The following is a 1,153,433-nucleotide window of genomic DNA, read 5'->3' as shown; positions in this document are numbered from 1 at the left end:
ATATATCTTTTTACTTTAACTTTTCTGTGATTTTCTGGAATATTTTGAGCATATTCAGCCTCATCCCCTGATGTTCATGACCCAGGCGCCTCACATAATATCACATTAATCCAATATAACATGACATGCTGATATTAAAAAAATAATAAAAAAAACGCAGTAGTGCGCACTTCCCAATCTGCAAAAGAAGGGGAAAGGAAAAGTGATAGACACACATTTTATTAACCACAAAACTTTAAAAAACATCAGTTAAAATAGCTACATTAGACACCAAACCACTAATCCTTTATTATCCTTAAGCAACTTACTTAAAGTGAATGATCATTTCCTTAATAGAATTTAGTACTGTGTTAAATTCATGTGTTATAGACGACTATATTAGTGACATGATCACAGCCCACGGGGGCTTTATTTAGCATTTACACAATGCTAGATATAATTGCTTTTAAAGACAGGTACAACTAAAGAAAATATAATTCTTAAATGATAATTATTTGGCTTAGAGGTTTTGTCCTAGGAGGTTATTGGGACTGATGTATTTTGATACACTTTCAAGAATATAAATATCTTCTTGGGTGAATGATCAATCACAATATGAACGTACGACCTTTAGATTGGTTAAAAACATGGTGGTATTGCATAGCACCACATGATCCCCAAGGATACCATCATACAGCGAACATATGGGTCAGTCCTGCTGAGCGACAGATTATTGCGAACACGAGGAAAAAGAGCAAGTATAGTATCATTTTGGAATGAGTATTTTGTAAACAGAAGTTGTTAGAAATTAGGTATTTGGTTGGCAGTCAGGTTACCCCCTGTCCAAGTAAGGACCCTCACTCTAGTCAGGGTAAAAGAGAATCACCCTCAGCTAACCCCTGCTTACCTCCTTGGTAGCTTGGCACAAGCAGTAGGCTTAACTTCAGAGTCCTAGGTGTAAAGTATTTGTACCAACACACACAGTAACTTAATGAAAACACTACAAAATGACACATCACAGGTTTAGAAAAATAGGAAATATTTATCCAAACAAAACAAGACCAAAACGACAAAAATCCACAATACACAAGTCAAGTTATCAATTAAAAAGCAAAAAGACTCTTCATGTAGTTTTAAACACACACTAACACTGTTAGCGTGAAAAATGTACCTTGGGTGCGTCAAAAATAGCCCTGCACGGGCGAGTGTGCGTCAAAAAGGGTGTGCAATGCGTAGATTTCACTCACAAGCGAGACCTTGCGTTGTTTCTCCTTTCGTCGGGTCGGGCGCGTAGTTTCTTCTCTCCGCAGGAGAGAGATGCGTTGATCCGGTCAGCACTCTTGGGTCCGGGCAGGCCTTGCGTTCTTTTTACACGCCCAGTGGTACTTGCATCAGAAATCCAGCCGCATGATGATCCGAAAACCACACAGCGCGGGTTGTGATCTCACCATCCTCCGTCAGCGATGTTGCTCATCGTTTCTCCAGCTCTGTGCGTCAATTCTTTGGTTGCATTACAGGCGAGCATCGATTTTCAACCACGAAGCCAGCGGCGCATCGTTTCTTCAGCCACAGATCTGAGTTGCATCGATCTTTTCCCTGCACGGCGTTCTGTGCGTGGATTTCTTCCTCTTAGGCTTCCAGCTTCTCCTTTCAGGGTCCCAGGAACTGGACGGGCACCACAGGGCAGAGTAGGAGTCTCCAGAGACTCCAGATGCTGGCAGAGAGAAGTCTTTGCTGTCCCTGAGACTTCAAACAATAGGAGTCAAGCTCTAAATCAAGCCCTTGGAGATCTTCACAAGATGGAAGGCAACACAAAGTCCCGTCCTTGTCCTCTTACTCTTGCAGAAGCAGCAACTGCAGGATAGCTCCACAAAGCACAGTCACAGACAGGGCAGCTCTTCTTCCTCAGCTCTTCAGCTCTTCTCCAGGCAGAGGTTCCTCTTGGTTTCCAGAAGTGTTTTAAATTCTGTGGTTTTGGGTGCCCTTCTTATACCCAATTTCTCCTTTGCTTTGAAGTAGGCCTACATCAAAGTCTTTCTTGAATATGAAATCCTGCCTTGCCCAGGCCAGGCCCCAGATACTCACCAGGGGGTTGGAGACTGCATTGTGTGAGGACAGGCACAGCTCTTTCAGGTGTAAGTGACCACTCCTCCCCTCCCTCCTAGCACAGATTGCTCATCAGGAAATGCAGACTACACCCCAGCTCCCTTTGTGTCACTGTCTAGTGTGAATTGCATCCAGCCCAACTGTCAAACTGACCCAGCCAGGGAATCCACAAACAGGCAGAGTCACAGAAATGGTATAGGCAAGAAAATGCTCACTTTCTAAAAGTGTCATTTTCAAACACACAATCTCAAAATCAACTTTACTAAAAGATGTATTTTTAAATTGTGAGCTCAAAGACCCCAAACTCCAAATGTCCATCCACTCCCAAAGGGAATCTACAATGTAATCATATTTAAAGGTAGCCCCCATGTTAACCTATGAGAGGGACAGGCCTTACAACAGTGAAAAACGAATTTAGCAATATTTCACTGTTAGGACATATAAAACACATTACTATATGTCCTACCTTAACCATACACTGCACCCTGCCCTTGGGGCTACCTTGGGGCCTACCTTAGGGGTGTCTTATATGTCAGAAAAGGGAAGGATTAGGCCTGCCAAGTGGGTACACTTGCCAAGTCGAATTTACAGTTAAAAACTGCACACAGACACTGCAGAGGCAGGTCTGAGACATAATTACAGAGCTACTTATGTGGGTGGCACAACCAGTGCTGCAGGCCCACTCGTATAATTTGATTTACAGGCCCTGGTCATCTCTAGTGCACTGTACTAGGGACTTACTAATAAATCAAATTTGCCAATCATGGATAAGCCAATTACACACACATTTTGTAAAGGAGCACTTGCACTTTTCACTGGTTAGCAATGGTAAAGTGCCCAGAGTAACAAAAACAGCAAAATCAGAGTCCAGCACACATCAACAACCTGGGAAACAGAAGCAAAAAGTTAAGGTAGACCACGCCAAGGATGAAAAGTCTAACAGAAGTGATGTGGGAAACAAATTACTTTCTGGCTTGTCACCAAAACGCTTTGTTAAAGCCCCAAATAAAAAGCCATTTAAATTTTCCCCTGAAAGGTGTGGCGACAATTTATTCATGGGGCTGGACAAGCAGCGTTTAGAAATAATTTGACGGTTGCTCATCGGTCAACGTGTATCTGATGCTGACGGTGCGAGTGACTGCATCACTGTGCTCATGAGCAAGATCAGTGAGACCCATAGATAGACCAGAGGCAGGGCTGAACTGGTCGGAGCAGGCATCAGGTGTTTCCTCTGGAGGTTGGATGGGTGTGGGCCTGTTTTGGTACAGGGGACTGGATTTGCAATGGTGCTGCAATATCGGCCCCTAGAAGCAAAATCAGCAATACAGGATATTCCACTCACTCTTGTTTACAGCCTTAGTGTGGGGGCTGGTGTGACAAAATTGCCAGGGCTGCTTTAGGTTCCCAGTCCGGCCCTGACCAGAGGTCTTCAAACTGTGGGGTGCGTCACCCTCGGGGTTTGTGGCAGCATTTCCAGGGGGGCACAGATGCCTCAGCAAAGAAGTGTAAATGAAGATCACCTTCTTTATTTGGTATATTTCCAGGCCGTCTTAATTTACAAACAGAATTGAAGTGCGTAAAAAGTATAGGAACCATGCTATGGGGGCTAGGGTCATTGCGATTGGTGGCAGGTGTAAAGGGTTGGCTAAAAAGAAGAAAATATTCTGTAATTTGTTGGTGTTTTTTTTGTTTTTTTTTACTTCACGTAACTGCATGGAAAATAACACATGCACAGTGAAATGAAAAATAAATATAAGTTAAACATCCTGTGATTCTGGGCAAATTACTTAATTCTCCAGTGCCTAAAAAATGAATGTGACCTTGTTTAGTTTAATTGGTGCTCATGTAAAGCTCTATGATACATCAAGTCAAGTTTGCGCTATATAAAACTACAAAAAAAAAATATAATCGGTGGCAAATGTGACACCTCACTTGGATAATGTGATCACTGCAAATGTCTGTGTTTGTTAGATCAGAAGGGCACAGAATTGAATCCTAGGTAGCGCAGTGTGGAATAATGATATATATTTATAGTGCTTTTCAGTTCCAGCCAATGACAAAAAGCACGTGTGTTAGAAATGGGGTTTTTGGTTGGCAGTCAGGTTGCCCTCTGTCCAAGCAAGAACCCTCACTCTAGTCAGGGTAAGTCACACAAAATCTAAAATCAGCCTGTGCCCACCCTTTGGTAGCTTGGCACGAGCAGTCAGGCTTAACTTAGAAGGCAATGTGTAAAGCATTTGTGCAATAAATCATACAATACCATAATATAACACCACAAAAATACACCACACAGTGTTTAGAAAAATATATAATATTTATCTGAGTATTTGCAGGTCAAAACAATCAAAGATGCAATATGAATTTGTAAAGATATCACTGAAAAGTGATATAAAGTGTCTTAAGTCTTTAAAAAAAAAACATAGTCTCTTTCAAGCACAAAGTACCTGGTTTCTGGTAGAAAATCTCCGCAAAGGGCCGCAGAAGAAGAGATACGTGGAAAAATGGTGTGTGCGTCGATTTCTCTCCAGCACACACGGACTTGCGTCGTTATTTTTCACGTGGGGAAGTCGTGCGTCGTTTTCCGGCGCACGGACAGACTTTTTCTATGGGTCGCGGTGATTACCAGATGTCCCGGGTCTGTGCGTGGATTCTCCTGCTTGTTTTCCGGCTGCCCGTCGTTCTGCGGGGCTGTGCGTCGAAGTTTTGATCTCACAGCAGGCGTCGCGTCGATTTCTCCTCTGAAAGTCGGGCGGCGTTGTCCTTGCGATGCCGTGCATCGAAGTTCCCGAAGGCGTCATGTCGATCAGCGTCGGTGTACGGTGTTTTTCTCGCCGCGGAACAAGCTGTGCGTTGAAAATTTCAGCGCACGAAGCATCCAAGTGAAAAAGAGAAGTCTTTTTGGTCCTGAGACTTTAGGGAACAGGAGGCAAGCTCTATCCAAGCCCTTGGAGAGCACTTTTACAGCCAGACAAGAGTTCAGCAAGGCAGCAGGCCAACAGCAAGGCAGCAGTCCTTTGTAGAAAAGCAGACAGGTGAGTCCTTTGAGCAGCCAGGCAGTTCTTCTTGGCAGGATGTAGTTTCTGGTTCAGGTTTCTTCTCCAGCAAGTGTGTGATTAGGTGGGGCAGAGGACCTGTTTTATACTAAGTTGTGCCTTTGAAGTGGGGGTGACTTCAAAGAGTGTCTAAGAAATGCACCAGGTTCCCTTTCAGTTCAATCCTGTCTGCCAGGGTCCCAGTAGGAGGTGTGGCAGTCCTTTGTGTGAGGGAAGGCCCTCCACCCTCCCAGCTCAGGAAGACCTATTCAAAATGCAGATGTATGCAAGTGAGGCTGAGTACCCTGTGTTTGAGGTGTGTCTGAGTGAATGCACAAGGAGCTGTCAACTAAACCTAGCCAGACGTGGATTGAAGGGCACAGACGATTTAAGTGCAAATGCAGGATTTTGTATTACCATTCTGGCCATTCTAAATATGACCTTCCTCCTCCTTTCAGATCAGCAGCTGCCACTTCAACAGTGTATGAGGGCAGCCCCAATGTTAGCCTATGAAGGGAGCAGGCCTCACAGTAGTGTAAAAACGAATTTAGGAGTTTTACACTACCAGGACATATAACTACACAGGTACATGTCCTGCCTTTTACCCACACAGCACCCTGCTCTAGGGGTTACCTAGGGCGCACATTAGGGGTGACTTATATGTAGAAAAAGGGGAGTTCTAAGCTTGGCAAGTACTTTTAAATGCCAAGTCGGAGTGGAAATGAAACTGCACACACAGGCCTTGTAATGGCAGGCCTGAGACAAGGTTAAGGGGCTACTGAAGTGGGTGGCACAACCAGTGCTGCAGGCCCACTAGTAGCATTTAATCTACAGGCCCTAGGCACATATAGTGCACTCTACTAAGGACTTATAAGTAAATTAAATAGCCAATCATGGATAAACCAATCAATAGTACAATTTACACAGAGAGCATATGCACTTTAGCACTGGTTAGCAGTGGTAAAGTGCCCAGAGGTCAAAAGCCAACAACAACAGGTCAGAAACAATAGGAGGAAGGAGGCAAAATGTTTGGGGATGACCCTGTCAAAAAGGCCAGGTCCAACAACGTGAATATGCAAGTCATTATTTTAAAATAGTATTGCACACATTATAAGGTAGGCTGCCACAAATCTTTGTTTTGCAGTTTCATATCAATCAGTCAGAGTTTGTAAAGCGCAACTACTCACCCGTAACTGTCTGAGGTGTTCCAGCTCTTTGCTGTGAGGAAGACAAAGGATTCCCATCAGCTGAGGTCTTCCATATGTGGGGTACCGTGGCTAGTGCTTGTTGAGCAGAGGGGTCTGGTGGGGGAGTAGAAGGTGATGCAGTGGTTGAGGTAGGGGGGTCCTAGGTCATGGAGGGCCTTGTAAGCGTGGATGAGGAGCTTGAAGTTAATTCTCTTCTCGATAGTGAGCCAGTGGAGGTCTCTTAAGTGATGGGAGATATGTTCATGGAGGGGAATGTCCAGGATGAGTCTGGCAGAGGCATTTTGGATGATCTGTAATTTCTTTAGGTTCTTCTGGGTGGTACCGGCGTAGAGGGTGTTTTCCATAGTCGAGTCCGCTGGTAACCATGGCATGGGTTATGGTTTTGAAGCAGTCCTTTGGGATCTATTTGTAGATCTTCCGGAGAAGTCAGAGTGTGTGAAAGCAGGAGGATGAGACTGAGATGACTTGGTGGGTCATGGTGAACGATGAGTCCAGGATGAGGCTGAGGTTGTGTGCATGGTTTGTTGGGGTGAGGGAGGGTGCCGAGGGCCCATGGCCACCAGGAGTTGTCCCAGGCTGATGTGGATGGTCCCAGGAAAAGGAATTCAGTCTTGTCTGAGTTGAGCTTAAGGCAGCTGTCCTTCATCAAGACGGCTTCCATCCCGTTGTGGAAATTCTTCTTGGCAGTAGTGGGATTTTCCGTCAGTGAGATGATTATAGTGCAGGCCCAGAGATTCTGGAGCTATTTACATGAGCACCAGTTTTATTACATAAGATCACAAAAATGTTTTTTAGGCACATCTAAGAGATTAAGGCCCTCATTTTAACATTGGTGGTAAATACCGCCTACCGCCGCAATGACGGCCGCCAACATACCTCCACTGCGGCTACAATCTGTCCGCCATATTATGAGGACTGCCTGACTTCCGCCAGAATCAGGGCAGAAATCCAGCAGTGTTCATTGTGGCGGAAGGTGGTAACCTAGTGCTGCCACGCCAGTTGAACTCCGACAGCCATATTTTGACCAGTAATATGGCCTGGCGGTATTCTGCTGGCCGTAGCAGCGCCCCTTCCCATTCCCTGCCGGACGACCTCCTTGCCGGACAAGGTAAGTCGGGAGTCTGACAGGGGAGGGGGGTGTTAGGATGGGGGCTATTTTGTGTGAGTCTGAGTGTGTGCATAAATGTCTGAGTGTGTGTGTGTATGCGTCTGGGAGTGTGGTGTTATCTGCGTGGTTATATGTGTGTTTATGAATGCGTGTATGCCAGTGTGTGTATGAATGCATGTATGCCAGTGTAAGTGAACGGTGTATGCATGGTGCGTGTGGGTGTCTGTGTGTGTGTATTTGGGAAGGGAGATGTGGGGTGAGGGGCGCTGTGACTGTAGTGGGAGTAGGGGGTGATGTGTGCGTGTGTGGCTGTGAGGGGTGGGGTCAGTTGTGTGGTGTGTACGCAACTTTGGGTGTGTGCATGTAGGAGGGTGGGGGGAGTGAGTGGATCAGTGGGGGAGTGAGTTTGGATGGAGGGGGCTGGAGGGCATCAGGTGAGTGCCGGTAGGGCTTACCGCCATGGTTTTCGTGGCCCTGCTAACGCCACAAAAACTATGGTGGTAGGCCGGCTCATAATGCCATGGGCGGTACTATGTCAGCCGCCGGGCTGGAGATAGGCATCTCCGGCCTGGTGTCTCATACCACCATGGTCGTATGAGTGGAGAAGTGGGCAATCTCATAATGTGGCAGTATGTACCGCCCGCCTGTTGGCAGTAATACCACCACATTACCCTGGCGGTCAGATGACCACCAGGGTTAAAATGAGGGCCAGAGTCAGCAGCTCTAGCCATAACACCACATCCTGAAGTAATGTTTGAGATAAAAAAAAAGTACTTTCGAAATGTATATTTCAGCAATAAGTAATCAGACTGTACCTAGTGGTAACATTTTAGTAAGTGTCTCAATTACTCCTGAACTCAGCTGTTAACCTTAAATTACTTCTTAAAAAGAGGACATTTATGTAACTATGAAGCGTTAATGGACTCCATCAATTAAAGGCTGGTGAGAAGGCCTTTCTGTCTTTTGCTCTTTGTTCCCGACCACACCGTTCCCTTTTAGGCAAATGCACCTCAAGGTCAGCATTAACTTTTCAATAAATGAGTGAATAGGGAGACAGGAAAGAGGCAAACAGGGTTGCATTCAGATGCAGAGCCCTAATCCTCTGGACCCTTCGAGCCTTAGAGTAATGGCAGAAGAGCAACACAAAAGGAGCAAGATCTGTAGACAGTGTCAAAGATATCGCCCAAAAGAGGGGGACACTGTGTGGGGGCTATTTTTTTCATTTCCAAATGAACAGAAAACATCCTCAGGGAGATGCCCCCTAGGAAAGGGGTGGTATATAACGGCTTTTTTTTAAAGGTCTAACAGTATCATAAGTGTTAAGTACTTAGGCAAGGATGTAAGTGGCTTTGTTTCTATGAAAAAGCAAAATGGTGGCCCATATCCTTACTAGCATTAGAGCCCGGGTTACCCTTGCTACTCCTTTTAACACTATGGGTCAGAAAGTGTCACTGGTGCTGCAGGCAGGGCCCCAAGGTGAGGAGCCAACCAAACCCCATCCATGGCGGTTTTACTATCCATCTTTGCTTGCATTTGGGCCCAGTGCACACTTGCTATGTCAGTGTTGCTTTCAGCTTTTGAGCAATGTAGGGGAAAATTAAAGCAGGGGAGACACTTTAGTTTAGCCTCAGAGGGATGACAGGGAAGGAGATGTGCTAAGATCGGAGTTCATGTTTTCAACAAATGGCAGAGGAGACAGCCTGCTTTGCAAAGCAGTAATTATCATTAGTGCAGTAGGTGCAGTGGCATGGGTTCAGGGGTTTGAGTGGGACACTGCATCACAACTGTGACAGAATCACTTCAGAAAGGGGGCATAGGGATTTATTTTCATATCTAGCATTGGGGTATCCCTGCTGAAAAAAGGGGGACAATGTGGTAGCTCCTTTTTTCTTAGAAGGTATAGATGACCTGTTGCAAGGTTGGTGTGATGGTCAGACAAGAGGTGAAAGAGGAAGAGGTTATAGTCTGCCATTCAGGGCCTCACTTAACATTATTGCAGTTGCATTGAGACCCAGGAGTGCGAGGGGCTCACAAACCCCCAATTATGGGGAGTAGAATGTTTGGGTCAGTAACGTTTTATGTATTTGCTGTTTTATAAGTCTCACATTTAGTGTGGGCTATGAGCTACAGGAAAAGTACTACTGACATGATTTTATAAGCCTCGCCCAGTGTGCTCAACCCTGTCTCTCCTACTCTCCCCATCCTTGTCATATAGTTTTGGAGGGGGGCCCGACTTCAAAGCATCTTGCTTAGGGGGACTCAAAGCAAAAAACATTGAAGATCTCTGAGATAGATAGATAGATAGATAGATAGATAGATAGATAGATAGATAGATAGATAGATAGATAGATAGTCTGTTGCGTCAGAATATCACCCTTCCTGGTTAAGGTTTGTCCTTGAGCTTTTCTCCCCCAATGCTGTTTCCTGGAAGGAGAAGTATGGGTGTTATCCATGCCTCTGTCAGGACAGAGCATTTGTCTGTTCTCTCTCACTATTCCCCATGTCTGATATCCCAAGTGCTCTGCACTTGCCTGGAAGGTGAAAGGATGGAATGTATCAGTGCCTCATTCATGATCCCAGCATCTCTGCCGGGATTCTGCCTAAAGCTGTTTATATATCGAGAAAGGAGTGACTAACTTCCCCTCATGGGTGTGTTCTATCATTTCATTAGTGGTGTGTTTATTTCTTCCTGCCCCATTCCCCTTACCTCTCCCTGGATAGGTCACTCTGTTTGTTAGTGTGACTCCTTTAAAAGCCCAATCCCACCATCCTCCTAATCAGCGTCCTACCATTGCTGCTGATGGTTTAGAATGGACTCCTGGAATGTGACCATGTGTTTGGCTAGGGTAATGCCGGTCCTATCTGGTGGCTTTGAAGGGCTGCAAATAAGTTGAGCTCTAAGTATGATACAAGAGTCAGTAGTGTCATTTTTATATCAGACCGCTGTATTACTAAAAAAGGAAGCAATCTCCTCCCTCACCATAAAGTGTCACCCCACCTTCCACAAAGGACTCATTAAAAGCCTGATATGACTTAGAGCACAGTGAACTGGTGACCCTGAGTGTACTTCAGTACAGCAACCCATAATTCATTGTTAAATTGTGTGCTTTTCACTGACATTGTTTTAATGATTCAATCAGGTAAATGATGTCACAACATGTATCAAAATCTAAGCCCCACTCATAAGATTAAGGAACATTCAAGAATACTTAAGTGGGTGATTGTCAGTGATGCAGGACAGATTAAAGAGAAGCAGCCATTCTTGTCACTAGATGACTCCTTTAAGAAATTCAGACAATTAAAAAAAATCACAAAATATGCCCTACGAGCAAATGTAACTGGGAACAGTAGCTTGCTTTTAAAACATTTTTTACAGGCGCTCACCAATAATATTGGTGCTCAACATCCTATTGTAAATGTTGAATTTACACGTCTGTGGTGTACATTATACCTCTGGATTGGCCACACACTGAGGGGAGATGACTGTTGAATACATCTTTGACATTGAAAGCTTAAATAAACATAAGAAGGAATTGAAAGAATACATATCCATTCCACAACAATGGCAGTTTTTCTACATTGGTATGAGGAAGTCATTAAGCATAAGCAAAAATATCCGATATGGTTATTGAAAGACACATGGAGAAACTGAGATACAAAATATAGACAGAGTTAGGGCTTGTGTCCCTAATGCACATCCTCCATATATGGTCCCCTAAATCACTAGTGAGAACTCTGGGACTGCAGAAGAAACGAAGCAAGGTATAGTAGATGTTTTGAGCTTTCTCAAACCAAAAGGTGATGGTGGGGTGCACCACAAACCATGTCAGGGACTCGGGTCGATCAGAGGGTCATAGGCAAAGGTGATGCAAACAAGAGCAGCAAACGACAGCGTGACATGAGAGAGGCTGACACAACAGTACCCTACTTGCCACACCCAATTCAATCTCACTGAGTCCCCCACCCTTCTGAATGGATGCATGGAAGTTGTCAGGCTTGTGGTCTGACTAGCATTTGCAAGAGGCGCAGGACAACTGCAGGATAAAGAGCAAGAGAACTAGAAAGAGCACACTAACACACTCTTCCTAAATAACATTTTGCATGAGAGAACCCAGGTCACCATTAAAGTACCTTGTTCCCCAACAATTCTCCAGTATATCTGGTAACCATAAACATTTCTGCAAAAGAATGCAAACTCCATTTGAATGTTACACTCGACTGTGCGGATGTCAAACAATAATTATGCAAGTAAAGTAAAAAAAACAATTGTTAGATAAGGTAAATTGGATGCAAAAAATACCAATTGATAAAGTTGTTCCTTTCACTGCTAGAGATGCACTGTTGATTCCCATTGTTGAAATATATGTCCTGTTAATACTAACTGAACCAAATGATTGCAAACAGAACATAGAGTAGACAAATGCAGATTACCTTGACTGTGGGAGAGCCGCCTACGGGTGACCTTGACTGTTGATCATTATTATGGTATTGTTAATTTATATGAAACTGCTCTGGACACTGTTGAGAAGCAGCCACGTAAGCGCTGTTGCCCAAGGTACAGGATCTGTCACACACAATATGCACTGGATAGGGAACTACACCTATTTTTGAACTGTAGTCTGATGTAAATCATTGTGTTGCTGTTCCAGAGAGAAAGATTCCACTGAATCTAAAATAATGTCTTTTAGTGTAATCTTTCCCACAAATAGTTATATAGAAAGGCTAGAGAGGAATGATCAATAGTGGCAGGCAGGACAGGGGTGTGGGCAGCCTGGAGAAAGGCAAGGATAGGGGAGTGGAGAGTCCACCCCATCTGGTGGTTCCTCATGATTCACTTGTGGTCAGTTAGGGCATTCTAAATTGGATTGTCCAAATGTTGTCCAGAATTTGCATGATCAACCCAAACATGATTCACCTCTGCAACACATATCCTGCTTTTTAGAACAACCCAAGGTTAGCCAACTGTTCCGCGAACACTTTAATTCCTGTAGATCAGGAAGTACTGTATGTTTCATATGTCTTTAACAGAAATCCCTTCTTACTGATAACCATGTTAGCTGATCCGTTGAGAAAACCTTTAAATTTCACTCACTACCTCTCTCAGACAAAACAATTGACATGTATTAAAAACGACAATTAATTATTCTTCACAACGTTGCTGAACGTTTGTCTATTTCTTCGGGTCCCACTACTGGCCAAAAGACTTTCCCTTAGAACCCTACCCCACCATTCTGTTGAGACTGCATTTTTATCTTTTATGTAAACTGAATTGTACTGTGTTTGTACTAGTTAGGGTGGTAATTTTAATGATTATGTACACAGAACAGTGCTTTCACTCTCAATGATTCCTGTAGAACTGACTATTGTGAAACCTCCAACTCAGTCCATGCCTGATGTTCTCAATCATGTGGTTTCCACTTTATGGTCCAAACGGGCTAATAATGTAGGCTGTGTTTTAAATGTAGGACCTGAAACAATCATGGTCAATCCTATGAAAAAGCATACCTGCACACCACAGTACTCATTACTTACTGAACTACATTGCTACTTTACTAAACCAAAATTACAGGACTGCATGAGCAAGCCTTAAATGAGACCGTTAAATGGGTATCATAAATATTGTGCAACAATTGTTCTAACAGGTATCATTCAAGCCAAACCATGAATATACAGGGAGTGCAGAATTATTAGGCAAGTTGTATTTTTGAGGATTCATTTTATTATTGAACAACAACCATGTTCTCAATGAACCCAAAAAACTCATTAATACCAAAGCTGAATATTTTTGGAAGTAGTTTTTAGTTTGTTATTAGTTTTAGCTTTGTTAGGGGGATATCTGTGTGTGCAGGTGACTATTACTGTGCATAATTATTAGGCAACTTAACAAAAAACAAATATATACCCATTTCAATTATTTATTATTACCAGTGAAACCAATATAACATCTCAACATTCACAAATATACATTTCTGACATTCAAAAACAAAACAAAAACAAATCAGTGACCAATATAGCCACCTTTCTTTGCAAGGACACTCAAAAGCCTGCCATCCATGGATTCTGTCAGTGTTTTGATCTGTTCACCATCAACATTGCGTGCAGCAGCAACCATAGCCTCCCAGACACTGTTCAGAGAGGTGTACTGTTTTCCCTCCTTGTAAATCTCACATTTGATGATGGACCACAGGTTCTCAATGGGGTTCAGATCAGGTGAACAAGGAGGCCATGTCATTAGATTTCCTTCTTTTATACCCTTTCTTGCCAGCCACGCTGTGGAGTACTTGGACGCGTGTGATGGAGCATTGTCCTGCATGAAAATCATGTTTTTCTTGAAGGATGCAGACTTCTTCCTATACCACTGCTTGAAGAAGGTGTCTTCCAGGAACTGGCAGTAGGACTGGGAGTTGAGCTTGACTCCATCCTCAACCCGAAAAGGCCCCACAAGCTCATCTTTGATGATACCAGCCCAAACCAGTACTCCACCTCCACCTTGCTGGCGTCTGAGTCGGACTGGAGCTCTCTGCCCTTTACCAATCCAGCCACGGGCCCATCCATCTGGCCCATCAAGACTCACTCTCATTTCATCAGTCCATAAAACCTTAGAAGAATCAGTCTTGAGATATTTCTTGGCCCAGTCTTGACGTTTCAGCTTGTGTGTCTTGTTCAGTGGTGGTCGTCTTTCAGCCTTTCTTACCTTGGCCATGTCTCTGAGTATTGCACACCTTGTGCTTTTGGGCACTCCAGTGATGTTGCAGCTCTGAAATATGGCCAAACTGGTGGCAAGTGGCATCGTGGCAGCTGCACGCTTGACTTTTCTCAGTTCATGGGCAGTTATTTTGCGCCTTGGTTTTTCCACACGCTTCTTGCGACCCTGTTGACTATTTTGAATGAAACGCTTGATTGTTCGATGATCACGCTTCAGAAGCTTTGCAATTTTAAGAGTGCTGCATCCCTCTGCAAGATATCTCACTATTTTTGACTTTTCTGAGCCTGTCAAGTCCTTCTTTTGACCCATTTTGCCAAAGGAAAGGAAGTTGCCTAATAATTATGCACACCTGATATAGGGTGTTGATGTCATTAGACCACACCCCTTCTCATTACAGAGATGCACATCACCTAATATGCTTAATTGGTAGTAGGCTTTCGAGCATATACAGCTTGGAGTAAGACAACATGCATAAAGAGGATGATGTGGTCAAAATACTCATTTGCCTAATAATTCTGCACTCCCTGTAGAGAATAATAGCATAATGTAATGAATGCTTACTAGGTAATGAGTAAACAGAAAACCACCATAGAATCAATTAACAAGTTCTTTTTTCAATCATCAATCAATCCAAGTGACAAACAAGAATCACAGACAAGTACAGGCATTGGTGCAGTGTGACCCCAGTGCAATGCCCATCACAGAATAAAATAATCAACAAGACTACAACCACAAATACGGGTGACTTGTTGCAAACAAACAATACCTAAAGATATTTTCTACCATAGTGAGTCCTTTGCTGGTTTGTATGTTTGTGTCGATGGTGAACCGACTCTTAGAGGGTTACAAGGGTCTCATCAGGACAGTTATAATGTGGGGACATCTGTAAAGATCAATAAAGAACAATTACAAAGGTAGTAATCCATGCTACACCAGAAACGTGGAAGGCAAATTACCAGAATTGTCCTATTGAATAGGGAAGTATATTTGTGGGAGAGACCAGAATCACCATAGTGGGCATGTGAAATATTACATTAAATTACTTACTTGGGGGGAGACCCCGTGTGGATAGAGGAACATAAAAACATTACAAAATACCACAATTATTGATTAATGTAGCTGATTCTGAAAGTTCTCATTCCTGCATAAAGTAAACAGTCACCTCACCCCTGAAAAGAAGTCAAATGGAGGATTGGTTTCATGGGGCCCCTGGGACTGTAAAATTACAAATGTGGTGGCTCGGAAAGAGACCAATTCAAGATTCCCAGAGTAAGTAGTCTGGGAAAGAACATGGTGAGAATAACAGGCCCACCAATGTAGCAAAGGAATGAGCAGATGCTCCTTGTCCATCCTTGTCAATGAAGAAGGAACCGGCGCACCCGAAGTAAGCAAATGAATAGTTTAACTCAAAAGCAAGGCTTGGTACGTAATGCTTTTCAAGCCCGGTGACAGTGTTGAAAACACTGGAGCCTATCTACATATTGGAAAGCAGAAAAGGAGAGGAGGATAGGAAGAAAAGGTGGAGAGCCTTATGAAAAAGACCACAGTCTCTGAAATCTGGATAGAATTGCAAAAAAGGGGATGTGAGAGGATAAAGAACAGGAGGAAAATTGAGAAGTAAGACTAATAATAAAGAATTTGCAAGTGTCCGCCAATAGTCACAACCAGAGAGTCAGGAAGACTGCAAAAGACAGACAAAGAGGGGAGTGACTCATGTACTTAATCAATGATAACTAGAATCATGTAGTTGATCAGTGATCTTAACATCTATAGGTACATCAAATATGGCACAAACAGTGCTGAGACAAATCAATAAAAGTCCCATCTCGTACATGAAGAGACAATGTTTTTATCAAGACATCAGGTAAAAAAGAGAGAAGGACACTCCAAGTAATACAAAGGTCAGCACAAAGTCACTACTATAGAGGTGGGTGAGCTCCACCATTCCTCAAGGGATCGAGTCACATGTAGCGATCCATTTACATTTCAGATCGAGTCACATGTAGCGATCCATTTACATTTCAGACTGCATAAAATTAGAGTAATATCTGAGAACATTGGCAGTATATTGCTTTTCCATGTAGTGTTTGACCAGTAGGGAATTGACAACGCCGCAGCGGATCCTGTTCCGATGCTGTCTGAACCTAACATGGTGAGTAATCTACCTAATGTAGCTCAATAGGCATGGACACCATACACAATAAGCAACATTTGTTGTATTACAGTTTGAAAAAAAACTTGAGTACCACACTAATAGCATAGTGTATGAATGATTTGATATTGGTTGTAAAATGGCAAACCACACATCACTCCCCATCTGTAAAGGTATTTCAGTGGTGGAACACCCCATACCTGATCAACAGTGTTGTTTCCTGGGACCATGGGGCCTGTGGAATGAACTAGGTGATCTCAAATGTTCTTGCCCTTTTTAAAAGAGAACAGTGTGGTAGCTCAAAGGAAGGACCTATTGACTATGATGTGGCAATTTTTTTCATAGATGATGCTATCTTATTGATGTGTGGGTTGAAGATGGTGATGCAAGATAAGCAGTCACACTCCTATATAGGTTTCGTAATGATCAGATCTTGCCTCTGGCTGTACCATGCCATTTCATTGCCAGTATCGCAATTTTTCTGTGATACTGTCTTTTTAATAGACTGCTTTTCGGAAAAGTAGCCTCCCCGAAGTAACATTTTTATTGGTGCGGTTACACCTGAGTCTCAGAAATTGGCCATAAAGACGGCCATCCTAAGGGATCTTATATGGGAGCTGTTGCAAGACACAAAAGTGTTCCTCTATGTGGGTGTTCTATATAAAGAGGTATAGAATATTCCTTCATCATTGTGAATCAAAAGATCTAAGAATGGAACTTTCACATTGTCACTATGAGAAGTGAACTGTAAATGTGGCTGTGTATGGTTGAGATGTGAGGCAAACTCCTCCAATGTCTTGGGTGAGTTTTCCCATATTACAAAGATATCTTCAATGTAACACTTCCAGCATTTGATAGAAGACTGATAAGGGTTGACATTGGCAAAAACAAAGCAATGCTCAAATGCATCAACAGAGATATTAGCCAGGTTTGGTGTGAAAACCACACCCACTAACGTTACACAACACAGTGGATAATAATGATTGTCATGTTTAAAATAATTGATTGTGAGGGCATTTTTTAAAAGATCAGTTGTGAACTGGTTGGTACTCTTTAGGGTCTTGGGCGGACATCCAGAGTCTGTTCAGTGATCAGGATACTCTCCTCTTGTGGTATGTCAATGTATAGGGAGGTGATGTCCAATGTAACCAACAGTTCTCGTCAGATTTAAAGGACAAATTTTCAATCAGAGTGACCATTTATGTGTTATCACACAAAACTCCAAAGATGGTACTATGTCTATGATGAAGACAATAATATATTCACCCTTGGCTCTAATACTGACCTGCAACCTGACAGAATAGGTCTTCTTGGTGGATTTTCCAGATTCTTATGTACCTTAGGGAGTGCATACAGTACAGGTAGCAACGGGGGCTTCTTGCTAACAAATTCAAATTCTTCAGTAGTGAGGAAACCGTCATCACTCGCTCTTGTGATGACTTCTATTATCTGCTTCTTTGTAGACTCATTGAGATAGTGAGTTAATGGGTGGCTGATTGTATGACTGCCTTAGAATTTCCGTGTCATATTACTCTGTGTTCTGTACCACTTGTCTGCCAGTTTTATTTCAATAGTAGTATCTTTTTTTGAAGATTTTGTAATGCATGTCTTACCATCAATGTTATGTTAAAAGGAATAAACACCTTTTCAGATTTCAATGGTGTCATGTCCTTCAGAACTAATTTCTCAAAAGTGATGGGTTCAGGGGGCATGCCCACCATGGCAAGTGGGGTTTGAATGTACAGGGAAGTCAGACTCCTCTGGCTGATTCTGTAGGGGTTGGTCTTGATTGGAAAATAAAATATTCAGATGAATTTTACAGAAGCCCTTATTGAGAAGCAAAATCTCTTCTGAAGAAAGAACATGGCTTGACAAGTTGAAAATGGGTATGGAATGGTCTTTTGATTAAGTTACCAACTCAACAGCTGCTCCTAGTCTCTCATTGTCAGTTATGGGCCTTCTGGTCCCCACCTCCTTGTCTGACAATCCCCTGGGGCCTGGCATTGTTTACCTTATCCATTTCTCCATCTCTGGCCCCTGACTAAACAAAATATGAGCCCCACTTTTACTTGGGCCCTTCTGAGATCAGAATCATCTGAGCATGCCAAAGAGTCTGGGAAGTTGACACTTTTATGATATTTAAATCTACCCTGTGCGTTTCCCTTAAAGGATACATTCTGAGAGTAGAAGTTGTCCTTAGGGTAGCAAGATAGGGATAAGCATTTTCTTTCAAAGGCCTTCTTTTTTATTTCTATGGAATAAAACGCAGCAATCACTTTGTTTAAATTGTCAAGGGCAGTTTTGGCTTCTGATAGGGCATCAGGACCCAAACGTTCCTTTTCAAAACTCTTTGATGATTTTTAGCTCCTCTTTTGCTTGTTCTAGTACTATTTCAGTGCCCAAGACCATCCAGTGATGGGACCAGGTAGCTGCAATATTACTGAATCTGCCTCTGAATTTTTTTATCTTATGTAAAGATGCCTGGTATGTTTCTAACCTGACGACCAGGAGGGATAATACCTGCTTTTAAATATTCAGTGAGCATATGTGCATGGAGTTCTGTACGGACGTGTTTCTTTTTGGCCTATTGTAACTTACCAAGGACAACTTGTTTAGGGTCAGTGGTTATTGGTGCTGTTGTGATAAACAAAGAGGGACCATGTATTCTTCTCTGTGTAGATAAGCCTCTTTCTCTGACATAGTGTAAAAAACAAAATGCAGCCCCTATTGAAGGGGTAAGAGCTCTACAGACAACTCTCACGGTGAGGCCACTGCACCAACTAGATTACAAAGCTAGAACCTGGGTATTATATTATTATCATGCAATAATGGGTCTGACAGGTATCATTCAAGTCAAAGTTTGAATGTAGAGGATAATAGCCTCACACAATCATTGCTTATTAGGTAATGAGTAAACAGAAAACCACCATAAAATCAATGAACAATTTAATTTTTCAATCATCAGTCATACCAAGTGACAAACAAGTACCACATAAATAAGTACAGGCATTGGTGCAATGTGACCCCAGTGCAATGCAAGTCATTGATTTTTGTCTCTTGGTTTGATTGATGGTTCAAAAATTAAATTGCTCCTTGATTGTATGGTGGTTTTCTGTTTACTCATTACCTTATAAGGGTTGATTGCATGACTGTTACGAGTGCCCAAAAGTTGGGAAAGTTACAAATTTAGCACCTCATTGACAAAACCAAAAACAAGCTTGTGAAATTAAAGCAATGTAGGAGCTTGATTGCTGTAGATAACATTAAGGTTTGTTTCTTTGTTCTTACATGCCACTAATTTATGCCATCAGGACATCAGAGCACTGTGAAGATAGGTGGGCAGGTGATAATCGAGTTTTACCCTGTTTCAAAATAACGTTAGCGATCGGTAGAGCATTGCTTCCAATGGCAGTCCATTCCATAATAAATTTGCTTTGATCTTTTAACAACTGGAACGGTTAGCAGACCTTTGGTGCTTGAACATTGCTGCATAATAGAATAGCAGATCTGAATTTGCGCTTTCAAATAATCAGGGGAATTAGCATATACCTTTTTGTGTGAGAGGTTAGTGACCTTAAACTTTAATTTGGCTTCCACAATTAGCGTTCATACAATTGCCAACATATGCTCTTTAAGGTGGAGGTTTATAAACAGTACATCAGTTGAGTTCTGAATGTGTTGACTTGTTTTAAAATTGTCTGTACTGACACCAATGACTTGCAATAATCCAGTTTTGATTCAATCACTACTTTGGCTATAGTCACTATGCCCTGAAGGCTTAACCAAGCATTGGCAAAGGCAATAGGTCTTGCCTCTACGAGATAAACTGCCTTTGTCAATATATTTTGACATTTTGTACAGCAGCACAGCTGCTGTGCAGAGTTATTTTAAAAAAGTGATATGACATGGTCAACGCTAGCCACGTCATAGCGCTTTCTATTTTTTTTATTTTTAACCATGCTGTACTGTAGCTGCGCTGTTGTAAAACATGTCTTAAAAAAAAATTTGCCAAATAATACAGTTACAGTACAACGTAACACGTAAGTGAGGCCTATTGGCTTTGGTGTTGCTTGTTTTAAAAGCAAAATAATACAGTTACAGTATAACGTAACACGTAAGTGAGGCCTATTGGCTTTGGTGTTGCTTGTTTTAAAAGCCTATCCCACTGGTTACCAATTCCATGCAATCTGTATTGACCTTTTACTTTTCAAATGAAAATTAAACATAAACGTAAAATGCCCTTGACTATCTGATTTGGAAAATTAGGTTTAACTTCTTATTGTGCTCAAAATTCGTCAGAATATCTCCACAGGTGCATGCAAATCAAAAACAGTATACCCTGTGTAAATATGATATTTAAATGTTAGGCTAGGTGTTTTGGGCTGTGAGGAACAAGTGTACAGGACACTAGTGGAGAAAATAGGCAATATTAAAACATTATCAAGGGCATTTGGTAATACTGCTACACTTACAAATCGAACGTCTGAAATACCCCTTTAGTATAGAAGGTAACAAAAGGTGAATTCCACTCTTACAGGGGGCAAGCATTGTGCAGTTCTAGTTACTACATGCTGCAGAAGAGTAACTGATAAAACCTCTACAAGAGCCATATTTCCCCAAAAATCCTGGGAGCGAGGTCAACAATTAAACAACCAATCTCGTTCTTGATGCCACAGTATTAACCACTCCTCATTGAGTATGCCATCTTCTTATACCAACAATGCATCTTGTTTTCTACACAGATAGATCCCGTTCCAATGTGCTGTCAATGTCTTATTTATTGTACTAGAATTAAAATCACGTGGCGTTTCATATCCCCGACGAGGGGCTAATGCACACCGTCATTTTAGTATGTTCTCCATCCTGAAGGACAGCATCAAACCTGGACTTTCAGGGTCAGGCTGTAAAAGTATGTAAGACACCGAGGGGTCAGATTTTTTGCAAAGATGCTGGTGCATTCAACAAACCAAAACACATTGTCCCAGACACACAACATCATGCATCCATTAAACACATTGGTCTGGAAATTAAGGAAGGTTGCGGTACCTAAGCTCTGTGGTTAGCAGTGATTAGTTAATTGCTAATAATGATTTAAGAAAACCTAGTCTGAAAACTGAAGAGCAATGTTTAACTGCTGTTATTAAGCATTCTAAACCATTTCCATTTGAACGTAAAGGCATGTCATTGCAAATTAATAAACAACTTGTTTGGGTTAAACAGTAGTATTTCACAAGAGGGCATCGTACTAAAATGTCCACTTAATTCAATTCACAAAACAGTATGATCGTTAATGGCACTAACACATGAGACTGGTTTCCAGGATGTTGTGGCATTCATAAACAGAGTGACCATTTGATATTGTTTGAAGCCAGAAAGCTGGACAGTAAAATGCCTTATTCAACAGTGAACACCAAGAATATATTTTATACTAATTACTGAAAACATTTATAAACAAAGAATGATTGGATATATTTTGAGAACCTACTGCTTAAAACTTAAGGGAGAGGCTTTAAGGCGGTACTCTTTGTATTCCAGTAAATGAAAATAAAGTACACATTTTAAGTGGTCCAAACTAGGTGGATTATGTATTGTATTTGTTTATCACAATTAGTTCACACAGTGACGAGGTCGGTGTCCCATATTTCAAAATCTGTGCAGCAGAACAGTGCTTGTGAGGAGTGAAGAAATGTGCATATAAAATAAAAACAGGAGGAGTGAAGTAATATGAATATAAAATAAATACAAAGCAGTAACCATAATGGCTAGCAAGTATAATTCATTTGTAGTGATTGCAACTTATATCATTTCAAGTGTTGTCAGGTCACAAAAATAACATCCATGCATAACTAACAATTACCATCTACGTTTTGACTTGTAATGATTTCATTCATAGTAAACCAGGTATTCATTAATAGATGGGGGTTACACCCTACAGGAGAACCAGAGGAGGCCAATCAGGCAAAGACAATCACCAAAGGATAGGCCAGAAGGCTGCCCAAAATTTGCAATATCCAGGTATACAACTCATGTGATTGCTTCTAATATAGATGGATCAAATTTTCAATATGGAAGGTGCTGCTTCATGAACATCCCGGATGTAAAGTTTTAGTGCCAACCAAAAATGTAATGAACAAATCAGGCAACAGCTGACTGAGAGCGTTGGGAATGTAGTTGTGAGGGTAGATCTGTAGATCTGATGGTGTGAAAGCTGAACTAATCAATAATGAATTTGCATTGATAAGTAATTAAGAATTCTACATGTTTTAGGTTAACGTAGAGAAAATGAGTGTTTATGGAAAATGTGCCCAAAAAAGTGGCCATCATTATGGGTGCAACATTAATAAAGTAATAGCATTAACTGTTGAAATAATGTGCATAAGTGAATAAAATTTATTAGTAGACCATATTGACGTATAATTGGTAGATATTTGTTTAAACATATTTTGCATAGACTAATTGAGAATTTTAGGCCTATTCGACTAAGACTCATGCTAAGTTTCATGGCATTAATAAATGTTCAAAATTGTTTTTCTGATGCATGGAGAAAAGTTAGTTATTCATTTGTCCTTTGTACACACAGTGTTGACCAAATAGTATGTAGTGCTGCAATATTTACCAGATGATGTCTTAACTTTCTCATGATTCTTGTCCGCATAGTCTAGTGTAACTTTTTATGTTACGTATATGGCATTGACGCATGAGAAGCGAATGTCATCAGGATCCAGCAAATGACTCACTGACAAAAGTGTAAATTGCAACTAAAAGGTTACCTAACGGAACTGGTGACATGAACAGGAGATGAGGAGCCAATCAACATCATGTGAAAGACTGTCTATATCACCGATTTTAGAATTCATAATTATTGGTTCAACTATGAACAGCCGATATTCTGACAAATGACAATGTGAGAAAATACTTTGTGCACTTCTAATATACCATGACTAGAGAGGCAAAGAGAGCAGTGCAGACTGGCCACAGACCAGACCTCAGAAGAATGCAGGAGAAAATCAGATGCTAATGTAGAGAGACCAGAACAGACTTAAATGCCCTTTCTAGAGACATTACTTGATACCCTTGGATTTGGTTTGGCTAGTTTAGAGCCCATTGTGGCCGAACTAATCCCCTTCACTTTGCCTTACTGTGAATGCTGACTAGACAGATGCCCAGCTGATGAAGAAGTCTGTGCTTGCTGACCCAATAAGGAGAGACATAATGAGATGTAATGCTATTTTCTGTCGCAGGTTTTCTCTTTCTTTTCTGGGGTACCAACCGCTATATTTTGCTAGAGCCATAGCTAGATTTTAACTTTTGTCTGACTTTTGCTTTTTTAATGAAGCTCAACATGTGCATCGGGTTAGGTAACTTGTTCATGTGCTTTATTCAAAATTAACCAAGGATTGATTTTGTTCAACTATCAATAACTAAATGAATGCTATATCTCTAGACCAGATATTGTTGGTAATAATTTGTGCAGTAGCCATTGAATGCCTGATGTTAAGTGTGTTAGTTGAAATTAAGGTTCTTTCACTGTTTTGGTCAACCTTTGTGTTCATGTATGTCTATCAGTTAATATTAAGATTGCTATACATGACTTTAGCTTTGTTAATATAGGAAAATACATTTTCTAGCATTACTAAAAGGTGTGGTTATTCATGACCACATAGGTCATGGTGTGTGAAGTTATTGACTCAAATCTTTTACTAAGTGTGATGACAATTTGGTAAATTTGTGATGCATAAGGTTTGTGACCATAGTAAATCACTCTTAACAGAGTCAAAAGGTCCATTGAACCTCTAACATGTCCGCTTATCAATTAAACTAATTTAAGGACCAAATTAGGCCAGACGCGCTCACAATTTTTAGTAGCAGTGTCGGATGGTTTGTCACTTTAAGAGATTACAATTGTTTCCAAATTGTAGTGATTTTAGTTTGACAAAAGGTTGTGGCCCCCTAAGAGCCTACCGTGACTTTCCCAAAACCTTTGGGGTTTGCCAATGCTTGTTTGAAGATGTTCTCAACGTTCTAGTGTTACTTGTGTAATAAACAGATTTTGCGCTTGCACTGCTTAAGCAAATCACAGGGGAATTCTGGTGTTTGAGATTTAATATGGAGTTTGCTTACTCCAAATTAAGTTGTTTAGGGAGTTTGCATACTCCAAAGTGTGAAAGTAGGGAAGTCGTCAAACTTCTCATGTGTGATGCTTTGTACTCAAAAATTGCCCATGTGGTTGTTGGTATACGGGACCCTTCATGGTCCAAGACTCCGGAGTACTAAGTATTATCGAAAAGTGTATGAGGCACTTGATTTATGTTGTAATGTTTCTGTTTAGTAGGTAAACTGAGCGTGGTTGACAAATTCATAGAGTGTGTGGTTAAAGTGAGCAAAAGTTTTCGACTGAGATTTGGTGATTCCTATGTGCACCAGGAGGATCCAATGATCAGTTGACAGTAAAATTTGCTGGTTGAATTTTGCTTGCGAGTCAGGGGAACGGAGATAGAAGGAGTATCTTTTAGAGCTAAATGCCGCAGTTGAAAATTCAGTAAGGTTTCCAAAGCAATTGTGTTACCTACCTGTAGGAATTGGACAAATTTGGTGTGTTGATTTTTTTATTAGTGCTTACAATATTTGTATTAGTTTTGCATGGATTTGAGTTGAGGAGACAACCCAAAGGGCTTTGTCAGCTGCTGTACGTATGAGTGTGACACCACTAGAGTTGCTCTGGGATAGGTTGGTTGGCGAGAAAAGCCTTCTACGGATTGGTGGACAACCATGAAGCGCTATTGGTTGAGAAAGGCAAACAAAAAGGATTTGGGATTGAAATTCACTTCCTGATTTGGTTAAAAGCGTAAAATTAAGTTTTTCAAAACATTGAAGAGTTCCCTAAGGGGAGATGCATTCATACCAGTCAGAGTAGGAGAAGTTACACTGCCAGAAGGTACACCCGGATAAATTGTGTTTGAGGAACAAGATGCTGTGCCATGCCTTTTGGTTAAAACAATGGTGCAAAATTATAGAGAAGGAAGGGAGCTCAGCGTTTCCTGCCCATGGAACTTTTAACTTGACAGTCTTAGAGAATTTGAGGAGAGTACTGTATGATTCAAAACCTCCTCTGAGTCCTGCCCAATTTGAAGCGTTAGCTATTTGAGAATTGGTGGCCAGACAGCAACAGCAACAGAAATTTGAGAGAAGAATGAGAAATCTGAGAAGAATTTGGCTGAGGTAAAATGGGATAGGGAGCAGAAGGTCTGGAGAATAGATACCTTAGAGGGAATCAAGATGTTTCCTGCAATTACACAAGAGGGCGAGCGCAGTGTTAAACAAATGGATAAAAGAAAAAAAACATGTCTTGAAGAGACAGAGCAGAAATTTATAGAGTCTAGAAAGTCTTTGACTTATGATGAAGACACAGATGATGACAAAATTATTTTTCAGTTACTGAAAAATCGTCTTCCACCACACGCAGCTCATGAGACAGGTCCAAGTACAAGTGCAGATCCTACAGCTCCAGTACCAATGGAAATTATACGGAGACAAGTAGAGGTTAGCCCTACTGTCCCGACCACATCCTCGTTTCAGCCACATTTCCCAGAATTTACCCAGATGTCCCTATTGTAAATAATACTCCAAATATCATTGTGCCGACGGGACAAGCCTCCAAGATAAGTCAGGTTTATCAAAAGCCAATGCTGATTCAAATAGAATCTACCCCAAGTTTGATGTCACAATGCAAATTCAGGTGATGCCAAGGTACAACCCCCTAGCAGTGTCCCATACAGAGACTTCTGTATCGACAAGTCAGAATACAGGAGCAATATTCACAAGAGATCACAACCCCCAACCGAGTCCAGATGCTGTGTCCGCACCTGTTTCTATTGGTCCTGTTATACCTTTGTTTGCTCAGAGAAATATTAAGAGCATAGAACAGAACATTTTGAACACAAATGTAGAAGTTCAGAGACTCCACATGAACACCGGAATCTTGACCCCAATGAAGCAGACGTCTGACATAACAGGTCCACTGATTACCTTGAGTTGTTCCAGAACTCCACCACATATTCAAAGGAGAACAGACTTAGGGGCAAATCAAAGTTTAATGACACCAGAGACTCCAGGTCTAATGGTACAAGGACTGCCCAATGTATGTAGTAATAGTAATAATATCTCATTACTAGTTTCAAATTGAGGGAATGCACTAAATTTGACAAGACTTAAATCAGAAATAGAAGAATTAATTGAGGGGACAATTATTTTAAACAGAATTGACTCATACAATGAAGATGAGTTGCGGTTCCTATGCAAAATAATCACTTTCAGAGCAGGAGTAGCACACCAGAGACTAGGAGACCTAGCAGCCAAATACCACATAGAGATAGAGAAAACAAAGCACCAGAAGAGGGATTACAGGTTAGAATTTGACTCAAAGGATTTTGAAAATATGAGAATACCAGGAATGAAAATACACATTAAGGAATTAATCCAAAACATTCAGACATGGGGAGCATTAGATAAATGGAAAGGCAGATGGGTAATGAAACGAGAAAAGAAGAAAAAGGAGTCTGAAAACTTAAGTACTAATGTACCGCAGACTGATATCCAGTAAAAATATTACTGATGAGAGAAATACCAGGATGGAATTTTGTGCATGTCCCTTGGAGCAGAAGTGACATTTTGTCATTTACAAATGACTACTCCAAATTGAGAGAGAAGCTAGTGGAATGGTATCAGCAAACAGATAGGTTTGTGAAACTTGCTAAATGTCTGTGGGAAGATTTAAATACATTGTTAGAAATAGTGGTTCTGGCAGATTTATGAGTTAAGTGCAAGACAAGTGTAGATTGGCCGACAAGCGAACCCCCACGAGATTTGTGTACTGGTGCACCATCCCCAGAGGTAATGAAGTATAATTACAAGGTAATTGATTTTTTTAAAACAAGATTTTCTCTCAAAAACATTGATTGGCAGAAAATAGACAGGACAGCTCAGGAGGGAAAATAGTCCATACATGCTTATTATGAGAGATTCTTACAAGCATTTAAACATTACAGTGGCACCAAAAGACACAATCCATTTTGTGTTCAGATTTGTTGAGGGACTGAGACCTGACGTTAGTCAGATGATAAAGAGTCATTTGATTTGTTGGCAAACAAAATCAATTAATGAAGTATTGCAATATGCTAAGTACTGTAGTGACGAGATTGAATTGAAGTAGAGGAAGTTGAAAGAGAAGGCAATGGTGATGCAGGTTAAAGTGGCACAAACAGGCATGCAGGGAATTGTTCTACAGCAGCAGCAGGGAAACATGTTGTTTCAGGCTAAAGGTGGAGGTCTTGGTGGAAATATGAATGTGAATCGCTGACCTGGTTTGAGTACTGTGGTTACACATGGAATGAAATGTTTGTTACCTTGGTGGCCTCAGGCATTGGAAACAGGAGTGCCCGATGTTAGGACAGGAAGGAGTTGTTACACAGGTGAATGAAACCAATCCTGTACCAAACATGAAAGGACCGAGAATTAAAGGTCAAAATTTTAATTTCCAAAATAATATGAATCAAATGTAAGGTCTTCAGACCATGCAGCAGATGCAAATGCCACATTTGCAAGTGCCACAGTCACAGTCACAGCAAATGCAACCCCAAATTCAAATGGTACCTAGACAGCAAATTCAAATACCTCAGGCTCCGATGGTTCAGTAAAAGATGATGCTAACTCAGCAGGGCACAGGTCAAAGGATTAACACCAGTAATAACACAATACACTAATACGCTTTACACAGTGAGGATGAATTGAATGATGAATGGCTAAGTGAGAGTTCAGATGAAGAAGATTGCATACTAGCAGCTTCTTTGGAAGTAGCCCAAAAATGTCCAAATGTGAAGAGAAAAGCGATGGGTCACAAAATCTCATTCCTAGTTGACACAGGAGCTACACGCTCTACTGTCAGATCTGCCGAAGTTCCTAACGTACCTCTTTCAGGGAAGACAGTACAGACTGTAGGAGTTGGAAACCAATATTTGACAAACCTGATTACAGAACCAGTTTCAGTTAAAATTGGAAATTTTAAAGGCCTGCATAAATTTGTGGTTTGTGATTCGATTCCAGTATCCATACTGGGAAGGGACTTGTTGTGCTAAACAAGATGTTCAATTACATGTTCAAATGATATTCGACTGATAGTAATCCAGTAAATGATGAATACCAACTGATCAGTTTCTTTACTGTTTTTATAATACAGTGCCTTCCTTCAGATTTACAGGGAACAGTTAAAATGAAGGTTTGGGACTTTTAAGGAAAAGGCATTGGTCTAATAAAAGGAGTTGAGCCAGTTAAAGTCAAGCCTAATGCAAAATTTTGCCAGATTCCCCAATACCACATGACCCAAGACACCATCAAAGGGATTGCATCTATAATTGCAGAATTTGTAAAAGAAGTACTAAGCAGCCCATGTAACTCACTGATAATGGGATTGAGGAAGCCCAGTGGGAAATTTCTAATTGTTCAGGATTTGAGGAAAATCAATGACATTGTGATCAAATGTTGTACAGGAATGCGAAACGCAGTAGCAATGTTATTTAAGATCCCATGTGATGCTGAATGGTTCACCGTGGTGGACCTATCACAAGCAATCTTTTCTGTGCCTCTTCATCAGGATAGCCAATTTCTCACAAATGCAAGATTGACCCGATGTGAAACTATGATTTTGGGTTCACCAAATGTTACTTTGAAAAGGTGGCCAGTGCTTAACCCAGCAACTTTGCTACCTAAAGAAAATGTTGAAATTGATAAACTGAAAGAAATTTAACATGACTGTCTGGAGGTGACTGAATTGTGCACAAAACCTAGACCTGATATTCTAGATACCTAATTGGAAGAAAATTACCAAATCATTTTTGTTGATAGTTCCTGTTTAAGAGAGAACACGGAAACATTAAGAGCAGGCTATGCATTATGCACAATCTCTGGAATTCTTGAAGCTTTCTGGCTTCGAGGAGTCTAATCTGCCCAAGTGGCTGAATTGTGTCTCTTACTAGAGCATGCCATGTTTCTGCACAGCTTAAAATTGCTGTCTATAACGACAGTCAGTATGGATTTGGAATAGTGCATGATTTTGGCCAGCTATGGTCACAGAGAAGTTTCATGACCTCTTCTGGCTCACCAGTGAGAAATGATGAGAGAATTCATGATTTGTTACAAGCTTTACAAATGCCAGAAAAGATTGCTGTGGTGAAATGCAGTGCACACCAGAAATCGCAAGATTTTGTGTCATTGGGAAACGGATATGTAGATAAAGTTGCATGGTTTTGTGCATTGAATTGTATATCCTTCAAAGAAAAATGGGAATTTTGTTTTTCTTTTTTTGTCCTCATACATCTCACCGGTAAGTCACACCTTATTTCCACCGGGTTCTCACTTGTATCCGAAACAAAAGTGGACATACCGTCCAAGGAGGACCCTGTGTCACCTGCTCAGCCTGCCTGGGGTCACCCTCAGTGGCTGGCACAGATGTAAGAAGGGGGGGGGGTTTGAATCATCGGACAATATGCCCCTAGGAAGGGGCCCATTTCAGGAGCAGAGCCCATAATTTCCTTTATTTCCTCCTCTGTTCAGGGCCACCCACCTTAAGATCTAATTTAGCTGTATTCACAAGCATGTCCAACCAGCTCCTATGCAATGGGGGGGGGCTGTCATCACCCACTTCAAACATATCTCCCTTCTGGCTAATAAAATAGCAAAAAACAACAAGTTCCTACTATTTCTTGACCACCCTACTGACTCGTCGGGTTTGCCAAAAATAATAAGAGGGAGATTTACATCAATTCCTTTCCTGTAACCTGTGATAATGTTCCCACCACCTCCAACCAAAAAGAGACAACTCCTAAGCACTCCATAAACATATGAACGTCTGCAGCGTTTGGAGCTCCACATTTAACGCACTTCACCACTTCCCCTTTCTTTATTTTCGTAAGTGGGGTGATATAAGCTCTATGTATCACATACAGGTGGTTCTTCCTCAGCGGGGCAGCCTTAACTACCTCAAAACACATTCTCATGGATTCTTGCCACCCCGACTGTGCTATTTCTTTCGTCATAGTGCCTTGCCACAACTGCTCCAGGAATTGTTACATGAAGAAGACATTTGTAGAAATTATGCTTTAACTATGATTGACACTTGGGAAGACTCTACAGGAAGCTGTTGACAGGGAAGAAAGGAAAACATGGGTTAAAATGAAATATGTTCAAAGGGAAGATGATGTTTGGGTGTCCGGGAAGGGAAAAATAGTTCTTCCAAATAGTTTGTTGACTCAAATGGCTAGATACTGTCATGGTCAAGCATATGTTCAGTGGAATGCCATGATTTGCACATTTAAACAGGTGTGGTTTATTCAAAAATTTAGACAGGTTGCCGAAGCAGTTTTCCGCCGTTGTATCATTTGCCCACTAATGAACGTGGGAAAAAGAACAGTTGTCAGCATGAGCCCTATTAGGAGAGGGGGAGGTCCATTTAGCAGGAGGATTGAGATATGTGCTGGTGAGGCTGCGGCGCTTCACTTGCTTGCTTTGCCCCCTGCCTTGTGGCTCTCGGTTTTCTTGGGCAACAGCACGGCCTGGGTGTTTGGCAGAACGCCTCCCTGGGTGATGGTAACTCTGCCCACCAGCTTGTTGAGTTCCTCGTCACTGTGGATGGCGAGCTGGAGGTGCCTGGGGATGATGCTGGTCTTCTTGTTGTCCCAGACCGCTTTGCCAGCCAGCTCAAGGATCTCAGCAGTCAAGTACTCCAGGACTGCAGCCAGATAGACTGGGTCACCGCCGCTAACCCGCTCCGCGTAGCTTCCCTTTCGGAGCAGCCTGTGCACTCGGCCCACAGGAAACTGCAGTCCAACTCGGGAAGAGTGTGTCTTGGCCTTAGCGCGGGCCTTGCCTCCTTGCTTTCCGAGTCCAGACATGGCGAGCAGCTGCTACAGGTTCTCACACTCGGATCATTTTCAAAGTCCTCGTCCACGCTCACAAAACCCTCCAGGACACTGGACCAGCCTACCTCAACAAACAAGTAAACTTCCACATACCAACTCGACAGCTCCGCCGCCCTCGCTACAGTCCCCCGCATCCAACGCACCACCTCCGGTGGCAGATCTTTCTCCCACCTCGCTGCCAAGACCTGGAACTCCCTCCACATAAACCTACGCAAGACCCAGGGCCTCCTAACCTTCAAAAAGCACCTTAAAACATGGCTTTTTGAGCAGTAACCGGCAACTCCCCCCCTCCCAGCACCTTGAGACCCTACCGGGTGAGTAGTGCGCTTAAGACATTATTTGATTGCTTGATTAATTGAGTGATTTTTTGCATTTTTAGTCATTGGATTGAAGCATACTCCACACGCAGAAATGAGTGCCTTACTGTAGCATTTTGCTTAGGGAATTATTTCCAAGATTTCTTTTTCCGGTCTCTCTGGAATCAGATAGAGGAGATCATTTCAACAATGAAGTAATTAAATGACTGTGTTCACCTTTAAACATTGAGCAGAAATTGTATTGTAGCTATCGCCCAGAAGCATCAGGAGTTGTAGAGCAAATGAATAGTACACTGAAGTCGCGACTTGCAAAGATGTGTGCATTCACAAATATGAAATGGTCAGATGCATTGCCTCAAGGTCTGATGAGCATGAGAAGCACACCAGAGAGGAAAACTGGACTGTCACCGCATGAAATCCTCATTGAGCGGTTCCTGCCAATGCTCTTGTGAACATAACAGATGATATGGTGTTGGACTACTGCAAGGGTCTAGCTGATGTGGTTTGCTCTTTCTCTCATCAGGTGGAAGCAACAACTGTACTGCCATCACCAGAACAAAGCCACAATCTGAGAGCTGCCGATTGGGTTGTAACCCGAAAGCACATGAGGAAAATGTGTTTAGAACCTCGCTGGCAGGGTCCCTACCAAGTACGATTGGTTACCACTACAGCTGTGAAGTGTGCAGGAGTCCCAAGCTGGGTGCATGCCAGTCACACCCAAAAGGTACCTTGTCCTCTGGATGACGAAGAAGAGTTGTTGAGAGTATCAACAACATCCAGACAAACTCCAGAAAAGGAGAGAGAAACTGGAGATTCAGAGATAGACTCTGAGCAGACAGAAGGAAATCCGGATATACCTGTAAGACACAAAACTGAAGGTGTTGCATTGGCTCTCATTATTCTAATGAGACTACTGGATTTCGAGTGGCAGAATCACCTGTGGTATGGGAGACTGAGTCTTAACCCACTCCAGGTGACACCTGTCACCCTCAATCTGGGTTTTGCTCTGGCTAACTAGCAGTGCCTCATCTCCACCAAGGGGCAGGGATGATTGGGCAGCCGAGCGCATTACATCATTGATTTCTCAGGGAAATTGTGGTGACTCAGGTCTCATCCGTTTCTCTCAATTACTTTAGTCTCACATACACAATGACAAACAGAAGCAGTATATGTTTCAGTAAGATTTTAATGAAGCGACTGCATCTTAGGTAATAAAGCGTGTACTGCAATAACCAGGACGATACGATATGACAGAATTGGAATTGTGAGAAGGAGAGGAAAGCATAGAAATAACGCTACCATATTGTCACTAAAGTCTATGGACTAATTCCTACTTAGGCTATGATAGAGCAGAGCATGTTAAGCTCTAATTCTGCCCTTCAGCAGGTTCCCCTGGGAAGACATCATCCCCATACCTGAGCAAAGGCCTGAAGTCTGCATAAGCAGCTGTAGCGAAGCAGCATACAGTTGTGGTCCTCTGGCTGGAATCTCCCTCTAACATGTAAGGGACAAGGACGTGTTTTTATAATAAAACAGCTGATGTTCTGGGAAAATGTCCCTACGTAAGGATGTGTGTTTTTCTATGAATACCAGAGGCAAAACTTTTACCACGTTCACCGGCAACCTTTTTTACTACAGCCTTGAACGAAGCACAAAGTGAGCAAGAATGTCTTGTTTGAGAACATAGTGCCAGCCTAAGCGAGAACACCTAGATAGGAAGAAATAAAACAAGACCGCAAAAGTGGCTTTTGTTAAAATAATAAATGAATCTGAATAAAATATATCTAGGTTAAAGTGCACAGCGGCAGGCGTAGTGTGCCAAAATAACGTGCATGGAGCTATAACTAAAATGGCTACACAACAAAGGCTTACAGGAAATTGACTTTGAACCAGTCTCAATTTTGAAAGCAGGAGAGTCTAGTCGTTGGAGGGCTCTCCCAGAAGCAGATGACTTGAGTGAGCAATCAGAGCATTTCTCTGACCCGGCAGAAGCGGTTGAAGCAAACCAGACTCAAACAGATCTGTCCCTTCAAGAACCAGTTGTAGGTACCTCAAGTCAAAATTCTGCAGCACAAGAAGAAACTACCAGTCTAATCCTAAAAAGAGAATTGCCAAAAGGCACATGAAAAGAAGATAAATGGCCAAAATCATCAGCTAAGAGAAAAGAGTCAAAGACCTTGTCAACGATCGAAGAAGAAATAGACACCACAAGAAAAGAAGATTTGAGAGATAGAGAACTGAGTGGAGATTGAAAACGAATTGCAAGTCGAAGGTCCTCTGGTCCTGGATGGGCATATGCAACAACTAGTGAATGGCAGAGTGAATTTCTGTCTTTTTGTTTTGATCGATAGGTCAATATTTTGGTACATGAAGTTGGCCTATGAACTGAATGTTGAGAACAGATAGACACATTAAAAGTTAACCTGAGGTGATATTACAGTAACCTGGGAAAAATAATTTGAAATGAACTGATTTTGACAAGCTGCTAAACCCATTTTGACAACAGTTTCTGATCCTTGACAAAAGTTCTGAAATCTAAACAATTGCAATGAAGATTTTTTTTTTTTTTGCTGCATAGTTGTATTTTTCTTTTTTTCCACTTTCTAATTCCTTACAGATCATGGATAACCATAGCAAAAAGTTTAGGTGTAGTAAATATTTAGGTATTGGATTAATAATTGTGTGTGTGATAACATGTTTGTTGTTGATAGTGGGTGTGAATTTGCATAGTAAGGTTGAAACCAATCATACTTCTTTTTTAAGAATTGCTACACCTACAGTATTGGTGAGATGAGAAACCTTTGCACCTATATAACTCACAAGGAGATCTTTCTTCCAAAGTTTTCTATTGCTTGCTGTATGAATAAGTTGAGACGATGAATGTGAGAGAGTGTTATGTTTGCAAGCAAGTTCCTTCATCGGTGGAGGAAGGCATAACATACTACAGCTTGCCACGAACGTATGGAATAAGTTTCAGTATTCTATTAACCGTTTCTATGACCAGGAATACATTCAGTATTTCTACTCTAACAATGACTTAGGCCCTCATTCCGAGCCTGGCGGGCGGCGGAGGCCGCCCGCCAGGCTTCCCCCCTCCGAAATACCGCTCCGCGGTCGTAAGACCGCGGAGGGTATTCCGAGTTTTCCCCTGGGCTGGCGGGCGGTCTTCACAAGACCGCCCGCCAGCCCAGGGGAAAACTCCCTTCCCACGATGACGCCGGCTCGTAATAGAGCCGGCGGAGTGGGAAGGTGCGACGGGTGCAGTTGCACCCGTCGCGTATTTCAGTGTCTGCTTTGCAGACACTGAAATACTTTTAGGGGCCCTCTTACGGGGGCCCCTGCCGTGCCCATGCCATAGGCATGGGCACGGCAGGGGCCCCCAGGGGCCCCGCGACTCCCCCTCCCGCCATCCGGTTCCCGGCGGGAGAACCGCCAGGAACTGGATGGCGGGAGGGGGAGTCGGAATCCCCATGCCGGCGCAGCATGCTGCGCCGGCTTGGAGGATTCCTTTGGGGCAGCGGGAAACCGGCGGGAGACCGCCGGTTTCCCTTCTCTGACCGCGGCTGAGCCGCCGCGGTCAGAATGCCCCGCGGGGCACCGCCAGCCTGTCGGCGGTGCCACCGCGTCCCACGGCCCTGCCGGACTTGTTCCGCCAGGGTCGTAATGACCCCCTTAGTGTTTTCTTTTATTCCTATTATTAAATTTCTGAGTAGAGCAGAGTAGAGCAGCTATAGAAGAACACATAGAATTAGTGAGAGGTTTCTTTGAACCGACAATGACATTTGGGGTGGCTTAAGCGCATCAAAATAATCTCACCTGCTTACTAACCCCAGTGGAGAAATCCTTTCTAGACCAGACTGTCGACAGGATAGGGGCATTGAAGGGCAAGATAGACAAAGAGTTAGTGAAAAGGATAGTTAAGAATGACCATGCTGTTAGTGTTACTAAAATACAAGGGAAGTTAGCTTTAGATGCACAACATGTAGGAAAGCTTTGTATATACAGACCGCAAACTAAGACTGAAAAAGAAACATGTCTGCATTCACTTGTTTCCACAAACAATGTGTCAGAGCAAATGGACTTTCATGTTAAATTAAATGGCCAAGACCCAGCGATCCCTGGGGTATATTATATTTGTGGACTAAATGCTTATTACTGTCTTCCTTGAGGATGGTATGGTACATGTTATTTGGGAATTGTATTTCCAAAAATCTATCAAGTGGATAAACTGAATGAGACACCTAAGGTGAATGAATTTCACCTTGTTCGAGCAAAGAGACAATCATACTCTAGCATAACTGGAGATATATTTAGAGCTATTATTCCTTAAATAGGAGTAATCCTAAATTCCTTGAAAATTCTAAAGTTTCTACTATTGTGGATAACATGCTGACACGTTTTTTCAGGAGCCATGGTCCTAATGGACACAGAAATGGCTGTGGTAAGATCTATGACTCTTCAGAACCGCCTTGCGTTAGACATCCTTTTAGCAAAGGAGGGCAGAGTCTGTAAAATGCTGAAATCACAACATTGTTGCACTTATATTCCTAACAATAGGAAACAGATTAGAAGCTTCATTAACAATCTCACTAACGTCAAACGCTGACTTAAAGGATTTGAAAGAACGTGGAGTTTGGGAGAATGTTGGCAAGGGTTTTGCTTCTGTGGGAAACTGGCTGGGCAACCTAGGGAAAGGGATATTGTAAAAATAATTCAGGCACTATTGATCATTATAATTTGAATTTTAGCATATGGGGAATTCATAAATTTTACAATTTAATTAAAAGGCACAAAATGAAAAATGATCAGAGGAGGGAAGAAATCGTACTAAGAACAATACGAAGTAGATATTTTTACAAGAGTTGGAGAAACAGGAGAAATGTCAAACATTATCAAGAAACAAAATTTTAGATTGACAAAAATTTGTGTTGTGGAAACGTAAGGTGTGATGACATTTAGTCATCAGTGGAGGGATTGTGAAAGCTGAACTAATCAATAATGAATTTGAATTGATAAGTAATTAAGAACTCTACATGTTTTAGGTTAACGTATAGAAAATTTGTGTTTATAGAAAATGTACCCACCAAAGTGGCTGCAATATTAATAAGAAAAAGAACATTAACTATTGAAATAATGTGCATAAGTGAATAAAATGTACTAGTAGACCATATTGACGTATAATTGGTAGATATTTGTTTAAACTTATTTTGCATAGATATTGAGAATTTTAGGTCTATTCGACTAAGACTCATGCTAAGTTTCATGGCGTTAATAAATGTTCAAAATTGTTTTTCTGATGCATGGAGAAAAGTTTGTTGTTCACTTGTCCTGTGCACACACAGGGGGTTATTCTAACTTTGGAGGAGTGTTAATCCGTCCCAAAAGTGACGGTAAAGTGACGGATATACCACTAGCCGTATTACGAGTTCCATAGGATATAATGGACTCGTAATACGGCTGGTGGTAAATCCGTCACTTTTCCGTCACTTTTGGGACGGATTAACACCTCCTCCAAAGTTAGAATAACCCCCACAGTGTTGACCAAATAGTTTGTAATGCTGCAACATTTACAAGATGATGTCTTAACTTTCTCATGAGGCTTGTTCGCATAGTCTAGTGTAACTTTTTATTTTATGGCATTGAGGCATGAGAAGAAAATGTTCTCAGGATCCAACAATAAACACACTGACAAAAGTGTAAATTGCAACTAAAAAGTTACCTAACGGATCTGGTGACAGAAACAGGAGATGAGGAGCCAATCAATGTCATGTGAAAGACTGTCTAACTATATCATCGATTTGTGATTTAATAATTACTGGTTCTACCATAAACTGCTGATATTCGAACTAATGACAACGTGAGAAAATACTTTGTGAACTTCGTATATACTCCGACTACCTTTGGCAAAGAGAGCAGTGCAGACTGACCACAGACCAGACCCCAGAAGAATTCAGCAGATACCAATGTAGAGAGAGCAGAACAGACTTAAATGCCCTTTTTAGAGACATTACTTGAAGCCCTTTTATTTGGTTTGGCTAGCTTAGAGCCCATTGTGGCTGAGCCAATCCCCTTCACTTTCCCTTACTGTGAATACTAATCAGACGGATGCTCAGCTGATGAAGTCTCTGCTTCCTGACCGATTAAGGAGAGGTATAATGAGATGTAATGCTATTTTCTGTTGCTGGTTTTGTCTTTTTCTTCTAGGTACCAACCGCTATATTTTGCTAGAGCTGTAGCTAGATGTTTTTTTTTCCAAATTAACTTTTGTCTGACTTCTGCTTTTTGCATGAAGCCCACCATGTGCATCACATTAGAGAGTTAAGTAGCATGTTCATGTCCTATATTTGAAATAACCAAGGATTGATTTTGTTCGACTGTCAATAACTAAATGTATGCTATATCGCTAGTCCAGATATTGTTGATAATAATCTCTGTAGTAGTTATTGAATGTCTGATGTTAAATGCGTTAGTAAAATTAAGGTTCTTTTGCCGTTTTGGTCAACCTGTGTTGTTCATGTATGTCTATCAGTTAATATTAAGATCGCTTACGTCACTTTAGCTTTGTTAATATACGGAAATAATTTTTCTAACTTTACTAAAAGGTGTGGTTATTCATGGCCACATAGGTCATGGTGTGTGACGTTATTGGCTCAAACCTTTTACTAAATGTGATGCCAATGTGATGTGTTATTTGGAAAATTTGTGATGAATAAGGTTTGTAACCTTAGTAAATCACTTTTAACAGAGTCAAAGGGTCCATCGAACCTCTAACGTGCTCACAATGGTTGCCATGGAAGAAGGCTGAGGGAGGACCTCAACAAAAAAGGCCCAGCCTGCACTGTGGAAATGACAGGACATTTCAACATTCATCTATAATGCGATGAGAGTTTACATTAGTGTAAGGTATAAGGACACACCCTCTAATCTGTTCCCTATAAATATGCTCTCCCCCTAAGATTTAGTACAAACTTTAAATACTGTTGTAAAAAGTGTACCTAAGAAAAAGAGTGGTCATAAAAAATAAACCATGAAAGTTGAAGATGGGACCACAAGACTAAATAAACAAATTGAAGGCTAAACAAAGAGACTGTGATCTAAGTTTTAAAAATCTTGATCCATGAGTTGGGTCTTGAAAAATGCTGTATCTATAAAAATCCCATTGCTTCCTGGAATCATGACTTGACAAGGATGTTTTTTTAGTGTGTATTCCATTCCCAAATCATTGGCGGCGATTCCCAAACTGCATTTTGTAGCATGGAAAGTAATACTACAGTGAGAAATATCTATCTATCTATCTATCTATCTATCTATCTATCCATCTATCTATCCATCTATCTATCCATCTATCTATCTATCTATCTATCTATCGTTAAAATGTTTTAAATTAATAATACTTACTTTAAAAATACAATCTCAAAAAATTATAAATATTTTTTAAAGATTAAAACGTTTGTAATTTAAACATTTTTAAAATAAATATATACCTTTTAACCAAGTTCACTAAATATTGTTCATTAAATAATTTAAAAATGTTAGTGAGGATGAGTTTAAAAAATAATTTTAAAATAATTATTATACATGTTATACGTATTAGTTTATTATATGAAACACATTCAATTTGCGGAGGGAGTGTGCTGTAAAAATATATTTCATGATTTCCAGGATAACGATAAATACTTGTAATTTATTTCCATGTATATTAAACAATTAAATATTTTTTTAATTTAAAACAATATTCAACTTAATTAAATATCCACATACATTCCTGCAGGGAGGTATCCATCTCTGTGGTGGAGGTTCCCTTCTGGGCAGCAAGCATGTCTAACAGTTAGGCAGAATGTAAAGTACAATTATAAACATATTTGTAGTAACTTTATGGTTGTAAATATAATCATAGGAAGGCTCTGCCCCCTGTTTGACACTTAGAAGTAGCTCTCCCCTCAGAAATGATGAATAGTAAAATCGTGGAAAATTACTTCTAGGTGTAGTAGCAAATACATACGAGTAAATATACGTACGTATATTTACCATTGTGAATCAGGCTCATTGTATTTCATTGAGTATCTACATAGTGACTACTTTGAAACAAGCACGGGTACTCCCTTTATTAAAATACTGTTTGCAATTTAAGGTGTTCCAATATACTCTCTAAGGTGAATACAGAATATGATTTTTTGTTTGCTCCTTTCATTCCAAAAAACATTAACAGCTTCTTTATCCAAGCTATGCATCTGACCGCTTTGAAACAGGCATGTGCATTAGTTTTATTAAATAAATGATCTGTGCTGGAAAACCAGTATTACCTGTGTTAAAAATAAAGCACAACAGTTGGGAAGTGTAATGAACAATACAAAGCACTATATCAAAAGATTACAAACAATTGTAATTTCAACTGACCAGTGCTATCACTAGAAAATGAACAGTTGGAGCTTAAAGATAAAAATACGGAAACTCCAAGCTACTCTATATAGTTTTCTATCAATACAAATAAATAGAGCTTACTCGTCTGACACAAAAAAATGTATCTAATAAGGAAATGTCAGAGTTCTTTCCTTGAGGGAGGGCTGAACTTCTTTGACTTTGACGAGTAGATTTAATTCATACATACAACTCTGGACTCATTATTTTCTTAAATCCCTCTTTCACTTTCTAGGTTTTACAGCAAGGTTGTGTCTTTAGGAAATTTCCATATGTACAACTCTGGCTTAAGGGCCTACCTGAGCCATGAAAAATAACAAACACATTCAGTGTCACAAGAAGCTTTAAATGTTATAACATAATATCCATATCTGATTATAACATATTAGCACATCCATGGTTATTTATCTGCTGAGTAACACTAGACAGGAGTATATGAACATGATACAGGCAAGAGTTCCATTTTCACAGCACCTTTTTTCCAGGAAGAAACCTTTCTGTTTATGAATGCAGATCAAAATTAAAGATTCATTCATTCTCACCATTTCTTCATTAATCTCATCATTAATGTTTTCCTCTTGAGAAGTAGCAAATGTAAAAGTATTGGAAGTGCCTTTATTTTCACAAGAGTGCTGGATGATGCACACTATTAGTCTAAAAGCAATATATATCACAACCACAACTAAAATTAAACCAATGATAGATTCCAATATCCTCAGCACCAAAGACTAAAAACATTCCCCAAACGCGACCAGATGCTGTTACTGCTAAGGTCGGGTCCACTTTGGATCTCATATAGTTTCTTTATATTCTCCTTTGTTATCTGTCCGCTCATGTATGCTAAGAGAAGTATTAGGGTTATAAGTGCAACATTCAGTTGCGACTATGGCATAGAGCATCCCACCTTGTGGGCCTCTAAAAAAAATGTAAATCCATTCTGTTTTGGATCAGCATGTTAGCATCGGAATCTAACTGATGTGTTAGTAATCCTAGAGCTATTGTGGTCAAAATAGTTATATCTTATAGAATGTATGTATTTTTTCTTATTTCGTCTAAAGCAACTGTCATTCCGTACATGTGAATTAGAGCAAAAAGGAATCTAGAAGTAGCTGAAACAGCAGCCCTTCTGCCCCTCTTTCATTCTACATGTTGATCATCAAAATGTCTTATAGTTGAAACAATGTACTCTGGATAACAAGTTCTTGTTAATTTTAACAGCAGCAAAGGGTAGGCTTCTGACCCAAAAATGAAAAATGCATACCCCTATGGTGGGTGGCATCTGAGATACAATAACCCATGTGGAACTTGATTCTAAAAAGCAGGTAACTCAAAGAGAATGTTCTCTAATGTTAAATCACATTTGTTGTGTCCAACAGAATCACTAGATGTATTTGCTCCTTGGTGCTCATAAATAAACTCTGGCTAAGTCATTGAAAATGAGTCATCTGGCATATTGTGGCTCAAAGGACTATTAAACTTTTCAAGGCTTGAAAAGAAAAAGAGGGAGATGCCAGAAAAGCAGTCTATTGCCAATGTGGAAAAGATGAAGGCAGGCGTCATTAAAACTGATGAACACTCCAATCAAAGAAATGTTATCCCCAACTTCAGCATATGCATGGAAGTCCAACAGGAGAAAGAGTCAATGGTGTGTCTGTAATTTTCCAGCAGCAACACATAGGAGTTACCCTTGTAAGCTGAATGTCGGCCCCATGCAAGGGAAAGTTCAGTACAGTACAGTCTTGGAATGATTTCCCATTCTGCAGCATGAATGTACACAACCACAAGCCAGATACTCACAGCATCAATGAAGATAACAGGTCCGACTCCAGAGGGAGGAGGCTGCTTACCTTAGACGGAAGTAGTAGCGATGAGAGGCTGTCCGGGCAGCATGACTCAGTGGTGGGGAACGAGGAAAGAAAGATGGACTTAGGGAACATGCCTGCTTGGGCAGCCACAGGAACAATTTTGGCAGATGGTCCATTGCCAGGCCCATGTCCTCAAGCAGAAGCAGGAGCACATTGATCTCTAGGAGGAGCACCTCAGTCAATCGCAGTGGGATGAATGGACCCAAGTTGCCCATCCATGACATTTGGCAGCTGTGTTTATGATTCGTAAAATCTTGCACCAGCAAGGTGATAGTACGGTCTTCATTTTGTAAATCTTAACATAGACCTACTCTCCATGCTGGAGGGAGTGGCAGACCTCCGTCAGACACTCAGGTAAGGCAGCTCATACCTGAGAACAGAACCTGTAAAGGCATGGTCTAAGCTTTCTTCAATTTTATAAGACAGTTTCATCATTTAACTGTATATCAAGCTTGTCCAAAGAGATAGGAGGATTTGAAGGGAACATCATGGGTCGACGTATGACTATGTCATATTGGTACAATTTTGTCTTCTAGGAAGAACTCACTCTTAAGGGCCATAATTGTCATGGCAGGGCATTTGGTCACTTTGACTTGGGTCTCAGTGACTGTTTTTAGTATTTGAAGGCTTGTTACCTCAGTTGAGAAATCATTTAACGTTGCTACAGGAAACAGAATATAATATGCATAGTCCCATCATCCATGTGAGACAATGTGGCATTCTTAGCAGCTAAATCATCTAGGGTATTTCCCTATGAAACATCATCATGAGACTGATGGTAAACACCACATTTAACCACTGCCACCTTTTCTGTCAGCTATAAGACATTTAAAAGGTTCAAAACATACTGCCTATTTTGGTAAGTGTATCTGGGGAGCTCAAGAAACCTCTTTGCATCCTGAGAAGCCCAAGGTTGTACATCACTCCAAATGCATAAATTGAGTAACAGTCTTTTCTTTGGCTAGGATACATGTTCGAGTGGGAGAGATGAGCTCTGCAACTTGAGTTGGTTCCACAGAGGGTAAATGGTGGGTTTCCACAATTTGGGATATAGTGCAAACAGCATAACCAGCGACTTGAATATATTCATTGTTGCTTAGACATGATCCATTCACAAAATATGTTAATTCACAATCATTGCAGGGCATGCCAGTCATATCAAATGGGGTGTAGTAACATGGGTAGTGGCTAGAACTCAGTCATGTGGATTTGTTCCTCATTACTAGGCATTAAAGAAGCCAAGCTTAAAGTGGGACAATGGATCAAAGTCATATAGAAGGCAGACAACATTTCACATCAGGACAAAGGCTCCATCGGTTGCCAGTCATGCAATGATATTTTAGAAAGCTGCATGGGTCCTATAAAACCAACAGCACTTTTGTCATCAACATAGCTAAAATTGTTTTTCACCCATTACATGCTAAAAAGACAGCTAAACCAAACTTTAAGACGCTGTTGGCAATCCCTAAGTTAATGAAACACCAGCAACAGAAAATCTTTCTTTTGACTGAATGTCTTTCTACATAGAGCAATAATGTTAATGCCCGTATTTATACTTTTTTTGCGCCGCATTTGCGTCGTTTTTTGATGCAAAAATGGCGCAAACTTGCAAAATACCATTGTATTTTGTAGGTTTGCGCCGTTTTACGTCAAAAAGCGGCGCAAATGCGGTGCTAAAAAAAGTATAAATACAGGCCTAAATGTCTTGGTGAAAACATCCCAGCAAGTATCTCAAGGTGACACAACTTTAAAATATGGCATTTCAGATGTGGCTACCATCAAAAGCATTCTATCTCTGGGACAAATCTTTCAATCCAAAGTCGGAAGCCAAGAAGCTGTATGAGGTCGAACTCTGGGACCTCTTTACTCATGTAGACTCCTTAGACATAGTGCAGTGCCTCGCCTGCGATCTAAGTAAGGGAAGTTACACTGATTTACACTCTAAAAATACATGGAGTGGACAATGTGGTTGGATAGGGCCATTCTGTAACAGGCATTGACAAAGCTTCAAGTGCTGGCATTTAACAATGAAAACCTTTGCTTGGATTAGCATGACGTTAGTTGTATATAATGCTTTGTAAGGTTGTGTTTTGGAAAGGATATTTTAATATGTTGGTACTCTAAATAATGAGGACAGGAATTAAAATAAGAATGGGTGTTGAAGTAAGCCTCAGCAAGGCCTACTAGTGCAAGGGGTTCACCTTTCTCTGCACAAAGTCCTCAGACCATGTAGGAAGAAGTTGGCACAGAAACTGGAATAAAAGACAAAAGTTTATTAACTTTATCAAAAGTATTTAACCTCATGAGGTGGTACTACAGTTCAAATAGCACCCTAGGGTAATGTCTGAAGTAGCACACTGAACTGAGAGAGCATGGTCCTTTTATACCCACACAGGGGCTAAAAGGAAATGGTACAATTATGGAAACAAGACTTGTATACATGTAAGGTCATGTGGAAAATGCACAGTCGACAGGTAGGAGGAGCTAACAGTTTCCAAGGACTAACAGCTGCAGACCTTACTGAGCATGTGCGAAAGTAAGAGATACTAAATATAACTTGTCACTAGGCAGATTTCAAGAGCAGTTAACAGAAAGGTAGGACAGAGCACATGGTGAGCACATGGCAGCATGTAGCAGAGAAAATGGCTGCCATGAATACAAAATGGATTCCGCAAAATGTTCACAATAGGTACTAAATACAAGATGTCTTCTGCTAATGCTTAATCTAATCACTGCTAAATTACAACAGACGACCCTTTCAGCATTAGCTGAAGACATTTGTCTTTCTGGGATAATCTAAATATTCATCCTGTATATTTATGCTCATCATTTCAGCTATTTCCTTATCTAACATATGTTGTGCCTTCATTTCTGTAATATTTCTTTGGTAGGCATACAAGCAGTAATACACATGGAGCAGAACATTGGACCACACTGAATACAGATACAGCATGTAAAAAATATTGCAATTATTACACACAGGATAGTCAGTAGTTTCCAGCCCCAGGCGGAAACAAGAGCCCAAAACCATCCAGAAAAAGTCCAAGTACCAGTCTCTGTATGGATTTCTGCAGCAATTTTATGCAATTTAGATATTGCATCATATACTGAAGGTGAGTGATCTGGGATAAAAACACAACAACTACTACCGATGATTCGACATGCACCACCTCGATCAGCTAATATCACATCTAGTACCATACGATTTTGGAGCGCTACAATCCTCGCAACTTGGAGCTCCTCAGTAATATTCCCAAGTGCCAGAGCTGCCTGATTGGTAACAGCTTCCACAACCCAAGTCAATTGTCTCACTTTCCTACTGTTTAACACAACACCTACAAAGGGGAACAGTCCTAAATTAAAATCAATATATTGTTGCAGGCTAGTATCCGTTTGGTCTACCTCATTTGTACTTATTTCCCTTTTATATCTATTGTTAATGATGTCATTGAACAGTTTTAAATCTCGGTGATATGATGCAGGAGCCAAAAACACAGGGGGTAATAGAAAAGATACATAACACACACCTGACCACCCAACAGGTAGTTGGTAATATCCATAGTTACCACAAACAAAATATGTATTATGTGAAGCTGTAAAACTACTATTATTTACACCCTCAATAGTTAAAATCAAGGTACAATCGCTTATCCCTACTGGAATTCATCCAATGCTTCGTATACATAAATCTGCTTTAGTTTTTGTAACAGAAATCACAAATTGTTCTTTCTTGTCAGAGTCTCGTATATTTGTGAAGACATATGGTATTGAAACATTGTCCGGTTGATACTCTTCCGATTCCCATTTAGTTCCTTTAGCTTGGGGATACCCATCTTTGTCTTGGTAGCACACTTTATTAAGGCGAAAAAGAAGTCCGCCCTCTGTACGTTTTCCAGATGCAAACAAAAGCATGTACCAAGCTTGACAAGAACCATTGTGTGAAAAAGGAAGAGGAATGAAAGGTGTTCCTCCTTTCTTTTGATGCGCAGGTATCATTCCACATACCCAACAGTTAGTAGTGTTTGTAGCATTATGAGTATGATGCAACATCTGAATGAAAGTATTATTGAAGTACGATTGACGGTGCTTCTGCTCCTGATAGGGAAGCGTAAAGTAATAGTGATCCTCTGGTACTGGAGTAGTGGCAACAAAAAACTCACGAGCAGGAGACTTCTTTTCAATAAACCAGGTGATTGTTGCTGTAACCACCAAAACAACAACAAACCCCATAATACTAATGATCAATTTGTTAATCATTTTAGCAACAGTGATAATCGACCCTTTCAGAAATGAATTAAAAACAATCGCTGGAGCTCTTATCCCTGGGCAGCCGCTGATTTCTTCACCACGGGCCAAGACGGGTGTCACTACTCTAATGCACGGCTGATCCACCCCCCTTGCCACATTGGCTCTCCGTTTCACTAACCCAGCGCGGTAGCTCAACCAGTCTTTTCAAAACAATTTTCAGATTCTTTCCTTGGTCTCAAATTATATTGCGACACTCCAGAAGTCTTATGGTCCAGGAAGACCTCTGCAGATTAGTCAGGTGATATAGCACGGCCTTTCTCTGTAGTCAAAATCTCTCGATGATCGGTCAGCACAGCAGGTTCCACCAAGGTAGGTAGCACTCTCTTGCAGTGAGTACTATGGACCCAATTCTTTCGGTTCGTCACTCGAACTGCTGTCCTTGTCGCAAGGAGCACCTGTTCTGGGCCTCGCCACCTTGGTTCCAAGCTGCTTGATCTTTCAAAAGACTTAATCATCACCTGGTCAGCAGGTCGGAGTTCATGGCCTTCACCTGTAGATCTGTCAGGAAGTGCTTCTCGAACCTGTTGATGAATAGAAACCAAATTGTCGGTTAACTGTGCCAAATAATCATTCATCAGGACACAAGGTACATCATATACAGATTTTGGTTTAGGAACTCCCCAAATATTCATTGGTCTCCCAAATACTACTTCATAGGGGCTAAGGCCAAGTCGGGAGTGTGGCACTGACCTAATAGACAATAATGCCAATGGTAATGCATCCGGCCAAGTTAAGGATGTGAAAGCCTGTATCTTCGCTAATTTCAGCTTCAATGTAGCATTATACCTTTCCACCAACCCTGCTGATTGTGGGTGGAAAACCGCATGGAACTTCTGTTTGATCCCTAATCCTTTCAGGACATACTTAATAACTTCCCCAACAAAATGAGGTCCGTTATCACTCCATAAAAGTCTGCAAACACCAAATCTAGGGAAAAATTCTTTCAAAAGCACCTTCGCTGTGGTAATGGCAGTATTATCCTTTGTGGGGTACGCCTCTATCCATTTACTGAAGGCACAAACCACCACCAAGACATACTTTAAATTGTTGCAGCGTTCAAGCTGAATATAATCCATTTGTAGAACTTCAAAAGGTGCAGTTGGTGTAGCAAACCCTCCTGCAGGAGTACGTGTCCCTTTTCCAGGATTGTATTGTAAGCAGATCAAACAAGACTGTACTACTCTCTTAGCTGTACTGGAAATTTCTGGACGCTCCCAAACTTGCGTAAGCAACTTCGTTATTGTTGAAGCTCCAACATGTGCCAGCCCATGTGCCATCTGAACCATAGGTTGTACAAAAACTATAGGCAATTTCCATTTATCCATCTGCTTATTCCGCCAACAGCCCTCATCATCCAATTCTCCATCTTTAGACCATTGCTCACGTTCTTTCACAGAAGCAGATTTCTGTATATTTAATACGTCTTGTCTAGCATTATGCCAACGTTCAGCTTGTGACTTCACTACATACATAGAAGTAGTACTTCGCTTCATCGCAGTCTCACGTGCTACACGGTCTGCAAGAGCATTACCTTGCCCTATCTTATCGGTCACTTTCTTATGTGCACTACATTTCACAATAGCTAGTTTATTTGGATATGTCAATGCAGTCAAGAGGTTATGCACTAATTCTCCGTGCATTATCTGCATCCCGTGGGATGTGAGAAAACCTCTCTCCTTCCAAAGCAAACCAAAATCATGAGCCACTCCAAAAGCATAGCGGCTGTCTGTGTAAATGTTCACACTTAAATCAGTACTAAGCTCACATGCTCGTGTCAAAGCTATTAGTTCAGCTGCTTGAGCTGACTTCTGTGGTATACGAGCTGTCTCCACTACTGTGTGTATTGTGGTGATTGCATATGCAGCTGAGGTCGTACCATCTGGCAACTTCAAACAAGACCCATCAACCCACAGTTCCCCGTCTACATCTAAAAGGGGCGTATCTTGTAAATCAACACAACCCTTTGTCTGTTCTTCGGTAAGGAATATACAATCATGTGTTTCTTGTGACTGAGGCTGAGTCACCGGATATGGCAACAAAGTAGCTGGATTTAGTGTCGCACATCTCTTCAGTGTAATGTGAGGAGCCAACAATGTCAACTCATAACCTGTCATACGGGCGCTAGTTAAATGTTGTGTCTTTGTTTTATTTAAAAGAGCATCAACCGCATGGGGTACTAGCACCAACAGCTTATGTGACAAAACTATCCCTTCACTCTGACGTATTGAGACAGCTGTTGCGGCAACTGAACGAAAACACCCGGGCAACGCTCGAGCGACAGGATCAAGTACTGCTGAAAAATATGCACAGGGACGCTGCTTATCGCCATGTGTCTGTACTAAAACTGACAATGCACATCCATGTTTCTCGTGTACGTAAAGTGCAAAAGGCTTCATGTAATCTGGAGTACCTAACACTGGTGCAGAACAAAGGGCTTGTCGCAGCTGCCGGAAAGCAGTCTCACATTCATCTGTCCATGGGAGGGGCATTGGAGTATTTTTAGTCAAAAGTGCTAGCAAAGGTTTGGCAATGTGTGAAAACCCTAATATCCATTGCCTACAAAAAGAAGTAAGACCAAGGAATGCACGAACATCTTTCTGAGTAGAGGGTACTGGTGTGTCTAAAATTGCTTGAAAACGATCTGATGTAAGTGGACGGCCCTCCTTAGACAAAAGGTGACCTAAATAGGTTACCTTTGGTCTACAATATTGCAATTTCTTTCGTGACACTTTATGATGGTGTGATGCAAGAAAAGAAAGTAAGGACAAAGTGCACTTTTCACATTGCTCCGGGGTATCAGCTGCCAACAAAATATCATCAACATATTGTATGAGAGCCACACCTTCAGGCAAAACAAAAGAATCAAGTTGTCGTTTTAACGCCTGACTATAAATACTTGGACTCTCCGTATAGCCTTGAGGAACTCTGCAAAATCTATATGATTGTTTATTCAAAGTAAAACCAAACAAATATCGGCTGTCAGGATGAATAGGGATCGAAAAGAAAGCATTCTTCAAGTCTATCACAGAGAACGTAGTTGCTGTCGGGGAACCAAAGTAAGGAGTGTCGTGATGTCAGATACCACAGGATATTGTGGTATCACAATCTTATTGACTTCTCGTAAATCAATAATGAATCGGTAAATCCTAGTATCAGTATCCTTTTTCAGAATAGGAAGAATCGGACTGTTACAAACATTATACAGAACTTCCTCGACAACTCTAACTGCAATAAGATCATGCACAATTCGTGTGAGTGCTTCTTCGCCCTCCTGTGAAATTTTGTATTGAGGCAAACGTGGCAATACAGCTCCCTCCTTGACACTAATATGTACCGGTGGAATAATCATTTGTCCCACATCAGTATCTGAAGTAGCCCACAAAGTACTAGGGAGTGAAGCTAATGCAACATCCTCTTTAACAAGACAAACTCTTTCCATCACAGGATGATTATCATTTAAAATAACACGCACCCCTTCAGGAGAGCATCGTATTGTAGCCCTGAAATACTTGAGCATATCAAGACCCACAATATTGTCTGGTGTATTTGGAGAAAGCAAAAATGGACATGGAGCAGTAAATTTATCAACATGGAATGCAAGTGGTTGTGACAATGGGCTAGGGGAAGGTGTTCCATCGAAACCTATCGATGTAATGGTTAAGCCAGACAGGGGAGCCCTTGGAATCAATTGTTTAGACAAGGCGCTACGAGTAGCTCCTGTATCAACCAGAAACTGATCAGTAAGACCCAAAACATGTGCTGTAACATAGGGACCCCTCTGATCTACTGGAACTTCAAATGATTCCTTACCCCATCCTAGGCAATCCTATGCATAAGCAGAATCTTGGAAATCAGGCTGCACATGATCAGACATCTGGTATTGGTTCCGTCTATCAAAAGTGTTAAACCCATCCTGCCCTCGTGTATTAGCATCAACCCTAGCATGATCATTTGTGCTTCTTCTAGGTCCTGAATATCCTGAGCGATTTCTCATTTGTCCCCGACCACGTGAACAATGCTGAACACGTAGTGCTGGACAATCGGCAGCCCAGTGCCCAAATTTCTTGCAATACGCACACTGATCATCAGACAAATTCGAACGAGTATAAGAAGAACCATAAGATCCACGTCCACCTCTATCACTACCTCTAAAAGGCGGACCATAAGCTTGAGCCAACATAACCTTCGTCTTTAATTCTTTAATCTTTTTCTCCTCGCTACCTTTTGCTTCTACTTCCTGTCGTTCATAATACTGAGCCATAGTCAAAAGAGAAACCGGAGTAGAGGTAGTCCATGAACTTTCACTAGCTTTTAGACGACTAGCTATTCCTGGTAACAGATTTGCAACATATTTATCGACGAACAAATGTCTGCCCGTATCATCTGACAATGACTGACCGCTAAAATCATGAAATGCTTCTTCAAAGCGTGTAAAGAAATCAGAGACCGATTCATCTGCCTTTTGTTTACAAGACGCTAAAACAGTCCAATCTATATTTTTAGGGGGAATAATCGTTTTCAACTTAACTAATATGGCTGCAGGAAGATCTAGAATCAACTGATATTCCTTTTTCGCAGGTTCCCTATCCCCGTCCATCTGTTCTATTTCTTTCCATGATGCCCCAAAAACTGTACGATCATCAATTTTACGAACAGTTCTCCACATATCTGGCGGTAATATCAATCTGAAAAATAAATCAATGTCAGCCAAAGTCATAGTACAAGAACTAATTGCTCCCTCAACTTCCTCATAAAAGGCGGCTGGATTTTTCCGCGGGTCAGGTAATGCTGTTTTCAGTGCCATTACATCTGCCCTATTCCAAGGAGTATACACCCAATTATAAATAAAATAACCCTTAGCATCAACAGAAGTTTTCTCATCATTTGTACCCAATCCTTTAGTAGGAACATACAAAGGTGCGGCCTCCCGCATTGGTTTTGCGTGAACTATCATAGTCTTATCTGTTTCAAGGATGGAAGCTTGCGCCCCTTCGGTCTGAGATGCTCGTGCAACTGCGTCCGCAGCCCTTTTCTCTTCTTGCAAACGGACTGCCACAATACGTAATTTCATTAAACGCCTGATTGCATCAGCCACCTGGGAGAAAACAAAAAGACAATCATGCATTTGCTTATGATCAGCTGCTACATCATCGGGCTCTAACTCATCAGAATATTTCCGATATAGTTCAATAACTTCTGAGCCAAATGCCTCAGTAAAATATAGCTGCTCCTTTTCCGTCCACCCTTTCATGTTGTCTAAAAGTTCAGAAGCAGAAACAACGCTACAAATTGTTTTACGAGCAATAGATCTAAGCTCAGACGCACGGTCAGCAGGCAGTATAGAGCGACTGTCCCGCATCGTCTGTTGCTCCGAACTGGAGACTTTAGGTAACTCATGAGGGGCAGAAGGGACGACATACGGAGGTGGAGGGCGATCTAGTAACAATAAATCATCATGTGGTTTACTAAGGATAGGGAGGTTGCCTAACAGTGTATTGGCCAGTTACCTGTAGCTTACGTTCTTTCTCTTCTAGCTCCTTTAAGTCATTTATTTCTTTCTTTCTCATTTCCAATGCTTTCACATATACATTCTTCCGCTGCTCTTTCTCAAGTAAGGCTTGCTCACGCTTCACTCGTCCACGCGCTTCTTTCTCCCACATTCGTACACAGTCAAACATATCTTGCCTAGACTTTCGCTTACACATACATTGTTCCACATACTCAATCTTTCGCAAATCAAATGACCCATGCATACGCCAACGTAACTCAGGATCCACGCGGGTGTATTTATTCCATAATGTGCTGTACATTATAGAAGAAAGACCATGTTTAACATACATATCTCTATTTGGCGTCCCCTCTGGGGGTGCCGGTTGCGATTCTTCCAATCTCAAATTGATACCATTACAAAAGCAACACATCCTACGAAGTGCGCTAAAAACAGGCATGCCAAAAATAGTGCAGAATATGCAATATTATAATCAAAGTAGCACTTAAGGTGCCGTTCAAATCAAAATAAAATTGGAGAAAATTCTCCTCATTACCTGCCTATATAAATTGCAATTTATATATCAAATCCAAAGAATACAAATTGACTAGTCACCCAAATCACGAAAGCCACAGTAAGTAGTGCTAAACTACATTACCAAACACAGGCATCAAAACCCACAGCAAGTGCCGTAAAACGGCTCTTACCAATCACAGGGTGTCCAGGTTCCAACTGCCAAGTTCTAAAATCAACCAAATGGTAACTGCATGACGAATGAACAAAAAGGATCTCAGTCGAGGACCGGCGCCACCTGGATGGTCAAATCAGAAAGAAGGGAAAAACGCTGTGGTTGCCAAGACTCGGGTCTCCTCAGGCATTGATCGTCCGCAGCGAGATTCCAATCCTTCGTCGCGACCAATCCGTTGGGCATCCGAGTCGCCGATGAGTCCCTATTCGGGCGCCAATTTGTTGAAGTAAGCCTCAGCAAGGCCTACTAGTGCAAGGGGTTCACCTTTCTCTGCACAAAGTCCTCAGACCATGTAGGAAGAAGTTGGCACAGAAACTGGAATAAAAGACAAAAGTTTATTAACCTCATGAGGTGGTACTACAGTCCAAACAGCACCCTAGGGTAATGTCTGAAGTAGCACACTGAACTGAGAGAGCATGGTCCTTTTATACCCACACAGGGGCTAAAAGGAGATGGTACAATTATGGAAACAAGACTTGTATACATGTAGGGTCATGTGGAAAATGCACAGTTGACAGGTAGGAGGAGCTAACAGTTTCCAAGGACTAACAGCTGCAGACCTTACTGAGCATGTGCGAAAGTAAGAGATACTAAATATAACTTGTCACTAGGCAGATTTCAAGAGCAGTTAACAGAAAGGTAGGACAGAGCACATGGTGAGCACATGGCAGCATGTAGCAGAGAAAATGGCTGCCATGAATACAAAATGGATTCCGCAAAATGTTCACAATAGTTACTAAATACAAGATGTCTTCTGCTAATGCTTAATCTAATCACTGCTAAATTACAACATGGGGACTGTACTCTGTTTTGTCCTCCTGACCATGGATAGTGGACACCAATAGGAAATGCTGTAAGAAGCTTTCTCGTCTTCTAGGGAGGTTGCTATACATTTAATGTCACATTTATCCCACCACTAGGAACGGCTACCATACTTTAAATCAGACAAAGCATTGACCTTTAAGTACTGTAGCCCACTTAAGAAATGATGGCAGGGTGCCAAATAAGGTGTGGCAGTAATGCTGATACCAGCCCTTTATGGGCACTTACCATACTTTACATCAGGCAGAACTGGCACTACTCTGCAAATCTTAAGAGGGCAGCAGTTGCACTTCCTAACAGGGCTGTTATATGTTGATTGGTAGAATGCAAGCACTTCATAGCAGGACCATTGTATTTTAGGTGGGACTGCTTTTGCATTTCATGCCAGAATTCAGTTCACTGAATGGATCTTTACCTGTTCTTCACAATAGCGCAACTGTACCTTTAATGGGACAGCTCCCACTCTTTACAACAGGAATCGAATGTTTTATATTGTCTAAGTAAGACTGCTATACCATTAGTACGGCATTACCTCCACCCCTCACCAATATTGCTTTCAATTCTGAATACTGAGCATTCCTTTTCTAAAGGGATACTACAAATATAATAGAAAGGTATTAGAGCTTTCCAGATGCTTAAACCTCCAGTATCAGAACATATCAACAGAACTGATATTTTCTTATTGAGCAGCACATAAACCTCGAAGCAGAACTGATATTCTTTTAATTTGGCATTGGCACGTCTCCTGGGCCCGATTCCTATTCTTGCAGTAATGAAAACTTAACTGTTTGCAGTGTCATCAAAGAGACCAATAATTAACTGACTACAGAAACACTGAGGTTTCTGTAACTTTTGATAGTGCAAAACAGTTATTTGTGGTGAAATAAGCAGCACTGTGATATGTACCCAGATAGTGTGTTGCACGATTTTAGAAGTGTCCGCTTCTTTGTGTGTGCTTTATTGGTTTGCATTATGGTTCTTGCTGTTGGATTTTAATTATTAAATATAGGAGAACTGTTATCAAAATACAAAGATAGATTATAAAACACAAAATCATTTTTGTTATGACGAAGCATTCGCATATTTCTAAAACTGGATTCTAGAAATAAAAAAACAGCATCTCTTGTGGATTCATTTATATTTTATTATCTCTTGGAACAGGTGCTAGCTGGCCTGCTGAGGAAAGCAGAGTGCAGGTCGTTGTTATTTAAATTGCTCACATCATAGTGCAAATTAAACATACATTATCATAAGTGTGTTTTAGTGCTGCAGCCCCAACTCTGCCAAACACGACTCACACATGCATTCAGCCCACACCTTTACAACATGTTGATGTACTGATCTGGTTGTGTGGAAATAAAGGATGCATGAGGAGAAAAGTGAAGGTCAATCACCTGCTTGTAAGTCAAACGGACACTTCTCTGGGGCTACTCTGACCTAGAGATGCTGTGGTTTCTATAGCTACATACGATGCCCCACTGTGCCTGGCTCCCTGAGTGGCTGCCCAGATCGCTGCTCCTAAGGCTGCTCTTATCCTGGTCACCAGAGCAGCCAGAGATAAAAGCCTCAAGTTGTGGGTCCTGTCAGAGGTGATATCAATCTACCGGGGTGCGCTGCAAACAAGCCTAAGTTCTAGTTCCTCCTGAAAAAGGCTTCCAGTGATCATGCAACCTCCATATTAAGGTCTAAACATGATGGGATGCCCTGGAAAGGCCTTTTCTCCGGAATAGGTGGACTGCAGTGGTATATGGGCAAAGTATCAAATTCAGAAGAACACAGATTGCTAAACTTATCTCAAATGAGCCAGTGTGACTTTTTTGCTAAGTGATATCCATTTGAAATCTGCCACTATGCTAGCCTAATCCTAGACGCCCTGGTACACAATGTATTGCAAAAGCTGGAAGAAATCAGAAACACATTAGTACAGAAACTCATGGATAATTGCAATGTCTACAAACATAAAGACATACATAAAGACATACAGACATTCATGGTAAGTGTCAACTTCCCACTAATCATAACAAACTAGCCGTTTAGTAAAGATAGCTGCAAAGATAAGCAATGACCAACACAGAACCCAGCCACTCCTGCAGTCCCCTGACGAGAAAGGTGCACCAAGACATCCTGGAAAATTCCAACCCTGAGGAAGAATCATACAACTCCTCTTCAGGCACATTGTCACATCTGGAAGCCTACAGATGAGCAGCCAGAAGAAGCTCATGGAGCTGCCAGAGAAAGAGCTATGCTCTTTAGAAGGGTCTGTTCACAAGGAAATGTCACACATCTAACCAATCTTTATTTTATTAATAAGTGTGAATGATATTATTGTTCAGAGCCAGGGGTGTTAGGCAGGCACCTGCATCCCATACAGGCAGGTCCCCAATCCTTCAAGGAGGGTCCCCATTTACCCAAGGCCAATGAATGCCTGTGAACTATGGGAGACTGGGTGGCCCTCATGACATTCTGCAAGGGAGTGCCACCATTTTGTGCTAAGCCACTGGTCAGAGCAATGCAAAGGAAGATGAGCAGAGGCCCGCTGAAGTGGAATCCCGTCAAGAACACCCCAGTCCTACAGGGGGAGATGAGGCGCTCCTCTTTCTCTCTCAAGCCGTATTTATTTTCTACTTTTTCGAATTTTAAATGAGTGCCTTTTGCGGAGGCTGTTATTGCCATTAAACCCTGTCTAGGGCACGTGCTATGCAACATGCAATAATGTGGTAGGATTCTTTCTCTGTTTTCCTCGTTGTAGCTATGTAGTAGTGGTTTGTTGACACGTCCGCGGCCAAATGGAATAGTATAAATAATACTGCAGATGCATTGGCCAAGGGGTATGAATCATAACGGATTCGAAATTCACTGTGCGTACTTGTGTGTGAAGGTTCACATTTGAAAAAAAAAAACACTCAAACTTTTTCATCTGAGAAAAACCTGCAATTGAAGTCGCAGTAGTGGGCCAGCCGCTGGAAGATATGTACCTCCTGCAGAATGATTTTTTCTAAGGCGCTCTAGCAGAAGGGCGCCAGAATAGCATTTGTATTCCATTTTCCAGTCTCGTGCTTAAAAATGACATCTATTGGCCAGACTCACGCCGAGCGCTAGGCGGTATTCCTTAAGTGTAGATGTGCAAGAAGCACGTAGGTAATGCGATATGGCACATCCTGGCTTCCAAATAAGTTGCTTCCCGAATTCACGTTCTTAAACCGAGCTTTTCAAAGAAATGCAATATTAATCGCGGATTATGGTATAAAGTATATATCCCTTTGGTTTTTTTCCTTTGTGTTCTTTATTTTTATTTATTTTCTACGATATTACAATGTTCCCACTTTTTCTCATGCATAAGTATCGAATCTACCAGCATTCTACAAGACGGTTTCACAATCAGCAATTACGACGCTCGACTGATTTTCCTTTGAATACTAATCAAGGCAGAGTTTGGGGGACCGGAGGGATCGGTGCATAATCAACAAGAGCCGAGAGACCCAGACAGAAGCTGGAAAATTGGAAACAGAAATAAGGTGAAGTATGGTCGAGCTGCCGTCTAGGAGTAGGGACTCGCTCCAGTCGCGTAATGAAACTTGAGGACCCCCCTGCAATGTACACGGAAGGCTCCCCCCTCCCCAACTCAGGAGCTCTCAGGCCAGAGTACTGTACTGAGGGGGGTCCCCTGGAGCCCTCCCACCCCAACCCTCGCGCACCGCGGGGGCCTTTGTTACGCCACTGAGTCGCGCTCCACCCTGTACCCCCTTTCAACAACGCGAAGCAAGCTTTGTGGCGAAGATTATCCCGAACCCCTTCAAATGGAGGAATTGAGATGCAAAGGCAGTGAGAAGCGGGAGACGGTAGAGTGCTTTTCGCTAGAGCATCGATTGCAAACTGTGTACGCAGAAAAACACGCTTTCCGGCCCCCTCCCTTCAACCGCATCACGCTTTCAATACAGCAATTGGACTGCAGCACCCCCCCTCCCCCCACCCCCCTTGAATAAAGAAGACGGTTTGTTATGTTGTTGTTCTTGTGTGCATTCTCTTGGGCTGCCAGTACGCAGTCCTTCTGAATTGATTAAATACAACTATTGTGATAATGTGGCAGGTATAGCTATGTTGCTGCCTCATTCAGAAGGCCCACATCTAAACGCACCCTTGTTCCTCGAAGACTTCTGGAAACCTTTGTGGCAAGATGTTACCTTACCTGCAAAGTGTCTGTTTCAGAACACCCCATGCTAGTATCAGTCATTTTCAGGGGTTGTCACCACATAATGAAACTCTCTTCCAGGGGACATGGCCCTAAACCCAAACGTGCTGTTTTTTCGTCTACAATTAAAGACTCACTTGTTAAGATTATGGCTGGCTGATATGTAGACCCATAACCATTGCACATCTTTGAGTGCATTGCTGTTTGTTTTCTCCATCAAATGCTGTTACTTTAAATTTATGTGCAACAGTTCGTTCAAATGTACAGCCATCACATGCTCCTGAGTAACAGTCATTTCAGAAAACTTTTAAAGGGAATAATAAATAAACCTGCCATTTCATTTGATTTAAGGCTTATTTTCATAAGCCCTTCTTTGGGCAGTTTACAAGAAAGTGGCGCATCAATCCCAGTGTGCCACTTTTCTTGCGTCCCCCTACCACCATTTAGTGACACTATGGTTGAGACGTATTTATAATACGGTGCTCCATGGCGGTCGTTAGCACAATAGCATCAAAACTTTTGTCGCTATTGTGGCACTTTGCTGCACTAGCATCAAAAATTTTGACGCTAATGCAGCAGAGCTCAGGGAGCCCCATAGGTTACTATGGGTGCGTCATTTTAACACCTGCTCTGAGCAGGTGTTAAAAATGATGCAAAAAATGGTGCAGTGAAATGTAGTAAATTTCACTGTGCAATTTTTTAGGGCCTCCCTGCGTTGTAACTTTCTTCACGAACTCATCTGGAAATTCTATGGCATATTCATAGTATTGTTTTAAAACATATCAGGCCCCTTATCAATGTAAAGCAAGTTATGACTTCCCTACATAAAACCAAGAGTCTGTCAGTTCCAGCACACTCAAATCCCCACCACTCTAACTAGGTTTTATCAGAAATAATTCTGGGAGGATTTTCCAGTCTTTCTCATATACAATATTAGTTCTGCCCCACTCACTTCAAACATGAGACTGTTCCAGACTGAATCCAGTCGCTTTTTGTAAACATTTGTTTACTTACATTTGTATGGGACAGACTGGTATGTCATAAGGCAATAGTTGAATACTCTACACGTTCTGCCATAAATGTTGGTGTTTGTTCAAAACTGACTACACATTTTGCTCTTGCTTTCCTGCTATCAACGATTACATCAAGAATGCATTTATTTCGATTGTAGCAGCTCCTGTGAAGGCCCTGCGTTATTTTATAGTCTTCCTTGCATTGTTTTCTCGTACCAGTGTCTCTGCTGAGGTACTCATTACAGTAACACACATGTTTATAGATGTGTCATTGCCTACGGGTTTTCTAATGGATTATTACTCATTTCTACTGTGCCAATACTTCTCTATATGCATGCCATCAGTCATCGTGTCAACTCCTAAGAAATAAACATAAATAAAATTAACATAACAGAATCAAGTTAGTCTCCAAGATGTCTCTCGAGTGTGGGGACAGCCTGTTGCTCTTCTTGTCTTGTGCTCTCTCCACCCTCAATGCAAGATTTCCATCTAATTTTATTCAAACATCTATGTCACAATCAAACTGTTTTAAAAAATTACTCTTTGATATATTCTTGTAGAGTTTTAAGTAACCACTGTTGACTCCCATGAGTCCTCGCATGTTTTATCTAAACTAACTTAATTCATTAATGCCCTTGATCGCTTGTCTGTTTCTTATCCATTTGATTGGCTATCATTCCATTTGCACTTTTTGTGGAAATATGCTAAAGGGTTACGTGACTAAGGGTGCCTGCAGCACCGATTGCTCAGGGAGGGCACCATTAGCCTCTAATCCCTGTATTTGTGATGTGAGGCTATGCCCCCTGGTGCCTCACCTCGTCTCTCCTTTTCCCCCTGTGAAAGTTATTAAAGGAGGTAAGAGAGAGCAAGCACAAGAGAAAGACAGTACACTCCAAGATAATGATTCCCATTAGGTCAAGAGAAATGGGCTGGTGCACCCTCGGGCTAGAATGAAGGAGGAGGTGACGGCCTGTATAGTGGTAACACATATTCTACCAAGATGCATGTGGATGCAGAGAGATTACTGAGTATCAGCTAGCCAAATCCTATTTCAGAGAGAGCATATTGCCAATAGGATGTACAATATGTGTGGAGTCGGTGAATCATAGATAGAAGTCAACATCAGGCGGACCTATAAGTGGTTGGGTAAAAATCAAAGCTTTAATTTCAAGTGTCCTATTTTCGATACTCCAGCTCAGCTGTATTAGTGTGTATTTCTTCAATTTGTGGACTTAGCAACAAAGAGTTATAGACTCTAAAAATGTGAAATTGGGATAGTCACTTAATTTGCAAGTGCCCTAGTTACCTTGAATGACAATATTGGGGACATTTAGAAAAGGGCTAAATACCAGCATCATGTGCTACACAAATAAACTAGACCAATCTGTTACCTTGTGGGTGCCTACGGAAGATACAGTTCGATTTGTTTTCTACATGTCTCATTTACTATGTAAGTGAAAACAACTCCACCTAATCAACAGAAATACAACATGTCTAAACAAATATCAAGCAGATGATCACTAAGGTTTCATTTAAAGTTTACACAACAGACATTGAGTCTGTCATTGTAGAGCAGGTTACAGTTAGGGAGATGTACAACATCTGCCACACTGGAAGGAAAAACTTCTTCTTTATTATAACATGGCCACCAAGGCTGTGGAGGTTTTTCCTATGAACAGGCTTCTGCCACCTTTGTTGGGCATTTTATGCTTAAGGCATCTTAACTCCACAAAAGGTATCAAGGCCACATACAAGTACTTTATTGCCGCAGATTGACCTGCAGAGAATCATGAAATTAGGCAACATTCAGCACAGTTTTTTTTTTGGGGGGGGAAAAATGGGAAAAAAGTGATGTGCAAGAAAACTTTTTTTTAATGGCGTTGGCGAAAGGTTTACTGAGCTATGATCCCTATCGTCTCACCTTACAGCACCACGACGTAAGAAAAAATGCAAAAACTGGTATTTATTTTACAAGTGGTAGTCCATTTTTTTTCTAATTCTTGTGGTTTCAGCCGTCTTGTAGTTAGTGGTCTAAAAACCAATGGTTTATCCAGGGCAGCTATAAATTTGTGACAACTAGACAAGATTCCAAATTCAGCAAGAGATCATAAGGGTAGACTGCTCATAGGTTTCTCAAAGAAACTAATAATTGGAATTATAAAATAATTAAGATTAGAAGCAAAAATGGCCATTGGTGATGACATTTTCATATGTAATCATTTGGTTTGATGGTCAATTACAAAAGTAAAATAAAACTACATCATAAGAAGCTTTTGGTCACAGGTATGTATAGTGTTTCTTGGTTGTCCAAAGAAGCAAAGTACTCTGAGCCAACAAATGAGCTGAAACATATGAGTTTTCACTTTGTACAGGCCATGTAGCATTTCAAATGGTAATAGCTCATGAATGAAAAATGGATATGAAGGAAACATGTCATTTTTAAATGTACATAATCCACTGAATTTAGGATCAGTGTTTATTTGTACACCTCTGAATTAAGAGTTACCAATAATATCATGTGATTCAGAGGGCATTTTGCCAAATGTGTTCTTTTGTTCTCATTAGCTTACATTTGGAAGCCAACAATGGAGTGACATCTAATTAGTAATAACAAATGTTCTACTAATTTGGAATCCCCCACCATCTCCTAATTAAAATGGTTTCCCACTTATGTGGCTGGGCCTAGTGCCCATGACATAAAAGGCCCCTAAGCACAACATGGAAACATTAACATTTCTAAGATAAAAATGACCTAGTTTGGCAATGAAGGTAGATGCAGAATTTGGACTCAGGCTTGGCCGCCACCAAAGGAAAACTGCTAAATCCAAACATTTCAGAAAACTAGATACCCAGTGAACTCCAGGATGGTTTGTCTTACATAGATCCCGCTTTCTTTTCTTTGCTATAAAGCCCTAGAAATCTGAACCTTTGGTCGAAAACATGCCTTTTCCTCATATTTCCATGAGAGAATGTTCCGGAAGTTGCACAGATACACAAAAGTCAATTTGCCCAGCATTCCCACACTTCCCTCTAAAGAAACGGTACCCTGTTTGTGTGGGCGGGCCTAACAACCACGAAGCGAAAGGCCTCAAAATGCAACATTGATACATCAACATTTCCAAGAGTAAATAGACCCAGTTTGACATTGTGGGTAAATGGAGAATTTGCTGCAGGATTTGGAACCTGACTCTGTCGCCACACAGGGAAACACAGAATTCCTGCATTTGGAGTCCTGGATATTATGACTTGTGTGGATCCCACTACCTTTCCTTGCCTATATTGCCCTGCAGGCCTCCAACTGTGGATGGATACATGCATGTATCTCACATTTTTGTGAGAGAATGTTCCATAAGCTGCTGGGATCCTGATGTCTAGTGGCCTTTCTGGACCCCCAGATGGCAGATTAGGGGTACGGCCCCAATTAAGCCCTAGTGGAGATAGAAAGATTGGCGCATTGTTTCTGGGGAGGCAATACTGCCCAAAGCATGTATTGGCTGGTGTTTTTTGAGAGGGTCTATTTTTCTAGTGAATTTTCAGCCGCCGGGGAAATAAACCCCCAAAATCAGCCCCTGGGAGGCAGAAATATTGTTGCACTGGGTTGGCCCTAATCCTCCTTTTTTCTTGGGCCAAATTTGTCCTTTGTGTATATTTGTATTTCTGCCATCTTGGAAGGAATATGGGAGGGGTAAAACTCCTCTAATCCACCCCCAGGAGGGCAGAACGTCTGTAGCGCATCTTCTGTGGTAGATGTACAGCACAATGCATGGGTGAGCTACCCCAACACCCTCTTTTTTTAGTCACGCCATCTTTTTTGATTGTGTCTTTTGGGCCTTCTGCCCCCCCCCACACCCCCAGGGCTGTTGGGGGTAAACCCAAGTCAGAAACATTTTACTCCACATTGTAGGGTGATGTGTCCACCTAATGTGTGTGGGCAGCCCAAACCCTTCTGTTTCCCACAAGGGTCCCTGGTGTTTACTGGTTTTCTGTTCACATCCCTCCAAGGGAGATTGGGAGGATAAGCACACTCTATCCACCCCTAACCTGCATTGGAGGCAGAAAGTCTGGGGCTGTTTCCCCAAAAAACAAATATTCCCTTGTATCTACAGGGCTTTTATTGGAGCTAAAGTTCCCAGTTTGCCCCCACGAGGCAAAAATATGGTTTGGCCTGTTTTGGGGTGGGGCCTTGGCCCAATGTCAGGGTCTGCCACCCTACCACTTTTTCATATGCCCTATAAAAATTCCATGGTATCTAGTGGGATTTGGGGTAAAGAACCTCTGTCTATTCCGTGGGGTGCCAAATCTCCCCTTTCCAATGATACCACCCCTATTGTAATCTGTGCTCAGGCTGGTTGAGAAATGCCCCCGAGCTCGGATTCATGTAAAAGCGAAATGAGCCAATGGTGGCATTTTACTTTCACAGTAATTACATCAGCACACCTGCTGATCATCATTGGAAAAAAGAATAGCAGCCCAATTTAAAAAAAGAATAAGGGAATGCCTCTGGTGCAAACACCAGAATGATTTCTAGCCTCCAGTGCCAGGATGTGCTGGACACATCTTATTCTTTAAGTGCACGGCTTAGGACATCTCCAGCATATCTTTAGCACTTATGAGGTTAAACACTTTAAAATAATACTTTTTAATTCTTATTTCATTGTTGTTACTAAGGGTATAAAGCCTTTAGCTTAAAATTGAAAACCATATCTTCAAGAAAGGTAATATCTGTAAAGCACAGCAGCAAACATCATAGTTTGTGATTATTTGTAAAAATCCCTCTGATTGAGCCAATTTGGGCCAAATTTATTTTTGGTACTGTTTTTCAAATGACCCACAATAGTGTTTAATTGGGCTGAACCAGACACTAGTGGTGTGTTGTGTACTTAATTACATGTTAGCCTCTAAGACTAGTAGATAAACTATTTTTCAGTTGTTAAACCATTCTATGAAAATCTTCTAAACCACAAAAATAATTGGCACAGAAAAAAGATAAAACATAGAAGATAATAAAAAACAAAGTTTTAAGCCCATAGGCCGGGTTCAAGCCTTCAAAATATTAAGATCAATGTTAAAGTCTATATAACTAGAAACAAATAAATATTGTTCAAGTATCATCTGAAATTGATTACCAAAGTAATCCACCTCTTTCTATTTTTAGGTACTTTCAGCAGATTACATATACTTGGAGTGGGATTTGGTTCATGCCAAGCCTTTGCTGAAGTGCCACTCAATCAAAAGCCAACCTCTGCCTTCCTGTAAACTCTAAGGCCTCATTGAAAGTCATTGTATTACACAGGATAATTCACTAGCCTCCTACAAATCTAATGCCCTGATTAGCCCAAAGATGACAGGAACAACCCTTTATATAGGACATTGAGGAGAGTCTTCAACAAAGCATAGAGCGGGTGGGAAAGAAACAAGCATGCAATGACAGAGTAGTCCGAAAGGGAACTGCAAAACTTAAAAACAACAACATGAGGGAAGCACAATGGAAAATAAAGCAATGTGTGACGTCAATGCAAACATGAGAAATTACTAAACACAGACTGATGGGAATTTCTCTCTCTTTCTGTCATTAGCCTTGATGACCTGGAAGTGATCTACTAAAGTGAAACTATAAATTTATATGATAGCATATATACGTGCCCTTAGTCAATGACCTCCCAAATGCCAAGTCCAAGTATGACACATTTACCATGAATCTTCTCCTATTTCTGCACAGCAGCAAGTGAATGATGTTAAAGATTTAAAGACGAACTGTGTTAGGCATTGTGTGTTATGAATAAAGCTTCCATTGTGTACCCAAAGTATCAAATTCAAGAACTTCTGCTGGAAGATCCATTAAAGGCGTGCTGATTCTATGAGTCACTGTTTAAGAAATGTTTCAGTTAGTGCTGATCATTCCCATATTACAGTTGCTGATAGAGTAAGTGGAAGATTTCTCTTACCTTACAAAATGGGTTAGTATTAAAGATTTAAAATACTATGGTGCTGTTTCTTCTTTGCCAATGCAACCCTCACCATGATCATACTATGCTGAATTTGCAGAATCTATTAATAGATTGTGAGATTTTTGTAAAAAAACATTTGACCTTTAGAATTGCAGGGGTAAGTTTTACAGTTCTCTTGGGCTGCTGCTGAGGAGCGTTTTCATTTTTATGTACATTTGACTTCGATTTTCCTATGTGGATGCTGACAGCACCGTTATGAGTTTGACTTGGGAGTTCGCCTAGACTTTTCTAAATGGGGCTAGGTTTTATGACTCTGTATCCTGTTTTTGTGCCTTCCTGGCAATTCATGCATTTTTCTCTGTACATTTATTAATAATTCTATAATACATCTATTGTTGCCTTAGTTTTTATCCAGAACTCAGTTATAAACCCTTACTCAAATATTTTAACAGAATAAAATTAAATCTTTTTTTTTTTAAAGAGTGTAGTCTCTAACTGCTAGACAAATTACGGTTTCTGGAGCCAAATTAATTGGATGAAAATCGTGGTGTTCAAAATATTGGCGTTCAGATTTTTATTGGAGTTTGGCTCCAACACAGGCATCACCAAATTGGTTTCTTATATTTGAATAAAGTCCATCCAGAGATGGTCACCTCTGATGCACGCACATCCACGGTGGCCATCTTTGAATGGGATTTGATACTTTGCTAGTGTGTGAAAATGAAAAATGTTTCTTTGTGACAAGTCACTAACCACACTTCTTTTGTTAACAGTCTGTGCTTGCTTACTAAACTGGTAATGTTTGTGGCATTTCATTGATGCTCCCTTTTACTAATTGTATGCCCTGCACACATTTTGTCACACTGTGCCGTTTTATTCAGGTAGTAAGGCCGTGGAGGCTACAGTGCATGGGGAAAAGAGGAAAGGCTAGGAGATCTGAAAGTGGGACCCGTAAAAAGTGCACCTGCTAGCAGTATCTCCCACCAAGGGCACCTGCCCACAGTGGACATTCTCAATGCTCTGGGATGAGACACCACCAGCATAGAGGAGGCAGGAACCTGCTCCAATTGGGTGTGGAAGGAAGCTGGCCTGGTGTGTGGTGGGTACCTAAGGTACTTACACCTTGAACCAGGTCCAGGTATCCCCTATTAGTGTAGTGTAGGCAGTGTCTAGAAGCCAGGCTCTCTAGAGGTAGCTGTGGGTGAGCAGCCAAGGCTTATCTAGGACACATGTAAAGCTCATGCAATACCACTGCACTTACACACATGAAAGAAAACGTTTTGTGTTACAAAAATAACGGTACTTTATTTTAGTGACACAATACTAAAAAAGTACTAGAGAGGCAACCCTACAATAGGAGGTAAGTAACACACTAAATGTATACACTAGTTACCAGAAATAGCCATAGATAGTGATAGAAAACAGCACAAATGCAGTTAGACATTAGTGGCCTAAAGGTGAGCCAAAACCATATATAATAAAAAAAGGAATGCAAACACAGCACCTCCACGTAGGTAAGTGGAACGTGTAGAGGGGAGCAGGGGGTACTAGAAAACCCCAAAGGTAAGTACCACAGTGCCCCCTAGTAACCAGGAGGAAAGGAGTAAATTACTAGAGTTTCCTGCAAACCACACAAACTCAAAGAAAGAAGAAAATGCAACACCCAGACAAGACTGCAAGAAACCAACGGTGGATTCCTGAAGAGGAAGACCTGTGGAAGAAGGGGACCAAGTCCAGAAATCACAGAAGAGTCCATGAGGAGTAGGAGCTACTACCCACCCAGCTGTGGATGCAGGAGTTGGTTGACGGTGATGTGAAGAAGGTCAGCACTACAGCCCTTGAGTCGGTGAAGAGTTCCTGAAGGAAGCAGATGATATCCCACGCTGGAAGAAGAATTGCAGTAGGGTTCTGGTGCAGGAATTCCACCAACAAGCTTTGGCAAAGGCAAATGTTGCAGTTCGCTGAAAATGGAGCTGCCGGGGACCAGCACGGCCCCGGAGGACTCAACCCAGGAGGGGAAGTCACAGGGGACCCTCAGTGACACAGAGAGCCCACAGGAGCAAAGGCTGCACCCACAGGAGTCCCACAGGATGGAGACACAGGAGGTCCAGAAGAGCCTATGAGGCAGTACTGGAGAAGGGTCCCACGCCGCAGGAGAAGCATGCAGAGGGCTGTGCGTTACAGGAAAGAGTGCTGGGGGCTGGGGCTACACCCAGTCTCAAGTTTCCTTGAAGGAGATGCAAACAAGCCTTGGCAGCTGCAAGAGACATGGTGCTCAGAACTACTGTCCTGCTTGGGAAGGCAAGGGCTTACCTCCACCGAAGTTGGACAGCTGGCAGAGAGGACCAAGGGGACTACTCTGGACCACCACCCAGGATGCAGGATCCACGCATCCCAGGATGAGAGGAGATCCACACAGCCAGTTGTTGTTGCAGTAGGTGCTTGCAGATGCAGTGGAGTGACTCCTTCACTTCAAGGGAGATTCCTTCTTCCTTTTCGTGCAGACTGAAGACTTGCCACCCTCAGAGGATGCACAGCCAGGGAAATGTTGCAGAAGCTGGAAGGAACCGTGGAAACAGTGTTGCAAAAGAGTCTTCTTTGTGGATGGAGATTGTTGGTTCCTGGAGGGTCCAGTCGCTGTTCCAGTGGCTAGAAGTCGAAGTAAGGTAGCAGAAGAGTCCTGGTGGAATCTTACAAGCCAAATCTGAGGACCCACCCAAGAGAGAGACCCTAAATAACCCTGAAAGGGGGATTGGTCACCTTGCCTGGAGTCAAGATGGCAGAACCCTGGGACCCTGTGGAAGAGCTCTAGGCACCACCCCTGGGGTGGAAATGTAGAGGGGAGTGGTCTCTCCCCTTTCCATTGTCCAGTTTCGTGCCATAGCAGGGACTCGAAGTCCCTGAACCAGTGTAGAATGGCTTATGCATGGAGGGCACCAAATGTGCCCTTCAAAGCATACCAATGGCTTTGGGAGGTTACCCCTCCCAAGCCGTGTAACACCTATTTCCAAAGGGAGAGGATGTTACCCCCCTCTCCCAAAGGAAATCCTTTGTTCTGCCTTCCTGAGCTTTATCAGATCAAGCAGCAGGAGGGCAGAAACCTGTCTGAGGGGTGGCAGCAGTTTGGGCTGCCTGGAAAACACTAGAAGGCTGATAGGACCAATGCTGGGGTTCCCCTAAGGAGCCCCCAGAGTGCGTGTAATCATACTTCCAATACTTGCAACAGTATTGGGGCATAATTCTGACACGTTCGATACCAAACATGCCTAGTTTTGGAGCTACCATTATGTAGCTGGACATAGCTAGTGACCTACATCCAAAACATGCGTAAAATGGCATACCTGTCCATGAAAATGGCACTGGAGTTCATGGGGCAGCTCTGCTGGTGCAGGGGTGCCCTCACACACAGGTACCTGCACTCTGCCCTCTGGGCTAGGAGGGCCTGCCATCTGGGTGACTTACAGTGACCTGGTGTAGTGACCTATGGTGAAAAAGGGTGCATGCACCCTTTCACGCAGGCTCAGTGGTAGGCCTGCAGAATGCTTTGCATGGGCTCCCCATGGGTCGCATAATACATGCTGCAGCCAATGGGGATCCCTTGGTACACCAATGCCCTAGGTACCTAGGTACCATATACTAGGGACTTACATGGGGGCACCAGTATGCCAAATGTGGGGGGAAGATGGTACAAATTAGAAGGGAGAGAGCATAATCACTGGGATCCTGGTTAGCAGGATCCCAGTGAACACAGTAAAACACACTGACAACAGGCAGAAAATGGGGGTAACCATGCCAAGAAAGAGGGTACTTTCCTACAGGTGTAAATTCTTAACATTGCATAATCAACCCAAAGACCTTGGCTTTGCATTTCTGTGTGGCTCCATTTGTCTTTCAATCAGTGGGCTAGTATTCTGCTTTATTGGTGTCCTTCTGTACCATTGTAATGCAGCTCATCCTTGCAAAATATTGGACGTGTGTCAAGGATCTCAAACTGCCAGCCTGGAACTTGAACCGTGTTATTAAAAAAAATACCAAAAGCAACAGCTTTTTTCCTGAGTACCCCTTGGCTGGAAAATTTATATTTACTATATCTTAACACATGTATAATGTGTTTTCCTATACTCTCCACTACATCTTATATGGTTAGAAGTTAAGTTTAATGAAGCGGCCAAGTTCTTCCATATTCTGTATGAGTATTGACTCTTTGGTTCACTTCAATTAAGCCTGTGACCTTAACATAGCAAGTTGATTCATTGACCTCTGTTGGTCACCAAAGAAGAAAGGTTAACAATCTATGATTGAATGGTGGAGGCTAAGTCGGTGGCTTTTATCAGAGGTACAGTTTCATTCTTGAACCCTCCATCCAACTTAAGCTCACTAATATCAATGTGATCTGCATTGTTAGACGCTTGTTTAGCTGACAATCAACTTTACGAATCCTTATAAATATATGCAGGCACAAGTATGACCAAAGGATGTGGCAGAGTTCATTAAAAATAATAATAATAAAATATATATATAACAAACAAATGGGTGAATACGCACACTCAGGACATCCAGAAAATAGAGTAAGGAAAGCGAGCTTTAATTCAAAACACAACGCGTTTCAGCTGTCCCTGCAGCCTTGATCACGTGCATTACACAGCCAATCAATGACATTTAAATAGGATTGTATTCAGTCTCATACAAACAGGACAACCGGAAAGAGGAAAAACGTCGTATTAGTCCCATCTACCATAATTACTAATATAAGTGTGGCTTATCGATAGAGTCGATAAATAGATATACTCTAATCGATTGCTATAGAATGATCATACATGAATCAAGGACAAAATATAACTTAATAAACACATGTAAACTATATATATAAAACCAGCATAAGGCTTGAATGCTAAAGTCCATTTATATTATAATAAGCCAATGCAAAGTTATACATTATAAATCCTATTATCTGACCAGCGCACACTTATTTTGAAAGTCATATTATTGGAAATCCCAAATATCTTTTAAAGTAAGTAAATGTCAATTATAAGTCTTCACCTGTTCACTATCAGAGATGTCATACTAGACTGTAGTATAATCAATACCTGAATAACCGTGCAAAAAAGAAAAAGAGAAAGGAAAAACAAAGAAATAAGTGCAAAAGATCCTTATCTGTATATCATTACACCCAGTGCAGACCGTATCATTAAATGTAAGGGGGAAAAAAAAGAGGTCAAGGACAATCCGAATATATATTTCCATCCCCGACCCCATTCTACCTGTAACAACACAAAAATTCAAAAGGGAGGTCAAAAACATGCATTTCCCATGGCAATTTCCATAGGCGTTTTGAACACTACTAAGGCCTGAACCGCTGGACGGAATTACTCCACATTTAGCAGAAAGCTAGCTTTCAGTACACAAATTGTGCTTTTGGTTATTTGATTTAATTCAGTTGAGTCGTTTTTGAGATATACAAATTCATTTTCCCTATATATCTGAGGTTGCGAACTCTTCGCACTTAATGATGAGCTCATGCAGGGAAATGCACTGCTCTGATTGGCTGTCAACACTTCTACCAGGAAGTGTTGGCAGCCATCTTGGGACTCGGTTTCAGTCGAGTCCTAGGACAGCAGAGAAAAAAAGAAAGAAAATGGGCCCGGGGAGGGTCACCCTGACCATTAGCTCTGATGCTGGGGTCCCAGAATTAACCCGCCAGAGGAAACAAACAATTAAAAAAAAAACGTTTTACCATGAATTAGTTGCATCGCCACAAATTCACGGGGCTTATTATTTGTAAAATGCGGGGGCGTGCAACCCTCCCCCGCAGGCCTCTGCCTTCCTGGGGAAAATGTAATATGGGGGGGGTCCATTGTGGGCCCCCTGCCCCGGGGACCACCACCTCCAGATGTGAAATTGAATGTTGCAGGGGTGCCGCACGGCCCCCCTCGTCAAGCCAATAATGGCCCTGGGGTCCACCACCCCCTAGGGCCAGCTCCTGCTATGTCCCGGGGTACCCACGCCTGGGACATAGCTGTTTGCTTTGACTTGCGAAATCAGAGCAAACACTCCGATCGCAGCAAAGTGACAGTTGTCAAGACGTGCAAGTTATTAATCAGTCAAGTTCTTGTAGAGCGTGACTAGTGACCCACGAGGGTCTCAAGGTGCTTAGGGGAGGGCAGTTGCAGTTCAGTCGAAGAGCCAGGTCTTGAGGTCCTTCTTGAATTGAGGCATTGAGGGTGATTGTCTGAGGTGTAGCGGAAGAGCATTCCAGGTCTGAGCAGTGAGGTAAGAGAAAGATTTTCTTCCAGCTGAGTTCTTGTGGATCCTTGGGGTTGTGGCGAGGGCCAGTTGGGTAGAGCACAGGTGTCTAGTGGGTGTGTAGGTCCTTCTACATGCGATGGTTGAGGTATGTGGGTTCAATGTTGTGAAGGGCCTTGTAGGCATGCATGAGGAGCTTAAAGGTGATTCCTTTGTTGATTGGGAGTCAGTGAAGGTCTATCAGGTGAGCGGTGATGTGGCTGCAGTGAGGGATGTCCAGGATGAGGCTGGCTGAAGCGTTCTGGTTTCTCTGCAGTTTCTTTTGGAGTTTTTGGGTGGTGCCAGCACAGAGTGTTTTGCGGTAGTCTAACTTGCTGCTGACAAGCACCTGGGTGACAGTTCTCCTGGACTCAGTGGGGATCCATTTGAAAATCTTGCAGAGCAGGTGGAGCGTGTGGAAACAGGAGGATGAGACAGCATTGATTTGGCGGTTCATTGAGAGCGAAGAGTCGAGAATGATGCTGAAGTTTCATGTGTGTTCGGTGAGTGTGGGGAGATTCAGAGCACTGAGGGCCACCAAGTGTTATCCCAGGTGGAGGGGTTGGAACCTAGGATAAGGACCTTGGTTTTGTCAGAGTTGGGTTTCAGGCAACTGTCCTTTTTCCAGGTAGTGACTGCCTTTATTCCGTTGTGGAAGTTGCTTTTGGCAGTTGTAGGCTCGTCGTTGAGGGAGAGAATCAGCTGGGTGTCATCGGTGTAGGAAATGATGTTGAGCCTGTGGATTCTAATGATGTTAGCAAGCGGGCCATGTAGATGTTGAAGAGGGTGGGGCTCAGAGAGGAGCCCTGAGGAACTCTGCAGCTGATCTTTGTCGGTTTTGAGGAGAACGGTGGGAGCCTGACTTTCTGCGTTTGGCCAGTGAGGAAGGAGCAGATCAACACTAAGGCTTTGTCGCGGATGCTGGCATCGTGGAGTTTAGTGCAGTGATTTTGCCTTGGTCGAAGAGAGTGCTGATGTCCTCCATTGCTGCCAGGGATGCGGTCTCAGTGCTGTGGTTGCTTCTGAAGCCTGATTGGGTGTGGTTGGTTTCGATGGAGTTGGTAAGTTGGGCATTGATGTCCTTCTCGATGACTTTGGCTGGGAACGGGAGCAGTGAGATGGGTCTATAGTTGTTGAGGTCTGTTGGGTAGGCAGAGGGTTTTTTCAGAAGTGGGTTGATTTCTGCGTGTTTCCAATCTTCCGGGAAAGTGGCAGACTCAATGGGGCATTTGATGGTGCTGCATATTTCGGGGGTGATGGTGGTGCTGGCTCAAAGCCAAGGGGGATCTAAAATTCTCCCTCCAGGATCCCTAGGGCCTCATTTTGGAAAATACCAGTGTTTCCTCTGTATGTGGCTCATTTTGTCTCTTCTTGGCATCCATGGTTTCTCTGGCAGAACCCAGGTTCGTGTGAGGCATCAACTCTTTTCTGCCCTGTAGATGAGTACACTAAGAAGCCTAAATATTATGTAGTATGCACATGCACATGGTTTATACATACCTACATTTGTGCTAAAAAGACCACAAGAGTCACACATACAAGCCCACTACTGAACCATTCCCAGCTGATGGCCACCTCGAATGTCTCTTATACTTCCTTTCCCCTGGTGTCTCTGCTAAGATGTTTTATTGTTAGAACATCTCCATAGAAACTGGGTGGGAGGATTTGGATTCTTGATGGATTCATGGCCTTCTTATGAGAAGCTTAACAGTTTGAAGGCAACTGCTTGTACATGGATACCACTGAGAATCCCTTGCAAACTATTGTGCAAGCTGTTGCTAAAATACAAGATAACCTTGATAAAGGCAGTCAGGAAAGGGCATGTGTATTCAAATATATAAATCAATTAATCCTGTCCATGGCAGCCAGTGTTGATACCTCTCCCTTTACTAGTATGGTTAAGCCCAAAATTAGCTCTTATGTTCCATCTTCTTCTCAATTGGCAGTCTGCCCGGATATCTCACACTTTAATAGCATCTTCAGAAAAATACTCAGGTGGTTCTTTAATGTTCCACCCATTCCAGGTAATTGCCAACTTTTTTTCCTTTTACAGCCTCTGCAGTTTTCTAAAGGCACACCGAAGATAGCTTTGGTGTTAACGTACTTAATAAAAAACAACTTGGGTAGTGTCATGGCGCTCATTACCAATCAAAGTCCCTGGTTATGAGATTACAATGAATTCCTGAAATAATTTAATGCATCATTTGTTCAAAGAAAACACAGCAGCTCGCCCAGTCAGGACTCCTTACCTTGTGACAGGGTCAAAGAGAGGTAATTCTTAATTGGATCCTTGGATTTTCCATACCTTTCCACTGCCGAAAATGCATCCCCGATGTCTTCCATGGGAATCGTGAATGCCTTGTCCTTCGTGTTGAAAGATGGATTAATTCATCAGTTAAAGTAAAGTATTTACTGTTATAGTCAACGATAAACTACAGCGAGCACCAGACTGCGTAAACTGCAGTGGTCGGGGCGAAAGGAGTGATGTGTAAATATGTGCTCTGACACTACCCATGGCGGCATGCAGAGCTGTAAAATAACAAAATAAATAAGCTAAATTGCCTGTGTGTGTATAGTTTTGCACTTGATTGCATATTGCTAGTGCTAAAGTGTCCCGAGAGAGTTTTTTTGCTCCTCCAAGAAAAATAAAGTGTTTTCAAATTAGGTCAATGCTTTGCGAAATTCGAGCAGTTCATTTCACAGAGCATTGCTTTAATTTTAAACACAGAACTTCATTCTACCGAGTGGATTATAGGATCTCTAACTTCAGTAGTTTTATTAAGCATAGAAGACTTGAAGTAAGGCCTAAATCGGATGATCTCCACATTCATTTTTGAGGGTCTTTGTCACAATTTGGAAGACAAATAACAGTTTTAAGCAATAAGGGAGGTATCTGTGGTTTTCTAATAAACTGGAAAATGAAGAGGCAGAGGAGTTTCCATGTTCCTCTAATAACTCATCTGGTCCAAGTTGTAGTATACGGTCTCTTCATAATAAAGGATTGAGTCGTAATAGTGGAAGAATAAAAACAATTTTAAATAAATAAACCACACTGAAAAGCAAACCCTGTGTAGACACAGCTGCATCCTCATAGAAAACATCACAGGATGGATAGATAGAAGGGGCAGCAAAGGGGAATGACATACTTGCCAGTATAGGAGATAATGTCCATTCTACTAGTAAATTAAGAGCCGACTTGGAATGCTGTTAGGCAGTGGCGGCTCCTCTGCTAGGGCTGAGGAGCGTCGCCCCCTCAACCCCCCGGCAGCAACAACCACTGAAAATCCTTTAACAACAAAAGGACAATACACTTATTTTATTATCCTTTCGTTGTTAGAGGGGCAGGGCATTGAGGGTGATGAGCAGTGAAGGGAGTGCCATCTTGTGAGAAGGTAGCCTCTTTTTAGCTTTGTTACCCTTAATTTTGGCCTGTTTGTGAGTATATGTCAGTATGTTTTTACTGTCTCACGGGGATCCTGTTAGCCAGGACCCCAGTGCTCATGGTGAAAACCATATTTGTGAGTGTGTTATGCCTGTCTCACTGGGATCCTGCTAGCCAGGAACCCAGTGCTCATAGTTTGTGGCCTGAATGTGTATACCTGTGTAGTGCCTAACTGTGTCACTGAGGCTCTGCTTATCAGAACCTCAGTGCTCATGCTCTCTCTGCCTTTAAATTTGTCACTATAGGGTAGTGACCACTTTTACCAATTTCAATTGGCACACTGGAACACCCTTATAATTCCCTAGTATATGGTACCTAGGTACCCAGGGTACTGGGGTTCCAGGAGATCCCTATGGGCTGCAGCATTTCTTTTGCCACCCATAGGGAGCTCAGACAGACCTTTATACAGGACTGCCACTGCAGCCTGAGTGAAATAACGCACACGTTATTTCACAGCCATTTTCACTGCACTTAAGTAACTTATAAGTCACCTATATGTCTAACCTTCACTTGCTGAAGGTTAGGTGCAAAGTTACTAAGTGTGAGGGCACCCTTGCACTAGCAAAGGTGCCCCCACATTGTTCAGTGCCATTTCCCCGAACTTTGTGAGTGCGGGGACACCATTACACGTGTGCATTACATATAGGTGAATACCTATATGTAGCTTCACAATGGTAACTCCGAATATGGCCAAGTAACATGTCTAAGATCATGGAATTGTCCCCCCATTCCAAATTTGGTATTGAGGAGCCAATTCCATGCACCTGCGGGGCTCCACAATGGACCCTGGGTACTGCCAAACCAGCTCTCTGGGGTTTTCTCTGCAGCTACCGCTGCTGCCACCCCACAGACGGGGTTCTGCCCTCCTGGGGTCTGGGCAGCTCAGTCCCAGGAAGGCAGAACAGAGAATTTCCTCTGAGAGATGGTGTTTCACCCTCTCCCTTTGGAAATAGGTGTTAAAGGCTGGGGAGGGGTAGCCTCCCCCAGCCTCTGGAAATGCTTTGAAGGGCAAATATGGTGCCCTCCTTGCATAAGCCAGTCTACACCGGTTTAGGGAACCCTCAGTCCCTGCTCTGGTGCGAAACTGGACAAAGGAAAGGGGAGTGACAACTCCCCTGTCCATCACCACCCCAGGGGTGGTGCCCAGAGCTCCTCCAGTGTGTCCCAAACCTCTGCCATCTTGTTTCCAGAGGTGTGAGGGCACTCTGGAGGCCTCAGAGTGGCCAGTGTCAGCAGGTGACGTAAGAGACCCCTTGTGATAGGTGCTTACCTGACTAGGTGGCCAATCCTCCTCTGAGGGCTATTTAGGGTCTCTCCAGTGGGCTTTTCCTCAGATAACGACTTGCAAGAATTCACCAGAGTTCCTCTGCACCTCTCTCTTTGACTTCTGCCAAGGATCGACCGCTGACTGTTCCAGGACGCCTGCAAAACTGCAACAAAGTAGCAAGAAGACTACCAGTGACATTGTAGCACCTAATCCTGACGGCTTTCTCGACTGTTTGCTGGTGGTGCATGCTTTGGGGGCTGCCTGCCTTCATCCTGCACTGGGGGCCACAAAGAAATCTCCTGTGGGTCGACGAAGACTTCCCCCTGCTTCAGCAGGTAGCAAACTTCAGCTTCACTGGTAATCTGGGACCCCTCTCATCTTGACGAGCGAGGCTCCTGGAACACAGGTGGTGGACCCAAGTGACCCAGTCTGTCCAGTGGTCCAATTGTCCAAATTTGGAGGCGGTAAGTCCTTGCCTCCCCTCTCCAGACAGTAATCCTGTGCACCACGTTAACTGCAGCTACAAGGGCTTCTGTGCACATTTCCACAAAATCCTGCATGCACAGCTGAGCCTGGGTCCCCGGCATTCTGTCCTGCGATGCTCAGCTCCTTAAATTGATCTCCGGTGTCGTGGGACCTCCTTCTGCAGTGTTGAGATGACCGCCGTGTACAGACTTCTTGAACCCTTGTTCAAGGACTTCTGCGGGTGCTTCCTGCTTGTGCATGGGCTCTCTACGTTGCTGAGGGCCCCCTCTGTCTCCTCACCCAAGTGGCAATACCTTGGTCCTTCCTGGGCCCGAGCAGCACCCTTTTTCTTTAATTGCGTCTCTTGCAGCTAGCAAGGCTTGTTTGTGGTATTTTGCCAAGGAAACAACTCTGCATCCTTAAGCACGCTGTGGGACATCTTCTGCACAAATGAGAAGTTCCTAGCACCTTTTGTTGTTGTAGAATCTTCAGCTTCTTCCATCCGGAGGCAGACATTTTGCACCTTCATCTGGGGTTTAGTGGACTCCTTCAATCCCCCCCCCCCCCGGACATTTTCTTGACTCTTGGACTTGGTCCCCTCCCTTTGCAGGTCCTCAGGTCCAGGAATCAGTCTTCAATGCTTTGCAGTCCTTTGTGGTCTTTGCAAAATCCCTTATCACGACTTTAGTGTGTTTCTGGGGAAATAGTAGTACTTTACTCCTACTTTCCAGGGTCTTGGGGTGGGGTATCTTGGACACCCTTAGTGTTTTCTTACACTCCCAGAGACCCTCTACACACTACACTAACCTAGGGGTCCATTCGTGGTTCGCATTCCACTTTCTTAGTATATGGTTTGTGTTGCCCCTAGGCATATTGTATCCTATTGTATTCTACGGTGTTTGCACTACTTTCTGGCTGTTTTACTTACCTAATTTTGGTTTGTGTGTATATTTTTTTGTATTTTACTTACCTCCTAAGGGAGTATATCCTCTGAGATATTTGTGGCACATTGTCACTAAATTAAAGTACCTTTATTTTTAGTAACCCTGAGTATTGTCTTTCTTATGATATAGTAGCTATATGATATAAGTGGTGTAGTAGGAGCTTTGCATGTCTCCTAGATCAGCCTTGGCTGCTCTGCTATAGCTACTTATATCAGCCTAAGCTGCTAGAACACTTCAAACCTACTAATAAGGGAAAACTGGACCTGGCACAAGGTGTAAGTACCACTGGTACCCACTATAAGCCAGGCCAGCCTTCTACACATCTGCACTACCCTCAGCATGCATGTTTGTTTATCCGGCCAGGCTGGAGAGAGCAGGCCTGGAGAGGGCACTACCAGCCAGTCCTAACACTGCTCTGAGTAGTGTCAGGATTGGCTGCAGGGCAGGCTGGGAGCCTGTGCCTGCCTGCAGTGGATGGAGACAGAGAATCGGCGGCACAGTGTGGTGCAGGTACGGTTTTAAAAAAAAAACTTTTTAAAAATATTATTATTATTCCCAAATTATCCCGCCCTCCCCTGCGTGCACCACCCCGCTTCAAGTAATCACCACGAGCCACGACTGCTGTTGGGTACAAAAAAAACACATTTAGAAGCAAAAATTATTTGTAGGTAGAGAAACATAGGTGCATTTCACCACTGATGCAAACTCATCAGGCATATGGTATCACATATAGGTGCAAATTCACTTAGAGAAAATGTGTTTATATGATACTGCATTAAGTGTGAAGGTTGTGCACCCATATAGCATCACAATAGGTGGGTAACGTTCTGAGGTGCAAATTTGCAAAATGTGTGATATTGATATGACTGGAAAATGTTGAGAAGCACAAATGATATATATCTACAAAATCACATTTAGAGGTATAGAATCACCATTAGTTCAAAATAAGCAGCCCTGTGGCATCACAATTTGATGTAAATGTACACATGTATGTTATTTAACATCTAAGTGCAGAATCAACCATGTTACATCATTAACAGGATCTGGAAACTCTTTTAGGTGCCCAATTCACATTTATAATGAAAACACATTTATGTGCAAAGTCACATTTAGGTGCAAAGCTATCACTGGTTCTTCATCCGCTTGTGTTGAAACACTTGTAGGCGCACAAAGGAAGGTAAGTTTCAGAAGAAGGATATTTGAGCTTCACCATCCATGAACTGCAATGGGGAGCACTCTTTGGGTACATAGTTCAACACAACTAATAGTCAGGGCTACTGAACTTATACATTTCGCCTTCATTTTCCTTGCCTCACGGTATGAAAGCTGTTTCATGGTTTGCATGTTTCAGAAAAAAAGTAGATTCTAGCTTAAACGGATCAAAAGTTACTAAACAAATGTGCCAGACATGGTTTGTGCAAGACAAATGAGAATACAATATAATACAAAATTCATGGTGATGTGCAGTGCACTTTTTAAATAAAGTGTACCAGGTCATCTTTCAGGTGCTGACGTCAGTATACAGGTACTGACTTAACGTGAACTGATGAGCTGCAGCCTCCATCCAGGCATAATTAGTATGTGTTAAAATGGCACCCTACCAATGGTGCGGTAGGATGTGTTACATTATGCTGCATAACTTAGTCAACAGTGCCACATAATTTGGTCCCCAATTGTCACCTAATTCTTATTAGATAATGCTAATTGTAAAACTGAATTCTCCTCTGGTCCGATCAAAAACATGAATGACCCTTTCTTCAAGCAATGGCAGCAAGGCCTGGCTCTAAGCGCTTTGCCTTGTTTGTTTTTGAAGTTGATCAGGTAAGCTCTTATAGGTCAAGAGCGGATGTCTAGAGCTAGATCTAGCCAGACCTAAAAAAGATCAACTTCTGGATGTAAATGTATTCTATTCATTCAATTCATATTATTCCAGGTGTTTGTAGTTGTTGGCAGTTGGGCAACATCTGCAAAATATACATTAATTGATCGTGCAGGCCAAGTAATTGAAACAGCAGATTCCGCATTATGTATCACTTAAAAATGAAACAAAGGCAAAAAAAAGCCAATCAGCTGTCAGATGTGTTGCAGAGGCCATTCAGAGAAGCTAATACGTTTGGGATTGGAGGTACAAACCACTCATTGACCCCTGAGGTCGATATTCATATCTTACATGGAAACCTTGCTCAGTGCGCCTCTCTCAGGTAATTGTCAGAAAATCAATATTCATCTAAAGGAACTGCCCAGCACGCAGCAAATAACTAAAGCTGTTCTATAAAGAAAGGTACCGGAGCCAACTATTTGCTATTACCCGGATCAGGTAACACAGACAATTTGATTTCCAGTGAAAAGGTTTGATTTTTCACTTTTTGCAGAAATTGAAACACAGCGGCTGGAAGCAGCAGCGTGTTACACGTAGTATTGTCGCATGAGTGATTCAAGATCGTGAAAAAAGCTGGAGGAAATCAGGGTGGAGCCCTTTACACTGGCTGGCCTAGTAAGTCAGAAGAAGGTTGTAAAGATTTGTCTTCCTTGACGCCACGAGTTTTCATTTCCTTTCTGAAGTGGAGGAAGAAGGTAATGACGTTGAGCTGTGATGAGGTGATGTAGTGGATCCTGGGTGCATCGGCTCAGAAATCTTTTTCTGTTGGCCATTTACTTTCTTCTGCCAGGTAGAGTACGGTGTTGGTTGTTATTGCCCTCTGGACCTGCAGGGTGCTGTGGATATGCATTGCCAGTCAATGATAACCTCTCATGATAGGAGCATTGTGGGTGGGTTTGTTTAGTCCTTCGACTAATCAAGCAGCCCACGAGTTTGGAACAGATTTCCCCTTTGGACTTTGCAAGGGGAGTTGGCAGCTTTAAGAGGATACAGAAGCATATGTTATGATACTCTTGACACCACAGGCAGCAGTACACTCTTGCTCTATCCATGCTTCCACAATACTATTCGTAACCTGTAGTTAACCAAGAAATTTCTACAATACATTCATAGTGTTTGTCTATAATTGATGAGCAATTATTGGACTCGTGTATGTTTGTAACATCAGATGAGTTGTGTATTATATTGCATTCTATTCTCATTTGTCATGCATAAACAAAGCTGCAGTGGTCCAGCTTCTAGTCGCAGCGGAGGATAAACAAGCATCGAAATAAAACAAACAGAAATGACCATAAGCAAACAGAAATGACCATAAGCAAACAAGCGTGTGAAGATTACAAAACAGCAAAGCATAGAAAATAAAGGAGAAAAGATAGACTTGACACCAGTAAATAAACATGGGGTGAAATGCAGGTATTAAATAGGATACATTAGTAGAAAGAAGGTGAGTGGTAGTTCATAGTGGAGTCTTAGGGGGTATTGCAACCTGGTTCATCAAGTCCCATGTTTGTATTTTCCAGCAATAAAGTTAATCTGTGTTCTTTGGGGTAGAACCCATAAAATCTGCATACCTAGCTCATTGGTAGGTGGATTGTGCAGCCTGGCGTGTCTGCTAGGTCTGCAGAAGCCTTCATTTGCCCTTCTAGCTGAGTACTGCAAACCCAAATGTAGACATCGTCATCTAGTGAGTGGGGCTCTTTTTTTGTCAGAAGTACTTCTGCTAATGCAGTAGAATTTAGTAAAAATTAAGTGCAACAGTGGCTGCAATGTCACGGTAGCTGTCTGATATACTTTGGTTATGTTGAAACAAACATCAAAAGTGGGGGGCTATTGCTGCAATAGAATAAATGAACTGCCCTGATGCAAAGGGAGTTTCTCATTGCAAGGGTGTGTGTGTTGTATTTTTTCCCTGTCTGCAGCTGCTGTGCCTGTCACAATGGTAGCAACCAGTAAAAAAAATAAAAAAAATAAACACAGAAATTTGGAAGTCCCGCTCTTAATAGGGCAGGTCTTTCAAATGTCTGAAGCCAGAGGCCCTGCAGGACTTTGGCAAAGGTGTTACCATACAAAGGGGGTCATTCTGACCCTGGCGGCCACCGACCACGGGAGCACTGCCAACAGGCTGGCGGTGCTCCCACGAGCATTCTGACCGCGGCGGTTCAGCCGCGGTCAGAAGCGGAAAGTCGGCGGTCTCCCGCCGACTTTCCGCTGCTCGGGGGAATCCTCCGCCGCCATGGGGATTCAGACACCCCCTTCCGCCATCCTGTTCATGGCGGGAAACCAGCCATGAACAGGATGGCGGTAGGGGGTGCCGCGGGGCCCCTGGGGGCCCCTGCAGTGCCCATGCCAATGGCATGGGCACTGCAGGGGCCCCCGTAAGAGGGCCCCGCAAAGTATTTCAGTGTCTGCCTTGCAGACACTGAAATACGCGACGGGTGCAACTGCACCCGTCGCACCCCTGCAATTACGCCGGCTCAATTCTGAGCCGGCGTCCTCGTTGCAGGGGCATTTCCTCTGGGCCGGCGGGCGCTCTTTTGGAGAGCGCCCGCCGGCCCAGAGGAAATGTCTGAATGGCCGCCGCGGTCTTCTGACCGCGGTGCGGTCATTTGGCGGCTCCCGCCGCCCGCCGGGCTCAGAATGAGCCCCATAGTCACTGGTACAACATTGTATGCCACCAGTGCAATATATATACAATTATGCCCCAGCTTGTACTAGGTGCACTATACCTCCATTTTATGACTGATACGTCAACATGATGTGTCACAATATGAATGATAAATCTGTCACCACACAAGCCTCATGAACAGCTTGGATTCTGTGCTCGCTGGCAAGTCATGATTCATCACAGGCTGATTAATCAGATATCCCTGATGTAGTCACTCCTGATATCCCTGCGCGCTGGCTGCCTCCGCAGCCTCTGTTCATATTATGAGTGCACATTCTCTGCTTAGGGGATTTTCGGTGGTACAAACGAGAAAATCTTTGCTTTAATACAGATTCCTGCTCACAGGACCTCTTTTCTGGAGATGTCCGAATGAGTTCTACTTTACGTGATAGGACAGCACCAGATCACATGTTAAGGGCAGTACTAATTGAGCTCATTCAGACACTGTGGAATCTCTGAGAGAGAGTAGCCTGAGCAGAGGAAACGTAAATGGGGATCTAACATGATAGTAGCCGTGACCTATGACATTTCTGCCACGTTAGGCTGCAACAGAACGTAATTCCACAGATCTAATGGAGTTTGGAGTTGTGTCGGATCTAATTTACCAAGCCTTGCTAAATATAAATGAGAGCCTGTCATTGGGAAGAGTCCTAGTAAAACAATGCTATATCACAGCAACTTTGCATTAGAGAAATGCCGAACAAATCCATTTTGCATGACTTTGATGTTTGTGGAATACAAAGGGGTGCCAACTAGCAATATGAGCAACAAATACTAATATGTGAACAGCCGTATAAAACTGGACCACACTGATTCTGACTCAAAGCTTAGTCACGTTAGTCTGTCTTTCGTGTTTGAAGAGTTGAGATCAATTTTTTTTTTCCGTTTCTTATTGAGTTGAAGCAGCACAAGACAGTGTCAAATCAATTTCCCCCATTGTTTTGAGAGATGATGCAAATGGGATTTGTTAAATTCCCTATTATACAAACAGCAAATTTATTTGGAATTGGGGCAAAATTGGCCTTAAATAACAGATTTTAGTAGTATGTAATGTTACTAGTTAAATCATTATTCTGGTAACAGATTGCACAGACATTGCACCGGTGCCCAACTAACACATTTCCACAATATCTCCTTTTCTAATGCAGAAGGGGGGAATGCACATATGCCCGATCTATCTATATTTCATTAGGATTTCTGAATCAGGACAAAAATTAAGGAAACACATTTTGAAACCAAATGTAAAATATAGTTGATAAATATATTTGTTTAAATCTAGTAGTAATATCCTTTTTTAAAGATAGACTACAGATTTGCACTGCTATTCTACTTATATAGTAAATAATGGAACTGGTTTTGTGTGAAAAATATTTAAACATTTCAACTTTGAAAGATGTTACATAAGCTGAAAAATGATGCACAATTATTTTGTCCTGTCGTTTTCACCAGTGCAAGTTTTTTGTAATACATCCCAGAAGTGAATGATAGAAACGTTGTGCTACTGTAAAAATACTGTCCAAATCCATTAGCACCATTTTGCATCTTCAATAGTACTGAGTGGTGCAATTAATTCAGTCACTATTTGCTCGAGAGGAGACACGGAGGAAAGGATTTTGAAAACAAAATATTTGTTATAGATCATTGTAGTTGATGGATAAACATTGACAAAAAAAGTAACATCAAATGAACAGTTCTTAAAAGGACCATTCATTGAAATGCATCAGGTTTCTCCTTTTACCCATCTTAGATTATCAGCAATCACCGCCAATAAGAGTTCCGGAATGCCCGATTGTTTGATGATGTTTGGCTGAGATGTTAACCTATTGTGACGTCACTCACTAGAGGACCCCTTTTGAAAAACTGAACAAACTGCTTTGCAGTGTTTATGCTTCTGACAAGGAACAGAAAGTCCTTTTAGTAACATAATCCAGTATGTCGCATTTGAAAGTGGAGCAAATAATGTACTTAACTTGTTACTATGCAAACAGCAACATGGACCCTCAGGTTTTGCCATGCTTGTCTTAATGCAAATACATTTCCCCCCTTCCCGATCAGACAGCAACAATGGTACAAACTGAACAGCTGTTTTCTTTTTTTCTGCAGGCGTTTGGTTTGCTCACGTTTGCATGGGGTGGTGTTTCAGTAATATATACTTATTCATCAATACGTCTGTTGCAGTCATCAGAAATGCATACAAGATTTCTCCATATGTTATTACGATTTTCGTAATTCTAGTACAAAAACCATGTGTTGCGCTCATTGCGCATGTTTTGCGTTCATGGAAACCTTTGCTCTTCAAATGAGTACAATTATGAATTGTCCCATTCAGGATGTTTTTATGTGTTAAGCACAAACGTGTTTTAAAAATTTTCCTAAGCACTACGTTGTTTATAAATTAAAATAATTGATTTGGAACACAGCTAAATAGTTTTCATGCATTTCTCATTTACGAGTTGCTTCATAAAATTTTCATTAAGCATTAAGCATACTTGCCAACAGACCCGATTCAGGCTTGACGGTGAGGCTCCCGATTTTTGAAGCCAGAAATGGCTTTATTTTAGCTGTCTCTCGTCTAAAATTGCCTCTGCAACAATATAAGTCAGTGGAGAAAAGACATTCTCCTAATTTTTATTTTAAAATCTCCCACTTGCCATTTGTAAAATGTTGTCATGTATGACTAAGTGATGAAAGTATAAAGCACACACCTCCACTAATCAGAACTAAGCGCATGTGTGCAAGCTACTAAATAGGTGTGTAAAATTACAGTAGCCTGGATACCTACACATGTTTAAATGGAGATGTGTACATATGGGCTCATGTTTGCGCAGGCGCACGTTCTTCTGTGACACTTGCCTTGTATAGGTCACAGTACTTGACTAGGCGCTTTCGATAAAACACCGAACGTTGCCATTATTTATTCATTCTTATGCGCATACTGAATTATAACTAATCTGTACACGAGAGTGGAATATTTAATGCATTTATTCTTTCGAAGGTGAATGTCTCCGAAAGGCGTTTGAAACGGAGCGCCTGCATGCGTTATTTTGGCATTTTACGTTTCATAGCGGTTGCTTTTTGAAAGAACAAAAACATTACTCACTCTCTGCAGTCTCCAAGTGTGAAATTACAACCAATATCGGCAAGATAAAATCTGCTTTGTATTCCCGAGGAATATACCATAAACCGTTAAGATGTTTGCCTCTGTACTTCTCAGTCAGTTTCGAAGGGAAAGCTAACGCTGTTGTGGTACCTAACTGTGACGCACTGCAGCCAAATGACCAACCATAAAGTAATGGACGTCATTAAGGGGTCGCAGCTGAAACCTCAAGCTTGACCCTTGCGATCCCTGGCGCTGCCTCTGCCACCCCTGGCCTCAGATGTAGCAAAATCAGTGCCAGTACCACAGGGGCAGATCCTCCTAATGGAGGTTGCCTAGGGGCTCCACCTCCTTGCTTTCAGTATGTTTTTATTACAGCAATTATTCACTATTAGTGTACTAGAAAGTGGAGTACAGTTAGCTGGAATATGACCCTCCTTGGTAGCTGAGGTAAGCAAAAACACTTTTAAAGGTATGTTGTGTGCAAGCTTGCAGCTCTGTGTGCTTATGCAAAAGAGACCCAGTGTTTGAGTGAATATGTGTTTGGGTAAGCCATGCGTTTGAGTGAAAGTAAAGATGAAATGGCACGTGATGTCACTTCAGCTGCCACGTCTATGCAAAAAGTGTTGTTTTCATAGAAATATGATGGATTTTTATTTGTGGATTAATGCAAAAGAAGCAAGTTTCCACTCACAAGTATAGCTAGGGCCAGCTTTTTTTCGTCTTATGAGATGTACTTTTTCCAACTATCTTTGTTTAAGTATGATTGCAACAGACCTGTTTAACCCCTATGCTAAACCTTTTTATTGGCTATTTGGGCTAGTTCCCGCTTAGGCCTCCATAACATTTTGACCACATAAGGTATCCACACCAAATTTGTGTATTTTCTCCCCAACATCATGAGGATTCTAACAGTGCCAAGGGTTTGTGGATTCTCCTGGAAGGGACAGAGAAATGAGTCAAAATACAGCCACATTTTGTTTTTTTTGGGACAAATGGGAAAAAGTGGTGCAGAAGAAAGAGTCTATTTTTTACCAGCAAATGGTATCAACTAAGGGTTTGTGGTGCTGAAAACACCATCTTCCCAGCTTTCAGGAAAAGGTAGACTTGAGTCACAAAACCAAACTGCTTGCGGAGAAATATAGGGCTTGTAGGTTCACCAAGAACCGGAGGTACCTAGAGCCAATAATTGAGCTGCAACTTGCAGTGGTTTTTCATTGTGTACCAAGTATACAGTGATTAATTTGGTAAAATATAAAGAGTGAAAAATAGGTATCAAGGGAACCTATGTATTTCCTAAATGGGCACAAAATAAGGAGTTTAGAAGCAGTGTTTATTTGAACATCTCAGAACTTGTGGGTACCCATGCTAGCATGTGAATTAGAGGACATTTCTCAAAATGACAAAATTACTTATTTTTTACACACAGTCTTACATTTGGAAGGCACTAAAGCAGAGAAAGGCAATTGGTAATAACACATGTTCTACTATTCTGTGTTCCTCTAAGTCTCCCAATAAAAATGGTACTTCACTTGTGTGGGTAGGCCTAGTGTCCGCAACAGGAAATGGCCCAAAATGCAATGTGGGCACATCACATTTTTCCACTGAAAACTGACCGTTTTTTTTGCAATGTGCCTAGGTGTGGATTTTGGACCCTAGCTCAGCCGGCACTTAGGCAAACCTAGCAAACCTGCACATGTTTGAAAAATAGACACCCAGTAGAATACAGGATGGGGTGACTCATGTGGCTTTTACCAGGTTCTTTTACCAAGAATCCCTTGCAAACCACAACATTTGTGTAAAACAACACAATATCCTCATATTTCTGCAGTGGGAAGTTCTGGGATCGTCAGGGAGACACAATCTTCCTCCCACCAAGCATTCCCCTAAATCTCCTGATAAAAATATACCTCACATGTCTGGTTAGGCCTAGTGTCTGTGACAGGAAACAGCCAAAAATGTATTGTGGAGACATTAAAATTATCTATCATAATACAACCTGATTTTGCAAGTGGGTAACCTGATTTTAGGTGGGATCACCACGCCCGCACAAATTTCCTACCACCCAGCGTTCCTCTTGGTCTCGCAATAAAAATGCTACCTCACTTGTGTGGGTGGGACAAGTGCCTGCGACAGAAGAGTGGAGCCGAAGATGAGGATTTCCATCTTGTCGGAATTGAGTTTGAGGCAGCTGCTCTTTATCCGTTTGTCAATAGCCTTCATTCCCTCGTGGAGGTTGGTCTTGGTGGAGTCCTAGGTGAGGGAGAGGATCAGCTGGGTGTCGTCAGCGTATGAGATGATGTTGAGTTTGTGGGATCAGGCGATGTTAGTGAGCGGGCCATGTAGACGTTGAAGAGGGTCGGGCTAAGGGACGAACCCTGGGGTACGCCGCAGATGATTTAGGTGGCCTCCGAGTGGAGTGGGGGAGGCAGACTCTCTGGGTTCTGCCGGTGAGATCGGAGGTGACCCAGTCCAAGGCTCTGTCATGGATTCCTGCATTGCTGAGGCGTGAGCGTAGGGTGTGGTGGCAGATGGGGCCGAGAGGTCTAGGAGGATGAGGGCCGCGGTTTCGCCGTTGTCCAGTATGGTTCTGATGTCGTCGGTGCCGGCGATGAGGGCAGTTTCGGTACTGTGGTTGCTGCGGAATCTGGATTGAGAAGGGTCCAGGGTGCAGTTCTCCTCGAGGAAACGGGTTAGTTGTCTGTTGACAGCCTTCTCGATGACTTTTGCCAGAAATGGGAGCAGGGAGATAGGCCGGAAGTTCTTAAGGTTCTTTGTGTCTGCCTTGGGTTTTTTGAGGAGAGCGTTGATCTCAGCGTGTTTCCAGCTCACCGGGAAGGTGGCGGACTCGAAGGAGCTGTTGATGATCTTCCGTAGTTGGGGTGCGATAACAGAGCCTGCTTTGTTGAGGACGTGGTGATGGCAGGGGTCCGATGGAGAGCCGGAGTGGATGGTTTTCATGATTTCGATGGTGTTGTTGTCGTTGACGTGGGTCCACGAGAGCAGGAGGTTGGTCGGAGGTGAATCTGTGGTGTTGGTAGTTGCTGGTGGGGGTCTGGGTGCTGAAGCTGTCATAGATGTCTGCAATATCGCAGTGGAAGTAGGAGGTTAGGGAGTCGCAGAGGTCTTGGGATGTGGGATGACGTTGGAGCTGGGGTTGGAGAGTTCCTTCATGACGTTGAAGAGCTCATTGTGGATGTGTGTGTTGTTAATTTGGTCTTTAAAGGTGATTCTCCTGGCGGCTCGGATGAGTTGGTGGTGTTTGCGGATGGCATTTTTGAACGCTGTGTGGTTATACAGAGTCTGATCTTGGCACCACTTTCTTTTGAGTCTTCTGCAGTTCTGCTTAGATTTGTGGAGGTCACGGTAAACCAGAAGGCCTTTCTGTTGGTGCGTCTGTTGGAGGGATTCTCGATTGGGGTGAGAATTGGCACAGGTGTCGACCCATTGCCTGAATTTGCGGGCAGCTGCATCAGTGTCGGTAGTGTAGATGGGTGGGTTCCGTGAGAGGGTCACGATAAGTTGGTCTACGGTGAACTTGTTCCAACTGCGGTGGGGGATCCGTTGTGGGCGGTGGTGTGTTGTGGGTTTCTTGATGGAGGAGTGGATGCAGCAGTGATCTGTCCAGTGGAATTCAGTGGTTTCGGTGTAGGAGATGTGATTACTGGCGGAGAAAATAGGGTCGAGTGTGTGTCCTGCGGAGTGGGTCGGTGTTGTTTCAAGCTGTTTGAGGCCGAGGTTGGAGAGGTTGTCGAGCAGGGTGGCGGTGTAGTTGTTATTGGTGTTCTCGAGGTGGAAGCTTGAGTCCCCGAGGAGTATGTAGTCAGTGGATGCGAGAGCGTGCGTGCTGATCACGTCGGTGATGGAGTCGCTGAACTGCTGTCGGGGGCCGAGGGACCTGTAGATGAGGGTCCCTCCGAGGGTGGTGTTTGGGTCAGTGTGGATCTGGAAGTGCAGGTGTTCGGCAGTGCTGAGGGTGTCTTGGGTGCTGGTCGTGATCCTGAGGGTCTTCTTGTGGATGATGGCGATGCCTCCTCCTGGTTTGTTGGAGCGGTCCCTGTGGGTGATCTTGTAGCCGTCCGGGATGGCTATGGCGATGTCAGGCCTTGAGGAGGGGTTCATCCAGGTCTCGGTCAGGAAGGCGACGTCTGGGGAGGCTCAGTCGAGTAGATTCCATAGCTCTATTGCATGCTTGTGGACGGAGCGAGTGTTGAGGAGGATACATCTGTGATGGTTGCGTCCTGCCTTGGTGGGTGGGTGGGTCGTTGGCATGGAGGCTGGTGAACATTTCCAGCAAGAGAAGGGTCCGCGGGTGGTCTGCGGGGACACTTGAAGGCAGGCAGGAGAGTGGCCAGTGTTGAGGGCACAGAGGGTGGCGGCGTCATAGTAAGGACGTGCGTGGTGGCGATGGAGGGGGGCAGGAGCCAGAGGTTCTGGTGCTGGGTGCAGTCCAGGCGCAGGCGGGTGCAGAAGAGCTTACCTTTGATGCTCCAGCAGCCACCATTAAGTAGGGAGGTGGGCGGGAGCAGAGGACAGCTGGGAGGCGGGAGCCGGGGCGAGAAACGGCATGTAAAAGGGGGCAGGCCACAAAAAGGGGGCGGGCTGCAGGGGCAGCAGTGGCATGGGAGAGCAAAAGAGAGAGAGAGAGTGCGCAGAATGAGAGAAAAACAAGGAAAAGAGTAGCACGAAGCAAAAGGAGCACAAAGTGACAGAAGTGAAGCAGAGCTGAGAGCAAAGCAGAGAAAGGAGGAGAAAAGGAGGAGAGAGGCAGAAGCTAGCCTAGTAGGAAAGCAGAGCTCTCCCACTAGACACCAGGGATTAGGAGCAGACAGAGCCTGCGGGTGGAGGAGGGCCTCCAGGAGTTCAGAGAAGCCAGGGAAAGGGCTCTACTTGCAAGGTGGAGCCACGGGAGGCAGAGCAGTACACTGACCAGGTCAGTGGTACTAATAACAATAATAATCATATTTTTAATAACAAATATGTTAGACCTGGCTTCCTTGGTGGGGTCTCCCCTGTCTTTTTTTGTCTCCGCTTCCCACGTTTTGACTGTGTGCTGGACTCTGTTTTGCTGTTTTTGGTACTCTGTGCACCTTACCATTGCTGACCAGTGCTAAAGTGCAAGTGCTTGCGGTGTAATTTGTGTGTAAATGGCTTTTCCATGATTGGCGCATTTGATTTACTAGTAAGTCCCTAGTAAAATGCACTAGAGGTGCCCAGAGTCTGTAAATCAAATGCTACTAGTGGGCCTGCAGCACTGATTGTGCCACCCACATAAGTAGTCCTGTAAACATGGCTCAGACCTGCCACTGCAGTGTCTGTGTGTGCAATTTTAAACTGCCAAATCAACCTGGCAAGTGAACCCACTTGCCAAGCCCAAACCTTCCCTTTTTGTACATGTATGGCACCCCTAAGGTAGGCCCTAGGAAGCCCCATGGGAAGGGTGCAGTGTATGTTAAAGATAGGACATGTACTGATGCGTTTTACATGTCCTAACACTGAAATAATGCACATTTGTTTTTCACTGTTGCAAGGCCTATCCCTCTCATAGGTTAACATGGGGGGTACCTTTAAATGTCTTTGAAGTGCAGTTTCCCTTTGAGAGCAGATGGAAATGTGGAGTTTGGTGTCTCTGAACTCACAATTTAAAAATACATATTTTGGTTAAGTTGTTTTTGAAATTGTCATTTGGAAAATGCAACTTTTAGAAAGTGGCCATTTTCTTCCTTAAACCATTCTGTGACTCTGATGCCTGCTTGTGTATTCCCTGCCTGAGTCAGACTGACAGTTGGGCTGTTTGTGAATCCCCTCTAGACAGTGACACAAAGGGAGCTGGGGTGAAGCCTGCATATCCTTAGGAGTGATATGAGCTAGAGTGGAGGGTGGAGTGGTCACGTACACCTTAATGGACTGTGCCTGCCTTCACACAATGCAGTCTATAACTCCCTAGTGTGTCTCCGGGGCCAGGCCTGGACAAGGCAGGATTTTGTGAACAACAGAGATTTTCCTTTGAAGTTTGCCTACTTCAAAGGCAGAAAGGGGTATAAATAGTGGACCCCAAAGCCCAGATTTTTAGATTACTTCTGGATTCAAGAGAAACCTCTGCCATGGAGAACAGCTGGAGGAGGAGTACTGCCCCTTTGCCTGTGACTGTGCTTTGCTTGGTTGGCTTGCAGTTGCTTTCTCTGCCTGAAAGAGGACAAAGACTGGTCTTTGTATTCCTGCTGGTAAGAATCTTCAAGGACTTGGATTGGCCATGCCTCCTGTTTTGAAGTCTCAGGGCCATCAAAGACTTCCTTTGTCAGCCCCTGGACTCTCTGCTGAGACTCCTGCCCTGCCAAGTGGTGAACTATCCAGTCCCTGGGCCCTTGAGAGGTGAAGCTGGCAGAACAAGGACTGAAATCCATGCACAGGAGACTGTGCAGGGAAAAACTTGATGCACCACCTGCAACATTGCTGAAAAAAGATGCAGCACCCGCTTTGTGGCTCAAATCAATGCTTCACCTGCATCATGGCTAGGAGATCGACGCATCCTGGCTGGAGAAAGGACACAACACCTGCTTTATGCTGCTGATAACGAAGCAAACCCCAGGCAGTAAGGTTTGCCAACAGCGTGCAGCGGGATTTCTCACGCATCGTCGCTGGATGTCAAAAATCAACGCAAGCTGGCACAGATCTGAGGTGCCCCATCTGGAAATCGACGCATCGCTTCTTGCGCGAAGAAAATGACGCATCGCCTAACTGACTGGAGAAGAAACGACACACAGCCTCACTTGTGAGTAAGGAATCAACGCATAGCTGGGTTTTCCGATGCACGCTCTCCTATGCAGCTTTTTTTGAATGCAAACTAGGTATTTTGTGTAACAACAAATTCTCCACTGTTTTCTATGGAGCCATACTCTTATTCTTTTGAAAATTCATGTCTTGACTTGTGTATGTTGGATTTTTGTCATTATGGTCTTGTTTGATTTAGATAAATATTACCTATTTTTCTAAACTGGTGTGGTGTCCATTTTGTAGTGTTTCACTGTATTACTGTGTGTGTTGGTACAAATACTTTACACATTGCCTTTGAGATAAGCCTGACTGCTTGTACCAAGCTACCAAGGGATGAGCAAGGGTTATCTAGGCGTGTATCTCAATTGCCCTATCTGGAGTTTGGGTCCCTGCTTGGACATAGCGCAGACTGACTGCCAACCAGAGACCCCATTTCTAACAGAATACTTTTGTAAATGTATGTTTACCCTTTATTTAGACAAAACACACCAAGTTAGATCCATTCACAAATGTACACAGCAGAAAATAAACCAGTTAATTGGATTACCAATATTTTTGAGTATGCACCTTTAATGTAGCTTGGCCCCAGATAAATATTATATTGTCCAGTACTACAAACGGATGAAGTGTTAATACAAGGAGTCATCGTGGTAAAACTGCACATATCTTCTCAATTCTGAGAGAAGTTTGGGAATTGATTTTGCTACTGGAAATTGCTGGTGCAGCTAAAGACACAAACAACATTTTGTGGCGCTCAGCCACAAATTACAGCCCAAGTTCTGAGCATGCCACTAAGAACTGGTAATAGCATACAAGGTAAGCATGTTTTACCATTTTCAACCATATTTACTGGCTAAAGTATAAGAGTGCAGGTATGTTTGACATTACTGGGAGTTAAAAAGGTAATTCCAAATGATGTAAATAACATTTTACCTATGACTAACTTGGGCAGCTGTGGCACATACTTGGTAATGATTGGTGGGGGGTGAACACCCAGCTCAAATAATAATCATAATCCTTGTCAGGGTGAACCAACAAAAGTCACTTAATCAGCCTGTGCCCAATCCCTTGTTAGCTTTGCACAAAGCAGTCAGGCTTCAATTGGAGGCAATGTGGAAAGTATTTATGGAATAATAAAACAGAAACAAAGTTGGAATGCAAAACAATTAAAAACTCTGATGAATTAGACATTTGAAAAATAGACTATAATATATAAAGAAAATCACACCAGAATGACGAAAATCCAAAAAGAGGAGCCAGAGTTATGCATCTTTAAAGTTTTAAATAAAAACCGCACCAAAAAGCACAGAGCACTAACCTTGGTCATCTGGTCACGGTAGGCCAGGACAAAGTCAAAATGTAAATCTGACCACAGTGGAGCTCAATTCAGACACAGGGGCCAAGTTTGTCCTGGAGCAAAGTTTACTTTCTCAGTTAGCAATTTGTTCTAGAGAGATAGTGATTGTCGATAAGTCAGCAGTGAGGCAAGCCGGATTAGAAGCAAGGCTTGATGACACCGGGTTGCTAAAGAGTGGGGTCCTGGCACGGTTGTTGACGAATGTGTGAAAGCCCAGAGCTGGCTAAATCCATGCATGAAGAGGCCTCACCAGGTTGCTGCTTCCCACTGGTCCCAATGAAGCCCTCTCCATTCAGACTTAGAAACTTTTCTGGAAGTCAGATCTCCTTCAGTAAGGAAAGCAGAAAGCTGAATCTGACCTGCAATTTGACATCAACAGCTTCAGCTCTAAGGCGGCCCTGGTCTCTCTCTGGAGGAAACGTTGGCAAATGATTGTCCTGGTTTTTGCAGTTTGTTCAAGATGGGTAGTACACAGTGGTGGCCAGTAATTGTAAGAGGGAGGGGGGCGGGCGGGAAGCACACCCACACTCATTCATTCACACATGCACGCACATCCATTCACAACATTCAAACATACACGCATGCACCAAACATTCATTTAAAAAAACACACACACACTTACCTTCAGCTTGGAGGTCCCAGGAGGGTTGGGACTGCTTCCTTCCCTGGCTGGCTGACCAGCTAAGATCAGCCAGCCAGGGAAGGCAGCAGTCCCAACTTCATCACAGAGTGGGGTGGGGTCAGTGAGAATTCTGACTCTATCCCACTCTGTGACAGGGTGTCACTGATTGACACTCGTCCTGAGCGCTTCAGGGCATAAACCTGAAGTGCCCAGGTCAGAGTCAATGGGTGACGCTTCCCCTCGTCACCAAGGGGGAGGGACTCGAGACACCTTTGCTGAGCCGAGGAGGTCACGCCCATAGGAGCTGTGACCTCTTCAGCCCAGCAAAGTTCAGCTCAGGAAGCCAGGAGTCTGCGCAAATCGCGCATGTCTTGCTCCTGGCTGCCTGAGCTGAACATGAAGAGTGTCTGTCAGGCTGACCTTTGCTCAGCCTGACAGCCTCTCTTCATGAGGGGCAAAAGGTGGGGGGGAGTGGCCACTCCGCCCTAAAGTACGGGCCACGGCTGGTAGTACATACCAGTTCTGGACCATTGGCTGGCATTAGGGAGGCACCACTTGGTGGTTATGACTCACTCCAACAGAGGCCAGCAACAGGGTCCAGGGCAGGTCCTGTTGGAACTGGTCAAATGGGCAATCACAGGGCTAGAGGCCCCTGGGAGCTTATTGTTTCTCCATAGCTCAGCCATGAGGCTCTTGCTGGGGTCCTGGGTTCAAGACAAGCAGGTCCAGTCTTCCTTCAGGTTTTTCAGACAGCAAGGTAGTACCTCTGATTCTTCACAGGTCCAGGAGAGTTCTGAGGAGGGTACTGTGGTTGCCACATTTATGCCCTGTCTCAGTCTGTAGATGAATTAAGCTCCTATCCACTCCCTAACCAACAGGGTTTAAAGTTTCCAAGCATGACCCTATCCACGTGCAGCATTTTCTGTGTATTTTGCTGTAAGCTATCTGACAAGTACCCCTCTTTCCCTAACACCAACATGACAGAAAGTTTCTTTCTCTGGTCAGAGCTCCATGTGCCCACCCAGATGAGTAGGTACTGAAATAGGTAAACCCTCCCTTTTAGTCATTCCAAACCAGTTCAGAAGCCTCTCCACCCTTCCACTGGGGTTGGATACAAGCCGACTAGTAAGACAAAGGTAGGCAGGCAGGCAGGCCTGGGTGTTAGATTCATCTGCCAGTGATAGGGAAGGCATTTCTTGAACATCAGAAAGGTGTTGGGCAAAGCCACCCATGCCATCTTGCTCAAGGAGAAAAAACAGCTCTCCACACCTAAGTCTCTTGTCTACTCTCCACATCTTTCCACAGGGGAGTCATTCAGTGGTCACATTGCACTGGGCATTGGCAGAAAGGCCCATTTGGCTTAGGCTGAGAAAGAATAACTTTCTAAAAGTGTATTTTCTAAAATAGTAATATAAAATCCTACTTGACCACTAAGGTGGAGTACTTGTATCATATTTCTAGCTGCTCCCAAACTAAAACAACTTTTAGTGCTTAATTTCAAAGTAAATCAGTGGTTTCCTATGGGAAAGGCAGCATTGCTACATTGAAAAATGACTTTGGGAGAGAGGGTTTCACTTCGGGACATGTAAAATATTAACTATACATGTACTACTTTTAAAATGTAGGCATTTGTGGCTTAACTTAGGGGCGACTGATATGTGTTAAATATTTAGGGCCATATTTATGAAATAGTGGCACAGTGCAGGGCAACAAGTCACCTTGCACTGCATCACTGGGAAAGGGCAGGAATGCAAGGTATTTAAGGGAAAACAGTGCAATCCTGTCCTTTCCTCTGCTGGTGCACAATGGGCTGCCTAGGGCCAACGCAGGCACCCTTTCACCTGGCGCAAGGGTGCCTGTGTTGCATGCAGGATTGTTTTTGTGAAGGAATGGACACCTTCCTGCACAAAAACAATCCTAAGAGGCCTTATCCTCTTTCTATGTGTGCTGCAAAATGCAACATACATAGAAAGATGAAAAAATGAGGAGAAATAAAGATATTTCTCCTTGTTACACCTCTCCTGTTGAGGCATACCTTTTAGGATCAATTCCAGGTTTACTTGCCCCTGTAAATCTGGGAATACATCAAAATCCATGGATGTTGCATTGGAACACCCACAGAACACCCATTGAAATGCCTCCCTGGTGCAGAGTAATGCAACACAGCAATAGGCGCTGAGCTACATTACTTGATATTTATGAAGCCACGCAAGGCAGCCTTGCATGGCTTCATAAATAAAAAAAATAATCTGTGTTGCTCTTGCGCTGTGTTGCATGGTGGAAGACCAATGGAAAAGGGGCTCATAAATATGTACTTAAGTTTCAGGCCTGCAGAAGGTTTTTTTTGCCAGGTAAAAACAGCAGGTTACAATTCCATAGCCAGACTTCAGGACCAGTCCGGGAGGCATGTTTTATAGTGATACTTTAGTGGTAGTCACAATGAGTGCTGCCGCCCAATAGTAGCATTTCATTTATAGGCCCTGCGTACATGTAGTACCATATACTCGGGACCCATATGTAAATGAAGTATGCCAATCGGTAATATACATTTTATTATACTTAAAGTTACAGCACAAGAACTTTGAATTTCCTTCTTATGTGAGCCCTTACAACAGATATTTGTCCTTCTTTTACTGATCCCATTTTGGTTGGACATAGGATTCGACCAGTGTTTAGCAGGAGTTAAGTGTATAAACACCATAATTAGCTGAACCACTTACATATAAAATTGTAGCAAATAGTTATTTTACATTCTGTAGTACTGATTTTGAAATCTGCATATTTAAACTCTGTTCATTCAGAAATAGTTTCAATTGAACAGTCTCCGAGCTGTACTCAATACATACTATGCAAAAAACAGTGAAACGATTTTGGCTATCCAGCCTTGTAAAAAACGTGCAGATTAAACATCACGAAGGACCACAAAGACCTCCTGTGCTCTAAACAAGGATCAGTTTAAAAAAACATTTATAATTGCAGGTTTAGTAGGTAGGTGTTGCAGGATGAAACGACCTTGAAAGTATGCTTTCACTCACAAATGCACTTGTTTGTGGATATTCAAAAATGTTTTCCATACTCATTTACACTATAGAAAAGGTTGTATATTTATTCAAGGGTAATGGTAACCCCCTTCCAGGATAGAGAGCCCATGCACCGATTATTTGATTGTAGGGAAAGCTGTTTCTGTCTAGCAGTGCTTAATTTGTAAATAAAAACGTGCCGGTGCCCAAAGTCCTCCTGCTAAACACGTGGCTGCTGCAATTAAAAGTCCTCCTGCTAAACACGTGGCTGCTGCAATTAAAAGTGCGAACACAGAATACTGAGGCAGCGTAATCCTGAAATCATGTTGGGCCTCTTCAATCTATTTACAGCCACTCCCTGCCCCTTCAGCTCACTCGTGCAGCTTTCTGCTTTCTACTTTCTACCTTTGTGACACTTTTTCGTGTTTCTCTACCTCCGTCTTTCCCAAATGTGTCTTTTGCTCACAGCAAATGCTTGAGGTAGAAGAATAACCCCCGGCCCTCAAAAATAAGTGCTGGTGCCTAAGCACCAGAAACAACAAGCACAAATTAAGCTCTGCTGGCTAGGAAAATAGGTTTTACCTGCGGAGGAAAAAAAATGCACTTTCCTTTCATTAGTGATTTTTGCAAGAACAAACTCATACATATTTTCTCCACATGTGAAACATGAGTAACTTTAGAAACCTGTGACTTTTGCTGGTTTTCAGAATTAATATTGCAAACCTTTGGACATTTCTACAAAATATAAATTTTATTCTGTGGCACATTTTAAACACAAGTGCGGATTTTCAGTTCTTTTCAAGACTCTGGCACTGTGAGTTTTAATCAATCCCCAGTTTCAAAGATAAAACCAATTTAATAGTTAAGGAAAATAATTTGACAACACTTTGCCATTTTCTGTCACAATTTCTTTATTTAGAAAGATGTCATTATTTGACTCTATGCATAGTCTTTTCCCACTCTGGGAGCGAAATGGTTCTTCTAATAATTCTCTTCTGTAAGTGAATATTAGACTGATCAGAGACAATGTAGCAAAATGGTGCACTTGCTGTTACCAGGTAACAATAAGAATTTTCTTCTTCCCTGATACTCAAGCATTTCGGGAAAATGTGCTGCTTGAATCAGCAAAATATTTAAAATTACATACAAGTATGTTTGATTTCAAATGTAAATGTGTACTTCTGTATGCATCTTGAACTATCAAATGTACATCGCTCCTAAGCCCCACCTTATTCAACACTTACATGACACGGCTGGCCACCTTCATCAGATTCCATAGATTGAACAGCTTCCGTTATGCCAACTACACAGCTCATCCTCTCTCTCACAGAAGACCCCACCAACAACTTCCACAAGTGCATGATTAGCATTGCCGACTGGATGAAGGAGAACTGGCTAATGCTCAACACTGACAAGAGAGAGGTGCTGATCTTCAGCAGCAATATCTCCCCAGCAACTCCTCCTGGTGGACTTCAGCACTCTGCCCAGCATCAACTCTGACTGTTGTACAAGATCAGTCAGTGGTTTCTGGCATGCTCACTCTTACTATTGCCTCCAGTGCCATCACATTCTCCTGCTTCTTCATCCTGTGCATACAACACAAGATCTTCAAAAGGCTCACCCAGGGCTCAAGCACACCATCACCCAGACCCTCATCACAAGCAGATTGGATTGCACTCTGTACAGATATACAGCTCACCTCATCCAGAGACTCCTGATCATCCAGAACTCCATCTCCAGGCTCATATTCGAACACCCTCAACACACCCAAATCACTTCTCAACTCAGACACCTGCACTGGCTCCCGGTCCAGAAACATTGCCAGTTCAAGCTCCTCACACATGCATTCAAGGCACTGCACAACATTACCATCCTACATCAACCACTTCCATCAAACCACCAGAAGCCTTCTCTCTGCTCCTTTCTATCACTCACCCATACACGTTGCATACACAGTAGCAGAGCCAGTGGATGATCCTTCTCCCACCTCACAGAAAAGTCCTGAAATGACCTCACTCTCCACATCAGGATCTACACGTCGCTGCCTGAATGCCAGACAAGGTTGAAGACCTGGCTCTTTGATTAGCACTCTAGTCCTTGCATTGACAGCAGCCAGACTCAGATATCACCTGCTCAGAGCCTGGATACCCTCCCAGGTGATATGCTAATAGATTTCTAGAGTGAAGCTTAACATTACATAGCAAACACATCAACTGCATGGAGAGAGAGAGAGCGAGACAAAGTAGACAAACTTTGCTGTTAAAAAAATATAAAACTGTTAATATCATACCAATCAATCCAGACGTCCTGCTCTCCCTCATTGGACGAGATGAAAAATCATTCCAGTAAACCTAAACTGTCCCCAGCATGTGAGGTCAAGATTCTGCCCTTTGATTGACCTTAGATTCAAATTTTTCCCTAAGCTACGAAGCCACTTTGGAAAAAACTGTTTCTCACAAAAAATCTCCTTCAGTATAAAAAGTACCAGTGGCATAAAACGCTGCTTAGTTTTATTCCAGAGAAATGTGAATATGCTCACTCATTCTACACTAACTAAGAAATAGAACAGCATACTTTCTTGGTGGAAAAGAAATAACTCTTCAGAAAGACTAAAGCCCCACCTGTACAGTTTAAACCTGTGCAGAAATATCCTAAATTTTATGGCAAGGCTAGAATTAAAACACTGACAAACCACATAAAGTAAATAATCCCCTATAAGCCCTCTGTACTTCATCTTCTCCCTCTTTTGTTTATATGCAATGCATTTAAATTATTTTGTGTCATACAGACACTTCAAGATTGACAGAATGCATCTATTCAGGGATTTATCACAGAAATGCGATTGGATGGTGAAACTAGACCTACAAGATTTGTAATGCACATCTCCTTTATCTTTGGAGAGTCAGGTTTATCTCCAATTCAGGTGGAAAGGAAAGTTATATTTATTCTAGTGACTATCATTTGACCTTTCTTCAGCTCATTGGTGCTATACAAAAATACTAAGACCAGTAGTAGGATACCTGAGATAACATGGATTAAAAATGATTATTGAGTTGAACAACTTTCTTGTAATGGATTAGGAAGTAAAATTGTTAAATGTCAGCTGCAATTGGTAAGGTACCTACTGGAGAGTTTAGGGGTCATTGTGGACCAGGAGAAACCTATTGTTATTCCCTCTCAGAGCTTCAAGTTCCTGAGTTTAAAAATAAACACAGTGAACTTTCAGCTCCAGCTACTGGGGTAAAAAAGGTAAAATTAATAAAGCAAAAGGTGAAACTGGGGATGAGCTTCTGGGAGCTAGTGCAAATGATTGGTCTGTTATCTTCCTCAATCAAAACCATGATTCTAGGACCAATACATTACAGGGCATTACAATTTTTGAAAGATTTATGTTTATCAAAGGGTCTTTTGTATGGAGTCAATATAGCTATATCAGAGGAAGTGAAAGATGAGCTAATCTAGTGGTTACAAAACTTAAAAGCATCTAATGATTGAAAATCTGGAGCTTTTCCAAAAATTGCACAGTTAGAATAATATGTAAGCAATGTAGGTTGTGGGGCAGTATTACTAGAGCAAGAGACAGGAGGGAAATGGAGAATAGAAGAAAGAAAGGAGTGTATCAACTTTTTCGGAGATGACGGCATGTTATTTTGCAGTATGCTATTTCAGAAAGAAGTTTCAAAGGTGTTCAGTGCTGTTGAATATGGACAGTATAATAACTCGGTTAGAAATTGGGTCTCTAATTTGCAGAGGTATGCACCCTGTCCAAGTAGAGATCACAATCCTAGTCAGGGTAAGTTAGATACATACCCTAAATTAACCTGTGCTCACTATCTGGTAGCTTGGCACAGAGCAATTAGGCTTAATTTAAGAGGCAATGTGTAAATTATTTGGGTAACACACACAGTAACACAATGAAAACACCACAAAAGACTCTACACAGGTTTAGAAGAATAGAAAATATGTATCTGTGTAAAACAAGATCAAAACAGCAAAACTCCAATCAGTAGAAGTCTGAGATATGATTTTTTAAAGATTAAGTGAAAAATAGTGCTTAGAAGTCACTAGTGGTCAAAAGGTTACTTGAGGTCGCAAGAGACCGATGCAAATCCAAAGATCAGGCCAACCACAACAGAGGGTAGGCCGGCTATGGGACCCTGACAGGTCCAGCAAACACAGTACCTTGGATGGAGCTTTGGTCGTAGTTGAGAATCCACTGTGTCGTCATCAAGCTCAGTTGAAGTAAATGCAGTGGGTCACCACCAAGTGTCGTTGTTGTCGAGCCACACAAACTGTGGACCCGACGTCGTCCAGCAGGCTCTGCGATGGCATTGAAGGATGATGTGGGGAAAAATTACATGCACTCAAGGCGATGCGTCATTTTTTGCAGGAATGAGCGTGAAGTGGGGGCGACTTCAAAGCGGCTCCTTGAAGTGCACAGGCCCCCTTTTCATCCCAGTCCTAGCACCAGACCAACCGATGGGGTAATCAGCCCTTTGTGTTGGGACAGTCCACTACTCTTTGAAGTGTAAGTGTGAACCCCTCCCATCCTTCCTTCCCAGGAAGACCCATCAGTATGCAGATGTAGGTGAGTGTCCCAGGGTGCGGCTGTCTGGAGAGAATGCACAAATGTAGCTGTCACCCTGCCCAGTCCAGAAATGTATTGGAGACAGGATGTCAGGCACACAGAGCAGTGAGAGCAGAGAAATGCCCACTTTCTAAAAGTGGCATTTCTAAAATAGTAATAATAAATCCAACTTCACCAGTAAAGAGGATTTATCATTAGCGTTCCAATTATATGAAACGTTATGTAGTTTCTATTTCTGACCAGGAATTACAGCGCAAAAGTATAGTAAGCAATTCACAATGGTGGCCTATGAGAGTAGTATGCCTCACAGTAATGAAAAATGCGTTTGGGAGTTTTTCATCACCAGGATGTATAAAACTTAAAAGTACATGTCCTGCCTCTTTTTTACTTAGCACACAGCCATATGGGGTGACATATATGTAATAAAAGAGGAGTTTATGCCATGGCAAGAGATTTTAAATGCTATGTTGAAGTGGCAATGAAACTGCACACACAGGCTCTGCAATGGCAGGTCTGATACATGTTTACAGGCAACTTGAGTGGGTGGCAGGCCCACTACTAGCATTTAATTTACAGGTCCTGGGTATATGGTATACCACTTTACAAGTGACTTACAAATAAATTAAACAGTCCAATTGTGAATACACCAACCTTACCATGTTTATGGGAGAAGCACATTCACTTTAGCACTGGATAGCAGTGGTAAAGTGCTCTGAGTCCTAAGTCCAACAAAAAGATACAGCAAAACCAGGAGGTGAATGTCTGGGGTAAGACAACCCTAGGATGCAAGGTCTAACAGCCTGTGAGATGTGTAATCAATCTAGGAGGGAGCAGGTCAAAGCGATTGTCAGAAATTGTGAAGGAAATGTGTATGTTTTGTCTAAAACACAACATACGTTTGAGAGTGCGGTACGTGTCAGGGAAGGAAAATATGGTGATGAATTAGAATTCTTGGTTTCTGTGACTCGAGATTGAAAAGTGAAGGGTTTCAGAGAATTATTGGGGACCTATGGAAGTTGATATATTTGCATCCATTTGACATTTCAGTTAGAGTAGTATATTAGTACTCGCTCGGACCCAGGAGCTTTGGCAATGGATGCATTTAGTCAAGAATGTAAAGGATTTAGTACCTATGCCTCCTCTCCTTTCACAATGATTTAGAAAGTTTTATTACATGTGAGAAAGCAGAATTGTCAGATACGTCTACTGACCACCTTTGGACAACCCAAGCATAGCTTTCCTTCAATTTTAGGAACCATTAGTGTAATTCCAATCCTTGTAGAGATTTGTTAGTAAGAACAGAAGGAGAAGAGCATCTGTTAATAGAGTCAGTAGTGAGCAGCCTTCTTGTCTGGAACATTTCAGGAATTCTGGAAAACTGCCTAACCCTCTGTTAATTTGGCACAGTGAAGTCAGGCATAACTTAAATGCAATGCATGAAGTTTTTATGGAGTACTCAGATAGTAATAAACGTGAAAATAAAACACAAGAAAATCGCAATTTAGAAAAATAAAAAATATTTTAATACAGCAAAGCAAGAAAAATCAAATCTTTAGGACATGAGATATTAATTTTCAAAATGTGAATTTAAAATATAGCACTAAAAGGAAAAAACTGACAACTACAATTATCTGGTTCCACTAAACCAGATCAAAGTCAAAAGTTAAGGCTGACCACAATGGAGTGAGGAGGGGACTAGGTTTAATCCAGTGGAAAGTTTAGCTTTTGAGCTAAAATGGGGGGAAATGCAGTCTTTGATGAGTCATTGTGGGGCAAGCTGCAAGCTGGACCCGAAGCAGGACTCGGCAACAGCAGGAGATTAAAAGTAGGGTCCTGGTGCAGACATCAATGAAGGAGGGCAACCTCTGAGTGGGCAAAGTCTGGAGTCTTTGCTCAGGAAAGCCTCTGCATCAATCTGATGCTGTTGGCGAATGTCCCAATGAAACTTTCAATGTTCAGTCTTAGAAACTTTTCTGAAAATCAGATAGCCTCAGCTTGCTGGTTTACCTCTCTGAAGGACGACTGGCGACTTAATGTTGACGCCTGTGAATTTGACAATTTACCTTGTCTCCAATTGTTCTTCAGTCAGAAAGTATGCAAACAGTTTCTTAGTCCCACTTCTTACAATTTGGGGTGAGAAGGAGTACACTCTAACACCAGCCACGGATTCAGGACTTGAGTGGGCACAATCTGGAGGTTAAGACTCATTTCAACTGACACCAGTAGAAGGACCAGCAGGAATTAGTCAGCAGGACAGTCGCAGGGAGAGAGGCCTCTCTAAGCTTGCTGTGTCCCTGTAGTTCAACAGGGGGTCAGCCATCTGTCCCTTGGAGTTACTTCTGGGGGCAAGGGTTCGAGGAAACCATATCCTGTCTTTTTTCAGGTTTCAGAAAGCAGGACAGTCCTTCCTCAGATGTCCACAGGTCCAGGAGTGTTCTGAGAAGAGATCTGTCAGGTCCACGTTCATGCCCATTGCCAGCATGAGTGTGAAGGGCAAGACTGTTTCCACCCCCTAAACCAGTTCAGGCCAATTCTGCATTCTGAGCTTGGTGCGAGCCTGACTAGAGAGACAAAGGAAAAGCAAGACTAGGTGTGAGCTTCATCTGCCACTGACAAGGTAAGTATCCTTTGAAGCTCAGCTCAGGACTGGTCAGGACTGGTGGCAGCTCTCCAGGACATCTTGTTAAGGGAGGAGTTCCCATCCTCACATCCAGAGCCCTTTTCACACTGGCTAGGAGGAATACACATTTGGATGAAAGCCAGACTTTATCCTGAAGGTGATAGTCTGGAATGTTCCTACGTTTCTTGTCTGCTATTTTCTTCATATATCTCTTGGTGTTCAACAAATTGGATCGAATTAGTCTATGTATTTGTAGAAGTCGTCTGGAAAGGGAAGTAACCGCAGGCAGAGGAGAGGTAGACTGAGGAGAAGTAGGAAAAGAAGTAGGATGATAGCCATAAGAACAGAAAAAAGGAGTGACCTTGGAGGCACTATGGACAGTATTATTGTAGGAGAATTCAGCAATAGGGAGGTAAGTGTTCCAGTTGCTCTGGGTAGAATTACAAAAACAGCAAAGGTATTGCTCTAATCCTTGGTTAAGACGCTCGGTCTGTCCATTGGTTTGAGGATGGAAACCCGATGATAGTGCTATATTGATATTTAGGGGGTCATTCCAAGCTTGGCGGGCGGCAGGAGCCGCCCACCAAGCGGGAACCGCCAGAAGACCGTACCGCGGTCAAAAGACCGCGGCGGTCATTCTGGGTTTCCCACTGGGCTGGCGGGCGACCGCCAAAAGGCCTCCCGCCAGCCCAGTGGAAAACGCCCTTCTACGAGGAAGCCGGCTCCGAATGGAGCCGACGGAGTGGAAGGTGTGCGACGGGTGCAGTAGCACCCGTCGCGAATTTCAGTGTCTGCTAAGCAAACACTGAAATTCAAAGTGGGGCCCTTTTACGGGGGCCCCTGCAGTGCCCATGCCATTGGCATGGGCACTGCAGGGGCCCCCAGGGGCCCCACGACACCCCTCACCGCCATCCTGTTCCTGGCGGTCCGAACCGCCAGGAACAGGATGGCGGTGAGGGGGTCGGAATCCCCCATGGCGGCGCAGGGCAGCGGAAAACCGGCGGGACACCGCCGGTTTTCCGTTTCTGACCGCGCCCATACCGCCGCGGTCAGAATGCCCTTAGGAGCACCGCCAGCCTGTTGGCGGTGCTCCCGCCGACCCCGGCCCTGGCGGTCAAGGACCGCCGGGGTCGGAATCACCCCCTTAGTGTCCTACAGAAATATTTCCAAAACCGGGAAATGTACTGAGGTCCTCTGTCGGATACAATGGTATGTGGAAGTCCATGGAGATGGAAAATATGGTAGATAAATATCTGGCTTAGTTCTTGGGACGTAGGTAACTTTTTCAGGGCAGTGAAGTGAGCCATCTTAGTAAAGGAATCAACAGTGACCATGATAACCCGGTTTCCTGCTGATGGAGGGAGCGAACACATGAAATCAGTAGAAATGGTGTGACAGGGAGCGGGTGGAACAGGCAATGGTTGTAATAATCCTGCAGTTCTGGTACGGGGAATCTTTACTTGAGCACAAATGGGACAAGCCTGAGCGTATCTTTCAACATCCGACTTCCAGGTAGGCCACCAGAAAGATCGCAAGAGAAGTTCTTGTGTGGCCTTGATGCCTCTATGACCAGCAACCGGCGAATCATGGCACATTTGTAATGCCTTTTCTCTAACTCTATTAGTAGGGAGGAACAACAGGTTCTGATAATAATAATATCCTTGCTTTTTACATATAAGGGGGTTTAATTTCTCTACTTCGTGGTCAGACAGGCTAGACTATTCCAGTTGTACCTCATCCAGGAAAGACTGAGCTACTCCGATGATCTTACTAGGCTCAAGTAGATACTGAGATGGGGTAGGAGTACAATCTGGATAACGGCGAGACAGAGCATCAGCCAGAATGGATGGTTTTTGGAACACGTCTTGAAATTCTAAATAGTGTTCAGGGACTCCTTGGACAGTATTGATGGAATATCCGGTAGTACTTTCAGTAGGTGTCAATCTTTTAGGTGACCAATATTTGTTGGAAGCAAAACAGTTCTCATGACAAAACTGTGAAGACAAGGAAATAGTCCGGGTTTTCCAATTCACGTACGGATTATGTCTTATGAACCACGGAATTCCTAGAATGATGGTATGGTTGGGGGATGATATGAGATCAAAGGAGATGTGTTCTTGATGGTTACCAAACTGTAAACTTAATGTCAGGGTAGTAGTATTGACTGGACCAGAGGATACTAAGGATCCATCCACTGTGTGCACTTGTTCTGGAAGTTCTTTGGGTTGTGTTGGAATTTGTTGAGTAGTGGCCCAAGTCTTATCCATGTAGATACCACTAGCACCACAATCTAGTAATGCCATAGTTCTTTCTTGACGGCCGTCAGGTAGCTGTAACATGGCAGGTAACATGAACAAGGACGTGGCATTGTCCTTAAATGAACTGATGGAAGGTATAGCTGATGATCCCGTCCCCTCCCTTCTTACAGAGGATGGGAAGTGGCGTTTCCCGGTGGCCTTTGAGGACGTACAGGGCAGGTACGAAGTATGTGGCCAGCAGCACCACAGTACAGGCACAATCCTTTCTTACGTCTGTCTTCCCGCTCGCTAACGGAAAGCGGGCCTTGAGTGGTATCCACTTGCATAGGTTCTCCCTCTATGTATCTAGCAGGAGGGCGAGATTCCTCACAACGATGCAGATAAACCCGTGAAGTGCTTGGCTGAGAAGATCCTCTACTCTTTCTCTTCTCCAATTGTCGTTCTTGGAGACGGTATTCGATGGAAAGTGCTTGATCCATCAGGCCACGAAGATCTTCAACTCTGGTGGAGTGTACTAACTCATCTTTTATTTCCTCTTTAAGTCCTCTGCGAAACAAAGTCACCAGAGTACATTCCACCCAGGTGGTCTCTGCCGCTAGCTGACGAAAGCGCGTAATATATTGAAGGACATCTTGTGAGCCTTGTTGGATGTTGCATAAGGCTTCTTCCACAGAGGCCTCCAATCCTGGACAACTAAACATTTGTTTGAATCGATTCACGAAGGAGGAATAGTCCGACAATACCGGGTCGTTGGATGATACCATTGGGGTTGCCCAGGCCAAGGCAGGACCGGATAACGCACTGATAAGATATCCCACCTTTGTCCTGTCATGGGAGAATTGGGTAGGTCGGAAGGCGAAATACACCGTTAATGCATCAAGGAATTCACGCAGTTTAGTTGGTTCACCGGAGAAACGAGGAATAGAGGTGGAGATAGTCGGAACATCGCCACTGCGGAAAGCCAAAGCCTGTCGTAACGCAGCATTCTCATTGCGTAGTTGTTGCAGTTCCTTAGCCTGTTGCTGAATAGTTGTCAGAAGAGATTGATCAGGATCTGCAGCAGCCGCCACTGTGTCATCCATGGTGTTAGAGGACGTCGGGAGAATTTGGCGCTGCAATCTGTCACGACTCATGTGCTGCTTACGCCTGGAATCCGCAGATCGAGTGGCGTGGGTCTTGAATGTTCGCTTTGGCCCAGAAAGGGGCGACTCCTTCTGGTAGCCACGGTGCTGTAGGCAATGGAAACGCCAAGAACAGACCGTGCCCTTCAGAAACAGCGCCAGAGGGAAAAAAAACCTGAAAAGGGGAAAAAACCTCCAAACAGATAGATTCCTGAAACAGGAACAAAAGAACAGGAATCAACAGAGGCAAAATATAGGTAATACACGGAATAGACAAGATCCAGCACAGAAAGGCTAAGAAACAGGAGCGAAGACACCATCTAAACAGAAAGTGTTGCAGCGCAAGGAAAGAAAGAAACACATCCCTTAAATACCACTAAACAGGAAACGACCAACAGGAAGTAAAAGGACACCATCTTAGATAGAGAAAAGTACATAGAACAGAATAGACTAGGAACCATAGAGAATAGGGAACAAGGAATGCTGGGAAGAAAAAGGTAACATGGGAAGGGGGAAAAAACATAAAGGAAGGTACAACCAGATGTCCCAGAAAAAGAAGAAAAGAACAGGCAAGAGGGCTCATGATGCCCGAAAAACGCGGTGCAACGAAACAGAGCGAGGCCCCATGCCTAATCTGGGGCCTCGCAAAGCACACAACAGACTGGGGGCGCGCCGCGTCCTGCAGACGCGTTGTGCGGCCTTAGCCGAATATTCGGCTCGCGCCGCAGCACGCGGCGCAACAGATTGGTCAACTGCTTTAGTTTTTAGGAAGTTCTATTTTAAGCCTGTGAAGCATGTATCAGGCTTTGCTTTGAAAGTCTTTTGAACATGTATAATGCTAGCCTCCTGACTTGCCATACTACGTCAATTCCCAGAGCTACAGTACACAGGGAAATTTCATTTTATTAAAGACTAGGAGGCTAGCATTATCCCTCCCACCCTCCCTAATAATTTGAATTGGAAGGTTGATTAGTTTAAAAAAATGCATTTTTGAATGAGAAGGAGGTAATTGAATTCATGTCTAGTAAGGGTTTATCTTAGGTTTAAAATTGAAAAAGAGTTTGATTTTATGTTATATATGTATTTGTAGAGACTCCATAAAGACTGGTTTGGATTATTGCACAAAAAGGATTATTTTATTTCCAAGTTGAGAGTAGCACCAAAAGGATAAGCTGATGGCATTCAGAGGGCTTATGAGAGAATTTGGAGTTCATTTTTTATGTGGTCATTCTATTGTTCTTTCAAATGAATAAAGGGAGTATACACAATGCTAGCCTCCTAGTTCTTAATACAATCACAGTTCGCCATGCACTCTAGCTCTCAGGATCAGTATGCTCCCATCCCTGAAACATAGGGTATCCACTCATAATCCTCATATTCTCCTTCCACAGATACTCAAAAGATGTGGCCCTAATGTAAACACTACCTCAAAACATTCATGAAGTCCTCTATCTCAGAAGCTACTGTCCTTGACCCACCAACAGTTCCTAGGTTCATCCCAGTACAATGCTCTTCTACATTCAGATTTCAAACTCCATTAAAATGTAACACAAAGGTAGAATGTATGTACATTCATCACACGATCTCCTTCTAGAATAGCTTAAATAACAGAATTAAAATTACATTACATATTAAAGATAGCATATTAATCTACGGAGCGGAATCCCTTAAGAGAAGCCAAGAGGATACTGATTTAACTGTTTGGTGGCAGAAAATATGATCTGTATAAGAAATAATGAAACTATGCTAGTATAAAGAGACCAAAGAGTAATGCCAGTGAAGCTTTATCCTTCCAATAAAATTAAGCCCAAGCTAGCTCCAGATAATACAACATCACATAATATAAAAGAAGCAAATGAGCTATTGTACAGGACCAAAAGTAATGATCCACATTTCTTCAAATTTTGTTTGTGTGAACCGATTTTATAAAAAGTATGGTGGTACTGCAAAAGCATACATCTGTAGGATATTGAGTTTTACAGTATGGGTCACCTGGATTTTCAGTAGAAGTCATGTGTTAGATCTTGTACAGGAAGCCACAGGTCAGAGAGATGCTACTAAGTCCCCAACCATGGTGGTTGTGGTTGTTTGTTACTAGTGTCCTTGGGTCCATCGTGCTGTAGCTCTGCACATTTGGCAAAAATGCAACTGATTCCACACTTGACTTTCAGAGCAGTGTGCTCAAGCAGTCAAAGACTTCTCAGGGAGGTAGTGTGGTGGGATACAAACTTAGAGCTCAATAGACAACCAACAGACACAATCATATCATCTTGCCCAGTATTCATGTTTTGATTAAAAAATAGTACTTTAATTGCAGATTAAAGCAAAATTCTGCACGCTTTAAAGACGGTTCAAGTACTAGTTATGTACTGCTGTGGCATATAATGGAATTTGGATATCTCCTATGCTGCCCAATTCCTTCTCCCTTATCTCTTTCACAAATCTAGCAAAGATATGGGTACAAGCACAGATTAGTCACAGGTGCAGATTACCAGCGATTACCATTAATATTGGCCTGTAAATCAGATCAATAACTTTTTGGCCGAACAAATTCATACTGGAATTGTTACTGTGTGTAGCACACCAGTTCCCCTCTACTCCAATTATGCACAGTCTTTCAGTTTCACACAATCCCACTACCAAGTTGCCTCGCATTTCCAGGGACAAACCTTGGTCTTCAAGCACATGTCAAATAGCGTGAGGCCAAAGTCAAAATATCAGTTAGGTTACCGGTTTCAGTAGTAGTCCGGCACTCATGATAGGGTTCATGTCTGTTTACCAGGCAAGGGGCATTCTTGTCCCAACATCATAAAAATGTTTTTTTTATTTGAGCTTGTAAATCTTGCAAATTACCAGAACAAGAATATGTGGAACACTAGTCACACCACTTTCAACATTAGTATTGATTCATGCTTAATACTGCATTAAAGAATGTAGAACTTCATTAGGAAGTGCTGATATCCCAAGCAATGTCATAAATGATATCAAGTGTGATGGGGAGCTGCCCGAGGTGAAGGATGGCGTTCTCCCTAGTCCAACCCCAGGGCTGAGTCAAGAGTACCCGGGGGGCACTAGGGAAGGAGGAAGGTCACCTGGAGGTTTGCCTCAGGGGCGGACGGCCCGAGAACAACAAAGGACGGGAGTCGGCGGAGTGAGAGTGCACGTGGAAAGGAAGGAGCTGAGCAGGGTGGAAATACAGAAGCTGAGAAGTGAAACGGGAGCCTCACGACGGCAATGGGAGGAGACGTGTGTATGGCTATGGACAAATCCAGCGATAGGAAAGGTCCGGTGGATCCTTCCGAGGCTTCAGATGACCTCTGGAGCAGCCCTGAAACCAAAGACTACTGCAAACCCTCCCGCTACGTCCCAGGAGGGGCGTGACTTTGTCAGGTACAGGCCTGGGGCTGGAAGTGGCTCCAAGGGGATCCGCGCAGAGGGAACACCCAGGGAGGGGTCAGTGAAGGGAAAGCAAGCACTAGGGGATATCATATCTTGGAGAAAAGGGTGCTTTGGATCTTATCTTTCTTCACTATCTCCCTTTCCCTAACATGCACTGGCCCTCTCTTGCCCCCCTCCTTTATCTATAATCACATAAAAAGAGAAATTCACTTACCCTGACCAAGACTCCTTTTGTTCTGTCCCAGGGAGTCACCGTCCACCACCGAGCTTCTGGGAACCTAAGGAAGAGAGGAAAAAAAAAAGTGGGAAAGGTTTGCCATATTGGAGCGCTATACATCATACCATTGTATCACCTCACATATAAGTTCAAAACAATAAAGAACAGTTGAATCCCCTATACTGAAGTCTGTAGTCCGTATCACCTTCAGAAGACTGATAACTCATCTATGTTTCCCCATGACATGAAGACACAAATATACCATATGTCACATAGGCACATCATTTCTACATGGAAAATGTATAAGACTTTAAGACATCTTTTTTCCCCAACTGCAATCCTCTGTGCTATTAACAGATATCTCTTTATGTGAAAATTGGAAGTTTTGCCTCAATTAAGACTAAACTTTTTTTCAAAAACGAAAGAAAACAAAATTTATTTTACCCATTCCCATCTTTTTCTCCCTGACCTTCAACCGTGTTTTTCTCCGCTCGCTCATATTTCTCTGTCCTCTAGAAATGTTGAGGTTATCTCTTCTTTATTCTTTTCCCAACACATTTCAGCTGTCTCTTGACCTTACTATTTCTAGTATTATGACACCCAGAAGACATTATGTAATTATACTTGTATTATATTGTCGTTCCATGAATCAAACTATTGAAAGATTAGCATGGCTGTTAATCATGATGGACATCTTGATAGATTTTCTACCATAGGGTACCAACGTGCGTCAAAGTTCAAGTGTTCCAGTTTGACATTCCTCATAAGAATCTTGCAAGGAATATGGGTTATTGGTTGAGCAGGGCGAAACCCTACTCGAGCAGCAACCAAATTTTTTGTCAGGGTGAAACACAAGCAATCCCCAAATTTACCTGTGCTTAAGCCTGTGATATCTTAGCACAAAAGCAATCAGGCTTAAATTTGAGGCAATGTGCAAAGTATTTATAAAGCACTTCAAACAATAATAAAGTGAAAACCCAACACAAGAAAATTCCCACACCAATTTAGACAAATAGAGTAAAATGTCATAAATTATTTGAGACCAAAAATACAGAAATTCAGTCAGTAGAACCGGAGACATGCAGGTTCAAAGTTTTAAGTAAAAGCAGGGCCTAGAAGCACAAAATGCCAAATGTAGTTATCTGGTCATGCCGGAGCTGGACAAAGTCACAAGTTCAGGCTGACTGTGATGGAGTTGGGGCCTGATACAGAGACCAAGTTAGGCCACTTGAACAAAGTACTTTAGATCCTGGTTTGCAGAGTGTTGTAAGATCCCATGTTGAGGATGAGTCTGTCATGCAGTGGTAGTTCTGAAGAAGCTGTGGGCTGCGTTGCAGAGTCCTGCGATATCGTCAAGAATGCATTGGACGAGGGGCTTGCAATGCAAAGTTCTGCATCAAGGATCTGTCTTGCAGCAATGGTTCAGAATAAGCTGCGTGGCTGCAATGCAAAGCCCTCTATCATGGAGGATACCATCGAAGAGGCGCTGGTGATGCAAAGGCCTGCATCAAAGATGCATCACACAGCAGCAGTTATGAAGAGACTGTGGGCTTCGATGCGGGCTCCAGCATCTGGGATGAGTCCTTCTGTAGTGGTTCCGATGTGGAGCTGTGAAAAGATGTATTATGCTGCGCCTGTTCCGACTAAAGGAGCACAGCTGGGCTGGAAGAGCCATGTCAGACCCACTACCAATAGTCCAGGAATGGGGTGCACCACTTGCAGAGCAAGACTCACAGCAGATTCTAGGTGCTGAATTCAAGGTGGTTAGGGCATTTTCTGACCCTGAGGCTGAAGTCAGAAAGCCATCCAACTAGCCGTTGGAGTCATTCTGGTGGTCCTGGGTTTAAGATGCAGTTCCAGGTCTTGTCACCCAAACAGCAGAAGAATAGAGTATTTATTTATACCTCATGCCCAAACCGAAGTAGGAGAAACATTTAGGGCCACATTTATGAACCCCTAGTACCACCAAAGCGTCACTTTACAAGGTGGCGCTAAGCAACCTCTTGTGACTTAATGCCGCCTCGGGAATTACGACCCCTTCACATGCATCCCTTTGCGTGGAAGGGGTGTGCAATGGGTGTTGCTGTGGGCGTGCCACAGCAACGCCCACTGCATTTTGACACTGCAGCACGCATAGAAACACTGCACTCTGCAGCACGCATAGAAAGAGCAAAATGCCAGACATGATTGTATATGTGCACATAAACAATCATTTGAAAATGACGCTTTGGCACTTCTGTGTGTGCTGCATTCTGCAGCACACACAGAAGTGCCAAATCGCCATTAGTGATTGATTTTGTGCAGGAAGGGACACCTTCCCGCACATAAACAATCACACCCCTAAACGCAGGCATCCTTGCACAATGGTGCAAGGATGCCTTTGTTGGCGCTGGCAGCTAAATTTAGCGCCAGCACATGAGACAACACAGAGGGGCACCTTATTCAATTAAATATGGTGCATCCCTGTGTTGTGAAAATGATAGAGCACTGCGCTGCCAATTTTGCCGCAGCATCGCACTCCATCATTTTCCCATAAAAATGGGCCTTAGAGTCCTCCCCCTGCAGAGGTGTCCAGAATTTCCTGTCTCCCTGACCTGGCCCCAGCTTATCTGGGGGCACGATAGACTAGTTCCAGACCATTTGTGAGTGCACTCAGGAAGAGACTTTGTGATGCACAAGTGTGGTAGGTGCCCCCTCCTCTCCCTCCTCAAGTCAGAGATGGCCCATCCTGCCTACACCTATTCCTCCTTTGTCTCATTATCTAGGAGCAATACACAAAAACCAACTGAAAGCTATGCTTCGTCATGTGACCCAGGACACAGAACCAAATTGTTAGGACAAGAAAATGCCAGCTTTCTAAAAGTGGCATTTTCAGAATGGTGACTTAACATTTACCTTCACCATTAAAGAGGGTTTTAAATACACTTATTTATACTCCAAACTCTACATTCCTCCCTGCTACCAACTAAAAGGTATCATTTATTGAATGTAATAAGTTAATCCAAATGTATGCTATGGATGAGGCAGGCCTTGCACTAGTGGAAAATGAATGTAAAAGACATGTAAAAGTTAAAAGAACATCAACTTTTTAATTGTACAGAACCCTGCCCTATCGGCTATTTAGAATATAACCTATAGGAATCTTATATGTATTATAAAGGAAGGTTTAGGCCTAGCAAAATGCTTATTTTGCCAAGTTGAAATGGCAGTTCAAAACTGCACACACAGGCTGCAATGGTAAGCATGAGACTTGCTTAAAAAGGCTACTTAAGTGGGTGGCACAATAAATCCTGCAGGCCCACAAGCTAGTATTTAATTTACAGGTTGTGGGTAAATGTAGTGCCACTCTACCAGGGACGTACAAGTAAATTATATGGGTCAATTGAGTGTAAGTCAATTTCATCATGTTTAAAGGAGAGAGGACAAGTATTCTATAACTGGTTAGCAGTGGTGAAGGTGCAGAGTCCTGAAGCCAACAAAAATGATATCAGCAAAACTGGAGGAGTAAAGCAAAACATTTGAAAGAAGACAACCCTAGGGCTGACAGGTTTAACACCCTCTCTGTGAAAAGCACAACTGGTGGCATTCATCTTCCAAACCCTGGTTGTGTTACCTACACCATATTCTAGGGACTTATTTGCACGTTGAATATTTTAGTCAAACGTTTGCCAATTTAGCCATGTTTAAAAGGGGAGCACGAGTTCTTTACTTCTGCCTAACAGTGGCAAAGTGCATAGAGATCAGAATCCAGTATAAATAGAGTCCAGAAAAAGGCAAAAAGTCTATGTTGCCCATGCAGAAATGGTAGATTTGCTACACATCCACATGTCCTAAGAAGTCATTAGTATTGGCTTAGTACATTGGTAGACATGTAATAGTCTAAACTATAGTACACGTGGTGTCTCACATCACCTAATATAGAGCTATGCTATGGAGTTATTCCATCATGGAGCAAGGTGCAGTAAGATATCGGTGACCACAGAAACACTTACTTACCTCTCTCCCCACTGGAAATATATCTGCCTCCAACTTCATATTTATCTGTCTTCTGATATGATATTGCTTAGCTATAATTTGGTTTGTTTTCATCATCAATTGAAAAATAATTAACATTTATTAAAAATGGGTTTCCTAACCTATCCCCACACCACATATGTAGATATGTGTCACTAACTAAATAATGTTTGCACCTGAAATACACAAGAGATATACATAACATAATTAATGATGTGCGATAGTAGAATTACTCTGTTGCTTCTAGGAAAGTGCGAAATGTGCATAATTTGCATGTTTATAATTACACCACATTTCAAGATGATATATTGCAAAATGCAAAACCGGAATTTTGTGCTATATTTTAGTGCAAAGTGTGTACCTTATGGATGTGAAGAGACACTTTACACTAAAAAATAATGCAAAAAACACAAGGGCCACAAACAACCGCCGCTTGCGTTCTGGCTGTTTACGTTGTTTCAGAGTAGTTGCAGTAACGTTTTGCAGTGAACAGTGCAGAGTTACACAAGCAACCAGCATTAAAGCTAAATTACCGAATTTACGCAAGATTTGCCAGGTCCTAGCTACTTCACAAAATGGTCAGTATTCAATGCGAATGCAAGTTACAAAGTTTTAGTACATACATTTGAGTTAAAAAACAGTTCAACGTTTGTAGTCCTCTAAACTTGATTTCTACAATACTTCTCTGAATCCAGAAGTCTTTAAAAAACCTCCAAGGAAAACGATTGTTCCTCTTACACAATCAAGGAAGCAAGTATCCTGGCTGCAGCAAAATAGTAGCTTGATTGCACTGAAGTGCAAGGCATGTTACACTCGGCTACCCAAGATGGCGATGGCTGCTGCCATCACTGATTCTTGTGAGAGTTCATGGGCCTCTGAAAAGGGCAGCGTGTTTTCTGCCGACACAGAATAGTGCGACCTGCATGAAAGCAAAGTTTTGAACTAGGCACCACTGACACTCGAGGCAAACCGCCAGCCCCTCCATCTGCAAAATGTATTCAGTGCGGGTGAGTTTGATGCATGATACCCCCACACTCGTTGTACAGCCAGTAGGAAGCCCTGCTTCGTGACTTTGAAGAATTCTTGCCCAAAGCCCACGCTCTCAATATACTTCTTTAAACAAATGAACGTAGAGCTGTCTGTATTGAAACCTGAAACGATACACTGTTTCCACTGCTCCCTTTTTACCATATTCTGTGGGAGATTTCTTGTCCCAAGTTCTGACTTCTGTAGTTAGAGGGTTTTGGTTTAAACCAAACGTTGCACATTGAAGGTTGTTTTATCACATGATGGCTGTGATCAAGCCACCAAGTTCTCGTCTATCCGTTTAAGCTAGAGCTTGCCTTCTCAATACCACCCCACTTCTAGCAGGGCCTCTTTCTGAGATACCTGGTGAAATAGCTTTTTAGACTTCAAGTCTCCTACTTGTACCAGCCGCAGGGTATCCCATAAGTGGTGCAGATTCAAGGAAATGGCTATGCTGGTGTAAATCAGTCTGAACATTTGTTGATAAACATTATCAAAGGGATATAGTGACAATTGCATGTAAAATAAGAGTGTGTTACCTGCTGCTGACTTCACAATCAGTCCCTGCTCCATACAGCATTCTTTCAGGATGGGTTAAAGACACTTACAGCAACTTCTGAAAAACATATTCCAGGCCATGCCATTCAGTTGACTATTTGCTAGGCCAATGGCTCAGTCCAGTGTAACGCAGCTGACGGGACTAGAGATTGGCCCTTTTCCACTGCTTTCTCAGCAGATCGCCCAATGTTCCTGCTGAAGCTAAGGACCCTATAGGATCTTATTTCACTTAAATTCTACTTTTTGAAAACATGTTGGACTTAGGAGTCCATTGCCAAGAACATTATACAAGGTACTTAAAAAGAGGATATATGCTATAGTTGCGTTTTCGATGTCATACTGAGGACGAGATGTATTTATTGTTTCATGCAATGCAGTGCAGCAAACCAGTTTGTTTTGCTGCATTGGATAATAGGGAAAACAGCTCAAGGTCGTATCTACTAAGATTGGCCTGCGGTGGTTCTCTAATAAGACTGGCTTCCTGACGCACAGCCTTGTACCATGGTGCACAGGTGAGTGTGCGCTCCAGTACACGATTTGTCCTGGAAGTATATCCTTCCAGTACAAAATCCCATAGTAGACAAACTCACAAGGATCCCAAGCATTGGGTGCATGGTGTGCACTTCAGTATGCATGCAATGTGGGAGTTGCTTTGAGAAATTAATGCATTTCCTCTTATATAGGCCTCCTTCAAGGAGGAAGTATTTTTTGACACAAAGTCTAGTGTAGTTATCTTAATAGACGAGGCTTTGCATCAAACTGTGGATGTTTGTGATGATTCACCCACGAAACACCCCAGAAACACCCCTTGATGCCAAGTTATTCAAAGGAGCGCCAAGTGATTTCAGCACTCAGAAAAGGGCATCCTTCGAGCACAACATAAGTAAACACCAAAGCGCCACATTGCGTCACTGTGCAGCAGCACAAAGTTTTAGTAAATCTGGGCCTGAGTGTCCTTCCTTCTCTCGCCCTTATTCTCATGTTTTTAGATACGCCGTTTTATGTACCAGTCATTGTACAAGTGGGCCCAAGAGCCTGCAGCAATTTCCTTCTACAGTTCGGAGATTCAGCTAAGAAACAATATCATATGTAAGGAGGAGCGCCGGCGTCTCCTCCAGCCCACATGTGAACCATCCAGCGCTTCTTTGGTGTCCAGCAGTTTGCATATGTATGAAAACCTCTGCATTTCAAGCATGCAGCTGAGCCAAAGAGCAGTGTGCGGAGTATAACCCGCCATAATATTCGGGATGTTGTACAGCCACCTAAGAGCTTATGTAACTTTCAGTTTACTTAATCAGAGCACTGGAAGAGAAACATTCCCTAGTTTTGTTATCATTACCAAGCGCATGCATTTCTTTCAGGCAGCTTTATTGTGTTTATTATTCGAAGAATGATGTAATGAAAACAACTTAAAACTTAGTTTTGAACATACAGGAAAGTAAAACTGCTTGTTTGAACATAAGAATACATTTAAACGACTTTTTAACATCACATATGAACTGCTTAGGCGTAGTTTCTCCGGCATACCAAAACCTCTGAAGTATACTGACTGTGTAAGATTTTTTCATCCATCTCATTGAATGTTGCTATGAACCAGCAAATGCCAACTCGGGTACAATTACGTTTGTGTTGGATGACTGTTATAAAGCGCTTGAAACCTGTAGGTGTTCATGGCGCTACGAAAGAGAACCAGAGAGACGTTACATTTGCCCAAGTAGTTGGCTCAGGTGCATTAGCAGTCATTTCGCTTACAATAAATAGTTTCCAGGCTACTTATACATGTCTTTAGTTGTGTTATTTGTTTGTAGTTTTGCCAGCTTTACTCAAGCCAGAGAGAGATAAAACATTGCTTAGCACGTGCATTAGTAGTTTTCCTGATATTTATTTGAACAGATTTATGTGGATGGTAATGTTGCTAGTGGTAATTGTATGAACGTTTTTAGAACTATTTATAATAATTCAGTGGAAGAACTCCCCCTTTTGACTGCATTATAAAATAGTTTTGTAAATGTTTCTGCCTATTCCCAGGCTGCATGTGTTAACGCTGATTTTAATAATGAATATTCATGTAATTTGAGTGTTGAATTCGCATAGACAATGTAATAACATTAAGAAAATTAATGCATGCATTTGAAGGTGTGGCCACCAGTGTTCAGGAAGTGTACTTATTAATGGCTTATTAATATGAAATGTTGAACTTATGTTTGATTAATGTAGTAATATGTTGTATTAAAGGTTATGCATTATGTATTAGCTTTATTAATTGTAGGCCTTGACTTACCATAGGTCTTGGCCTAATTGCACGGCCTCACGTCAAGCTGCATTTCTTAGGCGTTTTATGAAATGGAAGCTTAGAGAATTAATATGTGATTTTCCACTGTACTGTACGTGCTTGTAGCTATAAGTCGTTCTCATGAGAATCACTTGCTAGGAGATGATGTACTTGCTAATCCTACATTGTTTAATGTAATGTGTGTGAGACTAACTTTCCCAGGGGAAGACAAAGACCATACTGACTGGAGTATAAGATGCAGCAATATTGTTACCTGAAGAGCCGGATAATGAGAACAGTACGAAAGGAGCCAATCACAGACATGTGAACCATATATTAGTAGAAATGTAGACTTGAAGTTTTATTGGACAAAGTGTGAACATTTGATCCACTGACCAATTAGGATGTGGGAAGTAGTTTTAGGAAATCTAACTTAGCCAGACTGCACTGGGAAAAGCTATGCCATTCTCCCTATTCCTCATGTAAGTTAGCGCATTTGCCCATTTTCTGTGTTGCTGAAAGGCTATTATTTTCTTGACCGTCTTGAGAAGAGACATGCTTAATTCTACTACTTAAAGATACTTTGCCTTTTCTGAACTTTGATGCTGAATCTTGATGCAGTGCTGACCAGACTGATGTCCTGATCATGAATAATATCTTAGCTTGCTGATCCTTATGGGGAGAGGTATACTATCATTGATGTGGTTTACTATGTCTATTTGCTTTTGTTTCTAGGTACCAACTGCTACTTTTGATAGAGTCATAGTTAGATGTTTTCCAAATTAGTGTGACTAAATTGTTTTGCATGAAACCCAAACATGCTATTCTAATCTGGTGCTAGTTAGGGAGATCACTGATGAAGTTTGCTATATGAAATAACAGCGAATGCCTTTTCCTTGCTGAAACTCACTGTATGTAATATTGTTTGTGCAGTTATTCTTGCTATTAATTTGCACTGTAACGTTATAAAGTGTAGGAGCTCAAGCTTTGATTTGATTGCGATTCTTTCACCTCTTTGGGCAGCCAGTGTTGTTTCTGTATGTTTATCAATTGATTTTGAGATTGACTTACCTTACATTAGCATTGTTGATATAGTGAAATAAATATTCTAACTTTTACATAAAGGTGTGGTTATTCATGACTGCAAGGTCATGATGTGTGACCAATACTGACTCCTATTGAATACCAATGCTATTGATTGTTATTGACTATTGATCTGCATGTACGGGATATATGGTGGGAAAATCTTGAAGCAAGTCAAATGGTTCATCGACCTATTTGTGTCTACCATGTTAGTTTACTTATTAAGGTCTGACACGCTAACACATGGCAAGGGTGAGCACTGAAGAGTAGGTTTGCGCTGGCCAGTATATATTCTAATACTTAAAGGATGCAGGACATATTCCTAAGAGAAGACAGCCCACCTCTTTCTTTGCCGAGTACAATATTCTGGATTAATTCATAGCTGTGTACCCTACACCTTTGTGCAGCATCCATGCTAGTTAGCCATGTTAACATGTCTTATCAGTCACTGAAAGGGAAACAGCTTTGCTGTGGACATACATATGCAGTAGAAGCGTAAAAAGAGAGTTCACGGAGAGTTCAGTAGAGGACTTGTGCTCTGCAGAAGACACCAGCTGTGGCACTAATCCTTGTATTTAATGTAGAGGACCTCGGGCACCTCTACAGTAGTTTCTGCTGCTGTCTAAAATGACCCTAGCCGCTTTCTGACTCCATACAAGAATTGCTCTACAAGCTCCAGCTCATGGAAACAAATTACTACTTGTCCTGTTCTTCATTGACTTATATTTGGAATTTGGTAATTCTTCCTAAAAGGAATTCAGCTGTATGCTTGACAGTAGTTAAACAACAATGCTTCAATTACTTACCCGTAATTGCATTACTCTGAGTTCTCCTCTTGCTTGGATTCATGTATGAATCCTCCTGCGCCTCCATCAACACTCCCCCTATTCCAATAAAAAAAACCTTGTTACTGCCTGTATCATCACAAGCTCCACCCGAAAAAGCAGTTGGCAAGGACTGACAGGGCGGGATGTGGGGCGTAAGGAAGCCAAGCAAGAGGAGGACTCGGACTAATGCAATTATAAGTAAGTAATTGAAGCATTCTCTCCTCCTACACTACTGCAGGCACAACTTTCAAACTAAGCCCTGAGAGACCCCTTAATGCTTAATGAATGCAGAAGGAACTACCCAAGTGGCTGCCTTACAAATTTCACCCAGGGATGCCCCCTGACACTAGAGTAACTGCCAGTCCCAGAGTAGACCTGCCTTGAACCCCTAATGGAAATGCAACCCAAAACTGGTAATAGGCCAGGGAAATCCAAATACGTACACACCTGCTCAAAGTCTGCATAGTAGCTTTGTAACCCTTTGTGGCAGGCCCAAAATTCACAAACAAAGAGGAACCCTGCCTAAAGCTTTCCACCCTTTTAAGATAAATCAAGATGTCCCTTTGCACATCCACGGAATGAAGGCTAAGTTCCTCAGATGACAGGAGAGCAGGACAAAACGCCAGTAAAATAACCTCCTACAGAACATGAAAGCTAGATATGGACCATGGGAACAAATCTAGGTCCCTGTCTCCGCACCAGATGATCCTCAAAGTTCAGCAAAATTGGAGCTTTAGAGGAAAAAGAACCACGTTCACCCAGCCTCCTCCCTGGACTCATGGCCACAAGAAAAAACACTTTCAAAGTAAGGGGCCTGAGATCAATGGAAGAAAGAGACTCAAAAGGAGGATAACAAAAAGCCTGCAGGACCATTCGCAAATCCCAGGAACAACAAACAGGCGAACGTTTAGGGTATAAGATGGAAAACCCTTTGAACAACTTCTGTACCAGACCAAGAGAATCCATTTGAGTACTCCTGGGAACATAGAACGCCCTAATTGTGTCCCATTGCAGCTTCAGAGTGAAGAAAGACAGTCCCGATGAAACCTCACCTTGCAAAAATTGAAGGATCTGGGGAAAAGAGGCAGCCAGAGGGCTAAACAGCTGATTCCGACATCACTTCCCAAAAGAAATCCAGTGCCTAACATAGGAGACCCTAGTGGAAGGTCTCGTAGCAACCTGAATAGAAGACACTGAAACAGAACAACCCACAGTCATCAGTCCAGATTACTCAGTCTCGAAAGCGCCAAGTGCTCCTCCTGAAGGACCACAAAGCTCAGAGGGGACGGAGTAGTAGGAGGTAACCACTCACTACCTCTATTCATCCGCACCAGAAGAGGAAACCAAGAAGAGTGGCCTCACGCCAGAGCAACCAGAAATATTAGGGCTCCCTCTCTCCTCACCTTGACCAGAAACCTCTGGATCAAAGAGAAAGGAGGTAAAATAAACAGCACACCCTAGGGCCATGGGCAGGACAGGCATCTATTCCTAAGCCAACCGCTCCCTCATTGTGGAACAAAAGCAAGGAAGTAGAGTGTTGTAAGCATCCACAAACAGATTCACCACTTGGCATCCCATCTCAGTCCCAAGCTGTTCAGCTGATTTTTTATAGACAAAAACCATGAGAGGAGGGATTCACCCTCCTCAACACATCCGGCCAGGTATTCAGAAGATCATGAAAAAAAATTGCATTCAGAGACAGGCGACGATCCTGGCTCCAATAAAAAATTTCGCCCGAGATGAGAGACCAGGGCTGGTTCTTGACTCCCTCCTGCCTGTTAATGAAGGATTTTGCAGTAGTATTGTCTGTCCTGATTAGAACAGCTTTGTCCAGAATCCACGGAGAGAAGATCAGGAGGGTCAAACAAATTGCTTTGAGTTCCCTGCAATTCATTGACCTGGCACTCTGTAAAGATGTCCATAGATCTAGTCCCAGATGTGATATCATCCAGACGCTCCACCCCCTCATGCTGGCAGCCATGGTAAGAATCACTGGAGGGGGAGGAGATAAGCCTGTCATACACCTTGAGCCACCCGGAGAAGTAGAGACATATCCAGTGAGGTGGAAACCCAGGCCTGAAGCAAGAAGCGTACAAGTACAGTATGCTCAGATGAAACCAAGCCCAAGGCACCAAAAATACATTGGCTGCCAGATCCCCCTGGACTCTCAACCAATCTGCACCCCTTGGAGAAAGGGAGCACAGAAGGCTCATGATATGTGATTGAATCTTCTCAACCCTGTAGTCTGGAAGAGTAACTACTCCAAGGTCTGTGTGAAACTGGGCTCCAATGAAGACACAGTTCTGTGCCAAATCAGTGCAATTTCTGGGAGTTGAGCAGAAATCCATGAGAAATTAGCATCTTGATCACCTGGCAGACTTGATCTGCCACCTGAGTGGCTGAACCTACAGAAACTAAGCAATTGTCCAGATAGGGCTGGACACTAATCCCTTGGTGGTTAAGATGACCCATCAATGAAGCTAGAACTTTTGTGAACACCTGTGGGGCCGACTTCAACCCGAATGGGAGTACACAGAACTGAAAATGAGCTTCCCCCCACCTCAAAACAGAGATATTTTTGATTTGAGAGGTGAATACAAACATGCAAGTAAGCATCCTGAAAATCATTGGTAGCCAGAAATTCTTTTTCGGAAACCAGAGGAATGATGGTTTGTAAGGTTATAATCCGAAAGTGCACCATGTTTATCCAAAGGTTAAGTCTTTTGAAGTCAAGTACAGGACGAAGACCTCCTCAGACCGTCTGCACCAAAAAGAAAATGGAGTACACCCCCATCATTGTTCTTCCTCTAGAGCCTGAATGATGGCCTTCTTTTGCAATAATGCAAACATTTCATCCCACAAGGCCTGCCTCCGAAGATGGTGCACATCTGTATTACTGTCCCCAGAACACCAAGTGTTGAGGCGGAGAGCTGAACTTGATAAACTAACAGTTCTGAATGATGTTCCAAACCTACTCATCTGAAAGAGAAGCCTTTCATTGAGGAAATGAGGAAAAAAGTCTTTGAACCTTCCTCCAACAACCTCCAGTCCTGAAAGATTGGAATAGTCAGGACACATGAGAATGTCCTGCCTTGCTGGATCCATCCTGAGACTTCCCTCACTTGCAGGGCTGGAATGTACACTGTTTTGAGGATTAAGATTTAGAATTCCCTTTACAGAAATCCTTGGAATCCCTAGCCCAAGACTTAAAGGATCTGGCAGAAGAGGACTTATAAGACCAGGAATGTGTCTTGTCTGTGAATTGTTTCCTCATCATGTCATCCAGATGGTCGCCAAAGACCTTGTTACCCTCAAATGGAATCTTCATCATGGATGACTTCCCTGAAAAATCAGTCTTCCAATACCGGATTCAAACATGTTGGCAGGCCATCACCGTCTAGCTAGAAGCAACAGAGACCGCTTTGATGAGATTGGCTGAGATGTCTACCAAACATTTGGACTGCTGTTCCAAACAAACCAAGAGAGCCTAAACATCACACTTTCGTGCATCAGTTCAGCGATGCAATCAAAAGTCTTAACCAAGGACTGAGAGGTCAACACAGCATAGAAAGCAGCACGCAGAGTAAGGTTAGCAGCCCCAAAACACTGTTTCAGGCTTTATTCCACCTTTTTATCAGTAGAGTCTGAGGGTGAACAGTCATCAGGATTCAAAGAATACCTGTCAAGCAAAGGAGGCAAAATTGAGTCAACTTTAATACTGTGGGGCAACACAGATTCTGCCTCTTCCAATTGATAAGATGTTTGCAAAAATCGCAGAATCTTAAAATGATCCGTCTCCTTTCAGCCCCCAAATATTGTTTCCTTAATTTTGGGGTGAAATGGAAGAGTCACTAGAGCTACCTTGGCAAACTGAGAAAACAAACCATGCACATTTTCTTCCACAAGGGTAGGATCCATCCCCACATTATTCCTAATGTGCAAAAGGATGGAACCTTATTCTTCACTGGAAAGAAACTTCCCTCCAGAGGAACCAGGTTTCTTGGGCAAAGAATCACTGGATGAACAAGAGGAAATGTCCAAATATGACTACTTCGTATTGTGAGAAAACCTGACAGCCAGTGCCCTTGTCACTTCCTCATCAATTACTGTATTGCTTGCTCCTTTCTGGCTGTCAGTCTGTCCTCCGCATCAGGACAGAGACTGGAAAGCTGTTCAGAGACTCCCCCCTCCTCAGAGCACTTCCTCTTCTCACACCACTTTTCCTCCACAATTATACCAAGCAGAGGAGACAAAAAGAGGGTTTAAATACCAATTCACCTGTAAACCTGACCAATAGGGAAGAAACACACAGGTCCACTGAATAAGGTAACAGTAACAGAGAAACACAAGAAACCAGTCCCCAGGTGCCACTGCATAGCTGCAGTCCCAGAAGGGTTCTCCTCTTACCTGTCTCCCATGATTGACCTTAGGTGAGCACAGCAATCACCAGCTGCAGTCAAAGTGGCCCCAACCCACAGAAGAATACCACTCTCTAATAGGGACGGGTTCATCTGGCTGGCGCTGCCACAAGCAGGATTACTACAAACCCAGAAGTAATTTTTAGAATGGAGGCAGCACAGGAGAACACACAGGAAACCTGCCAGTAGCTCGCCTCCAGTCTCCCTGGGCCAGTCGGTCCGAGGAAAAATGCTGGCACGATGTAGGGAAGCTCATTTCCAGTCTCCCGGGGAAACAGGAAGACCGAATCTGAAATGCTTGCACGATTGGAGCGTAGCTCTCCTCCAGTGCCACAAACATCACATATAACATATGATAATCAATTCATCCTCAATAACCACACCAGTGTATTAAGAGGTTGATAATTTACTTCCCTATATTAATAATGCTAAGGTCATGAAAATAATTCTCAAACACAAATGATACATATAGAGAAACAACAAAGGCTGATTCGAATGCCAAATATATCTAAGTTTAATCAAAGGAAAAAAACAAATTATCTCAATGGCTATAACACAAAACCATAGCAATTGTAATCTGAGCAAGAGAAATTGAATACATCTGAATAATGATAAGACAAAAATCTCAAAGACAATCATGAGCATGTGAGTAACACCTCACTAACCACTAATTAGCATTAACATGTTGGGTTTCATGTAAAAGGTTTAGTAACACAAATTTAGAAAACATCTAGCTATGGCACTATCAAAATTAAGCAGCATTAAATAAACAATTGCAGCTGGTACCTGAAAAACAAAAAAGCAAATAACAATTCACAACTAATACATTACTGAATCACTACGGTAATCGGCAACAACGTCTTTTTCGTCAGTGGGACAGCAACATCAGGCACCAACATAAGGACAGGGACAGGAATAAGGTTAGGAGTAATGGTTTAGAATTTGGACTATAGGATACACTAAACCATTTAAGCATAGGTTCAGTATTGGACAGACATAAACTAATAAAGTACCAGAAATGTCAATAGACTATCTGGAAAACATGAAATGTCGAAGTGACAGATCATAAAGCAATAGAAATCTCTAGGACTCAGAATACACGAAAATCCCAAAGAAGAATGACCCACAAACAATGGTGAATGAACATTAAATTAAACTTGTTAAATGGAAATTATTGGTTAAGTATGAGGTGAGAAAGTTATGACCAATCAGAACTTTAACAGATATCAAAGTTATGCAATTAGTTTACTCCAAGCTCTTCTATTTGCTGTTATTCCATTCACGAAATCTAAATGAACTTCCTCTTCTTCAGCCTCATCTGTGGATCCTTTGTTTCCACTCCACTGAAATATGAAGTCACAGGAAGAACGATTACAAAATATCTTACCACACAATTTCTTTACCCTTGAGGAAAGACATACAAGTTAGAAACATATCTTCAAACAATCAAGTCAGTCTAAACTATGGAACACACTAGAAACATTTTATGCAGCTTGCATTGTATAATGGCCTTGTATCTGCTTCTACTTTAGTCGAGAAGAGGCCATTAAATACACATTTATTTCTACCATTTGTTTTGGTTAAGAAATACACCCTCTTGTAAAGACAGAATAATTTCATCAGCTTAAGTTAGCATTGGCAAAATATAGGCCTTACATAAGATGGTGGCCATTCAGTTAGTCACAATTGTTGTAAACATATTATTATCATTAAATGAATTCACACATTAATCTGTAAGCATAATTACGTAAAGACTCAACATTTTATCAAGAAAATCTCAGCTCTCTCAATACTGAAGAAACGCTGGAGCGAGTGTACCTCACCTGCCCATCGTTGGAGATGACAAAAAGAAACAGGTGGTAAGGAGGGGGATTTTCCTGGAATAGGGGGAGCGTCGATGGAGACGCAGGAGGTCTCATACTGTTGTAAATCCAAGCAAGATGTAGGAGGAGGTAATGGCATTGTCAGGCTTTATGTCTTCAAACAAAAAGCTCCATGAAACTTCGCACTGTCCTTGAACGTCATCCTAGAGCCCTCCTTTGGTTGAATCAATTCAAATGTTTGGGTCTTATTCGCCTGCCCAAAAGCCACAAATGTCTTGTGCCTCTGAAGAGGAATAGCCAAACTAACAGTAAAATGGATTAGGTATGCTGTCTGCTGCCCTTTCCTTAATTTGATATGTGAAATCCTGTAGAGACATGGAAAGACTGTTTTATTGTTTTTTCAGTCACCATAGACATAATTCTGACGGATGCATTTGCAACAGGTATCTCTGTGTAATTAACAGGAAGGGTTTGTGCCAATGATGCCCTGGTATGGGCCTGAATCATCCTTCCTATACAGACATTGCTCACCTCAAAGCCTCACTTGCCTGCTATGTTCTTGCGGAAACGTAGCATTTGTTTGTTAGTTATTGCGATTTGTTCTTTTTACTTAATGGTTCTTATGAATGTTTTCTTTGATTTAATTTGAGTTGGAATACTTGTAAGGTGGCACTGTGAATAATTTATTTTTAACTTTAGTGGTCCAGTGCGCTTCTGTTGTTTTATGGTACAATGATTTTTTATTAACAAGGACTTACTACTCACTAGCTTACTACCAATTGGAAAAAGCAACAGATGGTGCATAGTACACCTTCTGCACCACCTGTGCTTAAAGAAATTGTAACCTAGGCCACTAGTTCCTAAGCTCTGGTCCGGGGACCCGTGGGGGTCCACAAAGCCTACTCAGGGTGTCCGTGACTGCTTAGAAAATTAAATAATATTGAGAGATTTATAAAGTAAATAAGCAGAATTTAACATTCAAAATGTAAAGCTGTCTGTAAGTTTTTCAAATTCAAGGCTAAAATTGTCAGTATCCTTAGATTGAGTCATGGGAGCAGTGCTAGTGCATTAAACAGAATATAGCATGGACGATGAGAAGCCTATGTTGAATTTAGAAAAGCTTCAACTTTCCCAATACAATTACAATTTACATTTTTTTGTATGTGTTTGTGAATGAAATTAATTATGTCATCACTTTTGTATTTGTTTGATGAATAATTGTTTATATATTTTTGTGTATTGTTTTCAAATCATTAAGCAGGCTTAGGCTGGGATCCCTGCCTTTCAGTACTGACTTAGTTGGGGTCCCCGGGTTCCAGTAATGATTAAATAGGGGTCCACAGAAGTTAAAAGGTTAAGAAACCCTGACGCAGGTAATTACTCATAGCTCGTCTGCAATTGTTACAGATCTCTAGCACAATGGTCAAAGACGACATCTTCTTACTCATCCGAAGAACTATTAATGGCCACCATCTTATATGTGGCTACTGAAATCTGCAGGTCTTTGACTAGCTCCTCCACATAGCAGCACATACAGGAGCATAGAAGGCTAGCAAAGGGTGCACAATTTTATTGTGGCAAAATAAAAAAATACTTTCACAGGGTCGTATTAGCCATTCAGTCACTGTGGCATTTCCCTGGTAGGTTTAAAGGTACTTTCCGAGCAGAATGTCTGCCCAGCATGCCCCATTGACTTATTCTAATCACAGTCCCTTCCAGTGTGGGGCTGGTTTGGCATTGCTGATTTTGGTTTCCATTCATGCTGCCCTGCTATCAAATGTGTACCATCAACAGTATAACTGGCTAAATGAAAGACGTGGCCTCCACAATCTCACCTGCAGCAGCAAGGTTGTGAGAGTCAATCACAGACAACATGAATATGGTGACACCAAGGAATCATGCATAAAGCATAAAATCATGCAATCACTCAAAAAGACATGAAGGGAGCTAGCCACGGAGACCGGTCTGGCCCAAAGGGTGGCATTTCCTTGTTATTATGCTGCAGATAAAGGAGAAGTGAGTGCATTACATACAGGAATTAGTGGAGGCAGGTGTGGTGGCTCCAGTCACCACTGAGTGGAATAATCCTCTCTGGCCTGTGTACCGACCAGATGGGCACTATAGAAAGACTATTGATTACCACAAATTGAACAAATATATGCCCTCCTTGACAGCTGCAGTCCCGACACCATCACTTAGTATGCAACCATTGATATTGCCAATGCTTTCTTTTCTATACCATTGGCCCCTGGGAGTCAGGAGCAATTTTCTTCCTTGCGGAACGGTAGACAATTCCAAATGTTAAGACTCCCCCAAGGGTATGTACACAGCCCCGGCTTCTGTCACCGGCTGGTGGCAGAACACCTGGAAGAAGTATCTGTCAGTCCAGGGGTGTTGTCTCATTGTATTGATGATGTGATGATTCAGGGAGAAAAACAAGAATAGGTGCAGACTCAGTTGGACAGGGTTGTCGAACTCTTGCAGAGCAAAGGATGTATGATTAATCCAGATAAGACACAAGGACACTCTAAAAATTTGAAGTTTCTAGAAATTCATTGGAATCAGGGACATAGATAGGTGTTGCTGCAGGGAAAACAAAATATATTAGAATGTGCCACTCCCCGTACTAAGGAGGAGAATTGTTGATTCATTGGATTGCTTGGTATTTGGAAACAGCATACCTCACACTTTTTTTTTTTTTTAAATCTGTTTATTAGTTTTTTAACAACGCTTACATTTCGCTGAGTATATCTCCACATTATTGCGACAGTTTATCATTACATTTAGCGTATCATTGCGATTTACATATTGTGTCTGTAGATCGTTCAATGTGCAATCTGTTGACAAATAAAGCAGCGAAATTCACAAGAAAAAAAAGAAATGAAACAATCAAGAGAAAACCCACTGTAATACCTCGCACTTGAGTCAGATTTTGGCCCCTTTGTACAAAGTGACTCAAAAGAAACATGAGTTTGAATGGGGAGAGCAGCAGCAGTGTGTGTTTGACTTGGCAAAGGAGGCAATTCAACAGGCTTTAGACTTATGGCCAGTACAGGAAGGAGACATTGAGTTACATGTCACTGTTCAGGGGCAATATGCAAATTGGAGCATGTGGCAAAGACAGGGGAGAAAGAGGGTGACCCTGAGTTTCTGGACCAAAAAGCTACCTGATGCTGGAGAGCGATATACTCCCTTTGAGAAACAAGTACTTGCTTGTTACTCGGCTATAGTGGATACTGAGCAAATTACCCTAGGTCATAATATGATTCCGAGAACTGGGATTCCAATAATGCAGTGGGTGATGAGTTCACATAAAACTCACAGCATAGGACATGCACAAGAGGCCAGTATAATTTGGTGGAAGTGGTACATACAGGATAGGGCCCAGGTGGAACCAGCAGGTACAGCAGCCCTGCATGAACAGGTGGCACAAGCCCCTGTGCAGGAGGTACCAGAGATAAGAGTCACCAGTGAGGTGGGGTGAGCCATTTGAATCCTTGTCCCCTGAGGATAGGAAGCATGTACGATTTACCAATGGTTCAACCAAGTATGTGAGGGCCAAAAGATATTGGAAGGCAGTGTCATATAACCCAGTCACCAAGAAGTTGTTATCCACTACAGAAGAAGGTAAGTTTAGTCAATATGCAGAATTGTATCCTGTTTCTCAGGCACTGAAACAAGAATTGCTTGGGACCTGTTACATTTATGCTGATTCTTGATTTACCACCAATGGATGACCCACCTGGCTTCCCAAATGGCATGCACCTAACTGGAAAATACAGTCTAAGGAGGTGTGGGGCAAAGAGTTGTGGCAAGAAATTTGGGAAATGTTAGAGCAAAGTTCCATTACTGTGTATCTTGTAGATGCCCACTGTCCCACCAACTCACTAGAACGATGTGTTAATTCCCTTGCAGATGACAAAGCCAAAATCTCAGAGGCAGAAGTGGCAACACAAGAGTCTGACTTGGTGGGGATGGCTAAGTGGGTGCACCAAAAATGTGGACATCTGGGAGAAAAAGCCACTAACAGGTGGGCAGAGATAAGAGGGATGCACATTCCACTAGATTTGATAAAAACCATGATGATGCAGAGCCCTATTTGTCAACACACACAACAGAGATCTGTCCAGCAAACGGTCAAACATCAATTGGGGAGAAGGAAATTGCCGGGGCAGATATGGCAAATTGATTACATTGGTCCACTACCAGCTAGTCGCAGGTGTCAATACGCGTGCACAGGCGTGGACACTTATTCTGGTTACCTGATTTCCATCCCTTGCAAATGTGCCACTCCGTAATACAACATTAACAAGTCCAGAGTTTTAATGGTATTATACTGAGTCCCACTCCAAGTTGAGAATGATAACAGGTCACATTTGAAAGGAAAATTGGTGCACGATTATCGCTCACAACACAATATTGAGTGGATTTATCATATTCTACATTATCCACAAGCTGCAGGACTGTTTGAGAGAATGAACGGCTTGCTGAAAGCCCAATTATGAAAATTAACAGATGGAACTTTGAGACACTGGATCGAGCATTTAAATGAAGCCCTCCATATTTTGAATAACAGACCATTGACAAATGGAGAGACCACTTTAATGAGAATGTTGACCCCCCCCCCTGTTACAGAAACAACCCCATGTAGCGACCAACACCATCATGTATTTGGAAAAAAAACAGGAGCCTTAGCTCCTTGCCAAGCCTCACCAGAATCAGCAGGTCTTGATCTACATGGTTTCAAAACCCACCTGTTGAAACCAAGAGACATGGCACTTCTTGAAACAGGTGTTACAATACAAATTCCCCTGGAGCATTTCGGATTGATTGCTGCAAGATCTGGGTTGGCACTTAAAGGTGTTCAGGTTTTGGGGGGGGGAGTGATCGATGCAGACTACAAAGCAGAATTAAAAACTATTCTCCTGAATAGTGGAGACACTGACTTTATAATGCAACCTGGAGATATAATTGCTTACATTGTAATTATCAAAGTGTAAGGAGGAATAGTGAAAAAGTGGACTGCCCCAGCCCCTCTTACAGTATGTGAGGAAGGAGGTTTTGGCTCAACTGACAAAAACCCTGCTGCTAAGGTGTGGGTAGAATTCCCAGATCATCCTCCTGAACCAGCAGAAATCACAGGAAAGGGCAAAAACAATGTCCTGTTGGTGATGAAACCAGGACAAGAGAAATGGGAATATATTCCAACAGATAAATGTTATTTGCGAGAATTGTTGCTTTTAAATATCATGCTTCAAGGTGCCTTAGTGCTAGCTGTTCTACATGGTCTCTCTTCGGGCGTGTGTGTGGTTGGGAGGGGACTGAAAGTCCCCAGCTCCGAAATGATTGACTCACCACGCCTATCGAGACCTTTACTGCACTTGACCGAATATGCATGGACTCATCTGGCACGAATCGTGCTCAACAGATCAGATTTTTACGTGTCTAACATGCAAAATACTGTTGATGTCATCTCTACATGTTAGGTTGCCATACCAACTCCTGCCAGTGTTTTGCTGCACATCTTCAATGCCACAAACAAAGATGTAGCAGTTAAAAAATTTGATGTGTTGTCACACTTTCCTTTATATGACTACTGCAGGTTTTTCCAAGAGGTAACTGATAAGAAAGGGAATAACCTCCCTAACCCATGTGATTACTTACAATATTACTACTGGTGATATCTGCTACAACTTAACTTGCAATTCTCACAAAATTGGAAAATGTGCTTAAATGCACCTAGAAACAATGGGGTCTCCTCAAGAGATCCTGTGGGAACAACAAGTACTGTGTCAGCATAGAAACGATCAAACTGGTAAGAATATGGACAATAGCATGTTTTGCCAACTTACTGTGACTGCTGCTAGCCACATCAAGCATGTCAAACTACCAGTGGGGTGGTTGTCCTCTTGTGGAAATACCACTTATACATACATTCCCGCAAATATAACAGGTGGACTATGTACTTTTACGCGATTAGGACTCACAATGTTTCCATTTCACTCTATACATAATCGCTAGCCGAGGGAAACAGTTCAATTAAGCGAAGACTGCGACTCTCAAATTCAGTTATTATCTAAATCAAAATATGTGAGTTTGAGCATTTCTATTGTAGGAGTTCCAGGATTAGCTATTCATAATATTCGAGTTATTAACAAGTTAGCATGTTTGATGCTTAAGAACATCAATCACACATCCATCGCCTTGAGCAAACTTTTCCTGGATATACGAGGCACTAGATAAGCTGCATTGCAAAACAGGGCCGCCGTTGACTACTTGCTCTTGAAGCATGAGCATGGCTGCCCAGAGTATGAGGGAATGTGTTGTTTCAATCTATCAGACAACTCTAAATCTATCCAGTCTCATATTGACACTTTACATGAAGTTGTGAAAGGAGTAAGACAAGATGTTCACAAAGGATGTTGGGACTGGTTATTTAAAAGGTTACCCGATTAGGGGGAATTACACAATATTTTAGGCAGAATACTAGTAGTGTTTTGTATTATAATAATGCTATGTTGCTGTGTACAATACATACTTAATCTACTTACAATGTTTAAACCAAAAAGGGTTACTTTTAGACCAGTATGTTATAAGTCACTGGTCAAAAGGTAAAGTGTAATGCTATCTGTATTTAATCACCGATTCCATCTTGAACACTGACTCTATTTTGCGCTTAGATTAGCTTCAAATGGCGTCACGTCTGTGGCGCAGGTATTTTTCCACACACAGTTTGGTCTCTACATTAAACATGTTTTCACTTTTCTCACCAGGGAAGGGAACATAATATGGGGAATGCAACAATGATAAGAGTGTACAAGGATGAGAATGTTTATAGCAGAGAAGGGGGTACGGCTTTGTCTTGGGAACTGGGATCTGGCCAATCCTTTTGTGTGTTTTCAACACTGACCAAGTACAGCCAGTGCTTGAATTTCACAACTCACTCGAAGGGAGGTTACCAGAAGCTTCCTCTCAAGTTTGTTTAAGGTATATAAGAGGGGGAAACTTGGCGAGGAGGCAGAAGGAACTAATTTCTGAGGGTGGATGCATTGCTCAGAAAAATCAAAGTCCCATTGGGGAACATTTCTCCTGTCTCAGCTGCCCATGGATCAACAGCTTGACGTTGGCAAAGACAAGGACGATGTTGGATTCAATCCCCAGGGGATGCATATTATTTCTTTATTATCTAGCTTTACTGTGTGCATGCATAAATATATATTCACTGCATACATATTCATTGTTTATATATTGCATTTTTCTGATTATTATTATTCTACTGCTGTGATTATTTTAGTAGCTGCACATGTTTTGCTGCATTCAAGTGAAATGCTCATGTTGATATTTTTGTATACTTTTGTTTGAGCCCTGGGAAGTGCCATAGTAAATGCATTACTCAGACTAAGAGTGCTGCATTCTTTGCATTCTTTAGCCTCCTTCCCTCTTAGTTTGAAGATAAGCAGAAGATAAACATATTCCATTTACGGAATTTGATGAAGTACTAAAGAAAGTGGTAACAATGAACATAGATTAATTCAAATGTTAATATCACGTGTCTAAAAGAAGAAAAATCACAAATCCATAGCCATGTGCGGGTACATTTTGATAGATTGATTGACATCCTGCGGCCAGTGTGATGAAGATGTTGTCCATATGAGAGCAATATGCCAATAATGTCTAAAGGTCATTAATAATCCTTGGAAAGCTAGTAGCTCTACGGGTATTTTTCAGAATTCAAGGCTAGGATAATGCATATATGGTTGTCTGGGTGAAGATGTGTTCCCGAGTTCTCAAATACTGTCAGTTAAATTGCCACCTGCTTTAACAAGATGGTAAATTTGAAAACTAGTCTACCACTGTTTCAATTGTATTAGCTATTATAAATATCATTGTATTTCACTACACTAATTTTTTTTATTTCATGTTCATATTGAAACATGTATTATATTTAGCTAACATTCCCTCTTAAGGAAAAAATATTTTTGTTTGTTATGGAGAAAACTTTCTTTACTAATAAGTGTTATGGTTTTTTGGGGGTTGCATAACTAACATAGAATAAACCTTAAAGCAAAGGGAAGTAAAGAACGTTAGAGGTATCACTGCTACAGAAAGAGGCATGTAGGACATGAGGAACTGCACATAAAAAAATATCTGAGACTCCTGATTGAGAATAGATTACAGAAACAACTATATGGCAAGGGGGCTCGTCATTCAAACAGTGCTAGAAAGGCACTGTAAGTTGCTTTTACACGTGTTTACAACAAACGCATATTTACCAATTGGGGCATATGGACAAGAAGTGATGTGCTGACCCCCCCCCCCATGCCTCCCCTCCCCCCCCCACACACACACACAAGTTTTGTCAAGTGCCAAAGATATTGTTAGAACACAGTTTGTTAATACCAAGTTCAGAAGATTACTCACTAATTGATGTTCCCTTCCAATTGTGTTATACCTGGCGCATCTGTTTTTATCACGTTTCGGTTCACAGTTTCATTTTGTGTTGAAGGTTTCATTTTATTATCGTTAGAACTAGTAAATCACAACTGTTCTTTTTCCTGTAGGAATGAAACTCAATAAACAAGCTGCCAGGCCCTTTACTATTTTGTTTGTCAAAAGTGGTGTTGCAAGTGTTTGTTACTTGCAGGTTCTCAAAGGGAGTTAGACGGGGGCAAATCCTCCATTAGAAGGGAGTAGCATTGCCCCGCCAAATAAAATGTCCCCAGAGATGAAAAATAAAACGGTAATTAAAGTCATTTATTATCATTTTATTTTTCATCACTCTGTCCAGAACCAAGTGTCAGGACGGGGTGGGGCCTGGTGAGTGGCAGCAGCAGGGAAGAGTGGTGGGCTGCCTTTGCACTAGTTTGTAGTGCACATTTCTTTGGCCGACTGTCTTGTGATGGCCAGCCAGACATGCACTCTTTAAACCTCTCCTCCCAGCTGCCTTAGCACAGCTGGGGTGAGAGCAAGCACAGGCCTCCAGTGCCCTCGGGAGCCCTGAAAGAGGCTGCTGCCTCGAGGCCTTGCGCTCCTCTCATGCTGATTAACAGCATGAGTAGCGCTAGAATTAGTTAAGAGAGTTGGCTGGGGTCCATGCTGGAGTCTTGCAGAGAGAAGAGGACCCGAGCGAGGAGGACATGTCATCTGCTGCATCCAAGGTAAGTGTATTTTTATTTTATTATGTAGTGCATGTACCATTTGTCTGCCCCACCACTCTCAGAGTTGCTAGCCGCCACTGGGGTTAAAGGAGAGTCTGATTTTATCAGGAAGGGAAGTGAATATTATCCAATGTTTCCTTTTTAGTTTCTTAGTAACAATTAAATTGAAAGTAAAACTATGACACCTATTTATCCCACTGTCCATGGCAGAAACTATAAACACAAAGTAAAGGCTAACATAGTCCATTAATGGAGGATGTTTCAAATGATCTGTCCCTTTTCTTGATGCTCAAATCATAGTCTGTCCATAGCTTGAAAAAGTTAAAAAGCAATACAAAAGACAACAAAAATAGAAAACATTATTCTTCCTAAATTTTTCTTTGAGTACAAGGTTTTATTCTTGGCCAACAAGAAACACATCTTCCACGGATTTGTCTATAAAAGCCTTAGGATGCTACTGGAGTAGATGAGACTGGAACTAGCAAAAAAAACAATGTTCCCAATAAAGCAGAGGGAGAATATTGACTTCATTTATTTAGTGACATCAGGATGCTCCCTCTCTAATCAGCTAGTAGAATCTGCAATTTTATTCCAAGACAGTGGGCTCTATTATGCAAGTTGAAGCTTATCTATCACCAATAAGGTTGTGTGTTCTATGAGTTAGCAATCAGACATAGTAAACATCACAATTCTAGACCAATTAGAGGGTCTGAGAATGCCTTGCAACCTGGCACCAGCCCTCAAAGCTTTTGAGGCCATAGCAGCTCTGTGAGAATGGGCTCTAAATGAACTCGTATCTACACCAGCCAAGGACATAATCCATTTTATATAGCGAACAAGGGTATTGGATGAAAACGGAGCGTAAGACTTATGAAAAGAAGTTGACAATTACAAAGATGATGTTCTCATGTCCCTTGTGACATGAACATATATTTTTAATACAGTGCATCACATATAACCTAGACTGTAAAGAAAAGAAAAGGAAAGGTATTCCACAACAGTAGAAGCATTCTTAGTTTGCCTAGTTACAGTGAAATAAATGCCAGATAGTGTCCAATATATTGAAGTAACATCCAATGTTATAAAGTCAGACACTCTGCTCAAAGAAACCAAACACAGCTACATCAGCAGCTTGGCAGATAGGCTTTGTAATGAGAGAGCATCATTATCCCTCCATGAATTTAAAAACTGGAGCACTTAATGCACATCCTTCAAGGTGTAATGATGACATTTTGGGTGATTTGCATATGTAATCACTTTTAGCAACCTACAAACAATGGATTTTCCCCTACCAGCTTATTACTTAACTTTTAATGCCCTGCTGATATAGCTCACCTGTACCCTTTAATAGTACAATATGATTTATACAAAGCCGCCATGGAAGTTAGAAGAGTGAGAACCAAGGCGACATAATGAGATTGATATCCCTCTCTAGACACAAGCTGGACCAAATGTCCCATTCTAATTTGAAAGCTTTAGCTGTTCTTTGTGCCCAGAACAATCCAGTGAGTTCAGAAGCTGATTCCAAAAGACCTGGATGTCCCAGCATGCAGTGAAAGGGTGCAGGCCACTTGTACTAGATTGCCTTCCAGAAGTAGCTGTTGGAGCTGACCCCCTGGGGTTATGAGTAAACGTGGGAAGACTGGCAATAGAGTAGTGAGGTGTAGTGACAGAGGGGAACCAGTGTTGTGGTTTCCATAGAGGCAATATTAATACAACCCAGCAGCCTGTAGATCTGAGCAAGACATTTGGATATTATTGCAAAAGTAGGAAAAACACAGCAAACTGTGCATGCCCAGTCTTGCAGAAAAACAGTTGTAGCTAAAGTCCCTGATTCTGTCCTCCAACTGGAATATTGCCATAGATGAATTGTTAACAGGAGATCAAACAGATGTATCAAAAAGGGACCACAAAACCCTTTGGAGCTCCAAACAGCTCCAGATTCAGACACTAATTACTGTGGTTTGAACACATTCTCGAGTAGCCCGGGATACAAAATTGTATAGTCCCAGAAAGTACTCTGCCACAATGATATTCCCTGGCAATAATAGAACTCCTAAAGGGACATCACGAAAACTGCCAGGGGCTGCAACCTCATTCCTCCCAACCAATTCACATCATTAAATTGTCTATGTCCAGAATAATTGCCTTCTACAAAGCTCTGATTTGCAAATGGCCCTTCGAGAAGCTAAATTTGCATACATTGACATCTCTATATGACCATCTTCCTCCAGTTGGGAAATTGCCATATTGGACCCACACCCCCAGAGACTTGCACAAGATTCTAACTCTAGATCTGTGGATGTAGGGGAAAAAGCATGACCGTTCTAAGCAGCTACCTGATCCATCCACCAAATGATCACCTCTTTTGGGTTGATTCAAATAAGACAGACCTCTCAGACAATGTTTTTATTTTTATAAATTATGAACCTGATAATGGAGGGACTTTGGAAGACTGATGGCTTGGAAGAGGATAGGAGAACCACCACCCCCACTGAGTGCTACAGAAAGATGCCTCCTGAAGATTCAGGATTAACCTTAGTTTGTTCTTAATTACTTCTAACTTGTCTCCTGGATGTTTGAACAATTCCTTTGCCAAATCTACCACAAACCCCAGAAATTCCACCTGCTGGAAAATAATCAGGTGTCTCCTAATGTACAACAAATTGTAAGCTAAGGACTATGGCAAAATGAATCTGGTCTAACAATAATTCCCTCTGCTGTTCCACATAAGGACCTGTGCACTGAGAGATGCCTGCAGAGGTTTGAGTAGTTTGGTAAAACACCAAGGAGCAGAGGAGAGATTGAAGAGGAAGGAAGTGAAACTAAATGCTTGACCTTGCCAAATGATCTGAAGGAATTTTATGTGACGCTGAAGTACTGATACTTTTATATTTTATGTCCATGTGGACTATCCAGTCCTCAGAAAGATGAATGTCTCAGAGATTCATTCTTGACTCTATCTTGAAAAGGCCTATTTTACACAGATTAATGGAGCTCCCTTAAATTTATGGCAGGACAAAATGTTTTGTTTTTCTTCTTGATCAACATGATGTTGCTTTAGAACCCATTTTTCAAACAGACAGAGCTCTATTGCACCATTTAGAAGTAAACCCTAAACATTCCCTTCCCTTCTGGGAAAATTGTATTGAGTTAGGAAATCAAGTTTAAATTGAAGGGAATTAAAATTCCGTTTGAAATGTACGAGCTGTCTCCAAAAGCTATGAATTGTTTGAAATTCCCAACCAATTGTGAGCAAAGAGTACCCACCTGCCCCACCTATATTGGAGTACTCTAATTCCCACTTAGCTTGTATTCCACCTCTTCCTTGCTTGTCCTCTTATGGAGGGCATAAAATATCCTCTCTTCCTTTGAGGAAAGAACATTGGATGGATGATTTGATAGGGTTAACTATACAGGGGCCTGTGATATAACTCAAGCAGTCAGATAAACTAACCTGGTATCATCTGGACCTGGAAGAAACCCACATGCCAAAGACTCATACAAGGAAATAGTGCACTGTATATAAGGAGGAAAAGGCTTGCATGTTTTTGCCTAATTCTCTGAGAAAACAGTCCTCATACAAAAGCCCCTGTTTTTCCAACCCCACAATTAAGCCTCAGGGCAGGGTTTATAGTGATGCCGTGCTTTATTCCATGGACCTCCCAGTGCTTTGGTGGACTAGCGTCAACATTTTTGATGAAAATTCTGAATGCAGCTGTGCTAACAAGCGTCATAGTGTGCTTTATTATAAATACAGCGCTACCATGGTGTAGTTAAGGGGGTTCAGGGCCGCGCAAGCAAACTGGAACATCGTGAGAGATGTGCCACTTTGTAGTAAATGAGGCCCTAAGTATTCAGGCTTAAGTCGAGCCTAACACCAGTATAGAAATGTGGCATCTTTTCTAGCATAGTTACCCCCACTTTTTGACTGGTGTCAGTGTGTTTGGACTGTAGTACACTGGGATCCTGCTACTCAGGACCCCAGTGTCAGTGCTCTGTCCTCTAAATGTGATTATGGTAACTTTTACACCCCACAATCAGCATACTGGTGCACCCATGTAAGTCCCCAGTATATGGTAGTTGGGTACCCAGGGCATTGGTACACCAGGGGTCTCCCATGGGAGGCAGCACATACCATGCCATCTACGAATTATGCCACCTATGGAAGCCCATTCAAACTGTGTCTCCAGACCTGCCATTGCATCCTGCGTGAAATGGTGCATGCACCATTCCCTTTAGATATAAGGATTGCCTTATATCATGGTCACTGCACTTGGACACTGTAAGTCACCCCTATGGTAGGCCCTTCAGCCCAAGGGCAGCGTGCATGGTCCTTACTGTGCGGGCACCCCTGCATGAGCAGAGCTACCCCTACAAAACCCAGACTCCATTCCCTGGGCTCTGTAAGTGTGGGGAAGCCATTTTAAGGTATGTAGTGGACACTGGTCAACACGAGTAATCCAACTACATAATGGCTTCACCGAACCTAGGGTTGTTTGGTATCAAACATGTTGAAATTGTGCAACTACACCGATTCCAGTGTTAGTTGCATGATACCATGTACTCTGGGGATTCCTTAGAGGATCCCCCAGATCTCCCCATACAGCCTTGCAGGGTCTTCATATTAGCCCATGCTACTGCCGACCCTAGACACTGTTCTGCCCTCCTGCTGATGAGCCTAACTCAAGCAGGGGAAGGCAAAACAAAGGACCACCTCTCCTTTTGAACTCAGTGTCTCTGGGCTGGGGTGGGGTGGCCATCTTTGAAGGGCACATTTGGTGCCCTCCATGCATAAACTAGTTTGTATCAGTGCAGGAACCCCTGGTTCCTGCTCTCGCACGAAACCACACAAAGGACAGGGGAGTGACCACCCCCCTTTCTAGCTCCTCCCCTTGGGAGGTACACAGAGTTCTGCCAACTGTTTGATTCTGCTGTCTTGGAAATAAGATGTGCAGAGGACCCTAGGAGTCTTTGACTGGTTAAGCCAGGTGGGTGACATCCCTGACCCCCTCTGATAGGTGGGTCACTGCAGAAGGTGTCCAGTCCCTTTTATAGTTATTTAAGGGCTCTCTTGAGGGTGGATCCCTAGATTCGTCAAGCAAGACTCTACAAGGAACTCTTTGCAAGACTGTTTTGCAAACCTGGCCTCCAGAACCACTTCTGGTCTGCCTTAGCAACTGAAACAAGACTGTATCCAGTTGGGAGGGCATCCACTGCAACATTGTTTCCCCAGCTCCTGCAAGCATTCTGTAACATCCATGGCTGTTCATCCTCTAGAGTCACAAGGACTCTCTTTGAATCAGGAAGCATGTAGGAATCTCCCTTGGATTGAAGGATTCACTCACCTGCATCCACAGGCACCTCAACAACCATAACTGGCTGGTGGATCCTGCTGTCTCACGGACATCAAAAGGCTCTGCTACACATGTGGTGGTTCTGTGGCCCTCTCAAGGTTCAACCTTTTTCCTGTCCAACTTGGGAGACGGTGGATCCTTGCTATGGCCACTGGGATGGAGCCCCTGTGCAGCTGCATCTGTTACTGTTACTAAGGCTTGTTGACTCTTCCTGCAGAAGACCTTCAAGCTCCAAGAAGCCCCAGCCTCCAGCACTCTGCAACTCCAAGAACACCATCCACTCTGCAACTCCTGCGGTGTGGGACTCCTTCTGTCTTGTGCTGCTCAGGCATCCCTGCGACTCCCTGTGCCTGCTGACAGTGGGTCCTCATGGTGGCTCCAACAATTCCTTCTGGCTCTCCTGCCTGCTGAGAGCCAGATCTGACTCCAAGGGTCAAGTTGGTTGGACCTTTCTGGTCTCCAAAATCCTACAAATTACCCTTCCTCTTCCTGCTTTTGCCAGTGCTTGTTGGTGGTCCTGCTGACCACTGACCCCTCTGCAATCCGGCAACTGACATGGGACAGCTCGTGTGTGAATCCAAGGAACTTTCTGCATCACCTGGACTCCGCAGCTGTACTTCTTCCTTCACTGACTTGCAGGAACTTCTCCCCAAGAAGGGTGGGCATTGCCTACCTGAACCTCATGGACATCTCTGAGTGGTCTGTACACTGCTGCCTTCTTTTCCATGTTCTCCTTGTCAGGAATCCACTCTTGTGTTCCACCAACCTGGTCCATGGGTCGCGACAGCAACTGGACAAGCAAGGCTCCCATTGGCTCTAAAGAAAGTTTTTGTCATCACTTCACCCATGCACCCGGGCTCCCTGGTGTGGGTAGTCCACTTTCCTGGGTATCCATGGGTGGGGGCACTATCAAACATTCCTTGTGCCAACTGGTTTCCTCGGGAAGGATCCTGAATCCTGAAAATTCCAACTGCAACAGTCATGTGTTAGCCTATGTAACACCCGGCTAGATAATACCTCTGCGCACAAGCACCTGGGGGATTCTGTTACTTACCTTGGGTGATTTCATACACCTCCAGCCCCTGGGATCCTAACACACTTACCTTGGTTGGGCACCCCTTTCTTATACCACTTTTGTAGTATATGGTTTGGCCACCCCAAAGGGTCTGAGAGAGCGTAATTTTTATTACATATTATAGACGTGAAATGCTTATGATCAACAATGCTACATTAAATAAAATATTCATTGAAATACATACATTAACATAAATGATTTTATGTGTGTAAACTAATGTCAACTATAAGAGATAATCGTTCAAACTGTGCCTATTAAAACGTATAAAACTGCATTCATTAGAACTCGTATATCTTAAGTTAGCATGAGCCAAGCAAAGCTGTGTAGCTCTCATAATAAAAGCGTATTTTTCTGTCTCTTCAGTGTGCAGACTTGCAAACGACCATGACCCAGCTATTGTTCTTTCTGTATTTTGTTAGTAACATGAAGGAATTTTCTCATCCGCATGCTCGCATCTTTTATTATAAAATGATGTGCTTCGAAACATTAATGGACACTTCCAAGGACAATGAGACGAGGGAAAGAGAACTTTTAACCTGAGATGTGTGCCAAGATGGTGAAGTAACCCCGGATATGCCACCTACGAAATGTCGATTATGAAGACCAATCAAAAGACGAATTAATATCAAGAAATGACAAATGCATTACTTAATGTATAATTTGATAGGTTAACAATGGTGGGGTGTATTGACTGACCAATAGAAATTTGGGGAACGAATCACGAGAAAGGGATAAAAACCCATGACACAGGGAATAGACGGCTCATTAGGTAGGGAATGATATTGATTGCATCTCGAAACTCTGTCACTCTATTTGGTGACTTGAGACTTAGAGAAAACTATTTTGCCCATAGACTGCCCCTTACACTTTTCTCCGTAAGAGGAGAGTGTCTTTGCCTTTAACTTAGATAGACTATTGGCGATCTAACTGATGTCCTGAAGACGAAGACTGATCCTGAATGCTGACTTAATCAGAGGAGGGTAATTTTAAAATTGATAATGGAAATTCATTTATTTGCCTTTTCTTTCTAGGTACCAACTGCTGTATGATTTTTATTAGAGACCTTAGTTAGATGTTTTCCAAATTGGTGTTCAAATTGTTTTGCATGAAGCCCAACATGCTAATGCTAATTAGAGGTTAGACGAGGTATTCATTTTGACTGACAAACCAACGTGACTGACGTGATGTTTTGCTGAACTAGTATCTTAGAACATTCGATGTATTCGACGTATTACGATTCACTTATATCCATCTGATTATCTATGCAACTGATCTATGCATTATTGAAGGCTTATTATGATTATCATCTTGTGACTGTGCTTATATGTTTCCTGGCTTAGAGATTGATGCTTTTACTCTTAGATTGTAAACAATAGGGAATAAAATTCATAAAACTCCATTAAGGTGTGGTTATTCGTGACTGAAAGGTCATGATTGCGCCGAAGGTTTATTAATGACTAAAGTAAGATATATTCTGGTGTTAACTATTGACAATGTTATTGACGTATTGATTGATATTTTGATCAGTTATCTCGTCCTACGGTGTCTCACCACTGGGCCCAAAGATTCATCGTCCTAAAACGAGTCCTGATGTGTATCAATTGACATAGACGGACGCGTTAGCAGTTCTGGTAGCAGAGTACGGTTTGGCCCTTGGGGGCCCTAGGACGGAGTTTTCGTTGTTTAATTGTTTTCTTGTGATAATGCAATCTGGAAAGATGATTAGTTGCTAGATTTGCCATGGGCTTTCCCGGGATCTCGGAGCCTGCCTAAATGAGTTGGGAATGTTCTCGGCGCCATAGTATGTGTGGTTAGGGTCTCTTGCGCTTATTAAATCTTATGCACTTTGCAGGCGATTGTGAATATTTGAGTGCGATTAGGCCAAATTAAGTGTTGTTTAGAAGGAGTGGGCGTACTCCACAGCATGAGAGTAGGGAAGTCGGCGTACTTCATGTGAATGCAGCGCTTGTTGCTCAAAATTATCCATGTGGTTGGTTGTTGTATACGGGCCTATTGAGGTCTAAGACTCCGGAGTATGATGTTAAAATGGTTCATGTTGTAATCTGTGTGGTTTAGTAGGTCAATCGGGCGTGGTTGACAAGTCAAGTTTCGAGCTATGATGCATGTGTGAAACCTTCGATGGAGATTTGACAAGTTCTAAAGTGCACTAGAAGGAGTCATTGACAAGTCGAGAGTAGGATTTGCAGGTCGAATTCTGCTTGCGTATGAGGGAACTGAGAAGGAGAGAGTAGCGGCCGAGGCTTCAAGTGAAATCTCTGTAAAGTTCTGAAGCGAATGTGTTACCCTTCCTGTAGTAGACCAGCAGATTTGTGTTGTCATTGAAGTGCTAGCAATAATTCGCATTAGTTTGTATGAGTTGTGAGGAGTTAGCAAGGTGTGGACAAGCCGCAAGACTTTGTCAGCTGCAGTGTGTGTGAGTGTGACGTCAGTGGTGCCGCGCTGGGATAGGTCAGATGTCGAGAGGGGTCGCGCACGGATTGGTTACTGTCCGTGAGAGACAATAGGTTGAGCAAAGGGTAGGTGAAGAGTGTCCTGGGAACTAAGCCGTTTTCTGAGTAAATATAAAATAAAATGTATTTTGTTAAGGCATTCAAAAGCGCTTTGAAAGGAGATGTGTATATCGTTGCAACTGATGGGGAACCTACACCACCTGAAGGTACACCAGCTTACATGGTTATGGAGGAAAAGGATGTTGCACCATGTTTATGGATAAAACAATGGCGCAAACTAACAGAGAAAGAAGGGTGTCTAGCGTTTCCAGAACATGGAACATTTAATCAAAAGGTGTTAGAAAATTTGAGGTGGATGTTAAGTACGCAGAAACCACCTCCTCGACCGGCACAATATGAGGCTTTGGCAATTTGGGACCTGATGGCTCTTAAACATAGACAAGAAAGATTTCACAGAAGATTGACAAGGGCAGAAAAATCCTATGCAGAGGCTAGGTGGGATAATGAGAACAAAATGTGGAGACGAGGAATAGTGGATGGGTTAAAGCTGTTTCCGGCAATAACCCAGGGAGAGGAGACACAGGGAAAGAAAGCTTCTTGCAAAACTGACAAAGAACCAGGCAAACACAAAGAGAATAAAAGATCTTGGGAAGAAGAGGACGATTCAGATGATGAGGAGTTTATGGATAGATTGTTACATGATCGTCCGCCACCATATGCGGTGAACGAAAGTGCACCAAGTACTAGCTTGGATCCTGGGAACCAGACGAAGGAGAAGGGTGTTACTGATACAGTGCAGCCGAGCGATACAGCTTTGATACAGAGTGGTGTCAGTGTACCCACTGCACCAGACTCGCCGATACAGTTACAGCCTCCACCACAGATAAAAAGAATTTATCCCGATGTTCCAGTACTCGAGACTACTACGAACTTGGTGGTACAACCAGACCCGATATATACAAAGCCAAGGTTAATGCAGATTGAGTCAACTCCACAGTTAGTGTCACAACCGCCACAACTGATACCTGGGTATAACCCAGTAGCGGGTCCTTTGAAAGAACCTGCACCAGGATTATTAGAGCAGACTTATGGTGTTGAAGCTCCAAGAAGCTTGGGAGCAGGCCAGACACCTGCCGCTATATCACTACCCATTACAGTTGGTCCCCCGGTGCCGTTATATGCACAGGAGAAAACAAGGACGTGTGAACAGGGAGTCATAACTCATGAAACGATAAGAGGAGGGCCTATTATAACTCCACAAATAATGGCCCAGAGAGGACAGGTTTGTGAACAATCAAGACCCTTAATGGACCTTAGTCCAATAGGGGCACCTCTTGAGGCAATGCGACAAGCAGGATTGGGAGTCCTGACTCCCCAAACTATGAGTACAAATACCTCATACACTCCAATGATACATGCAGGGAACATTTCACTGCAGGGGTTTACAGTACAACAGTTAAATGAGTGGTTAGAGAAAACTTGCACATCACAAAAGACTACAGCGACTACAATCGAACCTGAGAAAGAAAAACACAATGAATACCTAAATATAGTACGACTAGGAGCAGAAGCTGCTGAATTGGTGGATGGAACAATGGGAGTAAATAGGTTAGAGTCTTACACTGAGGCAGAATTAAGGTACTTATGCCCTAAAATCACCAAAGAGGTAAGCAAAGTACACCAGAAATTAACAAATTTGGCAGACAAATACAATATCGACATTGGAAACACGAAACATTTGAAACGGAGTTACAGATTAGATTTTGACACAAAGGATTTTGAACACATGAGATCTGCAGGCATGAAGACACATTTGAAAGAGTTGCTGCAAAGCACACAAATTTGGGATGCACTAGAGAAATGGGAAGGCCGATGGGTAAAGAAAAGAGATAAGGGAAAAAGAGATAGTCCAGGATCAAATGAAACAACAGTCACACCAAATTTAGAGATGGTGAAAATCCTACCTATGAGAGAAACAGCTGGTGGTGTTTTGGTGCATGTGCCTTGGTCCAGGGGAGACATTTTGTCCTTTACGAATGATTATCCTAGGTTAAGAGAAAAACCGATTGAGTGGTATCAACAGACAGATAGATTCGTGAAGCTTGCGAAATGTCTCTGGGAAGACTTAAATACCTTGTTTGAGATTATTGTTCCGCCAGACTTGTGGCTCGAGTGTAAGAGAGGGGTAGATTGGCCCACAAAGGAACCAGCAAGGGATAAAGTGACTGGAGCACCTTCTGAAGAGGTGATGAAATATTATCATAAAGTAATTGAGTTTTTGAAACAAAAGATGTCGCCGAAGGTGACCGATTGGCAGAAAATCGACCGGACCTCTCAAGAGGTTAAAGAGTCAATACATGCATATTTTGAAAGGTTGTTAAAGGAATTCAAACATTACAGTGGTACTGAAACAATTGAGCCAAAGGACATGAATCATCTTGTGTTTAGATTCGTCGAAGGGCTGAGACCGGAGGTCAGCCAAATGATTAAAAATCATTTGATTTGTTGGCAAGCTAAACCGATTGATGAAGTATTACAGTACGCGAAATACTGTAGTGACGAAATTGAGTTAAAGCAGAAAAAGTTGAAGGAGAAGGTGATGGTGATGCAGATAAGGACTGCACAGGCTGGAATACAGGGAAATGGTGGTCAGCAAATGATACAGCAACAACCGCATTTGAATGGTGTGTTTCAGGCACAGCCGAGAGGTAGAGGTCGAGGGTTTGTGAACCATGGTTCGGACATGAATAATGTTGTTGTTCAAGGTGACGGTCAAGGAGTGAAAAATATGTCACCATGCCATGCGTGCGGGGGCGTGGGACATTGGAAACGGGATTGTCCAAATATAATGCAGGATGGTACAGTTCAGCAGAGTATTAATGCCGGTACACTGCAAAATTCATGAGGTCCAAGAATGAGACACCAGAATCAAAACTCTCAAAATAATTTGGTGCAAATGTCAGGGGTGCAACCTATGCAGCAAATGCAAATGCCGTGTTTCCAAACAGTGTCAGTACAACCAATACAACAGCAGATCCCTATGGTGCCTAGACAGCAAATGCAGTTACCCCTGGCTCCGATGGGACAGCAACAGGTGATGTTTCCTCAACAGGTCACAGGTCAGGTAACAAATCAAAACAACACTGTACAACAATTCCCATTACGAGGTGAAAATGAGATGAATGAGGATTGGTCAGATGATAGCTCAGACAGTGAAGAGTGCAGACTCGCCGCATCCTTAGAGGTAGACCAGAGAGGCCCATATGTGGAGGGAAAAGTAATGGGCTACAAAGTCTCATTTTTAGTCGATACAGGAGCTACACGCTCTACAGTTCGCAGTGCAGAGGTACCAAGATTACCTCTCTCAGGGCGCACCATACGAGTGGTTGGTGTGGCTAATCAGTACCTGACTAATCCAATCACTGACCCAGTGCAGGTTGAAATCGGAAATTTCCAGGGCCTGCATAGATTTGTTGTATGCGACTCAAGCCCAGTATCCTTATTAGGAAGAGACTTATTATGCAAAACCAAATGTTCGATTACCTGTTCCAATGGTGGAATAGAAGTACATACAAACAGTGATGATGAGGGAGATGAGGGTCAACTCATAGAAGAAGGAGGAGAGATGAATGAAGATTACCCTCTAATTACCCTTTTCCCAGTGTTTACCTTGATCGATCTACCTGCTGATCTGCAAGGATCGGTAACAGAGAAGGTGTGGGATTTGACTGGAAAGGAGGTTGGATTAATAAAGGGAGTAGGTCTAGTCAAGGTGCAGATAAAGCCGAATGCAGTGTTCCCACAAGTGTCACAATATCACATGACTCAGGATGTCCTTATTGAAGTGACACAGATAATTGCAGATTTTCTCAGACAGGGAGTTTTGAAAGAGGTCCTGAGCAGTCCGTATAACTCTCCAATTATGGGTTTGAGAAAGCCCTGTGGGAAAGTTCGAATTGTGCAGGATTTGAGAAAAATAAACGAAATTGTGATAAAATGCTGCCCTGTGGTTCCCAACCCAGCGGTAATAATGTACCAGGTTCCTTGTGATGCTGAATGGTTTACCGTAGTAGACCTATCACAAGCGTTTTTCTCGATACCACTTCACGAAGACAGCCAGTTTTTGTTCAGTTTCAAATTCCTGGATAAGGTGTACAGTTGGTGCAGAATTCCTCAGGGATTTTCTGAGTCACCATCCATCTTCAATCAGATATTGAAGAAGGATTTGGAACCTCTTGTGCTGCCTTACAATTCGACTCTTGTACAGTACATTGATGATTTGTTGATTGCGTCCAAAACCAAAGACAGCTGCAAATATGATACCATTGCCTTATTGAATCATTTAGGGAAAAACTGACATAAGGTGTCACCTAAAAAGCTGCAGTACTGTCAAAAAGAAGTGAAGTATTTGGGGCATCTGATTGAAAAAGGGTCCCGAAGAATATCAAAAGAGAGAATAACAGTTGTTTTACAAATTAATCCCCCAACAACAAAGAGAGATGTCAGGATGTTCTTGGGAATGGTGGGCTACTGTCGCCAGTGGATACCCAACTTCTCGATCATTTCAAAACCATTAACAAAACTGACAGGAAAGGAAGTTAAGGATGAACCATACACAATCACATTGACAAAAGAAGAGCTTGAGTCATTTCTAGAGCTGAAAGAATGCATGTGCAGGGCTCCAGCATTAGGAATGTCTGATTATGAGAAACCATTTTTGTTGTTCTGTCATGAACGTGATGCTTGTTCTTTGTCTGTTTTAACACAGGTCCATGGAGATGCAAATCGCCCTGTAGCATATTTTTCAGCTACTTTGGACCCTGTCGCAGCAGCCTTACCGGGTTGTTTGCGAGCAGTCGCAGCAGTTGGTCAAAGCCTTTCACAATGTGAGGGCATAGTCATGGGATACCCTTTGACAGTATTGGTTCCACATTCTGTTGAAATTCTGCTGACACGAACTAAGACACAACACATGACAAATGCACGACTTACCAAATATGAGACAATTATTCTGGGGTCACCCAATGTCACATTGAAAAGATGCACTGTGCTGAACCCGGCAACTCTACTTCCCATTGAGAATACAGAAATAAAGGATGGGGAAGAGTTTGAGCATGATTGTCTGGAGGTGACTGAGCTCAGTACCAAACCTCGCTCAGATATAAAAGATACCCAGTTAGAGGAAAACGATTACATTATGTTCGTTGATGGATGCTGTCTAAGAGATTCAACAGGAACTTTGAGAGCTGGTTATGCAGTATGTACCATATCTGGTATAGTCGAGGCCTCCTGGCTCGAGAAAGTGTTTTCTGAACAAGTGGCAGAATTGATAGCTCTCACAAAAGCCTGCCATGCTGCTGTAAATCTGAAAGTCACAATCTATACAGACAGCAGATACGGATTTGGAATTGTACATGATTTTGGTCAACTCTGGTCACAGAGAGGGTTCATGACATCCTCTGGTTCACCAGTGAAAAATGGAGAACAAATAAGAGATTTGTTACATGCGATTCAGTTGCCTCTCGAAATTGCCGTGGTGAAGTGCAGTGCTCACACCAGATCACAAGATTTTGTGTCAATGGGGAATGGTTATGCAGACCAAGTTGCCAGATTTTGTGCATTGAACTGTATATCTTTTAAAGAGCAGTGGGAACTGTTACCACAACCTGAGAATGACACAACCTTAAGTCTAGCATTACGAGTGGTTGATACTTTAGATGAATTAAATGCATTACAAAGCCACGTTGGTAGGGAAGAAAAACGTTCCTGGCAGAAAATGCAGTGTGTACAAAGAGCAGACGATATTGGGGGAAAACTGGTTTTGCCAAACAGTCTTCTGTCGCAATTTGCCCGATTGTATCATGGGCAGGCACATTTAGGAAGAGATGCCATGATCAGATCATTTAAGATTGATTGGTTCAATCCAAAATTCAGACATGCCGCAGAAATTATTGTCACAGGTGCGTCATTTGTCAACAGATGAACGCTGGAAAAGGAACTGTGGTAACTTTGAGCCACATTGGGAGAGCTGGTGGTCCATTTAATAAGATACAAATGGATTTCATTGAAATGCCTGTTTGCGGAGGTTTGAGGTACGTGTTGGTGATTGTGTGTGTTTTTAGCCATTGGATTGAGGCATATCCCACACGTAGGAATGACAGTCTTACAGTTGCAAAACTACTACTCAGAGAATTAATACCCAGGTTCGGGTTTCCGGTTTCTATAGAATCAGATAGGGGAAGACACTTCGACAATGAGGTGATTAAACTTCTGTGTGCCGCACTCAACATTGAACAAAAGCTGCATTGTAGCTATCGCCCTGAAGCCTCAGGACTAGTCGAGCAGATGAATGGTACTTTGAAATCAAGAATAGCAAAAATGTGTGCAGCAACAAACATGAAGTGGCCAGATGCATTACCTCTAGTGCTGATGTCTATGAGAAACACGCCAGATAAGAAAACGGGATTGTCCCCACATGAAATCCTCATGGGCAGAGCAATGAGGTTACCGGCGGTACCTGCAAATGCACTAGTGAATATTACAGATGATATGGTGTTGGATTACTGCAAAAGTTTGGCTGACGTGATTCGCTCTTTCTCTCACCAGGTGGAAGCTAACACGTTACCACCAATCGGCGAACCAGGACACTCTCCGCAAGCTGGAGATTGGGTGGTTGTCAAGAAGCACGTAAGAAAATCGTGTCTTGAGCCGCGTTGGAAAGGGCCATATCAAGTGATATTGACGACCACTACTGCTGTGAAGTGTGCCGGGGTTCCCAACTGGATACATGCCAGCCATACAAAAAGGGTAGCATGTCCTGTTGAAGAGGAACTTGAAAATTCCGGTACAGCAACTTCAAGAGGAGAAGCCTCAGAGTCAGAGATCAGTCAAGAAAGATCTGAGACTACAGGAGAGCCCGCTGAGAACAGCTGTGTCCCTCAAACTATCAGTGAGTTCGAGAGAGGTGACGAAGTGCCAATCTCAGTGGAGGCAGCAGGAGAACAAAGGCAAGGAGAGGTTCTCCCAGAAGCAGACAAATACTATTCAGAATCTGAATACAGTGTCGAACAAGGAGAGAGAGACGAAGAAGTAGCAAAATTAAATTAGAACGAATCAGAATCTCCTGAACAAGTTTTAAGCCTATCAGGAGAAAACACCATATTACAAGAGGAGGGTGCTGTCCAAGGTACTGAAGGGAAACGCCGAAGTAAGACGAACAGAGGTGACCATTGGCCAGACAAATCACACTTTAGAATAAGAGAAATAGCAAACGAAACAATAATAGAGGAAAGCGATACCTCACGAGCAGACGATCTGAGTGAAGGAGAACAGCAAGGAGAACGAAAATTAAAAAGAAAAAGTATAGCAAACAGAAGATATACCGGTCCTGAATGGGCATATGCTACAACCTTTGAATGGCAACAAGAATTCTTAGCATTCTGTTTTGATCGAGAAATACCAGGCCAGTACTACGGTACCTGAAGAATATACAACAAGAAAAACTGAAGATAAAAGATCGAAATTGTGAAAACTGAAAAATAATAATAAAGAGTCTTAAGAAAAAAAAAATACCGGAAAGTGACATTAAACCTGGATTTGACTTATAGAAACCTGATTACGACAAGCTGCTAACCTGAATTGACGAAAAGGGTCCTGGAGTGAGTGAAGACGCTGTAAATTACGCAGAAAGAGTTTGCTGCTCAGAGTTGATTGTTGGTTCTGCTATTCTGATTCTATACAAACATGGCTTATAGTAACAAAGGAAGTAAAGTGTGTGGCTGGTTAGGACTTATGATAGGTGTTGTATGCGCAATAATGATTGTGGGAGTGATTGTGGGAATGCCATGGAGAGAGAGTGAAACTATTAATGTAACTTCAAAACCTGAGACTACTACTACAACTAATAAACTATCACCATGGGAGAAATTTGAGCAAGACACAAGACATCTGCATGAGGGAACTAATGCAAAAGGGGAGCTTTCTACTAATGTTTTCTATCGCTTACTAAATGAGTATGTGGAAACTATGGATGCGAAAGACTGTTATGTATGCACTAAAATTCCTTCATCTGTGCAGGAGGGAGTTACTTATCATAGCCTCCCTCTTACGTATGGGATCAGCTGTAGCTTGCTACTAACAAGATTTTATGATCAAGAGCATGTGCAATATTTTTATTCAAATTTAGACGTTGTGTTTTCTTTTGTGCCTGTTATTGAATTCTTAAATAAGCTAGCTAAAGGGCATGATATAAAATTAGTTAGAGGATTCTTTGAGCCAACACTAACATTTGGAACTGCTTATGCACATCGCAATAACTTAACATGCTTACTGTCTCCTGTAGAGAAAAGCTTTTTAGATCATTCAGATGATAGACGCAAAGCATTAAAAGAAAAATTAGAAAAAGGTTTAGAAAAACGCACTTATGCAAATGATTATGCTTATACTGAAATTAAAACACAAGGCAAGTTAGCTATAGATGCATTACACATAGGTAGACTCTGCATATATAGACCAAAATCTGATCAAGATAATTTGTTTGTGGGAACGAGTGAATGTAGGCATGTGTTTTTGTTTCAGAGCAAATGGACCTTTATGTTAAATGGACAAGACCCAGCAATTCCCGGAATCTATTACATCTGTGGGTTAAATGCATATTACCGTCTCCCTAAGGGATGGTATGGGACATGTTATTTGGGAATAATATTCCCAAAGATTTACCAGATTGATGACTTAAAACAACTACCTAAAACGTCTGAATTACAACATGCCAGACAAAAACGAGAATCAGTGGCGGCTGTCATTGGTGACATATTTGGAGCTATAATCCCTTCAGTAGGGGTTATCCTAAATTCTATGAAAATTCAAAAGTTGTCTACTATTGTGGATAACATGCTGACAAACTTTACAGGAGCTATACTTCTGATGGATACTGAACTTGCTGCGGAAAGAGCTATGACTCTTCAAAACCGGCTTGCTTTAGACATTCTTTTAGCAAAGAGTGGAGGTGTGTGCAAAATGCTTAATGAACGTCATTGCTGCTCATATATACCTGATAACAGTAAGAAAATTAGAAGCATGCTTACTAACCTGACTAGAGATAGTACAGATTTAAAGGGTCTAAAAGAACTTGGAGTTTGGGAGAAATTTGGGAAAGGAATTGCCCGAGTGGGAAGCTGGTTTAGCAACATTTGGAATGGGGTACTTGCAAAAATTATGATGAGACTACTAATTGTTCTGATTTGTTTATTGGGATTTTGGGGAATATGCAAGATTAATGATAAAGTGAAAAGAAATTTGACTAAAAGAACCAAAAGAATCGAAGAAAGTGAAAGAGAGAAAATGTTCAATGAAATATGGGAAAGCTCACATAAAGGGCAGGATGTTGAAATGCGTATTATGCGCAAGGTGAAAAATTAAGACCAAAAGATTTGTGATGACGAGCGTCATCAGAGGAGGAACTGAGAGAGCGTAATTTTTATTACATATTATAGACGTGAAATGCTTATGATCAACAATGCTACATTAAATAAAATATTCATTGAAATATATACATTAACATAAATGATTTTATGTGTGTAAACTAATGTCAAGTATAAGAGATATTCGTTCAAACTGTGCCTATTAAAACGTATAAAACTGCATTCATTAGAACTCGTATATCTTAAGTTAGCATGAGCCAAGCAAAGCTGTGTAGCTCTCATATTAAAAGCGTATTTTTCTGTCTCTTCAGTGTGCGGACTTGCAAACGACCATGACCCAGCTATTGTTCTTTCTGTATTTTGTTAGTAACATGAAGGAATTTTCTCATCTGCATGCTCGCATCTTTTAGTATAAAATGATGTGCTTCGAAACATTAATGGACACTTCCAAGGACAATGAGACGAGGGAAAGAGAACTTTTAACCTGAGACGTGTGCCAAGATGGTGAAGTAACCCCGGATATGCCACCTACGAAATGTCGATTATGAAGACCAATCAAAAGATGAATTAATATCAAGAGATGACAAATGCATTACTTAATGTATAATTTGATAGGTTAACAATGGTGGGGTGTATTGACTGACCAATAGAATTTTGGGGAACGAATCACGAGAAAGGGATAAAAACCCATGACACAGGGAATAGACGGCTCATTAGGTAGGGAATGATATTGATTGCATCTCGAAACTCTGTCACTCTATTTGGTGACTTGAGACTTAGAGAAAACTATTTTGCCCATAGACTGCCCCTTACACTTTTCTCCGTAAGAGGAGAGTGTCTTTGCCTTTAACTTAGATAGACTATTGGCGATCTAACTGATGTCCTGAAGATGAAGACTGATCCTGAATGCTGACTTAATCAGAGGAGGGTAATTATAAAATTGATAATGAAAATTCATTTATTTGCCTTTTCTTTCTAGGTACCAATTGCTGTATGATTTTTATTAGAGACCTTAGTTAGATGTTTTCCAAATTGGTGTTCAAATTGTTTTGCATGAAGCCCAACATGCTAATGCTAATTAGAGGTTAGACGAGGTATTCATTTTGACTGACAAACCAACGTGACTGACGTGATGTTTTGCTGAACTAGTATCTTAGAACATTCGATGTATTCGACGTATTACGATTCACTTATATCCATCTGATTATCTATGCAACTGATCTATGCATTATTGAAGGCTTATTATGATTATCATCTTGTGACTGCGCTTATATGTTTCCTGGCTTTGAGATTGATGCTTTTACTCTTAGATTGTAAACAATAGGGAATAAAATTCATAAAACTCCATTAAGGTGTGGTTATTCGTGACTGAAAGGTCATGATTGCGCCGAAGGTTTATTAATGACTAAAGTAAGATATATTCTGGTGTTAACTATTGACAATGTTATTGACGGATTGATTGATATTTTGATCAGTTATCTCGTCCTACGGTGTCTCACCACTGGGCCCAAAGATTCATCGTCCTAAAACGAGTCCTGATGTGTATAAATTGACATAGACGGACGCGTTAACAGTTCCAATGTATTTCTAAGCTTTTCATGTTTGTTACTGTTAGAAATGGGGTTTTTGGTTGGCAGTTAGGTTGCCCTCTGTCCAAGCAAGAACCCTCACTCTAGTCAGGGTAAGTCACACACAATCCAAAATCAGCCTGTGCTCACCCTCCGGTAGCTTGGCACGAGCAGTCAGGCTTAACTTAGAAGGCAATGTGTAAAGCATTTGTGCAATAAATCATACAACACCATAGCATAAAACCACAAAAATACACCACACAGTATTTAGAAAAATATATAATATTTATCTGGGTATCTTCAGGTCAAAACGATCAAAGTTGCAATATGAATTTGTAAAGATATCACTGAAAAGTGATATAAAGTGTCTTAAGTCTTTAGAAAGTAAACAGAGTCTCTTTCAAACACAAAGTACCTGGTTTCTGGTGGAAAATCTCCTCAGAGGGCCACAAAGGAAGAGGTGCGTGGAAAAAGGGTGTGTGCGTCGATTTCTCCCCAGCACACACGGACTTGTGTCGTTATTTTCCACGCGGGGAAGTCGGGCGTCGTTTTCTGCCGCGCGGACAGTCTCTTTCTGTGGGTCGCGGGGATTACCAGATGTCCCGGGTCTGTGCGTGGATTTTCCTGCTTGTTTTCCGGCTGCGCGTCGTTCTGCGGGGCTGCGCGTCGAAGTTTCGATCTCACGGCAGGCGTCGCGTCGATTTCTCCTGCGGAGTCGGGCGGCGTTGTCCTTGCGAGGCCGTGCGTCAAAGTTTTGATCTCACAGCAGGCGTCGCGTCGATTTCTCCTGCGGAGTCGGGCGGTGTTGTCCTTGCGAGGCCGTGCGTCAAAGTTTTGATCTCACGGCAGGCGTCGCGTCGATTTCTCCTGCGGAGTCGGGAGGCGTTGTCCTTGCGAGGCCGTGCGTCAAAGTTTTGATCTCACGGCAGGCGTCGCGTCGATTTCTCCCAGGAAGTCGGCCGGCATTGTCCTTGCGAGGCCGTGCGTCAAAGTTTCGGTCATCCCGAAGGCGTCGCGTTGATCAGCGTCGGTGTGCGGCGTTTTTCTTGCTGCGGAACAAGCTGTGCGTCGAAAAGTTCGGCGCACGGAGCGTCCAAGAGGAAGAGTGAAGTCTTTTTGGTCCTGAGACTTCAGGGAACAGGAGGCAAGCTCTATCCAAGCCCTTGGAGAGCACTTTTACAGCCAGGCAAGAGTTCAGCAAGGCAGCAGGCCAACAGCAAGGCAGCAGTCCTTTGTAGAAAAGCAGACAGGTGAGTCCTTTGAGCAGCCAGGCAGTTCTTCTTGGCAGGATGTAGTTTCTGGTTCAGGTTTCTTCTCCAGCAAGTGTCTGATGAGGTAGGGCAGAGGCCCTGTTTTATACTAAGTTGTGCCTTTGAAGTGGGGGTGACTTCAAAGAGTCTCTAAGAAATGCACCAAGTTCCCTTTCAGCTCAATCCTGTCTGCCAGAGTCCCAGTAGGGGGTGTGGCAGTCCTTTGTGTGAGGGCAGGCCCTCCACCCTCCCAGCCCAGGAAGACCCATTCAAAATGCAGATGTATGCAAGTGAGGCTGAGTACCCTGTGTTTGGGGTGTGTCTGAGTGAATGCACAAGGAGCTGTCAACTAAACCTAGCCAGACGTGGATTGAAGGGCACAACAAGATTTTAGTGCAAAGAAATGCTCACTTTCTAAAAGTGGCATTTCTAGAATAGTAATATTAAATCCGACTTCACCAGTCAGCAGGATTTTGTATTACCATTCTTGCCATACTAAATATGACCTTCCTGCTCCTTTCAGATCAGCAGCTGCCACTTCAACAGTGTATGAGGGCAGCCCCAATGTTAGCCTATGAAAGGAGCAGGCCTCACAGTAGTGTAAAAACGAATTTAGGAGTTTTACACTACCAGGACATATAACTACACAGGTACATGTCCTGCCTTTTACCTACACCGCACCCTGCTCTAGGGGTTACCTAGGGCACACATTAGGGATGACTTATATGTAGTAAAAGGGGAGTTCTAGGCTTGGCAAGTACTTTTAAATGCCAAGTCGAAGTGGCAGTGAAACTGCACACACAGGCCTTGCAATGGCAGGCCTGAGACAGGGTTTAGGGGCTACTGAGGTGGGTGGCACAACCAGTGCTGCAGGCCCACTAGTAGCATTTAATCTACCTGCCCTAGGCACATGTAGTGCACTCTACCAGGGACTTACAAGTAAATTAAATAGTCAATCATGGATAAACCAATCAGTAGTACAATTTACCCAGAGAGCATATGCACTTTAGCACTGGTTAGCAGTGGTAAAGTGCCCAGAGGTCAAAAGCCAACAACAACAGGTCAGAAAAAATAGGAGGAAGGAGGCAAAAAGTTTGGGGATGTCCCTGTCAAAAAGCCAGGTCCAACATGACCCCCTACCAGCCTAAAGCCAGGGGAGAACAATCACTATCCTGATGTACTTCCCTGTTTGAGGCGACAGAACAAGGACCCAGGCCCACAACAGCAGGGGCATGCTCCAGTTCTTCGCCTTCCTGACTCCAATTGGATCACTCTGTCCATACTCTCAGGGCCCACTAAGCCAACCCATGGGGAACCTTTCTCCTTACCTGCGGATCCCATCTGTGCAGCACCTAACCTTACTTTGCTCACAGATGTATCCCAGGAGCAGGATAGTACCACCATGACCAACACAGTGGTGTTGCCCACTCTACCCCTGGGGTGTGACACTTGTCCCCTCCCCAGGGATAACTCTGTCCACCCGGACAGCAAGCCACAGTGATTACTGACAGCTGCCAGGGATGAGAGCCAGGCCCCAGGCATCTCAAAGCTCTCCAACCACTGTGGCTGTGGAGAGTGGGGGGCGGTAGCCCCAGGTGCTGGGCACCCTTAAACCACTCTCCCTTCCACCAGGTCAGGGATGACAGCCTGAACCTGGTCCTCCCCTCTGGGGCTTTGTACCCTCCCTCCTGGAGCGGTACCCCCAGAGTCCAACATGGTCAGGGTGCTTACAGAAGTCACCCTGTACCATTCCTCCACCAGTGCAGGGCTGTTAACCTGCAACTGGCCCTCCAACCTGGGGCCTGTACCTTCAGGTTGGACTAGGGCCCGGGGTGAGGCTTCCCTCCCCCTGCCCTCCCATCTGGGGTCCAGCACCCTCCAACTAGGAGTAGCCTCCTCAGAAGACAACATGGTAGGGGCACTGTTATCAGTAGCCCCTCCCTCCAGGTCCGGGGGGACACCCTGAACCGGGTCTTCCAGCCCAGGGTCTGTACCCTCAGACTGGATCACTGCCTGGCAAACCAGGACTTCCTGGGAGGCACACCTACCCCCCACCAGGTCAGAGTTTAACCTCTGCACCTGCCCATTCAACTCAGAGTCACCACCCTGAAGTTGAACCATTGCCTGGCACGCCAGGACTTCCTGGAGGGCACACTGACCCTCCACCAGGTCAGAGTTTAACCTCTGCACCTGACCATTCAACTCAGAGTCACCACCCTGAAGTTGAACAATTGCCTGGCACGCCAGGACTTCCTGGAGGGCACACTGACCCTCCACCAGGTCAGAGTTTAACCTCTGAACTGGGCCATTCAACTCAGAGTCACCACCCTGAAGTTGAACAATTGCCTGGCGCACCAGGACTTTCTGGGAGGCACACCTACCTCCCACCAGGTCAGAGTTTAACCTCTGAGCCTGGTTCCCCAACCCAGGGTCACCACCCTGAGGTTGGGCAATTGCCTGGCACGCCAGGACTTTCTGGGGGGCACACCTACCCCCCACCAGGTCAGAGTTTAACCTCTGAACCCGGTTATCCAACCCAGAGTCAGCACTCTGAGGTTGAACAATTGCCTGGCACGCCAGGACTTTCTGGTGGGCACACCTACCCCCCACCAGGTCAGAGTTTAACCTCTGAACCCGGTTATCCAACCCAGAGTCAGCACTCTGAGGTTGGACCACTGCCTGGTACACCAGGACTTTCTGGGGGGCATGCCTACCCCCCAACAGGTCAGAGCTTATCCCCTGAACCTGGTTAGCCAACCCAGAGTCACCACCCTGAGGTTGAACCATTGCCTGGCAGGCCAGGACTGCCAGGGAGGCACACCTACCTCCCACCAGGTCAGAGTTTAATCTCTGAGCCTGGGTCCCCAACCCAGGGTCACCACCCTGAGGTTGGGCAATTGCCTGGCACGCCAGGACTTTCTGGGGGGCACACCTACCCCCCACCAGGTCAGAGTTTAACCTCTGAACCTGGTCATCCAATCCAGAGTCAACACCCTGAGGTTGGACAATTGCCTGGCACAGCAGGACTTCTTGGGAGGCACATCTACCTCCCACCAGGTCAGAGTTTAACCTCTGAACCTGGGTATCCAACCCAGAGTCACCACCCTGAGGTTGAATCTTTGCCTGGCATGCCAGGACTTCCTGGGGGGCACTCTCACCCCCCACAAGGGACACACCGTCCCCAAGGGCCACACAAGAGTCTGGTTGGCGCAGGTCTCCCGACCTCTGCCCATCCGGCAGAGTCTGGGTTTCCCCCAAACCAGAAACGGTTTCACCTGGGTCATTCCTGGGGGGCTCTGCTCTCAGAGCTGTCCCCTGACTCTCAAGGTCCTCCACTGGGGTCTGCAACCCCCTCTCAACCCTATGTCTGGACTTCTGCACCCCCTCACTAGGAGGGGTACTGCCAGACACCAGAACTGTTGGGATGCTGGCTACAGTCACCCCCCCAAGTTCTTCTGACACTGCGGGGCTTCCCTCAAAAGGTGGCCCTACGGTACAGGCTAGGCTTCCCTCCTGGTGTTCCCTCATGGAACCCTCTAGGACCTGGGACATACCTGGGACACTACAATCCTCTCCCACCACACTCGGTTGGGAACCACCTAGACCACTCCCTTCAGGAGCACCCCCAAATGCCTCTTCAGACTCTCTGGTACTCACCCAGAAGTCTGCCTCCATTGTAAGTTCCCTGGGGTCAGAGAACTCACACCCCACCTGGTGTTGGCGTAGCTCTGGAAAATAAGGACCAGACATATGCTCTCCAGCAATTACATCACTCTGCCCTTCACATGTATTAACCACAGTACCCTTCACCCGACCACCCAGTAACTCAACCTTGGAAAAGCACTCTACTTCACCCTCCTGAGACTGGTGAGACAGTATCTGTCTGTCCCTGACACTCAACCCAAACTCTTCTGGGATGTCTCTACACTCTATATCCAGGACGTCCACCAGGGGGGAACCCTTTTCTCTGTCACTCTCTGCTAGAGTCAGTAAAGTGTCCCTCCCCCCAGTAGGAATATGACTCCCTGTGCCAGTTCCCCAATCCTTCTCAGGGACCCTGTGCATAACGGGAACTACCTCATACCCTTGAACTGCCTGGGGTGTGTCAACTCCCTTCTTCAAGTTGGGCACCACATCTCTGGGCTTGTGCCCTTCTTCAGCAGTACTAGATGCAAGATTTTTGCTGCCACCATCTGAACTGGACTCAGCCCTTCCGGCCTCCAGTTTCAGCTCTTTACAGCTCAGCTCTTGAGCTGCAATCTTTTCTTCTTCCAGGGCTAAGAGTCTTTTTGCCTCAACCTCTGCAAGATACTCCTCTAATTGTTGCTCCTGTCGCCTTTGACTTCGGAGCCATTCATCTATTTCTGGGTCACTGTCCAACTCTGAGTAGTCTTCCTCCTCATCTGAGTAGTCTTCCTCCTCATGTGCGTAGTCCTCCTCCTCATCTGAGGGGTACTTAGTCATTTGGTTTCTTGCTGCCTCTCTCTCTGCCCATCTTTCCTCCCCCCAGACTATGTAGTGATGGAGCATCTCCGCTTTAGTAGATCTCCTTGCTACAGAAAGGCCCCATTGTCTGCAAAGCTTCCTTAGGTCAGCCTTAGTGAGGTGGTCAGTACGAACAAAGAATGAGTAGGTACACAATCCCATTTTGATAAGATCTTATCAGCAAAAAACAAAATCCAAAGTCCAAAATATCAATAGTATATCCAGCAGGACATCAGAGAACCAAGAGCCAAAAAAGATGAAAAATCAAGTTGACCTTCAACTGTGGGTAGGTAGTGAAATACTTAGCTACTGTATGTCACTGCACAAACACAAGTCCTATCCTCACCGCTGATCACCAATGTTAGAAATGGGGTTTTTGGTTGGCAGTTAGGTTGCCCTCTGTCCAAGCAAGAACCCTCACTCTAGTCAGGGTAAGTCACACACAATCCAAAATCAGCCTGTGCTCACCCTCCGGTAGCTTGGCACGAGCAGTCAGGCTTAACTTAGAAGGCAATGTGTAAAGCATTTGTGCAATAAATCATACAACACCATAGCATAACACCACAAAAATACACCACACAGTATTTAGAAAAATATATAATATTTATCTGGGTATCTTCAGGTCAAAACGATCAAAGTTGCAATATGAATTTGTAAAGATATCACTGAAAAGTGATATAAAGTGTCTTAAGTCTTTAGAAAGTAAACAGAGTCTCTTTCAAACACAAAGTACCTGGTTTCTGGTGGAAAATCTCCTCAGAGGGCCACAAAGGAAGAGGTGCGTGGAAAAAGGGTGTGTGCGTTGATTTCTCCCCAGCACACACGGACTTGCGTCGTTATTTTCCACGCGGGGAAGTCGGGCGTTGTTTTCTGGCGCGCGGACAGTCTCTTTCTGTGGGTCGCGGGGATTACCAGATGTCCCGGGTCTGTGCGTGGATTTTCCTGCTTGTTTTCCGGCTGCGCGTCGTTCTGCGGGGCTGCGCGTCGAAGTTTCGATCTCACGGCAGGCGTCGCGTCGATTTCTCCTGCGGAGTCGGGCGGCGTTGTCCTTGCGAGGCCGTGCGTCAAAGTTTTGATCTCACGGCAGGCGTCGCGTCGATTTCTCCTGCGGAGTCGGGCGGCGTTGTCCTTGCGAGGCCGTGCGTCAAAGTTTTGATCTCACGGCAGGCGTCGCGTCGATTTCTCCTGCGGAGTCGGGCGGCGTTGTCCTTGCGAGGCCGTGCGTCAAAGTTTTGATCTCACGGCAGGCGTCGCGTCGATTTCTCCCGGGAAGTCGGCCGGCGTTGTCCTTGCGAGGCCATGCGTCAAAGTTTCGGTCGTCCCGAAGACGTCGCGTTGATCAGCGTCGGTGTGCGGCGTTTTTCTTGCCGCGGAACAAGCTGTGCGTCGAAAAAAGTTCGGCGCACGGAGCGTCCAAGAGGAAGAGTGAAGTCTTTTTGGTCCTGAGACTTCAGGGAACAGGAGGCAAGCTCTATCCAAGCCCTTGGAGAGCACTTTTACAGCCAGGCAAGAGTTCAGCAAGGCAGCAGGCCAACAGCAAGGCAGCAGTCCTTTGTAGAAAAGCAGACAGGTGAGTCCTTTGAGCAGCCAGGCAGTTCTTCTTGGCAGGATGTAGTTTCTGGTTCAGGTTTCTTCTCCAGCAAGTGTCTGATGAGGTAGGGCAGAGGCCCTGTTTTATACTAAGTTGTGCCTTTGAAGTGGGGGTGACTTCAAAGAGTCTCTAAGAAATGCACCAAGTTCCCTTTCAGCTCAATCCTGTCTGCCAGAGTCCCAGTAGGGGGTGTGGCAGTCCTTTGTGTGAGGGCAGGCCCTCCACCCTCCCAGCCCAGGAAGACCCATTCAAAATGCAGATGTATGCAAGTGAGGCTGAGTACCCTGTGTTTGGGGTGTGTCTGAGTGAATGCACAAGGAGCTGTCAACTAAACCTAGCCAGACGTGGATTGAAGGGCACAACAAGATTTTAGTGCAAAGAAATGCTCACTTTCTAAAAGTGGCATTTCTAGAATAGTAATATTAAATCCGACTTCACCAGTCAGCAGGATTTTGTATTATCATTCTGGCCATACTAAATATGACCTTCCTGCTCCTTTCAGATCAGCAGCTGCCACTTCAACAGTGTATGAGGGCAGCCCCAATGTTAGCCTATGAAAGGAGCAGGCCTCACAGTAGTGTAAAAACGAATTTAGGAGTTTCACACTACCAGGACATATAACTACACAGGTACATGTCCTGCCTTTTACCTACACCGCACCCTGCTCTAGGGGTTACCTAGGGCACACATTAGGGATGACTTATATGTAGTAAAAGGGGAGTTCTAGGCTTGGCAAGTACTTTTAAATGCCAAGTCGAAGTGGCAGTGAAACTGCACACACAGGCCTTGCAATGGCAGGCCTGAGACAGGGTTAAGGGGCTACTGAGGTGGGTGGCACAACCAGTGCTGCAGGCCCACTAGTAGCATTTAATCTACCTGCCCTAGGCACATGTAGTGCACTCTACCAGGGACTTACAAGTAAATTAAATAGTCAAACATGGATAAACCAATCAGTAGTACAATTTACCCAGAGAGCATATGCACTTTAGCACTGGTTAGCAGTGGTAAAGTGCCCAGAGGTCAAAAGCCAACAACAACAGGTCAGAAAAAATAGGAGGAAGGAGGCAAAAAGTTTGGGGATGTCCCTGTCAAAAAGCCAGGTCCAACAGTTACCAAGTAGATTTGTTGTGTGTAGATATCTCTGAGTGGAGATTTACCAAAGTTAGGATAGTTTGTGTTATAATAAAGAATACTTTATGTTTGTAAAAGTTGGTGTGGTTCTTTTTTGTGTGAACATCACTGACTGACTAGTGTGGTATTGTAAGTGTAGTACACTCCTCCTTGATAAGCCCGAGCTGCTCCCCAAAGGTACCCTGAGAGAGCCTTGGTTATCTAGGTACCAAAACACTATTGCTAAGGGTTGCCTGTACTCAGTATATGGTGCCACACCGTAGGTGTACATCATAAACTGAGCCAGCCTCCTACAACCAGCATTCCAATTGATGCACAGGCAAAAGCCAGCAGCACATTGACAATCAGGCAGTAAAGTAACAATGTATCAGGGCTCAAACCAAACCAAATACCAGCATTCGTGTTACAGTCCCAGGGTAAAATAGACAAAAGACGGGCCACAGGGGGAATCAAAGCCTGTACAACAGTATGCTCAAATGTAGTGTGCATGTGGGAAAAAATAATCAAATAAATGCAAGAGCCCTTTTTTTCATTTGATTGCAATAAAAGAGGCTTAGTGTTGCCTCTCGGTATGAACTATGTAAGCCTTCCATTTGTATTTTAGTTTCAGCTAGGGAGAGTAGGTGTTGTTGTAGTTTCACTTTCAGAGTATGTTCTACTAAAACATAAATAGGAAGAAAAGACTCAATAGTAGAGCCTCCATTCTTGAAATTAATGTGTGTGATAGAGATGGTGGCTCACTTGAACCCTCCAATCCTGTTTCAATATTTGGAGGGTATCCACAGCCATGAAAATGTCTTCAGTATCTGTTTGATGCAAAGACATTAGTATACCATTTTTTAGATTTTTTGTGGGGGTGAGATCTGGAGAACAATGATCTGATGTTCTTGCCAAGTTGTTAGGGCTACGTAGAGCTGTCAAACAAATATATTGCTTGCAAAGTACCTACAGTAGGCTAAGGGTCCACTTCAAGTGAATTTTTTGTGAGATTCCAAACAACATACAACCCTTTCCTTATGTTTTCCAAACTCTCTGGTGAAAGTATAGCCTCAAAGCCAATTTATCAACTAAAGCCAGGCAACCCAGTAGTCTGTAACCCGCAAACCATTTAAGCATTACATGAAGATGGTACATTCTGTGTAATGATTAGTCCTGTGGGTTGTCATAGGATTATTCATAGTTAGTAGTTTCTAAATCTATTTTGACCATGAATAGACACACTCAAGAATGCACAACTGAGAAATGTTTCATGATTTTATTAAAAATCAATGTCCTCTTCTAATGCATAAACTATGTATAGTTGTAACTATTCAAATGAAGAAAACAGTGGCACTGAAATTAAGAACATTGTATTATAAATAATTGCAACATTGTCTAGGTGGTTATTATTCAGAATCCTAAAGCATGAAAAGATGAAGTCTCTATCCTCCAACCCCTCCCCTCTTACTTCCAGGTAAGGTATCTTAGCACCAAAATGACCTGTGCGAGTTTCTAATGTGGAATGCACCCACATACCCTAGTAGAACAACAGAAGTGTTGTTCTGTGTGAAGAAGGTCATTGTCTATCTCTGCTTGTTAGCTAAGGTGTCCCAGCAAGCCGATAAGGCCAGTCTGGCTCTGAGATGGCAACCTGTAGCATTCACGCAGGCAGTTTACAGCTGCTTGCTCAATCTTGTCTCCTATGAAGTCAAAGATGTCCTCCCTGCCGTCTACTTCTCTTTATTCTGCTTAAAAACACTTTTCTCATTATTTTGAAATGTGTAGGCCTCATGTCAAATGATGTCAAATGCAAGAATGAACAAATTTGTCTTGTTACACCTTCACTTAAGTCTATAAACCTTTATACACATGTGACTACATACATGAATCATTATTGAAGCTTCAAACTATAAGCAAATATTATATGGAATACATGTGCAAACAATACTAAATACACAAATAATTTATCAATAATACATTTGCACTCATGTATATGAAATATAAGGAATGCAACAGGGGTACATAAGAAGAAAATGTGAAAATTACAACACAACTGCTTTTTATGCGCTCTTTTATTTTTTGGCTTGAGACTTCAATCACATTTGGGCTCAGTCCAGTGGATCTTCATCTCTCATCTAAAGTTATTGGCTGCATGGGTATATCCTTCCACCTCCAAGATGTTCTTGAATTGAACTGCATAAGTTTACTGCTCTGTAGTCCCTCATTATCTATGGGAATAGTCTGCTCCTCATTGTTGCTGCCTCCAGCCCTTCATCCTTTCTCTATATGCTACATCCTGGTTTCATGTGGCCACTTTTCTCTCTCCTTGCTCCCTCCGACCCTACCTGTCTCTATACGATGGCTCCTGATTCCTCAAGCCACCGTTCTCTCTCTTTGCTCACATCCACTACTTACTTACTACACCATTCCTGGTTACAGCCTAATAAATAAACTGTAACCTTGCTTCATAAAGACATATTTTACAATATGAACAATATATTCCTAAGAAACAAAGACACAGTAAGGGTGCAAAGACTAATCAATTATACCATGCCCAGTACTGCTGATAAAATCATTGGCTCAGACTTTTACCTGTTTGGATTGTTTTACATATGCCTGGGTCTGGTCTTCTGCAAAACCCTAGGGCTCCAATGAGCTTCTGACTTTTGTAACCGGACATGATGATACTGCTTATGTTTTATTGATTCATTTAATTCTGTTGAGCGCAGAGATGGGCTAAATAGATAGATAAACCAAGCATTGCAAAAGTAAATAGGGCTGCAGTTGGCTGCCAGCCTTTTGGCTTTTTCAGTGATTGCTTTGTCATGATTTTTGCAAAATGTTGCTGTTGGGAAAGCTGTAGAGCCCACATCAATCTAAAAAAACATTAGCTTGAAGCAAAAATATGTTTTGTTCTATAACAGAACCCATGCACACATTGCCATAGTAGTTATAACAATAAACAGATACTTTGCACGGAATTTCCCCTTCGTGAAAAGAATACTGTCACTGACAGTGAAGTTAGCTGATGGCTGCAGTGGACCCTCTTCTCCATGTGACATGCTGTAGTGGGAGGAACAACACATTAACAGGCCAATCAATGAAGAGGGCGGACTGAAGCCCTGATAATTTTAGCAAAATTAAAAGGTCTTGGCTGACACTGGATATGAAAACTACATCTCTTGTTGATGAGCAGTTATCTTAGAAGAGGAAATGAAAAGCTGAAGGAAACCCCAATACATGCCTAGTTGTATCAGGGCAGGAGGGACCTGTCATCATATGTGCATTTCTTTAATCTCAACACAGCATTAAACTCACACAAAGAATGTGAATGACATCTTGTAACTAACATGACAACTGTCCTTTGTAGGCAGCAGCCTCCCAATTTAATAAACATAAAGTGCATTTATTTTTATTTTTCTCCGCTTACAACTTCCTCCATACAAGCAAAAGGTAATAGGAAATTTAAATTTACATTATTTTTTTTGCCAATCCTCCACTTAGTTGTCCCTGAATGTTGGCATGCATATTTTAATGAATGCCAAACACATGAAACAGCATGTCTTTAAAAAGAGGGACTTACCTTTGGGCTGGGGAATATAATTCGCTCACTAGTGACATTTTTTCACTTTCTTTCATTTCGTCTTCTCTTTCTAATGAAGAAACTAATGTAGAACATTTTGAGCTGGAAGAGTTTTGTCTTAGATGATATCACTACTTTTGCTACAACTACTATGCTGCTACTTTGACAAATATTCTTACTACTACTACAACTACTATTGTTACTATTACTAGTGATTCTGCTACAGTTACTAAAAAAGCTGTTAGGAGTAGTAGTAGTGTACTACAACTAATTATATTATTGTAATTTCTATTTCAACTATTGCTACTACTGGCCACTAATACTTCTGTTACATTTACTACTAATACTTTTAGGATTAGTAGCAGTGCCACTACTGTTCTACTAATAGCATTTCAATTGCAACTATTATTACTAAAATGACTTTGCTGCTACTAATACAGGCTGTACTACTAATAATACTAAGGACTTCAAGATAATACTGCAGCTAAAGCCAAGGTTGGTAAGACTCACTAACAAAGAATATTTTTGTGTGGTCTGTCGTAGATTCAAACCTATAGGTTATAGGTTACAGGTTACACAGAGATGAGAGCAGCATGTAACTCACTGAGCCTGTCACCAAACCTGTTACCAGTTATTTCAAGAGCGTTGATCTGTGAAGAGCACACCATGAAAGTTAAAAAAAACTTCAAAGTGTCTCAACTGCTCACAATTCCCCTAGATTTTTGGTGTAATTGATCTGCTTATTCCTTTAAAGAAATCCAGAATCTGAGATGTAGCAGTGGAACATGTTTGAGGTGGGGCCAGGGTATGCACTTTGAAAAGGCAAGGTAAGGCGCCACGTAGTGGCAGCACTGAATTATTGCAAAAGGCTTGAAGAATTGACTTTTACAAGGGCAAGGGGAGCACTCCAGCATGCTTTTTTTCTAATTTACCCGAAGCACTGAAGAGCCAGGCACCTCTCCTGAGTGGAGATTGTTATGCATTGCCACTTACGAAGATGATTGTGGCCAACACAAAGGTTCAAACAGGCTTCCTAATAGAAATCTACATTAAAAGAGGTGGATACTAGATGCCTGTGGCGTATGGTCCCTGGACTCCATTATCTTGTAAGGAGCTGGTTCCTGTTCTGTCTGCAACTGTATGCTTTCAGACTGTACAGCTACACATTTATTTATATTTCTAATTACGTGTCTGCCCATTCCATTTGACCTTTTTGCACAGTAATACGTTTTTATATAATTATGCTTCTAATTATCATAAAAACTGGCAGGGCCAAAATTAATTGGAGAAATACTACAGAGATCAAGATGCAATCATTAGGTTAACTGCTGCTAACCTTTCACCAATTACATTGCTGGTTTGCTTACAGCAATCTTTTCACCAATCATACAGGCATGCTCTTGTATAAAGCATACCATTTATAGATAATGGGGAAAATAAGTGGATTTAACAACCACATAAAATTTAATTATAATTACCTACAGAACCATAGTTTCAACTATCTATTTACCTAAAAATAGTTTCCTTTCCTTTCCACTGACAGACATGTTCTACTTTTCACCAGAATCAGAAAGTGGTGGATTAAGGAATGCCGTTTTCCTTCCAAAAACATCGACAATCTTCATCAGTGCTAGCTACAAGGTGTGCTTATCAACTGCGCGAAGACCAGGGGCAGCTCCTTCGTAATAGTGGAGGAGCGCCACCCTGCTCAGAGTCAGGCAGTGACAAATAATTTTATTATCATTTTATTTGTCACTGTCTCTGTGACAGCCATGGGATCTAGGGTGGGGCCAGGCCATAGGGAGGAGGAGTGGTGGTCACTGTAAAGTGTGCACGTCAATTTGGCCAGCCGTCTTAAGATGGCTGAACCGACATGCGCACTTACATTTCTCCAACCAAGCTGTGTTGCACAGGCAGGTGGAGAAGTGGCAGAGGCTCCCTGTGCCTGAACGAGCATCAGACAGGCCCGATGAGGCCAATCCCAGCGCTGCTTTCATGTTGGTATTGCATGAGAGCAGCCTCTGGATTGGGAGCCTGTTCTTGGTGCCCCAGTGATGGCTGGGAGGTTGAGGAGCACCGAGGCAGCTGGGACCAGAGCAGCAGGTACGTTTTTTTGTTTTGTTTTCTTTCCTTTTTTTTATTTATTTAATTTTACCCCAAACACTTTTGATTGGTGGCAGTCACCACATGGTTTTGTGTTTGTAGGCAATGTGTTCCTGGCCACAAAACATAGAATATAGCTAACATGTTCACCCCACTATTTCCAGCTTTTTTTTTTATTAAACTTTTGGAGGAATCGGATGTGGGGAAAAATAACAGTCAGTCTAACAGAACAGAGGAAATAACCCAATATTGCAAATGAAAGCCCGGCAAAGTCTTATTTACATATAACTGAATACATATTAATTCCCTGTGTTCAATAGCTCAGACCACATATTAAATTCAAATAAGAGAATGGCCCAACAAACACTTAGCATCAGGTGAAAGGAACCCACATTTGATTAATGCATTTCAAACCCTTTTTGCCACCAAGATGGAGAATAGCAACCTCTGTCTCGCTGACCTGCTCCAGTAGTGCACACGATTGATTGACTGCGGGGGCTACAGCCACCTTTCACTCCCTGGCAATACATAGTGGGGCAATAAATACTGTCACAGAGATAGCCGCAGAAATATTTTGGGGGATATCATCTTTTCTGCCCAGCATAATATCTCTGATGGTTAGATGTCCATCAACCTGCAAACACTGAGATAAATACAATGCCACATCGTTCCAATATTGCTCTAAGAGCTAGCAGCTAGCAAACATGTGAACAATATATGTTTCATACTTTCTGAGAATTTGAAAAATCATGGTGCAATTTTTGGGATAAATTCCTAAGTTGTGCTACCAAAATATATATTTTTTTTAATATCGAACTGCACCTGAATCAACTCCACAATATTCATCTGTGCAATATTGTCAAGGTAAGTAGATGTGAAGGTACTGAAAATACTTCTATACTTCAGATGTTTAACTGGATTCCAAAATGGTAGTCGATAGACTGAAGTTAGTAAATCGATGTTTCAGTTCTAGATATTTTACCAAATATTTGTTTCCTGCTCTTGACCAAGCACAGGACTTGTTGGCTTGTCCCTGCAAATTAAAAGCTTGAATATCTATTACATAATATAGGTAATACAGGAGATATCCAATGTACCCCCCCTTATGTTTGTTTTTGCCATCTTGGGTGCTTGCCACACATGTGTCATGATACCAAACAGCAACTAGTTCTATGTAGACATAGACCCTTCTGGTAATGGTCAGAATCTGCACCTGAAAAAACACCTGGAGATTAATGCTAATTGTTATTCATGGGTGTTCCATATACCTAAACTGGCCCTTGCACTCCTCATATATGACCAGAGATTTCACGCCTGTCTGTTTTTTATGTAACATGTGCGGGACTGAAAAATAACTAAAGGACAGATGTACCTGCCTACAATTGTTTTTGATATTGCTATTCTCTGCGTAATAAATATTAATAGAAAATATGTTTGTTATGCTTGGTTAAGTAGTCTTTTAAGCTGAACATTCTCAATCATTACACTTTCTGAATACTTCCACAACTGTTCATTGATTCACAATTGAAAAGAAAATTTATGAAATTTTATTTTCGCTGATAGCCAATGCTTAGTTTGTAGAAGAGAGAGCTCTGGTACCCGAATCTCTGCTAAGAAGCCTGCGACCAGTGCAATTAAATGTTGGTATGCTGAATACCAAGGCCGGAAGTCTTAGATCCACCTCATGCACTTCTCTCACTCCTACACGTTCCTACTTTCTCAGTTTGTGATGGTTTTACTGCATTTCTCTTCCTCTGTCTTTCTGAACTGTATGTTTTTTTATCTTTTCACTTGCAAAATGTCTAATGCAGAAAAATAAGTGCCGTCCCCAAAAATGAGTGCCGTTGGCTCCCACTGGCAACCACTGGCTCAAATTAAGCACTGGAATCGCCAAAGTCCAATTCATAAATCATTCACAAAACTCCTGGGGATAATAGCTTTCGTATCTATCTTGTAAAGTGAACCAAAACAAGATAAACATGGCACAGATGTAGAAACAAGTCTCCAAACACCTGTCCGAAAAGCTGCTGTTGAGAAGCCTTGTCTGGATTCTTCCGGATCCTAATGTCACTACATGAAAACACTAGAGCAGCTCATAAAACATTTGCTCCACTTCCAACATGGCATTTGCTACGAGATGAAACCCCTTCTGTTTTGCCACTGGGTTACCACACCAATTTAGGGGGTCGGTAAAATTTCAATGTTCTGTGATCGGATTTTGATTGCAAAACGTATATAAATGTGATACCATTGTGGTGTTAGGAAGAAACACCTTCAACACGCCCCTTCCAGATACAAAATCAGAATCCATTAAGAATCCCGTTTTAGGAGTAGGAAAATAATTTCTGAGTACTGAAATGGGATTAGTATATAGAAAACTGAGATTATATATTTTTGGCTCAAATAGCTCATTATGAAGTACACACTGGTGACCTCAGTCTTGTGGGGACCTGCCTTATCCACTACCTGTGGCCAAACAATTGCAGATTTTATTTGACAGCTCCTTGTCTTTTGACTCACAGGTTAATCAAACCATCAAAAACTGTTTCTGGCTGATGAAAACCCTTCAGAAAATTCTACGCTTCCTCCCCAAAGATCTCAGGACTCCGGTGGCGCTGGCTATGGCTATTTCCAAACTTGATTACTGCAATGCCTTACTGTGGAATGTAAGTCAGGGCTCCCTTCATAAGCTGCAACTCATTCATAACACTGCAGCTCGCCTAGTGCTGGATCTCCCACAGATGGAATCTGCAAGTGAATGCCTCATGCAGCTGCATTGGCTGCCCAGAGGGATACGTATTTACTTTAAAGCTCTCTGTCTTACCTATAAGGCTTTACATTCCCAAGGCTCCAAATATCTTTGTTCCACCGTAAGGTAGTATACGCCTAACTGCTGCTTAAGATCAGCTGGCCTACACCTGGGGTCCCCGGCTGCAGGAAATCTAAATAGGACAACAAGGCTTTCTCAGTTGCGGCTGTCATGCTGAGGAATACTCTTCCACTTCATTTCAGGAAATTAAGGCCCATATTTATACTTTTTGACGCACAACTGCACCAACGCAGTTGTGCGTCAATATTTTTACCGCCGGCTAACGCCATTCCAAAGCGCCATGCGGGCACCTTATTTATTGAATGACGTTAGCCGGCGCTGCGGACTGGTGTGCGTCAAAAAAAATGACTCACACCAGGCAGCGCCGGCGTAGGGGAAAATGGAGGTTGGGTGTCAAAAAATGGGCAAGTCAGGTCTGAGGCAAAAATCAGGCCTCAACCCGATTTGCGCCATTTATTTTTACACCCAACCCCCATTGAAATGACTCCTGTCTTAGCAAAGACAGGAGTCATGCCCCCTTGCCCAATGGCCATGCCCAGGGGACTTATGTCCCCTGGGCATAGTCATTGGGCATAGTGGCATGTAGGGGGGCACAAATCAGGCCCCCCTATGCCACAAAGAAAATATGGAAAAAAACTTACCCCAACTTACCTCTACTTCCCTGGGATGGGTCCCTCCATCCTTGGGTGTCCTCCTGGGGTGGGCAAGGGTGGCAGGGGGTGTCCCTGGGGGCATGGGAGGGCACCTCTGGGCTCCTTCTGAGCCCACAGGTCCCTTAACGCCTGCCCTGACCCAGGCGTTAAAAAACGACGCCCATCAGGCTGGGCGCCGTTTTTAAAGGCCTGCCCCCTCCTCTGCGTCAAAATGATGTCACAGTATAAATATGGGGCACAGGCCTTAAAGTCATTTTTTGGAAGGGAACGCCAACCTTGCATATAATTAACGCAAGGCTGGCTCCCCCTTCCAAAAAATGACGCACATGGTGGAACTTTGACCCCCGCGGGGTCGGACGTCAAAGTATAAATATGGGGCAGGGTTTGCGCCGATTCTGCGTCAAAAGTTTTGACGCACATTCGGCGCAAACAGAGTATAAATATGCCCCTAAAAGTCTTCCTACATTTCCAGAAACAGCTCAAAACCTGGCTTTTTGCCCTATAATCTGCCCTATACTCTGGCTTTTCTGCACGCTATCGCTTTGTCTGCTCCTCCCTCTTTGGCAGCGTTTCCATGCTACGGCCGGAATGCGATTTATAAATAAATACAAATACAAATACAAATTAGTACGTAGTCAAAAGTATTTTAACAATCACCAACTTTGAAAAAGAGCATTTGCAGCCATTAAAGTGCTTAGTACATAGAGCCCTAAGGCCCTCATTCCGACCCCGGCGGTTTCCCGCCGGTTTTCCCCTGGCCCAGGGAATCCTCCATGGCGGCGCTGCTTGCAGCGCCGCCATGGGGATTCAGACCCCCTTCCCGCCAGCCTGTTCCTGGCGGTTTACACCGCCAGGAAGAGGCTGGTGGGAACAGGTGTCGTGGGGCCCCTGGGGGCCCCTGCACTGCCCATGCCACTGGCATGGGCCCTACAAAGATTTTCACTGTCTGCTTAGCAGACAGTGAAAATCGCGACGGGTGCCACTGCACCCGTTGCACCCTGCAAATCCGCCGGCTCCATTCGGAGCCGGCTTCCTCTTTGCAGGGGCTTTCCCGCTGGGCCGGCGGGCGATCTTTTGGAGATCGCCCGCCGGCCCAGCGGGAAAGTTGAAATGTCATTTGACCGCGGTGCGGTCTTTAGGCGGTTTCCGCCCATCGTGCGGCGCCCGCCGCCCGCCGGGGTCGGAATGACCCCCTAAGTCTTCCATTGCTTGTGACAATGGCCCAGTGGTACATTTGTAGACCAGTATTTCGGGTAAAAACGGTTGCTCTGAAGTAACTTATAGAGCATGCATTGGCAATGCCAAAAGCATTTTTTAGGACTGCTTGATAATAGTAGGGTGACATTCAGTGTTGTATCAGCTGCCCTAGAAAGAAAAGGCCATAATAAAAGAATATATTGGGCTACAATAACACGGAAGGAGAGATCAGGGTTCCTTTGCTGAACAAACTGCATTTTGAGAACTATTCTGCATGCTCAAAGGAAAGTGTTATGAAAAGCAATCAGAGATGAAGTTTGAAGTAAAAGGGGAGCGAAAGCCCTGCACAGCAACATATTGCATAGAAGATTTTGACAAAGGGACAGTGTTGGACCTAATCGTCTCTGCAGGGTCACCCCAAACCTTTTGCCTTCACCCTCCTGTTTTTTTAACCTATTTTGTTGGCTTTAATACTCTGTACAATTTATAGTAATAACCAGTGCTAAAGTGTTTGTACTATGCCATGCATGAGATTGGCATACACCCAATTGACACATTTATTTTACTTATACTGTTCCACTACTAGTGGGCCTGCAACATGTATTTTGTTTAAAAAGGCTACGTAAGCAGGTGGCACGTATCATGTCTGCCATTGCAACCTGTATGTGCAGTTTTAAGCTGCCATTTCAACCTGGCAAAGTAAACCTTTTACCAGGCACCTCCAGGGTAGGTCCTAAACAGCCCACAGGGTGGGGTGTGTTGCATTTAAAAAGTTGGACATGTGCTTTTAAGTTATATATCTCCCAAATTTGTTTTTCACTATTGCAAGGCCTGTCCGTCCAATAGGATAACATTGGGTTACCATATTACATTTAATAAGGGAAGCTTTTTGGCTCGAGGCAGGTAGGACTGTCAAGTTTGATGTCTAAGGAATTTTAATTTAAAATACACTTTAATGGTAAAGTCAGATTTTAAGCCACAATTCTGAAAATGCTGCTTTAAAAAGTTGTCATTTTCTTGCCATACCATTTGGTATCTGCAGCCTGTTCCTGGGTCACATGACCAGGTGTATTTGGCAATTGGTCCTTGTGTATTCCTCCCAGCAGCCACACAATAGAGGATCTAGATGTAGACAGGATGGGCATCCTAACTTGATAATGGGGGTAGAGCTGTCATCTGGCACACTTTCACTTCAGATACCCTGCGTCATTTTCCCACAAAGGACTTCACACTAGCCTCTTGTACCTTTCGACAAGCTAGGAGCTGGTAAGAGAGGCAGGAAATTCCATTCACCTCTGGTGGAGGAAAACTCCAGATGTGTCTTCCACTTCAAAGTGGGCCCCGGGCATGAAAGGTAGGCCTTACGAAACATTTTAATTCCACCAGTGGAATCTGAATAATTTTGGTAATTCTGTGTTACTCTTGTAAAGCAGAATTACTGATAAATTAAAATTCTCCCACTCCATCACTGAAATGAAAAAGTATTCAGTGGTTTCTAAAGTTTCGAAACCACTGCAGACCACTTGGCATCCTTGCATACTCTACAATGATTAAATGTTTTGTCCAGAGCAGATCTAGCCCACCACTTTTTATACAAGCAACCAGGATTTCAACATCTTCCTGACCACTGATTCAATTTTTATCTAAATATCTAAAAATCTGATATAAACATGCCAAATTAACCAGCCATGAAATGTGACAGCTATTCTATGCAATTAATGTCAAAACATGATGAACACTGCAAAGTCAGTGGTAAATAGAAATGGCCAAAAGCCCACTCTCTTGCTGTAATTCATATTGTACTTTTTGAAGAATTGATGACGAAATATAAATCTGTTTGTAGCAAGGCCTAAAGATGGACCAGATCATGAAAGTTCTAGTCACACTTGAAGTGGTTACATTTGCGGAGAGAGAAAATAAGTTATATTGCCCATTTTGTTTTAACCATGGGGGATAGGCAAGTGTGTAAATATATAGAAAGGAGTACCACCACTAGATTATGGATATTGCTTATGCAGACCTTATAACTGAAACGGTGCCAACATGTGTCACACAATTTCAGCTCCCTTCACACGATCACCTGGTAAGGAGCCGAAATAATACCATGCCAAGAAAGATGAGCTGGAAAGCACTGTATAAATTGACTTCCCAGCTTGTCTTTTCAGGCTGTGAGCAGCCAATGTCCCTTAAGAGGTGTGAAAACGCTCCAGGGCATCAGCCAAAGCATCAGAGACCCTTTGTGTTTTTTTGGGGGGAGGAAGAAGGGAGGGGCTTGGTGAGGAGTAGAGTGCCTGTTAGGTAGCTTTCTGCATAAGTCCCCGCTTCCACCAAGGACCCACCCCCTCTCACATGGTCAAATGTATCTGTATCTTGAAAGGCATGCTTAGGTCAAATGGAACTTTGATGTTTTCAAACTATTATTAACATGGTTTGAAGAATAGCCAAAGTAGGCTAGGGACTCAATCAGCAAGTCAGTTTCAACGATTTTCCTGAGAATAAACTATGGCCCATATTTATACTTTTTTAGCACCGCATGTGTGTCGTTTTTTTTTATGCAAAATCGGCGCAAACTAACAAAATACAATTGTATTTTGTAAGTTTGCGCCGCTTTTGCGTCAAAAAATGATGCAAATGCGGCGCTAGAAAAGTATAAATATGGGCCCAAATTTCCACTTTTCTACAATTAAAAACAGTATATATGTTACATTCAAATAGCGACATATTACAAAACAATATGCAATAATTCTAAAGACAGTGGCATCATTGTTTGAAATACAGAATAGTAAAGAATCAACCTATCACATAAGAAGCTAAATGACAAATCTTGAGAAGAGTAGTATTACAAAATTAGCTGAGATATAAAGCTGTCAAATTCAATATATTTTGAAGCATCGATGTAGTAATTTAATCTTTCTAGCTCTGTGCTTCTGCGCTTCCAGGGTCGTTTTTATGGGCGAGCGCAAAGCGCTCCGTCCATTCCGTAATCTATCTTTGGGCTTCAAACCACACTCATGTCACATCAGTCACTTACATAGGTTCGTGGGCTTGCCTTTTAAAATCCGCTTGCTTTCATTTGTGAAAGGCATGTATACGTCATGCCTTTTCTGGTGTTTAGCCCACCTACACAGCACCAGTAAACTACTAAAAACATACGAGGCTCGATGTTTTCAGTCTGGGGTCCGGACTACTTTATCTGTTTATTTTCCACGCAGCGCGATCGCGCTGCATTTTACATAGTGCGATCGCACTGCGTTTTTTCTGCAGTTTGGCCAGTACTTGTGCAGCCTGCTTCTGTCCCTTCCCTCCCTCCCGCTCTCTCACCCCCCTCAGAAGGATCTGTTTACACTGTCCATCATGGGTGCTTATTATCAGCAGCAGAAATTTGGTGCCTACATACACACGCCGCGCTGCCGTCATCCAGCTTACCCCCATCTGGAGCTCATGAACTGCACTCTCCTTGTTTCAGTTTTTGAGCACTTCGAGGCAACCTCTGGAACACTGCTTGTGGAATTGTGCAATGTTTGGGTGGATTATTCCCTTCCTGCAGCACAGTGTGAGGCTTTCTGCTACTCTCTGTAGCCTGGAGAGGGAGAGAAGTGGATTATGAGCGCCCTGCTACGGTAAAAGTAAACTGCATGACACAGGGAAAATGGGAACTAGCACAGTGGTGACAAGTCCAGCCTGAATTCACTGTATTTCATCCCAGTAGGCATTTGAATCTCATTGTCGTGCGTGTTAACTTTTCACAGGGATTTCAATTGCAGCGCACGCACTTCCAGGACTCGTGTGTAATTATTTTACTAAGGCATATACATGGAATTTTGATGTTCTGAGACGTTTGACGCTGCGGTGGTGTGTTTCAGCACTAGACATTTGTGTTGTAGTGTTCTGCTGGGGGTTGGTATTGTTTCAAGGTCTATCGGACAAAGCTGTCTTATTGTGCGCATTTAACAGTGCTCTAAATTCGAGGACTTGCCAGCCAGATCTGTGGTTACTTCGCCTACCCTACCTGAAATATTAACTCCACTTGGGAGGGATGTGTCCTGTTCGTAGTGCCCTGCGCAGCTTGCCACTGCCCTCTCCCCTATAGAGTTTCTCTTGCTTTGCCTCACCTCCATTTGCAAAAGAAAGCAGTGTTGCGCATGTATTGCGCTGAGTATTTCTTAAGTGTGAATATGTGTCATTTAACACATATAACAAAACATAAAAGTCACCAACATATGAATTTCCAGAGTTTAGTCTTTCGCAGGGTGACTTAGTTTTCAGATATCGCATGTCAGCAATGAGCAGCCTGCCCTGGTCTGATTTTACTTTTTGCATTCTGGTACTTGTAGTTTTGCATAACATTTTTACTTCATCAGTTGACGCTACAAGCCATGGAATGCAAAGAAAACAAGCATTTACAATGCATCGGGTCTCGCGTTTGCTCATGTTAGAGCTGATCGCGTTGTAAACTCCTAACCCGACTTTTCACCTACCGGGCAAAAGTGCATTTATGTACATAACCCGAAAAAGTGAAATCAAGTATGTAAAGCGCTCAACTTCTGCCAAGTGAGATCAGGCTCGTAAATTAGAGAAAAAAAAGTCCACAAGCCCGATGGAAAACAGCGAGCCTCACATGTTTTCTGTACTTGGTCACTGCGCTCGAGGAGGGCTAGCCACCGGAAAAGGCATGACATATGCGTGCCTTCGACTAATGAAAGCAAGCAGATTTTATTAGGGAAGCCCACCAACCAATAAAAAACACTGACGTGAAGTTGACAGGGCTCCGAGCCCTTTTCTAAAGACAAAAGAGTCTCGCTGCGAAACGCATGCGCGAGCGCATGCAGCGCAGGCTCGACCCTAAAAAGGGGCAGATCTTTGATGAGCTATTTGGTCATTTTTTTTGTTTGTTGATTTTACTGTGAAACACACTGAGATTGGAAGGCAGTCACATATTGTAAGGAAATGCCTTCTTGGCATGGTTACCCCCTGACTTTTTGCCTTTGCTGATGCTAAGTTTCGATTTGAAAGTGTGCTGAGGCCTGCTAACCAGGCCCCAGCGTTCTTTCCCTAACCTGTACATTTGTTGCCACAATTGGCACACCCCGGCATCCAGGTAAGTCCCTTGTAACTGGTACCCCTGGTACCAAGGGCCCTGATGCCAGGGAAGGTCTCTAAGGGCTGCAGCATATCTTATGCCACCCTGGGGACCCCTCACTCAGCACAGACACACTGCTTGCCAGCTTGTGTGTGCTGGTGAGGACAAAACAAGTAAGTCGATATGGCACTCCCCTCAGGGTGCCATGCCAACCTCACACTACCTATGCAGTATAGATAAGCCACCCCTCTAGCAGGCCTTACAGCCCTAAGGCAGGGTGCACTATACCATAGGTGAGGGCACCAGTGCATGAACACTGTGCCCCTACAGTGTCTAAACAGAACCTTTGACATTGTAAGTGCAGGGTAGCCATAAGAGTATATGGTCTGGGAGTCTGTCATACACGAACTCCACAGCACCATAATGGCTACACTGAAAACTGGGAAGTTTGGTATCAAACTTCACAGCACAATAAATGCACACTGATGCCAGTGTACATTTTATTGTAACATACACCCCAGGGGGCACCTTAAAGGTGCCCCCTGAAACCTTAACCAACTACCCGTGTAGGCTGACTGGTTTTAGCAGCCTGCCACACTCGAGACATGTTGCTGGCCACATGGGGAGAGTGCTTTTGTCACTCTGTGGCTAGTAACAAAGCCTGTACTGGGTGGAGATGCTTATCACCTCCCCCTTACAGGAACTGTAACATCTGGCGGTGAGCCTCAAAGGCTCACCCCCTTTGTTACAGCACCCCCGGGCATTCCAGCTAGTGGAGTTGCCCGCCCCCTCCGTCCACGGCCCCACTTTTGGCGGCAAGGCCGGAGGAGATAATGAGAAAAACAAGGAGGAGTCACTGGCCTGTCAGGACAGCCCCTAAGGCAACCTGAGCTGAGGTGACTCTGACTTTTAGAAATCCTCCATCTTGCAGATGGAGGATTCCCCCAATAGGGATAGGAATGTGACCCTCTCCCCTTGGGAGGAGGCACAAAGAGGGTGTAGCTACCCTCAGGGCTAGTAGCCATTGGCTACTGCCCTCCCAGACCTAAACACACCCCTAAATTCTGTATTTAGGGGCTCCCCAGAACCCAGGAACTCAGATGCCTGCACCTAAGAAGAAGAGGACTGCTAAGCTGAAAAACCCTGCAGAGAAGACGGCGACACCAACTGCTTTGGCCCTCAGCTCTACCGGCCTGTCTCCCCACTTCTAAAGACACTGCTCCAGCGACGCTTTCCACAGGGACCAGTGACCTCTGAATCCTCAGAGGACTGCCCTGCATCTAGAAGGACCAAGAACTCCCCAGGACAGCGGCTCTGTTCACCCAAGACTGCAACTTTGTAACAAAGGAGCAACTTTAAAACAACTTGCGTTTCCCGCCGGAAGCGTGAGACTTGCTACTCTGCATCCGACGCCCCCGGCTCGACTTGTGGAGAACAATCACTTCAGGGAGGACTCCCCGGCGACTGCGAGACCGTGAGTAGCCAGAGTTGCCCCCCCTGCCCCACAGCGACGCCTGCAGAGGGAATCCCAAGGCTCCCCCTGACCGCGACTGCCTGTTCCTCAGATCCCGACGCCTGGTAAAGACTCTGCACCCGCAGCCCCCAGGACCTGAAGGATCCGAACTCCAGTGCAGGAGTGACCCCCAGGAGGCCCTCTCCCTTGCCCAGGTTGTGGCTACCCCGAGGAGCCCCCCCCCTTGCCTGCCTGCATCGCTGAAGAGACCTCTTGGTCTCCCATTGCTTTCTATTGAAAACCCAACGCTTGTTTACACACTGCACCCGGCCGCCCCCGTGCCGCTGAAGGTGTACTTTCTGTGCTGACTTGTGTCCCCCCTGGTGCCCTACAAAACCCCCCTGGTCTGCCCTCCGAAGACGCGGGTACTTACCTGCTGGCAGACAGGAACCGGGGCACCCCCTTCTCCATTGAAGCCTGTGCGTTTTGGGCACCACTTTGACCTCTGCACCTGACCGGCCCTGAGCTGCTGGTGTGGTAACTTTGGGGTTGCTCTGAACCCCCAACGGTGGGCTACCTTGGACCCAAACTTTAACCCCATAGGTGGTTTACTTACCTGCAAAAACTAACTAACTCTTACTCCCCCAGGAACTGTTGAAAATTGCAGTGTCTAGTTTTAAAATAGCTATATGTGATTTAATTGAAAACTGTGTATGCTATTTTGATTATTCAAAGTTCCTAAAGTACCTACCTGCAATTCCTTTCATTTAAAGTATTACATGTAAATCTTGAACCTGTGGTTCTTAAAATAAACTAAGAAAGGATATTTTTCTATCCAAAAACCTATTGGCCTGGAATCGTCTTTGAGTGTGTGTTCCTCATTTATTGAATGTGTATGTACAACAAATGCTTAACACTACTCCTTTGATAAGCCTACTGCTCGACCACACTACCACAAAATAGAGCATTAGTATTATCTCTTTTTGCCACTATCGTACCTCTAAGGGGAACCCTTGGACTCTGTGCATACTATTCCTTCCTTCGAAATAGGGCATACAGAGCCAACTTCCTACATTGGTGGATCAGCGGTGGGGTACAAGACTTTGCATTTGCTGGACTACTCAGCCAATACCTGATCACACGACTAAATTCCAAAAATTGTCATTAGAAACTAATTTTTGCAATTTGAGCTATTTTTCTAAATTTTTAAAAGTCCTGCTAGGGCCTTGTGTTAGTCCCTGTTAGCATTTCTTTTAGAGTTTAAAAGTTTTGTGAAAGTTTGAATTAAGTTCTAGAAATAGTTTTAGATTCTTAAAAAGTATTCCAACTTTTAGAAACATAGGGGGTTATTCTAACTTTGGAGGAGGTGTTAATCCGTCCCAAAAGTGACGGAAAAGTGACGGATTTACCACCAGCCGTATTACGAGTCCATTATATCCTATGGAACTCGTAATACGGCTGGTGGTATATCCGTCACTTTACCGTCACTTTTGGGACGGATTAACACTCCTCCAAAGTTAGAATAACCCCCATAATGTCTAGTGCAGAAGAGAATGTGATGGAACTCGACCTCACACCTTACCTCCATCTTAAGATGAGGGAGCTAAGGTCTCTCTGCAAAATAAAGAAAATCACAGTTGGCTTAAGACCCTCCAAACAACAGCTCCAGGAGCTGCTGGCAGAGTTTGAAAAAGCCAACCCCTCTGAGGATGACCTCCCAGAGGATGAAGCTAGTGACTTGGAGGAGAATTCCCCCCCTCCAGTCCTGCTTAGGGAGAACAGGGCTCCTCAAGCCCTGTCTCCAAATATAATGGTCAGAGATGCTGCTTCCCTCACAGGAGGGTCCAGCACCTCTGTAATCACTGAGGAGAGCCTCAGTGAAGATGACCTCCTGTTAGCCAGGATGGCCAAAAGATTGGCTTTAGAGAGACAGCTCCTAGCCATAGAAAGGGAAAGACAAGAGATGGGTTTTGGTCCCATCCATGGTGGCAGCAACATAAATAGGGTCAGAGATTCTCCTGACATGTTGAAAATCCCTAAAGGGATTGTAACTAAATATGAAGATGGTGATGACATCACCAAATGGTTCACAGCTTTTGAGAGGGCTTGTGCAACCAGAAAAGTAAACATATCTCACTGGGGTGCTCTCCTTTGGGAAATGCTCACTGGAAAGTGTAGGGATAGACTCCTCACACTCTCTGGAAAAGATGCAGAATCTTATGACCTCATGAAGGGTACCCCGATTGAGGGCTTTGGATTCTCCACTGAGGAGTATAGAATTAGATTCAGGGGGGCTCAAAAAACCTTGAGCCAGACCTGGGTTGATTTTGTGGACTACTCAGTGAACACACTGGATGGTTGGATTCAAGGCAGTGGTGTAAATGATTATGATTGGCTGTACAATTTATTTGTGAAAGAACACCTATTAAGTAATTGTTCAAATGATAAACTGCATCAGCATCTGGTAGACCTAGGACCAATTTCTCCCCAAGAATTGGGAAAGAAGGCGGACCACTGGGTCAAGACTAGGGTGACCAAGACTTCCACAGGGGGTGACCAAAAGAAAGGGGTCACAAAGCCTCCCCAGGGGAAGAGTGTTGAGACATCCAATAACAAAAATAGTAAAGAGTCTTCTACAGGCCCCCAAAAACCTGCACAGGAGGGTGGGCCCAGAGCCTCTTCACAAAACAATTTTGGGTACAAGGGTAAAAACTTTGATCCTAAAAAGGCCTGGTGTCGTAGCTGTAATCAGCCTGGACACCAAACTGGAGACAAGGCCTGTCCCAAGAAAAGTACCACTTCTAACTCCACTCCAGCTAACACTGGAATGGCTAGTCTCCAAGTGGGATCAACAGTGTGCCCAGAGCAAATCTGGTGTCACACTGAAGCTACATTAGTCCCTGAGGGTGGGGTGGATTTAGCCACACTGGCTGCCTGGCCACCTAATATGCAAAAATACAGGCAGCAGCTCTTAATTAATGGGACAAGTGTAGAAGGCCTGAGGGATACAGGTGCCAGTGTCACTATGGTGACAAAGAAAACTGGTTTCCCCTGGTCAATACCTGGCTGGACAAACTTATCCAGTCACCAATGCTGACAATCAGACTAAAGTACATCCCATGGCTATGGTAACTTTAGAGTGGGGAGGGGTCAATGGCCTGAAACAGGTGGTGGTCTCCTCAAATATCCCAGTAGACTGTTTGTTTGGAAATGACCTGGAGTCCTCAGCATGGGCTGAGGTAGAATTGAAAACCCATGCAGCCATGCTGGGTATCCCTGAACTGGTGTGTGCCAAGACAAGGGCACAGTGCAAGTCTCAGGGTGAAAAAGTAGAGTTGGAGCCTGGAAAAAGGGCCCAGCCTACCAAGAGAAAAGGAAAGACAACTGGGAAACCAGCTGCAACACAACAACAAAAAGAGAACCTCTCTTCCCAGGAAGAAGTTCTGCCCTCTGAGGGAACTGAGCCTATGGAGTTAGAACCTTATCAGATTGAGCTCTTAGGCCCAGGGGGACCCTCAAGGGAGCAGTTGTGTAAGGGGTAAGAAACCTGTCCCTCTCTTGAAGGCCTTAGGCAGCAAGCTGCTGAAGAGTCCAATGGCAAGAAAACTGGAACACATAGGATCTATTGGGAAGATGGACTCCTTTACACTGAGGCGAGAGATCCCAAACCTGGTGCCACTAGGAGAGTGGTAGTGCCTCAGGAGTTTAGAGAGTTCATACTGACCTTAGCCCATGATATTCCTCTTGCTGGGCATTTGGGACAAACCAAGACGTGGGAGAGACTAGTCAACCACTTCTACTGGCCCAACATGTCCCAGAAAGTCAAGGAGTTTTGTGTCTCCTGTACCACCTGTCAAGCCAGTGGTAAGACAGGTGGACACCCAAAGGACACCCTCATTCCACTTCCAGTGGTGGGGGTCCCCTTTGAAAGAGTGGGTGTGGACATAGTGGGTCCACTTGAACCTCCCACAGCCTCAGGGAACATGTACATACTAGTAGTAATGGATCATGCTACTAGATACCCTGAAGCAATTCCCCTTAGGGCGACTACTGCCCCTGCAGTAGCCAAGGCCCTCATTGGTATTTTTACCAGAGTGGGTTTTCCTAAGGAGGTGGTGTCTGACAGAGGTACCAACTTCATGTCAGCATACCTGAAACACATGTGGAATGAGTGTGGAGTGACTTACAAATTCACCACACCATACCATCCACAAACTAATGGCCTTGTTGAGAGATTCAACAAGACATTAAAGGGCATGATCATGGGGCTCCCTGAAAAACTCAAAAGGAGATGGGATGTTCTCTTGCCATGTCTGCTTTTCGCTTACAGAGAGGTGCCTCAGAAGGGAGTAGGGTTCTCACCCTTTGAACTTCTGTTTGGCCACCCTGTAAGGGGACCACTAGCTCTTGTAAAAGAAGGCTGGGGGAGACCTCTTCATGAGCCTAAACAAGATATAGTGGACTATGTACTTGGCCTACGTTCAAGGATGGCAGAGTACATGGAAAAGGCAAGTAAAAACCTTGAGGCCAGCCAACAGCTCCAGAAGTTTTGGTATGACCAAAAGGCTGCAATGGTTGAGTTTCAACCAGGGCAGAAGGTCTGGGTTCTGGAGCCTGTGGCTCCCAGGGCACTTCAGGACAAATGGAATGGCCCTTACCCAGTGCTAGAAAAGAAGAGTCATGTCACCTACCTGGTGGACCTAGGCACTAGCAGGAGCCCCAAGAGGGTGATCCATGTGAACCGCCTTAAGCTCTTCCATGACAGGGCTGATGTGAATCTGTTGATGGTAACAGATGAGGACCAGGAAGCTGAGAGTGAACCTCTCCCTGATCTCCTCTCCACAAACCCCAAAGATGGCTCAGTTGATGGAGTGATCTACTCAGACACCCTCTCTTGCCATCAGCAATCTGTAGGAAGGTCCTGCAACAGTTTGCTGAGCTCTTTTCCCTAACCCCTGGTCAGACACACCTGTGTACCCATGATGTGGACACAGGAGACAGCATGCCTGTCAAAACCAAAATATTCAGACAGTCTGACCAAGTTAAGGAAAGCATCAAAGTGGGAGTCCACAAGATGCTGGAATTGGGAGTCATTGAGCACTCTGACAGCCCCTGGGCTAGCCCAGTGGTCTTAGGGGCATATTTATACTCTCTTTGCGCCGAATGTGCGTCAAAATATTTGACCCACAATCGGCGCAAACCCTGCCCCATATTTATACTTTGACGTCCGACCCCGCGGGCGTCAAAGTTCCACCATGTGCGTCATTTTTGGGAAGGGGGAACCAGCCTTGCGTTAATTATATGCAAGGTAGGCGTTCCCTTCCAAAAAATGACTTTAAGGCCTGTGCGCCTTATTTATACTGTGACGTCATTTTGACGCACAGGAGGGGGCAGGCCTTAAAAAACGGCGCCCAGCCTGATGGGCGCTGTTTTTTAACGCCTGGGTCAGAGCAGGCGTTAAGGGACCTGTGGGCTCAGAAGGAGCCCAGAGGTGCCCTCCCATGCCCACAGGGACACCCCCTGCCACCCTTGCCCACCCCAGGAGGACACCCAAGGATGGAGGGACCCATCCCAGGGAAGTTAAGGTAAGTTCAGGTAAGTTTTTTTTTTCTCGTTTTTTTTTTGTGGCATAGGGGGGCCTGATTTGTGCCCCCCTACATGCCACTATGCCCAATGACCATGCCCAGGGGACATAAGTCCCCTGGGCATGGCCATTGTGCAAGGGGGCATGACTCCTGTCTTTGCTAAGACAGGAGTCATTTCAATGGGGGTTGGGTGTCAAAAAAAATGGCTCAAATCGGGTTGAGGCCTGAATTTTGCCTCAGACATGACTTGCCCTATTTTTTGACGCCCAAGCTCCATTTTCCCCTATGCCGGCGCAGCCTGGTGTGAGTCATTTTTTTTTACCCACACCAGTCCGCAGCGCCGGCTAACGTCATTCAATAAATAAGGCGCCCGCATGGTGCTTTGGAATGGCGTTAGCCGGCGGTAAAGTTTTTGACGCACAACTGCGTTGGCGCAGTTGTGCGTCAAAAAGTATAAATATGGGCCTTAGTCCCCAAACCTCACACCAAAGATGGAAAGAGAGAGATGAGGTTTTGTGTGGACTACAGAGGACTTAATTCTGTCACCAAGACAGATGCCCACCCCATTCCAAGGGCTGATAAACTGATTGATAAATTAGGTGCTGCCAAATTCTTAAGTACCTTTGACTTAACAGCAGGGTACTGGCAAATCAAAATGGCACCAGGAGCAAAAGAAAAGACAGCATTCTCCACACCTGATGGGCATTATCAGTTTACTGTTATGCCCTTTGGTTTAAAGAATGCCCCTGCCGCCTTCCAAAGGTTGGTGAATCAAGTCCTTGCTGGCTTGGAGTCCTTTAGTGCAGCTTATCTTGACGATATTGCTGTCTTTAGCTCCAGCTGGCAGGATCACCTGGTCCACCTGAAGAAGGTTTTGAAGGCTCTGCAATCAGCAGGCCTCTCTCTCAAGGCATCCAAATGCCAGATAGGGCAGGGAACTGTGGTTTACTTGGGACACCTTGTAGGTGGAGGCCAAGTTCAGCCACTCCAGCCTAAGATCCAGACTATTCTGGACTGGGCAGCTCCAAAAACCCAGTCTCAAGTCAGGGCATTCCTTGGTTTGAATGGGTACTACAGGAGGTTTGTGAAGGGATATGGATCCATAGTGACAGCCCTCACAGAACTTACCTCCAAGAAAATGACCAAGAAGGTAAACTGGACTGTAGAATGCCAACAGGCCTTTGACACCCTGAAACAAGCAATATGCACAGCACCAGTTCTAAAATCTCCAGATTACTCCAAGCAGTTCATTGTACAGACAGATGCCTCTGAACATGGGATAGGGGCAGTTTTGTCCCAAACAAATGATGATGGCCTTGACCAGCCTGTTGCTTTCATTAGCAGGAGGTTACTCCCCAGGGAGCAGCGTTGGAGTGCCATTGAGAGGGAGGCCTTTGCTGTGGTTTGGTCCCTGAAGAAGCTGAGACCATACCTCTTTGGTACTCACTTTGTAGTTCAAACTGACCACAGACCTCTCAGATGGCTGATGCAAATGAAAGGGGAAAATCCAAAACTGTTGAGGTGGTCCATCTCCCTACAGGGAATGGACTTTATAGTGGAACACAGACCTGGGACTGCCCATGCCAATGCAGATGGCCTTTCCAGGTTCTTCCACTTAGAAAATGAAGACTCTCTTGGGAAAGGTTAGTCTCATCCTCTTTCGTTTGGGGGGGGGGGGGGTTGTGTAAGGAAATGCCTCCTTGGCATGGTTACCCCCTGACTTTTTGCCTTTGCTGATGCTAAGTTTTGATTTGAAAGTGTGCTGAGGCCTGCTAACCAGGCCCTAGCACCAGTGTTCTTTCCCTAATCTGTACTTTTGTTTCCACAATTGGCACACCCTGGCATCCAGGTAAGTCCCTTGTAACTGGTACCCCTGGTACCAAGGGCCCTGATGCCAGGGAAGGTCTCTAAGGGCTGCAGCATATCTTATGCCACCCTGGGGACCCCTCACTCAGCACAGACACACTGCTTGCAAGCTTGTGTGTGCTGGTGAGGACAAAACGAGTAAGTCGATATGGCACTCCCCTCAGGGTGCCATGCCAACCTCACACTGCCTATGCAGTATAGATAAGCCACCCCTCTAGAAGGCCTTACAGCCCTAAGGAAGGGTGCACTATACCATAGATGAGGGCACCAGTGCATGAGCACTGTGCCCCTACAGTGTCTGAACAAAACCTTAGACATTGTAAGTGCAGGGTAGCCATAAGAGTATATGGTCTGGGAGTCTGTCATACACGAACTCCACAGCACCATAATGGCTACACTGAAAACTGGGAAGTTTGGTATCAAACTTCTCAGCACAATAAATGCACATGGATGCCAGTGTACATTTTATTGTAACATACACCCCAGAGGGCACTTTAGAGCTGCCCCCTGAAACCTTAACCAACTACCCGTGTAGGCTGACTGGTTTTAGCAGCCTGCCACACTCGAGACATGTTGCTGGCCACATGGGGAGAGTACCTTTGTCACTCTGTGGCTAGTAACAAAGCCTGTACTGGGTGGAGATGCTTATCACCTCCCCCTTGCAGGAACTGTAACACCTGGCGGTGAGCCTCAAAGGCTCACCCCCTTTGTTACAGCACCCCCGGGCATTCCAGCTAGTGGAGTTGCCCGCCCCCTCCGGCCACGGCCCCACTTTTGGCGGCAAGGCCGGAGGAGATAATGAGAAAAACAAGGAAGAGTCACTGGCCAGTCAGGACAGCCCCTAAGGCAACCTGAGCTGAGGTGACTCTGACTTTTAGAAATCCTCCATCTTACAGATGGAGGATTCCCCCAATAGGGATAGGAATGTGACCCTCTCCCCTTGGGAGGAGGCACAAAGAGGGTGTAGTCACCCTCAGGGCTAGTAGCCATTGGCTACTGCCCTCCCAGACCTAAACACACCCCTAAATTCTGTATTTAGGGGCTCCCCAGAACCTAGGAACTCAGATTCCTGCAACCTAAGAAGAAGAGGACTGCTAAGCTGAAAAACCCTGCAGAGAAGACGGAGACACCAACTGCTTTGGCCTCAGCTCTACAGGCCTGTCTCCCCACTTCTAAAGACACTGCTCCAGCGACGCTTTCCACAGGGACCAGCGACCTCTGAATCCTAAGAGGACTGCCCTGCATCTAGAAGGACCAAGAACTCCCAAGGACAGCGGCTCTGTTCACCCAAGACTGCAACTTTGTAACAAAGGAGCAACTTTAAAACAACTTGCGTTTCCCGCCGGAAGCGTGAGACTTGCTACTCTGCACCCAACGCCCCCGGCTCGACTTGTGGAGAACAATCACTTCAGGGAGGACTCCCCGGCGACTGCGAGACCATGAGTAGCCAGAGTTGCCCCCCCTGAGCCCCCACAGCAACGCCTGCAGAGGGAATCCCGAGGCTCCCCCTGACCGCGACTGCCTGTTCCTCAGATCCCGACGTCTGGTAAAGACTCTGCACCCGCAGCCCCCAGGACCTGAAGGATCTGAACTCCAGTGCAGGAGTGACCCCCAGGAGGCCCTCTCCCTTGCCCAGGTGGTGGCTACCCAGAGGAGTCCCCCCCTTGCCTGCCTGCATCGCTGAAGAGACCTCTTGGTCTCCCATTGCTTTCTATTGAAAACCCGACGCTTGTTTACACACTGCACCCGGCCGCCCCCATGACGCTGAGGGTGTACTTTCTGTGCTGGCTTGTGTCCCCCCCGGTGCCCTACAAAACCCCCCTGGTCTGCCCTCTGAAGACGCGGGTACTTACCTGCTGGCAGACTGGAACCGGGGCACCCCCTTCTCCATTGAAGCCTGTGCGTTTTGGGCATCACTTTGACCTCTGCACCTGACCTACCCTGAGCTGCTGGTGTGGTAACTTTGGGGTTGCTCTGAACCCCCAACGGTGGGCTACCTTGGACCCAAACTTGAACCCCGTAGGTGGTTTACTTACTTGCAAAAACTAACTAACTCTTACTCCCCCCAGGAACTGTTGAAAATTGCACTGTCTAGTTTTAAAATAGCTATATGTGATTTACTTGAAAACTGTGTATGCTATTTTGATTATTCAAAGTTCCTAAAGTACCTACCTGCAATACCTTTCATTTAAAGTATTACATGTAAATCTTGAACCTGTGGTTCTTAAAATAAACTAAGAAAGGATATTTTTCTATACAAAAACCTATTGGCCTGGAATCGTCTTTGAGTGTGTGTTCCTCATTTATTGAATGTGTATGTACAACAAATGCTTAACACTACTCCTTTGATAAGCCTACTGCTCGACCACACTACCACAAAATAGAGCATTAGTATTATCTCTTTTTGCCACTATCTTACCTCTAAGGGGAACCCTTGGACTCTGTGCATACTATTCCTTACTTTGAAATATGGCATACAGAGCCAACTTCCTATACATATACTTGTTGTTTCATGTCACACAGAGTGAGTCTAAAAGGCCAGGATGTGTTGTGCTTTACGGTATGCCTGAAACACCCACTGCACTTCTGGATATATCAGTCCTTGTTACTTATCACGCGACCACCAGGTCTCTGGCATTTACGTGCATTAAAGCAAACTATTTTCCATGTTGCACATTTCTACAAATGTGGTAGAAATCGAAGTGAGTTTTGGATAATTCCACAAGTCTGTACTGGGAAGGGAAAGAAGCATGGCTGTCTCCATATAAACCTCAAAACAAGGCCCTCGTGTTTACTTTTAGATATTCCCAGTTGAACTTCTGATAGTTTTACAGTTAAAAATATATCAGGCAAGCCATCTGGTGAGAGCATACACCACGTAAAGAGTTTCCTGTCCCCAGTATGTTTTGCACGCCTAATTATTTTTATTCAGTAGGGTAGAGCCAGGCAGTAAATATACAGACGTCTTTCAAACACAGCACAGTTCCATGGGCTGGCGGTCGTCGTGCCCATCACACTACAGGAATATAATGCACAGTGACAAGCCTGTATGTCTGTCTCTCTGGCTACCTGGTTTGTATACTCACACATTAGTTGTTGCTTAATCTGTTTCTCACCCACTTTGTAAACAATTGTGTTCTCTTTTACAAACTTTTGGGGCACAGGAAGAGAGACTGGGCCACGGAGAGAGGTCACCATTTTGCCATGGGACCCCTCCCCCTTCATCTGTTCCTTCCATGTACAAACAACCGTTGTGGGAGATGTCTGGCACTGGTAAACTGGTGGAAGCAAAATAAAGTTAAGGGGGTGAGTGTGCTTTGGAATTAACCATTACACATATGGTATTGTCAGCAATTTAAAGGTGAAATAACATGATCTGTTCACATTCTTGCATGCTGGGACATGTAGGCCCTCACGTATGGAAACAAAATTACAGGTGCTGCATTAAAACTACTTCACTAAGGAGGCTGGTCTGTCTGAAGGCTAAATATGTATCCATGGGCCTCCTGGCAAGGCGATACATGGTTGCTGGTGTTTAGAACAGCTCTCAGACTTTTCACTTTTGCTGAGTCTGTCCCAGAACCCAAACAGCACAGCAAAGTTAATTAACTAAAGCAAAACACTGGCTGTGTGTGAATTTGTGTTCCTTCCATTATGGATGCCTGTGCTTTGCACTTTTATAGTGCTATAAAGACAACTGTGCTGACACGTTATGTCTTGTATACCGCTGCTAAACAGTTCTGTCTTTGGCACAAAACAATGAACATCCAGTGAAAAAGTACCACTACCTTCCTATTACAAGTCAGCCTCTTCGCACACCCTTTTTCATATTTCTACTCCTAGCCTTCCCCTAGCGTTTCTGTTAGTCAGTCAGCAACTCTGATAGTTGGGCGGTGAAAGTGGTAGATTTAATTTAGGATGCTAAATGGCAATATTTTATTTTTTTGCTGCAGATAGAGGAAGAAGGCAAAAGGAATTGTTTTAGTTATATGCAAGGCCATTGGAATTATGTTCAGGGAGGACCAAATTATGCGGCAGGGTTACCCAATTTATGTGGCAAGAAAAGTCCAGTTATGCATTTACAGCACCAAGAGCTCTAACTCAAGCAAATGCGAGACCTATTGCATTGCAAATGCTTGTTTTTCTTATTGTGTAGTCATAGAAAAAAACATAGAGAATATTGTTGTCCTGCTGACATATTCGTCTTAGAATCCCTCTACTGGCTGTTTTTGTCACTCCCTCTTCCTTGGCTGTCAGTGTGCCTTGAGTATCAAGTGCTGATATGGGTGGGATCTCGGTGGTTGAAAGTGACATTTTCTCTATTTGATTATCAGTGTAAAGGCTGTTTTTTCCTGTTTCTCCAAAACAAAGTTTAGGGTAGCAAGCAAAGTGTGCTCTTCAGTGTAGCTTCCTTGTTTGTCTCTTCTCCTTGAATCCTGCATTTCCTTACTTTTCTCGCAGCTTTTATGCCCTTCTAGAAGTAAGTCAGACAGGACACACCGGAATAGGGGAATATCTAGTAAATAATATGTTGTGTTCTTTATGGTTTGGCACGCGACGGGACGCCACCGTGTGCCGAACCATAAAGAACACAACAGACTATATAACAGAATATATCGATAACAACAAGTAGATTTCCTGCTAACAGCCATGAGATTCCCTAAGTTTGAGCAGCACCCGTTTCACTCGAACACATCTTCTAAGTGTTTGGGGCACCACCAACTTAGTGTTTAACGCCAACCGTTCCTGAACCATTCCCTCTGACACAGCTCTACTACACCTTTTCATTCCACAGTCACTGTCGTCAGTCACCTTCACAGCTTTACCCACATTCCACCATTGACCACCCTCAACCATGATGGCATTACCACACACTCTCCTCACTGTAACCGGACTCCCATAACAGGCTTCCCCTTTCCTCACGAAGGTCTGTAACTTGATGCGCACGACATCACCTGGTTGAAAAGAGCGTTCTTTTGTGGAATTTTTCTGGTCATACCTAGCTTTCACCTTGTCCTGATTTTTCTTTACTTCACCCCACCCTATCCTTGTCCACAGCATCACAAAATTTACCAGTCACGATCTTAGCTAACCAGGCCGGGAAAAGTCTTGACGTACTATGTCTACCTTTCAAAAGTTCAAATGGAGAGATTTTCGTCACTGAATGTGGTGTGGTATGATAAAACCACAACATCGAATTCACAGCTTATTCCACATCCAATCTACTCGCTTTAGCCCACTTTATGCATTCCACAACCACTCTGTTCATTCTCTCGACTAAACCATTTGTTTGAGGATGGTACAGAGAACTCTTCAAATGTTTCACACCAGACTCATCATCATCAAACAGACTTTATTCGGCTTTCAACAGGCCATAAAAGTAACGAGTAATAGTACATTGATAAATATGTATAAGAAAAATTATAAATAAATAGGGAAGATAATAAAACACATCATAATTCATTCAAGGACAGGTATATAAAACTTGATAAATTTACATCAGTGCAAAATCGAGTTCAATTACAGTATTTTCTGGAGAGTGAGGAGTTTACCGGAAATTCCAAATTTTTCAAATAAAATTAGTTCAGTACGCCCATAGACTTCCTTACAGAGAGTACTGTACATAAAAAGTTTGCTAAAATTCCACACATTTCAATAGAGGATAAAATCTTTAAGCTAAAATACGCATCGCGGCACTGACGCAAATTGGTCGATCTTAAAAAAGGCAATAAAATAAGTTTTCTTGGAATATCATAAGATTTACAAAAAAGGACCACATGCATTGTAGATTGGGGAGCTTTTGCATCACATGGACATACTCTTAAAACTGTACTCCAGTCGCACATAATCGGAAAGGTTACTAGCCGATGGAAGATATTTAAGCGGAATCTTGTAAGGACAAATCGATGTCGGGGATTTGCCACGCTTACTAAATAGGGCTGGACTGCATCCGTCGACAGAATTAGTTGGTTAGACATTACTGTAGATTTTTTTGATTCCGCTTCCCATCTCTGTTCATCCAGGTGCTTCAAAGTCAGAGCCCTCAAATCTCTCCTGGTTATTTTTTCCAGTGATTGTGGGTTTTGGTAATATGCTTCACAGCCCATATTTTTAAAAAAGGTCATAATATATCTTAGCCAGGGAACTCTAAGCGAGTATGTTAGATTCATGCAGTCGGATAGTATGGCCTGGTTTAATCCGGTATGCTCAGAGGTCCACACTTTATGCCATAATAATAGAGGCTGTATCTTAATTAGATCAGTTACAAAGTGGACCCCTAGTTCCGAATGGCTAATATATGATGACGTGCTATTTGGTGCCATTAGCAGGTATCTCAGGAAGTCATTTTCCACCAACTGAATCGCATGGCAGTTCGTATACCCCCAGATACATGCTCCATAAGTAGCCGGCGGGATACATTTGGCCTTGTAGATTTTTACCATGTTTGACGGGGAGATCCCCCCTAGTTTTTTGGAAAAAATCTTCAACGCCGCCGTTGTTTTAATAATCTGCTCTTTTTTTGTTTTCACGCAGTGTGCCCAGGTGGCCTGTTTGTCGAACATTATGCCCAACTATGAGAAGGTGGGAGCTATCTTCACCTTGTCCTCGTGAATGGTGATTTTATAGGACTTGCTCAGTTTCCTGCCACAGTTCATTATGAACGTTTTCGAACGGTTGACTGTGAGGCCCAGGGCTGTCATGTAATTTATACAAGTGGTTAGGAGTTTCTGGAGGGCTAGCGGTGTCCTGGCCATGAGTACTGCATTGTCTGCGTATAGGAGTGCAGGGACGGGGCCATTGCCTATTTGTGGAAGGTCTTTACAATTGCTTATCAATTCACTTTCTAGATTGTATATGTATAATGAAAATAGAAGTGGTGCGAGAACGCAGCCTTGACGCACCCCTCGGTATATGCCAAAAGACTTAGTGCATTCCCCTCTCATCCCGTACCTTACACTTGCTCTGCACCCAGTATACAGATCTCTTATGAAATGGACTATTGTTAGTTCGACCCCCATGCTTATTAGAATATCCCATAACTTTTCATGCAAAACACAGTCAAATGCTGAGGACAAATCTATAAAGGCCAGGTGCAAATTGCCCTCTCTGGTCTTCGTATACTTCCCCACTAGGATAGTTAAGTTCAGAGCCTGTTCCACTGTACCTAGTCCTGTGCGGAAGCCATACTGCACTGGGGATAGAATGTTATTTTCTTCCGACCATATTTGGAGTCTATTTAGGATTATTCTCCCCGCTAATTTGGCTGATGTATCGAGGAGAGAAATTGGCCTATAACAGGCTGGGTTAAGGCGATCCCCCTTTTTGTATATGGGTATGATGATAGAATGGCGCCATGTTGATGGTGGGCCTTGTGTGCAAGTGGCCCTCAGTACCTGCGTCAATAGAGGGCCCCATAAGTCGGTGTTGGTTTTATATAGGTCAATTGGAACACCATCGGGCCCTGGCGCTTTCCCAGCTTTGCTTGTGTTTATAGCTTCTACTACCTCCTCTAAGGTAAACTGGGGTAATACTGCTAAGTGTCGATCTTCCTCAGGGTCTGGGGCTTTTAGAAGGTCCAGAGGAACTCTGTCGTTGGGTTGACAGTATATCTTAGAAAAGTACGTGATCCAGTCCTCTTCCGAGATGGCAATTTCCATTCTAGGGGTATTATTGTCCCCTAGAACGGGAGTATTTATTATTTTCCAGAAGAGGGCATTGTCTTTCGTCAGACTAGCTCTGTGTAGATTGTCCCATAACTTCCCTCTCAAAGCGAGTTTCCTCTTTTTTGTGGCTGTCTTGTATGCCAATCTACAGGTACGTATTTCGGTCTGACATCTTATGGGGGCACTTAGGGCTTTTTTTAGTCTTGTGTGCGCTTTCGTACAATCGTGGTCAAACCAGCCGGTTTCTCTTTTCTTGCCCCCTGCCCCTCCTGTCCTAGACGTGAGGGCTTTTTTTACGGTGTAGGTTATCTGTTGGAAAGCACTTAGACATTGTCCTGGGGCCGTGTCATCACTAAGGCAATCGAGGAACACTTGGGTATGTTCATGTAATATATCTTTTAATAATGCCTGAGGGTCAGTCTGAGTCCATCTCAGTATATAACCATTACCCGGGGCTAGTGCAATATCATTTACCATCGTTGCCTCTCTGGCTTTGGCCTGTGTGGCAGGGATTAATGAGAGTTCCAGGCTTTGAGGGAAATGGTCGCTTATTGCGATGTCGTGGATTATGTAATTAGTAAAATAGTGAACAAAATGTGTTGACATTAAAATATAGTCAATAACTGTATTTGCGCCCCTTCCATTAAAAGTTGGTTTAAGCTGTAGTTCTTTGAGAAGTAATTCATTTACAAGAGACACCAGACTCTCTTAGAAAGGTTTCCATCTCATTGCTCACAAACTGTACACCATTATCTGAGATTAAGTACTCCGGAAAACCTTCCCTCCAAAAAATGTCTTTGAGGAACTGTATGGCAGAACTAGCCGTAGGCTTAGCGAAAAACCACACTTCTGGCCACTTACTGAAGTAATCCATCAGTACAAAGGCATAGTGCATGTGAATAGGGAGGAAATTGAAGGGCCCAACCATATCAACCCCCACTTTAACGCAAGCCTTATCTGGTAAAGGTATGGGTTGTAATGGTGGCTTCACAATCTTCAACCCTTTTTCGGCACCGTTACACACAACACATCCATAAACAGCCCTTTCCACATCTTTATCCATAGAAGGCCACCAATAGAGCGCCCTGATCCGTCTTTTTGTCATAGTGGCACCAAGGTGGCCATCATGCGTATGGTCCACCAATTTTGGTCTAATCTCGCACGGGGGGTACACACTTATCATTCCTCAACACAATGCCATCCTCAATAGATAACTCATCACCCACCTTGGCATACGGTTGGACCTCTGAATTCAAATTCCTTTCCTTAGGCCAGCCGTTGACTACATACTGCTTAACCATGGATAGCACCTCGTCATTGCTTTCAGACATCTTCCACACAGTTTCCGTGCACACCTTGGATTCATCAGCATCCACAGCCGCTATAAAACAATCCTCCACGTCATCCTTCACATCAACAGTACTTTCATCACCAATAGGTAAACGAGATAAAAGTCAGCTGTGAAATTATCTTTTCCTGGAATGTATCTGACATGAAAATCATACTGTAACAATTTCGTGGTGAGGCGTGCTATGCAGGGGGTTGTATAGTTAATCTTGTCTCCATTCAAAATTTACACCAATGGTTTATGATCAGTTTGAACAACATAGTTTCTCCCCCATATATAGCTTCTAAGTTTCTCACTAGCCCAATAGCATGCTAGCAGCTGTTTCTCAATCACTGAGTAATTGAGTTCTGACTCACGTAATACTATAGAGGCATAACTAATAACCTTCTCGTCCTTCCCCATACCCTGAGACAGCACTGCGCCCAACCCATACCTACTAGCATCAACAGTGATGGTGCACAATTGGCTGGGGTCATATGGACTCAATGGTCTAGCATCGACCAACTCCTGCTTGACCTTTTCAAATGTAGCTTGGCACTCACTGTCCCATGTGAACGGTACTTTGTTCTTGAGCAAGTTTTACAAAATGTTCATTTTGCTAGCATAGTTGGAAATGAACCTAGAATAATATTCACACATGCCTACAAATGATCGCAACTCGTCTTTGTCCTTGGGATTAGGCGATACCACGATCGCTTTTACCAAGCCGGGCCGTGGTGCAACACCATCCCCAGACACGCACTGACCCAAAAATTCTATCTTTTTCTTGTAAAACTCACATTTTTCTTTCTTTACACAGATGCCATAGGACTGAAAAAATTTATAGACAGATCTGATTTTCTCATGATGACCTTCCAAATCCCTAGTATGAATCAAGACATCATCTTGGAAAACCAGAATGCCCTGTACCCCCCCCAACATTTTGTGCATGATGCGTTGAAACACTGACGCAGCGGAGGCCAACCCAAATGGCATCCTGCAAAACTGGAAAGTGCCAAATGGGGAATTGAAGGCTGTGCAATGACGCAAATCCTCATCCAACACCACCTGGTGATATGCCGATGCAAGATCTATTTTGGAAAACCACACAGAGCCTCTGAGCTCATCGAGCAAGTCACTAATCTTAGGTAAAGGCTGTGAGTCTACCCATATCTCCTTATTGAGACTCCTCAGGTCCACACATAAACGTAGGTTCCAATCTCGTTTTCGGGCAACCACCAACGGAGAAAGCCACAAACTGGACTCAATAGGCTCAATTACACCATTATTTTGAAGTTTGTACAATTCAGCTTTAAGATCATCTCTTAGACTAAACGGCACCGACCTGACCTTATGTCTCACTCGGATGGCCCTATCCTTCACCTTAATTTTGTGCTTGAAACCAGCAATCTTTCCCAAACCCTGTGCAAAAGTGCTAGGAAACTCCTCTTCAAATGGTGCCTTTGACTCTGAGTTCCCTACAATAAGGACTTGTTCTTTAGCACCAGGTTTCAACACCATACCAAACAGCCCTTGGTGGTACCATCCTAAAATGTTCAAACCTTTATATGCCACATACATTTTACCGAAGATCTTTCGATCCTTGAACTCTAGACTATCTTCTATGCAGCCTTCCAAGTCAATTTTCCTGCCCTCATAAGATACAGGTGATCTGTCGGGAGGCAATAACTTCCTATCACCCCAAATGTTGTGGAAGAGATCCGATGTGATCATAGTAATACGTGCCCCAGAGTCCACTAATAACCCGAGCGACTTATCACCAACCCAAATATCTACAAGAGGATCTATGCACTGGTTTTGATCTTTGACCACACATACCTTTTCAGTGACCAGCACAATCATATCCTGATAGGCTTTAACTAAAGAATCCTCTTCATTCTCCCCTTCTTCCTCTACCACCGTAGACACCTTAGCTTGCTTATTTAACATGGATTGACAGACTTTAGCAAAGTGACCCACTTTACTACACTTCCTACATATAGCATTCTTCGCTGGACAACTTTTGCCATCCTTAAAGTGAGGCATGTTCCCACACCTAAAACATATGTTAGAAGACATAAAGAATGGATTGTCATGTTTCTTCAGGTCGCCTTCCTTTACCCCACCCATCTTAGTAATGACATTCACTTGCACTTGATCAGAGTCCTTCACCCCAGTACTAATTGAGAGTTCCTTTAGAGAGATCTGCGCCAGTTCAACGCTCTTGGTCGTTTTAATGACTTCTTCCAAGGTTGGATTGCCATGGTAAGTAGCTTCTGCTGAATATGCTTATTTGAGCAGTGACCGATAAACTGCTCCCTTATTAGCTGGTCTTGGAAATCTCTAAATTCACACTTCGAGGCCAATTGTCTCACTGCACTGACGTATGCGTCAACATCCTCACTTTGAGACTGCTGATGCTTGACGATTTTCTGCCGCAAAACCACCAGTCTCGGCAGCACATCAAACCTTGTGGAAAACTTCTTGGTGGTCATATTATATTCATCAAACTCTTCATCAGTTTGCGGCAGGTCCGGTAAGTGTTTGAAAATCTCTCTACCTTCGTATCCCAAAGAATGTAAAAGAAGACACTTCTTTCAGGGTGAAAACGAGAGGCTCCAATAGCTCCTAGGTACGTCTCAAAACCATCAAACCATTGTCTCCATGGGAGGGGCCCCTGGAGTTTCCAAAAAGGGTGGTGGAGGATTAACAAACTGCATAGCACAAACCAAGAGACAGCAAAGAAAAACAGAACTGTCCAGGACCTGTTCAGATGGTTATTGTTCCCATAAAAAGCTGTTAGTAGCACTTTTAATCAATGTAGCAGTATTTTTCCCAGTTGTCCCTGCTACTATGACACAGTGTAGCGTTGACGACAACTACATCCAAGATGGTGTTTAAAAAAAATGTCAACCACAACCAATGTAAACTTATTTTTCGCGGTTATCCTTGTTACTATGGCTCAGTGTAGTATTGACAGCAACTACATCCAAGATGGCGCTTAAAATTGCCAACCACAGCACCTGCAGAGTCCCATTCCAGTTGTCTGCTGCCACATCAGTCACTCGATCCTCCCCCAGCAGGGCTCCTAGTTACCTTAGGTTTCCTGCTGGCAGTAGACGAGGATCTCTCTTCACCACAATGCGTGGGTAATTAGCGGCAGTCAACTGGCTCCCTCGTCGCCAAATTTCAATGTTGTAAAGAAGGTAAGAGGTGTCTTGAAGGTTTTTATACGTTTATTTCATCACAAAGAAAAGACCGCCGCTGTCACGTCCTCCGGCACCTCCGCAGCCTCTCAACCGTTCTCTAGCGCTCAAGAGCACCGGAGAACCCGACAGCCGTCAGCACGCGAAATAGGTTCGGCACTCGGTGTCGTTCCGTTGCGTGCCAAACCATAAAGAACACAACACTGTCATCACTATTAGGAGGAATACATGCTATGAATCACTCCTGACTTGATCTTTAGTTTTTTCCCTCTGTATATATCGGACTCAACTAGCATCATTTCAGTGTAGTTTCCTTGTTTGTCTCTTCTCCTTGAATCCTGCATTTCCTTACTTTTCTCGCAGCTTTTATGCCCTTCTAGAAGTATTACATGCTGTGAATCACTCCTGACTTGTTCTTTAGTTTTTTTCCTTTGTATATATCGGACTCAACTAGCATCATTTTAGGTGTTCTCACAATTTCCTAAACAAATATTTATGCACTCTTATATGCAAATAATATTTTAAATTCCAGGAAATTCACTCATTTAAGGTGAATAGTTTTCACCATCCTGCAAACAATTATATACATTCCGTGTGGATGGTGCAGTACTCTGCTAACACCTAGAGGATGTTTATATCCGTACAAACTAGAAGCACATTTAGATCGTAAAACATGCATTCTATATGATCTGTTTTGCCTTTAATCAGACGTTCTTGAAATGCAGTCTATGTGGCCATGATTGTTAACATGCCATAAACATGCCAAGTCAGCCTCCAGTGTAGGAGTGAAATCAGCAAGTACACATCCGTACAGCAGCAATCCTTAGTTTATTATGTTCACAGGTATCCATATTTTAGTCTCACCCCTTACAACTTCCTCCAGTTCAAAGTAAGTTAAAGAAAAATAAAAGTTGCCCGATATTTGTCTCCGTATATCCTTTTTTTTAAATATTTGCTCACTAAAAATCATTTGTACCGCCACCATTCTGATTTTTAGTCCACTGTTGAGTGTATTGTACATTTTTTATCTGCTTTGTTTTATTTTATATAGTTCAAAACTGTATGTAGCAGAAACCAAGGATTTGCATGCCAGAACATTTTACAAAATGAAGTGAATCAAGTGTACACATTTGACTGCCCATTGATTTATATGTATACATCATATAAAGCAGTAATCCGTGCACACTTATTATTCATAGGGACGTCAGGGGCATAGAAGTTAAAAGAAAGTCCTCTGGCGAGTTTGCTCAAGCTCGGTGTAAACGTGTTATTATTGTGCACAGACACAGGAGAGCACACACACCCACAGCATTGATAGGAGTACGAAAAGGCATTCTGGTAATTCAAGAAAGCTGCTTTAAAAACAGCAACCTGGGTAAGTCTGAAACTCCAGCTTCATTTCTTCTACATTTGAGAACACAAAAAAGGTAAGTTTTTTTTATTGTTCTAAAAGTTGCAAATTTATGACCAACCCCCTTACAAACGTAACAACCTCAAAAACAGAACTGTGGCTTCAATTAAATACATGGCGGATAAAGTGAAATATCGGGGTAAAACTTATTTGAAACTGTCTATGTGTATGTGCAAATGAATTCTTCTCTATAATTTGCCATTCACACTGCTGAATCTGGCAGCTGACCTTATTCCATCACAATTCAACTGTAATAACTTACTAGAGTAGACTAGCTATGTCATTTTATTACTAAAAGCAACTTGGAATGTGGCAACTTGGCTGTAATAAAATTGGAGACAGTTTTTTATATAGGTATTGCATACTTCCATCGATTATTAAATTACTACTATTTAATGTGCTCATGGCCTACATACGTTGCAAATATTTAATAGCTTTCACCATGGTGGTGGATATCATATCAGTTCATATAACAGAGAGGAAGTTCTGACTATAAGGCCCTTAAAATTGACACTAGTAAAACATGGCATTCACATTTCTTAGGAAGATCCAAAGGTGCTAAGTAATGCGCAGTGGCAAAAAGCCTGTGAAGGAGAAGGCAATAAATAACTAGCTCTCAATACTGATTGATTTGGGACAGGTATGATCATAGAAGGTGCAAGACACTGCAAATAATATTTACATGCTGGTGATATTGAAAGAGAACTAAAGTGGAAAATGTTTTTGACTCCTTGAAGTGAGATTAGTGTGTGTAGGAGTGGGAAATACAACAAGAATTCATATCCTGCAACACAGTAAAAAAAATTTGGCAAAAGCTTTGCAGTGTTCATGAAATGTGCAAGAAGCTAAAATTCCTGGATAAAAATCAACATAACTGAGTATGATATCTAGATATTTAGACTGAACCAACAAGAAATAGCAAATTAACATTTTGTGTATTATTTTCTCAGCAAAATTCGGAGCTATCCCTTAGATGTTTTTCTACGTATTTTTAGGGAAAAGGTAGCCATTAACGTGGCATTACTTTTTTGCCCTCAAAGCCATGGCACACCCTCTGGAGTCTTTCAATAAATTACGTTCTGCAGGAATGTTTTTCATTAACAAAATGTTTTTGTTGCTAAATGTGGTTAATCGAATAAAGAAAATGCAAAATACATTTTGCAACTCCACTAGAGGAGCAAAATTATAAACTGGACCCAATTCAAAAGGAAACTTTTGGACATCAATGATTGTATGGACAAAATGACTATCTGAAAGCCTAAAGTTAAAGGTTTAGAGTGTTTTAGTCTAACCTCATGGAGATTTTAGATTTGTTATACTCATTCAATTAAAACTGCTTGCATTCAGTGCTACAGCACTCTCAGATCTCACTTCATTGTCACATTTTTCGTTCAAAAACGTAAACTTTATTACTTTTGGTTCTGTTCCTCTTATTCAGATTTCAGGATATATTCAACTCATTGTGAGGCACAATTACAAATAATGAACTACATCTTCACCCACATATTCTCATATTTTAACCTATTTTCTTTGGAATTCCACTTTGTCCTTTATTGTTATTCTCAGTAAATTACCACTAGGTAGCAGCTACAAACTAACACAAGGCAGATCCAATAGGACATTGACATACTTCCAATTATTTTTAGGAAAGCTGTGCCAGTAGTCAACTATGCTAGTAAGTTATTTATAAAAAGAGTAGAGTGAAAACTCAAGTGTTGCCAAAACCACGTTGAGTAGATTTACTAAAATAAAATTGTCCAAGACAGCTCTACATCCCAAGTTGCTATGATGCATTAGGGAAAGATACCGTAGCAGAGCAAGATCTATTAAAATAAGCCATTGACACACTCTTCCAAAGCGCTGATGCACAGACTGCCTAGTGCCATGCACACACACCTTTGCACCATAGTGTGTGTGTGATGCTCAACATAGGTTTGTACTGGTATTGTTCCAGTACAAAGTACTGTGTCTAGACAAACTTTTAAACTTTTCACACTTTGGATGAGTGCTGTACACTGCAGCACACATGCAACATGTGAAAGGCTAGGAGAAATTAAACGATTTCTCCTACTACGTGCCTGACTCAAGGAGGTGGAAAAGTTTTGCTGAGAAGGCATGCCATACTATTTTAGTTGACAGGACTTTGCATCCAAACCCATGGATGGTAGACAGTAAATATGTTATCAACACATTGTGTAGCTTTGCATGACTTTGTAGGGGTGAAAAATATTGATAAATTTGTGTTGAGTGTTCAGATTTTATTTTTGCTAGTAACATTATTTTCAGATCAAAACTTATGCAAAATTACTATAATTTAAACCAAAGATTTGCTAATTTGTTGCTGCAGTTTTACATTAGATGTCCACTATACCTATTCTATAAGTTGTTGGGGCTCAATTTCTCCAAAGTGTCTTCCAGTGGGAGCTCAATTTCCCCAAGGTGTCTTCCAGTTGGAGAGAGCACCAAGATTTACTTAACAGAATACTAAGAGTCAGCGTTTGTCTTCAATTGCATAAACTTATTTGCTGCAGCGCGTTACAAGCACAGGAGCACATGCGTCTCCTCATGCAATGCAGTAGCAACCCCCAACCCCTTTCCCTGGTCACATTTATACTGTAATTTCCACCTCCCTCCCACTGCGTGTGTGCTTAGTTATTTCCATATTTGTGCAGGACCCATCCCTGAACTGGTTTCAACAAGATTAACAGGATGCATATTGCATTTTAACAGAAACGGTTTCAACTGACAGGATACAGATAACGTCTTATCAGAAAACATTCACAAACTGACAGGATATGGGCAATATCTCCACTGAAGCGCCTTGAGCTAACAAGATACGATAACATCTTTAAGCTAAAATATCTCAGAATAGGGGAAGCAGCAGCATAAACCATCTGCTAAGCGTGAGCAAACAAATTCTGAGTAAAGCAGGTCCTAAGGTCAAACAGAGCAACTGCTGTTGCACGCAAGGTGCAGCTCTACATGAGTCCATACATAAAGAAATCAAATATTATACAAAATGGAGCCCTCATGTCAAGTTAAGAAACTTTCTGTTCCCACAAACTGCCCTATTTGCCATGAGGAGAAAAATTTTCATCTAACTTTTCTATGTTACACATTTCTTAAAACACTCCTTCGTGAGCCAGCAAAGCGCTCGTTGCACGTATATTAACTGGGGGTGGGCAACAAGCTCCCATACATGTGGTACAAATGACTGGCAGACAATTTCTACAAAGGCAACATCCTAGCACTACCCCAGCAATTATGTTTAGTCCTATGAACACTCTCCAGCCCCACGTAGTAAGAATTCCCCTGAACCATCTTGACACTGTCCATGTCCTGGTATCTTGGTGTATTTCTTCCACTATTTTATGTAATTTATTTATTGCCAAGTGGACAGAAGGAGCATTATACGGTATATATACGCAGCAAGAAGACCCAATTATGCAGCATACACCACCACGGTCAGCAAGTATTATGTCTAAGGTGACCTTGTGTTGAAGAGTCATCAATCTATTGGCTTGCATCTCAGCGGTTATGTTGGCTAATGCTCCTGCAGTCTTGTTTATGACAGCTTCAACCACGCGGGTGAGTCTCCTAATGTCTCTACTCGCAAGGCCTGCTCTAAGTGGATAGAACATGGCTAGGAAGAAATCCGTGCCTACCTCACCTGTAGTGTCTGATTGGTCAACTTCTCTCTTCTGCAGGTGATTGTTTTTGTGGTAGCTAGGAGGCGCAATATTAACAGGGGGTGTAAGAAAGGCTAAATAGCAAGCGCCAGACCATTCTGGTGGGAGGTGAATATAGGCGTTCTTCCCACAAACAAACGCTGTAGCTGGTGTTGCCGCAAATTCATGAGAGCCTGCCTCATTTAAATGTATTGATGTCCCACATTTACTTTGGCCAATCCACTTCTGTCCCTGGCGAGAGAATCAGAGGGGGGCCTTCACACTGGTCACTATTACTCCAATTCTTAGTCCCTTCTTTATGTGTCGTGTAGGAGCTGTTATAACTTTCATGTTCCTTTTCCTCCAGTTCGTTGAACTTCCTCCCACTGTCTATTCCACATGTATTATTTAGTTTTGACAGGAAATCAAGATACCCCAGTGTTTCCTTTGTTATGGACCTTTTCAGAAGGAGTGCTGTTACTGCCATGAACTGGCTTATCCTGCATGTACCATTAAATGAAAAGGGAAGAGTACCATAGGGCATACTGCTTTCAGTAGAATGGGGAGGGAACCACAAAAGTAGCAATCAGATTTATTAAAAAATTGCTGAACTGCCCCCATCATTTTAATGAAAGTGTTATTCATATAATCCGCCCTGTGGGCTTCCTTGTTGGGTGCTAATATAATAAAGTGATGTCCGGGAGCGGAAGCAGTTGTGGGTAGTATCTTATGCATAGGAACATGCCACTCAAGTGCAAAAAACACCACTAATGCAAGGGAGCATACGGAAAGTAATGTAGTAAATAATCCAATACCCTTTTTTCTCTTGTTCCCCCCTCTTTCCTCCTCTGTAACATTGCTATACCTATCTATTTCCCTATCTACTGTATCAGGCACTATTTACAATAATCCCCAGTGTCCTTTGTTTGAAAGCCTCACTGGTCAGCTTATGTACAGGTCCGATCGTTGGTGGTCTTCACCACCGGCAGAGGGTGCAGTCCATCTGTTAAGTCTCTTTATAATTCACACAAACTTTCCTTCTCAGACAGTATCTGGGTCCGATTAGTTCTTGTTCAAACAACTCAGGAGGAGAAGTGCTCTTATCTGAGTGTTCCTCATGAGTTCTTATGTTCCCGTTCAGAACCACTTCCCCGTCTCCAGAAGGTATCTGGTAGGGAATTGTGGTAGGCTGGTACGAGCGGATCAAGTAGAGTCAGAGAAGGGGTATCTGCGTTTTTATTTTTAAAGTTTTATTCTCTGTTTTATTCACAGGATATTTCTCTTATTCACTAATTTAAATTCTTGGTAAGCCTTGGGTCTTCTGCTCCTCTCAATTTCTCTCTTTCTTTCTTAGGTTTCCTCTCCCTCTGGTCTGTTCCGGTTGTGAAGGATGTGGGCGTCTCCCTCGAACTCCGGGCATGAAGGGAAAAGAAAGGAATAGGTAAGTCCTTTTGTAGGATTGGGTGGTTTATTGGGCTCGTGAGGGAAAAAGGCAGCAAGCAGGGTAAGTCCGTGAGGGGGTGGTCAGTGGTGGGGGTTTAGGGTTCCTGGTGTACACACAGTGCCTGGTTCCCTTCCTTCCCCTTTCCTTGTGTCTCACTCTCCCTCCCCGACCTTCCTCCTGCCTCCCTAGTGCCCTTCCCAGTGCCCGTGATTCCCCGTAATCCTCCTGTCCCCAGGAGGGATCGTACCTTGTTAAGCCACGACCCTCCGGGGTCGTGGCGGCATTCGCGTGTCTCCGGCGTCTCTCCTTTCGCCGTTTCGCGCGTTTCCGTACTCCTTCTGCGGTCAAACACCTGTTTCCTTGATGGGGTTGCCAGCAGCTCCGTCCGTCCTGTCGGCGTCCTCTCCTTCTCGTTCTGTTCTTCCGTCGCGTTCCTCCTCCTTCCTGGATCGTTGTCCTTTTTCTCTCTTGCCGCTGGAACCCGGAAGTCGTTGTAACTATTACAGCGTGGCGTCCCCGCGTTGCCAGGGGAACGCAACGTCGTCTCCGGGGAACCCGCCGAGCAATGGCGGATCCGTGGTAAGTAAGACGCGGTCTCCGAGATCCGTCTACAGGAATGTATTCCGTCTCAGAGTCCTGCACGTTGTTAAGCACCCATTGATCATAGGGCAAAGGGCACGTTTTCACATGTGAGGCGTGATTCCAGTTTTTTTTACCGTCACACTTCACAGCAGTTTGGGTCACTAGGAGGATCTGGAAAGGAACCTTCTACTTGGGCTCAAGGCTGGATTTTTTCTGGAAGTTTTTCACGAATATCCAGTCCCCTGGCCGCAAGGAATGGCCGACCCCCTCGAGCCTCCTGGGTAGTGTCTCCTTGACCTGTTTGTGAATAGCACACAATTGTTCAGTGAGTTGCACACAATAATCCATGAATAATGGATAATCAATGTCAGAGAACATCTTTTTCGTAGGCACCCCCCACAAATTGGTTGGTCGTCCCATTATCACTTCATAGGGTGACACCTTAGTTCTAGAGTGTGGCATATTTCGAATGGACAACAGTGCTATGGGGAGTGGGTCTGGCCACTTTAACTTTGTCTCAGCGCATATATTTGCCAATTTGCTCTTTAGGACACCACTGTAGCGACCCACTAGGTCTGCTGCTTGTGGATGACAGGTACAATGAAATTTCTGTTGTATTTGCAAACCCCTACCAACCAAATCCATCACTTGTCCGGTGAAATGGCTGCCATTGTCACTCCAAATTGTTCGAGGCAGGCCATACCTAGGAAAATACTCTTTATCCGTACCATGGCCTCACTGGCAGCGGAGCAATTAGACAGTGGATAGGCCTCCAACCATCTGCTGAAAGTGCACACCACTACCAGCATGTACATTTTCTTATTCACTCGTTCCATTTCCATGAAATCCATTTGTAGGACTTCAAATAGAAGGTCTGGGGGTGCAAAATTTCCCTTCGGGACAAGGGTGCCCTTTCCTATATTGTATGTCTGGCATATTATGCATCTTTGTACATGTGACTGTGCACATTTAGTAATATTCTTGTTACACCAGACCTGGTCTAGAGTGCCCACTATACCCTGTGCACTGATGTGAGCTGGTACATGAGCTGAAGCAGCAATAGCATTTACATAAGCGTCTGGTAACATCCACCTTTTCTTCCTTGTTTTATCCACCCAACATCCTTCTCTGTCCAAGGTGGCAGTACTATGTCACCACTCAAGTTCCTCCAGTGTGACTGCATCCTGGATATCTTTTACACTGTTTATTGTCTGATCCATCATGCCTACCTCTGGCATCCATCTAGCTGTCCTGGCCACATACATGGGTGTCTGTTCACTCTGAGCTGTCTCTTTCGCGATTTGATCAGCATAGGCATTGCCTCTTCCCACATCATTCTCTATTTCTTTGTGGGCTGAACATTTTATCATGGCAGTCTTACTGGGTAACATCAGGGCATTCAGTAATCGCACAATCAAATCCCCATGTTGTATCTTTGTCCCATGTGAAGTCATGAGCCCTTTTTCTTTCCACAATTTTCCAAAGGAGTGCACCACCCCGAAAGCATATTGGCTATCTGTGTAGACATTCACTCTTAACCCCTGGCTCAGTTCGCAGGCTCTTGTTAGAGCTATCAATTCTGCTGCTTGTGCAGAGTTTTGAGATATTTTGTTCATCTCTACTACGGTCTCGAATGTAGTGATGGTATATGCAGCAGTAACCATTCCACTGGGCAATTTGAAACAAGACCCATCCACAAACAGTTCCTCTCCCAATCTTACAGTGGTTGATCGGTAAGGTCAACTCTCTCTTTTGTCTCTTCCTCAGTGGTGATTATACAGTCATGAATGTGTTCGTCAGAGAGGTCTTTGTCTGGGAGGGGCAACAGAGTGGCTTGCAGTAGGAGAGAGCACCAAGATTACATCTTCTGATGGTGATATGGGGTGCAAATAGCACCAACTCATAACCAGTCAATCTAGCATTGGTCAGATGTTGAGTCTGTGTTTTGTTTAATAAAACATCTACTGCATGTGGTACCATGAATGTCAATCGTGGCCCAATACATACGCTTCACTCTGGTTGACAGCAGCCACAGCAGCTGCTTCAGCCCTTAAGCATCGAGGCAATGCTCGAGCCACCGGATCCAACATGGATGAGAAGTACGCACATGGTCTGTTCTTTTCTCCATGTAACTATGTTAGAAGGGCTAAATTGCATCCTTTATTTTCATGTACAAAAAGAATAAATTGTTTCTGATAGTCTGGGGTGGGCAATACTGGTGCATTGCATAAAGCCCTTTTCAATTGTTCAAAAGCCTGCTCGCATGCCTGCGTCCATTGTGAGGGTACATGTACATCCCTGAGGGTGAGAGTTACTAATGGTTTGGCTATCAATGAGAAATTTGGTATCCATTGTCTGCAATATGAGGTAATTCCTATAAAGGCTCCCACCTCTTTCTGTGAACGTTTACCCCCCTTCGACAGGAGGTGCCCTAAGTAGGAGACCTCCTGTTGACAGAATTGTAATTTGGTGAGGGATACTTTGTGACCCAATGTGGACAAGTGGGTCAAAACATGTAGTGTACAGTCTTTGCATTCGTCAAGAGTGTCACCTGCCACTAGTATATCATCAATATGCTGCAATAGCACTCTGTCCTCAGGGAGCTGAAGGGAATCTAACTGATTTTTCAAAATCTGTGAGAAAATGGATGGACTATCAGTATACCCTTGAGGAGCCCTGCAAAACTTGTAACATTTGTGTCTTAGGGTGAACGAGAACAAGTATTGGCTTTCATCATCAATAGGAATGCTGAAGAAGGCGTCCTTCAGATCGATGACTGAGAAGTATTTGGCTGTGGGCGGAATCATGTTGAATAATGTTGTGACATCAGGGACAACAGGGAACTGGGGTACTACAATTTTATTAATGGCACATAGATAAATAACTAATCTGTACTCAGATGGGCATCAGGTGCCGTCTTCTTCACCACGGGGAGTAGAGGACTATTGCAGGGGCTACCAAAACTTTCCTTCATTATTCCCTGGCGTAGCATGTGTTGAATGACTTGGAACAGCCTTTCTTCTACTTCTGGGGCTAGCTTATATTGGGGAATACGAGGTAGAGGAGCACCATCCCTTACCCGTAGTTTAATGGGGTCCACTTTTACAGTACCAACGTCATTTTTGTCCGTGGCCGATAGGGAAGCGTTTATGGTACGTAGCTGTGGATGTGCATCTAGGAGCGATTAGACTGAATAGTTGTGTGTTATTTTGGGATTGGCTATGGTAACATGTACACCATCTGGGGAACAATATATGTGGGCATGCAATTCTCTAAGGAGATTTAAACCCGGCAAATTCTCGTGGCACCCCTCAGTTAGAACTAAGGAGTGGGGGACAGAAAAAGGTCCTACAGTGATGTCAAGTGGCTTGGAGATGGGGCTGTGTACTGGTGTTCCTGCGAACCCACGCAAAATGTTTGTACAGCCAGAAAGGGGCGCCCCAGGGAGAGAGTTGCACATGGCTGAAGTACGTGTAGCACCAGTGTCTAACAGAAATGGATGATCTCTATTTTCTACATTCACAGGTACATAGAGTCCTCGCTGATCAACAGGTATGGCTACTCTCCCATTACCCTCACCTGTGCAACCCTATGAAATATTGTCAATATAATCATCCATGGTGTAGGAATTGTCAAAGTAGTTTGGGCGTGGCTGTTGGGATTCAGCGTGTGCTTTGAAATCATGTCTAGTAACTCCCCCCCTTAACTGTCTGGTATCCCCGTCCATTTCCTCTCTGACCTTGTTGTGTGGTGCCCTGTAAATCTGGACAAGTGTCTTTCCAATGTCCCTCCTTTCTACAATAGGTACAAGCATTTGGCCCAATTGGTCTCTGTCCCTGTTGCGCCCCGGCCACTCTTCCACATTCTCGTCCTCTTTGTTCCATGTTATCACCTTGATAATGCTGGGGAAATGCCTGCACCATAAGCGCCTCTGTTTTTAAGCCCTTCAATTTTTTATCTGTATGTTCTTTTCTAGCTTTAGACATATTTTCATAGTAGGTGGCATAACTAACAGTTCAGAGGGATTCTTTGTTGGCCACATACTCACACAGACATCCTTCTGTAAATTAGACATGAATTTATCAGCAAACATTTGTTGTCCTGTCTGTGTATTAAAGTCCTGCCTACTAAAGGAGTGGAATATTTCCTTAAATCTGGTGAAAAAATCTGACACTTCCTCATCTGCCTTTTGTTTGCAGGCGGACAATTTGTCCCAATCTACATGTGTGCGAGGCACTATAGTCTGAAGGTGTTTTATAATGAGCGCGGGTAGTGTGTGCAAACGTGCACTGGGGAGGGCACCTGGCTCTTGCATGGCATCATCCTCTTCTAAGTCTGCCCAAGTAGCCCCAAATATAGTAGCATCATTCACTTTCTTTATTTGCTGCCAAATAGTGAGCAGGAGTAATGTACCAAAGAACATCTGTACATCTTTATATGTCATAATGGCCATGCTGCTGGAGGCTTCTAATTCCTCATAAAACAAAGTAGGGTTTTTTCTATAGTCAGAAAGACTTTTACTAATACTGACGAGATCTGATCGTTGCCAGGGGGGATGTACATACTGACGAATGAAACCTCCTTCAGCTAAAGCATCAGCTCTAGGGTGAAGTTCGCGCATGGGGAGTTGGCGACTTAGGGCCTTTACAGCCTGAGCATGTGTGAGACATCGTCCCACGGCTTTACACCTATCTACTAATCCAATATGAGTCCCAAACAGACTGTATTCATCTTCCTATATGTCTGCAGGAAAGTCAGTCTTTGCCTCCTCACCTCTACCTTGCAGTATTTTATGCATATGTTGAAGTATAATACCCTGTTGGACATTATTGTAATCTTTGAACTGATGTAGTATTTTTACTACATGTGCCTTTTTATTCTCATCCATCCAGTCCTTTGCAACACTAGTGAGTTGCAATTTGTGTGTGATGGACCTAGAAGTCCTCCCTGTGTTCAAATTCTCTTTACTAAGTCTGAGCGCGAGAAACTCTATTTCGGAGTCATTTTCCTCATGACATAGAACTGAGCGCGAAGTACTCCCCCACGATGATGCTCGTCCCCTGGTCCCAGACGGGACACTATGGGTGGAACTGGTGGCAGTGGAGGAAGAGGGGGGTACTAGTGGTAGTGGTTGTGGAAGGGGCTGAAGTAACGCTATATGTTAGAGGTGGCTGGGAGGGAACCGTCATGGCCACATTTTGGCTGCCATGTTCCTCTTGTGCATTGGGAATTGTGTTTAGATTTGGGTTTGGGGTGGTGCCTGAATTATATTAGGAGCGTAAGGTGGAGGGGGGTTGTCAAGGAGATGTTGCAACAACGAGTCAGGGGGTGTTGAATGTTCTTCTTTTAACTTCTGGGGCACTGAAGGATACATCTTACTTGTTGTCATGCTGAACTCCGTATCCCCCTCCTCAATATTCTGTGGTCTCTGCTGATGAGCTTAGTCAGTTAGCTTTTGGCCTGGGGACTTGTTTTGCTCTCTTATTCGTTCTTTCATTTCTTTCATTCTAACCTTTCTTGCTTCTTTTTCCCAGGTACGATAACTATTCCACATAGCTCCCCGTACTTTCTGCTTATTCAACATTTGTTCAAGGTAATAACGTTTTTCATCATCCCAAGAGCCATTTAATGGCCATTGCCTTTCCCCTCCTTTCCTTGTGTATTTGTGCCATAATGGGCCCCAGAGGGTCGGGCCCGCACCATATTTCTTTAACACAAACCAAGCCGGGCTTCCCTCATCTGGCACAGGTATTGACTCATCCAGACTGAAGGTCCCGAAACAACAACAACACTTAGAAATGCATTTCTTGAGCTTACTCATCCTTATCCTAAAAGCGGATTATGGATGTGAGAAGGTCCTTTACCAAACCAAATGCCTAGGTCAACAATATCTCTGAGCTAAGTTTTCAAGAAGTCAAAACACCCCAAAAGGTACAAAGTGACATAGAACAGTCTCACCAATTAAATGCAGTCAAGTCAGGGGCCGGGTCTTCGTATTCTTGAGACGCAATTTCGTCTACCCTCCTACTGGTTCTCAGTGGAAGAAATTCTTTACTGATGGACGGATGTTGGGGACGTTGGATGGCAGCTGCAAGAAACTTGTCTTATGGCAGGGGCCCCCACGATCCGATGTCTCCGGTCTCCTTTGTCTGTCACAGGCTTTTAGTCTGTCGAATTTCTTGCCATGAGGATCTCAGCAGCAGTGCCTCCATTTTGTTGGGGCTACATTTCCCCAAGGTGTCTTCCAGTAGGAGAGAGCACCAAGATTTACTTAACAGAATACGAAGAGTCAGCGTTGGTCTTCAATTGCATCAATTTATTCGCTGCAGTGGGTTACAAGCACAGCAGCACATGTGTCTTCTCATGCAAAGCAGTAACATTCCCAACCCTTCTCCCTGGTCACCTTTATACCCTAATTTTCACCTCCCTCCCACTGCGTGTGTGCTTAGTTATTTCCATATATGGGCAGGACCCATCCTCAAACTGGTTTAAGCAAGATTAACAGGATGCAGATTGCTTCATAACAGAAATGGTTTCAACTTACAGGATACAGAGAAGGTCTTATCAGAAAACATTCGAAAACTGACAGGATATAGGCAATATCTCCACTGAAGCACTTTGAGCTAACAAGATACGGATAACATCTTTAAGTTAAAATATCTCAGAATAGGGGGAGCTGCAGCATAAACCATCTGCTAAGCATGAGCAAACAAATTCTGAGTAAAGTAGGTCCCAAGGTCAAACAGAGCAACTGCCGTTGCACGCAAGCTGCAGCTCTGCACGTAGTCCATACATAGAGAAATCAAATAGCATACAAAATGGAGTCCTCGTGTCAAGTTAAGAAACTTTCTGTTTCCACAAAATAGGTGATGACAAACATATTAAATATGTATACTTCTTTAACTGACCTGCCTACTTACACTTGTGAATAAACCTAACTGAAGAATATTCCTGTATGAGTCAATCATCTTTTTAGCAGGCAGACACATTTACAATCTCACACCTCACATTTTCCCTGCTTTACAAGATTTGGAAATTGAAGTGTGAATGCAGATTTATTAAAAAAAGATCAGCGTTACTGTTGATGTTCTTAAGTTAATGTAAGTGATCTAATAATCAATTTACTGAGCCCTGGCCTGGTTGCACTAGCAGTTTAAAGAAAAGTAGCTTTTAAAAGTTGCAACGCATGCATGTTTTCATTCATTCAGATTTTATCCTTCCTTCATGCAAAAGGCAAAATTGTGCTTTTTCTACAGTTTTGTTTGTTTTGTGCTGTAACAATTTACAGGCATCAGCAGAATTCTGCGTGCCTGCCAGAAGAGCTTACATAATTATTATATGCTCATGGTTGATGTTGCTTGCTAGTTGAACTATACTTCATTCATATTTTCAAGCACCTATTAATTAGTAATGAAATGTCACTTCACATGTATGTAAATCAAAAGTCCTACTTGACTTTTGATTTGGTGGCGGGGAGCTTCTAGAGTAAGCCTGTTTTATGTGAGGCAACTTCTAAAATGATGATTGGTTTTGTAAATGTATCTTTGTTATTGCAGCCCGTGGTGCCATTTCATACCATGCAAAGGGCATGATTTTTTTCTCTCTAAAACCTACATAATGTGCTGTTCTTGAAATGTAAGCAAGGGCTTTATATAAAGAGGCAGACTCCATGTCAGTCTTCTTATTGCCACACACTTACAGTATTTTGAGACTTTCTTTGCCTTTTAAAACTGAGCACACTCTGACAGTTTTCAATTTGACTTTGTAATTGAAATATTTTACCCTTGATTTATGATATTAATCCTGAATTGAATGACTAACTAATCTTTTTGGATTTTGTAATGATTCATAAAACTGTTCATAAAATGTAATGGTTTTCACTTTGAATCTTGTGTGGCTTTCCTTTATTGTTTTTCCTGTGTAAATTATGTGCCTAGGGCCCTCATCCCTTGGGGCTCATATGGCCATGAGCTGTACAATCAGCCCCTTCATTAGTAGAAAGCACGAACATCATCAAATCTGGGGCAATCGTATGCAACTACTACTGTTTGTTCTGTCAAGTAGCTACCTCCTTTTGTCTTAATGAAGCACCTACCCTGGACACTGCAGCAGTACGGGACACAATTGCTGCAATTTGCTAATAGAGAAGAGCTGTCTGGATCCTCCAACACCAGGGAGGTCTCTGTGGCCCATTCGTACAATGAATAGGGTTCAAGGGACAACCCAACACACAGGTGGGTCTTGTAAAGGTTGACTATTGACCCCCCACATACTTTACCCAGGATATGTTTAGCAAAAAGATATTTTGATCTTGAGAGGTGCATGCTCTATAACTGGAGGTTGCATAACTCATGAGGTTCCTGCATGTTTTCCTCCATGATAGGAAAGGCACTCGTTAGCGTAGAAATGCCATCATGTCAATGAGGATTGCCTCACCCATCAGACCAAGAAGATGGAATATGACTTCCAATGTTGAGATTTCCTGTCAAAATTCGTTTTTGCCAATGCTTCAATGGTCAGTGGCACATTCCCATCATGGAGCCCAATCTAATGCTAGGCAGGAGCTACCAGCCCTTAACTTAGTACAGTCATTCATGAATAATATGCGCAACGTCAGTCTTTCAAAGTGTATTCCAATATGCATTGTTTGCAGATCATCTGTCACAATAGAAGACGTGCATCTGTGAGAAGTCTTCTGGAATGGAGGTGTAGGTTTAGAAAGCTTTTTTTATGAACAGACGTCTGGGCTCTAATCTTCAATGGGGAGGATACATTAGATTCCTGGCATGGAAACGGTTATTTGGTCATTCAATACTACAAAATTAGCAGGGCCGCAACATCGGAACTGTGCTCAAACATACAAACTAAACCTTAGTGATAGCTGCATTTATATAAACCTTTTCTGCACAGACTTTCAGAAGGAGAATGAACTGCATGTGACTTTAAGACATCAGGCAGTAAAACATTGCTGGGGAGTTCTATGTCATCACAGACTGACTCTTTGTAGGGTACCAGAACCCAAAGTGAACTGATGAATGCAGGTAGATGAACTTATATGTATTTTTCCCTGTTGTATGGCAACTTTGAAAAAGCTTTTCTGAATGATTAATTCAAAACCGTATCCTCATAATTTTCAAGATCAAAAGCATTTACAGGTTTTTCAAAAACAATTCTGTCCAGTGCCATTCCAGGAGATATGCATCAACAACAGATTTTGTATGTGAATAACTTCCATTACGGTTTAAATTTATAGATGTGCTGAACATAGGTAAAATCGATCTTGAATCCAGATCCCTAGGTTTACTTTAAAATCTCAGGTTTAAATACTATGAATAGGAAACCTACTGCCAGACCCAAGATGTACAGAGTGATGGCTCAATAGCAATATTGAACACATGGGGTTATTAAAAGTTTTTAGTAAGCATCATAAACTCAACATCATGGGACCTGCAGAGTAACTTTAAGCAGACTTGTAATGCAATATGAGCTGAGCCTATCTCTCACTTATACATTCTCCATAACACTGCTGCACACTTTGATCCAAGACAAGATGGCGCATCTTCCTGAGAGGCTTGCGCCACTGTTGAACCATTTTTAGTAACTCAGCAGCAGCGCAAACCTGCGTTGCCTTACTGTGCACCAGGGAGGTGTAAAATGGGCATTGAGGTGTGTTTTCCCATACAGCACCCATGGATTTTGACACATCCCCTGACTTACAAGAGCCTGAAAACCTGGGGATGTGTTAAAACCTTACTCCTCCTCAGGGGAGGCACAACGAGGAGAAATATGTTCATTTCTCCTCATTTTTTCTCTCTGTGTGCTGCATTCTTGCAAGGGGGCCTGCGTTGCCGCTAGGCAGCTAAAAAGGAGCTAGTGCAGTCGTAAGTGACAGGAATGCACTGTATCGCTTAGATACGGTGCATTCCTGCCCTTTCCTTTTGACGCCGGGCAGCACAGAAAAATTACTTGCTGCTCTGCCCTGCGCCAAATTCTCCTAAATTTGACCCTATAAGACCGACTCTCAGGTGACTCACGCACTACACCAAATGCTCCCACATAGCAAGTACAACACTCCCCCAACCAGGCACTTGCCCACGGTGTTTCATGCTACAGGCCCGATAATGCATGCCAGTTCCTTGTAGTGAGGAAAAAACTACAGGACAAATTCAGTTACAGTAACCAAAGGAGCTTGGAGCAGTCGCATGGGCCTGCCCAGCGCATTTAATGGTTCATGTGTCAGAAAAAGCTAGCATGCATTCACATTAAATGTTTACTTAATTGCTGTAGCTGCAGTGAATGCTTCTCGCCTGTTTTCACTGAATTTCTGTGCCACCGGGCCAGCAGTGCCTCTGGTCCAGCGACTGCATTCCCTCAGCATTAGGCAGTGCACTGGCAGCCGAATCAGAGGCCTGACTCGATGCTCCAGCTGTCTCTGGGCTCCCTGTGATCTTTAGGTGAGCATTTTCAGGCATGTCTTTGAAATGACGGGCTATACACCCCTTCTTTGATGGCACCCAGGCACGATGCCAGTGCAACATGGAGACCGTGGAAGATCAACATTGTCACCAGGCCTGCACGCTCAGCGACACGTCTCCGAATAAAGAAAGCAGGTTACGAGCATGCTATCTTTAGTTTGGATGTTGCCAAGGCAAGAACGAGACACGTTTTTTGATATCTCTCTTACCCTTATATGTGACATGCCAAGGAGGTAATTAATTGCTTGATTTCTGAACTGGGTTTGTGAGCGTATTTTCCACTTGCTGTTGCTAGACAACTTTTTACTGCGCGGTGCCATGGTGGCGTTAAGTAGCACACTGTAAATTACGGTGTCTTTCTGTTCAATTTGAGCGAGACTCGCTGTATGCTTAGCCATGAAACATATTTTTAGCTGACATACAACCCTGGCGACCTGAGTCGGCACATCATTATGGCGAATACAGGTATCTTGCGCCAAGATCAACAGCGCTACCAGGGGCACCGGATTCTGCACTGTTTGCGAGCTTAATTTGAATAATAATAATAATCATCATGGGGTATTAATGGTCTATCTCAAGCCTTTCTTCCTCCAATTGCTCTTTGGCATCTCAACTTTGAAGGATAATTTTCTTCCTTGCTTTCTCCCTCTTTTCCTATCGTTCTCCTCCTACTTGTTTCTCTCGTTCCTGCCTTTCTCTGTCTTGCACTAGGTCCAAGCCTGATGTCGAAACACTGACCATGTCCCGTAAACATGAATGCGGGTGCCCACTACAGGTGTATCCAATGTGCCATGGGGTCCTAGAAGTTGAAGGGAGAAAATGCCTCCGTGGCTGTTGTTTAACCTGTGATATTCAGCAATAATGAGGGTTCTGTGGGCCCCTGGGCCACTGCACCTGCCGCAGCAACGGAAGCCGCGTCATTGGGGCCCGTCATCCTCAATCCCCGCCAAAAAAATAAGTACTGCTCACTGATGTCCTACTGGCCGTTTCCTTTCCCGGCTCTGGTTTCGCAGGCAGGACCTGGGAGAAGACGGGCAGCGCTACTTACTGCACAGACTGGACACGTGGACATAATCAATAGGAGGCGCTTCCCTGCTACTGTGGCGCGCGCTGGGCTCCAGGGAACCCCGCGGGAGACATGGCCTGCTCAGGCGAGCACCCTCGTGTTTCTTGGAGTCTAAACGCGAACTTCTGCAAGGAAATATCAGCAAAATCGTATGTAGCCCTAAATTCAGTGCCTAATTTGTGCTTGTTCTTTCCGGTGCGGAGCACGGGCACTTATTTTTGAGGCCAGTACTTATTTTTCTGTCTCAATCATTTACTGCGAGCAAAAGACACAAAAGCGCCACAGTGAGAGAAAGCAGAAAGCTGCAAAAGGGAGCTGAAGGGGCAGGAGTGGTTAGGCCCGAAATGGCTTCAGGATTACGGCTCCCTCAGTATTCAGTGTTCGCACATTTAATTGCAGCAGCCACACGTTTAAGAGGATGGCTTTGGGTGCTGGCACGTTTTTTATTTACAAATTAAGCAGTGCCTAGATAGCGTCTAGAAGCAAACAGATGTGCAACAGTGCACGGACCAATAATAGTGAATGGACTAACACAATTAAGGCAGGGGACATATTTCTGTAAATCTAGTGCAAGGCACCCACTAGCGAGCGGAGGGAAAGGGTGAGGGGCGACCACCGCTCAATTCTCTGTCAAAGGGTGATGTTTTTGGTTGGCCACTTTTACGCACACCCAGGTCTGCCCCATCTGTACATTTTCACACCCCAAGTGTACATTCTCTATACGGCCCCCCTGCCGTGGGCAATTCAGTTCGTTTTCACATTGCATTTTGCGCAGTCAGATTTTTTTGGTTATTGAGGTAGCGCCCAGACCGCGAAAAATTGAGGATTAGGCCCCTCTGTTTTCTTCGTTTTGAAGATGATTTGAAATGGAAGAGTGTGGGCAGCTTCAGTCAGCCACATCCCACATACTGCGCAGGGCCCTGCTGGTGGAGCCTCGCGGCCAGTTTCCTCTGTTTTTCATCGACTACTAGCTTTATGACTTCATTATTTTTCATCCAGGCTTTGATGGCACAAATTGAGCTCTTTCTCACAGTTCATTGCTCCAATTTCTATCAAATTATATTTCTATTTGTACGTCCTACTTTCATCATCAATTCTCGTCTGCCTTGCAGATACGAGATGTCGAAGTTTTAACTCTGAGTTATAGGTAAGATAGCAGTTAGTAAGAAATGGGTTCCCGCCGGAAGCAGAGTAAGTACAGTGCCTCCAGAAAGTGCTGTTGCTAGCAATTTAATGACTTTTTTCATTTTTATACTGGTAATCTATTTGTTAAAAGAATGAATTACAAAATTACACAGAGACTGAAACTGAATACCAACCAACTGTAAATCAGTGGGGTGTGTATGATAAATTTCATACTGGTGTCGAGAAATCGTCCAAGAGTGTCGGAAGGATACTAAAGAATACATCAAAATATAAACAGAAATGTAATGTATTACAGTTTGACATCAGACCTGCACTATAAATACTAAACGCCCACTTCTCAAATTAATTAAACACATAATACATTTAATATGAATAGTAAAAAATACGTTGGTGTTGAAGGCAAAAGTGCTTTGACCTATGAATTACACAATTGTTGCATTTTGTCTTTAATACAAATATTGTACATTAAAAAGATTTCTGAATGAGCTGATCCCATTCCCTAACCTGGCCGCAAACTACCTCTATGATATGCTTTGTTAGTGGGTGTTTTTACCGCACAGCATTTGACACTTAGGGCCTGATTTATACTTTTTTAGCGCCGTATTTGCGTCAATTATATTTTGTAAGTTTGCGCCACTTTTGCGTCACAAAATGACGGAAATGCCACACAAAAAAGCATATATATGGGCCCTAGTCCGCTTCTAGGTGCTGTGAGCATACATTGGCCTGCGGTTGTGATTCGGCCAGCATAGGTTACCCACTAGGGATTTCCATATCGACATAGAACATCCTTCTGCACAGTTCTGAGAGCCTGATGTATTTAATATGTTTATAGAGTGTTGCATGATGCAGATGTCACCATGCTGGATTTGTAAACTGGACACGGAGTAAGGGGGTCAGGATAGTTTTTTAATTTTAACCATCTTTACGTCAAAACAGCTAAACTTGCTGTAGCTATGCTTAGTATATGTTTGAAGCATCTGAGGATAACATCTCCTTCTGCTCATATTAAAAAACGAGAAAATCAAGTTTTAGAGACACATACATGTAAGGGTTACTTGCTTATCTTTTGTAAAGCTGGTAGAAATAACATGACTTTATTAAAATGATTAAAACTGTACTGTGAATATGACCTGAACACATTACATGTTAGCATTTTGATAAGTGAAAATGATTAATGGTAATGATTCTGAGGATACTTCTAGTCCAAGAACCTCCTTCTTCAGGGCAGGTTGACATTTCTTCCTCGGCGCCTTAGCTGAACAGAGCATTTTCCGAAACTATGGCGTAACCTTGAAAAGCCAAGCACATGTGCGACCTATTTAAAAATGACTTTTAGAGCCTGTAAACCAATACTTTGGTTTATGAGTAAAAGGTAAGGCACCGGATTTGAAAAGTCACTGCTTTTTGCTCCAGCTTCATGATCTTACATGACACCAGGAGGGATAAACTCCTGAAAGAAAAAGATGACAGGAAATGGCCCTATATACGGTACAACTGCACTGGAAGTCACTCTACCCTTCTTTAAGTGAATGCAGGCAACATACAATCTAAAGATTGGAGCGGTGTAGGTTGAATCTGAGAACCCTTTCTCAAAAAAGCTTTGATGGGATACTTTCAGGATCCAAAGAGACCTTTGAAAAGAATCTGGACAGAAGATTTCCTAATTTTGATGACAGTCTTATCAGACCTTCAAAAGAAACAAAGACCGAGCCGTGAGAACAATGTATTCCAAATAGAACAATCTGTAAGGATGTTGAGAGAATAGTTTGCATCTCAGTTTAAGTCAGGAGTAAAGTGTCTAATCTACCTCTAATGTGTCACCACGATGCCATTGTTCAAAGGACCTGTGAATTCATGCAAATGAAGTAACATTGTAATTCCAAAAAAGATTGCACATTCAAAGATGGGAAATATGATTGGTGGTGCAATTGAGATGTATTTTATTAACTGCATTTAGCATTTCTGCAGTTCCCAGTGGTGGGTTTTGCTACTAGGTATGACCTGTAAGATTCTATCTGAATATTAGACTGTAGGTGGCATTTTATATTTTATGGACTAAATACAGAAGTCTGCAGTAAACTCTGAGTTGTGTACTCCCACAGTGACATGTCTTGGAATAACATCAGACATCATTTCCATCTTTGCCTGTAGTCTAATATTAAAGATAATAGGTCAATGTCTCTGTTAAAACCAGCTGACATAAACCCATTGACGTCACTACTTCATTATGTTTGTGGAGAGCATATAAGAACCTGTTGCTCACCTGACATTCTGGACTCCATTAGTATTTACAATATTATACTGGAGAAATGATTGTTGAAATAAAACTATGGAGAGCAAAATCACTGTGCCCAAAGAACCTAAGGAAAGAAGAGTTTCCATACAAGTTAAATAGCATGCCATTCCCAAACACTGACTTTAGATCATTTGTATTAGGCAAACGTTCTGGACTTGGACTGAGTCCCATACCAAACCTACTTCAAGATGGGGGCATTGTATCATTTGGAATTATCTACCTGGCTGTAGTAAAGTCATGGTTGAGACTGGATCTGATACACCCTAAATCAAGCAAAAAGTGCAACCTGCAGCCAGGAATATTTTAGGCCCAAACAATCCATCTGAAACTACCAACCTGTGGAGATATAGGTACTCAAATAAATCTCACTTCCTGAAGGCATTCAAGACTGTCAGAAATGGTAGTATTCATCAATGCATCTATGACCAGCCTCTCCTTGTAGGGAACCAGGGATATTTATGTGAAATGTACATCATTCAGGACCAAGATGAAGAGACTATATGCTTGTGCCTGTAGAAATTTTGAAGATATTTGAGGCACATATTTTTACATCAGCTATTTGTATAAGTATAGGCTTATATGAATTGATTTTATTTTAAGTGACTTTTAAATGACCCACGCAGGACAGAGCACAGCCAAACAGTAGCAGCAAGCATTGATACGGGATACCATTTTGGTGTTCCAAAGGTCAAGACATCTGCACATAACCATATGGAAGAAGTCATCTAGTAAATTTGGTCTATTTATTGTGTTCCCCAATTCCTGTACATGGCAATTCAAATGGTGCACAAGATTAGTGACATGGAATTTAGAAGTCGAGGGTGTAGAGCCAGGTGAGAAGGTAATTTTAGTCCTGTGGATACCAAAAATAAGGAATTGCGACATAAAACAACATAGAGATTGGACCAACAAGAGTTAGGTGGAGAAATTATGAGAACGGGAGGGTACAACCAGCTGTACAGCAGACAAATAGCTTGGGATATATAGGTGGCACTCTGGGATGTGATTGGTGCAATATTTTAATCAAAGTTGTGCAGCAAAAAAATCAACAATGCATTTTAATCAAGGTCTTGGTCACATTTTCAATTCATCAAATATTGTTTTCATGCAGATGTTTGTTCCTTTCTATCTATACTAGCCATATGGGGAAACATAGTTCATTATACATATATGTATTTGTATACAGTTTTTCATTTCTTTCTACATACAAAATGGGAACTGTAGTTCATATTGACCAAATTGTCCAATCTAATGAGTAAGTTTACAACTCCATTCCCTCTTTTAAACAAAAAAATCAATAGATGGTCAAGATGCCAAATATATACAGAGCTAGTGGAGTAAGCTGTTGACTGAGCTATTCACTAATGACTAGGCCATTCGTAATGGGTATGACTTGAGTTTTCAACCCGGAATCAATCATGCCTCCAACATTTGTCACATTTGTGTCAAGTCTTCCATAGCTGATCTGATCAAAACAAACAATATAAACACTGTGTGAGTTACTTCATAAGCCACAGTTGCACTTTGGACTTGAATAGCCCTATCAACACATACCAACACATTTGTACTTTTTAATATAATAATTTGAAAATTGTGCAACAGAGGAGTGAGCAAGGTGAAATTAAATTTAAGCAGCTGTATAAATTCCAAAAACGGGTAGTGGCTGCAGGCTGCAACCGAATTGTTTAATGAGAAAAATATATAAAACAATGAAATGAGCAAGTGGGACTTACTTACAAAATCAAAAATGAAGAAGTGGCAACAAAAAGTCCAACATCTTGTAATATTAAAAATGAAGAAGAATAATAGGCGGTGGGAGATCACTTCATTGGGGAAATACCTTGGGGTGAATCGAATCCCAAGAAGGCTGAGAATCTTTTTTAAATGCCAAGTCCTCGTTACACAAGAGTTGAAATGCTTCAAGAAAGGGGAGGAGACTATTTCGCATGCTCTAAACAGAAAATTGTAAGATAAATAAAATATGACAAAATTGAACAGGGAGAACTGAAAAAGGAAATTGTGGAACTAGAAAAAGAAACAAAAGATTCGGACAAACAAGTTGATGTAAAGGAGATGTTGTTTAAAGTGGTAGAATGCTTGAAAAAAGCACGAAGAAACAGTTACATTGAGAAAACAAAGGAGATTTTTCTGTGACAAAAATGACTATTTAAATGGACAATTGTACACATTTGCTGAAAGATATGAGTCATAAGGAAAAGGGAGGTCCTAGATAGCATAGATGAAACTAGTGGAAGTACAGAATGCTCTGGACCTGCTTCGGATGAAGAGAGAACATCAATCGGAAAAGGTACAAAAGATTGTATATTGACTTTTTTTAGATGGAATCTGCCTCATACACATCACCCAGAAAGCAGTAGCAGCTCGCGAGCCGCGAAAGGGGCGGGGCGGGGAGGAGGCGCTCAGGGGGCACAGGGGAGCGGCAGAAAAATGTAATTACATTTAAACAAAAACCAAAAAACACTTACCTCTTCGGTGCAGTACCATGCCGCGCTCCTATGTCCCTCGTTGCTGCTGCAGGCACAGGCTTTCGAGCCTGCCTGGCGGCCAATCCTGGCACTGCCCAAAGCAGTGTCAGGATTGTCTAGGAGCGCCCAGGCTGACTGGGAGGCTGTGCAGGATCTCTCCAGCCTACAGCACATGCGCTCTGAGGGGGAGTGCTGAGCACTCACCGTCAGTGCACATCACCCTGTGGCCCGCCCCTTTTAAAGAAAACTATAATAAACATTGTTTATTATTGTTTCCTTTAAAAGGTTTTGCAGCTGCCGCTACTGGGGAAGGGAGGTGATGCTCCTCCGCCCATACGGAGGAGCCGTCACTGCCAGAAAGGAAGCAGGGCAAGGCCAAACAAAAATCCCATAAAGGAAAACAAGGTGAGGAAAACAAAAGCAGAGCGAAACGCACACATAAACATGATATGGAAAGCAAATAAACCAAAAGAAGAGACATTCAAAATGTCCATAATTAGCCTATCAGGAAGGAACTACCCTGAAAACGAGGAAAACATTGGGAAGAAAAGATTGAGGGGCATATTTATACTCCGTTTGCGCCGGAATTGCGTCGTTTTTTTTTACGCAATTCTGACCCAAAACTAACTCCATATTTATACTTTGGCGTTAGACGCGTCTAGCGCCAAAGTCCATGGAGTTTGCGTCATTTTTTTGCGTGGACACCTACTTTGCGTTAATGAGATGCAAGGTAGGCGTTCACGTCTGAAAAATTGACTCCGAGGCATGTGCGTCGTATTTATACTCCCGGGCAAAATTCACGCCCGGGAGTGGGCGGGTCAAAAAAAATGACGTCTACCCTCGTTAGCGTCATTTTTTAACGCCTGCTCAGGGCAGGCGTTAAGGGACCTGTGGGCTCGGAAGGAGCCCAGAGGTGCCCTCCCATGCCCCCAGGGACACCCCCTGCCACCCTTGCCCACCCCAGGAGAACACCCAAGGATGGAAGGACCCATCCCAGGAAATTAAGGTAAGTTCAGGTAGGTATTTTATTTTATTTTTTTGGGTGGCATAGGGGGGCCTGATTTGTGCCCCCCTACATGCCACTATGCCCAATGGCCATGCCCAGGGGACATAGTCCCCTGGGCATGGCCATTGGGCAAGGGGGCATGACTCCTGTCTTTGCTAAGACAGGAGTCATTTCAATGGGGGTTGGGAGTGAAAAAAAATGACGCAAATCGGGTTGAGGCGAAAAATTTGCCTCAGCCTGACTTACCCCATTTTTTGACGCCCAAACTCCATTTTCCCCTACGCCGGCGCTGCCTGGTGTACGTCGTTTTTTTCCACGCACACCAGGCAGCGCCGGCGGCTAACGCCGGCTAACGTCATTGATTAAATACGGCGCCCGCATGGTGCTTCAGAATGGCGTTAGCCGGCGCTAATTTTTTTGACGCAAAACTGCGTTAGCGCAGTTTTGCGTCAAAATGTATAAATATGGGCCTGAATTTCCACCAGGAGCTACATTTTAACGGTTGAAACCAAACATGATATTCACAAATTTATACACAAATTAAAGGTATGAACATTTTCTGAAGCAAAATATTGAATGCAAAGAATGTATATAGAATGTAAATCTAGATATATAATGTAAACTAACTATACAAGGTATGGAGTTACTAATTGCCCTGCTAAGGAGTTACACACTGGCCACAAGTCTGTCCCACTCCACAACCAGTGGATACTGGTAAATACAGTTCAAAGCAGTACATAACTTAGAATTTTTCTTGTGGTCCCTTGAGAGTTAAAGTGCAGACAGTGCTGTTACTCCTTGACACCAGCGTTTCTTTCTTGTGAACTTTTCAGAAGGGCAAATATTCCTTGTGGGAGAATATGACCTGCTACTGAGTGTCTGTGGGTGGGTGCCATACAGCTCACTCCAAAAACTAATCACCAGCTTCCCCAAGGGGATGGAGCTTGTATGTACTTTGCTAAGGGAGGAAGTCACATGCTGGTCCCACTCCTTCCCAGTACAACATGGTAATTGAAGTTCAGGCCAGTCCATATCTTTTTATTTTCTTGTTGTTACTTGAGTGTTAAAGTGCACCAAGTGTTGTTAGCCTTTGACACCTGTGTGTCTTTCTTCTAAACTGTTCAGAAGGGCAACGAGTCCTTTTGGAGGGAATATGAGCTACTGCTTAGTGTCTATGTGTATATGAATGAGTGTCTAACAGCTTTCAGGTGCAGACTCATGGCTCAAGACAGAAGTCACTATACCCCCAGGGTATATAGAGCTTGTATATACATTGATAAGGGATGGGGGTCACACACTGGTCACAGGTTCCAGGCTTCCTTGGTGCATCATGGTTACTGCAGTTCAAGGCAGTCCATAACTTACAATTGGTATTGTTTCATTCTAAATTACCCTGCCCGGTTTGAAAAATGACAAAGATGGAGAAGACATGGAAAGAAATGAATGGACATTACTTCAGAATTTAATATAGACCAGTCAAGAGCAGGACTAAGCAAACTGAGAGAACAATCAAAATATTGTCCTGTCTTTCCACCTGGGAACAAAGTGTATTTGTTTTCTAAATGTGTAATGAAAGATCTGGAGGAGAAGAAAAAAGTAAAAAATGAAAAACCAGAGAACCTCTGAGGCTGAAAGGAAGGGCATTGGACCAACTGAAAAGCAATGGCAGTTCAATTATAAAGGCATTGGATAAAGTTGGGAACATTGTTATCCTCTCTGAAGAACAATACATGGAGGAAGTATATAAAGTCCAATGGCACAGATAAGAGAGAACTATGAAGAAAAATGTATGAGCTGGAAAGAAAGAGGCATTCTTAGTGAAGATGAAGTCTGTTTTGTAATGCTGGGAAATCATGTGAAGCCTACTAAATACTGTTTGCCCAAAGTGCATAAAAATGCAAAGAATCCTCCTGGCAGACTGATAGTTTCCAGCATTGGGTAATTATTTGAAAGAACATCAACATTTATAGACATATCTCTGGCACAAAAAAATTAAACAATCGAACTATTATTTACCAGATACAATGAATTTATTTTCCATTTAGAAAATATTCAATGAAGTGAAAGCTTTCATATCATAACAAATGGATGTAACCTCTTTGTATTCATGCATAAACAATGAGTTGGGCCTATAAGCATGTTAGTTCTATAAATATATTCTGAAACAGAGAACATCAATAAATGGAAAATGTTGCTGGAAATTATTGAGATTACACTCAATAACAACAATTTCTTATTTGGCTATGACATTTTCCACCAAACCTACAGAATTACAACAGGCAAATTATTTGCCCAAGATATGCCACCCCAACTATGGGAAGGTGTAAAAAGTAATTTGCTTGTTCTAGTAAACATGAAAAATATTTGGAAAACTTTGTAATTTGTTTTTTTTCATTGACAATCTCTTTGTGATCTGGAATGGAATGAAAGAGAGCCTTGAGGAATACCTTTCCAGTTCAAATAACAATCCGCACAATATTCATCTTACACATTCAATCAGTTCAGAAAGTATTGATTTCCTCCATATGTGGGTCTATGGACAATTAGGAAAATGTGACAACTGTTCAAAGGAAAACCACAACAAGCAATCATTTATTGCAAGCTTCCAGCCATCATGACAGAAAGCTGAATGAGGGCATTCCATATGGAGGGATATTAAAAATAAAAAGAAATTGCTTCACCGACAAGGAAATATATAAACATCTGCTGAAGATAACAAAAATATTTCCATCATGAGGTTACCCTATGGTGGTTGTATACAAAACACATGTATGAATGCTCAGTGTAAAAGTAGAACTGTTGAAATACACGACAAAAAGAAAGCTGATAAAACTGAAATAAGATTCATAAATACTTAAAACAAGGAGATCAAATTAGAGGTATTCTTCAAAGACATTGGCATTTATTGAAAAATTACCTTGCTCTAACAGACACAATAGGTGATTCCCCTGATGATATTTGGAAAAGTACCTTAATAGCTATGATTCTTGATAAGAGGCACTTTCAAGTGACAAGTACACCAGTGTGGCTGGAGAAAAATAGGCTTCTGGAAACACAAGCACATTCCTTGTAAATAGGGCATGAAAACACTTCAATATGATGTTATTAGTATAAAATACACAATCAGAAAACACACCATATGCAAGAGCACATTTGTAGTGTAAGTACTGAAATGTCCATGCAATATGAATTATATAGAAAGCACAACATGCTAACTTCAGAATCGGATTCTTGAATACATACCGCCCAGAACCTGAAATAACACAGGCTATCCAATGTTGATACTTTATTAAGAAGAGCACTATAGTGACCCACACATCACTTATCTTCTGAGGTACTGATTTGGTAGAAAAAACAATTTGTGGAGGAGACAGGAAACAGTCATTAGACAGATAGAACCTAAACTAAAATCAAAAATCCCCCTCTGGTCATAATCAGGGTGATGAAGTTTTTGCACCCCAATGAATAAAGTATGACCCTACTTTTTTGTCTAAAAACCCTTTCTGTCTGTCATTCTATCTGGTACTGGTGCTGTATGCTAGTATCTTTGAATTTAATGAGTTACTTGTACAGCATGTATATTTTGTTTTTTTGTGAATGAAAGAATGAACAATTTTATTCAATCATTAAAATAATCATAAAAATGCACCTATATAAAAACATTATAACAAATATATATAGCAGTTCATTACACACAGTTAAACCCACCGCAATAATCTAAGATTCATTGGATTCCCAAAAGGCATTGAAGGTTCATCACCCAATACTTTTCTTGCGATCAGGTCATGACTGGACAACATCCACCTGTTTTTATGCTTTATTGCCCACCGGTCCCCCTCTGGGGGCTCTTCCACTTCCCAGGATAGCCAAATTCTTCAATTATAGGGACAGGGATGTGATCTTAAAAGGGGCAAGAGTGAAAAGACAGCTCCTGTTTCAGCCACTCTCTGATCTTTCTGGATTATACAAGGCACATCCAAACACAATGGAGATCATATGACCAGGTGAAACAGAGCTTCATACTTTTAATCTTCAATATGAGCTTCTTTGCTTCGCATGACTGCATGTGCTCTATGACTCTAAATCGTGCTTTTTCGGCATGCAAGAGGAAGCATGGACATGGCTCACGGCACAGCACTCACTAGAGCCACACCAGTCCCCAAACTGGCAAACAGTCAACTCCCAGCAAGGAGGAGTTGAAAAAACAGGAAGACAGCCGGGAAGAAGAAAGCAATCCAAAATCTGAAAACAGGGCCAAAGGCATCCACAAACTCAGGAAACACACTGGTGCCTCAGTCTCAAGAAACCATGGGCCTCTTCCTGTCCTGCACCAGGATTGTTCTCTGACCCCACTATGCATACATTCCCGGTAATGACATGTGATGTCAGTAGGCCCTTGAGCCACATTAAGAGAGGGACAGTGATGCGATTTATACATCAACACACCCCAGCAATCCTGATGCTACAGGAAACACACCTACAGGGTACTCACAGCCCATTTCTTGCCCAATGGGGTTATGACAGGGTGTTTCACGCTGGGTATTCCTGGGACTCAAGAGGGAGTAGCTATACTTCTCCACAAGAACCAGCCCTTGGTGGGGTCCAGAGCCTCTCATGATACGCAAGGGTGATATGTGATCCTGGCGGGATCCCTGGAAGGTGTATCCTGCAATGTTGTATGTGTCTCTCCAGCATTGGCCTGCTACCTGACAACTCTTGGGGAGCTTGCCCTAGTTCTGCCACAGAGGGTAGCAGTTGCTGGGTGTGACTTCAATGCTATCATGTCTGATGGAGACTTACAGAGACCTACCGGGTGCCACAGCAACGTTTGGAAAATTTGGAATTCTAATCATTAGGGCTACACACACGTCACAGCACACTGTTCATTGTCCTGCATCAATTATTTTCTACTCCCTGACCTGCTGCGCATCACTGCCTCTCCCATCCTCCTGTGTAGAATATCCCACCATGCACCGGTGACCATGTAATTTGGCACTTTCCTAAAGAGGGATAGACCCATGTGGCAGTTCAATGGCTAATTCCTGACGGGCGAACAACTTCCCCCTTATTTACTGATGGATTTTAAAGCCTTTCTTACTATAAACAAGGGCTCGTTGGGATCCCCTTGCATGCTCCATGGGTCCTGTAAGGCCACCATTGGCGCTATCACCTGCTCTTACATCAAGGGCAAAGACTGTGAAAAACTTGTGCAAATTGTGGAACTAGAGATGTCTATACTGTCCCAGGAGTGGAAAGACAAGGGCCACCAAACGGAATAGTTGCAGTGCCGCTTGTCCCTCATTAGGGCCCTCCTTACATCGGTTGTGCCTGGAGGAGGCTCATAGATGCTGGACAGCCTCCGCCAGATGCATTTAGGAATGGGGGGGTACAAATCTGGCAAATTACTCTGTTAGTTGGCCACTAGGGGCCTAGAATCCAAGGTGAAGCCCAAGTTGATAGATGGAATGAGGTTGATGGTGGAGACGCCCCCGGAGATTGCACGTGATTAGGCACAATATTAAGAGACCTTTTATGCTGAACAAACCCAACCAGCTTGGGAGACTGACTCTCTGCTCATAGCCGACATATCTCTGTCTCCACTAACTCAGGACAATCATTAGGAAGTGACTCAACCTATCACGTTGGAGGAGATGGTAGAGGCACTCTTAGATCTAAACCTGGGAAAGACCCCGGGGTCGGATGGATTTTTGGTGGAGCACTATGGCAGGCTGTGCTCAGAGGTCCCTCCCCCCTATCCTGTACCATTGTGCTGAGGCCGCTGCCAAGGGAAGATTCCCACAGGAGATAGACCTGGCAATAGTTAAGGTCAGGATGTCCCCAGAATCGATGTGTCTCTTACCACCCTATCTCCCTCACTAATGCTGAGGTCTGACTTTATGATAAGGTACTAGTCATTTGCCTTCTGAAAATTCTGACCTGCCTGGTCCATCCAGACCTTTACAGATTCAACCCAACTCTAAAAAGAGGACTTGGCTTGGCAATTTGGGCTGGACTGCTCCCATAGGGAGCAGGGTCAAGACTGATATGCATATGGCTAGGTCCAAACTGGGGTGATGTGGCAAGCAAAACGATTGATTAAACCCAGATCTGTGACTGGGGGTGAGTGTTTGAAAAGTTTCAAGACTCCATCCATCATTTTATTTTGTGATGTTGCCTTGTGCTCCCTAAGTGGCCAGGGTATGCCCAGACGTGGGTCTCTTGCTTGCTGCGCCACTGGATTCAAGCTAGCCTGGCTGATGAAGGGTGATACCCTGACACCGGTCCCAGGATGCTTGAATCCTGTCCAGGGATTACTTGGCTTGGCAGTTCGAGCTGGACGGGTCAAGACTATTTTGCATATGGCTAGGTCCGAACTGGGGTGACGTGGCAAGCAAAATAACGATGGATTAAACCCAGATTTGTGACTGGGGGTGAGTGTTTGAAAAGTTTCAGCACTCCGTTCATCATTTTATTTTGTGATGCTGCCTTGTGCACCCTAAGTGGCTAGGGTATGCCCAGACATGGGTCCTTTACTTGCTGTGCCACTGGATTCAAGCTAGCCTGGCTGATGAAGGGTGACACTCTGAAACCGGTCCCAGGATGCTAGAATCTTGCCCAGGGAGGACTTGGCTTGGCAGTTCGAGCTGGACTGCTCCCATAGGGAGCAAGGTCAAGACTGATTTGCATATGGCTGGGTCGGAACTGGGGTGACGTGGCAAGAAAAATAACAATGGGTTAAACCCAGATCTGTGACTGGGGGGTGAGTGTTTGAAAAGTTTCAACACTCCGTCCACCATTTTATTTTGTGATGTTATATTGGTTATACAACATAAATGACTGAAAGAAAAGACTTTGCATATTTTAAAAGGATGGAAGGGACGTTGTTCCTTGAGGTTCCCTCTAGTAAATAAAACATGATAATCTACGGGTAATGTACACCAAACGGAGGCAGTTGCACGATAACTTTGTAGCACAAGTCAGAATATTTAACGAATGAAGTGTTTAATGCAGTCCAAGCTACAAAGTAACAAGTTTGTTCAAAAAAGCTGTAATGAGTAAGCCTTTTGTACGGAAATTGTAGCAGAAGAGAGATATGCGCTAGGTGTAAGAATTTGTGTGCAGCTCTAAAGTAAAGTGTTAGAAATGGGGTCTTTGGTTGGCAGTCAGGTTACCCCCTGTCCAAGCAAGGACCCTCACTCTAGTCAGGGTAATAGAGACTCACCCTCAGCTAATCCCTGCTTACCCCCTTGGTAGCTTGGCACGAGCAGTAGGTTAACCTCAGAGTGCTAGGTGTAAAGTATTTGTACCAACACACACAGTAACTTAATGAAAACACTACAAAATGACACAACACAGGTTTAGAAAAATAGAGAATATTTATCTAAATAAAACAAGACCAAAACAACAAAAATCCACAATACACAAGTCAAGTTATCAATTAAAAAGTAAAAAGTGTCTTCATGTAGTTTTAAACACACACTAACACTATTAGCATGAAAATGTACCTTGGGTGCGTCCAAAATAACCCAGCACAGGTGAGTGTGCGTCAAAAAGGGCTTGCGATGCGTGGATTTCCCTCACGTGCGAGACCTTGCATCATTTCTCCTTTCGTCAGGTCGGGGTGCGTCGTTTCTTCTCTCCACAGGAGAGCGGTGCGTCAATCCGGTCAGCACACTTGGGTCCGGGCAGGCCTTGCATTGTTTTTCCACGCCCAGCGGTGTTTGCGTCAGAAATCCAGCCATAGGATGATCTGAAAACCAGCCAGCGTGGGTTGCGATCTCACCAGCTTCTGCCAGCGATGCTGCATGCCATTTCTCCAGCTCCGTACGTCGATTCTTCGGTCGTGTTGCAGGTGATCGTCTATTTTCAGCTGCGATGCCGGCGGCGCAACGATTTTTCAGCCGCAGATCAGAGTTCCGTTAATCTTTTCCCTGCATGGCATTCTGTGCGTGTGTCAACACCAGGGCAGTGCGCGCTCTATTGCCGACTATAATGCAAAAACCCAGCACTCTCAAAACAACATAATTTATGCATTGTGCTGATATATTGTTGTTTAACCTTTTGCATTGCAGAGTTTAATCCTGAAGACTTATTTTTAATGTGTTTACAAATACTGTTAATTTTCAATGTATTGCTGCAGGCTTTCTGAGTGTGTTAGGGTGTGGTCCCTTTCCAGGACCTTCCAGAGACTTTCCCTGCAGCATGCCTGGGTGTGGTTGTGGACTGGGTCAAGACTCTATAAAAGGGAGCCAGCCCAGCTCCAAGTGCTCACTATTCAGAGGTCCCGGTGCAGAGCAGCAGCTACTTCCTGAGCTCCTGTCCCGGTGGCCTATTTGATCTTCCAGGCCTCTGCCCTTCATTCTTCATTGGTGATCCTTGTTCTGGGTGGTAAGACGGTGGTTGGGCTGGCCTCCCGATGCCGTTATCGAAAACTTTCATTTTCTTGGCCTAATTCTTTATTGATTAACAGATTATTTTGCGCACTACCATTTCTTGACATTTAAATGGTGACTTACGAATCGGCAAGACGCACGATTCGTTTCATGATGATTTAACTGTGTTATTCATTGCGTGCTACCATTTCTTGACATTTACATGGTGGCTTACGAATCGGCAAGACGCGCGATTCATTTAATGGTGATTTAACCTTGATATTCATTGCGTGCTACCATTTCTTGACATTTTACATGGTGGTACTCGAATCGGCAGGACGCACGATTCTCTCCTCGAGCTTAATTCATGTTGTTCATTGTATGCCACTATTCTAAGACATTCATTAGGTAGTATTCGCGTTGACAAGTTGTGTGATTTGTTTCCTGAATCCATATTGTGTTATTCATGGTGCACAATCCTTTTATGGTGTTTACTATATATATGAAAATCTGCAATGTGCGCAATTCGTGTTGAAACATTTCAAGAGAACACAAAAGGCCAGAGTTTCTAGATGCAATTTTGCATGGTCCTAGTATGCATTCTCAAAAAAGGATTCATATGACTGGTTTAGAACTTACTCAGAATGTTTTCCTGATTCTCATGTAAAGGAAAGTACTTGAATTTGAAAGTTTAATTTAATCCATCATGATTCCCTTACAGGTATCCGGCCATCTTGAAACTTAGTCATTTTAAGCCTAATTCTTAGGTTGTTCATGTTTTCAGAATGACTAGGCTTAGAGTCATAGTCTAGTACTGATTTCTTGAGTTGTAATTTTCATATTGTGTGTTTTAACCTTTTTTTACTACAGGTCTTCTTCCCAGCTGTTCCATTCCTAATCCCCTCTTCCCCTCTTGAACTCTCTTTGCCTCTGTGATTTATCTATCAGAGTCTTAGAGCTGTTCAGTGGTGGACGTGTTGGGAACGTGCACAGACCCCGAGGATCTGGTGACTCTGACAGCGTGGATTTCTTCCTTTTAGGCTGCCAGCTTCTCCTTTCAGGGTCCCAGGAACTGGATAGGCACCACTTGGCAAAGTATGAGTCGCTCCAGAGACTCCCGGGGCTGGCAGAGAGAAGTCTTTGCTGTCCCTGAGACTTCAACTTCAAACAGCAGGGAGGCAAGCTCTAAATCAAGCCCTTGGAGATCTTCACCAGATGGAAGGCACACAAAGTCCAGTCTCTGCCCTCTTACTTTGGCAGAAGCAGCAACTGCAGGATAGCTCCACAAAGCACAGTCATAGGCAGGGCAGCTCTTCTTCCTCAGCTCTTCAGATCTTCTCCAGCAAGAGGTTCCTCTTGGTTTCCAGAAGTGTTCTACAGTCTGTGGTTTTGGGTGCCCTTCTTGTACCCAATTTCTCCGTTGAAGTATGCCTACTTCAAAGCAAAGTCTCTTTGTGTGTTAAATCTTAAAAATAAAATCATATTTAAATGAGTGGTAAATAAATACCTAATTCCTGAAATTCAGTTTTCTGGATCATAAATAATAAGTGACTCATGTTAATTAGCAGCTAGGGCAACATTCTAAAAGTTGCATTTTCAGAACTGTAATTTAAAATCTGACTTCACCATAATTTAGGTTTTTAAATTGCGATCTCAGAGACACCAAACATGAACTAGTTATCCCTTCCCATTTGGAAGTTACACTCACAAGATGTAATAAGGCAAGTCCAATGTTAACTTATGAGAGGGATAGGCCTTGAAGCAATGAAAAACGAATGTAAGAGCTTTTCACTACCAAGGCATGTAAAACTAAAACAGTACATGTCCTACTCTTTGAATATATTGCACCCTGCCCTCTGTGCAGCTCAGGGCACCCCCTAGAAGTCACCTACATGAATTAAAGATGAAGGTTTTGGCCTGGGAAATTATTTATTTTGTCAGGTCGACATGGCAGTATAAACTGCACCCACAGGCTCTGCAGTGGCAGGCCTGAGCCATGTCCAAAAGGGCTAATTATGTGGGTGGCACAATCAGTGCTACAGGCCCACTAGTAGCATTTACTTTACAGGCCTTTAGTAGGGACCTATACGTAAATTAATATGTCAGTTGGGGGAATACGCCAATATTACCATGTTTTAAGGAGTGAGCACATGCAAATTAGCACTGATTAGCAGAAGTAAAGTGTGCAGAGTCCTAGGGCCAACAAAGGTAGGTCTAGCAAAAATGGAGGAGGCAAGGCAAAAAGTCTGAGGAAGACCACACTAAGGCTGACAGGTCTAACACTGTGAAACATCTTTTTCTCATGAGTCCACGTACCCTGAAAGTCAAAGATGAATAAAAGATATGGGTACTCATCGGTTCAGCCAATGTGTTTACCCTGGAGGCTCAAGCATCAAGATTTTAAGTTCTGGGACTTTAGGCCATGATGTAAGTTTCATTTAAGTTGGTATTACAAAATACAGTTTCTCATAAAATCACTGAAGGTATCCAACAGGATTTGAAAGCCGTTGGGCGTTCTGGACAATAGAGCGGCATTGTCTGTGTGAAATAGCATGGTAAAAGGCCTGCTCTTGAGAAGAGGCATGTCACCACCTTTGGAGAATAAAGCAGCATCAAGCCCATTAATGTATAACAAAAAGAGAATTGAGGCATCCGTGCTGAACTCCCAGGCCAAATGGCTCAATGCATTCTTGATTAGAACCATATCTGACTAACGCAGCAAGATTGTGATGAACGGCCCACAGAAAATCTTCAAGGCCCTTCTCAACACCCTTGGTTTCTAGTAAGATCAAATGCTTTGACTTAATGACACTATCAAAAACATATGACAGGTCCATAAAGGCTAGGTAGATGGAGCTCTCTTTGGCAACAATATACTTGTCTACCAGAAGATAGAGAGTAACCATTGTTCCATTGTCCCTAGCCCTAAACTCGTACTGAACTCATGAGAAAATATAAGTTTCCATGACGCAGCTAGTTAGACGCTCTTAAATAAACCTGCCTATCATCTTCAAAGTACTATCCAGTTCACAGATTGGCACTAGCACCCCTTATCATGGTGACTCCCTTTTATTAACACAACAATCTTTCCAGTCCTCCAAGACATGGGAAAGCCTGATCTACAAGCATGATTGATACAGTTTGTGAATAGTGGGGCCCACAGTACCTGGTTCTGTTTATATAGGTCCTTTGGGACCGCTAGAGGTCCTATTGCCTAACCCGATGGCCTGTATTGAATAGCCTCAGTCACTTCCACCAGGGAAAACTCAATGTTAAATGGGAAACGTGACAGGGTCAAGTATTGTGTTTCCTGCGTAATTTCCATAGGAGAATATATTTTCCAGAAGTTGGTCATCCAGAGCTCAGGTGCTATAATCTTGACTTACCTGCTGGAAGGGCAGTTGGTGAGCTTGTTATTAACAATGTTCCACAACAACCTGGTATTGTAAGCCTTACAGTAGCTGACCAACTTAACATACTGTCACACTGCAGGCTCAATATCCTCTTCCATTGGGCAAGTCTGTAGTCTCTTCTGTATTTGACAATAATGATGATGCAGTATACACAGCGAAAGAGGCAGGATACTAACACAACATGATAGGGTAAAGGAATTACATTTTGCAAGAACAGTAAGAAATACTCATGAAGTCAAAAGCAGCAGAGAGGTTAAAGTAAATCACAATAAGAGACTGTATAGCATGACAAAAGTAATATTGTTGGCCGAAATATTTAGAAGCATAGGTAGGTCTCAGTCTAAGAGGAATGTTTCATGCAGAGGAGAGAAAAAGTTAGTGATACTATACAAAGGAAAGTGCACAGCCAGTTAGTCCATCCCTCCTATTCCTACTTTTGAATGAAGATCCTTTGGCTCTGCAACTAAACCTGCTATGTATTTATTTTCAATGGCCACCACCAATGTACACAAACTTAAACTCAGATGTTCAGTCACATTTGTAACTTTTTTTATGGTTATGCGTGTGGACACTGTACATCGTCAGTAAACAAAAAACAAACAAACACATCTTCTCCATATGTTCTGGGTTTGGCTTTACATACCCCCAGTGTGGGATAAGCTACAAAAGCTCACCAAACATTAAGTAGGTTACATATTTGCTCACCAATGGATCAGCATATTTAACTACATCAGTATCTGCAGGGTAGTGCTAACATTGCTTGCCCCATACCTATTCCTTCTAGGTCATCATTGTGGATGGCCTGCAGCTTGGCTGCAGTTACCTGAGAGGGTGAACTTCCCCACCATCTGTAATTATTCCATTGTGTGTTTTGCCAATTGTTTATGTCAAACACTGTGTGGGCTGTAAACATCTGGTGCACGGCAGGTCTAACTGGCACCCCACAAAATAGGCAGAATACAATATCACAACTTTCCTAAAAATGATTACAGGGTAGAATTTGTTTTAAGATTACTTATGACATACCACTTTTATAGATTATCATGATATCTGATCCATACTAAAAATAAAATTCTAAGCCTCAATTGAGTAAGACAGAGTCCAACCCCCATTCCACCTGTCTGTTTTGCAATTGGTACATACAAAATACAATGATGCAAACTAAGATAAAATAAATATACTGTTGTCTCATTATGGCAGCTGAAATATAGTTAATCCTCATAAATAAATACATTTTAAAGGAACACCATATGTTGTAGACTCATGTCAAACCACCCTCTGCAGAAATAGATACTTAACCCTTCTTAGAGAGAGAAAGAAGTACCAAGTCATATGTGTTAATGGCTAGAGCAGCAGCCAATGTTCATTTATTACACCCTATTTCCTGATTCTCAATGAAATCTAAGGTGCAGAATTTCTACCCCCGAAGCCGTCTTGTTTCATCTCTGAGAAATTTTAGGGTTCAAGACTAATATATGTGGATACCAACAAAGGGCCAACTTTGGTTTCCCTTGCCAATAGATACTTGGACAAAAGGCTTTTCTCTCTGATTAAAGCATAAATTAGAATTTTACATTTAGATCGTCCCCAATGTCATATAATTGCTAATAGTTTCAAAGGATGAGTAGTGTATTTCACTCACTCACGATTATGATTATTCACTATTCTGTATTAAGGTTGCAAGGGGGGGGGTTAAAATAATGAAATTCATGAAATTAACATGTGGAAATAATGTGTAAGCCTCAGACAGAAAGCTCGACTTTAAAAGCAAGTGAGAGCACTAGGCTTTCACATTTACCAGTGTTAAGTTTGAAAGGCTGCAGAATGCATTTTCTCTTGTTTTGTTTTTTTACGAATCTAGACGTAGGTCAGAAAATTGAGATGTTAATCTTAAAATGACAAAAATGTACTGAGAAATGCATAACTTAATAGAACATGTTATGTTTCACATTAACAGTAAGGTTTGTTAATTTAGATGGATGGGAACCATATTAGATCATAGTGTAATGCAGAGGTCTAAGCATGAACTTTAGTTGTCTTATAGTAGGTGAACACTGGTAATCTTTCTCTGACTTATCAAATGTTTGGCATAATGTTTTATTCTAATTTTTAATATCTGTGAGCCATTCTTGGCTGCTTCAATGACGGATGTTTTCCTGTACCTATGATGACACTGTGCACTGATTGGACAAGAGGACTGAAGATGCTTATGAACCTGATGTGCAAACATGACATTGCAATGATTTAGGTGATTTTCCACTGGTCGAGATTTCATTGGTGTCTGTCAAACTCTTTTTGATTGAGAAATGTTGAAGGGTGTAAAAACCTGAATATTCCAGTTGTTGAATTGTTTTGTTTTCTTTAGAAGGGGCAGATTGATATCCTATGTTGCTTAGAGTAGTAGAATTGTAGCTTGTGTGAATACAAAATAAATTGTAAAGGAGGGTGAGCTACACTACAAGGAGCAGGTTCTTGCATCATATTGTGGCTCAATGGTATTGGTCAGTTAATATAAAACACTGCTCTGAGATTGGTTGAGATGTGCAAAAAGCCACGCAGTGGATGGTTTGTTTACAGAGCTGCACCGAGATTGGGAGATGAGCTAACTGAAAATTGACATATACAAAACAGAATCAAAACATTGAAGATTTATATTTCTTTGTTTGCCATGTGTTGATTTAAATTTTAAATCATGAACTTTTACGAGGCTATTACAAGTTTAATGAGAGGTGATGTGACTATTGCTGTACAGAAGTTCGAAACGGTGCCTCCTGAGGGTATGCCTGCTTACCATATGATGTTTGAGGAAGGGTTACAGACATGCATATGGCTTTGCCAGTGGTGCAAGATCACTGAGAAAGAGATCCCACAGAGCTTTCCTAAATGTGATACATTTAATTAGAGAATTATAGACAGATAACAAGATACACTTTGTGACATGAAGTGTTTAGGAAAAGATGGCTCATACTATAGCTAGAGAGAAATACCAAAGATGAACAAAGAAAGCTATGAGAAATTACACAGACACATTGTAGGCTGAGCAACAACAGAGGTGGAGAAAGAAAGTAGTGGAGAGAGCTAGATTATACCCTGCAATTACATATGAGAAAAAATAGCAATCTGAAAACCACCAGAAACCTAAAGAAAAAGATTAAAGGGGAGAAAAGACAAATGATTAAACAAAATCAAACACTAACACTACTTCAGGAGATTGTATTTTGGATGAGTTATTGGCTGCACGTCCGCCACCTTACATGGATTCTCTGACAAATACTGATGGAACGAAAACTAATAATGTGACAGTGACTACAGTCTCTGTTGATCCAAATGTGTTTCAAATTGAAAGACCATTACCAATGACCCAGCCCGTTGTAGATCAATCTGTTGTAGCACAACTTATTGTAACACAGCCTATTGTACATCAAGATGTCTAATAATGTACCTACCCAAGTTGAGAGCATACAAGCAGTGAATCCTACAGTTGTTGCTATTTCCATTTTAACTGTACCAGCACCTGTTAGGGTTATCACAGCACAGCCCGTGGAAGTGTGCACCCCAAATGCTCAGATTAATAGTGTCCCAGATGCAGTTGGTCAGGGAGCTGTTGAAGGAGCGTCAGTGACAGGGTTTATCCCAACAGTCATAGATTGTTGTTTGGACACCACCACAAAGTGTTCATTCATTGAGGGTAGGGAGAAGATTTGTCTTTACAAAAGACATCACAGGATGAAACCAATTTATTTGAAAATGGGATTTTTCACCCATGGTTTGAGGTTGCTGTTAGTTAAAATCCAAAGACAGTGAATTCAGAAAGCCTAGGTACTATTTAGAGTTCAGAAAGAGAGGGACCATTAAATGTCAGAGATTGAAAACAGGATTGGACGAATTAATTAGAGGGTGTTTTGACCTTGAACATGTGAACCAATACCAAGAAAAGGAGCTGATTTATCTGTGCAAAGAAATTACTAGTTGAGCTGCAAATGTAAATGACAAATTTACTGAATTAGCTAAAAATATTAATCCAATCTGTCAGAGCATTCCATTGCAGAAATGTTTCAGGGTACATTTCGATGATAAATCAATTGAGACAATGCATTCTTCAGGAATGTGATTGCTCATTTTTGCATTATTGAAAAAAATCCGCAGATGGAGTGAGTTTGAGAAATTAGACGGCAGTGGACAAAGAAGCATGAGAAACATGAAAATAAAAAGAAGCCAACATGGGTGGAAGGAGTAAAGGGAAAGCTATCTCCAGGTCTCCCAGATGATGGAGAAGCTTTGGCATATCCATTAAAAGAAATACCAGGTGGAGGGTATGTTCATGTGTCTGCGAGTAGGGGAAACTTTGCATCATTTACAAATGATTTGCCCAAGGTGAGAGAAAACCGTACACAGTGGTACACACAGGTTGAAAGGTTTATGAAGATTTCAAAATTGTTGTGGACTGATATAAATACATTCTTTGATATTGTTCTGAATGATTTATGGTTTGAATGTAAAATTGCTGTACATTGGCCAAATGTAGATCTACTGAGAGATTCCTGTGCTAATGCACCATCACCTGCTGTGATGGATAAATATAGTGAGGTGATTACTTTCCTGAAAGGCAGAGTTCCTCCAAACGATTTGGATTATGTGAGGTTGAACAGAAGTCAACAGGAAGTGAAAGAGTCTCTGCATAAGTATTATGAGAACTTGTTGAAAGTGTTTCAGCAGTACATAGGTCAAAGACATCTTGAGCCGAACGATATGGGATTTTTTACTTCACAGTTTTTCTCTGTTTGAGACCTGAGATTAGTCTGCATATAGAGCAGAATGTGATTTTTTGGCAGACAAAGTTGTTGGATGAGATTCCAAAATATGCCAAGTAACTGTAGTGACAAACAGGAGTTGAAGCAGAGAAAGCTTAAGGAAAAGCGTATGGTGTCGCAGACGAAGATGGCACAGAAAGGTTTTCAGAATCCATTGTTTCCATAGAACGTTGGTGCAGTGCAAGGTTGCGGTTTTCAGAATGGCATGCAAGGAGTTGGGTTTCAAGCTGGGTCACAAGTTGTTCCAAGACATATGTTGCGTCACAGGGTAGAGGTCGAGGTGTTTTCTGATTGACCTGAATTCAAGTGTAGATGTTGCAACACTGAAGAAAATGATACCTTGTCACTTCTGTAATAAGACTGGGCTTTGGAAGAGGGAGTGTAGGCATAACCCAGATAGAATGAATGCTAATAATCAAATGCACAAGCAAAATGTACTTGTGCAGCAAATACAAGTGCCAATGTAAACTCAAGTTCCAATGTTGCAGGCCCCACAAGCCCCTAAGGTTCAACAGAATGTGGCAAATCCTAAAAGTGAAATGAATCAGATGCCCCGAGTAAATGAAAATTAACTTTTGGCACCGAACCAGAAGAAGTTTCAGCAATTTCCTATGATTGAAAATGAGAGGTTTGACTCTTATGCCTCACAATGATGGTGCCTGAGAGGGGGAGGTAGATTGCATGCTTAGAGGTAGACCAGGGCAGACCACTTCTAAAAGGTGAGGTGAATGGCCACCAAGAGGAGCTACCTCTTCCACTGTTAAAACAGTGAAAGTCCCAGACCTATCCCTCTCAAGAAAGAAGATCCAAGTTGTAGGAGTTACAAATAAACAGATTACAAACCCAGTTTCAATAGAAGTTCCTGTAAAAATAGGTTTAGTTGAAGAAAATTACCAGTTTGTTATGTGTGACTCAAGTCCTGTTAATCTGCTGGGAAGGGATTTATTGTGCAAATTAAATTGCACAGTCTTTTGCACCACTAACAGAGTGGAGTTTCAAACTCATGATGAGGATATTTAGCTCAAGCTAACACAACAAGATGCTGTAGGGCTTTATCCAGTGAGAGCTGTGGAGGAATTCCCCCATGGTTTGAAAGGAACTGTGAATCCAGAAGTGTGGGATTTCACAGGGAAGGACATCAGTCTAATTAAAGGTGTGGAACTAGTTGGAATTACAGTGAAGCCAAATGCAATTTTTCCCAGAACACCACCCTATCATTTGACCCCAGAAATAGTGGCAGGAATAACACCAATAATTGAGGACATTTTGAAGAAAGGGATCTTGAGGGAAATAGTCTTGAGTCCTTGCAACTCACCAATTATAGGCTTTTAGACGCCTAATGGAAAGTTTAGAATAGTTCAGGATTTGAGAAACAGTAATGAAACTGTAATCCCATGAGAACCCATGACGCAGCATACTTTATCAAATTTCATGCACAGCAGAATGGTTTACTGTTGTGGACCTTTGCCAGGCTTTTTTTTCAATTCCACTGCATGAAGATAGCATATTCCTATTCTCATTTGTGTTTCAACAGAGAGTTATGGCATGGTGCTGAGTCCCACCGACAATGGTATACTGAGAGTCCTTCAATCTTTAATCAGATTCTGAAGAAAAATCCAGAAACGTTGCGAATGCCTTGTAATCCAGTCCTTGTGCAAAACATTGATGATTTGCTTGTGGCATTGAGCAAAAGAGAAGCTTGTAAACCATTGCTCTCCTAAATTACCTAACTGAGAATGGACATAAAGTGTTTCTGAGTAAATTGCAATACTGTCAAAAAGAAGTGTAATATTTGGGGCATATAATTGAAAAAGGAACAAGAAAGGTGTCACCTGAGAGAGTGGAGGCTATTCCATGGATGGGTCCTCGTAAAATGTAAAGAAAAGTCAGAATGTTTCTGGGAATGGTTGGCTTCTGTAGATAGTGGATACTTAACATTTCTCCAGTGGCTAATCCTTTATTGAGGGTGACACACATGACAGAGATGTGCCTGATCCACTTCCATGGGACACCAAATGCATGAAAGCTTTTGTAGAGCTGAGAGAAAGTCTCTGGCATGCTCCGGCACTAGAATTGCCAGATTATACCAAAATGTTTAGCTTATTTTGCAGTGAGAGGGATGTGGTCTCTCAGTGCTTACCCAATTACACAGTGAGGCAAAAAGGCCAGCGGCCTACTTTTCTATTACTCTTGACCCTGTTGCCACAGGGCTGCCTGGTTGTCTGAAATCAGTAGCAGCAGTGAATCTCAGTATCGAGAGGTGTGAAAATATAGCAATGAGACATCTATTAACTGTTATGGTCCCACACTCTCTTGAGGTTTTGCTTACCAGAACCAAAACCCAATACATGACAAATTCCTGTCTTACCAAATGTGAGCAGCAAAGCCTTGCTTCTGATAATGTAATTTTGAAGCTCTGCCACGTTTTGAGTCCCAGTACTCTGCTTCCCCTGCCTGAAAATAGTGTATCCGATAATTTTGAACATGACTTAATGTTACAGATTTATGCACCAAGCCAAGACCTAACATACAAGATGAGAACTGATTATGGGCTTTTTATTGATGGCTCATGTTTGAGAATGAATGATGGTTTCCTGAGAGCAGCTTAAGATGTCTGCGCAATGCAAGACATTGTGTAGGCCTCCTAGCTTAAAGGTATTACCACAAGTTGCAGAATTAATTGCCCTTACCAGAGCCTTCAGCTTGACAGCTCAAATGTGTGATTATATTTTCAAATAGTATGACTTTGGTTTGGTCTGTGACTTTGGTCAGTTATGGTCACAAAACTATGTAATGACATCATCTGGTTTACCAATACGAAATGGTAAGCATGCGAGAAGACTACTGGAAGCTTTACAACTCCCAACTGAAATTGCTGTTGTTAAATGTGTAGTTCACAGAAGTGACAATGGTTGTGTCACAGTAGGAAATAGATACACAGACAAAATAGCATCCTACTTAATGGAACATTCACAGATGAATTTCAAGAGGACTCTGTTCTTTCAATGTTGATGTCTAGAGCTTACACCTGAGAAGAACACAAATGTTTTCAAGATAATGTTTCAGAAGCAGAACAGCAGGGTTGGATTGGAGCAGGATGTGGAAAGAATGCAAAGTACATTTTGATTTCAGCAGATGGGAGACCAGTGTTGTCAGAAATGTTATCTTCCATGACACAACATTTAGGTAGGGATGCAATGGGCAGGTCCTTTAGACAGAAATGGTTTAACCCCAGATTTAGGATGCTTGCAGTTGATTTGTGTCACCATTGTATAAAATGCCAATATATGAATGTAGGGAAACCAACACCAGCACACTGAGTCACGTAGGGTGATCAGGTGGTTCCTCAACCGGGTGTAGATTTACTTTATTGAAATGCCTCTTTATAATGGGCTAAAATATGTCCTGGTTATAGTGTGATTTTTCTCTCAATGGGTGGAAGCCTACCCAACAAGGAAAAATGACAGTCTCACTGAAACTAAATTGCTTTCAAGATTGCTGGTACGAGGGTATGGAATGCAGATTTCTCAGGGGTCAGATCGAGGGATTCACTTTAATAGTTAAATCCTTAAAATGATCTATGCAGCATTACATGTAGTGCAGAAGTTGCATCGTAGCTGTCAACCAGAGGCTTCTGGTAAAGTCAAGCAACTTAATGGAACAATCAAGATCTGACTGGCAAAAGTTTGTGCATCCATTGCACTGAAATGGCCTAATGTTTTATCTTTGGTTTTGATGATCCTTCGCAGTACACCTGACAGGAAGACAGGTTTATCTCCCAATGAGATTCTGAAGGGAAGAGCTGTGAGACTGCCTGCTGTACCTGTAAATGCACTTGTGAACATAACAGATGCCAAGGTACTTGATTACTGCATACAATTTACGCCCAGGGGACTAGGTACTCATTAAGAAGCATATGAGAAAGTCTTGTCTGGAGCCAAGGAGGAAGGGCCCCTACGATGTGATTTTAATCAAGAATACCACTGTTAAATGTGCTGGAGAGCCAAGCAGGGTGCATGCCTCGCATACCCAGAGAACAAGAAATAGTGTAATAGTGTTCTATGAGCCAGAACCGGGGACACTGGTGACTGTACCACCTCAAACTGTATTAGTTGCACACATACAAGGAGCAAATCTGCAAATGACACAACAGCAAGAAGAAAGGGGGTGAAGAACTGTAGACAGGTGAAGAAATCCTATTCTCGGATATCTCAAAGAGTGGCATTGGAGCTCTTGATATAGAAGGTGGAGGAGCAAGAACTCAGAATAAAGTGACATTTGAGACACTTTCAAAGCAACAAGAAGATCCAGGAGAAGGAACAAATGCTGAATCGAGACCAAGAAGAGATGCCAACAGTGCTAAATGGACAAGAACCTGCAGTTGAATGAAATTGAAATCAGATGTGTCAGTTGGATCCATCGTGCCAAAAATTGCTGAGGAGACCAGCTGTATTAGTGACACAGAGGGAGATCAAAAACACTCAGAAGATCCGAAAGAGCAAGAGTACCTTGTCGATATACAACTCTTGAATGGACTTACTACATGAGTCAAACACTAAATATCCCAAATCAGATTTGCTTGACTGGAGCAAATAATTACCTGAGCCACCTTGAAGATGTTTTGAATTTAGTTCAGGAAAATTTGTTGAAAACTCACTGAATAAACTGTGTTAATAGACTGAAACAAATAATGATAAGTTGCTGAGTAAAAAGAATTAAGAAGATTTACCTAGGGTCAAGGCTGTAGTAGAAGAGTAGGAATAACAATTTAGAAGAACACAAGTAGGGTTAAGGAAGACTATACAAAGATTGCTGTAAATAAAGCTGCAAGAAACTAACTCAATTACAAAGAAAAGAAGACAAATACAGTTTTTTTTTATACAATTAAGTAACCAAAATTAAAGGATTAACACTTGCTGCTACACTTCTTGCTTTAAAAATATATGACTATAGACAAATATGTGTGGTCTAACCAGAGATAGATGCAAGATTGTTATGGGTGTTATATTTTCATTAGTAGTTTTATTAGTCCTAGCATTATTTTTAGTGATACACTTTACACCAGAGAAAGCAAAATCTGTATTTTCATGTACTAACACAACAGCTATACCTGACGTAGATGAGGATGAGATGAAAGCCTCATTTGTAAATTACATGAAAGAAGATTATTCAACAAATATTTATTCTAGATCACTTCAAGAGTATACACAAGCTTTAGACTCAAAGGATTGTTATGTGTGTGTGTTATTACACAAGAGAAATGAGACATAAGGGGAAAATATGTGTTTTCAGAAGAAGAATTCAAAATAGAATGAAACCTGTAGGGAATAGTAATTATTAGCACACGTTTGAGTTATCAGGAGGCTTGTGGCAAATTTTACAGGTAGATAATCCAACTATACCTGGAGTATATTTTATTTGTGGAGAGAATGCATATTTCAGATTACCTGCTGATTGGAAGGGTATTTGTTTTTTAAGAAAATGTTAATATTTGTTGTTTCTTTCCTGACTTCATTAGGAGTGTACAAAGCTATCAAAATTATATTGCAAAAAAGAACAGAGAAAGAGATAAACAGATAAAGAAAGATTTAGAATCAAGTGATCATATTAACAAAGAATACAATAGACTAAAATGAAGAGAAAATGTAAAAAGAAAAAGAGTTGACAAAACTGAAGACAGGGGTGAACTTTGAATTTACTCCGTGAATGAGTTTATGGTGGTTAGAAACAATCAGAGGGGTGTTTTGGAAGTAATGACATTGATGCAATTAACATGTAGAAATAATGGGTAGGCTTCAACTGAAAAGCTTTATTTTAAAAGCAAGTGAGAGAACTAGACTTTCACATTTACCAGTGTTAAGTTTGAAATTCTGCAGAATGCAATTTTTCTTGTTTTATATACAAACTCTGACCTAGGTTAGAAACGTGAGGTACTAAACTTACAATGACACAAATGTACTGAGAAATGCAAGACTTCATTGAAAATGTTAGAGTTCGACCTTCCCTCAGGCATAGTTTTCAATGAATATATTAATGTATTAAAATGTTTAGTTTAATTTCCGTGGATTGTTTCACATGAAGAACGAGGTTTGTTAATTTGGGTGGATGGGAACCATATTAGATCATAGTGTAATGCAGAGGCCTAACCATGAACTGTAGTTGTCGTTTATAGTAAGTGAATGCTGGGAATCTTTCTCTGAATAAATGTTTCACATAATGCTTCATTATAAAGTTTAATATCTGTCACTATGTCTTGACTCCTTAGGCAACAGTTTTCCTGTTTCCATGATCACACTGTGCACTGATTGGACGAGGCAACTGAAGACTGCAACAACTTGTTTCAACTATTGATATGAAAATGTTAAAAAAATTAGTGTTCCTAGATTTCAGTTCAGACCTAGACATAGATCCGGTTTAGACCTATTCCAGACTCTCTGCAGAGCCCTTTGTAGATGCTTCTCAGATTTATTCTGAGAGACCCGTTAATTTTCCCTGACTGAATCTTTGCTGCATGGAGACTCTACTGAGGTTCTTGAACCTCTCTTTATACGATGTTCTCCATTGTTTAATATTTGGATTTAATGCTAAAAGCTTCATGGTTTCACCTCTCAAATTTAGAGCTCTTTATGTGTTCTAACTGATGGTTTTCTCTCATTCTCCATAGGTTACAATAGGTTCCTTTCTTTTATTGGGCACGCTTTATCCATTTGATATTATATTATTGAACTGTATTGATTATATACTAATGAATTACTTTGATGGTTATTAATAAATATTTACTTACTGAAAGATTTTAAATAATGATGAGAGTTGGTGTGAGTCTCAGAGCTTTGACTCCCAAAGAATGAAATTGAAAACTGTGATGAAAAAATTGAATTTGATTTGCAGCTCCTTATTAAGTCTTACTTATAGAAAAGGTCTGTTGACCTGGGCCCAGAAACAGCGGCGACTCCTGATCTCCTGAGTTTGTAAGATTACGCCATAAACCAAATATTTATTTAACATCCCTGCTCCACCAAAGTGATAAGCAGATATGCCAGTTGCATCAAAGTGAGCTTGATGCAGATCAAATAAATTATACAAGGTTGCTTCATCAGCTTTCACCCCTGTAGCTATCCTTCTGAGTTCAAGTCTCATACTACCTTATGGCGTGCAATATCTAACTTTGAATAACTTGTGCAAGTCATTAATGTCAATCAAATATAAGGAAAAGTTGCACTTCCTGCTGTTCACCACAGTGGTATCCAGAGATAGAATTAATTTTACTAGAAAAGACTTTCAGAAGAGGAGTGCAATAATCAGCACCTTAAATAGCTAAAAACCATTAGACACCATATACACTCTAAGTACATTTCATTGCTGAAGCCCCCATCTGGACCAGCCAGGATGGATTAGATTTGGTGTGAGTGCCCAAACATATATGACTCTTACACCATGAATGTTTATATCTGTTTCTTCTGACTGCCATAATTTTAGTTTCCAACATGTTTATGATCAAATAATTTTGGTAGTAATAATTTGAGACATCCTTTTACAATCTTTGGGACCTGTTTGGAGCACTATCCAACAAGTCAAGGTGATCAATATACATCAAAACAAAGATCTGTCAATCTCTGTCTTTGGAAGAAAAGTTTTCCAAATTATAGGCAATCACAGAGATCCACTATATGTAAGGCTAATAAATATGGTGAGAATATAGAACATTGCTTGAGGCCATTATGGGTGAGTTCCTCTTGGACTCCTATTTAAATATACTACTTCAGAGTTATTAACAGCTAGAGAAAATTCAGATCCATATCCATTACTGACATTTTTTCCATAGACACTGTTGATCTGCTTGTTTATCGTGGTGCTTTTCTCCAAATTGAATAGAATGGTTTGTTTTCTTTATCTGCTAGGAACAGGTGATGAAGCATACTGTTTTCACAAGTCCCTATACTAGACGTAAAGCCATTTTGCTCCCAAGGTAGTAATAAATGTTGTTCCACCCAATCCTTAGGATGTAGTAAGTCCCAAGTGGCAATCTTCCTCTTCATGTCTGGCAAGGCTAACAGGTGGCAATGTCTAACTTCTTTTCCCGTGAAACAGTATAAAAGTACAACCCATGAATCTGAGAAAATACATTGCTTTAGTAGATGACTAAATACCAAGTGGAGAAGATCTTCTAAAAGGAGTGTTATATTTTAGCACACTGCCAGAATTGGGCCAGGGCCCAAAGTCCTGGAAGTCTTTAAGGCACAATGCCACTCCTTATTATATTCTGTATAAATACTTAACAACTCTGGTTTCCATTCATTTGCAAAAGGATCTACGCTCAAGTAATATTAACCATATAACTCAAGAATCTAACTTTATAATTTCACTCTGGAATGACCATGTCAACCCCAATTTGTTCCTAATGATGACGTTGACCACTGATTTCCAGAAAAGGCGATCATGTTATTCTGTGTCTCATCCATTATGACACACCACAATGAAAGTCATGTAATACCTGTGGCATTTACCTAATGTAAGCTGTTAAGCGATATTATACAACAATTCACTGCAACATCTGATATAGTCTAACAAGTTAGCCTTGATCTTTTAGGCGGGGGGATCAAAAATGGTTGACATTATTTAAAATCCATCTGGCTATTAACGGTATGGGATCTCATTATGCAACCAGTATTTGAAGTTTGAGAAGCCAATTTCTGTCATGGGCTGGTCTTCTGGACAATGTTTAGATCAGCTTCTCATTCCAGAGATGTGGTCTCTTATTTTCAGAGGCAGTGCCAAATGGCAAAATTGAAACAAGCTGCCCAGCAATGCTCCTGAAAAATAACACAGTGAAAAGGGGAAAAATGGATATCAGAAAAAACCTTCAAACTAAGCAGGCAGAAACTGTAGGAAGAACTGAAACTGGACAATGGAAGGGAATCCACGAAGACCAGTGAGTGGGCAAGAATATGAAATGATTGCTATACAGCTAGACTTTACAATGGAGTCCGATTATACAGTGTGGAACAGGATATGAGCTCATAGAAAAAATTATAGCATTGTGTCTGTTTAATAAAATATGGCTCAATATAAGTACCATTTTCTTAACAATAAAGGTCCTGCATACAGCATATATCATCATATATCAGGAGCCTGTATGTGGAAATCACTGTTCAAAGATGTCGCCCACTGAGGTCGCCAATGTGTACAGCTAAGAGCCCACATGAAGATGCATCGTGCCGCCACAGTTGAAACCACGGTGACATGAAGAATTAATGCTGTTGCAGCATGATGGCAGAATGTCAGGATGCTGCCAAAGCAGGTCCCACACTGGAAGAATTGTGAATGCTGGTGTGGTAGAGACCACAGCAGTAAATGGTAAGGAAGTTTCTTTACAATTTCAGAGACACCGTTTTGCATAGTAACTGCCAATGCCAAGCAGGACAGGTATCTGAGTCACAATCCTCAATTTATTTTTAATGATTATACCATACATTCAATGCTTCCAGGTAAGAGACAGACCACATTTAAGGTGATTTCCACTTTCAGCCTAAATTGTGTAGAATTTACTTATTTTGCACAAACTATTCATGGAAGGTGGCCACTAAGAATACTATACAATAGAAAAGCAATTTACCATATGTAACTGAACTCCATCAATAAATGTGTAGAACAAAACAGCATGTCTACCAGTGAGAACCAAGAATGGAATGTGAGTGGGCAGGTCATCTGGAAAAATTGCAGATTAAGCATTGAAATTGTGAGGTCAGTAATTCAATGTTAGCTGATATGTAATTAACAGTGATGTAATATATACAAGCGGGGGTTGTGTAAGAAGCTGAGAAAGTTTAAATAAATTAAAGAGAGGGTGAGGTAAACATTTATTTTCAAACTTTTCAGTTTAGCTAAAACAGTTTCTCCTTTATTGAGTTATTCATTCTGTCTGTGCCATTGCCTTTGAGTTAGTCATCAATTTCCTCAATCCCTTATATTGTTGAATTGCATCTGGTGATGTAATTAGCCCAAATAGAAACTATTTCTTGGAGCGTGCATACCACTAGCTCAAGCTCTTGTTGTGCACCCTTGTAGCTCAATGTCCTGAACACTGAACATGTGAAATATTACACACCTTTGTGCTACTGCTGATGCTTCGGCTCCAGTCAAGGGTCAGCATCTTTATTTCATAGTTGGAGAAAGCAAATAAAAGGTCAGTGAGTAGCCTTAAACCACAGGCACAGGGCACATGCATCAGGCACTCCAGTGTTTGGCACAATTTCCATGGATAAAGTTTTGGTGCTCGTGCTAAATTAAAACAAAAATTACAGAATAAACAATACATTAATAATAATTTAAAGGTATTAAAAAAAAAGTCCAGTTTCAATAATTCATATCTTTAAAACAGATATAAGGTCACACTGGTGATAGCCAATCTCTCCCCAATAGCAATAACCAGCCAATACTTTCTCAAAGGGCAAATCAAACAAATTAAACTATACAAATCGTGTCTTAACCCAAGATCTCAAACTATTTAAAAACGTATTGTCTTCCCTTTGTTTTTAACTTATGAGTATGTTTAAATTACCAGTTCCTAATAACCTATATAGTACATTTAACTTTGAAAATATCTTGAAGACATGCAAAGTCTTGCAGTACATTATATGTTAATTGCAACCACATGCATAGTTAACATTGTCACAATTCCTGTTCAACAGACAGTAGTTCAGTTAGAATACTCACATTTAAAACAAATGCATTTCAAAACAATAGTACAGCTTGCACATGCATGTTGTATGTAAATAATATTTATATATAATGACCTAGACATAAGTCAGCCAAGTGGTGTACACGGTCAAAGACAAGTATAAAGTCAATGAGTAAAAGAGGAGACACCTGGGTGGCGGATGGTTAATACACTGTTAATAAAACAACATGCTGAGCATATTTAACTTCTACATTTATCCTTTAGGCAGTTTAGGTAACACATTTTTGAAACAGCAGATTACTAGCTATTTAATAGCTGGCAGAGTGTACTGTGTCCACCAGATTCCCATCGACAAGGAAAACATATTGGCATAAAGCCTCTAAGGCCTTACTCAATATTGAGAAGACCATTATTCAATTTTCTCTACTTTTGCTCCATCATTGACATGTCTGCCTTTGTTGCAGATACCGTCTGTCCTTACCTTTCCAAGAAACTGTGAAAGTGGTAAGCCATTCAGACAATGAAATGGATAAGACACCTGATGTACAGATGATGCAGCTGATAAGGCAACTGATGCAACATCTTTTTGGGACAAGTGCCTTGATATCTGTATCTCAGGGTCACATAATAACAATAACATAGACAAGATAGTAGGAATTGGATGAAATTTCCTTGTTTGTGAGAATGCATTTAAGACTAGCATATTGATGCGCACAGGTTCTCAGAAACTCACATCTCAGATAAGAGATAGTATAATAGGCCCGCCAATCGACCTCTGGCCAGACAAAATACTGCTAGAACATCTTGACAGAGCCTGCCAGAATGCTGTAATGGCACAGTATCCCATTCTGCGCTGAAAGCCAATGCAAAGCCAAGTTTGGGAGGAGATGAGCTGAGGCGGATTTGTGTTTTCCTTTTGAGGGAACACTCTCTTCCAGCTACTGATAACTACAGTTCCTAGCTGTAAACAGGTATGCAGTGCATTAAGTCTCCCTGAGAAACTATAGATGCAATATAAGCTACTCCATGCTCTCACAGTATAGCGCACAGACGTAGGTTTAATTTGTTTAGATATTTTTATTGTCATTTTCAATAGATAAAACAATTTGTTGAGAATATCACAATACTGTAGTCGCTTAGTAGAAGGCATTGTCACCAATGTGTACATTTGCAGTTATTAGTTACTTCGCCTCAATCCAAACCACACTTACAGTACTGGGTAGGGCACAGGATTTGGGACTGCAACATGCACGGAGCCATCTGTGATCACTGTTGTTGGCATGGGGTGTTTGATTATTCAGAATACATTAATGCTATATCATAGTATACAACAAAACATTATCTATAAGTATAAACTACAAAATCTATGTTACTGTGTCCCAGCAACATGAAATCCCTGAGATCAATAGGCTATGTCAGCAACAGTGCTGTGTATTATGACAGTGCTTGTTTAGCTAGTGTGGATGAGTGTAGGAAGAATGGAACCGTGCATAGACTTGGGGTAAGATGTTTTCCATTGCAGATACGTGTTACACACGCATACATTGCATGACTTTTGCTTGTTGTGTCACCCCTGTGTGTGTTTTGCTGTGCAGTGCTGTGTCACAAAACGTTAATATTGTTTCTGTTTCCCTTAGGCCTATGCTAGGTAGTTCCTCGCTTCAGGTAGGCCGCATCAATTCTCACAATATTTTATCCACACTCATACTGAGTGGAGGACGTTTTTCTTTGTAATGCATGACTTTAAGGGATCCTAGGCCCTGACGAATGCCCCTAGACCTTCCTTGGCTCATTGTAGAGGGCAGAAACATGTTGACCATTTTTTTTTAGATAAGTGAACCAGTGAGTCCTTACTCTCACAGAGGTGTCCCATCCCAGTTTTCAAACACACCAGCAGACACCATTATTAAAAGTGTAGTTTTCACACAGGTAACTGCCTAGGTGTTTTTATATTTTCCCTAGTTCAGCTGGATCCCATAATTTCCAGAAAGTAAAACATTTATGCACTCCCTCCCGTTCTTTTAACTGTGAGGTTGAGCCCGCCCAGGTGGCATTGTCCTACCTGGGTGAGGCTAGGTGGTCAAATGATGAAGCATGACATTATATAGTGTGTGAGACCACCTAATCTGTACAGGAAACACCGCCCATCATCACTTCACGACCCTTCACAACACCCATACACCATCCACTCACCTAGTGAGGTTAAGGAGCACCAGGAAATTTCCCCTGGGTGCAGCTCCTCATTATAAGTGAACCCCATACTTTTTTGTGTTATTTGTGTATACCAAAGAGCCATCTGGCATCTTGATCCAGGTAATAGGTGTTCCCCTGGAGTATGGACAAACCAGCCATGTCAGCAGTCTTCCTGCCCTGCCCTCTTCCTCATGCACCCTGTTCATGTATATTATGTAATTGTGGCACCAATGCTGTTCAAGAACCATACTATATTGTTCACGGGTCTCCAACAACCGTAGTAGAGCTGTGGGATCTTTCCCATGTGCATTATCGAGGTCATGTAGCACAACTTCAAGGTGAGAGAGATCTTGCTCCAGGTCTGTCTTGATTTCCATTGCTTGACCCATACATTGTCCCCGCACCACTACTTTGAGGGCATCCCATTCCACTCTCCTCTGAGTAGTCATCCTTAGTTAAGGGAACAGTATTCCGTCTTTGTCGAGGTCAACCCATCTCTAAAAGCTGCACCTTCTAGGGCTGTGGGTTGCAGGCGTCAAGTCGGTATGGGGGGGATTGGTTCAGCGGTTTCAAATTGGATCAAGAGCGGGCTGTGATCCGAGAATGTGTGGCCCAGATACTCAGAGTGCGTACCTGCCCTTTGAGTGACCCAGTGCAAACAAATCTATCTATCCTAGTATGGACGTGATAAAGGAGTGAGTTATACGAGTAGTCACAAACCAATGGGTGGTGAGTGCACCACACATCATCCATGGCCCAATTGGACAGCCATGCTGATAACCCTATGGCCACTCTGTAAGTGAGAGCCCCTCATAAAAGTTGGGAGGGAATGGTTTAGGTCTGGGTCAAGGACACTGTTAAAGTCTCCTCCTATGAGGAACGATGCCCCAGGGAAGGTAGCCATGCATGCAGTCAGGGTATGTAGGAAGGAGGTCTGATCTTGATTGGGTGTATATATTGTTTCCAGCCCAATGGGCTTGTTATGCTAGCGGCTTTCCACAAAAACTTACCGACCATCATCATCCACAACAACCATTGCTACATTCAGGGGGACCCCAGCCCGCACCCAGATCTGCACACCACAGGCAAACGCAAAATACTCAGTCACAAATAGCTGCCTCCTCCTCTCGGCTACAGAGACGGTCCTCCTCTATCTGGGTGAGGTGTGTCTCCTGCAACATCGCTATATGCACCCAATGCCTCTTTAAATAGGACAATAATTGTGTATCTTTTAGCTAAGGATCCCAGTCCCCACACATTCCAAGACATCAGTGTAAGTGCAGACAACTTCTCAGGCATGTGTAAATACCACTGGCATTCTGCTGGCTACCAGGCCTTCCGCCCTCCCTGAGAATTACCCCCCCAGGTAACACTAGACAATCAGAACCTTTCCACCAGGGACTGCATAGAACTAAGAAAACAAACATAACCCCAACTCCCCACCCAAGGAGAGTCCCGCAACGCCCAGCCACCCAAACTGTTCATAATAGCCATTATGTTCTGCAGATCCAAACCGCCTCCTCTGAGTTGAAGAGGCAGGAAAGGGGGTGGTTCAGTATGGAATCTGTGGTGTTGCTCCACTAACTATTCTTTGGCCCCATCAGGATATGTTCCTTTATGTGCAAGCTACTGCAAAGCCCAGTGGGTCAAACGGGGTCTGCCTAAATGATATTGTCAGAGGAATGGGGCATCACGTATGGGCAATCCTCTGGAATGCCAACCAGTGAGTCGGAGTCGGACAGTTGAGCACCTGTGCGCTGGTCAGGGTCATTCCCCTCCTCCCCATCTGACATTTTGGTTTCAGTTAGTAAGGCCACTGCAAGAAGCGCTGACAGTTTCCCTTCCTCTGACTGGGACGGTGTGGGTTTGGTGAATGAGCTTTTTGAGCACGGCTCCTGGAGCATTGTTGTTTCCTGCGACGTTGGGTTTTCGCAGCCGACACCACTCTCTGTCTGTCTGTGGCAGTTTTGTATTTTTCCAACCAGGCCCAGGCTTCCACGGGGTTCTGACAGACATGTGTTCTCCCGTACAACATCAACTTCAGTCTGGAGGGAAAGATCAGAGTGTAGGATATCCCCTCACCCCAGAGCACCATTTTTACCACTAGGAAGGAGGTACGTTTGCCCTGCACTAACACTGTACAGTCCGGATACAGAGTGGCCCATCCCCCTTCTATGGCGAAGGGGCCAGCCTCACATGTCCTCCGAAGCAACAGGTCCCGGCCATGGTAGTGAAGGAGTTTAGCCACAATCAGCCTAGGTGGCATACAAGGCGGCGGACGCGCCAGGACCAGGTGTGCTCACTCAAGGGCAAAAAAGGGGTTGAGGCTGCATCTATGAGTGCACAGCCAGGGCTCCAGGAATACCAACATATTTGTTCCTTCCATGCCCTCTGGCAGGCCAACTATGCAGAGACTGTTACATCGGCTGCGTCCCTCAGTGTCTTTGGCCCGGTGTTCCAACCTATTTACTTTGTCCACAAGCTGCAACACCTGGAGCTTAGGTGCTTGATTGGATGGTTGCAGGTCAGCCACGACCTTCACCTTGTCCGCAAGCTTCTGGTGATCAGCACGTAGAAATCCCAGCTCAGGAGAGACCTTGTCTATGTCTCACTGTAGTGTGAGCTTGGAATCCTCAATGGCCCCCAGTATTTTGTTGAGGGTTTCGTGCCTTCCCACAGACGCTGGATCCTCATTCATCCCACAGGCCATTGTGTTTTTGGTTGCAGTTTCCCCATGGCTTTTGCTGTTCAGGGTCGCAGCACCTCGCCAAGCTCTCTCCCCCCACACACAGCAGCCCAGACACACAGTATCCACAGCGTAGAGCCCCAGACAGGTCAGGCCCCTACCCAGAGGTGCTGTGGACTAGCAGCTTCTCTGCAAAGCACAACAGACACAGTTCAACGGTGGACCCGTGTGCATCCATGTGTCCACTGGTCATGAGTTCGCCAGGCGTCCCGGTGCCTCGCCCCTTGGTGGTTGTCCTGGAACACAGCGCAGACTCCCCCAGGTTCTCTGCCCTCCCAGAGTCCCAGGCATTCAGCGATAGGCAGTATTCAGCACCAAGTGTGAGAATTCTGCTGCACAATTAACACCTCTGATTGTTCGGCACCCAGTGAGGGAACCGTGGTCTGTGGCCTCCCGTTGCAGTCAGTCCCCCTGTGTAGCCATCCACAGTAATATAGAAGCAAGAGGGCAGGGACCCCATGGAGCAGCGTACAGTGCTCTCTGGGTAGGGGGGTGTCCACTCATCCCCTTTGCCTCCTACCTCTTCAAAGGGGCAGTGGGGCATGATCTCTGCTCCCACGACCGCTCTGCTAGGTTTTGAGGCAGTTACCTGCTCAGTCTGCCCCACGCACATTGAGGCCTCTCCATGTTCAGTCCCGTTCTCACCACCGCCTGCCAGGTCCTTCACATAGGGCTCCGATGGGCAGACAGTGTCTGTTTTTAAAACCCAGATAATTGCAAAAGCCAGTGAAACCTAACCACCATTCCTTAGCCTATTTATATGGCCCAGTCAAAAGGAGATGGTATCATTTGATCTTCCTGTCAAATGTGGCCGTGAACCACTAGTATATAGGGCTCTGATGGGCTTAGGTCTCACCTCTGGCCCTGAGGGTGGGCAGCAATGTGCAGTGTTCCACCCCAGGTGCCCCACCGGGCCTCCGCTGTCCCTCGTCAGGTGCCGCCTCGCTCCAGCAGCGTGCCGCGGACCGCTGCATTGATCCCAGTGCCCCACTCTCTGGGCACAAGGAACCTCCAATGCCCTTCTGGGCCCTCTGCTCCTCATCGGCTCGGCCAGGGCAGCAAACAAAACAGATCAACGGCATCCCTTCAGTCTGTGCCCGTCCCCCTGTGCCCTCACCTGGTCACAGTGTTTTCAGGCCGCGCAGGTCCCAGCCCACACTGTGGCTCCACTCCACCGTCACGCCTCCTCCAGCGGCACAAAATGGCTCCAAACAGTCCTTTGGCGCCCGGGCAGCAGCCATGCATTAGCATTGTCGGTCTACTGCTGCAGCCACCGCGATTAATTAGGATACTGTGGGCCCATGCAGAGCACCGAATTATGCTTTCGCCATGTTGGCTCTCTTGGACGTGTCCCCCACAGAAGTTGGTTTTAGGTTGCTAGGTTGGAGATGATATTTCCACTGTGGTAGAAATGTTCATATTGTTTTTGTTGTTCGTGATAAGCATTATTGGTGTTTTAATAATATGCTATGTGGTTATTTTATATGTGCTCAGCAACAGGATGAGACTGTTGAAATAAACACTTATGTATAAAGGGGCTCATTCGCAAGAGTCCTGTGCTGCCAGAACATCAGTTCTTTGAGACGCTCCAGTGACACTGGCCTCAGTGATATGGAGTAAGGCAAGAAAGCGCAAAGGGCTGTGTTGCCTTACTCTGCGTCAAGGAGGCGTTCCATAGGCATTGCAGTGGGTGTTCCCATGCAACACCCATGGATTTCGACGCTGCTCCAGATTTACAAAATCACGTAAACCTGGGGCAGCGCCAAAACCTTATTCCTCTCCATGAGTGTTGTAACAAGGAGAAATGTTTTCATTTCTCCTCCTTTTTTCAATGTGTGCTGCATTCTGAAGCACACGTAGAACGTGGAAAACGCCTCCGTTGATTGTTTTTGTGCAGGAACATGCCCCTTCCTGCACAAAAACAATCCTGCCAACATCGCAGACACCCTTGCACCATGATGCAAGGGTGCCTGCAATGGCACGCAGCAGCAATTTCTGTGCCGGCGCTGGCTGAAAGGACAAGAATGCACCATATCTCATAAATACTGTGCACTCCTGTCCTTTTGATTTGGCATAGGGCAGTGCAGCAAAAAGGCTTGCACGCTTCCATGTGCCAAATCTTTGTAAATGAGGCCCAAAGTGTATTATTCTTAGAACAGTTCTTATGTATGATATTGGAAACAATTAAACTGGGTTTCCAAATTACCATTGCATTCCTGGATTCGTAACTAGGGACCTAGGAAGCACAAACACCACATCAACTTTGTATTGAGCTGGTTTGTTTGTGGCTACAACTACGTGCTTTTTCACATTCAATTGCTGGTGAACTGAACTAAGTTCAATTGTGACACCTGTGGGTGTGAAAACAGACCTTGTAGAGCTAAACCAGAGCCTTAGTTTATGCAAAAATATTCATCATAACATGCATCATACAATATTTGGAGGACAGCACATCACTGACTTAGTATTTTTACCATTTACCTCTCTTTACCATTCTGAATGTTCCCCTAGAGTAGACCTTTTAATCTCTCATACTTTCTTGCACACCCAAAGTGATCGAGCAAAGCCTTAAGTATAGCTTCCGAAAATATAGTACTCATTACTTTATTTATATAAATTAATCCTGCTGTTCTCATTCACCAGTCACAAGTATTTCTTACGCTATTGGAAATAATTGTACTCCAATTTCTAAATTACTTTTGTAAATTGTATTTGTTGGAGAACCACAAACAGAGCATCTGCAAGGACTTAATATATCTGTTTGCATTCCTTACACAACTAATACATGAGAAGAATATAATACTCATCTCTATGATATTTTAGACATTTCTGTCCCTATTCAGTCACCTTTTTCTTAGGTCGTTTGTTAATCTTGATTTTAGTCTCTTAATTGAGTAAAAACAGTTTCTTTTTTTTTAACTCAGATAATTGCAAAAGCCAGATAAACCTAACCACCGACTTATATGCTATTTATATGGCCCAGTTAAAAGGAGATGGGGTAATTTGATCTTCCTGTCAAATGTGGGCATGAGCCACTAGTATAGCGTACTAGAATGTGCCTTCTTTGTATTTGGAACGCCTGGTTATGATGAATAAAATTATAGACAAATGAGAGTCGGTAATGTGTCGGTATTGTGGCTCCTCAGTTTTTAGTATTGAAATCACATTTCCGTAGAAGATGTTTACAACATTCTCCAGGATTGTCATAAATATATTATGCACTTTCATTGAGCGGCTGACATAAAAATATTAAAAAATAATGTGCTAGTAGCTTGGGTCTCTAGTGGAAGCTGCAGCGCTGCAGATAAAGGGATCATGCTTGTGCTTATGTAAAAGGAATACACACTGGGCCTCCTCAGCCATTAACTTTTCTCAGTTCTTCTGCTCCCATCGATGTATAGCAGTGTGTGACATTCTGAATGGCATCCTAAGGCCAATACTACCTATTGAGCTCAGAGTTTCCTTTCGCTGAGATCAACGTTCACCTTCCCAGTTCTCACTACAACCCAGTGGCAGCCCGTCCTTTAGGGCAGAGGGGCCACATACCCCCACATTTTGCCCCTCATGAAGAGTGTCTGTCAGGCTGAACAAAGGTCAGCCTGACAGACACTCTCCATGTTAAGCTCAGGCAGCCAGGAGCAGATATGCGCCATCTGCGCACACTACTGGCTGCCTAAGCTGAACTTTGCTGGGCTGAGGAAGTCACAGCTCCTATGGGTGTGACCTCCTCGGCTCAGCACAGGTGCCTCGAAGCCCTCCCCTGGGTGACGAAGAAAGCGTCACCAATTGACACTCTCACTGGACGCTTCAGGTTTAAGCCCTGAAGTGCCCAGGGTGAGTGTCAATCAGTGACACTTCGTCTCAGAGTGGGGTGTGGTCAGCAGTCTCACTGACACCATCCCACTCTGTGACGAGGCTGGGATTGCTGCCTTCCCTCATTGGCTGACCTAAGGCCAGCCAATGAGGGAAGCCTGCAGTCCCAACCCTCCTAGGACCTGGAGGCTGAAGGTAAGTGTGTGTGTGTGTATGTGTGTGATGTTTTAAATCGAAGGTTTGGTGCGCGCGTGCATATTTGAGTGTTGTTAATGGATGTGCGTGCGTGCGTGTGTGTGTGTGTGTGAAAGAATGAATGTGTGCGATCTTTTAAAATTAATGTTTGGTGCGTGCATGCATGTTTGAATGGTATGAGTGTTGTTAATGGATGTGCGTGCGTGTCTGTGTGTGAAAGAATGTGTGTGTGTGTCGCCCACCCCCCCCTCCTACAGCTGCCGGCCGCCACTGCTACCACCACTGCTTTCAAGCATGTAGCTGCCTACAGTGGCTCATCACACACTGTTTGGGCTATGCACATCACCCAGTCTGTAGTCGGCCACTAGGGTTTACCACAGATAATGATCCAGTTAGAAATGCTGATTAATGTACTGCGCACTAGATTGGCTCTAGATGGGGTGAAGCCAGCAAATTAATATGACTGCTGAGCAGGGGGCCTGGCTTGGATCTCAAATTGAGTGACATTTATTAAACGTGAGAGTTCTAAACATGAATTAAAAAACATTCATGACCACCCTGCTCGCCAAAATGATTAAGCCATGAATGGACAAAGACATCAAACCACTTTTCAGATAATACTTTTATAAGGGCAATATTGCTATTGCGAATGGAGCAACATTTTGGTATATGTATCTTTAGAGTGATTTTTGTATAGGACATACCCTTAAATTAATTACTTCAAGGTGCTCACAAATGTGACAGTTAAGGAAAAAAAATGTATATAGAATCTGCATACTTTTTTGCAGTTTCTGTAAACAAAAAGGGGGCTTTCAGCACTCTTTCCTGTCTATTCTATACTCAAACAATATGTATATGTTGAAATGACCATCTTTCGCCTGGTATTCCCCACAGATTTTTTACCTTCTTTTTTTGAGTCTGCTTTTGCTGGCCATAGGACTCAACACTTTAGTCCTGCTAACCAGTGGTAAAGTTTGTGTGCTGTTCTCGCTAAATATGTTAGAATTGGCATACCCTTAACTAGCACATTTAATTTAACTTATAAGTCCTTGCAAATGGTCAATGTGTAACCAGTGCATGTAAATTAAATGCTACTAGTGGGCTACATCACTTATTGTGCCACCCACTAAAGTAGCACTGTAAAACATGTCTCCAAGCCTGCCTCTGCAGCCTGGGTGTACAGTTTTAAACTGCCTTTTGGCCTGGCAAAACAAACCGAATGCCAGGCTTAAACTCTCCTTTTTAATGCTCACAAGTAATCCCTAAAGTAGGCTCTACATGGCTAGAGAGTGGCATTATATTTAATGTTTTACATATTGTGTCAGCAAAATCCTCCAACACAATGTTTCACTGTGGTAAGGATGGCTCTCTCTCACATAGAAAACCACTGGGTCACACTATAACAACTTATTGCATAATTTTAGTTTGGGAGCAACTAGAAAAATGATTCAAGGACTTATGTTAATAGTAATTTAAAATCCAACTTAATGGTCAAGCTGTATTTGAAATGACTATTTTGGAAATACCACATTTAGGAAGTTGTAAATTTCACACTCAGAGCTAAAAGGGCCTTCTTCCAGTGTCACATGAATGCTGATGGCTTCTCTGTGGGGAAATGTGAACAGTTCCCAAACAGAGGGCAAAGGGCTTGGATGTGGGGAGGAGTTTTTCTTCCTTGAGTAGTGCCCAGCCCCATCCTGAGCTTCAAAGAATTCCTACCCTGTTAAAAGCATATGTAGCTCACATCTAGCCTCCCTTCCTGTTGTCTTCCTAGACAACTTGTCCTCCATGCAGTGAAAGACAGAGCTCACCCAGTACTGCTTTGGAATGACCACAAGGGATGATTGCCAAGTATCATAAGCACACCCCTGGATGAGCACAAGGAGCTCTGATCAGGGGAAAGATGGGTAGTGTGGGATAGCTTACAGTAAGACACACAGGGAGTGCTGTAAAAGTGGGTAGGGTCAATTCAATTCCGCTTTATTTCAGTAAAAACATACCATAAAAGCACATATACAAAAACAATTAAAACAAAGGAAATATAAAATATAAGGACAGGTCAAAATCCTTTGTTTAAGATAATAAAATACAATATAATTTAAAAGACTCAAGTATATTCAGTGAGTACTAAAACGGCAGTGCTACGCCTTTGGTGCAAATTTTCATAGGACATGCATAAATATATAAATTATCAGAATACAGAACCCCTTGCAAATAATATGCTATGTTATAAATGGCATTTTAAAACTTTAAGTCTAAGATACCAGATAGCTTCCAGACATTTTGCCATGGAACATGCCACAATCACATTAGGGCCTGATTTACAGATCCTGAGAGCTGTTGGCCTATTCCTAAAACCCATAGATTTACAAAATGGTACAATCCAGCGAGCCCTCTGCTTGGAGTACGCTGGACAATGAAAAAGAACATGAGCGGGACATTCAGCAATCCCACAGCCCATTGGGCATAAATTGGAATGGCTATCAGACTTCAGCCATCTGTAAGTTAAAGTGCGTAGAGGGAGTGACCCTATTCTGAATCTAATGTAAAGTGCTTGTGCAAATGGAGATAAGATTGTATCCATGTAATGTTCAAACTCATAGTGTCATTTGAGCAGTAAGAAATTATTTGTCATACCAGACGTGGGCACTTCTGATAATTTATCTGCTTGTACATTTAGCCAATACACGTCCTTCACAACCTGGGCAGCGTTTTTGGGGAGGGGAGAGGGGTCTGTCCAGTAATTTCTCAGCCCAAGTTTGGTAAGAGTTTTCTCAACATACTTACACCACCTAACTTTTTTAATAGTGTGGGTGGTTATCAGATCGCTCAACCAGGCTCGTTACGGACTATAAGTATCCGCTGACCAGATCTGAATCCAATATAATAATGGCCTTAGCGCAGCAATATGCGCAATGGAGTAAAGATTTAGATCCATCCGGATCGGCAAGGTAGGGGAACTAGTAGGTACTTTTAATAGCATTTTTATAAAATAATTTTCCGTTCTTTCCAGATCCTCCAAATTGCAATGACCCCGTAGCTCTGCACCATATAGCGCTCCCCCTCTTGCTTGGGCTTTATATATTTCTATGGCGGGAGTAATAGCAAATCTGGAGGACATGGACGCATATCTCAAAATGCCCCCGACTTCTGTTTTAGGCTCATAAGCAACTTTGTTAGATGGGGCTGCCATTTATGTGAATCCTCCAACTTAATTCCCAGATAATCTAAATCATTGACTCTTTCTAGTGCCTCGCCTTCCAGGTGTATGCGTTTCTTCATTTTATGTTTTGTGGCCCCAAATACCATATACTTGTTTTTTTGCTGTATTAATGTCCAAGCCATAGTCTTTGCAGAAACCCATAATCTTCTCAAGCAAACTAGACAGCCCAAGAGCAGTTTGCGATAATAACAAAGGCCCATATTTATACTTTCTTTAGCGCCGCATTTGCGTCGTTTTTTTACGCAAAAACGGCGCAAACTTACAAAATACAATTGTATTTTGTACATTTGCGCCGATTTTGCGTCAAAAAGCGACGCAAATGCGGCGCTAAAGAAGTATAAATATGGGCCAAAGTGTCATCTGCAAATAAAAGACATGGGGTCTTGGCCCCGCCTGATCTGGGGGCATCATTAACACCGTCCAGAAGATAGGGAATGCACGCGTTAATAAATAGGAGGAAGAGAGTAGGGGCCTGCACCCACCCCTGTCTGCCCCCTCAACATAAAGGGATCTCAGCTGTCAGCTTCCCTTTTGTCCCCCATCGAATTCTGACATAATTCTCTGAATACAAATCTTTGATTAGGTTTAAAATAGGGCCCGGTACTCCCACCCTACTAATAACCTCCCACAACTTACAACGTGGAACGAGATCAAAGGTGGACTTAAGATCTACGAACGCCACAAAGAGCTTCCCTGCGTCCACATCCACCAGCTTCCATTTGATAGTGAGGAAGCGAAAAACCTGATCAACTGTACTTACTTTTTGCCTAAAACCCACCTGTAAATGACTGAGAACTTGGTTTCCTTCAATCCACTCTTTAAGCCTGCCTAATACCTGGTAGCAAAAGATATTTTGTAAGTTGTCCAGGAGGCTAATTGGTCTGTAATTTCCAGGAATGCCCCTCTCCCCTTTTTTATATATGGGAACAATAATTGCTCCCCTCCAGGACCGAGGATAGATTCCACTTGCCAAGACGGCATTCGATATCCGATTGACATATGGACCCCAGTGGTTCGAGTCCGATTTAAACATGTCTTTCCTAATATTTGGGCCTTGAGAGCAGTCTTGGTTTCCTTCAAAGTAAAGGGAATCAGACTGACTGTCAAGGAGGAGTCATATATAGATTAAACATCTTTTACAATATTGCAATCAGCCTTATCACTATACAACTCGAAGAAATAACTAGACCAGATTTCCGGGGAGATATGACAATCACGTTTGAAGTTCTCATTACGTCCATTTCTGGCCACCAAGGACCAGAAACGTTTCGAGTTTGTGTCCCTAGCAGCCAAAACTAATTCTTGCCATGACGACTCTTCCCAGCGATTTTTGCTGGACTTAAGTGTGGACGTATTATCGTGCCTTGCATGTGTTATCTTGCATCTGTCTTTTGATCTTATTGCTTTGATGAGAGTATTCGTGGCCTCTCTACATGCCTTATTGAACCACCTATGGCGAGAGTGAACTTCTAAGTGAGTATTCTTCCGGTGAGTTTTGAGAAATAGGTCTTTGAGGACCGAGAAAAGATGTAAATGCAAGGTCATAACCTCGCTCGGGGTATGTGAGGAGGAACCGTCAAATAACAAGTGAGTCGATACTAAGGCACACAGTTTCCCCCATAATTTATGAGAGTTTCTGAAGGACTCCCATTTCACAGCACGCTTATTAGAGGACACCTCCAAAACAACAGGAGCTTTATAATTCAATTGCACATCTGTCCTTGTAAAAAGGTGCCTGTCATATGTTACCAGGAGGGGGGCATGGTCGCTATTATATTAATTTCCCACCCTTATATCTCTAATGGAGTGCCAAATCCTCATATCAATAAGTGCAAGATCTAAAATACTGCTATATAGCCCTCTAAAAAATGTAGGCTTCGCAGGAGTATCTGAAGAAAAACGCCCATTTCCTGGGCGGAGGCCATAGGTTAACATGAGATCCATGATCTGGAGAGCCCTGTTGCTAGATTTCAGATGTTTCATCTGGGTCGAGTAGGAGGGGATATTCCATATTGATTCTTCTAACTACGTAATCTCAGAGAACACTAAATTAGGCTCAAGCGATACATTAAAATCACCCGCTATAATAATATAGTGCGATGGATGAAAGTCTAAAATTAGAGAGTTCAACTTCTGAATAGTACTAGACATTCGACTGGGGTGATCCGGTCTGTTGTAGATGGTAATACACAGCACTGGTAAGCCATGATTACATTGTATCGATATCGCCAAAATATCAGGTGAATCCACATAAATTTCCTTAGCACTGCCCACCTCAGAGATTCTTATCCAAGTGATAAGACCGCCCGCTGCTCTACCAGCAGGTGATGATTTAGCCTCTTTGCAAAATTAACAGAACCCCTGTCTGTACACGTTTGTGGTGGCCCAGGTTTCCTGAAACAAACAGAATTTAAATTTGTCTATATACTCCCCCCAGTCATCATCATCAAGTTTATTGCGGATTCCAGCTACATTCCATGACAGTAACTCCATCGATAAAGATTCAGGGTAGCGGAGTCCCTCCTGGGAATCGGCAAGAATGCATAACTTTGGCGGGCTTTCAACAAGATTCGGGGTTGCAATAATATTCCCTGAAGCAGGAGGTTCCATATCAAAAATGTAAGAAAAGTGAAGTGTGGCATCAGGAGAGGGTATTTTTGCACCCTGGTGCATTTGAGGCGAATACAGTCAATCAATGTCCGATGTGGCAGCCAGATGTACCAGCTCACGTAAGTTAGACCTCCTAAATGGAGGATCATGGTCCTTTGCTAGGGGCACACGGGACGTTTCTTCACCGGGAGCTAAAAGCCCAGATCCCTCATTAGATGGCCTGCAGTTCGAAATAGATGGTAATTTCTTCACCATAGGGCTGTTTGCATGCCGGCTGCTGCTAAGGTATATGTTCGATCCATTCCATATGGTGTTCCGAGATTCCATAGATAGCAGGCCTTTTACCAAGTGTGGGCTAGCTAACGTTAACTTTATAAAATCCCAGTGGCCTGGCTTACCACTAAATCAGTCGGCTGATAATATGTCAGAATGGATGATAGAGCTACATTGCCTGGTATGACGTAGCCAGTAGGAGGCTTTATTTATTAATGAGGATTTGTCTTCCCCTATATTGGGGGGTAGTGGGGGTACCTTGCACATATAAATAGGATGACCTTTGCTAATACGACTGGGATGGTTATAAACAATGGTTGAATCCCATTCCAATTTCGCTCGTGATTGGTACCCCAAGGATGCTTCAAAAGGACCCCTAGAACATGGTGCATTGGCAGGCTTAACTAAGGGAGCTCCCGGTACGTGGACATATCTTTTGGAAGGGCAGAAACCACTTGAGTTTGTCACGTTTCCTTGTGGTAAAGAAACCCTGTTGTTCGAAGGAGCCATCTCATCCTCATGTATACGGGGAAAAGTCCCTCCTCAGGCTGATAGATCTAAAGGTGTGTAACACTTCTGCTATTAATAACTTCAACTCTCTCACTTCGTCTTTTAGGTCAATAACAAGGGAAGCCAGATCCTCCTGGGACAAGAGTTTAGGGGCTGTAGAAGAATGTTTTGTAGCGAGTCGCGAAGGATTACCTTGATCAAGTATATGGGCCTGGGGTTCCAGTGGTAAAAAGCGATTGGTGCAGGGAATGTCATAACCAATTGTGCTATCTAGCCTATGGTCTTCAATGTTGTGGTGAGGTAAGGTGAGTGCTGAAAGATTTGTGTTCGTACTGCCAGCCTGAGACGCCAGAGCGTACAGGGAGTCTCCTTTGACTTGAATACTGCTTTTACTGGGAAGTCTGGAGGAGAGGAGGGGGGTAAGTGTACCATTTCCTGAGCCTTTTCTCGAATTTTTCTCCTTTCTATTTAAAATAGATTTGACCTCTTCAATCAGAGTGTCTATTTCATTATCTACACGGTTGGAGAGGGTTTGTGAAGTTTGAAGGAGCTTCGGTATTTTAGTTTGTACAAGGCCTGATGCAGGACTTCCTTTGGCCTTACGCTTCCCCATTCCGTATGCTGTAAGTCTGTCGCACAGATTAAATAGTACTCAACAACAATAAAGTCTTTAACAATCTTACCTCAAAACTGAGAGAGCAGGCCCAGCCCAGCCTCAAACGGTCTTGGATGGGTGCAGATGGGCCCGCCCTTGGCCCTGGCTTTGCCCGAGTGTGGCCCGCGCGCGTCTGCGCCGCGGGGCTACGCGGCACACTTTGAAGCGCCCGCGGCTCAAGTCTCCCCCCCCCCCGGTCAGTGACAAGGGCTCCTGGGACTTGGAGTCCCACCAGGAGCAGCAGCAAGGAGATGGCGGGGGCTACCAAGTCCGGCCCCCCCTGTCGGTGACAAGGGCTCCTGGGACTTGGAGTCCCACCAGGAGCAGCAGCAGCAGCAAGGAGGGTCACATCTGGGAACTTTCACTCCATTGATTAGGGAGTAGCTTACAGTTTTCTCCACCCAAAGGCTGGGACTGGGCATAAATGTGGTATCCCAGTACCTTACAGAAAACCCTTCTTGACCTGTGAAGATCAGACAAAGGACTGCCCTGCAGTCTAAAATCTGAAGGAATACTGGACATGCTTGCCTTGAACCCATGACCACAGAGTGACGCCAAGGGTCATTTGGCTGAGCTACAGGGACACAAAAAAGCTTCAAGAGACCCTTCACCTGCAACTGCCCAGCTGGCCATAACCAACTGAACCTGCCCTTGAATCAACTGCTGACCTCTGCTGGAGTGATTCATAATGCCCAAGTGGTACCCCCAGGTCCTGGACCCTTGGCTGCTGTTAGACTGTAAACCTCCTGCCCCAAAACTGCAACAAGTGGACCTTAGAAACGTTTTGCCAACTTTCTGCCTGGACAACTAATGGAGACCGACATCATCATTAACCCCGCAACATTCAACATCGAATTGCTGGTCAGCCTCAGGTTGATGGATTGCCCCACTGAAGGGCATTTGACTTCCAGAAATGTTTTTAAGTTCTAATGTAGAGGGCTTCATCTGGAACAATGCTTAGCAGCTTTTGATCAACATTGAGACCTTCTCAGGCACAGACGTCAGACTTCGCTTGCTCAGTCCTTTCCACTCTTCATTGATGACTGAACCAGGACGTCTTCAGAAGTCTGCCATTGTGAAGCCTTGCTTCATTCTGATCCAGCTTGCAGCTTGCCCCACCGACTCGTCGACTACCACTTTTCGTCCATAAATGTTTCTAAGTCAGAAGGTAAAATTTCCACCTGCATCCTCGCTCCGCCTTAACTTTTGGCTTTGACTTGGTTTAGTGTGACTAGATAAACACATTTGGCGCTTTTTGCTTTCTGGTGTTATTTTTAATTGAAATTTTTTAAAATTCATATCTCTGGTTGCACTTATTGGATTTTTTGTCATTTTGGTGACATTTTATTTAATAAATTATTCTCTATTTTTTACATCAGTTTTGAATTTTTCTTATAATAGGTTTTCACTTTATTACTGTTTGAGGTAATGTGTAAAACATTTATTCAGCACTCAAAGTTAAGTCTGACTGCTTTGTGACAAGCTACCAGAGGCTAAATCATGGTTTAATTTATGGGCTCTTGTGGTTCACCCTGACCCTCCAATTACTTTGAGTATCCAGGCATTTTCTCTTGGTGGAGATGTACATTTTTCAAAAATAGAAATCTATATTTTATTTACTGTATTCTCAATATTTATTTCTTAAATAAACTTTTCATCATTTATTCATATTTTTCAATTGTTTGCATCCCCGTTATGACTCCCAAAGCCATTGGGGAAGAATCCTCCCTGCTTCAGGGAAAAGTAAATTTATATTGTCCTTTCCGGAAGAAGAAATGTTTTGAATAGCGTGGGGAAATAATTCTGCATACAAACATGAATTCAATTGATTTGTAAATAATGTCATAGTAACATGGTAACTATCAATTTTATCAATCATTTTCTGACGCACAAACGCTGTATATTATAAAACCAATAGTTCATTTTATCGTATTTCTCTAATGTCTCTTTAAAGTTCATTTACGAAACAGTCCCATTGTCTTTTGCTAAACCAATCGATCGTATGAATATTTTCTAACCATCCATTGTAATTCCAATCTGTATAATCTATAGCTCTACTTCCTGTATCTGCACATATTAATTTGCATGCTCCGTGATTGGTTCCTCGTGGTTTTCAGTCCTCCCATTACATCAGGTCCGTTTTTGCAGGATTTGGCGCCTGAAGCAAATGTTCACTATTTGTAGAAAGAAACAGGATGCTCTGGTGTTTGTTTTAACTCGTAATTGCGCTATGGATACAGGATATTAGTATGCTGTTGGCCTTCCATTTTTCGAAGTAATTTCTCCTTCCTCTATTTTGCCCAGATATCAATACCATTTGCAAAGTAACTTGTGCATTGTGTTTCTGAACACTGCATGTGTGTTTTCTTGCGATTTGCTCACAAAAGGTAACTGAAATCTCTTATCCCACTAAATTCACTTGTTTTGATTTCATACACGTTATTTTTTAGGACGTTAGATTACCATATCACGGAGTGACTATATTAAAAGTGAAAATTCTAAACAGAAATTTTGAAACCTTAACTCACCTTGAAACCACCAGTTTCTATATTGTAATATTGTATTGTATTGCAATAGTATTTATATAGTGCTTACTATCCCTGACGAGGCGTCAAAGCACTTTTCGGCGAGTAGGAATTAGTGGTGGATTAGTATAGGTAAATATGAATACAGTTTTAGTATTATTATAAGTTAATTTGAGCAAAGAATATGTGAGTTTGATAGTTGGATTGACTAGAATAACGGAGGGATAGAGGAGGAAAGGATCCAGAAGTGTTATTTGGGAGTTTATTGTAATAGGATGAGGCTTGGGATGACTAAAGGAGAGATGGAGGAGGAAACAGTCTGTGGAGAAGATTAGGAATATCATAGTAGCAGGAGTGGTTTTGGATGAGTCAAAGGTGAGATAAATGAGGGAGAATTTAGTAGGGTTGTTTGGGAGATCATGGTAGTAAAGTGAGGTTTGGGTGAGCTAGATGTGGAAGAGGAGCGAAGAGCTTAGGTAGGGTTATTTTGGAGATGAAAGTAGTAGAATGGGTTTGGGATGAGTCAGAGTGGGGATGGAGGATAGATTGATAGAGACATGACATATGGTGATGGGTAGACAAAGTAAAGCTTACAAGAGAGTAAATTTATATTATAAATTATTTATAATTTTATTAATTTATGTATTATATATATATACACGCACATTTTTCTAATCATTATTTTAATTTAATTTATTTATTCATTATTGTTTTACTTTAATTACTTATTTATAATTTGAATTTTATTTATAGATTTAATTTTATTTATATTTAATTTTCTCTAGTACAGTAGGACTAGAGTAATAAACAAATAGATATGTTAATATATTATAAGGGAATATATGTTCAAGGAACATAATAATGGGTATAATAATATGAGAAGAAAAGCAGCATTGTACAAACACAGACTCCCAAGATTTGCAATATTTGAAGTTAATTAGTAAGTGCACTTTTCTAACATTTATTTATTTATCTTTCCTCAATTTTTGAATAGTGAAACGCTTATGATAATAAAACATTTGATCAGTGTGATATAAAAACGAGAGCAGGGATTCATAAGTATCCAATATAACAACCCACCCTTATATATACATACCCAACTGTGAGTAACTATACATCTGTTAAACAGGTTTAAAGAGTATGTGTTTAATGTATTGTTATGACATAGAAGTGATACATATTTCCTAAATAATTATAATTATCTACAATATACACATAATCAGATTAAAAATATTTATCAACACAGGCATATGCAGTCCTTTGCTGTTTGATTATGGTGGTTATGAAGGAAAGAGCCAACTCTTGAGTAGTCTTCTGAAGACAAGATAGTTATCCGTGGATCGTATATTTGGGGGTAATGAATTCCATAGTTTGGCTGCTTGAACGGAGAAGGATGTACCGCCTATTGTCTTTTTCTTGTATGGTGGTGTTCTAAGGAGGGGTGCCAATTTTGAGCGGAGGTTTCTTTGTTGAATGTATTTGGTTATTTTCTTTCTGATAAAAAGCGATCCTGTTCCATGTATAGCTTTGTGGGTGATACAAAGCAGCTTGAAGGTGGATCTTCTGGCAGCGGGTAACTAGTGTAGTGCTCTCACGGCAGGGGAGATGTGGGCTAGTGGCTTTACATCTAATAGTAGCCTGGAAACGGAGTTCTGAATACGTTGTAGTTTTCTCATAATAGATAGAGGTGATCTATGGTAGAGGCCATTGGCATAATCCAGTTTGGATAGTACAAGAGAGATAGTAGCCTGCATCTTGTGTGGAAATCCGAGGTGGGGGAAGATGCATCGCAGAGTCTTCAAGGCGATGATGCTAGTTCGTGCTAATTTGTCCACTTGGGCATTCATTGTTAACTTGGTGTCCATGGTAATTCCAAAGTTTTTAACTTCCTCAGATAATTTAGGAGGTGGTCTGAGATCGTCAGGCCAGGCGCACAGTAGGTCATAATTTTTCCAGTCACCACATGTGAGTATTTCCGTTTTGGAAGATTTTAGTTTGAGATGACTCCAAGTCATCCTCTGATCAATGGCTCTGAGGCAAATGAAGATTTGTGAGTTTTCAATGTCTTTGAGGCATTCCAATTTAAGTAATATTTGTGTGTCATCTGCATAGTTGTATCATGTGAGTTGAAAATCATTGATCAGTTCTGGTAATGATATCATGTAGATGATGAAAAGCAAAGGTGAGAAGATTGATCTTTGGGGGACCCCTGCTTTTGTGAGGTACGGTTTGGACAAGAAGGGGCGGAGAATTGATAATATTAGTTTTGTTTTGAAGGGAGGATGTACTCCAGTCGAGAGCAGTCCCTTTTATGCCAGCTTCGTGGAGTCTTTGAATGAGGGTGCCATGGTCAACCGTATCAAAGGCAGCCGAGTGGTCCAAGAGAAGTAGTGCAGCAACTCCATTGCAGTCAACTGTGTTTTTAAGATCATCTCAGATTGCTATGAGTGTTGATTCAGTGCCTCTTTCTGGGTGGAATCCAGTTTGGTAGTCTGAAAGTATGGAATTGTCTTCAATAAATTGTGACATCTGGGCGAATGCTGCTCTTTCTATCAGTTGGCCCAGGAAAGGTCCATTTGTGATTGGTCTGTAGTTGTTAGGGTCCTGTGGGTCTGGGCTTGTTTTCTGTAATAACGGGCGTATGTATGCCTTTTTCAGGTCTTCAGGAAAGGTTCCTGTAGTTAAAGAGTTGTTGATGATTCTTCTTACAATTGTGGCAGCAGAAGTAGATAAAATAATGTTCTTGAAGATGTGTGGTGGACAAGGGTCAGAAGGGCAACCAGAAGGCCTGCTAGCTTTGACCAAATCCATAGTCACCTTGTGATATTTGTTTGAAAGACTGTAGAGGCTGGGTTGGTCTATTCTTAGAATGGATTTTAGGAAAGGGGTTGCTGCTGATGGTTTTCTTCTGTTTTAAATAGGAGTCTAATGTGGCTGCCTTGGTTGTGTAATGAGTTGCCAGTTTGTTTGTGACATCTTGAGTAGTGGGATAACTTCCTTCCATGCATTTAGGTTTTCTAAATTCATTGAAAATTTTATAAAATTCTTTGGTTGCAGATTTAGGATTTTGATTCTGTCTTAGTACCTTTTTTTTAGCTTTTTTGATTGATGATTTGTATTTTCTGTTAAGTTTGTGTAGCTGCGTTTTGTCTTGAATGTTGTTTGTTTTGAGCCAGGTCCACTGCAACCTTCTGATTTGTTGCTTTATCTTTTTAAGTTATGTGCTTCTCCAAGGTGTTGGTTTTCTGTTGTCCTGTTTAGTTTTTCTGAGTGGTATTAGGATATCAAAAGCTTCCTCTAGCCATTCATAAACTTTTGGAACAGAATTAATTGTATCTAGATCTGTGTTGGCTGTTAGTTGTCTTTCTAAGTCTTCAAAATTGACTTTGCTCCATGGTCGATAGGTGCATGTCTGTAAGTAATTGTGGGGTGTGTTGATTTGTAGTGTTTTACGTCAGAAAGTTATCAAATAGTGGTCTGACCATGTGATTGGCGTGATGCTATGAACGGTAACTAGTTCAGGCTGAACAAAAATGACATCTAGGATGTGCTTAGCTATGTGTGTGGGATTGTGTACAATGCAATGTAGGTTCAATGCGACTAGGCCAGTGGAGATAGCTTTTGGATGGGGCATATTGGGTTTGTCAAACCAAATCTTTAGGTCCCCAGGAATGCATAGATTTGAGTATAATGTAATAAGGTTTGAGACGGTATCTAGAAAGGCGTCTGGGAATGTTATGTTGTTAGGTAGAGGTCTGTAAAGGAAGAGAAAGTTACAGGAGGAAGTTGGAGTAGGGTGGCCTCTGGTGAGGAGGGCTTCACAACCTTGTCTGGAAATGTTGTCTGTTTTACTGATATGTATTGCTTGTTTGAGTGTAATAGCTAGTCCACCTTCTCTCTTGTCTATACGGTTTTGTGCAATGGTTTGATAGCCTGGAGAAATGGCTTCATGCAACATTGGGGCCATGTCATCAAATCGCCTCCTATTGGTATCTGACCCCGTTGAGAATGCAGCAATGGAAGATGGGGAGATCTAAGGAGTGTTGGTGGGGTTGTGGCAACACGGGGGCCCTGCTACACCATTTATGGCACTGCCCGAAGCTCACCCAACACTGGGAACAAGTCCTGCATGACACTGACTCTGTCTTTAACACATCCATCACGAGATTTCCAGCCTACACCATTCTGTGACTTCTGAATCCCCTGACTTACCCGCTGCGCTCTAATAGGGGTAGGCAAATGGCTCCCCCCCTGGGGATAGCACATCAGGGTATACTCTCACTCACACCATACCTCCTCCTGGTTGCATAAATTGTGGTCCATCTTAGGGATGGATAAGTTGTCCCTCACGGCAGAACCTGTCCACAGTCTGTACCAGGATTTGTGGGCACATTGTTTTTGCCTTCTATCATCTGAGTTCCGAGAATTGACATGCCCAGCCTATTTGCGACTACTCCGCTTTATCCCAGATACATCCTCAGGGAAGACTTTGAGTGCCTCCAAGTCCTCTACATCCACAACCTGACTTATTATTGTGCCAAAGTCATTGACCACTCAGCTACTATATGAAAGGAGAATTGGGGAGTTTCTGATTTGTTTGCTGTGTTTCCATTTAATTGCCTAAGTTATGCTGCCAGCCCCAGGGTTGTAGGTGGGAGCTGTGTACATGATTGTATCAGTTTTTCCTTTCTTGAACGCACCTTGCCCGTGAGGTTGTATGCAACATGCTGTGTATTTACTAGTGGCGGCAGTAATCATAAACATAATTGTTCCATAAAGTATCTACTTATCTATAGGACAGGTTGCTTTATAAATCAACTTGTCCTGTAATGAAATCCACTTGTCCCTTTGGTGCCATATAGTGTGGCGATAAATTATGGCACACTCTAATTAGTGCTCTGATAATAGCCTCTCTGATTATGTAGGGTTCATATACTACCAATTCCCTTATTTTGCCACCTTTCAGAAGATCTACATGCAGGGGCTAGAGATAGGAGTAAGCAATAGTTCCAGGGTTGGAATACCCTTTTGTGTCTGTGCAAATTACTAACTTGCATGTTTTCAGGGTTTTTATCAGCTCTTCTCTAATCTTTTTTCCAGTGAAAGGTTGGCAAAATACTCCTGACAAGGGCAGAAGTAAAATTTCTTCAAGAGTTGGGAAAAGTGCTTGGAAGGAAAGTGAACTTGTAAACACTCAACAGATTTTAGCATGAGCAAATCTACACATGCATATTTAATTGTGCTAAAATACAGTTCACAAATATTTTCTATGAGTATGATTTCCTGGCCTACTAATGTAAATTCTTGTGAATTAATGAAAGCTGTAAATCTGCACTAATACAAGGATTTACACCATGGGTGCACTTTTGTGATTTTCTTTAAGAATGGGGACCTTTTGTTTTTATTTCAATTCTATCTCTCTAGTTATCTGCTGGCTTCACACTGATTGACGGTACTCTGCTCTTTCACAAGGAGCATATTAAGACATAAGGTAAATACGTTCAATGCCCTGAATTACTGTGGCAAGGTGTACTTTTTGAGACCAAAACAATTTTGCTTTTTGCCAATGTCTGTTGTGATTGTGAGGACCCGGCAACTCCAACAACAATAAAGTTTTACAAAAACCATATCAAAAGAAGACACGCATTGACAAAACCAAAAGGCTGACCAACAATGTCAGACCTATTGGTTTTGCCAATGCTTGTTTATTTTCTTGTTTCCCCATAATCTTGTTGGAACCGGTTACATTGATTTTTCCATTATCAATATTTTTGGGGAAATACTAGCATTCATCGCCACATTTTACTGAATGATGCGCCAAAGAAAAGGTACATAAATTTTACAGTAATTCATCAAAACGTTTTTTTCCTAGTTACATTTTTTGTGAACATTCTATTTTGAAACCAAAGTCTCCAACTCTACTTTCAAGCATATGCAAATACTTGAATTAAACCAGAGAGCATGCTGGGACCATTATACGTAGCCTCATATTGTTAAATTTTGCAAATATGTGTAGACATTTTTATACTGGAACCACTGTCAGTAGTGCAGTCAGAACTTACAACATTTTCTTAGAGTGCTCACCTTAACAATAAAGAACCATAAATACAAGTTCGAACAGCATTAACATATGGGCACATATATTACCTTAACTACAAACAATGCCTTTCCCTAATCCATTATGTGACAGCCAATGGGTTTGTGCTGTTGGAATTTCGGCCTTCTTATCTCAAGGACAAAATAAACATGAAAACTTGTTGCCTTTGACACCAAACAATAGGACCTGGGCATTGAGCTGTAGGAATTCCACACCCCTGTGACACTCATACAATGTAACTGTGAGCTTGTGTTCATCTCCTAAACCAAGCAGTACTTGAAGAACTTTATCTATTGAGGCTCGCATATGTCAATTTCCTGTGTGTGCCCTGGTTTGAGATTAATCTTCTATCTCATCTACACATTGTAACTAACCTTCACTATGATAAAGAAACAAGAGGTCTCTATAATTGGCCCATAATTACTGCATTAATACCTAATTTTGAAGAATACTGCAGAGCCACAAAGTATAATTCATGGCCTGTGTGTTTCGCCCTACACTTGTTGGATAGTACCGATTGATATCTATCACACTTGCATTCTTTTATTGCCCCACAATAACTGGCATTATAACTGATCTACCATCTTAAAGAAAGATGTTTTAGTCACGTGCAAGATTTTAGATAAGCATACTATCCTGAAAAGAATTAACATGTTGTTTGCTACCAATATATTGTCAAGGTAAATAGATCCGGAGTAAAGAAGCATAAAGCTATACTTCCTTACAAATGCTTCGCTTGGCAATTTGTTCGTAGTTGATACTATGGAGTTGATATATGTGTAGGTTGATCGTTTTTGAGAGGCTGTACTTCCACTACCATGTTTAGTTCTTAAATGTGCTTAAGTGCTTATATGCTTAAAAACCAAAAGAGGTGAAGTGCCCAAAGAGGGTGAGTGCATTTGCCGAGATGGCTTGTTGACATTTTAATTGTATATTCATAGCTTTGGGGTCACCTGCTGTTTAAGTAAAATGGGGTCTGGCCGCTGCTCAAGTCTGCAGAGCTCTGTTGGATTATACCACGGAATGTGGTAGGATGAAAGCTGCAATGGTAGAGTCCTGCAGAAATCCAGACGAGAAACAGAGAAGAGGCAGTAGGCCAGCTGGAAGCAAATCAGTTGGAGGTACAATCTCCTAACTCTTTGTGCAGGTACCCGTAATTAAAGGGATGTTGTAAATGACACCCAGTGGAGAGAAACAAAAAGAGAAAAAGCCTTTTGGCACACCAGCAAACATACATAAAAAAATCACTAAGATATTCAAAGACTGAACTCACTTTACTTTCACACGAACGCACACAACCCATTTCAAAACTTAATGCTGAAAAAGCCCTCTACTAAACAGTACAGCAAAACACCCACAAACACTGTAACCCATCCTGTGGTTCGGGGATCCCTGTGGGTCCGTGAAGTCTCCTCAGGGAGAACATTTTATAATATTAACAGATCAAAAAATTGTATATAAATCAAGAGGCTAAAAGTACAATTGCACATTTTAAAACATACAGTAAATATCAAGTAATTTGAAACTGGAGGATACAAATTAAATTAGTATCCTCAGATTTATTTGTGGGAGCGGGGTGGGTGCATCAAACCAAATTTAGTATGGATGATATATTGCTTCAACTGAATTTAGAAACGCTTTAACCTTACTATTAAATTTAAAAATAGTCACTTTTCAGTTATAAAAGTATATAACGTTAACTCTGATATCCCAAAATGAGACCCAGTTCTGCCGGATCAACAAACTCTAGCCTGAAGCAAAAGCTATGCAAGATATTTCTATAGACCCATCACACACATACACATGCACACACACATATGCACAGGCGCACACACACACCTCTGCCCTAACTTGAGATTCGGAGACTACCCACAAACAAGGCCCTGGTGACAAACTTTCATGAATTATATCATCATTACACAAAGTTTCACATCAATAATGACCATGACAAGTAATTGTTAAGATCATAAGAGTAGCATTTGAACACTCAATTAAACAAATTGAAATAAGTTTGAATAGTCTATTTTGAGATGCAAAGTATCCAACTTTATCATAATTTCATACTGATTGTTATTCTGTATTCAGTTTATTCACTAAAGCTTCAAATCAATTACATTATTTCAAACTAATGACACATTGCTTCTGTCTGAAACAAATCTGGTTACTGGCAATGAGGCAATCAGGGCCACCAACATAATATAAATAAATGCCTTTTTAATTAGTAAACTAAAATATATGGTCCAGAAACTACCATTGTGACAGAACTCTGTAGGTACAATAGTAATCAGACTCCACTGAGATCACATACAAACACAATTTTGTAGCCACCCTACTGGCTACTAGATACGAGCAGGAATGCCTTAAGTCTGACCCAGAATGGGGCATGTAGACACAATCTTGAGCACCAAGCAAAACAGGCTTGGTTTATATAGTGCATTCCGGTAACCACAATACATGTACTATTCAGCTGCATTGTGCTTCTTTTTTCAAAGGACAACAGGATGCTAATTTTCTTTCCATAATCTCATTTTTTTAAAGAAGGTTCAATAAAACATAGGTAAATTAAAGAATAACCTTGCCTCTAAAATTCTATATAAATGTTTCATTTTAAACATGCACTTTTCTCCCAAACTCTTATTTTTTAAAGAACACTTTGTATTAACTGGATTACTACATGGGGTAGAAACAGGTGAATTTGGCCATCAGCAAATTCCACAAAATCACAAATAAAAACCTCAGGTCTAAACTGGGAAATGATTAACATCTACGACTGGGCTAAGAAAATGCTCCCTAAACACAAAACATTGACAATCTTAACTAAATTAAAATGATTTCCATTTTCCATCTTGGCATACTATTAGGTTTCTTGGAAATTCCGAAGTAGAGGCTCAGTTAAAAAAAAAAACCTCAACATTATCCAAGGATTCCTATCAGGTTTTTTTTAAAAAAGCCATTAAATGATAAACCAGTGCTTTATCTAGCACACCTGTTGTTGAAATATGTTGTCAATTCAAAAGGTCATATTCATGAATGTGTTGCAAATCTCAGTGAGTCTTTCAACACTATGGGGCGATGGCTATCAGGCAAATTTTCCTTTCTAAGTCTGGACAAGATATTCAGGTGACTGGCTGTTGCACTTCATGCAAACAGCTGACCCAAGATCAACTTCTGCCCCCAAGATGCCACTCCAAGATCCTTGAGATACACAAAGGTTTTATGCATTACTGCTTAGTGTTACAGACTGTGCAAATTATTGATAAAGTACATTTGAACTTAGTTATTCTGCCAATAGTCATAAAAATATTCGGAAATAGGCTTGCATCCCCCCTGCTCTATTTTACACACCTGGATCAATCAGGATTTAGCCCTAATACACAGGCTGCTGAGAACATCCAGAGGGTTTTGCAACTTATAGGAAAGGCCAACTACAGGAAAACACCACTGGCTCTGGTCTCACTAGTTGCAGAGAAAACATTCGACAGGGAGGACTGGCAATTTCTAAGATGGGTGCTTGTGGCCATGGACCTCGGACCAGACAAGAAAATGTCTAGGAGCAAATTACAATCAACCAGAGGATTGGATACTGATAAATGTGATAAGGACGGAAGCAACTGGTTTGCGCACAGACAGGAGGCAAGGGTACCCTCTTCCCCATCCAGCCATCGAACCCCTTAGCCGTGAGTATCTGACAAAATCCACATATTAAGGAAATGCCCTTCAGTGATGATTAGCACAGTATCCACTTATCTGCTGATGATATTCTCCTAAAGAGTGCTGGATCCAGAGACCGCCATCCTACGAGCTTTGAATTTTATGGAACGATATGGTAGATGTTCTGAGTTTAAAGTTAATCTAAGCAAATTTGAATTATTGAGTGTGGGGCTCCTTTGGGGAACGAAAGATTGCATATTGGCAGCAATGCCCTTTCATTGGGCCAAAGACAAGATCAAATATCTCGGCGTATAGATCACACCTAAAATCATGACATTATACCAAGCAAACTATCCCTAATTGCACAACATCCTCATACAAGAATTTCATAGGTGAAAGGGACATATTTCGTAACCGGAAATGGAAGCGACAGCTAAATGTTTTACCCAGACTGCTCTACATCTTTGAGGCCCTCTCGATTAAAACCCCACATAGGGACATGAACGCACTTCTAACGGCCATCAACACCTTTACATGGGTGCAGCGATAATAGGACAGGTACCATGGGCCAGTCCTTGGTTTACTAAAATAACTACCAGTCTGCTATGAGTCTGAAATATTGGGACTCAGAATGGAGATTTGGGATTTTATCACAATGTGACAACAACTGGCGCCTTCCCCCTTCATGCCCTTCTTCCATAATTCAGACTTCACTCTGGGTCTAAATAGGCAGGATTTTAAGTAATGGTCAGAGGGAGGATGTTGAATGCTTAGAGATTTGGTGAAGAGAAAGGAAGTGTCCAGTGTAAAAAGGATTGCCACCAACAAGAAACAGACCGCATGCACTACATCCTGGTGGGTCATGTAGCGAGGAAACAGGAATGCAACTTGTAGGCCCCTCATCCAGTGGGAGAAACGTTTTGCCACCTATGCCACACCAAGGAGACTCATTTATAACATATACGCTGCCCCCATTAATGAGAACCCCACTACACAATGGCCTACATGAAAGACTGCCAGCTAGTATTAAACACTATTATCACTGAACACCAGTGGTAAAAATTGTGGTCAGATATACCATTCCTATGCAGAAGTGTGCAGAATAGAGAAACCATGTGTAACAACATGATGCTTTGATATGTTACTTTAATGAAATAAAAATGTATGTAAGATAATGCCTCTGCTGGAGAAACCTGGTATGGTAGAGGATGACTTGTCCAATAATGCTGTTCCAGATGGAGCAACATTTTAATGTATTAAACCATATTTGACAAAGGTTCTTGTAGAGGGCACATCTGGACCTCAATTACTTAAAGGTGCACTCAAATGTGACAATCAAGGACAATATAACATTCGTATAAGAAAACAGTATTTGGTCAAGATTGGAAGCTGAGATTTAGTCCCAGGTTTCTTTGTAAGTCATTGTTCCATTTAGCCAGTTAATTGGTATGTTTCTTTCTATCCCATTTAACACCAAAAGGCAGTGCTTTTTGTTTAATTTTGTTAGGAGCTAAATAGTACACAGTGTTAAAATTAACATCCAAATAGGTTTATTTAAGTAAATCTGACACAAATCATCTTTCTGTAAAAAGTACAAAGTAAAGGTAAGCAAGACATTATTTATATGGGATAAACTACCCCCCTATACAGTATAAGAAAACTGGAAATCACTGAAGAGTTCTGTGATGGCCAAATTCCTGTATCAGATTGTGGGACACCGAGGTAACCTGCAAAGTCCTTAAATGTATGGCATGGGCAGTGCTTAATTTGTAAATACAAAGGTACCAGTGCTCAAAGCTCTCCTCTTAAACATGCGGCTGCTGCAATTAAAAGTGTGAGCACATAATACTGAGGCAGAGTACTCCTGAAGCCACCTCGGGCCTCTTCAATCCACTTACAGCCACCCCGTGCCCCCTCAGCTCACTCTTGCAGCTTCCCACTTTTCCCCTTTCTGACGCTTTTTCATTTTTCTCCTCCTCCGTCTTTCCCACATGTCTTTTGCTAGCAGTAAATGCTTGAGTCAGAAAACTAAGCACTGGCCCTCAGAAATAGGTGCCGGTGCTCCACACTGGAAACAAGAAGCACAAATTAAGCAATGGGCACCGGGTATTTTAATCCTGGTAATACATAGTCAAACCGTCACCCATTTCACAACATGCTTTTATCCTTGGTGTAGTGCTATAAAATGGCAAACGAGATTCACTGTTTGTAAACATGAAGAGAACGATTACAGTGTAGTGCAAATTAAACACACCAAAGAGCGGTTACATATTGGTACAAAAAGATATTGGAATCAGTTTAATACAAGCCATGTGTTCAAAAACACTGTAGCTCAGAATATGTAGAAACATGCAGAAAGATTCTATCTTTCCTATAATTACCTAAAGCTGGAAATATAAATATGTTGCAATAAATATCTCCCTTCTGCTTATCACTGTCCATCTAGAAACACAAAACAGAAGAAAGAAAATGCATGTTTTGATTTCGTTTTTGAAACTGCAACATTAATTATGCTCCGTGACCTGCCTTTACCATGTCCTGCTTGCAGCAGGTATTGTGATGTAATAATCTATTACAGTTGAGTGGTCACATCATTTCTTTATCGGAGGTGACTGAGTGCATCACAAGTTGCCAGTAATAAGGAAATTTGAATCAGGATCTAATACACGGTTTGCAGGATCCCATGTGTTACTTGTTAATATCACTGGCTTCCTCTGACTTAACAAAAAGAATGATTACAGGAGCATCTCAATGCCTCAGTGAAGGCAATTACACCTGTTAGCAAGAAAAAGACGTGTCACTAGTCCCGAGTAATCTGTCCAGTTACTGAAAGTTTTGAGTGAGACACACAGAAGTACAGAGCTAGTTGAAGACATGCATGCACTTGAACCACAAAAGCAAGTTCAAGCTGAAATGTACCCTTTTGAATTTTGTTTCGCCACACCTACCCAAAGGTTAGTATTTTTCATATTAAAAACTACATTAGGAAGGGAAAAAGAGCTGTGCCTTGGATGTCAAAATGGCTTGTTTTTGATGAACCAGTATCCATGGTCAAGGTTCATGCCACATGCCATGTGTAAACATATGTCCAGTAAACCAAGATGTAGGACTGCTGCCATTTTCCACCTGCTCTGGGTGTAAAATGTCAGAAGAGTGATCCCCAGAATCGGGACATGTATGAAGACAAAAGCCAAGTTGTTCCAGGTCTCACATGTATCAGGATTGCCAATCAGCATGCTGAGGGCCATGGGGAATGTTATCCCCAGATATCCAAGATGGTAATCGTCTCTCCAACCAATGTGACAATTCGTGTCATGCTAAAAAGTATAGTTCCTTGTCGTAAACATGTAGGGACCTCTGCACATATGAACCTTCAGTCCAGGCATTATTATGTAATACAATGTATTATGATGTAGTGTTATTTAAAGGGTGTGAGCCTTTAAGTCTGTCCTAAACTGGAGCAGAATTGGGGGCGGTCCTGATGGATACAGGGATGTTGTTCCAGATCCTGGGTTTAGAGATGGAAAAGGACTCCTGTCTTGTGTTTTCTTTTACACAACTCTTAGTCTGCAGTCTGATGGTGTGTTCACTGCGGATGTGCCAAGAACCACCGGGGATGGTGAGCCTGTCTGCAAGATAAGCAGGGGTAGTGGTCATGATAGCTTTGTAAATTATGCAGCTGGCTTTGATGATGGTGCCGGCTGTCAGTGGCGGGCAATGGTTGAGAGAGAGAGAGAGAAAAAAAACGTGTGTGTGTGTGTGCTTGCATGTATTGGTCCTTGAGACTCAGATGGAAATAAATAGAGACAATCTCCATCTTTTGGGAGCTGATTGAACTGTCTGGATCCAAGTATTGAATTCACAGTAGATAACTGTTGAGGAGTTCACAGCATTTGAATAGCAAGTTCACTTTCAGATATTTTTAAGCCTTATCCACAAGGGATTGCCTTTATTGTCTTTCACCTACAATTACGGTGTGTTGCAACCATAAATGCTAAATTTAAGATGCATCAGTTGAAAGCCCTGGCTGACTTCATAACATGCCGTATTCGATTTATTTTTAACATTTTAACATGTTTTTCTCTTTTATAAAAGGCTAAGCCCCTCCGTGACAGGGTGATGATTTTAGTTCCTTATGTAAGTCTGTGATGAAGGGGATGATACACAGAGGCAAAAGTTCTGCTCAGATACACGAGAAGGCAACAGTAGCTGACAATGGACTACTTGTAAAACATGTTTTTCGATGGAGCCTCTACTGATGTTTCAGTCCAGCAACATATGAAGAACTAACTATGATCTATGATTTACTAGGAAGGGATGCAGATCAAGATGGAGCTACCTGAGATTTCTTGAGATGAAGGATGAGGCTGGCTCTTTAGAAATCATTGTTGGACATGTTCATTTACTGTGACAGTTGGTTTTATTCACCCCAAAGGGAGAGAATTTCTGTGGGTGAACAGTAAAATTGCTGGTACCGTTCGTTAAACAATGTGTGATTACAAGGGGTCAGCATGTTTGGGGGCCAACCAAGAGTAGCCATTACCTGGAACTTTACCAACATATTTACTTTCTTATGAAGAACGCAGCAATAAAGTTACAAGATGCATTTTATGAAAACATTTGGTCTGGAGGATGGCGAGTGCTCAGAAAGAAGTTTACCAATCTGAAGCATGCCTTGGCACTTTATGTTGCTATCTCAGTTTATTAGCAATGACTTCCATTTTGCTATTGTATTTATCTTCACTTTGCCTGACATTCTCCTTTAACATTTTCAGCTCACTGGTGAACCAAACGCTTTGGAGGGGCTGGACCTTAAATGCTAAACACCGGCAGCTGTTTTCGTTGTGTCTTCAGTCTTTGCCTTGAAGATGTTTCATGTGTCTTCCCAACGCTGCAAGATATTTGTGAGAGGGGCTTTTCAGTGATGTTTCGGCTCAACAGGATTTGTTTATGTGATATGTCTCTTTGTTTCTTTGTTTGTAGTCTGTGAGACAGACTTGATCCATGGTGCGTCCTAAGTGGCGGATCCGTTGGGAGCTCTCAAATATTAGAGCTAGAAATTGTATAGGAGCAAGAGTCTTTGGCAGTCGTCAAATGTTTCGAACGAAAGTAGATGTTAATATGAAGATTCTAATGGTACAGTATCTGAAGGAAGTCTTGGTGGATGGTAGCTGAGGTTTACTGGAACTCATTCTTTGTTAGAGTGGAGCATCTTCGAAAAAACATGCCTACACATTGTGAAGCATATTTCTGGAAAAGAAGACCATTTAAAAGTCTTTTAAAAAAAATGATGGCCACCACACCATCTCTTCTTAGTTTACTATATTGGTGAGCTCGGGGTTGCACAAGCACCCAAATCTTCTTTCGGGTACAGCCAAGCATTCTACTCATGTAGCTGAAATCTATGGAGAAAAGCTTAAGAGAAAGAGAAAAACAAGCCACAAATGTGTCACTGTGGTGTGTTCAGGAGCAATTCGCTATATGGACTGTATCTTTTAGCACCTATGTGGAAGTTTCAGGGTCATGCGTTCTATTGTGTCTTACATGCTGGTTTATCCTGGCATAGACGTTCATGCTGAGGACAGATATTGCATGCACAATTCTTTCTTGATGCGTCTCTTTAATAAAGAGGAGAGCATTTAGTGAGATGTAGTATTAGAGGTAAATGTCTGAGTTTATGTGTTTTTATAACGTTTGGATATTTTAACGATAAAATGTGTACGACCTGCAATATTACACTATGGCACTCATTTCTCTACATAGTGCTGAAAAAGAATTAAGTGCCTCAGGAGTATTGACCACAGAAAATAAGGATTCCCATAGTTTGCACTTATAGTCATCTGCATGCGCATTAAAGGCTTTCGCAATACCGACTGTCTGCTTTGACAATGTGTGCTAAAAGGAGAAGGACGCACAAAATACCAGCAGCCATGGCTGGACTCGGAATCCAAAGCACTCCTGGCAAATGTTGTCAAATCAGTCCCCTTATGGGTGCATAGCAAGTGAGAATGACCACTACAATGGGGCTTGGGGAGGTTCTCCATGCCAAGAAAATTTGGGAAAACATGGCAAAAAATGCATTCTGCAGCACATTTTTCATTATATATTCAATTGTATTGGTTTTTAATGCATAGTAAATGATTACCTTACAGTGCACCAAGGTGCAGCAATTTGTAGTGGGGTCCTTCAATGATTCCTTCACCATCACTCTCTAACCGAGACTGTCATCTCTCTATAGCCCTCTCTAACATGTATTTTATTGAAAATGTTGACAAAGGAGACTACGAGGTGTTATATTCTCATGTCATCCATACTGGTAGGCATTTTTCTAAAGTGCTTGGTCTGGGAAAGCATAAACTCGGGGTTCAGGACATAACAGTGTTTAGGGTTGACTTTCCTAAAAACAATTTATTTCTACTCCAACAAACCCTTTTTAACAAAATTAGGATAATCAAAGACTGGGAAAAAAATAGCATTCTAACCTGTGTCATGAAGTTTGCAAGTGGCTCTTTGATGGAAGTTCATAGCTCACTCTTCTAGATTATGATTGTAACTTGTGAACTGCACAGTAACAAAAGTATATGGGTGACAAAACCAGTATCCCACTGAGCTATGCATATCAAAGTACTGTTCTGTGATTGCATAGTACAAGTTCTTTGCAGCAGGCATATTAACCCTGTGCACTACTTTAGATGAGTCAAAACTGCCACTAGACAAAACTCTCTCCAGCAGGTACATTCATCACCACAGTTATCTTGGCACTTTTATTGTTGCCTGACAAGTGTAGGATATACAAGGAAATCTGCAGCCAGGGCTAGCACTAGGCATTGGGAGTGTGGGCAGCTTCCCGGAGCCCTGTGCCTGCTAACAACCAAGAGGCCTTGCACCGCAGTTTGAAAAATGCCTTACGAGGCCCAGGAAGCAGCAGTGGAGCCATGCTGCATGGCCCACGGGAGAGGCCACCTCCTCTGAGCCTCGCAGCCATAGGCTGAATGGGCGTCAAAAATGTAATTGCTGCATGGCATGATAACAGCAATTAGATGGGTATGTGAAGTGCCCTTAGGTGTGCCCCTGCGTGAAAGAAACGTATGGTGTCCTGCAGGGCTCACAACAAAAGAAACAATCCTGCCCCATCACCTGGGAGGGAGGAAAGGGAGTCAGGCATTATCACAATTAAAAAATGCACATTTCCTTAACACACAGAAGGGTTTTATCCCGGTAAATGGGATTATATCATTGCATCGAGATGTATTTAGTAAAAGTGAAGTTTTTCAGCATGAACCCAGAAACACTGCTGCCCGTGCCTTGATGATAACGGTATTAGTGAACTAGGGGCCAGATGTATCAAGGTTTTTTGCATTCCTAAACGGTGCGAATGCCCATTTGCGAATGCTAAAAGCCAGTTCAGAATGTATGAAAGACATTCTGAACGCAATTTTAAGGAATCACTAAAATAGCGATTCCTTAATATTGTGATCCTGTTTAGAGAGTCGCAAATTGCGACTCTCTAAATAGAAATCACAAAGAAGGATTCCTTATTTGCGATTTCTTAGCACATGTATGAAGCAATTCCTTAATGCAATTTGGGCATTTAGAAATCGCTGTTTACCACCAGGTTGAACCTGGTGGTAACCATGTGCAGAATTTAAAAATGCATTTTAAATGCATTTTTAAAATGTACATGTAAAGCACACATGCCCTTTTGGCATGTGTGCACCTTACATGTCCCCAAAAATAATTTTGGGGTGCAGCAGAGGGGGCCTTAGGCCCCCAGCACCCTGGGGTTTTGTATTTCCAAAATTGTGATTTCTGGTTAAGAAATCTCAATTTTGGAAATGCAAAAAATTCACAGATATGGGCCAACAGGCCCATAGGTGCGAATGGGGCCGGTATCTCAATTTGCGATTCGGTAATAGCATTTGCGATTTTTAAGAAATCGCTATTACCGATTCGCAAATGTGATACATGGCATTTTGCGATTCAAAAATAGCGATTTTTAAAAAATCGCTATTTCCGAATCGCAAATGCCTTTTTTGTTACATCTGGCCCAAGGAGAAGAGCCACTGGAATTATGTGTAAGAAAGGACCACATGAGGTGGCTGGGGTTACTCATTTATCCGGAAAGGAAAGGCAAATTTTGTGACACAATACAGCACATTTTGTGACAGTATTTGTGTGGAGATATGCTATTAGGGAGGAATAGAATGCCATTCAGGATGATGTAATTTGGAAGGTTGAGGGATGGAATGTAGAGAGAGAGAGTCAGTGAGGGAGCTGGAAGCTGGGAGTTATTGCTGCTCTACTGGAAGTTATTTCTGGAATAAAGACTCTTCATCTTTCATCATTTTTGCTTAATTATTACGATTACCTCATTATTTTGTCAGTCACCCAAATACAGCAATAAGCAATATAAAGGTGGCCAGTTAACCTTTGCAAAGGGCAAGTGTTGCAGTGTTTTTAGTAACGTTTGACCTGTTTGAGCTAGACAAGAAAGTATTTTTTGGTTAAAAGCTGCGGATTATGGAGCAAATGGCTTATGCGACAAATCCATTACTATACAGAAAATGCAGGAACCGTAAAATCAAATAGTCCCTTTGGCCCTGATTAAGAGGGATGTCAGGGTTCATGTGTACCCTGCATGTGAGCTATATTCTTATTAATTAAGCAGCAATATTACAGTCTATTACATCAAACACAAGAAACGTTGTAAGGGGTACACACCCTCACTGCAAATATTTGAATGTTTTCTGATGGATGATTGCAGGAAAGTGCACTGTTGGCATGGTTACACCCCCCCCCCCATTTTGCAGACGCTGATGACAACTTTGATTGAAAGTGTGCTGGGATCCTGCTCTCCAGGCCTAGCACCAGTGTTCTTTCCCAAAATCTGAACTTTTATTCCACAATTGGCACACACTTAATTCCTTTATAAAAGGTACCAACGGTACCAAGGCCCATGTGGCCAGGGAAGGTCCCCCAAGGGCTGCAGCATGTATTATGCCACCCTGGGGAACCCCTCACCAACCACATGCACACTGCTGTTGCAGCTTGTGTGCGCTGGTGGGGAGAAAAAGGCAAAGTGGACATGGCACGCCCCTCAGGGCCTACGAACCAAAACATAGATAATTTACCCCTCTAGCAAGCCATACAGCCTTAAGGCAGAGTGCACTATACCACAGGTGAGGGCATAGCTGCATGATCAAAGTGCCCCTACAGTGTCTAAGTCCATTCTTAGACATTGTAAGTGCAGTGTAGCCATACTGAGTATATGGTCTGGGAGTTTGGCATTACGAACTCCCAAGCTACATAATGGCTTCACAGAAAACTGGGAAGTTTGGTATCAAACTCCTCAGCACAATAAACCCACACTGATGCCAGTGTGGGATTTATCGAAAAATGCACCCAGAGGGCCCCTGTATGTTAGCCAAACTGCTAGTGTAGGTTTGAGCAGTCTGTGCCAGCCTGACACTTTAAGACAAGTTTCTGACCACATGGGTTGAGAGCCTTTGTGCTCTCTGTGGCTAGATACAAAGCCTGTCCTGGGTGGAGGTGTTTCACACCTCCCCCCTGCAGGAACTTTAACACCTGGTGGTGAGCCTCAAAGGCTCACACCTCAGGTTACAGTGCCCTAGGACATCCCAGCTAGTGGAGTTGCCTGCCCCCCTGGATAAAGCCCCAGTTTTGGCAGCAAGTCTGGCAGGAAAACTAGGGAAAACAGGGAGGAGTGACCACCCCAGCTGGGACCATCCCTAAAGTGTCCAGAGCAGAGGTGACCCTCCTCCCGGCAGAATCCTCCATCTTGGTTTGGAGGACAGGGACCATTAGGGGTAGGTTTGTGATCCACCCCCCCAAAGTGAGTGGACACAAGAAGGATGTAGCCTCCCTCAGGGACAGTAGCCATTGGCTACAGTCCTCTGATCCCTGTAACGCCCCTAAATACAGGATTTAAGGGCCTCCCTGAACCCAGCTCACCAGATTCCTGGCAATCTAACAAGAAAGAAGAAGGACTGCTAAGCTGAACCCCAGCATAGAATAAGGAAGACCCAAACTGCCTTGGCCCCAGCCCTACTGGCCTGTCTCTTGCTTCAAAGAGCCTGCAACCCGAAAGCGATGCATTCAGCGGGACCAGCGACCCCTGCCAAGCTCCAGAGGACTGCTCTGCATCACAATGGACCAGGGGCTCCAGAGGACAGCGGCCCTGTCCACAAAGAAACTAACCAAGGGACTCTAGAGCCTCCCCGGTTCCGTGGGTCCTGACCACCCTGCACCCGAAGCCTTTGGCCCAACCAGCTAAGGAGAGAGTCCCCAAGCGATTGTGAGCAAGTGCCCACCCTCCACGACAATGCCTGCAGAGGGAATCCCAAGGACCCCCCTGGCCTTGGAGAACCCAACCTCCAGTGCAGCTACATTCAACAGGCAGCCCTCCTCCCTGGCCAGCCTGTGGTTTGTCCAAGCCGACCCCCTGGACCCAGCCTGCAGCATCTGAGTGACCCCGGGGTCACCTTATAGACTAGCATTGGAAACCTGACGCCTTGTTTGCACCCTGCACCCAGCCGCCCCAGTGCCGCTGAGGGTGTGTGTTTAGTGCCTACTTGTGGCCCCTTCAGTGCTCCTCTAAATCCCCAGGTCTGACCTCTGAATTTGCCAGTACTTACCTGCAGGCAGGCCTGACTCTGAGTGCCCCCAGTCTCCGTGGGAGACTGCCTCAACTTTCACCTCTGCACCCGGCCAGCCCTGTGTTGCTGGTGGTGGGTGTTTGGGGTTAGCTTGAACCCCAACCTGTGGCCTTCCTAACCCCCGGAGACTGGAACTGTAAGTCAAGTACTTACCTGTAAATCGTACTAACTTTTTTCCCTCCCAGGACCTGTTTGTGAAAATTGCAGTGTCACCTTTTAAAATAGATAATTGCCAATATTTCAAAAACTGTATAACTTGTTGATTTCAAACAAAGTATTGTTGATGTGTGTGTGAAATACAAATCTATTGAAGTACTTACCTGCAACTTGAATCTTGTGGTTCTACAAATAAATTTAGAAAATATATTTTTGATATATAAAAACCATTGGGCTGGAGTTAAGTCATTGAGTGTGTGCTTCTTTTATTGCTTGTGTGTGTACAACAAATGCATTGCACTACCCTCTGATAAGCCTAACTGTTCGACTTCACTACCACAAAAGAGAGCATTAGTATTATCTACTTTAGCCAAACCCCTGGACCATGTGCACAATATATCTCATTTTGATATAGTATATACAGAGCCAGCATCCTACAGTGATAATGAACAAACTGGAGGTTGGTGAAATAAAGCATTTTCCTAGGATCATGCAGTGTGGTCAAGCAGGGAAGCCGGGATTGCTTCCTAGTTTTTCCAGTTTCTCACTGTGCAATTTATTCACTACATGGGTGTCTCTTTATGGCGTTAAAACTTGATGTTTCTCTTTAATTCTTAATTCTTGGAGGATGTGACTAGAGTCTGGGTGACAGACAGGGTCCACATTGTACTTTTGGCAGTTTTACATAACAGGAATGTTCGCCATGGACATAAGAGCGCTTCACAACAGACAGAGACTACAGAATATTTTGTTCAGCACAGAGATTTGCCTTAATTCACAGGATGCTGAGTCAGGGCAGGGACTGCAGCTTGGCTCCCCTTGATGCTAGGGGGCAGCTGTAGACACAAAGCCACATCACCTCTTGTGAAAGCTTGGCTCATCTCAGGCTCGGGTTACAAGAGCACCTTGAGTTGAGCAGAACCAGGTTTGTGGCTACAGTTTTCAGTCGCTTGCCCATTTACAAACGCATGCAAAAGAGAGTAATGGTCGGAGGGGCAGAATCCATGCAAAATTTGGAGAGTGGAAGGGAAAAGATTAATGCAAAAGGAAGAGAACAGGTGAAATAAGGTAAGAGGCTGGGGAGAAGAGTGGTAGAGAGCAGCAAATGGAGAGAAGATGTGGATATAAGAGGGGCAGAACTAGAAATAAGAGGTTGGGTAAAAGGGAGCGATTGAAGTAAAGGAGGCAGACCCAACAAAAAAAGTTGAGGCAATAGAAGGTAAGAGGTTGGGTGAAAAGATGAGAGGGAATTAGTAGAGCATTGAGGGGAAAGACAGATGCAAGAGTGGCAGAAGCAAAGAGAGAAGGCAAGATGCTTTTGGAGAGATAATGTAGGAGTGATGTGTATATAATAGGCGAATGAAGCAGCAAGAGTAGGTAATAGGCTGGACAAGAGATGAGGTGAAAAGAAGAGCATGGAGGGGTGAGGTGGATGTAAGTGGGCAGAATCAGTAAATGTAAGAGGCTGGAGAAGAGGTAAAAAAAACCTCAATTTTCCTGTAAAAAATGTTTTAAACATCTTAGGTTTGAGATGCATGTGTTATCTTTCACAAAGGGTTGTAATCTTGAACCGTCCTCAGTGTGTCTGTGAAACCTCTGTCTTCTCTCTGCCTACTCTAATACTTCTCTCAACCTTTCAATTAAACCTCACTCCCAGTGTTACCCTTTCCTGCACATGTCCTGACTAGAGATCTAGAGCTCATAGCTCCTGCCCTGAACTCCCTTTACAATATGTAGGTGGCCTTGTCATACTTTCCCATCAATGTAAAAACTAAAAAGAAACTGTGGTTGTTTCTCTGCTCAGAAAGCTTTCAGCAGGCTTAAAACCTCTCTGTATCATCTGACATCTCTTTGCAACCTTTTTCTCAAATGCCTCACAATATGTTTCTGTAAAACGAAAAAAAACTGAAGTATACTGTGAGACCTTTTCCTTAGGTCAGGGGCAATAGGTGATTAATTAGCAGCATATGTGGTGGATACTGTTTTTACGATTGCTGTTTCAGAACTTAAGACTATTTCATTTCATATGTTTAAGAGTTATTTTTTTGGGAAACTTGTCTCACCAACAGTGGCAATAGTGAGCAGTTAAAGCTTACTCAAGGAGGTGATAAAGGTATTGGAACTCAAATAGGTATGTCATATTGATCATATTAAATTATCACTTTATTCCACCAGCCTAGCTATGGCTTTTAAAAGGGACTGATGCAGGTGGTAGTGGAATGAAACAAAAAAAGCTGTGTGCTGCGACTAATAGTACCACTATATCCAAGAAATATATTACAATATCTCTGTGTGTGCAAAGTGACCTGCAAAGTGACGACAGACAGAAGTTACCCAGTGAGACTTAAGTGCAGCTAGACCCAAAGAAAGGGCTAGATTCAAATACAAAACAGAAGGAGTCCACAGTTGACTGTAGGGCATATGACCAGCCACTTGATGAGATGATGTTTCATTACTGTGGATAAACTCCGTGTTTGGGCAGTCTTAGTCGCTGGTGCACAACTCAAAAGGATGCTTCAGCCTTAAGGGTGGTTTGCAAAAAGTAAGTTATGATTGTCCTCGCAAAGACACCTGTCAATGGGCCCGCCTTGGCAAGCACAGTATGATGTGTGCCTCTTCCCACAACAAATAATCCCAAACCTCAGGGAGTGTCAGTGAGACCTGGGGAAATGATTGCTTTTCAGGAACACAGTTAGAGTTTGCCTTCCTGTGGAAGGTGAAGGGAAGAAGAAGCAGTGTACCGGAGATGGGGGCTGCAGGGGAGGAGAGCAGCTGAGAAGTTGGGTGGCATTCCATAGAGCACCATTGCACACTGAGGCCCTCATTCTGACCTTGGCGGGCGGCGGAGGCCGCCCGCCAAAGTCCCGCCGTCAGGTTACCGTTCCGCGGTCAAAAGACCGCGGCGGTAATTCTGACTTTCCCGCTGGGCTGGCGGGCGGTCGCCTTCAGACCGCCAGCCAGCCCAGCGGGAAAGAGGCTTCCACGATGAAGCCGGCTCGGAATCGAGCCGGCGGAGTGGAAGCTGTGCGACGGGTGCAGTTGCACCCGTCGCGTATTTCACTGTCTGCGCAGCAGACAGTGAAATACATGTAGGGGCCCTCTTACGGGGGCCCCTGCAATGCCCATGCCAGTGGCATGGGCACTGCAGGGGCCCCCAGGGGCCCCGCGACCCCCCCTACCGCCATCCGGATCCCGGCGGTCCGACCGCCGGGATCTGGATGGCGGTAGGGGGGGTCGGAATCCCCGCGGCGGTGCAGCAAGCTGCGCCGCCGCGGAGGATTCAATGGGGCGGCGGTACACTGGCGGGACCCCGCCAGTGGTGCCGGTCCGACCGCGGCTTTACCGCCGCGGTCGGAATCCCCATTGGAGCACCGCCGGCCTGTCGGCGGTGCTCCCGCGGTCCTCCGCCCTGGCGGTCAAAGACCGCCAGGGTCAGAATGACCACCTGAGTGATTTGACAAACACTGAGCCTATGGACATAGGTAGTCAGTAGGTTCAGGAAGAGACATCTTGCATTGGAGGCTGAAAGACTGAAAGTGTTTGGTTGGGTACCTGGGGAGTGACGGAATTGACTTGGGGACAATGGAAATGGTTTTGCATTCAATTCTCTCTTTAACCAAGATCCCATGGCTTTGCCTGAGGGCAGGCACCATTTGGTTATTACTTTCAAGGCTAAATAGGAGTTGGGCTGCATGATTCTGTCCTTTTGGATTTGGCAAATGTCTTCTCATCTATTAAGGACTTGCCACTTAATTCTTTTTAAATTGTTAGTCTCATGCATTACTTTAGTGTTAGTCTACACTTCACACACCCCTCCCCTAACCTACCTATTCCACATTGCTACATTTCCTTTCCATTTAGCTGTAAACTATATAAAGTCTGCTTTAGTAGGCCCTTTGTTTTGTTGCTTCAATGTATCCCTTTAGTGACTTTCTCCCACTACAGCTTTGGCTGTGTTTTCCCTGGCCACAAAATGTTTTCCGTTTAAATCATTTATTAAAATACAGTTTGAAAGTAATTGCTACGTTTAGGTGCTCTGTGAGCAGGTGTGGGCCAGCCTTTGCTGCTCTTGCCTGTCAATATATTGGCCACTCAACCTATGTAGGACATTTGTGCCATTTCCTCTTCTTATATTTTGGAATCTGTGCTCTGTTTTTTCGATGCAGTTCTTGCAGGTCACTTATCCCATGATCCTCCATGCCTGCTGTATATAAAATGTCTCGAAACTTCACGAGCCTAAAAGGGTGGTAGGGGAGTCACTGGAAGTCCCACTTTATTGTTCTGGGACACCCTGACTAGGAATTGTTATCATGGCCTAATCTGGAAACAATTAGTGATTGGATTATTTTTATATATTTTAACCATTTTAGTGATATCCACACTAGGTACGTAGTTTCTTGCAAAGCTGCTTCAACAATTCTAGAACAATGTTCAATTGGTGCACCTTCTTATGATGTCACATCTTACAAGGACCTTGCTTGTTCCTATTATGCCCACAGTCCCACAAACCATTGGACCGGTCCTGTCAGCAGTGCTTTTAAAATGGTCTCACTGCTACAAAACCGGCCCATCAGTAACTAAAGCATCCCCCATCGTTCCAGCCTCCCGGGGGAACGCCCGATGCCGGGTACTGCCAGTTTGACATTGCCAGCAGCTATGATGCTTGTTCTCTTTGCAGATGGAGGCAATGTTGTTATTTTGCTGCCAGTCCAAATGCTCTCTGCATTTGCAACACTGCAGTGAATTTTAGGGAGTCCTTTGGCAGCAATAATTCTGTCTAGGGTGGTTTTGTAAACTAAAGGAGAGTGAACAAAGGTCACTAGGTCTCTGAACATATTGTCTATGAGGCCTTTGAATGTGGACACTGGGTGCTACTTCCTGCAATGAAGGGAGGGAGCAAGAGGAGAAGGGGTAGATGAAGAGCATTCTAGCACAGGACAGTTTGGGATCAGGATGGTGGAAGACAAACTCCCCTAGAAGGTGAAAATATTTATACCAGAGAAGGCTACTAAATAAAGAGTGATTATCATTCCTGTGTGATGTGTTCTTTTTAACACGCAGTGAATACTCTATAAAAAACTGTTAGACCTGGCATCCTTGGCATAGTCTCCCCTGTCTTTTTACCTCTGCTTCCTATGTTGTGACTGTGTGCTGGACTTTGTTTTTGCTGGTTTTTGCTACCAGGGGGTACTTTACCACTGCTGACCAGTGATAAAGTGCAAGTGCTCTCTGTGTAAACTGTATGTGTAATTGACTTTTACATGATTGGTATATTTTATGTACTAGTAAGTCCTAGTAAAGTGCATTAGAGGTGTCCGGGCCTCTAAATCAAATGCTACTAGTGGGCCTGCAGCACTGATTGTGCCACCTGCATGAGTATCCCTGTAAACATGACTCAGACCTGCCACTGCAATGTGTGCAGGTTTGAACTGCCTATTCGACCTGGCAAGTGTACCCACTTGCTATGCCAAAACCTTCCCTTTTTGTACATATCCCCTTAAGGTAGGCCCAAGGTAGCCCCATGGACAGGGTGCAGTGTATGTTAAATATGGGACATATACCGATGTGTTTTACATGTCCTGACAGTGAAACACTTCCAGAGTCAGTTTTGACTGTTGCAAGGCCTATCTCTCTCATAGGTTAACATGGGGACCACCTTTAAATATCTTTTAAGTGCACTTTCCCATTTGGGAGCACATAGAGATTTGGAGTTTGGGGTCTCTGAGCTCACAATTTAAAAATATAACTTTTGGTAAAGTTGGTTTTTAGATTGTCAGGTTGAAAATGCCACTTTTAGAAAGGGTTCATTTTCTTTCTTAACCAGTCTGTGCTCTGTCTGCTTGTGTATTCGACGTCTGGGTCAGACTGATAGTTGGGCTGTTTGTGAATTCCCTCTAGAAAGTGGCACAAAGGGAGCTGGGGTGTAGCCTGCATGTCCCGATGAGTCTCCTGGGCTAAAGTGGGGAGGGAGGAGCTGACACTTGCACCTGAAAGGGCTGTGCCTGTCCTCACACATTGCAGTCTCCAGCACCATGGTGTGTGTCTGGTGCAAGGCCTGGGCAAGGCAGGATCTTGTTAACAACAGAGGCTGTCCTTGGAAGTTTGCTTACTTCAAATGCAGAACTGGGTATAAGTAGTGGACCCAAAACTCTAGACTTCTAGATTACTTCTGGATCAAGAGGACCTCTGCCAAGGAGAAGAGCTAAAGAGCTGGAGGAGGAGTACTGCCCCTTTGCCTGTGAGTGTGATTTGCTGGGTTGACCTGCAGTCGCTGCTTCTGCCTTTGAGAGGATAAACACTGGACTTTGCTGTGTTTTCCTGCTTGTGAAGTGCCTCCAATGGCTTGGACTGAGCTTGCCCCCTGTTCTGAAGTCCCAGGGCCATCAGAGACTTCCTCTGCCAGCACCTGAAGTCTCTTGCTGAGACCCCCATCCTGCCAAGTGATGCCTAATCCTGTCCCTGGGCCCTTGAAAGGAAAAGCTGGTGGAACCAAGGCTGGAATCCACTCACAGGAGCCATGTGGGAGAAAAATTGACGCAGCACCTGCTTCTCAGCTGAAACATGTACACACCCCGTGAATCGCGGCTTGGAAATCGATGCACCACCCGCTTGTGGCAGCCTAAATTGATGCATCACCCATGCAGTACGACTCTTCACCATTGTGCGCCAGAATTCCACTTGCGTCATCACTGGGTGTCAAAATCATTGTGAACACACGCGGACCTGAGGTTGCCCGACCGGAAATCAAACTCTCTTTTGTGCGGGATAGAAAAGCGACACATCGCCTGCCTGATTGGAGAAAAAACTGCACACAGCCTCTCCTACGAGTAGGGAATAAATGCATCGCTGAATTTTCCTATGCATGCTCACCTGTGCAGCTTTATTTTAGACGCAAACCAGGTCCTTTGTGTAAAAACAACGCATCAATTAATTTCTATAGACTAAGACTCGTTTTACTTGAAAAAATTCATAACTTTGCTTGTATATGTTGTTTTTTTGTCGTTTTGGTCTTGTTTAATTTAGATAAATATTGGCTGTTTATAACTGGTGTTGCATCACTTTTGTAGTGTTTTCACTGTATTACTATGTGTGTGTCAGTACACATGCTTTACACGTTGCCGCTGAGAAAAGCCTTACTGCTTGTGCCAAGCTATCAAGGGGGTGAGCAGGGGTTATCCTAGGCGTGTATCTCCATTACCCTGACTATGGTGAGGGTCCTTGCTTGGACGGGGAGCAAACTGACTGCCAACCACAGTCCCCATTTCTAACAGAAACCTTTCTTTTGTGAACTCATTAGGTGCTTTCTTCTAAGACTGCTGCCTCTGCCATGAAAACTAGCACTGATTTTAGTCCATCAAATACCAGGAAAATGACATACTAGGCAAGCTGAACTCAGAGACCCGTTGCTTCTAATCCAGGGCCCAGATTTACGTCATGCAATGCAGGAAGACAGCTTGCTCCATTGTGTGACAGGGAGGGAGCAGGAATGTACCATATCTACTAATAGATATGGTACATATCTATTAGTATGTACCATATCTATTCCCTGCACTTTCCCTGCAGTATGTGCAGCATAGCACCAATGCAGGCACCCTTGTGCCATGATGCAAGGGTGTCTTTGTTACAGAAAGGGTTGTTTTGAGCAGGAAGATGCACAAAACAATTTTCTGAGTGATTTTCTTCTTTCTTTTTGTGCTGCAGGATGCAGTACACAAAGAAAGAGAAAATGACGAGGGGAAAATAACATATTTCTACTTGTTACACCTCTATTAGGAAAGTGTAGCATTTTGACACATTCTCAGGTTTACTAGTCTTAGTAAATGTGGGAATGTGCCATACACCATTGATGGATGTGTGGGAACACCCACTATCCATGGAATGCCTCCCGAACGCAGAGCAACGCAAAGTAGTGTCTTGTGCTGCTTTAGGTTACTCTAGGTTTAGTAAGCCATGCAGAGCCTGGCAAGGTCACCCTCTGTGGCTTAGTATGTCTGATTCAAGGGCTTGTGTTGCCTCGCGTCATCTTACGTGACACAAGGGTAACGCAAACCCTTGATAAATCTGGGCTTAAGTCTGCAAATTCTACTCAGCGGGCTCCGTCATTAAATGCAAGTAAAAAATCTTTATTGTACAAAATGAATATTTTTACTGACTACAGCAAATATATATTTTCTCATTTCCATTAGTTCATTTCTATGAATTCAGATCCAGCCCCTTCAACATAGTGATTATTTTATTAGAACAACTCCACTCTATCAACAGGACCCATAAACCTGGATTTTATTGTATCTGATTTAACCAGAGGAGCTAATATTGGAGGCAGAGGGGTCACGGTTATTCAGACAATTTCTTATATTTAATGAATAACATATTCACTACTGAACGATATTCAATAAAAATATATATACTTACACCTTAGTCCTAATCTCAACTATTAGCTGTTAAAACCTGGGGAATAATGTAATACATTTTAAATTCAAAACGTAATTGAATGCTTAAAGGGAAGTCTTGTTCTTGGCAAGTACTCAAGAAAGAAGAGTTTAAAGGGTTGAAATAATCTCTCTCCCTCTTGTCCCAGTGGTTGTTTTCTGCGGCCGAACAGCTAATTGTTCTCTTCTGTTGCTGACGTTTTTTGTTAACTAATGTATGTGTGTTGTATGCATGAGCTGACAGACCAAGAATGCACTTTATTTTACTTGCTCTCATTTGTAAACTTGTTTTGACCTAGAAGAGATGGTAGCATATAGATCCCTGAAAAGCAATGATAACGTTACAGGATCCATAAATGCAATTTCACTGTGGGGGGCACTACTGGAAGAATCACCACTGAACTGATTTAGTATTGCGTGATCTGTATCCCATTTAAGCCACACAAACATTAATGGAAAATGACACTGATGGATGGAAAAACATGCATTTGCTTCTTCAAGTACATATTCATTTTGCTTTTCTGAGATGCCCAAAGTGTTGCTCTCTCTGTGAACACGTGTAGAAGACCCAGACTGCCCATTCTGAAACTTTGGGGCAAGTGACCGAGCTGGGTGAGTTACTGTAACCTAATCATTAGAGTTGTCAAGGCCATTTGTGCCAGGCCTGGATTTGGTTTCCAATATGTTTCTGGTATGCAGGTATATTCTGGGGTTTTGCAGTATAATTGTAAATGGGACAGAGCAAAGATTAGTAGTAGATAGAATTAGTTTGGGACTGACTCTCTGTGATATACAGTTGGGTGTGAGGGAGGTGGACTATTACTTCACTGTTGGGTCCGGGGACAAGAGGAGCTGGGCTCTTCCTCGCTGAGAGTGCAGGAAGCACACCTTGGCACAGGAGTAAATTGAACTGCTGTTTCAATTGGAAATCATCCTGCTCCAAACACATAAAGTAGGCTCAGCAGTTCATATAGCGCAGGCACTGTGCCCCAACTTTTAAGGGAGCTCCGTCTCTTCTAAGACCTTTGGGCACCTCTGAGATGCAAGAATCTCAGGGGAACAGCTCTGCTGTTATCTTTGCCCGATTTTTTCAGTCTTCTGTATTTTAGTTTTTGCTGCAAATGGCATGCATTTCCTTTTCATCCCCTTGCTCCTAGTAGGCGTGTACCCTCCAGTTATCGTGCTCCCTCATCATTGCTGCCTTCTGTTAAATGCTATAACGGATTTTGGATTTAATGAAAACATAGCTATAAACTTGGCTTCTTCCTTGATTACTTTAGAACTATCTTTAGAAGTCGATTACAATTTTAACCAGAAATTAATATATACAGTTTTACTTCACCACCTCCCATACCGTCACTTTTTGCCTGGTTGTTCGTGGCATTTGGAGAACATGGGTCACCCCATCATGCATTTCAACAATCTATTTTACTTTCAGCTGTTCTTAACCTTTTGGCTGCTTTGGACCCCCCAATGAATCACTTCTAGAAGCTGGGAACCCCCAAATAAGCAATTTCTACTATTTGAACTTCAAAACACGTTACAAAACACAGGCATCAAACAGATACGCAAATTATTTAATAAACAAACAAAAAAGTGAAAATCGAAATTTTAATTTTACTGGGAAAGTTCGAGTTTTTGTAAATCTACTGTTACGTGTTAAATACCAGAGATATGGAAGACTCTAGCATATGGTTGCTTTTTTGTCACTAGGTCATTCTATCTTTTTGTTAACACATCCAATTGCTGCTTTAATTGAGGCTTCCAATAGTCTGTACTAGATTCCATCTGCAGTACTTGCACTGCTCCCACAAATCACTATAATGACACCAACTGAATTTCTAGCTTTAAATTATTCCACCTATGCAGAACGTTTTAAAACTTTCTATATGTACTTTAATCATCAGCTAATATTATTTAATTTTAGTGGCAGCCGTGGACCCTTTGAATAGGTGTCGCCAACCTCCAGGGGTTCTCGGACAAGAATTAATTACCCGGAACCCTGGCATAGAAGGTTAATTACCCAGAACACTCAGGGCCTGATTCTAACTTTGGAGGACGGTGTTAAACCGTCCCAAAAGTGGCGGATATACCACCTACCGTATTACGAGTCCATTATATCCTATGGAACTCGTAATACGGTAGGTGGTATATCCGCCACTTTTGGGACGGTTTAACACCGTCCTCCAAAGTTAGAATCAGGCCCTCAGTGTTCTAGGTATTAACTTTCGGTATACCACAGCCTGGGATCCATTTTTAATACAGGGTTGACAGAGACAGCAGGTATGTAAATAGGTTTCATTATTTATCTCCAAGCACACTGATTATCTCATTATTTTTGGTGACCAATACTCCCCCTCCCTCTCCTCCTGGTAGGTTCAAAGTGAAAAAATCACAACACAGGTACTCTTCAGCAATTTCCTAAAAGTGTGCTTACCTTATTTCAAACTTTGTTCTTTAAAAGACAGTTTAATAATTTCTGGTAAAGTTATCACTGTGTTCAAATTAATATCAAAGTGAAAATACAGGTGACATGTAGGAACACATGAGGGTTCGGAGCTAGCCTGCCGGCAAGATGGCCATCACTTTGTGAGGCTCTGACGGATTTAGGGCTTTAAACGTAAATTTATCCTGACGTGGCGATGTTGGGGGGGCCCCCTGTACCAGGAGCCCTCCAGATTGCTGAGGTGTCTCCGACTGCTGCCGGATTTCGGTTGCTGGTGCGCCCGCAGTTGGACGGTGCGGAGCGGGCTGGGCCGGGGCGGACCTGCTGTGGAGGCCTGTCTGGCCGCGAGGGCTGCCGCGTGCTCACGCGGGCGGCTGAAGGAGGCCTTGGTGCCCCGCTCGAGCGGGGCGCGTGGTGGGCGCTTCCAGGGGGGGACCTTCGGTGGTCGCTTCGGGCCGCTGGCCCCCCGAGAGAGATTTGACCGGCCCTGGGCTCAGGATACACGGCCTGGTGGTGGCGGCTGCGTGGCCTGGACGGGTGAGCCTGGCCCGCGTCGGAGAGGCACGGGTGGCTGCCGCGCTCTGCTGCTTTCGTGGTGGCTGGCGGGAGGCCTAGGCGCCCCGCGCGAGCGGACGTGTGGTGAGTGTTGCCTGGGGGGGACCTTCGGCGGTCGTTTCGGGCCGCGGCCCCCCACCCGAGTGAGTGACTTGGCCGACCCCAGGTTTGGGATGCGCGGCCTAGTGGTGGCGGCCGCACGGCCTGGGCGGCTGAGTCTGCCTTTCTTTGGAGAGCCGCGGAGGGCTGCCGCGCTGTGGTGGCATGGTGGCGGCTGGAGGGGCCCCTTTGATCAGCGCACGGGGTGCGGGCCCCCTGTCATTCCATACTGTGGTGCTGCTCGGTTGGGCCGGAGGCTGGCGCCCTGAGCATTGGTTGCCCCGTTTTGGACTGCTTGGCGCTGGGCTTTGCTGGTGGGCCCTGGGCCTTGATCGCCGGCTGATTTCGGCCAGGGGCAGCGGCCTGTGACATCTGGTGCCGCATTGGCCTTATTGAGGTTTTTTTAGGCCTTCTGTCACTGGACTGAAGTGTGACCTTTGCTGGCTGCACTGACAGAGATAGTTGAAGATCTGCTGGTAGAGATGGTGGTGTGATGGAGCTTCTGGCCGACCCTTGACGCCTTTGCGGAGCTTATTGAGTGCATTGAGGACTTCTGGTACTCACCTGGCTTTGACTGGGCGCTGCCTGGTCGGAGGTGGCTGAGGGTTTTGCTGGGGTCCCTGGCGGTGTCCTGAGCTCTTTACTTGAATTGTCAGGGCCCTGAAGCTTGAAGGTTTGCTGGTGACTAGCTCCCTGGTGCAGTATGTTATGGGTAAGGCAGAGCAGCGACAGGCAAAGCTCTCTTTCGTGGTGGCTGGCTGGCTGGCGGGAGGCCTAGGCGCCCCGCGCGAGCGGACGTGTGGTGAGTGTTGCCTGGGGGGGACCTTCGGCGGTCGTTTCGGGCCGCGGCCCCCCACCCGAGTGAGTGACTTGGCCGGCCCCGGGTTTGGGATGCACGGCCTAGTGGTGGCGGCCGCACGGCCCGGGCGGCTGAGTCTGCCTTTCTTTGGAGAGCCGCGGAGGGCTGCCGCGCTGTGGTGGCATGGTGGCGGCTGGAGGGGCCCCTTTGATCAGCGCTCGGGGTGCGGGCCCCCTGTCATTCCATACTGTGGTGCTGCTCGGTTGGGCCGGAGGCTGGGTCCCTGAGCATTGGTTGCCCTGTTTTGGACTGCTTGGCGCTGGGCTTTGCTGGTGGGCCCTGGGCCTTGATCGCCGGCTGATTTGGGCCAGGGGCAGCGGCCTGTGACATCTGGTGCCGCATTGGCCTTATTGAGGTTTTTTTAGGCCTTCTGTCACTGGACTGAAGTGTGACCTTTGCTGGCTGCACTGACAGAGATAGTTGAAGATCTGCTGGTAGAGATGGTGGTGTGATGGAGCTTCTGGCCGACCCTTGACGCCTTTGCGGAGCTTATTGAGTGCATTGAGGACTTCTGGTACTCACCTGGCTTTGACTGGGCGCTGCCTGGTCGGAGGTGGCTGAGGGTTTTGCTGGGGTCCCTGGCGGTGTCCTGAGCTCTTTACTTGAATTGTCAGGGCCCTGAAGCTTGAAGGTTTGCTGGTGACTGGCTCCCTGGTGCAGTATGTTATGGGTAAGGCAGAGCAGCGACAGGCAAAGCTCTCTTTTGATGGTGGTAGGTGAAAGGGGGGCACCCCGGGGCCATCAACTGGAGAGGTACAGATGGAGGAAGGGTCCTCGGATGCTTCGGTTTGGTCCATGTTTTTGGATTTCAAGAGTAGTTTGATGGGCATTGACGCCAAGCTGGATCATTTGACAGAGCAGATGGATCGCATCCGTGCCCGGGTGGATGAGCATGATCCCCGTTTTGAGCAGCTTGAGTCGCGCACCTCAGAGTTGTAAGACCAGGGACATGGTGAGAGAGAACGTTTGCTACAGATGGAGCGGGTACTGGAGGTTATCAGGAATAAGAATGAGGATTTGGAGGCGGTTCCAGGCGCAATAATGTCAGGATGCTTGGTCTTCCTGAGTCTACGGACATGGGTATAATGGAGGACTTCATGGAGAAGCTGCTTGCTGACTTGTTCCCGGGCGAGCTCTCTCGCATGCTGGTGGTGAAAAGGGCTCATCGATAGCTGGGTCCTCGGCCTCCCCCTGGGACCCTGCCGCGTCCTGTTATTTTCCGCCTGTTAAACTATCGTGACCGTGATAATGTGCTGCGACTGGCCCGGGAGCGCCGCCCAGTGCTATACGGTAACACGGAGTTATCTTTTTTCGCTGATTATACTCCGACTGTGCAGGCGGCACGCAAGGCCTTTTTGCTGGTTAAGCGCTCATTAAGCTTGACAGCGGCTCGTTTTTCCCTTATATACCCGACGAAACTAAGGATTCAGCATGGTGGCACTCTGCATTTCTTTACGGACCTGAAGCTGGCGGGCAAGTTTGTTAAAACGCTACCGTGGCGCGCCGTGACTGAGGGGGTTGGTGATGCTGGCCCGGAGTGGGCGAATCTCAGTGACACTGATTGACTGCCTCCGCGCTGTGGCGCTGCTGGAACCTGGATCCTGCTTGGAGCACTTGGTGTACTGGTCTTCTTTTCCTTTTTTGAAGTTGCTATGTCTGCATCTTTGTTTTTCTTTTATGCCCTTCGTCCTCTCCGGCCTGTCTGCTTGCGGATGGTCTGGATGGCTAGCTCACGACCCTTGGATGAGTCCCTTATCTATGTTGTGGACCCCTGTATGTTCTTTTTGGGGGTTGGGTGGGGGTGTCTCTGCTTACACCCGGTTGGGGGGTCGGCGTGGGTGGGGGGTGGTGAGTTCTTTGGTTGGGTGTTTCAGTGTTGAGTGGAGATATTGTTCTTGTCTCCTTGGAGTGAGTAGGTTTGGCAGGCGGCGACGAGTGGCACGCAGGTGGGGCATAGGGATAGGTTGCTGGTGCATGGCAGGGGCTGATGGTGACAGTTAATTGTCTTACATGGAATGTGCGTGGCTTGAATGATCAGCATAAAGTGTGGCTCATGTCTGCTTACCTTCAGCGTCACCATATCGATATATGTATGCTCCAGGAGACGCATTTGGATCGCTCCATGATGCATTGGTTGCGGGCTGGGTGGATTGGTGAATGCCATGGTACGGGGTTTTCGCGCTACGCTAGAGGAGTGGCGATTCTGATACGTAAGGGGCTGCAGTGGCGTACTCATCGTTGATCCAGAAGGGCGTTATGTGTTGTTGAATGGCACCTTGTTGGATCGGCCTTGTCGGCTGGTGTCAGTGTATGGCCCGAATGTTGATGACCCTGGGTTTTTCTGCGAGGTGTGGCGTCTGATTGATTCACTGGGAAGTGGGACTGTGATTTGGGGAGGCGACTTCAATGTTGTTTTGGATCCTGAGCGTGATCGGAAGAGTGCGACTAGGCCTTGACATTCCGCTGCTGCTGCGTTAAAGGCTGTCATGTGTGATGGTGCCCTGGTTGATTTATGGAGGGTGAAGCATGGGGATCAGAGAGAGGGCACGTGCACTAACTATGTGCATAATAGCTGGTCTCGCTTAGATCGATGGCTGGGCACTCGGGATGTGGAGATGTGGACGTAGTCGGTGGATCATTTGGCTCAGACCCTCTCGGATCACTCTCCGGTCAAGCTGCGGCTTTCCATAGCTGGAGCCCCGACTGCTGCGTTTGCCTGGCATCTGCTGCGGGGGGCAATTCGTGACGAGGTGTTTCGAGAAGAGATTCGTGAGGCCATTGTGAATTTCTTTGCTGAGAATTGCGGGTCGGTGGATTCGGCAGGAACGCTTTGGGAGGTCTTTAAAGTGGTCATTCAGGGAGAGTGTCTTGCCAAGCAGCATGGGGTGCTACGTGCGCTGTGGCGGGAGCTGGCCGAGCTGGAGGTGCGGATATCGGAGCTGGAGATGAAATTGGTGGCAGATTGGGCGAGCGAGACGGTGGCAGCTCTGCGTGAGGCGATCTCTAGATATGAGGAAGCCGCTCACTGAGAAGTTTGTTTTTTGGGTAAAAATGGGGACAGGGCGGGTCGGACACTGGCGAATATGGTGCACAAGCCTTGGGCGAGTGGGTACGTGACCGGAATTGATGGGCAGGGGGGTGAGCGGGTACTGGGTACGGAAGGTGTAATGCAGGTTTTTTCGCAATATTTTGCGGATCTATACTCTGCTTCCTCTGAGCACAACCTTGATGCTGCGCAGGCTTACTTCTCAGAGATTAGTTTGCTTTGGTTTGAGGAAGCTCATAGGGCTTATTTTGATGAGCCTTTTTCAGTGGAGGAGGTCAAGGCAGTTATCAGTGGGCTGCCTGGTGAGAAGGCCCTGGGTTTGGATGGATTAACACCTGCCTTTTATAAGGAGTATGCTGATATTCTGGCTCCTTATCTGTTGGAGGTCTATGCTGAGGCTTTGGAGGCGGGATCTCTTCATGCATCCTTGAGAGAGGAGCTGATTGTTATGATTCTTAAACCGGGTAAGGTCCCGTACAGTTGTGATTCGTACCGTCCACTGTCCATGATCAACGTGGACATTAAAATTCTCGCCAACCTGTTGCCGTTGCGTTTGCAGCCCCTGATGTCGCGCTTAGTGCTTCCGGACCAATCTGGCTTCGTACCGGAGCAGTTGATGATGCATAATCTGCGTACCTTTTTCGCGGTGTTGCGTGGCCTTTCGGCAGACGATGAGGCTGCTGCTGTGTTTTTGGACGCGACCAAGGCATTTGATTCTTTGGCCTGGCCATATTTGTTCGAGCTCTTGGGCAGGGTGGGCATGAGTGCACGATTTATTGAATTGATTTGCTTGCTGTATTCGGATCCGGTTGCACGGTTGAGGCTGAATGGTTGTATTTCGGAGCCCTTCCCTCTGGCCGGGGGGACTCATCAGGGATGCCCTTTATCCCTGCTCCTATTTGCTATTGCCATGGAACCGCAGGAGGCTTATCTGCTGCAGCATCATAATCATAGGAGTCTACAGTTTCGGCAGCGACCGATTTTAATCTTGCTGTATGCGGATGATATCGCGCTGTACGTGCGTGAGCCGGGTGTGAATATGGATGTCCTGCTGACTGAGGTCATTCGATTTGGCGGCTTCTCGGGCATCACGATGAATTGGTCTAAGTCGGTGGTGCTTCCCCTTACTAGTGGTACTGCACACTGCTCGTCGCGGTATCCAGTTGAATGGGCAGAGGGCCCGGTCCGTTATTTGGGAGTGTGGCTAAGCTGCGATGTAGAGTCGTTCTGGCTTGCCAATTACGGTAGGCTGATGGCCTGGCTGGAAGATAGACTGGAGGTGTGGCGCACACTGCTGCTTTCACTCAGTGGGCGCATTGGCATTGCTAAAATGGTTGTTTTGCCAAAGTTTCTGTATCTCTTTGTTAACCTGCCGCTGGTGCTCACTGTGAATTTCGTTAGGCGGCTTAGATCTGCTTTGGTGCGACTGGTGTGGGCGTGTGCGCAGCCTAGGATTTCCTGGGAGAAGCTGACGCTGCCGTTCGAAATGGGGGGCCTTGCTGCCCTGGATCTGGAGCTTTATTATTATTGCGCACAGGCCCACTTCGCGTATTTTTGGATTCATCCTATAAGATATCTGCCTCACATTGCGCCTGAGAGTGATTTGGTCTGGCCGGATCACCTGCCGAGAGTCCTCGGATGGATTCCATGGTGTGTACTTCCAGGTGTAGTGTGGTTAGTTTTACGTATTCATTGCGCTTTCGCTTCAGGCTTTAGGCCTTTGTGCACTTTGCCCTGAATATATTTTATTCATTTGCTGACAGCTTAGAGCCTCTGTGCACTTTGCTCTACATGCTTTTTATTAGGCTTCGTACTGTTATTTTTCAAATAGCCAGTTCTACGGTGTTGTTTTTTTATTCATATCACACTGTTTTGCCTACTTCAGCACTGGAGTTCTCCATAACATATTTACTCTGTGCTTCAGTCAAGGATACAGTCTGGTACATTGCCGATAGACGTGGTAAGAGTTTAGACTTGGCATTCCTGCGTAGGGACATTTTGTGATCACGATGACATGTTAGTTATAAAATCACTTCCTTGTCCCAATACACGCAAGAGGGAGATTCCGACCAGGGAACCACAACTAGATGCTGACTGCCTCGTTGCAGATGCTGAACCAAGATCACAGGTCTTTACTCAGGTATGAGGGCTGATGTCTCCACAGTGATTCTAATAGGCAAGCTAGAAGCTTAACATGCTGTGCTCTAGATAAAACACGCAGAGGGAGAGTAGAAACTGTTTGACAATATGATAGCTTTGTTCTTATGTTTTACTCTCCTAGTAACTATTTCAATCCTACTGTGTTGTATCGTTCTGGTTATTGCGGCTCACGCCTTAATATCTAAAATACAGTCGTTTTATTAAAACATTATATAAAACTTATACTGTCTTTGTCATTTGTATATGAGATCATATTGGAAATAAGAGAGTTGGTTTGGATCTGAGTAACCACGACTTCCCTGAGAAGTTCCAAAGATGTCATGCGCTCGGCTGCCAAATCATTCCTTCCACATGGGAGAAATGAGGCACTGCTAGTTAGCCGGAGCAAAAACTGGATTTAGGGTGACAGAGTTCTTTACACGTGGGTCAGACTCAGTCCCCCACAACGTTGTAGATCCTGCTACCTAGAAATCCAGTAGTCTCATTTAGAATAATGAGAGCCCACGCGACACAGGGCCTGGGCTGCTTTGGTGCGTAGATCTGGGACAGGTTTGCCTTTTGCCCCTGCAATGCCGGTGTTGGACATGGCGGACGAGCGGATGTCTTGCGACGTTCGCCTGCGAGAGTTTCTTGAGGCATCTGAGCTGTCATTACTGGGGGACTGGTTTGTGAATGAGTGCTTGCTCTCGCCGGAGGAGGCGCTGCGGGCTGGTGTTGACAATCCGCTGCACAGGTTATATTTATTGCGGGTTTACGCAATGCTTCGTGCGCGGTATCCTGGTCTCCCGGCTGAGCCTGAGACTTGTTTAGCACTCAAATTGATGTGGCGGGCGCAGTCTCCTCGAAGGGTTATTACTCGATTGTATGGGTGCATGCAGGAGCAGCGGAAGGCAGTGGTTGTGGCTGCTAAGACTAAATGGGAGCTGGGTGTGGGGCAGGGGCTTACCGAGGAAATGTGGAGGAGCTGTTGTGCGCATATGCAAATGCTGTCGCCCAATTACAGGTTGCGGCTCATCCACTTTAAATTCCTCACCGGTTATATTACACTCCTCGTAGCTTATGTGCTATGGGTCTGCGGGCTGATGCACGCTGTGAACGCTGTCATGCTCCGGATGCTGATTTTCTGCATCTAGCGTGGAACTGTGCTGAGGTGCGTGCCTTCTGGGAAGATGTGATGCATGCAATTGCCGGAATGATGGGCTTGGTTCTGCCTTTCTCTCCTGTGCTGCGTCTGGTGGGCATGCTGCTTCTACTGGCAAAGAGAAGGGTGGCGATGTGTTAGGGGTGAGGCAGGGCACCACATAGAGTTGACTGGCTGCGTGATGCTGCGTTCTGTCAGGAACAGTTGTCAATCTTTTGGGAGCTGGCCCCGCGAATTCTTGTCCTAGATATATTTGGGCACCTTTCTGCGCTTTTTTGGACTATCATGATTGAATGGTGAGGGCTGCTGCTTTCTATGTCATGTCACATTCTGACATTGCTTGGATTGGTTGGGATATCCTGTGCGTAATGTATGAACCGCCTGATGGTGGACCCTGCTGTTTGTGCTTGCTCTGCCGCCTCTACTTTGTTGGTTGATTTGTGTTGGTTGTGTTTGTGCCCTAGTGAATGCTTGCGTGGCTCATCCTAGCGGTGTGCTCCCTGCGGCTGCGTTTCTGGATGGCTGGGAGACTGCTGGTCTTTGTTGAGCTAGATTTGCTGAGATTCTTGATCATTGTAATTTGCCTCTTGCGGTTCCTTACGATATTATGGTACACTACTGTATTTTCTTTGTTTGCTGTACAGCTCACAGGGCGATTACTGGTGTTGTATTGTAAATTTTGCATAAATAAATAAATAAATAAATTTTAAAAAATGAAGAAAAAAAAACATGTAGGAACACATAAATAAATAAACATTACATATAAAGACTTGCATCCCTTCTATGCCCATGCAATGCTGGCACACAGAACCGAAGTGCATTCTGCAAGAAAGGCCAACTGCATGAACGGGCGGCATGATGCCCCATCATTTCCAATTGTGTTGCCCAGTAAGAGATTCAAAATAAGAGAATCACAGTTAAACCAGCACAGCGGAGTCAAGTTGATATTTCTCTTTCAGATACAATCATACTGGCAAACTCACAAGCAGCATAAAATATAGCTCTTGCTTCCTAGTAACAAGAGGTAAATAGGGCTTAAGGAGCCTGTTGTCACTTATTGTACTTCCCACTCCTTACTCTTCTTTTAGCCACTGAATGGCAAATTGGAGGTCGTTGAGGCACTTAGACCAGGATAGTGGTTTAAACCTGCTGGATCCGTTTTATCCAGTAGGTGTTTTATCTAAGAATTCCCTCTTGCTCTCAATTTACCTGGAGGTTGAGTCCACCCTGGTGGCATTGCCCTACCATGGTGGGGAGAGGAAGCTGATGAAGAAGCATGACACTAATAGGTGTGTGAGGTTTCCTTTTCCATAAAGGGATGACCCCCTAGGAAGGAGGAAAGTAATCCATTGCAACGTACCATAATGTAGGTAACACCAGTATACAGATAAATGGGAGAATCAGAATAGATTCTCTCCAACTCTTACAGTCACACTCAGTTGTGTTTTTTATCAAACCTGCTTTGCCATCTGAAAGGATGTGCAATATTTATTTTGCTACCCCTGACGTGTAGTGAACAAAGCCCATGGGTGGTGCCCCGAATATACTGATAGCTCAATTGCTCTGCTGCGTGAAACAGGACTATTAGGCAACAGATCTCAGCCACAGCATCCTCAAGCCTCGGGTCATTATAAGCTCTGTAGTGGGTTTGGTGTTAGCCATCTGTAGCTCAACAAAACTTGTTTGCCATATGTACCTGAAAACAAACTCCTGACCTTTACTCTTTTAGATGCAATAGGCCCAGCTAGTAATGAAGTGTCTGTGCATGCTTAAAGCTGCCATCTCGCTCCTCTTCTTGTGTCCTTGTGTCCCAGTATTGACTGGGACACCAGCACAGGCTCAGCAGCAATCCTGGCACTGTTTTCATGCTAAACCTAGTATGAAAGCAGCATCAGGATTGGTCTGAGCAGCTTGGACTGCCACTTAGACACTTGCATGTGGTCTGTGCAGTTTCTCCAGCCTGGCTGTTCAACACAGCCGGGTTAGACAAACCTAAGTGCGCATGTGTGTTTGGCCAGCCTAAGACGGCCAGCCAAACACACATGCACACTTAGGTGCACTCTCTACTCCTCCCTTCTCCCACCTCCCATGGCACAACCCACCCCTCCCTTCACATGCTCCTGGCTGAGCCAGCAGCTGAAAGATAAAATGATAAAGAAATATTGTTTTATCTTTCAGCTTCTGGCTATGCCATGGGGCCGAAGGAGCCGCCCCTGCAGCAAGGCCTTGGGCAAGATTAGTAATTTCAGGTTGTGCTACAGTAAGAGTGTTTCGGAGGTCCCAATACGCCTCTTGGTCCATGGGATGGCCAGCGTGCATTTAAATATCTGATAAGGTGTGGAAGCTCTGTGTGTTGATGTGTTTCCTAAATTAATGACAACATCCCATTCTCTGGGGTATTTGCATGGGCACTGACAGGATAAATACCCATGTTCATAGAAATAGGACAGCAGACGCAGCAGGAATGGATCTTTTAACCATATGACTCAGTATCGCATAGTAGTTCTTTTTTTCGTTTGGCACCCTTTAGTCTCCCCACCTTTCGTCTTCACTGCGTTTTTGAATCATTTCATCTTAAATTCTTTAGCTCACGACTACCGACATTGAACATTTTTTGACTCGTGTATATATATATATATATATATATAAGCACAATCGAATCACCTTTTTATTTTCTACCCGCCTTTATACATGTATTTTTTGCTAAACTGAGTGATTTGCTCTCACTTTTTCCAATTTATAGCCCAGATTTGCCATTGACAAGTGTTGTAAGTTTTTTGTACTTTTCTTTTCTTGCAATAAAAATGGTCAATCTAGATAGAGTCTGTTGTTGCTAGTCCGGGGTCCTGGAATTGATGGGACGGTCCCGTATTTCGCCATGTGTCTCAGCTCGTCCCGCCTTTCAGAGAGGCTGCAATGAAACAGAGGGAGGAAACTTTTCATGTAATCCAATGAAGGGTTAGTAGGCAGCTCCAAATGGAAAGCTGCTCAAGTAACACAGATGAGGCTGAGTGTAAAGGTTGCTATATACCCACCCCACCCCCGTTCATCATTGTGTTTTCTCTGCCATTCATGACATTCTGTACCAATTAGCTCACGCACATTTTGCTAGGGAAGGGCAATGTCTGTTCACACGGTGTGATGTGCAGAATTCTTCCGGAGTGCTTTGTCACTTTTAGAGCAAATTTGAGGCACTTTTAAAACCTGGATGATTAGCTCAGTAATTGGAAGAGTAACAGCGTGGACTTTGTGAATAAATATTTATATTTTGATACTTCTATGACAAAGGCTCAGTAAAAGAGTAATTCCTGTTGTGCTAGGAAAGAGGAGGCATCTCTATTACAACATGCTACCGATGAAAGATAAGTTTAAGTTCATCCAGTACCAGTTTCATAAGTCACACACTAAGGTAAACGATTACCAGCATCCCTGGTCTTGTCACCAGAGCTCTACTGTCCTCGAAACTGCTCCACAAAATGCATTTGGAATTTGATCAATACATGAACAGAGAATTATAAGCCACAGTCTGATCTCTTTCCTTATTCTAATAATATTATACCTGATTTGTGTTAATTTGATTACTTTAAGTGCAAATGAGAGTTACTTGATCTAAGGTGCCTTTTAAATAAATACATAAATAAATTGTGCAACACCATGAAAGGGGCATTGCAGAATCCTTGGCATATGCTGTAAGGCTTTATTCATTTCCGGCTTTAACTACAAGTTTCAACATGTATACCTCGAAAGAAAGGCAGAATGTTTTCTTCTTTCCCATGAAAATGATAAATATTACTCTTTTTCATTTCCGAATGACTTTAAGCATTTCTAGTGTTGCACACGCCTTGCCATTAATGGCTAACTGAAAAACAATATGATAGGCAACATTGTGGCGGGAATAACAAAAACAAATACATAAACAACACTAAATACAATGAAAATTAATTGCACATATAAAGCAGGCGTACAAACTATTATTAGGCTACTAGGGAGCACAGAGCACTGCAATGTATTCAAGCAACCAGAAGGCTACTTATTCAAAATGCGTAGAAACCAGGAGAGGTTTTAAGTTTCTCTCAAGGAGAAGGTTCTGAGGGCAGCTGCTGAAACACTTTTTTAGCTCGCGGAATGCCCAAAAGGACCAGGTCTTCCTGCGAGTTTGGAGGGGACCACCAGAGAAAATTTAGCGACTATATCTGAGGACTTACAGAAAATATGGCTGTGTCGTTTACTCGTCCAATTTTAAATTTAATATACTCTTTCATAAAAATTAAATATACAGTCTGAGAACAAGTGATGCGTGCATACTTTAGACTTCCACTATAATACGAGCTGCAGAATTGATCCTTGATTTTAAAGCCAGACAAGCCTATCAGCAGAGCATTACCCATCAATGTATAATAAGACCAATGGCTGGACAGCTGCATGAAAAGAGAAGGTTGTCTCTTTGACAGGAAATGCTCGTTTTGCATTGTTCACAGTGAGATATTTGTGTTATTTCATGCCGTATATGTGAAGAGACATCTTGGAGTTCAGGTAAATGCTAAGCAACTGAACAAACCAACCCAATCTATTATGGGATAATAAACTGCAAGAAAGGGACTGTCATGCACACTCCATTACTGTCAGCTGTGGTCTTCAGGTCATCCCAGGTGGAGATCAGGGCAAATTTGATTCACCTGTCAGTTATTATACAGTTTGCAGACCAGAGAATAGGTAATTTTAACAACATAGCTTTATTCTTCTTTCTTTTTCCTCTCGCAAGGTCTTTCAAGAATGTAGTATCAGAAGGGAATCAAGTTAATAGAAGTGTCCTCCACATCATGTTAATTATGAAGTACATTTTCTATTCAAGGCATCGCTGTGAAAATGTATGGCACCCATCCTCTGATATTGTTGCATCTCAGCTATGAAAACATACTTTACATGTGTACCACAGTATAATTCTTAAGACAACAGCAGAGAATTCAGAATTTGGGAGCACAAGTGGTGTTGGGTGCTTGTGGGGCCTGCGGCCAACCCCCGCCACACATAGCCTTTGGCTGTATGAGACGGTGGTTGCTTTAATATTTATATATATATATATATATATATATATATATATATTCGGTATTTATATACAAAAATATATATAAAAAAGCAAAGAAATTCACTGAAAGCATCAAAGGTTACAGGGACGTTATAGTTAGGTTTGCATTTTACCCACACAAAACCATAGAAATTCTGCAGTTTTAGTTATGCTTGTAGTTATACGTATCTGAAGAAAATATAACTTGTTCCATTAAATAACTTAAGGTCACGAGTTACAGTTTCTTAATATAAGTATAACTATAAGTATGACTATAAGTGTAACTATGAATGCTTCTATGGTTTTCTAAGACCTGGAACTCCCTCCCCGTCCACCTACGACAGACCCAGGACCTCCTGACCTTCAGGAAACGCCTCAAGACCTGTCTGTTCAAGCAGTAGCAATTACCCCCCCCACCCCTCCCCCATCAGCGCCTTGAGACCCTAGCGCATGAGTAGTTCGCTTAACAAATGATTGATTGATTGTCAAACGTGAACCTAACTATAATGTTCCTGTAACCTTTGTTTTTTTCAGTGAATATGTATATATATATATATATATATATATATATATATATATATATACACACAACCATATATTCATACATATACATAGGAACAAGTTCAGAATATGAAGAAGACAAAGTTGTAGTGCTGACCATAGTTTTCATGGAGCAAGACAAGGGGCATTGTTCAAGGGCTCTTTGCTTCTCAAATTAATGTATCTATTGTTTATCGTTGGTATTGGGTTAAGATATTGTTTTACACAACAGGTATGTCCGCTTGAGGTAGTGCTACAAACACTGCCAAGATGTTTGCTAGGAATCAACAGCTGAGCTCTGTAGAATATTTGCATTTCTGCTAATGTACACAAGAAGGGACTGGGTTCCATGTGTGTTTAACACTATTTGTTCCCGGCTTCATTTTCTTTGTTTGAGCAAGGGTTCCCCCATGAACCTCCAAACCATGTGGCTCATTTTCCTTCTCTCTAACTACCTTACCCTACTTTTCCTTGTGGTTTTCACTTGTGTATTCCTCTTCCACTTTTCCTTTCGATTTGCTTAGCTTGTTGACTGCAAAGCAAACTCTGTTTTCTTTTTCCGGGTCGTGGACCAACTCATTGTTGGACTTCCGAGCTCCAGTCCACTTTCTTCATCCCTGGCTGTACCTAACCTCCTCAATTCACAGTGTTAGCTTAACTGCTATGAAGTGTAGGGAGCCACAAGAATGAGACGCTAAGCATGGCTGATGCAGGATTCATCCAAGCTGAGTGTGAGCGATAAAATGACCGCCTATGAGTAAAGGTGAACACCTTTACATATACATGAACAGGGTCCCTGGCAATGATGCATCACCAGCTAGTAAAGTGGGATAACTATCTTTTCTGTGAACACAGCATGTGAAGCACTGCTTACTTCATTAAGCACTGAGCACTTTTGATAAATGATACTGCATGTGTGCTTCTGCATTAGCCCTCTGATCCTAAATCGTCTCTATTACCTTCTCCAATCAATCTCCACACAACAGAAAGAGACTGTAAATGTGTGCTTGAGTTAAGATGTGTTCTATGGAAGAGAAAGGTATCCTTGCACTTTCTAAGGCGGTTCTACTGTTGTCTCATTTATGCGGGCCTGGCACATCCATTATACTGTCAGCCTAATGGCGCTAACAAAAACTGAGTGATCTAGAAAGAAAGCCATTAAGTGGGCAAACTCCATCTGTAGAACAGATAATTGTCAGTGCACAGCCAACAACGAGAACAAGAATAAAGAAATATAGCAAAATCTCAAGAAAGAGCTGTGTTATACTATTCTGAAAACAATTGTTGAGGATGGGACAACTGCCCCAGGGTCAGACCAGGACAGAAGATAGGCCCATGGCACCAAAATAAAAGTGTCCCCCATTAGTGCATGGCCTGGATTTGAGCATCCAGCAGGAAATGTTTATTTTAATATCAGAGAAATCAGCAATTGAAACTGGCTCAGTAGAACATAAAACAATCTCATAAACAGCAACAAAAACTGCCCAACACACTGACTTGCCAAGATAATTTTAAATCAGATATCGGGTGCATTGTACATATTGTGCGTGGTATTCTAAAAATAAAATTGTCTTTCGACCCTTATGGCCAAGCGCTAAAACTGGATAAAATTCGGGCATCGAGGCCCTAAAGTAATTTATTTATGAGACTACTTCTGATAAAGTAATCTCAAAGTTAAAGTAAAATGCCATTATCTTAACGTGATGATCCTCCATCATGGGTAAATTGGCACAACCGGAAGTGAAAAGGGAAAATCCTGCACGGTAGGACAGAGGGAGGTCCCTCAAGCATTATTCCAAAGGCATAAACTGAGCAGACATTTTACATGTTTAGTCTGTGGCAAACGTTTTATTGTGGAGAGGCAACAGATCGGCAGTGGCATACAGATAAGGTCTTGAGTCTTTCCATCTTTTAGCCCTTTGTCCCCCTTCTGGTTCGTTTCCACTGATAGAGTAATGGTTTTTCCACAGCAAGGTATTTAAGCTGTCTACTCTAGTCTTACCAAGCATGTCAGCATCACCGCTGGTGGGGAATGAGCCAACTGGAAGGCAGCTACTAGTCCATTGTGAATTTCCAATAGTAGTATTTGGACAATGTTGCATTAGTTTTTTAAAGTTATTTTTTTAACAAGCTAATTAATCGGCGAAAGAGCGGTTGAAGTCCCCACTTGTGCTGGACCTTTGCCAACAGCCCTGATAATTATCATCTCCAGTTTCCTTAATTCTTTTCAACCGTTTCCTCCTTGACACCATCAATCATTCCCTTTGCACCGTTTATACTCCTGATCTGCATGCCTGTGATTTCGCAGCAGTAGAACTAGTGAAAAGGCTACGGTTGTGGTGCTAGAAAGAACACTTTGATGTCCATAGGTGATTTACGTTTTAAGTTATTGGTGGAAGCTCTTCTGATTTTACCTCTTTTAGTAATATAATGAAGTTGTATTTGACTTAATTTTTAAAACTTTGTGGGGAATTTAATCACATATTTCTGTACCATGATACTTGTTTGATTGTTTCGTCGAGGTTTAACTAAGTGGATCATTTTTCATCAACTTGGCTCTTTCAGCTTAAATTTCATTGGGTTGTCTTTTTATACCTAATTAGTATAATGCCTTTTTAAGCAGGGGTTTGGAGAAAGATGCCAGAAAGGTACTGCACAGGGTGCAAAGGAAGGTGCCAGAGAGGTACTGCCCACTACAACAATATTGTTGCAGTGGTAAAAACCAAGGAGATGTTGCTATGGACACAGGGATCTCTATCGATGGATGAGAGATGTGAAGCAGCTGTGTGAGACTTTGCCCTCTTTGCAGGGTCAGCCCCAAACCCTTTTGCCTTCACCCTTCCTGTTTTCTGAATTCGTTTCTGTTGGCATTAGGACTCCTTGCTCTTTACCATAGATAACCAGTGCTAAAGTGCTTGTGGTCCAAAACATGGCAAAATTGACCTACACCTGATTGACACATTTTATTTATTTATAAGCCTCTAGTAAAGTGGTACTGCATGTACCAGGGCCGAAAATTAAATGCTACTAGTGAACCTGCACTACTGCAGTATTCATTATGCCTTCCACTAAAGTAGCAGTTTAAAACATGTCTCAGGCCTGCTATTGCGATTCAGTGCAGATTTAAACTGACAATTCGACCAGGTAAAATACACTTTTTGCCTTCTTTTTTATTACATATGTCACCCCTAAAGTGGACCATAAAAAACCAATATGGTAGGGTGCATTGTATTTAAAAAGTGGGACATATATTTTTAGGTTTTACATGCTCTGGTAGACTCCTAAAGCCTACCTCTCCCAAAGGACAACATTGTGTTACCTTATTACATTAACTAAGTGCTAGGCTTTGATTGGGAGTAGGTATAAATGACATGTTTAGACTTAAATTAATTGTAATTTAAAATCTTCTTTAATGGTAAACTCGGATTTTAAGTCACAATTCTGAAAATGCCACCTTTAGAAAGATGTAATTTTCCTGCCCAGCCATTTGGTGCCTGCTGACAGTGTCCTTTGTCAAATGACTGTGAATAGCTTAGCTGCTGGGCTTTGTGTATTCATCTCAGACAGTGGGACTATTGTGTTGGCAGGAGCCCTTCTGGCCTCTGCTTAAGTGAGTCCCTGATCCTCAAGAGGTGCCTCCTCAGGTCCTAGACCCTTGGCTGGCATCAGAGAGAACTCCACATTGCCTAACTGAAGGTGCCATAAAAACAGGTATGATGCCCTCAAAGCCTTGCCGCACAGCTGGAGGCTTCATCGGAACTGATGCTGAGCAATATACAGCCCTGCAAAGTCTTGCTGCACAGCTGTAAGGCTAATCAGACCCGATGCGAGAGACGCAACACTACGAAGCCTCTCAAAGCAATACCGTGGACATAAGGTACAACTCCCAGTGGGAAACACTTCCTATACCTGCACTCCATCACGGTCAGCCAGTCAGCCTGAACTTCCTACTTTGTCCCAGTGCAGCGCAACCAGATACCCCTCGTTGGTGTTTTTTGCTTTTAGGCACCATATCTACTTAAACATTTTAAATTGCATATCTCTGGTTCTACAGATTGGATTTGCGTTATTCTGGTATCATTTTATTCATTAAACGTTTATCAATAATTGATTTTTCTTGTGTTGTATATTTCACTTTATTACTGTTGGAGGCAAAGCAAAGCCTCACTGCTTTTGTGTCAAGCTACCATGGCATTGAGCACAGGTTAATTTATTGACCTTTGTAGTTCACCGTGACAAGGACTGTGGTTGTTGCTTAAGTAGGGTTTACACCCCCCAACCAACAGCCCAATTTCTTACAAGATGGAGGACATGGTTGAAGAGCTACATATAAAAAAGGCCATGTGTGGTCAAATGACTCACACAATTTCTGAGATCACAAAAAGGGATTCTGACTATCAAATGTCAGAGACAGTAGGAAATATTCTTTTGGAGGATCTCTTGCTCTGGAGGTTCCACAGAATGACAGTTGTTGGCTGTATGCAGTTATTTGCGTCTACACCACTTGCACTTTAGACCTTACATCCTTCACATCATGCACCATGCTCCTCCTTACCTCTACCTTGACTTTTGTGGGGTGCTTGGACCGTGGGCTTTCAGAAACATTCACAAATATCCAATTAGGAATAATTTTCTTCTTAAAAGGGTTAAACATTATGGTGACCTGAGTATATTTCATCTAATAATAACTATTTTTGCTCCTTGCATTTTTTATACATTTTGACCACTTATGAACTACTGTTTTGGACAGTCCGTCATTGGCTTTGGAGTAACATTTGGGCTAATTTCCCCATGTGCCTTCTTGATAAGCAGGTTTTCCTAGAGGTATTTTAAAGGCGGTCTGAGTATCTGTGCCTATTTAGACTAAATGTGATGTTGTCTCAATTTCTATTTTTAAATCATAAAGGTTCCTGGCACTACCACAACTTTAGAACAGCTGAAAATCATGAGTTCCTGACTGGATAACTGTGGTATCACTGTCACTGGTGCCTCACAGAAAATCAGAGGCCAATTATTAAGAATCCAGAGTTATTTCCCAGGCTACTAGGAGGTATCATTTTTGGTCACTAAATTAGCCCGACTTTGCATAGATTGCAATTACTACCAATAACAAAGCATTACAATTTGAAACCCTAAGAATAATTTTCAAGCTTGTGCACCATGACAGTACTGTACATTGATGAGCTACACTTTGACCCTATATACCTAATAGAAATTTGAGGTAGTGAACACCTACTTGGTTGAAGGTTCCCAAAAAAAAAACATTTTTTGCTGGAAGATCCATTTCTCCAAATCGCATGGGCCAAATCACTGAAAGGCGTGTGAAATACAATCCATTTGTTCCAGTTCAACAGTAGGCTGAAATTTGCTAAGGCTCTTATGGCTCCCACATCCCATGTATGGCTCCCACTTGTGCCTCCTGCCAGAGAACTTGTGAATTTTCCCACTCTAAAACATGATTCCATGAATTAATTCAGAGTGAAGGTAATTAAGTTACAATGGGTTTGAGAACAACAAGCATTTAACACAAAATATAAAAGGTCGAAATGGAGGTGAGAAGCAGTTGTAGTGTGTTCCATGTTTGGAGCCTGCAGCCCAGCCTCTGCCAGTGTAAGTGTAGAACAGATATGAGACCCAAAGAGTTAGACCAAAGATTTCTAAAATCGAACTAATTCTTAGGTTTTTCCTTCAAAGATAATAGACTGACACCATAGATAGTCTGTGTGCCATTGACCCAAAATATAGGCAACTGACAGAAGGAAATCAATCGAATGCTCAACATCACGACATTTTCCCAGAATAAATCCAAGTAAACCCAGGAGACCCACAAATGTAAGTAAACCTAGGAGAACCACATAACTGTAATCAAGTTGTACCTGAGTATGGCAGTATCAGCTGTCTTCGGAGATCTCATGGTGAGGTATTGCAGAATCTGATGAAGAACTCTCAGATGATAAACACAAGCGGTGTTAACAGTTTTAGAGAGAGGTGCAAGAAATAATAGGTTATCAAAGCTGGGAGGTTTTTTGCATTTGTAACTAGAATCAGGCAGTCTGTTTGGTGGTTTGCTTAAAGACTTCACTCCAGTAGTTCAATTGCATTAACCAACAAGATATTTTTCTTTATGCTGAGATTTAGCCAGTTCTTCCCATCCCATGCATCCTATGCTGCTGAGTTAGATTTGTAATATTTATCTACCCAAGAGAAAGTAATATGCCCCTTCCCAGGAATGGTGCTTAGCCAGCAACGATGATGGCTAGAGTTCGAGGGATGGAATGGCCATCATCACTGTATTAGGGGGATGCTTCTGACCTCCATATACATGGATCACGGTGTGCGAAAACCTTGAGACCAGATTTCTGCCAGTGGATCGTGGCGACCTGAGGTGAAGCTGGGTGGTGCTCCCAGGTGAAGACACAAAATGGCTGTCACTGTGTGCCTTGGACTGCAATGAGTAATCTGTGGCTGATGGTTAAGGGGAGCTGACTTGGACCGCGCATGGGACTGTGGCCAAAGCTGGCTAGAAGTGGTTGTCCACCAATAGTTGGATAACACTGTGAGCAGTAGGACCAGCATTTACTAGAGAGTGGAACAGCACTCATTGTGAGAGTAGAGGCTGCTCAGAAATTGCCGTTACAACTGCAGAACCTTCCACTTCTGTAATTACAATGGTGGGAAAATCAGCTGACTGCAAGCTTCGCAGCACTGACATAAGTTCTTACCCTTAGAAACAGATGAATACATCTGCCTTGTGACCTGATGCCACCCAGGCACTCAATTTGTGTAGTCTGAAACTTTATCTGGCTGCCCTGGAAGACCACCAACCTGCTAGAAATACAAAGGGTTAACACTCTCTTCTCTCTACATATTGGACCAGAACATTACTCCTGGCAACAGTGAGCCCCTTCATTCGCTGGGCAGTTCCCATTACAGTAAAAGTGACTTAGGTGCCACAGCACTCTGCATCCCAACAGTGTTCAACATACACAGAATAAATGGCCAGTTGTGCGATGTCTGGGGTGCCTCCTGGGGGAGAAGACAAGGTCTACTGTCAGAGCATGGGTGGTACACGATCTAGGGCCCGCCCCAACCAAGTTATCTGCATTGTCAGAATTAACACTGTGCTCCAAAACATTATGTGGAAAAGCTCATGAGGCAGCATGTACTGCTAACTGGTGGTCTCGTTCATTCTTGGGTTAATAGGCTGAATTGTTGTCTAATTTATACTTGGAGAATGTTAGATTGCAGGTTACCCTACCTCATGACCAAGAATTATGCAGCAATTGCTTTGTTTACACAGTATTTCTTATTGTAGTATTGCGTTGTTTAATCAGAAACTACATTTCCCAGCACCCCTGCACAGCCACTATCTTGGGTATGGCACCAGTATAAAACCAGCCACACCCTTCAACCAGTGCTCACTATTCTTTCCGGCTTCCTCCTATTGAAGGTGAGCTGGCTTCCGGTCTTCACGAGTGCTTCCCAGCGAGGCTCCAGTTCCCACAGTACTTCTTCTCCTCGCCTCAGCTTTACCGTGGCTGCGGTAGACAAGCCACGATTTCCTGGGCCTTTTTGCTTTTGCTTCATTTTGGAGCGCTTTTTCTCAAAGGAAACCTCTACGGTCACGCATTAGAAAACAGAACAGGCCGTGTTCTGTATGGTAAGGTCAAAGTGCCTGTTTCTTTACCAGATTCGCTATCACTTTTAATTGCGAGCAGGATCTTTAGCTAATTTCACATTCTTGCTTTAACCAAAAACTAGAGGGAGAGTATCTACAGAAAAAAACTTATATGACTCCTATAGTTGCTTGGCATTTTTGTTTCTTTAAAAAAAAGTTTGAGAGTTGATTCGAGGATGTTTTGTTATGGATGACACACTACGACTACGACATTCCAATTTTTATGGCAAAAGATCTACATGTATTCATATATCTATGTGAGTGTTGATGCTCCCCAAACTAATGCTACAATACTGATTACTGAGTTAAAAGCCTGCCACATGTGGTGATAAGATCATCTTGTTGTACTATAACATATCAATAATCCTAGGAGTTCTTCCTGGAGTGCTATGAAACAATAGCCTCGCATATTTTACTTTGTCTAACCTTATTTCCTTGCAGGTCCCCTTCCCCGCTGATCCCTTCCCTCGCCAGGCCACTCCAAGAATCTGCGCTATTATAGCATACAGATGTGGAGGTGCCTGGAGGTGGGCCTTGTTTGAGCTTCATATAGATCCTGAGTAGGTGGCGCGCAGTCTGACATCTACAATAAACTCCAAACAGCCCAATCCTACATTTGAGTCCAGACTCACGGCAGGCAACCAGAGCCCACACCTACACAAGGGAACTCAGTACAAGGGACACAGAACAATGCTGGTGAGATAACTGACATGAAAATGCTGCTCAAAATAATGAAAAAGGTCCGAAATTGAGAAGTAGATTGATGCGATCAGTACCCACATAAGCTCTATGACATTGAGCATAGACAAACACAAACAACAGTTAAATGAAGTGAAGCAAAGTATCACCAAGGCAGAGAATACCCTGTGCAGCAACAGGTAAAAGATACTACAAATAGTTAAATTGTGCATGTTCCTAAAATCACAAAACAATGACCTTGAGGCCAGATCAAGGCAAAATAATATTCACATCATGGAAGTTGCAGAACTGACAAAGTTGGAAATACCCTCTGAAATGTTATACCAGCCAGACCATGCATCACTCTTAAAGGGAAACAGCACATTTTCCAAAACCTGCAGCAGGCTATGGCATTTATTTAACGCTGCAAAGAAACACATAAACAGTCTCAACCCACAAATGAAGGCAACTAGCAACTGCTATCTGACGAGGAGTGACCAAATATGACTGTGGTAACCTGGCTGCACATACCATTATTTGCTGATAAATGCCACATAACTATACAGCAACCCACATTATATGACCTAGATACAACATGTATTACCACCCCTGAGTCACATGATATAACTTTTGTCCCTCTGCTGGTTTTAGCATGGCCAAATATTATGAAGCCCTGCCCCCACCCCACCAATGGTACACTCCTGTGAGCTCATGATTTATTTCAGTGTTTTGTTGTGTAAATTGTTGCTGCTCACAGGGACCCAAATGGGAACTGGGGTGGGGATACTCTCACCAGTAAAGTTTGGAGTCGATGGGGGAGGGAGAAAAGAACGGAACAGTTTGATTTTTATGGTACATAACTACTCAGGCAGCCTTCTGTGGCTGGGGCTGCACTTTTGACAGTCCAGATGGCTGTTTGCTGCTGAGGCTGCACTGGAAAGCCCCTGTGGCCATCTTGGAGGCAAAATTATTTAAACCCTGCCCAGGAAAGCGCTCAGTGCTTTGCACTGAGCTTCCTGATGCTGGAGCTAATGACAGGATACTCCCTTTCTGGTGGGTGTTTCTCTTGGTGGCCTGAAGCCGAGGTACAGCGCACTCTTGCCACTAGCTGGTGAAGCCACCCTCTACTTGGCGGTGCCATGAGTACAGCCCTTGAGCAATCCAGACGCTTTAATTCTTATGGTCGGAAGGGCCGAAAGGTGCAAAATGCCTTGAGAGTCCTCTCTTATCATTTAGAAGACATATCTCTTGGGTCCTATTTGTGTGATACTTTGCATAGGTGTCGCTTTCGTCACTTGGGGCATAGAACTAAAAGGCTATATTCAACAACTTTTGCTTTGAAAGTACTCATTTTCACTTAATAATCTTAACTCTTATTTGTGAGATACTGTGAATAAGGGTTGCCTTATCGTTAGGAGCACAGTACTAAAAGGCAATTCCAGAGAACCCTACGATGATTCGTTTTGGCTGCAGAACAGTGCCGCCTAGCATGGGCTCTAGGAACTGGTGGTGTCATGCCGGGAGTGTGTTGAAATACAGCGTGTTCGAGTGTGTACTTTGTCTAGGTCATTGATGCTACATGTTTCTTGTGGTGACTACAGCAGCTGTTGCTTAATCCTATGTGACTCTCTGTCTGTCTGTGACTCTTTAACAGGGAGCCTCTCCATTTATAGGCTGGGCCATATTTGGGCGAGGAATCCGCAATGTAGGTTGCCAGATCCAAATAGCATCACCAGGGTGTAGAGCAGACACGAACAGTGAGTCATCCTTGGCTCTAGTGTAAGGTCAGGTAACTGTGCTGTGTATTATTGCACCTGTGCTATTGTGTGCATCATCTACACCACTGTATACCTCATCAGAGACTCTGTATACCTCATCAGAGACTCTGAGAACTGCACTTGTGTTACTGCTGAACTATTGCACGCCCATTCATCAAGTTTGTTATTTTGGTTTGTTTTGTTAGTTTATTGTTTGTTCCCAAACCCCTTTACCTCAGGAGTATCAGTCAGCACCGGTTTGACTCTATCCACTGGCCATCGGATGCTTTTGGGGGATTGCGGGACCATGCTGCCTCCGCAAATGAATGCAGGAAAAAGAACATGTTCTTTCTAGAGTGATTCTGACACTGGACTGCACAGAATTGGCAATACACTGTCATAACATGGAATATTCATAGACTTAATAACCTCAGAAAAGCTAGACAGGTCCTCGCCTACCAGAGGCGTAGGCAATAGATGTAGCACTACTCTGAGAAACTCACCTCAATCACCATAATGATCAGAAAATATTTAGTAAATAGGTGGGATTCAGTGCAACAGCATCGTACTCAACATATGCTTGAGGGGTGGCCATACTCCTAACCCAGTCCACACTGGAACAGACATGATGGCTAGATATGTAATAGTACAAGGCACCTTAAATGGACACTATACAACACTTATCAACACAAATGGACCCAATACATGTGACTCTGACTTCTTCCTCACACTATGGAATCCAATTCAGGGGTTGAAATCTAGCACTATAGTTTGTGGGGGGAGAATGGAATACAACCCTTGAGCCAGACCTAGACTGATAAAGTGCTCCAGCTACAAATGCTGCAGCTGGAATTGGACCAGGGATTATACAGGAGGTTACTTCATTGTTATTTGGAGACCCCAAAATGCCAGTCAAAGGTAGGGTACATATTACTCAGCCTCTCTTCTTGAATTTCAAAAGGAGCTGAAGACCTGGCTCTTCAAAAAAGCCCTCCCCCACTCCTGCGCTAGCCTAACACACCTGCACATTGGTAGGATACCTTCATGGGTGATAGCGCCCTCTACAAATTAACATAACGAGAGAAGCAAACACATGAGTAAAGAATGTGGAACATTCAGCCCGCATCCTGTTGGACCATGCTTCAGAGATATTCACAGTACAAATACTCAAAACACATACACAGGAGACAATATATAGTGGTTGTCCCCATGACACTCTTATACAGCCTATTCAAAGAGAAGATAAGATGAGAAATTGGTAACTATTTTGAACACAATGGGGGATCAGTAACTAAGATAGCCACTGTTTGGGAGCCCTTTAAATTGGTAATTAGAAGGCAATGTATAGCGAAGCAACACGGTGTCTTAAAGTCCCTTCAACGCCACGTGGAAATTCAAAATAGTGAAATTAAACAGAATGATGCCCAGCTGACGTTGGAAGTTTCTTCTCGCACCAGGGAAAACATTCAAAGAAAAATAACAGAATATAACGAGGTGAAAGAAGCCGACGATCTAATGTCATGCCCGCAGAGTTTTGCATGTCCTGCTGTGATCTATTGGCCCGGAGACTACTAGAAATGTACTTAGAGGTATTGTTAAATGGCTTCCCACCTCCCATGCTGCATGAGGGATTGTCCTGCTGAAACCTGCCAAAGAAGCCAGTGACTGCGAGCTCTACATGCCCCATCACTAGATAAAAGCTAACAGGTTCCTCCCTATCCTGCCAAATGATACTGCCAGACCAAGGGGGAGTTATTCCGGGAAGGTCAACCACACATAACCTATGAACATTCTTTGCAGTACTCCACCAGATCACATGAGACTAAACCCACTGCTGTTTTATTGGATGCTACTAAAAAGTGCAGCTCACTAGAATGGCCCTACCTCATGGTGGTACAGGACCTGATAGGTATGCCTAATCATTCCTCAATAAATCTTCTCCATTTTTCCCCAATAGCCAAACCTTATTTAAGCAGCTTTATCTCTTCTCCAATCATAATAGAACGCAGAACCAGGCAGGGGTGCCCCCTATCACCAATCTTATTTAATCTGGCCCTATAGCCCCTTGCGGCAAATTAAGGCAACATCATGTGCAAAGGTTTATGGGCAGAGTGATTTTATTCTTGCTTATATCTCGGAGATCCACAAAGAGGTTTAAACCTCATACTAACAGAGTTCATTAGGTTTAGAGGGCTCTCTGGCCTCAGTATAAATGGTAGAAAGTCATCAATTTACAACCTTACCAAAAACATGGACAAGGTCAACTTAAAATTCCCGCTGGAATAATGACCTGGGTCTATTAAGTACTTTGGCATATGGATATAAAGGAGATACTTAGATTAAACTATGGCCAGACGATAAGTAATCTTCAGGATACTCCCAAATTCCTTTATTACTTTATTAACACAGTCATCCCGCTAAGCAAGTTGCTTTTCTATACACTTATTGCTTTGCTTACCTAACTAGCATGGGTCAATAAGAGGCCCAAGATAGCATGGGATATGTCTCACACTCACATTATTCCAACCACAAAGACAACACTGGAGTCGATGCTGGACCTCCACTCCCTCTCAGGAAGACGTAGGACCCATGAAGTGTACACCTAGATCCGTCGTCTTCCAGACAGGTAAGGGTCAAAATAAGAAAAAAAGCTCAGTTACAGGACTACTCTTCTTAACAGTATGCATCACTCCGGGGACCTTCTGGGTATGAGAAAGTGGACAGTTACGAGACCAGCAACTCTGTTCTTGTGAAGACTCAGTACACTGGGGACAACAAGAAGAGGCAATTAACATCAATACACTATCAAGCCTCTACATAATTTACAACACACTGCATCAATAACAACACTTACAGTTTTATTTTCAAAATCACGGCATAAGAGCAGAATAACTAGATTCTTGGATGAGTTTCCTCTTAGACTCTCGAGGAAGAACTTGAAGTACTGATTGGAGCCTATGACACTCCCAGGATAACTAAGAACACATAATGAAGTTACTGGCGCTTTCAAAATAACACTCAGAACATAGGTTGGGGTTGCTGACACTCCCAAGGTATGCTAGAAACTGTAGTGCACCCGGTAAATGGATTTGGAGTTACTGATACTCCCAAGGTATGCTTGAAACAAAGATACACTCAGTACACAAGTTTCGAGTTATGGACACTCCCAATGTATGCTAGAAAATAAGGTTACACTTAGTACATAGGTTCAGAGTTACTGTCACTCCCAAGGTTATACTGGCTATATAGGTCAGAGTCAGGGACATCCCAACATATACTAGAAAGAAGGTTATACTCAGTACATAGGCTGAAGTTGGGGACACTCCCAAGATATACTAGAAACATTGTTACACTCTGTAGATAGGTTTGGAGTTACTGAAACTCCCACGGTTATACTCGGTACATAGGTTGGAGTCAGGTACATCCCAAGATATACTAGAAAGAAGGTTATACTCGGTACATAGTTTGGAGTCGGGGACACTCTCAAGAGATACTTGAATCATGGGCAGTGAAATGCTCGACGGGTGCTGCTGCACCGCCACATTGCAGCAGGCTCCACTGGGAGCCGGCCGCATTGTTAAGGCCCTCTTCCTGCTAGGCCGGCAGACGGAAACACTGTTTCCACTCAGTAGGGAACCATAATAGGGCTGGCGAAGTTCAGGCCTCACAGGTGGCCTGATGGCAGTATGGCATTGGCGGGCAGCCTCTGCCTCCTGCCAATGTCATAATGAGGCCCTAAGTCTCTAGTCCGTGAGCCAAACAGTTCAAGTGCCAAGGTAGTACAGACAGTAGACAAACAAGGAGCACTGGAGAAAGTCTCACAGAAGGGGAATAGGAGACAAGTCTATAATCTTTGGAATTGTTGAAACTACTTTAAAGCCGGAGCGGCTGGCGGTGACTTCTCCGGGCTGGCAGCAGGCCTCAGACCACAAGCCATATTAGGAGGCAGCATGCCACCAGGATTTTCATGGCGGTCGTCCCTCCATGACAAGCCTGACAGTAATCCCCATTCCTGTTGCTGGCACACGCACCCCCACACATCCACACACATGCAGACATCTCCCCCACCCGTCCACACACATGCAAACACCCCCCCACCCAACCGCACATATCCATACAAACACCCCCACCCGCTCTCACACTGACATACACACACACCTACTCACACTCTCACAAATGCACCCCCTCCGCAGTCATTCACACACCCACTGCATTCAAGCACACCCCTGCCCCCATGCATGCATGCATTCACCCACTCCCCCCTCCACCTACACATACATGCACAAATCCCCCTCATCCGCACACTTGTACACCGCCGCACCTGTACACTTGGGCGGAGAAGGTGGCGGATGCCAGAGAGTGCGTGCACATCTGCAAAGCGTATGTCAATAGTGAAAACCGAGCAAAGTCATAAAATTTAAACAATATGGTGTTGGGTGCCAGGCTAGCCCTAACACCTGCCACACACTGAAGAGTGGGTGGTTGCCTAAATATTGAAAGAAGAGTGGCCAGGGCACACCAATAGCATGAATCCTGATCCTGATAATGTTCAAGAATAAATAGAAAGTTTGTTCTTGGAAGATGATGTGTAGATATTTATTATAAGTGCAGGTAGAAAGTAGAAATCTCAATCAAAAGACTGCGTTGTACAAAATGACCATGTGTCCAGAGCAGCCAGATGGTGATAAATGGTCAAAGTTACAATAGGATGTTCGAATGTAACAATAAGTCCATACAACAAAACAGCCAACACATGTTTCGTCTTCAAGACTTTGTCAAGGCTTCAGATGTATATAAAACATTATATGTAAACACAAAAGGTACATAGATCAAGCTGTTGGTAGTCATGAGTCCTTGGGAGAAATCAAATAGTATAGGCAAATGATGGCCATGATAAGCCTCAAGTATTTGTGGAGCGAATAAACCTGTGCCGTGAGCGTCGGGGTTTTTGCAGAGTGTTTACACTTGCACACCCCATCCGCATACTTGCCAGACATCCCCCCCTCTTCCGCACACTTGCTCACAGACACCCCCTCTCAGTCACAGACTTGCACACGTGAACCCCCACTCGCATGCATCCCAGTACACACACCTACTCATTCGCACCACAACACACCCCCTCCCCTCCACATACATACAGAAACAGCCGCCCAACCGCATGCATACATACAGACACCCCCACTTGCTCGCTCACAAACACGCCCTCAGACACCCCCATTTGCACACATACACGCACTCAGCCACCCCCATTCCGCTACACATACACGCACACACCACACACCTACACCCAACACCGCCCCCCTTTTGGACAGTCCACTTACCTGTTTCAGCGAGGTGGTCGTCCGGGAGGGGATGGGTCTAGGCATCTGCCACCACCAGCACCGCACCACCATACAGTACACCGCCGCACCGCATTACACATTATGTATTAAGGCAGACAGAGTCCTGTTGGCATGGCAGTGCTGGCAGTGGAACCTCCTCTCTTCCTCCGTTGGCCAGGCCGACGGGGTCAGATTTCTGCCCATAAACGGGTGGAATTTCAAAGCAACAACAAATATGGAGGTCTTCGGACCACCAACGCTGGCAGTCTGTTGGCAGCATCGGCTTTGGCGATCTTGCAAAAAGACCGCCAAAGTCGTAATGAGGGCCCTAGTGTGTATCGCGGGCTCAAAGTTGTTGGTTAGTGAAGCTCTTTTAGTAAGGGATCTAAAGTTAAAAATGCCTGCAGGTTTTCCTAACAAATTTGGTAATTTACTTTATTCAGGATACCTTTGGCAAGGATAAAAACACAAAAAGATATTCTCAGGTATATCCATTGCTGCAAGAGGAGTTGGATTAATTAATTACTGTGGCTCAGGTAAAGAAAAAAGAACACTACATGACCTAGCACGCAGTAAGACCCCAAGGTTAGATGGGTTTCCAACACAATAATATGATCGGTCCTCGGCCAGCCTGGCTCCACATTTGGTAGAGGTGTACAATGAATACCTTACCTGTTGCGTACTCCCAGCTTCCCTCCAGGAGTCTCTTCTAGTATCCCTACTGAAGCCTGACAGGGAGACCACTTGCCTCTCCTCCTAACGTCTGGTGGCCATATTGGGTGCTGACTATAAAATTCTCTGCAAAGTCCTAGCGAATCTTTACTTGCGTGTGCTTCCTATCCTCATTCACCCAGCCCAAAATGGATTTGTACCAGGATGCAACACATCCAGGGCCAGATGTATGAACAAACCCATTTGCGAATCGCAAATAACGATTTTTAAGAAATCGCTATTTCTGAGTCGCAATATGCAATGTAACAAAATTGCGATTCGGAATTAGCGATTTCTTAAAATTTGCTAATGCAATTTGCGAGGCCCAAATACAGAATCGCTAAATTTGAAAATCGCAAATTGCGAGAACGCACACCTGGCAGAGCCTGATGACATCACAAGCAGGAAGTGAGTCATCCCAGGCAGTTTGAGGCGCCACACCCAAAGGAGCAGTGAGAGAGACACAGCCCAGCCACAGGGAGCAAGTCTGTGAACAAGGCAGGACTTCACATCAGCATGGACAACTCTGCAAATGGAAAGGAGAAGGGAGAGAGGAAGAGAAAATTGAAGTTCAGTGAGCAGGAACTGGAGGTGCTCACTGAGGAGGTGGTGAGGAGCCATGACCGGCTGTTCGGGAAGAGCTCACTCCAGGTCCGTCAGAGTGAGAAGCGCAAACTTTGGGCGGGCATACAAACCAAAATCTGCACTGTGGTAGTTGTGCATCGCTCAGTGGAGGAGATTAGAAAGAGGTGGTATGACCTGCGTTCCCGTGCCAAAGAGAGGGTGGAGGCAAGAAGCACAGGAGGCGGACCATCCACCCAGACACCCTCCACCCCCATGGAAGACCTGGTGGAGTCAACACTCCTCCCAGAAGCTGTCAGTGGGGTCACTGACATAGACACATCCAGCACACCAAGCACCAGTAAAGATAAGTGCAATATTGAAATGTAACCCCATATGTGTATGTACAAATTCCCCGTAGGAATTAGCAATTAGTGCAAAGCATTGTGATAAGTAGTCCATTCCACATCTTAGAAGCGGCACAACAATGCCTCATGGGAGTGGTAGTCCACAGCCCAGAGCTGAAAGTAGCACATAGAATGTAATTAAGTAGAGCGACACCCAGAAGAGCACAACACCCACTACATAGTGATATGATGTAACTGTACATTTATTACCATTGTGTAACCTTTGGTGATACATACATAAATGACATGCTGCACATTGTTGTTGCAGATGGCCCAGCAGCATCAACATGTGCCGTTGTGGGGGATGCTGAAACCCAGCCTCCATCAGACTCCATCACCAGTGAGTCAGTGAATATTGCACTAATCAGACGCAGGGCAAGGGCTGTACCTCTCCCCGAATTGAGCCAGGACTCAGATGACATGCGGGATGACGGCCGCACTCCTTCCCCAGACGGCAGATCCACCGTAATGCAGGAGTCCCAGTGTCACTCAACACCCCGCAGGAGGCCTCAGTATGCAGGCACACAGCACGTGGAAGCAGGAGTGGGACCATCAGTCTTCGGTGGCCTGGAATCCTCTATGCTGAAACTGCAGCGCCTGCAAAATAAGAAGATTACGGCAATGCATAGGCAGCTGCAGGCACACAATGCCAACATGGGGGGGCTGCATCGGCAGTTGGAGTGCCCTAATTCGAACATTTCCAAGCTGCATGAGGGACAGATCACAGCTGCCGAGAACACCAGGGAGCTGATCAATGCAGTGAAGGAACTCTGCACAGAGATAAGGCATGACAGAGTCAGCCACCACAGGCATGAGAGGCAATTCATGGGAATGTTCAGTGGATTCTGTAGATCGGTCAATCGCCTTGCAACATCTATGCCCCTCATATTGCGGCGTGCTGTGGCCGCACAGGTGGAGGCAGCGCAAAGCAGTAGGGTTGTAGCCGAGGGACTGGTCCAGATAACAAATGTTCTGGATACTATGCTGGGTAACCGCTCTGCTACACACAGGGAACTTGGACTAGGGGAGACTGAGGACTCATCTAGCTTCAGCAGCGTTGCAGTGCCCACGACAGATCCTAGGTGTCGCAGTGCCAGGCACAGCACTGCCACTGAGGCAGATACCAGAGTGCTGGTGAGGCCACTGCGCACTCGAGTGGCTTGCGTGGCCGTAAAAAGTGACTTTAATGGCCACAGGGGACTGTCTGCTTTTTTTGTTTTGCAGCGAACTATGAATAAATAGTGAGACACTGTTAATGCCTATTTTATGACACATGTGTACATTGTTTTTGCTAGTGACACTTATGTTACCTGACGTTAAGGTTATAAAGGTACTAACTACCAGAACACATGTCAGTGAAGTTGTGTTGTTATTACTTACATCTGAAATGGTTGTGCGTGATGTGTGCACGCCTTTGCCTGCCCTCTGCTTCACTGGTCCTGTCTGCTGGGTGTAGGGGGGTATGGGATCATCATCCTCATCTGAGTCCGGATCAGATATTTCCACAGGTATGCCCCTGGAGGTAGCTATATTGTGCAGGATCGCACATGTGGCCACTATTCTACAGGTCGTGTCCGGGCTGTACTGTAGTGCCCCTCCACTTTTGTGGATGCACCGGAAGCAACTCTTCAGCAGGCCAAAGGTGCGCTCAACCACATTGCGGGTTGCCCTGTGTGCTGAATTGTGTCTCCGTCTGCTGGTGTTTTAGAATCTAGGTAGGGCATCATCATGTAGGTGCGCACTGCGTAGGTACTATCTCCTGGAAGGAACAGAGGGTATAATGAGTAGGTGAGCCATCTGACGTCACAATGCCATCAATGCACCAGTGTACAGAGGGACAATACCTATTAGATATCCTTCACCAAACTCCCCAGCTAGCAGTTTTGTGTGAATCCCGCTGTGGCGAAAGATGTACGAATCATGTGTGCTCCCTGGGTACCTGGCCACGAGATCAGTTATGATGTAGGAGGCATTGCATATCCCCTGTGTATTCATTGAATGTTGGTATTTACGGTTGCGGTACACATACTCTGTGGCCAATAGTGGACAGATTGCAACATGTGTCCCATCTATGGCACCTAAGACGTGGGGGAACTGTGCTATCTGGTAGAAATCTATTTTAGTCTGCTGTATTTCCTGCGGGGTGTGGGGGAATCTGATGTACTGGTGTATCCTACTTAGCATGGCGTTGAGAAATGCATTGAAAAATCTAGAGAGGGCACTCTGTGATACTCCTCCAGCTGCTCCTATGACCCCTTGATAGCTCCCTGAGGCAAGTAGGTGCAGGGAGCATAATACCTGCACATGGGTGGGTATGCTATTTTTCCTATGTGTTGTGCCCTGCAGTATGGGTTGTAGCTCAGCTATCAGGTCAGGTATCATGGTTGAGTTCAACCTGTACTTATCACATATCTCGTCCTCAGTCTGGTCAAAAAGGGTAATGCGCACTCTGAAAATGCGCTCCTGTCACCTCCTCCCTCTCCTCAAACCTGCCAAGATCCTTATTCTCCTCGCCATGACATAGAGTGGAGTCATTGTGGAAAAGAGTCTGAGGCATTCTGGGCCTCTTTATATAGGTTGCACCTGGTTACCACCTGGTTTCACTCCCTGGTAATTTGCATGTGCAAAAGGGCATTCTGCGAAAATTCGCAATTTGCGAATTTTTGATGCATCGAATTGCGACATGGTTTCGCGAGTCACATTTTGCATCTCGCAATTTCCAATGTGAAATACTGAATCAATTTCACTATTCCGACTCGCAATTTGCGAAATGCTCATAGCGATTCGGTATTTCAAGGCGCAAATTGCGAGACGCAAAATGCAACACGCAAAACCATGTAGCTTCGCAAAAAATCGCGAATTTTGCAATTCCTTATTTTTGGCCTGCAAATGCCTTTCATGCATCGCAGACCATGTTTTTGCATTCGTAAACAGCCAAATTCTGTGATTCGCACCGTTTGCGAATGCAAAATGGTTTGATACATCTGGCCCCTAATAACTAAAATATTAGACAACTCTTCCATGTTATGTATCAGGCTTCTCTGCAATACCTGCAAGACTATTTTAAGGAATGCTTGTTTTAAAAGCATCTAATATACAATCCTTCACAGGGCTTATCTTACACCCTCTTGACTAAATTGTATGTTCCTTGCAGACAACTTCACTTGTCCTAGATGTCTCACCCTGATTGTCGAGCTTTGGCACAGGCTCTGCTTCTGGCCCCGCATAGCAAGTTTTTGGCAGGCAGTGCATACTTCATTGACCATGATCACCACGTTAAATTCATGGGAGGCTGCTGCCTTAATTATTTACCACAGACAAAAAAAACACAGGTATGGGTGCACTTCAAGAACCTCACCCTCCTGTTGTCCAAGCATCTACTAACCATGCACTGGAGAGCCCAACACCCCTGTCTTTCTCCCAGTGGCACAAGGCAATACTTAGATGGGGAGAGGCAGAAAGTACTGTACTGCACTGCTCTGGGTGGAGGCCTGTTGAATATGCTTGCGCCCTATAGTTGCTTCCTGCAACACTATGCTCATACAATACAAAGAACAGGCTGAAGAGAACCTCACACCCTCACCGTGTCAAATTTAAAAGCCTCAGGTCCCTCTCTCTCCTCACACTCCATCACAGTACACCAGAGATCACACCCTTTCCACGGCCCCCCAAATTCTGTTTCACAGCTTTACACCATTACAGCTCATGCTCCCCCAGGTTTCTTTTTCCAAGTTCTACAATCCATCCCCATTATTCATTGTGTCCACCTCATCCTTTTAGGAAAATAATTTACACAGTGGCACATAGGTGAAGGATCCAGACACTTTACATCATTATGAGCCAGTGCAATTAACTCCTAGTCTATTTGTATAAAGACTGAACCTTGGTTCATTTCATGTACTGAAACTGAAAAGTATTTGAAGATTGCTACATATTTTTGTTTTATCTTGCTACTATTGCTAATGTCTGAATGCGAATGCCACCCATTTTTTTCTCATCCTGCTACAACTGCCAATAAACTGTTTAATCTCAGGGTATATAATGTACCTCAATATCTAAGCCCAGCTAACCAACACCCAAACCCCAAAGGTGTTTGGGATTTCCTTCCTCCGTGTTCTAGTCTCAGCTTATCTAGGGGAATGAAAGACTATACTGTGAAACCCTTTGTTGGTGTGCTGAGGGTCAGCCTTTGTGGTGTGCAAATGTGGTAGGTGATAGCTCCTCCCCACTATCAAATCAGAGATGGTCCATCCTGCCAACACCTATTCCCCCTTTGTCTCTCTGTCTGCGAGCAACTCACAAAGACCAACTGCCAGCTACACCTGGTCATGTGACCCAGGATACAAGCTGCAGGTACCAAATGGCTGGACAAGAAAATGCAAACTTTCTAAGTGTCATTTTCAGAGTTGTGACTTAAAATCCAACTATACCATTAAAGAGTGGTTTAAATTACAATTCTTAAGACACCTAACTCAAAATGCCTACTTTCTCCAAATTGAAAGTTATCACTCATTAACATAATAATTCTGCTTTTTCATGCCCTCTTTGCCCAGGTCACTGACAGTGTGCAGGTACACTGGTCTAAATTCTTAATCTGTTTTCATCTAATAGTCAGAGATAGTGACTCATGTTTTCAATATTGTAATACAGCAGCAATTCACTAATATTATTGCAACTTATCTTTGTGACCACCTCCCATTCCTCATCTGGGAGGTCATGTTTTGATCTAAAATATTTTTTTATGGATGTTGCATGGTGTTGAACAATACCAACACATTTATTTGCAGATTGTGTGTGATGGACCCCACACTTCACCAATGTCAAAAATAAACTAAAGGAAACCGGTATGTAAACAATCTGTTTAAGAATTGTGCGAGGTCATCAGGGCAATACTCTCTGCTGTCTCAGTCAGGGGGCCCCCTGAAAGGCTGAAGCCCTGGGCTAGTGCCCACTTTGCCCATGCCTTAAAAGTTCTCTCCCTCTGGGTACCTTAGATGAGTCAAAACTGTCACTAGACAAAACTCTGATGCCTCTCCAAAATTATCTTGCCACGTTTATTGTTGCCTGAAAACTGTTGGATATATAAGGAACTCTGCAGTGCTTTTAAAAGTGCTGCACTGCTACAAAACCGGTCCCTTAGTAACAAAAGCGGCCCCTACCATTTCAGAATCCCCAGGAAATGCTGATGCCCGGTACGGTCAGTCTGGCCTTGCTTTCCATCACGGTAGGCCTTCTTGGGCCCAAATAGCAATCAGTAAAGTGTTATGCCTACCAGTTTGGTGCTAGAAGACACTGTCAATATTCAAGGTGCCCAAATTCCAGGGGGAATGAGGCCTCAATCTGACATGCCTTTAATACATCATACCAAAGTTGAGGATATGTCAGAGGCACCTGCATTAATTCATGACCAGGCTGTGCTGAGCTTATTGTTATTTGCTGTATTTGTAACTGAAATAAGGTCAAGATCATGACTTCATCAGTTTGTGGAGCCTGAGGTGCTGTCAAGTGAGCTGCGGAAGAGTTGATGCCAGCAACACCCGTAGTCACAGTAATGGTGACGTCATGAGGCATCTCAGAGAATCACTGGTGGTGATAATGATGTTTCCGGACCAGTCATCATACCTCTGCAGCAAACAGGAGTTAAAATTGAAAGATTCCAGATGCAAACGATGCAGGTGAGCAATGGCTAGAAAGTCTAGTACTTTGGGAGTTCAGAGGAGAAAAAATCATTGGTTATCGGATCATGGAAACCTAGGAATTTTTAAAACTGTCTATGCCCAAACAGTGTTAGTCATAGGATATTTATAAGTACACTACACATGTGGATATGGCTGGCAAATATGTGCAGCAGCATTGAAACCTCAGAGGCACATCTAACACAAGAGAGAGAAATTTAAGTGTGTAAGGTCATAAATTAATGCTAGTAGCACTGTGTAGCTGCACATACCAGCTACCACTCAAATCACTAGTTGACTTTATGCTTTTCTTTGACCCTGTAGAGCGCTCCACTCCCTTTAGGGAAGGTTTGTGCTCTACAAGGCTCCAGTGCTTGCTTTAACTGCAGCCCCCAGGTGGGCCAGGTCCCAGGGACATTCACATTTTGAAGCCCTGGAGACCGCCGCCTCCCCAGGGCTTCAACTAAAAGTAATGCGGGGGCCCTCTGGCTCCTCCTGCAGCCCCAGGGTCCGCCACCTCCCAGGGTCTAATGACAAAGTAAATGCAGGGGGCCCTTCTTCCCCCTGCAGCCCTGGGTAAAGCAGGGGCCCCTCCTGCAGCCCCGGGACCCACCACCTCCCCGGGGCTAATGACAAAATAATTGTGGGGGTCCAACTGCCACCCCAGCCGCCTTGCTGTCCGCCTCCTTCCTGGGGCAGAAATAAAACTTTTATGATGTGGTGGGGGCGCGTGGCCCACCCAGCAGTCTCCCCGGGGCTATTGATGTTGGAGGGAGGCCGCACGGGCCCCCTCGATGAGCCACTGATGGTCCTGGGGAAGACCATCCCCCAAGGCCAGCTCCTGCTATGTCCCGGGGTACCCACCCCAGGGATATAGCTGTTTGCAGTGACTTGGTGGGAGCTGACAGCTCCCACCAAGCTATAGCAAACACTCCGCTCACAGTGAGGGAGAGCTGTCAAACAGCTCTTCCTCACTGTGAGCGGAGTGTTTGCTATAGCTTGGTGGGAGCTGTCGACCATCACCCAAGGCCAGCTCCTGCTATGTCCTGGGGTACCCACCACAGGGATATAGCTGTTTGCAGTGACTTGGTGGGAGCTGAGAGCTCCCACCAAGCTATAGCAAACACTCTGCTCGCAGTGAGGGAGAGCTGTCAAACAGCTCTTCCTAACTGTGAGCGGCGGTTTCCTCTGTTTCTCTGCTCAAAGATGCCATACAAGATCTCATCAGTGACATCATATGTGGAGTAATTAGCTGTGCACGGCGAAGGCACAAGTTATAGTTACCTTAGGGTGCGAGTTACTTGAAAGAACTCTAACTATAACTACTGAATTTCTATGGTTTTGTATGAGTAAATTCAGAACCTAACTATAACGTCCCTGTAACCTTTGGTTTTTCAGTGAATTTCTATGTTTTTTTAACGTAAAGTAATTTTATTTACTATATGTTATTCCAATCTCGCTGCCAGGCCATGCAGCCAAACCTTTATTGCCATCCAACCCTGCGCCACGCTTGGCCTATGGCCGTGCGCAGCGCATGTTGCCCACAGGGCCTGTCTCTGTCAGTGGATGTATGAGTGGGTGCGTGAGTGCCTGAGTGGATCTGAAAATGGGTGTGTGAATCTATGAGTGGGTCTGAGTTGGTGCACGAGTGTCTGAGTGCATCTATGAGTGAATGAATTAGTGTATGAATAAGGCTGTGGTTTTTCTTTCAAATTTTTCCATAATCACAAATATTTTGCAAATAAATCACAGAATTTCACACATTTTCGCAAATATCACACTCCGTGATGCAAAATTATAATAAACCTAGAATTTGGCCCTAAAACACACCTATATCACACCCCTGGGGTCAGGGTACCTTCACCTTGACCCCTTATGTCACTTTCAATTTCAATTTATACCCCCAAGGACCGTGTCCCATGAAATAAAATGGCGGCTGCAACTTTCTAGTAAGGTTGCTGTCATCCAATTGCAATGTTTCTTTTTGCGAATTTTGCGATTAGTCGCAGACAGAGATATGCAAACTTTTCTGCCCTTAAATATCTCCTAAACGACTCAACGGATTGACACCAAATAACAAAAAGCACAATCTGCTTACCAGCAGCTAACTTTCTGCCAAATTTTGTGTAATTCCGTCCAGTGGTTCGGCCTGTGTTTACAGGCCCTATGGCAACTAACATGGGAAATGCAATGTTTTTTAGCCCCCTTTTTCTCAGACCCCACTTGACGGATCACCCCGAAACTTCCTGTGCCCAACAAAAATCACCAAACGTTTCATGAAGATTTGTTAATCAGTGCCAAAGATATGGGCAAGTCAAAAATGCTTTTTCTAAATAAACATGGTGCTAACTAGAACTACCTACTGGCAACTGCCAGTAGGTAATTAATATATATATATATATATATATATATATATATATATATATATATATATATATACATAGCTCGCTTTGGGAAGGCTTCTTATGTGTAACAGTTAGGGAACTACTTTTTTCTTTTTAATTAAGCACTCCTTGAGAGTGAGTGTATGGTCTTTGTGCTCTCTCGTACTGCTTACGTCACAATGTTTTCCCTTCACCTATCTCTAGCTGCTCCTCCCTTGCCCTCCTACTACTCGTGTTCATTTAAATAATATTTTACTTTTACGTTTTTTGGAGGACCCGGCATTTTCCACTTGCTGCAGGGCGGCTCTGCATTCGAGAAAGCGCTTTCACACTCCTCCAATGCTTCCTTGCTAGCGGATATAATGATGCCCCCAAAAGCAAGTTCTCAGTTTCAGCTCTAATGTTTTATGGGTAGAAGTCAGAGACAGACGTTGTGTTGCTGTTATGTAACATTACATAGTGATGATATGAATATGGGTCTTATAGGCAACATTGTTTTATATTTCGAAGTGCACAGTTTATGGGATGTCACTTTTTTATGTGTATGGTGTTCTACGTTCAGAAGCTATTGGGGTGCTCTTTTTTTAGCTGCCTTAAAATTGGTTTTATTTGCACTTCTATTGTACTGTTAGCAGAAGTCCCAGAGACATGTATCACATTGTTCTAATAGTCAAATTACTTGTTTTGCTCCTGGTCAATCAAATCAGAAGTCATTGCTTTGCACATGCTTGGTAACCGATGCACTTTAAAGGAGATGACTTTTTACGTCACGTAATGGTATGACATAGCATCTGACGGTCTATGCATCTCCGACCAAGGAAACTGCTCCCTTCCCATAACCTTTCATTCTTTTGAAGATGTCATAATTGTTATTTTTAATTTTGTTCGGGGCGTCAACTAAAACTGACAGGTGCAGAGACAAATGTTTTCACAAAGCTTGCCTTTGCTCTGTTGAGAGTCACACTGTGACCAGATTTCATTCAGGAGTCCCTCATTTAACATTCTGGCAAGCGAAGTTACACAGGTGACATTTTCAGTCACAGGCCCATAATTCTCTTCGCCACACTCCCCATCTTCTTGTAATCGATGTAAAACACATTATCAGAAAAGTTCAGTTAGGAATTTACAACACTAATAGCTCTAACTCGAGCAAACGCGAGACCCATTGCATTGCAAATGCTTGTTTTTCTATTGTGCCCTGCCTTGGCCATCTCTTTCCGCATGCAGTAAATATGTGAATATATTATGTCTTAGGTGAGCCGTGCCTGTGGGGAAACCATGTGTTATCTGTGATGTCCACTTCTCACATCACAATTCTACATTTTGACATTGTCCTGAGCCATCAAAGCAGTATAAATCAATATGAACCCGTTCAAACTGAATGAGCAAATTTATTGGGCTCAGTCATTCTATTACAAAGAACCGTCATACCATTGCCGTCTACAGAGCCTTCACTGGGAACTACTGTGTATTCCTCTAATAAATTTACTGGTGATCACAAGATGTTTTCATCCTTTTTAGTTAAACTCCAGTTGCATTTTGCAGCTCGTCCTCATCAATTTGTTTCAGGTTCATCTAAATTGTCATTTCTGCTGTCCTTTTTGAGTACGGAAGCACTAGTTGGTACTATTTTGCTAGGTAAGATACAGTATTAAAAAACTATTAGTTATTCCTAATTCAAGGTGATATTTGATCAATTACATATTAGTCAAGGGATGCACAAGGGATTACTTACTTTCTGAGACAGTTCCCACGATGTGATTAAATATATCACTAAATTTCAAAGACTGTGTTCAGTTGCTTCCTAGATGAAGCAGCAGGTGCATTTTCAGGGTCCATGGGAGACTTTTAGGGATGCAGTGCCATTGTTTTTTAAATGACCTACTTCAGCGGCTCTTAATGATCTAGTGTTACATATCGCTCTAATGATCTACTGTTACATATCAATCATCAGCATGAGAAGACAGTTGATATGAAGTTTGTCTTACAGAGTATCCTCCTAAACCCATTGTCACCCCTACTTTCACATCAGCCTATAGTTATGAACCCATGCAAATTGGAAGTCTGAAAGAGTTTTTATCGAAGGTAGTAACAGACTGACCCAGTACAGAGAATTCACGCACGTGCTGCAGGACAGTTTGGACTTTACGTGCACCCCGACCAATTGCTATTAAACATCTTGGCTCAGCCCTGAACAGTAATGCCCATATTTACAGGCAGCCTGCGCCACTGGTGTGTCACTTTTTGTGCAGCACCGGCGGAGCAGGCTGCACACCCATATCTACAAGGACATGCAAAGCCACTTTGCGTGGTTTTACATGGCCTTATACATATTGAGTGCGAACCCATATCTGCATTCACACTCCATATCTAGCTGCTGTCCCTTACTTTGTGTCAGGGAAGCTTATCCATGGGTGTTGCAGGAGTGTTTCCATGCAGCATCCATGGATTTTGGCACCTTCCCAGAGTTACAAGGTTTTGAAACCTGGGAATTCGTCAAAAGCCTATGCCGCCCAGGGGTGGCTTGAGAGTGACGCAACGGAGAGAAATATCTGCAGCACACATAGAAGTAGGAAATCACCTTCACTGTTTGTTTTTGTGCAGGACAATGTCCCTTCCTGCACAAACACAATCACCCTCACAACGCAGGCACCCTTGCAAAGGTTCCTGCATAGGTGCATGGCAGCAATTTTCGCACCAGCGCAGGGTGAGAGGAGAGAAATGCGCCATATCTTGCAGACATGGTACATTTCTGCCCTCTCCTGATGGCGAGCAAGGCACTTGATGCACAGCCCTGTGTCATGGATCTTGTAAATAATGCACTAAGTATAAACCAAACCCCATATTTACATGTGGCCTGCGTTGCTGATGGGTCACTTTTTGTGATGCACCAGCAGCGCAGCTGCTGACTCATAGCTACAAGGCCACGGAATGCCACTTTGTGTGACTTTTCATGCCCTTGCAGATATGGAGTAAGGCAACACTGCACAAGTCGCTGTGTTGCCTTACTTTGTGTCAGGGAGGCATTTCCATGGATGTTGCACGGGTGTTCCCACGCAACATTCAACGATTTTGACGCATTCCCAGATTTACAAGGTTTTGTAAACCTGGAAATGTGCCAAAAGCCTATGCTACCTTCCTGCACAAAAACAATCATCCCCATAATACAGGCATCCTTGCACCATGATGCAAGACTGCCTGTGTTGGCGCATGGCATAAATTTGTGCTTCTGCGCAGGGGGAGAGGACAGATATATGTATGTGGTTTGGGGGGGTGTGCTGCCCCTTTCTCCCCCAAAAAATATCTAAAATGCTGGGCCTCAGGGGATGGGGTCCCCGGGGCCAAGATCGGTCCGGAGAGCCACTCTCCCTAAAACAAATACATATAGTAACACCGGGTCCAGGGGGATGGGGTCCCCGGGCTGAAATCGACCAGGGAGGGGGGGCTTGTATGGCCTATCTCTCCCCTCCAAAAAAACTTTTATAAGACCGGGCCATGAGGGTTGGAATTCCCAGGGCCGAAATCGGCTGGGGGAGCAGGGCCATGTGGACTGGCGGCCAACTCCTGCTGCACATGGCTAAAGGCCATGCGCAGGCTGGGATTGGGTGAAGGGGGGTTGGCTGCAGGGACTGGCTGCAGGTAGAAGGCTGTGCGTGGTTGTATTAATGTATAGCAATGAAAATTACTTTACGTTAAAAAAAACATAGACATTCATTTAAAAAAAACAAAGGTTACAGGGATGTTATAGTTAGGCTCACATTTTAAATGTACAAAACCATAGAAATTCACCTGTTATAGGTAGAGTTATCTTAAGTAACTATAACTTGTGCCCTATTGTAACTATAACTTGTGTCCTTGCCATGCAATGCTAATTACCCTACAAATTACGGCGCTCATGACGTCTTTGATAACATCATTGATAATATTAATGTGATATTTACAGTAAAATATTTGACACAGAAAACTGGGCATGGTGGGGGTGCGAGTTATAGTTACTTTAGGGCACAAGTTATAGTTACTTGAGATAAATATAACTATAAAAGCTGAATTTCTATGGTTTTGTATGCTTAAAATGTGGGCCTAAGTAGAACGTCCCTGTAACCTTTGGTTTTATTGCTTGATTGATAGATAGATAGATAGATAGATAGATAGATAGATAGATAGATAGATAGATAGATAGATAGACACACACACACATCTCGTAGTAGATGTTCTCACAGTTGATTCGGATGTTATGGGCACCCTTAACTGAGACTTGCACCCCTGCCTCAAGGAGGGGGAGGTATATTTATATATTTGTAACACATAATTTTATACATTGTAAGTTTATTTTATCATATTTAAAAAGAAAAAATACGGTTTGCTTTAATTTAGTAACATATATATATATATATAAATATATATATATATATATATATATATAGTAATATTACGTTAAATTAAAGCAAACTGTATAGTGATATATATATATATAGTGATATTAATTTAAAATAAAGCAAACTGTATTTATATTTTTAAATATGATAAAATAAAGTTAAAATGTATAACCTTATTTTTTATAAAAATCAATCATATGAATACATTTCTAATGTTTGATAACTATAATTATCACAAGCTTCATTATATGTTATAGATTTGGTTACATTTCAGAACAACTATCATTGTATCATAAAAATAAGACACAGAACAAAAACGCAAACAACGTTTTGAATGTTCAAGTCATATATGTTAATTTACATTTTTTCAAATAAACAATTATCAAAATATACTTTGAAGTGGTAGATGAAAGGTAAACACATTAACAAAAGTTAAATGCCTTGATAATGAGTTTAAAGCAACTACCTAAAACATTGTAAACATGTTTTTAATAATAGTATCATTTGTTTCTTCTCAGACTCAAACATTTTTCTCCGGTAGTTCCCATCACGATACTCCAGTATGACTTCATGCATGCTGCTCAAGTTTTACCTCACCTACAAAACTACTGTTTAGCTTGTAGCCTCTTCACTGGATGTACCAGTAAGTGAGGCCCTTAAGGCTGCATTTGAAGTTTGAAGTTCTTCTAGAGTAGAGGTGCCTTGAAGTAGCCCTTTGGAGATGTCAGCAGAATCTTTGACTATTTCTGAATGAATATTAACAGTGCATCTACCAAGGATAGCTGTAGCACCAGCAAGTCGATCAACAGATATCCCAAAACTGTGTAGACTGCCGTCAATAAGTCGCTGATATATTCTTTGATAAATGTTGCTTTTATATTTTGCTGTACAAAGGATACTAACTCTGTTTGACATTTCACTAACTATACGTGTGAGTCAAACACCCGACTAATGACATTTCTTACGCTAGAAAGTACGTCATTGTTTTCGTCGTAACATTTTTTATTAAGTTATCAAACACGAGAACACAATAACGAATTGCAATGTGGGTTTCAAAGTAAATGAAACAACTGCGACATGTCACTAAATATATGTAATTAAGGGTACATTGAACGGTAATTATTAATCAAACTTAATATACATTTAAAACTTCTACCTGACACAGGGGGCTCGGACTGTGCCTGAATGTGGATTTAATTCGTTTTTGTATTGTTTTGGTAGAGGTTCTGTGCTCCTTCCTTTAGTTGCTGAAGCTTGACGATTTCTTAAAGCGAATCTTTCTTTGGGACCATACCACACATGGTGCCATTTTCCTATATCCTTGGTACTTCTGGTAGCAACACCAATTGCGTTAAATCTGTCCTGGATTTGTGTCCAAACTTTCTTCTTTATTGGAGAGACGAAAGGAGTATGTGAATTTTCGATTTCTGAATAATTGCTTATGACCCTGTACACAGTCCTGAACCACTATATTTCATCTTCCCTGTCACTGAACATTCCTTTTCCTTCCTGCTGCGGTCTTGTCTCCCGTTGGAGTCTGACTTGCCTTGTTTTCATAGAAAGACCCAGGGCTTCTTTGCAGCTCTCCTTTGCTGGACAGGAAAAGTAAAAGCTAAAGTAACAGAACTTCGAGGGAGTACTGATGTCATCAGTAGCAACCGATTCAACAGTCGCAATTTGCTCAAATTGAGATTCAGGGCCATATGTACGTTTTGCAACTCGCAAATCGGTCACAGAGCTATTTGTGACTGTGCAAAACGCGAAATGGTATGTACAAATTCCATTTCGGAGTCCCAAATAGCAATGCAACCAATTACTAAATCACAAACATTTGCGACTAGATTGTGCGACTCGCAAATAAGAAATCACAATTTGCAACTCGCAAACCAAATGTACAATGCAGTCACAAATTCCAATTAGTCGCAAATAGGCCATTTTGCACACCCAGATTAGCACTGATTCCAAACAGGTGGTAATCAGAACCAAAGTATAAAAGCAGACCCAGAAGGCATCTGTTTTTTTCAAAATGGCTGCACTCTACTTATTTGCATGGAGGAGATGAGTCCAGGCTGTCCAGCAGAGGAGGAGGAGGCGGAGACAGGAGAGGATATACAGAACCAGGCAGACCATATTTCAACAGACTGAGGAGAAAATATATGAGAAATATAAACTGAGCAGCACAGTCATCTTAGAGATCATTGAAATGTTGAAACCTCAGCTAGAAAGCCCAACCCTGCGCAGCTGTTCCATCCCCAGATGTGCAAGTGCTGTGCTCACTGCACCTCTTGGCCTCGGGTAGCTATCAGGGGGTGATTGCTGTTGCTGGTAGGGTGTCCCAAAGTGCCCTGTCACGATTCTTTAGACGGTTCTTAGATGCCATACACGCACACATGTCCAGATACATTTACCTTCCCAGGAATGCAGAGGAAATACACAACACCAAATTGGACTTCTACAGAGTTGCAAACTTTCCCCATATAATAGGGTGTATGGACGAGACACATTTACCCCTATCTCCTCCTGCAAATCTGGAATATGTGTTCCACAATAGGAAATGTACTCACTCACTCAACATCCAGGTGGTGTGTGATGCCCATAATGTCATAACTGATATAGTGGCAAAATTTCCAGGGAGCACACATTATGCGTACATATTGAGGCACAGTGGGATACACCAAATGTCTAGAACATGGGGAGTTTGATGACGGATATTTATTAGGTACTACGTAGTACACATCAATGTCAGAAATACATGTCAATGCATAACCACGTTAAGCCATGCTCATATCTGCTGTTTTGTTACACAGTTGACAGTGCATATGCTCTGAGGCCATGGATACTCACCCCATACCTAACACCTGCCAATCAGAATGAGAGGTGCTACAACATTGGACATCGGCGCACCAGACCAAAGGTCATTGAGAGGACCTTTGGCATGTTGAAGTCACATTTTAGATGCCTGCACAAAAGTGGAGGTGCACTCCAGTATGCCCCAGAGACTGCATGCAAGATTGTGGAGACATGTGCCATCCTACACAACATAGCAACCAGACATGGGCCACATATCACCCTAGATGATACAGATTCGGAGGATAAGTGGCAGGAGCCACCACAACAACAGCCTGGGGATGGTAGCATCACAATGGAGGGCAGACGGAGACGGGATCACATAGAGGGTCATTCTGACCCTGGCGGCCGGTGGCCGCCAGGGCCACCGACCACGGGAGCACCGCCAACAGGCTGGCGGTGCTCCAATGAGCATTCTGACCGCGGCGGTTCAGCCGCGGTCAGAAGCGGAAAGTCAGCGGTCTCCCGCTGACTTTCCGCTGCTCTTTGGAATCCTCCATGGCTGCGGAGCGCGCTCCGCAGCCATGAGGATTCTGACCCCCCCTACCGCCATCCAGTTCATGGCGGGAAAGCCGCCATGAACAGGATGGCGGTAGGGGGGGTCGCGGGGCCCCTGGGGGCCCCTGCCGTGCCCATGCCAATGGCATGGGCACGGCAGGGGCCCCCGTAAGAGGGCCCCGAAAAGTATTTCAGTGTCTGCCTTGCAGACACTGAAATACGCGACGGGTGCCACTGCACCCGTCGCACCTTCCCACTCCGCCGGCTCGATTACGAGCCGGCATCCTCGTGGGAAGGTCGTTTTCCCCTGGGCTGGCGGGCGGTTTTACTGGAACCGCCCGCCAGCCCAGGGGAAAACTCGTAATACCCGCCGCGGTCTTTTGACCGCGGCGCGGTAATTTGGAGGGCGGGATCCTGGCGGGCGGCCTCCGCCGCCCGCCAGGGTCATAATGAGGCCCATAGTGTTGTAATTACTTGACCTATGGGTCCAACCATTGTGTATACTGTATTATCTTACTACTTTCCCTCATTCATTTTCCTTTCCCCCACCCCTTCCCATTCTAGTGGAATGTTCCTGTCTGTTTAACACTCATAGTGATTCGGTTTAGATTTAGATGTGAGAGAGGTTCTTTGAGTGTTTAAATGACAGGAAAAATCCATTCCTTGCAATGGCAGGCCTGGGACAAGGTAAAGGGGCTACTTGAGTGGGTGGCACAACCAGTGCTGCAGGCCCACTAGTAGCATTTATTCTACAGGCCCTAGGCACATACAGTGCACATTACTAGGGACTTATAAGTAGATTAAATAGTCCAATTGGGTATGATCCAAGGTTACCATGTTTAAAGGGAGAGAGCATATGCACTTTAGCACTGGTTAGCAGTGGTAAAGTGCGCAGAATCTAAGAGCCAGCAAAAACAGAGTCCAAAAAGTGGAGGGAGGCAGGCAAAAAGTTAGGGGTGACCATCCTAAAGCATGTCAGGTCTAACAGGAGGTATGAATGAGGTCAACAGCAGCAGTAATGCACCCTAGTCCCCTTGCCACATCTCCAGGAAAATGCCCTAGTTCAACCTGGAGCGTGACAGTGGGTCTTGACAGGCAGGTAGTTGTGTTGGCTAGGAGGCCAGTGGACTGACTTAGCCGGTCCAAACGTGCAGCTGTGTTGCGCTCTTTGCGCCTTGCATGGGCCCTAACCGCCACCATTTCCCTACATAGGTCATTGATGAGGTTGACCATGTTGGTGTTCATGGTGGATAATTGATTTTCAACATTTCCTAATCCCTATGTGAGGGTCTGTTGCATTTGGTGCAGGTTCCAGTTCATCATCCGCATGTGTTTGGTTTGCAGGCGGTGACTGCTGAGTAGGGATGCCATGAGCCCAAGGAATTGTTGTGTAGTGACATACTCCTCACCTGCATAATGTGTCAGAGGACACCTTCTGCACCCAGACCCTGCTCTTCGCAGTGGCCAACTCACACCCAACTGTGGCCCGGGTGTCAGGTTTACTGTCTCATTGTCAACATCTGTCTCCTCTGTTGTCTCATGCGCATGGGGAACAATTGGTGTGGTGCTGCACTCCCCTGCGGAAATGCTGACTGCCTCGTCTGCTGTCATGGTGGCATCGTCATCTCCCTCCACACTAGGGTCACCAGTGGATACCTGAGGAGACCTGTGGGACACAGGGGATACACTGTCAGTGCCTCTCAGGTGTGTGGCTTATCAAAATAAATATTCATCAAAACTTGGACTACTGTACTACATTACCCATAATGCACTGAACTTGAGGTGGGCATATAGGCATGGAACACTATGGATGATGCATGCTTTTGTGAACTGTGGTTGTGTGCATGGTGCCTTGAATAGTGTAAATAAGTGAGATTTGCTACTTACTTTTGGAGGTTCCAGGTGCTGAACTGTCCAGGTCCCCAGTTCCAGCAACAGCATCTGGCTCCAGTGTGGTCTCCAGCATGCTCTCTATTGCTGTGGGTGGTGGTACTCTGGATGGTCCCCCACCTGTTCCATGCGCCTCCTTCAACCACTCTGCAACCCTTTCCTTGGTTCTTGACCTGAGGTCATACCATCTTTTGTGCACCTCCTCGATGGAGCGATGACTGACTCTAATGGCATTTATCTTGCTTTGTATGTCCAGCCATATCTTCTTTTTTGTGAGTGAGGCCCTCAGGTGTAGGCAGCACTCCTCAGTGAGGACCTCCAACTCTTTGTCAGAGAATTTCAGCTTTCTCTTCCTCCCTGCAGTGTTTGCCTCCTTAGTTTGGCTTGCCATTGCTGCAGTTGCTCCTCTCAGCTTGGTGTGCCTCTGCTGTCTGTCCTAGCTAGACCCCTCCCACTTCCATGGGAGGTACTTCCTGGTTCTGAGGTCATCATCCAACACCAGGAAGTGTAATTTCTCTTTTCTTTTGAACCCGTTCGCTAATTGTGACTCATTCACAATTTGCAATTCCGGGTCACAAATTCCTATTCGGTTAAAACCCCATGTGCAATTTAGGAAATCGCAAATTGTGATTTTGCAAATTCCGATGCGACTCGGCACCGAATGGCAAAATTGATTTGCAATTTTTTCTTACATTCTGTTTTGCGAGTCGGAAATTGCAATTCGCATGGAGTCGCTATTTCCGACTCGCAATTTTTTTGCTTCGTACATGTGGCCCTCAGTATTTAGAAATACAGACGATTAAGAAATAACTAAATTAAAGAACTCCTCATTGATACATAGCATTTAACGACTACTCAATTGTGATTCTTTAACATTTGCTATTAAGGAATCGTTAAATGATATTTTCATGGGAAACAGCCATGACAAGGTGACCATGACCACGCGTTACCATTACAACGCGGCCGGTACAACGCAGGTGCAGTTGCCATGCACAACCTTGACCACAAAGGATAGTACAACAAATATACCTTTACCACGCATGCCTTAACAATGAATTTCACGGTAAAGGCATATGCTTGGTAAAGGTCCTGCTAGTAAAGCTAAGTATTTTGCATATAAGTATTAAGGCCCTCATTACGAGTTTGGCGGTCGGCATCCCCCATCTGACTGCCAGTGCGGCCAGAAAACCGCCAGCCCTATTACAAGTTTTCAGCTGGGCCGGCGGGCAGAAACAGCTTTTCCACCCAGCAGGAAACAGGGCCTTAACATTGCCGCCTGCTAGTAATCGAGCCGGCGGCAATGTGGCGGCTGCTGCGGGTGCAGCAGCACCCGCCGTGCTTTCCACTGCCCGTAATTCAGATGGTGGAAAGCACGACGTGGCTGCTTATGGGGGTCCCCGACACCCCCATTCCGCCAGCCTTTCCATGGTGGTCCAACCACGATCAAAAGGTTGGCGGATTGGGGAGTCGTAATCCCCAGGGCCACCCTGGTGGATTGCAACTGCCGAGACCACCAGCCTGTTGACTGGTGGCAACCTGGCGATGTCGGCGGTAGGACTGTAGCGGCTCCATCATGGTCGTGATGTGGTGGTCGGACCGCCAGACACGTAATAAGGGCCCAAGTGCATGTGTATAGATAGCTAGATAGACAGATAGATGAAAACATTTTGGGTTTTTGGGTGGCAGAGGTTTTTTGGGGGTTTAGCCTAGGTATGGGTTTTTGGGTGCCAACTGTACTTTTAGGGTGGCTGTGGGGTTTTTGGGCGGCAAGACATTTTTTAATGCAATGGTTTATGGTGGATATGGATTTTTGGGTGGCAAGGGAGTTTTTAGGGTTTAATGTGGGTTTGGGTTTTTGGGTGGCAAGGGATGTTTTAGGGTTTAGGGTGGGTATGGGTTTTTGGGTGGCAAGGGTAACTTTAGGGTTTAGGGTGGGTATGGGTTTTCGGGTGGTAAGAGTAATTTTAGGGTTTAGGGTGTGTATGGGTTTTTAGGTGGGAAGGTTATTTTTAGGGTTTAAGGTGGGTGTGGATTGTTTGGTTAGCAAGGCATTTTCAGGGTTTATGGTGGATATGGATTTTTGGGTGGCAAGGGATTTTTTTATGGTTTAGGGTGGTATGGGTTTTTGGTTGGCAAGGGATCTTTAGGGTGGGCATGTGTTTTTGGGTGGGAAAGGTAAGTTTAGGATTTAGGGTGGGTATGGGTTTTTAGGTGGCAAGGGATTTTTAGGGTTTCAGTTGGTATGGGTTTTTGGGTGGCAAGGGCTTTTTTAGGGTTTTGGGTGGGTATTGGTTTTTGGGTGGCAAGGTATTTTTAGGGCTTAGGGTGGATTTTGGGTAACAAGGATAATTTTAGGGTTTAGGTTTTTAGGTGGCAATGGTAATTTTAGGGTTTAGGTTGGGTATGGGTTTTTGGGTGGCAAGGGTAATTTTAGGGTTTAGGGTGGGTATGTGTTTTTGGGTGGCAAGGGTAATTTTAGTGTTTAGGGTGGGTTTGGATTGTAGGTTTATAAGGATACAGATATACATATGTGTACTATATATATTTTATGTATGAATATATATATATATATATATATATATATATATATATATATATATATACATATATATATATATATATATATATTACATGCATTTATTTATCCATATATATATATATATATATATGGAAAATATTTATATACATATATGTAAACTCTTTGTACCTATATACCATATGTATAAAAAAGGTTTATACCTACCTATAAAATACTTACATTTACTTGCAACCCCTTTACCAAGCATATGCGTGATAAAGGCTTAATTGTTGTAAATGTTATTCGTGGTAACGGTACGTGTGTTGTACTGGCTGAGTTGTACAAACATGCATTGTAATGGCATGCATGGTTCTGACATATAACCTATTTTCGTACATCTATCCCCAGGTTATTACATACAACAATAAAGGAATGCATAAAGAAGATTCAAAACAGGTTGATTAAAGTTTTGAAGGTCAGCATCCATGCAAGCAAAATCCATTCCATTTGTATTATTTAAGGGTCTTGTTGTAATGTAGAATAAAATACAGTTCCACCACAGAATACTGATATTTTGGTTGTGGTTAATGTATTTATTCCTTTCATTGTAGCACCTAGGATATTCCTATCTTTGTAAGTGACTCACATATGAAAGAGAGCATGTAATTACATATTATTTCATGTATGTTGGTGAGTGCCCAAGGCTCAAAACCCTTGTGAATGTTATGAAAACCTTCAGTATGTTACTAAAGATGGATTTTTGTATTTATTTTGTGTTTCATTCACAACTCAATAGGCAGATGGAAAGAACAAACAAGACTCTTGAACAGTATTTAAATAGACATCCGGATCCTGTAGAGTTTGCCTTTAATACTGCAACACGGTCTGCTCTATCAACCTTTCCTATTACATTTGATTTGAAGGACACTATCTGCATTGCTATCATCATACATGTTGTCCCAGGGTGGAGTTCTTATGATGGGATTATGAGAGATTTGTTATGATGTCGAGGTACTTCTTGGTAAAACAAAAGGAATGCATATGATTTCTGTAAATACCAAGAAGAAGCACACTGCATGATATTATGCTGAGGTTACTACCAAAATTAAACTTGGTGCAGCATTGTTACTTCAGTTTTCTTTATTATAAAGTAACAAACTCTAGGGCAATGTGGTTTACTCTCCCATTTGAATGTGAAACTGTCCTTGTGGGTCATGTGCCCTTGTTGGAACATGACAAGCATGTTTTGAAGGAACTCTGCTGCAGTGTGTCACTTCTTGTCCTACTGCTGTTCAAAAGTACTCTCTACTGTTGAAGAGTATGTTTAGATCTACAGAGGAACCCATTCTGTCTACAGATGTTGCAACCGGTTCCAGAGAGGCAGTAGAGGAGTAAATGATTGAAACGGTTAGAGTCTTTAGAGAGGAGATGCGTTTTTAGATGTTTTCTGAAACAGACCAGGGTGAGAAGTACACTAGATGGCAAGGCTGTTGCAAAGATGGAGGGGTCTAACTGAAAAGCATTGTTTTTTGTCGTTGATGCACTTGAAGTATGGACTTTAGAAGATGACGCACTGCCAGAATAGGATGAGACGTTTAGGGCTTATGGTGACATTTTGTTAGAAAAACAGTTATGTTTTCCAAGTGGCAGGCAGAACGTGAAGCAATGACAGGAGACAACATTTTTAGAATTCCTTCCCTTAGAAGCCTGATACAAAACCCTTTCAGATCTAATCCTTCCACACCCTCTGGGACATTTAGGATTCTCAGATTGTTCATCCAGAAAGGAATTTCTGCCCTCTGAATATCTTCCGTCAACTGTTGGTTTTCTTGTCTCAAATCTGCTATCTCTTGTGAATTTTATGTTAGCCTATTAATTGTTTGTTGCATTTGCTCTTCTTGGGATTTTGTGTGTGTAGCTAAGTCACCAAGTTTGCCAAAGTCTGGCATGCCCCTGAATCTTCTTCTGATTCTGTTCAGATACCTCAAATTTCTGCATGATCTCTTGCTTTAACCCCACAAACACATTCACAGAGACCCAATTAAGCAAAACCCCAACTTTAAGGCACACAGGAAGATTCTGGTCTACTTTCAGTCCTATGCTGTCAAGGAGAAAATCCTTTTGACCGCATGGAAAGCAGGATCTCTGTCGCATGAATCTTTTTCCTATCAGATCAGGTCCGATACAGGTAGAATCACTGTGCAGCAGCAGCAGGAATTTGGGGAGAAGATGGGAGTACTTAGAGGTCTGGGGGCGTTGGTACGGTTCAAATTTCTGGCCATCCTGAAAGTAACATGGATAAACGAGATGTACAATCTTAGGATGAAAGAAGAAGATTTAGTCCACAAGATAGTCAGTTTCTAGTGGCTTTAAGGATGTCCAAACCAGTGCAGGGATGGTGGCTCTCTAGAATCTTAAAATCATATTGATTTCTGTCTCAAACGTTCATTGTACTTGGCTAGTCTACTCTGCTCTCCCCATCCATTTCTTTTCTTTTTAGTCTTCTTGCTTCTTGTTTTCTCTTTTGTTGTAGGGTTTAGTTATGTCATTGAGGGGTTATGAGAAAGGCCAGCTTACTTTAGATGGGGTCAGAAGTCTTTCTGAGGGAATGCCTGAAGGCCAGACGATAGTGCAATATCATTTTGGGAGTGTTCCTCAGGGTGCTGCACAGAGGTTGGGAGAAGTTGGGGAAAAAATCAAAAACATTATCCGCGTATCATACCTCAGTTTTGGCTCTGGTTGGGGTACTGAATGAAAGAGAATGTGTGAGGGAGTTTGGGTCATTACAAATCGAAGATGGCTTCCACAGTTAAAGTAATTCAGTTGAATGTGAATGGACTTAGAGGGGGACAAAGCTTAGGTTGGTGCTAGAATTTTTTTAAGTTAAAGAGGCTCGGATTATCATCCAGCAGGAGACAAACATAGCAGAACAGGATTGTAAAACTGTCTTAAAGAGTTGCTCTTGGGTTCAAGAGGTAATTTGTTTGGAACAATTGCAAAGCACAAGGGGAGCAGCCATACTCATAAAAACATACACTGGGATAAGGGTGGTAAGGCGATAATGGATCATTCAGGGAGATTGCTAATTGCTGTTTTGCATATTGGATCATTCAAATTCACCTGAGCATGGTACCATGGTCCAAATTGTGACAACCCACCTTTGTTGGGGCATTTGCAGATACATTTGATGTAGTGTACTTCACCCTGTCTGGTTGTGAGGAGGGATTTCAAAATTACTTTGTATAAATACTGTGATAGGACCTACAGGTGTCCTCATCAGGGTATGAGCAAGGTCAGGATAAGGCTAAAGGATAAAATGTTGGATCTAGGCTTAATAGTTATTCGGTGGAAGAGATGAAGAAATCTGAGAGCTATACTTTCTATAGCAAAAAATATAGGCAGTATTCATGTATTATTTTCTCCTAGACCACACATTAATCCATTCTGTTCAGTCAATAATGGATGTCCTCGCAGAGGTATCCAAATCACTCAGAAGTACAGATGGCCTTGAATTTACCTTTTGTAAAAGTTCCCCAAAGATGGACCCTGTCGGATGAGGGAGTCATTAAGAGACCAAACCTAATTATTATTATTTTTTCATAATATGGGTTTGAAACGCTGCTATGGTGTGGGATGCATCTAAGGCCTATGCCAAAGGTTGCATTTTGAAAATGTTGCATGCTCAGAATTGCAAGAGCTCAGGGTTTCAGAGGGATTTAATGGCAAAAACTGCCCAGAAGGAGGCTGAATTGCATGTTGAGGCAAGGCAGAGTCCTAACCCCAATTCCTCTTTTAGGAGTGAATTTGACCCGCTGCAGAGGGAGATTAAAATATATCTGGAAAATTGGCTACAAGCCAGGTGGGAGGCTTAAAAGCTTGAGCACTTTGAGTACAGGGGGAATAGTGTTGCATTTTTAGTCTGGAAGGTGCAATCGGATCTTGGCAGGAATACTATAGAGGCCCTTTTCAAGCCAGGAACACGTAGAGCGCTGAGCTCAGTGGAGGAGATCAAAGAAGAGATGTTGCACAATCTTAGTGAAATATATAGGGAAGGCTTGGACACAGACCCCCTAGCAATCAAAGACTGGCCACATGAAAAACATTGTCCACGCTTTACAGAAGAGAAGATTGTTGACCAACGGGAGGAAATCACTGAAGGAGAGATCAGAGATCAAGTCAGGAAATTAGCCAACAGGAAAGCAGCAGGCCGAGACAGGATCCCATCTGGATTTTACAAGTAATCTATTTTTAAGGAGATGTACCTAGAGGGATATGCAATTCTGCCCTCATGATATGATATGTTGGTGGTCATGATTCTTAAGCCAGGCAAAGATGCCGGCTCAGCAGACTTCTATAGGCCTATATCTCTGCTGAATTGTGAGCATAGTATCTTTGCAGGAATCCTGGCAAAAAGGTTTTCTGTTGCCATTCAAGCCTTAATTCACCTCGATCAAAAGGGGGTTGTCCCTGGCAGACAACTGCATGAACTAACACATCGTCTGACGCGATCAACATGGCTGAAGGTTTTAACCTCCCTTTGACAATCACAACGATCGATGCTGCCAAAACATTTGACAGGGTTAATTGAGTTTACCTCTGGGAGGTGCTATGGCACTATGGTTTTAGCAGTAATGTGATTAGAATCATAAGCACCTTTTCTAAGGTGCTGGTAGTCCAGATCTTGGTGAATGGGGAACTCACAGCCAAGTTGATTTGTCAGGATACAACCATGACCCCCTTTGAAGCTGCGTGCAGAGTTATCAACTAAAATAGCATTGTATGTTGATAACATAGGGGGTCATTCTGACCCTGGCGGTCGGTGATAAAGCGGCGGCCAATCTGCCAACAGGCTGGCGGTCCGAAAAATGGGATTCTGACCCTGGCGGGAACCGCCAACACAGCCCGCCACTTTAACACTCCGACCGCCACGGCGGGACAGACAAACAGCGCAGCGGTCACCGCCAACAGGCAGGCTGCAGACAATGTACCGCCCACCCAATCACAACTCACCAACCCGCCACCTTTTCCGGGGCGGGAGCCCCGCCGATAAAAACACGGCGGAAACAGACTACGAACGGGAAAACGCTCACCTCTATACACTCCACGAGGACGGAGGACAGCATGGAGCCCGAATTGAACATCCTACCTGCTCTCGTCTACCTGCTCATCTACCACGAGTACGAACTCCGGCGCAGACGACAACGGTGAGTACCGCACCTACGACACAGGGGAGGGGGAGGAGGAAGGGTTACGGGCACACACATACGCATTACACCCACCCCCCAACTATCTACACACCAATGCAGAGCACCAAGTCAAAGTGACCCCACCCAAACCCCCCGGAATAATGAAAAGATAAGATTAAAGTGAGAAACAACATTTATGTAAAAAATAGGTTCATTGAAGTCATGGTAAAATAGGAAAATGAAATTAAAAAATCCAAGTGTAAACATTGCGTAACCGATAAATAGAGGCAAAAAGTCCCGCACAGTCACTGAAATAGCAAATGTCCGTGGGCCAAAGTGTATCATCACATGGGCAAAGCCCACACAGGAGACCTGAGTCCGTTGGAGAGAACACTGCAGGGGCATCAGATGATAAAACTACAGGCACCTCAGGGGGAAGGGAAGGGGGGGCACCACAGCCACATGAGTCCACGACGCCAGATCCAAGAAGGGGCCACCATGCCCACTGTTCAATCCTGGGGAGTGCAAAGCCACAGTCTCTCAAGTCTCTACAGTGGGTGGCTTGCCCACTGTCATATCCTGGGGAGTGCAAAGCCACAGTCTCTCAAGTCTCACAAGTGGGTGGTTGCCCACTGTCACATCCTGGGGAGTGCAAAGCCACAGTCCATCAAGTGGATAACAGTCTCCACAGGCAATGGAGGAGGCAGGGTGGCCCGAGTGCAGCGTGAACATCAGCACGACACAGAACCGGCACTGTCAATGGGCCAGCGGTGCTTGAGACGGCGGGGCCCAGCGGAGCGGTGCTTGACAGGAAGGGCCCAGCGGAGCGGTGCTTGAGACGAAGGGCCCAGCGGAGCGGTGCTTGAGACGAAGGGCCCAGCGGAGCGGTGCTTGAGACGGCGGGGCCCAGCGGAGCGGTGCTTGAGACGGCAGGGCCCAGCGGAGCGGAGCGGTGCTTGACAGGAAGGGCCCAGCGGAGCGGTGCTTGAGATGAAGGGCCCAGCGGAGCGGTGCTTGAGATGAAGGGCCCAGCGGAGCGGTGCTTGAGACGAAGGGCCCAGCAGAGCGGTGCTTGAGACGAAGGGCCCAGCGGAGCGGTGCTGGAGACGGCGGGGCCCAGCGGAGCGGTGCTTGAGACGGCGGGGCCCAGCGGAGCGGTGCTTGAGACGGCGGGGCCCAGCGGAGCGGTGCTTGACAGGAAGGGCCCAGCGGAGCGGTGCTTGACAGGAAGGGCCCAGCGGAGCGGTGCTTAAGATGAAGGGCCCAGCGGAGCGGTGCTTGAGATGAAGGGCCCCTGTTCAGCGGTGCTCCTCCCGGCGGGGCCCTGTTCAGCAGTGCCTTTCTGCACGGCGGGGCCCTGTTCAGCGGTGCCTTTCTGCACGGCGGGGCCCTGTTCAGCGGTGCCTTTCTGGACGGCGGGGCCCTGTTCAGCGGTGCCTTTCTGGACGGCGGGGCCCTGTTCAGCGGTGCCTTTCTGGACGGCGGGGCCCTGTTCAACGGTGCCTTTCTGGACGGCGGGGCCCTGTTCAGCGGTGCCTTTCTGCACGGCGGGCCCTGTTCAGCGGTGCCTTTCTGGACGGCGGGGCCCTGTTCAGCGGTGCCTTTCTGGACGGCGGGGCCCTGTTCAGCGGTGCCTTTCTGGACTGCGGGGCCCTGTTCAGCGGTGCCTTTCTGGATGGCGGGCCCTGTTCAGCGGTGCTTGTTCTGTAAGTCAAGGGAGTCAGACCTGGCCACGACTCCCTGCTCAGTCGCCCTCCGACCGTGCATTTGCTGGACCCTTCGGTGACGGTGTGCTGGGCCCTTGGGTGTCCTCCCTCACACCCGGGATGGGGCTTGTGGGGCCCTCCTGGTCCGCGCTCCTGCTGGCTGACTTCTCCGCACTGCTGCCCTTGCCCTCCTTCGATCTGGCTCTCGGGCCCTTGCCTCCCCTGGATGTTGTGGCAGGTGAAGTGGCAGAACTTTGGTCCTTGGGAGCAGCCGTGTCAGTCGTCCCGCGGCGGCCCCTTACTTTACGGGTCCTCTTTCCGGGGGGGGGGCTGGCTGTCCCCTTGCTGCTGACCGATGTATCACTGCTGGCAAAGGGGGGACTCCAAAAGCCATGCACTACGGTGACCCTTGAAGCCGGGCTGGTGGTGGCTGAGGCACTCCTGGGACTCTTAGCAGATGGAGGGGGGGGGTCAGGGGAGGGAAAGAGGTCAAGAGTGGAGAGGTAAAGTTTTTTAGGACCAGGGTAAAGGGTAGGTGTAGTGGTTATGGGAGTGGAGGAAGAGGAGGTGGTTGTAGGAGAGTCAGGTGTGCTGTCCTTGGGTGAAGGTGCATGGGCTGGAGGCTGTCGTGAGGTGCTTGGCTGTTGGGTGGGTGGCTGCCTGCGTTTGTGTGTCTTGGAAGGGGGGGTGACAGACACAGTGGGAGAGGACACAGGGGACGTGTAAATGGCAGTGGGGGTGGTGACTGCACGTGTGCGGACTGGACTGGAGGGTGTGCTGGTGATGGAAGTACTGGCTGTTGGTGGTGTGCATGCAGGTGTGAGTAGAGACGTCACAGGGAGGGAGGAGGGAGACGAGGAGGTGGGGGACACAGAGGTGGTAGTGGCTGTTGGCATGTCTGCATCTGGGTGTTGCTTGGGTGAATGTTTGTGTGATCTGTGGTGCTTATGTCTGGATGAGCTGCCCTTGGGTGTTGAGGTGTGTGCAGGCTGGTCTGATGGTGTGGATGGGATAGGCAGAGGAACAGGAGACAGAGACAGGCTGGAGGCAGTTAGAAGCGGGAGGCTGGAAACAGGGACAATGGCTGCCGTCAGTGCTGAGGCCAGAGCATTGAACGATCGTTGATGGGCAGCCTGACCCGAATGAATGCCCTCCAGGTATGCATTGCTACGATGCACCTCCCTCTCTACCCCCTGGATGGCATTCAAAAGGGTAGACTGCCCAACAATGATGGTCTGTAGGAGGTCAATGACCTCCTCACTGAGGGCAGCAGGGATAACAGGGGCAGGGCCTGAGGTGCCTGGGGCGAAGGAGACGTCTGCCTTCTTGGGCGAGCGGGCACGGAGCGAAGGCTGAGGGGCTGCTGGGAGGGCGGAGCTGGTGCGCGGGGTGGCGGCTGTACCTGTAGAGGCGGGGGCACGGATGTTGCCGCCACCGCTAGGGAGCTCCCATCCGAGGACGTGTCGGTGTCGCTGGTGTCACCACGGCTCCCCGTTGTGAAGCTCCCCTCGCCCTCCGTATCACTGGTGGCCTTGGTATCTGTGCCATGGCCCACCGGGGCCTGGTGAGTTGCAGCTCCCTCCTGCTCCGGTGCCAATTCTCCTCCGCCTGATGATGCTAATGCACACATGCACAAGAAGATAAAGAAAAAGGGTGGGGGGAGAAATAAAAACAGGTTGAGTGCATGCATTGTCAACACCGTTGGCAGAGAGGACAGACACAAGAGCCTCATGCACTAAGCCGTGCAATCGGGGTACACTACTCCGTACTTGTGACTAGGCCAACAGGTCTAGGGACAACAAACGCGCACATGGGTGATGCAGGTCCATGGATAGCTGTACTTGTCACCCTACAGAGGTGGGGGGCGGGGGCACAGGGACATGGCTAAAGCAGAGGACTACACTACAGAAAGCGCCCTGGCCTAATGTCACCCACAGCCCTCTTCCCCCACCCAGGCACCTCCACTGCGCGTAAAGATAGCTGAATGTGCTGGTACTCACCCCCTTGTGTCTGCTGTGATGTCCTCACGCGCCCATCCAAATCGGGGTAGGCCACCGCCAGGATCCGGGACATCAGGGGGGTCAGGGTACGACTGGCACCCCTCCTAGGTTGGGAGGCCATGCCCAGCAGTGACTCGGCGGTCTTCCTGGTCCCGCGGCGGATGTCCTCCCACCTCTTGCGGCAGTGGGTGCCCCGTCTGTTGTGGACCCCCAGGGCCCGGACTTCCTTGGCGATGGCACGCCAAATGTCGACTTTCTGATGGGCGCTGACCTATTTGACATGTACAGGGTGGGAATTGAAATATCATCAATTTTCCGCATGATAGATGCGATTGGCCCCCCCTCCCCAACCTTGCCATGTGGCACATGCTCTCATCTGTCGTGCCTTGCACTCGTCATTGTCTCCCCACCCCACCATCTCACATCCACCATACACAACCCAGGCATAGCCCATTCAACGTGCACCCAGTGTACTTACCTGTTGGTCTGGAGGACCGTAGAGTCGCGCATACATGGGCAGGACCTCATCCACAAGTTTCTCCAACTTTCTGTAGTGAAGGCAGGGCCCCTTTCCCCAGTCGCAGCAGCCATTGTATCTCCCAGACCGAGGTCACAGCAGCACTTGCAGTATAGGTCCTCTCCTGTGGATGATCAGGTCTCGAGTGATTAACCAGATAGAAAATGGCGGTCACGGCCACGGCGGCGCGTACCGCCGTGGTGCGTTCCGCGACCGCCGGCGCAGCTAGTCATTGGCTCGTTAAACCCATAGGGTTCGATGTTAACCAATGCGGCTTTGCGCCGCGGTCTTCGACCGCCTACCGCCACGGTGTCTCACGCCAGCGCATTGACCTCACATCCCACTGTCACACTTCTCAGGTCAGGCAGCCTCCATTACAAGGGCCCACAGGGCCTAATTACTACTGCGTCACACAGGCCTAGGCCTTGCATTGCCACTCATACAAGCCATTCAATGCATTGAGAATCGTGTACTGTGCAAGCTGTAGTTACGTACCTGTGGGTTGCTTGACTCTGTGCTCCATGTTGTCCTTCCTAGGCACCGTCCGCTGGGACTTGCGAGGAGAAGGATGAATCCTCCCGTGTACCGACCGCTGGTGGACCTGTCGACAATGGAGGAACGTCATATAATACTTCGCTACCGACTTGACCGAGCCACGATACATGAACTATGTGCCCAGCTGGAGCCAGCACTGATGTCCCCCATCCGCCAACCCACAGGAATTCCCCCTCTGGTGCAGGTTCTGTCAGTCCTCCATTTTTTGGCAAGTGGGTCTTTTCAGACAACAGTGGCCATGTCATCAGGGATGTCTCAGCCTATGTTTTCTAAGATTTTGTCCAGAGTGTTGTCTGCCCTGACGAAATACATGCGGAGCTACATTATTTTCCCAGAGGAGGGTGATTTGGCCACTGTGAAGGCTGACTTCTATGCCCTTGGACATATCCCCAACATCACTGGTGCCATTGATGGGACCCATGTGGCCTTAGTACCCCCAAAAGACGACGAGCAGGTGTACAGAAACAGGAAAAGTTACCATTCGATGAATGTCCAGGTGGTCTGTTTGGCTGACCAGTACATCTCCCATGTAAATGCCAAGTTCCCTGGGTCAGTGCATGACGCGTATGTTATGCGAAATAGCAGCATCCCCTATGTGATGGAACAGCTACAGAGACACCGTGTGTGGGTAATAGGTGACTCTGGTTACCCCAACCTGCCTTGGCTACTGACCCCAGTGAGGAATCCCCGGACCAGGGCAGAGGAACGGTACAATGAGGCCCATGGGCGATCTAGGAGGATCATAGAAAGGACCTTCGGCCTCCTGAAGGCCAGGTTTAGGTGCCTGCATATGACAGGGGGATCCCTAATGTACTCACCCAAGAAGGTGTACCAGATCATCGTAGCCTGCTGTATGCTTCACAATCTTGCATTGCGACGCCAGGTGCCTTTTCTGCAGGAGGATGGTCCAGATGGTGGTGTTGTGGCAGCTGTGGAGCCTGTGGAGAGTGAAGAGGAGGAAGACGACGGGGACGACACGGACAACAGGGACACAGTCATTCAACAGTATTTTCAGTAGCACCCAGGTAAGAATCCCCCACGCCATTTTACATTTACTTCTGGCCTCCTGCATCTCTACTTTCTGTGTTTCCCCCCCAGTTCCTTTCAACTGAATTGTGACTTTCCCTTGGCTTTTCAGAGCTGTATGACCCACTGCGTGACTTCTGGTTTGTTCGGCCATGGAGTAAAGCACATTGACATTGGTATGTTGTCATCACAATGTAACTGAACAATTTTGAACCGTTATGTGTAATACATTTGTTAAGAATACAAGCAGACTCCTGTTTTTTTAAGTGCAATTAGTGATTTATTTAAAGTGCTACATATAGGGCCATGATAGTAAAACGGTGATGGGTGGGGGTGGAGTGATGTCCATGGCAGAGTCCAGTTCTCGGTCGCACAGGTGCATTGTCCATATGCCTGTGGAAGGATGGAGCAGGGGCAGTTCAAGGTTGGACAGGGTGACGATGTGGGACAGTGGAATGACATCCGGGGGGATCTTAGGCTGGCGGGGGTCTTGGCATCCTACTCTGTCTTCCTTTGTGATCTCAGGCTCCTCTTGCGGGGTGGTTGATCTTCAGCAGGAGGTGGGGTTCTGGTGGCCCGTCGTTGTGTGGGGGCCTCCTGTCCACTAGCGCCGGCGGAGGTGGTAGGCTGTTCCTGGTCCGGGCTGGTGACAGGGGCCCTTTGGGGTGCCACATGGTCCCGCAATGTGGTGACTATTAGGTTCAGGGCCTGGACGATGTTCCTGAGCTCCTCTCTGTACCCCATGTACCGTTCCTCCTGCTGTGCCTGGATCTCCTGGAGCCTGGCCAGTACCGTCGCCATTGTCTCCTGGGAGCGGTGGTATGCTCCCATGATGGTGGTGAGGGCCTCTTGGAGAGTCGGTTCCCTGGGCCTGTCCTCCCCCCCCTGTCGCACTGCAGCCCTCCCAGTTGCCCTGTTTCCCCGGGCCTCTGTCCCCTGGACGGTGTGCCCACTACCACTGCCCCCAGGTCCCTGTTGTTGTTGGGGTGTTGGGTCAGCCTGGGTGCCCTGTAGTGGCGGACACACCGCTGATTGACCTGTCCTGGAGACAGAGGCATGGGCCCGCTGGGTGGGAGCTGTGCTGATATTCCCAGAGGGGGTTAGGTCTGCTGTGGCCTGTGTCTGTGTGTGGGAAACGGACTGTCCAGAGGTCCCCGATGGTCCGGGCTGGTCGTCAGGTTCCAGGTCGACAGAGCTGCTGTCCTCACTGCGGGCCTGTTCTGGGGGTGGGATGGACATATCTGGACCCTCCTGGCCGGTGTGTTGGTGTTCGGGCCCTGCAGGGGTGAAAGAGTATGGTTATTGCTTCTGTGTGTTCCATGGCATGCGATTTGTGGGTGCCCTTGTCCCCCAGTGCTGGCATTCCCTTGTGGCAGGAGTTGTGAGGGTGGTTTGTGGGGGGTATGGGTATGTGCAGTGGTCATGCATAGGTGTGGTTGTCCATGGTTTGTGTTGGCATTCAGGGTTTGGTTTTGGGTTGGGTGGGTTGTGCTGGTGAGACATTGGCAGGGAGGATGTGTGCTGGGGGGTTGGGGGTGAGGGTGGGGGTGTGGGTTGGCATGCTGGTGGTTGGGGGGGGGGGGGGGAATAGTAGATGAGACTAGACTTACCAGAGTCCATTCCTCCGCCTACTCCAGCGAGGCCCGCAGGATGCAGGATGTTAAGGACCTCTTGCTCCCATGCTGTGAATTCGGGAGGGGTGGGTGGTGGTCCGCCGCCAGTCCTCTGCACAGCGATGTTGTGTCTGGAGACCATCGACCGTACCTTCCCCCGTAGGTCATTCCAGCGCTTTCTGATGTCTTCCCGGTTTCTGGGATGCTGTCCCACAGCGTTGACCCTGTCGACGATCCTCTGCCATAGCTCCGCCTTCCTGGCTATTGTGGTGTGTTGCACCTGTGTGCCGAAGAGCTGGGGCTCTACCCTTATGATTTCCTCCACCATGACCCGGAGTTCTTGGTCCGAAAACCTTGGGTGTCTTTGGGGTGCCATGGGGTGGTGTGGATGAGGTGTGGGGTGGTGTTTGTGGTGATGTGAGTGGTGGTGTGTGGTGATGTGTGCGTAGATGTGGTGTGGTTGATGATGTTGGGTTCCTGTGTGTGTTGGGGTTTTCGGTTGCTGTTCTCTCTCTCTCTCTCTCTCTCTCTCTCTCTCTCTCTCTCTCTCCTTCTCTCCGATTTCCAACTAGTGGGGGTTTGTGGGTGATGTGGGTGTGTGTTTTATAGTTGCTTGGATGTGTGGGGGTGGTGTATGTATGTGTATCAGGTGTGTGTATTTCAAATTGTCCAATGTGGCTGTGTTTTGGAGCTGGGTGTGTATTTTGACCGCGGCGGTGTGTACCGCCAATGGAATACCGCGGTTGAATGACCACCGCGTGGATTCGTGGGTCGTAATGGCATGGGCGTGTTTGTGTTGGCGTGGCGGTTTGGTCATCTCCAGTTTATCGCTGCCCGCTGATGAGGCGGCCTTCCGTGGATGTCGGGTTTTTGTCGGCTTGGCAGTTGTGGGTCAGAATGACCGTGGCGAGTTACCGCGGCCGCGGCGGTAGAATGGCGGTCTTCTGACCGGCGGTAAGTGCCTTTTACCGCCGAGGTCAGAATGACCCCCATAGAATTATATACTTGGAATCCAGAGCTTGCTGTCCCTAGTCTTAAGATGCATGTCCAAAACTATGGGACTTTGTCTGGCTATCTGATTAATAAGAGGAAGACAGAGGTCATGTCATGGGCCAAGGGGATGGTGGGGCTTGAGGTCAAAAGCCAAATAATATTTTAGGAGTCACAGTAGGAAAGAGTTTGGAGGAAATATCAGAAGTGAATCTATCTAGGGTATGGCCCAGATTCTGAAATGTGCAGCTCAGCGCAGTGCAGCATCCAAAAAAGCTGTGCTGCTTGACAAGGAGAGAGCAGGGAGTGCTATATTCACGGAGATAAGGCTCTCTCCTTCCTTCTCTCTAGTGCCTGGGCTGTTTTCAGCTGCTGTGCGCCACACACACACACACCTTAGCCCCATAGTGCTAGGTTGTCCGTGAGTCTATCATAGGTTTTGTACAGGAAGGATGTTCTTCCTGTACAAAATACTATGCCTAGACAAGTGGAAATGCTTTTCCTACTTTGCATGTACAGTGCATTGTACAATACACATACAAAGTCTGAAAAGCATGGAGAAATAAAAACATTTCTCCGTCTGGCTTCTCAAAGGCGTTAATTGTCGTCACTTTAGCGTAAAAAAGCATGGGACCCCCCCCCATGTACCACCCATGTAATGCCCCCTTGATGCAAATTAATTAATGCAAAGCAGCTTTCCACTCTGCTTTGCATTACGTTGCTACACAAACCAATGCAAATACCTATTTGTGTTGGTTTGTGAATGCCAAAAAACGTTTAGCATTGATTTAGCGTTACAAAAGCACATTAAACCAAAGCAAAACCTTTGAGAATCTGACTCTATGTCCGGAGATAGATGCTCTCCATAGAAAGTGGGGTAACATGCCTCTTGGTATATACGGAAGGGTACATTTCATCGAGAGGCTGGTTCTCACTAAGCTAACCTTCTTGTTTAACACTGTACCAATATCATTTCCAAATAGGCTCCTTCAGAAACTGTAAGAGAGTGTCAGTAGTTTTATATGGGCCTCCATGGGAGCTAGAATTTCCTGGAAAAGCATAAGGAGGGAGGAGAAGCATGGGGTGACTGGCCCTTCCAAGTCTATTGCCACGCTTTTCATTTCAAGAACTTCAGTGTCCTGGCAGGAGAGCTGAATAACTACTATATGGCTCAATTGTTTAGAGCTATATTGCAGAACATAGGGTTGGCTAAGTTCCTATTTAAATTTGGGGACCCAAATTACTTTAAGCAGGTGAGGCTGAAGGTACTCTTTGCTGCTCTGAGTGTGTGAGTTTATATCAGTTAAGCCCTCAGCATACTCTATTACGCAGGCCCGGCACCAATTTGGGTCTCTCCAGTAACTCCTGAATGGCTCAAGGACAAACTCAGCTATCCCCTTTGGCATGGCAACTGTTCTACTTGGGAAGACTTCAAGAAAGGTGATGATCTTGTTATATGGCAAGAGTTCTCCAATCTTTTGAAGGGGAGAGTCTCAAAATTTCATTATATCTACAGTTAGGTTCTTGGTGGTCATCCCAAAATAATCTCTCTGGGTGAGCTGTTCAGCACAGGAGGTATTTTTTTAATGGATGGGTGACAGGGACCAACTCAAGAAAGAGGTCTCCCAGTGGATTTGGATAATCATCTCTGCTCTAGAGGAGAAAATTGGGCCTCTGTATCAGAACTGGGGAAAAGGATCTACAGGAGCCGTGAATTAACAGCTACAGAAAGTATCCTTAATGTTACTTGATTGAACTGTTAAAGCTGCACCACTTAAAAAGGATCATTTGTTTACCTTCCTCAGGGCCTATTAATCTCCGGCAAGCCTTGCTAAGTTCACATCAGAGCTGCTGGAATGTAAGAAGTGCGGGGAAGACTCTTGGAGAAACCATAGGCCGGGAGATTACGGTAAACCACTGCCTCATTTTATTTGGATTGGATTTAAGACTCTATCACCAGCTAAACCAGGAGCAAGCGTCAATGATTTTGTTCTTGATCTTACTTGCAGGGAGGACATTTTGCATGAAATGGGTTACCCGAATCCTCCAATTGCATCAGACTGGCTCAGATGTGTTAGCTACATCAGCAGATTGGGTTTGGGCTGGAAGCTGGTTTTAGTTGAGAAAAGGTGGAGCCCTTTTTTGGCCTGGCAGCCTAAATCATAACTGTCCTCTGCTGAAAAGAGGGCTGTTTTCCTCCCTATGGAATTGTGAAACAGTGAGACATGTCCAGGAAAACATATGCCAGTCATGCTGGGTGGAGGTGCCTTGGCTCCAGTTTATTCAGCTGGGTGGTGATATGAGGACACAAAAATGACAGGAGATAAGGTCAATTGCTAACACTTTATTCCATTGATCTGCTTAAACAGTGCCCACTACAGGTAAGAGATTGACCCTAGCATTATCATTTAGCCCTATTTATTGGATAAGTGCCCTTCTCTTCTGATTCTCCAACCCTTCTTCTGTGTCCTCATGCTCCACAAAGTGCTGCCCATTATCTACAAAAGCTTGGGATTGACTGCAATTCAGAGCACTATATAAATATCAACATGGACAAGCACACTTGCAACAAGGGCTTAAACTATTTCCATGTTCTGAACCCACTTGGTACGCTTTTGATGTGTATGACTATGATGTCATCAATGATGTAATTTGACATGTGAGTGAACATTTGAGGTCGTAACCTGTGCATAATGGACAAGTGTACAAGTACAAGTCATAGTTAACTCAGTAAACCATAACTAGAGCATTATAGTGGTTTTTCATTTTTTAAATGTTAGTTTTAACACATTTCAACACCTAACTATAACATCACTTTAATCTTTCCATGTTTTTTGTGGATTTTTTTATAACATAAGCTAAGATCTTATTACCCAAAACCTACCTATGACATAACTTTAACCATTTTTCCCAGTGGATTCTCCCTCTCACCATTAATATTCATCCTGGCAGTGGAGCCCCTGGTTTGGATGATACGAGGGACACATAGCCACAGAGGTATTCAGTTTGCTGCGCCGCGGCTACTGGTCTGCTCTATGTCGATGATATCCTGTTAATAGTGAAAAACCTGATGTTAACCTCTAACTAATAACATTGGCTATAATAAAGTTTGGAGAATGGTCAGGAATTACTATTAACTGGTCGAAATCGATTATGATGCCACGTATGCCAGGCACCATGACACCTACCAATTGTAAGCACTGATGACAACACCCAGATAAAATGTAGAAGGCAAAATCCATGCCAGATTATCAGGATAAGCACTGACCATGAACATGAGTTTCACTTAGATCAATGGTATGCCTGTATGTCTTATGTGAGTAGCATAACATTCTCTCGTGGATCTAGCTCTATGTAGCCTACCATGGAGATTGCAACACTGTAGGATGTTCACATACCTAGGGAGACATCAGCAGAAATCAAACCAAGAAGTAGAAACTTACTACAATTGCCAATTGAGCTCAAGAAAAATAAATCATCATATATTCTTTGTCTTGATTTTTGTCAAACGCATGATTTTGTGTCATGTGTTTACATTCCCATACTCAACTACAGTTGCTATCAATTAGCTTTTTGAAGCTATCATGAACTGCCAAGTGGCTCCATGTCAAGTATAACACATTCAGTCAGTCATGGTCTTATAGCCAACAGCACCAAACGGCATGTTGCAATCTGGGATTTATAGCTTATTTTTCACATTTTTCTGTGTGTTCGGAAATTCCCCAACATACAAATGATGTGTGTTTAAATATTTGCATGAATCTAGCTACAGATTAACATAGTGCTTAACAAGGGTAGAACCCTAGCTGAGCAAAGGTGGGAGCCATGAGTTGTGATTCAGGGTCATTTACAATGAACTGGATGTTCATGGGTGGTGAATCCTATTATGTGGGGTTGGAGTGTTCTCTAAAGCAGTGGGTAATCACATCTTTTCTAAATTGGAGAACAGTTGTGCAGTTTTGATGTTGCGAGGGATCTTCTAAAGACAAGGAGCATAATTAAAGATGGTGTATCTACTACCATTCTCATTTTTTGTACTCTTTGGTTCTAGTGTCGTGATAGCTTAGTTTCTGACAGGACACTGTCCACACAAAGTAGTATATATTTTTTCCAAATGAGAAGTCCCATTCCTTGTCGCCTTGTATGTGATGCAACGTTTCTTGAAGATGGTGCAGGCTCGCATGGGGAGTCTGTGTTCTGTAAAGCATGAAGTGATATACTCAAATTGTAAACTGTAGAGAAATAAGTTGGCTTGGACTGTTGTTTACAGGAGATAGGCAAACACTTCTTTCAGGTGAGAGAGTAGGTACCATGCTGTCTTCAATTTCTTGGTAATGGGTTCTTTGAAGGTGAAACTACTGTCAAAGATAAAGCCAAGGGATTAACATTCAGTGTCAGGTGGAGGATGAACCTGTTCAAGTTCATTCTGGTGACCCAGGATTCAGTTTGGGATAGTTTGTTACTATTAGCTAACAGAAGAAATTCCCTCATGGCTGTGTTGTGATCTCTACAGGTGCTGCAGATCCTATTCTGAATAAGAATAAGTCACATCTGGAGTCAATGGATTTCTTGAGTGGTGAAGATTTTCAGGTAGACTTGTGTGCATGCCAATTCATTGATCTTATTTGTGTCTGTAAGTAGGGTTTTAACAGGTTCAATATACAGAATGAAAATGTGGAGGGCAGGTTAGATCCCTGGGGCACTCTGTAGGAATGCTGGGTGCACTGCTTCCTCACCAAATACACCATCACAGTTGATTAATTAGTGATACTTCTTCCCTGGTACCACTTATGTTTTGGCTGGACCCTCAGTAGAATCTTTATCTGAGAGTGGCTGTAAGAAATTTAATAAGCTGCAAACAATACATTTCAAAATATATACTTATTTTATAAATCAGTCTTCTAGGGTCAATAAAGAGAGATTTAGTAGTCTTGAAGTATTTATTTTAAATGAATCGGTTATCTATCCTGGGGTCTTGGACTACTTCTTAGTCTGATAACCTCTTATTCGTAAAGTTGGAAAGAAAAAAAATCTAATAATTTCCATACAAGACCACACAACAGCCCTATTAATACTCACATCTGTTGAAAGACTTCTTCAGTTCAGTAGCTGCCACTTGTGACCACCTCATTGACCAAACTTCATTCACTCACCTCAGTCAAGCTTTGAGCATTATATAATTTTATTCTATCTTTCTTCTAGCTGAAGGAGACTGGCTCTCTATGTAGTGTGCAAAGCTAGGCACACTGTGCATAGTCCATGCAACCACACGTTGGTTTACAGGGGTAAAAACTGACCACCTAAAGCTCTAATTTTTATGGTAGCTTGGTCGAGAAGTTAGGCCAATCCTTGGGAAGTGCAAAGCATTTATTGTACTCACAGTATCAATCTTGCAACTCACACACTCAAAGGAATAATGCAAGACCAATTTATAAATATACTTCAGATTTTCATATACATTTTAAGACCAAGATCATTGGAATTGGGTAAGTACTTTTAAAGATATGAAGTTTTGAAGTTTAATAAAAACAGTCTTTTTGTGCGTAATTACACACCATATGAATCAATGGATGATCACCTTCAAAAATACATATGAAGTAATACATTTGGTTTACCAAGTTCTTCTTTTGCAGGTTAGTCGAGATCATCAGTGGGCACACTGTGCCAGCTGGAGAAGTTCAGGTGGCTCCTGGTTCCAGCAGGAGTTGCGGGAGAAGATCTCAGGAACTGTTGAAGGGCCACTGTGAGAGACCACTTGGAAAAGCACTGCACAGGTAAGTTTAAAGATGGTTCCTTGGGGGTCCTCTTTGAGCCTTAAGGTTGCAAGGTACCCTTAGGGCCCACAGGTTCTCCGAGACAGGGCAGTCGGGTGCAGAGTGAATTGGTGAGCCAGGAGCTGTGCGCAAAGATGCCTTCAGGAGAGCAGGTTAGTTGATTCCAAGGTCGTTTACAGGACAACAGGGGCACTCTGATGGAAGGTCCAGGTTGCTTCTGGAGTCCTGGGACCAGGGCTTCCTCCTGGTCCTTTTTCAGCCCTAGACGGACTGTTTTTCTTGATGTCCAATGTGGACTGAACAATACCACTGGTATTGGCATGGTCTGGCTGCTGGAGGTTGCAGTGCCACCAATCTTGGCACACTGGCAGGGTTTGTCCTCCCTGTCATCGGGCTGCAGTTTGGTCCAGCTGTGTTGTCTGGTTTAAGAGTTAGTGGCTGGTCAGTGAAGTGACCCTCACTGTCTTGCTGGTTCATAGAAGTTTTAGAGTGGTACCTCCACTCTGGAGGGAGTTATGTGGTGATTTGTAAATCCTGGAGGCCCTTTAGGGTTTTTGTCCAGCTGTCCAGCAGCTCTTCATCGGCGATTGTCAGGTCCTGGGTGCAGAAGGCAGGGTTTGGCACCTTTTCTTTGATGCAGCGGGTCCAGAGTTCTTGTGCTTCAGATCGTCTTCTTGCTGGTCTTCTTTTGTCTGTCAAATATGCCTTCTTGGTCTAGGGATGCCCACTAAATACTGTATTTAGTGGGTGGTTTAGGGGGAACCTGGTAGTGACCAAAAGGTCATCTACTTTAGAGTGGCTACACCCACTAAGTGACCACTTCCAGTGGGCAGAGGTCAATTCCCTACACCTGATTGGCTATTTTTCTTCCACCTAAGATGCAGGAAAATAAAATGGAGTGTCCGCCTCACAGGCATCACCTTGGGGTGGTGCATGATAGGCAAGGCCACACCCCTGTCCTAAGTTTGAATTTCCAGCAGTTGCTCCTACCAAAAGTGTGGGTTTGCAACGAGGCAGCCCTCTGTTGCCAACAGCAGGCCTGGAGGTCGAGTTTTAAAGGAGGTAGGCCCTTTGAAGCTCACCGCCAGGACAGTGCACATTCCTGAGGGAGGGGTGTTAGCACCTCCACCCAGGAAGGGCTTTGTCTGCAACCCAGAGAGAAGAATCTCTCACCCTAAGTTTGTAAACTGACTGTCTGGAAGTGGCAGGTTGGTTAGAACCAGTCAGCAACAATGCCAGGGTAGTTAGCTTTTGTAGGGGGCACCTCTAAGGTGACCCCTGGGTACATTCAGTAATAAATCTAATACTTGTAGCAGTTATTCTGAGTTGTTTGATATCAAACAACCCAGGGTTCAGAGTTGCCATCATGTAGCTATGAAACTCTTGTTGACTGCTGACCAGCACATGTATTAAAGTGGCTACTCTGTCCACTCACTATGCCCCAGGTTGGTAAGGACATAGTGGGGGCACATTGCTCATGCAGCTATCCCCTCACATACAATATGTGCACCCTGCCTTACGGCTTGTAGGCCTGCCAGAGAGGTGACTTAACCACAATGTATGCAGTGTGTAGTTGGCAGGACACACAGGCAGTGGGCCATGTTGAGTTAACTTTTTAGATTTGCATCAGGGCACTCAGCCTGCAATGGAAGTGATGGGTGTACCTGGATGCAGGGCCCTAGAGGGTGTCACTATTAGTTCTGCTCCCCTCAGAGACCTACTCTTAGTACCTCCTGCCCTGGGCACCTAAGTACCATTTGCTAGGGGTTTATGGGGACAGCAAAAGGTGTCTCCAATTGTGCCAAGGGCATCATAACAGTTTTAGGGAAGGAGCTCTGGCCAAGGGAACCTGATTAGCAGGGGCCCTGTGCACTACAATTTCTAGGCTGCATCAAGCAAAAAATGGGGGCTAATGATGTCAAAAAGAGGCCTCTCCTCACACTACCTTCTAACTTATTTTTAAACTTTTGCAGTTTAATTTCTCGCAGCACTCAACCATTCCCTCTGCTACAAGGTTAACTGCTGGGTACATCGCTCCCTCACCAAATACACCAACACAGTTGATTAATTAGTGATACTTTTTCCCTGCTACCACTTACTCATCGTCTTGACCCTAAATATGGATCTTTATCTGAGAGTGGCTGTAAGAAATTTCGTAAGCTGCAAACAATAAATTTCAAAGTATGTACTTATTTACTAAATCAGACAATTAGTAGTTTCGAAAAATTTATTTTGAATGAATTAAATAATTTTATTAATTAAGCATAAGGTTACAGAAAGACATGTGAAGGGTGTCCTGAATCTCTCCCTGCTCTGTTTGTCTCTGCCTTACAAAATGTGTTAAATTGCGAACATTCAGTCTGTTACATCAACTAAGATTCTCATAGTTATCTATCTTATGTACTTACGGCTAGCACACTGTTCTGAAACAACTTATCAACTCTCTCTAAGGCACAATACAATCTCTGCAGCAGACTGAATAACTCTGCTGTATCTAATAATTTTGTACCTGGGCAGTTCTCACAAAGTTCTCTACACTCAAACCTACACCCTCTAGCTAATGCAACTAATTCAACTCAGTACGGTCACTCTAGAACACTGTCTCAATCTCTCTATAACTCAGTTAAGATCTAATGCTCTCTGAGCACCTGTGGCTCTCAGCTCCAACAGCAGCAGCGCCAAAGAAGCAGAGGCCCAAAGCATGGGACACTGTGGTCTTCTCTCACTCTCTATCTTCTCGCACTCTCCACTCCCTACTCTCTGCTCTTTCCCTAGAACATTTTTGGTAGTTACTTTAAGCAATACATTTATTAACAAAGTTATACATTTCCCACACAGGCCCTCCCCCTGCTGTTCAGGTAAGTTTGTCTTTGGTTGATCCATTTCTTCACATCTCCCTTCCCTTGCTTATTTCCTTGAAAGAAGCATTTATTGGGGGTATCAAGGGAAAAATCTATACTTGTTTGATCTTTTCCTTGCAGATATGTGTTGAAACCGAAAGGTTGTAAAGATAAAAAACACAGTAGCATCCTTGCATTATTGCCCTTTATTCCAGGGGTGCCTGATTTGTGTACAGAACAAACTCCCTCCATCCTAAGTAATATCAGACTTTAAATTGTCTACTCAACGGCCAAGCATTTGTTTCTACTATGGTGTAGTTACGCTCTCAAGTAAAACCTTTCTGGAGTATATATAGCACAGGTTTCTCTATTCCTTCTAGATCTACCTGAAATAAAACAGCCCAAAGACATCTGTTTGGAGGATGAATTTTCTTTTGAAATCTTGGAATTGGAGTACAGGGTTAGAAGCCAACAAAGTCTTTAGTTTGTTGAACGCCATAATAACTAGGAAGGATTTTTTATTTGTTTTTCTGTCTTTTTAGTTTTTTTTTAGTTTTTTTATAAATTGTTTTATTTAACATTTGCTCAGAGAACATAAATGACATAATCTTTGGACAAATAGATTTAAACATCATAGAGCGAGGGCACGCCATCCCCACCCGCATGATTATTGTTGAAGGAACTATATAAATTATAAGCATGCATACTCAATCCACAGCAGATACATCCTTCCTTAGACATACTCTTAGTCCACACACTCCCTCCCATTGATTACTCATGTGCCCCTGTAAGTGGTCCATGGATTCCAGACTTTTTCATATTTTTTGGGACATTCCTGACTTTTATAAATCACCTGCTCCGCCCATTGGCACCAATCTAGGTCACTCTCCCATTCTTGGAGACTCTGTGATCCAGTCACCCTCTATGTCTTTGCAATGTTCCTTTTAGCCACTACAGCTGTCAACATCAACCAGGTCCTCTGACATGTGGACCACACCTCTTCCCCCGTGATATGTAATATATGCCATCTGGTCTCTAGTGGCACTTGAGACCGTGACCCAGCACATGATTTGCGTCACCCCTTTTCAGTATGGCTGTAGTGTGGGGCAATCCCATAGGATGTGGAAAAAGGACCCCACCATGCCACATCCTGTGTTGCACAGATCAGAGTCACAATGTGTAGAAGTGACCTGAAGTAGCATGATCAGAGTAGTATTCGGGGCTGTACTAAGCCGAAGCAAGGTCTTATTGCTACCTCTTGAGGACTCTGAAGTGCCTCTACCCAGTCATCATCTTCAATGAGTCCTATGTCTCCCTCCCAGGATGACTGCAGTGGATTGGGAAAATTGTTCATCAATGTACTGTATGTCAGGGAAATGGCTTTCAGTCAGGGGATCTAAAAGTAGCCAATCTTCCAAAGGGGTCGACTCCGGCAGTTATCCTTCCTTCATCATATGTCATTGCAGTATGTGTCTGATCTGTAAACGCCTAAACTTTTCAGATTTTCCCATCTCATACTCTCCCATCAGATCCTCAAAGATCATTAATGTCCCTCCTCTCCAAATATCGCGAAGACATTTAATTCCTATCAACTCCCATTTGTAAAAACCCTTCAGATTTCTGACTTCTCTCAGCAAATCGCTATCCCAGAGTGGGGTCATGGCTGTGAGCGTGTTCTCCCATCCCAGGAATTAAGTGGCCTCTCGCCATGCTTTCACTACTGATTGAGGGTGTATCAGTTTACGACCCTTCCGTTTTCTGATGTATAATATTGATGGATAGCCCTGGTCACACATAGCCTATCTGTCGACTCGATAAGCCAGGTCCTCCCTTTCTGTGAACACCCAGTGTTGACTGTAATCAGCTGTGCTGTCCAATAGTAGGTGCATACGTCTGGGACTGACAACCAACCCTCAAACACCACTTGCTGGAGCTTAAGAAGGGAGATATGCAAGCTACCCCTGTCCCATAGGAGCCCACAGAGCAAATTGTTGATCAAGCTGAAGAAGTCAGGCAGCACCCTATGGGGTGTTTTGAAGAACATACAATATGTGGGGAAGGACCTTCATCTTAAAGAGCACGTGTCTTCCCATCAAGGACACCAGGAGTGCCTCCCAATGAGCAACATCACTGCAGAGGCACTCCAATTGAGAAATCAAGATTCTCCCCAGGAACTGCTCGACATTTCCAGTCTCATAACTGCCCAGATATTGGAAACCGTCAGTCACAACTGGGGCCACACATCTTGGTGAAAGTGTTGTCCTACTCCCGCAAGAGGGAAGATAAGGGATGTATTCCAGTTAATCTGGTATACAGAGTAACTTCCAAAGAGTCAAAAAATGTGAAGTATTCTGTCCTCCATCAGCAGAGCCTCGTAGCGTATAACAGGATGTCGTAATGTGTACAGGGAGATTCTCGCCTCCCAGTTCCCTCTGCCATTGAAACCCCATATGAATGGGTCCCCCCAAATCCAGGCAGCCAGTGGTTCCAATGGCAAAGGGCAGCCCTGCCTCGTGCCCTTATGGAGAGGGAGAGCACTCTGTTTACCCACACCCTCACCAAGGGGTCTTGATACAAAAATGTAACCCAGTTACAAAACTGGGGGCCAAATCCCAGTCTGGCAAGGGCTGCATAAAGGCTTGGCCATTCAATACTATTAAATGCCATCCTTGCATTTAAGGAGAGTAGAACAGCGCCTTTGTGACTGGGTGTCCCGTTCATGTGCAGGACTCCATAAAGACATCTCAAATTCAATCTAGTACCTCTGTTCAGCATAAACATGGAGTGGTCTGGGTGGACTACCATTGTTATTACTGACTTTAACCTGTTAGCCAGGGCTTTTGCCAAGACAGTGGCCTCCAAATTTACGAGTGATATAGGCCACTATCAGCTGCACGCCGTTGGGGGATTACCCTTTTTGGGGATAACAGCAATGGTGGCCAATCTCTGGTCCACAGGACTCCTTCCTTTCTAGCCGTCTTAAACATGGCCAGCATGTGTTTCGCAGTTTTAGCCACCACACATTTATACAATACTACAGAAAGGCCATTAAGTCCAAGGAAGCATTAACCAAGGAGCTCCTGGCAACAGCACTGCACAGGCCAAGGGAACGCCAATCAAACTGCCCCAGGTCAAACACCCTCCTGCAGTCGGTGCCCTCCGGCTCTTCCCTTCAGATCTCATTTTTCGAGCCCTGGGTTGAGTCAGAGGGGAACCCGGGCCCCACCACTTCCCAAGGGGCTCACATGAACCACACCCAATCCGATAAATATGCAATTTCCACCCAGACCACCCGCCCGGGTACAGTCTGTGAGAAGACAAGGGATCAACTGAGCATTCCTTCCGCAACGGTTGTTTCATCCTGGATACTGAGACCCTCGGGCCCATCACAAAGACCATAGTCCACTCTCTTAACTCAAACTGCATAGAGCAAGAATCCACCGATGTGGTGCAAATGATAATCTTCGATGTTGAAATTACATCAGCGCAGCACACAACTGCGCCCAATCCTCTGCAGAACTCAAACGATAAGGGGACCCTAATCTTTCATCCCACATACAAATCTCAGGGCCCTTGCGACATCTTAAATAGAGGCAACCTCTTGAGAATCTGCAATGCCATTCCAGAACTGGAACACCTAAACAGCAAAGATCTTGAGTACATAGCCTTTCTAGCACCAAGGAAGAGCGGCACAAATGAGTGCACGGAAATCTGCCTTAGCAGCACAGAAAAAGTGCAGCTAATACTATCAAAATGTGAGGCATTTGAACTTTGGGGCATAGAACTTAAAGAAGTAAACAAGGCAAAGTATCCAAGTTTCCTCATCCCTCATGGTACCAGGGGAAATGTAATGGAACACAGACAGCAAACCACAGGGCCCACACTCAGAGATCAATCCTACAACATTCCAAGGGAGTTTCTTGCCTCTGAGACCCAGAGAATTCATCATCTCCATCACACAGGAACACCAAGTAAAAAGACAAGACCAGGTAATGGGCCTGCAAAAAGAGGAAACTAGTTAGAACAAATTATTCTCTCGACCCTGACACACCCCTGTTCCCCAAGACAGGTGTGGGGACCTAGGAATACTAAAAATATCTCAAACACTGGATCACTGCCCAAACCTCCCCTGGCAACACAAAAATAATATCCTGGAACATAGCAGGGTCAACCAAATCACTCATGACCCAAACCTGGATTCCTTTTTGAGAAACTTTGATATCATCTGCCTACAAGAAACTTGGCACGTGGAGGAAAATCCATTAGCAGGATTTCAAGAATTCTTTAGCCCAGCAATAAAAGCAAAAAGCAAGGAACACCCCAAGGGAGGCCTTTCCACCTATGTAACCACAAGTAAATCATTAAAGATGAGGAAAATCGACCAGCTTCCTGCCCACATGTTAGCCGTCTTCATTGAAAACTGACTTTTAGACCAGGAATTAACCTCGGTCATAATATTAAACATCTATATCAACCCACAAACTGCAGTTATTAGACTCTATGGAAAATGAACTGCAATCTCTAAATGCCTCTTACTGGAGTGCATCCTGGCTAATCACAGGCGATTTCAACCTAAATATGGCCAACCATAAGTACAGGAGTACCAGGAAGGAGCCTTAGATCAACGCCTGGGCATTCCACAGCAAGTATCATGCTACAGCAACGTGGACAAATGTGATCACCCACTGGTAAGGATTGAGGGTCTTGAACAGTAGTTTCCTCACAGACAGCCCAATGAATACAACGCACATATCAAAGAAATCAGCTAACACCTTGGAGTACACATTTACGTCCATCACATTCTTCAAATACATTCAAGTTTTTAGTATAGAAGTAAGATGCGAAAGTGATCATCACTCACAAGTCATGGAAATCACAAACAACAATCATTACATGGCACAAACGCACAACATAGGGGCACAGGATCCAGGTAGCCATCTTCACTGAATAAGATGGTCAAACTTGTGCATGAGTAAATATGAGGCTTGGAAAACGAGTTTATCATCCAACCCAGGGACCCAGCTGGACATAATCATTAGATGGAAGCAATGCTAACCTCACTAAGGGACCGGCTAGCTCCCTTACAATTGTACAGGCTCGGACCCACACAGAACACAAACCAATGGTTCACACAATCTCTAAAGCAACAAAGGTAACAGTTTAACAAGACTGCCAGAGCTCTAAAGAAACAACACATGGACACCAGACAACACAGTTCCTTCCAAGCATTAAGAAAGAAATACTAGAAGGCAGTCTGGGAAGCAAAGCAGGCACACAAGACCAAGAATGGATCAAAGTTGTGGAGTCCATTGTCAACCAACTGGAATGTGGGGCTGTAGGGACCTTAAGCAACACCGTGACTGGAGCAAAGTGGATCGAGTACATCTCCGAACTACTGTATATGATTGTCAGGAAGCGGGGGAATGCAACAAGTGCTTAAACCACAACCCAAATCACTTAACCTTCAAAGCACAACAGATCGAAGGACACCTTAGGCACTGCAGAACCAATGGGGCCCCAGGCCCAAATGGCCTCCCGACTGGGCTCTTAAAACACGATCTGGAATTTTGGTCCAACAATTTAGTAATCTGTTCACCTCTTGCGTCACAGAAGATAAAATCCCTGACTCCTGGACAGGGGCAATTCTTCATCCAATTTACAAGAATTTACAAGAAAGCACTGTATGGGAACCCCAACAGCTATCGCTCCTCGCCACTGATGAAAAAATATTCGCAGAGTGCCCACTGGTTGAGATAAAAGATTGGTTCAGTGGGATTAGGTTCTGTTTGGTAGCCCAAACAGTTTTCTGTCCCTCATCATGTACCACTGACAACCTGGTAGCACTAGCATTGCTGGCGAAAAAAATATACAAAAAAGAAAATGGCCTTGTACACCTGCTTTGTAGACCTTTCTAAAGCCTTTCAGTCTGTGGAAAGAATTAGTATCACTCAATATTCCACCAAACTTGCTAAAAGGAATTCAGCTCTTATAGTCTGACAACTGGTCCTGGGTAAAAATTGGCTGCACTGGAAGAATCTCTACAAAAATTCCAATAGGAAGAGGAGTAAAGCAAGGCAGCGTCCTAGCTCCAATGTTATTCATTCTATATCTTGGAGACTTGTGTGCACAGCTGAACTCTGCCAGTTCCCATCTCCCCAAATTAGGCTACCAACTTCTAACCGCACTTCTTTAATGAGATGACATTGTCCTCCTGAACCTATCAGGCACAGGGCTGCAAAAACTGCTAAACACAATGGATCAGTATTACAAATCCAACATGTTGCTGTTGAACTTGGAGAAAACCAAGGTAGTTATCTTCAGCAAGTGCATAATAAATAAAAAGCTCTGTGGAAACAAGCTTGTGGGCAGAAGCAATAGCTACAAATATTTGGGAGCCTGGTTGCAGGAAAGGTGGTCTCACCGCCTGCATTTAAACACCCTGAAAGCCAGAGTGGCATCACAACTATTGACAAAGTTGCAAAGTCCAACCTGGAGGCCGCTCCTCATGGTGATCAGAGCAAAGTTCCTGCCCTCCCTGACATACGGCTTAGAAAGTTGCAGGTTTAATGATTTCTTGAACATCGCTCAGAGTAAAGTTTTCTGACTTCTCTTCAGCCTATCATATAGCTCCTCACACGCACAAATCAGACTGGAATTCGGGCTACAAACCAAGACCTGGTACAGAACGGAGCTATCCTAAAAAATGCCCCCAAATACCCTAAAAGCACCTTTTCTGGGAGGAATCAGGCCTGAACTTGCATGGGGACTCAAATTCACTGTCTGACAAAATTGCCTTAGCAATCAAGCAACTTCAGGCAGACGAGCTGTGGCAAAAGTCCTTACCACATAAAACATTTAAGAAGCTAATAAATAAGCAAATCAAACAGCTATAATGGCGCAAGGACAAAGACAAGTTCAGTTCACGGTCCCACTCATGGATTACTATAAACATGTACAAGACACTGACAGCATAGACTTACCTGTGAGAAACTCTAAACAAATTCCTAAAAATAAAAGTGCTGCACTCCAGGTTGGGTCTGCTCCCCTCACTGGACATGGTCCCAAAATGACGCAATCCCTCACAAAATGGGAAGTGCAGGCTATCTGCATATCATCAGGAAGACTTTCTACACCTTCTATGGATATGCCCTGCACTGTCACCCTGGCGCAAAATGTTTCTCAAAAACATGTTCAGTGCAAATATAATTTGATCATGCAGACAAGCCATCTTATTTTGTCTCAAAGGATTGACATCTCAGAACATGTCATGTGTGGCAAAATTTATAATAAAAGCAGAACTCCTTTTAAAACATGCGCTAACAAACTCAGGAAACTGAGGGAGATATTCAGCTCAAGACTAAACAACCTCCTTCGCTGTACTCTCTTGCTCAGCCCAGATGCAGAACATTAATGACAGCTCAGAATGCGAGAGGCAGTTTTTAAGTAATCATCACCCCTAATGAAACAGCCATCCTTTTAAGTGGACTTCCTACACCTTGGCTAGGGTCGGTTGTTTTTATTCTGCATGAGCTTGAAATACCGTTGATTGTTTCCGGCCTACCAATTTTACCATTTATGTAAATTGCTGATTGCAACGATTTTTATTAATTATGCAATAAAGGTATATCATATCATACTACACTCTTGTGATAGTTGTAAAAATGAATTTTGAAATATTAAGAAGGCATTGTGTGATTCCCCTTGGTTGAAAAGTTTTGATAGTAAGAAGTTATCTATCATGGTCACTGACACAAGTAACAAAGGTCTGGGGGCAGTGTTGAAACAAGTGAAAGATGGACTGGAGAAAACAATCATGTTCATGTCCAGGGCTCTAGTAAGACCTGAGAATCACTACTCAGTTATCTAAAGGAAATGTCTATGTATTTACTGGGCAGTAAAAAACATAAGCAGTTTCTGTGGGGTGATTCTTTTGTGGTCAGGTCTGGTCACAAGCCATTAAAAGATGTGTTTATAAAGAAAGGTTTAGATGCTATTTCTTTGCACATTAGTAAGTGGATAAAAGCCTTGCAAGATTATGATTTCAAAGTTGAGTACATTCCTGATAGTGAATAGAAGGTCCCAGACTGCTTGCCATGTCTAGTCCCAGATGAGTCAGCCCAGCCAAGTGAAGAAAGCAACAAATTTGATGATGTATATGACTTGGAAGACTTTAGGGTGTGAGAATTCACAGAGCGATCAGTGATAATGATTAGAAAGTTTTGTTATCATAAGATCCAAAAGATATGGTCCTACAAGAGGTTGTCAATAGAGTCTAAGATGAGTGGTCTCACAGGAAAGATGAAGCTGAAGAAGTCCAAACGTTTTCCACTGTACAAGATGAATTTTCATTCAGAGATGATTTGGTTTGGAGGGCACTAAGCTAGTGCCACATGAAAGCTTATGGGGAAAGATCATAAATCTCAGTCACCAAGGACATCAAGGTATCTCCGAAATCAAGGAATGTATTAGGTTACATTTTTGGTGGCCTGGCATGTATGTTCAACTAGAGAGGGCAGTAAGGGATTGCCTTGAGTGTATGAGTGATATGGTATGTAAGACACGAGTCCAGCCCATGGTGTTGAGGGAGTTTCTGACAAGGGCTTGGCAAGAAGTAGCACTAGATATCTTAGGTCCTGTAACCTGCAGGGCTGGGCAGTTTTACGTTCTGATCTTAGCTGGCCTTTATTCTAGAAGGCCGGAGATTTGCATTATGCCAAACATTGAGACAAGAAAAGTTTATTGAGTTTCTTAGGGCCAGATGTAGCAAAGGGTTTTACCCATTCTGTGTCTATGGGAAAATGTGTTTGTACATATGGCCCTTAATGATGTATTTTGTAGAGAAGGTCTGTCAGAAAGTTTGTTGACTGACAATAGAATACAGTTAGGCTCCCAAAAAATGGAGGCAATTTTGAATTACAGGGGGATCAAACATAAAAAGTGTTCAACAGAGTGTTGAAAGAGTCCATTCAAATAGCGAAAGCACAGAATAGAGACTGGAGATCGGAAGTTGTGGAAAGAGTAAACCTGTATAGATTGACTCCTCATTCCATCACAGGTAAAATACCCTTTGACTTATTCAGGGGTCGTAGACCTGTAACTTTGTTATATCCAGGATGGATCAGAAACACAAATGTTGGGGATACTCCAGTATCAGACGAGTGATGGTTGTCACAGAAAGAAAAATGAAGAAAAGAAAACTTAATTATGACTTAAGACATGCAACCTCTACAACCATAGTTAAAGTCGGGGATATGGTGGGAGTAAAACAACCCCATGGAATGGGTTCCTGTAGGTTCTCCGCACCTCTTCAAGTAAACAAATTGTTTCGGAATGCATTTAACTTGAGCGACAGTCGCATTTGGAACTTGAGCAGAGTAAAGGCAATCCATGTGCTGAGGATTTGCAAACCACAGGGGACACAAAGCTCAGAATTTCTCATCCAAGGAGTAGTGGTCGGGTAATAACTAGACCAAAACAGTGAATTTGTTTGAACTTCATGTATGCTACCACAAATATTTACCACAAATGTCTTTGTTGCTCAAAAAGCGATTTTGCTCGAGCTTGCCTGTACTGTTTGTACATGGACACCTAACTTTGTGTAGTTGCTTGATGAATGATAGTTATAACTTTTACAATTCTCTTCACTTTTATTTGTTGTAGTCAAACACTCTTTGTTATTGTTGTTATAGACATATTGCGTTAACTTTCGGTTAGTATCTTTTTGTTTACTGGGGGAACGTTGTGTAGTATCTGTCATCTTACCAAGATAACATCGTAGGCAGAATGTTGTGATAAGGTCCCAGTGTTAGAACACTCATGGTGCCTGAAGGTAAACTGGAGAGTTACCTGGAGCGTCAGAGTGGATGGGACGTTTCTCTTCATGACAACTTAAATTAAATATTTGTCAAGCTTACTATGCATGAGAAATCATCTTTCACGCCTACCCTTGAAAATATCGCTACCATAGCAACCGTATTCTGTGTAGTATTTGGTGGTGTAGGGGAACTGCTCTGGGATACCATGTGGGGTTATCTATCATAACTAACAAAAAACGACAACATATTCGGGAAGGCAATAAGGATCAATTATGTCCATTTCAACCCTTGAAAAGGGTTAATCTATAATGAGTAAAGGACATGATGGTGCTTTCGGGGATTGATAAGCGGCTATGTTTCAGGCATATTTCACATTCTTGACAATACTTCATTATGTGGCTATAAATACTGGGCCAATAAAAGTGTTCTAGTATGGTTTTTTTAGTCTCTCTACCAAAAAGTCCTCCAAAGAAGTAACTATGGGCTAAATATATAGCTTTTTCTCTAAAAGGTTCTGGAAGTAGAAGCTTTACTGGTTGGGATTTCCTTCCCTTCACGTTCGAAAAATTGAGGATCTACCTCGTCTGCATCTTCTCCCTTGAATGTCCTGGACAAACCTTTCTGCAGAAGGACGCCCTCTCTCTGGGCTGCCCAGAAGTCTCTATCTGACTCCCATAGGTTTCCTTATTCAGCTTTAGAAAGACTGACATGCTTTTGTTTTTTGTTTTTTTTTCGCATCTTCTCTGACTCGTGCTCTTCTTTATTTTTGGAATCAACCACTCCTCATTATTAGTATCTGCGAAGGGCCCCCTGCCCACCACAAATCCCCTTTTTCCCATATCTCCTGAAACAATGATTCTAACTTTCGGATAATCAGTTCCTACAATGAGGGGTTCTGGTAACTTTGTGATTAAGCCAACTTTCACCTGTATAGACGTCTCTTTATTGTTTTGTATTTTCACCTGAATCACAGGATATACTTTCAGGTCCCCATATAAAAACGAACAGTGACAATTCCCTCCTTTTTTGGGGTCTTCTCTCTAACACTGTGGGGTTGCATCATAGTTTGTCAATATTCAGTGTCCAAGAGAACCTGTACTGGACTACCATTGACTGTAAGGGAACAATTATAAGAGTCTCCCTTTCCTGACCCCCATATAACACTGGCTTAGTTAAATCAATATCCATTGGTTCGGTTTCTGAGAGCAAAATCTAGCAATGTGGCCTAGACCTCCACAGTTATAACACTGAGGTCCTGAAGACACCAGTATGCTCCCCCTACTACTCAGTTGCAGTCCTTCCAGCTTCTTTGGTACCATGGGTTTTAACACTTGCTTATTAAGTAATCGAGTTCTCTTGATTCCCCCTTCCTCTCTACTTCCTCTAAACTCTTCAGCACAATTGTAAGCCACAGTTACCTCAGTAATAGCATCTACAGTTGTAATTGTATACCACTTACTGCCCCCTGAGGAGGCAGTGAATCGCTTTATGGCAAGTAACACTCTGCTCCAGAACTCAAAATGATTAGTGGGGGAATAGTATAGGGAAATATGTGTTAATTTGAGTGATGGACATGTGAGTTAATTTGCTATGTTGTTTCACCCATTTTACAAGGGGTGTGGAGGCAATTAAAAAAAAAATCCAAATTTATATTTAGCAACATTTCCTCTTTGGCCACTGTTTCTGGCTTCAACCGTTTATTGGTCAAGTCTTTAACTTTATCAATCATGGCTTGGGAGTTTTCACTCTGTTCCTCTTTCACTCTGCGCAATCATATCCAATACATTTCCTCATCCACTCCTAGCTTTCTAAAGTGCTCTTTTTAAGGTCAGAATTAGGGGTTGTACTTTGTGGATTTGCTGCATGATAAGCCGTTTGTAGTTCCACTGTTAACAAGGGTCCCAAATATTGTCTCCATTTGTCCGCTGGACATGCTTCCACTTGGGCAGTCCTTTCAAAATAATTAAAGAAAAAGTCTGGGTCTTTACCACCCATACATTTCACTGTTAGCCTATTGCATCAGCCAATTTTCTGATATCTTGGTTATGAACTACTTTATCTATTTGCTCACTTGAATTTGCAAGGCTTTTTGAAATTATTCACTGCCTTCCTGTTAGACAATCAAACATTTTTCTAAGGCATTTTATAGTCATTGTTTTGGCCATCAACAAGTTTGGTGACAAAAGCCTTCATTTCCTCTCATCCCATTTCTGGCAATACTTGTGGAGGGATGAATGGTAATAAGGTTTAGGAGGTTTGACTGGTGCTGCATATGATGCTTTATTGGAGAAAAAAAAATTATGTGAAAAGTAAATTCTATAACAAGGAAAAAAAAGTCTCTGGTTAGTCTCTTGTCAAGATACATTATGGTACAGTGAAAACTGGGGTTCTCCCTTAGGGTCTTCTTTCTTTTCTTCTTTAACAGATTCTCCGAGATGGTGCCACCAATGCTCCTTGGAAAAGAAGAATGCACAGATAACTTGATAAAGACTTTTTCGGTTTTCAAACTCCCCTCTTCTCCTTAGTGTCTCTTCCCCTCTTCTTAGGATTTTATTTTACTCTGAGCGATTTTATTTTTTTCTAAATCGTAAATAGCCACGTTGTTTCTCCATCAATGTTCACCAGGGTTGAACAGAAATGAACTCCCAATACTGGTCAACTTATTTCTAATAGACCCCTATTGTTCTCTTTTCTATTTAGTTATATGGTATCCTTATTCACGTCTTACCCCTTTTTATAACATTCTTAAGCAAACAACCTTTCCTCTCCATCACCCATGTGTGTTAACCTAGTGAACAGCACCTGCACTGTTATCCTACTAGGAAGTGAACAATTAAATGCAAAGAAAACACAACAAGGTTTTGTACCACACAGTTTCAGAAGGATTCACTTACGTAGCCACAGCCCTCCTGGATTGTGGTAGGCTGTTCAGCGGTCATTGGTAACATCTACTATTCCTCTGTCCAGACATCCTCTTCAGTTTCCTTGTGCTCTATACCCCGTTTTGTGGCTCCCTCCTGTCTCCTCATGGCCACTGGATCACCTGTTTCTGTTCTCTGGCTACTTCCGTTGCTCTTTCTTCATCTTCTGTCCTCGACCTCTTTGTTCCTCTGACTCCATCTACCCATCCTCCTGACGCTCTCTCTGTCTCCTTTGCCTCCTCACCGGCTTTTCTGTGTTTTGCGCCACCCTGTCATGATGTCTGTCTTTAATGTCTGTGTTTTCTCCTCTCACCTCCTGCCTGACACCCTGAGATATTTGCCCTTTCTTCCTTTCTGGGCTTTCTTCTCGTTCCAGCTGTGTCATAGCAGGAACTATCCTCTCCTCTTCAGATACATTTGATCTGTTTCATCATAGTGCTGTATAAAAAACTTATGAAATTGGGTTATTGGTTGAGGGGGATGCAACCCCAACTGTGGCAACAACCACAATCCTTATGAGGGTGAGTCACTAAAGACACTAAATTAACCTGTGCTTAACCTTCTGGCAGGTAAGCAGAAAAGCAATCTTGCTCAACTTAAGGGCAATGGGTAAAGTGTTTATGCAGCACACAAACAGTAATAACATGAAAATAGAACACAAGAAAAATCCCAAACCAATTTAAAAACAGAGTAAGACTTAATAAATAAAATGATACCAGATTGGTAAAATTCAATCAGTAAAATTGGAGATATTCAGTTTTAAAGGTTTAAGTAAAAACAGCCCTTAAAAGCACAAACTGCCGCTCAGGGTCATCTAGTCAAACTAGACCAGCAGAAAGTCACAAGCTCAAGCTGACTGCATGGAGCTCGGGTCGGATACAAGAGACCAGGTTAGTCCTGCTGAGAAGTCACCTTCTAAGTATGGTGCAAAGAGTTTTCTTTGTGGTGGAGGTCGTCGCGAGGAGGGGGCTGAGTGCCGGATATGGTCGCTGCTGTAGCGCAGATGAAGTCAGGCATTGCAGACAGCCATTGCTGTAGTGTCATGTTGGTGGTCAGTGCAGACTTTTGATGCTGTAACGCGAACTGCAGGTCTTGTGTTGCCTCAGGCAGTTGGTGTCAATGTGAAGAGTAAGGGGGTCATTATGACCCCGGTGGTGAGTGTTAATGTGGCTGTAGTACTGCCCACAGGCTGGAGGTACATACCGTCACATTATGAGAATGGCGGGTTGGCTGCAGCCAACCCCCCACTTCTCCACTCATACCACCATGCAGGTATCAGCCGCCGGGCCGGAGATGTCAATCTCCAGCCGGCAGCCGTGCACAGTACCGCTGGCGGCATTATGAGCCTGCCTACCACCATGGTTTTCGTGGTGTTAGCAACGCCACGAAAACCATGGCAGTAGGCCCTACCGGTGACAGGGAATCAATTCCCTGTCACCGGTAGGTGGCTCCCCCACAACACAAACTCCCCCTCACCCCCTCCGATCCTCCCACCCGCTCTGAACCTCACCCCCACACACACCCACACACCCTCCATCCAAACCCCCGCCCAGCCCTCCCCATACACACTAACCCCCCACCCCCTTTGATCATCACACACACACCCGCACCACGCATACACCCAATCACTCACACTGGCATACGCGCAATCATACAAGCATACTTCCAGACATGGTCGCACACATTCTTACACACAATCCCACTGACATGCAGACAGGCACTCACTTCACCATTCTTACACACATTCACTCACACGCATACAACCACGCAAACAAGACAACACACAGACGCATTCACACACTCACTCACACATTCATGTACACACTCAGACACACACACAACATCCCTACTCTCCTATCCCCCTCCCCTGTTGGAAGCCAGACTTACCATGGTTGAGGAGGTCTTCCAGCAGGGAACGGGTGCTGCTACAGCCAGCAGCGCCCGCCAGCAGAACACCGCCAAATTGTCATAATACAGCTGGCAGCGTTCAACTGGTGTGGCGGTGCTGGTGGCAGCAGTGCCAGCTTGCCACCGTCCGCCAGCATGATCACTGCCGGATTTCCAACCTTCTTGTGGAGGAAGTCTGGCAGTGATCATATTATGGCGGACTGATGGTGGCCGCAGTGACGGTATTTTGGCGGCCGTCACCACAGCCGTAGGTGATTTTTACCACCAATGTCAAAATGACCACCAAAGTGCCACAGGAGCTTTGCATTAGTGGTTGTCACAGACAGCAGAGTCTTGGTGCAAGTGGGCACATTCGCGAGGAGCCCAAATTTCAGGATTTTCAACTTGACTTCAGGTGCAGTACACTCTAAAGATAGACAAGGGTCAAGGACCAGAGGCACCTCTTGGGGATCAGGATTCACTCCAACAAGGCTCAGGCAAGTCTAGTTGCTGCAGGTTAGCTGGGCATTTACAGGATGGCCTCTAAAGCATGTTGTGTCCCAGTAGCAAACACAGAAGGTCAGTCAGCTGGCAGTTGGAGTCACTCTGGGTAGTTTTGGATAACAGAAGCAGGTCTAATCTCCTTTCTCAGACAGCAAGACAGTCCTTCAAGAAGCAGGGCAGTCCTTCTTCTGTAACTTCCACAGATCCAGGAGTGTTCTGATGGTCCAGTATGTATACCTGGTGCCAGATTTTGTGAGAGGGATTCCCAGACCTACCTCCAACATTGGTTCTGGAAAGTTTTTCCCCTTTGCCTACAACATCCACAAAGAAACCTGACACCAGGCTTGCCCCGCCTTTTGTCATTTCAAACAGGTAAAGCCCTCTGAAGTGAGGCTGGGGACAGCTCCTCCCCCAGCCTTCCTGCCAGGGTGGATCATCCTGTCCTCACCTAAGCCCTTTTTGTCTCACTGTCTAGAAGCCATAAACAAACACCAACAGCACGGCCATTCACAGTCATTTGATCCAGGACACCAGCAGAAAGGCACAGTTGGTTGGGACAAGAAAATACCAAGGCCCATATTTATACATTTTTTGCACCGCATTTGCGACGCTTTTGCATCAAAAAATGACGCAAATGCGGCACTAAAAAGTATAAATATGGGCCCAACTTTCTAAAAGTGGCATTTTGATAATTGTGACTTAAAATCTGACTTTATCATTAAAGAGGATTTTTTATTATTTTTGCGTGTAAACAGCATATCTCTATCTGCTCCCAAACTAACATTAGCACTTATTAAAAGAAATAAGATAACACAGTGCTAGTCAATTGGAGAGATAGGCTTTTCAGCAGCGAGAAACAACTTTAACAGTTTTTTACTGCTAGGACATGCAAAACTTAACCACACATCGTACTTTTTAAATACTATTCATTCTGCCTTATGAGGCTTTGAGTCTACATTTAGGGTGACTTATAAGTATTAAAAAGGAAGTTTAAGGCCTGGCCTGCAGTGGCAGGCGTGAGACATGTTTTACAAGACTACTTTAGCGGGTAGCACAATGAGTGCTGCTGCCCACTAGTAGCATTTAATTTATAGGCCCTGGGTACATGTAGTACCATATACTAGGGACCTATAAGTTAATTAAATGTAGATCCCATTTGTACCATATTTTAGGGACACAGCGCACACACATTTACAGTGTTTAGCAGGGAAAAGAGTCCTAATGCCAGCAAATAGGGATTTGCAACTGAAGGCAAAAAGTTGGGGGTGACCCTGCAAGAATAGGTCAGGTCCAACATTAACCAACTATTGTCACAAGCAAGCATGTACTGCATGAAGAACTGTCCTTTCAGTTTACAGTAAGGGAGCAAGACCACCTGCTTCACAGTGTAAATGTGTGCGGTCCGAAGAAATGAGTATTGTCTCTGCACATGCATATGTCACATGAATAGGCACTAGGCATAATTTCTGATGCGTATGACCTACTGCGAACAGTGGAATTCTTGGTTTGCGTAAGGAAGGGGACACGTTTTCTATAGAATGAGCATAGACTACATGTGTGTCTGTGTTATTGCATTAGGTCCGACCCTTGATCACTCCAAGTGCGTGTCTTTTTTTTGCATTGGGTCCAGCACTTGAGCACCAGCCTCATATTACGTGGCTGTTTGTGTGCTCTGATGTGATGTGATGTGATGTGATGAGAGCTAGATTTGATAGTCAACAGGTTAGGCAAGCTTATGCTAAATTTGATTGTCATCTTGCAGGTTCCCTGATCAGAGGAAATTAGGTCATATTTGACCAGGATGTGGTACAGAACTGGAAGTGAAGACTAAGAGGATATAGGAAGGAGTGCAATGACTTCTGAAATTTCACAGAAATGTTCATAATAGCATGTAACTTCACAATTATATGCAAGATAGAATTGTTATTTTTGTGTGAGTTAAGCATTAACATATTTTAGGAAGGGCTAAATACTATGAGAAATTAATAGTATGTGTTCCACAAGTACATAAAGGGGTCAGACCAACTATTGGTTCATATGCACGTAATCATTGTTAGTTATTCCTATTGGCATTTGTGTTTTTGGAACCTAGTAGTATTATCATTTCTCTAATATCGCAATGCAGAATGTAACACCTACTCAATGTTTTTTTCATCACCATGAGAGTCCGGTGTGTGGTACCAACCTGAGTGTGGAAAACAGATATATTTCACGTATGCACTGTTAAGGTGCAGAAGATAAAGAAGGTTATGAAAACTTTCCAGAGTTATTGGCTTGGGAAACAAGGGTGTTAAATGAGAATGAGAATTTGATCTGTAAACTAAAATTAGATATGCAGTAGCTACTAAAAGTTAGTCTAATTTTTGAAAGACATCATTTTGGCATGCTGATAAGGTGTTACTGATCTATGCAAGTAGATGTCTCTTTTACGTTTGCAAGTCAAATTGAAGAATGCATATGAGATTAATTTATGCTTCAGCTTCACTGAAAGGATAGCAAAATGAGGCTCAATTGTGATCCGCCCCTGACAGAGGTTAGTACGACACATGAGAGAATTGACCACACATTAATACCCGTGAAGGAGATAAAAAATAACAATGATAAAACAGGTGGTGTACCACTTGTAAATAATGCAAAGATATGGAACACCGAACAAAAGGAAGATACAGACAGAGCTATGAATGGTTTGTGTTAGAGATTACATCAGAAAGGGCACAGGACTAACAGCAAGGAGTGTCCAGTGTTGAAATAAACATGTAGTATTTGTAAAAGTAAAATGTTGGGTATCAATTTGCAAAATACTCCAAGAACAACAAATTGAATAAAGCATAAAGGAGATTCCTGACAAGCGTGAGGAACTAGTGTTATAAGTAGGCAGTGTCATTTTTTGTAGTTGTAAAGTGCCTCAAGGGGTAGTTAAAGAAGATGAGTGGTGTGATAAAGTTGTTAATAATTAAACATTGTTAAAGGGTATGGAAGTATTGAGTGGAAAATATAATATAAATAAATACCGTGTTAGACAACAATGTAAACCTTTTTGGGAGATAGTAACGGCATTGTCTAAAGTTGGCAGTTGAACTTTAGAGGTTCCAGGATAATTCTGCTGGGAAAGGTTTAAAAAAGCAATTGTTGAATTTCACTCACTAAGGACCTTTGTGAATGAAAAATGATGTTTGTGAATGAATTATTTGAGAATCTATTTTTGGTGGTTAGGGATAGATCAGGAGATAGAAAGACCTGTGACAGAGCAATGAATGTTGTAAAAGAGACAGATTAACAAAGTGTGAATGCTTCATGTGATTTGTAGAGATTTACCATCTAAATTTTGGAAGGAAATAGCAATTCATATATTAAGATACTTACTGGGAGACAATGTATATTCTGGTGTTGATTGTTTTATTTTCTTGAGGGTCAGAAATTAAGAGTGTGTCTGACAGAACCACCAGCTACGTCAAGGAGTGTGTTCCCATCTGATCTATGACAAAGGAGTGGGACAGCCTGATTAGTGCTTCTTGGAGACACTCCATAAGGAAGTGACTGAAGGAGAAGTATGCTTGTTTTTACCTTTCATATGATCTTAATACATTGTTGCGGCATGATAAATGGAGAAAAGGTTAAAAACTGTGCTTTTCATAATTTAATGTTTGGTACATCACAGAAGTAAAAGACTTGGTAGTGTGCTCCCTTCTTGTGGCTGTTGATAGTAATTTGGGAAGGTGAGTGACCTCTCTCTTCTCACTCTTGTTCTCAATACACATGCATACTGGTTAGATTTGGCACAAGGGTGAATGATAGTTCAATATATAAAATGTTATTAACAAGAGATTTCACAAAAATGAAATGCACTGTTAATAATTGATAGGTCAAAACACAGAACCAATGACTCACAGCTCATGAACTGTAAAGCTGTGACAAGTCACCAACCGCTTTACAGGACATTCACACTCTTTTCATACGTGACACACTCAAGACCATTCATACCGCCAGCTACAGGCCCAGCACTTTACAACAATCACAACAAGAGACAATGCATAGACAATGTACACCTTGGCAGAAAAATACAGAAAAGACAATTATTACTGGACAACCATCTGTTCATCAGGTACGCGCACATACTGGTTGGATTTGGCACGAGGGTGAGTGATGGTTAAATATATTAAACTGTATTAACAAGCGATTTCACAAATGAAATGTACTGTTAATAATCCAAAGATCAAAAAACTGAACCAATGACTCACAGCTTGTGAGCCTTAAAGCTGTGTCAAGGCATCAATCACTTTACAATCCATTCACACACCTTTCATACGTGACACACACAAAACCATTCACACCGCCAGCTGCGAGCCCAGCACATTACAACACTCTCATCAACAAACAGTGCCATTCAAGGACCCATCACTTTCATAGGCCCACATGCCTGACAAAGTGTGTGGACTGACATTTTGCTAGCAGCATGTGTAGTGACCAGCAGCAAGTCACTACTCACACACTGCCAGCCAAGCACCAGCTCACCCATACCGCCAGCCAAGCACCAGCTCACACACACACCAGCAGCCAAGCACCAATCCATGCACACTGCCAGCCAAGCACCAGTCCATGCACACCACCATCAAAGTGCCAGTCCACGAACACTGCCATCACAATTTTCTAACTAAATACATCACACCAATGCCAACTATGAAACTGAACAAAAAAATAGAAAATTATACAGACCAAGCAGTTCACTTTTATGCCCACCTTGCTCCCAAAAAATATTTTCCATGTGTTACTGTCTAAAACATGCAGGCGTACACAGCCCAGGTTTAGAAGAACAGTCAGGGCAGTACATATGAGTCTCCTTCTGCATACATCTTTTCATACAGACTCTACATCTCCTAATAGGAGCATGGGAGGAATATGATGAGCAAAGTTGTGATCCTTCAATCTAGCCACATTCTCCACCACTCCAACTCTAGGAACACTTGCCTGTTCCACTACAACAAGGCTGCCTGTCACAGACTCCTGAAACTGAACAAATGCCATCTTCGAATCTGGAGAACAATCCTTGAACACTATAAAAGCATTAAAGGTTACCAAGTGGAAAAGATGGCTAGCCAACTTCTTATACCACATGTAAGCCTTATGAAAAGCACTGTAAGGTTCTAACCTCTGATCTACTCTATCAACACCATCTATGCACTTATCAAAGTCTAAAATACACACAGCAGGCAGGCCCCAAACAGTTACAGGAGAAGTACTTTCATCATGGATGGTAGTCAGCATGTAGACATCTATCCTGTCTGCAAAGTTCAGAGCTAGACGTTCATCACTACGAAAGGCACTGCACTGTCCCCTCTCAATTTTTTACAAACAAGCTCTTTTAGGTAATCTTTACGGTAAGAGCAGATTGTGCCACAAGCAACAGTGTCCACTTTGACTGATTCCCTAAACAGTTGTACACATTGTAGAAGTTATCTACATACAAATGGTGACCTTTGTTAAAAAGTCATCTACCAAGTCTCCACACAATTTTCTCACTAACTCTGAAAGCGGACAGATAGCCACTGGTTGTCAACATTGGAATCCCTACCAGTGTACCCTAAAACTCTAGACATGTCCAGTCCTACTCCAAGACAGCATATACATCTTAATTTCTTACCATGCCCTCTTGCTAGGAATGTACTTCCTAAAAACTAAACGGCCCTTGAACAGGATCAAAGACTCATCCACAGCTATTTCTTTCCCTGGAATATAGATCTCTAAAATCCGATCTACTAAGTGATCAAGGACAGGCCAAATGTTAAAAAGACAGTCACAATCAGGGTGATCTTGTGGCAACGCTAAAGCATTATCAACAAAATGCAGCATCCGAAGCAGAAGCAAATACTGATCACAACTCATGGTTGCAGGAAATGTAGGCGTTGCCATCAAGGGACAAGTAGACCAATATGAAGACAGAGATGGCTCCCTTATCAAGCCCATCAAAAACATTAAACCCAAGAACTTCTTCAACTCATCCAGACTGGTGGGAGTCCACTGGCTAGCTCTAGAGTGGGGCTTAAGTCTGGTACTGTTGTTCCTTAAAATACTTTTCAGCATATTAATTAGTCTGCTCAACACTCTCATCCAAAAATACATTGTCTCATAAACAACTAAACTAAATTTATAGGCAAAACGTTTTCAGTATTCACCCTACACCCTTTGATACCAGTAAAGGCAGGCAACGCTGGCTGCACCACGTTTGAGGCACCCCAGACTTCAGCTCTTCTAATGGGAAGCCTTGCAGTCCCCAGGCTAAAATCCAGAGGCCGCTTGCTGCACTATTGGGACATCTGTGTCCTCCTCTAAAAGAGGCACTTCCTCTGCACTGAGAGTGGCTTCATCATGAGATTATGCCTCTCAGAAAGAAAACTCACTGCCAGAATCTTTTACTTCCTTCTCTGCCTCAGATGCAGAGTCAGTCTCATAATCATGGTCAGAGGAAGATTCGAAAAGGATACTAACAACCTGCTAACTTGACAAATAAGTCAACAATAACCAATGCAGTGTAAAATAAGTAATAAACAAAGTGAGACTTTATCACAAAGACCTAATTACTCAAAACAATACCACTGACTTACCACAGACAGTTAGACTCACCAACACTTACTCTGCATAGACACAGCACGCACCAACTACATCCCACTAGAAAGGAAAAACAAAAAATATTACTCACAAGATAACACAATGCACATTGTGCACAAATGGAAGGAGTATTTCACACACAAAAAACAGAAGCTAAACAGGCTGCTATTTTTACACCATTTACAAAAAACACATCCATGCAGGGAAATGATACTTATTTAGAGTAAATAGTAGAAAAAAAGGAGGAATAAAACATTACAGTCACAAGTGCAAATGATGACAAGAAACAAAACATTTGTCATAAAACTCCACCCATCACCATCCAAATGCCATTCACACACATCGCTAGCAATAAGCAAGTCCCATGAGTTACTACCCTACCAACAAATAAAACCCTGGTATTTCAGTGGGCTTCCATTCACACCCCACCCCTCCCCCCAGAGGGCAAGTTGGCCTAAGAATGGCCGATATGCCCTCTGGAAGGGTGTAATTACTACATAAATTCTCCCCCTAGGACAGTGACCCTCGCCCAAGGAGTCGCTACCCTAAAAACAAAGAAATTCCTTGTGGTTTAGTGGGCTTCCACCCACCCCCCCCCCCCCCCCCCCCAGAAGGCAAATGGGCCTTAAAACAGCTGATCTGCCTTCTGGGGGGTGAAATAACTAAATAAATTCTCCCCCCCCAGAGAGTGACCCTTGCCTCAGAGGTCACTAACCCAAAAACACAGATATCCCTGGTAGTTTAGTGGGCTTCCACCCTTTAAGGGGCAGATCGGCCTAAACATGCCCAATCTGCCCTGTGGTGGGTCGGTGGAATAACTAAATAAATTCTCCCCCAAGTGATCAACACTTGCCCAAGGGATCACTCCCTGTAAATTATGGCAGCAAAAAAATATCCCTGGCGTTCAAGTGAGTTTTGGCCCCCCAGGGGTGGGGGGTGCAGATCAGCCAAAAAACATGGACAATCTTCCACTCAGTGGGGGCCAAAACAAGAATAAGTACATTGCCGACTTGGTGAGTGACCCTTGTCAAAGGGCTCACCCCCTTCCACACAAGAAAATCCTCTGGTGGCCCAGTGGGTGGATTCCTGCTCCACGATTGTAGCCCAGGAATCAACTCCACACAGGGGGAAAGTAAAACACCTTTTCTTTCCCCCTGTCTGTTTCCCCCCCACACCAAACCCCCCCTCCTCACCCAAAGAACTTACCCGAAGTACTTCCTCTCCCGAAGACACGCTGGAAGCTTTGACTTACACTGCATTGAGGCTGCATTTGATGATGCTGGTGTGCTGTGTGCGTGCCAACATCATCAGATTGCCAACAGGAGCTGGAGATGGCAGTGGAAGTGCTTCCGCTGCCATCCCCTGTAAGGGTGTTGTAATGGGCAGCCCACTGGGGGTATGCCAGTGCTTCCCCCATGGGTGTGAGGACAGAATGGTTCTGTCTTCAGCACAGAATGGTTCTGTCCTCAGTACCACCCACCGTGGCTGAGGATGGAACCATTCCGTCCTGAGAATGCAAGGAGTTAAACCTCAATACATGCTCTTTGTAAATAGTGAAAATATGTTCAGGCCAGGAAACAATATGCTTTATACATCAGACAATGTCACAATCACTCATAAAAAGGCAAAGCAAAACCAGGCCTTATCTTTTTTGGGAACTAGCCCCTTGTCTTTAGACTTCTGTTCAACCAGTCCTGCCTTTCTCTATCATGCAGCACTAAGCATGCTAAGATTTGTAAGACAATAATTATAATTGCACCAATTAAAACTACAAATCCTTGTCTGGTATTTATTCTGAGCTAAAAAAAAAAATACAGGCTGGGAGTCAGGTACATTTCAAAGCACCAAATTTGAAATACAGAATATACATTCTACATGAATGTCTTACTGTAAAGTACAGAAAATACAAATGATTGAAAAGTAATCAGTGTTAGTGTTTATGTCTAGATGTGGGGATCAGAATAAAGTATGTGTTTACAGTTCTGGTTAGATTTAGGGCTAGGTTGTTGGAATGGGTTTGGTGTGCATGGTTTAGGTATAGGTTGTAAATGTAGGATCTATATTAGAGGTTGAAGATTGATTTAGTATTTTGATTGTGTAGGAAGCTGCATCTCTATATTTTCAGTTTCAAAGATCTACAGAACAATTTCAGAGTTCTTCAAAGTTAACCTATCGAGGAAAACAATGTTCAGCAAACACACAATTAACAACAACTTACGAGGCCAATCTTAGAGAGTTAAGGTAAGTACTGAGCACTGATCAGAACCACACCAGCAGGTCATTCCGGACTGCACTGGTGTGGCCGGGTGCAGAGACGTAGTTAGGCGTCGGGTGCCCGAGCCTTTCAATGGGAACTCGTCATCATGAAAACAAGCTGCAGACTCTGGCTAGGAAGCCAGTTGGGGACAACAAAAAGGTAGGTTGTAGACATGGGGTGCTCAGAGACGTAGGTGCATCTTTGGTCCTTTTCTCCAGGGCCCAAGGGTGATGGATGCTGGGATGTCCTTAGGCATCGGGTTTCTCCATCCAGGAGCATTCATGGTCAGGGGGTCCTTTGTGTTGAGGCTGCTGGTGCCATTGGGGAGTCCAGCAGGGGTGAAACCAGGGTGGACTCAAGCTCAAGAATGCCAGGGAACATTGTTGGCACCATTGACTCACCTCAGATTGAGTTGTGGGTGATGGGTGCAGTGGCTTCTGGAGGTGTCAGGTTTTCTCTCACCACGAGGCTGTGGGATAAAGGGCCTGCGTGCAAAGACTGCAGGCAACTCGGGAGAGTACAAGAGGGGTGAAACTAGGGTGGACTCAAACTCTAGACAGGTGGGGATCTTTGCTGGCACCGTTGATTTGCTTCGTGGGCATCAGGTGCAGTGGTCACTTCAGGTGTCAGGTCTTTGCTGTTCCAGAGGCTGCAGAGTCCGTTCTTGAGACTTTGTTGCAGAGCAGATCTGCTTCTCATGGGCGTCTTGAGACTTTGTGGAAAGCAGGCAGTCCTCCTGGGTTTCTGGAGACTCAGCTGCAGGACTAGTTGTCTTTTTGGGCAGAGTCTATCAAGGTCAGTAGGCAGGCCGGTGGGGCTGGTACCAGGTAAGCTCCCAAGAGAGTCTTCATCTTCTAAGTGGAAGAACCTGGGAAGGCCATCTGCATTGGCGTGGTCAGTCCTAGGTTTATGGTCCACCGTAAAGTCCATTCCCTGTAGAGATACAGACCACCTTAATAGTTTGATGTTTTCACCTGCATAAGCCATCTGACGTGCCAGTGGCCAGTTTGAACCAGGAAGTGAGAGCCAAACAAGTATGGTCTCAACTTGTTCAAGACCAAACCACAGTTCAGTGAGGGTGTCTGAAAGGACCACTCCTTCCAGTGAACCATTGTTTGGGTTGCTGGAGAGGAAATCAAGGAGAGGTTCACTCTCAGCTTCCTGTCCCTCTTCAGTGATGATGAACATGGTCATCTCAGCTCTGTCATGACAGGGTTTAAGGTGATTTACATGGATAACCCTTTAGGTGTTTCTGCAAGAGCCAAAGTCCACCAAGTAGGTGACTTTCCCCTTTCTCCCTAGTATAGGGTAGGGCCCACACCACTTGTCTTGGGGGGCCCCAGGAGCCACAGGCTCCAAAACCCATACCTTCTGCCCCAGGTTGGAATGCCACCAGTGCACACTTTTGGTCATACCAGAGCTTCGGGAGCTCCTTTGCTGGCCTCAAGGTTGATGGAAGCGTTTTCCATGTGCTCAGCCATCCTGAAATGAAGGCCAAGCACATGGTCCACAATATCCTGCTTGGGTTCTCTGATAGGTCTCTCCCACCCCTCCTTCACAAGACAATTGTCCCCCTACAGGATGGCCAAACAGAAGTTCAAAGGGGGAAAGCCCTACTCCCTTCTGTGGCACTTCTCTGTAAGTACAAAGCAGGCATGGCAATAAGACATCCTATCGCCTTCTGAGTTTTTCAGGGAGTCCACCAATCATACCTTCCAATGTCTTCTTGAATCTCTCAACAAGGCCATTGGTTTGTGGATGATATGGGATAGTGAACTTATAGGTTACACCAAATTCAGCCCACGTGTGTTTCAGGTAGCCAGACATGACGTTTGCACCTCTGTCTGAAACCACCTCCTTTGGAAATCACACTCTGGTAAATATACCAATGAAGGCCTAGCTTCTGCAGTAGTAGTCTTCTGGGGAATTGCTTCAGGGTACCTTTTTGCATGATCCACCTCAACCAGTAAAAATCTGTTCCCTGATGCTGTTAGAGGGTCAAGGGGACCGACTATGTAAATCCCTCCCCTTTCAAAAGGAAACCCAACCAATGGAAGTCGAATTAAGGGTACCTTTGGGTGGCCACATGTTTTGCCACTGGCTTGACTAGTGGCACAGGAGTTGCAAAATTCCTTCACCTTTTGGGACATACCTGGCCAGTAGAAGTGACTGACCAACCTATTCCATGTTTTAGTGTGGCCAAGATGCCCAGCTAGAGAAATATCACGGGCCAAATTGAGGAGAAACTATCTAAACTCCTGAGGCACTAACACTCTCCTAGTGGCACCAGGTTTAGAGTCTCTGGCCTCAGAGTAAAGGAGTCCCTCCCCCCAATAGGTCACGTGGGAGCCACTGATATCCCCCTTTTCCTAATCAGCAACTTGCTATCTCAGGCATTCAAGAGTGAGACAGGTCCTCTGTCCCTGGTACAAATTCTCCCTAAGGGGTCCCCCTGCTCCTAAGAGCTCTGCCGTGTAAGGCCCAAGCTCCTGAGGCTCAGTTTCCTCTGGGACTGACAGGTCTTCTCTCTGAGGAGAGGGAACCTGGTCTGGTGTCTGATAGAAAGCTGTGTTCCCAGACATTTTACCTTTTCTCTTGGGGTCTGGAATAATGGCCCAACCTACCAACTCTACTTTTTCACCCTGGGCCTTGCTCTGTGCTCTTGGTTTTACTCAAACCCATGAGGGATACCCAGTATGGATGCATGGGTTTTTCCTTCGTCCTTAGCCCATGCTGAGGACTCCAACAACCTCACCAACTGGATCTCCGACTGCGCCAACCTCCTGGCCCCTCTAAAGACCCAAACCAACACCAACAACCACAAGAAAAACTCCTGGTTCACCACCGAACTCAAAAACTCCAAGAAAGAATGCCGCCTCCGCGAGAAGACATGGCGCCTCAACCCGACAGAGGAAAACCTAACAGCTCTCAAGGACACCACCCGCCAACACCACCAACGCCTCCGCACCGCACGAAAAACAGCCTACCAGAACAGACTTGACAACAACACCCACAACAGCAAGGAACTATTTGGCATCGTCAAAGAGCTCTCCAACCCGGACGCAGAAACCAACCCCATCCCTCCCTCACAGGACCTCTGCGACTCCCTCGCGACCTTCTTCCACCGTAAGATCGCCGACATCTACAACAGCTTCACGACCACCAACATGAACCCGCCCCCGGAAGCCGCAAACGACATCTCCACCATCCTCGCCTGGAACCCTACCACCACCGAGGAAACCACCCGCGTCATGAACTCGATCCACTCGGGATCACCCTCCGACCCCTGTCCTCACCACATTTACAACAAGGCCGACAACATCATCGCACCCCACCTCCGAGACGTCATCAACGCCTCCCTCACCACCGCTACCTTCCCTGAAAGCTGGAAACACGCAGAACTCAACGCCCTCTTAAAGAAACCTACAGCAGACCCCACCAAACTCAAAAACTTCCGGCCTATCTCCCTCCTACCGTTCCCCGCCAAAGTGATTGAGAAAATCGTCAACGCTCAACTCACCGCCGCCCTGGAAACCTCCGACTCCCTCGACTCCACTCAGTTCGGATTCAGGGCCAACCACAGCACCGAAACCGCCCTCATCGCAGCCACGGACGACATCCGAGCCCTGACCGACAAGGGTGAAACCGTGGCCCTCATTCTCCTGGATCTCTCTGCAGCCTTCGACACGGTCTGCCACCGCACCCTGATAGACCGCCTCTGCAGCGCCAGCATCAGAGGCAAGGCCCTGGAATGGGTCATCTCCTTCCTCTCCGGAAGGACCCAGAGAGTCGGCCTCCCCCCCTTCAGATCCGCAGCCACGGAGATCATCTGCGGCGTACCCCAAGGATCCTCCCTCAGCCCCACCCTATTCAACGTCTACATGACCCCCCTGGCAAACATCGCACGCAAACACGGACTCGACATCATATCCTACGCCGACGACACCCAGCTCATCTTATCCCTCACCAACAACCCCACATCAGCAAGGACCAGACTGCACGACGGCATGAAGGAAGTAGCGACCTGGATGACAGACAGCCGACTGAAACTGAACACAGATAAAACGGAGGTCCTCATCCTCGGCCCTACCCCCTCCGCATGGGACGACTCCTGGTGGCCCCCCGCCCTAGGCAGCACTCCCCAACCGACCAACCACGCACGCAACCTCGGCTTCATCCTGGACTCCTCCCTCTCGATGACCAGACAGGTCAACTCGGTGACCTCAGCGTGCTTCAACACCCTCCGCATGCTCCGCAAGATCTTCCGCTGGATCCCCATCGACACCAGGAAGACCGTCACCCACGCCCTCGTCACCAGCCGCCTGGACTACGGGAACACTCTGTACGCCGGCATCACCACCAAGCTGCAGAGGAAACTTCAACGGATCCAGAACGCCGCAGCACGACTCATCCTGGACATACCTCGCCACCACCACATCTCCGGACACCTGAGAAAACTCCATTGGCTCCCGGTCAACAAGAGGATCACCTTCAGACTCCTCACCCACGCACACAAAGCCCTCTACAACCTCGGACCCAAACTCATCAACTCCCGCGTCTCCTTCTACACTCCTCCGCGCACTCTGCGCTCCACCGGTCAGGCCTTGGCAGCCGTTCCCCGCATCCGCAAAACCACCGCCAGAGGAAAATCCTTCTCTTTTCTGGCAGCGAAGACCTGGAACTCCCTGCCCAGTCACCTTCGCGCCATACCCGAACACCTCCCCTTCAGAAGGCAGCTCAAGACCTGGCTCTTCGAGCACTGACCCCCTCCCCCCCAGCACCTTGAGACCCTTATGGGTGAGTAGCGCGCTTTATAAATGTGATTGATTGAAATCATTGCCTAGCAGTCATTATACTGGTGTGGCAGGAGATACCACCACCTTCTTCTCGCCAGTAACCCCTCCTCATTCTAAGGATACCATTGCCATGGGATGTACCTTAGCCTGATTATCAGCGTTGAGGACTGTATATGTCTCACAAGTCAAATGCTGTTCTGAGGACACCAATTCAGTCACCATGTTGACACTAGCACGAGTGTCTCTTAGTGCTTCAACCCTAGTCCTGTTGATATGTGGCTGTTGTCTGTATCTTTTCAGGTTACTGGGCCAGATAGCCAGAGCAGCTACATCTACTCCACCCTCTGAGACTAAAGTTGACTCAGTAGGCTCCTTGACATGGTCAGGGCCTACATGGAACCCCATCTGGAGACTAGTGCACCTGTGGTAAGTGCAGTGGTAAAGGGCATTCTTTTTGTTGGAACAGGTAAGATCTCCAGTTCGGTGTCCATTGGCTTTACAGTCATGACAAGCTTTTCTGGGATCTCAATTGTTTACCTTTGTACCACCCTTGGATTGTGAAGAGTCTCGGGCCTACCCTCCTGTGCAGGTTTTTGGTGGCCTTTAAAAGACTCTCTGTTTGTATCCTTATTCTGGTCACACTCTGTCCCTTTGGGGGGTTGGGGGCTTTTTGGCCTCATTTTAGTGGTCTCCCCCACCAGTAGAAGTTTTGGTTACCCATATCTTGACTCAGTGGGCTGCCTTCTTCCCCAACTCTTGAGGAGAATGTGGACCTAGGTCTACCAGGTACTGCACATTCAGTGTCAGGAGTCTATACCTGCACTTTCCTGAGAACAGTTCCCAAAGGAGAGAGCCCCAATTCTTTGTGCTAGCATCTCTGGACACACACACCCTCTCAAAGGCTGTGAACCACTTGGCGACATCATTACCATCCTCATATTTGGGGACACTCCCTTTGGGGATTTTAGAGTCAGAGATCCCTACTCTGTCCCTAGGTATTAAATTGATGCCACCATTCATGGATGTCAAACCCATTTCTGCTATTTGTCTTTCTAAAGCCAGTATCCTATCCTCCAGGACAATTCTTCTAGACAATCTCTTTAAAAGAATCTCTTTCTCAGAGAATTCTTCACGGGACCTTGAGGAACCTGAGCCATCCCCCCATAGACGGGGGTTCTCAGGTTCCACTCTTTCAAGTGGTGGAGGGTCCAGATCCTCCTCTTCACTTGAGCTGCCCTGAACTACAGGGCCAGTGGCTCCATCAGTAGGATGGACCTGCTCGTACTCTGCCAAAAGCACCTGGAGATCTAGAGAGGTAGGGTTTGAGCCTGTTTTAATGTTGTACCCTTTAGAGAGGGATCTTAACTGCTTGTGAGAAAGCTGAAGGGGTAAGCACAAGCTTTTTATCCACACCCTCTGTGGTACTCATTTGTATTCTAAAGTTGGGACCTTTTTGGGCAAGAGAAAAAAATCCTAACATGGTTTTTAAAGTCCTAACTAAATTAAGTGTTTAAGATGTTTAAACTGTTAAGCTACAGAGACCAAACCAGGGCCCTAACAGTTACCTTTAAGAATTTGGAAGAAATATCTAATTCAAAAATACAATTTAACTAAAGGAATTTTGGGATTTACTCATGTAGTCACTTATTGACCAAGTGGTACCAGCAGATCCCACCGCTATTCCACCAATGTAGGAAGCTGGCTTTCTATATGGTGCACTGAAAAAAATACACCATGCAGAGAGTCCAGTGGATCCCCAGTTGGTTTGTAAAGGCAAAAGTAGAGAGGACAAATGCTCTATTCTGTGGTGGTATGGGCAAACAGTTAGGCTAATCAGGTATTGCTAAGCATTTGTTGTACTCACAGAGGCAATAAATGAGACACACACACAAAGAATAAATCTGAGTCCAATTTAGAAAAATAACACTTTTGTTTATATATACTTTAAACCCAAGAACTTTGTCATAAGGTAAGTATTTTTTCAAGCATAAGTACTTTTAGCTTTAAAAAATCAACACACTGCAGTTACAGAGTTCACCAACGTTAAGCTATGGAGGAAAACAATGTATTCCAAACACACAGTTTAAGATTTATGAAGCCAGTCTCAGTGAGTAAGGTAAGAACTGGGCACTGATCAGAACCACACCAGCAGGTCACTCCGGGCAGCACTGGTGCGCCCAGGTGCAGGGATGTAGTGAGGTGTTGAGTGCTCAATGGTTTTCAATGGGAATAGGTCCTCGTGAAAACAGGCTGCAGGCTCTGGCTAGGAAGCCAGTTGGGGACAACAAACAGGTAGGTTGTAGACATGGGGTGCTGGGACGTAGGTGCCCCTTTGGTCCTTTTCTCAGGGGTCCAGGGGAGATCAATGCAGGGGTGTCCTGAGGTGTTGGGTTTCTCTATCCAGGGAAACTTGCAGTGTGTTGAGGCTGCAGGCATCATCTGGAAGTCCAGCAGGGGTAAAACCAGAGTGGACTCGAGTTCAGGGGAACCAGGGGGCACCACTGACCCACCTCAGATTGGGTCGTAGGCACCGGGTGCAGTGGTTGCTGGAGGTGTCGGGTTTTCTCTGACCACAAGGCTGCGAGAGAGGGGGCCTGTATGCAGAGGCTGCAGGCAACTTGGGGAAGTCCAAACGGGTGAAACCAGGGTGGACTCGGACTCTGAACAGCTGGGGAACCTTGCTGGCACCATTGATTTGCTTCAACTCGGGTCGTGGACGTCAGGTGCTGTAGTCACTTCGGGTGCTGAGTCTTTGCTGTTCCAGAGGCTGCATAGTCCTTTCTTGAGACTTTGTTGCAGAGCAGATCTGCTGCTCACTGGAGTCTTGAGTCTTTGTGGAAGGCAGGCAGCCCTCCTGGGTTTCTGGAGGCTCAGGTGCAGGAGGAGTCATCTTTTTTTGGAAGAGGCTGGTACCTAATCAGCTGCTTCTTCTTTTCCTGTTTTGCAGGTGCGTATCCTCTGTGTACTTTTCTTCGGAGGTCTTCAGGATGTGACTTCTATGGTTCAGGGGTGCCACTTAAATTCTCACTTTAGGGGTGTTACAGGGAGTACCAGGTGGTAGCCAATGGGCTGACCACCTTTAGGGTGGCTACACCCTTTTTATGAACACTTCTGCTGGGATATGTCTATATCCCTAACCCTATTGGCCTACTTCCTTCAAAACAAACATGAAGGAATTCAAAAGGCGGTGTCCACTTCAGCTCGTCCATCTTAGGGGTGGGACTGGCATGAAGTGGGCACACCTCCTAATCTGTTTAATTTTCCTGCCTGTTCTGCCACCAAAAGTGGGGTCAGGATAGTGGGGTTAGACAGACGGGCTAGACAGACGGGAGTCACTCATCTCCGCCATCTGGAGAGACCTGAGTCGCATTACAGAGGCGGCTAGGTCTTTGAAGCTCCCTGTCCTGGAATGGCCATCCTATCTGGTTGCTGTGCTAACACCCACGCCCAGTGCAGGCTTTTGTCTCTGGCCCTCAAGAGCGCTGGCTCTCAAATTGGGAGGCCAGAAACGTGTCTAAGTAGCTGGACTGGTCAGGACCAGTCAGTCAACACACTAGTAGCTGGTAGGTTTTCAGGGGGTACCTCTAAGGTGTCCTCTGGGTGCAGTTATTAATAAATAGCTCAGTGGAATCAGTGAGGGTTTATCAATCTAAGATGTTTGATACCAAACACCCCTATATTCAGAGAAGCTATCATGTAGCTGGGAAACTGGTAGTGATCAGTGTTAAGCACATGCACTTAAAATGTCGTCCCTGTTCACTTACTATGTCTAAGATATGACAGAGACATAGCTGGGGCATTTGTACTCATGCATGTATGCCCTCAAATGTGTCAGGATGCACCCTGCCTTAGGGGTGACTTACACCTGGCATATGCAGTGGTAGGGGACCTGGCATACAGGGGTGTGTGACAGATCATGGTTTCACTGTGTGGGTTTGTTGAGGGGTTCCTGCGGATGGCACAACTAGAGCTGCAGCCCTCAGGGACCTTCCTTAGCACTCTAGGTACCAGGAATACCATTTATTAGGGACTTAGAGTGGGTGCTAAAGGGTGTGCAAATTGTGCAAATCAACTGTGCAGTTTTGGGGAAGAGCTCTGGCATTCGGAAGCTGGTGAGCAGGGACCCAGTGCACTAACAGTTGAAATTACCTCAAGTACCAGGTAAAAGGGTGCTTTCCTACAGGTTAGAATAACTGTGGCAAGAAACCTCTTGATAGTTATGTTTTCTTAATACTTAAAAAGAAAATTGTTAAAGTCTGGTAGTTTGAAAAAATGCAGCTCATGTCTAATAAGCAAATCTCTTTTTTAGCGCACACTAGAGATTTTGATACTTTGGACTTACCCTCATTAATCTTTTGTAGCTCCTGAGAGCTCATCGAATCTGTTCTGGTGAAGTGTGTGACGATTTGAATATTTAAAATGAGAGCAGCTAAAAGGTATGGCAATATCATTTTATTTTATTTTTAATGTGCTATTGCTAATGCCTGTGCCTTAAATGTTTTTTTCTTAGCGTTACTGGCGACAACACGGACTCCTACGTCTTATTCTGCCCCCGTCAGAACACAAGAATAGACCACACGAAAAACAGTGGCTGTCGCTGACAAAAAAGAAAAGTTATTGGCCCTTTTGCCCTGTCAGAGGGATGGTTCTCTGTGAGGAGGGGCAGGGATGCTGCATGCGTGAAATGAAAGGGTTGCAGCAGACGCTGCCGACTCCCCGAGGAGGCTGCAGCAGGCGGCGTGTGCAGACATTTCCTGGAGTTCCTGGTGCTGTGCTCCCTGACCCCAGTGGCAGTCCCCTCGCACTGCACCTCTCTCTCTTTCTCTCCACAGCTGCTGATGCCAGCGCCAGAGCGAGGCTGCTCCATTCTCTCTCTCTCATTCCACTCCGACCAGCCGGGGGACCTTCAGGGTCGAAGGTTTCGCCCTCCCTGCACCTCTAGCCGACCCCGGGGCACAACCTCCCATGGAGGAGCTTCTCTAGCGGAACACAGGACATCCCCGGGACACTGGGTAAGAGGTAACCAGAGAGAAGGGGGAATAAATCACAAGAGGGGAGGGGGGAATACAAGCAGAACACAAAGACTTGGGTTAAGAGGTGGCTGCTTGTCAGAGAGGGCGCAGGCAGGGGCCGTCCCTGCTACTGCAGAAACAACAAAAGCACGGCTAGGGCATGGAGGGAGTGCTTCTGAAAATGATATTTCGCATTCTATTTTTCATTTGGAAAGCAGTTATTAAAAGCTTGGTCGTCCCCACGCACTCTCCCGCCTCGTTTGTTGTTTTTTGCTTCTGCGTTTTTGCCGGAGGGATGCTTTTTTCTGCTGTTTACAGAGGCGCAGTCGGCAGTGGTGGTTGATGTCTGGCGAGGCGAAGGCCAGAGACCCGGAGGAATGAGCGGGGTCACGTTGAGGGGTGCTCAGGGCTGGGATCCGGGGCTCGTAGCCCGTTTGTTCCAGCAGCTTTCCCCAGCTCAGCGTGCACTGGTTGGCGGGGGAGGGTGCAAGCATCTCAGCCCGCCTCTGCTGTACAACCGGGTCCCTCCTCTGCACCCCGTGTAGATGAGATCCAGAGGCCGGGGGACCACGATCTTCGAGGCCCAAGCCTTCCGAGGGGCGGCTCAGGGGTCACGGGATGCGCCTTGGCGGTGAAGCGTGGGGTGCGGGGCCAAGGGCAGCTCTCTGCAAGGGCTGCCTCTGTGAGGATGAGGGAGGAGAATAGATGCACTGCGAGCCGTTCAGAAAGTGAAACTAAAAGGGTCAGAGAGGGAATCCGGGGCAGCGACGAGAGCAGGTCGCGGGCAGCTCCTGCTGCCGCCGCCTCATTGTGCCGGGCGCCTTAGGAGCTTCCGGTAGGCGCACAGTGTGAGGGGTGCTACCGCCTCACACGGCAGTGCACCAGGGTGAAGCAGTAAGGAATAGGCACCCCTGTTTCCTCTCCGTGCAGAGCACTCGAGGTGGAGCAGGGGATTGGCAGAGTGATCCCTGGTCGTCACCTTGTAGTGCACCCGGGGTGAGGCGGGGATGTGCACCGCAGCCTCCTCGTCGTGCAGTGCACCCGGGGAGATGCAGGGGATAAGGAGAGTTTCTGCTCGCCTCTTCACGGTGCACGGGGGTGAATCAGGGCTTCAGCTGGGAACTGAAGCTTCCTCATTGTGCAGTGCATTCTGGGCGTAGCAGGGGATCAGGTGGAGTGCGTATAGTAACTCGGTGCACCCCAGGAGATGCAGGGGTGTTATGTGCTCACTGTGTAGTGCATTCGTGCTGAAGCAGAGGGTAAGCACAGAACCGTGCAGTGCACTGAAGTGAAGCAGGGGACAGTCTGATGGGGTGTTCGCTCTAAATTATGAAGTTCTCTCTCAGGTGATACAGGGAGCTTTATCTGCTGCCTCGGAGTGCAAGGGGCTTGGTTTGGGGCACCGTGCTTCTTTCTTCCTGCTCGTTGAGTACGCAGGGGTGAGTTTCAAGTGTTGGCGTCTTCCCGCGGAGCTGTGCAGAGCTGCCCGTAGAGCACAGTGCGGGTCAGGGACATGCAGTGAGTCCCGCTGCCTCTACGAAGGCTTCCCTCATTGTGAAGTGCACCGTGAGCGGCCCAGAGGCGCGAGACAAGGATGAGAAGGAAGCGCACAGTGCCGCCTTCTATGCAGCGTGCAATGCACGAGCACTTACTGGGCCACACGAGGACTTGCTGGGCCACCGGGTAATACATGGGGAAAAAGGGCCCTGCACTGAGTGCTACGCCTGCACCGCGCCCAGTGCCCCGTCGGCGCTGTACTCGTTCTTTGGGCCGCTAGAAATGCTGGAGTCAAAGCTTACATGACTGGCGTGGTACCCTGCTCGTGCTCTTACGCACCCTACTGCTTGTTGGACTTCACGTGGACGGAGTGACATCTTGCTGCCCCCCTCACTTTGGTTGTGAAGCGGTGCTGCAAAGACTGCCTCAGGTGGGCCAGGGTAGATGTCGTCTGACTGCCCTTGTGTGTCGGGCTACCCGGAGTGTTGTTTTTACCAGGGGATTAAGTGGGCAGTACTCCTCCTTGTATTTTGTGACAGCCTAGCATGGAGTGCTGCGGGTTTTTCCACTGTACGTCGTGGGTGAAAGTCCTGTTTGTATGGCGTACCAGAGTTGCCTAGACTGTATTGAGGTACGGAGTAAGTGATGCTCATTGAGTTGTTTGATGCCCTAGAGGCAGTCAGTGTCGGAGTGTATACTGGCTAATACCAGGAGCGTAGACGGCATGTCATGGGCCCCAGTGCAAGGACGATAATGGACCCACTGGTAGCTGATTGAATTAGAAAATATAGCATTCATTGGGTGCCTCGAAATCTCGGTGCCCCTGCTGCACCCGTGGAAGCTACGCCCCCGGGTGACAGGCTTCACTGCGCTGTGTGTCGTAGCTCCCTGTGGTGTGCCAGAGTAGAACCATAGTCGGTGACACTCGTCATTGTACTGTTAAGGCTACTCGGAATGCCTTAGGCTGTGCAAGCGTGAAGGGAGGGCGGTTGATAACCCTCATGGGGTTGTGTCCGCGGCTAAGGCTATAGCAGGTTGTGTTACAGTATATAATGGGCGAGGGCCTTCATTTGTGTTAGGTGGCAGAATATAAGTACACTCCACATCCCCCCTGATCGTGAGGGGCCTGGTTAGTATGGCTGGCTGCCCAGTGGCAAGCAGCCGTGGATACTTCTCACTGTACGCTGCACTAGGGCTACCCAGAACGTGTGAGGCGGAACGGGATGGCATTCCTCACTGAAGTGTGTCTTTACTGTCTGGAGGGTTTAGTACTGTGCTTCATCTTTAGTGGTTGATACTTCTTAGGGATGCGTGCGTTAGGGCAGCCTTGAATACATCACACTGTGTCAGGGGATTGTGTTGGTGAAATTCCTCCTTTGCACCTTAATTTGGTGTTCCATATGACACACTTTGTTGTGATCCATGGAATGGCGCAGGTGATACTCCTCACTGTGTTATCGACCTGAATATAGAATGGTTCACACCCCTAATTGTGTTGCGTAGCAGGGTATGAAGTACGGGAAAGCCCTCACTATAGTGTATGCCTGGGTGTAGAATGGGTCATACCCCTCATTGTGTTGTGTAACAAGGAATGGAGTGGTACCTGGTTGGATGATGTGTGTGTGCGCCTGCCTCCGGTACCTCGGGTTGTGTCGGAGGGTAGAGTGATGACGTTCCTCGTTTGCGTTGTGTGCCTCCCTGAACACAGTGTGCGTTTTGTGTGGCGGAGCCGCATAGAGGGGACGGGGTGTGCCGCAGCATACTGTGTTAGATACACCATATTATCGAGTCTAGCATGGCTGGTCCTGAGTGAGTTTAAGGTTTGCCCGGGTTTAAGACGCCTCTCCCTCAAATGTGTTGTTCTCTGTGAGTGCACACATGCCAAGGCCGTGCCATAGGTTAAGGTGGTTGGTACGCCTCGTTGTGCTGTGCTTTAGGGCTCCTTGGAGGGCACATGCACATCAGACTGCTTCCTCTCCTGTGTACTGCGCATAATTCGTTGCACCAGACACCGAATACACCGGGAACGCATTTACACCTTCCTTGTGCAAGGCACCATGGTTACCTGGAGGGCACCGCATGGGCATGGATGAATCTTTTTGCGGCAGTGTCATTGTGCTGCACGGCAGGGTTAGAGGCCGCAGTAAGGGGCATGGAGTGGATGCTGCTCCCGCCCTGGTGTGAAGTGTGCCGTCAGCACGGGGCAGGGGATGAGTGTGTGTAGAGTGATAGGCCGTGAGCGGGGTGTGTGTGATGCACGCGTCGAGCCCGCGGGAAGCACGGCCTGTGACGTGCGCGGGAGCTGTCAGTCAGCCCCGGAGACCATAATATAGACAGGTGGCGGGCAGCCCCGAGCCGCGGGCAGCAGGGTACCTTGGCCGGAGGAGCTGGCAAGGAGCTCCGCCTCCTGGACAGATCAGGCACCAGGGAGTGAGGAGCCACTGGGCAGGCATTGGAGATGGAGCGGGAGCAGGCACGTGTCTGTCACGAGAGAGGTCAGGATGGCTGCTAGAAGACGGGCACGTGAGGCAGCGGTGTATCGGTCGGGGACAAGAGCGGAAATTCAGGGTTCCGGAGCCGGGCGACGGGACGGAATAGAGACAGCAGGCAGCTATTTCATTTGGGATGGAGGCGACAGGTGTTTATTAGGGCGTGGGTGGAGCAGGCAGCTGTGCATTAGGAGAGTTGGCAGAGCAGGCAGCTGTGGCTTCAAAGAGTTGTTGGAGCAGGCAGCTGTGCATTAGGATACTCACAGTGCTTGAAATGGAAAAAATAGAAGTGCAGGTACTCTATCCGGGTACCTTCTTGTTTCTGAGATGTGCCGGTACTTTCCAAATAAAAGTATTCCGTTTTTCTTGAGAAGTGCAGGTACTGTCCTTCTCAAAATATATATAAAAAAAATGCCGGTACTCCGCGCCGGACAGTACCGACCCATTTAAAGCACTGGACACAAAGAACGAAAGCGGTCAGCTGTCTATTGAGAGACTGGGAGCAGGCAGCTGTAAATTAAGAGATTCGTCGGAACAAGCAGTTGTGCAATAGGAGACTAAGGATAGGGGAGCAGTCAACTGTCTATCACGGCATTGGGAGCAGGCAGCTGTGCATCAGGAGTCTGTGTGGAGTAGGCATGTATGTATCAGGAAACGAGTGGAGCATGCAGGTGTGTAGTAAGAGGTAGAGGCAGGGGAATAAGGAACTGTGTATTATGAGTTTAGTGGAGCAGGCAGCTCTGCACTACCCCATGGAGCAGGCAGGTGTGCATTAGGAAAGTGGGCACAGCTGGCAGCTGTGTTTTAAGAGATTGGTCAAAGAAAGCAGTTGTGTAATAGGAGACAAGGGCCGGGGGGGGCAATTAATTGTCTATTAAGAGACTGGATAGCAGGCAGCTGTACCCTAGGAGAACGGGCAGAGCAGGCAGTCGTATAATGTATTAGGAGCTGTAGCTGGAGGTGTGTTAGGAGATTAGTAGAGCAGGCAAGTCAGCACTAGGAAATGGTTGAGCAGGCGGGTGTGTATTTGAGGGTAGGGTGCAGACAGCTGTGCACTAACACGTAGGTGGAACAGGCAGCTGCGTAGTAGAAGGCAGGGGAGCAGTTATCACGGTATTAAGGCACTATGGAACGAGCAGCTGTCTTGGGATACAGTGAGCTTTGGGAGGAGGTGGCATCATTCTGCTGGAGTTTTGCACTGGGGCACCTGGGACAGTGTCTAGGGTGGGCGTTAAGAGGTGCACTAGGGTTAGTCTTCTGTCTTAATCTTTGTACTTTTGTTATGTCGGAATCACTTTAGTTGTTCTTGCAGCGCAAAGAAACCGGAGGGTAAACATTGTAAGAACGAATCCAGTCTTATCAAGTTATACTGGGTTCGATCAGCTCTGGTTTAGTGAAAAAGGGAGCAGGGTGTTGTGTGATAAGAGGTTGGGGAGCAGCAGCCGTGTATTAGGAGACGAGGAAGTAGTCAGGTGTGTATGAAGAGATGGGGAGCAGGCATCCGTTTATGAAGAGACGAGAGAGCAGGCAGCGGTATTTTTGGGAGACGAGGGAGCAGGCCGCTGCATTTTAGGAGACGAGGGAGCAGGCCTCTGCATTTTAGGAGACGAGGGAGCAGGCCGCTGCATTTTAGGAGACGAGGGAGCAGGCCGCTGCATTTTAGGAGACGAGGGAGCAGGCCGCTGCATTTTAGGAGACGAGGGAGCAGGCCGCTGCATTTTAGGAGACGAGGGAGCAGGCCGCTGCATTTTAGGAGACGAGGGAGCAGGCAGCTGTATATTAGCAGATGGGGTGCAGGCAGCTGTATATTAGCAGATGGGGTGCAGGCAGCTGTGTATTAAGAGATGAGGGAACAGGCAGCTGTGTATTAAGAGATGAGGGAACAGGCAGCTGTGTATTAGCAGATGGGGAGCAGTCAGACGTGTATGAAGAGATAAGGGTGCAGGCAGCTGTGTATTAGCAGATGGGGAGGGAGCAGGCAGCCGTGTATTAGCAGATGGGGAGGGAGCAGGCAGCCGTGTATTAAGAGATGATGGAGCAGGCAGCTGTGTATTAGCAGATGGGGAGCAGGCAACTGTGTATTAGCAGATGGGGAGCAGGCAGCTGTCTGAGCAGGTGGTGAGCAGGCAGCTATATATCAGATGGGGAGCAGGCAGCTGTATATCAGATGGGGAACAGGCAGCTGTGTATTAGCAGATGGGGAGCAGGCAACTGTGTATTAGCAGATGGGGAGCAGGCAGCTGTCTGAGCAGGTGGTGAGCAGGCAGCTATATATCAGATGGGGAGCAGGCAGCTGTATATCAGATGGGGAACAGGCAGCTGTGTATTAGCAGATGGGGAGCAGGCAGTGGTATTAGCAGATTGGGAGCAGGCAGCTGTGTATTAGCAGATGGGGAGCAGGCAGCCGTATATTGGCACCTGGGGAGCAGGTAGCTGTGTATTAGGAGATGATGGAGCAGGCAGCTGTGTATTAGCAGATGGGGAGCAGGCAGCTGAGTATGAAGAAATGAGGGACCGGGCAGCTGCATTTTAGGAGACGAGGGACCAGGCAGCTGTGTCTTGCCAGATGGGGAGCAGGTAGCCGTATATTAAGAGATGAGGGAGCAGGCAGCTGTGTATTAGCAGATGGGGAGCACGCTACTGAGTATTAAGAGATGAGGGAGCAGGCAATTGTGCATTAGCAGATGGGGAGCAGGCAGCCGTGTATTAGGAGATGGGAAGCATGCAGCTGTGTATTAGGAGACAAGGGAGTAGTTGGCTGTGTATAAGGAGATGAGGGAGCAGGCAGGTGAATTTTACCAAATGGGGAGCAGGTAGTTGTGTATTAGCAGATGATGGAGCAGGCAGCTGTGTATTAGGAGACGAGGAGCAGGCAGCTGTGTATTAGGAGATGAGGGAGCAGACTGCTGTGTATTAGCAGATGAAGGAGCAGGCAGCTGTGTATTAGGAGACGAGGAGCAGGCAGTCGTGTATTAGGAGATGAGGGAGCAGACTGCTGTGTATTAGGAGATGAGGGAGCAGGCAGCTGTGTATTAGCAGACGCGGAGCAGGCAGCCGTATATTAGCTCATGGGGAGCAGGCAGCTGTGTATTAGGAGATGAGGGAGCAGGCAGCTGTGTATTAGCAGATGGGGAGCAGGCAGCTGTGTATGAAGAGATGAGAGAGCAGGCAGCTGTGTTTTAAGCGATGAGGAAGCAGGCAGCTGTGTATGAAGAAATGAGAGAGCAAGCAGCAGCATTTTAGGAGACGAGGGACCAGGCAGCTGTGTCTTACCAGATGGGGAGCAGGTAGCCTTATATTAAGAGATGAGGGAGCAGGCAGCTGTATATTAAGAGATGAGGGAGCAGGCAGCTGTGTATTAGCAGATGAAGGAGCAGGCAGCTGTGTATTAGGAGACGAGGGAGCAGGCAGCTGTGTATTAGGAGACGAGGGAGCAGGCAACTGTGTATTAGGAGGCGAGGGAGCAGACTGATGTGTATTAGCAGATGGGGAGCAGGCAGCTGTGTATTAGCAGATGGGGAGGAAGCAGGCAGCTGGATTTTAGGAGACAAGGGAGCAGGCAGCTGTGTCTTACCAGATGGGAAGCAGGTAGTCGTATATTAGCAGATGGGGAGCAGGCAGCTGTGTATTACGAGATGGGGGAGCAGGCAACAGTGTATGAAGAAATGAGAGAGCAGACCGCTGTATTTTAGCAGATGGGGAGCAGGGGGCCGTGTATTAGGAGACAAGGGAGTAGTCGGCTGTGTATGAAGAGATGAGGGAGAAGGCAACTGTATTTGTCCAGGTTGGGAGCAGGCAGCTTTATGTTAGCGGATGGGGAGCAGGCAGTTGTGTATTAGGAGATGAGGGAGCAGGCAGCTGTGTATTAGGAAATGAGGGAGCAGGCAGCTGTGTATTAGCAGATGGGGAGCAGGCAGCTGTGTATTAGGAGACGAGGTAGCAGGCAGCTGTGTATTAGCAGATGGGGAGGGAACAGGTAGCCTTTTATTAAGAGACGAGAGGGCAGTCAGCGGTCTATTAGTTAGGGTAGCCGGCAGCTGTGCTTTACGGGTTTGGTGGAGTAGACAGTTGTGCATTATGATGAGACGGACAGCCAGCTGGGTATTTGGAAATTTGGAGGGGGGGAGGGGGGGGGTTTAAGCTGTGTACTTGAATTTTTGGTGAGCTGGAAACCGCCAGTTAGATTTGGGGAGCTATCAGCTGTGTATCAAATTTGGGGAGCTGTCACCTGTGTCTCAGATTAGGGGAGGCGTGGCTGTATATCATATTTGGGAAGCTGTCACTTGTGTCTTAGATTTGGGAGGTGGCATGTGTGTATCAGATTTGGGGAGCTGTCACTTGTGTCTTAGATTTGGGAGGTGGCATGTGTGTATCAGATTTGGGGAGCTGTCACTTGTGTCTTAGATTTGGGGAGGTGGCAGGTGTGTATCAGATTTGGGGAACTGTATATCAGATTTCGGGAGCTGGCAGCCGTGTCTCAGATTTGGGAAGGTGGTAGAGGTGTATCAGATTTAGGAAGATGTGTATCAGATTTGGGGACCGGTCAGCTATGTATCAGATTTAGGGAGCTGGCTGTCGTGTCTCAGATTTGGGGAGGTGGCAGGTGTGTTTTAGATTTGGGGCGCTGGCAGCTTTGTGTCGGATTTGGGGAGCTAGCAGCTGTGTCTCATATTTGAGGGGGTGGTGGCACGTGTGTGTCGGATTTGGGTAGCTGTCAGCTGTATATCAGATTTGGGGAGCTGTCAACTGTGTCTCAGAATTGGGGAGGTGGCAGCTGTGACTCAGATTTAGGGAGCTGTCCGCTGTGTTTCAGATTTGGGGAGCTGTGTTTCCGATTTGGGAGTCTGACACCTTTGTATTTGGTTTGGGGAGCTGTCCCGGGGTATCAGATTTAGGGAGCTGGCACCCGTGTACATGGAGGCAGGGGGTCGCGCAGCCGGCTGCCAGGAGACAAGGGAAGCAAGCAGAGATGATTCAGGATAAGGCGATAGCAGGCGGCGAAGAGTCTAGAGGAGCGGTGGGGGCAGGGGCAGGGCCAGAGACAAGAGTAGGGGGTCTGGAGTCAGAGGTAGAAAGCAGTGGGGTTAGAGGAAGAGAGTACGGTGCCTGGAGCTGGAAGGTGAGCCTTGGGAAGGGGACGAGAGCTTGAGATTATGGGGTCTGGAGTCAGCAGAAAGGGGGGTAGAGTAGTATGGTCACGGAGTAGAGCCAGACGAGGAGGCAGCAGAATGGGAGCCGAAGAGGTAAGGTCACGGGGTACATAAAGGGTCAGAATGAGGCAGCAGCATGGGAGTGGGGTCACGGAGTAGATGTCCTGAAGTCAGAGGGGGGGACAGCAGAATGGGAATCGAAGGTGTAGGATCACGGAGTTAGGACGCAGCCGAGTCTCCCGTGTACATAAGGGTAGGAGAGTTGTCCAATCAGCTCAGCCCTTGGTGACTCCGTTCTGGGATCCCAAGGGGCGCCCCGAGGGTGCCTCCACTGCTAATGGGACACAGGCAATATACGTAACATCACTGCAGACCGTGCTCTCCCGGCTCACCCACAGCACCCTCGGCCCGCAGCGCCTTTTGGTTCTTCGCTGTACCTGACCCCATGCGGGTCTCCTTGTTACCTGCTCGTCCACGCCGCCTTGTCTCTATGGCAAGTACTGTAGGCACTGCTTACTCACTGCTGTATGTTTCTGGTTCTACAAATCACCCTGTAGTACACAGTAGTGCTCACTGTTCACTGTACCGCACTTCCGGGAGTGTCTCTCACTGGCATCTAACGTCTGCCTAGTTGTCAGCATCGATCCCTGCAGACTTTAGTCACTCCTCTTCAGTGGTAACCCTCGCCCCTCTCTGTATGTAGTGCTGGTTACTGACTCCCATACCAGGAAGCGCTGTCCCGCGTCAGTCCGTAGTGGTGAGCAGTTTTCTGCTGTTGGCTTTCCGTAGTGGCTCTGACTGGTACCCTACATCGCCTTGAATGTAGTGGTTGCCACTGACCCCTATAATACCCAAGTGGTAGTCGGTCTCCGTAGTAGCCCACATCAACCTGTCCGAAGTGATGATCGCTGGCCCTACGTCACTTAGTGGTTCATACCCCGCACATGACCTTAAGGGAGCGGTACCCCATTTATGGTGGTAATGTTTTTGCACACACATGTAGTAAGCAGTGATGGTCCCCGCCCCCATATCACACTGTATAGAGGGGTGTGCATTACTCTTAATGCAGCGGATGTCAGTATTCCCTACAGTTCTACGTAAGCAGTACCCTCCTGCGGTGCTATTAGACACATGCCCAAGTACTGATTACCACTGGCCCGAAATCAAATATACCTCCCAGTGGTATCCCACACATAGGAATTATGCTTTTGTAATACCCTGTAAGCAATCAGGGGCACTGCTCCCTCCGCAGCCCTTCAGGCTTTGGCAGGCGCTGCCTGCTTCTGGTACATCGGACTTTTCTGATGCTAATACTTGCAAGGGCTGTGGGAAACACTTTCAGTTTAAATATTCGTTTTTTTAGTCATTTTTTTGAAGTAGGCATGCCAGGTATAATCCCCAACTTCTCCATACATTTTTTCCAGGAAATGTGTTAGTAAGTTAAATTGCTAGAAATGCATTTGCTAGCTCTAAGTCAGTATGGAGACTTTCTGCAAATTGTTAAATAGGATCATTTCGTTCACCCCTGAGATCCTGCGATCACTGTGGACTTCCAAGGCCATGGAAAACTGTTATAGGTAGGGTCACCCACGGAATTCGGCTGCAAGCCCCTTGCAGCACGCGTCTGCAAGGACAGCTCACATTCCACGCTCAAGCCTGACGACTGCCTCACGCGACTGTCAAGGGGGCTTCAAGGCGCAGGGCCCGAGCCGCTGGCTGGTGATCGGACAGGCACGGACAATGCTTTTTCTCCAGTTTTGTAGACTAGATGGCGAAAGGACCTAGCAAGTAAACAAAACGGCCCGTCATGCCTTCCTCGGGCCGTCGTGGGCTTGAGGACATGGCCGACTGACACGGGGACAATCCTGGAGGAGGTGTGTCCTCAGTGCTTAATTTGTGCTTGTTGTTTCCGGTGCTGAGCACCGGCACTTTTTTTTTAGGGCCTGGGCTTATTCTTCGGCCTCAAGCATTTGTTGCGAGCAAAACACACATGGGAAAGAAGGATGAAGGGGAAAACAAAAAAAGTGTCACAAAACGGAGGGAGTAGAAAGCTGCAAGAGTGACCTGAAGGGGCAGGGAGTGGCTTTATATGGATTAAAAAGGCCCAAGATGGCTCCAGGACTACGCCTCCTCAGTATTCCATGTTCACATATTTAATTGCAGCAGCCGCGTCTTTAAGAGGAGGGCTTTGAGCACCGGCACCTTTTATTTACAAATTAAGCTCCGTGTGTCCTTCTGGGTACCATTCATTCATAAGCCACGTTTCCTCACCTTTTTTCATCGTTGGTTCTAGCTCCGTCGTGACGTTGCAGCGCAGTCTGTGTTATTGTGAGTTACTTGGGGTTCTTGGGGTTCTTGGGAGCATCCGCACAAAGGTGAGGCGCTGCCGGCATTTCTTGGAGTGAATTGGAATTAATTTACAGGGAGCCAGTTCTTAATTGGTGTTTCAGGGAGAATTTCCCTTCAGTCCCGGGGATGGTGACCATCAAGGCTGTCTACTCCAGGTCTCCCCCCACCTCTTTCTTTCACCATCTACACACGTTCCTTCTCTTTATATCGATCTTGCAGGCTCATATACATACCCGCTTTTCTCATTATCACTATTCCCTTTCTGTTTTCTCGTCCTTTGTCCGCATTCCGATTTCTTCCTCTGAGACAGAGTCTGATGGAGAACTGAAGCCCAGTCCCCTAAAAGCTGTGCTCGCCACCTGCACAAGCTAGGCACCGAAGAGAAGACTGCGGGGACCCCCCCCCCCCCGACATGGTGATGTGGGAGCGGGAGGCGAGGGCATGGAACAAACTCAGCTACACCGTTTGCTAACAAGAAGCTCCACGGCCCAGCAGCATACTTTTGGAAATATTTATTACCCGCGCACTGCGCCATTTCCAGTCAGTTTTCAAGATTGTTTTGTTTGGGGTAGCGGGCAGGATGCCGGGGTTACTTGATCTGAGGGGCGGTACTCGCCACGTCATAGGTATCGTTCTGAGATCTTCCTTGTACAAGGCGTGTAAGAGTTGCTTTGGAATTTGGAAGGATCGCTTCTGTGACCTTGTCCGTGATAAATAGCCATTGTATTAAGGCTCGGGCCATGTGTGAGAAGATATGAACCGACCGACAGACAGATATACGCACCATCAACCGCATCTGTCTCCTCACAGCCTCACCCGCGTTTCATCACTTCGTCGCTAATATTAGGAACGCGCGGGCTCTTTACATAAGTCACCTTAACTGTGAGCATTTCAAAGCGCAGGGGTCCAGTCTTCCATTAATGAGCTGAACTCGAAGCGCTTGCTTCGAGTTTCGTTAAGGTAGGCGCGCTGTCGCAGCAGGTGCACGGACCCTCCGAGGTGCACGATCTCCGTTTGTTCTGAAGTCGTTGCTGTTGTTGTGAGATTCTTGTTCTCGGTTTGCCCGTATCGTTTCTACGCGGAGCTGAGCCTCCGAGCGGTGCCTGGCGCTGCCCTGGAGTCACTAGCACGGACTGGGGTGCTTGGGCTTCTAGAGAGCGCCGGCCTCCAGGCGCTGTCCTGCTGCACTATCGGTGCAGCTCTGGGTTAGGCTGTTGGGCCACAGGGGCCAAGGCCCCTTCCCAGGGCCCCTTTCATCTCAGGCCAGACTTGACGGTTTTATAGTTACTGCTTCAGTGCGCTGACGCGGAAGGTGTCTGCCTGCCAACGAGCTTGTAACTTTCTCGTAAGAAGCGAACGCGCGAAAGATGCAATGTTTTATGACACTTGCGACGCAGTCTCAAATGCAGTTTTCTAAACTGACCTTTCTGAGTTCCCAGTGCATTTAATCCCCAACCGGACGAGGATAGCAGCATCCGTGTGTGCAACTTCAGAAGTGCCATGTATCTCGGTGTTTCAAATAAAAAGGGCAAATCTTTTAAATGTGTTTGTCAAGGAAGGACAGAGCTTTGTGCACGATAATAATGCGGTACCTTGGTGGGATGGTGACGTACATTAGTCGTGGAGGTGATTGATGGACGAGACACTACAGTAATCCTGCAAGTATGTCACGTACATACAGGGCCACTATAATTATGCGGCAGGGAATTACTACATTTAATTGCAGGGCTGACTAATTTATGTGGTAAGAAAAGGCAAACTATACTAAATAATGCAGCACTTTTTGTGACTGTAACTAGTTTGGTATTTACCAAATCAAAACACTCAATGGGCAAAGGTTTACCTCTTTAGTATTCGTTCAACACTTTAAATACAGCAACAGAACAATTACCTGATAATCTTTACAAAGGGTCTGTCTCTAGGAGAGAGACATCTGGCAGCGTTTTAGTAACTTTTGATCTGTTAGAGAAACTCTTTTTTTAAGTTAAAATCTCCAAATTATGCCTTAGGTAATAGTTTATGTAGCAAGCTCAGAAAATTCATGATTCTGTGGGAAACTCGGTGGCCACCTACTAACTCACAATTCCCGTTGCCATTCATATAGTGTACATTGCACCCATTAGTTTTACATGACACATATTTACTATTTCACACAGGGAATGTGATTGGAATCACAGTGTTCGATCAAATGCCAATACAGGGTTTAAGTGCTCTTTAGGTTCCAAGACGTTCAACTTAGCCACCACGCCACACTTCCTCCTAATGGCCCTGTGCCTAAAATATAATGGGAAGTCGAAGAGGTTACTCTTCTGAAGTCGTAGCTGAATTTGTGTATTTCCTGTTCTCGTTTGAGCATTGGAAGATAGAGTCACCACTCTGGCTGCCTGCACTGTTGATAAAAAAAAGAATGTAGATCATAAACGCAAAAAGAAGCCGTACCCTTATTTTTACCCATTCCATTCTGCTGCTAAAATTGTGAGGCTTGGAAAGGTGCACAACTTACTGACCGTTATATTACAAGTGCCACAGTGAAGGGATGCGATAGTTATCACACTTGTTAAAATCAGATACAGAAACTATCACAAGATATCTCCATCCCAGTGAGCGATAACGTGCAGATTTTGGTGCTTTCTGCCCCTAAACTCTGTCTCTTTATTACATTCTGGCACGTTTGACATGTTGAAATTTATTCCGGGAGAGGGGTTCAGGGAAGAACTTCATCCCACCTGGTAATTACAAGGGGCATAAGTTTTGGTCTCCTTGGGGCCCTCAGTTACTGAGACAAGTGTAATTGGAACACAAGACCTGTGCACCCTAGGCCTCCATTACAAATTTCCCTATGGTGACCACTTCACTCCTGGTAATTTGTTCGATACAAGCAAACCGACACTATAATACTCCAAATATATTAGGTAATCACACAATGATCCAGGAATGGAAGCAGTTTTGGTAATAACCAAGAGGTAGGTGGTCTGCTTAGTTTTCATTTGTATGACCCTTGGCAAATTATTTAATCATTCTTTGCCTCAGTTCCTTTAAGTAACAAAACCTCAGAACATAACTATTATGCACTATTAAAGAACCCACAGCCGGACTGGGCATCAGGCGTTTCTCCGAAGCTGGAAGGGTGGGGTGCTTTTGTTACTGGGGGGCTGGTTTTGTAGCATTGCATCAATTTTAAAAGCACTGCAGAGTTCCTTGTATATTCAGCAGTTTTCAGGCAACAATAAAACTGCCAAGGTAACTGTGGTGATTAATGTAGCTGCTAGGAAGAGATCTGAGTTTTGTCTAGTGGCAGTTTTGACTCATCTAAGGTTGCGCAGAAGGTGACTATATGCCCGCTGCAAAGAACACGTTCTATGCAGCTCACAGACCAGTATTGTATGTGCATAGCTCAGTGAGTTACCGCTTTTGTCTCAGAGATCCTTTTGTTACTGTGCAGTTCATAATTTACAGTCATAATCTAGCGCAGTGAGCTATGAGCTTCCTACAAAGAGCTGCATGGTACAGGTTAAGAAGTTAGGATTTCCCAATCATTCATTAGCACAATGTTGCTAAAAAGTTTGTTTGGATAGAGAGAAATAAATTCTTATTAGCAAAGTCAACCCTGACCACTGTGTTGCGTTCTGAATCCTAAGTTTATGCTTCCACATGCCAAGCACTCTTAACAAATGCCTACTAGTAAGGATGACATGTGAATCCTACACCTTGTAGTCCCTTTTGCCTTATATAAAGTTTTCTATACACTGATTTACACACATGATTCATTGCCTCTGTGTGTGTGATGTAAAGTGCTCCAAAACCTTACACTGGCAAGAAAGGTGCTATAAAACAAATGAAATACATGTGAGAGAGGCGCTATGGAGAGATGAGAGGCAATGTTAGAGGGTGATGGTGATGGAGTCATTGAAGACCCCAATAAAGATTGCAGTATCATGGTTCAATGTACGGTCATCATTTACTGAGCTTTAAAAACAAATACGGTTTAATATATACTGAAAAATATGTTGTAGAATGCATCATATTTGCCATTCAATCCCAACTTTTCCTGGGAGAGGTGGGCAGAACCTTCCCAAACCCCTTTGTAGTAGTCAGGCTCGCCTGCAGCGCTCCCTTGCTATGCACCCTATGGGGACTGATCTGGCAAAATTTGCCAGGGCTGCATTGGGTTCCAGTCCAGCCCTAAAAGAACCTAACACAGGATTATGTAACATTTGAAGTGAAATGTGCATTTGAATGCTTACACAGTACCCACGCTTGTACATCACATAATTGTTTTTTTTACTCATGTCATGTCTAGTCTCCATCACTAGCTCTAGCCACCCACTTGGTTGATGTCCTTGTGCACCAGACATATTTATGTTGCTCCGTCCAGCAACCTTATTGGAAAGAGTGATGCTCTTTAAAAAGGACTCACAATTCTCAAATATAATTCCCATCTGCTGATTCCAGTCTAGAGGTCTTTTAATACTGATTGTACCCAGTTGTAATCTATTTACTCTAGTCATGATTTGTGACTTGGCGTTAGATTTTATTGCTGATTTGTAGAAAATTGAATTAACTGTCGCTGCACCTGTTCTTGCTGTCCTGGGTTATAATATATACTCAGCTCATGCTGCCACATGATTCCCTGTCTGGTCATAGTTTGCATGTCCCTGCAAGTGCCACGAAGCACATTTTTGTGAGGTACCCAACTGCATAAAGGACACCCTAAGTGGCTATATAACATTTATTAAACACAGAGATTCATTTTTACGGGCCAAATTGTGTAACTGGCACTAACGTCAGGCAGTTTTGCACCAACATGCGTACTGATTAATCAGCAAATTCTTGTTCGTTCATTGGTCAATTGGTGCAAATGTTGCAAAATTGGCTGGCACGCCTGATATTGATTTAAGTCACACAAATCACTCCGAACCGCATCATTCTGCTCTTTGAATGTATAGTTTGGCAGTACACGGAGATAATGTGCCTTTCTGTGCACTCGTCATATCGACTCTTAGCTACGCACTGTACCACTTCCATGCTGCTTTTTATTTTATTTTTAGGTGCTCGTGAGACCTGGTATTTCTGTTCTTTTAGGGTGGCGCCTGCGAGAGCATGTGCCAGCTCATGCACTTCCGTGCTTAGACACTATTGTATACAAAAGTGGATTGGAGCCTGTTCATTGCTTTACCATTTGTTGGCTGCATGCCACTCTTCTTTGCAGCCTAATTAATTGGCCAGTACAGCCACAGCGTCATTTCTGATCACTTCTTTGGCGCAGGGATCAAGCACAGACTGATCCAAGTTGATCCCTGTCCGTCCACTGCTCCAGTGGCGTAGCGTGGGTTGTCAGCACCCGGGGCAAGGCAAGTAATTTGCACCCCCTAACCCGTGGATTTTAGCACTCGCGAGTGCGAGCGCGCCCCCCCCCACCCAGATGTTGCGCCCGGTGCGGCCGGCCCCCCCTGCACCCACCACGCTACGCCACTGCACTGCTCCCTACGTGACTGAGGTACTATTTCTCCTCTCTCACTCCTCTGCCTGCTGCTCCCTCCATAGTGCATGCGCCTTTTTTCTTGCTTTACTTAATTTATCCCTACCCCCTCCCAGTTTCTTCTCATCTAGTCCCTCTTTCTTCTCCCACTTCTACCCACCCTGTCTCTTCAGTTTTAACCTAAAAAGTGCTATGAAGTAGCCAGCACTGGCTGCTTTATAGTGCTTTTTTAAATCAAATTGTGATCCTCCACCATTATTTCGCCAGTTAGGCACCCCTGCCAAGTGTGTCTCCCTCGTATACCTCTTCCCCCTCTGTCGCTCCCTCCCTCATTGTGCTGTTGCTTGTCTCACCCAGTGTACTGCCATCCACTGTTGTTGCCTGCCTACCCCCCTCCTGCCCTCTGTTGTCAGTGTGGACCCCCTGACTCACCCTTCCTTCCGCATGTGCCTCCCACTCCACAATGACCTATGCAAGATCTATTGGCTTTGTCAATGTTAGATTAGACTTGCTGCACAATTTGTGTGTTGTGCAACATGACTGAAAGTAAATAAACAAGCATTTGCAATGCACTAGGGTCTCGCATTTGTCCGAGTTACAGCTATTACCAGTTGTAAACTCCAAACCGGATTTTTCTTGCCACATTGAAAGAAAAAAACAGCACGATCGCGCTGCTACAGTTCACTCGTAATGAAACCTATTGGCAAAAGTGCAATTATGTACGTAACCAGCAAAAGTGCAATTAACTATGTAACAGGGTCGATATTATGGAAAGCACTCGACTTCTGCCGAGCGAGAACGTGCTGCGAAAATAGAGAAAAAGTAGTCCACAAACCTGATGGGAAACAACGAGCCTTGCATGATTTCAGTACTCGGTCGCTGCGCTCGCGAGGGCTAACCTCCGGAAAAGGCATCACCTATGCGTGCCTTCCACTAATGAAAGCAAGCAGATTTTAACAGGCAAGCCCACGAACCAATGAAAGACACTGATGTGACGTGGACGGGTGTCCGAGCCCTTTTCTAACTCCTAAAGCGTCTCGCAAGCGATACGCATGTACAAGCACATGCGACGCAGGCTCGACCCTAAAAATAGCCACATGATACAGCCACGTCATAGCACTTTTATTTTCTACTTTCAGCCATGCTGCACAGCAGCCACCCTCCTGTTCAAAATGGCTAGAAAATGTAATTGACAAAGCCACTAGAGCTCGCATAGGTGAGACCTGTTGTGTTTGCAATGCCTCTTGTTAATAGCAATCTTCGTATGTAATTTGTTCTTTCTTAATATTTTCTGTTTAATTAACAACTTGTGTGCATTGGCATACTGCAGGCCTTTGTGTGGTTTATGGTGGGCCACCAGATTTACCATATTAAAAAAAATATATATATATTCGATTGAAAGGCCCTGCATTCCTTCTTATTAAAAGCTCACATTGCCTTGTCCAACACATCTATCTAATCCTCTTGTCTCTGCAACATTTTGCTCTCTGATTTACTTGCTACAGGTGTTCAGTGGCAGGGACATCTTAAGAATTATGGGGGTTCTGAGCCAAATGTACTTTGAAAGCCCCTGATTGAAACCGGTTTGAATTTATGATCCAGTTTCAGCTCCTTCATTCCCTCTTTGGCCAGCTCACTGACAGTGCACAGACACACGCGTCCAAATTCTAAGGGCCTGATTCACAAGGGTAAACTTACACTTGTAAGTTTACATTTTTTTTCAATTCACAAAGATCTTTAAGACTGTGGAGTATCCACACTTGTCGCTGAGACTCTGCACATAAAAAGATAAGCAGTTGTAAAGATACCACTCATAAAATTCCTTTGTGAATTGCAAAAAATCATAAGCGTAGACAAAAGCATGTTTACCTTTGTGAATCGGGCCCTAAACGTCTTTACAGCTAGTGACCTCTTTTTCAATATTGTAACACAGCAGCAGCTCACTAATATTACTGCAAGTAATCTGTGAACCCCCGCCCCATTTCTCAGGAGGTGCTTTTTTGATCTAAAAGAACTTATTTATGGATGTTGTATGAAACATAAGTACATTTCTCTGCAAAATGTCTGTAATACACTCTCCCACACCACCCACATTAAAAATATATTAAAAGAAAACTGCATTTACAAAAATATGTTTAAGAACTATTCACGGCCATCAGGGCCAGACTGTGTGTAGAAAAGAGCTGGATGTGTCAGGGGGCCCAATGAAAGGCTGGGGCCTTGGGCCAGAGCCCAGTTTGCCCATGCCTTCAACCGTCTCTTTGGCAGTTGTTATTCATCGGAGCCTGGTTTTCACAGCCCATATTTTGCAGAACTAATATGTAATTTACATGAACTACCGGGATTTATTCCTAAGTGTGCCTGCTGATTTAATTCAACTAGAAACCAAGTGAAATGCTTTTTCACACCTAAACACAATATTTACTTATTGGCCGTTGATGCCTTTTAAAATACTCCTGGGCTTTGGCTCTGGACTTTGATTGCCTTTCAAGAATGTAATAGGCAAATACCTGCAATAATTGTCTAAAAACCGGCTTCCAATGTTCTGATCGCAGTTAGGCTATCAACTTCACTACTCACAGGCAAATGTTAACACCCCTCTACTGCAATTATTTGTTGTACTTGAGTTGTGACGTCAGAATGCCTCTGCCTGCTGCCAGACCAAACTGACTAGAGTTACAGCCACTGGTTGAAAGATGTATGGCACTTTTTTATACTTCTGAGCTATTGTTTCTCTGAAAGTCAGTCGTCGCAAAAGTCCAAGCAATAAATAAAGATGTGTTTAAATTCTATATTTCTCTTGCCAAATTTGCTGGGCTTCAAAGACAGAGGTAAAATATCAGGCCAAGTCTTCTGACAAATTGATGCTTAATTTTTTAACATATGGATTGGTGTTTACAAACACCCCTCACTTTGTGGTCAGAGGAAGAACAGTAAATTTAATTGTGTAACAATCTTGCTGGGGTACAGGAAGTGTGAAAAGAAAAGCTCTAAAATGTTAGTTATCGTAGCACTCAACAAAATGTAAATACCATTAAATGAACTTCACACATTCATCAGTTAAGCAAAAATAAAATTCTGGAGCGTGATGGAAATAAAGATTTTTATATGATCAAATCAAGATACTTTACTTGATGGTGCACACATGATAAATATTCACTGAAACCCGATTTCCATGGATTATTTATTGTTTGTGTGCAGTACAGTCTTCATCAGTAAAACTGTATGTCAGTGCAAATTTAGTGCCCATTTCAGTGGAAAATGTGCTGTCTGTAAATGACAGTGCGCTCCCACACAATGCTGTAGTTACATTAAAAAAAAATCCCACCTTCATGTCCATTAAAGCTAGATGGATTGCAAAAGTTTGTTGCTCTGAAAATTGGATTGTGATTCTAAACATTTTGGAAAGCACTACTTTAGGTGTTATGGTGACGTGTATGGTACTATGGTTACGTGTTGAGCTGCTGTAGTGCACTATGTAAAATCTGGTATCTATCTGCATGGTGCCTTGAAGTCTGAACTGCAGCCACTATTGAAAGTGTCTTCCTATGTTTTTTCAACAGACTAGAAGCTGCAATTTTTCATGGTCATTTCACAGTACAGATTCCACATTTATGCTGCATATTTGTGCACAAGTTATTTATTTCATTAATGTGAAAGAGCAAAAGAACAAGGATTTAAAAAAACTGAGGAAGTGTGATCCTGTGACCATGTATTCTAAGGATGTGACTTTAAGAAGGAACATATCCTTAAACGTTATTCCTTCCATATTATTAGTTGGCAAGTCTTTATTTTTCTCAGTATATTTAAACACACTTTTTAAAATTACGGTGATTAGATGACCTCTGTAATTCGCGGGTCTTACTTTATAGCTTTGAATCACAGGAAATAATTCTGCACTGTGGAAAAATTCATGCATAGTGCTATTATTTAAGCAACGTAGCCAACGTGTTATGAACATTGTAAAATGCTTTGTAATGCCAATTGTAGATGTCGATGATGTTTCCAAACCCCTCAGCTTTCTGGGCCAGTATATATTTTGCCTGACTTCCTCGACAGCACTTTAGATAGGAATTAGTAGGTGCATTTCCATATATTGTATTGTAAAATGTACTGAGGAGGCCAAGTCTTGTGCCTTGTCTTGGGGGACTGAGATACCTTTATATTCTGACAGTTGTGGAGCCTGCCTATATCGCCTACAATGAAAGAAATACACGGGTTTTCAATGTGAGGTGTTCAGGGCAGCCATGTATGTGAATCTACTTTGCTTTCCTTCCCTGAACAGTAGGGCAGTGGGGTAGGTTTCGCCAGCCATTTTGTAATGAAGGTAAAGACAATTGGTGTAAGCCAGTCACATTTACACGCAAAGGAGACCCTTGTCATAGCATCAGTCATGCAAGTCCTGACACCAAGTTTTCCGACCAGCAGTGCTGAGGGGGCACGGTGATAGATAGGAGTGAACAGGCCTCTCTGTCCGGTGCCATCAAGCTTGTGTGGCAGGACCGGGATGGACAGTGTCAGTTTAGTTTACATGGCAGCATTAGTTGAGAGGTTAAAGCGGTCGATAGTACATCTAGGGTATTTGAAAGAAAAGATTTTCCCATGTAGTTCGGTAGAAAATATCTACTCACCAAGATCACAGAGGTAGTGGAGCGAGGAGATATGTCTATAGGTTGACAAATGTCTGTTGAAACGTCACGTGAGCAAGGGCAAAACGCATTCCATGTAGAACAGCTTACTGTTTTACAATGCCTAGATTTCCAAAAACAAAACTTGAGCAAAGCTTTTATTCGTTTATTTCTCTCGTTCACAAAATGTAAACTTGTGCCGTGCTGGATGCAGTTATGCTGTAGAGCGACGAGAAGTGGGCAGGAATGTGCAGTGGGGATGTCAGAATAACAATGTTATTGATTATATGACTGCTCTGACGTCAAAAGTGTGATAACTTAGACTTGACAGCATAGGCTACTAAAACATACACATTTCATAAACATTTTCTTAAGAAATATTGACCCTCTACTCTTACCGTCCAACACAATGGACCCCTGATAGTTATGTCTGTAGGTAGATTGTTTTTAAATGTGCCCTGTCGTAAAATTAGTCGGTCATCTCTTTTTGTAGGATTTAAACATTTAATACAGGTCGACACTTTGGAAGGAGATATTTATATAAAGTCGACTTATCGGAAGCGACTGTTTTTGCAAACTATATTGTGCAGACTTTTTAATGCTACCCAGAATTGTATTTCTTATTTACATTCTGCATATAAACCTGGTGTTTAAGTCCCTGCTCCTTACATCATTTTGCAGCGATTTATAAATCATCTCGTTTTCGGCATTTCATTTTGCTACCTATTTGTGTACTGCTTATTTATTTAATTACCATGTTTACTCGTCTCTGTATTTTGTTGAAATGTGGCCTTTAAACACGGGTGCTGTGTATTGTGAAAACATGCATATCGGAGCACCGTGCTCCATATTTTAAAGGGTGTGCTTAAACCCATCAGGTTGTTGGAAATTTGGTTTTCCAGCGGAGGACGCCCGGTACCATGTCTCTGTACCATCTAGCAGAGCGCCTGGTCTGAAGACGTATTTTAATGGAAGCTTCTGATAATTCAAATTTGCATTCCACTTTAGGAACACGTCTCGGAAAATTAGAGATTCTTCTCCGCGGGTACAATTTTGTCAAGTCCTAGTCTTCCTCAAAACGTTATTTCCACTTTTTTTTTCAAGCGAGCTGTTACGTTTTTACGATGTTTTTATCTGCTCGTGCTCTTTGAGAGGCACCAATTCGTCTCCCGGTCGATGTTTTTATTCCTGCGCACTCGCCGCGCGCGGGCCGTTAAGTGCCCTCGGAATCCTGGGAAGAGCCGAAGCCTGGGCGGGACTGGCGTCCTCTGAGCAGGTGCTCGCGCTCTGCAACCGAAGCTTAACATGTAGCTGCGGGGGGAGATATAGCTTCAGAAGTACAGGAAAATCCAAAATAAACGTGCCTGTGTGAAACTGTCGAAACCCTGATCTTTACAGTGTATTATCTAAACGTTTTCCCTTGCAAAAACTAGAAAACGCTCGCAGTCGCTGTTTTCGCTGTGTATGTAATAGAGAGGGCTGCAATCTTAAACTTTTTTTCTGAGCAAGAATATTACAAATTGTAAAACAGTTGCTACATTGTACATCATTCATTGTTTGTTATGAATATAGATTTTAGCACAAACCTCCGATCTGTTAAAGGCCAAAAAATAATAAGTGACGCAACCGTTACCTTGCTCCATTTCTCAGTACAAAATGATTAGTAACGCGCTCGGTTTTAACTTTTACATTTTAGAAGGGATTTAAACTACGTGTATTTTCTGTATCAAATAAGAGCACTGAAAAATGAACCCTTGTGGTTTGGTGCATTTTCTGCCTATGCTTCAAAAATCTTCCTATGTTGTTACCGGCACAATCTGTTTTGCGCTATTCCCATTTCATGTAGGCAGGGGAATTGTGCTAAAGACAATTTTATGTAGTTTTGCATCACGAAACGTACCTGTAATCAGCACACGGTGTGTTTGTGTTCAGGCTGCAGTTGTGTGTGTGTTCGCCTACAGGGAAATTTGGGTCCGTCTGGAAGTTGCCCATTTGGCTCTTTCACGGCACATTTGTTTGTGTACGTTCCCCAAATCCCCATGTTTTTAACCTGCACCGTCAGGAACAACTCCAACACGTCATTGTTGAAATTCCAGCATTTTCTCTCCTTTGGCAGAACACTTCTGGCACTGACTGCCAAAATGAATGCCAGTGGAAGAAAATAATGGCGCAGGCCCTGTAAAATTGAACATCCCTTCGCATAGTTGTGAAAAAGCACAGCAACCGTTGTCTCGATGTTGCTCCTTGTACAGCCTGTGAACTACTGATGTTTCAAAAATGCCCAAATATGCCTTTATCTTGAATTCAAATTCTGTTTGCTTGTCTCTGTATTTGTCCACTGCATTGTTTAATAAGCTCCTGCTGCCTCGATTTTTCATGGAACCTGGTTTAAAAAAAAGTACACTGCCTGTATCAAAGAAAAATATCACGTGAGCTGACTTTCTGTGACTACATTGGCTGCCAGTTCATCAGGGCGTTAAATGTTCTGTGATGTCACTTCCCTATTCTCTTGAATTTCGGGGAAACTGTTATACTGCTGCAAGGGTGGGTGGGGAGGGAGGGGTGTAAGGTACCCAATTCTGTGCCTGGCCAATGGCAAAGCTACCCAGGCTTTTACATGTATTGTGCTTGTCATACACTTAAGTTGCAGATGCAGAACATCACGTGTTTCCAGGCTCCATGTTTATATCTCCATAGTTAAGTGACATAGCACCTCTTTGATTCAAGAGCAAATGCATTATGAGCACACATCAGATGCTTAGCTATATCTCCCCAAGTATCCTATGACCGGAATTAGAATAATAAATTATCCTGTCTTGGGATAGTTGAAGAAAAGTGCACAACAATCAGAAAAGTATTGCATTTCTAGTCCTTTCTTTATTGATTTGCAACTATTGGAAGCGTTCAGGTTGACGTAGGAAAACTAACCCATCACCTTTTCTTCTATAACTGTCCTGGACACATCACGGACTAGACTTTCCTCCTCAACATTTCAGCGGTGGCATACCTTGAGCGCAACCAATGTATTAAACCTTCATTCCCACACTGCTCCGATTGGTTCCTATTGGCCAGTTTATTTTATAAGTCCCTCAAACATTTTCACTTGCATGCCCTCATCATGTGCCTTAAGGCTGTATTAGTTTCTTTAAATTATTCACGAGGAAGTAAACCATTGCAGTGAGTATAATTCATTGTACTAAGGTCGTCTACAAACCTGACATCAGGCACTTTGAGAGTTTTAGATTCAAGTCATATCCTCCCCTTCCATCTAAAGTGGTCGGAGGGCAGATGAAATCCAAGTTGTGTCACAGTGGGCCTGCTAGACTTTACAGCGGTCTTATACTAGCAACACAAGTATTTAGGCTTTTACCACTCTGGTGGCTGAGAACGAAAGGGGATGCGCAGAATTGTGTCAATGGCCGCACAAAAGTCCTATGGGTTGTATAATTATAAGTGGTAACACCTCAGCATGTAGCAGCATTTATCCTTCTAATCATAGTTATCGTCAACATAAGCCTAAGGCATCAACCATCTGGATGAGCCTCATGCATGCCCTTTGTTTGGTCACACAAACTCTTACTTGATGTAGCAGGGAATATGATCCCTGAGGGTCATCACAATGATTCAGGAGAATGGATTCCTCCCATGACAAAGCACATGTACCACACGCAGTCTTTCATAAGGTAGTCTTGAAAAACAAAAAATGTTATTTTACTCTAGTATGTATTCCAGTAAGTGGTTGTATTCCTGCATCTTTGATAAGAAAAGATCAGAAAACGTCTCTGATACAGGATGGACTACGAGGCATATACAGATGTTTGTTGTCAATACAAAGCAAGAAAGTATTGCTTAAATGCTTCCACTGCCTCACACAAGCATGTTCCTCCTGCTTCAGTAAGGAGTAATTTTCCTCTGCACTTCCCAGAGACAAATATACAAAGGCCGTGTTTTTAGTAAGAGCTCCAGGATACAAGAATGGTGGCATCCCAATATCGTTGTTGTATTCTTCCAAAAGTTGGCATTTGTTCATGGCCCTGCATGGATTTTGTGTCTTTTTAGATCAAAACTCGTAGCTGATTTATGAGTTCAAAAGAACTTGCAACAGATCAAATAATACTTACAGGTGTCACAAAGATTCAGTAACAGTTGTTTTATATGGTTGTTTTAGACCTGCTTCAAGGTCAAACATGTTTTTAGATCTCAATGGCTGTAGTCTGACATAGCTGGTTTACTTGGGATTGATATAGGCTCACTTTTTAGTGTTTATTTCTTTAACTTACGGGGACACATTAGCCCCTCTTAAGAACTACTGTGCATTAATTTGCCAGACTTGAAAAATATAACATTGAACATATCCATACACAGATAATGCATGTATGTTGATTCAGGGACATGCAGCTTACTTGGCATATTTTGGTATGACCTGCTCAGTTGTGTGTCTCACATATGGATACAATTTCACCTGACCAAAGAGAAATTTGTCACTTACTACACAGTTTCCTTGTACTGAGCTTAACAGGCATATGACGTTCCAATATGTTAGGTAAGGGATGACCATCTACCACAAATTAGCCATTCATTCCTATAAGGTCTGCATACATTGAAATCTCGCCTTGTGCATCCCTGGTCAAAACTAGGGGAGATTGCCACTGTAGTGATGCTGTCTTCTAGATGACATGTCAATCACAGTTTCTCCCATAAACTCCTTACTGTTTCCTTATAGATTATGGAAACGTTTTATTTAATAGGACTGACTGAAATTTCAATTTAAGTATGTGTGAAAAATACATCAACTTTCCTAGCACCTGACTGAAAAAAACAATGGCAAGCTCATTATCCACGTCTTCCAAAACACTTCTTTACACTTGTAAAACCTTCTCCTGCAAACACAGTGTAAAACACCTTTTTAAATCTCCCTGATATTTCTACATTATATAGTTGCATGCAACACAGTGAACAGTGCTGTGTGCGCTTCTTTCAATGCACTTTCTCTTGGCAATAACATACCATATCACGTCTGTGGGTTCAGCTTGGAACTAACAAGGTAAACATCTGGTTGGAGTAGATCACTTAATCTTTCCCCTAATTAAGCAGTATTATTCAAGTTGGTCCCTCCCCTTCGATTGTTGTAAATGAGGGAGGGTGGGGGGAGAAGTCCCTCCCCTTTGATCATTAACCAGAATGGAGCCATATGGCCGGAGATAAAGAAGAGGGCCCTACTCGACCCCAGTAAATAACTAATCTGGAGTGACCTCACGCTTGGATAATATTGCTATTTGTAAATCAGTCTCTTAACATATGGGGTGAAAGTTACAAAATTGTTTCTTAGGTGGTGTGTTTTTCATGGGACTATTCAGGAGAAAGGATACAGGAAGATTACTTGTTGGATGTGTTTTTTTGGTGAGAAGGCTCTACCATTTTTTCCCATCGATGTACACTGTAGTGAATGCCTAGTTTGGAGGGTCACAGAAAACTACATAGAAAAAGGTGGTAACAAATTTCATTATCAATGTAAATCATTTCTTGGTGGTGCCATACTCAGTTTAGGAATAGTGGAGAGTTCTAAGATAAAGCATGCTGATCCTCTGCTGAGATTTGATGAAAACAGTTTTCTCACATGAATTTCTTCTGGCATCATGGTAAATGCTCCAGAAGCTAAAAGAAGGCCACTGTTTCAATGAATTCACAAGTATCTTCCTCAGCCGTTGAAGAAAAAAGCACTGACATGCTGAGTAATACATGTACTTCCAGTAGCAGCACCAGTCTACTAGTTGATTTCCCAGTGTTCCATTGTAGCCTGAGTTCAGAGTTCTAATGAACGATTAAAGTGCTAACATTGTGTATTCTTGACAAAAGTGAGGGACTCCGGAACACTACTGTAATGAATTGGAGCTGTTGGAAGCCCTTCCTATGGAGTAGGCTCAACTAAAGAAGCATTGATGTGACAAAGCAGATATGAAATCAGCTTGTTAGAAATGTAAGAGGAAGTATGTATTTTGTTTTAGACATTAAGCACAAAATGTAGTTTAAAGGGCTACGGAATAGTTAATAAGATACATTCTTACCTAAATCCACATGGATTTCCTCAGACTATCTATCCTCTCTGTCATGTAACAGTTTTTTCTTTTTCATATAAATGAAGGACAGTAGATTGCTAAAGAGCTGCAGGAAGCTATTTGCAGACTGATCGCATATTTTAAATGAATACATTTGGCTCCTTTTGGTAGTGAGATCCTTGAATTGACTGGGTCTTTAATTTGTCTTTTTAGTTTTCCCCCCCTTCCTTATGGCAGTAGCTTAGCCTCCTTGCATGACTTGCCCACTGGCTTAAAACAAATCATTTTATAGTGACTTAATTATAAGGAAATTATAAAACACGTTTAAAAATATATATTTATCTTCCATGAAAAATGTTGCTCAGGAAAGCGGTTGCATTCAACAGTATTTAATGAAAACATATTTTAAAATAGGCGATATTGTAAATTAGACTGAATGATGAGGCTACTGTTTTAAACAGTCAGATCTGCCATGAACTACACGATTTTCACGGATTTCAGCATATACTACAAACAAATGGGAAAAAATTGTTTCAAGGGCTCATTTGTCTTCTGTAGATTTAAGCTTCCAAGTGTCTGCTGATTCTGTGAGTCAGAATCGTAGTTCTTTATTAGAACTCCGTGGTCTTCAGAGGGAGCTGTTGTGGTAAGAGTGTGTAGTAAGTAATCTGTGGGTTGATGCAGTCATGAGGCTTGTCTTGCGTACTAGCAGTGAATCTCCTGGGTTGATATCAACTGGCTAGGAGGTGATCCAAGTGCAGCATTTTAGCAGTGTTTGGCTTTCTGATTTACAATTTCTGGTAAAACTTTGATAACATTACTATGTGGTGAGCCTGTATTTGCTAATGTTTGAATTTGAACATGATGTATGCTTACAAAACATAACATAACAGTGGACCCCTTTTGGGTGGATCTACAATTTCCCACTTTTACCACCAGAACCGGCATGTTCAGAGTTGATAAACTCTTTCTAGTTATTTCATATACTCTGATAGCCTCAACTTTCCACATTGGAGCCCAAACGTACCAATATTTGACTGAATGCAGTACACCAACCAAAAAGCTTCTGCGCTGCCTTCCTTTCAAGGGAAAGAGAAAAGATTCATTATTTCTGTTAGGTATGGCACATTTGTCTCTCCCCAGGGCTGGCACACTTTTGGCTGCCATCCACCAGTGCACATACCCTTGCACAATAGTGCAAGGCTGTCTGCATTGTCTAAAGCGTTGATTTTGTACCAGTACAAAACCTATCCTTTAAGACATTTGCCACTCTCTGTGTGTGTTGTACGATGTTGCACACATGCATAGTCGGAAAAATATGGAGAAATTAAAACATTTCGCCTCATTATGCCTGCCTACCTCAGTGAGGCGTAAGGTTTAGGCTCAAATCCTTGTCTTATGTTGTTAGATAGAGATTTGCACCAAAATCCATGGAAACGTCCATGTACCACCCATGCTCCACCCCTTGACACAAAGTAGTGCATAGCAAGACATTGCATTACTTTTGGGAACTTTCCTGCGCAAATCCTGGTTTGCGTTCCGTACTAAATCACACCTCAATTCTTTGTACTGGGTTTGTAATCTAATCCTGATGCAAAGCGTTTGTAGATCTGGGCCCGAAATCTTTTTCTAATTTCACTCTAAATATCACTTTGGTAAATTAACCACTAGGAGAACCTTTCCTAGATGTTTTGTCACTAGCTGAACACAGCTTATGTCAAGTGAATGACACTATCACATTTTGCTTTATTCTCTCGGGGTGGGGAGGGGGGGGGTCTGCAATTGCCCTTTGATGTTACAAACAACTTAAACATCTAAGACAGAGTTGTCTTGTTAATTTCTTAGACAATTTCACAGTCTCTTCTGTATCCTTCAGTGCCATAGAGGCTACCTGAAAGATCTATTTTATAAATCTCCTGATATTTTAACAACTAATGTCCATAATCAGTTGATCTCACATAACTTCATCTCTGGAATGCTCCAACCTGACAACAGATAGCTGCTTGTTTGATGGCAGCAACACACTCATCAATTTTCCTCTTGTATCCCTTCCTATGCCTCAGCTAGCCTCAGCTGCCTGCACAGACCTGCAGTGCACACACGGAAGGAGAAGGTATGGGTGAGCCAGACTTCAGATAAAGCGCACCCATTTTCTCCTGATAACTTCATCCCCATCCCACTCCTTCTGACCTTTAAAGTATGTGATCGATGACTGTTGTTCTATAACCTGTGGAGTCAACCCCATCTTTCCTGTATTTAAGATATCCTTACCGCCCACACCCAACAGCTTTCTAAGGTTGCCAATCCATGTCTGCCCTTTAATTATGTAAAGATGCATTGTGTGTAAACACTAGGCCTCCCGTCCTGAGGAAGGCTCTCAGAGCATGCTACTGCATGCAATCCCGGTAGCAACCACTGCAGGTCGCAGCATGAAGGAGCTGCTGCTGCTGAGCAGGGTCTCTCCTGCTCTGATCTGTGGAAACCTAGGTGGGCTCTCATTTCAGGCTATTATTGAGCCACTGCTTGACAGTGAAGAAAAGGGAGGGACGTCTACACTTGCAACGTTGTCAGGAAAGCTTGGCCCAGAAAATACTCATTGCTTCAGAAGATGATCAACCACCACGCATATTTCAAAATCAAGTGAAACCTGACAAATGTTCACATATTCTTGTTAAACACACTGTTTTATGTGCAGGCTACTTCTCTACTTTACAAATGAGATCAATAATTCTTAATGATAGCATTAGCATTGTGGAACAATGCTTTCGGGGATGAGTTGTTAAGCAAAGTACCCTAAATAAAATTAGAAAGTTGCCCATGGATAATAAACCTGTGCTTTTGATACCATGAATGACTAGAGCTCGGTTAACCTTCTGGCGGACTGTGATGCCAGTGTTATTAATAGCTTCTCCCCGCTCACTGCACTATTTGTAACTTTCCTCTATCCTTTTCTCCAGCCTGTAGAGCTGATGACTTGACTGCTGGTCTTCAACGTCAGCTGAAGCATGATGCGCACTTCGCTTCTTCGATCTGGAGATTTGTAGATCGCTCATGTCTATAAGGCGGAAGCATGGCTCATGGAATTCCCTCACAAGGCAAAGTTACCATTTCAGTGGATGAATACAGCTCCAACCCGACACAAGCTTTCACCCACTACAACATTAACCAGAGCCGGTTCCAGCCTCCGCATGTGCACATGTAAGTATTGTCTTGTCATGGCAATATTTTAAAGACTTATATCTAAGTGTAGCCAATATCGTATGTATTTGTAAAATGTGGTAAATTGTTGAAAAGTATTTAAAGAATGTGATGGGCACAGTTTATGATGACGTCACACTGACTCCTTGATTACAAAGAAGCCAACCACAGATTAACTAGACTTTCATTTGGATTTGCATGTAATAGTGTGAAATTTGTTGTTTTAGAGTTTTTGTAAGACTTCATTCTTCTCCAAAAATTGGGACAATAAAGTTCTTCCTTCGGCACAATCCGTTACAAAAAGCTGAACTCTCATTCCATAGAGGTTTGTGAATGCAGCAGTGGTTAGTCGGTCAGTAACAAAGATTGTTTTTTTTTTTTTGTGGAACATACTGTCCCTTCAGGAGCAACGTTTTGTACTGCAGAGCCTTTAGAGCGGATTTTGTCTTTTAGGGTTTACTACGGTGCCTGCTGTCACTATATGTTTTCGACCACGATATGACAGTTATGTCCCTGGCTGATAAATATTATTATGGGAGATGCAGGGCTGTGGATTCAATTGTAAAGGGAATGAGGAGAAAACTATAATTTAATCAATTTTTTTTTTTTTTTAACACAAGACAAGGTATACATTTGGATAGAATACTGTCTTTTAGTATTATTCCTCAAAGAGTTTTTATGGCAGGTAGACTGGTCGGATCATGTGGGATTATATACTGAATGACAGACGCGGTGTTTAATAGTCAAGCAAGTCTCCTTTGACAAGAAATCAAGGATTTCTAAGGTACTGACCAAGATAAATCTCAAACTGTGTATTGTACAAAAGCTAAGTGCTGAACAAATTCCTTATAGAGGGACAGCGATTGTAGAGGTCGAACTGGTTACACTGATTTAGTAATTTTCCTCACAAAACCTGTCCACAAAACTTGTCTGGTAAATGAGAAGAGAATAGAGAATTTGCGATACCCATCAAAATAAAAGCAAATTAAAAATCAAAATGCACCACCATCTGAGTCGAAGAGAATGCTCAAGATCATGTAAGGCATATTATTCCGTCACTGCATTTAACAAAGGGGTTTCCACCCATATTTCTACTGCCCATGACCGGACTGAGGAAGTACCCCCTTTTATAAAGGAGTTTTTCAACCGTTCCGAAAAATGCCATTTATTACCAGTGTTTTAAAGCAGGCCTATGTGACATAAAATGTCTATTGACCAGAAACCATGTAAATGCTAGTGGAGAATATTCTCCACTATTGGAAATCATGCAGAATGTTACCACCATGCACCTTCAGATGCGCCTTGATGGGTGAAAACTCTCCAAAAAAATGCCAGACTTGGACGTCTAATTTACAACAGAAAAATTACAGTACATTTTTAAATGTAAGCAAAAGTGTCTGGTGTGTCTTTTTTCTACATGTGTGAACGCTTAACTCAACCAGCTGAAGCAAACGTCTTGCACTGAATAATGTCCTCGATGTTTGTGTTGAGCAACTAAAGAAGTGCCAAGACCTCTAGTGTTTTGGAACCATAACGTGTACAGTTCACAGAACTGTATGTGAGATTTTTTTCTGGAATTTGTATGCACATTTCCTGTTTCCTGTGTATTTTTATTATTTTGATCTGACTCTGAGGAGCAATTTGCCATTAATTCTGGGTTTTCTTTTGGTGTTTCCCTGATCAGCTGGCCGGTAGTTTTGGGTCTGTACACTGGCAAAAGTGACCCTGGAAAAAGCATGCATTAATTTTCATGTGTTGCCAAAGCCCCGACCACCAATGACTCAGTAATTACAGATGTCAAAATGGAGACACAACATAGAGATACAATGGTGATGCCTGTACAGCAGTGGAGAGCCCTGAGGGAATGCACTGAATACCCAGCGAAATGGGCGCACTCTGCAGTGACTGCTCCTAGATGCTGATTGTTTGCTTCTGCAGCTTCCTCAGTTCACAGGCGTCTATAAGTCAGCATGCAGTGAGGGGGGAAGAGAGAGCTAGGTAATGGTGTGAGCGTGAAGGCCATAATGGCGCTGGCAGCATGTAGAGGACAGTAACCCAGCATGGCCAGCAACCATGATAGCTCTGATCTGGAGTGGGCAGGGCCAACATTTACCCTCAGAATCCTTCATGAGGTTCCCTCTGAATGACCCAACAGTTTTGCATGGCCAGAGTGTTTGCCTGGTGCTGAAAGTAATCATAGGAGATTGGGGTTTGAAGACAAATAGACCGTTGCAAAGGGGAGTGGGTGAGAATCATTAAAAAAAAAAAAAAAAAAAAAAAATATATATATATATATATATATATATATATATATATATATATATATATATATATATATATATATATATATATATATATATATATATATATATATATATATATATATATATTTTTTTTGCTCCTGCCCAGTCAGGGAAACAAATGTCTGCTCCCGCCCGGCAGAACAGGTAAGTTTTCCCTGTGCACGCAGTGAAACAATGTTCTGGGAGATAGGGTAATCGGGGCCTTTGTGGCTGTGGAAGGGGGGTTAGCACTCCCCTTCCCCCCCCTTTTTTAATATTGGCTCTGGATTTGGGGTGTCCTGGGTCCCGTAAAGAGTCAGGGAGTGGGCCCTTCCCTTTAAAATCAATACAGCCCTGGTGGGGTGAGGTCACTGGGGCCTGCAAATGCTATGGTGGGGTGGGTCTGCACACCCTCTCCATTTAAAAAATAATACATCCCAAACAGCCCAACCCCTAGGGCCTGTAAGGCTCAGAGTGGGGAGCGGAGGGGGCACGTGCCCCCCTCCTCTATTATTATATTTCTATCCCGGAGGAATGGCATCTCTCAATCACCCTGAAACATTCCAGAAAGCAGCTGAAATGCGTGACATTTTATTTTGGAAAATCTCAAGAAGATTCACTGAAGAACGCCAAAGTTATTGTCAAAAGAAAATGCTCTTCCTGTGGAAATGGAGACCTAACTATAACTACCCAGTAGCAGCTGCTACTAAGATAAATATATATCAAAACAAAACCCTTTCACGGTTAGAGTGGCACATACATTATGCAAAAAAGAAGAGAACTCTGGGTAGTTCTTAAATTTAGGTGGAGATTAGTTCCAGTAAGGAGTACCTTGCAACACTAGCGACATTCTAAATTTGCTCACCTCAAATGTCCTGTTGTAAGGAAGTGTTGGCAGCCATCTTAGGACTCCGCTTCAGTGGAGTCCCAGAAAAAAAGTGAAAAGGAAAGGGGCCAGGGTAGGGTCCCCCTGAGCCGTTAGCCTTGGTTTAGAGGTCCCTTATGGACCCCACCAGGTCTAAAAAAGCATTACTTATGTTGGGAAAATCAGGCGATCCACGGATTTTCCTGACTTAAAAAAAAAATATGTCAATCTCCGTTCCTTTTATTTGTCCCTGGGTGGACCACGTCCCGGGGCCACTTGGGCCCTTAAAAAGGAGGGGAGCGCATGGAGACCCTTCCTGTGCAGCCTCCTGCACCCCAGGGACTGCCAACTCCCCAGGGCAAAACAATTATTTAATTTAGGGGAGGCTCTATGCCCCCCCCAGCAGCCCCCAGGGGCCACCCCTCCAATGGACAATAACTGAACTCTATGCAGGGAAGGCTGTGCACCCCCTTCCACAGCCCTGGGGACTGCCACCTCCCAGGAGCAAAGATTCATTTGCATGCGGGGGTCTGCGCAGCCCCTCTGCATCCGTGAGGACCGCCACCTCCACTAGGGCAAAGATTCAATTGCATGCGGGGGCACGCGGCCCCACTGCAGCCCAGGGACCACCACCTCTCTGGAGCAAATGCAACATTGAGGGGGGGGGGCTGCGTGCCCCCCCTTGTGAAGCCATACATGGCCTTGGGGACTGCCACCCCCCAGAGCCAGCTTCTGCTATGTCCCCGGGATATAGCTGTTTGCTTTTGCTTGGTGGAAGCTTTAACAGCTCTCACCAAGCAAAAGCAAACTTAACTCCGCTTTTGGCAAGCTGGAGCTGTCAAACAGCTCTCACTTGTAGAAAGTGGAGTTTTCATATGTGCATGCAGGGAGAGAGATGAAAACATTGCTCCCGCAAGCAGAGAGCTGCTCCCTGCTTGCGGGAGCAATGTCGGCTCCTGCAGGATGTGGGGAGTTGGCTAGGGCCGCAGGTGCCTTCAGGCTCCCCCGCAGTCCTGTCACACACTCTCTTTCCATCCCATAAAGGGATGGAAGAGAGAGAGATTGGTACTGCACTCGTCTCTCCACACAAGGACTTCAAAGGGTCAGACTAGCAAGATGTTTGGTGCAAGTGTTATAGTTACATCTGGATACAGAATAGATCAGAGTCACTTCTGCCCTAATGGTCAAGGACACTCAGTAGGCTGAAGGTTCAAATCCTGGTATTGCTTAGCGGTTTGTTCGTTTATTTACTAGTGTTTTGACTGTTTAAACCTTCCTAGTGATGAAAGATTCATATTTCTTTCCAATCACATGTGTGGGTTGACTGTCAGCTATGTCTGGAAGCATCACAGTAAGGAGTCACCTATAGCCTAAAGGTTAAGTTCACAGACCCTCACACTGAAAGTTGAGGATTCTACTCCACATGTGTCTGTGGTCATTTTCCTCCTTTAATTTCTTTTAAACTTCAAAAGTTTAAGTTTCATACTGAAAGGTGGTCTCACTCGTTTTAAATGACAAATACACTTTTCTTTTTAATTTCTCTTAAAATATCCCCTTCTACATATATCATTCATCAAAGCCTAAACACTCTCTCAAGTTCTCTCTGTCAATATTTCTCATGATTTCTTTCCCTCTCTCTCAACCTCAATCTCTCACTTTCTGTGTTTTTCTCTCTCTCTGGGATTAAAGAGAGGGAGAGATTGTTAATGCAGTGTGTTCTTCATACAAATACTTCAAAGTGATACACCTGGAAGCTGTTTGGTCCGAATTTTATAGTTATGTTTTAATACACAGCACAACAGAGTCACTTCTGGCTTACTGATAAATCTCTTGGACTGTCACTCAGTAGGTTGAAGGTTCAAATCCTGGTATCTCGTGGTAGCGTGTCTGTTTATTTAGTAGTTTTTTTAAATATTAAGCATTCCCAGTGATGGAACATTTACATCTTTTTCCAATAAGCAACCTTGGTTTGAATGCCATAGTTATCTCACAACACTGCATGGTAGGGTGTCAACTGTGGCCTAGTGGTTTAGGTGTCGGACATTCACACTGAAGATTCCAGATTAAGGTCTAGGTGTGTCACTTATCATTTCCCTGTTTTAGTTTCTTTTCAACTTAAAATATTTAAGGTACATACCGAAAAGTGATCTCACTTTTTTTACCTGACAATTACATTTTTCCTTTCAATTTGTCCTAAAATTATATCATTGTAACTGTATAATTTAATAAAGTTTCGAAAAACTCTCTGGGAGGTTACAGGGAGTTGGCCGCAAGGCCTGGCCATGCGTCCTAAGGTAGCTATAACTTGCATCCTTGCCATGCACTGCTAATTACCCTACAAATTAGAGCACTCATGACATCTTGGATAACATAATTGATAATGCCACTGTAACATCTGCTGTAAAATTATTGATCAGATGACTTTGCATGGGGGGCGCGAGTTATAGTTACCTTTGGGTGCAAGTTATAGTTACATGAAATAACTCTAACTAAAACTGCTGAATTTCTCTGGTTTTGTGCGAGTAAATTCAGAACATAACTATAACGTTCCTTTAATCTTTTTTTTAAGTGAATTTCTAAGGTTTTTTAAATTCTTTTTCCTAACTATAACGCCTCTGTAACATTTTGTTTTTTTTCAGTGAATATATATATATATATCAAAGGTTACAGTCACGTTATAGTTAGGTTTGCGTTTTACCCACACAAAACCATAGCTATTCAGCAGTAATAGTTTTAATTACAGTTATACTTATGTTAAGAAACTGCAATTTGTGGCCTAAAGTTAGTCAACAGCAGTTATAGTTTCTTCAGATAAGTATAACTATAACTGCTAAATTTCTATGGTTTTGTGTGGGTAAAACGTGAACCTAACTATAACATCCCCTTAACCTTTGTCTTTTTTCAGTGAATTTCTATAGTTTTTTTATGCAAAGTAATATATAGTAACCACACGTTAATACAACCGCTGCCATGCACGGCCTTCAGCTGTGCTTGGTGGGGGTTTGCGATGTAAATGGGTGCATGTTTTTTTTTTTCCATTGGCCTACATATCTGCGGATCCTTCACGATTTTATACTGGGGGGTCGGACTGAGCACCGCAATAGATCTGCGAACCTTTGGAGAGGTACAAAAAATTATTATTGCATATATTTGCCCATAAGGGGTCCCTCACAGAGCCCCCCCCCCATGTTTCCTTTGGGATCAGGATACCTCTATCCTGACCCCTTATGTAATTTTTCATTTATAATTTCTCCCCGGGGTCCAGCCGAGAAACAATATGGCAGCTGCAGCTTTCCTCTCCAGTTACTGCCAGCCAACTCAGGACCTTGCTTTTGTGTTCAGATCAGTGGCTACCCTTAGATATCTATATTTTTTCCTTTAATAACTCAAACTACTGAACAGATTTACACCAGATTACAAAAAGGACTCTTTCTGGAACTAGATCTAGGTTTCCACCTAAATTTAGTGTAATTCCGATCAGTGTTTCGGGCTGCAGCCGTGTCCTAAAACTGCAACGTCCCCATGAACATTGCATGGGGAAAACATGTTTTGGGAGCCCCTCCCCCTTTTCTCTCTGCTCCTGCTTCACAAGTCACCCTGACTTTTTCCACACATCACCTAAAGTGAGTGGCAAACTAGTTTTGAAAATTTTGTGAAGATTCGTCAAACGGCGCCAAAGTTATTAGCAAAACAAAAAAAAGCTTCATCTGTGGGAAATGATGGTCCTAGCTATAACTACCTACTAGACATCACCAGTAGGATGTATATATTGAGCCGAAAATACCAATGCATGCCCTCAGCCAGCAACGTGGCAGGTCATGACGGGATAGCGACTCCCCATACATCCATCAATCTCACTTCCCTTCAGCGTTCACCAATATCGCTGTGGTCCCAAAAAGAAAACAGTTGTGACCACTTCTCCTCTAATGCAACTGGTATTTATTTTAGTCTTAATGGTACAGCAACAACCCAACACGTTTCAGAGAACTCGCCTCCTTGATCACGGATAAACTTTTACTAATTAGCATTGTCTGTTATTATGACAGTCACCCCAAATGTACTTACAGTTCATCATCCTAATTCAACCCAATAGGGTACAATGTGTTGTAACCAATAATTATCTTAGACTCCTATTTTCGCAATTCAAAAGTCCTGCTGCCACCCCTTTAATTCTGTGGAATCCTATCAAGCACCACGAACAGTAGCTTTCCCACCTTTTTGCCACAAAACTGTTTAAAATGCCATGCTACATGGTACAGTCAGTCCTCATGGAGTATAGCCCTCATGTGTTCAAATATCAATTTGTTTGCCACATGTATAGTGTACTATACATAATATTTATTACAAGGGCATTTTAGGCCATAAACAGTGTAATCAGACATGCACGTCAGGTGCTTCGTGATGTGGAAAGCTTTTGTACCATTGAAAATTCCACCCTACACATATTCTTACAGGCTGTACATTTCCCACACACATAGAATCCCTGGATGGTTGTTTTCTTACTTGGTTGCAGGACTAGACTCCGGCTCAATGAGTCCTTTAAGGAAGGACTCTTTCTACAGGTAATCATAGGGTGGTCTGTAAGAGTTTGGGAAAATGGATCATCAGTTTTAAGTACTGGCCAATACTTCTGCAAGATCTTTCTGACTTCCCCTGCCTGACAGTTGAATGTTGTGACAAATCTTAGAGAATTACTATGCTCATGTTATCTTTTCTTGGGTACTAATAAATCATCTCTTCTTATCAGTTTAACCCTTTCCAGTGTTTTCTCTGTGTCAGTTTTTAAATATCCCCTTTCCACAAATCTTTGAGTCATAATTTCTACCTCTGATTCAAAAGCCATATCAAAGCTACAATTTTGTCTTGCCCTTATCAGTTCTCCATAAGGGATACTGCTGATTAAACTTTTTTGATGACAACTACTTGCATGAAGCAGACTGTTACCTGCTGTTTCCTTTCTATACAGCCTACCTTCCAATCTACCATTTTTAACCAGGATTTGTACATCCAAAATCCAATGACTTGGGCATCCAAACGACAGGAAAATTTCAGATTTAAATCATTTTCATTAAGAATCTTGGGCTGACTTACTATCCCCCTTCCAAATGTAGAATGCATCATCAATATAGTGTACCCAGAGGACTGCGTGCTCCCCCATGAGACCAATGTTTCCGACAACTTGCTACTTCCACCAGCCGAGTCATATCCCTGCATAACTGGGGGCAAAGCAAGTCCCATCACAGTCCCCTAGGTTTGATGAAAGATCTTCTTATTAAAAATTAAACAAATTGTTGGACAAACCTATACTAATCATGTCTAAAAGCATTCCTGTATGCAACAAATAGCACAAAGATCACCACTTTTATACCCCAATCGTGTGGTATACTTGTATACAGATTGTTCAGATCAAGACAAATAAATAAGTAATTCTCCTCCCATGATATATAATTATTATGCCTCACAAAATCACCAGTATCACAAATGTAAAATGGTAAGGCCTCAACAAAAGGGTGTATAAAGAAGTCAGCATACTTGCATCTCCCTGTTAGATTTCTCATAGTTCTTACAATCGTACAATTGTCTGTATCCTTCTTGTAGGTACAGATCTCATGGCCAAATGACCACCTTACCTCCTTTATTAGATTTTTTTAATTACTATCTCCCTATTTTCTTTCAGGGAAACAATGGCCTCTCTATGTCTTATTTTCAAATTGTCCCATCTAGCCTTTCCAGTATACCTCAATTTTTTCAGATCCTTTTTCAAATCCATTGATCGCATCATTTGCTGCTGGTGGCAAGAAAACAGATTTTGGTTTACAATTATTGGGACACCTTAAATCAATTTCAATATTCAGATCCATTACATTTAAATTAACTCACATAAAGTATGGAGTACATCAATATCACTGATAGTCAATACTGAAGGCTGGCTTACATCTTTAACTGCCTGACTACCTGAATTAGTCACATACCATTTTTTCAATTTTAGTTTTCTTACAAAATGGTATAAATCAGTCCTACTTTGTATAATAAAATTTAGCCATAGGGCAAAATGACAGTCCTAAAGAGAGAACTTCCATTTCAGAGTCAGTCAAAGGAAGGTTAGAAAGATGGACTACTGTCTTTTTTTATCCATCATTTCAATCCACTTTAATATGTAGATTACACGGGTAAAGGTTTACTCGTGATAAGGGAGACAAGTCCTGGGCGTTGGGTTGTTGCTGTACCATTAAGAGAAAATAAATACAAGTTGCATCAGAGGATAAGTGGTCACAACTGTTTTCCTTTTGGAAACACCGCGATATTGGTGAATACTGAAAGGAAGCGAGATTGATATATATATATATATATATATATATATATATATATATATATATAAATACATTTCCTACTGGGAGTCACCAGTAGGTAGTTATAGCTTCCTTAGGGAAAGCATGATTTTTTGTTTTGCTAATAACTTTGGTATTGTTTGATGAATATTTCCAAACTGGTTTGCCACTCACTTAAGCTGCTTTTTGGAAAGTTTCAGAGTGATTCATCAAACGGGGGCCTAGAAAAAAAGGAGGGGTTCCCAAAACGCGTTTTCTAATTGCAATTTCCTATAGCGATTTTAGACATAGCTACAGCCCGAACCACGGGACAAAATCACACCTAATTTGGCAGAAAGCTAGATCTTGGTCCAGAAAGATCTCTTTTTGTAATTTGGTGTAAATGTGGTCTAAATCCGGTTAATAGTTTTGGGGTTATTAAAGAGAAATGATGTATGTATATCTAGAGGTGCAGATCCACCGTGGTTTTTTCGCGGATCCACGAGCCAAGAACAATGCCTTGATTGGCTGGCCGCAATCTGAGAGAAAAGTTGGGGCTGCCATTTTGTGTATCGGTCCATGGGGTTGATGGAAATAAAAGTAAAAAGTGATACAGTGGATCAGAGTAGAGGGACCCCATGCCCCAAGTGACTACTGGAAGGGTCTGTGAGGAGCGCACTCACGCACCCACTCACACACTCCTTCCACACACTCACACACCTTCTCGCAGACCCACAAAAAAACTACCACACCCAGTCACAGACCCACACAGCCACTCACACAATCACACACCCACTTACACATCCACTCATACACCCACTGACACACCCATTCACAGACCCACAAAAATACTATCTCACCCACACAGCCACTCACATACCCATTCACAGACCCACAAAACCACTACCACACCCAGTCACAGACCCCCACATAACCATTCACACACCCACACAACCACTCACACACCCACTCACCCATATAGCCTCTCACACACCCACTCACACACCGCCACCCACACAGCCACTCACACACCCACAGACCCACAAAACCACTCACACTCATACACATACACACACACACACACACACACGCATACATCCACACACACACTTATTCACAGACCCACAGCATGGGGTTGGCCACAGGGCCTGGCAGCACAAGGCTGAGTAAGCCCCACGCAGACCCAACTGTCCAGATATACAACTTTTAGTTTTCAAAAACTAATGAATGGAGTCACACCAAATTACAAAAAACAGAATCTGTGCACCAAGATCTACGTTGCTGCCGAATTTGGTTTAGTTCAGTCGAGCAGTTTTTGCTGTAGCCCTGCCTACCGAAATCTATGGAAAATGCATGGGAAAATTAGCTTTTTTTGACCCCCCCTTTTTTCTCAGCCCCAGCTTGACGGATCACCCTAAAATTTTCCGAGAAGGAGCTAAAGTGAATTAGATTTTATTTTTATTTGTATAAATGTCGTGAAAATTCATCAAATGGCGCTAAAGTTATTAGTAAATAAAAATAAAAAGCTTTGTATAAAGTAAAGCAATCCAAACTATAACTACCCAATGGCACCTGCCATCTATATGTGTGTTACCTACTACCGATAGCCAGTAGGTAGTTGAGGTTAAGACCATTTTTTTAGAGATAGAGCGCTTTTTGTTTTGCTAATGACTATGATGAATCTTCATAAAAGTTTCAAAACTAATGCGGCACTCACTTTGGCTGGTGTCTTTAAACACGGGGGCCGAGAAAAGGGGGTTTCCCAAAACACTTTCCCCATTCTCTGTCTATGTGGATTTTGCATTCTTTACACACTACTACAGCCCTAACCGCTCAATGGAGCTGCACTAAATGTGGCAGGAAGCTAGATCTTTGTCTGCAGATTGTGCTTTTTGTGATTTTGTGTAAATCTGTTCAGTAGATTAGGAGTTATTTAAAGTTACAAAATATTGATATATAAGGATGCGGATCCAAGGGGGGGTGGGGAAAAAAGCAGCGCAGAAACACATAAGGGGTCAGCATACAGGTATACTTACCCCATAGGATACATAGAATGGTCCCCTAGGAACCCCTCATGAGCACAAAAATTGCCCTTTTTAAAAAACAAAATTTTTATGTGGTCCAACCTCAGAATCCTCCACGGAGTTCAGCACGGCCCCCTGTGTAAATCTGCAGTGGATCTGCCGATCCAAAGAAAAATTGGAAAACAAAAACACCCACTCCATCTAGCTCCATGCTGCACACAGCTGAAGACCTTGCTCAGCTTTGGTTTGTGTGCATGCGGGAAGATTGGCCAGAGGGCCTGGCCCTAGGCTAAGCCCAGCAGCCAACCTCCAGCTGTGCACGATGCTGTTCGTTTTTTTCAGTGAATTTCTATGTTTTTTTTAGTATGTACATAAATATAAAGGTTACAGTGATGTTATGGCTAAGTTGCTGTTTTACCCATACAAAACTATAGAAATTCAGCAGTTATAATTATAGTTATACTTCTCTAAAGAAACTATAACTTGTGCCTTAAAGTAACTTTAGGCAACGAGTCTTTACATAAGTATAACTATAAGTATAACTAAAATTGCCCAATTTGTATAGTTTTGAACAGGTAAAACGTCAACTATAACGTCCCTGTAACCTTAGTTTTTTTTTTGTTTGATGAATCTTCACAAAACGTTCCAAGAAAATACAATGCTCACTTCAGCTGCTGTCTGGAAAGTTTTGGGGTGATTCATCAATCGGGGCTGAGAAAAAGGAGAAGGGGCTCTAAAACGTATTTTCTCCATTCATTTTTCCATAGGGATTTTGAACAATGATAGCGCCAAAACTACTAGACGGAATTACACCAAATTTGGCGGAACGGTAGCTCTTGTTCCAGAAAGAGCCCTTTTTGGTATTTGGTATAACTCCGTTTCTGATAAATTTAAGGAAATCTCAATGTGTATATAAAGGGGGTGCTAAGGATTTGCGAACCTCTCCTGATATCCTGCTGAGATCTGATTGGCTGCCAACACTTCAACAAGGAAGTGTTAGCAGCCATGCTGGAATGAGTCCCAGAGAAAAAGAATAAAAAATACAAAGAGGCCAGGGAATGAACACCCTGACCCCTAAGCTCTGATTTTGGGGTCCCAAAGCCCCCAGGGGCTAAAATGAAATTTTTTTTTTTGCATTTTCGCAAAATTCGATATGGGTCCGGTGACAACATTAAAAAAAAAATGAAGTGTGGACTTCCGTGCTTTATCTTTTTCAAGCCTCCGAGTCGGCCAAGTCCCAGGGGCAATGTTTATTTGTAATGGGGGTGCCATAGCCCCAGGGACTGCCACCTCCCCAGGGCCATGCAAGAAATGTTGTGTACGGGGGGGCGCACTGTGCAGACCACCTACCTGGGGTTATATTTAAATTGTGTAGTGGGGGCCTGTCGGCCTCACGCACAGCCCAGGGAAGCACTATCTCCCCGGCTGGGGCTTTAAGCAATATTGATGTGGGGGGCCATGTACCCCCCCCCCAGTCCTAGGGACCCACCACCTCCCCTGGGCTGTATTTAAATAGCACGTGGAGGGGGCCGCACTGCCCCCTTGCACCTCCGGGTCCATTACCTCTCCTAGGCTTTAAACAGTTAAACTGCGGGGGCACCTGTCCCCCTTCCACTGCAGCCCCAGGGAACACCACCTCCCCGGGCCTATATTAAAATAATTATAGGAGGTCCTTTTCGGACTCCCTAACCCCTTGGACCACCACCTCCCTGGGGCTTCTTTCACATTGGAGGGGGCCACATGACCCTCCCCCCCCACCTCCAAGAAGCTACTGATGCCCATGGGGACTGCCACCCCCCAGGGCCAGCTCCTGCTAAGTCCAGGGGTGCCCAACCCTGGGACATAGCTCTTTGCGGTGGCTTGTCTGCAGCTCTGACAGCTGCAGACAAGTCACAGCAAAGACTCTGCTTTCTGACAGCAGGACCTTTCAAACAGGTCCCGCAGTCAGTATGCAGAGTTTTCATCGGTCTTCGCTGCACGCAAATATGCATGCATGGAAGACAGATGAAAACATTGCTCCAGCAAGCAGGGCTGCTATTAAAAGCAGGAGCAATGGGACTGCCGGGGAGGCCTAAAGGCTCCCCTATGTTCCCAGGTACGCCGTAAAGGGCAAACAATAAAAACAAAAGATGCGTGGGACCGTGGGGGAGGCCTTGAGGGTCTCCCACCTCCCCCACCCTCGGTTCCAGATAGCTCATTAAAAGCAGTAAAAAAAAAAAGATAAAAAAAAATTAGGTAGCATAACGATGAAGGTCACAGACCTTCACACTGAGAGTCCAGGGTTCGACTCCAGGTGTATCCGTAGTCATTTCCCTCTTTTATTTATTTTTTCCAACTGCAAAAGTTTAAGGCTCATACTGAAAGGTGATCTTACTCTTTTTAATTGACAAATACATTTTCTTTTCAATTTGTGCAGAAATATCTCATTCTAAGTATATCATCCATCAAAGCCTAAAAAAATTCTTTCTCTCTCACTCTCTTCCTCTTTCTCTCTTTCAGTGTTTGTCCCACTCACACATGCCCTCAGACCCTTATGCACCCACTCACAGACCCACTCAGACCCTCACGCATGTACTTGTAGCCCCAGTCACTCTCACACACCCACTCACAGGCCCACTGACACACTCATGCACCCACTCGCTGTGGCCAACTGCCGCCATACGCGGCTATGGTTGGATTAATGTATAGTAAAGAAAATTACTATATGTTAAAAAAAACATAGAAATTCACTGAAAAAAACAAAGATTACAGGGATCTTATAGTTAGGAAATAGAATTTAAAAATCCCATAGAAATTCACTTAAAAAAACAAAGGTTACAGAGACGTTATAGTTATGCTCACATTTCAAACTTACCAAACCATAGAAATTCACCAGTTATAGTTAGTTATCTCAAGTAACTATAACTAATGCCCTCGCCATGCACAGTTTTTTTGTGAAAAATGTTACTGCAAATATTACAGTGATATTATCAATAATATTATGAAAGATGTCATGAGTGCCGTAATTTGTGAAGTAATTAGCAGTGCTATTTGTGAGATGTTAGGAAACTTTTCGCTTCTCATTCATCTTATGTCTGAGTTTTTTTTCTCTGCTCATTGTGGTTTTGTTGAACGCCCTACAACAAACACAATGATGAGAAATTGCAGATTTGAAATTTCTGACTCTTTCTGCTGTATTCCATGCTTCATGTAACTGACCTCTGGGCAGTTTTGGCATTTGGTACACAGTTTAAGATTAAGGGCCTGATTGAGATCTTTGCGGATGAAGTACTCTATCATAACGGTGACGTATATCAATCCGCCAAAATATAAATCCTATAGGATATAAAGAGATTTATATTTCGGGCAGACGGAATATCCGTCACCGTTTTGACGGAGTAACTCTTCTGCCAAGATGTCAATCAGGCCCTAAGTCCTTATTCTGTTTTCAGCTTCTGACTAAAGTGATAGGAGCACTTAATTTGTGTATTTCTAAAGTTTTGGCTCTAGACGTGATATGCAGTGCTGCATAGGCTGAAATTGCAGAAAGGTATTTTATTAGGTAAAGAGAGCATCTTTTTGCCCAAGTTTAGTTTCTAAAATCTCTGGAGGCTACAATTCCACACATTTTGCCACAGTAATTGTCTTAAAATCACATCACGTTTCCTTGGATGCATCGATTTAGGGTTAGGTGATTGTCTCCTGATAGGGTCCTGAATCTGGCCTTTTAAGCGTAACTAAGCAGTTTGATTGCCTGACCGGGCAGACGTTTTTCAATCTGACAGCTTACTTCTGCTCAGACTGTTCATTACTCTGGTCCCTAACCCGTGACATGAAATTTGAGAACTATTCAACAGATATGCCTGTTCTGGGAAACTGAAGGTTGTGTCTGCCGTTTAAGTCAATTGTGCTGGACATGGGCGAGAGTCAATTGAGAATGTATGTGTTACACAGTCACAATAACCCACTAAAATGTACATCTGTAGTATTTACTCCCACTTTGGGAATCTCAAATGGAACATTTAACTGAGGATGCGCAGTTTCATTTCGAGACCTTCGCCACAAAACGGATGACATTTCAATCGTGTCAGATGTGTGTTTTTTTAAAGAACCGGAGTCCACAGAAGCTGCGCCTGCATACTGATCTAAGGGCCAGATGTAGCAAAACGCCAATTTGCGAGGTGCAAAGTGCGAGTCCATGCGACTCGCAATTTGCACCTCGCAAGTTGGTATGCAGTACGGTGTCTCAGACACCGACTGCAACTCGCTATGGGGTCGCAATGACCCACCTCATGAATAATCATGAGGTGGGTCGCAAATTGCGGCCCCATAGCGAGTATAGGCACTCGCTAACATGAAGGCCTGCTGTAGTCAGCAGACCTCCATGTTCTTGACTGCTTTCAATAAAGCAGTTTTTTTTTTTTTTTAGTGTAGCCCGTTTTCCTTAAAGGAAAACGAGCTGCACTTAAAAAAAAAAACGAAACCTTTAGTTTCGGTTTTTTTTCAGGGCAGGCAGTGGTCCCTTGGACCACTACCTGCCCTGAAAAAAATGTTTTGGGTCCATTCACAAACTGGAAGGGGTCCCATGGGGACCCCTTCCAATTTGCGAGTGGGTTACCGTCCACTTGAAGTGGATGGTAACTGCGATACCCTTTGCGACCGCATATGCGGTCGCAAATGGTATTGCATTCCATTCCGAATCGCAAATAGGAAGGGAACACCCCTTCCTATTTGCGATTCTGAAATGCATATTGCGAGTCGGTACCGACTCGCAATATGCATTTCTGCATAGCAAAGAGGCATTTGCACCTCGCAAACGGCGATTTTCGGTTGTTTCTATGTTTGTTCTTGGCTACAGTCAACAACCACACTGAAAGAATAAATAGATGAGTACATCCATAACGTGTGCATCTGACCTGACTGTTAGGAGCCTATTAAAGTCACTCTGGGGGGCGCTGCAGGGACCAGATTGCACTAGCCTAAAGTTTCTTTTACATGGAATGAATGCATGAATTAACTAATGATTAAATGGCTCATGTGAGCCTGACGGGTCAATTACAAAGGATACCTAGGTCACCCGCCAAGTGATGACAACACCAGGACCACAGGGAATCACAAATAGGATTTATAAAAACTAGTAACATAGTTCTATTTAGGAAAAAAGGTTCGGGAAAACAGTAAATTGAAAGGTACACAAACAATGTATAAAATGGAAATGTAAAGAAACTATAAAATGCAAAACACTGCCCAGTGACACCTGTACAGGGACATCCAGAAGTAGACTGAAGAAAGTCAAAATAGCCAGTATATGATGTACAAGTGTACAATATGGAATTTAATAGAAAGAGGGCGAATGTGTGCTAGAGACACTGTGCAGCTCCTTCTCCCAAAAACATTTTTGACAAAGTGAAGAGTGGGTGGAGGGTCAGAACTTATGAACTAAAACAGAGTTTCTGTGAAAACAGATGAGAAGCAAAACATGGCAAAAAACATCATAACAGCTGATTTAGGGTCACTGAAAGTATGTTTGAAACAATACCAGTCGTAAACTGGTATCCTTTCAAACTTAATTCCAGATTTGAGTTCTGTCAATTATTTTTCTGTTATGATTTTTGTTAGAATATTTCAAGTTTTTTTGATTGAGTTCCAAATTACAGTATGTTGTAAAATGGAATGAATACTTAAATGGGTGGTACAGAATAGCAACAAGGCAGTGATTCTTTAGATATGTAAGCAGTTTTGTTAATAACTGAGCAACTGACCAGTAGGTTTCATGCAGTCCGTTTCATGCAGTTTGAGTACATTTTTCAGGGTCTCCTAGTTTGTATATTTACGAGTAGGCACGCAAAGTGCACATTCTCTATGTAGATATTGATGGTTGAGAAGGTTTGCAGTTTTTTTCTGTGCTCCATTGTGTAATCTTTTCCATTAGAGTGAGTAGCCATCCATGGACACACAACACCAGGTGGTTGATTATTGTTTTTGTGAAGGTGTGTAGCGCTTGCTGTTTTCTGTGCTCCATTTTGTTTGTGTCCTTATGTGGGATTGTCATCCATGTGAACTTGTGTGGATATTGCCTGATTATAGTATTTAGTATTTTTTTGTGTGTTCTGTGCGGGGCTGGACTGGGAACCAAAACTATTTGATCTTTGCACCTAAACAAAAGAAACAGGGGTGGGAGGACCTGGATACTGATAAGGGGGCTTGCGATGGGCCATGTGGCATTCTCTGCAAATCTGAGCTCCTGCATTCCTAAAGCTGAGCAAGAAGATAAGAGAAGGAGTGAAGGAGGCTGCACAAGTACTGTGATGGCAGGCCGCAATGGAGAATGAATCGGCAGGGGGAGGGTTAAAAACAACTGAATAGTGGGAGGAGGGCAGGGATGAAGAAAACAGCCTGAAAATGAGGATTTTATAATAACAGAGATGGGGCGGGTGGGTTTAGAAACAACTGAGAGTGGAAGGAGGGAGAGGATGAAGAAAACAGGCCAAAAACTAAAACTAGTAAATTATTGGCAGCTGAGGTGCCCTCTGTAGCCAATGATCTTGCTATGACACAAGAAAAACAAGCGGAAAAGAAAGTGAATTAGCTGCTGCACCATACTGCTGCCTCTCTCCTCCTTAAACTTAGCAGGTGCTCTAGCCCCCAGCCCCAAATCATCTGCCCAAAGCAGGCATCAGTCATGGATGAGGGTGTGTGCGCCGAGAGCCACCGGAACGGAAGGGTGGAGGGGTGACAATGCAGCGTGATCTCTCTGTATTTGCTCGCATCTCAGCCCACTGCCTGCCAAGCTCGCAGCTTTGAGGTGTCAACTTTGAGAGTGGAGCAACAGCACACACGCGGAGTGCTCACCGCAAACTGTTCAAGTGAAACAGGGGGAAAGTGAATAAAGCTGTGTAAAGAAACTTGGAACACGAATTCTGAGGAATTCTGAGTAACGTTATGCGAGGAGAGAGCAGGAAGAAAAAAGTAGTGCACCAAAGCTAAAACATATGGCCGATAGCAAAGGATCCATGTAGCAGGGGCAGTCTCCAAGGTGGAACAGAACAGTCAAAAGGCAGAACACATGTAAGCTAATCACCAAAGAAACAACAGGAATTTTGAAAGGCAAACGCTTGAACCAAAGATAAGTGATGAGCGTGGTCAAAGCCCACAGAGAGATTACAGCATGTCAAGAGACAGCACATGCGCGCTGCTTTGGCTTGACCTAGTGGCCAGTGCGGCCCTAGTTCTGTTGTGTGTCCAATTCATTATAATGTGTTGTCATTAATGCACTCATTACCTGGACTTTGAGGTGTTTTGTGCGTTTTTTAGTAGGGAATCTAGCTAGGGGGAACAGCGCATAATCCTGATCCCAGCCTAGACCCATGGCCAGTTTTCTTTTCATGTACTTTTACTGAAGTTTCGGAGTGAGACTTGCAGCATCGTCGTCCTATTGAATATGTGGTTTTATGATGGTTTAAAATCAGCAACACCTTGGAAAACATATCCTAATATGTTTATAGGGCTTGTTTTAAAATGTAATCATTGATTTTCCTTCAAAGATTCTGTCGCAATTGAAACCAGGTTTCGCTCTGACACTGTAACATATATGTGCTACTTTCATGTTTCAGTTTATTTGATTAATGTAGATATGCAGGTTTTTGTTAATAGTAAAAATGTTTCTGGTCATGTTAAGAGGAACCCCAAGCGCATGTATTTGAGCAGTTCTAGATACTACTGTATGCTTTGATCACACGATTCCTGTTCAGTTTTTTTTCCCTCCATGTACTTATATAGTAGTAAAGCACAACTACTTTATCCAAGCATAACAAACAGCCACATGTCAAGTGGGGATATGAACAAAAGAGTATTACTAGCTCGACGAAAAATCAGTAGGCAGTCAAGTTGAAGAAGTTGTCTAACAATTCGTTCAATACTTTCCCATGTTCGAGTTTGCACTGAATGTTTGAACATATGGGTGTTGTCTAATCTGTACCCCAGAAGTGGCTGCACCAAGAAATGTGCTTGGATAGCATATTTGTACATTGGAAACACTGCTTCTTTCACTTTTAAAGGGAGAAGTACTCAGTTCTGCTTTTTGTCGATTTCCTGAGTGAGCAAAGTATCAAGGAAAAAATAAAGGTGTTGACCGTTTTTCTGTAATAGAAATATTGTGAATTCTGAGGCAGCACTGACCTGTTTTACTCAATGATAGACTCGGTTTAGCTCACTAGAAAGTGTCAGGATGTGAAGGCATGTGCATCTTTGTGAGGCGGCCTTGTACTTATATCCATTCATTTGCAGCGGCGCTTTAGTGTGTGCATTGTATTTTTGTTCCTATTTCAGTTATGATTATCTTTCAGGAGTGTTTCATTTTATCCTAACAGAATATAGTGCTAGGTCTTAACTGTGTTGCAGAAGAGAAGGCTGTGCAGTCAGTGTGGCAGAAAGCCTACTATAGACCCTCTGTGTTTCTGTCAGCCCACTTTAAATCTATCTGTCTAGCAGTCTGTCTGTCTCTCTGTCTGTCAAGATGCACAGTGTGTAATTTGCTTTTCACTACATTTATTGAGTGCTGGGTGGGCCCACGACTGTCTAGAGGTGAAGACTCCAGTGGGTCACAACTCCCTCTTATTCCATCATCGGTGGTAATGAATATTATATAATCTGCCCATTAGTAAATACGGTATGTGTAGTGTGGATTTCTTTTAAAGAAAGGCATTTAACCAAAAGCATGACTGAAGGGGAGATGTAAGTGCAAAAAAGGGGTCTTGTGAGCATTATTAGCAGAGTTTTTTGCCTATATGAAGCCACTGTAGCGTGCAGTCAGTGGGACAGGAAACCATGTTGTCTCCATGCTAGTTTTGCTGTACTGTGGGATCACCCTGGTAACGAGAGTGAATCCTTTGCATTGTAGTAATATATATTTGAATGCTCCTTTATTAGTACAGTTGCATTACATACCACGTGGCACTCATTGGTCCACGTTTATTTTCACTGACACAGCATTATTGTATATTTTGTATGACACATTTAGGGTGCATTCAGAATGCCAAGCTGTGCACTGAGACATCGCTAGTAAAGTCTGACTTTACTGGTAATGGTCCATAGATATTACAGCTTCTACGTGACTGAGGCCAAATGTAGCCCACATTTCCCCAGTACAAATACTGTATCGTGCGTTGTAGGAAAAATCTCCGGATACAAAAAAGCCCGCAAAATGTTGCCTTTTCCTCCCACCACTCACTCTTCCTCAGTGGCGGCCGGTAATTTTAGGAGGGAGGGGGCCTGGTGGGAAGCACACTCATTTATTCACATAGGCACGCACATCCATTCACAACACTCATCAACATTCAAACATACACGCACGCACCAAACATTCATTTAACCCCTTTTTTGGCTATTTGGGGCAGTTCGCACTTAGGCCCTCATAACTTTTTGTCCACATAAGCTACCCACGCCAAATTGGCTTTTTTTTTTTTTCCAACATCATAGGGATTCTAGAGGTACCCTAAGTTTGTGGGTTCCTCTGAAGGAGACCAAGACATTAGCAAAAATACAGCAAAAATGTCCTTTTTTTTTCTTCAAGAAAATGGGAAAAAAGGGCTGCAGAAGAAGGCTTGTGTTTTTTTCCCCTGAAAATAGCATCAACAAAGGGTTTGCAGTGCTAAAATGACCATCTTCCAAGCTTTCAGGAACAGGCAAACTTGAATCAGAAAACCCAATTTTTCAACACAATTTAGGCATTTTGCTGGGACATACCCCATTTTTACTATTTTTTGTTCTTTCAGCCTCCTTCCAATTAGTGACAGAGATGGGTGTGAAACCAATGCTGGATCCCAGAAAGCTAAACATTTCTGAAAAGTAGACAGACTTCTGAATTCTTCAAGGGGTAATTAGTGTAGATTCTACAAGGTTTTCCTACAGAAAATAACAGCTGAAATAAAACAAAATTGAAATTGAGGTGAAAAAAACAGCCATTTATCTCCACGTTTTACTCTGTAACTTATTCCTGCAATGTCAGATCTTTGAAAGCAATATACCTTTACGTCTGCTGGACTCTTCTGGTTGTGGGGATATATAGGGCTTGTAGGTTCATCAAGAACCCTAGGTACCCAGAGCCAATAAATCAGCTGCACCTTGCAATGGGTTTTTATTCTATACCGGGTATACAGCAATTTATTTGCTGAAATATAAAGAAGGAAAAGTAGGTATCAAGAAAACCTTTGTATTTCCAAAATGGGCATAAGATAAGGTGTTGAGAAGAAGTGGTTATTTGCACATCTCTGAATTCAGGGGTGCCCATACTACCATGTGAATTACAGGGCATTTCTCAAATAGCCGTCTTTTTTACACATTGTCTTACATTTGGAAGTTAAAAATGTAGAAAAGACAAGGGGCAATAACACTTGTTTTACTATTCTGTGTTTTCCCAAGTCTCCCGATAAAAATGGTACCTCACTTGCGTGGATAGGCCTAATGCTCGCGACAGGAAACGCAACATGGTCACATCACATTTTTGCATTGAAGTGGCATTATGCAATCTGAAAATAACATAAATGTAACCTCCTACTACAAACACCAATTCTTAAATTTGAAGAGTCCTCTCTCAACGAAGTTGAGGGACATACCCCTCCCTTCCTTCATCTGTAGAATTTCTCTTTAAAACGTGACAACGTTAAATTTCATGGGGAATCGAGGGGTCCCACCTCCCTCAGAGCCCATAATTTTATTTATTTTTAACTGTAGGAAGACCCCTACAGTCCCTGCAATATTTAATTTAATTTAATTTCCATGCCAGGGGCCGAGAGGCGATCTGATCACAGAAGATCAATATAACTGCAAGAAGGTTTGAAAAAAAATAAAAATCCTATAACGAGATCTTTCATCAGGAGGGTTATAACATACATCTAGGGCCTCTCTTTAAGATCTAATATTTAACTGCAAGTAGAGGGGTTTTAACCATAATTTCCTCTGAGCGGCTAAACTGGACAGACAAATAAAATGTGTTTGATATTCTGTACCCCACCTTGACACAAGTCACAGGAATTAGTAGCGCCATCTCATTTATCAATAAAAATCCCTGAGAGGTATTCTATCAAGTCTAGTCAGTATAACAAATCACCTCACACCGTGTGGAAGATTCCAAGTCAGGTAAGGTTGCACCACTTTCAGAGACACAGACTTGATTAGCTTCTCAAGATCTCTTTTAGGGCGGCACGAATCAAGATCCATTGAAAAGCCTTTGGACCGTGTCACTTCCTTTAAGATTTCTTTTTAGGATTATGAAGGTTATTGAAGGAATGAGACCCAGGGGTCCAGCCCTAAGAGGTGAGTAGCATAGGTGTAATTTCTAAAAACCTGGATTTTTCCCTCAAATTATTAAAAATGCCATTAAAAGCCAGGTTTCTCAGTGTAATTTCCTCACTGTGGATAAGGCAATGTGCCCTTCTAATCACGGCTGCAAGGCCCTACACAAAGATATTCTTGATGCCAAATTCAAGCCTTAGAGCTGCCCCTAAAGCTGAGTTATTAAAGGAAGCCAGGCGTCTTAGGATCTGGCCTTCTGTCTTGTCAAGGAAGTTCCATTTATTTATGTCTATGCAGTCTATCGAGTAGAAAAGAGTAGCTGGTACCTTAACCTGATAGGCAGACAATAGATGCGAAAAATGGCATTTACCATTTGCATTGAAGAAAGCCACCAAACCTTGAGCATGTGAGATAGCCTTACTAATATTATTACAAATATGATCTTGATCATTTATTGTGACGGAAAAGATTTTACCCAGAAACCGATATGTATCTATCAGTTCCAACTTATGTTGACCCCGAACCCAGGAGGAACATGTTTTCCTTCTGTTTTGTTTCCCAGTGAAGCATATAACCTGAGACTTAGATGTATTCATTCTCAAGTAATGCTTCACTGAATAAAGTTTTAGAGTGGCCAGACGTTGATTTAAGCCCTTTGGGGTAAGATCGAATACAACTATGTCATCCGCGTATAGTAGGCAGGCGATTGGTTGGCAACCCACCACGTGGGCATAGCAATTTGTACTCCTATGGATTTTGGGTAGGTCATAGATGTATAGTGGAAATAGCAGTGGGGCCAATAAACAGCCCTGTTTCAGGCCATTTTTGGTTAAAAGTTTTGAGGGCAATCCCTGCTCTCTACCAATGAGGATGTTACACCAAGTCGAAGAGTGAAGGGCAATCACCAATTGCAGCAGGCAAGGCGGAACACCTATTTCCTTAACTTTCTTCCACAGGAGTTTCCTGTCCACCCTATCAAATGCTATGGAGTAATCAATAAATGCAACATAAACTATTCCCCACTAGTCTGGACATATTTGCTAATTATTGTTTGCATTATTGGAATATTATCTAAGGTGTTGTGGGCCTTTCTAAAGCCTACCTGTTCCACCGGAAGAATACAATTTTCCTCGACCCATTCAGTTAATTGCGTTAAGATGCTTTTAACAAAAAATCTTTCCCGGTGCATCTAATAAGGCAATTTGTTGATAATTTAACGGTGCTGTTCTATCTCACTTTTTATATAAGGGGAGTATTATACTACCTGTCCAGGATTCCGGGATATTGCCTTGAGAATAGCAGGCGCAAAATACTGGGTGAAGAAATCTTGCCCAAAGCGAAGGCTCCCTTTTAATTAGAGTCATGTCACCCGATGAGTGCATTGAATTTATAATCCCCTCTAACTCAGCCACGGTGGGTGCTCCCGTATTATCCATTTCTCCCCCTCCATTTATTACTGTTGCCTCTCTCCCAGGGTCCTCAACCGGGTTTCATAATAAAGGACCGGATATACAGCCTCCAGTCTTCCTCTGCTATCGGGGGGGGACAAAAAGGGTTTTACGGTTTCCCCACCCCTCAGAGATAATAGCCCAAAATTTACTAGGGTTTCTTTTTGCAGCTGGTTCCCTCAGTGTGATCCACCTGTGATCCGCTTCTTTCCTTCGGATGGCCAGTTTCACCTGCGATCTTCTTCTTTTGAGTAGTCATACTTTCCTACTCCTTTCCAAAGTCTTACACTCCAACTGTTGCCTTACTAGCTTGTTAATTTCTCTATTCAGATTCACAATGGGCAGCTGAGCTTTTTTAATTCCAGTTATACTACGCTCAGGCTGATTACTCATAATAATGTGTCTCACTAATTTGGGAAAGTATATTAAGGCATCCTTCCCCCAAACCTCCATGTTTCCCACAATATTTTCCAACAATGGCTTCATCAATGTTATTTTAGCTGTCGACCAAAACATTTTCCTATTTGTCTCAATAATTCTAAGGTTTACGCCTTTTATAGACCAGGGATCTACTGCCCCTAGCTGGATTTTCAAGGTAAGTTTTAGAATCATATGGTCACTAGACGAGGTATCTATTATTTCCATATCCTCAACTCTTTGAGCGATACTGTTTGAGGTGCAAATATAGTCTATAATTGAATTACTCATAGGGGACTTATGAGTGTAGGCTGCGGGCGAGTCCAAACAAACACCCATTCAGTATAATACCGCTACAGGGCCTCAGACCTATCAATAAGATTGTCTGTCCTAATTCTGGGAGGAAATCGGATAGGTGGGATGTTCAGTGCTTTGGCCCTTTCTGGGTCACAATAGATGTGGAGCGTAGAATTTGAAATTTTGCAATTTAAATCCCCCATTATAATTAAACCAACAGAATTTCCTAAGGCAAAGACCTGGTTAAGCATCTGTTGAAGAATAGTGTTGAATTCCTTTTCAGGGGGGATATATGCATTTACAATAATCAAGGGGAATTTCCCACCCTTCTACCTACTAACATGTACTCGTACTATTTGGAAAACAATTATAGTCACAGGTAGGCTATCAGATTCCTAGTTATATCTATCAATTAAAAGCATAGCTATACCCCCTTAAGCGTGTCCTTTTTTTTAAGGGAGTGCTTTTTTACTCAAAACCGGGGCATGAGAAGTCATTCAAACACCAGGTCTCGTGAATGCATACCAGATCTATCTTCAATGAACAAATTACATTTAATTTTCCTAGATGTTTTCCTAATCCTGCAGCATTCCAAGAGACCAATGAGAGGTCAGTGTTAGTAACTTGACTGTATCAGTTTGCCCTTTGACTGAGACTTGTTCAGGGCCCCCGCTAACCAATTCCAATTTTCATGTTTAGGACTGGTGCCCTGATGTATGGGACCTTCCAGAACCTTCACTGCCCTTGCACCCTTGAATAAAGAAACTTGCACAATTTCGCCAGGGGATGAAGAACATTTCCCCCCCGGATACACGTTACTATTTGTGGAGTCTAGACCATGAATAGAATACTGCCCGCCAAGGTACGTTAACTTATCCCAGACTGGGATAACATCTATACCTCTGCGTCGAAGATGAGAACAATTGACCAAAATTAATTTCAAAACGGTGTTAGAGGTAAACCATACCTTTACCTTACACCCCCCCATACTGTGGCCAAGAAAGACCCTCACAATATCACTACTCTCAATTAATTTGAGTTCCTCTATTTCCAAAAAACGCGACAGTAGAAAGGAATGATTTAAACTTATATTAGAATCAAATATAGTCAGAAACTCCAGGCTATCCGGTAACTCCATATGTCTAATAAGGTCATTATCCCTTTTGGATTTTTCTCCCACATTCTGAGTGTCTAGTCTAGAGCAGGTGTCCAAAGCTCTTAATGGGGCGGTGCCAGACGAGATTACATAGATTGAACTAAATGTGGCACAACGCATCACCGGATAGTCTGTCTGTCGGTGATCTCGCGAGGAACCTATATCTGGCACTTGCTGTAAAACAGGAAACGCCTCCTCAGTCCCGTTCCGGAAGTTCTCCATTAAGGGGACCTCTTCCTGCACATCCAAAAATTCCATGTGCTCCCTTTCCTCAAACTTAACCTTCCTTGCCTTCTTTTTAGAGATTTGCCGGTTCCTTTTTCCCCCCGCCTTTTTCCCTCTTATTTTAGTTGATGTACTGGCCTTTTCCATCTCGATTTCATTCCGTTCCATCGACTTTAAGGAGAAGTGATCTTTAGGAAGAAACATTGGGTATGGAGCCCCCGAGCGGGTTCCTTTTTCTGAACATCCTGGTCCAATGGTGCAGTATTACACGCTGAACTCATGCTCGGGAAGAGGTTGTCCAGAGAATATAACACACTCTCTTGGGAAGCCTAATAAAACATGTATATGTATGTACACATGTATGTGTGTGTGTGTGTGTGTGTGTGTGTGTGTGTGTACATCCAAATACAGGTTAACCCTCCTCACCCATTGGTCTATTCAAGCATCATTTACATTTTTTCCCCATCGACCACAGCTTGGAGCCTACCTGTCAGCCCACTTCAGCAATTGGGTCTCTTCGGTCGAGTGAATGCATTCTGGAGGTGCAAAGCTGCCTCAAAATGGCTTAATTGCAGTGTCGGGGTTAGCAATTAACTTTCTGCTTTTATTTCAGCATTCATATTATGTTTTTATTTTTTTTGTACTGGGACATTTTTTTTTAGTTGTTTGCTAGCGTATGCACACAACCATCGCACACCAGCGTTTTTGATGTTTATTACTTTTTAACTTCTAATGTTTATTGCATATATCTGCAAAATTTAAACAATTCACAGGTTTATCACGGCTAGACCTATTGCCTTTGACAATGCTTGTTTGCATTTCGTTAGACGTTTACAAGATTAGAAGCTTATTAAGAGGTATTTATTTGTTTTTGAATGTCACTGATCACTGTGTAACCTGTCGACCTATAAGCACAAGCCTGTTGTCTGTGCAGCATCATATCCTGGCACTTGCTCTGTGTTTTAGATGTGTTTTGAAACCCCGTTAGGAAAACAGGAAGAACAAGAACGTTTCTTTGCTTATAATTGGAAATTGGAAAGTTTCCAAAGCAGATGACTACTACATGATGATTAAACGATGAGGAATTCTCTGTAAGCTTGTTTTATTTTCATACACTTATGATGTTGTTTTAAGAACTTTTTAACGTGAACCTGTAAATCCTTTAAGAGATTTTCCAAATTGTTGCACTACCAGTATCCGCAGTTAGGTACATCCTACTGTCATTTAATGTACGTGCAATAAAACGTATATTGCACCACAAATTGGAAGTAATGAAAGAAATAGAAATTCTATTTGCCCCTTCCCTATAGGGTTATGTTAGGTCCTCAAGTGTACTGAAGGTATAATGGCTCAGTGGGTAATGCTCCTGTTGATATTTTGCATAACCTTAAGGCCACGCTTTAGATTCTGGTTGACTGAGGCTTTCATCCTCATTGTCACCCTTTCATTCTGTTAAAGCTGAAAAACACTTTTTGGTGTTTTAGGCAATACTATACATTATTACAGAGTTGCAGTTCATTTTCTTGAGTAAGCTTTATAAAAGCTTCTATTATACATGAAGACGTGCCACATATTGGGATCTCAAAGATTCCTCCCCTGTTGCTTCGCCCTTTTAAACAATGTGACCAGATAACAGTTTGTGACCCTTGGTGCACATAGGATTTCACTGACCCCCTCTCATCTGTGAATGATACTCGTCTTTCCTCCAAATCTTTTAGTCACCTACACAACCTAGCAGTACCAGAGGTAATAACACGTATGTTCCTCCACTTCAGTTTCAATTTGCAAACCTTTTTTCGATTTTAAGAAAAATGATAGAAATGCGTTTACAAACTACACCATGCATAAAACAATAAAGTAACCTTCCAGGGAGCATGATCCAATGCATACACAATGTGCAGTTTTAAAGTGAAGACTACATTTAATAGATAAGAGCTCCACAATAGACAACAGAACGCACCAGCAATTCTAATGTGAGAAGCCTCTAAGAGTCTGACTAAACTGACATGAATGGCTTTGTGTTTTGTGTTTTAATGTTCTATCTTTCCATAGATGTAAGTGCTCTAACTGCTGCTTTAAAAAAAGGCACTAACTCCAAAGCACACCTCGGCGTTATCTAGAAGTTTCGAATAAAGCAACAATATTCTACACTGCCTGAACACTAAATGCATTTAAAAAGGTATTAAAATAAATCAAAGTACATCCTGAAACATATAAAAAACATCAAATGTAATAAGGACTGGAGAGACACAATATCGCACGGGCAAACATGCGGGATGCTACTAAATATTTCAGGCCCAAGCGGAAAGCTTAGTGATCACCAAACAGCCCCAGCCCTAACACGAGCTAAAAGGGACCTTTCTCTCCACAATAAAGGGAGATCAAAATACAAAATAGAAGTGCTCACTCCCTTAAGTTGGATCTAATCTTTAACAGAGGGTTTCTCTAATTCATCCCTTAACTTTTCTGTCCAAATAACAGTGGCGGCCGGCAGTTTTAGGAGGGAGGGGGGGTCAGGCAGCACACGTGCACTCATTATGTCACACACACACACACACACCGCGCACACACACACTGCACACACACACACCGCACACACCGCACATCCATTAACACTCATCAACATTCAAACATGCAGGCACACACCAAACATTCATTTAAGAAGATCTCACACCCACACCCACACATTTACCTTCAGCCTCGGTCCCAGGAGGGTTGGGACTGCTGCCTTCCCTCGCTGGCTGACCTTAGGTCAACCAATGAGGGAAGGCAGCATTCCCAACTTCATCACAGAGTGGGATGGGGTCAGTGAGAGTTCTAACCCCACCCCACTCTGTGACGAGGTGTCACTGATTGACACTCGCCCTGTACGCTTCAGGGCTTAAACCTGAAGCGCCCAGGTCGAAGTCAATTGGTGACGCTTCCCTCGTCACCCAGGGAGAGCCTCGAGGCACCTTTGCTAAGCCGAGGAGGTCACACCCACAGGAGCTGTGACCTCTTCAGCCCAGCAAAGTTCAGCTCAAGCAGCCAGGAGTCTGCGCAAATCGCGCATGTCTGCTCCTGGCTGCCTGAACATGAAGAGTGTCTGTCAGGCTGACCTTTGTTCAGCCTGACAGACACTCTTCATGAGGGGCAAAAGGTGGGGGGCGTGGCCCCTCCACCCTAAAGGACGGGCCGCGCCTGCCAAGTAAACTCCAAAAATGTAAGCTCTGCAATGATTATTGCTCTTAGAACGGGACGCTGGCATATAAAAAAATGCAAAATGACGATCTTACATAAGAAATCCTTCAGATAAGCAAGCCACTGCAGCCTAAGCCCGTTCTTACAAGCTAGACAGTCCTCAATAATCTCCTTGCTCAGGCCATCCTCCTGTGGGGACCAGATAGACACCCAGAGCATCAAAGGTACTAGACACTATGGGGGTGATTCTGACCGCGGCGGACGGCGGTCGCCGTCCGCCAAGCGGTTCCCGCCGAAAGACCGCGGCGGTCATTCAGGCTTTCCCACTGGGCTGGCAGGCGACCGCCGAAAGTCCGCCCGCCAGCCCAGCGGGAAACACCCTTCCCACGAGGACGCCGGCTCAGAATGGAGCCGGCGGAGTGGGAAGGTGCGACGGGTGCAGTTGCACCCGTCGCGAATTTCAGTGTCTACAAAGCAGACACTGAAATTCTTCGTGGGGCCCTCTTATGGGGGCCCCTGCAGTGCCCATGCCATTGGCATGGGCACTGCAGGGGCCCCCAGGGGCCCCGCGGCACCCCCTACCGCCATCCTGTTCCTGGCGGGAGACCCGCCAGGAACCGGATGGCGGTAGGGGGTGTCAGAATCCCCATGGCGGCGGAGCGCGCTCCGCCGCCATGGAGGATTCTCAAGGGCAGCGGGAAGTCGGCGGTACACCGCCGACTTTCCGTTTCTGGCCGCGGCTGAACCGCCGCGGTCAGAATGCCCAGCGGTGCACCGCCAGCCTGTTGGCGGTGCTACCGCCGACCTCCGCCATGGCGGTAATTACCGCCAGGGTCAGAATGACCCCCTATATGCAAAACATACTGCAGTGATAACTCTGTATGCATGATATAATGTGAGCTGGCTTGGGGGAGTGGAGCAATGATGGATTAGAGAAGTCCCACTCTCCAGCCTCATATGAAGCAGCTGGAACACAGGTTTATAAATAGAGAATAAAGGCAGCATAGTAGGGTGGCCTTGGGACTGCTGAAGGTTAAGTATTGCTCCTGCAGATTTAGACCTTTTTAGGGTCGAGCACGCAAGCGCTATAGCCTGCTGTAATCTCTCTGTGGGCTTTTAACCACGCCCATCAGTTTTGTTGGTTTGTGGGCTTGCCTTCTCAAATTCACTTGATTTCATTAGTGAAAGGCATGCATACGTTATGCCTTTTCCAGTGTTTAACCCTCCTCACCGTGCACCGACCAACTACTGAAAACATACGAGGCTCCATGTTTTCGGCATGACTTCGGATTCCTTTTCTTTTCATTTCCTGTGCAGTGCAATCACGCTGGGTTGTAGATGAGCTCTTTGCATGACATCAACCCTGTTACATGAGTAATTGCATAACTGCTGATAGGTTTGATGAGCAAGCATCTGATTCCTTTTCTATGTCTCATTTGCGCTTCACACTCATACCGCGCACTTTAAATCTCCTTGCTTATGTGAAACTGTTTTACTTTTTTTGTTTTTTATTTATGTGGCAAGAAAAGTCCAGTTAGGACTTTACAATTCTAATAGCTCTAAGTCGAGCAAATGTGAGACCTACTGCATTGCAAATGCTTGTTTAGATAAGCATTCCATACTTGAATGCAGCAAGTTCCTGGAGAGTTGAAATATATTCCTAGGTAAGGGAAACTATCAGGGGTGTGGCATTTAATAAAAACTATCTACTTGTCCATCTGACAAGTTGCTTTATAAATCTTCTTGTCCTGTAAAATAAAATCTCCTTGTCAATATGGTGCCATGTAGTGCGGCGACAAATTATGGCAGCAATCGCATTATATTGGAGCTCTAATAATAGCTTCTTTGAATATGCCATGTTTAATACTAAAGTAGGGTTTGAATACTAGCAACTTCCTTATTTTGCTGCCCTTTCGCATATTTACATACTGGGGCAGGAGGTAGCTGTAAGCAATAGTTCTAGGGTTGGAATGCCCTTATGAGTATGTTTGAAGCTATTAATGTGCATGTTTTAAGGATTTTCACCAGCTTTTCGCTAATCTTTCCCTTACTGAGAAAGGTTGAAAATTTACTCCTGACAAGGGGAGAAGCAAAACTTCTTCCAGGCTTAGGAAAAATGTGGTTGAAGGGAAAGCGAACTTATAGCTCAATAGAGTTTCACACGAGCAAATTTGCTTGTGCTAAAATACAGTTCACCAATATTTTTGAGGATTACAATTTTGTGGTCTATTTGTGTAAATTCTTGTGAATTCATGAAATATGTAAATCTGCACTAATGCAAAGACATCTACCCTGGGTGCACCTTTGGGACTTTCGTTAAGAAGTTAACCTCCAATTAGGTCTGATGTTAACCAAGACCTTTTTTTTTTTTTAATTAAAATTCCATGTCTCCCCATCAGTCTGTTGGCTGACTTCACTGTGAGTGATAGCAATTCTGCTCTTTCACATGGAGCATATTTGCACACAAAGTAGTTTTGTTCAGTGCCAGGAACTACTGTGGCAATATGTGCTTTTTGAGACCAAAAAATATTTTTGCTTTTGCCAATGTTTGTTGCAATTGTGAGGGCCCGGCAGCTCCCACAACAACAAAGTTTTACAAAAGCCATATTAAAACAAGACACACAGTCAAAAAACCAAAAGACTGACCACTTTGCCAATGTTATTTTTCTTATGTTTCCCATAATCTTGTTGAAACTGGTTATGCTGATTCTCCATTTTGAATATATTTTTGGAAATACTAGCATGCATCAACATTTTACTTAATGATACTTCAAAGAAATGATACCTAAAATGTCATAGTAATTTAACAAAACATTTTTTTCTAGTTGCATTTTTTGTGTACATTTTATTTTGAAAGCAAATAATCATCAATCTTGCTTTCAAACATATGCAAATATTTGCATCCAATCAGAAAGCATTGTTGGACCTTGCAAATGTGTGTACAAGTTTTTTACTGGAACCAATATTAGTAGTGCAGTCCGATCTTAAATTTATTTTGAGAGCTCCCCCTGATAATAACAGCTTTGCAGTAATGAACCATGAATATAAGTTCGAACAGCATTATCAAATGGACAAAATTATTACCTCAACTGTAAACAATCCCCTTTCTTGCTTCATAAAGTGGTACTATAAACTGGCAGCTAACGGGTTTATGCTGCAGGGGGTTGGACCTACTTGTCCCAAGAATAAAATAAACTTGAAACTTGTTTTCCTTGACCCCAAACAAAAAGTCCTGGGTGTCAAGCTACAGGAATTCCACACCCCTGAAACTATAAACCCCTGTCAAGATGTTACCACCAATGGGCAAATCCAAAATGTTAATTTCACCTGGGCAGCAAGCCATAAATTGAGACTTGCTGAAGTTTGTGACTAGCTCCAGCTCCCCCATAAAAGTTGCAGAAGACCTTACAAGTTTGCGAAGAGCATTCGGTGTACAGGCCATAAGAACTGCAGCATCTGCATATAATAAAGTTGGAATGCAGGCCATCCCCATCACTGGAACATGAACGGACACAATGGATAGACAGGGGACAAGATTATTGCTAGTAAGAGTAAATAATAATGAGGCCAAGATGCAAACCTGGTGGCTCCCCCTCGAGATAAATAGAACGTGTCAGTTAGGTCACCCATAATGCCATAACGAACTCTAGTTGACAAGTTAAAATGAAGACAATGCAATAAAAACGTACCAAAGAGACTTCAATCCCCATATCCAACAAACTTGGATATGGGGGTTGTAGTCACATTTGAATGCAGTTGACAAGTCAATAAAGAGGAGGTACAGTGGGCAGCGCCTAGCAGTGTTATTGTCGCACAAAATAAGATGCAATTTCACAGACTGTTCCAAAGTACCCAGCCGTGACCTGAACCCATACTGACAGGGGCTAATGATTTTATTTTCGTTAGACCACAATTTAACTAGAAAAAACACAACCATGACTAGAATATTCACAGTGCTGTCAATCAGTGGAATGCATCTGTAACACCTAGGGATGTTTAGGTCATCCTTAAAAATCGGAACGATCACTGAGCGATACTATGAGCTTGGTAACCTGTTGCTCAAAGAGATGTTAAACACGTTGGTAAGTGGAAGGCCTCAGTCCTCAGGTTTACACTTAATCATATCAATGGGTTTACCATCAGGCCAAGGGACCTTGTCCCTGGACTTAGCTCAATAGCCAAGATGACTTTGGCTAAAGTAAATGACAGATAAGAAGCTCCCTCCAACCTACTCAGTAGCAACTGGGTGTTCCTTCACTTACTGGATACCACTTCCATGATGGAAACTTGTCCTTCCAAAACCCCTCGACTCTTGGTCAACTAAGCTAACAGTCAGGGTTTAGCTCAGAAGGTTACATTAAGGTTGAGACTAAGTACACTACAAAATAAGTACTACAGTTGTAATGAAGACAAAATGTGCAGCTAGGGATCTCATTTTGTATTGAAAGAGCAACAAGCTAATAATACCTCTATGGATCTTTGTCTCATTGAACATATACAGTCCGTGCACACTAACATATTTCGAACACTGTGCTGTTTGTAGTGTAATTGAGAATTCTGAGAATATGGATAATGCAGCCAAAATGGTTACTCTTAAAACATTGCAAACTATCAGAGTCTGTTTGTGAGAATCTCAGTGGCATCAGCTCAATGGCCTCATGTCCCTTTTGGGGAGGCCAATATCTGTATTTACAGGGAGGGGGAGAAAAAGGGGGCTGGGAGTAGACGGCAAACTAACTCTTAGTGGAAGTTGTGGTATGAGTCCCAAGCACAAGGTCACACACTAGGACCATGAGGGGTCCTCTTTTAGTGTCCTGGATCAGATTATCAAGTAAATCATCAAGGAGCTGGAGCTCTACTCAACAGTGCATTTCCAAGGACCCCTGTTGTGTCTGGCACTGAGACTAACGATGGGCCCAGATATTGGCAAATGGTCCTTGAGACGTGTGAAAAAGTCACCAAATGAACAATGGTAAAGGCAGTAAATGTACTCTCCAGTGAGCACCCCACTCTGTTCACCTGTGCTTTCTAACGGATGATTTTGGCCTTTCCTCCTTCGGTGTCCTGTGAGGAGTCGACAGACCTTCTGGGTGCTCTGTGTCTCTTTACTCCTTTTCCTCACGGAAGACTTCCACATTGTAATGAAAACGTGGAGGCTTTGGCTGCTCCTGTGGTTTTCATTTGGGCACAGAGCATCCTAGCCACACTCTTGCACTCCTCGTTGATACTGCAAAGTGTTTGCGATTGTCTAAAGGCATTCTTTACAGTAGGTGCCCCAAAGATCAACAAAATCAGTCTTTCGTGCAGGCTTGCACTGATGCTCATGATCAGTTTTGCCAAGGCAATCCATATGAACGGTTATAATCATAAAAGGTAAACATAAGGGGGTTCATTTTACTCAAGGTCACTGGATGCAATATACAGGTCAGTAGACATCTCCCCTGAGCACAGCTACTGAAACTCAAAAACTAATCAGTGCTGCCACCAGTCATGACCTGAGCTGAGAAGTCGAGGCCTGGGTGTCTTTGTAAGAACAGGATTGGGAAATGAACTGGGAGGATCCCCACACTTAGGGTGCACAAAGCTGTCCATTGGGAGCCCTAAATTTGCAGTTTGGTAAGTTCCATGAAATTAGGGGCTGCTGCAATTCAGCCAAAATAGAAAAAATGCCCATGTTCGCTCTTAAATAACATTTAAAAATTGCCGTAATGTTACTGCTGTAGTCAGTCTTGGCTTTCACGTTTAAAATACTGGTCGCCATTTTTCCAGACCTTTATTCTGGTATCACGGATGGCATGTTTGTATCACAAATAGTATGTTTGTATCATGTTTAAGGCCGTGTTTGCTTTCAGTCGTGGGAGCACGCTGTTACTTCAGACTGAATTTAAGGAGGCAGGGTTTGCTGAAATCAAACAGAAGAACAAAGTAATCTCCACTGTTAGTTTTTATTTCTAAAAACACAATAATTTAGGTCATTGACCTAATACAGTTAGTCGAATATCATGAACGAAATGTTACGTAATAAAAATGACAATAATCTAAACCATACTATGAATTTCAAAAGATGTAGAACTCGTTAGTTATTGCATATAACCTCTTTCTCACTACTGCAGCCTTTTAATGCGGTATTATTAGAAGCTTTTCTGTGCAAACTTTAAACGAGAACGTGGCCCACAGACCACGATGGTGAAGATTCACACGTACAGAGCAATTTAGACCCTAGAGCAGAGGTCTCCAAACTATTTAATGCCGCGCCCCCCGTTGAAAAATATTACCTTTTTAAAACTGCAATAACATCCTCCTGCTTAAAATAAAGGCCTGTTATCTGTATAATATTAATTTTGGCCAGAATCTGGGGCCCCCCCTGCGATCGCGCGCCCCCCAGTTTGAAGACCTCTGCCCTAGAGGTTAGAGTAAGGAGCCAAATGGGATTTCTCCCTTTTTGTATCAGCGCTGATTTGCAGCAGAGTGTAAATTGCTCTTGCGCGGAGATTGCGCTCGCACTTTCCACCAACTCTTGGGTAATGCTAAACGCAAGTGCAAAATTGTAAACAAATGCAAATAACGTACACAGTCGGGATAAACATGATTTATGCCCGGCATTTCGCCTTTTCTTTGATGCAATAACTTCATGCATCAGTGAGAAAACATCTAGTGAATCTAGGGATTATTTGCCCGGTTTCTGCATCATATGTTAAATGACGCCATAAGCATCTCGAAGGTGAGTCCTTTCATATTGTGAGATAAAGCGATCAATCAGCGGTGGGCTAATGGTGGCTAAAGCAGCTGAAGCAGTGGGCAGGGTAGGTGGCACGTCTAGCAGGGCGCACTCTATGGCTCCACGTATCTATGCGTGAAGGATAGAAATGCTGGTGTGAATCCACCTCAGAATCCACGACGAGGCATCCACTATATCGCTTCACCTGAGGGCGCTGGTTACAGAAGCGGGATCCTGCTAGTGTGGCGCCGGAGGTGGACATTTCCACGCATAGGGTTGGATCCCACTTGTTTTCAGTGATGGAAAAGTTGTATTTTGGGAAATTGATTTAAAATATCACTCTACCACTGAAATGATGAAAGTTGTTGATCCTGTAGATGAGGTATAGCTCCCCTACATTTTTTTATCAGATCTCCTTCTGCTTTATGTTCTTCCTTTTCTGTTGATCCCCCTATTTACCATGTTTGCAGTTTTTTAGCCTTCTTCCTGCCACGTTCGGCACCAGATTCAGAAGCCGAAGAGTGTTTTTTTTTTTTTAACACCAAAAGACTCAATCCCCAAACCAGCCGACAATGTAACCTGGTCCGTGTTTTTAATCTCAATGTTTTTATCACCAGTGATCTCTCTCGATAGTAAGGAGTTTGTCCCCTGCGGTCACACATCTCCACTTTGTGAAAGTTCCGTTTACTCCACACCTCCTTCTGCGGGTACCATCCGGAAGAGCAGGCTCAGCATCGCAGCCCCTTCAGGAACTAACAGCAGTGTTTGGAAGAACGTGCACCTTGCATCTGTCACAGGGAGGACATTAATGGCCGCCGGAGCTTGTGCTGCTCTCAGCCAGTCACTTCAAGTATTCATCTAAATGAATTAAGAGCAGTCTTAGGACCGTTTATTACTTCTGACGCCCCTAAGTAATGTAGTGTCCTGTAAATCTGCCTTTATTGGTGTTCCTAAAAGTGATTATGCACCTGTGCCTGCCGTGTAGATATAAAATGCGTGTGTCGAAGTTGTGAGTGTGCGAGGCGATGCTTCAGTAGCAGGATTTTACCCTTGTCAGGTATGTTCCCTATTCTGTTGAGGGTGCCTTGAGATCGAGGGTGCTATTGGCCCTCCTCCATTAAAAAACAGGCTGCACCTCCTCTGCTGCGGTCCTGACACTGGTGTGGCGCATACCTCGGTGGGGGTTATCTAATAAAGTTGGCTTTTTAGTTTCTTAAAAATGCTCTGTTACCAGTTATGCTTTCTGAACTGTTCCCCCCGCACCCCCCCTCCCCTCCCCCCCTGAGAATTCATTGAATGTCCCCACTGGAAGGAGAAGGTGTTTTGCTTCTGGAAAAAGATGCGCTGATTTTACAACTTGACACCAGGAAAAAAAAAAAAAAAAACGTGGCAAAGCCAAAAGGTCTGGCATTGGCAAGCTGGCACGAGGGTTATTTATTGGCTCTAAAAAATAAGAAAACTATAATGCCCTTGTTTGAACGTGACGGCCATAAGCTTCCAATAAAAAAGTGAAATAAGAAAAAATAAATAAAAAACACAGAGCCAATGACCAAAATAAGCTGACTCATTTCCGTATATTGTAGCTATGGTGGGCAAAAGCAAATTGAGCGGTACATTTTAACAGATCAATGGGTGAAGTGTGGTGACCCAATCCACTCTATGTATATATTTTTTATTTATTATTTTTCTTTAACTGCATGTGACTTACGAGACAGCTAAATCAGTCTCTAGGTCATATAAAAAATAACTAACATGCATTTGATATCTGGCCTTTGTTCTACCGATTGCCCCAAAGGGTTTATGGAGCTCTTGCAGTACCAGCCAGTTGTCACATGAAATTTAAAGGAAGCATTTGCAAAGCCAGTAGGTCTTGCATTGACTACCAGCCTCTTTGCTTGGGCAATGCTTTTTTTCTTATGACATGGTTTTTGCAAACCTGTATTGTTGCAAGAGGTGTCGGGCTCTTTCTAGAATAACAAAGAAATTCTAGAAGCAAAATATTATGTTTGGTCTCACGCAGCACACATTGTCAATGTAGTCCCCGGCACTGGAGGCTTTACTTTGTGGACGGATGTGCTGCTTGTGAAAGAGCAAAATGCTATCACTCACAGTCCTGTACTGTGTGCTGAAAGAAAAATGCGAATTACAAAACAGCAGTGCAGTGGGTAAAGAGATCTTCCTGACAACCCCTGCATATTAAATATAGAATTTTAGTGAAATCTGAAGGTCCTCGATAATTCTAGAATTAAAGAGTGGGTCAGAGAAGTGAAGGTCTGGAGTAAATTTAGAGCAAGACTGAAGAGTAGTTCACTATAAGAAGTTCCGATCTTTCTACACTTGGTTGCTTTGGGTCTTGTTGTGGTGACATGTCATTGGGTCTAAAGCATTGATTCCCAACCTTTTGACTTCGGTGGACCCCTACTTTATCATTACTGGAAACCAGGGACCCCCTACTGAATCATTATTGGAATCCGGACATCCCACTACGTCATTACTGAAAGCCTAATATGTTAAAATTATTTAATTTTTTAAGCAGTCGCGGACCCCCTGAGGAGGCTTCGCTGACCCCCAGGGGTCCCTGGACCACAGGTTGGGAACCACTGGTCTAAAGGACTGTGTGGATGTTATGCTGCCTTTCAGTTTATTTGGCACAAGTATTAATACAGAAGGAAGAGCAAATGAATTAATCACAGTATCTTTGTTGGGGGAGGTGCTCAGCAACTGCTTAAGAGGGCAATCAGCCCTTAGAGAGTGCCTTGACAGGGATCAGGGCACAAGGTGATCTGAGATCAGCCTGTCATACAAAGATAATTTGAGGGAAAGGGATTGGTCATAAGGGCCATAGAGGAGATTGATCAGGCACGGGAAAATATGTGAATGGAGTAGTGGAAACAACCACTCCTTAGAGAATGAAAAATAAAATAGGTCATACCAGAGTTTGTGGGACTGTGTTAGCCACATATTTGTTTGAAGGGAGTAGACCAACAGCATATCAGTTTGTGATACAGTCTCAGCAACACAAAGGGATGCTTGTGGGATGGATCAACCCCACATTAGGTGTGGGCTTCTGATGCCTTTTTTCTTCCAGGCAAATTAGTTTGATATCTTAAAACATTATAAAAAAATAATTATCTGTTAAACATTGGCAGCATAATGGATATAGACCCAACACTCTTGATTAGCTTTATGATGACTTTGCAGGTTTTTCCGTGGGACTCTGCAGTGAAGTTCTCACACCCACTAATGTTTACCTAGTTTCTATGTCCCAGTTCATCCATTACAGGTTCCTGCCTGAAGGGAAGGAGAATAGGGTGAACATGTTGTGAATTATTTCTGCCATAGTTTATTGGTTAAAAAAAAACCCACAAAAACAATTGTTGAGGATGGGTCGGCGTAACAAGCCCATTTTTTTATATATCAAACAAGAAAATGGCTGAGGTTTAAGCACTACGATGACTCTACTAATTTGGTGGCAGTTAATTAAAATAGTGAGGGGTTCATGATATATGCACCAATATTCTAGTAGAGAGGCTGTCTACTGGCTGTTTTATGATAGATCAGTATAAAAAGTTATGACCATACCAGCTGGCTTCCCCAGTTGTACATAGTGTAGAAGATTACATGCTCACACAAGAGTAAGGTACCTGTGAATTCTCCATCGAGTTTAGTGTCAGCCAGTACCGCTGCCTTATTTTCTCAATGCTTCACATCCTTCCCAAAATACCTAGTACTACTCTTCGAATTTCTCAATTACTTTTGGATTAAGTGTTATGTCAAGTGCCAATGTCTGGTTTTGAATTCTCATCCAGTACATAAACGCTGGAAGGGCATTTTGTGTTCACTGGACTTAGATCAAACTAGTTTCATCAGGTCAGCCTGTGGCCTGACATGGGCAACACCTAAACAATGAATGTAGACAAAATATTGCACAGCTTGATATAAAGAGAATGGAATACCTGCCCAACTCAACATAGTACATTCTGTCCTGCTGAAGGAAGAAGACCAAACAACAGTACTTGATTGGAAAGAAGGTTGTCTGGATGTCAATACTCATACGCCAGTGTCAGCTCACTTGTGGCAAATTTTCATGGAGCTGCAGCACACCTGAAAGGAAAATGAACGTTGTCAAGATTGGGTGTCCCTAGAGGTTTGGTATTACTGTGAATACCAATGGTCAAATACACATGTACTGAATAAAGCAGGCCCTTTAGGTTTGTCACTGTTAACCCATTACTTTAAAACTAACCTGCGTAGAGGAAGGGTGGAAACAGAGGCAGAATATTTGGTTGCACTCCTTTGAGGGGTGACTTGAGGAGTAAGGACTGTACTCTCAGGACTTTACTTCTGCTATGCCTGACAAAAGATAGCTTAATTGCCCTGCAAGAACCTGCCTTATTCAATCTGAGTGTTACTTTGCTGAGGTCTGAGTCTACATATATTTAGAGTCTGTACGCTCTGCTTAGCACAACCCGAGATTAATCATTGTGAGAAGTCCAATGTCATTGGGAAAACCTGTGTGCTTTAGCTCTGTTTCTGCCCCTGCATAATCTTTACCCTTGATCTCCTGCACACCTGCACTCCGCACACCTTTTGTGCAGCCCGTATCTTCAAGTAACTATCTACTGTTACAGTGGTCACCTTGTGAGGACTGCGGCCCCTGCACCATGTGTGCTTTTATGCCATTGTCCATATGACACCCCTTTTCTACTCCCCCCCGAAATTGTAAATTCACCTTCTTCCACATGTGACCTTGATGCCCAAGAGAGACCTTAGTGCTGCACCACCAGACCTTGTGAGAGGCCCCGTGTACCTTTCCTTTCACCTTCCTGATTTCTGAACTCTGACTGCCATGTTTCAGAGACCGTTCCTCATCTGCCACCACTAGGCAGTGCTGTGCAGCCATGTCACGGTACATAGCCTGAAGAGAAACTATGCCAGAAAACTGGGCAGAACTATGAATATTAGGAACACACAGATTGCCTTACTGCATTTAAGTAAAGTAGGCTGTGGAGGTGTGGCCTAACAATGGGCTGTGCAAATAGTGAGTACCGTTGTGTAAGTATTGTCCTATAATGAACCCATATGCAAAAGCTATTTTGCCTGTAGTTTGTTGCCCTACAAAAGTGTATACTTTAAGTAATTTGCACCATTTCTTATGTTTGCTCCCCATAAATTAGAATTAGGCTGGTGAAACATAACTACTGTTGCCATGCTATCTCAGAGATAAATGTGCATATTCATCTCCCACCTAGAAATGTCTCATGCTTATAATTCTCAACCCTAGCTATTGTACTGCGTTTAGAATTGCCTACACACAGCACATTATCAGTAATTGGCTCCACCGTCCTGCTACCAAGATCAATGGCTGTCACGCAGACCGAGGAAGGACATCTCAACTAGTGGAAATCTGGTCCTGGGTTGCTTGTGTTCCGGTTCAGGGAGAGCCTGGCCTGGAAGTTGGGGCTTTTTTGTTCCCATTGGCGCAGGTTCGAGGCTGGATTGCATATGGCTATGTCCAAGCTGAAACGGCATGGTGTGCAAATTAATTTTGGAATGTGAGACGGCCTTAGTAATTACCAGTGGCTGAGATTAATTCAAGCATTCCATCCATCACATTTCTGTATAGTCTGCTGCTTCATCATGCAGGGATTTCCGTGTCACTGCTAACTTATCACTAAGACTTTACCTGCAGGTTGTGTGACATAATATCGAGAACAAAAATATCACAAAACATAATTATCTAAAAAAATATCAAGTAGCACAATTATTGTGTCTACATCCTTTGAATGTAAAGTTTGTATGTAAATTAAAAAAAATATCATGGACTAGGACATCATCAAAAACAGTTATCTTGATTTTACTATATATAGTGTTGCATTAATGTAATTTTGTATATTAAACTTAAAAAAAAGTAATTAAAGATAATTAAATGTAATAATTTTAAAAGGATATAAGTGAAACAAAAACACAGCAAATTAGAGCATAAACAAAATAAAATAAAACATTACAAAATAAAAACCATTAAAATATTACAAAAAATAAAATCAGTATTATAATTTCTAACTAAGCAATAGTAGGAAAAGTGTTGGACATTTCATGGATCAGATTTTCTAATCCCAATTCAAGTTTATCAATAGTAGGTAAATTGCTGGACTTTGGAAGGGTAAGATTTAGTATTCCCACTCAAAGCTTAACAACAGTAGGGAAAGTGTTGGATTTTGGAGGGGTTAAGTTAACTATTTCCACTGCAACATAAGCAAAAGTATGGAAAATATTGGACTTCGGAGGGATTAGATTTAATATTCCTACATCAGAACAACACTTAGTAAATCTGGGCACTCAAAAATGTTTCCATTTCCACTCTTGAGTTTTACCGAAACAAATATAACATAAATAGGCAAAAAAATAAACATGTAAAATATCCAACAATTACCATTTGTAAAAAGAATATAATAAATGGTACATATTTGTTATATTAAACACTAAATAAACAATTAAAATGAATGCAATTAATGAATCTAAAATGAAGTAACACTATTAGAAAAATAAATTGATCAATCAAATAACACAAAAAAATAAATAATACATTTTGTTTTTCATAATTATCAATTAAAATAATTAAATACAAATAATTATACATTAATAAAAATAATCTACATATTAAAACACTGACCAGCTAAGCCCCCTAAAAACTCAACAACCCGCTGCTATTAACAATTTCTAATTAGCCCCTCTCTGTGTAAGGGAAAGCAGCCCTTTTCAAAATGATGGCCTTATCACGATTCCTATATGCACTTCAAAACGCCACCTACCAAATATAGCAATCCTGTTTCCGTGCCATTGATAATGAGGCCTGCATACTTCTTTGGACTGGTGGTTCATCCCCCATAGCGCTTCAAAAACTGATGAGGGGTTGGTACTATGGGGGAATAGCTTTCCCTGATATAAGGAAATACCACTGGGCATCCCAGTTGGTGGTAAGCAATCACTGGATGCACCTACCCGGGACAAGCTGGCCTATTGAATGGACAGGAGAAACCTGCAGCCGGGGGCGTGGGTTTGGAAGTTCTTGGTGGCCATCTATGGAGTGCTGAAACATGTGCCACTCTTTGTCCCCACTACCGTCACTGTTCCCTTGTGGCACGCAGCGCTAGCAGCACTGGGTGGGCGGGGATTACTCAGGCGACACCCCTGTGTGATACAGCATGTCTAGGAATCCTAGCTCTCCAGGAAGGGTTCGATAATTGGAATCGTACTGGCATGTCCCAAGTGGGTGATTTGTGGAAAAATGGCAAGGTAATACCCTTCTCAGCATTGCAAAATGATTATCAAATGGCGCCCACCGAGACCTATAGGTACTTGCACTTATACAAAGTGATTCTTAAAGGGACAGATCTCTCAGAGTCCTCTCCATTAGGGGATAGACTACTTCACGAACATGTGCCCAGAAGGGCGATCTCCCACACATAAAAAATTGTTAAACAATTCCCTGGACATCCTAGTTCGACTAAGGGAGATTTGGGAAAGTGATCTGGGTGAAATAGAGAAGGACGAGTGGCCAAAAGCCTTGGCCTCTCTGTGAGAGGTAGCCTTACGTGCACAATTCTGACTTATACAGCTTAAAAACCTCCATAGGAGTTACTACACAATGCTGCTGAAAATGGGTAAAGTGGACACATCGCTCTGTCCCAAGAAATCTGGCCAACTGGGCATGTTTTACCACATGATATGGGAAAGTTCTATGCTTCAGGGTTATTGGGCAGCATTGGTGACCTGTGTGGGGCATGTGTGTGTCGTTGAACTGGAGTTAGAAGTGAAATGGTGCCTCCTGAACATTTGGAGGATAGAGATCTCACTCAAATGGGTCCGCATTTAGGCAACTCTGGGCTTAATAGTCGCCAAACAAAACATACCCAAATTTGGGGACCCAATACTACTCCGCAGTTGGGGAATCGAAAGAAGGAAATTGACTGGTGCATGCAGGCTGAATAGGTACTTATGAAAGTAGATGGTGTCCACACAAATGGACTACGGTGTGGGGGAAATGGAACAAATATCTGGGACAACCCTGTACTCCTGCATTGGGTAACACTGGGGACGGGGAAGGCTGAATGTGAACGCAAATGTGAGAGATACAGGAGGTGGGGTGGGGAGGGAGATGAATGTCAATTAACTATGTACTACGAACTGTTATCATGGTGCTTAACAACATGGCTTGTATCGATTGTCACTGGTTTTTGCTTTATTTGACATATGTTAATAATAAGATTTGTTTTAAACTCCACTCCACTCCACACCACATGACTTTACACTACTCTGCACCATTGCACTCCGCCCTGCTCCACTCTGCCACTGCACTCGATACCACTTCATGGTATACCTCTCTAATCTACCCTGTACCACTTTACTCTATGCCAGTGCACTCTTCGCCACTCTACCCTACACCACTGCACTCTTTGCCATGTATTCTACACCTTTCCGGTCTAGGCCACACTAATCTACTCTACACAACTTCACCCTATGCCTCTGTACGCCAGTCTGCAACACTGCACCTTAAGCCACTGCACTCTATGCCACTGCACTCTATGCCAATGCACTTTACTCTGTAACACTCAATTATATGTCTCTGCCCTCTATGCCAGGCCACTGTACGCAACTGCACTCTACCCTACACCACTCCATTCTACGCCACTTCACTCTTCTCTGAAACAGTCTACTCTATGCCTTTGGGCCCTGTGCCACTCTACTCTTAACCACTGCACTGTGCGCAGTGCCGCTACACAACTACACTTGACGTAGGACTCTCATCATGAGGACAAGACTGCTGGTTTTGGGCAGCAGCACCACCGTGTGTAGGGGACTGAGCCATTTCTACACCACACCTTCTGGTAGCCATTGACCTAACCCTTTAGGCTAGCTAGCAGCACCTCACCAAAACCTAGAAGAAAAGGTGATTTGTGGCAGCCTGACGTATGACACTCTGTGACTCCTCAGGGAAGTTGTGGTTGGATCCAGCCCTTTTCTCTCATTAGCATAGGTCTCACACACACATCGGCAGAGAAAGAGATGCAGGACAGTTTTCAGTACATTTATTGAAGAGACTGCTATCTATGATAAAATGCATGAGCTGCAATTTATTAAGAAGATGAAACAGTACAATTAGGAGTGTTACCAGAAGTGAAAAACAATTAAACAACCCCAGCATATTGGCGTAAACATGTGCCTAAGAATTCCTACTCACTCTTTCTAACTTCTATGCAAAAGCATGGCAGTGTAAGCCCTTCTCTCTGCCCATACTTAGTCCATGGAAGGAACGCCCGCACACATACCTTTAAAGCAGGGATTTGCCCACCATATCTTTGGCTGGTTGCAGAGACAGGGCTGAGATTAGCAACATGGCAATGAAATGGCATACAGCATAAGCAGGATCTCCTGGCTGGAATTACCTCTCTACCCTTCTTTGGCCTGTGTGATGTTTTATAATACAACGTATAATGTTGTAAGAAACAGGCCTGATGTGATCAAGTGTCTAAGTGTCAAGGCTGGCTACTCATTCTTGTGGCGGTTACCTTGGATAGAGTATCATGTACAGTCCCTCGCGCAGCCTTAGGCAAAGGTACACAGTGAACTGTTGTGCAAGGAAAGCAGTAACAACACATTTGTAGCTGATTAGAAAAATAAAACATTCCTGCTAAAAGCCAGTTATGATAAAATGAATTAAAATGAATAAATGAAATGAAGCATGTAACAAGGTAAAACGGCAGGCCTCTGGCCTAAGCTAAAATATGAGTGCCTAAGCAAGGCTGTAAAATGAACCCACAACACACTCTGTCACTGCACTCTACTCTCTATGCCACTGTACTCTATACTCTTCAACACTCTATGCCAATGCACTCTACACCAGTCAACTCTACTCTTCCACTCCAGTGTATGCCACTCTATGTGAGTCCACACTATGCCACTTCAATATATGACACTCTCTGCCATTCCATTCTACAACACTTCAATCTTTGCCATTCCACCCTGACACTCCACCACACTCTTTTCTATGACACTACAACTTTTAGTCATGGTGAACATCAGGCATGCTGGTGAACCACATGGCCAAAACACATTGGCAAAGCCAATACCTCTTGCATAGGCGAGACCTATTGGCTTTCCATTGTTTGTTTAGGTTTGTAATTACTTTCCTTGCTACAAGACAGTTCTAAAATGTAGGCTTGGAGTTTTTTTCTTATTTTACGTTTATTTTTATACTATATCCGACCTGTTACTTTAGATGGAATATGCTCCTGAAATTGTGCTGTCTTGAAAATATTACACTTCTGCAATTTTTGTTTTTTTTAGATCTTGAAGCTCCTGTTTTGCATCTAGCATTACGCTCAGCATTTAGCAGCAGATACTAAAAGAAAGTGAGAATAATACAGACCTACTATAGAGCGTATTTCAAGTATTAGTTTTAAAATCAAGTAATTAAGGCACTTGGCTCTATTTGTGGTGGCATTGTTGAGACAGACTAACCAATATGTCGTACACAGTTGTGAAAACTATTACATATGCTTTTGTAGTGTGATAGGTCGCATATTGTGTCTCTTATCAGTCAGAGGACAAGCAGAATAAGGCGATAGTCTTCATTCACAGAAAAACATTCTAGTTCTTTCTTTGATGGCTTGAAACAGAAAGTAAGAGTTATTTACCTCAAAGGAAAAGTAGCTCTGCAGCTAACTCCACGAGAAGTTTATGTTGACATACTGTTGCAAGTACCTGTCCATTACCACATTACTCGAGGTGTAAGTTCAAAACATATTTAATTCTTCAAAGAGGCATAGCAGTCATTCTTTGTAAGATGGTAGGAGCCTTCTAGTAGTTTTTGTCCGCTGACATTTTGTCCCTTTGGGGATCCCATAATCTACTCTCACTCCCAGTAGACCTCGAGGCAGTCTGCATCTCTAGGCTTCTGTGATGTGAGGCAGCCCATGGACTGAGTCATCAGCGGAACAAAATGGCTGCGGGCAAAAAGCACATGCACGTTACCCATTGACTCAAGATACAAAATGACTGCAGGCAAAACCATATATAACTCTGGCACCAGAGGCTCTTAGTGTGTACATGCAAAAGCTCATGTTAGACAAGTACATACTGCATAACAATTGTAATGTCAGGTTTTAACATTGTAGATGTAAACTCGAAAGGAAGTACAGTAATTTTTCCGAAACTGTGTTAATGAAGGGGACGGGGAGGCTACATTGTTTTTATTCGCTGATAATACTTGTTGAAGGATTACAGTCGTCAAAAGCATTAGTAGGTACAACATCACTTTGCAGTAATTTTATTTTTGACATTTTATAATTTTAAACAAAAACATTTATCATTGAGGTTATACGTAACGGAACATGTTGAGAATGAGGAAAGGAGGCAATGTCAACAGCTACAAAATATGAGTTGAGTAGTATCACTTATAATATGGTTAGGTGTAGTTTACGAGCCCTTTAAAAGTTACATTATCCAAAAAACAAGCAGGACCACTAGAATTATGCGATTGTGTGACCACAGTGATTTTCGCATCATTATAGATGTGCTGCATTTGCCATATAGTTCAGTCCTCTGTCAATACTATGTTTGTAATAAAAGCTTTGTCTGTACTCTGTGTCATGGGAATTCCTTTAATGTGCAAAATGTGAGGCATAAATGACAAAATTAATCATAAAACGTGCTAATACCTTCAAGTATGTTCAATTTGAGTTTTTTTTGTTTTTTTGTTAGCGTGTTGTTATACGCAGCGCTTGACTATATGCAATGCTATATTAGCCCCACCTCCGAGGGACAATCCAACCCAAACTTCCGGGCCATGACTCCTCTGAACACAGCCACCCATTTTCAGCAGAATACCCACTATAAAGGATCAATTTGGTCTTACAAAGGATTTCGGCTCTTCTCTGTGTCCCACCAATTCTCCTTGCAATGATGTATTTATATACTCAAACGGATGTGAATGTTCTTTTGGCCATTTTGGGAAAATCCTTTAAACTAATGGCTTCATAACAAATCAACATATTGCTTAGGAAGGTGATGCTGCTAGAGCCATCAAATCTCTTCAAAATTCTGTTTCCTTCAGAACTGTACCATAAGATATGAAGGTGCTCCATTCGCCACAACCTTTCCTGGATTATCATTTCGGATTCAATGTCAACCAGAGTTCTCTGCTCAGTTATATGTTTCAGTTGGCTTCCTTCTCTGAAATGGAGGACAAATTGCGGTATCTGAATATGAAGTTTCATGGAGGATTTCCATTGATTGTACCAAAAAGCTCAGATACACTTAATGTCACTGTGTCATATCATAAAAATGCACTCAGCAGAAAAGCAATCAAGAACTACTCATCATTGGTTTATTGCCCCCCTGCATCCCTCCCTGCAGATGTATCTGCTTACTACCCCATAGTAGGGTATCCACAAATGTCCCCATTCGTGAACGATTTAAAAAAGAAATCAGACTCAGGTGTATAGATATGATGAGTCCTGTTGATTTCCTGTTTTTCACCAGGTACATTATCTACACCATTTGGAATAGCACAATATGGATTTATACTTAACGGATTGCTTACTTCTGAAGTTTAGATCCATAAATGTAATTGCTTATGACGATGTTTCTCAGGAATAATTGACTGTTTGCTCCTGGCTGTAGAGATTTTCCAAGACAAAGGATTACAATACCACCCGTCACACACCACTGCTTGTGGATTTTCGGGGACACTCAAGCTCTTGGTTGGTTGATAAATGGCATGCCTATCCCTCCTTCCACAGTAAGATTTTAGTGTGTTTAAAACTTTTTTTTCTGTTGGAAACGCCTTTGTTTTCATGTTTGGAAGCAAGGCACCTTTAATGAGTTTTGATTTCAAAATTTCAGCTTTAGTACATGTCCTAAAGAATTATTTGCTGGTAATTACTTTTCATTTCATTTTGGTCCTTTCTGCCCCAGTGGTTTTTAACAAGGTACCAATCAATTTTTGACTTTTTTTCCCGAAACAGGGTACTTGGGCCAAAGTATTTATTTGACAAGTGAGAGACTGTCAGAAAAACATGATGATCACTTCTTTCTAGTACTTGTGTTTGTTTGAGCCACACTGAGACGCACCCAGTTACTGAAGTGCTGAGCCAGAAGGTTTTCAAAGCTACTGTGTGTTTTTCAAACAGCCTTTGACTCCCTCTCTTAGGCAGGTTCTTTCGTGGTTATCGATGTCACTGTTTGTTGTAGCGGCATATTTAGAAAAAGTCACGGCACTTGTCCTTCCCTTTTACACCTTTCATCTTATCATGTGCACAGTTTTCGCTTCAAACACTGTCTTGTCTGCCCACAGGTTCCTCCTCTTTCCCTGCCTCTTCCAGAGGACTTGATAAAATGTGATTTGGTCAGAAACCTATAACCCCTCACCCTAGAGCTTTGATAGGATCACTTGTGTGTCTGCTTATGTCAATTAACACATACTCACCAGAATTTTAGACTTCCCCGAATTGGAATGCAAATTGTGATTCCTTTGTTCCTGTATTGAATTTTTTTTTGTCTACTAAAACTCTGGTTATCACTCCAGTACCTTACGGCTGAAGGCTTTGGGCCCTCAATGCCATATTTGGGAAGAGATTGCACGAAACAACATCTTTGCCAAAAGGAGACTGAGAGACAAGTAGTAAGATGAAACCAGCAAGGTGGGCCTCGTTTATGAATTGGTGAACCCTGAAAGAAGCAGAAACACTAGTGAGAAAAAGCAGCCATGCCCGAGGAATTAAAATAGAGTAAAACACTGAGCAATGAACAAGAATCACCTGTCACATAAAGGTGATGTGTTAAAACCTACCTCACTTAACATATACTCTATTCCTATCATTCATTCAACATATAGAGTGTATGTAGAGGGATCCAGCAGGAGACATTAACCAATTAAACTATTAATTCTTGATGCGAGACAGCACATTCAAGATTGTCGTAGTATGCACTTCTTGGAAAATCATTTATATTCACGTGGTCCACAATTTTTACTCATAAGGGTGGTACACTTTTTACTGTTCATTCCTATATTTTTATGCTGATGTTTTCAGCTACATGGCATCATTTCAGTCCTAAATAATTATGCATTGAGACATACAGCTGGCTCAAGACTAAGGGTGTCATTGACCACCAGGGCTGTAATGACGGAAGCACCGCCAACAGGCTGGCGGTGCTTCCCAGGTTGGTCGCACCGCCGGGGCCGGCGGTTTCCCGCCACAATGGCCCCGGCGGTAGTAATCCGCCAGGGAAGCGCTGCTAGCTAGCTGCTAGCGCGCTGCGGTTTGAACCGCCAGGAAAAGGCTGATGGTACGGGGAGTCGCGGGGCCACTGGGGGCCCCTGCACTGCCCATGCCAGCAGTGCAGGGGCCCCCTGACAGGGCCCCGTGCAGCTTTTCACTGTCTGCACAGCAGACAGTGAAAAGCGAGACGGGTGCAACTGCACCCGTCGCACGGCCGCAACACCGCCAGCTCCATTTGGAGCCGGCTCCTGTGTTGCGGCCGAGATCCCCGCTGGCCCAGCGGGGATCTCCAAATGGCTGCGGCTGCATTGGCGGCCGCCCGGCGGTCTGATCTTGGCGGGCGGCTTCAGCCACCCGCCAAGGTCATAATGAGGGCCTAAGTGTCTTCTCAGATATATTCACTCGGTGCATATTCTTTGTACAACAAACTGCAGGTGTGAGAAATATCGTAGTTTACTGGTACAGATGGCTTGCTCCATTTTGAAGGGCATTTCTTTGAAAGAGGATTGTGTTTAAGATTAATTTGAGTATACCTTGTGATGAATTCGTGGCTTATTGCTGTGGTGCCAGCATTATTTCCAGTTAGCTTTCTCTGGTGACCCAATTATGAGAGACTTCAGTACCCTGTACTAGTTTTAAGAGCTCAAAACATTTCTTATAACAACCTTTGTACTTCTGAAGCTGCATAAGTGTGCTTCTTGTCTTTTAACATTCTCGATGTATAATGTACGTATTCAAAAGACAGATTTGTTTTGACCAGCCTGTACAAGCAATGGGATTGCCACTGGATAAATCCCACCTTGGTGCATCCAAAAGGAGCTCTTTCATCTGATGTTATTGTCTCTTAAGGTGTACCTATCTACCTTGTCAGGAGTGTTTTCATTGAAATGTGTAAGACTATTTTACAACTGCACCCCTTTCTGTTCTCATCTCTTCCACTTTTGCCTCTTTTGTACGCATGTGATTGCTTCCTCACTCCACTCCCTATTTCCTATGAGAGTCACTCTTCCAAATCATGTCAAAACCACCCACCTTTCTTACTTGCCCTCTTTAGGGTGAACCCTACCAGACAGCAGTGCTGTCTGGTTTTTGCTAAATACATACTGGGGACTTTCATAAAGTTTCCCTGGGAATGCATTCCACCTATTGCTTACCAATGGATTTTTGGTTTCTAGCTCACATTTTATGGCTTTCTATGTACTGGCTGTATTTGTTTTAGGCTTTCTAGGTTCAGTTAGCCCCTCCCAAGGAGCAACGCCTTTTCCCACTACTTCTCCCACTACTTCTTCTTGTATTTCTCCCCAAGTGCATGTAAATCTTGTTCTTATTTTGTCACATTTGCTGTGCATTCAAAGGCAGAGGTCAGATGTCAGACTCTGCCTCCTAGGGAGCTTGGTGTTTACTTTTCTTTCTCTGACTTCAAAGTAAGAGGATTTATGTGACAATCTTACTGGGTACTTGGGGTAGAGGAAAGGGTTGTTTTCTAGCACAGAACATTTAAATGAACAGTACAAGTGTTTCTGAATATATCAGAATTAGCAAAGCACAAATGAAGAACATTTATGTTAATTCTGAAGTGTGTTGGAAGCAAATACTTTAATATGATCAAAACAAATCAATACACCAGGTGATGCCATTGCCACACATTGTTTTCACGCTGTAAAGATTTATTAGTAAAACTGTATCTCTGTGCAAATGTAATTGCAATTTCAATTGGAAATCTGTTCTCTGTAGTAGCAGTGTGATACCACACTATGCATACTCCACTGTACTCTGCACCACTCCATTCCACTGCAATGTACTCTTGTTAGAGTTGGCATCCTTGGTGTGGTCTCCCTTAACTTTTTGCCTCAGCTTTCTAGGTTGTTGATGTGTGCTGGACTCTGTTTTTGCTGTTTTTGATACTCTGGGCACTTTACCACTGCTGACCAGTGCTAAACTGCAAGCGCTCCTGTGTAAAATGTATGTGTAATTGTCTTTTCCATGATTGGCATATTTGATTTACTAGTAAGTCCCTAGTAAAGTGTACTAGAGGTGCCCAGGGCCTATAGATCAAATAAATCAAATGCTACTAGCTGCCACCCACATTAGTAGTCCTGTAAACATGGCTCAGACCTGCCACTGCAGTGTGTGTGTGTGTGTGTGTGTGCAATTTTAAACTGCCAATTCCACTTGGCAAGTGTACCCACTTGCCAGGCCTAAACCTTTCCTTTTTTACATGTAAGGCACCCCTAAGGTAGGCCCTGGGTAGCCCCATGTGCCGGGTGCAGTGTATGTTAAAGGTGGGGAAAGAACTGATGTGTTTTACATGTCCTAACAGTGAAATACTGCTAAATTCGGCTTTCACTGTTGCAATGCCTCCCTCTCTCATAGGGTAGCAGGGGGGCTGCCTTTAAATATTATTAAAGTTGAGATTAGTTTTGAGAGCAGATAGAAATATGGAGTTTGGAGTCTCTGAACTCACAATTTCAAAATACATCTTTTAGTGAAGTTGGTTTTTAGATTGTTCGTTTAAAAATGCCACTTTTAGAAAGTAGGCATTTTCTTGCTTAAACCATTCGTGACTCTGCCTGTGTGTGGATTCCCTGTCTGGGTCAGTTTGACAGTTGGGCTGTTTGTGCATCCCCTCTAGACAGTGAGACAAAGGGATCTAGGGTGTAGCCTGCATATCCTGATGGGCCATCTGGGCTAGAGTGAAGGGAAGAGTGGTCACTTACACCTGAATGGGCTGTGTCTGCTCTCTCACAATGCAGTCTCCAGCCCCCTGGTGTGTGTCTGGGGCCTGGCCTGGGCAAGGCAGGATGTTGCAAACAAAGAGACTCCCCTTTGAAGTTTTCCAACTTCAAAGGCAGAAAGGGGTGTATGTACTAGGCCCAAAACCTCTGAAAATGAGATCACTTCTGGATTCAAGAGGAACCTCTGCCAAGGAGAAGAGCTGAGAAGTGCTGCCCCTGCCTGTAACTGCTTTGTTGAGGTATCCTGCAGTTGATGCTTCTGCCTGTGAAATGGGACAAAGACTGGACTTTGTGGTATATTCCCCCTTGAGAAGAATTTCCAAGGGCTTGAACTGAGCTTGCCACCTGTTCTGTCTCCGGGCCATCTAAGACCTCTTCTGCCAGCACCTGGAGTCTCTGCTGAGACTCCTGCCCTGCCAAGTGGTGCCCGATCCAGTCCCTGGGCACTTGAAAGGTGAAGTTGGCAGAAAAAGAGCCAAAAATCCCCGCACAGAACGCTGTGTGGGGAAATTTTCCACACCCCATCCTGCAACGTGGCTCATAAACGATGGGCCGCCGGCTTTGCAGGGGAAATCGATGCTCCACCTCCATTACGGCTGGGAGATCGATGCATTGCAGCTGGAGAAATGACGCAAAACACCAACTTGCGGCTGCTGAGAACAACGCAAACCCCACCCAGTGCGGTTTTCTAACACCGTGTGACTGGATTTTCCATGCCTCGACCCTGGGCGTCAAAGTCATCCGGACGCGGATCCGAGGTGCCCCGTCCAGAAATCGATGCATTGCTCTCTTGTGAGGTAGAAAAACACAGCACCTCCGACTCAACGGGAGAAGAAACGACGTGCGGCCTCCCTTGCGAGGAAGGTATCGACACATCGCTAACTTTTTCGACGCCCGCTCGCAAGTGCAGCTCTATTTTTGACGCAAACAGGCACTTTGTGCAAAATCATCATTTCTATTGTTTTCTATGGAGTAAGACTCCTTTTCTTTTGAAAGCTCATATTTTAACTTGTCTATGTTGGATTTTTGTCATTTTGGTCTTTTTTGATTTAGATAAATATTACCTATTTTTCTAAACTGGTGTGATGTCCATTTTGTTGTGTTTTCATTGTAGTACTGTGTGTGTTGGTACAAATACTTTACACATTGCTTCTGAGTTAAACCTGACTGCTCGTGCCTAGCTACCAAGGGGGTGAGTAGGGGTTAACCAGGTGTGTTTCTCCTTTGCCCTGACTAGAGTGAGGGTCCTTGCTTGGACAGGGGGTAACCTGACTGCCAAACAACTCTGCACCACTCCACTTTACACTGTTTCACTGCACTCTGCACCACTGCACTCTACATCACTGCACTCTTCTTGTCTCTGCTCTGCCCTATTCTGCACCACTCTACTCAATGTCAATCCACTATATGGCACTCTACTCCACTGTATTTTTCGCCCCTGCACTCTGCTCTGCACAACTCCACTGCATGTCACTCCCCTCTACGTCACTGCACTCCATGCCAATACAGTGTACTCTAAATACCCCACTCTACACTCCTACACTCTATGCCAATACACTCTATGCCACTTTATGCCATTACTCTTCCCTGTACCACTCCATTTCACTCTACTGTGAAACAATCTCACCTATGCCACTGCACTCTACTCCACTCTACTCTGCACCTCTGTAGTTTATGCCATTGCTCTTTATGCCACTCTACGCCACTGCAGTCTATGCCACTCTACACCCCAGCACTCTGACACTATACTCTGCAGCACTGCGCTCTATGCCACTGAACTCTATGCCCCTCTACTCTGCACTGCTGCACTCTGCAGCACTCCACTGTATGCCTCTACTCTACAGCATTACACCACTGCACTGTATGCCACTCTGCTCTACACCATTGCATTCTGCCACTGTATTCTACACCACTGCCATCTATGCAACTCTACTCTGGACCACTCCACTCTGCAGCACTGCACTTTACTATGCACCACTCTAATCTACATCACTACATTCTATGATGCTGCATTGTATGCTGCGGAATTCTATGCCTCTGCACTCTACATCGCTATACTATGCAACACTACACATCAATGCACTCTATACCATTCCACTGTAGTGTATGCCACGCCACTCCACTCTACGCCACTGCACTCTACACCACTGCACTCTGCAACACTCTACTCTGCAACCATGCACTATACACCACTGCACTCTCTGCCACTCCACTCTATATCATTCCAAACAATGCCACTACACTCTATTCCACTGCACTCTGTGGCACTATACTCTACTCTGCACCACTCTATGCTACTCTAAATGGCATTCAATGCCATTGTACTCTACACCACTCTACTCTGTACCGCTCCTATGCGCCACTTCACCCTGGGCCACTGCATTCTACTGTACAACACTCTACTACAGTCTGAGTGTTCCTGATGGAAGAGAGTCAATTCTTACATGTGTCCAACAGTTATTCTGCCCTTCCATTCACCCCCCTATTCACCTCCCACCTTCCCCCTATTCTTTCAAATTTATTCCTACACCCTGCCCTTTATACAGGGAGTGCAGAATTATTAGGCAAGTTGTACTTTTGAGGATTAATTTTATTATTGAACAACAACCATGTTCTCAATGAACCCAAAAAACTCATCAATATCAAAGCTGAATATTTTTGGAAGTAGTTTTTAGTTTGTTTTTAGTTTTAGCTATGTTAGGGGGATATCTGTGTGTGCAGGTGACTATTACTGTGCATAATTATTAGGCAACTTAACAAAAAAAAAATATATACCCATTTCAATTATTTATTATTACCAGTGAAACCAATATAACATCTCAACATTCACAAATATACATTTCTGACATTCAAAAACAAAACAAAAACAAATCAGTGACCAATATAGCCACCTTTCTTTGCAAGGACACTCAAAAGCCTGCCATCCATGGATTCTGTCAGTGTTTTGATCTGTTCACCATCAACATTGCGTGCAGCAGCAACCACAGCCTCCCAGACACTGTTCAGAGAGGTGTACTGTTTTCCCTCCTTGTAAATCTCACATTTGATGATGGACCACAGGTTCTCAATGGGGTTCAGATCAGGTGAACAAGGAGGCCATGTCATTAGATTTCCTTCTTTTATACCCTTTCTTGCCAGCCACGCTGTGGAGTACTTGGACGCGTGTGATGGAGCATTGTCCTGCATGAAAATCATGTTTTTCTTGAAGGATGCAGACTTCTTCCTGTACCACTGCTTGAAGAAGGTGTCTTCCAGGAACTGGCAGTAGGACTGGGAGTTGAGCTTGACTCCATCCTCAACCCGAAAAGGCCCCACAAGCTCATCTTTGATGATACCAGCCCAAACCAGTACTCCACCTCCACCTTGCTGGCGTCTGAGTCGGACTGGAGCTCTCTGCCCTTTACCAATCCAGCCACGGGCCCATCCATCTGGCCCATCAAGACTCACTCTCATTTCATCAGTCCATAAAACCTTAGAAAAATCAGTCTTGAGATATTTCTTGGCCCAGTCTTGACGTTTCAGCTTGTGTGTCTTGTTCAGTGGTGGTCGTCTTTCAGCCTTTCTTACCTTGGCCATGTCTCTGAGTATTGCACACCTTGTGCTTTTGGGCACTCCAGTGATGTTGCAGCTCTGAAATATGGCCAAACTGGTGGCAAGTGGCATCGTGGCAGCTGCACGCTTGACTTTTCTCAGTTCATGGGCAGTTATTTTGCGCCTTGGTTTTTCCACACGCGTCTTGCGACCCTGTTGACTATTTTGAATGAAACGCTTGATTGTTCGATGATCACGCTTCAGAAGCTTTGCAATTTTAAGAGTGCTGCATCCCTCTGCAAGATATCTCACTATTTTTGACTTTTCTGAGCCTGTCAAGTCCTTCTTTTGACCCATTTTGCCAAAGGAAAGGAAGTTGCCTAATAATTATGCACACCTGATATAGGGTGTTGATGTCATTAGACCACACCCCTTCTCATTACAGAGATGCACATCACCTAATATGCTTAATTGGTAGTAGGCTTTCGAGCCTATACAGCTTGGAGTAAGACAACATGCATAAAGAGGATGATGTGGTCAAAATACTCATTTGCCTAATAATTCTGCACTCCCTGTATATTTCTCTTTCCAGCACTTTACAGAATTCCATTCCTGTTTCCCAGTTTCTGTGGGTGGGGGGAATCCTGAAGCCCATCTCTGTGCAACATCTCATTTCGCAACAATACAGCCCAGATTAATCAAATGTTTGTGGTAGCGTGTATGGTTTGTGGTCTCCCATACGCCAAGTATTGCCAGTTTTGGCGTCAGTTCCAATGTAAGTTCTGTGGCTTCTTCTAGGGATTCCTCCACTTCCTCCCAGAAAGTGCAGATACATGATTAACCCCATAGAGTGTGTAGAAAAGTTCCTTTCATGGCGCAACCTCTGAGACATTGTGTTTTGGCCGCTTTGCCTATCTTGTAGAGTAAGGTGTGGGTATAGAATACTCTATGCAGAATCTTGAGTTAATCAGTCTAAAGCTTGTCCTAATAGCCACCCCTGCAGGAGATGCCAGTGCCTCCTGCCAGTCCTCCTCATCTAGGTCCCCCAGATCATCTTCTCAGATGGCCTTTAGGGGCAGAAGAGAAGTTTGTGTGTTCCTTATAATGGTACCATTTGTCAAGGAGATGAGATTCTTGTACACTTTCCCATCTAGGAGTCTAATCTCTAGTGGAGATTCTTCCTGTGTTTCAGTGTCTGATGGTATACATGCCCTAAGCGCATGACGCAGCCTGGCGTTTTGTAGCCACTGTGTAACTGGCATCTGATATTCATGACATAGGTAGGAGAAAGGTACTACCACATTTGCATCCCACACGTCCGCTAGACTGGACAGCCCAATGGCATTCCAAACCGAGAATCCCTGGAATGTCTTGATTGGCTTAAGCTTTGGAGCCCTCCCAAAGTGGTGTTTTATGGGTCAGTCTATGTTTCCAGACCATTTCCATTGTTAATTTCCTCCATTCCGCTACCACTGTTCTTGCCTCCGGAAGTAAGGCTGGTGGTAGTTTGCCCCCACATAGTGCATGTAGGGAACTATGTCCCCGTAGTGTCATTCTTTCTTGCTTGAATGCCTGGTCATCCCACTCCGCGTAAGCCCAGTCGTTCACTATGCTGACGTGTGCAGCTTCAGTACTTCTGAACATTGGGCAGGGCTATGCCACCTTCATAGTTTGATCTTTGCAGTACTCCGTGAAGAAGTGAGTCTTCCCTTCATATTCTATTCTTAGTTTTGCTGGGAAGAGCAAGGAGTATTTAAGGCTTATTTATCTTAATATTTTCTTTACTGGCATGAATGTTCCGTGTTGACTCTGCACCAGATTTGTATAGTCTGGGTGTACCTGCACATCCTGCCTACCTATGAACCATGAGCCATATTTTCTAGCCACTTCAAGAATTACATATCTGTCCCTGAAGTTCATAAGTCTCACTATTATAGGGTGCGGATTTGTACCTGGTCTTGACAGGTATGATGGGACGCTGTTTGCGTGCCTTACAGAGAAAAAGCGGGATGGGTTACCCTGTAAGACCTTCTTGTCCAGCCAGTCTTCCACAAAAAGTTCAATGATCGGCCCTTCCACCTTCTCCGGTACTCCAACCAGTCTTTGTTCTGACAAGATCAGCCTTCTGCATCCTCCAGTCTATTCGCCAGTCATTTCAGTTCTTTGTCCATAACTTCTATTTTCTTAGTAAGGTCTTTCATTTGTGGCATGGCATTTTGATTTGGTCCTCGATTCTCTCACTCAGTCCGAATGGTATTCCTGTGGATATCCCTGAGTAATCCCACCTCGCTCACCACTGCGGCTATTTGTTTTTCCAAGGACAATTTAGTGTCTTTAATTGCCTGTAAAATAGTTGCTGTGTGGGCTGCCAGAGTTGTACTATCTTCCGTCCTTCCTGGCTCTTCTGTTTTTGGACTTCCAGTCCCTTCACCCGGGAGGGTCTATTTCTGGCCCCATTGATGAACCATGGCATAGGCCGGCCCACTCCTGCATGTGTCTTTTTTAAATTTTTTATTATAAAATGTATGGTGACGGCCTCTAGCAGGTAATCAGGCAGTACTTTTGGGGGAGGGATCAGGAGGGCGGGTCTCTAAGTCCATTTCAAATTGAATTTATCTTCAGGTACTTCCCATGTTCTACGGTCTTAAGTTGCTGGTGGCAGGAGGGAAAGTGCCAACGCTCCAAAGGTGCAGTCTCACCCTGCAGGATCTCCCCTTATCTCATTCTTCATGCACTGGAGCTGGTAGTGTTTTGCAGGTGGTTGAAATCTTTTCACCTGGCGGATCTCATGTGGCCGTTATCTGTCCCCAGATCTGTCTCTCAGCCAGAGTCTAATGTCCCCTGCTGTAGTGCAGCCTGTCCCCTATCACTTCTACGTTTGTCTGTGTGGCATCTTTGTGGTCTTACAGCTCTCTTCCTGTTGTATTTTCCCAGCCTCCTGATATTCCAGGGAAAAGTGTTTATTTCTGTTCTTCGTGAGGGTTCCTTAGGCCAACGTCCACAGCGTGGCTCCAGTCGTGCCTCAGAGATGGTTGAAGCAGTCTGGGGCTACCAGGAGTTGGCAGCCCATATCAGGTTCCCCCCCTTAGAGCTGGAGGTCTCCAACTTTCTTCCCTGGTCATCTCAGGCCTCCCCTTACTCGGTCTTCAGCGCACTGGTCTCAGCAGGCGCCTTCTTGGGCTCCATGAGGACTGCTTATATCTCCAGCGTGGCTCAAACCATGCTTCAGTGAGGTCCCAAAGGGGTCCGCCGTCACCGGGAGATGACAGCCGGCCTCTGGCTCCCCTCACAGGGCTGGTGGTTGCCGTCCCCTTGAAGGTCACCAACATTTCTCCCCCATGCCTTCACATGGCCTTCGGAGCATCGCTCTCAGCAGTCCCCGTCTTGGCCTCGGTGAGGACGGATGATATTTACGGCATAGCTACAATCACGCCTCAGGGATGGTTTTGGAGGGGTCTGTGGCTACCGGGAGGCAGCAGCCATAACCAGGCTACCCTCGTTGGGGCTGGAGGATGCCAACCCGCCTCCCCAATGTCTTTCAAGCCTCCCTTCACTCGGTCTTCGGAACGTTACTCTCAGCAGGTGCCTTCTTGGCCTGAGCGGTGACGGCACTCCATATTGCTTTCCATTTCCACTCTGTCTGAGATCACTCACTGACATTGCGAGCGATCCCTGTGTTCTGTTGTCAGTTGCTGCGTATTTGTCAGGGTCTGCAGACAGATTTGATTAGCATTCTGGGCTACCGGTTAATCCAGTTCAGGAGCTTTAAAAGGTATGTCCTAGTTCATGGACATTCAGACCCCTGTATATCACTCTTAGTTCCATCATCCATTCCTTTGTCCTCTCTTTCCCTCAACCTTTTTCTCTTTGCCGTTCCTTGTTCCTTGCAGCTATCTCGGCCTGCTGCTTCAGTGCATCAGAAAACAAAAGTCAATTTATAATGAGAGCTTCTTTGCCTTCATTACATTAATGTTTTATTCTGTGTGAAATCAACATTGGGTGGCAAAAGAAGCTGCATTATAGCGCCTCTGGTATTACAAAGATATAGAAAAAACAAAGGAGTTTTCTGAAGGCTCTATCACTGTTTCACTTTCATTTTAGATAGAAACAAAACCAAGGCTGTAATAAATGCAAGCTTTGGTGTACTAACACTGTGTTTCCAAGCTTTATCACATTAACTCAGTGCTACTGGCTTTAGCAATATTTATTTAATAAATTATCACCATGTTTGTTTTTATTAATTGCCACTTTATGCATTAGTCATAAATTGTTCACAATCTGATGTTGCGTAACCTGAGTCTCTGGCTCAGCTTTACAAGGTTTGATTTCCCACCCATGAGTGACATAAATGAACTTAGTTCATTACACCAGTGCTTGAATGTGAAAGGTAGGTTTTTGTAGCCCCACAGAACTTAACCCTATACATAGTTGAAGTGGTGTCAATTGTTATGGGTTACTAACAGTCCCTAAACAAGGGACACCGTGGTGATCAGAAACAGATCTTTTTTGTTCTCTTCAAACACACACAAGATGTGCAGGGATGTGGAATTTATTAAAATATCTACTTGTCCATAGGACGTGTTTCTTCATAAACCTACTTGTCCTATTAAAAAATCTGCTTGTCCCTTTGGTGCCATGTAGAGTGTCAACAAATTTTGGCAACAATCTCATTATTTAAGAGCTCTGATAATATTTTCTCTGATTATGCCAGGGCTAATACTATAGTAGGGCTTGAATACTAGCAGTTCCCTTATTTTGCCACTTTTCCGCAGAGCTACATTCTGGAGCTGAAGGCAGCGGTAAGCAAAGGTTCCAGGGTTGGAATGCCCTTTTTAGTCTGTGCAAACCTACTAACCTACATGTTTTATGGGTTTTCACCAACTGTTCTATAATCTTTTCCCATGCTGGAAAAGGTTGGAAATATACTCCTGACAAGGGCAGAAGTAAAACGTTTTCCAGGTTTGGGGAAAAAAGTGGTTGGAGGGAAAGTGAACTTCTAAATACTCAACATATTTTCACATCAGCAAATCTACACATCATATTGCTCATGCTAAAATACAGTTCACAAATGTTTTCTAGGCGTATGGGTTCCTCATCTACTTCGGTAAATTCTTGTGAGTTCCTGAAATAAGTAAATGTGCACTAATAAAGGAAACACATATACCAAGGATGCACTTTTGTTACTTTCTTTAACAACCTGGCCCCTAATTGGGTCTGGCGTTAACCAAGCTATTTTGTTTTTATTGAAATTCTCTGTCTCTCTTTCTTCCCCTCCCCATCTACGGCTGTCTTTACTGCGAGTGATAGCAATGTGCTCTCTCACAAGAAGCATATCAGCATACAAAGTAGTTTTGTTCAGTGCCAGAAACTACTGAGGCAATGTGTGCTTTTTGAGACCAAAAAATATTTTAGCTTTTTGCCAATGTTTGTTACTATGGTGAAGGCCCTGCAGGTCCCACAACACTAACGTTTTACAAAAGACATGTCAAAGTAAGGCACATATTGACAAAACCAAAAGACTGACCACCAGTGTCAGACCTATTGGCTTTTGCCAATGCTTGATTATTTTCATGTTTCCCATAATCATGTTGAAACGTGTGTCACTGATCTTACCGTTATAAATATATTTTAGAAGTAACTGCATGCTTCAAAACTTTTTACTCAATGAGGCTTAGAAGAAATGGTAGCTAAAATTTCACAGTAATCCCTAGCTTAACATGTTTTTCCTAGTTGCATCATTTTAGTTTGAAAGCAAAGAATCATCAATCTTGCTGTCAAGCTTCTGCAAATATTTGCATCTAATCAGATAGCATTCTGGGAGCATTACATGTATCCTCATATTGTAAACTTTACAAACGTATGCACATTTTTTTTTTTTTTCTGGAACCACTGTCAGTGCAGCAGTCTAAGCTTACAACATGTTTGAGTGCTCACTCCAATATTAAAGGCTTTGCATTAATGAACCATAAATACAAGCTTGATCACTATTAGCATATGGACACACATATTACATCAACTGCAGACAGTTCCCTGTCCTGTCCATTTTGTGATATTGTAAACTGGCAGCCAGAGGGTTTGTGCTGCAGGGGGTTGGGCCTGCTTGTCCCAAGGACAAAATAAACATGAAAACTTGTAGACTCTGCTCTCAAACAATATGTCCTGGGTGTCGGGAATGCCACACTCCTGATGTGGGAAGGAAAAGACACTTTATAAAAAACAAAAAACGTTTATTTCAACATGTGCACTCTGTTACTCAAATCATCTACAATAGCCACACAGAATGCGAGTAAAACAGCAGAAATGTATGTTGCGAAAAACGAAAATAAAATGAAAATTTCGAACATAGCTAAAATTTCATAACACCCTAAAACCTACCTCTATGACCTCCGCTAGTAGAGCAGGAAGATTAGAATAACTTGCATCTAGATTTTCCAAGGGAGGATGAGCACACTGCATACTGTATTTACAGCTAAACACTGTAATTATCTGGAGTCAAGGAGGCTGTGTTCCCTGCAAAATGCAAATACGTATTCAGCATCGGCATTAGCTTCTCCCGGGCTCAGACTCAATATCAGCTTTCAGTAGAAAGCGTGATACAGCAGCAGCATCTCTGGCAGGCAGGATCGTCTTATGGTCTGCTAGTATAATACTCATGATAATCTGAGGCAAAGAACCTCTCCTCACAGGTGGTCAAATGACAATCCTTTTTTATTGTATCTTACCTGAGATGGAATTTGCAACTTATCTTTAGACTTTTTGATATAATCAATGAACCTCAAGATGCTCATCTAAGACCTATTCCTTTAAACATATTTGGTAAAAGTATGACAATTCAGACTATAGACCGTTTTGGCTATTGTTCTTATTCAAAATTGAGATAAGAAGGCACGTGTCAGGCAAACACGTTGATGATTCTGCAAAAATACAGAACATGGAGTTATGGCCTACTTAAAATGGAGTTGGGGCCTATGTCTTTATGTCACTGAGTTGATATTTTGCAGTTCTACATATTGTATTTGATTTTCCTTGTTCTGCATCACTCTGCAGAACACTCCATCTAGCTAGCACTTTTCACAACAGTACTTACTAAGTAAAATACTAAACACATTTTAGTGAAGTTAACAAAAGTAGATCAGAAATGTGTAACAAATAATTAACAATCCAATACTGGAAACCTCACGAAAAAATCACAAAAAATATAATCCTGATTTAAATAAACATGTTAATACTTAGAAGCAAAGTATACAGCATTTACATGTGTAGGATAAAAGGATTTTAAGCTAACAAAAGGTTTGCACAGGAAAACGATGCAATCTAGGGTTCTAGGTTGCTTTGATCTTTGACTAACGAGGCACAAAATAACATTACCTTATCTCTACACAAAATAAAAGAAAGGTAAATGTTTCTCCAGTTTAGGTCTGACATGAACAGCAATGTTTATTCAGCATATTTTGACCAAAAAATCTTAATAGATAATATATTATGCTAAGAGTCTTTTATAAAATGGCATTATTAACTTTGAGGTATCAGCAAATCGTTGTAAATCTATCGTGCTATATTAAAAAACATTGGAGAGAAAATAGTGCGGCTGCAAACATTTATTTATTAGAAGCTTTTAGCAATAAAAAAATATCCTATATTTCAAGTAAAGTTTCTTAATGTAAGTTATGGAAACCTATTAAGGAGTAGGCCACTTCGTCTTGAATTCAAGTACAGCAGTGCTGTGCTCTTTGTGATTTCGGAAATACTTCTTCAAATGAGATTCTTTAGGATTGTCCATGCATAAAGTAGTAATTTGAAGTCCAACAAGGTCCCAATAGTGTCTGATGTTCCTAAGTCCACTTAGTGGGTGATTGGTCTACACCCATAATATGATAGTGCTTTGATGCCTGGTGGACACACAGCTGTGATATTTGAGTGCATGGTTAGTTACAAATAGAGCTATTTTAATGATACAATCCAAGTAAAGTACTTTGAATAAATGGGCTTTTTTTTGTAACTGCTCATGTCTAATGCTAGGACTGGTTTCTATTTATGTGAGTAACATGAGCCAGTCGAGAAATGTTGCCAGGTCAGCTCCTGCCCATGGACTATTTTTCCATATTCACACCTAATCAGTTAAAACTGCCATGAACTTTACTTTGCTTTTTCCAAGTGAATTTACAAAATCTCTTACAGATTTATTACTTGCTCATTACAATCCTAAAACTCTGTCAAGTACCAGAACTGCCTATAACATAGCAAGTATGACACACAAGGGTGACAAACCTCTCAACCTTAAGAGTGGTGTTACACTCTTTCATCATCATTATTTTATTTATATTGCGAGGTATTACCTTCATTCAGGAGGTTGTCAATAAACATTAGATAATTGAAAAAAACTAGGACAACCCCTCCCAGAAAATTTAAAAAAAAATCTCATGAGTAATGCTTTTCAATTAAGCTAAAATAGTAGTAATGATCTGTGGGAAGGTACCTTTTCAAATATTATAAGGTCTACCATTATGCAATTGAAGCAATTTATTAACATTATTTAGCCTTTTCTATTAAATTATAGCTACGATTTGGTTATGTAAATAGGTTTTGGACTATTTATATATGGCAGTGAAGTGATTTGATGATAATGCTAATTGCCCTTACGCCTTAATAATTGATATTATAACTCACCTTCATGATACCTCTTTTATTGACCACATAGGAACGAAAGCCTGAACCTAACTGCTAAGGTTTGAAATTGGAGCATGTAGGTTCCACACGCAATTTTGTGATGACTGGTTAACCCACTGAATTATCTTGATGATCTGTCTTTATTGGAAAGGAAAAATATTTACTGATCTTCACCTTGAAACTCATTCCTATGCAGAAATTCTGAAAGTCATGAGAAGCATCATAAACTCTGAAAGTGACAAGAGTTTAGATCATAGGTACAGGGAATATGGCTGCAGTGAGTTTTCAAGGGATGCTACTCTCTTCCTAAGCTTTGATCTGATGATGGAAGCCTGGGAAAAATTGAAGATACGGAATAACTTCCTCCAATTCAGGGGTGTAACGGAGGCCACGCCAGACCCTGTGGTTCAGGTGGGTCCCCCAACCATTACAAGGGGCCCCATTCAGCCCAAAGCCTATAGGAATCTGTGAGCTATATGAGACACAGGGGGCCCCTCATCACATTTTGCATGGGGGCCCCATCTTTTTGTGTTATGTCACTGCTCCGTGATGCACTGTCACTGTTGGATCCATGTTTTAGTTATTCTTTTTGTAGATTTTGGCTGTACTAGCTATTAGCTGATGGAAGCCACCTCTGAGACCCATGACATCATACTTTCTATTCATGATGTGCATCTATTGAACTCACTTTGCTGACCAGGACTGAAAGCATTGAGATGATGCATCCATTTCTGGTCATGCAAATGCCATTGGTGGAGAGCAGTTCAGTGAATTTTGAAGGCACCAGCAGACTATCGAATCCCGAGCGTGCTGTTGACACTACCTGCTGTGGGAAAACATTGTCTCTTCAGCAGGTGTTGCTGCAGCCCAGATAAAAAGTGAAATTACCTCATCGGCTGCAGAATCAGGGGTCACTTTGGAGGTGAAGTACTATAAAATTGATGGTTGAGTGACTCCTATTGCCTATAGGAGAATGCTACCCAAATGGAGACTTTGGTTTCAGACACTGACACCAAAAAACATAGCCTATCAAAACTGCTTGTCACAGGTTGTTACAATGAGGCTAAACACGTTTTTCTCTTTTTGAGCCTGGAGATGCGTTAGTACTGATTCTTGGTGGGAACACAGTTCTTCTGGGGGGCATAAGTCAGTAGGATTCTAGTGGAAACTACCATTATAATTCAGTGAGCAGAGCCTACTTCTTAATCAAGTAGAATTGCAGATGCCTGGTAGCAACAATGGCAGAAATGTCAATAAAGCAAATTATAAATATAAACTCTGGCAATACAGCCACATGAAAATGTCTGACTAGTAATTCACAATAATGTTTTGATGTTGGGTATCACTTCCCAAGTTCATTGATGGTACTTGGAGTACACAATAGCCTGTGCAAAATGGCACCAACTACAGATTTGAAGTCCTACCTTTGTTGGGAAAGGGCACAGAGGAAAATAAAGATCAAATGAAAGTAGTTTACCATGTGATGAGTATACACCTCTCCATATATACTACCATCAAGCTCAATGGAAGTAATTTCTCAATAACTACACCCACAGCTCCACATATAGCTTGAGAATCTACCTAGCAAAGGATCCAATATCAGCTAGGAGCAGCACAGGGCCAGACAATTGTGCAACTCAATTAGAGGATTGGTAGAGCTCCTTGGTTTTGTGTATACATGCTCATGCAGTGATAGCAAGCCAGAATGACAAGTTCTCAGGAGAGGAGAATGAGAAAAAAGAGTGGCAAGTACTTTGTCCATGCTTTACGTACCAAGGGAAATGGATGGAACCACTATCAATCCAACATAATATCACTGTGTGAATTACAAAGCTCGATGTGAACAAGGACCACAACAAATTAGGAGGGGCTGATATTACAAGACCCTTGGGAGACATTAGGGGCTTTCTTGCATGGAAATAGCAATGGACAGTCTTAGATTTTACGTTAGGTTGGCCACTAAAAAAAGACCACAAGGCTATTTTAGTGAAACAAAACTTCTGATCCATATGTTCATCTAATGAACTGCTTATCTTTCTGGACATTTTAGGAGATGCCTCAGTTACTGAAGAAGTTGAGCGTGGGTGTTGGTGTTGCCTGCCAAAACAACATGTGCTTGGAAGACATAGCCCCTCTAAATATGCAGCTGTTTTGCCTCTGCTGTGGTATTATACGACCAGCACACTTTAAAGAAATAAAAAGGACTATGGCTGAAGGTTGGCGGTCTTGAATACCAATGTTCACTTCTGCTCTGAATATGTTGTGTATGGTGCTTTTATGGAAGTTGTGGGGGAAAAGGTGAGCTACTGGAAGCCAAATCTTACAAATAAGACAAGGTTGGGCTCTGGTGCAGTAAGATTGGAGGTTGCACTAGTGTATAATCAGGGATGGTGCATGATTATGACTTGCACTATCCATTGTTTTTATGTAATCCATGGCTGGTATTGATTTATTGACCTCTTTGATTAAAAGAGATTTTGAAATTATGAGAGCAGGCAACTAAGTGGAATCTCACAAAGAATACTGTGAATCAGGAACTGCACAGTGTGACATGGGCACTATGGGCCTGATTACAACTTTGGAGGAGGTGTTAATCCGTCCCAAATGTGACAGATATACCACCAGCCGTATTACGAGTTCCATAGGATATAATGGACTCGTAATATGGCTGGTGGTAAATCTGTCACTTTACCGTCACTTTTGGGACGGATTAACACCTCCTCCAAAGTTGTAATCAGACCCTATATCCCTTGCAAATGGGAAATCACACATTGAGAGGGGGTACCCTATTCCCCACAGTGTAGTTTAATGTGTTTGGGGTGTTTCATATGTCACCTGGAATGATTCCAGGGCCTCAAGGAGTAGAGCACAGTCTCTTATGCTTACCACTTAATTCATGAAGGTGCCTCTTCTCACCCTGACATTTCTCTATGTTTGCAGTGGTGTTCCGAAGTCTTCTGAAGTGGCCTTAATGTGGCGTTGTTAGTGCAGTACAAAAAAACTCCCAAAGAAAGTGAAATAGTGGTGCGAGGAAGTGCACATGAGCAATGGATGCATGTGCGTGATAAAACCTCATGATACTTAGAAGGGCAGATGTAAATTCGCATCACTGAAGAACAAAAAGAAGTATTATTGTATTCATTACAAATAAAAACATGAGAATGTGATTACTCAAGCTTACAAATGGCATTCCCACACAGGGAAATTACATTTTTTGTAAAGTTCAAAACTACGGGAAGAAAGTAGTCCCACTAATACATTCATATAATATTGCAGATCAAAGTGTAACAGAAGGTAGTAAATTATTTTATGTGTCAAAAGCGGACCTCCATCTTCTGCTCCCAGTTACCTAAAACCTAGAAATACATCTGAGCTTTAGTTCACATTAAAATAACAGTGGACTTGGTTTGGCAGATACATTTTGGATTATTCTAACTGCGGCAATATTCATTATTCCATGTACTTTTCTTAAGAGATATGTGTACAGAGAATGGGCATATTGTGTGACCCTTGCGCATGTATCTTCCTTTATCTTCCAAAAGGTTGGTTTAAGGGTTTATTTAAACATCTTGACCCAAATATACAAGGAAATAACGCAATGTAGCTCAGCAAGTGAAGTAACTGCGCTGCGTTGGGTGAGCCAGAGAGAGTGTAACAGTGCCATATCTACTGAGATGTGGCACTGTTCTGATCTCTACGCTGGTGCACTTTAAACTGTGATGTGGCAATGCAGACACCCTTACTCTGCAGTGCAAGGTTGTCTGCGTAGTACTAGGCATAGTTTTTGTGCAGGAAGGGGTTCCTTTGACAAAAACTATGCATTAAGGAATTTCCCTCTTAGTAACTATGCTTTGAGGCATTTCACTCTTTGTATGCTGTAGAATGCAGCACACATGCAAAGAGGGGAAAAATGAGAAATTAAAATATTTCAAGAGGGTGCAGGATTTTGGTGAAAATCCCTTTCTACAGTTCTTCTTAGACAGGGACTTGCTGCAAAACGTATGTGGTTGCATCAGGGAGGCATTCCATGGGTAGTGCATAGGTGTTCCAATACAAAGTAGTGTAAGGCAGCGCATCGCATAGCTATGGGTTACTTTTGGTTATATTCCAATGCAAATCGAGATTTGAGTTGGATTGTAAATCCCAACCTAACACTTTGCATCAGGTTTGCATTAAAAAGTAAAGCAAACCCAGAACAAAGTAAATGTAAATCTGGGCCCTAGCATTTTACAACGGTTGCTACTTAGGCGCTCCTCTTTTAATTGTTTTGAGCTGTTTACATTACTTGAGGGGTCGACTTCTTTGGATGCTGCTTACCAGTTCTGCTTTTGCCTGCCTCCTTACCCTCTTGCGCTTCCTCTCCCCTAATCCTGCACTTCTGCATTTGCCTTTATGGCATCCATGGAAGCTGGCTGCATTGTCTTTACACGTGAACATTATATTGTCTGTAAGTTGTTCTGAATGCCACTCCCATATGATCCCCAGCTGTCATTTGAGCTTCCCAGTTTTATTGGAAAGCACTCTATAATTTTTACATTTTTATGGGAGTAGCCTTCTCTTTGACATGTTTCAGTGAATTTCTGTCCTTTATTTGAAATTCCTTCAATGTATTTAATATTTAAACTACTCCTTTCATAAGTTTATGTTGTGCCTCAGTGTTCTTCCTTCCTCATCCCTCTTTTGTCCTCTCCCCTCATTTTCTTATTTACGTTCGCTACACGTTGGACAATGAGGTGTCTTCACATATTTTTATTAACCCCTTAGGTGCTACGTCCTGCACCTGGCCCACGGAGGGAGCGCCTCTCACCCTCCTCCTCTATGCAGGGATGGAAGGGGAATCGCTTTCCCTTCCACCCCTGCCTCCCCTCAAAGACGTCTGATGACGTCAACGCGCTTATCAGAGGTCACCCGTATTGTGCTGGAAACTGAGCTTCCAGCGCAATCGGAAAACAAATGAAAGCATTTCTCTTCCAATCGGGGAGGGGCAGGCAGAGAGACATGAAAGGAAAGAAAAGCGATCAGTGTGCAGAAATGCCCACTAGACACCAGGGTGTTTTTTGTTGTTGTAAATAAACAATAAAGGGAAGCGACCCCTTGGACAAGTGTCACTCCCATGGGGGAAATATTTTTAAGGCCTTTTCTGCCCCCCCTGGGGGCAGAAGCCACTAGATACCAGAGATAAGTTTTGTAAAAAAATTTAGATGTGGGGAGCAACCCCTTAGGCAAGGGCCGCTCCCCGGGGGGCGTGGCATTTTTAGGCCATACCTCTACCCCAAATAAATGGGGACAAAGTTGTTCTGCCCACCGGTGGGCAGATGGGGCAATTACCCCTGATGCACTCCCTGGTGGGGGTGTGCGGGGGGGGTCAGAAAGCCTACTAGATGCCAGGGAATAAAAAATAAATAAATAGTGGGGTGTTGGCTATCAACCAGTATGGGCATGGTTACGCACCTACACCAAATGAAGGGGGTAACAGTCTTTCAGCTCTCCCCCAACAAATGAAAAGATCTTATCCTAACGGCAAGCAAGAGGGCATTTGATTATTTTGAGTTTTGATTTTACATTTCGGCCATGAGAGCTTGTCTAACTCTCAAAATGGTGAGGGCTGAACTTTTTGGACTTTGGGATGCTGCCATGTAGAAAATTCTACGAGACCTAGACACATATGAAAACTAAACATGTGGGGGAGTCCAGGGTGGTGTGCTTCACATGCACCCCGGACCATTTTCTTACCCACAATGGCCTGCAAACTGCCAACTATGCTTGAAATTACACATTTTTCCCACATTTTTGTGATGGAACTTTCCTGAATCTGCAGGAATCCACAAAATTCCTACCACCCAGCATTGTCACATCTATACCGATAAAAATTCTGCTCCACTTGTCAGCCTAAAATGTTTTTTGTTTTTTTTGGACCTGCTTTGGTTCCCCCTCAATGTTGACATGTTTTAAACTCTTCCCTGTCACAGGCACTTGGCCCACCTACACAAGTGAGGTATCATATTTATCAGGGGACTGAGGGAAATGTTGAGTGGTAGGAAGTTTGTGCTGGTGCGGCGATCCCACACAGAAATGTGGAGAAAATGTGATTTTTTAAAATTTATTTAATTTTAGCCAAATTTGAGGTCAGAAACGTCTGGGTTTGGTAGGTTTCCCTAGACGGCTGCTGAGCCTAGGACCAAAAATGCAGGTGCCCCCGCAAAAACAGGTAGTTTTGTATTTGATGATTTTGATGTGTCCACATTGTGTTTTCGAACATTTCCTGTTGCAGGTACTAGCCCTACCCACACAAGTGAGGTACCATTTTTATTGAGAGACGTGGGGGAAAGCTGGGTAGAAGGAAGTTTGTGGGTCTCCTCAGATTCCAGAACTTTGCCACACCGAAATGTGAGGAGAAAGTGTTTTTTTGCCAAATTTTGAGGTTTGCTAAGGATTCTGGGTAACAGAACCTAGTGAGAGCACCACAAGTTACCCCATCCTGGGTTCCCCTAGGTGTCTAATTTTCAGAAATGTCCAAGTTTGCTAGGTTTTCCTAGGTGCCGGATGAGTTAGAGGCTAACATCCACAGATAGGCATTTTGCAAAAAGCAGGTCAGTTTTATTTGGGAAAATTTGATGTGTCCACGTTGTGTTTTGGGGCATTTCCTGTCACGGCACTAGGCCTACCCACACAAGTGCAGTACCATTTTTATTGGGAGACTTGGGAAAATGCTGGGTTGAAGGAAATTTGTGGCTTCTCTAAGATTCCAGAACTTTCTATCACCGAAATGTGAGGAAAAAGTGTTTTTTTTTGGCCAAATTTTGAGGTTTGCATAGGATTCGGGGTAACAGAACCTGGTGGGAGCCCCACAAGTCACCCCATCCTGGATTCCCATAGGTGTCTAGTTTTAAAAAATGTACAGGTTTGGTAGGTTTCCCTAGGTGCCGGCTGAGCTACAGACCAAAATCCCTTTTTTCCCATTTTATTTTTTTTAATGAAATGTTTGCTGTATTTTGGCTAATTTCTTGGTCTCCTCCAGTGGAACCCACAAATTCTGGGTACCTATAGAATCCATAGGATGCTGGAAAAAAGGATGCAAATTTGGTGTGGGTAGCTTGTGTGGACAAAATGTTATGAGGGCCTAAGCATGAACTGCCCCAAATAGCCAAAAAAAGGCTCAGCACCTGAGGGGTAAATGCCTGGCAGTGAAGGGTTAATAAGTGGCTCTGGACCATTTTAAAGTTTAATAGTTCAACATGTGTACAAAATGTGGATGTTTTTATGTATCTACCTGTGTCATAGGCTCAATGCTTTTGGATGTAAATATAAAGAGGAGAATTTCTAGTTTCTGCTTCAACAATAATTTCTTTTTCTTGTCCTTTCTTACAAGTCATGTCTCTCCCTGTACAAATATTGCTAGCCCAGACTTCATTTCACCTAATTAATATATAGAGAAATATTTAATGTGTACTCTTCAAAAACAGTTCATACTATACTTTGTTTAATTATAAAATGCAAAAACTTTGGTAGTAGTGGTATGGAAATTCCGTACCTGCCACAAAACATGGTTAGTCCGAATTATGCAAGTAGAAATTGCTCATCAGGTAAAAGACACTATGCTAACAACATAGCATACAGTCCGTGCACGAGACTGTCATCTCACATAGAAAAATTAGGTTAATTGAACCCAGAGCATAACCGTCCTAAACGGTTTGTTGAAAAAACAGGTCAGTTTGATGATTACGAAGAACTCAGTAATCCAAGTAACCCAACATCAAGTGTGTAATCCACAAGCAGAAAGCAGCTAACATGTGTTCCATCTTAAACAACTTTTTAAAGGCTGCAAGTTCAATAGCATGCATATCAGTTTTGTCAGCGCCGAAGGATTCCTGCAGCGTGGGTAAACACTGCCGTAAAGGGGACTCCCTGTCCCACAAGTACTAACACCACCAGGGGGGGCGGAGCCAAGCAACGCCGGTGCATTTCAGAGCCAAAGGATTCGCCCAGCGCGGGTAAAGACTGCCGTAATGGGGACTCCCTGTCCCACAAGCACCAACACCGCTAGGGGGGCGGAGCCAAGCAACGCGGGTGCATTTCAGTGCCGAAAGATTCCCGCAGCGCGGGACGCGCCCGGGCAAAGCCCAAGCCATGGGCGGGCCCGTCTTTTGCCCGTCAGTGACCGGACAAGGCCGGGCCGGGCCCCCCCTCTGTGCTTCAGTTAAGCAGAAGTATGCAAGGTTGATCTGTAGGGGGAAGATCGGGCAGTCTTTCTTTAGAGAAGTGGTTACGCTTGTTGCCTAGACACTTGCTGAATTTTGACTGAGGCCTGTAAATTACCGGCCAAAAGAAAAATTAGTATACATAAGGGGGAGGATGGTTTAGACGCTTTAGTTCAAACATCTATCACTTGCTACTTATCATCTGTTATAGGCACCATTGAATCTGAACTTGTACAAGTAGAGGAAAAGATTGGGGTATTTCAGAAATCAACTCAGAGTCCGCCTCTGGAGCCTAAAGTATCTATAAAATCCATGCAAGGGGCTCAGGTACATATGAAGGCCACTATCTCTGACACTTCACCCCCTGGAATATGTGCTACACCTGTGCAAGTTCCAACAGTTTTCGAGGCTCAAAACAAAGACTGCTCCCAAGCGGACTCCCCACCTCTGAAAAAGAGGAAAGCAGGAGGAAAGGCTAAAAATACAAAGCGAGTTTCTGGGAATGAAAGGAAAAGTCTTTCCCTTTTGGGGAAACCTGCTAGTCTTTTGGTAGCTCCTGATATGACAAGCGAGTGTTGCGTGAAGGAAGTTCTCCTGAATGATTCCACTCATATAATTGATTCTATACTCAAACCTTTTTGCCTGGCTTTGGAAGAGAAGCTCATTAGTCTGATAACCAAGAGACTGGATCTTCTCCATACTAGTATGTCAAGTATGATACTACATACTATTAAAGGATCACCCAATCTCGGGATGCCGCACAATCAAGATGTGACCCACAGAAATGGAAGTCTACCATCGAACTTCTCACTAAATGATATTGGTTTACCTTTGGTTAAACCTTTAGATGGCCCCGATCTTGTACATATGGAGCCTAAGCCATGCACAGAAGATCGCAATGGAGCACGTTCTGGATGCCGATCTTCACCCCGCATTTGTTCAAATAAAATCTGCGAGGAGCATTACAACTACCCCCTGCCTGTGCCATGTATGTTTTGGTTCTAGTAAATGTTCCCTCCTTGGATGCCAGCCATAACGAAGATACCCACACTATAATAAGGAAGTCTGCCCACTGGGTGAGGACTAAATCAGGTTACCATGGAGATTTACATAATAAGATTCTCATGGCACGCAGAGTGAATTGGGTTGGTACATTAAAGAAAGCATACGAGAGCGATTGTGCTGTGATTAATTCAGCTAATCCGTATTTAGTAAAGTGCTTGTTGGATGACTTGGCTCGTCCTGTTCTGACCAAGGAGGTGATCCAAATGTACCCTTTAAGCCATTTCTATGTTCCCCCAGCAGTGTGGCGCGAATTTAGTTCATGGCCATCTTTGCAAAAAGTGCAGCCCAATGTTCATATTACTCACCGCTGTCCGGCCCCTAACCTCTTAGATGAAAATGATTGACTCCTAAGCACCAATAGACTTACGAGGGTCATCTTTACGGGCAAAATTGGAAGGAGCCCTGCATGATACTGGTCTTGATGACGTGGGTACCTCCCCTGGTGTTTCTGAACCAATTTCTACTAGGAAAGATCAGGTGGTGGGACCAGTCCGCAAATCTCTGAGTTTAATTAGTTGAAATGTTGCAGGGCTCCAGTCTAAGTCAAAAAATCCTTATTGGCTGAACTTTTCTTACTGGAAGGTTATGTATCCTTATACCAACCAGCAACCACCTCCTCAGCTGGAAGGGCAAGTGGGGGACTCTTAGTTCTCATTTCTTTACAATTACCAAAAATGGAGGCAACTTTAATATGGTCTTCCTCCTATTTTATGATTGTTCTACTCCTGATTGAGTGGAGCAAAGGTATGTTGCTAATAGATTTGTATAACAACATACCACGTAGCCTCTTGAAAGGAAGCCTTGAGGAGGTAATCGATTTTTGGAATCCTCCACTCGGCTTCAATATAAAGATCTAACCCTGATATGGCTAGGAGACTTCAATATGCCCCTTTTTTATCAGGAAGCCCCACATGTATGCAGCACCCACATGGAGGGTAGAGAGGTGACAACCCATTTCATTCACTCAAATCAAGGTGAAGACCTAAATTCTTTTATGTATAAGTATGATGTTGTATACGCAAGGGAGAAGGCCCCTGCAAATGTCCAAAAATTCCTACACTTACAGGGAATCTTGGAGCATTATTGATTTTATCCTCATTAAATCTTCAGATTTTCATTTAATTCTTGATTTTAAGGTAATCCCACATTGCGCTAGTGACCACAATCCTATATGCATCAATTTAGCTTACAATTTTAAATCGGAAATTTCAAACAGGGAAGTGAATTGTAAATCTGCATTTAAAATAAATCTTGGAGTACGAATGAAATGGGAAAAGGTAGACCCTAAGAATTTTAACCAGAAAATTATTAAACAAAAGTTAGATTCCATCAATTTATGTTTGTCGCCCCATCCAATGCATGAGCGTATAGTATTGGAATATGAGCATCTAAGTAAAGCAATCTCTGAGGCACTGGTAAAAGGGATAGGATTTCTCGGGGCCTGGAGGCACATCAGTGGTTTAATTCTGTGTGTTCAGCTTAAAAAAAGGCCTCGGATCTGTTCCCTTTTCCCGTGATTTAGTAAAACTAGCTAGGGGTCAGTATAAGTCAATACTAGAAGAGAGGAAAATGGAAATCAGAACCAAAGCATTGTATGATCTTTTGGAAGCTATGGAATTGAGGGACACATCCAAATTGTAGAGGGTGGTAAATCACCCTTTTTTCTCCGGACATGAAATACAGGTTGATGACTCCCTAATTCCAGAATCTGTTTGGGTGAATCACTTTACAAGGGTATTTCAGCCCGGTAATGCATTGTATTTGGTAGGGGCTGATAGTATCTACTTGAAGCCCGTGGAACCTATTGTGAATACCATAGATTTATCTTTTAAGCATCATGAAGTTATCACAGCAATTAATCGTCTAAGGTCAGGAAAGGCTCCCGGTCCTGACGGGGTTCCTGTGGACCTCTTTAAATCCATCCCAAATTTCTGGGGGCGTTTAATTGCAAATGTTCTAAGAAGCATAGTAAAGAGTAATATTCCTCCCTCATGGAAGTTGGCCATAATAATCCCTATATTTAAGAAGGGTAATAGACCAGACCCATCGTGTTATAGGCCAATTTCCCTTATAGATTCAATTGCTAAGATTCTGGGGAGTGTGATTCTGTCACGGTTAGAGGAGTGGGTGACAGAGGCAAAGATCCTCTCCCCGATCCAATATGGATTCAGACCTGGCCTAGGCACTGTAGAACAAGCACTTAACTTACATCTCATTCTCAGCAAATATTTTACTGGCAGGAAGGAATCTATTCACATGGCATTCGTTGACCTGTTGAGTGGCTTTGATCTGGTTAATAGAGGCAAACTCTGGCAGATCATGGAAACCATGGGGATCGATCCGAACCTGCTGGAACTAATAAAGCGTTTACACACTGATCTATTGGTCTCAGTGCAATAGGGTATTCATGGTGAGAGAAGTCACCCTTTTCCAACCACGGGAGGAATACGACAGGGTTGCATCCTAGCGCCATTTCTATTTCTGCTATATATAAACAGGCTTTATGATTTTTTTAGTAAAAAATGGGAAGGATTTTCCTAGGATGGGATGGGGACAGTATTACTGTATGCTGATGATGCGGTTATAATTGTGCGCACAGCAAGCGGTCTCCAAGGTATGTTGGACCTCTTTTTAACTTTCATGCAGGATCTTGATCTGAAAGTTAATTACTCAAAGACATATGTTATGACTTGTGGTCCTCGAAATACAAGTTCGAAACAATTTATTATGGGAGGAAACATCATTAACAAAGTTAAAGACTTTTGTTATTTAGGTATGCAAGTAAGTTCCTCTACGCTATGGAACACCCATCTTAGATTAAAGACTCAGCAAATGGTGAGAAACGTCGAAGCAGTTTTCCGCTTTGCCCGTAAATTGGGACATAGACCGGCATACCAGATTTCTATGCGCTATAATTCTAAATGTGTTTCAGCAGCCACATATGGGGCAGGCTTATGGGGCTATACTAAATCAGACCAGCTCCAACGGGTTGAAAATATGCCCATAGACTATTGCAGGTACCTAAGTACGTAGCAAATATTATTTGCCATCAGGAATTGGACTTACGATATATAGAGGATCTGAGTGCGGTGCCCCCCTCTTACTATGGGTCAGATGTTGGAGTAATTCTGAGGCTATTCTGGTACAAGACTGTTTGTCTGATTGTATTCAGTTGGCTAAAACAAATAGAATCCCTTGGTTTTTACACTTGTCTGCATCCTTTCAAAATTTGGGGATTGAATCCATGTTCCTCGAGCCAAGGTCATTACCTATAAATGCAAAGGAGCTGGTAAAACTCGCACACCAAGTATATCTTGAACCTTAGACTACACAGGGCTTTGAAACTGAAAACCTTTGATCCCTATGTTCAAATCTCAACCACGGATACTCTGGAACCTTATTTAACCTGGTTCTCGGGACCCCAACTATGTCCTCTGTTATCTTTACTTAGACTGAACCTAATTCATTTCAGAGTGGCTTTTCCTAAACAATGTTTTTGGCAAAAAGAGCTTCCAAATTGCCCTTGTGATGCTAGATCTAAGCAGAGTACATGCCACTTTTTTACTATTTTGTACATTATACAATGCACCTAGACATGTTTTTATTTTGCCCAGTTTACGTAAATTAAAATTTGTATCTCATAAGGATGCTTTGATTCATGTTAAAAAATTATAAACTATTCAAATTTGCTATTCTGTACTAAATTTTATTAGGTCTGCAATCACCATTAGGAAACGATACGAACAGTCCGATTAGGCTGCATTTTTGCATAAACCAGATATGGACAATTACATTAAACTAATCTACGATTTTAACAAAGTATACGTTATTTTTTATATTTTGTATATTATCATTGGTTTTAATCTGTTAGTTTTGTGCTTATGATTTTAGGATATAACATGATTTTGAACTGCATCGACATGTTACAAATCTTTTATATATTTTTTGAAACGTGTTTTAGTGCTTTGATCCATTTTCAAAAATTGTCAACCATCCAAACCTGCTATTCTGTACTAAATTTCATCAGGTCTGTAATCACCATTAGGAAACAATATGAATAGCCTGATTAGGCTGCATTTTAGCAAAACTTAGATATGGTCAAGCTCATGAAATATACTTACGATTTTAACTCAACTAAGTATATGCTACCTTTTACAATTTTTATATTACTGGCTTTAATCCTTCAGTTTTGTGCCCATGGCTTTAGGACATTACATGATTTTGAATTGTATTGACATGTTCTTAATTTTTTATATATCTTTTGAAACGTGTTTTCTGTAATATGTTTATCTTGTTTAAAATGGATCTGTACTTTTATGGCTACTTGTGAATAAATAACTTTCTGATCTGAGTTGAGAAGTGCCCTAGCATTTAAAAAACTAACCAACATCTAACAAATGAATAATGATAGGGACACTGCACAGGTGGATGGAAACAGACCAATAAAGTTGTCTTAAGAGGTTTCCAAACACATGCATTGTGCAACGTGAGGAGCAGAAGCCCAGTGTTTAGAAACCAATAAGGAAAAGTAAAAGAGCTCACACCAGAAAAAATATACAAAAGGAGAGCATGCTAATCAAGACAAGACCCTACACCAAATAGTGAAAATGGTGGTGTGTTTGGGAATGCACCTGTAAAGACAATTAAGACCAGTAATCATTAAGTGTTGAATGGAGAATCTAGGATTTTTCCCCCTGTGAAGTCAGCGCATAGAAAGAATCGATTTTGAACATAAGAACCTCTGCATGGTGATGTCCAAAGCGGAGTTTTTGATCAAGGGTTTGAGTTCTGATTTATGTTAATTTCACTAAATGAATTATATATTTATGGGAGAATTGATAGAGTCCTGGCTTGAAAACACCCCATCACAAGATAGATTAGGGGCCTGATTACGAGTTTCGTGGTCAGACAAGCCAAGAGCCAAATTCGTGAGGAGGACACCACAGTCATACCGGTTGCACCCCTCCCCCCACCAAGCATATTACAATGTTCCTGTCGGGCTGACCAGTGGTAACATTGTATTACGTGTTTCTGCTGGGCTGACCGGCAGGAACAGTGCTACGATATTAGTCTTGGCTCCTTTAAGGAAGAGGAGGCCAATATTCTAGCACACCAGCACCACTGGAATGCTCACTCTCTGCAAAGCAATCCGATGGTACTGGGCAAGGGGGCCCCTGCACTGCCCATGACATGGTCTTGAGTGAATTGGAGCCGTTTAACACAAGTCTTCCAGAGTCATGGAATTCTTACTATGTTTCATCTGTGCTCTAGGATAAATGGTTAGGGAACTTTATCTAGATCCTTTAGAAATAGCATTTTGAAACTACATTTTCTGGCTACAAGCATGTTTTGAGTTTTAACATCCGATGTTGATAAATACAGTGACATTGGTAGGACACTGGATTCAGTGCAGGCAGAAATGCATCTTAGTAGGTCTGTGTCACAGCTCGCATTCAGAGAGAATGACAGATAATGTTGTTCAAGTGTAGGCAGTAAACTCAGAATGAGTTCTGACTAGTGCTCAAAGAAAAGCTGGGGCGAGGACATTTAGACATTTCTCTCTCAAGTAAATTGTACATTAATACATCTATTTTTTCGTGATGAAAGATGGTAAAGTAACCGCTGCAAGTTAATACCACTCGTTTTATGGAGATTTAAATGGGTCAATTAGCATAAGAACATGTTTTAAAAGAGTGAGATATTGCTTCATCTCACGCAGTAGTCAAAAATTATTTTTTGTTTTATTTATTACACTTACACAATTACAATTTGCATCACCAGTCCCATCTTCTTACATGATGCTTGAAGGGCACTACAAAAATTACCTATGGAATAAATATTATTGGCATGCCTGTTAGAACTCTTGTATTTTGCCAAGTATAGCATTATATTTATCTGTCTGAAAGAAAAAAGCAGGTTTTAGGCAAACCCATTTTTTGTACAAGGTGAACTAGCTTACGTTTTGGTTATAGCAAAAAAAGTTATTAATAGTATGCTTCACACTAACCTGACTACATGATGCATTGAAACACCTTATCTCACTTATATGTGTTTTATTTTCATGTAACCGGCCTATGCTGCCTTCGCCTTTACATTTTTCATCTTCTGCTTCATGTCTAGGTGTGCTTCCAACATTGTGCATACATATGTGTGAAGGGTAACTAGTGTTAAGTGTCTTCTCATGCCCCTTTAGATAAAGGCACTTATTGTCAGTGTCTTGGTTAAATGGGAAATACGTTGTGACTCTGGCTGGGAATGCAAAGTACACTTCTGCTGGAGAGGGTATCTCAGTTATATATCAGCTTAAGAGGTAAAGCTTACCAAATCATCGAGGAGAGATCATCAAAGAGAGATCCCAATGGACCATTGACGTTAGATTAGATTAGCCAGGAGCTGTACACCGATTAAATAATCATAACGATTTCAAGTATTGTTTTCAGTAAATGCTGAGTGTTGGTATGAGTTTAAAAGCTTTATATGTATTTTTAATAGTGCATCTTATTGAACTCCACCTATGTCGTCTTCAATATCAATCATTAACCAATAAATCAAATTAAGCAATCAGTAAATCAGAAGAAATGCATTAAGCGCATTTCATTGTGGAAAGAATCTCTACTTTAAGATTATGGATGGTTTTGGGGAGAACGAGAAAAGGGTGTTACTCAGAACTCATAAAGCGCTCCAAATCAGAAGGTAAAGCACAAAGCACCAGAGACAAATATCAGTTATCAATCAAAACAGAACTTCCTACAAAGAGATGTTCAAGGAACTCTGAGTCTCAGAGCAGCATACATTCAGGAGGGGAAAGTGCAATGAAGAGCAATGAGCGCGTGAGTCTCCTACTCTATGAACACACATCTTTATAGGCATCATAATCTAAGCTTTTGCAACAAGTTCTGTTTAAACTTCTACATTACCTCATTCAAATACAAGCTCATATTCATTAACTATACAGGGTCTTTGTAATGATTAGAAATATTTTACACGGTTTAACTAAAGCATTTTAATACACTTATTGTATGAAAAATATGCTTATGGGAAGGTCAAAACTAAACTAACTTCTTTTACATTAAGTCATCATTCTCCAAACATGTCAGCTTGTCAGAAATTAAACATTTCACATTCTTAACCTAGGTCAGCTTTGCAGACAATGCTGCTTCAGCTATTCAATGCCAATACGTGTACATGTGGCAGCCTATTGCATTCTTTTGAATTTAAAAGCATTATTTTTCTTCTGAGGCCTGCATGTTAAATCTGCACATTATTGCATTAACTTTCAATATTATAAAAACACTCTATCTCTTCTAACTACACGTAAACCAACTTCAGGGTCACAGTTTGTCACATGGATACCTATACCATTGGTCAATCAGCTGTAAAATACTAAAGAAGCGTGAGTTGAGGTGTTTCACAATGGCTAATTGTTGTGTGCTTGATTACACATCGTATGTTCAATGGAAGGCTGGTAAGTCAACCTGATATTCTATTATTGATGCAGTGGAATCCCAGAGTGGGTCTTGAGAGAGCTAAGCTGTGTTGTGGATATAAAAGTGACTGTTCTTTATTGTCATGGGATAAATAGTTATCAACACCTTGCACCTCTTGGTGATTTAACACATGACACTAATGTCTGCCCTAATGCTCACACCCCTACTATGTCCTATAACTTAATTGTTAAAGTGGTGCTAACGCGCCCCTTTATGACTAATTTACTCACTCTGGGACTCGTTTTAGGCCAATGAATCTTTTGACCCTGATTGAAGACACCTTAGGACGAGATAACTAATCAACATGTCAATCAATATGTCAATAACGTCATCAATGTTTACCATAATAAGACAATTCAGATTAGTCAAAGACATTAATAAAACTCAGAAACCACCATGACTTTGCAGTCATGAATAACCACACCAGTTTCGTACTATTACATGAATTTTATTCCCTATTGATTACAATTCTACTAGTAAGTTTATTAGTCTCAAAACCAAGAAACACATTAGCATAGTCACAATATGGCAACTCTGATAAGATTTCATTAATGCAAGAATCACAAATATTAGAATATAGCACGACGTCAACATAGGTTATCCTTAGCAGAGAGTCATTATCACATTATTTCAACAAAGCATAGATTCAGTTATTTGTCTATTTGTGTCTGTTTAGTGAACCCCTCATCTAACCTCGAATTAGCATTGGCATTTTGGGCTTCATGCAAAACAATTTAGCAACACCAGTTTGGAAAACATCTAACTATGGTCTCTGTCAAAAGAAGCAGTTGCTACCTAGAAAGGAAAAGCAAACAGACAATCACAATTTCATCATCATATAGTTACCCTCCGTATTGGGTCAGCATACAGGTTTAGTCTTCGTCAGCAGGACATCAGTTGATTCGCCATCAGCCAGGTATTCAGCAAAGTTCGGAAGGGCAGGGTAAAAGGCACTCCCCTCATAAGGAGGTAAAGTACAAACGGGCAAGGTAAGGACACAGTTGGTTTGAAGAACCAAACAGCAAAGTCTCTATGCAGAGTGACAAAGTGTCTGGGTCATAGCAAAATTCGCAAACGGCATCTCCCCCTCCTCTATCTGAATGGCTCCCCATGTCATAGGGTTTTTATCCCTTTTTTGTTGTACAGTCCCCTAAAATTTAATTGGTTGGGGTTGGCACCCCACTATCTCGCTCCAATAGGGTTTCATTGACTTCATTAAAATTGTCACCCCATAACAGTTCTCACGTAGTTTATTGGTCCTTATGATTGACGTCTCCAGCGGGTAGAATGTCTGGTATGATTTCATACTCTCATGGTCCTCTTTGCATCTTTAGTCAGTGGTTTCATTTTCTGTACTGGTTCAGGCAACCTTCTACCTGCGAGTAGTCTACACTGTTGCATTCAGCAAGAATGTTTCACTAAGCATGTCGAATTTCATGAGAACGAATCTACTATAGTTACATCCATCTTCTAGCTTTGGAAAAATACGAGTTCATGTCCTTCAGCAAGTCAGCACACTGTATGTTAGAAAAACAGATTTAATATGAAACCGGGCAGCTAGGCCTCGACTCATGCTAACTAAGGCCTAATGATTTATTAGCAGAGCTTTAGCATATAACCTTTTAATATTAGTGCAAAATCATATTTTAACATAACATTTCATCATTATTAGTCAGTTTCATTAGTCCCCATATATATTGGCGGCCACTCCCCGGGGGCACATTTCAAGCGCACGTTTAGCAAAAATATATTAATAAATTTTCTATGCAGCATTATTACGCATTAGTTCATAAACATTTCATGTTAATTTCTAAGTATATAAGCTACGCTCTCTCAGTCCCTCCTCTGATGATACTTGTCATCACACAAAACATTTCCCTTCACAACCTTTCATTTTTCTTAATACTCGCATTTCGATTTCTTCCCCCGTGCGATTTTTCCCAAATTTCTTTAAACATTTTCTCCTTTTCCTTTTCTTCTTTTCTTTTATTGCGTTTCGACAAATCTCTTTTAATTCTTTTATTAATTTTGCATGATAACCATAGTCCAAATAGACAAGTTAGAACAATCAATATACCCCCTATTATTTTTGCAAGGACCCCATTCCAAATACTACTAAACCAGTTCCCTACTTTAGTAATTCCTCTTCCAACCTTTTTCCAGACTCCAGGTTCCTTCAGCTCCTTCAAATCTGCACTATCTCTTGTTAGGTTAGTAAGCATACCTCTAATCTTCTTGCTATTATCAGGAATGAATGCACAACAATGGCGCTCATTAAGCATCTTACAGACTCCGCCACTCTTTGCTAAAAGAATGTCTAAAGCAAGCCGTTTTTGAAGAGTCATAGCTCTTTCCGCAGTAAGTTCAGTATCCATCAGGAGTATAGCCCCTGTGAAGTTTGTTAGCATGTTATCCACAATAGTAGACAACTTTCGAATCTTTATGGAGTTTAAGATAACCCCTACTGAAGGAATTAGGGCTCCAAATATGTCACCAACGACAGCAGCCGCTGTCTCTCCCTTTTGTCTAGTATGATGTAATTCAGACATTTTAGGAATTTACTTTAAGTCATCAATTTGGTAGATCTTTAGGAAGACTATTCCCAAATAACATGTCCCATACCATCCTTTAGGAAGACGGTAATAAGCATTAAGCCCAAATATATAATAGATCCCAGGGATCGCTGGATCCTGTCCATTTAACATGAATGTCCATTTACTCTGAAACAAAAACACATGCCTGCATGCACTCGTTCCCACAAATAAAGTGTCATGCTCAGATTTCGGCCTATATATACAAAGCCTTCCTACGTGTAATGCATCTATAGCTAATTTGCCCTGTGTCTTTATTGCAGTGTAAGTATAATCATTTGCAAGCGTGTGTTTTTCTAATCCCTTTTCTAGCCTTCCTTTAATGCCTTTCGTCTCATCAGTGTGATCTAAGAAGCTCTTCTCTACAGGTGTTAGTAAACAGGTTAGATTATTGCGGTGCGCATAAGCTGTACCAAATGTCAGTGTCGGCTCAAAGAAACCCCTAACTAATTTTTTGCTGTGTTCTTTGGCTAATTTATTTAGAAACTCAATGACAGGCAACAAGGAAAACACTACATCTAAGTTAGAATAGAAGTATTGAACATGTTCTTGATCATAGAATCTTGTTAACAGCAAACTACAGCTTATCCCGTAGGTTAGTGTCAGATTATGATAAGTAACCCCTTCTTGTACTGAAGAAGGAATCTTTGTGCACACATAGCAATTCTTCGCATCCATTGTGTCAACATACTCATTCAGCAAGCTATAGTAGACATTAGTAGATAGTTCCCCTTTTGAATTAGTTCCTTCATACAAGTATTTTGTATCCTGCTCAAACTTCTCCCATGGTGTTAGTGTAGCAGTCTCAGGATTTGAAGCATTGTTAATCCCTTTCTTATCCACCAATGGCATTCCCACAATCACACCTATAATTATTATTGCACACACAATACCCAGAATAGCACTCAACCAACCACACATCCTACCCTTATTACTATTATCTCTAGTGTAACTCATGATCTGTAAAGAATCAGAAAGCAGAATAGGATATAACAACAATCAACTTTGAAGTAGACAAAAGGCTCTTTTTTTTGTTTCTTTCTCAATGCAAAAGTCTCTCTCTTTCTGCGAGTATTTACAGCGTTTCTCTCACTCCAGGACCCCTTTGCCAAATCAGGTTAGCAGCTTGTCATAATCGGTTTTTCAGAGTCAATGCAGGTTAACAGTGTCACACCCGGTAATTTATTAGTCTCTTTTTCTCAGCTTTTTCAACTTTCAATTTCAATTTCAATTTAACATAGTCTCTTTCTAAAGTTGAATTCAAGTGCCGTAGTACTGACCTGGAACCTCTCGATCAAAACAGAATGCCAAGAATTCTTGTTCCCATTCAGCTGATGTTGCATACGCCCATTCAGGACCTGCATACCTTCTGTTTGCGACTCTTTCTTTTTAATTTACGATCACCCTGCAACTCCTTCACTGAGATCTTCTTTCCTGGTTGTGTCAACTTCTTCCTCTATTGTTTCATTAGGGATCACTTTATCCCCTGCAGCTTGTGATTCTGGCCAGTTATCTCCTTTAAGTGTTTTCTTTCTGCTTGGCCTTTCACGATGTTGAATAGCGCCCTCCTGTTGTGCTATGGTGTTTTCTCTTGATGGCTCTGCAAGCGGCTCAGGAGGAGTCGGAACACTTTGACCCCCTGTCACCTCACCTTCTGCTCCTTCAGGGTCTGTTATGGGCTCAATTTCAAACCCGTATCCATCTGCTTCTGGGAGAACCTCTCTTTGTGTCGGTTCCCCTGTTATCTCAACTGAGATAGGCTCAACGTCACCCCTCTAGAACTTGTTTTGAGTGACTAAGCCGTCCTCAGAGGGCTCTCCTTCAGTCTCAGTTCCCCTTTGAATACTCTCCGGCCCTGAGACTTCCTTTTCTGCAGCTGTTGTTTTGGACACTTCAAGTGCCTTATCAGTTGGACACGTCACCTTCTTTGTGTGTCTGGCATGTATCCAATTTGGAACACCTGCACATTTCACAGCAGTAGTAGTTGTCAGTATTACTTGATATGGCCCCTTCCAACGTGGCTCCAAGCACGACTTCTTCACGTGTTTCTTGACAACAACCCAGTCACCGGCTTTCAGGGTGTGACCTGGATCACTTATCAGTGGCAATGTGGTAGCCTCCACCTGGTGAGTAAAAGAGCGGACCACGTCAGCCAGACCCTTGCAGTAGTCCAACACCATATCATCCGTGATATTCACAAGAGCATTTGCAGGCACTGTGGGTAATCTCATAGCTCGGACCATTAGAATTTCATGAGGGGACAGTCCTGTTTTCTTGTCAGGTGTGTTTCTCATCAACATCAGCACTAAGGGAAATGCATCTGGCCATTTCAAATTGGTAGCTGCGCACATCTTTGCCATTCTCGACTTCAAAGTACCATTCATCTGTTCCACTAGTCCTGATGCTTCAGGGCGATAACTACAATGCAACTTCTGCTCAATGTTTAATGCAGCACACAAGAGTTTAATCACCTCATAGTCAAAGTGTCTTCCCCTATCTGATTCTAAAGAGATCAGAAACCCAAAACGTGGTATTAACTCCCTAAGCAGCAGCTTTGCTACTGTGAGACTGTCATTCCTACGTGTAGGGTAAGCTTCAATCCAATGACTGAAAATGCACACAATCACCAACACGTACCTCAGACCTCCACACACAGGCATCTCAATGAAATCCATCTGCATCCTTTGGGACCTCCTCCTCTCCCAACGTGGCTCAAATTCACCACAGTCCCTTTCCCTGCATTCATTTGCTGACAGATAATGCACCTGTGGCAAATAACCTCTGCAGCTTTTCTGAATTTCGGATTGAACCAATCGATTTTGAACAACCTGATCATTGCGTCTCTCCCAACATGTGCTTGACCATGATAAAACCTTGCAAACTTTGACAAAAGACTGTTTGGCAAAACCATTTTCCCCTCCTCTGAGACCCATAAGTCATCAGACCTTTGTACACATTGCATTCTCTGCCAGGAGCATTTCTCCTCTTTGCTGGCACGTCCCTGCAAGGATTTTAGCTCATCTAATGTGCCAACCACCCTTAATGCAAAGTTTAAGCATGCTTCATTTTCAGTTTCAGGTAACATTTCCACTGATCTCGAAACGATATATACAGTTCAATGCACAAAACCTTGCGACTTGATCTGCATATCCATTTCCCATTGCCACAAAATGTTGTGACTTAACATGAGCATTGCATTTCACCACGGCAATTTCAAGAGGTAACTGAATCGCGTGCAACAAATCCTTAATCTTTTTGCCATTTTTCACTGTTGAACCAGAAGAGGTCATGAAACCCCTCTGTGACCATAGTTGGCAAAAATCATGTACGATTCTGAATCCGTATCTGCTGTCAGTATAGATAGTGACTTTCAGGTTTTCAGCTGCGTGGCATGCCCTAGTAAGAGCAATCAATTCAGCCACTTGAGCAGAATATACTCTTTCGAGCCAGGAAGCTTCTAAGATACCAGTGATTGTACACACGGCATATCCAGGTCTCAGTACTCATACTGCGTCTCTCAGGCATGAACCATCAACAAAAATAACGTAATCATTTTCTTCCAGTTGGGTATCTTTAATATCAGGCCTTGGTTTGGTGCACAGATCTGTTACCTCAAGACAATCATGTTCAACCTCCTCGGCATCATCAACGTCTGCATTTTCAATAGGAAGTAAAGTTGCCGGGTTCAATACAGTACATCTTTTAAGGGATACATTAGGTGACCCCAGTATAATTGTTTAGTATTTTGTCAACCTTGCATTTGTCATGTGCTGCGTTTTAGTTTGGGTTAACAAGATTTCAACTGAATGGGGGACCATTACTGTTAAAGGATGTCCCATCACTATTCCTTCACACTGTCTGAGGCTTTGACCAACTGCTGCAACTGCACACAAACAACCCGGTAAGGCTGCTGCGACTGGGTCCAAAGTAGCTGAAAGATATTCTGCACGTGCTTTCCCTCAATTCCATGAATGCCTTCTCTTCCTCAGACATGGTTATGGCACCCGGGGCATCCTGAACTTCCTTAACAGTCAGTCTCACCAATGGTTTAGAGATAATCGAGAAGTTGGGAATCCACTGACGACAGTAGCCCACCATTCCCAAAAACATCCTAACATCTCTGTTTGTTGTCGGAGGATTCATCTGCAGTATGGCTGTCACCCTTTCCTTGGATATTTTTCTCGACCCTTTCTCAATCAAGTGACCTAAGTACTTCACCTCTTTCTGACAGTATTGCAGCTTCTTTGGGGACACTTTGGGCCTGATTCCAACTTTGGAGGACGGTGTTAAACCGTCCCAAAAGTGACGGATATACCACCTACCCTATTACGAGTTCCATAGGATATAATGGACTCGTAATACGGTAGGTGGTATATCCGCCACTTTTGGGACGGTTTAACACCGTCCTCCAAAGTTGGAATCAGGCCCTTTATGTCCATTCTTTCCCAAATAGTTCAGTAAGGCAATTGTGTCATACCTGCAGTCATCTTTTATTCTGGACGCAATTAACAAATCATCAATGTAATGTACTAGAGTCGAACTGAAAGGCAGTTCTAATGACTCCAAATCCTTTTTCAATATCTGATTGAAGATGGAAGGTGACTCAGAAAACCCTTGAGGAATTCTGCACCAACTGTAAACCTTATCCAGGAATTTGAAACAGAATGGCTGTCCTCATGAAGAGGCACCGAAAAGAATGCTTGAGACATGTCCACAACTGTGAACCATTGTGCATCACTCGGAACCTGAAACATAATCACTGCTGGATTTGGCACTATGGGGCAACATTTTGCCACAATCTCGTTTATTTTCCTCAAATCTTGCACAATTCGAACATTCCCACTGGGCTTTTTCAGACCCATTATTGGTGAATTACACGGGCTACTTAGCACTTCTTTTAAAACCCCTTGCTTCACAAAGTCCGCAATTATCTGTGCTACCTGAATGAGGACATCTTGTGCCATGTGGTACTGCGGGAAACACTGCATTCGGTTTTACCTCTACTTTAACCGGTTCTACTCCTTTTATTAGTCCCACTTCCTTTACTATCAGGTCCCACACTTTCTCTGTCACTGTTCCCTGCAACTCAGGTGGTAAGTCAGTCACTGTAAGCATCGGGAATAGGGTTATCAAAGGGTATTCCTCATTTGCGGTCTCCATCTCTAACTCTGGAAACTGACCATCATCTCCTTCATCATCACTGTTTGTCTGCACCTCAATCTCTTAATTGAACACCTCGTTTTGCACAATTTCTCTTCCCAGTAGGGATACGGGACTCGAGTCACAGACTACAAATTTATGTAATCCCTGGAAGTAACCAATCTCAACTTGGACCGGATCTGTAATCGGATTTGTCAGGAACTGATTTGCTAATCCTACCACCCTTATGGTACGCCCGAAAGTGGCAATTTCGGAACTTCTGCACTTCTGACTGTAGAGCGTGTAACTCCTGTATCAACTAGGAACAATACCTTATGACCCATCACCTTTCCCTCTACATAGGGTCCCCTCTGCCTGCACTCCTCACTGTCTGAACAATCATCCGACCATTCATCGTTTATTCCATCCTCACAACACAATGGGAACTGCTGTACTGTGATATTTTGACTCATCGTTTGACCTGTGACCTGTTGAGGAAGCATCACCTGTTGCTGTCCCATTGGAGGTAATGGCATTTGCATTTGCTGTCTAGGTACCATGGGAATCTGCTGTTGTGTCTGGCATTTGCATCTGCTGCACATGTTGGAGACCCTGCATCTGCACCATGTTATTCTGGAAATTTGGATTTTGACCCCTCATTTTTGGACCCCTCACATTTTGAAAGATACCGACATCATTGCTTTGTTGAACAACACCATCCTGCACCACCATTGGGCATTCCTGCTTCCAATGCCCCACGCCCCCACACGTGTGACATGGCGACACTTTTTTCAATCCCTGCACATCATTTTGAACCACAACAGTATTCAAGTCTGGACCACGGTTCAAAAAACCTCCTCGACCCGACCTCTCGGTTGTGCCTGAAACCTTCCATTCCCCTGCGGTTGCTGCTGTACCACCTGCTGTATTCCATTCCCCTGCATCCCTGCTTGCTCTGCCTTAATCTGCATCAGCATCACCATCACCTTCTCCTTCAACTTTCTTTGTTTCAACTCAATCTCGTCATTACAGTATTTCGCATACTGCAACACCTCATCAATCGTCTTTGCTTGCCAACAGATCAAATGATTCTTAATCATCTGGCTAATCTCTGGTCTCAGCCCTTCAACAAACCTGAACACAAGATGATTCATGTCTTTCGGCTCAATGACCTCAGTGCCACTGTAGTGTTTGAATGCTTTCAACAATCTCTCATAGTAAACATGTATCGACTCTTTGGCCTCCTGTGATGTTCGATCAATTTTCTGCCAATCAGTTACTTTCGGCAACACTTTCTGCTTCAAAAACTCAATCACTTTGTGATAATACCTCATCACTTCTGCAGCCGGTGCTCCAGTAACCTTATCCTTTGCCGGCTCCTCTGTCGGCCAATCTATGCCCCTCTTGCACTCAAGCCATAACTTAGCTGGAACTATAATTTCAAACAGGGTATTCAAGTCCTCCCAGAGACATTTCGCGAGCTTCACAAATCTGTCTGTCTGCTGGTACCATTCTTTTGGCTTCTCCCTCAACCTGGGATAATCATTTGTGAATGACAGGATGTCACCCCTAGACCACGGTACGTGGACTAGAACCCCTCCTGCTGTTTCTCTCATTGGTAACATTTTTATTGTCCCCGTGTCCGGTGCAGCTTTAGCCTGCTTTGGTTCCGGACTGTCATCTTTCTCCTTATCTCTCTTCTTTGCCCATCTGCCTTCCCACTTTTCTAAGGCTCCCCAAATTTGAGCACTCTGCATATTTCTTTAAGATGTGCTTTCATTCCGGTAGATCTCATGTGATCAAAATCTTTAGGCTCACAGTCTAATCTGTAGCTTCTTTTCAAATGTTTAGTACTTTCAATGTCTATGCCATATTTATCTGCCAGGTTTGCCAACCTCTGATGCACCTTGCTCACTTCTTTAGTTATTTTGGGGCACAGATACCTCAATTCCGTTTCCGTGTATGACTCTAGTCTGTTTACCCCCATTGTTCCTTTCACTAGTTCCATGGCTTCTACACCCAGTCTTACAAAATGCAGGTATTCTTCCCTTTCTGACCTCTCTGTGGTCACTGTAGTAGTCTGCGGTGTGTTGAGCTTATCTAACAACTCGTTCAATTGTTGCGCTGTTAAGCCTTGCAATGAAATATTTCCAGACTGCACCATTGGTGTCTGTGTCGTATTTGTACTCATTACCTGTGGGGTTAGTGTTCCCAACCCTGCTTGCCTCATGGTCTCCAAAGGAACCCCAATCGACTAAAGTCTAACAAGGATCTAGACCTTTTGACTGTCTGTTCTCCCTGCAAGTGTCCTGTGGACCCTCCTCTTATTGCCTCTTGGGTCATTACTCCCTGATCACATACGCCAGGCTTACCTTGCGCATACAGCGGTACTGGTGGATCAACAGTAATTGGCAGCTGGTGTCTGACCAAGTCCCAAACCCTGTGGAGCATTAACTCCCATAGCTTGATTCATCATCGGTGCTGTAGCTACTGACTGCAGTCCTGCAATTGCATTGTAACTCGGAACCACCTGTTGCTGCGGCTGGGGCAGCAATTGCGGAGTTGGCTCAATCTGCACTAACTTTGATCTTGTGTATACTGGATCAGGCGGCACCATCAGACTCGTTGTTGTTTCTAATACAGGAACATCAGGATAAAGCCTCTGAATCTGTGGTGGCTGCAACTGTATCTGTGTGTCTGGTGCAGTGGGTACACTAACACCATTCTGTATCAAAACTGTATCACTTGTTTGCACTGTATTTGAGATTCCCTTATTTTGTGCCAGGTCTTCAGAACTCACACTAGTGCTCTGTACGTTATCATTTATGGCATATGGTGGAGGGCGATCATGTAAAAACTGATTAAGAAACTCTTCATCATCTGAATCATCTGCGTCTACCCAAGACCTCTGAGTCTCCTTTGGTTTATTAGAACCCCTGTCTGTCTTACAAGTAGCCTTCTTTCCCTGTGTCTCGTCTTCTTGTGTTATTGCCGTTAACATTTTAAGTCAGTCAACTATTCCCCTTCTCCACATCTTGCTCTCATTATCCCATCTAGCCTCTGCTAAAGTCTTTTCTGCTCTTTTCATTCTACTTTCAAATTTCTGCTGTCTCTGTCGTATGGCCATCAAATCCCAGATTGATAATGCCTCGTACTGAGCTGGTCTCGGAGGCGGTTTTTGCACACTTAGCATCATTCGCAAAATTTCCCAAATTCTTACATTAAATGTTCCGTATTCCGGAAACGCTAAACATCCCTCCTTCTCTGTCAGTTTGCACCACTGCTTCAACCAAAGACATGGCGCGACTCCCTTCTCCTCCATTACAATATAAGCTGGAGTACCCTCAGGCGGTGTAGGCTCCCCCACACTCGCTGTAATGTATGTATCTCCCCTCAAAGCACTCTTCAGAGCCTTGAAAAACTTATTTTTTGCGTCCTTTATTTTGTTTAGACTCTAATCAGGAAGTGACTTTAATTCCCAGAACACTCTTCACCCACCTTTCTCAACCAATTGCCTCTCACGGACGGCTGCCAATCCGTGCGCGACCCCTCTCAGCATCTGACCTATCCCAGTGTGGCACCACTGACGTCACACTCCCACACACTGCAGCTGACAAAGTCTTGCTGCTTGTCCTCCTTACACAAAACTAATGCAATGTATTGTTAGCACCTTTAACAACAGAACCCAAATTTGCCGGTTTACTACAGGAAGGGTAACACAATCGCTTCAGAACTTTACAGAGATTTCACTTGAAGGCTCGGCCACTACTCTCTCCTTCTCAGCTCCCGCACTCGCAAGCAGAATTCGACCTGCAAATCCTACTCTCGACTTGTCAATGGTTCGTTCTAGTGCACTTTAGAACTTGCCAAATCTCCATCGAAGAATTGTGCACACAATTTGACTCAAACTCGACTTGTCAACCACACCCGATTGACCTATTAAACCGCACAAATTACAACGTAAACCTACACTTGCCATATACTCCGGAGTCTTAGACCACAAAGGGTCTGTACATCACCAACAACCACGTGGATAATTTTTTAGCACAAAGCGCCACACTCACCTGAAGTTCGCTGTCTTCCCTACTCTCATACTGCGGAGTACACCCAGTCCTACTAAAACAAAATTACTTGGCCTAAATCCACACAAACTTCACAAGTCACCTGTAATATGCATAAGCTGAGCAAGTGCAAATTCTACACCACACATGCTAGAACGCCGAGAACATACCCAACTCACTTAGGCAAGCTCCGAGATTCCGGGAAAAGTCATGGGAAATTTAGAAACGAATCATACCTCCAATTGCATTATCTCAAAAAACACTTTTAAACAATAGTCCTTCGTCCTAGGACCCCCAAAGGGCCAAACTGTTGCTCTGCTACCAGAACTGCTAACACGTCCCTTTATGACTAATTTACTCACTCTGGGACTCGTTTTAGGCCAATTAATCTTTTGACCCTGATAGAAGACACCGTAGGATGAGATAACTAATCAACATGTCAATCAATATGTCAATAACGTCATCAATGTTTACCATAATAAGACAATTCAGATTAGTCAAAGACATTAATAAAACTCAGAAACCACCATGACCTTGCAGTCATGAATAACCACACCAGTTTAGTACTATTATATGAATTTTATTCCCTATTGATTACAATTCTACTAGTAAGTTTATTAGTCTCAAAACCAAGAAACACATTAGCATAGTCACAATATGGCAAATCTGATAAGATTTCATCAAAGCAAGAATCACGAATATTAGAATATAGCACGACCTCAACATAGGTTATCCTTAGCAGAGAGTCATTATTATTTCAACAAAGCATAGATTTAGTTATTTGTCGATTTGCGTCTTTTTAGTGAACCCCTCATCTAACCTCGAATTAGCATTGGCATGTTGGGCTTCATGCAAAACAATTTAGCAACACCAATTTGGAAAACATCTAACTATGGTCTCTGTCAAAAGAAGCAGTTGGTACCTAGAAAGGAAAAGCAAACAGACAATCACAATTTCATCATCAAATAGTTACCCTCCGTATTGGGTCAGCATACAGGTTTAGTCTTCGTCCCCAGGACATCAGTTGATTCGCCATCAGCCAGGAATTCAGCAAAGTTCGGTAGGGCAGGGTAAAAGGCACTCCCCTCATAAGGAGGTAAAGTACAAACGGGCAAGGTAAGGACAAAGTTGGTTTGAAGAACCAAACAGCAAAGTCTCTATGCAGAGTGACAAAGTGTCTGGGTCATAGCAAAATTCGCAAACGGCATCTCCCCCTCCTCTATCTGAATGGCTCCCCGTGTCATAGGGTTTTTATTCCTTTTTCTTTGTACAGTCCCCTAAAATTTTATTGGTTGGGGTCGGCACCCCACTATCTCCCTCCAATAGGGTTTCAATGACTTCATTAAAATTGTCACCCCATAACAGTTCTCACGTAGTTTATTGGTCCTTATGATTGACGTCTCCAGCGGGTAGAATGTCCGGTATGATTTCATACTCTCGTGGTCCTCTTTGCATCTTTAGTCAGTGGTTCCATTGTCTGTACTGGTTCAGGCGACCTTGTACCTGCGAGTAGTCTACACTGTTGCATTCAGCAAGAATGTTTCACTAAGCAAGTCGAATTTCATGAGAACGGATCTACTACAGTTACATTCATCTTCTAGCTTTGGAAAAATACGAGTTCATGTCCTTCAGCAAGTCAGCACACTGTACGTTAGAAAAACAGATTTAATATGAAACCGGGCAGCTAGGCCTCGACTCATGCTAAGACCTAATGATTTATTAGCAGAGCTTTAGCATATAACCTTTTAATATTAGTGCAAAATCATATTTTAACGTAACATTTCATCATTATTAGTCAATTTCATTAGTCCCTGTATATATTGGAGGCCACTCCCCGTGGGCACATTTCAAGCGCATGCTTAGCAAAAATATATTAATACATTTTCTATGCAGCATTATTACACATTAGTTCATAAACATTTCATGTTAATTTTTAAGTATATAAGCTACACTCTCTCAGTGGCATAATTATGGATAATTAGACATTCGATCAAGTGACAACATATTACCTTTTAACTAGCCCTAAAACTGATTAAGCAATAAAAACTATACAGCATTACTTTCAGAATAAGTATGCCTGATGGCTAAAAGATCCCGATTACATATTCTTCTCAGATAAATACAGATGTTAGTTGACAATATATTACTTTCATTGTGTCTGGGAGCTATTCTGAGATATGGGTTAAAATTTTATTGGCCCAGAGCATTTATGATACTGATATAAATCGAAGTTACACTTTTCTTCTTAACTAACACACGAGTGACATTAAATCAAGTGTTTTTTAACCCAAACAGCTTTTCCTGAAGATTGGAGAACACTTTGAGCTCCATATGGACGCAAAAGGACTTCAGTTCATTTACATTCTTCCTCCAGGACTCTATTGTACAGTTACTGTGTGGGTACATGCCCCCACATTGTTAAATTAAGAAATAATCCAAGCGCATTGTGACTCAATACAGCAGTGCAAGTATTCTGTTGATTTAGCTGACCCAAAACCAAAAAATGCCATACTTTGTGCAGTTAGTTCTTTATATGTGACAACAGAAGGTTGTATATATGGTTCAGTTTTTTATATATTTTTGAGTTTTATAAATGGTCTTGTTGTAAAACAAATTTGTCATAAACTGAGGTAACATTCCAAAATTCAGTAAACCAGACATCAAACAAATATTTTAAATGTAGCCAGATATCTGGAAGTAACACATTTGATTGATGATTAGAAAATGTACAACACAGGGCTTCCTCACATGGGTCCACCTTTTGTATCACAAACCCAGGGCGACAGAACACACTGGTCAGGTTGTGTCTACTGCCTTTCTCATGAGAGAGGTATCAGACAGGGGTACCCTTTGTCCACACTCCTATTTGCTCTTGCAGTGGAGCCTTTGGCCATACACTTGAGAGCAGAACTGGAGAACTGTGGAATCCATGTGGGCAACATAACACATGTAGTGTCTGTGTATGGAGACGACACCCTGCTATGTGTGAGGGACCTGGAACTCTTGGTGCCCTGCATTCTGCAGCTTATGTCACACTTTGGACAGGTTTTGGGCGTACATGTCAAATGTCACAAGACAGTGCTTTTTCCCCCTGGAGTCCCTAGCGACCCGAGAGGAAGCTGACCACCCCAGGGTGGGTCTCCGTTGGGAGGTGCGTCACTTTCGATATCTGGGAAAATGCAGCAAACACAGGGCCCACGACAACAATACAAACTGAATATGGGTCGAATATTGACCAGTCTCACAACGTCCATACGATTCTGGAACCATGCTGCTGTTGTTGGTATTGGGCAGGGTGGCATTAACTAAAATGGTGTTCCTGCCCTACTGGCTCTATGCCATGTAGAATTCAACCTGTGTACTACCACACTCCTTATTCAGGGGATTGGATAAACTGTTAGTGTCCCTGGTGTGGGCTGGCAAGCGTAGTAGAGTTTGACTGCAGATTCTGAAATTAGAGACAGCGGAAGGAGGCCTGGGCCTTCTGGACCTCAAACTTTACTATTTGGTGTGCTTACTACAATATGCAGCGCAGTGGTGCGACAATGACCCTAACTGGGAGAAGTCATTACTAGAGGGGTCTGTGACTGCAGATGAACTTTCCAAGATACTCATACAGGCCGTAGATCACCAGTGGATGCCCCCCTTCATATTGCAACAGGTGGCACAGGCCTGGGAACAGGGAGTCACCCAGGTTCAAAAAGGAGTACACCAACCAGGCTGCTTCCCATTTGGCGGCTGAAACCGTTTCAGCATATGCAAAAAAACATGGATGTTTCAAGTTGGCTGGGGGGTGGCTTTGGTACAGCGGGAGACCTCTATATGACTGAGTCCTTTATGAGTATGGAGGAGATGGGAATGCTCTATGGCATAGGCACAGAACAGTTTCTAAAATGTGCTAGTCACACTGCCAAGGAGATATGGAATAACTTTTGCAACAAACCTGGCGAATCACTCACTCTGAGGGTTATACTGGATCTTGGCTCCACCACAGCTATCGTATCCAGACTATATGCTGCTCTAAAAAGTGATAGACAGATTTAATGTCTACTCATGCTGGATGGGATGAAGACATTGAGAAACCCCTCATGGACAGGGAGTGTAGACTTACCCGGGAGCTGGTGCAGGCAGTGGTCAGTAATGCCCTGGTAAAATTGACACAATTCTGCTACTTGCATAGCGCATACCGAATGTCGCAGGGGCTGCATAGGATGTACCCCACATGCACTGCCGCATGCACAAGATGCGGGGTGTCCACTGCCGGATTTGCATATCTCACTTGGACATGCTGGCATAGAGGACCTTTTTGGGGGAAGATAGTGTGAGACCTCTGCAGAGTGATGGGTATTATGGTGGCCCTAGCAATGCAACACTGCCTGTTGGGATTGTTATCACCTCCAAAGGGGGGGTAGCAAGTTACTCGCCAGGAGACACATCACGATCCATTGGGGAGCCCATTGCCCCCAACCTAGAAGAAGTGGAGGGCAGACCTACTGGAATGGGCTGTGGTTGAGGAGTGCTGTCTCTGATGGGTCTGCACGGATGAAAACATCGAAGGGGATTTAGAGATCTGGGATGACCTAGCTTGTCTGGACACCGGCAATGAAGCGGTGAGGGGTGACGTAGAGCCAACCAATTGACTTTCTAAACTGGTATCTATATGGACGACTGCTGTAAGCAAAGGGGAATCTGTGCCACATGGTGGGATGTATGTGTGTCTGTGTGCAGCTGTGATGGTCTCTGGGTGCCCTGGCCTCCCCCCCATTTTTTTCTAATGTCTGATGCCTCCCCCCCCTCCACTCCTCAACCCCTGGGATTGGGCAGGGGAACCACAACAGATGTGTGAGTGTTTATTTACGTGGACGAAGGCGAGATGTTTAACAATAGGCCTCCTTGTTGGGCCCTCCCTGTTCAGAATGCCTCCCTTTGTATGCCACCGCTCAATTCGGGTGGGATCCTCCTATCTGGTCACCAACCGCCCTCCAGAGTTCTCTGAAGTGATGAGTGAATGAGAGGTGCTTGGAGGGAGGTCAGTGTAATTCCTCGGTGCATAGTTTGAGAAAGTCACTTTCTGGCATTTGTTTTTTTAAGACTAATTGATTTCAAGTCTGGCACTGTGTTGGCATCATAAGATACTTAATAGTTCTTCCACTTAGTGTGCTTCCTAGGTGATGTAGGAGATTTTGCAGATGAAGGGGACGTTAAGAGGTAGCCAGTGCATGTCCACCAGGATAGAGTCATGAGGTTCTACATTCGCAGCCATCACATCTGCGTAATAGTGTGCAGGACACAACAGCAGAGCTCCTCCTGATTGGCTATATCTTTATTTGGTAAGCAGCAATTAAAATGCATCAGGGTACACACTCAGGATCAGCCATGCTTTGGATTTTGGTCTCATACAGATGAAACATTATACCCAGGGCCACTGCAATTATGGTGCAAAGGGTGACCAAAATATGCTGCAGGTTTGACTAAATTATACAGCAAGAAAAGACAAATTATGTGGCATAATGCATCACATTTTGGTATAGTTTTACGTCCTTATTTGGTCATTTTTACACCTGGTAACAGCGTCAGAGAAAAGAGTTCACCTTAGTTATTACCAACTTAACACCCAAATACAGCCATTAGAAACTGAAATATGATAGTCAATCTTTGCAAAAAGCCTTCCAGTGTGCAGAAACCTGAGTCAACATATTTGTTTTGTAACTTTTTATCCGTTTAAGCTAGAAATTTTTTTTTATTAAGATCAGCAGATTATACACTAGATGGTTTATGTTGTAAATGCGGTAAATCTGTAATTATGCAAAAATTGCAGTGGCCGTAGAGTCACATAATTCCAGTGGCTCTGATAATATTATATACACCCATATTTCCTGCATATTGACAAAGCATTATTATGATAAATTACACAATTTTTTTTTCTGTTAGGTGTCCAGTATGTGGATACCAAGACACAAAATATCTTACCATTTTCTTCTCTTGCCCTTGCCCTTGCCCAGGGCTCGTCCCTTAGCCCCACGTATTTAACATATATATATATGGCCCCCTGGCAGAGCTGGTGGAGTCCTTTGGACTGTCACTGGTCTCCTATGCAGATGATACCCAGCTACTGATCTTATTTTCCACGAATGGAGGGTCAGAAGGATCCTCATTGCCCTCATGTTTACAGGCAATATCAAGCTGGATAACAAGTAGTATGCTCCAACTTAATGGGGACGAAACAGAAATAATGGTTTTAGGCCACCACCCGGATCTAGGTAACAGTCCCCTACCTCTCTTCCCTTTGGAGTATTTGCCTCCCCCTAAGAAGCATATTAAAAGTTTGGGAATCTGATTAGATACTCATTATACTTTGGAACATCATGCCAAGAAAATCTCTGCTGCCTGCTTTGGGTCATTAAGACTCTTAAGAAAGGTACTTGTAATACTCCCTCCTCTTGCAAAAAGGCTTATTGTTCAGGCAATTATCCTGTCACGACTTGACTACAGCAACAGTCTGTTTCTTGGCTACCCTAAATATGTGGTTAAGAAATTGCAGGTGGTCCAGAATGCCGTGGCACGCCTTCTACTAGAAATCCCAAGGCATACCTCAGCAAAACCGGCCTTGCCCTCTCTCCACTGGCTTCCAGTGGAACAGCGTATAAAATTTAAAACCCTATGCATCATCCACAGATCATTACATAATAGAGGACCTCATTTGCTGAAAACCCTGGCTACTTTTTATAAACCCGCCAGAGCCCTTAGATCTGCATCAACAGCACTGGCTATACTACCCAAAATTAAAAAAGCCAGATGGGGTGGTGCTACGATGGCATATCTGGGGGCCAAATTGTGGAACTCCCTTCCCCTCAGTATTTGACTAACCAGCCATGAACTTAATTTCCAAAAGGCACTCAAAACCTGGCTTTTTTAGACCTAGCCTTCCCTTCCTTATCACTCTTGTTGTTGTCCTTTTAGCGTTGCGAGGCCTTTGGGTAGTCTGGCGCTTTGTAAGTGCAGTTAACATAACAAGTATGCTATGCTTTGACAGTTATTACTAATTGCAAACTCTAAATGGAAGTTTGAAATAAGCTCAGACCTCGCAGATGTTGAACAGTATTTGTTATTTCTGAGTGACTAATATTTTGCATATTTTTTAAGACTCTGACATCTGGCTACACCTCCAGTTTTTTTCCATTGACCAGATGAGGGTTGTAGGCTGAGGTTGTCTCAGTCTAAATTGGTATTAATTTTTTCTATGTGAGCTAATAAGGGCGAAACAATTTGGATTTGGGCCGTTGTTAATTTAAGTTTCCCCTTCAGTGCCCTCCTTTGCTTTGTAATGTCACACTGTCAATATTCTCCATTTTCTCTTCATCTCTTTTCTCTTTGCATTCTCTTTTGTTTATTGATTTGTTATTACTTGATAGATGGTGCTACGCTTTTTTTTCTTGTTTCTTTTCTTTCGGTTGAACCTAATAAAAAAATATGTTATTTGTATAAAGTATTTTTCTTATTTATTTTATTTCTTTTTATGATCCTGTTCATAATTTTATACATTTGAATCATGTTTTCTGATTTATTTCATTGCATGTGGCTCTTTTGTGCATGTTAATTTCAAACCCTGTTTTGGTCGCTGCTGAAGGGTACCAAAAATATCTCTTGGATTATGATAATATCCTCAGGGATTCTCAAAATAATAAAGAGGTCTGGTTGACTGGTTGTGCATTTCAAACATAGGAATGTCACAAAATTTGAGTGAAAAGACAAAATATGAACAATTGACGAAGTGTGCAAGTTTTATACCAGATGCTTAGAAAATAACCTTAAAAAACGTTTAATATAACAAACAAAACAAAATCTTCCTCATTGACCACACTGAGATATCATTATTTACGTTTTAAAGCTGTCTGAGCAAAGCCATGCTAAGGAAATGCGGAAGAAAATGTAGTCTTGTCTTTTAGGAAGAGATTAGATTCGTCACCAAAAACATATGATCCAGGGTAACCACAAAGGGTTTTATTCACAAAGGTAAACTTCTTTCTTAAACTAATGTTTATGAAGGAAATTTAACTTGTTTACTCCTGCCATAAATTCACAAAAGGATTCCTGGCAAGCAAATTCCTGTTTCCAAGAGCAGATATCCTTGTCTCAACTGTGGAGTTACCCCCACCTGTAAAATTCAACCCCAGGGATGGGAAAGTGGATGATCCCGAGAGTGGTTAGCCCTGAATGTTTGAGAGTGTGGACAACCGTGGATGTTTGTCTGCTTTCACAAACTCTTCTCATTCCCTTTAATACTCTGGAAAGGATAGGATTTTCGCAGTATCCAGGGGCTGGCATAAACCTCTCTCTATCAGAGAAAAAGAATGGATGGATCATTTCTAGATTTCGTGGGTGATATAGGGAAGGCAAAAAAGCTATTTTCCCGTGTACGAAAAAATAACTGCTTTGCACAGCGGATAGTATTCACCTCTGTGCAATATTCTCTGCTTTTTAGAGCTCTGCCCAGTGGTAATATGAACCCCCCCCCCGAAATGTCAAACAACCTTCCAAGATGAGCGCCTGGCGACCTGCCTCTGTTTTCCATGCATGCTCCTGGAAATATCTGAATGACCGAAAGCAGGAAAAATATTTGCGGGCGGAAATCTCTACCATACTCTTGCTTCTTTATTTGTGAATTGGGCTCTAGGAGGTCCTGTATCAAAAATTCTATCTACGTCTAATGTTGAGAAAATATGGGGAATTAAAAAAATGCATATTTGTATAGTGTACGACTGTGCTGTTTACTCTGTGCTGCATTAACCCCTTCTCTGCCAGGCCTTTTCCCCCTCCTGTGCTGAGCCTTTTTTTGGCTATTTGGAGCAGTTCGCGCTTAGGCCCTCATAACTTTTTGTTCACATAAGCTACCCACGCCAAATTTGCGTCCTTTTTTTCCAACATCCTAGGGATTCTAGATGTACCCAGACTTTGTGGGTTCCCCAGAAGGAAGCAAAGAAATTAGCCAAAATACAGTGAAAATTTCGTTTAAAAAAAAAAAATAAAAGGGAAAAAGGGGCTGCAGAAGAAGGCTTGTGTTTTTTTCCCTGAAAAGGGCATCAACAAAGGGTTTGCGGTGCTAAAATCACCAGCTTCCCAGCTTTCAGGAACAGGCAGACTTGAATCAGAAAACCCAATTTTTCAGCACAATTTTGGCATTTTACTGGGACATACCCCATTTTTACGATTTTTTGTGCTTTCAGCCTCCTTCCAGTCAGTGACAGAAATGGGCATGAAACCAATGCTGGATCCCAGACACCGCAACATTTCTGAAAAGTAGACAAAATTCTGAATCCAGCAAGGGGTAATTTGTGTAGATCCTACAAGGGTTTCCTACAGAAAATAACAACTGAAAAAGAAAAATATTGAAATTGAGGTGAAAAAAACATCAATTTTTCTCTACGTTTTACTCTGTAACTTTTTTCTGCAATGTCAGATTTTCTAAAGCAATATACTGTTACGTCTGCTGGACTCTTCTGGTTGCGGGGGTATATAGGGCTTGTAGGTTCATCAAGAACTCTAGGTACCCAGAGCCAATAAATGACCTGCACCCTGCAGTGGGTTTTCATTCTATACCGGGTATACAGCAATGAATTTGCTGAAATATAAAGAGTAAAAAATAGCTATCAAGAAAACGTTTGTATTTCCAAAATAGGCACAAGATAAGGTGTTGAGAAGCAGTGGTTATTTGCACATCTCTGAATTCCGGGGTGCCCATACTAGCATGTGAATTACAGGGCATTTCTCAAATAGACGTCTTTTTTACACACCGTGTTACATTTGGAAGGGAAAAATGTAGAGAAAGACAAGGGGCAATAACACTTGTTTTGCTATTCTATGTTCCCCCAAGTCTCCCGATAAAAATGATACCTCACTTGTGTGGGTAGACCTAGCGCCCGCGACAGGATATGCCCCAAAACACAACGTGGACACATCACAGAAAACAGAGCTGTTTTTTGCAAAGTGCCTACCTGTAGATTTTGGCCTCTAGTTCAGCCGGCACCTAGGGAAACCTACCAAACCTGTGCATTTTTTAAAACTAGAGACCTAGGGGAATCCAAGATGGGGTGACTTGTGGGGCTCTGACCAGGTTCTGTTACCCAGAATCCTTTGCAAACCTCAAAATTTGGCTAAAAAAACGCATTTTCCTCACATTTCGGTGACAGAAAGTTCTGGAATCTGAGAGGAGCCACAAATTTCCTCCCACCCAGCGTTCCCCCAAGTCTCCTGATAAAAATGATACCTCACTTGTGTGGTTATCCTAGCGCCCGCGACAGGAAATGTCCCAAAACACAAAGTGGGCACATCCCATTTTTTGAGAGAAAACAGAGCTGTTTTTTGCAAAGTGCCTACCTGTAGATTTTGGCCTCTAGCTCAGCCGGCACCTAGGGAAACCTACCAAACCTGTGCATTTTTGAAAACTAGAGACCTAGGGGAATCCAAGATTGGGTGACTTGTGGGGATCTGACCAGGTTCTGTTTCCCAGAATCCTTTGCAAACCTCAAATTTTGGCTAAGAAAACGCATTTTCCTCACATTTCGGTGACAGAAAGTTCTGGAATCTGAGAGGAGCCACAAAGTTACTTCCACCCAGTGTTCCCCCAAGTCTCCCGATAAAAAAGATACCTCACTTGTGTGGGTAGGCCTAGCGCCCGTGACAGAAGACGCCCCAAAAAACAACGTGGACACATCCCATTTTTTGAAAGAAAACAGAGCTGTTTTTTGCAAAGTGCCTACCTGTAGATTTTGGCCTCTAGCTCAGCCGGCACCTAGGGAAACCTACCAAACCTGTGCATTTTTTAAAACTAGAGACCTAGGGGAATCCAAGATGGGGTGACTTGTGGGGCTCTGACCAGGTTCTGTAACCCAGAATCCTTTGCAAACCTCAAAATTTGGCTAAAAAAACACATTTTCCTCACATTTCGGTGACAGAAAGTTCTGGAATCTGAGAGGAGACACAAATTTCCTCCCACCCAGCGTTCCCCCAAGTCTCCCGATAAAAATGATACCTCACTTGTGTGGGTAGGCCAGGTGCCTGCAACAGAATAAGGCCCAAAACTTGTAGAGATAGAGAGGATAGCACAGCGAGTTTATAAGGACATATTCTTTTATACATCTTTAGACTGACTCTGCTTTGGGGACCCACATAAGTGAGGTGTCATTTTACTTGGGAGACTGAGGGGAACACTGGGGAGTAGGAATTTTGTTCTGGAGCGGTGATCCTACGAAGAAAAGTCAGGAAAATATGCTTTTTTAAGCAAATTTTGAGGTTCACAGAGGAGTCTGGGTAAGAAAATGTTGGGGGATCCACGCAAGCCACACCTCCCTGGACTCCTTGGGGTGTCTAGTTTTAAAAAATGTCTGGGTTTGGTAGGTTTCCCTAGATGAAGGCCGCACCCAGGACCAAAAACATAGGTGCCCTCTCCCCCCCAAACACAGGTAGTTTTGTAATATATCGTTTTGATGTGTCCACATACGTCCGTGATGTGCCAAACACAAAAATTGTGAAAAGAAACGCACTTAGGTTATGTGAAAAAGACCCCTCACCCACCAACCAAGCTGGTGGCATGCTTCATCATCGTGGTCCCACCTGAGGCACCTAGCGTGTCACAGGTGTGCTGCGACGCCTGATTACAGCAGAGCAGGTTTTGTCATTTTTACCACAAATACTGGTTGGATTTGGCACGAGGGTGAGTGATGGTTCAGTGGATCAAATTTTACTAACAAGAGCTTTCACAAAAATGAAATGCACTGTTAATAACTGAAAGGCAAAAAACTGAACCAATGACTCCCAGCTCGTGAGCTGTAAAGCCGCGACAAGGCACCAACCTCTTTACAGTCCATTCACACAACTTTCATACATGACACACACAAGACCATTCACACCGCCAGCCACGGGCCCAGCACATTACAACACTCACATCGACAGACAGCGCCACTCAAGGGCCCATCACTTACATACGCCCACATGCCTGATACAACAATCACACCAGCTGATGGGAGTGTGTGGACTGGTGTTTGGCTGGCAGTGTGTTGCAGTAGCCAACAGCAAGTCAATATGTACACTCTCAGCCAAGCCCCACTCCACACACAATGGCATCATTTAAAAAAAAAAATTTAAACAGAGGAACCCCTAAGTAGAAAGAATTACAAAACTACAAACACAAAAGCTCTAACTAAGTACATGACAGAAATGCTAACCATGAAACTGAACACATGAAAATACAAAACAGACATGAGTTTACACTCATGGTTGTTCCCAGAAATTCTTCTGGGTGTGGTAATTCTTAAAACAACCACCCACACACAGCCCAGGCTTTGAAGGACATTCTGGGCAGTACATTTGAGTCTCTCTCCGGATACCTCTTCAAAAACACACTCTACATTTCTTAGTTGGAAAGTCTTTTTTGGGTGTGGGAGGAATGTGCTCAGCAAAGTGGCGATCTTTCAATCTAGCCGCATCCTCCACCACTGCTTCTCTAGGAACTCTGGCCTGTTCCACCACAATAAGGCTCCCTATCACTGACTCCTGAAATTTCACAAATGTCATCTTTGACTCTGGAGACCTATCCCTAAACACAATAAAAGCATTGAAGGTTGCTAAGTGGAAGAGGTGAATTGCTAACTTCTTATACCAAACGTAAGACTTACGAATAGCAGTATAAGGTTCCAACCTCTGATCAACTCTATCTACACCTCCCATGTGCTTATTATAATCTAAAATGCACACAGGTTTGCGCACTTCAGCAACCTGGCCCAAACAGTCACGGGGAAGTACTCTCATCATGGATGGTACTTAGCATGTAGACATCCCTGTTGTCTGAAAATTTCAAAGCTAGCAGCTCCTCATTCCGCAAGGCACAGCACTGTCCCCTCTCAAGTTTTTTACAGACAAGCTCCCTTGGATAGCCTTTCCGGTTAGAACGGATTGTGCCACCAGCAACAGTGTCCACTCTAAACAATTCCTTGAACAACTGCACTCCAGTGTAGAAGTTATCTACATACAAATGGTGACCTTTGTTGAACAGTTGTCTACCAAGATCCCACACAATTTTCTCAGTAACTCCAAAAGTGGGAGGACAACCAGGGGGGGGCAATATTGGAATCCCTACCAGTGTAGACACGGAAACTATACACATATCCTGTCCTACTTTCAGACAGCATATACAGTTTAATTCCATATCGTGCCCTTTTGCTAGGAATGTACTGCCTAAAAACCAAACGACCCTTGAAGAGGACCAAAGACTCATCCACACTTATCTCTTTGCCTGGAACATAGACCTCCGAAAACCGATCTACAAAATGATCAAGGACAGGCCTAATCTTAAAAAGACGGTCAGAATCTGGGTGATCTCGTGGCAAGGCTAATGCATTGTCAACAAAATGCAGCAGCCTAAGAAGAAGCAAATACCGATTACGACTCATGGTCGCAGGAAATATAGCTGTTGCCATCAAGGGACTAGTAGACCAATAAGAAGCCAGTGACGGCTTCCTTATCAACCCCATCAAAAAAGTCAAACCCAAAAACTTTTTTATGTCCTCCAAATTTGTGGGAATCCACTGGGCAGCTCTAGAGTGTGGCCTAAGTCTAGCAGCGTTGTCCCTCAAATGCTGCTCCGCATACAAATTAGTCTGCTCAACAATCTCTTCCAAAAACACATCATCCATGAATAACTTAAAGAAATTGATAGGCAAAAAGTTCTCTGTATTGCCGTTACACCCCGGGAGACCAGTAAAGGCAGGCAACTCTGGCTGCTCCATGTTTGGGGCAACCCAGACATCAGGTCTTATAACAGGAAACCTTTCAGCCCCAGGTTGCTGCACTATTGGCACATCAGTGTCCTCCTCTAAAACAGGCCCTTCATCTGCACTGAGTGTGGCTTCCTCATCAGAAGATTCCCCTCCAACAGAAACATCACTGCCAGAATCCCTCACTTCCTCCTCTGCCTCAGATGCAGAGTCTGTCTCATAATCATGATCAGACTGTGACTCAAAAACCATACCAACCACCTGCTGAGCGGTCATCCTGCGGCTAGCCATGATCTCTCCTACTAAAATTAACTGGACAAATTCACCACCAACAACCAGCACTGTGTAAGACAAGTAACAAAGTGTAGCTTTGTTAGTAAGAGTTATAAACTCAAAAACTATACCGCTCACTTGCCTGAAAAAGCTTGATTCACCAGCAACTACTCTGCACAGACACAGCAATCACCAATGATATCCCACTAAAAAGAAAGAAAGAAAGGCAAATTAGAAATAAGACAAAACAAATATCATTGTGCACAAATCTAAGGACAATTTCACACACAATCCTGCATTTAGTACACCCCCTACAAACATGTCATTCATGCATGGCAACAATACTCCTTTGGAGTAAATTGTTTTTACTTACCTAAAACATGCAACTGTGCAAACTGCAAGTCAACCACCGCCAAAACCGCAAGGAGCCACAGCAAATAAAGCAAAAGCTTTGAACTAGAACAAAAAGGAGGATTTTTTTTTTATCACAAATGCAAATACTTCATCAGTTGACAAACACCCCACCATCAAACATTTAGAAATTGGTGCCTAAGTGGATTCTGCCATAGGGGCAGATGGGCCTACTATAAAAATAGGAGTGTCTGCCCCAAGGAGGCCAGAAAATACCTTTAGTAGTGTGTCCCCATGGGGAGCGACCCTTGCCAAAGGGGACAGCCCTCAAACAAAAAAAACAAAAAAACACACACAACACTATCCCTGGTGCCTAAGTGGCTTATCAGCCTAAAAATAATAGGCTGTTCTGTCTCCAAGGGGTGCAGAAATGGCCTCGGTACATGTGCCTCCAAAGTGGGGGGCGACCCTTGCCCAAGGCCCCCCCCATCCACTAACACACACATACACACACTATCCCAGGTGTCTAAGTGGCTTCTGCCCCCCTTGGGGGCAGGTGGGCCTAAAAAAATAGGCCCATCTGCTCCCAGGGGGGGCAGAAATGGCCAACAGGTCAATGCCCCCCTTAAATAAAAAAAATCCCTGGCGTTCTAGTGGTTTCTGCCCCATCAGCCTAAAAATAATAGGCTGATCTGTCTCCAAGGGGTGCAGAAATGGCCTCGGTACATGTGCCCCCAAAGTGGGCGGCGACCCTTGCCCAAGGCCCCCCCCATCCACTAACACAGACACACACACACACACTATCCCTGGTGTCTAAGTGGCTTCTGCCCCCCTTCGGGGCAGATGGACCTAAATAAAATAGGCCGATCTGCCCACAAGGGGGGCAGAAATGGTCCTAAAAGACATGCCCCCTAAAGGGGAGCGACCCTTGCCCAAGGGGCCGCCCCCACATCCACTACACACAATCCCTGGTGCCTAAGTGGCTTCTGCCCCCCTTCGGGGCAGATGGACCTAAATAAAATAGGCCGATCTGCCCCCCAGGGGGGCAGAAAAGGCCAACAGTTCTATGCCTCCTTGGGGGGGCACCCCTTGCCCAAGGGGGCACCCCCCACATAAATACACAAATAAAACTACATCCTTGGTGATCCAGTGGTTTCTGCCCCCATCCGCCTAAAATAGTAGGCCAATCTGCCCCCAAGGGGGTCAGAAATGGCTGTAACTAATTGCCCCCAAAAGGGGAGTGACCCTTGCCCAAGGGGCCGCTCCCCGCAAGCCAGAAACACACAAGAAATAAAGAAAAAAAAAATCCCTGGTGTCTAGTGGGCATTCCTGCTGCCCGATCGCTATGCGATCGGGCAGCAGGAATGCTCAAAGAGACACCGGGGGAAAGGAAAAGCCTTTCCTTTCCCCCGGTACCTCTTTCGGCAAAACCCCCCACCCACCGGGAAGAGAAACTCACCTCTTCCTTTCTCGCCGCACAGGAAGCAAATGGCTTCCTGTGCGGCTAGAACCCCATGATGAAGTCAGCGCGCGATCGCGCGCTGACGTCATTATGGGGGTGTGGGGGGGGTCGGGGTGGAAGGGGAAGGGCTTCCCCTTCCATCCCTGACTTCGGGGGGTGGGGGGAAGCACACATAGGGAGCGAGAGTGCTCCCTCTGGGCTGTGTGCCGAGGACGTAGTGGTTACGTCCTCGGCACAGCAGCACTGTGCCGAAGGACGTACCCACTACGTCCTCGGCACAGAACGGGTTAAACGTCCCATTACAGTCTGGTACCCATGATCCACGCATGGGCACACCCCACACACCAAACAAGTTTGTATACTGTATGCCTTTTTTGAGACGTTGTTGTAATGCTGCTATAAAACTGTTTTCATTTTTTGGAGTGAGAACCATGCACATGCCTCTGTGCCAAATTTAATAGCTACCATACATGAAAAATTAAACAGCAAGGATTAAGGAGATTGAGTATGTTAGTACTGTCATAGAACAATGTGGCATCACATGAGCCGTATCAGCAGGTCATGTGTTCAAATCTTGGCAAGGCTTACTTTGCCTTTCATTCCTTCAAATGGAATATTATTACTGTTGTTGTGATGATGATATTATTAGAAGTAGTAGTAGTTATAATACATTTTCATTGTAATGTACAGGAGAAAATACACATTCTCCAAGATTATTTATACAGCGCCCTCGACTATTGTGAGATGTTCTTGGATGTACTAATCTAAAAAATATAACTAGAGTTGTATTTTTGTTTTAGCACAACACAGATGCCAAACAATTAAACCAGAATGGCAACTCCCCAAGCTCTTCATCAAAGAAATGGAAGCATTCATTTTGAATCCCATTTGTGACTTGAAACCTAGTCATGCAAGGACTAGTTTGACAGCCTGTTTGAGCTCTGTGTCTCAGAAATAACATGAATAGTAATTATGCATCAAAGAAATAGAAGAGCTAGCACAGTGTCTCTGACAAGGTATACAAGTGCCAATGGCTACCATTACAGCTTGCCGAGAAACCACTGTGAGAAACTGAAGTCTTCAAAGGCAGCTTGCAAATGTAAGCATGACAGGACGTAGAGTGTGCAGTAACCATAGACCAATAATTACACTATTAGGCAGGCAAGGGTGGCAGCATCCATTAGCACTAGGGTAAGTTATATACATTTGTTTTCAACTGAAAATGAAAAAGAGTATCTTAAATTTGCTGGCCACCCTTTACACTCTGTTCTCTTGTGACGACATATGTCTGTTTATTTGTTGGTTATTTTGTGGTGATCTTTTCAGAAGCAACTGGTAACCAAAATTTCTAATATCCCATGTTGGACTTTTTTGCTTATGCAGGGTCATCCCCAATCATTTTGCCTCCTGCCTTCTATTTTTTCTGACCTGTTGGCTTTTGAACTCTGAGCACTTTACCACTGCTAACCAGTGCTAAAGTGCATATGCTTTCTGTGTAAATTGTATGGTTAATTGGTTTATCCATGAGTGGCATATTTGATTTACTAGTAAATCCCTATAAAATGCACTAGTGGTGCCCACAGCCTGTAAACCAAATGCTACTAGTGGGCCTGCAGCACTGGTTGTGCTACCCACCTAAGTAGCTTTGTAATCATGTCTCAAACCTGCCACTGCAGTGTCTGTGTGTGCAGTTTTAACTGTAAATTCGACTTGGCAAGTGTACCCACTTGCCAGGCCTAAACCGTCCCTTTTCTTACATGTAAGACACCCCTAAGGTAGGCCCTAGGTAGCCCCAAGGGCAGGGTGCAGTGTATGGTTAAGGTAGTACATATAGTAATGTTTTTTATATGTCCTGACAGTTAACTATTGCTAAATTTGTTTTTCACTGTTGCAAGGCCTGTCCCTCTCATAGGTTAACATGGGGGCTACCTTTAAATATAATTAACATGTAGATTCCCTTTGGGAGCAGATAGACATGTGGAGTTTGGGGTCTCTGAGTTCACATTTTAAAAATACATATTTTAGTAAAGTTGATTTTAAGATTGTGTGTTTGAAAATGCCACTTTTAGAAAGTGGGTATTTTCTTGCTTAAGCCATTTCTCTGAGACTGCCTGTTTGTGGATTCCCTGTCTGGGTCAGTTTGACAGTTGGGCTGGTTGCACCTCTCACTAGACAGTGACATAAAGGGAGCTGGGGTGTAGTCTGCATTTCCTGATGAGCCATCTGTGCTAGGAGGGAGGGGAGGAGTGGTCACTCACACCTGTAAGGACTGTGCCTGCCCTCATACAATGCAGTCTCCAACCCCCTGGTGCGTGTCTGGGGCCTGGCCTGGGCAAGGCAGGATTTCTCAAACAAGAGAGACTTTGAAGTAGGCCTACTTCTAAACAAAGGGCAAAATGGGTATAAGAAGGGAACCCAAAACCAGACTTTAGAACACTTCTGGAAACCAAGAGGGACCTCTGCCTGGAGAAGAGCTGAAGAGCTGAGGAAGAAGAGCTGCCCTGCCTGTGACTGCTTTGTGGAGCTGTCCTGCAGTTTCTGCTTCTGCCTGTGCTAGAGGACAAAGACTGGACTTTGTGTTGCCTTCCTTCTTGTGAAGATCTCCAAGGGCTTGATTTAGAGCTTGCCTCCTGTTGTTTGAAGTCTCAGGGACAGCAATGACTTCTCTCTGCCAGCACTTGGAGCCTCTGGAGAGACTCCTACTCTGCCAAGTGGTGCTCAACCAGTTCCTGGGACCCTGAGAAAAGAAGCTGGCAGCCCAAGAGTGAGAAATCCATGCACAGTCCGCCATGCGGGGAAAAGATAGACGCGACTCCGGTCTGCGGCTGGAAAATCGATGTGCCGCCGGCTTCGCAGCTGAAAATCGTTGCTTGCCTGCAATGCAACCAGAAGATCGATGCCCGCGGCTGGAGAAACGATGCGCAACATCACTGATGAAGACCGGTTAGATCGCAACCCGCGCTGCGTGGTTTTCATCGTGCGGCTGAATTTTTGACACAAACACCGCTGGGCATGTAAAAACAACGCAAGGCCTGCCCGGACCTGAGAGTGCTGACTAGATCGACGCATCACTGTCATGCGGAGAGAAGAAATGACGCACGCCGACCCAACTGAAGGAGAAACAATGCAAGGTCTTGCTCATGAGTGAGATAGACGCATTGCAAGCCCTTTTTAATGCACACTCGCCTGTGCTGGGTTATTTTTGATGCACCCAAGGTACATTTTCACACTAGGAGCGTTAGCGTTGTGTTTAAAACTACATAAGCTCTCTTTTTGCTTTTTAATTAATAACTTGACTTGTGTATTGTAGATTTTTGTTGTTTTGGTCTTGGTTTGTTTAGATAAATATTTCCTATTTTTCTAAAACCTGTGTTGTAATTTTGTAGTGTTTTCATTGAATTACTGTGTGTGTTGGTACAAATACTTTACACCTAGCACTCTGAAGTTAAGCCTTCTGCTCGTGCCAAGCAACCAAGGGGGTGAGCGGGGGTTAGCTGAGGGTGATTCTCTTTTACCCTGACTAGAGTGAGGGTCCTTGCTTAGACAGGGGTTAACCTGACTGTCAACCAAATACCCCATTTCTAACATTCAGGTTCTAGTTTTGCAAATTTGCTAAGTAACAATTTCGGTTCAATTTTCACTCTTCTAGAATTACCCATTAATTTTGCGTTAGATTTAGATTCCGTTTTTGCACTTCACCCTACAATTGTGATGGACATTTTACTCCTGTTCATTTCTATGAAACAAATGTGCATCCATTAATTTTCATTTATTTAGTGAGGGTAAGCAAAATAACTTTAATTTGGAAAAGAAGTAGAGATTTCTACAGGATCAGTTTTTGGTTACTGTGCTTGTCTGAATGGTATAGTGTGTCCTGATCAGGGAGTCATAACTCTCTCATATTTCTATTTTTCTTTTATCGTTGGTAGGCTGAGCAGTAGGTCTGATACTCTATTGCTGGTGGTCTGCTGAAATGCTAAAACTGTCCCCTCACTACCAATTGCAAGTTCATCTTATTTTAGCAGACTTTTTGTTATGATCATAATGATCCAGTAAGACCACCATATTTCAGAACTCATCTTTAGTTGTTTCAATATCCATCGCTCCCCCCTGAAGAAACTCATTCACTTTCAGCATTCTCTTCCTCTATAGGATTAAAAAATATACTGTGGATTAACATTATCTGATCCAGCAAAAGTAGTATCTAATTAAGCATTAAGCAATGTACAATATTGTAATCCCTTGTAATCTTGGAAAGTCTTTCCTTCTCACCTCAATGAGCATAAAAGCCATGAGCTCCATTGCGTGATTATTCTTAAAATGTACTCCATTTTAAAAATATTTATTTTCATTTACCCTTATTATGTTCTAGATAAACCTGTCCGACCAAGTCTGAACTCGGCCCATGAAATCCATACACTTCTTTGTTTTATATTTTGTAGTTCTTGCAGTCTTCACTTCCCCTACTATGTCTTCAGTGGTCTACTCGCAGCACTCTGTTCAAATATATTCTTTCATTTCTTATCTGGGCCTTGCCGCAGTTCATACCACGATGAAAACCAGTCTATCTGTTTTAACTCACTCTGGCACTCTTGACAGATCCCGTCCATATGCAGCTAGTACTTGGCCCTGCTCTAAAGTATTTATTCTAGGTGGCGACCTGGTCTGGAAGCTAGGGCTGGACTGCTTTTATTAGAGGAGAGCTAAGAATGATTTGCATATGGCTGGTCTCTATCTAAAGTGGCATAGTGGGTAGAAAAGGATGACCTAATGTGCGGGCCTGAGCAATCCTAAATGGCTGAGATTAATTCAGACATTCCACCATTATTAGTTTTGCAGGTTGTCAGCAAGTTAGTTACCAAATTGTTTGATTAAACTAAATTCTATTGTAGTTTGTTCCTGATTGGTGCACGATATTGTATTGTTTTGTGGAATTGCATGAAGGTTTACGTCCTTGCCTCCTGAATACCTGGCACTTTAGAATGGACTGTTATTTAGATGATTCATGATGCTCAATCCTTGTGAAACTGGTCAGCTTCCAAAAAGGCTGCGATTTGATAATTCCTGTTTGGCTGATTTCATAGTACCAGTGTTTGATCGGGATTGCGCAAAGCACAACGCGTGAATATTGTAAAAAATTGATCTTTTTGATAGCTCTGCTGTCAAAACTCAGTCCTAAGAAGAATATCCCCATAAAATTGGAAGCTGTAATTCTAATATTCTAAATGAATAAATAACGAAGACATCAGTTGGTTCTATTTTCCTTACGTCATTCTTAATTTGCTCATAATGCTCGAGAAATGTGGTTTGCTCCAAAACCTTGGTTAATGTTTAGTAATTAAAATAAGATGGCTCTAGTTTTTTTAATTGTCTTTAATTACACATGGTACTGGTTGCTGTGTGGAGATTTCCAGCATAAAGTTGGTGAACATACATAAACTGGTATGTTTTTGAAGGCTGTTTCACACCCTGCAGAGTTACTCATGTGGTGCTGGAAATATCACCTTTCCAGGTTGTGAATGCATCGGATTGTTGCCTCATTTTCTATTTAAAGTGGGTGTACTGTAATCGGGTTCTCAACAACAAACTATGTATTCTCCACTGGAACATGAGTATGCCTGCAAATCTTTAATCTGTATGGATTCCTGGTGCATATTATTTGGAATAACATGAATTTTGGAAAATGAATGTAAAATGTAGACATATTTATACAGTGCAAAGATGTTTTCATTTGTTGTGAAATTGGCCCTAAATTGTGGATGTACACGTTGGGGTCTGGGCTGAGACATTATTCTGCACATCATATTGCAGCCTAGTTAATTCATTTGTTAAGCTTCATAATTTTTTATTTCTCGCTTCATTTATGTCGCTGTTAGACATGTTTTCTTCATGGTGCCTTAAATTGGAAACTGAAAAAATAGCACGAGTCCTCGTTTTATGGTTGGACCACCACGATTGCTAATTTTCTTCACCATGGAATCTTTTTTATGACCCTTGTGATATATCTTTTCTAAGATTAAACTTCAAAATTGTTGCTACACATGAAGCAGCACTGGCACTGCAACATCATTTTGAAGACCTGAGTTATGTTTCTGAGTTATGGAGTTAGACCTTTTGAGGGAGTAAGGTGTAAAAAGGCTGTAATATTAGATTTAATGATAATCATGACAGAACTCACTGTGCAGATTTATACTGTTTGTAGGTGGAGCAAGGTATGCCAGTTTCTGAATTGTCGCCTGTGAGGTAACATGTATTCAGGGGAATTGTAGATCAAGGTAATCCTGACTGCAGAGTCAAAGTCTAGCAGGTTTACAATTAATCATGTTCGAATGTGGAGGAAGGTAATGCTACCCCCAGAAATGTAATCTTTCCTTAACAGTAGGGTTTCACCTTGTCATATTACAAACCTTGTCAATTAGTGGACTTCTTTCCAACAGACCGCCCCACTCACAGGGTGCTGCACTGCCACCGCCTATCACTCAGCATCCTTCTGATGGGCACAGGGAACAGAGAGCTTCTCACACTGAAAACAGTACACTGAGGTTGCAATGCTTACAGACAGTAGATTTCCAGGGTGTGTGAGAAGGCTCTTACAATTCATTGTTGCATTTTCAAGCACCCAATGCATGTCAAGCTGCGCCATCTCACATCCACTGCTTATGCCTACAAACCCTCCATACCTCCACCCCCAGACCTCGAAAGACCGACCCCACTTTTCCGACACCTTTACCCTCCTGGAACTCAAGGTGGCCATTTTTCCAGTTTGGGCAGGACTGCTCCATGTTAATCAATTGGAGCAGTTTTCAATGACATTCATCAACTGTGCTTCTTCTGTCTATGGAATACAGCACAGATAATTTTTGTGTCTTCGCACAGTGCGGTTAGGCAAGGCACAGCTTTACCCTATGCTCAGGTTGTCTAAATTGCGAAGATATCTTCTCAACTTTAGAAAATCCATATTACTTGTGCAGTACAAATCATTGTTTGGTAGCATCAGTACCTTCATCTCTAAACCATAAAATCACTAGTTTCCAATGTATATTATAATTTTTTTTAATCTTGTTTGTCGTTTTGTTTTTCTTACTGCTATGTTGGTCAATTACATTGTTAATATTTACTCAAAATAATATAACTAGCAGCACACTAACTGGAATCTCAGCAGTGCTTCCTCGCAGATTCCAGTTGTGTTAGTACAGATGGCAAACCTGTATCTCAGCAATTTGAATTACAGTGATTGGCTGTGCAGTGTTCAGGAGTAATCAGCGCTCGCGCAGAACGGTGGCAGGACACTGCAGGGTTATTGAGTCTGCTTTAGGGCAGTTTCTGATTGATTTACCCTCAACATAGAGAGAATATTGACAACAGTAACATATGTAGTGTTTTCAATGTTAAAGGCTAGAGCTGTGAGACAGTAGACAGTTATGAAATAAGAAACCAGTATTACTGGAGAGAATAACATGATTAGAGAAAAGGCATCAAATCAGTGTTTCGAATTTTGTAAGCAACTGCTGCGTTGGCTCTGCATTCTGTAGAACAGAGACCCTTCAAATAATACTGGGTCAGACTGGGCCAAAAATAGGCCTAGGCACAAAAATGAAAGTGACCTCCATTGTCAAACAAAATAGCTAAAATGGTGGCCCACATTGGCAAATCAGGCCAGTTTTTAATCTGTAAAGATGTGCTTTAAGGGATTTGCAAGGTATGAGAGACTGAATGCATTTGTGTTTGCTGCAGGCAATATTTGTGGTAATATCAGGAAAATGAACAGTAAGAACCTGCCCAGCATGCCATGACACAGGCCCACATTCTTACCAGTAAGACCCACCCCATCTGGCACTGCCTGACTGCCCCACAGGCCAGTCCAACCCTGCTGTTCTTCAACGATATGCACAATATATATAAATAGAACATTAATTTAAAGAAGATGTATTCACTATGGGGCAATGGCCTTGTTTTTCTTTTGTTTGCTTTTGACTCATATGCACTGCTTGCTCAGACGATCCGTGCTACACAAATTTGCTTGATAGTTTTTGTTGGGTCTGCATATGCTTCAAGTGTTCAAGGCTCTGAGGGAACTAAAAGGTGACATTTTGTTTCTGTACAAAATGAGAACATAAAAAATAAGTGCACCTTGGCTTCACCCAGACCATTGTAACACTTATGTGAAAGAACATGACAATGACCTCTGATAGCGCGCCTGGTCCTTAGTAAGTAAACTTACAAGGGGATACGTATAGGTCGATGAACCTTTTGAATCACATGGAGTATCCTAGTCATGCAGTGACCATTGAACCAATACTCACTATCAATAATGAAGGGAACATTTTATAGAAAACCTTAAACCATCTACGCATGAATAACTGCAACTCGGAAAAGAGTTAACAATTTTTATTTCCCTATTGATTACAACTCTAAAACAACTGTTTAGTTAAATCTTAATCAAAACCACTTCTGTATTAATTCATTAGTAGGAAACATCATCACTTGAAAAAAACATATGTGAAAATGCAAATCCATAAGCTAAAATTACCAGCATAAATAGCGAAATTTAGCAAATAAGTTTGTCAGTCATTTGTCCCTGCCAACATCACCCTTAACAGCCTACCTATCCTAGATTACCATCAGCATGTGGGACTTCATGCAAAAATAATTTAGAGAAAAATATTAATTTGGAAAATCTACCTTAAGAGAATTCCATAATCAGCGCAGTTGGTACCTAGAAGAAAAGGCACAAAATTTATCGGTCACATTTTCATAGCTACCTATCCAGGATGGATCAGCAACAAGTCGGTCTTCGTCTTCAGGTCATCAATTAGTCAGCCACGGATCAGGCTCACAGAATAAGAGCCCAATATCAGCGCCTCGGACAGCGTCTCCTGACTTCATCAATTCTCTCCTCGCAACTCTCTAAAGTCTCCTGCATCTCTCCTTTTTAGCTCCTTGTCATGACTTTTTATTAGGGTCTCCCAGTCCGTCCCCCTAATTTCTAATTGGTCAATGAGTCAGCAGATATGACTTTAACCTATAGTTTTTGTTTACCGAATCTATTAATTTTAATGCTACTCCATTCACAAGATGTGGATTGGTTCTCCATTTGATGTCCTCATTATCCGGCCCTTCAGGTATCGAAATTGTTGCATGTTCCTCTTCAGTCAGTGCCTCTATTGTTCAAGTCCTGGGAAAGTACATTTAGCCTGCTCTACACATAATTGTATCAAATTGTCTTCATCATCTCCTGTCTGCCGGTACATTGCAGAAGATTCTAGGTAAGCAACTTTAATATCGAGCGGGTCAAATCTAGTGCATGCCTCCAGTCCTTTGCAAAGCGTTCATTTTTCCAGCTCTTCATGTGTGTGAGGCCAGGAAAACTAGGCCTTTAGTTCAGCTAACTTAACACTACAAATTAATGTTAAACATAGGTAATACATCTCATTATGACATATTATTACATTTTTCATATATATTTTCATTATTTCATGCAGTTTCAGTTCTATTAGTATACATGGTGATCACACCCGAGGGCACATTTTCAAACGTGCACATTATTTTTTTCTATGATTAATTCCTCTACATTTTTCTCATTAGTAAACACATATATCCTTAATAATTTTCTTAATTAGCATATCTGCTTCAACACCTCCTTACAGGATGAGTGGAATTTCACTGCTGAAGAAGACAATCTCTAAGATTATTTTCACTAGAAAGCACTTTAACTTCATTTAACGATTTGTAGGTGTGCTTTTTTGTAAAAGGCCATAATTACATAGTTATAAAACACACCTATAGAAATGTTTGATTTCTAGGAGCACACTTGTTTCTCATAACTTCCTCCTTCCCCTTCAGTTCCTCTCTAGATGGACAAGTCACAGTTTAAGGTACATTTAAATGGTTTTTCTCTCCACTGTTAAATTTTATTTCCAAGAATATAGAAAGACACCACATCCCCTTCTGCAGCACATTACTAGTGCATATATTGTACAAATACATAATAAATATGAACAAATAAGTGCCTGGGCCCAAAAGTTGTTTTAGGAGTTCACTGCGGTTGCTAACGAATGCAGTATCGAGGCTGCCTGTTTTAGAATATCCCTCACATGCCGCTCTACACGCTCTGCCTGTTTAGCTCACTCTTTTAGTTTCATTTTCACGAGTTTTCTCGCGTTGTCACTGCCTTCCTTTATTTACATTCTTCCTCTTTGTCTCAGAGCAAGAGAAGAACAACAAAAGGGATATAAAGAAATAAGTCCTGGCCCCCAAAAATGAGTGTCAGTGTCCACCACCTCCAACCACCCACAGAGATTAAGCAATGGCCTGCAGAAGACATTAATTCACACCATTAATGCTCATTTGCTTCGAACATTTCTGGAATAACCTTACATGTTTTTTACACTGAGAAATGCCATATGGAATGTCTGTGGATGAGTAAAATGTTACTTTGTCTGCGGTCTGAGGGTTCACAGTTCCATCCCTCAGAGTTTTTATAGCGCTCAAATGTCACTTGAAAGTATCTCCAGATTATATGGATTTTACATTCTAGATTTAGCAGTAACTCTTAGCTACAAGATACCTTAATAAGGGTGGGAAGGGAGGGGTCTAGTGTGGCTGAGACTATGGAGAAAAACATTGGTATTCTAGCAAGAGTACTATCACCCTATCCAGCCTACAGACCAACACTATTAGTGGGTTCAATATGAAATGTACTGTTAGAATTGTAATTTTAAGTGTTTTAGTTATCTGTTTCAGCTTACTGTTAGCAGTAGGGATCACCTGCTGCGTCATATTATAGTGATGCACTTTTACTGCGTTAAACCCTTATAGAGACAAACGTAAAATCTTTCAACTCGCCTTTATCATGGACAAAAAAGGAAAAAATCGACATTACCACAAACTAATTAAAGGGAACTCCCATAAAATTCAATGTCATTTGTTAGCTGCAAAGGCCAGAAAAATTGAAATATTATCTTATGTCATATCCATTCACTTCCATTATATGCTTCCATATAATTAGCTGGTCAGAAGGGGGCGTCTTGCCACACTCGTGAGAATCCTGCATAGAAAATGAACATTGCTACGCTTTGGAAGGTGAAACAGTAAAATATAATAGGGATATCGTCAGGTAATATTATGTTAGATTTGTAGAGTGACATCCATGAATATTGGGACCACATCCAAGCATTTTTGCTAGAATTAAACGTTACCTTTGTAAACACTCTGATTAAGTGGAAAGTGTACATAGTAGGGTTGGACATAGTAAATTCTTGTGTGGGATTGCACAGCACAAACGAGGTTGAGGTCAAACGTATGCTAAAAATAAAGGTTTTCATTCTGCAAAATAAAAGGCAGATAAATAGCAGATAAAAGTCAACCTCGGTGGAGTGAGCTAGGATAGTTGGAAACGCCCCAATATATAAGAAAAGGGGCCAGTGAAGGGTCTGTCGATCACTGCATTGCATCCCTTTATGTTAATTAGCAGTCAAAGTTGAACTTGAACAATGCTCTTTTTTAGTGGTTTCTGAAGATGAGGAGGGGTGGCTGCAGTTTAAGTCTGGTGTGTGTTAGAGGCTGTGGCCTTATATTCGTCCTACCTCTTTGTTGTTGGGGCTTGATGTTTAGTTAGGTGACGGTCTGCGTGGAACGTAACCTGAGAATGCGGCTATGCAGGGTCCAGGGTAAGTGTCTGCAGTTATCATTGCCCCTGTGATTGGTGCAGAAGTTTGTTCACTTTAACATGGCCTCCAGTTGGGTAAAAAGGAGAGCACAGAGTTTGCTTTGTCTGCCTTGTTTTTATGACTAATCAAACAGTATGTCCACTTGGTTATATACTTGTTGGAGCCTGTTGGTGAAATTCATGGGAATGCCATACAAGAATAATTTGAAGTAGCCCATGTCTGATCATATGTGCCAATACTAGGCATTCAAGTTATATGAGTGGGAAGGAAATCAGTTTTTAAGATTGTGGTTCTTTTAAAGGTGTTTCTTGTTCTTTCCGAGGTTAATTACTTGTACCTATTCTTTGGTGCCTTTGAAGTAGAGGTGATTTACCTTCACTCAGTAGTAAGACCAATAGGTGATGTTAACATGACTTCCAGTTATGATTTCCGTTTCGGGTATTGAAAGAAAACATGCATCCATAGGAGAGGAACCCTCAACATTCTGGTAGGTGCCTTTTGTTTCTCGACGGTGGGGTGGCAAAGCTGTTTAACAGTTGTGAAATAAATTGTGATTTTCCACAAACTGCATGTTCACTTTTCTTCTATATTATTGGGGATGGTTATTTTGAAATTGCCTGCCAATTTGTTGAAAATAAAATGATGAATGGAATGCTGGAATTAATCTCATTCACTGTTTGATTGTGAAGGCTGAAAACCAGATCCCATCCATGTGCAGCTAATACTTGGCCCTGCTCTAAACTATTTCGTCTGGATGGGACCTGGCCTGGAAGCTAGGGCTGGACTGCTTTTATTGGAGGAGGGCCAAGGCTGATTTGCATATGTCTGGTCTCTGTCTAAAATGGCATAGTGGGTAAAAAAGGATGACTGTTAGAAATGGGGTTTTTGGTTGGCAGTCAGGTTACCCTCTGTCCAAGCAAGAACCCTCACTCTAGTCAGGGTAAGTCACACACAATCCAAAATTATCCTGTGCCCACCATCTGGTAGCTTGGCACGAGCAGTCAGGCTTAACTTAGAAAGCAATGTGTAAAGCATTTGTGCAATAAATCATACAAGACCATAATATAGCACCACAAAAATACACGACACAGTGTTTAGAAAAATATATAATATTTATCAGGATAATTGTAGGTCAAAATGATCAAAGATGCAATATGAATTTGTAAAGATATCACTAAAAAGTGATATAAAGTGTCTTAAGTCTTTAAAAAGCAAACAAAGTCTCTTTCAAGCACAAAGTGCCTGGTTTGGAGTGGAAAATCTCTGCAAAGGGCCGCAGAAGAAGAGATACATGGAAAAATGGTGTGTGCGTCGATTTCTCCCCAGCACAGCCGGACTTGTGTCGTTATTTTTCACGCGGGGAAGTCGTGCGTCGCTTTCCGGCACACGGACAGTCTCTTTCTGTGGGTCGCGGGATTACCAGATATCCCGGGGTCTGTGTGTGGATTCTCCTGCTTGTTTTCCGGCTGTGCATCGTTCCGTGGGGCTGTGTGTCGAAGTTTCGCTCTCACGGCAGGCGTTGCGCCGATTTCCCCTCTGGAAGTCGGGTGGCATTGTCCTTGCGAGGCCGTGCGTCGAAGTTCCGGTCGCCCCAAAGGCGTCGTGTCGATCAGCGTCGGTGTGCGTCGATTTTCTTGCCACAGAGCAAGCTGTGCGTCTAACTTTTTGGCGCACGAAGAGTCCAAATGAAAAAGAGAAGTCTTTTTGGTCCTGAGACTTCAGGGAACAGGAGGCAAGCTCTATCCAAGCACTTGGAGAGCACTTTTACAGCCAGACAAGAGTTCAGCAAGGCAGCAGGGCAACAGCAAGGCAGCAGTCCTTTGTAGAAAGCAGTCAGGTGAGTCCTTTAGGCAGCCAGGCAGTTCTTCTTGGCAGGATGCAGGTTCTGGTTCAGGTTTCTTCTCCAGCAAGTGTCTGATGAGGTAGGGCAGAGGCCCTGTTTTATACCCAAATGTGCCTTTGAAGTGGGGGAGACTTCAAAGAGTGGGTAAGAAGTGCACCAGGTCCCCTTTCAGTTCAATCCTGTCTGCCAGGGTCCCAGTAGGGGGTGTGGCAGTCCTTTGTGTGAGAGCAGGCCCTCCTCCCTCCCAGACCAAGAAGACCCATTCAAAGTGCAGATGTATGCAAGTGAGGCTGAGTACTCTGTGTTTGGGGTGTGTCTGAGTGAATGCACAAGGAGCTGTCAACCAAGCCCAGCCAGACGTGGATTGTAAGGCACAGAAAGATTTAAGTGCAAAGAAATGCTCACTTTCTAAAAGTGGCATTTCTAGAACAGTAATATTAAATCCAACTTCACCAGTCAGCAGGATTTGGTATTACCATTCTGGCCATACTAAATATGACCTTCCTACTCCCTTCAGATCAGCAGCTACCACTTCAATACTGTATGAGGGCAGCCCCAATGTTAGCCTATGAAGGGAGCAGGCCTCACAGTAGTGTAAAAACGAATTTAGGAGTTTTATACTACCAGGACATGTAAACTACACAGGTACATGTCTTGCCTTTCACCCACACAGCACCCTGCTCTAGGGGTTACCTAGGGCACACATTAGAGGTGACTTACATGTGGAGAAAGGGGAGGTTTAGGCTTGGCAAGTACTTTTAAATGCCAAGTCGAGGTGACAGTGAAACTGCACACACAGGCCTTGCAATGGCAGGCCTGAGACAGGTAAAGGGGCTACTTACGTGGGTGGCACAACCAGTGCTGCAGGCCCACTAGTAGCATTTAATCTACAGGCCCTTGGCACCTATAGTGCACATTACTAGGGACTTATAAGTAAATTAAATAGTCCAATCAGGTATGATCCAAGGTTACCATGTTTAAAGGGAGAGAGCATATGCACTTTAGCACTGGTTAGCAGTGATAAAGTGCGCAGAGTCCAAAAGCCAGAAAAAATGAGGTCAGAAAAAGAGAAGGAGGTACGCAAAAAGTCTGGGGATAACCCTGCAGAAGGGCCATTTCCAACAATGACCTACTATGCAGCCTGAGCAATCTTAAGTGGCGAAGACTAATTCAGACATTCCACCCATCACTGTATCTTTTATTAGATATTTTGAGTTCCAACGTTACTTTTTTGGATCCTTCGTAACGAGTTGGTCAACATTTTATTTTGTAAAGGGATTGAGACTACTCCACAGTAATGTTACATGTTAAAAATCTCTGAAGTGGGATTGTGTATCCTACTGGATGAATTCTGCTGGATACTGTTCAACTAACAGCTTGTTATTATCTGGGCCGCCCGAGGAAAAGGTTGCAGGGAGAGGCCATGGGTTAGGGACTCCTGAATAGTCATCATTTGAATCTCAAAATGTCAATAACTCCCAGCAGTGCTGTTGTTTGACACAGTGGGAGTAGTCTTAGCTTCTGCAGAAGCACTGGCTCACAGAAAATCGTGAGTCTTTTCTTACACTTCGTTTTATAGCTTCACTGTGTGCAGAACGTTAGTAAGTGTTTTGCCCCATTGTTCGGAAATACATTTGTTAAATATTTATACATTGGCAATCACGTACTTTCTGCACATACAATATATGGCCAAACATTAAAATTTTAATTGCTGCTATTTCCATAATGTTAGTATTCTGAAATAAGAGTTTGAAAAGAATCAGTGAGCTGTTTTCCGAGACTGTACCTGTACCTAGATATTGTTCTTTTTCATATTTACATTGGATTACAATATGAGGTTTCCTTTAAATGAGCCCTTCTCTCTGACTCGAAACCCTGTGTGCATTCATTTTCTGTTGTACCAGTCTTATGGGCCTGAAAGATTGTGTTGCATTTATTGTCTTCCAGTTCGCTTCTTGCCTTTGTAGTAATTTCCTATGCATTGAGCTGTAAATGTATGACTGGTGCCTGAAACACCAGCAAGAGAGCGTTAACAGTTTACAGAAGCGCCCATAGCCCGTGTGTTTCACTCATACCATTTTTAGTTGCATCCTTTTCGGAGGAAGTACAAAAAGTAGATTTCAGTTGCTGGGTATTTTGTCTGGTATGGCTTCGTGTCTCCCTGTTGGGAATTCTCTATTTTTGCTTTTTACCATACCTTTATTTCTCCAAAATGCTGTGAACATTATCGACTTGCAAGAACATTTTCTGTAAGTCTTGTCTATATTTCTGTATGAAAAACTACCAGAATGATGGAGATGTTAGTTCCTCTGCTTAGCACAGTGACATCTCGCTTTAGTGAATAGTGTATCTCAAGATTCCAGGGCTGAAACACCGAGTTGTTGTCATCCTAAATTCAGTCTTTTGGCTTTGGTCAAAATTGTGTGGTGAAGTAGAGGCCACTTTTCTGTTAATAACATGTTAATTGTTTCTACAACTTACTTCATGGTGAGAATTATGTGTTTGCATGGATTTAGATGCCTCTGGATTCTTTAATATCAAAGAGCTAGTTTGTTCCTTATTCTACATGGAGGGTTCCTTATTCTACATGGAGGGGTGCAGGGAAAGCACACAGGCAAGAGAGAACAATGGAGAGCATGGCGAAGTGAGCAAACGCAGTACATGACAGACAGCTGGAAACACATGTATAACCGAAAAGAAAAGAAAAAATGTGCCCCAGAAGTAAGCAGAGAAAGGACACAAGAAAGGAGAGAATGTTTCAAGGGAGGAACAAACATAAGAAAAGGAAGGAAAGCTCACACAAACTGACTAAGAGAAACAAATCAAATGATAGTGACGATAAAGCCAACCAGTGGTAAGCAATTTGCGGGCTCCAAGTTTGCTGTAAGCTGACAATAGGTATTTTTGCAAGCCTACCTCTTGAATTGTTTGTAAGTGAGACCTAAACATGCCCAAGGATGTTCAGAACCTTGACTTTGGTACTTAGATGTAGCTTTTGTGCTTTTATACCTACATGTAAAGGGTTTATTTGATCTATGCAGGATAGTTCTTTCTCCCAAGAGTGCATAAAATGAATAACCCCTTCACATCAATCCATGAACATAGCTGGTTTCAAGGAATATCATGTTTCAAGCAAATTAACCTTTCTGCTGGCAAATCAGAGATTGCTAACATATCTTTTAGTTCAATGTGAAATCCTTCTAATGCAAGGAAGTTAGCAGCCACTGGGGGTTACTTCATTATTACTAATTAGATCATTATCTTCACTCAGTGCCTTTAATAAGCCATTTAGTGGACTTATGCATATATTTCTTCTTATTAATTGGTGTCATACTCAGCGGTATACCAGCACCACAGCCAGCCTTCAGCACTTTTGAGATGGGCGGTGGTCTGGGTTTAGAAGACAAGAAGAAACCTTGAGTTTGTCCTGGGACTACATTTCCGTGGTCAAGCTTCATTCTTAGCACAGCGGTCTTATCAAAATCAACTAAACCTGCTCCAATCAAAGATCCCAGAATGGAGGGCATATGGGTCTGATTCACAAATGTATCCATATACCTAAGTTTCATTAAATGTGCAGACCTGCTTATCTTTAGGTGCTGTTTCCCGTTCTAGATTTACGGACTCAAAATGTTTGAAAAATCCACTGTAAATAGGATTTACAAAAAGAGAAATCTCCACCAATAAAACAGAATTTCTGTGAGACTATAGCTGCTCTAATGGGTAATTTGTCGACATTCCGAGGTAGATTCTCCAGCAAAAGATGCTGAAACGCTCATAATTACAGGTTTGTGGATACTCCCACAATTTTGCAGGTAAGTTTTGTGAAGTGGGTCGAAGAAACAGAAGTCGGTGCAAGAATCAAATCAAACAGTGAAGTAAGACAGGAGCTATTTATTAATTTCAGCGATGCACGAAACCTCACACAAGTTTGTCTCCATTCAGGATGCCATTGTACATCCTGCCACCTACTTATATCTTCACCCCAACCTTCCATGCACGCTCCATGTCTCAAAAGTCAACATCCCCACCAAAAGAAGCCTTTTTTGAACAATGCACTAGCGTGCCACAACCGCTGTCCTACTCGCAAATGAGTACATTTCACATTTAATAGTACGCACTTGTAGAATACAATTGGGCACAAGCACAACGCCGCGTTTGTGCACAAACTACGCACACAACAAGTTTGTACCCTGTAAGTATTTTACTGTGGTCAATGTAGAAAACAAAATTCATTTTCAGAGGGGAGTGTGCAGCAGACACCCTCAGAATGGGAGTGTAGGGTGAAGTTTTTCCCAGGAGACAAACATTTTCCCACTGGTGGAACAAAAACAATATAGTCCCAAATCACCAAATGAAATATAATTGTGCCCACAAAGTAAGAACATCATGAAACACACGCTGGCTCTCATTTATTAGATTCCATCTGAAGCTTAAAAAAAGGATAATAAAAGGATAGGAGATGTTCCATCACCACATCCACTGAGAACACAAAGAGGACACTATACCCTTCCATTAAATACCATGGCATTTATAGGCAGCCCATACACTTAATGGCAAACCATGAAAGCCAGTGGCTGAAGGGATTTGACCCAAAGCCCACTGTGTCATTCTATATTTTATATTGTACTTTTTGAAGAGTTGATTAAATGAGGTTTTTCACACAACTAAATATGTTGGTAGCCAGACCTAAAAAGGGGATTTGAGAAACAAGTAACAAGATGCAGTAAACTTGTGTTAGAAAACAACAAATGAACAAAAAGAAGGAATGTGAGACAATTTTAATGATTGGGGGTAACATGCCAAGAAAGATGGTACCTTCCTACAGTTTCTGCCTGATTGTCAGTGTGTTTTGAATGTGTCACTGGGATCCCCTGCTAGTCAGAACCCCAGTGCTTATGATTTGTGGCCTACATGTCAGTTTGTTTTACAGTTTTGTCAATATGCTTGACTGTCACTGGAGTCCTGCTAATCAGAACTCCACTGCTTATGGTCTGTCTGTTTCCAAATTTATCACTATAGTCTAGTAACTACATATTTCAATCCAAATTGGCATACTGGACCCCCCTTATAAGTCCCTAGTATATGGTACCTAGGTACCCAGGGCATTGGGGTTGCAGGGGATCCTTATGGGCGGCAGCATTTTTTTGCCACCCATAAGGAGCTCACACTAACACTTTTTCAGGACTGCTATTGCAGCCTGAGTGAAATATTGTAAGCACTATTTCACAGCCATTTTCACTGCACCAGGTCACTTATAAGTCACCTATATATCTAACCTTCAGACCCTGAAGGCTAGGTGCATAGGACCTGTGTGTGAGGGCACCCCATGTCGTCCAGGCCCATTTTCCCAGACTTTGCGAGTGTGGGGATGCTATTATAAGCGTGCACTACATATATGTCAATACATATATGTAGCTTCACAATAGTAACCCCGAATATGACCATGTGAGGAGTCTAGGAACTGAATATTGTACCCCCAATCTGATTATGGTATTGGAGGGCCAATTCCATACACCCTGGGGGCTCCACCATGGACCCCTAGTACTGCCAAACCAGCTCTCTGAGGTTTCCACTGCAGCCCCAGCTGCTGCCACCTCACAGACAGGCTTGAGCAGCTCAATCCCAGGAAGGAGGAACAATGCATACTTTAGGAGAAGGGTGTTATACCCTCTCCCGTTAAAAATAGGTGTTACAGGCATCAGAGGGGTAGCCTCCCAGAGTCTCTGCAAATGCTTTGAAGGGCACAGATGATGTCCTCCTTGCATAAGCCAGTCTGCACCGGTTCAGAGACCCCCCAGTCCCTGCTCTGGCGCTCAACTGGACAAAAGAAAGGGGAGCGACCACTCCCCTGTCCATCACCACCCCAGGGGTGATGCCCAGAGCTTCTCCAGAGTGTCCCTAGGTTCTGCCATATTCTTTTCAGGATGGTCAGGGAACTCTGGGAGCCTCTGAGTGGCCAGTGCCAGCAGGTGACGTTAGAGACCCCTCCTGATAGGTGCTTACCTGGTTAGGTGGCCAGTCCCCCTCTCAGAGCTATTTAGGGTCTCTCTTCTGGGTGTTTCTTCAGATTCAGCTTTGTAAGACTCCAGCAGGATTCCTCCGCAACTTTTGTTTCACCTTCTACCGTCTGATCAACCGCAGAACTGCTCCAGGAACTCTACAACTGCAGCAAAGTATCCTAGAAGGCTACTGCAACTCTGTAACTTCAGCTCCTGCCAGCAACTGCAACAGTTTCCAGGTCGTGCATGCTCCGAGGACTGCCTGTCTTCATTCTGCACCAGAAGGACCAAAGGAATCTCCTGTGGAGTGATGGAGTCACTTCCCTGCTTCAGCGGGCACTTATCTGCAGTGATGACCAGTACTCTGGGTCCCCTCTCCTGATGAGGAGCCTGGATCCTGGAACACAATTGGTGGACTGAAGTGACCCAGACTGTCCAAAGGTCCAACTGTCCAAATTGGGTGGAGGTAAGAGCTTTCGTTCCCGAGCCAGACAGTACCCCTGTGCACCGCATGTTTTGCAGCTCCTAGGGCTTCTGTGCCTTCTCCAAGGAATTGTGTGTGCACAGCATAGCCCAGGGCCCCAGCACTCTGTCCTGTGATGCTCAGCTCCCTGAGTTATTCTCCTGTGGCGTGGGATTCCCTTTGTGTAGTGCTGTGATGACCGCAACTTCTAACTCCTTTGTCCCTGTGTCCTGGGACTCCTGTGGGTGCTTTCTGGTCTTCTGAGGGCTCTCTGAAGTGCTGAGAGCCCCCTCTGTCTCCTCAGTCCAAGTTGAGAATCTCAGGTCCCTCCTGGGTCCAGGTAGCACCTTTTCCCGCCAAACGCGTCTTTTGCGTGAACCAAGGCTTGTTGGCGGAATCCAACAACAAAAACCAGCCTGCATTCTTCTGCTCCACGTGGGATATCTCCTGCACCAAGCAGGAACCCGCAGCTGTCTTCTTTGGTGCATTTCTGACTTTTTCTTCCAACTGGAAAATCCACTTTTGCACCTTCATCTAAGTTAGCAGGGGGCTCCTGTTCTTCCTGGACTCTTCAGCTGTTCTTGGACTTGGTCTCCTCTCTCTGCAGGTCTTCAGGTCCAGGAATCCATCATTGGTGTCTTGCAGTCTTGCTTGGTTTTTGCATAATTCTTTATCACGACTTCTAGTGTGTTCTGAGGAAACTTGCTGTACTTTACTCCTGCTTTCCTGGGCTCTGGGGTGGGGTACTTTACTTACCTTTGGTGTTTACTTACACTCCCAGTGCCTCTCTACACACTACTCTTGCCTAGGTGGGAAACTGACATTCGCATTCCACTATTTTAGTAAATGGTTTGTGTTCTCCGTAGGTCTATTGTAACCTATGGTGATTTTCACTATTTGCACTATTTTATGACTGTTTACTTACCTGATTTTGGTTACTAGAGTATATATTTTGTTTATAATACTTACCTCCTAAGGGAGTATAGCCTCTAAAATATTTGTGGCCTTGTGTCACTAAAATAAAGTACCTTTATTTTTGGTAACACTGAGTATTGTCTTTCTTGTGTGTAAGTACTGTGTGACTACAATGGTATTGCAAGAGCTTTGCATGCCTCCTAGTTCAGTCTTGGCTACTCTGCCTACAGCTACCTCTAGACAGCCTGGCTTCTAGACACTGACTACATTTCACTAATAAGGGATAACTGGACCTGGTATAAGGTGTAAGTACCTTAGGTACCCACTAAAACCAGGCCAGCCTCCTACAATGATAAATGGAATGAGAATTAAGAAAGTATTGTTTGAAAATTGCACTGTTTGCGTAATTAAATTGAACTGTAATCTTAATTCAGAAGTGAGCAGTAACAAGACATTTATCAAAAAGGACAAATATCAGTTTTGTCTACTTCTGTATTCCCCTAACTCTTTCAGCTGTCTCTCTCCTGCAGATGTAACACATGGCAAAATTGCACAGAAAATCCCCAAAATGTAAAGGACACTATTACTGTGGGCCGTGTAAAAGTGCATCCATATTGTGGGCACATTTTTAGTTGCCATATTCACGATGGAAGATCTAGCAAAGCATGGTAGACATGATGCCTAAGACATATTTTGGCAAAAGTGGCTCCTGCTGTAGAGCTGGTAACTGCTTCTGGAGAAAAAGCACCAACTCTGATTCAGAAAACTCAAATTTGAAAGCCCACCCATCTTCAGTGTAGTGGATGCAGTGTTTCACCCATACTGACAGTTTGGGAAATGTACTGCTAAACTTTAAATAAGGCCACAAAACTTCTTGCTAAAAAGGGAAAGAGTAATGAATTGATGAAGACAATAGAAAGGATAAATAAGCTGGCGAAATAATTAAAGAACAAACTGAGTATTCTGGCGTAATGGGTAGGTAATTCTATTTAAAACGGGGAAAGTTGTGATATCTAGAAATGCTGTAGAATGTTACTGGGCACTCAAGAAATAATACAGAACTTTTTCTTTTCCCACCCACCAATGTGCCTCTTTCCAGTCTTTACTCATTTTATGTTGCCCTCCACTGGAAAATGTTTGGTGCCAGTCCACAGTCCAAATCAACTTTTTGGTAGGGCGCCTGAGGGACGTTCAGTAAGAAATGTAGTTAAAATTGGTTTAAACTTTTAAGGAATAAGTGTTTAAAATTTAAAACCATGCAAAACATGACTTGTGGGGCTGGGTAGATTAGTGAAAAACGCATAAAAAGGTAAGTCAATGTCACTTGGAAGGCATGCACATTCACCTTATATTAAATATGGGACAGATTTAAGAGCCCCTAGAGTCTCCTTGCTCCACATTAGTGTAATTTGTTTTACGCTGTGGCCCAATGAGACCGAAACCGCTGCGCCAAATTTACAAAGTGGGATAATGCATGCATTGCGACACTTTGTAACACTTTGCGCTACATTATACCTGCGGCAAGCATAATGTATGCAAAGGGGGCACTCCCCCGTTAGTGGGGGCGAAAAAATGGTGCAATTAAATCTAAGTGATTTCTTTGCATCATTGTTTTCGGCACGTTTAACACCTGCTTACATTGGGCCTCAATGGGCTTTGCAGGATTAGCATCATCATTTTTTACACTAATACTGTAAAGCTCCGAACTAGTGTCAAAAATGATGACACTAGTTCCCTAACTTCCGCGGAAATGGCGCACATATGGTGGCGTTAGGGGAGCAATAAGGGGCTCAGGAAAAGTGGCGCAGCACAGGATGCCTCGCCACTTTTGTTAAATCATGCCCAATATTTTTAAGGTCAGATTCTAAGGTATTACAATAAGAGTGCTCATTTGAGAAAATAGTACATATTGCTTTGCAGTTTGCACTTTACAGCTTTACAGAAGGCAATAAGCCAGACTTTTTCAATGTGATTTTATATTTGTCCTTCTGTCAGGATCTGGTTAACTACTTTATGCACAACCAGTACACTTCAAGAAATAGCATGGCAAAAATGAATTATGTATTTGTGTATGTATATATAATAGTACATGTATATGGTCTATGTGTAATAATGTAATATGCATTTTAGTGCGACAGTGCAAAGGTTAAATTCCATGATATTACGACAGTACAGTTTAGCATCTTTCAGTCATCTGTTCCTTCTATAAAAATTAACTGGTCCCACTTAATGAGATTTGATCTCGCTGCATCCTGTCCTCTGGTTTGGGTTGAATGCCTTTAACATGTCACAGGGGAAGACTGTATGCCATCACTCCATTCAGATTTGCCCAGAGTAATATTGGATTTATTACAAATGTTGAGGTTAGAAGGGGCATCATGGCTGACTTGAGAGTGTATATAAATGTATACAGTGACGGCTGTATGAACGATCTATTTAATATGTTTTGCATGAATGATGTGTAGGAATTTCAGAGGGGCACAGTCCCTCAGCCCTAAAAGAGAAACCGCCCCTGCATATATATCGGATGAAAATCCAGTGTTATTGTGAAGTTATGGTTAGCTTTAGTCCAGCCTGGGGAAAGGCTGTAGGAGAGCTGAAACGTGCTGCAGCTTATGCCGAATACAGCAAATATTTGAGCACAACTGATCCTCTGAGATAGTCTGCCCTTCTTGAGTTTGTTTTTTTGGATTTGTGTATATATGTATATATATATATATATATATATATGTGTGTGAATATCTGTTTGTGTGTATATATATAGGTGTGTGTATATGTATGTGTGTGTGTATATATATATATATATACTGGTGGCTCATGCACAGCATTTCTTTCAGTCGTCGGTGGAATGTCTTGGAGAGGTGCATGTAAGGTGACCAGGAAAGTGTGTTCATGTGTGGATATGGAGTGGTGTGGCCGTTGTACGGTGGCTACGGCACGTTGTTTCAAACATAAATATATATACCTGTCAACATCACTGAAAAAGTCTCTCTTTGTAAATGTCGTGTTTTTTATAATTTTATTTTGCACTTTGCCTCATACATAACAATGCTTGTGATTTTAAAAACAATGAAGACCAGCAATTTACCCTTTACCACTGTGAGTCTGAGCACAGTTATCACCACGAACACGTTTGGACGAAGAGATCCAAGCGATCACGGGGCAACCTCGAAATTATGTCCGATCTAGGCGGTGTTACTTATTGCTTTTTGCGTTGTTTTACGTTTTTTTACCAACTGTGTTTTATTGGCGTTTTTAATTGCAACCACACATAGCGGCACATAGTACGACAAACCAAAGCATCCGTGTAATACCACAGTTGACATAAGAGGTGTGACTAACTGGTGAGTGGACAGTCCCCTCCCTGGGTGTCTCCTCAGGGAACCGGTGGCCCCTTCTGCTGTTCCCAGACTTTTGTTTTTAAATTTAATGAAATAGCCGAACAATCTGCATCGGAGCACAGACGGCGGGCACCCGGCATGAAGTTATCGCTGGGCACGCTCACTGACAAGGTGGCCGACGAATGCCACATGCAGTGCACTGTTACATAACGTCCGTTTATTTCGTTTTGTTTTTTCTTGCCGTGTCCGGTGGTAATAAAGTGAAATGTCCTATCAACCTGTTCCTGTCAAGCACCACCTGAAATCATGCTGTGATTTGAAACAGGCGTTGCTGAATTTATTTAACACTTTGCAGATTCACTTCGAAGTTCATCAGAAACCTAGTAGCACTGCAAGAAAGATAATGTGAAAGCCCAGGTCTTAAAATTACTTAACAAGCATTGCATGGTGTTCGGAGATTATACCTGGAACGAGTTTAATGACGTCTTTCTCAGTAAACGTGGAGTCTTTATGTATGTTGCTTGTTGCCTAGTGATAGCCGCGTTACACACACTGCAAACGCAGTAAAGTCTCTCCATGTGTTGATCTAACATCTGACAACACTTTGTTTCACAGTGAGTGAACTGGGAATGCAGTAGTGGTGGATATGCTTTAAAAGCAAGCATTTCTGCATGTCTGCATTTAATGTGCTACACCCTGCACTCACCAACGCATGCCACTCACTCTGCAATCTCATGAGTACATCTCTCACCCTGACACTCGTTCATCCTGCAGCCACACAGGCACACCATTCCCCTCTCAACCTGCACTCACAAACTGAGCACCTTACTCTTATTCTCCTTTTCCCCCTGGTTTACTATCTACATACCCTGCACTCACACACCTCGTCCCTTGCACTTTTGCAGTTCTGTCCTCACCACGTCCTCCCCTTACACTCATCCACCACTGACACTGCACACAGACACTGCTCATCATTAACCCAGACACCGCTCATCATTAACCCAGACACCGCTCATCCTTAACCCAGGCACCCAACTGCTCACCAAACTAAAACTTACAAAAAATAGATTGTTAGTCACATAGGTGAAACCCATTGCATTTACCAATGCTTGTTGTTATTTCGTGTAAATCCGTTCAGTAGTTTTTGAAAAATGAAAGGAAATCCAAATTTGTATATATAGGGTCAGGGCGACTTCGCAAATATTCCTGATCTCATGTTGAGAACTCTGTGGCTGCAAACAGTTCAAACAGAGAGGGTTAACAGCCATTTAGGGACTCGGCTTCAGCTGAGTCCCAAAAATAAACAAAAAAGAAAAGTGGGCAGGGTGCGAATACCCTAACTCCCTATCCCTGGTCCTGGGGTCCCACTGGGACCCCGCCAGGGCAAAAAAGCTTTTTTTTAAATTTACAGTGAAATTCACGAATATTGCAAATAAAAAAAAGGAGCACAGGGCTCCCCTCCAAGGGAAGTGTTATGCCCCGGAGACCACCACCTATCCGGGGCTACAAAAAAAAAAATATGTATAGGGTAGTGTCCAGAGCCCACACAAAGGGCTGATTGACCCCAACAGATAGTCTGGAGCCAGGGCTGGGACGAAAGGGAGAGTTGTGCACATCAGAGAGATCCTTTGAAGTCCCCCCCACATCAAAGGCACTTTTGGGTTTAAGTACTGGGTCTCTAACCCCCTGAAATTCGATCACTACTGGACTCTGCTTGAGTAAAGACTGCTGTGCTGTAAGAATTGCCACTCTGCCTGGATTGGCTGTTCCAAGGAACTGCTTCTCTGCTTTGCTGAGCTGCCCTGATGCCTGCTGATCTCTGCCCTGCTGAGGACAAGGACTGGACCCATCCTGCTGAACCAGAGTGTCTCCAAGAGCTTGCTGGCTTGCCCCCTGTTCTGGAGTGTTGGGAGCATTAAAGACTGCTTCCCTCCTGGTGCTGCTGGACTCTGCCATCTCTGGGCCCTACCTTGGCCTGAGGTGCCCCTCTCAAGTCCTGGCCCTCAAAAGTTGGTTCTGCAGCTGATTCCTGCAAAAACTGATGCATTGCCTCGAGTGTGTGCAAAATTTAACCGGATCGCCCTTAGACGCCAATGAAGAGGCTGTTTGATGACTGTGGATTACCAGCCTGCACGGCTCAATGACAACATGCTGCATGGCTTGACAATGATGCATCCCATTCACTTCAATAGAGTTTGATTCCGACGCGGTACCCAATTGCTAGTACTGGAATCACCACATTGTGCCCTCAAAATCAATTCTTTGCGTCATCAAAGGTTCTGTTACAGCGGACCATGCATGTGTTCTGTAGTTGGCCTACCCTCCATTGCAATCGGCCAGAACTTTGGATTTGCACTGGCCCCTCGCGACCTCAAGTAACCTTTTGACTGCTAGTGACTTCTAAGCACCATTTCATATTTAATCTTCAAAATTTCAAATCACTACTTCTACTTGCGGATTTGTTTTTGTGTTGCTCTTGTTTTACTCAGATAAATATTCTCTGTTTTTCTAAACTGGAGAGGAGTTTTTTGTGGTGGTTTAATTGAGTTACTGTATTTTAAGTGTGTTACACAAGTATTTTACTCATTGCCTCTTAAGTTAAGCCTGACTGCTTTGTGCCAAGCTACCACAGGTTAATTTAGGGAGTGTAACTGACTTTCCCAGACTAGGATTGTGGTCCCTCCTTGGACAGGGAGCATACCTACGCTAATTAGAAGCCCAATTTCTAACATGAAGTAATGTTTTATTACCGTGCGTAACTATGTGTAACTATGACAAATATCTCTGGCTGTGTGAGGAATGGGGTTGGCCACAGTGCCTGGTTGGTAGCCAAGCCCTGCACCCAGAACCACAGGCAAAAACCTGTGGTAGCCTTTCTTCATGCGGCCATCTTGGATTGGGAACGGCTGAGGAAAGGTGCTGAAGACTGAAAACTTCAGTACAGCAAAGGCGCTAAAGCATTGTGAAGGAAGGAGGTATCACGAAAAGTCAACGCTGTGAAGGGCTATACTAAATGAACTGCAACTAGATATTTGAAAGCCATCTGACTACTTCTGCATGAGCCATATTGTAGTGAACAAAGTTGGTAGAAACTACATTGGAAGGCTCATTAACTTTGCCACTTTACCATTACTTTACTCTTGACTTGTAGTCTTTTTTTCTATCATGTTAGCTCCCTTGTTTGCAGGCGGTTCTTGGGTATTTGTCAGATACCGATGTAGTCTTTTTCGATCATTTAAACTTTTTTGTTTACAGGTGGGTCTCGGGTATCTATTGGATCCTGGCATTCTCTCAGTCCTGCAAAATGTATTCCCTCCCCCCTTCTTTTTGATGCATCCAGGTGCACCTCCAATGAAATGGGGAAAATGGAAGAACGTTTCTACACATTATGCATGTGTCTGTGGGACTTTTCTAAATGCAGAATGAAAAACGTTTAGTTTAGTTTTAGTTTAGTTTTAAGGATTTATAAAGCGCGTAGTGACCCTAAGGCATCCCAGCGCTAACCTAACCTGACCAGTGCTGACAACCGGAGAATTCAGAAAATTACCTACAGAAAAGAATGGTCTTAAGTTTTTTTTAAAAAGCTGCTCTGAGGGTTCATAACGGAGTTCAGAGGGAAGATCATTCCAGAGACGAGCGGCCTTGGTGGAAAAGGAGTTGGCCCCCCAGGCTCTCTTAGACCGCAAGATGGTCACAAGTCGAGAGGAGGAGGACCTAAGATTTCGAGAGGGGGTATAAAGATATAGCCGCTTTCTAAAGAAGGGCTCTGTGAACAATGCATAGGGCTTTGAAATGGGTGCGCTGCTTAATGGGGAGCCAGTGAAGTGTTGAGAGAGCAGGCTTAGCGGATAAATGTCTGGGAAGATTGATAAGAAGCCTGGCAGCTGCGTTCTGGACTGTCTGCAGCTTTTTTATGACATAAGCCGGGGCGCTGAGAAAAAGTGAGTTCCCATAGTCCAGATGGGAAAGGATCAGAGTTTGAACGAGGATTCTTCTGGCCGTAGGGGGAAGAAGATTAAAGATTTTCCTAAGGACTCTTAAAATGCCAAAGCATGTAGAGGAAACTCTTTTTGCTTGATAATCCATGGTCAGGCGAGAATCCAGCCAAAAACCAAGGCTTTTTACCTGGTCCTTGGGAGGAGGAAGATTGTTGAAAGCCTCAGAGTACAGTGAAAGGGGAGGGGCTGGTGGAGCATTGCCTAGTACAATGACTTCTGACTTTCCATCATTGAATTTAAGTTTAGACTGGATCATCCAAACTCCAATGTCTTTCATACAACGCGAAAGGTTGGCCGCCGATGAATCCCCAGAACTAGATAGTGATACCACAAGTTGAGTATCGTCGGCATAGGTGACCAAAGATAGATTGTAGGGAGCGATCACTTTAGCCAGCGGGGATAGATAAACATTAAAAAGAGTTGGACTCAGGGAGGAGCCCTGAGGAACTCCACAAGTCAATGGAAAGATATCGGAAAAGTAGGCTCGATCCAGGACTTGAAAAGATCTACCTTTGCCAAAAGCGGACAGCCAGGACAATGCTAAGCCTCCTATCCTTAATTCAGAGAGCCTACAGCAGAGAAGGTTGTGATCCACCGTATCAAAAGCTGCGCTGAGATCAAGTAGAATCACGGCTACATGAGACCCTTGGTCCAGAAGTTGCCGGGCTGACTCCGTCACTGTAAGGAGGGCTGACTCCGTGCTATGATGGGCTCTGAAGCCCATTTGAGTGGGGTGGAGGAGTTCATGGCTCTCTAGGTAGCTGGTTAATTGGTGCTTAACATGTTTCTCCAGGATTTTTGTTGAAATGGGAAGGAGAGCAATGGGTCTATAATTCTCCAGCAGAGATGGGTCCAGTTTCGGCTTTTTTAAAAGAGGCTTAATAATGGCATGCTTAAAAAGTGGGGGAAAAGAACCTGAGGATAGGGAATGATTCAATATGTTTGTAAGGGGAGGTACAATAATATCTGAAACTCGCGAGAGGATGGAAGGAGGGGCAGGGTCTAGGGGGGAGCCCGATTTAATTTGAAGAAGAAGGTTGGTAGTAGCAGTATCCGTGAGAGGTGCAAATGCGGTTAATATGCTTCCGGAGAGGGAGTGATCCATCGTTTGGTACTCTACTGTCCCTGGGGAAGGAGAAGAAGAGAACCCAGAGTATATCTTGATGACTTTGTCATTGAAGTGAGATGCCAGGAGATTACTGTATTCAATGGAGGGCTCTGTGGGAGGGGTGGGCATAGGGGTTATGGTTAATTCTTTAAAAATCTGAAAAATTTCCTTTTGTGAGCAGGAGGAGTTTTCTATTCTTGTTCCGTAGTAGGAGGACTGGGCGGCTTTAATGTTTTGGTGGTAGAGTCTGATAGATTGCCTATATATTTCTCTATCGGTGGGACTGTAATTCTTTCTCCAGGATCTTTCTAACTTTTTGCACTTTTTTCTTAATTCTAATAGAGGAGGAGAAAACCAAGGTTTAGCCTTATGGGGGGGCTTGTTAGGTTTTGACTTGATGGGCAGAATATCATCCAAAGAGGAGGAAATCCACTCATTAAATAAGTCTGGGGAGGTGGGGGGGCTGCTGACCCCAAAGGAGGTCTGGAGAGCAGCGCGCCAGTCCCTAAGAGCCAATTTTGACCAAATACGACCAGAGATTGAGGAGGTAGACTGCACATCTAGCGTAACCTTATAAGGGAAAGAGAAAGATAAAAGGCAATGATCCGTCCAAGTTAAAGGCAGGGACGGCAGGGTGGTAAGAACAGGGAAATTACTGAATAAGAGGTCCAGCGTATGGCCTTTGGTATGAGTAGGTCCTATTACGTGTTGAATTAAATCAAGCGCAGAGAGGGACGCCAGTAGAGACCTGGCGTGCGGACAGTTTTCATTATCAAGGTGGATGTTGAAATCCCCAAGAATAGTAAAATTAGGGGATTTACAGATAAGACTAGCTGCGACTTCCGGCAAGGAATCTAAAAAGCGAGTGCAAGGTCCTGGGGGTCGGTAAAGGAGCATACCGGAAAAGGTAAAAGTGGGGGAGAGATGGAGAGAGAAAATTAAGCTTTCACAGTCCAGGATATCAGAGGGGTAGGTGATACACCGAAAGGTATTTTTGTAGATAATGGCTATACCACCACCTCTTCCATGGGGTCGATCTACATGCACCATAGAGTAGGTGGAGGGTAGAGAATAGCAGATATCTACCGCTGAGTCATTGCGCAACCAGGTTTCAGTGAGAAACAGGGCGTCGGGGGAAATATCTTCTATGAGGGTATAAATGTGAAGGGAATGCGCTGGTAAAGAGCGACAGTTGAGGAGCAATATTTTGCTCATTTGGGGTGGGGGGGAAACAGGGGGTAGAGCGGCCTTAGAGGAACTAGGGCAGGCCGGGCAAAAAGGAGAGGCATAGGACCCAGGGGGTATTGAGAGGGGTGGGCCAGATCCTGCCCCTCTAAGTGCGTGAAGCTGCAAGGGAGAGTAGACTAACCTGTCTGTAGTAGAAAGAGCTAGAACGTCTTTATTAATACATTGTTTGTGCCCAGAAGGTCAGGAGCTTTTTGAACATCTACCTGATTTAGCAGTTGAAGAAGTACATGATCTAAATGGGTATGGAATATGTCTTAAAAAGTTAGACTTACATTTCTTTTTACCAAAGGTGTCAATGGTATTGGAAAGATACCATTTTGGTAAATGTATGCAAAGGGTGGGCGAACCAGTGGAGGATTATATCACTGTGTTAAGAAGATTAACATCTACTTGCTATTTTGGAGGGAATTGTGAATGCTGGGCTGCAATTTAGGGAAAATCAGAGAATCTTGTTGACAGAAAGATAATCTGTCTCTCAGTGTGGTACTAAATATGGCAAAAACCTGCAAACATAGGTTAGCATGTGTGGATGAGTTAAAGAAGGGGGAATCAATAATTTTAGTTAAGGGGGTGTACATGTTATTTAATTCTTTTTTTTTTTTTTAAATGAGAGAACCAGAGACACAACATTGGATGGGAAAGGAACACAGTAATGGTAAAAACAATGAGAAATTTCTAGGCAGTTTTGGGGAATATGGACGTTTTGCTAGCATTAAGGAGTGCATTGGGTGGAAGGCCACACACTAAAAGCGTGGACATAAAGGCCATGTGTCCAAATGTTGACGCATTGGCAGGTTAAAGAAAAAAATGCAAGAGAAGGTATCAAGAAGAAAATGATGAAGAAGAAATAGTGTTACAAGTCATAGAGGAGGATGACAGTTGTCTATTCGTATTGTTCAAATAGGGAATGTGTTACTATGCACTTGCTAATTGATTCTGGAGCCAAGATAACTCTGATTTCCCATGAAGTGTATCTGAATGAGATGAAAGACAAGGCTGTCCTTCATTAGATGGACATCCGTCCCAAGGGATATGGAGGGGAACCTATTAAGCTGTTGGGATACTTTGTGGGTTGCATCCATTCAAGGAGAGGTCTACTGTGGGAAAAAATCTTATGAATCGGTGAGGGGTGATTTCCTCACCTGTTGGTGTCACTAAAAAACTATTGATGATTTACCTGGATCCCATTGAGTGTCCCACTGTGACAAAAAAAATTGAGCAAAATTGTGCAGGTGAGACTATAAAACACAGGAAGCAATTGTATAAAGTAAACATAGATGACCGGAGTATGAGAAAGAGTTTCCTCAAGTGTTTGGAGAAAGGTTGGTATGTCTAAAAGGGTAGGTCTATAAAATAAGAATAAAAAGGTGATATACGCAGGTTGTGAGTACCCATTCAGGTGAAAATAAAATGCAGGAGGAGTTAAAGAAATTAAAAGAGAACGAGATTGTAGAAGAAATTGAAGCCACTGAATGACATGCACCTTTGGTCATGGCACATAAGGCAACTGGGGAGGCTAGGGTCTGTGTTGATTTGAGAGAAATCAACAAGTGTTTTGTGGTAGATCATTACGTTTTGCCCAAAATATCCAAAATGTTGCTGCTATTAGAAGGCGAAAAATGATTCTTGTCTATTGACCATAATTCTGCATTCCATCAGGTGAAACTGCATCAGGACTCGCAAGACTTGACAGCGTTTATTATGCCTTTTGGAACTATTAAGCTTCTCAGGATGCCGTAATTTCTGCCATCGTAGTGTTTCAGGGAATGATATAAAGTATTTTGAAAGGTGTAAGTGGTCTGAAAATCTACAAAGACGACTTCTTACTTTTTGGGTGAAGTGCGGAAGAGTATAATCAATGGTTAAAGGAAGTCTTGGGAAAGTTGAGTGAGAATTTATTAACTGTAAAAGCAAAAAAGTGTAAATGTAAGATCACAGAAATTGACTACTTAGGACACAAAATGACACCCTCGGATTGACCCAAGGAGGGAGTTGGTTGACACCATAAACAACATGGCTACACCAGTGTTTAAGGATGTAGCGGTCAAATTCTTTGGTATGTTGGAATGCTACAGTAAATTCATCCTGAGGTTCGCAGAGAAAACACAAACATGAGAATGTTGTTGAAAAAGGGTATGTCGTTTTTTTGGAATTCTGAATGTGAGAAAGAATTCATATTGGTGAAAGAGTGCTTATTGGAGGCATCTTCATCGGAAAGTATTGAACCTGATCAAGATACTATAATCATGTTAGACACAAGTTCAATAGGCTTAGGGGGCCGTCCTGCTACAACACAGGATGGTGTGGAACTTACCCTTTCATTTATTTCTCAAAGCTTAAAGGGGGTAGAACTCGACTATTCTTTGGTTGAAAAGGAGGCTCTAGATGTCTTCTGGGTGATTCATAAGTTGAGGAAGTTTGTTTGGAGATGTGAGTTCAGGGTCAAAACGGACCATAAACCACTCAAAGAGATTTCTGAAAAGAAAGGTATTGATAACATATCTGCTAGAATAAGAAAGTGGGCAGTATAATTACAGGAGTTCCACTTCAGTGTGAATTATGTGCCAGGTGTAAAGAATAATCTAGCAGATTGTTGTTTGGAGAAGAACACGGCAGATGAAAAGTGAGGACGATAAAAGTGAGTGTTATGACTATCTGGTATGCCTGACCAGGGACAGTGTGATCAAAGAGGATGAGTGAATTATGGAACTAGGCAAGGAAGTGGATTCCCTGTTGGTGAAAAAGGGTATCAAAGAAGATTGGAAGGAATTCTCGAAGCTAAATGAGTTCTTGAAAGCATTTTGGAGAGTTAGGCGTGAGCTCGCATTTCAGGATAGATTGTTACTACGAGGAGCAAGACTGATTCCACCTAGTTGGGTGAGAGGAAACCTGATAAAATGTGCACACGACAGTCATCCCATTGTCTCCAAAATGAAGCAAAGATTGAGAAAGATGTATTGGTGAGCATGGATGGACATTCAATCTGAAAGGGCTGTGAGGGTATGGGATGTTCGAAGTGTGACAAAACGTTGAAATCCCATTGTCCTAAGGAAATTGCCGCAGGACCGCTGGGGGGAGGAGAGGAGGTTGCCATTGACATTTTAGGTCCCATTAAAGTGTCTAGCATTGACAGGTACGTCATTGTGTTGATTGGTATGTATTCAATATGGCCTGAGGGGGAAGTAATTAAACCCAGAGAGGCAAAAGATGTGGTTGGGTTTTTTGAACACTTTTTTGAGCAAGAAGGCTTTCCCTCTACTCTTTTGACTGACAATGGAGTCCAGCTTGTGTCTAAAGAAATTGAAAGGTTTCTTAACGATAGAGGCATCATACACAAAAAACAGCCTTGTATCAGCCAGAGGTCAACAAACTCGTGGAAGGGTTTAACTGTGTCTTGAAGGAGACCATTCAGAGGGCAGTGTTACAGTGTTATATCAGTTGTGTTGGAAGAAGGAACTTTTCAATAAGATTGAGAATTATAGATTTGCCTCATACACAATGATAAGGAAAATCACTTTTGAGTTGTTTCGCAAAAGGAAGCTGTGCACCTTTGTTTGTCCTTTTTGGATGTATGATAAGACCAAGTGTGGTGTAAGTGTGTAAGGCGAAATACAGGAGAAAAATGAGGTAAACTTGAGGAAGATGCTTGCAGCTAGAGAGGTTTCATGTGCATAAAGATGTGCATAAAGGTGCAGGTAGAAGACATGGTAAGAATAGGATAACCTTGCAAATGTTCAACTACTCTGTTCCAAGTTCTTACCTCCCATGAAAGAAATTAAAGCTGTCAAAAACACAGTCAGAACAGAAGATCATAGGCTTCGGAATCTCAATAGGGTAGCAAAGTTAACAGACATCAAAATGATTGAAGATAGTGAAGTTGTCAGTTAAAATTAAAAAATGTCTACTGGAACGAGTGGTGAGTGTGTATTGTTACTCATGTGGTGTGTTGCACTTTAAACTTGATCAAGCTCTTTCACCCATGCATGTTCTGATACATTATTATCCTTAACTTTTGCGGGAGTCAGCATGGCCTGCACTCCTGTGGCACTGTCGCCCCACCTAAATTTGTCTCTTTAGGGGAGAGGGAGAGAGGGAGGAAGGGAAGGAGAGGGAGAGATAGAGGGAGGGAGAGAGAGAGACAGAGAGAGAGAGAGAGAGAGAGAGAGAGAGAGAGGCCTCTCTCTCCTCCTCCCCTCTTTCTTCCTCCCCTCTCTCCTCCTCCCCTCTCTCTCTCCTCCTCCCCTCTCTCTCTTTCTTGCCTCCTCCCCTCTCATTCTCTCTCCTCCTCCTCCCCTATCTCTCTTTCTCTCTCTCCTCCCGTCTCTCTCTCTCTATCTCACTCTCTCTCTTTCCTCCTCCCAATGGGACAAGGTATCCCTAACTTGCTCCATTATCCCTTATTTTTAAAACAATTGTGGGAGCATGAGCACAGACATCCTGTGCCATGAAATGGTTGATGCAGCATTTCTCCTCATGTTGCTGCCAGCCAGTCAGAGCATGAGCTCCCACGGGACTCTGGAGAGCTTCTTGCTCCTGCAGAAGCGAGGCAGCCGACAGGAAAAGAGGCGCTCTTAGGTAATCAGATTGCTCTTATTTAAATGTCTGTGCTTGTGGGCCTCTCATGGGAGCCCCACTAACCCAACCATCCAGATATACATACATTTTAAAACTTAATTTCTCAAAAGCTACTGAGTGGTGAAATTAGTTGATTGGCAGTCTTAAGTAAATGGAAAAATGGACACTTACTATTTATGTGAATTGCGAACAATGATGATGCATAAACCTCAGATTATTATTATTATTTTTTTGTAAAAGACATTAGCATTATTGTTTATCTTGTGGATTGTTTGTGCATTTGGTCACTACAGCAGAACAAACCTTTTGAGAGGGTATGCACTGGTTATAGTTATTTTAGGGCAGATGTCATAGTTACTTGAGATAACTATAGCTGGTGAATTTCAGTGGTTTCATTAATTTAGACTGGTATGTTTTAACTGTCATTTTCACCTAACAATAATGTCCATTTAACCTTTGTTTTTGCAGTACATTTCGAAGGTTATTTTAATGTAGGTCACTGTCAATACATAAAAGGCACGGCTACTGGTTTTAGCAAGGGGTCATTGCAATGTCTGTATATAATTATTTAAATAAAGCATTATAATGAAAGAAACTATAAACAAGTGTCAGAGTCTTTCTTTCACACTCCTCAAGAAACATAATGCAGCCAAAAGACCAACCACAAGGAGTCGCTCCATTTCCAAGCTGAAGAGCAAGGCACAACCTCCACCTGATGTTAATAACATTTCCTGGGGCCATATTCTATTGACCGCAGGAAACATAGTTTAAAAAAAAAAATATTTCTGGAGTCCTGATGTACTCCTTGCAGCCATGTACAACCCATACAAATATGCTAGTGTGGTGCTTCTGCTCTGATTGGGGTACCACCATGCATCACAAAATATTTAAATTAGCCCAGTAAGGGCATTATGAGGTGCTCCTTGCCAGAGCAGCGAATAATAAATGAACAGCTATGGCCTTGTGATACACTGCAAGTAAGAAGGAAATGTTTGTAAATGTGTTGTGTGTGCAATATAAGCATGAAAGAATGAATGGAAGAGCGACTTATAAAGTGTTCTATTTTACTCCAGGTCTGTCCAACAGGTGGCTATGATGGCCAGAGTAATGACAGATTTTCACGATGACCTCTTTGTCCTTGTAAATTCATCATATATAAATTCATCCTGTTTATAGATATCCTGAATACCTGGCATGAATACAAATGTCCTATAGCATGACGTACACTCCTGCAATTGCTAAAAAGGCAGATAAACACAAGCAAGAAACAAAGATCAACAAGCCATCTGAAAGGGGCCGGGGACCCCTTGTGGTTCGTCTTTTGGCTGTATTGTGTGACTTGAAGAGTGCAAAACATCAGCTTGCTGTAGCATAGATCATGGATAAACAACATTCTAAATACTTGGCATCATTATCAGAGGCACAACATGTTCTTCAATATGTGTAATGAGTAAAAGGAACTGAGAGTAAAGAACAGGTTGGTAGGTTGAAGAGAATATTTATTGCTCTAGTAATAATAATAGTATATCTTTCTTTAACAGTTAATACCTCAGTTTCCTGTTTCTAAGTATAGCAAATCAGTGTTATCATTGCCTTAAAAGATTCCTGGGTGGTGGAAGGCGCTATGGTGTATTACATTATATTTTTAAAGCACAGCACAGAGATACCTGAAGGAGTGTAATGTATCACACCACAACTGAGCTAACCTATTTGAACGCAGACTGGGTTTAGAATTAGTGAAAGCTGTGAAGTTCCTGGAATGTTATTCTCCTTATGAAGGGAGTCAGCTGGGCATGTGCTAATGGAGAAGTGGTTATTCCCTTATTTTCTTCCCAGATTCTAGGTCGGTGCTAACAGCTTGTTCTTATGCAATTTGCTCTAATGTCCATTAGTGATTCCAAGGTGAAAGAATTTTTAAGTAGAGAAAACAAAATGTAAAATAAAAGATTTGGTAACAAATACTGAAATAGAAATTGAACAAAGCGTCGAAATGTACCGTTTTTCTTTGACACCTATAAATCTGATCTGCCATCTTTAATGATTACATTTTGGCAGTGTTGCCTCATGAATTAATTTCGTCACCAATAGATTTAGGCACATACACAGCACACGGGTACTATTTCTGCTTAGTATAAGCTTGAATTAGGGTAATTTAAGGTAAAAGAGCTATAAAAGATTGTCATCATATGGGTCAGCTCTGTGCAAGCATCATTACAAGGTATGCCGGGAACAGACTTCAGTGACTTCCTCACTGGCCATTGAGTCCTGTTTGTCAAAGATCTAATCTCACCAGTGTACATTTTGCGTTTTATCGTTCCAATGGTAATTACATGACTAGCTTTAAAAAAAAAGTGTCTCAGGTTATCAACTGCCATCAGTAAATATCTTTCCTGAAGGGAAGAGAGGCATTGCATGGTAAAATTCTTAATCCATCATCTACTAGAATTCCTATGCAGGGAGCAGAACTATGCCCTTTGGGAGAAGCCTTTCACCATTTCTGACCCCTTCATGAAGCATTATGTGAAAATGAAGAAAATCATCATGAGCAAAACATTGGTTATGGCCCTGGGTGTCACTACTTTATTTGGTTTCAAAAACCATCAAAGTACACTAAAACAATATCAATAAGTAATGCGTTAAGATATATAAAAACATAGATTAAAAACGCAATCAAAATAATACTTGTAAATATATATACATTTTGTACACAGTGTTAAAGCATGGGGAAAACAATAATTGTATTGCTAGCATTAGACATATTGGACAAGGCAAAAGTTCATATGTGAGTAAAGTACGGTATAAGTCGGGAAATAGCAAGATGCATAAACATATGGTCCTCACAGGGGCCAAAATAGCACTATTCACATTGCTTGTAAACTTTAAAAACCCAGCACAAATATCTTCATCTAGTCACCATAAACAGCTCTGAAATTCTCAAATCTGAAAGAAAAAAACTCCAAACTAAATCCAAACCTTATCCTTTTTGAACCAGACACTAAACAGAAATCAAGTTACAGCAAATACTATATGGCTCAGGGTATCGGTTTTGACTACCCTAAAAGCCACTGAATATCTCCTGGTCCCTAGATTCACTTGTGATGAGCACCTTGATATGCTAGTCAGGAAAACAAAATTTGTTCCTCCGTTTCGGGACCTACGCCATAAGCAGGGCATGTACAAGGAGACATTCAACAACTCCACTTCTTTACAAACACTTTAAGTGGTAAGTTGCCCATTCTGAATCTGACATACAACCTTTTAGGAAGGGGGGATGTGATATTATCAAGAAACAATTGAAAATGCGTTGTAGACGTAAAATCAAAGTATTCATTGGTTAGGTGCCTATTACTTATGTTCCAAACATAGGCCCTCATTTCAACATTGGTGGGTGGCAAGCGCCGCCCGCCAAGTTGAATCCGCTGCGCTGCCGCCAATGCGGCCGCACTCCTGCGGTGGCTATTTGGAGATTCCCGCTGGGCCGGCGGGCGACCGCAACACGGGAGCCGGCTCCAAATGGAGCCGGCGTTGTTGCAGCGGTGCAGACAGTGAAAAGCTCCATGGAGCCGTAGCAGGGGGCCCCGCGACTCCCCTTTCCGCCAGCCTTTTTCATGGAGGTTCATACCGCCATGAAAAGTCTGGCGGGAGGGAGACTCGTAATCCCCTGGGCAGCGCTGCAAGCAGCGCTGCCCTGGGGGATTACAACCGCCGGGACAAAAGTGGCGGGAAACCGCCGGGACAAAAGTGGCGGGAAACCGCTGGGACAAAAGTGGCGGGAAACCGCCGGGACAAAAGTGGTGGGAATGCCAGAGTTTGTACCGCCAGACGGTTGGCGGTACAAACTCCAAAACAGCCCAGGGCCATAGTGATCTTAAACAAATGCCCCATTTCAAAACTTTAGAGCTGCAACGTCCGCCTTTCAGAAAGTGTCCGTTTTTCCCACAGTCCCATTAGACCCAATTTTGCAAGCCAACTAGATACGTACTTTAACCAAGGAAATTTTCGATGAGTTTGTCAGACTCATTAGTTCCTTTACAGAATTCCTGCAGTCAGTTAGCTCTGGGTGTCATTAGTAAAACGGTTGGGGTCTAGCAACAAAAGCATGAGTGGCTTTAAGTGAGATCTGAGTGTTATGGTTGTGGTTCTGTTTTATGATTGGGGTGTTACGCATTTTAGTCATTTGTCAAAACTTGTTTTTTCCTTTATTAATGAAGAAATGTGGAATCCATTTTTCATCATACTTTTCAATTATAGCATCATTTTCTTTCACAAATAACCGTTGCACTGTATCAGACATCCTTAAAACCTGTAAGAAAAAAAGACTGCTCAGTTGAAAGCCTAATGATCCTTTAGCCCAGAAGCTTGACCATTACACAGCTCCTCTGGTTGGACATGGATGGAGCTCACCACATTGAAGTGCCTCAAAAAACTCTTGCCAGGTTTTGAAGTTGCCTTCATCTTTCCTACAGCTTATGCGTATAGTTTCTTCACTCCAGCTTGCGAATACTCTGTCTCATGACAGTGCCATAGGAAAATTTAAGGTGATTGTTATACTTTTGCTTGATTTGCACATCTCATGGATCGCACAACTAGTAAAAAAAAGTATAAAAATGTAAACATACTTAAGTTCTACTGATGGAGTGCACCAGAGGAAGACACAACCCAGTGAAAGTGAGAGTGCAATATGTGGAGTAATGCCATTAACACATAATATGCTAGTTCAATAACTTACTCAGCAGTCTTTCACTCCCTAGTAAGGAAGCTTCTGCAGGTTCATGTACTTGTTAGGACATGCATTTAGAGAATTCTGCTTGACTGACCGACTTGCAATACCCCAAACAAATGTAGTAAATGCTCTAGGGTCATGGGTACTCATCTGAACTATGGGCCATCTTGCACTTTGCCATTGCAAAGCTTTTGGGCAATGTAGTAAAACTTTCAAGGCCTTATTTTCAAAATATTTTTTATATCTGCACCAGAGTTCCTCCCTTGCTTTGAGTGCAAATGTACAACTTTTTGGAATTCAATATGTCCTTCAAGTAGGCTTTGGATGGTGTGTGTTAGACCTGACATCCTCAGGACATCCTCAGGATGGTCATACCCCAAACATTTTGCCTCCTGTTTCATTGCTGTATCTTTTTGTTGGCCTTGGAACTCTGAGCATTTTACCACTGCTAACCAGTGCTAAAGTTCATGTGCTTCTCCCCAATTGGCATATTTAATTTACATGTAAGCCCTGTGTAAAGTGGTATACCCGATACCGTGGCCCTGTAAATTAAATTAAATGCTACTAGTGGGCTTGCCACACTGATTGTGCCACCCACTCAAGTAGCCCTGTAAACATGTCTCTGGCCTGCCACTGCAGAGCCTGTGCATGTGGTTTCACTTCCACCCTTACTTGGTAAGTAAGTTTAAAACCTCTTGCCAAGTCTTAAACTCCCCTTTTGTCAAATATGTCACCCCTAAAGTAGGCCCTAGGTAGCCCATACGGCAGGGTGCCATGTAAGTAATGGGCACAGGACACATACATTTTTAAGTTTCTCATGTCCGGGTAATGAGAAATTTCCAAAGTTTTGTTTCATTACTGTGAGGCCTGCCCCTCTCATAGGCCAGCATTGGGAGTTCCTTACAATACTTTTAAGCTGTAATTCCTGAAATGAGGAATAGTTGCATCATGTTTAGTACCATTGGGATGGTCATGATACATCCTCTTTACTGATTTTTTTTAAAAATTGTTTTTATTGACATTTTACTTTATGCTTCTTCGATACATAATATCACAGTAGTATACATTCTTCAAGGCATTGGTCATGGTCCAATTCCCTATATCATATACAAGCAAATTTAGTACACAAGCAAGGTAAACGTTTTAATCCAATATATGCTTAAACGCCATGTATCTTTATCCATCCTCGCTCATAATTGCCTCGCCTATACTACCCCTTGCCAACTTCCAGGAGCTCACATTCTTTATTCAAAAGTCAACATTTCTTTAAACTCGAACTAACTTTAAGTTTAACATTGCGCTAATGGGGTGAGTCAACACTGGAGGAGGGTTTATAGAGCAGGGATGGCAGTGTTGTGGCAGCTCAGGCGTACACTCCACATCGCTAACTTCCTTCTCCACCAGACCACCCCCATTCTCGGCTGCCCGCCCCATAGGTTAGTGTCTTAGTGTATCTTGTGGTAGGATCAGGGCACCCCCAACTACTTCACCGCCATGCTCCCATTTATCCTCTGCTCCGTAGTTAGTCCCCTTTCGTCACTGGCACCCTGGTTTATGTTGTCAGCACCTATGTCGATAACTGTGAGTATTGTAACCGCACTCCCTCCCTGAGTCACCGGGCTAACCCCTACTTCTAGCGTATACATCCTCTTTACTAATAAAGTCAGATTTATCATTGCTATTTTGAAATCCCACTTTTGGAAAGAGAGCATTTCTCTGTTCTTGCTGCCCTGTGTGCCCACAGCTTATCTCCAGTCCATATCTGGCCTGGGCTAGGTGACAGCTACACTTGTGCATTTTCTTCAGACACCCCCCAACACAGGATACTCAGCTGCATCTGCATTAATCTGCATATTGATGGGTCTTCCTGGGGAGGAGGTTCGGAAGGGCTCCCAGTTAAATCTCCAAGGGTAGTGGCCAGACCCCACACGAAGGGGCTAATTTCCCCCTACTGATAGTCTGGAGGTGGGGCTCAGCTGAAAAGGGAACTTCACAGAGACCTTTTGAAGTCATCCTCCACATCAAAGGCACTTTTTAGTATAAGTACTGGGTCTCTGACCGACTGAAGTCAGTACACTTCTGGACTCAAGAACGCCCTGCTGGAGTGAAGACTGCTGTGTGCCAGGATTGCAACTCTGCCAGACCTGACTGTCCCAGGAACTGCTGTTCTGGTCTGTTGTGCTTCCTGCGGATCTCTGCCCTTCACCCCGAGGACTTATCTCTTCCAGAGTGTCTCCAAGGGCTTGCTGACTTGGTTCCATTTTAATTGATGGTCTCCGGAACATCAAAGACCCTGTCACCCAATAGAAATACCATCTGGGTCTCCCATTGCTGAAACAGTCAGCGCTAAATTCCCTATGTGACGGCCGTGACCGAGTGCTAATCCCTGGGGCAAGGCATGCTGTCTCAGCTGTTTGCACTGTTCATCACACTGCCTGAAATGACCTGCTAGCGCTGTGCCACCGGCCTGCTTACCCCTGTGCCAGCAGTGCACTAGCGTGACCCTGACCTGCATCACGAGCTTTGTGGATAAGGGCACCGCCAGTCCTGCCTGCAGCACTTATAGCCGTACAACAGCGGGCTCCGATCTGGAGACACTGACCCAGCGAGGGAGGCTCGTCACTGTAAGCCTCTGCCTAGAAGCGCACAAATGTGTCAACACTTCAACCCAGGTACTGGGACCGTGCATCTTGTAATAGGGACAGGGTACTGTTTACGGGGACAGCAACACGACCGGCTTCAAAACGGACTGAGTGGTCTAAGGGTTCTTCTGTGCTCTCTGCAGTGAAAGGATCAACACCTTTGGCGATTTGAATCCCATTCTTGGCGCTGGCTTCGCACAGCTGGACTAGTCCACACTGCACTGTTAGGTCTTGAAAAATCTACTTGTCCACTCGCTATGATGAGTCATTTTTTACCAGGTCAGGCTATTTTTAAGACCCTTCTGGTGAGTTGACAAAGAACAGGTGTTCTATTCAGTCAGACACCTTTAAATGTGTTCTTGTTACATTTGCTATGTGTTCAGAGACAGAAGTCAAAAGTCAGTTTGTCTGTTTTCATTCTGACTGCAGAGTTCCAGGATTTTTTAAGGAGACTTGTCTGACCTGCTCTAAAAAGTGTGAAATGAAAGGCTGTGGGGGTTTTTCCTAACACATAACATTTACATAACTAAGTCAACTCTACAAACGTTTCAAAATACATTAGTAGCTGTGAAAGACCAATTTTTGTTCTTTGGTGTGATTAAAAAATATTTTGATAGGATGAAAACAAATAAGAACACTTTACTTGGTGATGTGCGAATTAAAAATATGCTTCGTGAAACCCAGTTTTCACAGATTATTAATACACTAAAATCTGCAATTCAGTGGGAAGGTTTGTGGACAAATCTTGGAAATTTACTGTCTGTAAATGACAGTGTGCTACCACATCATGCTTTAGTAATATACTTATTAAAAGTGAGTGTTTAAACCTAAACTGGGAAAAACTTCTGCCCTGATGGCAATGCTGTTAGTAAACTAAGACCAGTCACGGATCATGTGTACCCTATATGTGGGCTAGATTCTTATTATACATAGAGCAAACATTTAATCAATTTAATCCAACAATGTTTTTTGTACAGAAGAAACGCTGAACTCAGTTTTGAAGGTGCATTCATATGTGAGAATGAAGGAAAAGGTGACTGTAAAATAAAATATTTGCCTAGGATTACACAATTTTAAACCCGTTTATGGGCCAAATATATTACTGGTAGGTTGAGTAGATTATTCAAGTTACTTGACCTGCAAATCTAGTAACAAATTTATGGTTTTTTGAGGCATGAATGTCATTAAGGAACACACCTACTCTTTCAGAAATACCGTAAAAAGGCTCTACCACAAGCCCTGTCCAAATTACGCCTAATCTAGGCAGCACTGTAGTAATTGTACTTTTCCTAAATTGCATACTGTTACTGCTTTTAATTGGATTTTTGTCATATCGGTCTTCTTTAACTGGATAAATATCAACTGTTTATCGAAACCTGTGTGAAGACTTTTTTTGTGGTGCTTTTACTGTTTTACTATGTGTGTTTTACACAAGTACTTTACACATTGCCTCCTAAATTAAGCCTGCCTGCTCTGCGCCAAGTTACCAGAGGGTGAGCACAGATTAATTTAGCTTGTGTAATTGACTTGTCTTGACTAGAATTGTGGTCTAGAATTGTGGTCCCTACTTGGACAGGGTGCATACCTCTGCCAACTAGAGACTCAATTTCTAACAGTGTGCCAGCTCAAATTTCAAATCTCAAACTATTCATCAGGATTTCTGGAAATGTGTGCCAGCTGCAGGTTTTCAAGTGTGTTTCAGGGAAACTTCTGTCAGTCTTTTTTTACCTATTTTATTGGCATTTCTGCTGGGATAGTTGCATGTGCTCAATAATGTCAGCTGAAATGCAATTGCTTTTGTACCATGACCCTTTTTTACTTCAGCAGGAACAATATTTTCCTCATGGCTAGCCCCTTCACTTATAACCTTGCTAATTTTGGAAGTGCTTCTTTACTCTTCCCTACATAGAAATAATTATTTTTCAGCCCTCTTCAGGAGTGAATTATTGGCCATTTCCAAGGTAGTAAGGGTTTGGAGATGAGAATGCCTACAAGCTTGTGGGTGTTCCCAGACTTTCAGTGAGAGCCACGTTCTGTACTGTCTTATTTTCAGTTTCTTGAGTGTAATTTATACATAGGTAGCATTATACGATGGTGGTATAATATTGTCTATGTGTAACAGTATACATAAATGCACGGCAACCTTTTGTGAATACCTACCGTACCTAATCCATCTATTTGCATGTGTAAGTGAGGTCTAAACCTTAATCATGATGCAGCAGAGCTCCTTGTAGATCAGCGTTCTTGTGTGGTCATTATAGTGCAGTTGGTATGAACCTCTAATTGTCGACTGAAAGTGTATGAAAGAAGCTAGCATCAGCAATACATTTTAAATTAGGGTGTAACTAATTCAGATTACCAGATATAACAGAGTGGAGGATGTCCGATTCATGAAAGTTTTAAAATTGGGCAGTGTAAAAAGCAGAGGATATAAAATACATTGGTTGCATAAAGTGTTTTCCCTATTCTAAATAAAGCATCGAAAGTGGCAAGGGGAAGTTCAAGAGGAAGTTGTCAGCATCAGGCGAAACAAGTTAAGATTCTTGGGGAAAGAGGTGGATATTCAAGTGTAAAGCTCAAGACCTGAGTCAGGGAGAATCTGCAGAGTTGAAAAAGGTCTTCAGCGAAGTCAGAACAGGGTTTGCTAAATTAAGCTTCTCTTCAGCAGTTTCCACCAAACATGCCAATCAGAATAGGCTGTTCTCTGAGAGCAGGTAGACTCCCTAGTTTCCCAGTGCTGGAGAAATAAGATATGCATATGCATGGCCTTGAGATTAGCAACAGTCTAATCCCTCTGGTACAGGAGGATCTCTCCCATCCCCATGCACTACATGTCCAAAGCCAAATTCTAATTATTTCTAACTATCTCACATTTCAACACAATAACAATGAGCCTATTCTAACTAACGAGAACTTTGATAAAGCAACTGCAGAGAGAAGACAAGATGAAACTTACAGTGAATTTAATAAAGACCAATTTGTGTGACTCTGGTGTGGTTACAAGTTAGACCAATGTTAGAACAACATCACTTTCAAACAAGTGCAGTTAGAATAAGTAAATACATTGTTTAAATGTGGTTATATATGTATTGCTCTAAGTATTTTTAAATGCAGCCACCAACTAGTATTCAATCAATATGGTGCACACACATTAACAAGGTTGTTGTGTAACCTCTATATGTAATGTAAGCGTGCATGAAATGCTAAATTGGTCTGCACCAGTGGTGACACAGGCCCTCAATTTTTATTTCCTCAGGGCCATCTGCCAGTAATGAGCAGCCCTCAGTGTTGCTTTATCCTATGAAAGAACTATTTTAGGAAGCCAATAAAAGCATAATATTAAACCTTAATTATGGTTTGATTGGACTTTGAATGTGATGATATAACATTGTTGGCCTAAATTAATGTTGCATTAAAAAACATGTTTGTAGTGTTAAAAAAATTTTTTAAGTCTGGTAAAAATGTACTGCCCTGAAGTCCAAGAAAAGTCTTAGATTACCTTTAAAATGGTGGTTATTAAAATGAAAGTAACCTATGCACCTAAATGAAGGGGCTAATATTTTAGAATCTGCAGGTTCAACCGAGTGTTCCTTAGTCTATCTTTGATAATAACTTGCATTACTTTGTGTAATAAACATATAAAACTGAAACAAATTGGAATGACCTTGGAGTAGTATTTAAATTCCAACTTAGATTTTTTATATATATTTTCTGCATCTTGCGCATGTTTAGGGAATCAACTAGCCTCATCCATCTTGATGAGTACTTTACTGTTACTAGGATGTTTCTTCAAAAGGCTGAAGTCCTGCAGTTAAAATAAACTTTGCCTAATATTTCATGTGATGGGCTGCTTGAATACCTGTAGGTTTTATCTCCTACAGCTGCAAACAACCTGAAGACCATGTTTACCTACGTTAAAATGGTTGCGTCTGGATACAGGGCAGTCATTGCAGTGAAACAATTTTAAATTGGTTATTGAAAACTTGAGGTAGCTGGTGGTGAACATACAGTAATTGGCAATGAGCCAAACAGTTTCAATCAATCTTCTATTGCATACTTTATTCATATCTGTCTTGCTCCTTCTGCTTTCTCATCTATAAATCTACCACTACCGTTCTTTTATTAAAACAATATCTTTCAGGATTCTTCAAGTTCCTCAATATATCAAAATAGCTCTATACTTTATTTTGTGCCTCAAATATTTAGACTGTCATGCACATTCAAGAGTAATCATACTTTGACACAACTTACTCTTTGAATAGCCAGGGTCAAAGCCAAACTGTTCAGCAGTTATTCTTTTTCTCTAATTTCCTACATCACAATTTCTGTTCAACTGTTGGTGTACTAGACTTTTCTGCAGTATTCCAGGTGTATTAGACTTTTCTGCAGTATTCGACTAGTGCATTGTACCACTACATTGACCGTTGTTTCCCTTTGGGAGTGTTGTGCCCTGCTTGAAGATGGTGTCACATTTGACACATACTGCATTTTTTTAACTTATTGTTTTGCATGGAGTGTGTCTGTACTCTATGTCTTCCTCCAAACATGCACTGTGGTGTGGTCATGAGTGATGCTGCTATGATACCACTTGTCAGTTTTCTTTCCGGTAGCCCATCTGCAACTTAGCTCACAGGTTGTTTCTCTGTCACGGCTCACTACTTTAGAATGACTCTTTTCTGTGTTCCCACTGCCAGCTTCGGCTTTTCTTTGTCGTCACTGCACTACTGTAAGAAATGAGACAGCAGTGCATATCTGGGTGGGAAGTGACATGTAGTAATTAATCAAGCATACATTCATAGAAAACAGGAGGGTCTTGAGGCGCTGGAGCTGTATGCTGCTGCATGGAGGTATGCATGCACATTCGAACATCCAGGTCTTTAGTTCTCTTCTGAAGTCCTGGAGTGATGGTGCGGTCCTGAGGTGCAGGAGGAGGTCGTTCCAAGCCTTGGTTGCCAGGTGTGAGAAGGAGTGTATTCTGCTGTTGGTTCGATGAATCCGTGGGATGTCTGTGAAGGAGAGGGAAGTGGATCTGAGCTGTCTGGTCAGTTGGTGAAAGGTCAGGCGTTTGTTGAAGTTTTAGTTTTGTTGACATTTGTTGAAGTTTCAGTTCTATGTGGCAATAGCACCCTTTTGGTCTTCCAGAAAGATTCTCTTTCTATCTCATCCTCTCTTTAAATGGAAACCTGAGGCACTTTACTAGAATCTCTACTGTTCTCTGGCAGTGCCATCTATTTGGGCTTGCCAAAGGCCTTAACTCTCTGCTGCAAATCATCTAGAATGAAGCACCCAGATATATATTAGGACTGACTAGAAGAATGGCTTCCTCTTTTTATCTCTAAAAGCTGCATCGCATAACACACCATGAACAAATTATTTTTATGTGTGTCTTTGTCATAGGGTTTAGAGTCAGAGGTGCAGAGGCCCATGCTCTGTCGTACAGTATCTTCAGCCCATAAGGATTGTGTCATGTCATGAAAAGAATCAGGATCAGCACTGAGAGCCCCCAAAAGTATTAAGCCGTAAGTCTACCACTACAATTATTGTAAATATTCATCACAAGGCTAGAGTTTTTTGTCTTACCATAAGGAAAATCATTGGGTTTGGCCAGACATAGTACCTAGTCCATGCAGGGAATCTTTTGAATTGATAGATATTGTTAGTACCAACACAACGATATTGTTCACCTTTTTTAAATTTGAACACTAGTGTGTGATGATCTTTTAGCTGTTGATAGAAAGTGATTGCATTCATCAGGTTTTCTTGGTAAAGGGACAGGGACCTGTTGCAAATAGTGGTAGCAAATTGTGCACCGACCATTTGCAACACATCACTGATTTTGCAATGTGCCTTATGTACTAGTAGGTTATGCTGCAAAACCTTGAGGTCTCAGGGGTAGCAGAACGACCTTACTAATAAATATTAATTAGGTAGGTCAGTATGTGTAACCTCCAAGATTGTTTTAAAGAAAGGGCAAAATGGCCTGCCAGGAGACATATGCAATCTTAAATAGAAAACGTTTGTTTAAAGTAGGCTTGATTTTATAAAGGAATCCATGCTGTTTTTGGAAACACATCAGTGGTGGAAGCAGTGATCCCATTGACCACTATATGCTTCTAGCGCTTAATTTGTTTAAAAAAATATTTTTAAAAGGGTTAGGCCCAAATTGACTGTCTTCACTGCAGAAGATTGGGTGAAGAAGTCCTAGACTGTGTAGTCTTCCACCGCAAGCATCTTTGACCTATAATCAGATGCTCCCTGCCCCATCTGACTCTTTCATGTTCTGTTTTGACTCTGCTTTGTCTCTTTTCTCTTTCTTTTTTGACCCCCCCCCCATTTTTGGGCTTTTCTCTCTCTTCTTTTGGGTCAAGGTGTGATGAAGAAAAATAAGTGCTGTTGGGCCCATCATCGGCTTGCGACTGCAAAATGGCTTTCTATATCTGGATTAGATCATGTTTCCCAGTAAATTAACCCCAGCCTTAGTTTCCCAGTTTTGAGATGCCCAGGAATCATATGCCGCATTTTCCGAGAGAATAACCTGTGTTATTGAAATATTAATTCATGGTAGTGGTGATGTTGCGTTTTTCTGGCCCAATAAAAAAATAAATACAGATACATACACAATAAACCATTTGATTTTAGATTTGGTTATCATTTGTTAGTATTTGCACATAGCGCTACATATCTCCATTAGCAAAAGCAAGTCAATTCACTGGTTAAAATATGGAAATCAACTATTACAGCTAATAGAGCCCATTAGATATCAATTTAAAGTTGCAAGATGTAGCAGGAATCAAGTAAATGGCTCTATTTTGCAGTTCTTTAGATATTTAAAAAAACTGTTGCTTGTGACTGGGTCACCTGCAAAAGCTTGTGAACTGAAATTTTAACCAGGTTTGCTCAATAAAGGCAAACATGACTTACTAACTATATAAATATTATTTCCTCAGAATGGTGCTGTAGCAAAGGATTAAAAAAACATTATTTGCATTTCAAATAGAATAGTTGACAGAGAAACACAATCTGTTTTGCAAGTCCCAATCGTTTCTTTAAAAAGTTGTCAAAATCGGCCACTTTATTCCACCTACTTAAGTTCAACTCACTCAGTGAGGACTACAGCACCCACAGTGGATGCAGTTTTTAAATAGAAATCCATAACTGGAAACTTGGTGATGTAGTGACGTGGAGTCATTTTTTAACCACCTGTGTACACTTTACACAGGGGTTAAGCAGGCACCTGTGCAGCTAGGGCCCCCCAACCAACAAAGGGCCCCCCTCAACCCACTATGGGTCCCTATTCAGCTCAATGTCAATGAATACCTGCGAAATGGGGGAGGCTCAGAGGTCCCTTTTCACTTTGTAAGGGCCACTGGAATTATGTGATTCTGCGGCCACAGAGATTTTTGCATAGTTATGCATTTACCGCATTTGCCACATAATCCATTGTCTGCATAATCTGCATATTTTAACCAAAAAAAAATTTCTAGCTCAAACAGATCAAAAGTTACAAAAAAGATGGCAACTCAGGTTCCTGCACATCGGAAGCCTTTATGCAAAGGTTACTGGTCATTTTTCATTTGCTAACTGTTTTATTTGGGTGTTAAATTGGTACTAATTAGTGTGAACTCTTTTCTCAGACACTGTTACCAGGTGTAAAAATGAAAAAATCATGAAGTAATACCGTCACAAAATGTTCTGCGTTATGCCAGATAATTTGCCTTTTCTTGATGCATAATTCAGTCAACTTTGCTGCATAATTTGGTCCTGCTGTGCTGCATAATTCCAATGGCCCTGCATATTGTGCATGGGTGGGGCCTCATCGTTTTGCTATAGGTCACTGCACTTTTCGTCCCTTGTTCGGGACCACTAGGGAGACTAACAAAATGAGAATGGGAATATACGCTCCGGAAACACCTATATTGTAGAAACAGGAAGAAAATATGAAACACGTTTAATGCTGAATAAAAAGTTGTGTTACTTGTTTTAAGTTATGGCTGTTAAAATGCCTGCAAACTTTAAGTACTGAACAGTGCGCAAGTAACTTGAGACCAAATGATAAATCAAGCTACTCATTTTTTTGCTCCTAGACGCATTTTGCAGCAGTTGGAATTTCCCTCAAGCGGTCTGTTTCGCATGCAGATGTTAACCCAGTTGCTTGCTTAGTTTTGTCTCAAACATGTACTATAGCGGAAATCCCCTTTTATGAAACGGGCTTGTTTTATGGTGACTTGAGTAGTTCAGAAAACTTCTGGGCACCTGTTTTTTTTTTCCTTAACATTTGTGGGGTTTCTATCAACAATTTGAATCTGAACTTTGGCCCACCTCCAGGTTTGCGCTCCAGATGCACACTTCTTTTCCCATAGTGCGTGTTATAAATAATTATATTTTCACATTATTTACTCTGTCTGCAGTTTCAGCCTGAGAGAAGTTGTTGGACGATTTGCCGGTTACGTGGAGATAGATATATTTCCCCCTGTGGTTTTTCCATGCTCTGCCTCCGTAAATTGTAACTGGCTCTGTTTAACTGTCATGGGATATGTTTTGTCTGCCCTAGGGTCGACCCCATCCCATATGACACGCCGAAGCCAGCGGGCCACACACGCTTCGTCTGCATCTCTGATACGCACTCCCGAACAGATGGCATGCAGATGCCGTACGGCGACGTCCTGCTACACACCGGCGACTTCACCGAGCTGGGCCTGCCCTCCGAGGTTAAGAAGTTTAATGACTGGTTAGGTAAGTGATTGCTGCGCTCCGCTGACCCCAATTAACCTTTTCTGCGGTCCAAGTGTCATTCCAGGGCTCCTAATTGAATTTAAGCGCGCGGAAACGGTGGCTCGTTGCCACTGGTGTAATGCGTGTCCCCTTGTTTAAATATCAGTCTATTAATATAAGGGGGCTTGCGAAGTCGAGTGATGGCGCCGCGCGTGATCTTGCTGTCACGGGGCTGTTTATTCGAGAGAGGGTTTCATAACGGTTACACTGCCGCCTTATAAAGGGGTAGCTGCACGAACATGCTGCGTGGCTTTGCGCAATCCTTCCTAATAAGGATTCTATTGTTTTCTTTGTATTTTATACTGCACTAGCGTGTTTCTTCTATGGCTTATGGACGTCTGTTTACTTCACATGTTCTATAGCGCGAAGTATGTATGCCCCGAGCAAGTCGGCGCTCTGAACAGTAGTAGCATGAGGCAAACATCCCCCTTCCCTCGTCACGTGACTGCTGCGTTCTTTAAGCCCCAGCGCCTCTCTTCTTTTTGGGTGAAAGCGTTATACTCGAAGATGCGTGACTAAGGGCCAGGGGCCAGATGTAGGAAAGCCCATCTGGTATGTAGAAATGCATTTTGCGAGTCGGAACCGACTAGCAAAATGCATTTCAGAGTCGCAAATAGGAAGGGGTGTTCCCTTCCTATTTGCGAGTCGCACTGGTATGCAACTCCATTTGCGGTCGCAAATGGACTCGCAGTTACCATCCACTTGACGTGGATGGTAACCCAGTCGCAAACGGGAAGGTGTCCCCATGGGACCCCTTCCCCTTTGTGACTGGACCAAAAAATAATTTTTCAGAGCAGGCAGTGGTCGAATGGACCACTACCTGCCCTGAAAAATACCGAAACAAAAGGTTTCGGTTTATTTTTCAAAGTGCAGCTCGTTTTCCTTTAAGGAAAACGGGTTGCACTTTGAAAAAAAAATAAAAAACTGCTTTATTTCAGAGCAGTCACGGACATGGAGGTCTGCTGACTACTAATTTGCTACATCTGGGGCCAGATGTACCAAGGGCCAGATGTAGCAAAGTATTTGCACGTCGCAAACGGCGAAAATCGCCGTTTGCGAGGTGCAAATGCCTCTTTGCTATGCAGAAATGCATATTGCGAGTCGGTACCGACTCGCAATATGCATTTCCGACTCGCAAATAGGAAGGGGTGTTCCCTTCCTATTTGCGAGTCTGAGTGGTATGCAATACCATTTGCGACCGGGTACGCGGTCGCAAATGGCATCGCAGTTACCATCCACTTCAAGTGGATGGTAACCCACTCGCAAATTGGAAGGGGACCCCTTCCAGTTTGTGACTGGACCCACAAAGATTTTTTCAGGGCAGGGAGTGGTCCAAGGGACCACTCCCTGCCCTGAAAAAATACCGAAACTAAAGGTTTCGGTTTTTTTTTTAAGTGCAGCTCGTTTTCCTGTAAGGAAAACGGGCTACACTTAAAAAAAAAAAACTGCTTTATTTAAAAGCAGTCACGAACATGGAGGTCTGCTGACGACAGCAGGCCTCCATGTTTGCGAGTGCCTATACTCGCTATGGGGCCGCAATTTGCGACCCACCTCATTAATATTAATGAGGTGGGTCTCTGCGACCCCATAGCGAGTTGCAGTCGGTGTCTGAGACACCATACTGCATACCAATTTGCGAGGTGCAAAGTGCGAGTCGCATGGACTCGCACTTTGCACCTCGCAAATTTTAAATTTGCAACATCTGGCCCCAACTTCCCAAATTGCGACTTGCAATTTGCGAGTCCCTGCGACTCGCAAATTGCAAGTCGCAATTTGGGATGCAGAAAGGTGTCTCAGACACCTTCTGCGAGTCGCTATGGGGTCGCAAAACCCACCTCATTAATATTAATGAGGTGGGTCGCAATTTGCGACCCCATAGCGAGTCAGGGCACTCACGGGGATGGAGGCCTGCTGTAGTCAGCAGACCTCCATGTCCGTGACTGCTTTGAAATAAAGCAGTTTTTTTTTTTCAAAGTGCAACCCGTTTTCCTTAAAGGAAAACGAGCTGCACTTTGAAAAATAAACCGAAACCTTTTGTTTCGGTATTTTTCAGGGCAGGTAGTGGTCCATTGGACCACTGCCTGCTCTGAAAAATTATTTTTTGGTCCAGACACAAAGGGGAAGGGGTCCCATAGGGACCCCTTCCCGTTTGCGACTGGGTTACCATCCACTTCAAGTGGATGGTAACTGCGCTTTCATTTGCGACCGCAATCGCGGTCACAAATGAAATTGCATACCAGTGCGACTCGCATATAGGAAGGGAACACCCCTTCCTATTTGCGACTCGGAAATGCATTTTGCGAGTCGGTTCCGACTCGCAAAATGCATTTCACATAGCAAAGTGTCTTTAGCGACTCGCAAACGGCGATTTTCGCCGTTTGTGAGTCGCTAAAGCTTTGCTACATCTGACCCAATGTGTAGTTCTGGTTCCTGTTTTACGCTCTCTCACTTATTAGTTTTGTTAGAACGTCATCATTACATTGTAACGAGAAGACGACCTCTCCTGTTTACAGTGAAATGCATTAACACGCAATTAATGGGTAGGATGGGCCTGTTGGGAAACCTAAAGTTAGTAATCCGTGCATTAAATGGGGCTGCTGGTGAAGGGGTGTGTCTGGGGTCGGAGTTAGAGGCAAATATTTAATGGGGTCCAAATAAACGGAACATTTTTCAATTATGAAAATATGAGTTCGTGAATTAGACAGTAAGTTGTGGAAGAGGGATTGTTTTTGGAGTTTGAGAATGAATCTTATTCTCCGCTGTATACCACTTAACTGTTAGACACCTGAATCATTTTTCTCCTTTCTGATACCCTTCATCTCTTACATTATCTCCATTATAGTGAAAGTCTTTTAACTCACACATTATCTCCATCCCCAAGACAGGCTTGCTTCACCGTCTCTTCACCCTGCCTTCCCACACACACAAACATTTACATATTCAGTCCCTCCTTAATTTGGCAAATTTTGGCAGTTTTGCTCAATATTTGATCTGCTGCATACCTCCTTTACACGCCTACAGAATCATAATTAAAACCGGCACACTGCTGAGAGGCCAGGGATTGGATGTGCATGTTGTCTGAACACCTTTGTGATCCACTGTAAGACCCCATCAGAATCTCACGTTTCCTTTATCATCAACTTCAAAAGCTCTCATCACACCGAAAGTATGCACGCATTCTTTCATCTTACTACTCTGCTCATTATCTCCTGAGCTTCTATAAGACTTTTTGTTCCCTTCCCTATGTCCCTTATTTTACTCCTTTTTCACTTTGTGGGAAAAGCTGCTTCTCCTATTGAGTGTCGGCCACCTCCAGTAGACATGAATATAGAGGCCTACTGCACCCGTTTCAAAGCCCCTCGAAGCCCTGGCCACACCGGATTTTGAGGAATCCTTGTGTGCACTGGAGGGCTCAAGGCTACATAAATTAGGGTTGCCACCTGGCTGGTCTTCGCTGACGTGGCTACTGCCAAACCATTGCAAAAATTATGAAAATCCCTTGAAGCCGGTATTTTCTCCCCTTATCACATTTTTAGAAATAACAAATAAAGAAGAAAGCACTTTAGAATATGTGCGCAAAATACTGTACTGACTATCCTATAAATAAGGGGAAAAGACAGAAAAGCCGTTTTAAAAATGAATAAGGACAAATTGATATAGAGTCCTATTTTTAAGCATCATGTGCAGACCTTTGCAGAATTGTAAAATATTAACAAGTGTCCAGTATTTGTCTCTTGGTCCTGTCTGTTGCTCGATCAAAGGAAGGGTCCCACTGCAACCCGGTGTTGGCTGGCTGAGGCATGAATCACAGTGGCTCCTCATTAAGGAGGTCATGAAAGCATGTGCTATATGGAAAAAAAAAAAAGGTATATCTGCTGACGTGACCATTTCACCGAAAACCTGACAACCTAGTGAGTACTGATACTCCTCTCAGTCCTGGAGAATCAGAAGTGCTGATAATCAGTACCAGTGAGTACCAGCCCACTTAAAGCACTGATATAAATATATACAACTCACAGGATAATCCCATTTTAGAAATGAGCAGATAATGGAGATTTTAACTAAAATTAAATGAACGAATGAGGCAGTTTTTATGTTGCCTGTGAAGGTCTGCTTTCATTTTTAAGGCATCTCAAATCAGCTACTGACCAAGCATTTTCAATGCCAGTAGGTCAGGCCTATGAATGCAAGTGTCTTGTCTTTGATGGGCTTAGGCACGCAGTAAGCCATAATACATGCACTCTATTGCTCATCTTTGCATTCATGCATCCATTCACCCATCCACTGACTCATTCATGAATTTATCCTCTGATGCAAACGCACAGAACTGCAATAAAGTATACACCAACTCCACAACATATGCAAGATAAATACAAATAATACAAGTTAAAAAACAGAAAACCTGCTGCAGCCTAAACATGGTAGGCACATGCTTGCAATAAAGAAACTAAACATAGTAGTGGGTGCCTGGAGGTATTTTGAATATCATTGTTTTAAAGTTTCAGCATTGCTGCCATATTTAGAACCACCACATCGGCCGTCTTGGAATGGTAAAACAGTGAAGTGGCATACAAAGCACTGCAGACGAAACGAGTGACAAGCAACCCATTAGCAGTGCTTTGAGAGCTGTAGAATCCGCTTAAGAAATAAATAAAAATATAAGCAAGGAAATGAAAGGGGGACTATAAAAGGAGAAAAGTGAAAACTAAAGTACTGTCTGACCACCCTGACACTGCAACACACTAATTTCAGGTGGTTGTACACGTGGCCAGAACAGGGCAAAAGAGCCAGTGACTAGTGTCAAATGAATCATTACCCCATGCAGGACGAAGTCACAGCGGGCAACAGGGTGTAAATGGCACTTAGACAGATTAATGGTAGTAGACAGCTGATCCAAAGGTCCTTTATGTATCGATATGGACATATATTTATATATCCATACAGGAGAATATTCTAGCAAAAAATATTGCAGTGTAAATCTTATACCCCTAGAGTTTGTCAGAGATGGTAGCCAACACAAAAATTCTTCAGTACAAAAGTGATCTGTGACATTTCATACAACAAAATCCCTATCTGTATGTAGACTTTAATACAGAGAAATAACAATCCACCTTTTAAATGTCAATTGATTTTAATATATGCTTTTCTAAATCAATATGTCAGGCCTATTGTGTTTATTAAAACATTTCATAATATACAAGTCAGACCTTTGGCATCAGAAATATTTTTTTCCAGTGAACCAATAAGGTCTCTAGTGTTTATCATTGGCTTCTCATGATTGGCTTCTCATGATAACCAATTTATGCCTCCCATACTGAGTTTAAGCTTTGCTACAAGTCACCATCAGGAATGCATAACATTATACAACATACAGAATTACAGTTGCCACAGCAAATTGCAAATGTGCACAAAATACAGTTGGCAAAACAATATAAAATTCTTACTAATAGAAATTAAAAATGATCACTATAGTACAAATCATTTATTCCCATGGTTTGTTCAAGTGGCTCACCAATACCAAAACCCTTGCCTAGTAAGGTAATCTGCGAGATTCCATGTAACAAAATGTTTACCTACAGACTTTAGCACAGTGTAAAAATGTACCTTAAAAGTCGATTGCCTTTAACACATGCCTTTCACAGTATGTGTGTAAAGCCTACTTGCTTTGTCATAACTTTACAATATAGAAAGATTGCATCTAAGGAGTCTGACATAACTTTTCCCAGTGAAAGGATACAGCTGCTAGATTAACACCACATACAACATTGGCCTACTGAAGTGAGCATACACTGGCAACCATCAAGCATACATTTATAAAATTACAAGTATGTACAAAATTACAGTTGGCAGAGCAATATTATGCTCCTCAATAGGACCTAACAAGCATCATCACAGTGAAATTCTAACCCTAGACTTTGTCATAGTGGGTGACTTTACCTACTATGGTAATCTGCAAGATTACATGTAACCAAATACCTTTCTACAGCCTGTAACATAATGTGATAACCTGTTGGCTGTAACATAGCATTTTTACAATAAATACGCTATGCCTACCGCTTTTGTAATATATTTTCATAATGAACAGACCATACCTGTAATATCTGACCTAACATTTCCCTGTACACGAACCAACCCTACAACTGTTATCATGGGCATCTCACCATAACAAACTCAGGACTACTGTACTGAGCATAAGCATTACCGCAAGGCAACCATCAGGCATACAGTCATCACATTGCTAATATGTACAAAGTTCCAGTTGGCAAAAAAAAATACTATCTCTCCTAACAGGGCTTAACAAGAATTCTCACAGTGCAAATCTTTTGTACCCATGGTTTGCATAGTTTGTCAGAGAAGGTAACTAATGCCAAAAACCCTTGCTACTAAAGTAATCTGTGAGATTCCTTGAACAAAAAATCTATGCGTAGGCTTTAATTCATAGTAATAACAATCTAGCCTTCAATGCCTATTGACTTTAACATATGCTTTTCACAGTCAATATGCTAGGCCTACTGCCTTTATCGTAACCTTTCATAATAAATAATCATTCCTATAGCCTTTAATATTGGCTTGTCTCAATAACCAACTCAAGACTGTTGAACTGAGCATATATCACAATAGGCGTGACTTTTTCCAATGTACAGATGAAGTCCCTGCCTTTTTTCATTGTTAACCTTACTCAACAGCGGCCTATTCATATGCACCTAAACTGGCACCAGCCATGCATACAGTTATAAAATTACAAATATATAGAAAAATACAGTTAGCAAAACAGTATACAGTCCCTCTGAACAGGGCGTAATGAGACTCATCACAGTGAAAACCCCCATTGTTTGTAAGAGTGTGTGACCAGCACCAAACCCTTGCCTACTAGGGTAATCTAGGAATTTACACACAATAAAATACCTGTCTATAGCCTGCAACACTGTGTGATAAAAACGCACTTTTAAAGGGTTAACAAATGCTTTTCACAGTAAATAAGTTAGACCAGCTACCTTTGTCTCAGCTTTCATAATAAGCAAACCAGACCAATGTCATTGGACATACTATTTCCCAGTGCATCAATCAGGCCCATTCCTTGTCACCATACCCAACTCAGGCCTCTCAACAAGGCAACCATCATCACACAGTCATAAAATTAGAGAAGGGTACAGAATTACAGTTAGGAGAGATATTATTTTGCTTTCCCAAGATGACCTGTAAAGGATTCTCATAGAGCAAACCTTCTATAGTCATGTTTTCTCGCACCAAAATCCATATCCAATATGGTATTCTGTGGAACTCTGTAATAAAATACCTACCATTATGCTTTAGTATAGAAGAATAACAATCCATACTTAAATGCCTATTAACTCTAACATACGCTTTTCATAATGAATATTTCAGGGCTAGTGCCTTTAGTATGGTATTTCATCTTAAACAGATCAGGCCTGTAGACATGATCATTGGCTTGCTGTTATAACCAGCTAGGTCCTGCTGTATCAAGTATAAACTTTACCACAAGTGGAAAAAGTGTAATAAAAGCAGTATTTTTAGTGTAAACACACAAATTAGGCCGAATCAAACCCTGTAATCTGGTTAACTAAATTTGGGAAGCACCTATTCCCCTCAGTAGTGCGCTCAAAACTCTTTGTTGCTGATTACATAATGTTTGCAAACAGCTGCACTGTCATGCCAGACCTGAAAATCCATATAGATCAGTGTAGCCCTGGGCATCCCATACTGCTCTCAGATTAAAACAGCATTCTAAAGTCTAAAGTTAATGATGAAATGGGAGGGTGCTGGTACTGCAGTATCTTCCTCATGACTGTCCTCCTCCTGCCATCTGTGCTGCTGCCAGAGAAAAACAAACACTGTAAATTATCTAGTGATCTAAGACACTTTGATAGTATTACAGTGCCATGCGTTTACCCCTGAACATTGAAGCTTAGGCAGCCATTCTGCTGCTGGCTCAAGCAGCTCAATGAATAAACTAAATAATTGTAGCTGCCTTGAGGACAGGCACTTTTTCTGCAGGAGCACACACATACTGCCCAAGAAAACGTGTACCATGAGCTATCAACATGTGGACGGGGTTACATTGCTTTTTTTTGTAGTACCCCTGAAAGCTCTTTTCCAATCTCGTGCCCTCTGCGCTGTCTACCTAGACCTAAAGAGGAAATCCTCTCACTTGCATCAATTAGGCATACAGGGCCTGAAGTGAATGAATCTTGCCTGACTCCATGCATGGAGGATTAGACTTCGCAAAAGTCAAAAAGGCAAACATTTGAGAGGGGACATACTTGCAAATTGATTTTGTATGTTATGGTGCTTTACCCAAGAGACTTTTGAATTCTAAGGTTGTGATCTAATAAAAATCCTTTGTTTCATTGGAAAGCAGTGGACCTTCAATATTCTCTGAGAAACTTGGTCGAATTCAGTTAAGAAACAAGAGTGTGCACTGCAATGTGACGTACTTGTACTTTACCCTCAGAGTATGCTGGGTGTGCCTCTTAGTGAGCACAGCAATACTATAGCATGCAGGAAAAGTTACTTTGCTGTACAAAGCTCCACCACAGAATTAAGGTCCTCCACCAAAGGTTCAGCAGAAGGAGAATGAAGCTGCTGGCAGCCACAGGATTTATCTGAAGTCTTGAAAGATAATGTTGTCAAAAGGTAACACATTCCAAACGCTGGTAGTAAACCAAATGTCAGTAGTATGAACAGGTGTAGACAGATGAGCAACGTTGATTTTGGATGGGCTGCTCTTTAACAAATCTCTTACATGTATTGTATTCCCCAAATGTAATTTATTGTTCAGAAAACATAAATGGTTTGAGTCCACGATTCTCGTGACATCTTATTAGGGCATTTTTATTACAGTGCCATTACTTTTTCAAAAGTTACATTTCACCAAAGCCTGAAGATACTGCTGGTACTAAACAGTAATTTAGAAACAAAATCTGCTTGAATCCAAATATTGCAAATTTTACAGTAGGTTTTACTGATCGACAAGGACACTTGCAGGTCTCTTCAAGGCTCTCTAGGCATCCTTTTATAAGCATTTAATTTTACTGAAAGTGTCAATTTGTAAATTTTAGACAGTGACTACAATAATTACCCTAAATGGCGGTTGTACGTCTTGCTTCGGTGTGTGGACTGGCTTCCCATTTAGAAAATAACATCTAAGACTTTGTGTCTGGTACTTAATGCAATTGATCTGTCTCCATTTAATTTTATTCCTAGAATATTTAACCTTACCTAACTGTCTAGCACTTTTGATCATCTGATACTACCACCCAGTTAAAACCCACCTTCATTAAGTCTTCAACGAATGGCAGGTCTCTCTTGGTCTAGGTATCAACACTGGAATTTCTGACTTACTGGCATTGATCGAATATCCAAAATGCCATCCTTATGAAAACTAATCAAATGATGGCTGGTACCCCAATAAGACAGTTCCTTTACTAAGTCAATGTTCTTGTTTCCTACAGCTCCAGGATAACGTAAAGCGTAAGTTGTGCTTTATATAACATACAAATACAAAACAACTTAAACCTCAAGATCACCAGAAGCACAGTACATAATGTCATGCTATAGTACTAAAACACCTACAGAAAAAATTATTGTATCCATGTCCTGAGAACTTAAGCAATTTATTAAGGGAATGGTAAAATATTTGTAGGGATACAAAAGGCACTTTTTGGGGTCTCAAAATGTAGCATCAGTGCTTTTTCAGGAGCAGCACTGAAATGAAAGGGTGATACCAAGACACATTATACCAAGACAAATTACTTCACTGTTTTGAAGGATTTATTTGTAGAAAGGTATGTCCTCCAGTTATCTTTCCTATTATCCCATGGAAAAGATTCAATATACTAGTTAAAAATTCAGCAGAAAAGAATAACAAATAAGAATTTTTACTGTTAGTTAATTTTCCCTTTCTAAGCAAATAATTGTTAGAAATGGGGTCTCTAACTGGCAGAGGTGTACACCCGTGTCCAATTAGGGACCACAATGCTAGTCAGGGTAAGTCACACACAATCCAAATTATTCTGTGCCCACCCTCTGGTAGCTTGGCACTGCGCTTTCAGACTTAACTTAAAAGGCAATGTGTAAGGTATTGTGCAATAAATCATACAGTAACACAGTGAAAACACCACAAAAATACACCACACAGGTTTAGCAAAATAGATAATATTTACCTGAATAGAACAAGGTCAAAGAGACCAAGATCCAATAAGCACAAGTTGAAATATCACTTTTGAAATATTTAAAATTAGAGTCTTAATCCTTAAAGATAAACAGTTGTCTCTTTGTTACACACAGTACCTGGTTTGCGTACAAAATAATGACGCATGGACTGCAGAGGAGGAGATGTGTGGAAAAATAAAGTGTGTGTCAGATTTTCCAACTCGGCACAGACGAGGCGTAATTTTTTTCCACGCTGCAAGGTGTTTGTGTCGTTTTTTAGAGCGCAGTCTTGGTTCCTCACTGCGATGTGGGGTATTTTGACACCCAGTGACGATGCAGGGAAAAATCCTTGACGTGCTGGAAGGAGACACAGGCACTGGATCGATCCGGTAGGCGATGCGCCGTATTTTCTGTCGTAAGGCAGGCGCTGCCTCAAATTTCCACTCGGGAAGACGGGCTGCTGTGCTATGATTTCTCGGTCGCAATTCAGGCTTTATGCCAATTCTGGCAGGCGGTGCGTCAATTTTCGACGCACAAGGAGTTTCCTGAAGAGATGAAGTTTTTGGGCCCTGAGACTTGAGAAACTAGGCGGCAAGCTCAATCCAAGCCCTTGAAGAGCACTTTTGGGGAAGGCACAGTCCTTCTCAGCACAGTCAGAGGCCAGCAGGGCAGCAGCCCTTCTCAGCCAAGCACTCCAGATGAGTCCTTTGGGAAGCCAGGCAGTTGCTCTTGACAGAGTGCATGTGTAGGTCCAGAAGTGTCTGAGTTGGTGTGGTCAGAGACTCAGTTTATATACCCAAAAATGCCTTTTAAGTGGGGGAGACTTAAGCGTGGTTTTGAAGCGCACAAGTTCCCCTTTCAGTACAGTCATGTCTGCCAGGGTCCCAGTAGGGGTTTTGGCAGTCCATTGTGTGATGGCAGGCCACTAGCCTTTGAAATGTAAGTGTCAGGGCCTCCACCCTTCCAGCCCAGGAAGACCCATTCAATATGCAGATGATTGCAGGTGTGACTGAGTGTCCTGTGTTTGTCTGGGTGAAATGCACAAGGGGGCTGTCAACCAGCCGAGCCCAGGCGTTCATTGGAGACAGGCTGCAAGGCACAGATCGGTTTTAAGTGCAGAGAAATGCTCACTTTCTAAAAGTGGCATTTCTAAAATAGTAAGATAAACTCCAACCTCACCAGTAAGCAAGATTTTTTTATTACCATTCTGGCCATACTAAATATGACCTGGTTACCCCTTTCAGATCAGAATCTACCACTCAAAAAGTATATGAGTGCAGTCATAATGCTAGCCTATGAAAGGAGCAGACCTCACAGTCGTGGAAAATGAATTTAGGAGTTTTTCACTACCAGGACATATAAAACAAATATGTACATTTTCTGCCTTTTACCTACATAGCACCCTGGATTATGGGTTACCTAGGACCTATCTTGCGGGTGACTTATATATAGAAAAACAGGAGTTTAAGGCTTGGCAAGTACTTTTAAAAGCCAAGTCGAAGTGACAGTGAAACTGCACACACAGGTCTTGCAATGGCAGGCCTGAGACATGGTTAAGGGGCTACTTATGTGGGTGGCACAATCAGTGCTGCAGGCCAACTGTTAGCCTTTCATTTACTGGCCCTGGCACATGTAGTGCACTTTACTAGGGACTTCTAAGTAAATCAGATATGCCAATTGGGAGTGAACCAATGTTACCATGTTTGAGGGAGAGAGCGTATGCACTTTAGCACTGGTTAGCAGTGGTAAAGTGCGCAGATTCCTAAAACCAGCAAAAACAGTGTCAGAAAAGTGGGGATAGGCAGGCAAAAAGTTGGGGGATGACCGCTCTAAGGCTGTCAGGTCTAACAATAATGAACAAAATCTATGATATTTTAATGATTTGCAAAGAAGACATGAGAAAGTTTTATATTACAGGTTGCTAGAAAACTGCAGAATAGAGATGTATAGTACCCATAAGCAGTTAGCTCACTAGAACGCGGTTCTTTGTGGCCTTATGGCCAGGAATAATTAAATTGATCGGAAAAGGCAGATGTACAGTGAAAAAACATCATAACAAGAAATTAGTTAACTTCAGTCATATTCATAATTATCAAGCCTGTCTACTTTTTGTTAGGTGAAGCAGATGGCAAGGTGTCAATATATCCATAAATAGTGCTATGTTATTTTTATGTAAAAAGAGGAATCGAATGAACAGTCCTGTATGGAATACAGTCTTAATGCTGAAAACAGATACAGACTTTGCATGATGCTGTTCACTATTATGCCATAACCATCTAGAACAAAATGACAGAAAACGAAATTATACATTCTGCTCAACGCCATTATTGGTGTGCAAGTTGGTATTATATAACTCACGATTTAAACATCACCTATTCTCCTAGGAACCCCACTGAAGTATCTTGACTCCTTAGTGACTGCCGTTTGCTGAAAGAAAATCACTTGCCCTGTTTCCCCTTTTACCTGCACTATTTACATGTACCCAAAGGTAATTCCAGCCTTGAAGTTTGAGCAAACGGCTAATAAGACAAAAGTGATATGTAGGTGGTACTATTTCATCCCAGAAAGTCAGAGGGTGCAAAACGTTCCTCCAGTCCTCGAGGGAAGCAACATAGTCCTCAACAGCTGGCTCCAATAACCCTACCTCAGTTGTGTGCAGCCACACATCAACAGAATAGCAGTGAATGTGCATTGAACACACATGCACACCAGCCTGACTGATCCTCCCCACATGCAAAACCGTTGTCAAATTAAAAGTTACTACACCATTATCCTAGGGATGCTCATGTTCACATGCTACCAACTCAGGCACTTGGCCTATAAAGCAGTCTTCGACATCTACAACAATCTAGATTCCTTCTGCATAACTGTAATATAACTAACCCCTTCTTCATCCTGGATGGCTGAGTTCATCCTAGATGAATGCAGCACACCTAACTGGAAAACCATACATTCAGGGTGGTGGCATGGCCATTATACGCAGAAACACCTCACTATACGAAGTATTTATGCTAACCTCTACTACCAACTTTCTAAGGCATTGTTGGCACTCTGAGTCACACTTAACATTTTTTTAGACACTCAACATGTATTTCTTTATTATGGTATGGACCAGAACTTAAATGGCTTCCTAGCTCGGTTCTTATATCTCTCAGCAAACAAAGTTCAGTGAGCGTACTATAACCTGCGCCTCTGTCATGCACTGCTTAGGACTGTACATATTACATCATAGTATATCATTGATGACCTCAAGCTTCTGTTTTTGTATGTAAGTTAAGGTATTATTTCCATACCTATCTGTAAAGTCACTTTAACCTTTGTTTTTGTTTTTCAGTACATTTTTGGACTAATTTGGATAATTCATAATCTACATGTAGGATGTGTACCCCTTGTGGTGGAAAGCCCCACTGCAGATTACACACAGTCATATGCAGTAGAGCATTAGGCAGAAGTGCTTTTCTGGGACCAGACCAGTTTTGTCAACTCATCCAACTAGCCCCATCTACACAAAACCTCTTTTTGTGTTTCAAAGAGAAGGGATGCCCAGTTTTACCCTTTTGTGTGTTACTTTATTTTTCCAAAACTTCAATTTTGTACTGCTGTTTCTATAACTTTGTATTTTTTAATTTTAAATGTTTTGTAACACTGCTTTAAATGTATTTTGTGTTTGTGAGATGTTGATCTTCCTTGGCCTTGGCAAATCTTCTTTTATTTGGTTCTCCAGGGCCCACAACTTTGAGGCAGTGCCTGCAGTACGTAGCAAAATGTTGCATATTGTTATTACTTTCCTTTTGGTGTTAACCTAGCTCTTCCTCTGGTACAGTCTGTCATTCAACCTTTTGACTTCTTTCCAGCTGAGCAAGAGCTATGGTGTTGGGTTGGATAGATCTCAGGTGTTTCAGATCCTACTTGCTCCCAGGGAATACTGTGCAGCTTATCCCCTTTGGAGCCCCTGTTTGCACATAACTTCCTGCCTAGTTATATTTTTTGGTCAGCTGGAAGGTAGAGAAAATACCAAACCACCACTTCTGTCTCAGGCCTTGGTTGTTGTGCTTGTGCAGACGTCGATGCAATGACAATGTCATCTTGTGATGATTCACTTGTCCTATATCTCTGGAGAGTGTCTATGTCTACCAGTGCGATCGCTTTTCTTTGCCATGATGGAGATTGATTGTATTCTCCCAGGACTGCATGTGCACATGTAAAACAGCAATGTTCTTATGGTGCTGACAAAAAGCATTTGAGACTTTTTCCAAAGGCTGTGGCCTTATTTTCTTACTAGTTCATGAGTGGCCAATCACATGACTGCTTTCATTTTATTATTCATTTTTTTTTTATGTGCCATAAATACCGCTCTACTCTTGTGGGACCCATTGATACATTGGCTGAATGCTGTCTCTCTTGCAAGGGGCTTTACTTCCATTCCCCTGTCCAGTTGGAGTACTGCAGTACCTGAAATGTTAAAACAAAGTTGTGTTTACTATGAAGGAGTCATGTCATTTTAATGTTGAGCCTTGTTGTTTACTCACAGGCATAAACAACCATTGCAGTATTGTTGGAGGCAGCTCGGTCTGGTTGGCTAAAGCGTTGGTCCAGTTAGGCAGAGCACACTACTCCTGTCTGGGGTGGTCAGGTACACCCTCTCAATAACCTGTGCTCACCCTTGGGTAGCTTGGCACAGAGCAGTCAGGCTTATCACAGAGGCAATGTGTAAAGCAACAGCACAACATGTTCCCACGACACATCAGATGAACAACCCCCAAAAAAGACTTCACACGGGTTGTATGTATAGAAAACTTGTATTCAACACACACATGAGCATACAATCCATAATAGACACTGTGAATGCCGGCGTGAATCTCAGTGACCCAAGCAACACATGATAATAGGCCCCACTGCGTTATACATCAACCACTGTATATACATTTGGAGAAATCACACCTTCCTTCCTCGCACCCGCATAAGGTGCCCACCTGGTGTCCACACCAAGTCCACTCTCGGGTCTCCCTGCAATCAGTGTGACTTGTGTCAATCAGGCTGTGCTCACAGTACTCACACTCTCCCACCCAGGCCCACAGCCACGATAGCAAAGTGCTGTGACGATCCTAGGACCTCCCTGCCAGAACCAGAGTACCTAGCAACACCATGATGCTGCCCCAGCACTCACTCACTCCTTTACATCCACCTCCCTGCCTAGGCATTGGGCTGGGGTATCAGTTGGCATAAGTGTGTAAACATACACTCTCGTACACACTTGCTTCAGGCACCCTAATGTGGTGCCCTCATAGCTAGCAAGTGGATGCACTTCTGTTTTCAGACTCCCTGTATCCCAATCCACCCTCCACCTGCCACCCAACACTCCAGTTGCCCACACTCCACCACAACTCCAAGAGTATTGTGCTTTCCCATGGGCTCCTGGCCACTCCCATCCAGTTCACACTCCCCAGGCATCAGGGTTAAGGTAGGAGACAGGAAAAACTAAGGCCAGCAGACAAACAAGACAGAGGCATTCAGGCTTGAAATAGGAGGTTCACTCAGAAGTGTACAAAACATAGGGGGAGGGCCCCTGGTAGCAGCCGACAGACTCGGAGGCACTCAGCTCAGCCAGACAATCCAGTATTGCAAAACAGTAACCAAGTTCAGCACATCTGGAATGGACAGGCACTGTTAGGGCGTGTGGTCTTGACCTGCCCAATCAGTTCAGATTGTACACAACAAGATACCAGGTCTGTTCCTCCGGACTGGAGACACCCTGTCTGTACCCAGGAACCTCCATCAGCCCCTCAGACAGGTTTGATCCAATGTATAAAGTACTCAGTGCTGTGTCCCCACAAAAGAGAGTACATTACTCAGGGATTTGATAACTTGGGGTTCCCTGAGGCACAAGGCGGTTGCAACCAACTCCTGGTTTCCCGTACCTCTCTGGATTGAGGTACTCCATCCAGTACGCTATAACCTTAGTCGTACTGGACTCTCACTCTTAACGAACACACTAGACACAAGTTCTGTCGTGCTGCACTAGGCCATGTGTAACACTCCTCAGGTTGTACACACACCTCTGAGGGTCCCAGCCTATAAACGGGCACAGCAAACAATGAGCATGCAGTCGAGGTTTCACACAAGAGAAATGCTTCCCACTCAACCTCCACAAAGCCCTAGCATGGTTCTACAATAGTGATCCACTCACTTCACAAGCCTTCTCTGGGTGAAGTATTCGTCACTTTTGAGGGCCCACATCAGTCGTGTGCATAGGACTTTGCACATCCCGGGCACAGATGCCCTAGTGCACGCACCCTCCTGCTAACGCAGGTAACACTTCAGCTTCTGCCATCAACATATTGCTCGTGCTCCTTGGTTATCATGAGCCAACAGGCTCAGTTCATATTAGGAAATATTTGTGTGAATGTGTGCACCTTGGTCACTATGGCTAGGTGAGCCCTCCTATAGAAACCCCTCTGCCCAGTTGTGATCGTGCACACCTGGGGTCGGTGAGGCTAATCCCCAGCTTTGCCCGGGTAGGCTAACCTCGTTTCCTGGCATCAGGGCAAGGGTCAAGCCATATGGATAGCATTTGGGCTTTCAATCTGCACTGGCAGAGGGAAAGGCTCCGAGCCCAAGGCTCTTGGTCGTATAGTGCCTGATGAAGCTTTATGCATCAGTTGGGCCTCTACCGTACCCCCACTTATGTAGGGAGTCCCTCCCTACGGTATACCTAGACAATGGTGAACACCTTACCGGGGTCTGCTCAGGGCTAGCAGGGCACGGGGTTCCATATGCGGGTCAGCGCAAGCTCCACATTCAGGGAGTCGGGCCCATGGCCCACAGCCACTTATCTAGGATCTGGCTCCCCTTGGGGACCCGGTTGGATTCCCTCCAGTAGGGGCCCCCATTTTAGAAGGCCTTCCCTACCCGGGCACATCCTTTGGGATGCAACCGTCTGGCTCTACTTCGCCCTCTGACCTCTCTACAGAGTCCCTCTGGGGACGGGGTAGGGCCCACTCAGGGGTGGCTCCCCCTCGAGGGTTAGTCGTCCTGAGGGCGGCTGCTCACAGGCCTACTCCATCAGGCCATGGATGTGGCTACAGGTGTTGCCAACAGGGGCAGAATAGGTGCCCATGCTTCTCTTGGCAACCAGGGTCACCCCCCAGGTATCTAGTATACCTCTCCTCCAGGGTTAATTGGGGTGCGGTGCCTACCACCCCTACACCCCCCCCCTTTTCCTACTACAGGTAGGGTGGGGGACTCGCTTCCTCCTGGCAGACAGTGAGGAAGTGTCCAGAATCCTAAGGCCCAGCGTGGGTAGACAGCATAGGCGGGGGGAGGGAGCGAAACATTTCAGGAATTTTCCTTAAGGAGAGCCATGTCCAACACGATGCTCAGGCATTTAATATTTAATATTTATATTTCTGTTTGTTCGGTGTCACACTACTACAGTACTTGAAAATGATATAGTGGTACCTGTGACTCAGTGAACCTATATTTCCTTGGCAGATTTCATTGCATTGATGTATTTTGAAGGAGTTCCCACCCTATTACTGTTATTAGCGTGTGGAACTTGAGTATATTGACATCCTGTGCACTCTGCTCATACTTTTGCTGTCGTTTTCCTATTTTTTGGACCGGAAGAGTCCCATGAAAAAATATGAGGAGCCCCGGGCTTCTCTACAGTTCATTGTTTGGGACTTTTTTCCCACCCCTGAAGTTGAAAAGAAAATGAAAGCAAATGTAGTTCCATCCAACCTCCGCAACTGAGAGTTTTTCTGAGGTACTAAAACAAAGTACTCATTAGGGACTAAGAGATGATCAGGCATTCCAATGCGTGACACTACACCGTTAAGTGTGGCAGAAAAAGCAGCCAATTGGATGACGAGGCCTGAACATCGTTTGCTCCTGTTCATAGTTTCCAACCTGGCAATTTTCTTTCTGTTGACCTAGTAGTTGCAAGCCAAATCATAGATGTAAAGCTCATGTATGTGGATATCACATTACAATGCATGAGATGTGCTAAAATTACCTCTTATGGAGAACAGAATACTGTTGCTCACCTTGAAAACTTCGGGACGTAATTGTTCTCTTTATTTTGTGGTTCCAAGATTAAATGACCATTTTTTGTGCTAGGTAATTGAAAGCATACAAAAAAATAAAAAATAAAAATCTTTAAAAACAAAGAAAAAAAAGCAAAGGTTCTACATTTCCTGGTTAAAAAAAATCGAAACAAAAATTATGCTGTTTCTCATTCCTGTGTCTTAATGGTAAACTGCTCTTTAAAAAATAATAACATAAAGTTAATGTTCTTTTCCACAGTGGGTGCAGTGTACAAACATAGGCTCAGATTTTCTAACACTTTACACAGATTTTGCGTTACTTTTCTAATGGGAACCTGTGCATAAAGTTGTGCTCATATTTACTTTCCAACATATATCTTGATTTATGCACAACATTAACTGCCTTGTGTCTACTGGGTTTCCCCATGGAAGGTACGTAGGCACTTCTATGTGATCGTTTATTTGTTTTGAAACAATTCCCTATTTCCTAATAGTGGTAGAAAGGGATCTGTGCCCAATCTCCTAAGTGAATGCCTCCTCATTTTGCACTGCCTTTTGTGGTGTGCATCGAGGACGGGGTGGTTGACCACATGACCTTTGGCCACCTCCCCCAAGTGAACCACCAAATCCCTGCTGTACACAGCCTTTGGTTGTGCTCAGCTGGTCGGGGAGAGATGGCAGGGGGAAGGGAATGTTTGGCCACCGGGCCTGGTCTATTGTCAGGCCCTACATCCAATCTTACTGAGTGAGGAATGAACCCCTGCTGTGTGCAGTATTCATCTCTGCACAGCTGGGGGGATTGGGTGTGGGAGCTAGTCCTTTGGCCGAACCCTCATGAGCATGCAGTCACCACTGCACACAACATTCGGCCATGAACAGAGGCGTGTTGGCTGCAGGATGGCCAGCCTCCACTGCACAGCAGCAGGGGGAACACTGGCCTTGCCAGGAGAAAAAGCTCTTTCGACCAATAATTTGAAGTTATTTTAAAAAAATATGGTACAGCGGGGCTCTCAGGAGTCCCATGGGATCAAACACCCACATATACGTAACTTCTTTAGAGGGTTAACTCCTTCATGCCCAAACCGAGCCTCTCTTTAAACACTTGGGGGCATGTATACAAGCCCTTTGTGCCACCAGTGCGTCATTTTATTTTTACACTCTGGTGGTGCAGAGTGCAGACCCACATCTAGGAGGCCACGCAAAGCCACTTTGTGTGACTTTTCATGGCCTTGTAGATATGGTGTAAGACAAAGCAAATCACTGACCTCCTTACACTGCATTCCATGGGCATTGCGGTTGTTTTTTCCCACTCAACACCCATTCGTTTTGAAACATTCCCAGGTTTACAATGACTTGTACACCTGGGGATGCTCCAACTGGACACCTCCCTAGGGTGGTGTAACATGGAGAAATAACTTTATTTCTCCTCATTCTTTCCTCTTTCCGTGTGTGCTGCATTTTGGAAAGAGGAAAAAGCCTCCATGTCTTTTTTGTGCAGGAAGGTGCTTTGTCCTGCACAAAAACAATCCTGCCAACAACGCAGATACCCTTGTGCCATGGTGCAAGAGCGCCTGCGTTAGTGCTTGGCACCAAATTGTATGCTAGCTCAAAGGACAGGAATGCATTGTATCTCGTAAATACCATGCATTCCTGCCTTTTGAAATTGGAATAGGGCAGAGCAAAAGGACCTGTGGCTCTACATCAATTTTTTGGAAATATGCTCCTAATTTCGATTTACCTGGAATTTAAAAAAGTGTGTTTTCGCAGTAAAGTTCTAACTTTTTGCCATATTTGTTGTAATTCCGTTCAGCCATCTTGTCTGTATCAGTGAGCTATTTTTCCTATGGTAATTAACATTGAAATCACATTTTTAAGACCCTCATTTTTCTTGTCCTCAGCATGACCAATAAAGGTGAATCGTTCCATGAAGACAACGAGGTGGATGAATTTTGTTTTTGGAAAGTTTCATGCAGGTTTTTTAAATGGCATCAAAGTTACAAGTAGAAAAAACTATCCTCTTCCTATCGGAAAATCGGATATAAACATAACTAAACAGTAGCAACTGCCACTGTGCAATATATCCACTGAAAAAACACACTTAAAGAGAGGTTATGGTTGCAAAACCTAATAAACAATAAAGCCAAGCCAATTGGCCTTGTCTTTTGGCTTTATCAATACAGACCTATTGGCTTTGTCTATGGTGTTTACTGCTACTGTTAAGTGAGTGTGAAAGCCATTGCCACTGACCAGAAAGTGTTGCAGGATGGGGAGTAGAAGCTATAGAGAAATTAGGGGTTAAAATATATTTTTTTTAAACCATAAGCAAAAGCAATGGAAAAACTGTTAGAGGGTGCCGCAGAGAGAGCAGAGTGATATGAGGGGGTGGAGAGGGACAAAGCAAGAAAATACAGACACTCATTTATTGCTGGAAGTGAAACGAAAAAAGTAGTTTACTGAATGCATGAAGTGGAAGGACTCAACACATCCAACCAGAACACGTAAAGACCAAATGCTCCAGATCTTGGACAGGCAATAATATGTGACTGGTAAGCGCAGTAAAAATAAAGAAAATCCTCCTAAAAATGCATAAAAAGCCAAAAACAAGAAAACTTTAATTTGAGAACAATCAGGTAAACGGTAGAGTTTTCCTCTATTAATTCTTAGCCTCTGCATGGTTGCCCAAAGCCAGATCCCGTGGATGAAGTCTGTGCATATTGGGGGCTGAATGCTCAGGGCTGGTAGAGTGCAGGGCCAGGTTAGGTCCTACAGCCAGCACTTAATGCACATGAAGAAGCCAGTGAATAGCAAGTTGGTTTGACTGTCTACGTCGGAATGGCCTCTGGGCCAGGCCCTGCACCCAACCATTCTTCAGGAGAAGATGATAATTTCAAAGAAGGTGGATGGTAGTTTATTATCAGAAAAAAAACAAATTCACTGAAATTAAACCTCTATTAAATTAAAGCTTGGGGTTAGGAGTGGTTAAAACACCTTAATGTATGTTTAAAAAAGAGAAAACCTTCAAAATGTAAGTTTAAGTACAGTTATGATCACAAATTAAAATACTGAAATGAATTAGTTGTGGTTAGATTATGAATCAATAACATTTGCAACCAGCCATGTGAGGCATACCTCCCACACCAAATACAATGCCCCGTCAAATCTAAACTATCAAATTTAAAATATATGCTCCTGCTGTACAGAAACTGAACATCAATAATGGGGAAAATGGTGAGCTAGAAAAACTTTAGCATAAACTGTAATCACTTTAAAATCTTACTGCTTTGAAAGGGGTGCAGTCTGCTACTACATACACCCACTCCAACCTTAACCCTTCTCACATCATCTGCTAGTAATGTAATTTAAAAACAAATGAACAAGACATTTCCTTTCATAAGTTTGCCAAAAAAATGCAAGTCAGTTACAAAGTATCACCGTATCATCAGCCATCATTCCATGGAAAACTTGCCACGTGGATGTTTATATTAGTTTCACAGCTCACTTTCAAAGAGCCCATTAGTAAGAATGGTATCAGTTCAGTCGTAGACATAAAGTTGTTTGTCCATCTAACACTGCATCTAAATCTATATGTAGTGAGAATCAAGAAGATTATAGTTTCCCTGATTAGCATATTTCACTTGCCTATAAGTCCCTAGTATATAGTACCCATTGTATCCAGGGCCTGTAAGTTACATGTCACTAGTGGACTGCGGCACCTGTTGTGTTGCCACTAAAGTGACAACGCAATGCATGCCTTCAGGCCTGCCCATGCAATCTGAGTGTTCAATTTCAAATCTACAACTTTGACCTGACAAAATGAACCTTCCTCCAGGCCTAAACCTGCTTATCTAATACTTATATATCACTCCTAAGGTAGGCCCTAAATACCCAGAGGGCTGGCTGTGTGATATTTAAAAAGTAGGACATGTGCCTTTCAGGTTTTTATGTTCTCAAAAATCACCAAAGTCTTTTTTCACCATAGCAAGGCTGGCTTTTCCAATGAAAGATTGAAAGACATTGAGCTACATTATAACACCTTATAATGCATAACATCAGTTTGAGAATAGCTAGAACCATAGTTCAAGAGCTCAAATTAATAGGAATCTGAAATCCAAATGATGGTGAAGTCAGATTTTAAATTACTATTTTGAAAATGCAACTTTGAAAAGTTGTAATTTTCCTGCCTAAAGCATCTTAGTAGCCTTTTCAGGGTTAATCCCAGCTGTAACCTGGCAGCCTTCTGTGAGGTGGGAATGGTGCCAAGGAAAGGGAATAAAAGGGCCTTGGCTGGGGGAAGAGGTGTGACGTTCCCCTGGCAGGATGGCATTGTTGATGTGTGCCCACCAACTGTACAAGCTTCAAAGGGACATCCACTGTCACAGGCAGATCTAACTCACATCCATGTCTACCCCTGTTGTTGTCCACCTAGACAGTGTCACCAACCTCAATGATGGAGAAACCTATTCCAGGACTGATTTGTAAGGGGAGTTTCTTATTTCCCTAGAGAATGCTACAGGGTATGTCCAGAGATGCCAAAGATTCTGGCATGCTGGATTGTTTAGGGTCTAACCCTTGCCCCTCAGATCGTTTCCCCTATTGAACAGGGAATTTCCCAAGCTACACGTTAGTACCAGGCATAAAAGTATTACAGCTAAATACCTTCTTCAGACCACTGCTGGACCAGAGGAATACAGAAGGACTACACTTGCTGAACCCGTTGAACTTCAGAAAGAGGACACCACCAGTTGTTACCTAAAAAGCCCAGGTGACCAGTTCCAATTGGACTTGCCCTAGACCCTGGTGGTGGCTTTCCCTGGACTGAGTCCTGACCTCCAAGTGGTGTCCCTAATGTCCTGTGGCTCTTAAATAGGTGCCAGAGTGTAGTCCTCCTGCCTAACTCTAAAAGCTGGGACTGAAAAACGTTTTCAAGGATTTTTGCGAAAGTACCAAAGGCTACCACCGTCGAGCCACAGTCTATGACTTTGCACTGCCAGTCACTCATCTTATTGGTTAGTCCCACTGAAAACACTCTGGGCCAGATGTATCATGAAGGCCTTTTGCGAATCGGAAATAGCGATTTTTAAGAAATTGCTATTTCCGATTCGCAAAATGCCATGTATCACATTTGCGAATCGGTAATTGCGATTTCTTACAAATCGCAAATGCTATTACCGAATCGCAAATTGCGATACCGGCCCCATTCACACCTATGGGCCTGTTGGCCCACATCTGCAAATTTTTTGCATTTCCAAAATTGCGATTTCTTAACCAGAAATCCCAATTTTGGAAATGCAAAACCTCAGGGTGCTGGGGGCCTAAGGCCCCGTCTGCTGCACCCCAAAATTATTTTATTGGACATGTAAGGTGGACACATGCCAAAAGGGCATGTGTGCTTTACATGTACATTTTAAAAATGCACTTAAAATGCATTTTTAAAATTTGCACATGGTTACCACGAAGTTCAACCTGGTGGTAAATAGCGATTCCTAAATGCCCAAATCGCATTTAGGAATAGCTTCATACATGTGCTAAGAAATCGCAAATAAGGAATCCTTATTTGCGATTTCTTATTTAGAGAGTCGCAATTTGCGACTCTTTAAACAGGGTTGCAATTTTAAGGAATCGCTATTTTAGCGATTCCTTAAAATTGCGTTCAGAATGTCTTTCATACATTCTGAACTGTTTTTTTGCATTCGCAAACGGGCATTCGCTCCGTTTGCGAATGCAAAAAACCTTGATACATCTGGCCCTCTGACTTCCCACAAAATATTCTAAGTCTTAAGGTAGACGTCTTCACGTGCCAATGATGCCAAAAGTATCTGAGCAGCGAGGGCATTCCTTAGCCTTGAATTTTGAATTTCTCCTGCTCTGAGCTTTCCTGCCACAAGTCAGCAGATTCACAGGGACTTTGTCCAAAGGCTCTCTGGCCCTGTGGAACCCATCCCAGCCACAGCATTCTGCCCTGCCTCACTGAGGATTATTGACTATCATTCCAGAGACTAAGGGCCAGATTTAGAGTTTGGCAGAGTGGGTGTTACTGTTCTTTGTGTGCTGCTTGGGTTTTTCAGAATCCCTAAGATTTAGGTGATGTCACATTGATGGCAGCACCCGCACTCTAAAAATTGTTCCAGCTTCACTGCCAACAACCAACCAATCTCAGTGCCTCATGTGTTGACAAGCAGTTTACATGAATATGCTGAAAACAACAGCCTCCTGCATGACAGTCAATCACCATCTGAGGTTAATGAGAGGAGATGAAATGAGACAGTCAAATATCATACATTCCAGCCTCACTTGATGATTAGCTAATTGTGCTAATATTCAATGACATCCTAAAAACCTACTCCTCAGTGGTTCTTGGTTCATGGTTAAATAACCTAATTGAATGTGGGATTTTCCTTGCAGAGGATCAGCTTCTGATACATTAACCAAAACCTAAAGTCTTCATGGAGTTACCACAATCATCCTTATGTCCAGTAGAGTGCTTCAGGATCATTTATCCTGTACATAATGCCCTCTGCCACAGGTGTTGGAAAGACATTGGTTGCAACTTCAAAGTATGCTGACAATGAAATGTACCTCCAACTAGGAAATGACCATAGAGCCAGGTAACCGAAATTATGTGTCTCAATCATGTGCACCATTAGTTGAAAGAGAGCTTCCTGTGTCTGAATTGAATCAGGACTGTCATCCAAATAGTGTGATAAAGTAAACCTTTTTGACATGGACCACAGATCCAGGAAATCATTGAACCATTTTCTGTGGAATAAAGAAATGTGATATTTAATGGGGATTTTTTGGTTGTACCACAAATGAATGCACTACTGTGTGGAATCATCTTTTCACTTGTCCAAGACAGTTCTACCTTTTCAAACTAATTATTATGTGTAGCTAATTTGAAAAAGTGCATCACCAGGCTGCAGATACTGCAGAATCAACCACAGTATGTCTGATCCTACGGAAACATGGCCGCTGGTTTCATGTTTACGCCTAAAAGTGTATATGGTAGAGTTATGGATCAAATTAAAAATCCTCTGTACTGTTCGCAAGTTAAATTAGAGCAGTGCACTCGCTATATACAACAACCAATACATGCTTCTGCATTCAGCCTCATCACCTGTAACCACAATTGGAGCATATAGTACAAACAAATGGAGCAGGAAGCCAAGAGTTTAAGGACTAGATCACAAATCACAACTACACAGCCTACAGAAGGCTCCTCAGACTAGAAAAATGCAGACTGGCCTTAAGTTTGAGAACTCACGAGCCCAAGGGCAGCCTCCGAATAATATAAGTTAGGTGTTCCAACTTGTCATTTGGATTCATTCTAACTGCTTTCTAATCTGAGCCAGCAGCGGTTTAACAACCTTCAAAGTGCGCTACCAAGGAACGACGGACTGGCTATTAAAAAATTGTTTTCACGAAAGGATGTATAATTAACTCGTTTTGACAAACTAAAAACGCTGATCTGGTGGAAAATGTAAATATGGCGAGCTGGCACAGCTGGGCTAGCGGTAGTGGTGCCAACATTCATGAAGGAAGTGGTATCCCTGCCGCACCAGCTGTTTATTATCTACACAGCCTATCAAACATTAAATGATTTAAGAGGATCTCGAAGAGGGGTCCCTTTCGTGACTTAGTATGTTCACCAAGTCTTGGGGCATAACAGAAAGGCCAGCTGTAAAAGTATGCAAACCAGTAGAGAAGAGATCCATGAGGTCCTTTCTCATGTCCACATACTCCATGGTGTTGCACCCATAGTACCGATTTACATGGAGCGTCCATATATATTGTCTTGGTAGTCATACCATATTATTCTACAGATTAAGAAGGAACAGGTCCATTATTACTGGGGCCATTGGCATTTATATGCTGGATTTCGTACACCTCCGTGCAGGAGTTTTATTTAAATTAGGGACTATACAATCATGCCGAAATAAACAAGCATTGGCAAAGCCAATAGGTCGCTAAATTGACACCTGTTATCATTGCCCATGCTTTTTTGCTGATGCTGCGCAGATTTGTCAAAAAGCAAAATCGTCAGCAAAAAAAAGTAAGCCGCGTGATGCATGCAAGTGTGGGTATCCATCAAGTGGCAGCATCCTTCAGTTGGTGCTCAAGTTTGATAACAAACATCCTTCCTCTTTTTCTCTACGGATAAAATGTGAGGTGGGAGGAGTAAAGCTTTTGTCCGTGCACTGGGAGTGGCTTGCTTCAGAGTCATAAATAAATCTTGTTGGCAAAACAACTCCTTTGGTTTCTGCTTGCCTGCTGTATGTACATGCAGAAGATGAGTTAACCCTTTGACTTCGATAGTTGGGATTTACCGATGAACCAAGTTTACCGTTGTGGTCTTTGCGCTGTTCTACACATCTGCTATGCTTGGAGCTTTTGTTATTGGCCAGGCTGCCACAGTGGAATTTTTCCACGTTGTTTCCACCGTGGTAATCTGCTGTGATGACGCCTCTCCTTTAACTACTCTTTCAGTAAACATTTCCATCTTGATATCGAACCCAATCCATTTATCAAAACTTTGTTGTGCAAGGTTTCTGTATTAAACATGCAAAGCACTATCATATAGTGAATTTGCATATGTGTATTATTTCGCTCTTCTCATATAGGTACTGCCTGGCATGCAGTTCAACAGTGTGGGTCTGTGAAAGACACACTCAAAGAGAGAACACTTGCTTAAACAGTAACAATAGTCCCATTGTATACGTTTCCCAGTGATCCATTCAACTCAGTAACTTTTCCTGGGACTATAGAGAGAAGAGTAGTGAATGAATGAATGAATAAATTCATTGCAAATCAAGAGGCTTATATTGGAGGGCTTCATGCTTCTAAACCTACCCATTAACGTTGACTCAAAACAACTGGGACTTAATAGCTTTCCAAAACAAAAAGATTTGCTGCAGTTGGAGAGCTAGAAAATTGCAGAGGGAGTGTGTAACAACAGAGAAAGTCTGTCTTCCCTCTTGAGCTGTTTTTAAATGTTTTTAAATGTGGGAGAGGGCTACTTAGCGTTCAGGTAAGCTGTCAGGTCTTGCAGAGCTCAACCAATGGTAAAGTGTCTGGAAAGTAATTCCGCTGTGATATGGTACTGATTCCATGAAAGATATTTATGAGCACTGGATAGACCTATGCAGCAAACTCATTTTTAGGGCCAGCCAAGGCAGAGCACAAGTGCAGTCTCTCAACATGTTGTTATCTATATTTGTGGGCTTTAACCATGCCCTTCTCACACCCATCACTTTCATTCGTTCCTTGGTCAGCTTTTCAGAATTCCCTTGATTTTATAGGTAAATGCTTCACATTTGTCCCGCCTTGAGGCTGCATTGTTACAGCCTTGCATACTGACCTTCTTACATGGATTATTGCACAACCGGCCATATAGCATAGTGTGGCGCATTGTTTTTTTTCTTCTGCCTCACCGCTTTGCCCTGCGTGGCTGTATGTTGTTTCTTCATTTTCCTTGTTTTGGGCATGCCGCTGTTTTTGTGGTGCCTAAGCGCTTTACATGAGGACATGAAGTTTCATACAGTGCAAACTTGATCTGAAGAGCACTTTAGAGGTCTACGGGAAGTTCCCTTCAGCGTGACCTCGTACTTATTTTTTTAAATTTTTTTAAACAGCATATTACTCTTGTGTCCCCTCCCTCATAACCTGAATGTACAGCGTAAACCTTTTCTGAAAACGGGCGCTGTGCTACATTTTTCAGTACAGTGCCTGAAACTCATTGGGGATGTGTTGAATTTAACAGGGTGCAGTACCTTATGTAGCCAAAAGAGGTCTCAAGGGACACCTAGGGATAGCCTGTGGTACTGCACCCTCTCCCTGCTCTGTGCACATTGCAGGCTTTTTTCAGCTATCATATTATAAGTGTAAAAGCGTTAACATAACTATGTTGTTCCTGCTTACATTTCACATGCTTCCCTTAATCTTGCATTCTCTATGAGTGTTTGCTTTATTTCAGGATGCTGTTACTTTATTTTTTTCCCAGCAAGCATATTACACGTGTCTCCCCTCCCTCATAACCTATTTCCCATTTTCTGGTTCTCCAGCGCCGCAAGGTCACACGAATGGCAATTGCGATATGCAAATATCATCACTCCACTACATACAAACAACAAAAATAAAAAACCATGGCATTTTCAACGCCAATAACCAAATGTGAGACCTATTGCATTGCAAATATTTGTTTTCATTTCGGTTGCATAGGTTCATTGGCAGTCTGTAACGAAACTCGTATTTAAATGAATATTTGTGTGTTTTGCATACAATTGTGGTGTCCTCTGTAGCCATAAAAAATGTATCTTCTTGATTCATTGAAGCCAGCACAATTGAAAGCATGGTTGTTCATTTAATTAGAGGAAGGCTCAGCCACAAGAACGAAAGATCACAGAAGTGCCATACCAGATTAACACTTGAACTCTGCGGTACCAGTGAGAAACAATCCTTTGTACTTTGCATAACTCTGAGCGGCCTACTTAGAAAGTCTTTTCAAAGTTCAACTCAATTAAGTGCCTAGAGCAGTTAATAAAGGCTGGCCGTGCCACTTCAAATACACATTTTAGCCCTGTATATCATTAGAGCCCATGAAAAGGTCCAATTCACTTCACAGCGCCGCAGACATCAGTGCTTGTTGGAACACAGGAGCAGCCAAATGAGATCCTCGTCAGCGGTGTGATGTACGAGGTAACAAGGGCTCCTGCTGCTCAGCATTGTTAAGGATAAAGCAGGTGAACCCCTGCAGGCCGTGGAGCGGTAAATGAAGTTTAATAATGAGCATGTGTTAATTAAATCATTTTTACCATCGATGCTGTGATGCCTTGACTCGAAGCATTTACTTTTTCATAGATAATTTGCACATCCCAGCTTTGGAAACCTTTCAGGGGAAGACTGAGCTCCTCCTTATGTATATGGCGACACCATTAAACAAAAGAGGACGGTTTTTATGATATTATTTTGCTGCAGCCAGGTGGTTGTTAAATTATTGTAGAGGGCTTACAATGGATATCGGGGTTTCTTGTTTTCCACAGCCACAGTTTAGTTGTAATAGCACAGCTACCACATAGCTCCATGCTAGGTTTGACAACTTGAGCCAGAACTTGCAGTTTAGCCGACAGCGCTTGACATGCTGGGATGTCTGAGCCCATGCTTGGTGTTAACAGTGAAACCACTGCAACCAGTGCTTGACTTTTTAAATATGACATTGTGTTGGGATGAATGTCGTCAGGTTTTGTTTGAGCTGTGCAGTTTGTGATGTTAACATGTGACACCTACTGTGAAGACTTCAAATTCAGCGCTCTCCTGCACAGTCCTTGGTTGCTTCTGCGGCAGGGGGAACCCTTCCACGTGCTTACAAACATTTGTTGAGAAGCAGCCCCCTTAATTGTCATTACTATGAGGTTGCTGGCTAGAGGCAGTAATTCGCAAAATTCAGGCAGTGAAAAGCGCAACAGGGCTCTGCCTGGGGGCTCCTGCACTGCCCATGCCAAGTGCATGGGCAGTGGAGGGGCCCCCAGGGGCACCCCATGTCCCCCTTACCGCCAGCCTTTCCATTGCGGTGTTTACCGCGTGACCAGGCTGGCGGTCGGGGACTCATAATCCGCAGGGGAGCAGTGCTTGCACCGCTGCCCTGGGGATTATGAAGGCGGTATAGTGGAGCGGTATGGCCTTTGCTATTGCGCAAAGGTCATAAGAGCTGGCGGAACACCGCCAGCCTGTTGGCGGTGTTACCGCCAGCTAACTGCCGGCCACCAGGGTCATAATAAGGCCCTATGTTCTTTATCGCCATCACCTCAGCTCCAAGTGAGCTTCAGGCTCTGTGTCTTAATCTACCATACACTGCCTTCTTTCCAGAGAAAATGGTCCTGCGGACACGCATCATTTCTACCAAAAGTTGTGATGCTGTTCCACATCAGTCAAACTGTAACCCTGCCAGTATTTCATGCTCCACCTCGAAGGAGAAGCTCCATCAATTGGATCCCAAAAGAGCACTCAGCTTTTACAATGATCATACCAGATAACACCGGGGCGGATAATCAATTATTTGTGGGGTTCTTTGAAGCGAAAAAAGGGAAGACAGTGCAGAAGAAAACCATCTTCCACTGGACTGTGCTCTGCATTAGGATCTGCTATAGAATGGCCAAAAAAGCAGCACCGGTAAGAGGGTGAACTGCAGGTTCATTCTAAAAGGGCTAAAGCTGCTACCTCTGCATAGGCACGAGGAGTCCCTGTCCTAGACATATGTGAGGCAACCAAGTGGGCATCTCCTCCATACGTTCATGAAGCACTGTTGCCTTGACAGTCTGGTTTCCCGAAAGGGGCATTTTGTCTGCTTGGTCCTGCAGGGCTTCCTAGTTGAGTTCATTCACAGACACCCCTCCAAATAGGTACTGCTTTGGTATCTATTCAAAAGGTGAGGAATCTGTGTATTTATTCTTCATTATTTTATGATGCAAAATGTTCCAAGAAATACACCAGGCTATGATATGTAGTTAAAACAAACATGAGAAACGTTGCATGTTGTACAACTACTGAATGAATAAGTGGCTGATAATAAGAGCAAAATAAAAGCAGTAAGATTGTGGAAAAACACAAAATGAAGAAGAATAGTTAGAAGAATGTATTCTAATACTAATTCACTCAATAGTGTGTGATCAAGGAAGAGTATAGAGCAAGAAGCAAAGAGCAGAAACTCAATAACAAAGAGCATTCCTCCTCCCAAACCTTTCTCCCAAATCCCAAATTTCCTCCATAGTCAGTCCATCAGTTCACTAGTCTGTGCTTCTTGGAATCAGTCCGTGATTTTTAAATTTCTCCCTCCTGTACTGCAGATGGGGTATGAAGACACATTATGACAACTGTATTGAGTCAGGGCACACAAGCACTTTATCGTCTAGTGATAGGGGATAGGATTCATTTACTCTTATGAAAGGACCCAACATTTCTTTAAACTGGGTAAGATTGTCCTGAATTATATATATGCACCTTTCATAAATGGCTAAATAAGAGTTTGCTTGGCCATTCTTGGTGTGTTGGAAGTGTCATTAGGTGCCAGTGCCTGAGGATACAGACCTTTCCCACCATTAATGTCGCTGATAGAGCTCACCCAATGAATAGTACTATCTAGAACATCATGTAAGAGGGAAAGTTTAGCCGATGCAATAAAGGGAATGGTGCTAGTATTTTGCAATGCGTTCCATATATCCATCCAGTAGCGGTATAATTTTGTAAAGGACCAGAGTTAATGGAGAGGGTCATACATAGGTTCCTGGCATCTCCAGCAATGGAGGCGTTAGGTGAGCCCTTTTCAACTTTTACAGGGAGCAGTTATGCAAGATTTAAAAACAGGAAAACTATAATCGTGCCTCCTTAGATTCTTGTCATGATTATCAAGCAAATCTCCACACTAAGGTGAAAGACTTTGATTACTTTTGTAAATGTAAAACGAATATGACTGCATTTACCAAGATGCATTGGGGCTAACTTTTTGCTGGAGTGTGAGGCAGTGCGCTCCCTTATTTCTTTTTTGCACTGTGTCGAATGACGGCTCCCGTGAGCTAACGAGCTGCGAGCTGTGGTGAGGCAACTGTGCGCCAGAGTGGTACATAAACCTGAGAAGACTTTTGGTGATATTTCAAGCAACCTCACAAAATATGCTGTTCTCTGATGATGACGGGCTAAACCCAGAAAGATGTGTCCAAAGATAAACAGCAGTTGCTGCACCTACTAAGATGAAAGACTTTGATTATTTTTGTCAATGTAAAACAAATCTGACTGCATTTACCAAGATGCACTGGGGCTAACGTTTTGCTGGAGTGTGAGTCAGTGTGCTCCCTTTTTTTTGCAAAAGAGTGAGAACGTACCCCCCTGGTTTTGAAAGAAAAGATTTAGGAATTTCTCTACCTATAAAATAGGATTTCTGAACACAAAAATGGAAAATTAAGTAGGTAGTTGCATTTCAACTTAAGCCTACACTTTTCCCCTCATCTGATAGTCCCCAGTTGTAGGGTCAGTACTGATAACCATGGACGCTACTAAATTCTGAATGTATGTCGGAACCACGCCTGCCGGAACAACGCATGCCTGAACAACGAGGTCAGAACAACGACCTCGTCGTTACCACTAATGCCTTTACCACGAATGCCTTAACAACGATTTTTCGTTGTAAAGGCATTCCTGGTAAAGGCATTAGTGATAGGCATGCATTGTTCTAGCATGCGTCCCCCCTGCCCCCCACCCTTAAAAATTACCGCGACCCTCCCACCCCTCCCCTAAAACCACACCAACCAACCCCCACCCCTAAAACTACTCCGAGCCCCCCACCCTGCCACTAAACCTAAACCCCCCCACCCCGCCCCTAAAATTACCTGACCCCCCAACCCACCCCTAAAACCACCCCAACCCCGACCTCTAAAACAACCCCAACCCCCACCCCATCCCTAAAACCTAAACTACCCCAACTCCCACCCCTAAAACCACCCCAACCCCCACCCCTAAAACTAAAAATACCCCGACCCCCCCACCCCGCCCCTAAAACCCCAACCCCCCACCCCCGCCCCTACAACTAAATATACCCGACCCCCCCACCCTGTCCCTAAAACTAAAACCACAACCCCCCACCCCCACAACTAAAAATACCCCGAAGCCCCCACCCGCCCCTAAAACTAAAAACCCAACCCCCCCACCCGCCCCTAAAACTAAAAATACCCCGACCCCACCACCCTGCCCCTAAAACTAAGACCCCGCCCCTAAAACTAAAAATACCCTGACCCCCCCACCCCTGCCCCTCTTACCTGACCCCCTGCCCCTCTTACCTGACCCGACCCCCCACCCCTCTTACCTGACCCGACCCCCCGCCCCTCTTACCTGACCTGACCCCTGCCCCTAACACTAAAACCCCAACTCCCGCCCCTAAAACTAAAAATACCCCAACCCCCGCCCCTCTTCCCTGACCCAACCCCCCACCCGCCCCTAAAACGAAAAATACCCTGACCCCCCACCACTAAAACTAAAACCCCAACCCCTCGCCCCTAAAACGAAAAATACCCCGACCCCCGCTCCTAAAACTAAAACCCAACCCCCACCCCGTCCCTGCCCCTAAAATGAAAAATACCATGACCCCCCCACCCCGCCCCTAAAACTAAAGCCCCAACCCCCGAACCCCCTTAAAACTAAAACCCTAACCCCCCACCCCAACCCCCGCCCCTAAAATTAAAAATACCCCCTGCCACTAAAACTAAAACCCCTGCCACCGCCCCTAAAACGAAAAATACCCTAGGCCCCACCCGCCCCTAAAACTAAAACCCCAACCCCCACCCCACCCCACCCCTAAAATGAAAAATACCCCGACCCCCCACCCCGCCCCTTAAACTAAAACCCCAACCCCCCACCCCGCTCCCCACCCCTAATACGAAAAATACCCCGACCCCCCCACCCGACCCTAAAACTAAAACCTCAACCCCCCACCCCTGCCCCACTTACCTGAGTCGTTGTGTCGTCCTCCTCAGCTGACTCCCTTGTTTGTGTCTTAACCACACATGTGCGTGTTCAGCAGATGCGTGGTTAAGGCACAAAACAATGAAGTCGTGGTTAAGGAAAGCGTAGTTCTGCTTTCGTTGCCCACGACTTCGTTGTTCTGGAGTCGGCCTTTAGGGTGTTTCCCCTAAATTCTGGATTACCTGAAGTATCCCAGTGAATTCTGTGAATCCCAAAAATTGAGGAAAAAAACTTCACAAGTCATACAAGATAGTTAGGCCTTTGTAGTCTTCTTTTTTTGAACTGGTTCAAAATGAACCACAGCCAACTAAGTTGTGGTAGCTAATTAAGTTAATAGGCAATGCTTTCAGATCCTGCAGCCCTATTTCTTTCGAGTAATTGCTGTATTTTCCCTGTCAAATTAATTTCTGCCTTTGCATCTTTAAATCTATTTTGTCTGGGCTCGGTAAATTATCAAGATTAAGTTTGCTCAGGATTAGCTGTCATGTCCACCATGTGGCTTGTGTGGCCACTTAATGAGTGCATGTGTCTGCTTAGGTAATAGATTCACATTATTTTCGTGGGAACATGTCCCCCGGGTCTTGTAAGTGCTGCAGTCACTTGACCCTAGTGGCTGCTGATTGCTTTAAACACTGTCAGTTCAGATGTATAATTGTTTTTATTATTGAACCCTTATTGTAACTTCAGTGACCCCGTAGCAAGCAGGAAGTACTAGATTATGCTGACGGTGCTGGCAGCCTAGCTACACGTAAGACTGGGATGGAAAATGCCTTCATCAGACAAGCTGGGGGCAATAGGTGGTGTAATGAGAAGGAAAACAATAATACGGATGTTTGAAAGGACGTGTACCGGACTGTGTTACAGTGCTTGAGCGACCAAGGAGAACGAAGGGAGTTGTTTATGTCAAGCAAGCCTTTTTACTCTTCAGTTTTGTATTGTGCTACTGCCGTTCTGTTTGAAACCTTCATATAGTGAAATACTGTCATGTTCATTAAAATCGTAATTCTGTGTTTTTCCTGTCATACTCTCTTCTGTAATAGAGAATATATTGACTGCAGGTCCATGTTACATTTTCTTGTCTGTTCTGTTTTTTTTTTTATTGCTACGCACATGTTGAGCAATTGTATTAACATTTTTAGATCTGTCATCAGAAAACCCCTTTGATTTTAATATATTATTTATACTATAATTTTAGTTTTTTTTTGCCAGCATTCTTCATCCATTGGTTTGTTTTTGTGCTACTCGCATGTTTGTTCCACCCTCTACGGCATAGCGTATGACACTTGGCCATTGGATATCTTTACTGTGAGTAATGGCATGCTCTTTTAAAGAATAAGCAGATCCACCCACAAAGATACTCCCTTTAGTCCCTGGGACAGCTATACCAAAGTGCGCTTTTTGGGATCAAAACATTTTGCTGTTAGCCAAAGTTTTTTTTTTTTTTTTTTTTATAAACACGTTTTATTGGATTTTTTGTACATAACAAACAGGCATTGCTTTAAGACACTATAGCCATATGTTACAATTGGAGAGATAGTGCTTAATGAGACCATCAAATACAAAACATCCTCGCTTTGTCCATTTGGAAGAGGACCTGTTGATAGTATATACTAATAACATCAACCCCTATGATTTATCCATTTGTCCCATAGCTTTCTGTGCTTACGTGGGCAGTCTCTGGCCTCGTAGACCACCCACCCCTCGGCGCCACAGCGTTGAAGAGGGAGGCCCTCGGGGACATCCATCGCATAGCAACATATTGTTTTGCACCCAATAAAGCTGTACCCGGGAACGTTTTTTCAGATCTCGTTGCTTCGAAACCCTTTATCACCCCAATCAGTATCACTAAGGGAGAGCAAGGTACCTCACACCCCAAAATATCTGTCAGTTCGTGAGTCACTCTAGTCCAGGAATTCAAAATTGTCATTCATGTTCACACCATATGATAAAAGTCTGCTGGGACATATCCACAGCGAGGGCAAGAGGAGCCTGTACGTAAGCCTGCCTTGTGCAGATGGGTTGGTGCGAGATAAGAAGTGTACAGGTAGTATGTTTGGATTTAGCGTAGTCAGCAAGAGATCATGAGCTCCCGGATAGCCATCAGGGAATCCCTCCCAGCAGGGTTTTACATGGTCCAGTGTACCTGGCGTTTGGATTACCAATGTACGATTGATCTGGGAGATCCCACCATGGTCCAGTTATCCCATAAGGAGCTTGGCCTCCAGGGGGTTGTACTCTGACAGTTTTTCAGATGTTGGGACGTGAGCTTGGGTGGCGTGCCATAGTTGGTAATATTTATAGAATTGAGTGCGGGATAAGGCATGTGTGTTTTGGAGGTCCTGGAAAGAGCGGATGTGTGAACTGGTCCAAACATCTCCTAACTGCTAGAATCCGATAAGATCCCAAGCCTTGTATCCCTGGAGTGTTGTTCCCTCTCTTAGCCAGGTGCCATGCCACTTCGTGCCAGAGTGGTGCCTATTGTTAAAGTCTGATCTCCTATCTAAAGTGGCAAAGCACAGCTCTCCATACCTGTGGGAGGTGTTTACACACATTCCACACACATCAATCCACAAAAGAGTTACTACTGCCCTAAAGGTGACAAAACAGTACTAAAAGTACTCCAGTCGAGCCTTTGGAGTAAATCAAGCAGCACACGTGGCCACACACTGGTGCTGCAACCCACTCCCTTCTAAACTATGGAGACAGGGACTGGACTTAAAATAGCACAGAAATAATGTTAAATAATATAATTTTATATATATTTATATAGTTATATGATCTCATAACACAGCAAACGGATGTAAACATCCTACGCGATTCAGGGCTCATGGCACCTTGATCGCGGGTAAGGTGATATCGTAACATAAACCATTTAAAACCCAAAAGTGCAACAGCAAAGTAAAATAAACACATCTCACGCTTCAGGTACATAATGCAGCAACCATTATAGCATGGATAAATCACATGATAGAAACAATACATACTTCTATGTATATAACCAACAAATGCACAACAAATGGAACGAAAAATGCAAATTAATGACAAAGTAATCTAAATAATCTTGAAATGACAGAGGGGTCAGTGCAGCGCATCCCACATCACATAAAGTCCAAGTGGGCAGCTCATAGCAGTCAGAAACCAGGGCCTTGGAGCAGCCGGAGACTAGGGTGGAAAATGATGTAACCTAGCTGGGCTGCAGTCACAAATGCAGTTACCGAATGGTAACAAGAAAAACAGATTCTTGCCCGTATTAAGGGGATAAAAAATTAGACCTACACATAGCCCAAGTGGGCAATGAACTTGAGGTAATCTCTGGTGCAATATACCCTCCAATAAGGAAGCGTCCATACGCCCTTCAAGAAGCAGGGGAATTATCATCATAGGTGATTGTTCATATTTGCAGGTCAAGGTACATAAAAAATTGAGGTCTTTAAAGTCAAAGGACAACATACGTGAAAAATCAGAAAATAAAGACATTATTTATTAATGATGCCTGGAAGCAGACACCGAGGGCCTAAATGTCCTGCAGCGGACATTGAGGGCCTAAATATCCTGCATAGAAAATCATGTTACCATACGAGGTACTTACGGAGACTTCAATCATGAAAAGAAACCTGCACAAAACGCTCCCAAATGGTTCAAATTTCAGTCGTGTCCATAATGTCCAAGAAGAGGTTGGACCGAGCTTTCCCTCAAGCACAGTACCTGCAGGAGACACAATAAGGCAAAACAAATAGTACACAATGTGCAACCCAAGCATCAGTGTGGTGAACAGCAATCAGATGCACATAGTTGAGTGTAACAAATAAAAACAAATTTACCAAAAACCCAAATGGGAGAAGGGCCAACGGCATAGTTAGCCAAGAAAGAGCAGAAGGCAGGATATAATAATCCCTTAATTGTGAAGACAGGAGATAAAAGATAAAGGCGAAAGAGAGAAGGGGAGATAAAGTAAAAAAGAGGAATAAGGAGAAGTAGTTTGGAAGCAGGAGCGCAGAGGTAAGAGTAGGAAAGGAAATAAAAAAGGGAAGGGGGCAGGGGGGTGCGAAGGGGCTGGGGGGTGGAGGGAGGGAAAGATGAGAAGAAAAGAAAGGGGAAGGGAGAGGATTTGTGGGTATGCAGGGAAAGAGAGGGATATAGCTGAAAAAATGGATTAAAAAGGGGTTTTATATATATATGTATATATATATATATATGTGTATATATATATACACACACACATATGTACACTACCTACTGGCGGTCGGCACTAGTAAGTTATAGTTAGGACCTAGTTTCCATAGGAAGAGCATTTTTTGTTTTGCTAATAACTTTGACGCTGCTTGACAAATCTTCAAATTAGGGTCAAAACTAGTTTACCAATCACATCAGCTGCTGTCTGGAAAGCTGTGGGGTCATCGGTCAAGCAGAGTCCAAGAAAAAGGAGGGGGGGGGGGCAAAATGCATTTTCAACATGCAATTTCCCAGAGGGGCTTTAGACACAACTTACACCACATTTTCCAGAAAGCTAGAGCTTAGTCCAGAAAAAGTGATTTTTATAATTTGGTGTAAAACTGTTGATTAGTTTAGGAGGTAAGCTGTGGCTGCCATTTTGTGCATCAGGGCTCTCAGGGGGTAAAAAGCGATAGAAGGGGTCATGGTGGAGGCACTCTGACCCCATGAGTCAAATGGAGGTGTCTATAAGGGTCCCCTCAGAGCAAACAATTGTCAAAACACTTTTTTTGTTTTTGAATGAGCAAGGATCAGCGGATCCACCACGGCTCTCAGCCCAACCTCCATTGTGCTCCTTGGCGGATCCGTGGCCCCAGACCCTAATTAAAAAACATAGATACAGCTACACACCTACTCCCACTCAACCATACAGCCACTCCCACTCCCACTTGGCCACTTACACACCCACATGGCCACTTTCATACCCACATAGCCACTTACACACCCATAAAGCCACTCACACACCCATAAAGCACCTCTAACACCCATGTAGCCACTCTCACACCCACACAGTCACTCACAAATCCACACAGACAGTGATACACCTATACATATTTCTATTGCTTATGTTTATACCTAAATGTGTTGTTGCTTTAGTATTGAATATGTACTTTTGGTATGGAACGGATCCATAGATCTGCTGTGGATCATCCCGCAGTATAACCCGCAGACCCCTTATGTATCTGAGGATTCATAACAGATGATCTGATTCATAAAATGAATTTAAAAACAAAACTTGGTGCAGTGTATTTATAGAAAGACTACATAAGTTACAGTACCTTAACTTTTTTAATTTTAGTTTAAAAATATATAACAAGAATGAATGTGAATGAAATGTATTCATAAACTTGTAAAAATGTATATTAGTAAATGGAATTTATGGATCAAACTGTAGTACAATTTTTATTAAAGAAAACTGTGAAATCCACTAAAGAAAATAAAGCTTACATAGATGTTATAGTTAAATAGCATTAAAAAAAACGTCGAAATTCACTGAAAAAAACAAAGATTACAGGGACGTTATAGTTAGAAAATAGCATTAAAAAAGTTGAAAAATTAAAAACAAAGGTTACAGGGATGTTATAGTTTGGTTCAGATTTTACACACTCAAAACCATAGAAATTCAGCAGGTTTGAGTTACCTGGGCTAACTATAACATACACCCCCCACAATGAACTGCTTATGACCTCACATGTTATCAGTGATGTCATCAGTGATGTCTCTGACCATGTCATGGGTGATGTAATATATGAGGTTATAAGCACTGCATTGCAGTTGAGGATGTTAACTAGAACTGTCCCCCCAGCATTAAATTTCATAATAGCCCCAGGGAGGTAGTAGTCCCCGGGGCTGCGTCCCCCACATAGAATTCGATTGAAGCCCCAGGGCTTCGGGTGGAGTGGGTGCCTCCCCTTTCAGTTCATGAAAGCCCTGTTGAGATGGGGAGATTGTTAAAATTAACAATGTCCCTGGTATCTGGCCCACGTGGGGGGCTTCAGAATTAGGAACCGTGGGAGCCTGCGCTTTTTTTTCTCCTGTCACAAATTTGTGGCAACATTTAAAAAAAAATGCTTATTAGTGATAGGGGGTAGGACTGGGGGGGTCCATCTGGGACCCCACCACCAGAGTTTTGGGGTCAGATTGTCTGTACCCTGGCCCCCTTTCTTTATTTTTAACCACCTTTTTTCTGGGACTCGACTGAAGCCGAGTCCCAAGATGGCTGCCAACACTTCCTTGTTGAAGTGTTGGCAGCCAATCAGATCACAGCACAAGATCGGCAGGGGTTGCGAATCCTTTACACATATATATATATATATTTTTTTTTTACAGTGAATTCTTTTGACATTTTCATTATTCCTTGCCTCATATTTTCATTAATCTCTGGACACATGTTTCTGGGTTCATCCCTTCATCAGCAGAGAAATGTAGTCAGTAGTGTTTCACCTCATTAGATGCAGCCAATGCTGAAAGCATTCCAGACATCTCCTCCTTTGTTCAAATGGTCTTATGGCCCCAGGACCAACACCTTCCCGGGGCTTTGGCAGATCTGAAAAAAGGGGAACAGGCCCCCCTTCTTGGCCATTTTCAGCCCCGGGGACCAACTTCTTCCTGGGGTAGTCCCTGTAATAATAAAGGAGGGGTTGGTCGCAGGACCTGGCCACAGGCCTGGCACTGCTGTTACCCCAGCCGTGCAAGGCCAAAAAGTAAGATGTCGTCTTTGTAGATTTTCACACCACATACACCTTTCAAAATACTTTCCATCATTCTCTGAAAGACTTCCATGGCAGAAATGAACCAAAACGGCATCCTGAGAAGCTTAAAAGTTCCAAAAGGCATAATAAACGCTGTCAAGTCTTGTGAGTCCTGATGCAATTTTACCTGATGATATGCAGAGAAAAGGTCAATAGACGAGAATCATTTTGCGCCTTCTCATAATGGCAACATTTCAGATATGTTGGACAAAGGGTAATGATCTTCCACAACACACTTGTTGAGTTCTCTTAAATCAGCACACCCCCTAGCCACACAACCTAGCCTCCCCATTTGCCTTATGTGCTATGACCAAAGGTGCAATCCATTCAAGTGGCTTCCATTGTTCTCTTTTAATTTCTTTAACTCCTCCTGCATTTTTACTTTCACCTTAATTTGAACACACCTAACTTTGCTCTCAACCTGTGTATATCACCTTATTATTTTCATTTTATAGACTTACCCTTTTAGACATCCCAACCTTTCTCCAAACACCTGAGAAAACTCTTTCACATACTCCGGTCATCTATGCACCAGCCCTGGCACAAAAATAGCCTCCTTTTCAGACGGGGCTATGGAAATGTGCTCATGCAAAATACCACTATTTAAAGAGCAGAACTTCCAGTAGTTGAAGTGGGGGTGAGCTACTATCTCATGCTGTGTGCTGTGGTGAGCGTAGAGCCTGTTCAAGGGTCACTCCCAATACGAAGGACCCATGAACAGCCCAGTGGATGAAAAGAGCTTTATGTATATCCACATCTAGTTTATTAGGAATCTTTTGAAAACACCAGGCTAACCAAGTCACTAAAGTTGTCGGCAGATCATATGTAAAAAAAAAAAAACTTCAAGCAAGCCAAACAGTACCATACTAGTTGTAAGCTAAATCAAAAGTGAATCCCAGTCTTGTCTTCCAGTACAGAGATGGGAGACACTTAGAGCACGTTGTGATTGGGTACCACTCTCTGTAATGTAGTTCTTGCTATAGGTCTTTAACCACAGACACCCAAGGCATCTTGAGAGTTGGCTCTCCAGTGAACATGGGACATCAGATAAATGAACAGCAGTCAAGCTTTTGCACACAGTCCCTCTGTATTATGTTTGTTTTGTTCCCCTGGTATGGTAATTTTATGCTTTCTCTCCACTGATGTTGGATGGGTAAGGGCGTATGAACAGCAGAGGAAACATGTCTGTTGATTTCAAATTCCATTAACAAGCATTGACAAAGCCAGGAGGTCTCGGCAATGCGAGATCTATTAGCTTTGTCAGTGTTAATGTGTTTCAGCATTGCATGGCCAGAATGTAAGTGTTTCCAGGCAAATGCAGCACCTAAGTGCCCAAAGCTGGTGTGGCATTGCTCCTTTGTGTAATCACGGCCATAATCACCAGCATTGGTACCACCCAATGAGGCACTTCCCCTGTGAATGCAGGTGGGGGAGACAATGCACATGCGTTTTGAATAGAGGTGGCTGGCGCTGCAGCAAATAAGTGCACAGGGATGTGGAATTCCTATCGCCCGACGCCCGGGACATCTTGTTTGGGGTCAAGGGCTACAAGTTTTTATGTTTACTTTGTCCTTGGGACAAGTAGGCCCAACCCCCTGCAGCACAAACCCTTTGGCTGCCTGATTACAGAGAGTGTAATGTGTTTCCAAAAGATAATGCTGTTCGAACTTGTATTTATGGTTCATTATTTGAAAGTCTTCATTATTAGGGTGAGTGCTGTAAATAAATGTTTTAAGGTCACACTTCACTACTGACGTTGGTTCCAGTACAAAAAAAAAAACGTGTATACACATGTTTGAAAAGTTTAGGCTATGAGGCTAAGTATAATGCTCCCAGAATGCTCTCTGATTATATGCAAATGAAGTGTCATTTAGTAAAATGTGTTGATGCATGCTAGTATTTCCCAAAAATATTTCTAATGGAAAATCAGTGTAACCATTTTCAACACGATTATGGGAAGCATGAAAATAAACAAACACTGACAAAGCCAACTGATCTGACATATTTTTATAAGTCTTTTAGTTTCATCAATGCGTGTCTTGTTTTGACATGGCTTTTGTAACACTTTATTGTTGTGGGAGCTACCAGGCCCTCAACATTGTAACAAACACTGGCAAACCCCCCCCAAAAAGTTTTTGAACTCTCTAAAAGCACACCAGCGGCATAACAAAGGCCCCGCAGCTGCCCTCCAGGGGGCCCCTTCAGCACAGCACCTGCCCTGAGTGAGTCTGGAGAGGGGGCTCCTCCATGTTCTTTACAAAGGGGCACCCTCCAGTTTAGTTACGTCACTGATTGCCACTGTAGTTCCTGACACTGAACAAAACTACTTTGTGTGGCAATATGCTCCTTGTGGAAGAGCAGAATGCGATCACTCACAGTAAAGCCGGCCGAAAGAGAGAGAAATAGAAGTTTAATAAAAACAAAATGTCTTTGTTAACACCAGACCTAATTAGGGACCAAGACCCACATGTAGGTAGCTTTTTGCATGTCGCAAACAGCGACTTTCGCTGTTTGCGACATGCAAAAAGCACACTGCGATGCACAAACCCAGTTTTGCGATTCGGTAACCTGGTTACCGAATCGCAAAACGGGTTTGCGACTCGCAATTAGTAAGGGGTGTTCCCTTCCTAATTGCGACTCGCAGTGCAATGTAGGATTGTTTTGTGACCGCGAACGTGGGTGCAAACCAATCGCAGTTTGCACCCATTTCAAATGGGTGCTAACACTTTCGCAAAAGGGAAGGGATCCCCATGGGACCCCTTTCCCATTGTGAATGTCACTGTAAACATTTTTTCAGAGCAGGCAGTGGTCCTGTGGACCACTGCCTGCTCTGAAAAAATGAAACGAAAACGTTTCATTTTTCATTTTTGTTATGCATCTCGTTTTCCTTTAAGGAAAACGGGCTGCATTACAAAAAAAAAAACTGCTTTATTGAAAAGCAGTCACAGACATGGTGGTCTGCTGTCTCCAGCAGGCCACCATCCCTGTGAGGGCCGCCATTCGCGAGGGGGTCGCAAATTGCGACCCACCTCATGATTATTCATGAGGTGGGCATTTGCGAAGCCCTTGCGAATCACAGATGGTGTCAGGGACATCATCCTACATTCGGATTTGCGACTCGCAATTTGCAGGTCGCAAATCTGAACCTACCTACATGTGGCCCCAAATTCTTAAAGAAAGTCACAAAAGTGCACCCATGGTATATGTTGTACCCTATAAAATATTTGTGAACTGTATTTTAGCATGGGTAAATACGATGTGTAGATTTGCTCATGTAAAAATCTATTGAGCATTTGCAAGTTCATTTTCCCTCCAGCCACTTTCTTCCCAACCCTGGAAGAAGTTCTAATTCTGCCATTGTCAGGAGTAAATGTCCAACCTTTCTTATTATGGGAAAATATTAGAGAGAAGCTGGTAAAAATCTTTAAAACATGCAGGTTAGTAGGTTTGCAGACTCAAAGGCATTCCAGCCCTAGAACTATTGCTTACTGCTTCCTCCAGCCCCAGTATGCAGATCTGCAGAAAGGTGGCAAAATAAGGAAATTGTTACAGTAGGGATTGAAACTGCAAGTATTTAAGCCCTACTATGGTAGTAGCCCTGGCATAATCAGAGAGGCTATTATCAGAGCACTTACATAATGAGATTGCTGCCATAATTTGTCGCCACACTACATGGCACCAAAGGGACAAGTAGATCTTTTTACAGGACAAGTAGATTTGAGAAGCAACCTGTCCACTGGACAAGTAGATATTTTAATAAATTCCACACCCCTGCATCCTACTCTTCATTACAGCATCTGCAGTTTTTAATGTTTTATGCTAGTACAAAACATTGCCTCCCTTCATATAATCTATTTCAAAGGCAGGCATCCATATCTATGCACATGCTTGATGACAAATTGACTCGGCAGCCTAGAGCCTTGTTCCGTTTGAAATGTTTATTGCAAAGCTAATAGAAAACATTGCATACACTAGATAACTAAGTAACTGAGAAAAATACCTACGTGCTTCTTTATTTCTATATGTTGCAACACCTTGGGTCTGAGCAATATATTTAAGAAATAACTAAGACATAATGACTGCATACTGTGCCTTTTTTTAACATACTTTGAAACATAAACAGGGATGTGGAATTCCTATAGCCCGACGCCCGGGACATCTTGTTTGGGGTCAAGGGCAACAAGTTTTTATGTTTACTTTGTCCTTGGGACAAGTAGGCCCAACCCCCAGTAGCACAAACCCTTTTGCTGCCTGTTTACAGAGAGTGGAACGCTCTGCAGTTGAGGTAATGTGTTTCCAAAAGAACTTGTATTTATGGTTCATTATTTGAAAACCTTCATTATTAGGGTGAGTGCTGTAAATAAATGTTTTAAGGTCACACTTCATTACTGAAGTTGGTTCCAGTACAAATAAATAAAACGTGTATACACATGTTTGAAAAGTTTAGGCTATGAGGCTAAGTATAATGCTCCCAGAATGCTCTCTGATTATATGCAAATGAAGTGTCATTTAGAAAAATGTGTTGATGCATGCTAGTATTTCCCAAAAATATTTCTAATGGAAAATCAGTGTAACCATTTTCAACACGATTATGGGAAGCATGAAAACAAACAAACACTGACAAAGCCAACTGATCTGACATATTTTTATAAGTCTTTTAGTTTCATCAATGCGTGTCTTGTTTTGACATGGCTTTTGTAACACTTTATTGTTGTGGGAGCTACCAGGCCCTCAACATTGTAACAAACACTGGCAAAACCCCCCCAAAAAGTTTTTGAACTCTAAAAGCACACATTGCCACCAGCGGCATAACAAAGGCCTCGCAGCCGCCCTCCAGGGGGCCCCTTCAGCACAGCACCTGCCCTGAGTGAGTCTGGAGAGGGGGCTCCTCCATGTTCTTTGCAAAGGGGCACCCTCCAGTTTCGTTACATCACTGATTACCACTGTAGTTCCTGACACTGAACAAAACTACTTTGTGTGGCAATATGCTCCTTGTGGAAGAGCAGAATGCGATCACTCACAGTAAAGCCAGCCGAAAGAGAGAGAAATAGAAGTTTAATAAAAACAAAATGTCTTTGTTAACACCAGACCTAATTAGGGACCAAGACCCACATGTAGGTAGCTTTTTGCATGTCACAAACAGCGACTTTCGCTGTTCGCGACATGCAAAAAGCACATTGTGATGCACAAACCCAGTTTTGCGATTCGGTAACCTGGTTATCGAATCCCAAAACGGGTTTACGACTCGCAATTAGTAAGGGGTGTTCCCTTCCTAATTGCGACTCGCAGTGCAATGTAGGATTGTTTTGTGACCGCGGGCGCAAACCAATCGCAGTTTGCACCCATTTCAAATGGGTGCTAACACTTTCGCAAAAGGAAAGGGATCCCCATGGGACCCCTTCCCCATTGTGAATGTCACTGTAAAAAAAAATTCAGAGCAGGCAGTGGTCCTGCGGACCACTGCCTGCTCTGAAAAAATGAAATGAAAACGTTTCATTTTTCGTTTTTGTTATGCATCTCGTTTTCCTTTAAGGAAAACGGGCTGCATTACAAAAAAAAAAAAAAACTGCTTTATTGAAAAGCAGTCACAGACATGGTGGTCTGCTGTCTCCAGCAGGCCACCATCCCTGTGAGGGCCGCCATTCGCGAGGGGGTCGCAAATTGCGACCCACCTCATGATTATTCATGAGGTGGGCATTTGCTAAGCCCTTGCGAATCACAGATGGTGTCAGGGACACCATCCTACATTCGGATTTGCGACTCGCAATTTGCAGGTCGCAAATCTGAACCTACCTACATGTGGCCCCAAATTCTTAAAGAAAGTCACAAAAGTGCACCCATGGTATATGTCGTACCCCTATAAAATATTTGTGAACTGTATTTTAGCATGGGTAAATACAATGTGTAGATTTGCTTATGTAAAAATCTATTGAGCATTTGCAAGTTCATTTTCCCTCCAGCCACTTTCTTCCCAACCCTGGATGAAGTTCTAATTCTGCCACTGTCAGGAGTAAATGTCCAACCTTTCTAATTATGGGAAAATATTAGAGAGAACCTGGTAAAAATCTTTAAAACATGCATGTTAGTAGGTTTGCAGACTCAAAGGCATTCCAGCACTGGAACTATTGCTTACTGCTTCCTCCAGCCCCAGTATGCAGATCTGCAGAAAGGTGGCAAAATAAGGAAATTGCTACAGTAGGGATTAAAACTGCAAGTATTCAAGCCCTACTATGGTAGTAGCCCTGGCATAATCAGAGAGGCTATAATCAGAGCACTTACATAATGAGATTGCTGCCATAATTTGTCGCCACACTACATGGCACCAAAGGGACAAGTAGATCTTTTTACAGGACAAGTAGATTTGAGAAGCAACCTGTCCACTGGACAAGTAGATATTCTAATAAATTCCACACCCCTGAGTGCAGGACTGCTGTAGAGAAGAGCCCTGGTGCAAACTGCCATAGAGAAGTAATGACTCTTACACTACTGCTTGGGGAATGCTGACACTGTCCAGACAAACGTGGAGAACTGTACAACCACAGACTGCAATGCAGACTAAGGCTGTAAAATCAACATCTATAGAAGGATTTCGCAACAAATGAAATGCTCTTCCAGCAGTCATACACGTGTTCTTCTGAGCTTGAGTCTTAATTTTCTACTCAGTGATGCAAATTTTAATTTTACTCAAAGCAGAGGTCACAAAAGGTCACTTTGTAGGGAAGAACAGAAATGTAGCAAATAAAAGATCTGTTGCTCTACAAATAATTACATTGGAAATAATAAAGCCAGCAAATCATCATAAAAACATATTTAAAAAATAAATAGTAATATAACGTTTTCAAAAGGAGACCTCTCTCACATCATACTGATGTGATAGTTCTGACATGACATGCTGCCAAACTGTAGCCTTCTGCATTACCGAACAGCTACAGTTATCTCAGATTTAAATGCGGAAGGCAGATATTTCGCTTTTATAGAAAGGTGGCCTAATCTAGTGCAAAGAACCATGGTCTAAAAAGGAGAACATTAAAGTATTAAAGCAACACAAGTAAAATTAATATATATTGAAGCAATGCTGTACAAAGGTTTAATCTTTCACCCAAAATGTATCTTGAAAAATAAATGGCCAGCAACTCTTCACAACCGACGAGCACTGTAGCAGCCTAAATGTTCTAAAGTATGAAAGCAAGACGGAAATTTAAATAGTTGCTTTTTTGAATCAATACTACTAAAAACTGGTGACAAAAATGTGAGTCAGTTCACATTGAAGAATACCCTCTGCTCTCCCGAAACATAGACAGAGGGACGTCACATCAAGACATTCATCGCCACCCTGCTGTTGAACATCAGTGGCAACCAGGGAGGCAACTAAAGAGCCCAGATAAAACCAAACGCATTAAGCCAGAGAGGCAGTCTCTGAAAGTTTGCTTTGTATCTCCCTGGAGAAACCTTAGGAAGAGCTTAGGGCGAAAGCAGGGACCAACACTGAGAAAGTTTGTGACACTTTTAAAAACCGTAACCCACTATTCTTGAGTGAAAATATATACGTATGTTCACATTTCCACAAGTATATTAAACTATTTTTGGGATGTTCTAAATCCACAGAGGTAAGCATTTTGTTTATTAAACAGTTCTAATGCAATTTTGCATAGAATGATACACACTAGTGCACAGCCTTGATGACCAAACAAACCACAGGACAAGTATACATTAATCTTCAAAATTGTTAAAAATGATGAAGATGATTTTGGGGAACCATTAATGTAACTAGTTAGCAATGAGTCGTTAACAAATCTGATCACTAGATCCAACCTAAAAACAAGACACGACAGGCAGCATGGGAACAATGTGACAAAGAAAATGCATAAATGTGTGAACTTATTTAACAGCGTTTAACAATTTTGAACCACCAGTGAGTCATCTTCTCCTCACGGGTGCTGTAACAGCTTAAGGTGTGACAGAACTGGTCACACATTTACAAAATTAAAAATCCTGCTGTCACCTTCATACACAATGAGGATGTTCAGGGTCTAGGGCTGTGCCGGACATACAAGTGCCTTGCATGGCTGCCACTGCTTCCTCAGCGTGCCCTGGTGCCTGCAGCCACAGCCATCTCACAGCCCAGCCATGTCAGGGGAAGTGGTGGCTCCTGTCCTGTAAAAACAACACCTCTGTGCCATGCCAAATGAGCAAGGTTTTCCCACTTGTGGGATCGCGCAGCCTTGGGTGAACTTCTTCTGGTGCAGCACCACAAAGTGCTCTGCTGCCCCAAGAAGCGCTACACTCACTATGAAGATGTGCAGGGTCTAAGGCTGTGCGGGACATGCGAACACCTGGCCAGGCAGTCCCAGCATCCTCAGCATGTCCTGGAACCCATGACCACAGCCATCTCAAACTGACATGGGAAGCAACGTCTCCTGCTGGGCTCCTAGTGGTTCATCTTCTCACAATATACACTCCAGTGGTTTATGTGTGGTGCGCTGAGTAGACATTTAAAAAAGTAAAAAAGTAGTCCCAAAACAATGGTTGAACATGGCCACTGCGTATGTTTACAAGTACTTGGGGGTGTACTTGGGGAGGGCTAAACACCAGAAGAGGCATGATGTATGTACGCTCTTGACAAATGGGGAGAAAGAAAAATGGAGCGGCGATGATGCCAGCAAATGGGAAGCCTAGGGGCGGGCTGTAAGCCCATAAAGTAGATACAGCATGTCTCGGTTCGAGACAGCATATGCGCACCTTCTAGAGCTGAGACCTAAAAAGCAAACTCCAATCTATTTCTGTTTTTCCAGTTGGATCAAAACAATAAGAGAAGCACAAAAACAACAATAATCCAACAACAGTGTTAATAAAACCCATAATGAAAAGAACACAATCAAGAGGTTGTGCTCAGGCTGCAAAAAAAGCATGTAGTAGCTTTAGGCACTTTACATATTTTCAAGAAATGCATTAAATGAATGATGCTCTGCAAGTCTTGATATTTTTATGAGACATAGCAATGTTCAGTGCCGAAATAGTCCATTTACATAAACATTTGCACTCAAAGCCACATCTTACAGGCTCTACTTTTCTGAAATAGAAATTCAATGCTTCCTTTCCTCTAACCTCTGTAATGCTGTGGTCTTTTCTTCCGAAGGACATACCAGGCCAATGAGGTATATCTATTTTTCTCTTTAAAACCCTTTATTGAATTTACCACATGCCACTAATTTCTGAAGGACGTTTAAAGTGTCAAAACAATGTTGTCCTTTGAAATGGTAACGTCACTGTCTCTGAGTTTAGAAGTGGTTCTGTGCGTGCATACATATAAATCCAGTTTCCACTTGTCACTTATATTAATGCTCTAGGTTTCAAATTAAGGTATCTTTGCCTTTATCATTTATTTTTCATGGTGCAGCAATGAACAAGCATTGCAGAAGAAGTGATTAAGAGAAGCTTCTTTTTAGGTCTGGCTTGACGCCCTATTGATCAGAATTACTTTAAAACTATTCATTGAGTTTCACTCTTACCTCATGCTATTGGCTGTTTCAATGTACTATTTTGTATCCTGTGTGGGGGAAACTCTTTCACATCTCAAAAAAGTAAACTAAATCATCATACATTAAATATTTTATTTTACAGATGCACCCTAAAAGAATAATTTTTTGTACTACAGCAACCTTTTAAAAAAATATATATTTTACTCCAAAATTAAAATGAAAGCCTGACCTGTTGGCTTTGCCGATGCTTGTTTCATTGGGTGGCAATTAGTTATGAGGAAGTGGTGCGCGTGTCTCAGGCATTTGGGCATCGAAATAGTCAAGGTGTTGTGAGTTGGAGGTATAGCTGATAGGTCACCTGGGGAATAATATAGTTTTCTTTGATGGACTACTTCATTGGGTAGCTCCAGAGAGAAAAAACAGACACGGGGCCTTCGGGAGATTTTCGCCATTGTGAACTCAAGGATTTGCTACAAAGATATTAGTGAAGTCCTCATGTCAGGAGTTCATGTAAATCTTGAGTTTCTAGTCTATATTTTAAATATCTCTATTTGTCTGTTGTAGTTTGAAACTGGATTTTTTTGACATTTGTTTGTATTAGTTCATATCATGTAAATACGAAAAGACCCAGCAACCTTTTCCTTAAGGCATTTTTCTTGTCAGGTAGGCTTTCTGTGTCACAAAAAGGAGTCCACAAGTTGGACACAAACACTTTAGACTTCCAGAGACATTGTTTACAGAGTTCTGAACCCCTGTCTCTTTATAACCTTCACATGTGGAGCAGGAACATGGCCAACGGTGAAGAAGAAAAGTACATTGGAGCTGTACCAGTGCTCAGCACTTTAGAGTCAAGCTATAACAAGCTTGTGCCGTCTCAAACCACTATTGAGCTCAGACTGGTTGTGTGGCACAATATAAAGCTAAAGTGGCGATGCACTCAAAAGAAAGAACATTTGCTTCAAGTAGAGTAATAGCTGTACTTCCTGGTGTGTGTCACCTTTAAGAATATTAAGTACTACTTTCAGTCCTGCCCCTTAACCTGATGATTTTTTAAGTATGTGCCTGATTGAGGTTTAAAGCAGGAAGAAATCCATTATGAATCCAAACCCTGATAAGTTGCTGTCCAGCCAGCAGTAACCAATAATTACTGTGTTAAAAGATGATTATAGGCTGCACATTATTAGCATGAATGGCTGCATTTTTCCCCCTGCAGAGATCCTCTGTGTGCTCCAGGAATCTACAGCAGGTGTTGCAGTAATTTTCTTGGTGCACTCCAGTGACCATGGGTCCTGGGTTTGAGGGGGGGTTGTGTGGGGGAGTACATTTCATGATAATTCTTGTGTAACTAAGTTAGTCTGTGGGTACTAATGCAAACTTGTTTCTTAGGCTCAGGACCTGCAAACCTTACCTAGCTAATACTTTTAATGAGGGTTAAAAATCTAAAAGTGTGTTGGATTAGTAGCAGTGGTGGGTTTAATGATGGGATTCCTAGGGAAGGGGGGGTTGGGAAAGTGCCACACCTGCAAAGCGTTGTACCTTTGTGATTGTTTTCCTTACCCAATTCACACACTAGAAGTTATTGGTGAAAAAGGCTGTAATCATTGTGCAAATTTGGTATAAAACATCGCATGTTTGCATATTTATTGGGTTGTATGGGAATGAATTTAATTACTTGGAGGTGGAAAAAAGTTAGCAGTGCTAATGTACATGTTTGCAATACCCATATGGATTGTCTGTTGTACAGTGAACTACAGATAGAAAGAAGTCTGTGATTTGGATAGGTATCCTTGCCTATTTCAGACATTTCAGTGCATACCCTAAAATAGAAATTCTAAAGAAATGTTACAAAGAAACCTGAAATAAATACTTTTCTGGCATAATTGATTGTGAAACAGTACCTCATCTTGAGTATAAACTTCCATCGTATTGGGGGGGCTTCAGTAACACTAATTCGCCTCCTTGTTCGTCTGATTGCACCTTAAACATAATTGTTTTCGTGCTGAGTGCAAATCTGATATATAACTGGTAGCTATCTTTAGGAAGAAGCTATTGTGAAATATAAACTGGTACTTGTCTGCAGAAAGAAACCAGGGGCATGTTTGTGCTGCCATAGGATATAGGCACCACCTTTATCCCTCTCACTTTAAATTCGTTTAAAAAAAATTTGTAACAGGTCTTTTCCTTTTCTTTGGTCTACTATGTTTAGATAGACTTGTGATGTAGACGTTTCTTTCCTCTTTTTAACTGTAGTTTTATGAGATTAATATGTTCTGATGATTTTTATGTGTATTTTTGTATGTGTTTTAAATGTGTCTTTTTATGTTCACTCACTTGACCAAATAAAGATTTATTGACTGGTGATGCACCAGTACTTGTATCTGTAGAACTAATTACCTGTCTTTCATTGTGGTTATAAGCTACAAAACCTACCAGCGAATTGCTGATTCCCTTATGGCATCTTTTCTTATCAAGTGCACAATGATAGGCTCTTATGGGCCTGATGTAGGTCCTGCATAACACCTGGAATCAGGTGAAAGTGCACATGATTTAGGATTCCAAGTTGAGTGATAATCTCACTTAGAAGAGAGGTGTTTTCCTAGACCAGTGGTTCCCAACCTTTTGACTTCTGTGGACCCCCACATTATCATTACTGAAGCCCGGGGACCCCCACTGAATTTTTATTGGATTCCGGGGACCCCCCCACTGAGTCATTATTGAAAGCTGGGGACCTAATCTGTTAATATTATTCTATTTACTAAGCAGTCGCGGACCCCCAGTGGTCCCTGGACTACAGTTTTGGAATCACTGCCGTAGGCTAATGTCTCTGGGTACTACCTGCAAGAATTTGTGTGAGGAGCAGGTCAGGAAGGAGCAAAAGGTGCAGTTCAGCATATAGTAAAACAACTGTGCCTTATTTCCCATTCTTCCTTAGAAGCTGAGACTTGGGGTCAAAATCCAACTGGGGTAAAACCCCAACAATTTGACATCAGTATTTGTTAGAGTGGTTTATGTCAATCAATCAATCAGTTTTTATAAAGCGTGGCTACTCACCGTGAGGGTCTCAAGCCACTGGGGGGGGCTCTTCCTAAAGATGGTGAGCGACGGGCTTTTTCTGATGTGCAGGGGGAGGTTGTTCCAGCTCTTTCCTGCAATGTGGATGAAGGATCGTCCTCTGGCAGTGGTTTTGCAGATGCAAGGGATAGTGGCCAGGGCCATCTGGTTGGAGCGGAGGGATCTGGCAAGGGTGTGGAAGGAGACGCTGTGGTTCACGTAGGTTGATCCTGCGTTGTGTATGGCCTTGTACGTTTCTGTGGTCTCAAAAATCTCAGAACTCAGAGTATGCCCATAAATGGGGTGTTTGCAGCTCTTATCCTTGAGGGCCATAAATGGGCCAGGCATGAAAACTGCTGGCTGGCAAATGAGTTCTGTTTGAGATCATTGTATGTAAATTATTTTATGAATTTTCATGAGGGATATCCTGTAATCCTGGCGTCTTTGGACATCCATATGTCATTTCAGGTTACAGCCCCTAGCTTAATAGTTGCCTTCCATCTTATACAAGAGTTTCTTGTTTCAATCACAGGCCTAGTGATAGTTTTAGTAAAAGTAACTGTGGAGCTGTGCAGAGAAGGCTCAGAGGAATTCTTCAACCTTCGTGTATGTACATCCACCGAGAAACACATTTGCTTTTGTTTTGAATTTCTGCTTTGTAAGACAGTTGTGTAGGATTTACAGCTGCATGGGTTCTAGAGGATGGGGGTGGCACTGCAGGGTTTAGTACTGTATAATGTGTTCAAAGAATTGTTATCTAGTCATAAAGATTAGCAGGCTGTGTAATTCAATTTAAAACTGGTCGGCAGTGTCCTATCTGTTACTGAGCTGTCGTGTTTTTTATTGCCACCGTTATTTTATGTCATCCGACTGTACGCCCCAGAGTCCAAAGCACATACCATTTTACTAGCTTCACACTTTGGAAAACATTGTTGATGAAATTAAGTAATTAGTTGCGACGAGTCAGAGCAAAAATCGCTTCATTTTTGATAACTCCAGCTTTTCTTGGGGCGACACAACAAAAACCTTCAATTTCTTTTTTTCCCCTAGGATGAGGTGTTTGAATTTATGCGCGTATCAAGTACATTCCTGTTCAGTTTGGATCACACACAGCACACTCGAGCGTATGCAAGTGCCAGGCCCTAATTCTGCGTTAATTACCTATTTTGGGGTCTTTGCGAGTGCTCGTGTAATTATTGTCATTTCTATCCTTTATTGCGAGCGCGGGGTGAGCCAGGAGAGCAGCACTTCATGCTTATTCCTCCCAGACTGGAGGATTTCCTAATTAACCCCGTGGAGGCGGTGGCCCGCACCCCGCCGTGAAGCACAAATGATTTTTGCATTAGTGTTCAGGATCGGAAAATATAGACCTCCTGGTAAGGAGGGCTGGGACCAATAAATACCAAGTGTAAATAAAGGGCACAGTTGCCCCTGAAGGTAGATCAGTTCGTTTCCAGGTCTTCATGGTCAGAGTTGTGTGCATATGAAGAATAATGCATCATTTATGGCTAATGTTTTTTCTTGTTAAAATTGAATTTAGGCGTAGTCATTGCTTTATCTCTTGTATTGTGATGAAAGGCAATTTAACCAGAAGAGACTTCAAAAGTAAACGTTGAGGACTAAATGCTTAAGTGTATACAATCAAAATACAAGCAGAATGTCTTCATCGTTGGATAAACGTATGAGTTGTAGTTAGAAACCAAGCATCACTTCTCCTCACACTACTCACAATCTACAACTACAACAGACTCAGGCCACAAGTATGTGGGACGTGTTCTTACATGAACCACAAACCTCCGAGGTGGCAGATGAACAATTGGCAGCGTTAAAATGCACATAATAGATTTGGTGTATACACTTTGACATGTGTTAGATAAGGCAAGATAGACAACTCCAGATGCAAGTAGAAACGCATCTTGACAAGTTTAGCATCATGAGAAACTTGCAAGTGTTAACATTTTGGACAGATTGACAACTTAATTTTGGGAACATCATTGTCAAACGATAACAGCATGTGCATTATGTTAATAATACTTCAGATTGTTTGTTACCGGGAATTTGCAGGTTTGCCGTCAAATAACCAGAGAGAGCCACCTGCGATAAAGCTAGATCACAGACTCACAGCATATGGAAACACCACAATTTGAGTAACTCCCGGGTGGAGCTACAAGGTAAAGGGCAGCTGCAGATCACTGCTCAACTGAGATCCACCGCCTCAGAGTTAAAAAAAAAAAAAAAAAAAAAAAAAAATGACTCCGGTCACGCAATGTGTACGGAAGGTGCTAATCTGTTTTGGAGTCCTCAAATCTTGGCAAGAAGATACTATACCCAGCTGGTGCTGTAAGACCATAGCAATGGCTGAAATAATTTTATACAAACATGTGTAACATAATTGTGTTTGGTCTGGGGTGCAGTATTCATTGGCATTATTTAAAAAACACATAGGCCCAGATTTATGATGGCCTAATGCCATTCCAACGCCACATTAGTGACATTTTGTTTATACTAATGTGGCATTGGAAGGCCAAAAACGCACACCATATTTGTCACTTTGTAACCTCTTGTGCCACATTATGCCTGCGCCGGGCATAATGCATGCAAGGGGGGGCGTTCTGGCGCTGGGGAGGAGTGAAAAAATGGCGCACAGAAATCTAAGAGATTTCTCGGCGTCATTTTTATTGACATTTTTAACGCCTGCTAAGAGCAGGCGTTAAAAAGAGGCTCCCATTGTTTTCAGTGGGCCTCTGGGTGCTTTGCAGGACTAGCGTCAACATTTTTTATGATAATCCTGCAAAGCACCAGACTAGCGTAAAAAATTATGACGCTAGTCCCCCTGACTACTGCCATGGTGCGCCGTATTTTAAATATGGTACACACATGGTACCGTTAGGGGGGTGCTAAAGGGCGCAAGAAAAGTGGCGCTGCACTAAGTACAGCACCACTTTTCAAAAATCTGCCCCTTAGTGCAGTAGTTCTGAGTGTAAGACTATGTTGATGTCTCGTGGGTCATGTGCAGAAGCTGGAAGTTTTGGAGAAAAATGTTTTACGTATTGGACATTGTTGGGACGGTAAAACTTCTGCATGTCTTTGGAGAGCGTGCTTCCCCTGCCTTATGGTGATCTACAGGCAAGTCACTTAAGTTAGTGTATGGTTTCTGGATTCCTCCCTCAGTGAACATGACAAACATGTATGTCCACTGAGGATCTCCCTGTTTACATGGACTGAGACCCTAGAGCTTAGCTCTGGGTCAAGGGGGGGCATGCATAGTGCACCCCCTATTTCACAGAGCACGACTACTGCTCTCTCTACCAAGGCAGTGGTAGACTGAGAGTGGTGGCAGAAATAAATCTATAATATGACTTGGTGGGGGGGCTACTAGCCACCCTCCTGATCAAGTCTGTGCAGTCTTCATTGCCTGTGGTCCTGTTGCCTTTGTTTATTAGGGATGTGTGTTTGAGAGTCAGTAGGTTCCCTAGGTGAGAATGGTGAGGTGAGCCATTGTGTTTAATGTGAGCTGAGCTGTTCTGATTGACATTGTTGCTCCCCCATGCTCCTCCCTATTCCTTGGAGAAGCTTGGTGGGTTCTGGAGCTGATCTGGAACGTTTGACGTGACATCATATGCTGAAACGACACCATTGCCATACAGTGATTGGTATCATGGCTCTAGCGAATGAGAGCAACCCTGTGCAACATGGTCTGTAATATGCAATGCTAATTGTGTGTCTACATGCTAACTGTGTTTGTATAGTGCTTAGTGGCTAGGTGCCATAATACTGTTTGGGGTCAGAACTCTGGTCCATATGGTTGTAGAGATGTCTGATTTTCACTGTTTATCTTAGTTTTATGTGTAGTATATTTCTCTTATGAGTATTTTCTTTTACAAAAGTAAGGCACTGACAGGGCATTGATCGTATTAATTGGTAGTACAGTGTACCCTGTATTCTGAATGTCCAAACCCACCTCACCTCTTTGAGTAAGCCTTGGACTGCTCTGCCTCGCTAATCTGAGAGAGTCAAGTGCTGGAGAGGAGTACTTGGTTAGTCAGTTTTGGGTCCACTAGTACTGAGGCCCAAGGACACTAGGGGGGAGCACTCCAGTTGATGTGATTGGAGCGGGGTAGCCCCTGAGTGCCCTGGTGCCTAGGAAACTGGGTCTAACAGACATCGGACTAGGTCTGCGACATTATGATAGTGTAGGAAAATCTTTCACAGAGTTCTTTGTGAATGCCAATCATTACATTACAGTTTTTCAAAGATAGTCAAGTACCTCTTTGTGTAGGAGTGGAGAAATAACGGAGACTAAGGCTCTCATTACAAGTGGCCAAGTGTTAGGAGAACATTGTACCCCACCTGGTGTTTCATTCCTGTTCAACTCGTGAGAAGTGTTTATGTCCTAGAGTCCCCTAAATAATGTGAAATAACAAGCTGGAATATGCTTTGACTAGTCTCAAGACTTCCAAGTGTGGTAATGCTGTACTATTTGTAATCCATTTCTGGTCATTTTAAGGCAAAACAGGATTACCAGTTCACTTGTAGTGAAGGTCCTAGTAGAATCTGTAGTGTGGGAAACGGGCAGGCTGGTGGACATTATGTATTGTCAAAAGTCTGCTTTCCTGTATCACAATGTATATCTTTTTAAAACTTTTCAGATTAGATGCACTTGGAAATTCTTCTATAAGCTCTAAATGAAGAAACCGTAATGAGACACACTACCCTGCAATTGTTGGCTGGAGTGGGTTGGAGTGGGTAGGAGTGAGGTAGGTTGGAGTTCAGTGGGGGGTACATTGATAGACTGGTGGGCTATATTGAAGTGAAGTGGGGTAATTAGGAGTGGAGTGAGGTAGATTGGGGTAGAGTGGAGTGGGGTACATTAGAGTGTTCTGGAGTGGGGTAGCAACTTCAAGAGTTCATGGCACATATGCACTCAGTCACACAGACTGCTTTAATAGTATGTGCCATTTATTTGTTCCTGCAAAAGGAAGTGCTGAACTGCAAAAGAAATCAAGCATCCCGAAGGTGTTGATAAAGGAAACGCAGAGCATAAAGAAGTCACTTGAACAAATGTCATGGGTAATATGCCGGGCAGAAAAACTTGTTTAAAAAAAAAAGAAGGACCCTGAATCACAGTACGAGCAGTGGAAGAACACAAATTAAACAAAAGCAAATTGTGATTGGCTCATGCTTCGGGAGAAATTAAAAGGAAGTATTGTGAGGCATTTGGTGGCCCAATTAGGAGGCGGCTGAAACGATTGACAATCAAGCCAGCAAATGGTGGGCTCCAAACCTTTTACTATATACAGAACCCCTCACAGCATGAGCGCATGTGTGCTGTTAGGCAAGACCTAAAAATAATGTTCCATTAATCAAGTTACATGCATAAAATGCGATGGATTAGTCATGTGGGGCTGGAATCCTGCAAGGTGAATGCGCTGACTTCATGAAATCAAGGGGCGCTTACCGCAATGTTTATTACATAACAATGGATACTTTCTTCTGTGTATACCCAGAAACAAAGGTCTGTAAATGGAATGATGTTTGTATTGAATGGGTACGGTTATTTCATAAGTGATAGAAGTGCAGTATAAACAAGTTCTGCTTGCATAGCTGTTGGGTTATCCTTTAGAAAATGTTGATGTTATTTGAAGTATTTAGATAATTTCATAATTGTTGGTGTTTTATTTAAGCAGAATGATCAGATTTATAGTGAGGCCTCAGAGTGCGCGATATGAGGAGTGGTGGAACATGGCATTTTATTATTTTATCTCTTGTGATTACAATAACATTTATCATTACTCAACTTGAGCAAATAAGGCTTAAAGTCCGGCAGAAACACAGTCGAGGATACCTGCTGATGATAAATTCAAAACATAAAAGAAAAAAATATCCTTCTTCACTAGGTTTAGTGATCCTTGTTTTAGGTAAATATTGTGCAACTGACAAAACATGAAAATGATAAAATACATAAGCTTTTTAGATCCTACCCATTACTTGGTGAAGTGTTAAGTTGATAACGAGTAGACAAAATGTCATAGATTCAATGCTGAATTAATTAAAATGAAATTAATCTCACATTTTATAGGATATCAAATGGAGCTTGTGGACTGCTATTAAGTATGTCATATTTTCATATTTTTGTAGCTTGTACAATGCAGGACCTTCCATTCTCGTTTTGCCAGGGAGGTCTATATGTCTCAAAATATAGCTAAACAACACCAGGGTCGAAAGGGTCAAAGATCTTTTGGACCACATGTGGTCTTCGATGATATAATTGAAGCTGTTTCTGTGATTATTCGTGATGGTGACTATGGTCATTGCTGATATTGGGTGAGAGAGAAATAGTTTCAAGGCAGAAGGAAAGAGTGGGTTCTTGTACCTCCAGCTGTGCTGAGCACCGCTGATCACTTATCAGGTGTACTCTACACTAGGTTTCAGTACATTTGATGGGGAGGGAAGACTAATTAATCGACTGAAGGACCATTACCAAATTGTGTAGGGGGCTCCATCGTTTTGAGTGACATCACTAGTTTAGGGATTTGTTTAGGGCAGGGGGTTAGAGTTGTTTGCCTACCACCTTCATTGTTAAATTCTAGATATATTTGTAAACTGCATTATCCCCTGGTATGGTACCAGGCACTCATCCTTGGGCAGACAGAGCTATTCGAAGTGACAGGTCTTCCACTTCTTCTGGAACTTGAGAAGTGAGGAGAGGCTCTGATGTTTAGTGGAAGGCACTTTCTGAGCTTTCAGATCCCAAACGTACGTGCAAATAAATGTCTGTCAGAGGGTTTTAAGATTTTTGTACAAATTTTGCATGAACTTGGTGTGAGGCTTGGAACCCAAAATGCTCCATATGCTAAATTATTTCGCAGTAACTGTCAGTCAACAAACACAAACTTACCCTGGTGAAAAACTAATTTTCTGAGCAATCACTCGCCCTCAATCATGACAACAAATCCAGACTATCCCAGTACCATCGGACTTTGAAAAAATACACAAAGCTTTATTAATGAACTTTGAAACTTCATACATGTCAACTTTCATATACATAAAAACACAAATACACCAACGCATTATACACAAAGCAAAAGGGGGGATTTTCAAGATGATCCAATTTACAATAGATATACTCCTACTACTTTTGGTACTGGATCTCTAAGGGTACATTCAGTAACATAGATATTATCCATGCACCGTAGGTCATGCTTTCAAATTCCGTTGACTCATTACGGTGCCACCAACATACATACTCCACCTTTTTCAGAACTAACAAATATTTATATCGCCACCCAAATGATATCTATAAAAATGTACAATACAAATCCCCAGATACAAAACATGCAACCAGCACAATACAAATATATTTTAAGTATATCAAATCCAATCTCAGAACAATCTACTTTAGGGAAGAATCCATTAATAATAAACATCACAAATCCTTTTTAAAATCGGAATCCAAACCTTACACATCATCCCTCAACCTGTGGTATTTTTACACCATTCAAACTTCCAACCTATGAAATGTCATGGACTACTGTTCAATAGGTGAGAGTAGATTGTTACCTCACCTACAGTTATTAGTATTCTATACAATGAACTAACGAATACAAACATTAGTAACTATGACTAAAATTAGTGGGTAAAATAGCAAGGGGAAGAAGTATGTAAAAGTACAGTTTTTTCGACTGTCATCTCAGGTGTGAGGCGTCAAAAATGTATGTCACCTGGAATGGATCTAGAATAATCTCTTCCATTCTCTAAAGGTTACTCCAAGTGGAAAGTTAAGATAGTAAAGTTGTATGCCATCACTTTCAGCCAACATTCAAGCATCCAAAATTATGCACTTATTTGGATTCAGCAGCAGGATAGCAACAGCTCAACCCTACATGTCTACTGATGTACAGGGGTAAGTCAAAGAATAGCCACAAATACACTTGGATTAGCCATGCAGAGAGATTGCTGTCTTTCTGGGAATGACTTGATACAATGCAGCGCTATTTTGTACTAACATTGTACTAACCAGGTAGATGTAGGAAATGAATACCAATGTTTCTCTTATAAAGGGTGGATGACAGAGGTTGAGCTTCCCATATTAATGTTTTATGCTAATATAAAAATATTTTTCAAAATGAGGGTTTGTTTATCTGAATACAGTAGAATGAGGCAAACAATTGCCTATACAAGATAGGACTGAATGTCTCTCTTCTTGAATTTAGACTTACTAGATGAAAAAGGTGATGGGTTATACCTCCATAATTGTAAATGGAGTGTTATAGATTAAGTACTTTCATTTTGCTAAGCACTCTTAGATATATAATGCAAACCCACACTGAAACTTATTGTGCTCATATAATTGTTAAGAATTAAGGAGAAGGCAGGGATATATTTGCATATTAATTAATTTTTTCAGAGTTTTATAATACCGATAAAAAGCATGTCAGGGATGTAATTGGTAGGGTAATATTTGAGGCTGGTGAAGTGAAGATATTTTGTGAGGTAGCCTTAAGGAAGACTGAAGCCTTGAGGAAGACTGAAGCCTTTACGCGGTCTAAGGCATCTGAATGCTGCAAATGGCTCCCTGTAATATTTTATGCCAATGATTTTAAACTAGTTCCTGGGATACAGCTTACATTATCTTCAGATTTATAGAATGTGTGATGAATTTTAATTTTGTATATTATGTAATTTTGTAAAGCGTTTTTAATTATCAGTGATGGGTTCTGATTAATACCATTGTTTTGTAAACGTGAAACAAAATCACCCCTCCATTTCATTTGATGCAGTTTATATGTTTTCATTTTAAAAGGTGATCTGTCGCAGGCAGTCCTTGGGAACTTGCAAAAACCACATAAGGTTCAGAACAATGCGCATGTTCTCTTGACAGCAAGTAAGATACTTCAGTGGACTAGTGCTGTCATGGTAGAGACCTATTGGTAAGCCAATAGGTGCAAGATTGATCCTTAATGATGCAAACTCAGCCTCTAATTTTAATGTTATTTAAATGAATATCATTCAGTTATATAAAACTAATGCAATCGGCCCTATTCACCAAAGTAAATTCAGCCATAAACTTGAGTTTATGATTAGAATGACCTTATTTACACTTGCCAGGAATTCACAAAAGGATTCTTGGCAGGTACAAACCTACTTGGGTTGAGATCTCTGCCACAAGTGTGGATTTCTTTGCACGTGTAAATCCCATCCAAAATGTGGGCATTCCAAGGCATGGTTAATCCTAGAAATTAGTGAATGCTCACAAACAATTACTTGTGTGATCATTCACAAACTATTCTTTGTCCCCTTTCTAATGGTGAAACAATAGTATTTTTACTTCAACATGTTTGTTGGTGTAAATTGCTTTCCACGCTAGGGAAAGGAATGAATACCCAAAAAATGGTGAGTGACTGGGGAAGGAGTTTCTCCACTGAGAATAATATTTTCTCTGCATATCTTTGCTGTTAGATCACTGGGAATTTTTGTGAATTCTAAAAATGTGCACCAGCACATAGGTATACATTTATGAGTTAGATTTACAGCTTTATCTGTAAAACAGGCCCTTGGTTTTTATAAGGCTATATTCCAAGGAATAAAGTCATACATAAAAAATGTGTTGTCACTTATTCCTACTTAATGACTCTAGCTTCTCTAGCGGTCTGTGTACATTCTTAAGTTTGCATATCAATATGAATCGCTCCCGCAAAAATTAATTTAAAGGCATTGCATCAATATTAATGAGATATTCACCTCTTGAGTCATTCTGTTTTAAAATGTCTAGTTTAAAAGGGGAGGTTGAAAAATGGACATCCTTTATGTTAATAAATCATACTTCAATATAATTAGGCAGAAGTGCACCAGAACAGAGTGATGAGTGATGGGGTTAAATGTGCATTAGTTATCTATGTTTGCTACATGACATCATTGTGGCAACTGGCGTTCTACAGAAGAGACAGTGAGGGAAACTAAAAACCCTGACTTTTATCAGTCTGAATGCTAGGGGAACGTGCAGCTTAACAAAAAGACTACATAAAATATCTTAGTTAAATATACCAATTTTCATGCTAGCTCTGTTACTGTACAGAGTTTTTGAGACAACACCACCAATTTACAATGTTAGTGTTTGTTTGCGGTATAGCGGCATACTTTATTTTACTGTGTAAGTATTTTATTTCTCTGTCTATGTGATTGTGGCACAAGCATACGCCATCAAGCGTTTTTGAAAAGGGACTACAGGAGCAGACAAAGTGACTTTTTTAAGCTCAATGACAGGTTTCCAGTTTGCCAAGATCCATCCCCCATAGTTTTCTTCAGAATGAGGTTAGGGTTTGAAGGAATTGCATACCTTTTCTCCTTGACCTCCGAACAATGTTCAGTACTTTGAAAATAATTCACTTCTGAGCTGGGAACTAGTGCAAATTTGGGAGCATTAGAGACACATTGTGGGAATGTTTTGGGGAGTTCCAGAGCAATCGGGTTTACTTGGGTTAAATTATAACATGATAGACTGGTCCACAACTTAAGGAGGTTGCATAGGATAGACGCCCTGCACCCAATCAAGCATATTACAAGAGACAATATGCTATTATTCAGCCGGTTCTTTTACTTATTATGACACACTGCCAAGTACTACACATGAAATACAAACATAAAATACATAACTATCATTGGAGGGGGTGAGGGTAGTTAGCTGATACTAATAGTAGAGTACTCTCAGATTCTTACAAGTGGTATAAGAAGATCAGAATGAAACACATTAAGCCACCCCAAGGTTAAGGAGAACAATCTATTTTCACTTTCCCCAGGATCGCGAGAACTAGTAAGGTCCTGCTGTTTTTGAGCTACTTGCATAGCCATTATATCATTAATGAATTATATCCTAAGGCACTTGTAAACTGGTGGATGGGATATCCATCACGTTTGAGATGGAGTATCCCATCCGTCAAACACTAAACCAGGCGCTAAGACCGTAAAATTAAAATAGGCTGGATCCAGTTCCTTGGATAAATAACTGTTCAAAATGAGAGTAAAAAAGTGAACGGGGTTATGTGCCTGATATGGAGAACTTCGGGCAGCCTGAATGCCAGCAAGGTTAATTCATCCTTGCAACATTGCTAAAATATATATGCAACTATTTGAGGTACCTGAAATATGCTGTCTGATCCTTGAATTTTTTTGTTAGCACTTAAATAATTATTACTTGTTATTTAATTGTAAGAGAAATCATTGAAGGAGGAGGATGAAATGGAGAGGAGCCAAGAGGTATACACTGAAGTAAATTGTGAACATATTTTTTGTAAGATGAAGATGTCAAGATCAGAGAGTGTTATTATGTTGCTCTCCTTTTTAAAAGACATCACTTGTGCACCTGAATGTCCAGTTAAATAGTACACGAACTTCATTTTCTGGAATTCAGAAAGTGAGTTAACATACTTTTAGGAATGACCTGATAACATCATGACAACGCAGAGTTGAAGTACAAAAACCTTACACCAGTTATATCTGTGCATGAAAATAAAAAGAATCGTAAAAACATGTGTAATTGGTAAGTAATCATGCTGCAGACGTGGTTGGTAGAATTACACAGTGGATCCACTGCTTGCGTGCATCTCAAATGAGAACTTACTACCCTATGTATAATATGCCAAGTGTGTGATCAGTGCAAAGTCTTTAGGATGGGGTCTTTAGAAACAGATTGCACTGGGATTGAGATGGCCTGGTTTGTTTGAGGGTGATCATTGTGGCCAAACCTTTTGGTAGCTCTCTCTGTCTCTCTCACATCCTATTTATGTGGTTTTATATTGCAATTGGAGAAGTGCTGCACAAATAAGTGGGAACTTTATTAATTTGATTGATGCCATTTATCAGGCCCACTTTAGCTCGAAATCATAATCATGTACAACAATATGACACTACCCACACAGCAACATTTCCTCCAAAAATGAAATAATTCTCAGTTGATAGGATGTAGACCAGGGTCCACATCAGAGAAGATTACATTAGTGACCATCCTGTGCAAGGGTTACCAACCATGATCACCTCAGTGCAGGATTGCCGGTAGTACAAAAAAGGCATACTTCATTTGGAATGCATCTACAAGGGCAACACATAACAGCCACAGGTGCAGTGCCCTCTGGACCAAGGTAATATTAGTAATACGGCTCTCAAGGCTGCATGATCTATCATTCAGATATCCGCTTTATACAGATTTTGCAAATTATGGTTTCTGACAATAGACATTTTCATGTCAAATACACACTTCAATTTTGGGATGCATATATTAATTCAACCAAACAAAAGCTTCTCATTTAGTAGGCTAGGCTGCACACAGGAGAGCTACTCAAAGGTAGTCGAGAGCTGCCTATCGCTCACAAGCTAATGTATGGAGAATCCTGATGTAGACCTTTATATTAACTTTGTCAGTATGACCATTTCAATAACTGAAGTGCGCTTCAGTTCATTGTTCCTGATTGGCCCTAAGTGCTGCACTTTACGTGTAACCTTTGTGGGGAATGGCTTAAGTAAAGGTATACCCCTAACATGTCACATTCTAGTTGAGAAAGCATATAAATCTACTTTTAACAACTAAAAATCCGAGCGGGACATTGTATGTTATGACTTGCAACAGTAGATGCATTAGCTTAGGGGGAGAGGGAATAGGCATGTCATTTTGCTTTCAGTTGCAATCAACCTATGTTTATCACTGAATCCCTTTTACCATCCGAGGCAAGTCTCTTGCAACTCTGGCACCCCGTTTTCGCTTAGCAGACACGTGCTTCCTCCTCCTTACCCATGAAGACTCCCATGGACTCTGCGGTCTCTCCTACTTCTATCTAACACCTCCTCCATTCTTCTCTCCTGACCAACCACCTGTGTGGGCCATACTTCTGTCCAATTTCTTTTCACTGTTCTGCTTTGTTGACGTGCATGCACCGCTCACTATATTCCTTCTTGCTGCCCAGATAGTCTTCATATCACTTTTACTTTCTACATCAATTTAGTAATTATGATTGTTCGTGAGACGCTTTCCTCGCTGTATCTGTGCTCCTTTCCCTCGTGCTGCAGATCCTGCTCGTTTTTCCCCTTCATGCCCACCCGATCGCTTGCCCCCATCCCTTGTCACACTTTCCTTTTCTCACCCATTCACCCCTAAACCACAGAACTTGCATATGCGAAAGGAACATGGTACATCATATAAAAAACTTTGCCTTTCCAGGTGAAAAATGGCAGGAGCACGATACAGAAAGAACACTCTTTTCTTTCCCTTAAATTAGAATGTAAAACTATTTCAAAGAAAACAGACGGGATTTTAGTATTTTTAGTTTACTAGTGTGAACGGTTGACGTGAAAAAATTGTAAAACAAAAGATAAAAAGGTTGTTAAAGAACACATCCTGTTGTAACATATGTTTCACTGTCATCGACCAGGGAAATGGACATCAAGCGTAGATTTATATACATGGAAAAAAAAAAAAAGATTGCAACAGGGAGAGATTCATTGTATGAATCGTTGTTTCAGAAGATTGCCTCCTTCCATTGGACCGCAGTGCATTTGATTACAGCTGTAAATAATAAAGAAACAGAGATGGTTTGTAGGAACGGAGGAAGTGTTCATTTTTGGGACCCTGGTGATTAGTGTGCTCGCTTCACTGGCAAGGTGCAAATCATTCAAATTGACACTGTATGTGTGAGGTTTGTAATATCCACTTCTGTGGAAATGACTCTAAAATCAGGAGATTTCTTTCAAAGTAGATTGCATTATATTCTGAGAGATGCGATGAGAGGAAAATAGAATTGCTTGGTGATGCCTGTGGAAATGTTGTTTGATGGCAATAAAAGGTTCTTTGGAAATTCCCTTCAGAGTGGAGAAAATGGAGTTTGTTTGCAGTAATTGCATTTTGGGGCTTTCACTCTCACACTTTTCAATATGGATTAAGTCAATTGGAATTTATGATTTGGTTTGGATTTTGAGAAAAGCACCATGGAAATTGATTTGTGCTACACTGAAAGAAAAAGCTTTCAAAGTTTAAAAATCGAGATAGGTTTAATTTATTTTGTTAGTGTCGGCTTCTGTACGTTAGACGAGAGAGGTGCTGACAAATTTCGTTTAAACGAAATTTATGAAGGTTGTATAAATTGAAAACGTTTATCAATCTCTTACAGTAAAACAAACAGGTAAGGATGAAATTTTAAATGTATTGACCTGTTTCTGATTTTTATAGTATTTCAGTTTATGGTGGTGAAACTCATTGTTTCATTTACTGAAATGATCAGGTTTACTGTATTTCATTTCTAAGGCTGACCGTAATAGATAATTCGTGTTCAGAGGTGTCAGACAGGTCACACAGTTGTTATTTTGAAGCAGAAGTAGTGTGGGGATTTAAAAAGAATGAGCATGGGTACAGCTGGCGGAAGTTGTGTTTTGGACCAGAAGGGTCTGTTTATACCAGTCATTGATTTTTGTTTTCTAATATTACATGCCCATGTAAGCAATGTGGTTGAAACATTGCTATGTCCACCAGTGTCTGCAGCTTCTCTTGACTTACATTTATGGTTGGCACTACTGGGTGGACAGAATGGGCTTCTATCTTGATAACTACCAGTTATGGTCAAGTTTTCCTAGTGTCCCTGGTTAACTTACTACCTTGTGGTAGGGCTTTTGATCAACATGTTAGAGCCATTGCATTCAGATGCCCTGGTACTACTTTGAATCTTTAGTACATTTTGGTTATTTCCACCAGGAAACTGCAAATGTCTAAATCGAGAAAACTATGGGTCATTGTAGTGTTTTACTCTACCTGTGAGTTCCCAATATTTGTGGCTGCCCTGTGGAAAGGGTTTAAATTAGTACCTAATTCCTAAATAAATAAAGGCAGGATCCCAACATTTTTCTAGGGAGGCTGGTGTTGCCATGTTCCAGTGGCATCGTATAACAAGGCTTGCGTAGTCTTGTTTCCACCTCATGCCTCTTCCATCACCATACAGTTCCTCTTTTTTAGCTCACCCTTGCAGGTTCTTGTAAATTCAATTTCCTTTGTTACTGTTTTCCCATCTTTAACTTTATTATTTTTCCCCTTTCTGTGTTTCTGTCTCTTGTTTTGGGTGTACATCAGTGTCCAACACCAGCACCTACCAACACATATTGTGCAGTGGATAGGTGGCTCCAATAGCAAGGGGGCTTTGTTTTTTGCTTTATGATACTTATGGGTGGACCTTGTTTGATGCCAGTCTAGGCAGTGACCAAAAGGGAGGGGGGGGCAAATGTCTCCTAAAGTGCTTGCAGTAAACTACTGGGGTGTCAAAGGCCACGACTCATTGCTTGCATTACAGGAGTGCATTTGGTGAGGTGCACACTGGGAACCACAGGAGGAAAGCAAACTGTTTTTTATTGCATTACATCTCAGCCTGCTTAATGCATTTGTCTTATCATGTTACAGATGGCTGCTTCTGCGCCATGGCTCAACTGGTGGGACCAGTTGCGTGAAGAAACTGGAAGGGGCCCCTCTGCAAAGAACATGAAGGGGCTCCCCACTGGGTTAACTAGGGAGTTCTTGGGTCAGTATGCTGTGTTGAGGGGCCACCCTGGAGATTGACCCCCTGCCCCACAGGGTCTGTGGGGTCTTTGTTACACCACTCGATGGTGCCCATCAGGCAGCTTCTCTGTCTGACATAGGCATACTTGTGCACCCTGGTGGCTGATGCCCTCTTTTATCAAAGTTTATTCCTAAAGCACATTAAATAAAACTAAATTAATTATGGAATTGCACAACAAGCCAAGTTAAAAAAATAAATTAAAAAAATAAAACTCAATTTCTACTCCTCGGTATCCCTCCCTCCATCACGGCTGCTCAATTAATTTCACATTTTAGGTAATAAAATCATCACTGTTCGAGGTATCCCTTCCTTGCAGTTTTTAAACGCACCCTCAAAGCTTTCTAAATATAGTTTTAGGCATAATAAATAACTGTAGGTTCTTCTGTAAAATTATTTTTATTTTGGACATGTTAACATCTCTATTAAGCTTCTTAGAAACAGTAACAACCATTTCTCTTTTTTAAGCGCTATGAGTACTGCACACAATGAAATGTAACAAACTTTCAATTCGTGCAAGTCAGCTCCAATAAGTGTTTTTACTTTTATTGTACTAACATGGTAAATGTATTTTTCATTTTTCCCAGAACTGAGAGGTCATAGTTAATGTGGTTTAGACATAGAATCAATGCAGCCTTGTCCATCTTAACAACAATGCTATACAATATTTAATATAGTTTCTAAATATGGCACCTTCGGAATTGGATTGCAGTGTCATCCTTACAAGGCTGGGATGCAGTCCAGCTAGGTCTAATTGTATTGTATTGTAATCATATTTATATAGCGCTTACTACCCCTGACGAGGCGTCAAATCGGTTTTCGATGAGTAGCACGCTACTCTGGAACCCAACAAGAATTAGTGATGGATTAGTATAGTTTAATAATGAGTACAGTTTTAGTATTATTATGAGTTAATTTGAGCTGCGGATATGAGAGTTTGTTAGTTAGATTGACTGGAGTAATGGAGGGGTGGAGGAGGAAAGAAATCCAGAAGTGTTAATTGTGAGTATATCCTTCATTTACTCAACTCAAAGGCTTGGGATGAATAAAGGGGGGCGGAGGGGGAAGAGTATGTGGAAGGGTTAGGGAGAGCATAGTAGCAGGGTGAGATGAATGCAGGAGAATTTAGTAGGGTTGTGTGGGAGGTCACAGAGGTAGAGTGAGGTTTGGTGAGTTAGATGTGGAGGTGGAGGGAAGAGCTTAGGCAGAGATATGTAGGAGATGAAAGTGGTAGATGGGGTGAGTCAGAGTGAGAATGGAGGATAGTTTGATAGAGACATGATATAAGAGTGATGAGTAGATAAGTGTGATAAGATGAGAGCAGGAATTCATAGATATCTAGTATAACAACCCAAAAACCAGGAGCCATGCAATGATCTACGAACATGCCAAGCACAGAAACAACATATACACATACATACACATTTATATAAATATACATATACACACACACACACATGAATACACACACATATGCACATACAATACATAATTAGAATCATGGGTAAAAAATACTTAGTCAGACAGGTTTAAAGAGTGTGTGTGTATTTTATTGTTATGACAGTAGCAATACATATTTTCCAAAGAAACTATAAATAAATAAAAATATACAAATAATCTGAAAAAATATTTATCCACATAGACATATGCAGTTCATAGTTGTTTGAAAAAGGTGGTTATGAAGGAAAGAGCCAACTCTTGAGTAGTTTTCTGAAGACAAGAAAGTTATCTGTGGCTCTTATAGTAGGGGGTAATGAATTCCATAGTTTGGCTGCTTGGACGGAGAAGGATGTACCACCTATAGTCTTTTTCTTGTATGGTGGTGTTCTAAGGCGGGGTGCCAGTCTTGAGCGGAGGGTTCTTTGTTGGATGTATTTGGTAATTTTCTTTCTGATAAAAAGCGGTCCTGTTCCATGTATAGCTTTGTGGGTGATACAAAGCAGCTTGAAAGTGCATCGTCTGGCAACGGGTAACCAGTGTAGTGCTCTCAAGGCAGGGGAGATGTGGGCTTGTGGCTTTATATGTAGTAGTAGCCTGGCTGCGGAATTCTGGATACGTTGTAGTTTTTTCATAACAGATAGAGATGATCCATGGTAGAGGCTATTGGCATAATCCAGTTTGGATAGTACAAGCGAGATAGTAGCTTGCACCTTGTGTGGAAATCCGAGGTGGGGGAAGATGCGTCGTAAAGTCTTTAAGGTGATGAAGCTTGTGCGTGCTAATTTGTCTACTTGGGCATTCATAGTTAGCTTGGAATCCATGGTGATTCCTAGGTTTTTCACTTCCTTGGATAATTGAGGAGTTGGTCCGAGATCGTCAGGCCAGACGCACAGAGGGTCATAATGTTTCCAGTCACCACATATGAGTATTTCTGTTTTGGAGGTATTTAGTTTGAGATGGCTCCAGGTCATGCACTGATCAACGGCTCTGAGGCAACTGAAGATTTGTGAGTTTTCAATGTTTTTGGGGTCTTCTAATTTAAGTAGTATTTGTGTGTCATCTGCATAGTTGTAGCATGTGAGATTGAAATCATTGATCAGTTCTGGTAAAGATATCATGTAGATGTTGAAAAGCAAAGGTGAGTTGATTGACCCTTGGGGGACCCCTGCTTTTGTGAGGTAGGGTTCGGACGAGAAGGGGGGCGAGTGGATGATATTCGCTCTTTTTTGGAGATAGGAAGTAATCCAGTTGAGAGCAATCCCTTGTATGCCGGCTTCGTGGAGTCTTTGAGTTAGGGTGTCATGGTCAACCGTATCAAAGGCAGCTGAGAGGTCCAAGAGAAGTAGTGCAGCAACTCCATTTCAGTCGACTGTGTTTTTAAGATCGTCCCAGATGGCCATGAGTGCCGATTCAGTGCTTCTTCCTGGGCTGAATCCAGTTTGGAAGTCTGAAAGTATAGAATTGTCTTAAATGAATTGTTACATCTGGGCGAATGCTGCTCTTTCTATCAATTTGCCCAGGAAAGGTCCATTTGTGATTGGTCTGTAGTTGTTGGGGTCTTGCGGGTCTAGGTTTGTTTTCTTTAATAATGGTCATATGTATGCCTTTTTCAGGTCTGCAGGAAAAGTTCCTGAAGTTAAAGAGTTGTTGATGATTCTTCTTACAGGTGTGGCAGCAGAAGTAGATAGCAGGATGTTCTTGAAGATTTGTGGTGGGCAAGGGTCAGAAGGGCAACCATGCACTACACGCTACCATCAAAGTGTTCACACAGATGAAGGGCCTAAGTGGAGACATTCTCTAGAAATGTGCGGTGTTATGATGTGCCTTGCTCTGACAAAATGAATTATAAAGACATTCCTCTTTTGCCAAATAAACATTTAAGGCTTGCACCATGGTCTGGCCTCTGAGTTTTCTCTTGAAGTGAGAGGCTCCTTGGTAATAATAATAGACAAGCTTATTTCAAGATGTCTTTATATAGGGAACCTACGATAAACCTGCTGCTTTTTTCCAACCCAGTTACTCAAATTGTGTCATCCTCTGCATTGGTTCACTATTAAAATTGAGCTTCTCTTAGATGTGTTTATACTTAAATCCAAAACCTTATTTGTGTTAGAACTTACCACTAACATTTGTCATTGTACTAGGTGTAGGACATTTTCTTAATTATTTTGCTATGTTCTTTGTATGAGCTAGGAGAGCATCATGGCCCACGAAATCCAAGACTGAAATAGGTGGTTGACTTACCCACCTCTCACAGGAGGAATGCTTCCTTTCTACACACATTCAAAAGGCAGACAGGCAGCTTAGACCAGACAAGGCCAGATTTCAGGAATTTTCACTAGATTGGTCTGAGCTAGTGGGATAAAGGAAGCACATAACTCCATAGTCTTTAAGTGAACTACCCTGTGTTCTACTGTGGCTGTGCCACAGAGTACTAACCGGTCCATATATGTCATTAGGTCCACAACTGACAATCCTTAGTACTCATGTTAGAGGTCTAGGCACTCCAGTCCCGCTCAGCTCATGCACCAGCTCACATCTTGTAGTAAAACTGAGGATAAGTTGATTGACCCTGAGAAAAAATGGATTTAAAACTCGTCAGGAGAGAATTGTTTCAACATAGACAGGGCTGAAAACCGTGGGGTTACTGGAAGGGCACATCAGGAAGGCTCATGGGCTATTACACAAGAAGGATGAGTGTGGACACATATATGTGAAGAAGAAATGGAAAGGAGCATCCCAGTCTTACAGTTGAACCTGCATTGAATAAGAAGAGATTCCATTTCCTAAATGACAAGAACATAATCTTGAGTTCAGGTTGAGCACCAAAACTGGAGATAATCAAAGGCTGTTCCTAGCAAATGAAGCTGTTGGAAACTCCTATGTTAAAGATGCTAATTATCTTGTGAGCTCAGACTATAGGACCTATTTTGTTATAGAAATAGCAGTATACCTAACATACTATACACTCTATACTACTGTTCTGTGGCTACCGCTAGTACCAAGGCTTGTAAACTCTATATGATGTTGCAGCAGCTGTTCAGTATGTTGAGTGCATAAGGAAGAAGTATGATATCTAAACATGTACCAAAGGTACACATTTTTTTCCACTTTCCGTGGCCATCAAACAAAACCTCTGAAAATTCCTTGCAACTGCACTGGAGTTTTTTTTATTTTAGGTGTGCACTGTATAGAGATTCCTGATGAGCTTGCAAGTTGGGTGCAAGTGATCTGCAGATCCAGCTCTGAAGGTATTTCTTGTTGGCATCAGCTGTATGAGCCCATGCGGGTTAAATTGTGCAGCCCAAAAAAAACGCCCATGCTTGTGGCACGTAGTTCCTGATCTACTGCACCAAAAGAATCCTTTAAAACGAAAAGGACATTTTAACCACTACAATTATGTACACTGATTTGCAGCACAGGATCGGAGGGGTGACACAGGAAATGACAAAGGGGAGAAGGTTGGAATGGGCAAGAACATTAGCGTTAGGGGCAATGGAGCAAGAGGGAGTTGACCCAAACAAAGGACGAAGATTGGCAAGAGGTCATATTATAAGGAGGAAGAATGGCAGAATTGACCACAAGCCACACAGGACTGCCCGCAAATGGGATCAGCCCTGGAATGGGATGTGGTCTAAAACAAAGTAGTGGATGAAGGTGTGCAGGCAGTGTTCATTCATTTCAGGAGATATGTGGGTGGTCGGTGGGGGTGAGGGGTCACCTGTCCAATTTTCAATTAAATGTTGGGGAGCTAGCCACCAAGGAGAAGAGGGTCTTTTAGCCGGATTTCTCATAGATGAATTGTATTTAATAGGCTTGTGTGTTAAGGAATTTGTCTTTGACCATCAAGTTGGACATATAGAAACGTTCCATAAAATAATATTCAGGTACTAGTCATGGCTTGCGGGAAATCAGAGTCACATATGAAGGTTTGACTCTCCACTGGGGATCCATGATATGGCAAGCATCTCATTCATGGAGTCTCGACCAGGCAGAAGGGCTGTTTATAGGAGACAAAATAGATTTTATGCCTGAGGTTTGCTGTTAAAAGAAAAAGGGCCATATTGCAATTTGAGATAGACTGTCTCCAACCTTACACTCTCTGCATAAATAATGGGGTGGACCCAATGAGATTACAATAAGGAGCACTTTCAATTTTCCTTTTTTAAGCCAGAGTCCCAAACGTGGCTGGGTAAACATAAAAAGCTGCCTGGTGTACAATGCATAGGTTATTCTTCATGGGGGGTAAACAAAAGATACAGTGTGAGACAACTAACAAACTGATCTTTCTCTGAGAAGTAATTTTTTGTTGTTGGGGGGGGCGGTGCCATGGTCAAAAACCAGGGTCTGTTTGTTTTCACTTTCTATCACTCATCATCATTCCCATCCCCCACATCAATACTTGTTCTTCTCATAATAACTTTTAAGGATAGAAGTGACTGAAAATCATCATGGCCTCGCTGTTCATCTTATGCTGCACCGGAATGATGGCCTATTCATTTCCGTACAGTAGTTTGAAAGATAGCTAATCCCAGAAAAAAATATCCGAGGGGGTGGCACTTCCAAGTAATTATTGATTGGGGTGGAGTCAGAGGGCCCATTGTGGAGTGAGAGGGCCCGAGGGAAAGATGAGTGCCCTATGCCACTCTGTCAGTAACTACTTGAGAGTGTTCTCATGTTTGGATACCATTGCTGTTGTAAATCTAGTGTGTTGGATGGTGGAATGATCATGGGACTATTTAGGTGGAAGGCTACAAGAAGCATACCTCTTGGATATTCGTTTTTTTCTTTATATGGTAGTAAGGCCCCACCATTTGTGTCCCATTGAAATGCCTTGTAGTATATGCCTGGCTTTTCATGTTCTATAAATGGTAATAACCGATTTTAGTCACCATGTAATTCATTTGTTGGCGGTATCAGACTAATTTTAGAAATTATAGCGAGTTGGTAAGGTGATTTTTTTTATTGATCTTTTTATCATGTTTTTGCATTAATATCAAAAACAACTGACACACAATATATACAGATACCATTTTTAAAGCTGCTGAGGGGGTACATTAGGCATTACTAAATCAAAATACATACTGGTATTGTATGGTCCATAGCCCCCAGATATTCCTATGTTTACGGTGGAAGCCATGTGCATTTTACCCTGTAAAAAAAAATGATCCTCTGCTGGAATTTGAAGACCTAAGTTTGAGAGAAAACAGTTTTCTCTCATGATTTTCCCATACAAATTGTGGAAGGTCCTACAGAAGCTAAAATGGATGCTCGTTTTCTATAAATTCACAAATACCTTCCACAACCATATGAGACAAATAAATGACAGTTAGTTCCCAGATTTTCCACTGCAGTCTCACCTCAATAACATGCATGCCAAGTATGAGCCTCACCTGATGCCATGTTGTTGAAATTAGAGTTGCAGAATGTAAAGCATTTCCTCCGGAGGAGACTTCTGTAGAGGACAAAATTAGCAGTTTCGTTTTGCCATAAAAATTATGGTTGGTTCTATTAAAACTTACAGACACAACACATTTTGTTTTATACATTCTATAAATGGTCCATGCCAGGAAAAGGTTAGCATGCTGAATGAAACGTACTTCCAACACAAGCAGCAGTCTTTGAGTCGACTCTTCTGTGATCTACTGCAGCTGTGCCACAGAGTTCTAATGAACAATTAGAGTGCTAACATTCTATGTTGAAGACACAAATGAGGCACTCCTGTGCACTATTTTGTTAAAATAGGACTTGTTGAATGTAAAGCCTCTGCTGTGAAGCAGGCAAAAGTAAATTATCACGGATGTGTTAATGCAGATATGAAACCAGATGTTTAAAACCTTCATTTTTATTTTAGTCTTTGAAGCAATTATATATTTTTTAAGCAGTTAACAATAGTTAAAAAAGATCACTCCCTATGCCCAGAATCCACTTTCCACATCTGTTTATTCAAGATACTCATCTTCTCGGTCACTTAATTCCTCCCTAATTTTAGAATAGTGACGTTTGATTTGGTTACTCGTGTTTCATCTTTTTTTTTTATCTTCCATTTAAAGTATGTGAGTAGGTTTTTTAGAGGTATACTGAAGCAGATGTCTTAATTAGAATTTTTTAATGAATATTTACATATTTTGAATAATGACTTATGTAGAAAAATGAATAACGTAGAAAAATAATGCGCATATTTGAAATGTGACCTCGAAGAATGGCAAGAAGTGTTCACGAAATGTACTAAAATTATAATTAATACGTACAAAATATCGAAAATGTATTAGATTAATGTAGTAATATGTCATATTAAGGGTTATGAATTATGTTATTGCTTATTAATTGTAGGCCTTAACTTAGCAAGTGTATTGGGCTAGTTTTCCAGGCCTCATGCAGAAGCTGTATTTCTTAGCGTTTAATGTAAAATGCTGACAGAGTGAACTAACTGTGAAATGCTCATTGTTATAATAAAATGCTTAGCAGAATCTTTTTATGGGAACCGATAGACAGGAGATGAAGTCTCTAGTAATGTATCCAATTGTGTGTAATGTGCATGAGATGTACTTTCCCAGGACGCGAACAATGAAGACACTGACTGGAGACGAAGATGCAACAAAATTGATACCTGACGAGCCGAATGATGAGAACATCGTAAAGCAGACCAATCAACGACATGTGAACTGTGAAATATTAAAATTAATAGATTTGGTATATGGACATTATTGGACAGGGTAATAACGTATGATTAATTGAACCATTGGAAATTAGAGGATAGTTTGGGTGACTTTGATATAACAACATGACAGAGAGAATTTAGACAGATTGAGATTGAGATTGCGAGACGAGAGATCTAGAGTTACGATGGGAGAAGAGGAGATTCGAGATTCTGTCATTGGGCTCATACTCTCTGACCGAGAGCCAGATGTTGCTGATCGATCGATGACCTGAGGACGAAGACTGATTCTGCTTGCTGACCCATACCATGGATAGGTAGATATGACAATGTGACTGAATTGACATTTTTATGTCTTTTCTTTCTAGGTACCAACTGCGCTGTAGGTAGATGCTTTCCAAATTTGTGTTCTAAATTGTTTTGCATGACGCCCCACATGCTGATGCTAATCTGGATTAGTTGAGGTTATTCACATGACGACTGACGAATTGTAGAGCCAAATGGTTGACAAACTATTTTGCTGAACTTTATGGACAGCATAGCCTTGCTGAAATGGGTTTTACTAGTGTTTTGTGTTGATGCCTTGGAATGTCTTTTGATTCAAGCTTTGATTAGATCATGCTTTCTGCAACTTGTTGATTAACAGCATTATTAAAAATAGTTTGATTTGAAGTTAATGATTAAGATTCCTGACTAAGTAATGTTAATATAAGGCAAATAAACTTAATAAACTTATAATTAAAGATGTGTTATTCATAGCTAAAGAGCCATGTTGTGTGAAATTTACTAACTTCATTGATTATTGATTTGACTAATGTTTATTGATTATTGTGCATTGATTATTGTCTCTGTACTGAAACTATGGTAAGATTACACCTTAAACTAATCAAAAGGTTCATTGACCTATAGGCGTTCCCTTGTAAGTTTACTTATTAAGGATTGACGCGATAACAGTTATGGTAGCAGGCTGATGGTTAGTTTCTTTAGGGGCTTGCCTTTGGTGTTTGGTACAGAGTGATAGGGTTAACAATTATGGTGGGGAGACCGATGGATAGTCTCCTTAAGAGCTTGCTAAAGGTGTACAGAACTGAGTGACAGGTGTTAGTAGTTGTGCTAGGAGACTGATGGACAGGTGCTCCTAGTTATGGTAATAGTTTAAAGATTGATCCGTTCGAGAATTCAGTATTATTGAAATTTGGATTCTGTTTTTCAAAATGGCATTTGTAGAGAGAATGATGTTCCCTTGAGCCCAGAAATGACTTTCCCAGATCCTGGATCCTGCTAGTAGTGTTGGGTATGCTCCCGGCGTTCCAGTGATAGAGTGAGAGAGATAGGTTGTGCTTGCACAGCTTATGCAAATCGCAGGTAAATTGTGACGTATGGGAGGATTTAGGGAGTTTGCATACTCCAAATGAAGTTTTAGTAGGAGTATGTGTACTCGGCAGCACAAGAGTAGGGAAGTCGTTGAACTTCATGTATGTGTGGCGCTTTGTGCTAAAAAATTGTCCACGTCAATGTTAATGTACGGACCCTGCGTAGTCTAAGACTCCGTTTGGAAAAGTGTATGAGACACTTGGTTATATGTTGTAATCTGTCTGCTTTAGTAGGTTGAGCGGGCTTGGTCAACAAGTCAGTGTGTCTGTTAAGTGGGCAAGAGGAACATTTTGACTGAGATCTGGTGCCCTAAACGGAGATGCGTACATTAGGGCAAAATTAGGAGAGCCTATACTGCCAGAGGGTACACCGGCTTACAGTGTAATGGAGGAGTGAGGTATTGCGCCATGTCTTCATTTAAAGCAGTCGTGTAAGCTGACAGAGAAAAATGGGAGCTTATCATTCCCCGATAATGGGACATTTAATTTGAGAATTTTGGAGCAACTACGGATGGCACTATATGAATCGAAGCTCCTTCAGAGACCAGCACAGTTTGAGGAATTAGCTGTTTGGGAGCTGGTAGCTAGACAGCAACAGCAATTGAAATTCGAAAGGAGAGTAAGAAAGGTAGAGAAGTCTTTAGCAGAAGCAAGATGGGATTGGGAACAGAAGAAATGGAGATCAGTGACATTGCAGGATGTTAAGTTGTTTCCGGCAATTATGCAGGAAGACGAGACAGAAGGATAGAAAGCAACTAGAAAGTCTAATACGGGTCCGTCTGAGAGTAAGAAAGCAAGAAGTTCTTCCATAGTGGAGGAGGACTCTGATACTGAAGATCTTGTTACGCCAATATTGAGAGATCAACCACCACTGTATGCGGTGCACGACAATGGTACGAGTACTAGTGTTGAAGCAACAGCCCCAGTACAGGCAATGGAAACAGTGAGCGCAGTGCAGGTTAATATTAGCCAGATACAGGGTGTGGTGGAAGGATCCAATGTGTTGAATACTCCATTAGGTCAGGCACAGATGCATCCACCACCCATTCAGAGAATTTATCCTGATGTGCCTGTCTTAGAGACAACCTCGAACTTAGTGGTACCTATGGAGCAAGTGGTTCCAAGACCACTGTTGGTTTAGACTGAGCCGACTCCGATTTTGTTGCCCCAGGTACAGCCGCAGGGGATGCTGAGATTTATGCCAATGACAGGGACACAGTCAGACTTGACACCGATTATGAATCAGATCATGGGAGTTACTCTCCCACAATGTTCAGGTGCTAGAGCAGCCCCAGATGCAATATCGCTGCTGATTACTGTTGGTCCAGCGGTACCATTATTTGCGCAGAAGAATCCAGGCATGAGTGATCAAGGAGAGATGTCCCAGAGTCTAGTGAGGAGGGGACCAAATGAGCAAGTTTGGTAATCTCTTCTATGGGCCAGACCTTGATGGGTCAAGATCATTGTTAGATCTCAGTCCACTCGTGACACTTCCAGATGTTGTGAAGGGACCTAGTGTAGATGAGAGCCTGAAATTATTGACACCGCAGACATCAAATGCAGTGGTACAACAGGTGCCACCAGTGAATGCGAGTAACATTTAGTTACAGGGATTGACAGCTCAGCAGTTGTCAGAATGGCTAGACAGGCTGGATGCCCCCACAGAATGCTTCCAAAGGTGAGGAGCAGATAGATTGGGTCAGATTGAGCATTGAAGCAGGCGAACTGGTTGAGGGAACGATGGGGGTGAATAGATTAGAGTCCTACACCGAAGCAGAGTTGAGATACTTATGCCTGAGAATTACAAGAGAGGTGAGCAAGGTACATCAAAGACTAGCAGACTTGGCAGAGAAGCATGGTGTAGAAATCGAGAAAACTAAGCATTTGAAGAGAAGCTACAGATTCGTTTTTGAAGCAAAAGATTTTGAACACATGAGGTCTGCCAAAATGAAGGCGCACCTTAAGGAATTATTGAAGAGTGCTCAGGTTTGGGGAGAATTAGAAAAATTGTAAGGCAGATGAGTGAAGAAAAGAGATGAAAAGAAATGAGATTCATTAGAAGTGGCCGAAATTGTACAACAGGACAAGGATCTTGTAAAGATTTTACCAATGAGGGAAATCCCAAGGGGAAATTGTGTTCATGGTGTAGGAGTGATTTTCTGTCATTCACAAACGATGATCTGAAACTGAGGGAAAAGCCGGTAGAGTGCTATCGGCAGACAGACAGATTTGTGAAGCTCTCAAAATGTTTGTGGGAAGACTTGAATACCTTACAGGAAATAGTGGTTTGAGCTGATCTGAGGGGTGAATGTAAAAGAGCTGTAGATTGGCCGACAAGTGAGCCAGAAAGAGATAAGAGAACAGGTGGACCATCTCCTGAGGTAGTGAAACATTACTAGAAGGAGACTGAGTTCCTAAAGACAAGGATTTCACCCAAAAACATTGATTGGGAGAGAATTGACAGGACAGTGCAGGAGGTGAAGGAATCGATACATGCGTACTATGAGAGATTGTTGAACGCGTTTATGGAGTATAGTGGAAAGGAAGCGATTGAGTCGAAGGACATGCTGCATTTTGTGTTCAGGTTTGTGGAAGGACTAAGACCTGAGATAAGTTAGATGATTAAGAGTCATTTGATTTGCTGGCAAGCCAAACCGATAGATGAGGTGTTACAGTATGCAAAATACTGTAGTGACGAAATTAAGTTAAAGGAGAAAAGGTTGAAGGAGATGGCGATGGTGATGCAGATTAAGGCAGCTCAAACAGGAGTACAGGGGACTTTTGTGCAACAGATGCCACAGCAGCAGGGAAATGTCATGTTCCAGCCTCAGATGAGAGGTAAAGGTCGCAGAGGCACTATGAATAGTGTTCCGGATTTGAGTACTTTAGTGGTTCAGAATGATGTGCTGGGGATGAAAAAGCTATTGCCATGTCACATTTGCGGGGCCGTGGGACACTGGAAGCGGGAGTGTCTGATGATGGTGCAGGAGGGTGTTGTTCAGCAAGGTAACGACGTCAACGCATATCAGAATATGAGAGGACTGTGATTAAGGGGTCCTAATCCAAATTTCCAGAATAATGTGAATGAAATGCAGAATTTTCAGCCTATACAACAGGTGCAATTGTCCTGTGCACCAGTGTCACAGTTACAGCCAATGCAGCAGCAGGTTCCCATGGTACCTAGACAGGAAAATGCAGATACCTCAAGCCCTGCTGGAGCAGCAACAGATGATGCTTTCACAACAAGTCACAGGTCAGAGTCAAGACCGAAGTAGTAATGCAGTGCACCAATTTCTGTTACACAGTGAGAATAAAATAAATGGTGACTGGATGAGCAATAGTTCTGATGAGGAGCCATGTGTGCTTGCGACTTCCCTAGAAGTAGATCAGAGAGGACCCTATGTGAGAGGAAAAGTTATGGGTCACAGAGTGTCATTTCTTGTAGACACAGGAGCTACATGCTCTACTGTGAGAAGTGCAGAAGTTCCAAATTTGCCCCTTTCAGGTCAAACAGTTCAACCTGTAGGAGTAGCAAATCAGTATTTGACAAACCCAATTACAGATCCAGTGCAAGTTGAAATTGGCAATTTTCAGGTACTGCATAAGTTCGTAGTCTGCGATTCAAGTCCGGTATCCCTACTGGGAAGGGACTTCCTATGTAAGACAAGGTGTCTGATTACTTGTTCAAACAATGGAATTGAGATCCAGACAAATAGTGACAATGAGGAAGACCCAGCCCCAGAAATGGAGTGTGAAAAAGGAGGAGTAACCCTTGATCAGGTTTTTCCCGATGTTCACAGTGAGAGAGCTTCATTCCGATTTTACAGGGAACAGTGCAAGAGAACGTGTGGGATTTGACAGGTAAAGAAGTGGGTTTAATCAAAGGAGTGGAGTTGATTAAAGTTACTCTAAAGCTGAATGCAGTGTTTCTGCAGCTTCCCCAGTATAATATGTCACAAGATGTCCTGATGAAAGTGGCTCAGATAATTGCAGATTTTGTGAAGCAGGGAGTTTTGAAGGAGATGTTGAGTAGTCCATGTAATTCACCGAAAATGGGTTTGAAGAAGGCATGTGGGAAGGTCCGAATTGTTCAGGATTTGAGAAAAATAAATGACATAGGGGTCAAGTGTTGTCCTGCAGTGCCCAACCCAGCAGTAATAATTTTCCAGATTCCATGTGATGAAGAATGGTTCACGGTGGTTGATTTGTCACAAGCGTTCTTTTCTGTGCCTCTTCATGAGGATAGTCGATTTCTCTTCAGTTTCAAATTCCTAGATCAAGTCTACTGCTGGTGTGGACTTCCTCAAGGGTACACGGAGTCACCTTCCTTATTTATTCAGATCCTGAAAAAGAATTTGGAATCATTAGAATTACTTTTCCAATCGACTCTGGTGCAATACATTGATGATTAGATCCAGGACAAGGGACAAGTGTAAGTACGACTCGATTGCCCTGTTGAATCATTTGGGAAAGTATGGTCATAAAGTGTTGCCTTTGAAATTGCAGTACTGTCAGAAGGTAGTCAAGTATTAGGGACATCAAACTGAGAAAGGGACGAGGAAAATATCCAGAGAGAGGACTACAATGATACTGCAAATAAACCCCCCAACTTCACAGAGCGATGTCAGGATGTTCCTAGGAATGGTGGGTTATTGTTGCCAATGGATTCTGATTTTTTTTTTAAATCTCAAAACCATTGCAGAAGTTGACCCATAAGGATGTCACAGACCCCATAGTTTTAGATGAACATCAGATGAAAGCGTTCACTGAATTGAGAGAGGGTTTGTGCAGAGCTCCAGCGTTGGGTATGCCTGACTACACAAAGCCTTTCACATTGTTTTGTCATGAGCGTGATGCATGTTCATTGTCTGTCTTGACGCAGGTCCATGGAGGTGCTCATCACCCAGTAGCATATTTTTCAGGTACCTTGGACTCAGTAGCAGCAGCCTTATCAGGTTGTTTACTTGTAGTTGCCGCAGTTGGTCATAGTCTTTCACAGTGTGAAGGAGTAGTGATGGGATATCCCCTGACTGTAATTGTCCCGCACTCGATTGAGATTTTACTGACCAGGATGAAAACCCAATACTTGACTGGTGCTAGGCTGACTAGATATGAGACAAGCATCTTGGGTGCTCCAAACGTGACACTGAAAAGATGTACAGTGCTGAACCCAGCAACTTTACTTCCAAGTGATACTACTGAAATTGAGAAAGAGGAAGATGTTGAACATCATTGTCTCGAAGTAACTGAGTTGTGCATGAAACTGAGACCTGACATTAAAGATACCCGATTGGAAGAAAATGATCAAATTGTTTTCGTTGATAGCTCTTGTCTGAGAGAGAGAGCACAGGGACACTGAGAGCAGGATATACAGTTTGCACAATTACAGGTACCTTAGAAGCTTCCTGGCTTCGAGGAGTGTATTCTGCTCAGGTAGCGGAATTGGTCACTCTTACTAGGGCGAGCCATGTTTCTGCTCGATTGAGAGTCACTATCTACACAGATAGACAATACGGATTTGGAATAGTTCATGATTTTTGTCAACTGTTGTTGCAGAGAGGTTTCCTGACCTTTACTGGATCACCAGTGAGAAATAGTGAGAGAATAAAGGAGTTGTTATTGCGATTCAATTGCCTGAAGAAATTGCCGTGGTGAAATGCAGTGCACATCTAAAGTCACAGGACTGCTTGTTACTGGGGAATGGATATGCGGATCAAGTCGCAAGGCTTTGCGCATTGAACTGTATATCATTCAAAGACAAGTAGGAATTGTTACCTGAAGAAGACACAACATGTACGAGTTTTGCATTAAAAGTAGTTGATACTTTAGAAGAGTTAAAAACTTTGAAGAGTAATGTCGACAAGGAAGAGAAAAGGTAATGGAGCAAAATGAAATGTGTTCAAAGGTAAGATGAGTTGTGGGTATCTGAGGATGGTCAGATGGTTTTACCAAATAGCCTGTTGTCTCAGATGGCGAGGTACTATCATGATCGGGGCACACATTGGAAGGGATGCTATGGTACGTTTGTTCAAAATTGACTGGTATAACCCCAAGTTTAGACAAGCAGCTGAAGCAGTTTGCCATAGATGTGTGGTCGGCAATCAAATGCGGGAAAAGGGACAGTGGTTAATTTGAGCCACATTGGAAGAGCAGGAGGTCTATTCAGCAGAATGCAATTGGATTTCATTGAGATGCCTGTGTGTGGAGGTTTGAGATATTTGTTGGTGATTGTGTGCATCTTTTGTCATTGGATTGAAGCGTACCCCACACAGAGAAATGATAGCCTCACAGTAGAAAAATAGTTGCTTAGGGAAATGATACCATGTTTCGGATTCCCGATCTCTTTAGAATCAGATAGGGGAATGCACTTCAATAATGAGGTGATTAAACTGTTGTGTGCAGCATAGAACATTGAGCAGAAGTTGCATTGTAGTTACTGCCCTGAAGCATCAGGACTAGTGGAACAGATTAATGGTACCGTGAAGTCACGAATTGCAAAGATGTGTGCAGCTACGAATCTGAAATGGCCAGATGCATTGCCTTTGGTGTTGATGTCAATGAGAAAAACACATGATAGGAGGACAAGATTGTCACACCATGAGATTCTCATGGGCAGAGCAATGAGGTTGCCAGCAGTTCCAGCAAATGCTCTTGTCAACATTACAGGTGATATGGTGTTGGATTACTGCAAGGGTCTGGCTGATGTAGTCTGCTCTTTCAGCAGGTAGAGGCCTGCCACCGATCCATGATCCAGGGCACAACCTGAGAGCTGGTGACTGGGTTGTTGTCCGAAAACATGTGCACAAGACATGCTTGGAGCCTCGTTGGAAGGGTCCATTTCAAGTGATTTTAACACCTATGACTGCTGTGAAGTGTGCTGGGATCCCAAACTGGATTAACGCGACTCACACGAAGAAAGTGGCATGTCCACTAGATCATGAAGAAGCGTTGTTGAGAGTACCAACAACAGTGAGACAAATTACAGCACCAGAACAAGAAAAGGAGCAAGGAAGAACAGAAGCTGAACATAAGCTTACTGAAGATGGTTCTACCACTCCTGTGAGAGACAAAGGTGAAAATCTCCAGGAGGGTGCTGAGGAACCTATTGCAACTGAACCAGCAGGAGAGCTTAGTACTGAGGGAGCTTTCCCAGAAGCAGATGATTCTGGGAGACAAACAGAGCAAAAAACAGACCAAGAAGGGGAAGGAGTTGAGCTGGATCAAAGTCAAAGTGATCTGACTCCTCCTGAACCAGTTGCACGTCCGTCAAGAGAAAACAACACAGAGAAAGAAAAAGATTCAAGTTCAGTCCTGAAGAGAATATTCAGAGAGGGTACACGAAAAGGAGATAAGTGGCCAGATTCGCAAGTGGAGAAAAGGAAAGAGGTGATTGTCGAACCAACAATAGAGGAAGAAGTAGATGCTACGAGAAAGAAGGAATTAGGCGACAGAGAGTTGAATGGTGATCGAAAGTTGAAAAGAAAGAGAATAGCAAGTCGAAGATACGCAGGTCCTGAATGGGCATATGCAACTACAAACGAATGGCAACAAGAGTTTGTCTTTTTGTTTTGATAGGGAAGTTCCAAGTCAGTATTTTGAGGTGACCTGAAGAAGATTGATGAACTGAACTGTTGAAACAATCTGAGAAATATTTTTGAGAAAGAGACTGATGAAAATAACCGTAGAAGACATTGATACCCTGATTTGACTTTTGGATTTTGACAAGGCTGCTAACCGATTTTTACAAGGAGAAGGGATCCTGGAAGTGAAACTGATCTGCTGAAAGAATTGTCTATTTTAAGTTACTTCTGCTTTCTGATTCTTTACAGATCATGGCTGATGTAGATAAGCAAATTAGGGATTTTAGGCGCTGTAACTATATCAGCATTGGTTTGGTAATTATGTGTGGGATTTTGTTTATAGTGTTGATTGTGGGTATGTCTGTTCTTGATGCGAAAGGAGCAAGCCATACTTCTGCTTTTGAGACTGCATGGATTCAAGTTAGACAACAAGTATTTGCTTGACTTAACTAATGTTCAAGGAGAACTTTATCCTAATGTTTTCTATTGCTTGCTGAGTGAGTATGTTGAGACGATGGATGCAAAGGACTGTCTTGTGTGTACGCAGATTCCTTCATCAGTTGAGGAAGGAGTCACTTACCATAGTCTTCCACTAACATATGGGATAAGTTGTAGTCTGCTACTAACAAGGTTCTATAACCAGGAGTAACTTCAATATTTCTACTCTAATCATAACCTTGTGTTTTCGTTTGTTCCTATTATTAGGTACTTGAGTAGAGTAGCTAAGGATAATGACAGAATTAGTTAGAGGATTCTTTGAACCTACACTAATGTTTAGGACAGCTTATGCTCATAAAAATAATCTTACGTGCTTGCTTACACTTTTAGAGAAAAGCTTCTTAGATCATACTGATGACAGAAGGAAGGCATTGAAAGAGAGATTAGAAAAAGGCTTAGAGAAAAGGACTTACAAAAATGATTATGCTTACACTGCAATTAAAACTCAAGGGAAATTAGCTTTAGATGCATTACACATAGGGAAGCTTTGTATATATAGACCAAAGTTGCGCACTAACACTTTATTTGTGGGTACAAGTGAATGTAGGCATGTGTTTTTGTTTCAGAATAAATAGACATTTATGTTGAATGGGCAGGACCCTGTGATTCCGAGGATATATTAAATTTGTGGACTTAATGCTTATTACCGGCTTCCAAGAGGATGTTGTGAGACATGTTTTTTGGGGATAGTTTTCCCAAAGATTTACCAGATGAAGGATTTGAAAAAGTTTCCAAAAATGACAGAAGTAACATCATAAGAGACAGAGGAGGGAGACATATTTGGTGCGGTGTTTCCTTCAGTGGGATTCTTCCTGAATTTGATCACGATTCAAATGTTGTCTACTATTGTGGATAACATGCTGACAAATTTTTCAGGGGCTATGCTCCTGGTAGATACTGAATTGGCTGCGGATAGAGCTATGACTCTTAAAAATCGTCTTGCTTTAGACATTCTTCTAGCAAAAAATGGTGGAGTCTGTAAAATGATTAACTCTAGGCATTGCTGCTCGTACATTCCTAATAACAGCAAAGAAATAAGAGACTTAGGGCCAGATGTAGGTACAAAAAAATTAGCGACTCGCAATTTGCGAGCATGTGCGACTTGCAAATTGCGTGTCGCTAATAGGAATGCAGGTACAATGTCCATGTACAAATTGCGACTCGCACCCGGAGTCGCAACGCAGATAGCGAGTCCACTGTCTGCGAGGTCGCTGTTTGCGACCGCGCAAAAAACGGACTCACAATTTGCGAGTGGGTGTCGCAAATTGCGAGTTCCATGTAAATTGATTGCAGGTGCTGCAGAACACTCCAGAACACACTGGAAACACTTCCTGGCGCATGATGATGACATCACAGCCAGGAAGTTTACTAATACACCTGGGAGGAGGGAGGACCACACCCATTTTAAACTGCTGAACAGCCAACAGGAGACTCAGCAGCTACAATGGCAGAAACACCAAGAAAGAGAAAACTTAAATTTTCTGAGTAGGAGCTGGAGGTGCTGACAGAAGAATGCTGTCAGCACTATGATGATCTCTTTGGAAAGGCAGCCCTCAATGTGCCAGACTCTGGCTGGAAATTCAAGAAAAAGTGAACTCCCTGGGGGTCAGCCACAGGAGTGTGGATGAGATCAAAAAGAGGTGGTATGACCTCCGCTCCCAGACCAAGGAGAGGGTGGCAGAAAGGCTCCGGGAGATGAGAGGCACAGGAGGGGGACCATCATCCGTACCACCACCCACACCCCTGGAGGAAAGGGTGGAGGAGACACTGGAGCAGGAGGCAGTGACAGGATTTGGAGATCTGGACACCTCTGAGCCCACTACATCAACCAGTGAGTACCATGTGATATGCCTGTACCCCCATCAATGCCATACCCCCACCCACCATGTACACAGGGGCATGCACAACCAAGATAGCTCCATTTCAGGGTAGCAAACACCAGAATGATGCATTATGGGCAATGTAGTCAAGTAGGCAGTAAATAGGCAAATGTTTATTAGGAAGTGTGCAACAGATAGTAGACACTGACAGTCTGTTCCCCATGTCCCACAGGTCTCCCACAAGACACCACCACAAGCCACAGCAGCCAGCCCCATGAGGAAAGCACAGGAGCTGCCACCACTCCCACCTGCACCACCAACACCATCCCCTTGATGTCAACACCTGCTGCAACAGTGGTTCTGGAGGCTGCACCAGCAACAGACAGGAGTGCCACAGTAGAGCTCACAGGGCATACACCGCTGCGCAGGCGACGCAGGTTCAGGAGAGCAGGGCTGAAGGCTGAGTCCGGGCGTCCATCGACCACAATCACCGAGGCACAGCTGCTCCGTGGTCAGCGCCTGCAGAACAATATGTTAGGGAGAATTAGTGGGGTTCTGCACCGCTTTGTGAGGAGCAATGAGGCCAGCATGCAGCAGCTCCATTCCCAATTGGACGTCATTGGCACAAACACTGGGGACCTAGCCCTGTCCATGCGGGAACTGGTGGCAGGACTACTGTCACAGAGTGAGGGTGGGCGGCGCAGGGACCGTCAGCTGCTCCAGAGGCTGGACAGGATGGCCACATCAATTGGCAGACTGGCAGTCAACACCACTGGCCTGTCGAGAAGGACAGTTAGCCTTCAAGTTGAAATGGGCCACTTTGCAGGGGATGTGGCTAGAGGCCTGGGCCGGATCACACATGTGATCGATTTAATGGAGGCACGGCATGTGTCCAGGGGCACAGGGGACACCCCCCAAGACAGCGAAGAGGGCTCCACTGTGAGCAGTGTCTCTGCCACTAGGGTGCTCCGGAGTGGGAGTACCAGGCAGAGCACTGCAGAACAACCTGGGACCAGCCAGGCTGGCAGAGGCCGCCGTAGGACATAGACTGAACCCTGTCCCTGATGTTGGGGCACATGACAGCAATGTGCCCCATGCATGGTTTGCTTTTTGATGTACATGAACAGTTAGTCATTGTAAATAGTTCAATTTCTGCACATATTAAATAGTTTTTTGTTCCACTTAACAAATGGAGTTTTTGGTCAATAGGTGAGTATGGTTGAAGTTGACACGTACCTTCCAAAGTATTGGGTTGCGATGTGTTGCCGTCTCAGTCTGCCTTGATTTGCAATACTCCGATCCCCATGATGGCAATGTGGTTGCTCCTGCTCTTCATCCTCTGAATCTGGGTCTGCAGGGGTGAGAGGTAGCCCACGTCGGGTGGCAATATTGTGCAGGATGGCGCATGCGACAACAATTTTGAATGCTGTAATGGGGGTATACTGGAGGGCACCTCCACTGCGGTGGAGGCATCTGAACCTTGCTTTCAGCAATCCGAAGGTGCGTTCAATCATGTTCCTGGTCCTCTTATGTGCACTGTTGTATCGCCTCTCGGAATCATTGCTGGGTGTTAAGAACAGAGTCATTTTCCATGGCCGTAGTGCATATGCACGGTCACCTGTTGGGCACAAACATTACACTGTTAGAAAGTCCTGTTTGGTGTGCACAGTGACCTGTGTGTATGTCTACGAGGTGTATGCAGCTCTACCTAGGAGGTATCCATCTCCAAACTCCCCACGTTCCAGCTGTTGGTGTATCCCACTGTGCCTAAAAATGTAGGAGTCATGGGTACTGCCTGGAAATTTTGCGACAATGTCAGTGATGACATAATGGGCGTCACAAACAACCTGAATATTCAGTGAGTGGGTACACTTTCTGTTGCGGAACAGATATTCCAGGTTTGCAGGGGGGCATATTTGAATATGTGTCCCATCTACACACCCTATGACATGGGGAAAGTTGGCAATCCGGTAAAAGTCCATCTTGGTGCTGTTAATTTCTGCCTCATTCCTGGGTAGGTATATGAAGTGAGACGTGTGTGAGTATGGCATCTAGGAATGCCCTGAGGAACCTTGACAGTGCACTTTGAGATACCCCACCTGCCACAGCAATGACCCCCTGATAGCTCCCTGAGGCCAAGAGGTGCAGTGAGCATAGCACTTGCACATGCGTAGGGATGGCGCAGCCGCGCAGAGTCTGGCGTTCTAGCTGTGGTTTAGTAATTCAATTAATTCTAGTATGGCTGCACTGCTAAGGCGGTATTTGTCATAGATCTCTTCCTCAGTTTGCTGAAAAAGAGTCTGCCTTGTTCTGTAAATCTTCTCCTGTCTCTGGCTCCTCCTCCTCTTCTGGGCTGTGTGGACTCTCCTCCTCACTGCTATCAGGTATATCTCCGCCATCTTGGGTAACCCAGATGCCTTCTGGGTCTCCTTTTATACTTTGGTAATGGTTACCACCTGCTCTGAGTTAGTGGTAAATGGGACATGCAAACTGGGCTTTTTGCGACTAGTCGCAATTTGTGAGTTGCAATTGCATATGGTTTGCGACTCGCAAATTGCGACTTCCTATTGCGGATCGCTAAATGGGGTTGCAATTTTTGCGAGTCGCTAACGGCTCGCATCGCTTTTTGCGAGTCGCAAATGGGATTTTTGCATTCCATTTCCGATTTTGCACAGTCGCAAATAGCGATTCGGGCCATTTGCGACTCACAAAACTTTGCTACATCTGGCCCTTACTTACTAATCTGACTAACACAAGTAGTGATTTGAAGGAGTTGAAAGAACCAGGTGTTTTGGAAAAGGTTGGTAAGGGGTTTGCTTCGGTGGGAAATTGGCTTAGTAGTATTTGGAATGGAGTACTATTGAAAATCATACAGGGAATATTAATTTTATAGGTTGCTTATTAGGAATATTGGGATTATGTAAATTATGTTAAAGAATTTAATTGAAAAGGTCTAAAAACAATCAGAGGAGGGAAGAAAAGAAAAGGGAACAAATTTATAGGGAAAATTCAAAGAGAAAAAAATATGGAAGAAATTGAACTGAAACATTGTGGGTAGTAAGTTTGGTGTGATGACATATTTAGTCATCAAAGGAGGGATTGCTGAAGCAGATGTCTTAATTAGACATTCTTAATGCATATTTACGTATTTTGAATAATGACTTTTGTAGAAAAATGAATAACGTAGAAAAATAATGCACACGTTTGAAAATGTGACCTCGAAGAATGGCCACCAGGGTTCACGAAATGTACTAAATTATAATTAACACGTACGAAATATTAAAAATGTATTAGATTCATGTAGTAATATGTCATATTAAGGGTTTAACTTAGCAAGTGTCTTGGCCTAGTTTTTCCAGGCCTCATGCAGAAGCTTTATTTCTTAGCGTTTCATATAAAATGCTGACAAAGTGAACTAACTGAAATGCTCATTGTTATGATAAAATGCTTAGCAGAAGCTTTTTATGGGAACCGACGGACATGAGATGAAGTCTCTAGTAATGTATCCAATTGTGTGCAATGTGCATGAGATGTACTTTTCCAGGGTGCAAACAATGATGAAACTGATTGGAGATGAAGATGGAACAAAATTGATACCTGACGAGCCGGATGATGAGAACATCGTAAAGCAGACCAATCAATGACATGTGAACTGTGAAATATTAAAATTAATACATTTGGTATATGGGCATTATTGGACAGAGTAATAACGTACGATTAATTGGCCAATTGGAAATTAGGAGATAGTTTGGGTGACTTTGATATAACAACGTGACAGAGGGAACTTAGACAGATTGAGATTGTGAGATGAGAGATCTAGAGTGACGGTGGGAGAAGAGGAGATTTGAGATTCTGTCATAGGGCTCATACTCCCTGACCAAGAGCCTGATGTTGCTGACCGATTGATGACCTGATGACGAAGACTGATTCTGCTTGCTGACCCATACGATGGATAGGTAGATATGACAATGTGTCTGAATTGACATTTTTATGCCTCTTCTTTCTAGGTACCAACTGCGCTGCCTTAACACTTTCTTTAGGTAGAAGCTTTCCAAACTTGTGTTCTAAATTGTTTTGCATAAAGCCCCACATGCTGATGCTAATCTGGGTTAGTTGAGGTTATTCACATCACGATTTACGAATTGTAGAGACAAATGGCTGACGAATTATGTTGCTGAACTTTATGGACATCAAAGCATTGCTGAAATGTCTTGTTTGTATGTTTTGTATTGATGCCTAGGAATGTCTTTTGATGTAAGCTTTGATTAGATCATGTTTCGTGCAACTTGTTGATTAACAAGCATTATTAAAATAGTTTGATTTGAAGTTGATGATTGAGATTCCTGACTTAGTATTGTTAATATAAGGGAAATAAACTTATAATTAATGGTGTTGTTATTCATGGCTGAAGAGCCACGGTGTGTGGAATTTACTGACTTCATTGATTATTGATTTGACTAATGTTTATTGATTATTGTGCATTGATTATTGTCTCTGTACTGAAACTATGGCAAGAACACCTTAAACTAATCAAAAGGTTCATCGACCTATAAGCGTCCCCTTGTAAGTTTACTTATTAAGGATCGACACGCTAAAAGGTGTCACAAACTATTTGTTGACAAATCTTATGTTTAAAATTAATAGATTTGTGCTTTGGGGGTAGTGAGATCCTCCAAAAAAGTTGCTATTTGGACATTTCTTTTTTAGTATTGTGGGCGTGGTTACATTTCATGCCCATCACTTTAACTTGTTTTTGGGCTTGCCTTTCAGAACTCACTTGATTTCATTGGTAAATGCTTTACATGTGTCCTGCCTTGAGGCTGTTTTTGTCATGCCTTGCAGACTGCCCCTGTTACATTGATAATTGCACGAATGTCGATATACGTTAGCATGGGTGAACTATTTGTTTTCTTTTGTCTCGCCGCTTCTCGCTGCATGGCAGTCATGGCGCTCGCAGCACGAACAGGCACAACAGGGTGTACTCGTATAAATCCTATCTGTTCAGAATATTTTGTACTGATACAATGCACTTTTAACTTTCCTTTCACCCTCATGAAAATAAGATAAGCCTCTTTATTCGGTATATATTTTTTATTCTGTTGCATCCCTTTTATACCGCCCTAGGGGGGCCTCGAGCATGTTATAGAGGTTCACAAAATAAACAAAAAATAAAGTACCTGCGATCTAGCTTCCTGCTGTTTATTCCGTCCTAGCTTGGCGGATTAGTTTCCTGTCCCTTCAGCTGACACAAAGCATAGCCTAACAACATACAACATAGCATAACTTAACACAACATAACCCACATATTTCCACCCAACACCACATACATCCACTCCATTCCAAAACAAAACACATGGGTAAAAAATATTGTTATTTACAATGTCAGTAGCTCTAACTCTAGCAAATGCGAGATTGATTGCACTGCAACTGCTTATTCCTTTTTCCCACTTTTTCTTGTGAGTAGTTGCCTCTCCTGGCATGTAAATTGACTGGTATCAAAATATATTTTTAGGTGAGTTTAATATAAAGACATTACACAACACATTCAAACATATACATTAATTGTCTATAAAAATATTGGTTTGCAGAGTGTATAACTACTGCTTTCTTTTTTTTTTTTTTTTTTCAATTCTTTATTAAACTTTTATAAGTGAACAAATAATTATAGATTGTACAAAAAGATAAAGAAAGAACTTAGATTCACATTAAAGAGATTCCAGTGTACAGTGAGATGTTTAGATATTTTCCATAAATAAAACATTGTTAATTATATTATATCTGATATTCCTGACAGAGAAATAATAAGCAAATATATATTATGTCAAAATGATAAAATATATTATTACAAAGTTACACTTACCTGCAACCTAACTAGAGAAGAAATAGAAAAAAATTATTGTCAATAATGTTGAAAATATAATAATGGCATGAGATATTGTTTGTGAATTATTGAACATTTAAAGAAATACACAAGAGAAGTGAAAATATTAGCTAGTCAAGAATACATTCCATATTTGGTCAAATTGTTGTAAGTTATCGTTTAATTTATATAGCATTCTTTCAAACTGGGCAATATCAAACATATCCTTTAACCACATTTGAGTAGATGGTAAAACATTAGATTTCCAAAAACGCAATATATTAACTTTGGCTACACTAATTGCAGTAGAAAGCCATCTATATAGATGTGAGGAAAGTGTACCTAGACCTTGGGTATCATGTAGTAAAAATAGGCGAGGTGATTGTGGGGAGATATTGGGCAATACTTTCCTTAAATATTGTGATATTTGTATCCAGAATGGTTGGAGTGCAGTACAGTCCCATAGGATGTGAACGATATCACAATTGGTTTGGTCACATCTCCAGCAATTGGAATCATTACTAAGTTTAGCAGAGTAGAGTTTCGAAGGTGACCAATGCCATCTATGTAAAATTTTTAAGTAATTAAGTTTCATCCTTGCATCACGAATCCCTTTATTATAATTCTCTAAAATGTTTTGATTATATAAGTCTGATATGTTGTTGACTTTACATTTTTTCCAGATAAACCAATTTAGCTCTTTTCCTTTATGTATAATCGCTGAGTTATTCCATAACGGAGCATTTAAATGTATATGGACATTACAGTTTATAATTTTATGTGCTTTTTGCCATGCTAATTGGGATGAATATATAATTGGATTGGAGGATGGGGAGAATTTAGGACTTTTAGTATAATAAATCGCCAAAGAAGTGGTAGTTTTCAATAAATGTTGTTCCAATTTGACCCATATAGGTATCTTATCTTTCTCAGATATCATGGAGGTCGAGTGAGATAATTGTTGTGCTATCCAGTAAGTTTCCAGGTGTGGGAGTCTAAGGCCACCTTTTAGGGAGGTTGAGTGTAATTTCGCACCACTTATACGGGGGGTTTTCCCTCCCCAAATGAAACGGCTTATTAGAGAGGTTGTATTCTTTAAAAAAATTGAAGTAAGGGGGAGTGATAGCATGTTAAAAACATAATTAAATTTCGGAATTGTGTTCATTTTAATAATCTGCACTCTTCCCCATAATGACAGATTCAGTTGAGACCATCTAACAAAGTCTCTTTTAAGTTTGTCTATAATGGGGTTCAAATTATCCATCGCAATATTTTTTAGTCCTGTATTGAGAAGGATCCCAAGATATTTCAGTTGAGAAGATTTCCAATTGAAAGGTAGATCCCCTAAAGTTGTTGAAGTGGTACAGGTGTTCATTGGCAAAGCTTCACATTTAGACCAGTTGATCTTATATCCAGAGAATGCCGAGAAGTGTGTTAGTAAATCAATCAGAGCGTTAATTGAGGTATTTGGGTTGGATAATGTGAGTAGAATATCATCAGCATAATAAAAAGCTTTTATCTCACCGGATAAAGTAGCGATACCGTGTATATTGATATTTTGCCTGATTGCAATAGCTAAGGGTTCTAATGCTATGAGGAATAACAAGGGAGAGAGAGGACATCCTTGACGGGTTCCACGTGAGATTTTAAAGTAGGGGGAAGTGAAGCCATTGCAAGTAATCGCAGCTGTAGGGGAGTTATACATTCCTTTAGCAAGCGTAATAAAATCTGGACCTATACCCATTCCATCCATGGTACGGAATAAATATCCCCATTCTACTCTATCAAATGCCTTTTCAGCGTCTAAGGATAAAAGGATATTTTTGTGTAGTTTATTGTTGTTGCCATAACAGGTGCAGGATGGTTCGTAGATGGTTAGAGGAGGAACGCGATGGAACAAATCCTACTTGTGAGGGATGTATGAGAGACGTGATGACTGAATTTAATCTTGTCGCTAATATTTTGGCCAAGATTTTAATATCAGAATTTATTAAAGATATGGGTCTATAGCTGGAGCATTCCAAAGGGTCTTTATCGGGTTTAAGAAGTACTATAATGCGCGCTCTTAGAAATTCTGGTGGGAAGTAGCCTTTGATTAGAGATTCATTAAAAAAGGAGTGTAGAATTGGAATAATTTGAGTTTTTGTGATTTTATAGAATTCTATGGGGAAGCCATCTTCTCCCGGGGCTTTATTTGTAGCTAGACATTCAATAGCTTTAGCTATCTCTTCTATTGATATATGTTCTTCTAATCTTTGCTTCTGTTCTTGAGACAATCTTGGGATTTTTAATTTTTTAAAGAATTCATCTTCCACTAATGTATCTTCACAGTTCAAGGAGGTATAGAGTGTTTCATAGTATTGCTGAAATTGGGTTATTATATCCGTAGGTAGGGTAAGTAAGTCATTTGAAGAGTTCCTAATAGCAGAAATCGTTCTAGACGATTCTTGTTGGCGTAATTGATAAGCTTAAAGACGTCCTGCTTTCTCCCCCCTTTCATAATGACGTTGTCGTATCAGGAATAAGCATTTTTCAGCTTGAGAGGTATATAAATTATTAAGTCTAAACTTAACTGATAATAATTTTTTTAGAAGGATAGGTGATTCTGATTTATTATAATCTTTCGTAAGCGATTGAGCTTCTTGTTCCAATGAAATCCTCTCTGCGTTCAATTTTTTTTTAAGTAGATAAGAATCCCTCATAATCATTCCTCTAATGACAGCCTTGCCTGCACCCCATAATACGCTTGCATCTGTGACGGAATCTTTATTCTCATCTAGAAACTGATCCACGTGTTGACATAGATCTAGTTTAGCTAGTGGTGTTTTATACATTGAAGTATTAAATCTCCAATGAGTTCTAGGTGATTGAGTAAGTCCAATATTGATGTGCAGATCTATTAAATCATGATCAGATATACTACAAGGAGTAATTCCTGCATGTGAAATTGACTGTATCAATGTTGGTGATGTTAAAAAATAATCTATTCTAGAACGAATGGAGTGTGCACTGGATGTAAAAGTATAGTCTCTGTCATGCGGATGCAGTAAACGCCAAGGTTCTTGTAGAGCAAAGTCATCCATAAGATCTTTCAGGATATATCTGTCGGTGGAATGATGGGTATCTGGTTTACCAGATTTGTCAATAAATGGGTCTATTGTAACATTCCAGTCTCCACCAATCAGTACTTTGGTGGGTCCAAAAGATAAAAGTAATCTAGTAATTTTTGAAATAAATATTGTTTTGGAATCAGTAGGTGCATATATTGACCCTATAATCATATGGCAGTTTCTGAAACGTATTTTAACGAATGCATATCTGCCTTCATCATCTGTCCAGGTTTGTAAGATTTTATATGGTAGGTTTTTATTGAAAAAGATAGCCACTCCACATTTCCGGATGGGTGTGGCGGTATCCATAGGATTTTTATGAGTTATATTGGCGTGTATTACTTGACCTATCCATTCTCTCTGCAGTTTCTCACTTTCTGATTCAGTAAGATGTGTTTCTTGTAATAAAGCAATATCTGTTTTTTGTTGGCCAAGGTAACTAATTATTTTTTTTCTCTTAATAAAGTGCGTCAAACCGTTAACATTTAAAGATACAACATTCAGAGGTTTTAACTTGTTAGAAGACATATTATAGCGATATCAAAAAATATTTAAAAAAAAAAAAAAAAAATAGAAATATATAATGCCAATCTATGAAAGTGGATAAAAGAAGTAGAAAAGTTGAGAGAACAGAATATGAGGAGAGAAGAAAAAAAAATTAGAATATTAGGATTATAGTTATGTAATTATATGAGATTTGAATCTTTAACCCAATATGGATTCGTTGAAAATGTAGTAACAGGAAAGTATCACTTATCAGAAGAGTTGTTTATTACTGAACTGTCCAACTTAATAGATAAGACAGTATGTACACTGAGTGATTGAACTTTAGTCAGGGGATAGAAGCCTGGAAGCTCTGAAAGGAAGATAGAGAAGAGGAAGAAAGGAGAGGGAACACTATTGTTAGGACACAGAGTATATTTTCCTACGTCATAGATATAGCAAATCACCCCTCTAGGATTAATATACTGAACTTTACTCATGGTTTGATGGGAGATCTGGATTTGTCTCTTGGGTGATTTTTTTTCCATGCCTTAAATTTACCACCATGTGTCCACTGTCGCTGCACAGGTATCCATTCACCTTGATCTGTATCCTCTGCAGAGATAGAAGGTGTAGGTTCTATAATGTCTGTATTTGAGGTAGATTTGTGTTCCATTTCAGTGTCTTTATCATCAAGGTCATTCAAAAAGGATTCTAGATCGTGAGGGTCAAAATATTCTTTAGTTTTCCCTTGAAAAGTCACAATCATGGTGGCAGGTTCCAAAAGGCCATATTTGATCTCTCTTTTCTTTAACCTAGTACGTAAATTTAGAAATTGTTTCCTTTTGAAATTTGTAGGTGCAGAAAAATCTGCTGTAATTATTATCTGGGATGAGTCATATTCATAAGGACCATGTTTTTTGGCGGCCATTATGATTTGACGAGCCTGTTGATAATGTAAACAGCATGCCAAAACATGTCTAGGTCTCGTAGATGATGTGATTCCACGTGAACGTACACGGTGCGCTCTTTGAAAGTCAAGTGGCTGTGAAAAGGTAATTTTCGTTAAAGTCGGAAGAAAAGTGGTCAAGAAGTCCAAAATATTGTCCTTTTCTATTTGTTCCGGAAGACCAATGATACGTAGATTATTCCTTCTGCTTCGGTCCTCTAACTCAATCACTTTTTGTTGCAGGTATCCAATATCTTGACTATTGTCAGGTATCTTGTCGATGAGGTTTTCAACAGCCGAGAGGCGAGCATCCGTTGATTGCATATTAATCTGGAATTTTACAACTTCATTCCTCAGTCCTGGGACTTCCATGGTATTAGTGGATACTGTGTGTTCCAAAGAGGAAATGGACGATCTTATGGCTAGAAGTTCTTTCAGGATAGCATCCATATTCGTTGTAGATGCAGCAGCGGATTCAGCCATTATGTGCTGTGAGTTTGCAATCTCTGGTACAGCTTGTAAGGCTGCACTATATGATAGTTGACGCACAACTTTAGGATTTGACATGTATGATAACTATTACGTTCCAGAAACTTATTTATGATTGGTATCAAAGTTGCCTTGAAAAGGTAAAGCCCACTGTGTAGTGTCTTCAATGAGAAAAGAGAGCAAGATTTTTCCAGATTTAGTTTGTAAGTTCAATATGAGTTGTACTTTTGATGTGTAGCCCCATATATTTGACGGAGCATTACTGTTGGGAAGAGAGAAAAAAAAAAAATACGAGGTTGCTTGGGCAACGCTTTGTGTCACGTTTGAATAAAGAACCGATATATAATTTGTTGATAACGAGTCTGGAGTGGATTTTATTTTTGAAAAGTTTAATCGTCATATAGATTTTATGATTTACTACACTACAGTAGTATTCTTTAAGTTGTAGAAACTGAACAAGCAACTTTGTTGATCTTTAATGCAGTCTTAGTACGCTTTTTCTCTGGAGAAGAGATCAATGAAGAAAAAAAAAAAAAAAAGGGGAAAAACTGAATCCTTTATACAATCACCCAAGTAGATGTCGACTGCAGATGCTGAAATTAAGAAGAGCACTTATATTCAATGTCCGAACATTTTAGTAACCTTCCAGGGTGAGAGAGAAAGTCTCAGGCATATAAGTCCACGTTATTCGTTTCGTTTTTATAAGCTTTAAATGATATCTTTTCCCCTTGTTCCTTCGTTTCTATCTTCATCTCCTTGTTTTTTTTTTTTTTCTTCTCTTTCCTTTTTTTTAAAAACAAAAGTGAAGTAGTATTGTCATACAAATAAACAAGTTCAGAGTGTGTGCTTCTTACTTATTTAACGATATCTGGTGCATCGTGGTTGCATTATCCAAAAGTTATGGCTCGGAAAGTTACATTGCATGTCTGAATTTCCTTTCGTGACTTTCGATTTGAAGGGAGCGTCGTTCAAGTCCACATTTCCCCCTATTGTATACTGTGCACTGTATATTTTAAGATTTTTTGCATTATGGGGTTAGCGTGGAGTGCACAACCGATGATAGCTAGATGGCAAGCATTATTGTTATTGAAGAATGCAAAGAAAGAAATACCGTTTTGTCTTGGTGCTCCGATTTCCTTATCTTTGTTTCCAAGGGAGCGTCAATAAACTCCACAGCAGTAAAGGATGTGCATGCAGACTTCGATCAAAGTGAAGATAAGGCGAGTCTTATTTAAATTTTCCAGTTTCAGTAGTTTCCTGTGGGGTTCCGATGATCTATTTTTGGCTTTTTTATGTAGTTTGACGGGGAAAAAGCATGTTTAGTCCCCTTCCTTCTCTCCGTTCTGTCCGGCTCTAGAATTGAGCCGCCATCTTCCTCGGCAGTTGGCTCCGCCCCCCTAACTACTGCTTTCAAGGTTAACTAATATTAAGACATTTTAAAATAAGTAAAATTGTAAATCAGAGAGAACATTCTACTGACACTTTAAAACACAGTGACTCTTCTTCTATACAAGACAATGTTCTTAATTAGATCGATTTAAATAACTAATAAAAACAAATGGAAAGTAATGTTGTGGGCACTCATTTATTTCAAGAACTTGTAGCATCAATGGTAGTTAACATTTTCATGTACTTGTCATCTCCAGTAGAGGCACATTCTGTGCTCTAGGTAAACATTTTAGTTGTATTAGAGTTCTGTGATGTTCAAAAGCAGCTGTTCTGGGTGGAATGTGTAGTAATATGTGAGTTGATACCATAATGGATGCTTGTGTCAGGGACTCCTAGGTATATATCAACCAAGTCAGAGCATTTTGGTAGTGTCCAGATGTCTAACCTACAATTCTGTTTATTGTAGGCGTTGACACCTCTAACTGTAGCGAAATAAAATACAAGGAGTTATAGTTCATTCGTTTCCAGACCACAAAGGTCCCCTTTTTTTAAAATGTTACTTATGAATGAAGGAAAAACCCGTGCAGTTTTGGAATTTAAGGTGCTATACAATCTTTAACCTTTTCTAGGGGCTCCAGAATACAAAGGCATAATATTCAGGGTAAACACCACTATAAAAATACAGTGCAATACACATCAAAAGCATAGGTTGGATGTGCTACGTGCTCATGGACCTGGGTAACTGGGGTGCTTTTAGAAAACCTGCTTTCTAGGTTGAATCCTACAAGGCAGCACAGCTACTGGTTTGCTAACAACATCTTGGGGACATTCAGACAGACAGCTTCCCTGGGAATGCATTCCGCCCACTGCTTGCCATCGGCTTTGTGGTTTGTAACTCACATTTGCTTGCTTCCTATTTGCTGACTTTATTTGTTTCAGGCTGCCCAGCTTGAGTTTACCTCCCACGGACATACCCTATTTACTGTATTTTTCCACTAAGTGTTGTAAACAGGCCTTTAACTTCTGTTCTTGTCATATTTGCTACGTATTCAAAGTTGAGGTTGGATGTCAGACTCTGTCTTCTGAGGGAGCTTGGTATTTACTTTTTTTCTCTTACTTCAAAGTGAGAGCATTTATGTGACAATCATGCTGCAAAAGAAAGGCTTTTTTCTAGCACACAACAAAATGTAAATGTCTGTAAATTAACTGTGCAGATATTTCAGAATGTATCAGAATTAGCAAAGCACAAATTAAGTAAATGTTTTGTAATTCTGAAGTGTGGTGGAAACAAATACTTTAATACGATCAAAACAAATCAGTACATTTGGTGATGACATTTCCACACTTTATTGTTTCTGTGCTGTATAGTTTTATCAGTAAAACTGTATATCTGTGCAAATGTAATGTTCATTTCAATTGAAAAAATGTTGTCTTTAATGACAGTGCATAACCACATTATACATACTCCACTTTATGCCACTCCACTCTACAACACTTCACCACACTGCTCTCTTCTCTGTACCCATCCACTCTACTCTGCATCACTGGACTCTACTCTGTACTGCTGCACTCTACGCAGCAGTACTCTACATCACTAAACTTTACTGTGTTCCACTCCATGTTGGTCTACTGTGTGCCACTCTAATCTACTCTGCACCACTGCATTCTGCCCCACTGAACACCACTCTACCCTGCACCACTCCACTCTACCCTGCACTTCTCCAAGAATACCACTTTACTCTACTCTGAAGCAATCTGCTGTATACCACTGCACTCTAGCTCACTGCAATCTATTTGGACCACTCCACTGCACTCTACTCTGCACCACTCTATGCCACTCCACACCACTCTGCAACATTGCAATGTATGCCACTTCACGCACTCTATGCCACTCTAATCTACTCAACACTACTGCACCCTATGCCGCTGTACTTCACTCTACAGGCATCACTCCATTCTATGCCACTTCACTCTACTATGAAACAATCTACTCTGCCACTGCACTCCACTCTACTCTACACCCTTTTGTACTCTGTGCACTGCACTCTACACCACTGCACTCTGACACTATACTCTGCACCATTCTACTCTTTGCCACTCTACTGCACTCTACACCAATAGATTGCGTGCCACAACAATCTACACCACTCTACTCTGCATCACTCTACTCTATGCCATGTTACTCTACGCCACTCTCCACACTGCACCACTGCACTCTACCCTGCACCGCATCACTATATTCACCCTACAGCACTTAATGCCACTGCCCTTTCAGCCACTGTAGTCTACACCACTGCACTCTGCACCACTCTACTCTATGCCATTCTATTCTATTCTACTCTGCACTGCTGCACTCTGTGCCACTTTAGTCTGCTGTGTGCAACTACACGCTAGGGAAATCTGCTTCCCTCATATACCCGTACTCACTTGTTAGGGAGTCCAAACAATCATACATAGATTCATACATGATCGATTCTTTGAACACTGTGAAAACAATCCCTCGGCTAATTTAAGTCTGATAACAAATATATTAATTACATTTCTATCTCAACTCATCATTTAGCTAACAATCATAAGTCAAAGTCTTAAAAACTCATAATATCCATTCATCATTTATACAGAGGAAGAAGTGTGAAAGAACAAGGTATGCAATTCGCTATCAAAAACACATATCAACTATTTCATGTCACTGTGCAAATAAAGATTAAGTTTTCATGTACAGATTGATTAGTGCCAATGGATTATGCCCAATCTTTTTCTTTGGCTCGTTTTGGTGAGATGAGAACATAAAACCACCTTCCTCAGGACATATATTAGTATTCTTCCCAGACTAAAATATATTGGAGCCTCTTTTTGTACATAAAATGCTAAACCTACAAAACAGAAACAACATTAATGTCATAGACGTGGTTTATATACCTGCAGTACCTACATAGAATACAAATAATAAAACATGTAACTCACCAACTATGCAAAAAACTAATTTAAACATATTCTCTCTGTTTTATTACGTATTCACAGAGTTCTAGAATATCTCTTATCACACTAACATATCTATCTATCTATATATATATATATATATATATATATATATATATATATATAAAATTTCACACTAAAACAACTAGCATCACTAACATCTCACATAATTGTCAGTGGATCCTTTAAGATTCCATTAAGTTCAACAATAATTTAAAATGTGTTGTCACTACTCATATTAAGGGATAACTATTGCTTCCTCCAGAGTTGGTGTGGGATAATGGCTGGTCGCTTACATACATTATATATGTCTAGCCGAGATTTCCCAACATACATCACACATCATCAGTGGATCCATATTCACCATTCAGTGCTACCTAATTGTTTTGATACATTATATATGCTCGCCTCTTATGAGGAAAGCTTGAATGGCTAATTTTTATTAAAATCCACAATAGATTACCAAAATCCTGTTGGCAACTGATATCTTTAGAATCTGGTATCCAAGCAATTAAAATCACATCTTGAATAATATGAGACACTAAATGTACCTTTTATATATCATCCTTGCATTATTCCCTTTTGGAGGTTTTAGGCACTCCCATATTCTAGGCCAGTGTTTATACTCCTCCTATGCTCACCTCCTGTTCAGAAGCCTTGAATGGTCTATTATACTAACATCAGCCATCAGTAACTGAGGTGTTGTTTATGGCTAATCTCTGTTAAATTATAGACAGAATCACCATACTTCAAATATGAAAATAAATATTAAAAACAGATACAATAAGTATAACTCCTAATATTTTGACACTCCACTTATTAAACTACATAAAATCTGCACACCTCTAATCAGCAAGGTGGTGTTGACCATAGTTTTCAACATCTCGTCTGAACCTCCTAATCTAAAACCATAAACACTCCTTTCGGATTTTCAGTGGATACCAAGTTGCAGCGAATTCCATACTAGCATGCCTGGGGATGTTGAACTGAAAAGCAGTAAAGGACCCAGCTGCGCCGGTGAGGCAACCGTGTTCAGGGGACTCAATTACAAATGTGCATTTTTTAAACTGCTTAACCTTTGTGAAATGTGTATTCTTTTTTTAAAAAATGGGCCAGTTTGTGGTTATTGTTAGAAAATACTAACAAAGTCGTGTGCGTCTTTCCGCGATCTTTGTGGTTTTTTTAATTGAGTTTAGTGCTGGCTACCGTGAGAAGTGTCTTCTGTAGCCCGCACCTGCCGGCTCCTGTTAACCTCACGTGGGGCGCCCCTTAGTCATTGATTAACCCGTAATTACCAACGCCTGAAGTGATAAATGAGCGCGCGGCTCACCTGGGCGTACATTGTTGCGCTCGCAGGCGGACGGTTTAAATCCCTCTCCTCCCTCCCTTTCCGCAGACGTAGGCCAGGCCCACAAAGTGCAGGTCACTCGTAAGGGGCAGTGCATTAGCAGGCCTCTGCTGTGAGTCTCCACCAGCAAGTGTGAGCAGTAAGGCTTCGGCTGTCAGGCCTCCGGGAAATTAATGAGGCCTGACTGTTTTGGAGTGAAAGGTCACAGGCAGAGCTCGCTCTTGTGTAACATTTCTGTTTTTTGTTGTATCTAACAAGGTTTTCAACAAAAGAAACAAGTCTTTTGTACTTGGCTTGAGGTTCATCACAGGCCAAGCAGACCGAGGTTTAGAATGAATGTTGGCTTTTATAGAAACAAACATTGCAGTATGGAAAAGCTTCCCAGCCGAAGCTTGTTTAGCCAAGTTCTGCCATTGCGTTTTTTTTTTGGTTATTTGATCGCATTTGTATCTTTTCGTTTTATTGGTTTATTAAAAGCGGGCTGTCGTCTCTGCTGCTTTTTCCGGGGCATCCCTGCGGCTTGTAGTAACATAATAACCTCCAGCAGCGAGTTTTAAAAGAATATTCACAGGGGGTAGGAAATGAGATTACCACTAGAAAACGCGTTCAAAGTCCTATGCGAATTTGCTTTGCATACGTTTTTTTCCGAGGCAGGCTTTTCAGACACCTGTGCTGATATGCACATATGGTTTTCCTAAAAAAAAAATACACCTGGAGCCCTCGTCTATTTTTTTTATTTATTTTTTATTTACCTAAAGCTTGCTTTCCCATTGCACAAGAAACAACTCAGCAGTAGAACGTAACTCGGGCCTTCCTAATATTTTGTACGGTGAGAAATTACACGAATATATTTTGCTACTACGCAACTACAAGGCAAGTTCTATGGTTTACGTCAACCTTGAACATTGGGAACCGGACTCATTCATATTCAGTCTTTGCTTCCAGCTGTAGACCACGGGAGCCCGGCGGTGAGATGTAGTATGCTTAGGTTTTACAGTTCGCTTCATGTCCCCTAGGCATTAGGATGCTAGTATGGATTTGGTTTCACAGAACAATGCTTTCTGGGACACGTACTCGATACGCTGTAATTGATAACTACAATAGCGCCTAATAATAATAACAGAGCATCCTTTCTAAAATTTGGACGTAATGAGCTACTCTGTCCTGAGATTTATGTAATTGTGAAAGGAAAAACATGCACAATAACATTTGTGATCTGGTGACTTGAAGCATCTGTGTGTTACAATAATGAATTTTGTGATCTACAGCAGGAGCGGCGGTGAAAGGGAGCACGCGCAACATTTTAGTTGCGGAATGCGAGCCCTATCCACCCTCTTCAGAAAACAACGTGTATTTAACGTTGGCCAGAGGAGTGATGAGACACCGCAACAGACCACATAAGGTTTGAACTGTCACGGCCGATCCAGACGTGGTCTCCCTGTGTCTAGTCGGACGAAGTCCATTGGTTGCATTAGCACTCGAGCTCGGGCAGTTTGCTGAAGCGTCTACCCGAGATTTCCCAACATAGAAAGCTTTAACTATGCCATGTTATCAATTAGTGGTGGCTGGTGACATTTGAAATTGATGGGGCGTAAAAGTTGGGTTTGACTTTTATGTAGGGAGCAATCCTAATGGACAAACATGGGCTTCAGGGTGGGTCCTCCTCCCAAGAAAAAAATGAAAAAATATGGACAAATGGTGCATTTTAAAGCAAATTAATTTAGTGAGTAAACAAGGTTTACAGAGCAGCGCAAATGGATAGCCTTTAAATATTAAAACCCATACCTGCCCCATATCTTACTGCAATAGTAAGTTCTTTTAATATGCAAATTGTACAATGTGACAACTTCAGGCCTTTTAAAGTGCGTGCTTGCCCTGTGTCTTGCACTGCATGCGGCATCAACTTTGGAAGAAAATGTTATAACCAGGCATCGGGAAGCACACATAGCTGCTGGCTGCAACCAGTCATAAAGAAATATGTGCAGACAGTTCTTTAAGTGGAATGAAACAAGTGGGGGGTTGGTCTCTAAAACGGACATGTAAAATACATTTTTCTGCCACCCAACCTGTATTTTGGTCTCTCTCTGAGATGTTATTGCATCCAGAAATATAACACAGCAACTGACATACACCTAAAACGTGTTAGTCCTATTGGCTTTGTCAATGGTTATCTGTTTAAGGTAAATGAGTAACAACAATGATTTGTTATACATAATTAACACTGGAAATGGTTCAATCCTGAAATTGTGAGACTATAAATATTATTGAGGCCTGTGGAAGGAGTATGGCCTTCAGTTATGTGTCGTTTATGTTAGATATGTATACCCTTTTGCTCTGCACATCTCATCCATCTGCACACTTTCAACCTCCTCTCTTTCCTCTTCAGCACCCTCTTTTCACTCTCGCCTGAATGCACTTCATCGCCTCTCCCTCATTTTGCCATCTCAAACATACACTGCACTCATACACATTTAAGCACTTTATTTCCTTTTGCTTTCACCTTCTAAATATTTTGACCTCTTTGCACAACCTTTGCACACATCTACAGTGAATTTAAAAGTATTTGCTGCGAGCAAAAGACACACACAGGAAAGATGGAGGAAGGGAAAAACAAAAAAGCGTCACAAAGAGAGAAAGTAGAAAGCCGCAAGAGTGAGCTGAAGGGGCAGGCATTGACGTTACATGGATTGAAGAGGCCCGAGATGGCTTCAGGATTAAGCTGCCTCAGTATTCCGTGTTCACACATTTAATTGCAGCAGCCGCATGTTTAAGAGGAGGGCTTTGGGCGCCAGCATCTTTTTATTTACAAATTAAGCACTGGGGCTAGCGATCTGCAGCCGTGGCCTGCGGTGTCAGTGGAGGATGTTAAGGTGACAAAGGGTCATAGCTCAATATAAATAACACAAGATTAGCATTATAACACTTACCATTACCGGGGACAAGGCACTAAACCAGACGTGCTTGCATTCACTCCTACTGTGTGATGAATGGGAAAGGGTGGGAACTATGCCCTTACGCAGGGATGAAGACTCCCAACTCCAGAAAGCATGAAGCTAAAAGCCACTGGCCTACAGTGGATACCAGCATAGACCACATTGGAAACAAAGGGCTTTAGAAAGCTAAGCCCAGCATTGTGAGTCACAGTGCAGAAAAGTTGATTTACAACCTGGCTTCCGTATCCTATCTTCAAAGCAAGGCGGGGAAGGCTGGCAGCCTATGAATGACAGCCCAGAGTTAGATACAATGATTTGTTTGGAGGTACAGTCGTATCTCTAAAGAAATCACTCTTTAATATTTTTTTATGTAGATGTGCAGGAATTTAAGAGGGGTGCAACCCCTTAGCCGTAAAAGAGAAACCACCCCTGTTATCAAGGTAGCCACTGCCATTGGAAACTATTCCAGTTTAAATTATTTGTATGGTTGTAAGTGGGCTTCCTAAAAATCTAGCATGCCTCTGGTGCACATTGACTACACTACCACACATTAGGAAAAATACCAATGTCACTGTTATATGGAAGTAAGTGACGTAACTGAGGACATTCTTCACCAATTAGAAAGTTGTGATACCCCCAAAACCACTCACCACCACCTGTCCAACCGCAGTAGCAACCCACATGGTGTACATACAAATACCTCCAGAGACAGTAGATCCTCTTTGTAGATGAAGCAGTCTAGGATACAATCCTCTTCTCACAGAAAAGAATGACAAGGATTTGATTCTAATGATGGGTGAGATTTTGAAAGATAAAGAAATTGTTTAAAATCAGTGCAGAAACACTAGTGTTGTTAAGTAATTGGATGACCTCTTTATTGAATGAATCAGGCTTAAAATTGACTTTACAGATAGATGTTTTATTTCAGATGGCAAATCACAAATTATACACTAATATTTTGCTTATATGGACGTCTCTATCCACATCATTGTTCTAGTACAGGAACACTTCCTTCGTTGCTGATGTTAGATGTGGAAGAAGCGTTGCTTGGTACTCCTTACACTGATTCTATGGAGGAATAACATGCCAATCCACATCATTGTTCTAGTACAGGAACACTTCCTTTGTTGCTGAGTTTAGATGTGGAAGAAGCGTTGCTTGGTACTCCTCACAATGATTCTATGGTGGAACAACATGCCAAAGTCCCATTCTATGAAATGGACATACAAGTTGATAGAGACCTCCAGTTTCACCCTTTGGCGTCCTAGGGTACTCCCCCACAACTCATAGAAGTCAATGCCATGATCTAACGTAGGAACATACCCATTCACTTTAACTCAGCTACTAAAGTAAGTGCTTTCACTAGACTCTGACCTAGTCTGTTATGGAAACTCCCATACTATTTGGAAAGTCACTTTTTCACCTGATTTACTATCACATTTGTTTTGATATTTCAAAATGTATCATGAAAACTTTACTTACATACGACTTTCTCACCACATTTCCCTAGTCCACATTATAAAAAAATGCTTAAATACTTAGAACACAGAAAGCACTGTAATGCCATACCAATGCAACACAGATGTCAGTAGAATGTCAAAACATAAAACATGTCTGATAGCAGAATTGGGGACATCCATTGATCATGGCCTGAAACTTAGTTAAGAAGAACAGTTTTGCTTTTTGTTTGTGCAATCACCAGCTCCCTACTGTGCCGACAGAGTGTGAGAGTAGCCATTTCTCACATTAGAATTCTCTTTTTAACTATACAAGGGATTAAATCATTTCCAAATGGAGAATGCATAGACACAAATACAAATATACAGATTATTTTGTACAGTTATAGAGGAAGGATTGAGTGGTACTAGAGGATTGAGTGGTACTAGACCTGTACATTTAATCTAGTGCCTCCACTATACATGGAGCTACTGGGATTATGCAGCAAGGGAGGACCAAATTATGTGGCAGGGTCTACAGAATTATGCGACAAATAATGCAAATTATGAAGCAAACTGTGGTACATTTACTGATAGTATCAGTTCATTATTTTGTCATTTTTATACATGTTAACACTATCTTGGCAAATGTTTCACTTTATTAGTACTGGTTTAAAACCCAAATACAGCAATATGAAACTGATAGGTGAACAGTCAACTTTCACGAAGGGCCTTCCGCTGCACAATAACAAGCATCACTATACTTAGAGAAACTTTTGATCCATTTGAGTTAGAAACACTTTTTGTTTACAAATCTGCATCTTATGCTGCAGATGATGGATTATGTGGCAAATCCATAGTTATGCATGCATAACTGCAGAATATTATAATTCCAGTGACCCAGAGCATAACCAATGTTCACTGGCTTTATTTCTTTATCATATTCTGTAGTTGAACATTGTGAGGAAATATTTTCCAACAATAGCAGACTGATGAGTACAATTGACAAAAAAGGATTCCTGTCACCAAACATAAGCATATACTGACCTGTATTGCCCTGTATTAGTTGTTCAAAGATGGAGGGTGGAGGACAATGGAAAAATATTCTCCTATCACCACAGAAACATTGCAGAGAGTTCTGTATTTAAATAATTGCTTTCTTATACTGCAAGACTTTGATTCTCATTGATTGCTGGATCTCAATGGGGACACATTCACAATCGTTCTTCTATAAGATTCAGAGTTATGCATATGGTTGTTACATCTTGTAAAACTTGCATAGATAACAGAAGGTGGTTCCACACCAATTCATCCTGTTAAGAGTAAATACAGCTTTTTTTCCAGTGTTCAAAGGTGTAGATGTGAGCAGAGGGAGAGATGATGCAGATCAGGTAAATGAGTGGGATGCTTCGGTAATAAATTTACTAGCAGCAGGGCCCTGTCTGATGTGAGGCACAGTGGTACAAAATTAATGTTTACATTTGATGATTCATTATATCTGGTATTGTCTGGTAGTAGGAGGCTGTTGAAGGCTTTTTCACAATTCAAAGAGTGCAATTTGACTTAGACTCCTTATTCACGTGAAAGACATTGGTGATAATTGCCTTTCTGCACCTCTTATAAGTCAACCTCATCTGGTTATAGGTCAACGTCGGTTTTCTCTTTCTTGCACTACAGCTTTCTTTCAGTTATTAATTGATATGGGACAGGAGATAACAGCTATTTTTTAAACAGATCTTGAGTACCATCATGGTCCCTTTCATATAGGTAGCGCCCATGAGCGGCTCGTGGTGGTAACATGGGGCAGGGCTGCGTACACAGGTGTGGGGCTAGGGCTGAAGTTAATTTAAAAAAAAAAAAAAAAAAAAACTTACCTTAATCGTCATTGCTGCTGCCTTCAGGACCGTGCTGCTCCTCTCCTCGTCTCTCCGTACAGCCTGCAGGCACAGGCTCCCAGCCTGCCCTGTGGCCAATCCTGACGCTGCTCAAAGCAGCGTCAGGATAGGCTGGGAGAGCCCAGCCAGGGCAGTCCCAGGCAGACTGGGAGCCTGTGCAGGCTCTCTTCAGCCCGGCAACTGTGTTGCTGGGCTGGACAGAGCCTACTGCACATGCATGTCTAGCCAGCCCGAGACGGCCAGCCAAACATACATGCACAGTGAGGGGGAGTGCTCTGCCCCTCAGTACTCCCCCCCTCAGTGCTCGTAAAAGCCTGTTGCCCCGCACCTTTTACTAAAACAATTGTTTTTAGTAAATGGTTTTGCAGCAGCTGCTGCTGGCAGGGGGGTGACGCTCCTCCACCCTAGTGGAGGAGACATGTCTGGTAGCACCCAGTAATCACCTGTCAGTGACAATTATTCATGTGTCTCTTCTTTCCCAATTGTTCCAGAAAAGCCGTAGTATTATATAAAAAAAAACGCTGTTACTCCCTCCTGGTAACAAGTAGAAAAATAAATTTACATAAAATACAGTTTTTGTGGCCATTAATGTGGTAATCCCATGACATCAGAGGCAAAAGGCTAGAATTGGTGCCCAGTAACCCCTGATTGCCCTGAGATAATCTAAATCGATTCCCAGACATTTTTAAACAAGATAGTAGAATTTATATAATAAAGTGTTTATCATTAAGCAGACTACTTTATAACTGAACAGTGACCTATATAAGATGTCAGTGCAACAAACTGTTGTCCTAAACAAAATCACAGCCCCAATTGCCCGATAAATCTCATAAGAATAGACTCCAGTTAAAATAAAGAACCACCATATACCCATGGCATCAAGGTGGCCCTCTCAAACTGTAGGTCTGTGATCTCAAATATCTCATTGGGTTTAACCCGGGATTATGACACAGAGGCTACTGCACTCATGAAGATCTGGTTCTGCCACTCCTCTATTTCACTAGTTAATCTAATCTTGCCACAAGGTTGAAACATCCGTCATCTTTACAAAGCTGAAATAACTGTGAAGTGGGGGTGTAGCCTTTATCCACAGTAGGTCCCTACAATGCAAAAAGGTTGCTTTACAATTCTTCATTCGAACATTATACAGCGGAGATTCTAAGAAACTTCAGTCTCCAGTGGGATAAAGAAGAAAATACTCACACAATCCACACATCATTTCTATCCAACACAAACTTACTACAATATATAATTTCCACCGCACATAGGGCTTCATCCTGGATATCCTGACAGCAAAAAGGATTGGATTAAATCCTCTAACACTCACATGGGCTTGATCAGATCACTGACTCTTTATTTTAAAAATCCTTGTGAGAGCACACCCCCATGCCAAACCTAAAATTTGAATCATGTAATCAAGAGGCATCAAAAATCTTGGAAAAAATGAATTGACGACTCTTATTACACAGTTATCACAGGTGTCTAATACCGGCACTTTTAATTTAAGTTAGTATTATAATAACATTCCCAGCACTGTGGACAAACTGGCCGCCTCTGAACTGAATACATTCCATAATACTTCTAATTGGTTCAGCAGTGATTTAAACAAGATGCAGAAAAACTTAAGAGGCACTGAAAGGGGACAGGTAAATCCCCAACATCATGTACCTGCTCAAACATGAAAGGAAATCATATAGGTGCATCTATACAAAGCAAGATCCCCATTCCTAAATTTGTAGTTGACATGGGTTTTAACCACAAAGGGAACATTATGTTCGATGGCATCTGTCGCTGTAGATACACATGGTCTGCATAGCTCGCCATCTGGTGTTGGGTCGGAGTGTTACAAGTTGTTTTTCTTCGAAGAAGTGTTTTCGAGTCACGGGACCGAGTGACTCCTCCTTCTGTGCTCATTGCGCATGGGCGTCGACTTCATCTTCGATTGTTTTCTTTCCGCCATCGGGTTCGGACGTGTTCCTGTCGCTCCGAGTTTCGGAACGGAAAGATAGCTGAAAACGGAAGATTTTCGACGGTATCGTTGCGATCCGGTTCGAGATAGACACATACGACGACGCATTGAACATCGAAGCGCTTCGGTGCCCTTCGGGGTAGATTTCGGCACACCGTCGGGGCCTAGTCGGCCCGGCCGCGTGGAGAACAACGCCGATGGAACGGACCCCGTTTCGATTCTGCCCTGAATGCCACAACAAATATCCTTATACGGACCAACACTCGGTCTGTAACCTGTGCCTGTCACCCGAGCACAGCGAAGAATCCTGTGAGGCCTGTCGGGCGTTCCGGTCCCGAAAAACTCTGCGCGACCGTCGAGCGAGAAGACTGCAGATGGCGTCCACGCCAAAGGAACATCGACAGTTCGAGACAGAAGAGGAACAGGAGGAATCCTTTTCCATCCAGGATTCAGACTCCGACGAACTCGACAATACAAAAACTGTGAGTAAGACGTCGAGATCAGAACTTAAAAAAGGAAAAAAGGCCCAGGGGACGCCACTGCCAACCGGCCATGGCTCAACCCAAATTCCCGGTGACCAACAATCGGCACCGAAAAAGGCCCATTCAGTGTCGAGATCGTCCGACTTCGGTCGAGACACCGGCACGCAGCCTCCTCGGGACCGAGAGAGTGCTAAAGAGAAGCATCGACACCGAGAGTTCGGTGTCGACACGGATCGACGCCGAGACAGTGGCGCCGAAGACCATAGAGGCCAAGAATTTTCGGCACAGAAAAAGAGGAAGGTTACCTCGGAGCCGAAAAAACAAACAACAGGGTTTTCGGAGCCGAAAAAAGCACCAACAGACCCAGTTTCAGGCTCCTATACTGAAGAACATTCTATGTCTTCACAAATGAAAAAACACAGATTCGAACAAGAACTGCAATCCACTGACGTGGATCACACGCAAAAGCGTATCTTTATTCAGCAGGGGACAGGGAAGATCAGTACCCTTCCACCTGTCAAAAGAAAGAGAACACTTCAGTTTACTCCTCAGCAACAAACAGCACAGAAGGTAACACCTCCTCCCTCGCCTCCACCTGTAACTCCGGCTTCGCCAACTTACACCCCGTCACATTCGCCAGCTCACACCGCCATGAGCCACGATGACCAAGATCAAGACGCGTGGGACTTGTACGATGCACCAGTGTCTGATAACAGCCCAGACACATACCCAACTAGGCCATCACCACCTGAAGACAGCACAGCCTATTCACAAGTGGTGGCTAGAGCAGCACAGTTCCATAATGTGGAACTACACTCTGAACAAGTAGAGGATGACTTTTTATTTAACACCCTCTCCTCCACCCACAGCTCCTACCAAAGCCTGCCGATGCTCCCAGGCATGCTACGCCATGCAAAGGAGATCTTCAAGGAGCCAGTTAAAAGTAGGGCAGTAACGCCTAGAGTGGACAAAAAGTATAAGGCGCCTCCTACGGACCCTGTATTCATCACCTCTCAGCTGCCACCAGATTCTGTGGTGGTAGGGGCTGCCAGAAAACGGGCAAATTCACACACTTCTGGGGATGCACCTCCCCCAGATAAAGAAAGCAGGAAGTTCGATGCAGCCGGGAAGAGGGTCGCTGTCCAAGCAGCAAACCAGTGGCGCATCGCAAATTCACAAGCGCTGCTAGCGCGATACGACAGAGCCCACTGGGATGAGATGCAGCATCTCATTGAACATCTCCCAAAAGATCTACAAAAAAAGAGAAAAACAGGTTGTTGAGGAGGGTCAAAACATTTCCAACAATCAAATACGCTCCTCTATGGATGCAGCAGACACGGCCGCAAGGACCATTAATACGTCGGTTACCATCCGTAGGCACGCATGGCTCAGAACGTCTGGATTCAAGCCAGAAATTCAGCAGGCAGTACTTAACATGCCAGTAAACGAAAAACTTCTGTTCGGTCCGGAGGTCGACACAGCCATAGAAAAGCTCAAAAAGGACACTGACACTGCCAAGGCCATGGGCGCACTCTACTCCCCGCAGAGCAGAGGATCTTATACCACCTTCCGCAAAACACCTTTTAGAGGAGGGTTTCGGGGACAAGCCACACAAGCTAGTACCTCACAGTCCGCACCGTCCACCTACCAGGGACAGTACAGGGGAGGCTTTCGGGGCCAGTATAGAGGAGGGCAATTCCCTAGGAATAGAGGAAGATTTCAAAGCCCCAAAACCACTACCAACAAGCAGTGACTCACACGTCACTCACCCCCCCCCACACAACACCAGTGGGGGGAAGGATAGGTCAATATTACGAAGCATGGGAGAAAATAACTACAGACACATGGGTCCTAGCAATTATCCAACATGGTTATTGCATAGAATTCCTGCAATTCCCTCCAGACATACCACCAAAATCACAAAGTTTATCAAAACACCATTCACAGCTTCTAGAGATAGAAGTTCAAGCACTACTGCAAAAAAATGCAATAGAATTAGTACCAAGCACACAAATAAACACAGGAGTTTATTCACTGTACTTCTTGATACCAAAAAAGGATGAAACACCGTTACCAATTCTAGACCTCAGAGTAGTAAACACATTCATCAAATCAGACCACTTTCACATGGTCCCACTACAAGAAGTGTTACCATTGCTCAAAAAACACAACTACATGACAACCCTAGACCTCAAAGACGCATATTTCCATATACCAATACATCAATCACACAGGAAATATCTAAGGTTTGTATTCAAAGGAATACATTACCAATTCAAAGTATTGCCTTTTGGTTTAACAACCGCTCCAAGAGTATTCACAAAATGCCTAGCAGTAGTCGCTGCACACATCAGAAGGCAGCAAATACATGTATTCCCGTATCTAGACGACTGGCTAATCAAAACCAGTTCGCTCACACAATGCTCAAACCACACAAATCAAGTCATACAAACCCTCTACAAACTAGGGTTCACCGTCAACTTTGCAAAATCCAACATTCAGCCAAGCAAAGTACAGCAATATCTAGGAGCCATAATAGACACGACAAAAGGAGTAGCAACGCCAACTCCACAAAGAATTCACAATTTCAACAGAGTCATTCAACACATGTCTCCAAATCAAACAATACAAGCGAGAACAATACTACAGCTCCTAGGCATGATGTCCTCATGCATAGCCATTGTCCCAAACGCAAGACTGCACATGAGGCCCTTACAACAGTGCCTAGCCTCACAGTGGTCTCAAGCACAGGGACACCTTCTAGATCTGGTGTTGCTAGACCGCCAAACTTACCTCTCGCTTCTATGGTGGAACAGTATAAATTTAAACAAAGGGCGGCCTTTCCAAGACCCAGTGCCACAGTACGTAATAACAACAGATGCTTCCATGACAGGGTGGGGAGCACATCTCAATCAACACAACATAAGAGGACAATGGAACATACATCAAACAAAACTGCATATAAATCATCTAGAATTATTAGCAGTTTTTCAAGCACTAAAAGCTTTCCAACCAATCATAATCCACAAATACATCCTTGTCAAAACAGACAACATGACAACGATGTATTATCTAAACAAACAAGGAGGAACACATTCAACGCAGTTAAGCTTATTAGCTCAAAAAATATGGAAGTGGGCAATCCACCATCAAATTCGTCTAATAGCACAGTTTATTCCGGGGATCCAGAATCAACTGGCAGACAATCTCTCTCGAGATCACCAGCAAGTCCACGAATGGGAAATCCACCCACAGATTCTGAACACCTACTTCACACTCTGGGGAACACCTCAAATAGACTTATTTGCAACAAAAGAGAACACAAAATGCCAAAACTTCGCGTCCAGATACCCACACAAGCAATCCCAAGGCAATGCCCTATGGATGAACTGGTCAGGAATATTTGCTTACGCTTTTCCTCCTCTCCCTCTCCTTCCTTACCTAGTAAACAAATTGAGTCAAAACAAACTCAAACTCATTTTAATAGCACCAACGTGGGCAAGACAACCCTGGTACACAACACTGCTAGATCTGTCTGTAGTACTCCACATCAAACTGCCCAACAAACCAGATCTGTTAACGCAACACAACCAACAGATCAGACACCCAGATCCAGCATCGCTGAATCTAGCAATCTGGCTCCTGAAATCCTAGAATTCGGACACTTACAACTTAGCCAAGAGTGTATGGAAGTCATAAAGCAGGCCAGAAGGCCATCCACTAGACACTGCTACGCAAGTAAGTGGAAAAGATTTGTCTGGTACTGCCATCATAATCAGATACAACCACTAGACGCAACTCCAAAACATATAGTAAATTACTTGCTCCATTTACAAAAAGCAAAGCTAGCCTTCTCTTCTATTAAAATACACCTTGCAGCAATATCTGCATACCTGCAGACTACCTATTCAACTTCCTTGTATAGGATACCAGTCATCAAAGCATTCATAGAAGGTCTTAAAAGAATTATACCACCAAGACCACCACCTGTTCCTTCATGGAACCTAAACGTGGTCCTAACAAGACTCATGGGCCCACCTTTCGAACCCATGCACTCTTGCGGAATACAATTCCTAACCTGGAAAGTTGCCTTTCTCATCGCCATTACATCTCTAAGAAGAGTAAGTGAAATTCAAGCGTTCACAACACAGGAACCTTTTATACAAATACATAAAAATAAGGTCGTCCTACGACCTAATCCAAAATTTTTACCAAAAGTTATTTCACCATTCCATCTAAATCAAACGGTAGAACTACCAGTTTTTTTCCCACAGCCAGATTCTTTGGCTGAAAGGGCACTACATACATTAGATGTCAAAAGAGCATTAATGTACTACATTGACAGAACAAAGAACATCAGAAAGACTAAACAGCTATTTATTGCATTCCAAAAACCTCATGCAGGTAACCCAATATCAAAACAAGGTATAGCCAGATGGATAGTTAAATGCATCCAAATCTGCTACCTTAAAGCAAAAAGACAACTGCCCATTACTCCCAGGGCACATTCAACAAGGAAAAAAGGTGCTTCAATGGCCTTTTTAGGAAACATCCCAATGCATGAAATATGTAAGGCAGCCACATGGTCTACGCCTCACACATTCACCAAACACTACTGTATAGATGTGCTATCCGCACAACAAGCTACAGTAGGTCAAGCTGTATTAAGAACTCTATTTCAGACAACTTCTACTCCTACAGGCTAAACCACCGCTTATGGGGAAATAACTGCTTACTAGTCTATGCAGACCATGTGTATCTACAGCGACAGATGCCATCGAACTGAAAATGTCACTTACCCAGTGTACATCTGTTCGTGGCATCAGTCGCTGAGATTCACATGGGCCCACCCACCTCCCCGGAAGCCTGTAGCAGTTCGGAAGTTACCTTCAATTTTGTACATTTGTATATATATTATTTAAACCTTTAATAGGTACATACTTACACATTTCATTGCGCGGGCACTATTACTATAGTACAACTCCTACCTCACCCTCTGCGGGGAAAACAATTGAAGATGGAGTCGACGCCCATGCGCAATGAGCACAGAAGGAGGAGTCACTCGGTCCCGTGACTCGAAAACACTTCTTCGAAGAAAAACAACTTGTAACACTCCGACCCAACACCAGATGGCGAGCTATGCAGACCATGTGAATCTCAGCGACTGATGCCACGAACAGATGTACACTGGGTAAGTGACATTTTCATTTTGATCATACAGAGGTTCACTACAGAAGCCGAAATACTTAAGCTGACTGAATCTATATGCAATAAATTAGCCTCTCCACTTTACTCAGATCAAGCGAACTGGGGCAAACATAACCAAATATACCCCTCTATGATGCAGAGAGTATTGCTTTCAGCAAAACAAATGGGTTGAATACATTCCAGGTTCCCATTACCCTAGATACATTAGAGAATGTTATTGAAAACACCACATCGTCTAGTTTGTAATCATACCTCATATCAAATTCACTGGCTAAGGAACACTTGGATGCCTTCTCCCTTCTTTGAGTATATATCATTAGCTTCTTCCTAAATTAGGGCTCTTCATCAGGAACATTTAAAATGGGCTGTATGTAACCTCTTCTGAAGAAACCAAACACCAGTCCTGATGTGGTGGACAACCACAGGCAATCAGGATGAGGAAAAGACACAGGCATACATACCTCTGTTACTTCACTAAGTTTCTGTAATAATGTGTAACTAATCAATAAGAATACTGCACCAAAAATAAACATCTTCCTGGAGACCTCTACCTTCTTTGTTACTTGCTTACAGAACTGAAACCTCCCACTTCAAAACTGTGGGTAATAATTTTCTCTTCGTTGAGGAATCCCCCTCCTTCCTCGTCCTTCTCAACACATGAGCTGTGTGTTATACTGGTAACAATGTAATACTCCTAAAATTCTTAAATGACAGAGTGGATGTTGAAAGAACAGTGCTCAGCTAGTTCTTGTGTGTTTGTCATACAATTGACAGATCCCTTCGACTGAATTCAAAGTTCCATTCTGGGTCCCTTCTTTTTAATCTTTACCTGAAGCCACTGGATGATTAACAAATTAAGGAACCTCCTTTCTGCAATATATTTATGACATTGTGCTGTGTGAATATTACAACTGAATGCTTGCTTAGCCTCAAAGCCCTGTCCATATAAATAAGGAATTTCAGAATTAGATCATTACCATGAAATTTAAGGTGAATTCATGTAAGGAGAATTAATTTTGTGCCCCCCCCACCAGCAACAGCTAAAAAACAGATGTGGGATGGAATGCTAAACAAATCAAACATTCACTCCCAGTCAGAGATCTGGGTTAAATCCATTGTTTTTTTTCTCACTATGCCACCCCAGTTTGGACCCAGCCATATGCAAATGAATCTTGACTCTGCTCCCCATTGGAAGAGTCCAGCCTGAACTGCCAGACCAGGTCCTCCCTGGCCTGGAAACAAGCATCCTGGGACCGGTTTCGGGGTTTCACCCCTCATCAGCCAGGTTAGCTTGAATCCTGTAACATAGCAAGCATGGTACCCATGTCTGGGCATACCCTTCCTACTTAAGGCAACAAATGCAAAAAGAAAAGATGAGGGATGGGTTGCTGAACAAATCAGACATTCATTCCCAGTCATAGATCTGTGTTAAATCCATTATTTTTTTGCTCGCCATGCCATTCTAGTTTGGACCCTGGCATATGCAAATCAATCTTGACTGTACTCCCCAATGGGAACAGTCCAGCACAAACTGCCAGGCCAGGTCCTCCCTGGATCAGAAACAAGAATCATGGAACCTGTTTCAATTTTTCACCCCTCATCACCCAGGCTAGCTTGAATCCTGTGGCATAGCGGCCCTAATGACAGCTGCCCTTTACCCACTCGGTAGATAAACCAATTTAGAGAATTATACTTGTCTCCTCAAACTCTCAAATTGGCTAACATATCCTACTTTTAAACTTGGGAAGCTACTTTGATTTCTATTTCCATATCCACGTGACGTAATGATCTTCTTTGGGATGGGAGGGTATGGCCTGGTGGATCAATATGGTTACATTGCGGAATGGTTTGTCCCAGCTGTACCATGTCCAGTTGTGTGCAATCAGGACGAGGAAAAGACAGAGCCTATTCTGAGGTGGGTATGCTGTTGCTGAGTAGTTCAGGAAGTATTGTTGTGTGTAGAGAAATTCAGTGGAAAACAAAACTGGTGGTCAAGCAAGTAGCACATTTTTCGTATCCAATTATTATATTCACAAATTGTGCATCAAGTGTTACAAACAATAGTACAGGTTTATAGAAAGGTGTATCTGTGACATCAAATGCCAACTGATTAAATAGATCCAGGACATGAGAATGCATTTGTTTAGTATTTTAGTATATTCACAATAGTCTATGTTTATGAATCAATTGTAGTTCACAATGCCTACTTCACACACTTTACAACTCCTAAAAGTTGAATTAAGGGTTAGTATTCCCAAATCCTTAGTTGCATAATCAGGAATTTAGTCAGTTTCTGAAGCTAAATCCCACATGCAACTGATGAAAGTATGTGAGGATTGAACAGTCATAATGCTAGGTCTTTTTTATTTTTATTTATTGATTTTGTGTAAGAAACATATACAACCAATCTTCATGAAGTACATCCAGTAAACAGCAAAGCTTACTTGCCGACTTCCAATACAGTTACATACATACATCATTATAGTATTAGGGTTAAGCTTGAGAACATGGGAGTTACCAGGGAATAGATAGATAAGTGGCCAGTGGAAATGTGGCTGACAACCACAAATGTAGGTTTGTTTGTGATCAAATACATAGCACATGGATTTTCTTACCCCCAATTTGTGCACTTAATATAGATGGTAACATAAGTGATAACACAGGCTTAAGTGTCCAAATGCACATGCATTAAACATTTCCATGTTCGAGTTACTAAGGAAGGGATTTCTTCACACGGAAATCCGTTTTCATTGTGTAGCAAAAAACACAAAAGCAAACATGTAAAGATACTTTTACCCAATACATTCTGCTTCTGCTTCTGCGGACAGTCTACTAATGTACACCTGGAAATGTAAGTATTGGATAGATTTCAGAGAAGATCTTTCGAGGATCTTGTGAATCCCAAAATATAAAGTAATCTATTCCAATGATGGGAGGAAATATATGATGCATAGTTTTCCAAATTTTAGTGAGTTGTGCCAAAAGTGGATTCTAGAAATAAATTACATTTAACTTGAAATAAATCTCCCTGCTTTTTGTCGTTGAAGTATTCAAAGTTTTAAGAATACATCTGTTTTTCTGTTCAAATTCAATTGTAGTGTGATTTCTGCGGAGGCATAGAACTATTTACTAATGTTGTCTCAAGTAATTTACATTGTTAGCCACTTGTCCTTCAAAGAGAAATTAGGATAATGTTTTCAAACCACTTCCAACAAGTTTGACTGTGTTTTTTAAGATAAGTGACAAATTCAAGGTTAGTTTCTCTCCCAAACCTCTTCACCTACGGGAGCACAATAAATAATTCTCATCACTATGACCCATGGCAAACTGCCAACATAACATAAATCAATATAACATTAGCAATCAGCCATACTGTTCTGAAATGAGAGTGGGACTGTGAACAAACATTTATTGCAAATACAGAGTTTGCGGGTGGTCCGTAGCCCATCTATCTCTTACAGTAGCTCATACAGAGCAAAGTACAATATTCTTACGTGTACATACAGGATTTACTCCTACTGAGGAAAGAAATGCTCCTGGATTCTGAGGCAGGCCATGAAGCATTGGAATATGTTGGGTGTGTTCAGGTATACCGCCTCTGAAAGCTTCAATCTTTTCACTGTCCTGAAACATGAATCATTTGTCCCAATAACAAAAAAAAAATTGGTAAAAAACACACCTGAAACCTACATAGAAAAGGGCATACTGACTCACGCAGTGTCATATGGGCCTGTATTAAAACATGTTTACAGGAGTGCATTGAGCTAACTGTCCAGCCATACTTGATGCTCTTTGAAAAAACTGCACATGTATTCAGAAAGAAATTGGGTTATTAGTTGAGTGGTGAGAGCCCCACTCAAAGAATAAACACCATCTATGTCGGGCTGAACCATTAAAGTTACTAAATAAACCTAGGTTTAACTTAGAAGCAATGTGTAAAGTATCTAAAGTGGAAAAACAACACATGAAAAATTCCAACCCTATTTAGAGCAATAGAGTATATTTTAATAAAAGAAATGACACCAAAACAACAAAAATCCAATAGGTAGAATTGGAGTTATACATTGTCTAAGTTTTACAAATAGCACCAAGAAGTGCAAAGCACTAATCACAGTTATCTGGTCACACTGAACTGGGTCATAATCAAAAGTTTAGGCTGAATGCGCTTGAGCGTGGGTTGGTGAAAGTTTACCTTCTTAGTTAGACCAGTTCAGTGCCGGAAGCCTCAATCGGAACTTCATGTTGGCTGCAGACCTTGAAGTGATTGATACAGCTAGTCGCCGATCGAAGCCTTGTGTTAGTGCGAAACATGGAGCAGTAGTTGTTAACATGAAGAGCACCGTATAGATGAAGTCCTGAATCCGTAGCTGGAGAGGTAGCTTTGGCTGTCAGATACAGGTCCAATGTAAGCTTTGGTGAAATCTGCTTGCATTTGTGAGGAGACCAGTGATCGTTCTTTTATGACACAAAGCACCCAGAACATCTGGAATTTTACCTGAGTCTACTTGTGCAGTTTGTAGATTGGAGGAGTACAACTTTGACACCAATCAAAGGTCCAGGACCTGGGGTTGGAGGACACCTCTTGGGGGTCAGGACCTGTTCCAGCACAGGCCAGCATCAGGGTCTGGGCAGGTCCAGGTGCTGCTGGGCAGATGCAGGGAAAGATCTCTGGAAATGTGTCACATTTCTGTAGATCAACCAGAAGGTCAGCTAACTGACCATTCGACTCACTTCTATGATCCTGGGTTCAAGGTAAGGAGGCATCAGGGCAGTACTTCTTCTGAGTTTCTGCAGATCCAGGAGAGTTCTGATGAGAGGTCCTTGATGGTTCCACTTTTATACCTAGTGCTAGTCCTTGTATTGGGTCACCCCATTTGTCTAACCCTAAACTGATTCTGGTTAGTTCCTCCCCTTCCCCTAGGTTTGGATTCTGTCTAGCCAGGGTAACAAAGGGCATACACATCCAGAAATGAGCTACAGTTGCCTGTGACAGGGCTGACAGTTTCAGACTTCGGGATGGGGTGGACAGAGCCCTCAGGCTACCCTGTGAAGCTCAGAGGACTGAGATCAAGCCTCACCAGGTGATTATGCCCAGGGGAGGAACACACTTTCCTGAACCCAAGGCCCTTTTGCCCCTGTTATCATGACCCCTCAAACCTGCCATGCAGTAACAGTGAAAAGTCTAAGAAAAGCAATAAGAATGCAGGCAAAGAAGTAGCCACAGTGGAGACGGCGACGTCCTAGTTGGAAGAAGGTTTGCCGAGTTGTGCTGCGTTTGTTACAAAGAAAAGGCCAAAGAAAGGAATCCAAGATGAGACAAAGAAAAATGGCAACACTGAATAACCAATAAATGCACATTCCTACAATTTTATACATGTGATAATGATTCAAGGTGCTCATACACTAAAGTACATCGTTGCCATAATGTACATACTGGGATTCCACAAAGGAAAACCATCACTATAGACAAAAAACAAAGGAAATAGTGGAACACACTGATTATAATTTGCTTAAATGTATTGAGAATCAATTTCGACTTGGAGGTAATGTAATAAATTCCTATTCCCTCTATAGGTTTAACGTACACATAAATGACAAAGGTGTTAGTTTTATTGTAATATACAAAACAATTATTTTCTACACAATAAGTTTTATTAAAGACAACATATGTAATATAAAACAAATCACAATAAAAAAACAATACAAAACAGATGCATCACAAATTGCATCTACCACTGGAAACACTATATATCCTTTTTGAGGTGATCCAATCTTGAAGAAAGAGGGCAACAAGATGTGTATTTCAGCCCACATAAAGCTTCAGTCAACACGTCTTTCGTCCAAATATGGACTTCTTCAGGGCTGATAAATTATTAACACAAAGCATTATATTACCAACTTAATTTACAAAACTTACAAGCACAATATCTACACTATATGTAAATATTACAGGAAATATATAAGAACACATAAAATCTCCAAAAGTAAGTATTAATAGTTTTAGTTATGAAAAAAGAACCAACAACATATGTCCATTATCAATATTAATCAAATATTGCTAAGGTCGTTTATAGTTAATTAGTATCAAAAAGAGGAACCACCAAGTGCTCAGGAGATAGAAATAAAGATGTCTTTCAAGTAAACAAACCATGCAGAGGGTTTAGACTCAAATGAGTCCCCAAGCTCCATAAGTTATTCCACTGTGATCGACTTAATCCTATGCATCATGTCATCACCAAAGTGTTCATACTTATTATTCATAGAGGTAAATACCTTAATCATCCATATGATCATAAGTCCAAAAATAGTATCTATGGCTATAGAAAAAGGGGGAGAAGAAGACCAAATTAACTTCTAAGCTGGAAACCATTGCAATATCTTAATGCTAGATATATTAAATCTCACCTTACTGCAAAAGAAAATATTCATAGGGAATCTTCTCAATGGGACCCAATTATACTTCCTTATTCAATTCCACTTAATATTTCCAGTCCTGGATGAGGAAAAAGAAATGTTCCCATGTAGTTCATACACCAGGGTGACAGTCACAAAAGTAACGTTCATCTATCTACAAGTATAATAAAGTCACTTATTATCAAGAAACTCAATTTTCAATTGCAAATAACACTGAATGCTCCTATTTTAAGTTTTACTCTTAAATCCACATCAGATCCCCAGCCTGTAGCTTACTTAATCTGTCAATCAGACATTAAAAATATTCATCCCTTGTAATAACCACACAAATCTAAATGAGTGTTAGTTACACAGTTAGGGAATATCAATGCCAAACATATCTTCAAACAGAAATCTTGCCAAACTACCAGTGAAATTAACCAACAGCAAAAAACCATTCCAATGGATAGACATAACGAACAGCTAGATTATATAATTTGAAACGCTCATACAAAGCTAATCGCATGACAATATTTATCTATGTAAGCAATTCTTCAGTAAAAGCTATTTGTATGTAACCAAAGTGAGCATACACAGAGAATATCATGTGCAACCACAATACAGGGAGTGCAGAATTATTAGGCAAATGAGTATTTTGACCACATCATCCTCTTTATGCATGTTGTCTTACTCCAAGCTGTATAGGCTCGAAAGCCTACTACCAATTAAGCATATTAGGTGATGTGCATCTCTGTAATGAGAAGGGGTGTGGTCTAATGACATCAACACCCTATATCAGGTGTGCATAATTATTAGGCAACTTCCTTTCCTTTGGCAAAATGGGTCAAAAGAAGGACTTGACAGGCTCCGAAAAGTCAAAAATAGTGAGATATCTTGCAGAGGGATGCAGCACTCTTAAAATTGCAAAGCTTCTGAAGCGTGATCATCGAACAATCAAGCGTTTCATTCAAAATAGTCAACAGGGTCGCAAGAAGCGTGTGGAAAAACCAAGGCGCAAAATAACTGCCCATGAACTGAGAAAAGTCAAGCGTGCAGCTGCCACGATGCCACTTGCCACCAGTTTGGCCATATTTCAGAGCTGCAACATCACTGGAGTGCCCAAAAGCACAAGGTGTGCAATACTCAGAGACATGGCCAAGGTAAGAAAGGCTGAAAGGCTGAAAGACGACCACCACTGAACAAGACACACAAGCTGAAACGTCAAGACTGGGCCAAGAAATATCTCAAGACTGATTTTTCTAAGGTTTTATGGACTGATGAAATGAGAGTGAGTCTTGATGGGCCAGATGGATGGGCCCGTGGCTGGATTGGTAAAGGGCAGAGAGCTCCAGTCCGACTCAGATGCCAGCAAGGTGGAGGTGGAGTACTGGTTTGGGCTGGTATCATCAAAGATGAGCTTGTGGGGCCTTTTCGGGTTGAGGATGGAGTCAAGCTCAACTCCCAGTCCTACTGCCAGTTCCTGGAAGACACCTTCTTCAAGCAGTGGTACAGGAAGAAGTCTGCATCCTTCAAGAAAAACATGATTTTCATGCAGGACAATGCTCCATCACACGCGTCCAAGTACTCCACAGCGTGGCTGGCAAGAAAGGGTATAAAAGAAGGAAATCTAATGACATGGCCTCCTTGTTCACCTGATCTGAACCCCATTGAGAACCTGTGGTCCATCATCAAATGTGAGATTTACAAGGAGGGAAAACAGTACACCTCTCTGAACAGTGTCTGGGAGGCTGTGGTTGCTGCTGCACGCAATGTTGATGGTGAACAGATCAAAACACTGACAGAATCCATGGATGGCAGGCTTTTGAGTGTCCTTGCAAAGAAAGGTGGCTATATTGGTCACTGATTTGTTTTTGTTTTGTTTTTGAATGTCAGAAATGTATATTTGTGAATGTTGAGATGTTATATTGGTTTCACTGGTAATAATAAATAATTGAAATGGGTATATATTTTTTTTTTGTTAAGTTGCCTAATAATTATGCACAGTAATAGTCACCTGCACACACAGATATCCCCCTAACATAGCTAAAACTAAAAACAAACTAAAAACTACTTCCAAAAATATTCAGCTTTGATATTAATGAGTTTTTTGGGTTCATTGAGAACATGGTTGTTGTTCAATAATAAAATTAATCCTCAAAAATACAACTTGCCTAATAATTCTGCACTCCCTGTATATAAAATGAAAGAATAAGCTTGATTATGTATCAGTATTCGTAACTACCTATTATAGAGCAAAAAAGCTCTTTAAAAATTAGTCAAATCATAATGTGTGTCCGCGTTCCATACCGAAAGCATTAAACGCGTAAAGTCCTTAATTACGAGACATTCCCATAAAACGAACGCGAGAAAAAGTATACATATGTGTAACGGCACAATAATAACAAGTAAATAGACTCCTTTTCTAAACTGGTGTTTCTTCAAATACCTGCATAAATGTGTCCCGAGCGCCGTAAAATTTGCGTTCCACTCGTCTTACTCCAAGAATTGTACATCCGAACCCCAACGGCAAAACTGCCGCCTTTTATGGTAGTTAGGAAAATCAGTTTGCGTCCATTCCCAACACAGGTTGTAAACTTGTCCGAAAGAGGACAGAAGTGGACTACTGTAGAAATCGACGAGGTCCTCAAAAAATGAGAAGAAAAACGCCATCTTGAAGTTTACCCATCCATATCGGGAAGTATGGTAGTACATTGATTTGTTAAAGGATTAAAGCAGTAATTATTTATAATACAAGTTCCAAAGAGATATATGAAAAATTCTATAATTTGAAAATGTATTCAATATTCACGTATTTAATGTCAACTCCACACTAGGTCCCAATTAGTGTGAAAAAATAGAATCTATCCTCAATCTCATGACTAATATGCAGATCAGCTAAGAGAATGCAATTAATACCTGCAGTCAAATGCCAACCCATAGACTCCTCCATATATAGAGACAAAGTATAGAGTGTAAAGGGAGCAGAAAAAGAAAATATTAATAGCATCCCGTAAAGATAATCACCATAGCATATCGATATGTGCATATATAAACAATAGATGTTATTAAATACATACATATAATAAGCAGTGTATACAATTGTTTTTATGGCCAACATATCAATTTGAAAAAGCCTTTTTACAGAGAATTTGCAATATATTATATTTGACAATTTTTTCATACACATATATCCATACCAGTTACAGAAAGTGATATAATTCATCATCAAGATTCATCCCCAGTTCTATAGTTCTCAATTTGATAATCCATTTTGCTTCATTCCGTCTTAACTCCAGAGTCTTATTTCCACCTCTGGGATTAACTGGAGTATGGCTGATTTTTTTTATTTTTTTTTATTTTGCCAGGTCAAAATTACAATTGAAAACTGCCCTACAGGCTCCAGTGGCAGGCCTAAGACACCATATACCTCCCGTTTTAGAGAGTGGCACGATGAATGCAGCAGCCCACATGTAACATTTAATTTACTGACACTGGGTACATGTAGTACCATTACAAGAGACTTATAAGAAAATTGAATGTGTCTTTTAGATGTATACCAATGTTACCATTTTTGTAAAGGAGAGCGCAAGCACTGCTTAACCAGACTAAAGTGTGCAGAATCCTAATGCCAACAAAAAAACGGTTCAGCAAAAAAAAAAAACAGGGTATTGAAAGCAAGCATCTGGGGGAATATCATGCAAAAGATAGTCACTTTCAACATAGCCTTGTCTTTGGAGCAGCACACTCCTGAAAAAATTAAGCAGTACAAAATTACTTAATTCTCTGAAATATCCACAATGAATAAATAGGTAACGTAAAATCGGCAGAAACTGAACTTGACGGGGACTTAGTTCACAGTTATAAAAATTGTCAGGACTTCATGTTATGATGGAAATATGCTGTAAAAATGCTTTGTTTGGTTGCCTCTAAAACACATTTCTTATTAACACTACACTTATTATGCGTTACAACTTTAATTGGGTGAAGTGAGTGCATCTTTTTTGCATTGAACTCATTTTCAGAAGGTGGGATAGTGGATAAGATTGTCAAAATGCATTCCAGAAGTTTCAAGGATCCTAGAGTTTTAAACTCTAATATAATAAATCAAATTTTTGTCTCATTCCCTGGAGCCACACAAAGAGGCACTGGGTAAAATAAAGAGTGATGGCGGCTAGTCTGCTGAAGTGACAAATGCCCCTCAGCGTCCTATGTCGCTTTTATGTGCCTTAATGCCAAAGGTGGTTATTAATATGTATGGAGTGCATTTTGTTCAAGCATGAAAATCCAGGCTCGTCTATTCATTTTCTGTTTGCTTTACACCTTTTATTTGACTTTCCCGAGTTATCCCATTATAGATAAGGACCCGTTTGAATGAGAATAAGGTTCGATGTTTTTTTTTAAATGGAAGCTGGGGTTGCATTTTCCTTTTTTAAAGTAAATACGTAAACCTGGCTATTGGCAACATTTTCATGCAACAGTTAATGAAAAAAAGCAACAAAAATAATTAGGGTGAGTAAGTCACTGAAATTGTTGCATAAGAACTGAACCAACAATACTGGATCTCATAAAGAATTCTTCTCTGTAGTCACCATCAGTCTTTTGTAACACGTGGTATCGCAGAAATAAAAATAAAGCCTTCCTATGGTGCCTGTGTCTGGGTGAACTTTCAGAAGTGAGACGGCATAACACGCTTTAGAACAGAATCTTATGTACCCTCAGTCCATCTCCGACCGTGAAAGTTATGCCTGTAGCGTTATGAGGTTGGTTCAGTTATTTGGAGCTGAAGCCATGATGTTGCTAATTCTGAAGAAATACACTATCATTAGAGTTGCTGTGCCTGGATAGATGAACCAGACCCTATTTATAAGTCATGACTTTACTGTGGCTAGTTGCAGAGTATGCCAGTGAGTCATATCTGTAAGACCGTCGCCTTTGTCGTATGGAGTGGTTGCTTCCACTTGTAGTGCTTCGGAGTGGTAAAAAGATAACCAAGAAGAGGCGGGTCGTTAAGATTTCTTCACCGCTCTCAGATTTCTTCCATTGATGTACATTGATAAAACCAAAATAAACTCATGACTATTTAGAAAAATAATTTGTGGAAGAAGGGACTGTTGTCAATGTTCGGGAATAGTTGGATAACTGGTGCCGCCCGGCCACCATGGTCAGTGTACCCTTTTGAGTATGACTCATTGATTTAAGCTCACACGCCCACCCTGCGGTATACGAGATCCTTAGCCTAAACAGTTCTTGTGTTCTGTTCCACCCATTGATCACAGCTGTGGTTCCAATGCAATATGCACACCTTGTGCATATATATATACTCCTGCAGTCTTATCCACCCATCCGAATGCAGCGTGAGTGATGTACCTGTATGAACTTTACAAGTAAAAGCTCTCATCCTTTAAAGAAAGCAGTGCCCTTTGTGTACCAAAGTATTAACCTCAGAAAATAAGTATTTGCACCTTCACTCATTCAAGGGTACTAGATCATCTTTTGAATGGCAGAGTCCTCACATTGGTAGGGTCAGTCATGTCACATAAGCTTCTAGTCGAAGAGAGAATACAGTAGTGTGAATACGCAGTACGTTGATAGCATGCTTGAGGTGACTTGTTAACTATTGGTAGATTTTTTCACACTATATTTTAAAGCATTATGCCTAGTGATTTAGCATACTTTGGTGCAGCAATCTGAGATTTCCTTTATTAGGGTATTCAGAGTAGTTTTGCAACATATTTGAAGTGCTTCAGCAACAAATACGGACACAAACAATAATTTGAGATGTTTTGCCTGCTGTAGAACATTATTACTGTCGGTTGCAGCGAGTTCAGCTGCATATTAAGGGCATGTAGGATATCTTTTGGCAGCATCAAGAACTAATTTTAGGTTAGTTTGGGGCATTTCAGATCAAACAGCACTATACTTATGACAATGTATTCTGTCCCTGGAAGCCCCTAAAAGGATTGTGGGGACCTGTGTGCATTTGGCGCCTAATTTTGATGTTTTTTTTCAGACATACCAATAGACCAGATTCAGAAGGGAGACTCACGACTTTTGAAGCCAAAAATGGCTTTGTTTTGGCCGTCTCCTACCTGAAATTGTTTCTCCTTCAAAAGAAGTCAATGAAATATTCTCCCAATTATTATTATTTTTTAATCTTCCACTTTCCTCCTCTGAAGTGTTTGCATGTATGTTCTTTGTCTGCTGCTATACTGGTACACAGCAGTGTTCGAGGAACGGCTCCTGTCGGGGCAAAGTGGGAGGGCATGGCGGGGGGCACGAAACAAGACAACTTTACAAATAAAATGTTTAAAAAACGTACTTTACTTGCTACACCGCTCCTCTGTCTCCACTCACTGGAGGCACAGGCTCCCAGCCTACCCTGCGTCCAATCCTAACGTGATCTCATGCTGCTGGCAGCAAGAGAGCACGTTAGGATTGGTCTGAGCACCCTGGCTTGGCGCTCCCAAGCAGACTGGGACCCTGTGCCTGCTCTCTCCAACCCAGCAACACAGTGCGTATGTGTGTTTGGCCGTTCTGACACTGCCGGCCAAACACACGTGCACTGAGGGGAGTGCACACCACTCCCCCTCCATGCTCGTCATCCCCCATTGCCCCACCCCTTGAAAAATAAAAACAATGATAAACATTCTTCTGATTATTGTTTATTATTGGTTTCATTTTTCAATTTGCAGATGCTGCTTCTGGTGAAGGGGCGACGCTCCTCCGCTGCATTGTGCATCAGTTATACAAGAACCTGGTGGGATTTCGGTGCAGGACAAAGGAAGATCGGACGAATTCTTTGTGCTGGTTCTTTTTCACTTGCTCAAGAGCGCTCTGCTCTTGCAGCATCCATGGTTGTGCGGTTGCGTGGCATGATCTGGCTCACAAGTTCAGACCAGCATGGGGTGTGCTCTTGTTGCTGGCACTGTGAATCACATAGCTATAGGGCCTAGATGTGAGGCCCTTGTACTGGCAAAAACCCTCCTCCTTAAAGGAATCTTCTTGGGGACTGCAGATGGCATGTCACATTTGCGCCGTTGAACTCCATAGTTTAGGTTGCTACACATAATGCGGTCTTTAATGCTAGGTGGAGGAAGCCTTGTTTTGATAGGTTTGGAAAGTGATTATGTGACATTAAGCCACAATGAAGGTCTGACTTAACAATTAACACATATTGTGATATGTGAAGAAACTTTTTAAAAGTTAATTTTTCAGTTAGTTTAAAGGTATTTTGATTTAAAAAGCTATAGCTAGATAGCATGTATGCTGTGTTCTCAGTGATTAATTTGTAAAAGAACGAGTGCTGGTGCCCGAAGCTCTGATGAGAAAGCCGCAGCTGGCTCTATTAAATGTCAGCGTGCCAAACACCAAGGCTGGTAGTCTTGTATCCACCTCAGACCTCTTTAATCCACTGCCAAACATTGCCTGCCCCTTTCTCACACCTGCAGGGCCCTGCTTTCTCCCACTGCGATGATTTTCCCATCTTTCTCTTCCTCCTTCGCTTCTGCTTGTGTGTTGTCTTTCTCTTGTTCTTGGGTAATTGTCTGAAGAAGAAATATAAACGGTCCCCAAAAATGAGTGCTGGTCATCCCAACCGTCAACCACCGGCTCAAATGAAGCACTGTCCCATCTAACTGTTGATGCATGGCTTTAGTTTTTTTTTTTAAACATTATATAATGGTGTCTTCATCCCTCTCCTCCGCCCCATGCAAAACTGCTGCATTGAGGGAGCAGCGGGAGAAAATGCTGCGCAGCAGGGAGGCTATTCTCGGTTCACGCACTAGGTCTGCAGCGATAATGCGATAGACATCACATTCTTCCACTGGCCATGGAACACACTCTTGGGTGATCCTGGAGCACAATCCTGAGAAATTGCACTTGCGAAACACAGTGTCAAGAAAAGCCTTATCACAACAAAAAGCCTCCACTTGACTAATGACATAACAATCATAGCAGTAATTACCTACTGGCACAAATAAAATACTATAAGATACAAATCTCCACAACTCCGTATGAACTATCGTTCAAAGAGCAGTTTCAACATGTCTTAGTCATTTAGTTTTCAAACATCATTGCATCAGCTGCTCAAAAAAATACATTTTTGTTTTCAAATATGCACTTGCCATTTTTTATTAGCACACTCAAAGGAAATCTTTTCTTTTCCTTGCAAAGCGATCTTTAATTTGGCTACAGTAGACTGCAAGAATTAACTGCTGGGCTGCACTTCAGGGAGCTACTTTCAGGGTACTTGGAAGCTAACAATAACTCCTGCACTACCTGTTGGAGTCTCTTGTGAGAAGTCCACCTACCTTTTGGCGTCTTGAAAGCTTTTTTGTCTGGATTTGCATCTCTTCTTAACCTCTGTGTGGGGTATTGGTTATTTTTCACCACAGTTATAAAGAACTGCAACACCTTATAACTCTTGTTACATAAGAAGCAAAGGGGCATAAGGTTTGTTTTATTTTTCTGTCAAGAGTAAGAGTACATCTTGGACATTTGCAAGACAGCTGCAGAGGCTTTGCCCTTATCTGTAGTTTCTCATTACATGATGATTGCTAGTGAGCATGGAGCCTTAGCCTTAGGGATCAGAGAGTGCCCTGGGGTTTGGATGCTCAAATTATGCCCTTTTTCTCAGATATATATGTTGTCTGGCTGTGAGATTCATGCATTTTAGTGTTTATAGTGGAATCAGGGCAAAGCATGCTGTTGCTGTGTACTCTAAATAAATTATGAACTGGGGATAGGAAGGAGAGTTGTTGTTAAATATAGTATTACATGCTTGTTAGCTTAACTACTCTGATTTACTCTTTCAACTCAGTCATTACAATCTACATTACCACCAAGAGAAGCCTCTCATCAGTCTGAGGGAAATGGCCAAGAGGGAAGCATTTGCCGAGGAAGGGGAACAGTGCTGGTCCAAGTAAAGTGAGCTCGGTCAAGACTGACAGGAATTATCCACAGATGTTCACTCTCCACTGTTCCTGACGGTGAAATGATGCACCGAGATGAGGACGATGACCTGTCACCATCATCCTTGAAGACACTGATGTGTAAAAACACGATAAACCAAAGCGGAGCAACAAGGAGCTGGCCACTTCACCACACAAGAAGAAGAGCAAAAACAGCCAGCTGGTGATCGACACCACTCCCAAGCTGGGCAAGAGGAAAGGGTCCTCATTGGCCAAGGTGTACAACGAGGCCAAGAAGGTGCCCTGGTTTGACCAGCAGAACGGCTGCACCTACCTACATTACTGCATCAAGATGCTGGTGCTGAATGGCACCGTGCTGCATGTCAAGGGCATGGAGGGCCAACAGCTCCTTCAGGGTCAACTGCAGGAAGCTGGAGGGTCACGCGGAGCTTGCTGCCCCTCAAGCCCCCGCCAACTACCAGCCACAGGAAAAAGAGCAACAAGAAGCAGCAGCCCTCAGCCGACAAGCCCAAGAAGAACCACAAGAAACAGCTGCCCGACCCTATCTCCTCCCAACCCATCTAAAGAGGTCTACCAAGATTGGCCTGCTCAAGATACCCAAGTCCAAGAAGACCTGAGGCTGCCCTTACTAGCTGGACTTAAGGGAATCTATGCTACCAAAATGATGTAATGACTGGTACATGGTGTCCAGCTCGTGCTTGGCACGCGAAGCCTGCTTCGGCCCACCTTTTGTATTTAAAAAACATTTGTTTACTGCAGCGGTTGTACTAATTTTGATGATTCATTGTGGAGTGAGGTGGCAGTAGCTCCTTCTCCTCGATGGACAAGGCAAGGGCAGGAGCTCTGCCCTTGCCATGCTCTGGTCCAGATTTTTTAAGAACAGTCGCCATCCCTCCCATTGCTTGTCATCCTGGTGGGGGCATGGTGCAGTGGCACTCGCCCCCTGTAATAGGGCGTGCAGGGACGGGCCAGACTTGGGCACCATGTGTAGTCTGTTTCCATAGTGACAAGCCAGAGTGGCTGTCCAGTGCCTGTTACGAGAGCAGTGTGGTTGTGCCTATGATCCATGATTGCCTGTCTTTATTTTGGTTTTTGACGTGTACATTCTGAGACAATCCAGATGTCAATGTTACAAGCTTGAATTAGAAATGTGAAGCCACTAGAAAGTTATGCGATAAACAAAATAAAGCTTTTACCTTGATTGCACCGAGAGAGAAAAAAAGAATCCTCTTTTTTGAACTCAGGTATGCCATAGTAGGCACGTAGAAGTTGATCAGTCTATACTCTGATAGGGAAGGGGCCTGTTCAGAGGAAATTTTATTTCGCTTTAAATGTGTAATATGGTGAGCTGGTCTTGAAAGGTGGACATTTCTCACTAAGGAGTAAATCAGAACTGTAAGTATGAGGATTACCACTAAGTAATGTGAGTTTTGCCCGATAACCAGATAACATACTTAATGAGATGTCAAAGTGTTTTTTTAGTAGTGGGTGGCCCACAAACCACACAGATCACTTTTAGGGATTGAAATCTCCCACTAATTAGACATTCAGAGTTAACTACCTAGTGCCATGTGTAACTATCTAGTGCAGTGTGTGGTCAGTCAAAAAGTATACCAAAAGTGTGCCACCACGGAACTGCACCCACTAGCACTCCACTTTTGTGCACTTCTACCAAGCCAACAAGTCCATATGAAGAGGTACGCAGAGGAGTGCCAAAGGAGGGAAATGGAAATTGCCAGTGTGGATCACTATGTACCTACAAAAAATAAGGACATTCAAGTTTATGATTTGTGAAACACAGGGAGTGCATCACAGATAAATCATACATATCATCACAGTGCCAGTGTGGGAGGAATAGATATCGAACTCCTTTCAATTTAATAAATGCAGGAATGGTGACCTACGTAGTGAAACAATGCCAATACCTTGGGGTTAAAGGTGCATTTAGTGATACTTTAGTTTTAAATGGGGAACAAAATTATCAGCGAGAGGCATATTCTCTTGTATCCATTTTTTATATGATCACTCATATATCTTTTGTTCTGGCAGGAATAGTGATCAGTTCCACATATACCTTCACGGAATGAATACCTAATATGACTTGTGTCTTTTATGTATCGAGTCTTCTTAGTCAATTGATCACAGACTCATGTTCATCGTCAAATATCCAAATGCGCGATGAATAACCTTATGTCATCTATTGAATCCAAAATATAATTGTATCGAGGTAAACTTCATAAAAATCTCTCGGAAAAGACTATCAGAGTATAAGAAGGGAATCAATCGCAGAGTCAAATACACCCCGCAACGTCCCAGTTGCAATGTGCAGCATAATGTCTGACATTTGGATATTTCTCTACTTGACATAGCAATTTTAACTAAGCCCTGATGAAGTCCTTAGGAGAGTAACTTCTCATAGGATGAAACACGTGTTGACTGTACTTGGCTGTACTTATGGAAGATATTTGAACACTGTGAATAAAACTGGACTCTGAGATGAACATGAGTCTGTGATCAATTGACTAAGAAGACTCGATACATTAGTAACTCTTAATTAAGATAGCATGAGTGCTCTGACATCTATTCTTTTTCTGTTTGTTTCCCTTGAAACATGGGAGGACTAAGGAAGATCCTCTTGCCATGAGCACCGTGCCATGAACTGATTGTACTACTACTTTATTGGACTTACTGTGAGCGCCCGAATCCTATGGAAATCTTCCTTGTTGGCATTGTTTTTGACTAGTGTCTTTTAAGTAAGCGATGGCCTCTGAATCAGTGCACGGCTAGTCATTATTTAGTCAATTTGAATACAAAGCCAACCAATATCTAAAAATCTGGGTGAGACCTCATAATGTGCCTAGCAGTGGAAAAAAAACATTATATTGTAATGTAACCTCAGCCATCATTTCTATAGATTCTAATATATGTTCCTAAAATTACCTACTTGTGTAGCAAGACCAGGCTGAATGGATGAAGTCCACATTCTAAGTATGACCACTATGACGATTACCCCCAATGTCAGGATACATCACGTAGGTGTCTGGTACGCAATAGTCAAAATATTTAAAGGGGTTGTAAATAGATTTCCTTCTGCTCTTCCAATAACAATAAGTCACATTCTATCATATGTTGTCCATCAATTTTCATAGCAAATACCTAATGGGCAGTGGTAGAAGGATAGTGGCAAAGCACACAACATGTACCTTAAGTGCATTCTGTATATGATGGCACCATAGGGTGAAGATGGGTGTGTTTCTATCGAACCATTAAAAAAATTCAAGAGCTATATGAACTTATAGTGAAGGGGAAGGTACCCCAAAAGTGACCAAACCATTGTGTACTTGAATTTCAAAGTAATTGGAAAGTCATGTTATTCATCTCCTAAATAGAATTGCTGCTTTAAATTGGATTACACTTCCTGAATGAATAGACGCCCTTGTTGGTGTTCAGGACAGTTTGTCAGTTTTAATTTGAGAATGTGACAGCCAAAGACAGTCACATTTGCATCAAATTCCCTTTAAGTGAGCATAAGCACCCTGGCTTGATTAAGTGATACGATATTATTCCTGAAAATCTGGAATTTGTTGCACTAAAGTTATTTTTAAATTTCACTAATTTATCAGCTGGTGTATGTTGTGATTTAATGTATACATTTCTAATATGCAAAATGACAACCATAGTATAGTTTGCAGTGCCAATTTTATTGCAACCCAAAATACCCTGGATAAGGAAATGTTTCTAACTGTTTACTTTTAAGTGGTGGTCTTTCTCGACCTCTAAATTAACCTGCCTGGTGCTGTGAAGCTGTGTTGGGTTGTGTCCGGCTGTAATTTCAGACGGCTTCCCTTTGCTATCGTCTCTTTTCCAAAGGAGACTAATTGTTACTTTTTTCACGTACACACCTCTAGACGTCGGTACATAACTAACATCAGCACCATTTATCCTTCCAGGAACCCTGCCCTACGATTACAAAGTGGTGATAGCCGGGAACCATGAGCTCACCTTCGATAAGGAATTCATGGCAGACCTTGTTAAACAGGACTACTACCGCTTTCCTTCAGTCTCTAAATTGAAACCAGAGGACTTTGACAATGTTCAATCACTCTTGGCAAACAGCATATACTTGCAAGATTCAGAGGTAACCGTCAAAGGATTCCGAATATATGGCGCGCCCTGGTAAGTTTGTGATAATGTTTCATATTATGTTATAATCTGAAAAATAAGTATTTTCTGCAGAGCCCAGTGTAGGTTCTGTGAATGGCTTTTTGGGGACACTGCCTTGTGTTGTATTAGTCATTATGGAGAAAGTTGTTAATTTCATGTCAAGGATGACATGAAATATTACCTTGTAGCAGGAATGTTAAAGCATTTTGGTATTTTTTTGACGTAATTATTATATTGTTAAAATATGTTGATAATTTTTTTACTCTGTGTGTGTGTATATATGTATATATCACTCAGTCCCTTTTTTCTTGGTCCATGAGTTAAATGTGTGTGCATACAGGTGCGCAAATGCAAAAAAGGAGGTAGGCACAGGACATAGAAATGCAATCGTACAAACACTGCTCGTTCAAATCTGCTTTAAACTCTACATCTAAAGAACCCACAGAGATCGAAGGATAATATTGAAAAGTTGTGAGTTCAATCCTACCTTTTAGGAGAGTGCAAATAAAACTCTCTTATTGAAGCCCACTTATGTTGGTGGCCAAAAACGACAGCGAGCAGTAATTAGTCACATGCCAGTGGCTAATAGGCCCAGGCAATAGAATACTAGTGGCCCCGTGAGTGAGTTAGATAGCTAAACAAGCATCGGCAATGCCAATAGGTCTAGCATTTGCGAGAGTTAGAGCTCTTGGCATTCTGAATGGCAATGTCTTTATCCTATGTGTTTTGGTTTGGAGTGGAGTCACTGCACAGAATCTCCATGCTGGCAGAGGCTTTTACTGCATGATGGAGTCGCTGGAGTCCTTGTTACACTCAACATGCCTGGCACGCCTCGCAGTGTTGCACTGTGTTGAGCAATATCAACATTACATGCAGTTATATAATGCATGCTGCACAATATGTGCGCAGTGACGTTATATCAAGCACAGCGTGTACAGCAGGATGATTACAACCAGGGCCACTGGGATTGTGATTCTGCTGCGTTTTTTGCATAATTATGTATTTGCCACACTTGCCACATAATCGATCACCTCCTACATAATCTTCAGATCTTATCAAAGAATGTTTCTCGCGCAAACAGATCAAAATCTACAACAACAAAAAATGCATAGGCTGCTACACAGTGGACGGCCTTTCCCAAAGGTTGACTGGTAACCTTTCAGTAGTTTATTGCTGTACTCATAGGGTGAAACCTTTGGTATAACAAAATTAACATGTTTGAAATGACAACATTAGGTAGTAATACTGTTATAAAATATGCCACATAATTTGCCTTTTTTTGCTGTATAATTTTGTCAACTCTGCCACCTAATTTGATCCTTTCCTGCCAGATAATTCAAGTGGACCTGGGTATAATCAAATGCCTCTGCAATTATGAGAGCATCCTACTGCAGTGTTAACCACACTTGCCACATAGCACCTGCCTCATCATTTGCAGTACTCAGCAAAGCACATTTAATTTCTAATTGAAATTGATCAGAAGTAATTACAAGAAAGAGTGACACTATTGCCTATCAGAGTTGGTTGCTACAAGTAGAGAAATGGAAGAAAAGGCCCCAGATTTAACTAGTTGAGCAAATTCAGAGCTTATGAGCAAGTTTGCAGAACAAGATGCCGTAGGAAGTATATAAACCCATGCAGACCTCAAACACTTAAACGATCAGGGAAAACATTTTCATATAGTTGTCTGTCTGGGTGAAGAAAATGCAGAGCTTTAGAAACATTAACATTTCCCAGTTTTATGCTCGCCAGTTTCACACACTTTATTGGCAGGGCCACTCAATCAATCAATCAAATTTCTTAAGCACGCTACTCACCCGGTAGCGTCTCAAGGCGCTGGGGTTGGAGGGGTGGGAGTTACTGATCAAAAAGCCATGTTTTTAGGTGCTTTCTTAAAGTTAGGAAGTCCTGGGTCTTGAGTAGGTTGGTGGAGAGGGAGTTCCAGGTTTTGGCAGAGAGGTGGGAGAAGGATCTGCCGCTGGAGGTGGTGCGTTGGATGCGGAGGACTGTTGCGAGGTCGGCAGAGCGGAGGTGTCGAGTCGGGATGTGGAAGTTGATTCGTTCGTTGAGGTAGGCCGGTCTGGTGTCGTGGAGGGCTTTGTGAGCATGGATTATGATTTTGAAGACGAGCCTTTTGTTGATGGGCAGCCGGTGTAGGGATCTGAGGTGGGCAGAGATGTGCTTGTGGTGAGGGAGGTTGAGGATGAGACGTACGGCGGCGTTCTGGATGCGCTGGAGTTTTCTCTGAAGTTTGGCAGTGGTCCCTGCGTAGAGGGCGTTGCTGTAGTCCAGTCTGCTACTGATGAGGGCGTGGGTGACCGTTCTTCTGGTTTCTATTGGAATCCACTTGAAGGTCTTTCGTAGCATGCAGAGGGTGTTGAAGAAGGAGAATGATATGGCGTTGATTTGATGAGTCATGGAGAGAGTTGAGTCCAGTATGATGCCGAGATTGCGTACATGGGTGGTGGGTGTTGGGGGTGGTCCTAGCGTAGTGGGCCACAAAGAGTCATTCCATGCTGTCTTGTTGGGACCAAAGATGATGGTCTCGTTTTTTTCTGAGTTCAATTTGAGGTGGCTTGCTGTCATCCAGCTACCAATGGCGAGGAGCATGTAGGTTGTTCTTGGCAGTAGATGGGTTCCTCGTGAGGGAGAGGATGAGCTGGGTGTCGTCGGCGTATGAAATGATGTTGAGGCCGTGGGGGCGGACGATGCTGGTGAGCAAAGCCATGTAGCTATTGAAAAGGGTGGGGCTGAGGGAGGATCCTTGGGGGACACCACAAATGGTCTTGGTGTCTTTAGACTGGAATGGAGGGAGGCAAACTCTTTGGGTACTTTCAGAGAGGAAGGAGGTGAGCCAGTCCAGGGCTCTGTGGTGAATTCTGGCGTCGAAAAGGCGCATGCGAAGGGTTTGGTGGCATACGGTATTGAATGCTGCGGAGAGGTCTAGAAGGATGAGGGCGATGGTTTCACCCTTGTCCAATCTGGTCCTGATGTCGTCTGTGCAGGCGATGAGGGCGGTCTCGGTGCTGTGGTTTTTGCGGAATCCAGACGTTGAGTATTTTGTTGTCCTCCAGGAAGCAGGACATTTGTTTGTTTACTATCTTCTCTATGACCTTCTCGGGGAAGGGGAGTAGAGAGATAGGTCGGTAGTTTGTGAGGTCTTCAGGGTCTGCTTTGGGTTTTTTGAGCAGAGCGTTGACTTCGACGTATTTCCAAACATCTGGGAAGGTTGCAGTCTTGAAGGAGCTGTTGATGACAGCCCGGTGCTGGGGAGCGATGATTTGGCTAGCCTTGTTGAAGATGTGGTGGGGGCAAGGGTCTGTTGGGGAGCCTGAGCGGCTGGAGCTCATGCTTTTGCTGGTTTCTTCATCGTTGGTGGGGGTCCAGATGTTCAGTATGTTGGCGCGGCACGGTGCTGTTGTGTTGGCTGCGTCGGTGGTGGTGATGGTGGGTGGCGACGATATGAAGCTTTCGTGTATGTCTGCGATCTTGCGGTTGAAGTAGCTGGAGAGGGAGTTGCAGAGGTCTTGAGAGTGCGGAGGGTCGATGGCGCAGGATTTGGGTTTGGTGAGTTCTTTAACGATGGTGAAAAGTTCCTTGCTGTAGTGTGCGTTGTCGTCTATGCGTTCTTTGTAGAAGGATCGTTTGGTGGTCCGGATGATCTGGTGATGTTTGCGCATGGCTGATTTGAGGGTGGAGAAGTTGCTCACAAATGGTTCTTGGCGCCAGGCTTTCTCAATTTTCTGGCATTCTCAGTTGGAAGTCTGAAGTTCTGCAGTGAACCAGAGGGCTGCCTTGTTGGTGCGGGTATTGTTGTTTTTTTTGAGTGGGGTGAGGGAGTCGGCGCATACATGGGGCCATCATGTGAGGTTGAGGGCAGCGGTGTTGGGGTCGTTGGTAATGGGTGGTGGAGCTTGGGCGAGGTTGGAGATCAGTTGTTTCTTGGAGATCTTGTTCCACTTGCGGTAGGGGATAGGATGTTGTTGGTGGGTGGTGGGCTTCAGGAAGCAAAGTGGACGCAGTGGAGGTCAGTCCAATGGAGTTCGGTGGTGTGAGTGAAGGCGATGTGGCTGCTGGAGGAGAAGATGGAGTCCAGCGTGTGACCTGCTGAGTGGGTGGGTGAGGTGACTAGTTGCTTGAGGCCGAGGTTTGCGAGCTTGTCCAGCAGGGCAGTGGAGTTGCAGTCGGTGGTGCTCTCCAGGTGGAAGTTTAGGTCACCGAGGAGTAGGTAGTTCATGGAGGCGAGGGTGTGGGAGCTGATAGCATCGGCGATGGTGTCACAGAATGGGGCGACGGGGTCCTGGTGGTCTGTAGACGAGGGTTCCTCTTAAGGTGGTGTTGGCGTTGATGTGTACCTGAAAGTGCAGGTGCTCTGCGGCGTCCAGGGTGTCATTGGGGTTGGTGGAAATCTTGATGGAATTTCTGTGTATTATGGCGATTCCTCCTCCTGGTTTGTTGATACGGTCTCTACTGGTGAGTTTGTATCCCTCCGGGATGGCTATGGCAATGTCGGGTTCCGGTGAGGGGTTCATCCATGTTTCAGTGAGGAAGGTGATGTCGGGAGAGGTTGTCATGAGTAGGTCCCAGAGCTCGATGGCGTGCTTGTGGACAGAGCGGGTGTTGATGAGGATGCAGCTGAGGTGATTAGGGTGTTTGGTGTTGTTGTGGCGCTTGTTGGTGTGAGTGCAGGAGAAGTGGCATGAGTGACATGTGAAAGGTCCGTGGGTGTGTCTGGGGTTGGCCTGGGCACAGGCAGGGTACCGTCCGGGGTTGAGAGCAAGGAGCTCTGTGGAGGAGTAGGGGCGCTTGGGGACGCCGGAGGAGCGTGGACCAGGGGGACGGGCGATGGGCGCGGTCCAGGCGTGGACGGGCGCAGACGGGCTTGCCTCTGGCGTGCCTCCGGCGCTCCTGTGGCCACCATTAATAAGGGGAGGTGGGAGAGAGGAGCAGCTGGGAGCCCGAGGGAGTGGCCAATGGGGGCACGAGGGGTGTGGGGCCGCAGGGGACGTAGCGGAAGGGACGGGGAAACCGGCAAGAGCTGGAAAGCAGAAAATGGGTACAAAAATTCAGCAACAGTACAGGGAAAATGAAATACAAAATACAATGTACACTAGATACGCCTACCACTAGGCACCAAGGATGAGGCCTCGAACTTCCTTCAGCAGCAAGGGCGGGGTCTGGGGCACGGAGGCAGGCTGGTGGAGCTGTCTGCCATGTCGAGTGTCTCCTGGCCATAAGGCAGGTCAGGGGGCCACTGAAATTATACTGCATGAGAGGACCAAACTATGCGGCAGGGTTTGGTAAATTATGCAGCAATAAAAGACAAATTATCGACATAACGCGACACATTTTATAATAATATTACTTCATTATTTCAACATTTGTAAACTTGATAAATCTATGTAGGCATTGGTTTGACCTTGTTAGTACCATTTTAACACCCAAACATAGCAATAAGCAACAAAAAGGTGACCAGTAAAGTTTTGCAAAAGGCCTTTCACTGCACAGCAACTGGTATTGCTGCACGTTTAGTAACTTTTGAACCGTTTGAGCTAGAAACATTTTTTGTTGTTAAAATCTGCAGATTATGTGGCAGATGATGGATTAAATGCATACGCGGCAAATCTGTACTTATGGGAAAATCGCATCACAATTGCATAATTACAGTTGCTCTGCTTATAGGTAGGAAATAGTGCTATTATCTGGTGAAAGACTTTCCTGGCGAGAAAAACTTCAGTGCCATGGACACAATCGTTTCGTTTTAAATAATAACTCAGACAGTGCAACAACCAGTCGGGTTAGTGGCATTGCTTAGGAGAGGAAGAGTTATCCTACTAAACTAGCTGCTTGTATTTATTTAAACTTGTAACTCCTCATCATAAATGTTAGCATCAAATAAGAACCTATTTGTCGGCTGGTGTATTTCTGCTAAATTCTGCATTTCTCATTACTTTGACGTGCAGGGCAGAGCAACACTTCAAACTGTATGTTTGAAATTAAAAGCAGAATGAGCATAGAGGAAGCAAGTGGGGAGGCAAGTAATATGAAGGGTTACAGAACTGAGACTCCTGTTCGAGTCCTATTTCCCATAGAGTCTAGATCCTTGCACTAGGCTTTGTACCAACCTGTCCATAGCTGCAAGTCAACACCCAAATTCACACAAGAGCAAACAACCAAGAATTGTCTTTAAATATATTTTCCAGACATAAAAGCTGTTCAAAAACAATGTCGATAAAGAAGTTGAAGGCACTTATTACTCATTTTTATCTACATTTCTGAAAATGTTGACAATGGAAATATGTCATTCAGCATTTAATCAGTCCTTTCTCTGAGTTAGGTATGGTAATGTTCTGCAGAATGTAAGCCGGTGGTTAACCACTGTCTCTGTACATGCGGACAAACAGAGAATGGCAAACTGCTCATATTGCTTCCCAGGGATGTGGCAGCAGAGCATCTTCCCAGCGCCTGAAAGCACGAGTCGAATTTCAAGGAGCACATAAGCAGTTAATGGGTGTTAAGAACATCCTGGCGGAGACCAGAACAAAAGCCAGACAAAAGTCAATTTCATATACACACACAAAGTTAACTCAAACCACGCAGATTGATAGCTCATACAAGTTGAACAATGAACAAAGTTTGCTTAAATACGACTGAAACTGGGTCTGAAGCAGACTGGATGCCTCTCCTCAACGGTCCCCGTATGCAGTCTCGGAGGCACTAAAAACCCAAGGGAAGCGTAGTGATTGAGATAGCGCTGAGACTAGATGCGGACAAAGGTGGTGTGGGAAGGGAGACAGCGTGAGGAGGATCCATGCTCTCTTAGTGGGTAGCTCGATATTAGCTTCTTCCGCCTATGTGGTGGTGGGGGAGGAGCGAACGGGACAGACCAATAGCAAGCGCGCGTAGACTGTGGAGAGGGAGTTGTGCTGCTGTAACAAAAGCTGCGTGGGCTCCAATAATAAGACCTCACTTTGCAAGAGATAAAGTATTGCACCATCACACCACTTTTTGTGTGTAAAAGGCCGCTTTATTGGAAACAGGTGCACTCACAAGCGTTCACTCCCTTGGCCTTGAGTCTTACAAAACTAAAACCTCACTATACATAAATTTTCCTGTCCACGCCCCCCCCCCCCCCCCCAGCCCCCCCTCCCTCCACTTTTGCACTTGCCGTTCAATAGTCCAGTCCTCCTTACTTCGTGCTCCTATCTACTCTGTCTAGTACCTTAATAGTCATTTGCTAGCATCTTGAGCGTGCAAGTCTCCATCTCTTAACACTCAATATTATCTATGTATCCCAGCTACTGTCCACCCTTATCCAATCAGCATTTGTCTTGTCTTCTTTTCTTCCCATCCGTTCACGTCTGTCATGTGCCCGTTCTCTGTCTCTGCCTGCACCTGCTCCGAGCGACAATACAACCAATATCCCCCCGCCGTGCACCTGTTCCCAAAGGACCAACATAAACAAATGATTCAATTAAAAGAGAGAAAGAAGAACACCCAAATTAACCCGTATAACGGGTGGGTGGGAGGGAGAAAGCTCGACCACTGGTCAGCACCCTCTCTCACAAAATGGTGGCGAACTAACATGTCGCCCAGCCTTTATTCTGTAGCCCTTGTCTACAGTTAAAACTCTAGATATAGCCCAAATAGCCCCCAAATTGGCGCGAATGGGCCATACCACTCTCGCAAACTTCCCTGGGGGGGGAGACTGCCGGTTCCGGCGCTCCCCCCCAAAACCCCCTTGCGAGAGACAAAGTATTGCACCATCACACCACTTTTTGTGTGTAAAAGGCCGCTTTATTGGAAACAGGTGCACTCACAAGCGTTCACTCCCTTGGCCTTGAGCCTTACAAAACTAAAGCCTCACTATACATACATTTTCCTGTCCACACCCCCTCCCTGCCTCCCCTTTTGCACTTGCCGTTCAATAGTCCAGTCCTCCTTACTACGTGCTCCTATCTACTCTGTCTAGTACCTTAATAGTCATTTGCTAGCGTCTTGAGCGTGCAAGTCTCCATCTCTAAACACTTGATATTATCTATGTATCCCAGCTACTGTCCACCCTTATCTAATCAGCATTTGTCTTGTCTTCTTTTCTTCCCATCCGTTCACGTCTGTCATGTGCCCGTTGTCTGTCTCCGCCACCAGAAAAGGAAGAGGACCCCAGCCCCTGGGCCGTCCTCTCCTTTTCTGCCCCTCCATCCCGATCCGCTCCCGCGTCAGTCCTATTGCCTAAGCGTCCTTAAAAATAAGCGTCAACGCCTCCTTCAGTTGGAGCAGGTACAACTCTGTACCCAAAAAGGACAGGTGTACACCGTCGCCCCTAAAGAATTCCTTATCCTCAAAACGGATATCTGAATGTTCGATGTACGTAAAACCCTGTTCCGCACAAAAAGTCTTAATTTCCCTGTTAATTTTCTTCCTGGCCTTTTCAATGGCTCCTGGTTTACGAGCTCCCCTCCAACCCAGGTGGGGAACGAAAGCCGTCCACATCACATGACAGCCATACCACTGCTGTCTCACTAACGCCAAATCTCGTTTCATATCCTTTAAAATGTCCAAACCCGTCCTTTTCACCATGTCGTTCTCCCCCAAGTGTATTATTAAAACGTCCGGACAGTGTCCCCGCCCTTTTAGCCTCTGTAACATCCCTAACAGTTCCTGCCAACACATGCCCCCTCTCCCCTCCCACCGAATGCAGTACTGTGTTCTATCCAAACCCAAATTAGACCCCGCTTTCGACGACTGAGCTTGTCTCGCCGCCCATTTTACGAAGGAATGTCCCACGACCCAAATGAATAGCGACTGCACCGCTGGTCCAGGAACCGAACCTGCAGGAAAATAAATAAAAAATTAAACCTATTCCCCACCTGATCGCCTACCGCACATATTTCTTATACGCGTCTGACTTCCACCGCCCCAGCGCCAAAATCGCCTTCCTCTGCCAACCCCGCCGCCCCGCCTCAGTCGCCATGCCAATTCGAAATGAATGTGTCCCAAAGTGGGAAGCATCGACTCCTAAGGAAGTCAAACAAGATCTCATCACCCCCAACAACTGATAAGCAGATACTGCGTCACCGTTCTTATGACAAAAAAACAACCCCTCCCGACGACCCCCCTCCCCCCGTAACCGACGCGTCAATCGCATAGGACACATTTCCTGCACCGGATATGACTGCATAAAAACCTGCGACCCGTCCCTTCTTTGATCCGTTTTAGAGCATTCCAAAAATACCCCGACTCCTCTCGGGGAAATGCATACCGCGTCCCACTGAACACCACCCCAAAACTTAGATCCCACTAATTCCGACACGCGGAAAGACCCGAAAAACATCCAGGACATCAAAGTGCGAAACAACAGCGCCTCTTCCGGGCTTACACAAACGGCCGACGTCGATAGCATCATTGCCTTCAACAAATCCAACGAGATTGCCCGGCGCTCCCTTACTCCATTACCCCTCTCCCGAGCCCAACCTTCCAGAAGCCGCTGCCCGAACTCCCCCGCCGACGGAGCGTAGCCCCACAAAAGCTTACCCATAAAGGCTACCCCCGCTAACTTCCCCGTTATAGACACTTTGGACAAACGTTTTTCTATCATGAGCATCATATAATTGATGACATCCTCAATCCGATCCTGTGTCCGCCGCCGTTTTCGCGCTCCTGATGCCAAAAATTCCTGCCAAGCCCTTACATACTTCTGCTGTGTCGAAGGGGAAATGAGTTCACGACCAAGCGGAGAATCCTCTGTCTCCGATTCTCCAAAGTGCTGTCGGCATCGCCATCCTGGTCAACTGCTCATCCGCGACCAACCCACGGAATCTCTCCCACTGCGAACGAGATAGAGCATCCGCAATATCATTGTTAACCCCGCCACATGACGCGCCCGAAAATAAATGTCGCGCCACAAGCACTCCAAAACAATAACTCGCAGCAGCTGCAAAACCTGTGGTTCCCTTGCTGACTGTCTGTTTACCACCTGCACCACTGCCATATTATCCACTCGGAAAAGCACTCGCTTGTGCTCCAACCGATGCCCCCATAAACACACCGCCACAACTAGCGGGAAAAGCTCCAGGAACGCGATACTCAGCCCTCCCGTGCGCCAAGCCTCCGGCCACGATTCCGCACAAAAATTGCCCTGCCAATAAACGCCGAAACCCGACGCCCCCGCCGCGTCAGAAAAAATTTGTACATCCCATTCGCACAGAGGCCATGCCTGAATCGGAATGCCGTTGAACGACTCCAGGAATGTACACCACATCCTCAAGTCCTCCTTGACGCCAGCACTAAGCCGTACATGATGGTGTGGTGCTGTACCACCCGCTAGAGCCATCCCCAGTCGCCTACAAAAAGTCCTGCCCGCTCGCACCACCCTGCAGGCGAAATTCAGATGCCCCAATAGCACCTGAATATCCTTCACAGTCACTTTCTTCCTTTGTAACACCTTCCGCACCGTGTCCAGCATATGCACCCTTTTCTCATTTGGCAACCGTGCAACCATGGCTTGAGTGTCCAACTCTATGCCCAAAAACGACAAGGCCGTGCAGGGCCCCACCGTCTTTTCAGGGGCCAGGGGCACACCCAGGTCCCCCATAATCTCTTGGAATCGCTGCAGCGCCACCCTGCAAGATTCCGACTTTGCTGGCCCTGCGATGAAGAAATCATCTAAATAGTGCGTGACTGAAGTATGACCCGTAACCGTCACAAAAATCCACTGCAAAAACGTGCTGAATGCTTCGAACAAAAAACAAGAGCTCGAGCATTCCATGGGCAGTGCCTTGTCAACATACCAGTTGCCTTGGAATTGAATGCCCAACAATTCGAAATCTCGCGGGTGTACTGGCAGTAAACGAGAAGCAGACTTTGTCTGTTTTTGCCATAAGGGTGCCCTGACCCAATGCCTCCACCAATGCCATTGCCACGTCCACCGAGGCATATGACACCTTTGTGACATCCTCCGGAATGAAGTCATTAACCGACGCCCCTTCCGGCCAAGACAAATGATGTATTAGCCGATATTGCCCAGGCTCCTTCTTAGGCACCACACCAATAGCGGACACAATCAAATTAGGCAAAGGCCAATCCGAAAAAGGGCCTTCCATCCTTCCTTCTTCTACTTCCTTCCCAAGTTTGAGCCGCACCAGCTCTTCCTTCCCGCAAACCGAACGCAAATTCTCCGCCCACCGACGCTGCCTCGGACCCGTGTAGCCCAAATCAAAACCTTCAGAAAAGCCCCGCAACAACAAACGCCCCTGCTCCTGCATATGATACTGACTCGTCCAATAACGGAGCCGCTCCAGCCTAACCGGTGTAAAAGCCTTTTCCCAGAGGCCCCTGCCCCCTGGGCTTGGGCTGGGCCGCACTCCCCGGGGGATTGCCTCCTGACCCCGCAAACTGTTGCCCCCCGCTGGTACCCCCCGAAGCAGTTGGTAATGGCATGCTTTCCCCCACACTTGGAGCATTCGTGCCTGAATTTACAGTACTCCCGTGTGCACAACCCTCTGTTGAAATCCCAGCATGCTCCAGGTTTTTTCCCACCTGCGCCTTCCGCTCCCGCTCCTTTATCACTTGAGCTATTGCCACTGGCCCCACCCTGGGTGGGGCGATCTTGAAAGGGCCGATAAATAATGGGCAGCCCGCTAGCCGTAAAAATTGTTTTACCGAATTTTGCTGGTCCCATTGTGTGCTGCCACAAATCAGCATCAATCTCGCCCCATTGCGCTTCCTCGTCTGCCGCCATACGCGCTCTAAATTCCTCATCGTATTGCGCCCATGCGTACCCACCAAAATTCAAGTAGGCCTTCCGAATTACGTCCATGTATTTAAATAGCGCCACCGCCCGCTCCGGATGGCGCTCACAATACACACTTGCATAAATCAAAAACGCCGCTGTCCAATTTTCGATCGTAACCGGGACCCTAGGCCTCTTAGCCAGCTCGTATTCTTCCTCTTTGGACCCTTCCTTTGCTCGGACCTCCCTGTGAAGCAGTTTAAGCATCTCCACATACTCCCCTTTCCAAATCTTCTCTTTAGTTGCTCGCATGAGATGGGCTCCCAGAGGTTTAGCCGTCCCCATGTAGGGCAGACGCTTATGTTTGCCCCCTATTTTACCCGGACCAAATTCTTCTCCACTTTTCCCCGAGCCCTCCTCCGCTTCCTTACCTGCGCTTTTTTGAGACACCTCTTCTTTTACCTCGTCCGAACCCACCCCCGCATCCGCAACATAGACCCCTTTATATAACCTCTCCCCCTTCAGCCCATCCGTTTCCACTGCCACCCCAACCTGGGTCACTGCACCACTCGTCTTACCTTTCTGCAACAACGGGGGCCGCTCCGTAACCGTCCGCTTTGCTGCAGTCTTCTCTTTTGACGCGCCATCATGCACCTGTAACGACTTAGGCACAACGTTAGCTTCCCCACCGCCCACCAGACCTCCTCATCCCTGATCTCGCCCTCCTCCACACTGTCCTCGTCAAAGTCCAAGCTGTCCCCGCTCTCCAGTCCCTCTGCGGCCGCAACTCCGCTCACCGCCCTTCTCACCGGGCGGTCCCGGGGAGCAGCGGGGGCCGCAAGCAAATCGAGGCGCCCCGCCTCTTTCAATAGCGGCGTCTTGGTAAGCACCAATCTAATCACTCCCTTACCACTGCTACACCCACGAAGCGCAATCTGACCCAACTGCCGTTAACGCGCTGAAAAAACGCTCCTAACGCTCTTATAAGCCCTGCACTAAACTCCGATCACTGCCACACAATCCCTCCTTCACTAGCACTATGCACACAAACAGCTCGAGAAAGCTCGACCACTGGTCAGCACCCTCTCTCACAAAATGGTGGCGAACTAACATGTCGCCCAGCCTTTATTCTGTAGCCCTGGGCTACAGTTAAAACTCTAGATATAGCCCAAATAGTGCCCAAATTGGCGCGAATGGGCCATACCATTCTCGCAAACTTCCCTGGGGGGGAGACTGCCGGTTCCGGCGCTCCCCCTCAAAACCCCCTTCCTGAAACTGGTCCTGCGTCGGCTGGAAATAAAAAGAGAACAGCATAAGAAAAGGAAGAAACAAACTAAAAAATAACAAGGAATAGTAGCCAACAAGTTGTGGACAACTTTTGGATGTGAAAAATACCAAAAAAAAATAAGTCCCTGAAAACGAACGGCTCAAGACAAAAGCAGAATGATAGAGAAGTTGGGCCCTGCTCCGTGTCTGTGCAAATTTAGTGGTCATTTAAACGGAAAATGTTCTGTTTGTAAATGAATGTGGTTACTACGCTATGTTTTAGAAATATATTTTTTACAGTGTGCTCCTCGGTGCCTCAGTGCAACAACAGCTACATATTACACTGTTACCACTATCCTGCTAAATGGATGTGGTTCACTTGCAACCCTTATTCTTTGTGTGATGTTTGGATGTTTCAGAAACACAATGAGTTCACTGATGTAATAATGAAGGCAACAGCACAAGTCCGGAAATGGTTCCAGTAACACTTCCTACTAGGGCCACAGAAGCTCTTAAATCACTGTGAGCTTGCTGTTGGCTCCATCAGATACCCTCAACTGCAAAAGTTAGACTCCTAACAGCAGAATCTACTGAAGCACCTGCGGGGGCAGTGCAAAGGACTCATTGTGGTGAAGGACTCAATGCTCATGCACTGATTTGCTGAGCAGTGCACGTTCTCACTTTTATAAATTGACAGTGACATTGGACCCCGGCTGCCTGACACCAGCAGAGGTCAAAGAAGAAGTATTGCCCATGCTGCTGGGTGACTTCTGAAGACAAGACAGTCAGAATGGTCACTGCGTTCAGACTGATGGTTAGAGGGCAGACAATGGCAGTTAGCAAAAGAAAATAGACTTAGGACAGAGTGCTGGAACTGGGAAAATAAATGATTTAAGTGTTTTTGTTGCATTTTATGCTTAAAGATGCACTGGTAACTTTACACAACTTCTTGGAGTCGCTAATGCACCATTCTTCCTTAAAACCAGCAGTGGGAATAGATGTGCTTCTTCAGACATGTGGAAACTGACCAGAATCTTGAAGAGTAAGGTGTTGCTCTCCAGAGCGAGATACTGAGAGAGGTGGAACTCGAGTAACTGTTATACACTGTACAGTAGTATAGATGGATGAGCCAACAAATTAACAGGGAGAACCAAGTTAAGGGTCTGTCTTGTCCCTAAGAGCCCCATCTTGGCACTAAGAGTCCAGGCATGAGCTGAACTATGTGAACATTTGGCTTGGAAATATTATGCAAAAATATGATAAAGTGTCTTCAAAGTTCAATAAAATGTATTTCTTTGAACAGCTTTTGAACGTAGTACATCAGATTCATTTAAAATTGATCATTTGAAAAAAAAAAATCATTTTCCCACCCTTCACTCCAATGAAAATATCATTATTGAACCCAAATGTAAGTCACTTGTCATGTGCACCCCACGTGGGCTAGATTCATAGTTTAGACAGAGCAGCATTATAGTCCACTGAGTCAAACACAAGAGAAATGTTTGTACATCATACATAATCATGTATTTAAAGGTTTTCTCATATGAAATAATGTAAAACATAGGAGACACACAAACATGAAATAATTCCCAATGATTACACAGTATGATCTTTTAGTCAAGCCCAGATTGATCCAAGCTTTTCTGGTCTTGTATTGTGCAATTCTCCTACTATATTGGCATCCTGTTCTTGTTTAATGTTTTGTCTTTCATTCTTGGGGCATGTGGATAGAGCTTGGGTAGCAGGGAGAAGCCACAAGAAAGCTAAGCTCTTTTTGGCTCGATGGCACAAGATGACCTCGAGCTGAAACAGAGCCTAGCATCTAGCTTGAGCCTTCAGTGACTCTACCGCTCCTATACTTTATTCTGGGTATTCTCTATCTGAAATATGCTTAGATGCTGCTGCCAGTGTGATACTTGTTTTATATGTTAGTATATTTACCTTGTACTGCTGATGATCATCTTGTGCTGTGTGCGAGGGGAGTTTACAGTGCTAGCAAATGTGGCACACTGTGTGTGTGATGCTGTCCTTGTTCTGTCTGCAGCTGCATACTTGTTCCGTGACTGTGAATGAAGCTTTCACTGGCTAGCACTGCATTACCATACTTGTTCCATGTTTCTGAAGGAAGCTTGCACTGATTGGTCCTTCAGAAGTAGACTTGTTCCATGACTGTGAGTAAAGCTTGCACTGGCTAACACTGCAGTACCACATTTGTTCCACATCTTTAACTTGTACTGGTCCTGCAGTACCAACCTTGTTCAATGTATTTCAGGGAAGATTGAGATGCTCTTGACCCGTGCTTTAGGACTTCTGCGTGTGAACCAAGGACCCCCGCACTCATGCTCCCTGAGCACTATATTTTTCTGTGTGTTTCAGCCCTGACCAAAGGACTGGTATAGCTGTCACTCTAACCTTATGTTTTCTCAGAAATAACGCATAACCTTTCTAACTGAAAATGGGCTTTAGTTAAACCCACTTCAGTTATTCATCAGAGTGTCAATCACACATCAGTTCAGCCCTTCAGAACAGCATACATATCTCAGGACAATGGATCAGCCCTCTTCAGCCGTTGGCTTTTTTTTCTCCAGTTTTTGGCTTTGTCTAGTAGACAACCACTGGTCTTTAAGATGTCCAGTAGACTGAATAACAGTACACTGGACCAAAGGAGATATTTCCTTTAGTTTATCCCCTAGCAGTTCAGCTACAAATGCATACTGGTGCTAATTGAGTAATGAGAGTACTAGCCGCTCCACTGCCATGGGACCACAGCTTTCTTATGTAGAATACTAGGCAGAACACCAGGATTCACTGCTGCAAGCTTCTAAACCCTGCCACCATCTTAAAATGGTGTTCTGTATTCTCTGTTCTAAGATGGCAGACCAGACCAGCGCAAAACGTAACTTTTTAATTTTTTAATTTGAACCACATTTAGTTGCCATATTTTTTTATTTTGTTTTTCTTTAATCCATCAGTAAATCACTTGATTTGTACAGCACTGCTATCACCTGTGAGGGTATCCAGGCATTTGCAGGGTGCTATAGGCTCAGTCAAAGAACCAGGTCTTGAGTGCTTTTTGGAAATTCGGTTTAAATGAGGTGGTACGGAGCTACAGGAGGAGGTTGTCCCACGCCTTTGCTGTGAGGTTAGAGAAAGAGCGTTCTCTGCTGGTGCTGCTTCTGTAGATGTAGGTGGGGGGTGTAATCGATAGGAAAGTGGAGAAGAGTGGTCTGGCCGGTTGGTGGAAAATCAGGTGGTGGTTGATGTAGGTTGGTCCTAGATTGAGAAGTGCTTTGTATGTGTGGGTCAGCTTGAATTGGCATCTTCTCTTTACAAGAGAGATAATGGAGTACCTTGAGGTGGGTGGAGAGGTGGGTCTGTCGGGGAGTTAGAGGATGAGTCTGGCTGCAGTGTTCTGGATGGCCTGAAGTCCCTTGAGGAGATGTGCGGAGATATCGTTGTAGAGGGCGCTGCCGTAGTTGAGTCTGCTTGTGACGAGGGCTTGTGTGATAGTGCATCTGATGTTGGTGGGGAGCCTCTTGAAGATCTTCCTTAGCATCGCAAATTGAAGAAGCAAGCTATGGAGACTGAGTTGACCTGGGATTTCATGGTCAGCTTGCTGTTGCGGATGAGGCAGAGATTCCTTGCATGATCAGACCCGGAGGTGCATGGCTGTGTTCTGCAGGCCACTAGTAATCGTTCCAGGGGTTGGAGGTTTTGCGGAGGACCAGGACTTATGTTTTGTTGGTGTTAAGCTTTAGGCAAGTGTCTGTCATCTATTCGGCGACGCTTGTCATGCAGCTGTGTTATCTGGCTCTGGTGGTGCTGGGGTCCCTGGAGAGGAAGATGATAAGCTGAGTGTTGTCTGTGTATGAGATGATGTTGAACCCAGGGGATCTGATGATGTAGGCCAAGGGTGTCATGTAGGTGTTTAAGAGGGTGGGGCTGAGGGACCTGCAGGATGTCCTTGGGTTCAGAGGTAAATGGAAATAGACAGACTTTCTAGGTTCTTCCCCTAGGAAGGAGGCAATCCATCTGAAGGCATTCCGTTGGATACCAAAGTTGTGTAGTCTGGTGATCACTGTGTGGTGGGATACCGTGTTCAATGCTGCTGAGAGGTCGAGGACGACTTCTTAGGTAAGGGTTTGTTCTCTGCCTGTTTCCAGTATTCTGGGAATGATGCCATGGTTATGGAGGTGTTGAGCTGGGAGGTGAGTTCTTGGCTGATTTTGTCTTTTCCAAGTTTGAAGATGTAGTCTGGGCAGGAATCATTTGGTGCTTCGTAGTGGATGAAGTTCAGTTTTGTGGGTGGGCAGGGAATTCCAGGTGGTTTGTCGGGGTTCCGTGCCTCAGGTGGTGGTGGGGCTGTGTAAATTGAGGAAGTCAATGGGCTCTTGTTGGGGGTCGAAGTTCTTGTAGATGGTGGAGATCTTGTCATGGAAGTAGGTTGCAAGGTTGTCGCAGAGCTCCTTCGAGGGACTGATGCTGTTGTCATTGGCTGTTGGGTTTGTAGAAATCCCTAATTTCTATGTTTTTTATTTTAGCATATGCTTGCACTACCAAGAAAACTAACTCCTTGTTTTTTTTTTTAGAAGGCAAGTGGGACTTTTTTTTAAATGCCAAGACTTTTCCTTGCAAAAGTACAGAAATATCAGACTCACAGTCTGCAGTGCTGATCCAAGTGTGGCTGATGGGAGATAAGAAAACCTCAGTGGACAATCAGGCTTCAGTGCAGCATACTTCAAGAGCTCTGAAATACACTAGTGGCCCGATGCACCAGATAATCTTCCTATATCTCTTATGCCACAATCCCTCCAAATTTTGCTCTTTCCTATTGAGCGGTGTATCTGTGTGTGATCAGTGTGCTTGTGTGAATGCAGGATAGCCACTGTGTTTTGTGGGTGCATAGTTAGGGGTGTGCCTGTGTGAATTTAGGATTAACATTAACATTGTGATTTGTTAATGCAAGGTAAGTGGTCTATAGACTGAAAGTTGTGCCTGCGTGAGTGCAGAGTGAGGCCTATGCCTGTGTGAGTGCATCACAAGGGATGTGCATATGTGCGGGCACCAGTGTGAGTTTGGGGTGCCTGCATATGTCTTACTGTACATGCACTTTACAAGGGCAAAATCTTTTGGCTTTTTTATATAGCACCTGCGGTCTTTGTAGAGGGAGGTTGATGGAGTGTGGGGGGCAGTTGACAAAGTGATGTCATGCTAGTGATGGTGCCCAGTTACTTTGCTTGCATTAGGGCCCATGGCAACCTAGCTACACCGCTGAATATTATGAACCCCAACCACAGTGAAATGTGAGCAATTTTTAGACCAATCTCGACTTTGTCTGGCTCTGAACCTGTACCCTGAGGTATGGAAATCTTTCAACCAATCCTGTTTAGCCTTTCTTTTCCATTCCCAAAACTTACAATATATGTGACAGACTGGAACATATTCTGTAACTTTTGATTAAACTAATGTATCGTGAAATTGTCAAACCTGAAGCAGTGAGATCAACATTAAATATGTCCCTTCAGTTGAGATTGATAGGAAAGTGTGCAATTTGTAAATCATATCATGCCTCAGAAATGGTTGAGGACACTATGGTTCCCTTAAAAGGGGATTCACCCAAGGTACATAGAAAAGAATGAGGGGAGATATGCCAAGAATTGCTGATTAAAGCATCTACAGAAAGACAAATATTTTCATTTTTTCACTGGAACTTGCATGTTAGTGTGACAGTGGACTGCTACATTGGGCGAGTGATGCCTTCTATCATTTTGTGTGCTAATACCAAGATGATAAATTGACAATCAATATTTATTTTGTGCACTGATTAATACAGATTTTAAACACAATAAACACTATCAGAACCATTTTTGGGAACACGGAATATGTTCCATTTACACAAACAATGAGAAGTAGTTTATTTTGTGCATGCAGCCCTCCCGTGTTGGCCAGGGCAACTCAAAGTAAATAGGACTAATGCTCAGTCATGTCTCCTCCACATCACTGAGTTTCACTTTCTGTTCCATGCGTTCCCACAAAGCTGAATTTCTCACTCAGCAAGGCATCTCATTTTTCCTCTCTTGCATTCTAGCCATGTTGGATAGTCTTAAATGGCCATGTACTAACACGAAGCCAATGCCTCTACCCAGTTTTCAGGTTTCTTGTTCTATTCATCTTTTCCAGATGATTAAGAGTCTGCATTTGATGGAATAGCCAAACTGCGTAATCTGCCTGGTTCAATGATCTGGTTACATCTTGCATTATATTAGGGTATCTTGTTTTCAGTGTTTTATATTTTGTGTATTCCTTCCGGTATTTTTCAATGTTTTCCCAACTTATAAAAATCTGTGGTAACCAGTACTTATACACTTGAGTACTACAAAATGTTGTTAAATCTGTGTTTTGCCAAGCATTACGAAAAGTAAAATAACTGATCCAATGAAATGTTTATTGTGGCAGGGCCATCTATAACATAAACACGCCACCTTGGTTATTGAATTGGAATGCAATATTATCTTAGGCTTTGAGACACCAGCGGTGAACAGCCATCTCCAAAGATACTGCCCACTGCTGCTAAGAATGCCTAGCAATATGCTCACTTAAGGTACTGTGTAACATAAAAAAATAATGACAGGACGTCAACACGGTAGGCAAGTAGCTGGGTTGGGCAGACACAATCACCCTTGATGCTATATATTGTCCAGTGGGTACATTTTAACCATAAAACTAGAAAATCTGACGTTTGACCCTTACTTTATCACTTTGCCAGAATGACCTGGTAATATACTCTCTTCAAAACCGTGAACATTTCGGGTATTGGTGTATCAGGGAGGAACCACACATTCACATTGTCCACAATGTTGATGTTTTTTTTTCTGAGCCTGAACGGCCCAGACTTTTTACCTGCAACAGATGTGGATAAACGTCTCCCCCTGTGCTGCTTGATCCTCTCATTTATCCATTATAGTGTTTATGGCAGGGTGCCCCTGACCTAAAAAAGTGGCGTTTAATTACCTATGTGATGCACACTAGTCTCAAGATGGTTATCATCAACAAAAGAAGCCAAGGGACTATAAACGAGTGTATTCAAAGGAGAACGTGCTAGGAGCTAGTATGCAGGGTTAAGATGGAAGCCGAGGGCTGCGAGCGGTGCTGCGCTCTGCAGCGTGAGTGGCATAACTAGAAGATTACCTGACCCTTTCAAACTGCTGCAACACATCAATCTCCTTCTCCCCCAGCGTCAGCACAGCACATTAAACTTACTGCAACCAGAGCATTGTTTATGAGATAAATAGTGCTCGTCTGCTATCTAGTGGTGAAAATTAGGTGGTTTATGGCTTTAACTGAGAAGCCCGATTTTCTGATTTTCTATTGGATGGGTTCTCACCCTTGGTAATTGGTTGAAAGCGAAAACCGGATTTCCAGCATATATCCTAATGGTGGCATATACCTTCACTTTCTACTTTCTGTTGCTCCCTTTGGCATATGCAGTACGTGTTCAGTCAGCATTAGTTTGGTGTTCTCCTTCCTCTATTAGCAATTATGTTGACTTTGCATTACTTTCCACTCCACTATATCCAAGGTACTTTTGTTAGATTAATTAATTCTGCAGAACGTTGACATTTTCTTTATCCAGGCGCTTTTAAAAGATTGCCTCATTGCAGATGCAATAGGCCAATGGCCCGTTTTAATCAAACGGCGCTCTGCAATCGGTTTGTGTGGTAAATTGATTAGTAATCGATTTAGCCACTTGTTATTGATTACTCTGCTTTCTTAAGCGAAGGCGCTCGGAGAAGGACCAGTTATTGTGCACTAACACAAATGATGTGACCTGCATAATCCTTCCTATTTTGAGTTCACTTGTGACAAACTTTGTTATTTGTACAGAGTAAGTGTTCAGTACCGTTGAGAAGAGTGAGTAGGTAAAGAATGTTTACAATGGTTTACGCAGCAGCTCAAGCGGGTGATGCAGCCAAGTGTATTTTCTAACTTAAGTCAAGTGTACTTTTCTCATCTGGTTGAGATTGCTCACTAAAATAATACTCCGAAGAGGTATTACTTAAATTGCGCCTGCTAAAGTTATGCATCTTTGTGCTGTTTGGCTCATACTAGCATTTCTTCTGTTTTGTTTTATAATTGCCACTTTTTATTTTGATCGTTTATCCTCTATTGTCTTTGGATTGCTGTTTATGTTTTTGGTAATGCAGTTGGTTCATTAACATTTGGTTACCAGACACATAACAATTGTGAAACGATTTTGGTCATTGATGTAACTGGATAGGCTACAGTGTCGAGATGCTGATCGACAAGACTAGATATCTTGCTGTGATATTTATAGGGGAATGGGCGGAGGGGGGGTCGCAAACAACAAATTCCTTGGCTAGCACTGAGACTGGATGACTGCAAATTTTGCTAGCTAAGGTTGGAAACAAATATTGGTAGCAGTGCCTGTTCCTTAAACTCTGCAAACTTAGTGGGGACTTCACAAGGTTAATCGCAAACAGACCACATTAAAGAACACATTCTCGAAAAACGTTGATATTACACACTACCTGAGCTCTAGGGAGTGCCCATTTCTTACACAATACAATCTGTTTAAACAATCGTCCCCCCGTTGCATTAAAATAGACCCTTATCACCACAGAAAATAAACGCGATGATGTCCTAGACGTAATCTGCCAGCACCTTCTGTTCTCTAAGCATCCGTGCGCTGTGACATAACTGAAAGCAGAGGCTCGACCAATAAGCATACAGCACGAGCCTGCAGTGTATCCTCGTTTGGTTTCTGTCCGCAAACCAGTCTATTTACAGGTCATTGATTTATTTTGACCAGAAGACATTACTTGTATACCTGGAATAGAAAAAGCAACACACAGCCTAACATAAAATTGCATTTTTTGTTTGTTCATAAAAAATACACAATAAATCCTTGCTGTATGCTGGCGGTATTACATCTGGTATCGAACCAGTGATATTCCACATTTAGTAAAATGAATCACGTAGATTTAAAGTGTAGTATTTTGTCTCATGCAAGGGAGTGATCGGAAGGGGACACATAACGACAGCCGGAAGGGCACATAGATCTTAGACTGTTGCTGGGAGGGTAGGAGCTTTCAAAATGCTCTCAACTGTTAAGTTGTCGACGATATCAGTGATGAGCAAGTAGCGATAAACCATTCCTTCCTAAATAAGGTTCATTTTGTTTAGCTCCGTGATTTCCGTTATATACAGATCTCTGGTTTAGAAAGTCTCTTGTGTGGGACCTAAAGATAACATGTAACATTAAATACATTCTCAGAAGGAGATGCACAAGAGTGACTGAACCTTGGTCGCTCAACCCCTTTTTAAAGTGGTCAGGGACTTGTCCCTTCAAGTCACATGCTCACCTTGTTGACTCTGCTGTGGATTTATTCAAAGTGGACACTGACGTTCTGGAAAAATTAATGTTCGTTTTTGATGGCAGCGTTTTCAGCCTGCCTCTTATCAACCAATGCAGAGAAGTTCCATAAAGATACTAAGACGAGCTTAAAGTTGTCTGCAGAAATATATGTGCCATGTTTTCACCCACATCTTTCTAAAGGTGTCTAGTTCATGTTTGGATCTTACAGCTCTTTTATCCATGAAGGTCAGTTCACCACAAGGCCAGGGGTTGCAGAATAGACATCACATGTCATTTGAATTTTACATTCACTCATACACACATGCTTACAAATACACACACAATCATACATACACACACTGTCCACCTACACACATTCTCACCTGCACATATGCACACAACATACATTTAAAAGCACTTTTTGCTACCTTAGCTGCTAGGGTGGGTCATATTTCAACTAACTCTACTCTATTTGTATTACACTAATAGTGATTTATATGTTATTATTAACTAATAATGTAATAAAAATTGACAAAAAACAAGGCGATTGCAGCCCCAACTTATGTCCACATGGTCGAGATGCCCCTGTCTTTCTGGCACTGATTTTGCAAACCTCTGAGGCCAGGGGTCACAATTGCTGTGCCAGAGATCATGAGGGGGCAGGCCAGAGATCGCAGCTATGACCTTTGGCGACCCCTAAATGACACCCATGTCCTTATGTCTTGAGTGCATTGGATTTGGCATGTTAACCTCCAGCACCATTAACAGAGCTTGGCCATTTTACCTAGGGGTGAACCAAATGTAAATCGAGGAGGCTTTCGGCCTTCCTCTTGTTTGTGCATTGTGCCGGAAAGATTTTATCCCCACTTCTTGCTGGTGAGACACCATCACTGTCCTCACCAATAGAAGTCAACTATATCTTTGGACTTGGCAAAAAGTGTAGTAGCCAGAACCATTCAATCACAAATCAGTGACATAAACCATAAACAATTCTAGGCACCATGAACAATTTAACACTAAATCAAACTCCAAACTGAATAAAGTTTCAAAGCTTTATTACTATGCCAAAATCAGTGTCATATATGTTGTGCACAACACTAAGTTATAAACATACATAAAAATCATAGGCTGACGAATTGTCTGAAAAGATTTTACCTACTAAGCATCAGCACTGTTAGACACTCCAAAACAATCATGTAGATTAGCAACAACACAATATGCACATTATTATTTGATTTCAAAGCAGAAGATGGTGACATCAGTGAATCATCAAAATACAATTTTAACATTCAGATTTTAGGGCTGGACCATTCCTGTCACTAACACGAATTCAGACTTGAATGTGTGTGAACAGGTTAACATGTGTGGCAATAGCAAAAATAAAAGAGAGACAAAAACAATTTAGGAAAAATCAAACTAGGGCAACTTTAAAAAAAAAATACGCTGGTGGAATTATCTATCTGAAAGGGAAACAAGCAACCACATTTAGTTATACCTCTCCTAATGGAACAGCAGACAGTAAATGCTTCATCGGCAAGAGCGGTCACTTTCTTCCGGCGTTAGTTAACAGCAGCATCAAGACAGTGCAGAACACAAGCTGCACATAGGACAAATCAGCAGTTTATAATTATTTGGGCTTATTACTACTGAACAGCATAACAGAATTGGGCCTTATCTGGGGACTTAAGGAGACAGAGGGTGACAACAGACTTTAGATAAAAATAGACGCACTCTGACAGACTTCTGGCTTCGAGGCAGGAAAAGACTCACTGAAAGTTTCAAAATCTCTCACTAATTAGAAGTAAGCACAATCCATTTATTGTTCCGTCCGGTGGTCTCACTTCAGATGTCGGAATCAGTGTCCATAAATGTGCAAGTATTCCGGATTTTCTCAGCTAAAGTATCCCTGTGGTAATGTGAGCTGTTCCTGTACGGATGAAAGATGTATTTAGGGCAGGCACTTCTGTTTCCATTCTGATGTTTATTGCCAAACATTTTGTGGCATTGCTAAGTGCAGAGAGTAAACTACAACTGAATTTGAAAAGTCTGGATCTTTGAGAATGGGTTCACTTTTGATATAGTATAGAAATCTCCTGGTTGGTGTTTTATTCAATTTCTTCTGGTTTTCTAGGAACCAAATAGATATCAAATAGTTATCCTGTTAAAAAAAGATCATAGCAAAACATGCTTGCAAAAGATTTGTTGTGCCTCCTTCCATTCCACACCATATGATTCAAAAAATAATAATCAGGCTTCGGGAGTCGAATGACCATTTAATCTGTTTTGCTTCATTTCAGATTATTACCTAAACATTATTTCAATCAAACTGCTTGCAGTGTTAATACAATTTTGGCACAATTAGAGTTAATGGTTTTGGAGTGCTTGCTGACCCTTAAAATTCTGGTTTTCACAGTTTTCCTTAATCTACAGTCGAAATGACCAATTATGCCTTAAACATAGTGAAGAATGAATAAAGGAGATGGATTCCTGAACTAGAGCCAATGACCACAAGTGCCAAAACCTCGCTGTTTTGATCCAGAGGCATAAGTTATTTTTTTATGGTTCGAATGTGACTTACAGTGTGTTGTTATTAAAACAGATTTGTGAAAAGAATGCTGATACATACTGAGGGACTACTTGCCCCAGAAAAACCACTGCTTCATCTGTGCTGGGGAGGCAGGCCATTTCTTAATTGCTCTACAAAGCGCCAAGGGCATTCAGCTGTGTGGTGAAAGGACGCTGATACACTTTGAGGGACTACACGTCCCAGAAAACCCACTGGTTGACCTGTGCTGAGGAGACAGGACTGGTACTTCATCGCACTACAAAGCACCAAGGGCATCCCTCTTTGTGGTGAAAGAACACTGATACACTCTGGGGACTAAATACCAGAGAAAACTCACTGGTTCAACTGTGCTGAGGAGGCGGGCCGTTACTTCATTGCACTGCAAAATGCCTAGAGCACTCCACTGTGTGGTGAAAGGACACTGATACACACTGAGGGACTACAAGTACCAGAAAGCTCACTGATTCACCTGTGCTGAGGGGGCAGGACCACTAGGTCATCATGCTACAAAGCACAGAGGCTGTCCCGCAGCGCTGGATGCGCCTGGACAAAGACCAGGCCAAAAGTGGGCCCGTCTGCAACTGACTTAGACCATACTGAAGCCACCCCTCTAGCCTTTGGGGCTTCAGCAAGTTGGTAGTCTTTGGTGATACACAAGTATCGGTAAAAGAGAAGCTTGTCCCATCAAGGAGGCCTCCTTGGACAAGGAAGAAGCAGCCCCCAAAAAGGCCCGGGGCAAATCCTCCATCCCAACTTACCTGTCCTCTGCCATGAGTGTTCTTTCTGGAGAGCACGTCGTTATTGTAGAGGGAAAGTCGGCCTCTCACAGATAGGCTTATGGGTACATTTGCTCTTTGAGTCCCAAAGGAGCTGCTACCTATGATTCTGGCTTGATCACCACTGCAAACCATGTAGAACAGAATACACTTGCTGGATCACACAAGAACGGCCCTAGTCAGACCACAGCAGTTATCCATCGGCCTCTGCAATCTCTTGAAAGAAAAGAGAAAAATGTCCTAGACTTTGCAATTCACCCCTATGTGAGGCAGTGCGACAACCGTCTAGCAGAACGGACCAGGCTAATGGGTCTTGTAGCCTACAAAATGTATTGGATGATTTTTATCACAAGACCAAGAAATTGATAATCAGAATTCCTGGAGCATGTTTACTTACGTTTGGATGAGATTGAGCAGTTTGATCAAAGCCCAAGCAGGGGCTTCTTTATCTAAACCTCCTATTCCATTGCTACCTACTTCAGATGAGCATTCTATTGGGTCGGTCGATCATGCTCCACCTAGGGATACAGTACCCATCCAAGAGCCCTCAAGATGTGGTGCTGCTTCAGTTTTAAATATAGCGCATGGCCAGCACCGGATGTCTCTAATGAGAATGGCAGGCCTTCTATAATGAACCGAGAGATGCCAATGGTTTTCAGCCCTAACTTCTAAGAGACCCCAATCCCTGCTCTGACTCTGGGGGTAAATTAATTATTCCTCGTGATGGGCCCAAGTCACCCAAAGTTACTGTTAATCTGTCTCCAGTGGCAACTCATACACTGGAATGTTTTCCCACTTAATTTTGACTCAAATGAAAACTTTACGCAACTTAAGAATAAGGTGACACACTGGCTAGGGGCTCACACAGATATGGTGGTGCACCTTGGTACCTGGATTAACATGGTCAGGTAAATACCTTGGATTGGAAGCAGCCCAATGCCTTTTTTGGAAGACTGTGCGATTATTATTTTTAACAGGGCTGATGTGTCAGGGCTTCTCTTAGACTGGACACAAAAACATCTATTTGTGCCTTGCCATTGGGTTACTTTTATAGACCAAATCATGTTTCTGGTTTAAAACCTGCATCTTCCCAGCATTCTGTGAGCTGAAATATGGGGCAAGTGGTATTTGTATGTATTTGTGATTCTTGTAGAGTGGGTAATAGAGCCAAAGCAATCCTAGATTTAGAGAGAAAATGTCCATATCTTAAGATGCTCATGAAATGATAGCAGAGGGGGATAGCTCTGATCTCATTTGGAAGGAAATTCCATAGTTTAGCGGCTGCTGTTGAGAAGGCCCTATCTCCCCATTTTACTTTGTGGATTCTTGGAATCTTCGCTAATCTGAGCTTTGATTATCTTAATAAGCGTTTTGGTGTGTGCCAGTTAATTGCAGTTTGTAAATATTTGGAGCCTTGGGAGTGAAGAGTTTTGTGCGCCAAGCACAGTGTCTTGAAGGTGATATGTTTCCTAATTGGAAGCCAGGGTAGACTCCTAAGGCCCTCCTTAATGGAAGCAGACCTGGGTATCCCTAGTACTAGTCTGGCTGCCGAATGTTGAACAGGTTGTAGCTTATTTAGGGTAAGTTGACTGATGTTCAGGTACAGAGCATTCAGTAGTCTAGCCTGGACATAAGGTCCAAGACTACCCTAACTCTAAGTTCATGTGGGATAAAAGGCAGAATTTTCTTGAGAATTTTGAGTAGCCAAATACATGTGTTTTTAACTTTATTTACATGGGCATCAAAGATTAGTCCTGAGTCACAAATGACTCCAAGATTCCTGACAGCAGCTGTTGGAGCTGGTAAGGTTCCACAGGTCTCGAGCCACCAGTTGAGGTTCCCAATGGTGGGGTTTGCACCAAAGACCATAACTTCACTTTTGTCCCCATTCATTTTTAACCAATTCTGGTTAATCCATTTATTGACTTCCCTCATACAAGTTTGAAACCTACCAGCTGTGATGTCTACACTGTCTTGCATGGTAACAATGATTTGGGTGTCATCAGCGTATGAGGACACCTGGAAGTCAAAGGAAAAAAATCAAATTGGCCTGGGGGGGGGCGAGGTAAAGATTAAAAAGGGTTGGACTCAAAGACGATCCCTGAGGGACCCCACAAGGAAGTTTGTAAGGGGGTGAGCAGAAATCCCCACACTTAACTGACAAAATTGTCTCCTGGATAAAGGTCCCCAGCAAGCTCAAAGCTGAGCCTCTCAGACCTGCCTTGAAGAGGTGAGAAATCAGAATTTGGGGCGGTATTGTGTCAAATGCAGCTGACTGAGCGTGAATCAGAATGGCAAATCCTTTTTGGTCAACCTGTTTTCTTATAATATCAGTGGTGACCAGCAGTTCGGACTCCGTACTATGGTGTTTGCGGAATCCATGTTGGGAGATGTCCAGTTGGTCATGTGCCAGCAAAAAGGTAGCAAGTTCTTCATTTATGTGCTTCTCTAATATTTTAGCCAGCATTAGAGCATTGGAAGGAGAGCAATTGGACGCCGATTTGTTACGTCTCCTAGGTCTCCGCCGGCATTTTTTTTATGGGCATGATGACAGTCTCTTTCCAAGTGTTGGAAAACTTTCCAGATTCTAATATTTCTGCATAGATCTTTTTTCTAGAGGTGCTGCTATGCATCCGCTGATCATCTGCAGTATTCTGGGGGGACAAGGGTTGTTGGGGGAACCTGAGTGATTTTGGACGGATAGGAGATAATTTTAGAAGTTGTTAGGGGTGAGAATTTTGACAGTCACCCCATTTTCTAGTGCTAGTGTATTATTAACATCCAGCTCATGCGCTCCTGGGACCAGTTGGGGAAGGGGGGGTTGAGAATTCAGCAGATATTTTCTGGACTTTGTCTTTGAAAAAGTTATCTACACTGTTGCAGAATTTTTGCGAATTTTCTAGCTCCTGAATGGGTTGTGGGGTCTGCTAATGCCTTAATTACTTTAAACAGTTCTTTGGGAGCGTTGCCTGCATTTCTAATTTTCTGAGAGAAGTTCATGTTTTATGGCACTTTTATAAGTGCCCCGTAGTTCTCTAAGTTTTGTTACTTCAACCGGACTCAGATCGTGTTTGCATTTCCTTTCCTGTTTTCTGCATGATCTCTGGAGTGTTTTAACCTCTTCGGTGTACCAAGGGGCCGAACTTTTTTTTCCCAATTGTGGTTTGATCTCCCTCAAAGGTGCTACTGCGTTCATTGCTTCTTTAACCCATGAGTCAAAGATTGCCACGCTCTGACCTGTGCTGTCCTCTAGTTTTTCTTTGCTTATTTTTAGGGCTAGAATAAAATCCTCTTTTCATATTCAGTTCCAATTTCTACTGGAAGTGGTGGTGGTCTGCTTAAGATCCTTCCCTCTTTTGTATTTAACCTCAAAATGAATCAGGCAGGCAATGGTCCGTCCACTCGAGTTGCCTGCACTTTCCTATCGTGGTGAACTCATGTGTAGAGAAAATACCATCTAACGTATGGGCCACAGTGTGCGTACTATTGGTAACCCCCTGGTTCCAACCACAGCAGGTCATGGAATCAAGGAGGGTGAGAGTCTCACCATCTTCTCTTTTTTCTAATAGGAAATTGAAGTCTCCCAGAACTATACTGTGGTTCATAGAAGTGAGAGGTTCGATGATTTGGGCTCAATTTGCAAAGAAATTCATCTTGGACCCAGGCGGGCGATAGACTAATAGCGCTTCAATTCTGAGGAGATTTCCTTGTTTGATATTAAAATATCTGCCTTCACAGGTAACAGATGTGATTGTTAATGAGGTTAAGCAACAGCCTAAGTTCTGTTTGAAGATAATCCCTACCCCGCCTCCTCTCCTGTTTTGCCCATCTATTCCTTCTACACCATAACCTGTAGGCAGTGCTGTCACAAAGTCCGGGTCAGAGTCAGCTCTAGCCCAGGTCTCTGTCAAAATTAGATTCCTCAATAACATCCCTTAGCTCCAGGCTATGTTTTATTAGGGATCTGACATTAATCAGCCCACATCTCAGTAAGTTGTGAGGGGATTTTTCTGTCATGGGAGCTCTTATGGTTTTATCTGGGTGATTTATCCTGGAGCAATCTTCGAGTTTCCAGGTGCTTTTCCTGTGGCTCCCTCCTTCGGTTAGAGGGAAAGGGGCCTCCTTCTTCCCCTGCTACATGTAGGCATATAGCTTTTAAGTTGTGTCCCTGTATATTGTATCCGGGTAGAATTTGTATTGAAACCGGCAGCATTTCTGGCCCCTGGGCCCGATCGGGCACGGACGGACACAGATGGGCTTGCCTTTGGCGTGCCTGCGGTGCATCCACTGCACGCATCTGTAGCCTGTTCTGGTTTAATAGAGTTTGCCAGCACATGAGTTGGAGGGGGGCGTGGCAGCCAAGAAAAAGACTGGTCCAACACCTTTGCTCCAAACCAGGAAATGTAATATGGGCGACACTGTTAGGACTAAAGGCTCTTACTGGCCTTTTAACCTGTGAAAATAGAAACACAAAGTGCCTTAGTACTAGTAAAATTATATTTCCCCCCTTCCTCCCCAGCCACAGAGAAAGTGCAAAAATTCAAGGGTTTAAAATTGGTGCATTAAAAATAATCGCGATTGCATTAAATTAAAAAGGTCAAAAGTCTAGTAATCACAGAGCATCTAGTAATCACAGAGCATGACGTCCCATTAATGCTGGAAACATACATTAGAGACTTGGGTCTCTGGACTCCTATGATTAACTGACCCAGACTGACTTTAGCCCAGAATCTCTCCCTAGGAAAAGTACCTTTTCTGTGGGTGCTAACAGCAATCTGGTCAATAATAAGTATAAATGCAAAAACAACAAGTGATGGACGGAATGCTGAACATTGTCAAACATGTTCAGCATTCCGTCCATCACTTGTTGTTTTTGCTTTGTCACCCTAAGTGGGAAGGGTATGCCCAGACGTGGGTCCCGTGCTTCCCATGCCACTGGATTCAAGCTAGCCTGGCTGATGAGGGGTGAAACCCCGAAACCGGTCCCAGGATGCTTGTTTCCGGTCCAGTGAGGACCTGGCTTGGCAGTTCGGTCTGGACTGTTCCCTTGAGGAACAGGGTCAAGACTGATTTGCATATGGCTGGGTCCAAACTGGGGTGGCATGGTGAGCAAAAGAACGATGGATTAAACCCAGATCTATGACTGGGGGTGAGTGTTTGACAATGTTCAGCATTCCGTCCATCACTTGTTGTTTTTGCTTTGTCACCCTAAGTGGGAAGGGTATGCCCAGACGTGGGTCCCGTGCTTCCCATGCCACTGGATTCAAGCTAGCCTGGCTGATGAGGGGTGAAACCCCGAAACCGGTCCCAGGATGCTTGTTTCCGGTCCAGTGAGGACCTGGCTTGGCAGTTCGGTCTGGACTGTTCCCTTGAGGAACAGGGTCAAGACTGATTTGCATATGGCTGGGTCCAAACTGGGGTGGCATGGTGAGCAAAAGAACGATGGATTAAACCCAGATCTATGACTGGGGGTGAGTGTTTGACAATGTTCAGCATTCCGTCCATCACTTGTTGTTTTTGCTTTGTCACCCTAAGTGGGAAGGGTATGCCCAGACGTGGGTCCCGTGCTTCCCATGCCACTGGATTCAAGCTAGCCTGGCTGATGAGGGGTGAAACCCCGAAACCGGTCCCAGGATGCTTGTTTCCGGTCCAGTGAGGACCTGGCTTGGCAGTTCGGTCTGGACTGTTCCCTTGAGGAACAGGGTCAAGACTGATTTGCATATGGCTGGGTCCAAACTGGGGTGGCATGGTGAGCAAAAGAACGATGGATTAAACCCAGATCTATGACTGGGGGTGAGTGTTTGACAATGTTCAGCATTCCGTCCATCACTTGTTGTTTTTGCTTTGTCACCCTAAGTGGGAAGGGTATGCCCAGACGTGGGTCCCGTGCTTCCCATGCCACTGGATTCAAGCTAGCCTGGCTGATGAGGGGTGAAACCCCGAAACCGGTCCCAGGATGCTTGTTTCCGGTCCAGTGAGGACCTGGCTTGGCAGTTCGGTCTGGACTGTTCCCTTGAGGAACAGGGTCAAGACTGATTTACATATGGCTGGGTCCAAACTGGGGTGGCATGGTGAGCAAAAGAACGATGGATTAAACCCAGATCTATGACTGGGGGTGAGTGTTTGACAATGTTCAGCATTCCGTCCATCACTTGTTGTTTTTGCTTTGTCACCCTAAGTGGGAAGGGTATGCCCAGACGTGGGTCCCGTGCTTCCCATGCCACTGGATTCAAGCTAGCCTGGCTGATGAGGGGTGAAACCCCGAAACCGGTCCCAGGATGCTTGTTTCCGGTCCAGTGAGGACCTGGCTTGGCAGTTCGGTCTGGACTGTTCCCTTGAGGAACAGGGTCAAGACTGATTTGCATATGGCTGGGTCCAAACTGGGGTGGCATGGTGAGCAAAAGAACGATGGATTAAACCCAGATCTATGACTGGGGGTGAGTGTTTGACAATGTTCAGCATTCCGTCCATCACTTGTTGTTTTTGCTTTGTCACCCTAAGTGGGAAGGGTATGCCCAGACGTGGGTCCCGTGCTTCCCATGCCACTGGATTCAAGCTAGCCTGGCTGATGAGGGGTGAAACCCCGAAACCGGTCGCAGGATGCTTGTTTCCGGTCCAGTGAGGACCTGGCTTGGCAGTTCGGTCTGGACTGTTCCCTTGAGGAACAGGGTCAAGACTGATTTGCATATGGCTGGGTCCAAACTGGGGTGGCATGGTGAGCAAAAGAACGATGGATTAAACCCAGATCTATGACTGGGGGTGAGTGTTTGACAATGTTCAGCATTCCGTCCATCACTTGTTGTTTTTCCAATAATAAGTATAGCCTTATCAGCTGGAATATAGCAGGTCTTGGTTCTAAGCATAGCGACCCAGATTGGGTGGAGTATATGAAACAATTTGCAGTAATATGTTTACAGGAGACTTGGGCTATAGTTAGTTGTCACTTGGAGGGTTTTAAGTCCTACTGTATCCCAGCAAGGGAATCCTGAAAGGGTTGGGCAACGGGGGATCTGATTGAATTTATATCTCTTGCAATTCAAGCTTTGCTACTTTCCTTTGCAGGGGCTCCAACAATTCTGCTGTTCCATTTTTATAATGCTAAGAATTCCCCACAGGATGTAAGTAATTTACCTTCCATGGATTCCTTCCTTGGTCACATGGAGGGTACCAGGCAGGAGTGCTCGAATACAATATTAGTGGTAGATTTTAATTGTCACCTGTGTGAGGATCCCATTACTCTATCCTATAAACCTCACTACTGTTTATCGCCAGAGGGCCTGTATTGTCGTCACCGCACACAAGGCAATCTGCTGAACTTTATTCTCAATAAGCATAATCTAGTTTTCACTTTGGATAAAACTGTATACTCCATGGGTGTCACGTACTGCGCTGGACTTCTCACCTCTGGATTTCGGATTGGCGAATACACCAAGTCTTCTACAGGTCCTGGATGCTCCCAGATAAGGGCGACCCCTTCTCGTAGCCACGGTGCCGCTTGACAGGCTACGCCAAAGCAGACCGTACCCTCCAGATGGAGTCCCAGAGGGAAAAAACCCCAACACTGGGGAAAAAACCTCTAACAGGAACTCCTGAAGAAAAACAAGAAAAAACATGACTTGACAACAGGAAACAAAAATAGGCAATATCCAGGGTACAAGGCAGGAAAAAAGGAACAGGCAAACATATCCCAAGGCAAAAGCAGAAACAAAGAACAGGCAGAAATCTCCCAAGGCAAAAGCAGGAACAAAGAACAGGCAAAAATCTCCCAAGGCAAAAAAGCAGGAACAAAGAACAGGAGCGAACAGCACAACCAGAAGGAAGTGTTTGCAATGCAAGGAGGAACAAGACTGACTAACTTATATACTGAGAAAAGGGAAGTGACATCACAGGAAAGGGAAGTAACACCATCTTGGATTGGGAAAAGCCCATAGACCAGTATAGGAAAAAGGAAGTAGTATAAAAGAAAAACAGAGCATGCTGGGACAACAACACGAAGAAGACAAGATGGACACAACATGGATAGAGACAGGCAAAAGGCCCAACAAAAAACTCACCACCAACAATAAAAGAAAGTGTATCGCGACCGGGAGCGAAATATATGCTTCCCAGAAAGCTTAGTCAAAAAACGCGGGGAACGGCGCTCCGAATATCGGTAGCGCGTTCCACCCTCGAGGACAGAAAGAGACGCCGCGTCAGAGCGCGGCGTTACAGTAGGTCCCCTCCCCGAGGCTCCAGGTTTGTCAGGATGATTGTCAAAAAACAGGTGAACCAAACGGGGAGCATGGACGGAGGAAGCATCTTCCCACGAACAGTCACTGAGGGGGTATCCTTTACAGTGGACCAAAAACTGTAGTTTGCGTCGAAAAATTCTGGAATCACAGATCTCCTGGACTTCATACTCAGGCTGTCCGTTGATAGAAAGAGGAGGTGGACGTTGGAACTGGCGATGGTAAGGATCAGGGACAAAGGGTTTTAACTGGGACACATGGAAAACAGGATGAACTCTCCAGGTATGAGGTAAGCGGAGACGAACAACTACAGGATTCAGGATGTGCGAAATTCGAAAGGGTCCATAAAAACGTGGTTTGAACTTATTGGTGGAAAACCGGGATGGTAGAAATCTGGAAGAAAGCCATACCTTGTGGCCCACTTGATACAAAGGTGCGGCTTGCCGATAACGATCCGCCTTTCGCTTCATAGCTTGTTTCGAAGCTAGGAGAGTAGTGTGAAGTAGGCCCTGGATTCGACGGATCTGTCGTGAAAAAGAAGTGACTGCAGGCACAGAAGAGGATGTTCGAGAAACAGTAGTGAAAGTCCTCGTATGAAATCCATAACTACAATAAAAGAGTGTGGTCTTGGTCGCACTATGTATTGTGTTGTTATAGGAGAACTCGGCAAGAGCAAGATATTCCGACCAATTGCTTTGAGTGGCATTACAGTAACATCTCAGATACTGCTGAAGTTCTTGATTCACTCGTTCAGTTTGCCCATTCGTTTGTGGATGGAAACCCAAGGATAAAGAAATCTCAATCTTAAAGAAGGCACAAAAGGCTCTCCAGAAACGTGATACATATTGAGGCCCTCTGTCCTAAATGACCTCTAGAGGAAGACCATGGAGGCGAAACATATCTCGTAGAAAAATGCGACTCATTTCTGGGGGCCGTTGGTAGTTTCTTCAAGGCTGAAAAATGGGCCATCTTGGTGAATGAATCTACGGTTACCATGATTACTTGGTTACCAGAGGAAGTAGGTAGAGAGCATATGAAATCCGTGGATAGAGTACACCAAGGAGCGGAAGGAACCGGTAAAGGTCTTAATAAACCTGCCAACTTAGTTCGGGGTGTCTTAGTCTGAGCACAGACTGGGCATGCCGACTCATAGGTTTCAGTGTCTGTCTTTAGCGAAGGCCACCAAAAAGATCGCTGAAGCAGTTCCTGGGTCTTCCTGATACCAAGATGACCGGCTATAGGAGAATCATGGCACATTTGCAGGGCTTCTGTCTGCACTTTCTTGGTAGGTAGGAAGAGAGCATATTGATGATAGAAGTAGTTGTCCTTCTTCTGCAAAAAAGGAGTCACTTTATCCCATTCTGAAGCAGACAGAAACTGGTACTCGGATTGAATACGTTCTTGAAAAGACTGAGTAGCTCCGATGATCCTGCTAGACTCAATAAGATGTGGAGAGGAGGTCTGGGCTATGTCAGCATATCTGCGGGATAAGGCATCTGCCACTAAATTCTGGGAACCAGGTATGTACGTGATCACGAAATCGTACTGGCTAAAGAAGAAAGCCCATCGAGCCTGACGACTGTTGCGACACTGAAAGCTCCGAAGACACTGGAGATTACGGTGATCAGTCCTAGCTTCAAAAGGCTCTCTGGAACCCATCAGGAAATGCCTCCATTCCTTACAAGCTACTTTGAGAGCGAGTAGTTCTCGTTCTAGTACAGAATAATTTTGTTCAGCCTCTGATAGAATATGCGACAGATAAAAGATAGGATGTTCCAATCCATCATTGTCTTGCTTCTGCAGCAAAACTGCTCCAATAGCTCTGTCTGAGGCATCAGTCACGACGATAAATTTCTTGGTATTGTCAGGATGACGCAACACGGGTGCTTGGGTAAAGGCTGTCTTTAATTCTTGAAACACGTGTTCAGCCTCCTTGGTCCAAATGAAACCCTTCTTCAGGTTCTCTTTCTTAATTGTTTGTGTTATGAATCTTTGTAGGTGGGCAAAGTTCTGAATAAACTGACAAAAAAAGTTTGATAACCCAAGAAAACATTGCGTTTCTTTAATGGACGTTGGAGAAGGCCAATCTAATATGGCACTGACCTTGTCAGGATCCATGGATATTACGTGTTGATTAATACAAAACCCGAGATACCTTACTTCAGATTTATGGAACTCACACTTCTCAGGTTTACAAAACAATTGGTTTTTCTTGAGTCTTTCCAGGACTTGCAGGACATGATCTACATGGTGCTCAGGATCACGGGAATATATCAAGATATCATCCAAATAAATGACTACATATTGATTGAGTACATCAGAGAACACTGAATCCATAAATCGTTGAAAAACAGAAGGGGCGTTGGTCAGTCCAAAGGGCATAACACGATACTCATAGTGCCCAAAAGGGGTACGGAAAGCAGTCTTCCATTCATCTCCTTCCTTGATCCGAAGGAGATGATAGGCACCCCGTAAGTCTAATTTAGTAAATATCTTGGCTCCTTGAATGGCATCCAGTATATCTCTGATTAAAGGCAGTGGATATCGATCCTTAATCGTTATTCTGTTGAGTTCACGAAAGTCCACACAAGGACGCAGATCCTTAGTCTTCTTTGGGACGAAGAAGAGAGGAGCCCCAGCGGGGGATGTGGAAGGAGCAATCAAACCGTTGTGTAAGTTGTCGTCTAAATATTCCCTTAACACCTTCTTTTCTTGGTCTGTCAGAGAATACATTCGACCGAAGGGAACGACTTCATCAGGAATTAAAGGAATAGCACAGTCATAACTGCGATGAGGTGGCAAAATAGGATTACTAGGTTTCTGAAAAATCCTGATATATTCCTGATAACAATCTGGAACCCCCTGGATAATATTGATAGAGTTAGTGCTATCCTTAGTTGACTGACAGGACCTTTTTGGAGTCCAATAAGAAGTAATAGAATAACAATTCTGTTGACAAAATGAAGACGTTAGGGATATAGTTCGTGTTTCCCAATTGATAAAGGGGTTGTGTCGAGCTAACCAGGGAATTCCCAAAATCATGATGTGATTTGGTGAGGCTATGAGATCAAAGGCAACGTGTTCTTGATGCCCCCCAAATGTCAAACAAAGAGTAGGAGTTGAGGCCACCACAGGTCCTGAGGTTAACGGAGAGCCATTCACTGTGTGAACCTGCTCAGGGGTTTCTTTAGGAATGCGGGGAATTCCTTTACTAGTAGCCCAGGTCTCATCCAGATAGAGTCCACTGGCTCCACAATCAAGGAGAGCCAGAAGATGTTCTTCTTGATCTTGTGAACTCTGTAACTTGACCGAGAGGATAAACAGGGTGGACATGCTTTCTTTGGAGGAACATATTGAAGGTACTTCAGCTCCTCCCGTCTCCTTCCTCCTTACAGGGGACGGGAGCTGGCGTTTCCCGCAGGCCTTGAGGGACGTACCGGACAACTACGGATCAGATGGCCAGCCTTACCACAGTATAGGCAAAGTCCCCTTCTTCGTCGTTACTCCTTTTCTGACTCCGTCAATGGCCCACGAACCAGATCTATCTGCATGGGCTCTTCATGGGGAGGTGGAGAGGCTTCTGAGGGACTATCTTCCGTTTGCCGACTGCTAGCACGAAAGGTACCGGGCTAGTATGGAGCTGTAGTTCTACGTCTTTCCATCTTGCGCTCTCGAAGTCTATACTCGATGTTCATAGATTGATCCATTAATTCTTTCAAAGAACAAGCTGGGGAAGAGTGTACAAGCTCATCTTTAATTTCTTCACGCAGGCCTCGGCGGAAAAGGGCTACGAAGGTGCGTTCTACCCAGGAGGTTTCAGCTGCCAGCTGTTTGAAGCGGGTTATATACTGCAGTACATCCTGATTACCTTGCTGAATGTCACATAAGGCTTCTTCAGCTGCTGCTTCTACCCCAGGTCTCTCAAACATTTGTTTGAAAACAGTCAGGAAAGCGGAATAGTTAGCCAGAACTGGGTCATCTGCAGAAACCAGAGGAGTCGCCCAAGCAAGCGCTGGACCAGACAAGGCGCTGATCAGATAGCCCACCTTAGTCTTATCCGAAGAAAACTGGAGTGGACGAAAGGCAAAGAAAACCGTCAGGGCGTCCAAAAATTCCTTCATCTTTAAAGGATGTCCGGAATATCGAGGAATAGTAGCAGATACGGGTGGTATGTCCATTGATCGGGAAGACAATACCTGTTGTAGCGCAGTGTTCTCTGCCCGTAACTGTTGTAACTCTTGGGCTTGTTGTTGGACAGTCTGTAACATAGCTTGAGCATTTTCTGACACCTCTCCCTGTGGATCTTCCATGGCGCTCTCGCAACGCAGAATCTTTTGGCGTTGCAATCTGTCACGTACTGCGCTGGACTTCTCACCTCTGGATTTCGGATTGGCGAATACACCAAGTCTTCTACATGTCCTGGATGCTCCCAGATAAGGGCGACCCCTTCTCGTAGCCACGGTGCCGCTTGACAGGCTACGTCAAAGCAGACCGTACCCTCCAGAAGGAGTCCCAGAGGGAAAAAAAAACAACACCGGGGAAAAAACCTCTAACAGGAACTCCTGAAGAAAAACAAGAAAAAACAGGACTTGACAACAGGAAACAAAAATAGGCAATATCCAGGGTACAAGGCAGGAAAAAAGGAACAGGCAAAAATATCCCAAGGCAAAAGCAGAAACAAAGAACAGGCAAAAATCTCCCAAGGCAAAAGCAGGAACAAAGAACAGGCAAAAATCTCCCAAGGCAAAAAAACAGGAACAAAGAACAGGAGCGAACAGCACAACCAGAAGGAAGTGTTTGCAACGCAAGGAGGAACAAGACTGACTGACTTATATACTGAGAAAAGGGAAGTGACATCACAGCAAAGGGAAGTAACACCATCTTGGATTGGGAAAAGCCTACAGACCAGTATAGGAAAAAGGAAGTAGTATAAAAGAAAAACAGAGCATGCTGGGACAACAACACGAAGAAGACAAGAGGGACACAACATGGATAGAGACAGGCAAAAGGCCCAACAAAAAACCCACCACCAACAATAAAAGAAGAAAAAAGGCTACAAGTAAGTGTAGCGCGACCGGGAGCGAAATATATGCTTCCCAGAAAGCTTAGTCAAAAAACGCGGGGAATGGCGCTCCGAATATCGGTAGCGCGTTCCACCCGCGAGGACACAAAGAGACGCCGCGTCAGAGCGCGGCGTTACAATGAGTGGTGAGTTGGTCCCAACCTTTACTGGTAGAGAGTGTGCCCCATTCACAGATTTTATCTTTGTTTCGACCTTAAATTTTTCTCAGATTTTAGAGGTTGAAATTGATTGCAGCCCCTACAGTAACCATAACTCTAATAGTATTTCCCTGAGGTGGTATGAGGCACTAAGGCAGAAACTGTGGAGGTACAGGGGAGCTTTGAAGCTGAATCATGGTAGGCAATTACAATGGTCCCAGGTATTTCCTTACTATCTAAATATCGCTCTCTCTACTAAATGTACACAGGAGATTGTAACCTGTTCAAGTGGGTCATCTTATCCCAGAAAGACTTTAGATGCTTTCTCCAATATTGCCTGTGTAGTCACTGAGTCCTTTAAATGTTCTGTGGGCACCTGAGTCCCTACAGGTGTAAAATGGTTTGATAAAGGTTGTGCACTTGCCCTGAGATATCTAAAAAGGTCCCTCAAGGCATCCCAGTGGGATACTACTTTGGTGGTACAATGCCCCTGTAACTGTAAAATAGAAGTGATCCAACATAAAAGTGTGATTAGGGATGCAGAATGGGAGACTTTGCCTGACAGAGGTTGTCTGAGGAATAGTGCAAAGTTCTGGGGCATTATTAATTTTCCTTTTTTCATGCAAGCTGATGCCCCCACCTTAGCGCACCACATTGAAACAGATAGGTGGATCTCACAGTTTAAGGAGGTATATAACGGGGGCCTGATCCAGTGTGTACTGAGGAAGTTGAGCCACCAGACTTGTATATATGCTTGAAAAGGTAAAAAGGGAATCTGTGGCCTGTCTAGAAATAAAGTGCCAGGTCCTGATGGGATTCCTCCTGATTTATATCTGAGTGATAGCGACACTTGAGCCTCTGTCTTGACTAATGTTTTGAATGCTGCTGTAAAAGAACCCCCTACCTCCTGGGCCTCCGCAGTTACCATTCCAGTTTTTAAAAAAGGGGATGGGGATAGCCCTACATGTTACAGGCTCATCACCCTGTTTGATTCTATTGTTGAAGCTCGGGGAGGGTTCTTGACAGACTAACACACCGGTCTTAGGAACATAATCCTCCAGTATGGTTTTAGACCGGGAAGATTAACTATTGACCAATGTCTGAATCTGTGTCTAATTCTTAATAAATACACAGTGGTACATAAGGGTTCTATCCAGTTGCCCTTCATGGACTTGATCTTGGCCTTTGACTGGGTTAATCATGACAAACTTTGGAGGATCATCCTGGCTATTGGGGGTTAACCTGAATATAGTTTATTTTTTGAGGGATCTCCATGCCCATACTGAAACTGCAGCTAGATTTACAGCTGAATCCCTTTGTACAGCAAGTCTTGAAACTGGACACGGCATTAGGCAGGGGTGTATCATGTCTCCCTTTTTATTTACATTATATGTAATCAAATCTGAACATGTCCTTGTGGAGGGGCGGATAGATTGCCCCCAAGTAAAGAGTCGATCTCTGCCTGTTCTGCTTTATTCGGACAATGCCGTTTTAATGGCTAAAATGACCAGGAGCCTGCAAGACCTCATAAACACATTTGTGGGTTTTATGGGTGAGCTTGACCTTGGCATCAATATCATAAAGTTGCATGTGATGGTAATCGGTCCAAGGAAAATGAAGACGCAAACCTTCAAGATAGGGTCACATGCCCTCATGCGGGTTAAAGCTTTCCATTTTTGTGTGTTTTATTTGATGCCAACTGTGTTAAGCACAACCCACTTCAATTTGCTAAAAATACATTTCTGCAGCTCCTTCTTTGTGTCCCACAACGTACCCCTTTTTATATAGCGCATGAAGAGCTGGGGATTAGTTATATTATTACTGATATATTTGCCCTTCACCTCCTTTTATGCTGAGTTGATCTTAAAAGGGAGCTTCAAAATGTAGGCAGGGAGGGACCTTTTTTCCCTGCGCTGACAAGATTGTAAAGGCAGACCATGGTAGGGTCAGAGACCATTTTTTTAATACACAGACTGTTAGAGAGAGAATCTGTGGGCCTACCAAAGTTATCAGGGTGAGGGTATATGTTGTAGAAAACCAACTTATTTATTGATCCCTACCTTACAGCTGATTTATGCTGACCAGATTGAGGTTGAATTTATTGCCCCAGCTTTTTAGGTTGTCCTGTGGGCTTGCATGAAACTTCTTCTTTAGCATCCTGAAGTGACTAGGTTTCTCCGCAGGATACTATGCATTTTACTTTGTTTTGTAAATATGATGAGGTCCCAAGAGGGGAATACTTAAGCCCCCTTCTAAAAGGCACGAGATTTTCAGCAAGCCCACTTGCTCTCTTGTTCCTACAAATGCTGTCAGTGGATATTGTGTCTTTATGTTGCTAGTTTTTTTTAAAGGCTGCTGTGCGATCAAGGGATTCGACGAGGAACTGACCTAGCCTCTTTTATTTGTACGAATTGTTGGTCGTTTTATATATTATTATGATTTTAATTATTTGTATGCTTTTACCTTTTATGTACATTTATTGTGATATGTATGCTTTTATGTTTTTTTTCACTATAACCAAATAAAGCATTTTTGAGGATAATGATGAACAAAATTATATATCAGAGAACGCAAGTAATAGTAAGAAAACAAAAATAACTCAAACACAACAGTAAATATGGAACACGAAATCGTAGAAGCGAGATTGAGGAAGTTATTCCATCTCGTTTCCATGTCTGAGTTCTACCATCACTGCATCTTGGCTAAATTCTGGTACCAGAGTTAGATAGTGGTGTACTTAATATGCTTCTTTGTTACTGCCTGACCTTTTAGGTATAATAGTGTTATTTTTTCATTGAGATTTGTTCAACTGACGTGCAAGTTTAATTTATTTTCTGTCCTTTAGTCTGAACATCGATTTCGGTTTTAACTTTATTTTTCGGAAGCCAGCTTCTCCTGCAGTAGCCCTATTTACACTATGTATGTGCCTTGAACTGAAGTTATGGGAGATCTCCCCGCACCCCTAATTCAATGATTTATTATCACTTATAGTAGTACATTGTGCATTTCTTCCGAATGTCTTGTGTTTTACTGAAGGCAAAGAACGCTAGAACTGGTGAGAAGCAACAAGCAATGTGGAGAAGGTTTTTTTGATCGAAATTTCATTTATTTGTAACACGATCTCGCCGAGGGGCTAAATCTTAAATTGATCGTTTCTCTATTTGTATTTGTACTAATGGATGCAGGGGAATATGCGCTAGCCCTGGTGTAACAGTATATCCTAGGAAGCTGGTGATGGCAGGTTTTCATGCCTGGCCGCTCCTCGTGAGGTTTTACCACATGTTTGTGTTCATAGTAAGGCCGGTTTGTGACTCACACCAGGCCCTCTGCTTTTGAGTTAGCCCATATGGCACTCGAGGTTGTCTTGGTCTGCCAGACTCTTGAATGTTGTGCATACATAGCTCATAGCTTACTTCTGGAACCATTCACTGCTTCCTGAGCCATGGCCGTAACAAAGGCCCCATCCAGCCCTTTGCAGTGCGGGGGGGGGGCACTTTCAAGGCGGGTTCGGGGCATCATTTTGTGAGCCTACTGCCTGAGCTCATTTGAAATATGTTTTAGCAGTAAGATTTTTGTGGAGAAGTATAAATGACATAAGCTGGTTTATGATTGGCGGCAGTCAGGGGTTGTAGAAACATAGTTCAAAGTGCACAGAAAGTAATTTCTGTGACATTTTGGAGATATATTTACCATGTTATTTGCAGCAAGGGGCAAGTGATCACACAAGTAAGTTAAATGTTTAGAACCATGAATGACATGGGTGATAATCACGAAATGATTTGAAATGAGGTGTGATCCCCATGGTGTACATTTCTGTGTCCTTGAATAGTCATGTAAATAAAATAGTACAGAATTGACCCTAGGTTAGAGGGGGCACCATATTTCAATCCAGTTGCCCATGTGCAAACAATTGTTATTGAGAACTTGCCAATAAATTCACATTAAGGGAGTTAGAAATTCAACTCCCCAAATCATCTGGTTTGTTAAATAAAATCCCAAAACAGGTTAAACTGCTGAGACAGCGAAAAGTCAAATGACACAAAGAAAATGTGATTCTGTTTTCCCAGCTCTCTCCCTTAGCTATCAGTTACAAAGAATGACCCTAGGAAGAGAAGCGCCATAGATAATGTTGAGAAAACGATTGAAAATGTAAGTTTCTCATGTTGTCTTCATACTCACCTCAGTGTACCCTCACTTATCTGTTCTCCATCAAGTTTGATGTCCTCCAATGATGTCTACCTTTGTCTGAGTTTTTACACGTCGGCATTTTCGGCTTTTCAGTGCTGTTTGTTCTCATTTCTCCCAAACTTATTTCAGACCACACATGTTCAATGAGACTGTCTTTAGCTAACCTTGGAAGCCAATTGTATCGTACATTGTGTTACCTGGCATGGGGATCACTGGCAGAGCTAGGTTTGCTACATAATAGTAGTCCTATTCCTAATTATCCCCTTGAGTACAAGAAGCATTATAACATTCCTATTTCCCTTATCCTTAAATTTCAATACATACCAATTGCATCCCAAATGGAGAAGAGGCACATTGACTGGTGTCTAGTAATTTTAAGTTCAGTTCAATCTTTATCCATCTTTGCTTCCAAAATAGCAGTGCTAGAATGTGCCAGTGTGTAGCTGTGTCCCAAACAAGGAAGACTATACAAGAACATATTATTTATTATATAGAGATGTGAATTTGATATTTGCCCAATTTGTCCTCTCTGTAGGCATGTAGGCAGGGGCAGCTTCTCCATTAGGGCGGAGGAGCATTGTCCACCCGCCAACAGCGGCAGCTGAAGGATAATAAACGGTTTATTATCCTTTTCTTTGAAATGGGTGGGGCCACGGGGGTGACATGCACTGAGGGGGAGTGCACAGTACTCCCCCTCACTGTGCATGTATGTTTGGCCAGCCATCTCGGACTGGTCAAACACACATGCTACAGCCCAGCAACACAGTTTCTGGGCTGGAGAGAGTCTATACAGGCTCCCAGTCTACCTGGGAGTGCCCAGCCAAGGTACTCCCAGCCAATCCTGATGTTGCTTTGAACGTGGTCAGGATTGGCTGTAGGGCAGGCTGAGAGCCTGTGCCTGCAGCGTCCTGACGAAGGGGAGGAGAGGAGCGGCGCGACGCAGGAGCAGAGGTACGTTTTTTTATTTTTTATTTATTTATTTTATTTTGTTGTTAACTACCCTCCCTATGACCCCACCCCAAATACCCCGCCCCCGTACACCGCCCCTCCCCCAGGAATCGCCGCGAGCCGGGACTGTATGTAGGTGTTTTATTTGCCTAACAAAAATGGCTGAACTTTTTGCTCTGCCTCTGAAAGGGTTTAGCTCTGCACTTCACATTGCCTGTGTCTGCTCAGAGATGCAGGTCGAGCTGCTGTGTGTTGTGCTTTGTTCTTTGCCCAATTACCATAAACAACTTTAGACCTACCTTTTTGGTCTGCTTTCATCAACATTATGGAATAGTGGCAATAGTGCCTTTTCTTCTCTTTAAAATGGTTGAAGTCGAATAGCTACAAGCTGTGTGTGCGAAATTTAAGCCCGTCCACATGCATTACACTCGATGATGAAGAACTCATTTTGAAGGATCCCATGTGTACATATTTCCGTTTCGGGGGCCTGCATCTATTTAAAGGTGTAACTGGTAAACATTTGTTCACTGTATTACTAAGATCAGGATTGTAACTAGTTAGTTGTTTATTAGCCTTCAAGGCTGTCGCGATGTTATGCATTCGTACCATAACACTGTTTTGACAACCTGTTTGGTCGGAATAGTGACAACATTGACCAAAGCAATAATTGGAATGTGTTAGAGGAACACAGTTTTTTCTTTTAACTGTATGCTAATTAAGTTGTGGATGATTTCTGATCTTATTTATCAGGGGCCCTAGTTGTAAATATTTTGTATGTGTGAATTCACCATGCGTCTCTTTGAATTTTCAGACGTTTTTAATGGATTTTATCTAATTTATAAATGTCTTTATGAACTGTATATTTCGATAAGGGCTTTGTGAGCTAACGGTGTGGGAAGATGGCTACTTCTAATTAGATTCCTAGTACCATAGCTACGATTCTGGACATACCTACCTGTCGCAAGGATACATTAGAAGGCTGGCTTAAAGAAGGATGCAGGACAGCTGTGGCACAGTATAGTCGGAGGCAAGGATCCCATGCAGTTGCAGCAAACAATTAACATTACTTGTTTATTATATTGTAATTTATGCTGTGGCATTTCCAAGCTCTTTATATGTTACTAAAGATCTTACTATTACCCATGTGAATGGTGCTCACTTCACTAACCTATAGAAGGTTGACTCTGCCTTTGCTCCCAGTCTGAACTTGTAATTTCGAGTTCACTGCCTGATTCAGTGGCAAGCATTCAACTCACTGAGCCATCCTGCTGGTTAGTGTTGAGGGAACTGAAGATAATACAAAATAAGCATTTTTAATGCACTAGGGTCTCGCATTTGTCCGAGCTACACCTATTACTAGTTGTAAACTCCCAACCGGATTTTTCTTGCCACATTGAAAGAAAAAAACAGCGCGATTGCGCTGGTACAGTTCACTCGTAATGAAACCTATCAGCAAAAGAGCAATTATGTACGTAACCGGCAAAAGTGCAGTTAACTTTGTAACAGGGTCGATATGCAAATCGCTGGACTTCTGCCAAGCGAGATCACGCTGCAAAAATAGAGAAAAAGTAGTCCACAAACCTGACGGGAAACAGCGAACCTCGCATGTTTTCAGCACTTGGTCGCTGCGCTCGAGGCGGGCTAACCACCGGAAAAGGCATGGCGCATGTGTGCCTTCCACTAATGAAAGCAAGCAGATTTTAACAGGCAAGCCCACAAACCAATGAAAGACACTGACCTGACATGGACAGTGCTCCGAGCCCTTTCCTAACTCCTAAAGTGTCTCGCATGCGCATGCGACGCAGGCTCGACCCTAAAAAAATTGCTTAAAAAGGTCTTCACTTCCTAATTTAGCTGCTGAAGCAATTGCCTCTTTATGTGAACGTTTTCTTGCAGTAAGAGTTTTTGTTGGGCTAATGGCCAGATATGCTGATTACCGTGTAATAGACAAGATTTCTGATATTACAATTTGATGCAAAGCTTCAGCCTTGATGTATTATCCCTTGGTGGCACCAAATTATAACTAGAAGTCCGAAAACGCATCCTTTTAATCATTGTATAGGGAGCACTCCGGCATGCAAAATGATGTTTTGTTTGGGGTGCTGAAAGTCCTCACACCATTCCTTATATTTAACCATAGTGGATTTGAGCTAAGCAGCGACTTTGTGATGTGCGGTAGATTATAGCTTCGTGCTTAACTCTAGTGGATAGTTTTTGGAGTGACTTTTTTCCTCTATCTTCTTGAAGTAGGACTAGTAGGCTGTTTGTTGCAGTTTAAGGTGCGTCTGCCATTTTAAGTTTGCCTTGTGAAATAGCGTGCTCGAGTCCAACCTGACAGTACCTGAAGTTTTTAAAACAAGTACTTATGATCCTGCACCCCTTTCCAGTGGTTCAGGATCTTCTCTCCTTTTAGAGTGGTCAACGTGGGTTTCACACACACTTGCAGCCGGCAAACACCCACCCGCCGATGGGCTCCCTTCCCCTGTTAAGAGGAATATTCCAATAGTCGAATTTAAATGCAGCCTGCCTCTTCCATTGGTGTAATGAGGGGTGCCATTACCCATACCACACAGCCAAAGGCCTGTATTCAAGGGGGCAATAATACTACCAAACTTGCCCAGACCTTGAGTCTGAATAAAATGATTTTAAGAAGGAAATGTCACCTGACTTGGTTATCGGCAATTAATCATACACTTCAAAAACACACATTGACACCCAGACAGAGCCCAAGAAACAAATACCTTCTGGTGCACAAAATTGCCACTTCTCACGTGGAAAAAATAACACACAGCATCTACATGGGTGTTTCTGTGATTGGCACTCAGTGTAACATAGGGCCCCCATCACTGTCATGAAGGGGGCCCCAAATTCCGTTATACCTACTTATCTCTGTGAGGTGGCGTGGCCAAGAGACATTAAATGTGAACCAAAAGCACCAAAGCGTTTCTGGGCTAGTCTCACAGGTCTGTATGGCCTGGTTTTCTGGGTGTCTGTGGGTCTGTTTTACGACCCGTTGAGCCGGTTTTAATTTTTAATTTTACTGATATTACCACAAACATGGCATGCAGCAAGCACACGTGCATGCTGTCCTGTTCCGCATGCTTTGCATAACTCTTTTATATTTTGACTTTACCAGTTGAAACCCGTCCTGATTTGTAAATTTGGACCACGTTTTTAGCTTTCCGATGTACTAATGAGGGGGCGCTTTTATTTTAATGTGAGGCCTGGGCCTGTTTTCTGTCTCAGTCTGACACTGGTCGTCTCTCCATCTTTCTGAATCCTCCCTCCCAAGGCCAATAATTCACCGAGGTGATAAATAAAAAGCAGACTAGATACTAAGTGGAAAGCACGCTATTTGGACAACAGTCGCTCCAAGGAACGTTTCCCTCCCATACATTCAGAGGTTCCTTTGTGACAAATTGCTTTGAGGGCAGCCTGTGCAAAACAGTGAATACGGGCAGATGCGCGTGTGTTTATGCTCACTCTGATATTAACATTTTTAAGTACAGCTTACGTGGTTGTCATGTTAAGTCATTTAGTTACCGAAGTCAGGGATATGTAGTACTTGAGAGAATTAAAAGCGTTCTTTAATATGTTGTCCGGTTCTCTCCGTCGCCTGGAAAATCTTCTTTACTCTTCACGTGCCACCCCTTCCCACGTCCGTCCCGCCTGCCCCCGAGACGAGAGGAAGGGACATTGTTCCTCCATATCCTGCACCTTTGTCAAGTTTAAGCCCCCTCTGCTCTGAATGACGGGAGGCGCACAAAGCCGCGCCTCCCTCCCCCTCTCCTCCATGAATGCCGCTAAGCGCTTCCTAGAGGTGGAATGTGATACACGGGGTTAGCCAGAGGTCAAGAACAAACGCCCCCTATGGCCCTGCTCTTAAGTTAGTCTCTCAAGCAGGCTGCAGTAATTCCAGAGGAAATGTCCAACATGCCAGAGGTTAAAAACAGACCAGATAACGTGACCTCGCTGTGGCTGAAATCAGATAAAAAACAGCCAAAGGAGTTTATTAGTTCTAGTTTTCTTCTAGAATAGGCCTACTTCACCGGATCGGATTGCGTTGTCTTGGCTCGGGGGATCCTGAGCACAGGTGATACATTTGTGAACTTGAATGCGATCATCTGTAAACTTCCCTCTCATTCTTATTTCTGTTCTGTTTCCTAATGACAGACTGGCTGATTGGGGGTTTAGTTCCTGATAAAGTAGTGATTTAAAAAAAAAAATATTTGTGGTTGTCAGATAAATGATGCCTTGCCATGCTTCTCACTTAGGCCTGTATTTATACTTTTTTTTGCGCCGCATTTGCGGTATTTTTTGATGCAAAAGCAGTGCAAACTTGCAAAATATAGGCCCATATTTATACTCTGCTTGCGCCGGATTTGCGTCATTTTTTTAATGTAAATTTGGCGCAAAACTAAGACCACATTTATACTTTGACGCTAGACCCCACTAATGTCAAAATATCTCAGTGTGCGTCATTTTCTGGATGGGTGAAACCGCCTTGTGTTAATTACATGCAAAGTAGGCGTTCCCGTCCAAAAAATGACTTAAATACCTGTGTGCCATATTTATCCAACTGGGCAAAAATGACGCACGGCTGGGAGGCGGAGACGGAAAATGACGTAAATCCTGAAGTGCTTCAAAAATGAACGCCTGGGTCAGGGCAGGCGTTAAGGGACCTGTGGGCTCTTTTCCTTGGTCAGAGACCATGGAAGCAGTCCACAGGTGCCCTTCCCTTCACCCAGGGACACCCCCTGCCAATCTAGCCCACCCCTGGAGGACACCCATGGATGGGGGGGGACCCATCTATGGTGAGTGCAGGTAAGTATTTTTTTAAAATTTATTTTAAGTGGCATGGGGGGCCTAACTTGGGCCCCCTTACATGCCACTGTGCCCAATGGCCATGCCCAGGGGACCTAAGACAGGAGTCATTTCCATGGGGGTTGTGCGTCAAAAAATGGCGGAAGTCAGGTTAGAGGCAATATTTTTGACTCTAACCTGACTTGCACCATTCTTTGACGCACAACCCCCATTCTTCCCTATGCCTCCGCTGCCCGATTAGAGTCATTTGTTTTGACGATAACCGGGCCGCAGCGCCGGCTAACGTCATTCCATAAATAAGGTGCCCGGTTGGCGCATTGGAATGGCGTTAGCTGGCGGTAAACTTTTTGATGCAAATCTGCATCAAAAAGTATAAATATGAGCCATTATTGTATTTTGTAAGTTTGCGCCACCTTTGCGTCGAAAAATGACGCAAATGAGGTGCAAAAAAAAGTATAAATGTGGGCCTTGGAGCCTAGCAATCGTTACTGCAGCAGGTTCAGAGGTGGTTTGAGGGGCCTCGCTTGGCGCAGTCAGTGAATGAGTGCCTTTTACTGCTCAGTCGGGGGGTAGGGGAGCCATATAGATGTGTTCACCAGCACCCCTGGCACCCAAGCTATAACACTGCACAGTCTCTCACCCGAGTGTTCCAAGCCTACCAAACAATCAGAATCTTTGGGCTGACATTCCTGGACTCTTGATCCCGAGAACTCACTGTTCATAGGCAAGTCACTCTAGCTACAAACCCCAGAATCTAAAACGGCCTGAAACCGAGCTGTTCTGCTCCATTCATGGCTTGTAAATTCCCTGACAGGTTTCTGCCTACAGGGCAATATTAACAAGCGGGTGCTACTGAAAGGCAAGTAGGGCTGTGGCCTAGTCTGGAATTTCTAGATGTCTGTAGATCTGTTCTGTCTGACCGCCGATGTACATTTTGTTGTGGCGGTTCCGTAATCTAGAACATTGTGTTAGCACATTCCTGGATGCAGTACAAGTTTGGATCTCAGTGGGTAGATATTTAAACTCCACCCCTGCCCCCATATTTCTCAGAGCAGAACGTGCTGATCTGTTTGCCTAAATAGCTCCAAGGCTAGTACTGATAAGTGATTTTTTTATCTATATTTTCTGTTTAGCCTGCCCAAAATGCTTTTTGATGTGTATTTTCCAATTACCAGCTCTGCAATGCATCACAGGGTTTTGCTGACAGCCCTCAGAGTTTTTGAATTGGTATACAAATTAACAGGAGATATTGAATGTGATGATACCAAAACCAATTGGCAGTTCCATGGATCGAGATACTCATTGTTAAAATGGCCTAATTTCTTTTATTTCAATAGGCTTACTTGGTAATTAACTGGCTTTAAAAACGGAACAAAAATTCCGTGCTCAGCAAAAAAGTTGCTTCGTGTTCTTCCTATGTAGATAGGAAATCGTCTTTCTAAACCTCGAGAGTGGGTAGACTTGGTAGCCGCTGGGTGCCCGGTTCTACAAACACAAGGGTCTCTGAATTCAGTAGCATAAGTCAGCAATTGAGACATATTTTGGCAGCGGGTACAATTTTCTGCCTGTGCGTTGAATCAATAGACAGAGCTGTAACATGGCTGTGTTTAAAAGCACAAGCTCGCGTTCCGTTTTTCTTGGCACCTGCTCCTTCGCGTTCTTCGAAATGGATGGCTCCATTTTCCAGGTCCAGAATTGCAAAGTTTTGTTTACATACTGAACCCTTGGGGGATGTCGTCCGACTTTCTGTATTAAGTCAGTTGACACTGCACCCACTTCCTTGAAATTCTCCCATTTTATCCTGAAATGGAAACCTGGGGTTTGATTTAAGGAACTTGAGTCGTTATGCGTCGATTTGAAATGCATTTCCCAAATATGTTTGTTTTCTCTATTTTTGCACCTGAATAATTAGTGAATAAATGAACATTTACGTTGCCGAACCTCCACTTGTGAATTGTTTTGCGTTATAAAATGAAGCACAGTATAAAGTATCTGGCATGATTTTATGGAAGCGAATTATAGGGGAAAGAAAGCTGTACATTCTTAAAAACACTCATCTGGACATTTATTATAAAGACACACTTTAATATATTTCTGATAATTGTCGCAATGGTGTAACAAGAATGCCCTGGACCCTAAAACAAGCAAGGAAATCGCCCCTCATCTGTTCGTTTGGTAGTTAAATCTGTAGCGTAGTCATCAAAAGTGCAGTAGGTGCACCTGCGCCGGGGCCAACTCCACGATTGCCGAGCTGCAGATTCATCTTTCAGTTATTTGGTGGCATGGCATATTTTTCATTTTATACTTGATTCAGTAAAAATCTATCATTCTAGCTTCCCCTACAAATGATCGCGTTTATACGATACACATTACACAAAGCCTCACCCACCCTCAAACTTCCAACATAACTCGGAAATCTTAAACTTAGCAAATCACAGCCAGGGCTGTGGTTCTGTCTCGCACTGCAGCAACTACTGGCTAGAAGAACGAGGGTAAATCTGGCACAATCTTAAAACAACACACAAATAGCATTGCATGATAAAACCCCATCGCGCCTTGTTATGCATATACAAAAATACAAAAAAAAAGCTTTAGAAAAGCTCATAAACAACACTCATCCATAACCGTAAAACGAAGCACAAAGTTCTGCCAACAGCAGACTCACGATATTTTCACACAGACTCGTACGCAAATAGTTGAAACGTATCATTGAGCACATACACTTTTCACTACATGTAATCAGACATCAAGAAAAAAAACTTTATGTGTTAATAGGCTAATCATGTAAGTGGTCTATTAGTTTATAATTGGTACGGAAACACGTGCTTTTTTATAATTTAAAGTTAGCTGACTAGTGTGACCTGTGATGATAATTTGTATCTTGTTAATGTGCAGTTCAGATTCTAATTAATGTAGCGTTTTATGGATTCAAAGCGCAGGCGCATATGACAACCAGAGGTATATTGGTCTCATCTGCCCATTTCCCCAGCAATGTGATTGATGCTGTTTTATGATTTTTACCTTGTGCATCAGCACTTGCCTCTGCGCACACCATCTGGCAGCCGTGTGTCTGTGGAAAAGCTCTTGTAGCCTTTAGAAACCCATCTACGTCATCAGTCGCCAACAGAAAGACTCTGGAAACTACCTCTAGTAATGCATCATGCCGCTGGAAGATTCTGTTTCAGTTTTTAATCAGATTGTTCTCTGAGCTCAAAAAAGATTGATTGTGTTGATATCCGTAGACTGATCAACCTTTTAGAACTGCGCCTCCTCTGTTGTTCGGCCGTGGGAAGCCGCTTTGATTTATTTGCAGAGCCCTACAATTGGGGTTCAAAGACCCGATGTTGTCTACTCGTACTTGCAACCAAGCCAGGACCGTCCCCACCTTTGCCTATTTGTATTCTGCTGCGGCTGCCTGCTCTGCCCTTGTGTCTTCGCGCCATTAATCTACCCAGCAGGCCAAGGCTGGCGATTACTCCTAAGAGGTGTTTCCTATTAATCAGACTTCGAGAGTAGGTACTTTCTGTTGTAGCAGCTGGTGTTCTTCTCATGCCAGGGTTCATAGCAGCTGTTCAGGGTTTGCTTGTGTGCTGATCAGCCACTCGTGCGTTTACTGAAGTGTTTAGCGGAATTAAAAAAATAAAATTATAACTTTGTCCTCCGGTAGTTTTTGAACGCCATGGTCGTGATTTTTTATGGAGAAACTGATAGTGATGCACGTGGATGGTTGCTAGGTAGCTCCAAATATATTGAAGATCATATGTCAATGCATTGGCCTTCTTTATAGCAGTGGTTCTTAACCTGTGGTCTGTGCACTTCTGGGGGTTTGTGATGCCTACTCGGATGTAGAGAAGCAAAACGTAAAGTTAAACATTTAAAACTTTCTGTTAATGGGAAGAAAATTGAATTAAAAATTAAGCGGAAATCCTTGGTTTGATTTGTGTGAGCAGTGCAAGTACAGCACACAGAATACTTTATGGACAATGGTTAGCCTCAGTGAAAGTGCCAACAAAAGGACATGCATGAGGAGAAACAATGACAAAGTGATATGCTAGTTTGGCATATCACTTTGGCTGAGTCTAGCATATTGCTTGCTTTTTTGCTATGGGGAAACAAATTTAGAAAAGCCCAACCTTGTCATTAAAATTAAAACTTAGATTTTGCTATATGTGGCTGTGAATTAATTATTTCATAATTTATGTACATTTTACATATACTTGTTTCTGTATTTCTTGCATATTGTTTTGAGGTTCAAATCGTAGAAATTGCTTATGCCGTGCTCCCTGTCTACTACTAATGACTCAGTGGAGGACCCAGGATTCTAGAATTAATTCAGTAGGGTCACCGGAATCCAGTAATGATTCAGGGGTCCAAAGAAGTCAAAAGATTAAGAACCGCAGTTTTATAGAAATCCTTACCATTAGGTGTTTGAACAGTTGAGTCAATTGAAACAAGCAAAGACTACCGGTTCCAGAATGCACTGACTTGTTGAATGAAAGCCTCGGACTGGAAGAATTGTATTCTGCACATTTCAGGCAACCTAGAAGCCCTACATATGAGAGAGCAGAAAAAGTAGCACGGTAAATTAGTTCATGGGATTTGAATGTGTATCATTCTTTTCCATTTCTGTTACTTACTCTACTAAACACAGCAAAGGTAGTAAATAATGAATTTGGTAGCCCTGTTGTAGACAATTAAGTAACAATGACATGGATTTTGTTTTCCTCATATGTAGTACGATTTAGATTTCCGGAAACATCTGCAAACTCCTCCAACAAATTTCAAAACTGGTGCATTTCTTCACGCATACAAATAAATGAATAGTAGGTTAGTTTGAAAAATCCTGTAAAAGAAAAGCTTCTGTATAAAATCTCTGATGACCGTCTTACATCCCACAGGAAGTGTGATCACTAATACAAATTACTGCTAGCTAATTTTATTTTTTAAAGCCACTTTTACAAATTATTTTTTAAATAGAGTTGAGCCTAGTGTGCTTGTGGTGTGGTCTAGGATGGCACACACAGCCATTTTAAGAGCTGAGAGGCTAAATTTGTAATTCTGCATATAAATGATGTAATGAGGCAGAGAGAAATCAAGAGGTCTTCTAACAATATATGTAAAACTGCAACAGTCTTCACACATACTGCAAGCACTGGTAAAGCCAATTGGTCTCGCTCCTCCAATATTGAGCAAATTAGGCGATTGGCTTTGCCAGTGCCCGTATCCAGCTGGCCATGTTACAGCATGCAGCGCTGCAACATGATGGCACGTCACGGAGGCTATCTCAAATGCATGTGCTGGCCAAGTTTAAAAGCCTGTGTTAACTTTAACCATAGAGAGGGGCAGCACAAAATACTGCAGTGGGACAACATCCAGTGCATCACCCAGGCCGCGGTATGGTTACGCCCCTGTTGAGCATTGACATTCCATCCCAGTTGGCGCATGATATATACATTGATATTCTTGAGTTGAATACAGGCAGTAAGCACTTTTAATTTGTATGCTAGGTACTGCGTCTCTAGATATGCAAACAGATCCATGGAATTGATAGAGTGACTGTGACGTGCTCATACTCACATGAGGCAATGTGCAAACTTTAATTGTTGTATTGCATCACTGTCATAAAATATGTTGTTCCAATGTGTTCCTATGTACTTACTCGTTGAAAAACCTAATAAAGATTTACTGAGGGGGGGGGAAATGCAACCAATGAGATGAGTTAACTTTAAAGTTCAAGGAACCCTTCTTGGTGTTTCTTCCACAATATTCAGGACATTTGTTTTCCAGACCCTATCAACTTCCGCATGAAATGTCTGAATTTGAGAATCAACGCAGAACAGCTACAGGAAAACAACGAAAAACCTGTTAAAATAAAAGAATTATGTAAACAGCTAATTATTAGATAGTTTAATGTTTTGTTACATGAATCCATTGACATTCATGTTCCCAGCAATAGTTTCTTAACAAGATTCGTTTTACCAGTCCGTGTTCAGACACAATAATATAATAAATGTTTAAGGCAAAAATAAAGGGACCAGATCCAAAGCCAATAAAGAATGAATAAAGTATCCGATAGTGTAGGGAAATGCCTCCCTTGGCATGGTTACCACCTAACTTTTTGCCTTTTGTTGATGCCAGTTATGATTGAAAGTATGCTGGGACCCTGCTAACAAGGCCCCAGCACCAGTGTTCTTTCCCTAAACTGTACCTTTGTTCCCACAATTGGCACAGCCCTGGCACACAGATAAGTCCGTTGTAGCTGGTACCCCTGGTACCAAGGGCCCTGTGATCAGGGAAGGCCTCAAAGGGGGCTGCAGCATGTATTATGCCACCCTGGAGACCCCTTACTCAGCACATGCACACTGCCTCACAGCTTGTGTGTGCTGGTGGGGCGAGAATGACTAAGTCCATGTGGCACTCCCCTCGGAGTGCCATGCCCTCAACCCACTGACTGTGGCATCGGTAAATCACCCCTCTAGCAGGCCTTACAGCCCTAAGGCAGGGTGCACTATACCACAGGTGAGGGCATAGTTGCATGAGGACTATGCCCCCACAGTGTCTAAGCCAAACCTTAGACATTGTAAGTGCAGGGTAGCCATAAAGAGTATATGGTCTGGGAGTCTGTCAAATACGAACTCCACATTTCCATAATGGTTACACTGAAATCTGGGAAGTTTGATATCAAACTTCTCAGCACAATAAATGCACACTGATGCCAGTGTGGGATTTCTTGCAAAATGCACACAGAGGGCATCTTAGAGATGCCCCCTGCATGCCAGTCCGACTCCTATTGTTAGGCAGACCAGTTCCTGCCAGCCTGCCACAACCAGACAAGTTTCTGGTCACACGGGGTGAATGCTTTTGTCACTCTGTGGCCAGGAACAAAGCCTGCTCTGGGTGGAGCTGCTTCTCACCTCCCCTTGCAGGAACTGTAACACCTGGTGGTGAGCCTTAAAGGCTCATGCCTGTTGTTATAGCACCTCAGGACTTCCCAGCTAGTGGAGACGCCCGCCCCTCCGGACACAGCCCCCACTTTTGGTGGCAAATCCGGAGGAGATAATGAGAAAAACGAGGGGTCACCCACCAGTCAGGACAGCCCCTTCGGTGTCCTGAGCTGAGGTGACCCCTGCCTTAGGAAATCCTCCATCTTGTTTTGGATAATTCCCCCCAATACGATTAGGGATGTGCCCCCCTCCCCACAGGGAGGAGGCACAAAAAGGGTGTAGCCACCCTCCAGGGCAGAACCATTGGCTACTGCCCCCCAGACCTAAACATACCCCTAAATTTAGTATTTAGGGGTGTCCCTGAACCCAGGAAATCAGATTCCTTCAACCTACAACAAGAAGAAGGACTGTTGACCTGAAAGCCCCGCAGAGATGACGGAGACGGCAACTGACTTGGCCCCAGCCCTTCCAGCCTGTGTCCAGACTCCAAGAACCTGCACAGTGACGCATCCAGCGGGACCAGTGACCTCTGAGGACTCAGAGGACTGACCTGCACCTGAAGGATCAAGAACCTCCAGAGGACAGCGGCTCTGTCCAGAAACAGCAACACAATTGCAACAAAGAAGCAAATTAAAAGAGGCTCTCACTTCCGGCCAGAAGCGTGAGTCTTCACACTCTGCATCCGACACCCCCGGCTCGAGTCCAGGACAACCAACACCGCAGAGAGGACTCCCAGGCGACTCCCACGATGTGGACACCCTGAGTCGACCCCCCTGAATCCCCACGGCGACGCCTGCATAGAGGATCCAAAGGCTCCCCCTGACCGCGACTGCCTGGTAACAAAGGAACCCGACGCCTGGACCAAGCACTGCACACGTAGCCCCCAGGACTGAGAGGAACCACCTACCAGTGCAGGAGTGACCAGCAGGCAGCCTTCATCTTAGCCCAGTTGGTGGCTGGACCAAGAAGCCCCCCTGTGCCCTGCCTGCATCTCCAGAATAACCCCCGAGTCCCTCCATTGATTTCAATAGCAAACCGGAAGCCTACTTCGCGCACTGCACCTGGCCGCCCCTGTGCCGCTGAGGGTGTGTTTTGTGTGCTTGTGTGTACCCCCCCCCCCCCCCCCCCAGTGCTCTACAAATCCCCCCTGGTCTGCTGCCGGAGGACACAAGTACTTACCTGCTAGCAGACTGGAACCATAGCACCCCTGTTCTCCATAGGCGCCTATGTGTTTTGGGCCCTCCTTTGACCTCTGCACCTGACCGGCCCGGTGTTGCTGGTGCTGTGGCTTTGGGGGTTGCCTTGAATCCCCAAAGGTGGGCTGCCTATGCCCAGGAGACTGACTGTGTAAGTGCTTTACTTACCTGAAAAACTAACCAATACTTACCTCCCCCAGGAACTGTTGATTTTTGCAGTGTCCACTTTTAAAATAGCTATTTGTCATTTTAACCAAAACTGTGTCTACTACTGTTTTAAATCAACGTTCTTTACTTACTTGTGTGAAGTACCTTGCATTGTATGGACTTACCTCAAATTTGAATCTTGTGGTTCTAAAAATAAATTAAGAAAATATATTTTTCTATAGAAAAACCTATTGTCCTGGAGTTAAGTCTTTGAGTGTGTGTTCCTCATCTATTGCCTGTGTGTGTACAACAAATGCTCAACACTGCCCTCTGATAAGCCTATTGCTCGACCATACTACCACAAAATAAAGCATTAGTATTATCTTATTTTGCCACTATCAACCTCTAAGGGGAACCCTTGGACTCTGTGCACACTATCTCTCATTTTGAGATGGTATATACAGAGCCAACGTCCTACCAATAGTTAACATAATATGTACATATTCATGTCTTTTTATATCGTAACTATTAACAGAATAATGGGGCAAGATGAATAAATTATGTAAGCTCATTATATAAACTCACTATTAAGTGAAAAGAATTCTTTAGATTCAGAGAGGCAAAGGTTATTTTTAATTTGGAAATAAAATATGCCATTTAAAAAAATAAATCTGACTTTTCACAATCTTTGTACTGAACCTCAATGGAAGCTCAATTATCAACTTATAGTCAGCTCATGTCTCTTTTGCCCAGTCCAAATCTTCCCTGAAATCCAGAAAATAACTTGTTTTTCTATACATGGCGCAAAAGGTCAAGGGCAAAAGGTCAAGCTTACAGCCGTCAAGTAACAATCCAGCATCATGCTTGAGCTGGCTCTTCTTTGAAAGTGATGTCCTGTTGATCTTTCCCTGGCTGTTTGGAGCTGCTATTAGACTGTTTTGATCTGGTTGACATTTCAGGTTTATCTTGAGTTAGATATTTGTCTTCTGTAATCCCTAAGCTGCTAGGGAAACGTTCCCGATGGAGCTTTCTTTACTGTAAATAAGGTGTTATCAGCATCTACCACTGCTGTTGGAGGGTTGCAAAAAATCTACCCAGTACATCAACCTCTTTCCCTACTCTGTGAGATACAAACCAGATGCGTTTCAGGTTATACCAGTCTATAGAAGCTTGTGAGAAGCCAGGATCTCTTATTTTAGGACCTTTGAGCAATTGAATTTGGGTCTGGTATCAATATATAAAATAGAATATAAATTAAAAAGAAAGTGGTTTTGAGTGACAAAATATGACTTGAAAGTTATTTTTGGATTAAAATCATTAACAGCTGCAAGCTTGGTGGTGCTTTACTCATTTATACACTGAGGATATTTTTAACTTCCTTTACATATTCTTCTGTCAATTGTCAGACTCTGGTCCCATGGGGCAGTCAGGGTCTATGTGTCCCCAACAATGGTAGTTGAGGTTGTTTTCCTTTCATGCCCTGCGTTATTTTCCTATTATGCCTTTACGAGGCCAAGTATGAGCCTCAGGGTACTGAGGGTGAGCAATCCAAGGCTTTCTCAGGAAAGTGGTATGGGACCAAGAGCTCAGAACTCAATAGTCAGCCAACAAACATAATTAAGTTCCAGATCAGTGTTTCTTTGTAAAAAGTACTTTATTACTACAGCAAAACGTAATGTCAGTCTGCTCAGATGCACAATTGTATATGCAACTGCCATATCTAATAAATTGAGACACTTGGTTAGAATCTAGTCATGGGTACAGATCAGGCACAGCTGTAGTTGAGTAGGTCTCTACTCATTCAGAGCAGTTCAGACCAAGATTTTATTCCCATATTACAGGAATCGCTAGCAGTAGTCACTGTTGCTGCTGCAGAATGTGGTCTGTGAATGCGGTCTTTTATTTGCTTATGCTATCACAATTGGCCGGCACTAGCAGGTGCTACTGGTTTTGATGCTCTCATCTGTGCCTCTCCCAACAGGACTGCAGGTGCAGTTTTTCATAGGACTAGAGCCACAGTGAGGGAGCAACTTGACAGAAGTAGCCTCCAGGCCAAGATTTGAGGCATGATCATGGTGCAATTACAGCCTCCAATCCAAGGTATCACACCAGGAGTTTTGCGTCTTAGCTTAATTGTGGCCTCCAGACGAGATCGATTCCTGCTTCGATGGAGACGTTAGCTCAACCTCAGGATTCACAGACCGAACCTTCAGCTTCTACAGCAAACTGTGAAGACTTAAGGTGATGTCCTTGCTTCTGGGAAGCTGACTGTCATGCTCATGCAGACTCCAGATCTGTGTCACAGAAGAGTCCTTAGAGTATTCTGTGGATTGCTAGCTTCCGGAAGAGTTAGTACCAAACCTCACAGATAAAAATTACAAATGGCTCCTAGATTTAAAGATCTATTTTCTGTGACACACTGAAATTGGCATCTTTATTTATGGCAGATTTTACTTGCCCAAGTACTTTTTCACATTTGTAGACTGATATAGATATCCCTTGTGTTCTGGCAGGAAGTGGTCTTCAATACAATGGTTCCATTCTGATAGCTCCACATTCAGAATTACCATTGATGACCACAGAGAGCCAAAAGCAATGGACTTTTATAGTAGAGAGAAACATGGTTATGGCAATGACCTATCAAGTACTATACGATTGAGAAAGAGGGTCACAGACCTAGTTGGCTACATACTGAAATATAGTGGTAAGTCCATAGCAATCAAAATTGTGTGAAAATTCAGTGTCTCAATTGAAGCTTGCAGGATCTTTGTGGGGTCTGAAAAGCCACTAAGAAGCCATGTATTGCTTCTTAGCGCCTCTATTTTCTGTAATTGCTTTTTTAACCTGCACTTAAATCTTTCTTGAGACATATAAAAATACATTGAGGATAGCTTTCCTTACACAATGCTCGTCCTGCAAAAAAGAAGTGTTTGCTCTTTGTCATTGAATTAAACGAAGTCCCAGCATACCTTTTGTTGGATCCTTCTCTTGTTTAAGTGCACCTCTGACATCTGCATTGTTTGGGGGTGCCTAAAATGTAATCCTTGTACATATAATTGTACTTTGTAGGATTGTTGTCAAGGTTTTCATTGGTGAGTTTTGAATTGTGGCGTTTGGTGGCATGTCTGGTTTTTTTTGGGGGGGGAGGGTTTGAGGGCAGGGGTAGAGGAGTTGATTCAGGGCTGGTGGTGGTGTTTGCCTAGGCATCTACATTTTCTTGGGTTTTGTGGTGAGTTTCCTGCTGTATGCCGGCATCTCAGCTGTTTCATAATACAACAAGTTCCTGAACAGCATAGATGCTAAACCATTTCAGATCTTGTACGCTTGTAAAAGGACAGAAACCTTCAGACCTGGTACTCTGTGATCAGATATAAGAGAAAACACACAATTGGCATGTGTTTGTGCAATTTTTGTAATGGTGCAACACAGACCTCAGTGATAGAGGGCAAACTGAAATATGAATCAGGACAATTTATAATAAAGTAGGATGTTCAGGGTTGGTGATTCATATTGTGTAGTTATCTGAGAGAGATTAGAGGTATCAAAGATGCTTTATTTTTGAAAAAATAGAGAGGTGGCAATAGCTGCAGACTCACACTGCTTGTGCCCTGAAACACGTGCAAGAGGGACAAAAGGATCCTCAAGAAGAAGCACGAGATATACCAGGAGTTCTCCCCCATAATTATATGTTGATGCAGAAAGAAGAAAGAGAATTAACAAAAGCTGGTTTCTGTGCCTTTCAGTAGCAGAAGCATGCAACAAACAACTGATATCTAATCCTTATGAATGCAGAGGTGACTGTTCAAGAAGAAAGAATGCATGAAGAAAATGGGGATATTAATGTGGTTAGAAAAGTGAAGAACATTTAAGTAGGCAGCCATCTTCATGATGATCCTTGTTCCAGTGCACACATCTTTGCCATAGATTTACCAAGTAGCAAATGCCTCACGATAACACCAAATGTAATCAAAATCTTGTCTGGGAACAAGATCAGTAGCAAAGCATATGAAGCTCAAAGAACAACTGGTAAATGACAGTGTCATGGGAGACCTACCGCTAAATAGGAAATCCTCTGACTGCATCAGAAGGCTGTCTCTGGCTAGAGCCAAACAAAGGCTTAGTGACTAGCAAAATCTGCTACAGACTAGGAATAGTCCTGTCATGTCATGTATTGCGCAAGAGTATCACATGATTAGGCTAGCAGCAGTTTTGCCATCTAAACTTTATTTGTAGCTTTCAACCAAATCTGTAAAAGCACCACTTGACACTATCTACAATTGCTTGTTACATGTTTCAATTACACAATATTTAAGTACAAATTTAATTTTATCATTCCACAAGGTCAAAACTACCTGCATCTCAAGAGATGATCCCAGACCTTCCCCCACCTGGCCTCTGTCATGGTCTGGCTCCTCCCAGCCACCAGGTTATATGGAGCATATCCTTCCTGTCCCTTGCCGTGAGATTATTTGCTACAGTCCCTTGCCATCATTGCTGTCTGCGATGGCATCTACAAAAGTCCTGGAGCTTATAACGAGATAAAGCATTAGACGCATTACTATGAGTGATGGGTACATGCCTCACTTGAAAAAAGATAGTCATTTAAGCACAAAAGCATCAATTGTTCCAGCAACATCAAGACATTTCTGCATGACACCTTTTGCCTATTAAAAGCGTCTACCACAGACTTGTTGTCTGACCAGAAGATTAAGCTTCTGTTCCTGAAATGCCCAGTCCAAATTGACACTGCTACTACTATTGTGAACAATTCCAGAAATGCTCTAGTTTTTTACTAGGCCTGACACATCCCCCCAGTGGGCTCATCACCATAGTGCCATTCATCATCAAGGATGCCCCAAAACCTACTCTTCTGGCTGCATCAGTGTACTAGCCTAATAGCTAACTAGACACCAAAGGAGAAGGCCACACAACAGGACAGTTGCATTGAGCCAGTAATCTCTGCAAACGTTTAAATCCTCTTTCACCTCAGCTGAAAGCCTTGTGTGATGGTGCTTCTGCATCAGACCCATCATGAACTTGGCTATTGAGTGCGATCAGCCCATAGGAATGATTCTCAAGATGAAGTTAAGTTGGCCCACGTGAACTTGAAGCTGATGCATTGTTACTTTGTTCTCTGACAAGACCAACTGAATGGACTGAATAAAGGGGATGATCTTTTCATGTGGTACTCTACACCCCCCTGCTATGGATTCAATCTCAACGCACAAGAATGTAATGTTAGTGGAAAGACATGCAGTTTTGTAATTCACCAAGGGGACACCAAACTCCTGCAGGATGCCAATTAAATCTGACAAAGCTTTGACACATTTGCCAGAAACTGCAGGACTCATAAAGAGAAAATGTCCTAGGTAATGGATGACATTATGAAAGGCTGAGTTTGTGGAAGAAAATCCACGAACGCTTCAGCTGAATTATTGAAAATGCTCAGGGTATTTCACAGCCCATGGAATGTGCATTTATCTAAGTAATAAGACTTATTATATTAAAACCTCATCAGACTAGGCAAACATCAGGGTGGACAACACACACTCTAAAAGACGATTCAGTGACAGCCTTGGCCAGCAAAGCACCAAGCCACAAACCCCTTAACGAAAATCTGATCTAAGGAAGCAGAATACACTGAACAAGCCTGAAGATCAATTACATCATTAACCGAGGGGTCTATTGTGGCAGACGGATTGTGGAATAACCAGTACAGGCCCCCATCCTCCTTAGGACTAATACTGCCCAGTGGCCAACACACAAACCCTTTGAGTGGTGGAACTTTAGATGGGTCAACAATTCTACCCGTGGGCAATTCTTCTGTAACTTTAATACCACACCACCCCAGTGCACTAACATGAACAACTGATTCTTACAATATGCATGTATGGCTTCTGAAGCTACTTTCTTAAAACCTTGGAAAAAATATGAGTACAAGGCCTGAGCCTTGGCAACAGTTTTTCTGTCTTTAATGGTGTGGTTAATGAGTTCCTAGTTTGTGGACTTGCCAGGCTCCTTTCTCTTTTTTTGATGAACTTAAATTCTGGATTTGGGTGGAGTCCACAAAATGAGCAGATGTGAATGAACTTGTAAGAATCAGGAGTGTGGGTACGCTTGTATTGATGGCCCTGCGCAACCCCCCTCTTGCCCCCCTCTCTGTTTGGTACTTTCAAAAAGAGTCTTGGTTGTAGGAAGAAATCCTGGATGAGACAAATTCTAGCCACGTTGTTGCTTCAGTCTGATACCACCTACTGTCCAGATTACCAACCATTGCCCATCTAAAGTCACAATCATACTACAAACTTGTATTGCCCCCATAGTAATGGTGTGCTTGCAAAATCTTATTTGTATAACATACTAAATCAGGAGCCAGCCCTAATTTATTTTCCAATATCACCATCATATACACATTAAAGCCAAATAACCAATGTAAAATGTATTCTTCCACCTTTGGTTTCATATCTGTCATATTGTAGCCTTCACTTCTGCCTCCCTCCCTTTTGACTCGGATCAAAGAGAACATTTCAGCAAAGTGTCCCCTGAATATTTTCTCTTTATTTTCCAAAGGAACATGTGCACTAAACTTGCCCTGTCTGGAGAAAATAGTCTCTGCACTTGTTTGCACTGTTCTCTAACATTTCTTGTCCCCTGCTTCCCTGCATGCCACTCTTCCATTGTTACCTGGGCTGTGTTCTCCCCCAGGTTCCTTAATGACTGTTCCCACTAATGCCTGGGCCTGTTTACTCTCTTTGTCCCCAGTTTGCCCAGCTGTGATGGCTACCATATATTCCCATAAACCACTCTGAAGCAGTCCCCAGTGCACATGGTGCCAACCAGCCATTCGCTCCAAGTTTCACCACGGTCACTGATAACTGCAAAAGTAGCATTGTCAGTGTTAAGGAATGTTTGGGTATTATCATTACTATTGTCCTTGTCTTCCACAGCTTACTTCCTTCTGTGACCACTCAATCTAGGAATGTTAGAAAAAAGAGTACATCATGCAGAATAGGAGCAGAAGGAGATGAAGCAGGTCCAGACCTCCATACGACCAACCGAGAGAAGAATGATAAGTCATAGATGACAAGGAACACCTTAGCACCAGAAAAAGTATATTATGTGTGAACAGCCCCAGGAATACAAGGGGCACACAAGTGAATGGAGAACCAACCAGTATCAAGGAGAGGTGATGTTGGAAGGGCACTTCAACCAAGAGGGGGATACTTATCTCTAGACCTACGACAAATCCATCTTTGTTCCTCAAGAGTCAGAAGAGCAAACCTATAAACAAAGAGGAAGACGAAAAACAAAAATTAGGTGCTACTAAAAATATGAAACTTGCAGAGAACAAAATCCAACCTACCAAACTGTTCGATGATATTGTAAAAATGTGACAGAGAGCCAGATGTATGACTGAATGTTTTGTGACTCACAATTTGCAATTCGCAAAAACAAATGTACAACAGTGTCAATGACACTGTTTACGATTCCCAATGGGGTCGCTAATGACCTACCTCATCAGTATTCTTGAGGTAGGTCGCAATTTGTGACCCCATTGTGAAAGGTCGCACTCACAGGTATGGTGGCCTGCTGAGGGACAGAAGACCACCGTGCCTGTGCCTTCTTTTTAAATAAAGCAGTTTTTTTTCAAATGCATCCCATTTTCCTTAAAGGAAAACGGGGTGCATTTTAACCAAAAAAAACCTGAAAAGTTTTCTTTTAAATTCTACTGAGTAGGTAGTGGCCTGTGGGACCACTACCTGCTCTGAAAAAATATTTTCGCTTCCATTCACAAAATGGAAAGGCTCCTGTGGGGACCCCTTCCCATTTGCAAATGAGTTACCACCAATTTGAAATTGCAGTCACAAAACAATCATACATGCCACTGCGACTCGCATTTAGGAAGGGGCACCCTTGGAGTGCCCCTTCCCAATTGCGAGCCACAATCCCTATTTTGTGAGTCGGTATTTGCATGTCGGCTCGCAAAATAGGGATGATACATTAGAAAAGAGCATTTTGTGGTTGCAAAAGGTAAAATTCGGCTTTTGCAACCGCAAGATCGCGTCGTACATGGGGCCCAGAGTTCCAAAAAACAAACCACAGAAACCAGAGTTAATCAATCAAAAGCAATAAAGCTCCAATTGAAATGTAAACAAAAGAAACATGAATTCCAGAGAGACTCTCGTTACCAAACAGAACTACTTGGAAGAAATTGAGAGGAACAGGGCTTTCCTCCACCATGTAAGCATGTAAATGCCATTCTGTAATGAACTTTCTCAAGTTAATTGTAAAGCAGAGAAGCCAAATCCCTCCGTAATTTTTAGATAATCCTGAATACCGGGAAAAGAGCAGAAACATATCCCCAAAGTCACCAAATTTTTTACCTATGGAAATAGTGTAGGTCTCCAAGGAACATCTTGAAATTCAAATAAACATTGATGAATATGTTGCTTAGAATGGATGTAAGGTTCGAACAAAAATTTAGAATCCATGATAGTCATTAAAACCAGGATAGATTTATACCACAAGCACAGATGGGTCTCAGTAAACCAGTAAAGAAACAGCTGCATTGTTAATGTTTGCTATAGAACTGTTGAAATAACCCTTGCACGCCTAGTCTCTCTTCCCACCAGCTTGTATAACATTGCAGTTGTGAACAGAAAAAAATGAAGAACAGAAAAATATTTTTTTGAGAAATGGATTGAAAATATGAAAAGGTGGAGAGACCTTGTTTTCGTGAGAAAATAAAAGGAATACTGAACTGTTTGAGTGAGCAACTAAGAACACTATATACACAACAAAATACCCTAATTTTGACCAGTGTTATCCTTCCTTTGTTTTTCTATATTTCTATATTTCTTTATTTTCAATTTTAAGGAAATCAAATTCAGCCTTTTACAGTTAAGCATTGCTTTGGATTGGAAGTGTCTAAGCATACTTCCTACATTTCCCATCCAGACATCTATTTTATGTGGTTCTCCTTTGAGGTTGTATTGCAGTACTTTAAGTGAGATGCTGATGGTAACAATTGTGCAAACTGATGAGCAGTGATTGTCAGTAGTGTGATTGTGGATAATTGTGGAAATGAAGGTGGAAAAGTATAGCAGAATATAAATGGATAATTCCTGGAAGAAAATTGTCTTCTATAGTGGTTGGACAAATAAACTCTACCCTTTAGCTGAACCACTAAGGATTGAGACAGGATCCTCCTACATGGTCTATGAAAGCAAATCTGTCCAGACCAGATAAATCTTTTCTGACGACTTCTCTTACCCCATTATAGCTAGGCATATGTGTTTTTTTTACTTTTCGGGAGCATCAACATCATAGTGCATCCTCGAGAAGTGTGTTCTCAGCATGGCTGTTTGCTTGACACCATTTCCCTTTACCAAACTCCAAAAATGTAATATTTTTCCTGTCAAATGGAAGGCACTACCATCACTTTGTTTATGAGGCATACCCTGGAAAGTGTGTGTGTGTGTGCACCTTTTGTACCGTTCGTTGACTTTCTCAAAAAACGTGCTACAGTATGAACAGGTTCTGTACGTACTAAAATAAGTCTAGCAGTAATTGGGAGTGATTCATAGTGAATACTGTCCTCACTGAGTCACACCTCACCCATCTCAATTAATTTCATTTTCCTAATAAATTCTAATGCATGTTTTCAAGAAGGAGAAATCACTTTGCTGTAATAAGAGACCATTGAACTTTCTTGCTAGTGCTCGGATCGTTTAGCCCTAATGGACGTTAAAGCCTTAGGGAAGTGGGTAAAAGTTGTATTGTCCATAACAGAGATGCTAGCAGTATCCTTTATAGAAGACTTGGTGGATAGGCTGAGACATTCCTTGCTGTTAAGAATTCCTTGATTACACTGATATACTTGGTTGTATGATAGCTCCTAGTGACCACCTGTTTGACCTGGCCCTCTCTGCTAAGTCACCGCCAAACCTTTTGCCTTCAGGCCTCCTGCTTTGCTGAATTCAGTTTTGTTGGTTTGAGGACTGTGTGCAGTCTATCCCTGGTAAAGTGCCTGTGCTCTCTCACTAAAACATGGTACAATTGACATATACGTGATTGGTGCATTAAATGTACTTGTACATCCGTAGTATATAGTACTACATTTACCCAGGGCCTACAGACTAAATACTACTATTGGGCCTGCAGCACTCAATTTGACAATCACTAAAGTAACACCTGTCAGGGCTATCGTTGCAACCTGGCAAACTAGACCTTTTGCCAGGCCTAAACCTTGTTTTGTTTTTTTAATGCATATATGTAGGAAGTTGGCTCTGTATGTGCTATTTCAAAGTAAGGAATAGCATGCACAGAGTCCAAGGGTTCCCCTTAGAGGTAAAATAGTGGTAAAAATAGATAATACTAATGCTCTATTTTGTGGTAGTGTGGTCGAGCAGTAGGCTTATCCAAGGAGTAGTGTTAAGCATTTGTTGTACATACACATAGACAATAAATGAGGTACACACACTCAGAGACAAATCCAGCCAATAGGTTTTTATATAGAAAAATATCTTTTCTTAGTTTATTTTAAGAACCACAGGTTCAAATTCTACATGTAATATCTCATTCGAAAGGTATTGCAGGTAAGTACTTTAGGAACTTCAAATCATCAAAATTGCATGTATACTTTTCAAGTTATTGACAAATAGCTGTTTTAAAAGTGGACACAGTGCAATTTTCACAGTTCCTAGGGGAGGTAAGTATTTGTTAGGTTAACCAGGTAAGTAAGACACTTACAGGGCTTAGTTCTTGGTCCAAGGTAGCCCACCGTTGGGGGTTCAGAGCAACCCCAAAGTCACCACACCAGCAGCTCAGGGCCGGTCAGGTGCAGAGTTCAAAGTGGTGCCCAAAACGCATAGGCTAGAATGGAGAGAAGGGGGTGCCCCGGTTCCGGTCTGCTTGCAGGTAAGTACCCGCGTCTTCGGAGGGCAGACCAGGGGGGTTTTGTAGGGCACCGGGGGGGGACACAAGCCCACACAGAAATTTCACCCTCAGCGGCGCGGGGGCGGCCGGGTGCAGTGTAGACACAAGCGTCGGGTTTGCAATGTTAGTCTATGAGAGATCTCGGGATCTCTTCAGCGCTGCAGGCAGGCAAGGGGGGGATTCCTCTGGGAAACCTCCACTTGGGCAAGGGAGAGGGATTCCTGGGGGTCACTTCTCCAGTGAAAGTCCGGTCCTTCAGGTCCTGGGGGCTGCGGGTGCAGGGTCTCTCCCAGGCGTCGGGACTTTAGGTTCAAAGAGTCGCGGTCAGGGGAAGCCTCGGGATTCCCTCTGCAGGCGGCGCTGTGGGGGCTCAGGGGGGACAGGTTTTTGTACTCACAGTCTTAGAGTAGTCCTGGGGTCCCTCCTGAGGTGTTGGATCGCCACCAGCCGAGTCGGGGTCGCCGGGTGCAGTGTTGCAAGTCTCACGCCTTTTGCGGGGAGCTTGCAGGGTTCTTTAAAGCTGCTGGAAACAAGGCTGCAGCTTTTCTTGGAGCAGGTCCGCTGTCCTCGGGAGTTTCTTGTCTTTTCGAAGCAGGGGCAGTCCTCAGAGGATGTCGAGGTCGCTGGTCCCTTTGGAAGGCGTCGCTGGAGCAGGATCTTTGGAAGGCAGGAGACAGGCCGGTGAGTTTCTGGAGCCAAGGCAGTTGTCGTCTTCTGGTCTTCCTCTGCAGGGGTTTTTCAGCTAGGCAGTCCTTCTTCTTGTAGTTGCAGGAATCTAATTTTCTAGGGTTCAGGGTAGCCCTTAAATACTAAATTTAAGGGCGTGTTTAGGTCTGGGGGGTTAGTAGCCAATGGCTACTAGCCCTGAGGGTGGGTACACCCTCTTTGTGCCTCCTCCCAAGGGGAGGGGGTCACAATCCTAACCCTATTGGGGGAATCCTCCATCTGCAAGATGGAGGATTTCTAAAAGTTAGAGTCACCTCAGCTCAGGACACCTTAGGGGCTGTCCTGACTGGCCAGTGACTCCTCCTTGTTTTTCTCATTATTTTCTCCGGCCTTGCCGCCAAAAGTGGGGCCTGGCCGGAGGGGGCGGGCAACTCCACTAGCTGGAGTGTCCTGCTGGGTTGGCACAAAGGAGGTGAGCCTTTGAGGCTCACCGCCAGGTGTGACAATTCCTGCCTGGGGGAGGTGTTAGCATCTCCACCCAGTGCAGGCTTTGTTACTGGCCTCAGAGTGACAAAGGCACTCTCCCCATGGGGCCAGCAACATGTCTCGGTTTGTGGCAGGCTGCTAAAACTAGTCAGCCTACACAGATAGTCGGTTAAGTTTCAGGGGGCACCTCTAAGGTGCCCTCTGTGGTGTATTTTACAATAAAATGTACACTGGCATCAGTGTGCATTTATTGTGCTGAGAAGTTTGATACCAAACTTCCCAGTTTTCAGTGTAGCCATTATGGTGCTGTGGAGTTCGTGTTTGACAGACTCCCAGACCATATACTCTTATGGCTACCCTGCACTTACAATGTCTAAGGTTTTGTTTAGACACTGTAGGGGCACCATGCTCATGCACTGGTACCCTCACCTATGGTATAGTGCACCCTGCCTTAGGGCTGTAAGGCCTGCTAGAGGGGTGGCTTACCTATACTGCATAGGCAGTGAGAGGCTGGCATGGCACCCTGAGGGGAGTGCCATGTCGACTTACTCGTTTTGTCCTCACTAGCACACACAAGCTGGCAAGCAGTGTGTCTGTGCTGAGTGAGAGGTCTCCAGGGTGGCATAAGACATGCTGCAGCCCTTAGAGACCTTCCTTGGCATCAGGGCCCTTGGTACTAGAAGTACCAGTTACAAGGGACTTATCTGGATGCCAGGGTCTGCCAATTGTGGATACAAAAGTACAGGTTAGGGAAAGAACACTGGTGCTGGGGCCTGGTTAGCAGGCCTCAGCACACTTTCAATTGTAAACATAGCATCAGCAAAGGCAAAAAGTCAGGGGGCAACCATGCCAAGGAGGCATTTCCTTACACAACCCCCCCCCAAACGAAAGAGGATGAGACTAACCTTTCCCAAGAGAGTCTTCATTTTCTAAGTGGAAGAACCTGGAAAGGCCATCTGCATTGGCATGGGCAGTCCCAGGTCTGTGTTCCACTATAAAGTCCATTCCCTGTAGGGAGATGGACCACCTCAATAGTTTAGGATTTTCACCTTTCATTTGCATCAGCCATTTGAGAGGTCTGTGGTCAGTTTGAACTAGGAAGTGAGTCCCAAAGAGGTATGGTCTCAGCTTCTTCAGGGACCAAACCACAGCAAAGGCCTCCCTCTCAATGGCACTCCAACGCTGCTCCCTGGGGAGTAACCTCCTGCTAATGAAAGCAACAGGCTGGTCAAGGCCATCATCATTTGTTTGGGACAAAACTGCCCCTATCCCATGTTCAGAGGCATCAGTCTGCACAATGAACTGCTTAGAATAATCTGGAGCTTTTAGAACTGGTGCTGAGCACATTGCTTGTTTCAGGGTGTCAAAGGCCTGTTGGCATTCCACAGTCCAGTTCACTTTCTTGGGCATTTTCTTGGAGGTGAGTTCAGTGAGGGCTGTCACAATGGATCCATATCCCTTCACAAACCTCCTGTAATACCCAGTCAAGCCAAGGAATGCCCTGACTTGAGTCTGGGTTTTTGGAGCTACCCAGTCCAGAATAGTCTGGATCTTGGGTTGGAGTGGCTGAACTTGGCCTCCACCTACAAGGTGGCCCAAGTAAACCACAGTTCCCTGCCCTATCTGGCATTTGGATGCCTTGATAGAGAGGCCTGCAGATTGCAGAGCCTTCAAAACCTTCCTCAGGTGGACCAGGTGATCCTGCCAGGTGGAGCTAAAGACAGCAATATCATCAAGATAAGCTGTGCTAAAGGACTCCAAGCCAGCAAGGACTTGATTCACCAACCTTTGGAAGGTGGCAGGGGCATTCTTTAAACCAAAGGGCATAACAGTAAACTGATAATGCCCATCAGGTGTGGAGAATGCTGTCTTTTCTTTTGCTCCAGGTGCCATTTTTATTTGCCAATACCCTGCTGTCAAGTCAAAGGTACTTAGAAATTTGGCAGCACCTAATTTATCAATGAGCTCATCAGCTCTTGGAATTGGATGGGCATCTGTCTTGGTGACAGAATTGAGCCCTCTGTAGTCCACACAAAACCTCATCTCTTTCTTTCCATCTTTGGTGTGAGGTTTGGGGACTAAGACCACTGGGCTAGCCCAGGGGCTGTCAGAGCGCTCAATTACTCCCAATTCCAGCATCTTGTGGACTTCCACCTTGATGCTTTCTTTAACATGGTCAGATTGTCTAAAGATTTTGTTCTTGACAGGCATGCTGTCTCCTGTGTCCACATCATGGGTACACAGGTGTGTCTGACCAGGGGTTAAGGAGAAGAGTTCAGGAAACTGTTGTAGGACTCTCCTACAATCAGCTTGCTGTTGGCCAGAGAGGGTGTCTGAGTAGATCACTCCATCTACTGTGCCATCTTTTGGGTCTGATGACAGAAGATCAGGGAGAGGTTCACTCTCTGCCTCCTGATCCTCATCTGTTACCATCAACAGATTGACATCAGCCCTGTCGTGGAAGAGCTTAAGGCGGTTTACATGGATCACCCTCTTGGGGCTCCTGCTTGTGCCCAGGTCCACCAGGTAGGTGACCTGACTCTTCCTTTCTAGTACTGGGTAAGGGCCACTCCATTTGTCCTGGAGTGCCCTGGGAGCCACAGGCTCCAGAACCCAGACTTTCTGCCCTGGTTGGAACTCAACCAGTGCAGCCTTTTGGTCATACCAAAACTTCTGGAGCTGTTGGCTGGCCTCAAGGTTTTTGGTTGCCTTTTCCATGTACTCTGCCATTCTAGAGCGAAGGCCAAGTACATAGTCCACTATGTCCTGTTTAGGCTCATGGAGAGGTCTCTCCCAGCCTTCTTTAACAAGGGCAAGTGGTCCCCTTACAGGATGACCAAACAGAAGTTCAAAGGGTGAGAATCCTACTCCCTTCTGTGGCACCTCTCTGTAAGCGAAAAGCAGACATGGCAAGAGGACATCCCATCTCCTTTTGAGTTTTTCTGGGAGCCCCATGATCATGCCTTTTAATGTCTTGTTGAATCTCTCAACCAAGCCATTAGTTTGTGGATGGTATGGTGTAGTGAATTTATAAGTCACTCCACACTCATTCCACATGTGCTTTAGGTATGCTGACATGAAGTTGGTACCTCTGTCAGACACCACCTCCTTAGGGAAACCCACTCTGGTAAAGATACCAATGAGGGCCTTGGCTACTGCCGGGGCAGTAGTCGACCTAAGGGGAATAGCTTCAGGATACCTGGTAGCATGATCCACTACTACCAGGATATACATATTTCCTGAGGCTGTGGGAGGTTCTAGTGGACCAACTATGTCCACACCCACTCTTTCAAAGGGAACCCCCACCACTGGAAGTGGAATGAGGGGGGCCTTTGGATGCCCACCTGTCTTACCACTGGCTTGACAGGTGGGGCAGGAGAGGCAAAACTCCTTAACCATGTTGGACATATTGGGCCAGTAGAAGTGGTTGACTAACCTCTCCCACGTCTTGGTTTGTCCCAAATGTCCAGCAAGGGGAATGTCATGGGCCAATGTTAGGATGAACTCTCTGAACAGCTGAGGCACTACCACTCTCCTAGTGGCACCAGGTTTGGGGTCTCTGGCCTCAGTGTACAGGAGTCCATCTTCCCAATAGACCCTATGCGTTCCATTTTTCTTGCCTTTGGACTCTTCAGCAGCTTGCTGCCTAAGGCCTTCAAGAGAGGGACAGGTTTCTTGTCCCTTACACAGCTCCTCCCTTGGGGGTCCCCCTGGGCCTAAGAGCTCAACCTGGTAAGGTTCAAGCTCCAAAGGCTCAGTTCCCTCAGAGGGCAGAACTTCTTCCTGAGAAGAGAGGTTCCCTTTCTTTTGCTGTGTTGCAGTTGGTTTCCCAACTGACTTTCCTTTCCTCTTGGTAGGCTGGGCCATTCTTCCAGACTCCAGCTCTACTTGTTCACCCTGTGCCTTGCATTGTGCTCTTGTTTTCACACACACCAGTTCAGGGATACCCAGCATTGCTGCATGGGTTTTTAGTTCTACCTCAGCCCATGCTGAGGACTCCAGGTCATTTCCAAGCAGACAGTCCACTGGGATATTTGAGGAGACCACCACCTGTTTCAGGCCATTGACCCCTCCCCATTCTAAAGTAACCATTGCCATGGGATGTACTTTTTTCTGATTGTCAGCGTTGGTGACTGTGTAAGTTTTTCCAGTCAGGTATTGGCCAGGGGAAACCAGTTTCTCTGTCACCATGGTGACACTGGCACCTGTATCCCTCAGGCCCTCTATTCTAGTCCCATTAATTAAGAGTTGCTGTCTGTATTTTTGCATGTTAGGCGGCCAGACAGCTAGTGTGGCTAAATCCACCCCACCCTCAGAAACTAGAGTAGCTTCAGTGTGGACCCTGATTTGCTCTGGGCACACTGTTGATCCCACTTGGAGACTAGCCATACCAGTGTTACCTGGATGGGAGTTTGAAGTGGAACCTTTCTTGGGACAGGCCTTGTCTCCAGTTTGGTGTCCATGCTGTTTACAGCTATGACACCAGGCCTTTTTGGGATCAAAGTTTTTACCCTTGTACCCATTGTTTTGTGAAGAGGCTCTGGGCCCACCCTCCTGTGCAGGTTTTTGGGGGCCTGTAGAAGACTCTTTACTATTTTTAGTTTTGGCTGTCTCATCACTCTTCCCCTGGGGAGTCTTTGTGACCCCTTTCTTTTGGTCACCCCCTGTTGAAGTCTTGGACACCCTTGTCTTGACCCAATGGTCCGCCTTCTTTCCCAATTCTTGGGGAGAAATTGGTCCTAGGTCTACCAGATGCTGATGCAGTTTATCATTGAAACAATTACTTAACAGGTGTTCTTTCACAAATAAATTGTACAGCCCATCATAATTACTTACACCACTGCCTTGAATCCAACCATCTAGTGTTTTCACTGAGTAGTCAACAAAGTCAACCCAGGTCTGGCTCGAGGATTTTTGAGCCCCCCTGAATCTAATCCTATACTCCTCAGTGGAGAATCCAAAGCCCTCAATCAGGGTACCCTTCATGAGGTCATAAGATTCTGCATCTTGTCCAGAGAGTGTGAGGAGTCTATCCCTACACTTTCCTGTGAACATTTCCCAAAGGAGAGCACCCCAGTGAGATCTGTTCACTTTTCTGGTTACACAAGCCCTCTCAAAAGCTGTGAACCATTTGGTGATGTCATCACCATCTTCATATTTAGTTACAATCCCTTTAGGGATTTTCAACATGTCAGGAGAATCTCTGACCCTATTTATGTTGCTGCCACCATTGATGGGTCCTAGGCCCATCTCTTGTCTTTCCCTCTCTATGGCTAGGATCTGTCTTTCCAAAGCCAATCTTTTGGCCATCCTGGCTAACTGGATGTCCTCTTCACTGGGGCTATCCTCAGTGATTTCAGAGGTGTTGGTCTCTCCTGTGAGGGAACCAGCATCTCTGACTATTATTTTTGGAGTCAGGGTTTGAGGGACCCTGTTCTCCCTAGATAGGATTGGTAGGGGGGAATTTTCCTCCAAGTCACTATCCTCTTCCTCTGAGTTGCCACCCTCAGAGGGGTTGGCCTTTTCAAACTCTGCCAAAAGCTCCTGGAGCTGTATTTTGGTAGGTTTGGGGCCCATTGTTATTTTCTTTATTTTACAGAGTGACCTTAGCTCCCTCATCTTAAGATGGAGGTAAGGTGTGGTGTCGAGTTCCACCACAGTCACATCTGTGCTAGACATTTTGCTTCTAAAAGTTGGAATACTTTTTAAGAATCTACAACTGGTTCTAGAATCTAATTCAAACTTTTACAAACTTTTAAACTCTAAAAGAAATGCTAAACAGGATCTAACACAAGGCCCTAGCAGGTCTTTTAAGAATTTAGAAAACTTTTCAAATTGCAAAAAATCAATTTCTAATGACAATTTTGGAATTTGTCGTGTGATCAGGTATTGGCTGAGTAGTCCAGCAAATGCAAAGTCTTGTACCCCACCGCTGATCCACCAATGTAGGAAGTTGGCTCTGTATGTGCTATTTCAAAGTAAGGAATAGCATGCACAGAGTCCAAGGGTTCCCCTTAGAGGTAAAATAGTGGTAAAAATAGATAATACTAATGCTCTATTTTGTGGTAGTGTGGTCGAGCAGTAGGCTTATCCAAGGAGTAGTGTTAAGCATTTGTTGTACATACACATAGACAATAAATGAGGTACACACACTCAGAGACAAATCCAGCCAATAGGTTTTTATATAGAAAAATATCTTTTCTTAGTTTATTTTAAGAACCACAGGTTCAAATTCTACATGTAATATCTCATTCGAAAGGTATTGCAGGTAAGTACTTTAGGAACTTCAAATCATCAAAATTGCATGTATACTTTTCAAGTTATTGACAAATAGCTGTTTTAAAAGTGGACACTTAGTGCAATTTTCACAGTTCCTAGGGGAGGTAAGTATTTGTTAGGTTAACCAGGTAAGTAAGACACTTACAGGGCTTAGTTCTTGGTCCAAGGTAGCCCACCGTTGGGGGTTCAGAGCAACCCCAAAGTCACCACACCAGCAGCTCAGGGCCGGTCAGGTGCAGAGTTCAAAGTGGTGCCCAAAACGCATAGGCTAGAATGGAGAGAAGGGGGTGCCCCGGTTCCGGTCTGCTTGCAGGTAAGTACCCGCGTCTTCGGAGGGCAGACCAGGGGGGTTTTGTAGGGCACCGGGGGGGACACAAGCCCACACAGAAATTTCACCCTCAGCGGCGCGGGGGCGGCCGGGTGCAGTGTAGACACAAGCGTCGGGTTTGCAATGTTAGTCTATGAGAGATCTCGGGATCTCTTCAGCGCTGCAGGCAGGCAAGGGGGGGATTCCTCTGGGAAACCTCCACTTGGGCAAGGGAGAGGGATTCCTGGGGGTCACTTCTCCAGTGAAAGTCCGGTCCTTCAGGTCCTGGGGGCTGCGGGTGCAGGGTCTCTCCCAGGCGTCGGGACTTTAGGTTCAAAGAGTCGCGGTCAGGGGAAGCCTCGGGATTCCCTCTGCAGGCGGCGCTGTGGGGGCTCAGGGGGGACAGGTTTTTGTACTCACAGTCTTAGAGTAGTCCTGGGGTCCCTCCTGAGGTGTTGGATCGCCACCAGCCGAGTCGGGGTCGCCGGGTGCAGTGTTGCAAGTCTCACGCCTTTTGCGGGGAGCTTGCAGGGTTCTTTAAAGCTGCTGGAAACAAGGCTGCAGCTTTTCTTGGAGCAGGTCCGCTGTCCTCGGGAGTTTCTTGTCTTTTCGAAGCAGGGGCAGTCCTCAGAGGATGTCGAGGTCGCTGGTCCCTTTGGAAGGCGTCGCTGGAGCAGGATCTTTGGAAGGCAGGAGACAGGCCGGTGAGTTTCTGGAGCCAAGGCAGTTGTCGTCTTCTGGTCTTCCTCTGCAGGGGTTTTTCAGCTAGGCAGTCCTTCTTCTTGTAGTTGCAGGAATCTAATTTTCTAGGGTTCAGGGTAGCCCTTAAATACTAAATTTAAGGGCGTGTTTAGGTCTGGGGGGTTAGTAGCCAATGGCTACTAGCCCTGAGGGTGGGTACACCCTCTTTGTGCCTCCTCCCAAGGGGAGGGGGTCACAATCCTAACCCTATTGGGGGAATCCTCCATCTGCAAGATGGAGGATTTCTAAAAGTTAGAGTCACCTCAGCTCAGGACACCTTAGGGGCTGTCCTGACTGGCCAGTGACTCCTCCTTGTTTTTCTCATTATTTTCTCCGGCCTTGCCGCCAAAAGTGGGGCCTGGCCGGAGGGGGCGGGCAACTCCACTAGCTGGAGTGTCCTGCTGGGTTGGCACAAAGGAGGTGAGCCTTTGAGGCTCACCGCCAGGTGTGACAATTCCTGCCTGGGGGAGGTGTTAGCATCTCCACCCAGTGCAGGCTTTGTTACTGGCCTCAGAGTGACAAAGGCACTCTCCCCATGGGGCCAGCAACATGTCTCGGTTTGTGGCAGGCTGCTAAAACTAGTCAGCCTACACAGATAGTCGGTTAAGTTTCAGGGGGCACCTCTAAGGTGCCCTCTGTGGTGTATTTTACAATAAAATGTACACTGGCATCAGTGTGCATTTATTGTGCTGAGAAGTTTGATACCAAACTTCCCAGTTTTCAGTGTAGCCATTATGGTGCTGTGGAGTTCGTGTTTGACAGACTCCCAGACCATATACTCTTATGGCTACCCTGCACTTACAATGTCTAAGGTTTTGTTTAGACACTGTAGGGGCACCATGCTCATGCACTGGTACCCTCACCTATGGTATAGTGCACCCTGCCTTAGGGCTGTAAGGCCTGCTAGAGGGGTGGCTTACCTATACTGCATAGGCAGTGAGAGGCTGGCATGGCACCCTGAGGGGAGTGCCATGTCGACTTACTCGTTTTGTCCTCACTAGCACACACAAGCTGGCAAGCAGTGTGTCTGTGCTGAGTGAGAGGTCTCCAGGGTGGCATAAGACATGCTGCAGCCCTTAGAGACCTTCCTTGGCATCAGGGCCCTTGGTACTAGAAGTACCAGTTACAAGGGACTTATCTGGATGCCAGGGTCTGCCAATTGTGGATACAAAAGTACAGGTTAGGGAAAGAACACTGGTGCTGGGGCCTGGTTAGCAGGCCTCAGCACACTTTCAATTGTAAACATAGCATCAGCAAAGGCAAAAAGTCAGGGGGCAACCATGCCAAGGAGGCATTTCCTTACAATATACGTCTCCCCTAGGTTATCCTCTGTAGGCTCATAGGGGAGGATGCCTTGTAAATAAAAAGTAGAACATGCAGATTTACAATTTCCCAGTCCTACATGTCTTGGTAGAGAAAAACTCTTAAAGTTATTTTTCACTACTGTAAGGCCTATCTCTCCCATTTACTAACACTGAGTTACCTTATTACATTTATTAAGTGCTAACTTTGGTTTGGGAGCAGATAGAGATGTCATGTTTAGACTCAAATGAATTATAATTTAAAATCCTCTGTAATGGTAAAGTTGGATTTTAAGTCACATTTCTGAAAATGCTACTTTTAGAAAGTTGCTGTTTTCTTGTCCAAACCAATTTGTGCATCTGCCAGTGTCCTGGGTCACATGTGAATGGCCCTGCTGTTGAGGTTTGTGTATTCCTCCCAGATGGTGACACAAAAGGGAAATAGGTGTGGGCAGGATGGGCCCTACTGCCAGGATGACTGGGGGCCGAGTTTCTCCCTGCCCCACCTATACGTCAAAGGGCTTGACTCCAGCACACACAGATGAACCTGACACTAACCTTTTATCACCTCAGACTTCTTGGGGCCTTGGCAGGGGAAGAGAAGAGCTTTCCAGAACAGATGTGGGAGTAGGACTGGGTGTTTCTGCACACACAAAGGCTTGTTCCAGGTATAAATATTGGATTGTCAGATCCCAAATCAGTGCACTCATGGACCTGTGGACATTTCAGAAAAAACTGCCTGGGCAGTAGACCAGAGGATTGCTCTGCTGCTACAACGGGGCTGCCCTGCTCTTTGAGAACTGCATTGCTGTCTCAGAAGGAAAACTGGACTGGCTTACCTTCATCCCAGGCTAACCTGAGTGACTCCAAGGGTCCTCCTGTTTGAGCTACAGGGACAGAACAAGCTCCATGGGCCTCCAGCTGACCATCCGCAACCGGACCTCCCTGGACTCGCAGCTGGCCCTGCCTGAGCCCTGCTGCAGGTCTCTGCATGAGTGAGGCCTAATCCCCAAAGAGGTGCCCCCTAGGTCCTGGACCCTTAACTGACAGAGTGCACTTCTCCTCCCTAACTGTGTGTTCCACTAGAACTGACGCAGCGTGGTACAACTTCATGCAGGACCTTGCATCACAGCTCCTGATTGGCATCCACATTGGAACTAATGCAGCGCAATGCAACCCAACGCTGGACCTTCCATTGCAGCTACTCATTAAAACCAACACAGTACGAAGCAACTCCTCTCATCAAGGACATAGGCTACTATTCTCAACTAAAGTAACCTGGTCCCTGTACCTGGCCCGGCATCCATCACGGTTGGCCTGAATTTGAGACTTTGTCCCAGTCTAGTTTGATCAGATTACAGCAGTTCTTACTTTGGGCTTCTGATAGCTATTTTGTTTTACCAAAACGTTTGAAATGGCATATGTCTGGTTCTACCGATTGGAGTTTTGTCATTCTGGTATCATTTTAATTATTAAAATTCACTCTACTTGTCTACGTTGGTTTTTGTTTTGTTTTTTCTTGTGTTGTGTTTTGAAGTTGTTACTGTTTGCGTGCTGCATAAATACTTTGCTTCTAAGTAAAGCCTGATCTGCCATGGGATGCACTTGTGTCCTTCAGGGTTGTACTATACCAGATGAAATATAAGCAACATTTCACACATCATCAATCTTAATTGCTTCCATTTGAAGAGGGGCATTAAAGTAGAAAAATAAATTTCCAGGGAAACACGGAAATACCAGCATTTGGTGTATCAAATGATGGTGTATGCTTCTTTACATGTGAGCTAGTGAAAATATAAGGACTGAAGCAACCAGGCTACAAATGGGGAACTATTCTGATCTGCCAGCAGTGTTCTCCTTTCACCCACTGTATGCTACACAAAGTATTTGAGACTTTTGTTATGCAACTGCAGTGTTACAGGTATTTCGAGAGTACATTGGGAGGCTTTTACTGCAACATTTTGATATACAGATAGTAAAGTTATTGAGTACTGTTCTAATATATATTACAAAAAAATTTTCGAAGTGGTAAATAGCTGTCACCTTTCCATCGCATTGATCTAAATAATGAGGCAGTATATTTTATTAAAATATAAATGCAGCATCTCATTTCAAAAAGCCTCAAGTTATAACAGGGTGATTGCAAATTATAGATAATTGATACATGTGAAGAGTATAATTCATTTTCACAAGAGTAAATTCCCACACTTGAAATTAAGATGCACATCAACCTCATCCTTTAGGCACCTATTACCATAATATATGGTAGCATAAATGACAGTACTAGGGCTCCACCCAGAACCAGTGCACAAAACGTCAAAAGAATTTCAAGTCAGATACTTATCCTCCAGGTACAACAATGCCTGTAAAATGTTTTCCATTCAATTAGGTAATCTTCTCCTTTAAACGCATACTTGATTAAATTAGATAAATTGGACCACGATTCACAGCTTCCTAAGTATTTTTCCACAAATATTTTTTTTAAAGGTTTTTTTTTGCCTACCGTAACCAAAATTCTTTTGAGTTATATAAGGAACACATATTCTTTTTTTGTCATATTACGTCTTGCCTACGTATCTACTGATGGTGAATACTCTAGTGCTTTTGGATGCCTTAATGAATTCAGATATTTTCATACTGATAATAGCCTGGGAATCTAGCTTCTCCAACCTCCATTTGAATTTTTTTTTTTTTTTTTTTTTTTAACTGGAGATGATAGACAGTTAGGCTTTATACGCCGACATCACTAAATCATTTTTCTAAGCTCTAAAATACATGTTATGTAATTGTTTCATTTATGTGAAATCCTGCTGAGTAGAATGAGAAATTCAAATGAAATATTAATTTAATTATCAAGTATGTTAGCCAACAAAAGAGCTCATAGATGGCCATCTTTAAGTATTTTTTGTTACATTAAACGGAAGTGTCACAAGTTTTCTTGGTAGAAATAAAATCAAAAGAAGCAGCACAGTGGCAATAAAAACAGACTTGAAACATTATGTGATCACTAGAGCTTTAGATACACTAAGTTAGGGTTGATATCCGAGACCACCACTATTTGATTTTAAACCGCATAATCATCACAACATTTCTTCAAAACAATCAGGCTTCAATAGGGTATACATTTCCGGGACAGTGGCTTATCGATCAGACATGCTTAAATGTCTAAGAGTTGTGATGGGATATTACCCTTGCTACTAGGTTGAAGCACCAGCAGTCATCGTGGAAAAGTGGGAGGTCAATTGTTAAAATCCTTGCTAAATCCTGCTGTGATTCAGAAGTGAAAGAGTTTTTGTAGCTTTTCGGCGGCTCATCTCACAATTTAACCACTTGTTTTATAGCTTAGTTTAGGAAAAATGAGGCCTGTTTGGCGCTATTGGTCAGAAATGCATGTTTACAATATACGATTTTAAATGAAAGTCCTTGACTCTTTTCAATGAAACATTAATTCCGACTGCTTTCTTTGCATTAAACGTGCTGTTGAAATACAAGGCGTTGCATTGTATATTTTTTCAGGCATCAATCACAGTCAGGCTCCTTTGTCAGGTCTGGCATTGTGATCTTATTTTTATCCTTTCCTTCCTGCACGCCAGACTGTTAAAATAGTACAAGCCGGGGTCAGAAATATCTTAATGGATTAGGTTCCCAGAGATATCGGTGACCAGCGGAAGAGTTGTGCAGACATTTCTTCCTGGGCTGATAAAGCAGATAAGCATTGGCAAGGTGTGGAAAGAGTGCACGCAGCGGAGTGCAGGCCTCGGGCCCGGTAAGAACAGCAGGAGCATTGTGAGGAGCCGAGATAATCGAGGGCATGGAATATCATCCAAGGAAACAGTTAACATATCTTAAGGAAACCATTAGTTACTGCCGTTTAGGAACGTCACAAGCCCATAGCTGTACATCGTTTCCTCGGCTGCATGTGAGCCTCGCATTTCGCTGCCTCACTATTGTAAAATAATAATACTTCTATTTATGGAGCCATGCGTTCTACTTGTATACGGTATACAAAGCTTGTTTTGATTTTTTGAATGAAACTCCTTTAATGACTATGGTTCAACCTAATAATACATTTCACTGTTGCTGTAAATTAAAAAACGTGGGATGGTTAGAAAATTGTTTTTCATATTGGTTTCACACATTACTTTTCCAACCGGGGGAGGGGGCCTGGGTGCATTTTTAGCTATTCAGAGTGTGAGTAGTAACCCTTTGCAAACCCTGCCATTTACGGAGGGTTGAATAAGTTTTAGCTTTTGTTTTATTGGAGAGATTGTGTTTTACGTCTGAACTTAAGGTCCGGTGCCATTAATTCCCAGCTAGAGTGTTAGGGGAGCCGAAACTGCTGATCATATATCTGCAAGGAAATCAAACAGTCTATTTGTCAGTACATTGTGCCTCTGCCTACCACCGCAGTGCATTTCTTTTAAACATATCCCTAACAATGGGCCATTAGCTAAATACTGGAGGCATCTTTCTGTGTGTGATCCTATACTCCACTGCGTATGCCGAACTCTCTCATTGGTTAACATTTGCATATGAGTGCACCACATGGGTAACCTGCAACAGGACCGATTGATGAAGCGGCAGAAGACTACACAGTCCGATCTTCACATCACTTCCGCTCTTGCATGCTTATCCAGTGCATAGCACTTACATGCATCACATGTAGATCAGATGTGAGGCACAGCATCAAGCCCAGAACCCTAACAGCCACTTTAGACTGACCTCCTTCACTGAGAGCATGATTACGCCACACGACCGTCACTGATCCCCAGCTTGCTGGGCTTCCCATATTCCCACATTGGCCATGTCATTCGTACTCGTGGAGCATAAGAAAGTCAACCCTTTAAACTCTTTGTTTATCTTTGAACAACTTGTAAAGTGACTGGGTGTGACAGTCAGCTGGAGAGTACCACGTCTGTTTTTACCTCCAACTGCTAACAAGATATTTCTTGCACACAAAAGAAATTAGATCTACTGTGAAGTGAGGTATTATGCAGTATTTGGCCATTGTAAAAAGAGTATAAGAGCTACTCGCCAAGATGAAGCACACTTGAGGACTGGGCACTGCCTGATGTAGGAATGGTTTGTTCGAAGATTGACCTCAGGAGCAGCCAATAGGAGTGTCTGAGCTAAGTTCTGCCGAATCATCGAGAGGATGCCAGCACACCAGTATGCCGAGAGGACGCTGCGGGGAACGAAGTTACGGAGTGGAGCTCGCCAGACTGCACCGAAGCGCAGCAGCCGCCGCTGCGGCAGATTACGGACCTCCGTGTGAGGGACCCCCAGGGACCACTCAGGCCTATTTGGGGGCGACTTGGCCTTCTGGCTTTCTTGGTCTTTGGCCCTGGCTGTGAGCAGCAGCTGTGCGGTCGAGCTGCTGCGGTGCCATTCCTGACCATGCTGCAGGGACCAAGTACTTTCTGGTTTCTGGTGAGCAGAGCAAACTCAAACTCGTCTGTGTGTCAGACGCGGAGAGCTGAGTAGGGTGACCACCTGGCACTGAGGCAAATTCTGGACAGGACTGTAAAAAATTCAGGACAAAGGGTCAAAATTCAGGACAAAAATTCAGGACAAAGGGTCAAAATTCAGGACAAAAATTCAAGAACAAACGTCAGTTTTACAGACACACGCAAGAGAGGCCATGCCTCACTATGTTGTCAGTGCATTTATTTACTCTTTTTTAACATAGCACTATTAATTCACTGTGGACCTTTTGTGATTGCCTCCTGGTGTGCTACATTCAGGTGTCACATTATGTCCTTGTTCAGTAGTAAATTAATGCCCTTCACGCAAGGCCATCACCCCTACCCAAATCTACCCGATCTTTCCTGAAGAGAAAGTAACAGCAACATTTTGATTATGTTTCTGAACATTTCAAAACCCCTGGCAAACAGTTTGGGAAACATTAAGGTAATTAACCTTATGCTAGTTTAAACAAATTGAACAAAAACATCTGGCTTACCCCAACCGCCCATGGACTTTCAACCAATTTGTTTTTAAAGAGGCAGGGCAGATGGTGTGGGTGACAGTCTCACACCTAATGACAGGATGTGATGTACCCATAACTAGTCTGTAGTCTCACTGCACTAGAGTGTATGTTTGGGACTCTACATTTAGCTCAGAAATGGGAGCCCAGACTACCAATCAAAGATAATAAAAGAGTAGGATGAAATCAAGATCAAATGGGAGATCCACAGCAAGTAATTCAAAGGGTTGTTGCTAACAACTGGATAAATAAAGAAGAGAAGAACAAGGTGGGACAATTCCTAAAATCAGACAAGATAGGTCCACCAAGACTATTTGAAGGTATTGGGTACCTGGGGAGTTGTCTGCACACAGGAGCAAAACAGAAGGGGCACTGTCAAGTGGTTGAACAATCAACACCCATCCACCTTGGCAAACTCTTCTGGTGCAATGGTTCGCTGTTAGTGCTTGTGAAGGGTGAGCAGGGGCCAGACCCCTTGCAAGGTTGTGCAAGGCAATTGCCCACTTAGTCCATGTCTTTATATGGTTTTGAAATTGAGCAAAAGCCAAACTAGAGATCTGGGTTATCCCTAAGTGTCAAGTACACATAGAATCTTCAAAATATTTGGGATGTAAATTGCACAAACAAAATTTACAAATGTTAAAATTTAATTAGTGTTTCTTTAACATATGGCACTGTTTTCACCTTCATACACAATTAGATCTCAGATTGAACTGGGAACCAGTTACCTTTCGACACCTAATGATTAATATCTACCATTCTTACACTGATTTCCAGGATGAAAATCTCTGCAGAGCTAACGGTCCCTCCAAGCCCAGTTTGCTTTTTGGTCTTCTCTTCTGCTTTCTGTAGAGGCCATGTGGCACTAGCGAAGATGGTGTGCTACCACAATGATAGTATTATTTTGCAAACCTTCCCCTGCTCATCCTTCATTCCTTCTTCAGACAGGCCACACATCTGATTTGGTCACTGCTGCGCCATCGGGAGCTCTTTCCACTCTAAAACTAACTGTGACTGCGGGTGGATTAGACTTGTGGACTTAGAATGCTTTTATTCAGCTGCAGATGTCCAATGGGTGGCTCACTGGCTTTCTGCCCACCTCCCTGCATGAGATGGGGTTTACCAGTAAAGACTTTTAAGGAAGGCTTAATGCACTGCTTATCGTTTCCTACTGACCATTCTATGGATCACCATCCGGGGTTATCATGCATGGCTTTCTCTTGCCTTGCCAGAACCTGTAAACTCACTGACATAAAGAAACCCTATGCTCCTGCACTACCTTTGCTAAGCTTTCCCACTCGCACAGGATGGCTGTGCTCAGAGCAACTCCATCAGTGGCATGTTGCAGGTGTCTTAAAATTGGGGACTTTGTTTCTGAACAGTGAGCTACTAAATTTCCAAACCCTTGTGGCAGTCTACCATCTTCACCCCGGTCAACTCCTTACTTACAACCACCTTAAATAATCATGAAATGCCCTATTTCATGTCTGCTACCTAGCACTAACCCTACAAGAGGTGTGCCAGAAGCTCTGTACCATAGGAAATGGTGGCAAACTGATGGAATGGGTGTACAGACCTATCCTGCAACATGGAAACCTCTCCAGGTCTTCTTGTCATACTGCCTGGGTGATTGATGTACCAAACCTCTGCAAGATATGGACTAAAATACTGGACTTTCCCCACAAAGTATCCTGCAGCTGTCACTTTAAGTAAATTCATAGTGCTTCCTTGTGAATGCATTCTGCCCGTTGCTTGCCATTGGCCTTGTGGTTTGTAACTCACAATTTGTTGCTTTCAATTTGCTGGCTTTATTTGTTTTAGACTATGCAGCTTGAATTCCTCCCTTACCTTGCCAAAACCTTATTTACAGTATCCTGCTGAGTGCTCCCTTTCTGTAAACAGGCCTGTAAATCTTATTCTTATCTTATCATATTTGCTGTGCATTCAAAGAACAAAGTCAAATGTCAGGCTCTGTCTTAGGTGGGAACTTAGTGTTTACTTTCCTTTCTCTGACTTCAAAGTGAGAGGATTTATGAAACAATCTTGCTGGATACTGGGGTTAGGAAAGAGTTTTTTCTATTACATGACAACATTTAAATAGACTTCAGAATATATCAGAATTCGAAGTACAAATCAAGCACATTTTTGTTAATTCTGAACTGTGCTGGAAACAAATACCTTTACATGATTAAAACAAATCATTGCATTAGGTGATGCAATTTCCACACATCATCGTCTCTGCACAATATAGTTTGATTTGAAAAACTGTATATCTGTGCAAATGTAATGGTCATTTCAATCAAAAATGTGTTGTCTGTAATGGCAGCGTGTTACTACACCATGCATGCTCCACTCCACTCTGCTCTGCACCACTCTACACCACTGAACCCTACTCTGTATCACTCCACTTTACGCCACTCCATGCCACTGCACTCTTCTCCATTCGGAACCACTCCGCATTATGCCACTGCTCTCTATGCTACTTCACACTATGCCTCTCTACTCTACTCTGTACTACTCTACTCTAAGCCACTGCACTTTACGCCTCTCTACACCACTGCGCTCTGCTCGTCTGCACGCCATACCACTCCAGTCTAGGCAACACCAATCTAATCCGCACAACTCCACTCTCTGCCACTCTGCAACGCTGCACTGTACGCCACTGCACTCTAAGCTAATACACTCTATTCTAATGCACTTTACTCTGTAACACTCAACTCTATGCCCCTGCACTCTACATCAATACACTGTACATCATTCTAATCTACACTGCACCTCTGCACTCTATGCCCCGGCACTCTACACTACTTTACTCTATGCTATCACACTCTATGCCACTTTATGCAACTCCACTCTAACCTGCACTTCTCCACTCTAAGCCACCTCACTCTACTGTGAAATAATCTACTTTATGCCACTGCATTCTATGCCACTGCACTCTACCCTGCACCTCTCCACTCTATGCAACTGCACTATACTCTGAAACAATCTATTCTACGCCACTATACTCTATACCACTCTGACCACTGCACTCTAGTTCAATGCACTCTACACCACTGCAAGCTGACACTTTGCAACACTGCTCTGGCCGCCACTATACTCTACACCACTCTGCTCTGTACTACTGCATTTTGCACCAATATACTCTATTCCACTGCATTCTATGCCACTCTACTCTGCCCAATGCCACTCTATGCAACTGCACTGTACACCAGTGTACTCTAATCAACTGCACTGCCCTTTACTCTGCACCACTGTACTCTATGCCACTGTTCTCTGTACCACTCTACACCACTGCACTGACACTCTACTCTGCAACTCTGCACTCTACACCACTCTACTCTATGCCACTGCACTCTAGGCACTATACTCTACTCTACACCTCTCTACAATACTCCACTCTGCACCACTCTACACCACTACACTCTAGGCCACATGAGTCTACTCTGCACTCTGACACTGCACCACTCTGCATTACTGCACTCTCTGCTACTCTATTGTATGCCACTCTACTCCACTGCACTCTATGTAACTCTACCACATGCCACTCTATGCCACTGCACTCTGCGCCAATGCACTCTAAACAACTGCACACCACTGCCCTCTATTCTTTACCACTGTACTCTACGCCACTGCTCTGTGCCACTCTACTCCACAAAACATCACTGCACTGACACTCTACTCTGCAGTGTTGCACTCTCCACCACCGTACTATACACCAATGTACTATGTACTACTGCATTCTATGCCACTGCACTCTATGCCACTCTAATCTGCATCACTCCACTCTACAGCACTTTGCCCTACTCTGCACCACTCTACACTACACCACTGCACTCACTGCAACGTGAGTCTACTCTGCAATCTATGCCACTGCACCACTCTACACTACTGCTCTCTCTGCCACTCTATTGTATGCCACTCTACTCCACTGCACTCTATGCCACTCTACTCTGTCCCATGCCACTCCATGCCACTGCACTCTAAACCACTGCACTCTACGCTAAGGCACTCTAAACAACTGCACTGTACCCCACTGCACTGTACTTTGCACCACTGGGCTCTACACCACTGCTCCTATGCTACTCTACTCCACACCACACCACTATGCCACTAGCTTTAAGCCATGCTGAACAGCAGCTGCTCTGGTGTATAACATAGCTAATGGCTAAAACACATTTGCAAAGCCAATAACTCTTTCGTAGATGAGACCTACTGGCTTTGCCAATGTTTGTTAGTACAATGAGGTACTGAGGTACCTGAAAGAACTGTAAAAAATACAATTACACCATAATAAAGTCTGCTACAAAATGCGCAAATACATTTCGGTTAAATAAATAAAAAAGCGCTTCTCAAATACAGATTTGAATAATATACAGTTTCTACCTAGCGCTAAACAAGTGTTATAACACTCCATTAATACCACACACTCCACAGCTCACCTTGGAAAACCATTACAATACCTCTCTGAAAGAAATATCTTTGCCACCAGAAAACTTCAAGTGGCTCTTTTTAGTAAATTCAATGCAGGTTTTCAAGCCCCTTTGTATTTGCAGATTTACCGGTTGCCCCCATTTGCATGTGTTTAGGGAAGGAGACCCCCTGGCAAGAAGGCCTTTTCTTATCTGTCTGCCCCTCCCTCCCTCAGAGCACAGGAGACCACCTGCCTTCCAGCCCAGCTGGAGAAACTCCTCTGCCTGTAATTTCGTCCTGCCTCCGTTGCCCTTTAGGTGAAAGGCTAAAATTACGGACAAATGCCGTCCGTTAAAGCTTTCATCACGGACAACGGACAGCAGGGCGAAATTACGGACAGTCCGTGAAATTTACGGACGGGTGGTCACCCTAGAGCTGAGAGAACACCGTGAACGCTGTGAGACGCTGATGCTGCGTTCCCCCAGAATAGGACGCGGAAATCATCCATCCGCGGACCTGGAACCAGCTGCCTGTGGTTGTCGCGGATGGGGGAAGCTCTCCGAGCCCCCCCCCAGGCTGAAAGGAAGTGCGACTGACTCGCACACATCCTGAGGACGCTTTCCCTGCCAGGCGTAGGGCACAGAGTACAAGGCCTTGCATTTGTTGGGCTGAGGTGGAGGTACAGGCCCACATTGTTCTGTGTCAGGAAAGCAGTGATCTCCTCTGCGCTACGTGGGAGCCGGAGCTGGAGTACGGCAGTGTGCGGTGATTGTAGCCACAATCCCTCCATGACCCCTGTAAGAATGTCATCGGCCCGAATCCCAGGTGCGGAGCCAGTGGCGGTCTGTAGAGTCAGGGGTGTTTTGGAGTCTTTGAGCCTTGGTGGCAAGCGGCTGCAGTATCCTCTCTGAGTGGCTTGTTAAAGAAGTGAAGTAAAGGGCTGAAGCGTGACCCGGTGTTTGGAGTGGTGATTAGTGACTGCGAGAGGAGCTGCATCCTGGAATATGAGGTCCAAAACCAAGAAGCCCTGAAACAGTAGCGTTGGGATCTAAACTTAGTGCAAAGCCCCTTAGAGGCCAGTGCTTGAGTAGGGGTCAGAGGCTCGTAGTTTCAGCAGGCCCTTGGGGATAAAACAGGTCCCAGGAGTCTTTTGCGTTAGTCCGGGCAAGTTGGTTAAGGTGGTACCGAAGGGGAGCTATCTTGCCCGCGCTGCCTGAGCAGCAAGGTGTTCACGTTATTCGGTTCATGCCCTTTAGAGGGAGTAAACTTAACAATGACCATGAAGAAGTAACGTTCAGGTCGTTTGCTCCTAGGAGGATCATGTTTAAAAACTAAATCCAACCCTCTACGGAACAAAGCAAATCCTGCAGTCCTGCTGAAGGGTCAGATGCAGAAGCAGTTATTTTCCTTCTGGGGAAAAGAGAACATCTCACCACAGGAAACAAATGGAGTAGCTCCCTCCAATATAGTTTCTGACTTTGAGCCACCCAAGTGGGAGTCCTCAAAGGAGTTTTCAATGGAATTAATTCAGGTGGAGGGAAGCCAGCAAAGAGGAGTTATGGTCTTGGAACAGGGTCACTCAGTGCCTTCTGCGGACATAGCAGAAAATGTCCGGCATGATCAGTTTTCTCGGAGTCTGTCCAGTCCACAGCTCTGTTCCTCCCCTCCCTCCACACCCGCCCGGTCAGTCAACTCATTTTTGTTAGCTGACATGGCACTAAAAAGCCCCCAGGAAAGGGGTGCCATTTTATCAACAGTGTCAGCAGCCTTTGGGCCTCAAGACTTTACGCTGCTGAATCTGAATTTAGATCTATACCAGAGACGTGGTTCCCAGGCTAACGATCCTTCTCCTCCTCCTGAGGATTCCAAATCTAAGTGTATACCACTGTCCACTGGCTTGCAGTTGTTTAATAGTATCCCTTCTCTACATGACTCGTTATACCCTCACTCCCATCTATCAGGAACGCCTGCTCTAGGAGTAAGTGGTATCCAGTTTATTCAACCTCCTGAATCTGAGGCTAGGCTCTCAGCCTCACTGTTCAACCTGGAAAACCTTCTTGCATCAATACTAAAGCTCCTGGAGAAATTTGCAGGGGGCTCTGACTGCATTCTCGACTCAGTGACAGCAATCTTATTGGAATTGACTAAAGACAAAAAGGGGGGCTTGACCGTAGATCCTTCTATCTTTGATACTCCAGTGTCGAAGTGCAAGCAATTAGTAAAGCCCAATCAGCCTACATCTAAGATAATCTCAATCTTCGAAAAGCCTGCCAACCAAATTAGTGATCCCATGGACTCTCATTCTACATTATGTATGGGCGATGGATTTAAGAAGGGAGACAACATTAAAGGTGGGAAAAGAACCAAAAGGTCGCGAAAACTAAATCGACAGATTAACAAGAAAGCTAGAAGGAAAGTTCTGAGGTGCCAACCTCTCCTCAAATACGTTTGGAGACACACGAAATCCTCTTATTTGCTCCCACCGCCAAGGCTTAGTGTATCTAGCAAGGAATCTGCAAGGGAGCAAAAAATTGATTTCTTACCAACTCCAGCGTTGAATCCTATAGCTATAACTTTCTTGCTTTCTAGGCTGGTGGACGACCCTAATGACATCAGTGTCTCTTCAGCTAGGGAAGGAGCGCCATCATTAGGTCATAATGCGGATACTCATATTGTAGACTTGCTACCTATCTTTGACGCAGACTTAATCTTAAACAGATCCACTCTCCTAAGATGCTTCTCGTATTCCAGCTCACTGAAACATATTTCAAGCCATGACATTGATCTAGTTTCTCTGTTGCCGACTAATGCAGGATTTAAGGCTAGGATCACCTTCTGCTCTATGCGCTCGGCAAGCCTGGTCCTTTCACATGCAGATTTTTTGCAGTGTCGTGGGACTGATGTTATCTCTTGTTTTACACTGTTTCCCATGGGGATAAGGTAGTGTATCAGGACCATAATAGCCACTTACCTCCTGACCATTATAAATGTATTGATCATAGAATGTTTAGATCTAGAATAGATAGATAGATAGGCTCTTAAAGTTTCCCAAATTGGGAACGATAGGCAGGTGCTACTGCGAGAATTACAATCTGCCCCCAAACAAGCAGCCACTAATGCCAAGGATGACTGGGGTTGGCTTCCGGGTGCGCTCTCTCAAGAGTCCCAAGTCCCAATCCTCCTCCTGTCAGAGGATTAAAAATTATCTCCTGGAATGCAGCAGGGGTCAAATTCAGTAGGGAAAAATTATCCTACCTTAGCTCGTTAAAACCAGCTTTAAGTTGCCTTCAGGAAACTTGGTCAGATAATGACCAACTATGGGATGGTTATTTTGTAATTGATTGTAAGGCCTCGTCGTCTCAAAGGGAACATGCTAAAGGAGGGGCAGCCTGCCTATTATCCAATACACTTAAATGGGATTATACCTGTTATAAAGACCCTAGCAATTTCTTTATGGCACCAACCATTCAATTCCATAACTCTGTGCGAGTCTCCACACCACTGTTATTAATTAATGTTTATGTTCCTCCTCAGGCAGCCTATGAATCTTTGCTACAGAGGGGTTTTGCCTATCTTGAGGATGCCTTAGACAGGGTGTCTCCCCCATTTATAGCCCTAGTGGGAGACTTAAATTGCAAAATTTCCAACTACGCCCTATGCCAAATGCACGAAGCAGAGAGAGAATCAGCGCTTCGAATTCCAGCCTGCCTTTTCCCCCTCCAATAAAAACCAACAAAACAGGGTAACTTCTCCTTAGCCTTTTTAAGAAAAATGACTGTATTATTATCAATGGTAGGCCTCCCTCTGACTCTCCAGCCTCTTTTACACATATATACCCGGGGGGAAGGGCAATTTTAGAATATTTGGTGTATGGTTATTCTTCCTACTGTCTATTGGAAGATTTTAGGATTATAACCACCTCCTATAGTGGCCATAATTTGCTTTATATTACATTAGAAATAAACATTCCATCTATAGAGTCTTGGAAGTTTGGTGGGCTATCTCAGAGATCACAGAGTTTTAATAAAAAGACAGGTAGGACATAGTGGAATTTTAAAAGGGTAGCAGGCATATCGGTGATGCTAGTATCTGTGGTTGCTGACCTGATTAGTTGGAATGGGGTGGAACTGCAAAATCTTTCCAAATTTATGAAGCAGCTGCTAGTAAATGCTACTTCTGGAAAGTTAAAAACCGCCCAGAAATCGATCCCCTGCATACTACTTGATCTAAATAGAGAAATGAATAATTTGGTCAGATCCCAATATTTAGCTTATTCTGGGGAAAGGAAAGCCCGGGACGCCATGCTAAAAAGGAGAAAGAGGTGCTTGAAGGTCCGCCTTGAAAAATAATCTGGAGACAGGCTCTGGATTCATCTCCGTGAAGCAGAAACGAAGGGTCAGGTAAGGCGCTTTTGGGCATTGGTGGGTGAAGGTTGCGAGTCTAGAGTCCGTCCATCACCTGCTGCTATTGCTGAAACCTGCTGGTCTGAATTCATCACCCTCCTGTATGCCTCAAATGGGGTCGAACCGTTCAGGACCCCAGATTGTAAGAGGATGCACTATCTTATTCCTCCCTCAAAAAAAAAGATAGAGTTTGCTATTCGTTCTATGCATTCCTCTGCCGCAATGGGACCTGATGAAGTTCCCATGTCGGTAATAAAACACGACAGCAGCTCTTGGAGCAAGATCTTACATGTGGTCTTCAGAAGATGTTGTCTCTCCAATAGTATTCCTCCCTCTTGGGTTGGTAGCATCGTTGTGCCCTTATTTTAAAAGGGTGACCTAAATTGTCCTGCGAACTACCGGCAGATTGCCCTTTTGGACGCAGTGGGTACAATTTTCACCAAATGTCTGCTTTCCAGACTCATGTCCTGGGCAGAGGAGAATGACATCATCCCCTTGGAACAATCTGGTTTTAGTACCCTGGATAACATTGCTGTGTTACAAGTTATCTCAGAAAAATACATAAAACTAAGAGGCGTGGTGGTATATGCAGCCTTCATTGATTTTTCCACAGCCTTTGACAAAGTGGAAAGAGATCTATTATGGGCAAAGAAGGCCAGCATAGGGATGTCTCTACCCCTCTTAGAGCTAGTAATAGCTCTCCATTCCAATACTTTTGTAGAATCCTTTTAGGGGGTGATAAAGGGTTATCCCTTAAGATACCAACTTTGAATGGGCTAAAGCAAAGGCTGCCTATTGTAGCCCTTGCTTTTTTCCCTATAATTCTCAGACCTCCCCTCCTCCCTGACCCAGGGTAAGGGATTTCTACTGCAATTTGGTGGGTACCCAATATGTTGCCTGTTATATGCTGATGACATCATAATTTTTGATCTAACTTCTAAAGGTCTACAGAATCGTCTTCAGCTTTTGTCAAAATACTCAGAATCTCATTTCTTGAAGATCAACGTCTCAAAAAGTAAGGTTCTCTGCTTTAATATAATATTAATATAGTTAATCTAGCAGACTTAACACTATCACCTGAAGCGATATCATTACTGGAGAGGGGATGGAGTTTCTGTCCTACCAGTAGGGGCGACATATGTAGATCAAAGATAGATCTGTTCAAATTTATTAGATGATTGAAATTGAAGAAATATTTTAAATTGAATCCTACAGGGCCAAAAATCAGGGATAATTTAGCACTAAGTTTGGAGATGAACACACCTTCTATTAAAGATGTATTTGACACTGCCACATTGTTATCTATTTCGGAACATGAAGAAGTCCCCATTATTTTTTCTCAGATATTGGAAGACTTGGATATTGCATTTAACACTGGTGTAAGGAGTGGCCTTAAAAGCAAATCGAAATGGGTTCCCAAGTCGTTTGATAACAGAAATTTGGACATTTTCTTTGATTTAGTGTGCAGGGATATGGATTTACATGAATCTAGAAACAAATTTCACAGAAATACTACCAATTTAAGTGAGGGGGAACTATGTGCACTTAAGGATCTTAAGCAAAATGATCATATTATGATAAGGCAAACTGATAAGGGTGGGAATTTGGTCATCATGAATAGGATTGATTATGAACAGGAGATACAGTTACAATTGGATGACAGTCAATGCTATGGAAAGATGGGGAAATTGGAGATTTGGTATCAATTGGATCTATTGAGTAGGGATGAGTTTCTGTACCTTAAGGTGGTAAGACCAAGGTTCCCATGCTTCTACACTTTACCCAAAATTCACAAAGAATTACCCTTCCCACCGGGCAGACCTATAGTTTCAGGTATTGGGGGTCCCACGGAAACACTATCTGAATATGTTGATGTATTTTTTAAACCTATTGTACAAAACTTGCCATCATATATTAAGGATACAACGCATATTCTTAGTAGTCTTAATGATGTGAAATGGGAAGAGAATATGTTACTGGTTACCCTTAAATGTGGTGTCTCTATATACATGTATACAACATAATGTGGGTCTGGAAGCAATAGAGTGTTTTTTGAATGAGAAATCTGCAAGCTTATGGCAACATACGAGAATGTTATCAGACATGATCTCCTTCATTCTTAACAATAACTTCTTCCTTTTTAAACAGGACTGGTTTAGGCAGAAGCAGGGGGTGGCCATGGGCTCCAGGTTTTCCCCTCCTTGCGCAGGTCTATTTATGGGTCTGTTTGAGGAGAGGTGGGTCTGGGGCCCAGGTGCAGCTCCATGGCAGACGTTTATTTTATATTGGGGACGCTACATAGACAACTGTATAATGATCTGGACAGGTGGTGTCAATCAGCTGATGGAATTTTTTAAATATCTCAATTCCAACAATATGAATGTTAAATTTACATGTCATTATAGTGAGAAACGGATAGAATTTCTGGATGTGGAGCTATTTATAGAGAATGGTCGAATACAGAGCAAACTGTTTCGTAAGTCTACTGCTTGTAACTCTGTGCTGCATGCAGGAAGTGCACATCCTAAACACCAAATTGAGTCAATTCCTTATGGTGAGATGATTAGGGCACGAAGGAACTGTAGTCGAGATGTGGAATTTGAAGAATGTCTTGAGGAAATGGGTAAACGTTTTGAAACAAGAGGTTATCGGCAATATATTATTAAAAAGGCACAGGAAAGAGTAAGACGTGTACCGAGATACATGACACTTAAGTCTAGATACACTTCTACTAGTAAGCAGGAGGAGAATGGGGAAAAGTTGAGATTAATCACGGATTTCACAGACAATGCTTGGGTATTGAAGAAATATGTCACCAAACATTGGCACGTTTTATATCAGGATGAAGGATTGAGGGAATTTTTGATGAATAAGCCAACATTTACTTTCCGTAAGGGGAGATCATTGAAAGATATTCTTAATCGTAGCTTCCCAAAGACTATCCCTAATATTGACTGGTTATCAGCCCAGAGAATAGGTTTCTTTAAATGTGGAGACTGTGGACTCTGTAAATGGGCCTGCCACGGGAGAAAATAATTTTCTAATAAAGTGGGTGAGACATTTACCATCAGATCTAGCATAGACTGTAACACATCTTATGTGGTGTATATATAGTAATTTACAAATGTGAGCGGTTTTACGTAGGAAGTACAATTCGACCTCTTAAAGTGAGAATTGGGGCTTGGAGGTCGTTATGAGAAGGATGGACAATTCATTAATGATTAATCTATGAGAAGGATGGACGATTAATGAATAATCAATAATAATGGACTAGGAAGTCAATATGGAACTATTCTCCAGTTTATTAGGCATAAGAAATGGACTTATAATTTGATTGCTGAGGAGTGTGGAAAGACACGGAAACTCATGAGAGGACGTTTGACACGAATTAGTAGCAATAAAAATATTGGAATATTATATTTATTTTGTTTCTAAAGATTTTTGCTTTGAGGGGGTATGTGAAAAGAAACTCAGACAGAAACAAAATCTTATGTTAGGATTTTGAGGTTTGAAATGTTATTGCCATTGCCTTTCTTTGATTTTACTAATGATGAACTATTGCACAGAACTTAATATTGAAGAAACTGCTGTAAGTATTGCTGATAATTGATACTAGATCAACAAGTGCCTCAGTATTGTTGTAAAGCAAAGGCTGCCTATTGTCGCCCTTGCTTTTTTCCCTATAATTCTCAGACCTCCCCTCCACCCTGTCCCAGGGTAAGAGATTTCCACCGCAATTTGGTGGGTACCCAATATGTTGCCTGTTATATGCTGTTGACATCATAATTTTTTATCTAACTTCTAAAGGTCTACAGAATCGTCTTCAGCTTTTGTTAAAATACTCAGAATCTCATTTGTTTAAGATCAACATCTCAAAAAGTAAGGTTCTCTGCTTTCTGGGGAAGAAAAATATGCCTTTTCCAGATTTCCATTGGTCATTCAGAAAGCAAAAACTAGAAATAGTGAAAACATATCCCTTTTTAGGGAAAATAGTCAATGGCAATCTTAGTGACGTCACCCACATTGCCTCCAATAAATCGAAGGCTGTCTGTCAGGCAAGAGGCCTAGGGGGCCTATATACAGCTATAGGGAGAAGGCATTTTTCATACCTCTTATCAGTATATCGAGCCAAAATTCCTGCATCCCTTTTGTATGGGGTGGAATTTATTGATATTCCTAAATGGGGGTTCTTGAATCAGTCAGAAGGAAACATTTTTAGAAAACTCATGTCTGTTAATACGGCTGTTTCAGTAGCGGCCTTAAAGCTAAATATGGGGCTTCGAAGTGCGTATGTTCAAGGATTAGCAGGGGTTATTCAGTTAGCCGCTTTACTAATAAGGAGTGAGGAAAATACTATAAGATCTATATTAAAGAAAGAACTCTTCCTAGAAAAGAGTCAGACCAAATACTCCTTTTGTAAGAATCTTTCTTATTCTCTTGGAAGGTTGGAGCTGGATCAAAGTCTGGTATGGGAACTATCTCCATTGCATTTAAAAGTTAATTTGAAGCTGGCAACGTGGCATTGAGTTTCTGTCTTGATCTTGAGAGTTGCAAAAAAGAAAAGTTATTTTAAGAATTTAGCAAACACTCTAGTAATAACAAAAACACAACCTTATATTACATGGAATATTCCATATAGAGTTAGGCGTTTCTGGATGCTACTTCGCCGGGGCTTGCTCCCTTTGAATACTTTACTGGCAAAATGGCACGGTACAGCTAAAGAGTGTAATTTCTGCTCGGATGAATCTCAAGATCTAATCCACGTATGATTTGTCTGCCCATCCCTTGCTTTATTCCAGTGTAAATGGCTAAAACCAATTTGCCTTCAGCTTTCTTTGCTGTCTGCGTCTGAGTTCCTCCGAGCCTTGTATGACCCACCTAACGAATTATTTTGTTTTAGAATTTTTAACTTTTTCAAATGTTTTTTATATTTATTTTAATTGTATATGTTGTAAAGCAGTTTATTGATTTACAAGTAAATAGGTACTTGATGTTATAAGAGACAAAATAATTAGGTGCTTCCTGTATAATAATACACCTTACTTTACCCAGGTTCCATAGGGGATGGCAGTAGTACTTATTATATGCCCACATGAGGGGTTCTTTGGTGAAGTCGACCAAGGCAATTATTTGACTAATGTCTTAATTAGATTGTAACTACATGATTTACACGAGGCTTGGGAAGCAAAGTATTTCAGTAAGAAGCTTTCAAGGAAGAATTGTGCTCGGCCTACGAATATCCCATTTTATGCACACGTTTATATTTGAAGTATTGCGGGTAGATAGGTACTGTTTAAGTCCATTGGCGTTTGTATTTATTGCACTCCACAGCTTTATTTATACTATTGTTTTATCTATACCTGGCACTTGGCCCTTTTAGGTTACATATGGTTGGGAATGAGCTAAAATAGTCTAAAATTTTTGTACTTACTCTAATTGCACTGATTTGCGAATTTGCACTATTGTATCTTATGGACTTTGATTAGAGTAAAGTAGTGAATAACTGTAAGCTTGGAAAAGTATGGTTGAGCACTTTTATAGAACCTTTTATTGTATAAATTTTAAATGTGTCCAACTAGATTCTAGATGCAAAGAGTGGTTGGGACAAAAATGTATTGCTGTTATGTTTAACCTTATGTGGACCTCAATCGAGTTCCAAAACATAAATAAATAAAACTGAATTGAGTTGAATTGAATGGTTCCCTGGGGCAGGGTAGGACCCCAGTTCCTGCTCTATAATGGCTGTGGTAACCAAATCCGTCTGGTTCCCGCTACATTCCAGTACTGCACAGTCCTGTTTTTTTATTTCTGAGTTATACCCGGAGACTTTATCATCAGCTTACCACTGACATAAGACAACTGAGTTCCCGCTGAATTTTCTGCCGCCGTGATATGGAAACATCTGAAAACCGCCAACCTCAGGTTATTGCCTTACAGATGGACTTTCAAAGGTAATGCACCAGGCATCACCGCTTTCCGTTTTAGTTAATTTGTTGATCTAGTTAATTTACTACCTACCATCATTGTACAGCTGTTATTAAATGTATGCCTTTGTATCTTAATTGCTAAAATATTTCAAGGATATTAAAGCCTAAAATATGAGCATGCGCTCTGCACTGTTTGGTAGAAAAGAACCATTCCCCTGTGCTCGAAGGTTTTCAAAGTCAATTATAATACAAGTAATGTGAAAATTGTTGCTGGAGCACTCACTTTCAAAGTGTTAAACTGGAGTGCTGGATACACACATTTCTCCGCAGAAGATGTTCTCAGATCCTTTCAGAGTTGTCTATCCAACTAATGTACTTGGGTCGCAGGTGTAAGTATTAAGGTAACTCACTGAGTCAGTGCTGACTGCATAGTAAGCCATCTCTGCTTCCAGGATGGTTGTGATGCACAACATGATATGTGGGGCTGGCTCACAAAAGACCTGTGTTGAGACCGATCAGATGGATTTTATACAGGGGGCACACACGGTGCTATACAGGGGGCACACACTGTGCTAATAACTGACATTTATTAGGCAATAAAAGATGTACCCGATTGTTATAACTCTTTGTTGCCTGTGGTGTCCTCTAGCAATGACCATTTAGACATGTGTCTTGTGGCAGGCCCGAAAGAATTACAGCACACCTAAGGGGGGGGCAGAAGTAATTCAGTCAAGAGAGTAAGATAGAGCTGACGTGGCTCAATACGACTTGGTGGCTGTGAACAAGATGGTCCTTCAACATGTGAATCTCCAGGGGCAAAATTAAAATTCAAAATTCAGATGGTGCCAGAAAAGCAAACAATGCAGAGTAAAGGCTTCCATCCTTCAATGTTACCAGTGCACCGAGCCAATAAAAACACACTGACAAACTGAGAGCTTCTTAAACACAACTTTCTAAAAGGAGCTGTCTCTATTCTCTTTAAAACACAAAGGGACAGAGGGTTGGGAAAACACTTCTTGGGCAGCAGCAGAAGTGTCACAATGAGGATAGACCACCCCACTCCACAGAGCTTAGGAAGCCACAATCCCTCCACTCTGTGGCGTGTAGACAAGAAGTCATACCTAGAGCTGGGGGTCATCATGCTGCCTTACAACTCAGGATCCTGACCCCCGATCATGATGTTTGAAAGCTGCTAATAAAAAAAAATGAGGACTGTCATAAAAGGTGCTTGCCTTAAACTTAAAATGTAACGATGCTGGCATGTTTTTGCCAGTGCAAGCACCATTATCCCACATTAATGTATATTTTAATATGAAATTAAATTTTACACTGATTCCGATTAAAGATACTCAGACTAGCAAGTGTTTAAAGTCATGCAATCATCTCTGTGCCATATGTAAATAGTTGGAATAAGGATGCAGAGAACCTACTTGGACAATTGTGTTTTTATGATTAAATCAAAGGAAAGCAGTTTCTGCAAGGAATTGCTCTGATTTTTTGACACACTATATGTTTTTCAAATGCAGAATTTCATGTAGGATCATATCTATCCAATTCAAGTAAAAACCACCACTCACAGGCAGACATGCATCTCCACAATCTACCATGCTGCACTCCGGCCGGCGAAGGCCGGTTGGCAGGTCTTTGTTTAACTTTGTGGTTGAGGTTGGTCTTTGTTTAACTTTGTGGTTGATACTCTTGCAAACAAACCTTTCCAGTACAACACTAGAGCAAGATAGCTCCCAGCCATCGCACAGCAGATTGAACAGTGCTGGCTTCAGGTACATCAGCGATTCGATTGGCCAGATAAGGCTTTTCTTTTACAGTTTAAGACATCAAGAAGCAATGATGACCTTAAGGCAGGGATTAATAACAAAATAAGCTGATGTAAGAAACATCCCTGCTCATGCCCTTTAAGTATTACGAGTGTATACAGGTTCAGATATCAATTTTACATTTTGATTTATTGAAGATCTTTTGCCATCAATTTATGAACTTTAATCATGCTTAAAATAGCTCGGCCAAACCCCAATCTATGCAGCTCTGCTTCTACAAATGATAGTGCTTACTAGACGAATGCTGCTTGAGCAAAGCACAGCAACTTTAAAGCATTTCCCAATCGAAACCAAGACATTTGCTACGGATTCCCCTGTTTGAAAATCAGAAGTGTAATGGCAACAATGATTTTACTTGCATTTTAATATAAGGAATAACGAGATATAATAATGTAATTTTGATTTAGACCGGAATTGTTAATGCGTTATTATAGAATGTGCACAAATCTTTTTTTTACAGGAATTCTGGATAATTACTAGCATCTAGCGAGATCCACTATGGGAGGGGAAAGGAAGTATCATAAAGAGGGATCTCCTAGATATCTACCACTTACTATTCAAAGCTGAACCATACCCTCGCAACAATAAATAACCTTTTTACCCTATAGGAGCCACCTGAAAGAAATGGGGACATACATGTTAGCCGGGTGAATAAAAAAAAAGATGGGAAGCTCAGTGTCAATATGACATAACACACACCTTTACTTTAAACCGGCTTTAATAAGAAACTATCTAGGAGTCCAGATTCGGCTTATTCAAAAAGAGGTCAAGTTGGCATTTTTCTAAGCTGCAGGTGCATGCAGGCTGTTTCCCCCAGCCTTTTAATGTACAGTAATATTAACATGTGCAACTTCTGCCACTTCCGCTACTTATTGCAAGTCATATTTCCAAAGGGGTCTGCAAATACGTCTTTGATTAATCCAGATGTACTGTTTCTATCTATGCACCTTTTAAAAACATACATTTTAAATGAAGAGCCTCATCTGTTAGCACATTTTATATTCGGAATGCCGCTCTCAGTAGACTAATTCAGATTCGTTACTTCTGCGGGCCTCTTCTTCCACATCAATACCCAGGTACAAATCATACATGTAACAGTGTTATTGCAGGACATATCCGATAAGCCTCACAAATGGGGCGCTGCTTCATGTTGTTGCTTCTAATACAATCAAAATAAAAGAAAACTTAACTCAAACATGATTTAAATTTATTGCACTCAAGTCCACAAGATAAGGCACGTGTTGAGGAAAAAACAGTACCCATCTAGGGGGAACAAGGGCACTGTACAAGTAAGCGTTTAGGCTCTAATGTGGGAATGGAAACCCTCATTGTGTACTCCGAACAAAGACAGGAAAGTCAACAAGCTTTAATACTGTGTTCGGTTAGGTTTCGTTTGTGTGCTTCTGCAAAGAATTATAAGTACACCATATGTCTGCTGCTTCCTTTTGTACTTCTTGTGTGCCCTTCGTTCTCATATACTCTTTTGCACTTTTTTAACGTACAGCTCGTGTCCGAAAGCTTTCCCTGCCAGTTACCTATAAACAAGTAGCCCAGGTATGTAAAATTATACGCTAGTGTACTTGCACAAGTTTTTAAATCAGCATCCTTTAGGACAAGAACACAAATTGCGCCTACATCTGGGTTTACCCGTGCTCTTTCCACGTGGACCACATTGTCATAATGTCCTGCGCAAACCTATGAGGAAAGGGTATTGAGTAAGTAAAATGGGCGCAAACCCCGAATTTACAGTCTATCCTACATTGTTGAGCACAAAGCAAATACTCTGGTTCAACAACACACTTGCTACCTGCTGAAAATAGAAACAGGGTTGTTTTAGACTCTTTAGGTCTGTGCAGGCCTAAATCACTCTTTAAATGAGGGGCATAAATACAAGCAGCTGTCCTAATGAATGATTTATTATATTGATGAGTATGTACCCATTCTCTTGAATACGACTCTTCCCCAGTAATATACTGACCAGATTCACATGTTCACCCATTCCTTCTTTGTAAGTAGAAATTACAATTCTAAATTGAATATAGCAATGTTGTTCAACCTGTCAGCCTTAGGGTGGCCTTCTCCAAACCTTTTGCCTTCTTCCTTCACTTTTGCTGATCTCGTTTGTATTGGACTTAGGACTTTAGCACTACTTAGCAGTGGTAAAGTACTCAAAGTGCATGCGCACACTCCTTAAAATATGGCAATATTGGCTTATCCCCAAACTGCATATTTAATTTACTTTTAAGTCCTCAATAAAGTGGCACCACATGTGCCCAGGGCCTGTAAATTAAATGCTACTTGTGGGCCTGCAGAACTGATTGTGCCATCTTAAGTAGCCATTTAAACATTTATCAAGTCTGTCATTGCAGTCTGTGCAGTTTTTAACTGCCATTTCGACCTAGCAAAATTGAACTTTTGCCAGGCCCAAATTTTCCTCTTTAATACATATGAGTCTCTCCTAGGGTAGGGCCTAGACAGCCCAGAGGGCAGGGTGCAGTGTATTTAAAAATAGGACATGTCATTTGAAGTTCTATATATGGTGAACAACTATTCAATTTGTATTTCACTACTGCATGGCCTACCTCTCCCATGAGATAACATTGGAGTTGCCTTATTACATTTAATAAGCTGTGATTTCCACATGGCAACAGGTAATCAGTTCGGTTTTGGTGCTTTTGGAATTGTAATGAAAAATCGGATTTTAAATTACAATTTTGAAAATTGCACTTTTAGAAAGTTGGCATTTTCTTGCCTTAGGCACTTAGTGCCTGTAGCCTGTCACTGGGTCACATGACTGGGCGTACTTGACAGCTGGGCTTGGTGTATTCCTTTTAGAGCTAATCTTGAAAGGTTCCGTAACAGCCCACTTTTTATTTCCTTGTAGGCACACTCTGTGCCAGGTATCAGGAGATGCTTGGCTCCTGCTGTTAGCATGGGAGCCAAATTTTACAGGGGTTGTACCTGTTTTAACATATTTTATGGTGTTCTGTTTCCTCTGTTTCTGTTAATTTAAATTATTTTACCAGTATTTTCCTCCACAGGGGAGCCTGTGGCAAGGATTGTGGAGTTGCTTTGAGTTAGCTTTTAAGTTATCCCACTTGTTTGACTTGGACACGCTGTGAAGTATTCAACCAGAGCCACGCCCTCAGACACCCCCCTTTGGATAATGGGCTATTTAGCACACACCAAAGGTGTGGAGGGGGGAATTAAGTTCTGGTGGATGTCTGTATTTGAGGCACAACCCAACACAACCAAACCCATAGTTTCAATAAAGGGGGGTGCTTAATTCAAGCTCAACCCCACATTGGATATGCTGATGGTTCCCCGAGTAATCCTTTATGGATAAGAATAACAGGAAAGTTTCCTTTATTGATGAGGTGGTCTCACACACTTAATTAATGCTTCATCATAGACCACCTACCCCCACCTTGGTGGAACAATGTCATCAGGGTGGACTCGACCTTTTGGTTCAGGCCTACCAGGGAGAGTTTTTGAATAAAGCTTACTGGATAGAACCGAAATCTAGATACCTAATAATACCTAATGGACTACCAGTTACTTACTTTCAATTTTGGTGTCCACTAATATGATTAAAAGCAAGAATGTTGATAAGCTTGTGTATAAATGCTAATCATCCCAAGCTGCTGAGAGAGGTAAACTCATAGGTGTTACCGAGCGATACACCCTTTGACGAATGTGTGACTACAACCGGCATCGCGTCTGTCCCAAACATGAGACCGTTAGCCCATCAATCGTGGGTTTGGAATGATATGTATATTCTCAGGTAGGCCCTGAGTGGGTTCTTTGTTTTTGGTTATGGACTTCTACTACACTAATAGTTTGACACTATTCCATCCTAACTTAGGGATCCACAGCCCTGATGATTGCCCTAGACCAGTGTAGGATTTAAAAAATGGGCAGAAACATGTTGGCTTCTTGAATGATGAGCTAAGTCATTATACTCAAGCTTATCAAAACATTCTTGCTTTTAATTGTATCAGTGGATAGCAAAATGAAAAGTAAATTACTGGTAGTCCATTAAGTATTTTTAAATATCTAGATCGCAATTCTATCCAGTGAGCTTTAGTAAAGAACTCCCTCTGGTAGGTCCAAACCAGAAGGTCGAGTCCGCACGGGTAACATTGTTCTACCAGGGTGGGGAGAAGTGGTTTATGATGAATCATGACACTATTAAGTGTGTGAGACCACCTCTTCCATAAAGGAAACTTTCCTGTTATTCTTCTCTTTAAAGGAATACTTGGGGAACCATTAGCATATTCCATGTGGGGTTGAGCTGGTTGAATTAGGCACTCCCCTTTATTGGAACTATGGGTTTGGTTTTATTTGGTTGTGCCTCAAATATAGTAACGCACCAGACCTTAGTTCCCCCTCCACACCTTTGGTGTGTAAAGACTTAACTTTTGGGAGGACGTGGCGGGCTATTTAGGCATCACACAGTGTGTGTGCAAGTCCGTCTGTGTCCGGACTGTGCCTAGCGCCAAACCTGCTGGCAGTTTTAAACCCCAACACCACCAGAGACAGTGCCACTCCAGCGAGGAGCTGTGGGCCTACAATGCCCCAGGTAAGGCTTCTCGGTGCACCACAATAGAACTATATTTTACTACTGAAACTGACAATTTGGTATGTCAGGGAAGAGATTTTGTGCTATTGAGCAAAAAACACACACACTAGTAACAGGTTAAGCAGCAATGCCAGTGGCATTTCCTATTTTAAAAATCTCACCAGGAAGGGTAAGATTTCCTGTGCACTTATTAATGCAGGGGCATTAGTGAAAAATAAAATGGAGTTTGCAGAATTTTTAGATTATTACATACCAGATATTGCTTTTGTTACCGAAGCGTGGGCTGACAACACTCACCGTCTTGTTTGCTGCCATTGCCACTGGTTATTCCATCTTTTGAATGGACAGGACTCTAAAGCATGGAGGTAGCTAGCTGGGGTTTATCATGATCACATGGCAGCCATATTCCTGCCAGTGTCCTCTCTGGAATGTAAGGCACCCTCTTTTAATACTGAACTTTCTAAGTATCAATCCTTTGATGGATTACTACGCTATCGCCCTCTGGCCCAAGAGTCACCTTTTTACAGTCAGTTAGTTCTCTCTTAGAATCCTGCCTTTATTCCTCTAATTGCATTGTACGAGGAGACATTAAACTTCATTTGGAGACTCCGACAGATAGAGAAACAGAGTTATTAATAGACCCTATCTCACGCCTATCCCAAGTGGTAGACGCCCTGATGCATCTCGCAGGCCATACTTTAATGGAATTTTTACAGCTAATTTCCTTTTAACTGGTAAAATTAAACTACCTTTGACCTGGTTGTATCATAAGGGGATTATGTCTGAGATAAGAATACCTTACAACCCATCCCCCGTTAATGCTTCCCATCACACCCTAGCAGTACACGCTTGGCATAAAATTGAAGCAGTTCAGCTCAGCCTGTTCCGAGTGGGCAGAGGATTTAGACCTAGTAATGCTAAACTATTCCAACTGGTTGGGTTCTGCGGTAGATCAACTTGCACCTGCAAAATCACATGTATTCTACATAAGTAAGCCATCGGTGCTGCGGTTCACAGACAAGTTAAGAATCTAAAAACAACTCTGTCGCACACAGGAATGAAAATGGGGGGATAATTACAATAACATGGAAAAGGACAAATACAAACAATGTATCAGTGAGTAGAAGACCCTGATTTAGGCAGAAAAATCTGCGTGCTTCATACAAAAGATCGAATCATCCAAAAATTCAACAAAATAACTTTCTCAGACACTCAATAAGTTCACCAATGTAACTAGCAAAAACACAGCAGGGAGCAATCAGTGTTTTTGCACTATTTTTGCTAATGTTTTCAAGCCAAAGTAGAAGTCTATAGCATTTGTGTTTCAATTCAGGAGAAAGGGATGTTTCCTGTTCTTCCTGTGGCATGGAAACTCTCAGCAAATTCACTTCCCTGAACAAAATCGGGCTCTCCCCTCGATCCCAGCCCTCCTACAATTGTACAATTAGCACCAGAGATCATAGCCACTCACCTTACTAAAATTTATAATGAGATACTTAGTTTGGAATTTCCCTAAACAGTGGACAATTACCTCTGTGCTTCCATTAATAATAAACAAAAAAAACTAATCTAAACACCTATGAACCTAGTATCTATTGTCCAATCTCTCGTCTTCCACTGCCTGCCAAATTCGTGGAGAAGGCAATGAATCAATGTTTATAAATATCTACCCCCTTCTTGAGTTTGGATTCAGGACAGTCCATAGTACTGAATCAGCTTTGATTGTGGCTGCAGAGGATATAAGGACAACTCTAGACAAGGCACACAGAGCAGCCCTCATTTTAACTGCTCTGTCACCAACATTCAATATGGTCAACCATGTCCTGCTCTTTACTGTCTCCATAACATTGGGATAAAAGGAGCTGTCCTGGCTTTATTAAGAGCCATCCTTTCTGGACGGGAACACTTTTGTTGCCCTGAATGAGGTTGTCTCCAATCTTCTCACCCTGCCTTGAAGGGTACTCTTTTACGCTACCTAATGTATATGTTACACCACTAGCCAGTATGATCAGAGCCTTTGGTTTTTGCCTGGTGTTGTATGCCGACAACACATAAATTGTCGTCTCCCTCTCCAGTAATGATAACCATACCGCTGCTAGATTCCACAGCTTTGTGCAGGCAGTAGGCAGCTGGATGAATAGTAATTACCTCAAGTAAAATTCTGGGAAGACTGAGGTCCTACTTTGTGGCAATGAGGTCTAGTTTAGGTCCCCCTCCTAGTGGCCACAAAAAGTAGGAACTCTCCTGACTCCGGTTAGGAAACTAGGTGACATATTTGATGACAAACTCACCTTCTGAGATCATTTGAATGCAGTCATCTCCTCCTTCCACACTTTAAGGACAATAAAAAAAAAAATCTTCAATATATTCCCTATGAACTGCAGAAGACTGCAGTGATGACTCTCGTTCTTTCTAACATAGACTACTGTAACAATCTCTATCTGAACATGCAACAGCGACTACTGAGCAAACTTCACATGCTGCAGGATTCAGCAGCTCATATGCTCCCAGGGATCTCCCAAGTTTAAACAGCATCTCAAGTCCTACTTAAGCTACACTGGCTACTAATCAAGAAGTGTATAGCCTTTAAGGCCCTTTGTATCACCCACAAGGCCCTTCACGATCCGAACTCGACTATACTAAATGTAGTTTTCAGTGGTACTTTCCCACCAGGAAGCTTAGCTCTACCTCTGCCAAAAATGTCATAGTCCCCAAGTTCAGCCGTTCCTCTTGGGGCGGCAGACGTTTTAGTGTCTGTACTGCCAAATTATGGACCAGCTTACCTTTAAATGTCAAATCTATGACCAATCTCCTTCTCTTCAGAAAAGCTTTAAAAACCTGGTTATTTGCTAATTAGTAAGGGCGTTTTCTTTCTAAGATCTTTCTGAACAGTTGCAGTCCGAAGACACCGCTGGGCATTCACACACTTAATAAGTATTTATCATTTATCATAGACAGTCACACAAACTAGGGAGCTTAGGTGTGCCTGAACAGACCATCACTGACAGGATGGGAGGGAGGAACTGGGCACAGCCCCACTGACACCTGAATAGGCTGTGTCCTGCCACCACACTAACGACTGCATACCCCCTGTAGTTGGTCTGGAGCCAGGATAGGGAAGGCAGAATGGCTGGGGACTGCAAAAGGAAACCTCTAGAAGCTTCTCCCCCACATCAGAGACACAACTTGGTACAAAAACTGGACCTCAGATACCAACTCCTCAGTACACTTCTGGACATGAAGATACTCGGCCAGGAAGAAGGACTGCTGTGCTGCTGAAGGACTGCCACTCTGCTGGACTGCTGTCCTGCTGTCTTGCTGTGCTGCCCTGCTGCCCTCTTGCTTGGGCATAAAGGACTGGACCGCCATCTCTTTAACCCAGAATCCCAGAGTGACTCCAAGGACTAGTTGACAGTCCTCCTGATCTGAGGTTTCAGGGACACAACGGGCTTCCAACAACCTTGCACCTGCTTCTGGATTTTGCTATCTGTGAATGTACCATGTTAACTGCTGCCACCTCAGTCCTAGACTCTTGGAGGTAGTCCTAAAGTTCTCTGTATAGCTCTGTGGATCCAGTGGAACTGATGCATCCCCTCTACTGCACGGAGCAAACCTGAGCAGAACAGACGCATCACCACTAGTGCATGGATTGGAGCAGCGTCAAAGACCCACATTGCATCTCATCACTGCACCGTAGCCATTGGAACCACCGCTGCACAACACATCTTCAGTGCAGGCCCTTACATCCTTCAGTGACAGCCTCGATGATGACAATGAACCCTGCATTGCAGCCCCTCAGAACCGATGCATCACCCTAAGTGCACGGCACATTGTCAGTGCCGGTCTTCGCATTGGAAGCCCTCACTGATGGGATCCTCTAACGCTGCGTGACCTTGCACGCAGCCTCACCTCATCTAAGAATCAACGCATCGCTTCGGCTGCGCAACACATTATCTACGCGCATCCTTACAATGCTCTGCAAACCAGGATTCAATGTACTCTGCTCAGCAGGCATAAATGGAATTCTGTAGCTGGCCCGCATGTCATCATGGTCGTCCTGAACTTGTGACTTTGTCCAGGTCCAGTGCGACCAGCTGTCGCCAGTTGACGCTTTACGCTTTTTGGCACTATTTTTGTTACTGAAATATTGCAAAAAAGAATAGCTCTGATTCTGCTGATTGGACTTCTTTAATTTTGGTCTTGTTCTATTAGTTAAAAAATACTATTTTTCTAAATTGGGGTATGATCCTTTTGCGGTGCGTTTTCAGTGTGTTACTGTTTGAAGTGTTACACAAATACCTTACATATTGCCTATGACTTAAGACTGACTGCTCTGTGCCAAGCTACCATGTGGGTTGAGCACAGGTTAATGTAGGGTTGCTTGTGACTTCATCTTGAGGAAAATTGTGGTTGCTGCTTGAGAAAGCCTGCACACCCCTTAACCAGTAACCCAATTTCTTACAAATGTGAACATATAAAAAGTAATAAAACAATCTCTACAGTAAGTTTCTTCTTGTAGTAGAGTAGTACAGTGGTGGAAGTGGAATCTATAAGCAGGCCTACAATCACTTCCACAGCTGCATTGTTTATCCATGGTGGTATAAACATTTTCTAATTTTACCATATCCTGTTGTCCGAGCTGCATTCTCGGGTTGTCTTGGATGTCCCTTAAAGTGCTTGCTTGCATCTGTTTCACTTTTCCAGTTCTCAAATGCTTTGTTATTTGCCAGCTGAGCTTAGAATTTCATAGAGCACGGGTAAAAGTCGATTTTGAGTTTACTTGACTGATTTACAACACCTTTCAATATTAATTATTCATTGGTCTGAAAGGTATTGGTCTTATGCTCGTTACCCTCGTCGCCTGTCTGCATAAAGCAGCACTTCCATGTCACTTTCAACAACAGTTTTTCCTTGTTTTATTTTCTTAGCTTTTGTTCTCGACTGCATGTAAATTTTGCTGAAGCTATACTGATTTTTTTTTTGTTGCTTTTTTGTCATGTCTTGTTAATTGTATTTTGCCTTAGAATATAGATTTCGCTGGTGCATAGTTGCAGTTCTTCCACTGATATTCGTGTTAGTATAGCCCTTTGGGTTTGATTTACTTTCCAGTGTACTTTAAGTGTACTAGCGTTTTGTTGTTTCTTGTAGTATTTTTTTGATGACTTGTGACTAAACCTTTGTGGTTGTTGAAGTTCTCAACATCTTTCCTTGCTTGATGACTGCTTTAAGTAAATCGTAACCATCTATTTTTCAGTACATTTGAGTGTTAATATCCAAGACACGGTGATGACGAACCTTGACCAATTAACTAAGATGTTGTATTATGTCTCATAAGCTCAAACATACTAGATATGAATCAAGGTTGCCACAGCTTGACCGCATGATACAAAGCCTCTTTAGCCGCCTTGTCTTGTAATATTAGTTCTGGATACTGATCAGATGGGTTTTGTGTGGGTCTTGACTTGAATGTGTTTTTCACGCTGGAGTGTTTAAGGTAATGCCACAGTTGGATCGCAAATCTAGTGCTCTAGCTTCAAAATCTTAAGCTGCCAACACAAGGATACGTGAATAGGTATAGTTAGTCAAGCACAGCAAGAACAAAATGCAAGAGAAAAATGATGACAGATGGCGCACAAATCGAAGTACAAATTACCTATCACTGATATTATTGCAGACCCTATCACGCCATGGCTAAGATATAAGGACACATAATCAATTTCTGCTAATATTACGATGCACTAAAACACAGAGGTGTATTGGTTCAGTGTTCTCTTTGGAGAGTATGAACATACTTAATTTGCAGCTAAAAGGAAATTCATTTGCAGAAGGTTTTTTTTTTAATAACCATTTATTGTGACCTACGGGGTGGTGTGTGCCAATTCGTCACATCCTCTTCTGTAAAGATAATCAACCAAAAGGCATATTGATCAAATTCTTCCCAAATGCTGTGAATGCAGTGATCCAATAAAGTACAGGACCAGATGGATATTAAAGAGGTTCCAAATGCTTGCTCTGGCACTCTAAGCACGATCATTTCCACTCCAAATAGAACAAATATTTGGACAATAACTTCCTAGCTTTTACCTCTATGTCCAGCACTGCAGCAAACAAGATGACCACATTTAATCACAGTGGGGAGCAGGTGAGTGATGTTAGCCAACAAGGATGAGATTCTCAAGGCCTGGCTTTCCTCAGTTCTGTGCTAATTACCAAGTCTAAATGAAGTATTTGTTTTTAAATAGAAAGGTTGTGTATCTATGCAAGTATAAGATGGTATTACAGTCAGGCCTCTGGGGATTAGAGTGACTACATCATCAGATAACAAGTAGGGTAGGGGATAGTTCACGACCTCTGAAAGTAAATAACATCTATAGGAGGGGCCAGTGGCTAAAGAAATAACCCAACGGCAGCAACAAGGGTGGTAGTAGAGGACAGAACTGGCTTCCAGGGACTACAAATCTTAAAGGAGCAGCCCAGCAAATACAAGCAAAGAAACTGCACATGGGATGTTGCACTGATCTGCAGCTCTGGCTTGTTTACGTGAGAGCCGTGTGTGGCCACATTAGGGTCAGGGGCACTGAAAAAGGCAATTATAAAGAAGCCTGCTGAAGTGTAAAAAAAAAAAAAAAGAATAAATGGGTGCCTTTGTTTAGTGAATGCATATATAAGATAAAGAATTGATTAAGACGAACAGTGTGCGGACAGAGTACTTTCAGATGTAAAATATGCCATCAGGCATTTGGATGAAGGTGGAAAGACGCATGCAACTGCAAATAGAGTAACGGTGACACAGAATATCCCTGGAAGCTGATCCAAGATGCGAGTCACAACGTTGTAATCGAATAGTTGAATGGGGCTGAGCCAAGCAAGCCGCTGGTTAAGTAGGGGACTGAACCAAAGCCCACTCTGGCTCACCAAACCCGACTGGTATGGTAACAGCTATGTCAGACCATTAAGGCAATATCAAGACAGTAGTCAAGAAAAGAAGATCAAAAGGGGAAGGGAAAAATAACAATCAACAAGAGGAAGAAATGAGGATCAACAGGATAAAGTGATCTGAGAGTAATGTTGAAAAGGGAATAGTAGAGCGAATCCCACTCAACAACCCATTAGGGCTCAAAACGCTCCATATGCATAACATGTTAAAGGCCGGAAATGAATCCCACATAATAAAAATGATGGTTACATTTTAGATCATTCGCGCAACTTTAATGAAAAACCTATTCTTGATGAATAATTAAATATGCAGTGAAAACAAGAAACAGTAGCCATATTTTTAAAAAAATCTATATTATTGATAACAAGAAAACCATGAAATAAAAACACATTTTTGAGAGGATGTGGAAGTGAAAAATGAAATCTCTTTAGATAGCTTCATAAAGTAATGTTTCCCCCTTAACTTTTCAGAAGCCAGCGCGTCCAATTTTGTCGAGTAATCAGTTGTCCGAGGTCAGCTTCTAAACCACATTTATCAAAGGTCAAGTAGTCAAATATGAGTAGACCAGTTCTTAATAGAAGCATTTATTTTACAAAAAAATACTCTTCAGTCCAGTTCTTCCTTTTATTCTTAGGGTTAATTTATCACAATCAGCGTACAATAATTAGGTTGAATACTCGGTGGAAAGGTTGAGGCGGGGAGGAAAGGGAGGAGGAGGAGAAAGGAATCTTGAAAGAAATCAGCTGGCAATGTGAAGGGTTATGAAAGGCTTGGTAATGAGGTGAAAAATCCTCACGAAATAAGGCAGTCTGGGTAAGTTAAAGCATACAATTCGTGCTAAACCAAAAAGGAAAAATACGAGGCTGAGTTTCATTTAAAAATCTGCATTTACTGCGGGAAATTGAATTGCTGAAATGCATTTAAAGTCTGTGCAATTGCGTTTATCCATTTCAATTTGAATCCCAGAGTAATACACAAGCAGCAAGGCGTGTGCCTTGATATTTCAATGTTCTTTTCTGGACACATGCACCTGTGTCACACACGTGAGCCTCGGTACCAAGAAAAGAAATTCTACATCTGATCAAGGTCATCAATTTAAATCGTCCCCACACCACCTGCTTTACAGTGCTCCCCGATGCATGGATGGGAAAAACAGGAAATGGTTTCTTTGCCACAGGCCATAGATTAAATAAAATAAACAAAGGAGAACGCACTGACGTTCTTTCTTTTGAAGATTGAGAATTTTAACTTAAATAGAGGTACTCAAAAAATCAAAAGGTCAGGAAAATAAAGCAAATGTGCATTGTAACTTTGAAGAGACATCCTGATACACTTGCAGAAGTTCCCCAAAGCCTCACCAGTAACATTTCATAGTTGTATAAATAAACCTGGATATCTGTTAGTGCCTGAGGTTAGTTCACTGGGACACACAAAAACGACATGTATACAATAAAATGTGACTCAGTAAAAAGGGACAAACCAGTTCCAAAAGGAAGCTCGAATTGGTAAATCACAAAATACTAAATGCCAAAAGGTTTTGCTGTGATCCCAACAGTAGAATAAACTTATCATTTTTTCCCTAATGAAAATTACTAGGAGACAGTCCATTTCCTAGTTGTTTCAGGTTGGAGGAGAAAAGGCCATTACATTTAAAAATGCTCAAAGAACTGTTGATTGCCATTGACCAGGAATTACTAAGCAAATCGTTTCTATGACTTTCATAACCCAGTATTATGTTATCGTTTATTACAGTCTCGGAGACTGCATCAATTTCTCCTCCTAGAGAGTGAGGATGGTTCATTTGATTCAAATATATCTTCAGATGTAATGGAGGATTTCTGGGGCAATAATAAATATTCTTTATTAGTGTCCAAGATGACTCGTCGGACCTCTGTTTTGTTTTTTCCTTTTCCATATTGGCATATAAGGATATTCATTCCGGGACGATTTACAGTGGGACACTTTTTGCAGGAATGTATATCCTGAAGGCCAATATTGTATTTTCTTCTTAAAAGAAATGTTGTCCGCAATGGAAACATAAGTTCTTTCAAACATGCAATTCACTACTCTGTGTGGCATTTTACCAATAATCCAGCTGCATCTGAATCAAAGATACAAACTTTAAGGGCTGAAAAACCCTTATACTAGGCCCGATCTTTACATTCCTGCCTCAATTTTCTGCCTATACTCATTCACTCCCTTATTGAAAACTCTAGACATTTTTCATTTTCGGGAGTCTGTTATCCTAATGCTAGCAGACAGGCAACTGATAGTATTTAACTTTATGATGGTGTTGCAGAGTATCTTACCAATTCTTATATGCGACCCTGTGCTCTAAAACTGTGACAGGTTGCACAATAGTTACTTCTCTAATGCAAGAAATTGTCTCACTCTCTATTTGATATTTGGTGTAAACTATGCTGGTCATTTATAGCTCTTCTCTACTAGGACTCTAGTGCAGGGGTCTTCAAACGGGGGGGGCGGGCCTCCTAATGGAGGGCCTCAAGTGATCTTGTGGGGGGGGTAAGGGGAAGGTGGGGGGGGGGGGGTGGCGCCAGGCCCTGGCCAAAAGAAGGATTATACTGGTAACAGTTTTTGTTTTAGTGAGCAGCAGTAAGCCGCTCTGTAATGGGCCTGTAACAGGGTTCCAGTTACAGAGATACCCAAATGCCTGTACTGGTCCTTCGATGGTTCCCCTGTAAAGTACCTTGGGGGTACTTCCAGACAGAAGATTTCAGGGAAGAAGAATGCTTATGGGGTCATGCCCTAAAAGGGGGCAGAGTGACTCTAGCGAGGGAGGAAAACGCGGGGAAGAGAGAAGATGCCGAGGAGAGCGAAGATGAGTGGAGGGACGGCAATCAGAGAAATGCCAAGAGGAGAGACAAAGCTGGCCGAGAAGACGAGGGACCTGACCATGAAGCGCTGGAATCGCGCAAGAAGGCGCGGATGGAGAACGGAGGGAAACCAAAGCCAAAGACAGACGGGGAGAGGTCCAGAGAGAGTCAGACTGCATGACAGCCACGCCACGTTCCCTGAGGAACGTGGCTCGACAAGGTACGGGCTTATTTTGTCACGAAAACTGACTCATAATAGTTGACTGCAAGGGAAGGGAAGGAGAATGAAAGAAGGATATTTCTCGTAATGCAGCAGGGTTAACTCTGTGTGGATAGATGCCGATGGGAGATTGCTCATAACCACTTATGCATGATCAACACATCAAAACTCACCTCAAGTGCATATTACCCCACCTACTCCACAAGCACTTCCCTGGTGACCCATACCTTATCACCCCTATTAGAAACTTACCTGAGACAAGTCTTGTGTCTTTCTTGCTTCCAAGGGGAATCCATCGAAGTCCTGACCCAGAAGTTACCTATCTCGTGGGCTCCTAAGGACCAAAGAACAGACCTAAAGAAATAAAAGAAAAGAAGGAAACTTCATCCATGAAACCTATGTACCTATATATCAAAATAAACATCCTTATAAAAAACCATAAAGATACTAGTAGATCCTCTTTATCTCAATAGAACCCAAAACACGGCCTTCGCTAACATCTTGTCATTTATATTCTGGCTGGGAGAAGGTGTCAAAAGAGAAGGGATTTCAAATATTCTTCAAACCCCTCACTCCCATCTCTAATAATCACATCGGATAATATTACATATACAGAATAATATGTTTGGCAATCATGTATTTGATTGCAATTTTAAATCGGTAACAGAACTTAACTGCAATTTTTAAATACGTTTTGACATATTTAAACATTAACAATTTAATAAAATAATTATGAAACATTTTGTGGGGGCGGCTGATGATTTTGTTGTACCACTTGGGGGGCACGGCATTAAATAGGTTGGAGACCTCTGCTCTAGTGAATCTTTTCCTTTTTGGTATGTGGACTTCAGAACTTCCCAACTGTCTATGGGAAGCTCTGAAGGGCAATTATTTTATTCCCATCATAATGAGCACAATCTGTCTACCACATCACAACCCTTTTTGGCAAATATGAGAACAAAGGTCACATATTTGTATGACAGTAAGGCATTTTTCTAGACAACATGCAGTATTTCCAAATATAATGCAGAACTTTGCTTGAGCCTGCATTTGAGCTCATTAGCCAAAAAACTGCAATTTGCTTAATTTCTTTGAATTCCACCAAATATTTCTGGGCTCTCCTGGGTAATGAATAGTAACAGCTACAAAAAGACTTGCTATGAGTTCTTACAGTGCCAGTGATACTCCAGCAATACAAGTCTCCTTCAGGAAATTTCAACAAATGGGGCCGAAGAGACCAGCACCTCTGTCTGTCCTAGAAAAATACCTGAAGACAAAGGTATGATGGTATAGTTGCTTGAAGAGAGGAAATTGTTAAACACAATGTATACAATACTTCATTTCTTTATCCATACACCAGGTTGGAGTGTCCAACACTGGTCAATAACACTTATTTTCATTATGTTCATATTAAATTAATCTAAATGGGAATCATTTTCTTGATCAGTGGGTAGCTTGAAAATCTTGCATGAGTTTGACACTTGAGTTCTAATGATGGATAGCCCTACACTTATAAACAGACTGGGCATATTTTTGGAAACTGACACACTATATTCTTGTGCAGTGCCTGGCAGTCAATCAAGAGTGACTTTAAATGAAGTATCCATGGAGGAAAGAATAGAGGCCATGTATTCCTTGTGGGCAACAGGTAGTGTGACACTCAGTGGCTTAGCTCAAAGAAATTCCACATATTGAACACATTTGACCATTGAACCAGCATTTTTATTAGATAAATATTATACGTATACGCTCCATATCATAGAATTTAAGTGCCACACAGCCACTTGATCCAACTTAACAAGTCAGAGGGGACAGTTCCAGACCAGAATCGACTCTTCTTATACTGATTGAGAGAAATATACAGAACAATCTTAGATTTCAAGGAGCAATACACTGGTCCCACCTGTGGAAAAACTCGCACCTAGAATGCATTCCAAGAGTCTAGAAACCATCCTCGTATATTGAAGGGATGAAACAGGCTGCCTTTCCGTGAGGAGAATCACATTACTATATGCTTTTTGTGGGCCACACATGGCCTGCATCTGGGTAGCAATAAGAATTTCTATTGCACAGCTTGATTAGGTCCTACAATAGCACAGATTGATTAGGTCTTATAATAGGATCACTGTACGGAAACACCGTACAACTTCAAAATGAAAGCAGAGCATCATTGTTTCTATTCACCTATCCCAGGCAGAATACAGTCATAAACTGCCGTAAGTACATGTTGGCCAATAAATACAGCTTGGTTTAGCTACTACAAAATGATCTTTTCTATGAGACTTGAAGGTTGGAAAATACCTACACAGATTTCCTTTCCTCTAACTTGTTGCTACTTCAAGAACTGGGGGATTTTATCACCCACTTCAAAGTTGGAATGATGGTCTCCAATTGGTGTGAATGGAGAGACAATGAACAACAGTTTTATAATAAAAATTATTGCTACTGTTGCTGCCATCGAACGTATCGAGTCAGGGTTATTGTTACTTATATCATCTTCATTGTTGAACTGTGCAACTTCTTTTAATAAACCTCACCAGCACAAGAGGAGGGAGGCATTTCCATTTGGAGGACACCAGCCTTTGAATGACAAAGCAGACATGCTGCCTAAAAGTCAGTCAGAGAAAAATACCAACATTCAGGTGCTACTGCTCCTGCCCAGTGAAATTGTATGATACAATAGGTGCAAAATGCCTCACCGAAGATACTTCTCAAAGCCACTACTACAGCAATGAAGTGCTGGTAGTTGGTTAAGGATACTGAACAATCATTTAATCTTTATCCCAGAGCAACTCCATTTGGCCTAAATAAGTGACTTCAATAACAGTGAGCTAAAACTCCCAACTGAGCTGAATACAAGCAGAAGAGTCTGCCACACAGCAAATTTTTGTTGAGCTGGACACCTTATAATCATTCTTAGGCTGCTGATGTGATTTCAGCGTCTGTCTGTTTGCTGCACTTTAATGAAATTTGTTTTATTGGGGGCATTTTTAAAATACATTGAGGGCTTTTTAAGCTCTTGGAGATACTTGCCTTAGTCAGCAGTGGTATCTTGAACCACGTGCCCAGGAAGTGTTCAGACCGCCGTCTTGGATTGCGGTCTAGTTGTTATTCCACTCAGCCACTTAAGCGAGGGTACTGCACGGCCACACAGTAGACGCATGCAGAGAGCGCACCACTGGCTTGCCGAAGACAAGCCCGTCCATGCCCATCCGCAACCAGAGGGCACCAGGGCCCCTGGTCATTTCAAGTTAGCTCTCACCCCATACACCAAACGCGAACTACTGGGTCTACTCCCCATTCGGCCTAAAGTTTGCTGTGAATCCTTAACCTTAGTAATATGGATTCACACTGTGATTAATGTGGATTCTCGCTCCCGACCCCTTCGATGCTGGCAGCCAGAACAAATCCTGCGTTACGACCTGACCACTCTTTTAAACTCTTCTCTTTAAACTGCAGATTACTGAAAAAGCACAATGTTGAAATGCATGACTTTCTTGAGGAGCATTTGCCAAATGCAGTCTTTTTGACTGAAATTGGCTTAACGAAGACTCCTTCCCCGATATATTGCAGGCCATCCCGCAAGGCTTCACCAATTTTAGGGAGGACAGGCAGCTACAGAGAAGGGGTGGAATTGCTATAGTAAAAAAAAAAAAAAAAAGGTCTCTTTTGATCCTTCTCAGAACTCTGTTGAGGGCTGCGAACCTTCCTTCTTCTCCCTGGCTCTCTGCAAAAACGTGGCTGTCTCAGGAGCTCTTATCTGTCTACCCCCAAACAAAGGTTTCATATTATGACTGTGTGCATGCTTGCTGATCTGTTATGGGGGCAGTCAGTAGTGACGTTTTCAGTATCTATCGTAGACAAGGTAAAACTGCTGGGACAACAAGGAAATATCATCTAGACCTCCTGGTTGACTATTTCTTCATTGCAGACACTAGCTTCGCGGTTTGAACTCTACAATATAATATGCTATCAAATAAAATCGGATTGTGTACAGAGTGAACTAGCTGGCTTTTGTCCTTATACTACAAATCAGGCACTTATTGCAGCACCATCTGCATCTGATGTACATTGAAAATGCCTAAGTGTACTTTATTAGGATGTTTTATATGTTTTGTTTTATATGTTTATTAGCGTGGCTGTCCACGTTTTACTGCCTGGGTCCGATGTTTTTAAAATGTATTTAATGTTTGGAACTTTACGCTCAAACAATTTGAACAGTCCTTTAAGACCCAAAGAAAGCTGTTCTGTGATGACGGTTTTAAAGAAAGGAAGAACTGGTGTTGCCAGGTGCTAAGTAACTTTTGTGAGAACTGTAACTTATTTCTAAGACCATGAACCTCCATTGCCCCACTTGTTTAGCTGGACCTGCAATTTATAAGAAGCCCATAAAGTCGTTCACAGAATCAAGATTTGTGTCATTTTAATTCTAAAGTGCATGTGCAAACATAGATAATCCACCATTATTGCCGACCCAGGAATACATGGTAGGTCCTGTGCAAATGGGAACATTAGGAAGGGGAAGAGTGATGTGGTGCCTGCGTCATAGTTGGCCGTACTACAGCCTCATCATGCCTGTGACTGTGCCAGGAGAATTGGTTTACACTTTCTGTGCAATGATGAAGACACTATGAACAGGAACTCCATTGGTGGCCAAGGTGGAGGCCGTAGTAGCAATGCACTGCCCATAGTGCCTGATGGGTGTGTCAGATCAAAGAGGGAAGCATCCAGGGAGGTCCTCACAGTAGTCATGGCATTATGGAAATTTTATAGACCAAGTTGGTGAAAGAAGTGCTGGGGATTGCAAGTCCCTCCTTGGGAGATTTCCCCTGATTTACCATAGGATTTCAGTGGTAGCCTTAGTACTGAAAAAGGCAAAAGGCGAACTTCAACTGATTCACAATCTGTCCTGTCTGCAAGGTCATTTCATGAAGCCCACAGTCAAGCAAAATGCTCAATACGGTATGCTACCATGGACAGAAATACAGCCATGATCAGATGATGATGTGCAAAAATAAGGCCAACAAATAAAATGTGTCTGCTAGTGCCATGTGGTCAGTACATTGAGAGGAGGCGAAGGGGCCGGGTAGGACATTCAGACACTGGTGTGGTAGTGCAGTGTCGAACAGACAAGTATTACCAGTGTTGAAGAAGTGTTTACGGAATGGAGGTTGGCCTGGAAAGTTTTGTGGGACACATTTTTTTAGTACAGATGTGGTGACAGTTTAGCATAGGTTGGGTGACGAAAGGTTAGGTTGAAAGAGTCAGGCAGGGGGAAGTAGAGGCATGTGTGCTGTTGTGAGACCATGGGAGGGTCAGGTCTGAGAGTACTAATGGATTTAATTTTGACAGTTAGGGGTTTGGTGGGGCAATAAAGAGGGTGGTGTGGCTGTGCGGCAACTAATTTGTGATGTGGACAGGAAAATATGGGAGAAGGCAGTGGTGTGAGCAGCTGCTGGGATTGTATGATAAGGTTCTGGTCAGCTGGCAGTATATGGGGAGATATTAGGTCCAACTCTTGCTCACGCTGTGGGGATCGGAAGAGAAGGGACTTTATATTGATTCGCCTGGTGGAGAATGACCTAATGTAGCTGGCGGTCCTGAAACTATTGAAAATGACGAAAAATGCTTAGGGATGACTAAGGATAAATAGGATGACATGGAAAATTCTTGAACACTCAATGGTCAGACACATTAAGGGCCCCTCTCAAGACCCCATTAGGCAATAAACAAGACACACAGGAAAGTCAATAGTGAAATGTTTGGTATTTTTAAAGCGCAAGAAATAGACAAGTTTGACGCTGGATAAAAATATCCATGGTGTTCAAACATGAGGGGTGCATTTGTCCCTGAGAAAGTCATGGGGATGTTTGAAGAATGGTGAAGGACGAGCATGAAAAGAGGGAAACAGGGAGACCGAAAGAACACCTCGGAGAAAAGGTTTGCTGGCGGTGGTAGGAGAGAGCTCAATTTACGCCAGTACGAGAACAGTAAAGGGCAATGGCTGGAACACTAAAACAAGGAAGAAGCATTTCCAGAAATAGAATTGGAAACAGCCTGAGCGCCGTGCGTGCCGACTGAAAAATAAGTTGATGGAGATTTGGAAGAAGGAATATGAAGTTAAGGGTTGTCCCTGATAATAGTGTCACTGTTATTGGGGGATTTGAGCCTTAAGGAGTGGGTAATGTTTGAGGGACGGGAAAGGCTAGAGTTTCTTAAGCTAATAGGGATATTCAGGGTGCACTGCTAAGTCAAAGGTCGGTAGAAAGCGAGCCCTGCTTGGTTCCAAATAAAAAGTTTCACGATGCGATAGCAAAAGCAGAAGCACATAATACAACACAACTGCAACCTTTTCCAGAGCGCCATGCAACGGACAGGCTTAACAACTGAATCAATGAATGCACACAAACCCTACCCATACTCACTCACACTGACTGGAACAAGCACTTCAGAACACGGAAACCTGTTCATTTGATACGTGCATTCCGTTTTTTATTTAGCTAAAACCTCAAAATAATTTCTCGGGACTTCAAGGCACCAGTAGCTTCTGAATGGGCAGCTTGCGTTTATTCCTATGCCAATGTGTTAGCTTCACCACAGGGTGGATAGGTAGGCCTGCATTCGTTCTGTTGCCAGCTCCTTTATCTTCTACCAATTCTGCTTCAACAAATAGTACTCCCGTTATCGCGCTCCCAAAGACCTCCAGGACTAGCATAAAAATCTAGCTTCAATTCTTAGTTTTTGCGAATATTTGATGTTTGTCACTTCATTTGCGGCTGTCTACAGCTACATGGTTGAAACCCAGGCAGAGTCAATCCAAATTCTGGTCATGACTGTGGTCATACTGCGCGTTGTTGGATCATGCTATACAGCTGTTCATCACAGTAAACCTATTGCAAATGTATCTAGCTATTTAAATCAAGCTGACGTTTAATGGGGCTGGAAGAATAGAATTGCTTATTTTATCAGCTGTGGGATTGAAGTTGAGGTGTAGATTTCCTTGTTCATGCTTTAAAGCACTTTGGCATCCATTCAAAATCAAAGAAGCGCCATAAAAAAACATGTCCCTATTTAAATGTGTTTTTATTTGCTGTGTTAAAGAGTGGGCTTTCAGAAGATGGGTAGAGACAAATATTGCATTCTATTCCATCTGTCACACCATCAATACAACAGGTCTGATAACGATGTCAACCATCTCAGGCTGTCTATAAACAGCTAAAGCTACCTGGAAGTCCTCATTCATAAATGCTTTAAACACAATAGGAAGTACAGTGAGGGGGCTTTGGATCAGCCTCCTTCAGCCACTCGTTTTCATATGTCTTTATTGGTTTGCCTGTTGCTTGAATGGGCTACTATCAAGCAACAGGAAGATGAAAGGATTGCCTCGATTGATCTCAGTCACTGGCAGTTGCTCATTGCTGCATTCCAATTAATTGTTTTTCACAGAGTGCCAACCTGGAGAGGGACCAGACCTTGTTTCCTCCAAACAGGAACACAAGCAATCACAGACTGGTTTGGGCATTGAAATCCCCCTTCAATGAGGAATACTTTAAACCCACACCTGAATATACCATCATATTTACAGTATATACTGCAACAAGCAGCAAGGTGATTGAATGAATTGTTAAAATAACCTCTGCCACTGGCAATCGATTAGTGCTACATTCCAGTCCATCATTTTGCACCCAGCATACCACTCTGGACAAACACCAGAGGGCCATGCATCTGTTTTGGCCCTGTTCCAATAGGCGCAGTCCATCCCGGACTGGCAGGCAAGATCCCTTCCTGTACAAGCAAGCTACAGCTTGATTCCTGATGTATACTCGGCACAGGACCATGTCTAGCCGCACCAGTTGCACTTGGTAATGTGGCATTTTATGGATGATTACAGCGTTCCTTTTGTGTTCCCACTGTGTTTTTTTTGTGATGGAACTCTAGTAGTAATTTTGTTAGACTATAGGACTCCAAGGGTGCCCTGGGCTCTAACCCGTAAACGAAAATTGCCTGCTTCCCTTTGGGTAGTAAAATGCATCCGTAATGAGGATGCTAACTGGGCCATCACATCACTGAGCTCTGGTACCTACGTATATTTGTGCCCACTGCACTCATGATAGTTACACTACAGGCAAATGCAGAGATTCATCATTTGTGCTATAGTTCATACATTATTAAACTTGACATGCCATTTTGTTACTGTGGTGTTTGTATTTTTTTACGTTGCTGTCTCTTATGCTCAGACCATTCACTGACGTAGTTCTGATGACTAGACACACACACACACTCCACCCCCCACCTAGCAAAGTTGTGATTACCTTAAAAGCTTGACCTGTATGGAGGAAAGGAGTGCGGACTTTCCACAGTGAGGATATCGTGAATTGTAATTGTTGCCATAATATATTTATAACCACCATTGACCATTATCCCATGCTATTTAATTATTATAGGACGACAGCACACATGTAGCGCGGTCACAAAGAAAGTGTTCTGGGAGTGAACATACAGATTTACTGGAGAGATTGATAGTGAAGGAATCTGACCAGTGAGAATCTAGAGTAGGCTTTAATCCCATCTTTAGCACAATCAGAGAGTCAACTGTATTGTGAAAAAACCAGCCAGTATGTGAGATTTCCATGTGCCAATCAGAAGTGTCAGCTTCTTCTCCAAGTCCAGGGCCAAGCAGAAAAATATCATCTCATTGTCAGACACAGACAACGTGTGATAGATGCAGGCACAAGGATGTGATGTTACGGCTTTGAAAGTCCTGAAGTAAAGCTCCGCAAATTATATTATATTGTAAAATAGAAGCCACCTTTCATTAAATCTGTAAATTGAATAAAACCAAATTAGGAAAAAGTAGTATATTTTGGACCAGAATATATAACGACACTGAACTATACTAAAGTAACATCAGAGTATATAGAGGGTGGTCTGCAGCAGCAGTCGAAGTGCACTAAATGACGTATGGAAACTGTGATGCTGCATGCAGAGGGGGTGGGGGCAGTGACCGTGAAGGCGGGGCCAACGATGTGGCTTTAAAATAAAATAATCTGTACGTTTTTTTTGTCTTTCACTGTCAGGTTGCTACATATAAAATAACATGCAGCTTAAATAAAAAAAGAAATGAAAGAAATTGCTACTTATTGAGAAACGCACAACAGTACATTATGAAACCTCTATCAGTTAATGCACTGCAGAGGTCTGAGTGTAACCAGAGAGACACAGAATTGAGTCTTGGTTGGTGCAGTCGAGAAAAGTGGCTTGTGTATTATTATTTCTATGAGGTCACAGCCTGTTACAGAAAGCACTGTGAATACATAATACGTTTAAACTTGCATTTAGCACAGTATAAGATAGACTGCTACAAAATGTGCAAAATGTTTAAGATAAAATTGTGCATCCAAAATCTACATTTGGTAATACCCAGAATGTAGGTAATGCAGCTTTTTTCACATTACTGTCAATTTAACAATACAATTACAAGCAAACACTTCACAGCCCTGTTAACTCCTTGCACTACCATTCAAGAAGAATAAATCTATGTGATCACACAGCTTCGTGTGTTTTGGTCAATTGAAGGCAGTACTGGCTTTACATTTGCAGGTTAACCTGTTGCGCACATTTGCAATTCTTTCAGGCAAGCAGACGCCCTGGCAGGAAGACCTATTTAGCTGTCTGCCCAGCTTTAGTTTGACCTGCCCAACTTCAGTTTCTCTGCATAGAAGACTCACTGAATGACACATCAACGGAGGCATTTGAACTGTCTGAATTAACTGTCCCAGGACGGTTGTCTTTTTACAGAAAATAGGGGAACATTATTTCATAAATCATAAAAGCATGGGCACGATGTGCCCCTCCAATCGCCCCCACTTCGACCACTGGTCTGCAGACCAACTTTAATATTTACAATAATTATTTTTATAATGGACTGCTACATAAATCTAGCACCTATGTCACATTGCACTTCCATAATACAGTACAGAACAAGCTTAATCTTTAATGACAAATTGCTGCGTCCATCAATTATCGACCATGTCCATCCTGGCTTCGTCATGGTTAATCTGAGTGGCTTACCAGAAAGCTATAGGCATGCAGTCTTGATTGGACGCTGAACGATCACTTGTCGACTAACATATGGTGCCGGTCACTGGACGCCTGATGCGTCTGAAATTCCTATACTTGCAAGCTGGTGGAGTGGGATAGCAAAGTACATACTTTCATCTGTTATTCAGATAATTTTTCACTTTAGTCGAAATTCCAATATGTTGGTCATAGTGCTTTGACTGTGCTTAAATTATGTTTCTTTCACTACTTTTTTTTGTACCAAAACTCGGCTAGGGTTATGAGGTATTATTTTTAATCGTGGCATAAGATGCTGTATTAATAGCTAAAATTGTGGTGGTAAAGATGCCTTATATTTTGTGCTGTTCATCAGATTTACCGTGATCAGGCTTTAAAAATACTAAAACGATGCGTTTCACCACTAACTTAGTAGCATATCACTGCCACAATTACCCCATTTACACTAAAATGTCATACTATTTTTAAGTCCACACAAAAAGAGGACATACCATTGGACCAATCACACCAAATGCTTAGGGTCAGTTACTGAAAGTTGCACACGGTTAGCACCATGTAATGTATTTCCATTGTTGCCACTGTTAATTCAAACAGTATAATTTTGCACTAAGAAGTGAAGCAAATAAAGTTGGCATCTGGGACGTGATTGTTGGTTGCCGAGGGGTAGTACCCTTCCTACTGAATTGAAGGTATTTGTGTTTCAAGGTTTAAAGATTCCAAGGCAGAAAAACTTCTGAGCTCGTACAAAAAGGGTTTAAAACTCTCAAATCAAGGTTAGGAGTCTTACATGCCATGTGATATTTCAAATGGAGGAAGAATAGGAAACCAGTAGTGTGAAACACTGCAGATAGCAGGATATACAGGGTACTCTCTAGTGGGTAACAGTAAAGTAGTAACATTGGTTTAATGCTAGTTTTTATGTGACCTTTTCAGTGTTTAATAGGACACAGTGGATAAAATTTCTCCTCATGAAAGGCATAATAGTACCCAAAACACAATTGATCTCTTATAGAATTACTCACATTTTTTTGGCATATTGAAATTAAACAAAGAAATATGAAGAGGTTTATGAAGAAAGATCTTTTAATATTGATTTGGATTTCGTCAATTAAAACTCAAAAAAAAAAAAAAAGGAAATATCAAAAGATAATTGACAAAGTCTACTATGAACAGAGAACAAGCTGTGTCTGATGCCATTCAATTGAATATTTAAGGAATTATGGGCCAGATGTATCAAAGGGTTTACCCATTCTGTGTCTGTGGGAAAATGCGTTGGTACATATGGCCCTTTGTCTTCCTCCTTTGCAGGGTAAAATGTATGATCTTTGGGGGAACTAAAATAAATATAGTTCAGATTCCAGGGTGCAACTTAGAGGGCTCCGTATGGGTAGATTCGGTGATGTAGAATGGACCACAAAGAGCCCAGAATACTGGAAATGCTGACGCTCCTTTGCTCAAACAGAATTGCATCTTCGCAAACATTTGTTAAGTTACTTCATGTTTTGGTGCACTGTTAAAACGTATAAAACACTCTCTCCTGTGTCACAGATGTTGTTTTTCTAGTGTTTCTACTAGAAAAACAATGTGACACATATATGCATTTGCTTCTGCATGGAATGATGTTAATGAGCGTGTTAAAGACTTAAGAATCTAATTATTTCATGAGCTCCTCTGAAGATTTTTTTAAAACTCCAAAGCTTTTAAGATAGTAGATTTGGTAAATGTTTTTCAAACCTCAGTCAGAAACTTCCCTTTCAAGGGGTTAGCTCGTTTATCTCACCTTGACCTTGGAACTAGTTGCAGTCTTTATGGTTTCTGTCAAATGATACCACCGGGTCAGCATATGCACTGGGGTCACCACCAATTCTAAGGTAAGTATCCTCTCTATGTAATCTCAACAGCATAGAAACGACCCTGGAAATACTTGTTTGTTCTGCCCCCTAAATAAATGTTTATGTAATCTATCTGCAAATCTTTACTTACTTCCAGCCCAAAGATATCTAGTTACACTACTTGGATAACTCAGTCACTGAACTTTGGAGTTCCCTTAGTCTGTTGCACTTTTCGCAGGTGCAGACTGGTGATTTAAGGAGGGAAAGGACAGAGTCATTTATATTAATGTTTTAGGTACTGCTGAGATGGACATATCTCTAATGTGTAGTGCATGCGCAGCTCGTGGGAGGGAAAAGGGGCGGTGCGATGCGTTGGGGGGCAAAAAAAATAAAAAAGATAAAAATAAAATTTACCTTTTTTCCGTGCCTCACCACTCCATCTGCTCTGCTCCGTTGCTGCAGGCACAGTCTCCCAGCCTGCCCTGAGGCCAGTCCTGACGCTGCTCAAAGCAGCATTAGTATTGACTGGGAGCACCCAACCAAGGCACTCCCAGACAGGCAGGGAGTCTGTGCCTGCCCTCTCCAGCCCTGCAACATAGTGCCGGGCTTGAGAGGCCACAGTGCGCATGTATGCTTGGCTGGCCCAACGTACATGCGCATTGACGGGGAGTGTTGTGCACGCCCCCTCCGTCCCCGTCCCACCCGTGGCCCCTACCACTTTTATAGTAAAAACATAATAAACACAGTTTATTATGTTTTTACTATAAACGTTTTGCAGCTCCTGCTGCTCGCTGCGGGGGGGGGGAACACTCCTCTGCCATAATGGAAAAGCCGCCCCTAGTGTAGTGTTAAATATTTTTAAAGCCCTGAATGCAAAGGAAGATCTCGACAAGGCGGTGCACTGTTTTGCAAAGCTCTTTCATAAAACAAGCACTGGGAAGGTGATGCTGCATTTGTAAAGCCCTACTCAAGAGGACAATTTCACACAGGGCCTTGTAACATTTAAAAAAATCTTCTACCCAATTTGACGTAGTAGAAACACAACCTTTTGCTGCAAGTCTTTCTAGGAATTTTAGGTTGCACACATTAACCTAAGAACATCACGGTGTTTGGAGTAGATAAGAAAGCAGAAAATGAAGACAAGAATAAATAATAAGCAAACTAAGTGGTTTATTCTGAATTGTAGATAGTATTGCATTTAGTGAATGATAAACAGGTTTGCATTCTTTGTGTGTGGCGGTAAATAAGTCAAATATGTTGCTCCAGAATGAGCATGTGTGAACTGTGATTCTACCACCTGAAAGTTCATTGTATAATGTAAAGTTCTAAAAGGGAAAATAAAGCAAGCATTTGCAGTGCACTGGGTCTCGCATTTGCTTGAGTTAGAGCTATTAGCTTTGTAAATTCCTAACCGGACTTTTCATGCCACACAACTTGAAAATCAAAAGCATCAGCGCTAAAAAGAGAGACACAAAAGGAAAAAGAAGTTCGCTCGCAGTCAAACTTATCAGCAAAATTGCAATTAGCCATGTAACAGGGGTGATAGCCAAGGCAGTAACAAAACCTCCCCAAGGAGGGACAAACATAAACCATTTTCCAATTTCATCAAAGGATTTTTGAAGGACAAGCCCACAAACGAGTGATAGTGATGGGCGTGAGGTGGGCGTTGTTAAAAGCCCAGATACATACCAACATGTCAAAAAAGCAGCGCATGCATGCTTCTATGCTCGACGTAAAAAGGACTCAATTATTAACCGTGATTATATGTTCCTAGACTAAAGAAAGTATGAATGCAGTTCCACGAAGGAACCATGAAGTCGAGCATCTTCTCTACTCTACTTCTCTACATAAGTCATATACATGAGCAAAGTGTGAGCAACTGCACTGCTTTTTCATGATTTCTTTTTACAAAATATCAAATACATAGTGTTACATGTGTCCATCTTGGATGCCACAAATGTATTCATGCTTGGTTTTTGATGTACAAAATATGTATGTTAGCGCAGTCTCTTAAATGTCCCAGTTTTAATCTAATTGCTGCTAGTTACTGTGGTTATTTGAGGACTTCGGGCCAGTTATGAGTCTACCAATGCCAGACGCGCAACAACCAAGTGAATAATGGGTAGTCAGCAAAACCCTTCTTTTGGTCAAATTCTGTTTAAAAAACATCCATTTAAAAATCGTAAACTTAGACTTCTTAAAAGAGGATGCTATGTACTTACAATTGTACTCCGGAGGTAGCAAAATGAGGGTGTCCCGGACACAGGAATAAACTCCTACCCCAAATTTACCTGCACCTCTAAATCTAAATTATTCAAATTTTTCTTAACTCACTTAGAATTGAGCATCTCTGCAGCAGCTGTTTTTCCTCTCAACCAATCGGCCATCGATATAATAGCAAGACACTTTTTATGTCTATAGAAAAGAAAGATAGTACTCCTACTGTGTTTATAGCAACAAATAGTTTTCTGTAACTGTAAACGCTGCACTGTGGTGAAGTGAACGGATTGAACATGGGGTTTGTAATAACGCAGCATTGCCTTTCAGTGAGTGGTCTCCGTTGGCAGTCTTTGCTGGTGGGTGACAGAGCCTGCCCTCTGGCGCAAGACTTCAGTAAAGAATAGTAAGAATTTATGGGGGTATGGATGCGTAATCCAGGTGCTCTTGAGTTGGGAATTTATCTGCCAGTATTTTGGGGTTCTCCCAGTACAGGACTGGATGTATTTCCAAAAAGTAAAACGTTTCCTTTCGGTCTGAGCTCAAAGGCAGGCATGTAAATGCAGACCTGCAGGAAGCTGCATTTAGCATTTCTCTCACGAGGACTTTTGAGGGTGATCTCTGTGGGATCTTCAGACACATTTTGGTTTGCTAATCTTTGTAATTGCTGTTATTAAGTTGTTGAGGGCCTTCCATAATCATCCAGTTTTTGTTAAGTGACAGAATCGAGTAACCTTATCACATAAATAAAGTGAGCTCATAAAATGTTGGTCTCGTCCTTTTCCCTGCAAAAGCAGTACATGTATGTAAAAGTCAAGTGGCAAGTTAAATATTTACACCATCCATGCTACAATCCACTAACCAATGTTTAGGCTGAAGCAGCTGGAGGTGGCTGTTCTGTTACTTATAATTGCAAAGCATTGTCCTCTGAGTCTAAGTGGGAAAGAGAAAGGTATATAAAGCCAGTCGCCATATTACACTGCGTCTCTGTTAACTAGGAAACCCGCGCACAGATCTTGGCTTCCCCACCTGACCAGATTGTAGGATCCTATGCAAGCCACGTTAGTTCAGTGTGTCTCATGATATTTACCAGCTAATCCTAGAGTACCTCGAAATAATTTAGTTCTGTATGTGTTCTATGCAAACTTCACTAGTGAATGGTCAGTAGACAGTAATATTCCTCCACAAATAATAGCGATTTTGAGCTTATACACAGCGCGCACGGCAAAGTCCTTCTCTTGGTTCACTCATGGCGTGGGGTATTCTTGTATTTTTCTAAGTTCATGTTTAGAAAATATTACTTTCAATAAATGTCATTCAGTGAAGTAAAAACAATCTAATGTACTAAATGTAAGCATATATTTTATGAAATAACGTTTTTCAAAACCTTCTTTGCATGAAGCTTAAAGTGTAATTTACAGACCAAATATTCCAATGTGGTGGCTCGTTTTTTTTTTTTTTTTCTCTATGGATTTGCTGATTTACCCACATCTGACTTGCAGGTTACTCAGAATTTTCAGAGGTAATCACTGAAGTATTCGAAAGTGTATATAAGATTTAAATAAGCATGGCAAAGAGATTTAATTTGTGGAGAATCGTTGCAGGATCAAAAGGCAAACATATGCATCCACACAAGTGACTGCAGTTTTACTAGATACGTTGATGACAAAGTGGAGGTTTAGAGAGAAGGTTGGCCCAAAGTCAGATCAAGACGTAAATAACGGACAGTACCCAGTGCTCGGAGAGGCAGAATCTGGTGGATAAAAAAGTGAAGCATGTTAAAAATAAATCTGCAAACTTTTAGAGAATTTACATACACAGCGTCATTGCATTTGTAGTTTGGTATTTAGATCTAGGGACCCCGAGTTGGATCTGGTGTGTCTGTGTCATTTCTTTCTTGTCGTGGTCCAAAAATACAAGCTCAAACAGGGACCTGTGATGTAAAACAGGAGAGAGAGCGATGGAGATATTTAGCTGGTAGTTGAATTTCAAAATATGAAACCAGATAATCTGGAATCAATTCTGAGTTCCCTGCTTCTTCAAATTGTGTGATCCTAGATAACCATTCTATTTCAAGGTACCACCTTTTTCTTTATTATAACAGATGAGAGCAATTTTAAATACTTGGGTTCAGGAAATGCGCTACACAGGCACCTCTTATGTTTGATTTGTCAGTCTATAATGTTGCTCCACCCATAATCAGAATATAGACCACGTTTAGGGTTTACATGACTACTGACTTGCCTCTTAGTTCATGCCTCTTAGTTCACTAATCGCATTGTAGTTGAGGGCGAGACATAAATGTTTCTAAGCTGATGTTTAAATTCTTCAAAATCACTTTTAAGAAATGTTAGTCTATGCAGTGATATAACCTGATGTACTTAGGTTAAATGCTTCTGTATGTTAAAGAAATATTTGAATTGTGAGGAGATTGTATCATATTTTTTGCATTGTGTTTGTTGCACAATATACATACAAAATGTTTTCATGGCTTGGCTCGTGCATGGAATGTTATAGCAAAACCAAACCCTTAATTGAGCTCTGGTTTGGCTTGACCTATTCATCTTCTGGCATGCCCACCTCTATTTGCAATGTAGACTTTATACATAGGTGCATCAGTCACTTGATTAAATGAATTGTAAAGCATAGAGTGGAAACATGGTGCCCTACCTACATGCACTTATTTGACTATCTTACCATCAAATGTTCTCATAGCAGAAATGAAGAGTGTGTGTATTGAAAATATATTTAAAATAAGTGATCCCAGGGAAGGATCTCCAAGTCATTGTGTTGTACATGACAGTAGTCAAGAGTTTCCAGGAATAACTTCCAAGCCCCCTGATGGAAAGGACAGGGATTTACCTTCCATGGGCGATTTTTGGGTTTACACTCCCCAAATGCATTCTAGGTTTGGTAGTTGAGTCTGGGGGCACTGATTCAGGTCTGCAGCGTATGTGTAATTTTTTTCTCATTGCTCTCCTTTCACTAAGAACTTTTGACTTGTTAATTTTTTTGGAGCAGAAACATAAATATAGGTAGTGACTGATTTACCAAAAAAGTGGTAGATCTTCTTCCGCAGAAGTACTCTTTGAATAGGTGCAAATTACATACATATTAGAATTCACAAACATAGCAGTAGTAGACTTTGACAGCTGTGCCAGTCTCAGGTTTCCAGGCATACTATTAGCAACCGAACTCCCAAAAGATGATGGGATGAATACTTGCAATTAGTATAACCGTTGGCAATTCCATTAGGTAGCATTCTAACCCAATATTTTTCACCCACTGTACCACTGCAGAGACAAACTTAGGCAAATCAGAAGTGACCTTGTTCCTCATTCGAGCAGTCCATCCCTCCACGCTGTGGCCAACCACATTTTTTTTGTTGAAAATTTTGAATTCACACACACCTTAATGTAAGTGACTATGCTACGCTCCTGGGTAAGTGTAATAAGTAAGCAATGAGTAGTGAATGAAGCAATGAACTTTATCTGAACTTCAAAGACATAGGAAGTACGTTCATGACCTTGATTGTTCCTTGAAATCCTGTGCACCCTTGTTAAAGCCACACTGCAAATGTTTCATTTTATTCCATACAGAGCTGATTTACAAAAAGTAGTCAGATATTTCCTCCTTCAGCTTTCTTTCTACTCTTGGGGTGACCATCCAACTATGACAGAATTCCCAACTCCCAGCGATGTGGAAGAGTCAAAGTAACAGGTGTAGTTTTAGAATTCTTTTGGAAATTCCATGTTGATCATGTGTTTCCATTTGCATATGCGGTACCATTTACACATGCATAGATGTACATGGTGTAGATTCATGCATGCGTAAATGTAATGCATCAGTGAAATTGCACTGGAAACGTTTATTTTTATGTTTCACAGAGAAATAGCTTTCCCTTGGCGAAACCCATTTCTTACACCACCAACAATTTTGTGGGGGGCAGGGGTACTGCCCTCATTCTAACCCTCTATACAAATTTACATCTTCCCTTAATAAGCGTAAATCTCCGACTATTTCCAGGATGATAACATGCCTTACAAACCTTGGTTAATATTAACACAGTTTGTGTGTATTATCAAACACTCCAAGACACTACCCCTTTTCCATAGGTCACTGTGAGAAGATGCACTCACAATTAATGTACTCCCTACCAGTGCAAATTACACGTGACTAAATTACAATGCAAGTAAAACTTAATATGTTTTAATACAAAACATACATGTTTAAGAGCAACTGAGATTCATTCATGGTTTTCTGAATTGTGTCACTGGTCGGTATATAAATGCTTCAAATGTGTTATGGGGAAGAGTATTTCTTTTGCAGGACTTAGATTCACACCCACAATCTCAGTAACTATGCACAGAAACAGGGAATTACAGTAACCGTTAAAGAAGCCTTCTATTTATTAATTAGTGTAAATGTTGCTTTTCCATATTTCTGTGTTTTTTTAACTTTCTTTAGCTCTCTCTAATAAACCTTTTGCAAATTGTTGTTTCTCAAACAAGGCAGATATGGTGAGAGGTATCATCTTGAATATGTATGTGGGTGTGGTGGATGAATTGCTTTAGACAGTTGTCTGCCATATTTTATTGTTTATACTTTGTTATGCAAATACTGCCAACAGCATAATCGCTATACAGAACTTGTGCAGGAAGAGATTTCATGCAATTCTGACATGGCCAAATGTTTCACAAATGAGGGAGTTCCCCCAGCATTTCTTGCGCATTACCTTTGCATCATAGTATATCATTTTTTTAAGCCAGTCCCTGCTGAAACTGAGGGTGACAGTGGCCGAAAAAGAAATGATTTAATCTAAAGACAAAGCATACATGAACTAGCATCTGACAAGGCAAATAGACAACTCCGTAGAATCTTAAACAAACCATTGATCTACGAGATACTAACATTGCTGCATCAACTGTCTGGCATTTTTAATATGCGCATCATTGGAGGAGACACTTCTCTCACTTTGGGCACTTTATCCTTGTTGCACAATGCTGTGTGGCATATGTCAAGTGTCTGTTTCTGCTGCTGTCCAAAAGCAACAATGTACCTCCATCGCATGAAGAATCGAGCAGAAAACTGGTGCCCGATTTATTTCTGTGGAAACATTTCCGGCTGCTTTTGTGAAAGGATTTGTTTCACATGACCAACTTATTTGTTACTTGCCACATTGTTCAGATTCTTGAAAAAACAGGGCTCTGTTTTCCTTGCTCTAGAGCATCAAAACCACTTAATTTCTTACCAGTGGTCTCTTGTGCCTTTCCGGTGAGTGATCGTGATAGTTTGGTTGCTCATACCACCTGGTACCATTTTGGGGTCAGGCTACTGTTGTGATGCATTGTAGAAGTTTACAAAATAATGAAACATGCATGATTAAAACTGACTATCAATACATGTTTCAGTATGAATTGTGGAATTATCTAGCCCAGCCTTCAATAGTTGTTGTAATTTTCCCCTACGTGCCTTGAATTCCTTTTTATCACAGATGGTCATATATGAATTATGTGAGTTCCCTTTGGCCCGAAAATCTCAAATACTCTATAGTATAAAGTTAGAGAGTCCAATAGTGTACCGTGCCCAAGTTGTTGTTATGCTATCCTGGCCATCCTGTGCTGAACCATGGTTGGGTTCAAACACTAGAATTAACATTTTATTGTTCCATGGTTACAGAGATGCCTACAAAATCAAATTCCTGTCATTGTGTATTGTGTAGAAGCCCCGTGGGGAAATGCTCTAGGGTTCACACAGACATCCTCGGGATCGGTTTGGAAACCAAAATCAGCCCTGGCAAAAAATGCTCAAACCAGCCTCGCACTGCAGGAGCTAATGACTAGAATGGGGCCGTGGGGATATGGTAACATTTGGGTCATGACAGCTCTTCTTTCTCTGACAGCAGCCCTCTAGCCAGGATTGACTTGCGGGATGGAAAACCAAACAAAGCTGCAAAGAATCCAGAACGCATCCGCCCGCCTCATTCTGGACATTCCACGCCACAACCACATTTCCCCCCACCTCAGAGACCTTCACTGGCTACCAGTATCAAAGAGGATCACCTTCAAACTCCTCATCCGTGCACACAAGGCCCTCCATGACACAGGCCCAGCCTACCTCAACGACAGACTCACCTTCCACACTCCCACCCGCAATCTTCGCTCCGCCAGCCTCGCCCTCGCCTCCATCGCCCGCATCCGCCGCACCACCACCAGAGGAAGATCCTTCTCTCACCTAGCCGCCAAGACCTGGAACTCCCTACAGCTCCACCTTCGCCAGACCCAAGACCTCTTGACTTTCAGGAAACGCCTCAAGACATGGCTCTACGACCAGTACCTCCACCCTCCCCCCCCCCCCAGCGCCTTGATACCCTAACGGGTGATTAGTGCGCTCTATAAATCCTTGATTGAGTGATTGATTGAAAAGAGACATGATGGCGCATGGCGGGCAGGGGGAAGACATGGGTTGGGGGCGGTTTAAGAAAATAAATGGAATTAAAAAAAAAAAAAAAAACTTTTTGTCCCGCACCACTCCTCTCTGCAATCATCTGCTCATACACTGGACGCAGGCACAGGCTCCCAGTCTGCCCTGCGTTCAATCCTAATGCTGCTTTCATGCTGGTGGCAGCATGAAAGCAGCGTTAGGATTGGACAGCATGCCCAGCCAGGGCGCTTTGGCAGACTGAAAGTCTGTGCCTGCTGTCTCCAACCCAGCAACGTTGGCAAGAGCCCTGTGCGCATGTGTGTGTGGCTGGCCCGAGACACCGGCCGAACATACATGCGTACTGAGGCGTCCCCGTCACAGCCCCAAGGCCCTGCCCCTTTTACTATAAAATGATAATCAGTGGTGTTTATTATAGTTTTATAGTAAAAGTTGTGAAGCTGTTGCTCCTGGTAGGGGGGGCGACGCTCCTCCGCCCTAATGGAGGCGGTGCCCCTGCCTCTACCCCACAGACTATTGTGGAAATGGGGTAGCAGAGTGGCCATTCCGGCCCTGAACACCTGTAAACACCAATGAAGCCATCATGGCAGCAGTATGAATATATACATAAATATAACTCAATTGAATATTTCCCATGTGTGCTGTTATTGTCAGCTAGCCATATAAGGACCACCTCTGGTTGCTAATTCACTTAAGTTGTTGGCACACCTAGCCAGAAGCGTCACTTCTTTTTTCATGGCCAGGATAGCAGACGTAGTGCCCACCAACAATTATCATCTCTATTTGACTCTAAAAATTATTTGTTAGAAAATATTCTGTTGTACTTATCTATAGGTGGTTGCGAAACTTTTCACTCACCCTTGCTCTTACTGCAGCTGTATTTAATATGCCCTTACACTTAATAATTCTCCACACAATAACGTCGACCCGTGACTGGCCGCTTTCTGCGGTTTCCTCAAAACCTGGCACTTCGTCAAACACAGGCTGCTTGACTAGTTCCTACCAGTCTATCGCCATTGCTAATAAACAGCAACACGAGGAGCATATATTCTGGCTCCTGTCAAACCCCTGCATTCCTGTGTGAAATGAAAGTCCCATTAACATGCTCCTTCTCATTGCCTTTGACAGTTTGATCAATTAGGTCCCCTCTTTAGATGACCTCTGCACCGCCATGACAAGAAGGTGAATGGGAAATGAATAGTCTGCCTAGATAATGGGTTACTCTGCGCCTCACATATGATCAGATCGCACTGCTGATCGGGATATATAAAGCTGATAACCTGGGTTCTGTTCCTGTAGAGGGCTCTGAATTAAACATATACGATGCACAGCGTTGTAAAGAAATTAATGGATATGGCGGAGGATAGATGCTATAAATAATGTGGGGATTTGGTGCATGCTGCTGATAAAACAAACATACAAAAAAGTGAATTACGAAGCCAATTGACGCGATTTTCATGCAAAGCAAGCCTTATTTTTCTATGTACAGTACCGAAACTACATTGTTTATTCCCACATCTTTAGAGATGCAGCGCCTATATTTACCATCTACAGTTGTAAGACCCTCACATCTTTTGTAACAAGCATTGGCAAAGCCAAAAGGTCTAGCTCATTACTAAAAGTGTCTCCTCCAAAGCAGCCCACCACATGCAATAGGTTGAGAAGGGATAGCAGATGCAGAGCACAAGGAGCCACTTCACAGGTCACAGTGCCTTTTCATTAAAAACAACAACAAAAAAGCCACTCTGCTACCCTCTCTTCCACCACTGTCATAGATTTGATAACCCTGCAAACTTCAAGCCATTGCAAACATCACTATCATCTCACTGCTATTATGTGTAAGTCTTCTTGAGTGGGTATCACGTAGAGCTGTGAATATCCCACACAGTTTTGCGGCTATACAGAAGCCAAATGTTTTACTCACCAATTTTGGTGCTGGTGTACAAAAGTTCAAAAAAGTCACTTCAGAGAGTGATTGTCCAACACAATGACTATCTCAGAGAAGTAATTGACATAATGAACAGCTGTGTAGAAACAGTGGGTTAAGATGAAGGTTATTCATGTCCACCAGCAGTACCCTTTTACCCACTGCAAACTGAGGCAGTCACTATTGAGGCTGCCACTGTCACTTTGCACTGACAGATGTGAGTAGCATACTCTCTTCACAGAATGAAATGATGTGCACTGGTGTAGAAGAGTATCTGGGTCAGCTTCACCAAAGTACCTGGACATCTGGCACACAAGACTGAAGCAAGAAGGTTCAGGGGCTGACACTGAGAAGGTGAGAAGAGGCAGATGGAGTGCTCTAGCTGAGGGATTAGAAGAACATTTCGAACTGAAGTGGAACTTGGGAAGAGTGTTCCAACTTAAAACAGGAAGCTGATGGACAATGAAGAAAAAGTGGGATAGCTGAATAAGTCGAGGATAATGTAGAAAGCTACAAACAGGAAAGAAAAGGTTAACTGAGGAAGGGATGTCTGGAGCAGGGACTGGGCAGTTGAAAACGGGATGCCTGGAGCTTCTCCTGGAGCTTCTGAATGCTGGATAGCAATTGTGAAACAAAGTGAAGTACTGACAGCTTTCTTATGCAGCAGACGCCATACTAGAGGAAGTGACAGAGTCCCTGCGTTAGGCTGAAACAATTACTGTTCATTTGCTAAATTGATGAAGATATGGGGAAGGTTGTGTCTTTTTCACTGCTGATGTGACCCAAGTGAGTTTAAAACAAAGATACTTCTGCAAGCACTGCCGACATCCTCATCAAGGAGCACTGGCCTACTCCATGAATAAGAAGACATCCTCATGTTCATTGTGCTGCTTCCTGCTGCTAAGTCTTCGGACCCATTATCTGACAGGCACAGTGGTACAATGTGCACGGCCAGAATAAAACTCCTTTATTGTAGAAGGCCACTAGGCACATTAAATAGTCAAAGGCCAGAGCAGGAATATGGTGAAGAGTGCCAAGATGGACATTATGAATTCCTAATTGATAATTGAAACATGACACAGTACTGTCAACACAGGCCTTTGAGCTGCTGAGACTATGTGACAAAGCTTAGCTCACACTTGACATATGGTAACATTCGTTGAAAGTTTACATGCATTTGATCTTCATGTAACATTTGCTGCAATGGCAGTAACTAGATGTTAATTCTAAATAACCAGATTATATTTTGTTACAAACAGTTGAACTGGGATCCCACTGAAATGCATCTGCCAGAATGCTACTATGCCTGTGTTATATTGTAATACCTGCATAATCTACAAAAACAAACATAAAACATTTGTGTTAAATAATATTTACTTCACATATATTGCTGTGTGTATTGGTGACTACATGTTGCCTGGTGACTCGCATGTGAAAGGTTTTTCATTAAACAAGTTGTGTATGATGGAAGGATTCACAGCAGAGTTGTCATAATGATGTATGCATGACTCTTTAAATTCTGTATGTGGAGTTAGTATCTGATGAAGCTGCAGTCACAGATGTGACAATGATACACAGTTACTTCTTCTATTACTGTAGGCAATGTCCTTATCAACCACAGTAAGCTCTTTGTGAGAATTGTACCTGTCATGCTATACTTCAACACAGAAGAAATTTTTGTAGCATGGCAGAGCCACGTGTTTACCACTATCATAAGTAACATGGAAATCCTGGCCCTGTGTGTAACAAAAACTGAATTACTATACAGCCTGTGTTGGGTACTTTGTGCTGAAAAGGGGGTCAGGTAGCCTGCACAAGCCAATAAGTGAACAGCACTTTGAGCTTCAGAGAAGCGGGAACAGCATAAAAGCTACTTGTCAGGAGCAGAAGAGGAGCAAACTGCGACCCAAAGTTACAATGAGCTTAAAAAAAACAAGATGTGGGGCACAGACAGGAGACAAACACCCAACACTCCGAAGTTCAGAAATATGGGGAAGCAGAAGAGAAGGCGGGCGCGAGAAGTGTAGGGGGTGACCAGCATCCTGAAGTTAAGAGTAAAAGAAAAGCTACCAGGTGTCAGCATTTTTAGATTGAGCTTCAAGACATATTGAATATACTTTGAGGGCTTACAGCCCGCCCTCTGCTTTTCACCTGTTTGTTTGTGTCCTTTAAAAATTCTTGCATGCCCGTGGTCAAACTTTCATCTTTGTCCCTCATTTTTGTCTTTTGTTTCCTCCCACGGAGCAGGGACCAAGTACTGTATCTTTATGCTTTGGTTGTTTATCTGTTCCTTTGGGTGACTATTTTTTATATTTACTTCCTGCTTGTGTTTCACTGTGGGTGCATATTCAGCTTCACTGCCATTTGCTTCTTACATTTTATTGCAGCATTTGTCTCTAACTCCTCCTCCCATGTTGCATTCATCCTGCCATTGTCCTCATCTCCCGGCGGCTCTTCGAGCATCTGTTCCCCCATTGAACCCTAACAAAAGGCAGCTCCCAGGTGCAGCTTGTAATGGAGAGAAAGTTGCATTAATAGTTGTGGCTTTGACTATAGCACACACAGACATGTAACTTTCTCTGCCCTGGTCCTTTCTCTTGCTCTTCCTAACCCCGAGAAGCAACCCTGGTATTCCACAAAGTACTACACCAATACAGATGTTAACATTCCATTAAAAGTGTAGTGCCTGGCTCCTCTTCGTGCCCGGATCTAGCACATGCAGCAGGTCAGTGTGTCGGTGAGCTATGTGCTTCTGCTGCTTGGACGCAGGGGCTCTGCAGCCTCTGTCGAGGCAGCAGCAACCCCAGACCTAATGAGTTTATTGTTTCTTCTCCTTGCTTTGGCCACATTGAGCAGACACAATCTGGCTGCAAGAACTCTACACCCCTAGCCCTTCTCCTCAGCTCTGCAGCTTATAGTGTTGTGCACCATCATATTTTTGGTTCCTGAATTACATCAGGGGATGTTTTGTGTAAGTGTAGCAGAACCTAGGTACGGCAGCTGCCAGCCTTCATTCCTCGGACACTACCACTCTGCCGCATTCAGAGCCTGCTCCCTGGAGACAGGTGTGTTAATGCCTGGGAGCAGGGCAGTGACCAGGAAGGAGAAGAAAGGAAGCCCTAGGTCTCTGCACAGTCATAAGCGTGGATAGCACATTCGTCAAGCTGCCCAGCAAGGTTAGAAGTTAGGCAGTAGACTTTGAGTCAGTTCACGTAGGAGAGTTAGTTTCTAGTTCCACATCGAGTGTGCGAGTTTGTGACTGAGTGAGAACATGAGAGGCGTAAATGAGCATGGATTGTATATGCAAAGAGTTTCTGTGCTTCCTTAAGGGCCGAAAACGCTACTACTTATCACAATATGATATTTTAATTTTGTTAGGCCGTTTTGCTGCCTGGTAAAAGCACCATGGAATTAAGGCCTGAAAGCCTCCATTTAGAGAAAATTTGGTTGCCTCCGTGGGTTTTAGTGCTATACAAATTCACATGTTATAGTGCTGTACCACATTTGTTTTTTTGCCTCTAAGCGCTCCCTACTATACTAAGGAAATGATGGCACAAGTGTTAGAAGATGTCATTCCACTCCCTCTCGAAGGTCATGCGGCACTAATACGCATTCAAAATGCATTGTCAGGGAGAATAATGGTGATGCAGTTCATTGTAAGAATCCTGTTCTCAAACCTGGATGAAAGCCACACCACTAAAGTTCATCTGTGCGAATGAATTCAGTGGCTGTTGTATGTTGAGGTGAAACAAAATGTGTGTTACTTTTCTAGCTGCCTGTTAAAATGAACCTTATAGTGCACAAACAAGCTGGACCAGAAGGTGTGTTACAATTGATATTGACACTTGAGCCTTTGCTGGAGGTTTGGACAGTCCGCTCACATACTGCACTAAGGCAACAAGACTTGGGCGACTAAAACACTGTCTTTAATCAAATGCTTCAGCTGAAGCGTAATGCAGTAAGTCTCCTGTGCTGTGATACTGGAGCGGAGTAGACATCTAAATAATCCTTTCTGCCAAAGTATTCACTGCTTGTAAGAGATGCAAACGTGTGCAATGAGCTAATCTGCAAATGTTTAGGGTAATCTGCAAATGTAAAGGATGAGCCGTACTGGCTTTAATTGGTTGAATGATTCGAAGCTTTGTGATGGCAAATGTATTCCTTTTCAGGGGTAGCGCAAAGAGTTAGCTGAGCTGTGAAGTGCGTGCTTTCGATTGAAACTGTATTTATAAAGTGTTTACTATCCCTGACAAGGTGTTGAAGGGGCAGTTATGAAAAGAAAATTGCATTATGTACAGTCTGGGTTTTATTAAAATCTGTATTTTGGAAACATCATTTTATCTTAAACCTTTTTGTGCATTTTGTAGCAGTACATATTATACTTTGTGTAATGCAAGTTTTACATAAAAACATATGTATTTACACAGGCTCTGACCTCCTAGCGCTAAAAATACACAAGTCACTATTCTCAACCGCACTAACCAAGATTTATGTTTAAGATCTCTTTTATTTATGTAATATAAGACAGGGGAAAGAAAACAGTACAACGTCACACACCTACATCCATTGGCCATTGGGGATCTTCGATAAATTAAGGTGAGAGGGCGGGAGTAAAAAAAAAGGGGGGGAAACACCTGCAATAATGACCAGTAGTGTGAAATGCCCAGTGGGAAGGTCGAGAAGTAAACAAGGCAAGTGGGCCATCTCTCTCCAAAGCCTTATCAGTCTGACATATGTAAGTTTGGCCACTATCAGACGTGGTCATTTGGAGAATAGGTAAGTACAGGGTGCATGCCAATTCTTTTTTTCTTTCAACTTTATTTCAGCCACTAGAACCATAAAAGTACAAGACAGCAGAATAAAATTATAAATACAAAGAATTACTTGACAATACATTTTTACAAAGTAAACTAAAACCATGATATTCTTCATAGAAGCATCCTTCATTACATAAAAGCTATACATACAAATATATTACATGAGTGAAGATAACATTTTGGATCTATGAATCCACAGGGCTCCAAGAAACTTAGCAACAGCAGTAACCTAAACCTGATGGGTGTCTGACCTTAAAAATTCAAAGAGCAACAACATTCCTACGAACGCCCAATAATCTTCAAGCAGGAGCAAGCCATTCCCTGCGAGGGATTGCGTAGACAGGACAAATGAATAAAACATGGGGAAGATTTTCAATGGGGGCATTACAGGCTGGACAGGTGGTTACCCCCTCAGATGACCAGTTACTGGTAAACAATCTTAATGGTAAGGACCCTATACGAAACTGGAAATACAACTTCCTGTCGTTAGGGCCGAAATGACATCCCAAAATGGCTTCTATCAGCACACATCTTTCAGATCGGTAAATTAATGCGACAACTTAGAGCGAATTGCTACACACAACTTCTTGGAATCTGCCGCCCTCCAGTATTGCTTTTTTAAATTAATCTTCAAAGGAAAGGAAGTAGTGGCTGGACAGTCCCAGTGCTCAAGCAAATACAATGACTCCTTAATATATCTAAACCAGGGAATGCTGAGAGCGACTGGTTTCCACCACAGCCTGAAGGGCTGCAGTGCATGAGGCAAGCTCCAGAGTAGTCCAAGGCCGTCTCCAATACAAAAGACGGCGTAAACTTGCTTTGGGGCCTATTCCCTTATTGGCCAAATCCTTGAAAAGAGGAAACAGCGGAGTGCTCAATAGAAGAGAAACAAGCTTCCTCAAGAAAGTATTTTCAACCAAGGATATTCCTTGAGCATTAGCATGGCCCCATAGCTCTGCACCATAAAGGGTGGAACTCGCACCATTGGCCCCATAAATCTGTAGTGTCGGTCGAATCGGTTTGGTATACAAGACGCCAAAGTCCTTAATTAAGACCCCTGTGATTTGTTTTTGTTTCAACGCCACCTTGGCAGTGTGTGGTTTCCAAGACAAATTCTCTGATATTGTTAAGCCAAGGTAACTTAAAGATTTCACGTTCTCAAGTGGGACACCTCCAAGTGCAGTCTTCCATTTAAATTATCTGTGTGATTGAACGGCATCAGTTTACTTTTAGGGGTATTGATCTCCAGTCCCTGAGAGGAGCAGAACTCCTCAAAGCACATTAGGAGTTTTCGTAAGCCACTTGGGGTCTTGGAGATCAAGATAGTGTCGTCTGCAAATAAAAAACAGGGACTTTATATGTGCCTAAGGATGGTGCATCATCCTCCACCTGGGCTAAAAAGGGAGCAATATCATTGATAATATAATGAAAATAAAGTAAGAGCAAGGACACAACCTTGTCATACTCCTGTTAACACTGGAAGTTTACCAGTAAGCTGCTCCTGATCACCCCACCTAACACGTGCATTGTTGCCCTCATGGATATGAACTAGTAAAGAAAGAATATAGGAGGGCATTGCCATGTCAGAGAGAATGTTCCACAGCTTATTACGAGGTATTAAATCAAACGCAGATTTTAAATCTACAAAAGCGACATGCAGATTCCCCTTACCAATTAAAACCATTTTCCAATATAAAAGCAAAAAACTAAAGGCTTGATCCGTATCAGTAGTAGAGGTTTTCCTGCGAAAATCGGTTTGTAATGGACTAAGTATATTGTGTTCAAACATCCAATCCTGGATCTTCCCTAAAAGACAGTAAAACTTTCTGCACGCAGTCTAGTAAGCTAATATGCCTCAAGGTACAGGGCAAAGAATTTTGTGAATAGGTACAACAACAGCACCCTTCCATGAATCATGACAATTCCCTCAACTCCTCCGACATGTATTGGCTCCACAGACCCCGCATTTTATAAAAAAGGGGCAGCAAGCCAGTCACAGCCGCTGTCAATTTTTCCATCTCCAATATGTTCAATAATTTATATATCCAGTTGGTGTGTCTGGGGATTACGTCTGACCTCCAAAGGGTGAGTAGCAATTGCTTAGCTGCTCCGAGGGCCATTGTTATAGCATGGCCTCTAGGAGATACAAGAGAATATGTTTGTGGGTTTGGGAGCCCCAACAACATGTAACTGGGGATTCTTAGTATGGCGGTGTCATATATGTTGTCTACTAGTTGTAAGGCGCCCTGCCAAAAGGAATCAATTTTGGGGCAATGCCACAGTATGTGTGTAAGTGTACCTTCCTGTCCACAACAGTGCCAACTTTTGCCATCGCCACTTGTCTTCCACCTAGCAACCCTCGCCGGTGTGTAGTACCAGTAGTGGGCTATTTTTAAAAACATTTGTTTAGTATTCATGTTGTTTGCAGTGTCTTGTTCCGGATGTAAAATATCACGCTATTCCTTGTCCGTAAATGAGCGACCATGCTCCATCTCCCACCTACACATTGCTGGTGTTTGGGGCAGTGTAGGGGGATTGATTAAAAAGGTGTATATGTCAGACAGAAGTTGTTTGCCAGCGTACGGTAAGCAACCATCTTTCAAGTTTTGTGAGGAGTCTGTTCGCATATGGACGGATCGTGGAAGAAGTCACCCAGTGGCTCACAGCCAAATACTGCCAGTATGCTGTTTCCAGGAGATCGTAGCCCTCCTGAATATGGGCAAAATCCATGATCCCGTCCTTGTCAAAGAGGTCACCGATTCTTTTACAGTTGGCTTCCTGCCACACATCAAATGAAGATTCTCTCTGTGTAGGTGGGAAACATGGGTTTCCAATGAGCGGGGTCTGTGGGGAGACTGGTGTGGATAGCCCTTTTCCAACCTGAACCCTATCCCAGACCCTTAGCGTAGCTCACAGGGTTGGGGAGATATATGCACCTGGTGGACGATGTTTCTTTGACAGCCATAGAATCTTCCAGATATGTACACCGGCCACGGCTTGGTCGATGAAACACCAAAGCTTTTTGGTGTACTGCAAAGACCATTCAACTATATAGTGGAGTTGGGCTGCTTGGTAGTAGCTCAGCAGATGTGGGATTCCCAGTCCCCCCTTGGCCTGTGGCATGTATGCTTGTACCTTCCCCATTCTGGCTTTCTTGCCAGCCCAGATATAGTCCCAAATGTGCGTTTGTAGTTTGTCCAGTAAGTTGGGGGCGGTTGCAGGGGTAGAATCTGCATAATGTAGAGCACCTTAGGCAGAAGTGTTATCTTAACTGGGGCCAAGCCAAGAGAGGCCATATGCTTTCTGCCCAGTTAGGTCCAAGCGGGTAGTCTGCAGAATATGGTCAAATTATACTCTACAGTGGCGTCCAATGTAGGGAGGATCTGCAGACCCAAATATTTGATCCTGTACATGGTCCAGGAGAAGGGAAGGGATGCCTCTAGGGATGCTCTAACGCCTGTGGTATCTTAAGATTCAGAATGGATGATTTATGTAGGTTAGTTTTGAAACCAGAGACCCTACTGAAGGCCGCCAGCTCCTCCATGACATACGGAAGGGAAGTCTATGGATGGGACAGGTGGATTAGTACATTGTCTGCATATAGGGCCAGCTTAGGCATTCCTATGGGTGGCAGAACACATGTTATGCCTGGGTGTTGTTGTATATGTTCAACAAATGGCTCCATATACAGAGCAAATAGTAAGGGCGAGAAGGGGCAGCCCTGTCATATACCCCTAAAGATAGGGAATTGCTGGGATAAAGTTCCATTCAAGCTAACCATGGCTCTAGGTGAGTCATAGTTATAAGGAATCCAGTTACGAAACCTGGGGCCCAAGCTGCAGTGCCCCAGGACTGCATGGAGGTATGGTCAGTGCACGCATTTGAAGGCCATCTCTGCGTCAATAGAAAGGAGTATGGCAGGTAATTGTGAGCGGTGTATCCTATCCGTTAGACGGCAGAGACGCTTAGTGTTGTCCGCACAAGATCTCTCAGGAATGAACTCAGTCTGGTCTGGGTCCACTAGGTCTTGCTTGTAAGGGCCCAGCCTATGGGCCAGCATGCCCTTGAAAATCTTAGCATCCACATTCAACAAAGTGATAGGACAGTATGAGGAGCACAGCCATGGATCTTTCACCGGCTTAGGGATGACCATTATCGTACCCAGTTCCATCATGAGGGTGCTAGATGTGCCAAGAGCATTATACAGCCTAGCCAGTATGGGGGCCAACTAGGCTCCAGTGATCCTGTAGACCTCTGCCCCAAAGTCATCAATACCTGGTGCTTTCCCCTGTCAAGGCTTTGAATTGCCAGGAATACTTCAGTAGAAGTGATGTGCTTATCAAGGTTTGCACTAGCTGTTGGAGGGATCAGGGGCAGAAGGAGGGAGCCCCGGTAATCCTCCCCACCATCAAGATCAAGCTCATCTGCAGTGTAAAGGGCAGCATAGAATGCTCTGAATTGCTTGAGAATCAAGTCGTTCTGACATGTCAGGGTGTCATTGGGCAACCTCAGCTTCACCACCCTCCGCTTTGCAGCCTGAGAGCGAAGACACTGAATCAGCAAACAACCTGCTTTGTTCCCTCCCACTTAATACTTCTGTTTTGTTTGGAGTAAGGTGTATTCTGTCTTATCCATATCTAATGCGTGCAACTGTTTCTGGGTCGTGGTAAAGAGCCTCCTTGTTGCCATTGACCCTGTAATCCTGTGTGAGTCTTCTATTTCCCAAATAGTGTCCTCTAGCTGATGTGGTTTATTGCGCCAGATTATATTAAATCTCACCGCTATTGCTATAAATTGGCCTCTAATAACCGCCTTGAGGGCCTCCCATAATGTGATGATGTTGATCTCTGGGGTGTCATTTGTGAGCAGATACTGGCCTATGGTGTCACTAATTTCAGCTAAGGTATCCTCATGTGAGAAGTTTAGTGTTGAGATGCTAGGTTCACGTGTTCGGTGTGAGAGTAGGAAGGGTGAGATCAAGGTAATAGGAGAGTGATAAGAAATGGAGGTCACCCCAAGCTCTGTGCGTGAGACTGCACTAGTGATGCATGGCATGGTGAGCAAGAGATCTGTGCAAACATACGTTTGAGCTGCTGAGAAAAAGATGTGGGCTCTTTCTGTGGGATGATGTAGATGTCATAGTCAGAGCAACCTCATTCAGCCATTCCTGGAGACGTTTTGAAAAGGCACCCGTCTGACCATGTCGTTGAACAGATCTATCTAATTGGGAGGCCGGGACTATGTTAAAACCCCCTCCTACAATGATATCTACGTCAATGAGGATTCTCCCTTTTGCGTCTTTAAGGAAGCTTTCTCGGCGATCATTAGTACACAGTTAGAGCCCTAGATATCTCCACTTGTGTGCGTACCACCCTCCCTCAGACATGTGTAGCCAGCAGGATCGCCACCCCCACCCGCCTTCCTGGCCCCAATGAGTGTTACTGGCGGTCATACAGTTGGGACCACAGACGTTTCCAGTCCACTCTCAACAGATGAGTTTCTTGCAAAAGGCATATGTTGCTTTTTATTTCTTTGAGTAAGGAGAGAAGAGCCAGCCGCTTTACAGGAGCGTTAAGTCCCCTGACATTAAGACTGAGTATATTTACCTTTAAGGTGGTAATGGAAGTGCTCTAGATAATGTCTCATTCGTCTGATCAGAGGCCATGGGGCTCCAGCCGGAGTACCCACGGGTGTCAGTAATGAGATGCAAAACTAATGTGGTCTTCATCAGGAAAACAGAAATAACAGGAATTAACATGTAACAAACAGTTAATATGGTTCCCCGCCTGGGAACGAAAACAAACATTTCCTTGGGACTCAGTTCGTTGCATCATTCTGTTGTTCGCCATCCAGTATCAAGGGGAGTGGAGCTCCGCCAGTCCAGTGCCACCAACCACGGCCTGCTACCCATCCACGGCCATCAACAGCCTGCTACCCATCCACGGCCATCAACAGGTGACGAGACGCATAAGGGCCACTACAGCAGGCGCTGTCCACCTGGGCGTACAGCAATTCACAGAGGCCAAGTGAGAGAATGCTAATGCTCTGAGTCAGCTTCTGACACACTATCTAGGCTCCGCAGGCTTCCAAGTACGGCAGCCCTCTCCTTTTTGCGTTTTTTTTTGGTTTAGAACTGCACGATTGAGGTCTACGGCAACCTCCTGTGGCTGCTGATCCTGTGTGGACCCTTGTGGTGTAAGGTCTCCCACTCGCACTGTCATATCAGGTAATGCATGGGTGTCCTCCTGTGTGCGGACGCTGCGCGTTTTGTTCTGCCAGACAAAGTGTAGATGGAAGGGGGGGCCCCCACTTGTACCTGATTCCTTTCTCCCAGAGAACATCTGTCGTGAGTAGGAGGGGTCTGAAGTGCTGCAACATCATTGGTGAGAGGTCCTGGAAGAGGCCCAGCTTGTGGCCTTCAAAGTCAATTGTGGTTTGGTCATGAAGTGCTGACAGTATCGTTTCCCTCTGTCTATAGTAGTGTAAACAGGTGAGTATGCCTAGAGCCAGTCCTGATACCAGTATAATGTCCTGATCTTTCAAAGTTGGGGTTACATGGTGGAAGAGGTGAATCACAAAGTCTTCAAGGCTCCCAGAGACCGCCTGATTTGGCATTCCTTTGATGCGAATATTAGAACGCCATGACCTATTCTCGAGGCCTTCCAGTTAATACTTCAGTTCTTGGTTCCTGTCCTGCAAAGCGATGAGTTCTGTCCTGTGGCTGTTAATTCTTCATCTCAGGCATTGTGCGTCTGCTCCAGTGAGTCCACATACTGCCCCAGGTTGACCATCTCTCTCCTAAGGTCCTTAACTTCAGTCGTTATTTCCTCTTTCAGTGTAGCAAATTCCACTCGAAGAACTAGAATAGTTTCTTAAGGAACACTTTTGTTAGTGGTGCATCATCACCCTTTAGGGGCCCCCCTTTGGCAGTTGTGTCCCCTTCTACAACTGAGACTTTAAGAGGATCCGTCTTTTTAGCAGCGTTCATAGCGAAAAGATCCGTGAGAGGGCCCGCCTTTTTGGTATTCCTCTCTTGAGGCCATCGTAGCCGAAGGGGGAGTCTTTAATGGCGGGGATAGCAATGTATCCAGGTTTCAGCAGAACAGTAATCTGTCGGGGCACAGTTAGGCTGTCAATGGCTTTCCCTGACTCTCCAAGCAACTTCACTGTGCCACCATACAAGCTGACACTGCAGGAGCAGCCGGGCAGTTACAAACTGTGCTGGTGCACTGGATTTCAGTGCCGATCCACTGGTGGGGGTAGGCCTCTGCCATCCAGGACGAGGCCAAGGGTAGGGCCCAAATCACAGCCACTCTTTTTACTTGAAGCAGTATATAAGGCCCTCCGCAGCATCCAGGGGTGAGTTGGCCGCTAGTTGCAGGTGTAGTGGGGGTCTGTTCCATTCTTACATGGGAAGCTGTGCCTGTGTCCCAACAAGGTGCTTGCATGCTGTGACCAGTTGTGTAGGGATCAATGATGCTGATCTGGGCGACCGGAGGGTCCCACACCGCTGAACACCATCTGGGCCCAAAGTGCTCCCGTCACTGTGCCACTAGTGTCCCTCTTCCTCTTTGTTCTTTAAAAAATTGCCATGTAGCCCCAGATGACAAGACACCTCCCTGCCAGAGCTCCCAAGAGTCAGCCACCCTTCATGCCTTTGAGCTCCCAGCACGGAGCCACCAGGAAGAGGGGAGCGGTGTCAAGAGCATGGCGAGTGCTGCAGCAAGCTTTGCATGTCTCTTCAATGGGGGGACTAACAACCTATGCCGCCTCCCCCCCCGGTTGCTCTGCTTAGGTCGACCTCCATCCAGCACCAGTCCACAACACATTGTTCGCCTCCCGAGTCCTGGGCCCATTGTGGCATCGAGAAGTAACCCGTATTCAATGCAGGTCATGTGCCGTGACCATGTCCACTAATCTCGGAGGTCCCCAGAAGCGTGGACACAACTGGGATAGCCGTGATGGGGATTCGGTCCGGTCCACCACCGATGCAGATAGCGAAGCTCTCTGGAAAACGGTCCTGCATGGCCGCCATCTTGGCCATGCCCCACCAACCAAGATTTAAATCTGTTCCTGAGGCAAGCATGTAATTCTGAATCAGACTGCATGACCCAGTGTTGTAATAATTGTATAGCTCTTCAATCCTTGATGGCACAGCACCTAAGGTTATGTTCCGCATAGCTTAACAATTATAAGGTCCCAAAAGTGAGACCTATTGGCTATGCCAATGCTTGTTGGAGTTGCCTGGTGCACTGAATGTAACGGGAGCCAACGTGATGTTTCTCCACAATACTGAAAGAACTGTGTGCTTAAAAAAAGAAACATCACACTGATGATGCTGACATGAGCAAACACAGAAATATTCCAAAACAACAGTTAGTTTAAAAAAGAAATAGTAAATTGTGCTGTCAATGCCAAAGCATACAAACAAAATACTTTTTTCATAATTGAAGCAGGAACTGCTGCTGACACAATACATATGTGCAAAATGGCATGGGTTGATGCCAAACCAGGTAAGCTACACAGTAAGCTAATAAGTAAATCCAATGGGTTAAGAGGGCTGACACAAATCCGCTTTCCATATATTATTTGTTGCGTAGCGTGATGACATGAGATCGTGCACATAGCTAAGTTTTAGCCAAGACTATCAGTAGCCAGACCCAACAATACCTAAAAACACAAGAGGTGCATTGCGCCATCCACATATTATCCAGACGAGCGAAGGCCTCACATGATTACCATGTTAATCCCACACCTTAACATTTGATTTTTTTTTGGGTGACAAATCAAAGAGCTTAAATTCTTCCCAGTAACCTTTCCTGGCCAAAGTTTCAGATACAAAGCATCTCATTTTTATGCATGATACTCCGAGTTCAGTTTTGTATTTGATTGGCATCTGACACTTTTTCTTTGTTGCACATTTGCTTGATGTGCATATCTGGCTTCAGGAGAAGTTGTATAAACCATTCAATGTTTCATGCTAGCTATGACTTTCTTGGTGTCACAGAAAACATGTGGTGAAAAATCTTTCTGTATTATTAGAAGCACCATCTTGCAACATCTTCCTGTTTTTTTATTTCATTTGTGTCTTCTTTTGTAGAAGGGGATCCAACTTCATGCTTCATGGAATCCCTCCCACAAAAAAAAGCAGCCTGGCTCGTACCTCTACAGCATAGTCACAATACAGGAAATGTGAAGCAGCCCCAGACATATTTTGGACACATTTAACTGACCATTGAGGTATAGAGTGGGGCTTCAGGCATCAAACAATGCTTAACAGTAGGTGACTATTGTTGAGGTTAGTTATGGTTATGATCATAGGTGGAATTTGGAATGGGGGAACATATACAGTCTGTACACTGGTCGTTTTAGAACAATCTGATATCTTAGCAGGCTCTTGCAGAGTTTCACCATGGAATGCTCACGTATTAAGCATATACAAAATCTTAAAAATATATTCACGCATTCCTTGAAGCTATTTTTATGCCTGTGTGCATATATGTGGCAGAGTGAAACAAAAAAATCAATAGAAAGGCCCTGAACATGAGACTTTCTCCACTGCAAGAAAAAAAGGTATTGTGGTATAGAAATCAAAATCCTTCAAAGCAAAGATTGAAACACGTTCTTTTGATACCTTTGGGAGGTCTGGACTGCCTTCTATTGTAGTCAAAATGACTCTCTGAATGAGAATCCCCAGCACCCTCCTAGACGAGACAGATCTGGTGTGGTGTGTGGGGGAGACATTTTACTTTTCCTGTGTCAGGACTGTCATTTAAACTTCTGTTTAGATTTTCAACTCCTAAACTCTGAAATCTTTCTATCTAAGAGTTTTAGTCCACTGAAATCTTCAAAAGGGAATCTTCCTCCTGTAGAGCCTCGGGGCTTATGATTATATAATCTATTCTAGACTCCTAATTCTTTCTCTTGAACCAATTAGGTATGTCTTACTCAGCTACAGATCTCTCAAAGACTATCATTAGCACTGAGGTTGTTATTTTTAATCAGCCAGTTTCCCACACATCTAGCTGAAAATCAGGCTTTGATTTTGAGGGTGACATGAGTTGTAGGTAGATATAAAATGTATTAGGAACGCATAAAAACTACAGAGTGATTTTTGTTCCAAATGATTTTGAAAGTGTATTTATTTATTGGTATTGGTTAGTGTCTTTAACCCAGAAATGAGAGGCAAATTGACCTCCTAAATGACAGCATGTAACATTTAGGTCTATTAGAAAAGTTGTCTTGAAAAGGTCAGTAGAAATGTTTGAAACCAGATATATTCAGTCCTAACACAATGCCATTAAAAACCCAAGTAAAGAGATTAAAAGATTTCCGAAGAACTGAGTACTAAAGAAATGTAGTTGGGGATTTAAGAATATTTTTGAAAAATAATTATTTGCAGAAATGAAGCCTTTTTAACTAGCATGTCAGATTTGCTTGTTGAGAAATGTATATTAATTTATTATTGAATGTGTATGAAGGTCCAATGCCCAGTTGTCACGATTTTCTCATATGAATGGCAGAATGTCCGCCATATATAAACATGTATAACATAGATACCACAAAACACCCCTCACTGTATGTATAGGCACCATAACGTTCGGTGAATTTACAAGGTAATGCAAGAGCTTTCAAGATCCTTAGACTGATCTATCCCATTTATAATCTTTTTTAGGTTATGCCACATACCATAGTTTCAAAGTATAAATAACATTTATTACACAGACGAATATTGGTAAATTATTTAAATGCAGATTTTTACCACACTATTTTTCGATTGCTGATAAACTTTAAATTACATTTTTTTTCTTTTCACCTTACTCTTGGTCTAGTTAAAACTCTTGGTCTAGTTCAAGCTACACAGCAGGCTCTTGCGATGGTGTTTCTTATTGATGAATGAAATACACACCTAAGAATCCCGACAGTTGAATAGCTGTAAGATTTTACGTCTGTATGCAAAAATTGTGCTTAATTTAAAAGGATATATTCAAGAACCTATTCAGCACACAGTGAGTTCGAATATGCGGCCAAAATCACTGTTTCTTTGCACAGCGACACAGAACAGATAATGTAGAATTGCGTCCTCTGAAGGCACACGAGTAGTCTCGGGGCGATGGGTTTTATTTTATTAATGTCATAAAAAGATGGACTAAAATCGATGCTTTTTAGCCATAACTCAATTTTTTGCAATATGAAAGAATTCATCTGGTTCTAATGAAATTATTGGGATTATTATACCGTGCACCATACGGCTGAAATATATTGCTTTCGTGCACGAGTCACTGAACTGTTATATATATTGTTTTCTGAAGGATATAGTTCAATATTTATATTTTGATTACCTGTATTGATTTCAACACTTGGCAAATTTAGTTAGCAAGGTTGTGAACGGACACATTTCACAAATGTTTTGGGCAAGGCAATAAATACTAGCGCATTGGCAAAAAATAATATCGAAAGTTCTCTCTTATATAACTCAGAGGATTAAAGGACATTTTAGAAATAGTATTATACAGTATTTGCATGGGTGATAGATAGTTGCTGTCAAATTTATGCTGATGGTTTTCTGACTTTGACTTTGATTTAAAGATAGACACTTGGGTAATTGGTTTCATGTCTTTAAATTTGATTTCCTTAATAGCATTTCATTCTTATTCCATTCTTTATAAATTGTATAAGCTTCCTAAAGGAGATCACTCAGAGCGTTTCAAGGTATTATCGGCAGCAGTGACTCCATGAGTGTGGTGAGCATCTCTTTTAAATTTTATTTCTGCGGTTGAATTTACTTAATGCAACACGGGTCTAGAGAAGCCCTTGTAGGCCATATTTCACTTATGAAAGTCATCAGTCAAATGCTTAACGGTGCTCATTTAAATGCTGTGAAAGCCATGTCTCCACCACCCTGGCATCCTATTTCAGGCAGTGTTTTATCATCACAGGTTGCTATGTATATTTGGCTGGAGAAACCATGTCTACCCAAGTTTTGTTCATAACTGCCCCTGGTACCAGGTCATCCAAGTTCTCGAGGCACAATTGGCTTACATCGGTGCAGCTGCAATCCTTGTAACTAGGTCTGGCAGGCAGCCTTCTAGGGCCTGTCGCAACGTGGAGTTTTAGCCCATCACAAAGGGGTTGGACATTCCAAGTGCAGCCCAAGGCCTGGAGATTTCCTACGTTTGGCCACACATTAATTTGCTTCCGAGTAGTAGAGGAAACAAAGGAGTAGAAATGGAAATGACGTCAATGATCTTAAGAATTGTATTCCTTGTGTGTTGCATGCTGACCCAGTCCTCCCAATTACCATCAAAGAGGAATTCTGAAGGTTCAGTAAACCCCCAATAGGGTTGCGTGCTAGATGTCAGTAGTCTTTGATATTCTTTCATGCCCAAATATGAAGATGACATGGGGAGCAGGGAATAACCTAGACTAGCTGTGCCCCAGGAGTGATTGGCACCCTTTTTCCTTTCCTCTCTGAATGAAGCTCCTCAAGAGAGGGGTTTTGAAATAATACCTAGCTGAAGAGTGGTCTCTGGGGGAAATTGCACAATTACTTCGGGATGTTCGCCATCCTTGCCTCTATATTACCTGGGCAGAGGAAACAGCAGAGGTTTGACTAGAAGTTACAGCCTTCTAAGAACCAACCCTAAATCTTGATTCTTCAAATTGTCTATCTTTTTTTAATGTTTTTTATGTATCACCCTTATTATACTTACCTGCATGGTAAAAGGCATATGCGTGGTAAAAGGCATGCATTGTAAACAATGTATGGGAAGGGCATACATGGTCATTGGCAGCGTTGTAATGTCATACAACCACTTAAACACTTCTTTGAAAAAGTTATCAAAATATAACTTTAAGGACACAACAGTTGTAAAAAAAATGTTTGCATGTTTATAGTAAGTAAAATGAGCATGACACCTCAGTAGTGATCACAGGACCACTACACGATAGGCGAGCACAGGTAGCATGTAGCCCCATGCTTAAGTGCAATAAGCCTACACCGTGCAGCTGTGTAAAAAATGTTGTTAACATTTGCAGATCTACATTATGCTTTACATACATGTATGTCTTAATCTTTAGGTGCCATTGTGACTAAATTCATCCTAAATTGCCATCTTAGATAAAACCTAAAGCTGCACCAGGTTTTTAATTGGCCTACACACTTTTAGAAAGGTCAGTGAGTTTTAAAATATGTTTGGAAATTCTGTTTGTGCATGTGTATTCCTCTGCAGAAATGTCTCATGTCATATCTTCTGTGGTTGAAATGACCTCCATTTTATAGAAACTAGAGGCTCTGGTCAGGCAAAAAAAGAAAACATTTTCTATGGCTGTCAATACGAGGTGGCCTGTTGATTACTTCTGGCTGGCCAAGATTTCCCCATTTCTCAATGAGACATCAGAATTCCACTCAGAATACATGATAAGTCTGCACCCACAAAGTTGACAGGACCCTGAGGTGTGGACTTAGCGGATGCAAATCTGGGCACTCTTAACTAGTGGTGTCCAACATTTGGTTCATCTCCTTTTATGTAGGTATGTAAAATTTAAGAAAAATTACACAAACTGGAACTCTGACATTTATTTCCATATTTTTGATTTTGGGCAGGAAAACATTTTTTTGCTATAAATGTAGCTCACAAAAATAAGTGTTGAGAAAAGACTCCCACGTTCTGGCTGTTCATGTTATTCCTCTGCTCCTACAATAGGATTTTGGTGGAAACTCTCTTTACTTATGTGTTTAGCCATCATGTCGTAATGGCATTCTGCACACTACCAGGAAAATGTTTTGTTTATACTTTGTTTCTATGACCTGGCTCTCTGCATATTCCAAGTCAGCAGTCTTCTTTCTGTTCTTCCTCACCCTAACCCTTATCCCCCCAATAGGAGATGTCGAATTCTTCTGAGCTCGGATAGTTTCATTCCTTCTCTCCTGGGAATTTGCGTTCTGCATGTCCCACTACCAAGTTATATCTTTTAAGTCATGGCAAGTCCAGTGTGATGTTTTTCACATGTCCCCTTTGCTTAACTGGCAAATCTACATGCCCCTGGCTCTCTCCTTACTTTCTTTCAAAGCAGATCACTCGCATGACAAGTTCAGAGAAAATAGAGGTCCGTCGTACAATCAAATATCAAGGGTATAAATGCCTCTAACCCTAAATTACTCCCAGCATGTATTGACCCTGAATAGAGGCTTCTCCAACAAGTAACTCGTGAGCTATAGGTAGCATTCCAGCTACATGTAAGTAACTCCTCCATGCAACCCAGCCTCCAAAACTAGAAGCTTTTGATTGGCTCTATTATTACATGTAGGAACATTGAATTGTGTGTATTGAAGACAGAAATGTGTGTATTTGCAGAAATTATAAGTTTGTTTGGAAAAAAATTGCTTATTTTTCAAAATATATTCACAGTAAATATTTGAGTGATAAACCATGTGGAATTAGTGAGACGTATTACTAATATTGTTTTACATTACTGTTGGCATCTGTGCCTGATTCACTGAGTGTATTAATGCTGGTAGTATTGCATATGATAGTCAATAATGTAATACTGTCTGATTTGGTCCCTATTACAACACTTATAATATTAGTAACTCTGGATGATTTTCATCGTAAGTAGCTCTTCTTACAGAAAAGGTTGGAGACCCCGGAGTCTCCTGACTTGTCACTCACTATTCATTTAGCATTCAGATAAAAAAGCAATAAATAAGTATTCTTACTACCATTACATCTTCCAAATTCTGCACCTTTTTCAAGTACATATATTTCTGCTGCTAACTTCCAAGGCTTTTTTCCCCTTTCATTCTTGGGATATGTATTGAAGTGACTTTTTTGCATTTGTTGGTGCCTTTCTTTAGGATTTATATTGGAACTCAAGTAACAAACAATTTCTGTTCAGTTTGAGGCTTTTGAACCTTCAGTTCTAGAAATGCTTCTTTACATTTATTCATTGCATATTTGTTATACGTCTGTTAGACCAGTAAGGGCTCTTTCAAATCTAAACATTTAGGCAGTAAAGACAAAAATGTTTGCATCGATATGGGTAAAGCATCCTAATCTCATACCACAAAAAAACATATACTACCCAGACACAACCACGAGTTAATAGTCCATTACTTATGGCAACAAAGATTTCATCACTGATCAGTACATCCCAACCAGGCTAGCAACCCATTATGATTCTGAGTCAACAACAAACAACAGACAACATACACGCACATGCACACGCACACACACATATATCCCCCAACACACAGCAATAAAATATACATAAAAAAGAGTGAACAACTCACAGGAACAGCATCAAGTGAGTATGTGGAAACCACTTGTTTTCCCATCATAAGTGTCATGAGAAGAAAAATAGAGAAACAAAGGGAAGACAAATATCTAGCAGTCCTATCTCTCCTGAGTATTACTGATCTTGCACTAAGCAATCCCTCCTAGCTGTCCCTACCTACTCTTTTTCACTGCAGAGTGGTGTTGCTGCCTTATACTTGGTGCCTTCTACTGTGCTGAGATACACCAGTCATACAGTTGTGGGGTGGAATTACCTGACATTGATTAGTTCAAATAGATCTAGGATGTATCATTGTGATTCCATGTATCTTATCAAACAATACTGAGCTAAAGAATGTAAACACTTTGCCATTAACATAGTCAGATCATTATGCAGTTTTATTTGACCAACATAAAGATGAGATAAGTATTTCACCTACTAGGGATCTTAAACCTTGGCCCTGGCACATCTCATCAGATCACCTCTAACGTACCCTAACAAATTCTATGCCTACGTTAGCAGAGGACCTAGACACTGCTGTTGATTAATATTCATCTTGCATCAACAACGCAGTGAATACCCTGGCACCAGTTAAAACCTCTTTGTTCAAAAGATAAAATCCCTTTTCACCGTGGTTCAATGAAGAACTCTGAGCCCTAAAACAATGGTGCAGATGGCAAGAATGGAAATGGAGGCAAAACTGCCTACAGGTGGTGTAGGAAAGTGCCACTGTTGGCATGGTTACCCCCCTCCACTTTTTGCCTGATATTGATGCCAACTATGAAAGTTTGGTGCTGGGGCCTGGTTAGCAGGATCCCAGCAGTGTTCTTTCTCAAAATCTGCACCTTTGTTTCCACAACTAGAACACTCATGGCACACAGTTACGCCCTTGTAAAAGGTACCCCTGGTACCATGGGCCCTGTGGCCAGGGAAGGTCCCCAGGGGCTGCAGCATGTATAATACCACTCTGTGGGACCCCTCACCAAGCACATGCACACTGCCTTTGCAGCTGGGGTGTGCCGGTGAGGAGAAAAAGGCAAAGTCGAGATAGCACCCCTCTCAGGGTGCCATGCCCACAAACACCTGCCTGTGGCATAGGTACGTCACCCCTCAAGCAGACCTTACAGCCCTAAGGCAGGGGGCACTATACCACAGGTGATGGTATAGCTGCATGAGCAATAGGCCCCTACAATGTCTAAGTCCATTCTTATACATTGTAAGTGCAGTGTAGCCATATTGAGTATATGGTGTGGGAGTCTGTTGTTGCGAACTCCATAATGGCTTCACTGAATACTGAGCGGTTTGGTATCAATACACACTGATGTGGGATTTATTGAAAAATGCACCCAGAGGACATCTTAGCGATGTCCCCTGTATGTTAGCCAAACTGCTAGTGCAGGACTGAGCAGTCTGTGCCAGCCTGCCACATTCAGACAAGTTTCTGACCACAAGGGGTGAGAGTCTTTGTGCTCTTTGTGGCCAGAAACAAAGCCTATCCTTGGTGGAGGTGCTTCACACCTCCCCCCGCAGGAACTGTAATGGCTGGCGGTGAGCCTCAAAGGCTCTAGCCTCGGGTTACAGTGCCCCAGGGCACTCCAACTAGTGGAGTGGCCCGCCCCCTGGACAAAGCCCCACTTTTGGCAGCAAGTCCCGTGGGAAAATTAGGGAACACAGGGAAGAGTGACCACCCCTAAGGTGTCCAGAGGTGAGTTGACCCCCTCCCTGCAGAATCCTCCATCTTGGTTTGGAGTACAGGAACCAATATGGTTAGGTCTTTGCCCCCCTCCCCAAAGGGAGTGTACACAAGAAGGGTGTAGCTACCCTCTGGGACCGTAGCCATTGGCTACTGCCCTCTGACCCCTCTAATTCCCCTAAAACCAGGATTTTAGGGCTTCCCTGAACCTAAGTTGACAGATTACTGGTGACCTGACCAGAAAGAACGACTTCTAAGCTGAACCCCCTGCAGAGAAGAAGGAAAACACAAACTGACTCAGCCCCAGCACTACCAGCTGGTCTCCTGCTTCAAAGAAACTGCAACAAGAAGGCGACACATCCAGCAGGACCAGCAACCTCCGTCAAGCTCCAGAGGACTGCCCTGCACCCCAAAGAACCAAGAACTCAAGAGGACGGCGGCCCTGTCCACACAGAAACTATACCAAGGGACTCCAGAACCTCCACGGATCCGCGAGTCCTGACCACTCTGCACCCAACTCATGTGGCTGGAGACCGGGTGGCCCAACCACCTAGAGAGAGTCCCCAGGCAATTGTGAGCAAGTGCTCACCCTGGATTGACCTCTTCACCCCTTCACGACAGCGCCTGCAGAGGGAATCCCGAGGACCCTTCTGACCACAAAAGCTCCGGACTAAGATATCCGACGGCTAAAAGACCACTTCACCCGCCGCCCCCCAGGCCTTGGAGAACCTGACCTCCAGTGCAGCTACGTTCAGCAGGCAGCCCTCCTCCCTGTCCAGCCTGTGGTTTGTCCAAATCGACCCCCTGGACCCAGCCTGCAGCCTCTGAGAGCCCCCCGGGACCAGCATTGGAAACCTGACGCCTTGTTTGCACCCGGCACCCTGCACCCAGCCGCCCCAGTGCCGCTGAGGGTGTATGTTTAGTGCCTATGTGTGCCCCCCTCAGTGCTCCTCTAAACCCCACAGGTCTGCCCTCCAAAGTCATTGGTACTTACCTGCAGGCAGGCCTGATTCTTAGTGCCCCCAGTCTCTATAGGAGCCCATGTTAAATTTGCCTCAACTTTGACCTCTGCACCCAGCCAGCCACATGTGACTGGTGGTGGGTGTTTGGGGTTAACTGAAACCCCAACCTGTGGACTTCTGAACCCCCTGAAACTGGAACTGTAAGTTAAGTACTTACCTGTAAAACGTTCTAACTTTTCTTTTCCCCAGGAACTGTTTCTGAAAATTGCAGTCAACTTTTAGAACAGATACTTGCCAATATTTAAAAAACTGTATAACTTATTGATTTCAAACAAAGTACTGTTGATATATGTGGGAAATACGAATCTATTGGAGTACTTACATGCAAGTTGAAGCTTGTGTTTCTAGAAATAAATTAAGAAAATATATTTTTGCTATATGAAAACCATTGGTCTGGAGTTCAGTCATTGAGTGTGTGCTTCTTCTATTGTCTGTGAGTGTACAACAAATGCTTTGCACTACCCTCTGATAAACCTAACTGCTCCACCACACTACCACAAAAAAGAGCATTTGTATTATCTACATAAGCCTCTGGGGAACCCATGGACTCTGTGCACACTATATCTCATTTTGATATAGTATATACTGTAGAGAGCCAGCGTCCTACAGTTAGGAAAAGAGAAACTTTAGCAACTCATGACTGAATATTAAAAGCTCTCCATTAAAATTAAATCTGCCTACTTCAACCAAAAGATCGAGGCTGCCAAACCTGGTCAAAGAACTCTCTTAGGATCAACAAGCTAACAGCTATTCCCCGCAATAACACAGCAGCCATTAGTCAACAATTTTGCAACTCACTGACAAGTTTCTTCCAAGATAATGTGGATAAAACCTTTTCTGGATTTTCCTCCCCTAAATCCGGTCTCCAGACAAAGGTGCCCGCTGCCCCCATCAGCCCTGTGACTGACCCTTTTCTTAACTTGATAAATACCTCCACTGATCAGGTCACTCAGCTTATAACCCACAAAGTCAGGCTTGCCTTTGGACCCCTCTCCAATTTTGTGGTAGCAAAATTAACATCGGAAATTATAGCTGCCCATCTACCATTCATGTTCAACCAGATGTTTGTTAAAGGATACTTTCCTAAACAACAGAAGACAGAATCAGTACTTACCTTGATAAAAAAAATAAAAAAAACTTTGCCCCCAACTGATCCTAACAGCTCTCTTCCCATTTCTCTGCTACCTTTCCCTGCGAAGATTGTTGAGAAAATAATCAACCAACGACCTACATAACAGAGAATGAACTCTTGGACCCCACTCAATATGGGTTCTGTAGTAGCCATAAGACTGAAACTGCCCTTATTAAGGCCACGGAAGGGGTCAGAGAATCCCTTGATCAAGAAGGAAGTGCTGCTCTTATCTTATTAGCTCGTACAGCAGCCTTTGATACTGTCCACCATGATCTCCTCATGGGCCGCCCCAAAACATTGGGGTTGGTGGACCTGCTCTTGCTTTTTTAAGCTCCTTCCTGCATGATCAGAAGCAATCCGTGACACTGAACTACTTCACCTCAGATTTCTTTCCTTTCCCCGTTAGGGTGCCTAGAGATCATTGTTGAGTTTGACACTATTTAAAATTGATTTTTCAGGGCTGGCTGAGATAATTAGATCTTTTGGATTCTCTCTTGAATCCTATGCCGACAACACACAGATCGTGGTCTCTCTGACCAAGAGTGAGCAGGACACCAGCAGAAGATTTCATAATTGCATGCAAGCTGTCAATGAGTAGATGGCTAATACCTGCCTGAAACTCAGCTTCGCAAAGAGTGTTGGAGGCAGCATGTTCTGGTTGGCTCAACCAGCCACTCCGTTAAGGGCTGGTGATTACACTCATTGTATAACCAATGCTCACTCTTGGTTCTAGTCCCCTATGGGCGCAAAAGGCTGCAAAGGCATTCAATTCCGATTGTAGGCTTAAGGGGATTCTGGATATAAGTAAAGTATAATCTGCAAACTTTAATAACAGGACTGGAACACCTGTAGTCTTTGGAGCATCATGTCTACATTGGGGAACCATTTGACTGCTCCATTAATGTATATACTGAAAAGAGAAGGCACGATGACAAACCCTTGCTTTACCCCTCCACCCCGTTTGATACTAATTTTGTTCGTGAGCTCCCCTCCCTTATTCCATTTCACCTTAGCATAAGATTCCGCGTCGGTACCCTCAGAATCAATCCATAATAAATCCCTCGGGATTCCATACTCTTCCAGCACCCTCCAAAGGTTTTCTTTTGGGACCTGGTTGAAAGCTGCTCCTAAATCAATAAAAGCGGCATAAAGATAGTCCAGCTTCAAGGTGACATACTTTCAGCATAACACCTTGAAGTGAAGGACCTGATCGAGAGTGCTGACCCTACTTCTGGTAGGTTCCAGAATGTGGTTCCCAGATGCCCATGTGTGAAGCCTAAACAGAACCTGCCCACAAAAATCTTTTTGGCTGTTATCTAATAGGCGTATGGGTTTGTAGTTTGATAGCAGGCCCCTGTTCCCTTTTTTGTAAATTGGGATGATAACCGGGTTCTGCCATGAAGAGGGGATGGCCTCACCCTCCAAGATGGCATTACTCAGGGCTTTTTATATATGGAACCCATATTTCTTGATGTGACAGGTAAAGATCTACCGGGATACCATCTAGCACCGGGGCCTTCTCTCTCTTCGTCTGTTGTAAGGCATGGGCTGTTTCAGCTAAGCTAAAGAGAGTACTAAACTCATTTCTAGTGGGAGCCCCCTTTTCCCCAGGGTATACCTTTCCCACGGTAACTGCTGCATCCATCAGGGTGGCGAGGGTCTGGACCTTTTCAAAGTCCCACTCTCTGTAGAGATCCTCGAAACGTTGAACCCACCTCACTGGGGAATTATTGCTTCTAGATGGTTATCTATTATGCGAGCCTTAACGGATATCAGCTTCCAGAAAGCTTTTTGAACTCCTTTTCGCAGGGTGTCAGTTCATTCCACCCACTGTTCAGCATCCCATCCTCTTTTAGCACTAATCAATGTATTTTTGTACCTCTTTCTAGTCTCCCTTATTTCTCCGCTATTACCCTTTCTTATTATTTCCAAAAGCTGTTGCTTCTCTATATGAAAAAAATGTGAGTGCCACGAATGCGCTCTCCTTTGACAATTGGCTCGCCTCTGTTCCTTTACAAAAAATACCCTCAGCTGGTCTATTAATTGACAGTGGAGATTAACAGACTTTATGTTGGTGCTACTAGTAAAATGTATCAACATGAGATGTTTTACAAATAGCTCATATATTTGTGTTAGGGCCACGGTGTTGGAAAAAAAACTACTCGATTTCACATTTCTGCTGTTATTCGTAGTTTCCAACGCGACTTTTGAAGTAAGAGAAGACAGATGTATTTCAATCAGCGCAATAATTACAAATTTATCACTTGTAAAAAGCATGGTTGTCACTGCCATGTCTTGGGATAACCTCCATATCGTATAGAAATGGCCATAGGTAAAGGTCCAAAAATATATAATCAATATTAGTGGAGGTTTGACCTCTTTTAAAAGTTGGAAGTGGTGGAAAATCAGACCTCGTGTGGCCACTTACAATTTTTAACCTATGTTCTAGAGCTACATCCAACACCTTGGATGCCACCTTTGTCAATTTCCTGTCCCCAACACGAACTGGCCTAGATGATGTTACAACTTCATAGCTATTGGGGTTTTTCCTACCAGTGCCTGCTCAATAGGCAGACTGGTGTACAGTCCCCTGCTGTTATCTTTTTAGCTCTCGCATTGAAATGTCCTAGCAACTGTGTTAAATACTCCACTGCACAAGACTTCATATATAATGGGACAGATCTGACATACATATTTACCTGGGCAATAAATATAATGCACCCCCAATGCGTTACTTATTTTGATTTCCAGGCCTAATTAATCCCTAATATTTGAGGAAACAACCTAAACCACCGGGAATAGATTCAACTTCAGCCACACCAAAAGATACCCAGAAGCTCATCCACAAGAGGAAGGAAGGTCTTTAATATTAAATGCAAGAAACCCTGATCTATGGACAGAATTATTAGCCCATGTTTCCTGTATGAATATTATATGATATAGATCTATCAGAGCACCCAACTCTGGGTCAGAAAGCTCTGCTGTAATTCCTGATATATTCCAAGGTAGCATTTTAATATGGTCATCCCTAATCACCTGTCTCCCTTTGTCTTGTGCTGCCAAACGTGGTGGCTCATCTACCCAGAGCGATGAATCAACTCCTGTGCTCCAGTGAGCTGTGGATATTAAGAGTGGGCTTAGAAATGGGTGACGATTGGTTTAGCTCACATTCCCTATTTGGAGAAGATAAACCACTCCCTGTACATGACGATGGAATGTCATAACTATTCAAAGATACCTGAAGTCAATCATTCTCAGTTAGGTTTGAATACTCCCTTGATTTAAAAGGATTTGGGGAGCTTAGCTTTATGACCCCTTGAGATTACACTTTAAGCAGTGAGCACAGGTGGTTTTATCTTAAGTCTTATTTGTGATCTAAAATTGGGTCTAAATCTTGATTTCTTAATTTGAGCCCTGTATGGTCAAATGGTTGATCCATGTTGGAAAACCGCATAGGGTACTCTATTCTGTCCCTTATTATGGATCTACATCCCTTCGTGTGTCACAAACAACGAATGGCTTTATTTACAAATGAGTCTTGTGGTTTTCTGACTCTGTGCAAAAACGTTGGGACATTTAACGTAAACATACCATGGGGCTTAATCATAGAATCATAGGGACTGAATTTATTCTCATTCCTCTGGTGTCTCTTTTAATAGAGAGCCCTCTTTGATCCCAGGATGTCTCTAAGACAGGCCCCTGTCGCAGATTATGTATTTGCCTTTCGTATTCACCAGCACTCCTCACGTGGGTTGTGTGGGAGGGAAACTGGTCTACAGCACCCCTGTACATCTGTGTTACCTATTGTAGCTTTATTTGTGTTGTCTCTATAGCCATGGCTTGTGAGAAGCTAAGAGAATCCTCCATTTCTCAGCGTCTAATGTGGAGCTTATCTTTGAAACTATATTTGTAAGCCTGTCAAGTTTCTCATTTAGCAACTTGACCAACCTGCCCGTACAGTCATTCAAATTGTAATATCCTCCCTTATCGACCTGAACTGTTCAATTGTTTCATCACCTTCCTCACTCACACCATTCTTTGTGGGTTCAGCTGCCTCGCTATTTGGATTTTGCTTATCCTCTAAAATAAACCGGTTAGAACACTCAATGTTAACTACTAGAGAAGTAGATTTGGGCCCTTGCTCAACTGAAACTTCTTGCGTAGGGTTAAGTAAAGCACTTTCTTTACTGGGAGAAGTGCAAGTACAAGTTCTAATATATGATTTAACATCCTTTGGTGCAACATCCTTCTGCCACATTCCTTTCCTTCCCCTGCCTTTCTGACTTATTCCTTTGTATTTGGTAGCAAGTAACCCTTCTATGGCTTCAAGCAATCCATCTACTTTGTCCAAAGTGCAATTCTCAGCTGCGTGCCTCGGCGTCTTCCTACTCCAGTGATTTTATCTGATGCCTTCCTTTTACCATGATTATGTTAAATATCAAAAACAATTGAATTGTTAAAATTTCTTGGTCCCTTAAAGGATAGTGAAGGGCACATATTGAGGGGGAGGTTAGTTCAAAGCATCAAATTAATTATATATATATATATATATATATATACATATATATATATATATATATATATATATATATATATATATATATATATATATATATATATACACACATACATACATACTGGCATATATATGCCAGAGCATTTGTTTCTCCCTCCCCATCCACACTTCAAAGCCACAAAATCACTATGAGAGGATTGGAGTCTAGATCCAAATGACCCTAAGTGTAATATGGTCAAGGCACCAAAGAGACTTGCCAGTTAATTCCCCATAACAGCAACAATGACTTTAAGGCTTAAAGACTAACACCCTCATCATAGGCAGAACTGAGACAGAGATGGTTGCCAGAGGAGCCAAAGGGATGAGCCCTGTCCTGCCTCTTCCTGATGCTGACAGGCACAGGACGGGCCCACACTTGGCCCGCACGTGTGCCACGCTGTGGGACTTGCACTCACGCTTTATAGCCCTTGATGGAATACAGGTGAAGTGTGTGGCAGGGACCACCATGTTTGTTAGGAGAAAAAAGGAAACATCCATAAGAGCCGCTATCTTTGAGAGGGATTATAGAAGGTTCTAGAAAATGCTGGAAAGTACATATTTTCTGGGGCGCAAAACCTGTACACTATTTATGCAGAAGGACTCTTACCAGTGTTTATTTCTGCCCTCTCCAACCTGTCTGCACAGGACCACCGGGAAACTCTGAGCTCAGGTCAGAGAAAAGGAGCATCAAAGGTCCAAGAAAGAGCCATAAGGGTGCCCCATGCAGGTGAGCGAGTGGCGGGCATGCCTAATGCACAGCGTGAGGCATTGAAAAGAACCCACTCCTCTAACTGTGTGCCAAACAGTAGCGGGATTTCCTGACAACCTCACTTGAACGGGTATGATACATCACCTGGTGGCGACCCTAAAACCCCTCTTTCCAACAAGCCCTAGATATCTTTTCTTTGCACATATTGCACCTTTGTTACCACACCAGCTCGCAATCCCCTCTAGAACATAGCCCATTAGCACCCAGTTCTATATCACTTTCAAATAATGTTTCTGATCATATGTCACTACACCGTCAGTCACAGCATAAGGAGTCGTGACATTGCAGTCACTACATCTTGAGTCACTACATTTAAGACTATCGCCATTGAAAGAGTACCATAGAATCGCAAGAGCCACTACATGACAATTGTGTGTATGTGAATAGAATGAACGCAAATTCATATGTATGTATGTGTGTGTAACATCACTTACAACCCAGTTAAACTTATGGTTGTAAATGTAAATTAAAACTGAAAAACACTCACGTTTACATGGTCTAGTTAGCTCACTAACATATAGCTTGCACAACAGCTGTGCAAACCATGGCTGGTACAACAAAAGCAGTTCTCAAGATGTCACCCTTAATGTGACAATGCAATTACAAATGTTATAAGTAATGCTACAATTGAGACTATGTGCCACATTACATTTAAATCCTGAAAGATATGACTATCAATGTTGTACTATTTAGTTGTTTAAACAGACCCCTCCCCCCCAGGATACTGAGATATTGCAATTAGCAAAAAAAATCGATAAAATCAGCAGTTTTGTAAAAATCCTGTGATTTTTACAAAAGTGTACGCAAATATTGGCATTGTAAATAAATCGAGGCCGACCCTCTTTTTAATGGCTCTGCTCTGTGCTGAGACAATACAAAGAGGGTGTGCAACAGGTTAACAGGCGGCAGAGGTGTTAAGTTCTCCTGTCGCCTGCCTTTAAAATGCACACTCCCTCCTCCTGTGCTTTCGGGTCCCTCCTGTCCCCCTGCCTTTTGTTTCATGGGACCTGCTGGCCTCACTCTTTATTTATTGTTGCACCTTACTGCATCGCAAACTCGGCATGTATTGGCGCGTGTTACATCAGCTGCAGTTAAACACATTTTTATGTTTTTTAGCTACTGCAAAATGAAGTGTTTTGCCCGGAATCACATGTTGAACTGACGATGGGACTCACACTTGGTTCCCCAGGTCCAAAGTCTTCAGTTCTAGCCACAATGCCACATCCTCTCAGTTTACTACAAGAAAGAGTCGTAACCTCCTGTAGGGTCTCCTCGCTCCCGTAGCAAACTCCCCATCCCCAACAACACCTGGACACTCATGGCCCCCTTTCCTCACCCCACGGGCCTCCCAATCCCGAGTCTCCAGTGTACCTGCCACTCCATTTGTCCCCTGCTGCCCTTTGTACCTCAGGAATAGAGTCTGTCCAGTGCCAGAGGGAGCAGTGTTCAGATTTAGAAGTGCACCCTTTGGCATCAGACACCATCCTGTTCCGAGACGTGCTGCTGCTGTACATTTCTGCCAGTTTACAGAAAGTGACTGGTCAGAGTCTCCAATATTGACTGAGCAATATTTTTGTGACAAGCACATTTTCTGCCTGGTGCAAAAATGGCACAAATTTCAGGGTTGCACATTTTTCATTTTCTCCCACAAAATTTGCTAGTCCAGGCTGCACAATCTTGGTTGGTGTGAGGGATGGGTTGTTTAAATATGTGTTGCTATTTCATTACATTGTGCTTTTAGGTGTTATTCGTGAGTTTAAATATTCTGGCTATTATGGCTACAAAGAAAACCTTATAAACACCACTGAAATCCACCACTTATGCTTAGGGAACTAAATACAAATCGTGATGTGTCTCGCACAGTTCCTGATCTTACATGACATGACAGATGGCATAACTGATGACAGCATCCAGATATCCAGAGGTACCAATATTCTGCTTTTATCTTGTGCATTGGGGCTTTCCTGCAGTACAAAGCCTGGTATCCTACTCACAATGCCGGTCTTCTGCCGGGCCTGAACCTAACCCTCCACAGGTGGACAAAACCTATTACCTAAGTAATTGAGTGTTTCTGCTATTTTGTCAGGTGTTTTTTAAGCTCTTAATTTATGTTGACATCTTTTACATTTTTATGGAGGCTGATCGATTGACCATAGTGTTTATATACAGGGTTGGCTGGGCCATGACATTGGGGTGTGGTGCAATTACCACTCCCCTGCATATCCTCAAAGTATGTAATTGTATAAACAGAAGAGTAAAGTGATGTCGTAGGTATGGTCATAAGCTCAGTGAGTATGATGGGGATGGGTGGTATGGTCAGTTATTATAACCTTACCTGTCAAACTTAAGTGGGGTTTAACTTTGGTTTTCTAACCATAGATGCACATTAAATGTGTTTTACCAGAGGGGTTCTGAGTTTTTTCTAAGATGTAATTTAACTGTTACCTAACGTCCTTTGTACAGAAAATGCCTACTGCATACTGATCATAGACATAGGCCAACTGACCTGCACTGGCTGGTAACCCTGCCGCAGCCAACCACTGCAGACTCAAGTTTTTTTTCTATTTGTTTCGTCACTCACATCCTTCAATGGAATTTCACCAGCTCATGGTCATTTTTTGACATTCCCCAGGTCCGCAAACCTGGCTTTAGTTTTGCAGAACCCGTGAATGGCCAGATTGTGTCCATGAAGCTTGCAGTGTGTTTGTGGTCCATTGCCCATGAAGCTTGCACTGAGTTTGCCCCACCCAGTGCACAAATGCACGGTGAGTGTGACTGTGTGCCAAGCCCTGGGATCCACAAAACTCTGAGGCAAAATCTACTTTTATTTTTAATCCCTCCCTCCAGCCATGGGCCTGGTGTGAAGATGTCCTCAACGTTGCACCGTTATGTGGCCATTCATTCTTTTTTTTCAGTATGTAGGGGCAGAGTCCCCATGTTCTGGAATGGCAGTTGCAACATTTTCCCTATATTGTTGGTAGCCAATTAGATTGAGTTCTTCATCAGGATCTGCTAACCAAGAACAAAGTGAATGAATATATATATATATATATATATATATATATATATATATATATATATATATATATATATATACACACATACACTGAGAAAACCCAAGGTTACAGGGATGTTATACATAGGTTGACGTTTTACCCACACAGAACCCTAGAAATTCAGCAGTTATAGTTGTACTTATGTTAATAAACTATAACTTTTGGCCTTCTGAAGTTGCTCAACAGCTTATAATTTCTTCAAATAAGTATAATTATAACCACTGAATTTCTATGGTTCTGTGTGGGTAAAACATCAACCTAACTATAACATCCCTGTAACATTTGGCTTTCTCAGTGAATATCTATGTTTTTTTAATGTAATATAATTACTGTATGTTAATACACCCACCTCCGTGTAAGGGCTTCGGCCATGCGTGGCAGCAGATGGCCACAGGGCGTGGCCCTTTCAAAAATGCGTTTCCTATGGATACTAGGTCCTAACTATAACTACCTACTGGCTATCACCAGTAGGTAATAGCATAAATCTTTATTAAGACCTTTTTAATAATTTGTCAAAACATAACCTTTTTACTGATATGTACACGTAAATCTTCGAGATTGTTTTCTTTTTCTATATTCTTGTGTGTGGAGGAAAAAGTTCATCCACATCAACTCTTTCCTGAAACATTTTGGTGTGATCCGAGAAAAAGAGAGGGTCGCAAAACACAATTTGCATTTTACACATGCAATTTCCTCAGGAAATATTAGACATTGATATGGCCAGAATAGCTGAACGAAGTTACACCACATTTGGCAGAAAGCCAGGTCTGTCCCCAAGAAAGTGTGCTTTTTGTAAATTGGTGTAAGTCTATTTTATAGTTTGATATTAATGGATATACTGACAGTTTGGTTGCAATTGAAAAATTCTAGCCCCTGATTGGCTGAGGAGCTTTTTTGGGGGCTAGAACTCTGATTAGCTTACACGAACAGAAATGTTGTGACAGCCATTAGAGGACTTGAGGACTTGGTCCCCTGTCAAGACAGTATTTAAAAAAATACTGTATAAGGGGTCAGGTTTAGGGGTCTGGGACCCACAGAGTGCCTGGACAATTAACCACAAGAAACAATGTGGGGTGGCTGTCCGGGAATGTGGAGGGGGGCTTTTAGGGTTGTGGTTTAACCGTAAGCCATGCAGAGCTGAATGCTATAGCAACAAGTAGATGGCTGCTCGCACGGGTTGGGGTATGGTAATTACATCTTACTTTACATTTAAAACAATCTCAAAAGTTCCCTGAGGAAATCTAAGGTTAAAGTGATGTTACATTTTAAACTAAAAAACACTGAAATTCACCAGTTATAGTTTACTTTACTGAGATAACTAGAATCTTTTTTTTCTTCTTTTTTAGATTTAAGGGATGGGTAGGAATAAAGATTGGTAAGTGTGTTTTTTTGGTTCTGGAATAGATAGGGGTGTATAGTTTGCCTTGTTAAATATGGCACCATCACCACTATCATCCTAGTCTTTTGTGTATTTATTTTTTCAAGCTCCTTTGGTTGCGTTGGTCTGCTGGCTTCAAGCTAACGGTATGCATTTTGTAGCGTTTGTTTTGTAATTTTATGTCATTTTTTTGTTCTTGTAACATTTGGAACGTTATAGGGAAATCTTTCTGAATTCATGTAGTTTCAAAACTTGACACCTCCACAGTTGTGTGACCTTAGGACAGTTTGTGTTGCAAAGGATACATTTGCAGAGAAAAATTACATTTAATATTTGTTGGTTTTCATTAATATTCAAAATATCTTGAAATGTGTGGACAATTATATTGCAATACACAGAAAACTCTGCATGGGCTGAAGCATATTTAAGCTGTTGCACTTCAAAAACGTTGCTAATGGCAAAAATTGTAATTTTGCAAAACTTAAAAAACCTACTGCATCTTGAGACTTAGTTGTCTTTCCCATTCACTGACTGTAGATCACGGTGCTAATATGTATTTATATTGGCTCTCCTAATGTCAGTGTATAGCTTTTCTCTTTTGACTTATCTTTCTGCACAAGCGGATTGACAGTGTCAAGTTGACACTGTTTTAAAGGTGGAAATGTTGCATGTTACTGTTGTCAAGCATTTAAGGGGTATGATGAGAGGTTGCAGGAATTGTTTAATCATTGGCCAATTAAGATTACTAGAAACAGGTGTAGTAGTCCTGGAGGGGGGCAGTAAATGCCAGACTACTTTTACTAACTCCGCGTCATAGCAAAATAAATTTCACAATTTCTGTTGTTGTTGGTGCTCTTGTGGAATTGGTGCATGTTTTCGATCTCAAGGCAGCTAACATTATCTGTCTTAAAAGTATACAGTGGTGTGGCCTGACAAAATGGTCGAGCAGATGTGATAGATCTTCGCTCCAGAGAACCCTTCTAAAATCCAGCAGAATCCTCGGTCCAAGCCGATATTACCCACGATATCAACTTTGCATAACACCTACAGGTATATGAATTATCACAAGACATTCAGTTGAAGGCTGCCAGTGATGGGTTGCCACTTGAGACCTGATGACCGGAGCCTAAGAGCTAGCACTTCTGCTTGGCCACATTGTTAGGCCTCACCCCAAGCCGCAGGCTTGTACTGCAGAACCGAATTGCAGATTCCCTTCTATCAGAGAAGACTCCTGGGCGCAGCTCCCTGCTGAGTCCACCGGAGAAGTTGGCCCAAGCCCAGGCCCTTGTGAGAAGAAGGCACTTGCCTATGAGTCACAGGAGGAGGGAGTGAAGCCTCCCTAACACTTTGGGGGAAACCCACAACATTTCCCCTGAACCCTAATTAGCACTTCAACAGCTCCATGCAAAGGGCGAACTGCCACTATCTAGTACCCCTCCAATGCAAATGGCTTTGAGGCCATTCCATTCACCATCGCTTTTGGGTTTCTATAATGCAGTTTTGGTTATTTGTAAAAGGCTGAACTAAACAGAAAATCATATCAAGACCTGCATGAGGTAAGTCAGCTTATTGAGTGAAGCATGGAAAAAATCTTAGTCTTTTTTACTTCATTTAAAATTAATGTTTTTTGATAGTTTTTCCATTATTTCAGTTACTATATTATATTGCCTAATTTTTCCTATGCCTGTTTATAAAAACAATATACAAATAAGTCTACTTTTAAATTTTGTGTATACTGAACCCCACCTCTTCAAACAGCTGTTCTATTACTTTCCTGCTTTTGCAATTAAGTAATTCAACTCTTGATTGTGAAAAGCAGAAACCTTTGTTCAGTATAATGCTAACGTCCCCATTCCATTGTGTTCTCTTGTAATGACTGGATATCCCCCTCTCTCACAATGGAAATGACCTTGATTTAAGGTTAAAGTTTATTTAATGAACACCAGGGCCCAGTAGCCTCTTGACTAGTAGCCTCAAAGCTGTTCTCCACAATGCTAATTGATTCATGAATGATCTCTTCCTGTCATAGCCCAATGGACATGTATGTACTAGCAAAGGTAGCAATCTACCTCTGAAATTATAGATGCAGAGTTCATTCAAGGCCTGGGAATAGTTGAGCAAAATGAGTGCACTCTCTGATGTTTTGTACTATGTCAGTACACTGAAGAAACACCAAAACATGATTCAGTGGTGTGCTTTAAGTTCTGACATTGTTTGTGTATACTAAAGCTTTACCAAAGTAATGCATCCTAACTGGGTGAACCTCATGTAAAGCACTGCATAGAATACCTATCATCTGTTGAATGATGGACGTTTGGCACCTGGAACTATTGAAATTGCCTGATGGGATCCATGATAGAGCTGGTGAAGGCAAGTAATTGAATAGCGTTGTTTAAAATATGGTGCTAAACATTAGCATTTTTCATATCATTCAATTCCCAGTTATACTCCAGAAGAGAAGGGTGTGTGACTTCTAAAGCCCATGAAACTTTCTAAAAGCACACTGGCATCAATAAATTTAATTATCAAAGATACATTTCCCAGAAACATTTAACCATTAGGTTATTAAAAGAACATTGTACAAGATAACAAATGATTGTGCAAAAAGCCAAGTACTCTGTGCGCCAATGTAGAAAATGTATGCCATTACAAAGATTAAACATCTTTGGTTGTACTGTAAAAAGAACTAACCTGAAAAGCTTTGCGTGAAAGGTCATTTAAATTTCCAACATTAGATGTGACTGAGCGAGCAAGGGAAGCAACACTAGAATTGGAAAAACAAATGTGAAAGAGTTGCCAAGGACAATCTGAATGATAAACATCAGCATTGACCATGAATTTATCAGAACGGTGGTGCTGGAGGAATGAGAAAATAGGTGTGTATTTTTTGCAAATTGAGCACCTCAAAACAACCCTCTGGCATTGTTGAGTCACTGAAAATGCTCCCATAGTGGAAGGATATAATTTCAGAGAGTTACTGATTTTGCCATTATATCTGCCGTGGAAAAATATTTATTCATTATATGGTGTAGGGGAAAACATTTTCAAATGAGATGAGGAACTATTAAACATCAGTAATAAGATCGCTAAAATATAGCACCAAAATGCTGAGGTTACAGCTCAGTTAACAAACTTCCCATGGTGAACCTCCGTTAAAGCAGGGGCGGCTCCTTCGCTATGGCAAAGGAGCGTCGCCCCACTGGCTGTGCCAGAACAGAAACAGAGAAATAAAACAATAGATTGTTTTATTTGTCTGCTTCTGGGACAGACAGCAGTGCAGAGAGGGGCGAGCCTGGGCCTCAGGAGGTGGGACGGGGAAGGGGGAAAAGGGGAGGGGGGGAGAGTGCACCTAACTGCGCATGTGTGTTTGGCTGGCCTCGTGAGGTTGGAGAAACTGCACAGGCCCCAGGGCTGTGTCTGAGCGGCAGTCACTGCCGCTCAGAACAATCCTGGCTCTGCTTTCCTGCAAGGTTTTCTATGAAAGCAGCGCCAGGATTACTGGAGAACCTGTGCTTGTGTCCCAGCAGTGAATGCTGGGACACAAGAGGAGGAGGAACGCGTGGCGGCAGGAGGCCTCAGGGACGCAGGCAAGGTAAGTTTTTTTTTTTTTTTTTTTAAATTTTACCTTGTCTCCGTCCCCCAATCCCGCTCCCCTTGCATTATGCGGCTGGCACCACTGTGTTACAGAGGTCTTTTATAGTTAATTGGGGTTGAGAGAGTAAAGCGAACTGAGATACCAAAAAACAGTTTAACATGTTTAAACAGTTTGTTGTCTCAGTTAATTAAATGGTGCCACTGGTTAAGCTGTCAGTTTAGCTGATATCTCAAATGTGATATAATTTATTGCTATATGTGTTGTAATAGTTATTATCACAATTAATTGTGGCAGAGTTAAGTTTGTCTCACACACACTTAACCTCATCATGTGCATGCATTTTTTTTTTTACCTTAACTTACCTTCTCTGTGTATTGTTCATCAAACGTCCAAACTTTCTGTAAAGAAAGTTCTTTATTCTTTCAAGTAAACCCTTATAGCCATGGTTTGTATTTAGCATTCTACACAGCCACAGCAAAAAGCACCATCAGCTGCTGTCCATTTTTTGTGGGCCATTTGACCTCTCAAGTTTAGGCATCTGTCCTTCTTGGCCACCAAACTGTATTTTTGAAAGTATACATATTTCATATACCCAAGGTTTAACCTTAATCCTTAATTTTGAGATTATATTTTTATGTTTCTCTATAATTGGTTAACACATAGCATGGTCTGTAGGGGACTGTTGGACAGGTCCAAAGTGTTACTGGTCTGAGCTTGCTTGACTGGTCAGCTTACCAAGAAATTGACCGCAGTCTATATTTCTGGCGCAGTTACTCAAACTTCATCTTTAACTTTACTGAATTTTTCATATACTAGTTAGTTAGATAGATATTTCAGGGTGATCTGTCAAGTGGAAGCTGAAAACAAAGGTGGGGGGGTCCCAGATCTCAGTTTCATAATGCAGTTTCTATAGGGTTTTTTCAACAACATTACAGGCAAAATGGCTCAACAGAAGTACACCAAAGTTTGTAAAAAAGCTAGATCTTTAACCAGTAAGCTTGCTTTTTGTGTGTTGGTATGAATCCGTTCAGTAGTTTTGAGAAATTAAGTTTAAAAATATTTGTATATCTGGACAGTTGGTCTGTGGGACAACCGCAAGTGTCTCGCGGGCAGACAACTTTAAATAAAAGAACAATGTGATTGGATGTGAGGGTTTTTTTTTCCCCCATTGAATGTCTCGCTCCACCAGGATCTTGTGCTCTGATTGGATGACTACAACATGTGGAGAAATGCTGCAGCCACTATTTCAGGGCATGGGAACTTTGTTGCCTGTGTCTGGATTTAAAAAAAAAAGGTAATAGGAATAAGGGGGCAGCAGTAGAGGTACCCTGGCATCTTGGTCCTTGTGGGGCCCGGGTCTAGATGGGTTGCTGCAATCCTGCAGGAGCCAGTGACATCCCCCTGCTCCCACAAGAGTCACACAGGATTGCTGCAACCATAAAAAAAGGGCAGGGCTTGAAAATCTATGCTGTTTTGACTGGTTGGCCCTATGATTAACCCACATTGTGCAAAGCAGAAGACAAACCGTGTTGGGGGGTGGCTGTCTGCGTGGTAAGGATTTGGGTGCAAGGCATGGCCACAGGTCATAGGCCATACACAGCAGGGGTTTGGCTGCATGCAGGGGAATGGCTCCGGCCAATCCCACACAGCACATGATTACCATCCATGAGCAGCAGGCGGTTTGATGCAAGGCTGGACCTGTTTCCAGCCCCACAGTGAGGGGTTGGCACAATTTCATAAAATACTACTTTACATTTTAAAACAAAGCACTCAAACCTTACTTGCAAAAACCAATATTAAACAGATGTTATAGTTAGGTATGGTAATTATATGTTAATTTGCATAAAAAAAACTGAAATTCACTGAAAAATGCAAAGGTTAAAGTGACGGTATAGTTAGGTGAAAATGTTAGTTTAAACTTAACATTTGAAATTTAAAAAAACGAAATTCACCTTTTTTTTTTTTATTTAATTTAATTGCATTTTTGTGTGTTGCTTCAAGTGTTGCAGCCTCACATCAAACAAAGTTTCAACAATCCTAAGTTCTACTTGACTGCAAATGCAGCACCTTCAGAGCATAACATCACAGCGATTAATAATAAATCACACGTCGCAAGCAGTTATTCCCTGAATTATAAAAGTTTAAGGTTGGGGCATGAGGTAGTGCGGCAGTATTCTATAATATTCGTTACATGCAGTAGCTTGTCTTTATCACAAGTTTTGATTTCATGTGGTCTGTCAGTGCCCCTCCTCATTGTAGGCATTCAGTGGGGTGAACCGTAGCATCCTAAGCAACTCATGACATAGTTGCAAATCATCCATGACTTTGAGGTCAGTACTGACAAGCTTCATTCGAGCTCCCTCGGCAACACACCATTTAGATATATCTTTCAACCATCTTTCTGCTGGTGGAACCCTATCACTGAGCCAGTGGATCACCAACCTTTGACTGGCTAACAGTAGAGTGAAAGACTTTGTTGTTGGGTGCTTCATGGAGGGCACCTCCACTCCTAGCAAGAAAACCTGAGGGACATTTTGTAAACCTAGGTGTAATCTGCCTCTGTATATGCCTGCCACCGTTTCCAATAATCCTGGATTTTGTTGCATGTCCATGTCAAGCAGTACGGTGTTCCATCTTGGTTGCTTTTTGGACATGGAAGTGGCTTCGTATTGTACAGTTTGTGGAGCACAGCTGTGTTTATAACCAGTTATAGTTAATTCTAGGAACTATAACTCACTTGCCTTGCCATGCATTGCTTATGATCTCCTTAGCGATCACGAGTTAAAACTGAGGTTCTCATTACAAGTCTGTCTGTCTTTAGACCGTCAGCCTTATCGTCAGACTGTCACCAAAGCAGTGGTCCGACAGCACCGGCAATTTTTGGCAACCCAACAGGCTGGTGGTACCGGAGGTCCCAATCCACCAGGGCAGCGCCGGCCTGGGGATTACGACCCCTCTCTCTGCCGGCGTTTACATGTTGATTTCACCGCCATGTAAAGGCTGGTGGAGACGGGTGCCATGGGCACTTGGCCTGGGCAGTGCGGGGTCCCCTCCTGGCCGGCCCGCAATACAGGCCTGTAGGTGCACTGATGAATCTGATGCTGGTTTTACTTTTAGCCTCTTGGAGGTTGCATGCATTCTCATTGTTCCTGGTTTGATCCATGTTTGTCGTTGGCACTAGGCCCAGCCACACAAGAAGGGTAGCATTTTATTGGAGAAATTGGGTAACAGTTACTCATAGGAGTTTGGTAGATCTAAAGATTCATGAGATTTCCATCACAGAAATGGTCTAGGGAAAGTGTGAAGTTTGAAAGTTTAGGAAAGGTCAGATGATCCAGGGATGCCAGATCACCCTGGATCCCCCTTGGTGTCTATTTATCAGAAATCTCTGTATTTGTTAGTAAGATTTCATGGGTGGAGGTTGATCCCAGACCTAAAATCAACAGCTACTCACATTGAAAAAAGGAACCTTTTTGAGTGTGAACATTTGATCTTTCAGTGTTGAGTCCTTTCCTGTCTCGGGTTCCGGGTTCCACCTATAGACTTGAAGCACTCATTTTTATCTGGACTGCTACGGGAAGGCTGGGTGGTAGGAAATGTGTCCTGTACCCACGTAGCAAGTTACTGTCATGCCATTCACTCCACATTGGCCACAGTTACCGAGTTGACAAACCTGAACTCCTGGGAGGCCACGGCTTTACACATCTTCTTTAGGCAGAAGAACCACAAAGTAAGGGCCCGGTTTGCCAATCTAGCCCTCTTGTTGGCCAAGCAGCTTCTCACCATGCATTGGCATGCCCTGCATTCACTGGCCCTCCCCCAATGGCATGCAACACTGCTTCACCCGGGCAAAGCCTAAAGCTCCACACTGCACTGAAAGGAAGCACAACAGATATAACAGCATCCCATAGCTCCTGCTTGGGACACCAGGCTGCTGCAATTCAAAGATCTCATAGCCTTCCCAAACCTTTAATTTCCAAAAGTTCCTTTGCATTACACATACAAGCCCTCGGCCTGCCATCATTGTGTCATACTCGCTCTTGTGAATGTCCCTCACATGACTTGTGCTTTTTCCAGATTGGTGATATTCTCTTCCCTTTAATCCTACAGCTCTTCTTTTTCCCACCCTCTCTTTATTCACTCCTCTGTTTTTAGTTCGCTCCCATAGAATCACCCCTTTGTTTAATAAGGGATACCATTATTGGGGATTTGCTGCCTCTCTCTGCGAGTCTATGATGCTCATTATTTTCATGAAGAGATTGCCAGACCTTGGTGCTAAGACGCACCCTCTCAAGTGATAGTCCCTGAACACACCATTGTTGAACTCAGGAGTCTTTTGCATAACTGCTGATTTTATTGTGCTGTGTTTATTAAAATAATTCCATTATCAGTGCCTTCCATGTTGTAATTCTTATGACTCTATACGCGTAAAAAAATAAACATTAATGACAAAATAAAATAGCAACAGTATTCCCTTACTCTGAAGGGAAATACTTTGTGAGGATGTGCAGCTTGTTAAGGAACAGAATGCCATCAGTGACAGTGAAGTTAGTCAATGGCTAAAGTGAAGTGACCCATTGCAGAGCAAACCATCCTCCACTGTCACTCTCTGCACTGGCTTGTCAAAGTTAATTCTTAACGATTTTGAGTGTACCTTTGCAGTGTTCCAGGAGTCATTCCTAAAAAAGATGCCTTCACTGGGTGCCAGGGTAATCACACTTAAATCAAATCTAATTGTATGTTTATGAAAAGCTGCAAGAGTTATTTACCTAACTGGTGGGTTGTGGGTATTGGCAGATGCAATTGGAATAGTGGACATTGACCTGTTATGTATTCTTAAAGTGGCAGGTGTAATCTCTGGCCTGGCTTCGGACTCAGATAATGCTGAGAAAAGAGAAAGCAGTGAAAAGCACTGATCGGTTTTAAGTCGTACAGCTATGTTTTTTCGCATGAGTCTCTACGAGTAATGCCACTGGATATAGATCAAGTACTATTATAAATACATGGCTTATTTAGTGGTTAAAGTAGCAACTGTTTGTTTTTGGTTTAATACTCTCTTTTGTTTTTATTTTGTTTTAAATAAATGTTTTAATTTTACTTTCTTCTTCCTGTATTTTGCTCTATGATAACTTAACTGTGTTTGCCATTTCATTGCTTGAATGTTGTCACCCTAGGAAAAAGTGCCCAAAATAGTAATGCACACGTAGAGCACACATATGTCCTAGGGGGCATGTGTGTGCTCTATTGCTTACAAAAAGCATCTTAAGGTGTTTTTTTGTTTTTTTTTACATTGCACATGGTCACCATCGACTTGGAGTCAATGGTAATTTGATTTCAATAATTTGTGATTCCTTAAAGGGCTTTGTACATCTGAAAAGCCCATTTAACATTTCATAACGGCCCAAAATAGCGATTTAGACAGTTAAGAAATGCTAAATGGCTTTGTACATCTGTCACCACATTTCTTTGACCTAATATGCCGAAAGGTCTTGTTTCAGGGTGCTGTAGATTCCTGTTTAAAAATGCAGGTGCTTTATAGAAAACATGACGACTGGTGAAAACGCTAGGTCTGGATGATGAGGGGGGAGCTGAGCTGTCACGAGAGCCAGCGGCCAGGAGTCAAAATGACAGCTGCATGGCAAGTGGAAGACACTGTGAAGAGCAGGGATTCAATTCGTTGTAAGCAAATCCCGTTCTCTTCGGTTTACTTTGATGTGCAGGATAAAATAGGCTCTGTCTCCTTTCCAAATTCTTGACTGCAGTAGACGGGCGGGTTCATCTCACATCAAGTGATACGTCTGTAGGTCTCTTACCTGCTCTACATTACGCTGGAGGGCTCATTTGCAGTAGTTTAGCCATACCACATTGACTAAATTAATGGAGAAACTGATGTAACCACGTAAGTTTCAATTCTATTGTTTTATTGACTAACAAGTTCTCTCTTTGCAAACCAAAGAACAGCTTTATCAAAATCCATTACATCGAAATTATTCATGTCCGTTGGTGTAGGCTCATTGTAATAAGAGGGGCGGGCACGGTAGTTGGCTCGGTTTGCTTAGTGTGATGGTTGTTTGATTGTTTTCTCCTGAAAAATTACCACAAATGTAAAATGTGCAGGTTGTTAGGAAACAACATTTAACAATGTTCAAGGTATGCAAATAGATAATACCAATGCATTTCTTAAAATGTGCAGGTGTTTTACTCTGTCTCTTTATTGCTGATTTCCGACTAGGATTAACACTTGCCACAAATTTTTCTCATCATCTTTTTTAGCTTTTGTGGCCTGATATGTGCAATGGATTAATGTCCGTTTTAAACATTTGCTGAATTTGTGACTGTTTGTTCTCTGTGGTTGGCTAGGTCCACACTTTGAGTTTTTGGCCGAAGGTGAAGCCTTGTCAGACCTTTTCATAGATTGTAGTCAGTGCACAAGGAATAGCATTTGGTAGACGATAGATGCCTTTATGTACTGGAAGCATGGACTTCGAAATTCATATTCATAGACCTACTACAGAGAAGAAGGTTCTGGACCTAGCTCTACGGTGTCTGCTTACATCAGATACTTTTCTGAGTCCTCCAGTACTGACAGGGCTACTGGGTTAAAATAAAAGCTCTGATGAGGCACATGGTTATAAGGTTTACTGTCAAAATGGGTATGTAGCTTGTGGTCCATACCGTAACAAAGATACACAAATGTTATGTTGACTTTTTAAAAATAAAGCTTTGACACTGGGTTGGGAAGGGACAATTCCCACTTATTTACCTCCATACACCTATAATTAGCAGTATTTCATCCCAAGACATATTCACATTGTTGTAGTATCTCCTCCAACTTTGGACCTTTCACAAAGAGACTATGGAATGCTGTGAGGCTTATCTAGCCTTGATGCTGCTTGTCACAGCTTCTTCAGAGGAACTCATGCACTGTGACGTCTCACGGGGCCCTTTGAATCTAGTCACATATAATTTAGTTAACAGTGCAGGGACACTGTGGGGGTTTTAGACCTCACTCTCTCAGATCTGTGCAGGTCCTTCACTTGTGGTGCAGTGAAGGATTTCCTTTCATTTTGGTTTGTCTCCTTTAGAGCTCTTGTTCGTATGACAAATGGCTTTCTCAAGCAAGAACGCATCTAATGAGCCCTACTAAGCAGTGAGACATCTCTCTCCCTCAAAGTGAGGTCTAGGCAGCAACTCTTCTCAGTCTTAATTTAAGTTTCCAAGTTTTAAGTTCCGAACTTAGTGGTAGTGTTTACCCTAACTCTGAGAATCAAAGAGTTTCTTCCTCACTGTTGGTGTTGAGACTTCCATTCATGGTGCCAGGATTTTGGTTGGATTCTCCACAAGGAAGGACGTTGCATACAGTAGCTCTGAGACCTTTTAAAGGGCAGTTCTATACCTTTTTGCTTATTCCAGTCAAACTAATTCAGCCAAGGTCTTGTTACGAGGTGCTAGCAAGAAAGTATGGTGAAGCCATTCAAGAGAGGCCTGAAACATTGGTGCCAAAGAAAGGGAGCGTTTCACACTTTCTGTTAGCCTTTGTGTGGGGTTAGTCCTTCTCTTAAACATTGGGCCAGGAAAGGTCAAGGGAAATTCTTAATGCTTCAAAGCGTGTCTCTGTCTCCTGTCCTCTAATCCATAAAGTCCGATCTTTTACAAAGTATTCATGGAATGCTCTGTAGGAGCCCTAAAGTGTCGAGTGAAGGGGCCTGTTGCCAGGGACTGGCATCCCAGAGGCCAGTAGGTGGTTCTCCATGACACAAGCAGGTAAAAAATTTGCCTTGCCACTATTATCTTTATTGCTGCTATCACAGAGCAGTCTTCCATAACCTGTTGAGCTGACAGTAGTCATGTTTGGTGCCCATGCAGATAATAGCTCTCAGTCATTGTCACAAAGGCCTCAAGCATAATCATGACTGTTGTATGTGCTGAAGTTGGGGAATCAAAAATCTATGATGATCTTGATCCAGGGGCATACATTGTCTTATGCCATGCAACGTAACTTTCTCCATCCCAGAACCTTCTGTCACAACATAGACTGTCAACATTATATCTTGAGTTTCGCCAGACAGTCTGAATTTATATTTTAAGGAGAGTGTTCTTTCTTGCACATCAGCATCATGACTGTTGCTTCTTGACCTATTATCTTATATTGCTTCCAGGTTTCTGGTGCCTTGCATTTTTAGTTTTCTCCAATTCTAGGCCATTTCTGAGTGAAGATCCTGAAGGCGTGGTAGAAATCTTGCAGTGAGTCACAGGCTGGCTAATGCTTTGGTGCTGATGAAATAAAGCCTGACCTAGTTTTAATTTTGAAAAAGAGCTCTCTCTTTTAATACTCCGTGATGTTTCTGCTAGGGGTGCTCAACCCCATTTAGTTGAATTATTTTTCACTCAGACAGGAGGTGAATGCAAGGTGTGAGCATTGGTTATCTACAAGATGATCCTTGTTCCCCAGCCGTTGGGGATTGGCCCGATTACTTACAGATAATCATTATTATTCCAAGTCCAGGTCTTCCTCTATACAATCCTTACATTTGCTGCAATTTCTGCTCCAAGGAAAAATTGTTTTTCCAACATGGCTACCTTTTCCCCAGAAGTTGCTAAAAGGGAGGACTTACTCCAACACTTCCTGTTGTATACCAAGCTTTAAGATATGAGGAAATGCATATTATCAATCTCCTGGCCCCAGGCGGGGGTCAGGAATAAAGGGTTCAGGACTGTATCCTGGGAGACCTAGACTTATAGTAATGAAGATTACCATTAAATAACTGGGTTATTACCTCTGTGTCCAGCTTCCTCAAACCGTTTGAGGTAGTACCCAAGCAGAAAATTATTTATTATTTCATTTCTTCATGTACAAATAAACAAAAGAGACATCAGCTATAATGAAGCAACCATGAATTTTAACAAGAATTCCTGTTCATATTATATATCTTCTCTTCTCTATAAAATTTGTCACTTTTATGACCTAATATGAATTAAAAATAAGACAGTACATGAGTCCCAAAGTTTGATGAGAAACTTCCACTCAACTGTAAACTGTACTGCGAAAATAATTTCTGTGGGTATTTCCATGTAGCCACACAACAGATGTCTCTGACTGATGCCCCCTTGAAGGATCCTCAGGAAGTCAACATTTCCCTTATGGTCTTTACTTGTACCTGATTTGGAACTTCTTAATATGAAATCTCATAACTTTTGATAATGTCTGATTTGATCCACCTTGAAATGGCTCACAATGATAGTTGACTTACCCCTATTGGAAAGTGCAGAGGTAATACACAGAGAGTCTACCTTTCAAAAAGAAGATGTTTTATCTGGGTAGACTGATATGTCACTTTACAGATCTAGTGTGGGTAAAACTGCTTCTTCAGCTGAGGATTTGTATAGAACACCATAAGGACAATGTCCTCTGAACAAGGAAGATGGTGTATTGGACAGGAAGAGTGGGCTTGGATGGAGCACCATATTATCTGGGGAAAAACAAATAAAAGGAGAGATGGAAAGTAATGCTCCAGTTTCACCAGTGCTTTTCCCTGAGCATGTTGCTACCAACAATACTACCTTAGCAGCCAGGAATTTGAACTCCAAGGAATCAAGATGCTGAAGGGAGAACCCAATAATGCATGAAGGACTGATAGCAAATTCCAAGAGAGGATGGAAGAATTAATTGCCTCTCACTGGAGAAAGATTTCCTTAACGGAAGAGATGCTAGAGGCGCCACTGGAGAAACGTTTACCCGAAAGCCTGGATAGCTGCCCATTGGGCTGTGATGGTAGATACTGACAGTCCCTACTAGAAATCATCCCATAAAAAATACAGAGTCCTAACAACATCACAAGTAGTAGGGATTCGATTTTAACTTTGGAACCTTGATTCAAAATTGTGCCACTGAGGACTGTATGATTTATGAGTTAAAGGCTTCCTGGAAAGTTTAATAGATTCTGCTACTTCTGCTAAGCAACCTAGCGATAACACGTTTCAGCTCTCAAAAGCCATTCACTGAGATTGAGAGGAGTAATAGAATTTTGAAATAGGGGACAAATCAAGGGGAAGAGATAAATTGGAAACTGGCAAGGAGGATGGACAGCCATTAGGATTAGGAGATTTAAGAGCACCCTAGACCTATCCTCTCAAATATTCTTCAGAACCCAGGTAATTAGTTCAAAGGCAGGAACACGGTAATGAATTCCCCAGGGCCAAGGGACTGAAAGAGCATCTTTTGCCCAGGCTGTTGTGCAGAGAACCGGGAGAAAAACTGAGGTAATAGGGGGTTGGGCCTAGTGGCAAAGAGATCCAGTCAAGGATGATTAAACGCCCAAATGATCTCTTGAGAGGAGAGAGGCATAGAGACACTGATAATCAGGCCTCGAAAAATCATAAAAATTTTACTAGATCTGCCAGTCCAGTAACTTGAATAAGCTACTCGGCCTAACTGTAATGTACTTGACCCGTAATTGGGTCAAATGGTGTGATCCTAGGCAAATATTTTAGTTTACAGTCACCTTTTTCTTCAATCTCCGATATGAGTACACTTTCAAATGTGTGAGCTCAGCATTTCTGCGCTACAAAAAAACATCTTGTTTGATTAAATAGACTAAGGGGGTCATTCTGACCCTGACGGGCGGCGGAGGCCGCCCGCCAGAGTTCCCCCCTCCGAAATACCGCTCCGCGGTCGAAAGACCGCGGAGGGTATTCTAAGTTTTTCCCTGGGCTGGCGGGCGGTCGCCAAAAGTCCGCCCGCCAGCCCAGGGAAAAACTCCCTTCCCACGAGGATGCCGGCTCATAATCGAGCCGGCGGAGTGGGAAGGTGCGACGGGTGCTGTTGCACCCGTCGCGTATTTCACTGTCTGCCAAGCAGACAGTGAAATACTTGTAGGGGCCCTCTTACGGGGGCCCCTGCAGTGCCCATGCCAGTGGCATGGGCACTGCAGGTGCCCCCAGGGGCCCCGCGACCCCCCCTACCGCCATCCGCCGGGAACTGGATGGCGGTAGGGGGGGTCGGAATCCCCTCGGCGGCGCAGCTAGCTGCGCCACCTTGGAGGATTCCAAAGGGCGGCGGTACACTGGCGGGAGACCGCCAGTGTTGCCGGTCCGACCGCGGCTTTACCGCCGCAGTCAGAATGCGGAATGCCCTGCGGTGCTCCCGCCGACCCTGGCCCCGGCGGTCTTAGACCGCCGACCCTGGCCCCGGCGGTCTTAGACCGCCGGGGTCAGAATGACCCCCTAAATGTTTACTCCATGCATATTAAGAATCTAGCCCCAGGGACGAGGCATTCCTAAAGCCCAATGCCCAGGACATGATGTTTGAGGACGACAAGATTTCATGTTTACTTTGTCCTTGCCACATTATGAAACACTGAAGGGAATTGTCTGCAGTTCAGACATTATTTGTGTCCATATGTTTAATCTGTTCGAACTTGTATTTATGGTTCATTAATGCAAAGCCTTTATTATTAGGATGAGCACTGTAAATAAATGTTGTAAACTCAGACTGCACTATTGACTGTGGTTTCAGTAGGAAAAAAAAGTGTACATATGTTTGCAAAGTTTAACAATAAGAAGCTATGTATAAAACTCCAAGAATTCTCTGATTAACTGCAAATATTTGCAGAAGCTTGAAAGCAAGTTTGATGATTCTTCGCTTTCAAAATAAAATGTTCACAAAAAAGCAACTAGGAAAATTCTTTTTGCTGAAGTACTGTGAAATTTTAGGTACCTTTTCTTTCATGCATCCTTTAGTAAAATGTATTGATGCATGCTAGTACATGATCAGTTTTTTGGTTTTGTCAATGCGCCTTGTTTTGACATGGCTTTTGTAAAACTTCAGTGTTGTGGGAGTTGCCAAGCCCTCATCGCTGTAACAAACATTGGCAAAAAGCAAAACTATTCTTAGCCTAAAAAATCACACACTAACACAGTAGTTCCTGTGCCGATATGCTCCTTGTGAATGAGCAGATTGCGATCACTCACAGTGAAACCAGCCAATAGATGGATAGAGAGAGATAGAATTTTAATAACAGCAAAAGGTCTTGGTTAACGCCAGACCAATTTAGGTGCTCAGTTCTTCAAGAAAGTCACAAAAGTGCACCCATGATACATGTCTTTACATTGGTGCAGATTAACTTGTTTCATATACACACAGGAATTTATAGAAGTAGATCAGAAATTCGTACTACTAGAAAGTATTTATCGATTGCATTTTAACACACACAAATATGCCTGTGTGAATTTACTCATGTGAAAACATATTGAGCGTGTACAAGTTCACTTGCCCTCCAACCACTTTTTCCCAGCCATGGAAGACGCTTTACTTCTGCACTTGTCAGAAGTAAATTTCAAGCATGCAAGTTGGGTTGCACAGACTTAAAAGGGAAGTCCAACCTTTAAAATACTGCTTACTGCTACCCCCAGCCCCAGTGTATAGATCTGCAGAGAGGTGGCAAAATAAGGGAATTACTAATATCAAAGCCTTACTATATTATTGCACCTGGCATAATCTGAAATGCTATTGTCAGAGCTCTCATATAATTAGACTGCTGCCATAAATTGCCACCAAAAAGACAATTTGATGTTTTAACAGGGCAAAAAGATTTATGACGCAACCTGTCCCATGGACAAGTAGACATATCATTAAATTTCACACCCCTGTAGCCCATATAGGGGGCACTTGATTCATGACTTTCCTCCTAATTTACAAATATCATTGCCATCAGGGCAGCAGTATTTCTCAGTTTGTTTAAACACTCACTTTTAATAAATATATGACTAAAGCATGATGTGGTAGCACATAGTGATTTACAGACAGAACATTTCCAAGAAATGTTCAAAAACCTTCCCACTAGCTTGCAGCTTTAGTGATAAAACTATATAGTTTATTAACAGTAATCTGTGAAAATTGGGCTTCAGATAACATATTGAATAAGTACAAAAAATGAGCTTTCACAACTATGTATCTATCTATCTAATATATATATATATATATATCTCCTTTTACTGCTTAAGTAATACAGTTGTATTACTTAATCAATAAAAGGATCAACTCTCCTGAAGTGCTACGTATTTACAATTGTTTTTACAATTGTTTGTTTGGAGATTGAAATAAGGGAAGGTCTGTCCCTTCCGTGTGCACCAGCTGAGAACGCACTACAAGGTGGATCGCTTTGCTATATATATATATATATATATATATATATATATATATATATATATATATATTTGTAATTTGAAATGTTTGTACAGTTGACTTAGGACCTAATTACGAGTACGGCGGTACTTCCCATCACAGTGCAACTGCCAGATTACGAGGATGGTGGTCAGACCATCACAGGCCCACCACAACCGCCACGATCATGGATCCTGCAGCAATAGGGAAAACTGTGATCAATCATGGCGGTGCCGTTGCCTGCACCGCTGTGCTGATCACAACTTGCCTTTCTCCCTATTTTTTCATTGTGAGGATCCCGCTGTGAAAAGCTCGGTAGAAAGGCAGGGAAGGGGCTCCAGGGCGATTTTGCCCATTGGGCAGTGTGGCTGGGGGCCCATGTTGTGCCCCTCTATGCCTACACTGTCATAGCAACAATGCACCTGAGGTGCATCTGGCGCGACACTGCAGCGGCATGTGCTTTAGGCTCATTTTATGAGCTGAAGCATGCTACCACAGTGCCACCGCCACAGATGCACCACCAGCCCAGCAGTAGTGTCATAATGCGGCGGTCGGAAGGTCACCGGATTGACAGCATCCTCCCGACCGCCGCATTAGTTCTCTGACTGAAATCAGACCCTTAGTTATGTGAATGTTGTTCAGAAAAACCTGACTCTCCACTTCCTTTCATTTCACACTCATACAGCAGTTCAGACAATTCAATTTACAAAATCCTGGACCTCTGCAGTCGGAAGGAGACAAACTGCTGACCTCTGGCTCTGAACATAGAGCAAATGTAACAAGATACGAATATGATTTAAAGGTGTCTTTGTTGTTCCTTAACTTTCTGACTGAACAGATCACCTGTTCTATGTCAACTCACCAGAAGGGGTGAGTAGGTTGTAAAAATAGCTTGACCTGATGAAATATGACTTGCCATAGCAAGAAGCTGGAAACTTAATTCTCCTTTCCTACAAGATAAACTACTGGCAGAGATGCTGTTCTGCCCACAAGCATAACTCCAAGGAAAGGAGAAAGTGAGGTTCCTGCACCCCCGGGTAGTTGAGGTAAGCTCAGACCAACTGGTCGTCTGTCTGAAAACAGACTGCTCGATTCTTCATCAGGTGGAGGAAATGGAACAATGTTGCTCAAACAGTGCCTAATTCCTTCCAGTTAGCAGAGTTGAAATCTCACTTGCTACAATTTTGGGAAGTTACCAGATCTTCCCCATCCCACTTTGCTGGCATCTGTGAAATGGTTATTAAAGGAGGGGGCCACTAGCTGATGTCTTCTGTCCAGATTTAATGGAATGAGCCACCATTGAAGGTTTAGACAAATATGAGGAGTACCAGGGATCAAAGTTGCATAATTCTGTGATACAGGATCTGAGTGCTGGAGAATATGGCTCACAATATGGTAGAGATGATAATGGCTCAAAGGAAGAAAAGAAAGAGTTGAAGCCAACGCCCCTTGACTCATAGGCAAAGTCTTGCTGAGGCTTGGGACTTCCCCAGATGGCATGTTAGGCGAATAATCAGTCAGTCCTTCTTGGTGGTTAAGCGAATAATCAGTTAGTCCTTTTTGGTGGTTAGGAAAACCTCTTGTAGGTGCAACTTAATGTCATTCAAGAGGAACCCATGATCTTGTAGGAGAGAAGACGCAATTAGCCAGTTATCGAGCTAGGGATAAACCGAATTCATCAAACATGCATGATAACCATCAATGGGGCCAAGAGCGTCATACATACAAACTCTATACTCTGAATTCAGACCAAATGGAAGAACACAGAATTGGCAGCATCAACCTTCCACATTAAATCGGAGGTACTTTTGGTGACTTGCATGAATTGGGACGAGAATATAGACATCTACCATGTCGAGTGGTGCCAGATAATCTCCTTTGTTCAGGAATAGAAAGATGCTTTGAAAGGTTACCATTGAATGTTTGATAAGAAATTAAACAATTTATGCTCTTCAAGGCTAGGACAGGGCGATAATTCCCTTAGGACTTCTGCACAAGGGAAAGTATATAGTAAAAACCTAGGAAACTTTCGTCTAGCGGAATTGGAATTATTGCTGCATTTTGCACCAGTAGCTGCTTCCCCACTAGAATGGCCTGATGACAAAGTGTATCCTTTGGAAGAGGTATCCGGTAGAAATATGAGCTTAGCGTTTTGCCAAACTCTATCTGATATCCCCTTGAGACTATCTTCAAAGCCCAAGAAACAGGCACTGAATGATGCCAAATGTCTCGAAAAAGTAGCTGGCAACCTTCAAATGGAACATTGTCAGAATATTCATGCTTTTGGAGGGGGAGAAGTGGGGGCAGTAACAGCTGAATGGAAGCTAGATTTGTCTGGCATTGGGGTCCCCTGGCTTCAACCCCTTCCTCTAAAGGGCTGGGAATTGCCCCACAAAGATCCAGGAAAAAAAGCTATTATGTTTCCAAATTCTCTTCCTCTTTAGAAGGGTCAGAGAGGAGTCATGAGCTTTTTATTCTCAATCTCTTCACCATCTGCTCAAGCTGCTGCCCAAAGAGCTTGGATCCATCAAAGGGCAGTTTCTTCAGAATTTACTTCTACGCAGTGTCCACCTTCCAGGAGGGCACTCACAGGTGGCGACCGGCTGCAGTCACTATAACTGAAGCTGCAGCAGAAATACACAGGTTATCAAATGATACATCCTGTAGGAATAGGACCTGTTCCATGATAGCCCGGATTCCAGAACAATTCGCTCCTTCATTCATTTGTTCTCCAAGGAGATATTGAACCTTGTAGGTACTATTGGTATTGTTCTTATGGAGATGTTGGAAGCAGCATATGACCTCTTTATAGCACTCTCCACTTTTTTGTCTATAGAGTCTGGAGGCAAGGCATCTTCAGAGATTATAGTATGCCCTGACGACAGGCCAGCTGTGAGGTTGTCAACCTCCACAACCACAGGAAACTTAATAGAAAATGTATCCAATGCCTAGACCAAAATCTAGGAAAACTGGCATTATACATTTCCTTGCACTCATGAGAGATAAGACGAATAGCTCCAAGTAATCAGTTACATTCTAGCTCCAAACATTGGCACTGCATGAAGAAATCATCTTTCAGCTGAAGGAATAGGAGCCAGAAACAGATTCACCTGCAAATTTTACTCTGCAACCTCTGGGCCTTGAATAAAATGGCCCTTTTTCTCCTTGTCAGGATCAGTTACTAAATTGTTAGTGTTGGTATCCAAGGCACTTTTGCTGGAGGTGGGCCCTCCCTGCTTTAAAAGCTGCTTCCACTGCAGCCTCCTAAGTCATTTGTTGTAAGGTTGCCATCTTTGGGACCTCTGTTGATGGTCCTGCAACCTCATCCACTGAATCCTCCATAAGATAGAAACACGGAAGAAATTGCAGTACAGAGGGGAAGCGTTACAGTAATAGTATTCTGCCCACAAACACTGCAAAACGCCTGTCACCAGGTATAAACAATGTCTCCTTTGAAGGCAGCTCTGGGCAAGATAAAAACCAACACATTTCCTGTTTCGGCTGGTTTCTAAGCAACCAAATCTTGTTGCTACCATTGCGGGAAGTGCCATATGAATAATAGTAAATATGCAGTCTGGGACAAAATAAAAATATCACTGGCAGAAATCTTATACTGGTGTAAAATACACAAACCTCCACACACATTGAGTGCAGAGGTTTTTAATTTTCATGCCTGGCTTAATAAGACCACTGAGTGAATCTTTTAAGAAACTGCAGCATGAAATATTAACAATCCCACCTTCTAAAGTAAGGCGGTAGCGACAGATCCTGGAAAAAGGAGATTGCTATAGCTAATCCCCAATGGGGGGAGTATGTGTATTAAGTATAAAATACAATTAAGTATAGGACTAAATAATGTCTTACTTGCAAATCAGCTAAGGGAGTGTACTGCTTCCAGAATGCTAAAAACAGGAAGTGTTGGTGTAATTTCCTCCCTTTAAGGGACTGCTGGGTAAATTGCAGCCATGTTAGAGGACTTTTTTCAGCTAAGAAACTTCTCATTTGTAATAACTGTTCAACAAAGATGGCAAAGACATAATGGACCATTTGTTTCAATAAAGTATGCTTCCAAAGTGTTCGATCCCTGCACTGTCCTTGTTGACTAATACTATTTTAGACAGCAAGGTGATGGCACTTAGATTTGCTGACACTAATTGCAAGGAGTTCCAGAGTATTCTCAAAAGCTCAGTGGTCCTTTACATTGAGATTGGGACACTTGTCCCTGCTTCCTATACTGGGGTAGCTCTTTAGCACTGACAATGAGACACCTGGGGTAAGAATCATAGCCTACTTAAAAAAGCATATGAAACAAGTATCTTGTAAACAAGAGAAAATTGATATTCCTATTATCCTTACTATCCATACTCGAGAGCCTATTGATCAATTTACTAGAGATTACACATCTGTCAAAGAGCCCACCTCTTGCCTTGAAAAATACTGGTTGTGCCATCGTGCTGTTTTCAGAAGGCACTGAGCTGCTTATATTTTGTAGTTCTGCAGTCACCAAGGTCGCGCTTCTCGCTTTGTTGCCAGTTCTTCCAGCACTGTGTAAGGGGGCACAGAAAGGAGTAAGTATAGTAGGACATCAATCATATCATTTATATTGCAGGTCGTGTCATTGAAATGACCAGATATCATCAAGTACATGTGAATAAAGTACATTCCTTTATGTTTCAGTACATCAAATGTAAATCTCTATAAAATACAGTGCTTGGGAGGCTGGATGTGGTTGAAAAAATAAGTTTTGTATCTTGGGGCTAGACTATGGAGAGGTGTGTGTCCTCTGCAAATAAACTTTAGTTGCGATCTCTATCTCTTCTTCACCAGATGCTACTTGGGTACTTTAATGGCGGGTGGCATAGGGTCTTGTTATTAGAGCCTAAAAATACATCATCAGCATAGGTTTAGAGTTTTTGTATTTTGTTAATTTTTCAATTTGATTATTGACATCTCAGAGTGTTTCTTAAGTGCTCTTTCAGAGGTTGTGATAAGAACATATTCTAACTTATCCCATGACTCAGCATTGATAAGCCTTGGTAAATCAGACACAGAAGATAGCTTCTCTGCAAACAATGGATCCTCTTTGAATTATCGGTTTTCATCAGCCCTGCCTGTGAGGATGAGATTTTACTGTTGAAGGGCTAGTACTCAAGGTCTATAAGGGAGCAGGCTTATGGAAATATCTATAGATTTTCTGTACCTAAGTCCATAAACAAGGAGTGCAGATGATGTGTTGGTTTTTATGACAGTTTGATAACAGACTAAGGGCCAGATGTACCAAAGGATTTGACCCATTCTGTGTATATGGGAAAAAAGCTTTCGTACATATGGCCCAAAGTCCTAATGAAGCGAGAGTGCAAAGGGCACTGCGTGCCTGTAATATTTTATAACAAGTATGATGAAACTAAAGCAGTAAACTGGATGAGATGTTCAAGGTTTTGCATAGTTCATGTTGTTTTATTCCATGCACTCGATATTTTTGGTATTTATAGAATGACATTATGGTTTCTTTTGAAGCCTGTAAGTTTTAGAAATTGTCACATAGCAGTTTGAAGCTTACATTGATTTTCTATTTAACAAAATATAGAAGCATTAGTATGTTTACCATGTAAAAATGACATGTATAACATTTTAGTTTGTCAATTTTCTACCCTACAGGACACCTTGGTTCAATGGATGGGGCTTTAATCTTCCAAGAGGCCAGTCGCTTCTAGACAAGTGGAACCAAATCCCAGAGGGAATTGATATATTGATGACACATGGACCGCCTCTTGGTAAGTGTGGCAAAGACATATTGTAAGTGTATAATGAATGCAAACCCATTTATTTTAAAGCTGAGAATCACTAACTCAAAAATGGAATGACATGAAACATTTAAATATTTTAATAAGGTGTATTTCATGTAGTAGCTCCAACGATGCTTTTATTAGATTCTGATCTTGTGATTCTTTGGACCACAATATGTAACTGCCATCTATGGCTCGGGAGGAAAAGTTGATAACTGTTTATTGGTTAAAATGTTGTGCTGTGTTATGCAAATGTTAACATACGTTTATGTGCTTAGTGAATGCGCCACTTCCTAAATTATCTAGGTTTCAATAGCAAAACACCACTATTTATACCTGTTCATAATATTAGGTATTAGAACTCGGGTTTTAAGACGTTTATCTTATTAATATTCTGTATATTTACAGAGCACACATTCACCTATGGTTTATTGGTGCTGACTGATAGAGAACTGTAGGTGATACAATATGAGAGGAATAATCGCTGACAAAGTAAAGGCCAGTTCAGGTAACCATGTATTTAACGCTTTCCTGAGAGTAACCAAATCCGATTGGGAGCGGAGCTCATGTGGTAGGGCATGCCATCCAGCTGAATCATTGACCCCAGAGTTTAGCTGCATTAAAACATGGGCCTACTGGTAAACCTACTGAAGATGATCTCAGTGCCAGTGAATGAATGGTTTTAGAAACTCATTTGGAATCAAACTGAAGGGTCAGGTTTTGAAGTGCTTTAAAATCTGTTGCTTAGTTTTCATATTTAATCTGTGGTTTGACCGTAAGCCAGTGGAGCTGTTTCAGTAAAGGTGTTAAATGGGTTCTCCATCGAGCTTTAAAGATCTCATTTAGGTAGGTCAAGATACATTGTGTTTGAGTAACCTAGAATTGAACCAATGACTGTCGCCATAATGATTTTCAGTGTCTGTGATGAGGAACATGAAAGCATTTATTTTATATGTGTACATTTATATATATAAATATATATATACATATACACATACATATATACTAGAGCATGAAGAATCACAAGAAAGCAACAGCCAGCCAGGGCAACAATCTGGATCCCAAAGGATACAGTGAGACACAAGAATATGAAATATCCATGAAAGACGTGACTCAGATAGATGGTCTCACCAAAGAACAAAAATATATTTCCACTGCAACGTTTCGGCTTCCACCTTCCTCAGGTAGAACAAGATGGTTTGCGCAGTGACTGCACAGCGGACACTGCTGGATTTTAAAAAATGATTTTCACCCATAATGCTTTTTGAAAATCCAGCAGTGTCAGTAGTGCAGCCACTGAGGAAACCACCTTGTACTACCTGAAGAAGGCGGAAGCCAAAACGTTGTAGTGGAAATATATTTGTATTCTTTGGTGAGACCATTTGTTTGAGTCACTTCTTTCTTTGATATATATCTCTATATACATATGAATATATAGCTTTATATATATATATATATATATATATATATATATATATATATATATATATATATATATATATATATATATATCAAGGGCTACAAGACTTTTCGCTGCTACTTTGGGTCGAGGGAGAGGTCCCATCTCCATTGTCCAGAACTGGTCAGCTGACAGAGCCTGATTTGTATTTTTTACTGCTATTTCAGTTTTGTCTCTTTTTAGTTTTAACTGGTTGTTTCACATCCAAACAATAATAAAATGCATGATGTCCTGACATTTTTGCTGTGAAAGGGGCATTGTCATCTAGACGGAGCAGTATCTGGGAATGCTGCCCATAGTTATGTATCGAACAGCCTCTGTTAACCAGCTCATTTGTTAGAGGTCTAATACACATGTATAAAATAAGTGTGATAATGGCCGTCCCTTTGGTGCCTCACATTTTACTCTAATTGCTGCTGCCCGAAATGGGGATTGCTGCACTGTCTGTGATCTGTTCTCTAAATATGATGTTAACCATTTACATGGAGTCTAAATAAGACCCTCACCTGGACATGAGGTTGTAAGATTTTATGATCTATTGTGTCAAAGGCTGCGGATATTTTATGTAAGATCACGGCTGAGGTAAAACTCGTATTTTTGTGTTGTGTCTGGGATGAAACCCATCGTCTTGTGATCCAAGTAGGTTGAATTTTGGAAATGAGTACTGATTTATTGTACCACATGTGCCTCCAATACTTTAGCTCAGTATGGCAACAAGTAAAAAGGGTGATAGTTCTTCAATATTATTGGGTTGTCTACATGTTTGCTCAAACTTTTCAACCAAGCAGCAGGCCGTAAACCCAAATCCAGCTGTCAGTACTCTATTCAAGAAGATGTTACATGTCATCAAAGTAAGAACTTAGCAACTGCATCTGGAATTTCAAACTTAGGCCAAGATTTACTAAGGCTTTGCACTGATGCAAAGTGGTGCAAGCTATTTGCTTTGCTGTGCAGTGCACACGGTATTTTGTGCTGAAAATGTGCCCCTTTCTCAATGCCAAAACCTCTTTGAGCAGCTTGGCATGCTTTGGATCAAGGCGGTGTGACTGGTGTGCATTAGCACATAGCCCCACAGGTTTTGAAGCAAAGTTTGACCTACAGAGATAGCCTGGTCGGACTCTGCTTTAAAAACTACTACCTACTTAAAGCACGCACAAATAGAGGAAATGTGTTAATTTCTCCCAAAAACTGACACATTGTTTATGTGCTGAGCTGCACAGTACACATCCAACACATGACACATCCAACAAGTGGGAAACGTCTAAGTTTGTCTACATATTTGAATTTATTCTGGAAGGGTATGCTTTTAGGACAGCTCATGTGCTAAACAGCTCACGGTTACCTCTGCACAATGGTGTGAGACTGTGAGTCGAGTAAGATAGCCTTATATGAAAGCCAGAGCAGGGGGTGACAGCCACTTCATGCTAGTGTTGGTAGTTATGCAGTAAATTTCCATTTTGCGCTGCATCAAAAAGTAGTAAATCTGGGCCAATATTTTAAGGTTGATTGTTGATTTTATTTTTTCTTCTCAAAATTCATTTTTATATTCAAGGTGACAGAACTGAAAGGGTTGAAAGTAGACAACTTGAAACAGATGCCAAGGAGATAAGAGTAGAGATTATAAATGGTATCCACTAGAGACCTTGAAGGTTGCAGATTCACCACAGGCTCCTTCTGACTATCACGTCCTCATTCCAAACTGACCATTTGTACTAAATTTGAGAGCACATCACTCCTCCAGTTGTTGATCGTAATTCTTAACTTATCATGTAAGGCCTTGTCTTATTCAAACTATTTAGTAATGAGAACATGATATATCTCTTATAGGAGCTATTAGCCCAGAGCCAAGACTGTAAAAAGCTGGAGATGCTAAGATGCAAATATGAAAGAAAGTTTTTGGGGAGTTAAAGTGGGGGACAAAGAGCGTCTAGTGCGTACACGAGTCTAGCAAGAAATGTGACTGAGGCGGCCTTTGAAACTTTCAGAAAGGTATATCTTAAAAAGCAATAATTTGTGGCTATGTACCTGGCTAAGTGTGCCAACAAAACAGAAGGGTGGGCATACTGCAATGTATAAAATTACAACGACGTTCCCGCTAAAGCACCTTCTCGGTTTTGTCTCCGTTGCTCGCCATGTATTCATTCTAAGAACTACATTTCTTGTGAGAAGTAAATGTAAATGAAACTTCCTTTCGGTTTTTTCTTCTAATATGCTTATCCTTAGTACGTTTGAATCGTTGTCTGTCTTACAGTCCTTGTATTGCATTTGTCCATTGTTTAAATAAATAAATTCATAAAACCGTGCCACTGAATATCACATATTCTCCGCATTTCTTAAAGGGCGTGCACCCAAACTCTACTGCAGCATATTACCTCACTTGTAATTTAGACTCTTCATTCATTGTAATAAAATTTAGCCAAGTGGTGTCACTTGAGCCTAACGTCCGCTGTATCTCCGGGAATCCTGCAACAGTCTGAAACAATCTTGTAGTTCTGGAAGGCGATAATGTATTCATAACTAAGTGTGCAACTAGTGCATGCTTTCCTTAGGTATCAAAACGTGTACTTGATTCCGTTCGCGCCTCTTCATAAAAGCATTTAGGTGTACAGGGAGCAGGAGTACTCTTTTATGTACTCTTACATGCCTTTGTAAGTCAGCCTTGGAACTTCCAGTTTCCTATTAGTAAAATTGCGAAAAGTTCGCAGTTATTTGTTTGTACTTTTTACATATGAATATTACCTTTCTAGAATTTTGTGTCCAATTCACAAAATCTTGTAAGGGTATGTAAAAGAGGACTACAGGATTATTATTTTACGTTCCCTATAGTGCCTTTGTTAATACGCCCCATACTGTGCATCTCTTGTGTTGCATCTCCCCCTCAAATGATTATGAATTTGTAACCTTTTCTTTTACTTTGAACAGCACTCTGCTGTATCCAATAACTGTGTTTTCTCTGTACGTGGCGCCCCTCTTTAAAAAAACAAATCAGATTGAATGGTAATAGCATTTTTATTTCAGTATGCCAACAATCATACTGCATAGTGCAGGCGCCTCCAACCTTTTCTGTATAGTGAGCTACTCATCGAGAGCTACTGATATTATTAGCAGTGTAATAGTGTCCACATCAGACAACATTACATTAGTGGCCACCATTTGCAAGGCTACTACCAGGTTGCTATAAGCGTTCACCTCTGTGGAACAGGCATGGTTTCCAGCAGTAATGTAAAAAACAAAAAACAAATGCCAATATGAAATTACTCTACATGGGTCAAAATCACAATGCATCTGTCGCCAAGGTAACCACATTTTAAAAGGCCTCAATGCCTCATGATTTATCACTCAAATATCAGCATTAAATATATTTTGGAAATTCAACCATGAGGTCTGAAAATAAATATATCTTCATCTCCAGTTCACACACTCAGTATTGGTATACATTAGTTATTTCAGCAGAGCTTCTAATTCAGTAGGTTTAAATGTACACAGGAGGACTACTTACAGGTAGCTAGAGAGCTACCAGTAGCTCACAAGCTACTCTTTGGAGAAGCTTTGCATAGTGCATTCCAAATGTGTCAGCGCTTCAAGAATTGCAGACAAATAAACAATGCTGTGCCTGTCTTTGTGGGCTTGGTGAGAAAAATGGAGCAGCATCTGAAGTCTAGGCATTATATTAGACAATTCAAGTTCCTTTTTTTATTTACACATTTACTCAGAAAAATACTTTTTATTGGGTGTATGTTGGACCTGGCCCTCTCTCCAGGGTCATCCCAAAACTCTTTGCCTTCACTATTCCTGTTTTCTGAACTCATTTGTGTTGGCTTTAGGACCCTGCACAAGTCAGCACTGCCAACCGGTGGTAAAGTGCTTGTCCTCTTTCTCTAAAATATGGTAAAATTGTCTTACACCTGATTGGTGAATTTAATTGACTTGTAAGTCCCTAGTAAGTCCTAGTTAAGTGGTATCACATGTATCCAGGGACTGTGCATTAAATTAACTGCTGCTAGTGAACATGCAACACTCATTGCGCCAGCCACTAAAGTAGCCTTTTAAAACATATCTCAGGCCTGCCACTGCAGCTTGTAGTGCAGTTTTAAACTGCCATTTAAACCTGGCAAAATAAACCTTTTTCCAGCCTTAAACCTTTTTTTTAAATACATGTTCGTCACCACTGAAGTAGGCCCTAAATATATAAGGTAGGGTGCCTTGTATTTAAAAGGTAGGACGTGTTTTTAAGTTTTACATGCCCTGGTAGTGAAAAACTCCTGAAATCGTTTTTCACTGCTGCAATGCCTATCTATCCCATAGGTTAACACTGGGTTTCATTTTTACATTTAACAGTGATAACTTAAATTTTGGAGCAGATAGGAAATAGATGTTTAGTTTCAAATGAATTGTCATTTAAAATCCTTGGATTTTAAGTCACAATTCTGAAAATGTCACTGTTAGAAAGTTGGCATTTTTTTGTCCTGGGTCACATGACTGGGTGTAGTTGACCTTTGTGTATTCATCCCAGGTAGTGAGGCAAACCGGGACTAGGTGCTGCAAAGATGGTTGCAGCAGAGCTGTTTTCTGTCCAGTTAAACAGGGGCTTCCTACGCATACGTGCAACCACACAGGCGCACACACACACACACACACAAACTGTCACACACACGTACTCTCACACACATTCTCACACAAGCGGTTGCCAGTAGGTAGTTAGTTATAGTTAGGACCTAGTTTCCATAGGAAAAGTTTTTTGGTTTTCTAAATGTTTTGGGGTGATCCATCAAGCCAAGGGGTGGCAGCGGGGTAAAAAAAATAGGTGTTTCCAATGTAATTTCCCATAGAGGTTTTAGACACAACCACAGCTCAAACTGCTGAATGGAATTAAACCAAATTTAGCAGAAAGCTAAATTTTGATCCAAAAGGGGTGCTTTTTGTGATTTGGTGTAAATCTGTTGAGTAGTTTCTGTGATATCAATGGAGGAACCCTTCATGGGCCAAAAATTGCCCCAAATTTATTTTTTGGTTTTGGCCGATTTGTGGATCCCCAATGTGGGGGTTCAGTGCACCCCTATCCCCCTCTTCCCCCTCTGTATGAATCAGTGACGGTTTCGGAGGCCAATGAAAAATAAATACACACACTAATGCAACCAATCCTGCTTGGGCCAGCACACCGAGAATAGGCCAGGACCTGCGGCCATCCCTGTGGCAAGCATGACTGAAGGCCGTGTGTGGCATGGGGTTGGCAGCATATGGGAGTTTGCAGTAGGGCCTGGCCAAAGGCCATGGGCAGCGTGGGACTGAGTGCAAGTTGATGGTTGAAAGGCCGTGCAGGGTGACAGGTTGGCAGCAAATGGCCAAAGGTTGTGGAAAGCGTGGAACTTGATGCATGCAGGGGTTGCCCACTGCCAGGCCCTGCAGCCAACCCATGCTGCACACGGCCTAAGGCCATGCATGCCCCCTAGTAGGTAGTTATACTTAGGACCTAGTTTCCATAGGAAGCACATTTTTTTTGTTTTGCTAATAACTTTGATTCAGTGTGACAAATCTTCACAAAACGTTCAAAACTAGTGTGGCAGTCAATTCAGCTGCTATCTGGAAAGTTTTTGGGTGATTCATGAAGTGGAAAATGCCAGAAAAAAAGGATCCCAAGATGTGTTTTCCCCATGCAATTTCCCATGGGGATTTTGAACATGATTATAGCCGGAACCGCTGAACAGAATTACACCAAATTTGGCAGAAAACTAGACCTTGGCCCAGAAAGAGTGTTTTTGTAATTTGGTGTAAACCTTTTTAGTAGTTTTTAAGTAATTAAAAAATATATATATATATGTATGTTTAGGAATGCAGAGGGTCTGTGGATCAGACACATCTCGTGAGATCTGATTGCCTGCCACCACTTCATTCAGGAAGTGGTGGCCCTGGGGGATGGGATTCCTGGGGCAAAACGTGTCCCAGGGAGGGGGACATGTGTCCTCCCACCCCCAAACAAAATTGCCAGACCCCAGGTGATGGGGTCCTTGGGACCAAAATGGGCCTAAGGAAGAGGGCTGTATGCCCCCTTCCCCTTTAGAATATGGTTGGGCCCCAAGCCATGGGGTTCCTGTAGCTGAAATCGGCCCAGGGAGGGGGACTGGGTATCCCCTCTCCCCCATAAATATAGTGGTGGGCCCTGGGCGATGGTATCCCAAAAGCAGGCCAGGAAAGTGTGCCTTGTGTCCCTCTCCCCCTAAAAAATGTGCCAGGCCCAAGGGATGGGATCCCTGGGGCCAAAAGCATCCTGGGGAGGGGCCCTTAAGTTAGGTGTGTTTTGTGAGGATGGCTCAGGAACTGGCCACAAGCAAGGCCTTGTGGCCAATTCCCTTCTGCTCATGGCTAATGCCCGTGAGCAGCGTGGGGTTGACTGCATGTGGGGGGTTGGCCGCAGGGCCTGTCTTCAGGCCAGTCCCTGAGCCAACTTCCCCAAATGCAGCCAACCTACTGGCCCACTTCCTAGGCCACTTTTGGCTCCAGGGACCCTATTCCCCGGGGTCCAGTGCTTTTTTTTAGACTAGGCCCTGCAGCCAACCCCCTCACTTCATAGGCTGAAGGCTGCACACGCAGTGGTTGATTTAAGATATAATAATTAAATATCACTTTACATAAAAAAAACCTAGAAATTCACTGAAAAACCAAAGATTACAGGGACCTAACAATTTGGAAATAGCATTAAAAAATCATATGAATTCACTGAAAAAAACAAATGTTAAAAGGGCGTTATAGTCAGGAAACAGAATTTTAAAGAAACTTGGACATTCACTAAAAAAACAGAGGTTACAGAGACATTATATTTAGGTTCAGGTTTTACACTCACAAAACCATAGAAATTCAGGGAGGCATGAGGTATAGTTACCTGCAATACCTCTACTGATAACTGCTGAATTTCTATGGTTTTGTATGTATACAATCTGTACCTAACTATAACGTCCCTGTAACCTTTGTTTTTTTTTTAGTAAATGTTTTGAGGGCATGTCCCTAAGGGTGGCTAACCCCTTCCTATGTCCACTCCCTTTGGGGAGGGGGACACAGACCTAACCCTATTGGTCCCTGTTCTCCAAACTTAGATGGAGAATTTAGCAAGGAGGGGGGTCACCTCAGCTTTGGACACCTTAGAGGTGGTCCCAGCTGAGGTGGTCACTCCTCCTCGTTTTCCCTAATTTTCCCACCGGACTTGCTGTCAAAAGTGGGGCTTTGTGCGGGGGGCATCTCCACTAGCTGGAGTGCCCTGGGGCACTGTAACAAGAGGCCTGAGTGTATGAAGCACCTCCATCCAGTGCAGACAAAGGCTCTCACCCCATTTGGTCAGAAACTCATCTCGGAGTGGTAGGCTGGCACAAACTGGTCAGTCTGCACTAGCAGTTTGACTTACAAACAGGGAGCATCTCTAAGATGCCCTCATGGTGCATTTTCCAATAAATCCAACACTGTCATCAGTGAAGCCATTATGGAGCTGGTGAGTTTGTATTGACAAACTCCCAGCCCATATACTCAAAATGGCCACACTGCATTTACAATGTCTACAAATGGACCTAGACACTGTAGGGACATATTGCTCATGTAACTATGCCCTCACCTGTGGTATAGTGCACCCTGCCTTAGGGCTGTAAGGCTTGCTAGAGGGGTAAATGACCTATGCCACAGGCAGTGGTTTGTGGGCATGGCATCCTGGGAGGGGTGCCATGTCGACTTTGTCTTTTTCTCCCGGCCAGCACACACAAGCTGCAATTTCAGTGTACATGTGTTTGGTCCCCCAGGGTGGCATAATACATGCTGTAGCCATTGAGGACCTTCCCTGGCCACAGGGCCCTTGGTATCATGGTTACCTTCTACAAGGGACTTCACTGTGTGCCAGGGGTGTGCCAATTGTGGAAACAAAGGTACAGATTTTGGGAAAGAACACTGGTGCTGGGGCCTGGTTAGCAGGATCCCAGCACACTCTCAGTCAAGTTGGCATCAATATCACGCACAAAGCGTGGGGGGTAACTATGCCAACAAGGGCACTTATCCTACTCCAGCCATATGCAAATGACCCCTCTTCAGCCAGGCTAGCTTGAATTCAGTGAAGCAGTGAGCCCAAGACTTACATCTGGGCCTACCCTTCCCACTTAGGGTGACAAAACGAAAAAGAAGAGATGACTGTTGGAATGCTGAACAATGCAAACATTCACCCCCAATCACAGAGATGGGGGTTTAAATGCAGTCAGCCTGAACTTGTGACTTTGTCCAGTTCAGCATGACCAGATATCCACAATTAGCACTTTATGCCTCTAGGCTCTATTTTCACTTAAACCTTTAAAGCTCCACTGGTTTGATGTTTATTGTTCTGGTATAATATTACCTATTTAAATGTACTCTTTTTTTTTTTAGATTGGTATGAGATTTTTCTTGTGTTTTCACTTTATTACGCATTGCCTGTAAGTAAAGCCTGACTGCGTTTGTGCCGAGCCACCAGAGGGATAAGCACAGGTTAATTTAGTGACTTTTTGTGGTTCACCCTGGAAGGGATTGCGGTTGTTGCTTGAGAAGGATCTTCATCCCTCTGTCATAAATCCTATTTCCTGCAGCAAGGCTTTCAACATTTGCTTAACTTTTTAATAAAAAGCAGACATGCAACAAAACAAACATATGGTACAAATTATAAAGAATCCAAGTTCCGATTGCTGCTACTTTCTGCAGTCTGGTCTTGGTTACAGATCATTGGAAAAGTGCTTTGCAAGCAAATTGAAAAGTTGCTATTGGTTTTCAAATGCATTGTTAGGTTACACTATGAGCATTGCCAAGCTTTTTACAGGCTAGTACATTTGTTTAATTTAAGATAATTTAGTTGTTCATTTATTTTGCAATGTGCTGGCCTTTGAAATGCTGCCTCTTTGTAGCTCATGGGAGTCCATCAAAAGCATTTCTTAAGTAATCCAAACAACAAAATTGGGCAATGTGATGTCACAGCATAAGAACATCAAGGATCTCAAACCAAAGTATGAACATGACAGCATGCCTCAGACCTATCTACCACTGGGCGAAGGACACCTACCTCCACCTAATTTGTTCAAAAAACAAAATCACGATAACTGGCAAGATCACAAAACATGGCATCCCAAGCAAATGGCCCAGTGAAATGCATGACCCCCCAATATCCTATTCAACCATCTAGTTTGAATTTACACCAAATTTCACATGATAACAGTTCTTTACTCAGAAAAGTGTGCTTTTGCTGGTTTGGTCTAAACCTATGCTGTAGTTTGAGATATTAGCATGTTAAAAAGTTGCATGTGGGATTGGAATGGTTAACACTTTTTTATATCTCTGCTGTATAGACACCTGTTTATCTCATTTGAACTTTTCCTTAAATGTGATTGGATGCAGTAGTTACTATTTTAAATAACAGAATCCTCGTTGTGTGAAGACGTATTTGCCAATTTTACACTTGAACATATATTCAGGGATTCACTGCGGGATCTAAATATACCATACCATTGTTGACTCATTGACACATCAAGGGAGTGAAAGTCACATTGACTTCGTCAGAGTCACAAATAGGGACACAAATAAGGTGTCCCTTATTTGACCCTCGGCACTGCTAAGACCCATACTGAGGGTCACACATAGAGAACTGAATGCGCTCACTATCATTGACTCAGTGACACACCAATGAAGTCAGTCACAGGTGAAAAACCTGTTTCATATAATTCAAAATAACAGGCTTCGAAAATTAAAGGAATACACATTCTCATTACAGCAAAATAGCGGATATATGAAATACAAAGCCATTCTGTATTTAAATATTTTACTTAACCTTTCAGGTTTGTTTTCTGTTTTTTTACACAAAAAAACGATGTAATTTACTGAAAGAGTGTTATAAACTGAGTTATGGCTCTGTCAAAAATGGCTAAAACTACTGAAATGTGCCAGTTATGGTTTGTGCAAACCATAATATGGGCCACCCCCTGTGCTACTTATGTCATCATTGATGACATCATTGAGATAAGTGATATCCTTGATTATACCACTAATCACATCACCAGTGATGTCACTGATGACAGTCCTGTGTCTGTAAGACAAAAGTATACAAATACATACACTTGGAAAACTAAAACAACAATCCACTCTCAATCTGAAACCAGAATAGCATGTGTGCTAATCCACTGTCTCAGAGACTCTGTAAACCATTAATTTTAAGAGCCTCAATTATGGATATCATTTGCAGAGTACCACTGACCCAGATTCACATTGGCATAGAAACACAATCATAGGCGCACACAGAACATGTATTTGTCCAATGCCACCCACTCTCACATGCTCAAACTCAAAAATATTGTGGCATAGTCAGTAGTACATTCTCTGTTAGCATGACGCCAGAGACTAATATATTCACAGAGACACAGTTTGTGGTGTATTTGGCAACACACATTTCTACACCACTACTCACTCAGATATAAACAAAAATGAAAAGAGGAGGAGACACTATGAATGGCAACACAAACCACTGTAAGGGAAAAAAATAAATGTTACAGGCAAGAGCACTCTCAAACTCATATTTTGAAATAAATCACAATGAAAGACATGGAGTCAATAAATTATAAACTACACTGTCCGCCACGCACAGAGAGGCACAAATATTACATATAACAGACTTACAAGCAAATTAAGACACAGTTAAATTGTATTCAAATATCTAAGACGTACAGTCATGTTCAATAAATATGACCTTACCACTGAGATCCACACAGTCACAAACTCAGCCATACATGTATATTTACAGAAAGCATGAGTTCTTAAACATATGACAATAACTACATATAACTAACAATAAGGGTCTGATTCCGACCTTGGCGGAGGGGATTACTCTGTCCCAAATGTGACGGATATCCCGTCTGCTGTGTTACAAGTTCCATGGGATGTAATGGAACTTGTAATACGGCGGCGGTGGGATAAAAGGAAAGAAACTGAAGCACTGAGGTACAGGGTCATAATACATTGTCTGTCTGTGCCTTTTTTTTTTATATCTATGCAACTTAGAATGTCTTGATACTAGAATAATACCAATATATTCACATCTATGTATCTGCATACCATTGAAAATGAGAAGGCAACAATAAGTTTCTTATACCTTATTTCTGTATGTCCCTTAGTAAAGAAAAAAAAAAATATGAAGAACCAAAACTACTGATAAAATTACACCATTGTAACCTTTATGGACCATGATAAGACATACATTAAAACCATAAAATAGGTGAAGAACCTAAACATAATAGAAATTCATTATTAATCGATACTACATAAAATATTAAAATAAATGAAAAAAGAAAAAATTATTAAATTCACCAACCATTGATGCTGAGCAATGGGGTAGCACACTGCTATGTCAGAATAGTATAGTCCACTGCATGCTAACATCATGCATTGCCCTTTATGTTTCTCCATCTTTGTAACAAGTAGTGATATTAACAGTGATTCCACTTGTGATGTATTAAGCTACGTCAGCAATGATGTAACATATGAGGTCACTATTGATGTTGTGTGTTGTCATACACAGCACAAGTGGTTTGTGGCATAAACCATTAAGTGCCAAATTTCAATGGTTTTAGCTCTTTGAGCCAGACTTATGACCCTTTTCTAATAGTAGTTGTTTACATTGATTTTATGTCAACCAGAGTTCAGTTGTCTGGAATATTTTCTGTCTGCTAGTAGTTGCACCAGGTGAACCACACCTTATAAGGTTATAGTCTAGTAAATATCTTTTAAAAGATTTTAAAGATTTAAGTGGCAGCCCAGGTGGTAATTCCTAGTTTTTTTTATTTTTATTATTCAAATGTTAATCAGAGCAACAACAGGAGAGAACTGAGGATTTACACATGTACAAATATTACAAAAATTGTTAGCCATCTATCATGCAAACAAATGAACACTTTCACAACTGAGGAACTGAATGTGGAAATGAGAGAAACCCTGCCAGTTGAAGACCTATTCAATTTATGAATACTGAATTAACTGAAATGTGATCAACCGGCTGATGAGGAGGAAAGAGCTATATCTCTATTTAAGCAACTACAGATACCTCAAATAGGGGAAAGTGTTTATTGGCCAAAACAAACAAAATTCAAGATTATGGCCAACAACTACCACCCAGAAGTATACCTGATGTACTTTTGGAAATGCCAATATGAGATATTAGCATAATAATAAACAGCCCATGCACAAAACATGAAAATTTCATTAAAGCAAATGGAATGGCTTTAAAAAACTCAAAGCAAGGTATGAGCATCAAAGTGATGCCCGGTGATAAAGGCAGGATAATAGTTATACTCTCAAAATGGCAATATGAGAGCAAGGTTTGTAGACAGCAACTAATTCTAAAATGCTATAAAAACTTGAAAGGAATATGACAAATTAGATAAAGTAGAGATAATATATCATGTTGAAAAACTGAAGGGATATAGGGCCTGCTTATTAAAGTAAAATTTGAATTTCTAACAGTCATCCCACTCTACCAAGTATGTACTTGCCATCCAGAATCCTCAACTACTATACCAATCCTCCTTGCAGACCATTTTGGCTTCAGTAGGATCATTATTTGAAAAGAGTTCAAAACTCTCTGGCAACAATAGTGAAAAACACTACCTCCATTCTGAGGGATACAATAGATCTATTCTGAGAATTCTCATATATTCATGGATGTAGTTACGCTCTATGCTGCTGTCCTATAGTAAAAACTACAGGCATAACCCATAAACCCATGCTGGAATGGGACATATTTTGTATTAAACACCAATACTCCATGGGGGTTAATTTACAAAATTGGATATTTGCCACGAAAGTGGTCATGGTCACACCAAGAAACTAAAACTGTGCCAATAGAAATCAATTTGTATTAGTTCAAACGGAATATACAAAAGACAGCATCAAATATTGAAAGAGGGCAAAGTGAACACCTGGTTCTCTTGAAAAGCAAGGTCAATGGCGGAGAGTGAAACACAAAAGAAAGAAAAGCAACAGTGAGAAAAAGTGGGGATACATTTAATGAATATTATGCGTGAGCTATGTTAGTCCATTATTAGATTATCATGTCACAATAGAAATCCGTTTGTCTGCCTGTACATGTTGGTAGTGTTTCAACCACTCTTAGTTTGAGGTCATCATCAGGACAAAGAATGTACTACAAATAGGATTGCTGTCTTTAATAATTCCAGAAGATCTGCAAGGCACAATTAGGAAAGGGGATCAGCAGGTTACCCGGATGCGAAAATAGGGTAATATAAATTGCCCAACACCACACCTTGATTAGGTGATTGAGAAAAATCAACAGTTATACTCACAGTTAGTCTCTCTATCATATAATCGCCTGAGGAGGGTAAACAGTGGCAAAGGTTAGTTGGTAAAAAGCAAGAGTGACCAGGAAAAATGAAATGAAGTGGAAAAATAGGGCAAAGAAACTTACCAATGGAGCACGTGGGAGCTAGTGTGCCAAAGGGGAGCACATTACTGTTTGAATTGAGTACTGCCACCTTCCATCGACAGAATAAATCAGCTGAGAAAGCAGTCAAGGAACAAGCTGTAGAGAGGGCCACACCAATAAATACAGGGCCCAAAGGTGGCTAGGGGCATAGGAAAAAAATGGAAGTAGAATCCTACCTGTAGGGGACAATCCCTCTTACAGCATATCTAGCCAGCAACAGTGTCTCTCGCTGGGCCAAGAGAACAGTCAGCTAAATGATACTGATCGTTTTGGCTGCATGCAGGGCGGGAAGAGAAGACTAGACTGTGTAAGTGTCTCACAGTGGTGCTCTGGGGGGGATGTCTGCAAGGGAGCAGCGGCATATGCACAGTTCTGTAACAAGTCAGATGCTTGTAAAAAGAGGCGGGATGCTCCACAAAACTGAGTTGGTTCTGGAGTGAGAAAAGACTCACAAGAACACATAAACTTGGCCTTCAAGTGTGCCAGTACATTGTATGCTAAAGTAAAATTACACTTGCTGACATATTATGATTTAGCTCACCATGGTGTAAATGAATCTGAAAAATAACATCTTTATCTTTGAACCTCTCAAAGATTATCCACATAATTGTTTAATATTTCTGTTCCATTCTCCCCTAGGTTTACAAATTTTGTGAGGATCTGGGAGCTTGAGTTTGCCTGGTCTGAAAGACCAGTAAAATATCTAGAGAAAATAATCTTTTGACCAAGATTTACTGATGATTGGTTTGTCATCAGGGATGGAGCAAAAGAGGGAATCACAGACTATTTTGATAGCCTGAACGAGTACACTATTTGATTAACATTGTCTATGAAGAATTACATTTTTGGATTTGTATTATATCTTGAAGCAGGCAAATTGAAAGACAACCTACTTAAATAAAAATAAACAAAAACACCAATAATATTATCCGTGCAGACAGTCACCAGTCAGACGTTTGAAGTGGAGTATCCTAGATGGTGAAATATCACTATAAAAAGAAATTGTTCCACAGAGGAAGAGATGCAAAAAAAAAACGAAATCTGCAACACACACATTACTGAAAAGAGAGTACCCATGGCATGTGATTGGCAATGCATTATTAATATCATAAACAAAAAAGGGTGATTTACTGAGAACTAAAAAACAAAGAGCACTATGCACTTTTGGATGCCTTGCACTAATGCAGACATCCTTGCCCCATACACAATTATTAAAATATGAATTCTTATGTATTGTAAAAGAGTATTAAATCAATAAATAAATTGTATTTATGTTTTCAAGCATATATATTGCATGTCAATCCATTCTTTAATGTAAGTAATGATTTTTTATTGCTACAATTTTTGTCCATTAATTATTATGATATGTGCATCCAACTACCAGGTCCAGACTGGAAACCCAAAATAGCCCTAACCAATATCAGATCAGGACCCATAGGGCCATAGCAAGCCTACCTGACCACTACGAAGGGGCTTTCGGGAGTCTTACCCCTCACCCCCCCCCCAAGAAAATGATGACCTTTTCACCCTCTAACAATGTCTCTTGTCTCTCCATTGCCCCTCTCTCGCCCTTTAATTTGTTTTCTAATACCTCTTACCAATGTAAGGTGTTGTAGCACTTTACGTCACACACAAACAGAGAGACAATGAATCATACGTGTGTAAATCAGTGTATAGAAAATGTTGAGAAAGGGGACTACAGGGTGTTGTATTTTCATGTCATCCTTACTGGTAGGCATTTATTAAGAGTGCTTGGTCTGGAGAAGCATATACTCAGGATTCAGAACGTCACACAGTGGTTAGTGTTGAGTTTATTAATAACAATTTATTTCTACCCAAACAAACACTTTTTTGCAAAATTAGGGTAATCAAAGTGGTAAAAAAACATAACTTTCTTACCTGTACTGTGCAGTTTGCATGCACCTCTTGGATGGCAGTTCATAGCTCACTGTGCAAGAATATGACTGTAATTTATGAACTGCACATTAACAAAAGGAGCTCTGTGACAAAAGCAGTATCTCACTGAGCTATCCACATAAAATACTGTTCTGTGATCGGTAGAATACATGTTTTTTGCAGAAAGCATATTAACTCTCTGCGCTACCTTGGATGAGTCAAAACTGCCAGTAGACAAACTCCAATCTTTCTCCAGTTGATACATTAATCACAAAAGTTACCTTGACACTTTTATTGTTGCCTGAAACTGTTGGATATACAAGGAACTCTGTAGTGCTTTCAAAACTGCTACAAAAGCAGCCCCACCACCCTTCCAGCCTCCTGGGGGAAACGTCCGATGCCAGTTCTGGCCAGTCCAGACTTGCCAACTGCTATGCTTTCTATAAATAACTAGGTTGAAAAGGTTCCACTTAGAATTGGTGTCATTCCAAAACTTACTGCTCATATAACTCAAGACAAATTGAGTATTCCGTACACAAGTGGGACTACACATAAAAATAAGGAAGAGCTGCAGTCACGATTTATATTTTTGAAGTGCAAGATTGGGGATTGGTCATAATAAAGAGTAGCATTACATGATTTGCAATCATTCTAGACTCAGTTTTTTTTTCATATACGTATATACATAGATATATATTTTCGCTGAAAAAAAAAAACAAAGGTTACATGGGCCTCATAGTTGGGAAATAGAAATTCACTTAAAAAAAATATATATATAAAACAAAGTTTACAGGGACGTCAAATCGTGCCCTGAGCTAACTATAACTCGTGCCCCCGCCATGCACAGTTTTTTCGTCAAAGATTTTACTGCAAATATTACATTGATATTATCAATGATCTCATGAGTGCCATAATTTGTGGGGTAATTAGCAGTGCATGACGAGGGCACGAGTTATAGTTACCTTAGGGCACAAGTTATAGATACTTGAGATAATTCTATAACTTGTGAATTTCTGTGGTTTTGTATGTTTAAAGTGTGAGCCTAACTATAATGTCCCAGTAACTTTAGTTTTTTTACCTGAATTTCTGGGTTTTTTAAATTCTGTTTCCTAACTATAACGTCTCTGTAACCTTTGTTTTTTTTTTCAGTGAATTTATTTAAGATTGGGCGGATGAGTGCACAGGGCCCCTTTACCTAAATGTTTTCCTAGGCCAGCGGATCCTCATCTCCCCAGGGGCTGCTGCAAAACTGAAAGGGTACCAGGCACATTATAGAGGGTGTGCCATCACACACTCCTCACATTATGGTGTGCCAAACCACCCCCCCTGAGCAGGGGATTGGGTGGGGAAAATATTGACATCCTTCCTGCATGGAATGGGCAGGGAGCTGCCAACTTCCTGCTTCCCAGCAAGTAACTTATGGCAAGCAGGAAGTTGCCTGCCACAAGATAAAAATAAAATAAAAATGTGATGGATGCTTCAGGTGGGACCAGGACGAACAAAATACAAATATAGTTTGTACTGCAGCTTGGGAGTGGGCTTTCCATGCCACCTATACAATATATATATATATATATATATATATCTTCTATAGAGGAGTGCCCCATAATGCCCTGCTAAAGGTTTTATAAACTACTAGTGAAACCCTACGGAGAGTATAGGGGCACCTCCAGTGATTAAAGTGAGTTTTGTAAGGGGCTGCAGGAACTACAGCTCCTCCCCAGGAATAAATAAAAAAAAAAACTGTAAGACTCCTGGATCATTGAATTCATGACCCCAGGAGAGCTTATCATCATTTACAAAGCAGCCTGAGCTGGAGCTCTATGCTTTTTATCTCAAATTCGGTGACCCCTTGTGATTAGTCGTATGGCTGCATTTTCTTTGGCCTCATCAATGACTCCACCAGGGCTTGAAAATTACACAGCATTTATATAAACTTACATTAGTTCTCATATTCCCTAATAATATCAGTTTCCTCCACTTTGTGAATTATTATGTGCCAACAAAAATAAGTAAAGAAGTCTTAAGAGACTTGTATACATATTTTTATGTGAATAAGGTTGCTTTCTAATACACTCTGGGCACACCTTAAGATACAGGAATTTTAACCCAGTGTGAGGAAAAAACTGTTTCATCAAAACTGAATGATTTAAAAAGTAGGTGTATTTGTTGTGATTTAAGCCAAATGCACAAGCCTATTGAGCCTTTCTTACAGCTTTAAATAACACTATTATTCTGCACAGATCACTCACTTACCTATCCACAAACGTAGCAGTCAAAATCAGTATTCTTTTCATTTTAAGACCCTTTCATATAGCTTTTAAAATTAAATATTTAATTGAGCATACATCATTCTATCCTTTGTACTGTCCTTAATTCTTTGTCTAGAATAATACAGTTCAACATGATAACCTGTTACCACAATTTCATACTTTAAATTGAATGTTTTACCAATAAAGTGGTAGTATGAGAGATCTATTTTGAGAATCTAATCTCCATATCAAAAAAATTAATTCCTGAATCTAAAACCCAACCAAAATAATCAACTCAGTAACCTCTTTTCAACAAGTTTGAAAATAATCAGTTTAAAAGCACTGCCTTATGTGGTAAACCCATTGATCTAAATTATTGATGCCAACTCATCTTAATCCGTAGTCACATTCTGTCTGAAGTGCCATGCGTGGGTGGCATACTATTTTGGTGTGGGCTTCTATACCAACGTTAGAAAACAAACAATGTAAAAATTGTATATTCCTCCCAAAGTATAATTGCCATCTTGCAATCCAGTTTACAGGTTAAAAAATGACCTACACATCAGTAGTCATATACTTTTTATTGTATGTCTTCTAAATTGGACTTTTATGTGGTAGAGTGCCCGAGGTTTATCACCATAATGTTTGAGCAGCTCCTCCCTTCTTTTTGGAGCATCCAGGACTTGTCAATAGGAAGGCATTGGACGTTGGGGCATAGAAAGTGTATGCCTGTAATTTATTGTAGGTAGCTAATTTGTTCACAATAAAAACAATTATATTTGCAGAGGCCCCAGGAGATGGGGTCCCCAGGGCCATTATATGGCTCATGAAGTGGGGGTTCACATTCCCTCATCGTCTTATATTGATGATTTAAATTGTCAGGTCTAGCAGGATTATGTAGTGTGGAGGACCAAACTACACAGAAAGCTTATGTAAATTATGTGGATAACTGCAAATTTTGCACCAGGTTCTCTGGCAGAATTTCCTTTATTTGAACTAGAAACAATATTATTGTTGAAAACAGCATATTTTGCATAATATGTTGCAAATTGTTGCAATCCTCAGTTAATTCATAATTATGCATTAAACACTACAGCCAAAGAATCGTGTAACTCCGCTGACCTCATCAGTGCCAATTTTTAGCAACCATTGTTTTAAACAAAAGTGAACAAATGCGAAACATTTTAACTCTAATCAATGCCCATTATTAGCTACACTTTTAAGAAAACAGCTTCTTCAAGCTAACCACTGCAAGGTAAACATGCTTAACTGTTACCCAGTGTAATATGATTCTGTTTTGCCATCTCCTGGATCTTGTGACATTTATAATCCAGTTGACCGTTGGCCTTGTGTTTTGTGATGTCATCAGAATCCCTCAATCATTTACATGTTTGGATGAATTTATTGCAGAAAACATGTTTTGGTATAAAAGCACATATTTCTAAGGAACTGTGAAAGATGGAAAAAGTGATTTAATCATTCTGATAGCCCTACAGTCAGGATTATGGGGCACAGAAAATTATGCAGCAAAAAATCAATTTTTTGTGCCACAGTATCTTGTGGTATTGTTTTCATGCATTTCAACTACAAATTTTTTGTGTGAAATATAATTATATTTTTACAGGATACATGACTCTTAACTGTATCGGTTAATGGTCCAGTATTGCCCTTAAGAGAGGCTGGTGTCAACCTGCTTACTCTGCGTAGAACTTTTACCAATGCAGTAGGAAGAATAAGCCTTCTTAATACACTATCGGCCTATTCACAAAGGCATTTTGGAATATGTATAGTACTACACCTGTACATATTACTGCCTTTATTAATTTGCCACGAAATATCCAAAATGTGCATAATCAGAAAATATTTATATATAGTTAGTAAAGGTACAAAGAGGGATCAGTCCTTTCAGTTTGTACTAAGAGGGAGTTGGATGTTTGCGGGTCGATTCTCAAAGGCATGTAAGAGTACATAAAATGTGTTCGTATGTGTGAGAAATAGGGTCTCTAGTTGGCAGTCGGTTTGCACCCTGTCCAAGTAGGGACTCTCACTCTAGTCAGGATAAGGCAGATATCCGCTCAGATAACTCCTGCTTACCCCCTTGGTGGCTTGGCACGAGCAGTCAGGCTTATCTCAGAAGCAATGTGTAAAGCATTTGCACATAACACACAGTAATACAGTGAAAACACTACAAAAGGACACCACACCAGTTTTAGAAAAATAGCCAATATTTATCTATGTAAAACAAGACAAAATACGATAAAAATCCAACACACAGTAATAAATATATGAATTCTGCAAAAGTTACTTAAAAAGACAGTTCCTTAAAGTCGATAGCTCCACCTGGGGCTATCACGGCATTGTGATCAACAAAACTATTAGTTCAGGCTGGCTGCAGTGTTACAGGCCAGCTATGGTGTCGGGAAGACCCACAAACAGTACCTGTGGAATTACAGGGCATTGTGATCCTCGCAATGAGATCTGAAGGGCAGGAGGAGAACGCCAGAAAGGGATCCAAGATGGCGGCTGGCAGATTCAGCTGATTTGGACTAGCCTTTCAGACCTGGCCTGCTGTTCGATGACACCACGGCAGCCCCCGTTCTGGCCAGACACGTATCATTGAGTTCCAGCCGAGGGAAGAAAGAGGATAAACTACTGAGGGCTACTGGGGAGAGTGGGTACTGCAGAGATTTCTTCTCTTTCTCTGACCAGTCTAAGGAATCAGATGAAGAGACTTCATTAATATATATTGATTCAGAAAAGAGCTCCATTGTCAGTATCTGGGGGTCGAATAATCTGACCTGTAGAAGGAAACCGATCAATCAATTCAGCAATGGTGGTAACCATGGGACAATGTATAGGGGGGGAGCAGTTGAATGACCAAGAAGGAGCAGGGGCGCTTCAGTGGGACTATACGACCACTCAGCAGGCATTCTCAAAAATTGGCATTGCTTATGACTTCCCTGTAGGATCAATGATTGTGCCCTCAGAACAGGCCGGGACCCCTTCGTTGGAACTTATTTATCGCACTATGGTACACAACCACGAGCAAGCACAAAAAGAGAGCAGGAAGGCTAAAATTGCGAATAAACAACTACAGTCTTCCATTAAAAGAGTGGTCAAGTCTTGTCATGACATAAGCACATGTATCACTTCAATGGAGACTTGTACTGATGCGTTGGAAGCAGAGGTTAAGGCTACAGCTAAGCAAACAGTAGCACAGGAGCAGCAGATCTTGTATATGCAGTGGAAATTAGAAGATGCAGAGAACCGTCAGCAATGGAATAATCTCTGGATTTTGGGCATAGCGGAGAGGCTGGAGGGCCAAGACACTGGGGCTTATATAGTGTTGTTATTTAAGAAAGCCTTCCCAGAACTTTCTGGATGGAATTGGGGGACAGAGATTCAGACCGAATCCCACTTTTCAAGAAAAAACAAGGGGTGGACACTAATGGTGGCCAGAATTACCCTAGGGACATCATTATATATTTTGGTAATTTCTTGCTTCGGCAAGCAGTGTTTTAAATAACTTGCCCCAACTCAAGGATAAATGCAGACGGGTTATCCTTCTTCTCAAGACCAGACTTTGCTCATGCTAGTGTAGAGAGACGATGGCGGATGAGGCAGATGATTGTGCCTTTTCAGGAGGCAGGGGCGGAGGCATATCTTTTCAGCCCCGCTCGCTTAAAAGTTACTTATAAAGCTGCAACATGGACCTTCATGTCTGAAATTAAAGCTGAGGAATACCTGCGGCAACTGAGAGATAGTAAAAGTGGCGTGGAATTAAACTGAGCTATGGACTTTTGACACAGGGGGTCGCAGTTTAGGTGAAGCTCTGTGTTCTTTCCCACTGGTTCACTTGGGGCTTCCCCCCCCGTCTGTGTTTTTAAAAAAAACTTTTTTGTTGTTGCTGTTTGTGGTTGGTGGGGGCAGCCGTGGTGGTTTTGAGCTTGGGTTATTTTTGTTTTACTGGATAGTTTTCTATGGCGGGCTGGGCGACTTCCATCTTACGGTGGGCCAAGCAGCCTGGCAATCTCGATTGCTATGGTAGGGGCAGGAGGGTGGATTAGGGGTGGGGTTTTCTTCTTTTGTGGGGGGGTTGGGGTTGATCAGGTTGGGGGGGAGAAGGTGTAAAGGGGAACACAGTGGGGAGGATAGCAGTAATGGTGGATTCTTTGTTTCCTCAGAACTTGAAAAAACTAGGTGGTTGGTACAGCTAGGGTGCAGAATAAGATGGATAATATGGGTCAGGAAAGTAAAATGCGTATAGCTACAGTGAACGTTTGCTGGCTTTATGATGGTAAAAAACTACAGTTGGTAAGGAAGGTTTTAAGGCCTTTAAGGCTGATATTGTCTGTATGCAAGAGACACATATTGTTGGCACGCAGAAACATTTAATGGAATTTCCTGAATGGAGGTTGGTGGTGTATACAAATCAGAATGCAACTAATAGAGGGGTACCTATACTTACATGCATTAGATCTTTGGTGGTTTTAAAACGATTTATGGATAAAACGGGTCGAGTGGCGCTGTTGGAGTGTCTGGCCAGAGGGTCAAAATTCACAATCTGCTCAATTTATGGATCAAACGTAGACGATCCGGAGGCTCTGGACTTAGTTAACAGGGAGCTTGCGTCCTGGGCGACCCCAATAGTAAGATGTGGCAATCTTAATATACATTTGGATAGCGAAACCCCCATTCAAGAGCAAACAACTTACTAGGGGAGGAAAACCAACGTTTTTTCGCACTCTAGACATTAATATTAAACTACGGCCTGATTGATGTCTGGCAGAAGTGCTGGCCGTTATAATTAGGTCATACGTTCTTCTCTTTCCCACACAAGAAATTAGTAAGGCTAGATTATTTTTTTGTGTCAGCATCTCTGCAAGAGGGGTTAAGGATTGAGAGATATCCTAGAATAATGTCGGACCATAACCCTATGTCCTTGGAGGTGGGTCTAGGAAAGGAAGGCTTCCAGGCTAGATCTTGGTCGTTTGATAGAGCATTGTTAGCCTATCCAGTGTATGTGCAACAAATAAGGGCGTGGATCCAGGAGTTTTTTTTAGATAAACCAGGGCACTGCCCCCAGCCATGTAGTATGGGTCACGTTTAAAGCCTCCGTTAGAGGAGAGACACTGAGGTACGCGGTGAAAAAAGAGAGACAATAAGAGCTAATACAGAGAAAGCTGACCGTAGCTGAGCAACGGCTGGGGGAGGCAGTAGTGAATAAGGCAGAGATAACAGATATTTTAAATGAGATAAATGTTACAAAAGCATAGGCTGTAAAAATATATATGGAAACAGCCGCAGCCAAGTTTCTGCCACATCGCCAGGAATGCTATGAATATTGCGAGAATGTTGGTAAGCAGCTGGCTTTAAAAATAAGGCAAAAGATAACCCATGGTAATATCAGTACACTTGAGAATGAAGATGGGCAACTAGTCAGCGGTGGCCCTGAAATTTTAGAAGTGTTTAGAGGGTTTTATCAAAAACTCTACTCAGAAGAAGCATATCCCCAGGAGGGGGAAATATCCCAGTACATGGCTAACATCTCAGTGGGGCAGCTGCAGGAGGGGGATAAAAGTGAGCTGGAAGACCCTTTTTTGGATAAGGAAATTGGTGCAGCGTTCAGCGCTCTCGCAAGTGGGAAAGCAGCAGGCATAGCTCAGATCCTCCTTGAATCTTATAAAACCTTTTTCTCTGAGCTAAGGAAGGAACTTCTTAGTCTATTTCTGGAGGTACAGGCGGGGTCCCAACTGCCGGTCACATGGGCAGAGGCTAACATGATTATTTAAAAAAAAAAAGAAAAGGAATCGCAACTACCGGGTTCATACTGTCCGATTTCTTTAATCAATAGCGATGCCAGAATTTATGCTAAGGTGCTCGCTAGTCGATTAAGCTTAGTGATCTCCAACTTGGTTTCTCCGTGGAAGCACAGGTTTATCCCTGGGAAAGGCACAGCAAATCATATAAGATGTGTAATTACATTATTGGATGCCAGGGATGTGGCTAAACTCCTGATGGCAGTGATATTGCTTGACGCAGAGAAAGCCTTTGATCGGGTGCAGTGGTCCTTTTTATGGACGATTTTGCACAAAAACAGTATTGACCCTGGGTTTATTAAGGCTGTTCAGCAGCTTTACCACAACCCTATTGCCACCATGCAAGTAGCTGGGTTAAAATCAGCCCCTATTATCATCCAGAGAGGTACAAGACAGGGAAGTCCCTGCTCACCGCTGCTGTCCGCTTTATATATCGATCCATTGATCAGAAAACTATTAAGTAACAGATTAATTAGGCCATTGGAATTGATAGGGGCCAACACTAAAATACTGGCTTATGCTGATGATATTGCGGTTGTTATAACTGACCCTGCGGTTGCTTTAAAGGAAATAGAATATGAGGCGGTACAATTTGGAAGGGTGTCTGGATATCTGCTGAATAAGACCAAATGTCAAATATTAGCTAATGGCTGGACATCTATTGAGGAAAAGCGCAAGTTGACTCAAGTTCAATATTTAGGGGTTAAGCTGACATCTAATCTGGATGAGATAGTGGAAATTAACTTGGCTCCGATTTTAGCGAAGGCCAAGAAGGAACTGCAGCGCATAAATAACTTACAACTCTTGTTGGTGGGGTGCTGCAATGTGATTAAAAGGACCTTTTTACCTGAAGTGCTGTACTTTTTTAGGACTATACCTCTAGAAATAGGGCAGGATTGGTTTAAACAAATGGAGGGATTGACTAGCAATTTTATATGGTCTTATACTAAAACACGCCAGGCTCGCCGCTATTTAATAGTCCCAAGGGAGAGAGGGGGGAGGGCACTCCCTAGCTTTAAATTATACTACTTGGCGGCAGTATTACAATATGCACAGACATTATGCTTTTTGGGCAGAACCACACAAGATACCCTCACCTCTATTTATACATTGATTTGAGGAAAGGAGGCTGATGCAGTCTTTTTACGAATATTAGAACCCAGATACTTTAAGAAAGTTAAATTTAAAACTATCAGAGCTGCTTTTAAAGCATGGGTGCAGATAGGTATGGGACGGGTTTGTTACTTTACACCGCACTAGAACACACCAATGTTTCCAGAAATTTTTAACGACAGGCATTGTATAAAATGGGCTAATCATGGGGTCCAGAAAGTGGGCGATTTTTTTTTTTAGAGCAGCCACTTAGACGTTTGAGGATCTAAAAGCAGAATTTGCCCTAGACAGCAAAGACTTTTTAAAATTTTTACAGATCAGGAATTTCCTACTGACCACCTTTAAACATAACCCGCGTGGGGGGAGGATTAGAGTATTGGACGGCATGAGTAAAGTCACAGGCTGCACTATTAGAAACCTGTATCCGCTTCTCCTAGATTCAGTGCAGGATGATGTGGGAACGCTTTTTAAGAAATGGGAGTGGCTGGTAGGTGCTAATGAGTCTGCGGTTTGTGAGTCTTTAGAGATGGCTCAAAATGTTTTATTGTCAGCCAGACCCCAAGCTCAGCATTATAAGGTTTTGTATAACTTATAGTATACACCGGCTAAAATTGCTAGCTGGGGTAGGACAGAGGGCAGTACCTGTCCCCGGTGTGGGAGTCTGGAGGCAGATCTCTGCCATATGTTTGTTAATTGTGGGAAATAGTCTAGGCTTATTGATGATATTTCAGAATTCTTGTCAAAACTGCTGAAACAGGATATTAATCTAACACCCCAGCTGGTGTTGCTGGGGGTTGATGAGACTGTCTGCAAGAATCAATCGTGATACTTTTTGTTTTTGGCAATGTCTGTGCTACGCGGGTGTGTGGCATCTGATTGGTGGAAATCTGAGTCCCCTTCTTGGAATCAATGGATTACAAGGCTTTTATCCATATATCACGTAGAATACTGTTTATATAGGATAAAGAGCGCCGCATCCGGAAAAAGAGGGTCTAGAATTTGGGCACTTCTTCTTTCATGGTTTCAGGGCCCTGAGAGAGGATTGACTAAAAATTAAATAAACAATGAACTTTTTTTTGCCCGGTGTATGAAAACATCAGTAATTGATATCTGTATTTCTATGTATTGATTATGACTCTTTTTGATGAAATTGTATACCACTGTGTGTCCCAAAAAAAAAAGAGATCTGAAGAGCGGCATCACGGTGTCGGTTCCGGAGTTGGTGTGGGGGTCGTCGGGCCCTTGAAGACGCATGCTTTGTGGCTCAAACTCCGGGCTGATGAAGTCAGGAGCACTGGCGTGCATGGCGTTGGGGCTGTGGTGCAAAGCAGGATGATGTGACGTGGTGCCCACAGATCATGGTGCAGGTAGCGGCTCGGTGACTTCATCCAGCAGCGTCAGTGAGACTAGGACTGCGGGGTGAAGTGGGGCGGTGCGACATGCAGTATTACCAGGTCACGGTGCAGGCAGCAGCGTCATTGTTGCTAAAGAGCTGTCGTCGGTAGGCCCAAGCCGGTGGTGCGGGATGGGATGGTGCTTCATGACCCTTAGGAGCGGTGCCCACAGGCCACAGTGCAGGCAGGGATGTCTGGTGATGACGCTGGAGTCGGTGGACCAGGGCTGTGGTGCGGGACACTGCTTTGTGTACCTCACAAGAGGTGTCCACAGGCTACGGTGCAGGCAGCGGCGCTGATGTCAGCAGGAGCGGTGCGATCGGGATGCCCAGGCTGCGGTGTGAGCAGGTGATGCTAGAGTGTGGGGCCCACAGGTCACGGTGCTAGCAGCGGCTCAGTGAAGTCGTCCGATGACGGCGTAGATGAGACCAGAGTCGCGGTGCGAAGCAGTGCAGTGCGGCTCCGTGCAGCGTCGGCAGGTCACGGTGCAGGCCAGTAGCATCGTTGACGCCATTGCAGTGGTTTTTCCTCTTTAACAGCACTGTCATAGGGTTTTCCCCAAGGAGGTCACAGGGGCTTCTGTTTATCCCTAATAAATTGGCAAAACTAGGGATGACTATTCAAACGGTCTTTATTTAAATTCCCAAACAGAATCCTATTCAGTCAATATAGTCGTGGGTATAACTCAGTAAGTCTAGTCTTTCTCTTCTTCTCCTCGGTGTGACAGTTTCTTTTATTCTTTTATTGCCTTAGGCCATCAGGATCTCGCCAGTATCTGTCCAATCCGGCTTTCCTTCCTTTCTCTATCTGTTGCTCTGGGGGATGATAGGGCCGGATAATGTATGCGCGCTCCTCCGTGTGTGCTTTTGATATTCTCAGAGAATGGCAGTTGTAGCCACGAGTCGGCCGGATGTCATGATAAATAGTCAGCGTTGGTCAATAAGGATACAGGGGTATGTCGTACCTGAAACATAAAGGGTTGGAGTGATAGGAACCACCTAAGAACCCTAACGTTTGCATCTTTATGGCGAGCCATCCATGTTAATGGGGCGTGATCAGTGAGAAGCACAAAAGGCTTACCTAGCAGGTAATATTGTAGGACCTCAACAGCCCATTTTATAGCTAGAAATTCCTTTTCTAGGGTGGGGTAGTTTTTCTCCCTTGGCAAGAGTTTCCTGCTAATGCATACTGTAGGGTCAGGGTTTTCTTCCTCAGTCACCCAGAAGTCAGGGGCTCTGTGAAACGCACAGGCTAATTCAATAGCAGAAAGAACTCTTAATATCAGGATGTTCTTTTATCCAGTTCTGGGTGTTTACTGGTAGAGCGTCCAAATGCTGTTCGAGTTATATGGCCTGTAAGAGTTCCTCTTTTGTGCTCTCGGTGAGTTTCAACCATTTATTTCCCTCATCCTGTACTCGGTAAAAGAGAGCCCGGGGACTCTCCTTAGAGGTTCACTTAGTTCTATGGAAACGGAGTTGGTAACTTTCCTTATCCAACCCTACCCTCTCTAGTATAGCTTTCTTTATATCCCTTATTCCTTATCCCTTATTTCTTTATAAGGTGTCACTCCCCCTGGGTTGACGGCTTGGTACGCTGACTGTAGAGTTCCGGTAAGAAGTGGGGCTATATACTGACCCCAGCGTTCCTGTGACCATTTGGCCAAAGTGGCAACCCTCTCATAACTGGTAAAAAAAATGAGTCAGTAAGTTTCTGTATGGCTGTTTCATGTACCAGCTGATTATTTGCTATTATGGTTGCTTGATTTCTCAATGCGCTCTGCAATGTTTCTCTATCTGATGAGCCTCCTTGACTTGTTCTTCACATACGAGCTGTAGATGTCGTTGTCTTTCAGCTAATTGAGTTATCATGTCTGCAAGAGTTGGTTTCACCTCCATGGTTCCTTACCCTATGTGGAAAAGACGCTTTTAACAATCCCACTTCTGACACCACTGTCATAGGGTTTTCCCCAGGGAGGTCACCAGGGCTTCTGTTCATCCCTAAGAAATTGGCCAAACTAGGGATGACTATTCAAACGGTCTTTATTTGAATTCCCAAACAGAATCCTATAAAGCCAATATAGTCGTGGGTATAACTCTGTAAGTCTAGTCTTTCTTGTCTTCTCCTCATTGTGACAGTTTCTTTTATTCTTTTATTCCCTTAGGTCATCAGGATCACTCCGCTATCTGTCCGATCCGGCTTTCCTTCCTTTCTCTTCCTGTTGCTCTGGTGGATGTTTGGGCCAGATGACGTATGCACACTCCTCCGTGCACGCTTCTGGTATTCTCATTGGAGTCCCCCTGGGGGACTCAAACATCGGCCAGTGTTTCCTTTGTTGTTGTGCCCGGACACCAAGCACAAAACACGCAGCTCCAAGTGCTGTAGGTCGAAGAAACTGAATTCTTTGGTGTTCCTGAGACTTCCAACAGAAGGCAAGCTCTACGCCAAGCCCTTTGAGAACTTTCTCAAGCAGTATACACAGCGGAGTTCACCCTTTGCTCTCTTTTAAGTCAGAAACAGCAACTGCAGGCCAACCCCGCAAAGCAACACAACAAAGGGGCAGTGCTCCTCCTCCAGCTCTTCTTCTTAGTAGAGGTTCCTCTTGATTTCAAAAGGAGTCAAAGAGTGTGGCGTTTTGGGCCCACTACTTATACCTCTTTCTGCCTTTGAAGTAGGCATACTTCAAAGAAAAGTCTCTGTTGTTGAAAAGATACTGCCTTGCCCAGGCCTGGCCCCAGACACACTTCAGGGGGTCGGAGACTGCATTGTGTGAGGACAGGCACAGCTCTTTCAGGTGTAAGTGACCAGTCCTCCCTCCACTCTAGCCCAGATGGCCCATCAGGATATGCAGGCTACGCCCCAGCTCCCTTTGTGTCACTGTCTAGAGGGAATTCACAACAGCCAAACTGTCAGTCTTACCTAGATGTAGAATACACTAGCAGGTAGAGGTACAGAATGGTTTAAGCAAGAAAATGCCCACTTCCTAAAAGTGGCATATTCAAACAAACAACTTAAAAAAACAACTTCAAAAAAAGATGTATTTTTAAATTGTGAGTTCAGAGACCCCAAACTCAGCATTTGGATCTGCTCTCAAAGGGAAGCTACACTTTAAGGTTATTTAAAGGCAGTCCCCATGTTAACCTATGAGAGAGATAGGCCTTGCAAACAGTGAAAACCGAATTTGGAAGTATAACACTGTTAGGATATATAAAACACATCAGTACATGTCCCACCTTTAACATACACTGCGGCCTGCTATTGGGGCTACCTAGGGCCTACCTTAGGGGTGCCTGACATGTAGTAAAAGGGAAGGTTTGGGTCAGGCAAGTGAGTACACTTGCCAGGTCAAAATGGCAGTCTAAAACTGCACCCACAGACACTGCAGTGGCAGGCCTGAGCCATGTTTACAGGGATACTCGTGTGTGGCACGAGTGCTGCAGGCCCACTAGTAGCATTTGATTCACAGACCATGGATATCTCTAGTGCACTTTACTAGGGACTTACCAGTAAATCAAATATGCTAATCATAGATAAACCAATCAACAGTACAATTTACACAGAGAGGATATGCACTTTAGCACTGGTTAGCAGTGGTAAAGTGCCCAGAGTCCTAAAGCCAACAAAAACTGGTCAGAAAAAGTAGGAGGAAAGAGGCAAAAAGATTGGGGATGACCCTGCAAAAAGGGCTGTTTCCAACACTGTGGTACTACTTCCCATACTCATAAATGTTTTTGTAAGTCTGCCCAATCTGACTAGCTGCTTTTTCAGTGACAACCCATGTAAAAAAGTGTTTTCATCTTACCATAGAGTTCTGACTATAATGCCTCCTTAGTTAATGGTGGAGTGCATATATAAAAAAAAAAGATATAGAGATGCAGTTGTAGCGACTGTCCAGTAGTGGGTTTACAACTTTCTTAAAATGTAAATGGTTACAAAAACAGGGTTTTAAGGGCCAGATGTAGCAAACAGTGTTTGCTATGCAGAAATGCATTTTGCGAGTCGGAACCGACTCGCAAAATGCAATTCCGACTCGCAAATAGGAAGGGGTGTTCCCTTCCTATTTGCGACTCGCAGTGGTATGCAATTCCATTTGCAACCACGTGCGCGGTCGCAAATGGAGTCGCAGTTACCATCCACTTGAAGTGGATGGTAACCTACTCGCAAACCCTTCCCCTTTGTGAGTGGACCCAAAAATATTTTTTCAGAGCAGGCAGTGGTCCAAGGGACCACTACCTGCCCTGAAAAAAAACGAAACTAAAGGTTTCGGGTTTTTTTTCTAAGTGCAGCTCGTTTTCCTTTAAGGAAAACGGGCTACACTTGAACAAAAAAAAACAGCTTTATTTAAAAGCAGTCACGGACATGGAGGTCTGCTGTTCCCAGCAGGCCTCCATCCCCGTGAGTGCCCATAGTCGCTACCCACCTCATTAATATTAATGAGGTGGGTCTTTGCGACCCCATAGCGACTCGCAGACGGTGTCTGAGACACCGTTCTGCATAGCAAATTGCGAATTGCAATTTGCGAGTCGCTCGGACTCGCAAATTGCAAGTCGCAATTTGCCGTCTTCCTACATCTGGCCCTTAGTGTGGTTGAGCAAAGTGCTGGACCATTGCAAAAGTTGATTTTGTTTTCCAAACATTGCAAACTTCGCGATGTTCCAAAAACCGCTGAAAATAACTGCAAAGAAGACTGAAGGCTTCATTAGGAGTTTGAAGTTCCTACCATTGGACCGGAAAACTTGCGGGAGGACACCATCGCCATGGCAGTGCCATCTCTCTTTATTACAAGGTTTCCGCCAGGCTGACTGGCGGAAACCTTTAAATAGAGTGTTCCTACCGGTCAGACCAGGAGCCGAGAGCTATATCGTAGCACAGAGGGGGCCGACCAACACCCTTGGAATGCATCTGAGGGTGCTGGGCGGATGGTGGGGGGGGGGTTGCACTGCCCATGCCATGTTCTCCACCATCCTTTTTATTGCAGGGTCCCCACCATAAAAAGGCTGGCAGAAGAAAAGATTTTAATCATCTAGGCTGCGCGGAGTTCAGCGCCGTCCTGGCTGACTACAGCCAGGACTGCCGCAACCCCATCAGGATCTGTGATTGTGATGGGGATAACGGTCTTTTAGGTGAGTCGGTTCGCCTAACTCACAATGTGGCGGTCAGACCGCCACAGCCGCAGCGGTTCAACTGCCACCACAATGCTTGTGGTCCTAGGATCGCCATCCTCGTAATGAGTTCATGAGTTACAAACATATTTACCTTAAGAAGGATGTTTCAGATCAGCAATAAAGGTGACACACTGATATGTCGTAATCAAGCAATGTTTAGTGCAATTTACACATTCTATCAATGACATGAAGAATGAAGCAAAATGTAACAATCAGCAAGCCAGTAATTTATAGGTGATGTAAGTTAACTGATGTAAATAACTGAGCAGGTATGATCTTAGTGATTCATCATGTACATAATCATAGAACCAAATTCATGGCCGTTTTACTGAATGAGGTTTACTAACGTAAAGAGCTCTTGAAAGCCATCCTATGTCAGTTATTTTCCGAAGTATAACATGAATGCATATATATTTCTCATGTGTCTATAATAGCATTACAACCAGTACCGTTTAATTTCAGACAATACACTATACAGAAAATAGTAATTACCAGGTTTCACTGAGAAAAGCTTGCTTTGAATGGCCTGTCTAGAAGCCCAACAATCTGCCTTTTATATTTGTCTTTTGGCCTTTTAAAAAAAAAAATATGACACATTAATAGTTTGGAAGGATACATTTTAATGTAGGTTTTCCTTGAGTGTTTTGCAGTGTACTCCTGTCCGTTTGCTAAAGCGTATTTCTTAATAGTGCACTTCATTAGTAAGTATGTACATAATAAGAATTACCATAAATATACAGTTTGGCACAGTGAATTTCACAGACGATTCCAATATGTTCCTGAGAAACTAGGGCACTCAACTTCACAATAGTAATCCTTCAAATGTTTGTTTATTCAAGGTTTCTCACATGTGAAATCCTTTTTTTCATACATAATTGTATTTGATGTACATATATTCACATATAAATGAATTTCAAAATCATGCTTGCAATTTAAAACCGTGTATTTTTCTTTTTGGGAATAATGTTAACCCCAGCCTACACCTATCCTCCCCCCAAGTTTGTGTGGAGATCCTTCTTCTTCTGCCTCCCAGCCAGCTTTATGGATGTTGCCTCTCTATTTTTTGCAAGGTTACAGATTTACCTCTGATCTTGACAGGAGTAAATATCTGACCGTGTCCTGGATTAAAATCTGCTGCAAATTCCCACAAATACTGACAGGCTTGTCGGTGTCACCCTACATTGCATGGCATCATGGAATTTCCATGTCTTGCCCCTTTTACTAGAATTACACATTAAATTACTCACCATAGGTTGACAGCACAGCACCCTTGTACACTAGCAGAATCATGGCAAATACCCATTTCCACAGTGAGGAAACCAGATCATCCAATGCATACACTTATGAAGGGCTGAATGGAGGAAATATAGCAAAGCAATGCAAGAAGGGTGCTCCAAACAGAAGGGTTCAGAAGTAAAGAAGTCTGATCCTCTGAGATTATTCAAGCTTTTGAGATGTTGATCCACTGCTACACAGATGACACAATTAGTGCTCTATATTTCACCTGGGCATGGGTCACAACCTCAACAACGTGGTCCATGTTTGGAGAAGTTAGCTAGTTGGATGGCCAGCTGCTGCCTTAAACTCAGTGGAGACAAAACTGAGATTATGATGCTGGGTAACAATTCCAAAAACCAGTCTTTACTGGGATGGCCGAGTACTTAGGTACAGCTCCCTCCCCTAAAAACCCCATAAACCTTTTGGGGATGTGGCTACATAATTCCCTTTCAGTGGAAGCCCAAGTGAGAAAATTCTCAGCCAGCTTCTCATAATGCTTCCTCTCCTATCTAGAAGGATTATTGTAAAGGCCTTGACACTCTCAGACCTGGATTGTGGGAACTCGCTCTACCTGGGGGGCCCCACGATAAGTGACCAAAAAGTTACAAGTCATACAAAATGCAGCTGCTCACCTCCTGTTCAATATTCCAAGATGCTTGTAAGCTCAGAGTACCCTGGCAATGATTGTCTGCCTCTCTATTGAACAATTGTTGAGGTCAACGCTCTGTGTATTGCACTTAAAGCTTTGCATGCGGAAGGCCTTCTGCTACTACGGGCTCTAATGCTGCTGTATTCTCCAGGTAAGACCTTTAGATCGACCAGTGCACGACTCATGAACGTTCCACAGATATGTAGGGTGAGATGTGGTTGCAGCTGTTTTCCCTACCTTGTCTTCAAGCTACGGAACTCTATGCCAAATAGCATACATTGGATGGATAATGAACTTGCATTCAGGAAGCACTTGAAAACTTGGCGTTATATAGCTTAACCCCTGTGCCGATTAGGATTCACTGTCAGCAATGTGGTGGATGCTAGCACTGGGACTCCTCTGGGTAGCCATGCGCTTTATAAATCCCAGTAGAATAGAAAAGAATCTCAGAAATCTGCCTGCAAAAAGCTAGCTGTCCTTTCAGAGACATCTGGCTAGAATATAAGGAAACATGGAAAATGACTATTGCAAATTCTAATTTATTCCTGAAGTTAAGTCTTTTACTGGAGAGTAAAAATGGTGATTAACTACTATAAAACCTATACAGTGCCAAAAGTAACCATCTCTGAAATGGTTAAGCTTACAATTAGCCCTACTGCAAGAATCGATTATTAACTTGTCAAATGGCAGCAGTAATAATACAAAAGGAGGCTTTGCTAAGGTGATAAAATTACCTAGTCAAGCGTCTTTTGGGAAGAGTATTTGGCTCATAGTATGAAAAACTATATGGAGTAAGTTATGGGCCTAATAAAGGAGGAACCCCAACCTGGTTCTACAGGAAATTAAAAAAATTAGATGGAGGAGAGGCAAAAATGAGACCTGGAGAATTAGCCACAACAGTCTTTCACTACGTAGGGGAAAAAAAGCTGTGTGTCACTAAAACATCTATTGAAACACCAGATCGCCCACACAAAAGGGGTTGTGGAGGTGTTTTATCTTCCCCTACATGACTAAAATAATGTATGAGGGGTGAATCAATTTTTTTTATAACATTTTAACATACAGAATAAATAAAGCACAGTCTAATTATAACGTATCTGGTATTGAGATGAGAGATTTATGCTTTTGGACTATACAATGGTGACTTCCTTTTCTGTGAAGAGGACCTTAATAACGCTGTCGTTGGTCCATTTCACTGCCAAGTTAGTATGTCCTTCATGATGAACTAATTGAAAAAATGTTAAATGAGACATTTTGTGGGCTACAGTATTGACCCTGTTTCGAAATATATAATGGAAATATCCAAACCTCGGCCAGACCGGAAAGACTCACAATTGATTCCATTGTTTAAGAAGGTCGGCATAACATAACCTGTCACTAAACATTATGATGATTCTCTTTCCTCTTAGTAAAGCAGTAGCAGCAATTTTGTATCAGGAGTGGGTCTATGTTAATATGATATGTCTCTAAGCACCAAACTAAGGGCCAGATGGAGGTATATATGATTTTGTGACTCGGAATGTCGCAAAATCATATGCAGGATGGTGTCCCTGACCCACCTCATTAATATTAATGAGGTGGGTCGCAATTTGCGACCCCCTTGCGATTCCCTGCACTCACAGGGATGCTGGCCTGCTGGAGACAGCAGACCTCCATGTCTGTGACTGCTTTTTTAATAAAGCAGTTTTTTTTTTTTTTATTGCAGCCCGTTTTCCTTAAAGGAAAACGAGTTGCAATACAAAAGAAAAAATGAAACCATTTGGTTTCATTTTTTCAGAGTAGGCAGTGGTCCATTGGACCACTGCCTGCTCTGAAAAAATATTTTTGGTGACATTCACCCCTTCCCTTTTGCGAATGAGTTAGCACCCACTTGACATGGGTGCTAACTGTGAATTGCCTTGCGACCGCGTTCGCGGTCACAAAGCAATTCTGCATCGTGGTGCGAATCGCAAACACCCCTTCCTATTTGCAAGTCGCATTCCCATTTTCCGACTCGCAAAATGGGAATGTGCATCGCGATGCCCGTTTTGCATGGCGCAAATTGAGAATTTCGCAGTTTGCGCCATGCAAAACGGTTGCTACATCGGGCCCTGGGTCCTGCAAAGACTGCTCCCTTTACGCAATGAACTAGCTGTCACTAGCCTAACCCGTCCAACTCGAAGGCCCTGATTATATGTTGGATGTAGTGGTAATTAATGATTGTGAGTTGTAAATAACGCATGAATTTACCAAATCGTCTTATCACAATTTTAAAATCTGCATCAGATATTTCACATGTGCTAATTACCTCTTGTCTTTGAGTTACGTACACTATTTACCACATGTGCATATTTACCACATGCAAAAACTGTGTACCTTCAGTCAAAGTAGGTGGTAAACATTCCTGAAAGTGTAGGGAGTGAATGAAAAGCTGTAAGACAATACAAACAATGTTAAGACCACCACAGTAATGCAGAAAAGTGCAGTACGTGCACTGAGTGAGCTGGAAAAATGAAGTTTCACACACACCTGCACACAGGGCCAGACCTTCATAAACCGCCATGGATGAGCGAAGCTCTCACAGGTTGATTGCAGCAGCTTGCCCTGCCATTCTGCAATACACCCCCATGGTTACATAAATTCTAGACTATTATATCATGCTATGCCAGATATATATTCTGCTAAAAATAAATTATGCAGCATGAGGATGGAAACCAGGCCACCAATAAATGACCTCAAATGATACAGCAATTCTGGATGAGAGCCGAGAGTAGGGCTGGAACCCCAAAACGAGTCAGCTTGGATCCAGAGGATACGCAGATTTGATATGGGCACCATTCAAAACATATCTTCATCATTACAGACACCCAGGAGACCAACATAGGTATCCAAACAGTGCTTGATTTGTAAAAAACAAAAAAAATAAGTGTCATTAGAGCCAGTGTTGAAAATAACGTGCCAGTGCCGAAAACCACCGGCTCAAATTAAGAGCTGGCACTCTTTATATAAATACTAGCAGTGTTGGAATTCTTAGCACCAGGCACCACACAGGAGACAGTAGGACTGGTGCGTGCCATTTCTCAATCAGCCTTTAGCAAAATACTCTGCTGGATACTTTGCAGAGTGTGAGGGAGCAGCATGTAAGGTTCCCCTTGGGCACCCATACAGCTGATGGCAGCAAAGCAAACATCTTTGCTACAGCAAGATTTCCTCACATCCTAGCCTCAACTGCCAGGACTTATGTATACTTGGTGGCCTCACCTAGACCAGAAAAAGTGTTGCATTTGTGGCATTGATATTGACACCATTTCTTCTGTGTTGGACATATGAAATCGCTTACAGCTTAACATAATCTGCATGTCTTTTATGACTAGTGATCATCATTTTTCAGTCATTTTTCTCCTAATAAGAGAACATGCTTAAGTATATTATACGTTATAAGGTCACCATTTGGACTTCTACATTCTAACATGATTAATAAAACATTTGTAATGGATAATTTCGTGTTTTGTTGATCCTACTCATGTGTTTTCTATAAGCCCTTTAGAATATAAGATACAATATATTTTTTTAAATGGTAGGAACAGCAAGTCATATTGATCATAACTGATATCACAGCAGTATACATTCACATTGAGCAGCCCCTGGATTATGTTGACGGCATCCTACATAATTTGTAGCACCTTTTCATGTAATGGTGGAATTCAGCCATGTGAAGGTATTGCTTTGATATTATTAGCAATATGCAGAACATTGTGGAGTCCCTCAGCACATTACGGTATCGCCCTTTTGTTACCCCCGGTAGTCCATTTAGCAGTGCCCTGGCACATAGCACCTTAATGACATCATTGTTGTCCTGCACCTCTTACACTAATTACAGGTGTATTTTTTCCCTCTGAAGATATTATCAGGATCATCAACCTCACTAATTCCCACTAATATCCTAGTCAGAATTAACTCACCCTTAAGAACTCTTATGGAATTCAGTACACTCCTAAAAACATAATCAAGCAAACCAAAATCTTCAACACCATGGTATGTTCAAAAACTCTCGGAGAACAGCAGCACTACGTGCAGAAAACCGAAAATATGGAGACAGACCAATGTCCCTGTTGACCTCACCCTTCCCTCACCACTTTGCTCACCATGAATATCCCTAAGAACCACCAACAACCTTCTTGTCTAAATTCAATTACAGAACAGTGGACAGCGCTGCTCATATCCTCCCCAATGCTGCACATGTACCCTTGAAATCATCTTAAGGGCCATGGCGTGTCTCATCAAAGGACTGAAGAAGTTCACCCACATCATGCCAACACTGTAGGAAGGACATTGTTAACCCTACCAGGACTGCGTCATCTTAGACTGGCTCCATAACTGACTGACAAACTATCAACCTCAGGTTCACAGTGCAATGCCTAGAGTCAGGACTTCTTCAGGCTGGTGAAGAACTGCAAGAAAGTAAAGACTTGAAAGGAGGGCATCTAATCACCAGGTTCTGGACAGCATCCTGTTCAACATCCGAATGACACCCACACTCCTTCAATCCTAAAGACAACTGAATAATTGTTTCTCCAAATAAAACTACCATCCTACACAGTAGGAACACCGTATTGCCTCCTCATTGTAAACTGTTTTAAATCATATTCCTGAGCACCCTTTCCATCGTCTCTTCTGCTCCCAAGCTGTTTGCAGTATGGAAGAAGCCTTAAAACATACATTTCAGAAGGAAATCCAGCTCAAAATCAAAAAGCAATGTATTACACTTCAAAGAGTAAAAAAAATCAATTTCATTGTTCATACACTGTTCAAATCATCAGAATTACGAATATGTTAAGCTTTTAAATCCTACACTACACCTCAACACTGCCACTGTTTTGCAGTGCAACATGATACCTAAGCAATGTCACCTTCACATTTGGAATGCACATCTACATTTCTGCTAAATATGTGGGGTATAATTGATGAACAAATGTGTACATTTATACCCATCGTATATGCTCCTAAGAACAGATGTAAATGTATAACTTTTGGGAAGTCACAAATCTGCTTTCAATGTGTGCTTCCGAGAATGTCATATGACTTTATTATCCCCAGTAAGGAGCTGTCATACAATAGAACCCTGGAAAGGCAACCTGATGTAGAAATGCTAATTTATTTCCTTTGCTTTCTCCATGGCAAAATCTTTTTACCCCAGGAAAAACCCTTTAACTACAATCAGGGCAGGAGGAATTTCCCATGAAAAATACAGCAGACCGTCAATGGTGTAATAAAATTGGCTCAATTAGGTGAATGGAGGTGCTTCAGAGAGCATACATGGTAACAGTGGTCGGTCGCACCTATAGGTATCTTGTTACATATAACAGCAGAAGTAGAAAATTGACCACCCTTTTTCAGCTATTGTGGGTCATCATAGAACACTAATTTCTTCAATGAAAAATATAAGTTTTTTATATATTTCTTTACAATAATCGCTCCACTATAGTACATACCTATGTAGGATGCTTTCTTTTAATGATGGCATGTGCATTTAGCAAATACTCCCTGCCTCATGATGACCTCATGCATTTCGAATGAAGCACTCCTTAAGAAACTTAAAATGAAAGCTAATAGCATGGCAGTGAGAAAGAAAGACTTCACTATCTGACACTTCCTCAAACAATGGCCGAAGCCAAACTCCCTCCATCTGATTTTTTTTTTTGAAGAATCACTACTAATTATCTGACAGACAGTTAAAGATGGCTGTAGCTACATCTAAAATGTTTTAGCATTCAAGTCTCATTGCTGATTGTTTATTTTGACCATTCCTGGTATATTATTAATTTACTTTGTCTGTAGTGGCATCTCTTCATATAGTCACACGTTCTATTTTTAGCATTTCCTTCAACTGGATATTGTTTTTGTAATCTCTTCTGCTGTATTAATTGTTATACTGTATTTTTGCCTCCTGCATGATTCAAGCCCTGAGGATGTTCATGTTATCAAAACCGAGAACAGGAGTTAACTTACTTGTACTTGAGTCATATTAGTTAGCACAAATTTCTTTGTCGGGTGCAATAGGACATTTTATACAGCACATTAAGCATTTTCTTTTTTCCCCCCCATTATATACCATAGCCCATCTATCAAAAAGTGTCTTCAAGTATGTTATTACAAATTAGACATCTCTCTCCAGCCCAACTAATAAAAAGGAAGAGATGTTTGTTGTTTAAAACCAGCTGACTAGTTTTCTCTTCATTATTACAAATGCTGTGTCATTAAAAACGCACCGAATCTATTGCCTAGCCAAGCACTTCAATGTGATTGCTTACAACGTGTTCCCTAGGTTGCTAAGAAGTCCCATTTTCATTTCCCAAGGGAGAGTGCTCTATTCATAACTTTTGATTGATAAAAACCTTAGGTATGTCAAAACCATATTGGTTTGTGGGAGTTAGAGAATTATGGAAGTCACTTAAGATTCTAGAAAAAGCTTTGATGATGGAAAATCTCTCATTCTATTAATAAACCTTTTCGGGAATGCCATCATGTGATATTTGCCAGCAAAGTTATGTGTCATAAAAAGTAAGGCACTTAATGAACGTGAAGGCCAAATATCTTTGTTAATAACTTCTTGAATGTTCGTTTATGCTATTAGAACATACTCTTAGGAATCACCAGGTTTTTCTAAAACCACTTCACTGCCTTTAGATTTAAGACCAAAACCAGGTGCATTTCCTGACGTTCCTGTTAAGAATGTTGGTTGATAGGCATTATAATGTGACATTTCGATCAATATACTTTGAGACAAGTTCCGCAACAGACTGTGCTGTGGGAAGACCGTGGCTGTGAAGCTGAAGCAGATACCTGAATGTGGCTGGTAGTCCTTTGGCTCAACAGCAGACGAAACTAATATTATTAATAGATATTTCCCTTTTTTTTTAATAATTATTATTATAAGATGTGCTGTGTAGTGATTTTTAATCTCTGATGTCGTTCACAATATATTTAAATTTCCCATTTTCTTGCCATCAAAGAAACAGTGCATACCATTTGTCTGTTTTTTAAGTTCTAGACAAGGGACTACAAAATATGTGCCACACTTCATTTTTTAAATTGACAAATTAATTAACATTTGCCCTTAATACGTCAATTCGTTGTGCTTTGCAGTTTAATCACTTTTCAATATAGTGTAAGACTATGAGAAAGATTTAGAGATTGATGGATGCCAGCAATCTGCCAAAAGCACTACACTACATTACTTGCCTGCCCTGCTTAAAGTGTATGGGTCTTTCTACACTCTAAAGAGGGCGGATGGGACATGCACCGTGTTTTGGTGGCTGCCCCACATCTGCCAAACTCTGATTGAGGCCCTATATATTAAACAGCTAGGTATCACTGTGATGCCACTAAATGGTGGCGACATAATTCCTCTTCCTCTCTTTGATACCATCTCCCTTTTATGACCTGTTACTATATTTAAAACTAATTATTTTCTTCCTCTTCTTTCCTGTTCAACTTTTTCAGCCTTTGACCTTTAGTCAAAGCACAGATGCAGAGAGTTTACCTGATGCACTTAATTAACGATTTCTCAAAGGATTTCGCTTCAAACATACAACTGTTTTATAAGCATCTTTATATTTTTAAATAGTTGAAAGCACTTTACATGACTCTGCTTTATAGCCAACGTTATAATATTTATTCAGCTTTTTTATTTATGTATCTGATTAAATGTCAAAGAAGTGGGGTAGAGCTATCTTTGCCAGGAGTTGTTTGTGGATTCAGGTACGTTTGGGGTGCTGTGTGGTACTTAAGTCCCAATCCCCTACTGTTTACCTGTTTCTGTTCACCGAGCTAGTAATATTTTTATTGTGATTCAATATTTGAAATTTAGCTACTAAATGCATTTCCTGATCAGCTGTAAGCTCCCCACCCATGAATGGAAGCCTTACACCTAAATGCATGTAATGATGGTACATTTACAGCACAACAAATGTATCTTCATCAATGTCTGCTTTAGATTAAAATGATCTTTATAACCATTGCATGTGGGTTATGAGGCTTGATGTTGTATCAAGTCTTAGAGGACTAAGAGGGCCGTACTAATAAGTAACATTGAATTAGAGGTGTATTAAGTTTTAATTTGTCTGGCCGCACACTGCTTGCAGTTACTGGATGTAGTAGCTCTGATTGCACGGCAGTCACAATATTTGATATTTGATGCTTGGGGAAGGTTTGAAAAAAATAATATGAAATATAAAAACACTAGAAGATTTCGATATTTCTAATACATTGATTACTGAGCCACTTACTTCCCTGTAAAAAGGCTCTTTATATAGTTATCGTTCAACAAGAGGAAATAATGATACACTTTAATGTTTGAATCATCATTATTAGACTTTCTGTTAAGAGAAATTGCACGTTCATTTAGTGGGTTACGCCCTTAATCTAAGCCATAAAAGAGAATGTTATAGAAGAGCAAGGGAGCAAATAATGCTCAGAGTGTGGTTGATAAGAGTGGTACAGCTGGAAGAATTCTTGCAGTTGCACAGAGCTCATCATCTGTTTAGCAAGAGGTATCATTTTAAGAAAGAATGGACATTAAAAAGGATTTTTATTCATTACAATTTAAAATACCTTAATAGTGTCAAAGGTGTGATATGATTGTCCATGGAAGCAATGCAGAGTTACTTTATCGACAAATTTGTGCACATATTCTTTTCTAAGGTTATTTAGTCCTGCATCTGTCCTCATTAGCTGCTGTTTTCTATTTATTTTCATTCTCTTCCTAGTTTTCAGGTTTTTTCTACTTATCATTTCTTACTTTCTGGGAAATCTGTGTCATCATAAATTACAAATATGAGCTCCTTGGTAGGCTCTTCTTCTGCATTACTATAGGTAACGCTTTAATGTATGAGCTGGCATGTTTATTTTTTGGTTCTATTTAATTATTTGTTGTATTAATATTTTTCCTTGATTACTTATGTAATTTAGTTCTTTAATGCTAAGATTTAATGCTATGGTTTAATGGATTATATAGAAATATAGGGCCGGATGTATGAAAGCATTTTGCATTCGCAAACGGTGAGAATGCAAAATGCCAGTTCAGAATGTATGAAATACATTCTGAACGCAATTTTAAGGAATCGCTAAAATAGCGACCCTGTTTAGAGAGTTGCAAATTGCCACTCTCTAAATTAGAAATCACAAATAAGGATTCCTTATTTGCGATTTCTTAGCACATGTATGAAGCAATTCCTTAATGCCATTTGGGCATTTAGGAATCGCTAATTATCACCAAGTTGAACTTGGTGGTAACCATGTTCAAAATTTAAAAATGCATTTAAAATGCATTTTTAAATTGTACATGTAAAGCACACATGCCCTTTTGGCATGTGTGCACCTTACATGTCCCCAAAAAATTTTTTGGGGTGCAGCAGACGGAGCCTTAGCCCCCCAGCAACCTGGGGTTTTGCATTTCCAAAATTGCGATTTCTGATTCAGAAATCGCAATTTTGGAAATGCAAAATATTTGCAGATATGGGCCAACAGGCCCATTGCTGCGAATAGGGCCGGTATTGCAATTTGCGATTCGGTAATAGCATTTGCAATTTTTAAGAAATCGCTATTACCGAATCGCAAATGTGATACAAGGCACTTTGCGAGTCGGAAATAGCGATTTCTTAAAAATCGCTATTTCCGAATCGCAAAGGGCCGTGATGATACATCTGGCCCATGGATTCCAGAAACATGAACGGCTAGGTAATCTAGTTTAAAGTCAAAACAGTGGTAACATATTCTTCAATATTAATTTCTCTTCCTCAAGAATCCTATTGCTCAAAAGCTGAAAAACGAAAGTGACATGGGGTAGGTGAGGGTTTTCCTTATCTGAAGTTGCAAAGGAGTCATGATTATTTCGGCATTTAATTCTATTGATATGAACTTCAAGAATTCTTTAGCAATCTATACATAGCCAAGCTCTTTAAAAAGCTGTCACTGCTGTTCAGTAATATACCTACATTTAGTGTAGATTCAGGCACACACTGACTTGCAGTCACCTGGGTTGATAACGTTTTCCTGGGAGCAAGTTAGTCCAACCTGCCGTGGACACACTACCACATCAAGGATTCGCTACAGCCAGCTCCCCACAGACTCCCAACTTCTGCTGTGTGCCATGTCGCTGCCTTTGGCACTCTCCAACTATCTAACTCTCTCTGCCTCACAACCAATGCGTTTGTATTTTTTAACCCTTTGTAAAAGTCACAAATCGAATGAGCCACATTTTTTTAGTAGAGGGGTAGACCGATCCCAACTTAAAATTGTGCATCTCACATTGTTTTGATTTGCATATCCAGTTGTGTTCTCATGAAAATGTTATAGAGCAACATTTATTTTGTGTGTGTGTGTGTGTGTTAACACGTGATGTCCCCCAGAATGTTAGCCCATCTGTTTGGCTGACTTTAGAATTCTTTGCAGTTTACCCCTACTAACTAGTAAGTAGGGTAGTGCTCTCCCATAAACATCAATGAATTGGCATACTCTTGATTGGTATATTTACCTTGCCTAAAGTCCCCAGTACATGGTAGAAAGAGCACTCTGGTCATGGAAGATCAGTGCCAGTAATGGACTGTACCACCTTTTTTCCACCCACTACAGTGGCAGTGATAACATGGTTTCAGATGTACCATTGTAGCTGAACTGCAGCAGTATAGAAATTGCAATTAAACCTGATAAACTAAGATAAAGTAAGCCCTTTTGACAGTTCAAAACCTTCCTTTTAAATATTATTAAATCACCCTTATGTAGGCGTTGTAACCCACAAGTCTGGGTGAATTGTATTTAATTGTAGGTCGTGTAGAAATTGATTTTTAATGTTGTTCCAGTGACTAGCACCCAAAATATATTTTCACTGTAGGAATGCTGGATGGCCCATAGAGAAACCCTGGGACGCCATATTAAATATTAATTCTGGTATCTCAGTGAAGGGACCAGCTAAAGTAATAATCAAACAACCCTTTTTAATATTTATTAGAAACCCAACACAGTGATGAGGTTATATATATTTTTTTAACTATTAAGGAAAAGTAACTTTTATAAAGCTACCTATGAGATGCCCTCAGTAATGTAATCGAAAAGGTGATTGAACATGTCATGAGGGATGTAAAATGTCAGGCCATGTGCAATGAATGGTGGGGCGGAAATTATAATTAGGTTGTTGGACTATAATTGGCAAATTTAAGTGTTGTTTGCCTTTTAAATATAATTATAATTTTATGACTACCTTATATGAGTATGGTTCTTATAATGTGGTGACCCTTTGACAAAGCCAATAGGCTTGCCTTATACATTGATGTGGGAACCCATGACAAAACCAATATGCATGCTTTATTTCAAATGACATCCACTTACATTGTGATGTTGCACCTGGTTTAGGTGGGGGGGTATTGTGATTTTTGGGGGACATTCCCCACTAGGAGTCAAATGTATTTGAGAATCACATATTTCATGACAGCAAATTGAGACTGCTAGACCACAAAACCTCCCCTGAGTAGGTTTTGGACTGCAGTGATTCAGTAATATCAGAGAGTCAGGTGCTACTATGGGGTACTTGGTTCCCAGTAATGAGAGAATTGTGGACGTATTAGCTGTGCAGGCCTCATATACTGCACAACTAATAACCACATTTCTTACAACAGCTTTGATTCAGTCAGGATGACTTGAGGTCTGCCACACTGTTGTCATAAATAACAATGTTAGTGCTCTGTTCGTTTATCATAGCACTGTGGGAGGCTGCAGTAGAACACTAGAGAATCAACTGACAGGCTGCTGCTGCAGCAGTTGGAAGTACATGTTTCACTTAGTATGCCAGACTTTATTTGTGCATGGCTGAGGGGCAGAGGAAGATCGTGTGAACTTACAGAAAATATGTTCCAATTTTTATCTTTGAGAGCACTTTCCATAACCCTTTATGAGAAACTTATGAGAGAAGCCAGATTTCTCACAGACATGGTTCATCAAATCTCAGTGGAGGATAAACATTTTACACAGGGTAAAATCACCTCAGAATATGCCAGAGTTTCTTAAATTGGTATGGCAGCACCAAGAAGATGATTTATATTGTGACCAAATTGTGGTCAAAAACGTGCATTCAATAAAATGTGTTTCAATGGAGACCGTGTACCAGACTTGGCTGTGCATGAAGGAAATCCTCGGTGAGGGCACAGGAGCCGGAGTAGCTGCAAAACACGTGGTTCCCAGCAATGCAGTCTAGCGTGGGGAGGCAAGGACTTACCTCCACCAAACTTGGACTGAAGAGTCACTGGACTATGGGAGTCACAGAGTTGCTGAGTTCAAGGGACCTCGCTCGTCGTGCTGAGAGGAGACCCAGAGGACCGGTGATGCAGTTCTTTGGTGCCTGCGGTTGCAGGGGGAAGATTCCGTCGACCCACGGGAGATTTCTTCGGAGCTTCTAGTGCAGAGAGGAGGCAGACTACCCCCACAGCATGCACCACCAAGAAAACAGTCGAGAAGGCGGCAGGATCAGTGTTACAATGTCGCAGTAGTCGTCTTTGCTACTGTGTTGCAGTTTTGCAGGCTTCCAGCGCGGTCAGCAGTCGATTCCTTGGCAAAAGGTGAAGAGAGAGATGCAGAGGAACTCTGATGAGCTCTTGCATTCGTTATCTAAGGAATTCCCCAAAGCAGAGACCCTAAATAGCCAGAAAAGGAGGTTTGGCTACCTAGGAGAGAGGATAGGCTAGCAACACCTGAAGGAGCCTATCAGAAGGAGTCTCTTACGTCACCTGCTGGCCCTGGCCACTCAGAGCAGTCCAATGTGCCAGCAGCACCTCTGTTTCCAAGATGGCAGAGGTCTGGAGCACACTGGAGGAGCTCTGGGCACCTCCCAGGGGAGGTGCAGGTCAGGGGAGTGGTCACTCCCCTTTCCTTTGTCCAGTTTCGCGCCAGAGCAGGGCTGAGGGATCCCTGAACCGGTGTAGACTGGCTTATGCAGAGATGGGCACCATCTGTGCCCATCAAAGCATTTCCAGAGGCTGGGGGAGGCTACTCCTCCCCAGCCCTGACACCTTATTCCAAAGGGAGAGGGTGTAACACCCTCTCTCTGAGGAATTCCTTTGTTCTGCCTTCCTGGGCCAAGCCTGGCTGGACCCCAGGAGGGCAGAAACCTGTCTGAGGGGTTGGCAGCAGCAGCAGCTGCAGAGAAACCCCGGGAAAGGCAGTTTGGCAGTACCCGGGTCTGTGCTAGAGACCCGGGGAATCATGGGATTGTCTCCCCAATACCAGGATGGCATTGGTGGGGCAATTCCATGATCTTAGACATGTTACATGGCCATATTTGGAGTTACCATTGTGAAGCTACTCATAGGTAGTGACCTATATGTAGTGCACGCGTGTAATGGTGTCCCCGCACTCACAAAGTCCGGGGAATTGGCCCTGAACAATGTGGGGGCACCTTGGCTAGTGCCAGGGTGCCCACACACTAAGTAACTTAGCACCCAACCTTTACCAGGTAAAGGTTAGACATATAGGTGACTTCTAAGTTACTTAAGTGCAGTGTAAAATGGCTGTGAAATAACGTGGACGTTATTTCACTCAGGCTGCAGTGGCAGGCCTGTGTAAGAATTGTCTGAGCTCCCTATGGGTGGCAAAAGAAATGCTGCAGCCCATAGGGATCTCCTGGAACCCCAATACCCTGGGTACCTCAGTACCATATACTAGGGAATTATAAGGGTGTTCCAGTATGCCAATGTAAATTGGTAAAATTGGTCACTAGCCTGTTAGTGACAATTTGGAAAGAAATGAGAGAGCATAACCACTGAGGTTCTGATTAGCAGAGCCTCAGTGAGACAGTTAGTCATAACACAGGTAACACATACAGGGCACACTTATGAGCACTGGGGCCCTGGCTGGCAGAGTCCCAGTGACACATACAACTAAAACAACATATATACAGTGAAATATGGGGGTAACATGCCAGGCAAGATGGTACTTTCCTACAGGTAGAGACAGTATGCTGGCCAGAAGTGAGTTGCACACTGTGGTTGCCGAATCCACGAGTGGCTCGTTTATACCCGTGTGAAATTTTAAATATTATTCTTACTTCTGAAAAAGTAGTTCTCTTAACGCATAACCCCCACAACATTTCTCCCTTTATAAAAGAAAAAACGCCTTCCATTTTAATCTGTTGTTTTAATTACTACTTATTTTTATTGAGGAAGGGGGTGCCCTCCTGTTAGAAATGGGGTCTTTGGTTGACAGTCAGGTTACCCCCTGTTCAAGCAAGTACCCTTACTCTAGTCAGAGTAAAAGAGAATCACCCTCAGCTAAAGCCTACTTACCCCCTTGGGAGCTTGGCAGAGCAGTAGGCTTAACTTCAGAGTGCTTGGTGTAAAGTATTTGCACCAACTAACACTCAGTAACTTAATGAAAACACTACAAAATGACACAACACCAGTTTAGAAAAATAGGAAATATTTCTGTAAACAAAACAAGACCAAAACAACAAAAAACCACAATGCACAAGTCAAGTTATCAATAAAAATGCATAAAGAGTCTTTAAGTAGTTTTAAACACACACTAACGCTGTCAGCGTGAAAAAGTACCTTGGGCGCATCAAAAATAACCCAGCACGGGCGAGTGCGTTTCAAAAAGGGCTTGCGATGCATTGATTCAACTCACGAGCGGAACCGTGCGTCCTTTCTCCTTTCGCCGGGTCGGGCGCGTCGTTTCTTCTCTCCGCAGGAGAGCAATGCGTCGATCCGGTCAGCACTCTCAGTTCCGGGCAGGCCTTGCGTTGTTTTTCCGCGCACAGCGGTACTTGAGTCGGAAATCCAGCCGCACGATGATCCGAAAACCCTGCAGCGCAGATTGTGATCTGCAGCCTCTGTCAGCGATGCTGCGTGTGATTTCTCCTTCTCTGTGCATCAATTCTCCGGTCGCGTTTCCTGCGAGCGTCGTTTCTCAGCTGCGAGGCTGGCAGCATATCGTTTCTTCAGCTGCAGATCGGAGTTGCGTCGATCTTATCCCCACATAGCGCTCTGTGCATGGATTTCCTTGTCTTTAGGCTGCCAGCTTCTCCTTTCAGGGTCCCAGGAACTGGATGGCCACCACAGGGCAGAGTAGGAGTCTCTCCAGAGACTCCAGGTGCTGGCAGAGAGAAGTCTTTGCTGTCCCTGAGAATTCAAACAACAGGAGGCAAGCTCTAAATCAAGCCCTTGGAGATTTCTTCTCAAGATGGAAGGCACACAAAGTCCAGTCTTTGCCCTCTTACTCTGGCAGAAGCAGCAACTGCAGGGTAGCTCCACAAAGCAGATGGCTGATCAGGAAATGCAGACTACACCCCTGCTCCTTTTGTGTCACTGTCTAGTGTGAGGTGCAACCCGCCCAACTGTCAAACTGACCCAGACAGGGAATCCACAAACAAGCAGAGTCACAGAAATGGTATAAGCAAGAAAATGCTCACTTTCTAAAAGTGGCATTTTCAAACACACAATCTTAAAATCACCTTTACTAAAAGATGTATTTTTAATTTGTGAGCTCAGAGACCCCAAGCCCCACATGTCCATCCACTCCCAAAGGGAATCTACACTTTAATCAGATTTAAAGGTAGCCCCCATGTTAACCTATGAGGGGGACAGGCTTTGCAACAGTGAAAAACGAAATTTAGCAATATTTCACTGTCAGGACATATAAAACACATTACTATATGTCCTACCTTAACCATACACTGCACCCTGCCTTTGGGGCTACCTAGGGCCTGCCTTAGGGGTGTCTGACATGTAAGAAAATGGAAGGTCTAGGCCTGGCAAGTTGGTACACTTGACAAGTCGAACTTACAGTTAAGACTGCACATACAGACACTGCAGTGGCAGGTCACAGACATGATTACAGAGCTACTGATGTGGGTGGCACAGCCAGTGCTGCAGACCCACTAGTAGCATTTGATTTACAGGCCCTGGCACCTCCAGTGCACTTTACTAGGGACTTACTAGTAAATCAAATATGCCAATCATGGATAAGCCAATAAAATACACATTTTGTAAAGGAGCACTTGCACTTTAGCACTGGTTAGCAGTGGTAAAGTGCCCAGAGTAACAGAAACTGTAAAATCAGAGTCCAGCACACATCAACACCCTGGGGAACAGAGGCAAAACGTTAAGGGAGACCACACCAAGGATGAAAAGTCTAACACCTCCAATTTACTAGTCACTGAGAGTATATCACACTAGCTAGGAATATTTAAGTTCCTTTGTCTTTATTGTACAAGCTCTACATGGTTGCTGAACAACCACTGCAATTCCTATGCATAATAAAGGAATATTGTCCTAGCTCATGGCCACAAATACTCTGTAGTTATGTGTATTACATTTGAGAGCAATAAATTCCTTTTGACTTTCCAAGTGAAATATGCAAAGGAAGTCTTCAACAAATAAGTGGCTTGGCACCAAAAGAAGAGATGTTCACGTTTTTCTGGCTTCGGATCATTTGGAATGTTCTTATTTATTCTGGCAGCATATCTGTTTATGTTGTTCAGTCTAAGTATTGCAGAGGTTTTTAACCTTCAACCTTTGATTGCCAGCTTTTACTTCGCTACTAACTCAATTGTCATCCTTGACAGAGCCACCTCTTTCTTTAGGAGAAGCGTTTATACTTGTGTTTCCTGCTGGCCCCTCTCATATTACAAATGAAATAATCGCTGCCAAAGCTGACTTGGATTCTTGTCCCTCTTGCTTTCTTACTGTAGCCAGTGGATAATTGTACTACATATGTACAACTTATAGATTGGGCAGCATCTATCTTCCTTGAGGCAATGATGTTACTAAATCGATATCCATTGCATCTACCTGCAGCCATGTTGCAGCCAATAATACATCATCTAATACTTTTTTTACGCTAAAGTTTTCCACTATCAAGACCACTACTATTTCAACCTTACAATGCACTTATAAAGAAGGGTATTTTTTTTAACTCTACTCCATTTATTTGTATGCAAATTGCTGTAATCCTAGTCTTATTTTGGTATTAGACATTTAAATGATTTTAAATTATAACTAATTTCATATAACATTTGTAAAAATGAGGGCTGTAGCCAGTGGGTGTTTGGCAACCTGCTGATACCATGACTTTGCAGGTTAAAATTGTGACAGAATATTTTGATTATTTTGGGGTGTAGGTGATAAGGGACAAAGGGAGCTTCTGTAATAGATTTTTGGAGACACTACTGAACCACTTTAGAGCCAGGGTGTGGTATGTTGGAGGATGCCTTCGCTATCTCTGTTTAGAAGACCAGCGCTTCTAAAATGACTGAGCTGCCCCTCTTCCTACATGTACTGCAGCCTTTCTCTTTGTAGGTGCAGTAGATGTATTATTTCAGCTATGATTGATATCCTAAGGGCTTCATGGGTGGAGACAGAGTCCCCCTTGGATGCCCCTCTGGAGTTCCCGCTGGGGCTTGCTAGCACTTCTAGGTGTCTGGGGCGATTTGGTGATCCCCATGCATCCTAAAATATTTGTTAACTTGGTTTTTGTGATAGTGAAATGAGATATAGCTCAGGCAGCAATCCAAGGGTACCTTTGCAGGAGTAATGGGGCAGGAATCTAGTTAAGTGTATGGAGACAGGTAAGGTGATCTAGATGCTACCCAGGTAAATGTTATAAAGTATGGAGAAGCATAAAGACAGCAATCTGGTCTTCTACTAACCTAACTTATTGTTGGACAGTTCTTTATTACTTTATGGGGTGGTTGTGTATAGCAAGATGCCATCGAATTTCAGTTAGGGAAAACACTATCATTGTTAATTATGACATGATGACAAGAAGGTTATAACCTGAGGTTTTAAAGTTTGGTTTATTTTTATGTACTTTAAAGCAGAAAAACAATTAAAAAATGTTAATTAAACAAAATAATATCTTAACCCTTGTAGTTATATGTGTTGTTATTTAATGTACTTGTTTTAATAACCATACACACTTAAGTTTATATAATTTATTTACAGTTATGTTGATGCGGTGATCTAACTTTAAACTTTATTTTAATTTAATGTAAATACTTTTCATTGATTTGTAATAATGAATTAACAAACTTAGGGCCTCATTCTGACCCTGGCAGTCCTAAACCGCCAGGGCCGCGGGCAACGGAAGCACCGCCAACAGGCTGGCGGTGCTTCAGTGCCCATTCTGACCGCGGCGGTAAAGCTGCGGTCAGAAAAGGGGATCCGGCGGTTTCCCGCCGGAATACCCCTGGCAGGGCTGAACCTCCATGGCGGCGCTGCAAGCAGCGCCGCCATGGGGATTCCGACCCCCTTCCCGCCATCCTGTTTCTGGCGGTTTTTACCGCCAGGAACAGGATGGCGGGAACGGGTGTCGGGGGGCCCCCTAACATAGCAGAGCAGTGAAAATCGCGACGGGTGCAACTGCACCCGTCGCACCCCTGCAACACCGCCGGCTCCATTCGGAGCCAGCCTCTGTGTTGCAGGGCCTTTCCCGCTGGGCCGGCTGGCGCTCCTTTGGCGGGTGCCCGCCGGCCGAGTGGGAAAGCCAGAATGGCCTCCGCGAGCGGCCGAATGGCGGTGACCGCATGGCGGGCGGCGGCAGTCAGAATGACCGCCTTAATATTTTAAATAGGCAAATCTAATATTTCGGGGAAGGGAGCAATCCATTTTTTATTTACAATTGTATTTTTAAGCTTAATAACTGTTATTTTATTTGCTTTTATTGTATTTTTACTTTCCCTTCAATCTCAATGTAATTAAGTTACTTGCTTTGGCGATGTAGTATGTAGTGACCCAAGGTGAAATGGTCCCTTACAATTAGTGGTCAGGTGTTATAATGATGAGGATCTGGTTGTGGTGCAGTCACTGACTGTCAGAATAAAGGAGTGTCTGAAGAATCGTATCCATCATTGATAACTTTTTCAGCTACCACCTCGTCCTGGTAACAGTTGTCCCCCGGAGAGAGAAGTTAACTTTTATTTCTTTCATTTGTAGTATTTTTGATGTAAGAGCTTGTGGCATTAAGTGATGTAGAAAACCTAATGGAAATAAACTATTTGCACAATTTTCTACTTTAAATTATTAAAGCTTAATAAGCCTCAAACCACATAAAACTAGAGTGAAGTCCAAGAGATCATTATCTTCCCCGCCTTTGATTAAATGATCATGACCTCGTCCTGTTTGAAATATGTGCACCCTGAAGGTAATATCTGACTGTAGTGTTAGTTGTTCACAGTTCACCACTGCACTTTGGATTTTTTTCTGATCAAGTTCGCATTTTCAAAGGCGGAATTTACTTTATTCGACCTCGGATTTTGAGTCACTAGTTCATCACTTGATTCCTGTGACTTAGTACTACAAACACTGCACTATCTAACAAACGTTCCACTGGAAAGACCTTTCAGCCTGAAGGTGAAAGACATTCTTTCCACATAAGACATTCTCTTCCCACTCTCTGTAGTCACCACTGCCTCCCAGTGATGATGTTTGCAAGTCCTTATAGCCCATGATGTGTTTTATATTTCTGCCTTAATTTCTTCCCGGATATTTTAGCCTTTGCCTCTGTAAACTGCATTTTGCCATCCATCTGGGATACTGTACCCTGCTCCAAGGTCGCATCAAGATTTGGGAGCTAGCAGAGGAGGTTCAGAGTGGCCAGTGCTTTGGGAGCATCGCCAAACTGGCTCTCATGCTTACTTGCCCTTTTGTATTGTTCTCTGCGTTGAACTATCTATTGATGCCTTATTCAATGGATAAGTGGTGGTGTGGTGCTTAAATGACTTTGTGCTTGTATCTAGTGATTTAAGTGTAGACTCTATTTTATCCATGTCCTATCCCTCTTCTTTGAATCAGTTTCGAGTAGTACCTAGAACCCTTTGGTGGGGCACAGAACCCTGCCCTTTTTAAAACCGTACTGTTTGCTGAAGCCCACTTTTTAGTACTTTAATTTTACCTCCAAAACGAACATTTTTGTTTTCAGAAAGTTTGTTGTGAACCCTCAGAAATTGGATACCGTCCTTTCTTCTCCAAATCCATGCCACGTCATTGTTGCTGGTATTGTGAAGCACATGTAACTGAGGTGGCAATGACAGGGCATAAAGGGGAGCTTCTGGTGCTTCTCTTTGGAATGCAGTAACACACGGGGAAACAAACCAGGGTAGATAGGCCTTTACTATTCAATTTGTTCAGCTGTTTCTGTGCTAGTACTCTACCACATCTAAACCATGGTAACAGCTTTAAAAGGCTTGCCACTGTTTCCTTGTGTCCCTTCGCATTAGATTCCTCTCCCCCTCCCTTACCATTTATGCACCTCACTTAAATAATCTAGACAGAAGACATTTGCTGTAATTGATGTTCTTTTTTATGGATGTTCTATTTTAACTGTAAAACTAAGTGGCTTTTACTATAAAATCGTGAGTTAGCACCGACCTGCTTGGCGGTGGTGACTCGCTCCTCGTGCAGTTGACTGAGGGCCTGACAGCAGTCTGATTTCCTTGAGAGTTTTGACCCTGCATAAAGGGCGCACATTGTAATATGGGAGCGCCAGGTGCACTAAAGGGCTATGGAGTTTGAATCAACACCAGCCTTGCCCCCAAGGCCAGCTTTGTACAGTACCAATTGCAACGCACAAAACGGACATTGCAATTCGTCACAGCAAATTGCGGTTGCAACATTGTGATTCACAAGGGAGCAGAAATAGTGGTATATCACAGCTTCCCCATTCCCTTTGCTACCTAATGTGCCATCGATTAGAGAAAGTGCATGTGCTCCTGAAGTAGAAAATGATTAATACTTTCCAAAGAAGACAGTAACCCTTTGCAGGGTGAGCATCTCAGAGAATCGGGAAAGAGGCATTTCCCCCCCTCAGCAGCTACCTGTTTACCTACGCCCTTTACTTAGTGTGTCATTGTCACATTATGGCCCCTGTTCCTTCGAGGGACAGGTGGTGCAATGCCAGCACGAAAAGCCGATAGAGTGGTCTCAGCAAAAGGTAAGCCGCAGAGCTGCTCTAAGGCTACTTTACGTCAGACCCAAGTGTCCTGTGTAATCAACAAGGAAACCACTCGAGTCAGACTGACAGTGTCCTTTCCGGTTCCGAGAACTGAGGGAAGGTGACATGAAACAGTGCCAATAGATTTTGCAAGTATTACATTGGTAGGGGGGAAAAAGTTTGCCTTTAAAAAAAAAAAAAATATATATATATATATATATATATATTTTTTTTTTTATTTTTTTTTTATTTGTCAGATAGGCCCATGGTTACTGAGTCACCCGGAAGTGTAATACTGTTGTGAAGACCCTAAACCAGTGATGTATATCTTAGGTTTAAGTAGAATAAATCTATGAAAGGTTTTTAGAATAACCAAATGATTTTAAATTTAAGCTCCATTAAAAAAAAAAAAAAAAAAAAAATTCTGCGTAATGATTTGATTTGGATATGCTGAAAATCTGCTTAGAATTCATCCTTCCTGGACATACATTGGACTTCTCTGACCAATGATTACAGTATACACTATATATTTTGTCCGCTGTAATGCTATGTATGGAACTTGGGCATGCGTGCTTTCGATACTAATTGTTCAGACTGAAATGATTAGTGTATATGTGCCCTTATCCTGCCCTTGGTAGTGCATATAGGACTTATTTGAGCCATAATGTACAGTAATGCTTCCAGCACACATGCATTTTTCCAGTATCCTCTTGGCTTGAAATAATCCATAGAGAAGGGACACGCAGGGGAACACGGTTTAAACATTGCTCCACTGCCGGGAAATAAAGCTGTGGACCTTCTAACCAAGAAAATACGATTCTTAGCCTGTAGTTTAATCAATCAAACTGCCTACGGAAAAAATGTTAATTAGAGAAGAGAATTAAAAAAGCACAAGAACCCTGGGAAGATAAAGTGGCATAGAAAAGTTTCTTAAAAGCAATTGCGAGCTTTAATGGGGAGGTTAGGATTACAGATAACGTAATAAACCGGCGGTGAATTATGGCTTCCTGAAAGCCTAAACGAAACCTTACCTGAATAGAGAAAATTAACAATATTGATTGCATTTCGCCTTAGGTTTTCGAGACTGGGTTCCAAAGGAACTGCAGAGAGTGGGCTGCGTTGAGCTCTTAAACACAGTCCAGCGGCGAGTACGACCCAAGCTGCACGTCTTCGGTGGAATTCACGAAGGTAAGAAAAAAACATACCTGTTGCTTCACTGAATGAATGTACCGACTCAGCTATAAGACAGGCAATTGTATTTCCTCCAGGAATAGCATTGAAAGGCACTTTATTTCATTTGTAAGTCACAGTTCACTCTACTTTGCTCCTCTCCGTGTATACACAATGTTAAATACTACATCCGACCTCCACCACATGCCCCCCATTCTTTCTTTATACCACATACCATGAAAACATCCACACAACAGCAGCTAATCACACATCTGAGTACAATATCTAACCACACCGTGCATCTGCACTCCTTACCGCTCCTCTATAAAATGCTCCGCGCCTCACGATGTCACACTATACGACCTCAAACCTTCAACACAGTACTGCTCCACTTAACACCCTGCATCCATTTACCTCATCAAACTGCGACATTAACTGCTTTATCACGCAACACCATGCCATACAATACACCACTCTCATCACAGCCAACAAAAAACAGAGCTCACCATAACTGTATATATCAACTCTTGATTTGCTTCCACAAGGTGTCTGTGTGCGATGCAGCAAGTGCCAGACTGGGGACCAAATCAGCCCTGGCTAAAATGTTCTCACCAATCCCTTCTTAAAGATGCCCTCAGTACAAAGTGGTAGAATGGCCAACCCAACCCAGCCCTGACAATAAAACAGTACGCTAGATTACATTGCACAGACTTTTAAGGGAACATAACACTGTTGGGCCCAGACAACACTTGGGTTGGGCTGATGCTTAAGCAAGGACAGGAGGTATCTTCGATGATGCTTGATTTGGTGTTATGCTTGGAGCCAAGTGGCGTTTGTGCCAAGGTGACAGGCTGGGAAGATACAAAGGCAAGGGAGACTGACAAGTTGGCACTGGATCTTAGTTTGGGGCAGAGGAGAATTGAACCAGCGAGATTCTTTGGGTGGCCAGTAAAAAAGGCATCCCATAACCTTTGGGGGGGAAATGATGATAAAAGTGGAAGGAAACAATGCAATGACACGAGCATCTGGATGTGATACATAAGAAACCGATACGTCCTATTAAATAAGGATAGCAGTGAAGTTTAGGTTAAAACAAGTACCTGTGGGGGAATAGGTGGTGTTAGGGATGTCTCAAAACAATTATAAATAGAGGATAAAGTTAGCATAAAAAGAGAGATTAACAATGGATTCAAATGTTGTTATTAACCCCATCTTAATATAATTGAAAATATAGGAACCCGATATTAATTACCCCTTGAATATTCTACGAAGATGAATCCCTCAGTAATGGTCGAAATGTTATCACATGGAACCGTCTAGATGAGAACATCCACAATTGCCGACCAGAGCAATTTGTGAACATGTGTAGTGGTCAGAGATACAAACTACCTGAAGCCAAGGGCCATTTTTAAGGCAAAGTAGGGCAGCCATGATGGTGGTCTTGTTTACATAAAGCAGGGAAGATAAGGGGCAAGGAAAGAAGAGTTTGCAGGACAAGGCACATGATGTTTTGGTAGAAGGTACCAATAAAACAGATGCAGGTGAAACTGCAACATGAAGTCGTAGTATTCGCTATTGCACCGAGACCAAGATGCGCTTGACCCTCCATTGTACAGAAACACACATAGATCAACTAGTCCAGATATTCAAACCACCAAGTTCCCCTGGGCTACAGCTCATCACAGTCGCATAGTAGCACCTGCTCATGCTTCTACAGTGTCTCAGTAGCCAGTTGCCACTCTTAGAGAAACCATATATTCTTAATCAAGTTCCACCAAATTTTTTATCATCGAAATAAATACTGTAACAGCTTACCTGGGGACACAGAAAACCAAAGACAAGGAGCAGGAATGGAAAAGATCCTGAAATGATCCTGTCAGTATCGTGGGAGACCTTTAGGCAATTGCCAGTGCCTTGTCTCTTTCTTTACATTGAGTGTGATCAGCAGGAACACCCTTTAGTGCACTTTGCGATTTTGACTCCATCAGCTTCCTTTATTATTGATGATGATCCCAGCACTCTGTAGGGAATCGAAACGTCAACAGCAGAGGTTATTGGCCAACCACTGTTTCAGTGTAACCTGTGGGCAATTTTAATTCAGTGTTCTGACATGGTGGTTTTGCTGGGCTACTTTTTTCCACGTTCTATTTATATACACAGGTTTTTACAACACTGTTTGAACTTTACTGTGTGATCACTGGAACATGTTGCATCATAACCTTTGCTTACTAAACTGTGATTTTCTCCATAATAGGTAAAATAATTTTCTCTGATTTTGTTTTTGCCGAATTTCATTGATTTGTTCTCATATCTAGGCTAATATATTAAGCCCACTACCTATGTATGAATTGTTTTTTAATTCTACCATTTGAAGCATTTTTGTGGTTTCCTGCTTGGCTGTCTGTGACAGAAACAATGTAAATTGTAGCTGCCGTTGGCAAAGGTGTTGCACTGAGAACCATGTTAGGGGAAAAGAAAACCATCACAGGGGGAAGGGTTAACATAACCTGGAGCCCCTCACCCCCAAACAAGACCCATGTGGGACCCTCCTCAATGGAACTATGCTAAAAATCATCGTAAGTATTTGTTGGCAAAGTGGAGCAATAGGGAACTAACTACTTTCCAAATACAGCCAACCATGGAGATTGGACATATGGCTTGGCTAGTAAACAGGTCCTGTGCCTAACTATGCAGCATACAGCTGAAAGCCGTGCATATAGAGGGCATAGTGCACGGCCTGGGTGCCCTGTATCCTACCCATGCTGGGCATAGTTATAGGTCCTCTGGTTTGCTGTCTGGAGAGCATAGTGTGCAGGGCTTGTCCTGAAGCCTGGCTCTGTTCTCAACTCCTGCTGGTCATGTCTGAAGGCCATGCACAGTGGATGTTGGCTGACCTTGGGCACAACCCTGCTGTGCACGTCCTAGGGCTATGTACAGTAGTGTTGGCCGCCTGAGTAGGTTTAGGCGTAGGGAACTCTTGGATGTGCTCTATAAACAAAAACAAAGTACACAGAAAAATGGAAATGTTAAATTGAAGTTATATAGTATGGTTAAAACACCTTTACCTATGTTTAAGAAAACCTAGGAAATTTACATACATAACATAAAATGCAGTTATGCTTATGATATAAACTGAGAAACACTGAAATTCAGTTATAGTTTGAAGCGGAGCTCATGACTCTCACAGCAGTCATGCAAACCATAACTCGCATACTAAATGCAATGCTTATGACCTAACAATAATATATATATATATATATATATATATATATATATATATATATATATATATATATATATATATATATATACATATGTATGTATATATATATATATAAATACATTACACCTAAAAGCAAAATGTAACTAAGCAACAACATTTAGTTGAAACCAGTTAATGATGTAATATTTATAGCCCTCTCTGTCAAAGTGGTAAGGGTATATAGCTTTATTCAACAAGGGATTGAAGGGATTGTCTTCATTGTGACAGAACTCACTCAAACTTTCCTAAGTTGAAAATGAAATAACTTACGCTCTGCTTCTTCTAAGGTGTAGGTAAACAGAAAACTCTGGGACAACAATCTGAAATTCTTTATATGCTACAGAAATCCCAAACTTGTCAATGAGCGCAGGAGTGGATGTCAAGTAGTAAAGTGAAGCAATATGCAAGTCGAGGCCAAAGCAAAATGCTGCGAAAGTGAAATCTGATCAGTCAGTGACAACACACTATGGGCCTCATTAAGAACCTGGCCGTCTAACAACCACCAGGTTTGTGGTGCTGGTCGGACCAAGCGCCACATTACCGCTGCGGTCGGACCATCAGCACCTTCAGATTTTGTCGTCTTGGCGGTGCTGGGGATTACAACTTCATTCTCCGCCAGCGATTTCATGGCGGTAGCACTGCCATGAAAAGGCTGGCGGAGAACGGGAGCAGGGGCCCCCCTGCCTAGCACCTTCTCAATGTTCACTGTCTGCTGGTGCACCCTGCGTACTACAGCATTGCCGCTGGCTCAATTACGAGCCAGAGACAATGCTATAGGCTGTTTACCGCTGGGCCAGTGGGTGAAAACTGTGCTTTCCACCCGCTGACCCAGTGGGAAACTTGTAATGGGCCCGGCGGGGAGGCAGCCACTGGTGGCAACCTCCCCATCGGGATTTCGGCAGATGGGCTTTTCGGTCTGCTGAAATCATAATGACCCCCTATGTGTCCAGGGCCACTGGAATTATCTCCGGATCTAGTCTGATGCCTGGGGGAAAATTCTAAGGTAAGGAATCTGCAACTAGAATATGTCTCTACCAGATATTTCGTTACCGAAGGAAAGTAACTTGTACGATAAGGTGTTGGTAGTGCCAACAAGAAGCTAGGTGTCTTTGGCTTCTGCATTTCAGTCCAGTTCTCAGTCAGTGCACCCACAGTTTTTTTCCGCATAATTATGTATTTGCCACGTAATCCATCAGGTGCTGCATAATTTGCAGAGTTTAAGAAAAAATAACTCTAGCGTTAACAGGTCAAAGGTTACTAAAAATGTGTTTGCATGCAGCGGAAGTCCCCTTGCAAAGGTTAACTGGTCATCGTTCAGTTGCCTATATCTGTATATGGTTATGAACTAATATTAATGAGATGAACTATTTGCCCAGACTGTAATACCAAGGGTAAAAATTCCAAAATAATGAAGTAATACTTTAAAAAATGTGCCAAGTCTTTTATTGTCGCATAGTTTACTCAATCATGCTGCATAATTTGGTGCTCCCCTGAAGCATAATTCCTATGGCGCAGTTGGCAAATGAGCCCCAACACCGGCCTGCATATCAATACCCCCAACGATCATATATTTAAGGTCTAGGTTTTTGGTGTGACTCCACCTTTCAAAGGCCACTTGCCCCATTAAAGCACCATCTGTAGCTGATTACTGAAAAAACAATAGAGAGGATAACCTGTAAGGTAATTATACTGAGACCAGTGGTTTGTGGCCCATCCGCACAAAGAGCCCTTCTCACTACCATATGCTGAGACCTAAAACATGGCACGTGTTTCTGTCTTAAATGTATTGACAGTATTTGAATGGAAACTATTTTTTGGCGAGGTGAAGTGGATTTGAGCATTTGGTACAACGGAAAACATGTTTTGTGGAATGTAGAGCAGTTGAAATTAGAGTTCTACTGATAAAACTGTAAAAGCCTGAGAGTGTATTTGAGAGATGTAGGATGAATAAGCAGCAGATTGAAAGCCTCCATTATAATGCAGAATCTTAATTGGTAAAACACAGCTGAGACAATGTAACACTTTGCAGTAATTGCACAATATGCAAATGCAGTTTTCAGGAAAATGAATTCAAACAAAGGAGCCAACAGACTGTGAATAAGAAATATTGCTGCAGTTTTCAGTTTTAACATGTTATGGAATTCACATTTTGTAATGCAAAAAAAATACATACTGGAAGTTTCTTGCTCACTGCAAACCTGGCCAATAATATACACCATAAGTCACCTGTTGGGCATCTTAATTACAGAACAGTAAATGTGTATGTTTACTCTCTTGAGGCTAGGTGTGCTAATCACAGGTGCATGCACAAACATATATGGGTGTGTACATGCATGCATGCACAAATACAGTTGCATGCTCCGTTGTTATATGCAGGGGTGTTGGCAGGGACATAGTAATGCAAATGGCTCATTTATTATGCAGAAATGTACTACCTTGAGCTAAATGCTGTTATCCCAAAGTACTTGGGATTTTGTATTATCAACCCCTGTCTATCCTGAAATTCCTCACCCCTAAATGTTTCAGAAAAACTGAGCCTGTGCATCATGAATTTTGGTCCATTTGTTTCATAGCAAATGACTGCGTAGTTTATTTTGATATTTTGTGTATGTGTTCCTGGAGCACCTGTAAAGTGGGTGAAATTATACAATTAAGTACATTATAAACAATAAAATTAAGCTTTTTATGGGATCTTTAGCTAGTCATCTTTAGTATGACCTTCACCACTCTGCCATTTTCTTCTGCTACCAATGAAAGTACTTGTGCATACTCATGAATGGTACCTTTCTCAGTGCCCAAACAGCCTTACCTTTCTTTCTATGCTATTTGAATTTATACACATCAGGACTTCATGGTTACCTGTTCTTTGTAAATTTGTGACTCTGTGCCCAACTGCTGCCTGACCTGCTGGGGAGGGGGACACATCACCCAGAAGGCTCTGTTCCACGAGGAGGAGGGAGGCCAGCTTCATTACATATGGCCTTTTTTATACCTCGACGTGGGACATGCTGTGTGACTGTGCCCAACTGCTGCCTGACCTGCTAAGTATGACTACATTCCCCAGCAGGCACTGTTCCATGAAGAGGAGGAGGGGGCCAGCGCCATTTTAAAACTCGTTCTTTCTACAGTGGCAAGTGAGGCATGCAGGGTGCGGGAGGGCATGTGCCCGTGTGAAGACTGGGCCATGACCGGGCCCGTTACTGCCCGGAGGAGACTGAGCTGGGCCACCACCTCTTTTGCCTGTCAGTTAAGGTACTGTAAAGGATATTTTTGTGGCACTTCACTTTTTCTGCTTTGATCCACCTTCTCTTAGTGCGCGGGGAGGATTGTCTTTTTCTGACCCTCTGAATAGCATGGGACGCAAAGGGGCACGAACCCGAAGCCCATGCCGGACACCACCTTTGATGTATTTTTACAGAGAGTTGTGAGAGTTATTAGGGAAATCAAACTTGCTGAATGCCGCCTCTCTTTGTCATCTACATTAGGCTCTGATCCTAAGCCCTCTTGCATTCCCCCTGAGCCAGGCACACCAGTGGTCCACCACTTCTGACACTTCTACTAGCACGGTGAATCTGGACTCTGTTATGCTTGCTGTGCCTGATGATCATCCAGTGTTTCCAAATTTCTCATTTGTCCTATCAATGTGAGCAAGCCCAAAAAACCCAAGGGGAAAAAGAAAAGAGTGGAAAGGGAGGCTGCGTCTATGCACCCCTGCCCGGGCCCTTAGTTTGTCAACCTAGTCCTGCTTAGGGCTTCTAATTCTGTTGCTAGCCACCACTTGACCAGTCATGATGGGTATACCACCATTGATCTGGCTGAGACACCAGTCATGATGGGTATACCATCATTGATCTGGCTAAGACGCCATTCATGAAAGTTGTGACCTCTCTCATGATTGCATTGGAACATATTTTAGAGCGCTGGGCCAAGCTGGAACTTGCATTAAGTGAGCTGAGGGGATGCTCTTCTGGTATCATCACATGCTAAGCCATTGCTTATGAATGGGCCTCCCTGCTATGCTCTCCATCCACAGCCCCCAGCTCTTGCAGCTTCAGCTACCGCTTCTCCGGGGAGGACTGTGGGCCCTAATTAGGGTGGAGGGGGCACTGGAACTGGGTTGTGCCCACAGGTTTGTCATGTGGGGGCACGCTGCAATGTGATTCAGGAGGTTTGGGAAATACCACAGCTGAGTATGCTCTGCAACCCTCACCACCCATGGCTCTGCAGCTTCACCTTCTGCCCCAGGCATCCCAGTTTGCTGTCATTCTGAGGAATGTTCCTCCACTAGCCCCTAACTCCTGTTAAGACTATGATCAGCTGTTCAACAAGGTGGTCCACGGGGTCAACAGTAGATTGGGTGGGCTATCTTTGCTACATAAGCAGATCAGTTTTGTTTGTAGAGTCCCATGGGTTGGTCATGCCCAAGCCCAATAACTCAGGCTGTATTGTTATCAACTTTAAGGTCGGGGCAAGGTCAAGGCCGTCCTGATGAAATTAAGGTTTGCTGTTTCATCTTCCTCAGCCATTGAACCACTTGCACACAGATATTTTTACACACCCCAAGTCATTTTGTCTGATTTTCTACTGTCCAGGTTCTTCGTGCCTACTTTCAACGTATTTGCTCCCATCACGGGGCTGGACCAAATGGACTCGCAGAGGTTAGGAATTCTGCTGTTTATAGCACCTTGCAGGAGCAGTCTGGGCCTGTGACTATAGCTGTTTGGCACACTTCATTGGCGGATAATGGAGTTGTGTGCCCTGACTTGGATCCTATGACTGTCCCAGTTGCTGGTCTCGATTCTAGTTTGGCCCTGGTAATCATCTGCTCTCAGCCACTGGCGGTAGCCTCAGGGAATGTTGCTGGCCTGGCTAGCAAGTAGGGGACCCCTGATTGGCACAGGCTGTTTGATTGTTACACAGTGATTTGTCTTCAAGAAACGTGTCTTACTGACCCTGCCTTTGTGGATGGCTATGCAACTTACTTTACACCTGCCATCCCAAGCACTGCAGGCAGGGCTAACAGTGGTCTTATTACCTTTGTGTCTCCGACTTTCCCTGCCGAGGTGGCATCGACAAGTTGTGCTTCTGCTGCACACTGTCAGCTTATTTTACTGCATTGTGCTGATACCTCACTTACTGATTAATGTTCATAATATGTTTGATACATCCAAGGCTGACCTGGCCAGTAAGTTGTCATGTATATTGATAACCGTTAGCAATATTCAGGGAAGCGATGTGCTGGTACTCTTGGGGGATTTTAACCTGTGTCTTTGCAAGGACTCGACAGGTAATGTTCGCAGGATGATGGATGCCGAGGGGATACCCTCTCCCATTTCGATCATTGCCTTCTTGGGGGTGAGTTTAATTTGCTATTGGTTAAGTACTATCTAATTTTTTTCTCATGACTCCCTCACCTCAGTACCGGTGAACACTCCCACCTGTATTGGAAAGGCAGGCCCAGCCATATTGATTTTATTCTGTTTTCCCAGGCACTGAGGGATTGGGTGTCCCGCGACTGTCGGGTTGACTCTCCTCTTTGCGACCAAAGAATCCTATCTCTTTCCATTGCTGTCTCTCTTCACCATTAAGCCTACTGTGAGTAAAACTGGCCACCTTTCATTTTCCCAGAATAGAGGGGTGTCTTAGAGCTGATTTAAGATAGATGCTGACTCCTTTTTAAATAATCGGATGACCTCCTCTCTACCTGATTTCCTGAGGTGTCTTACTGTTGATCATAATTTGGGGGAGGGCAGGACCTTCTCAATAGTTTTGACAGGATATGTCATTTGACCCATGAGCTCCTTCTGGTCCCAACTAAAAAAGGGGTCAGGAAGTGTGCTGAGAGGTTTGATACCAATTGCACCAAGGCTCACACTCAGTTATTGGTGACACTGAAGCAATTGCCCGGGGATGGGGACCTGAGTGAGATTTTATGGGCGGTGGCCAGCTCCCCGGGGGATCTATTCAAGTCAATTATTACACTGTTGACCCCTATTTTGACTTATGTCATGAAGGCTGTCCTAACTGTAGGTCCCCCAAAGACATGGACACATGCTGTCATCGTACCTATTTTTACGAAGGGCTCAAGAGGTGACCCTCAGTGCTATCACCCCATTTCCTTAATTAATTCCACAGCAAAAATCATGGGACTCATTCTGCTGGAACATCTACAGACTTGGGCCAGTGAAAACAATGTCTTCTCTGACCTCCAGTTCGGCTTGAGACCTTGACTTGGAATGGTTGAACAGTCTCTTAACTTGTATCTCATAATCAGTAAGTACACTGTGGCCTAGAAGGGTAAGCAGTACCTGGCCTTCATGGACTTGAGCTCTGCTTTTGACTCTGTCAACAGGGCCAAGTTGTGAAAATTCTGTCTGACATGGGGGTTGACTAGTACGTCCTTAATTTCTTCAGGGAACTTCACCATGAAGTTTGTCAGCATGAAGGGGCGTTCAGCGGGGGGAAATAACTGCCTTTGATTTGACAAAGGTGTGTGCCAGTCCTGGGTCCTGGCCCCCTTCTTTTTTTCCTTAAATATTAATAGCTTGGAGGCAGATCTTAGTGCAGACTGTCCCTGTGTTGGGAACAGTAGCCTCCCTACTAGTTAATGCTGATGACTCTGTCCTCAATGCCAGGACTTCCATTGGCATACAGCGTCTTCTGGATAATCTCTGTAGGTTTATGTAGGGACTGGATTTGAAGGTAAATCAGGCCAAGACAAATGTCATGGTCTTTGGTGCCAGGAAAAGTGATAATGTTGCCTTGACAGTTAATGGTAAGACAGTCAGCTTTGTCCTTACATTTTCTTATCTCGGCATTCTCTTTGACAGAGGCCTCACAAGGGGTGCTCTAAAAACTTGCAGAGCTGCTGCCTTTTCTAAGGCTGTGGAGGCAGTTTTTAGGGTCAAGCCTGCATTGCATGCGCATGCGTATCGCTAGCGAGACGCTTTAGGAATTAGAAAAGGGCTCGGAGCCCCGTCCACGTCACGTCAGTGTCTTTCATTCGTCCGTGGGCTTGCCGGTTAAAACCTGCTTGCTTTCATTAGTGGAAGGCACACACACGTCATGCCTTTTCCAGTGGTTAGCCCTCCTCGAGCACAGTGACCAAGTACAGAAAACATGCAAGGCTCGCTGTTTCCCGTCAGGTTTGTGGACTACTTTTTCTCTATTTTCGCAGTGCGATCTCGCTTGGCAGAAGTCGAGCGCTTTGCATAATATCGACCCTGCTAAACAGTTAATTGCACTTTTGCCGGTTATGTACATAATTGCACTTTTGCCAATAGGTTTCATTACGAGTGAACTGTAGCAGCGCAATCACATTGTTTTTTTCTTTTAACGTGGCAAGAAAAATCAGGTTGGGAGTTTACTACTGGTAATAGCTGTAACTCGGAGAAATGCGAGAAGGAAAAGAAGCGTTGCGCCTCTGGCCCCATCTGTGTGTCTGATGGCTGCATTTACAATAGTTCAAAAACATGTTTTAGTAGCGCCTTACAAGGGTAGATATTCTAGCATATTTTAAATGTAATTCCACAACCGGAGCGCTGCATCACAACCACGTGTGCTTCTGTGCTATTCCCTTGTTTATTAGCGCCCAAAAGCCTGCCATTAATAGCGCCTTGTGGCAGTTGGTCAGTTTCTTTCATGGAATCTTGAAAGTGTAATTTAGTAAAGCGGGGTGTGCATCCTTTCAGTGGGCGCTGCATGTCAAATAACCAATCCTTTCTAAACCATGCATTGTTTGTTTCATAACGAAGAGGGCGTCTTGCCATCCAATATCACATAATTAAATCGATTTTAACGATCTTTGATAGAGGAATTTCCCCTAAAACATCCAGCTCTCAAAATTGGGAGTGGCTCGTTTTTACATTTTCTTGGTTCATTTTTGTTCATAAATTGTGTATCTTTATAAATTGTAGATATCTTAGTTTTGATGTTATCTGTGTGATCATTTGCTTTTGGTTCCTAAGATACTAATATAACCATGAACTCCCCTTGGCTTCCGGTGTGCAGTATTTTGGTTCTTTATTTGTGGTGTTTGCCTCGGTGCGGGGGTGGTCCTGTTGGGAGGGGGTGAGGGGGCTTGTACAGTCCTCTTCTCTCACCCGTGGGAGTGAGGCCCAGAGCTCAGTAACGCAAGCTCAGAGATCCGGGTAGCCTAACAGTGGGAAGAAAAGACATCTTTAAAGCGCAGGGATTCGGGGACCCCGTCAGGGGTGTTCGGGCGCTGAAGGGAACCCAAGGCTGCTGTGTAGGAATGTACAAAAGTGCAATTGTGTGAACACATTAAATCCAGGACTGTTGGCTTTGCAAGGTTTGTTTCTGATGCTACATTGAAAATAAATCTCAGCCTTTCGACTTCTGTCCTCACTTAACCCGGTTCCAGCAGGATACCCAGAGCGAAGGGCGGACAGGCAGCAGCCCGTGCACTGGTGATGAGATGCTGACGTGGTTCATCCTTCTTGCCAAGATGGACCTCCTACAGGGATCCTCTATTACAGGTGCTTGGATACCCAAGGATGTGTCCACCAAGTGCACAGCACTGAGACTCAAACAGCTCGAAGACCTTCCAATGTGAGCACTTCTCACCAGGGGTACCACACTGGGTGCAGGAACAATGGCTCTGTTTGAATGGGGAGAAGAGGGTCCTGTAGGCCCCTCTCCATAGCCTGCCCTGAATCACTGGATGCTCCTCCATTGCAAACAGTAAAGCAGATTCAATCAGAGGGAGCATTGTCAACAATAGGCTTTCCTTCCTGCTATAGACAAGCATTGGCAATGCTAACAGGTCTCACTTATACAAAATCTAAAAATCTGTTGGTTTGTCAATGTTTTTAAACATGTTGGATAGGTCTAAAAAGCATGCAGCTGCACAGCATGGCTTAAAGTACACCCCCCAAAAAAAAGTACGATTCCACCAGCGTTGACCTTGTCAGAACGCTTTTTAGGGTCAAGCGCAAAGCCCTCTGTTCCTGGGGGAATCTCTTTATGGGCTTGTAACCACGCCCATGTCACTCCCATCAGTTTGGTTGGTTTGTGGGCTTGCTTTTCAAAATTTGTTTGCTTTCATTAGTGAAAGGCATGCGAATGGCATGCCTTTTCTGGTGTTTAGCCCACCTTGAGTATACCGACCAACTACTGAAATCATACAAGGCTCAATGTTTTCCGTATGTTTTTTGCACTACCTTTTTTCTTTATTCCGTAGGCAGCGCGATCTCGCTGGGCAGTAGTCGAGTGCTTTGCATGACATCAACCCTGTTACATGGATGTTTGCACTTTTGCCAGTTACATGGATAATTGCACTTTTGCCAATATGTTTCACAGCAAGCTAACTTCTGTTTCCTTTCGTGTGTCTGCTTTGTGCTGATGGCGGCCATTGGCTCGCTTATGTGAAACGTTTACTTTTCATCTTACTTGGCAAGAAAAGTCTGGTTACTTATGTGAAAGTGTTTGTTTTACTTTTAATCTTCAATTTATGTGGCAAGAAAAGTCCGGTTACGAGTTTACAACGCTAATAGCTCTAACTCGAACAAATGCAAGACCCATTGCATTGCAAATGCTTGTTAGTTTTGGCAACAGTTTAAGCACTAAGCTGTGAAGGAACTTGCAGCTATATATAGAGCCAGGTGCTGTGCTGTCGCTTCCTATGGGGCCATGGTGTGGGGCATAAGTGATCAAGCAGGATTGGAAAGAATTGAGAATGGCTTTAAGCGGCTGCCTCCCCTGTCCAAAAGTAGCAGCTCCTTCATCTGCCACTTCGAGGTGGGTATAGATCAAGTATGGCTATAACATCTGCCTCAGCTTAGGCTGTCAAGACCTCTTTTGTTTAACCAGAAGTCTAAAACCCAGCTCCTTAAACTCCTTGGAAAAAGACTTCCTGGATCACTGTATGGATCCAAGAGTGAGACAGACAAGCCATCCGCCCAAACTTACATGGGTATTTCCACACATACTGCTGTTGCATTTATTTAGTCTGGGTGGGTAGCCAGCATCTTAGATTTCTGTTAGCCAGATTCAGATTAGGCACGGTGCACTTCTTGGCTGCTTTCCCCTTGGAGGGGTTTTATTTGTCATCCTTACTTGTCTGCCCCGCGATGCTCGCTCTGCGCAAAGCCCTTTGCACTTTATGTTCTTTTGCTGGTTTTACTCTGCCCTAAGGAAGCACTACCTTTTACACTTTTCAAAACTGGCTAACATGACGCCCTGCCGACCCGCTCTGGTCTATTTTCAAACTCTACCTACTGTGTAGAGCTGCTTTTTAATTGCTGCTTATATTCAATGCACCATTAAGCAAAGAGTAACTGTAGTTATGCAGTGCCCCTTTCTTTTAACTCTTTTGAACTTGTGAGCTTATCCTGCATGGTTTTATTGATTTTATAATGCTAGGTTGATGCATTTGCTAATGTTATTATGGTCTTCTGATTAACTATTGTATGTATTGTGTTTTTATGTTGACTTTTATGATCTATTTTGACCAAATAAAACTATTTTGAATGTGCTGGAGTAGTTATTATTTCTTCAACAGTAAATAACATGATGGAGCTGGGAATCAAACCCATGTTTTTTTTTTAAGTGAAAAAAACTTTTCAGAACTACAAGACTATGGGGGTCATTCCAACCCTGGCGGTCATCAACCGCCAGGGTGGAGGACCACGGAAGCACCGCCAACAGGCTGGCGGTGCTTCCCTGCCCATTCTGACCGCGGCGGTAAAGCCGCGGTCAGAAAAGGGGATCCGGCGGTTTCCCGACGGATTTCCCCTGTCTGGGCTGAATCTCCATGGCGGCGCTGCAAGCAGCGCCGCCATGGAGATTCCGACCCCCTTCCCGCCACCCTGTTTCTGGCGGTTTTTACCACCAGGAACAGGATGGCGGGAACGGGTGTCGTGGGGCTCCTGGGGGCCCCTGCACTGCCCATGCCACTGGCATGGGCAGTGCAGGGGCCCCCTAACAGGGCCCCAGCATGATTTTCACTGTCTGCTTAGCAGACAGTGAAAATCGCGACGGGTGCAACTGCACCCGTCGGTCCCCTGCAACACCTCCGGCTCCATTCGGAGCCGGCTTCTATGTTGCAGGGCCTTTCCCGCTGGGCCGGCGGGTGCTCCTTTGGCAGGCGCCCGCCGGCCCAGCGGGAAAGCCAGAATGGCCTCAGAGCGGCCAAATGGCGGTGACCGCATGGCGGGCGGCTACCGCCGCCCGCCACGGTCAGAATGACCGCCTATATCACCAGTGACAGTATTAACAGCACCCTGCTGTGCTATTTTGTATCAAAATCCAACCCGGACAACGTCGTTCATATATATTCTATTATACACGACTTTGTGAAAGATCGTATGATGCTCTATAACCTTTAGGTAATATTTAATAGGAGACATGGAAATCGATTTGTCAATTAAATGCCTCCAGCTATTATGATGTCCTCTCTGTACTAGGAGGGCGACCTCCAGGGCCTCTTTGGATTCATGCCAGGAAGATTGGTGTCCCTAGGAAAACCTTAACACTGCAGGGTGTCTCTAAAAGATCTATTGCATCAAGCACAACCACTGCTACATTAGGACAAACAGCACGCTCTGGGCCAGCGGTTCTTAAACTTGGAGTTCTGTGGACCCTCCAGCGAATCGCTACTGAAAGCCAGGGACCCCCTCTTAAACAATTTCTACGACTTAAACCCCAAACAATACAGAAACAAGTGTACATCAAACCAGTATGGAAATAGTAAAATATTTAATTTAGTTCACAAATATAAGAAATGCAAAAAATAGAAATTGTATTTTAATGGGAAGGTTGGAGCTTTTCAAAATGTGGTTTAATTTTAAACGATGAAGTGTCCCACCAAATAACTGCCTTTTTGCTCTAATGCAGGATTTCTTTTTTGTCGGTGCACACCAGTGCTTCAATTGCAGCCATCAATCTCTTGACTAGATTCTGGTTGCTGTATTTGCGCTGCTCCCACAAATCAAGCTAATGATACAAACTTACTTTTTAGCCTCTAATTTTAAATACCTTTACATTCTCAGAGCGTTTTAGTGTTCAATTTTGCTTTTTTATACTTTATAATATGCTAATTTTAATTAATTTTAAAAGCAGTCATGGACCTCACTGGGTAGGTGCTTCAAACTCCCAAGGGTTCCACAGACCACAGGTTAATAAACACTGCTCTAGAACTTTGCAGTCTTGGTTAAATAACACTGTTTCGGTAGAAAGATCTGACAATGGGGGAGCCTCCGAGGCAAATCAGCCTCCTGTCTCTGGCATGGCCAGTTAGATGTAAAGCTGACAAGGAGGTGCCTTAAGCCGGAGCCCAGGTCTGTCAGTTCGAAACATTTCATAACGTGACACGTTTCTTCCCATGTATAGTTCCTTACTGTAAGGTGAACACGTCTCGGTGTTATAGCGCTGCATGAGGTACCTTCAAAATGAATAAATGGAGTACTATTTGTTTGGTCATTTTAGTTTGTAGTAATTTTATGAGGGTAACAAATATCATGCTCTTTATATACAGGTGTCTAATCCCCAAAGTCCTTCAACGAGTGGCAGCTCATCTAGTGTGCAGTAATGTTAAACCTTTGCTTCTCCATCCTATTGTTGCCAAGAGGCAAGCAGCAAAGGAAACAAGCATCATAAATTACTTCATTGTAGCATATAGAACCTCAACCCTGGATTAACCATCTAAGCAACACTTTCAGTAACCCCGTCATTACAGTACCTTCACTCATTCAACCAGCATATTGGGCATTTATATCATCATATCAGGAAAAATCCCCATGACGACGGCCACATTAGTGACCACAAAAGTCTCCTTATCATGCCTTTAGTTAATTCAGCCACACTCTCCCTGCCTAGGGTATGATCACATTTCTTCGTGCAAGTTCGTTTTGGAAAACTGCTTTTCTCCTTGCACCAGGGGTTTGGTAACCGTGATTTTTGGTGCCACTGGTGTGGGATTATTACTTTGTTTTATAAAGCTTAGTTTGTTTATACCTGTATTGTCGTGCAACTCTTGCCAGGGGCTGCTTCCAGAATCCTCTGATATACTCATCTATGGTTCGCCCATGCAGTCTCCAATCCTGCTAGGACTTCATCAAAGTTCCAAAACAGACCCGCTAGGAAGGCTAGCATCTCCCTGATCCCTACTGCTATTGGCAGGGAATTCTTGCCTTTCTGTGCATTCTTTTAGGTAGAGGTGCAATGTGCAAGTTTTATAAATCTGTTTTTATTATACATGATTTGTAAAGAGCCTGGCTACCACAAAGGTTTCCCATCGCTGACTGAAATACGGATTGAGTAACTCCAGAATACCCATTAGAAGGGGCAGTTATTTAGAAACTCAATGATTGAAACAATCACGTCTTTAAAAGTTTCCTCAATGTTACAGGCAAGTCATTCCAGGGTTTTGGCCCCAAATAAGAAAATGCATGGCCTCCTTGGTGGGATTTTCTAATTCTAGGAATTGGAGCCAGCTTCAGATGGCTAGACCGCAGTGGGTGTTTCGGGGAATATCTAGACACAAAGGATCTCACATAAATAGGTCTGGTGTTATGTAGGCATTTGTGAATGTAGCACAATGTCTTAAATTGCACCCACCACTCAATAGGCAGGCAGCCAGTGGAGGACCTAAACAAACTGACAGTACCCAAAAACTTAGGTGGGTGGGGCAATAGATGTGTAGCAGTATTATGCACAGTCTGGAGGCTTTTAAATAATGATTTTGCCAACCCCAAATATAGGATTTTCCCATAGTCCAGCCTGGAGATAACCAAGGCTTGTACTACGTTTCTCTGAGCTGAGGTAGGAAGGCAGTAGAAAATCTTCTTGAGCCATTTCTGTATGCCAAAACAAGTGGCTGCTACTTTGTTAATCTACTGACTCATAGTAAGTTTGTGATCCGACCAGACTCCTAAATTCTTTACGACAGGGACAGGATTAGGGGGATTAACCATAAATGCAGGCCACAAGTGTGTGGTGCAGAAGGGTGGAGGGTTAACCACCAACAAAACCTCTGTCTTGTCTCCATTTAACTTTAGGTTTGCACCCATCCGTGCTGAAACTTGGGCAAGACGCGAAGGCAAAGCTGCAATGTTCTGGTTATCCTTAGATGACAGAGATACAACAATGTGTGTATCATCTGCATACGGAACAAGTGTGCTGACACAGTTTTACATAATGTCTAGCAAAGGTTTGACATATAAGTTAAAATGCAGAGGACTCAAAGTGGAGCCCTGAGGCGCACCTGAAGCTAGAGAGAATAATTTTGACCTGTATTGGTTCGTATGCACCTAAAAGGTGCAATCGTCCAAGAAAGATTTGATCTAGGCTAATGCAGTATCTTGTATTCCCATTCTTTCTAGTCTTCTTAGGAGCATATCATGGCAAACTGTATCAAATGCTGCACTGAGATCTAACAAAAGCAGTGCAGCAGCACTGCCTTTATCTAGTTGATGCCTCAAAACCTCCATGACCCTTAGGAGTGCAGATTTGGTACTATGATCTGCTCGAAATCCAGATTGAGATGGGTGGAGTAAGTCATCCTGTTCTATGTGTCTTGTGAGTTGGAAATTCACATGCTTTTCTAACACCTTGGGAAAGATGGGCAACAAAGATATAGGCCTATAATTAAACCATGTAGGTGGGTCTACATTATGTTCTCTCAGTAGCGGGTCACCAAAGCAGTTTTTCAGATTTTTGGAACCACGCCTTTTGCCAATGATCAATTTAATAGTTGGATAAACAGTTCCATACCTTGATGGGAAACCTTCCCCATTATATCTGGAGGGCAGGGATCCAGTCGGGAGCCTAATTTAATGGATAAAAGGATGGCCCTAAAAGATGGCACGTACAAGGGGTGAAACCCCACCAGTATAGTATCTACCTTAGGGATACTTGTTAGAAAGTTAACCTCAGCTGCGTTGAAAAAGACAGCCTTAATATCATTCACTTTTCTGATTACAAATATCGGCAAGTTCCTCACACTGCATTTGAGAAAGAGGAGTAACCAAGTTTGTAGGATCCGACAGGGCTCTCACTACCCAACAAAGAGTCTTAGGGTAGTTTTGGGTTGCAGTGATTTTTTTCATGAAGTATGTGGCTTTGGCCTCATGACAGATTTTACTGTAAGATTTTGAGGCATTCTTATAGATTGCCTTATCTTTGTTATTAAGAGTTTTACGCCATGCTCTCTCTAATTGTTTGCATATTTCTTTCTCTTTATGTAGAGATACATTGTACCATGGAGCCAGGGGTAGGTATCTAAGGTGCTTCTTAGTAGTAATAGATACTAAGGTGCCCAAAGAGGATCTGAGCCAACTATCAATCATGGGTGTATCTAATGCCACCAAGTCACATAGCAAAGGGGAATTTGCCTCAAGGATAGCATTCCACTGAAGTATATCCAATTTTGCCCAACTTCTGCTAGAAAAGACAGACTGCTTTTCCTAACAGTGTGGCATAGAGTCTATTAGAAATGAGCAGGGAACTGCAAGATGGTCAGACCTTGTCGAAGACAGAGGCATGTCTGTCTGTACAATTTACAGATTTGTGAATATCGGGTCCAGCAGATGTCCAGCTTTATGAGTGGAGGAGTAATTAATCAACTTAATGTCTAAGGCCGAGAAATCCTCAATTAAAGACCTCGCCATAGTATAAGTTTTATCCTCTTGATGTATATTAAAGTCTCGAAGAACAGTAAAGTTAGCATATTTAAGGATAACTGGGATGAGCTCTTCTACAATATTAGAGCACGAGGTACCCACCGTACCCAGAGGCCGGTAGATTAGAGCTCCCGACAGTTAATTTCTTTGATAGAGCAATGGAAAGCAGCAAATCCTCTTAGTCTGGAATAATAAGCTTCTCAATCTTACATGCAATCTTATCTTTAAAAATGATTGCAATTCCAGCACCTTTTCTTTCTGCATGATCAACATGACAAATGCAATAGCCAGCCGGGAGAGCTGCTACAATATCTTGGCCCAAAGTATCATTTAACCATGTTTCTCTAAGAAACATGGTCTCGGGTTCTGCTCGATTAAAAATGTCCTGTTTATGTTTAACCTAGGAGTGAAAGTTTAAATTAAAGAATCTACAGCAAACAGAATTAGATTATTTCTCCAGCCTCATGTGGTTATATAAAATGCTGTAATTATTTTAGCTATGACCTAATGGCCTATTAGTGAAAACTGGGAGCTTGGAACATGAGATGGAAACTGAAAGGGGGATTGTGAACAATTTATTTTCCCTGTGGGGATATCAAGCAAATGACTACAAGCTTCTAATAAAGAGGGACATAGGGAATACAATACCGGGTTTGAATAACCAAGCCTACCTCTCGGATGAGGGGCATCATCCCTCGCCCCTGGGCCCGTTTGGGCACAGAGGAGCTTGCCTTCAGGGCACGTCCGTGCCATGGCCACACTAAAGTAGGCAGGCCAGGAGCTAATGGCCTGTAAGCAAAGATGTTAGAGCCCTAACTGCTCGTGGCCAATGGCAACAAAAGATGGCTGCTAAAAACTTAAATTCCCCTTTAAATTCCCTTTTGAATTCTCTTTCCTACACACAATTCCCCACACAAAAGACTTTATCCACACAAATCTCCCAAAGACTTCCCCATTTTTTATAAAAATGTTGCAGTGCAAATGGCCCAGTTTGAGTCAAATGGCAGCTTTATTTGAGTAAGAAGAGAGAATCAGTAGCCGTGGTTGTTTTCAGCTCACGTCTAGATACTAATAACTCTGTCCATCTAAAACATTTTGGGAAGGCTACAAAAAATTCAAAAACTATGTTGCTAATTTTGACTTAAGGTGCTAGAAGCATACAGCTACCGGCTGCCCACCCCAAATAAAATTAAATTTTCAGTCTTGCCATAATGCACAAAATACCCCGAAAAACGGTCCTGATCCACTAAGGGCAGAGAATCAAAATATGTCCTGTAAGGAATGACAGATGTTCGCTCAAGGACCTTTTGTTGGTCTTGCCTCTTGTCAAATGCATGATTTGTGCTAAGCTCCTTCATGTAAACCTGATAGAAGATGTGGTATGGCTTCACGGAAAACAAAATGATTTGTGATTTCAGTTATTTTAAAGAAAAGATAGTTAAGAAAAGATGGATAACATCCTGTTTTAGGCTAGATTTTTCTTGACGTCCTTGGCCGGGGCAATTGTGTTGCTTGGTGCTTTATAAATCACTGGAACTAAAGTCAAGACATGCCAGGATAAATTGTGTGCACAACATAAGCAGCAGAAATACAGAGTTTTGAAACTTTACATGACATGTCTTTTATTTTCTGGTATTTTATTTTTTATTTGGTGGGATTTTTATCTCTGCCAAGGTCCTCAGAACAACAACATCCTCGATGGACCACTACCACAAAATAATTATTACTGATTTTGCAGGAGGTTTCTAGTTAAATGATCCATGTTGTATGTTAATCGACACTGCAGAACAGCTACAGACCCCCACTATGTCCAGTCTTTCCATGATGTACACTTTCATTTTATTAAAGCTTATACATTTTGTCATATTTTTACATAACAGTAAAGGTGTTGTTTTCTGCTCACAGGTTACGGTATTATGACGGATGGCTACACAACTTACATCAACGCTTCTACGTGTACTGTCAGCTTCCAACCAACCAACCCACCTATTATTTTTGACCTTCCAAACCCTCAAGGATCATGAAGCACTGATGCGGCCAGAAAAGGTGGGAGGGCTGGGTGAGGGGAGTCATTAAACTGCCAATTTTCTAATAATAAACTTACATACTTTTTATTGTACATGTTTATTTCCAAAATAAGTGTTACTTTGCTTCTTTCCTATTTTATATTCTGGAACCAGCATTTTAAAAGTTGTGCTTTGGAAAATACATCATCCATCAAATGAAAAAGTAAAGGAAGGATTTGAAGTTGTAAAAAAAATAAACTTTTTGTTAACAGAAATGAACTTGCCATTGTAAATTGTTAGTGGTCTGTAAAGGACAGCCAAGCTTTCTTTCATGAAGTGAACTAATATACATACATACATGAAAATGTACATATAATGCTGAAAATGCAGGTAGCATTACAAAAACTACCCACATTTGCACAACTGTTACATTGTTTTGTATTTTTTTTTTATGCGTAGTATATATTTCATTTTGAAATGTTTCCTTTCAGTGATAAAACAAACTTTATAAGGGTGAAATTTATTGCCTCATTTTAAGTGTCTTTTCTTTCACATTACGTGTAATGTTTGTGATTTTTTTTTTATAAATTATTTTAGCTTTACTGAGTACAATGCTGGGCAAATTTAAAGAGCAAATGTGTCATGCATTACAACGTGTAAATGCAACCTTTTTAAATATGAATTTATATAAATATATAATATATGTATTTTTTGTGCATCGTTGCAAGACACGGGGGATTGCTTATTGGAAGTGTAGATGCTGTACATCTCACCTAAATTATGAAGGATACAAGATATTTCCAATAGTTTGAAGCCGTGGAGAGCTTGAGCTATCTGTGTGCGGTTTCTGGCATGTAAAGAATGAAACGAAAACAATCAAGTCGAATTTAAGGCTCTGTTGTCCTTTGTATTTCAAACTTTATACATATGTATTTTTTTTATTTTTATTTTGCACTGTGTGTAAAAGCAATCTTCTAGCACAAAATGATTTTGCAGCTAGTTATTTCTGTCCCAGCACTGTAAATGCTATTATGCTTGGTTATGTTTTTCGTCATATTGTTAATGGATTTTAGAAAACCGTTTGTTTCCTTAAATTTATTGTGAGATATATCTAGCGGCCTTTATATGCAAATAAAATTGCAGACTTTTTAACTAACGTGTCATGTCTGGTTCTTGGCATTTGTGTGCAACGTTATTAGCCCCACGAGAGGTGGTTAGAATAATTGACACCTTTTCTAATTTTCCATGAATTTTTATTGCCGTTGTTCACCGTATGGCAGTTGGTCGATAAAGCACTCAGTGGACTTTCCTTCCATCAGTCGGCCATCTATCTTTTAGCAGCTTTCAGAAACTGGAGATTTCAGCTTCAGACACTATAATTCAATGTGAACTGAGTTTATGGCAGTTAAAGTTCATGATGTAGTGTTCTGACTGCTGTGAACAATAATTGATTATGCAGTAAACTCTGTCGCTTCTTTGACAATTCAAAGTGTTTATGCGTCTTTGATGAATTTTCCAAAGGAGATTACTGAAAAAATTCTGGATAGTGTGGTGGTAACTTGCAAGGTTTGTTAGTGAAGCACCCTTATATTTTAATGTTTTGATTAATTACTTGACATTGCTATTAAACTGTTGTATTCGGTATATATCCGGCACACACCACCAGTCTCTGAGTTCTTGGTCCTTAATGAGGACATCCAGTCAGTGATTTCACTGTAGGTGTCAAAGTCAACTAATAATATAATATGGTACACTGTTCCAAAACTAGTGGGAAGGAAAGAGAAGGAGTCCTAATAATCAGGAGCAAAAGTCCTCACACACCACATTTGGTGTCATGCTTCAACATCGGACAGCTCCTCGTCAGACCGGCGCTGCAATGTCTGACGGGCACCCCCCGAGGGGGGGGCTCTTTGCCGGAGATCTCTTGTAATCGATGATGCCGCGGAGCCAAATATGGGTCCGAAAGAGGACGGAAAAACACAAGAAAGAAGAGTAAAATTGGCTCAAGAACCTCACTAAATAATTTATTACTTGCTGTTGGGAAATGGTCAAGATTAAAAAAGTAACAAGGGAGTGAAACTAGAGATAATGCTCAGACACTCACACAAAAACAATCAAAACAGAATAAAGGAAGACGGAAATTATCCGATATTCCTCGGTATGCGGTCGACATGTTTCGCGTCTCTTATGGTCCAACAGGATCCCTTGACGCTTCTTCAGGACCTACTTAATCATTGGGCTTCTCCAATTGAAATCAAGGCAAAAAAATCTAAACTCCTGTAAACTAACGCTCACAGTCAAGACGTCATCAGTCACTTACTAGGGTTAAACCGGACTGGTCTTTCTTTTCCTATCAGTCACCCATCTTCACTAGAAAATGGGCTTCATGGGATCACGCAGGCCTGTTGCCCGGTTCACAGTAAATTTCTGTGTTCGCCGGTGTTCAGTACAGCACCTACCCTAGGGCTGCGGGAACTAGTGAAGATGGGTGACTGAAAAAGTGATACCTCAATAGTGTTTAGAGGATAACTATAAGCTTAGCCCAGCAGAGTTCTCATACATGGCTCCCCAAACCTTTCTACAGTTCTCCTAAATTAAGATAAAAACAATCCCAAGCCCACCACAGTTCCAGTGGTTTTTCAAGATGACAAAAGACTGTTTTTTACTATCGGTGAACGTTCAGTCCCCCTCTACAGGAGCTTCTATTAAAATGAGGTACACACATTGCCTTTTGCACTTGTGGAAAATCTCCCTAAATTAGTCATGTGTCTTCTGACTCCTCACTGAGTAAAATGAGCCAACATGGATGAGTCATGGCCCAAATCAAAGGCATGACTAAACTGTAACTCTGTTTTAGAATAAACGTTTCTAATGTTCCAAAATCAGTGCAGGTGTATGGGCATTTTATGTCTACCACTCTCCCATCCCTTAACACTCATAAGATAAGTGGATGTCCTTTTCAATAAACGCCACAGTCTTTCTGCCAGAGATCCTTCAGCACGTCAGCATGCCTCAAAGGCCCTTTGTTCTCTCAGAGGCCGCTGATCTATATAATCCACTTAATGCAGGTTGGTCTTTGACTGAAGAAACCAAGTCACAATCACCGTAGCACCCAAACAAATAAAAAGAATTATCTTTGCTAAATTGGTACCAAAAGTCTGTTAGGTAATAAAACAAATTTGTAACACTGAAAAGAATGTGGAAAGGTAGTTTCTTAGTATTTCCCATGTTGGGATTTACCTATATAGTTAAAATAGACTTGCTCACCTCAACTGTGCAGTAAATGACACTTGAGCATGTTATTTATTGGAGAGACAGTGAAAGTTCCATACTTTACCTATTTCACTTGTGTACACTACTTATCTAGGCTTTGTGGGCTTCAAGTCACATTTATTTTGTTAAACAGATTTAATTGGGTTTAGAAATAAAAGTACAAAGAAACATAACAGCATACAGAAGAAAATAAGTAAAATGAAGGCTCCTCATGTTCGGTCTTGGTCCCTGTCCCGCCTCCCTCACCCATACCCCACAGTTCAGTTTCCATTAGAAGACACAACAGCCATTCATCGTTAAAAATAACCCATAATACTCCCAACATTTTACAACAATGTATCCCAAATTTTCGAGAATTTCTTTAGACATCCTAGGGCTATGTAGGTACGTTGCTCTTGCTTATCACTTCAATCCATACCAGTGCACCACTGTTTTAACTTCGAATGGCCAGGTTGTTTCCAAGACTTCACAGTCTCTCTCATGGCCACCAGAGTCACTAGTCCCACAAAAGCTCTACCTCCTTGGAAACCCCAAAGTTCATTCATTATAACCAGCAGTTTTATCTTCGTAGTTAGTTGGAGTGGGGTGCCCAGGATGACCAAGAGGGTGTCATTAATCCAGGACTAATAATGGGTGATCCTCGGGCACTGCCACAATGTATGAAAGATATCCGCTGTTAGCGAGTGACAACCAGTACAGCAAGAGTCTAAAAGGATACATGGGGAGTCATTAAAGTCTGGTGGAAGTACTTTACGTGGATCAGACGCAGATGGCTTGAGATCGACTAGCTCTTGGGGAGCCATGTATGCTTCCTGTCACTCAGCCTCCTCCGTCTTCCCAATCCATTCCCATTTCTGACGAAGCCGCTCCAGTGTCACCGGGGAGTTATTCACAGGGGGATGGTACAATTGGAAATACCCCACCATCTCAGTATCCCCATCAGTAGCTTGGCCTCGAGGGGGAGGAATTGTGGGAGATTCTGAATGCATTCACCATAGCAGCCAAGAGTGTGCCACATCTGTTAATATTTGTGGAGTTGGGTGAGAACTGGCCCTGAAGGTTGGTAAAGGGGTACATGGTGGGCCTGTGCCACACTTCTGCCAGCGTAGTGATCCCTATTAGGTCCCATTTGTGGTAACCCTCCAAATATCAAAGGTGTCCTAGCCAGTGACCCCTCCAAAGGGGAGGTCTGTCAAGTCAGGCACCCGTTCCAGGCAGTGAAGCACAGGGCCCCTTGCCAAATTAAGAATATCACTGTAGTGATTTCCGGGATATTGATAGGCAGTGCTCGGCCATGTAAGTAACGCATCACCCCATCGAGACCCAGACCATTGAACTCCAGCCAGCATGCTGGGTCATTAATAATCAGAAGGTGGGATGCCCAATAATACAGGTGAATGTCAACCGTGGTAATTCCTCCATCATAAACTGAGCAACGGTATTTTTATGCATGAAACTGGGTGGACGGCTGCACCAGGAAAAGGATTATAGCAGTGCCGCCACCTCTTGAAACCAAGTGTTGGGGTTATGTATTGGGAAGTTTTGCAGGGTGTATAGGTATCGAGACAATAACATAATGTGTTTTTGGATGACTGTACCCAAGAGATTAAGGGGGAGATACTGACACGCCACCAGGCTGGTCTTGGTGCTCTTCAATTGGGGCCCCAAATTAAGAGCATGGGCAAATTCAGATAGATTTGTGATATGCATGCCTGAGTATTTAAAACTGAGGCAATGGACAGGGATGCACTCCCAATAGGCACTCAGCGTGCTATCCACTCGCAGAGTAATGAGTAGGGATTTCTCCCTACTTAGGCAAAGACCGGAGGCCTCAGGAAAATGGAGAAGTTCGAGAGCGCATTGGCCTGAGGCCTCTAGGTTTGCAGGATATGAGAGGACATTGTCCGCGTATAATGCTATTCTGCTCTCAGCGGCCCCTTCCCATATCCAGCACCTCATCTGTGCATCACATCTGATCAATCGTGTCAATGGCTAGGGCACAAAGGAGTGGGGAGAGGGGACAACCTCAATGGGTGCTGTGCCAAATTGAAAATGCATTGGATAGTATCAGGTGGGAGTAGATAAGAAATATCATTGCCCAGAAATGTGCTCCGAATCCCATTTGGCTTAGGACTGCTCCCAGTTAGTCCCAATCGAACATGTCAAATGCTTTTTCAAAATCGACATGACATGAAAACACCCTATTCAGCACCTAGTGTGCATCCCGACATGAAGCCACACTGGTACAGGTGTACCAGAGAACTTATGACCGTTTGGAACTTGGTCCCCAGGATTTTGGCATAGAAGAGAGATAGGATGGTAAGATTCACAGTCTGTTGAAAGTTGGTCAGGTTTAGTGATGACGACAATAGTCGCTAGGTAAAGCTCTTGAGGGAAGGACCCTCAAGTCATATTTAGTTGGTGTTTTAGAGGCTATACAGACATGATACAGCTGCAACCTTTTGCCTACAGCCTTTCAGGGCGACAGAGGTATGTCTACAAAGTCACAACTGTGAATCGTGAAAATTTGCCTTACCGCTTACAGGAGACATCTGACTTTTATAACACCAGCGAGCGTTCTGCACACTTTTTCTATGGCTTTAACTAGAGGTTAGATATGCTAGTTGAGGTTAAGTAATTACTAATCATATGCATTAGAAGGTGTTTAGTAGCAAGCAAATCAATAAAATAAATCAGATATTTTGGAAGACTGCGCACAAAGGGTAAATCCCTAAATTAACCATTTCATTTTAGTCTTTGAATGATTGAAAATCATTCAGAAATAATGTGTCTTCTATGTTTCACTTCAAAATAATATGTCTACATTTTCTTTAATTCACATTCAAAGCCTGGTTTAGAAGGAATGCAAAATGCATAACAGTTTGTCGATAGCACCCATTTCCATTGTCCCATCCCAGTTAGCCCCTTTCAAATCTTATCTGTTTCCTCCTCACAGATTTGAGTCACTCAGAGCATGAATAGGGAAGCCCTAACATTTAACAGGTAAAACTGTGGAGTTGCTAAACAGTTCTCGTAAAATGTGTTTAATTTAGTCTACAGATAATAAATTGACGTAATAGAGTATGGTTAATTTGGGTTTTGAACACAAGAGAAACTACTATTGTTCTTGGAAACATCGGACCAACCTCTGTTTGAAGGATAAGTGTAACTTAACACATATGTGCTGATCATGCCCCCAGTTACTAAGATGTTGCCTACCAGTGTTCAATCTTTGAAGGTTTATAAATTTATTTTGCATTGTTTACACTTTACTTATATCAGATATGATATATTAATAATTACAAACCTTCAGTGTCTACACTTGACTGATATCACATTTGAAATAGAGAAAGCAACATTTATTGATTTTTCAATAAATGTACCTGATGACAAACACTCTTATTGAAAAAGAGCTACGCCTCTTCTTCCAGAGTCATATAAATTGAATTGTGTGCCACATTTGAAAACAGAAGGCATAAGCTAAGTCACGAGAGCCAATAATAAAAATGCGTCTCTCCAGGCAGGTATGGGTACCGTTTAAGAGTAGGAGGCCCTCATCTATTTCTGTATGTATTTATTAAGTCTGAATGTATGTGAGTTAATTTAGGATCAATATGCACGTCTTTCGTCCAAATACATTTTTAATGAATAACAGAGAGTGACCCCAATCAGTAAAAACAAGCAGTGTGGCAGGGCTGTTTGTTTAGCTTATCATAAGATTTCTTCTAACATTTTGAACAGTTAACCAGGGACACTTAGACTTTTACCTTGGTGTGAGCACACCTATTGTTTTGCTCTCTTTTTTTGTTGCCCCTTAATTTTACTCATAATGAAAAAACGATACTCTTTATAGAGTAGAATTAAGATCAATTGGTGTATCAACCCCATCTTTTTGTGAACAAAACATGTTTTGGCAATTGCTCATACATAAGGTTAGATGCACTACTTAGTTCTGCTCACAGCTCCAAAATCCTTAACGGCCAGTAACCCTTCTGACCTACACATAATCTAATTCACCTAAAGAGGCGCAATATCTCAATCCTCAATAATCCATAAAGTCACAAATTGTATGTGTACACGCAGTGGCCTTTTCTACTTTTGTACAATGTAATTTGAATAAGGTTCTAAAAAGAAAGGTGATCATAACATCATCACAGTGTCTTCCAGAGTGGCAATACACTTCTGAAAGGGTCTCTGTCAGTTTTGATTACGGATGTGGTAGACTTGAATGAGTGTGTTGCTGTGAGTACTTCAATGGCTTATGAATCAGGGAGCCTTGTAATTAGCCAGAGGTAGGTTGGGCTTGTTGAGCACGTGGGTTAGAGAGAGCACAACAAAGGCATGACCTAAGCATAAGAGATTCCTTTAACCTCAATTAAGAGGTTTGCAATGTGGGACAAAAGACGAAAACAATTGCCAGCCCCATATATAATGTTAACATTATTATTTTATGAAACACTAATCAGGACTTCAGTCTGGTAAATCTAGTTCTTTAAAGCCAGAGCATGCCTCTGGCAACTGCAGCCTGTGTTTGACCTCTGTTTGATGGTTCAAAATCACATTTTAAAAGATGAAAACGTACACATTTAATATAATAACACAATAGAAACATTAATTATTACAGTAGAAATCTAGTACGCTATTGATTAAAGGAGTCTATTTTTTGAAGCCTACTGGACAGCACTGTTGCTAGCTATATTGTGGCTCATCAAGAAAATACAAGGGCTTGGAGCTCACCCATTGCCTACCATTGGTTGCCTTGTACTCTGATTTGCATGCTTCTTATCCATGTCCCAGTTTGTCAATCTTGTGTTTGTACCTGCCATGAGGTGTTGCCTCTTTACATCTCTTTAACTGGTTGCCTTTGCTGCTTCCACTTGCTATTCAAGAACGTCTGGTTTCTTTTAAGGTGCAGTCCATGAGGGTGTGTGTGTTTCTGAGCTGTATTCTTTGTGTATTTCTCTCCCCCTGCACTCTGTCACATGTCTGCTTCTCTCTCTCCCTCCATGTTGTGCTTGTGTTTTTTCCTGTTTCTTCCTCAAGCCTTGACCTGCATGTTGCTTTCCCCACCACGCCCTCCTTCTCTCTCGCCCATTGCTGCTTCACACATCTGTGCCCATCATGTTGCCTCCTCCAACCCTTGTGTTGCTTCCCCACACCACCCTCCCTGTTTTGCTTCCATGCTCCTGCCCACCCTCGTGTTTCTTCCATGTCCCCCTAACCCCTGCCTCCACTCATTTTGCTTCTGTGGCCAGTGTTGCTTCTGCCCCCGTTGCTTCCCCACCCCACCTGTTTTTTTTAACTAAAACATTTTCTGCGTTTCATGTTCTTTTTGATTACTGATCCAACTTGTAACAATATCTAAAAAGAAGAAACAAACACCTGCATCATATTGAAGGTGCTCACAAGCGTGCTGTGAGTGCCTACAAAATGACATTGGTGACTGGCATCAAAGGCTTTTCTTTTTTTTTTATCTATAGCCATGCTGCACAGCTTCGGGTATGCTGTGCAACATAGCAAGAAGTAATTAGCAATGCCAGTAGGCCTCAAAGACGAAATGTATTAGCTTTGCTTTGCTTAACTTAGCTTCAGTACTCTTTGTGCAATGGCATATTGTTGTATTATAGAGGTTTGTGCATTTAATATTAATATTGCATTAGTAAATGTGCAGAATAGTATTCTGAATGTGAATTCACATACATTTAAATGATGCTATTGCCTTTGAAACTATTTTGATAAGACCTTTTAAGTGCATTTTCTTGGCTTATGATAACTAGGCCTCACTTAGGTCTCAACACCAACCTGGTTCAAACTGGATCTTTGAACATGCTGTTGCTCATTCACTGTTTATTATTTCTGCCTCAAGTAGTCAAGCAAGTCATGATTGTTTACTTCCCACTGACACTATTCTTGAAGAAGACTCTCTAGTATGGGCTCAGTAAAGTAACTTTCCCTCATGGTTTTCTCCACCTGCTTGCAGTATAGCATTCATTCACAGTTGTTCACTTATGTTTTGTAACTAGTTTGTTCTGACATCCCCAGATGACATTAGGATAGAGGGGTTGAATTAATGTTCATATAGTGGGATAGTGCTTAGGTAGTGGGGCAGTATGATACTGGTTTGATGTAAATTTATTCATTTGCTCACACCATGATGAATTGGCACGTCACATTATTGCTTTATGAGAAGATTTCCCTCGAATTTGGGGGTGAGCCAGAAGACTTTGCCATGCTGCTAGGGATGTTGTCCAATCTCTTCCTGATTTTCCTGCTCATTTGGGACTTAAAATATTTTTGATTTTGCTTATTATTCTCTATTGCCCTATTACAGAGAGCCTTCTTGCCAAGGACTTTATGAATCTGGAATTTAAAATGTCAGTATTTTACCTTTTGAATGTTTGTAATGCATTCTTAAAATGTTTCCTATTCTTTGCTAGCACTCACTCATTTAGTCTATCTTTAATTAATTGACCATATTTCTGATATGCTGTTTTGTACCTAATTTTGAGACGCATTGCCTCACAAAGTTAATGTTTAACACTATCCCGAGTCCACTTTAATAAAGTGTTCCTTAGGGTGTGAGTTTAGGGGTACCCTGCACCCACATCACGATTAATATTTTGCTTCCACCCACCACCACATACAGCCTGGCCAATGTGTAAGCTCTCTTCAGTCATTGGTTCCCTTTTATATAAGGGAGGGCTTTCTGCCTAAGCTCAGGGCTGTCATCCATTCAGAAATAGTTTCATTTACTGCTGTTGGGTTAAAGGTGTCTGTTTTATTTTAGTAAAGCATTATTTTCCATCCTTACGTTTTTTATTCAAGGCTGCCTCATTATTGTTAAAAATGTTCTTTTCTCTCACTTTTCTTCTATTAACCTTCCCAGCTCATCCTCCTACTTACTTTCAGCAGCATACAAACTTTTTTTACATCCAAAATTAATCTGAGGTACCCTCAAAGTGCCATTTATCCTTTGAACCGATTGTTTTCTCAAAATGTAGATGTCAATATTTAAATATTTTGTTAACTTTCCATGTTTTAAAATGATATTCACTAAAATATATATGTAAGGAAATATGTGCTTACACTCTGAGGCAAGCAGTAGCAAGAACTGCAGGAAAACGAATATTTCAAAGGCCTCTTAATAGCTGAGTCTCCATCTTAAATCCGTGGGGTCACCCGGGGGTGCTGGCACACCTAAATCCATTACCACTGTCGCAATGTTTTTTCTTGGAGAGAAGGAATCACTAAAAGTCACCATCGGATGGAGTGGCAGGGTCCCTGTTGGACTGCGGCTTTTACCAGCTCTTAATGCTGTGTTTTACCGCTTTTTCTAGGCAGGTTCTGCAAATATCACTGGCGAGGCAAGGCCCAAAGATAGAGTCCCCGTGAAGGAAGGAAGTGTGAATCCCTGGTGTTGGGGGCTCCAGTGGTGCAGGGTCACCTCTACTCTCGCAGACGTTTGCAATCTTCCATTGCTTACTGACTCTGTTGCTCTTTCCTAAGGATACGTGGAAATCTTTGTAATATTTTCCTGCCATTAGTCCTACATTTGCGTGAATAATATCTACTGGTAATGCTTTAATGTGTAGATTAAAATAAAATGATGCAGGTGCATGCTTACAGAGAGAGGAATACAATCCCATTTAACATCTGCAGATGGATTTAGTCTCCTCACATGCTATGATGTAATACCGGGAGGAGGTATGCAGCCTGGCTGCGCCAGTGATTTAGAGCAGGTTTGCTTTTATACGGGACACGCAGAACAAGACTGTTCTCAAATGCAATAACAATCTGTCTCCCAGATTCCTTTCCAGCACAGAGGCGTTGAGAGATTGTTTTGAAAGAATGTTATAACCAGAGTAGATTTTTCTTGCGCAGTGATTTGTGTGTCTCCAGAGCAGTGACGGCATGCAGGCAGTTGTTGAATCAACAGTACCTAGTTTTGAAAATATGAATATTTATATGCATGGCATGCAACAAGAGTAGTGCATGCATTACATTATCAAGCATATCTCGTCATTGGTGCATAACTCTCTGATATGCGGCCTTATTCTAGATAACTTATTGAAGATCCCTGCTTGGTTTTAACTACAAAAGTGTGTATTATAACTCCTCGTAGGTTTGTATTGTTACTTCAATGCCTCGTCAGGAGTAATAAGCGCTATATAAATTCAATTTAACTTAAATGCACTGTATCACTTGTACAGCAGACAAACTGGCCTTAGTTACATGAACGTTTGGGTGTATACGTTTGTTTTCAAAGCAGATTCTGATTGATGCTTCTTTATGTAAGTGGAATTTCTTATGGGAGTATATGTTTATTTGCAGAACTGATTGATGCTTCTTCCTTTAAGTGAAATTTCTTTTGTTTGATATTCATTTTGCAAAGTGTGTTTAGGGCCTTCTGTGGTGTCTGGCCTAGTCTGGCTCTCTGTAAATGCTTCTTCCCAGAAGAGGGAAAAAGGGGTATTATAGCAGGCATTATTGCCAACCATAATGCCGCCATCTTGGCACCTTGATAGCTGGTGTAATGGCTCCGTGAGTCAAAGCACACTTGTACTCAATTTACCAACCGCAGGATATAATGCTGATATTTACATGTGTGACATTCAGATTACTGTAGATAGCACAACTATATTTGATGAGCTAATAATTGCAGCACTTAGAAGCATCGCCAGAGTAGCATGAAGCACAATGTATAACCGTAGCATCAGAAGTGCAATGTGGAGCACAAAATATGAAACAAGATATATTTATTCGAAATATTATCAGTGGTACGTCAGATAGATCACATCCAGCAGGAGACAACAGCATTTCTACAAGTAAGAATGTACAATGGATAGTACTCTGGTTTTGGAAGAAGAACGGATTAATTACAATTTACTCTAAATATGTGTCAAACGGTTGCAGATTGTAAACACTAGCAAAGTACTTAGGATAAAGAAAATCTGTTCATAACCCACGGGAGAAACACATGCCTTAGCCCAAGACGCTGTTATGGCCCTGGCGAACTTACCCTGGATCGCCCAGAAACTGAAATGCTCATGGAGGAGTGTGCTTGGAAAATACCAAGACTGACCCATCTAGTTAAGGGGATCTATTAGGCTTCTCTTCCCGACTAGCACCATCTAAAGAAACCAAGATTCCGAAGAACAAAACATCTCGGTTCTTTCCAGTTATGTAAAGTGTGTCTAACATGCACAGAAGACATCACATTTCTCCACTGTCCTCTAGGTTGAATATTGGCACAATAATATTCTACAAAACATGAAATTGAGAATGGATCTTCCATTCTAAATTTTATGTGGCCCCGAGATAAGGCCACAGAACCACTCTATCCAGAAACACAAACTATAAGTGAGGGAAAAAATCAACAACTAATCTACTTCCCTCAATGTTCTAATGAAGTTATAGCATTTGAAAAACACGTTATCTTCTGCTTCTTTGCCCTGGTTTTCAGCTAATGTTTAAAATTGAATATTTTTAAATCCAGTAGGGCCATAGGAAGATCCCAGGAGAGAAAAGAAGAACGAACATTTCCAGATATGAAACATGTAAGTAGCCTGGAATTACAGAAGCAGTGAGATCCCACCATTCTCCAAAAGTATGTATGGCAGCCCATTGCTCCATTAGGTTGTTAGGAGAGAAACCTTAAAAAAAAAAAAAGTCTGCGGAAATCTAGAATAAGAAAAGGATCACAGGACTGTGGCATATAGACTCCTTCCTTATACCAGACTTAGCAGGCTGTAGTTGATGAACGACAGGACTCTTGAATGTCTATGGCTACCCCGCTAGAACATCTTTGCTGTTGAAGCCCTCTCCTCTCAACCTCCTAGCCAAGAGGTGAAGCCAGAAGAGAGCCTGATTTCTTAAAACAATGAGACATGCATAGGAGGAGGGAACAAAGGCAGGTAAAAGGTAGGTCCAGCCATCTGAAGATTGACTGGAAACCAACTGCAATGTGACAAAAAAGGGTCAACTAAGACACTCGCATTGCCTCACCCTCAAATCTTGTCCAGGACCGTCAGAAAGGAATTCTGAGGAAATACTTAAAGGAGACTCCCAGGCCAAGTTAGGAACAGGGCATCTCCTCTTCTCTGAAGAAAAACCAGAGAAAAATAACTATTTCTTGGGGAGAACGCTCTGTGTAGATGATGTGCTATCAAATTCCCCTCTCCCATAAGGAAAGTCCTGAGAAGGCAGGTGTATTCACACCTAAGAAAAATCTCTTGAGCTATCCGAGCCTGAACAGAACTCCTCACTCCACCACCAGTATGGTTTATGGATGACTTGACTACCTTAATATCTATGCGGACCAATACTGCTTATCCCTAAAAGTGATGAACAACCACAAGGAGAACCTGCCATACTGCTGACATTTCCCTCCTGAGACGAATGGCTCAGCGACTCGAGATCTCCCATTAGGGTTTCCTAAGCATTAATAGCTAGCTTCAGTTGTCAGGCTAAGAGGAGCTGCTTGAGATAAAAGTCCAGTTTTTAAAGAAGTTTTCGAATCAGCCACCATTCTAGAGCTTGAACAACTGTAAGAGGAACTGGAACCAATTTTTCATGCTCAAATCCAGGGATTATTCACTAAAGGTTTGATGTGAACTCTTCTCCAAGGAACCACAGCTGGGGCCACCTGATGATTGAGCAGAAACATGAAATTGTTCTTAATTATATTCTTTAATCTTCTGGAAGAAACATTAACCACACATCTGTTTTGTAATGGGTGCCTATAAAAATTGTCTTCCTTAGTTAGGACCAGATTACATTTTTGCTGTGTTCAAGAGAAAGCCTAATTCCTCATGTCATTTGCAGATCTTCAAGGCATTGGACTTTGCTTTAGAAAAAGATGGAGCAGAAATTTACCAGTTGTGAAAGTAAAGAAATAATCAAACTCCAAACTGTAAAGAAGCCACCCCCAGTATGAATACTTTTGTGACTACTCTTGGTGCTGCTGACAAAGCAAAGCTCAAAACACAAAACTGGTAATCTCCCCCATTGCGATTCTCAAAAACCTCTAACTATCTGATCATATTAGAATGCAGAATTAAGCTGTTTTTAGATAAGTCACCTGAAAGTACCACATTGAGATTAGTGACTGGCACAACATCATCTTGAATAATGTGTCAATCCAATGTCTTGACCCCTTTTAGAATTTAGATTGAGTGAAACTCTTCAACTGGTTTTGGTGTTAATAACAGGACACAATCAATTTTAGGCTTCTATTCAACCCGAAAAACGGGAACTATAGCTTGTCAATCTAGAAGATATGGTGTGCTTATCCAGAGCCTTCCAGAACTTTAAAAAAATATATTTTTTATGCTTTTCCACGTTTACGGTGTTAACAAGAAGTACCCATATACAACATAAACTGCTGCAGCACCACCCAAAGTTTTCAAAACTTAGTTTGTTCCCAAGTCACACGCTGTATCGTCAGCCTTCAACAGTCACCACTCAAAAAGCCACTTACCTGGGTACTTATAAAATTACCTTTAGAGAGGTGTTCCACCACATGCCCCATATTTTTGTACACTTCTTTGCACAACCTCTTACTGCATAGACCCTTTCTTCTGCTGCAGCACAGAACTCCATGGCTCTAGTTCAGTCAGTAATTGCAGGGGCAGCCTGTTCTCTTCAGGTGTGGGCTTTTTCTCTTTTGATCACCATTAGTCCCACTGCAATGAACTTCATGCCCAACCCTCATTGTAAGTTGACATTATCCTCAAAAGTGCTATTTTCTGATCTGCCCTGAATCCGTCCTGGTCACCCAGGCCAAGTCAGCATGAATTTTAAGCCAGTAAGTACGAATTAACGGCACTCCACTAACATATGAAGGAAAGAAACCATGCCAGTGAGCAGTCTTTTGATGTAGCTGAAGACAAGAAAGAGATGTTACTCTGAAGAGCGCCGCAACTGGAGGTTGAAAAAAGTTCAGAGAATACCCATCCTTGATGATCTGCTATCCAGAACCAGAGTAATCTATGACAGGAGAAAATGTCAGTTTCAACCTTCTACAACCCTAAAACAGTCATGCTCTGAAGGTTGTTCATGTTGAGTAGGCTGAGCTTGGAACCAGAGTTGCCTGACAGTCTGGCCCCTGGACTTGGGCACTTCAAAAGGGTCAAGGATACCCTTGGGCAACTCATCAACAGAAATAGGACCAAAAATATGCATATCCTCGATTTCTCCTAGTAGGATGATCCTAAGAAGAGCTCAAGAGTATAAAGTGGATTTTTGGATACATTCATTTAAGTCAGGACCAAATAACTATAAAGCCATGAAATTAAAATGATTGATCACATGATGTCTAGCTGCCTCTGATGCTCCAGCGACAGTACCAGAAGACCATCAAAAGGGATATCTGGGAAAAATAATTAGCAGCTGCATTACCTAAGTTACTTGACTGCTGAGTAACCCTTGGTTTCCTATCTTCCTTTCTGAAATATAGGGTACATCTGTTTTTCTAAAGAGTGCTGTGAGCTTTGGCACAACATGGCAGAGAAAGAGTTGCTGCATGAGTTGGCAACCATACTTGAGCAAGGTGCCCTAAAGAGAGTAGTTAGGTAGACTTATGAGGCAATACAGCACATGTATCAGTTGTGGACACAACTTGAAAGTGCGATAAAAATATGGTGGAAATGCTACGCCATGTAGAATGTAAGGGCTGGCCAAGTAGGGCTGCGTATGGACAAAAGTCATCATTTCCAGCAGCATCCACTGACTGACCATAGTGAGGGGAAAACTTAGTGATCAATTTGGGAGGAACCTGTTTCCCTTTGTGTTTCCAGTGCAGAACAAGATGTAGATTTGCTTGGTTCAAATTTACTGGCTATGAGGGATGCTTCTTAATTAGGTAGGCCATATCACTTTTTAGCACAACACTCTTCCTTTGCCACATACCATAGTAGGTGTTCCTGTTGATCAGTGTAGTCAAGCGTTATTGCCTTCCCTTCTTCCCTGAGCAAGGTGACATGAATGGGCCTTGTGAGGGAGGTATGGTGTCCAAAGTCTGCAGTAGGTGCCATATTCTTGAACGTATCTCTGCTGGAAGTTACCATACAACTTACAAGTGTTCCCATGACCTATGAACTCCCATAAACAATCTAAAGTGCCTGTGTTCTTTGACATGCATTGATATCATCATTGCATTCCATGGCTAGTGCTACCTTACCCTGCTCAGTCATTATTACAGGGCTGTAGTGTTACAGCTGTTGCTTCCGGCCTGAGGAGTAGTTGTGTAGACCGTGGTAGTGGCTGTCTATGGTTGTCTGCTTTAGGAAGCTGTCTGTTGATGGCCAAGTTCTGGAGCATGAGGCAGAGTCAGTGACAGAAAGTCACCTGCCAATTAGTGGTTGCAAACGGCTAGTAATTAGGCTTTGATGTAGATATGTAAATCATTGTTTTAGTACCTTAATGGCCTGCTCGATGAGCATAATGTCCGCATGTTTATGAAGCTATATCGCCTCTGCTCCTTGGTTTCTGAGGTGTTATGGGGTGACATTCGCTGTGTGATTAGGGAGTGGCCAGTGCTATCTGTCAGTTTAGAAGGATGTCATGATTTCTAAGTGGTTCGGCTGCAATCTAGAGGCTCTTAGGAAGTTTGCTTTTGTGGACAACTAATCTTGTGAAACACAAAGTAAGACAATAGTATACGCTTCACTGCATATTCAAATGCTTCCTATGTTTAAGGCATGATGCAGCCATCCAGGATGGCAATAGAGTGTGGGCGAGTTCTGTAATTCTATCATAGACCAACTAGATGTTCAGGCTAGTATATCCTTTGCAATGTAAATAAATTAAGTTAGCCTCTTGATTTCCTTAATTATGTTGTGGTGTGCAATCAGTGTCCACTATAGTGACACAGAAGTTAGCCTGTACTTGTTGTATCTATTATGTGCAGAGACACTTCACATTCAAGCGAAATTGAAGTTGAGCAGACCCATCACTCAGCCTACAAGTTTGCAGAAGAAAGGTTGTGCCAAGCTGGTAGACCTGGCCTTTTCTGCAGGGTCACCTCAGCTTTTGCGTTCCTTTGCTGAACTTGTTTTTGTTGGCATTAGGACCCTGAACACTTTACTCGTGCTATCCACTGATAACACCAGTTTGGAAGAAGTTAGAGAAATACCTCTTTGACTTATTTGAATTGCAGTTTAAAATTCTCTTGGGTGGTAAAGTCGGATTTTGAATAACTATTCTATAAATGCCACTTTCAGAAAGTTAAATTATACAAAAATGTGATTGATGGACTGCTTGAATATGTCACAGCTGCTGGTAATTACTCAGTCCACTTCCTAGTTCATCATTATTTTGCACACCATGTCACCTCAGTTTGGACCTAGCCATATGCAAATCAGTCTTGACTCTGCTCCAACAGGATTTGTCCAGCCAGAACTGCAAGGCCAGGTCCTCCCTCAACTGAAGCACAACCAACCCAGGACTGGGTTTACCCTGGTTATGGCTCATCAGCCAGGTATAGCTTGGTTCCAATGACAGAATATACAATATCCATGATGAAAGAAGTATTGCATTTTCTGCCTAAACCGCATGACTGTTAATGGCTCTCTGGTGTAGTGTTGTAGTTCTTCCAGGCCAGCGACAAAAAGGCCTTGCGTGTAGGGTGTTCTACTCCTGAGGAAGGCCTGGAGGTTGTACTTAGGCCTTCCTGAGCTACAAAGTTTAGTTTGAGAGCTGTACCCACCCATGTCCAGTCTTCTAAACCTGCCTGCCCTGTCACTGACAAATGCAGCTCACACCTGGGCCTGACTGCTCTTTTGTCTCCCTAGGTACATAGGAGACAAACCCAGGGAAGAGGAAAGAACTGACCAAAACAAGTGTAGGGTTGCATAAAGGGAGTGATCTCTGAACAATGGCTGATACTGGGTATAAAAGTGGAACCCTGAGGGGGCGTAGCCTGGGTTGCCAAGATGGAGAACGTGGATTAAAATGCTTAAGGACCTGCTGAACTATCCTCCTCCATCTTGCCAATGAACAACATTTGTAAAGCGATTACCACCAACGTGGATGTCTTGGAGTGGCCCCTAACCTTCCATGGGGCTCATCTGTACCAGATCATGGCCTGGGCAGGCGCACAAAACTGATCCTTAGATGTATGGCTAAGTGAGCTGTGGCAAATATCCAGGCTGCTGACATCACGTCCTTCTGCCTGGGCCCTGATATCACTGCCAGCCCTGGGTGGGCCTTAGAGCTGAGAATGGTGTTTGGAGATGCCACAGAATGGAGTGGTTCAATGGTGCCTTTAGGAGTGGCTCTTGCCCTGAAGTGCGGCCTGTCATCCTGAGGCCAGACTGAGTGGCTGGGACACTGCAAGACGAGATGGAATGGGGGCGGTTCCTGGCATGGCTCCTGGCCCAAGACTCGGCCTGCCGGAGAAGACAGCTTTATCTGGAGACACTGGGCCCTGGGTCAGCTTGCAATTCAGATGTAGGGGGACCCTGGATGGTGACACCTAAGAAGACAAGCCATTTCGATGGAGTGAGGCCCCCTGAGCCTGGGACTTACCCAGGTTAGGTTTCCTGAGACCCAGGGCCCTTCTTTCGTAGTGGGAGTGCTGCTCCTGCCATGCTTTATGGCTGATGTGACTACTGGCCTTGAGAATGTTCCCATGAAGCCTCTTCTCTCTCCCTTTCTCACACTGTTAGCCACTTCACGAGCTGCCTGGCCTTTGGTGCTCCCTTGCTGGGGTTGCCTGCTAGTTCTTGGGAGGCTGAGGGACCTGCCTAGGTGGCTGTGGGCTCATTACCTGCTCTGGTGCTGGGTGTATCCAGACTCACTGAGGCAGGTACCCCAACTTCGCTAGGTAATAGGTGAGTCCGTCTCATAAAGTGCCCTCTTTGTACTAATTCTCTCTTTAATCACACAATATAACTTTGGCCCTGGGCCCTGTCTGGCTGCTCGTGCTCTCTCCCTTCAACCAAGATGTTCAGGATGAAGGTTAGCTGGCAAGTTTAATCTGGGATCTAGGCTAGTCCTGAGGTGCCGAGGTGGTGGCATCACCCGGTTCCAATGTCTGTTGATGCCGTTGTAGGAGGCTGGCCTGATTTGTAGTGGGTACCAAAGGTGCTTAAACCTTATACTAGGTCCAGTTATCCCTCAGTAGTGAAATGTAGTCAGTGTCCAGCATCCAGGCTGTCTAGGAGTAGCTGTAGCTGAGGAGCCAAGGCTGATATAGGAGACCTGCACACTGTACTCACCCACATGAAATACAATACTCAGTGTTACAAAAACGAAGGTAATTTATTTTTCGTGACACAATGCCAAAAATGCTTTAGAGACTATACTCCCTTGGGAGGTAAGTAATATACACAGTATATACACTAGAATGCAGAAATAGCTGAAAAAAATCATAAAACAGTGCAAATAGTGATAATCCCACCTAGGCACGTGTAGTGTATAGTGGGGTGCTTGGAGTGTAAGAAAACACCAAAGGTAAGTAATAGAACCCACCCCAGAGCCCAGGAAAACAGGTGTAAATCACATTAAATTTCCTGAAACACACAAGAAGTTGTGATAGAAGATTATGCAAGAACCAGAAGGCACTGCAAGACACCGTTGATGGATTCCTGGACCCGAAGACCTGTGGAAGAAGGGGACCAAGTCCAAGAAGCACTGAAGAGTCCAGGGAGAACAGGAGCCCCTACTAACCCAGATGGAGGTGCAAAAGAAGAACTACCGGTGAGAAGACAAAGTCAGTAATGCATCCAAGAAGACAGATGCAGATTCCTGGTTGGTGCAGAAGATGTCCCATGCCAGATGGATGATTGCAGTCTGGTTTGCGTCGCTGGATTCAGCCAACAAGGCTTGGCACAGACAAAACTCGCGGTTGGCGGAAAATAGCGCTGCCCAGGACCAAGAGGGACCTGGTGGCCTCTACCCAGGAGGGGGAGGCAGAGGGAGTTATCAGCATCTCAGAGAGCCCTCAGAAGACCAGGCAGTGTGCACAGGAGTCCACAGCACGGGGACTATGAAGGTAACAGCCCACGCAGCATGACACAAAGAGATCCCACGCTGCCAGAGAACCACTCAGGAATCTGGGCATCACAGTATGGAGTGCTGGGGGCCTAAGCTGTGCTGTGCAACAAAGAACGTCTTGGAAGGTCACACACAAGCCTTGGCAACTGCAAGTCAAGTGGTGCACAGGGGTACTGTCTTGCTTGGGGAGGCAAGCTCTTACCTCCACCAAAGTTGGACAGCTGGACCTTGGGACTGTCAGGGTTACTTTAGTCCACCATCCGTGTTCCTGGATCCATGTTCGTCATCTGGAGAGGGGACCCACGCCACCGGTCATTGCTGCAGAGAGGTGCCTGCTGAAGCAGGGAAGTGACTCCGTCACTCCACAGGAGATTCCTTCTGTCCTTCTGGTGCAGGCTGAAGACAGGCAGTCCTCGGAGGATGCACGACCTGGAAACTGTTGCAGTTGCTGGCAGGAGCTGAAGTTACAATGTTGCAGAAGTTGTCTTGGCTTTTTTGTTGCAGTTTGTAGAGTTCCTGGAGGGTTCAGCTTTCCTTCTGTTGGTAGAAGATGAAGTAAAGGATGCAGAGGAGTCCTGCTGGAGTCTTGCAATCTGAATCTGAGGAAGCACCCACGAGTGAGACCCTAAATAGCCCTGAAAGGGGGATAGGCTAGCTACACAGGTACGCATCAGGGGAGGGCTCTGACGTCACCTGCTGGTACTGGTCACTCAGATGCTCCCAGAGTGCTCTGGGCACCACCCCTCCTAGAAGACTTAACAGACTTGGAACAAGATATTAGAGACCTGAAATTGCCAGAAGCAGCAGAGAAAAACTACAACATTCTGAAAAAGGTATTAAATGTACATCAACTTGCCATTAAAGATAGAAAATTGAGAAAACTAAGGAGAGACAACAATGATTACCACAGTGGTCATATCTTTACGTTTTCTTGTAAATTCGATGACATTGGAATCAGTACACAGTCCAAGACTAGTAAAACCAACATATCCACCTCCAACAGTGTGACAGATGACTCTTGCATTTCTAGTGGTGGAACTGATCCACATGAGGAAGGTATCATCAACACAGGGAATACATGTGGAGAGAGCAATTCCTCTTCATCTTTTCTATTAGAACTTGAGAGCTACAGAAAAGGCGTATGACAGAAGTACAATCCAAACACAAAACGGGGTGGGGGGGAATACAAAGGATGCAGACAAAAGAGAGGGTATGACCACAAGATCGGCATCACGCAACCAAAGGACGTAAGCATAGGTTCACAAATTATATTTCCCAACACAACAGGATGGAATACGAACAATACTGATAATGTGATAATTAACCCCTCTAACGCAAAAATGTCTGATGATGAAATAAATGTTCTGAGCAAAGGTCTAGTTTTTTTTTCTTACTTCCGGACCAGACCATACAAGTATACACATAGATGTTTTTCAATTTGTTAGACTCTTGAAGTTGCATAAATACTTCATGGACAAACCAAACAACTTAAAGAGGCTTGAATGTCAGATTCCGAAGTGTAATACAACTTTTAAGGACATACATGAGATACAAATGATCCTTTCTTTGGAAAATACAGACACTCCCAACATTCTCAACATTATGGGACATCTTGATATCTAATCCAATTGTACATCGACAGTGGTTTCAAACCTAAATCTCGGTTTACCTCTTCTCTCTCCCCTGACAACCATATAGAGGCCTTTTACGAGGGAGTACTTATGGACTTATACCGCCTTGAGAACAAACAGAGAGGACAAAGAAATAGATACACCGATAACTGCAGTGCAGGCGAAGGACTAGCTTTGAAAAACTGACTCAGAAAAAGGACATTGTGATTAGAGAAGTAGATAAGGGGGGCAACATTGTTTTGATTAACAAAAAAGACTACATGACCTAAATTGAATGACAGTTTGGAGATAAGGAAGCGTATGTGCACCTGAAGGGTAATCCATTAGCAGATATTATACACATATTGGAAAGGAACCTCACATACTGGAGGGATTGTTGTCTCATTTCGGATCTCGACTACAAATACATGCTTAATACTGTTACATTACTCCTTAGTATAAATGTGTACTGCCTAACACAATGATGAATTCCATAGCTAGGTATTTTCATAATCAGTCATATGCAGGTAGAGATACCATGACCTGTACATTTAACATAACATATACAGGCCAAACTCTAATTTCAGTGGTTTTGCAGAAGATTTGTGTCACCATTGTTTAATATATATAACAGGGTCCACTTATGGGATTTCAAGCAGGTTTTGTTGAAAGGCCTTAAATACATTCTTGTAATTGTCTGTTTGTTCTATAAATGGGTTGAGGCCTATCCCACCCAGATATCGGACAGCTTGACAGTTGGCAAACTCTTGTTAAGGGAATTGGAACTGAGATTTGGCCTGCTGACCTCCACTGAGACAGATCACGGTTCTCATTCCAAAAAGAAAGATTTTGCAATTGACTTGGACAGCTCTTCAAACTGACCAAAGGTTCCATTTTAGTTATCATTCTCAACCTTCTCAAATAGTTGAGAAGATGAATGGAGCCATTACAAACAAGTAGGCAAACGTATGTGCATCTACCACACTGAAGTGGACTAACAGCCTTCTTGTTGTCCGAATGAGTATTGGAAGTACCCCAGACAAAAAACACTGGTCTCTCTCCACATGTAGTGTTAACGGGCAGAGCAATGGGGTTGACTTACACTCCTTCAGCTACAAGTGCTTCAATAACTGATTACATCATTCTAGATGACTGCAAAGGTCTGGCTGATAAGGTGAAATCTGCTTCTCATCAGGCAAATTTGGCAACATCACTGATCAAAGCAATCCACTGCCACCCTCTGAATCCTGGTGACTGTATGGTCATCAAGCTGCACGTCTGCAAGAATTGCCTGATAGAATGCTGGTGTGGCCAATTTTGAAGTATACTTATGACTAATACTGCTGTGAAATGTGCTGAAGTTCTACAGTGGATCCACACTGCTTACATAAGAAGAGCGATTGTGATGGATGAAGAAATGGTGACAACCACTTATTCACCGAGTGAAACTCAAGTTTGCAGCTTGGATCCAAAGAAGGGTGGGAAGACTGAAAGTGAAACTGACAAAACTGATGAAGGTAATGAAGTTATAGAAATTCCTGCTGATGAGACTGAGGATCCCGATGAAGGTACCAGTAGTAGTGACCAGTTTCAAGTCAAGAATCAGAGTGAAAAGATGTTACAAAGTCAAAGTCATGACTGACAGCAAGAAGAACTAGTCTTGGACAACTGCTGTAATGCCTTGAACACAGTCAAAGACAAAGAAAAGTGAATCTGAGCTGGAGGAATGCCATGGATCATGCTGACACCCAGCTAAAACTGATGGAGGAATGAACTCAAAAGAAGCTGAAAGTGATGCTGTCTATGTTATAATTACTGATTCGTTTTTGTAAGTGATTTTGTGTTTTAGTGATTATAGAATAATCAGAGGGGAAAGTTGCACCCGTCGCACGGCCGCAACTGCACCCATCGCACGGCCGCAACACCGCCGGCTCCATTTGGAGCCGGCTCCCATGTTGCAGCCCACATCCCCGCTGGGCCGGCGGGCGGAAACCAGGTTTTCACCTGCCGGCCCAGCGGGGATCTCCAAATGGCCGCGCGGGGCGCGGCTGCATTGGCGGCCGCATGGCGGTCAGATCTTGGTGGGCGGCTGATGCCGCCCGCCAAGGTCGTAATGACCCCCTATGGGCTTAGAGGCATTTTTTTGGGACGGGAACACCTACCTTACATCTCATTGACGCAAGGTGGTTGAAAAAAAATGACCTTAACAGCTCTATTTTGACGCTAGATGGGTCTAGGCTCATAATATAAATATGGAGTTAAGTTTTCACCAAATTTGTGTAAAAAAAATGACGCAAATTCAGTTCAGAGTATAAATATGCCTCTTAGTTTGTTTAGCATCTCCGGATGACATTAGCATAGATGGGGCACAATAATGATTCATGTAGTGGGATAGTGTTTAGGTTTTAATGCAAAATGATATTTAATTTTACAGTGCGCTTATTTTCTGGTGAAATTATACAATTGCTCACACCATAGAAATTCTGCAGTTCTGTTAATTTAATTTGTGAAAATAATGTATAAAAATACTTGATTTTGGGGATGAGCAGGAGACTTACTTTTCTACAATGGATGCTGTTCTTTTCATTTTTGCTGCCCATTTGGGACTTAGGGTCTAATTTACAGTCTGGCGGAAGGGTTACTCTGTCAAGACGGTGACAGATTTCCCATCCGCTGAAATATAAATCCTATGGAATTTATATTTCTGCGGATGGGATATCCACCACCTTTGTGATGGAGTAACCCATTCGCCAATAACTAAATCAGGCCCTTAGACTCATTTTTACTTTTGTATTTCTCTGTATTGCCCTATTCATTGAGAGCCTTTATGGAATTGACTTAGTATTGCTTTATTTTTTAATTTTGTAATAAAACCTTTTAACAAGTCTGCTGATTTAAAGCTCAGTTATTTAGTGGATGCATTTATTTAATTGATTGTATTTCTGATATACTTGCTCGTGGAGACATATTCCCTGATTAAATTGAGGTTTCACACTGTCAGAGAATTTTGGGCATTCTGACTGAGGTGAATTTTGGGCTATCTAAAATTGCAGTGTTCTTCGTGCCCACAACAATCCAGTAGCGCCTCATCTATCCAAAATTATTTGCGAATTGTGAGTTTACTTTCCAAAGGCCACATCCTCGAACATATCTTCTCCACCTCATCAACCACCCATTCCTCTCGACTGGACCAATCACTTTTCCGTTCCTAATTTCCTGCTCAGCATCCTATCAATAAACCAAGGTCAATTCAAATGAGAAGAATAAAATTCAGATTATCACAGACAACCTAATGCTTGAACCCATCACTCAGACTATCATCTCCATGTACTATGCCAACACCCTTCTGAGCAACATCAACATTGTTTGGAACACTATGTGACCATCTTTGGCCCAAATGCACCATGCAAATCCAAGTTAAAGCCATTAGCTCTCTGGTACTCTAAATACCTTGTTGACAGTAAATGATCCTTCTGCAGAGAGGGAAGAAAAAGGAAGGAAAAAAAACTCCAGAGCTTTTTTTTGATTCTTAAGTCCTTCTGTGCATCACGCAGACAGCTCATCTCATCAGCCAAGGTAAAGTACTATACAAGTTCAAAACGATCCAGCACTGCATCAAACCCCAACATATTTCTCACTCCACACAAATGTGCAGTGTCATTAATCTCTTTTCCAGTGAAAAACATAAGACGATCCAGCAACACTTAAACAACATCAAGCCTGCTTCATCTCTTACACCTATACCTTTCTGTAGAATCCTGTAATGGTCAACCTTCAAAGCCCCATCTCTCCCACATTTCATTGATATACTTAACTCCCTCTGTTGGACTTTTTGCTTATGCAGGGTCATCCCCAATCTTTTTGCCTCCTGCCTCCTATTTTTTTCTGACCTGTTGCTGTTGGCTTTTGAACTCTGAGCACTTTACCACTGCTAACCAGTGCTAAAGTGCATATGCTCTCTGTGTAAAATGTATGTGATTGGTTTATCCATGATTGGCAAATCTAATTTACTAGTAAGTCCCTAGTAAAGTGCACTAGAGGTGCCAGGGCCTGTAAATCAAATGCTACTAGTGGGCCTGCAGCACTGGTTGTGCCACTCACATGAGTAGCTCTGTAATTATGTCTCCGACCTGCCACTGCAGTGTCTGTGTGTGCAGTTTTATCTGTAAATTTGACTTGGCAAGTGTACCTACTTGCCAGGCCCAAACCTTCCCTTTTCTTACATGTAAGGCACCCCTAAGGTAGGCCCTAGGTAGCCCCAAGGGCAGGGTGCAGTGTATGGTTAAGGTGGGACACATAGTAATGTGTTTTATATGTCCTGACAGTGAAATATTGTTACATTTGTTTTTCACTGTTGCATGGCCTTTCCCTCTCATAGGTTAACATGGGGCTACCTTTAAATCTGATTAAAGTGTAGATTCCCTTTGGGAGCGGATGGACATGTGCAGTTTGCGGTCTCTGAACTCACAATTTAAAAATACATCTTTTAGTAAAGTTGATTTTAAGATTGTGCGTTTGAAAATGCCACTTTTAGAAAGTAAGCATTTTCTTGCTTATACCATTTAGGTAAGACTGCCTGTTTGTGGATTCCCTGTCTGGGTCAGTTTGACAGTTGGGCTGGTTGCACTTCAGACTAGACAGTGACACAAAAGGAGCTGGGGTGTAGTTTGCATTTCCTGATGAGCCACCTGTGCTAGGACGGAGGGGAGGAGTGGTCACTTACACCTGAAAGTGCTGTGCCTGTCCTCACACAATGCAGTCTCCGACCCCCTGGTGAGTGTCTGGGGCCTGGCCTGGACAAGGCAGGATTTCACATTCAAAAGAGACTTTACTTTGAAGTAGGCCTACTTCAAAGGAGAAATTGGGTATAAGAAGGGCACCCAAAACCACAGACTTTAGATCACTTCTGGACATCAAGAGGAACCTCTGCCTGGAGAAGAGCTGAGGAGAAGTGCTGCCCTGCCTGTGACTGTGCTTTGAGGAGGTATCCTGCAGTTGCTGCTTCTGCCAGAGTAAGAGGGCAAAGACTGGACTTTGTGTGCCTTCCATCCTGTGAAGAAATCTCCAAGGGCTTGATTTAGAGCTTGCCTCCTGTTGTTTGAAGTCTCAGGGACAGCAAAGACTTCTTTCTGCCAGCATCTGGAGTCTCTGGTGAGACTCCTGCTCTGTCAAGTGGTGCCTTGTCCAGTCCCTGGGCCCTTAAAAGGAAAGCTGGTGGAAATCCAAGGAAATCGACTTCGGACCGACGCCGCTGCTGAATCCGGTGACACCGCCTGCACCGACTCCGTGATCTTCACTGGAACGCGACGACCTTCGCAGGCCCGATGCCGCTGCAGCCCCGCTGAAGTCTGCGACGCCACGTCGTGACCGACGCTGCTCGAAGTGCGCGGATTCAACGTTTCGCACAGACGCCGCGATCCCAGACTTCGCGCATCAACTTCTTTTCACTCTTCACCAAAGGTACTATACCTGGGGGTCTATGTGACTCCGTGTCTGGTGCTGCTGGTGTCAGATTGTTGGGAACGACTCCGTTACGACACCATGTTAACACCTCATCGAAGCATTTTGTGTTTCTAAGTGCTATTTTTGAGTTTAATCTTTAAAAATTCATAACTTGACTTGTGTACGTCGGATTTTTGTCGTTTTGGTCTTGTTTTGTTTAGATAAATATTTCCTATTTTTCTAAAGTGGTATAGTATCATTTTGAAGTGTTTGGCAAGATCATTGAACATGCAGTCTATGTTCAACTCCAAGATGACATCGGTGCTCATCATCTCCAGCATATCTACCAGTCTGGCTTCTGGTCATGTTGCAGCACGAATACTGATACCTTACACATCATAGATGCTGCCCTCTTAAACTATGCATAAAGATGACCTCTCTTTATATTGCTGGACCTCTTAGCTGCCTTTGACACAGTTGACCATTTCACTATCCTATGCACCCTGGTATCTAGAATGGGATACACCAGCAATGTATTTCTGTGGTTCTCCTCTTATCTTTTCAACTGCCACCAGTTTGTTCACATGACCACCTCCAAATCACAAAGAACTACCTGGGTTCTGTAATATTTCCTGTCATCTTCAAACTTTACAAAAAGCAACTTTGTGGTCTATTCACAGATAATATATACAAGATTCACCAATCTGCAGATGAAACACAACTCTACATAAAAGGGTCCTCTGCTTCAGATATCTATTGCCTTAGACACTCTTTGCACATTATAGAGACCTTGATGTCCAGTGCCTTCCTGAAGCTCACCCCCAACCAAAACACAATTCTTGTTATTTGCCAAGAGCAACCAACAAGATACAGTACTATCCTGGATCAATGAGATGACCCTTGATGGCTTCGAACATCAACTTTCACCTAATGCCAAGCATCTGGGCTCTCCTTGGACACTAGTCAGACACAAACCTTCAATGAACACATTGCCAAAAAACAAAGATGGCCTGGTACCAGCTCTCTTCTAAAGAAAGTCAAATGTTTCTTCCATAAAGTGACTTTAAACCTGTTGTGTGAGGCCTCGAACTCTTGCATCTGGATTGTGGTAATGCTCTACTCCATGGCCTACCAGACTCCATAGTGGCACCCATTAGAGACATACTACACACTACAGCATGTTACATCCAAAGCTTGAACAAATATGATTACATCACTCCATCCTGAAGGGACTCCATTGGCTCATCTTGCCGTACACCTCATCTTCAAAACCAGCTTCATCATTTATAAATCCATTATGACCACTACTCCTGTTTATCTTGCAGACATGAGCAACAGAAAAGGATGATGGACAGAGTGCTGAAACTTTTCAAACACTCACCCCCAGTCACAGATCTAGTTTTAATTCATTGTGCAGATATGCACACCATCTCTAGTGGGTCTCAGCACACCTGCAGCTAGAACACAATCCGATTCTGAATAACAAGTGTAAGAAATAAGACAGTAGGCCTTTTCCATCTCTGCTTCCAGGATCTAGACAACATGACTGCCCCAACACTGCTCCAATTTAGAAAAGAGTTGAAGACTCACCTCTTTAAAGAACACTAAATCACAATGTATCAACTGTCCACAATCCAGCTTCCTCTCCTATTACTCGTTGACTTTATGCTTGTTTTCACCATGTACAGCCCACGGTTGCCTTTTGACTAGGTTTATGCTATAGAAATGCCATATACATACTCACATAAATACATGCAATTGGCCCAGTGTTTCTGTACCAACATTTTCTGTGCTCAGGAATACTGTGCCCAGTATACTGGCCAGAAAAGGCAACTGGAAAATTGTTTTAGATTGTGCAAAAGCTGTGAGCACATAGGCCCTCATTACAGCATTGGCGGTATTGACCACCTACCGCTACGTCTACGGCAGCCAATATACCGTCGCCGTGGCTACCAGCCACCCTCCTGCATTATGACCGTAGACGGAATTCCGCCAGAAGGCTGGCGGAATACCGTCAACGGTCATGGCGGCGGACGGCGTTAAGGTGGCGCTGCTGTCAGCAGCAGTGCCATGCCAGCAAAACACCGCCAACGGTATCATGAGCAATGATACGGCCTGGCGGTGTTTTGCTGGCAGATGCTGCTGCTGCCAGCAGTACCACGTCCCATCTCCTTCCGGAGAACCCCCTTCAAGCAGGTAAGTCGGGTTCTCCAACAGGAGAGGGGTGGGAGGTGGTGTGTGCATGTGTGGGGGTGTTGTGTGTGTGTGTGGGGTGTATGTGTGTCTGTTTTTGTATGCGTGCATGCGGGTGTGAGTCGCCTTGAATGAGTGCATGAATGACTGAATGTTAGTGTACGTGTATGTTGTGTGTTGTGAATGTGTGTGTGTGTGACAATGTATGTTGGTGTGTTGCGGTGTGTGGGTATGTATGTGTGCATGCGTGGGTGGATGTGGGTATGCCTGTGTGTATGACTGTGTATGTGTTCACGTGTGGGTGTATAAATGTGTGGGGGGCAGGAGGAGGAGGGTGGAGGAGGACCCTTGGGTGGGGGAAGGGGTGGGTGAGACCCTATCAGTGCCAGGGAAGGAGTTCCCTGGCACTGATAGTGCCCACTGCCATGGTTTTCGTGGCAGTACGCTTGCCATGAAAACCATGGCGGTAGGTGGGGTCATAATCCCGAGGGTGGGCTTGTGACGGCCGCCTGGCTGGAGACTGAAGTCTTCAGCCCAGCGGCTGTTACCACCCTGGCAGACGGAGTGCTACATTGGCGGTTTGGCTCGAACCAAACCGCCAATGTCATAATTTGGGAAAAGGTACCGCCAGCCTGTTAGCAGTACCTTTCTCCAAATTACCGCTGACCGCCAAGGGAGTAATGAGAGCCATAGTGTTGTGTTTCACTCTGCCTACACTGTTTGTGATGCCTGGTTACATCCCCTGTCATCCAAGATCCAATCCATTCTCTTCCTCCTGTTATTTTAACCCTCCCGTCGCACTATACTGGCTACCACCAAGGGCAGAGTATTAAAGCTGCACCCCTGCATGTGCCAACTGCTTGATTTTCAGACTTCCCAAGAACACAGTGTGTTTGTCCTGAGGTCCTGTTTTTTTTTCATGACTTTACAACACTTACCTGATCCTGCAGACCAGATTCTGTTGTGGCATTTTCAAATATTTACAGTTAGTATAGCACCTAAAAGCATACAATTCCACTGGTGGCTTTCGGGTTCTGTGACACTAGGTGAAACTACGTGAAACTTTCAGACAACCGCAATGGAGCATGGGCTAGATACATGAACAAGGATAGTCCAGCTCAAAAAGTTACTTTCTAAAGTCCAGCTTGAAGAGTTCCTTTGCCATTGGAAGGGCTGCGAGGAGCAGGGAGAGCATCATGGATGGTCATCCCTGTGGCAGAAAAAGCAAGCTGAGCATTACAGATGGTCATCGCTGTAGCACAAAGATCCTGTCGGGCTTTGTGTATGATGTTTACTGGAGATTAACATTGGCGATCACTGCATATCTTAAATTGCCAGTCATCGCTGGGGGTCGCTGTTGCATCAAGATTCGGGTTCAACTGAGCTTTACGTTGGCAGTCGGTGCGGTTTGCAAGATCTTGGTGCAGATCGGCCCATTCGGTTATGGAGACAAAGACTTCAGGATTTCTTCTTTCTGAGTTACAGGAGTGCTTTCAGATGCCAGCAGAGGGTTCAGGACCTGGAGAGGCACCCCTTCTGGGTCAGGGACTCACTTTGCAGAGGCCAGCAGGGCTAAGGCAGTTCTAGTTGCAGGTCCAGGCAGCAGGTCAGCTGGGCAGATGCAAGGAGGCCTCTGGAGCTTGCTATTGTCTCTTTAGGTCACAACAGTAGGTCAGTCAGCTGTCTCTTGGAGCCACTCAGCTTGGTATGAAGGGAGCGGGTCCAGTCTTCCTTTTCAGCAAGCAGCGCAGGTCTCAAGCAGCGGGCGTCATTCTTCTGTAATATCCTCAGTTCCGGGAGTGTACCAAAGAGTGTGTCTGATGGCCCTCTTCTTATACCTGGTGCCCACTTTGAAGTGGCAGAAGCTTCTCGACTTTCCCTCTACAAAGGTGTCTGGAATTTCTGGCCACCCTGCCCTGGTCCTAGTCTGTCTGGGGGCACCATAGGCTAGTTTGAAGTCCTCTGTGTGCGAGGTAGACAGTGCCTTTGAATTGCAAGTGTGGTAGGTGTTAGAGAACAAACAGTGTTAATAAAAATGTGTCACTAAAACATAATGTGAAATAATGTGTATTAAAAGGCCTACCTGAAAAACGTGTGTTAGAAAAATAAACGTGTGTTCTGAAATGTGATTGTCCTGGTGTCAGCCACAATGAAGTTCAACATGAAAAAATGATGTCTAATTAAAATGTATTTTGTTTAATCATAATTACATGTACTGACAAAAGAAGATAGACTATATGACTAAAAAGATTAAGGGGTTCATTACAACCTCAGCGGTCTGCCTTGCAGACCGCCGAGGTTGCGGGAGCCAGAATACCGCCAGTGCTGGCGGTATGGCTGGCTCCCTATTTTGACTTTTCAGCTGGGCCAGCGGACGGTAACAGAGTTACCGTCCGCTGGCCCAGCGGAAAAGGCACATCAACATTGCCGCTGGCTCGTAATTGAGCCGGCGGCAATGCTGATGTGCAGCGGGTGCAGTAGCACCCGTCGCGCATTTCACTGTCCGAATTCGGGCAGTGAAATGCGCGACGGGGCTCTGCCTGGGGGCCCTTGCACTGCCCATGCCAAGTGCATGGGCAGTGCAGGGGCCCCCTGAGTCCCCTTACCGCCAGCCTCCTCCTGGCGGTGCAAACCACCAGAAACAGGCTGGCGGTAGGGGAGTCATAATCCCCAGGGCAGCGCTGCTTGCAGCGCTGCCCTGGTGGATTATCACCGCCGGGGCTAAAATGGCAGAATACCGCCGGCCCACCGCCGCGGTCAAAATATGGGTTTTCGTACCGCCAGCCTGTTGGCGGTACGGACGCCACTTTAACCCTGGCGGTCACCGACTGCCAGGGTTGTAATGACCACCTAAATGGTTTAAATTTGGATGAAATGCTTTATTCTTCATGTTTCGCATTAGTTTGAAAAGGTCTCACATTTTAGTAATTTTCCAGAAAAATGATGTTTAAATGTTGTGCTAACTTTGCTAAATAATCCTTTTTCAAACATCCTGTGTGACTTCCACAGTGGAAATTATTGTATTCTTTTACTGCTTGTGTTGTATATTACCTCCAGAGAAAAATTATTAGTTTTAAACAATGAGCTTCAGTGCTCAATGTCGTGTTTCATGTTGCATTCTAAATGTATTTAATCACGGAAGCTGATGACCGGAGACGAGAGAGGAGTGACAGCGTAAACCAATCCTGGATGCAGAGAACAAGAAGAGATACATCTAAAGTGCAGATTATGTTTTATTGGCTGCCTATGATTCTAACAGTTCAGTTATAATAGGCCCAACTTTACTGAACTGTTTCCCTCTCATGTCCTTATGCTGGTTCATGAAGACCTGATGTTGCTGTGCTCTGGTGATTGCTGATCCATTTAGAAGAGGTATAATCAATGTGCATTTGCCTTTCTTAGCAAACCCAACCGCATGTTTTTGATTAGCACCATAGTTAGGTGTTTTCCAAATTAATTATGGTCTTATTTTTATTTTTGCATGAAGCCTTCACATGCTTTTCAAATTAGAATAATAGTTAGGGATGCCTGACCTAATGTCTAAATTCGATTGTTTATTAAATGATTATAATGAATTCAACTGCACAAAATAGATGTATGCTGTTTGCGTTTTTCACTTAATTATGTTGTTATTTTGCATTGTTCTTTTGGAGTGTCTAATGATAAATGTTTTAGTTAGATTGAGATTCTTTAAGCGTTTTGGATAGCCTGTGATGTTTCTGTCTTGCTATCATTTGGTCTTGCACATGATTTATGTGATCTTAGCATTGTTAATACAAAGGGCAATAAACGTTTAAACTTTACTAAGCTGGTGTGATGGTTCATGGCCACATGGGTCATGGTGTGTTACTGACTCTAAATTGAATATTTTGATTATTGAATGATTTATTTGATGTTCATTGGTTCAGTGTGTCTGATTGGATGTTTTCTCACTCCTGTCTGAGTCCAAAGATTGTAGTCGACCTCTATGGGTAATAGATGACTAAACCTATACGTGACACCTTATCATAATAATATAAAATAAGCTAAGCTCTGTCACACCCACATAGGTGACAGCTCCACCCCCATCATAAAGTAAGAATGGCCACTCCTGCCAACACCAGACCCTCGATTGTGATGCTGTCAGGGAGGAAAACACAGAGGTCATTGCCAACTACATCTAGTCATGTGATCCAGGAACAGGCTACAGGCACCAAATGGATAGGAGAAAAAAAATGCCAACATTATAAAAGAGCCATTTTCAGAATTGTGACTGAAGATCCGACTTTACCAGTAAAGAGGGTTTTAAATTACAATTACTCAGGCAGCAAACATGATATTCCTACTTGTTCTCACACAAAAGTTATTACTTATTAAATCTAATTTAGTAATCCAATGTTATCATATGGGAAAGGTAGGCCTTGCACTACCAGGACATGTAAAATTTAAAAGTACATGTTCAACTTTTTAAATACAATGCACCCTGCCCTATGGGTTGCATAGGGCCTACCCTAAGGGTGAATTATATGTATTAAAAAAGAGGGTTTGCGCCTAGCAAAAGGTTTCTTTTGCCATGTTGAAATGTCTCTTTAAAAGTGCACACACATGGTGCAGTGACAGACCCGAGCATAGTTAAAGTGCTACTTAAGTGGGTGGCACAATCAGTGTTGCAGGCCCACTAATAGCATTAAAATTGCAGGCCCTGGTACCACTTTACTAGGGACTTACAAGTAAATTAAATAGTCTAATTGGATATAAGCCAGTTTCCCAGGTTTAAAGGAAAGAGCACAAGCACTTCAGCACTGATTAGCAGTGGGATAGTTCACAGAGTCCTAAAAACCAACAAAAATGTGTTCAGAAAACAGGAGGATTAAGACAAAAGGTATGTGATGACCTACAAATGAAGTATAGGTATGACATCATGGCTGTGAAATATGGGGTTTTGCAACCACTGTAAAAAAGACATTATAATTATGGTTGAAAACCTAACAAAAACATTGATTTTCCCTATTATAGGTGGCCGTTGGTACCATATCATCATCCAAATTCACATCACATATACTTCAGACATACCGTGTTACCAAAACACTCTGCCTGTAGTAATCTCTGTCCATGCATTTTATTTAGTGGGAGCTGGACACACTGCAGGCCCTACACTGATGCTTAGTGACCAGAACACATGCTCGCTGTACACAGTAGGCAGAGGGCATAAGGCATAGCCAATGGGCTTACCAATTAGGCCCAGCATTACTAAAGGTATGTAACTTTTCAATTCATTTTCAAGCCTGTGAACTCCAGACCCAATACTTTTGTGCCTGGAGATGCTGGACTGTATTGCAAGCTACAGTCAAGAGCCGAGGTCTGCAGCTGCCCAAAACCTGCACCAGCATGGTGGGACGTGAAATGCTTTCCCTGAATAGGCTAATGCCTGCCCTCACCACATGCACCTGCCCTCCTCAACAACTCCCACCAGTCGGAACACTGACACTTTCTTCCTGCTCAGAGCATATAGAAAATGTCAAATGGTTTTCTCTGTGGAATCTGGAAAACCTGTGAGGAAAAGGACCTGGTATCTGGTTATTTCCCATTTCGAAGAGAAAAGGTATAATTTTTGGAATTTGATGCATAGAATCTGGCGGGAATCACAGATTCAAGCCTGCCAGTATCCCCAAACCGAATGTGTTACCATATGAGAATTGTGCAGATTTGTTTGCTTAAAACAGCATATTTCCCCCCCAAAAGTTGTTGGTTTTTGGCCTATCTTCCCGGCCTCTTCCTTGCCCAACGCATCTTCTTCATGGCCTTCCCTTATTCAGAACTCAGGAGTTGGCCTGTGCACACACTGTGTCCCTGACATCAAGTATTGTGACAACACTACATTCTCACACCAGCACCTTTGCTATGTTATAAATAATATTCATTGGTGTTTGGTAGCTCAGGGTTTGAGTGCATTTTTCAGCTGGGTGGGGAAAAGTTACTGCTGACCAGTACCGGAAGGGCAGCTCCCATTATGGTGTACTACGGAAACCATGAGAATTAACTGAAGCCTTGATCTTCATATCTCTTACCCCAGCCATAGAGCAAGCCAGATGGTTCCAATATGCACATCTTACTAAATTCTTACAGGAGAGTTGAGAATATTGACCAAACAATTTGCCTTAATATAGGTATTAACAGCAATAAAATATGGCATCCCTCTTCAATTTGTTTTGTTAGCGAGAGCTGAAAACAGTAGCAAATAAAGCTCACAATAATGGTAATATGATGCAAAAAAGGTAGCCATTGCTGTATAAAAATCTACCTCAAATGTCATTATTTCATTCTAGTTGAGATAGCACAGTCTAATTAGAAGACCACATTGCCATTCTATTGTTAATATTTATTTCAGTATAGTTGTGACTTACAGCGCCTCCTGTCATAACCAGCAGAACTACAGATGCTGCATAAACAATGAAAAGTATAAGTACATTTTCAACTTCCTTTCTTCCAAAAATGTCCCTGAAAATTACATTCAGTCGTGAGTTGATCAAGGGACACATGGCAGTATGCCTACTTGCTGTATAGGTGGACTTCTTCGCACGAAAGTAGGAGTGTTAATGCATGTTACAACACTTTTTAAACTACAGCTATTATGAATGTCACTTTCATTTACCTGCTTGCTTGATGTCTTTTTGCAACGAATATTGATGTGTTCGTATTTACACTACAGATTCCACATGTATTCTACAATCCTTAAACCACTGTATCTCTTCTGCAAAGAGGGGAAGATTAAGGATTTACCAAATAAATAGAGGCAGGGTTGGTGTGATCATTTATTATAAAGAATAAAATGAAATCTACAACTGTAGGAAGAGAATTGTAAGCCATCTGAAAAGTCCATGTCATAGTAATTGGACATGGTATTTGTCAAGTTTCACCCCACATTTAATTCACCATCTCAGAGTTATTCATTTTATCAGCCTCTGAATGAGAAAAGGTGATGGCACACAGGCGGATCTGCGGCCTGAGACATACAGGTCTTTGCACGCGCACCTGTCCCAGTACTTGCGCGACAAACTAACACTAATATACGTTTTATGTAAAAGCAATATGTGACTGATTTAATAACGATCTGCTGGATATACACAGACTCTTCATCAAGTGCATTGTCCCACAGAACTATCTTACTTCCGCTTACAAGTGGCCCAGAGTCAAAGGCCCAAATTTATATTTTTTTAGCGCCGCATTTGCGCCGCTTTTTGACTCAAAAGCCGCACAAACTTAAAAAAGTACATTAGAATTTTGTAAGCTTGCACCGCCTTTGCGTCAAAAAAAATGTTGCAAATGCGGCGCTAAAAAAGTATAAATATGAGCCAAAGTTTAGACCTGCAGGCCTTTTAAATGAAGAATAAGTGTATGTAAATGGTGTCTTTGCTTACGAACCAACCTTGTTTGAGGACAGACATCCTGAGAAACATTGTTCTTCACCTAGAGACATTCGGACGCGGTCATTAATTTCATGCAATGTCTATTAGGCCCCTGTCAGTGATACCATACCATAACATATCAGATGGACATCTATAAAGCATGTGCTCAAATATATGTCATGCGATGATAAACAATGGACAGAAAATACCACTATTGCTATAGAGCCTACACTATTAAAACGGGAAAAGCGCAATGCTGTTTGATGTGTTTGTGTCTCTGTGGCCATGTAATCAGACAAATCCTGCACCAGTTGCTTCCTTCTGATCCCAGGAAAAGATGCTTGAGTGCAGCCTGATTTCTCTTGGGAAACTGAGGCATGGGCAAGCGTGACGGGTTCTGAGGCCTGCAGCCGCCTTCCAGGGCCATGGAATTCATGCCACTGTCTGCACCGGTTCCCTTTTTGCCGGCAGCACCCGGACCCCTCTGACTGATTTACAAGGCAGGTGCCCCGGGAGCTCATTCCATATTCAAGCAGCGGCTGCCGCTGCTGCTGCTGCCAGACCCTATTATCTAGAGCAACAAAGTTTAGGATTAGTGGGATTCCGGTGATTGTGATTTGCGCGAAGCGCCATTTCTTACAGAGCAGATGCTTTCTTCTCGGTTTTCCCACTGCACGCGGTGTCTCCCACATCCCCGAGTGGCTGGAGGGGGACGGGGTAGACGCGGCTGCCAGATGGATGCGTCATCTCGTCTAGTCTCCAGCTGGAAGAATCAAATCTCACTAGGCCTCCTGCTGGGAGAATCACATCTTCCATATTGTCTAGGGGAGAACATCCGATTAATCCCAGACTGGCTCTTGAATGCACCTCCCATCTATTCAATTCCTGCACGCGGCCTGCAACGTACCCGTATAATAGCCATCCATCGAGGTTTGTGATAGCTGTTTTGAAAACGCTGCTTGTCCCGTCTGGATGGTGACGTACAAACAGGGCTGCGGAATGTTGAAATAGCCTATCGGATGAGAATGTGCAAAGGTATGCAGGCATTATATATGGACTAGATTGCATCAGCACTTTTATTCATGACGTTGACAGACATGCGGGGTCGGATCATAAACAAAGATCGTCAATGACCAGCAGGTAAATAAGTAGTGCAGGCAAGGCCCGAGGTATTTCGCCGGAAGCTACTATTGCTTGCATCACCCACAGCCCCAGACAGCGCTTCAGAAATGCCATTGCCATCTATACCTAGTAACCATCACAGTCAATAAGTGTGACGCTCAGGCTGTGAGATGGGTCTGGGCGACCTGGTATTTTTATTTTTAGTTATACACTATTGCTGATGTGGTGGCGTCACCACGTGCTCAACTGTCAAAAATAAGTGCCAATGTTTAGAAATAAGTGCAGGTGCTGTTTCCTCCAACCAGTTACAGATTAGGCACCAGTTAATGATTACTTCAGACATAGGAAGCAACGCTAGTTTAAATTATTTACATTTACTTCAGCAAAAAAAGTATTCATCAGTAGTCAGCTTTTCTACATAGGACGTGTAGCAAATTAGTATAAATTGACCTCATAAGTATAGCATGTCAGTGTAAATGGACCCCAGAATGTCATGATTGTCAGTAGCTTGGCCTACCACAGTGGTTACAAAACTTCTCATAGACTGGGTCAGGTGGAGCTCCCGTCATGCTCTGTGACTGACAGCCCCATGAAGCAGTAAGATGGGGGGGCTGAACGCGCTGGCAGATGCGCTGGTGCTCGCAGTAACATTGCGGGCCCAACTCTCCCCCGCATACTAAGAAGAGGTGCGGCGAGGTGCAGGCTTAACGACTGGTGCGGCGCGCAGCTGTGGAAGAGGGCAGGACGGCAGCCGAGCACGCTTGTAGACGTGCTGATGTTTGGTGGTTCGGCCCTAGCTCTATGATAGGCGGCAGACCGGCTAGGGAGTGTCGCACTGGTTAAGGCAGCGGCATGAGGACATTTCGGTGGAAAGGAAGGGGAATCCCCGATGCTGGTAGCTGTGTTTCTTTTCTCTGCCCGAATTAGGTGAACGCCCTCCCGGGAGGCCTAGAAGCAGGAAACACAAAAGATAAGAGGCTGGGACACAGTGACTTTGCAACGTGAGGTTGGTGGAGCAGGTTGGAGCAATTTTTTTTTTCTTCATGTGATTGTGTGGAGCAGGCAAAGAAGCCCTGGAATTAACGCCAGAGTGAGGCGGAGGACAATGTAAAACAATATTATAAATAATGCTTTCACCTCTTTGAAATTAGAGGAAGCTATACATGTCCCCCTGAGGCTGGAAGCAGCCACATCTTACCATGTAATCTGACTATACGGGTACCAGTAGTGGCACCCTGCATATGACTATTCGAGACTCAATGGAGTTATTGGAGGCAGAGTAATAGTGGGGAGGAAGGAAGGAAGGGAAAAAAAAGAAAAGTGTGAAGAAGAAATAGCTCCATTGTACTTGCGTGCATGCCTATCATGTCCCCTCACTTCAGTCAACGTGCATGGAGCAGAATAGTCAAATAGGCACTGGGTCTTGACAACCCCGTAAGGTGGAGGGCAATCATGCTCAAATATAACAAGTCGTATTTTCTGGACTGTGTGGAGTAAATGAGCATTTACCATAAAGGGGAGAGAAGCAGACTCAAATTAACCGCTAAATGGGCTATAGAGATTGAACGATCCTCTACAGCAGCATTAGGCAGCTTAGCAGGGTCGATTGTGGAGCTAAGGGTGCAACGGAAGCGGTTTGTGCTCATACGGATATGGCTTGCTACCCTCTTGGTTCCCTTTCAGTGACTCTCTTGATAGCAGCATCTTCTGCAAGTATCCAGTACCTCACCTCACTTCACCCCACAATGAAGCGCATAGCGCGGGATGCGGGTTCTAAGGCACGGACAGTTGGAAAAATGCCTAAAGGATTTAAACCCCAAACTGTGACTCCTACCGTGAGAAGGCAAAGGCATGGCTCTGGCCAGCAGGATCTAGGCAGGTCCTTAAGAGACTCTGCAGGGCTGCAGGTTCTGTTAGTTACTCGTTCAGTACTTCCAGCTCTTCCAGTACTTCTTGGGTCCTGCCCATTAGAGACTCAAGAACTAGCGATATCGCCATCAACTCAGATCATCAAGTCTCTATCTCAACCCTCCATTCCCGTGTTGAGCAATCAAACCAACAAATCTCAGACAACCTTGGCCTGTCCAGCAGCACCCATTATCCTCCCCTTGCCTTACTTTTTAGTGCCCAACAGCTCAAAGATTAGCCTGCATATCCTCTGTTTTCTACTACTCGCAGCAATGCTAAGGGGGTGTCAAAGGAAATTGAAAGAGAAAAAGTGAAAGAGAGAGGGCAAACAAGAGAAACCTCTTTGACTAAAGAAATACTACTTGTCAGTAAACTACTTTCCACTACGGCATTAAATTCATTATCAGAAGACTCCTGTCATATAACTTCAGACTCGATATCCTATAATGAAAATATCCTCCCACAGACTCTCTGCTCCTCTCCACTCACCCACATTCCGGCTATCTCTGTGGCTAGGGTAACTGTTGTCTTTTCAATGAAGAGTGTGATGGGTCAGATTTTGGGAGCGCTCCGGGCAATAAAAGTATCTCAGGAGGAAACCAAGGATCAAAGTAGTCAACTAAATGCCCACTTAATTCATCTCCCTACACGGGTATCCCAAGCTGAGGAGAGGGTTTCCGATCTAGAGGATGATAAAAAGCAACAGGAGTCTGTAACGTCTCAGATTCAATCAGAACTCGAGGAATTACAATTTAAGCTTGATGAGATGGAGAACAGATCTCGGCGCTTGAATCTGAGGTTCATAGGGGTTCCTGAAGAGATCGAATCATCTTCATCGGTCAAGGTAGTCATGGACCTCATCTATAAATGCATCCTTCCAGAAAAAGCCACAACCAAAGAGGATCTCTTGATTATCAGGGCACACAGGTCCCTTCTATGCGTGCCACAAACTCAAAATACCCTTGCACCATACTGGTCAACTTCCGAGACTACAGGATCAAGGAACACATTTTATCTCAGGCTATAAGAACGAAAACTTTAATTCTGTTGATAATTTCAGCTTCCATGTGTTTTCTGGTATGTCTATTGCAGCTGTGCATCAGCGGCATGAATTTGTGGGTCTTATAGATGACTTCAAGAGATTGGGAGCCCTAACAGGCATTGTGCAATTAGCTAAACTCAAGGTGTTGCATAAAGGACAGGCCCATATCTTTCAGGGTGTACACGATACAAAGAACTTCCTCACATTTTTTAAAAAGCAATGAATTATTAGGGAGAAATGAACTTCTGTGCTCTAAGCTTCTGTTCATCATTTCTTGCCCTGCTGTCTTGCTGCTTTTCCCAAACTCGAGGCTCTAGGAGTTCCATGTCAGTGACCTCTTTTTTGGGGTTTGGGGGGAGAGATTCACAAGTGGGGGTTCACAGATTGGTGGGCCATGACGGGTAGGGCCCTCAGGGGAAGGGGGAGCTAGCCTTCTTCTGGTGGGGGGATCTATTTACTAGGGTGGGGAAAAAAGAGAAACTAACAACACAAGTACAGAGAGTTTTGTTGGGGTTTGACTGTAACTTTGCTACATAATGATATTGCCTGGTAGAGGGGGCTTTGGGAGTGAATTAAGGGTGATTTCTTGCAATGTAAATGACGCCAACAATCATGTAAAGTTTGCTGCTATTCTTAATTGGCTTAGGGCTTCACAATCGCAGATATTTCTTTTGCAGGAGGCGCATTTAAAAAGTCAAGGTAATCAGCCAAAACTCCCTAAATTTATCGCACTTGCTTACTATGCATTGCTAATGCCACGGTCCGAGTGGTGGCTTTAATGGTGTCTCAGGAATTTTTGGGAAAATTTATCAGATCCATTGAGACCCGCAGGCATGATGGGTAGTAATTAGTACGCTTATCTCAAATGATCATATTCATTTTGCGAGTTTCCACGGTCCAATAGAAGATGATCCAAGACCCTGGTTTTTGAGTACTCTTCCCGGGCCTATTCATTATTGGTGCAGACTTTAATGTTATTCCTGATTCCCAGATGGACACTTCTATCAAGAACAGAATGCAGAATAAATGTAGGGAATCCCTGTGGCTAGGTAAGATTATTTCTGATTTAGTGTTAGTGGATGCATGGAGGGCGGACCACCCACAAGATTATGAATATACCTGTTTTTCAAAAAAATATAATACAGCTTCTAGAATCGATTTCATATTAATTTTGTTTTTTTTCTCGCAAGAAGTGGCACCGTTATCCATACTAATCCTTTTTCGGATCACGCAGCGCCTCAGGTTAATGTTGACTTGCCTGGTGAGATGCGCGCTTTCCTACGCTGGAGCTTTGACAAATCTCTTTTGGTAGATGAAGGATGGGTACAGATTCTCAAGACCTCGGTTACTGATTTTTGAAAGATTAACAAAGACTCTGCTTCCATATTCTCTATTTGGGAAGCTCTCAAGGCTCCCATAAGAGGGGAAACAATATCTTACAAAGCTTTTAATGGAAATGCTGATAAGGAAAAGGTAAAAGAGCTCCAACAGGTGCTTAATCAAGCACATAGAGCCCTTTAGACCTTCCATGATCCAGAGGCAGCCATAAGATTGAGTGTTGAAGTACTGGGTTTTTCAGAACCCAGTGGTGCCAGGGAACACACCCTAAGACTTCGAGTCCTTCCTGTTTCAGACTACAGAAACACAGAGTCTTCTTGGTGAAGTCAAAGATCTTGTTTATTGGCTGCAGCCAGTAACAGGTATCCTAGAAGTACAACACGGTGTATATTCTCAGGAGACTGCCCTCATTGCAAAGCTAACCTTCTCTTTTATACAGAATATTATGCTTTAGGCAAACATTCCTTATTTTACAGTTGACCATTCACATATTTTCACTACAAAGAAATAGCAGGGTTATGATGACAAGCCCATATTTCAGTTTGTCCAGCCCTCAATCAATTACCCGGCAAGGCTCAGTACTTTCATCAGATATCAACGGACCCCCAATATAAACAGGCACCTCCTCCTTGTAAAGCAAGTCATAAAGAAAGAAACAGGGACAGGTGTGTGTAAGATTAGGCATGGTTTGTGTGTGATGAAAGGTTTTATGATGTGTTGTGCCTTGATACTAATCTCATTCGGCCACTGGGAAAGAAACTGGCCGAACAGGTTTGGCTTCAGGCAGTGGAGTCAGCTTGCCCAGGTCACAGAGGAGTCAGCAAAGATGTACGTGTCCTTCAGACTCGTTTTCAGCATTAGACATTGGCCTATGTGAGGGCAATCACAAAATGGCTGTCGTTTAAATGGAACACGAGGGTTCAGGACGGAAACTCTGATATTCGGGTGATTTCGTTACCCGAATATGAATACAATGCTTGTGCATACTATTCTAATCATTCTCGGTCTGCTGATACCAAAATCGTTGTGATACGACGATGTTTATAACACGGGTCCAGGATTTTCAGTACCACAGACCCTCCTTTTGCCCTTACATAGGCAATGAACTATACTCACGCTAATCTGAGTCCAGGTCTATATTCATAAAGTCGTTGAGATGTTGCTGTAGCATCATCCTATTACTTAGCTCGTCCCTTGATACAGGTCTCCTTACACACGATGTAGCACAGAGGCCACATATTGCAGGAGCACACTGTACACACAGACAGGACAGGAAAAGAATGGCTAAGATCATCCCAATGACTACCAGAGTCTTCCATCCCCAGGCGGATATCAGCTCCCTCAACCACCTCATCAATGACCAATCTCCTTTATCCACGTGAATAGACTCAGAGATCTTATGCAGTTTGGAAATGGCCTGGTAGACTGTCGGAGCGTTATCTGGGATGAAAACACAGCAACTTGATTGGATCACTTTACATACCCCACCTCGGTCTGCAAGTATGACGTCTAATGCGACCCTGTTCTGAAGAGTCATAAGGCGATCCGACTGGAGCTCAGCAGTCAAATTACTAAGGGCACCGGCGGTTTCAACTACTGTGGATTCAACCACCTTTGTCAATTGCCTTATGTTCCTGCTGTTAACCATAGGACCCCAAAACGGCAGAAAACCCTTTACGAAATCTCCAAATTCTTGTCCTGTAGTGTCTTCTTTACTTATGACACCTCTAACTATCCTTGTCTTATGGTAATCTGCCGCGGCCGTGTAGGTGGGAGGTAACAGGAACGAAACAAAACATGTGCCTGAGAAGTCAGGGGGCAACCATGTATAGGCTCTATTATGGCAGATGAAATAGGTACCCTTAGCTGCTAAGAACGAAGGAGAAGTCTGAGACGCAAAAACATATGTTTCAGTGCAGATACTTTTCCCTAACTGAGCTCTGGGATTCTTGCCATTACCTTGCAGACACAGGTGACCCTGATGGGGTACAATCCAAATCGGGGAGGATCTCTTTGCTCGCTGGTTCCCACTCAGAGTAACTCCATATCCTGTTATGTTCCATCCAATGTATGCTAGTGTCTCATCTCTCGGGATAGTCTCATAGGAAATATCTTCCCTAATCATATCTACTATACCCTTAGCTAGAGCACTATTCTTCGGATTATCTTTCACAGAACGTAGGGGTTTGGCTTCATACGCGTATATGAACACCGTTCTATATGCCCATACAGAACCATTATGGCTGAAAGGCAGGACCAGATAAGGGATACCTTTATCAGTAGTATGAGGCATAAGACCACACACCCAACAGTTAGTTGTGTTCACTACTAATTGGTGTTGGTGTAGAAGCTGAATGAATGAATTGTTGACAAATTCTAATCTTCTGGAAGACTCGTGTTCAGGCAGGGGGTGAAAAGAATGCAAGGAAACAGTAGAAGGAGGTATGGGCTGTGTAATGGGTGCAAATGTCACTTGAAAAGAGAATAAAACATATCCTATTAAAAACGTCATTACACTAAGCAACATGAAAATACATAATATCAAAAATCGTTTCTTTGTCATTATTATACACATTCTGGCTTTAAGGTCCATCTGTCTGGCAGGTCTCTCATTCTTGAAAAACTCCATCCTCTCTAATTGCTGCTCGTGGTGGTAGGGTGTTCTATGCTAGGGAATGCTTCTGTCAGTCCAGGGCAACTCCCTTAGACCGACCAGAACTGTCGACCTAACGTCTTCAGCTGCACTCCAAAGACTTGGGCAACCACGACCCTACAGCTGAACCCGGATGGCGGTTCGAAAAGAAAAAAACAAAAATAAGAAAGTTTCTCAGATGAGAGAGCCGCACTTTCAAAAAAATAGCAAAGGAACGGGAAAAAAATTATTTGTCCTTAGTTCTTGGTCTCAAATTATAACGGCTTTTTCCAGGTACTGTCTGGTTCTGGAACAAGAGTTCAGGCTCTGTAGTGTTCAATCGAATTGACGGTAGCACAGCTTCTTGCAAATTATTGTCACTTTCTCGTTCAGAAATTGTTCCTTTTACACGTGCATCGCTAAATGGCAAAAAACGAGGCACAGTCTCAGAGTCAGCGATCCCCTCCTGGACCCACCGGTCGTACGGTAGAGGAAAATGGACCCTCTTGCAGTGTACGCCGTGGATCCAGTTCTTTTTCCCTTCCACTCGAACAGCTGATCTTGTTGAGAGAAGGACGAGGTGGGGGCCGGTCCAAAGGGGCTGGTCATTCTTTGTCCGCTGGAAGTTCTTGACCAGCACCCATGATCCAGGATCGATAAGATGTCCTGGAGCTTCAGAGACCTGAGGCAGAGTATCGTGAACCTGTAGGTGTAGAACACGCAATTTAGCCGTCAATTCATACAAATAATCAAGCAGTACAGGGTGTTCGATCTCACTGAATTTTGTTGGTCTTGGCACTCCCCATATGTTGGCCGGGCGGCCGAACACAATTTCATAGGGACTAAGTCCCACTCGCGAATGCACAATCATTCTTGTTGATAGGAGTGCTAGAGGCAGAGTGTCAGGCCATTTAAGACCAGAGCCCGCTTGTATCTTTGCCAACTTCAGTTTTAGCGTGCCATTATAGCACTCTACTAGTCCAGCTGATTGGGGGTGATTTGCAGCGTGGAATTTTTGCTGGATACCTAGCCCCTCACATACTTTTTTCATCACTCGACCCACAAATTCACTCCCATTATCACTCCAGACCATTCTCGGCATTCCAAACCTAGGGAAGAATTCTTTGGCAAGGGCTTTAGCTGTGGATAAGGCAGTGTTGTCTTTTAAGGGATATGCTTCTACCCATCTTGAAAAAGCACAAACAACAACGAGTACGTATTTCAGATTGTTGCACCTTTCCATGTGGATGAAATCTAGATGCAAAACCTCGAACGGATACGTTGGAGGCGCAAAATGACCAGCTGGAGTTGGGGTTCCCCTACCAGGATTGTATTTCAGACACACCATGCAATTCTTGACCACATTCTCAGCACATTTAGGAATTCCAGCATTTTGCCATACTGGAGCCAACAACTTACAAATCCCTTTCACACTGATATGGGCCATTCCATGAGCCATTGTCACCACTGCAAGCACATACGCATCGGGTAACAACCATTGCTGATGTTCTGACAAGTCAACCCAACAACCATTTTCATCCAATTTACCCGTACTTTCTTTCCACACACTCAACTCTTTCTCTGAAGCTTCAGCTTGAAGAGACTTCACACCCTCTATCATATCTTCACATATTCCAACGTCACCAACCCATCTTGCGGGGCCTGCAACATACATTCGATTCATCACATCTTTTGCTGTTTCTTTTGCGATTTCGTCAGCAAATGCATTGCCACGACCAACATCATCAGTAACCTTCTTGTGTGCACTGCATTTCACAATCGCAATTTGTAATGGCAAAGTCAGTGACTCAAGAAGCTCATTCACCAACTGACCATGCTGAATTTTAGCTCCATGCGAAGTCAGGAACCCACGTTCTTTCCACAATTGTCCAAAACTATGGGCCACACCAAACGCATACTGGCTGTCGGTATATATGGTCACTTTCATTCCTTTCGATAACACACACGCTCTCGTAAGTGCAATCAGCTCTGCTGCTTGAGCTGAATTATGTGGTATACGTGCAGCTTCAACAATCGTATGCAAAGTTGTGACAGCATATGCTGCAGTCGTATCACCATTCGGAAGCTTGAAGCATGAACCATCCACCCATAAGGTACCATCACACTTTACAAGAGGAGTATCTTTAAGATCTACTCTCCCTTTCGTTTCTTCTTCTGTCCTAAGAAAACAATCATGTTGTTGAACATCATCTGTCTCTACTGAAATCGGCAATAACGTGGCTGGATTCAACGTATTGCACCTCTTTATGTGCACATGACTCGCTAACAGTGTCAACTCGTAACCTGACAATCGAGCACTAGTTAAATGCTGTGTCTTGGTCCTGTTTAACAACGTGTCTACTGCATGTGGAACCATCACAATCAACATATTATTCATCACTTACCCAGCAGACTGTCGAATAGAAACAGCTGCGGCCGCTGTGGCTCTCAAACAACTCGGCAATGCTTTAGCTACCGGATCCAAAGTTGACGAAAAATATGCACATGTGCGCTGCTTGTCTCCAAAAGACTGTGTCAGCACTGACAATGCACAACCCTCTTTCTCATGGACATACAGTGTAAAGGGCTTACTGTAGTCGGGGGTACCCAACACAGGAGCCGAACACAATGCATTACGCAATTCGGAAAAACTTTTCTGACAATCTTCAGACCACGGAACGGGGTTCGGTGTATCTTTATAGGTCAATGCTACCAAAGGTTTGGCCAGCAAAGAAAAATTCGGTATCCATTGTCTGCAGTATGATGTAATGCCCAAGAAAGCACGTACTTCTCTCTGTGTCCTTGGCACACTCAATTTTGCAATTGCCTGAATTCTTTCTGAGGTCAGTTTCCTTCCCTCCTTCGATAAGAGATGACCTAAGTAGGTCACTTCTTGTCGACAATACTGCAGTTTTGAAAGGGACACTTTGTGATGTAAATCAGATAAATGACGCAACAACGACAAGGTGGCTTCTTTACAAATCTCTTCAGTATCTGTAGCGACTAGCAAATCATCGACGTACTGAATAAGGGTAGCGCCGTCAGGTAAAACAATTGCATCAAGCTGTGTTTTTAAAGCCTGACTATATATTGATGGACTTTCACAGTAGCCTTGTGGAGCGCGTTTGAAGCGGAAACTTCGGCCTCCTAAACTGAAGCCAAAAATATCCCTGCTCTCCTCTGCAATCGGGATGCTGAAGAAAGCATTCTTTAAGTCAATCACCGAGAACCAGGTGGCGGAAGCTGGAATCATAGTCAATAGGGCAGTGATATTAGGAACAACTGGAAACTGTGGCACAACTATTTTATTTACCTCTCTAAGATCAATCACGAGCCTGTAAACAGGTGGCTTAGAGGGGTCAGTACGTTTCAAAACAGGCAGAACAGGACTATTACAAACGTTGCCTCTTGTCTCTTCAATTACATCTTTTTCAATTAAATCATAAATGATCGCTAGCAACGCCTTTTCACCTTCACTAGAGATCTTGTATTGTTGAATGCGTGGTAATTTAACATTGGCTTTCAATGTCACAACATAAGGCGGTATTTCCAAAAGACCCACGTCATTAGGACCAGTAGCCAAAATGATATCAGGAAGAAACGACAATTTGGTCGGAAGTTTATCCTTCGACAAATACATTGGAGAGACCAATTTCCTACCCAGTGTAAGTTGTACTCCTGAAGGAGAACGATATAATGTTGCATACAATCTTTTCAACAAATCCAATCCTAACAAGTTTTCACCACAACCTGTCGTCAGAATAAGGGGTGCTTCCAATTCACAAGGTCCAACAGAAAGGGACATAGGACTAGAAATTGGGTTCCTAACCGGGGCGCCAGAAAAACCTACTGAAACATTCATCTCGCCAGACAAAGGTGCGCCAGCTAGTTTTGAGTGCATAATAGAACTCTTTGTAGCACCAGTATCCAACAGAAAAGGCTCCGACACACCTGATGTAATCACCTTAACATAAGGTCCATTCTGATCCACTGGAACTAAAAAAACTCCCTCTCTTCGTCTATGGCTGTCCTAGCAATTATTACCTTCCAAGTTCTCATCTTCTGCATAGTAGTCGTCAGCATAGTACTGAGCCGTCCTACCAGACGCGTTATGTTGCTGGTCAAAACTATTCATTGAGTTTTGAGACGGAAAGGAGCGCGTGTTCTGGGGAAAACTTCCATGACCTCTACCTCTAGGAGCTTGTTGAACACCTCGACCTCTTGCGCCAGAAGCACCATTCGTACGCTGTAACAAAATAGGACAACTATACTTGAAATGACCCTCTTCTTTACAATATGAACACTGATTGGGACCTACAGGAACACGTGGTTGAGAAAACTCGAACCTTTGCGAGTTTCTCTGGAACTGTTGAGGTTGCTGATAGTTACTCTGACCACCATGTGGCGGATACGCCTGTTGTAAAAGAACCTTCGTCTTTAATTCTTTAGTTTTCTTGTCTGCTCTATCCTTCTCATCTTTATCCATATTTTCGTAGTACTGTGCAGTAGCCAATATTTGTGCTGAAGAGGAAACGGCACAAGAACTCTCTGAATCCTTCAATTTCTTACACAGCTCGGCAAGCAAATTGTGCACAAATTTGTCGACGAACAACCATTGACCACCTTCTGTACTCATATCTTGACCACTGTGGTCGATAAACGTTTCCTCAAACCTGGTGAAGAAATCAGACACTGTTTCATCTTTCTTCTGCTTACACGCAGACAATTTATCCCAATTCACACGCATCGCAGGCATTAAAGTCTTCATGTAAGTAATAATCCTAGCAGGCAGTTCTGCTACCAAAGGCTCAGGCTTGGCACCACCAACTTGTCTATCATTTACAGCACTAATATTAGCCCATGAGTCACCTAACTCTTGCGCATGATCTGTATGGTGAATCAATCCCCACAAAGGCTGTGGAACAACATTCCCAAATAACATGTCTATGTCGGCTAAATTCATAATGCATGAGTCTGCAGTCTGTGATAATTCCTTATAATACCCTGCAGGGTTTTTACGGGGATCAGGCAAAGTCTGCTTAAGGGCTAAAACTTCAGCTCGCTTCCACGGAACATGTACCCAAACACGCTGAAAATGAGCTGGGACAGCATCAATTTGATTAGCAACATCAGCCGCAACGGCATCCTTCCATACCGGAGGGACTTCTCTCATTGGGTACTGTCGCACCTTTTTTTTAACAGAGGAGTCATGTTGGAACAATGACTGAGAAGGATCCTTATTCCTAAAGGACAACAACGTCGCAACTGCTTTCTCAACATCGGGACCCACAATCGTGCCTTTTTCAAACTCAAACCGTACACAGCACAAATCAGGCGGATTTGTTTCCAAATCATTATCCTCCAATTCCTCACAAAGGAAAGCACACATTTTCTCAAAAACGTATCTTTGTTTCGGTGCTCCCCATTGACGGAAGACATCCATAACAGACTCTACATCGTATCTTAAAGGGTAAACAACCCATTTACGCGCCATACGGTCAAACATTTCTCTCTCTTGAGAATTAGGCAGTTGACTACGCGACTGTTTACGCTCCGAATCTGGGGTCATACCAGACGACCCAAAGAGAGGAAATATAAGGCTGGCAACAGTATCTGTCATTCTCTGTCGGACAGAAGGAGAAGTTGATGAAAGAACAGGAGGAAAAACAGAGGGAGGCAAGGCAGACGCAGAAGCAGACGCAGAGGCAGTATCAGGAAGAACACCAGAAGAGGCAGTCGATGTAGTACATAAAGTCGCAGGAGGTACAGATGAAGCAGGTAGCGAAGTTGGCGGCCCTGGAAGAGACTGCGCCATAGTAGTAGGAGCCAACTGAAGAGGAGCTGGCGGCTGTGGAAGAACCTGAGGCACAATAACCGGAGGTTGCACAGCTAAAGGTTGCGGAGGTGCTGTAGCATTCTGCGCATAAGGGGGTGGCGAACTCAACAAGTGTGACATTAAAGGATCTTTCTCAAGTTCTTTTGCTGCATCTTGCTGAAGAAGCGGAAAAACTGGATAACATTTATCGGTCACCATTTTACGTTGCCTGTGCAACTGCTCATTCATCTGTTCTTCTTCATCATCTTTAAACTGCATGGCAGCTTGCATTATCGAGATACCCTCTTCCCTCTTATTTCTCTTTGCTAATTTAATTTCCTTCTGTTTGGCTTCCTTACGCCATAGGCGGAAAGAGTCAAACATCGCCGGCCGGGCTTTCTTCTTGAAAAGTTTAACCTCCAGATTATTCAGAATCTCTGTGTCAAAACTACCATATTGGGGCCATTTTAAAACACCATCTTTCCTGGTGTATCGGATCCATACTTCATTATATGTGAGGGGGCCTATGCCATGTTTCACATATAGTTCATAGGTTGGAGTTCCAATCGGAGGAACCTGACACGAGTCCTCCAATCGGGAATCCCTATTATAACCAAAACAAAACAAATTTCCATGTCTGCTAAGACCAGGCATCTTCGCTCTCTAGTCTAGCGTCAAACTTCAAAGGATTATCGAATACGATAGTCTTGTGAATACACAAATCCCTCGGCTTTGGTACTTGCAAGTTCCAAATCAAAGATCCCAAGGGGATACCAAACTAAGAACCAAACTAAGGACTGGGAGACGCTCCACTTATACTTAACTGAGGTATCGATGACGTCACCAGAAGACTCGTTTATCGTTTCGCTCTACCAAATCATCAAGGGTCCAAAACAGGGCGATAGTCAGGGCAGCAGTCCTTCGTAGCCGTCGGGAAGTGGGGAACCTCGCAGCAAAGACTTTTGGACCACGTCGACATACAGGGGTCGATGAAGTGGAGGCCTCCCTCCAGAATTTTCACACGAAGCTCCTCACGAACCTCTGGCTTGGACTGGTACCGCTGAAATCGCCCCACGTTGGGCGCCAACTGAAGTACTGGGTTTTTCAGAACCCAGTGGTGCCAGGGAACACACCCTAAGACTTCGAGTCCTTCCTGTTTCAGACTACAGAAACACAGAGTCTTCTTGGTGAAGTCAAAGATCTTGTTTATTGGCTGCAGCCAGTAACAGGTATCCTAGAAGTACAACACGGTGTATATTCTCAGGAGACTGCCCTCATTGCAAAGCTAACCTTCTCTTTTATACAGAATATTATGCTTTAGGCAAACATTCCTTATTTTACAGTTGACCATTCACATATTTTCACTACAAAGAAATAGCAGGGTTATGATGACAAGCCCATATTTCAGTTTGTCCAGCCCTCAATCAATTACCCGGCAAGGCTCAGTACTTTCATCAGATATCAACGGACCCCCAATATAAACAGGCACCTCCTCCTTGTAAAGCAAGTCATAAAGAAAGAAACAGGGACAGGTGTGTGTAAGATTAGGCATGGTTTGTGTGTGATGAAAGGTTTTATGATGTGTTGTGCCTTGATACTAATCTCATTCGGCCACTGGGAAAGAAACTGGCCGAACAGGTTTGGCTTCAGGCAGTGGAGTCAGCTTGCCCAGGTCACAGAGGAGTCAGCAAAGATGTACGTGTCCTTCAGACTCGTTTTCAGCATTAGACATTGGCCTATGTGAGGGCAATCACAAAATGGCTGTCGTTTAAATGGAACACGAGGGTTCAGGACGGAAACTCTGATATTCGGGTGATTTAGTTACCCGAATATGAATACAATGCTTGTGCATACTATTCTAATCATTCTCGGTCTGCTGATACCAAAATCGTTGTGATACGACGATGTTTATAACACGGGTCCAGGATTTTCAGTACCACAGTGTGGCACAGGGCAAGTTAAGGGATTACTTTTTATGTTGTGAAATAGTTAATCAACACACAAGTTCGCAGAGATGCTATGAAGAAAGTGAACATGTAGGCAAATTTTTGTGGGGTCTGTGAAAAAAATAAAATCTAACAAAGACACTATTAAAACTATTTTTGATGAGGGACAAGGTATTCTCGTCAATCACCCTGAAGATATTAAAAGTTTTTTTTTTTTTTGATCTCATTGGTCAAAAATTATACTTCCTCTCTTTCAACCTACGTCCAGCAGATTAATCAATACCTTGATGCATTGAACATACCACTATTAGATGAGACATTGAGGGCAAAACTTGTACCTCCTATCTCACTTTTTGAAGTTAAGGAGACAATTATGGCCTCGTCGAATGGGAAGGCGTGGGGCAATGATGGCCTCCCGGCTAAAGTCTACAAAGCTATTGTAGGCAAACTAGCCGGGTGCTTAGTTTCCCTTTTTAATAATATTCTTCAGGGGGTACAGATGCCAGCATCTTTTACAAGGGCCACAGTTATTAGCTTTCTAAACAATTAGGCCACCTCAACAACTTGATTCCTATCACTCGATTAGTTTACATAATTTCGATTATAAACTTCAAGCAAATATCCTGGCACAAAGACTGGCCTTAGTAGCACAAGACTTAATTCATGAAGATCAGTGTGGCTTTCTGCCAGGTAGGCTGCTTGCGACAAATGCTAACTTCCTAATCCAGGCGATTGATTATTATTCTCACAATAATAAACCAGCTGCCATGATAATGTTGGACGGAGAGAAATCCTTTGATTTAGTTCAATGGGAGGTGCTTTTTAGGATCTTAGCAAACTTAAATTTTCCTAGACGGTTTATTCAAGTATTGCGTAATCTTTATTCTAAGACCCAAACCAAAATTCTCGTTAACACTCGCATAGCTGGAACCTTACAAATTCATTGAGGCACGCGTCAGGGATGCCCCCTTTCTCCAGTGCTTTTTCCACTGTTTATTGAGCCTCTAACTGCGGCATTGCGTCAAGATGATTCTATTCTCCCTCCTGTTCCGCAGGCGCCCAAATTGAAACTGTCTGCTGACGATATGATTTTATATCTTTCACCGGAGACTGCAAATATCGATAGGGCTTTTGCAAAAATAAAGATCTTTTCAGATCTGGGGGGGGATATAGGATTAACCACGCTAAATCGGAAGCTCTGTTATTCAATACCACTGATAATATTATTCCTTTGGATACGCGGACCCAGTTTCATCTTTCTCATTCCATTAGATATTTAGGTATGTATGTATCCCATAATTTCTTGGATCTTTTTGGTTTAAATTATGTATCTACTTTTAAGAAAGTGCAACAGTTATTACAGAAATGGGAAGCCTCTTCTTTGTCAATTATTGGACGTGTGGCATTGGTCAAAATGATGATCCTTCCTCTTTTTTTATTAGTTTTTTCTAGTGTAACTATGAAAATCCCTCAATATGATAATTCAGAAGTTTATATGGGTCAACAGAAAACCACATGCGCAGCTTGAAGTTTTATCTCTCTCTGTCGAAGAGGGAGGACTAACTCTACCGCATTTTAGGATGTATTATGAAGCTGTTCTTATGGGCTGGGGCACTTCAGCAGCTCCATCTCCTAATCTCAACTTTTACTTGAAATCTATGCTAGCAGAGCACAGCTGCCAGCTTGCACCATCTCTTAATTTTCCTCAACAGCCCAAACTTACCAGATACAAAGTCCCTGCTTTCATCTGTGGTAGACTTTTGCAATTTCTAGAGAAATATCAAGCTCCCATTTTTCATTCAGCAGTATTGCTTGTCGACTCAGGGATGATGGGGCTAAAATTGGTTCCATCCCATACTAATCAATGAGTAAAACTGGGGTTTACTTCAGTCTCTGATTTTTTAATTGATAACCAAATTAAGACCTGGGCACAATGCCAGGGTGGAGTACCGATCCCAGACATTCTTAGATTTTTCTATCTCCAGATTTTGCATTTTCTGCTTCCACATGTCCCACCCCACTAGTTGACTTATCTTCTCCTTTAATTTCTCAGCTGTTTTATGGGACCCAGAAGGGGATAGTCAATTGGTATCGGATTCTGAGCTCCCAGGGAGCATCGCAAGTAGTCCCTCGTTTTCTGACAAAGATCGTAAACACTCCTGGGTGCAAAATACATTTACAGACATGGAGGAACCTCAATAGTATATCTTATAAGGCAATTAGGGGGGCAAATTTCAAGAGGATGGCTTCCCTTTCAAAATGGATGTTATATCTCACTCTAGCACAAATCAAAAAAGCATACCCAGCAACTTCAGGTTTCTGTCCACGATGCAACAATACTTGGGGGATTGGCTTCATTTGTGCTTTAAATGTCCCAAGCTTATATAGTTTTGGGATGTAATTTTCAAGTGGATTATCGCAGAGGTGCGGTTTGTACTTATTCCTGATGATATGGGATTCCTGTTTGGTATCTCTTGTCACTCTGAGTTAACTATTCGGGTAAAACAGATTTTATTTATAGCATCACTGATTTTCAAATCTTTAATTTTACAAGCCTGGAAATCGCCTATTACTCGAACCTATAGGCCTTGGGAGGTGAAAATGAAAGCTGTGCGCTTTAAGGAAAAACTTTATGCACAACGAATAGGGGCACTCCGTAAGTTAAAGGGCCTATGGGGACCGATTTTCGAAATAGAACATTCGGATATGGTACTATAGGATGTTAAAATTAGTACTTCTAGCTGTTTTTTCTGCTTTGTTATAAGATCAAATGTTGGCTAAGAATAATAATTCAAGAATAAATTGTTATTCATGCTGTACAGTTGTAAGGGATTCTCCTTGCTCTTTATTTTTTTTGCAAGTCTGTTTCAGCTACCCAACATTGTCAATTTCTATTCAATGTTTCACTCTATTTAATCATCACAGTTTATATTTGCTCAATAAAAAAAATATAAAACTTCTCATAGACTGTGTTTTTGGAAGTATTTTGATGTGTTCTCCAAAATTGTTTTCAAAAGGCTCACAAATGTGGACTTACAGAGCCATTTTCACAATGTAAATATGTGACAATAGAGTCACAAAGCAAACAAAATAGATCATATGATTGAAAACGAAGTGGTTCTGAAAGTATCCCCAAACCATTCATGAAAACCCTCCCAAGAGAGCTGTGATATGGTGCTTTGAATAGCATAAAATCTGACCCATGCACAAATACTCCACTATCAAAAGTGATCTAGTCATCATGTCTATTTTCAAGTTTACCACATGTAGTATACATTACCCAAGTCAACCTTCTGAGCACCTCTGCTCTGGCAATACACATGTGAGAAGGTCAAATGTTCATGGTTCTCATAGGCCTGCAGAGGTGGTAGGGTGGTACGGCCTTCCTCCTTTGCATTGACAGGGGAGCCATCACGGTGCTCAAAGAATTATGAAGCACCTCCAGCAGCATGATGGACATGATGAATAACCTCCTAGTAGTCATGCCTGGGACTGTTGTTTGCTTCTTAAAGCTAAAACAATAGAAAATGGTGTCAGATGTAACCCACTAATATCCGTAGGGGAATTATATATCAGCTCAAGATCGAGAAAATGTTCTTAACTTATGTGACTAAATGAGTATAAATTAATGATCATTTTAGAGCAAGCATCACAGCTTGGCCAGTACTCTGTCCATTCACATACTATGTGAACATTGTCAATGAATATCAAACACATGCAAAGTGATGGGAGGAATGCTTAAAAATAGTGTAACCACTGGCAATCACTCAGAATAGCATTCTAACCAGTAGTGTTTTTTTGCCCATCATGCCACCTTAGATTAGAACTAGCCCTGTGCAAAGCAGCCTTGGTTGTGCTCCAATGATAACAGTCCAGCCCAAACTACCAAGCCAGGTTCTATCTGAACCTGAACACAAACAAACAAAGAGCAGTTTCAACCAGTTTGGCCCTCTCCTGTTGAGTACAGCGTAGTGTCAGTGGCACAGTGAGCATGGGATCCACATCTGGACATACCCTTGGTCACTTTTAGCTTTACATCAAACACATAATTATTGATGGGAGGAATGCTTGCAAATAGTCTAACTACTGATAATGGATTGGGATAACATTCTAACCCGTCTTATTTTGCCCATCATGCCACTTCAGATTTTAACCAGTCATTATGCAACCTGTGGCATGGTGGGCAAAAACAACAATGGGTTGGAACTGTTGCCAGTGGGTAGACTATGGCCCTCATTATGACATTGGCGGCTAATGCCGCCTACCGCCACAGCGACGGCTAACAAAATACCGCCGCCGTAGCTACCAGCCGCCCACCTGCATTATGACCCTCGACGGAATTCCGCCAGAAAGTCAGCAGCAGTGCCAGGCCAGCAAAACACCACCTACCGTATCATGAGCAATGATACAGCCTGGTGGTGTTTTCCTGGCGGACGCTGCTGCTGACATCAGAGCCACGTCCCGTCTCCTGCCGGAGGACCCCCTGTAAGCAGTCGGGTTCTCAGACAGGAGACGGGGGTGGTGGATGGTGTGTGCGTGTGTGAGGGTGTTGTGTGTGTGGGGGTGTGTGTGTCTGTTTTTGTATGCGTGCATGTGGGTGTGAGTCGCATTGAATGTGTGCATGAATGACTGAATGTGAGTGTACGTGTATGTTGTGTGTTGTGATTGCGTGTGTGCGACAATGTATGTTGGTGTGTGTTGCGGTGTGTGGGTGTGTCTGAGTGCATGTGTGGGTGGATGTGGGTATGTGTGTGTGTATGATTGTGTATGTGTGCACGTGTGGGTGTGTAAATGTGGGGGGAAGGAGAGGGAGGGGGAGGGTGGGAGAGGATCCTGGGAGGGGGGGTGGATGAGACCCCTATCAGTGCCAGGGAAGGAATTCTCTGGCACTGATAGTGCCTACCACCATGGTTTTCGTGGTGGTATGCTTGCCATGAAAACCATGGCGGTAGGCGGGGTCATAATCCCAAGGGTGAGACTGTGACGCCTGCCGTGCAGGAGGCCGAAGTCTCCAGCCCAGCAGCCCTTACCACCCTGGTGGCAGGAGTGGTACATTGGAGGTTTGGCTTCAGCCAAACCGCCAATGTCATAATTTGGGAAAAGGTACCGCCAGCCTGTTGGCAGTACCTTTCCCCAAATTACTGCCGACCGCCAGGGTCGTAATGAGGGCCTATATGTTAGCATTTCTCCCATCACCTTTTGTGTGCTTATTGTCAATGAGTAGACACAATAGAATGTTCAAATCATACACAAAGAAGGCCAAAAAACCTAATACCCAAGCAGGATTGACAATGCCAAGTGCTCAGCCTAGGAACGCAATACAATTCTGTTAACATTTCCAAATCCAAAGAGCTGTCAAATCTCCACACCACTTCCACAAGCCTTCTGCAATAAACTTGCAATGCATTATCTAAACAAAGCACACTGAATTCTTTATAATGAAAAGAACAAATGGTTTCCCTATTAGACAGCCAACAGCAATCACATCAAGTAAACAATGTACATCCATATCAGCCTTCAAGGAAATTACAGTAACAGAATTTGAAGACCTACTAATGACTAGAAGCCCAGCAAAGTGCAGTGTGACCCCTTCCCTTTACAAATTTTCAAAAAGATCCTTCAGTCAGCATCTGCATCTCTTCCCATCAAACCTATTATCAATAACTCCTTTAAACAAGGAATCTTCCTAGAGAGTTTGAAGGAAACATGCATATGCCCACTGCTTATGATGAAGAACTTGTATCCTCCAGACCCCAACAACTAAAGACCAGTCTTAAATCCACCTTTACTTAGCAAACTCATGGAGAGATAAGCCTTTTGCCAGATTTCAGAATCCATGGATAACTTTAAAAACATAGTCAGCCAATTGCTACTCCTGAACCTTTTAGCAGCTTTTGACCCAGTACAACATGACATATTGCTTCTTAGACTGTAAGAAGTTGGTAGAGGTGCATCACTCTCAATTTGGTTTCCTCTAACCTAAATAATAAATCCTACCTGATTCACGTACAACATTTCTCTACTTATCTTTACTACATAAAAACAGTAACTCTAATTTTTGACATTTACATGAAAGTACTACTGAATAGCCTCACCAGTTTCAACTCGTCTGCTACAACTCTGCAGATGACACACAGATAATTCTCACACTGTAAACCCCAAAGACTTAGGAACATCACAACTTAACACCTGTCTCTTGGAGTCAACTGTAGCTGAATGCTTCAAAAACTGAAATCTTATATGTGGTGAGTGGGAAAATTATGACCCCCTGTCTTTCCGGCTAGATCAACTGGAAACCCTGCTAAAAAATAGCTGTAGATTAGAGTGGTTGACGCTCGTGTAGTTTGCTGTAGTTAATGCAAAATTACAGCAAAATTACACAAGATTAAACAGAAGTATGCGAATACTGTAGCTTTACATTAGGAGCCATTTTCTTAGTGCAAAAAACACAATTTCTTTCAAAAGAAAACAGAGGGCACATTTTACACTTAGAATATAGTGCTCAATGCAACAGAACACGAACAGCAGCAGCCAGCAGTCGCTCACTAAAATTGTTGTTTCTGTGCTCCTGTGGTATGTTTATTTTGCCGAAATACTCATAAATACGCAAATGAGTGTAATCAAATCATTTTTGCAAATGTTGCATCAAGAGTAACACAAAATTACAGAGATTATCTCAGGTTACTTTAGGGTAATTCAAAATTTGCCCAGGCTGGCTACAGATGAGAGAAATCTTGGAATTGGAATCCATAAACACTCAAGTGGGCAGGCTGCATCTTTCTGTATCTTAGGTTTCCTTAAAAGGTACAAGCCATGGCATCATTAATCCTCTCCAGTTTTGATTGTTCACGGACTTTACCACAATATTCCACTCTAAACTCTCAAAATGTTACAAACAATACAAAACTCAGCTGTAAAACATCTTCTAAATGTAAATATACAAATCACCATGTCTCTGGTCCTGAAGGCTGTACAGTGGCACCCAAATGCAAGTAGATCCTCTTTCAAATTTCTGTGCATCACACACAGCTATAAATGGCAATTGCCAAAATTCAAGCAAAAACGGCGAAACGCTCCCAAACCAGAAACTTATTTTCTAGACAGGCACCTTATTTAGTAATCCTTGCATATAGGAAGAAAACTGTTAGTGACAGTACTTTCTTAATTCGAGCTGAAATACTATGGCATTCGCTACTGAGAATCATTTAGGGCCATATGTACGAACACTTTTTCCCATAGACACAGAATGGGGAAAAACCTTTGCTACATCTGGCCCCCAAAGTATTGAAGGAAAAACGGGTTATTCCCAACATGATCCAACAAACAATCCACATGTGCCCATTTTCTGGCTACAGACAGATACCCTACAGGACCTCATAAGATCAAGGAAGATCTAGATCAGCAGAATCACTTTACAAACAAGCCCTACTAATACCAGGGAAACCCTCTCCTCCAGATAGGGGCTCTGGAAGCAGTATGTTGTAGAAGTTCTTTCTCAATAGAAAAACAAGGTCAAGCAATTGATTGGAGTGCTGTGAAATTGTGCTTCTGTATGGAGCACTGAAATGAGACAATTTATTTTTTACATGAATTTTTACATGATATATTTTAGGGGGGACAGAATGATAGGCTCCACAAACCAACTCCAGTTCTATTAATTCTAATTTATGGTCTGATTTATATTTGACAGACGGATTACTCCGTCACAATGGTAACGGATATCCCATCTGCCAATATATAAATTCCATTATATCCTATTGGATTTATTTTTCGATGGATAGGATATCCGCCGCTGTTTTGAGGGAGTCACCTGTCTGCCAAAATATAAATGAGTACCTTAATCACAAACCACTGAATCTGACTGGGAGCCACTTTAGAATACCAAGCAATCAGACAGGCTGGAATGGGCATAATACTGCCACTTGTTAGGCCCAAGGTTTATGGTCTTCCTTGAAAGGAGATATAAGTGTTGGCATTATGGGGGCGTGTCCAAGATGGCGACCGGGTCGGACGCGTAAATCGCAGCTCCGACCCGGCCTATAACAAGGATCCTGGTTAAAGACACCTTGACCCGCGGCGGGGGTGAGAACCCCCCCCTCCCAACCGCGGAACAAACGGGACGGAGGCGGCGGCGAGAGACAGGCCGAGAAAGCTGCCCGTGACACCTGGCGCGCGCCCGATCCGTGGGACGCTCGAGGCGCCCTTTCTCTACGCATGATCGCGCTGGGAGACGCCCGAGCGTGGCTGGCACTGAAAAACCGAGGCGACTGGAGCCGCGATCGCGTAGGACGGCGGAGCTCCTTACGGGTGGTAAGTGGCAGATTGCCCCTGCGGACACTGAGCCTTGCGGTCCCCGCTTTGACGAGGCTACGTTCGGAGGACGCCGGGCGGGCTAAATAGAACGCTCCGAGTACCCCCCGTGAATCACTGGAGGACACGTGGGCCCTTCCTCAGATAATGACTGAAAGGCCGCCAGAAACTAAAAAGTATAGTTCCTAGAGGGGCCAATACAACGCAAGTCAGCCATAGCGGGCTGCGACCACGTGGAAGCGCGCCGTATCCTCACAGCAGGGACAAGCAAAGAAACGTAGAGCCTAGTCTGAGGGTTGATGAAGAGTGGATGCAATATTAGCGCAAAAATGTACAGGAACGCAGGAGTAAATAAATCGCAGAAGCAACTGGCCTAGGCGGCGCCTACTGGCGAGTGCGTAGTAGGGGAAAAGGAAGGCCGCCTGACATCCTCAGGCATTGAGTCGCAGTTAGACCTCTATTCACCACATATGACGCGCCGCCGACGCCGTAATACTTATCCACTGCGATAAAATCAAGCAACACAACGTTGAACTCTGAGATCAGCAAAAACATTGTACAGGAATCTCCTGATGGGAAAACCAAAAACCCCGCGTGCGCCCCCAGGAGCCATGGACCCCACTAAGCCGCCTCTAACATCCGGACCTATAGAGACATACCAAACCCTTCAGAAAATGGAAGAGACATTACAAACGCACTCAACACAATTCGAAAAAGTGCTGCAAGCCATCCTTGATACTAAAACAACATTGGAGGCGAAGATGGGATCAATTACAGAAGATGTTAACCTGCTTCGCGTGGACCATCAGATGCTAGCTGAAAAGGTCTCTGAGCTTGAAAAAGACACGTCGCACCTCACACCATCTATGCTGGAGGTAAAATCCCAACTGAGCGCTATAAACGCAGAAGTTGAGACACTCATACACAGGGCCGAAGAAACCGAAGGCAGATCGCGTTGAAATAACATCCGGTTCGTGGGATTTCTGGAACGCGTCGAAGGCCCCAATACAGAACTCTTTATCGAACAGTGGCTGATTGAATCGGTGCTGAAAAATAATGTTCCAAAGTTTTTTTCAATAGAACGCGCCCACAGGGTCCCGGGCAGACCCCCACCACCGGGTGCTTATTCACGGCCCCTCATAGCAAAACTACTGAACTACCGTGATAGAGACCTTACATTACAACTATTCTGGAAAATTGGCCCAATACACTTTGAGAGCACGCAAATAACCGCCTATCCAGATTTCACAGCTGAAGTACAAAAAAACCGAAACTCATTCTACCGGATCAAAGAGCATCTAAGAGAGCACAATATTAAATACTCCTTGCTGTTCCCCGCTAAACTCCGCGTACAAGACAATACTCGTACTCTATTTTTCACTACTCCTGAAGATGCATGGACATGGCTCCATGCAAAAGGTCTAGCTGAACCACTACCCCCTAATGATAAAAGCCTACCCCCGAGGAATAAACGTAGACCTCGCAGCAAACAAAACAACAAACCTTCCCCTGAACAATCACGAGTCGAAGGTTCGCTACTGCTACAATCTACGCTGCGTTTTGCCAATGCATCACCAACATCTCTAGCTGGGCAATCAGAAGCAGATCCTGACCTAGAGTTAAACTCCGACTCAACGGAAACTGACCGAGGCCCCAACCTCACTCCACGATCAGCAGATGACATTTGTTAAATCTCTGTCCCTGAACACTGGAGACCATCCCATCCGCTGTCCCTGACTGGATATTTTCGTCGTTTGTGATTGCACAATCACTTTCCTTACCTCGTGTGCTCGACTTGCTGCCGCTCCTGCTTGGCAAAGGCACCAACATACGCAAAAATAGGCCGGGTCTAAGACACTCAACCACCCGTAGCCATGGAAAACCCCCGATCCATATGGACTGTTACCCCGAGATGACAAGTTTCGTCACCCCCTTGTTTTTACCACAACTACTACTGTTGCTATATATAGTGAATGTTATTGCTGTAGTTGAATGGAACGTTTTATTGTTATATGTATTGACATGTACTATTTGTAGAGCGTCACATCACAATGTAAACTTTAAAGGCTGGACTCTCACTTCAGTAGCCAAGAGGCTAGATGATATGTATAGGTATCAAATAACAAAGACAATCGGGCTTGCGCGACCACAGGCGGTACCCCCCCACATTATCTCACTTAAATCCCATGGCATCCCAAAATAAGCGCTATACTACACATTACAAAATCCTCACATGGAATGTAAAGAGCATGGCATCTGTAAGCAAAAGACAACGGATTTATACATACCTCAGGAGACACCAGATACACATAGCAATGTTGCAGGAGACCCACTTAGATGAGTCCTCGTTGGCATATACCAAAACAAAATGGAAAGGCCAATTATATGGGACCACCTTCTCGACATACGCCAGAGGAGCTATAATCTGGATAGCCCCTGGGATCCCATAAACTACGTCCCGCGCACAATGCGACCCAAACGGGCAGTACGTAATACTGGAGGGTACTCTAGACGGAAGCCCCTTAGCCCTGATAACATTATACACTCCTAACACAAACCAACGCGACTTCCTAGGGACATTGGGCAGTAGCATGCTCAGTGACCCCGCAACAGATGCCATATGGGGCGGGGACTTTAACTGCGTTCTAGATATCTTGAAAGACCGCTCTACCCCTCCACTGGATCACACCCCGGCTAAACGAGCATCGCTCGACCTGGTAGATTGGGCATTTAATAATGGGCTAAGCGAAATTTGGAGAACTTTCCATCCCACATTACGCGAGTACTCGTTCTACTCACCAGTGCATAAACTTTACACTAGGTTGGATATGTTCTTCGCTACACCTAGCATAATCCCAAAGGTAACTACATCTGGCTACCTAGCCCGCACTATATCAGACCATAACCCACACTACTCCATATTGCTATGGGGCTACATACATGCCCGTATTCCAACATGGCGCCTGCAACCAGACGCCCTAACCGACCCCCCTTTTAACACTGAATTGGCCACATGCCTGTCGACCTATTTCTCTCTAAATAAAAACAAAACATCAACCCGAGCCACTGAGTGGGATGCCCATAAAGTAGTAATCAGAGGACACTGTTTGGCCGCATCGGTGGGCATTAAGAAAATGCTGACTACAGAATTATTAAAATTGGAAACCAAAATACACAGGGCGGAGATTGAAGTCTCAACAAATAATACCCCACCAGAAACGCTAATATCACTGAAAGCAAAATACAGAGAAACAGATGACAGTCTTAGCAGGCACGACTATAGACACTTTAAAATGAAACAACATGCCGAGGGGGATAGATCGGGCAAATTGCTGGCGTGGTTAGTGCGTCAATCACCGCAATCATCGCCGATAGGAGCTATTAAACTACAAACAGGAATAGAGGTTAACACGCAAACTGACATCAACAAGGCCTTCTACACGTATTATCACACGCTATACCAATCCTCTACCCCCCCTAAAGAACAACAACTGGCCGAATTCCTAGTTCAGATTCCCCAAAACTCGAGCATCGTCATCAATGCTGATATCCTAGACGGCCCCATTACTATTGAGGAGCTTCGCCTGGCCCTCTCTCAGATGACACGTGGCAAGACCCCTGGCACAGATGGTCTACCAAAAGAATATTACAACTCACAAAGCACTCACTTGTTACAGCCCCTGTTAGAAGTGTTTAATGAAGCGCGCAATAGAAAACAATTGCCAGATTCTATGAGGGAAGCATTAATAGTGGTCCTGCCAAAACCAGGGCGTGATCCACTGGATGTCAGATCATATAGACCACTCTCTCTACTGAACACTGACTGCAAACTTCTAGGGAAAATCCTAGCAAATAGATTGCTCCCCCATCTGCCACACTTAATACACTCTGACCAGTCGGGATTTATCCCAGAAAGAAACACCTTTTTTAATATAAGGCGCCTAATCCGTATCATGCACAATACCACTGACCCAGATAGTGTGACCGTATCACTAGATATAGAGAAGGCGTTTGACACGCTGGGTTGTGAATATTTATTCAGCACCCTCAAGGCATTTGGATTCCGGAGCGGCTTCATTAATTGGATTACTACACTATATTCCAAACCAATAGCCCGAGTTAAAACTGGTCAGGTGGTGTCGGAGGCCTTCCCGGTGAACAGGGGAACTAGGCAGGGCTGCCCACTCTCACCATTGCTGTTCGCAATAGCTATGGAACCACTTGCAATTAAGCTTAGGAGATGTGCACATAAATGGGGCATAAGGGAGTTCGACACATATCACATAATATCCTTGTACGCTGATGACACCCTGGTATATTTGCGCAATCACTCTGTTTCCCTGCCTGAGATAATGCATATATTGAATAGGTTTGCTCTTGTGTCTGGCTTACATCGTCTACAGAGCCACAAAAATGTCAGTTCTTCCAAGCCTGTCAGCAAAAGTCTTAACGTACTGCATCTATGGAATATCCATGGCTCGGTTCAACAATAAGCAATCATTAACAACCAGTTTGTTCAAAGAAGTCTTCCCTCGAGTCCAGATTATGTGCCACTATAAAATGGGTTGTATCTCAATTAAATCCTTTGTAAAGGTTATACCCAACACTTTATGACAAACAAATGTTGCACAGCTCTGGGCCACCACAAGTAACCTCCTTGTGGTAGATTTTTACCCCTGCCCTAAGTGCCCAAATGTACTGTTTTCTGGATCCCTCCTTGGACCAGGAAGAGTGTCCAAAGTGCTACCTTCATAGTCGTAGAAGGCTACCTCCTTCGCTAGGAGGTAAGCAGCACTAGTGTGGCAGTGGCAGCATACTGTGTAGTGATCAGTAGTAGTGAACAGGACCCTTTTACCCTGTGTCACTGGAGTGAAGGCTATAGGCCCATTCACCTTTTTAAAAGTTCTACTGCTGTATGCTTAACTCATCCATGGCCTACATCAGGTAGGATGTGGAGTGCTGCCTAGCACAGGAGTAATGACTCTGTCTTGTCTGGGCAGGATGGTGCACAAGGATGGAGCAGTTCTGTGCAGTGTATGAGTTGTTAGTTCAAGTCCTGGGTGTACGTATGCCTGAGAGCAATAAGTTACATGAGAGATGTTGTGCTGTATAGTATGTTCGCAGGAAAAGAATGTGCTGGGTGTATGTGTGCTTGTGTGAAGTACAATACATGAAGTGTGAAGTGTAGTGCAGTGCGCATACAGTGAGTGTGTGTGCTGGCGGTGTTTGTATTTGTAAATAACACACCCTGGTTATAGGTAGAAAAAATCAGTGCTAAACCATGTGCACAGATTGAGGGGCATATTTATGTGAGGTTTGCACCACCAGAGCGTCACTGTTTTTGATGATCCGGAGGCACAAGCCTCTCAGCCATATCTATGAGGCCCGCAAAGCCACTTGGCATGGCTTTGCATGGCCTCACAGATGTGGAGTAAGTCAAAGGAGCACAAGTCTCTGCGTTGCCTTACTCTTTGCCAGAGAGGCGTTCCATGGGTGTTGCGGTGGGTTTTCCCATGCAACACCCATGGACTTTGATGCTGTCCCAGATTTACCTAATCATGTTAACCTGGGGCAATGTGAAAACCTTCCACCTCCCCAGAGTAGGCGTAGCAAAGAGAAATATTTTAATTCGGAAGCACACATAGGAAGAGGAAAACACCTCTCAGGACTGATTTTGGGCAGGAAAGTACACCTTCCTGCACAAAAACAATCCTGCATGCAATGCAGGCAACTTTGTACAGTGCAGGAGGAGAGAACAGGAATGCATAATATTTCATAAATACTGTGCATTCCTGCCCTTTCACATTAATGTAAAGCGACACAGCAAGAACACTTGTGGCGCTGCCCTGTGCCAATTCCCCAAACATATGGGCCTGGGTGTGTGTACTGAATGCTTTTGTACATGTAAGGGTACAATGCATAGAGGCAGCAGTGCTGGACCCAAAGTGTGCTGTGAGTGTGCCCACAATGGTACATTGTATGGTGGCTCCTGGGTTCCATTTTGGGAAGTTCAGGCCTGTCTGGTGAGGACATGAGGTGGAGAGGAATCCCCCAGACAGGTTTTTGTGTCGCTGTGTTCCTGTGAGATGGGGGGGGACACACGGGAGGGATAAGCAAGAAACTCCCTTTACATTTCAAAAGACTGCCCTTTGATTCAGTTCATTGATAGAACACAAGGAAAGGGCCTGGACACATTTCACATAGGAATACGGTCTGATAAGGGAATCATAAAAAGAGTATGGCTGGGAGACTGGGATTAACCTTTTGATGCTCATAACACTGTGGCTGACATCCAGGTGTGAACTATGCTCGTGAATTGTTCTGTGGATCAATCAGCTTCAGAATCATACTTGATGTGACAGACATATTTCACAACAAAATAAGAAAGATAGACATGTCCATGTCAAAAGAAGCAGAATCTCAACATAAAGCTTCAAAGACTCAGATCCTAAATTACATTTGGTGTCTGGAAAAGGACTATGAGAAGGGGAGGTTGAGTCCCCAAACATTTGTCATCTGCCAAGCAGCCAGACTGGCTGTGTAAGAAAGGGAAGCTCTGCAAGGCTTCTACCTGTGATCAGGACTGGGGGCTAAGGCCTACTAGTCTCCCTGCTGTATGAGGGGACATCACACAGGGAAACCAAGACCATGTGCCCTGGAGTCTGGAGCACCAGCGCCTTCCTTCATGCTTGAAAAGATCAGTGTGTCCTGTGAGGAGGAGGAGAGTGTTGGAGGGAGCACGGTCCAGTGCTACCATGAGGACTCCCTTTGTGAGAACTCAGCTATACACCAATTGCGCCATAGGCCATGTGCATGACTGTTTTTGGCGACTCATGTATGGCAGGAGAGAGCTGTTGTTGTTTGAGTCAAGAATCGAGAGCTGTGAGGAGGGTGCCAAGCCTCTACGGTTTTGTTGCCATGGCCCCACATGCCAGAGGGGGCAATCAGTGAAGAAGTTGTGCGACCAGCATGCCAGGACTCATTAATACCTGAGTGGAGACCCCATATGCCAGGAGGGGCGAGTGCACCTGAGGAGGCTGCTGTCACCCGGGACCAGAGTTAGACTGTGACTAGCTGGTCTAGTCACACAAAGGATATGCCCTGACTGATCCCCATGGATCAGGAGGATGACCAGGAGGAAGGCACGCCTTCACATGAGCCAAAGGACTGATTTCTCCCTGCCAGGGAGGACTTGACTTAATGCATCCCAGAGAGCTGGAAGCTGCTCCGATTGCGAAGGCCTGAATTCCCCCTGAAAGAGAGGACTTGACTTAACACATCCCTGAGAGCTAGAATCTGCTCCGATTGCTGAGGAAAGCAGATGCACCACTCCAAAGAGGTAGCTTGCACCCGCCTGACACCTCCCTGTGTATCACAAGCAGCCTGACTTCTCCGAGCAGGATCTGATCTTGTGAGTGCCTACGCTGAGGGCACCCGCTGTAACGCTGAATGTTTCTGTGCTGCAGGAGCAGGTAAGACTTGAACTAGGGCCTGTGGGTCACAGGGAATTCACTGCTGAAAGTGCTGTGGCACCATAGGCACTTTTGATTAAAATCCTGAAGATTCAAAGGGAACTCTTGAGTACTGTCTTATAGTTTGCATATCCTTACACGACCAACAGTGACTGGGCAACAACCCTGAACACGTGACACAAAGAAGAGTGGGACAGGGATTCACCTGACAACTAGTAGAGGCTCTGCCTCACGGAGAATTCTGTTTTTACATTTGAATGTTGCATTTCTTTTCATGTGTAAATTAAAAAATACAATACTACTTTTTCTTATAAAACCAAGTATCTGGCTGGACATTGATTCATTGGTCCAGATTTATGAAAAAGAAGCGCAGTGTAGCACAGCAAGTCACCTTGGTGCACTGCGCTGCACCGCGTCACTTGGAAAGGACAGGAGTGCACCGTTTTGTACTACAGTGCATTCTTATCCTTTCCCCCTGCGCTGGTGCACAATGGGCTGCCTACCACCAATGTAGGCCCACTTACACCATTGTGCAAGGGTGTCTGTGATGCAGACAGGATTGTTTTTGAACAGGAAGGGACACCTTCATGCATAAAAAACATTCCCCTGAGGCTTTTCCTCTTTCTATGTGTGCTGCAGGAAACAACAAGGTGAAATAGAGATATTTCCCCTCGTTTTGCCTCTCCTGGGAAGGCAAATCTTTTTTCGATGCATTCCCAGGTTTTCAGGGTTGGTAAATCTGGAAATGCGTCAAAAACCATGGAAGTTGCGAAGGAACACCCATGCAATGGCCATGGAGCAACTCCAGTGCGCAAAGTAATGCAACTCGGCGACTTGCACTTGGATATTTTAATCCATTCAAAGCCATACAAAGTGGGTTTGTGTGGCTTCAAATATCTGACTTAAGGTTTGCATCGGTCTTGCAGCATGTTGCGTGGTGCAAGAGTGACGCAAACCGGGTCATAAATGTTATCCGTATTTAATAGGTCAGATATCTTTGAGGCAATATGTTTGCATTATCTTCCATAATTGCTCTTCTTGAGGCCCTTTCATTGAGGGTAACATAATACATCTATGTTCAAAACGGTAAAGTTTATATCACCCCAAGGATTATAGAAGAAGGGATAAGTGTAGTGCTCTTTTTAATTAAACAAAAGCTGTGGGCTCATTAAAAAGACTGGACTACATTAGAAGGTTAATCTTAGTGACTCTCCACGTACACCTGTGCTACTAACCATCTTTCCTTGAAGGCCACCTCATATTAAACTATTTATAATTTTTCAAGACTCTGAAAGATGAAAGCAGTGCACAATGAACTAGTGGCTCATTAATACAGGATCCAGTTACTTTTCTGTTTCCACTCAAGCCCCTGGTTTTTTCTTTTGTGTTGTATCTCTTTTGTAGCATAGAATATAGGCCCACATTTATACTTTTTTTATTGCCGCATTTGCGTCATTTTTTGACGCAAAAGCGGCTCAGACTTACAAAATACAATTGTTTTGTAAGTTTGCGCCTCTTTAGCGTCAAAAAGCAGCACAAATGCGGTGCTAAAAAAATAAAAATATGGGCCATACTGCTTTGGTTTGTTTTAAATATTGAAGCTGAGAGTCAGACATTTTGTAATAGGATATAACTTTACATTCATAATCAAGATGTATAGATTTGCACTTTAACTTCCTATAAAGTTACAATGACTGGAATGCTTTCTTTGACTCTAGTTCTTTATTATTCCCTTCCTCTTCTCCTCTGACCCCCCTCACCCATGGCCATCCCTGTCCTGCTCCCCTCCCCCCTCCTCCCTGCTTCTCCAGGTGTCTCAAACCTAGCACTTTTTCTACTTTGACTCTATTCTTTGCCAACATTTCTACTGGTATTGAATTATCGAGAGAAGATCAACGAAGAAGAAAGAAAGGGAAGTGAGTCAATGTTTTACATTTTGTTCATTCTCCTAGATTTTACAGCTCGCCTATAGGCCTGACTTCTAAAACTGTCTTAGGAAATTTCATATGTCTTCTGGTGCCTTCAGCAGGTTACTATATTATGTTTTGAGCCTGTTTTAGAGAATTATGTGTGCAATATAACATTTCATTACCACCCCATGGAAAAAGAAAGAAATGGAGAAAGAGAGCAAGATGAGGCAGATTATGACAAGCATTCAGTTTCCTTCAATAGGCTATCTTCTTATAGGGCAAGCTTATGAATCTGTTTTATGAAATTGAGTGTTGCTTCTGGGTCTTGTGTTGTATCGTACAGGGGTCTTACTCCCAATTCTGATTATGATACCGCATGTGTGACACCACGACTCATCTCACCCACACTAGAGGCCGATTGGATCTTTGGACTCAGTCAAGAATGTGTAATAACATGTATTCAACACAAATCAATAACATTAGAAATCTAGACCACCATGAACAATTTGGTCATGAAAACAAGACTCCAAACAGAATTAAGTTTCAAAGCTTTATTACAACCACAGAGCCAACGTAATGTAAATGGTATGCAAAACTAACTTATAAACATAATGAAAACCATAGGCTGACTGTAACGTCTAACAAGATTAAGCCTACTAAACATCATTACGATACTCCAAGAGAATAACACAAACTAACAGAACTATAATATGCACATCAAAAACAGATTTCAAAGCAGATGATGGTGACATCATTGAATCATCAAAATTCAATTAGTAATAATTAGGTTCGGCCTGGGCTATCCTGACCCCATCACAAATGTTTGGACTTGCATGTGTGGGGACAGGCTAACACATGCGGACATGTGAACAAACAAAAAATAATTTGGAAAGTCATCTAACTAGGGTAACGCCCTATAAAAATACAATGGTGTAAACCATCTAAGCTGAAAAGGAAACAAGAAGAACCACATTGTAGATTACATACCTCTCTTCCAGGCAGGAAGAATTTGTCAATCCAGAGTGCTCACAAGTTCTCAGCATCGGTAGACAGCAGCATCAAAGACACTGCAGAGCACGAGTTACACATAGGACAGGGCAGCAGTTCAAAATTTGTTGAGCATATTAGTACTGAACAGCATAACTGAATGGGGCATATAGGCTTGAAGGGAAACTAATAACACGAAAGGCTAGAAATGGTAGAAGGCTTGAAGAGGAATAGAAAGTGACAGCGTGAACACCCAAGCAAGAACTCCCCTAAGTTTCAAAATTCTTTCCCTAACTAGAAATGTCCATAGAGTTCTGATTGGCTTTAGAGTGGACTTATCTTGCACATATGGATCAATATCCAATGAAAATTATAGACGCCCATAAAATTTGCAACTATTCTGGATTTTCTCAGGGAAGGTGCGAAGTCATCTCATTTAATTCATACAGTTCCATTGAAAAACGCCAATTTGTATAACATTTCTTCCCAGGGGTCACAGGATGATTTCACAGTTCTCATGTGAATTCAATAATACTTGTTGTGCATCTGATATCTAGAACAATTATCGCTACATTTTGAGGTCAACAGAGCCACAATTGCTGTCTCTTAGTGCAATAAGACATTCTTCTGCTTAGGAAATAATTGAAGTCAAAGGAAACATGATGAATTAGCACTTCACTATTGCAGCACAAATCAATCTTCAGGCCTATTCTGGCTAAGTAAGCCTAAACACATAGTTCTAATTGTTAAACACTTATGCTAATAGGTACTATTTTATTAACATATGCAAACAAAATTCATTTATTTGCAGACATCATTAATGCATAATGCTACAAATAATTGAAACGTCTTTATTTTTCTATACACAACTCTAAATTCATAAAATCCATCTACATCAGTGTAAGTATGGTTAATTCATGTTCATTCAATACTCAAGATATATTTTTTCATCTCTACTATGTCTCTAAAATTAATACGTTGTCCATATAAATGGAGGGCACAACGTCTGCCATCATTTAAAAGTGCATAATTTTACATTTAACTTTAATTTTTCTGTTACGCTTTAAAATTAAGATTTATAAATCATCATATGCTAACTTATATGTCACTTATGTATTTGTAATATCTGATCTCTCTCACTTTTAATACATAGAAGTAGCATTTCCAGTGGGGTTTCAGACTCAACACTGAGTTATTATCTCATCTGTTTTTGCCTCTTAATGGTTTTAAATGCTAAATGTGGAAATGTAGAGAAGACCTAGCCCCTGGAAGCCATTATGATGTTTTTCCCATACTTTGACTAGCAACTTTTCTTAAATCAAAATACAGTGATTGGTCTTAGAGGTATGCTTTTTCTGAGTGCATTAGATGGTATTCAGTGCACACGAGCAAGAGTGTTGATTTGCCATCTTCGAGGACATATGTGCATAAACATTGCACGATCCATTTGAAGACTGTGTTCTTTATCAATGTGCCAAACGCTACAGCCCTTCAGGACCCAAACCATATGTATATTTGGTTCTATGTATTACTGCTAATGTTTTCTGCAGGGATGGAGGCAGTGGTTACAGCCAAATAATAAAAATGAGGGGCAGATTTATGGAACGTGGCGCTGCACCGAGTGCAGTGCCACTTTCTCTACGCCCCTTAGCACCCCCCTACTGCCACCATGTGTGCACCGTATTTAAAATACGGAGCACCATGGCGCAGGGTAGGGGGCAATAGCTCATGACATTATTGATGTACTCTGCAAGAGTAGCGCCAAAATATTGGCTCTACTCCTGCAGAGTACATAGGGCCCCATTCTAAAGAATGGAAGCCCCCTTTTAACGCCTACTCTTGAGCAGGCGTTAAAAATGTCATAAAAAATGGTGCAAGGAAATCTCATAGATTTCCTTATGCCATTTTTCCAGCTCTCCTAATGGGGGAATGCCTCCTTTGCGTACATGTAGCGCAAAGGGTTATACACAGTGGCACAATGCATGCATTGCGCCACTCTGTAAATACGGCGGCGCGGGCATTTCGGATAATGTGGTGCAAGGTGGTGCTAGGGCATTATAAATATGCCCCCAAGTATCATCTTAGCTAGTGTTGCTGGGTCCCTAAAGAGTCATAAGTTGAAAATGGAAAATGGAAAAGGGAGGGGTGGATGTACCATCGCTGGCACAAGCAGCACGACCCTGGGGATTACGAGTCCCTTCTTCACTGACGAATACATGGCAGAAGACCTGACATATAAAGGCTGGCAGAGACTGGGTGCAGGGTGCGCCAGGAGGCCCCCTGCACTGCCCATGCACTTGGCATGGACAGTGCAGGGGTTCCCCTGGCCAGCCCGTCGCAATTTTCACTGTCTGCAAGCCAGCTGCGTCGCGATTTTTACTGTCTGCTCTGCTGATAGTGAAATTTGCAACCGGTGCTGGTGCACCCTACACACTACAGCAGTGCCGCCGGCTCTAGTATGAGCCTGCGTCAATGTTGTAGGCTGTTTCCCTCTGACTCAGCTGGAAACTCTTAATGGGGCCCATGGGAAGGGAAACGCACTGGAGGTAATCTGACCGCAGGAGTTTGGCGGACGGTCTTTTATGTCCACCAAACTCATAAGGACCTCCATTGTTTGCAGTCTGTGTTTATCTGTAAAAATCAGGAACAATGGAAAACTGTGATACTTAATTATAAATTACATGTGCAAGAAACATTTCTAGTTTTTTTAATAAAGGCCTTTTTAAAAATCCTCAGTATATAAATTCCTGGTTGTTGAATATTGCAGAATATTAAGCCAAGATTGGTCTGTAGGTTTGTAGGAGCCCTTCACATTGTTTTCATACATTTTCCTTACTCTAAATATTCAAGACGTCTGTCCTCATTTTTTTAATCTGCCTCAAATGGACCATACTGTCAACTGCCAAACAAACCCTATCATAAACAGGCTTCTAAACCTAATGACTTCAGTACAAGTGAAGAAAATGCTTCTTTTGAGTTTTAATTGTAAATTAGTTTGTGGACTCCATTACAACTTTCTCTAACCTTGACCAAAATTTCAGGAACCTAACATAAACATATTTAGGTCTATGATCTAATAAAATTATTTAAAAGGGTTGAGTCAAAGGCTGAGGATTTTATGAGACTGAGTCAAAGGAAGATCAATTTACACAAGACAAAATTGCAAGTTATAACCATCTATGTTTATTCCTTATTTAGATCATTATACGGAGCAAAAACTTGGTTAGTCATATTACCAAACAAATCTCTGAATTGGAAATCAAAATAATGCAAGAAGATCAACATAACTCCAAAGTGAGTGAGCAGCAAGAGCCAAATATAGCTACGCAAGAGAACTGATATAGAGTCTACCTCCAAAGAGTGGGCCAAAAACGTGTAAATCAGTAGACAGACTAGCACAGAGTGTGCTCAGTTAGAAGCCAGGGAAAAGTCTGGCACATATCCCAATTAAAACATTTTTATGGAGTTTTAGACAGAAACTGCACACACATATAGTGGTGAGAGATAACACTACAGGGTTGTACTAGCAATACATCACATTAAAAGGCCAATCACTATATTAATACATAATAAGAAACATGTAGGGACACATACTTTTCGGTGTATTCATGAATGAGGTGCACCTAAAAAATGAAGAAAATGGCATGATGTCTATATAATACACAACTACAATAGACAGCTCAACTAATGAATGGTCCCTAGGAAAGAGTTGAGTAAAGGACCTTAAAAGTTAGAAATATAAGAGCATCCTGATCACGGCTTCCTCAAGAGGGACACAAATTTATAACATTACAAGGATTAGGCTTTTGTTTCACTTATTTTGCGAAATAGGAAAACATACATAGCGAAACATGCATGTGAAAAATCTTGTTTGCATATAATAAAAAACGTTTTTAACATAGGTGGCTAGGTTATGAATGGGTGCAAACCTGTGTATGCCTAATAACAATACAAGGAAAAAGTGTACACCATGCTGTGCTCCAAGGAGGGAGAAGCTCAAAGCTTCCTACCAACAATATAACAACTACCCAAGCAACCAAAATTATAAAGTTCAATGTAGACAGTCCATGTAATCAGTGAATATTTTATTTGCAGTCTTCACGTTCTTTTATCAATTCTGACAGGTCATGGATACAACACATGTTTAGTCACTGTGCCAAATTCACTAAACACTTCATCGAGGCACATCACATTGTGTTATTACGACCAAATACTCAAGCGCATCAAAGTAAATCTGACTGCAGAAAAACTTGAATCTAATAATGCATGTGGAAGTTGGAGTGCTCTCCTTTTCACACTACTAGAATTTGAGGATTCTAAATGTGTTATAGCACACAGGAACCTGAACTGTTTCTCTTTAATACATGGATTACAGTTTTATACTTTATGTTCTTCTAAGAATTCCTGACTCAAAAATATACTAAAATAAAGAGAACATGACAACCCATAAAATAAAGGAAGTTGGAAGATGTGTACAGATATAGCAATTAGAAACATTCATTATCTCTTTATACACATTAAGCAAGTTAGCATAAGTAGTTTCACTATAGTTTAAATTAAAAACATCTCTATATTCTAACCTGCTATCTTCGGTAATTTTGTTACACTATGTATAATTTGTATGGCGTAAAAAAACATATCTAACAGGAAGATATAGACTCAATAAGGTTCCAGTTAGTGCTATCAAGATAAAAAGTCATTAAAATTATTTTAAGAGCAAAGCAACATTACTCTCTATATGGAAAATTCTCATTTCTATTAACCATATTTTGGGCCTCATTACGAGTCTGGCGGTCTTAAGGCCACCAGACTCCTGATGACAGTCGGACCGAAACACTCCTGATGGTCCGACCACCAGATTACGACGCTGGCAGTCGGACTGTCAGGAGACCGCCGCCACCACAGGGAATATGGTTCCTGATGGGGTGGCGGTGGCCGGAGTCGTGGTCAACCACGGCGGGGCTCACTTCAGCATTGTCGTGCTGATCACGAGTCCTCTTTCAGCCAACCTTTTCTTGGCGGGGTCCCCACTGTGAAAAAGCTGGTGGAAAGCCAGTGCTGGGGGCCACGGGGGGCGTCCCCTGCACTGCCCCTGCCTGTGGTATGAGCCGTGCATGGTTTCCCCTGCCATCATCCTCAGAATGCACACTGTCTACAGTGCAGACAGTGTGCATTCCGAGGGTGCTGGTGTGTTGGGAGCCGGGGCCAGTGCTGTGGCACTGTTTCCACCAGTCTGACCAGTGGAAACATGCAATAGGATGATTCTGCCGGTCAGCCTGGTGGAAACATTGTAATATGACTGGGGGGAGGCCGCCACTATGATGACAGCCTCCTCCCCGCGGCTTTGGCGGTTGGATAATTCTGACCGCCAAAGTAGTAATGAGGCCCTAAGCCTAAAATGATGCAAAGAACATTTCTTCTCCAACAGTCTGTTAACATTTCAAGATATGTGTGAACAATAAACAGGTGAGATAAGTTCTAAGATTTAATGAAACTATTCTTCAAAGCCATGCGAGAAGAACATTTTTTAACCGGTTCTATGCCTTGTACGAGGTGACCTCGTCCAAGGCTACAGTTACCGTGTGCCTTGGACAAGGTCACCTCGTCTAAGTCACAGGAACTTGGGGGAGCGCTAGCGCTCCCCCCCTGTGCTCCCCACCCACCCCCCCAAGGCAGGGATGGAAGGGGAAGCCCTTCCCCTTCCACCCCCGACCCCCCACCCCACCTGTGACGTCAGTGCGCGAGTGCGCGCTGATTTGTCACAGGGCCTCCCCCATCGCGTTGGAAGCACAGCTTCCAGCGCGATCGAAAGAGAAATGCTTTGCATTTCTCTTTCGATCACGTGGGGGAGGCAAGGAGAGGCTTCAAAGGGAAGGAAATTTATTTCCTTCCCTTTGAAGTCTCTCCAAGCGTTTCAAAAGCCGGATTGCTTGCAATCCGGCTTTTGAAACGCCCACTAGACACCAGGGATGTCTTTTTTTTTGTGAAATAGACATGAGGGAGCACCCCTTGGGCAAGTGTCGCTCCCAATGGGTGGCATTATTTAGGAAGGCCTTTTCTGCCCCCCCTGGGGGCAGACCGGCCTATTATTAGGCCGATCTGCCCCCGGGGGGCAGAAACCTCTAGGGCACCAGGGATCATTTTTTTTTTTTTTTCCTATTTCTTTTTTTTGGGGTTTTTTTAGGTGGGGAGCGACCCCTAGGGGGCAAATTATATTTAGGCCATTTCTGCCCCCCTTAGGGGCAGATTGGCCTATTTTGATGAGACCAATCTGCCCCCAAGGGGGGCAGAAACCTCTAGACACCAGGGAGTTTTTTTTTGTTTACGTGAATTTCACGCAAGGGGAGCGACCCCTTAGGCAAGGGTCACTCCCCTGGGGGGGAAATTATTTTAGGCCATTTCTGCCCCCCTGGGGGGTAGATCAGCCTATTTTGATTAGGCCGATCTGCCCCCAAAGGGGGCAGAAACCACTAGGCACTCCCCTGGAGGGGAAAATTGTATTTAGGCCATTTCTGCCCCCTTTGGGGGCAGATTGACCGTTTTTTGCTTCGCCATTCCACTAGGCACCGGGGATTTTTCTTTTGGTGCCAATGTCACGGAGGGGGAGCGACTCCGTAGGCAAGGGTCGCTCCTGAGGGGGGGTAGGGGGGCGGGGGGCAAATTTATTTTAGGCCATTTCTGCCCCCCTGGGGGCAGATCGGCCTATTGTTATTAGGCCGATCTGCCCCCAGGGGGGCAGAAACCTCTAGGCGCCAGGGCAATTTTTTTTTTTGTGTTTATTTTTTTTTTTGTTTATTTTTTTAGAAATGGGGAACGACCCATTAGGCAAGGGTCGCTCCCCTGGGGGGCAAATTGTATTTAGACCATTTCTGCCCCCCTTGGGGGAAGATTGGCCGATTTTATGTTCATCTGCCCCCAAGGGGGTAGAAACCACTAGGCACCGGGGATTTTTTTTTTGGCACCGATGTCACACAGGGGGAGCGACCCCGTAGGCAAGGGTCACTCCCAGGGTGGGGGAATTGGGGGGGAAATTTATTTTAGGCCATTTCTGCCCCCCCCGGGGCCGGCTGAGCTAGAGGCCAAAATCCACAGGTAGGCACTGTTTTCTATGAAAAAATGTGATGTGTCCACGTTGTGTTTTGGGCCATTTCCTGTCGCGGGCGCTTGGCCTACCCACTCAAGTGAGGTATCATTTTTATCGGGAGACTTGGGGGAAAGCTGGGTGGAAGGAAATTTGTGGCTCCTCCCAGATTCCAGAACTTTCTGTCACCGAAATGTGAGGAAAACGTGTTTTTTTAGCCAAATTTTGAGGTTTGCAAAGGATTCTGGGTAACAGAACCTGGTCAGAGCCCCACAAGTCACCCCATCTTGGATTCCCCTAAGTCTCTAGTTTTCAAAAATGCATAGGTTTGGTATGTTTCCCTAGGTGCCGGCTGAGCTAGAGGTCAAATCTACAGGTAGGCACTTTACAAAAAACACCTCTGTTTTCTTTCAAAAAATGTGATGTGTGCACGTTGCGTTTTGGGGCGTTTCCTGTCGCGGGCGCTAGGCCTACCCACACAAGTGAGGTATCATTTTTATCAGGAGACTTGGGGGAACGCTGGGTGGAACGAAATTTGTGGCTCCTCTCTGATTCCAGAACTTCCTGTCACCAAAATGTGAGGAAAATGTGTTTTTTTAGCCAAATTTTGAGGTTTGCAAAGGATTCTGGGTAACAGAACCTGATCAGAGCCCCACAAGTCACCCCATCTTGGATTCCCCTAGGTCTCTAGTTTTCAAAAATGCATAGGTTTGGTAGGTTTCCCTAGGTTCCGGCTGAGCTAGAGGCCAAAACCTACAGGTAGGCACTTTGCAAAAAACACCTCTGTTTTCCTTAAAAAAATGTGATGTGTGCACGTTGCGTTTTGGGGCTTTTCCTGTCGCGGGCGCTAGGCCTACCCACAGAAGTGAGGTATCATTTTTATCGGGAGACTTGGGGGAACGCTGGGTGGAAGGAAATTTGTGGCTCCTCTCTGATTCCAGAAGTTTCTGTCACCAAAATGTGAGGAAAATGTGTTTTTTTAGCCAAATTTTGAGGTTTGCCAAGGATTCTGGGTAACAGAACCTGATCAGAGCCCCACAAGTCACCCCATCTTGGATTCCCCTAGGTCTCTAGTTTTCAAAAATGCATAGGTTTGGTAGGTTTCCCTAGGTGCCAGCTGAGCTAGAGGCCAAAATCTACAGGTAGGCACTTTGCAAAAAACACCTCTGTTTTCTTTCAAAAAATGTGATGTGTGCACGTTCCGTTTTGGGGCATTTCCTGTAGCGGCGCTAGGCCTACCCACACAAGTGAGGTATCATTTTTATCGCAAGACTTGGGGGAACGCTGGGTGGAAGGAAATTTGTGACTCCTCTCTGATTCCAGAACTTTCTGTCACCAAAATATGAGGAAAAAGTGTTTTTTTAGCCAAATTTTGAGGTTTGCAAAGGATTCTGGGTAACAGAACCTGGTCAGAGCCCCACAAGTCACCCCATCTTGGATTCCCCTAGGTCTCTAGTTTTCAAAAATGCATAGGTTTGGTAGGTTTCCCTAGGTGCCGGCTGAGCTAGAGGTCAAAATCTACAGGTAGGCACTTTGCAAAAAACACCTCTGTTTTCTTTAAAAAAATTTGATGTGTGCACGTTGCGTTTTGGGGCTTTTCCTGTCGCGGGCGCTAGGCCTACCCACACTAGTGAGGTATCATTTTTATCGGGAGACTTGGGGGAACGCTGGGTGGAAGGAAATTTGTGGCTCCTCTCTGATTCCAGAACTTTCTGTCACCAAAATGTGAGGAAAATGTGTTTTTTTAGCCAAATTTTGAGGTTTGAAAGGATTCTGGGTAACAGAACCTGATCAGAGCCCCACAAGTCACCCCATCTTGGATTCCCCTAGGTCTCTAGTTTTCAAAAATGCATAGGTTTGGAAGGTTTCCCTAGGTTCCGGCCGAGCTAGAGGCCAAAACCTACAGGTAGGTACTTTGCAAAAAACACCTCTGTTTTCTTTCAAAAAATGTGATGTGTGCACGTTCCGTTTTGGGGCATTTCCTGTCGCGGGCGCTAGGCCTACCCACACAAGTGAGGTATCATTTTTATCGGGAGACTTGGGGGAACGCTGGGTGGACGGAAATTTGTGGCTCCTCTCTGACTCCAGAACTTTCTGTCACCAAAATATGAGGAAAATGTGTTTTTTTAGCCAAATTTTGAGGTTTGCAAAGGATTCTGGGTAACAGAACCTGGTCAGAGCCCCACAAGTCACCCCATCTTGGATTCCCCTAGGTCTCTAGTTTTCAAAAATGCATAGGTTTGGTATGTTTCCCTAGGTGCCGGCTGAGCTAGAGGTCAAAATCTACAGGTAGGCACTTTGCAAAAAACACCTCTGTTTTCTTTAAAAAAATGTGATGTGTGCACGTTGCGTTTTGGGGCTTTTCCTGTCGCGGGCGCTAGGCCTACCCACAGAAGTGAGGTATCATTTTTATCGGGAGACTTGGGGGAACGCTGGGTGGAAGGAAATTTGTGGCTCCTCTCTGATTCCAGAAGTTTCTGTCACCAAAATGTGAGGAAAATGTGTTTTTTTAGCCAAATTTTGAGTTTTGCCAAGGATTCTGGGTAACAGAACCTGGTCAGAGCCCCACAAGTCACCCCATCTTGGATTCCCCTATGTCTCTAGTTTTCAAAAATGCATAGGTTTGGTAGGTTTCCCTAGGTGCCGGCTGAGCTAGAGGCCAAAATCTACAGGTAGGCACTTTGCAAAAAACACCTCTGTTTTCTTTAAAAAAATGTGATGTGTGCACGTTGCGTTTTGGGGCGTTTCCTGTCGCGGGCGCTAGGCCTACCCACACAAGTGAGGTATCATTTTTATCGGGAGACTTGGGGGAACGCTGGGTGGAAGGAAATTTGTGGCTCCTCTCTGATTCCAGAACTTTCTGTCACCAAAATGTGAGGAAAATGTGTTTTTTTAGCCAAATTTTGAGGTTTGCAAAGGATTCTGGGTAACAGAACCTGATCAGAGCCCCACAAGTTACCCCATCTTGGATTCCCCTAGGTCTCTAGTTTTCAAAAATGCATAGGTTTGGTAGGTTTCCCTAGGTTCCGGCTGAGCTAGAGGCCAAAACCTACAGGTAGGCACTTTGCAAAAAACACCTCTGTTTTCGTTAAAAAAAAATTGATGTGTGCACGTTGCGTTTTGGGGCTTTTCCTGTCGCGGGCGCTAGGCCTACCCACACAAGTGAGGTATCATTTTTATTGGGAGACTTGGGGGAACGCTGGGTGGAAGGAAATTTGTGGCTCCTCTCTGATTCCAGAACTTTCTGTCACCAAAATATGAGGAAAATGTGTTTTTTAAGCCAATTTTTGAGGTTTGCAAAGGATTCTGGGTAACAGAACCTGGTCAGAGCCCCACAAGTCACCCCATCTTGGATTCCCCTAGGTCTCTAGTTTTCAAAAATGCATAGGTTTGGTAGGTTTCCCTAGGTGCCGGCTGAGCTAGAGGCCATAACCTACAGGTAGGCACTTTGCAAAAAACACCTCTGTTTTCTTTAAAAAAATGTGATGTGTGCACGTTCCGTTTTGGGGCATTTCCTGTCGCGGGCGCTAGGCCTACCCACACAAGTGAGGTATCATTTTTATCGGGAGACTTGGGGGAACGCTGGGTGGAAGGAAATTTGTGGCTCCTCTCTGATTCCAGAACTTTCTGTCACCAAAATATGAGGAAAATGTGTTTTTTTAGCCAAATTTTGAGGTTTGCAAAGGATTCTGGGTAACAGAACCTGGTCAGAGCCCCACAAGTCACCCCATCTTGGATTCCCCTAGGTCTCTAGTTTTCAGAAATGCATAGGTTTGGTAGGTTTCCCTAGGTGCCGGCTGAGCTAGAGGTCAAAATCTACAGGTAGGCACTTTGCAAAAAACACCTCTGTTTTCTTTAAAAAAATGTGATGTGTGCACGTTGCGTTTTGGGGCGTTTCCTGTCGCGGGCGCTAGGCCTACCCACACAAGTGAGGTATCATTTTTATCAGGAGACTTGGGGGAACGCTGGGTGGGACGAAATTTGTGGCTCCTCTCTGATTCCAGAACTTCCTGTCACCAAAATGTGAGGAAAATGTGTTTGTTTAGCCAAATTTTGAGGTTTGCAAAGGATTCTGGGTAACAGAACCTGATCAGAGCCCCACTAGTCACCCCATCTTGGATTCCCCTAGGTCTCTAGTTTTCAAAAATGCATAGGTTTGGTAGGTTTCCCTAGGTTCCGGCTGAGCTAGAGGCCAAAACCTACAGGTAGGCACTTTGCAAAAAACACCTCTGTTTTCCTTAAAAAAATGTGATGTGTGCACGTTGCGTTTTGGGGCTTTTCCTGTCGCGGGCGCTAGGCCTACCCACAGAAGTGAGGTATCATTTTTATCGGGAGACTTGGGGGAACGCTGGGTGGAAGGAAATTTGTGGCTCCTCTCTGATTCCAGAAGTTTCTGTCACCAAAATGTGAGGAAAATGTGTTTTTTTAGCCAAATTTTGAGGTTTGCAAAGGATTCTGGGTAACAGAACCTGATCAGAGCCCCACAAGTCACCCCATCTTGGATTCCCCTAGGTCTCTAGTTTTCAAAAATGCATAGGTTTGGTAGGTTTCCCTAGGTTCCGGCTGAGCTAGAGGCCAAAACCTACAGGTAGGCACTTTGCAAAAAACACCTCTGTTTTCCTTAAAAAAATGTGATGTGTGCACGTTGCGTTTTGGGGCTTTTCCTGTCGCGGGCGCTAGGCCTACCCACAGAAGTGAGGTATCATTTTTATCGGGAGACTTGGGGGAACGCTGGGTGGAAGGAAATTTGTGGCTCCTCTCTGATTCCAGAAGTTTCTGTCACCAAAATGTGAGGAAAATGTGTTTTTTTAGCCAAATTTTGAGGTTTGCCAAGGATTCTGGGTAACAGAACCTGATCAGAGCCCCACAAGTCACCCCATCTTGGATTCCCCTAGGTCTCTAGTTTTCAAAAATGCATAGGTTTGGTAGGTTTCCCTAGGTGCCAGCTGAGCTAGAGGCCAAAATCTACAGGTAGGCACTTTGCAAAAAACACCTCTGTTTTCTTTCAAAAAATGTGATGTGTGCACGTTCCGTTTTGGGGCATTTCCTGTAGCGGCGCTAGGCCTACCCACACAAGTGAGGTATCATTTTTATCGCAAGACTTGGGGGAACGCTGGGTGGAAGGAAATTTGTGACTCCTCTCTGATTCCAGAACTTTCTGTCACCAAAATATGAGGAAAAAGTGTTTTTTTAGCCAAATTTTGAGGTTTGCAAAGGATTCTGGGTAACAGAACCTGGTCAGAGCCCCACAAGTCACCCCATCTTGGATTCCCCTAGGTCTCTAGTTTTCAAAAATGCATAGGTTTGGTAGGTTTCCCTAGGTGCCGGCTGAGCTAGAGGTCAAAATCTACAGGTAGGCACTTTGCAAAAAACACCTCTGTTTTCTTTAAAAAAATTTGATGTGTGCACGTTGCGTTTTGGGGCTTTTCCTGTCGCGGGCGCTAGGCCTACCCACACTAGTGAGGTATCATTTTTATCGGGAGACTTGGGGGAACGCTGGGTGGAAGGAAATTTGTGGCTCCTCTCTGATTCCAGAACTTTCTGTCACCAAAATGTGAGGAAAATGTGTTTTTTTAGCCAAATTTTGAGGTTTGAAAGGATTCTGGGTAACAGAACCTGATCAGAGCCCCACAAGTCACCCCATCTTGGATTCCCCTAGGTCTCTAGTTTTCAAAAATGCATAGGTTTGGAAGGTTTCCCTAGGTTCCGGCCGAGCTAGAGGCCAAAACCTACAGGTAGGTACTTTGCAAAAAACACCTCTGTTTTCTTTCAAAAAATGTGATGTGTGCACGTTCCGTTTTGGGGCATTTCCTGTCGCGGGCGCTAGGCCTACCCACACAAGTGAGGTATCATTTTTATCGGGAGACTTGGGGGAACGCTGGGTGGACGGAAATTTGTGGCTCCTCTCTGACTCCAGAACTTTCTGTCACCAAAATATGAGGAAAATGTGTTTTTTTAGCCAAATTTTGAGGTTTGCAAAGGATTCTGGGTAACAGAACCTGGTCAGAGCCCCACAAGTCACCCCATCTTGGATTCCCCTAGGTCTCTAGTTTTCAAAAATGCATAGGTTTGGTATGTGTCCCTAGGTGCCGGCTGAGCTAGAGGTCAAAATCTACAGGTAGGCACTTTGCAAAAAACACCTCTGTTTTCTTTAAAAAAATGTGATGTGTGCACGTTGCGTTTTGGGGCTTTTCCTGTCGCGGGCGCTAGGCCTACCCACAGAAGTGAGGTATCATTTTTATCGGGAGACTTGGGGGAACGCTGGGTGGAAGGAAATTTGTGGCTCCTCTCTGATTCCAGAAGTTTCTGTCACCAAAATGTGAGGAAAATGTGTTTTTTTAGCCAAATTTTGAGTTTTGCCAAGGATTCTGGGTAACAGAACCTGGTCAGAGCCCCACAAGTCACCCCATCTTGGATTCCCCTATGTCTCTAGTTTTCAAAAATGCATAGGTTTGGTAGGTTTCCCTAGGTGCCGGCTGAGCTAGAGGCCAAAATCTACAGGTAGGCACTTTGCAAAAAACACCTCTGTTTTCTTTAAAAAAATGTGATGTGTGCACGTTGCGTTTTGGGGCGTTTCCTGTCGCGGGCGCTAGGCCTACCCACACAAGTGAGGTATCATTTTTATCGGGAGACTTGGGGGAACGCTGGGTGGAAGGAAATTTGTGGCTCCTCTCTGATTCCAGAACTTTCTGTCACCAAAATGTGAGGAAAATGTGTTTTTTTAGCCAAATTTTGAGGTTTGCAAAGGATTCTGGGTAACAGAACCTGATCAGAGCCCCACAAGTTACCCCATCTTGGATTCCCCTAGGTCTCTAGTTTTCAAAAATGCATAGGTTTGGTAGGTTTCCCTAGGTTCCGGCTGAGCTAGAGGCCAAAACCTACAGGTAGGCACTTTGCAAAAAACACCTCTGTTTTCGTTAAAAAAAAATTGATGTGTGCACGTTGCGTTTTGGGGCTTTTCCTGTCGCGGGCGCTAGGCCTACCCACACAAGTGAGGTATCATTTTTATTGGGAGACTTGGGGGAACGCTGGGTGGAAGGAAATTTGTGGCTCCTCTCTGATTCCAGAACTTTCTGTCACCAAAATATGAGGAAAATGTGTTTTTTAAGCCAATTTTTGAGGTTTGCAAAGGATTCTGGGTAACAGAACCTGGTCAGAGCCCCACAAGTCACCCCATCTTGGATTCCCCTAGGTCTCTAGTTTTCAAAAATGCATAGGTTTGGTAGGTTTCCCTAGGTGCCGGCTGAGCTAGAGGCCAAAACCTACAGGTAGGCACTTTGCAAAAAACACCTCTGTTTTCTTTAAAAAAATGTGATGTGTGCACGTTCCGTTTTGGGGCATTTCCTGTCGCGGGCGCTAGGCCTACCCACACAAGTGAGGTATCATTTTTATCGGGAGACTTGGGGGAACGCTGGGTGGAAGGAAATTTGTGGCTCCTCTCTGATTCCAGAACTTTCTGTCACCAAAATATGAGGAAAATGTGTTTTTTTAGCCAAATTTTGAGGTTTGCAAAGGATTCTGGGTAACAGAACCTGGTCAGAGCCCCACAAGTCACCCCATCTTGGATTCCCCTAGGTCTCTAGTTTTCAGAAATGCATAGGTTTGGTAGGTTTCCCTAGGTGCCGGCTGAGCTAGAGGTCAAAATCTACAGGTAGGCACTTTGCAAAAAACACCTCTGTTTTCTTTAAAAAAATGTGATGTGTGCACGTTGCGTTTTGGGGCGTTTCCTGTCGCGGGCGCTAGGCCTACCCACACAAGTGAGGTATCATTTTTATCAGGAGACTTGGGGGAACGCTGGGTGGAACGAAATTTGTGGCTCCTCTCTGATTCCAGAACTTCCTGTCACCAAAATGTGAGGAAAATGTGTTTGTTTAGCCAAATTTTGAGGTTTGCAAAGGATTCTGGGTAACAGAACCTGATCAGAGCCCCACTAGTCACCCCATCTTGGATTCCCCTAGGTCTCTAGTTTTCAAAAATGCATAGGTTTGGTAGGTTTCCCTAGGTTCCGGCTGAGCTAGAGGCCAAAACCTACAGGTAGGCACTTTGCAAAAAACACCTCTGTTTTCCTTAAAAAAATGTGATGTGTGCACGTTGCGTTTTGGGGCTTTTCCTGTCGCGGGCGCTAGGCCTACCCACAGAAGTGAGGTATCATTTTTATCGGGAGACTTGGGGGAACGCTGGGTGGAAGGAAATTTGTGGCTCCTCTCTGATTCCAGAAGTTTCTGTCACCAAAATGTGAGGAAAATGTGTTTTTTTAGCCAAATTTTGAGGTTTGCCAAGGATTCTGGGTAACAGAACCTGGTCAGAGCCCCAGAAGTCACCCCATCTTGGATTCCCCTAGGTCTCTAGTTTTCAAAAATGCATAGGTTTGGTAGGTTTCCCTAGGTGCCAGCTGAGCTAGAGGCCAAAATCTACAGGTAGGCACTTTGCAAAAAACACCTCTGTTTTCTTTCAAAAAATGTGATGTGTGCACGTTCCGTTTTGGGGCATTTCCTGTAGCGGGCGCTAGGCCTACCCACACAAGTGAGGTATCATTTTTATCGCAAGACTTGGGGGAACGCTGGGTGGAAGGAAATTTGTGGCTCCTCTCTGATTCCAGAACTTTCTGTCACCAAAATATGAGGAAAAAGTGTTTTTTTAGCCAAATTTTGAGGTTTGCAAAGGATTCTGGGTAACAGAACCTGGTCAGAGCCCCACAAGTCACCCCATCTTGGATTCCCCTAGGTCTCTAGTTTTCAAAAATGCATAGGTTTGGTAGGTTTCCCTAGGTGCCGGCTGAGCTAGAGGTCAAAATCTACAGGTAGGCACTTTGCAAAAAACACCTCTGTTTTCTTTAAAAAAATTTGATGTGTGCACGTTGCGTTTTGGGGCTTTTCCTGTCGCGGGCGCTAGGCCTACCCACACTAGTGAGGTATCATTTTTATCGGGAGACTTGGGGGAACGCTGGGTGGAAGGAAATTTGTGGCTCCTCTCTGATTCCAGAACTTTCTGTCACCAAAATGTGAGGAAAATGTGTTTTTTTAGCCAAATTTTGAGGTTTGAAAGGATTCTGGGTAACAGAACCTGATCAGAGCCCCACAAGTCACCCCATCTTGGATTCCCCTAGGTCTCTAGTTTTCAAAAATGCATAGGTTTGGAAGGTTTCCCTAGGTTCCGGCCGAGCTAGAGGCCAAAACCTACAGGTAGGTACTTTGCAAAAAACACCTCTGTTTTCTTTCAAAAAATGTGATGTGTGCACGTTCCGTTTTGGGGCATTTCCTGTCGCGGGCGCTAGGCCTACCCACACAAGTGAGGTATCATTTTTATCGGGAGACTTGGGGGAACGCTGGGTGGACGGAAATTTGTGGCTCCTCTCTGACTCCAGAACTTTCTGTCACCAAAATATGAGGAAAATGTGTTTTTTTAGCCAAATTTTGAGGTTTGCAAAGGATTCTGGGTAACAGAACCTGGTCAGAGCCCCACAAGTCACCCCATCTTGGATTTCCCTAGGTCTCTAGTTTTCAAAAATGCATAGGTTTGGTAGGTTTCCCTAGGTGCCGGCAGAGCTAGAGGTCAAAATCTACAGGTAGGCACTTTGCAAAAAACACCTCTGTTTTCTTTAAAAAAATGTGATGTGTGCACGTTGCGTTTTGGGGCTTTTCCTGTCGCGGGCGCTAGGCCTACCCACAGAAGTGAGGTATCATTTTTATCGGGAGACTTGGGGGAACGCTGGGTGGAAGGAAATTTGTGGCTCCTCTCTGATTCCAGAAGTTTCTGTCACCAAAATGTGAGGAAAATGTGTTTTTTTAGCCAAATATTGAGGTTTGCCAAGGATTCTGGGTAACAGAACCTGGTCAGAGCCCCACAAGTCACCCCATCTTGGATTCCCCTAGGTCTCTAGTTTTCGAAAATGCATAGGTTTGGTAGGTTTCCCTAGGTGCCAGATGAGCTAGAGACCAAAATCTACAGGTAGGCACTTTGCAAAAAACACCTCTGTTTTCTTTCAAAAAATGTGATGTGTGCACGTTCCGTTTTGGGGCATTTCCTGTAGCGGGCGCTAGGCCTACCCACACAAGTGAGGTATCATTTTTATCGCAAGACTTGGGGGAACGCTGGGTGGAAGGAAATTTGTGGCTCCTCTCTGATTCCAGAACTTTCTGTCACCAAAATATGAGGAAAAAGTGTTTTTTTAGCCAAATTTTGAGGTTTGCAAAGGATTCTGGGTAACAGAACCTGGTCAGAGCCCCACAAGTCACCCCATCTTGGATTCCCCTAGGTCTCTAGTTTTCAAAAATGCATAGGTTTGGTAGGTTTCCCTAGGTGCCGGCTGAGCTAGAGGTCAAAATCTACAGGTAGGCACTTTGCAAAAAACACCTCTGTTTTCTTTAAAAAAATTTGATGTGTGCTCGTTGCGTTTTGGGGCTTTTCCTGTCGCGGGCGCTAGGCCTACCCACACTAGTGAGGTATCATTTTTATCGGGAGACTTGGGGGAACGCTGGGTGGAAGGAAATTTGTGGCTCCTCTCTGATTCCAGAACTTTCTGTCACCAAAATGTGACGAAAATGTGTATTTTTAGCCAAATTTTGAGGTTTGAAAGGATTCTGGGTAACAGAACCTGATCAGAGCCCCACAAGTCACCCCATCTTGGATTCCCCTAGGTCTCTAGTTTTAAAAAATGCATAGGTTTGGAAGGTTTCCCTAGGTTCCGGCCGAGCTAGAGGCCAAAACCTACAGGTAGGTACTTTGCAAAAAACACCTCTGTTTTCTTTAAAAAAATGTGATGTGTGCACGTTCCGTTTTGGGGCATTTCCTGTCGCGGGCGCTAGGCCTACCCACACAAGTGAGGTATCATTTTTATCGGGAGACTTGGGGGAACGCTGGGTGGACGGAAATTTGTGGCTCCTCTCTGACTCCAGAACTTTCTGTCACCAAAATATGAGGAAAATGTGTTTTTTTAGCCAAATTTTGAGGTTTGCAAAGGATTCTGGGTAACAGAACCTGGTCAGAGCCCCACAAGTCACCCCATCTTGGATTTCCCTAGGTCTCTAGTTTTCAAAAATGCATAGGTTTGGTAGGTTTCCCTAGGTGCCGGCAGAGCTAGAGGTCAAAATCTACAGGTAGGCACTTTGCAAAAAACACCTCTGTTTTCTTTAAAAAAATGTGATGTGTGCACGTTGCGTTTTGGGGCTTTTCCTGTCGCGGGCGCTAGGCCTACCCACAGAAGTGAGGTATCATTTTTATCGGGAGACTTGGGGGAACGCTGGGTGGAAGGAAATTTGTGGCTCCTCTCTGATTCCAGAAGTTTCTGTCACCAAAATGTGAGGAAAATGTGTTTTTTTAGCCAAATTTTGAGGTTTGCCAAGGATTCTGGGTAACAGAACCTGGTGAGAGCCCCACAAGTCACCCCATCTTGGATTCCCCTAGGTCTCTAGTTTTCAAAAATGCATAGGTTTGGTAGGTTTCCCTAGGTGCCAGCTGAGCTAGAGACCAAAATCTACAGGTAGGCACTTTGCAAAAAACACCTCTGTTTTCTTTCAAAAAATGTGATGTGTGCACGTTCCGTTTTGGGGCATTTCCTGTAGCGGGCGCTAGGCCTACCCACACAAGTGAGGTATCATTTTTATCGCAAGACTTGGGGGAACGCTGGGTGGAAGGAAATTTGTGGCTCCTCTCTGATTCCAGAACTTTCTGTCACCAAAATATGAGGAAAAAGTGTTTTTTTAGCCAAATTTTGAGGTTTGCAAAGGATTCTGGGTAACAGAACCTGGTCAGAGCCCCACAAGTCACCCCATCTTGGATTCCCCTAGGTCTCTAGTTTTCAAAAATGCATAGGTTTGGTAGGTTTCCCTAGGTGCCGGCTGAGCTAGAGGTCAAAATCTACAGGTAGGCACTTTGCAAAAAACACCTCTGTTTTCTTAAAAAAAATTTGATGTGTGCACGTTGCGTTTTGGGGCTTTTCCTGTCGCGGGCGCTAGGCCTACCCACACTAGTGAGGTATCATTTTTATCGGGAGACTTGGGGGAACGCTGGGTGGAAGGAAATTTGTGGCTCCTCTCTGATTCCAGAACTTTCTGTCACCAAAATGTGAGGAAAATGTGTATTTTTAGCCAAATTTTGAGGTTTGAAAGGATTCTGGGTAACAGAACCTGATCAGAGCCCCACAAATCACCCCATCTTGGATTCCCCTAGGTCTCTAGTTTTAAAAAATGCATAGGTTTGGTAGGTTTCCCTAGGTGCCAGCTGAGCTAGAGGCCAAAATCTACAGGTAGGCACTTTGCAAAAAACACCTCTGTTTTCTTTCAAAAAATGTGATGTGTGCACGTTCCGTTTTGGGGCATTTCCTGTAGCGGGCGCTAGGCCTACCCACACAAGTGAGGTATCATTTTTATCGGGAGACTTGGGGGAACGCTGGGTGGATGGAAATTTGTGGCTCCTCTCTGACTACAGAACTTTCTGTCACCAAAATATGAGGAACATGTGTTTTTTTAGCCAAATTTTGAGGTTTGCAAAGGATTCTGGGTAACAGAACCTGGTCAGAGCCCCACAAGTCACCCCATCTTGGATTTCCCTAGGTCTCTAGTTTTCAAAAATGCATAGGTTTGGTAGGTTTCCCTAGGTGCCGGCAGAGCTAGAGGTCAAAATCTACAGGTAGGCACTTTGCAAAAAACACCTCTGTTTACTTTAAAAAAATGTGATGTGTGCACGTTGCGTTTTGGGGCTTTTCCTGTCGCGGGCGCTAGGCCTACCCACAGAAGTGAGGTATCATTTTTATCGGGAGACTTGGGGGAACGCTGGGTGGAAGGAAATTTGTGGCTCCTCTCTGATTCCAGAAGTTTCTGTCACCAAAATGTGAGGAAAATTTGTTTTTTTAGCCAAATTTTGAGGTTTGAAAGGATTCTGGGTAACAGAACCTGATCAGAGCCCCACAAGTCACCCCATCTTGGATTCCCCTAGGTCTCTAGTTTTCAAAAATGCATAGGTTTGGTAGGTTTCCCTAGGTGCCAGCTGAGCTAGAGGCCAAAATCTACAGGTAGGCACTTTGCAAAAAACACCTCTGTTTTCTTTCAAAAAATGTGATGTGTGCACGTTCCGTTTTGGGGCATTTCCTGTAGCGGGCGCTAGGCCTACCCACACAAGTGAGGTATCATTTTTATCGCAAGACTTGGGGGAACGCTGGGTGGAAGGAAATTTGTGGCTCCTCTCTGATTCCAGAACTTTCTGTCACCAAAATGTGAGGAAAATGTGTTTTTTTAGCCAAATTTTGAGGTTTGCCAAGGATTCTGGGTAACAGAACCTGGTCAGAGCCCCACAAGTCACCCCATCTTGGATTCCCCTAGGTCTCTAGTTTTAAAAAATGCATAGGTTTGGTCGGTTTCCCTAGGTGCCGGCTGAGCTAGAGGTCAAAATCTACAGGTAGGCACTTTGCAAAAAACACCTCTGTTTTCTTTAAAAAAATTTGATGTGTGCACGTTGCGTTTTGGGGCTTTTCCTGTCGCGGGCGCTAGGCCTACCCACACTAGTGAGGTATCATTTTTATCGGGAGACTTGGGGGAACGCTGGGTGGAAGGAAATTTGTGCCTCCTCTCTGATTCCAGAAGTTTCTGTCACCAAAATGTGAGGAAAATGTGTTTTTTTAGCCAAATTTTGAGGTTTGCCAAGGATTCTGGGTAACAGAACCTGGTCAGAGACCCACAAGTCACCCCATCTTGGATTCCCCTAGGTTTTTAGTTTTCAAAAATGCATAGGTTTGGTAGGTTTCCCTAGGTGCCGGCTAAGCTAGTGGCCAAAATCTACAGGTAGGCACTTTGCAAAAAACACCTCTGTTTTCTTTAAAAAAATGTGATGTGTGCACGTTCCGTTTTGGGGCATTTCCTGTCGCGGGCGCTAGGCCTACCCACACAAGTGAGGTATCATTTTTATCGCAAGACTTGGGGGAACGCTGGGTGGAAGGAAATTTGTGGCTCCTCTCTGACTCCAGAACTTTCTGTCACCAAAATATGAGGAAAATGTGTTTTTTTAGCCAAATTTTGAGGTTTGCAAAGGATTCTGGGTAACAGAACCTGGTCAGAGCCCCACAAGTCACCCCATCTTGGATTTCCCTAGGTCTCTAGTTTTCAAAAATGCATAGGTTTGGTAGGTTTCCCTAGGTGCCGGCTGAGCTAGAGGTCAAAATCTACAGGTAGGCACTTTGCATAAAACACCTCTGTTTTCTTTAAAAAAATTTGATGTGTGCATGTTGCGTTTTGGGGCTTTTACTGTTGCGGGCGCTAGGCCTACCCACAGAAGTGCGGTATCATTTTTATCGGGAGACTTGGGGGAACGCTGGGTGGAAGGAAATTTGTGGCTCCTCTCTGATTCCAGAAGTTTCTGTCACCAAAATGTGAGGAAAATGTGTTTTTTTAGCCAAATTTTGAGGTTTGCCAAGGATTCTGGGTAACAGAACCTGGTCAGAGCCCCACAAGTCACCCCATCTTGGATTCCCCTAGGTCTCTAGTTTTAAAAAATGCATAGGTTTGGTAGGTTTCCCTAGGTGCCAGCTGAGCTAGAGGCCAAAATCTACAGGTAGGCACTTTGCAAAAAACACCTCTGTTTTCTTTCAAAAAATGTGATGTGTGCACGTTCCGTTTTGGGGCATTTCCTGTAGCGGGCGCTAGGCCTACCCACACAAGTGAGGTATCATTTTTATCGCAAGACTTGGGGGAACGCTGGGTGGAAGGAAATTTGTGGCTCCTCTCTGATTCCAGAACTTTCTGTCACCAAAATATGAGGAAAAAGTGTTTTTTTAGCCAAATTTTGAGGTTTGCAAAGGATTCTGGGTAACAGAACCTGGTCAGAGCCCCACAAGTCACCCCATCTTGGATTCCCCTAGGTCTCTAGTTTTCAAAAATGCATAGGTTTGGTCGGTTTCCCTAGGTGCCGGCTGAGCTAGAGGTCAAAATCTACAGGTAGGCACTTTGCAAAAAACACCTCTGTTTTCTTTAAAAAAATTTGATGTGTGCACGTTGCGTTTTGGGGCTTTTCCTGTCGCGGGCGCTAGGCCTACCCACACTAGTGAGGTATCATTTTTATCGGGAGACTTGGGGGAACGCTGGGTGGAAGGAAATTTGTGCCTCCTCTCTGATTCCAGAAGTTTCTGTCACCAAAATGTGAGGAAAATGTGTTTTTTTAGCCAAATTTTGAGGTTTGCCAAGGATTCTGGGTAACAGAACCTGGTCAGAGACCCACAAGTCACCCCATCTTGGATTCCCCTAGGTTTTTAGTTTTCAAAAATGCATAGGTTTGGTAGGTTTCCCTAGGTGCCGGCTAAGCTAGTGGCCAAAATCTACAGGTAGGCACTTTGCAAAAAACACCTCTGTTTTCTTTAAAAAAATGTGATGTGTGCACGTTCCGTTTTGGGGCATTTCCTGTCGCGGGCGCTAGGCCTACCCACACAAGTGAGGTATCATTTTTATCGCAAGACTTGGGGGAACGCTGGGTGGAAGGAAATTTGTGGCTCCTCTCTGACTCCAGAACTTTCTGTCACCAAAATATGAGGAAAATGTGTTTTTTTAGCCAAATTTTGAGGTTTGCAAAGGATTCTGGGTAACAGAACCTGGTCAGAGCCCCACAAGTCACCCCATCTTGGATTTCCCTAGGTCTCTAGTTTTCAAAAATGCATAGGTTTGGTAGGTTTCCCTAGGTGCCGGCTGAGCTAGAGGTCAAAATCTACAGGTAGGCACTTTGCATAAAACACCTCTGTTTTCTTTAAAAAAAATTGATGTGTGCACGTTGCGTTTTGGGGCTTTTCCTGTCGCGGGCGCTAGGCCTACCCACAGAAGTGAGGTATCATTTTTATCGGGAGACTTGGGGGAACGCTGGGTGGAAGGAAATTTGTGGCTCCTCTCTGATTCCAGAAGTTTCTGTCACCAAAATGTGAGGAAAATTTGTTTTTTTAGCCAAATTTTGAGGTTTGAAAGGATTCTGGGTAACAGAACCTGATCAGAGCCCCACAAGTCACCCCATCTTGGATTCCCCTAGGTCTCTAGTTTTCAAAAATGCATAGGTTTGGTAGGTTTCCCTAGGTGCCAGCTGAGCTAGAGGCCAAAATCTACAGGTAGGCACTTTGCAAAAAACACCTCTGTTTTCTTTCAAAAAATGTGATGTGTGCACGTTCCGTTTTGGGGCATTTCCTGTAGCGGGCGCTAGGCCTACCCACACAAGTGAGGTATCATTTTTATCGCAAGACTTGGGGGAACGCTGGGTGGAAGGAAATTTGTGGCTCCTCTCTGATTCCAGAACTTTCTGTCACCAAAATGTGAGGAAAATGTGTTTTTTTAGCCAAATTTTGAGGTTTGCCAAGGATTCTGGGTAACAGAACCTGGTCAGAGCCCCACAAGTCACCCCATCTTGGATTCCCCTAGGTCTCTAGTTTTCAAAAATGCATAGGTTTGGTCGGTTTCCCTAGGTGCCGGCTGAGCTAGAGGTCAAAATCTACAGGTAGGCACTTTGCAAAAAACACCTCTGTTTTCTTTAAAAAAATTTGATGTGTGCACGTTGCGTTTTGGGGCTTTTCCTGTCGCGGGCGCTAGGCCTACCCACACTAGTGAGGTATCATTTTTATCGGGAGACTTGGGGGAACGCTGGGTGGAAGGAAATTTGTGCCTCCTCTCTGATTCCAGAAGTTTCTGTCACCAAAATGTGAGGAAAATGTGTTTTTTTAGCCAAATTTTGAGGTTTGCCAAGGATTCTGGGTAACAGAACCTGGTCAGAGACCCACAAGTCACCCCATCTTGGATTCCCCTAGGTTTTTAGTTTTCAAAAATGCATAGGTTTGGTAGGTTTCCCTAGGTGCCGGCTAAGCTAGTGGCCAAAATCTACAGGTAGGCACTTTGCAAAAAACACCTCTGTTTTCTTTAAAAAAATGTGATGTGTGCACGTTCCGTTTTGGGGCATTTCCTGTCGCGGGCGCTAGGCCTACCCACACAAGTGAGGTATCATTTTTATCGCAAGACTTGGGGGAACGCTGGGTGGAAGGAAATTTGTGGCTCCTCTCTGACTCCAGAACTTTCTGTCACCAAAATATGAGGAAAATGTGTTTTTTTAGCCAAATTTTGAGGTTTGCAAAGGATTCTGGGTAACAGAACCTGGTCAGAGCCCCACAAGTCACCCCATCTTGGATTTCCCTAGGTCTCTAGTTTTCAAAAATGCATAGGTTTGGTAGGTTTCCCTAGGTGCCGGCTGAGCTAGAGGTCAAAATCTACAGGTAGGCACTTTGCATAAAACACCTCTGTTTTCTTTAAAAAAATTTGATGTGTGCATGTTGCGTTTTGGGGCTTTTACTGTTGCGGGCGCTAGGCCTACCCACAGAAGTGCGGTATCATTTTTATCGGGAGACTTGGGGGAACGCTGGGTGGAAGGAAATTTGTGGCTCCTCTCTGATTCCAGAAGTTTCTGTCACCAAAATGTGAGGAAAATGTGTTTTTTTAGCCAAATTTTGAGGTTTGCCAAGGATTCTGGGTAACAGAACCTGGTCAGAGCCCCACAAGTCACCCCATCTTGGATTCCCCTAGGTCTCTAGTTTTCAAAAATGCATAGGTTTGGTAGGTTTCCCTAGGTGCCAGCTGAGCTAGAGGCCAAAATCTACAGGTAGGCACTTTGCAAAAAACACCTCTGTTTTCTTTCAAAAAATGTGATGTGTGCACGTTCCGTTTTGGGGCATTTCCTGTAGCGGGCGCTAGGCCTACCCACACAAGTGAGGTATCATTTTTATCGCAAGACTTGGGGGAACGCTGGGTGGAAGGAAATTTGTGGCTCCTCTCTGATTCCAGAACTTTCTGTCACCAAAATATGAGGAAAAAGTGTTTTTTTAGCCAAATTTTGAGGTTTGCAAAGGATTCTGGGTAACAGAACCTGGTCAGAGCCCCACAAGTCACCCCATCTTGGATTCCCCTAGGTCTCTAGTTTTCAAAAATGCATAGGTTTGGTCGGTTTCCCTAGGTGCCGGCTGAGCTAGAGGTCAAAATCTACAGGTAGGCACTTTGCAAAAAACACCTCTGTTTTCTTTAAAAAAATTTGATGTGTGCACGTTGCGTTTTGGGGCTTTTCCTGTCGCGGGCGCTAGGCCTACCCACACTAGTGAGGTATCATTTTTATCGGGAGACTTGGGGGAACGCTGGGTGGAAGGAAATTTGTGCCTCCTCTCTGATTCCAGAAGTTTCTGTCACCAAAATGTGAGGAAAATGTGTTTTTTTAGCCAAATTTTGAGGTTTGCCAAGGATTCTGGGTAACAGAACCTGGTCAGAGACCCACAAGTCACCCCATCTTGGATTCCCCTAGGTTTTTAGTTTTCAAAAATGCATAGGTTTGGTAGGTTTCCCTAGGTTCCGGCCGAGCTAGAGGCCAAAACCTACAGGTAGGTACTTTGCAAAAAACACCTCTGTTTTCTTTCAAAAAATTTGATGTGTGCACGTTCCGTTTTGGGGCATTTCCTGTCGCGGGCGCTAGGCCTACCCACACAAGTGAGGTATCATTTTTATCGGGAGACTTGGGGGAACGCTGGGTGGACGGAAATTTGTGGCTCCTCTCTGACTACAGAACTTTCTGTCACCAAAATATGAGGAACATGTGTTTTTTTAGCCAAATTTTGAGGTTTGCAAAGGATTCTGGGTAACAGAACCTGGTCAGAGCCCCACAAGTCACCCCATCTTGGATTTCCCTAGGTCTCTAGTTTTCAAAAATGCATAGGTTTGGTAGGTTTCCCTAGGTGCCGGCAGAGCTAGAGGTCAAAATCTACAGGTAGGCACTTTGCAAAAAACACCTCTGTTTTCTTTAAAAAAATGTGATGTGTGCACGTTGCGTTTTGGGGCTTTTCCTGTCGCGGGCGCTAGGCCTACCCACAGAAGTGAGGTATCATTTTTATCGGGAGACTTGGGGGAACGCTGGGTGGAAGGAAATTTGTGGCTCCTCTCTGATTCCAGAAGTTTCTGTCACCAAAATGTGAGGAAAATTTGTTTTTTTAGCCAAATTTTGAGGTTTGAAAGGATTCTGGGTAACAGAACCTGATCAGAGCCCCACAAGTCACCCCATCTTGGATTCCCCTAGGTCTCTAGTTTTCAAAAATGCATAGGTTTGGTAGGTTTCCCTAGGTGCCAGCTGAGCTAGAGGCCAAAATCTACAGGTAGGCACTTTGCAAAAAACACCTCTGTTTTCTTTCAAAAAATGTGATGTGTGCACGTTCCGTTTTGGGGCATTTCCTGTAGCGGGCGCTAGGCCTACCCACACAAGTGAGGTATCATTTTTATCGCAAGACTTGGGGGAACGCTGGGTGGAAGGAAATTTGTGGCTCCTCTCTGATTCCAGAACTTTCTGTCACCAAAATGTGAGGAAAATGTGTTTTTTTAGCCAAATTTTGAGGTTTGCCAAGGATTCTGGGTAACAGAACCTGGTCAGAGCCCCACAAGTCACCCCATCTTGGATTCCCCTAGGTCTCTAGTTTTCAAAAATGCATAGGTTTGGTCGGTTTCCCTAGGTGCCGGCTGAGCTAGAGGTCAAAATCTACAGGTAGGCACTTTGCAAAAAACACCTCTGTTTTCTTGAAAAAAATTTGATGTGTGCACGTTGCGTTTTGGGGCTTTTCCTGTCGCGGGCGCTAGGCCTACCCACACTAGTGAGGTATCATTTTTATCGGGAGACTTGGGGGAACGCTGGGTGGAAGGAAATTTGTGCCTCCTCTCTGATTCCAGAAGTTTCTGTCACCAAAATGTGAGGAAAATGTGTTTTTTTAGCCAAATTTTGAGGTTTGCCAAGGATTCTGGGTAACAGAACCTGGTCAGAGACCCACAAGTCACCCCATCTTGGATTCCCCTAGGTTTTTAGTTTTCAAAAATGCATAGGTTTGGTAGGTTTCCCTAGGTGCCGGCTAAGCTAGTGGCCAAAATCTACAGGTAGGCACTTTGCAAAAAACACCTCTGTTTTCTTTAAAAAAATGTGATGTGTGCACGTTCCGTTTTGGGGCATTTCCTGTCGCGGGCGCTAGGCCTACCCACACAAGTGAGGTATCATTTTTATCGCAAGACTTGGGGGAACGCTGGGTGGAAGGAAATTTGTGGCTCCTCTCTGACTCCAGAACTTTCTGTCACCAAAATATGAGGAAAATGTGTTTTTTTAGCCAAATTTTGAGGTTTGCAAAGGATTCTGGGTAACAGAACCTGGTCAGAGCCCCACAAGTCACCCCATCTTGGATTTCCCTAGGTCTCTAGTTTTCAAAAATGCATAGGTTTGGTAGGTTTCCCTAGGTGCCGGCTGAGCTAGAGGTCAAAATCTACAGGTAGGCACTTTGCATAAAACACCTCTGTTTTCTTTAAAAAAATTTGATGTGTGCATGTTGCGTTTTGGGGCTTTTACTGTTGCGGGCGCTAGGCCTACCCACAGAAGTGCGGTATCATTTTTATCGGGAGACTTGGGGGAACGCTGGGTGGAAGGAAATTTGTGGCTCCTCTCTGATTCCAGAAGTTTCTGTCACCAAAATGTGAGGAAAATGTGTTTTTTTAGCCAAATTTTGAGGTTTGCCAAGGATTCTGGGTAACAGAACCTGGTCAGAGCCCCACAAGTCACCCCATCTTGGATTCCCCTAGGTCTCTAGTTTTCAAAAATGCATAGGTTTGGTAGGTTTCCCTAGGTGCCAGCTGAGCTAGAGGCCAAAATCTACAGGTAGGCACTTTGCAAAAAACACCTCTGTTTTCTTTCAAAAAATGTGATGTGTGCACGTTCCGTTTTGGGGCATTTCCTGTAGCGGGCGCTAGGCCTACCCACACAAGTGAGGTATCATTTTTATCGCAAGACTTGGGGGAACGCTGGGTGGAAGGAAATTTGTGGCTCTTCTCTGATTCCAGAACTTTCTGTCACCAAAATATGAGGAAAATGTGTTTTTTTAGCCAAATTTTGAGGTTTGCAAAGGATTCTGGGTAGCAGAACCTGGTCAGAGCCCCACAAGTCACACCATCTTGGATTCCCCTAGGTCTCTAGTTTTCAAAAATGCATAGGTTTGGTAGGTTTCCCTAGGTGCCGGCTGAGCTAGAGGTCAAAATCTACAGGTAGGCACTTTGCAAAAAACACCTCTGTTTTCTTTAAAAAAATGTGATGTGTGCACGTTGCGTTTTGGGGCTTTTCCTGTCGCGGGCGCTAGGCCTACCCACAGAAGTGAGGTATCATTTTTATCGGGAGACTTGGGGGAACGCTGGGTGGAAGGACATTTGTGGCTCCTCTCTTATTCCAGAAGTTTCTGTCACCAAAATGTGAGGAAAATGTGTTTTTTTTTGCCAAATTTTGAGGTTTGCCAAGGATTCTGGGTAACAGAACCTGATCAGAGCCCCACAAGTCACCCCATCTTGGATTCCCCTAGGTCTCTAGTTTTCAAAAATGCATAGGTTTGGTAGGTTTCCCTAGGTGCCAGCTGAGCTAGAGGCCAAAATCTACAGGTAGGCACTTTGCAAAAAACACCTCTGTTTTCTTTCAAAAAATGTGATGTGTGCACGTTCCGTTTTGGGGCATTTCCTGTAGCGGCGCTAGGCCTACCCACACAAGTGAGGTATCATTTTTATCGCAAGACTTGGGGGAACGCTGGGTGGAAGGAAATTTGTGACTCCTCTCTGATTCCAGAACTTTCTGTCACCAAAATATGAGGAAAAAGTGTTTTTTTAGCCAAATTTTGAGGTTTGCAAAGGATTCTGGGTAACAGAACCTGGTCAGAGCCCCACAAGTCACCCCATCTTGGATTCCCCTAGGTCTCTAGTTTTCAAAAATGCATAGGTTTGGTAGGTTTCCCTAGGTGCCGGCTGAGCTAGAGGTCAAAATCTACAGGTAGGCACTTTGCAAAAAACACCTCTGTTTTCTTTCAAAAAATGTGATGTGTGCACGTTGCGTTTTGGGGCTTTTCCTGTCGCGGGCGCTAGGCCTACCCACACTAGTGAGGTATCATTTTTATCGGGAGACTTGGGGGAACGCTGGGTGGAAGGAAATTTGTGCCTCCTCTCTGATTCCAGAAGTTTCTGTCACCAAAATGTGAGGAAAATGTGTTTTTTTAGCCAAATTTTGAGGTTTGCCAAGGATTCTGGGTAACAGAACCTGGTCAGAGACCCACAAGTCACCCCATCTTGGATTCCCCTAGGTTTTTAGTTTTCAAAAATGCATAGGTTTGGTAGGTTTCCCTAGGTGCCGGCTAAGCTAGTGGCCAAAATCTACAGGTAGGCACTTTGCAAAAAACACCTCTGTTTTCTTTAAAAAAATGTGATGTGTGCACGTTCCGTTTTGGGGCATTTCCTGTCGCGGGCGCTAGGCCTACCCACACAAGTGAGGTATCATTTTTATCGCAAGACTTGGGGGAACGCTGGGTGGAAGGAAATTTGTGGCTCCTCTCTGACTCCAGAACTTTCTGTCACCAAAATATGAGGAAAATGTGTTTTTTTAGCCAAATTTTGAGGTTTGCAAAGGATTCTGGGTAACAGAACCTGGTCAGAGCCCCACAAGTCACCCCATCTTGGATTTCCCTAGGTCTCTAGTTTTCAAAAATGCATAGGTTTGGTAGGTTTCCCTAGGTGCCGGCTGAGCTAGAGGTCAAAATCTACAGGTAGGCACTTTGCATAAAACACCTCTGTTTTCTTTAAAAAAATTTGATGTGTGCATGTTGCGTTTTGGGGCTTTTACTGTTGCGGGCGCTAGGCCTACCCACAGAAGTGCGGTATCATTTTTATCGGGAGACTTGGGGGAACGCTGGGTGGAAGGAAATTTGTGGCTCCTCTCTGATTCCAGAAGTTTCTGTCACCAAAATGTGAGGAAAATGTGTTTTTTTAGCCAAATTTTGAGGTTTGCCAAGGATTCTGGGTAACAGAACCTGGTCAGAGCCCCACAAGTCACCCCATCTTGGATTCCCCTAGGTCTCTAGTTTTCAAAAATGCATAGGTTTGGTAGGTTTCCCTAGGTGCCAGCTGAGCTAGAGGCCAAAATCTACAGGTAGGCACTTTGCAAAAAACACCTCTGTTTTCTTTCAAAAAATGTGATGTGTGCACGTTCTGTTTTGGGGCATTTCCTGTAGCGGGCGCTAGGCCTACCCACACAAGTGAGGTATCATTTTTATCGCAAGACTTGGGGGAACGCTGGGTGGAAGGAAATTTGTGGCTCTTCTCTGATTCCAGAACTTTCTGTCACCAAAATATGAGGAAAATGTGTTTTTTTAGCCAAATTTTGAGGTTTGCAAAGGATTCTGGGTAGCAGAACCTGGTCAGAGCCCCACAAGTCACACCATCTTGGAATCCCCTAGGTCTCTAGTTTTCAAAAATGCATAGGTTTGGTAGGTTTCCCTAGGTGCCGGCTGAGCTAGAGGTCAAAATCTACAGGTAGGCACTTTGCAAAAAACACCTCTGTTTTCTTTAAAAAAATGTGATGTGTGCACGTTGCGTTTTGGGGCTTTTCCTGTCGCGGGCGCTAGGCCTACCCACAGAAGTGAGGTATCATTTTTATCGGGAGACTTGGGGGAACGCTGGGTGGAAGGACATTTGTGGCTCCTCTCTTATTCCAGAAGTTTCTGTCACCAAAATGTGAGGAAAATGTGTTTTTTTTAGCCAAATTTTGAGGTTTGCCAAGGATTCTGGGTAACAGAACCTGATCAGAGCCCCACAAGTCACCCCATCTTGGATTCCCCTAGGTCTCTAGTTTTCAAAAATGCATAGGTTTGGTAGGTTTCCCTAGGTGCCAGCTGAGCTAGAGGCCAAAATCTACAGGTAGGCACTTTGCAAAAAACACCTCTGTTTTCTTTCAAAAAATGTGATGTGTGCACGTTCCGTTTTGGGGCATTTCCTGTAGCGGCGCTAGGCCTACCCACACAAGTGAGGTATCATTTTTATCGCAAGACTTGGGGGAACGCTGGGTGGAAGGAAATTTGTGACTCCTCTCTGATTCCAGAACTTTCTGTCACCAAAATATGAGGAAAAAGTGTTTTTTTAGCCAAATTTTGAGGTTTGCAAAGGATTCTGGGTAACAGAACCTGGTCAGAGCCCCACAAGTCACCCCATCTTGGATTCCCCTAGGTCTCTAGTTTTCAAAAATGCATAGGTTTGGTAGGTTTCCCTAGGTGCCGGCTGAGCTAGAGGTCAAAATCTACAGGTAGGCACTTTGCAAAAAACACCTCTGTTTTCTTTAAAAAAAATTGATGTGTGCACGTTGCGTTTTGGGGCTTTTCCTGTCGCGGGCGCTAGGCCTACCCACACTAGTGAGGTATCATTTTTATCGGGAGACTTGGGGGAACGCTGGGTGGAAGGAAATTTGTGGCTCCTCTCTGATTCCAGAACTTTCTGTCACCAAAATGTGAGGAAAATGTGTTTTTTTAGCCAAATTTTGAGGTTTGAAAGGATTCTGGGTAACAGAACCTGATCAGAGCCCCACAAGTCACCCCATCTTGGATTCCCCTAGGTCTCTAGTTTTCAAAAATGCATAGGTTTGGAAGGTTTCACTAGGTTCCGGCCGAGCTAGAGGCCAAAACCTACAGGTAGGTACTTTGCAAAAAACACCTCTGTTTTCTTTCAAAAAATGTGATGTGTGCACGTTCCGTTTTGGGGCATTTCCTGTCGCGGGCGCTAGGCCTACCCACACAAGTGAGGTATCATTTTTATCGGGAGACTTGGGGGAACGCTGGGTGGACGGAAATTTGTGGCTCCTCTCTGACTCCAGAACTTTCTGTCACCAAAATATGAGGAAAATGTGTTTTTTAGCCAAATTTTGAGGTTTGCAAAGGATTCTGGGTAACAGAACCTGGTCAGAGCCCCACAAGTCACCCCATCTTGGATTCCCCTAGGTCTCTAGTTTTCAAAAATGCATAGGTTTGGTATGTTTCCCTAGGTGCCGGCTGAGCTAGAGGTCAAAATCTACAGGTAGGCACTTTGCAAAAAACACCTCTGTTTTCTTTAAAAAAATGTGATGTGTGCACGTTGCGTTTTGGGGCTTTTCCTGTCGCGGGCGCTAGGCCTACCCACAGAAGTGAGGTATCATTTTTATCGGGAGACTTGGGGGAACGCTGGGTGGAAGGAAATTTGTGGCTCCTCTCTGATTCCAGAAGTTTCTGTCACCAAAATGTGAGGAAAATGTGTTTTTTTAGCCAAATTTTGAGTTTTGCCAAGGATTCTGGGTAACAGAACCTGGTCAGAGCCCCACAAGTCACCCCATCTTGGATTCCCCTAGGTCTCTAGTTTTCAAAAATGCATAGGTTTGGTAGGTTTCCCTAGGTGCCGGCTGAGCTAGAGGCCAAAATCTACAGGTAGGCACTTTGCAAAAAACACCTCTGTTTTCTTTAAAAAAATGTGATGTGTGCACGTTGCGTTTTGGGGCGTTTCCTGTCGCGGGCGCTAGGCCTACCCACACAAGTGAGGTATCATTTTTATCGGGAGACTTGGGGGAACGCTGGGTGGAAGGAAATTTGTGGCTCCTCTCTGATTCCAGAACTTTCTGTCACCAAAATGTGAGGAAAATGTGTTTTTTTAGCCAAATTTTGAGGTTTGCAAAGGATTCTGGGTAACAGAACCTGATCAGAGCCCCACAAGTTACCCCATCTTGGATTCCCCTAGGTCTCTAGTTTTCAAAAATGCATAGGTTTGGTAGGTTTCCCTAGGTTCCGGCTGAGCTAGAGGCCAAAACCTACAGGTAGGCACTTTGCAAAAAACACCTCTGTTTTCTTTAAAAAAAATTTGATGTGTGCACGTTGCGTTTTGGGGCTTTTCCTGTCGCGGGCGCTAGGCCTACCCACACAAGTGAGGTATCATTTTTATTGGGAGACTTGGGGGAACGCTGGGTGGAAGGAAATTTGTGGCTCCTCTCTGATTCCAGAACTTTCTGTCACCAAAATATGAGGAAAATGTGTTTTTTAAGCCAAATTTTGAGGTTTGCAAAGGATTCTGGGTAACAGAACCTGGTCAGAGCCCCACAAGTCACCCCATCTTGGATTCCCCTAGGTCTCTAGTTTTCAAAAATGCATAGGTTTGGTAGGTTTCCCTAGGTGCCGGCTGAGCTAGAGGCCAAAACCTACAGGTAGGCACTTTGCAAAAAACACCTCTGTTTTCTTTAAAAAAATGTGATGTGTGCACGTTCCGTTTTGGGGCATTTCCTGTCGCGGGCGCTAGGCCTACCCACACAAGTGAGGTATCATTTTTATCGGGAGACTTGGGGGAACGCTGGGTGGAAGGAAATTTGTGGCTCCTCTCTGATTCCAAAACTTTCTGTCACCAAAATATGAGGAAAATATGTTTTTTTAGCCAAATTTTGAGGTTTGCAAAGGATTCTGGGTAACAGAACCTGGTCAGAGCCCCACAAGTCACCCCATCTTGGATTCCCCTAGGTCTCTAGTTTTCAGAAATGCATAGGTTTGGTAGGTTTCCCTAGGTGCCGGCTGAGCTAGAGGTCAAAATCTACAGGTAGGCACTTTGCAAAAAACACCTCTGTTTTCTTTAAAAAAATGTGATGTGTGCACGTTGCGTTTTGGGGCGTTTCCTGTCGCGGGCGCTAGGCCTACCCACACAAGTGAGGTATCATTTTTATCAGGAGACTTGGGGGAACGCTGGGTGGAACGAAATTTGTGGCTCCTCTCTGATTCCAGAACTTCCTGTCACCAAAATGTGAGGAAAATGTGTTTGTTTAGCCAAATTTTGAGGTTTGCAAAGGATTCTGGGTAACAGAACCTGATCAGAGCCCCACTAGTCACCCCATCTTGGATTCCCCTAGGTCTCTAGTTTTCAAAAATGCATAGGTTTGGTAGGTTTCCCTAGGTTCCGGCTGAGCTAGAGGCCAAAACCTACAGGTAGGCACTTTGCAAAAAACACCTCTGTTTTCCTTAAAAAAATGTGATGTGTGCACGTTGCGTTTTGGGGCTTTTCCTGTCGCGGGCGCTAGGCCTACCCACAGAAGTGAGGTATCATTTTTATCGGGAGACTTGGGGGAACGCTGGGTGGAAGGAAATTTGTGGCTCCTCTCTGATTCCAGAAGTTTCTGTCACCAAAATGTGAGGAAAATGTGTTTTTTTAGCCAAATTTTGAGGTTTGCCAAGGATTCTGGGTAACAGAACCTGGTCAGAGCCCCACAAGTCACCCCATCTTGGATTCCCCTAGGTCTCTAGTTTTCAAAAATGCATAGGTTTGGTAGGTTTCCCTAGGTGCCAGCTGAGCTAGAGGCCAAAATCTACAGGTAGGCACTTTGCAAAAAACACCTCTGTTTTCTTTCAAAAAATGTGATGTGTGCACGTTCCGTTTTGGGGCATTTCCTGTAGCGGGCGCTAGGCCTACCCACACAAGTGAGGTATCATTTTTATCGCAAGACTTGGGGGAACGCTGGGTGGAAGGAAATTTGTGGCTCCTCTCTGATTCCAGAACTTTCTGTCACCAAAATATGAGGAAAAAGTGTTTTTTTAGCCAAATTTTGAGGTTTGCAAAGGATTCTGGGTAACAGAACCTGGTCAGAGCCCCACAAGTCACCCCATCTTGGATTCCCCTAGGTCTCTAGTTTTCAAAAATGCATAGGTTTGGTAGGTTTCCCTAGGTGCCGGCTGAGCTAGAGGTCAAAATCTACAGGTAGGCACTTTGCAAAAAACACCTCTGTTTTCTTTAAAAAAATTTGATGTGTGCACGTTGCGTTTTGGGGCTTTTCCTGTCGCGGGCGCTAGGCCTACCCACACTAGTGAGGTATCATTTTTATCGGGAGACTTGGGGGAACGCTGGGTGGAAGGAAATTTGTGGCTCCTCTCTGATTCCAGAACTTTCTGTCACCAAAATGTGAGGAAAATGTGTTTTTTTAGCCAAATTTTGAGGTTTGAAAGGATTCTGGGTAACAGAACCTGATCAGAGCCCCACAAGTCACCCCATCTTGGATTCCCCTAGGTCTCTAGTTTTCAAAAATGCATAGGTTTGGAAGGTTTCCCTAGGTTCCGGCCGAGCTAGAGGCCAAAACCTACAGGTAGGTACTTTGCAAAAAACACCTCTGTTTTCTTTCAAAAAATGTGATGTGTGCACGTTCCGTTTTGGGGCATTTCCTGTCGCGGGCGCTAGGCCTACCCACACAAGTGAGGTATCATTTTTATCGGGAGACTTGGGGGAACGCTGGGTGGACGGAAATTTGTGGCTCCTCTCTGACTCCAGAACTTTCTGTCACCAAAATATGAGGAAAATGTGTTTTTTTAGCCAAATTTTGAGGTTTGCAAAGGATTCTGGGTAACAGAACCTGGTCAGAGCCCCACAAGTCACCCCATCTTGGATTTCCCTAGGTCTCTAGTTTTCAAAAATGCATAGGTTTGGTAGGTTTCCCTAGGTGCCGGCAGAGCTAGAGGTCAAAATCTACAGGTAGGCACTTTGCAAAAAACACCTCTGTTTTCTTTAAAAAAATGTGATGTGTGCACGTTGCGTTTTGGGGCTTTTCCTGTCGCGGGCGCTAGGCCTACCCACAGAAGTGAGGTATCATTTTTATCGGGAGACTTGGGGGAACGCTGGGTGGAAGGAAATTTGTGGCTCCTCTCTGATTCCAGAAGTTTCTGTCACCAAAATGTGAGGAAAATGTGTTTTTTTAGCCAAATTTTGAGGTTTGCCAAGGATTCTGGGTAACAGAACCTGGTCAGAGCCCCACAAGTCACCCCATCTTGGATTCCCCTAGGTCTCTAGTTTTCAAAAATGCATAGGTTTGGTAGGTTTCCCTAGGTGCCAGATGAGCTAGAGACCAAAATCTACAGGTAGGCACTTTGCAAAAAACACCTCTGTTTTCTTTCAAAAAATGTGATGTGTGCACGTTCCGTTTTGGGGCATTTCCTGTAGCGGGCGCTAGGCCTACCCACACAAGTGAGGTATCATTTTTATCGCAAGACTTGGGGGAACGCTGGGTGGAAGGAAATTTGTGGCTCCTCTCTGATTCCAGAAGTTTCTGTCACCAAAATGTGAGGAAAATGTGTTTTTTTAGCCAAATTTTGAGGTTTGCAAAGGATTCTGGGTAACAGAACCTGGTCAGAGCCCCACAAGTCACCCCATCTTGGATTCCCCTAGGTCTCTAGTTTTCAAAAATGCATAGGTTTGGTAGGTTTCCCTAGGTGCCAGCTGAGCTAGAGACCAAAATCTACAGGTAGGCACTTTGCAAAAAACACCTCTGTTTTCTTTCAAAAAATGTGATGTGTGCACGTTCCGTTTTGGGGCATTTCCTGTAGCGGGCGCTAGGCCTACCCACACAAGTGAGGTATCATTTTTATCGCAAGACTTGGGGGAACGCTGGGTGGAAGGAAATTTGTGGCTCCTCTCTGATTCCAGAACTTTCTGTCACCAAAATATGAGGAAAAAGTGTTTTTTTAGCCAAATTTTGAGGTTTGCAAAGGATTCTGGGTAACAGAACCTGGTCAGAGCCCCACAAGTCACCCCATCTTGGATTCCCCTAGGTCTCTAGTTTTCAAAAATGCATAGGTTTGGTAGGTTTCCCTAGAGCTGAGCTAGAGGTCAAAATCTACAGGTAGGCACTTTGCAAAAAACACCTCTGTTTTCTTTAAAAAAATTTGATGTGTGCACGTTGCGTTTTGGGGCTTTTCCTGTCGCGGGCGCTAGGCCTACCCACACTAGTGAGGTATCATTTTTATCGGGAGACTTGGGGGAACGCTGGGTGGAAGGAAATTTGTGGCTCCTCTCTGATTCCAGAACTTTCTGTCACCAAAATGTGAGGAAAATGTGTATTTTTAGCCAAATTTTGAGGTTTGAAAGGATTCTGGGTAACAGAACCTGATCAGAGCCCCACAAGTCACCCCATCTTGGATTCCCCTAGGTCTCTAGTTTTAAAAAATGCATAGGTTTGGTAGGTTTCCCTAGGTGCCAGCTGAGCTAGAGGCCAAAATCTACAGGTAGGCACTTTGCAAAAAACACCTCTGTTTTCTTTCAAAAAATGTGATGTGTGCACGTTCCGTTTTGGGGCATTTCCTGTAGCGGGCGCTAGGCCTACCCACACAAGTGAGGTATCATTTTTATCGCAAGACTTGGGGGAACGCTGGGTGGAAGGAAATTTGTGGCTCCTCTCTGATTCCAGAACTTTCTGTCACCAAAATATGAGGAAAAAGTGTTTTTTTAGCCAAATTTTGAGGTTTGCAAAGGATTCTGGGTAACAGAACCTGGTCAGAGCCCCAGAAGTCACCCCATCTTGGATTCCCCTAGGTCTCTAGTTTTCAAAAATGCATAGGTTTGGTCGGTTTCCCTAGGTGCCGGCTGAGCTAGAGGTCAAAATCTACAGGTAGGCACTTTGCAAAAAACACCTCTGTTTTCTTTAAAAAAATTTGATGTGTGCACGTTGCGTTTTGGGGCTTTTCCTGTCGCGGGCGCTAGGCCTACCCACACTAGTGAGGTATCATTTTTATCGGGAGACTTGGGGGAACGCTGGGTGGAAGGAAATTTGTGCCTCCTCTCTGATTCCAGAAGTTTCTGTCACCAAAATGTGAGGAAAATGTGTTTTTTTAGCCAAATTTTGAGGTTTGCCAAGGATTCTGGGTAACAGAACCTGGTCAGAGACCCACAAGTCACCCCATCTTGGATTCCCCTAGGTTTTTAGTTTTCAAAAATGCATAGGTTTGGTAGGTTTCCCTAGGTGCCGGCTAAGCTAGTGGCCAAAATCTACAGGTAGGCACTTTGCAAAAAACACCTCTGTTTTCTTTAAAAAAATGTGATGTGTGCACGTTCCGTTTTGGGGCATTTCCTGTCGCGGGCGCTAGGCCTACCCACACAAGTGAGGTATCATTTTTATCGCAAGACTTGGGGGAACGCTGGGTGGAAGGAAATTTGTGGCTCCTCTCTGACTCCAGAACTTTCTGTCACCAAAATATGAGGAAAATTTGTTTTTTTAGCCAAATTTTGAGGTTTGCAAAGGATTCTGGGTAACAGAACCTGGTCAGAGCCCCACAAGTCACCCCATCTTGGATTTCCCTAGGTCTCTAGTTTTCAAAAATGCATAGGTTTGGTAGGTTTCCCTAGGTGGCGGCTGAGCTAGAGGTCAAAATCTACAGGTAGGCACTTTGAATAAAACACCTCTGTTTTCTTTAAAAAAATTTGATGTGTGCATGTTGCGTTTTGGGGCTTTTACTGTTGCGGGCGCTAGGCCTACCCACAGAAGTGCGGTATCATTTTTATCGGGAGACTTGGGGGAACGCTGGGTGGAAGGAAATTTGTGGCTCCTCTCTGATTCCAGAAGTTTCTGTCACCAAAATGTGAGGAAAATGTGTTTTTTTAGCGAAATTTTGAGGTTTGCCAAGGATTCTGGGTAACAGAACCTGGTCAGAGCCCCACAAGTCACCCCATCTTGGATTCCCCTAGGTCTCTAGTTTTCAAAAATGCATAGGTTTGGTAGGTTTCCCTAGGTGCCAGCTGAGCTAGAGGCCAAAATCTACAGGTAGGCACTTTGCAAAAAACACCTCTGTTTTCTTTCAAAAAATGTGATGTGTGCACGTTCCGTTTTGGGGCATTTCCTGTAGCGGGCGCTAGGCCTACCCACACAAGTGAGGTATCATTTTTATCGCAAGACTTGGGGGAACGCTGGGTGGAAGGAAATTTGTGGCTCCTCTCTGATTCCAGAACTTTCTGTCACCAAAATATGAGGAAAAAGTGTTTTTTTAGCCAAATTTTGAGGTTTGCAAAGGATTCTGGGTAACAGAACCTGGTCAGAGTCCCACAAGTCACCCCATCTTGGATTCCCCTAGGTCTCTAGTTTTCAAAAATGCATAGGTTTGGTCGGTTTCCCTAGGTGCCGGCTGAGCTAGAGGTCAAAATCTACAGGTAGGCACTTTGCAAAAAACACCTCTGTTTTCTTTAAAAAAATTTGATGTGTGCACGTTGCGTTTTGGGGCTTTTCCTGTCGCGGGCGCTAGGCCTACCCACACTAGTGAGGTATAATTTTTATCGGGAGACTTGGGGGAACGCTGGGTGGAAGGAAATTTGTGCCTCCTCTCTGATTCCAGAAGTTTCTGTCACCAAAATGTGAGGAAAATGTGTTTTTTTAGCCAAATTTTGAGGTTTGCCAAGGATTCTGGGTAACAGAACCTGGTCAGAGACCCACAAGTCACCCCATCTTGGATTCCCCTAGGTTTTTAGTTTTCAAAAATGCATAGGTTTGGTAGGTTTCCCTAGGTTCCGGCCGAGCTAGAGGCCAAAACCTACAGGTAGGTACTTTGCAAAAAACACCTCTATTTTCTTTCAAAAAATTTGATGTGTGCACGTTCCGTTTTGGGGCATTTCCTGTCGCGGGCGCTAGGCCTACCCACACAAGTGAGGTATCATTTTTATCGGGAGACTTGGGGGAACGCTGGGTGGACGGAAATTTGTGGCTCCTCTCTGATTCCAGAAGTTTCTGTCACCAAAATGTGAGGAAAATTTGTTTTTTTAGCCAAATTATGAGGTTTGAAAGGATTCTGGGTAACAGAACCTGATCAGAGCCCCACAAGTCACCCCATCTTGGATTTCCCTAGGTCTCTAGTTTTCAAAAATGCATAGGTTTGGTAGGTTTCCCTAGGTGCCGGCAGAGCTAGAGGTCAAAATCTACAGGTAGGCACTTTGCAAAAAACACCTCTGTTTTCTTTAAAAAAATGTGATGTGTGCACGTTGCGTTTTGGGGCTTTTCCTGTCGCGGGCGCTAGGCCTACCCACAGAAGTGAGGTATCATTTTTATCGGGAGACTTGGGGGAACGCTGGGTGGAAGGAAATTTGTGGCTCCTCTCTGATTCCAGAAGTTTCTGTCACCAAAATGTGAGGAAAATTTGTTTTTTTAGCCAAATTATGAGGTTTGAAAGGATTCTGGGTAACAGAACCTGATCAGAGCCCCACAAGTCACCCCATCTTGGATTCCCCTAGGTCTCTAGTTTTCAAAAATGCATAGGTTTGGTAGGTTTCCCTAGGTGCCAGCTGAGCTAGAGGCCAAAATCTACAGGTAGGCACTTTGCAAAAAACACCTCTGTTTTCTTTCAAAAAATGTGATGTGTGCACGTTCCGTTTTGGGGCATTTCCTGTAGCGGGCGCTAGGCCTACCCACACAAGTGAGGTATCATTTTTATCGCAAGACTTGGGGGAACGCTGGGTGGAAGGAAATTTGTGGCTCCTCTCTGATTCCAGAACTTTCTGTCACCAAAATGTGAGGAAAATGTGTTTTTTTAGCCAAATTTTGAGGTTTGCCAAGGATTCTGGGTAACAGAACCTGGTCAGAGCCCCACAAGTCACCCCATCTTGGATTCCCCTAGGTCTCTAGTTTTCAAAAATGCATAGGTTTGGTCGGTTTCCCTAGGTGCCGGCTGAGCTAGAGGTCAAAATCTACAGGTAGGCACTTTGCAAAAAACACCTCTGTTTTCTTTAAAAAAATTTGATGTGTGCACGTTGCGTTTTGGGGCTTTTCCTGTCGCGGGCGCTAGGCCTACCCACACTAGTGAGGTATCATTTTTATCGGGAGACTTGGGGGAACGCTGGGTGGAAGGAAATTTGTGCCTCCTCTCTGATTCCAGAAGTTTCTGTCACCAAAATGTGAGGAAAATGTGTTTTTTTAGCCAAATTTTGAGGTTTGCCAAGGATTCTGGGTAACAGAACCTGGTCAGAGACCCACAAGTCACCCCATCTTGGATTCCCCTAGGTTTTTAGTTTTCAAAAATGCATAGGTTTGGTAGGTTTCCCTAAGTGCCGGCTAAGCTAGTGGCCAAAATCTACAGGTAGGCACTTTGCAAAAAACACCTCTGTTTTCTTTAAAAAAATGTGATGTGTGCACGTTCCGTTTTGGGGCATTTCCTGTCGCGGGCGCTAGGCCTACCCACACAAGTGAGGTATCATTTTTATCGCAAGACTTGGGGGAACGCTGGGTGGAAGGAAATTTGTGGCTCCTCTCTGACTCCAGAACTTTCTGTCACCAAAATATGAGGAAAATGTGTTTTTTTAGCCAAATTTTGAGGTTTGCAAAGGATTCTGGGTAACAGAACCTGGTCAGAGCCCCACAAGTCACCCCATCTTGGATTTCCCTACGTCTCTAGTTTTCAAAAATGCATAGGTTTGGTAGGTTTCCCTAGGTGCCGGCTGAGCTAGAGGTCAAAATCTACAGGTAGGCACTTTGCATAAAACACCTCTGTTTTCTTTAAAAAAATTTGATGTGTGCATGTTGCGTTTTGGGGCTTTTACTGTTGCGGGCGCTAGGCCTACCCACAGAAGTGCGGTATCATTTTTATCGGGAGACTTGGGGGAACGCTGGGTGGAAGGAAATTTGTGGCTCCTCTCTGATTCCAGAAGTTTCTGTCACCAAAATGTGAGGAAAATGTGTTTTTTTAGCCAAATTTTGAGGTTTGCCAAGGATTCTGGGTAACAGAACCTGGTCAGAGCCCCACAAGTCACCCCATCTTGGATTCCCCTAGGTCTCTAGTTTTCAAAAATGCATAGGTTTGGTAGGTTTCCCTAGGTGCCAGCTGAGCTAGAGGCCAAAATCTACAGGTAGGCACTTTGCAAAAAACACCTCTGTTTTCTTTCAAAAAATGTGATGTGTGCACGTTCCGTTTTGGGGCATTTCCTGTAGCGGGCGCTAGGCCTACCCACACAAGTGAGGTATCATTTTTATCGCAAGACTTGGGGGAACGCTGGGTGGAAGGAAATTTGTGGCTCTTCTCTGATTCCAGAACTTTCTGTCACCAAAATATGAGGAAAATGTGTTTTTTTAGCCAAATTTTGAGGTTTGCAAAGGATTCTGGGTAGCAGAACCTGGTCAGAGCCCCACAAGTCACCCCATCTTGGATTCCCCTAGGTCTCTAGTTTTCAAAAATGCATAGGTTTGGTCGGTTTCCCTAGGTGCCGGCTGAGCTAGAGGTCAAAATCTACAGGTAGGCACTTTGCAAAAAACACCTCTGTTTTCTTTAAAAAAATGTGATGTGTGCACGTTGCGTTTTGGGGCTTTTCCTGTCGCGGGCGCTAGGCCTACCCACAGAAGTGAGGTATCATTTTTATCGGGAGACTTGGGGGAACGCTGGGTGGAAGGACATTTGTGGCTCCTCTCTTATTCCAGAAGTTTCTGTCACCAAAATGTGAGGAAAATGTGTTTTTTTTAGCCAAATTTTGAGGTTTGCCAAGGATTCTGGATAACAGAACCTGGTCAGAGCCGCACAAGTCACCCCATCTTGGATTCCCCTAGGTTTTTAGTTTTCAAAAATGCATAGGTTTGGTAGGTTTCCCTAGTTGCCGGCTGAGCTAGTGGCCAAAATCTACAGGTAGGCACTTTGCAAAAAACACCTCTGTTTTCTTTAAAAAAATGTGATGTGTGCACGTTGCGTTTTGGGGCTTTTCCTGTCGTGGGCGCTAGGCCTACCCACACAAGTGAGGTATCATTGTTATCGGGAGACTTGGGGGAACGCTGGGTGGAAGGAAATTTTTGGTTCCTCTCTGATTCCAGAAGTTTCTGTCACCAAAATGTGAGGAAAATGTGTTTATTTAGCCAAATTTTGAGGTTTGCAAAGGATTCTGGGTAACAGAACCTGGTCAGAGCCCCACAAGTCACCCCATCTTGGATTACCCTAGGTCTCTAGTTTTCACAAATGCATAGGTTTGGTAGGTTTCCCTAGGTTCCGGCTGAGCTAGAGGTCAAAATCTACAGGTAGGCACTTTGCAAAAAACACCTCTGTTTTCTTTAAAAAAATGTGATGTGTGCACGTTGCGTTTTGGGGCTTTTCCTGTCGCGGGCGCTAGGCCTACCCACAGAAGTGAGGTATCATTTTTATCGGGAGACTTGGGGGAACGCTGGGTGGAAGGACATTTGTGGCTCCTCTCTTATTCCAGAAGTTTCTGTCACCAAAATGTGAGGAAAATGTGTTTATTTAGCCAAATTTTGAGGTTTGCAAAGGATTCTGGGTAACAGAACCTGGTCAGAGCCCCACAAGTCACCCCATCTTGGATTACCCTAGGTCTCTAGTTTTCAAAAATGCATAGGTTTGGTAGGTTTCCCTAGGTTCCGGCTGAGCTAGAGGCCAAAACCTACAGGTAGGCACTTTGCAAAAAACACCTCTGTTTTCTTTCAAAAAATGTGATGTGTGCACGTTGCGTTTTGGGGCATTTCCTGTCGCGGGCGCTAGGCCTACCCACACAAGTGAGGTATCATTTTTATCGAGAGACTTGGGGGAACGCTGGGTGGAAGGAACTTTGTGGCTCCTCTCTGATTCCAGAACTTTCTGTCACCAAAATATGAGGAAAATGTGTTTTTTTAGCCAAATTTTGAGGTTTGCAAAGGATTCTGGGTAACAGAACCTGGTCAGAGCCCCACAAGTCACCCCATCTTGGATTCCCCTAGGTCTCTAGTTTTCAAAAATGCATAGGTTTTGTAGGTTTCCCTAGGTGCCTGCTGAGCTAGAGGCCAAAATCTACAGGTAGGCACTTTGCAAAAAACACCTCTGTTTTCTTTCAAGAAATGTGATGTGTCCACGTTGCGTTTTGGGGCGTTTCCTGTCGCGGGCGCTAGGCCTACCCACACAAGTGAGGTATCATTTTTATCGGGAGACTTGGGGGAACATAGATTAGCAAAACAATTGTTATTGCCTCTTGTCTTTCTCTACATTTTTTCCTTCCAAATATAAGAGAGTGTGTAAAAAAGACATCTATTTGAGAAATGCCCTGTAATTCACATGCTAGTATGGTCACCCCGGAATTCAGAGATGTGCAAATAACCACTGCTCCTCAACACCTTATCTTGTGCCCATTTTGGAAATACAAAGGTTTTCTTGATAGCTATTTTTCACTCTTTATATTTCAGCTAATGAAGTGCTGTATACCAGGTATAGAATGAAAATGCACTGCAGGGTGCAGCTCATTTATTGGCCCTGGGTACCTAGGGTTCTTGATGAACCTACAAGCCCTATATATCCCCGCAACCAGAGGAGTCCAGCAGACGTAACGGTATATTGCTTTTGAAAATCTGACATTGCAGGAAAAAGTTACAGAGTAAAATGTAGAGAAAAATTGCTGTTTTTTTTTCACCTCAATTTTAATATTTTTCTTTTTCAGTTGTTATTTTCTGTCGGAAACCCTTGTAGGATCTACACAAATTACCCCTTGCTGAATTCAGAATTTTGTCTACTTTTCAGAAATGTTTAGGTGTCTGGGATCCAGTATTGGTTTCATGCCCATTTCTGTCACTGACTGGAAGGAGGCTGAAAGCACAAAAAATTGTAAAAATGTGGTATGTCCCAGTAAAATGCCAAATTTGTGTTGAAAAAATGGGTTTTCTGATTCAAGTCTGTCTGTTCCTGAAAGCTGGGAAGCTGGTGATTTTAGCACCACAAACGCTTTGTTGATGCCATTTTCAGGGAAAAAACCACAAGCCTTCTTCTGCAGCCACTTTTTCCCATTTTTTTTTAAAAAAACTAAATTTTCACTGTATTTTGGCTAATTTCTTGGCCTCCTTCAGGGGAACCCACAAAGTCTGGGTACCTCTAGAATCCCTAGGATGTTGGAAAAAAAGGACGCAAATTTTGCTTGGCTAGCTTATGTGGACAAAAAGTTATGAGGGCCTAGGTGCAAACTGCCCCAAATAGCCAAAAAAAGGCCTGGCACAGGAGGGGGAAAAGGCCTGGCAGCGAAGGGGTTAATTCATACAAGCATAAAAAATCTATCCTCAACAATAATATCTAATCATGCAAAAGATAATGTTCTTAAGACATGGACATATTTCTAAAAATGCAGGCAAAAGAACAACAAAATCTTAATCTAAGAGAGCTCTGCAAGCACACTTTATATTCTCAAACTCTCAAATTTCTTCTCAAAGCTTCAAAAATTCAGTTACATTTTTTGATTGGGAAATTGTTCAATATTGTCTTCAAATTGTGCCAATTCACGCAGGTTCTTCAAGCAGAAATGGGAAATCTCTCAAATCAATGACTCTCTACTGGCATAATGTTTGTCAAATATGCCTATTAGGCGCTTTGTACATCATGTTTGGTACGCTTATTCTTATTGATGTTCTAATTACTGATTTATCAGTCTCTTTGTCATTCAAATCAGTTAGTGCCTCAGCTGATTTTTCTTAATTTCTCTTCAGACTGGTAAATTTTTGTAATGCTCTCCTCCTCTCTCTCACACCTTCAGCCCATTCAGCTTGAATCTAGATTTCATTTTCTGGTTCATATTCATCACCTGTCCCACTTTCATCTTAACATGTCTCTTCATTTGCAACTCTTGCAACTGGAACACCTTGACTTGTTCTTGAGAGTTTCAGATTTCAATTTTCCTTTTGTTGAAGAGCTTGAATGTGAGCAGCAGTTCTTGCCCATCTCTTTGTTCTCTACCTCTGGATGCACATGGCAAGCTCGATTTTGACTATGAATCAGCAGCTTGTATCACTGCTTTTTAATCTGCAGCCCACACTGTTTTCATTTGAAATGCGTGGATCCAATACAGCACACCTCCACAATTCACAGCCATATTCCTCATCAACAGGACTTGGTAAGGCCCATTTCACCTCAACTAAAGTTTTCTTACGTGTCTCTTCACCATGTCCCAACCACCAAGTATAACAAGCTTCACCCGGTGAGTGAGCCAGAACCAGATCTTCAATAATATTCAGAATCACTGCTGATGTGAAACCTGGAATCCTCATAGCTCTCCCCATTGATATCTTGTACGGTGATAAACCAGTTGTTCTACTTGGGGTGCTTTTCATACTTTGTAGGACTAAAGGAAGAGCACCTGGCCTCAGTCATAGAATCATATCTCTTAGTTAAAAAGGCTTAGATCCATCTCAAAAACAAACAAACGATCACCAGTATGTGTTTGTCGCTATTATAGGGTAGCCTCTCTATGAATTGCACCTGTAAACTTCTGAAAGGACATTCTGATATACTCACATAACTCATCATCACTGGTGGCCTAGTCCCCTCACTCACCTGTTAGCATTTTACACACTTTGGCACAAATTCTCAACAACAATTTGAACATAAGGATGAAACCAATATTTTTTATACATACTGGTCATGCCATCACTTCTTACACCTGTAGTTCCCTGCATGGATCATGCCATCTGCAGTAGTATTGAGTTTGGCAATATACAAACTGTCAAAAGAAGGTTGCGTCCTTCAATATTTTCTGTGCTCAATAAACATGGATGTTAGATCCTTTTTATATAGACGGTTTTAATTCTCTGTTTCAACCTGCTTTTGCTTCCCTGTCAGGAAGGGCCCCTGGCGGGTTTGCTACTTTTGTTGCTGTTAAAATTCAGAGCGTACACATTGCCTATAAATGGTCTTCCCCACAGTTCTTGGTATCACTGATTTTATGGTCAGATGAATGTGACATTTGGTTGATACATTTTTATAATTATTTTCCCTACCATGAAGTAGAAAAAGGGATGAATGATTTTGATTAATTTTTTTACATTTTCTTTGCCCATCAGGGAAAAAATATAATCTTAATATTGGTGGGGGTTTTAATAATACCATGTGCTTTATAGGAGATAATCATGGTTGTGGATTTCTACCAGATGAATGTGAGGATAGGGCTCATTTTAAACATACTAAGCTGGGGGCCGTTTTGAACACGTTCTTTTTGAAATATGACCTAATAATTCTTGGCAAGGCCCAGTTAAATAATATTGAGCAGATCCCAGCATTCACAGGGGGGCTACAGGGAGTACCATAGATTTTATATTAATATTTGCAGTTGCTGTGCCCCTAGCTTCGAACTTCAGTATAGCAGCAAACTGCCTTAGTGACCATAACCCCGTATACTTCACCTTGGAGGCAAAAATTTACAAAAATCCTGCATTGATGAGCCTTTCCAACAAAGTGTTCTGGATTAAATGGACAAAGGATGATCCTGTTAGCTTCACTAAGAAAATTGTCCATGATAATGTAGAGTGCATCCTTGCATGTCTATATGAGGATCATACTAGTACTTCAGTCCTCTCGGAATTTAAAATCTTATGTGAGGCGATTTCTAATGGTTTGGGCGTTCATAATCTCCGGCCTAGGATCTCTCTGCATCGTTGGTTTAACTCTGCTTGTTCAGTGGCACCTAAGCATTTAAAGGCAGTACTCAAAATGTCTCCACATAACCCCTGGGATGTTGAAAAGGTTAGGTGTGATTAACAGTCTGCTGTGGAGGAAAGGAAGAGGTCAATAAGAGAAAAGGCCTGGGAAGAGCTTGCCCTGATCTCATCACTCAGGGATAGCGCAAGGTTTTGGGCTGTTGTAAATCATCCTTTTCTTTTGAGTGTGACATGCCCAAACTGGAAGTTATAATACCGGAAGCCCAGTGAGAGGCACATTTCAAGTGTATTTTTCAACCAATTGAAAGTGGTATACCCCCATATGGTGCCTCTAATTGTTTTCCCCAGCCAAAGCCAGTCTCAGCATCTATTGACTTTCCTATAGAATTGAGTGAGGTACATTATGCATTTGATAAATCTATCTCTGGGAAAGCCCCAGGCCCGGATGGGGTCCCAGTTGATATTGTTAAAGCAAATACAGATTTATGGACTCCAGTTTTGACAAATACCTTAAGAAGTGCTGTGGGGGGAAAATCCCTGACTTCTTTGTTCCCATTTTCAAAAAGGGAGATAAATTGTGCCTAGCCTGCTGTAGGCCAATATGTTTAATAGATACAATAGTAAAAATCCTGGGAAGGGTGATTATGGCCTGGCCAGGCATAGGTACTGTGGAGCAAATATTAAATTTAAATTTGATTACCAGCAAATATGTCAGGGCAAAAGGGGGCTCCATTCAAATGGCATTTATTGACCTGTCAAGTGCCTTTGATCTGGTTAAAAGGGATAAACTATGAGAGATCATGCAGGCAATGGGGGGATTCAAATTTGCTCATTCTATTGAAGCGCCTGCACTATGCTCTTAAAGTATCGGTCCGATATGGGCCACTAGGGGAATTATCGTCTCCAATAAAATCCATGAGAGGCATCAGACAGGGTTACATTTTAGCACCTTTTTTGTTTTAATACATATTAATGGTATCACAGAACACTTATCATTGGCAGGCGTGGACGTACCCAAGTCGGGGGATCATTCTGTGCCAATAATTTTGTACGCAGATGATGCAGTTTTGATTCCACGCATCCCAATTGCACTGCAGAAGCTAATAGATCTTTTTTACCGAACATTTGGAAGGCTTGGACCTGAAAGGTAATTATTTAAAATCGTATACTATGACTTGTGGGCCACTACGCACAAAATCTATGCACTTTAGAATGTGGAGCACCATTATAAAATGAACTAAGGATTTTAGTCATTTAAGTATTGTTTTTAGTTCATCCTTACGGTGGGAACCACACACTCTTGCGAAAGTCCAACAACTGGAAAGGAATGTGAAGCGTATCTTTTGATTAGCTATGTCATTAGGCCACAAACCTCTGGCAGAGATGATTGCCCTATAAAAAGCCAAATGCATTGCTGCAGCCACCTATGGGCAGGGGCTTGGGGATACCAAAAAGCAGGTAATCTCCAACATATTGAGAATGCCTTTACTCGCAGGTTGCTTGCAGTCCCAAAAAATGCAGCTAATTTTATATGCCATGGGGAGTTGGGTCTTCCCTACATAGACAATTGTAGGAGGCTGGCCTGGTTTGTAGTGGGTACTTTGGGTACTCACACCTTATACCAGGTCCAGTTATCCCTTATTGGTGAAGTAGTGGTGTTCTAGCAGCTTAGGCTGATAGAGGTAGCTATAGCAGAGCAGCTCAGGCTGAACTAGGGGACATGCAAAGCTCCTGCAATACCACTTATAGTTACACAGTACGTATACACAAGTAAAGACAATACTCAGTGTTACCAAAAATAAAGGTATTTATTTGGGTGACACAGTACCAAAAATATCTTAGAGACAATACTCCTTCTGGAGGTAAGTATTATACACAATATATACACTAGACACCAAACTTAGACAAGTAACTAATCATAGGATAGTGCAAACAATAGGAAATTCTATAGAATGCAATGGGAGAAAATAGGTCTAGGGGCAACACAAACCATATACTAAGAAAGTGGAATGCGAATCACAAAGTCCCCCCTAGACAAGTGTAGTGTGTGCACAATCGTTCGGAGAGTAAGAATACAGTAAATATAAGTAAATTCCCCCCGTCCCCCAGAGCCCAGAAAAGCATGAGTAAAATACTGCAAGTTTCCTTAGGACACACTACACCTCGTGATATGGATTCCTGGACCTGAAGACCTGTAAAAGAAGGAGACCAAGTCCAGAAGTCCAAAGAAGTTCCAGGAAGGACAGGAGCCCCTGCCAACCCAGAAGAGGGTGCAAAAGAAGAGTCCCTGGTTGGACGAAGACTGCAGAAGTACACCCCAGGAAGATGCCAGCGGGTTCCTGCATGATGCAAAAGATGGCCAACGGCGTGAAGATGGATGCAGATGTGATTTCATGTTGGAAGTCACCAACAAGCCTTGGTTACAAAAAATGGCGCTGGCCAGACCCAGGAGTGACCTGGGAGCCTCAACTCTGTGTGAGGAGGAAGAGGGGGCTCTCATCACTTTAGTGAGCCCTCAGGATGCCAGACAGAACCCACTGGAGTCACAGGACACAGGGACATAGGAGGTGCAAAACGGGGTTGGTGCAGCACAAAAAGGAAGGTCTCATGCTGCCGGAGAACAACTCAGCAAGTTGAGCATCGCAGGATGGAATGCTGGGGACCTGGGCTAGGCTGTGCAGAAAGGAATTTTGCAAATAGTGCACAGAGGCCTCAGGAGGTGAAGAAGACACAGTACATAGGTGTACTATCGCTCTCAGGGAAGGCAAGGTCTTACCTCCTCCAAATTGTGTCAGCAGGACATCAGGACAGTCTATGTCAATGGGGTCCACCCTCTGTGTCCTTAGGAGCACGCTCGTTGCTGTGAAAGGAGTCCAAGGGTACCAGTCGTTGTCTTAGAAGGTGCCTGTGTGAGCAGGGGAGTGACTTCTTCACCCCATGGGACATTTCTTCGGTCCTTCTGGTGCAGGATGAAGTCAGGGAGTCCCCAGAGCATGCACACCGTGGAAACTGTTGCAGTTACTGGCTGGAGCTGAAGTTGCAGAAGACAAGTATCCCTTGTGGATACTTTGTTGCTGTTACAGCGGTTCCTGGAACAGGTTGCGGTTGATCTGAGGTCAGAGGATGAAGTAGTAGTTGCAGAGGAGTCCTGAAGGAAACTTGCAAGCAGAATCTGAAGAGAACCCCCGGGAGATACCCTATATAGCCCTGAGAGGGGGATTGGCTACCTTATCAGGTAAGGACCTATCAGGAGGGGTCTCTGACATCACCTGCTGGCACTGGCAATCAGAACCCTCCAGAGTGCCCCCACACCTTGCAAAGCAAGATGGCTGAAGTCTGGGACACACTGGAGGAGCTCTGGGCACCACCCCTAGGGTGGTTATGGACAGGGGAGTGGTCACTCCCCTTTCCTTTGTCCAGTTTCGCACCAGAGCAGGGGGCAAGGGGTCCCTGAACCGGTGTAGACTGGCTTATGCAAGGAGGGCACCATCTGTGCCCTTCAAAGCATTTCCAGAGGCTGGGGGAGGCTACCCCTCCCCAGCCTGTAACACCTATTTCCAAAGGGAGAGGGTGTAACACCCTGCTCTCAGAGGAAATGCTTTGTTCTGCCTTCCTGGGACTGAGCTGCTCAGACACGAGGAGGGCAGAACCCTGTCTGTGAGGTGGCAGCAGCTGTAGCTGCAGTGCAAGCCTCAGAGAGCTGGTATGGCAGTACTGGAGGTCCATGGTGGAGCCCCGAGGATGCATGGAATTGGCTCCCCAATACCAGATTTGGAATGGGGGGACAATTCCATGATCTTTGACATGTTACATGGCCATATTCGGAGTTACCATTGTGAAGCTACATATAGGTATTGACCTATATGTAGTGCACGTGTGTAATGGCGTCCCCGCACTCACAAAGTCCCGGGAAATGGCCCTGAACTATGTGGGGGCACCTTTGCAAGTGTAAGGGTGCCCTCACACCTAGTAACTTTGCACCTAACCATCAGCAAGTGAAGGTAAGACATATAGGTGACTTATAAGTTACTTAAGTGCAGTGAAAATAGCTGTGAAATATTATGTGCACTAATTCACGCAGGCTGCAGTGGCAGTGCTGTGAAAGGGTTTGTCTGAGCTCCTTATGAGTGCCAAAAGAAATGCTGCAGCCCATAAGGATCTCCTGGAACCCCAATGCCCTGTGTACCTAGGTACCATATACTAAGGACTTATAAGGGGGGTCCAGTGTGCCAATTGAAATTGGTAAATGAAGTCACTAGCCTACAGTGACAAATTTAAAAGCAGAGAGAGCATAACCACTGAGGTTCTGATTAGCAGAGCCTCAGTGACACAGTCAAGCACTATACAGACACACACATTCAGCCATAAACTATGAGTACTGGGGTCCTGGCTAGCAGGATCCAGGTGAGACAGGCAAAACATACTGACATATAGGTTTTTATCTATGAGCACTGGGGTCCTGGCTAGCAGAATCCCAGTGACACAGTAAAAACACACTGACACACTCACAAACAGGCTAAAAGTGGGGGTAACCATGCTAGAAAGAGGCTACTATCTCACAACGATCAAATACAAATCTCACCACTCCTATTGGGGATTAAGTGTTAGCAAAATCCAGAAGCAGCATTAGTGAAAGCCTATATGTCAGATTGCCTAGCTTCATAAAACTTGAATAAGATACCGTGATTGATGTATGTAAAATCGGGCTTTCACAAATTAGGTTTAATTGAATGGCTCAACTCCCCTACACATCTTCCAACTAATGCAAAGTTGATTGTGAAATCTATGGATGCAACCCATTGTGGGGAGGAGAGGTTAAGAAGTGCTTTGGACATGACAACTGTTAACTAATATTTGCAGATTGTCACTGTTAAATCTCTTGAACCATATCTGGGAAGGATAGAGAATGCAAACCACAGGCTTCTTTTAATATATTTTTGATTTAATCTGATTCATTTTAAAGTTGCTTTCCTGTCACAATGTGTTTCCCAGCAGGATTTACCTCCGTGTCATTGTGATTATGCCACCAAACAAAGCACTTGTCACTTTATTTTATTTTGTCCACTTTATGCAGGTCCAAGAAGTACCTTTCTGAATCCATTGATGCATCAGGGGGAGTTTAGCCAATGTCGTTCTGCACTGGCATTTTTACAAAAAATAACCACAATAGATTTGTGCCATGCTGTGCTAAATTTTATTAAACATGGAATCCAAATCAAAGACCTGTATGAGCTTGTTAATTTAAATTGAGGTTTTATTGTGAAAGAGCAGTGACTTTTCCTAGATTCTCTGAAATTTTATTGATTGTGAGTTTATATGTTTTGTTGATCTCTGGTGTTATTGATATGAATTTTTCATGTTTCATGATCTGTTATTTTGCTTTTTATGGCTTGGTGCTGAAACAAAGTTGTTGGGACTGACTGACTGAGTCTGGCAATAGAACTCTCCCAATCGGCTGATCTTCACAAATCATCTTTATCTTGTTTTCATCCTGCTTTTCCCCTTTTTCTTATCATCTTGTGATGTTTTGATTTGCATCTCTCTAAGCTCCCCAAGAGTTTGAACTGACATGGCCAGAAAATTATTTACACTTTCAACTCCTGTTTCAGAATTCCCAGTTGATGTAAATGTACTAGACATAGGAGCACCACATTTTGCAATATTTTCTGCAAAGTTATTGCCAAGTGAAACCCTGCCATCTCACTTTTATATGCAGCACATGTTATAACAGCAATTATGCATAGAATCTAAAATACATGGACCATTTTTATTTGGGTTGCCCGTAGATGTCTTGAAACACTGCTGGGATCACAACTACCCAAAATAATGAACCACTCCCGAACCATATTGACTATCAGTGTAGATTGTAACACTCATTCTTTAGCTATGCAGTATTCTCTTGTAATGGCAATCAGTTTTGCTAGTTGTGCTCAAGTTAAATTACAAAAGTATAATGCCTCTATAAAATATGTCAATATGCAAACTCCATGTACTGCTCAAATAATTCCAAAATGGTCTCTCAGGCATCCACAAATCAAATCAAATAAAATCAATCAACTCGAGTGGTACATCTTGAATATCTGGTCTTGGCTTGGTGCATAATTCTAACACATCAGTGCAGTCATACTTATCATCATGAATTCCATTTCCAGGTTCTGCACCTTATTTTTTGACAAGGCATGTGCAAGTCAAAAATGTTTCATCTGAATAGGGAACCAACACAATAAGTCTGTACCCCATCACTAATGCCTCTCTCTGAACAATTGCCAAAGTAGTAGCAAATATGTTTTTCATGCAACCCGGCAAAGCTGCTACCATTGGTTCTAGTGTTGCAGAAAGTTATGCAAGTGGTCTTTTTGTGGACGCATGCTGTTGATTAACAAGAGAAAGTGTGCACCCTACTTTTTCATTACAAAATAAATATAAATCTTTCTCATAATTAAGCATCCCTAGAGCAGGTGTGGTATGCAATGGGTGTCTGATCTCTAGGACAGCTTGCACATATTTATCATTTAAGTAGAAACCATTCCACGAGACATCTTCACTTCTCTCTGTGTAGTTGGTGGGTTCACTCTCAGATTCACAGCAATGTGTTCCTAGGACACTTTAGTTACTCTCTGCTCAATATGGTGTCACAAATAAATGACTTCCTTTTGACAGTGCCACATTTTAGAGGGAGACATGTTATTCCTATTTTCAGGCAATATTTTTGATAAACTAATTGTGTCCAACGTACAGCCCTCTTTTATTTTAGCTGTAATTAATGTACTGTCCCACTATTGAGTCACAAGACATATTTTAATATAAATATTGAAATGCCCTGTTCCACCATCTTTTCAATGACATATGCAATTCCTTCTGTGATTCATGCGCACACATTGTTTTGTAGAGTGCGGGGATACACTGCATGCATTGTACTGTGATTTGCACTGATTCTGCACCTTTAATCAACCCCATTTATGTTCCTGTGATATCACAAACCTCCTTTCCTGCAGTGTACTTTGCCTCTTGTGGTAAATCCTCTATTGTTAGAACTGGAGGGATTCTCACTTTTGCTTCTCATGATTGTAATTTGAAATCAGCATCATCATTCTTTACCTGAATACAGACAACATCCGGTGTGCAACAAATTAAGCCATTTAACTAAAACAAAAGATCACTACCCACAGATGTATTGCACTTGTCTCACTAATTATGAACTCATGCTTATTAATAAACTCATTTTAACCAGAACGTTTGCTCACAACATACTAGTAACTTGTTTACCTACACCTTGGACTTCTTTTCCCAAGAGTAGTACGTTGGGAACTTCCACCATTCTATTCATGGATTGATTAGCACTGGGATGGCCATTAAATTCACCTTTTATATTTGACCATTTTGGTCTACTTCTAGGACTGCACAAACGATGAAATACACCTCCCCTCTCAGGCATTGTCATTGTGCTTGACTCTGTACTGTAGGAATTTCGAGTGTAACTGAAAGTTGTAGAAAATTGTTATTAGTTATTGAATGTGTTTGTCACAATTTAAAATTTGGATGAAATCCTGAAATGTTATTCTGTATAGGTTGCTGCAGGACTGGGATTGAAGGCATATTTCCTTCAACCTGCCTTACATTTTTCATATGCTGCACAGAGGCTGCTAGGGCTGGGGGCCCCTGACTGCATCATTCTGTGCCATGTAATTCACATTATACTGCATTTAAGAAACCATTTGTGACTCATTTTGAAATTGATTCACATTAAAACTACAAGTTCATTTCCAATTACCTTCTTTAACAAATATGTGACATGCTCCCAATTTCATTCAGAAGATATTGTCAGTTTTATTAATATTACTGTAGCATTTTCACCCTGTTCGCTTGTCCCTTCCCCCTTAGAGGCACTAGAACGTGGTCGTAGAAATGCAGGATAAGTAAAGTTTATTAGGTCTGATATAACAGATGATGCGGTAATTACATTAAAGAATTTAATGTCAGTCACTAGTCTTGTCTTCCTTTTTCCTTCATAGCAGCAAATCAAAATGCCCAACTTGCTTTCCATTCTCAAAAGATAAGAAGATGAAATATCCCCATCGAAGGAGTGGCAGTGACCCTCAGGAGAAACATATTAAGACTAGTCATCTATCACAATTGTATTTAGGCTATAATTTTGTTAGAATACCACCCCACCATAGTGCGCCTTTCAATTGACTGTGCATTCACCAGAGCAAGAGGTAATTGATTAAGTACCAAGTTAGAAAAACAACATGGGGTATGTCTTTTGTTTAAGGGATAGCGCTGGAGACCAGAGGGCGCTCATCACCCCTGTATTCCCCTCTTATTCCCCAACGTGCCTCAAGCCACCACCCTCTGGGGTCGCGGCATCTGAGTCCCCTGCCTCCTCTCCTGCTTTGGGGCTATTGGGATTGATGTTATAGCCGGGAGCACTCTTTACAAGCCACTGGTTTCCCTCACAAGTGGGCCCTTCGGGTTCCCTCTCTGTATGTCCGCCTCACTGTTGGACAGGGTCATTCTCTTCCTGGTCCTTGCTGCTTGCTGGCCATCGCGCTCCCTCATCTTCCTCATCTTCCTCACCTTCCTCATCTTCCTCATCTGCCTCTTCCTCCATCTGTCGCCCAATGCCAGGATCCATCTTTTCTGTCGTAGAGAAAGCTTCTTTCCGCTTCGGGTAACACGCGCGCCTAGCGTGGGTAACCCAGAATGGTTGTAGAACGGCCTGTCAGCCATGTTGGATTTCTGAGTTCAGTATGATTCATATCACAACAATCTATATTCTTACCACCAGCACAACCATTTCCGCATTGCACAAATTGCACACCATCACCACAGTGCTTGAAAAACTCTTTTGACTACCATTTTAAAAGAATTTTATCCGAGCAACCATCATCTTCTCCTTAGTTCTTTTCTTTCTCCCATAACAAAATTCACTACATTACATCACATGTGCCAAAATTTCATCCAAATATTTGCTTGCCAGCACATCATACTTTGCTGAAGATGGATACTGATCACAAAACTCAAGTCCAATACAAAACAGAACCAAATCCTGACATGCCTTCCTTTATTGATTCATTGACTCCACTATATTGTCTGTAATATGCATTAATCTCTCATAATATGCGTATAGTGACCCTCCAGCATCACTCTAATGAAGTTTGACCAATTAACTTGTTTCTGTGGAACCTTTCCTTTTAAATGCTCTATTACTAGAGAATATTTCTGCTCAACAATCGACGATGACCTAAACAGAGATGCTTCTCTTTCACTTTGTGGTTCTTGATCTGGAGATTGTACTATTGTCTTACATTTCCCCCCATAAATTCTTAGGTACCACAATCAAAACAACACATCTGTAGATCTTCCCAAAGTGCCTTTGAAATATTCACAGTCCTTTCTACTTCACTATACCACTTTTTTGACTCCTGTCTAAGCTTTGGAATATTCTTTATAAAATGTAGATAGGTTCTACAGAGTCCGAGTACATGCAAATATGTCCTCCAGGTACTTCTCTCAACCTCAATGGAAAAACATTTTAAAAAATCCTCACATTCAAAATCACTCGCACTTGCATCTCTTTTTCGATTTACTCTCTTTCAAATATTCGGACTTTCCTGCAACCTCTGTCCATTCATCTCTGTACCTTGTCACATTCTCCCAGTCTCTGATCACATTAAGTATTTCTCTTATATTATCTTGCAAAGGTATAAATGTTTGTTTTTGCAGATAGCATTTGGTCAGTGTCATTCTAAAAGTTTCACAAATTCTGTTTTAGATAAATCCTCTTTCAATTCTTCAGCCAAATTCTCACATGTTTTAATATGCATGATGGGCATGTTTTCCTGCTTCTGCAATCAAAACCACTAAATTCACCTTTATTATACATTGACATTTTATCAATATAAATTCTCATGTGCACCATTTCATCCACATCCTCTTGAAGTTTAAAAATAATCTCCACCGTTTTCATCTCACTTGGCTCTTACACTCACACTTCTTGCTTTAGCACATGAGTCTCACTATACAGTTGTGGTGTTGTTTTAAATGAGAAACAAACAAAAAATGTGTCCCTTCCTTCAAAATCACTCGTATTATCACTCTTTGTCTAAATTGTAGGTTTTTTTCTGTTATTTTGTTCTGTTTTAGTCTGAATCAGCAGCAATTGCAGGATATACACTCACATTACCATGCCACTCTCTCTTCTGTAAACACAATCTTGTACTTGTTCACAGCCTTACCAAACTAACCTTTAAGCATTTTCATATATCCTTTCTCATTGGCTACATAGCCTCATTCCCGCAGTGCTCTGAACTGCGAGCATTGGTAAGAATGTACCACCAAATGGCACAATTAAATTATTAATTTAATGTAGCACTGCAGATTCAGATAGAATGTCTAAACGACACATTGTTCAAGAGCACTGCTGTTTTGGGAGACCACTAAAACTTTTCACCCAATAGGCCAATTTATCTTCGCTAAACTCAGCACAAACATTTTTATGTGGCGAAACTGTCTTGAAAAGTGGCTGGTTTTAGTCAAGATGGGAACTAATACCTGTCAAAATGTATTACCAGGGCATTACAGATTGATTTTATTGTTTATTATTTGGAGATGCTATTGTGGACTCTATAATACGCATACATTCAGCTCTTTTAAATGTCTAGAGACCATTAATATTGTAGTGGGTGCCACATAAATAGTAATATTCTCCACTTTTTTTATCATAATTAATATTGTTAGCTCTAGCAGTAGTGCAAAAGTAGTAGAGATTTAGTAGCAGAGAAGTAGTGGATGTAATAATTGTAGTAGTAGTTGCAGGGGCAATGATAATATTGTAAAAGTAGTATAGTACTAATAGCTGAAGTAGTAGTAGTGGTTGCGGTTATAGCATGTGTCTGGTCCAATCCTTTGAACATAGGAAGTAAGACCTTTTCCATCACAAACATCCTAAAATCCATTCTGCCTGTTTTAACACTCTCATCTGCATTGTTCTGTCCTTTGTTTCAATGGAAGGAATGTAATTCTTACTTATGGTTGACTTTGTATGCAAAACTCTTCTATCATGCCTACTGGTAACTTATGGTTGGTTAGGTGTGCAGAATTCTCCTCTCATGCATGCTGGTAGATTTTGTTTTGCCAGTTGTACAGAACTCTCCTCTAAGCCACGCTGGTAGCTTACTTGTCCAGGCATGCAGATCTCCCTCTCATCAATGCTGGGAGATCATTTATTTGAAAATGTTCTAGAAGCTATTGCCAAAGAGGATTCCTGGCACTAACAAATATACTACTCAACCAACAGCCTGCATCGTAAATAGCCAAGTCCTAATTTGTTTTTTGAACATCAGAAAGTTTGTCTGACAGCAGATTCCAGGCTTTGAATATCTGATAAGCAACTGATTTGCTACCTTGACAGAAATGTTTTATCTTGAGAATCTGTAACCAAAAGGCTGAAGAGGATTATAATGTTCTAGAAGGAGAGTGGTAATAAAAATGTTGCTGAATTAAGAGTGCCAAGATCACACAAACCCCTGAAATGGACACACTAAGGCTGTGAAAGGGAGTTCACTTCTGAATCAAAAGATAACTCAAAGTCCGCAGATGATTTGCAATCAAGGCATGACAGTTCAGGTTTAAGAGTAGGCCGGCAGCACTCCTCTGGACCAGTTGCAGGCGCTGAATTCAGTAGACAAGGAGATTGACAAAGAAGGCATTTGAAGGATGAAAATAAGCACCAACCACAGCATGTATGATGAGTTGTATAATGGGGTAATGTGACATTTTAAGACAAAAAGATAGGAATTTATTTAGGATCTGTATGTTTTGAAAAAATGAAGATCTGTGGATGAATAGTAGTGTTTCATCAAACATGACCCCTAGACATTACACAGATCATACTGGAGTAGAGCACTGGTCACTTACATCAGGTAATTAGTCAGCTGACCAAAGGCTTGGGGAAACTCACAACACTATTACCTTAGCTTTATCTGAATTTAACTTTGAACAGTTGGTCGACTCCCAGTCTGCCACAGCCTTAAGCCCCTTAAGAAAGGTGATGCAAGCAGCGTTTCCTTTACAGCCAATCTCAAAATAATCTGTGTGTCATTCGCCTAGCTCATACACAATAGCTGGATTTTCGTTTATCAGATTAGCCTAATGGGTCTCATAAAGTATAGACAATGTGCGACTCAAGGAGAACCTCCATGGTACTACACACAGCAAAGATTTAGCTATAGATTTGCAAAAAGCCATGACAATTATTTTACTGTGCACTGTAGGAAAGGATGTAAACCAGTTTAAGGTCTGACTTTGCTTGCCTGCACCCGCTATCCTATTCAACTTTGTGGCATGACACACAGAGTCAAAGGCTGCAGACAGCAGAGCAATGATAAGTGTGGAAGCTCTTTCCTGATACTGCATCAACTGTAGCCTCCTGTTGACTGCAATTTTAGGTACCTCTCTGTACCAGAAGAAGGCTTGAACCACTGTGAGGTACTGGATTACTCAATCAATCAATCAATCAATCAATGCATTTATAGAGCGCGCTACTCACCCGAGAGGGTCTCAAGGCGCTGGGGAGGGCGGGGGTTACTGCTGCTCGAAAAGCCATGTCTTGAGGCGCTTCCTGAAGGCGAGATGGTCCTGGGTAGTTCTTAGGTGTGCGGGGAGGGAGTTCCATGCTTTGGCTGCCAGGTAGGTGAAGGATGTTCCTCCTGCAGTGGTTCTGCGGATACGTGGGACGGTGGCCAGGGTGAGGCTGGCTGAGCGAAGCTGATGGGTGGCCGTGTAGTACGAGAGGCGGCTGTTGAGGTATTCGGGGCCCATGTTGTGGAGAGCTTTGTGTGTGTGGGTGAGAAGCCTGAAGGTGATCCTCTTGTTGACAGGGAGCCAGTGCAGGTGTTTCAGGTGGGCGGATATGTGGCTGTGGCGAGGGATGTTGAGGATGAGGCGTGCGGAGGCGTTCTGCATGTGTTGAAGACGTTTCTGTAGCTTTGCGGTGGTCCCTGCATATAGGGTGTTTCCTTAGTCCAGACGGCTTGTGACGAGGGCATGGGTAACTGTCTTTCTGATTTCGGTGGGGATCCATCGGAAGATGTTTCGGAGCATGCGTAGGGTGTTGAAGCATGATGACGAGACGGCGTTGACTTGATTGGTCATAGTTAGGAGGGGGTCCAGGATGAATCCGAGGTTGCGTGCGTGGTCTGAGGGGGTTGGTGCGGTGCCCAGAGCCGTGGGCCACCAGGAATCGTCCCAGGCGGAAGGGGATTGTCCGAGGATGAGGACCTCTGTCTTGTCTGAGTTCAGCTTTAGGCGGCTGAGCTTCATCCATTCCGCGATGTCTTTCATTCCTTCCTGTAGGTTGATTTTGGCGGTGGTTGGGTCTTTGGTGAGGGAGGGTATCAGCTGGGTGTCGCCGGCGTAGGAGATGATGTTGATGTTGTGTTTGCGTGCAATGTCGGCGAGGGAGCTCATGTAGATTTTGAAGAGGGTTGGACTGAGCGAGGAACCTTGGGGTACGCCACAGATGATCTCAGTGGGTTCTGAGCGGAAGGGCGGGAGGTAGACTCTCTGGGTTCTGTCAGAGAGGAACAAGATGATCCAGTCAAGGGCCTGTCCTAGGATTCCAGTGGTGCGGAGGTGGGTTATTAGGGTGCAATGGCACACGGTGTCGAAGGCAGCCGAGAGGTCCAGGAGGATGAGGGTGATTGTTTCTCCATTGTCCATCAGAGTTCTGATGTCGTCGGTGACTGCGATGAGGGCGGATTACTGGTTGAGAGTGGGTGAAATCCCACTCAAGCAGCAACCACAATTCTTATTAGAGGGAAACAGAAGCACACTCTACAATGTACCTGTGCTCAACTCTCTGAACATTGCCTCTAAGTTAAACCTGGCTGCTTTATGCCCAGCTACCAAAGTATTTACTTACAGAGTAAAAAAAAGTGACAACACAAGAAAAAACCCATACCAAGTTAGAAACATAGAGTAAAATGTAATAATTTTACACCAAAACAATACAAATCCAGTCTGTAGAACCGGCAATAAAAGCACAAAGTGCCAAGTGTTGTTATCTGGCCGAGTTGGAACAGGATAAAGTTACAAGTTTAGGCCGACCATGATGGAGAGTGGATCGGGTACAGGGACCAAGTTTTTCCCACTGGGCAATGCACATTAAATCCTAGTTGTGGAGCATTGCACCATATAGTCCTGAGGAGAAATCAAGGTCTACATTGAAAAAGCGACATGCAGTGGTGGTGCCGATAAGCTGCAAGCACTTCAATTGAGACTTGTGTCTAGGCTGCGTCACACTGCATGTGTTCCGATGAGGAGTTGCGAGGTTTGCATTTTGTGCAGCATTGGGTCCGATGAGCTGTGAGGGAAGTGATGCAGGCTTGCATGGTGGCTGCAGCAAGCAGCGCTAGTTCCAATGATGTTCTGAGAAGTTGCATGGGGTTTGTGTTTTGCTGAGTCAGTTCTGGTGGAGACCACAGCTGGGCTGGCAGAGCAACTTTAAACCCACTTCCAAGGGTACAGGATGGGAGGGGCATCACTCAGAGTGTTAGGAATCACAGCAGGCAGAGTCCAGATGCAGGGGTTAAGATGGTTGGAGCCTTTTCTGTCCCTGTGGCTCTGATCAGGACTCAGACTACCTCTTGGAGTCACTCTTGTGGACCTGGGTTCAAGAGGCAGGTGTAATCCTTCTCACTCGAGTATCAGGGTAGCACAGCAGTCCTTCTTGCAGCAGCACAACAGTCCTTCTTCTTAGCCTCCCACAAGTCCTTATGTATACTGAAGAGTTGGGTCTGAGGGCCCTCTATTTAAAGCTGGTGCCCACTTTGAAGTAGCAGAAGCTTCTAGAATGCTCCAATCTAGAGAGGTGTCTGGAATGTTCTGGGTCCCTGGGTTTGTTGTGCCCCCAGCTTGCCTGGGGCACAACACACTAGTGGGAACCCCTTTTTAAGTTTCTGTGGCAGAGTCTTTGTGATGTATTTGTGCAAGTGTGGTAGGTGACAGCTCCTGCCCTCATCAAGACAGAGATGGCCCAGCCTGCCAACACCTATTCAACACCTATTCTCCTTTGTCTCACTGGCTGGGAGTAATACACACAGACCAATTGCCTGCTACACCTAGTCATGTGACCCAGGATAGAGGCTGCAGGCACCAAATGACTGGGACAAGAAAATGCCAACTTTCTAAAAGTGGCATTTTGAGAATTGTGACTTAAAATCATAATTTACTATCAAAGAGGGGATTAAATTACAATTCTTTAGAGACCAAACTCGATTTTTCTACTTGCTCCCAATCGGAAGTTATCACTTATTAAATATAAAAAGGTAACCCAATAGTATCCTATGGGAGAGGCAGGCTTTGCAGTAGTGAAAAACATATTTAAGAGTTTTTCACTACCAGGACAATTAAAGGTTAAAATTACATGTCCAGCATTTTAAATGCACTCAACACTGCTTCTGCTCTTATGGGCTGTTTAGGGCCTACCCTAGTGGTTACTTCCTTGTAACAAAAAGAAAGGGTTGGATCTGGCAATGGGTTTATCTGGACAGGTTGAAATGACAGGTTAAACCTGCGCACACAGGCTGCAGTGGCAGTCTGAGAAATGTTTAAAGGGCTACTTAAGAGGGTGGCACAATCAATGCTGCAGACCAACTAGTGGCATTTAATGTAAACGCCCTAGATACAGTTACTATCACTTTACTAAACACTGATAGGTAAATTAAACGTGCAATTGGGTGTAAGCCAGTTTCGCTAGGTTCAGAGAAGAGAGCACAAGCACTATAGCGTTATTTATTAGTGGGAAAGTGGGCAGAATCGTAGTGGCAATGAAAACAAATTCAGTTGACAGGTCTAACAACCCTCCTTCTGGGAAGAGTTGAGAAAGAAGTTAACAGTAACAAACCCTGAAAACTGCATGTTGATTCGTTTTTCAAGTTGCCTTGGTTCAGAAAGGAAGCAGAAAGATGTAGCAATAATTACTAAAAATCACACGAGGAACGGAGCGTTTTTTTAATAATGGGACAGTGCTTGTCTTTTTGCAATCAAAAGGTAAGGAGCAAACCTTAAGAGATGATTTGAGTGGCTGATTAATCGATGGACCAATAATGGTGGTGACACGGTGGAAAATACGAATGGGACATGGGTCACTCTGTGAACCTGATTTGGTGGCAGTTAGAATCTTTTAAGCTGTTTCGGAATAGGGCTAAGCTCAGGTTAAATCTATTCAGGTTCCAGAGCACTGACTGGTAGAGACAGAGCTCTAGATGAATGAAAAGGGAAAGAGTAATTGATTGACTTTTTTTCAACAAAGATTTGCACAGCTCAGAGGATGGTGAGACCACATGATGGGTAGAGCGGGTATTAGTAAATACTTTCAGGATTGTAAACATCTCCTGAGAAGCATTATATAAATAAAGAAGACAACAGGTGTAAAACCCTGATAAAGCTTGTGTCAGTTGGAGGTTGCAGTTCTTCAGTGCTACCTTACATTTGATTGTGTTCTTAGCTAGATATTTATTCTTTACACCCTTTTTTACTAGTGATTCAAAGGCATGTTTGACAGCTGTACCAAGGCGCTGATGTTGACTTAGGATGGCTAGTATCTACTTCTGCAGCAGAGACGGAATCAAATGCAGAAATTATCCAAGCATTACATTCATCATTATTTTCCTTGCATTATTCTGAAAAATGGAATGATGTACTTCTTTAAGTAGTGCTGCGATTGTGAGTGATGACTTTACCTAGCTTGCACTTAATTTCTTATTGCCAATATTATACAGGTGACTTCTTACTATATCTCTCCCCAGCCAACCAGTAAAATGTTGAGCAACGCAGTGTAGCAATCACAGTTGCTGTGCTGCATTGTGCAAGGGGGGCACCACAGTGCAGACCCTTATCCACAAACATAAGCGCTGCTGTTGTCACACCCTGCACAGGCGCTGTAGTGCTCAAACAGGCTGACTAGCGCCACGGACATACATTTGCATTATACTGCAAAGATGGATTTGTGATGTCTAGCATAGGTTTTGTACTAGAAAGGCAAAGTAACACAAACCAGCGTTAATTTTAGCTAACTTTCCAGTGCAAAAATTTTTTCAGCTAGAAACTAAATAACAAATCAACACATTTGCATCGCTTTTGGTGACTATGAACCAGCACAAAGTGTTGATGAATATGTCCTGTAGTGTCATATCTTATTGACAATATTAACACTGAATGGCCGGGCAGGTGACAAGGATGTGTCTGCGATTGGAAGTTAAGTCATCAGAAGCAAATATCAGGTCTAAGGCGTGGCCTACAGGAGTGGGCTCAGAAATTAATTGTGTGAGGCCAAGGGAGGCTCAAGAATACAGGAAATTTAATGAGACTGTTGAAGATGTGAAAGCTTTAACTAAAAATTAAAATTTAATGTTTAGCCTGAATGAGTGAAGCTAGGCCTAATTAAACAGCTGTTTTTTTAAAATTCTGCACTCGTTTTAAACTCTGCATGACCTATATTGATTGACTTGCTAAACTGCTAACGTTAACACAATCTTCAAAACTTAATAAATGTTTCTGTTCTAACCTTTGTATGACCTATGCATAATACAAAACAACTTATTTTCTAACAATGGAGACTGTATTATATTATTCTTTTCTGCCTTACTGACCTGCTTTGGAATGCACAAATTTGCAAAATAATCTATAAAAGTTAATCTTTTACGAATGGATTTACAGTGAATAAGCTGTGTGAAAGGACATGGCAACTGAAAAAGTCATACCAGTGTTTTATTTTACAGAAGCAGAACATGCATGGGAATAACAGCCCATATTGCCACTGCAATATTGCGTTTGAGCTGTTATTGTTTAAGAAAAAGTTGCAATGCATTGATTTCCCTCAGTCCCAGGAGATTGTACAATTTATGAAATAATGTATTAAATATCGTATTTAATGAATTGTATTATAAAAGTGTCAGAGGGAAATATAGTTTAGAGACAGAGCAGAGAGAGACCTGATCTGACTAGACTAGAGCAGGTGTGATAGTCAGAGGGTTACGATCTGATAGGCTGGGTGAGAGGAAGATAGCATAACAACACTACTTTTGTGTTTATTTTCAAGCAATATCATTCTCAGACTCATTTTCTATAACTTTGTACAGCAGGAAATATTGGCTAGTTTGCTTGTAATTAGGCCTGTTACAGAATTATGAGTATGGAAATCCTTTGCTGATTAGGCTGAAGTGTTTAGAGTAGGGACAGATTCAGGAGATGCTTTATGCAATGTTCTGTAAACTTAATTGACTAAATAAAACTATTTTAATTAATACTTCAATAAACAATTTAAACAACCTTAAACTCTCATCATTGACTCTTATACAAATAAATGTATGACTAACAACGTTTTATATTGCAGCTAATTTCTACTATTTACCACTCCCAAGATTCAGTCACCAAGAGGGCCCAAGGCATGGGTAAGGTATTCATGAATTTAGTATTGTTGTGCTGCACAAAAGGCATACCCACTTAGATGTTGAAGTTGCCTAGGATGAAGACACTAGATGCATCCACGACCAAATATGGAATATAATAGGCAATCTGAAATCTACAGAGTTTTCGGAGGTCTGTAGACGAAAACACCCAAAAACGCAGCAGAAACAGTTGGGGAGAAGGATAAAACCAGCATCTTTACAGAGAGGGACACCCTAGACTTTTGATGTCAATTCCATCAGCTACTCCAGCTATATATTAGACAGCCTCCTTCTGGCCGGGGTGGTGTTCAGGGTAATGGTAGTCGCAGACAAGCAGGTCTTTGACACCCCTCCAGAGCTCAGGCTGGACATACTTCCAAGCTGGTGATTTATATAGTCTGCCCTCTCCCTGCACATGTTGTAAAACACACAAACTGTTCATCCAAAAGATACACCAAAACGGTTGCCACAACCGGGCAAAGATAAAAGCAATAAGGAAGTCACAGAATGCACCAAAAGATTCCCAGGATGTCACTCAACTAAAGATGTCAGAATTCCTTCCCAATGGTAAAAGAAGCTGTTGCCTTTTCAATAAAGGACAAGCTGCTAAAGCTGTAGAAACTGTTAAGAAGCTTAAAAAGAATCAAAGTAGCAGCAATATGTAGTTGCACAGTGGTTAATTAGGCCAGACCACCAGAACTGGATTTCCTTCTCGTTTGAAGGCTGGGGGCGCTGATGTTCATGGGGGCTCAGGGTGCAACCTCCCCAGGACATTAGCGGCAGCCTCAGAATATTTTTTTTTGGAATGCACTTGGCACAAAACCACACCCTTTTTCTTCAAGGCCATGTTCCCTAGCAAAAGTAATGGGCTCAAGGTCCCACCTGCTCTCCAGACCCTGTACCTTTAAACCTCCAACACCTCTCACATGGTGACATTTATCTAAAAAATGTCAGGTCTGAGGTAGGCAAGAGAAGCTCCATTTATAAATACCAGTTAATTATTTACACTATTACTGGCGGTGTAATTGATAGATTTTATGAGCGGATAAAGTAATGGCAATTAAATTCATTGGTTAGAAGCATTCCTGACGCAAAAGTGCAGACCTGCCTAAAATACAAAAACCTGCAGCTTACTAAATTCAGTTATAATTATTTGAGCTAAAATATCTCTATCTAATTGTGGGTTAACACTTCTTGACGAAAAACATTTTTGTGTTCAAATTTTGTAATGCCAATGTGAAGTTTGTTAGTAAAAACTGTTCACTTTGTTGAATTGCATGTTATTTCCTTTTTTAACTAGGACATGCCACATGCAATGAACTATAATTAATTTACCAACAGGACAGTTGAGCAGTTTAAACATTTCCACCATTTCAAACTTCCTTTGACGTTGGGAGACACATCTGTTCGCTGCATTTTCTGAACAAATAATAGCGTGATTATAATTGTTTTATTAGCTCAAGTGAGAAAAGAAACAGTATTAACCAAACATAAAAAGAGTTGTAAGTTAAAAGTGACTCAATTCTCTAGAAGCACACCGTCATGTTCTTTGAATTTCGGATAGCAGATATTAAAATTACAATGCTCTTCTGGCTTTTGTGTGTCTTAGCTACTTTCTTTTAATAATATGTTCCAACACGGGCCGATGATTTGGAAATTGTGTGATAGAGCGCATGCGTTACATTACAAACCTTATGCCTGTTTCCTTTTCCATCACTTAACAAACGTCTTCGAGGGAATGTGCCCACGAAGCATCGAGATAGCTTAAAAATAAATTTCAACAACGTAGTTTGAACAGGTTCCCAGTTATATGTCAGAGGGAATTGTTGCTTTAATGGATGAATCGTCTTCATGTATGAACATTTCTTGTGAATGGGTGCAGCGGGACTGTGAATCTTCTGAAGGCATGTCCGAGATCAGGCAAACAAGAAGGAGGTCGTGTCCCATGCTGAAGTACACTATTTCCATATTCACGCCGCAGTTTTGCATTTCCATATTTATCAACCCGCAGGGTGTTAGGCAATTTCCAGGGCTTTCATTACTATGCAGTTGGATCGGAATTCTTGTATTAGTCAGGTTCTCAAACAAAATTTTATACATAGGTTTGTACACAAATTGAGTACTTTAAACAAAATAACAATTGCAAATGTCGTAGGCACCTTTTAAGTAGGCCTGGACAAAATGTAAATAGCGCTCAGTCTATATCGCTTAATTTAGGGAATTTCACGGTATGCTTCTTACATGAAAATCCTGAAATTACACCATTACGCCATGTCGCATCAGCATCGCGAAATCATGCCACCATTGCTGCAAATTAATAGCATAGGACACAGGAACAACTCAAAGAACTAGAACATAAGAATTTGTTGTTAGGGGCAATCTGTTTTTTACGCTATGTGTTTTTAAGGTAAAATGAACCCTCGCATCAAAAAATGGAGCAGGGACGCATTTCATGCTAAAATATAGTGCAAGCTGGCAGATTTGCATTTGCTTAATTGTATTTTGCAGTTCAAATACGTGAAAGCAAATTATGCAAATTTTGTACACCTCTGTTTTTAAGTATTAGAAACGTTTTGATGCTAATGTGAATTATTTTTTTCTGTGGCCCCTAATTTCTTAAAGGAGGGGGAAGAAACTGCTACAAAATCCATACTTCCATAGTTGCACAACAAAACATGCAAAAATATTGACAGGTTAGGCGCTAACACAAGATGCCTGAAATTGTTTGTCAAGCACGGAGGCTCTTATTATGCTTCTCTAACTTGCTTTAATGGAAATAGCAGCAGTCAAGAACTACAACTCCCAACAGGCTTGAAACGCATAAAGCCAATGGGAGAGAAAAACGTAATCGATAAAGCACCAATCAGAATAGCAGGAGGTATGTAATCACTAAGCTTGACTGCGACCAGCCCTCTTTTTTGCTGCTCGCAGTCAAGATAAGTGACGTCTTTTTACATTCCTCCTTTACACGCTGTTTAATTGTTTACTTTGTTGTTTGGTACAATACTATTGCAGCACTTGTTGTGTCCCCTATTGTTTCACAATTTCTATTTTTCTTTTAAGTTTCTTAGCGCTTCTGCGCTTTTGTTTAGGGCTTTCTTATCGCCTGTCTATATATAGCACTCGCGCGCGTCTGAGGCAGTGTTTGTTGCCTCAGAGATTCCATCGGTCGCGCTCCGCTCGAGCTGCTTCCGTTCAGCTGCCCATGCTCTGAGAGATCGCTTCGCTCGCCAGTGAAGTGTTCAGGATACGGCCAATTAAGCTTCTGAAGCTTCCAGGACTGCTCCGACACTCGGCCACGCCTCTGGGGGCGTGTTTGGAGGCAATGCATTCCTTGACTGTGGATTAACTCTTTCAGCTCGGGTTTGCTGGATATTTTTTACAGACTTGTTTTTGGTTTCTACAATTTTAGTAACATGGAAGAAATTGGAGCCTCTATTAATGAGGCTGTGGCTAAGGCTGTTTCAGCCACAATTAATAAAATGTCTAAGAACATTGAAAATTCTGTACAAAATATGGTTTACAAATCCTTTATGGCCCAGTCTGCGGGGGATAGCAGAAAAGGAAAACACAAGGATTTGTCTGTACGAAAACCATCAGATGGCGCTTTTTTGACTGGTGAAGTTTCTTCACCCATGACTGAGGATGATATTCCTCCCAGGCCTCCTTCCCAGGAGGGGAATTCAAAGAATAATTATGGGAAACGCAAGTCTAAGACAAAAAATATTATCACTGCGCCAAAACAGGTTGTTATATCGCACATATCGGATACCGATGATGACGGTGATATGGATGATCTGGATGATGATTCAGACTTCTGGGGCTCGCTATCTCAAGCTTCCCCCCCGAAAAAGCCTAAGTTGGAGGTTACTGATCCTTTCTCGGCAAAGGTTGTTTTGGATTCGGAGGGTAACCCGATGTTTGACCAGTCATTCTTTCGCCACCCTAATTCCACGGAGTGGACCCCTGCGGCGCATGTGGGTCAGTATATTGCTTCCAGGTTGAGGCTTCCCCTGAACAAACAAACGAGGGCCAAGTTGAAATCGGAGTGTCCCAGGCCTTCCCTCTTCTCCCGCATTACTACAACCCCAGTTATTGACCAACCCTTGTTAACTTTTTTCTCAAAATTTGGCAAAGACCCCCGCAAAGGGGTGGACAAAGCCTGGTCAAATTGCCAGGATAAACTCCTTGATTTGGTGGGACCTCTGGCCCGGATTCTTGACCTGGTGGAGTCAGCAAAAATGGATAATGCTGATATTGATCCTTCTGAACTTTCTCTGTGGACTCAAAGGGCTTTCTGTCTATTGGGTAATGCCAACGCTGCCATTACCCATGAGAGAAGGAAAGGATTATTACTTAAACTGGATCCTAAGTTATCCAATCTTGCCTCCATGGATCCAGGGGTAAAAGCTGAAGGCCGTCTTTTTGGAGACTCTTTATTAAGGACCTGGGAAATTTCGTGTCGACTTTTTCGTCCATTGATAAGGCGCAACAGAACATTAAAAAAGTGTTCAACCAACAGGTTTTCACCAGGGCCGTTACAGGCAGGGGCCACTTTACCGGCTGGTCCATGCATCCCCAGGGATCCAGACGCTCCGCTTACTCCAACTATGGATATCAACCTTACAAACCCCAATTCTACCCCCAAAGAGGCAGAGGGTATAAAGGTCGTGGACAATGTGGTTTCAGATCCATCAACAACACCCAAGGTAAGCCCTACCTCTGGCCCTCCTCCAGTAGGGGTCCGGCTCCGTTTTTTCATTCAAAAATGGCGTTCCTTGACTACCGATCCTTGGGTTCTAAATACTGTCCAGGGTTATCAAATAGAGTTTTATTCAGAA

The 1,153,433-nt window shown here is 43.1% G+C and overlaps 2 protein-coding genes and 1 long non-coding RNA gene across 5 annotated transcripts; 2 read left to right on the top strand and 1 right to left on the bottom strand.

Annotated features, from left to right (window-relative positions):
• Nucleotides 1-30,834: 30,834 nt before the first annotated feature.
• Nucleotides 30,835-31,233, bottom strand: LOC138283537 (histone H2A type 2-C-like). The gene has a single exon (XM_069221476.1). It carries the CDS (start codon nucleotides 31,231-31,233, stop codon nucleotides 30,835-30,837), a length of 399 nt encoding a protein of 132 aa, XP_069077577.1.
• A 146,451-nt stretch (nucleotides 31,234-177,684) lies between these two features.
• Nucleotides 177,685-249,331, top strand: LOC138283257 (uncharacterized). The gene is made up of 3 exons (XR_011201155.1): nucleotides 177,685-177,884; nucleotides 206,879-206,965; nucleotides 248,890-249,331. It is a non-coding gene; the product is annotated as an uncharacterized lncRNA (long non-coding RNA).
• A 160,630-nt stretch (nucleotides 249,332-409,961) lies between these two features.
• Nucleotides 409,962-1,012,856, top strand: MPPED2 (metallophosphoesterase domain containing 2). 3 transcript variants are annotated; one of them, XM_069223473.1, is made up of 7 exons: nucleotides 409,962-410,268; nucleotides 440,874-441,114; nucleotides 601,995-602,176; nucleotides 739,961-740,186; nucleotides 934,047-934,162; nucleotides 990,700-990,813; nucleotides 1,011,604-1,012,856. In XM_069223473.1, the coding sequence occupies exons 2-7, from the start codon at nucleotides 440,987-440,989 to the stop codon at nucleotides 1,011,720-1,011,722; spliced, it is 885 nt and encodes a 294-aa protein (XP_069079574.1). In that variant the 5' UTR covers nucleotides 409,962-410,268; nucleotides 440,874-440,986; the 3' UTR covers nucleotides 1,011,723-1,012,856. The 3 variants fall into 3 exon arrangements, with proteins under 3 accessions (XP_069079574.1, XP_069079575.1, XP_069079576.1); XM_069223474.1 differs by having other exon boundaries at nucleotides 409,967-410,275; XM_069223475.1 differs by lacking the exon at nucleotides 409,962-410,268 and adding an exon at nucleotides 419,355-419,373.
• The last annotated feature ends 140,577 nt before the right edge of the window (nucleotides 1,012,857-1,153,433 follow it).

The sequence above is a fragment of the Pleurodeles waltl genome, chromosome 3_1 (assembly GCF_031143425.1).
Source record: "Pleurodeles waltl isolate 20211129_DDA chromosome 3_1, aPleWal1.hap1.20221129, whole genome shotgun sequence".
In the NCBI taxonomy this organism is placed as follows: Eukaryota; Metazoa; Chordata; class Amphibia; order Caudata; family Salamandridae; genus Pleurodeles; species Pleurodeles waltl.
Note: the sequence above shows the minus strand (reverse complement) of the source record. Positions and strands in the feature narration are given on the sequence as shown.

What these genes read in the sequence shown, in the direction of transcription:
- LOC138283537 (XM_069221476.1), bottom strand. Translation starts at nt 31,233, where the DNA reads ATGTCTGGACTCGGAAAGCAAGGAGGCAAGGCCCGCGCTAAGGCCAAG.
- MPPED2 (XM_069223473.1), top strand. Translation starts at nt 440,987, where the DNA reads ATGGCTCATGGAATTCCCTCACAAGGCAAAGTTACCATTTCAGTGGAT. An exon ending in GAAGTTTAATGACTGGTTAG is followed by an intron (nt 602,177 to 739,960) that starts GTAAGTGATTGC and finishes TTATCCTTCCAG; the next exon opens with GAACCCTGCCCTACGATTAC. An exon ending in CGAATATATGGCGCGCCCTG is followed by an intron (nt 740,187 to 934,046) that starts GTAAGTTTGTGA and finishes TCTACCCTACAG; the next exon opens with GACACCTTGGTTCAATGGAT.